The sequence below is a fragment of the Sminthopsis crassicaudata genome, chromosome X, assembly GCF_048593235.1.
Source record: "Sminthopsis crassicaudata isolate SCR6 chromosome X, ASM4859323v1, whole genome shotgun sequence".
Lineage (NCBI taxonomy): Eukaryota > Metazoa > Chordata > Mammalia > Dasyuromorphia > Dasyuridae > Sminthopsis > Sminthopsis crassicaudata.
In genome coordinates, this window is record NC_133623.1 from 33,101,185 (window position 1) to 34,254,617 (window position 1,153,433).

A 1,153,433-nucleotide genomic window follows, 5' to 3' on the forward strand; every position below is an offset into this window, starting at 1 on the left:
AGGCATTATGGGATTACTGTGATGTATCACATTTGTGGTGTTGCTTAGGTAAATGCATAACTGGCCAGGAAAGGAGGAAATAAAATTTGTACTTGAAGTAGAAGAATTAAAAGAGATCATGGGGGGCATTTAGTCCAACATCCTTACTTTACAAAGAAAGGAAGTGACTTGTCCAAGATCTAAGAGTAAGTCAGTGGCAGAGCTAGGCCTGGGATTTAATTCCTTGGCCCTTTTTGCTGTACCATACATTTAGTTGCTTTCATAATTAATTTTAAAATGGGACTATTTAAGTAATTTATTTCCTCTTCTGTTAATCTGGACAATCTGTACTTTTGTAGGTATTCCTCCATTTCACTTATGTTGTCAAATTTATTGGCATAAAGTTGGGCAAAGGAACTCCTGATAATTGCTCTAATTTCCTCTTTATTGGTGGATAGCTCTCCCTTTTCATTTTTGAGACTAACAATTTGATTTTCCTCTTTCCTATCAAATTAACTAAAGATTTATCTATTTTTTTTGTTTTTTTTTTTTATAAAACCAACTCTTAGTTTTATTTATTAATTCTGTAGTTTTTTTTAGTTTCAATTTTATTAATTTCTCATTTTATTTTTAGAATTTCAAGTTTGGTATTTGATTGGAGGTTTTTAATTTGTTCTTGTTCTAGCTTTTTCAGTTGCAAGCCCAATTTATTGATCTTCTCTTTATTTATGCAAGTAAGCCTCTAGAGATATAAAATTTCCCCTTATTACTACTTTGGCTGCATCCCACAAATTTTGGTATGTTGTCTTATTATTGTCATCCTCTTGGGTGAAATTATTGATTATGTCTATGATTTGCTGTTTTACTCATTCATTCTTTAGGATGAGATTATTTAGTTTCCATTTTCTTTTTGGCCTATTTTCCCCTGGCCCTTTATTGAATGTAATTTTTATTGCATTGTGATCTGAAAAAAAATGCATGTACTATTTCTGCCTTTCTGTATTTGATTTCAGGGAAGAAGATGGCCATTCAATGAAACTGGTGAATTCCATGTATTTTTTGATGAAAAGACCAGAGCTAAACAAAAAATTTGACCTTCAAATATAGAACTCAAGAGAAGCACAAAAAGGTAAAAAGAAAAAAAAAACCTTGAGAACTGTATTTCTGTTAAGGGTATACATTGAGAATACCTATAATTTGATTTTACTGTTATATAAAAAAAGAAACTAGAGATGGAAAGGGGATTGTAATAGAAAAAAAGGGGGAAAGTAGAGGGAAAATGAGGGAAATTACATCTCAGGAGGAGGCAAAGAAAACATAATTGAGGGAAAGAAAGGAGGGCGATGAATATTGTGTGAATCTTACTCTCATCTGATTTGGCCCAAAGAAAGAATATTAGATATATTTGGTTTCCCCGAGAAACATCTCTCATCTTATAGAAAAGTGGGAGGGGAAAGGGGGAAAGGGAAGAGAAAAGTATAATTTGGGGTTAATAAGATGGCAGGAAATACAGAATTAATCATTTTAACTGTAAATGTGAATGGGATGAATTCTCCCATAAAGCAGAGGCAGATAGCAGATTGGATCAAAAGCCAGAATCCTACAGTATGTTGTTTATAAGAAACACATTTAAAGCAAGGAGATGCATACAGAGTAAAGGTAAAAGACTGGAGTAGAATCTATTATGCTTCAGGTGAAGTAAAAAGAAGCTGGGGTAGCCATCCTCATCTCAGATCAAGCAAAAGCAAAAATTGATCTCATTAAAAGAGATAAGGAAGGAAATTATATCTTGCTAAAAGGTACCATAGATAATGAAGTAATATCAATATTAAACATATATGCACCTAAATGGCATCTAAATTCCTAAAGGAGAAGTTAAGAGAGTTGCGAGAAGCAATAGACAGCAAAACTACAATAGTGGGAGATCTCAACCTTGCTCACTCAGAACTAGATAAATCAAACCATAAAATAAATAAGAAAGAAGTTAAAGAGGTAAATAGAATACTAGAAAAACTAGATATGATAGATTATTGGAGAAAATTGAATGGAGGCAAAAAGGAGTACAATTTCTTTTTGGCAGTTCATGGAACCTATACAAAAATTGACATAAAGACCTCAAAATCAAATTCAGAAAAGCAGAAATAGTAAATGCATTGTTTTCAGATCTTGAAATTAATTTTAAAAGACTCTTTTTCATTGCAATACCAATCTTGTGCCTTATTATGGTACAATAGTAATCTTGGGCTCTTAAAGTCTAAACTGGAAGAGCATAGGCTCTAGCCAGGCCAACCAGGCTAGAAAGGCTTCAAATGTAAGCGGACTCTCAGTTCATGACTTGTCCACTGACGCTCTGAGAGGCTTCTCTGTTAAAAGTAGGTCACTGAGAGACATGCTTTGGCCACAGCAACTACTAAAACTGTTGAGATGGGAAGTTATTCTATGGGCTGGATGAGAGTCCTACATCTGCCACTTAGTTTCTGTGGTATCCTGTGGTAACTTTCTGTTGACATATATTGAACCACTTTGTGCTTCCATTCTCTCATCTTTAAAAGGAGGGAGGTGAACTAGATGGTCTTAAGGTTCCTTTTAGGTCTAGATCCATAATTAGGTGAGTCTGTAAACTTGTGTTCTAGTTAGATGTGTACATGCTTTTATTCCCTTAATAACGAACACTCAGCTTAGAAAGTTGGAGAGCCTTGGCTCTATTATTAAGGTCTTAGACTTGCCATTTAAACTTAATTCAGTACAGTAAACATTTATTAAATGACTGTTAAATGCCAGACCCAGTGCTAAGTGCTGGTGATATGACAAACAGACAAGACAGTAGCACCTTCTGGCTTAAAATTGAATAGGAGAAGACAATGCACAGAAGGAAGTTGCATGAGAGGGGTGTCCAGCACAGGGGCATGATGTCTCATGGAGTAGAAACAAAGTAGAGCTACTGATGGAAAATACAGTTACATGGAGACTTTTCAAAATCCAGAACCTTTTGTGAAGGAATATTTTGGAAGGAGTTTCTTGCTCTTTCCTCCAGCCCTCCAGGGAAAGGCACCTGAAAGATTGAGAAGGTGTCAGACCACATGGTGGTGAGATTTCAGATGATCAGCTTATCCTGAATGAGACATGACATTTCATAGAGTTCAAAACCAAGCATAGTTACTGATGGAAATTGGAAAGTTACTACTAGTTACTACACCTACCTGATCCTAAGTTTCATAATCTTTAAATGAAAAACATAAGACTTGAATTATCTTTCTTACAAAGTTTATGTACAGAAAGTGTTTTGTGTACTGCAGATCCCCAGAGAAGTACATTACTACTAATTTTGAGAGTGTGATCATGAACCTGTTCATTGTGGTACCCCATGCAGTACCTGGAAGAGGGATTTACTCTTAATAGGTGCTTGATAAATGCTAGTTGAATAGATTGTTTAATTCTACTAAATATAAGAATATTCCCACTTGGAGATGTAGAGAATGACAGTTCTTCAGCTGCTTGCTCTTTATAAGAAGTAACTATTGGAATATAGTAGAAAAATGCTAGATTTGAAGGCAGAATACTCAAGTTTTCAAAGCTTGGCTTTGGCAATTCATTTAATTCTCTGGTTCCTTCAGCCTTTTTTGCACCTGTAAAATGGAAAAAAAAAAAGTTTTGGCTCTAAATTCTATGAGTTATTTGCCTATGGGATTCATTTCTCCCAGTTCTGAAAATCCGGCCTAAAGAGAAGATTTGTTACTATTCTGGAGATTTAAAAAATGGTGCCACAAGCTCTGAAGGCAGGCACCCCCCTCCCAATATCTTTGGAATATTGGGACCTTGTAGGAGTCAATGTTCAGGCTCCCAGAATGACTCAGGAATGCCAGTTCTTTGGATGGGAAAAGTCTGGTCTCTTTAGTTTTATTGGGTGTAGGGTATATTCAGGAAAGACTAGTACTTCTAGATGATAGGTGCTAAATAAAATTGAGAACTCCACAGGGATGACCAGCAAAATAGTTCATCCATCTCTAAGAAGGCAGCATTTAATTCCATCAAAAGTAATAATGTACAAGAGAAACTTAAAGAGATGCAGGATTCTTGACTCGGTAAAAGGGCAGATGAGGTTCAGTTTTATGCGGATTGTAACAGTCAAAAGTGTTTTTATGATGCCCTGTTGGCTATTTATGGGCCAAAGACCTATGGCACATTTCAAGTACTCAGTTGGAGTAGATCCATCAGTAGATGGAGTCACACTGATTGGTGATAAATGACATGATCATAGAGAGTGAATACTTCCGTGGCGTTCTCTACTATTTACCTCAGGTTGAAGTCAATCTCCCTAGCTGAAGTTACAACTGAAGGCAAAAACTATTTTTTGCCACAAAAACTGTGGCAAAAACACTTACTGCTGATTCTATGTATGTGATTTTTACATTCATAAGTCTGGTTATGCCAGATAATCCATGTGGCAGCAGATCTAGTGTAATTCAGTGATCAGAGAGGATGCCATCATTCTGTTGTATTTTATTTCTGAACCTGTGATGAACCAGGTTGGATCCTCAATTTTGTGAAAGCAGGGGGAATTCATAATAGTATGGCTTAAAATATGCTAGACTTAATTTCAGCGTGAACCAAGTCTTCTTTCAGTTTCTTTAAACTCCATTTAGGAATCCATTCAATCATAAAGTACAATCAGCTCTCCATTGGGAGTTAGGGGACCAGAATTCTAATCTTGACTTTTAACTCAGCGGCCTTAGGGAACATTGCCTAACTTTGGGTATCAGTATCTTCCCTTAACAGAAATTGGAATGTTCCTAGTGTTCTTGCTTGTTAAAATCTCTGTCCTGCCCCATTCTTCCCTCTACGCCCACCCTCCCAATGGGAAAGGTTGGAAACCTGACTGCTGGGAAAATTGTAATGATGTACAAGTTTCTCAGAGCCACAATGCAACACACAAATATTCTTTTTTTTTTTTTTTTTTAATTCATTTTTCCAAATTATCCCCTCCCTCCCTCCACTCCCTCCCCCCGATGGCAGGTAATCCCATACATTTTACATGTGTTACAATAAAACCTAGATACAATATATGAACACACAAATATTCTTGAACTTCTTTTCTGCTAACTACGCACTTTGAAGAAGCCCTTTTCACTTATTTACATAGCTAACCTTAAGGATGTCATCAAAAAAGCTGGGAGTAAGCCTCTACCTAATCTCTTCAGTCCATTTTCCTGGGCTGTGCTTTGTGGGTGTGACTTTCTTTACTAACAATATCTGGTGGGAGACAGGGCTATAAGGGGATAGATCTGGAACCCTGGTGAGCACATTCCCTCCCCCCCTGAAATGGGCCTTTATCCTTCATCTCTGCATTTGTTCTTTATTCTTCTTAGTTCTGTCATCTTGTTAGTTTACTCAAGAGAGTGAGTGACTAGAATTCCCAGAGTTGAAGTTTTACAACCAGTTCATCATTATTGCCCTGAGGAGCAAGGACCTTTGAGACCCTGCTCAGTGACAGCTAAGAAAAGGACTCATCCTGCAGTCATGCTGTACCTGGTTATGAATGCGACCATTGTTATGGAGGAACAGAGATAAGTTCCTGCCTGTTTCCCCTAGAGACTTGGATGGGAAAGGAGAGAATGTGCCCCTTTAGATTTTGGGAGGAAGTATTTGTACTTTCTATAATTTGGAAATAAATATCCATGTGTAAAAGCTAATTGGTGTTAAGTGGTAAAACGGGACTGGAGTATTATTCACTGGTAACTGCTTTTGGGGAGAGCCCAGCCAGCAGGGTCTCAAGCCAATGAATGGCTTTAGGGAAGAGACAGTCTCTGGAATTTTACAACCCTTCTGGGTTTGAGGAGGAGATGTAGTGACCTGACTTGCTGATATTAGCCAGAGAATATTTGCCACCCTCCTAATCTGTAAAATTCCAGAGGCTGGACTACAGAGGGTCTCTTTCAGCTCTCTGAATTCATTTCTCTCTCAGTCTCCACTTGAAGACTTTTGATGATGTGGAACTTGCTACCTCATTGAAGCATTCTATTCTGTCATAAGAAAGGTGAAAGTTCCAATGGTCCTCAAAATTTTTACATAGGGGGCCAGTTCACTGTCCCTTAGACTGCTGGAGGGCCGGACTATAGTAAAAGCAAAAGCTCACACTCTGTCTCCACCCCGCAGCCCATTTTCCATAACCCAGCGGGCCGCATAAAGGTCCTCAGCAGCTGCATCTGGCCCGTGGGCCGTAGTTTGAGAACCCCTGGGTGAAACTATGAGGGAATTAGTTCTTTGTTATGTTGAGCTGAAATCTGTCTCCTTAGGACTTGCACCCACTGATCTTAGTTCTATTTCCTAAGGAATTGTAAGTATGCTAGTTCTATGAGAAGAGGGCCTCAGATATTTGAAGATAAAGATTATACCCCACCTATGTCTTTTCTCTAGAGTAAGCAGAGCCCAAGAAGGCAAAATGGTTTCCAGGGATATGACTATTTTGTAGTTGGGTTCTTGATTGACAGTTTTTGATTGACACATCTGTTCATGGATATGTCTGGATTCCAATCTTGGTGCTAGACACACCCTTTGATTTTTTTTTTTCTTTAATGGTCTATAGACTATCCACATGTTAAATTCTATAGAAGGCCCTCTTTCTACCACTCTTTTTAGACCTTGCTAAAGTCTCTTGGGAGAATGCTGTTAAATGGCCAACATAGTCTTTTTGAGGCAGAACTTCCTAAAAAAGGCCCAAAGCAGGAGCCAGATGTGGTCCAATATATAGAAAAATCTTTCTCCTCTGCTACCTAGCAAAAGTGGCTCGAACAAGTTATTGTGTAGATATGGTTGTAAATTCTCATAAAACTGTGTAACGGATGGGAACAATTTCTAAAGTTAAAGTTGCTAGTAAGGAAATAGTCATTCTTAACCAATGCTGTCCTCCCCTTTAGAGATTGTTATGACTAACTCATTTGATGAATGGCCCACAGTTGCACATGAAACTCTGTTTTAACTCTGTCACACACCTTGTGAAATGATTTAACCATGCTTGACATTGTCCCAGAGGAGCCTTGTCCTTCCTGCTGGCCAGACGTATTGCCTCAAAATGGCTGCCAGCATTGTAAACCATAAAAGTCTCTTTCTTGCCCATGGTCTTCTTTTCATAGCTCTCTGCACATCCTAAAACTAGAGTTATAAGGAGCAGAAAGTAAAAGTTATCATTAGACTAATGTACTGGTCAGAATAATACCAATTCCATCTTGCCCTGTTGCAATCAAGACAGCCAATGTAGATAAACTTAGCACTATAATTTTCCTAATGTAAAAAATGTAATTTCTCTAATGTGGGTTCTCCTTCAAGTGACACATTGCAACTCATCTAGGCCTGCTCATTCTCTGTGACTCTTATTCAAGTCATCCTATAAATTTACTGCAGTTGATCTAGCTAATGTGCTAGATTGTTTGGTCCTTCCCTATCAGCATGGAGAGCTGGCAGGAAAACATACTTGTAATTTATTATCTTACAGACTTGTAAGAGCTCTGATTGAATAAATGACTTATCTGTAGTCCCACAGTTAATATATGTCAGGGGGTTGGACTTGAATCCACGTCTTTATAACTCTAAGGACTATCTTCTTTTCAGTTTGCCATACTTTTCATTACATGTCTATATGAAATAAATTCATTTTTTCCTTAGTGCTTGTGGATTTCTCTCTAATTCATTTTTTCTTGCCTTCTGTTAGGTCCCTGTATGTCTGGATACCTTTAATTCTTAAAACTTGTGGTCTACTGGCAGAATCCATAGGAGGTAAGTATGGAAGGTGAGGTGGGGATGAGAATATTTGCCAGTAAGGATGCCTTTTTGCCAAAGGAACAGCTAACTTAAAGTTTTAATAACCCTGCTCCATTCCATCTTTGTTATTTATAGATTTAAAGCCAGGGAATGAACTGACCCTCACCTGGAAAAGATTAAAATAGATTTGCAACCACATAGATCTATCCTGGGATTTTTTTTCCTCTTAGACTTGAATAAGTTAAAAAATATGCCCTTCACTTAGATGGATTGGGTCCAGGTTTTCCCTAAAAAGTTGTGTTGAAACTGGAGATCCCTAACGCAAATGGGCCAGGGGCCTTCATATCAAGTTTCCCTGCTTTCAAACAGGCTTGAACAGTAAATGTTTGTTAGTTTGAATGAAGTGAATCAAAAATGAGAGGAATCTGTGTTGCCTTCCCTCTTTATTCTACTCAGACTCCCTTCCCCCTACCTGGAACCTAACTAAGAATTTTGAAGTCCTGTACCTTAAGTGGTACTGAAGCAAAACAAAACAAGACTCAGTGGAAACCAGGTCAGAATGGTTTGAATCAGTGGTGGCTTGAATCCCAATCACATTGAAACAAGTTTGGTTATAACTAAAGCTGTTTTTGTTGTTTTTTTATCATTTTGACTCTATAGGTGTGTGTGTCTCATGTAGACACCTTGATGTGTCACATCAAGAATATGGACTTCCAAAGCAAACCAAACCTTTTCTGTGGCCTGGGTGAGAGCCACCCCAAATGGATCAATACATCTCTCAGGTTGTCTGAATCGCATTTATTATGTTCAATCTTTTGTGATCAAATGCAAATGGAGATGATAATGCATCAGTCAAGAAGCTGGGTTTTTTCAGTCTAAATTAATGATTCTGAGGATTGTTTCATCATCAGGTTAAAAAAATCTGTTTCAAATCATGCACGCTCATTTTGGGATTCCGATTAGTGACAGAAATGAGCTTTCTTGCGACAGATACTATGATGGCACCTGGTCTTTTCAGCATCTGGAAAGCATGTGGCTAGTCTCCAATGTGAAAGAATTGTCCTTGCCAATTGTGTATCATGGAAGGTGCAGAATGCTTGTGTTCTAAGCTAGGTACTGTTGAAAAGTATTCCATGATACTTCTCTGAGGGAAGAAGAGGTGTCCCTGCAATGCTGTTCCTCGTTAGGCCATTAATTTTGTCCTAGAGACCTACTCATATGGCCTTAGATAAAGGGACATAAGACCCGGAATTGGCAGGGTGGAAGGATTCCATTTCCCTGAGGAGGTGCTGATGATTTGATTAGATAAGGAAATTGATTCAAAGTGTTTGCCTGCCCAGGCTGTGCCTGGAATTTGGATGTATAAATAAATATATGCATTTGAAAAGCCAGAATATTATGTGATATACCCATGACTCCCAGTGACCCCAGTAGAATATAAGCTCCTTCAGGGCAGCGACTTGTATTTTTTTTTTCCTCAATCCCTGGTATAGAGTAGATGCTTAGTAGATGCTTGTTGAACTGAATTGAATTGAGAGGCATACTTGGGAGAATACAAAACATTTTTTTTCTATTACTAGCTGCCATTAACAACTTGAATTTCTCTTACAGGGTATCTGAGTTTTAACAAAAGACATCAGAAAGGCAATGGTAAATGCCTACTTATTGGAAAAGTAATGGTTTCCAGAACAAAAGGCTGCAGCTTGCAAATGAACAGAAATGGAATCCCATTTGAAAGAAGAATTTGCAACACTAGGTAGCAGCTGTGTGGTGAGTCTGCGGGGAATTTTGTTTTTCCAAGTTACAAATTAGAAGATGTTCTTTGGTTAAAAAAAAAATAAAATTTAGTTGGAGAGGTGAAGCAGAAACCCAAAATGCTATAAATTGGAAACCGACAGAAGTCTATCTGTGGTGTAATGAGAGACATTTGGAAACAATACCTTGCAATCCAGTATTCCTAGTGGGTAGGTTGCTTGGCTTTTGGGAAATAATCATAGTTTGTAAAGAAGGCCCTGTGAACTTTTAGGATTGCGTTCGATTGCACAGAGTGCATTTTTCAAGGTTAACAAGGCTGTCTGGCAAAATTTACACACCTTTATAGGCGTATATTATGTATGATAACCAGATTCTGGTTTTCCTGGTCCTCTGTTACTGCTTCTTCCTAGTGGTGAGTCATTACGGCTTGTCAGGTCACCACAGCCAATCTCAATACATCATGGGGACTGGAATCTGTCACTTCTGACTGGTCCTCGTTTCAAAGACGGTGATCAATGGCAGAGAGCTTAGTGTCTGTTGACCTGTGCTGCGGGAATCTTAACGGAGATGACTTGCTTGGCATTTAGTTCCTTTGTGCTGATTAGACAGTATGTTTAATACTCTTATATGTTCATTTGAATATTATTTAAGTGTTCCTGTTTGATAAGGTGTTCACTTCCACTAATGGAGAATCAACAGCTGTTAGACCTCCTTAGTCCTCCCTACCAGCATGGGTAGTGGGGGACATGAGTCACCCAACCCACTTGGATTGGGTATCCTGGGTAGTTAATGTACTAAGTTGTCTTTTAGTCCAATTCATTAAGCATTAATTCACTGTTTACTGTGTGCCAGGTTCAAAGACAAAGAAAAAGGCCACCCTCGCCCCTCCTCTTTCAAAGAGCTTATACTATACTGGAGGTGTTTCAAAATGCAAAATAGAGAACTCCTTCAGAGAGTGATGATTATTTAAGAATCCATTTATCCATTTGGTTAATCTTAGAACCTCATTTAATTTGTTTCTCTCTGCCATGATTCAGGGAAGCATATCAGAAGAAAAAAATCCTCTATAACTATTAAGAAGCAAACTAAAACCTAGAAGCCAGAAATTCAGCACAGAGCAAGGGGAAGGAAGTAAAGGAGCAAAATGGGCCTGTTTTATTTGCTAGAGGCTTGAGAAGCCCCTGATGTATTTATCCTCTATCTGTATTGAGTGGTTAACAGCCTTCAGCACGTTTTTGGTGACAGTTGGGCCTGGAAATCAGAGTTTAAAATCAAAATGCCAATTGACCCTTGACAGAGAGCAAGGGGAAAAAAATTCTAATTTGTGGAGACTGCCATGAGTACATATTAAAATGCATGTTAAAATAATGATCACTTTGCTGTGGTTCATCAGAAAAAATATTTTAATCCCTGGTTAATTACAGCTGAATTACTGTCACAGACGTTCTATAATCCTAATGAAATAATAAGGGCTGGGATCATCCAGCTAATGAGAACTTTGACTAATGAGGAAAATCCCACAAAAATAATTTCCACTTAATGATGATGGACTTATTTTCACTTATCAAGAGATGGTATTTTCAGGCAAGTTAATAGAGAAATCCTGTTTTTAAATGACAGTGGGATTGATTTCTTCTTAGCACCTTCTGTAGGCCTCAGGATAAATGATAATAAAAATGTAATATTTCTTGGAGGGAGAATTGATAAGTTTCCTCACCAAACATATGCCTATATATATATATATATATATGTGCTGTTAATATGGAAGGGAAATGTATACAAAAGCCTAAGTATGTCCAAGATGTGTATATCTGTGGTTGCCAAGTCTTGCTTAGACTCTCTCCCCAGCACCTCTTACGCTCTCTTTTCTTTATTTTGCTCAGCCATGTTCCTAATTCCAAACCTCATCACTTCTTCCATCGATTACTGTAATAGCCTCTTTGATCTCTCCACCTCCAATCTTTCTCCTCTTTAATACATCATCATTTATGCAGCTGCCAAAATCATCTTCCTAAGATACCTTCCTGACCTTGCCACTCCCCAACTCAAAACCATTTAGTGGTTCTCTATTGCTTCTTGGCTAAAATATAGACTCTTTATCTGGTGTTTAAGACCTTTCACAGTCTGCCTTAAGCTTACCTTTACAGGCTTGTTACATATTACTCTTCTTTATGCACTCTGTTTTCCAGATAAAATTGGTCTATTTGCCTTGAATATACTGCTTCCTTGTCTGAATTATTATTATTATTAACATTACTCTTTCATTCTTGTCTTTATGTGCATTGAAGATTAGATAGGAATAAGTCTACTACAACTACCTCTCCCATTGTTCTATTATGTTTAATGTTCATCAAACTATTGTGCAAGCGTATGAGATCTTTGCTTTTTAAAAATTTATCTAATTTTATTTCTAAGTGTTGAGATAAATCTTCATCTTCTCTATGTTCCCTGAAAAAAAAAAAACCTTTAGGGAAATGCCATTAGCAAAGGGAATAATGGAAATATCACATACATACACACTCTTTGATTTTTCCTCATTTAAACTTTTTTTTTTCTATTTGGTCTCTATATTTTGAAGGCTTCCTATTCCTATAGTTTGGAGATTATGAGTATTTGGTATGACAGTATCTACTCAGAATGTTGTTCTTAAATTCTTGTAGCCTACATTGTAATCAAGTGGTCATAGACAATATTTTTGTATGTAATTCTGATTCTAGGACAGTACATGTTCTGATTTGGAAGTCTGAATTTCTGTACTGGGTTTGCCACCTATTAGTTCATGAGGCATTTAATTTTGACTATTTGATCATGTCTTTCTAGGCATTATGTAGGTGCTATATTTTGTCAACCTTCAATGAAACACTGTAGTTTCTTGCACTACTTTACGAAATCTGTATCCCTCTACATATGGCATGTGGATGTAATGTGGTGTTGCTGTGTTTTAAGAATTCATAGTGGTTGGGTAAATTGTGGTATATGAAGGTTATGGAATAGTATTGCTCTGTAAGAAATGACCAGCAGGAGGAATACAGAGAGGCCTGGAGAGACTTAAATCAACTGTTGCTGAGTGAAATGAGCAGAACCAGAAGATCGTTGTACACTTCAACAACAATACTGTATGAGGATGTATTCTGATTGGAAGTGGAAATCTTCAACATAAAGAAGATCCAACTCACTTCCAGTTGATCAATGATGGACAGAAATAACTATACCCAGAGAAGGAACACTGGGAAGTGAATGTAAATTGTTAGCACTACTGTCTATCTACCCAGGTTACTTATACCTTTGGAAGCTAATAATTAATGTGCAACAAGAAAATGATATTTACACACATATATTGTATCTAGGTTATATTGTAACACATGTAAAATGTATGGGATTACCTGCCATCGGGGGTGAGGGAGTGGAGGGAGGGAGGGGATAATTTGGAAAAATGAATTAAAAAAAAAAGAAAGAAAAAGAAATTCCATTTAAAATAATTGTAGAAAAAATAAAATATTTGAGTATCTAATTGCCAAAAAAAAAAAAAGAATTCATAGGCATAAGGCAAAGCCAGGAACTATATGAGCATAGCTATAAAACACTTTCCACACAAATAAAGTCAGATCTAATCAATTGAAAAAATATCAAGTACTCACGGGTAGGCCGAGTGAATATAATAAAAAATGACAATATTACCTAAATCAATCTACTTATTTAGTGTCATACCAATCAAACTTCCAAGAAATTATTTTATAGATCTAGAAAAAAAATAATAACAGAGTTCATCTGGAAGAACAAAAGGTCAAGAATTTTAAGGGAATTAAAGAAAAAATTAAAGAAAAAATGCAAACAAAGCTGGCCTAGCTGTGCCAGATCTAAAACTATATTATAAAGCAACTGTAATCAAAACCACTTGGTACTGGCTAAGAAATACAGTAGTTGATCAGTTCACAGGACAAAATAGTCAATGACTATAGCTATCTAGTATTTAACAAACCCCCAAACCTCTGCTTTTCGGATAAAAACTCACTGATAAAAACTGCTGGGAAAATTGGAAACTAGTATGGCAGAAGCTAAGCATTGACCATACCTAACATCCTTTACCAAGATAAGATTGAAATAGGTTCATGATTTAGACATAAAGATTAAAATAAAGATTATAAAAATATTATAAGCAAATTAGAAGAACAAAGTATAGTTTATCTCTCAGATCTATGGAGAAGGAATTAATTTGTGGCCAAATAAGAACTATAAATCATTATTGAACAAAAACAATTAGATAATTTTGATTGTATTAAGTTAAAAAGTTTTTGTACAAACAAAACTAATGCAGACAAGATTAGAAGGGAAGCAATACACTGGGAAAGCATTTTTACATTCAAAGAATCTGATAAAGGTCTCATTTCTAAAATATGAGGAGAATTGACTCAAATTTATAATAATTCAAGTATATCTTCAATTGATAAATGCTCAAAGGATATGAAAAGACAATTTTCAAATAGACGGTCATATGAAAAGATGCCCTAAGTAGCTATTGATCAGAGAAACGAAATTAAGACAACTCTGAGATGTCATTACACACCTGTCAGATTGGCTAAGATGACAGGAAAAGACAATGATGAATGTTGGAGGGGATGTGGAGAAACTGGGACATTAATACATTGTTGGTGGAATTGTGAACTGATCCAACGATTCTGCACAGCAGTTTGGAGCTATGCCCAAAGGGAACAGGCCTGAGTCAGGCTCAGCCCTAAATAGCTACAGCTGGCAACACTGGACATCTGGGGAAAACGGCATTCTCTTAGGAATATTATTTTGTACCTGTGCAGTGGGTACCAATATGTAAAATGTGTGCAGGGAGTTCAGTCTTGAGCTTAATGATGAACAAAATCTATTTGTGATGAGGGATAACTTTTGGATGTTTAAAATTATGAGATACCCACATCATAATAGGTGAAATTTGCATAAAATGAGTTGTAAGTTTCCAAAACAGTGTCCATTTTCTCTAAGGACCAAAAAGTTAGGGTTGAAAGGAGCCTTAGAGATAATATAATCAAACCTCACAAAGGAGAAAAGGGAAGTTCAGAGATACCTGATATTATACTTAGATATGGTGATTTCCCATTATACCCATTATATATATTATATATTGCACACATACACACACACACATTGTATCTAAGAGAGGAAGAGAGGATATCCCCGATATCCCAAGTTATACAGGCATAAAGTGCCAGAGCCAGGTTTTCAAGAACATCCCCTATTGCTGCATGAAGCATTTTTACTCCTGCATCACCACAGCCTCCCACTGTAGCCACAATGCCGACCTAGCACCTTGCTTGCCATTTGGTAGGCTCTTAATTTTTTGCCTTTTGATTTAAGATGTTGAAGCTCATTCAAAAGAAGCAACTTGCTCCTAATCATGAGTAGTACGTAGCAGTCGGGATTAGCACTCAGGTCCTTGGCTTTCAAATCTGCTGCCCTTTTCATTGTACCACACTCCCTCTAAAGCTTGAGCTGGCTGCCTACTCAATTGTAACTTCTGTATCTATTATCTATTTTGATTTTCCCAACAATCTTGTTGGATAAAGAGTATAGCACCAGCATTTCTAATTTATGGATGTGGGTACAACTTAAGGAAACTCGACACATTAAGAGAAGGGCTTCTAAATATTGGCATAGCTTGCCATTGTGTGTTAATATGACCGTGGTTCGGGCTCCCACAGGGAAAGTGATTTGTCACAGGTTACACAGCTTTTAAATGGGGCAGTCAGGGCTGGAACCTATTTTTCTAATTCCTAGTTCAGAGCAGATCCATGATGTGTTAGACTGAGTACTGATCTTGAATTCAGGAATTGCCTCAGTTTCCTCATTTGTAAATTGATAAGGTTTTGACTCCTTGGCCTCCAAGTTCCCTTTAAATTTAAAACCTTACCATCCTTTGCTTTTTACCTTGTAACACAATCCTTATCATAATATAGTCCTAACCACTTCTGAGTAGATGGAGATTCAATAATATATTAGCTCCTCTACAAAATGCATGGAAAATACTGTGATGAGCACAATGTATACTGCTCTCTGGAGGTTAATATGCCATGAACATATTTCCATTTCTTGAAGCGAATGTCTACATTTGATCATAGCTCCTTCCTTGTCTTTGTCCTACTTTTAATATCAGAGGCCAGCCAAATGCTCTAAGAGAACTATGATTTATACATTAAAGATATTGTCAAGAATGGTTGGAAAAAATTTATGAGGGAAAGGGACATTTGATTATTCTTCATGTAACTATTTAAAACTGGTTGAAGATAGCAAGATGACTGTATTGAATAAACCTTTGATAAAGCATTAGAAAGCTGACATGGTATCTTTTAATGGGCCATTACTACCTGCTTTGGCTGCCAGACACTTATATCCGCTCTTGAAATGTATTAATAAGACAGTAAAGTCTAGCTCTGAAATAATAGCATCACATAGACTGGATTTTTTTTTCTTTTTCTTTTTTAAATGCTGTATCTTTCCTTTTTTTTCCTTTTGTACTTTAAAAGTTCATCTTAGCAGAGAGGAGAGTGGCTAGCATGATGAAAATTAGGGGAAATCTCCATTTCACATAATTTTAGCTGATTTTGTAAAATGTGTACAGGGACTGCTTATTTTGATATTCTCTCTTAGGTAAAGATTCCTCACTTGGTTTTTTCTCGTTCATTGACGGTTTCTTGAGCACTTATCCTTCCTTTAGAGCTTCTTCTTTTGCCGTTGCTTCAAAGGGTCAAACAAGCAGGCCATTCCTAAATTTAACCATTGATTTTTTTTTAATGGTGGGTTAGAAAGCTCAGCAGAGGCCATGGTTTTGCTTGTGGCATTGGAGGGACAGAGTGCATTTCAAAAGTATTACTGGAGCTTTTGCCACTCACACATCTTGGGAGGCAGTCCATGCCATTTCTAACTCTTTTTTTTAATCAGGAGAAAAAAAGAAGTTAGGAATATTATTTAGATAACTTACTAAGACCTCAGACTATCTTCCTCAGCATGGAAGCCTGTGTTAATACATGAAATTGATTTATATCACTTCCAGTTAGGTGTTTTTGTTGAGATGAGATCAGATCCTTGAGAGATGAAGAGTGGCTGTTTTAAAAAAAAATCATAGGAAGAACCTTACAACCGAATAATGGCAACTTCTCCCCTTTCTTTTGGGGAAAGGTAAAACCAAAATTTGTGTTTTTTAAAAATAGTGTTTGCTGAATAATCCTCCTCAGTGTGCTTTGAATGGAAAAGAATTAAAAAGGGGTTACCATTTAGCTATAAATGATTTTTAAGGGAAAAACTGCTTTTGATATCAAAATCTGTGAGAATATGGCAGAAAAGATGTGGGTAAGAGAGGACTGTATAGATAAAAAGATTGAAAAGAGGAAAGTTGATATAAATACGACATTGAAGAGAATCATTCACTTGTGATGAAGAGATGAACTACAATCGAGACAAAGAGGAAGTATAAACAGAAGGGTGAAATGAGATGGACAGCCAGGAAGGAAAGAACACTTCTGATGAAATCAACCGATACTGAGATAAACAAAGTGGACAGAAACTCACCCAATGGAGGTATCATAGAGAAAAAAACCTCTCTGAAGGAAAAGGACAGAAAGAGATAAATGATGATCAAGTGGTCATCCTCTTGGTGTGTGGAATATGAGTTTTTCAGTAAGTAATTGAATCAGAGAGAGAATCTACTGACGGTTATAGAAAGAACCACTGTACTTTGGCAATGGGACACTGTTCCTTGAATGGTACCAGGAACACAGATCGGGAAAGAATTCTTTCCCCCATAATGTGTAAATTTGGAAATATCATGAAATAAAATGTCAACAGTTAAAAATATGTCAAAGGTTATCCTGAAGTTCTTCCTAGATATGTGATCCTTTCAGACTGTAACTCATCTACGTGGATCATCTTGTGACTCTTCATTGGAAACCTTTCCTGTTGGGATTATGCCTAATATTTGAGGGGTCTTTAGGTCTCTTGTTATTGTATAGGTATTGATTGGTAGAACACATATGCTGTCCACTGCACACAGGGTCATTTCCTTTCATCCTGATCTCTATCTGGCCACTGGACCCAGATGGCTGTGGAGGAGAAAGGGAGGCCAGTGACCCTGCACAGCCCTCTCTCATTCACATCCAATTCCTCTGCATGTCATGGCATCACTTTCCTGATGTCATGGTCATTTTTGAGAACAAAGGAAAACAAAAAAACAATGATCCTCCATGGTTATCCTTCATTTTTGCTGCATGTCTGCCCCACTTGTTCTGGTCATATTTGTCTCTCGACACTCTGTCACTTCTGTTAAACCAGTTCTTGATTGGTGTTATGTTACAAGATATCCTTGCTCATCATGCATATATGTCAGTTACCTTTTGGGTAACCCTCTAACTCTAATTCTTTGGAAAGTATGATGCTGTATTACTTATAGCCATGCAATATTACTGGAAGAATCTTGATTGTAAAAATATTGTTTGTTTCAGGCAAACACTTAGGGTCATTAATAATACTGCAGTTTCTTAAAGGCACTTCCATTCACTCTGATCCTCCTGTTCACTTCTGGGCCAAACTCAATTGTTCATACATAGTGTTTGTCCAAAATATATATTCAGATGCCCAAGTTTACATGTTGGCTGCTTACTGTATTCTGGCTTCTGACATCATCATCAAACTGCAATTTCCCTCTCTAAAATGACTAAAGGGGACTAGCCAAGGCAGCAGAGTAAAAAGAAGCAGTGCATCCTAGCTCTTCAGAATTTTATTTTTTAGAAAAGAAAAACTCAGATGAGTGCCATACCAAGTAGTGAGTAAAAAATGTCAGGAGAAACAATGGCAGGTCATCTTTATAGCAAAACCTCATCAATCAGACCCCCAGGCAAATGGTTCAGGGTAGGAATAGTGGAATAGGGATCTTGGTCATACAAACAATTAATAATTTCTTTAAAGAACATAACAGAGAAAATATACCAAAATTGATTGGATGCAGTGAAAGTAGTACTTAGGAGAAAATTGATATCTCTAATTGCTTTCATCAATAAAATAGAGATGGAACAGATTGATGAATAGGGCATGGAACTAAAAAACCCAACAAATTTAAAATCCTCAATTAAATATCAAATTGGAAATCCTGAAAATTAAAAGAGAGGTTGGTAAAATTGGAAGTATGAATGCAATTGAACTAATAAATAAAACTAGAAGCTGGTTTTATGGGGGAAAATTACATAGATAAATAATTGGTTAATCTGATTTTAAAAAGGAAAGAAGAAAACCAAATTACTAGTCTCACAAATGAAAGGGGGTATGAAATTAAAATAATTATTAGGACCTATTTTGCCCAATTATATGCCAATAAATTTGACAATCTAAATATAATGGATTGGATTATTATATATAAAAATATAAATTGCCCAGATTAGCAGAAGATGAAATAAAATACTTAAATAACCCAATCTTAGGAAAAAGAAATTAAACAAGCTATCAATTAATTTCCTAAGAAAAATATCTCCAGCATCACATGAATTCACAAGAGAATTCTACCAAAAAAGAACAAGTAATCACAATAATTCATAAGTGATTTGGAAAAATAAGTGAAGATTAATAAAGTGAAGAAGAAAGAAGAAGGCACAGAAATTCCTTTTTACAACACACATGTGCTGCTGATACTTAAACCAGGAAGACCTAAAACAGAGAGAAATTATAGACCATTTTCCCTAATTAACATTGATGCAAAAATTAAGTAAAATGCTATCAAGGAAATTGCAGCATAATATCATAAAAATCATACACTATGACCAGTTAGGGTTTCTACCAGGTATGCAGCATGATTGACTATATCAGTAACAAAACCAGAAGAAATTATATGATTACGTCAACATATACAGGAGAACCTTTGATAAAAATCTGATACCCATTGCTATTAAAAAACACAGAGAGCATAGGAATTAATGGAGCTTACCTTAAAATGTCAAATAATATTTATCCTAAAACCATCAGTAAGCATTATCTATAATGAGGATAAGCTAGAGGCCTTCTCATTAAGCAAGGATGCTCATGGTCACCTCTATTATACTAGAAATGTTAGCTATAGCAATATGAGAAGAAAAAGACATGCAAGGAACTAAAATAGGCAATGAGGAAACAAAAGGATCACTCTTTGCCGATGATATATTATACTTAGAGAGTCCTAGGTAATCAATTAAAAATTAGTAGGAATAATCAACAACTTTAGCAGAGTTGCAGAACACAATATAAACCCACACAAGTCATCAGCATTTCTATATATCATCAATATAGCCAACTGCAAGAGATAGAGAAATCTTATTTAAGATAACTGTAGACAATATAAAATCTTTGGAAGTCTTTCTGCCAAGACAAACCCAGGAACTACATAAATACAATAAATAAATTGTTGGTAGAGTTGTCGACTAATCCAGCTATTCTGGAGAGCAATTTGGAACTATGCCCAAAGGGCTATAAAAGTGTGTGTACCCTTTGATTCAGCAATACCACTGTTAGGTCTATATCCAGGAGAGATAAAAAAAGGGAAAAAGTGGACAAAAATATTTATGGCAGTTATTTTTGTGGTGGCTAAGAATTGGAAATTGGAAGGATTATCCATCAATTATGGAGTGGCTGAACAAGCTAAAGTATATGATCATGATAGAATATTATTGTTATAAGAAATGATAAGTAGGATAATTTCAGAAAAGAAACGCACAAAACGAAATGAGCTGAACCAGGAGATTGTTGTACACAGGAATGCAATATCATATGATGAAGAACTGGGAGTTACTTCGCTATTCTCAGCAATGCAGTGATTTAAGATAATTCCAAAGGATTTGTGATGAAGCATGCTCCAGAGAAAGAACTGATATTGTCAGAATACAGATTCAAGTATGCTGTTTTTCACTTTCTTTCTTTCCTTTTTTTGGTTCAAGTCTTCTTATACAAACTGACTAATATGAAAATGTTTTATGTGACTGCACATGTATTAGCTCTATTGCATTGCTTACCATTTCAGGGAGAGGAAAGGGAGAGAGAATTTGGAACTCAAAGCTTTAAAAACCACACAAATGTTAAAAAATTGTTTTAACATTTAATTTGGGAAAATAAAGTATAAAATAGCCCCCCAAAATAAAATAGGATATTTTACAACAAAATGTTACAACCTAAACCATTTAGTGGAACAATCTCTTGATTACTGAATTCAGAGAATGGTTCAGAGGCAAAAAAGGGATTGAGAGGATCACAGAAAATAAAAAGAAAAATTTTGATTACATAAAATTAATTTTTTTTGCATAAACCAAACCATTGTAGCTAAGATTAAAAGGGAAACACTTAACTGGGGAGGAAATCTTTATAGTAACTTGACAACAATTTCACTTCCAAGATATATAAGGATCTCACTCAAATTTTTAAAAACAGTAGTCATTTGTTAATTGATAAATGATCAAATGGGATTCTTAAGGGAATAAAATCCAAGCTCCATTTCACTAATAATTAGAGAAATTCAAATTAAAGTAACTTTAAGGTTCCTTTTCACACACATCAGATTGATAAAAGTTAATAAAAAGGGAAAATTACAAAAAGAAGAGCTGTAGGATGCAATAAAAGGTACATTCAGTAAGAAGTTAGGGGTAAATAGACCAAAAAGTAATTGGAAACTGAATAATCTCATCTTAAAGAATGACTGGGTGAAATAGCAAATTATAGAAACAATTAATAATTTCACCCAAGATAATGACAATGATGAGACATCATACCAAAATCTGTGGGATGCAGCTAAAGCGGTAATAAGGGGAAATTTTATATCTTTAGAGGCTTATTTGAAGAAAATAGAGAAAGAGAAGATTAACGAATTGGGCCTGCAACTTAAAAAGCTAGAAAAAGACCAAATTAAAAACCCCCAACCAAAGATTAAACTTGAAATACAAAAATTAAAAGAAGAAATCAATAATATTGAAAGTAAAAAACTATTGAATTAATAAATAAAACCAAGAATTGGTTTTATGAAAAAGCCAATAAAATAGATAAACCTTTGGTAAATCTGATCAGAAAAAAGAAAGAGGAAAATCAAATTGTTAGTCTTACAGGTGAAAAGGGGAATCTTTCCACCAATGAAGAGGAAATTAGAGAAATAATAAGGAGTTGCTTTGCCCAACTTTATGCCAATAAATTTGATAACTTAAGTGAAATGGATGACTTCCTCCAAAAATATATAGGCTTCCTAGATTAACAGAGGAGGAGATAAATTGCTTAAATAGTCCCATTTCAGAAAAAGAAATAGAACAAGCTATTAATCAACTCCCCAGGAAAAAATCCCCAGGACCAGATGGATTTACATGTGAATTCTACCAAACATTTAAAGAACAATTAGCCCCAATGTTATATAAACTATTTGAAAAAATAGGGGATGAAGGAGTCCTACCAAACTCCTTTTATGACACAGACATGGTACTGATACCTAAACCAGGTTGATCGAAAACTGAGAAAGAAATTATAGACCAATTTCCTTAATGAATATTGATGCTAAAATCTTAAATAAGATATTAGCAAAAAGACTTCAGAAAATCATCCCCAGGATAATACACTATGATCAAGTAGGATTTATACCAGGAATGCAGGGCTGGTTTAATATTAGGAAAACCATTAGTATAATTGACCACATTAATAATCAAATTAATAAAAACCATATGATCATCTCAATAGATGCAGAAAAAGCATTTGACAAAATCCAACATCCATTCCTACTAAAAACGCTTGAGAGTATAGGAATAAATGGACTATTCCTTAGAATAATCAGGAGTATATATTTACGATTGTCAGTAAGCATAATATGCAATAGAAATAAACTGCAACCTTTCCCAGTAAGATCAGGAGTGAAACAAGGTTGCCCACTATCACCATTACTATTCAATATAGTACTAGAAACGCTAGGCTCGGCAATAAGAGCTGAGAAAGAGATTCAAGGAATTAGAGTAGGGAATGAGGAAATCAAACTATCACTCTTTGCAGATGACATGATGGTATACTTAGAGAATCCCAAAGACTCTGCTAAAAAGCTATTAGAAATAATTCAGAATTTTAGCAAAGTGGCAGGATACAAAATAAATCCACATAAATCCTCAGCATTTTTATATATCACTAACAAAATGCAACAGCAAGAGATACAAAGAGAAATTCCATTCCAAACAAATGTTGAGAGTATAAAGTATTTGGGAATCCATCTACCAAAGAATAGTCAGGAATTATATGAGAAAAATTACAAAACACTTGCCACAAAAATAAAGTCAGATTTAAATAATTGGAAAGGCATTCAGTGCTCTTGGATAGGCCGAGCGAATATAATAAAGATGACAATACTCCCCAAACTAATCTATTTATTTAGTGCTATACCAATCAGACTCCCAAGAAACTATTTCAATGACCTAGAAAAAATAACAACAAAATTCATATGGAAGAAATAAAAGGTCGAGAATTGCAAGGGAACTAATGAAAAAAAAAAGTCAGATGAAGGTGGTCTAAGTGTACCTGACCTAAAGCTATATTATATAGCAGCAGTCACCAAAACCATTTGGTATTGGCTAAGAAATAGACCGGTCGATCAGTGGAACAGATTAGATACAAAGGACAAGAAAGGGTACATTTATAGCAATCTAGTCTTTGACAAACCCAAATATACCAACATTAAGGATAAAAATTCATTATTTGGAAAAAACTGTTGGGAAAACTGGAAATTAGTATGGCAGAAATTAGATATGGATCCACACTTAACACCATATACCAAGATAAGATCAAAATGGGTCCATGACTCAGGCATAAAGAATGAGATAATAAATAGATTAGAGGAACGGAGAATAGTCTACCTCTCAGACCTGTGGAGGAGGAAGGAATTTATGACCAGAGGAGGACTAGAGATCATTATCAATCAGAAAATAGAAGATTTTGATTTCTGTACAAACAATACTAATGCAAACAAAATTAGAAGGGAAGTAACAAATTGGGAAAATATTTTTAAAGTTAAAGATTCTGACAAAGGTCTCATTTCCAAAATATATAGAGAACTGACCCTAATTTATAAGAAATCAAACCATTCTCCAATTGATAAATGGTCAAAGGATATGAACAGACAATTCTCAGATGATGAAATTGAAACTATATCCACTCATATGAAAGAGTGTTCCAAATCACTACTGATCAGAGAAATGCAAATTAAGACAACTCTGAGATACCACTACACACCTGTCAGATTGGCTAAGATGACAGGAACAAATAATGATGAATGTTGGAGGGGATGTGGGAAAACTGGGACACTGATGCATTGCTGGTGCAGTTGTGAAAGAATCCAGCCATTCTGGAGAGCAATTTGGAACTATGCCCAAAAAGTTATCAAACTGTTTCATACCCTTTGATCCAGCATTGCTGCTATTGGGCTTATATCCCAAAGAAATACTTAGAAGGGGAAAGGGACTTGTATGTGCCAAAATGTTTGTGGCAGCCCTTTTTGTAGTAGCTAGAAACTGGAAGATGAATGGATGTCCATCAATTGGAGAATGGTTGGGTAAATTATGGTATATGAAGGTTATGGAATATTATTGCTCTGTAAGAAATGACCAGCAGGAGGAATACAGAGAGGCTTGGAGAGACTTACATCAACTGATGCTGAGTGAAATGAATAGAACAAGAAGATCGCTGTACACTTCATTGTTGTATGAAGATGTATTCTGATGGAAGTGGAAATCTTCAACATAAAGAAGATCCAACTCACTTCCAGTTGATCAATGATGGACAGAAATAACTACACCCAGAGAAGGAACACTGGGAAGTGAATGTAAGCTGTTAGCACTACTGTCTATCTACCCAGGTTACTTATACCTTCGGAAGCTAATAATTAATGTGCAACAAGAAAATGGTATTTACACACATATATTGTATCTAGGTTATATTGTAACACATGTAAAATGTATGGGATTGCCTGTCATCGGGGGGAGGGAGTAGAGGGAGGGAGGGGATAATTTGGAAAAATGAATACAAGGGATAATATTATAAAAAAAATTACTCATGCATATATACTGTGGAAAAAATTATAAAAAAATAGACAAATCATTAAAAAAAAGAAGAGCTGTAGGAAAATGGGTATATTATACTCTTGGTGAAATTGTGAAGTCATATAACCATTCTAGAAAGCAGTCTGAAATTATGCCTCTAAAGTCACTCACTTTTTGCTTATCCTTTTACTTAGCAATATCACTTCTAGACCTATATTCTAAGAATATCTAAGAAAGGGGAGATCAAAAATACATACAGAAATATTTTGAGAAGCCCTTTTTTGTAGTAACAAAGAACTGGAAACTGAAGGATTACCTATCATTTGGGGAACAGGCAAACAAATGTTGGTCTATGAATGCAATGGAATGCTGTTGGGTTATAAGGAATACTAATACATTTAGAGAAACTTGGGAAGTCTTGTACGAACTGATGTGGAATAAAGGAAGCAGAAGCAGGAGAACAATTTATACAGTGACTAAACAAAGACAACCAACTGTGAGAGACTTAAAAATTCTTTGTTCTATGTAATGATCAAACATAATTCTAGGGCAATGACATGAAAACATGCTACCCACTTTCTGAATGAGAAAAAATGAACTAATATGCTTAATGAAGCTTGTGTTCGTTTGACTATGTTTATTTGTTGCAAGGAAGTTCTTTTTTTCTTTCTTTTAGTCAGTAGTGAAATGTGAATTCCACATTGTGTATTGAGGTTCGGTCCTCATGGGATCCACCATCTCAAGGGAAATGAGTCAGAAAATGATAGAAGACTATAAAGGAAAACAAATAAAATTACCACAGTTTTCAGGAAGAAGAAAACTCAATTAGAATTGTAAGAAAATGCAGATAAATAAAGTAAGAGAATAGTGAAATGACGGGAAGATAGCCTACAATGCATCTAAATGAGTACAAGTATCTCTTGATAAATATTAACAAAGGAAAATGAACCAACACTTGTTGGTGAGAGAAAAAAGTATCCTGAATGTAATTTAATTTATGGCCTGAATAGCAGAAATGTTCAGAAGAACAGAAAAATTTGTATCTACACAGTGAGAAAGAGAAGTGACAACAAGTGATTGGGAATATCCACAGAAGTGAAGGACCATCCAGAAGAATAGAAGTAAAAGCAATAATAATGTTACAAGAACACATAGTCTCTATACAAGCAAAATATGTTAATGTCAAAGACAGGATGAATAGAGACAACTCAGGGAGCAAAGGTCTTCCAGAAGAACATAACATGAGAACTGAAAAAACTTTAATATCATAATTCTAGAAATAATTTTTGAAATGTGTTCAGTTCTTCTGAACATATAAAACAAAAAGTTAATTGAAAGAATCCACAGATTGCCCCAGAAAAAGAAAGCCCTATGCTGCAAACTCCAACATATTGGAATCATTTATTTAAAAAAAAAGAGATAAACTGATGTGAAATAGTTTACTTTGCAGAATTCCCAGACAACAAAATCACAAGAAAGATAAATACAGTTATCAAGGAAAGCACAAGTAACAAAATCAATTATCCCAGAAAAAAGAAAAAAAAACACTTAGAAATAGAAATGGACCTATGAAATTAATAACAAAAAGAGAGAAACTATGCAGCAATTTATTTTGAAAATGCAACAAAGCAATAAGGGTAAAAGCATAACTTAATTAGAAGTGGTAAGCAGAGGAACAGACTTAGGGTCCCACGGACAAGATCTCACAATCTTCTGCTTTCATAGGTATCATATATGATGATGTTGTTGTTGCTTTTTGATGATGCTAAACTGTAGAATTGTTGTAGATATGGAAAAAAAAGAGGAAAAAAGGAAAAAAAAGAATTTGTGATATATTCTAATCAAATCAGTGGTTATAATGAGGGAAAATAACTCCTGTGCTTTCTCTTGAAGAAGAGGGCCTATAACAGAATGAGTGAGGAGGAAAAGAGAAGAATTGAAACAGAGAAAAAAGAAAGGAAAAAAATCTCATTTCAGTGATAATGGTGAGGGTTTTATTTAAAAATGTTTCCTTGGGAGGAGAGAGATTATATATTGGGTGAGAGGAGGAACCTTACAATGAATATAATCTGTAGGGATCTTTAGAGAGACCCCTGCTGTTAGGAAAATGTGACTCCATAAAGAGCATCTTGCCTCAGGACAAGAGAAATTGGAGCTCTTGGAGGCAACTAACTATCTCTCTAGAAGGTGTTAGATTTAAGGACCCAAAGAAGAGTTTTCATGACAGATGGGAGAGAAAATGGTCATGGAGAAGGCAAGAGGTGTGACGACTGTAGTCAGGAACTCAGGGAAATTTTTGATATGGAGCAATGCCTCTATCCTCTCTATTTCTGTCAGGAATGCTTATTTCTGGGTATGGGAAACTGGGAGTGGGCAAGTTCTAGAAAGTAATAAAGTAAAAATTTTTAAGAAAAGGGAATTAAAAAGAGGTATTGTAGAAACTTCAATTACATGAGGAAAACACAGATGTTAACGAATAAATATGATAACCATGAACCAAAGAATAAATGCACAGAAGGGGACAAAAATGAGAAAATAAAAACTTTTTTTTTTTTTTTTTTTTTTTTTTTTTTTAGAAAAAGTTGTAGAAAAAAATTTAAAACTCTAAAAAAGGAATTGAAGAGGAGAGATGGACTTAATTAACTACATAACTGAGAGGGGGAAAAGAGTGCAAAGATTAAATAACAAGATCAAAGGAAGAAAGAAAATAAAGCTCATAATTTAAGCAAAATTCCAAAATGAGGAAAATGGGAACATATAGGAGTGAATAGGGTTTTTGAGCTTCAGAGGAGAAAGCTCACTTATGAGTATAGGTTTACTTTAAAAATAGATGAAGCAAAAATGTCTTTAGAAAGGAAGAGATAAAGGTCCCAATTAAGGAAAAAAATGAGTCAAATGGAAAAATATATAAACTTAGCTCTTATAACTTGAAATGTGAATGAATTAAAAATCAACTAAAACAAAAGAGAATGACATATTAGATGAGAAAACAAAACTCCACACTCTGTGGGTTATAAGAAAAACACCAAAAAAGAAAAAGCAAGGGCATACACAGAATGCAATTTAGGGCTTTAAAATTTATTATGTATTATATGAATAAAAAAGCAGGATTTCTATTCATCCTAACAGGCAAAATAATAACAAAAATTCACAACATAGAAATAAGCAAGGAAACTGGCATGCTGAAATGAACCATAGGAAATAAACTAATATCAATATTAAACTTAAGTGCTTAAAATTACTTTAATATTTTAATTAATGATGGAAAAATTAATTGTATGCAATAATAGGAAGAGATCCAGTGCTCTTCTCTCAATTTTGAACAAATCTAACAAAGTTAAACAAAGGGGAAAAATAAAGAATTGAGTAAGTTGCTAGAGAAACTTGAATTAAAAGACTTGTGACATTAGCTAACTGGAACTTCACGGTGGTCCTCAAACTTTTTAAATAGAGGGCCAGTTCACTGTCCCTCAGACTGTTGGAGGGCCGGACTACAGTAAAAACAAAAGCTCACACACTGTCTCTGCCCCTCAGCCCATTTGCCATAACCTGGCGGGACACATAAACGTTTTCAGCGGGCCGCATCTGGACTACAGAAGTTCTGAGGTTCCTTCTGACTTCCACATTCCATATTTCCAGATACTGGTTTGAAGATAACAAGTATTTAGACTCTGGGTTTCTCTGTGTTAAAGGTATAAAATCTATTGACTTTACTCCTAGCAGGAGAATTTGTGCATGATTGGAAGATGCTGAGGGCAAATTTAGACTTGATATCAAAAACCTTTTGGATAATGAGAGCTTTCTCAGTATGGAATGAATTGCCTCAGGAGGCAGTACCTTCCCGGTTATTGGAGGACTTTAAGAAGAGACTAGTTTCTTGGGTGTAGCATAGAGAAAATTATGGGTTTTTTGATTATGATTTGAACAAGATGGCTTCTAAGGTCCTTTCCCACTTTGAGGTTTTATGATTTCATGGCTTTGTTTTTCTAGTCTCTTGTATTCCTAGTACTTTTGAAAGATGAATTTGTCTCTCTGAGGTCTATTGGCTCTCTACTGGTTATTACCTGGTGAGAGCATCATCTTGGACTCTTGAGAACAGTGAAGCATTAGGAGCCCAAGGGTTTCTTCTCAGAGGTAGTGATGTTGAGGCTAATGGATTTGGCTCCTTATAGAGCAGATCTATCAGATCTTTGCTGGGCATCTCCAGTGATCACTGTGATCACACTCTCCATGTTCACAGGATGAATACCTCCCAACTCAAATCATCTTGTAATTCATTCACACCTCCAGCATCACTAACAGAGGAAAAAGGTTCTCTAAATGGCTCCCTTGGAACTGTCCTCTTGGTACAGTAACACTTGTACCTCACAAGAGAAAAAAAACCCAATCAATTATTCAGGCAAATTAATGACAACAACAATAATAATTACTAATATGCATTGCAACTCTTTTTAAGTCAAATTATATGTTCATGTAAGTCAGACCTAAAATATGACTTTCTTGCCTTGTGAAAGTCTTAATTAAAATGATGCATTTTAATATGCTTTTGCTACATAATATAAATTATTTCTCGGTGACTCAATTTCCGTTTTCTTCTCAGTAATAATCTTGATTGTGCCGTGCAAAGGAAGAAGAAAATTGGTGATTAATAAAAGAATGAACAGGTGGTTACATTGCTCCTAAAAAGATCATCAGTGTAATAATTTCTTAATTATTATTATACCCTGTAAGGGTTTTTAAATACATGATAATATATTTCCTTCTTCTACTGCTGGCACCCTATTGCTCCTGGCATTTGGTTTAATTCAGAATAATAATTAATGAGAACTGAGGTACCTCTATACATTTTCTTCCTTCTGTTTTAGTCTCTTAAGTAACCATCTTGTCACATTTATTATGCAAATGTTGCAGCCTGCATGTCATTTCAGCAATATGGGCGAATGCCTTGAAGTATTTGGGGGAAATTAACATTTTATTCCTGAAAGCAGTATTTTCCATATGTCTTTCAAATAAGCAGATGAAAGCAGCATAATTGCTTGATTTTCATCAAGGTGAAGGAAAAGGGGGAAAAAAGATTTAAGGCATCAGATAATGGGGAGAAGAACAAACTTCCTTGCAAGATGCCCATGCTGAGTCAGAGTCTAGTCTCGGTAGGGCCAAATGTTTCAAGCTTTCTCATTTTATCAAACAGAATTCCTGGATGTCTAGATGAGGCATTTATCTAATGAGAACAATGATATAGTGAGGATGTGGGACCATAATGAGGCTGGAGCTCATCCATCATGTAGTTGTACAGCTTGTGGCTTTGGTCAGTAAACTTGCTTTGGCAAACTCTGTGGACCCTTTGGGTTCCCCTCAACAAATCCAGATGTTTCCTTTTGAATTCCCCTCGCATTTATTTCATGATGTTGATGGTGTACCCAAATTTGCTTTAATCCAGTTCAACAGATAGTGATGAATGATAGGGGGTGGGAGTAGGAACAGTTATGCATTCAACTCAGTGTAATTTCCTCGAGAGCAATGCTGTTTTATTTGGCAGCCAGTGGAGGACTTCACTGAAGAGTTGGACTACATGATATAGGCAGAATGGGTACACCTCAAAGGATAAGATTTTCCTGAGTGATGAAGACAAGGGAACAGGCTCTAAGTGGCAAGGAGTGAGGAATAATAAGTAAAACTATTTATTCCTCGTGGTTGAATGTCTTGGATATGAGAGGCTGGCAAGGGATGCAGTATCTTCTGAGTAGAGCCAGCTGTCTTTCTTTCTTTCTTTCTTTCTTTTTTATTCATTTTTCCAAATTATCCCCTCCCTCCCTCCACTCCCTCCCCCCAATGGCAGGTAATCCCATACATTTTACATGTGTTACAATATAACCTAGATACAATACATGTGTGTAAATCCCATTTTCTTTTTGCACATTATTAGCTTCCGAAGGTATAAGTAACCTGGGTAGATAGACAGTAGTGCTAACAGCTTACATTCACTTCCCAGTGTTCCTTCTCTGGGTGTAGTTATTTCTGTCCATCATTGATCAACTGGAAGTGAGTTGGATCTTCTCTATGTTGAAGATATCCACTTCCATCAGCATACATCCTCATACAGTATCATTGTTGAAGTCTATAATGATCTTCTGGTTCTGCTCGTTTCACTCAGCATCAGTTGATGTAAGTCTCTCCAGGCCTCTCTGTATTCCTCCTGCTGGTCATTTCTTACAGAGCACTAATATTCCATAACCTTCATATACCACAATTTACCCAACCATTCTCCAACTGATGGACATCCATTCAACTTCCAGTTTCTAGCTACAACAAAAAGAGCTGCCACAAACATTTTGGCACATACAGGTCCCTTTCCACTCTTTAGTATTTCTTTGGGATATAATCCCAATAACCAGCTGTCTTTTTTTCTGAAGAAGATGGAAAGGATGTTAAATCAAGATATCTAGACCTATAAGAGAGTTTATTAAAAATAGAATGAGGATAACAAAAACATTGAAATAGAAAGGCATTGGAGGCTGATGTACAGGGGAGGGTTAGAGCTGAGGTGTATATGGAGGAGGAAGGAGAGAGCCAGACAGAACCTTTGTCTCAGCAGAGGTCGAGTGGTTTCTTAGTAAGTGGGCTGTTGAAAATTCCAGACTGGAAGTTTAGCAATCAGTTTCTAGCTAGTATTGTCATTGACAGCCCACTCACCCCCCTCCCAGCCTCACCCCCATGGGAAGCAAGGCTCTTAGTTCTGAATATCATTCCTAATCTTCGTATGCCTTGTCCTGCTTCACTTTCTGATCTGTCAGGGAATGAATATCACTCTGGCAGTATGGGTAGCCGGAGACTATTCAAGTGACCTTTCCAATGAGTTGCAAAATATATAATCTCAGCAGATACCCACAAGAGAGTAATTTTTACCGGCAGTGTTAAATTCAGAAAGTTTGTGAAAGACCAGGATTTGTGTGGGAAATGGTGCTGGTGTCACATGGTGGGCTGTTGACTTGTTATTCTGGCTCACAGTCACTCTTTCCTACTGATCCTCTCCTATTTTTTCTCTACATTACTTCACTTGGTGATCTTAGTACCTCTTACAGATTTAATCACTATCTCTCTGATGATTGATTCCCAAGTGTTACCTATCCTGCCCCAAACTCTCTGGTGACTTCCACTCTCACTTCTCCAAGTGGTTTTCAGACATTAAGAACTAGATGTGCAGTGACATCTTATACTTAACATGTCTAAAACGGAACTCATTATCTTTCTCCTTAAATCTTTCCCCCTTTTCCTACCTTCCCTATTACTGTTAAAGACAATACCTTCCTCCCAGTATCTCAGGCTTGCCACCTAGGAATCATTCTGGACTCCTTACTATCTCTCATCCTCCCCTCCCTATATCCAAGCTGTTGCTAAGACCTGTCAACTTCATCTTTGCAACACCTCTCAGATAGATCCCCTTCTCTCCTCTCTGGCCCTGCAATCACCCTGGTGCATGTGCTCATCTTTTGGGTGATACTGTAAATACCTTGCTGGTGGATCCACCTGCCTCAAGTCTCTCCCCACTGCAACCCAGCCTTCATTCAGCTGCCAAAGTGATGTTCCTAAAAGGCATGTCTAATTGTATCAACTCCTCTATCCCACCACTCAAAAAACTCCTTGTTGTTAGTTGTTTTCGGTTGTGCTGATTCTTCATGATTTCAATTGAGGTTTTGGGGGCAAAGATTCTGTGATAATTTGCCATTTCCTTCTCTAGCTTATTTTACAGATGAGGAAACTGAGATGAACAGGTTGAAGTGATTTGCCCAGTGTCACACAGCTTGGAAGTATCAGGGGATCTGAATTCATGAAGAGTCTTTTGTCTCCAAGCCCAACAATTGTTGACACTGAATGAAAGACCGCAATAAACTCCAGTGGTTCTATAAGGCTTCCCAGATCAAACATAAAATCCTCTATTTAGCATTTAAACCCTTCATAATTCTCCCTACTCACTCTGTTACAGTTTTCCTAATCGTTATTCCCTGATACTCTTTAATTTGGGGACAATGGTCTACTTGCTGTTCCACAAAGATGATGTTCCATCTTTCACCTCTAGCCATTTTTCTGGCTCTCCTCCACGTGTGGAATGCTTCCCTTCCTCATCTCTATATTTTGGCTTCTCTGGCTTCCTTTCATTTTTATTGTTGTTCCAATTATGCTGACTCTCTGTGACCCCATTTGAGGTTTGTTTGGCAAAGATTCTGGAGTAGTTTGCCATTTCCTTCTTGAGCTCAAGAAGGAAATGACAAACAGGGTAAAGTGACTTGTCCAAAGTCATATAATTAGTGTCTGAGGCAAAATTTGAACTCAGGGGAATGAGGCTCCTTGACTTTGCTCTATCCAATGGACAAGCCAGTTCCATCTAAAATCCCATCTTCTACAAGAAGCTTTCCCAGCCCTTCTTTAGATTAGTCCCTTCCTCTTTTTATTATTTCCTCTTTATCTGGTGTATAGCTTGTTTGTTTGCTTATTTCTCTCCCATTAGATTGTTGAGGTCCTTGAGGGCAGGTGTTATCTTTTGCTTTTTTTTTTTAATCCTTAATAGTTAGGATATCTGACACATAGTAGGTGCTTAATAAATTATTCATTGACTGATGTATCCCCTGTAGAGCTTGGGATTGTTGGCTATGTTTTGAAAAAAAAAATACAAAGGAAAACAATATTATACTAAAGTGGATGACAGATAACGCAGTGGTATAGGGTATTGGAAAAGACAATCTATAAGGATTGATTGAAGTCAAGAATAACTCTAGCATCCAACAATGTTTGAGCTTAAAGGGGACCTTTGAAAAACTTTTGTTCAACCACTTTATTCTGTGGAGAAAGAAACTTGTTCCCAGAAGAGGAAGAGCTTTAATCAAAGAGATATGGCTAGTCAGTGATAGTTGGGATTTAAATCCAGCTCTTGGAATTAAAGATCCAGGGCTCATTCCTCACTACCCTTTTAAGACTTCTCCAGGGGAACTCTGGCTTCAAAAAGGATTTTTTTTCCTGAGGCAATTGGTGTTAAGTGACTTGCCCAGGGTCACACAGCTAGGAATTGCTAAGTGTCTGTGTTCACATTTGAATTCGGGTCCTCCTGACATCAGGACTGGTGCTCTGTCCACTGTACCACCTAACTGCCCCCAAAAGGAAATGTTTTAGAGATGATTCCTTCTGAGTGATGACAGTAGGGAATCTGAAAGACTCAGTGTATCTAGCTCTCTTCACCCTGACCTACGGCTCTGTATGGGAAATTCTTGTCCAGGAACAATTTCCAAATTTGCTAGTGCCCTTCTTTATCATTGTAATGGAGTCATGTGAGCTAGACGTCATAGACTCAGATAGGTTAGTCAATTTGGCTTCAGTATTTGATCAGTTGATAAACAGCTCTGAGCAAGTAGATCAATTGATCAATACTAGAATCTCCACATATCAGTTTTCTGAGTACCAAGGACACAGGCTGGGCAAAATGGACAAAAATCTGATTTCAGCACATACAGAGCAAATGGGATACCTTTATTAAAGGAGACTAAAAGATCATAGGAACCTGAAGGTCAGATGGAAAGATAAAGATCACATGAAGAAAATTATTTTCCCCTACAAATTCTATTCTACCACATTTCTAGATTTAGAAGACCTAGTTAAGAGTCCCATGTCAAGATGACCAAGACAGGAAAAAGTGGGTTTACTTCTTGGGTCTAAAATGTATCGCCTCTATGGCCAGTTTGTTGATAGCATGTGAGTCTTTTGAAAATGTTTGTTTATATCATTTGAACTTTTATCTATTGGAAAATAACCCTTGGTTTTGTATGTTTGTATCAATTCTTTATATATTTTGGATATCAGATTTTTATAAAAAGATATTTGATGCATTTTTCTTCCTCCTAACCCCTACTATAGGTAGTTTCTCTTATTCTAGGTACATTAGGAATTAGTTATTTTTTTATCTTGTATAATTAAATCGATTATCCTTTTTTGGTTAAGAGCTTAAAAGAGAATGGCCTTTTATATTTAAGTTATGCATTTGGAGGTTATTGTGGTATATAGCATAAGAGGTTGCCTTAAGCCTAAGTTCTGCATAAAACTTTTGAGGTTTCACAGCAATTTCATCAAACAAGTCATCCTTTTCTGCTGTGGTTTGTATTTTGAGGTTTATTAAACACTGAACTGCTATAGCTTAATTCCTTCTGGTTCTTACTTGGATAGTTTGTTATACTGATCTACTTAAAGTTTTTTTTTCCTTTTTTTTTTTTCTGTTGCCTAAAAAAATCACCGTCACTTCCTATATTCCCCTTATAGAACCCATGCTTTGCACCATGCCTTACTTTCCACAGCCAGTCCAAGGCTGACTGTTTCCTTCTTTTACTAAGTCTTGGTCACTTTGAGGAATGTGAAAATGAAACCTCAGAGTTTCTCTAAATTAAAATTTCTCTTTTTCACTTGACCAACACTAAGAAATATGAACATTTCTATGTTCAGAGAACTGAGAAAGAGGAATATGTACAAAACTACGTTATATATAATAAGATAACTCATTTTAAATGTATATAAAATATGTGTTATGTGTATATATGTATGAATGTATGTATATATATATATATACATATATATATAATTTAACTTAATACTAACACTGTTCTGCTTGTCTCCTTTTGAACTTCGATTTTGTTATATTTCATTGATACTGTTTTCTTTCTTTTCTTTTCTTTTCTTTTTTTCCGACATTACTAGTATACCCTTACTCCCCCTGAAATTACAACAGAAATATAGCAAGCAAAAATCCAAATATGCACATTGGTTTTATCTGAAAATGACTATGATTCTGTACTTCAAATGTATCACATATCTAAAGTGATTGGTCTTTAATTTGATCAGTGTTTTTTTTTTTTTTTTTTTTTTTTTTTTTTTTTTTTAATTTTTTTTTATTATATATATATATATATTTTATAATATTATCCCTTGTATTCATTTTTCCAAATTACCCCCCCTCCCTTATTCCCTCCCCCCGACGACAGGCAATACCATACATTTTACATGTGTTACAATATAGTCTAAGTAAAATACATGTGTGTGAATATCATTTTCTTGTTGCACAATAAACATTAGAATCCGAAGGTATATGCAACCTGGGCAGACAGATATTAGTGCTAACAATTTACATTCCCCTCCCAGTGTTTCTTCTCTGGGTGTATCTACCTCTGTCCATCATTGTTGATCAGTGTTTTTAAAAGACTTTATTTTCTTCAACATTACTTTTAAAATTTTACATTATTTTTAATGAACGCAAATTTGTTTTATTTCCTTTTCATTCCTCTCCCCCATTGAGAGAGAAAGAAATAAAAACAAAATTTTTGAAACCAATGTGCCTAGTCAAACAAATCCCTCTATTGGTCACATCCGAAACTATATGTATTAATCTGTATCTTAAATCCATCAACTCTCTGTCAGGAGGTTTCACGTGGGTTTCTTTCATTATACTATTGGATTTTGCTTACTAATCCATTTTGCTATCCCCTTCTATTCTTTTCCATTTTAAAAGAGAATTCATCCCATTTATGTCCATAGTTACACATGATGATTTGTATATCTTCCCTCCTTCCTCATCTCTTACTCCTTTTCTTCTCTTTGTACTCTACTCCCCCTTTCCCAAAACATAATGTAATAAGACAGGAATATACTCAGAACCAGTGCTTTATGCTGAATGGAATCTACTTTTGTTCCTTTTCCCTTGGAGGTTTGAATTTTGCTTATGAATAATCATCTTTTTCTTCTCTTCATTAAAGGTCAACAAAATACCACGAAATAACTCTCAAGACTGGCAAAGCACAGTCTGGGACCCAGTTGAACTTTCCCAGCATTTTCCTCCAAAAACTTTTAAATAACACTTCAAGTTTTATTTTGAAATTGCAGAGCCAATAAAAGATCTGAGAGACATTTTTATAGCCTATAACAACGGAGTTATCTAGAACACTGAGGTGGTCACAGGCTCAAAATACTAGCAGTGAATCTTAGAGGTGTCATTAACAGCAGCAGCAGGTGCTTCAAAAACTCTCAGTTCAAAGAAGGAAAAGGGAGTCTAACAACTACCTTTTAGAAAGAGATTAGAGGAAATCCACCCCTGAATTTAAAGCCCTAAAATAGTAAAAGTATAGAGCCCTACTTTAACATAAAGGTCAAAGTAAAAAAATGGGCTGGAGAAATGAGCAAACAATAAAAAGAGAACTTGACTATACAAAGCTACTATAGTGACAGGAAAAAACAAGATAAAACTTAGAAGATGACAATAATGTGAAAAGAGTTAAAAATAAAGCCTCAGATTAAAATGCTAATTGAACCCGGGGCTAGCAAGAAATCCTGGAAAAGCGTAAGAAAGAGATGAGTGGTAGAAGAAAAATTGGGAAAAGAAATGAGAGTAATACAATAACATTGTGAAAAGAAAATTAATAGCTTGATATGAGACACAAAAATAATGAAGAGAAGGAAGTTTAAAGAGTGACAGGTATAGGCTGTTGTTTGGCCTACATGCCTTGCTATATATTCCTTTGCTTCTGAGCCAAGTGCAAGATCCCAAATTTGGTAGGAAAAGAGTATGAGTTGCTAGCCCACCACTGATCTATACTGGTACCCTGGACACTTGCCTCGGTTCTCAATTTGTAATATTGAGCTGAAAAAAATGACCCATTATGGTTTCTTCTTAGACTTCTTGATCACAACTCTCTTTGGCGTTTTTCCTCTATATTTGTTGAGGCTAGGTTGGGAGACAACTATGTTGTACTACTTCATCCCACTCTACCATCTTTGCCCATCTCACCAAACCCTGTGAAACACTTACTTTGTTTAAATAGTCTTTGTATAAATTGCTCTCCTTTTTCTGCATATTTCACTCTTGGTCAGTTCATGTAAGTCCAGTTTCTTTGAATCAGTTCCTTTTATCATTTCTTATAGTCCAATAGCATATTCTATTTATGTACAATAATTTCTTCTGCCATTCTACAATTGACGAGGATTCACTTTGTTTCTTTCCTTTTCTCTGCTACAGAAAAAAAAAAGTAGTGCTGTAAATCTTTTGTACAGGTGGGTTCTTTGTGTCTCTCTGATCTCTTTAGAGTGTGCCTACTAGAGGTATCACTGGGTCATACAGTATGAATCACTTACTCTATAAAGTTTAAAATTGCCTTCATGAATAGTTTGATTGCTTAATAAATAGTTCCACTAGTAATGCCTGTTTTCCATCAGCGTTTGAAACAGTTGTCATTTTCCAATTTGTCATCTTTGCCAATCTCATAGTTGTGAGGTACAACCTTAAAATTTTTTCTGATTTACATTTATTTTTATTAGTGATTTGGAAACTGCCTCTTCATATTCTGACTATTAGAGAATTACTCTTAATCTTACATATTTTTATTTATTCACTTATCTAACCTGAGTTTTTTAATTAATGCAAAATTTCCCCAACTTTCTTCTATTTGAATTAATTTTGTTCAAAAAAATTCTCAATTTTTTCCTGTATCTTTTATGATTGTTTAGCCCCTGTTTATCCAATAACTCTTCTTCTGCAATATTGGAGTTTTAATATTTTCTTACTAGTTATTTGGAATGTTTTTTTCACATGGTTGCTTATAGTTTTTATTTCTCCCTTTGAAAATTATGCAAACCCTTTTCCTACTGAACTATTAGGGACTGATTCTTGATTTTAAATCAGCAGTCAAGTGTTCTGCTATATTGATTTGAGTCTAAATTTTGCTCATCTAGATTGTCCAAGTGATTTTACTATTTTTTTAGTCATTCTGATAATTACAGCTTTACAATGTAATTTGAGGTCTGGCGATCTTTGCATTTTCTTCATTGTTTCCCACGAAATTCTTGCCTAGTTTCTCTGAATAAATTTTGTTTAGTTCCATAAGATAGTTCCCTTTTCTGGTTTGCTGTAGTACCAAATATTTAATTCACAAAATCCTATTTAAAAATTTTTATTAGTACAACCTAGTCATGAAAAATTAACCTCTTTCCAATTATATCTTAATTTCTGTAAAGAGCGGACTTTGTAGTTATATTGACATAAATTCTGACTATGCATTGGTAGTTTAATTCTCAGGTATTAGGCCTTCTGTAATTACTTTGAATTTAATTTTTCTTTCTATCTCTTTATTTTCTTGGTGATTTAAATAGAGACTAATTGTATTTCTGCCTTTATTTTGTATCTTCCTACCTTAGTGATACCATTAATTATTTTTCTTTTCTTTTTTAATGTTTTGGAGTAAAATAACAATAATTATCAATATAAATGTATTTTATTAATATTCATTTGCATTTAAATTCAAATTCAGTTGAAGTAATATTGAAAACCACTTAACACAAGGCCTGGCACACAAGAGGCACTTAATAAACACTTGTTCTCAATTAATTCCAAATCATAAAGTATTACAATATTTTTCAGTATCTCCTTTTAAGTCTATACCAGAAGTATGCGTTTTTTCGTTCTCATTAACTTTTCCTCTTATGATAAGTTAGTGTGTGCTTCCTTCTTTTGATTCTGCCTTTTTTATTTTTTGCATTATTACACAAGGTTCCCCCCCCAATTCCTTTGTATTCCTTGTACTCATCCATCTTAATTGCTTTATACTATTCCATTCCATTAATATTCCATAATTATTTTGAAGTGAACATTTATGTTGCTTCTAGTTTTGGGAGGAAGAGGATTGGTTGCGATTGCAAATGATTCTGCTTTGAAATTCTTTGAATAGAATATTTTCTCTCTTTTAAAAATAATGCTGTTAGGGTATATTCCCAACAAAGGAATTACAGAATCAAAAGATTCTGGCTGCTCCTGTGGTGCAGCCTCTGGATTAAAATGAAATGAGAAACACTTTGACTATTTAACATTAAAAAATAATAATAATCTTGCTTAACAATGGTGTGGGAAGGATATTCAGCAAGGATCCAGAGTGGGTCCAGTTGAGTCCAGCTCCCCTGACTTTGTATTGGGCACTGTGATATACTTAGGCAGCATGATATTTCAAGCCTGAGGACTCCCTGATTACTATTGGAATTTATATTCAGGTGATCAGAAAGCTATTCAAGTGGTTCCAGTCTTAGTCCCCTGAACAATCTAATCAAATTTTGGGGAAAAACTATCCTAACCCTAATGGAATAGATGTTATTCCTACTATGAAAGGGTTATGATTAGTTTTTAACATTGACTGCATAGTGCCAGATTATTCTTCAGAAGGACTCTGTAATCATTCACTTTAATCAGTTAGTTTGTATTTATTAAGCTTCTACTATGTGCCTGGCACTGTGCTGAGGATCAAGGATAACAAGAAGGACAAAAAAACCAAACCAAAACAAACAAACAAACAAAAAAACCTCCCTCAAAACACAATCTCTCCTCTGAAGGAACTTATGGTTTATTTGCAATTCCACCCATAATGAATGAGTATACCTATTTCTCCACAATCCTGTCTGCATTGTTTTATTCTTTTAAATTATTTTTGCCAGTTTGATAAGTTTGATGTATATTTCAAAGTCATTTTCATTTGCATCTCTTTATTAGCGAGATTGATCATTTTTCATGGAGTTATTAACAATTTGTGTTTCCTCATTTGGAAATTGTCTGTTCAATAATTAATCTATAATTCCATAAAGGATAATGTAGAACCTAATTAATACAGGAGCCTGAGGGCAGCCTAGTATTGGAAAGATGCTTTCTTTCATGCACTGATGCCATGTACTTTGTTATGCATAAGTTATTAATTCACATAAGGTGTGTGTTATACGCCTTTCAAGATGAACCAGAGTGCTTGTCAGTTTACCTTATCCCTACCATCATAACTTCAAGAATCTCAAGAGAAAGTTTGATTTTTTCCATATGGGGGGTGGGGCAAAAAAATCCCAAATGATTAGTTCTGCTTTTTAAAAAATTATGAGAGGAAATGATTAAGCAGTGTGCTTAATATACCTTTGAACTCTTGGTTGGCTATTCTGTATCATCTTAAAATATGTAAAGAATTATCCTTTTGTCTTTAATGGTGCATGAATAGAAGTAATGCTAGTTGTCAGTATTTGGTTAGTCAATAAAATTTTATATGATGAAAAAATAAAATTGACTTTCAAATTATTGTGGACTTGGATCAATGTGTATGTAGGCTTTTAAACTGTTCCTTATATTTTTAATATCCTGTTTTTATTTGATATTTACTATGAATTTGTCCTAGTCGGTTATTTTTCCTTTAATTGTATTTTTACTGTACAGAAGGCCTGTTTTAAAAGTAATGTAGCATGTATGTGTGTGTATATATATACATATCTGTCTCCAATTATTCCTTCCATTTGTTGAAAAGAAAAAATTTCCCCTCCACAGTTATTTTTCTGTTATGAACTTGACAAACTATAAACATGATTTTTATAGATACAAAGAAGAAAAAGCAATTGTATCTTAAAATATAATTTGTATTTCACATAGATTTTCTTTTTTAAAATATGGACACCTTCTAGAACCACTTTTCCCAAACTCCTCTTGCATTTGCTTATCCATGGTCCCCAAGGATGGCTGACTACTTCTCCCCCCATGATTACAGTATTAACCCTCATGATTTGGAGTTTTTTCCTCATGTTATTTCTCATGAGAATCTACCAGTATTCTTCTCATTGACTATCTAGTTTATATCAGTTAGCTAATTAAAAGTAACTAGCCTTTTAAAAGAGATACATACAGACATGGTATAACAAGAGCAGTTAGAACAAAACAAAATTTCCCCCAAATCTGGGACACACTCTCCCACAGATACATACAATATTCAAGGGAAAAGCTAGGGCTTATGCTTAGAAATCCCATGTATGTAAGAAATAATACAGATCCTGATTGGATAGAAGTCACTTTTTTTCCTTTTCTGGAGTCTTCATTAATCTCCCACAAGGTATATAGAACTTACTGCTGGACCCCCAGGATTAGAACCTTGTAGAGAACCAAAGCTGCATTTCTTTCCACTCCAAAGAGTTCACTCTTCCTTAAGCTACCTTTCCTTAGTCAGCCTGGTTCTTTTGGTTACCAGATTATGCATTGTTTATTTCTGAGCCAGTTTCTTTGATGACTGAAATTAATGGCATTCCTGTTGGGCTCATTTCCAACCTTCCCCATTCCTTCACACCCTGACCTGTGATTATAGGTGCCAGTGTGTGGCTTCTCAAAACTCGCCAAAAGCTTAATTGCTTTCTTGCTCAGATATCTTCTTTTAATATACCTAAGCCTAAAGGTGTATGTCAATTTTTTTTCAACCAATCCCACTACATTTCCTTATTCTATTCAATTCAGTGACTAAACCCCTTCACTCCTTATACCAAGTTGACCCCCTTTGATGGATTGATGCCATAGAGGTGTCTGGGAGTTGTTCATACCTAGCTGACATATTCATTGGTTCTTTAACTTAATCTAAAGGTGTCTCTCTCTCTCTCTCTCTCTCTCTCTCTCTCTCTCTCTCTCTCTCTCTCTCTCTCTCTCTCTCTCTCTCTCTCAGTTGAATACTAATTAATTGGGACTGGGTGTGTGTATGAGAAATATCTCTTATATAAGTATACACTTACACTATGATCAATGATGCCCTTTGTTGATGTTCCCTTTTGAATTGTCTTCTGCACTCTAAAGTATGATTTCAAAATATTTCATTGATGGTCTTTTTTTCATCTGTCATTCTGCCTCTAGTCTCTCTTCTGCCCCCCCCCAATAAAACTGTACCTTGTAACAAATAAGTACAACCAACCAAAACAAATTGACCCATCGACTCTGTCTGAAAATGTATGTACTCATTCTTCACCTCTAGTTCATCACTTCTTTGCTGAGCTGTGGAAAGCTTGACTGATCATCAGTCTTTGTTATAGTGATCACTCATTGCATTGTTCAGAGTTCTTGAGTCTTTCAAAGTTGTTTTCCTTTGCGGGGTTGTAATCATTGTTAAAATCGTTCTCCTGGTTTTGTTCATTTCATTATGACTTCATACTATACTTTCCAGGTTTCCTTGAATCGTTTTCTTAATTTTTATGATCTAATATAATCCATCCCATTTCCCTTTCTCAACTGAGATTAAATCATGCATTCCATTTCTTCCACCTTGTTTAGAGGTCTTTTTTATGCTAGTTGCTAATCCCATCTGGAATTCACTGGCAGAAGATGTGTATCGAAATTTCCTTTCTCACCAAATTGGCAGTCAGTTTTCCCAAGTACGTTTGTTAAATAATAAGTCTTTTCCCTCGATTAATTTCTTTCTTGAATCTCTGGAGTTTTCTTAGCACGACTACCATATTGTCTTTAACAAAGAAAATTTTTCTCTCTCTTTGCTTATGCTTGTTCTCCTCTTTCTTTTTTCTAATCTTATTGCTACAACTAGCATTTTTAGTGCCAGGTTAAACAATAGTGGAGCCATAGGACATCCTTACTTTCTTTCCAATGTTATTAGGAAAGCTGTAAGTGCTTGTCTGTTACAAATAATGCTAAGTGCCAGTTTTAAATACTTTTGAACATGTTAAATAAAATCTCTTTATGCCTATGCTTTTTAATTTAAAAAAATTGTTGCTGTGTATTATCCTTTTAATACTGTTGTCTATTAATATAATCATGGAGTTTTACATTTGTTATTAATATATTTTTTAAAATTATAGTTTTCTGAATATTAAACCATCCTTATATATTTCTGGTAAAATGGTGAATAATTCTTTTAATATGTTGCAGTACTATTTATATTAATGTTATACAACTTTTTTTTGTCAATATTCATTAATGATATTGGTCTATAATTTTCTTTTATGTTTTAATTTTCTGATGTGGGTATTATGACCATATGCTTTTTTGCGTGTGTCATAAAAGGATTTTGGTAACCTGTTGCTCAGTATCTCTCTCTCTCTCTCTCTCACACACACACACACACACACGCGCGCGCACACACACGCACGCACACACACGCACACACACACACAACTAGTGTGTGTAGTTAATATAGGAGTTAATTGGTTTTGAAAGATTAATAAATTTCACTTGTAAATCCATTTGGTCCTGGGTGTTCTTTCCTTTGGAAGTTCCTTTATTCTTCCATTTAGAATTTTCATTTCTTTTGCATGTAATCATATATAATTATTTTTCATTACTTTAGTTCCTCTCCATTTGTTATGCTTTCTTGTTCTCATTTTTATTTCAGCAATTTGGTTTTGCTCTTTTATAAATATAAAATTGAGTAATGATTTATATATTACTGTTTTCTTTAAAAATCATGTCATAGTTTTATTGATGATGTCAATAACATTTGTTTTCAAATTAGTTTCTCGCTTGCAAGAATTTTATTTTTGTTAGTTTGAGTTAATTTCTTTTTTTATATTTGTTGCATGCTTAATTGATTTTCTCTTTTCTCTAATTTGTGTCCACAAATAATAATTTTCTTCTAATTAATGCTTTAACTTTGTTATATATTTTGAGATATTGTTTTATTATTATCATTGTATTTGAGTAGCCATTGTTTCTATGAATTGTTATTTGACTTATTTAACCTTTATGATGACATTATGTAGTCTCCCTTTGTGCACCCTTCCCTTATTGTAGAGATTTTGTTGTGTTAGTTCATTAAGGATGATTTATTATTTTTGCCTAAGTTGAATTACAAGTTCCTTATGTACTGTAGTAGCACATGAATAATTTTAAGTAAAAAAAAAAAAAAAAAAAAAAGATATGTTCCTTGAGATTCCCATTCATTTGTAACCACATTAACCAAAGGGCCATAGTATCAAAATTTTTAAAAGATACTGTTCAGGTCTATAACTTTCTTTTTTTCTTATTCTTTTAGATTTATTTAAGACTGAGAGAAGAAAATTAAAGTTCCTTTAATTATTGTCTTGTTTTTCCAAAATTGAATTAACTTTTTGTTTGAATATTAGATTCTATCCCATTTGGCTCTTGCCTCTAATACTGAATAGCTGTGTGACCTTGGACAAGTGATCTAATTTTTCTCAGCCTCATTTTTCTCATCTGTATCTTCCTGTAACTACCTCACAGGATTTTTGTGAAGATCAAAATGAATAATATGTGTGAAAAATTTTGTAAAGCCTAAAATTCTTTATGTTCTTCTTTGGTGAACTATTTTTTATTTCATTTTTAATTTTTAAATTTTATTTTATTATTTAACTTCTTTTCCCAACTACATTTAAAAATAATTTTAACATTAAAACAAAATTTTGAGTTCCAAATTCTTCTCCTCTCTCCCCCTTCTTTGAAATAGGAATCTGATATAGGTTATACTTGTGCAATATGCAAAACACATTTCCATATTAGTCATGTCGTAAAAGAAAACAGATCCCCCCAAAAGAAAGAGATTTTTTAAAAATGTGCTTCAGTATGCATTCTGACTTCCTCAGTTCTTTTTCTAAAGATGGATAACATTTTTCATCATAATTCCTTCAAATTTTTCTTAATCATTGTATTGCTGAGAATAGCCAAGTTATTCATAGTTGTTTATCATACAATATTGTTGTTTCTGTGTATAATGTTCTCCTGGTTCTGTTCATTTCACTTTGCATCAGTTCATGTGTCTCCAGGTTTTTCTGAAAGTATCGTACTTATCATTTCTTTCCTATAGCACATAGTATTCCATCCCATTTATATACTCATAACATTTTCAGCCATCCCCCAAATGATGAGCATCCCCTTGATTTCCAGTTTTTTGCCACCACAAAAAACTGCTATAAATATTTTTGCATGTATAGTATCTTTTCCTTAAAAAAATCTCTTTGGGATACATACTAGATAGTGGTCATTGAAAGGTCAGAGGGCATATACAGTTTATAGCCCTTTGGGCATAGAACCATATTGTTTTCCAGAATGGTTGAACTAGTTCACAACTCTACCAATATTGTATTAGTGTCCCAAATTTTTTACATCTCCTCCAGCATTTGTCATTTTCCTTTTCTGTCATATTAGACAACCTAATAGGTGTGGGATGATACCTTAGAGTTACTTTAATTTGCATTTCTCTAATCATTGGTCTTTTGTGGCATTTTTCATCTGACTGTAGATAGTTTTTTTCATTTGAAAACTGCCTGTTGATATTCTTTGAACATTTATCAATTGGCAAATGGCTTTTATTTTTTATTAATTTAACTCAGTTCTCTACATTATTTGAAAAATGAAGCCTTTATCTGAGTGTCATTGTGTATTTCACTTCATCCTATTTCCTGCCCATTTATCCTATCTCCCTTTCCTTTTACCTTGTCCAACCTCACATCTGTTTTTCTTCTGGCTACTGCTCTCCCAGTCCACTCTCCCTTCTATTAGCATCTCTATCTTTATGTCGTTAGCCTCCTAGTTTCCTGTAGGGTAAGATAGATTCTATCTCAATTGAATGTGTATATTATTTTCCTTTTTGAGTAATTTTTTTTGCTGAAGCAATTGGGGTTAAGTGACTTGCCCAGGGTCACACAGCTAGGAAGTGTTAAGTGTCTGAGACCATATTTGAACTCGGGTCCCCCTGACTTCAGGGCTGGTACTCTATCCACTGTGCCATCTAGCTGCCCCTTTTGAGCCATTTTTAATGAGAGTAAGGTCTAATGACACCACTAATTCCCCATCTTACCCTCTAATGTAAAAACTATTTCATACTTACCTTTATCTTCCACTTTTCCCAGTGCATTCCTCTTTCTTACTTCTTAATTTTACTTTTTTAGATATCATTCCATTGTGTTTGACTTGCACCTCTGACTTCTGTTTGTTTTTTCTTCTCATTTTCCTGGTAATGATAAAGTTCTCAGCAGTTAACAATTAACAAGTATCATTTGACAATGTAGGAATGAATGTAAGCAGTTTAACCTTATTGAATCCTTTTTGGTTTCTCTTTCCTATTTATATTTTTAGGCTTCTCATGAGTCTTATATTTGAAAATCATATTTGATTTTCATCTCTGGTCTTTTTTATTTATCAGGAATGTTTGAAAATATTCTATTCGTTGAATGTTCATTTTTTCTTTGTTGGATTATACTCAGTTTTTCTGGGTAGGTGATTTTTGGTTATAATTCTAACTCCTTTGCACTTTGGAATATCATATTCCAAGCTCTCTGATTCATTTAATAGAGAAGATGCTAAATTTTGTGTCATCCTGACTGTGACTCCATGGCGTTTGAATTGTTTGTGTTTTCAATATTTCTTCTTTGCCTGGTAAGTCTGGAATTTGGTTATGATGTTCCTAGCAGTTTTCATTTTGGGATATCTTGCAGGTGGGGTGACCTTTGGATTCTTTCAATTTCTATTTTACCTTCTGATTTTAAAATATCAAGGCAGTTTTCCTTAATTATTTCTCAAAATATGCATAGACTCTTTTTTTATCATGGTTTTTCAGGTAGTCTGATGATTGGTAAATTATCTTTCTTTGATCTGATTTCCTGGTTAGTTATTTTTTCAATGGGATATTTCACATGTTCTTCTATTTTTTCATTCTTTTGTCTTTGATTGTTACTTGATGTCTCGTGGAGTCTCATTGCTCAGTCTTATTTATAAGAAATTATTTTCTTCATTGAGTTTTTGTGCCTCCTTTTACATTTGGCCAATTCTACTTAATAAGGAATTCTTCTTTTCAGTGGTTTTTTGTGCTTTTTTTTTAACCATTTGGCTTAATCTTTTATAAGGTTTTTTTTTTCACATTTTCTTTTGTGCCTCCTTTACTGAACAGTTGACTCTTTTTTCATAATTTTCTTATATCACTCTCATTTTATTTTCTAATTTTTCTTCTATTTCTCTTATTTGATTTTTTTAACTACTTTTTGAGCGGTTCCAGGAATTCTTTTTTGGGCCTGAAACCAAATCGTAATTTTTTTTGAAGCTTTGAATGAAGCAGTTTGGACTTTGTTGTCTTCTTTTCAGTTTGCATTTTGATCTTCCCTGTCACCATAGTAACTTCCTATGATCACTTCATTGTTGTTGTTGTCTGCTTATTTTTCCAGCTTACTTTTTCTCTTACATATATGTTACAATTAGGCTCTTTTGGGATGCAAACTGACACTTTCCCAAGTTTTAGGGGATTTTTGTATAGTTATTTTCAATGCTAGTTTTGTGCATCTGTAAATTTTCAGGTCTTCCAAGGTGGTATAATCTAAGTAAGGGTTTTACTACTTGATTAGCCTATGCGTTGGTCTTAGAACTACCACAACCACTAGAACTGTGACCAGTGTCCCTGCTCCCCTATGTCTGCAAGATCTGGTGTGCTAGTGCTCTTCTTTGCCCCTAGTACTGAAACCAGGATTGTGACCTGGATCTGATTTTATATTATGCAAGAATCCTGTACCCAGAGCCTGCAGAGGGTCTCCTGTAGTCTTATTCTAAATAGTGGTCCAACTACGTGGGCTGTGGAATGAGGGCTCTGGAAAACCACTGCCACTGCTGATGAAGTTTCCTCTGGTTTGCTGGGGAGCTGTGCTCAATTTTTCCCCTGGTGCAACAGAAATTTACCACTGACCTAGATTGTCTTTGCCTGCAAAATTGTTTCACCTCATCCTTTTATGAGTTCTCCCCCTCCAGAATTCATTTTGAGGCATTATTTAAAGTTGTTTGGAGGGGCATTTGGGTGAGACTTTGCCTTTCTTCTGCCATCTTGGCTCTGCCCCATTGTGTATGTTGTTAACATTTTACCATTTCATTGTCTTTGAGATAGCTAAGTGGGAAGAAAATTGTGATTCCATATTGGGGGATGTACCTGAATGTAGGTGTTGCAAAATTAAGATTTATTATCAGTAGATGTGTGATTAATATACCTATTTTTTATACCTATATATCTGGGTCATGTAAAAATTTCTCAGAGGAGAAGGGGTCACAAGAGAAAAAAGTTTAGAAAGCCCTGAAGTAGACAGAGAGCTGGATAGGGAGTTGGGAAGAGCTGAGTTCAGATTCTGTCTGTCATTGATGAGCTATGTGAACCCTGGCAATTCATTTGTCTTCTGACTTCTCCAGTTCCTCATCTGAAAAATGGGCATAATTAGAGCACCTGCATCCCAGTGATATTGTGAGATACTACTTGTAAGGTGCTTTATAAATCCAAACCTTAGAATATCATATAAATGGTAGCTGTAATTATGATACTTTTAAACATATTGTAATTTCTTTCTCTGAGTTTTAACCATATCTATTTTTATTGTTACCTTGTCTGAAATAAATACTGTTACTTTAGGGTGTTTTTTTTTAAAATTCAGCTAAGGCATGATAGATTCTGTTCCATTCCCTCATTTCAACTTTGTGATTATTTGTTTTTATGTGTGTTTCTTTTAAACAATAAATCATTGTGCTTTGCTTTTTAATCCATTCTTCTACTTTTTAATCAACAAGTTTATCCCATTCATATTAACAATTATGATGTTTTTATTTATTTTTCCTTCCATTATATATTATCATTTTTTTTCCTTTTCCCCTGTCCCTCCATCATCTTTAATAGAAAAAAAGGAAAAAAAGTCAGCACTATCTATCTGTCATTTATGTTGCTCAAGACAATCCGGTTTTGGCTTTCTTTCTTCTCCTTTCTTATATTGACACCAGTCTCTGACTTTTGCCTTTTTTCTCTTTTATAATGCAGCCTCTGTATGACCTCATCTCTCTACTTCTACCTGCTACCATCCTCATCCCTTATTTATTTAATTTTCTACCACTCAGGCTTTTGAAAATAATTTTTGGTCTTTCAAAAAGTTTCTCTTGCCCCTGGAATGAATGGTGCAATCACCAGTTTTTAATTGGTAATGGAAAGCATCCCTACCTATCTTGTGGTTTTCAAAGAGGAGCCTCTATAGAGGTGAAATAGAAGAGTCTTTTTAAATTCAGGTTCTTGGTAACTTTGAGAAAGAAGGACCCAATATGTTAGGTGCTCTTGGGAATGCAGAGACCAAGTGAGATTTCTCCTTCTACTTCTGCTATGATTAATCTGTGGCACCCTAATTATATGAAATGGGAAATTTTTTTCTTCTTTCCTTCTTTTTCCTTAATTTTTTGTTTGTCTTTTGAGTCCTCACGTGAATATCTAGCTTTTTTCTCTATCACTAATAGAACTTTAGTGACGATGGGATGCTGGTGGGCTAATAGTGTCAACAGTTTTTATTATTTATATTCTCACCCTCACTTTATAGAGGAAAATCCTGATGCCCAGAGAAGGACAGGGATTTATCCAAGATCACTCAGATGGGAAGTTGTGAAGTTGTTTTAACTTAAAATTCGATCTTCTGGTTTTACATCCAGGGCTTTTTACCACTGCCCTTTGTTGTCTTATCAAGAGCTCAGCTAAGAGTCCTACTTCTCAATTGGTGTTTGGATTGCCCTAAGAAGAAGCTGTCCTTTTTCTACGTAACATAGCTTCTGAATTTTCAGTTTCAGAATGACTGAAAACAATGAAGAACATTTCAAATTGACCTTTAGCAAACCCTGGAAAAATGACACCATGATTCTTTGGGGCCAACCCGTATTTTGTTTTTGCAGCCCTTGAATGGGATGTGGAATTGAACAAATTGAGGAAGCCTCTGAGGTCTAAATTAGTATCTTATGTGTGCCTAGGAGTGTTGTGAAAGTCAAATGAGATAAGGGCTGGAAAGCACTGGATAAATGCTAATTAATGCTATTATTATTTGCCTTCAGCCTGGTGACCTCATTTTCCAAGTCTGGTACTGTATTCCTGTTGAACTTAAGCAATGTTTATTGAGTATTAAAGGGGAGTGCTGCTAAGTATTTAACAACTAGGGTCTCTGGTGAGGAAATTAAGTTTAATCTGCATTACTAACATATTCTTAAATCTAGAAAATTAACCAAACAATAAACCAAGACCTGACTTATAATGGCTGCTGATTTTTGATATATAAATGATTGGAATGAAAATTTAACAGTAAGTTCTCTCAAGCCATGTGAACTGGCTCTAGTATATCGCGTGTGTGTGTGTGTGTGTGTGTGTGTGTGTGTGTGTGCGCGCACGCTTCTTTATTAGGCCAGCTGTTCCAATCATGTTTCACTTTCTTTCCCAAACATGTGCCTAATCCTTCCTTCCCACCCAGCCCCAATCCCTTTCCATTGGCGCTGGAAAGAATACATCAATCTATATTACCACCTGAATAACTTTCCAACTAAGTCAGTCCTCCTTGGCCACTACTCCCCTCTATGTATTGTCCTATTTGATTAGAAAGTAAGTTCTCAAGAACTTCCTCAAGAACAGACACTGTAATATTTTCATTTTTATCCATAACAGTGTAGTGCTTAATACATAGTAAATTGTTAATCCAATGCTTTTTCAGTCATTCAATCAATCAATCAATCAGTCAGTTAGTCACTGGGATCTTATTGGCCCAGCAGAGCAAAATAGCTGTTCTAGCTATGAACTTGGCTTGGTACAGCATTTATAGGTGTAGACAAATTGGTTCTTTTGAATGAATATTGGATTTAGAGTTAAGGAGTCTTGGTTGTACTGCCTGCTTCTTAGAAGCTGGGTGACTTTGGATAAACCACTTAATCTTTCTGAGTCTCAGTTTCCTCATTTCTAAAATGAGAATGTTAATATTTATACTTACTACATAACAGGATTGGACTTTTACAAGAAGTGTGATCATAATATCTGAGTTTATTCTACTGAAGTCCTATGACCCTTTTCCATCTATTGACCAAAAAAGTTAATCAGCCAGATTCCTCTCTTTAAATTTCTGAGGACATTTTCAGATGAAAAATTTCCATGACTTTACCTACCATTCTGCTTTTTGCTTCCTATGATACAGACTATGAAGATTTGGTATCCTTAATTTAGGGGCTAAGGCCCCAGAAAGGATTGAGTTTTGGATCTTTTCCCCAGTACACATCTTTTCTCTATCTGTAGCTATTTTTCAAGTATGAATGCACTTTTTAAAAGGAGTAACTCATTTCTCTGCTGTTTTGTTCTCCAAATCATTGCAAGCGACAATACAAAGAATGACGATGATTGAACTCTGTGCAAAATAAATATAAATGTTGAGGTTGCCCTCTGAGGCAAGCTATCTTCTCTCGAAGTGTTCTCTTTTAGGAGGCAGCAGGCACTTCCACACAGAGAACTGTGTTCTATTATTGATTAGCTTTTAAGTTCTTATTACATATTAGATTAGGGTCACTTTCTGAAAGGGAAATGAATAGCCTTATCACCAGTGCCAACTGCTGGAGTGGAAGGGCCATAGCTTGTGGTTTTCAAAAGGGAGACTTTATTGAGTTGAAATAGAAGAGTTTTTTTTTTTAAATCTAGCTTTTCGGTGACTTCAAGAAGCAAGGACCTACTACATTAGGTACTTTTGGGGATGCAAAAATAAAGAAAATCGTTATCTCTTTAAAGACTTTAAAAAAGGCTTGGCTTATTGTCTGAGCTCCGCTACTAAGTGCATCTGTGACTTTGGGTTACTTATCTTTGCTTAGTATCATTTTTTATCATTTGTGAGGAGAGAATGAAGAAGATGAAGTAAAAAGAAAACCATTGGAGCTCTACCTTTATGTTCCTTCTAGAGGTAGGACAGATGGACAGAAAACTAGCTGGGTGGGAGGTTTTCCTGACCTGTGTGGGTCAGTGCTGGCATTATGGTGTGATTTGGTCCTGTGACAAAATTGGGAACTTAATCATTTTTCTTCTTTGAGGAGAAATTGTTGCTACTCTGATGGGCTTTTCAACTCTTAGCATAAAATTATCTTTTTGGAATCCTGTGCTGTTCACAGGTATATTAACCATGTGTATTTTTACATAAAAACCTTATTTTCTTCTGCCAAATTAACACATAATGTGTTTTTGCTGTCACCTGAGAAACACCTTCTTCCATTTAAATGACTACTAAATAGCATCATAATTTGTACACACAATTTAGCTGCTATTCTGTAAGCACCTTGGAAGGCAAATTGCAAGGCATTCATGGAGCATGGATTGTGTATCAGTTATTGCAAATGTAGATGGCTGATTGTTGGAGCAAGAATCCGATTGGGTTTCTCTGCAGAGGGAAACAAGATGCTTATCCCCCCAAAGTTTTAAGTAATAGGGGAGGCTTAATGTACATAGATTGAAGAAACAGCTTTGAAAGGAAGTTCAGTGGGGATGTATATACTCTTCTTGCCAAAGCCATAAGGCTCAGCTCAGTTTGTTGGCAGTTGGGAAAAATAAGAACCCCCCTTTCCCTTCCAATTTTTGATAGAGCAATGTCAGCTACATGTGATCTGCTTGATGATTGTCCTGGAGGCCTTTGACACTGTGCATAACATCATTAAAATCACCAGAAAGGGAAGAAGTGTCAGGCAATATGGTGGTCACTTTCTCTGTACTCAACAAGAAATTTCAGAGCACAAAGGATATTGCAATCAGTCCCATCCCTTAAGGTGTTTATATTCTATTGTAGTCTGCTGAACAAATGGTTTTACTCTTTACACAGGTGCGCGCACACACACACACACACACACACACACACACACACACACACACACACACACACACACTATCTCCCCCTGCATTGTTTAGGATCAAAGAGAGAAAAACTACTTCGAACTTTGTGTTTAACTCTTTGTGCTAGTAGAGATAAGCAATCTGGTTGTAGCTCAGTGCCTTCCACATAGTATGTGCTCTATAAATGATACTAACTCCTGGAAGGGGCTGCAGAGACCTATAGATAAATAAAGTATTTATTAAATGTTTACTGTTTACCAGGCACTGTGATTAATGCTAGGAATACAAACTCAAGCAGACAAGATGGACCCTGCTTTATTTTATTTTTTAGTGGAGGAGAAACAACACAGAAGGAAGAGCTAGAAAAGTTGTGAGCAGAACGAAGAGGCCGTACGTGAGGAGGAAAGGAGTCAAGAGAAGTCCGGAACATTGTGTTGTGAAGGAAGTGACCCACAGCTGGGGCACTTCCTTAGAGGTCACCAATTAAGAGAGTACATTCTAAGGGCAAAGCTTTGTCCAGGACAGGAAGGTGGTAGAACTGAAGCTCTTTTTAATATTATTTGCAGTACTCAAATTACTGCCCTTGGTTGGCAGGAAGGTGGTTAGTGAGGAAGACAAGGAGGTGGAAGAGAAGCTTGGATATCTCCCCATGTGACAGATAAAGGGATATTTGGGAATAACACAACTGATGATGGTCTGGAAGTTTCACTGGCCATTTTAGCTTGTCTAGTGTTAGCACAGTTTACGTTGAGAATGTTTGTACTTCAGCCCTTCTGTTGGGTAATGGGACTAGAGGCAAAAGGCGAGCAGCTAAGTCCTTGTGGAGGGGCTAGAGGAAGAGATTGGATCTGTAGGGAAGGTCCAGTGGGCTTTTGTTTTAAATTCTGTAAAGTCTAACAAGTGATATCTATTGTTTTTATTTTCATTTATTTTATTTTATTTAATTTCTAAATATATGTGTATACACACATATACAATACACATTCACACACATGCACACTGATATGTATGTACAATCACATAATATGCACATACATATATCACACACATGCACACTCGTACACATGCACACACATACACAATTACTTCCTGACAAAGAGGGGGAAAATATGGAAGCAGTGTCAGATTTTATGCTCTTCAGTTCAGAGTTCACTGCGGAAGGTGATTGCAGCTATGAAATTAAAAGACAGTTATTCCTTGGAAGGAAAACTATGGGGAATCTGGACAACATCACACAGCTATTAAGTATCTGAGCCTGGATTTGAACTTGGTTCTTTCTGACTTCAGGCCCCATGCTCTAACTACTATCTCAGCTATAAGGACCTTGTGATGGAGAAAGGGCCTGGCTTGTGTGTGACACTGAATCTTGTTACCTCCTCCTCTGCCTCCTCATACTCCCCCCGCCCAAGCAAGCTCACAATAAGGTACCCAATATATTTTTAAGTGAGTTGAGTGAGACTTCACCACAACAGGGAGTAGACAGCAGTATTCGCCTTCCTCAGTGTATATCAGCTGCCTAGAAATGTCTGTTCCAGAATAGCAAAAGGAATTACCTGTGCCCCCATTACTCCTGAAAACTCTTTGGCTGGACACCAGTTTTCTCACTCTGAACTTGGGGGGCAAAGCCAAGGGTCTCTCTTTCAAATTCAGTGAGGACTGTCAATTCTTCTTTGCTCTTTCTGTGCCATTTATATTATTTATAGAATATCAAGAGGCTCAAATGGGTTGTTTAAATCTCTTTTAGGAGGACTGTGCTGCTCATTGAACACAGACTATGAAACCACTCTATATTTTTTCATATTAGATTATTAAGAGCTTTAGGTTATTGATAATTGTTTAATACTCTTTAAGGGGGAAAGTGCTTAGGAATACAAGAAGGAGTCGATAGAATTTGGTCATTCTAGGTGTGTGTGGATGGCATGTCATTTCCTATGTGCCATGTCTTGTTTAAAAATTCAAAATGGCACCTTCATGAACCAGGGCATATGAAAGATTACCAGTCTAGTAAGCTCTCATCTCCAAATGGTTGTTTTGTTTTATTGGGCTTACTTTATAGTGATGGTTTTCCAAACCCTCCCTATGTTGCTCTGCAGTAAGTTTTCACAAATCTGACATACAAAATTGAAATTTTCTCCTGGAGAACATGAATGGAGGGATTGCAAGGTGTATTAAACTAGTGGCTTTTTCCTCTTGGCAGACTAGTTCCTGGAAGAGACTCAAAGAGTGGCTGGTTTACCAGGGGAGAGACTTCTCAGGGCAGTGCAAACAGGGATTGTTTAATTTAAGTGTTTGCTCCAGTCCCTTGATTTTGTTCCTGGTGGACTGTCTTTTTGAAGCGGGTTACTGATTTTTCTAATTACTAGAATTGCAGTAGGAACTACTCTGTGTGTTGACTGTCTGGTCTCTCCTCTTTGGACCTTTGTTTTTCTTCCTCTCTGGTAAGGATGACTCCAAAATGACCCAAAGCCATCAGAAGGATGTGAAAGGGAGGCAGGCTGTGTCAACCCAAAGCTAATATAGCCAGTAGGAAAGTAGCAAATTCGCTGAACTTCCCACTTATTTATCTGATGTCCAGCAGTCTCTGTTTTGCCAATTTCATTTCCTGTCCCTGTTAAACTGACCAATTTGGCCTGTGGTTTGAACAGTAGGTAGAGGAGTCCTGAGTTTATTTATATTTGGAAAACATTGGAACTGGCAAGGTTCCCTTTGACAGCTTGGCAAAGTGGAAAGAATACTCTACCTGCAGTGACAAGAGATGTGTGCTTGAATCTGGCCATTTCCACAGATCGGTCTTTTTGTCTCTATGACCCTTACAGAATCCCAGAATTGGCAGGAACTTGAGTGACCATCTTTCCAACCCATGCCTAAGAAGGAATATTGGCACAGCACACATGCCAAATGACCATCCAGCCTTTGCTTGAAGACCGAAGAGGGAAAATACATTCTTTCCCAATATCCCTCATCCATTTTTGGTTACCTCTGTTTCTTCCTCTGTAACACTCTAATGCATCCCATGCATTTGGATGTTCTCTCTGATAATCCAGATGGCAACAAATCATGTTTGCACATCCTAATGCAACTTTCATCCATGTCTTCCCCCAGGTTCCCTAAAAGGGATCCACTTGACATGCTGGAGGCTTTCCTTGTGTTTTCTGGACGTTTCAAGGGTAACAATCAAACTATCCATTGCTTAGCTCTTGCTATTGTTCCGTGACTGGCCCATCATCTTTTTGATCATGCATTTCTTTGCCCTTCTTTTATACCACTTGGTTTGTGTAATTCTTTGTCTGTAAGGGATTGCAGTCCATTCACATCAATTGTATACACCTCTCCATTGCCTCTCAAATGAACCTCAGCTTTGGTTTTTGGAGACTAGTTTTTCATTGCTGTTTGCCAGTGGAAAGCCTATTGTCCTGCTTCAGATAATTCTGTTTAAGGAATGAATCTACCTTTAGATATGCTCCTTTGAATCCACTGGAGAGGATGGGATTGGCAATTGTGCCTTTGGCTTATCCATTTTTCCCAAGGATTTCTTGGAGAAAGAGAGAGACAAGGATTTTATAGCCTACTTGTGTATGACTATGTGACATTGGAATTATTATTAAGGTATTACTAGCAAGCCCTAGTACCATATTCATTTTGAATAGAGTCTTCTGTATTTTAAATATTCTTTTTTTTGGGGGGGGGAATGTTTTTTCCCCATTAAATCTGAACTCTAGGTTATCTTATGGGAAGAAGTTCTCTTGGTAGTAATTTAGAACACTATCGGTCCACTGAGTCACGGTCATGGCTTTGGGAAACCTTGTTTTTCTTTATATGTTTTCTAGAGAAGTCAGAGAATTGAAGGATTGAAGGCCTACTATGGAGCAGCAGCAATCACACCAACAAAGACTGGGACAGCAAAAACAAATTACCCTTTGACAAAGCTGGATAATTACCAAGAACAGTTTAAAAAACTATAGACAAAAGAAACAAGTTCAGAGGGAGACTTGGGAACTTGCCAGTGTTTTGTAGCTTTATCCAAAATAAACCTATAACATTTCCTGATTCCTCTGCCAGCTAATAAAAAGAAATCAGTGGCCCACTTCTAATCCTAATGGGGTCTTACATCAAAGAAGCTGAGGGAGAGAAGGGAAGGAACACAAAAATACCTCTTCTTAGGAAAAGAAACTTTTTTGGAAGAAATATCTAAATTAAATCTGCTTTGTTTGCATTTGTTATCAAAGGGCCTGGGTTCAAATGCTTGCTCTGCCACTTCTGTGTGTCATGGACCTCCTTGTTTGTAAAGCCAAACAAGCAAGCATTTATTTGTTGAAAAGGATTTTATTATAAACTAGAAAATCATCAACAGACATGGTTATTTCCAAGTACAAGTAAGGCCAGAAAAATAAATTATATATGAAGCTTTTAAAAATGTATATTTTAAATCTCATGTGGTAATACCCACATTGCCCCTTCTGGATTCCTTTATGCTCTCTTCTGGATCAAATATGCCACAGATATTTTAATCTTCTTGTTTGTATAATTACAAATTGACTTCTACATTGATTGGACCAACTCACACGTCCACCTTTAGTGGGCCTGGTTTTCCCCAACCCTTCCAACATTGCCCAGTCTTTTTTTGGCCAATTTGCTGGATGTGAGGTGATACTGCAGAATCATGTTGATCTACATTTCTCTTATTATTAATAATGTAGGACATTGACAGGGAAGGGTGAAGTCACAGAGATGATGAATGGAGCCACAGGGCTATCCTATGATACATTTATGCCAGGGATTCATTTGAATACTATTCCCAGAAGTAGAAGTGGAAAGAGCGAGGGGTAGAGACAAAGAGGAAGGAGGTGTACCCTTGTGCAGCATGACAAAAAGATGGCCTATTAACATTTCTGGAACTGACCAGCCATATTGAGTGAGTTCTTACTTATTAGCATAACTCCAAAATAGGAACTGGAAGTTAAATTGAGAGGACGTAATAGCCAGAGTAGTGAACGTAATAAATGTAAAATCTTTACTTAACTGAATATTGAATATATAAACACTTTATTAATAATAATTGAAATGTGATTTAAAATGTTAAGCTGTTTTATGCAATCACATAATGTAGTAATCCCTAGAGTACTTGCTCATTTATACTAATCAGAGGAATAATGTTCCATAATATATTCCAGACCAACACCTTAGAATGGAAGAAATTTCTTTATTGAAAAGTGGAATTGATACACTTGCCTTTGGGGGGAAAATGACTTTTCCTACTTTATAGGTATATTTAGCCCATTTAAAGGAGTTTGCATTTATTTCATGTGCTTTTGCCTTGACCTTACTTTGTGACTCCAAGCCAATCATCTTAGACTTTGGAGGAAACAAGGGCTTTAATGCTGGGATTCCAAATCTTTTGTATGTCTTGAACCTCTCTAAGAGTCTGGCTTATTTTATGGACTCCTTCTGAGCATGTTTTAAATTGTATAAAAAAACCCCACAAAAGATACCAATTATATTGAAATACTGTTATCAACATTTTTTTAAAAAGCAAAAAAAAAAATTCCATGAATCCCAGATTAAAAATTCTTGCCTTAATGGATGCCCAGTTTAAAATTTTTATTGGTCTATTCTAGTAAATAACAAGAGCAAGCCCTTTGTTAAAGACCGCTTTATGAGCCCAAAGTAATCCCATGTAATTCCCCTTCTTTCTCTGACCTCTTGTAACACTTGGCTTACATATCTCTCTTTTGGCACTTAGCGAAAGTCTTGGATCACAGGTAGCTGTTTCTCTGTTTAATCGCTTTACTGGGCAGTTATCTATTTAGAGTAGGGACTTTGTACTTCATATATTTTTGATCTCTGTCTCCTCACCTTCACAGACCCTGATTGGAAACTTGAGAGATATTTGCATGAAGAATGGCTGGATGAAGGAGTACAGGACTAGTAATTGTTCTTTCGGGTTATTTCCATTTTCCTCACATTAGCTGTGTAACCTTGGTCAAATCACTCAACCTTTCTGAGTTTCCATTTCCTCGCTTGTAAAATGGGGGTAATAATAAGAATAATCTACTTCCCAGAGTTGTTGAGAGATTCAAATTAGACAACAAATGTAAAATGTTTTGCAAACATGAAGATGCTGTGTCAATATTGGTTGTTGTTCTGGAGGGCCTTGACATTGATTTTTTTCCAGTTAGATAGCATTGTGAAGTACAGCATTTACTTTAAGGGAATGTGAAAAGAATTAGGGATTTCGTCTGACCCGTGGAAGTTGTCAGGTTCCCCCCCCACCAGTAAGAGGGACAGGAGCAAGGTTAAGAAGAAGATAAGATAGTGAAAGTCAATTTACTTGACTGTTGTGCTACATGGTACAGTGACAAGAGAAGAAACTCTTGTGACTTTGTGAAGAAATCAAAGGATTCTGTGTAGGGAGTTTCATTTGATCAACAGTCACAGATAGTTGAAGAGCCTTAGAACCAACTTATTCCCCACAGTACTATTCTTGGAAGCAAAATGATATGGTGGAAAAAGTGGTAGGTTTAGAGTCAGGAGAGAGAGCTATTCTTAAATCAGACTTTTAACATTCAGTGATTTCACAATTCTCAGCCTCAGTTTCCTCATCTGTAAAGTGAGGAGAAGATCTCTAATATCTACCTCACAGAGTTGTTGGAAACCCCAAATAAAATCACAATGGCAAAGTGTTATACGCATTTAAAAAAAACAAAACACTTCACTAGTGCCAGCTGTTACTCATACATTGTCCCATAGCCATCTCCATATACTATGTTCCTTATAACAGCTCTGAGGGGTGGGCAGGGTGTGTGCCATGTGCTCAACCCCATTTGACAGAAAAAAACTTGAGCTCTGAGAAGTTGTCTTGGTCAAGGTCATGCAGCTGTGATCTCTCAGAATGAGATTTTGCACTACCCTCCCTTTATTCTAAGATGAGTGCTCTTTCTACTCTCCCCACCCCTGTTAGCGCGGCTCCTGACCCTTACATTAGAGGGGTCAGGATGAGAAAGCAAGTAAGAAATTGACCCAATTAGAATGAAGGGCAACATATTCATTTTGCCAGCATTTATTTAGCTCCGACTGTGTGCACAGCCCCATACTAAGACCGGAGGAGGGGGGCACTTCGTGGGAAAGAAAGCATAAAGCAAGGAAATTAGGAGCATGGTCTCAGTCCTTAAGGGGTGCAGTGTAATGGAAACATTGGTTGGTGTTTTGGATATTCCACCAGCACCGCCACCCCTATCTCCCATGTCATGACTCATTCACTTGTTTCCCATTATTATCTTTGTTTTTCTGCTGTGACATGTTGTATTGGACATGAAGAAGTCTGGGTTCTTAATGGCTATCCTAATAGAACAAGGGAGTCCTGAAAGAGTAAGCCATACAAACAGTGACAGATTTTTATGCCTGCTTTCTGAAGACAATCATGGAAATGAGGGGTCTTAACTCATAAAGACCATCTCCTAAGATTGTAGAGGAAGTACAGTCAGTGAATGGTTTGTTCACCATGGGGAAATAACAGCGTCCTGAAGCATTGAAATATTACTCTTGCTATTATTAATTAATTCATGAATAGCATTCCAAAAGCATTTTATAAGTGTCAAACATTTATGTGTTTGGCCCTGAGAATACAAATAGGAAAAAGCCAGTTCCTACGTTCCGATTATTTTCATTGTAAATTGATCCCGCTTTTGGTGACCTTCTAGGGTTTGAGTAAGAATAGTGATATTTCTTTCTGGGATGAATTTCATTATTAAGGCAATTCAGAAGAATCTGTCTTTTATTCTCTTTTCTAAGATGTATTTTCAATGGGAGAAAACTCATATTAAATACTTGGGGAGCTTCTGACAGCCATGTTCTCTCTACAGCTTTGTAGCAGTTCTTAGAGTTTCCCAATTTAATTTAGGAGTCCTAATTATCTAAATTGCTTTTTTGCTATTACAAGCCTGCATCCTGTAATTCTAGGAGCCGTGCACAGCATGTGTCCTTTCAGCCAGTAAAAATGTCAATACACTCCCAAAAGGTACTGTTAGACATTGCAGAAAAATTTGTTCCACGTGAAAATTCCCTATTAAATTGAGTTGTTGTTGAGTCATTCCTGTCATGTCCAAGTCTCCTTGACCCCATTTGGGGTTATCTTAGCAAATAGGAGTGGTTTGCCATTTCCTTCTCCACCCCATTTTACAGATGAAGAAACTGAGGCAACATGGTGAAGTGACTTGACTGGGTTACACAGCTAGCAAGTGTCTGGGGCAGATTGAGTCTTCCTAATTCCAGGCCTGGTGCACTATCCATTGTGCTACCTAGTTTCCCCATTAAATCAGTAACATCCATTATTAGCATTCCACACTAGATATTTCATGGAGAAAAGAAGCAGTATGAAGTGTTTGGGCAATCTTGTGGTCTGCCTTATACACTTAATAACACAAAGTTATTTTAGAACACATCTTCCCTTCTTTACCTTTAGGTCAGGATTGACCAGTAGCGTTTTACATTTCTTCCTTCTCTGTCCTTTCCTCTCCCCCTCCCACTTCTGAAACTGCCTTTGTCATATCTACTTCCAGGGGGAGTACCAGGGACACCAAATTCCTCTGTAGATTCTATAAACAACAAGATGCTGAAATGGAGCTTTCTAGCCAGAGAAGGGAGATTTCCTGAGCAGCCACAGCTTTGTATTGTGGGTAACCTTAAATTTGAGTTCCTATAACTATGGAGTTCTTTTTTATGTTAAGCATGGTAGAAATACATGTTAAATCCAATATATGCTTACATATTTATACAATTATCTTGCTGTACAAGAAAAATCAAATCAAGCAGGGAAAAAGATAAGAAAGAAAACAAAAAGCAAGCAAACAACAACAGAGAGAGTGAGAATGCTATGTTGTGATCCACACTCAGTTCCCCACGGTCCTCTCTCTGGGTATAGATGGCTCTCTCCATCACAAGTCTATTGGAACTGGTTTGAATCATCTCATTGCTGAGAAGATCCAGGTCTATCAGAATTGATCATCGTATAATCTTGTTGTTGCTGTGGACAATGATCTCCTGTTTCTGTTCATTTCACTTTAGCTATGGAATTCTTGAGAGAGATGATTGCCTAGTGCAGAATGTTCCTTAAAGCCTCACTTATTAAACTGTGGTTTGCAACACCATCTATGGTCTTGTAACTGAATGTGGGGGGGTCACAAAATTATGATTTATTATCAAGAAATGTTTGATTTGTATATCTGTATACCTTTATACCAGGGGTCACTTAAAATTTCTCAGGTAAAAAGTGGTCATGAGTGAAAAAAGTTTAAGAAACTTGACCTTAGAGAAAGAAGAGGACCTGCTTCCTTGGGTAGTATTCCACTTGAGGAATAACAGTCATGTGTCACTGTAGGTCCAATGAGAAGGGATCTGCTTACTTAGCAAGTTCCAAAGCATACTAACCTTGGGGGTTAGGAGTGGGATTCTTGTACCTTTCTCAGTATCTGGCACATAGTGGGTACTATGTTGAGCAGTTGAGTTTATGCGAAAGAGGAAGTTAATAGAATGATACAAGACTGTCCCAATGGCAACCCCAGTTTAATTCCCTCCAGAGGGCTATTAATAAGGAGATTATTTGAGTGCTTTATGTTTTTTATATATGTTCCTGAGTTACAGGGAGTTCTTAATATTGTATTCAGTACCTTGGGGGAATTAAATAAAAGTGACTCCATATCCAAAGCCCATGTTGTACATTGGGGGCCTATGTGGACATTGGGAACTTTGTCATCCAAGGTATGGTTCACGTCTAAGCTTTTTTTTTGTTATTTAGTTGTTTCAATAGTGTGCTCCCATTTGAGATTTTCTTGGCAAAGATACTAGTGTGGCTTGCCATTTCATTCTTCAGCTCATTTTATAGATGAGGAAACTGTGACAAATGGAATTAAGTGAATTGCCCAAGTTCACATAGCTAGAAATCTGAGGCCAGATTGGAACTCAGGAAGATGAGCCTTTCTGACTCCAGACCTGGAGCTCTGTCCACTGTACCACTTAGCTGTACTAAATTTTAATCAGGAGATTTTCCCATATTATTTCTTTATGGTAGGAAAAGAGAAAAATAGACTCTTGGAGATAAGTTACCAGTATCTGAGTCTGTGTGATGAGGAAATTGAGGGAATTTATGGGTTTGTAATAGCAAGTGGTTAATTGTGGGAATTGAGTGAACCATACTGACTCCATCTTGTGACTCAACTCTGGAGCTAGATCAGTTATCTTTCTGTTCAATTGTGAGTCTAGTTCAATTTCTGTCTTGTGAGAAAACTTCATTCAATTGTGGGAATTGGGAGAAAACCTTATTACACTGTTAGAACCTAGCCTTATGTGGCTGAGAAACTGGATCACCTCTACCTGCTGCTTAGAGACCCTTAACTAAAGATTGAGGTTATGCTGAGAAGAAACTCAGATTGAAAAAAATTGATGCAAGGAGTTTTCTCACAATTCATTGTGAAATATGGTATAATATGTGAGTTGAAACCCTACTTTCTACAAGATGCTTTCTAGTTTTGCCAGTCACTCCTATTAAATGATGAGTTCTTTCTTAGACAATTTACATTTTCGAGTTTATTCCACACTGAAATTTTGAATCCATTTATTTGGGATACTTGTCTAGTCTGATTTATTTTTATGTTTTCTAACTAGTACAAAATGACTGTTGATTTATAGTGAAGTTTAAGCTCTGCAAGTTCAGTTCTCTTCATGTGTACTTTTTCATTTCATTACTCTTCTATTTTGTTAATGACTTTAGAGATGTTATTTATCCTTTGAGAACTTTCTTAGCTATATTCCAAAAAATTGGATATAGCATTATCATCATCTTTCATGTAATTATTGGCTGTTTCCATGATTCATTCTTTAACTTACATTATTACATCTCCATTTAGGTCTGTGTCCTTTCTGCTCCATTAATTGATTGCTATTTTATTGTGTTATGGCCTGTAAAGTTGTGTTTAGTATTTTTTATATTTATTTGCAAGTTCTCTGTGCACAGATCCATGATTGGTTTTTTTGCAAAAATGACATTAGGGTGCTGAGAAATATGCATATTTCCATGCAGAACATACCCTAAGTCTTTTAGATCTAATTTCTAGAACAATTTGTTTGATTCTCCATTTTTTCCTTTTATTTATCTTTCTATTAGCCTTCTCTAACACAAAGAAAGGAACATTGAAGTCACCTGCTATTGTAGTTTCACTATGTATGTATGCCCTTTTGCAATTGAGTTAATTTCAGCTTTATGAACATAAATTGACATCTGAAGCATATGGTCTGTTGTCTGTGGTTCCTTAAGTACGATGTAGTTTTCTTCTTTATCTCACTTTATATTGTGAATTTTTCCTTTACCTTGTTTGATAATATGTTGGCATCATCTGCCTTTGTGTTCCCTTGATAGGTAATAAATTTTGTTCCTTGCTCTTTAGGTGTATTTCTTATAAATCACAAACAGTGAGGTTTGATTTTTCAATCCAAACCCATTACTGTCTTTTGTAAATGTTGGATTTTTAAATCCATTCACATTTAATATCATGAGAATTAAATTTGTTTTCATCCACCTGTGTCTCTACTATTGTTTGCTTTTTAAATTGGGATTTCCTTTCTTCTTTTAAATCAATAATTTGTTCATATGATTAGCATTGCTTATTCTGTTTTAATTCAATCTTATTTCCACAGATTCTTCATTTCATCTCTTCTTTCCCTTACAATTTTTCAATTCTTTACCTAGATTTGGAATTGCGCTTCAGTTGTTTTTTTTTCTTTCCTTTCTTGATTGTATTTGGTTATCTTAATTATTTCCTCTCCTTATTTTTGCTCTCTCAGTTATGTGATTAATTTAAAATCCCCTCACCAACCCAATAAGGTTAAACTGTTTACCTTTCTGTATTGGAAGATGATATTTGTAACTTCTAAGAAGATAATTATTATGGCAATTAGAAGGATTCCACATAGAAACAAGAGTGTGGGAGTGAGTTGCTTATGTTGGGATGATGTAAAAAATTGAATAGGCGAGAAAGAAGGATGTCCTGAAGAAGAGGGAAGGGAAATGTAGAATGGGGTAAATTATCTAATGTAAAAGAGATGCACAAGAAAGAGCTTTTATAGTGAAAAGGAAAATTGTGGAGGGAGGAAATAGGCAATGCTTAACCTTACTCATGTGTAAATGAGTTCAAAGAGAGAAGTGTATACACACACACACACACACACACACACACACACACACACACACACACACACATACTCAATTGGTAATAGAAATCTGTTTTACTCAACAGCGAAGGAGGAAAGGAAGGAGATAAGAGAAAGGGATGATGATAAAATGGAGAGCAAATAAAAGAAGGAAGTACTTAAAAGAAAAACAGATTTTAGAGGAGGAACTAGATAAAATCAGAGAGAGAAGACAAAATAGAAAAAACATGAGAGAGGGAAATGCACAATTAGTAATCATTACTGTGTGTGGGAATGCAATAAACTCACCCATAAAACAGAAGCAGATAGCAGAATAGCTTAGTCTTCAGAATCCAACAATATGTTGTTTACAAGAAACACTTGAAACACAAGCATGCACACACATATACACACAGTTAAAATAAGAGAAAGGCTAAGAAATATTGAGTGGTAGACTAGTAGAATTGATTAGGTATACAATTCACATTAATAAATAATTTGACCCTAGTAATCTAGTGTTTGATAAACCCAAACATCCAAGTTTTGGGGATAAGAATTAAACATCTGACTAAAATTGCTGTGAAAACAGGAAAGCAGTGTGGTACAAAGTGGACATGGACTAACTTCTCATGCTGAATACAAAGATAAGGTCCAAAAGAATGGAAAAATGTACCTGTCAGATATATGAATAAAGGAAGAGTTTTTGACCAGTCTAGAGAAAGAGAGGATTACAGGAAGTAAAATAGGTAATTTTGATTACACAAAAATTTTAAAGTTTCTGCATAAACAAAATTAATGCAGCCAAAATTTGAAGTAAAACGGGAAATTGGGAGAAATTTTAAAGGCAGTTTCTTTGATAAAGGCCTCATTGCTCAATTACATAGAGAACTAAGCCAAATTTATAAAAAATAAGGGCCATTCCCCATTTGATTTGATTGAAAGATATGAACTGGCAGTTTTCAGAAGAAATCAAAGCTATCAGTAGTGATGTGAAATAATGCTCTAAATCATTACTGACTAGAGAAATACAAATTAAAAGAATTCTGAGATACTGTCTTATACCTATCATATTGGCTAAGATGACAACAGATAAGTGATAAATGCTGTAAGGAATGGAAAATTTTGAGTTATTGGTGGAGTTGTGAACTAGTCTAACTATTCTGGAGAACAATTTGGAACTAGACCCAAAGAGCTATAAAACTCTGATTATCCCTTGACCTAGCAAAACCAGAACTAGGTCTGTCTGTATCCCAAAGAAATCAAACGAAAAGGAAAACACACACACACACACACACACACACACACACACACACGTACAAAAATATTTTAAGTAGCTCTTTTGGGGGTAGCAAAAACTTTGAAAGTGATGGGATTCCCATCAATTGGTGTATAGTTCAACAAGATATATATATATATATATATATATATATATATATATATATAGATAGATAGATAGATAGATAGATAGATAGATAGATAGATAGATATAATTATGATAGAATACTCTCATGTCATAAGAAAAAATGAGCAGAATATTCAGAAAAATCTAGGAAGTCTCATATGAATACATGCAAAGTAAAGTGAGCAGAACCAGGAGAACACTGTACACAATAACAGCAATATAATAAGGATGATCATCTGAGAAATACTCAGCTACTCTGATCAAATCAGTGAGCCAAGACATTTTCAAAGGTCCCTTAATTAAAAATGCTATTTACCTCCAGAGAAAGAACTAATGAACTCTTAATGAGGATTGAAGCATTTTTTTTACTTTCTTTTTTATTTTGTTTGTGTTTTCTTTTGTGACATGGCTGATATGGAAATATACTTTGCATGACTTCACATGTATAATTTATATATAATTGCTTACCTTCTCTCAAATAAGGGAGAGAGGAGGGATGGAGGAAGAGAATTTAGAATTAAATAAAAAGTTAAATATTTTACACGTAATAGGGAAATATTTAATGAAATAAAATAAATTTTAAAATAAATACATGTTGAATTAATTCTTTTTACCAGAATATCAGAATAGCTATAAATCATTTCTGGCAATGGATAAGTTTTCCCATTGAATATGAAAGTAAAATAAAAATGTACTCATTCTCCACTATTATTTTTTTTATGGAAATAGGTGGAGATTGATACATGAGAGGTATTTGAATGTGTTAAAGATTCGTGTTCCCCAGTGTTAATTGTTAATATTGTAATATTGTAAACCTTTGTTGAAATTTCTGGCATATATAATTTGTCTCCCCCTGTGTTTCTGTCTCTCTGTCCCTCCTTCCCTCCCTTCTCCTTCTTTTTCTCTCTCTCCCCCCCCTCTCTCTTTCTCTCTTCCCTTCCCCCTGTCCCTCCTCCTCTCTCTTCCCCTCTCCCTTTCCCTTCATCTCTCTTTCTCCTTCTACTTACCTTTTCTTTTCCTATCTCTCCCTCCCATTCTTTTTCTCTCTCCCCTTCTCCATCTTCATTTCCTCACTCCCTCTTCCCCTCTTTCAATTTTCCTCCCTCCTTCCATCCCTCCTTCCCCTCTTCCCTTTCCCCCACCTCTAGTAGCAATTTTGGGGCAAAAAAGGTCTGCTTTTTTAATCTTGTCAGCTGCATGACCCAGAAGTCCAGTCATCTCTGACACTATGATGCATGTTGCAGCTCTTTTGAATCGAATTTCTCCATCATTTCCCCTTGGTCTTTGTCAGTATTTTAGAGCGACGGTGATAACTTGGGGGCAGGTTTATTTTGCTCTTTCCTTCTTAACTAAAGCTATTATTTATCTTAGCTTCTGATTTCTTGGGGCTTTCTAGGTAAGCCATCACAACTTCAGGAAATAGATAGAATCTTATTTTTGACCATGCTAATGTTTAATTTCAATCTTGTCTTATTGCTATTTATGACATTTCTATAGGTATATAAAAATTATAGTGAAGAGTCAGGGCACCCTTGTTGTCCTTTTGTACTTAATGAGAATACTTCTTTCTGCCAGAACTGATGTACATCTATTTGGATATTCCAGTAAGAGGAGTTAATTTATTTACAAGCATGTATTTTGGGTTTACTTTGTGATCAGACACTGTTAGGCACTTGAGATTCAGACAGAAATGAAACAGTCCCTGCCTTCAAGGAACTTCAGTTCTGTTGGAGGAAACTCTTTGTACACAAAGAAGTAAATATTAAATATATCAAATATTTGTGACTTAGTAAATAAAGTAAATACAGAGTAACTTTACAGTAAGGAAAGAAGATACTAGCAACTAGGGAAATCAGAAGAGAACAAAATCTGTGGTTATGCATCTTGGAGCCTGCATTACATTTCTGGAATGGATCATTAAAAACATAGCTAATAAACATCTGGAAAGGGAAATACTGACTACCCAGAGTCAGCATGACTTCATCAAAAACAGATCACAACAGACAAACCATATTTCCATTTTTATAGAGTTATTAAACTGGTAGATGAAGAGAAAGCTATAGATAGAATGTGTTTAGATTTTAGCAAAGCTTTGAACCAAGAATCTTTTACTGTTCTTGTGGATAAAGTGGAGAGATATGAACTAGAAATTAATACAATTAGGTGGACTCTTAACTGGTTCAATAATCAGGCTCAAAGTGACTGGTTCAATGTCACCATGGCCCAAAGTCTCCAATGTAGTTTCCGGGACTTGTGTGTGACCATGTATTATTTAACATTTTTTCAGTGACTCGGATAAAGGCATAAATGTCAAGTTCATCACAATCTCAGGGGACAAAGCTAGAAGAGTTAGTTTAACACAGTGAATAACAGAGTCAATATACAAAAAGATCTTGACAGCCCAGGGCATTGGGCTTTGTCTAAGATGATGGACTTAAGTAAGGATAAATGTCAGTTTCACAATTGGATGTTTAAAAAAAAATCCGTTTCACAAGTATAGGGTGCAGGCGACATGGATACATGGTAAATTTTCTGATTAAAGATCGGGATTTTAAGTAAACTCATCCTGAGCAGTCAGATGTAGGAGGAGCCAAAAATGAATATAATCCTAGGATGCATTCCAATAGGAGTAAGAAAGTTTGATTATGTCTATAGTATGTCCTTGTCATACCACATTTGTTATATTGTGTTTAGTTCTAGGTCCTTCAATATGAGGAAAATGATAAATAGTGATATTTCCAGAGGAGGGCAACCAAGACCTTGGGGGTCCTCAAATCCTTGTCATGGAAAGAACACAAGACTCAGAGAGGTTATGATAGCTGTCTACAAATATTTGAAGGGGTATAGGGTGGATTGTATACTTCATTCAATAGATAAACTTGTTCATTTTTAATCTGTACCAAATAGTGTTTAGGAGATACTGCCTTGTAGTATAGTTTGTGATTTTGGACTTCTAGGCCACCTTTTTCCCCCACTTTTCTTCATTATTTCATTTGGGATTCTTGACTTTTTGTTCTTAATTTTATTTTTTTCAAATCTATAAACTAATCCTTTGGTAGAGTAATTTGTGTGTCACCATATTTTTCCAATTTTTAGGTCTTTTTTATAGAGTATTTTATCATTGTATTCATATTCTTCCCATGGTAGATAGACTCCAAAATTTTTTATTTATTTTGTGTATTGTATTGTTATTTTAAATGAAATTTTTCTCTTTCTTCCTGCTGTTTGTTGATAATATATATATATATATATATATATATATATATATATATATATATATATATATATATATATATATATATATATATATATACATGCTACCCATTTCTATATCTTTTACAAAATTGTTCTTGTATAAATTGTCCTAGTTCTTAATCATTTCACACCACATCAGTTGACATGTCCCATTTTCTATGATGCATCTCTTTTTTTTAACATTTGTTTTTGACATTTTGAGTTCCAAATTCTCTCCCTCTCTCCATCCCTCTTTTAGTCATTGCTTTATCTCTAACTTATATCCCCTTCACACCATCCCCTACTCTCTCATCCTTTATACCAGATTCTGATGTGGAGGTGACTATTGTCCTTCCCAATACCAATACCAATACCACATACCTATATCTCCAGAGGGTACCACCATCTTTGCAGTCACCCAACTTCCCAATGTTGAGGTCATTTTTCTGTCCTAATTCTGCTCGTCACCAATAATCCAATGTTTGCCTGATCTTATCCTATCTTGCTTTTGCATTGGCCATTTCATTTCCCAACAATGAATCACCTCCTTCCCTCCACTTCTTACAATTCCTAGATCCCTCAAGGCTCAGCTAATTCCTAACATTCAGCACATGAAGTTTTTTATGAATCTCCTCAGCTAACAAAAAATCAGTTTAGATCTGTATTGTACATAACTATATGTGTTCTTCTTGTCTCTTTCTCATTAGACTATAAGCTTCTCAAGGGTAGGAGACTATTTCACTTAGGTTTCTGTATCTCTAGTGCCTTGTTCATTGGTTGATATTATTAATTTGCAATTAAGACAACTCTGAGATACCACTACACACCTGTCAGATTGGCTAAGATGACAGGAACAAATAATGATGAATGTTGGAGAGGATGTGGGAAAACTGGGACACTGATACATTGTTGGTGGAGTTGTGAAAGAATCCAACCATTCTGGAGAGCAATCTGGAATTATGCCCAAAAAGTTATCAAACTGTGCATACCCTTTGATCCAGCATTGCTGCTATTGGGCTTATATCCCAAAGAAATACTGAAGAGGGGAAAGGGACCTGTATGTGCCAAAATGTTTGTGACAGCTCTTTTCGTAGTGGCTAGAAACTGGAAGATGAATGGATGTCCATCCATTGGAGAATTATTGGGTAAATTATGGTATATGAAGGTTATGGAATATTATTGCTCTGTAAGAAATGACCAGCAGGAGGAATACAGAGAGACTTGGAGAGACTTACATCAACTGATGCTGAGTGAAATGAATAGAAACAGAAGATCGCTGTACACTTCAATGTTGTATGAAGATGTATTCTGATGGAAGTGGATATCTTCAACATAAAGAAGATCCAACTCACTTCCAGTTGATCAATGATGGACAGAAACAACTACACCCAGAGAAGGAACACTGGGAAGTGAATGTAAATTGTTAGCACTACTGTCTACCTACCCAGGTTACTTACACCTTCAGAATCTAATACTTAACGTGCAACAAGAAAATGGGATTTACAAACATATATTGTATCTAGGTTATATTGTAACACATGTAAAATGTATGGGATTGCCTGTCATCGGAGGGAGGGAGTGGAGGGAGGAGGGGGATAATTTGGGAGAAAAAAAAAAGGAAATACTTAGAATGGACAGGTTGAGTTCAGATTGGTAAATGCCATTAGGTAGATCCCCAAACCACTGGATCTGGGTCTAGAATCAAATTACTTAGAAGCTGTGTGACTTTAAGCAAAGTCTGGTCTCCCTGAATCTATTTTCTTACAAAGTGTTTGTATAGCAAATGTGATGTTCTATTAAAGGAATTATATAACAAAAAAAATCCACTTCCTCAGAGCAAAAATGTTGACTGGCATTTTGACATAAATTGTAAATTGAGAGATTAAAATGGATTATCTTTCCGCACAGAGAGCGCAATTTTTATGTTTTCTCACAATATTTGTGCTAATAGCAAGAAATCCTCATTTCTTCTTATGAAACTTGAAATTCCTTCAGATGACTGAATATTTGCTTATAAGAACACATGTTATATTTGAGAAAAGAATGTACCCTCTTTGTGGGCAGAGAAGCTTTTATCTTGATATACTCAGTGACTAGCACATAGCATATTGCATAGAATAAGCACTTCATATATGCACATTTAATTGAACAAAAATATGGAATTTGGATCATGGCTCTAGAGATAGAAGAGAACTTAGAGATCATCTAGTTCAACTTCTTCATTTTGTAAAGTTGGGTAAACTCAAAATGTGTGTGATGGAAGTCACTCTACAAACAATAATGTAGGGCATTGCAATAGGCAAATGTTCCAGATTTGCAGAATACTTTAAAAATAGAGAAATTGTTAAAATGAGAAAAATAACTTGAAAAGAAAAAATAAAGCCTGAACTGCCTCTAATCTTTCACAATATTACAATAAAAGAGAATTATGTCCAAAAAAGAGATATTATTAATTTGCACTCAAGTTATAATAAGATTCAATGCATGCTATGATTCTGTGCATGTCACCTAACTTCCCTCTGCCTCAGTTTCTTTATCTAAAAAAAGGGAGGATACTAGGATCTGCCTCACAAGTTGTAGTGAGAACCAAGTGAGTTCATACCTCTAAAGTTCCTCGTAAACTTCAGAGACAATACAAATGTTATGAAATTGGCCTTGTTATTTTCAAATTGTATTGATCCTTTATTGTCGTTGCTGGGCTCAGGAAACTTTACACTAAAATATTCCACTTAGTTTGGAGATTTAGTAATATTTATTTGAGTTGTTTGTTTTTCTGCTAGTCATGCCATTATCTGTCATGTTAGGAGAGCATAGTTTCTTTTCATTAATCACTGAAAGCATACCTTCCAATTCAGCAATTTCTAACTCAGTGTGACTTTGCTGTGTTAATTCACCAGATTCCCACTGAACGAGGTTTCTATCCATCAACAGACAGGCAAGTTCTAACAAGGGAAGAGTTCCTTGCAGTGGTTTGACATTTGGATTTTTCTAAAAGAAATTTGGAAGTTATTTATGTTATGCATGTATGCGCCGGAAGGATGTTTTCCAGTTGGCAGGGGTCGGAAAATGATTTACAAACCACTGTGCATTTCTCCTTGTTGATTTGGTGCTCAGGACATGTTGCAAATCACATAGGCAAGTTGTAAATGGGTTTGGAAATAGGCAATTGCTTCTCTCCGGACCTCCCTGTTCAGCCCAAAGAAAATTCTGCTGGTGTTCGAGTGTCACTCTATTTTTGCCGGCAGCTTTTAAAATTCAAAGTGCATCCCGGAGGCAATGATGGGAACTACTCGTGTTTAAAAAAAAAAAAAAAAAAGTAAAACCACTGGATTGTGTCTCTGTATTCTAAGCCTACCATTGTTCTACAACAGCATTTCATTAACTCCCTAGAAAACTGGACTACTTAGGTCATAAAGTCACTTTACAAGATCTCTTTATTAAGAAAAACATTTCTGTAATTTTTTTATTTCAATCATTGGTGTTTCTGCAACTAGTCTTCCAAAAGAATGGGAAATGCTATGGTCTCTGTCATGACTACAAAAGCCAGGGATATCACTCCATTCCTTAGAGATACTTAATGATGAAAAGGGGAAGAAAAGACATATTTGTAAGACCTAGGGAGCTATTAGATGCTACTGGATGCTTCTGTGCTTTCACATGTGCCCAGCCTCCTTTGGAGACAATGTTATCCAGTTATTGTTAAATATTTGTATATGAGAAATTTCTTTTGAAAAACAAAATTATACCTAGTTCTGTGATTTTGGCCCAATTCTTTAACTTTTCTAGACCTTTCATGAGAGAGAGGGGAGGGGGGAGAGAAAGAGAGGGGAGGATTGAGTTAAATGATCTCTGAGGTCTTTTCTACTTCCACAGTTTTGTCTGTCTGGTTCAATTAAGCAATGGCCTTTGAGACATAATAGTGACGTGACCCTGGCCAAGGCATTTATCCTCCCTATGCCTCAGTTTCGTATACAGAAAATGGAGATAACAACATCTCTGATACCAAACTATTATGGGGCTCAAGTGGGATATAATTTGCAGAGGGTGTTTTATTAGTCATAAAATACCATATAAATGTTAGTAATTAGTATTACTGTTATGGCCCATTTCAGAAGACACAGCCATTACCTCCTATGTGATATAAGACAGATCATCAGAGAAAGAGTCAGATTAATCCTCTGATCAGAGAGATCCACCAAAGACCATTTGAGACTCGAGACCTCTTATTGCTTGTCAATGAGTCCAGAGTAGACCACACCTCACCATTAGTACCTCTTTGGGGTTAGTGATTGTCTGGAAGTGGGAAGGGTGTTGATGGGGGCAAGAAAAAGAATATCTGAGTGATACTGACTGGAAACTGTTAATGGGGATAGGTTCTTTGGGGTGAGACATTGACTATTCTGTAAACTCTTGATGGCAAAGGCTGGACTATCTTTACTTTCAGTTTCCCTCAGTTCTCTTCACTTAGACTTGCACAAAGTAGATTCTCTGAAGACTTGAACTCAGAAAAAAAAATCATGGATTGCTAATGAGTTCTCAACTTAGGAATTCAGTTCAACAACAAACTTTTATTTTCTGCATATAATATGTGAGACACTGTATTGGGCATTGGGGATAAAAAAGAAAAAAAAAAACTTGAATGTCTCTTCCCCAAAGGAACTTAGATTATAATGGGGGAATTCAGTACACATACAAGTGAATAAATACAGAGTATGTACAAAGCCCTCCCAAGATATCAAAGAGGAAAAGGAATTGTATGCACACAGATATTTATAGCAGCTCTTTTTGTGGTGCTGAGAATAGGAAACTAAGACAAGGGAAAATAGCTAAAGAAATTGGCATATTAATGAGAAAGAGTACTATTGTGCTATAAGACAGTGCTGCTTAGACCTTTTCCACTTGCGATCTCTTTTTGCATGAGAAAATTTTTACATAACGTTGGCTGTATTGGTATATAAAATAAGTAATCTAGTCTATCATTTACTAATAATAAGTCACAATTTGGTGACCCCCCCACATTCAATTATGTTACCCCAGAGTTTAAGAAGTTTTGTTGTAAAAATGATGAAGACAATAGTTTCAGAGAAATTTGGAAAGAGGAGGCAGAGCCAAGGTGGTGGAGTAAAACAGTATCTGGAATTCAAAGTTTTAAAAGTAAATGGTAAAATTTGTTTTACATGTAAGTGGGAAAATAAAATATCGAATAGTAAAAAAGAAACTTGGGAAGATTCATATCAATTTGTACAGAATGAAGTGAGTAGAACCAAGAGAACAATTGATACAGTAACAATAGCTTTGTAAAGAAAGACAACTTTGAAAGACTTAGAATCTTATCACTCCAATGACCAACCACAGTTCCAGAGGATCTGTGATGAAACATTGCATCTCACCTGTTAGAGAGATGATAGACTCTAGATGAAGGAGAGTTTTTTGAATATGCATGCTTTTTTCCTCAGTGGGAAGTAGGAAGGAAAGAAAAATGAATTGTTAATTAAAAATAAAAAAATCAAAGTACATTCAAAGTATTAGAGTTATTTCAGGAAGTAGAGAATAGTAAGAAAGTGGGTGGGATGGTCAGGAAAAGTTTTTAATAGAACATGATTTGAAGGAATCCATATAGATTCTGTAAGGCAGAGATGAGGAGGGATATTCTACTCCACTTGGGCAAAGGCACAGAAATGAGGGGAGGAAGGTTATGTGCCAGGAAGAGATATCAAGGTGTATGGAAATATAAATTGGAGCTAGATTGTGAAGGTTTTTATGTGTCATTCCAGAGAAACGAATTGGTGCCTGAATGCTTTAGTTTAGGGATCATTTTTTGTGTGGTCCACACTAAGGGGGAACAACAACTGAATTACTTTTTAATCTCCTTCTCTATGGGGCTCCTCTTTGTCCCAAATTTCAGTTGAACTACCAATAATTAAACACTGCCTGTCAGCTACGGCTATGCTAGATGCTGCTAAGAATACAGAGGTCATCGTGGAAGGGTCAGCTCTCAAGAAGTCCAATTGTAGGGCTAAACCAAGCACAGAGATAATTCACCGCAAGGCAGACTGTAATAAATGCTATAGGATATCAATAAGCAAAACACTCAGTGAAAAGACAAAGAAAAGTGCCTGGCAGAATCAGAAGCAACACCAAGCTAGAAGAGTTCTGGGCCTGTCACGAGCAAGCTTGTGTGACCCTGAACAAATTTCTTATTCTTTGGGTTTAAATTTCCTAAATGCTGGGATAGGTGATTACTAAGGATTCTTCGGCTCTTTTCTTAGATAAAAGACAGTAACTGACTGAGGGAATAAGGGAAGACTTCATGGAAAGGGTTGCATTTGAGCTAGGTCTAGAGTGACATGTAGAATTTTGACTGGCAAAAATAGGTGGGAAGTGTGCTCTGGGCAGAGGGAATCTAGGGCATTGGATATAAGATATCAAAAGCATGTGTGGGGGAATGGTGAGTGGTCCTATTTTGCTGGATTCTAGAGAACATGAAGCAAAGGAATAGTAGGAGGTCAAATTGAAAGAAGACTGGAACCAAATCTTGGAGGGTTTTGATTGTCAGCCTTTGGAGTTTGACTTTATTCAACAGACAGTGGGGAATCATTAGAGACTTCTAAGCAGTAGAGTGACATGATCAGTTTTGTAATTGTAGCAACATTTGCAGGATAGATTAGTGGAGAGGATAAATTTTCAGGGAATTCACAGAGTATTTCTAAATTACTTTCCAAAATGGTTGCATCAATTCATAGCTCCAACTATGCATTAGCATACTTATCTTCTTACAACCCTTCCAGTGATTATTCTCATCTTTTGTCATTGTCAGTTTTCTAGGTGTGAGGTGAAACCTCAGGGTTGATTTGATTTGTATTTATCTTTTAATGGATAATTTGAAGCTGGACTGTCAAACTCACATCCCTTTACAAATAACCAGTTAATGTTATCTATGTGATATTGTGTATTTACTTATTTTGCTGAGTGTTTCCCATTTACATTTTAATCTGGTCTGGGCAGTAATTGGGAGTTTTATGGGAGCTTCTAGCCCCTGGGCCTCTCATTTGGAGCATTCTTTCATATGCCTGTCAATAGTTTGCCATTTTTCTTTTGAGAACTCATATCCCTTGGCTGCTTATCTATTGGGAAATGGCTTTTGGTCTTACATATAACTGTTTACTGTTTTTATATCTTGGATAACGAGAAATTTGATACAAAGATTTTTTTTTCCCCAGTTGGTTACTTCTTTCTTATCCTAGGTATGTTAGTTTTCCTTGGAAGAAGCTTTTCACTCTCATACAACTCTCATATAATATAACAAAGTTATTGGGTTTCTGTTTTGAAATTGCCTCTATCCCCTTGTGTGGTTAAGAATTAGTCTTTTACTCAAAGCTATGAGAGATAGATGATCTGTTTCTCTTCTAATTTTTTAATAGTATGATCTTTAATATTATGATCCTTTATCCACTTAGAATATATCATGAAATATGTTGTAAAGTTATATTTTTAAAACAAAGAAACGTTTGATAATTTCTGCCTTGACTGAGGGTAGATTTATGGTTCACATTTCTTCCTGCTCCAAACCCTATGACTTCACCAGATATACCATCACTGTAGGTTTGTGGCAAGTTAGGGCTGGTGTTCCATATGATAGATCTAATGGAGAACATAGTTCCCAGCAGGCCATTGCTATATGGACAGGGTTTCAGTCCCTGGGTAATAAATGCCTGGACTGTGGCCTGTCACTGATTCCTTGATGGGTTTCCAAGTGTTACACAGCACACCATCTCAAATTCCCCTTCAGGCTAAATGCAGAAGATTCTCTGAAAGACTCTTTGTGTACAGTATCTTTCTCAGGCCCCAGTGGCTCACTGGAAGTAAGCTATGAGAATAGACAAATAGACAAGGAGCGAGGAGGCTTTAAACATCATGATTTTTTATTAAAAGAATTCATTTTTGAAGTTGATGTTCGAGCATGGTAAACCAAGGAAGAGCTGTCACCTAGTGGTTTTGGAGAAGTCTGGCTTGCCTTCTTTCCTTAAAGAAGTGGAGGATTATGGGGGAAGAGTGTTGTCTATACTATATAAAAATTCATAGGCTCATATCCTGTATTATCCAAATCACATGATTAAGAGTTAGAAGGGACCTGATGCCATGTAGCCCACCTTCCTCATTTTATTGATGGAGGAGATTGAGGTGGAAGCCTAGAAAGGTGACCTACCTAAAGCTAGGCTTTGGGATCTAAACCCAGGTCACCTTTACATATTTTTCATTGATTCCATTGACCCGTTTTATTCCTTCTTTCTTTTCTTTTTTTTTTTTTCTTACAAGAGAGTATCCAATTCTGGGATAGATAGGTGGGGTAGAAAAACCATATCCAGGAGTGACTGGCATAGAAACAAAAGGAAATACTGAAACTTATGTCAAAAAATGAAGGTTTGGGATGTGATTTTTCAGTTTTGATATGGGAAGGAATCATTTTAGCTGCTTGTCTGCAGTCTCCTAATCTTGGCTCATAAAGTCAATTTGGATTTGAGGGGCCATAATTCAAGTTCTCCAAAGCTTGTTCAAGTCCCAACAAGGGATTTCTGAAACTTCTATTCTAACCAGCTCATAGGATCATGGCGTTGTAGGATTTAGAACGAGAAGCGTCCATTAGAGATCTATTCCGACTCTATTATTTTACAGAGGAGGAAGCAGATTCAGAGAGGAAAACTAACTCGATTAAGATCACACTGGGAGTATATGAAAGAACTGAGAGTTAAGCCCAGGTTTTAGACTCTAAATGTCTTACTTTTCCCATTAGGGGATTATAATTCTCCATTCCAATAAAAATGTAAGTAATCCTTCCTTCTAGAAGCAGAAAGCAAGGAAAGATCTTAAGCTCCTTTTTCTCAAGGGTAACTTCTTGTGCATTGCTAGTGACAGTAGGGACAGGGATCTCCAACACACCAGTGTCCCTTAATTCAATGGCTCATTTGTGTTTGTTTTAAGGTTCTCGTTGTAGGCTCTCTTTCCTCTGGAATAGCTCTAAGTATTTCTGGTGGCTGGCCATTCTGGTAGGGTCTCTCACCTTCTCTAGTAACCTCTGAATCAACTTTTGCCTTGGGGTCCTTTAGTTGGTGATGAGAGCTCATAACAAAGCAGAGTACCTCTCCATGGTCTGTGCTTGAAGAAAATCCAATATCCAGACATCCCGATTTATAAGACAAATTAATTAAGGGTTGATTATTTACACTGAGAAAGGATTCTTATCTTGCAAATGGCAATCCCTCTAGTCATTTAAATATTTGTGGAGAAATTGGATATGGTACGGGGAAGGGAAAGAAGTTTTAGGCTCAGAATGGAAGGAGTCACTGTCAATTGAAGATCAGTCTGAAATGAAGATAAAGCATCTCTGAAAGTATAATGTTAGTCAATAGGAAAATGGGATTTGAACTGCAAAATTCAATTTACACGGGACTTTTCAGGAATATAACAATTGCCTAGCCAGAGGCATGTTTGGAGTTTCATTTTCTATTTCTGCTGTAATATCACCTTTGCTCAGGACATTTAGTTAACTCTCTACCTAGGAAACTAGAGATTGTTTGAGATAGAAGAAATTTCAGAGATCAGGCCCCTCATTTTACGAAGGGGAAAACTGAGGCTCTTGGAGGGAAAGGGACTTACTGAAAGAGTTCACTGGAGTGAGAATGGGATGGAATGGGAATGAGGCCACATTCAGAGGTCTAGTAATGTCACAGTATGGAAAGAACATTGATAAGCTGGAGCCTGTCCCAATGAAGGTGACCAGGCCATATCCTGTTCTTCTTGCTCCATTTCAGGAGACCCGGGGTTCTCCTAAGCATCTTCCTTGGTGCCTGCTGTGGCTTCCCAACTTGAGGAGCCAAGAAAGGTCTCAGCCAAAAAGTTCACAGTCACGGAAGGGCCAGAGATATCGAGTTGCTTATGCGAAGCCAAGGATCACTTACTGGAGACATGAAAGGCTGAGCCAAGGGGCCAGAGGCAGGAGGCGAGGGGCAAGGAAGCACTGGGTCAGCCAAGAAGAACAAAACTAGGAAAGCACACGAAGAGATACACTTAAGGACATCTCACGGAAGAGAACAAAAATGGGACTACAGGGCAAGTTAGAATTCCACAAAGAGTTTTAGCTCATCTTCTTTTGGCACAAGGAGGTTTTTATGCTTCCGTTCCCAGCCCACCCTCTAACTTTGCTAAATTAGTTGCAGTAGGACAGTTCCTTATCCCTCTCGGGAGACTTGCGTATGGGGTAAGGGAATGACTATCTGTGAGAAGCAGTGGATGGGATGACAGTGGGCCTGGAGAGATTAGTTGGAGGCAGTAAGGGTGGTTGGAGAGGAATTAGGGAGACAGCTTAGCTGTCTTCAGGCATCTTCAATATTGTCTTGTAGAAAACAGTCTGTTCTGTCCTGTCCAAGAGAGTATGGGGCAACAGACGTGGCACAGTGGATAGAATGCTGGGCCTGGAGTCAGGAAGACCTGAGTTCAAATGCAGCCTTAGACACTCACTAGAGGTGTGATCCTGGGCAAGTCACTTTACTCTGCCTCAGTTTCCTCATCTGTAAATTAAACTGTAGAAGGAAATGGCAAATCACTCCACGAATAATAGGGTCACAAAGAATTGGACATGACTGAAACAACTGAACAATAACAAATGTACTGATTTCTCTGTCACTGGAGGGCTTCAATTGAGAGTGATAGAACTAGAATCAGGGACACCTGGGTTCAAATTCTGTCTTGAACTTACCCATGAGCTGCTTGTTTTGCTTCTTTGCATCTCAGTTTCCTTATTTGTAAAGTGAGGCTAAGGTTATTGTATACCTATCAATTATTATGAGGACCTAATGAGATAATAGACATAAAACATTTGGCGTAACTCAAAAAGGAAGTGTTCACATACCCCGCCCCCCTTATTGTTTAAATGTTTCTCCCTATCCCTCCTCTCCTACCATAGAATGTAAGATTTCTGAGAGCAGAGACTATTTCATCTTTGTTTCTGGACTTTGTTTCTAGGCTCTGTGCCTAGAACACTGTCCTAAATTAAATGCCCATTTGATGAATGAGTCCAGATAGCCACCATTTTGGGCCACCACTTGGATACGGTTGTTATTAGATGGGACTCCTGCTTTGGAGAGGGTAGGGCTGAGATGGCCTTTGAAGTCTTTCCCAGCTCTGAGACTGTCATCCCTGGTCATCAGGGCATCTGATAATGAAACTCATCTTGAATAATGTCACCCTGGGAAGGCTCAGACATCTAGTCCCTAGTCTTTGGGAAGACAATAAAAAGACTATGGCATTGGAGTCAGTGAGTGTCATGGAAAGAGCCCTGAATTTGGAACCAGAGGACATCTATTCACATGTGTCCTAGCCTGCTGTGGCCTTGAATAAATGACTTCTCTTACCAAGGAGTGCGGTTAGATCAGTGTCCCACAGGCCAGCATCACTGCACTGCCTTATGTACCACCCCGTCTGAACCAAATTCAAACATCAAAGCGAAATATTTCACAAGATAAATGGTAAATGTGCTTTTCTAAGTCAAGATAGCAACTGCAGGAGTCCTTACGTCCAGATTAATGGCTCCAATTCTATTTCAGTTTTGATACCATCAGCATAGTAGATAATCTCTAAGTCTGTGATTTTCTGTACCAGCGGCCAAGAGACTGGAGTGGTCGGGAGGCCTGCTGTGTGGGAGGCAGCACATTCCCAAGCTGCCTCGGGTCCACAAACTTCGGTAAAGGGGCCGCAGTGCAGCTCCACACCAGTAACCTTGAAATCTTTATATTTTCAGACAGTTGGCTGGAAGGAATAGAGATTTCTAGGCTCTGTGCCCTAGGCTTTCATCTGAACTGAAATGAGAAACAGTCTGTACAGCCTTTCCCCTACCATCCACTTGCCAAACCATGACCCGGAAGAGGAAGTTATAGGGAGGGGTAGAAAGAGTAGTATACAGTATGATTAGGAAATACCTTTGTCGGGGCAGCTAGGTGGCGCTATAGTGGATATAGCCCTAGCCCTGGAGTCAGGAGGACCTGAGTTCAAATTTGAGTTCAGATACTTAAAACTTTCTAACTGTGTTACTCTGGGCAAGTCACTTAACTCCAGTTGCCTCAGCAAGAAAAAAAAAAAAAAAAAAAAAGAGAGAGAGAGAGAGAGAGAGAGAGAGAGAGAGAGAGAGAGAGAGAGAGAGAGAGAGAGAGAGAGAGAGAGAGAGAGAGAGAAAAGAAGAAGAAGGAGGAGGAGGAGGAGGAGGAGGAGGAAGAGGAGGAAGAGGAGGAGGTAGAGGAGGAGGAGGAGGAGGAGGAGGAGGAGGAGGAAGAGGAGAAGGAGGAGGAGGAGGAGGAGGAGGAGGAGGAGGAGGAGGAGGAGGAGGAGGAGGAGGAGGAGGAGGTGGAGACGGCACAGAGCACGTTGAGTGCTCTAAGCTTTTGTAGACATTTTGTCTAGAACTCCATGGTAGTACAAGCTTAGCATGATTTCTGATGAACTCTGGCTGCCTGTCATGATTATTCATTCAACAAGCGTTTCTTACATGCTTCCAGTGTGCCAAGCCCTGTGCTAGGTATTGGAGATTCAGAGATGGAAGTGAAATCCCCCCCTGCCTTCAGGAGATTACATTCTACTGGAGGAAACCAGTTCACATGTTCACAGTTGGGTAACTCCAGGGCTAATGCACAGTGGGGCACAAACAGTTGGCAAAGTCAGGGAGTCTTATCAGTGCTAATCCCAAGCGCTTTTTCCCTGCCTCAAGACACAGATTGCTCTTCATTGCTCTTTGGAAGGTATTGGAAATAGACCCAAATTCATAAGATCATAACATCTAGACTTTGAAAGGATCTTTGAGGCTTTCTAAAGCAAGCTATTTTACAGAGAAGGTTCCAGAAGGGGAGGAAATGGTATGTCCAAGGTGGCACAGGGAAATGGTGACGGAGCTGAGATTTGAACTCAGGTCCTCAAATTCCAAATCCAAGGCTTCCACTGTCATTTTGGTTTTTGATGAGGAGAAGGGAAAAAAAATCCTTAAGTTGTTTTTACTTCTTGAATGACTTCCATAAGAGCTTCCTTTGCACTCGGCGAAGTGTTTGAAAGTAGGGAGTTACACTTCCCAGCTCCGAGATGGGCTCTCACAGAAGTGCTCTTTGCCAGCTCTTGGTGAAGGCTCTGCCCTTAGGCTGGTACAGATGGAAACTTGCAGCACAGATGCTTCATCTTTGGGAATCTGTGTCTCGTTAATGCACTGGGATCATCAACATGTTGAAATGTGAAGCTGAGTGCATTCTGAAGTAATCATGGAACAAATCTTCCCCCTCGCCATTTTTCTTTGTTTAGCTTTCAGTCAGTATCCCCTATATCTGGGAGGGGGCCTGGGAATGCCATTTTGGGGAAGCATCACATCAATAGAGCATATTGTTTGTTACTAACACCCCTTTGAAAAAATAGGTTGGTTTTTTTGTTGTTTTTTAACATCATCTCAATTTCCCCTCTATCTCTGTCTTTGCATAGAGTGATCCCTTATAATAGAAAATTTAAAAAAAAAAGAAAGGGAACAATCAAAAAATTAATTGACACACTAAAAAGTCTGATGCTTTCTGTAGTCATCTATGGAGTGCCTCCTCTACCACAGAATGAGGGAAGGTGTATTCTACTCTTACTTCTTTGGGACCAGGCTCAGTCACTATAATTTCCATAGTCTTCATTTTCCAATAGTAATTGTTCTTTCTTTTGCTTCATCCTGCCACTGTAGTGTAGGTGGTGCTGCAAAGGATGGTGCTTGGCTTGGAGTTAGGAAGACTCCAGTCTGGCCTCAGATACTGGCTAGCTGAGTGACTCTGGGCAAGTCACTTCACCCTGTTTGCCCCAATTTCTTCACCTGTAAAATGAGCTGGAGAAGGAAATGGCAGAGCACGCCAGTATCTCAGCCAAGAAAACTGCAAATGGGTTGGATTCAACTGAGAATAACTGAACAACAGTCATAGGTGTGGATTTTTTTTCTCCTTAGTTCTACTTCTCTTTGCATCGGTTTATCTTAAGTGACCATTTCATAAACAAAAGAGGTCCAGGACAGAATATTGAGGAACTTAGGGCTAGAGAGTGTGATCTGCATGAGGATCCAGCAAAGGAGACAGAAGGACCAATCAGAGAGGTAGGAGAGAACCATGAGAGAATGGGTTTCTGATAACCTAGAAAAAAGGAGACAGTGAGCAAGTGTCAAAAGACTGCAGAGAGCTCATGGAGAATGAGGATTACCTCCCTGAATTTCTTGAAGTTCAAACTAAAATCCCATTTTCTAAAGGAAATTGTTAATGTTTAATTTTTTAAATTTCTTTTTAATATTTTTATTCTAGCACCTTTTTTTAGTACCTTGTTGTTGTTAATTATTTTGATTTGTTTTATAAGTACCTTATTCTGTACATATTTGTTTGCATGTTGTCTTCTCCATTAGGTCGTCTATTCCTTAAGGGCAGGGGGACTGTCTTTGGATTCTTTTTTGTAAATAGTATTCTATTTTTTTTCCAATTGCATGTAAAGAGAGTTTCCAACATCCATTTTTTGAAATTTTGAATTGTATTTTATTCTTCTTTAATTATTTGCAAAGATTAACTTTCTTTTTATTTTGTTATATTTTTGTATTGAAGCTTGCCATTTTCAAAACATATGCAAGGCTAGTCAACATTCATTTTTTATAGGATTTGGAGTTACAGATATTTCTCTATCCCTTCTTTTCCTCTCCCCTCCCTATGATGGCAAGCAATCTGATATAGGTTATACATGTGCAATCATGGAAATATATTTCCACATTAGTCATGCTGCAAAAGAAGAAACAGAACAAAAGGGCAACACTATGAGAGAGAACAAAAAAAATACATAGCATGCTTCGATCTGCATTCAGACTCCACAGTTCTTCCTTTGAATATGAATAGCATTTTCCAGCGTTAAGTCTTTTAGAAATGTTTTGGATCATTGTATCACTGAGAAAAGTTAAGTCAACCATGGTTGTTCATCCTTTGGTCTCTTTTTGTATTCCCAGTCCTTAGCACAATGTCTACCACACAGTAGACACTTAACAATATCAATTGATTGATTAAACTTTTACTTGCAGTCGTCAGAACATCCCCTTGGTGAGGCTGTGTGGATCCCATGGGCTTGGAATTGGAAAGGAAACAGTGAATCACCATCTCTGCGCTGCCTAATGGTGTGATTATGGACAAATCATCTTCTCTCAGCCTCCATTTCCTCATGGATTAAATAGGGATGTGTTTGTTCAGTCATTTCTCAGCCGTGTCTGGTTCTCCAAAATCCCATTTGGAGAGGTCTTCTTGGCAAAGATATTGGAATGGTTTGTCATTTCCTTCTCCAATCATTTTCACAGATGAGGAGACTGAGGCAAGTGGGGTGAAGTGACTTATGCCCATAGTCACATAGCTAGTAAGTATCTGAGACTGGATTTGAACTCAGGAAGAATCCAGGTCTGGTGCTCTAACCACTGCATCACCTAACTGCTTCAATAGGGACACTGGCGCAATTACTGTGAGGCGCAAGTGAGACCAGGCAGGTAAAGTAACTTTGTAAAAGTACTGATAAAAAACATGATATGAATGAATTCCAGGTGTGGTTGTTACTTTGCCTCCCTTTTTACGGCACACTTTCAAACCGTGCCAGCAGTGAAACCAGTCTCTCTGCCGGCAATTCAGCCAGTTGAGTCGAAGCACAAAGTGGAAGACAAATGGCCATTCTCTTCATAGTAGCTCACATTTGCTGGAAAGAGCCCAGGAGATTGGTGACTAGAGTACTAGGCTTGAATTCATGAAGACCTGAATGAGTCCCTTCCCCTGACATTAGCTGCATTACTGTGGCCAAGTGATTTCACCTCGGAATATGCTTCCTCCTTTCGGAAATGAACATGAGAATAATACTTGCGGTGTCTAGCTCCTGGGGTCCAGGTGTCACTCCAAGGAGATGATGGAAGCAAAGTATGCTAAAAACCTTCTCAGCTAATAGCATTCTATTCCAATCTCTTCTAGTCTCGGTTCTGACTCTAACTGCTGGATGATTTAAGTTGTACATTTGATCCCCTCTGGTCCTTCCTTTGCTATTCTAATAGCAAAATGAAGAGGCTAGACTAGCCAATCCACCCCTGAGGTCAATCCTTTCTAACTCCAACAGCATCATTCCATTTGGTGACAGGTGACCCAATGCTCCCTCAGTTTCTCTGCTTCCTATCGTTTTTGTGCCTGTTGGAAAAAAAAAAACTGGAGAAATTGACTGTACTCCGAGAACTGACTTTCCCCAGCTCCAGAGCACATCCATTCTTTTTTGTGGCCTTCCGATTTATATGTCTGTTTTTTTTTGTTGTTGTTGTTTGTTTGTTTGTTTTTTTCTGAGAAGGGAACAACATGGTATAGTTAGTGGAGAAAGCACAGAGCTCTTGAGTCAGGAGATCTCAGTTCAGTTCCCAGCTCTGAGACTTACCCATAAGTGTCCCTGGTCTAGGTCTTGAACCTTTTGGGCTTCCATTTCCTCTTCAGTACAGAGATCCAATTCCACTTCACTAGGTGGTTTTTGTGCTTTCCTTACTCTTGTTTGTGGATTCTGACTGTCTTGGGCTATAAAATTAGCGAGGACACAGATCTAGCTCTCCGAGGAATCTAGGCCAGGTCCAAGCCAAGGCTATGAGTTATTCAGGGGAGAAGAGATCACTTCTATCTGGGAGAAAGAAATATCAGGGAAGGCATGGGTGGGGTAGAAAATCAGGAGGAATTCTGGAAGCTATGGATTTTCTGACATGGTAAACCGAGCCCAAGGGGGAATGGTGCATCAGGATGAGGCAGACGTGATGAGAATGGGGGCCGGAGAGATCATTCCCCTGAGACGAAGAGGGGAGTAGCAGGGGGTGGCCAAACCTGAGAACCTGGAGATTGGAACCAGATTGTGGTGATCTTTAATTCTTCAAATATCCGGACTTAGGCATGCTGCTCACTGGGCAATGGGGAGCCAAAGAAGTTTTTGGAGTACATGAATGATGTGATCTGGATGTTGCATTAGGAAGAGTAGAGCTTGAGGATGATGGTCACTGGCAGGAAGGGAGCAAGCATTCATTAAATACTTCTCATTGCTCTGTCATCTCAGTTGTGTCATGTCCAACTTGTGACCCCACTTGGGGTTTTCTTGGCAAAGATACTGGAGAGGTTTTGCCATTTCCTACTTTGCCTCATTTTACACATAAAGAAACTGAGGCAGACAGGATTAAGTGACTTGTTCAGGGTCACACAATTAATGAGTGGCTGAACTTGGACTTCAACTCAGGCCTTCCTGACTGCAGACCAGCTGCTCAAGTCCTTAGTCCTTGATGTTCTCCCCAGTGAAGTGACTTTGTAAAAAGGTCGTATATACAGGGTGTACCAAAAAGTCTCAACTGTAAATTAGCACTGTTCTAGAACTTTGGTGATTTGCTCCATTTTGATTATACTTAGGGACGAAGACATTTTCCTTTACAGAAGACAGAGATGATTTTGTTTGCATTTAGCTCCCCAGCCAAGGAGCTCCTACTTCTCATAATCTCTTCTCAAACGTCAGAATAAGCATGAATTCTCTGTCTGTACTGAGAAAGGATGGAAGGTGGGAGGAGGGAGGGAGAGAAAAAGTGAGAGACAGAGAGACAGAGAGAGGGAAAGAGAAGGAAGGGAGGGAGTGAGGGAAAAAGAGAAGGGGGGAGGGGAGGGAGGGAAGGAAGAAGGGAAAAAAAGATCAGGGAAAGACAAACAGAAGAGAGAGAGAGAGAGCCAGACAGATGGGGAGAGAGAAACCCCCAGACAGGACACAGAGAATTGAAGGGATGCACTTTCCATTCCTTTCACTGATGGCCAGCTAATCGAGAGTAGGACACGTTTGTTCCGTGTCATTCACTTTATCCATCCGTGGCCAAGACCTTCCTTATTTAAATCTCGTCCTTTTCCAAATGGGACCCAAGTCCTATCAGATCCAAAGCTGGAGAGAAAAGTGTCCATTTCCTTTTCTCTGTGACACATTTTCTCCAGAAGATTGTTTCCAAATTAGTTTGAGTGCGGGTTTTTTAATACCCTCCACACCGTGAAGGTTTATGTAGAAGTAGTTCTTTGACAGGAGAGCTCCCTTCATCTTGCCCCCATAGCAGCTTCAGTGAGTTTTTGAAACCAGTCTTTACTGGACAATGTTCTTTCCCCATCTCCCCTCCCTGATTATGGAGCTGGAATAGCTTTGCAGCAGGTTGCCCTTTTCCATTAGATTGTCCCCCAGCTTTGGAGTGAATGAACTCTGCTTTCCTGAGAGTTTCGGTGTGCAAGCTTGGGCTGGCCTTCCCCCCATACACAGGCATGTTATGGCCTGCAGCCTTCCCACACTAAGAGGGCATTTTCAAATAGAAGCACAGCTAGGAAGGATTTAGCTTTTTGTGGTGATGTGTTATTTGACAAATTAATATCCCCCAGAGACCTCTGGGAAAGAAGTTAGTTTTCTCTTTTGTACGGAGAGGCTAATAGTGAATCCTCCCAACCCTCCCACCCCATCCCACATGAAGTAACCTAGACTCAGGGTCCTGGAGAAAGGCAGCCAGAACACCAGAATGGGAAGGTCAGAGACTTCAAGTTGCTAATCTTGTGTGAGTCTGGTGGCCTCCTGCCCAGGTCTCCCCCTACCCCGGTCTCTGTTAACCAGCCAACCAACCAAGTAGCTCTTGGCGGCTAGATGGTACAATGAGTGCTTAGAACACTGGGCCTGAGGAAACCTCATCAGGGAGTACATACTTCGTTTGAGAAATAGCCATGTGCCCATCTTAGAAGGCACTAAAATGGTTTAAATGCACTAAAATGATCTGCATGAATGATTAGCTTCTGCCTTTCATTGTAGTTTCAAACTTTCATTCATACCTTTTGAGTTCTAACCAGATCTGTCATCTCAAACAAAAGGGCCTGGAAATAACGGACTTTGAATTAACCCAAGTTAAATCATAGTTAATGAAGTTGGTTGTGGAGATGGGCTTGGAACCTGTGTGTGTCAGATTTGAGGATTTTACTTCCAACACTGGAAGAGGCCTCGGAAGGGCCTAGGAGAGCACTCCCTCCAAGGTCCACATTTTTACAGAGGAGGAAACCGTGGCCCACGGAGGTGCCCAGAGTGCCGCAGAGGGTAAAGTGCTGAGCCACGATCTAAAGCCGGCTCACTTTGTGTGCTTCCATTGGGGGCTGATGGTGGGATTGGCAAGATTTGAGAATGTGCTCGGATCTCTCTGTATCTGTTCTGACTCCTGGCAGGCAGAGATGTTGTCTCACTTGTGTGTGTTAGCATGAGGAGAGATGCTCAATAGACATGAAAGATGCAGATTACAATTGGAGTACATGTACAACCCCACCCCCACCCCATCCCCATCTAATTGTGGCTCACTTGGCAAAGTGAGTGATATAGTGGAATGGGCACTGATTAGGGAGGCAGGGAACCTGGCTTCCCACTCCACATTGGCCATCTGGGTGACGTGGAGCTTGCTGCTTTGCATCCTCGGGCCTTGCTTTTCCCCTCCGTAAAGTGACGAAGTCGGACTAGCCGGGATGCTGGTGAGGAGACTGGACTGCCATGGCCCTGCCCAGTGCTGCTGACTTTCTCTGGGTAGGACTTTCCAGCTCTGTTTCTGCTTTGCTTTTTCCTTCTGCTGGAGAGGCGGGGGGCACACCTGATCAGAGGGAATCAGTTAAAGCCAAGTCATTTTCCCCGACTGTTTCCAGAGTTTCTACCCAAGCTCAAAGAAAATGATTTTGTCTGAACGGCAAACCTGCCTTTGCCAGGCTGTCGAAACAGCAGCACGTGAATCCTGCCAGCCAAGCCAAAAGAAGTACTGACCAAAATGGGGGTGGGGGAGGGAAATCAGAAAAGCCTGAGTTTGCACTCCCGTCTGACTTGCAAAATGTTAGCGTTAACCTGGGAATTGATCAGGATTTTCCATTCCCTCCCCTTGTCCCAAACCAGAACAACCACTGGAACAGTGTAAATACAAAGATCTTGAGCAGCACAATGTCCCAAACGGTGATCATCGGCCTAGCCGGGCCTTCCTATTACCAAGCGGCTCGCAGCTGGGAGCCAATGATTCTTGTTCACACTGTAAATAACCTCCCAGCCCACTCCTAATTAAACTGAAGCTGTACTTTCTCCTGGGCATGGAATATATGAACCAATTAAGGAAATATCATTTCTTTCCTGAAAGGGCTGTGTGGTCCCTCCCCCCTCCCTTTTTTCTTAAACCAGAATTCCCAGCCAAGTGTTCTCGTGTAGCCATAATGAGACATTTCTGCTTTAAGCAAATTGTGCACCTGTAACCTGCAGAAATATAGCCGTAGCCCTTGAAAAATTACTTCAGCGTTGCACAGTGCCAGGAAAATTTATCTTTGAGATGATTTTATTGCATGGTTACCCTAGGCAATTAAATCAATAAATCTTAACTGTCAGAAAGGTTGGCCTCATGCCAGAAATAAATGAAATGCACAGAATCAGTAAATAAAAGGGTCCTGACAACTCATTCCAGAAATTATTTAGCAGTTGGGGTTGTGAGGTTTCTTTTCCCCCTCATGTCTGGCCTGTTCGGGGCCGTTTATTGACAACCTTTCTGAGGAATGATTATACTAACAAACACAATAGATCTAATAAAAAAAGAAAAAGAGTTTTCAGGGCAGTAAGTAAATCACCATCCTTGAAAAGGGCCTTCTCATATTAGAGCCACCCATCTGCAGAGGTGAGTGGTGTGTGTGTTTTGTATGTTGGGGTGTGAAGGGATCAATTCAGTCAGGACGGGTTCAGTTTTGATCCATTGGTTGAATCCTTCTTGCAGTCCATTGGTTCCACTCTTCTCAAAATCCATTGGTTCAACTGTTCTTGGGGTTCAGTGGTTCAACTTTTCTCGAGGTCCATTGATTCAGCTCTTTTTAGGGGAAAGGATGCAACTCTAAAGGTGTATACCTTGGTGATAATGGGAACTATCAAGGGATTCTGGCTAAGGTTTTAGAGGACCATAGATTTAAAACTGAAGGAGACCTTCGGGATTTTCCAGAGAAAGGAGCTGAGGCCCCAAGAGGCAAATAACTGAACCCCGATTATATAGTTTGGGAGTGACAGACTTGGGATTTGAATCCAGATGTTCTGATTCCAAATGTTTCTTCCATCCCACAGCTTGAGCTATATAGTCAGTCCCCCACTGAAATTTTGGAGAAGAAACCCTTGACACTAAGCCTTGCGAAGTTTTTCAGACGATTCAGCCAGTCAGAATCACTCAGTGAATAAACATTTATCAAATACCTACTATGTGTCAGGAACTGTGCTGAGTGTCAGGGATTAAAAAAAATGGCAAAAGACAGTCCCTGCTTCAGTCTGAGAGATTTAGGCAAACCATTGTTTGCTTGGTTCGGGCCAAAAGGAAATATTTTGAAATCTCAAAAGGCTGATGTTTGTCCAGTGCCCTGTGCCAAGCTCTGCCCTCAGTTCCTGAGGTCCAAGTTGCAGGAATTCCTTGGGAAAACAGAGTTTTTCATCTCTTTTAGGAGCTAATTAGGTATCCTCTTTAGATCCTGTTTTGTTAATTGGCATTCAACAATTCCCTCTGGTCTGTTTTAAACAATAGAGAAACTATAGATTGGGAAAGGAAAGATCAGGGTGAGAGGATGCTTCTAGATATATGATATCATATATGATATATGGTATATGATATATGATATATGATATCATATACCATATATCATATATTATATAATAAATTATTATATAATATATGATATATAACAGATTATTATATAATCTATCTTTGGAATGCCACCCAAGTGGTGCACGTTGAATTGAGGTAGTTGGAGGGTCCAGGTTATTATCTGAGAAATTGTAGCCAGAAAGGACCCTGGCCTGAGTCAAAAGGGCACCATTGCTCAGAATGATTGGAATCATGGCCTCAGGACCATGTACCCTGAGAGGGCAGTTAGGACCATGTCCTTGCAGTTGCTTACAGTTTAAATGTGCGTCTTTACCAAGACAACATTCACTTAGCTATTTAAAGTATAGATATAGATTGGGGGGATGAAGATATATAGCTTTACACACACACACACACACACACACACACACACACACACACACACACCCTTCTCCCCCCAACCAGTAATCTTGGATTTAGGGGTTATCTGGCTCTAGCAGATGTGGCCATGACCATGGGCTAAGTACTAAGAGAATTCATCAGAGCTTCCTTAACTGGGTCATGATCAGAACCACACATGGCTAATAGGAGCTGATGCATTGTTGGGTTCAGAAGTATGGCTCCCAATGTCTTGCCTGTGTGGAGATGGGCTAAGGAAGCCCAGCCATGAAGTACTGTCCCTGGAACCTAAGAGCCTCATTGTGAAGGGCTCATGCTGCAGGCACTAAGGATGCTGACGGAGTTGTAACCTCTGGCCAGGTGGTACACTGGAGCCAGCTCTTCCCAGCTCACAAGAGTTGATTTTCAAATTTTCAGTGTGATCTTTCTACCTTAAAAGTCAGCAAAAGCTTTTATGCTTTGGTCGATTGCCTACACCACGGGTATCAAACACATGCCCTGGCAGACACCTTCCCTGGCCTTCCCAAGCAGGGCCTGAACTGTATTAAAATGTAACCGGAAAATATTTAACAAAATGAGTAAAAGTACAATAAAGCAAAGATGATATTAATATGCCATTTGCTAAATCAATATCTAGCCTTCAGGGATCCAGATGTATGCTTTAGAGGTCCCGTTTCTATTTGAGTTTGACGCGCCTGCTCTAGACTTAAAAGAAGTAATGGGACAAAATGTTAACAATGCGGACTAAAATGCAAAATGTATCCCGCATCTCTTTATTCCCTTTGCCCCCCAAGCCAGCTGTTAAACATTTCCCAACATTCCCCTGCCTAAAAGCTCCTTTTGCAGCTGCTGTCATTCTTTCCTGAACAGCGTTGGGTTCCTCAATAATCATGGGATTGGGAGTAGAGAGTGATTGATGTAGAACTGGAAAGGACCTCAGCAATTATCTAGGCCAAAGCTTCTTAAGCTGTGGGTCGCAACCCCATATGGGGTCACGAAACTGAATGTGGGGCTCACCAGATTGTGATTTATTAGCAGTAAATGTTTGATCTGTATAGCTATTTTATATACCTACATACCTGGGGTCAAGTAACGAGTTCTTGGTGAAAAAGGGTCTTAAGTGAATAAAAAGTTGAAAATGTCCTGATCCAGGAGTGGTATTTTCCTTTTACAGAAGAGAGAACTGTGCCCCAGAGAGGTTCTACAACCCAATGACCCCCGCGTCCATAGCCTTGTGAACAGCACTCTGAAGTTGCTTCAGAGTCCAGGCTGAAGAAGGGAAACGCATTTGTGAAGGTGGAAGAGGGAGTGGTGAGGCAGGAGAAGCTTGGATGAGGGAGCGAAACTTAAAAAGAAAAGGGCTCCCTGCAGGTGAGACATTTGTGGTCCAAGAATGCTCTAATGGCTGCTCAGATTTACAGAAAAAATACTTTTCTCTTTGTTTCTGCAATTGTTTTCCTCTTGGTGACTCCATTTGGGATTTTCTTAGCAGAGGTCCTTAGAGTACTTTGCTGTTTCTTTCTTCAGTTCATTTTACAGATAAGGAAACTGAAGTCATCTGGGTGAAGTGGCTTGTTCATGGTCACTTGGTGAGTAAGTGATTTGGATTCAAGTCGTCCTGACTCTAGGAAACACCTAGCTGCTCCTTGATGTCTGGACCATAAATCCCAGGGAACAAGGAATATGTGTCTTCTCAGTCAGTGGGTAGACATTTATTAAGCACTGCTATGTGTGACGCACTGTGTTAAGTCCTGGGAATACAAAAAGGCAAAAGGCAGCCCCTGCCCTCAAATTGCTCACAGTCGGGTAGGGGAGACACTGTGCAAATAAGTCAATGCAATTCAGTTCTAAAAAGAATTATTTATTAACAAAGGGAAGGCACTAGCAATGGGAGGGATTGAGGAAGGCTTCCAAAAGAAGGTGGAAGTTTAGAGGAGCCTTAAAGGAAGCCAGGAGTGGGAGAAAGAGAGGGAAAACATTGCAGGCACTGGAGACGGGCAATGAGCATGCTGAGAGCTCCTCTCCATCTTGGCAATCTTTTGACAGCCACCTTGACCTGTGCTGCTTGTTATGGCCTGTGCCCAACCCGGTCTCCTGTGCTCACTCCTGGGGCCTCTCCTCTCACCATATTCTTGCCTAAGTGTAGATGCCCCTTCCAAAGAGGCTTTCGTTGCCCCTCCCTGTTGCTCTCTCCATCCCCGAAGAGTAGTGGTATTTTACGTCCCTGTTATTTTCTTCCGGAGCATCTAAGTTCTTTGAGGGAAAGGACAACCGTTCCTGCTGTTGCCTTCTTGGGACCGGCCTAGCCTATTATATTACCTGACACGTGGCAGGTGCAGAATAACTTTGTAGAACTGAATGGAATGGCAGAAAACACGGAAAGACTCCAAGCAGGAAAAATGGCCTCACGGCGATGGCCCAGTATCCTTCCCATCTCTGGAGGCCGCTTTGCCAGAATCCCATCAGGAATAGAATGTGACTTTTTCTGCAAGGACTTTGCAGCTCCATCCCTCTTGACAGCTTCTTGACCTTTCCCAAAGCTCGATGTGGAAAGGACGCTGTTATGTATTCATTATCCACAAATGCAAAGTAAAGGGGATGGCCTTGGGAGAGGCTTTGAGTTCAGCCACAAATGTCAGATGAAGATGCAGCTAATTCAGAGACTGCATTGATTTTCCTGGCACAGAGATCGGCTTCTCCCCCCCCCCCCCAACTATGATTAAGCCATCCATGGTTCTATGTGCCTCCAGTGTCCATTAACTACCCCACTGGATAAAATAGAGTGGTGAGGGGAAAGGGGCCTCTATCATTCCTTTCTTGCCAGACCATAATAAGCCTTGAAGCAAGAGGGAGGAGGCGGAGGAGCGGGGAACCATTTCTTCTTATTTTCAGATAGAGCCCTGTGTCTGAGCTTCAGTGAACGCACATCTCTTTGGCTAATTCTTGCTGGCAAGTTCCCAGGGCAGTAATTCCCCATCCATGCATTGTGAGTACCAAGGTGGTTATTTTCCAATTAGTGGCTTTGAAGCATTGTTATTGAATTTTGGCTTGATCGATGGCAGGCACACAGTTTCTAATAACTGAGTGCAAATTTTCTAGTGACAGCAGCAAGATTTCAAAATAATAATCTGCATTTCTTTAGTCACTTTCATCTGACTCTAGGTTTAACACATTTATTATGCTCCACTAAGCACTGGGCTAACCTGGATGAATAACCTGAGGAAGTAAATGGTGAATCTTCCAGGAAGGGCCTTGTTACCAGATTTCATTTGGATTCAATTCAATCTGATAGTGGTGAATTCAATACACACTGATTGTCTATTGTTTTATAGGACATTGTACCTAGGAGACCTAATCCTTGGGCTGGAGAAAGTACAAGGTTTAGATAAGACACACGTCCTACCCTAATGGAGCTTACTGACTAGGGAGATAGAACACACACACACAAATATACAACAAATGCGGGATTCTATTGGCTAAAGACAGCAGAAAAGTCCAGAGTGCTTTGGGAAGCCCAGTGAGGAAAAGCAATTCGATCAGACAGGAAAACTTCATAGAGACATCTGTGCTATGTTGTAAGAATTTGTAGGAATTGAATGGTTTCGGTCAAGTTTGTTACCTCCTGTCTTTTGCGGGGCTAAGCTGGCTCAGGAATTATTCAGAATTCGGCACTTTCCCCCTTACATCTCAATAGTCCCTTTGAAAGTTGTTCTTTAGGTTCCACCTTCTTCACTCTGCATCCGTTCACTCACATCTTCCCATGTTTCTCTGGGTTCCTCATTACTTATTTCTTAGATATGCAATAACATTCCATTACCCTCATAAACCCCAACTTGTACATCTCTGGGTTACCCATTCTTTCTAATTTTCTGCTACCACAGAATGCTCATGGGAACATCTTGATAATCAGTGAGACCTTTCTATCTTTGATCCCCCTTTGGATATATGTCCAGAAGTGTAATAATCTCTGCCAAAGGTCTTAACTACTTAATTACATAATGCTGAACTGTTTCCCAGAATGATTGTATGAATTCATAGTTCCATTAGCAGTATATTAAGGTACAACTTCTCCCACACTTGCTTCCATGTTGACTACTTTCTTTTCTTTTTTTTATTGACAACTCTGCCAGTCTCAGTGGCTGTCCTCTAGGACATTTTGGGCAGTTAGGTGGCGCTGCAGTGGATAAAGTAAATTCTGAGTTCAGATCTGACTCCAGACACTTACTGTGTGACCTTGGAAAAGTTACTTCACCTGTTTGCCTCAGTTTCCTCATCTGTAAAATGAGGCTAGAGAAGGAAATGGCAAACCATGTCGATATCTTTGCCAAATGGTGTCACAGAGTTAGACGAGCCTGAAAAACAAAAATAAAAATCTTCAAGGCTTAGCTCCGCTGTCTCTTCTCTGTGCAACTCCCTCTGATACCCATCCTCAGCTGAATGTGTTCTCTCTTGCTGTCTCTCCCATAAGATTTTCCCAGAGCACTCTTGTCTGAATCTCTCCTTTGTCCTGTATACGTTTATGTTTTGTATCTCTGCTTCCCCAACATTGGTATAGAAGAAATTCCTTGATTACAGGAATGGGCTGATTTTTTCATGTTTGCATCTCTAGCCACAGGGCCTTCTGTATACACAGGTTATGGATTCTTGGACTTGGGAGGCAGGCTGACTTGCGTTGTAATTTCGTCATAGACACTGGCTGGGCAGCCCACAGCAAGTCACTCTCAATTAGCCTTAGTTTCTTCATCCATAAAATGGGGATAATAATAACCAATACTTGACAGGGGTTTTCTCTCAAATGAAATAATGAATGTGCTTTTCAGACCTTCAAGTGCTATATAAATGCCAGCTTTTATTATTATCCTACAGGTTAATAGACCAGATTTGGAGGATAAATACAAGATCAAATTTACTGCCATGTATTAATGTCTCCCATTCAATCTGCTTATCAACCTTCCCCTGTGCATTTGGGTGTGGCCATCTCAGTCCAGTAACTTTATTGCTCTCTCTTTTCTATTGTCTTCTCTGTTGATACTCGTCTTTAGTCATAATTGGGCTGTGAACAGTTTTTCCCTCTTCTGCCCTCATTACAGTTTAGCATATTCTCAATCAGATTTACAAGCCTTTGGGCAAATACATTTCTTACTGGCTCTCATTCATTTGATGCATTTCATCTCTGGCCAAGAGCCCATCATTCTTTTAACTGTTCCTGGTCCACTAAATCCAATCCCATTTGTAAACATACATTCTTGTTAGCCAGCTATTTGTTCACTCCCTAAATATACCTTTCTGCTCAGAACTTCTTTCCTTCTACTATTGCTATCATGAGATGTTGAAAACCCAGCTGTAAACTTAAAATCATGTTTCTTGTCTAGAACTTCATAATCGCCTTTTTGGAGATCAAGATGCATTTTATGTACTCTTACTTGTTGTTCCAGGTACGAACTCAAACTTATCCCAATCTTGTAGTTCAGGGCTTCTGAGACTTTTTCTACTCATGACTCCTTTTCACCTGAGAAATTTTGACATCATATGTGTATATATATATATATATATATATATATATATATATATATATATATATATATATATAAAATATAGAATTGGCTTATAATCATAATTTTGCAACCCACACATTGAGTTATGTGACCCCCATCTGTGGTTGCAACCCACAGTTTGAGCTGAGTTGTAGGTCTCCTTAAAGTTCCCTTTGCTAGCTCAGCTTTATTGTTCTTGTTGTTGACTCTTGTGGTTGACCATGGGGCCAAATTGGTAGTTTGTTTGACAACAGAAATGAAGATCACTCTCACTGGGAGTTCCTAAATGACATTTTTCTCAGTAGGAGGTTTTTCAGTCTTCAATGTAGGGAGGAGAGTTGAAGACACAAGAAACAATTGAGGTTGTTGAAGGAAAGAGCAAGAGGAAAGTCCATGAAAGAAACTTTACCCCAAACTCGGGGCCCACTTTGTGCGCCAAGGGCTAGCAAAAGGGGGCTTGCCCATCCCTTGAAGGTGATTTTCAGATGCATTTCCCCATTGCTACTGCTTCAGTTCTGGTTCAGGGACATCCTTGTCTTATCATCTTTGTCTTCTCAAGGTTTCCTACCTGAATGTCACATGAGCATCTCAAACTCAACATGTCTTCAAGAGAACTTGGCACTCCTACCAAATCCTCTTCTTAATTTTTCACTTCCTGCTGAAGGTGTCACCAGCCTTTCAGTCACCCGGAGTCACCATTGTATTTTTTAAAGTTTTTTTTTTAATGCTTTATTGATGGTTTTCTTTAAAAAAAAAAACAAACAAAAAGCATTGTCGTACCTTCCCAACAACTCTTCCACTCTCACCCGATAGAATTCTCGTCATAAATGCAGTTATGACAAAACAAGCACAAAACATTTGTCTTGCCCAACAACAAATGGTGTGTTGTATACCTATAATTATTTCATTTTTCTGCATATGCTTCCTGTTAACTCTCAGAATTGGTCACTACCTTGATGAGAGTTCTAAGAATGATAGATGGAGTTGTTTTACATTTGGGATTTCTAAGAGAAGCTGGAGACCCTAGGATAATATTCTGAAGACACTAATGTGTCTTGCCCTCTCACCTCGACTTTAAAGCTTATTCTAGTCTGCTGACCCATTTCATAGATGTAAGAGACCTCAATATATGAAGTGTGGAACAAAATGCCCTGAGTGAATGTTTTGTTTGTTTGTTTGTTTTTAATTGAGGCATTTGGGGTTGTGACTCACCCAGGGTCACAGAGCTAGTAAGCATCAAGTGTCTGAGACCAAATTTGAACTCAGATCTTCGTTACATCAGGGCTGGTGCTCTATCCACTACACCAACTAGCTGCTCCCTTGAGTGATTGTTTACCTGTTATTGCATGTGTGTATCTGTGTGTGTCTGTGTACAGGGTGTCCCAAAAGTCTTAGTATAGTTTTAAGCTATCGAGGCTTTAATAATTTATGGAGTAATGTTTTTCAGAGCCTCAATAACAAACCCACATATCTATGAGCATAACCCCACTAAATTTGTAAAGTGGGCCATGGGGTGAGCCTTCTTTCCCTAATTTCATCAGTCTAATTCAATTCTCAAAGATCCCAAGGCACAAGATTCAAAAGAGAAAAAAACAGATAATATCTTGACTTTCTGCAACAGTTATTGTTCTGGAACTGCTGGAAAGCAAGGAATACTGATGGAATGTAACTGATATATATCAGAAATGAATGCTCTTTACTCTCCAGAAAATGATAGCTGTGGAGTGTTTTCTTTCCTGCCAAACTTTGCCTCCTCCTCACATTAATTCTCCAGCTCTCTATGAGCTATAAAGAATATTTTTCAGTAAATCTCATTTGGCTCTATATAAGTGTTGTTTATTGAGTATGAACATTTGTTGGTCACAAAATCATCACTCATTTAGAATTTAGAGAGGCATTTTCTATTAAATGTAGGAAATAAAACGAGTAGAACGAATAGAAAAATATTATCAATTTAAGAAAAAGCATATGCACTTAGAAAACAGCCCTAATTTACTCCTTCCTTTTGAGCTGCCCTAACTTAAAGGAATTCTACTCCCCAGCTCTGCACTGGTCACCGGGCTGCTTCTTTTCTCTCAGCAAGACATGTTGTGAAGCTGCCTCATAAGGGCTATCTTTTGTTTACACTGAGAAGACAGGATTGTTGGGTCAAGGTCAGGCTTCCCATGCCGCAACTCTGCCAGCTTAGAGCTTAGAATCAGAAAGCTTTGACCCAAAGAGCATTCTGAGATGAGCAAAAATATTCATTAAAGATAGTGGTCTATAATTTTCTTTTTCTGCTTTTTCTCTCCCTAGTATTACTATCAGAGCCATATATGCCTCAGAAGGAGTTTACTAAGATCCATTTTATCTCTATTTTTGCAAAAAATGTTTATACTATAAGAGGGTTAGTTATGCTTTGAATATTGAATAGAATTTTCCTATAAGTTTATCTGATCCCAACAATTCCTCCTATCCTCCCCCCCTCTCTCTTTTGCTGAGGCAATTGGGGTTCAGTGACTTGCCCAGGGTCACACACCTAGGAATTGTTAAGTGTCTGAGATCAAATATGAACTCAGGTCCTTCTGACTTCAGGGCTGGTGCCCTATCCATTACACTACCTAGCTACCCAATTCTTCTCTTTTAAGAGTTAAAAATTTAGGGCTCATTCCATTTCCTTTTCTAAAATTTGAGATGCTTAGATTTGCTACTTCTGATTTGTCAATTTTTAAAAATCATCTACTTTATTTTTGGTTTTGTGGACATGTAATTAATAGTAGGTTGTTTTTTTTTTTAACCATCTTTTATAGTTTCTCAGTTTCATTTTTTATTTGGATCATTTGATTTTCCTCCTTTTCTTTCTGGGATAGAGTGAACTGATTTGTTTATTTTATTCTCTTTTTTGATAGGTGAGTTTTATCATTTTATTTTCCGTTTTGCTCTTTGCTTTTCAGAATTTCTATTGTGTTCCCTTAGAGGTTTATTTATTTCCTAATTATCCTTTTAACTTATCTCTTTTTCCTCTTTTTTATCAATGAACATCTTAAGAGATGCAAATTTCCCCATAGGGATTACTTTGGCCACAGACTTCACGTTTTAGTATATTGCCTCATTATTTTGAGATTGTTATCTCATGGGTTGAAGTGAAACTATGAATGAATGAAAATACTCATTTATAAAGATCATTCAAGATTTTTTGGAAGATACTGCAGCAGAAGTAATTCAAGTCTGTTAACTTTTTTTGAATTACATTGTCAAAGGCAAATATCAGGCTTTTCAAAGAATGAATTTTAATTGACTTCAATACGCCACTTGGGACTCCTGTTAGACAAGAGACTCTTGAATCAAAGGAAAGCAGAATAAAAGGCACTATTATGAAGGCACTATTAATCTGGGATAGTGACTAAATGCAGAACAAAGATCAGGGAGAGGAAGGTTACTGGAATCCTTATGGAGCATGTAGTCTGACTCAGTGCCCTATTGACTTTCTTATAAAATTTTTGATGACCCTATATTGCACTGGCAGTAGGGGGAGTGGTTATTGATTTTTGCCAAAGGTTATGTTCATTCTTTAGAGAAATGAAGTTCATCTTATTATCCTGGCTTCCTGGGAGCCACAGCCCAGTAGAATGTATGTTTCCTGAAATCAGGACCTGGTTAACTTTTATCTCTACCCCTGATACCTCCCACAGTGTGTTTTCAGAACAGAAATTTTGTGATACTTTTTCTTTATGAGAGAGGAGACTGGGGACATAGGTGATTCTGCCCTTTTCGACAGCCTGAAACCAGGCTCGAGGAACTCCTTCTGTCATTGTGGGGATTACTTTTCAGACCTTGCTTTGTTGGGTCAATGAGACAATCGAAAGGAAGCCTGGTGCAGTGGAAAGAATGCCAGATACTGGGTCTCTGTTCCTACTTTTTCTTACTATGTGACCCTGGACAAGTCACCTAAGATCTCTAAGCCTTGCTTTTCTCATCAGTACAATGGGAACAAGAATATTTGCATTACTTAGCTCTTGGGCCAAAATAATTAAGACTATTACTGAAAAGACTGTGGTGGTAGGACAAGGAGGCAATGTGTTCACATATGTATAGGCATGGGGAGTGGGAACATGTTCTGTAGCTGTATATGAAATTGGAAAGTGTTTTGTCTTGAAGAATGGGAATAGACACGCGTGGTAGCATGGATAAAGCATTTGCCTTGGATTTAGGGAGGCATGACTGACATATTTGCTGGGCTATTTTGGTTGTTTCAGTCATGTCCAACTCTTCGTGACCCCACTTGAGGTTTTTCTGATAGAGGTACTGGAATGGTTTGCTATTTCCTTCTCTGGCTCATTTTACATATGAGGAAACTGAGGCAAATTGGGTTCAGTGACTTGCCCAGGGTCACATAACTAATCAGTGTCTGAGACTGTATTTGAATTTAGGAAGATGAGTCTTTCTGACTCTAGGCCTGATACTCTATCCATTGCACCACATAGCTTGCCCACTAGCTGGGTAACCTTGGGCAATCATTTAACCTCTCGGTGCTAAGGTATGGACGAGTTGCCAGCCTGCCTCAGTGGAGGACAGTTCTACATCAGAGTTCACCAGGCTGATGAAATCCTTAGTCCCTTAAAATAAAGAGAACTTGCTTCACAGGACTGTTGTAGAGCATCAGTGAGATATGTTTAGAGTCTGGTAAGATAATACTTAGTCTTTCCTTTAGACAGGTACTGCTTATTCATTCTCTATTATTCATGCTGCTTTATTTATTCATTCATTTATTCATTCAGCCTTTTAGTGTTTTTAAGATAAATGAGTAGACTGTCTTGTAAGATGACGAGGTTGAAGTCTGGCACCAAATGTGGGATTTTGGTGCCAAAGGAGGGGGTTTAGTCAAGTGACTAATTCACAAGGGCTTGCCCTTGCCAAAAGGCTATCTCTGTTCATGAGAAGAGGTTATGGACAAAAAGAAGAGGTAAAATAGATACCAGGAGTGGTCAATCTGAAATAAATTTGGGAGAACAGCAAGTGAGCAAAGAAAGGGGTTTTAACAATAAAAAAAATGGAAAAGACAAGTTCTCTAGTGGAACTCACAATTAACTAGGAGAAAGGGCATACTCTATGTGATGGGAGCACGCCATTGACTCTCAGGTTAAATACTAAAAGGGTTTTACCCCCCTAAAAGAGATAGGTAGCTATGATAAAGAGAAAGACACCATGGGGCAGAATACCGTGGTGGGCTAACCCAAAGGGGATTTGGCAAAGATGTGTTGGCCGTGGGCCGGTTTATGGGGGAAATGTGATCTCGGGCATTTGACATCATACTTGGCTTTCTGACTGGCTACAGTAAGATGGGGTTATCCAAGAGCCTCCACAGGGGGTGGGACTGTAAGGCTGAGCTAATCTCCATCAGTGCCTTTCCCTGCTAGCCTCAGGAAGTAATCTTATCAACACTTCAGGTTTTCTCTGCCAACCCCATCTAGTTACCCAGGACTTCATTATCAAACATTTTAATGTAATCACGCAACTATAATTTTTGTCATTGATACGAACTATGATGTTTGTCAGTTTTCCTAGTGTTGAATTCTCTCAGCATTCTTGCTCTTCTCTGAAGACTGAACAAAATATCCCAACTTGGTGAAAACTTGAGAAGAATCATTTCCTTATTAAAACCAACTTCTTCAAGCTCTTCAGTAAATGGAAAGCCAGGATCCTCCTTAGTCTCTGGAGCTCCATTTTAGTGCCTTGTGTATGGGGTTGTTGTGGGAAGACCTCAGGTTCTAGTTAGCTTAGTCCCCTGTTCCGCCCTGGTAAATAAATGGAGGCCCAAAGGGGGAAAGACTTGCTAGGACTGGATCCCCACAGGCCTTCTGCCTCTCAGGCCAAGGCTTTTCCTGCCGTGCACTCGTACTGCATTTGGCCAAACAACTGTCTGGTCTCTGGAGGAGAAGGGATTTACTATTTGAATCGCGACCATTTGGACAGCGTTTGGAAGGAAACAGCCGCAGGAGCTGCTGTCCCCAGCCCAGGACTTAGTTTGAGCTCAGTTTCTTGCCTGCTGCTCTGATTGAGGCTGTTTTCTTGGCCACCTGCCTAGATCGCTGCTGTCAAGCTAGGGGAAAAGCCCCTCCCCCTCCGCTAGGTCTGGGGTCCCAGAGCACCCTATGGCTGGTCACTTGCAGTCCCTTTCCCACCTTCTCCCCTAACAAACCAGTATAGCATATGTTTATTTTCAAAAGGAAAGCAAATTAAGATATATTTGGAGAATCTTAGAGGACTCCTTGAGATAATCAGAAACGCCCTGGAATGATGAAAACAAAACAAAACAAAACAAAACAAAAAACCTGGAATCAAGAATAACTGGCAGAGAACAGAATGTTTTGACCTCTGGATTATATTGGGATTTTTTGTTTGTTTTCAGGAGAGGTCTAAGCCCTTCTAATTTTTTTTTTTTTTTTAGCAGTTCCCATATTTACACATACATACCCCCCACCCCCATATATTTTCTTATACTCCCCCAAATCTATCCTAAAAGGGAGTGTGGGGAGGTGGAAGAAGGGAATCTGGGTGATATAGTTCTGACAAGTTGCATTACAGGCAGCTGCAAGCTAGGCCTGTTTCCCTTTAGGTAGTCTGTGGAGCTTTAGAAATCAGTAGACCTCTGGTTAATCTGCATTGTAAAGGGAGCTGGGCCCCATGTAAATGTAAAAGGATTAGGCCAGAAATTAGGATGGGCAACATGTTGTGATGTATAATCCTGTAGAAACTATGGACAGGGTTTATAAATTTGACTTGATCCTGCAGAAACAAAATACCTCCATCTGTGACCTATTGAAATGCAGAAAAATCCCTGGGATCCCCCATTCCCAAGTCTTGAAATTCCATTAGGAAAGTCTTTTGACATTGAGTATTGTGAAAATGTAGGGCCCTTCTCCTTCCAATCCTGTGAGGCAGAGAACTAAAAGAGTTTTTCCCAAAGCCATAACCAAGGCTGCGATAACTGCGGTAATGAAATCATTCTCCTTGTGTCAAAGAAAGTACACAGAATTCTCTACCATGATTCTCTGGGTCGTCAGAGGCTCATCAAGGCTGTTGCCGAAGACTGTGGAGGGATGTCCGGGGTATGTGGAGGGAGACAAACACACAGACTGTATCTGAGTGTTTTGTCTTCAGGATTGGTACAGAAAGGGAGCGATGGGAAATTGGGCCACCCCAATAAAATAGACAGATAGCTCGAATTTTTCAAATGATGGAATGAAAGGGGGTAGGTAACTTGTATAACTAGAAGGTAGCCTAGAATTCCTGCTTCTTAGTGTGAAGACTTCTCTGTGAAAAATGGTTCCCCTTCCCCACTGTGCCATGTCTGCCATTCTTTTCTCAACCCCTGGCCCTCCACTGTGTCGCTGACATTCGTCTCCAAATTGACCGGGTTCCGATAGGCACTCATCTCCTCCTCTTTACGCCAAGTGTGGATGTGGCCCATCCCAAGTGTGTGGTGGCAAAGGGTCTGGTATTTCTTCTAAGAATCTAAGGTCGGGGACTTGGAATTCGCCTCCAAGCTCCTCCCATGTGTGTGCGAGGAGGAGTGGATAGCAGGGGGCCCTACTGAGTGGAAAAGGAATAGAGTAGGAGCTTATGGTGAGTCTTCTCTCCCTTCCCCTTCCTCCCTGAGCTGGGACAGCAGATACCAGAGTGTTAATGGCACTGTGGGAGGAGGAAGGAGTCTCTGGCTCTGACTTTTGTGTTTCAGAGAAAAGTCTGATCTCTTTGGCGGGGGGTATTAAAATTTGAAATAACGCAACCTATACAAAGAGAATGAGGGACAGTTCTTCTCTCAGGGAGAGATCAGTAAGGAGAACAAGTTACAGGTCTAATGCAAATGAAGCTTTAATAGAAATTTTATTTAACTTTTTTTTTTTTAAATAATCCAATGCACTGGCACTATAATTAATCCCTCTAGGAGAGAAACCAATGCACTAGCTTAGCCAATCTTATTTATACAGAGACGCTGTGTGGAAAAATCACCAAACTACATTGAAAATGTTTTTACACAGAGTATCACTGTATTCAGAATCAAACGAAAACAAAATGTGTAACTGGGCAACACACTGGAAACACAAAGCTGAAAAGAAAGACCCAAAACCAAGCAGAATACGAACAATTCTATCCATAGGAAACAAAAGAAATCCGACCGGCAGAACTATACGACACTGTAGTCATTGCTTGGCATTATAACGATTACCCTGGCCTGTACAAAATGGCGCAACTTACTGAAAATTTTACAAGAATCACATGCTTGGTAAGAACAAAGACACCTTGTGGATTGCTGTAAGGAGAGCTGCACAAAACAGAAGGCAAATTGGCTTCAGTTGAAATGAGATTTCAAGCTCAAAGGGAACTTCTGAAATGATCCTCTAATTTGAATGGTTACCCCGGGTGACATCGTGGAAGTGGATCTTACTTTGGTCTGAAGACCTTTGAGACTTCATGAGGCTTTGCTTTGAGTAACCAGGCCAGGCGACAAACAACACTCAGGGTATAGATTAGAGATGGTATAGTGGACTCTGGTCAATCCCAGTTCCGACATTATGACGTTAAATGAGACACCTTTCCACAGCCTGGGGCCCCTTGGCACGCTCTAATTATGTCCCCGCATTCTAGTTGTCCACTTTCCTGGAAACTTTGTATGGAGTAATGACATTTCTCCCACAAAGGCCAGTGCCATCCCCGGGGGGACAGAAAGAGTAGCACTATCAAACAAAGGCGCCCAAGGGAAATCGGTTTTCTGGTTCTGGCCTTTCTGTGGTGATATGTCCATAGCCTTCCAAGAAATGGGTTTGGGGAAAGAGAAAGTTCTATTAAAGCAACACATCCAGCCCGACAATAGCATAGAAATAGCAAGCTGAACACAAGTTGTTTGCTATACCACGGGAGCGATTCCCCGGCATCGCATTTGTTTGTGAGGGTCCTCACCTCATAGGGATGGGAAAAGATACTTTTCCATTTGCATCCCCAGAGCTAGATGTGTACTTTCAGTGACACTCGATCATCTGAAAAAAAGCCTGGTTCCCAAAATGCGCTAAGAAGTGAGAACAAGAGAACACTGGCAGCACCCTGTCGTCATTCTAGCACAATGAAATTAGCCTTCTGCTCCTTACACACACAGGCTAGTGCTGACATTAGCAAATACTCTGAGTGCAAGAGACTTACAAATGAAACATCCAGACTGAGAAGCCAGGCAAGACAGAGCCCCCACAGTCTCCGGGGCTTATGCAACTCTGAATCAAATGTCTCAGCTATGAGAAAATAGCTCGTAGTAGAGTTTGTAGAACAGCATTAGCACATAAAGTATGTTAGGAAAACATACAGTCCAAAACAATTTCTAACTATCCTTCCCTCTAATGGGGGAAACAACTAGGCATGGAAGGGTACAGCCAAAAGGGCCCAGATGTCCTCCGGGAGGGAATGCTGGAACTTGATCAGTGTCTGTATTTCACTGATAGGCAGCAGCAGCCAATCTCACGTAGCTTCACTGAGTACCCTAGATGACATCCTTGTGTAAAGGAATTAAGGGCTGGGGGAATTTTTTTCTTATAACTAAAATACTCCTCTACCCAACAAGCAAAAAACAATAACAGCAACAACGGCAACAATGGCAACGGCAACAGCGGCAACAACGAAATGGCAGATTTCCTGAATGGAATTTTACCATTCAGATTCAGGTTGGTTACGAGAAACATAAAAAGGAAATTGGCTACTGCTGGACTTCCGACTCAAGCTTGGCAACAGATCCCGCCTTCTTGGCCAGCAGGTACGTCACTCACTCCACATTAAAGTCACAATGGCAAGACAATGTGCCACAGAGCTCAAAATGGGGCGGATGAATGCAATGAAGTTGCATTTATGCTGTGATATGATGCAATTTTTAGGGAGCTGTGACCAGCATGTTTGAAATCAGGACACATCTACTTCTCATTCTCCCGTTACCCTTAGAAACATGAACAAATACAACTCACAAACTCACATTTACCTAGGCATTTGTCCAAAAAGAAAAAGAAAGCAACAGTTCTTCCGAGATATATCATCAGATACCAGAGAAATGGCACTAAACAGCCCATGTTTGCCAAATGAAGGGGTTTCTCAAACCTTTGATCCCAGGGACAGTATCTCTGTCAAATTCATTTGTGACGTATTCATATTATCTGAAGAGGATGCTAAATCAAATGGTCTGTAAAGGTCCTAATCCAATGAACACTATCAGGAATCAAGGCAACAAATGCAGAATCAAAAAAAAAAAAAAGTGAAGGATTTGAGCTGAAAGATTTCTCTTTTGGAAATATCCAGAGGGATAGGCTTTTCTGGGAAGGAAAGGAGCTTCAAAAAAGACTCCGGGGTTTGGATCTTTAGAAAGAATTGCACTTGTAAGATTTATAGGTGAAGAGCAAGATTAAAGACTCGTTCTGATACTGTCTTGCTCTGAAAGATGGACCTGATGACCTTGAATACTTGTAGCTTGCTGTGTCTATGCAAGCCAATCCATCTACTGCTGAGGGACTGATTTCATCTGCAAGATATTATGCCAAAGACTTAAAGCCAGGCACTGAAATACTCCATTAAGGAAAAAAAAGCTGGAGAAGAATCCTTAGGAAACAGAGGACCCCAAAGTTTTGGTTTCCCACCATCCCCAGAATTAATCACTGATGGGCAGAGGACTTAGTGCACATATGTCGCTGCCTTGTTGAGGAGACCAGGACCCTGTATGTGTTGGAAAACGACTGACTGAATGAGAGGTCAGAATGAGGAAGAGGATCACTCTCAATCAGTGTTTAATATCATAGCCCAAGTCTTAAGTTCTTTTGATGTTAGCTAGAAGAACAAATTATTTCTTAGCACGGTTTGTGAATGAGGTTAATTTAATTGATATAGGAAAGATTGGACTTGAAGGTGTAGGCTAGGCGGTACATATTTCTCAGCTTTTGCAATTTGAATACAGAAATTGAATTTCCAAATCAGGAAAGTAAAAGCAAAATTAAAAAACAAAAGGTTCTGAGGTGAGAAGTACCAAATTTTAAGAGGAAAAACATAATAAATATTAGCTTCTGCTACAATGTCTAGTTAGAAATGATACTCTAGACGTTTAAAAAAACCCAACAAAAATCAAAACAACAAATACTTCCCACTCATCTCCCCTGACCCTGTTGTGATTCTGACTGAGGTGACTTTCGAGCTTGACACAGCCTACTTTGTCTGCTAATGGAGTTTTTCTTCCATCTTGCCACACCCTCTTTCCTCCTAGGGCCCAGATATCTTGTGTTTTGTCCACCCCACTAAAGCAGAAAGTGTAAAATTATCCCCAAAGTTACGAACATATTGAAAAAAGGTAAGGTGAACCATCAACAACTTCAGCTGACTTCTGGCCCTCTCAAAACCAGTCTTCCAATAGGGAGCTGGATCCATATGCACATGTGGGAGAGTCACTGGCCTTGCTGCTTGAGTTGGGGTGCGCTATTTGAAAGTTACAAAAAAACCATTGGGCTGGGAGAGAAGGAAGAAGAATGTCAGCTTAGCTTGTTTCAGTGTTTTACTAGACCATTACTTGATGGGAACTTGTTTCTCTGGTAGGCCCTCAGGTGACTCTGGCATGGTAGAAAGGGATCCAGTTGACTGATTACTGAAAGAGGTGATCGGATTTGTTTGTTGGATGATGTTTCCTTGGCGGGCAAGAACTGGGATTTCTCCTATCTGTCAGCCCAGTGGTTTAATTGAATTGAGAACCAAATCAGTAGGGAGCGTCTGAGATTCTTAATAAGGCACCAATTCTGGGGACTTTATTCCCCCTTCCATCCTACCCACTCCAGTTTACCACAGATTGTTGAGGAGACCTGGACCTGGTGGATGATGAGAAATAGGATCTATATGAAAGGGCCCCTAAGTGGAAAACTTTCACTAGTTGCTTTTCATAAGGGGTCACACTAGCTTGTTTGTACTTCAGGATCTTCCTTCCTTCCATCTTTTAGAGAGGGCTGGGGTTTTTAAAGGCCTCTTGATTGTATCACCCACGTCCCCTACCTTCCAGGTCCCACCTTAAGGTCAAGGAAAAATTCAAAAGCTAACTTTTCCACCAAGGTTGGGGGTAAGGTACGGAGTACTATTCACTAGCCAACATGCATTTGGCATCTTAAATGAATTTTAGCAAACATTTGCTTTTCTACACTACACAGATGATAAAATGGAATAATCCCCAATCTCTTACAAGAATGATTATTTATAATGATTCTAAAAATGCAGTTCAGTGTCCCCTGACTTTGCATGGGCCTAGTATAAAGGTTTCGATTATCCCTGCTTGTCAGGATCCCAATGAGGCAAATACTGCAGTCTGGCTCACAAAGGTTCCCCCCACCCCTGCCCATCCCTATAACTGCAATCTGGCTCAGAAAGATACCCTCCCTCCCCCCTCCCCCCAAATCTGGCTCAGAAGGGTTATCTCCCCTTCCCCCCAACTGCAATCTGGCTCAGAGGTTTCCCCCCACCCCGTTCCCCTCATATACACAAAATGCAATCTTCGGTTACTTGTCTGATTACTGAGAAAAACGTGATGGTGTTTGAAGAGGGCCTCCATGTTCATGAGGTGGAAAACGGAAAGGGAGGTGGACAGCTCTCTCTCTTTACCCTAAAATAGTAGATGTTCTAACTAATATCTGACGCTAGCTGATCTACTCACCTATCTGGTTTGGGATGTCAAATATGCAGATACTATTTCTATTGCTAATTCCAATGAAAATGATTTGATTTGAATTATGCAAATAAGGCTGTGTTAAGGTAGTAGCAGTTGAAGTGCAAAAAGAAACAAAAAAATCTATCCTTCAGCCAGTTGTTTGGGCTGCCTTCCATCAAGCAACTGGTTTAACTTCATTATAATTCAAAGCAAGGGGTGTGTGTGTGTGTGTGTGTGTGTGTGTGTGTGTGTGTGTGTGTGGGTGTGGGTGTGGGTGTGTGTGTGTATGTGTGGTTATAAATGATAGTGACCCAGAGTTTGACTTAAAGGGTCATCAAATGCCAGCTCCTTCACCCAGAAACACAGAGGTAGGAGGGACCCAAGCGAGAGAACCACTGGATCTAACTCCCTTGTTGTTTCACAGATGATGAAAAGGACCCCAAGAGGGCAAATGACTGATTTGGAGGTCATGTAGTCCCTGTGCCTGTCAAGAAGTTGGCTATTTGGTACCTAGGTCTCTGGGAACTCCATTCATGACTGAAAAATCACTTTCCAAAACCACCTCCAGAAGGAGAATTTTAATAAAACATCAGAAATTTGTGGCAGGAAAGATGATAAAAAAATCTTTTCAAAACGGCTAAGATGACATGAATGAATGGAATATATATGGTTTGGTGGTAGAATGTCCCAAAATATGATCAAAACACAATTTCACTAAAAGCTCTAATTTATCCACTTACTACTGTGATGTGTATCATTCTACTCTGATGGGAAAAAAGGGGGATCTTAAGCTTGAATCTTTTCCCACTAGCAACAACTCATCTACCTTTGCAATGGTGTTACCCGGTCAGAAAAAAAAGACCAGTTTTCTCAATCAAATTGTTCAATGATTAGCAGTCTACAGGCTGGCTAGCCACATACTTAATGGCAAAATTCTATCCTTAGTATCACACTAGTAAATTATTTTCAAAATAATCCTCCCTACCACACTGAGACAGGAAAAAGACAACACCATGAACAAATTTTGGAACTAATGAAAATGATACCCAAGCCGAAGCCAAACAAAAACATTTCACACTGCCACAAGTGGTATTTTGAATTATCAAAGAGGGTATTGTGTTCTGGCTGGGAGGTACCCATAGAGAAGAGGGTTGGGGCTTCTCTTAGCATTGATGTAGCCTAGGAAGTACTTGGCTTTCCTAAATATACCTGTCAGTTGAACCAGCTTCCATGATGCTGCTCTCGAGACAGTACCCTGTTGTTAAATAAGTGATGGCTAAGGAGTTAAGCCTCCTCTCCGCCATCACAAGAAGGGACCTCGGCCTCTATTCCGTCCTGAGCATTCGAGCTGTTGAAATGCGCTGAACACGTCAACACGGCCAACCCATGAATGCCTCCATACCACGTTACAGACAAGTCTATATTGCAAATGATAAACCGGTACAAATCCTTAACAACAAAATCAAAAGCGTCATCCCCTCAGCTGGTACACCCTCTGTGTTTTGTTGACCCCTAAGCTGTTTTTGACACAGGACCAGTCAGGTATGATCTGGCTGCTAAGCCTAAACTCGTCTGTCAGACTTTCAGATTCTGCTGCTGCTACCATTGGCAGAGCCTGGAAATTTAGCCACTGGAGGTGGCAAAATCAGGCAGGAGATTTCTTTGCCTCCTACCTATTGTAAGTCAAGGAGAGATGAAAATATCCTGGAATCCGAGATGAATCTTCCTTCTACAATTGCCAAGGGGAAGCTAATATGTAAGTTTCCTTGAAAAACTGCCCTGGCATTCTGTGGTGGTATTTGTGGAGATGAAGTTTTGAGAAGTCTCCATTCAGGAGTCCACAGTAGTCTTGGATTACAGTTGTCTGGATCGATTGTCCAAGTCTAGACAATGACCTTGCATTACACAGAGCAGACGGGTGGAAAACCTGAATCCCCCAAGACCAGGAGGTTGGTTTTCTTTTGATGCAAATGCCCGTGTGTCCCTACCTCCAGAAAAATACCATTCTGAATGAGCCTTCCTTAATTCCTCTCAGCCCCAATCTGCAAGATCAGATTGAAAATCAATCACATTTTTAAAAATCTAGCTGTAACTTAGTGAACAGCAGATTAAAGACTAGTCTAGGTTTTACTTTAGGAGGCAGATATGATGAGCTAAAATTTGGATGATACCTCATAGGTGTATGGTGAGATGGAGAGTGTCATTTTCCACTGCGGTATTTTTGGATTAAATTCAATTTTAAGCACGGTAAAAGGTGTGGTCAGTTAGTTGGAACTAACGGGGAAACATGGGCAACTTGAATGACATGTTTGGTGATGAGATCTTCAGGTTTGTTTTTTTTTTTTTTTTTTTTACCATACAACCCATGTTTTTTGTTTGTTTGTTTGTTTGCTTGGTTGGTTTTTTCCTTCAAAGTAAAAACGGTTCCACAAATACTTAGATCATTGGCAATTTTCTTTGGGATTCCCTATGAATTGTTTCATGATGGTATATAGGCTTGAACGGATTTGACCCCAATTGATTGTTTGGCTAATCAGCAAAAATACCCATATGACAATGGGGACTTTGGAGAGCTGACAGGGCCAAGTATGGAATGCAGACAGTAGGGCCATCAGAGTACAGTGTTACTCCTAGATAGTGAAAACTTGGATTTTGCCATCTATTTTAGGAAAGAGTGCCAACCTGCCAACAGAGTATGAGGAATGGCTCTAAAGCAGGAATTATCAGGGTTAATTACTGGGTCAAGGGCCCTCCAGATGGCTCCTATCTGAAGTAGCCATGTCTATAGTGTAGCATTAGATTTTGCAATTCCTACTGAAGTGTGTGTGTGTGTGTGTGTGTGTGTGTGTGTGCATAACACACACACACACATACATACATACATATGTATTCAAGGAGAGCCTTTCTCCAAGGGAAGTCTAGAGAAAGATTAAAACTTGTGTCAAGTCCCAGAATGGAAAGGGAATGCGCCAGTAGACTGCCCAAACCACTCAAAACAAATGTCGCCCCTCTCTCCCATCCTATCTTTTTTTTTTTAATTGTTATTTTTTAGTATTACAATCTGACAGCAGAGATTAGGACAGGTGACAAAAACAAAAGACAACTGAACAAAGCCTCTAATAGCATGCTGGTTAGCATCTTTAGAGTGGCCTTGCTGTGTTGCTTTGTTTTCTAACACTGGTGGTTCTCAGATATTATTGGGACATCTCCCCAGGAAGTTTCACAATGAAAATTGTCACTGAAGATCAAGTGTATGGAAAACACAAAACTTCAGCCATGAATCCTGACTAGGAATGAAGCAGTGAAAGGCTTTTTTTTTTCTTTTTTTTTCTGGCTCATATGAGTTTAGATTTGGGGGACAGCTATATGATTTATAAAATTTTAATCTCTGCAGGTTCTCTGTGTTGAAAATTTTCTTCTTATACATTGGTAAGACATTTATGCTTTCTTTCTCAGGAATCCGTCATCTTCACAAAGTGCTTTCTTTCCATTTTTAGTTTTAGGCAGTGTGGACATGAAGCAAGACTGCAGGGAATGTAGTTTTTTGTAAAGCATAGAAGGGGTTCATGGTTGGAAAGATGGAGCTAAAATGACCTGAAATAGCTAGGTGACTAAACGTGTACTATTCTGGAGGTGTAATGTCCACTTACACTGACTGATTCCTGCTTCCCACAGATATTAAAAGAGGCAAAAAATGAACACACAAACCAAAAAATGTTTCTCAAATGAGTGGAGTTCCACCAGTGATCATCATTGTGCTGGTAGAGGTAGAACTATGGGATGATGAAGATGACGGCCGTTAGGACATTAGGACAGGTTGGCCTCTAGGCGAAGCCAGTACAGTCCTTGGCGGATGTAACGAACCAGGTTGGTCATTGTGCTGTGTTGAGTCAAAGGCCCCATCAGTGAATCTAAATCTGCAAAGAATTCTGGAGACAAGAAAACAGGTTAGTTAAGATCACTCAATGACATTGAAAACATTTGCTCTGCAAAGATGAGCCAGTTCTGCCTGGCCCTTCCCTGTCTTCCCGCTACCTACTACTTAAAATTTAAAGAGAAGAAAAGTCAATTCCTTGGCTCCTTACTTAGTCCATTTACCAGATCTCATTTAGTTTAGCAAACATTAATTATTTTCAGTGTTACTGCCATCTTTTCTTTTTAGATCCCTTACATTTCCAAATATATCTTCTCTTCTACCCAGGAAGCCATACCTTTGTGATAAAGAATAAAACAGAGGGAGAAAAAAGCAATCGTGAAAAACTAACCTAAACTTCAACTGAGTTAGAAAGTCTCCAAATGTTCTCCTTCTTCAAAGAGTGGACATATAGATTTTCTTTAGGGCCAATCTTGGTCATTATAATTTTACAGTGTTCAATTCTGGGTTTTGAGGGGTTGTACTGAGCATTATTTGTGTTTCCATTGTTATGTTCACAAAGTAAACTTTCATTTTACTTTATTCTGCATTAGTTTGGCAAGTCTTCCCATGCTTCTCTGAATTTTTCATGTTCACTGTTTCTTATGACATAGTGATATTCCATTATCTATCATGATTTTTCTCTAGCCATTCCTCAATGGATGGGCCTCTATTTCTTTCTAACTCTTGGCTGCTATAAAAAGCACTGCTGTAAATAATCAGTTGTATATAGGACGATGTGCATATTTCTAAGGTCACAGGGTTCCAGACTTGGACAGGACCTGGCATCTAGTTCCAGTTTCTGTATTTTACAGAGAAGACACCTGAGGGCCTATAAATAGCAGAGCTGGGCTGTGAACCTAAGTTATTAGAGTTTTGGGTGGTAAAAGTGGTGGGGTGGTGGTGATGGGATTAGTAGTAGTAGTAGTACTAGGTGTAGTAGGTTTACAAAGTGCCTTGTTAGTTAATTTGATCTTCACAAAGATCCTGTGCTATAATTATCCCCCTTTTTACAGATGAGGAAACTGAGGCTGAAAAAGCTACTTGCCCAGATTAAATGAGATATCTGCCTAGAAGCAGAGAGAAGGGGCTATATAAATCCTGATCTCTTCCACCCCTTCCCTGCCTTCTATGGTTACAAAGCTGATTGGTATCTCATAGGAGGTTTATATTCAGGACTTCTAAATTCTTAAGTCCAGAGCTGTATCCACTATGCAATATAGCTTCTTTAGATGAGTGTAAATGGGTAAAATTTTGACCTCTGATTGAGGATTGGTCTGTTTTCCCACTTGGAGGAAATAGCAGTTGAAAAGAGTTTCAGATGAGAAAAGAGGGGGGTGTGTGTGTGTGTGTGTGTGTGTATTAGAATTTTCTTATCAAGGGTATAGGAAACGAATGAGTTATAGTCCTAGGATGAAAAGAGAAGCAAAGATGCCTTAGGGCTGGCTGAGTCCCAAGAGATGAGTCACAGTGTACACTCATTACCAATGGATAAAAGGAAAACCCATGTGAGGGTAACAAATGTGTGATAGGCAGCACTTGGGGGTCAGTGAATTCGAGAGGAGGGTAGGACTGTTTTTAGGGGACAGAAGTTCTTCATTTAAGTGAAGAAAGTTGCAACACAATCCTTTACTTGAGAAGAGAAGAAAAAGGGAAGGGAAGGCATGCATAGAAAGTGAAAGGCAATGATTAATTCAAATGGAAAATCAGATCCCAGAGAGAAGGACTGGTTCAATTTTTGTCTGGCAGACATATGTATGTATGTACACACACACACACACACACACACATTTAATGAATGCTTGACTGCTTGCTAATGGAAGCCAACCAAGCCATTTTCTAACTCAGTAATAGCTGGGACTTAGAGCTTCTTGAAATTTGTAACATTTCTCATCATTTGCCTTTGGGTTTTTTTTTTCCCCAGAGTGGCCAGTAGTCAAAATTCTTGACAAACTATAGAAAGAAAGTGTGATTGTTTCAGAGATAGAGATAAGAAGAAGCCACATACCTACATCATATTTGGCAAGGGATGTCAGGTAGAAAAAGCTAGTGGTGGTGGGAATGCTAAAGAAGCAGGTGCCCAAGTCCTGGGAATCAGGAGTTAGTCTGAAACAGAACAGTATCTAGAGGGCCTTCATCCTGACAAGAAGCCCTTTCCTTGCATCAAGACGGTCGGTCAGAAAGCCGATGCTGTGGATTATTTTTCTGGTCGGAATGCTAGTCAATCCAAATAAAAGCAGTAGATTTGGAGAAGGCCTGGGTCTGCCTCCCTCTTCTGCTCCATGTGGCCTTTTGCATGGAACTTCTTTCTCCTCTCTGGATTTCAGCTTCCAGCTCTATAAATTTCCTGCCACCTCTAAATCCATCTGACTCTATACTTCACTGCTGGCAGATTGAAAAGACTGTGGTGAAAAAGGGACTCTGAGCATTTGAGCATAAATGACTAAGAATTGGACCAGATGCCAAATTTGGTTCTCTTCCCTTTGAGCTTATTATAAGTTGACTAATAGCATTTTCAGCACTACTGGCTAACGGCCAGCGCTATTTTGAGTTAACATCGAGCAAGACTCTGAGCAGCTCCTTGACAAACTGTGCTAATGACAAGATTAGCACCATCTCACTCTATCAACAGAGAAAGCGCCGCACATGGACACAGCAAAGTTCTGAGGGTAAAAGATGGGGCTTTGTTCGAAATTTAGATTTTGATGCAATCTGTACAGTGTTGACTGTCAATAGTGTTTGGAGACCCTCACTAGCAAAAGGAATGATTTTTTTCTTTGGTGACTCTTACACAGAACATCTTTCACCACATTAGAGAACACATTTAGGCCAATGCAAAGCTCCTTGTTTAATACCTTGCCTCATATCAAACTCAGTGGGTCGGTCTGTATGTGCCCACAATGGATCCTTGTATCCTTTTCATTAGATGTACCTCCTCTGAGGAAAGGTTTCCAGACTGCATTCTGGTCAATCAAGTAAGGAGGGGATAGAAGGCTAGAGTGGACTCGGGAAGAACTAAGTTCAAATTCTGTTTCAGACATTTGTTGGCAGTGTGACTCTGGGTAATATACTTTATCTCTGTCTGCCTCCATCTCATCAATCTGTAAAACTGTCATAACGGGACCACTTCTCAGGGCATATTGTGAGGATCAAATGAGATATTTGAAAAATGCTATATAAATACTTGCTATTATATTTGCTATATATAAGCTTTCTTGATATTAAGGAACAGTAGAGAAAGTTGTAATCTTCTTAGATCCAGCCACTAGCTTCATCACCTTAGGCACCTTTCCATTTCTTCACTTTATGCCGTGTTAGTCACTGAACATTTATTAAGGATCTAATGTGCTAAGCTTCAGGGATATAAGTATGAAACAAGGGCAGTGTATATCTTCCAGAAGCTCACAACTTAATGGGGGAAGACAAGACACAAAAGGAAGCTTAAACTAGCAGGTTGAGGAGAGGACAGCTGCAGGAGTTGCCCAAGCAAGGGGACGTGGTGGAAAAGTCAGAGAACACAGCCAAGTGAGAAATAAGAAGGTCTGAGTTGGGCTCTCAGGACATCTCTCTGGGTATATAATATGTACATACAGACATCTGTTGGATGTGGATGCCGTGCATATGTGTTGTCTCCAGTAGCTAGAAGGGTACTGGTCTAGAATTAGGAGCTGGATTCAAATTCTGCTTCTGTGCCCCTTCTAGATCTACAATCCTATGACTGCTGAATAGGCCAGTGGGCAAAGACTATTTCCATTTTGTCTTTAATCATCGGTGACCAGCATAGTGTCTGGCATATAGCAGATCTGTAGTGAGAGTTGTGTGTGTAGAGCAAGGTATGGGAAGGAAAAGAAAGAGGAAAGGAGGAAGAAAAAAAAACTCAGGGAATTTGAGAGCTAATTTCAAATATTTGAAACTTTTCTGTGTAGAAGAGGGATTCAGTTTGTATTGGATACTAGAGAACAGAGCCAAGAGCAATGACCTAGAAGTTGTGAATGGGCCAAGTTTGATCAGCTGCCAGGAGAACTTGTGAAACAATTAGAGCAGCTTGGCAAGGAGAGGGCTGCCTTATCAACTCTTGAAGCAGATGCCTACTTGTTGATGTTGGTATAGAAAGAATTCCTTCAAGAAGATACCTACCCCTAATCCAACTGCTCTCAAAGGTTTTGGCTCCCTTTAACTCTTGCATTCTCAGATTCTATACTTGGTGCTATCGGTGCCTTTTGGATCCAGAAAAGTTTTTTTTTTTTTTTTTTTTTTTTTTTTTGAGAGAGAAAGTGTGGCCTACCTAATGCAAAGCTTCTTAAACTGCTGAGTTACACATCCCCATATAGGGTCACACAACTGAATGTGGGGGGGGTCACCAAATTCCAATTTATTATCAGTAAATGTTTGATTTGTATACCTATTTCGACCTCGGTTGAAAAGGTATCACAAGTGGGGGAAAAGTTTAAGAAGCTCTGGCCTAGTGGGTACAGTGCTGGCTTTGGAATCAGCAAGTTATAGCTTGAATCCTACCTCCAACGCTTACTAGCTGTGTGAACCCACTTAATTCATTTAAGTTCACTGAACCTCAATTTATCAAGAAAATGGAAATAATAATCATCGTACTAATGACACGTTTTGCCAGGGTTTGTGGGGAGGATCAATTAAGTAAACATATGTGCTTTTCAGATCTAAAGTTGAAATGTGAGCTGGACTAGTATTACTACTGAAGTAAATGATTTCAGGAGGTTAGTTCCAGGTCTGTCCACAGAAGGATTATATAAACATAATATCCCATCAACAATTCTCCTATGCAATGGAAGGTTCAAGTGAAATCTGATGCAATGCTGACACAGTACAAGAGGATTAACTGGCCAGAATTTTGGAAAACTCTTAAGTGCTTTGAGGTTCATAGAATAACTGAAAGAAATAATAACTTGAGAACTTGACCAGATCATGCATAAAGTATATAATGCACATATACATCTATACAGACACTTGTGTGCATGTGCCTAAAGGCAAACTCTAAACAGTGTTGTCACAACCAAATGTATCTGACCCTAAGGTCATCTAAAACCCCTCTCCCTGTCACATGGTTCAGTCTTGCCCCTTTATCCCAGAACGGGCCTGTGCTGTTAAGTGCTCCCTCTGCTATGGTTTTACTCTCCACTGTTTCTGTGAAAGCGTTGACTGTGGTAGGTAGGGAAGACAGGCATGGGTCTTCCTGGGGTATGTACAACCATGAAGTTGTTACACCATGTTATACCACGAAGATGTTCTCGAGATTCTTAGCCAGAGAATTTTATTCTTTCAAACTACTGTTAGTTCCGGGCATGTCTGCAAACTTGACAGCAAAATGGGGTCTCCATAAAACAAAAAGGCCCAGATGGTCTCCAACAGTGATATCAGGGCCATCTACACACACGGACAGCAGATTAGCGTGGGGAAAAGGCAGCTTTATTTTTGCCTGGGGTTTCTTGATGCTTGGCAAAATCATTTTTAAAAGGGAATGCTGGAATTCCTCAAGCCGGGGAAGCAAAATGCAGGGCTCGGGGTCCTTTTTACATTTGTATTGTGAAAGCTGCTAGGTAATTACATTGGGAAGACCCTAACAGTTCACAGCCGCTGTCATCACATGGAAATACTGATGGAATTAGAGCCATGCTCTGAAAAGCAAGATGGCTTTTCATAATGACTCCAAAGAAGGTAGAAGCACCTTAGTTCAAATGAGAAAAAAATAACAGAATTTTCTAAAGCCCTAATTAATTTGCTAATCATTCTGCCCTGCTGCCCTTGTTCCTCTGTTTCAGTCTTTATTATAACACATATAATAGAGTGAAGTTCTGCAGTAATGATTTACATATGTGTTCCCATTAAGTTCCATTGTCTCCTTCCTGATCACTCACCTACCCCCTCCCCAACATATCCAAACATATTACCAAAGAGCTACTGAGTGGACACCATTCTCTTTCCCATCTTCCTCCCCCCAGGCAGAATACAACTCGTTACAAACACTTTTTGGAGAGAGTGGTCAAATAGTTACCTCTGTTCTCTCTGGTCAGTCTGTCTGCCATGTCCCAGTGTTCGTAACCACGAAGCACATTGTTAGTGATGTTGACGTGGCTGGCTGCCATGTGGTGAATTCGGTGAGGAATGACGATAGGTCCCAGGGATGGTAAAGCACTTGATGATGAAGGGCTGAGAGACAAAGGGGATGGTGCGTCTGTGCTCCTAGCGAAAGGAAAAAGAGTTTCATTCTCGTGGCCACATCATCTCCTTTCATCTGTCAATGATTGCAGAAGGCTTTTTTTCTTTTAAAACCAATGTTTTTTTTCAAACTCATAGATACTTTTTGACTAATAAAATACAAATTCATTTAAAAGTCAAAAAACTTAAGGCATAGTGATATAGATGTTGGAGAACAAAGATGACATGTTGGAGGCAGAATTTTCTTGTGGACTTTGGAACCTTACCGCTGCCACGGTCTGTCCAGTACACTGATGAAATTATAGGTTCACTTCCTCTCCCCACAAGCACCCCAAAATTCAAGTGCTATTTGGCTTCATAAAGAATTACCTCAAGTTGGGTACATCTGAGACAAGTCCCCTAACTATTTCACATTGAGGCTCTGGTATGTTGTATTCTTCGTAACATCTAGCGAGGATGGGATTTCACTAACCCCACGTGTGGTAGAGTTGAGGTGCAGAGCCTGAACTAGGAGTTGGTGTGCCAGAAGTAAGCACTCTCAGCTGCAGGGTAGCCAGTAGGCCTGGAACACCAACATACGCATAGGGAACCAAGAGCAACCTATTGGGAAGGGCTCCTCCTGGTGTCCCATTAGATTAGAAATATAGCCAATTCCCTCTAAGTTGGGGACTCTAGAGCAGTGGGGTCAAATTGGGATAGAAACGGATTCCTGCAGGCTGCATGTCAACCTAGAAAATCACAAAGGAACCTTATCTGTGTAGTATTTTTATTTACTTTGTTCAACATTTCCCAATTACATTTTAATCCGGTTCAGCCACACCTGGGAGTTTGTGCTTGTGGCCCATGAATTTAACACCTTTGCCCTTGAGTAAAGGCCAGTTGGCTGGCCCTGATTCCATGTTTCCCCCTGGATTTTGAACATTTAAAAGTGAACTGCTCCCTTCTTTGGCCACAGTGCCTGGCTATGTGCAGAGGCTATGCTAGGCTGGTAAAGTTTGTTTTGTGGCTTTGTGACCCCCAAAACGAGGCTCTCTAAATATCTATATGAATGTATGTATACCTGGATATATTGATGTTTACGGAACAAATATCACAAATCTCTCCTGGTCATAATGATTTTCCTACCTGCTACCAGAAGCAGTGATTGGCAGTAAGTAAACACTTGCCGGTCCATTATTGGTGCAGTGTTTTGTGGAAACCACAAAGACATGGTTTGTTTCAAATCCCGTCACCACAGTAAGCAAAGTTCAACTCTTAAAAGCTCCCTGTGGAACAGTGTTAGAAACTGGAGGCCAAGTAGGCCCATGGATGTCTCACTAGAGTTCTTGAAGGCCTACTCTGGACATCTGCTGTTAACTGTTGACAGTTCATCCATGTGTTGTTTATAGAAAAAGGACGGTTTTGAGTTATCTACTTAGTGTAGGACTAATGTTCCGATATCGATTTTCTTTGCATTCGAATACTAGCAATTAGGAATCATCTGCTGGCTGCCCACTGTGTGGGGGTCAGCTGTGGTGATGTCTCTTCACATAGTTTAGATTCATGTGGCTGAAAAACCATTCAAGGCCATTCTCTTTAGAAGCAGATTGCCTAGTACCCATGCATATGTCTTGTAAACCAAAAGCTATTAAAAAAAGAAGATTTCTAAATACACAATCAAGGTTGGTAAATTCTTCAGCTTCCTTCAAACTGCTTGTAGAAGGCAAATATATTGGCTGATCCCAGAAAACCCACTTAAGAAACCAGTGAGAGAGAAGAGAAATCTTTGTTTGGAGTAGTGAGTGTGTCTGTCTGCTTGTCTTTGTTTCTTTCTTTGTGTCGTTTTGCTTCTTTCTTTCCTTTCTCTCTTTCTTCTCTCTCTATTCCATTTTCCTCCCTCCCTCCCTCCTTTCCTTCCTTCCTTCCTTGCTTCCTTTCTTCCTTCCTTCCTTCCTTCCTTCCTTCCTTCCTTCCTTCCTTCCTTCCTTCCTTCCTTCCTTCCTTCCTTCCTTCCTTCCTTCCTTCCTTCCTTCCCTCCTTCCCTCACCCTCTTTGTGATACTGTTGTCTCTGTTTTTCTCTGTGTCTCTCATTTCTCTGACACTACTCCTTTTGGTTCTCTAAGTGTTCCTGTCTCTTCCCACTTTTTAATGTTGGCTGTTAGCCAAGTTTTAGTAACTTGTTCTTCTTGATGTACTCAGCCTCCAGGACCAATATAAGGAAAATCTCCCTGACGAGAAAGACGGTAAAAACGGTGGAATTGCTGCTAAGGGGAGCTAAAGTCCCTTTCTTTGTGGAGTCAAGCCTGGATGGCTAGAATGATTGAAATTCAGTCTTGCTTGGAGGCAAGGAGACTGCAACAATTGACCTACACGGGTTATTTTTCATCCCATCAGTCAAAAGCTTTAGGACCTACGTGAGTGGGCTTTCTTTATAAAGAAATTGTTCTCTTAAAACAAAACAAAACAAAACTGTTTGCAGGCCCCTTTTGAATTTGAGTTGAAAAGCTCAAGTATGTATTTACTCTTTCATCTTTGAATTTTAAAAATGCTCTTCTTTCTTAAGAGCTACTTGTGTGACCCTGTTCATTCTGTGTTTGTGTGCATAGAATAGGCTTCCCTAGGCTTTGGCATTTTTATCTTCTGAACTCCAAAGGAGAATATTTTATCCACTTTTTGTATCATTATCAGAACAGATCTTGATTCAGCCATTCAAATGTGATAAGTTATTGCTTTTTTTTTAAATGAAGTTTTTCCTTCATTATGAATATGGAAATGATGTTAAGGAAATTATGTCTGCACCTGTAGTATCTCGTCTGAGTATTTAGAAAAAGAGGATCAGTTATACTTGAACTAGGAAAGTGTGAAAAGCCACTAACAACAGTGGCTTGTACTTCGAAGGGTACTTTTCCTTTCTGAAGTGTTTTCCACATAATTTAATTTACTTTCACATTTGTGTCAGAGATGAAGGACAGGTGGATAATTTCATTTGACTGTATCAAACAGTGATTGAATGCCTCGTGTGTGCCAAAAACTGGGGCCACTGGATCTGACAATGAGCTTAGCACCAGGCCTCAGGGAGCTTTCCCTTTTCTTGGCCCTTCGCTGTGCCTTTTTCTCTTCTTCCCATCTACCATTCTTAAGGGGCACTCCCTCTCTTCTCCTTCCCCTTGCCTCCATACCCTTCCCATCATATCTCCTCTATCTCCCTCTCTTTTCTCTCATGCTCAGTTATTTGATCTTTTCTCATTTTGGCTTTTATCTTCTGAGACAACTTTTTGCTTTGAGGACCACTTGAGCTTTCCCCTTTATGTCTCTCCTACTATCTATGTCATTGCTTGGCAAGCTGTTGTTTAGTGTGTTCCCCATATTATCATTTTTATTGTATTCTGGAACATGTTTTATGTTTTTGCCTCTTTTAACATTAATGATTTTTTTGGTGTCCAAACACATATTTTATAATTTTGGGGTGACTTCCCCTCCCCTCCTGAATTTAATGTGGTTTATACTCATTCAATTTCAGTCTTATGCCATGGGTGCTCTGTTTTTCCTGCCCTGTGGCAAGCTATTTGAATTTACTGAACTTGTCCTGCTTGTACTGATTTTTCTCCTTTCTACTCTTCTTTCTCCTTGCCCAGAGAAGAGTATTGTTAGGAATCTTCTTTTTTCCCCTCAGTCTCCCTTTTTTCACTATTGCCAATCTCTTTTCCCCTTCTTGACCTAGAACCCCTCCTCAGATATTCCCTTTTCTTTTCCTCCCTCCCTCCCTTCCTCCCTCCTTCCCTTCCTTCCTTCCTCCCTTCCTTCCTTTGTCTCTCTCAATTTCTCTTTTCTCTCCCTTCCCTTTATTCCCTCCTTCCCTCTCTCTCTATTGACTCTTCTCACTTCCTATAAACATGCTCAGGCTTATCGCATCCTGGTCCCTGCTAACTCCTTCAGTTATCTTCTGGACTCCTCTCCAATGCCCCTATGTCTAAGTCCCATGTAGCTGGGCTTCTGCCTCTACCTCTAGATTCAAACTTTGTGAGCTGATGGCCTTTTCTTCGTCAACATCTTTGACTTCTCATTTGTGCCTATGAATTCGCAAATCATGCCTCCAGAGAAAGCTGGCAAGTTTCTCTACCCAGTCACACATCATTGACTGTTTGTTCATATAGGTTCTTCCTGGATGTCTGGTAGTCATCTCCCAGTCAACATATCAAAGAGAGAACCCCTTATCTTCCCCCAGTCCTAAATTCTCTGTTTCTGCTGAGTGGGCCACGCCATTCTGGTCAGTTCACTTTAAAACCTTGGAATTCATCATCTTTAACTTTTCAGTTGCCTCCATCGTCCCCTCTTGGATCTTAGGCACGTGCTAAGATGGCCAACGCCATAATGGAGACCCTTGTCACACACTGCCTGATCTATTATCTCCCTCCCTCCAGTTGCCTCTGTCTCTGATCCATCTTGCATACAACTGCCAAAAAACCCCAAAATCTTCCTATGGCATAGGATTGACGTCGTTACTGCTTTGCTCAAAAAGCCAGGTGGCTCTTCCCTACATTACCTCTAGGATTAAACATAAGCTACTCAGCTTAGCACTTGAAATCCTTTCACAATCTGGCTCCAGTCTATCTTTCCAGGCTCACTGCATTTTGATCGCCAGCCTCTCCTCTGACCCCTCCCCCTTTTCAGGAACGCTACTTCTCAGTCAAACTGGGTTATCAGGTGTTTTTCCTTGAATTGGACACAGCCAATTTCCCCTCTGTATCCCATACCCGCACACCTCCTCCCTATCTGATCAACAAGCCTTTTATTAAGAACCTCCTGAGACGTGTCCCCGCTCTCAAAGAGTATACATTTTATTGGAAGGCTACGATAGGTTCATAGGCTCTAGACAAAACTAAGATACAGTCATTCAAATATGGCGGAACATTCAAGCCTAGGAGAAGTGAATGGCATCAGAACTGAACCTTGCTGAGAGCTGAGGATTTCAAGAGACAAAGGTGAGGCAAGGCATCCTGGGCCTGGAGGACAGCCAACATATTGAGGTGGGAGATGGGATGTCACGAATAGGGCAAGTTGGCCAATTTGATTCACAGATGGAGAGAGTATATGATGAGCTTGGAAAGCTAGAACAGTTAGACAGCAAAGAGTTTAAAATTGCTGACTAGGTAGATATTTCTCCTAGAGGCACGGGGGAACCAGGGAAGCTCCTCCAGCTGGGACATGGACACCGTCCATTCCTGTGCTTCAGGAATGACAATTTGGCAGCTGAATAGAGGAGGAAGAGGAAGGAAGGAAGCTGAAAGTAGGAGATCAATTGGGAAGCTACAGCACTAAGTCTAGGCCAGAGGGGCTGGGGGCCCGAACTAGAGTGGTTGTGAGTTGAAGAGATACAATTGACGAGACCAGGCAGCTTATGTCTTCCCTCAAGGCCCGCTACAGATGCCACCTCTTGGGTGAAGCCTTCTTTTTTATTCTCCCACTTGTGACCATGGATAAATGCATAGCAAAGTGTCGTGTGCATACTCAGAGTATGGGAATACTCAGAGAGGGAATTCTGATGTGGGAATGCCCCTGAGCCCATTTGCCGATGACTTTGTAGGTGAGTCCTACTGCCAGACTCCCATGTGCCTAGGAAGTGTCAGAGGCAGACTCTGAAGCCTGGGCCTGGTGACTCCAGGCCTAGTGGCTGAGTAGCTGTAGCTGCTGTCTCTAGTCTATTTGCCTTACTTGAAGTAAGTACTGAATGTTTTTTTAACTTAATCGTGGAGTTATCCCTACTTATTGTTACAAGTGGGAACATCCCAAGATTTCAACTGAAGTCATTATTGTCCTTAGTAGATGGAAAGTTTCTTTGCCATCTTTGCCAAGTACCTCAGAAATTATGTTCAATGTTCAAAATTGCACTCTTAGAGGAATCCTTTTGTAGAGACAGATGGGACCTTAGAAAAACTAATCCAGCTCCCTCTCAGAGCAAAGGAGGAAATGGAGGCACAGGATGCTTAAACATCTTGTCTGTGATCAACAGCTACTCAAGTGTTATGTAGAAGCAGGACTAGAACCCAAGATTCCTACTATTTCCTCTAAGAAGAAGGGCCCTGAAATCTTGATGCTCTTCCAATAAGACCATATTAGCCAGATGGTTTCATTGAGCCTCATATCATCATTACATGATATGATTTTATAGTTTAGGTCAGGGTATTTTAGCATTAATATAAAAACTGTCATGATGGCTCAGATAATTGGTTGACTAAGTGCCTTTCCATTTTCACCACTATTCTGTCTTTAGTTTTATTAAACAGCACTTACCATATATCAGTGAATGTTTCATTGGTCTTTCATTACTGAGTGAATTATTGAAAAATTGTTGTATTGGCAGTTAACTCTCCTTTAACTCCCTGAAATGGTGGTACTTGTCACCTAATTAGTGGCTCTTTTATGACCCTCATTTGCTTTAAAGATTAAAGGGACCAAGACTCTGGTATCGACTCACCCTTCAACTTTTCAATTCTGCCCTTTGCTGAAGCCTGGGCCTAGAGCTTTGGGATACACAGAAATCATCCTCATTGGAGAATTGACCTTCATTCTGGACTCGTAAATGGAAAAGTATTTTTGGTCTAGACAAATCATTCCTTTTCATGAAGAAGCAAGTCATTTTTAGAAAATACTTACTTTCCACAGCTTCCCCATGGAGATGGTATCTGGGCAGCCTTGGAAGAAGTCTGTTAAAAGAGAGAGAGAGGAAAAAAATGAGGAAATCTATTTTGTAATTTATTAATTCAGAAACAGATGGAAGTGTGATTTAAAGTACATTAATATTGATTACAGCATTCCTGGCTGCCTCCTGTTTCGTTAGCAGGAGCCGGAATGTATGTATGCAGCGTGTCGGCACCCAATGCACGACGCTTGATGAAAATAGCTGGTTAGGATAATTAGTGGGCCCCAATCAGGACCATGAAAGTCACTTGATGAAAGATATGAGCTACTAAAAGGCCCAGTGAAATCAGAATCAGTTTTCTAAGAAGTGGCTTAATTATCCTTGTATGAAATTTAGTCTGCAAAACAGGTTCTTGGGAGTATAAGGAGCTGGTCACCTTTAGCAGGAAGGAAAAACTTTTGCCAGGTGGAAAGATGCCATCTGCAAGGGGGGCAGACCCCTTGAAGTAGGTGGGAGGGAGCCCTTTTGGATTCTTTAGGAAGATAGGCTGTATACAGGACCACTGACTTTATGGAATGAAACCAACTTTCTCAGGGATCTCTTCTATGTCATTTGGCCACTTGCTTCCTTTGAAAATCAAACTCTTTTTCTACTTTCTGGGATGACTTAAGAACAAACCATCAGTATATGTGCATTCACGGAGGAGAGAGCAATCCAGTAATCCCTCTTATACAACAGTAACAGGACTGGCACCAACTAAGACCGCTAGTGTTGGATTCTTGGTTTTTTGGTCCTTGGGTCTCTATCCACTGCCCCACTCCCATCTTGATCTAATGCCTTGGCCGTTAGGCCAAACAACTTTACCTTTCTGTGTTCAACCCCGGCACCACCTCAGAGCTCTCCGAGTCTGATTTTAAGCTGCTTATAGTGAGATTTTTGGCGGTACAATGAGATGTTATCCATTCGTGCCATTTTTAGTATGAGATTGCCACTTGTTTCTCCTAGAGTTGAGTCAGCAGTCAAGTCAGCAGACAAATTATGTGCCAGGCAGGTACTCTGACCTATTTTAAGGCCTAATTGCTGTGAAACACCACTTGGATCTGAATTTCTTTCCCAGGGATTTGGGTGTAGTAGCAGGAACAAGTGTCTCTTCTAGCTTCCCTGAAGCTTTCCTATGGAAGCTGAGGAGTGAGAGTGTCCCTGGAGCACCTGTAGACCTATACTGCAGGTACATGTGCAGTGGCAAAAGGAGCCAGGCTCCCTGTCCTCCCAAACCGTTTGCACCTGGCGAGAGTATCACAGTTGCTACTACTCTCCTCATACTTCTGATGTGTACACATAACTCCGAATTGACTTGTTACTTTCTTGTATAAACTTCTCTGTTCAGTTTTCAAAGCCCCTCCCAGCCTAGTCCCAACCTGCCCTTTTAGGCCCATTAGACATTAATTCTTTCCACAAGTAATCCAATGAAACTGGCCTTTCTCTTTGTTCCTCATGTGCTGTACATAGAGATGTAATCTACATATATTCTATACACGCATAGCTCCCGTCCATTTCCTATTTCCATGCCTTTGTACTGGTTGTTCCCCCGGTAAGAGTATCCCTCCCTCTCTTCCTTAAAGACTCGGCTCAAACAGCACCTTTGACACGAAGCCTTTGCTGCTCCCTGCAACTACTCCTCCCTTCTTCTCAAACCCTTTTAGAAGTCTGCACTTTGGACTGATTCTCTTTCTATCTGTCTGTACAGATGGCCCTGTCTTTGTTGTCTCCCTAGCAGAATAGAAGTCCCCCCACAGGCTCTCTCATTCGTTATATCAGTATCCCCGTGACTCAGCTCGGGGGCTAGTCCTAGTGGAACACCTTACTGGCTACAATCCTGGGGTGACTCTGGGGGATTTCTCACTGGCCACTTCATAGTCTGCATAATCGGCTACTGAGTCGACTCCTTTATCGGATTCCTTGTAAGCTTCTGTTTGACAATGAGGGGCTTATTTCCTTTCCTGGTAGGTCCCAACTCGTTGTAGTAAGTAGCATTGTTGAACGTGCCTTTTGGTTTTAAGTTGAAGCCTACAGATCCTCGGCTGGGCCGTCAAATATTGTATTTGAAAACTTTACAGGAGGTTTTGTTGCATATGGGGCAGACTGTCGGAATTCTCTAAGGAGCCAGGCCGCCACCACTTCATACTAGCTGGGGGATTATGGGTGAGGGATGGAACCTTGGTTTCCTCATTTGGGAAATGGGGCCAGGAATACTTTGTATTACCTTCCTCATGGGATTCTGGGGGGAGGATCCAAACCAAGAGCTAATGGGTGAGAGGGTTTTGCAAGGATAAAGCATTCTCACAAGGGGCCGGAGTCTCCGTGAGGGAGTTGACCCTGCCTCCTACCCTGAGCTTTCTTGAGTGGCTTGGTCATTGTTGCCTTTGGTGGGAAAGATTTATGATCAGTTCTTGCCCTTTCTCTGCTAAGAGAGACGGCGGACCTTATACCTGTTTAATGGTTATTGTCCCTATTCCCGCACACTCACTGGTTTTCCCAGAGGGACTTTGGTGCAGAGAAGGACAGAAGGCATGCTCTGACTGTAAACATGACTTTCAAATATCACTGAAACCGCCAAAGGGCATTTTTGTCAATCAGGACAATATTGAGGTGACTGAACCATTTTATTTTCTCTTCAGTGACCTAAATCAAATGTAAGTGTGGCGCTGGGTCCCTAAGGGGGGAGGGGGCGGGCAGGCCCTGTAGATCCCTAAGAGGCAACTGCTTCGGCGGCCACTATAACCTGTTCCTTGCAAATTGACATTTAATCATGTGCCTGGCAGATCTCATTAGCCATTTCATTCCCCAGCTCTCTTCACAAGATACAAAAGAAGTATTACCTTAAAATATTCCATCAGAGATCTGGAATACTTCATAGCATGGTCCCTCTTTAGTTTAAACATTCTCAAGTACAGGAGTGATAGGCATCGGTAACTGTGGTAATTAGGAAAGGATTATATTAATTCCAGTGTTTAATGAAACCTATAAACTGTTTTTAAAAAAAGGCAACACACACTCACACCCACACATCTATCTCTATCTCTATCTCTATATAAAGCTTCTTTTCTAAGGTTAGCTAGGTTGAGAAATAAGAAAATAACTGAGGGAAGTGGGAGAGGGGACGGAGAAGTATTAAATTCCCATCTTGATAACAGTATAAATGAGAGAGTTAAATGTTTAGTCAGCTGCTGAGGCTGGCCATTAGTTATCCTTTAATAGTTTAATAGAAAACAAGAATAATGGGCTGATATAAGCAGCTTATGGAATGTGGTACTTTGAAAGTCTTTGTTTTCTCCAGGCTTCTGCTTATCTCATTGGGGCTCACCATAAAATTGCAAGTCTCTTGTCCCATTCTGTGGCAGAAGAGCACGTGAAGTTCTTGAGTCTCAGAGCGTACCTTTGGAAACAAAAGAAAATGTGTTCCTTGAGGTCAGGGGCTTCTGGGTACCTGGGTCTATCTCCCCAGCTCTGAGTTACAGTCTTTAGGCCTATGAGTTCTAGAGCTCTTTAATGTACAAAATAAGAGGGAGAACAGTTTGCTATGAGATGGTTAATGCAATATCCTAAAGCTAAATCCCATACAGCTCTTCTCTAGAACAGTGGTGCTTTGAAATAGCCTTGCTAAAGTCCCCTGAGCCAGGAGCTCCTTCTTAGGGATTTTCCCCTCTTAGGGCTGCTCCTGGCTTGTCCCGGGCACCTCGGGGTTCCTGATGGGGATGGACCTTCACTGTGTTCTCCAGATGGGGGAGGGGGAGAGATGGTATCAATAGAGGGTTCCCATTCTGGTAGAAACTTTTTTTTTTTTCAGGCAATGTTCCTTTCTGTGATGGCCTCCTTTTTATCATTCTGCATAGTTCTTTAGGATGTGTTGCATCCTGCTTGTACCCTGCAGTCAATCCTTTCCCAGGGCCTTTTGTGAGAATGCTCTTTTACATATAGATAGATAGATAGATAGATAGATAGATAGATAGATAGATAGATAGATAGATAGAGATACATACATATTCATAAATCGTATATATGTTACATATGAAAAGCACCTGGGAGTCAGGGAGGCCCAAGTTGAAGCAAGACCCATCTTTAATGCCTACCCTGTGATCAAGGGAGATCACACGCTAGTTCTGAGTGGCAGGCACCTCTCTGAGTTGGAGAAGAGCATCCACCCTGGCTGTGGAAACTTCTTCTCTCACTGAAGAGTTCCCTACTCAGAGGAAGGCACCCATCAGGGCAACCTGAACTCTCCCTGTACCCCAAATAGCCCACATACGCCTCCACATATATGGATGGACAAAGAGGGTCCAATGGAATTGGGAGGACTCATCTTTTTGAGTTCAAACCCTAGCTGTGTAACTGTGGGCAGCGCACTGAATCTGCCTTGGTTTCCTCATCTGTCAAATGGGTAGCATAAAAGCGCCTACCCCCTGGGGTTGTCACAAGGATCTGTTGCCATAGTATTTGTCAGCACAGTGCCTGGCACGCCACTAGGTACTACATGAACGTGAGCTACCTTTGAGGAGTGAGCTCAGATCACGTGAGTAACAGAGGCCAGCCTGGGACTGGAATCGAGCATATCAGATTCCACGTGGCACATTCTGCATGCTGTCTGCCTGCAGGGAAGTGAGCCTCTCCTAGACAGATTTGGGGACCCCCCAGAGGGGGATAGCACACCCATGGCTGGGTGGCAGATCTGTGGATGACAAAGGCCGGCTGCGGGGCCCGCTCTGATGCCAGCTCTGTGGGATTTCATCTCCTAAGCGGGCTCAGAAATGCTTCTTGAGGCTTTTCTGTGCAGAGTGCCATTTCTAAAGGGAGAGATCAAGATCCCTTCTGCAGTCTGCACCTCATTCCCTTGGAGGCCTTCGGTGTTATTGCTGCCGTTTTGAAAATTCCCTCCTCTACCTTTCCCAAAATGTGTCTGTTAACCATTCAAGTGCTAAAAGGGTATCCTCCCAGCCCTCTCTTCCCCCCTTTTAACTCCGCACACTCCAGAAGGTGCAGTGAGGCTCTCGAAAATCAATTCATGGCATAAAATCATTGTACTGAGCTTTAATGCAATTTCACAGGTACTTGTGTTAGAATAAGTAATAGTGTTCAGTGTTGCATCAGGAAGTTTAAAGGTATATGGAAGCTTTGATGAGTCCTCATTTACAAGGAGGTAATGGAGTGCAGGCAGGAGCTCAGCGCCACTGGAATCCTAACGGCCCTCAGCCCCCCATTCCCCTGGCAGGCTGCCCTCTAGGGGGCTTTGATTCTGCTTCCCCTTGCTCTGTTACTGCTCTGGCCCTGGAAAGCACCCATTTTCAGACCCATGGAGTCCTACCTTATCCCCCCTTTCATATTATGTAAAGCATGGTCTTATCGTGCAATAAATCCCGCTTCCTTGGGCAGCAGGATCCGAGGCCTCTGAAGGCCTCTGAAACATTTAAGTGTCATTGACGTATAAGGGGCTAGCGGCAATGAGGAATGAAGTTGACCTGGTGTTATTTCTCTGGTAAGGTCTAGCAAGAGCCTGTAGTTTGCAAATAGAGGAAACAGGAGGATGTGTGTGTGTGTGTGTGTGTGTGTTTGTGTGCGTGCGTGCATGTGTGTGCGCACGCTTACATATACTTTACTAATATGGCCGTATTCTTTCCTGGGAATGGGATGTGTACCAGGACAGTGGGAGGCACGCTGATAGCAGAGCAAAGGATGGAGATTTCCCATTAATTCCTTCACTTTGGTGAAATTGGCCCAGCCCCTGCATTTCTCTTGTCTAATTGAGATGGCTCCCCAGTCATTAGTTAAGACTTTTTTTCTGTCCTATATGCAAATACTCACTGCCTCCATTAGCAAAAGAGTGAGCCATCTGAATGGAGGGCTCATGTGGGGCAACACCCACCCCCAAGTACTATTCATAAGCTGGGCTGTTGAGGCCCAATTTCCAACCCAGTTGTTGTCCCAGGGTCCTGATGCATAGTACAGTTGGAATGAGCCCTGGCATTAAGAGGTGGGAGACCTGGACCTGAGTCCCAGCTCTCTCTCATTTCCCAGATTGGACACAAGGAGGGGCTTGGGCGGGCTACCCAAGTAGGGACCCAAGTCCCTTCTGGCTCTAACAATTGATGTTTTGCAGAGCTCAGAGGGGATGCCTTTTCCTTTTTTTTTTTTTTTTTTCCTTCTGTGTGTTCCTTAAATGACTTTTGTCTCCTCTACAACCTAGACCAATAGCCTGGAAAATTTCATTTTTTAAAAGTAAATGAAACCAGGAAACTTTGTAGTTTAATCTCTCCCCTTTCTTCTTCCCCCACCTTTTCCTCTCCTCTCCCCCAAATGCCAGTACAAATGGAAAAAATCATTCTGTTCTTCCACTGTGACCTTAAATGCCAACTTGGAGCTCAGAACAATTTTTTATAATCAGGACAGAAAACAGGGTTTATAATGGAAATCCTGATAGTCCCACTTTAGGGGTTTTGAATTATAAAACTACACCTTTTAAAAGACAAGTGTCTTTGCCAAACGGTGAAATGACTATACTTTATTTCCACCCACTACATTTCCATTTTAATTTTATGAATATTGCAAATTATAACACTCACATTATAACCTCTAAAGGGGCTAATTTATAAAAGCAGTGTCCATCAATTATAAATTTTCCATGACATTAATAAAATGGCAAGAACTAATTATGACGACTTCAGAAATGAAGATGCCTTGGACAAATCATTAATATGTTGAAATGATATTTTTTAAATATAGCAGGTTCTAATTATGACTGAAATGAGATAATGAAAATGATCGCAGTAAGGACATTAACCTGATGAGCTCCACAGTTTCAGAGTACATGGTGTATGGAGATTTCGCTTCCAATGGGTCCCGCTCCATTGCATTGCCGCACTCGATGAAGGAGAGGGCTGCATCGGTATAATATACGGCTTTGCCAAACTTCTCTGCCTGAAATGGACAAATGGTTGTTCAGCCTTTCTCCTTCAGAAAGAGAGATCACACAAAGAATGGGAAGCTTTTTTTTAAAAATGGGACTTTTAAAAAAAGGTATCCATTTTCCTCAAGGATGAATGGACTGATTTTTGGAGGTGTCACACAAAAAGTGAAGGAGATTTTTTTAAAAATGCAGTCCAGCCACCCTTTCCTTGACTTCCTGGGGTGGAGGAGGGAAGCAGGGAGCAGGGTAGACTGCCTCAATGAGACCCAGCTTCAGATTGGACTGAAATTGTAGCCTAGAGTCCATTTTCCCCTTCTGCTTTGAATCACTGCTCAACACGAGCACCCTGCTACACGGGGGAGAAGTAACAGATTGGTGCCATTTGTCATGAAAAATGGGAAGTTGTGGTAGGGCCGTCGACAAAAATCTCATCGCTTTCGTTGTAAATGACGCCACCACGCGATGGTGTCAAAAAGCTGCAGATACGGCATTCCGAAATGGTGTATTTCAGGAGAATTGAAAGGCAAAAGGATGTTTATCCCTGATAATGGTCATCCGGAAACCGACTTAGGCTTTCTGATTCCTTCTGATGTGTAAATGAATATTGCATATGACATTTTATACTAAGGATTCGATAAGAGTATTTAACATTTCTCATTTCTGATAGCTAGATGGGCGCTTTCCACTAATGCGGTCTTTTATGTTAAACAACCGATATAATGCTCTTTGACAATTTCCCCATATATTTCTTATCAAAATATTTTCTAGGCAACTGTAAGGGTTTCAGTTCTCAAAATGGCACAGTGGCTATCTCTAACAAAGGATTAAGTAACACTGGAGAATGATCTGAGCTACATATCCAGCTGAATTTGCTGTGACAATGGCTCTCTCTCCTTAAAATGAATGCATGTGCTTTGGCTTTGATGTACTGCAGAAAACCATAGCTTAATTTCTGTAAACTGTTGGGTAAATATTGATTTGCATGAAATTCAGCCTTTCAATCAAAGCTATTCTGGGAAAACCTGTGCATCCATGTGAGAGTGAGCTCAGTGGCAGCAGTGGCTCTTTTGCCTCTCATCTCACAAAGTGATTTCCTTAAACTGTTTGCTTCCAGCCACATGTTGGCCCATCTTTTGGGGACTCGTACCCCTCCCCATTTTGGACCTCTTTCCCTGGAGCCCTCCGGTACTGTTGTGCTTGCTTTGGTTAGACAGACTTAACTTTAGAAGGATCTAAGTAATTTCTCTATCTCACTTGTTTGAACTTTTGGATAAATTTGACTTTCCACAGTCGTAGGGTCACATCTGCTCCTGAAAAGGACCTCTTATCGGTCCTTTGGCTTACTGGGATTTTGGCTGAAGATGAAGGGCCTCCCTCAGTTGGGATAGCACTGTGAGGACTGCGAAAGAGAGTTGCCACCACAGGCCTTTTGGTTGTAACTCGATGCTCATGAAACAATTATTTCTAAGGGGATGATTCCAACCAGCGGGATGTTAGTCCCAGACGGTGGCTGGATGACTTTATTTGACCAAAAGGGGGACAAAAATGACAGCTCGTGAGGCACATGTTGTTGGGTGGTTCTTAGGAATCAGTGGCAGGTCGCCGAGAACATGTACGGCACATGGCAATGGCTTGGTACCCCATTAAGAGCTCTCTCCTGTTATAGACCGCTCCTCCCTCCAGGCCCTGCCATGCTGTGAGGTGCCTTCTCAGGTTATTTCTTCTTGAACACCTCTCCTAATGGTGTCAGGCTTAGTCAAAGGTGAGGAGACGGAGAGCAACACTGTGCTCTAAAAGGGACTCCAGAAAGGAGAAGTGCAGAGCACATGGAAGCATTCCTTGGCACACATGCTGGCTAAATATCTGTGATCATAGGGCAACAGGTTAATGTGAACACTCAGAGTATTTCCCTTTAAGGTCTTATCTATAGAGATGGCCTTCTGGGCCGAGAGCCACTGCTCTTTTCTGAGTCCACATCCTTAACCTGAACTCTTCACCATGAGATGCCTTCTACTAAAAGGCATCTCAGGAAACATAGCTAGCTTAATGACAATTGGAGCTTCTTGCTCAACTCTGCTGGTTTTATGTGTGAGGGTGAGGAGCTTCTTTTTTCTCATCTTTCTAGGTAGATCTGAAGGGGGCCAAGGTGTGGGCTGGGGATGCTCCCTTTTGCCTCAGATTCTCTTCCTAAGCCTCCAGGACTTCTTTGAAACCGATTTTTATTTGCAAAACAACACAGACCTTTGGCTCTCTTGAGAGGAGGAAGGAAGCAATCTGCACACGCTGATCCCAGATGGATCGGGGCGTCCCAGCCCTCCAAAGGTCAGGGACAGGCACCCTATAGAAACAGCGGCCACCTTCCTCATTTCTCAGCAGAGGCATTGCTAGAATAGGGGCTTTACGGTGGGCTGCCAGCAATGGCAGCAGGGGCTGATCTCCTGGTGGGTTTTCTTCATAAGCATACACCATTCAAGGGGAAAAAGGCAGAAAAAAAGGTCTCGGAACCTACCAGTGCATCAGCTTTGTGCTTCAGCTTCTTGGCCTCCTGCATGTAATAGTCGGCATTGTGAGGCCTAAACAAACACAATTCATTCTTTCAGTGGGTTTTGTCATCATTCGATTAAAAGAGCGAATGGCCCAAGCCCCTCGGCTATGAATCCCTGTACGGTGCCCAGCAAAATGTGGACAAAAGCATCTATTTCCATCATGACAGACCTCTAGATAAATGGGCAGAATGGCTAGCCGAGGCATGTAAATGGCCCATTTTAACAGATCCTGCCCTCCTCCTCCCCCCCTCCCTCTGAGAAGGAGATGCATGTAGATAAAATAGAGCAGAAATTTCTCTCGGTCCCCCAGCATCTATCTCCACTGGAGGAAGTGAGCACAAAAGTGGGACAAAGCAACCTCAAATTAAACCTCCCTAATTGGAAACACTGAAATACCACCAGTACTTAGCAAAGGCACGCGGGGAGAACGACAGGGATTGTCTGCACCCCTGTCTGTCATCAGGGCCTCATTCTGGTCAATGGCTTTCCTTGACTCCATTTGCACAGGGTTGTCATTGGAAGCAGAGAAAAGGATGTGGAGGCTTCCCTTCAAGTCAGGGCCCCACCCAAGACAGTTTCAGATACTTCTGAAGACATACATGTCATCAAATTGAATCCGAGGTCTTCTGGACTCTGAGCTCCCATTGGTGAGGGAGGACATCGAAGACCAAGTAGCCATCTCCAGTTGATTACTATCCAGAAGCCCAACGCTGGGACCCCGATTGTAGTTGTCTTCACCCTGCAAAAGAAAAACAAAATAAGAATAACTTTTAGTAACTCATATCTTTTGGCCAAATCTCTCACCATGAAGACTTGGAATAAAACAGAAGTGACATGTCTTAAGGTTAAAATGAAGATGCCCTTTCTTTGAAGCTTTATCCATCATGAGACTTGTTTTGTTCTCCTGTGTGACACTTGACTCTCAACCAATAAGCTTCTGTAATTAAACCTTTGGGAATGAGATGTTGGAAGTATGTAAAGTCAGCAGGGAATCAACAGCATTTGTGACCGAAAAGCTGTGGGGCAGTGGAGTGGTGAGACAGGATGGGAGAGCCTGGCCTTGAGAATCCTCTTCTGGGCTCCATGTGAACCACCCTCAGTCCCCCAGCATTGGAAAGACCTCTCTTCACCATGGCGAACAGCAGTCCATACATTGCCTCCGAGGACCAGCCTAGCTTAGAAGACTTTGAGCGCTAGCCATATGTGGGGCCCAGTCTTCCTAGCGGCTAGCTGCCTAGGAGACTTTTTAGAGTCATAGATGTCATCTGTCTGCCAGTGATGTGGACGGATAGCTTCTTTCTCTCAACCTGTACCAGTGAGGATGTAGACAGCAGAGAATAGGACAAGAAAGGAAGTGAGAAAAGAAAGATGAGCTTACTTGCCTGCCATTGTCACACATTCTCAGGTCAGGTGAGCACTGGCTGAAGAGACTCGGGAATTACTGATTCTCTATGCTTAGCTGAAGGTCTTGTAGACAGTGGGCACTTAAAAAATAAAATGCTCAATATGTATCTCTAGTGGACAACATTCCCATTGAAGTGATAGTTGAACAAATAATAGCGGCCGGAATCAGACGTGTTGATCGGGTAAGAATATCGCACTTGAACTTAGCGCTTCACTCGGCACTTCATAAGCACCCTGGGAGGGAAAAGGTGTGAGTTTATGTGTCCTCATAATACAGAGTGCTTAAGGGTTAAGATGATCGAGCCACTATTCTGTGCTGATGAAATGTTTTGGGGATGGTTCTGGATCCTACAGTTTAAGAGGGGCATTTTTTAAGAGGAGAGTATAAAAGGGAGAGTTCATGTCATCTCAGAATGAGTTGAAGGGACTGGGACATTTAGCCTGAAGAAGAGAAGACTCTTTTAAGGTTAAAAGAGCTGCTGGGTTAAAGGGGACCTGTGTGAAGGGACCTGATAACCCAAGAGAAATCAGATCTAGACTGTTTGGCCCAAGAGGGCAGTACCGGGAAGCATGGGCGAAAGTTCCTGTTCTCCACAAAAGGCGAGGAACTCTTTCCCACCACTGGGTACCTTTTGGCAAAGGCCAGCACACAAGCCAGAAGTTGGGCATGTCGTAAAAGGGAGTCTTTTACGAGTATGGATTGGTAGCAGCGGCTGCCGAGGCCCTTCTTGTAAACACTGGTTTGAATCTGAGGCTAATATGGATGAGGTCAACACTCCAATGGACAAAAAATAAAATGTAGGTTCTCTTATGTTTGCCTAGTGTGTAGTGATATCTTCATATGAAAGGCTAATCACTTTTGAAGTCAATAAAAAGGGACGGTGCTAAGTTAGCCAAGTATGGTCTCGTTTTGATGCGGTCAATAGCCCTGTGAAGTAGGCGGGGCAGGCATCCATTCTGTTTGACAGATGTGAAAACAGAAAAGTGTCGAGTTCCATGACTTGCCGAAAAGTCACAGCAAATTTGTGCCAGCCCAGCCCAGAGCCCACGTCTCCTTCCTCTTTGTTTAGTGAAAAACAAGCAAACTATACCCACGCTGCCTGCCAGACTTCAAGCTTGGCTGCCTGGGAGAATTGTGGCGCTCTGAACAGAAATGGGATTATTATGAAATTGACATCATTATAAACATTAGCATTCAAAGTTTTATAACTGTTATATTAAAAAAGCTTTTATTAAGCACCTAATCAGCTTTGACAACAGACTCGTGCAGAGTGAAAACAGAATTCCATGGACATATGATTTTGCAAGGGCTTATCAAAGATAACCAGAGAGGAAGTTTTGAATGTCAATTATAGTCATTGCACCAGATGGGGTGCAAAGCTGTTTGGAACAGGTTGGTCTGTTTCAGGGTGGTATAGTAGAAAGATGCTGGAGTAAGAAGATCTGAATTCAAAGTCTCGACCTTTCTGAGCCTCAGTTTCCTCAGCTGTAACGTGAGGAGACATATACTAGCACTGTTTACCTCCTAGGGTGCTTAGGAAGTGCTGAGTCAAAGTGGGGTATTCTTATCTAGTCAACATCTCTGATTCTGGCTGCCATTTTGGGGGTGAGGATCAGTGCAGAAGGAAGGATTCTCTCTTCCCTCTAGCAGAAGTGCTGTTTTAACCTTAGCTGCTCAGGGTACAAGATGTTAAGTTGCTGGCCTACAGTCACACAGCCAGTGTGGCAGAGGTCTTTGTGACTCCAAGGCCCGTTCTTCATTCATTATTCTGTACTGACTCACATTGTCTTTATTCCGGACGTTCTTATATGTGTACATATATACGCATACTATATATTTATACTCTATTGTAATATAAGCTCCAAATGTACAATAGGTGGTCTTTGAAGTTAGGGACTAGTTTATTTTTTGTCTTTGTATTCCCAGTACTCAACATGGTACCCAGCAGATAGTAGGCACTTTGAAAATACTTGTCGATTGACCAAGTATTGTGCACAGAGGCATCTCTCACAACATTTGCAAAGGCTCTCATCTAAGTATCTCATCTCAGAATTAGCAGGTGAGAAACTGAGGTTGCTGGAAGCACATCTACTCAGGCACTCTAGGATCTTTGGCAAGAAAACCCCAAACAGTAGGTAGGTCTTCCTGCTTCCAGGCCCGATGTTCTAAGGTCAAACCCAGCTTTAGATACTTCCTAGCTCTGTATCCCTGGGCAGGTCCTTTCATCCTATTTGCCTCTATTTCTTGAGCTAGAGAAGGAAATGGCCAACCACTCCAGTATCTCTGCCAGAAAAATCCCAAATAGGGTCATGAAGACTTGGATGTGACTGAAAAATGACTGAACTGTTACCCAAAACTATTACAGGACAGATACCCTCTTGGGCCAATCAATCAGAAAACTCATTAACAGTGGGAGGGCTTTCCCCATAAGATCTAGAATTGATTAATAGTTCTACTGTTAAAATCTTCCTTCTTTCATATTACATCAACATGCCTAAAACGGTCTCCATTATTAAGACCCTAGGATATGGGAACCAAAAAATAACACCAATGTTAACAGATAAGAGGTCGTGCTGATGGGTCTTTATTGACAGGGATATTTCTTTCTAGAATTGAAAGGGTGGTGAGTGAGGGCAACCCCTCTACCAATCCCAGTTGCCATATCTCTATAGCTTGACTTGGTACAAGAGCTGTTGTACCCAAACCCATTAATCACCCTGTGGTCACCCTGATGATGAGTCTCTGGGGAGTGAGCCAGGGTGGTCCACAAACCCCAGACATATTGTGAGCTGGCTCTCTGGGCTGCCACCAGCATGTTGTCCTCTGATGCCTCATTGTAGTGGAACGGTGTCCATGGTCCCTTGAAAACTTTTCCAGCTGACTAAAAGCTCTGCAGGGTCCTGCCAAACTGGGAAGGCTTCAGCTTGAAAAATTCGAGAAGCCTTGGTCATTAAAAAATGTCCACACTTCATTAAGTCAGTCCTCCTTCCTTAAAAGCAGAACTCTGTTTAAAGTGTCCCACTCAAAAAGTTCTCTCTCTCTCTCTTGTTTCTCTCTCTCTCTCTCTCGTCTCTCCAGTTTCCCTTAGCAATCCATTTCCTCCAAATCAATTCAAGGCAGGATGGGATACTGTTATAACATATCCTGTCTTGCAACAGTATAAGTGCGGTGGAAAGATTGGGAGTGGCGATTATGTATCCCTGTTAGCACAGGGGTAAGTATCAAATTGAGGGAGGAAGGGGAGCTCAAAAGTAAGGGAAGGAGACTGCTGAGCTTTGGCAAAGTTGCCTCTGTCTAGACTGCCCTCTATGTCCAGTCTCTGGCTAACCCAATTCCTGTCTTCTTTGGTACCCGACCCCTCAGCTATCCAGCAGCATTAGCTCGTGGATCTTTTGCTTCTGGTCTCCCTCAGTCCTGGAGGATCACACGAGTGGCACCTACCATTATGTGTCCTTCTTGCCACCCTACAAAGGAATTTGCCCCAGATGCCAACACGCCCACTTAGAGCTCTGCTCAGGATTGAATGTTGCACCCCCAAATACTCACACAAATTCTGAAGTTTAAATTGGTCTTGGTCTCATTCTTTCTGGGTCTGGAAAAAGAACAGCTGGCAGCCGGAAAAGCAGTAGGCATGGGAACTTCCTGACTGGAGGAATTGTTGCTGTCAGAACTGGTGCGGCGCTGTAAGGGTTCATCCGACAAGGGAGACAGTGGAGGTGGGAATAGCTTGTCATCTCTCTTCTTGGTCACTTTTTTGGCTGTATTGTTTCTGGTGGAGGAAAAGAAAAATAGTTCACATTCCAAGCTTTGTTTTTTCTCCTCCTCTTTCTTGTCATTTAGGGTAACATTTTAAGTGATGATATATGCCACAGTCCCTTACTGATGATGGACTCTCAATGGAGGTTGATTGTAGACATTGGAAGTGAAGTTTGGGTCTTTGAAGCAGATCCCTAGGATGTATTTAATGGTATAAAGTCAGTCTTTCAAGGCTCATTCAATTCATGCTAATTTGATTTTTATGAAAAATACAATGTATACTTTAAATCAAAGCTTCTTAAATGTGAGGGGCACAGAATTGTCATCCACTATCAGTAAATATTTGATTTGCATGTCTATTTTATATACCTAATGCCTGAGCTCCCATAAAAATTTCTCAGGTGAAAGGAATTCATGAACAGAAAAAAAATAAGAAGCTCTGCTTTCAATCCTTACTCTCCTCCATTTTAAAGGAAGGTTTCTCCTTATTTCTCAGCAGAAGCACTCAGTAAATGATGGGATGATGAGCAAAAAGAGCTTTTCTTTAGATAGACGTGCTTAGGTATTCCACACATAGCTATGGGGAAAATTTGGGTGAACAAAAGTGTTTGCCTCGGCAACAACTTGACCCCAAAGGCACTAGATTGACAGCCAAATCTGAGGCACCCCGTTTTCCAGAATATATCTCTTTCAGTCATAGCAAAACTGTGCATTTTCAAATACTAGCAGACCTTATTTTAGAACTCGTAGAAATGGGCAATCTGCCCAGAGAACCAAGGCCCCCCAAAACAAAGCACAACCAGGGACTTCAGGCCCTGGTAGTTATTTACGATGAGAATGTGAGCAATGGATTTCTATTTTAGTTACTGTTTTAGTCTAATCAATGAGGATTACTAGAATTTTCATTTTTTTTTCTCGCACAACTAATATTGCACTGAACAGTCATTTACTCTCCATGATTATTGACAAAAATTTCCAGTAACAAATTAAGTCAACTGGAATTGTGTCTTCCTCTTGGTCAACTTCAGTCAGTGTCAGAAGGTATGGATTTATAATATCTCAAAGGAGCAAATCGAAGACGAACAAGCAGTAGAGCAGAATGATGTCCTGAACTGGTGGAAGTCAATATTGGCTCCTTGTTCCAGCTCGTTAGGGTTGCACAAATTTGCCAATTTTAATAATATTTGTCATTCTCTATCTCTTTTTCCACAATTGTGCTTCTCCTACTCCCCACTGTGAATGCCCACCATGTGGATGAATTTTAAATCCCTTGAAGTGTTTCTAGCATTATCATAATTGGTTAAAATGATTTTTTTAATTGACAAATTTAAAAAATTACTTTCTACAAGAGAAGCAATTTGAAAGCAGTTATGATGTGTGATTAAAATGATCTCGAAGCTTGGGAGAGCTTCCAAGATATAGGGCCAGGCCAGGCCTAAGAAATACATAAGGAGCTAAGCTTTCAAAATCTCAGCATACAGAGAGCAAATATGCCTTTAATGGAGAGGAAGCAATGTTCAATTAGCCCATTGAAGGGTTCCTCCTGCTTTTGGTGGTATAGGCCAGACTAGAAGGGTAGGACATAGCCATCATGACTCTTCTGCTCTGCACGTCACATAGGTAGTTGACAGCCTACTGGAGCATATTGGGGAGGAGGGCCTTTCCTTATCTACCTAAATCCCTGGCAATGTAGGGTTTGGGACATTTTATTTGGCACAAGTCCTTCAAAGATGGGCATATTCTAGCGGCATCAGTGATGACGCCCTGGAAAATAATCTTTTCTTAGCTAGCTTGCAGAGCAGCCCAGAGGAGAAGGGGTGAAGCAGCAATTCCCCCTTTGATGACAGGAAAGAACTCTCCCAGCAAGGTAAGGGTTTTTTTTTGACTAAATAAAAAGGCTATTCCCTGTTTCATTTCTTACTTAGCCTTCGTCACTGAATGGGTGTTGCCTCAGACAACCTGAGACCCGTTTTAAGACGTTAGCCTAAAAAGGCCAAGGTCTCCCACTGCATCCATGGCCATCTCCAGGTATCCTAGTCTATATTTTGTCACTAGACCCAGATGGCTCTGGAGGAGAAAGTGAGGCAGGTGACCTTGTATAGCCCTCCCTCCCTCAAATCCAGTTCACTTGCATGTCATGGTATCATTTCCCTGATGCCATTGGTACTTTTGGAGAATGAAGGGCAAACTGCCACCCGAAAGACCTAAGATCATCCTCTGCAGGTGGAAGAGACCTTGGTCTTGGGGGGGAGGGGTGCTTTCCAAAGTTTTAGATGTAGAGAGAATGGTTGCTTAAAAGGGATATACAGGAAAAGCCTTCTGAGAGAGAAATCAGGTTTTGTTTGTTTTTCCACCCCATTTGTACCACTGCTATATTGTGATTGGTGGTTTTTAAATGACAAACTAGACTCATTTTCTTTTTTTGTCCTTTCCTTTCTCCCCCCAAACAGTAAAAGGTCCTGAATCTCCCTAGTCATGGAAATTTAGAGAGAGTAAGAAAGAATTAAGATGTTTGCTCAGAGAAACCACCTCTATTTTCTGGCTTGAACCCCCTATATAGGGCATAGAAAGAAAGATATAAATGGTTTGCTTATGGAAAAAGTCACAGGAAGTAACGAGAGTTAAAAAAAGCAATTCTGCAATTTCCCTTCTCAGAACCTCTTTTTTTTTTATTTTAATAGTTTTTATTTACCAGATATATGCATGGGTAATTTTCCAGCATTGACAATTGCCAAACCTTTTGTTCCAATTTTCCCCCTCCTTCCTCCTCCCCAGATGGCAGGTTGACCAATACATGTTAAATATGATAAAGTATAAATTAAATACAATATATGTATACAGGTCCAAACAGTTGTTTTGCCAAACAAAAAGAATCGGACTTTCTCAGAACCTCTTTCTCCTGACTGGACTTGAAGATAGTTTAGCTTTTTCTAAGTCGACTGCTGCTGTTTTTGCCAGCTATCTGTTGGACTCTAATTCTTTCCTTTCTCTGGAAGATATCTTTGGAATGGTTTGAGCCTGGCAGCTGGGCATTTTGAAACATTGAGTATGAATTTCAGGAGGTGCTCCAGAATATGCTTCCCTTCCCAGAGGCAAGCCACAGTCTCAGGGAGTGAAGGTGGAGCTACCTTTGTTCTGAGTGTGCTAGGAAAGGAGGGAATGGTATGTTTTAGGGACCAGGGAGGTGGAAGGTAAAATAGCAGCAGTTGTTCTACCTTCCACCAAACTAGGAAATCTATTGCTATCAGCATTTAGGCAGGCTTGTGCTGCTAGGCTGTGGACTACCAATGGACTCGTGGACTGGCATTTGGTGGAAGTCATCTTTCCGAATGAATCTGTGGCAATAATTATCCAGGCTGAATACTTTAAACAGCTGGCATGACTATTAGTTAACATAGATGTAGAATCCAGGAAGAAATACAGTCAAAATATCAGAGTGGAATGGAGAGCTGGATTTTGGGCTGGAAAGTTTTTGTAGTTGGAGGAAGAAAGGGAGGAGGCCGATTGGCAGACAATGAAAATGTCACAGCCTGCAAGCCTCCGGCCTTTTGAGGGTGGTCAAAAAGGTACAAAAAACTCAACACTATTTGAAGCAGCAGATTTCTCCTTTATTTGTCCCCAACCCCACCTGACTGCTTTTCATTAAGGCCTGAGAAAGCCACTGTTTTTGTCATTCTCTCTTCCATCCTCCAAATATGACACCCCTCCCCTCAATAGAACCAGACTGTTTTAGACCTCAAGATGAAGGAACAAGGAGTCGCTTTTTTTTTTAACTGAAGTGATCTGCTCCATCAAAACTGATACTGAAGATAGTTGGTTGTTGGGGAGAAATGTTAGCATCTGCCTGCGTTTTGTCTGCCTTTTGTTTCTGTTCTACATTGGAACAAATGTCACTTGGGGCTTTTTTAGTGGTCCTATGAGCTGTTCCATAGAACTGCTTCCAGGATAAATCTGGGAGCAATGGAATCATCTGCTGCCATATACACCAGTGCTTTATGCTCACCCATTGTGTTGAGGGATGCCCATCCTTTGCCTGAAGTTCCTCTGGGATGCCCCCCACCCCAGACTCTGCAGGTACTTACTAAATAATAGTTTTTCTTTGTACCTTAATTCTTTTTTTTATTTATTATATATATTTTTAATAATATTATCCCTTGTATTCATTTTTCCAAATTATCCCCCCATCCCTCTACTCCCTCCCCCCGATGACAGGCAATCCCATACATTTTACATGTGTTTTTGTACCTTAATTCTAAGAACAGACTTACTCTTTAGTGTTGGGGAATCTGTGACTATTGGGTATTGGTGAAATGCAAGGTGGAAGCAGACAGGATGGTGGAATATCATCTAGCCGCTGCTTCTTGTTCTCGGTGAACAGGTCCAGATGGTCAGCTGACTACAACAACAACAAAAAGAGCTGGGATAAGAGAGGATCTAAATACATAAGTAGAATGTTTATTCTACTTATAGGGCATAGGAAGTTCTAAGATTAAAACAGACTGCTTTTTATAAATAGGGGTATGGCATGCGGGGATCAGAGATACTTCTTTTAAGTAAGGGTATCTTTTATATATACCATAGGTATCTGACCAAACATCGGGCAATAGAGAGAGAGCTGACTTGAGGTCTGCCTCATTGGTTGGGGAGGTGATGGAATGGAAATTAGATCATGTCACCAGCCTCCCTCTTTTCTCTATCATGCTGATCCCCAAATGAGCAAAATAGAACCAAAGTTGTAGCCATGGGTCCAATTCTTGTTCAAGTAGATAGCTAATACACTAGAATGCTAGGGCCCTCCACTTATTCCTCTGCAACCCACAAAAAGCATGGGATTTTTTTTCTGGCATTTTCCCTTGGTTGCCCATAATTTCAACTTAAGCTATAGGAGGTAGCCATTTTAACTAAGAATAGAACTTCAGGTTTACTATCTGCCACAGAGTTTCTGTCAATTGCCATTCAGTCAGCAGGCTCTGAGATTTCATACTGATGGCAGATAACGTTAGTAATGTTTTTAAAAGACACCAAGGTTCCTATATCGGTCAGGAGGCTTGAGAGATAGTGAATGAGGCAGGCCTTCTGAGTAGAAAGCAAGCATTTCTGAATACCTCCTCACTACCTAAAAAGCCATGGCAGTAAGGCCTTTTCCCTGAGAAATAACCTGAATAGCCGCTTAGCTGACCTACCTTGTACTTCCTCTTGTTCTTGACCGGCACCTTTTCAGCAAATGAAGGACCAGGTGACTCTCGGGACTGTGGAGGCTGTGCCGGCTGTGGCTGTGACTGTGGCTGTTTTGCATTATTTTCTCTGGTGTCTGTCTTGGTGGAAGTGGTTTCAGCTGGCTCTCGGCTAGGTACTCGAGACAGTAAGTCAAGATCTATTTTGACCCAAAGTGAATTGGCATCCTCATTATCACGTATTGGGGACAAAAGTTCAGTTTGCACAATGGGCAGAGGTGAGAAAAGCTGCTCCTCCACTTCAGCGGCGGCGGCATCCATGCAGATGCTGCTATTACTGCTGCTGCTGCTTCCGGTTAAAGTGCTGACGTTGACAATGCAGTTGCCTGGAGCCTCCCTCGGTTTGGGGGCGCTGGTCAGGATGGGACAGGGAGGCCCCGATTTGACCTGTAAGGCTTCTTCTTGGTCCGTGTTGGAGTCTGAAGTTGAGGAATCGGTTTCAACAAATTCTCTAGACTTGGGAACGATTTTTCCAGGGCCTCTCAACTTCTTCTTTTCGGCAATAAATGCTGCCGTAAGTTTGGGTTCTTTCCTCGGGGCCAGTTTTCCAACTGCTGCTCTGTTGCGTGCTTTGGCCTGCTCTCCGTGCTCCGGTGTGTCTTTGTCTTTGGGAGTGTTGCTGGGATGAATATTTGGTCTAGGCCAGGGGTATTCTTCGGTGCTGGGTGTCCTTTCGACCTTTTGGGGTTGCTTTTTGCCCATGGTCTTCTGAGAGGCTGCTTCATTTGGAGCGGGTGACTTCTGCTTGAAGTTTTTAGTCTCCAGAGGAGGTGGTGGTTTCTGGATGAGCCGTTGGCGAGCTTTCTCCCGGAGAGGGCTCAGTAGGGGCCTCTCTTTGGGTTCAATCTGAAATAGGCCGGGATTGACTTTTCCTTTATTTTGTACTTCAGTTTGTGCGGTGATGGAAAGTAGAGAATTATTCTCACTGGATGTCTCATTTTGGTTGCTTATAATTGTTTTGTTATGCGGGTTCACTTTGTTGAGCCATTTGTCCAGCTGCCATTTGTTGGTTGAAGGAGGCTCTGGCTGTGGATGGCAAAACAACATGAAATTAATTGGGCAATGGCCTTGGCGTATTGACACTTGGATAAGGAAGGTCAAAAGCAAGCTTTGTTATTACCTCGACATCACCACTGGAGGCGCAGGAGTTTAGTGCTGTCCAATCACTGCTCCCCACCCCACTGACTCAGTATTAGTCACTGAATGTCAGTATTAGTCATTTCTGCTTTGGCCAGAAACCCTGAGGGTCTTCTCCTACCAGATTCCTTCATTCTTTTATTTAGACTTTCTTGGATTAGGTGAAAGAGGCCATTCTTTACCTTATTTCTTTTCTAGCTATACTCATTGAATGGGCACTGCCTCTGTCAAACAGAGGCCTGTTAAAGACCTTAGCTTAAAAGGGCCAAGGTCTTGGCCATCTCTGCTCGTCCTGATCTATATCTCACACTGGACTCAGCTGGTTCTGGAGAGGAAAGGGAGGGTAGGTGCCATTGCACATTTCAGGGAGGTGCCCTCTCTCATTTCAGTCCATTTTACCCACAGGTCATAGCATCACTTCCCTGATGTCAGGGTCCTTTACAAGAATGAAGAACAACCAACAACCTCTGTGAGTGGAGCTGGCCCCCAAACTGGAATTGGTAAGTTGGAAAACCTATTTTCCTCCCCTTCTTTTTACTCCTTTCTCCTCTTCGTTTTTTGTTCCCTGCTCTTGCCTTTCCCCTAAGCTTCTTTCTCCTCTTTTCTCCCTTCCATTATTCTCTCATCTCTTCTCCACTATTTTCCCTCTGTTCTGCAGCCCTCCTATCTTTCTCTTTCCTCTCCCTAGCCTTCATTCCTTTCCCTCCTTCTCTCCATACACCCTCTCCCCTCTCTGCCAGTTCTGCTCTTCAGACTTTCCTTCTGTTCCTCTCTTTCCTCCTTCCTTCTCTGTTATCCCTATGTTGTTCCCCTTCCTCCTCATGCTTCTCTCCCCAAGTTCTATCTTCTTTCCCGTTTACCTTCTCAACACTCCTTCCTTTCTTCCATCTCTACTCTCCATATTTCTCTTCCCTCCTTCCTTCTCCTCTCTGTTTCCCTACATTACACTCTCACTAAATATCTCTTCTGTCTCTGCCTTCCCCCTCCTCTCCATACTTGTCTTCCCTTTGACCTCTTGGCACTTTTCCCCCTGCTCTTCCCTTCCTCCTCTCCTGTCTCCATGTTGTTTCTTCTTCCCGTGCATCTTTTCCCTCTCCTTCTTTGTCTTCTGTCCCTATGTTCTACCTTTTCTCTGTACTTCTCTTACTTTGCCTTTTTCCTCCTTCTTTCTCTTTCTCATACTTCTCTTCCCTTTGACCTCTCGGCCCTTTGCCCCCTGATTTTTTGCTCCTTCCTTCTCTGTTGTCCCTATGTTCTACCTTTCTCCATATTTCCTTTCCTTTTGCTCTGCCCTTCCTCCTCCCTTTCTCTCCTGGTTTCTCTCCATTTTGCCCCCTCTGCTCCTCCTACCTCACTCCCTTCAGGCCTCTATTCACTTCTCTCTTTCCATACTCCTCTCCCCTTTGCCCTCTCTGGCATTTCTGCTCTTCCAAGCTTCTTTCCTTTTGTTCCTCTTTTCTCTCCATAAGTCCCCTGCCTTTGCCTTCTTGCTCTTCCCTCCTTCCTTGCCCCTGTGTTCTTCCCTTATTTCTTCTGTCCGTACATTCCACCTCCTCTCCATACTTCTCTGCCCTCTCTGCGCATCCTGCTCTTACTCCTGTCCTCTGCTTCCCTGTGTTCCACTCTGACTTCATATTTCTATCCCCTTGGCCCATTCTGCTCTTCCGACCTTCCTTCCTCATTCCCTACCTTCCTCCTCTCTTATTCTTTTCTTCCATCCTTCATTTTCCCCTTCTGTTTCTATGTTCCACCTCTCCATATTCCTCACTTCACTCCTTACTCCCTTCCTTCTCTCTACTTCTTCCCTATTAACTCCCCTCCTTCCTACTCCCTTTCTCCTCCTCTTCATACTCCTCTTCATACTTGTCTTTCCTGCTTCCCTAGTTTCACTCTTACCCCATATTTCACTTCCTTTCCTTCTCTACTCTCCTTATGTTCCTTCCTCTTTCCTTCATTCTCTGTCCTTGGCTCCCTGGACTTCCCTCCCTTCCTCCAGCTTTCCTCCTCACTCCCTTCCTTGTCTGCTTCCCTACGTTTCACTCTCCTCTCATATTTCACTTTCCTTCCTTCTCTGTTGTCCCTATGTTCTTCGTTTTCCTTGTTTCTCCGTCTTTCACTCCTTGTTCTTCCCTTCCTTCTTTGCTCTCCATACTTGCATCTACTTTGCTCTCTCTGCTCTTGCCTCCTTCCTTTCCTGTTGTTTCCCTGCATTCTTTCACCCCATATTTCTCTTCCTTGCCTTCTCTTTTCTCCCTAATTCCAACCTTCTCTTCATACTTCACTCCATCCAGCCCTCTCTTCCTCTATCATCTTTGCACTCTATTATTTTCCCTTTCCTTTTCCCCCCTTTGCCCTCTCTGCCTTTAGCTCCCTGCTCTTTCCTTACCCATCCCTTTCTCCTCTTTATACTCCTCAACCCTATATTCTTCACTTTCTTTCTTGCGTTCTTCCCTCTTTCCATCCCTCTCTGCCCTTCACTCCCTACTCTTCCCTTCATCTATCTCCTTTGCACTCTATTGTCTTCCCCTTCCTTTCCATTCTTTTCTTCCTCTTGGCCTGTTGTCCCTATATTCTTTGCTTTCCCTACATTTCTCCCTCTTCTCTCTCCTTTGCCCCTCTCTTGTCTCTATACTTCTCTGCCCTCCCTCTATTCTGTTCTTTCCCCTTTGCCCCTTTGGTCCATCCTGCTTTTACTCCCTTCCTTCTCTATGTTCTCCTCTCACTCTATATTTCTCTCCCCTTATACCTATCAGTCATTTCCTTCCTCCTCTTCTTCATACTTCTCAGCCCTTTGCCCCCTGCTCCTGTCCCTCCTCTGTTGTCCCTGTTTCTCCCTCTCCTTACATTTCTTCCTGCTTTTCCTACCTTCCCTCTGTCCCTATGTTCCACCTTCTCTCCATACTTTTCTCCTCTTTGCCTTCTTTCTTTCTTTCTCCTTACATTCTTCCCTTCTTGTCTTCTTCCCTTTCCTTCTCTGCTCTCCATACTTCTTTCTTTTTAGCCCTCTCTTCTCTTCTCTCTTGTATTTTCTCTGCTTCCCTACTTCTCTCCCCTCATCCCTTCACCCCTCTATTCTCTCCTTATATTCCTTCCTCTCTGCACATTTATCTCTCCTTTGCCTTCCTTCTTTGCTTCCCTATGTGCTACTCTTTCCCCAAATTTCTCTTCTATTCCTAACTTCCATCTTCTCTCCATACTTTTCTGTTGTCCCTATGATCCTCCCTCCTTCCTTACTCCCTTCCTCTTGGCCCTTTACCCCCTGTTTTTGCTTCCCCAGTTTCACTCTCATCTCATATTTCACTTCCTTTCCTTTTCTTCATACTTCTTTCTACTTTGCCCTCTCTGCCCTTGGCTCCTTCTATCTCCTTTGCCCTCTATTGTCTTCCCCCTCCTCTCCATATTTGTCTTGCCTTTGACCTTTGCCCCCTGCTCTTTGGGCCTTCCTTCTCCTTCTGTCCCTATATTCTTCCCTCTTCCCTCCCTCCTTTCCTTCTCTGTTATCACTATCTTCTTTCTAAGTTCCTCCGTTTTTCCATACTTCTCTTCCCCTCTGCCTTCTTTCTCCTTCCTTCTCTGCTTCTGTCCCTTCCACTCTCAGTTCATATTTCTCTCCCCTCGGCCCGCTCTGCTCTTCCAACCTTCCTTTCTCACTCCCTTCCTACTCTTTTGTCTCTATGTTCCAATTTCTCTTCCCTCTTTCTTGTCCCCTTTGCCCTCTCTATCATTCCTGCCGTTCCCAACTTCTTCCCCTCTACACTCTCACCCCTCCTTCCTTGCTCCCAGGACTTCCCTTCTTCTCTTTCTTTCACTTCTGTCCTTACCTTCTGCCCTCTCTGCTATTTTCTCCTTGTCTCCCTTCCTTCTTCTCTCTTATCCCTAGATTTCTCTCTCTTTCCATACTTTTGTCCTCTCTGCACTTCTCTCTCTGTAGCCTTCTCTTCTCTTCTTCCATTCTCGTTCCTTTACCTTCTCAACCCCCCTTCCTTGTTCCCTTCTTTCCCTATATATTCCTCCCTACATTTCACTCTTGCCCCATATTTTTCTTCTTTTCCTTCTCTTCTGCTCTTCCTTCTCTGTTGTCCCTATATTCCTCCCTTTCTCCAGCTTCCCTCCTCACTCCCTTCCTTGTCTGCTTCCCTGTGTTTCACTCTCACCTCACATTTCACTTCCTTTTCTTCTCTTCACACTTCGTTCTACTTTGGCTTCTCTGCCCTTCCTTTATTACTCCCCTTCTGTTCCTATGTCTCACCTTCTGTCCCCTTTACTCCTTTCATCTCTGTTGTCCCTATGTTCTTACCTCTTTTCTCTTTCCTCACTCCCTATGTTCCACTCTCACGCTATATTTCTCTCCCCTTGGCCCACTCTGCTCTTCCCTTACTCCTTTACTTCTCGGTTATCACTGTCTTCTTCCCAAGTTCCTCTGTTTTCATTCTTCTCTCTCCTTGGCCCCCTGCTCCTGTCCTTTCTTCTGTCCCTTCCTTTTCATTCTGCCCATACTTCTATCTACTTTGCTCTCTCTGCTCTTTCCTCCTTCCTGCCTTCCTCTCTCCATTCTTCTTTCCCTTCGGTCCCTATGTTCCTCCTTCTCTTCATACATGTTCCCTTCCTTCTCTCATCTCCTTTCCCTTCTGTTCCTATGTTTTACCTTCTCTCCATACTCCTCTTCCCCTCTCTGTTATCCCTATCTTCGTCCCCATTTCCCTGCTCTTTCTTCTGTTTCTTCTGTCCCTACTTTCCTCCTCCTCACCTTTCTCCTTCTTTCCATACTTGTTGGCCCTCTGCTCTTTGTTTCTTCTTTCTGGTGTCCCTAAGTTCTACCCTCTCTACAATTCCTGCTCTTCCTCTTTCCTCCCTCCCTATGTTCCTCCCTATTGCCTTCCCTGCTCTTATTCCCTTCCCCTTCTTCTCTGCTTTCTTATGTTCCTTTCCTTCATTCTCTATCCTTTGCTCCCTGGACTTCCCTTTCTCTCTCTCCCCTTTGCCTCCATCTGCTTTTCCTACCTTCCTCTTCTTATGTCCCTATGTTCCTCCCTTTCTTCAGCTTCCCTCTTCCCTCCTACCTCATATTTCACTTCCTTTCCTTCTCTTCACACTTCCTTCTACTTTGCCTTCTCTGCCCTTCCTTCCTTCATTACTCCCCTTCTGTTCCTATGTCTCACCTTCTCTCCCCTTTGCTCTTTGCTCCTTCCTTCTCTGTTGTCCCTATGTTCCTACCTTTTTTTTCTATCCTCCTCTGTTATCACCATCTTCTTCCCAAGTTCCTACCTCCTTTTATCCTTCTCTGACCTTCCTTCCCATCTATCCCATTCTTGCTCTCTACTCTTCCATCCCTCCATACATCTTTCTTCTTTGCCTTCCTACCTTTCTTCTCTGTTGTCCCTATGTTCTTCCCTTCTTTCCCTATATATTCCACCTTATCTCCATATTTCACTCCCTTTTGCCATCTTTCTCTGCTTCCCTACATTTTACTCTCACCCCATATTTATCTTCCTCCCCTTCTCTTCTTCCGTTCTTTCCCCTTTCCCCTCTCGACACCCCTTCCTTTTCCCCTTCTTTCCCTACGTAATCCACCTCCTCTTCATCCTGTTCTTCCTTCCTAACTTCCACGTTCTCTACCTATTTCACTCCCTTTCCTTCTCCTTCCAGCTCTTCTGTCCCTACATTCCACCTTCTATCCTTTTTGTTCCCTCCCTCCTGTCCCTACTTTACTCCCTCTCTCCATACTTATCTCGCCTTTGCCTTTAGCTCCCTGTTCTTTCCTTACCCATACCGTTCTCCTCCCTTTATGTTCCTCCCTCTCCCCATACTTATCTTCCCTGTCTTCCTTCCTCTTCTGTCCCTCCATTCCACCTCCTCTCCATACTTTTCAGCCCTTGGCCCCCTGCTCCTGTCCCTAAGTTCCAACTTCTGTTTACGCTTCTTCCTACTTTGCCCTCTCTGTCCTTCCTTCCTTCATTACTCTCCTTCTATTCCTACATCCCACCTTCTCTCCCCTTTGCCCCTTGCTCTTTGTTCCTTCCTTTTCCATTATTACTCTCTTCTTCCCCATTTCTCTGCTCTTCCTTCCACCTCTTCTGTCCCTACTTTCCTCCTCCTCTCCTTACCTTTCTCCCTCTTTCCATACTACTTGGCCCTCTGCTCTTTGTTTCTTCCTTCTGTTGTCCCTATATTCTTTGCTTTCCCTTCTTCTACTCTCCCCATTGCCCTCTCTGCTCTTTCCTTCCTCCTCTTCCTCCTTCCTTGCTCCCTTTATCCTCTCTCTTGTCCCTATGTTCTTCCCTTACTTCTCCTTCCAGCGCTTCTGTCCCTCCATTCTACCTCCTCTCCATACTTCTCTGCCCTTTGCCCCCTGCTCCTGTCCCTCCTTCTCTGTTGTCCCTGTTTCTCCCTCTCCTTACATTTCTTCCTCCTTTTCCTACATTCCCTCTATCCCTATATTACACCTCCTCTCCATACTTCTACTTTGCTCTTCCTTCCTTGCTTGTTCCCTTTTTCCTCCTTGTCTGTTGTCCCTTTGTTCCCCCTCTCTTACCTTTACCTTCCTCCTTCTCCCCTCTATTCCTTCCCCCTCTTCCTTCTTTGCTCTCCACACTTCTCTGCTTCCCAATGTTCCATTCTCTTCCTTTCCCTACATATTCCACCTTCTCTTCTTCCTGCTCTTCCTTCCCCATCACTTTCTCCCCTTCTGTCCCACCTTTACTCCCTCTCTCCATACTTTTCTCCACTTTTTCTTCTGCTCCTATGTTTCCTTACTCCCTTTCTCCTCCTCTCCATACTTGTCTTCTCTGCTTCCCTCATTTCACTCTTCCTCGATATTTCACTTCCTTTCCTTCTCCTTCCAGCTCTTCTGTCCCTACATTCTACCTTCTCTTCCCTTTCTCTGCTCCTTCCATTGCTACTTATTTCCCTTCTTCTTCTCTACTTACCTACATTTCACTCTCACTCCATATTTTGTTTCCTTTCCTTCTCTTCTGTCCTTAAGTTCCACCTTCTCTCCATGCTTCTATACTTTGCCCTCTATGCCCTTGCCTCCTGCCAGCCCTCTCTTCCTCTATCACCTTTGCACTCTATTATTTTCCCTTTCCTTTTCCCCTTCTCTCTCCCTTTGCCCTCTCTGCCTTTAGCTCTCTGCTCCTTTCTTACCCATCCTTTTCTCCTCTTCTGTCCCTACTTTCCTCCTCTTCCTACTTCTCTGCCCTTTGCTTCCTGCTCTTCCTTCTCTGTTGTCCCTGCTCCTCCCATTGTCCAGCTTCCCTCCTCACTCCCTTCCTTGTCTGCTTCCCTGTGTTTCACTCTCACCTCACATTTCACTTCCTTTCCTTCTCTTCATACTTCTTTCTCCTTTGCCCTCTATTGTCTTCCCGCTCCTTGCCTTCCTTCCTACCTCTTCCCTCCCTCCTTTCCTTCTCTGTTATCACTATCTTCTTTCTAAGTTCCTCCGTTTTTCCATACTTCTCTTCCCCTCTGCCTTCTTTCTCCTTCCTTCTCTGCTTCTGTCCCTTCCACTCTCAGTTCATATTTCTCTCCCCTCGGCCCGCTCTGCTCTTCCAACCTTCCTTTCTCACTCCCTTCCTACTCTTTTGTCTCTATGTTCCAATTTCTCTTCCCTCTTTCTTGTCCCCTTTGCCCTCTCTATCATTCCTGCCGTTCCCAACTTCTTCCCCTCTACACTCTCACCCCTCCTTCCTTGCTCCCAGGACTTCCCTTCTTCTCTTTCTTTCACTTCTGTCCTTACCTTCTGCCCTCTCTGCTATTTTCTCCCTGTCTCCCTTCCTTCTTCTTTCTTATCCCTAGATTTCTCTCTCTTTCCATACTTTTGTCCTCTCTGCACTTCTCTCCCTGCAGCCTTCTCTTCTCTACCTTCCACTCTCACTCCATATTTCTATCCCCTTGGCCCATTCTGCTCTTCTGACCTTACTTCTCTATTGTCCCTATGTTTCTCCCTCTGTTTCGCCTCTCTATCGCGTCCTGTTATCTATCACTAGCTTTTTCCACCTCTATTTCTCCTCTTTTCCATGCATCTCTGTCTTTATCACTTCTCTGTCATCTTTCAAATCTGGCTGGAATTCTCTTTCTCTATATTTCTATCTTTTTGTATCATCTGTTCCTTTTTCTCTATCAATAGCTATTTCCACCTATAGAGGTCTCTTGTTTTCCATCCATCTCTCTCTTTATCATGTGTCTGTCAACTCTCAAGTGTGGCTGGACTTCTCTTTCTCTATATTTCTTTCATTCGGTGCCGTCTATTCATTTGTTTCTATATCCTGTCCCTTTACCTATCTACACCTCTATATCTCCTCTTTTCCATCCACCTCTCTATCACGTCTCTGTCATCTTTCAAGTCTGACTGGACTTCTCTATCTCTTTATTTCTACTTTTCAGTTTCATCTGTTTGTTTATTTCTCTATCCAGTCCTTTTATCTCTCTATCTCTTTCGGTATATACACCTCTCTGTCTCTTCTTTTCCATCCATTTCTCTCTCTATCACTTCTCTGTCATCTTTCAAGTCTGGCTGGAATTGTCTTTCTCTATATTTCTATCATTCGGTATCATCTATTGATTTCTATCTCTATCATGTCTATTTATCTCTCTGTCTCTTTAGCGATCTCCACCTATATGTCTCTTCTTCATCATTTGTCTGTCAACTCTCACGTCTGGCTGGATTTCTCTTTCTCTATATTTCTATCTTTTTGTGTCATCTGTTCCTTTGTCTCTCTATCCCATCCTTTTATCTCTTTATCTCTAGCTGTTTCCACCTATATTTCTCCTCTTGTATACACATCTCTCTCTTTATCACTTCTCTGTCATCTTTCAAGTCTGGCTACACTTCTCTTTTTCTCTATTTCTTTCATTTGGTATCATCTATACATTTGTCTCTCTATCCTGTCTTTTTATCTCTGTCTCTTTAGCGATCTCCACCTATATATGTCTCTTCTTCTCCATCCAGCTCTCTCTTTATCATTTGTCTGTCAACTCTCACGTCTGGCTGGATTTCTCTTTCTCTATATTTCTATCTTTTTGTGTCATCTGTTCCTTTGTCTCTCTATCCCATCCTTTTATCTCTTTATCTCTAGCTGTTTCCACCTATATTTCTCCTCTTGTATACACATCTCTCTCTTTATCACTTCTCTGTCATCTTTCAAGTCTGGCTACACTTCTCTTTCCCCCTACTTCTTTCATTCTGTACCATCTATACATTTGTCTCTCAATCCTGCCTTTCTATCTCTCTGTCTCTTTAGCTATCTCCACCTATATGTGTATTCTTGTCCACTGATCTTTTTTTGAATCCTGTCTCTATCATCTATGAAGTCTCCCTGTATTCTCTATCTCTATATTTCTGTATTTGTGTTTCATCTATTGATTTCTATCTCTCTCTTGTCTTTTTATCTCTCAGTCTCTTTAGTTATCTCTTCCTCTCTGTCTCCTCTTGTCTTCCATCTCTCTCTTCATCCTGTCTCTGTCAAGTCTGGCTGTATGTCTCTTTCTCTATAGTTCTACTTTTCTGTTTCATCTATTCATTTATCTCTCTATCCTGTCCCTTTATCTCTGTCTCTTTACTTATCTACACCTCTATGTCTAGTCCATCTCTATCTCTTTTCTATCTCTATCTCTTTTCTCTATCATCTATCTTACTCTTTCTCTATCTAGGGGGAGGGAGTTGGGAGGGACTTAGAGGGGGAGGGACTTGGGAGTGGGAGGGACGGGGGAGGGACTTGGGAGTGGGAGGGAGGAGTGGGAGGGACTTGGGAGTGGGAGGGAGGAGTGGGAGGGGAGGGGAGGGAGGGGAGGGGAGGGGAGGAGAGGGAGGGGAGGGAGGAGGGGGAGGAGTGGGAGGGGAGGGAGGGGAGGAGTGGGAGGGAGGGGAGGAGAGGGAGGGGAGGGAGGAGTGGGAGGGGAGGGAGGAGTGTGGGAGGGAGGGGGAGGAGGGGGAGGGAGGAGTGGGAGGGGGAGGAGAGATCATCTAAGTATAATATCATTTATAAAGTTTTATATCTTGTTCTTCTGCCTTTATCTCCTCCCTCCCCTCCCACTCCTCCCTCCCCTCCCCTCCCTCTCCTCCCCTCCCTCCCTCCCACTCCTCCCTCCCCTCCCACTCCTCCCCCTCCCTCCCACTCCTCCCCTCCTCCCCCCTCCCCACTCCTCCCCCTCCTCCTCCCACTCCTCCCTCCCCTCCTCTCCTCCTCCCCTCCCTCCCACTCCTCCCCTCCCTCCCTTCCCTCCACTCCTCCCTCCCACTCCTCCCTCCCCCTCCTCCACTCCCACTCCTCCCTCCCCTCCCACTCCTCCCTCCCCTCCCTCTCCTCCCCTCCTCCCACTCCTCCCCTCCCTCCTCCACCCTCCCTCCCACTCCTCCCCCTCCTCCTTCCCCTCCCTCCTCTCCTCCCTCTCCCTCCCCTCCCTCCCTCCCTCCCACTCCTCCTCCCACTCCCAAGTCCCTCCCACTCCTCCCTCCCACTCCCAAGTCCCTCCCCCCGTCCCTCCCACTCCCAAGTCCTCCCCCTCTAAGTCCTCCCAACTCCCTCCCCCTAGATAGAGAAAGAGTAAGATAGATGATAGAGAAAAGAGATAGAGATAGAAAAGAGATAGAGATGGACTAGACATAGAGGTGTAGATAAGTAAAGAGACAGAGATAAAGGGACAGGATAGAGAGATAAATGAATAGATGAAACAGAAAAGTAGAACTATAGAGAAAGAGACATACAGCCAGACTTGACAGAGACAGGATGAAGAGAGAGATGGAAGACAAGAGGAGACAGAGAGGAAGAGATAACTAAAGAGACTGAGAGATAAAAAGACAAGAGAGAGATAGAAATCAATAGATGAAACACAAATACAGAAATATAGAGATAGAGAATACAGGGAGACTTCATAGATGATAGAGACAGGATTCAAAAAAAGATCAGTGGGACAAGAATACACATATAGGTGGGAGATAGCTAAAGAGACAGAGAGAATAGAAAGGCAGGATTGAGAGACAAATGTATAGATGGTACAGAATGAAAGAAGTAGGGGAAAGAGAAGTGTAGCCAGACTTGAAAGATGACAGAGAAGTGATAAAGAGAGAGATGTGTATACAAAGAGGAGAAATATAGGTGGAAACAGCTAGAGATAAAGAGATAAAAGGATGGGATAGAGAGACAAAGGAACAGATGACACAAAAAGATAGAAATATAGAGAAAGAGAAATCCAGCCAGACGTGAGAGTGACAGACAAATGATAAAGAGAGAGCTGGATGGAGAAGAAGAGACATATATAGGTGGAGATCGCTAAAGAGACAGAGATAAAAAGACAGGATAGAGAGACAAATGTATAGATGATACCAAATGAAAGAAATAGAGAAAAAGAGAAGTGTAGCCAGACTTGAAAGATGACAGAGAAGTGATAAAGAGAGAGATGTGTATACAAGAGGAAGAAATATAGGTGGAAACAGCTAGAGATAAAGAGATAAAAGGATGGGATAGAGAGACAAAGGAACAGATGACACAAAAAGATAGAAATATAGAGAAAGAGAAATCCAGCCAGACGTGAGAGTTGACAGACAAATGATGAAGAAGAGACATATAGGTGGAGATCGCTAAAGAGACAGAGAGATAAATAGACATGATAGAGATAGAAATCAATAGATGATACCGAATGATAGAAATATAGAGAAAGACAATTCCAGCCAGACTTGAAAGATGACAGAGAAGTGATAGAGAGAGAAATGGATGGAAAAGAAGAGACAGAGAGGTGTATATACCGAAAGAGATAGAGAGATAAAAGGACTGGATAGAGAAATAAACAAACAGATGAAACTGAAAAGTAGAAATAAAGAGATAGAGAAGTCCAGTCAGACTTGAAAGATGACAGAGACGTGATAGAGAGGTGGATGGAAAAGAGGAGATATAGAGGTGTAGATAGGTAAAGGGACAGGATATAGAAACAAATGAATAGACGGCACCGAATGAAAGAAATATAGAGAAAGAGAAGTCCAGCCACACTTGAGAGTTGACAGACACATGATAAAGAGAGAGATGGATGGAGAAGAAGAGACAGTGGTGTACATAGCTAAAGAGACGGAGAGATAAAAAGACAAATGAACAGTAGATAAAAAAGGTAGAAATATAGAGAAAGAGAAGTCCAGCCAGGCTTGAAAGATGACAAACACCTAATAAGGAGAGAGATGGATGGAAAAGAGGAAACATAGAGTTGTAGAGATAGAGAGACATGTGATAAAGAGATAGATGGATGGAAAAGTGGAGACATAGAGGTGTATATGGTTACATTTTTTTCCCTTCTGTCCCTAAGTTCTGCCCTCTCTTCCGTCCCTCCATTCTACCTCCTCTCCATACTTCTCTGCCCTTTGCTCTTCCCTTTCCTTCTGTCCCTTCCATTCTCAGTTCATATTTCTATCCCCTTGGCCCGCTCTGCTCTTCCGACCTTCCTTTCTTGCTCTCTTTCTTCTCTCTACTCCACTTCCTTACATTTCACTCTTGTCCCATATCTCTCTGCTTCCCTATGTTCCACTCTCACCCTATATTTCTCTTCCTTACCTTCTCTTCATAGTTCTATCTACTTTGCCCTCTCTGACCATCCTGTTCTTACTCCCTTCCTTGTCTTCCTTCTTCTCTGCTTCTCTTTGTTCCACTCGCACTCTATATTTCTCTCCCCTTAGACCTATCAGTCATTTCCTCCCTCTTTTTCTTCATACTTCTCACAGCCCTTTGCCCCCTGCTCCTGTCCTTCCTTCTCTGTTGTCCCTATGTTCTTTGCTCGCCCTGAGTTCCTTCCTCTTTTCACTCTTCTCTTCCTACCTACTTTCTTCACTCTAACCCTCTCTTCCCTTCCTTCCTTCCTTACTCCCTTCGACCTCTTGGTCTTTTGCCCCTTGGTTTTTGCTCTTTCCTTCTCTGTTGTCTGTATGTTCTTCCCTCTCCTTACATTTCTCTGTTACTCCTTCCCTATTTACTCCCCTCCTTCCTCTCTTTCAATCTCCTTCCTTCTCTGCTTCCCTACATTTTACTCTCACCCCATATTTCTCTTCCTTCCCTTCTCTTCTTCCGTTCTTTCCCCTTTCCCCTCTCGACACCTCTTCCTTTTTCCCTTCTTTCCCTATGTAATCCACCTCCTCTTCATCCTGTTCTTCCTTCCTAACTTCCACGTTCTCTCCCTATTTCACTCCCTTTCCTTCTCCTTCCAGCTCTTCTGTCCCTACTTTCCTCCTCCTCTCCTTACCTTTCTCCCTCTTTCCATACTACTTGGCCCTCTGCTCTTTGTTTCTTCCTTCTGTTGTCCCTATATTCTTTGCTTTCCCTTCTTCTACTCTCCCCATTGCCCTCTCTGCTCTTTCCTTCCTCCTCTTCCTCCTTCCTTGCTCCCTTTATCCTCTCTCTTGTCCCTATGTTCTTCCCTTACTTCTCCTTCCAGCGCTTCTGTCCCTCCATTCCACCTCCTCTCCATACTTCTCTGCCCTTTACCCCCTGCTCCTGTCCCTCCTCTGTTGTCCCTGTTTCTTCTTCTTCTTACATTTCTTCCTGCTTTTCCTACCTTCCCTCTGTCCCTATGTTATACCTTCTCTCCATACTTCTATCTATTTTGCCCTTCCTGCTATTCCTACTTTGCTCTTCCTTGCTTGCTCCCTTTCTCCTCCTTCTGTCTTGTCCCTATGTTCCTCCCTTACTTCTCTGCCCTTTGCTCCCGGCTCTTCCTGTCCTTCCTTCTCTGTTGTCCCTATGTTCCCCCTCTCTTACCTTTACCTTCCTCCTTCTCCCCTCTTTTCCTTCCCCCTCTTCCTTCTTTGCTCTCCATACTTTTCTGCTTCCCAATGTTCCATTCTCACCCCCTATTTCTCTTCCTTTCCCTATATATTCCGCCTGCTCTTCTTTTCTAACTTCCACGCTCTCTCCCCTTTGCTCCCTGTTTTTCCCTCCTTCCTTCCCCTTCACTTTCTCCCCTTCTGTCCCGCCTTTACTCCCTCTCTCCATACTTTTCTCCACTTTTTCTTCTGCTCCTATGTTCCACCTTTTCCTCAACCCTTTCCTCTTCCTTACTCCCTTTCTCCTCCTCTCCATACTTGTCTTCTCTGCTTCCCTCATTTCACTCTTCCTCCCTAATTCACTTCCTTTCCTTCTCCTTCCAGCTCTTGTCCCTACATTCCACCTTCTCTTCCCTTTCTCTGCTCCTTCTTTTCCTACTTACTTCCCTTCTTCTTCTCTACTTACCTACATTTCACTCTCACTTCGTATTGTGTTTCCTTTCTTTCTCTTCTGTCCTTAAGTTCCACCTTCTCTCACTTCTCTGCCCTTTGCTCTCTGCTCTTCCTAACTTCCTCCTTTACCCACTCTTTTCATCCTGCTCTTCCCTTTTCTGCCATCCCTATGTTCCACCTTTTGTTCACACATCTCTTTTGCCCTCTCTTTTCTTTACTCTGTTTCTGTCCCTACCTTCCTCCTCTTCAAACTTCTTTCTATTTTGCCCTCTCTGTCTTTCACTCCCTATTCTTCCCTTCCTTGCTTTCTCTTGTCTCCTTAATTTCTACCTTGTCTTCATACTTCGCTCCTGCCAGCCCTCTCTTCCTCTATCACCTTTGCACTCTATTATTTTCCCTTTCCTTTTCCCCTTCTCTCTCCCTTTGCCCTCTCTGCCTTTAGCTCTCTGCTCCTTTCTTACCCATCCTTTTCTCCTCTTCTGTCCCTACTTTCCTCCTCTTCCTACTTCTCTGCCCTTTGCTTCCTGCTCTTCCTTCTCTGTTGTCCCTGCTCCTCCCATTGTCCAGCTTCCCTCCTCACTCCCTTCCTTGTCTGCTTCCCTGTGTTTCACTCTCACCTCACATTTCACTTCCTTTCCTTCTCTTCATACTTCTTTCTCCTTTGCCCTCTATTGTCTTCCCGCTCCTTGCCTTCCTTCCTACCTCTTCCCTCCCTCCTTTCCTTCTCTGTTATCACTATCTTCTTTCTAAGTTCCTCCATTTTCCCATACTTCTCTTCCCCTCTGCCTTCTTTCTCCTTCCTTCTCTGCTTCTGTCCCTTCCACTCTCAGTTCATATTTCTCTCCCCTCGGCCCGCTCTGCTCTTCCAACCTTCCTTTCTCACTCCCTTCCTACTCATTTGTCTCTATGTTCCAACTTCTCTTCCCTCTTTCTTGTCCCCTTTGCCCTCTCTATCATTCCTGCCGTTCCCAACTTCTTCCCCTCTACACTCTCACCCCTCCTTCCTTGCTCCCAGGACTTCCCTTCTTCTCTTTCTTTCACTTCTGTCCTTACCTTCTGCCCTCTCTGCTATTTTCTCCCTGTCTCCCTTCCTTCTTCTTTCTTATCCCTAGATTTCTCTCTCTTTCCATACTTTTGTCCTCTCTGCACTTCTCTCCCTGCAGCCTTCTTTTCTGTACCTTCCACTCTCACTCCATATTTCTCTTTCCTTTCTTCTCTTCCTCTCCTTCCTTCTCTGCTGTCCCTATGTTCCTCCCTTTCTCTAGGTTCCCTCCTCACTCCCTTCCTTGTCTGCTTCCCTATGTTTCACTCTCACCTCATATTCTCTTCATGCTTCTTTCTACTTTGCCTTCTCTGGCCTTCCTTACTCCCCTTTGCCCCTGCTCTTTGCTCCTCTCCTCCATTTCTCCATTTCTGTCCCTACCTTCCGACTTTTCATACTTCTTTCTAGTTTGCTCTCTCTGCTCTTACCTCCTTCCTTACTCCTTGTTTCCCTGCGTTCTTTCACCCCATATTTCTCTTCCTTTCCTTCACTTTTCTCCATCCAGCCATTTCTTCCCTCCTTCCTCTCCTTCCCTACGTGCTACTCTCACCCCACATTTCTCTTCTTTTCCTTCTGTTGTCCCTATGTTCCTCCCTCTCCCCATACTTATCTTCCCTGTCTTCCTTCCTCTTCTGTCCCTCCATTCCACCTCCTCTCCATACTTCTCTGCTTCTCTGTGTTCTACTCTCACTCTATATTTCTCTCACCTTAGTCCTATCTCTCATTTCCTCCCTCCTCTTATTCATACTTCTCAGCCCTTTGCCCCCTGCTCCTGTCCTTCCTTCTCTTTACATTTCTCTCTGCTTCTCCTTCCCTATTTACTCTCCTCCTTCCTCTCTTTCACTCTTGCCCCATCTTTCTCTTCCTTTCCTTCTTTTCTGTCCTTAAGTTCCATCTTCTCTTTATACTTCTACTTTGCCCTCTCTGCTCTCTTTCCTCCTCTTCCCTCCTTCCTTGCTCCCTTTATCCTCTTTCTCTCTTGTCCTATGTTCTTCCCTTACTTCTTCCAGCTCTTCTGTCCCTCCAGTCCACCTCCTCTCCATACTTCTCTGTCCTTTGCTCCCTGCTCCTGTCCTTCCTTCTCTGTCGTCCCTGTTTCTCCCTCCCCTTACATTTCTTCCTACTTTTCTCCTCTTTGCCTTCCTTCTCTGTTTCCCTACATTTCACTCTCGCCCTATATGCCTCCTTCCTTTCCCTTCTGTCCTTATGTTCTTCCTTCTCTCCTTCCCTACATTTCACTCTCACCTCAGATTTCCCTTCCTTCCTTCATTACTCCCCTTCTTTCCTATGTCTCACCTTCTCTTCTTTTTGCCCCCTGCTCTTCCTTCCTAACTCCCACGTTCTCTCCATATTTCACTTCCTTTCCTCTCTCCACACTTCTCTTTTGTCCTATGTTCTTCCCTCTCTCTATACGTCTTTCCCTTTACACCATCTGCTTTTACTACCTTCCTTCCTGTCTCCACACTCCTCACCCTTTTTCCCTACTTCTCTCCCCTCATTCCTTCCTCTCTTTCTTCTTCTTCTGTCTTGTCCCTATGTTCTTCCCTTACTTCTCTGCCCTGACTTCCTCCTTCTTCCTCTTCTGTCTCTACCTTCCTCCTCCTCTTCATACTTTTGCCCCCACTCCTGTCCTTCCTTTTCTGTTGTCCCTATGTCCCCCCTTCTCTTACCTTTACTTTCCTTCTTTCCCCCCCTTATTTCTCTGCTTCCCTACATGCTACACTCACCCCACATTTCTCTTCTATTCCTATGTTCTTCCCTTACTTCTTCTCTGCTTCTTTGTGTTCCTCCCTCTTTCCTTCATTCTCTATCCTTTGCTCCCTGGACTTCCCTTTTTCCCTCTCTCTATATTTCCCTCTATATTCCTCACCCTTTTGCCCTTTGCTCCTTCCTTCTCTGTTGTCCCTATGTTCCTCCCTTTCTCCAGCTTCTCTCCTCACTCCCTTCTCTTCTATGCCTACTTCTTACTCCATCCTCACTCCTTTCCTTCCCTGTTATCACTATCTTCTTCCCAAGTTGCTCTATCTTTCCATACTTCTATCTACTTTGGCCTTCCTGATCTTCCCTTCCTCCATCTTCTGTCTTATCCCTATGTTTCTCCCTCTTTCCATACTTTCGTCCTCTCTGCACTTCTCTCCCTGTAGCCTTCTCTTCTTCCCTTCGGTCCCTATGTTCCTCCCTCTCTTCATACATCTCTCCTATTTCCCTTCTCTCATCTCCTTTCCCTTCTGTTTCTATGTTCTACCTTCTCTCCATACTCCTCTTCCCTCTTTCCTTCTCTGTTATCACTATCTTCTTCCCCATTTCTCTGCTCTTCCTTCTGCTTCTCCTGTCCCTACTTTCCTCCTCCTCACCTTTCTCCTTCTTTCCATACTTGTTGGCCCTCTGCTCTTTGTTTCTTCTTTCTGCTGTCCCTAAGTTCTGCCCTCTCTACAATTCCTGCTCTTCTTCTTTTCTCTTTCCTCACTCCCTATGTTCCTCCCTCTTTCCTTCATTCTCTATCCTTTGCTCCCTCGACTTCCCTTTTTCCCTCTCTCTATATTTCTCTCTATATTCCTCACCCTTTTGCCTGTTCTGCCCTTTGCTCCTTCCTTCTCTGCTTTCCTGTGTGCTACTCTCACCCCAAATTTCTCTTCTATTCCTAAGTTCCATCTTCTCTCCCCTCCTTCCTTCCTTCTTTCTTCTGTTATCACGATCTTCTTCCCTATCTCCATAAATCTCTCCCTTTTGCCTTCCTCCTCTTCTTATATCCCTATATTCTTCTCTCTATATATATACTTCTCTTCCTTTCCTTCTCTTCTTCCTGCTCTTCCTTCCTCTCTCCACACTTTTCTATTCTTTCCCTAAATTCCACCTTCTGTCCATACTTCTATTACTTTTGCCCTCTATGTTCATCCTGTTCTTACTCCATTCTTCCCCCCCACTTCCTTCTGTGCTCTCCACGTTGCCCTCTCTGCTCTTGCCTCCTTCCTTGCTTCCCTCCGTTCTACTCTCACCCCACATTTCTCTTCTCTCCTTAAGTTCCACCTTGTCTCCATACTTCTTTTCACTCCCTGCCACTTTCACCTCTGTTCTTTGCTCTCCTTCTGTTTTTCCCTCTCTCCACACTTCTCTTTCCTCCTTCCTTGTCTGTTGTCCCCATATTTTACTTTCTCTACTTTTCTCCCTCTTTCCTTCCCTTCTTCACCTTCTCTCTCCTTCCTTCTGTACCTTCCACTCTCAGTCCATATTTCTATGCCCTTGGCCCTTTCTGCCCTTCCCTCTCTTTGCCATTCCTGCTCTTTCTACCTTCCTTCCTTCTCCATCTCCTTTGTCCTCTGCCCACCTATCCTTCTCTGTTCTTCTCTCTCCTCCTTCCTGAGTGACTTCAGTGGAAGAAAAAAGGAACGGAGAAGGCCCAAGGTGGCACCGGCCTGGCCCGTTCACCAGGGCGTCCCTTACCTGAGGAGTATTGCTTCGGGACTCCTCGTTGCCCTCGCTGTCACTCGAGGAGCTCTCACTGTCAGAATCAGACTCCGAACTGCTGTCCGATTCGCTGGAGCTCCCAGACCCCCCACTGGAGGTGATGGCCGTGGGCTCCGGGACAGGCGGCAGCGTTGTGCTGAAAGAGAAAAGGGCCACCTTTCTCAGTGATGTGACACGGATGACATGCTAGGTGCTTACAATCCATGCTTCCCATTTTCTTGGCTTGCAAAAAAACCGAGAGATGTGCTCTGTGCTCTTTTGGGGTTTATGTCACTGAGGACAAGAGACAGCCATATGGGCATAGGGATGCCCAGAAGATGAACTTAAACGCGGACTATGCTAATTGCTTGCTTATGGGCATTATTTGGTGTTTGATCAATTTTGTATGTCCTTCCTCATTTTTTTTTTTGTGTTAGGAAAATAAAGGGAACAGACCTTTCTCTAGTGTCCTTCATACCCTTCACTTGGCCCTGCTTAATTAAGGGACTACAGATACCCTTTCCCAATTTACAGATGAGGAAATTGAGCCCCCTTCCCAGCAAAAGAGTGGTAGAGGCAGTAATCAACTTCAGCTCTCTCCTGACCCTAAAGTCTTTCAATTACTTTCTGCCTTGTCTACATTGCTTGGCAATATGCGATACATTACCCCTAATAATTCAAGGTACACTCATGAGATGAGAGCTCTTGGAGGGGGGCAAGGTAACAGTCCTTGGTACATAGTAGGCATTTAATAAATACTCAATGACTGACTCCAAATCTCAATGGATCTTTTTACCTGATAGTTTTTTTGAGCATTGCAATAAGACACTGAAATTAAAACTGAGTTTGCCACAATGGTATTAGAAGGAAGGGAGGGAGAAAAGCAGGAAGTGAAATATAGAATGAGAGTGGAACATAAGGAAGTGGAGAAAAAAGAAGGGAAGGAAGGGAGTAAGAGCAGGATGGGTAGAGAGGGCAAAGGGGAAAAAACAGAATAAAGGGAGGGAAGAACAATGGAAAGAGAACTATACAATGTTCACCAGTTATTAATAAAATAAAGGTCATTTGGCGTTGTTTTACACATCAGCTACAGCCCAAGGTAGTTAGCTACCAAGTAGCTGAGACTTTGGATTTTACAAAGATTTCATTATGAGCTCTGATGGTTTTCCACACATCGCTTCAAATTAATTCCTTTGAAGGAAACAATTCTGAACCTATTACACCTGAAATAAAATGGATATTTCTAAATATGCAAGTGTGCTGTGCACAAATCAGTGAATCCCTGCAATTTTAGTTGTAGTTTTAAAGTCACCAATTCCTCTGAGAACCCAGACCAGATTCACACTTTGGCACTCACATTTGTTTTTAGTCATCAATAATCACAAACGTTGGAGTATACAGAGAACGAAAGAGAATCATGTACGAAATCAATTTCCATGTTTACGTCCTGAACTTCTCCATTTGACACTTTTTCCCCCTTTTGGTTTCTCCATCAATCCCTATCCCCAGTGCACCCTCTCTTTTAACAAAACCAATCAACGCATTGGCCACGTCTGAAAATGCTCTCACCTCTGCTCCACTGGCTATCTGCCGAGAGGCATCCCTCATGCCTGTGGAGGAACCAGCAGCCTACCTAATGGAACAAGCTTCCACTCTGAGAAGTCCCCCCCCCCAAAGTTGCACAAATGGTTTTCCTTCTCAACTACACTGTTACTCAAATACAGGGAATACCTTCCAACATAGCCCATACTGCTCAGGGGAATCCTACTGGCCCAACTCCCCATAAAAATTATTGATTATTTTCTGTGATCAGACTGTTCCAAGTTGTACATCTACAAGGTTCTAGAGGCATTCCACAGCAGTTCCCAGGGTCCTGAGCTACAAGAGAACCTATAGTTCACAAACAAATCCCTCATTTTACAGAAAAAGAAACTGACATCCAGAAAGGGTGAGTGATTTATGCACTATGGGTCACAAAGATAGAAAATATCAGAGAAAATTTTAGAATACAAAGTCTTACAAAAATGAATTTTGAAAACTGTTGAGATTCTAAGTCCATTCAAGTTCATTCAAGTCCACGGGGTCATGAAGAGTCAGATACAACTAAATAAGTGAACAAGCACGAGAAAAGTGAGATGAGGAAACAAGCTCTGAGAGGTAGTGACTTGCCCAGACCCACATGGGAAGTAAGTACCAAAGTCAGGATTCAAACCAAGCCTTCTTTTCCCAAATCCAGCTCTTTCCACATTTCTTTCCCAATAAGTCAAGTCGTCAAGCACTTATTAATGGTCTGAGGGTTTATAGATAAAGAGAATGCTGGATCTGGTGGGAAGCCTAAAGATCACTTTGTCTCATTCCAGCATCATGCTGGGGAGAAAGTGGGGCTCCTAACATTTATGGGGCTTTCAAAGTCCAAAACCCTAAGACCGGAACCAGGAACACCCCATTCTTCGTTAAATCATAGCTCTTTGAAAGAGGGGACCAGAAGGGACGGTCATAAGGAAGCACCTCGATTTGTAAATTTGAGCTAGCAAAATGTTTGTCAACTGACAGCATTCCCCCCCTCCCTTTAATGAGAATCTATCCTCCTTAATCATCCTTTGGTCTCCATGTTTGTGTACCTGCATTTCAGAATGTGAGGGCAGATGATGAACCGGGGTTTTTCTCTTCTATTTTTATGGCCTTGTTAATTTATTTCTTAATTTAATTTTCTTAGAAGTGAGGATGCCCCCTCCCCGCTTTTCAAGTAAATGTCTCCCTTCAACTTACTTAGATGATCCCACAATTCTGGGCTAAGGCTGAGCTTGGGAGAGATGACTGAAGGAGAGCAGTGCTCGCCTAATTATTTTCCCCCAATGTTGAAGCAAGCTTCCCTTTCTCATCCCTAGTCAAGCTCTTTCAGCCCAAAGACTGTGGGTGGCCACTCTTGTTCCTTTTCCCTCTGACTTCAGACCCTGAGGTACAATTATTGTGGAAGCCAGATTGAACCGTGGGAGAAACATGAGGCTTTCACTCCTTTCTTTAGCCTAAATTAGTCCATACTCTCCCTTGTGTCCCCCCTTTCACACAAGGCTATTCTTCTCTAAGATTACAGCTCTATAGGCTGTGAAGAAAGCCATCTTTACCTGCTGGTCAGGAAGGAATTTAATCTCTTTAAAATGTACCAGACTCTAAATGCTGGAGAGGCTGTGGGAAAACAGCCCCATTGAGGCCCTGCTGCTGGAGATGTCAACTAGTCCAATCATTCTGGAAAGCAATTAGGAACTATGCTTCTTAAAAACAAAACAAAGCAAAACAAAACAAAACAAAAAAACAAAAAACCTAGGAAATTGTGCATACTCTGTGGCCCAGTGGCATGCTACTAGGTCAATACCCCCAAAAAGATCAAGGAAAAGGACATGCTACTAAGTCAATACCCCAAAAAAGATCAAAGAAAAAGTAGGTACAAAAATATTAACAGCAGCTCTTTTTGTGAGGACACTGAGGGGAAATGGCTGGACAAGTTATGGCATATGAATGCCATGGAATACTGTTGTGCTGGAAGAAATGACGAGGGGCAGCGCAAAGAATCAGCAATTGACCGGATTCCCATCGATTGGGGAATGGCTAAATAAATTGTCCTATGGGGTTAAGAAAGAATATTATTGTTTTACACTGGGAATTGAGTGTAAACTGTTTGCACTATTGTCTTTCTACCCAGGTTACTTATACCTTCAGAAGCCAATTCTTACCGTGCAACAAGAAATTCGGTTTTACACACATATATTGTATCTAGGATATACTGTAACACACATTTAACATATATGGGATTGTCTGTCATCTAGGGGAGGGAGGGGAAAATTCAGAAAAGAAGTGAGTACAAGGGATAATGCTGTTAAAAAAAATTACCCATGCATATGTACTGTCAAAAAACTATAATTATAAAATTAATTTTAAAAAAAGAATATTATTGTTCTATAAGAAATGATAGGCAGGATGCCCTCAGCAAAACCTGGAAAGTCCTCCCTGAGCTCCAAGTGAAATGTACTGTGCACATTAGTAATAGCCAAGTTGTAGGATATTCAACAGTCAATGACTTTGCTGTTCTCACAATACAATGATCCAAGACTACTCTGAAGGACTTATAATGGCAAATCCTGTCCATACCACGAGAAAGAACTGACTGTGTCAGAATATAGACTGCAGCATGCTTTTTTTTCCCTTGAGGGTTTTGCTTTAAAGATGGGGGTAGGGCAGAGATCTATGTTTTCTTTTGCAACATCACTTTTATGGAAATGTTTTGCATGACTTCACATGGGCTTTCTCAATGGGGAGGTGTGAGAAAAAAAGGGGGAGAATCTGAAATTGAAAATTTTAAAAACAAACGTTAAAAAAAAACCTGTTCTACCTGTAACTGGGGAAAATAAAACATTTTTTTAAATGATAAAAAGAGGTGGTTTTAGAAAAATGATGCATTTTGCAAATTTTAAGACCTCTATGAACTAAATCAAAGCCAGGAGAAGAATTTATGCAATAAAAACAATATTGTAAAGACAGACAAATATGAAAAGATTTGGATCTCTCTCTAGATTAAAATAGATAACTATAGGCCTGGTCAACTATACACATTTGTAACAGAGTTTTTGTTTTTCCTGCTTTCTCAGTGGGGTGAGAGGAGGGGGTTATGGGAGGGAAAGAAGGCAAACATTCATTTAAAAATTAATTAAGTTATAAACAAAAAATCAACTGATCTAGGGTAGACTATCCTAGTAGTCAAGGGTGTAAGAAGTTTTTCTGTTAATTAGTATTCCTTAATTCCTTAAGAATTCCCCTTTAATCTTTTAAGTATGCATTTCTTTTTTAATCCAAAGCCCACTTTAAAATACTATCTGCTAAACTCCAACTCTTCTGTCATTTACACCAAAAGGTTAAGAGTAGTAAGTAGAATAAGAGAGATTCCCTAAAAACAATGCCTCATTTTACAAGAATGAACATTAAGATGTTTCTTTGCTCCACTGACAGATTAATATATGTGCATTAAATACAATCAGTAGTTTATTAGATTCCTTATTAAATACTGATGGACACAGGAGATTAAACCAATCCCCAGACTGTGAGAAATGAAGACATCTGGTTTCAATTCCCCCTGCTAAATGCATGCATAAAACACAGTCATTTTCTGAGTTCTTTACACAGGTAACATCCTGGGAAGGAAGCTGAAGGCCAAGGAATAGCCCAGATTGAATTGGATGAACTTTCCATGAATATCAGTTTTGACTGTTTGTATCTTATTTGCTAAATCAAAATAACAGTGATGCTGAAAATCACAAATGTAATTATTTTATATTTACAATTTGAATTACCATTACCTCAACATTAAAAGTAACCTTGCACTGAGTTCTGGAAATGACTTCCAATGATCTCCTAAAGCCAAGTCTGTCATATGCTGAGCTAGAACCATATGTCAAGTCAACTTCAGATGCTGCCATATCAGACAACAAGCAGACCATCTCACATTTTGATACATCATCAGCCATGAGTAATAAGTAGGACGGACAGATGAATATGTTACTAATGTTACTACTAATCTCCAAGTGGTCTATACACTACTGGTGAAGGTTAAACTGGCTTACGAGTGGCCTATCCAAGAGACAGTGGTCTTTTCATGATCTTATCAACGTGGAAACTCTCACTAAAGGGTCACAAGCCAGCACTGATAGAATGAATAAGTTGTTTTGAAAGGTGAAACTTTTGCTCTTGATTCCATCCTCTTCTATCTCCTTTTGGAGACTGCCCCTTTCATGCTCCCCTCCTTTCTCTTCTCTTTGGTCTTATAACGTCCTAGCTCCTTTCCAACCAGCTATAAAGTTGCTTAGAACTTTAAAATACCTTCACTTGACTTTATCATTGCTTCAAGTGAGCATCTTAAAATAGGAGATCTTCTTTCTTTAATAGTTCAACTCCTAGAAAGGGCTGTCTCTACTCATCTGGATTTCCCTCCCTCCAATTAACTTCTTACTCCTTAGGTAATTGGCTTCTGCTTCTAACACTGAAAACTCCAAGGTTACCCAACAATCTCTTACCTGCTCAAAACGCTGCTTTAACCCATATAGCCTGTGAAACTCACAGCACCCACTCCCTTTCTCTATACCCAGGAAGTAGAGTATGGTACAGTAAAATCCCTGGCTCTGGAGTCAAGAAGGCTTTTGTTCAGAACCTACCTCTGATACTTGAATAAATGCTTGGGCAAATCACTTAGGCTCTCTTCTGTGCCTCAGTTTCTTCAGCTAAAAACAAGGGGTTAAAAAGACCCCAGCTTTTGGGATAAGAATTCACTGTTTGACAAAAACTGCTGGAAAAATTGGAAATTAGTATGGCAGAAACTAGGCATTGACCCACATTTAACACCACATACTAAGATAAGGTCAAAATGGGTCCAAGATTTGGGCATAAAGAATGAGATCATAAATAAATTAGAGGAACATAGGATAGTTTACCTCTCAGACCTGTGGAGGAGGAAGGAATTTATGACCAGAGGAGAATTAGAGATCATTATTGATCACAAAATAGAAGATTTTGATTACACCAAATTAAAAAGTTTCTGCACAAACAAAACCAATGCAAACAAGATTAGAAGGGAAGTAACAAATTGGGAAAACATTTTTACAGTCAAAGGTTCTGATAAAGGCTTCATTTCCAAAATGTACAGAGAATTGACTCTAATTTATAAGAAATCAAGGCATTCTCTAATTGATAAATGGTCAAAGGATATGAACAGACAATTCTCAGATGATGAAATTGAAACTATTTCTGCTCACATTGATGAGGTAAAAGGGAACCTCAAAATGATGAGGTAATATGAACCAAATCATGAGGTAACATGATGAGGTAAATACCTAATGAGGAGGTATATACCTCAATAGGATTAACTAAGGTCTAGTGGCAGGATTCAGGGTACAGGGAGTCACATGGAGCTCCCCTGCAACCCCTTAGGATTCGGTGCAAGGATACAAAGTTAAATCAGGTCTAGTGGCGGCGAGAGTCCCCTGTAAATGAATTTACAGGCCGAAAACCTAGATGGGTAAAAAGATGTTTATTGCCAGGTTTGGAAGCAAGGTTAAGGTCTGCTTAATAAAAGGCATTAGATAGAGGAAGATATACACTGAAAGTGGCGGCGGGGATGGAGAATCTCTGATGCAAACATCTTGGCTGGCGTCTTTCAAATCTCTGACCAAAGATGATTCTAGCTTTGCTCTTTTTATCTGCTTGAAGAATAAGGGGCGGATTCTTGATTTTGGCAGGCTTTTCAGATAGATGGGGGTTGGGTTATCCAAGCCAGCTCAGATCCGGTGGGGGGGGGCTGGGTACAAGCCCAAACTGGCTCAGATACTGATCTCCCCCCTTGGGGTTTTAACCAGATCTTGTAAATCAAAGGTACAAGTAATCTTTAAACGGGCTACGCCCTCAGCAATATGAAAGGGTGTTCCAAATCACTATTGATCAGAGAAGTGCAAATTAAGACAATTCTGAGATACCACTACACACCTGTCAGATTGGCTAGAATGACAGGGAAAGATAATGTGGAACACTGATACATTACTGGTGGAATTGTGAATACATCCAGCCATTCTGGAGAGCAATTTGGAACCACACTCAAAAATTTATCAAACTATGCATACCCTTTGACCCAGCAGTGTGGCTACTGGGCTTACATCCCAAAGAGATCTTAAAGAAGGGAAAGGGACCTGTATGTTCAAGAATGTTTGTAGGGGCTAGAAACTGGAAACTGAGTGGACAACCATCCATTGGAGCATGACTGAATAAATTGTGGTATATGAAGGTTATGGAATATTATTGTTCTGTAAGAAATGACCAACAGGAAGATTTCAGAAAGCCCTGGAGAGACTTACATGAACTGATGCTGAGTGAAATGAGCAGAACCAGGAGATCATTACACACTTCAACAACAACACTATATGATGTTCAATTCTGATGGACGAGGCCCTCTCCAACATTGAGATGAACCAAATCAACTCCAATAGAGCAGTAATGAACTGAAGCAGCTACACCCAGCGAAAGGACTCTAGGAGATGACTACTAACCACTACATAGAATCCCCAATCCTTCTATTTTTGTCCGCCTGAATTTTTGATTTCCTTCACAGGTTGATGGTACACTATTTCAAAGTCTGATTCTTTTTATGCAGCAAAATAACTGTATGGACATGTATACATATATAGTATTTAACTTATACTTTAACATATTTAACATGTATTTGTCAACCTGCCATCTTGGGGAGGGGGTGGGGGGAAGGAGGGGAAAAATTGGAACAAAAGGTTTGGCAATTGTCAATGCTGAAAAATTACCCGTGCATATATCTTGTAAATAAAAAGCTACAATAAAAAAAAAAAACAAAAAAAAAAACAAGGGGTTAGACTGGAAGGTCTTTAAAATTCCTTCCAGCTCTTAATCTGTAATCATATACTATTCCTTTGACTTCTCTAAAACTATTTTCTCTTTAAGCTCTCCTCAAGTTTCTTAGATGCCCCCCTCCTCTTATCTTCCCTTCCCAGTGAGCAACTCAAGGCTAGTCCTCTCCCCTCTCTTGGTGATCTCATCAACTATAGCCATCTCTATTTTCACACCTACCCATTCAGCCCTTCTCTTTATGTTGACCTTCACCCAGGCTTTTAGTACTAACTATTGCTGGCATGGTTCTACTCATTGTCACAAAAGAATTGCAAATGTAGGTCCAAAACATAGAACTCATTCTATTCTATTCCTTCCCCCCCCCCCCATCCCATCCCAATGTCTCTATTTATATTCCTGGTATCACTATTTTTCCAGTCACCCCTTTTTACAGCCAATTCACCATTTTCAGTGAAGTTTTTGTACTCACATAGAACTAGTTGCTTTGCCAGGGTGTCTCACTGTCTAAATAAACTTTAAGATATTTTTTTTCTACCGAGTTAGTGCCCAGTGTGTGTGGTTTGATATTTTCGAAATAATGTCAACATGTTCGGGGGTCATACAGCTCGCACACATGAATGACTAGGAATAAAAAATGGTGTAAGCCACAGGGAAGGAAAATATTATGTCGAGCAGAAGATCCTCTTTCTAATTAAAATAAGAATTTTGATTTGAATAATAGGTGAAATTGTTGTCTCCTATTATTTCGATACTTTCCTCAACCCACAATCTATTCTTTGGAGTTGATGGTTTTTCTGGTGGTATAACTAATTGCCTAATGGAAGAAAAGCATTCACTCAACTTGGGATTAAATTCTAGCTTGGAGGACTTCTGGAAGGGGCACCACTATCTTACTGAGACCATAGGCATTCCTAATTATGAGCATGAAGGCATCCCCTTTTATGATAAATTGGTTGGGAAAAAACCCATCCCCAACATTTAACTATAAATCACAAAGATTATTAGCAAAAAAATCAGAAACAATAACACTTCCTGCAAAGAGGCCCTCTCCCATCTGGTACCTGAGATGATCAGTATCATATTTAAATCTGACATGTTAAATCTTCTACATGTAGAAACCCACTAAGTCCAAAGGCTCCATTATTTTCAACCATGTTTCCCATGTCTGTTCTTTTGAATGACAGCCAAGGAGATGCTAGAATCTCTAATCCTGTAACTTTAGCAGACTGAAAAATCTTGCCTCCCAGCTAATTTCTCCCTTCTCATCAACACTAAATTAAAGGTGGTTAAGTGTGAGTGAGAAGAGTTGAAAAGTCCCACTCTGCACATGCACTCAGGGAACTGGTTTAATCCTAAACCCAATTCACCTTTGACTTCCCAGTGAAAAGACTAATCATGGCTGCCCGTAAGAAGATTGCTGGAGGAGGGGTGCCTTTTCCATGGAATCTGGCATGTTTTTTTTTAGAAGGGCGGGATCCCCTACATTTTCATCTAGATCAGTGGGAAAAGGAAGACCAATCTCCATGTTCAGAAAGAAGATGGAGTCACTTAAAATCTGACGCAGAAAGCAATAAAAACAAACCCACACATTTTTTCTGAGAGCTGGAAAAGCCTTCGGTATGTGGGCTTGGAATTTTGAGTACAGGGAACTTTTTGTCATCGAGCTGTGGAAAGAATTGGACAAATCTAACACTTTCATATAAAGTCTGACTCCAAAAATAATAATAGTAAAACAAAAGCTTTCTTCGGCCAATGGGGCAAGCCCCAAACTATCTTTTTTAATACATGTGTTGGGGGCGGTAGCCCCTTGATATTCCTTGTTTGATCTACAACTTCCTTTGGGACTTGGACCTTTGATACAAGTTCTGGTCAGAACTAGTTTGGGCTGTACCCAGCCCCGCACGGGATCTGAGCTGGCTTGGATAAAGCCGGCCAAAAATCTGGCCTTCTAGGAATTAACCTGAGCTCCGCCCATTACTTCTTCAAGCAGATAAAAAGAGCAAAGCTAGAATCATCTTTGGGTTCAGAGATTTGAAAGATGCCAGCCAAGATGCTTGCATCAGAGATTCTCTGTCCCCACTGCTTTTGGCGTTTATCTTCCTCTATCTAATGCCTTTTACTAACCAGACCTTAACCTTACTTCCAAAGCCTGCAATAAACATCTTTTTATCCATCTACGTTTTCGGGCCTGTAAATTCATTTACAGGGGACTCTCGCCGCCACTAGACCTGATTTAACTTTGTATCCTTGCACCAAATCCTAAGGGGGTTGCAGGGAAGCTCCATGTGACTCCCTGTACCCCGAATCCTGCCACTAGACCTCACTTAATCCTATTGAGGTATATACCTCATTATTAGGTATTTATCTCATGATTTGGTTCAAGTTACCTCATCATTTTGAGGTTCTCTATTACCTCATCACATATGTTTACCTCTTTCCCTAAATTAGGGACTTAATTTTCTTTAGGGACTTAATTTTCCTTTTAGGGGAATTATTACATACTTTCTTCTGGGAGGCTTTTTTCTTTTTGATAGGAGAAAATCATCCTTCTACATATTCTCCATCTACTTGCTAGGCCAAACTAATGAATAATTTAATTGTTTTTATGGTCTTCACCTCTGCAGAGCGACATAAGAACCCTGAGACCTTCTGCCTAAAACACAAACCAGGAAAATATTTCAACTCACAAACTTATAGAAGTTTTTCAACTTGATAATTGTGCATTTACTGAGATGCAAATGCACCTCTGCCCAGACAGAGTCAACCTCTCCAAACCCCGGGGCTTTGCTACTTAACTACCTGCCCCATGAATCTTAGGCTATTGTTGCTTGGTAATGACAAGACCATAGCACCACTTTGCTTTGGGGGACAAAATTTTTAAAAATCAACAAAATTATTTCTACATTAAAAACGTTTCCGTGTTTCATAGTTTTTCCTTTGAACTACATTTTTATTTGGGATGTATCTGATGCTTCTCTGAGCATATATCAGGTTCAGCTTAGTGTTACAAATGCTTTTGAATCAAATCTAAAATATGTTGTATCCTAACTACTCATTTAAGCTGACATTGCTTAGATAACATTACTGTTAACCAAATTCAGATTTTAGCCACATACTACTAGCTGTGTGACCATGAGAAAGTTATTCAACTTCTCAGAGCCTTGGTTTCCTCATCTGTAAAATGATGACATAATATTTTCACCACTTTCACTGAGTTGTGAGCAAAGTACTTTGCAAACCTTAAAACACTTTACAAACATGAAAGGTCAGTTATTGTCATTATGTTGCTATTATATACATAGTCAAACTTACAGCTTTAGTGGAGCCAGAATTGACATATCCAATGGTGCCCCCTTACCTTCCCTGTTACATCCCGAAGGGTTGTGTTTGGAGTTCATACCCTTACCAGTGGAAACTGTGATCCATGCTGGAAGCATGGTCCAAACCCAAATTGTTCACTCGCTGATGGGCCACCATTAGGTCCCAGACCAAGCCCCACTGGGTCATTGTTTGGACCCTGATTGGCTCAGAGTGAATGTAAATAGCCTTTATTTCTGTTTTGGTCAGAAACCCTGAGGATCTTCCCCGCCCAGACAGATTTTGTTGTTGACTAGGTAAAAGAGGCCATTCTCCACCCCATTTCTCACCTAGCCTTCATCATTGGGCATTGCCTCAGTCAAACTCAGGCCTGTTGAAGAATTTAGCTTAAAAAGGCCCAGGTCTCCCACTGCATCTGGGGCCATCTCCGGTCATCTTGTTCTCTATCTGGCCACTGGACCCAGATGTCTCTGGAGGGGAAAGTGAGACAGGTGATTTCGCCTAGCCCTCCCTCACTTCAATGCAACACACTTGTCTGTCATGGCATCCCCTCCCTGATGTCACTGATACTCTTGAAAAACAGAGGGCAAATGACTGTTACTACCACTACTGAAGGGTTACTGGGTGAATGAAGAACTTTTTTTAAGCACTTACTATGCTGGAGCTAAGCACCAAGAATGCCAAAAGAAAAGCTCACCTGTCCCTGATCTCCATGAGCTCACCTTCTAAAAGGTGACAGGGCAGGATGGCGTCCTCCAGGGTGGGGTGAATGGAGTCATGGGGCAATGGTCTGACATTCTTTTTTTCCATCCAGAAGCAAGGAGACAAGGGATGTGAGGTGAGTTCTGTTTCTAGAGCAGGAGGAAGAATGAGGGAAGGGGGGGTCTCTTCAGGAAGACAGTGTGGGGTGGTAGTCAGAGTGGGGATAGACAGGATTTGCTGTCATCCATCAGGTGGGAGCTGGAGATTGGGCTGGGCCGATAAAACAGACGAGGATGCCACCTGGGAGATAATAAAAAAGGGCAAGGGACCCAGAAGGTGAAAAGCTCTTTTTATGTCTCCAGACCCTGATTCATCAAACATTTAGAAGCAATGCTCTCTCCCTTCCCTTGGAGTCAGCAGGGGAGCACTTCAAAGACAATGGCTGCCTCCAGTTGGTGGCACAGGATGGTTTTTGGCAGAAGAGCTGGGCTTCATTTCCAAGTGACCTCAGCCTAGCTTGCCCTGCCTTCTTTAAGATTCTTAGTTCTTTCATTTTCACTGAAGAAAAGGATAATCTGAACAGTTTATCTTGATATCACTTGTAAGGTTTGCAAAGTACTTACTTAAGTAGTCTCTTACTGAGCCTCCTCCTAAAGGCCTTTGGATCTCTAATGAGAATACCCATTTGTCAACAAAGAAAACAATCACTGAATTTTTGGAGCTAGGCCATCAAGAGCCTTGTGGCACATCAATTTTTAGTGATGCTTCCATTTTACAGAATTACTTTAGTTGTTTTATTAGGAGGCAAAAAACAAAACAAAACCACTTTCTAAGAATGTTGGATCAGCAGAAAACAAAATCAAAACAAAAATCAATCCAACACGTGGGAATTTCTAGAATACAGGGTGTCCCAAAATTTTTAGCGCAATTTTAATAGCTTAGACTTGCACTAACACTTTTGGGATGCCCTGTATATCTGTGTTAAAATCATTCCAAGAGAATCGTTTTCCACGTGGCAAAATGACAAGAGATACTACAAACACGTCTGATGATATAACTTGTAGGGCGTCTCTTATGCTACCAAAGGGCAATCACACCATCTATGCTCTGTGAAGAACAGATTTTTTTTTTAACTAGATTCTTTTCCATAATGTATTTGTTGTTGTTGTTCATGCGTTGTCGAACGGTACATCGTCATGGAGCCGGGAGGGAAGACAAAATCAACTTGGATTCCATGGCTTGACTTTGCTTTAATACTATGGTTTCCCTATGGTGGTTTATTCATTTATTGGTCTGATGGTTTTTATGAGTTGTGATTCAACATAGGACCTTTCCTACTATTACATTTTATAAAGATATGGAGACTGTAATATAAGTCAGATACAATTATTTTTATGTGCCATGCCTGCACTACTGTAAATATGGGGACAGGAGGCAAAGCTGCTTAGCAAAATGATCTTAATATCCAAGGCAGTGTGAAAATGGAAAAGGAATCCATAATGACAACCAAGATTAGCCATTTGCTCTCTAACCTTATTTACAGAAGCAATCAAAGGTATTCAGGTCGAGTTAATGACCCTGTCTCCAATTAATTCAATTGTTTACAAACAGCACTGATACAGTGGCAGTCTCCCAGTCTGCCACCCAGGCTCAGAGGGAATACATAAGACTCCATTAAAAGTGACAATAACAATGCATTTCTTACTGAACCACTATTGTATTATAAATAAATTCCTGATGTTAAATTATGCTCCACGCTTTAACAGAAATTCAATTACGGAAATAATAAAAAGACCGTGTATTTGCCAAGCGCTTGGACGGTAATTTGGCTGCTTAGTTACCAGCAGTTGGCTGTTTTGCAATTTCTTCTTTGCAGAGTATTTCTTTTGAATAAATGCCAGCCTTTTTCATACACATTTTATGAACAAGTTGCAAAATGAAATTTTGAGCTTTTGAATCCAATTATGAAAGACATAACTAAATCTATTATTGACAAAAAAAAAAAGCGTCATAGAAGCCCTTGCCACCGTTGTTCCGAACCGTAGGGTAATTGAGGTAAGCACAGGTGCTGCTCATTATGGGCCATTGTGCGCCATCTGAATTCTGGGAACTGTGGAATTCAGATGGTTTCCACTCTGTTTGTGTGAATAACAAACAGGCATGATTCGGAGGTTGTTTGTACAAGCTTGTACACAGCTCATTTGGGACTCCTAAGACACCTGCTTACCCTTTGGAAGCCAAAACAGTATCATTTATGTGCTGGCTATCCTTGCTATGACAATTCTGGAAAAGCAACATATTTTATATGCTCCCTCCATCCTGCCCACCCCCTGCCCAACCCCTCTACCACATCCCTTGCTTTCAGGCTGCTATCGATGAAAGAAACACGAGAAAAACAAATCAAAGATAGAAAAATTAGCTACTGCAAAGGGGTCTGGGAGCTCTGAAGCCGTTTTTGACTCGATAAGACTGACTAGTGGGGTAAAGCAAGGGCCGTTTCTCCCTTATTGTCTTCAGATATTTCATATGGAGGAGGAAAGAAAGTGAGTTGCCTTCCACAAAGACACTTGGGTCCTGCTAGCAGGACACAAATGCAAAAGGGGGACTTCCTTTTATATTCGGATGGGCCAACGGGGCAGACTTCACATGGAGACTGCTGGGGCACAGAAGTCCTAGGTCTTTGAGCATAGTATACATTTCATCTTTGGGTTTCAAACCACAGCATCTTCTCACCTTTATTTCTGATTCCATTTTTCAATGACTACCAGAAATGCATTTTACAGCATGGGGATGTTTGGTTCCCTCTGTTTTGCTGTATGGTAAGCTAGTTCCATTTCTGATGATGCTACCTTGGGGATGGTGGGAACTGGCACCAGGAATTCTTTTGGAACACCTAAACTAAAACTAAACACGGTAAACCTGGTTGCCTTTTTGCTTTGTTTCTCAAATGGATTTCCCAAACTTCAAAACTCAGGGGCAGTAAGTGTATTCTCACTCTGTTTTCCTGAGGATGTGAAAGCAAGTCAAAGAGAATGGGAACGATAACTAAAATCAACACAGGAAAGGGTTCGGGACAAGAAAAAAAAAAGTCTATGAGGAAACACTGCAATTCACTGGCAGTATTTACATATCTCAGAATGCCATTCTTCCAATTTACCAAACTCTTGTACTGCAACGCCCAGAGGTCCCAGGGATGCCTTGCATTAGTGAAAAGCCGTCAAAGACAAGTCCATTTGGAAAAGTGTAATAGAATATCATGTGGAACAAGCCAGCCTTAATTTGTACCACTGCTATGTACCTTTGAGATCCCGCAGAGTTAACAGACATGGCAATGACTAAAATTGATCCAATGAAAACAAAGACCAGTCAAAAGGAAGTCCTGATATGTTAGGTGTTAAATATGACTATTGTAGTTTGCCAGTGCTTGAAAGGAAGGATATGGAATTGTCCCTCTTCCCCTTATTATCATCACCCCAGAAAGAGTAAGATAAAGTTATGCAGGCATATAAATAATTTGGAAACCCTCATAGACACTATTCTACTGTGTGTCTCATTTGCACTTAAAAAAGCTGCCCTTCAGACCTTATGTACTTTTAAGATTTATCTGAAAGATACATGAAGAAGACTTCCAGCCAAAAATGTACATATTTAATGGAATTAGATCTCTAGGCAAGAGAATGTCAGCGGAAAGGAGAAATAATAGAGAAAATGCAAGGTGCTCCTTTCTTGTGCTTTCATGCTTTGATAAATATCTTCTGGGATGTCATTTACTAGAAAGTCATGATTCTACAAAAAGAAAAAACTAGCAAATAAAATATAACCTATTGCTGAAATAAGTAGCTATTTTCATATTTCCCTTGGAATACTTTATTTTTGTCAGCCGGGGCCCTTGATGCTTGTTGAGAAGCTGAGAATTACTGTGAAAAACTTAAATTCTAGACAAGCGTCTGGGGCACCATAGGGGGTGAAGGCCAGGGATCCTAGACTCCAGGAAGTAATCTCCCATTAAAGCCTGGGTTATGGGGGCCAGCGTGACGCATGAGGGCTTAGCTTAATTAAAAGACCAGAACTGAGAGCACCTCTCTTGTCAGCCTTCCTTGCCTGTCCTTATGTATCAAGCAGGATACATATGATGGAACAGCATCTCTTTCTACCATTAGTGTCCAAATTCTAGGTGATTAGATGCCTCCTACAAGGAGAAGCAACTACAAATATCTCTGTGTGTATTCAAGGCCCCCTGCCAGAGCTTTGGCTGCCTGTCTTTCACTCTTGGAGGGAGAAACAAAGGTTAGTTTAACAACATGGGCCCTTCACACAGTGGGAGCTTAATCAACATTGGCCAAATTGATGTGAATTCCCAACTAGTTATTTTGTATGTTAACACGACAGCATGGTGCAGGGGAAATAAGAACTGGATTCGGAGTCAGAAAAAGTGGGCTTAGATCCCAGATTTTCTGGTTTGCTACCTGGGTGACCCTAAACAAATTGTTTACTTTCCCCGAGTCTTGGTTGGACTAAGTGATCTTGGCGGTCCCTTCTGGCTCCGAAATCCACACTCCTTTGGCCATCAAAAGAATTTCCAATTAGGTGACAAGAGGTTTGCTCATCTGCAACAAACGGAGATGTCACTAAGCTTTGCATCTGGACTCGGTAAAGGGCTCTTCCACTTCTAAACTTTCCAACTCTTCAGTTGTGGATTATGACCAATTGACAGCTGCCCGATTCCTAGTCCTCTTTTTCTCCCTCTGGTCCCTCCCCATTTTCATTAACCCAGATGTGCTCTAGGTGAAAAAATCAGCTCATCCATTGGACACAGACATGTGCATCTTCATGTTAATAAATAGTGAGACAGACAGGCCTCCACCTGAACACAACATTTATCTGGGAAGTGAAAAGTTAAGCCAGGTGTTGGAATATTCTACAGCCATATGATCCGTTCTATAGTCACATGACAGGAAGCATCTAGATTTCAGAGATGCTATTTCATGTAGATGTTTGGACATTGTAGCGCTACCCCCTCTGTCTGGATCCCATAAAGACAGGAACGTCTTGTTCAGCATCCTCAATGTTTTAGATGACTCTCTGCGATTGTAAGGTGTTGCAGTGGAAGAAGCATTTCCCAATACCAGTGAAAAGACAGTCCACTCCCTATCCCTTTTTCCTAATAAGAGTAATTCCTGTCCTTAATGGTGTTCCACAATATTCCTTTGACTCACAACCATTCAAAGTACAGCACTTCTAATGTTTTCTTAGAATTAAATACCTAATTTCCCCCTACACTGAGGATGATATATTACCTAGAGCAGGGAAAATGCATTTCAGTCTCCACCTCATTAACACTCACAAGGGAGAAAGAGATAATTTGCCTTTGTCTTTCTGCGTCATGTTAAGAAATTTATTCCAACAACATCAGTCATTATAGATGATCAAAAATGGTCCAAAATGCAAATGAGAAGATGCTAGCTTGGCGTGCTTTGTTTTTATGTAATGACTAAGGTTACTAATTAATTGAGGAAGTACTATTTATAATTGTCTTTCTCTGATAAATGGTTTTAACTTATTAGATCTTCCCTCTTTTTCTCTTTATTCTAAGAATACAGCTTTGACTTAAAATACCAACACAGAGCAATAGGCATAGAGTGTGAAATAACTTAGGATTGAGAAAATCAACCGCAATGCTGTCTTGCATACCAAAACAGAAATCCCCATAGTCATATATAATGTGGGTGATGTCTCCAACTAAATGGCTGGAGTATTTGCAACTAGCAAAAATATCATTCATCTGCAAACATCCAGCATATACCCAAGCACACTTCTCTGGTATGCCGTCCATTATTTGAAACCTACGGAACTGGGCTGAGACGTGAAGATCAAAAAGTCGCTGGTACACATAATCTGAGGGCTGGGACGCAATCTAATTGACCTCAGTTCTTCATCTCTAAAGTGGAATGAATGTGAACACTACTCAGCTCACAGGGTTATGAAACTTAAGTAAAATAATATACATACATATCAAGCACTTTATATGCTATACAATTTAGGTCACTTTAAGTCTCTTACTCTTTAAACCTGTCAATTTCTTGGTAAATGGCTTCTATTCATAATCATTGTAAGCCGTGAGGTCCCTGGTTGCTAAGATTTGTGTGACATTCACAATTTTTGGCATAACTAGGCTGCTACGACACACACATGTGCATAGGCACAGAGTCGCAGACTGATTTTGAAACACAGAGATCCCCTACTTCTGGCTCCGTTGGCCCATGTCCATGGTTGAAACTGGGGTCATGGCAGTGGTAAGTGCATTGGGAGAATTGACCCCCCCAACAATGGGACAGCAGTAGCCAGCCACCCATTACTAGCACCAAAAGTCTTGCATGGAGTGCGAGATTTGTAGGGGTTTGGGTCTGCCCAAACAAGATACAATAGGCTTAAAGATCAAATCTCCACAGTGTCTTCCTTCCTTCCTTCCTTCCTTCCTTCCTTCCTTCCTTCCTTCCTTCCTTCCTTCCTTCCTTCCTTCCTTCCTTCCTTCCTTCCTTCCTTCCTTCCTTCCTTCCTTCCTTCCTTCCTTCCTTCCTTCCTTCCTTCCTTCCTTCCTTCCTTCCTTCCTTCCTTCCTTCCTTCCTTCCTTCCTTCTTTTCTTTCTTCGTTCCTTCCTCTCTTCCTTCCTTCCTCTCTCCCTGTCTGTCTGTCTGTCTCTCTTCCCCTCTCTCTGCCTCTCCTTTTTTACTGGGGTATTAGAGATCAACTAATGCAAGTCCTTCACATTACAGCTCAGGAAACTGAGGCCCAGAGAGAGTTAGTGACAGAGTTAGTGGCTGAAGCTTAAGGATTATGAACTAAACTAAAGGAACAAATGATGACAATTCTTCTAATCTATCCTTTTCATTCTCCATATTGACTTATACCAAAGCTTTTCTCCTTTCAATCAACCCCATTTATATCCTAGTCCCCAACTCCTCCAACACTCACAGCAGATGACTTAGTCTCCTTCACCAAAGACCGATGTGAAATCGATGGCCCCCTTTGTCAAAATCACATTTTGAGATGCACAAAATAAAATTACAAAAGAGAGCTGATTATATCAAAATAGTCTACCTGAACACCAAAAATACAAATCGGGTTCATAGAGCCCAGCTTCAGAGCACCTTGTCCAAACAGATCCCTGATCAACACCTTTGGACCAAATACCTACACATCTATATCTATCAGTAATGTATGCACGGCTCCAAGGCAAAGCAATCAGCCCTCACGTGTGGCCCTGACTTATTATTGGTCTCTGCTAGACAAGCTTCAGGTTATGATTGATCTCGAAAAAACTAAGGAATACCAGAGGAAGGAAAGGCCCTTGCACTAGCAAGAGCTAGTCACTCATCCAGTCCAGAGCATGGGACCCAAACACCAGTCTGACTGGCTTCTCTAAACTGGAAACACTATTAATAATCACCAGCCTTGGCTTTTAGCCTTTCGTTTTCACTTGGCGTGTCCTTTTCTTTCTCTTCAAAGGCCATGAGAACTGAAAACTACTGAAGCTGTGTTAGGAGAAGCTGCTTTAGGCTGGGGCCTCTTAAACATTTTCCATTTGCAACCTTTTCATCTGAGAAATTTTTATGTGACCTCGGGTAGATAAAATAGGCCGAAGTCAAACATTTACTGATAATAAATCATAAAGAAATTTATTTTAAAACAATTCTTGGGTATACATATCAGTTGACTGGGGCTGGGTGGAATCTCCTTGACAGCCATCCCTACTTCTCAAGACTCCTTTTTGAGAAAGCAGAGAGCAAGGTGTGGGGGTTGCTCCTCGTCCCCCTGCCTTGCTGGAAGAAAAGCCTTGCCCCTGCGCCTCGTACTCCGCAAACTAACGTCATGTATGACATAAGCAGCAAGGCGAAGGACACTTACTGTACCTCACTCTGTTTTCTTAAATGAATTCTTGACATACAACTTTTTCTTGCTCACATACCTCAGATAATGATTACACCCCTCGGTGGGGGGCCAAGAGGGGAGAAGGGTAGAAACAGGATTATTTTTCCATTGGAAGAAAGCTCCTCAGCGTATCCCCCCAAATTTAGAAATAGTGGGATCCCAGCCCCAGATAGAGCAAGATGAAAGATAATTCTGGGATGTCCATTTTTCTAATAATATTTTTCAAAGTGACAGTATTACTTCTCATTGTTTGAGGTAATTTGATTGAGGACTGCAGAGATAGAATTTCATTTCACATTAAACTGATATTGCTCTTTATGGAAAAATGTTTGCTGGAGAGAAACCAGAAACTATTTTTATTGCTCAGCTAGGAATAAAAAAATCTAGGTAGACGAGCTCAACATTACCTTGTAATCAAAAGTGAATCATAAAGAGCCTTCTTAACAGGCTTGCAATTGTAATCTAATTAGGTTTCTTATTGTTTGAGCAATTAATTTAGAGCCAGTCCATGGAATTTTCCAGGCTGTGAAATGTCAGCTCCTGTCTCCTCTCATGGAAAAAAGTAAATGCTAGCTATTGATTTGTCAAGGGTACGCATGTCTAAGATGACCTGTGCTGGCGGATATATGGGCTCCTTGACATCCTCTGACATGTGTAGAGGAGGCAACTGCTGGACAGCAACGCAGAGGGACTCCCAACATCCCCAAGTAGGCCCCTGCCCAGCCAAAAAGGCTGGCAGGTTGACTCCTGCTCTGTCTCTCATCAGGAGCATTTCCAGAGTATGAACCGTGGTGTCCCAAAAACATCATGAAAAGCGGCAAAGAATAGCCCTAAAACAGATCCCAAATGGTCACCAGCTATCATCCTTGGCAACTAGGTGGCTCGGTGCATAGAATACAAGGCCTGAAGTCAGGAATAGTTCTCTCTGTGAGAAAATCTGGCCTCACTTCTTAGCTGTCTGACCTTGGCCAAGTCACTTCACCCTGTTTACCTCGGTTTCCTCGTCTGTAAAATGAACCAGAGAAGGAAACAGCAAACGACTCCAGTGGCTCTGCTGAGAAAAAATGGGGTCACAGAGTCGAGCACTAGTGAAAAATGACTGAAAAATAAAATCATCTTTGGCGACACCTTCCCTTCCTCTTTTGGTAGAAATAGAAGCCACAGAACCACTAATTGCTTTGTAGTTAATAAAGACTTTTATCGCCTTCAAATCATTGGTGTTTGGTTAGCTGCCAGGATGATTGTTATCACAGGCCCACTCAATAACCTAAGCTGGCAGAAGTTTCTACCTTTTACAAGTTTTAAATCCCCAAAGAATTGACAGAAAAAGCTATAACCACAAATTGGTTTGCAATTTTCCTCTTTCTTCTCAGCAAGTCTGGGATGGTTATATTATGAACCTTGCTTCAAACAAACTGCTTCTGACTTTTATGGTCCTTTTGTGATCTAAATGGTGAGCTCATAAGATATTCCACGGCCGCTTCTGTTTTCAATTGCTTTTGCTGTGAAATGGCCTTCTGGAGATTTCTGGGGACCGTTTCACACTCTCACAGTATTGATTTGCTAAACCTGATGATAGGTTTCTATTTAAGATACAGGGGAGTATATGAACCAAGTGGGAAGCTTATGAAAAACACAGCTAGCGCTTTCACTACAGAAAGGCGGGACGGCATCACTGGGTTCAAAACGACCTGGGGAGCCCCTAAATCATTCTCGTGTTAATTTCATAGAGGAAGCAGTGGCAAGATGTTCAAGAAATGCCCCCTGAGAAAGGCCAGTGGGGTCGATCTCATTCTTCCTCCACCAACATTTTAGTAGTTTTTCATAAATATGTGCAAATACCCTAACCTGATTTGTCAGGGTGGCTACATGTAAGGGATTTTCATTCTGCCCATTTTTCATAGCCTTTAGCACTAGAGGTCCGTATCAGGTCAGAATGGGAAAGGTAAGATTTTTCAGCCTAGGAGAAGATCCTGGCTCAATGCTCAAAATGTTAACCTAGATATTTTAAAGCACGGCAACGAGACAAAGGTAAAAAGAAATAGATTAGTTAGAGGAGCCTTAATTTTATTCCTGATTCCAAGTAGTTTTTCTTTTCTTTTCTTTTTTTAAATAAAGGGATGGAGGAAGTGAGATACACACACACACACACACAGACACACACACACACACACACACACACACACACACACACACACACACACACAAAGACAGAGAAAGAGCCAAAAAGCAGAAAGAGAGAAAAGAGAAAACAGTGATATATGTCCTATTTATTTAAATAAGAACATGATTACGTTTTAAAAATTGCTGCTGTTTAGTTGTTGAAATGTGTTTCTAGTTTCTCCCTTGCTCGTCCTCCTTCCAAAGCAGCCTTTAGCAGAAGCATTAGTGGTATTATTAATAAATGACTATGTCCAAGGTCCCAATTCCTTTTCCTTCCAAAAACCTATTAGTTCTCTGGACAAATTGAAAAGCACAGGTCCCAGGTAGACTATAAAGAAAACGGCAGCATTACTCAAAGAGGTAGAGAAAAATAAAATGGTGATTAGCATGCGGAAGGAAGCTTTTATCCAATCCAGAGGGAAAAGTGATGCTACAAGGTGTGAGGATCTGGAATGGAAACGTAGCAGGGAAGATCTGGAGCTTCTGGGAGGCGAGCAGCCGAATGGATCCAGCTGCTTTTCAGAATCCAGGAAGAATCGCTAAGCTGTGATTTCTCAAGGACACCTGGGCTTGGAGTCTAAGAGATCATCCAAATTGATTCCCCAAGAAGCGTCTATATTTGGAACTAAAATCAAGGGCTACGAATTGAAATGGAGTACCAAGTTCAAAGTCTGGGAAAAAGAGGAAGAGGTCAGTGAGAGATGGCAGGGCACTGAGCTCTTCTGTGGGAACTCCAACCTAGTCCTATTGCCTACAACTGCATGCTCTGAGCTCTGTTCTTGGTGCTCTGTACAGGATGCCTTCAATTAGAAAGCATGGCTTTTATGAATACACCCACTTCTAATCACAGATTAGTCTGTATGTGAATTCCAGTCTCCAAACATTTATTACACACCAACTGTATACAAAGCACCCTGTGAGCACTGTAGATGCAAAGAGAGAAACTGCCTAGTGCCTGCTTCCAAGGAGACTGGGGATGGGGAAGACAACATGCCTCATAAGAGATGAGTCTGATAAAAGGTACAGTAGAATAGGGGCAGAGGAGGAAAGCCTGTTCTTCTGAACCAGACTATCAAACAGGTGGCCTACCACGTTCCTGAATTCAAACTTAAGTGGGAAAGATGTAACAAAGAGATAAAAACCCAACCTAGATAATGTTGATTCCCTGGCAGAGGTATTAAGAGCTTGTGATCTGCCTCAGGCCATCCAGCTGGGATGAGGCAAAGGCCAGGCTTGAATCAGCTTTTTCTCCATCAAGTCATGTTGTCTCAAACACAAACCATATACAAAGTCAACATAAAGTAATTTTGTGGGAGCTTGGTCAGGAAAGGCCACATGTTGGAGGTGGGGCAGTAAACAAATGTTGACTGGAGTATTGGATTTGGGAGCTGGAAGATCTAGCTTTGAAACTTGCCTCCCACACTCTAGTTGTAGAAGCCCAGTCAAATCACCTCTCTGTGCCTCAAGTAACTCCCTATGATTCCTGAACTAAGGCACAGATGACTGTTATGTGGGTCGGTGGCGTGAGCGCCCTTCCCGGGCACTGCCTTTCAAGACAAAATGACAGACGTGTCAGATCTGCAAAGAACATTCTAACGATAAAGAAAGAAGGATGAATGTCGACACGAGATTCATTCATTCCAATAATTCAGAAGTATAAAAATTTACAAGAAAAAGCATGGCACATGCCTATGGAAATAAGACTCCTTTTCACTATCTTTCCTTTTCTTTCTTTTTTTCTAGTAGGGTTAATATAGTAAGAGGCAGAGAGAAATGTGAAAGAAATACATAAAATACTCTGAAGGAAAACACCAAACTCCAGATAGTCTGAATGCTAAACATCACATAATTCCGTTTGCCATAAACTAATACTTGAAAAGCTTCATTTTCTCAGAGCATTGTTTTTAATAAATTGTGCCTGGCAAATATGGAAACGGTTTCAGTGGGGCCAGATGGCTTTCCCAGACTTGTTCAGGTCTAATTGCCAGACTCTGGGCCAACCAACACTGAAAAAGTTAAGGAAATAACATCTTCACTCTATTCGGTCTCTCGGGAATGTACAGGCCATGCCTGCTAGTTCGTACCCAACACGGCAATGCCATCAGTTTTCAAGAGAATAATTTATTCAACCTCCAAGCCAAAAGAAACGTACCAAGGGATAGAAAAAGCAGAAGGTAGTTGTGAAAAAAAAATTAAAATATGCTGAAAACCAGTGAAAGCATCAATGATGGGTTATCCAAGAATTTATGAGAAAGTGCTGGGATCCTTTGAGCCAACAGTATTTACAGTTGCCGCAATGAAAATTCTAATTTTGTGCTCTAATGAACACAAAACGACCCATACTCAACCTTGGCAAAACTTCTAATGACTGTGTAATTGAAGTGACTTTGTCATATTAAAGAGAACTCAGAAAATGGGAGGTAGATGCTAAGAGGTAAGAGTGCAGGTCAGGATTCCTGGAATATATGAGAGCCAAGCTTCCCCTTCTTTTCAAAGTAGGGGGCCATATTCACAAAGAGCAAGAAACCTAATTGAAAGCCAAAGCTCACTCCTCTATAAGATGTTCCAAGCTTTGGAAAAGGTGGTTATAGAGCTTTTATTTTAAAAATCAGAATAGATCGTGTTACAAATTGCTTTTGTTCCCAGTTTCTCCCAACACGATATAGTTACTATATCTGATTTCTCCTCACAACACTCTTGGGATGTAGAGAAGGGAAAAGAGCATAATTTTAGGTTTAGATACAGGGTTATTTAGGCATAGAAAGTGTGTTACCTGTTCAGTTTGTTAGAAAGTGATCTAGTGGCACGAGCAAAATGAAATTTCAAGCCCCTTGACGCCTCTGCTTAGGTTAACCAAAACTGCTGTGTGCTCTCTCTCTCCCCATAAATATATATATATATATATATATATATATATATATATATATCCACACACACACACACACACACACACATACATATACACATATATATGTATACCTATGTATAGTTAGTTCCCTTTCTTTTCTAATCACTCTTATTCTCACAATCTCCCTCTCTAGATCTCTCTGTAGGTTTTAGAGAAAGGAGCATAATGGGTAGTTGCCTCTCCTCATTCTACAGCTTCTTTTTTGCCACTTTAATAGCTGTTCTCATTAGCGGGCACCTCCCTCTCCCCACCTGTCTTCAGCTCCCTAGCTTTGGAATCTTTACCACCTCTTCTCTCCCTTCCTTTTGTCCTAATGGGTCTTCAGTGAACATTTTCTGTTGCCCAATCAACTCCTCTGAGTTCTCTCCCAGAGGGACACAGGAAATCCAGGCCCTCGAGAAGTTTCTCCCTCAGAGGAGTTCACAAAGGTGGATGCAGGGATGATTTCTGTCAAAGTAGTAACTGTCCTCTGACTCAGAGACTCCTTGAAAAGATGTTTTTAATGTCTGCCCAAGCTTATCTTGAGTGGCCCATTCTTTTTCATATAGGTAAGGGGCAAAGAATAGTTTCCTGCAGTTTGCTTTCTGACGCTGCTTAAACATGGCCATAGCATTCGATGTTACAGTAGTAACATCACCTGTACAGCAGCAGCAAATTCTATCAATAAATCAATCAACCAACATTTATTGAGCACCTATTATATAACATGTGCTGTGCTAATAAATAGTGAGGATAGCATGACTCAGAAGATAGGGTATCAAAATCCCCCCAACAGAAAAGACAGAGAGTGGCAAATTGCAAAATTCCTTGTTTTTGGATACTTAACATTGTTTGTGGCAATGAGCATCTCTTAAGCACTTGCTGTGTGCCAGGTACTGAGCTAAGCACTGGGAATACAAATACAAGCAGAAAGAAATAGAGGTCCTGTCCTGTAGGAATTTATATTCTAATTGGGGAAGGTAATATAGGAAAGGAAACAGTTTTAAAAGGGAGGACACACTCGTGGAAAGCGGGGAGGAGATGGCAGAAAAATCAGGAGCAAAGCCAAGAGAAGAGTAAAGTCATGATTGCCAGGACATTGCTTCAAAATGGAGCTTCTGAGAGGAACCAGTGGGAGTTGGAGGCATTAAGTGACAGGATCTTTTTCTTGAGCTCAGTACTAGCCTGCTCTAGCATTAGGCACCATTTTCTCCCTCTTACTCTTCATCTCAACCATCCATAGTCTTCTTCCTAGCTTTGCTTTATTATGCCACAATGAAGGGACAGTCTTGTACCTCAATCCTTCCACTCAGGGCCTGAATTCTGCTCAGTCTTAGTTCATGGAGTGCTATCCACAATCATGCCATTTAGGGGCTGGGAGATTTCCATTTCCCTTTTGGTTGCTGGCCATTTCCTTCTCTCTGATCATCTTTCAAAAAGAGAAGGAAATGGTGCTGACATAAAATATATTCACAAGAAAAGAGAACCCAAGAGTTGAAATATAAACCTGGGTAACTTGGGTTAAAATACATGTAATGGAAGAAAAAAAGGAAGGGTTGTTGTTGTTTGTTTGTTGTTGTTGTTGTTGTGTGTGTGTACATCCAATTATTGGGAAAGTGACGGATCAACTCTCTGCTGAACATCGTCCATTTGCCATGGAGATGGTGATCTGTGGCCCTTGGAGGCTCTGCTGATGACTGCTAATTTATGACAGCTAGCTAGCTTATTTGTATATTGCTGTTTGTATGCTGTCTCTGTCATGGGACTGACAGCTCCTTGAAAGGGACTGTATTTTGCCTTTCTTTGTATCCCCATTGCTCAGCACACACAGTGCTTGACAATAATAGGCACAATGTTTATTGACTGACTTGCAAAAGTTTCAGTTTGTGTTTATGAGGTTCCATGTGCATGAGGAAAGCTCACCAGAGGCAACAAGAACTTTGGGTTCCAATTTTTTAGAGTGCTATCATCTAGGCCATGGATTTTAATCAATTTCCAATATCATCCAAGCATTCTTTCCTATACACCTTTCTGCTAAGTAGCACTTCTGTACAATAACAATTGAACAGAGATCATGCAGTGCCTTCTGTATCAGCAAAGACAGTAAAAATAATGCTTAATGGATGTTGTGGTGGTGTTTTGGTTTTTTTTTTGTTGTTGTTGTTGTTTGTTTGTTTGACAAAGCAGTTGAGTTGAAGTTATTTGCTCAGGTTCACTCTTGCTAGTAAGTATCAAGTGTTTGACTGGATTTGAACTCGGGTTTTCCCAACTCCGGAACTGATGCTTTATCCACTGCATCACCTAAGCTGCCTTGGAGTCTGTATATTTCACATAAAGCCCTTCAATCCCTAACTGGGGCAAATAGCAAAGAACAGGCTATTAGATTTCACTAAATGCAGCACTTTGTTTTAGAGATTTATTTCATTTTATATTATATTCTAAATTCAGGGAATCTAGAAGCGTGACTTTTTTTTTAACTCTGGTAAAAATTGTTTCAAGGAACCAATTACAGACAACTTTTTACAATGCTATTTCACCTTCAAGACAAATCCAATTCAGCACAAAGTTTCATTATGAAGAAACTGTTACATGCGATGATACACTAGTTATTGAAAATTGAAATGAAGTGAGAGGAAGCTAACACCATCTTGTATGACATTCCACTTTCTTTGACTGACCAAAAAACTCACTATATCTCCATATCTCACTTATACCCACTGGGGACTGGGCTAAATCTCTGTTGCGAGATGGTTGCCTGATTACTAAATGCCAAGGGCTCAGCCATATATATGACATAGAGAGATCTATAGAGATATATAGCTCTATATCTATAGATGTTAGATACATATACCACATATTTCTGTGGTTAAAAATCTTTGTATAACTGATGCACACTGCAAATTGCTTCTCTTTATTTCTTTCAGTTAAATTAAATTAACATGATGTATAGTGCAAATTTAAAAAAAAAGGAATTAGCGATCAGAACAAATGAAGCAGTCAGTACAGGCTTACATTTTCTCTCTGCCTTATATAGTTAATTTGTTCTATAGCGCCTAAGTAGGTATTTGCATGTCCTCCTGAGGGGTAAAGGGCTTCCAGGGCACTTCTTGGGAGAGAATGGCTTCATCGAGGAGGCTGGACCGGAACCTTGTCCTCAGTTGCCTGAGAAGCTTGAGGGCTGGATGCCATTGGTCACTTGATTAGAGTTTATGCTGCTATTTTTTCTCCTTTCATGCATAAACAAACCTTTTGATTTTACTCACCAACTCACCTGTCTTCTTGAATCAAATCAGTTTTTAGTGCCTCTCCTCCAGCCTCTGCTGTCAATGTCACCCCAAAGTCATCAGTGCCCACTGAGGTATGACTTTTCTAATGGGCTCTTCTTCCTCCCTCCCAGAAGCTAAATATATTCTGTTTACAATATGCTCAGTTTCCACTTGACAGGGTCAGGAAGCCAGTGTACATTTCTGAATTTGGGTTTTCTAGTTAGCTGGACTGCCCCGTGTTGTCAAGATATCTCCATATTCCTTTTCTAATTAAAAAGGCCAACGAGCAGGAAATGTCTGATGGATGAGCCAGGGCTTACATCTGTAACATGAGAGTTTCATGACTCGAGTCTGAATGTACAAAAGGAAAAACAATTCTGCAGAAGCCTTTCTATAGTCACCAGGAACTGCCCTTCTCCTATAATTCTGGATATTCCAGGCAACATCTGCTAGGCACTAGAAGGAAAAATAAGGCAGAATGTCCCATCGTGATTATTAAAATATTTAATATTCATGTTCCGAAATGCCATTTGATTTACTGACTTGTTATCCAAAAAGTCCTCGAAAACATTCCATTTAAATTCCCCTAATATGACTATGTTTTCTATCCTATCAGAAGGGTTGCTAGTAAATTTACTGCTTGAATGAACAGACAAATTGGGAGCTGTACAGTCCTGGGCACTAGGGCACTTTCATCCCAAACTGCCTTTGTCCCTATCTGAAGTTTCCTCTAGAGTAGGATTCTCTTTCAGAAGTGATTTTCCAATAAAAATCAGTCTCTATTATCACAAGCACAGGAACAATCCCCGAGGGAGTATATCAGGCAATCCAACGCAGGGAAATGTTGTACTAGGCAAAATTAAAGTTATAGCAATTTTATTATTTCTGGGAACATATTCTCATATTCTCTCTCTTTTCTCTCTCTCTCTCTCTCTCTCTCTCTCTCTCTCTCTCTCTCTCTCTCTCTCTCTCTCTCTCTCTCTCTTTCTCTCTCTCTCTCTCTCTCTTCTCCTTTTGTATAGATAAATCTTAAGTAACCAAATTTTCATTGATAATATGCTATTCCAGAAAAAGTATGTGGAACAATATAGGGCTTTATTACTCTCCTGTGTTCAAGCAAGATTGACCGGCAACACAAAAACCAAAAGAGGCACACATACATTATAATACAAACAGAAAAGGCAATAATCCCAGAAGAAGTGGGTAAGAAAAACAATCTCCGAGACAACCCTTCCCAAAAAGCTCGAGCCAAAAATAACCCCAACTTTTGCAATTTCTTGCCACTGGATTTTGTGTTACCCCCTCAATGCCGCTGGAACAAAAAGCAACCTAAAACAATCCTATATCATAGTTTTTATCAAATGGACCTTAGAAGTCCACGGAGTCCAATCATTTCATTTCAGAGATGAAGAAGCTGAGGTCAAAAGAGGTGAAATTTCTTGCCCCAAATCATAAAGATAGTAAATGACAGGCTTAACACTTGAACTCGGGTCTTTGGTTCCCAAATCTAGTGATCTTTTCCACTGTGCAACCATCTTCTGTCAATCCAACAACAAAAACTCCCACAGTATTTTTGTTTTCTAATAGGAGCAGCCCCTCTTCATGCAAGACAAAAGTGAAGGAACAGATGTAGGGGAAGACATCTGAGCTCCCAGGTAATGACCTGATTTTTGTTTTTGGTGGAATTATGAAGCAGTATCTTTTTCTGAAAGTGGGAAAGGAGGCTGTGTTGTGGGAGGCTTGAGAAGGGGTGAAGAGTATTGTCAAGCTTACTGTAGCAAAGGGGAGAATTAATTGATAAGTGAGATATAAGTTTGAGGGTCTAGTGGAGATCATCTAACAATTTTACAGAGCGTCCAATCGTCTCCTTGATTTTCTTAAGTTCTATTCTGTAGCCCATGAAGATGAATGAAGATAGCTGATGGGGAGAGAGCAATCTAAGTTCGAGTTTTGGCAAGACACAATCAAGTGATAGGAAACAAGAGATTGTAATATAGAGTAGAGGTATCAAACACATGTCTGAGGGTGACCAGACCAGATCAAAACATAGGAATATCGAACAAGATAAGTACAAACAAAATAAAACGTAGATAATATTAACCTGTGGTTTTTCTAAGTCAATATGTGGCCTGCAGGGATCCTTTGGTATTGTTTAGTAGTCCCCATTTTTATTTGAATTTGACACTCCTCATGTAGAAGATGAACTAATTCACCAAGAAACTAATATAGGGAAGTGGGGAGATTGTAGCTAGTACATAATAATGGCTTTAACAGAAAGGGAGGAGGAGGAGGAGATGTCACACGGAGGACAAACAATAGGTTAGGGGCTCTAAAGCAGAGGTAAAGATAGAATGGTAAAAAGCTTCAGATCACATAATGGTGGTTTGGCTGATGTCTAGATTCCCTAAGATGGTGTCATCCATATGGAAGATCCTGGAGCACTGGAACACATGTGGACATTCTATGCTGGCCTACCACTCAGTTGATAATAGACTTTTCTCATGAGCTTTGTAGCTGGAATTGTCAGGATCTTTTAAATGGACTGAGTAGGCACCTGCTTGCATCTCAGAGTGAAGTACTTGGCTTTGTCCGTTTTGTCAAAAGTTTATAAATATTGCTTTATAATCCATCTTTAACTCCAACTTGCAAAAATAAACATCTTCATCATTGTTTTTGTTCATATTTGCTGCTCTCTTAATTAAAACTTCCTTAAGTTTTTGATAGAGCAATAGATTCCTTATTTTTATAAGGATATTGTATCATCAAATTAAAGCAACTTTTCCCCCCTAAGGGTTGATTTTCTGGATTTCTTGAAACGGTTTTGAAACATTACAGCGAATAGTCCATATCTAAGATTCCCTCCACTGATTCAAATCAGGAACTTATCTTTTAACTTCTAGTCTTAGTTGCCTGAATCACTGAACAGTTAAGTGACTTGCCCATGATAACACAACTAGTTTTTGTGAAATGCAAGGCTTAAGTTCAGGTCTTCCTCATCTTGAGGCCAGTCCTTTCCGATTGGAAATATTTAAAGAAAATTATGAGTATGCGTAACACATGTAAAATGTATGGGATTGCCTGTCACCTAGGGGAGGGAGTAGAGGGAGGGAGGGGATAATTTGGAAAAAATGATTACAAGGGATAATGTTATAAAAAAAATTACTCATACATATATACTGTCAAAAATTTATAATAAAGTGACTTTGTTTTCAATTAAAAAAAAAAAAGAAAATTATGAGTATGCTTGTTGCATGCCAAATTGCACGAGGGGTGATGGCAAATTTGAGAGCTGAGTTATCAGAAAAAGCTTGTGGGATTTACCCTTAAGCCCTTTACCTTACTATGGCGGGGGAAAATAACATTAAAAAGGGGAAAGGCTATGGTTGTCCCCTGTAGCCAAATCAATTTCCTTTCTTTAGAATTATCGGATTTCTTATTTCCTGAGAATTTTTCTGAAAAGACATCTCTCAGTTAATGACATCATAAGCCTGGCTGCCTTCCCACAGTGCTATCAATGAAGAGATCTCTGTTTTCATCCTGCTGCTTAGCATGGCATTTCTTCGAAAGCCAAAATGTTAATGCCCCTCTCAAGGTGTCTGTTTAACTGAGTCTTGGCAAATTAGAATAGAGGATCCTTGTGAGTAGAAGTTGTTTCATTCATTTTGATTTGTGTCTCCATTGCCTAGTACTAAGCACCTGGCACACAGTGAGTGGGTGATTCATAAATATTTGTTGATTAATTAACTGATAAAAAAGCTGGCTTCCTTTAAGTATAGAAAGGTCTCATTCAATCATGTAGCCTGATCTTGAGTGAGCTTAGTATAATTTGGCAGTGCGCTAGGGAGTGACCTGACTGAAAACTACTTCTCAGTGAAGACTAATTCTGTTCTCTATGACTCCTTAAGTGCTTGGATCCTTGATGCTAGGGCTGAGATTGGAGAGCTAAGTGAGATAGAGAGATCAATAGGTAGGTAGGGAGTTAAGCCTATCCATCTATATATCTCTTATATAAGTAAAACCACATGATTTTAAAGCAGTGAACCTAGGGTTATTATCAAAAGCGATGAGATGAATCAAATGAAGAAATACAACAAGCTTTGGGTCAGGGTAAGAGATACTTAAGGGTACCTATCTTACAGGGTAAGAGGTACTTAACATTTGGCTGAGTAAACGACCAAGTCACTTCATCTCTTTGGGTCTCAGTTTCCTAATCTACCAAATTAGGGAGTGGATCTAGATGGCTTCTAAAAGCCCTTCCTTGCCTGCCATTCTTTCTCTCTACTTCCACCTTCCATTTCTACCTCTATTAAGAAGGGGCAGCCTTCTTTCAAAATTAAACCTGGCCAGCATTCCAGTTTCCAGCACTTATGGAGGTCAGACTGTGTTTCATTCTGGATGACTTTTAAATTGGAAGAAAAGCTTGTCTTAAGCTGAGAAAAATATCACCACCACTATTTTTGGTCAAATAGGTGAGAAAAGTCTCGTTAGGGATAGAAAGGATGTTTATAGGCAATTTGTTAGTGTTTTGTGAATTGTGGCAAAGGGGGCTGGAGCCACTTGCATCCAAGTATTAATTGTCTTGACAACATTCTAATAAGTACTATTTATTTTTTTATGAAACCAATTGGAGAAAGTTCACATTGCTTTCAAAAGCCAGACAAGATAAGAGACTCAGGATTGTAGAGGGGAAAAGCCAACTTAACAGCTAGAATCAATAAAAACAATTCTATGTCCCAAGTTAGGGATTTCCTTTAATTATGCCCCCCCTTCTTTCTCCAAGAATTGGGTTTGAATGGGGACTCCAAGTCTAAAGAGATTGAATCTATACGTAACATGGCAGTCGTGTCTCATGAAAAACACTCACACCTCAAATCTCTTCTTAGCAATGGAGATTATTTTAGAATATAAGATACGAAAAACAAAACACAAACATTTTTCCAGAGATGCAAGCTTTTACAAAGACGAGTTTCTAGCATTTTAACAAAATCTTTTTATGCATTAAGGAGAGTGAGCTGTTGGGGCCCCTCTATCTATAATATCTATGGGCTTCATAAAATCCCCTTTCTTGCCTGATGCCTTTTTGTATGCTACTCCATTTTCTCTTTTGAATCACTGGAGTGAAGAACTGGAAAGGACCTCAGCATTTTAATATCTTTAAAAGAAACTGAGGACCATAGAGACGAGATGATCTACCCAATTTGCTCCCAAGTAGCTGAGGTAGATAGGATTTTGACTCAGTTTCTCTGACTACAACTATACTACCCTTGTTATCCTATGTTATCTGCACAAGCATATTAACACAGTAGACTCTGCTAATGAGCTTCCTGTACCCTAGTCATTTTATTGCTGCCATATGCTTTTTATCAAGGTTATAACAGAATAATTTGGAAGGCGAGGAATAAAATTCAAAAAATTCAAAATTCTACTTATCCATTTAAAATCAGTTATGTTAAGACAAACTTTTAATAGTAGTTTAAACACAACTTCAGACAATTCTCCCCAAAAGGCTAGTCGCCCATATAATTTGAGTAGCTCAGTTACCTCCTCAATTGTGGAAGCTCAGGGTGGAAAGGGACCTTAAGGAACATGTAACACAATGAACTCCCTTATGGAGGGATATTGACTACAACCCACTATTTGCCCGCTGTGAGAATTCACATGAAGGTTCTCTCTATGTGATATGGGAATCAAATTATTTTCATGGAAAGAAGAGAAATAGATTTTGAGGACTTTCTAGCACTCCTAAGTTCTTCTATGCCATCACTGAACTAGAGCGTTGTACAGGAGCTAAAGTCACTGTTTTTAGAAGCAAATGAGAGATTTTGAAGTTGAATGAGTCCGGATGTGAGGGTGGGAAAGATGAAGACTGTGTCAGTAAAGTACAAAAACAAGGGACAATATGACACTCATGACAACTGAAGATATTTAAAAGATGTCGAACTCGTTTCAAGTCAACTCAACCGATTAGGGCAGGGCTTTCAGAGAAAAGCAAATCATCTTTGCAGAAGTGCACTAGCAGATAAGGCTTAATAGCAGAAATTAATCTTTTAGCATCTAGGCTAGGTCCCCTATAGTAAAAGAAATCACTAATCTTTTAGGCCTTGTTTTCTCAGTGGAGGCTACCGATAATAGGAGAAGTAAGGAATATTAAAATTCAAGCAAAATTCTCTTTGACATTTTAAGAGTCAGGGATGCTTTGACATGAAAGTTGGGGCTAAATTCTGAAACAAGGAAAATTCCTATACATTTCCAAAGACCTTGGGAAGCAATTAAGTACATATCTACTGTTTTGATTTTTACCCCCTGAAAGAATATTAAATGTTTTAGGGTCAAATCCGTAGCACAGATACATTCTGTGTCGACCTTTGCTACATCTATATGTATATATAGGTATAAACATACCTTTACATTATTTTAAATAGACAACCACATGTTGAATGATCATCTAAGGTTAAGGAGAGAAGTTGAAATTAAAGATCTGCAAATAAAGTGGAACAAGGAGGTGGGAAAAGGTAGCCTTTCCTGGCACGTCAAACACACACCGAAAGAGTGGGAACAGAGTCTTTGGGCAGCCATTGGGCTACCTTGAAATTAACCCTTGGTTAAATAGCAACTTAAATGAATAAGATCCTTTGTCCTCTTTAGTCGGTTTGCTGGTTTTTAATGGACGCAAAGAAAATGGGCTAAGCAAGTAAAGCGAGGCTCTTCTGGAGTAATTCACATCCATTGCCCTTTCCTAATCTAATGACAGTACTTAATACAAATGCATATTTGTGATATTCACTGATCTGCATTCCAATTTCCAGTTGGAGCCAAACAATTTCTGCTTCTCTAGTGCCAGATACAAACATTGAACATTGTATATTCAAAGAAAGCGACCCCTGGAGACCTAGGCGGGATCCTTTGCTCTGGGAATAGCATCACAAAGCCATTGGTTAGGAGCACGCTCATGAAACTAAATGATAAGTGTGAAGGGAGAAGACTTTGGGGCTGTGGTCCATCGCCTGCTACCTTCTTGGGTGGGAGGCAGGCCCTCACTGGGATAAGCCCCCTTCATTTGTGGATTGGACTCAAATTAACTTGAGCGAGAGGGCTCAATCACCCTTCTAAAATTGATAACGCCTTCTTCTGGGGGAGCTCCACATTCTTTGGAAGGGGCCAAATCTAGGTATAGTTGTAGCCTGAGAGACATACTTTTAGAGGACCAAGGGACTTCTAATTGCTGAGTTTGTTTCAGAGTCACCTATAATAGCACAGAAAGTAGAAGTAGTGCTTAATCTGGCCTCTAGAACCTTTCTTGCCATAAGCATCAGTGGTGATGTGGGACCAACTACCTGGAGACTGAGCATCTGTTAATTCACCAATAAAGCATCAAGGATTTTCCCTTGCTGTCAAATTGGACCCATGTAGTCATGACTTACTTCCAGGGCTCAAGTCTCTTATGATTCTCTGATGGAATGGCCCAAGTGGTGAGTTGCTAACATGACCCCAAGCGCAAGAGAGTGCAAAGCCCCACTGAGCTCAATAGCTTTTTAAACTGGAGGACAACTCCAAACTCCCAGAAGCTGGTTTTGACTTGGGTCTGTTACCGAACAGATTTAAAAACCAACTAAGGCATCCAAAAAATCTCAAAAATTCTACATTATATTATTGATCCTTCAGGCAATTCCCATCTCACTGTGTGCCTTCCCCTACACCTGACCCCTAATCTACTTTTTTCCTCATTGTTATAGTCCTGAACTTGCTGGATACTCCATGAAATCTTTCTCATGAATAAACACAGCCATTACAAACACACACATATTTGTAGAAACCAGTTCTAGCAATAAGTGAAAAGAAAATTGCTGCCACCTTCATTGTAGGTTAGGAGAGTTCTATGTGAAGAAAATGGTAGGGTACTGAGACATGGATATGAGGCTCCCCTGGGACCTAGGTTGGCTCTGGGCTTTGAAGGGGTTTCTATTGTAATGGGAATAGATCTGTCTCTGGCTCACACTCTCACGAGGGAGGGTTCAGTTGGGAGATGGCCAGACAGGGTTAGTGGTACACTGTGACTATGGGAAAGTGGAACACTAACGAGCCCACCCAGAGATCAACCTCATTAGTGTCATGCTCCAAACCACTGAGCTAACTGACCACAGGACTACAGTATTGACCCTCTACTCTCCATGAATGTGCAACTCCTGGGGACATGATATCGCTCAAGATGTAATAACACAGTAACGAGACTGGTTCCTTCCTTTGGAAATGAAACAGCTTTCCAAATTCGTCCAATGGAGGAACACTGAAATCAGATGCCACATCAACCAAAATGATTAATGCTCAACCATCTCTTTGACTGAAAAAAGCCTTTCTTCTGGAGATACACACCAGATGTCTAGAAAGTACCGTAATGAAATGAGTGCTGTGCCACCGCCTTCCAACTGAACAATATTTCAGAAAATGCCCTGGAAATTGGCCCCGGCTAGCTCACCTTTCAGAAATTCAGAAATCAGCAGCACGAAAAGAAAAAGAGAATTTTCTGAGCTTTTCATCATGAGAGCAGAGAGGCCTAGGCACATAAGGTAGGTGCAAAACATTCCCACGTGGCCAGAAAGCATTTGGCACACTTTCAGTGATTTCCCTCTCTGTCAGATCTTTCTAAGGCTTGCAATTAAAAATGTAATCTTTTTAGCATGTGCAAAGCCCGCAAGGCCAGAAGTACTATTTGTCTAAAATGATTATAATATTATTTGGCAGCAATTCATAGAATGCACATATTAATTTATGTAAACTGAGCACAACTTAGGGCATTTGCTCATCAGGGATATGGGGAAAACCAAAGCAGGCCCCTGCTGATTAAGAGAATTTTTTATGGCCATAATTCAGGATTAAATCAAACTCCAGTGCCTGCCTGCCTGCCTTCCGTTCCCCTCTCTCTCTCCCTCCCTCCCTCACACACACAATTATTTTTCTTTTCATGGACAACGTTTAAGTTGAAATATCCAACTGATATCAAAAGGAACTTACTTTGAAGGAACGTCCGTGGCTTTTGCCTTTTCCATGTCCTGTGAATGAAAGAAAAAAAAATGCAATTAAGCAACATTAATAGGTATGATCTTCTAAATGATTGCCAAGATAATCTATGATATCAGAACGCTTCCCAGCACCATACTAAATGAACCGAAGCAGGCTGCCTCAGGAAACTAGAGCTGGAAACAAAAAACAAATTCATCTCTTGAAGGGAATGTTGTCACCTGTGCCAGGTTTGCTTCCAGACGCTGACGTGACAGCACATGGCTGCATCTTGAATTCAGCAGGAATCCCACAAGTGTAAAGTGAAAAATACTACTTAGATTATAATCTTTCTCATGTGCATTTCTTCATTCTAGCATCTATGAATGTGACTTAAAAAAATAGAGGCAGGAGGCGGCTCACCCAGAATCCTTCTTGCATTTTGAGGTGGATGACATGAATCCACTAAGCTGAACACCATCACAGATCCCTGCTGTGACCACCAGCCACCATAATCCCTACCCCCACCCCGTGACTCGGTCCAAAGGAAATTTGTTGCTAAATTGTTTTTTATTGGCCAACACCACAAAAGGGCAAAGGATGGTCAAAAGCTCAGATCAATTTATACTTATGAAGCCTTTGAGAAAACAGAGCTCGAATCATCTAAATGAGTCAATCTCTGGGCCTCTTGAACCTGCACCAGCTTGGACATGGAGCCTGGGTTCCAGTTTATTGCTGAATCCATTGATTTGTGTACAGTCCATTTATCATTCATGAAAAGAGCTAGTGATCTTCACAGTATATTAGAAGAAACAACTCAGATCATCTGTCAACGGCCCTCTTATTTCTGTTTTCCTCTCCACAGGGATTTCATCTCCTTCGATTCTTGTTGAATTAAAATGTTGCTAAGCAACACAGCTGGGGGCACTGATGGTAGAATGGTTACAGTCTACCAAAGTGTTTAAACACCTGGAGGTTTTTAGGGATGATTTCCCCTCCCCCATTTCTATAGCATAATTATGGCATCAGAAACAAACTCAGAGATTTCTAGAATGCATTTAAGCTAAATAAATCATAGTAATAGAAAGGGAAGCTGGAAAAAAGGAGGAGAATATAAAGCTGTGTCCTTTTACGGTGTCCAAGTAGCAGTATTAGTTTCATAAAGACTTTGCAGGAGGGGAAAGGGTGATGGAGAAGGGAGATGAGGAATGTAGGGAAGACCAGAGACATGGAGAAGAAAAAAGTAAATTTGTAACAGGGATTGTATGGTATGCAATAGAACATTAGAATATGGAATACATATTCTTGTTCAATAACTTCATCCTTCTGAACCTAATTTCAATCTGTCATATTTTGATTTTGGAATCCCACTTCTTGTCTGATGAAATTTGCATTCTGTTGCTAAAGAAAAAAAGTACCTGTTATTCTTGGACTAGGCTAGAAGTCAAGAACTATACGTCAATCATTTGTCCGTGTCTAAAATTTGGCAACTGCTAAAATGGCAAGAAGGCAAGCAGAAGATCTAACAGGCTAAAATAAAGAAACAGACCACCTCTCTTTGGCTCTTGTAACACCTGAAATTTAGTGACATAATCATGGTGGAGAGGGAATCGCTAATTCACATTGCTTCTCAAAGTATGTATCTCTGCTATTGTAGTTGATCTTCCAGATCTGCCAAATGATGATAGCAAAGGAAGAGCAGGAAGGATACTGGGCAACAAATCTATCAATCTGTTCATGCTCTAAAGCTTTTCCACCCATCCGCAGACCTCCTTTCTCTCACGTGCTGATCCTGCCTAGAGGGAAATGGTTTGGGGTAGCAGGCCACAGAAAGATAATTGGGGAAGCACTGAGACCAAACCTTTCCTAGCTCCTCAAAATTGTGAAAGCAGCTGGCTTTTCCTCATTTTTTTCTTCCAACAATTCAGGTTACTAAAATGGCACTAGATTCAGGAGTGTGTTCCATTTCTTTTAGAACAGAGCGAATGCATCATTGTGAGTATGCCCAGTGACAGAAGAATCAAAGAGGGGCCAGTGAAGAACTGGGGCTTTGATTAAGAAACGTAGCATTTGAAAATGCTATCTGTGCATCAAGCCAGCCAATTTGAGCTAATTATTTCCCTATGATCAGGAGGAATACAGTTGTGTTTTGGGCAGGTCCCTTTGAAATGTAGTCTTTTATGAAATCATTACAGGAAAATATTTCCTTCAAATGACTTTTTTTTCCTGGGTTGCTATTGACTCAGATTGTCTCAGTCAAGTCATTCCCTTTGCTTTAGTAATTAACTTTCATCGGTTTGAAATTCACAGCTCGAGTCAAAGGTGTTTCGAACTGTTCTTCTCAAATCTCTCTCTGCCCATCCCTTTTATCCTCATGAAAAAGAACGACTGTACTGAGTTCATCCAGCATGCAGTTAGCTTTTGTCCCCGTTTAAAAATACTTGATTTGATATCTTTTGTTTTTACAATGCTTAGATGACTCCCTGTATTTCTTTCTCTCTCAGAGAGATAACAAAGGATTTTTTAAAGGAAAAAATGCAGTAAAATCCTTTCTTTCACACACACAGCACACACACACACACACACACATACACACACACATGCACACATACACGTGTGCACACACACACACACACACACCCCTACACACCTTTTGCTATTATGTTCCATACCCAAGGATGTCCACTTCTGCAAAGCAGGTGGGGGGAGAGAAGGAGAGGATATAGTTTCTTCTCATTTTCTGTGCTTTGGGACCAAGTTCATTAACTCAGAATATTCAGTTTTGACTGTTTTCTGGTATTCCTTCCATCTCCATTATTGTAGTCCTTGTCTATATTATTTCCCTGCCTCTGTTTACTTCTGTTTTCATCAGTTCATGCTTCTCTAGATTTAGTATATTTCTTGTTTCTTATAGCATCGTCTCATAACATTACATTCCCATATCAGTTTGGCCAGATGAATACCTAGGTAAGATGCAAGTTGCTTATTACTACCAAGTGCTGCCATAAATATTTTGGCCAGTGTGAGACTTTCTTTTTGACAGTGATTTGCTTGGGGTATACACCTAGAAGTGAGATCTCTAAGCCAAAGGGGAGGGACATTTATGGTACTTTCTTAAGATAATACCAAGTTGCTCTGAGAATAGCTTTGCTAATTCACAGCTCCACCCACAATGCATTAGTGTGCTTGTATTTATACCACCCATCCAATACTATTCTCATCTTTTATTATTTTTACCAATTTTATATTCATGGGGAGATACCTTAGCATTGCTTGGATCTGGATTTCTCTTACTATTAGTAACCTGGGGCACTCTTTCTTATAGTTGTTAATAACTTATATTTCTTTTGAGATATCTTATATTTTTTAAGAGTTAAGTGATTGCACAAATGTGAATGAAAATCTTTTTTTTTCCAAATAGATTATTTTTGTATAATTTTTATGTAGCCTTAAATGGCCAAAACTTTTCTGTTGAAATGTAAAGATGAGGAGATTCACTTCCCAAAAGGACCGGTATTGAGCAGACAGTTCCACACGGCAGATATGTGACCCAGGATGGGAGAGAGATCACAATTAAATGAAATTATGTGCTATAGCATCGTGTGATTCAGTAAAAAGGGGACATATTGGGAATGCAGCTAATTGTGAGTTTAAAAACACGCATTACAGTAATTTAAACAGATTGGAAAATGTAGGTGAGGTAATTATGCTACTTTAATTTGTAATTTCTGGGTTTTGGTAACTTCTATCCTCCTTACAGAGGCTGTGAAGTGGCTCTTCTACGAGGGCGGTGTTCTCTACTGTTGAAAAGAGTCCCAACCACATCAATGTACTAAATAATTCTCCTGAATTTTATGCTGTTCTCCTAAAATTATACTTAAACTGGATAAACTGAAAGCTCAAGGATAAGACTGCATTAGAGAAGAAAGTGAAATGGGTAAGAAGCTACAAATCACTCGCTTTCTTTATGGGGTTGAGCATGTATATATGTATGATCAAATAAAATATACCAGATTATGAAACATACCAAAAGATCACAGCTACATGAAATGACGATGAATCTAAAGTGACCATTACTTCAAGGAGAAATATAAGCATCTCCCCTTATTCTCCATACCAATATTCGCTTTACAATGACCATGTCTCTGACAGCTCCTCCTTGTGGTAAGTCTTCCTCTTATTTTACAGCTAGATGGTATAGTGGATAAAGAGTGCTGGGTCTGGAGTTAGGAAGACTGGACAATCTATTCATAAACATAGGCGATTGTGCTGAGCCCTTGGCTAAGCACAAAGATACAAAGACAAAATTAAATGACCGCTACTTCATTGGAGCTGACATTTTACTGTGAGATATTCTGATGATACTTATAAAGTAGCAACAAGGTAACCTTAGAAGGTATGAGCAGGTTGGAAAGGAAACCAAGAAATGCCTCCTTTAGGAGGCAGGGGAGAAAAGAGAATTACAGGAATTGGGGATGACCAGTGAAAAGACAGGATGATGAAGATGGAAGATAGATGTATAGGGAAGAGCAAGAACAGTTCTTGGCTACACTATAAAATGCATGAAAGGGGAGTAAAGCTTGTGAAGGGCTTTAAGAATTCCAAATGGAAGAATTTATATTATATTACAGAGATAATAGGAGCCCCTGAAGCTTATTGAGAAGGGGAGTGATGTTAGACGTGTACTTTAGGGATATTACTTTAGCAGTTGTGTGAAGGATAGATAGTGAAGGGAGAAGAAATGGTGTCAATATAGAAGCAACAAAATCTGGCGACCGATTGTGTACTGGGGGTGAGGATGGTGGGGGAGTGTAAAAAAGTCAAGAATGGCTCCCAGATTGCAAATGAGGGTGACTGGAAGGATGGTAGTATCCTTGACAGAAAGAGGGAAGTATGGCAAAAGAGAGGATTGGGATGTAGATCTACTTTGAAATGCTGAGTTTGAGATGTCTACTGGATGTCCAGTTAGAAACATCCAACAAACATTTGTGGATATTGGACTAAAAGCTCAGTGGAAAGAGCAGAGAAGGATATCTAGATCCGAGAAAGATTTCCATAGAAATGATAATTGAACCCATCCAAAAGATGAGATCATCAATTACAAATATAGACGAAAAAAAAAGAAGGCAGCCCAAGACAGAGTCTAATAAAACTATCATGGAACACAAGGCCACAAGCAGATCACTGCGGTATTAGACGAGAATCTTCCCTCCAAAGGAACCCATTCATGACTACTCTAGGTTTAGTCACCCAATTCTGAACCCCAATGTACTAACTTATAGCATGCTACATCCTCTCCATTAGGATAGCATTCTGCCTGAAATCCAGTCATGAAAAAAGGTAATAGAAAATCCAGCCATGACAATTTCCTGCTTGATCAGTCTCTTTCCTGAGTGAAAGAAGGAAACAGAGGTAGACTGGCAGGCCCCACTAATGATGGATTCCAGATTTTCTACCTGTGTGTTTACTTCTTTTTTATGGTCTTCAGGTTGTTCATCTATAAACTGAGAAGGCTGGAGTAGATGATCTCTATCATCCTTGTCTGATTGAAATCCTATGATCCTGATTGGTACAGTTGCAAACACAGAATAGGGCTTGAGTCACACTTCATTACACCAACCATAAAACTGTCCAGCCTTCACAGGCAAAACCAATGACAGCAGCAACATCTCCTGTCCAATGAATCTATCTCATTGATTGCATGCCCACCAGATTCTTCTAATCATCAAGGCACTTGAAAACTTAATCTATAACTATGGGACCTTTATCAGGTTAATTTTAAAGGTAGTGGAAGCTCACTTAATAGTGCTCTGATTTCTTAAGTGGGATGCTAATACATCAGATACATGACCTCTATAAAATTTCAATAGTGGTTTAGGATCTTAAGAATTAATCCCTGTTTATATCCAGATTTAAAGAATTATCCATCTCTCCCCTTCTGGGAGATTTCAGACGCAATAAATACGATGCAATTTCATTCTTTTGCGAAATTACAGAAAGACTCAAAGGAGATAACTATGTTTTCTTTGTGGTAAGATTATCAAGGTGAGTGCTGAGATGGCCTGGAGATATTCTAAATCCTAAACTTATTTCACAAGTCAGTTTGTTTGGGTATTGCTTTTTTCCCCCTAGTCATAATATTACTCCTGTCAGTCACACATAGATGTGATTTTTTATTATCATTCTTTTATATACATCCCTTACATTTTCTCTCTACAAATATTTGATATTATGCTATTTATGTTATTTTATTAGACAAATGCACCACGCTCTGCAGTGGCCAAAGCCCTTTAAGAGATATCTCATCAGAATGTATGCATAGGCTATGTCTACACAGCACTGCCAAACTGGGTAAAATGGGAAAGGGTTATGCACCTAGATGTTTCCAAGGAGCTCGACTGTTCTCGCTCCACTTGACTGTTCTGGTAGCAGGGAGATGTGACTATGCTATAACCTAGTGGGCTCTATTGGCAAATTGCACTGATCTACTATTACAGGAGAAAAGCCTGAAATGAACTAGTTCATTACTAAATGGCCTCATCATTGATATATTTGGATGTACTGTAATCAATAACTATAGAATGGGTTAACTCACTTAGGCAGGTACATAACTAGAATAATTGTTTTATTGTTTTACTGAGCATGAAGGAGAGAACCTGCACAAAATGGCTCTTCTGCTCTGTGATTTGACTGGTTCTACTTTGCTGCACACAGGCTGTCTACATGAAGCCAGAACAAGAGGATGAAACACGACAAATTCAGTCCATGTATCCATGCAGATATCTAGATGATTGAGAGTTTTGTTTCTTTTTATTCACAGGCATCGTCTGACTTAGTAGGACAGCCACAGTCTGCAGAAAGATTCCTATTAACATGTTCCTTTCCTTTCCTGCCAAAAAAGGAGTCAGCGCCTACCTTGTTCTAACCTTGAGTCTGGATGTAGTAAAGAAGTGCTCCATTTCCATCCGTGAAATTGCTGGCAATGGAATGCTGCTTTCCAGCCTGGAAGGTGGTAGGTTACAGATCCCACTTAACCCTCTGGCCAGGACTCAATCGCCACTTGGAATCATGGAGCCAGAGCAACTCTGAGTAGCAAGTCCGAGGTTAAGGAGGGTGGAGATGTATATAGCTGCAGCCTCTCACTGCTTCTGCCATCTTGCCCAAGGTGTGTGTGTGTGTGTGGGGGGGGAGAACCAGGGCTCACTGCCATTTTTGGCAATCACAAATAAAGTATCTTGGTGTGAACACAGATAATTTGGGTTTTTGAATTTGTTCTTTTTTGTCTTCATGTGCACTTAAATAGCAGAAAATTCAGTAGGAATTTTTTAAGCAGGAGATCCAGAGCTAACATGATAACTACTGTCAAATGCTTACATTTCATTAAACACTGTTCTCTCTAAATCTACTGTTCTGCTGGAAATAAATACCTTTAGAGACATCTATTTGTCAATTGATCATATTCTTTAAGCCTAGAGTTTCTGCTTATAACTCACTGGCAAACGTATTAATGGCTTTTGTTAAGAAGTTTCTTTTAGTCACAAAAAGTTCTGTTCCCACTAATATTTGCCAGTAAGGTAATTGGAAATTGAGCAGGCGAAGCTTATTAGTATTTACTTGGGGCATTTCTGCCCTCCAGCAAAACTCTGCCATTTGGTCATTGTGTATACCAGTCACTGAAGAACAGGAAACTCTCTACATTTCTGGGTTCAAAACTTAGGATTTCAATTATCCCTGTTAGGATTTCAATTAACCTCTTCCCTAGTCCTAAGGCAACTCAGGCCCCAGACCCATTCTCACAGCTGCTGAGAAAGGTCTCTCCTTCCTCACTTCGAGAAAACAGGAAGTGAATGGTGTTCAAGTCAGCACACTCATGGGGACAAAGAAGCTTCTGTCTGGTCATATTCAAAGAACTGAAAGCCTCAAGCAGCCCATGGCCTCAAATTTCCCTCGGGTTCCACGAGGGAAATTCACGAGGTCAGTTTTTTGTTTTGTTTTGTTTTTTTGTTTTTTGTTGTTGCTTCACACCAAAGTTCATGTAAGCAAGACTCAGGGTCTGCATACTTTACTTAGGTCCAATTTTGGTACTTTTTCTAGACTTAATTTTCTTTTGCTCACAATAAATAGACTTGGCAGTTTAACAAAGAGTTGTATTCTATTTTCTTTCCAGAAACTACTTGAAATGGGAGGTGGCAAGTCCTTGCTTTTTGCAGGTTGTCTCCTGCCCTTACTAGTAGGCTGGGTACGTTTAAGGGACAGGCTACATTAGGCTTCAGGTGTAAACCCAAATCATAATCCCCCAGCTCTTAAACTCCAAATGCAAACAATATATCATGTCAAATCGCTAAAAGACTTATGCCAATAGAGAAACTACAATCTCTTGAGTTTCATAGTAAACAATGGCACAGATTGTACAGATTTATTTTGCACATATTTATATTTGTTTTTGTCAAGGCATAATGGTTTACTTAAACAGATATAACACTTGACAATGTCAACTGAACTCGGCTCCGTTATGAAATATAAACTTAAAATTTAAATATGTTGGAGCAACGTAGTCTTATTGAGAGCTGCTGCTGATCTATATTTATTTTGTATTTGTTTATTAGTATTAATTTTTTTATAAAACTGTGAGTTCCTAATTTTTTCTACCTCCCAACTCTCCTCCCCAAGATAGCAAGCAATCGGATATAGGTTATACCTGTGCAATCATGGAAACATATTTCCACATTAGAAATTAAAGGATCCCATCTGAAACAAGTGTGTCCTAAACTAATTTGGCTACAGATCACTCTTTGGCTTGAACTAGACTGACGTGAATACTAGTCCATGGGAACTTGGGGATATATTTACAGTCCTGTGGAATGGGTACCAGGTGCCTGGAACTTACCTGCTCTATGTGTAGCCTTCATATTAAAGGGCTATTTTTTTGCATTACAATGCTCTTTGCTACATGTAAATAGCACAAATTTATTTTTAAAGCTGCACCTCTGTCCCAAGTAGGGGGTCACATAAATGACAACAACAATAAAAAAGAAGAGTCACTACTTTAAGTTAAATACACAAGAATTGGTTCCTGTAACTGAATTATACACTGAGAATTGGTTTGTACACTGGCTAACTGTTGTTCCCTTTTGTGGATTTTAGCCAGCTGATGGTTTTTAGCTCTGCCACCTTGAGTTATGATACATGGTTATATGTGTGTGTATTCATGTATAGTCCCTTATATGCATATCATAAGTCAAAATATTTGGTACTAAAAATAGATCTAATTACAATGGAAAAATTCAGCATGTAGGTTTCTAAACAGTGAAGCAGTTGCCTGGAGCGCATTAAAAATCACATCATACAAATCCTAAGCATTTCCTTATTAATCTAGTCTCTGTGTTAATAAAGCATAATAGCATACCCAATCTGGGGAATATAAAGGCCAATGTTATTCTATTAACCTTATATGTTATCCTATTCACTTTCCTGTCATTAATGAATAAATTAAAATTTCCTCTCTTATTATCTAATTGCTGGATAATTTCAAAAGTACAACGTGAGAGTTTTATTTGGCCAGCCTTCAACTGGCCCCGTTCTGCTGGGATTTCAATGGGTTCCGGAGACCAAAAAACTGTTTACATTCAGACTTTACCCAAGTTATTTAGCGATGAAACTCATCTTAAGCCTTGTGATTTTTCTATAACTTTGACAAGCTGGCCCCTCTCACCGTGTGCTATTGCAGAAGAACTGTTGGTTAATAAAGTCAAGGGACATGTAGCGAAATCTTGGGGAGGAACAACGTGTATAGCAAAAGAAAGGGTCATTGTGCCTACTGACTGGGAATAACCCTAGTTGCAAAGTCAATACACTGTCAGAATGAATGCATGCAGTTGTAGTAGATTAACTTTTCAAACTGGAAGATGCAATTCTGGGTAAATGGGCTTGTATCTTGGACTTTTTCCCCCAGACTATAGGGTTAAGCTAGAAGTTATACACACCAGAGGTAAGTGAAACACAACTTATTTTGTATTCACTACAATTTACTCTATTTTTATCAGTGGCTCTAGTTTGGGGGTAATCTAACAAGACTGTCCAAGTACAAGGTTGTCTCTCCTGCTTTTTCATTTACTTGGACCCCTTTTTGATGCCTTTAGTCCTTCCAGTGCCCTCAGGCCAACTTCTGGTGCCCAACCAAGCCCAGTCCCTCCTTTGGCAGTCCCCCCATGCATTGGGGCAGTCCTTTCTCTTTCCTCCCTACAGCTTTTCTTTCATTGACCAACTTTAAACATGAGAAATTTCTTTTAATCTTCCCTCACCAAATGCTTTGGAAGTTCATCATGCGAGACACAGGAGGAAGAATCGCCCTACACTACCGCAATTTTGTTGTTGCGGCAGCTGCTCAGGAGTCCCTTTCGCATGCGGGTATCTGGTATTACTCTGAGCTTCAAAAGGAGACTAGGATTAAATTGAAAATCCAGATCAAAACTCTGGATTCAAATCCAACTGGTTTGTATGTGTGAAATAATCAGATCAACACACGTAAAAGCAAGTTGGGAAATAAAGGGGAAGAGCACAAAAGACATTTCCTCTTCTAAAGGACTATAAATATTAGCAACACCAATAGCAAAGCTGCCATGCTTCCAAAGTCATTATATCAACAGGAAGGTGACCACCTCAGAGGGGAAGAAGCTCTTCCTCTGAAGAAGGAAGAAAATCTTGTTAAAGAAAATATGGCAGTCACTTCAAATACCATTTACACACACAACTTAGGATGCTTTGTGCTCATTGGAATTGGACATTGTGGCAAATTGGCATTTGAGGCACAGAAATCAGCAGCTTTAGCTGACCTTGGTCTCTGGTGAAACACACTTAACCATATTCCTCATTTCTGAAACACCCAATGAGGCTCTGATAAAGCCATGGCAGGGTGGGGGTGAGGGACTCCTGTTAACAAAATCCCGTGAATACTTCAAGTCCTAAAAAGACATTCCGGACAGCATCTATTGCTTCTGTACCCCACGTGTCTGTGCGTCCACCTGCCAATCTGGGCCTGCTGGGTCCTGAGAGTTGTAGACACTTGGAGTTAGCAATGACTTAGGAAGGCTGCACCACTGCATTATAACATCTCACCTCTTTGTCCTGCATAAATCACACCTAATGAGCTCATTCAGTGAAGCATTCAGCAGATGTTTACCTGATGCTGTGACTAGGCCACAGAGGGCTCTTGGGCCTGGCCCCCATGTGTTTGAAAGGCCTTTAGAATAGGTCAGGCAGTGGATAGCTTAAAACTTTCAAGACAGCCATTTTAATAAACCTGTCAATACAATTTCTTTGTAAAAAAAAAAAAAAAATTTGTGACTGATTAGTCTGCTTCTATTGAAAGAGAAGAACCAGGTCTATCTCTTTAGATCTTTTATTGAACTGCAAGTGCAGCATCAATAACTGCTCCTCAGCTGTAAAGGAAAATTGATTCCAGGTTTAACCCCTCATTTTCAGGGTTCTTTAATCCCACACAGCTAGAAAGCAGACGGAAGCAGAAAAAAAAATACAACAAAAGCCCAAATACAGAAGGGGCCAGAGGCGTCTGCCCCATATTTTTCAAACTCAATGTATTCAAAATGGAAGTCCTCACCTTTCCCCCCAAGTCTTCCTTCTTCATTATGGCCCCACTGGCCTTGCTGTCACTCGGGTTGCCAGCCTCTGGGTTATCTTTGCCTCCTTAATCTGTCACCACTCACGTCCAATTTGTCTCCAAGGCCTATTGGTTCTCTATTCACATCTCTCCTACATTTCCTTCTCACCTTAGATGCTATTGCTGCCACTGCCCTGGTGCAGATCCTTAGCATCTCACGCCTGGCTTATTGCAATAGCCTTTTGGCTGACCATCCTGTCTCACAGAGCCTCTTTCCACAGCCCTGCAGCCCACCTCCACTAAGCTCTCAAGTGATCTTCTAATTGTAGGTCCATTCATGTCATTCCCCTTTTTACTCAGTATACTCCAGTGACTTCCCATCACTCCTCAGGATCGACTATACGATTCTCTATTTACAACCTTTCAGGTCATCCTGTGCTTGACTATGCTCTACTCTATGATTCATCAAAACTGACCTCCTTGATGTTCCTTGTACCCAAGGCTCCTTCTCCCAATTCCTTGACATTGCCCTCCCTTCTTCTTCATTTTTGCTTTCTATCTTCCTTCAAGCTTCAGTTCAGATTTCACCTTCTGAAAGAGGCTTTTCATGACCCCCATACCCTCCATAAATATTATATATAAATCATTAAAATACTGTTTCCTTCATTTTTGCCTTTCTTTGTATTCTCAAGCACTTTAAAATGCTTATTGACTTGACTCAATTATCATGATGCTATAGAGATAGTTAGGATCAAAAATTTGAATCAGAAAGGGACCTTGACAATCATGTAATCCAAACCTCTTCTTTTACGAAAAGGAAACCAAAGGTCAAATAGAAGGGAGTTGCTTACACAAGCCATACACGTAAAAGTGGAAGAGCCAACTTGTCTGGCACCACATCTAATACTCTTTCCATTTTATCACACTACTTCATCTTTGACCATTAGACTATTCTGCCTAGCCCATGGCTCACATGTATGCTCAAAGCATGAAAGCCAATTTAAATTGTTTGGGAGATGACTATTAAAGAAGTATGAAGAATAAAAGGTGACCAATGAATTGGAAATCTAAGACTGCATAAACACGATACACATTAATTGGCTGAAAAGTGAAAAGTCTAGGAACTAGAACTGCAGAGACACTGCAGAGTATAGAGAGCTCATCTCATCTAGAACCCCAATTTTAGAAAGAAGGAAACTAAAGGCCAGACAGAGCGGTTGACTTGCCCCAAACCACACTTAGTATGTGGCCAAGTTGGAACTTGAACAAAGTATCTTTCCTCTGGATCCAGTGATCCTCTATGTTGTCACATGTATTTATCACCACATTGCCCCCAGTTCATTCTCTCTCAAACCCCACATTTTCAATCAGTTATGAGGGCTGGTAGATTTTAGATCTCCAAATTCGTCTGCATCTCTGCCCTTCTTTCCACTCAACATGACTATTATGTGATCTCTCCCCTCTCCAGTCCATCTTCCAAACAGCCGCACAAATTGGTACTGCTTAGGTCGAGGTCTGATCATCTCACTCCCTCGTTGAGAATCCTTAATGGTTCCCAACTGACTCTAAGATAAAATACAAACTTCTCACTGTCATTTAAAGACTCCAGGATCTATCTTCATTTCACATTACCTTCTCTATGTCACATAACAGGCTAGCTTGCTCTTTATATACTCAACATTCTGGCTCTCTTGCACCTTCTCCACCCCTCCCATTTCTTGAATCCTTTTCCTTCTCATCATATTCTCTTGAGATGCCTGGTTCCTTTCAAGGCTTGGCTCGTGTGCTACCTTCTACAGAAGCTCTCTCCCAATTCCTCTATTTATTAAGGTTTCTTCCCCACTCTAAAATTACTTTTGTTCTCATTCTACACTTCATTTCCCTCTGCAGCTTTTAAGCAACTCAAGGGCAGGTACTGATTTATTTTTAATTGTCTATTCCCCATAACACTGCACAGAGTAGGTATTAAGTACAGGGCATATTCTGGTTAGGATTCACCTTTCTGTCCCCAGCTTCTAGCACAACTATATGCCTCTTACATAGTGGGCACCAATCAATGTTTGCTGAATTGAACTGAAATTAAAAGAGTACTTGAGAAAAAAAAACCCAATTCTCAAGACACATGATTAATATCATTTTCCTAGGGGATTGGTATAGAGGTATTGGTTAGTCTGTCATTTTAGCCTCTGATCACTGGTTCAAAATTAGTCATAACAGCCATTAGGAAACTCAATTTAATTCCCAGCAGACCCTTAACACAAGCCCCAAATTGGTTTCTGTAATCCTGGGACTGAATAGACTGAATGCTCTCTGTGCATCCACCATGGTTCTATTAACTTCACCCCTAGACATCATAAAATGAGGGATTCAAAGTTTGAGCAAAAATGATTTTGGTTTGGTAAGCAGAGAACAGCAGTTTGTATGTGTTTGGCAGTCCTCTGGCTCATCCAGTGAGGCCATCTTTCTCTAGGACCCTACATCTTTCATTGAAGCAGTAACTGTAGGTTATATTATTACATAGCACTTCCAAGTAGGGGCTCAGGATTGAGGCTAAAATATCTTTTTTGTTTTTGAGAAAAATCACTGTCCAAAAAATGGCTTAAAAATTGGATGCAGAACAGAGAAAGTGAAGATGTCCCCCAAATTGTGTTTTCTGAGTGAAATTTTCTGGCCAAATAATAATTTACATATGTGACTCTGTAGATATGAATTGTGAAAGGCAGGAGAAGACAACATTTTCTTTTAGAGAGGTAGTTTATTCTGTTTTGTTTGCAACCCCAAGCTCCAAAGCTGAACATTTGGTATCTTTAATTTGTATATGATAATGTTCCCATTCCAGCCTCATGATCCGTTTAGATATTTGAGGGAATTTGCCTTAGCATTTCAATGCATCCTAATTGCTTTGTTGATGTTTATGCAGATGACCTGTATGTCTGCTCAGCATGTTTAATACTGTTTTTGATGGGGGAAGTGGCAAAAATGTAAAAGGCATGGGACCAAAATGCCAAATTGGAAGCTTTCACATTTAGAATCTGGATTTATCTTTTGTACGTGGACTTGAAACACTCTCTTGGGATCCTTGATGCATAAAGCTGTAACATTAAAAAGGATTTAGAAAACTGAATGTGTTAAGCAAGTTGCTCTTAATTTGTCGGGGGAATATATGCAACAATGGAAAGAATGCTCAAATTGGAATGAGGTTGTGCATTCCAGTCTTGGCTATGCCACTTGGCTACTTATGTGACCTTAGTGAGGTCATTCAACTTTTCTGATATTCAAGTTTCCTCCTCTGTAAGGTCACATGATGGGTCAAGATCTAAGCTTCCTACATTGTGGGTTGAGCACTGATATGGGGTCATGTAACTGAATGTAGGGATTATGAAATTATGATTTTCTTATCAGTAAATGTTTGATTTATATACATATGTCACATGCCTATATGACCAGGGCGGTGAAAAATTTCTTGAGTGAAAAGGGGTTGTGGACAAAGTTTAAGAAGCTGGGATCTAGATCAGGTGTCCAAAATACAGCTCATGGGCTGCTTTGTAACATATCTAGTGCCCCCAAAACTAGATTCAAATACAAATGGGAAATATTTAACAAAATAAATAAAAATACAATAGAAAATAGAGAATGTAACGTGTGGTTCTCTAAGTCAATATGCAGCCCACGGGGATCCTTAACACAGTTGAACAGCCATAGTTTCTATCTGAGTTTGACACCATTGGTCTAGATCCCAGTTTCTTAAACTGTGGGGGGCAACCCGATATGGGGTCCCATAACTGAACATGGAGTTTGCTAAATTATGATTTCTTGTCAATATATGTTTGATTTGTATATCTATTTTATTTACCAGGGTCATGAAAAATGTCTCGGGTAAAAAGGGGTTGTGAGTGGACAAAGTTTAAGAAGCCCTGGTCTCAATTCTGATGGACGTGGCCCTCTTCAACAATGAGGTGAACCAAATCAATTCCAATAGAGCAGTAATGAACTGAACCAGTTATGCCCAGCGAAAGAACTCTGAGAGATGACTATGATCCGCTACATAGAATTTCCAATCCCTCTATTTTTGTCCGCCTGCATTTTTTATTTCCTTCACAGGCTAATTGTACACTATTTCAAAGTCCGATTCTTTTTGTACAGCAAAACAACTGTTTGGACATGTATACCTATATTGTATTTAATTTATACTTTATCATATTTAACATGTATTGGTCAACCTGCCATCTGGGGAGGAGGAAGGAGGGGAAAAATTGGAACAAATGGTTTGGCAATTGTCAATGCTGAAAAATCACCCATGCATATATCTGGTAAATAAAAACTATAATTAAGAAAAAAAAAGAAGCCCTGGTCTAGATGACATATAAAGTCCCTTCCATCTCTAAAGGTATGAAATTATGAAGATGGATTGATTCATTTACTACTGCAGCCCACCCCTGTCTAATATAAAACCAGTATCCTTTGTTATCAGACTACCCTCAGAAACACTCTAACCATAAACTTTCAATGAACAATCCAACATGGTGGCACATTCTAGATGGTCACAATTTCTAAACTGTTACCAATTGCATGGTCAGGTAGCTGGATGGCACTGACCTACAGCTACAGTCTGACTAACCTTTTATAGATCAAAGGTAAAAGGGATGTACCAGATGAAATTTCTCCTTATCATGATCATAATAAGACAGGACTTATATTGTACCTACCACTATGCTAAGTATTTTACAAGCATTTTCTCATTTTATCCTCACAACAACCTCAGAAGCAGATGCTATAGTGATCTTCATTTTACAAATGAGGAAATGGAGTGGGATTGTGATTTGAATTGTGTAGAGGGCCACAGATAGTGAGGAAACTCTGGGTGAGGTATAAGCCCAGAGGGAACCTGCTGACAGTATCTGGTTTGGCTTACCATCTTCCCTGAGGACTCTCAGCCTTTCAGAGAAGTCAAGGGGCCAGTGACAACCTGTGCTGTAATTGAAGCAGAATGATACCAGGTGGCAAAGAATCATCTACATACAATAGCAAGTTGTTTATGTGGTCCAGAATGCACAGTACATAGTTAGCACATGTGCAGTGTTGTTATAAGGATATTAGGGTATATAAGGCTGAGAGAATTTGGAATAAATGTCCTCCATCTTTGACCATCCTCGTGGGTCCCCTGCTTCATGACTCCTCCACTAAGACCAAGGACTTGGGCTGGTCCCGAGATCCTACAGAGAGCTAGTGCAGATCATATTTTGGCAGCCCAATGGGGGGGCTCTAGAAAGCACACAACAGAATTGCCCTGAATCACACAGGAAGTGTCTAAGGCAAAATTTGAACTTCGTCTTGCAGAATTTAAGCCCAGGGCTCTATCAACTCCTCCACCTAGCAGTACTTCATGAGGGCAGCAGTCTTTCCTTATCTCCTGTTAGCAGTCTGTCTCCTGCCTCCATTCCTTCTGCACAGGCTTCTCCTTGAGCTTGGAATGCCCTTCTCACCTTTACCTCATCATACTGTACTACAGGAAGCCTTTCTTGATCCTTCCAACTTCTAACTCTTTCCTGATTCAAATCACCTGTGTATATGTCATACTGTAAGCTATTTGAAGGTAGAGATAATTTTAGCATTATCTCAATATCCACAAGCACACAGAAGGTGCTTAATAAATGTATTGGATTGTTTTAGATTGTCATATGACACGCTAATTTATGACTGTTAAGAAACAGATACAATGTCAAAGTTTACTGCTAACCAAAAATGGCCTTTCAATTAGATGTCATTTAATAAATATATCTGATAGAGAAGATGGAGAGAGTGCCCATTAAGATGACCAATATAAGGTGAAGCTGTTCTACTCTGTACTGAAATGGTTAAGGAGAGCAGTAGGAGAGCTGCTGGAAGTATGAACTCACAGTGACCTGACAAGTTCAAATGTCAAAGGTAGGAAGGGATTGTCATTTCAGATAGTGTAGGAGATGTAGAGGCAATGTGCATGTCAGAAAGATCGGGGGTTCAAATCCTGTGCATGGCTATGGGCAAGTCCATTAGTGCCTCGAGCAATTGTCTAATACAACAAGTTAGGGAGCAGTCATGGATTTGCATCAATGTGGGATTTTACACAATGGTATTTTCTATATGGATGTAAGTAATCATATGTACCTGGGTAGGGAGTGAGGAGGAGAGCAAAGAAGAAAGAGGGGAGAAGGATGGAGAAGAAAAACAGGGAAAAGGAGAAGGAAGATATGACAAGAAAGGAAAGGAAAAGTTCTGAGCTTGGGTCATACTATTAGCTTGTGGAACTAACTGTACACTAGTGGAGTTATGTTGCAGTAACTCTTTTTGAAGGACAATGGAATCAAAGTTTTTATTGGAAATTTTTTCTCACCTCTCCTCAAATTATACAACAAATTAAGAATTTGGTATTTGCTTACAGCTTCTAAATATTTATTTAAGATTTCAATAAAAAGTCTACTTTTGAAATTGTGCCCCAATCTAGATTGTGGTTGTAGAGAAATCTTCAGCTCATGTGCTTCCTTTTGCATGCTTTGCTAATTATTAAAATATGCATGGTCAGAAAGCAATTCGATGGGAAAATTACAATAAAATGCAAAGGCATTATCATCATAAAGTAAACTGACTTTACTACTCTCTAAATAATTTTGGCCTTTCCTCAAGACCCTCAAATACTCAAAGAATTTTAGGTCTTCAGGTGAACATGTTAGTTTCTTTCACTCTATTTCTGGGCCATAATGGTGAATATTTATTACGTAAAATGAAAGAAAGGATAATATCAGCATCAAGTCTTCAGTAAAGACTTTTTAAATAAAATGTTATATGAGAAGTCAGAAAACTAGGTCTTAAGCGATACATCTGGGAGATGGGAATTCATGGGTGTAAGATACCTAGTCTCAATCTTAACCAACAAAGAAGTCATGCCTCTCACATACTTATAAAGCATGTAATTGTACTTTAATTGATTTTCAAGCTCCTATTAAATATTGATATCCAGGCCCTGCCCCTTTTTCTCTTTCCTCTATAAAATGAGGGGTTTGGAGAGTTCTAATATTCTAGTTTCAAAATTCTGTAATTTCTTTTCTCTTCTCTCTCAAATGATTCCAGTACTGCTCCATTCTCCCATTCACTTCCCCCTCCACTCTCTTCCTGTTACAGAATATATAGACAAGTTGAAATGAGAACAATTTGATTGATATCAAGCACTCTACCTGCTCATTTTCATCCTCATCACTGCTGATTTTCAGATCGTCTTCAAGCATTCTACAAGAAACAAACAAACAAAACTTATGTTATGTTTCTGAAACTTCTTTCCTAAATTTATAAGGAAGTCATGGAAATCCTTTACTTATTCAATGAAAAATCAATAAATATTTATTAATCTATTCAATAAATGAATACAATATAAAAGCAATTGAATGGATTCAAGAATATATCAGCTGCTTGGTTCTTTGATCTCTAATTTAGAGGTATACCTGGTTTGTACACATTTTCTCCCCATAAGACCTGGTTCTGAGAGGGATAAATAAAATGGATTTGAGATCTCATCACTGTGGGCATTGCTTCCAATAACTCATACTGTGTCCCATCCAGGTCTGCCTGCCCAGTATGTCCCATTTTTCATCAGAGTGTTTGTAGTCTTCCTTATTTTGTATTGACAATGTGAGAATATCAGTCAAGCCTACAGGATCGATTGCTCCATTAAAAATAGACCTTTATAAAAATATTTTATCATATCCAGAGACATTACATGCTTGCCATGCACATAATTTCTTTCATGCATTTTGGACTGCAGTTTTTAACTAATAGTATCAAAGAAATATAATGGGTTCATGTTAGAGAGTGACCAACAACTGAAAAGTATCAGGTTCTCATGGTCTAAATCTAGTCATCCTAAATGAAAGATAAAGCACCATGAGCTAAAAAGAACAGCCTGTTTAAAGTCTTCTGAAATTGTCATAAAGAAAAACCATTTAGAGAACTTTAATTGGTTGCTAAGTAATTTGTCTTGTGGTGACCATTGTTGTTAGATGGTGTATGCACAAAAGATCTGGTCATAAACTATTAGTCATTAACCCCTGGACATAATGACAGATGTCTTCTCTTACAATTTGATCTAAAGATGTAATCCTATGATGGTTACTGGCAAACAACCCTTTGTAATCTATTTCCATAATCCTTGGTCATGGCAATAGGATAGATTTACCACTGCAAACCAAATATCATTATTAACCTTAAAGAAAAGGCCGTGTCATTATTGGGTGGCAGTTGACATATCCAAAGACAAGAGGCAATTCTTTAGTCCTGTCCCATTTAGTAACAAGTCAAAGATTTTATAACCTTTAAAGATGAACCACCACTTGGATCTGCTTAGCTTACTTTGGTAACTCCAGAGAACTTAGTTACTAAGTTCCAAAAGGACTATGGGCTACTTTATTTAGTCAAGGGAATTCTCATACCTGAAATTCCCTATAGTGTTAAAGTTGCATAGCATTCCCATATTTAAGTACAACTTAGATTAGGTAGGTCATAGGTCACAATCCTTTCTATGGTACTACTCTGCCTCTCAAAAAGGAAACTTTAAAACTGGCAATTTGAAAAAAAAAGAGATATTAATTATCTCATTACAATGAGGAAAATCACTAAGAAAATTGCTCATCTTGTAAAACTGCTAATAAAGTATCTGCCATTACCACTTTCTGCCTTGTGAGGACATGGCATATTTACTGACTTCTGAAAAGACAAGATGGACAAAAGATATGATTGATAGGAAGGACAATTGTTGGAGTTGGCTTCAGATAAACGAAATTTCCAGGATTTATAAGTTGCTTTCAAAAGAATAATGGATTCATAGAAGACCAAAGAGAAGCAGAAAAAATGTTTCTTGCCATTTCTTTAGCAAGTGCTAAAGAGACTTCTCTCTCCAAACATATAGTTCATTTCTGCATGTTATGATGAACAGTAAATGTGTTGTTCATTTTAGCTACAGAATTCAAATATTAAAAAAAATTCAGATGCTTCATTAAGACACTTATAATTTTATAATGACGAGTTAATTATTTTGTAATGAATAATTAGAAATTCAATTGGCAATGTTTATGGAGAATTAACTACATGTGACATACCATAGATCAGTCTTCAGGGGGTCAGTCAACTAGCATTTATTACATACTTACAATATGTTGGGCATTGTTCCAGGTACAGAAATGGGGAGTGGGAAGGGTACCACATGGATCACATTTGAATTGGGAAAACAATATGCAAATAATTGTATTAGCAAAGCTTTACACAAATGGTAGGAAATCCTAAAGCTAAGACATTAACAGTGGGGTTACAAAAATAAAGATAAGATTTGGGTTCATCTAGTGGAAAGGACAATGCAGTTTGTAAATAATGGAGTACTGGGAAAAGAATGGCACAGCTCAAGTGTAATGATGGCTTAGGAGATGGAAAGACAATGCTTTTGAACAAATTGAGGCAATAGTTTCAGGAAGAGAGGGGCATTTGAATGAAGATTTAAATGGCAGATGGGATGTAAAACAGTGGAGGGGTATGGTGTGTGTGTGTTTTAGAGAAGATCCTGTCTGGTACAAGGGCAGCATGAGCAAAGGGGTAGAAGTAGGTTTTTCAGAGGCAGCTTGGTGGCACTGAAAGGGATAGAGTACTGGGCTTTGAGTTAGGAAGACCTGAGTTCAGATGCAGCCTCAGATGCTTACTAGCAGTGTGACTTTGGGCAAGTCACTCAGTCTCTCTTTGCCTTAATGCACAAAGAAGGAAAAGGCAAACCCCTCCACAGTATCCTTGCCAATGAAATCCATGGATGGTATGGTCCACAGGCTCATGAAAAGTTGGTTGTGACTGAACAACAACAGGTTTGGAAGAAAGAGATATGATAGTTTTATTGAAAATTGGGTAGCTAGAAAGAAAGCTAGGTTAGAGACCCCTGAATGTCATAGCAAGAAAATGCACTCCAATAATTTTAGCAGACCTTACCTGCAATGTTATATTCAGTAGAATTGGAGCTATGAGAAGGACAGAGAGCCTGGGGTTTTGAACATGGGCTGGAGGCAGATGTAACTTTTAGCCCACTTTTCCTTTTATCTCATAGTGCTCTGCCTGTCTGACCACCAGGAGCATGTCACCATGCAATGCATCCCAGGGCCTACCTTTCCCCAGCAGTACACCATACTTCTCTATCCTAGCAACCACTGGCAGTCCTAAAAGAGAGTAAGTTATCTTTTTTCTAGTTATACAAGCAAGAATTTCTATTTCTAGCTCAAAATTTAATAATATTTAATATATATTTAATAAATATTTAAGTTATTAATTAATAATTATGATAATTATTCTATTACCCTCAGCCTCCCATCTCTATCCCTCAAGGAAACTAGGAAATCCACCTTTTTTTGGAAATCCTCTTAAAGACAGTGAAAACAATTTCTTTTTTTTTTTTTTTTTTTCGTCTACTACCTGAAGTTATGGAGGAAGTTATTTCAGATCTCTAAAGTATATGTTGCCCAGTTCCCAATGGTGAAAGGAAGAGAGAACTTGGGAAAATCAAACCTCAGTAAACCTCTGGAAATATGAAGTGGGGAAAACATTCTTTCCTAACATTCTGTGAAATCTTCTACCCAGACTGCAGCACAAAAGACATGGGGCACCTTCCCACAGAAATAAGAACAAAAGGCAAGAGGCCCATCCAGCCTGGTTTGGTTTGGCTGGGGCAGGTAAACTATGTAGATAATCAGATGACTGAGTAGAAGTGGTCAAGACTGATAAGTGCGGGGCTCAGAAAAGAATGCATTTCTTCCTTAGTTACATCTCCCCAAGTGTTGTATGTGTGTGTACATCCATGTGCTCATTCACACTGGTGAGTGTGTGTGTGTGTGCCAGGGAGTATAAGTTGTGTCAGTGAATATGGGACTGTGTCAGTATGTGTGTATGTGCACATGTGTCCACAGTGAGTGTGGGGCAGAAAACAGAGAGGATCTACTTTCTAGAGTGGTGTGGCTCGGGAAAGGGATTTAGATACTCAGAACTGTTTGCTTTTTTATCATTAGAATATTCTGAGAGTGTCACTTTCAATTTGACTTGGATTAATAAGCCTTAAATACCAAACAGGTAAAAGTCAAATCCTTGCCTCTTAAGGAACGAAAAGTAGTTTAGTGTCTCTCAGAAGCAGAGCCCTCATTAACTTAACTACCACAATTTATGCTGTGTCATTCAGAAATGATTCCAGCATATGTCTCCCATATAGCTATATGGCATTATTCATCTATATCTATCAATCACACAGGGATACTTACTTCTACCAAGAGGCTATCTTTTTACCTTTGAACTGCTCCTGAATCAATCCCAGAAATTCCACATTATCCCAAGAGTTTTATTTGCTAGGAGATCTACTAATTTTTTGGGAGGGTCCATTTCTCTGTTATCGAAGCCTTCTCAAAGTATAGTGAGTCACATTATCATGCTAATACTGAGATGAAGAACAGGGTACCAGTGTATTCCAGAATATGTTACACACATCAAGGTACTTCTAAGGTTCCTTCCAACTCTACATGAGAGCCTCAGAGTGGTATGGCTGGGCCTACTGTTCAAGGTCATGAGTAGAGTGCCTCAGTGGCCACTAGGTAAGAAATTCTGTGACTGGAGCAATGTTCCTGTGGCTACCTTTATCTAATGCATGATGAAGGCATTAGTGATCATTATCACTGTAGGCAACCAACCCCCTGAAGATTTATGAAAATCTCTCCTTTTTTTTCTCCAAAGGGCTCAGATACTACTTCATGTGTTATTGTGGTGAGAGGGAATGTTGATGGCTGGTTTGCTCTCAAGAGGCTATATAACACATCAATCATATCAGTTTCACTAAATCCCACTGATGGAAGCAAGATGACTTACTAGGAAATGTTCCATTGTGGGCTGTTGTCCAAATGCCCCAATTGCAGAACGCTAAGCCATCCACAAGCACCCAGCCTCACAAGTTTCCCTTGTGATCAAGGCCAATATTTGAATGATAGCTGTCAAAGATCAGAGGATATCTCCTATGCCACAAGCCAGCACTTTTCCATGGTTCAAATCTGCCTGACCTGTTGGCCCGTCCTTCAATAACAGCAATATTTGAACTGAGGTCATCATTGACTTTGTTAGAAGAAAACTTTGAGCAATGCACGCAAAAGTTCAAGGTAAAATAACAAAACCTAGCTTGAACTTGGTCAAGCAGACTGCCCCTTCCTCCAGGAAAGGCAAGATCCATTGGCACAGCCACTAGGAAAGACTTTGGCAAGTAGAACTCGGTTCTCAGAAGTCTAAATGTTTCGTCTTTAAGGCAAGTTGTATTCTTGACGATTCACTGGCCAAGAAGGATGGAAAACAAACAATAGAAGGATTCAGTGACACCATTTGTTCTGATAATTACTCCAAGTTAAATAATTATGAGGAGCTGCCAAAACTGCTAAATGCATTCTTTTCATATAGGTAAAGAACAAGATGAAATGTAGAAACATCAGTTTCTATTTCCCTATTTCATAAATTATTAATCCTTTAAAAATACATCAGGGTCTTATTGAGATTCACTTTGGCTGGCAAGCTTTACAAATGCAAAAAAAAAAAAATGTCCATGAACCCAATAGAGAATGCTATCCTATTGTTTTTAACAAAATGAGAATTGTTTTCCAAGGGGCTCCTGGATGTCTGTGCACATATTTTCCCTAAGTAACAGTATAAGGCGAGTATTTCCCCTGAGAGTACAACATTTATATTGATGCACTTGGCTACAGACCCCATCTTGCACTGGCAGTAACACAGACATTTTTCCTTAGTATTTGGAGTAATGGGATTGAAATAATTTAACAGCACCTTCTGTGAATGTTAAACACGTTTGCTAATCTATCTTGTGTTTGCACAATAAATTACAGTACATGGTACACTCGCACTAATATTGAAACCCAGCCTGGTGAGTCATATTTTCCTTTTCAAAAACTTAACTTCCATTAAAGTGAGCTTCCTGTTGCTCACAGGCACACATGTGGGCAGTTAATTTCCTTATAATTCCATTGATAAATATTAGAAATGAATACTGATAAGAGCTATGTGCTTGTATGTACATTATAGATACTTAACCCTCAAAATTTCTATCTATCCTATACGATGGCTATGAGTGATATTCAGCCATGGATAAGAAGGGTTTTCTAATACTGAAATACTAATAAAATCCATATAAATAATTACAAAAATTTGTCTATTGAAGAAATCAAGCAGAATGATTATTCTCAACATGCTCCTGAGAAGCCCTAATTTCTTAGGAGCTAGAAGCAGCTCCAGAGATCACTTAGTCAAGCCCTCTCATTTTAATGGTGGGGAAACTGAGGCCAACAGAGATTAGAATGATTTGCCCAAACTCTAACATGTAGTAAATTTCAGAGACAAGATATATTGATCCAGTTATTCTGACGCTAGAGCTCTTTCCACTGCATTTTAATGTAAGTCTCCAAACAAAACCCATTCTTGCATCCTATGAAAGTGAACATTTAAGAGATAGCACATTCTGATAATCAGAACACATGAGAGAGAATTAAGACTTATTCACACAATCCTGGGTTAAACAATGCAAAGTCCCCTTTTGGATGGCTATTTTCTACCTCCTTTATTTTGTCACTTCTCAGTCTTTTCTTGTTGCTTCTTGGCAATTCCTATGGTGTTTTGAGGTTAACAAGACACATTCTTAACATCAGTAGTTCAAGCATCATTATTCCCATTTTGTACTAAAGGTGGGGGATAACAGATGCAGAATGTCACATACATCATTAAGTATGATCATGATGTCAGTTCTGTTTAACTTTTTACTTATAAAATAAATGAGAGTTCAATGTATACATATGAGGCTATTTTGGAAATGGTGAAATTAAAAATCAAAAGCCCACTAAAATGTATTCTTTTAACTAATTAACGAAATGGATGACTACTTGGCCATTGGTCTGAGTGGGAAAGGAGAGGCCTGTCAAGAATCCCTTTCTCTAACCCTGTCTTGTGCCCTAAGTCCCAAAGCCCAAATATGACAAGGAGTCCTATGGACAAAGGTTACTACTCAGGGTATAGAAGAAGTTGTGAAAACACCATGTATGTATGTGTGTGTGAGAGAAAGAGAGAAAAAGAGAGAGAGCGCGAGAGAATGCGAGAGCCAGAGCCAGAGCTAGAGCGAGAGACAGAGAGAGAGAGACGGAGAGAGAGACAGAGAGAGAGACAGAGAGAGAGCGCCAAAGCGAGGGGTGGGGTGGGTATGTGGGTTAGAAGGAGGGATCAAGAGAGAAGATGGTCTGCTAATGAGCTTTATTCATACTATGAGGCAAAATGTGACTTTGTCTATTTAATGAGAACTATTTACATTTAGAAGGAAAAAATAGTTTTTCTCTCAGCTCTCATATACAAAAGATATTGGAACACAGGTAGAATTTTCCTCAAGAGAGCACAGACTGGTGCTGTTCATCTACCGGTTAATCTACTTCTCCCATTTTGACATGTGTGATTAGGCATTTGGACTCCTATCAGGACAGAATTCTACTTTTCATTTCCTACGGTAATGCAAATGCTGTACCTCAAATCCAATTTAAATTGAGGTTCAAATTGAGGTTCCCTTGAACGGAGAGATAATTTCGCTTTAATCCTCTTTTGGTTGTTTAGAGTCTAACCTTCAAAATCTGAAATATGACTCTGTAAAAACAGTCACATTCCTCCTTTTAATGCAGAACAATTACCACCCCCCCTTCTTCGGCTGCCAACAGCTGCCTGTACTTGGGACTTTCTTGAACTTAACGCAAAGCTGCTTCCCCAAGAGCATCGGCAACAGTTTTTCTTCTCCATCTGCTCAATGGATGCATGTCAATAGGGCTTCTGGGCAACATACCTCCCTTCCTTTCCTCCCCCACTGTTCTGGCTCTACAGGAGATTAGGAAGGCCCGGCACTGTAGGCAGGCAGGGTTTTGGTTTTCACCTTGGTATTCTAACCACTGGGTAATAGGGATTTCCCCTCCTTGCCTTTGGTTCTTTTTAATCGACCACCTATCAGGACTGGATTGCCTTGTAACTCTCTGCTGAGCTTTCATTTGACAGAGATAGCTGCGATTGTTAATAGGAGCCTTCACTTCTGCCCATTTAACTTGCCTCAGTTTGACAGCTTCACAATAGCCACCTTCCATCTAAAGAAAACCGTGATTTAGTAGAAAGGGAATGTGGGACAACAGCCTGCTCTGTCTCTCAGTCTCCAGTGAGTTCTTTTGGTATAAAGTTCCACCACAAAGCCAGAGAATGAAAAACTACAGGCAAACAAGATGGTCACAAGAAAGGCTGAGTTTCTCTATATGCTGGGAAAATCGAAAGAACAGTGGTACTTAAAAATAATGGGCCCTGCTTCTCAGAATCACTTGGACTCAGCAATAAGAGGAAATATTTGTATTCTTGTGGCTATTTTCATACTTTATGGCTCAAATACCATTTCTACAAGAAGTATCTGACGATTCTTTTCTTAATGTTGCTAGCTGGCCAGTCAGTCCATCTTTAAGTAGAAGTTGATTTGAGAAAGTATCCACAAAGTGAGATCCAGATAAGGTTGTCTACCCTATTAGATAATTAAATAGCCTCTAATTACCACTGTCTAGACATGGGGGAAAAAAAACAAAACAAAACCCTGTACCTCACAGTCTCTTGTGTTCTTCTGGCCAAAACTGGCACATAATAAGCATTAAATACCTGCTGAATCTATTTACCAAACTATTATTGAATGGAAAAAGTAGCACAACCAAATGTTTCAGAGGGCTAGCCTTAGAGTCAAAGAGACATGAATTCAAATCCTGCCTTAACAGATTCTTGATGCATAAGCAGGAGGAAGTTACTCACTTCCTCAGTATCCCAGATCTCTCTTCTGCTCCTGCCTCTTCTCTTTCACATAACAATCATTAAACATCTGCTGAGTGCAAACAATGCAAACCAGAGTCCCTGCCAATTCATACCCAAGTAATGAAGCACTCATTTTCCAGCGATGTGAGATACTCTATCTTCTCCATGCTCTTTAACTAAAGCTGCTCATGTGGATTGAAACCACATATGCATTCAAATACTCCTCATTTGCCCCCCATCCTATCCCAGCACATTTACTTTTGTTGTTCTTAAGTCATTGTTCATTCACAATGCACTCTTCTTGATCCCATTTGTGTTGTGTGTGTGTGTGTGTGTGTGTGTGTGTGTGTGTGTGTGTTTTGTCAACAATATTGGAGTGTCAACAATACATTTCCTTCTCTAGCTCATTTTACAGATGAGGAAGTTGAGGCAGACAGGGTGAAATGAGTTGTCCGGGGGTCACACAATGAGTGTCTAAGACGGAATTTGAACTCAAGAAGGTAAGCCTTTCTGATTCCAGGTCCAGAGTTCCACCCGCCGGGCCACTTAGCTGTCCCAGCACATTTGCTAATTCTTATAGAATTATAATTCTTATACTTCTTATAGCTAACTTTAAGTAAGCCTCCTTGATTGCAGACTACTCCCAGGAAGCTTTAAAACTATAAACTAGACTTGAATTTCCACACTGGGAGTTTACCTATAGAGATTACATTACATAAAAGTCCAGGGATCCATCCTACACATATACTATTCAAATGAGTTCACAAATATAAAGCACTTTGCAAATCTTAAGGTGCTTATGAATAGTAGTTATTGTTATGATTATATGGGAGGTAGCCTGGCACGTGGGCAATGGAATTAGAGTCTGGAAAGCCTTCTTTTACTACTGTGAGCCCACGGCTCTGAAGGTTGCCAGTAAATGGCTGATGTGTTTCACTAGAGAGTTTCTATCCTTGCTTGGGCTTTCATCCTGATTAAATAAGGCAAAAACCCAGGATAAAGAGAATTAAAAGGAGTTTACAATAAGCATATCAAAGTAGCAGCACATCTCCAGGCTGATCTCTGGCGAGCAGGGATGGCTTCAGTGGGACTAAGTTTTTATTGGTAACTTTCATAAAGAGATAGACAATCACTTGGCAAAAGAGCTTGGTCTTGCCATCTCAGGTCCCCCCCACGGTGGCGAGGATGTAACAGTTTGCAGGCAGGGGTACAAACATCATAGATGATACCAAAGAGCAATGCAAAAAAGCTACAGACTCAGTGTCACCATCCCCAAGACTGACAGATCAAAAGTGCTGGGAACAATGGGTCACCAAATCAACAGGACTTTCAATACCTTCATTGTTGAAATCACACGTCTGAACCCCCAATACCTATGTCTTCAACCATCTCCTGCAATGCCAGCACATGAGCGAAAACAAATTGGGCAAAGCACAGGGTTTGGAATGTGATCATTTTAGAAAGGCTAGTTCAAAATGTTTCCCAAGGAATATTTATTTACTTCAGTTTCTAATTCCACAGAAAGGCAGAGTTTAAAGGAAAATTGCATTTACATCTAAATTAGCTGCTCATTTTCTTCTGCATTTCACTTACAACCCAACCAATTAGGGTATGAACAGTCTAGGAAAGAGATGGTAATGTATTTGCTAATAGGTAACTGCCACAAGACTTCCAAACAAGGGGCCCTTGGGGAAACTCACTTTCTAAGGTTAAAAAAAATCACAATTAAAACAACTGGGTGTTCTTTGTTAGGTCGAATCGCACTTAGTGTCCTCTCTCATTTCCATCTTCAGCTTCCAGTCCTAACAAGTGACTGAGGAAGCATCTTCCCGCCCCCTTGTCCGATTAGGATGAGATGTGCCTTATCTGAAGAATTACATCGCTTTTGATCCCATCAACTTCATTTCTTTCATTTTTATTGTTATAAAGTCTGAAGTGGAGGTTAGGCTGAGAGGTTTTGCCCTCAGGTTTGTACAGACACTCCTAGTTGATGTGAAGGGGGGGGAGGTCTATGAATCAGTAACCAGGAAGATTGTAGCTGCTGAAAGATATTGCATTATATGGTTGAAATACTCATGCCATTCTTGACTCTTTTTCCCATAGCACTTCAAATAGCAGTGGTTAGAAATTGTCTGACGCCTGGGGCCAAGCAGCCTAGGCACCAAAACAGCAGCTTCTAAGTGGCTGCAATTCTCAATATCAGTTTGACTAAGGAAAAGCCTCTGATAGATTCTCTGCCCGTCCTAAGCAGAAAGTCATCATTGGGACTATATTTCGATATAAATATATAATTTCCCAATATATATATATATTATATATAACATCCATATTAATATATAAGTATGTATCTGTATGTCCTGTTTACGGTTTATATCTTAAGCTATGTAGTTGGAAGCGGGCATCTGGTTATTTCAGAATTACAAAATCATTTAACAACAGGGATATCTCACCCCAGGTCCACAGGGATCAGTGAATAATCAACATGATTATGATAACTATTTTATTATAGTCATTCAGAACTCGATATTCTTTCCCATTAAAATGAATGTTCACCCATTATCTTCAAAAAAGCATAGGAAAGAAAGGGTACGTTTTCTATCGATTCCTCTCTAGAATCATGAAAACATGAGGATACCCCAAGAGACCTATGCTATTCAGACCCTAGAGGCCATAAAGAAAAAAGTCCCCCTGGGTTGGGGGGAACCCAAAGGCCCCTTTCACCAACATAAGATGCTCTAGAAGTTGTTTGGTTCCTCAACCATTTTGGCAAAAACCTGGGGTCATCGTGCAGACCCAGAGGCTCAGGCAGTCAAGAGGGGACACAGCAGGTTGTAGTTAGACACTGTGCTTCTGCTTCAACTGGCTCATAGGACGCTAAGTATGAGATTGTAACAGGAGCCAGAGCATCTTTACATTACTGCTGGGATGCTAGGAATTAGGTATATATTTGATTCTTTTCACTTAAATACTATGGAAGTCTTTCCCTATAAAGTGACATGTATCACTCTTCCCATCTATGTTGTATGTGATGAAATAAGAATCTTGATGTGTATTTTGCCTATTTTTTTAATGAAATGCCCACACTTTCAGCTTCTACTGATTAATCTCATTTAACTGATCCCCCTATCACTTTGCTTAATTGATTCTAGAAAATGGCTTGTATATTACAGCCATATAGTGTTTTTAATTGAAAAAAAAAGCTTACTGTGGATATTTGGGAGTGGAAGACATCCATTTTTCCAGTGATATGTCAATTTCATTTATAAAGGAGAAGACTGGAAGCCCTTCATTACCTATTCACTCAGTCAACAGATGTATTAAGCACTGAACTCAATCTAGGCGCTGGATGCTAAGCAATGGAGATATGAAGAAAGGCAAAAGCATGGTCCCTGCCCTCGAGGAGGCTCACATTTTCATGGGGCAGAGACAGCATACATACTTGTGTGTACATGCAAGATATATACAGAGTAGATGGAAAATAATCTTAGAGCAGTGGAAGGGGGTAAGGTTAGAGGTTAGATTAGAAAAAGCTTCCAACAGAAAGAAGGTTAGATCTGAGGCTTAAAGGGAAACTAGGATTGTATATTTAATCCTGGAGGTAATAGAGAACCTCTAGAGATTTCTGAGGTAGAGTGGTGGCAGTATGGTGTGATATGGTGGGATGTGTGCTTTAGGAAGACCACTCAGATAGCCAAGTGAAGGATGGTGTGGGAAATGGGAGATATCTGAGAAAGGAGAACCAAGCAAAACCGTCTTATAACAACGTAGCTATGAGATGAGGAGAACCTGCATCAGAATGGTGGCTGGAAGAGAAGGGAAAATGCATAAGACACATCATGAATCGACAAGATCTGGCAACAGATTGGATCTATAACCTGAGTGTGACAAAGGAGTCAAGGATCCACATTGACATTGTGAGCCTCACTTACTGGGAACATGTAATAAGGAAGTTAGGAAGAGGGAAAAATTGGAGGTGAAGGATAATGAATTTTGTTTGCTATCTGTTGAGGATGAGATGCCTATGGGACAGCTAGTCCAAGATATCTACAAGGCAGTTGGTGATGCAAGACTAGAGTTCAGGAGAGAGATTAGGACTGGATAAATAAAGAGATCTTCTTAATTCTAACAACTGATGACTACATAAGGCAGGGGCTAATGGCTTGCGATTTCAACTGATTCTTCATCATTAGCTCATCATTTTAAAGCTATTTCTATGAGAAGGTATATACCGCTATGCTGGGAACTCATGGGATAATACATCACAGTCTTCCAAATGGGAAAGAAAATAAGATTGAAACCCCTTTTAAAAGTTCAGAAATATACATCATCTTGATATAGTATGAGGAAACCTTCTGCAGTTACTAAAATTGTTTCATCTGCTCTTTGAGTTATTAATTAGCACTAGATTAAATGTCAGTGTGACTAAGTGTGCACAATTCCTAGCTCTACAATCATGAGGTAAGGAGAATTTCTAGGAACCCCAAACTTAATCAGATGCAGCTTTGCTTAATATTTATCGCAACCTATCTAAAGGTTGCTTCTGTGTCACAGTCATTACAGTCATTTAGCCTTCCTCTAAAATCATGGAGCACCTTATCCCCCTTCCAAGGAATTCAAGTCTTTGTCAGATAAAGAACATTAAATACTCCCTGCTACACCCACCCATTTCAAAGATGAAGACTATTTTGAACAGTCTTCTATATAACATAGGAACACAGGAAAGAGTTTTACCACACTTTGGATGAGAACTTGGGCCTCACATCCCTTAGCTGAGGGCTCTAACAACTGCAATGGGCTAATATTAAAACAATAAAAAAGTTATCATTTCTTCCCAAAGTAGCAACTTCATCAGCAAATGTTCAAATTTCTATCAACGTACACTTACAAGTCTTTGCTGCTTAGTAACACTTTTCATAAATGAAGATAATGGGAATTCAGTATCCTAAAATTTGTATCTGCCTGAATTGATAACTCAGGAAAACTAAACCTTCTCTTTGTTTGTAACCTAGGTCAAGCTAACTGGAAGGCAGAAAGAGGAAGGTTTACATCCGCTTCTAGCACTGCAGTAGCCTTGTCCTGGAAGGACCAGTTCTGTGAATCAGCAGGGGTCCAGCTATATAAATGGCCTTTTCAATCCTTGCCAACAAGAGTACTAATTAGCAGCAATTAGAATTGTAGTATTTGTCTGTTGAATATCTCTCTATAGGATGGGACTCAAACAACCAGCTCTTTGTGTGTGTGTGTGTGTGTGTGTGTGTGTGTGTGTGTTTTTAAAGCCCAGAACCTAAATACTCACCATGGCAGTATATCCTGAAAATAGTTACTGGTAAACCAAATGTGAGCAAGGGGGAAAATCTATATTCCACTTCTCTAAGCCAGGATAAAAGAGAGAGACTCTTTGGGCATGAATTCAGCTAATGGTTCACCTTTTTCTGTTTTGGACATTTGAAAGTTCGACATCTTAGTTAAGCATGAACTACTTGTTTGAGCGCAAGATAAGTACCCAGATGCTCAGTTTTCTGGCTTGCCCCAACATCCTGACACCTAAATTTGAGGGAGAAAGGTGATGTATTAGTACTCAAAGAAAAAGGTTTTGTTTTGCTTTTTTTTTTAACCAGGAAAGAGGTGCAAGGAAGGGTAAAATGCTATCTTTGGATGGGATGTGTTCTATGCCCCTCTGTAAAGGCACTTCAATCAGTGCCGTTAGCTAATGCAAATGAAAGTACCCCCCTGATGTTTCTTTCTTTCTCCTATTATAATATGCCCTTTCAATCACTGTTTGGGACAGACCAACACCCATGCACCCTGCATCCATCTTTCATTCTTTTCAAAACTCTTAGAATAGATATGCTATCTCACACATAATCTGGATTATTTTTTTCCTATGGAAAATATCACATTTCTCTATTAGAAAGATTTTCTTCATGCCATAGGGTGCCTTCAAGTTAATTCTCTGTCTTGACTTCTCCTGGAAACCTTTGTTCATTTCTCAGGAAATAACCGTTCCTTACAGAGCTCTCCATTTTTGCTACAAAATGCATCATTTTCATATCATTTCTTCAGTCTCCTCAAATAAAGTTTGTTCACATTATTCAATTTGGGGCTCACTCCTGTGTAGTGAAAGCCATCTATTTATCTCTTCCAAGAGAGTTAATGACATCCAAGAAGGTGAAAAAAATCTTTAAAACAAAGCTGAGATTTGACTGCTAACATCCAAAATAACTGCATTTTAACTGACTGAACTGTGCAGACTTTGAATACAAGGGCATATTTCATTATACTTTCTGCAATTGTTCAGTTCACTTTCTCCAATGTTTCACTTGTCAGCAGATGAGAGAGCTTGTCAGGAAAAAATTATAGTTAATGGTAGTTAATGGCGGCAAAACTCAATGGACTTGTTTCTATTTTGCGTTCCTCTCAGTTGTAATCACGAAAGTATTACATGAAGAGCTCCTAGGTTATTCACTGAAAAGCTTCCACTTCCAATGGAAGGTAACATAAAGCTTTATCTGATTTATAAAGCAATCTATATAAACCTACTTTTATGTTTTATTTGATTCTAGCCATTAGCCTGTGCTGGAAGGAATTCTAAAATATATGTCACAGTAGCAATTTGCTGTACTATGCCAAATTAATCTACATAAATCTATACCCGTTTCCAGAGCATTGGGATGGCGAAACCAGAACATTGTATATTCATGGAAAAGAAAGAAAGAGATTCAAACGATTCTTGGAAAATTTCAATACATTTCAGGCCTTTTGGAACAACCAAAATAAGTATTGCTTATTTTCCCAACTCATACTCCCGACCTCATACATATATTAACTACACCATCAACAAGATTTCCTATTTTCAATTTCAAAATAAGAAACTGCATAAAGAGAAAAAGCTCTCTTTATTTGCAGATCTAAAGTCCCAGGGCTGGATTATGAAAAAGCTGCAGTTGGAGTTTTCTTTTTAAAGTAGCATCAGATAGAAAATTGGGGCCAAAAGACAAAGAGCTTTAGTAGCAGGCCAATTGGCAAAGTACAACTCAACCAGTACTCATATTTTTTACTTGTCTATTACATTAGTCTCCCCCATCACTGGTCATTTCCCAAACAACAAAGATTTGATCATACAGGGCTAGAGCAAGGGACCAAGAGTCTGAAATCAGCATATCTTTGATTCTCTGCTTAATATCATTTGATTTGTGTCTTTCTCCAGATTTATATTAACTTTAAAGAGAAAAAAAATGTTTCCTTAATGTCTTTTGCCATAGGGAAAAATTACCAAGGGTTGGCACATAAGAAATTTTCTCTCTCGGCCCACTTGCCATCTTGACTTGATGAGCCTGATTTATGTATCTTTGTAGATGATACTACTCATCTATTAGTTCTTCTCAGATTGCTTCCTAGAATTCTCTGCATGTTTTCCACTGTACCACACCTCCTTACAACATCCCCACTTCCTTCCCAAAGACATATGAAAGAACAGAGAAGTTCTGCATCAAAGCAAACAGCTGCCATACATATGTTACCCATTGACCATAGTTGGATAGTAGGTCATTTGTCTTTACTCTCAGCATAGTCTCAAAGAAAAAACATGAACAAAAACTCAGAAGACCCTCTGGTAGCATACAAGAGTTCCTTTTATTGCTCTTTTTTTTTTTTTAAAGGCTACTCCAGCATTTTGTTTAGGCTATATTTTAACCTGAGTTCACACATGGCCAATAAACAGTAAGTGTAGGTTCATAGATTTTCCTAGACTATGTAACTAAGAAAATGCCAACAATAACTTATTTTATGGATATCTAATTTAGGTGTGTAATTGTTAGCAACCTTTCCATAGCAACCACCAGTAGGTTACTTCAAGGGACAGAAAACTCTTACTAACAATATTCATTATTTCTTAATGATTTTATGGAATTCCATCTTTCTACCATTTAAAAAATGAGTTTCTTTTCTCTTGCTGAAATTTCTTATTCAACTCTGGGTGTGTATGTGTGTGGGGGGAGGGAATGTGATTTTTTTTCCAAAGAAATTATCTCAGAGTCACAAGTAAAAAAAAAAAAGTGAAGATGATGATTAATTAAGGAAAAATGTCTCAGAAAAAAAAGGGCAGTGTGCCCAGAAAGAAAAATTTTCAGTATAATATTTCTCCACATTATGAAGTATGGTTCATAAATAGCTTTCAAGTAAATCATATTCACTGAACCATAATTTGCTCCAAGGAAAAAAAAAACCCTGAAGACGGAATATTATGAAGGGTGTTTGCAATGTGAATACAAAGAAAAATAAGTAATTATCCAAGGAAGAAATATCTATTTAATTTTAACACATTTCTGACACCCACCAATATTTGGGGTGCTTTTATCCCCAATCACCCAATTATATACTATCAAGAGACAGATAATGAGAGTGAAATAAGATATAATGAAATTTGTAAATTGCTTGTATGCTGTATTTCATTATTGTGAAATGTGACTGAAACTGATGTTTAAATAAATAAAGGAATTAAGAATAATTAAATGGTGCTGCAAATACTGAAAGGCATTTTTATTTTTATTTTTTATGTATGAAGACTGTCAAACCTGACATTGCAGCCCATGCCAATCTGCCTTACCTAGGCAGGAAATGCTATTGATAATAAAAGACATGCTAATGAGCAAGTTAATTTAAGAAGAATGAGACATTGTTTGTTAGCCTTGTTTAAAATAAGATTTCCTTGTTTACTTGCCCATATAATGTCCTTATTTCCGGATTACTGACACAGATACATTGGGAGAGGCATCTAGTCATATCTATGCCCATGGTTGTGAAAAGAACTTCTATGCAGATGACTTTATTTTATCCCAGCCTCCTCTGCTGAGCTTGAGTTCTGCATTTTTCAATTACTTGATGGACAGCTATACTCAGATTGTCTTATTTATACTTTGAAACCAACAACTCTAGAACCCAATGCAGAAAACCAGGAAAATCCTAGCTTCTTAGAATTGGAAGGCAACTAGGAGGTTGTGAGCCATGACCCTCACTGGGGGTTTCATAACTGAATGTGGGGGTCATGAAATTATGACTTATTTTCAGCAAATATTTGATTTGCATACAGATTTTATCTATCTATATATTTGGGATCACACAAAAATTTCTCAGGTAAAAAGGGGTCATGAATGGAAAAAGATTCAGTAGCCCTGATCTAGTCTAGTCCCTAAAAAGCATGAATCTCACCTACAAAATGTCCAACAAACAATGAAGACATGTAATAGGGATTCACTGTCTTCCAAAGCAACCCATTCCATTTGGGGACAGCCCTGTTGGGAAATTTTTTCTTCTATCAATTTCCCATTCCTTTTCCCAGTTCTGTCTGTCCTCTCAGGCTTAAGGGAACAATTCAAATACCTCTCCCATGCAATGGAGTTTCAGATATTTAAAGGCAATGGTCATGTCATCACATCTTTTCTCCAGCTTAAAATGCCCCAGTTCATTCAACTAAAAATTTGAATAGGATATTTTCAAGACTTATCACCCCCTCAGACAAACTCCTCTGGAAGTACTACCAAATGGTAGTACTTTCTTAGAATGTGGTCTATAGAACTGGGTATGACATTTCAGATCGTGCAATGAGGAAAAAGTAAATGGAACGATCGCCTTTGTTATCCTGAACACTATGCTTTTATTAATGCAGTCTAAAATGTTGTTAGCTATTTGGGTCGCAACATCACACTGATGCCCGCCTTGAGTTTGAAGTCCACTAAAAGCCACCACAAGAAAAGGTTTCTAGTTATGTCTCTCCCTTCCTGTCCTATTAAGGTTGATTTTTTGAACATAAACGCAGGACTACAACAATCCCAATTTCAATCTCATTAATTTCAATCCCTTTTCCTGTCTGCAGAAATCCTTTAGGATCTGAATATTCTCTTCCAATGTATTTACTATTTCTCCCAGTTTCATGGCACACAAATCTGATAAGTGTGCTATTTGAAAAATATTTTGATTCTTGAATCCATGTGCTGATAAGAACAGAGGCACAGACTAATATTTAGAGATCTTTCTCTAAGAAATTTATGTTCAGGCAAACATTAAAATGAGTTTGCATTTCTTGTGGGGGTGTCAAGGAAGTGGGATGGGCAGCTAAAGAAAAGCAATTTGAGATTAAACTTTTTTTCTCTACATCTATGCGTGGAGGGGTGAGAGTTTACTTCATAACTAAGATTTTGATAGTTTGGGAGAGAAATAGGCTCTGAAGGTGTAAAAAAGATAAGACTCATGTTGTCTACCTTAGCAGTACTAAAAGTAAATAAAAAGATAAATTCAAAATTGACTTCTTAAAAGGCACCTTTCTGGTCAATGCTAATGGATCTCAGAATACTGCTCATACATTCAGTACTGAAATACAGGAGACCATCTCCTTTCAAGAAAACTGCTTACCAGCATCTTAGAAATCTTAGAAAGCTACCCAAAGGAATAAATGTATTACAGATGTAAGATGATGATAGAAGGTGAGAACTCACACATGGCAAACCCTCACAAGGTGATCAGAAAAAAGAATACAAGGACAAGCTTAAGGTCTCAAGAACTTTAGAAGTGATTGTATGACATGGAAGACACTGGCACAGGACTGCCCAGCATGGCGTGCCCTCATCAGAGAAGGTGCCATGCTCTATGAGCAAAAAAGAATTGAATTAGCCCAGAAGAAATACGAGATACACAAAGTTGGAGAAACTGTCTCAAATGTTCATAGGGATTATCTGTGCCTGACCTGTGGCAGAGCATTCCAAGCTTTAATTGGTTGGATCAGTTACAGTGGAACATGCTATCTCTACTCGAACACGGTGATGACATTTGGATCTTCTTCAAGACGAAGAACAACAAGCAACCAATCAACACGTGCAATTAGAATTGGAGAACAAAATAATGTATCTGGATAACGCTTCCCAAACCATCATGTTAGGTGAAATGTTAACATAAATCAAGAAAAATGTCCTTGGTTTGGATTTAAAATTTTAATGCTCTAATGAAAGCTGTACTGACAAATGTATCATCGTGGTCTGTGTGAGATAGCAAAACAAGAAGGAAAACTGGCTCATGTTATTATTTAGGATAGCACTTCAAGAGAGCCAAAAACTGGCTCTCCAATGAATTTAAGGCACACACAGAAAATATGTATTCTATGATAGTAATAATGATTCCATATTATTGAATTTGTTCTTCCCTATTTCTACCTAAGGGTCACAGATAAATATAATATGAAACTTTTTTCATCTAAACAAAATGTCACTTTGTTATAGAAAGTTACATTAGAAATAATTTTAATGCATTATATGATATATTTTAAGGAGTCAGGAACACGTAGATATGTGCAGAATTTTTAGCCAACTTGTAGAGGCAGCTGAGTGGTACAACAGATAGAAGGCCAGGCCTGAAGCTTTTGTGAGTTCATTTCTGGTCTCAGACACTGGGTAACTCGCTTTACCCTGTTTGCCTCAGTGCCCTCCTTTGTAAAATGAGCTGAAGAAGAAAATGGCAAACCACTCCAGTATCTTTGCCAAGAAAATCCACAAAGAACTGGACATGACTGAAAAAAAATTACTGAACAAAAAAAGAGTTTTCACGAGGGAGGGGATAGTGAACTAGTAGGAGAGCCAGAATGCCCTCGATTCAAGTCTCTCTCTGACACATATTGGCTGTGTGAACTTGGAGGAAGTTCTAGCAACTCTTGTAGTGTTCTAGGAAGCTCTTGAAGAGTCTGAACTGCAGAGTAATGCTATCCTTTGTTGACAGAGGCACTGACCTCACAGGAGAATGACCAGTACTAGTGAAATAATAAGACCAATTCCTATTGTTTAGTTATATTATGGGGGGGGTAGTTATATAAGCTAGTGTTTTTATTTCGGGGTATATATGTTCACATTCTCAGAAAAGATCCCTCCAAAGTATACAGAATTATATTTCATTCAATATTTAGCTGGATCTTTGTAAAAATGGATTATTCAAATTACTGAAAATAGCTCATAGATAGGAATTTTAGTCCAACCCTCCCTATTTTACAGAGGGAGAAAGTGAGGCTTGCAGAGTGTTAAAGTAGCTTACCCAAACTCATATACTTAATTAGTGAATCAGCTGGGACTAGAACACCCAAATCTTGCTTCCTAATCCACTGCTATTTCCACCATATCATTTGATGAGGAATTTTAAAAAAATATACAATAAGTATAAATTACTTTTGAGCAGCAAAGCAAATTAATATTTTAGGAACCATATGTCTCATTTGAAATACTAGGCAAAATACATGTGTCTATGAGGGAGATGTCAATTTTTTATGAGGGCTTCATTAAATAGATCTTAAATGGTCCCCATGTTTGGTACACAGTTCATATTTGGGCCTCATTTCAATCTCCAAATGGTTACTGTAGTATTTTCCAAAACACTCTGCAAATGAGAACTCTTGGGCACCCCAAGTACTGTTCCATGGGCAATGTTAATCATTGTTGCTGCTTTAATGTCAGTGCATGAAATCCATTGGTCTGCCATGCAAACTGAAGAGACTAGAAAGGACTGAAGGATGAGGCTCCCAGGAGAATAAGAACAAGGCCATATCTGATTGATTGCTGTTGAAAAACAGCATTTTGCTAATTATGAATGAGCATTAGCTGAGCTACCTCAGAGGCAGCCTATGGCATCTCTACCTCAAGTCATGTTAGGGGAAGCTGATATGCTATAAATAATGAACATTAATGAGGAGAAAACTGTACACTTTGGATACACATGCAAGAGAAAAATAGAGAGAGGGGAAGAGAGGAGGGGGCAGAGAGAGAGAGATCTTTGTCCTTATAATGTTACATAAGTGAAGCTTACTTGAAATGATACAGGCCTTTCTGGAAAGTTGTATGCAAATGTAATTACTTGTTAGCAAACTAGAAAATATTTAAGCTTTAATGGCTCAAAACTTCATTAAGATTTTTTGAGACATCCTATATATTCAATGTCAGGTAATTTTGCCATTGAAAGGCAACCTGTGGTGAGACGTGGGATAAAGTGAGGATTTCTTATAATGAGAAAAATCAGTCCCTCTTGGTGGGACCATGGGTGTCCTTGCTTCTCTGGATACCTCATTCATCTTCTGTAAAAGGAAGAGGTTCAAGTAGATGGTCTATATCAGGGATGAGGAACATCTGGGTCACGGGCCTTATCATTTGGTCCCTCCCTGCCAAGGCAACTACAGGTGATGATGAGTTGAAAGCTAGGTACAGCAACCTCCCACTGCTTGAGTTCTTGAGATTTTCATATGGTCTGTGAGTGATGTTATAACTTATCCAAATGGTCCTTGGCAGAAGAAAAAAAAAAAAGATTCCCCAGCCCTGATCAACATGGTCTCTTTATGCCATAAGAGCTGCTGATGGCATTTTAAAAGTTTAAATGAGTGTAAATTCTGTTTCCTTAAAAAAGGGGGAGCCCTGCATAAAAACACCACCTCATTTTTATACAGTGTCTGAAGGTGCATAAAATGTTTTAATCCTTACCAATACTGTTAAAAAAAATTAGTATAAGCATTATTATGGTGATTTTCCAGGTGAGGAAAATGAGTTTTTGGAAGGCGAAGTAATTGGCCAAAATGGTCCAGGAATCCGGGCCAAGTCCTGGGCTCTTTCCTCTGCACAATCTATATCTCACACATCACCATAACCAGCGGATCATGACCAACACATCTGTCACTTTCCCCAAGATCAGCTAGGCCATATTGGATCCGTTAAAACCCCTTCTCTTTTTTTCTTTTTGGCCATGGCAAAGTGGTTTGATTCATTTGGTTTATTTATTTTGTTTCCTGAGATTCTATTTGTGGCTGCAATTACATGTACTGCTAGGATTCTATTCTTGAGACCTGGCTTGCTAATTAGTAATCCCTTCCCCAGTTACATTGACGGAATCAAGCCAAGATATCATGTTATACCACTGAATGAAAAGGTGGAAGTTTTTGACAATACTGGAAAGAAAATTCTGACCAATGGAGACAGCCCCTCCCACCCCAAGCCCCATGTGGCAAATCAGAGGAAACATATATTTTCCTAAGATTAAAAAATTAAACCCTGAAGGTAAGAAACATGATTTCAAGAATCAATTTGCCTTAGTTGAGAGTGAAAAGTTTCTGTCAAAGCAATGCAGTGAAAAATCCTCAGACAACTATTGGGCCCAGCAGCAACACCTCTACCGTTTGCAAAGCATTTTACAAATATCATGTCATTTGATCCCCACTGTATTCCTGAGAGGCAAGTGCTGTTATACCATTTTACAGGTGAAGAAACTGAGGCAGAAGGAAGCTAAGTGACTGCTTCAGGGCCACAGAATTAATAATAATAATAATAATAATGATAATAATAATAACGACCTTAACAATAATATCTAACATTTCTATCATGCTGATTAGGTTCTAGATACTGTGAAAAGTATGTTATAATTATTATCTCATTATTCCCCAAAATAATCCTGGGAAAGAGGTGGTGTTATTATTCCCATTTTACAGATAAGGAAAGTGAAGCAGACAGGAAGTAAAGAACTTGCTCAGGCTGACAAAGCTGGTAAGGATCTGAAGCTACATAGTCTTCCTGACTTCGGGCCTGGCACTCTACCCACTCTGCTCCGTGCCACATTGCTGCTTAGAGGTCACTTACATGAAACCCCATTGGATAGATTGCTGCTTGCTTATAGCATCAATGCATATTAATAAAGGTCTCAGAGGCAGTCCTTCAAGCAGAAAGTGCAGATTTCAGTACAATTTACAGAGGTAGAAGGGATTCCATGAATAGAGTCAAAAACCAGTCCAAGAAAAGAGGGTCCAGGACACAGAGTGTTGGGAAAATCCATAGAAGTGGATGAAGAAGCCACAAAGGAGAATGAGAGGGAACAATCAGACAGGTACAAAGAGAAGTGAGGCAGGACTTAAGAAAAGGTAAAGAGCAGAGAAGATACAGGAGTAATTAACAACATACATACACACAGACATATACATACCTACATACACATGCGTTATCATTAGAAAACAATATGGGTATCCAGGTATTCTTTTGAAATTATTTAAAATGTTTGAAAGCCTTGATTTGACCTACGCTGAATACCTCTGGTAAAAATCAGGTTATGATAGTCTGAATCAGCCATTAAGAATGAGGACCATTCCGTAACCGGAGTTTAGCCCTTTATTTTGAATGTTTACAATTGTGACTGTATCTTCACTTAACATACCTCTTAACTAAATTCCTCACAGTACAATCCTCCAGCAAGGAAGGGGGGAAAAGATGAGTCTATTGGGCTTACAAAGAAATAATCTAACAAAACAAATATTTTTTAGTGGCGCATATCTCTTTTATGGCAATAGTCTCTTAACTCAGTGCTTATGAGTTAGGGAAACAGCACCTTAGTGGATTATTTTTCATAGTTCACTATCAGTAATGTGTTTTCTAAGCCATTGTTAAAACTATGTGCTTATATATTTTGATATACAGTGCGTTCTACAATAGTGTGTCTTTGGAGATTTCATTCTGATTTTTTAAGCCTATTTAAATGTTTCTTTACTTCCCCTCTAGGCAAAACCAAGCTCCTGACTCAAAGGGCTTCCTAGTCAAGTTTAAACATAACTGAAGGCAGACATGAAGTGACTATTCCGGCATAAAAAAAATGGTAATGAATATTCAGTATCAGAACTCAATTATGCAAGCAAATTATTACCATATTCTTTCCACATAATGACGGAGATCATTCTGCAAATTTTCAACTATATAATCTTTGGATTCAAGTGACTACCTTTATTTCAAAAGGGGAAGCATGCAAAATAAGAATTTTGCCCGAGTTAAATAAGTCAGGAAACAGAAAGCTAGCCTTCCAGGTGATAGAAGGGGATTTCTTCTTACATATTGGTTTGCTTCCCTTGATATTGGATCTATCTTTGGGAAAGAAGGGATCAACTCTTAACTCAGGTTGTATGGAAGCTTCTTGGAGAAGAAGGACACTTATGAAGACCCTGTCTTCTTCCTGGTCTGGAGGGTAGGGTACAGTGTTCAGTATAGGCCACATTATACTCCTTGAGTTGGTTTGAAGACCAGAAAGAAATTCTTTATTCCCTTATAATTAAGGGGCCTCTGAGCTTTTTGGCTCTAAACCAGGACTAAAAGCAGAGCCTCTACTGCCTCAGGGTAAGTCCACTGCAGGGTGAAGCTCTGACTTTTGCCCCTACTCTGAGCCCTGCAGGGGTGGTACTTTGAAAGGGGCCAAGAAGGGCATGTCTCAGGATGTCTTAAAGATCTGGGGATATAGACTAGGATGTAGTCGTGTAACTTAGTACCATTCTCACAGCTCTACAGAGCTTGCATTATGGGCAAGTATATTTGTCTTTCTGAGCCTTCACTTGCTGCTCTGTTATAGAAGGGAACTGAACAACAGGTAATTAACTTCCACCTCCAAATCTGTGATCCTAGATAATATACAGTTGACCCTCCCCTCATCTTGATGAACATAAAGATCTAGCAATCCCTGGCCTATCATACCATTCAGTTTTCCATTCCTTATAGGCCATTTTCTGTGCCTCATGTAGAATATGGAATGCACTATAAATGTGCTCAACTAATCTACCAACAATGGCCCCAAGAAGCACAGCATAGTCTGCCATGGCCGATCTCTCATGAACTGAGGACAAGTTCTCTACCCTCTGGGCTCACCGAGTAATTGTTTAAGTTACAATGTTTTTGTCTTTCCCTTGTTCTTGAAGATAACCATGACATGGGTGCGCGGGGGTGGGAGGGTGGGGATGCCATGACATGAAAATGAACTGGATTAAAGTGAGGGATGGCTGTGTAAGGTCACCTACCTCACTTTTCCTTCCAGAACTATCTGGGTCCAACAGCAAGATATAAATCAGGATGACTGGAGATGGCCCTAGATGTAATGGGAGATCTTGGTCTTTCGAATCTAAGATCTTCAACAGGTCTCAGTTTGACCAAGCCCGTACCAATTCAGTGATTAAGGCTAGGTAACAATTGAGGCAAAGATTCTCCTCTTTCACTTATTCAAAAAACCCACTACATAATCTGAGAAGGTTAAATTACCAATCTGGATCAGTCAAGTCCCTTTTCCCAAAAAAAAACTTCCTTCTTGTCCATCAGGAGTTTTCTACGATGTTCTTATCTTAATGGAATGACTTTGGATCCCATTTTATACATATACTGTTTGTATTGCAGATTCTTCAGTTATTAAAAATAACAACACAGAGATAGCATGTTAAAGTTCACTTTCCCCACACTTTTGGGGCTGAAAGTATGACTTATTACCCCCATTTTACAGGTGAAGAAAATGAAGCACAAGTTGTCAAAATAAGCATTCAAAACCCTTACTCCCAATTCTGAAAGCAGCACTTTTCTCACCGTACCCAATTCATAATCATCGGCATCACAGGCTACTTTAAAAATTTACAAAATCCCTTCCATTTCATCCATTTCATTGGAGATTCAATGGTCCATGGTCTTAACAACATAAGGTTCCTAAATGTTATACTATAACCCAATTACATCAGATACTATAAATACTCCCAACTCTTTCTCCAGGCTTATTTGTCCAACCTGCTTTCGTACATACCATGTCAGAGTTGAGAGAGAGAGAGAGAGAGAGAGAGAGAGAGAGAGAGAGAGAGAGAGAGAGAGAGAGAGAGAGAGAGAGAGAAAGAGAGAGAGAGAGAGATCAACCACATAGTTATGTTCAAACTTGTCCATGGTCCTAATGGCAAAACCCTAGTGAGGAGAAATACACTTTTCCTACTCATCACTCTAGTTCTTAATTTAGTGTGCTTTCTATCTGTATAACTAACCACTTACAAGAGACCCTTTGAAATCCTAAATATAAACATTTACTTTAAAAGTCAAAAGAAGTATAGATACCAATATCTTAAGCAAATGTATAAATAATAACATATCACAATAAACATACAAACTCAGAACACACTTCCACCAACGTACCCAAAGAAATGGTGAAAAATAGGTACCATTTAAAGAGACCTGGCAGGAAACCACCTAAGCTTAAGGCAACACACGGCCCCAAGGTTACTGTTCCATTCTGAAACATCCATACCACATGAATCTGCTTCTCGGCTCCCTACCTGACTATTGACCTTTCCTTCTCTTCAGCTGAGGAAATCTTCTCTATTTGAACACACCCTTTCAAAGCTCCTCCAATTAACCATCACTCTTACAAAAGGATATTCAGAAAATGTTAGCTCTTAACAGCAGCTTTCTTTAAGCCAAAACAACTGCCCAAGTCCACCCCAGCCAATTAATCAGTCACCTGGAAACTGCACTGTCCAATCAAAACAAATCTCCAGTCCCTTCCAGCTACCAAAACAACTACAAAGCCCCCTCTGCTTTTCCTCCCCAAATCAGAGATGCAGAAGAGAAGCAGTGTTACCTGTATGTGACTCTAGCTGGCAATAAGGGGCAATATCTGCTCCCCAACCTCCTGGTCAACCTCATCACTTCGCTTGCTTCTCTTTGGCCAATCAGGAATTGCCAAGCTCAAGTGTAGCACCCTCCACTGCTACAATTTCAAATGATCAGCTCCTCAGCCCTCCTGCTGGGTCTTCACTGCCCAGCTTCCTCTTTTACTGCTTTCTCTCTACTGACAATATGCTTCAACCTCTTGCAATAGAAGTTCAATGGCTTCCAAAAGAATCTCCTCATCCTCCCTAACTCACTTCTTATTTAAAAAGTTATAACTCCCCAAGTTGCTCCTATCAACTGAAGATTTCTTTTTCAAGTTTACCTCAGCCTCCAAATGTTTAGAGTATTTCTCATTTCCCTAGCTTTACCCTTTTTAGTCGAAAAATAATTGTATGCAAATTACCTGAGGCACCTTGATGCTTTGTAGCTCAAAGTTCTCAAAAGGGTTGTCTCTTTAGTGCTGCTAAAGTTTTTTTACATTCACATTTCTCTATTTTAATAAGTAAATGATCTTTTTCTGCCTCTTATAACATTAAACTCCTTCTACACAAGTAAGACATCACTCCACAATGTTAACAAAGAGATTCTAGTCCTAAAATATACCACCATGGATCATTTTTCCCTTAAACTACCCCTAAATCCTGCCTGAAACTTTTTCATACACATTCTTTAGTCATTTATATTAAAACAGATGTTCTTCTACTCATTAGATATCAATAGATTCATCTAGAATAGGGGCAAAACTCCACAGATTCTTAGAAAATTCATATAAACCTGTTTCTTTATACCAGAGCGCCTTTATGTCCTTTTCATCATCAACTGTTCCTTATGAAAGGGGCATCAAGTATGAAATCAGCAAATTGCTCACTGTCATTATTTGTACCTGATAACAGTTTGGCGATTCTAGCTACAGCAAAAAGACAAGCCCCCCCCACCCCCGCCAAAAAAATGAAGGGAATACACATAGGCAAAATAGAAACAAAAGCTATTCTATTCTTTGCTGATCATATGATGGTTTTCTTGCAGAATCCTAAAGATTCAAACAAGGTTAAAATTAATAATAACAATAAAAACTTCAATAATATGGCAAGCTATAAAAGAAACTTGCCACATCATCGGCCGTTCTGTGTATCCCCAGCGAAATCTAAAAGAAACAAAGTCCATTTAAATATTTTTATATCAGAGTCTAGCTACCAAAACACACATGGAAAATTTGATGAACTAGAGGGGAATTAAGCGCATCTGACTTAGCAGAATTAATAGAATTAAAATGACACTACTCCTATCTGAATTAGTTACTGATTCAGTGCCATATCAATCAAACCACCAAAGGATTACTTTATAGAACTAGACAAAATAATAACCCAAATTCATCTGTAGGAACAAGAAGTCAGGGATCTCAGGATAAATAACAACAAAACAAAACGGGAAGGAAGGAAGCCTGGAAGTATCTGAGAACTGGCATACAGAGGGACTGTTGGTGAACCTGGAAAGTGCTCTACGGTTTCTGAACAACAATTAGGAATTGTACATCTCAAACTGCCAAATAGAACCTATTGTTTGGCTCACAAATAACCACCCTAGAGAGAATAGCCCATATATCCAAGGAAGTGATGAACTCGCTAGCACACTAGCCACAGTGTCTGTATCTGGAGCTGAGGACAAACTAGACCTACTGAGGAAGAGCTGCCTCAGGACTTTACCAGGAATTTAGCAGAAATCTACACTGCATTTAAAGGGAACATTATGAGGATTCCAGCCAAAGGACTTCCAGGAGCTATGAGTAAAAGCCTCAGGGGAAATTTAGTAGTTGTCCTCTAGGAACCCAGTCTGAATGTGGGGGTATAGGCGTGCCTGTGGGGTGTGGGTGTATATTTGGGGGAAAGGAGGAGGAGACTGTGGGGTAGAGGAGGTCGGGAGAGTATCCCCAAAATATTCTCAAGACAAGAAGGGTGCTGTGGCTACCACCATGTCAGAGTGCATGTATATTTGTTTTTCCAACTTACCAACTGTACATGATAGACTAAACAGTATCATAGCCAATCCTTTTTTTCTTCTATCTTTTGTACAAAAAAGGTCATGTTTGATGATGACTGTCAAGTTCTTAATTAAAAATTAATTGAGAATGTTAGCAACCATTATTTTGACAGTTTTCTAAGTATAAGACCAACTGAGTGGAAACTCTCCAAGTCTCCCAGTTCAATGCCCAGATCTCTCCAAGCACTCGATGCGTTTCAATTTGCACCACAGCTTCCAACTTTTTTTCTTTGGGGTCACCTTGGTTCCAGGATTATTATGCTTCTCATTTTAATCCTGACACTACACTGGGGAAAAGACTCTGGCCTAGGGAGGGCATAAGGAGTAAGTGGGTGAGGGAGAGGGAAGGGATGTCTGAAATATCTAGTGTCGGTCACCCATTCTTAAGAAAAGAGAGATGATGGATTACTTTTCATTTCATTTCATCAGACTAGAGAAAAAAAAAGTAGAAGGAATGGATTAGGAGGCAGAGCATGTAGGGATTTGAATTCAGGCTCAGTGACTTAGTACCTGTATGGCTTTAGGTTAATGGCTTAACTCTTCTGTGCCTCAGGTTGTTCTTGTGAAATGAGAGGTTTGGACTTGATCTCTCTAGGATCCCTTCCAGTTCCAATTCTCTGACACTACGGTGCCCTGTTCTCCTCCGGCTGATCCATCATTCTTCTTGACTAGAATGGACCTTTAGGAGATTGGTGAGACTAACCATGGGCATCTCTTGATCTGCATGGGTCACAAGAGGAGTACTGGATACTGGGAAGTAAGGACCTCATAGACAAAGGTGCCTTTTGTCTCAGGTGCCACAGTAATCACATCTAATATCGAATTTCAAATTGGTCACATTCTGGCTCCTGGATCCCCAGTGGCTGGTCTACTTTAGGCCTTCAACAGTCCCTTTTCTAAGCTTGGCTGAACTGGGCAACTTAGCTCTCTGCTGCACTGACTAACACAGCCTCCTTGGAAGATTATAAATTGCATCATAGCTGATCAGAATCCCAGACAGTTTACTATTTTGCTTGAAATCAGAGGAGATTTTCCAAGCCAAAAAAATAACATCGGATTTAGATTTAGAGGATATAGATCCTCTGGGATAAAACTATCCTCTTTTTGCCTATGTCCTGCCATCTTAATAGGGGTAGAGGGAGATTATTTTAATTCTGAAGCTGTTGCCAACCATTATAAGTAGTCTTTTTTCAGAGTTCAGTGCAGCAGCCCACTGCCCTTCTGAATTTCTTAGGGCTGCTGTAAGGATCTAACTTTCAAGCCTCTGTTGCCATGGGAGCAACTTGGAATTTTAATCCAGTGCTAAAGGTCAGGACAGGTCACCAGTTTCCGTTCTTCTTCAATCTCTGAATCAAAAGCACAAAAAAAGGAGCCTGAGCAAAAAGGTCAGCTCCAACCCCAGATTCTATTCTCTCATACAGGAATGGCTGGGAAAGGTAGGATTTGTGTGTGTCTTCACATTTCTCTGTAATCATTTAGGTTGGGGCGAAAACCAAGGAAAAGAAATGTGCTTTCCAATATCCCGGACCTCCTGGGATGGGGGATGTGCACAGTGTGTGGGTAAAACCTGGGTGGCATGTGGGCTGGTGCCTGTGTTTGGAACAGCGAGAGTGTCCAGAACTGCTGGTGAATTCTCATCTACGAGAGAATGACCCTTTGAATGAAAACATCCACTGAGTCATCTTCTTCCTCGAAAGCTGTGTAAGTTAAACATTTGGCAGAGCTCTCACCAAAACACTATTTGGACTGCTGCCTCCATTCTGCTTTCTTCATTCTCTATAAGACCGTGTAAATTACATAATTTCCTTGTCTAATATATTTGCATCCTATATCACAGATTTCAAGTCTGGTGGCTACTGAATTCAAATTCCTCATTTGACAGAGGCTCAGTTAGTAAGAAGCAGCCGGAATCTGAACTCAAGTTTTCTCATTCCCAGTCTACTGTACGTTTCATTCTATTATGCTGGAATTTATTCCATCTTATTTTCTCTCCCATGGGTCACATCCTACCCTCTTATAAAATGATGACAACTCTTGGAACTGAGTATTCCACTTTAAGGTATTAGACCCCTGGAAACAAAAAAGTCCAATGGCCATTTCCTTTCCATCACTTTCTTAAAAGTCTGGCCTAATCCTGTATAGAGGTCAAGAGGGAAATGGCTCTTTCCCTAGAAGAATGGCATTATCTTGCAATGCAAATGAGCTAATTTTGGAAAAGAAAAGATGGGCTGGGCCCTCATCTAATAAGTACTTCTAGATTTCAGTTCTAGTTAATTCTTAATTTTATTTTTGCTTGTGGATAAAGTTATGACTTCATAAAGTTATTTAGCCAATGTCTAAATCCCTGATTGCTTTAACCCCACCAAGGAGCATGTCCCCTACTCTGTCAGGCTCCTTAGCTCACATGTATACACAGGACCCAAACCAATTTTAAAAGAACAAGAAAAACACATGAGAAGCTTGGCAGGATCAATTATGTCACTGAGGACAGTGGGTTGGCCTTGCGATTAGGAAGATTTTGAACGAAGTCCTGACCCCCCCCCTTTTTTTTTATTAGCTGTGTGATGGATAATTCTCTTTAAATTAGAAGACAGAAGGAGTGCTGATCTGGACAAGTGGAGAAAATTTCTACACTGTGGGGGGGGGGGGGAGGAAGATACCAACAAAAAAGTCTGAATTAAAGGGGAAAAACCCCCCACACAATCAGGGTTTAAAAAGTATACACTGAAAACATATACTACTTCTTGAAATCAAAGCTTAGTGAATTTCTGGTTACTTTATGTTTTAGATACTATTGTTCTTTATCATCCTTTCCCATATCACAGATAATCTAGAGTTGCTCCTCCATATTATCAAAATCAACTGTTTGCCTGGGGCAACCTTTTTACTGTGAGGGCTATTGCATTTACATTTTCCTTTCTCTCATGTGGGGAATGTTTGACTATCTCATGAGCACTATCTCCTCAAAAAGGCTATACAATAACCACAAAGCCCTTTGGGGCCAATGCAGTGCCTAAACTGGCTCTGTAATGCATTTTTAGCCCATAATCCATCAAAGCCTACAACTTCTGGAATCATAGATCATTAGGCAGGACAAAATCTCAAGAGGTCAACTGGTCCAGTCACCTGTCTTCATCCATTATAACGCCCTGTGACCCTCTCTTCTGATTGGTCTATCTCTAACACAAACCACAATTTCATGAGGCTCCCAAGCCATAGTCTTTTATATTTTCTACTTCTTCCCCAGCAGCCTAGACGCCTGAATTAGTAAGCTGCCCTCATCCACCTTCCAGCTCCCCTCTTTGAGTTTATAATGGTTTGTGTGGGGGTGGGGGAGAAAGCTATCTTATATCCTGCAACTTTACCAGCATGGTCAATTGTTTCCATTAATTTTAGTCGAATATTTTCAATTTCTCTATGTGATGTATCATACCTGTATCTGCAAAAATCCACAATCTTGTTTCTTATCATTCCTATAGCTAGCGCTACTAGAATATCAATTAATAGTGATGACAGTGGATATCCTTGATGATCTTACTGAAAAGACAGCTAACATTTTCCATTGTAATTAAAGCTAGCTATAGTTTTTGTTAGATGTTATTGATCATACTAAGGACGGGTTCTTTTATTCCTATGTTTTAAATACTTTTTTAACATGACTATTGTATTTTGTAGAAACAAACAAGAAACCCCATCCAAAACATGTCTTTCATCTATTGATGTAACCACATTGTTTTTATTATTACTAAGTCTTTTCAAGTGTTTAAAGCTTTCCTAATATCAGACCAACTGTGTATGTCTCATATACATCCAACTTGCTCAGAATATATAATGTTTTTAATATGTAACTGAACCTCTTGGTATTTTATTCTGTGTTTTTGAAGTGCTATTCAGTAGAACTATCAGACTATATTTTTCATTCTCTACTTTTTCTCTCCCTAGTTTAGCTATTGGATATCTTATTTGTCTCAATGAACAAGTTTGATAGGGTTTTCTCTTTTTCTGTTGTTGTAAGTAATGCATGTACAATTAGATTTGTAAATTTTAATACATTATGTATCTTTATTATTGTAAATATTGACACATATCATCATGTTTTGTTGCCATTTAATTAGGAAAAACACATTCTAGTAATCTCTTTTATTTCTCCTTTATTTGCTGTGAATTCTCCTTTCTCACTTTTGATTTTGGGAAATGTGGTTTTCCTCTCTTAAAAAAAAAACAACAAATTAGCTAGTGGTCTGTAATTTTATTAGTTTTTCCTAAAAATCTACTCCTAGTCTTATCAATTCTTATCAGTTCTCTTTTTAAAATTTTGCTTACTTCTCTGATTTTCACAATTTCTATATTTTTCTTAATTGGGGTTTTTTAAAGTGTTGCTTTTCCAGTTTTTGCTGTTGTTGCATGCACAATACTCTGTCCCCATTGTGAATTAAATATTTAAACAGATAAATCCCCTAAGAACCACTTTGGCTAAATCCTAAGAATTTTTGCTATGTACTCTTGTCATTATAATTCATAAAATTATCTATGGTTTCTATGATGTGTTCTTTGACTTATGTACTCTTTGTGATTTAATTATTTAGTCTTTATATTTAGTATCTCTTCTCCAGTGTTTTTTATTGATTACATTGTATTGTATCATGGTTATATGGTCAGGAAGGTAGTTCTGCTTTATTGAATTTGTTATGAGGGTTTTTTTTTGTAATAGTACCTGGTAAATTTTTGTAAATATGCTATATTTATCTGAGAAATAGGTTTATTCCTTTTTATTTCCATTGAATAATTGTGAGAAATCTAATATAACTAATATTTATAAAAAACCTTTACTTAATTTGGTATTTTTCCCAACTTGATTCTTGTTATTCTTTTTTTATTTCAAAAAGGGGCATGGTAAGGTCACAAACTATTATTTTTTGTCTATTTATTCCTTTAATTTGATTGACCCTTTCCTGTAAGTTCTTAGATACTATGGCAATCAGTGCCTGATACCATGATTTTGCTTTCTGCTAGATTTCTATAATCTCAAAGATATTGTTCCAGGTAGTTAGACATTTTGAATGGTTTGGTGACATCTACTGAAGAGATTGTTCTTATGGTTTTATGGATTGCTGTTTTGCCTGGGTCCACAGTTGTTGGCCACAATTCTATCTGTGTTAAGTCTACTTCTAATACAATGCACTGCTTGGGTAACCCAGTAATCTTTGAAGGATGAATCTGCAGTATGATCATTTGCCCCGTGTCATTTTATGAAAGTTAGCAAGCTTGAATCAAAAATCTAGCCACTGGGTGACATTTTGCTTGACATTTGGTAGGTGCTAATTTTTCAACCTGTAGTGATGTAGTGCCCAATTTCTACCATTAGTGATAACTGTTATTAAATCTAATATAAAATCACAATTTTACCATTTTATTATAATTATCATATGCTTAATTGTTATGGGCCAGAACTTGAAACAAGGCGCTAAGTCACTGATAGAGATAATGTTTTTGTACTTAATTCACACCTTTAAAGGACTTCACATATTAGTTCACACATTAGACTTCATACCTTTAGAGAACATATATAGGGAGGAGTTCACAAGCCCACTAAAGGACAAGCCTACTCTTGGACTTCCAGAAGATTCACAAATCAGAAACCCACAAGCCCACTCTCTGAGAGGAGGAGTCAAGATTCATTCCCACTTCCACCTTTGTGCTGACATTAGGAGAGAGCTCTCGGAACCAAGGAGAGAGATAGGCCTCTCAGAAAGCTAATCAGGCTCCAGGAAAAGAGACAAGACTTTGAAAGAGAAAATAAAGGATCTGGACTTTAACTCCTGGCTACATTTGGGATTATTGAACTGAAACGAAGGCTGCCTCCAGAATCTCCCAAGAAACCTGCTCCCAGAGAACATTATAATTTTTTTTTTAGTCTAACACATTTTAAAAAATTATAGTTTTTATTTACCAGATATATACATGGATAATTTTACAGCACTGACAATTGCCAAACCTTTTGAGAACATATTTTAGAGAAGAAATACTACACTTAATATTTATTATTATACCCAAATTACACGGAGATCCTTCCAATACTGACATCTAGAAGTAATCCCATGACAGTCAAAGTAGCATTGATTTATATTGTGTAAAAAGAATTATACAGATAGGATCCCCATATTATACTGACACTATTGCCCAAGACACATATGCACGGCATCTATAAATCAACAAGGATATCAAAAACTACAGCTGGCTTCTCCTTAACACTTTCGGATATTGCGCTATGCTGAAGGAATCTGGTGAGAGCAGATAGCGTTTGGAGGTTGGAATTGCATGACAGGGGAGGCAGGAGAGACAACAGAGTGCTCCAGCTCAAAATACATTGAAATTTCTCAGTTGGAAACCAGGCAGTTCCAACAGAGCAATCTTTTAGGTCATTGTGGAATATTTGAAAACTCCAAGTTTCTAAAGCCTAGGAGCAAAGAGATCTTGATTCTCCTTAAGCTAACTGAGCACAAATGTCTGTACTTTGGACTGGTATAAACAAACAATCTCACAACCTCATACTGAATGAATGCTGTTATTTTGGTAACTATTCTTTTCAAAGGCCCAAAGCCATCAGTGCTTTTTGATGTGGGTGTGCCACAGACCAACATTGCTTGTTGTCACATTAGCCCACATCCAAGCCTCAGTGTAAAATCTATTTGATGTCTGATTACTCTTCATAAAGACCTCATGCTGATGCATCTCAAACTGTGAATTAGCTTTAATTCATAGCTTGATAAGGCTGCCAAATTTTGTTTTCTGTGCTCCCAGGTGGCTATCTCGGGCACAATGGAAAACTTCCAAAAAAGATATGAAATACTTGTCAAGAACTGGCAGAATTTGAAAAGCCTAGTGTGTACATGCAAGTCCTGGTCCCAAGTTCTCAGAATTTTTAGCTCATAAACTGGCACCATTTGAGGGAAAGCCACTGTCATTCCCAAGACACAAGGAATTTGGTTTTAAAGTACACCACACCAACCAGTAATGTTTTCCATTTTCTTACAAAAAGAATTTATCCTGATTCAAAGTAGACTTATTTGGTCGCAATTATATCGCACAGGAAAAGAATCAGTGTAAAATAGAGGTGAGAGAAAGGGACTCAGAGCTCCCAAGCTCAATCAAAATTTCTATTTCTTATCTGGCTGCGGGATTTTCTGGGCAGTCATTTCACATTTCAAAGCCTCAGTTTCTTTAGCTGTAAAGAAGGGATAATAACAACTGCTACATCTTCAGGATTGTTCATGGGCTCGAATGGAATCACATTTGTAAAGCTCTGTGCATCATATAAACATCAGTTAGATTACTTTATGTTAGCATCACTTCAGTACTTACTCAACTTCAGATGAACAGATCAAACGCCTACTTTTATGGAGGTTTTGAAGAGGCTATGAACTAGAAAGCTCATTGTGTATGATCTTTCTTCTGTTTGCAAAAGACATATTTCAAACTGTAAAACCTATGGAGGATTTTGGGGGGAAGGTTGACGTGCATGATATTCAGTCTGGTTTAATTTATTTTTCCTTAGTAAATGCATCCTATTCTAAGTCTATCCAAGGTAAAATATAAAGGCATCATTGTAGCCAGAATGAGTACCTGAAAGCAGTATGAATTGTTTCTCTCCTTCAGTTCTGATTATTAATGTGACTAGAAATAACTCAATTTTATTTACACGCTAAACAATTTCAGCTGGTTTTAAAGCCCCCTTAAATACAATATGCATATGTGGGAGCAAGGAAGGCTCTGGAAACTTAAGAATTCTTGCTGCTAATCTTGCTGTCTTTATACAAGTGGTTCAACTGAATGGAGCCCAAAACAATGAATCTATTTGATTCTCTGAGGTTCAACTCTAAGCCGGGGTCCTGTGGTGCAATCTGAAAATAATAAGCCCTCCACTATTAAGATGACCCCAGGTAAAGTGAATGGAACAAAGCTTTCATTCCCACATCCAATTCTTCTGAGCAATAGGCTGCAACCCTGGGGAAGCAATTTATGTTGTTTGCTTTACTAGTGTCACCTGTAAAATGCAGCTAAACATAATGACCTCTACAAATGCATTTTTTAAATCATGCAAAATTTGTAAATATTGAGACATGATACTATTTAAAGATTTTTTTTACAAGTTTTACTTTCTGTTAAAACTGTTCTCCAGTTATCAAAATCACTACAACTAATTGGTTTTGATTTTGTTCTTCTACGTGGAGCAAATGTGATGGATTTCTAGATCATCTAAAATTAAAGGAAATACCTTTAAAATATTATATTTGAATTTCATGTTTGAGAATGAGTGAAGTTTGGTTTTTTATTGGGGGGGATGGTGGGATTGGATTACTGCTGGCTAACTAGTGTTTATAACTCTGCTTGTTCCTCTTGCCTAAAATGGGATTTCTGGGATGGTGTCATACCTAGATTTTTAGTTCCTTAATTCATATTTTGCTTTTCTCTTTAAAGAGAGCTGTCCTTATGCTTAACTAATTTCACAAAAAAAAAAAAAAAAAAAAAAACAATGGAGATATCCACAAACATGACATTTCCATAGAAATGTGCTCCTGTAAAAAGTACCAATTTGGGCTGAATTCCTGAGAGTTTTGTTAACCTTTCAGCAGTAGCTTTCACTTAGCCATACTTTGTACATACACGGCACGTGGCTTCTCTGTGCCGGCAACTCCTACCAGCAGAGAAAATCTGGATGGCTATGTAGGGTCAACATTCTTAATGACACCTCAAAGTCCACTACTGGGTCCTTTTAAACCCCAAATTTCCTCTGCTAAGTAGAGGATGTGGTTTTATGACCAGTAAAAAAAAATATCGATATGAATACATCCTCCTGAGCTTTTACAGAAATGACCCAATCATTCTCTCTAACAGGGGTTGGAATATAGAATATAGTGTAAAAAGCAAAACAAAACAAAACAAAACAGTTTTGGGTACCTTCCAGCTGGACAGTAGCCAGATGCTAACAACCAAATGGAACAAAAGATATGCATGTTGGAGGCTGGCATGGTCTCATTGGTAATGACAGGACACAAATCTAAGTGAAGGGTTGACTGGATGCCCTCAAATTCATGGATGTTGACAGAAAATCTTTCACAGGGAAATTGGTTGTGCCTTATCTGCTCCCACTTAGTGTGCCTCATAGCAGCCTAACAGTTTCAATTGGTAGCAACGAGGCTGTACTTAAGCAATGCTAAATCGTAATCCACAGGATCAGACCTCCAAACTCAATAACAGTGAGCAGCACAACACGGACACACACTGCTCATTCAACAATGAAGGTTAACATTTGAACAACTTGTATGGCTACCACATCCTAGTAGTTTATGTGCAAATTATGAAGTTTTTGTTGGCCAAAAGAGAGCACCAAGTTACTCACATTTTGCCATTAATAAAGACAGGAATGAATTTCTTGGTAAAGAACCCTGACCTTGACTCCTTAGCCTAGCTTTGGGCTTTTTGTTTGTTTGTTTGTTTGTTTGTTTTTGTTTTGTTTTGTGTTTTTTGTAGTTCAAATTGATTGGCTACTAAAGCTAGAAGGAGTATTGCGGGTATGTGAAAGGACAGAAATTCTAAATTAGGCAATTATATGTAACAGAAACTTTTGGCTTCCACCCAAACACGGGTGTCAAAAAGGAAAGATCTAATATCAGCCTGAACACACCCCATTTCTTTCCTAGTAAATGGCTATGATGGCTTTGACTAGAGAACCTTCCCCCTGTTAAGGCAAGGATCTGGCCAGTATGCTAGAGCACGGCAGGCCACTAAGTGTGGTCTCAAAGAATGAACTCCAACTAGCCATGGCATGACCCCAAGGTCTTACGGTCAAATAATTTGAGTTGGAATATAGGTTATATCTTGCTTTCCTATGACAGCCAATATGGAGCCTTGTTTCGAATGCAACATACTTATCTTTAGAACCTTACTCCTTTATTCCAGCCCTGTGCTCTTATATATACATTCTAAATCTCCTCCTTTCTGAGACTCATGCACCAGCACAAGGTCTCTTGCGATCACTGTTGCAGCACCTACAACAGGAAGCAAAGCAAGTACCACTGGGAAATGGGGAAATTCAGCAGTCCCTTCTTCTCCTCAGATATTCTCTTTGTGGCTGTTACAGGCACCCAGCAGAGAAAGGAGTCTCCCTACTCAAGAGCACTGACTACTAAGAGCCTTCTCGCTCTCTCTGCCTTTTGGTTTTGAGTAAGACAGTAGATCATACAGGATGAAGGCCAGGCCAAGCCATGAGCTACATCACAGACCTCCTTCTATTATCTCCTACCTCTCTATTCTGCCTCTTCTCCTAATATCCCTATTTCTCTTAAGGCTACTATCCTTCTTCCTGTCACCCAAGTTTGCAGCCTTCGTGTCACTATGGACATCTCTGTCCTTTGTGCCACATATGTAATTCTTTGCCAAATCTTATTTCTTTTCCCCAAGAATGTACCTCTCGCACAGTTTTCTCGTCCTGTCACACAGCCAGGCCCTTGGCACCTCTTGGCTGGGTTAAGGCAATACCACCCCCTAATTGGTCTCCCAGCTTCAAGTGCCTTCTTTCCTTAATCTAGCTAATAATATCTATCTTTCACACAGCTGCCAAAATGATGTTCCAAAAAGGCAGGTCTAACTAGGACCCTCCCGTATTGAAAAACCAGTGGCTCTCTACCAATTGTAGGCTCAAAGAACATTTCATCTTTTTCTCATCCTTTTACATTTCCGGTCTTATGATGCATATAATCATTAGTGCCAGAGTACATGTGTATTAATAATAATAATAATAAATGGCACATACTGGGGATAGATTTAAGTTTTTTGGCATAACCAAAAAGTTTGTTGACTACAACAGAATTAACCCAACAAATTTAATTGGGATAGACACAAAGGCTCTGCAAGACAATCCCTGAAGAGAGCAGCATGGAGTCCAGCAGAGAGACAAGCAGCACAGCCACACAAGGATACTCCAATGGAGCACTATGGTCAGTAAGGAACAGGCCTGAGGATAGGAGACACAAGCACTTGCTGAAGAGCGTAATGAAGCTCTAGGGACTGCTTTCACACAGGTCAAGGAGAAATGCTCTGAAACGATGAAGCCTGTTGACTGAGGCTTCATAAACAATCCCATTCCAAATGACAGATCTGCTTTCTGTCAACCAGTGGGAACAAGCTACACTGAGGAAAACTTCCAAAGAATCTCAGGAATTGAGGGATAACGTTGAAGCAGATAATACGTGCTTCCCCTCTCTAAGGTGCATGCTTCCTATATTGGCTGGGGTGTCACAAGAAGCTCATCTTGGAACTGGGCTTATCTTAAGGCTGCTTCTGCTGCTATACTAGGTATAGCTGAGATCAAGAAGAAGGGAGGTTTTACGTACTCCTGGAGGCCTTCCTTCTTACCTTGTGGAAGGGAGAGTCTGAGAAGCCACCCGGACAACTTCTCTGTTATAAAGTGAGGGGAAACGCTAGGAATGTTTCAGCTGATCATAACTGTGGAGCTCTAGATCAGAGTCACTTTATGGCGACTGATCTGTCATGTGGAAAATCCATCACCCCCCAGAAGAAGGTGGCTCCTTTTGGTTGCGATCTGATTGATAGCATAAGGACTCTAGATGCAGCCGCCCAACTGAGAGCAAGAGCTTCATAAAATGTACTCAGTGTCTGCTCGTTTTATATCAGGCTTCCTATGGAGAGCTTTGGTCCCATTAACTGTACTATATACCACTGAGCTATGGAGCGTTGTTCTTTGGAAATTCAGCTTATAACTATAAACCACAATTGACAAGTCTATTACTGCTGGTTACAAACTAGTGAAATATTGTATTTTATGATATGCTCACCAAAACATGTTTCACAGAGGAATCCAAATGTACTTTTTGGAATAAAATCATTTTAGGGTGCAATAACTTTTTTTTATGCTTCTTTTTTTTTAACCATAGAAAATACTTAATACAAGCTTTGCATCAGTTAAAAGTTTGGAAACAGGGACATATTCCTAAACTTTTCAGGGATGTATGTATGGCTGAAACTCATTTATTCCAGCACAGAGGGTGGTAGGAAAGAGGAAATCTCCTCAAATCATATGTTTACAAGGCAAATGGAAAGCAATCAGTCTGTTTGGATACCCAAGAAGCTATATAACAGAAATCAGATGATGATTTACTTTCTTAGAGGTGGGGGCAGGTGTCTAGCCCTCCGGTTTCCTGGATGAAGGGAAACTCCCAGTGTGAAATCTCCTGGTAACAACTGGAGGCAAGTCACTTAATTGCTTGGTTACTCTAGGCAACTGTCAAAAACCATTCTATACAGATGCGTGTGCATGTGCGTGTATGTGCAGTATTGTAATATGCTGGTATGGACAACAGGAAGACCTGGATTCAAGTTCTTCTTCTTTTATAGTTTGCATATACAAACATGTATATATAAATAGAGAAACATATCCATACACCAAGGAATTAATGTATATAGACATATACATACAGAGAAGAGACATATATACACATTTCTCTGTGGACACACAGGTGCACCCATATATGTATATGTACATATGCTCATACATACACACACAGACACAAACCCATACCTGAATCCAAGCCTTCCTGATGCCACAGCCAGCATACTTTCTCACCACTATTCTCCTCAATAACTTCCACAATTCCATGTGATCAAACCCTCATCGAATGGAAATATTTTTTCCTTATGTGAGAGGTAGGTCACCAAACATTATGTAGGGTTGACTTTTGAAAAGTTAATAACATATTTCCTACCAAAGAGTAAAATTCCAGAATTCAGAAGCAAATAGATTAGCATAAACTAATCATTTTGTGGGGAAGTCCAAGTTCAAATTTTAAAAAAAATTCTGAGTCCCAATACTGGCCCTCCATTTCTCTGGGTACATTTTGCCATGGAATCATGAAATCACCATATTGATTTAGAACTGGAAGGGCCCACGAGGCCAACTAGTCCAATTTCCTCCTTTTATGGATAAGATGACAGAGACCCAGAGAGAGCAAGTACATTGTTCCTGGTCACACAATAACAATGTAACCAAGCTGGGATTTGACCTCAGGTTCTCTGATTCCAAAGTTAACGTGTCTTCTACTACCCAAGGAGGCCTCTTTGACTATCCTTCTGAAACTAGGAAACGTGGGAGGAACCGGTCTAATTAATTAGAACTACTCCTCTAGGGTTGGAGATTGCAAGGCAAACTATAGTCTAGATGATAGACCAAGTTCGAGAAAACCAAATTCGAGACTAGCAGCAGGGTCAAGAGTGGCCAAAGCTTTTGGGTCTGGCATCTGGCCCACAGGAGGACCTTGAGAATGGCATTACAGAGCCCTTTGGGAGTCATTTCCAACAACCATGTAGATCAAGTACAGCCACTAACTTTTATACATGACATCAACTAGTTCTGTACGGAAATGATCATCCATCAGTTATTAGCTAACATTGTAAAGGGGGCTCTGCTATTTTCATTTGGGGAAAGTAGACCATCACGAAAAAAACAATTTCCTGGTAGGTTTTTAGGAAAATGGATACCACATCATATATACTACAGGGATAAATATGATTTTTTTCTTCTTTTTTTCTTCCCACCACTTGGCCAATCATAACATTAATGACAAATGCAGGTAGCTTGAATAGAGCTGCAGAGGAAGGATTTCTGAATTATAGTATGGTGTCACTTTATCTTTAATTTCATTATTTTCCACTTTTCTCAGCCTTAACAGTTGCTAAAAGAGTCACAGATAGTAAGGTTGTTGGTTAACTAAGGTTAGTTTACCTTGTGAGTCTGGCACGCTAAATCTAGCCCTTGTCTGCAAGCTGTAAAGCTTTCTCCCCCTTGTAATCCTGACAAATGTTTAATTAACACTGTCCTCAGTATCTGGTAGCATGGAAATGGGGACTTCTTTTCCATGGAAGGTCCTGGTCACTGTTTAGCTTTTGGATTTTTGTTTTTTGATATTAGGTGGGGTAAAATTTCTGGCTATATCTGGATGGGATCCATATAAGCAGCTGAAAAGGACAAAGCTAAAGCAGAACAACCAATTAATGCTATTGTTCCACGCAACTGTCTGACAAAGCTGCCCTGGCATTCTAGCACTTAAGTATTGGGGATTTGAATCACTGTTGCCCTACCTGTTTCTAAAAGAAATACATGTTTTATTCCCAAATAGGAACAATGTCCCAATGAGCAGAGACACAAACTCCGTCATCAAAGAGGGAGGACGAGATGAAGTTGTTACTACAAGTAATATACAATTTATACAAAAAATAGCTTTCTAATACAGTAAGCTTCCAAAGTAAGAGTACTTACGATTTTTGTGATATAGGTAGTTTGGTTGATGCTTTAATGTCTTGGTCACTCCACTCTGAAACAGAATAAAAGAATGACCATCTTATAATTTCAAATGGTCAGCTTCCAGCCAGGCTCCCACCTTTCAGCCTACCCAATTCTGTTTAATTCTACAGCATTTGAGATTAAAAAATGTATAATTAAAAAAGGAATGGATCTGATGTATCCCAGGAAGATTAGTTTCTCATCCCAGATTCAGGGTGAGGGAAAGTACTAAGAAAAAGGAAGACCTACTTTGTGCACTGTATCCTGAGGTCGAAAGTTGTAGATCCTACAATAGAGAATATAAAAAATACAAGAATTAATTAAACAATACAAAAAGAAAGTATGTTGATATTGTTACTAAGATAAGGTTTGACTTGATGCTGTTAAAAAAGGAAATATTTTTTTACTATACACTCCATTGACAAAAGAGTCCTGCTTACATTTCTATTGTGAAGGCTACTGATTTGTTCATTTGAGGCTCCTCTGTGCCTCTATGATAATCAGAAATCAGGTCTGAATTGGAATCTAAATCAAACCGAAGCCTTAAATTCGCTGGCTATTAGAATAGGAAGAAAGAGTTGGTAGTACAGTAGACAGGGTGCCAGCCTCAGAGTCAGGAGTATTCAAATTCATATCCAATCGTAAGTGCTAAGTGATGTCAAAAAGTCACTTGCCCTTGCTCTGCCTCAGTTTTCTCAACTGTACAACAGAAATAGTGACAGTACTTACCTCTCAGCATTACTGCTAGGATAAAATGAGATAATATTTGCAACACACTTTAGAAACTGTGATGTCCTAAAGAAATGCTAGTCATTACTACTGATAATCATTGTCATCAGAGTAATTAACCAAGTAAATATGTAAAGTAAAAGGGCCCAGATCTCAGTGGTAACCAACACCCAATGAAAGCCACCATTTTTTTTTTTCATTCATCACTAAACATAGACAAGGCTCTTTCCCTTCCTGGACCTGAATTTCTTCTTCTTTAAAATGAGGGAATTAGGCCAGATGAGCCTAAGGTCCATTTTAGCACCATGTTTTTCCCTTTGTCACGACTGTACATCAATGATGGCACAGATTTGTCCAAAGAACTGGCAGAAATGACAGGTTCAGGCTCATCCTTGAGCACTTTTTACCCAATTCCATTTCAATAAGGCATACACTTACAAATGCAGAAATTGAGATTTGCACCCAAGAACTTAAAAAAACAACAACAGACCAGCATGAATGAGCTTCATTTCCATTTCTTCTTTGATTCCCTTCAGGGATGAAACTAATAAGCAGTGAGCTAAGCAGCAAGCAGCAAGAGAAAAGCAGAGCCAGGAGGCAGAGGATGTGGCTATGCAGCAGCTACCATGCTCTGGCTAGGTGTGCCACTGCAGATCCAACGAGAAACCTATGGCCTGTTCAGGCAGCACTTCTGTCTGCTTGAGGTTTGGGCCAGCCAATCTAAACTGTAACACAAGTGACCATTTTGCCACTTCTGAGTCTAAATAAATCTGCCCCTACTTTTAAATTCACTATCTCAGTGGAGACTGCAGAGGGGCTGAGAGTGGTGGATGAGAGCAGGTGACATAATACAGAGAGCATCAGGCCTGGAGTCAGGAAAACTCTTCCCGGGTTCAAATCTGGCCTCAGATCCCTATAGTTGTATGACCCTGGGCAAGACACTTCAACCTACTTCCCTCAGTTTCTTCATCAATAAAATGAGCTAGAAAAGGAAATGGCAAACCATTCCAGAGTCTCTGCCAAAAAAAAAAAAATACTCAAATGGGGCCACAGAGAATCAAATGCGGCTGAAAAATGACTCAACAATAATATAATTTCTAATGCAATGATTTCTGATCAATTCCATTTTCACACCATTTCTAGCATCTGCCTCTATCTTTCTGTTCCTATGGACACCACCTTAGAATAGGTCCTGGACACCTAGAACAGAGCAACAGACTCATTTGAAATCAATCACCATCCATTCTCTCCCATCTCTAATCTGGTCTTTGTGGTACCATCTGAAAAACCTTTCTTATATGTAGTAATCTGGCCAAAAAAAAAAAGCCTCTACCAGCTTCCACTGAAGACCCTTTCAAATGTGGTACTACCTTCCTTTGCCAGCCCTGTTCAGTATTATATGTGTCACTTGCCCTCAACACCTTCTGTACTCACATTGCTCCCATTTGGAATGCTGTCATATCATCGCTGAACCTGATAATTCCTATCCTGAAGCCATCTCAAGTGTCACCTCCTCTGGGAAGTCTTTACAGACTCCTACTCTAGGCAACACAGACCCTTCCTGCCTGGGACTTCCCAGAGGCCCTGGTTTCTGAAACTGCCTACAGTACTTACCATGTAATGTTGTATATATAATAGCCATTGTTATTTGAATCTGACCCCCAAACCAGGTTGTAAGCTCTGTGAGTGCAGAAGCCGAGCTTCATCCACAATTCGTTTTCCTTAGGAGAGAGCTTTGTACCCAATAAATATTCGAGGAATATTTGTTCAGTTAAAGGAGAAGTGGCTTGATGGGAGAAGAGCTGCAGGTGACTTAGAAGGATGCCAGGTCTGAATCAGAGTTTTTGCAAGCGATAGCAAGTATCCACCAAAATGATAAATTGCTATTGTTGCTGTCGTTATTTTTCTGGGCAGGATGACTCAAAGGAGATACAGATAAAATAATACAAGCTAATCTTCCTAAGCGATTATTTGCATTTATGAGAGGCCACATGAAAGAGCGGAGAGAGAACTGGCCTTGAAGCCAGAAGACCTGAGTCCGAGGCCTACTTTTGACCCATTTCTGGCTATGTGACTTTGGGCAAGTCATTTAACCTACCATTACTTTCAATGACTATCTCAGGACTATAAATGTTGCAGAGACAAACAACATAGCTTCACTCAGGTGGAGGGAGTTTTCTCTGCTCTCAAGGAAAAATGAAATTCTATGTTTAGGCCATATTCCTATTCCTCACTTCAGTTACTATTCTTATTACTTATTAGTGGACTAAAACAGAGGTGTCAAATCCATGATCATGGCCTAAGACTCCACCTCCTGAGTATAGTCTTCACCAGATTAAAGTGGAACTGAGAAATATTTAACAAAATAAATAAAAATAAAATAAAAATGAATAATATAGTTTAAAACAAAGTCAACATGTGGCTTACAGGGATCTTTATGTAATAGATAAGGGTGTCTATTTCTATTTGAGTCTGATACCACTGGCCTAGAGAATCTAGTTTTTGTGGAGTTATAAGAACAAATTAAATTCTAAAATTAAAAAAAATATATATAAGGAAAAAAAAACAAAAGAACAAAACCACTGACCTTGCCTGAGATGGAAATTTTACTTTGTTCTGCTTTTCTTGGAGTATGAATTGCAGAAAGAGGTGAAGGCCAGGAGTAAGTCATCTCCTAATGTGAGGGGAAAAAGCAATTGCAGGTTCAAATCACACTCCTAACCTCTCCCCCAAATACACACACACACACACTCACACACACTCTCACAGCTTGCTGGGTCATGTTCTTCAGTCAGCTAGGTGACATAGTAAAGGGGTGATCTGAGTTCAAATGCAGCCTCAGACACTTAGGAGTTTTGTGACACTGAGCAAATCACTTTCTCTGCCTTAGTTTCTTCATTTGCAAAATGGGATAATAAACAACCTCCCTGGGTTATTGTGAAAATAAAATGAGTTAATATTTACAAACTATTTTGTAAACTTTAAAACATCAAAAAAAATGCTAGCAATCATTATTGTTCAGAAAAAAAAAAAAAAAAAAAACTAACGTCAAATGACAACTAACACAGACCTGCTTAGACACAAATGGAAGAGAACATGCTGGACTCAACTTGGAAAAGTGCACTATGTATGGCTCCATCTCTTTTCTCAAGACAAAAGCCGTGCTACACAGCCATGTCAGCAATAGTGGAACGCCAAGTTTTGCAAAGAATCCAAATTGGGGGGGGGGGTCAACCAAAGAACAATGGAGAGATGCAAAGGAAGGCAGAAGCATATCTGCAGTGACAACTTAGTGTAGGAAGGGCTAGAAAAAATATCAGCAAAGAGATTCAGGATGGATCAAAGGAAGGAAGTCATGGGCTAGAGTGAACAGTAAGAGATGGACAGACCGAGTGATGCACTGGTACTCACAGAATGTTAAGACGGAAAAGATGCCTTCCAGAATAGAATGGAATAGAGCCTTTCCTTTGACCCTGTCCTCATCTGATGGAAGATTGACAAGATGTGCATAAGAATCACACATAATGAAGGGCTGAGTTACTGACAGTACCTTGGAGAGTACCCAAAAAGATGAGATGATGACATACCTTTTGAGGAACTATAGTACAGTGCAGCCAGTCATTGACTGCCCACTCAGCTATCATCTGTGTGTATATCTGTGAACTCTAGTCTCAAGGAGAAACCATCCATACATCCCTTCTCTTCGGTGTTAGTAATGCTATCTGCCTCAATCTTTGAGGGACTCTCTTAGAAGGGAAGGGAAGCCACTGTTTCTTGAGTCTAGGCTCACAGAGCCTTCCTTGTATTTGAACAGCGCTTTATGCTGTGGACAGATATGAACAGCAGATCCTCTGATCCCTGAAGCCTCATGGCCCTCCAGTCAAGTTTTCCTCGGGGAGGGGGGCATGACAATGGTTTTCTCAGATCTTGAAGCAAATTTAATTCTGTCACATAACAATAAGGAGAAGTGCAAAGCTGGAGTACTGAAGGCCTCTCTGTAAGGTGACTCACTACCAGCTGCGGACAGTGAGGCTTCAAAGCTATGAACTGATGATTAACATGCAGGAAGTATCAGGGACATCATTTGAACTCAGCTTTTAAGTCCACACCAGGCATTCTTCACATTATGTGATAAACAGAGAAAAAAATGAGAACGTGGAGAAAGTATGAGGTGACATATACAAGTTTATTCAGGAAATACTTGGCTCTGTAATCACCAGAAGCCCCCCCACCCCCACCCTACCCCCGCAGAAGGACAAAAAAAGCTTTCAGTTTGTTTGGGGGTAGAGGAAGGATGAGCTAAGATTGGTGAAGATCCCTTTAGTATGTTAAATGTTATTGTTTACTTCCTCAATAACTGAATTTTCTGCAAAACAAAATTAAGCACTTTCAGCTTATACATCTATCACATCCTTTTCCTTCTATATCCACAAATTTCAAATAATTCTTTAATAGCTGAAGAGTTACAATGAAAAGAGATAAAGCCAAACAATTCACTACAACTCTACCAATTCAAAATTGACAATCATTTGGGATGGACTACCATGTAATTAATTTCATCTATGCTATTCCAAATTGGGACAGCGAGGCAGGGTGACAGTGGATAGAGTGCTAGACCTGGAATCAGGATAACATCTTCATGAGTTCAAACCTGACCTCAGACATTTACTAACTGTGTGACCCTAAGCAAGTCACTTCACCCTGTTTGACTCAGTTTATTCATGTGTAAAATGAACTGGAGAAGGACATGGCAAAGCACTCCAGTATCCTTGCCAAGAAAATTCCAAGTGGGGTTATCACAAAGAATCAGACATGACTAAACAAAAATGATACAAGGTAATGAGAACACATAGTAGCAACTAACAGATGTAGAGAGACTTCATGGAGAAAGAAGCAATTTCTCTGCTCAAAAAACTTGAACTGCCCTCTATTACCTATGGGATAACATAAAATCCTTTCCTGGCTTTTGATGCCCTCTACTACCTCACTTCACATCATTTCCCTTTGGCCAACTAGACTGTGGGCTGCTTCCTGGTCTAATCTTCCATTCTCCTGTCTCTGAGTAGCATCCTCTATCTTCCATGCTACTAATGCACCTCCACTCAATTGACTTCTGTTAAGATTTTTCTTTTTCTCCCAGGCTCAGGGTAGAGGGCTTAAGATAATGTCTTTGGTTCTTTCCAGCTGGACTCTGTCTCAATTATTCCAAGTTCTGGATATCTTGGCACATCAGACTCTGTTTTCTTACTTTGGTACCCCTTTTATTTATCTTCACTCCACTTGCCAATAAAGCTTCTTGAGGGTAGGAACTGTTACATATTTCATCTTTGTATTCTCCAGTGCTTGGCACACAGTAGGCACGCATGCCTACATAGAGGCACATTTGCTGGAGTACTAAATTGTGAATGTGGAAGGCATGTTTCCTTTTTGGGAGCATGAAGATGCTGTTAAAATAATATTTCTGTAACATATTCCACTCTTTTTTTTTTAATCACTAGAACCATAGTATGCTGAAAGAAATAAGGGAATTCCATCATTTACATAGTAGCAGAAGTTGAAAACATTATATTATCACAGAGTTGGGTTGTTTTTCTGGACAAATTAAATGAAGCTGAAAATGTATTCCTTTCATACGAGTCTCTCTCTATAATTTTTAATTATATTGTCTTCAAATGGCAAGCCTAGATCCATGAGATCAAGCATGATAAACTAAGATGGAGTTGGAAGGAATGTAAAATACTAGAAAGGACTTCATTAGCATAGAGTTTTCACAAATTCTTTCCTTTTCTCAAAGGAATTAGAGTTTTAAATCAACACATTATATAACACTCTCAAATTCAGAAAGCTAATAGCACAAAAGCCACTCCCTTCTCTGTTTATTGCCACTTACAATTACTCAATCTTGTAGTCTAGGTATTGTAGAGATACAAATAATCAGTCCCCATCCTAATCCTGCTGTATCTGGACACTGTTGACTTTTTTTTCTCCTGTTTGTAACTTTACTTGAATGTATGAATATACTGCTGTGATCACTGAGTGTTTCTGATATAACTAGGATGTGTCTCAGAAGGTCCATCCTGGAAAGCAGAAAGATCATTAGGAGACTAATCCTTTGAATTTGGTCAAGAAGAGAGAAGAAATGTAATTGATAAAGGGGTGGGGAAGGGAGAGAAATTAGTCTATGCTTAATTTAGTATTCTGAACTTGAAAAACTTTCAGAAGATTTTGATAAATTTATTTCAACCTAACTGTAATTGATAATTGTAATTCAACCTAATTTTGATAATTGTATTGCAATCTAATTTTTTAAAAAAATAATCCTACACATTGGATTTTATGCATTTACAAATGCGACACTGGACTGCTAAAGTACCCAAAGGGACTCATCGTGATGAAAAAAAAAATTACTGAAGAATCCCCAGGGAGCAGAGATCCTTAAACCTCCGTCTCTCCTTCCCAATCTGGGAATTTGCATTTCAGAATGGTGAAAGTTGTTAAAAAGAAAGAACAGGTTCCAGCTACCATGCAGCAATTGGTATGACTTGAGGAAGGAGCGCAGTGAATCTCTAGTGACTCTGAGTTATTTCAGTGAATCTCAGAGAACCCATTGTGAGAAGGGAAAAGAAAGGGCAGCTGAGTTTCTTCTTTCCTCTATGAACTGGTAGGGGGTCCACTCATTTGTGTGAATCTTCAATGGAAGTCAAGAATTCAGGAAGCAATGCAAATTGAAAATATTCTTCCATAAAAAAAGACATTACTGATTCTGGGAATGGGCAAAAAAATTGATTGGACTGAGATGAGCAGCAATATAAGGCAGCAGTCAGACAGTAGGGTTCAAGAGCTGCCTCTGACAAACTGGCTGTAGAATCCTAGCAAATTACTTAACCATTTTGGGGTACTGGACAACTGTAAAACTGGAAGTTGCAGAGGTCATCCCTATCCAAACTTAGAGAGGGCTTCCTCTTCTTGTAATTCTCAATACCAATGGCATTACAAGTCCAGTCAGTCCCAACTCCTTTATCAGGAGAGGTTCTTCCATTTCCTTTCCATGATTCAGAGCTCTATGCCAATAGTTTTAATTTGTAAAGTTGTGGGTATCTTCTTCACAGGACTGAATTCCCATCTTCCTGGTTTTCAGAGCATCCTCATACTCCAGACAGCTGGAGAACGGTGCTAGGATTTCTTATGGAAGTAGCAGGAAGTAAAAAATCTCCTCTGGCTTTTCTCTGAAGGATGGCTCATGATTAAAGACGAAAAGCCAATTTCTGTGCTAATGTTTCTTCAGTACTTTATTAGTCGTTTTTCATTACTTGGTGAGGAACAGGCTTCTCAAGCATCAAAGCACTTTACCTAATTGCTAACAATAAGCGTAATAAGCAGGGAGACCTACATTTATGTCATGTGAAGACTGCAAAGTCAAACACAAAAAGGCAGAAAGGGCCACATTGAAGGTTCCTTCAGCAATTATTGCTCATGCAAATTCCACATCCAGTACATCTGCACTTAGCACTCTACCTCATCCACAGTGAAACCTCTCTGTTATGGCCAGCAACTAGCCCCACTTTGGGGCAGTTAGGGCACAGACCATGCAATTCGGCTGATTAAGCATTAGACGGGGACATGATGTGAATTCGGAGCTCTGCTCCTAAGCTACTGGATGTTTGACCTTAATTACAACCGACTTTGCAGATTGCTAGTCAGAAGTACAGATGTTTATATTTGATCAATTGTTATTTGATACCACGTATGCAAAACACCAATCAGTAATGAAAGAGAGTTGGATGGAACTTTGTGGTAGAAAAACAGATGGCTTGTGAAGATCCCGGATCCTAAGGAATGGATTCCTCTGTGTACGTATGTATGTGTGTGTGTGTGTGTGTGTGTGTGTGTGTGTGTGTGTGTTTATACCCATGTGTGGGATAACAGGATGAAAAGTGGGGAAAACAGGCCCCTGTTGCTTGTTGACGCCTTGTTGCTGGAGATGTGAATTGGTCTAGCTGTTCTGGAAATCAATTTGGAATGATGCCCTTGGAGTTACAAAACTGAGAGTACTCTTTGATTCAGCAATACCACTACTAGCCCTATATACCAAAGAGATATAAAAATTGTAAAAAGGCCCGCATGTCCTATAAAAATATTTATAGCAGTTTTTCTTGTGGCGGCAAAGAACTGAAAATACAGGGCATTCTCATCAGTGGGAGAATGGCTGAACAAAGTATGGTATATGAATTTGATGGAATACTAGTGTACTCTAGGATATGAAACGGATGACTTCAGAGAAACCTAACAAGACTTGTATGAAGCAATGCAGATTTCAAGACCTTTATAAAAGAATATTATAAAAAGTCTTGTGACAAATGATGATTCAAAATGACCAATGATGAAGAATGCTTCTGATCTCCTCACAGAGAAATGACGAACTAAATAAGCAGAATGAGACATACACTTTTGGATTTGGACAATGTGGGAATTTGTTGGCTTATGCTCATTTCTTCCAAAGCCTTTTATTCTAGAGGAAAGAACGATTAAGAGGGGAAAGAAAACAAAAACATATACTTAAAAAGTGAAAATAAATAAATCCTATGAGCCAACGAGAATAATATCCACTCTCCGCCAGGTACTATGCGAAGTACTTTTGTGCGGTAGGAAAGAACTGGAGATCAAGTAAATAGCTCCCCAACAACTGGAAAATAGCTGAACAAACTATATTTTACATGAATGTCATGAAACATTATTGTAGGATAAGAACTAATGAATACGAAAAGTTTATAGAAACATAATTTGGATTGTTTTGAAATGAAAGAGTGAAGTAAGCAGACCCACCAAAATAATATACACAATTCCTACAACAATATAGATAAAAAGAAACAATACAATAAATGTAATGGAGCAAATACAATGATCAACATTGGCACTGGACATTCCTTCAGGAGGTGGCTATGTGTCTCAATATTGCACATACTGTGACATGTTATCATATCATTTATTTGGGTGGGTTTGGCTTAAACATTTCTCTTTGTTACAAGGGTAGATGGCTCATTCATTGAAAGGGAGGTGGGGGCAGGGACAGAACATAGCCAAAATGACTAGTGGAAATGCAAAAAGCATAAGTAAGACTTAACATTGTAAAGAAGAATCTATGACTCATCTATGCAAGGACCAATAGGGAGATGCCTACTGAAAGTCAGAAGCGTGTTTGCTGTCAATTAATTTCTCTTTTAAGCACAAAGCTTTCCAAGGGGAATAGAGTTAACTTTCTATGAATTTCCAAAAAGAAACGCTAACACGAAAGAGGTTGTTGATTACTCTCAATTTTTTTTTAAAATTCTAGACTGGATTAATAAACAAATGACTTGTGAGCTGCAAGAAAACCAAAGCTAACCAGCATTATAGGTTTGCTAACAATCAATCGTTTCTAACTAACCTCACTGACATATTAGGAGAATGATGTGGATAGAGAAAACTTGAGTTCAGCATATTTGACAAATCTTTCAAGGTCTCCATGTAGAAAAATGGAAAACAGCATGTGGGCCCAATATAGTTGAATAACTGTATCTCAAAGGTTCTTTATAGATAAATGTCAACCTAAAGACAATTCTTTGGTGTCACAGTATAAGTTTACAGCCGAGGCCCTGACTTTCTCCACATTTTTCTTGATGAAAGGAGAGCGCATGTCATATTTGTAGACGACAGAGAATGGGAAAAGTGGTTAAGATGAGATGCTGTCTTACTTTAGTTGGTGCTGGTCTGAACCTGACTGAACATTGTGTCCAATGCTAGGAGCTACACATTTAAAGAGGCGTTGCACTCTGAACTTTCTCTACCATGTCCCTGTTTATGGTGCCTTTGTCTCCCATCCCCCTAGCCCACCTTTCAGCTTCTTTTTGGGTACTGTCTTTCCCCATTAGAATGCAAACTCCTGAAGGTTAAGAACTGACTTTTTACTTCTACATGTATTCTCAATGCTTAGCATAATGCTTGACCCAGAATAATCACTTAATAAGTGCCAGCTAATTGACTTTTGATTGGCATCAGAAAACTCTGTTAGGTCTGAAAGGTGAGTCAAGATGGGAGAGTAGACGGAAGAAGTACAGCCCAACTCCTCTACTCCATCTTCTACACAAAGATACAGAAAGCACACCACATTAGATTCCAATCTTAAAGAATGGGATGGACCAAAGAACAAATCATAGAAACTATCACTAATTAAAAATAATGACAACAATGAGACAACATATCAAAATTTGGGGGATGCAGTTAAAACAGTAGTTAGAAGAAACTTTACATCTCCAAAAACATTCATAAGGAAGAAGACAAAGAACAGATCACTAAATTGGGCAAGAACTAAAAAAAAAAAAAAAACCTAGTAGGTTTACATAAGCATGATTAATGCAATCAGGAAGTAAAATGGAAACCATATCTATGAATTAGCAGGGTAGAGTAAGTAGGAGATGGGGGTTTCAAATCTTGCCTCTAATATTTCACTTATCTCAGCCTTAGTTTCTCCCTCTGCAAGAGAGAGATAATATTCCCCATAGTAGCTACATCACAAGGGTCTTGAGGTTCATTCTTTGGCCAATTTTAAAGCAATAAATACATGCTAGCAATAGAAATGAAGAAGATGACTATAGTTACATTCACTGGAGATGCTTATCTTGGAAGGAAAAATAGGATTAAAGGGAGCTGAGGTCAACATCTTCAAATACCTGAAGGGCGATCAGGTGAAACATTTGTTCTGTTATTTGTCCTAAGGACACAACCCAAGACTTAAAGTTACAGGGAAATAGATTCAGATTATAAAAGTGAAGCTCCTAACGCAGTTGTCCAATAATGAATTTTAGCTACTGAATTTTCATTTTTCATTGATTATTATCATTTTTAAATATCTCTCTTTTCTGCTTGCTTCTCTGGTGAGCTACTCCAGAAAAAAAAATTGCATACAAAAAATGTAGCAATTACATAGCAGTTTTCTCTTGATAATACCTAAGTGAGGCTGAGCCTCTGGTGAACTGGATACATTTCCATATATTACTTTGCTAAGTGCCTTACTTTACATTTCCATACTTATATCCTAAAAAGGTCTGGCAGAATCCTCAGCCTGGCCAAGAGAGAGAAATATAAGGATGGTTGGGCTTTGGTTTAGATATTAAAAAAGCAGGAAGTCTCAATTTTTTAGTACTGTACCATGGACTCTATTGGCAGTCTGCTGAAATCTCTGGACAGGATAATGCTTTTAAAAACGTAAAATGAAATACATGTGATTAGAAAATAAATCAATTATAGTAAAATTCAATTACCAAAACGTTAGAAAAAAAACCAAATCAGTTCATTGTGCCATGTTAAAAGCACGACATCTCTTAGATACCTTTATTTTCCCAGATAAAAGCAATGATATTTCTAAGAAAACAGGGCTAAGATAGTACTCTGTATATATCTTGAATGTACCTACTATTTACATGTTGTCTCCTCCATTACAATGTGAGTTCTTGTGGGTACAGTTTTGCTTTGCTTGGTCTCCCTCCAGTGCTCAGCACAGTCTTTGGCATAGATATCTATAAATGCTTCTTGATTTGATTTGGCTTGAATCTTTGAGGGAATATGGTATTGGTATGGTCACAAAGCAGCAGTAGGGAACATGGATTATGCCTATGTCTCCCTGCCCTGTGAATTAGAGGGAGCATGAGAGATGTGTTTCTCAATGGAGAATGTTTCAAGTGGTATTATATACTCTGGGGGAATTTGATTTAAAAATCTGAAACTACTGGATGTGAGTGTGTGTGTGTGTGTGTGTGTGTGTGTACACACACACACACACATATATGTACACACACATACACACACATATATATGTACACACACACATATATATATGTACACACACATACACACACACATATATATGTGTACACACACATACACACACACACACACACACACACACACACATATATATATATATATATATATATATATATTTACACAATATATTTAATAGGTCAAAAGATCCAAGGTCATGGTAGAATAAGCTATGAGATGGATGAACCAGATAGGAGTGGGTCTTAAGAATAAATATGGTACTCCAATGAAGTTTATGCTAATTTCAATACAAAAGAAAGTGATCTATGTCACATGACTTAAAAAAATCATAACTAACAAAGTATAATATCTCCTCTCTTGGCAGAACTAGTTCATAGCACACTTCCATGCTCGGCTTCTTATTCCAATCACTCAAGTCTGTAAACCTGAGCTGAAGTGCTCAGGAGCTAATAAGACACAATGAAGACATTCTGTGCTGGAATGGCTTCCTCTCGAATAACTTTACCCCAGGCATTCTGACTTTTCCAGACAAGTCAGAATGAGGAAGCCGGAGACACACAAGTGAGAATACAATCCGGAAATAAAAAAAAAAAAAAAGATATGCATACTATTTCCATCCCCTTTTGTTTAAGATGGACTTGCTTCTTGCTTTATCAGGACTTTTTCTCCCTTCTCTAAATAAAATTGCATCATAGGAGAGTTAGATGACTATCTTCTTGGTGCCAATTTAATCTGACAAATAGATCACTTTTGTGTAATTTTCTGGTTTTGTTACAACCTTTGTTGGGAGCCTCTAACGGGAACAAGCAGCTATAGCATATCAGGCATTAAAAGTCGGCAATAACTCACTCGGGAGACCATAATGGAGGGAAAAGAAGACATCGAAAAGAAACTATTTTCTTATGACAGAGATGGTGTAAGCATAGGAAACGGACAAAATTAGAACATTTCTATTCATTTGTGTGATTGGGATTCTCTCTATTACAGTAAATGACATATGACCAAGCTTTCATCAGTCATTGTCTTATTTAAAACTAACATGCCAAGTGACAACAATTATAGGAGTAGCATTAAATATGGACATTGTGGTGGTATTTAATAACATCCCCATAATTGGCGATGTGAAAAACTGGCATTCAAAATTGTGTTCAACTATTCAGAGAATGACACAACGAAGCAATTATGATATTTTACATTCCTATAGCAGAGTACTCTCAAATAGATCATCTACTTGAATACCTCTGCCTATCAAAATGCTCTTTCCGAGGTCTCCTATGACACAGGTAAATTGTCTGCACCGATAGTAACAGAAAAAGCAATGATTAAATGATTGATGTCATTTACACAAATGGTCCTTGTAAAGGTCCTCTGCTTGAGAATCTGGAGTAGTGGCTGAGATGGATGGCTCTGAAAGCTCTTGCTCACATAATTTACTCTGGCTCCTTTTCGAATGGAGCTGTTATATGATCGGAGGACCCACATTTCCCGGGCCTTGCTAAATAGTCCAGTCCAGGAACTAAGAAGCATGAATGAGAGAGAACAGCTTTTTCGACACTATCTCGACTGCTTATATACTCGGCACTGAGCTTTGTGCAGTCTTCAGCGAAGCTTAAGACACACAAAAAGCACAATTCAAATATTACAACAGCAACTCGGTATAAGCTCAACAGCAGCCACACCAAGCAAGTGAACCATTTAAAGGTGAATGCTAAAGTATCAGATTATAATAACAACCCTCATTCCTGTAGTATTTTAAGTCACAGAAAAGCACTTTCCATAAAACATCCTTGTGAGGGAGGCAGTGAATATATTAAGTGACTTGCTCAGGGTCTCAGTGCTACTGTCAGAGGAAGGATTTCAGCACAATTCTCCCAGATGTCAAGCTGACCATCCTGATCCTCTGCCTGTCTACTAATATAAACTCTTGGTATAATGGAGGAAAGAGAGAATACAAAAAGGACTGATTTTTTTTTCCTTTGGACTTATTGTGAACTAGATTTTTTATAAATAATGAATGAAATAAATAATAGATACATGAATGAATATTAAGTACTATTTACGTCCCTCCAAGGGCAGTTAGCTAATGCAGTGGATAGAGGTCTGGGCTTAGAGTCAGGAAGACCCGAGTTCAATTGTGACCCCAGATATTACTAACTGTGGGACCCTGGGCAGTCACCGAACCTTCTTTGCCCGAGTTTCCTCATTTGTAAAATGAGCTGGTAAAGAAAACGGCAAACTCCTGTAGTAGGGGGTCACAGAGAGTCGGACAGGACTGGAAGAAAATGTCTGAACAACAGCAGCATTGCTCCAAGTTTCTTCCTCATCTACATCAATATTCACACTTAAATATACGATAAGGCATTATGATGTTATATCAGTGTGTGTTTAGTGTTTTTATGTTTTGCTTTCTCTTGTTAACAACTTACAGTGTAAATTTCTCTGAGTCAATAAGGACGAGGGCTTCATCTGGTTATATCTCCAGTGTTTCTTTATTTTAATGCAGTGGGAGGAGGGCTTTGATCTTCCCCCCAGAGCACTGGTGTAATTACAGAAAGTAATGGGTAGATAATAGGAATGAATAATTATTAATGTGCCAACCAATCACAAAGATGCAGTGTCTTCTCTAGATGAAGTATGAGTTCCCTGAATGAATTAAAACAGTAACTGGCCCTTGGTTACTTCAAGGCTGACCATATCCCATATCTTTAAAAAGCTAAAAGTAACAAGTCCTAGAGAAAGCTGAGTAATTTGAAAGTTCAAAAAGTTTAAATCAGGCAATACTTTTGTAACGCTAACCTCATGGAACTTTACCAAAAGGCACTAGAGGGAGGAACTTTTCTTTACATCTTCCACCCACATTTACCAAAGTATACTGCAGTATTGATCTGGTAAGAAACACTGGATCCAGTGGGGAAGTTGGAGATGATCTTCTGAGGCACAGCTAAGACAGATCTACCAAGAAGTTAAGATCTGTGCTCTGCAAAGACCCAGACTCTATGAAGAGAGAGAAATGACTAGGATTCCAGAAAAGAAACAGCCCCATGGGCAGCACAAAAGAGATCCAACTACGAGTGAAGGGAAGAACTAGCCTTTACAATCAAGCGTTGATCTATGGAAAAAAACAGAGTCAAGGTAATGAGCCATTCAATAGAGATAGTGAGCTCAAGGTGGCTCTTGTATCCAATGATTCTACACTGGGATATTGATGAAATATAGGTTGTGCATCTGTGGGACAGTTTAAGAAAGGGTTGTTTTCCAGCTCCCATTTTCGCTATGCTCATTCAGGAAATGTTTTGGTACTGTGCTAATTATTTATATTGACTATTAGGGATACCGGTGGGGACTTTTGAGGTTTAATTCTCAAAATACAGACTTACAGATCATTCTTTGAACTCATGGTAGTCACTGGGCTTTCAGGGGTTTGGGAGTGAGTGGGTAGATCTCAGAAGGGTCACTACACTGACTATACTGTTCACTGGGGTCGCTGAATGGACTGCTTTACAAGTGTGAATAAAGAATGAAACAAAGACGCACATGGATTTTTCTCCTAGCTTAATGTTCTTCATTTCCAAAGCTAAATGAAAGTATTAAAGTCATTCACTCCCCAGCCTCCAAGATTACTTAATTATTTATATTTAAGGTGAACTGATAATGTATCCACCTTTATCAACTGTTAAGATAGTCTAAATGCTCTTTTTATTACTGTGGTGATTTTAGACAAAAGTCCTGTCCCTTAATTTTCCTCAAATTCTATATAATAAATAGAATTATCATACAAGATGGTTTCTAAGAGGCCTTCAGGTTGGGAAATTTTTATCTTAAAGAGCTACAGAAATCGGAGTAATTCTTAGGGCCAGATATGGAACCATGCATCAGAACACCCGACACCTTGTATAGGCATCCCCACCACAACCTTCCCCTGAACAGGAGAAGGTTTTACCTGATAGCCTTGTGTCAACTGTATCTGCTCAAAGGTCTATTTATATGGAGGAAAAAAAATTGAGAGGTGTGGGGGGGAGGGGGGGTAATACAGGGTGCAGGCAGGAGGCACATGAGGTGAAAAGCCAGATTGACCTGGTCCAACATTTTGCTACTTCCTTTTCTTGTCACATTTTATATTGAATAGAAAATCAGTCGAAAATGATTGTGACTTTCAAAGAAACTCTGTATGTCTTCCAGAAAGTTGGCACATTTCAGTATTCTTTTACTTTCAATGTGCCGAAGACATGTATCCATTTTTATATGTGGTTTACATTTGCAACCGCATTCATTCACTTCAATAGAAATAATAAATCACCATCTTCACAGAAAACAGCAGGTTTATGAAAAACATAGTTATTTTTATAGCACACCTAAGACATAAAGGGATTCATCTATTTAGTCCACTACTTAGAAGAAGCTACTTTCTCCTTCCCGGGGCTACTGAATTACTTTTCTATGACATCATCTCTCCCTGACTCACTGACACTTCTTTGACAAGTTCCCATGTTAGACATATTAACATGATTCACTGGGTCAGGAAGCTTATTATTTACTTTCAAATTTGCCATCAAGCCTTACATTTCACATGAAAATGCTTAAACTGCTTTCCAGATCCTGAATATTGCTTGAATCTCAATGAATAACTTTACCAGTATGACAGGGGACCAGCTAATGAGGGCCCAGTCCCAGGAGAACACGGGTGTTTGGTGAGCCTGCTTCTGGCCATGTTGAAGGGAGGGCTCTCTACTTCAGAGCATGAGCAATTATATCCTCGGACTGTTGCAGAGCCTCCTTACCATGCAAGGAGGACAGACTTTATAATTATTTCTTAATGACTTAGAACTAGGAATGCATAGAAAATATTTCCACAAGGGCAGCTCAGTCATTTCTGAAGAGGGAAGGACTGTGGTAAACCCATGGAGGAGGACAAGGAGTAAACACCAACTGTCTACTTTTCCCACCAGGGTCAACATGAAACCAGGAGCACATAGCCTTCCTGTGGCTCTCTTTCTACTGTGTCTGATCTTGCACGTTCAAGACACAGTACTGAAGATGAAAGAGACTAGCTTAGACTTTGGGGCTTCAAGAAGTTGAAAGAACAAGCCACCAGAGAACCAGTGAATGAAGCCACACCAGAGTCTGCAGACAACCAGTCCTCATGAGGGGCAAAGCCCAAGCCACCTGCTGGATTCAGCACAGCAGTTGATCAAGGCAGCCAAAAGGAGGAGACTGTGCTCTCTGTTGGCTATACCACATTCTGTGATAAGCTTGGTAGGGGGCCAGTGTTTTGCAGAAACTGCTTTAAGTTTGAGGAAGTGTGCTCCCCGGAGTTGAGGGAGGGATGCTTATATTTCTGTTCTTGCTCTCTCTTCTTAGAAAATAGCCCTTTGTAATAGCTAAATGACATTAATTTCATTAAATGAAATCGTGGCACTAATCACTAGCAACTAACTGGGAAGAACACACTGGAAAGCGAGACTAAAATAATGGCATTTTGGAAAAACTTAAATTTTCAGGGTAATCCCTATAATTTTGACGGAAAGCTATAACTGATGGCCTTCTGGGTACTGACTTGCTGGCATAAGTGAGAGTTGGGATAAGGACCCCTAGAGCTTAAAAATGTTACATTTATATTTCCAATATATAATAATAGCCAGTATAATGAAATTTTACATTTTTTATAGTAAATCTGTGTTTTTGAATAGAGAAACCAATTACCAGAAAGAAAATAATAGGCTAGCTCCCTTGAAAGCTCATCGTATTATATATATGGCAGGCTCACTTCATATACGGCTACTACTATATATTAAGTCCATTAGTACTCTGAAATAGTGTGAGAAGAAACTAGTTGAGGACAGTCTTACAAGCTGACTAATGTATAGTTTCTAATATCATTAAATAAGAGCTAGCCATCAGCATCACAGAGGGTATGACAATTTAATTAATTTATGCACATAACTCCATCAGAATTAATGTTATTGATAATTAAAGCTACACTTCGAATCATTCTGTTTCTGGGATCAAGTATTCTCTTACTGTTTCCATAAAAGTTAACCCTATTCTTCAAAACTTCAAAGAGCTCTCATTTCATTAGTGTGGGTACTGTCTTCACAGTCACAAATCACAATCCCTCAGTAATTTAGGAGACTGTCTGCATGGGTTGTCACGGCTAACAAATTCATCATCCTGCGTCCAAGCTGGATATGGGCTTCTGTGTACTCAACCAGACTCGTCCTGAAACAAGAGTCACAGAGTCTGTCTCTGGGCTTAGATTTGAAACTCTTCCAGTTAGGACAGTGCAGAGTTTGTGATCAACTGGCATAGCCTTCAAGGATCCGGGGTCACCAAACCAGGATGAATGAGTGGGAAGATATTAGTGAAGGCTCAAAGCCCACATGAGATTAGAGTGAGCACCAGGAAGAAGATTCCAATTTAAGTGAATTGCAGAGACCTTGATTCACAGGATTCCAATTTCAGCCTTATTTCATTATATCTATCTATCTATCTATCTATCTAATTATTATTATTGCTGGTTTAGGTATCTGACAACATTGCTCTTTGATTATCTTTTTTTCCCTGAGTTTTTTATTTGTTTGCTTTTTCAAAGTGATAATAGCTAACACGGTATGTGGCAGGTATGTCATCACATGGCAAGTTCCTGCCATGTTTTAAAAGCACAAATGAAAAGATAAAACTATTAAGTATAATTGCTATCGCTTAGAGTGTTGTCAATACAGAAATACCATAACCAATAAGGGGGGTAGCCATCTCGATATTTACCAACCTATTCCATATGGCAGAAGGAAATCTGCGAGCAGATACAGTTCATCAAATCATGTTTCCTAATCCTTAGTTAGCAGCTTCCTGTTTTCCCCGTAAACAGTGAATTGCATGTACAGATGTTTCATCGTAAAATTATCAACTCCTGAAGGTGATTTACTAGGAAACACAATCTGTTCCATAGCAAAAATAAAAGAAATGAAACTTCAATTATGTACCTGCAATTCTGCCTGTGTAAGAGGTTGAAATAATAGCTGCTGTTATTTTTAAATTAAATACTTCCTCAGGAACAAGTAATGTTAGTGCACAAAAACCAGGAATTGGACAATCTCCTCAGTGCCAGAGTTGCTATTCTTCCTGTCTTAACTCTTCCACAAAAGTACGGCCCAAAACCTACCAAAAAAAACAAACAAACAAACAAACAAAAAAAAAAACAACGTGGGAGTCAGGAAAGCTGTTACTACTATCACTGCCATCATGACAGGAGCAGCTGAGGAGTCTTTTGATATTATAAAATTGCAGCCTCCACTGGCCCTCTCCTCCAGTGCTCTCAGCATGGCATCAAAGTGGACCCGAAGTCCAGAAGACTGTTCTACCATAGGTCCGTGGGGAGCAAGCTGTGACAGGCCTTACCAAGCTGGAATGGGCTCCAAGTAGAGGACCATTGCCAGACTGTGTGTCAGTCATCTTTGGACCAGGCTAGCTATGTTAGAGATGATCATCACCAGAAGGTATCACCCCAAGAAGATGTTTGATTTGGAAACCCGAGTATGTGATGAGATCGTAATCATGATGTGGAAGACTTGGGGATCTCTGCTCATAGGACTACCCCAAAGAGTATATCACTGAATCTTTTAAATTACCAAGGCTACAACTATGGTTAGAATCACGACATTCTTCTAATCCTTCTCTTCCTCCTTCTGGTCGAAAATTATTTTTGCATCTAAGAAACAAATGGCTTCCAATGAAACAATCCACTTGAATGAAGTGCCTCCTACATGGAAGACATGGAGCTACAATGCTGAAGACAAATCCAGCCCTTATTCTTGAGGAGTTTACAGAAAGGTAGGTCAAGTTCACTAAGAAGCAAGATGCAACATTGGGTTGGAAGGGATAAGAGGCAGAAGAAAGATCAAGGTGGGATTTGGGAAATCCTCTGGGAAGGAGACAGCACTTGTGGCTGGGGGATCAGGAAAGGTCTTATGCAACAGGTGGTAACCAAGCAGGGCTCTTGAAGAAGAAAGAACTCAGTAGTAAGGAAGACTGCAACAATCACTTAAGCAACAAGGATCTAAATGCTGAATGCTAGGCACTAATCTTGGTGTCTACAACAAAAGGGAAACAAGTCTAGCCCTCAAGGAGATTATAATCTAGCCCCACGTCAATAGAGACAAGTTTTAAACATGAACCTGTTTGAAAATCTAGGAAAATAGATACAAGGTAATCAATCCCCAGGAGGGGGGAAAGCCAGACACTTGGAGCTAGAGGGGATTAGAGAAGACTTAACTGGAAATCAGTGTTTGAGCCTTATTATCCAAGATAAAAGAATAAACAAGTGATGTCTGAGGCTTGTTACTGGTAAAAGACATCATATGGCTGTTTTCATTTAAATATATGGATCTGAGGCTATTAGATGCGAATTAGGTAAGCTTTCTGCAAGGCCCCAAGGTGGCTTTGCTACTGGCTATGTTGGCTAAATCATCCACTCTGAGCCTCATAGGCAGAATGAGGGGGTTGGATTTGATGCTCTTTAAAATCCTTGTCAGCTCTAAATCCTCTGAGGCAAAGAAAGTGGAAGGTTAGGCAGAGTCTGAGGAATGGCAAAGGCGAAGGGTTATAACTCAGTCCAGGGACCCTGAGTGAATGGGAATTGTGGATTTATCTAAAAAAAAAATACTTCATAGGAGCGGGCTGCTGCCAGAAACACAATTTAGATCACACCGATTTTTCTTGTTATAGTTTTTATTGCAATGGGATCAACCCTAGAGAAGCTTGAATGGAAAAAGACAAAAAGGAGGCTGGAGAGAAAACTGGCTAAGGCAGAGGAAGTAGCAAGGGTGTTAAAAGAAAGTTAGGGCTTAAAAGAAAAACTCCCTCGTTTTAATTAATGCGCAATACTAGATATGACCCTGTTGTCAAAGAAAAAAAGATTTTCAATGTGATCACTTTTCTAATCCTTGACAGCTGTATGATGTTTTATATATCTCAAAGCACTTGGCTCTATTATCCCTTTTGATCTCCATAAACCCCCCCAAAGGTAAACATGGCAGTGTTTATCATACCCAGTTTAAAGCTAAGGAAACTCAGGTTCTGGTTAAGTTGCTTAGAGGCCTTTTTGCCATTAAACAGGAAGCAGAATCCATGGAATCTGAATTCCTGTTCTTTGCTCTTTTCAAGATACCACATGATATAGCTTCCATTCAGGAAATAAGAAATGGTCGGACTTCTCTGACAACAAGATGGAGACAGAAAAGAGACCAGTCTCAACTGGATCACTTGAGATGGAGGTCAGAAAGAGACACAGGAGTGAGCAGAGTCAGAAAGAAACCTATGTCGATAGATCACTGGCAATGAAATGCTGGGAGTATCAGAGCTTTTATCTGCTCAGACACTAAGCCATAGGGGCAAAGAAGTTCAGGACATATGTGTCACTGGGAAAACTTGAAAAGTTAAGAACTGGACCGGAAATCTGGGCTGTAGTAGTGGCAAGCTCGTTGCCACTCTAAACGTGGGAAATAAATCTTAAACAATTGAGCTGTCAAAAAGAGGGCACCAATTAGTGGTATTGTCAAAACAAGAATTCCATACAATTTATAGTCTTTCTTTTTTAAACAAGCCCTTCCTTTCAATTCTTTCAAGTACAACAAGAAGGACTTGTGTTATTTTTCTCAACGGGGTGCTATCTCTTTTAAACATATTGGGATGACTTGTGCCTTTTCTCTGGGGTTATAAATGACATTTTGCTACTGGAAGTGGCTATTCCAATAGTTTGACAGTGTTTCCCAAGCTCTCCAAATTTTATGGCAATGCTGCCAGGTCTCTAGCTCTGGGCCCCTCCTAAGGAGAGGGTGTCAATTAAAACAAATTGGGAGGTGTTTTGGGGATGCATCTAGAATGCCTTTAAGACTTAAGATGAGCCTGTGGAATTGATTTGAGCACTCTTAATTTGAGACACTCTTTTCCTGCTCTACCTTTTATTAAGAAAAGTAATTAAATGCCTAATAAAGATCTGCTGCTGTTTAAATACCATCACCCTATGGAAAGTAGGAAATGGATGAGTTCCCATGTGGCACATCCAGATCCAGATTTTGACCCTAGAGATTGTAGAGGGGAGATGTGGATAGCCCATCTGTAATCCATGTACCCTTACGCTGATCCAAGGTACACACCTGGCCTCTAGGTAGCAAGAGCTGTCTCCCCAACAAGAGAACACTGAATGGCATTGGGGCTGATGGGAGCACCCAGCACAGTGCCTTACCCAAGGGAGCTGAAGTGTTTCCTTGAACTCCCAGAGATTAATCATGTGATAATATATGTAATGACAAGCAGCATGATAGAGTAGCTAGGAGGCAGATCGTGGAGTTAGGAAGACCCGTCTTGGGGAAGCCATTTCAGTCAACTCTGAGAGTTGAAGGCATGGATAAGCCGCTGATCGTTTCAACAGAAGAAGCCCCCAACTGAGAAAATAGGACGCGGAACATGCATAAACACAAACCTTTATATGGGTTCATGAATATTCTCTCATGTATTCTTCAAAATATTCAAGCATGTGAACTATAACTCTCTTTATATTATTCTAATATTCGATTACCTGCATTTAATAGTTGAGGCAACATAACCTATTGGATAGGGCTGGACTTGGACAGAAGAAGACACCTGGATTCAGATCTTGCCTGTGACACATATTAGCTATGCCTCAATATCTCCATCATTTATTTCCTCAGGCAATTATGTATTGTGATCTGTATAGGTCGAGGGAGAGGCAAGCTTCCAAGCTGACAAGATCATAGACTCCTCATGCATCTCCACATAGAGTTAATATATTTTGAAAGTCACTAAAATTCTTCTCCAATGCCTCACTGTGATATGGAGGAGGGGGCCCTGGGTTCTTGAAGGATTTTTCATTTTTGTACTGGTATCTCCAACCCCTAACATAGTACCTGGCATACAGCAGGTGCTTTCTACATGACTACTGAATGACTAAATATAAGGCCTGGAGCTAATAATTCTGAAGTGTCTAAGTGTAAAGGTTATTAGAAGGCAGACACATTTTCACTTCCATTATAATCCACTACACTTATACTAGGCCAAGAAGGCTGGCTATCTGTGTCAGTCAAAGGGACACAGTCCCCACACTGATCAACATCACAGATCTTTGAAGTACTAAAGGAATATGCATGGAATAAATGCAATGCTCACAAAAATCTAAGAGTGCATCAGAAAGCATACCGTACCATGTTCTACCCTCCTGCCTACCAAGATTGACTAGTGATGGTGTTCTGAAAAGGCAATCTCAAGTTCCAATTTCCTCATCTGCGGAACAGGTCCAGTGAAATAAAAGGAGCTGGTATATAAGGAAGAGCTTTGTAACAAACTGTCAAAAGGTCTTTAAATGAGACACATTATACAATCATTATGAGGACCACTAGGTAATATTTTAAGCCCCACTAAGACAGGCGGAGCATCTTTCAGGAAATAGGATTTCCCCAGTATACAAAAGAGATAAACACAGATAAGAAACACCCTTAGCCTAAAATACCACAATAGGATGCAAATGGCTTCTTGCTCCCTGATGCAGACTGGCCCAGTTCACTGGATTTGTTTTTCTTTCAGTGTTATTCCCTAGGGTACAGATAGGACAGCATTTTCCCACATAGGGTTAGAACCGATTTCAACTGTAGAAAGCACCAGCACTGAAGACAAATAAAGAGTTAGGGAAGAAATGGGCTAAAGACAATGCAAAAATTGAAGGTCCTGAGCAGAGAAAGTTTCCTAAGGGAGAGGTGGAAGGCTGGTCTCTGAGCAGGAACCATAAAAAATGAGCTTTGGTTAGGAGATGGAAAAATGGAACTTGATTAGAGGCTGTGATGGGAGAGAAGAAGAAAGGAAATATGGAAAGGAAGCCAAGCATAAGCACCCTCCTAAAGGGAATTGAAGCAGGAAAGGAGTTTCTGAACATGACACTGCTGAAACAGTCTAGTACTTCTTTAATCACTTTAACTTACAGAAATCTTCATTATGATTGTTGTTGTTACTGTTATGGTTATTTTCAGAATGAAGCTCCTAATCCCACCCAGGCTGGATGTGTAGCAGTCACTCCCAGGCCAATCCCACTATGGATTAGCATGAAAACTTTGCACCTCCTGTGGTGGCCTGGTGGAGCCCTCCTGCTGGGGGCTTACCATACTAGTACCATACTTAATAGGACATCCAAACAGCTTTAGTCCGGCTTCAGCTTGGAGCACCCAAGCTCAAGCCTTGACATCTTTTAGCAGGTATTACAGGTGTACCTCATCATGACTAGATCACAGGAATAAATCACAAGAATAAAAGTTTAAAAACTCACCCTTAAAATTTCTTCCACACAGCTGGGGTCATTAGAAAGGTTGATCTGAAACAAACAAAAAATAAAGTCCAATTTAGTTACTCCTACAGAAGTTGGCTGGATCTTATTTATGCTGTAGGGAAATATTGGAAGAAAGTAAAGTTAGGCATCAGTATTTTTCTAAGAAATATAAAATAATAATACTCAGATGATCAATTGCATTCATTTAATATAAAACACTGGGACCATAGCAGAGCAGAAAACGGGCCAAGAGGGAAACAGCAGAGCCGGCTTCCAACAGCAGATATCCCCCATCCTGGACAACAATGAGACATCATACCAAAATGTGTGGGATACAGCCAAAGCAGTAATTAGGGGAAGTTTTATATCTCTACAGGCCTACCTGCATAAAATAGAGAAAGAGAGGGCCAACGAATTGGGTTTACAACTAAAATTGCTAGAAAAGGAACAAATTAAAAACCCCCAGACAAACACAAAACTTGAAATTCAAAAAATAAAAGGTGAGATTAATAAAATTGAAAGTAAAAAAACTATTGAATTAATTAATAAAACTAAGAGTTGGTTTTATGAAAAAACCAACAAAATAGACAAACCCTTAGTAAACCTGATTAAAAAAAGGAAAGAGAAAAAGCAAATTGATAGTCTTGAAAATGAAAAGGGTGAACTCACCACTAATGAAGAGGAAATTAGAACAATACTTAGGAGCTACTTTGCTCAACTTTATGCCGATAAATTCGATAACTTAATAGAAATGGAAGAATACCTTCAAAAATATAGCTTGCCCAGATTAACAGAGGAAGAAGCAAGTAGTCTAAATAGTCCCATCAAAGAAAACGAAATAGACCAAGCTATTAACCAACTTCCTAAGAAAAAGTCCCCAGGACCAGATGGATTTACAGGTGAATTCTACCAAACATTTAAAGAACAACTAACTCCAATGCTATGTAAACTATTTGAAAAAATAGGGATTGAAGGAGTCCTACCAAATTCCTTCTATGACACAGACATGGTACTGATACCTAAACCAGGTAGATCGAAAACTGAGAAAGAAAACTATAGACCAATTTCCTTAATGAATATTGATGCTAAAATCTTAAATAAGATATTAGCAAATAGACTTCAGAAAATCATCCCCAGGATAATACACTATGACCAAGTGGGATTTATACCAGGAATGCAGGGCTGGTTTAATATTAGGAAAACTATTAGTATAATTGACCATATTAATAATCAAATTAATAAAAACCATATGATCATCTCAATAGATGCAGAAAAGGCATTTGATAAAATCCAACATCCATTCCTACTAAAAACGCTTGAGAGTATAGGAATAAATGGACTATTCCTTAAAATAATAAGGAGCATATATTTAAAACCTTCAGTAAACATCATATGTAATGGTGATAAACTAGAACCTTTCCCTGTAAGATCAGGAGTGAAACAAGGTTGCCCACTATCACCATTACTATTCAATATAGTACTAGAAACTCTAGCCTTGGCAATAAGAGCTGAGAAAGAGATCCAAGGAATTAGAGTAGGAAATGAAGAAATCAAATTGTCACTTTTTGCAGATGACATGATGGTATACTTAGAGAACCCCAAAGACTCTGCTAAAAAGCTATTAGAAATAATTCAGAATTTTAGCAAAGTCGCAGGATACAAAATAAATCCACATAAATCCTCAGGATTTTTATACATTACCAACACAATCCAACAGCAAGAGATACAAAGAGAAATTCCATTCAAAATAACAGTCGATAGTATCAAATATTTGGGAATATATCTACCAAAGGAGAGTCAGGAATTATATGAGCAAAATTACAAAACACTTGCCACAAAAATAAAGTCAGATTTAAATAATTGGAAAGACATTCAATGTTCTTGGATAGGCCGAGCGAATATAATAAAGATGACAATACTCCCCAAACTAATCTATTTATTTAGTGCTATACCAATCAGACTCCCAAGAAACTATTTTAATGACCTAGAAAAAATAACAACAAAATTCATATGGAAGAATAAAAGGTCGAGAATTGCAAGGGAACTAATGAAAAAAAAGTCAGAGGAAGGTGGTCTAAGTGTACCTGATTTAAAGCTATATTATAAAGCAACAGTCACCAAAACCATATGGTATTGGCTAAGAAATAGACTAGTTGATCAGTGGCATAGGTTAGGTTCACAGGACAAGATAGTGAATAAAAATAGCAATCTAATCTTTGACAAACCCAAAGATCCCAAATTTTGGGATAAGAATTCATTATTTGACAAAAACTGCTGGGAAAACTGGAAATTAGTATGGCAGAAACTAGGCATGGACCCACATTTAACACCACATACTAAGATTAGATCAAAATGGGTCCAAGATTTAGGCATAAAGAACGAAATCATAAATAAATTGGAGGAACATGGGATGGTTTACCTCTCAGACTTGTGGAGGAGGAAGGAGTTTGTGTCCAAGGGAGAACTAGAGACCATTATTGATCACAAAATAGAACATTTTGATTACACCAAATTAAAAAGTTTCTGCACAAACAAAACTAATGCAAACAAGATTAGAAGGGAAGTAACAAATTGGGAAAACATTTTTACAGTGAAAGGTTCTGATAAAGGCCTCATCTCCAAAATATACAGAGAATTGACTTTAATTTATAAGAAATCAAGCCATTCTCCAATTGATAAATGGTCAAAGGATATGAACAGACAATTTTCAGATGATGAAATTAAAACTATTTCCACTCATATGAAAGAGTGTTCCAAATCACTATTGATCAGAGAAATGCAAATTAAGACAACTCTGAGGTATCATTACACACCTGTCAGATTGGCTAAGATGACAGGAACAAATAACGATGAATGTTGGAGGGGCTGTGGGAAAACTGGGACACTGATGCATTGTTGGTGGAGTTGTGAAAGAATCCAACCATTCTGGAGAGCAATCTGGAATTATGCCCAAAAAGTTATCAAAATGTGCATACCTTTTGACCCAGCCATACTACTACTGGGCTTATACCCCAAGGAACTACTAGAGAAGGGAAAGGGTCCTGTATGTGCCAAAATGTTTGTGGCAGCCCTTTTCATAGTGGCTAGAAGCTGGAAGATGAATGGATGTCCATCAATTGGAGAATGGTTGGGTAAACTATGGTATATGAATGTTATGGAATATTATTGTTCTATAAGAAATGACCAACAGGAGAAATACAGAGAGGCTTGGAGAGACTTACATCAACTGATGCTGAGTGAAACGAGCAGAACCAGAAGATCATTATACACTTCAACAATGATACTGTACGAGGATGTATGCTGATGGAAGTGGATTTCTTCAACATAGAGAAGAACTAATCCAACTCCAATTGATTAATGATGGACAGAACCAGCTACATCCAGAAAAGGAACACTGGGAAATGAATGTAAACTGTTATTTTTACCTTCTGAATCCAATTCTTCCTGTGCAACAAAAAATTCGGTTCTACACACATATATTGTATCTAAATTATACTGTAATATATTTAACATATATAAGACTGCTTGCCATCTGGGGGAGGGGGTTGGGGGAGGAAGGGAAAAAATCTGAATAGAAGTAAGTGCAAGGGATAATGTTGTAAAAAATTACCCATGCATATGTACTGTCAAAAAATGTTATAATTATAAAATAAAATAAAAAATTTAAAAAAAAAAAAAAGAAATACAAAATAATAATACTCAGATGATCAATTGCATTCATTTAATATAAAACACTGGGACCATAGCAGAGCAGAAAATGGGCCAAGAGGGAAACAGCAGAGCCGGCTTCCAACAGCAGATATCCCCCATCCTGGGTGACCCCAGGCAAGTCACTCCAGGGGCTCATTTTCCTCATCTGTAAAATGAGAGAGTCCGACTTGATTATCTCTCTTGTTCCCTTCCAGCTCTGACAGTCTATTATTCTGTGGTGTCAGGCCAGTCTTATATTAGAACATTTGATGAACAAATCAGGCTCTCAATCACCCAAGTTTTAAAATCAATTTCCTTATATTAATATAAAGAACTATGAGTCTAAATTGATCATTAGAAAGAAAATTGGAATTATATTGGGTAAGCTCTTCAGTCCATCCAGCTCAATCTTCGTGTATGTGACATCAATCAGTGAATATCTACTGAGTGCCTACTCTAGTTAAAATCTTGTGGTAGATTCAAAGATGAATGGGGTATAAACTATATCTCACCCTCGAGGAGCTTGTAAGTAATTTGGGGGGAGTAAGACAAATACACACAAAGGAAATAAATACAAAAGTGCGTTGTAATTTGAAGAAGAGGCAGCATGGCGTGCTGGATAGAATGTCGTACTTAGGATCGGGGAAAACTTGGGTTCACATTCCCCTTCTGCTACTACTTATGTGATCTTGGGCTAGTGACACTCTCTCCTAGGGTCCAATGCAGCTCAATAGCAATGATACCATGAGTTCTTCTATTTCCTCATCCCCAGGAGCAATAACTGCTGACCAACTGCCACCAACAAGCAGAGGGACACAATAGCTCCTGGACAGACAATCCCCTTCCCCCAGGACAACAGTCCTGCTTCCAACCCAACCCTCATAGCCATTATCTTGAGGAAGCCTCAAGTTTCAACCCTACTTAGGTTCAGGTTACTCCACAATGAATGCAACTGCACTCAACTCTCAAGGAGTTGTAGCCACCCATATTGATTCATGGCCTACAGAGAAGGGAGGAAAACAGCCTTAGATTTTTCTAAAAGGTAGCAAGGCTAAAATTCATCCCATTTATTTCTTTATAAAATTTCTTACCACCTCTATCATTTGCGTATCTATCTCACCAATCCACTAGAAAGCATTTTCATCCAAGACCTCATTTTAATTTCGAATAGAGGTCACGGGAGTATAGAATTAGTGGCGAAGCTCAGATAAGAATCAGGTTTCCAATTTTGACTTCTCAAGTCCAGAACTTCTACCTTAAGAATCCTCTCTGATTTTGGGTAAGAGGAATTAGAGATTCAACTTCCCGCTCTTGGACAAATTAACACATCTTATTTCTTCATCTATATAATAAGGATGTTGGATCAAACGGCTTCTGAGGTACTGCCCAACTCTAAACTGCACTTAGCATGAAGTCTGGCATGTAGTAGGTGCTTTACAAATGCTTGTTGACTGATTGAACATTACCTAAACGATCTCCAAAGTGCCTATTTATCCCACAGTGTCAAGATGCTTGTTCATCTGATTTTTATTAAAGAAACTAAAGAGGTGGGAGTTTCATTATTTTTCTCTTAGTTTCAGATTAGCCTTCATATCAGGGGGTAAACATACCCAAGCAATGATGAGCTCACTGGAGAAGCATGAGGCTCAGAAAATGTAAAACCAGAAGTATTGATTGTCATTCCTTACATGAGCCTGCCTATCTTCTTAGGTACTGCAATATTTCCCATCAACCCCATCGGTTGGGAGAAGTAGGCCCTCAGTAGATATTTCCCCATTGATGTCACCCAAGAAGAAGAGGTCTGATGATAATTGTACAGCTTATCAAATAGTCAGGCTCCCTGGTGATGGCAAGTGCCTTTCCATCATCAAATATTCAATTAATAATAGAGGACCTGGAGAGGACGCTTTAATCATCTGGGAATTAATCAGTTTGGACTATACGTCTTGGTGATTATGGTAATATAGGATTATCAAGGAGATGATGATTTTGGCGGTGAGACATAAGCAGCATATGATGTTAAATAGACAACATTTAGATTAATATAAAATGTTAAAAGAATAATTATTACAACATGGTCATTACCAAGGAGATCAATGTGAGCCCTTAAGTACACTGCGATTAATGAATTTCTAAGGAAGCAAGGCTATTTTCAGAAATCATCCTGCAGTCACCTTACTTGGAATCATTTGCAAAGCACAAAGCAAACATATCCCGTCTTATTTTAGAACAAACATTACTCTAAGATATGTCCAGAAATAGTAAGTTCACCAAATGATAGGATCATATTTTAGAGCTGGAAAGGAATTCAGAAATCATCTGTAGCAGTCTTCTCATCTTATAAGCAAGGAAACTAAGGTAAAATGACTAGTCCAAGGCCCCAAAATTCCCTTCTATGTTCATGAACTTAAAATTGAAGAGTAAGTTATGTCACATAAAACACAGCTAGAAGGCCTCTGCTAATATAACTCCAAATAAACCAAAAATTCACTATAGCTACATGGTAAAGTCTTTGTCCAATTTTATATTTATCCACAAAAGCCCTCAGCATAAGAAGAGATGGGGTTTACTATGGAATTCAGTATTTCTGGACAAATGGCCACTAGACTCCATTTAAAACTGGAGAATAAGCATCCTATACTCTTACACATGAACACTCAAAACTTTAAAGATAAGGAATCATGAGAAGTGGGCACATACATTGTAATAGGAGCAAAAGTGGGACTGGAGGAGGGAAGGGGTCAACCTTTAAATAGTGCCTACTATGTGCCAGGCATTATACTAAATGTTTTTCAAATACCTCATTTGATCCTCCCAACAACCCTGAAAGGTACATGTTATTATCACGTCCATTTTACTGCTGGGGAGACTGAGACAAACAGTAGTTAACTGATTTGGCTATGGTCACACAGCTAGTGTCTGAAGAAAGATTTGAATTCATCTCTTCCTAACTCCAAGCCCAGTGCTCCATCTGCATTATCCTGAGGAAACAACATCTATCACGCAAACATTCAATATCTATTATATGGTTGAAAAAACCCAAATCACTCAGATTAAGAGAAATATGAATCAAAACAATTGAAATTTTATTGTAGACCCCCAAAAGAGTCTAAGATCAAAGAAGGAAATAGTCAGAATGGAGGGGAAAGAAAGATCCTGTAAGATGCTGCTGGAACAGCTTTAAAAATATTATCTCATTTGATCATCACAACAATCTAGGTGCTGTTATTATGGGTAGTGATATTGTTATCCCCAGTTTACAACTGAGGAAACTGAGGGAGTGGTTAAGTGACTTGTCCAGGGTCACACAACTAGCAATCACAACCTAATTTGAACTTGGGTCTTGTTGGCTCCAAGACTGGTACTCCATCCATTGAGCCATAAATGGCTGGTCAGCCAAGAAGCATTTATTGAACACTTATTATGTGATTATGTGCCAAATTTGGGTATATGTAAATACTGGAAGAAAAGAAATATAAAGAATACAGAAAAGAATGGGAAGAGTTATACAAAAACAATATCTACAGTCAAATACAACACATTAAATGGAAGGTACCAAAAATTCAAATTAAATGTTGCATATTTACAACAGCCGTACAGAGATGAAGAAGTAGGGGATTGTGGGTAGAAAGTATTGCATATATACATCAGACTCCCTTGATGTGTTGTATAGTTTGGAGCAACTGTTTCCTTCCCTCTCTTTTTTCTTTATCACAAGAGAATACCTTCCTGGATATAGGGTAGAAAGGATATGTTTTGGATAGGAAGACAAGATAAAAATAAAATATATCAACATGAATGTGCATGGGAGGGATGGAGAAACCCAGCTCTAAATGGGAAATATACAGCCTCTGCCTGTGCCTGAGACAATCAGTCCTGGTATTAAAACCATCTAGCCAGGAGACTGGGGTGCCCCTCTGCCAGTGTCCCCATAAGGTCAATATGCTACGCAGGAGGTTGGCTGCAGGGGCTGAGCAATCTTCTCATTTCCTCCCCTTCTTCCTTTCTGCTAATATAGCTGGAGGAGAGAAGGCCTGAAGCCTGCCCGATGTGGCAGTGTTCCCAAGATTTCTGAAGAGGCTCCATGTTCCACAAAGTGCCTCTTTAGACTAGAGCCCAGATGCAGGGCATGGAAAGGAGGAAAGCTAATGTGTGAGGGCACACGCATTACAGATTCAGAGAAGAGTTCCACGTCTGACCCCTTAGCACCTAAATACAGTCTCTGGCCCCTAGAGAAGGTGGGCTTGGCAGTGGGCATTGAGATGTGTTTGCTACCTCTACTATTGCAGCTCAAGTCCCTGCAGTGACAGAAGGCGCCATTGAAGATTAAATTCTCTAGGCCACTAAATCTCAATTTCCTGCCATTTCTATTAACTTCAGTGCCTGTCTCCTATACAGACAGACCAGCTATCTCATATAGAAGGAAGACAGTGTGAAAATAGTGCTGCATAAATTAAAGTCAAATCATTCAGCTTTGGAACGAGGCATCTGACCTGCAGTATCAAGCACATGGACGGGCATCTCAGGAAGGAGAATATATTTGTATTTTTTTAATTACAAATAAAATATTTGAGAAGTTTTCCATACACGTGATATTTTTGCTAATGCAGCCAGATGATCACAGGATATCATAGCAACTAATGCCAAAAAATACTAACCAATTTCCTGGTGACCTGAGCACCCCATTTTTATTAATTGCCAATTCCTGGCTTCCCACACATGGTCTTCAATTTATCTGCCAGAAAGTTTTATGACCCTACTCACTGTCTATTTGACCCAGTAATCTTCAACTTCACCTTCCCTTGCTATCAACTAGTGTGGCAGAGTGAATGCCAAATAAAATTATCAGCAGCTCATAAAACTGTAAACCGATTATAAAAATCATATCATAGAGATGCGTCATGAACGTGTTAGATGTACCAGGTATCTCACAGGGATATATTTCCCGACCTGCCCAGTGGCAGGAGACCAAACGAGATGGCTTTTTTAAGGTCCTGTGAGCTCCAATATCTACAATTGCACATTATTATCATGTAGGCAAGATTCCAATCCCAATCCAGACTAGTTTTGACTTTTGCTTTAGATCTCTCCTCCTTTTTTTTTTTCCATTTTGTCCCATTAAGAGTGAATGGGGTTGGTATGGTGAAGAGGAGAGAGGAGAAGGGAGATAGAAAGGGGAAAGAGAGAAAACAGGAAAGAAATGCAAGGATAAGAAGAAATACCGGATAACAAAATAGAGCTGGAGAGAGAAATGAAGAAAAGGAGACACAAGGAGAGGAAGAGAGCCCAGGTCAAGGGGGAAGGTGGACTTTGGTAGCTTTTCACCAGCACTGGGAGCCTGGGTATCAGGGAGTCCTCACCTGTGTATCTATTGCCCTTTGAAATGTAGATGACCTAATTAGGCACACTTCACAGCCCTACAACCCCTCTAATCCTTAAGAGACCCCATTCAGAATTGTCTAATAAGAGCAGCCAGATAGTAAGGCAATTATCCCCTGGGATGCAGCAGCAGAGATTAGAGAAATATCACTGGGAGGGCAAAATCTAGCCCCAGGGCAGGAGGCTACCCATTGGTGAGCTAAATGGAGCCAAAGAAAGTCCATCTACAAGAGTGTCTGAAAGTGCTAGATTAATCAATGAATCCTCTCCAAAGGCCAGTGATTTGGAAGTGCTAAATGGGGTTTCTTTTTATTATAAAGAATAGCTCTTTTGAAAGATTTTCAATAATTTGTATTCAGCAAGCATCTCCAAGCATCAAGGTGATCAGCAGCATGGAACACTTAAAAATGTGATTATCTTTGAAAATACATCTTGACTTGTCAAATTTTTCAAGGCAGTTCTGGTTTTCCCAAGGAACTCCTCATTAACCAGGTGGAGCAGCAGTTCACAGTTTTTATAATCGTTTCTGAAGACACAGCTACAGGGCCATAGTGGGGTCTCAAATTAATTGCTCTAAATGCATTTGCAAAAGAATCATTTTAATATATAGCTTTGAATCATATTTTTCTTCTGTTTTTTGTTTTTTGTTTTTTTTTTTTTTTTTTGGATAAGAAAGGACTTTCATCAAAGGCCCCAGTCCTACCTACCAGACACCAGCATGGTCTTTGTAAAATGGCCAGTAAATGATTCATTGAGTAAAAATGACCAACAGATCTCTTTCCTTCTAGCTGGGATTCAAAGAAGCCACCAAGAGACTTGATTGGGAAGTAGGGTGTGGGAAGGACACAGAAAGATTGTGTCAAGTCTTAGCTATAACTCCCCAAAAGTCTGCAGTTTAACTCAATATGATATATAGTCATCTATCTGTATGTTTTATTTATATGTATTAAGTTTTATTTGTATTTATATGTATTATGTATTTATATGTATTATGTATTTATGTATTTATTATATGTATTATTATTTATTATATATTATAATATATTATATGTATTATTATTATTTATTATATGTATTATTTGTATTTATATGTATTATGTTTTATTTATATGTATTAAGTGCGCATACACACACACACACACATCCTAGTCAGACCACATCTGAAATGCTAGGTTTGGTTCTGGCCACCATATTGTGAAAAGGATACTGAAAAATGAGAGAGTTTAATACCTAGCATGGTGCAGAGGCTAGAGTTCATATTGTCTGAAGACAGGCTGAAAGAACTGGGAACCTTAAGAGGAGAAATTGATTTGGGAGTTGGGGTGGTGTCTGTATGACAGTTGTCTTCAGGTATTTGGAGGCTTGTAATATGGCAGAGGAGCAAAACTTGACCCCAGAGAGCAAGAACCAGGGCGAGGAGTAGGAGCAACTAAGGGGTAGATTTTGGTTAAATACAGGGAAACACTTCTTACACCAATCTAAGCTATCCACTGGTTATATGGATGCTTTAGCAAACTGTGGGTTTTCCCTCATTATATACCTTCAAGGAAAGGCTAGATGCCCACCTATTGGGGACAGAAAAGAAGGGACTGGCTGATGACATCCCTTCCAACTCTGTTGTTATGATGAATCAAATATAAATTAAGTAACAATTAAATATCTTACAAGAGCTTCTGTCACCGTGAACTGTGTCAATCAGCAGCTATTCATAGTATACCCACCATCATGTGGGATCCACAAAGTGAGTACGGATCATTTGGGAAATAGCTTCACAGACTGGAGCGTATGACTAAAACACAATATTGCTATGCTATGAGAAAGCCAAGACAAGGAAGAATTCGGGAAATCCTGAGTGTCTTATGGGGTAAGAGCACTACGCGTAGTCCCAGAGGAGTGAAAGAACCTTGGGAAAAGCGATGTAACACACCTGGGCTTCCACAACAGCAAAAAACAAAACAACAACAACAAAAAACACACTTCCCTTGTGTTCACTTTCAATTCTAAATCTACGACAGGATAATTTGTATGAACTGAGGGAGACTGAAGTAAAAACATCAGGGAAAATAATAGACACAGTGACTCAAATAGAGTATCGGAAAAGATCTCTAAATGGAGGCTGCACACTGTAATTGCAATGACTTTTCTTGGCCCCAGAAAACAGAAAAGGAAATTCCCTTCCTTCCTTTTGGTACAGCTATGGGTCCCTACAGCTACAGACTATTGTCACATAAGCCATCATTATGTCAGTTAACTTAGTTTAGTTGTTTTAACTTGATACAAGGAAGGGCTTATTGCAAAGGATATCTCCAGTAAGGTCTGTTACATAAAACCAAACCAAACCAAACCAAATCAATAAAATTTGTAAAAACGACGAGGACAAAGAAGCAAGGGGGGGAGTGAATATTCACAATGGCTGGGAGCTTCTGCTCTCAACTCAAGAGCTCAGTTTTACCCTCACTGCCCTCTTTAAACCACCACTCGAAGCCCAGCTCAAATACCATCCAATGACAAGGCTATTCACATAAATGGAATTAGAATTGCCTTTTACTCTGATAGTGAGAATTGTAAAGAGCAAACCAGCTGAATGGCAAGAGACTCCTCACTATCTCCCCAATTAGTTTTTAACTCTAATTAAAATACTTTTATCTATTAATGCCAAGTAGCACTGCTCAATTTATCCTAGGAAGTTACCATTTTTTTACTCTCCTGAAATCTCTTCGATCTGCTAATGTGGCTTAACAGCTCCCTACTATGAAATGATAGAATAACTCACTTCCATTAGATTTATAAATCTCATTAATTAATTCCCCATCTCCAGATAGTGTAGAGACCCAATTCTAATGCAAGATCTAATTAAAGAAAAGTTTTTTTTGTTTTTTTTGTTTTTTTTTTTTTTTTTTGGGAAGAAGGAAAAGAACAGAGATTGAAACACAGAAATAACTATTTAGTTTCAAATTAATGAGGCAATAGGCTAAGCAAGAATGTCCATAAATCCCTAATGAGGATTTTAAACACATTAAAACTTCCAGATACAAAATGTTTCCCTTCCCTTTTATCCAATAACAAACAAGCCAATAATTTTCTGCCTCTAAATGGCACCATGCACTGGACAAACCCTCCCTTCAAATACTGGAAAACCAATTAATTTGCCTGCTGTGAAATGTGTTTCTTGATAGCTTTTATGGGATTTTTTCCTTCTCAAAGAAATGTAAATAGGAGGTCAGCAGAGGTGCCTGATTTGACTTAAAAATATGCCCCACTAGGTAAAGATTTTCTAGTCCGTTTGCATTTCCAATGAAGTGATATATAACCTCCATTTTCAGGTCATCAATCATCCTACAGCCTCCTGATAAGTAAACAGTTACAGAGTAATAGTTTTATTACTATGAAGACGGTCCCATCTTTGAGATGTGATAGTTTGCAAAATTACCACTTTGTTCTCATATAAATAACGGCTCTCAGGCAACAGGCTTTATCCCCTACAGCTCTGTTAGCTACCTAGCTACTGTCTTATTTGTGATCTGCACCTCATTCCTGGTTGACTTGCCAGCCTGGCTCCTGCTTCTATCCTTTCCTGTAGGCTGCCCTACCCCATGCCTGAAATGCTTTTCCTTCCTGCTTTGTACCCTCTTAGAATTTTTAGCATCCTTTATGGGTCAGCTCAAGCTCTACTTCCTACAGGATGCACTTCCTTATCTCATTTCTCCTCCCCCTTCCCTATAGTTAATGTTTTCTCTGACAAATTCATTTGCATTTATTCTATATATTTGCTTATAAGTCTGCTACTGTCTAAGAAAGGCTTTTCTTCATTTTGGCTTTTTATACCCCGTGTCTGACATACTGTAGGTGCTTAATAACTGCTTCTAAAACTGAAGAGGATGTATTTGCCCACGAAAAATAGCTTGTAAAAAACTGGAAGACTGACCTAAAGCTTTTATTGGAGAATATTTCTGTCCACATACATATATAAAGATGGAGATTGCAAGAAATAGCCTCTATCAGGGCATACTTGCCCCTCTTCCTCTGAGTAGAAGGTGGAAAACTATAGCCAGGAAATTCGAATACATCAGTTTATTTTGTTAGATGTATTGTTTTCTTATAAAGGATGGTTATATTGTGGGGGGCAGTGTCACATCTAAGCAGTTTGCAATTCCTCATCTTTCTATAACATTTCTGACATCCATACCCTTTTCTTCAACTCACAATTTTCAACTTCATTTCCTTTCTCAATATTAGCTCCTTATTACTTCCAAGATCAACTATGAACTCTGTTTCCCTCCTGAAGCCATTCACAACCTGGTTCTAACCTGCCCTTCTAGCCTTATCACACATTTGCCAAACTAGCCTTCTTCTATCCACTCCTACCCCTATCTCCCTTCCTACTTCTCATGAATAGACTGTGCTCCCTCCTCAGCTCTGCCTCTTAACAGAAACTAATTTTCCCACAGGACACTAGTACCACTTTATCTATGAGACCTTACTTGATCACAGCATCCCTTCTCTCATCCTTTTATTTTTTTTTTTTGGAGTGGGAGGGAGTGTGTGTGTGTGTGTGTGTGTGTGTGTGTGTGTGTGTGTGTGTTGCACACATGGGCCTTCTTTTGTTAGATTGAAATCTAAAGGGCAGAGAACATTTATTTCATTTTGGCTTTCTGGTTCTAGCACCTAGAGCACTTGACTAAAAGTGCTTAACAAATGCTTATTCATCAATTGGGAGGTAATAGCAAAACAATGTAAAGGACACCAAATAATTTTGATTTTTCTAAAGGAGACAGAGTGGTGCTTCTCTGGCAAGTTAGTTGACACCACATAAACCCATGGCAGTATAAATGCTTAAAACATATTTTAATGGAATTAAGTCAATGTCAAATTTGAAATGTATCTGGACTATGTTGTACTGTACACTAAAGGGAAAAGAGGGATAATACATGACACACTATATTTTATGATACCTGAATGTTAACTAATTGTTAGAACATACGCATGGGAACCTTGTTCAGATCTTGCTATTTGAATTACGTGAATGGCTTGTGCACAACCAATCAAGAGCTCAGAAAGACAGTCAAATTCTTGTTTTGATCATGGAATATCAGTGATGTTAAAATCCACTTTGGTCAACACTCTTGAAAAATAGCCAGGTGCCAGCAGAAATTTTGGAAAAAAGTTTCCCTCTCTAGAATACCTACTTATGAGGTATCTCATGAAGAAGTTCTTTGCTGTAGCTAGACTTTTTAAGCCTTCTCCATTATAACTCCATCATAGAATGATCCCATAGAAACACAATAAAATCTAAATGCTTCCTGTTTTATGGAGGTAGGAGTGTTCTGCCAAAGCTACTTTGCACAATATCCCTGAAGTGTTTGTTTGTATCTTCTAATAGGTTAAGGTTTTTGTTTGCTTGCTTCTCAGGAGATTTTTGTTGTTCTTTCTTCTGTTTGCAGAATTCTACAACTGGGAAAAGAAAGCAGTCCAAAAAGGTAAATTAATTTCAAAGCTGTACCTTGTCTTTCTTTGACTGAGCCCAAATTAGCAGCTGTCACCCAGTTGAAAGTAAGAGCAATATGGCTCTTAGATGAAGGAACTACATCAGTGGTGTCGAACTCAATTAAAAATGGGAGCCCCTAAACTGTACACAAGAATCCCTAGGGGCCATGTAGGAAAACAACATACTAACATTATTCATTATCTATCTTCTATTATAGTTTATTTCATTAAGTATTTCCCAATGGCATTTTAATCTGATTCTGAATCATTCAGAGCCATCAAGCATCTGCCTTACTTATACTTCAGAGCAAAAAAGGTCTATGATGCTAACCTTAACTTCATTTTTCAGTGACTAGCGTATCTGTCCAGCGAAGTGAAAAAGCATCATCATTTGTATTGAGATCTGGTGATGTCTCAGTTGGTTGAAAAGATGAAAAAAAAAAAAGAATCGTACAACAGTTCCAAAATCTTCATAGCAGTCCAGATTTGGGATTCGGCTAGAAACTGACATCAGCTCACAAACGACCTTTTCAACTGTCAGCCCAAACATATTTTTTCTCTCCTGTGAGCAACTGTAAGCCTCAGAGGTGCAGTGATTAGGCATTAATCCTTTTCACTAGACAGTCATTGAAATTATCATTCAAAGTTCAGCTGCCTTTTAGCATTTTCGACTACACTACATTTGGCAGCCCAGGGCAGAAAGTTGAAACCTGGTTTCCAGTGGTGACCATTTTCATGACTTGCTGAATGTTGGCAGTAAGAACACCTTCTTGTCAAATAGCTCAGTAGATTGCTGGCTCTCATTAATTGACATTCTAAGGCTAGCTGTTCATTTCAGGAAAACCCGTCTTTACCCATGAATGCTGACCTGCTATCGGACCCCATGAGAAAAAGGAAAGAAGAGATGTTGATATATTAGGAGAAGAAGACACTTTAGGGAAATTCTGTAAAGTGGCCTTGGCAGATATTGCATCTCCAATGGCATCTCCAATATAGGGCTAGGATTCCTAAAAATCCTCCTAACTAAAGGTAAATAAACCTAACCATATGTGTATTGCACTATTAAGGATTACTCAAGGATTTACTGATTCTGTTTTACAATGTTTCTCCATAAAAAGGAGATAATCAACCAACTCACTTCCAGTTGATCAATGATGGACAGAAATAACTATACCCAGAGAAGGAACACTGGGAGGCGAATGTAAATTGTTAGCACTACTGTCTATCTACCCAGGTTACTTATACCTTCGGAAGCTAATACTTAATGTGCAACAAGAAAATGGGATTTACACACATGTATTGTATCTAGGTTATATTGTAACACATGTAAAATGTATGGGATTACCTGCCATCGGGGGGAGGGAGTGGAGGGAGGGAGGGGATAATTTGGAAAAATGAATAAAAAAATAAAATAAAATAAAATAATTAAGTAAATGCTAAAAAAAAAAAAAAAAAAAGGAGATGATCAAAAGGGGAGGCTTGAAAATCTAAAATAACTTCTCAATTAAAAAGAGCCAAATGGCTGTGCCGAGTGGGCATTTTTGTTGGATGCCCTGAAGACTTTTGGCTGGGGGACCAGCATAAAGAGTGATTATAACAGTAACCTCTAAGATATGGAGCTGGACACAAATATAAAATATGTTTCACTAAGCTTAAAATATTTTACAAACCAGGCTTGAAAAGAAAAAGACAGTATTCCAAACCCTACAAAGTTCTGAAAACATGTCTACCATTTATTTTGCAATTTTCTTTCTCAGCATTCTCATGGTTGTCATTTTATCTACCCTATAAATTAACAAAGTTTTCCTATGTGAGTTCCCCCAAATTCTGAATGACAGTTTATTAGGCTCTTAATAAGAATGGTATCTTAAGTGGTATCTTAACTATAAGAATAAGGGGAAATGAAAATAGAAAGGAAATTTTAGGGTAATACAATCTGACAAACTCTTTTGGAAGTACCTATTATGAAAGGCAGCATGGTGTAGGAGCTAGAGAGCCAGCTTCAAAGTCATTAAGACCTGAATTCAAGTCCCACCTGGGATTCATCTTGGCTGGGGACCAACTGGCTAAGCACTAAACAGCTCAGTGAGAACTCTAGGCTACTTTTCAATATCAGACATTGCAAAGAGAGGCGCCTACCCATACTGGTCCATGGAATGAGCTATAATAGTGAAATCACAGAGACAGTCTCTATATCTCTATATCTGTATGACTCTGTTAGACTCGGAGAACATTAAAAAAAACACAGGTTGACAAAAATTGCTGTCCTCAAGAAGCATACAGTCTATTGAGAGGGGAGGGGAGAGGAGAGAACATAAGATGGGTTAAATATGTATAAACATGTATAAAGCATTCAATGATCCAGATGTTCCTTCTAATGATACAGAGAGTAACTGTCTAAGCCTACCCAAGACTTTTGTTCCTTTCTTCCCACAGCCTCCTATTGGGGAGCTACCCAACATGCTGCAGACCTTCTTTGCTTTCTCCTGACATCAAGAAATTGCATCATCTTCCGCTCATTCTACATACTTGTCACATGATCCTTTCATCTTTTCTCCTCACGTACTGCCCTGATAAAATCACTTTATGCTCATTCTTCCAAAGTCTTCGCTGGTTAGGCGTTTCAGCCTGCTCACATCTACCTAGTACCTCTCTGATGTGTGATACTCATTTCCAATTCTTGAAGACTTTTGTCTTCCATTCCATTTTTGACTAAAAGAACAACAGATAACCAAAATAAGAGTCTTTATTTCAGGGAGGAAATTAGGGTCACATAAGGGAACGTGGTAAATTCCTGAAGGCCACCTGGCTTGCTCTTCTCCTAATATTTAATTTTGATCCCAATTCATAGTACATCTGTACTGTTTGTATCAGGCATATCTATGTACCGATATTGTTGCACACACTCATGGACTCAATAGATTAGGCCGCTACCTGTTATATAATATGATCCACCTAGTATAATCTAGACCCAGAGCCATTTTTCTTCACACACTCTTTCCTGTAGTCAGGTCAAATGTTTATGTTCTACAGAAGGTTTTGCAATGTTCTGGGGTTTATTCAAAGTAGGGCATTGTCACTCACAATCAAAAACATCTGAAGGACCTAACTATCCAGAGGGAATTTTTCTGCAGTTTGAACTCTGCACTGGATCTCCTCCATCACAATTGAAAACAATTTTGTGGAGCACTGATTTCCCATTTTATGCATCACTTGATGTCTATGAATAGCAGGTAGCTTAAGAGGGGTATTTCTGATGTTAAAGCTTTCAAGGAATTTTAAATGATGTTGACATATAAGAGCTAGACCATTGGAAGATATTTTTTTAAGGAGATACTTTATTCTGCCAAATAAAATGCGTTTTCATGATCAACAAACAATAAGCCCAATGGGCAAATCTTGTTTTCTATATCTTTAAGTCAACCACAAAATGGGAAAAAGATGTGTTGCACTGCAGAATATCACTTACAAAAGTGCTCTTGTTCCCTGCTAATGCCCACACCAAGGATTTCCTTAACTCAGTTGGAGATGAGTTTGAAAAAAAAAAAGAATAAGGACAAAAGGAGACATACAGTTGGTCAATTGTTCACAGACTCTAGACTGCCTTTTTTTGGTAATAATAAGGTCTACAATATTTTCCACATGTTTGGTATCTTCCTCTCATGCAACTGCTTTGTGAACTGATTCCTCAATAGCCTCATAGTTATACTTCCTCCATCTCAAATTGTGTCAAGAAAGACCTGGGTGCATGTGGTGAATTTCAACATCTTTTTTCTCTTCACTGTCATTTCCCTCCCCAAGAACGACTTCCACATCTGGGATCAGCAAAAGGATGATCATGATCATCCCATCCCATCCCATCCCCATGAAATGATTCAGAGGTAGAGAAGAAAAAAAAAACCCAGATCATGCCAATTCAGACTTCTCTCTAGTAGATTGCATTCCTACTACTGACTCAGTTCTCCCCCTAAATCTGCACATCATTCTCATTAATATCTTCTTTGTGGCCAAGAGTACACTATTTATACTATCACAGGATGGGATTAGATAGTATAGTGATCATAGAAGAAAAGGAAATAAACTGACTTCTACAGTAATCAGCCACAACCTTGGATTCATTATCAGCATTCTCAAAGAAACACAGTTCAAGCCAAAAAAGTTGTGTGTACATGTGTGGATACAGAGAAGGGGAGAAGGGGTGGAAGAGATGAGGTCGTACTATAAAAGCAAACTGGAGGTGCTAAAAAGACGACAGATAAATGGGCATATAACAAATGAAGATTTAAAGATACAAAATAACACAACATTAATTTCTGGGCACAGAAATAATCCAAACTGTTGTAAAATCAGTCTTCTGTCAATCGTCTAATTTGCCTTCTTTCTAACAGCATCTCTTTCAGAAGTGGAATTGGAAACAGCAGGCTCTGTTTCTGAAAATTCAGGTTATTTCCCTCCAAGTTCTTGGTTTTCAAGGTTTACTCTACACTTAAGGTTATTCACCAGTATTTCATCTGACTGACCAAAAAGGAAGAAAAGAAACCATTGAAGAGTCTCTTCTCCTTACTAGAAGTGCCCTGAAAGGGAAGGGAAGAAGAATTTCTACATTGTCTACTATGTGCTACATACTATGAGAAGAGCTTTGGCAAATGTTTATTCATTTGGTGTCTAAGCAAAGAGATCTACAGCTATTGTTCTCTAGGAACCCCCTTATTACTTTAACTTTCATAGTCATACTGATATATTGTTGGTGGACCTGTGAATGGATCCAGCCATTCTGGAGAACAGTTTGGAATATGCTCAAAAAGTTAGCAAACTGCACACCTTTGACACAGCAGTATTTCAAATGGGCCTATATCCCAAAGACATCTTAAAGGAGGGAAAGAAAGGGACCCAGATGTGCAAACATGTTTGTGGCAGCCCTCTTTGTTGTGGCAAGAAACTGGAAACTGAATGGATGCCCATCAGTTGAAGAATGGCTGAATAAGTTGTGGTATATGAATGTTATGGAATATTATTGTTCTGTAAGACGCAACCAGCAGGATGATTTCAGAGAGGCCTGGAGAGACTTACATCAACTGATGCTGAGTGAACTGAACAGAACCAGGAGATGATTGTACATGGCAACAACAAGACTATACAATGATCAACTCTGATGGATGTGGCTCTCTTCAGCAATGAGATGATTCAAACCAGTTCTACTTGTTCAGTGATGAAGAAAGCCATCTACACCCAGAGAGAGGATCGTGGGAACAGAATGTGGACCACAACATGGAATTCTCACTCTCCCTGTTGTTATTTGCTTGCATTTTGTTTTCTTTCTCAGTTTTTCTTTTTCTTGATCTGATTTTTCTTGTAAAGCAAGATAATTATATAAATATGTATACATATATTGGATTTAACAGGTATTTTAACATATTTAACATGTATTGAACTACCTGCCAGCTAGGGGAGGGGTTGGGGAGAAGGAGGGGAAAAATTGGAACAAAAGGTTTTGCAAGGGTTACTGTTGGAAAAATTACCCATGCATATATTTTGTAAATAAAAAGCTTTAATGAAAATGTTTTTTCTAGTCATATCTTGTTTGCAGTTATACATAGGGTAACAGAGAACTCCTTATGAAGATTCATCAGGAGAAATATTAATGTCAGAGGACAACCTTCTTCCAAATCCACCTCTATAAGCATCTCTAAGTAATTTTGATACTAGGACACAAACTTTGGTTAAATATGAGGCAGGACAATAAGAACCCATTATTAGGAGTCTCAAGAGAGCCCTCTATTTATTAGCCTGTTATAGAATGGTGTTCTAATTGCCATTCACATAGGCAATGGTTTTCTTTTTGAAAAGGAACAAAATACAAACATAGCCTGGTTAAATCTAGGGAGGCTCATCACCAGGGGGCTAGCTATCAGGTGATGAATTCTTCAGGTACGCTTAAACTGTGTATAGAAGTATATAAAGGGATCATAATATGCATTGGTAGCAAATAATCACCTTGATGAAATAAAAGGTCTCTTGAAGTCCAAGCGCACAAATTATCTTAAAGCTATTGTTAAAAGTACTATTTGCTTCATATTATGCTTACATTCTGGGATACCTGGGATGTAGAATGGTAGGCAGTTGCCATGACAATGGAAGTTGACAGATGTGATTCATTGGGTCCAATTCTCCCACGTTTTTCAATGTATACAAGGTCACGTACCTGAGACTGGATGGAATAAAGTTGGTAAAAATGAGAACATAAGGATAACTTACTTGTTTTTAGTGTGCTCATGATACCTTTGTTCCCCCATAATTCCTTAAAGTTGAACTTAGACACTACAAGAGGTATATAATCTAGTGAATATGTGAAAGAAGAACTGACCAGCAAAACTAGCATCCTATTATTATTTAGCTTTGTCAGAAGGCTAAAATCAGTCACGAGGGCAGCCAAAAAAAGTATTTCTGAGAATGACAGATAAAATAAAGTCAAGACTTAACAATATTTGAGAACACTGTCTCTTTGAAAGCCACTTTACCTAATTACTGAAATGCTTACCAATAGTAATGCTGATGGCAAAGTATTTAGCCAACAAATTTGTTGAAATTTGATTTAACCAAAGTAAATTAGCTAATGCAATAGCAAAAAAAAAAATCAGTCTCAGTACTGTAGACCTCTTTCCCCTGCTCTATCCTGATGTCCTTAGCAGAGCAAAGGAGTGGTAGCAAAAAAGGGCACAGGTTGAAAAGATTAAGAATAACAGTATTCACAGCAAGGATTGTTACCCTGGGTTCCATAATTTTATTTTTAGAAATAGATTTTGATGAATATGTAATCCTATGTTTTATGCATTTGATACATGATTCTAAGAAGGGGTCTAGTCATAAGATTCAAGAGACTGAATCAGGGTTCCAGGAAAAAAAATGTTAAAAAAAAAAAACAAAAAACTAATTCATAGAATGACACATTGAAAGGGGAAGAGGACTTGGAAGTCATCATCTTCAATTCCCTCATTTTACAGATCCAGAACCATATATTTTTTGGTTGGTCCTCGTAATGTGAGATCCTTACTCGAAGATCAGAATCACCATTACCCTCGTCCCAGAGAAATACAATCCTAGTTTATCCTGACTTTCTCAAAAATGAAACCAGAAGAAGTGTTTCAGCTAAAAGGAAGGATAACTCATAGAGTGGTTCTTTTTACAGAGGCAAATAAATGAATGAAATGTATTCAAGGAAAACTAAAAAGAAACTTAAAATGTTTAACTGCCCTGTGAATTCTTGGATTCAAACAGATGAAACATGTATTTGAAAAGAATAGATAAAATTCAGTAAGTAACAACCTGATAGTGAGCCCTGACTAAAGTCCTTTGACAAATTTCTGAAAATCTGCATTAGCTTCACAAGTTAGGGGTGGTTGGGTACAGAGATAACTGTTTTTTGAGTTTTTTTTTCTTACAAGTCTACTGACATTTGCATTTTCGTTGGCCTTTGTTGGGGAGAAGCCAAAGTCAGGATCACATCATGTTAGAGGAGTGAAAGGTATGAAATATGATATTCTGGAAGGCAAAGGACCTAGGATCACAACCAAGAATCACCTACCCAGCAAAACTGAATAGAATCCTACAGGGGGAAAATGGATACTTAATGACATGGAGAACTTTAAGCACTCCTGACTGAAAGACCACAGATGAATAGAACATTTGACATCCAAATACAAGACTCGTGAGAAATATAAAAAGGTAAATATGAAAGGGACATTTTAGGGATTAAAATTAAACTCTTTACATATAATTTGGAACTAAGCCCCAAAAGTTATAAACTATACATATCATTTGATCCAGCAATGCTATTACTAGACCCGTATCCCAAACTAATCAAAGGAAAAAGGATACCTATGCACAAAAATATTTATAGGAGCTCTCTTTGTGGTGTCCAAGAATTGGAAATTGAGGGAAATGCTAAATAATTTTTGGCATATGATTGTGATGGAGTACATTGTGTTATAAGAAATTATGAGGGGGTGATTTTGGGGAAAAAAAACCATTACAAGAACTATATGAACTGACGTAAAGTGAAGTGAGAAGACCCAGGAGAGCATAGTGTACTATGATAGCAATATTATGATGATCAATTGAGAAAGACTTGGCTTATCTGATCAATTCAATGACAATTGCATTGTCACTCCAAAGGCACTTTGGAATTCCTATTACAAAGTACTCTTGTTAATGAAATGCTATTTACCTCCAGGGAGAGAAATTATGAAAGGAAACAGAACTATAATTTTCTCACTTTTTAAATTTTTCTTGCTTTTTTAAAACTATGTATAATATAAAAAAGATTTTTTAGAATTTCACATGTATAACTGATGTCAGAAAATACTTTATTTTTCTACCGATTACAGATAGAGGGAATTTTAAAAATTCAGTTTAAAAAATTCTGAGTTTCAAAATCTCTTCCTCCCTTCCTGAGCACCTTCTTCATGTAGAAGGCAAGCAATTTGATAGGTTTTTATAATTTCCCATGTATAATTGATATCATATTGCTTGTCTTCTCAAAGGATGGTGAAAGGGATAAGAAGGAGGAAAAATGGAAAAATTAAAAAAAATGTCAAATAAGTAATATTTTAAAATGATTTTATTTAAGTTGTATTTTAAATTATTTTAAAATAATACTTAAACATCTATTGTCCTTTGTTCAAAGTTTTTAGCAGCTATGATCAGCTCAAAATGACTCCAAGCACTCACTTTGAACTGGGACTTTGGTACTCCTTCAGGCACAAACCAAGGAACTGGCCTGGGCTTTTGTTTTCAGCTTTCCTAAAGATGATCACTTTTAACCAACATGAAGAACTCATGAAAACACTTTGATAGCTGAAGGGCAGTGTGGTATAAAAAGGACACTAGTCAGAAAATCCAGATTCTAGTCCTGCTTACAACTGATGATCACATCTATTGACTCCAGGGATTTTATCAAATCTAGACCATTTTTATCACCCAGCCACAAATTTCAGTATCTTTCAGAAAGACTCTTTCTAGTCTGATTTGTAAGCTATGCTTTTTCAGACTTTATATAATGACCACAAACCCTTTCAGCTTCCAAATTCAATAACTTAGATACACCCTCTCTTCCTTTCCCTTGGTAGTTTAGCCCAACTCAACAGAAAGCTTCAATTGAAGCATTCTTAAATAGCACCTCAAAGAACTAATTTTCTTTGGATATAATCTGCAAATATCAGCATCTCACATTTTGCTGGACGGAAAGAACAGGGCTCTGACTGGTTGGTGGAAAGAGAAATGATGCTATATTATAGAGACTCAATCCTGCCACCTTTATGGCAGCATTGAACTCCCACTGATTTCTTGGAAGCATGTTGTAGCCTATGTGAGGACTACAAAACCAGACTCTTAATTGGAGGAAAGACAAAAACAAAAAGAAAATGACAAAAAACAAACAACAAAACAAACAAACAAAAAAAAAAAAAAACTCAGCAACAACAACAACAACAATAACAGACTCCACCTTGTTATGTTCTCGATGGCTGACTTGGAAAAACAGATTCTTTCTCAGATGACAAAACTTTAAAGCATTATTCTATATGTCAAAGCCAGACAGTAAGCACGGGGTTCCTGTGTTTTCTGATCATAAAAGACCTTTCTGGATACAAGCTTTTCCCTTCACCTTTGTGGGATGCTGGTTTGCAAAATATTTTCTTCTAGTTGCCTTGAAAACCAAATGGTATCAGTTGAGTGTTATAGATGCAAGGGAGCAGCCTGGAGCTACTCGGTCAAGAATATTCTTCGAAATTCACATAAAAGCACCAGTCAGTTGACTGCAATTCCCCAACAACTCATCACACACCAGCAATGCCTTTTTCTTCTCTAAAACATATGCAAGTGAATCCTATTCACTTCCTTTTGTCTTTCTCTTTTGAGGTATGTATTGGTAAGTCTACAGTACTCTGTGCGCAGGCCCAAGGCCGGAGAGGCAAGCACATGCACCTGTCACACCAGCTTAGTATCTGAAAAGATTCTCATCAATTGTTTTATCTGAGTTTGTTTACACGTTTTATTTTTTAAAGAGGGACCTGCAAGTTGGGGACAAATCAGTTCGAAACACTGCTACTGCCCTCGCCATCGCCAAAAAACAGCCAAGATGTTTATTCTTGGAAGATCTAGGCTACTCTAGCATTACAGAGACTGCCTGCAGACTGCAGGAATTCAATGAAGTGCGTACAGGCAGCCCCGAGCTGAGACAAAGAGGTCCTGATTACTATGCAAAGCACAACATCCTTCAGATAGGTTGAGAAATGTGACTGTATGAAAAACCAGTTGTGGGGAAATCTCCAAACATGACCACCCAAGCATAAAGAAGAGACTGGCGAAAGCAGGGAGCAGTGATGGAAAGGTAGGCTGAGCTCACACAAAGAACATTCACTCGGGCCCTCTATAGAATTCCCGAGAAGGCCTTTTGGCCAACAGTTCCACAGTCTTTTCTTAATAAGGAATCACACAGGCACAATGGCAGAGATGTGACTCCCTGAAGGTTCTGATACCCAGACAACTCAACAGCTTCATGTGGAAGCATGGAGGTCACACTTCCTTTTACCACATAAGGTCCTCTGCCTCACAGTTCCAGACTGATTCTGGGGAAATGATTTCCCTTGTAAAGTCAAGATTGAAAGAGAAAACCATCAGGCTGGAACTAACATGAGCACCATTCCAAAAGAGAGCTGACATGTACTTCTTTGACACGGCCCTTCAGCTACTTAAAAAAGGAGTGAGTAACAGCGCAAAGAAAGAGGGACCTGGAAACAAACTGAGTTCAAATCCTAACTCCGCCACTTAGTCCCTTTCATTCTCCAGTCCTCAGTTTCCTTATCTTCAAAGTGAAGGAGTCACTCTGGATGGTCTTTAAGTCTAGTATATATCTATGAGCCCCTAAGACAGCTTACATTTGAATTTAAAACTTTAGAGAAACAAATTCCCATAGCTGAAATAGAAATTTCCTTCTACTGAACAACAATTAGTCTAACTTTGGGGAGGAGAGGAGAAAGGAGCAGGATGAATGATTCATCTTACCTTTCTGTAGTTGGCAAATCTCTCTGTGTCAATCAATACAACTCCCCAACTCCACACACAGTCTTTTCACTGATGACAGTCTTTCTCATTGTAGTAATTAGAGAGCCTACATCTTATAATCACTTCCAAAATGACAACCACACGTATCTATAACACTATGATTTCCAGCAATTGACATGCTGAACAAACTGAGTGATTGTAAGGATGTTTTTTGGTGGTACTGATTTTCCAATTTAGCTGCAACTAAAGAAAAAAAATACTGCATATGTAAAGGGCTGCTGGAGCCAAGGAGACAAGCTGGCAAGTGGAAATCAGAGTCAGCATCTGACACTCCTGTTCTAATGAATGGTAAGAATAGGAAGGATGTCAGCCTGAACTTTCCATCCCTTTGCCTGTTCAAGCTTCAGGGGAAGGACTGGTTTGAGTTGCTTCTTAATTAGAGTACAGCATGGAAGCCAGCAAGACTAGATGGCTGTTGTTGTTAATATTTCTTCTTGAACCAAAGCTTTAAAACATCTGATCATTTTACTGAATACCATCACATCAAATGCAGTGATTCGCCAAGGAAATGGGCTTATTCAGATTTGGGGTGAGAATGGCAACTGTGTTTGTGTATCTGCAATTTAAATACAGAACACATCAAGATCGCAGACTGGCTTGTTCCAATTTCAGCACAATATGTCGCTGGAATCTTGGCTCCAGGTTCCCAAAGTCAGTTGGGCTTCTCATTACAAAGTACTTTTCTCTGTTTTGAACCACTCCCAGTCTCCAGTGCACATGGCAACAGAAGATGCCAAAAAAACTGAGACAACCCCCATTCCCATAAAGAGATGCTGGGAAAAAAATCACCCAGCTCCTACTAGGAGTTATGGGGATGTTTTTTTTAAAACAGGTGACAAGGCTATAGAGTCTAATCCCATATGTCATTGAAAGAGAACAGTTTTTAACAACTTGTCAAGATTTCCATATGCCCTTCCCACACTTTTCTTTCATGTGTTCTTTCACACATGCACAATGAGGCGTGCCATGTGCAAATAAAATGAGGGAGGTAGACCAGATCCAAGTTTCCTAAACTGAGAGTCCTGACTCCATATGGGGTCTCCTAACAATGTGGGGGTAAAAATTATGATCTATTATCAGTAAATGTTTGATTTGTATACCTATATAACAGAGATAAAGTAAAAAATTCTCAGGCAAAAACAGGTAATGAGTGGAAAAAGTTAAAGAAGCCCTGGACTAGATGACTTCTAAGGTCTCTTTTTTCTCTTTTCTCCCTCTCTATCTTCCTCCTTCTTCTCTTCCTCTTCTGCACACTCTCTCTCTCTCTCTGGCAATTGGGTTAAGTGACTTGCCCAGGGTCACACAGTTAGGAAGTATTAAGTGTCTGAGACCAGATTTGAACTCAGGTCCTCCTGACTTCAGAGCTGGTGCTCTATGCACTCACCACTTAGCTACCCAATATATAAATATCTTTGATCCTAAGAGCTTAAGACATCATGCTAGGCTCTATGGAATGGCAAACCACATTCTGCACCAGAGGAGCATGTGAGATGTCCCACCAGCACATCATTTTTCAGTTAGAGGAGTCATTCACATTTAGCAAGGTAGCTACATAGGAACCCAAGCCAGATGTTAGTAATGCTTTCCACTTGCCAATAAAAATGTATAGCTAAAGAACAAGCTTGATGTTCAAAGAGCAAAATGATGATATAGAACAACCAGAAGGACTTAATGAGAAAGAAATAAGTTAAAAGGTGAAACCTGGATGATAATGGGAAAAAATGAAAGATTCGTTTTTTTAAGTAAATTTTTTTAGTAAAATAAAGTTAGCTTTTGTTAAGTCATGGCCAACTCTTCATGATCCCATTTGGGGCCCTGGAGTACTAGGCCATTTCCATGTCCAGCTCATTTTCCAAATGAAGAAATTAAGACAAATAGGATAGAATGACTTGTCTAGGGTCACACAGCTAGTAAGAGTCTGAGGCTAGATTTGATCTCAGGAGGATGAGTTTTCTTGACTTCAAATCCAGTGTTCTATCCATTGCAGCGCCATCCAGATGCTCGGAAGGTAGTACAGTAGAGCAAAGATCATATAAAAAGGGGGTTAAGAAAGATAATGAAGAACAGAAGAATCATGAAATCAAAGATAGAAAGAAGGAAACTCCAGGAATAGCTGCAGTGAGGAAGATGAGGATGTGATGCAGGAGTAGAAGGATGAGAACAGAAAGAGATGAAAGTACTCAAAAAAGTAACAGCTTTCAATATGGATATGTAGGCAGAGAGTAAAAGAGAAGACATTCAGACAAACACCAATGACTCCTCTCCCTGCTCTGCCTCCACTTCTGCCTCTCTCTAAAGGGGAGCAACCAAAGGGGCAATAAAGTAATTTCTTCCAAAGAGACTTCTGAATGCGCAATTAGCCATGATGCACCTGTACTTAAGCGCATTGACAATTAACACAATTAGACCCACAATTGTAGAATTGCCCCTGCTATTGGAATAATTAGTCTGCTAACAACTTGATTTGCAGGTGCAATTGAGCAATTATGTATAGTTCCAAAGTTGAAAATGCATACTGAAAGGATTAGAGGAGGCCTAGTAGAAAATTTTGTACCAAATGGTCAAATCAATTTCTTTTCTAGAAAAAACACTATTCCTGAGCACAGTAACCAGATCCTCAGATACGGAAGCAATTGTTAACAGGAACGGTTTCATTTCTCAATGGTTTGGATTTTCTGGGCCAGAACTCTGCCCCCATCAGTGGGTGGCCTTTTACTTGCCTCTCTTGTGACTCTCAGTGCTCTCTTCCCACATTTCAGACTCTGCCTGAAATTTCCTTTCTTCCTGACTGATTCCATTTTGCTGACCAGGCCATGTTAGTTCGTTCAATCATGCAAAGAAAGGACAGAGTAGGAACATGGGATGCATCCCTCATAGAAAGAGCATGAAAATGAGAGGCCACAGGTGAAAATTTCACAACGCCTGTCTTCCCCACAGAGTAAAACAGTAAGTGAGGGACATCATCATAAACCTCCCTAAAGGGAGACCATAGTTTCCTAGTATTCATTAAGGAAGTGACATCTTTCCTGATATGCAGTATTTTAAACTTCCACACCACTCAGGGATAGACTGGGTTCCTTGGAGGATAAAGACCATCCATTCAGTCAAGTGATCTACTCTTGACATTGAATATTTAGATTCAACAATAAAACCTAAGCTTCTTGAAAAGAGAGACTATTTCATATTTTTTCTTCACAATCATAATGAAAGCTCCCATTTCTATGGTGTTTTTAAGGCTTGAAAAACACTTTACAAGTGTCATCTCAGTTGATTCTCACATCAACTCTGTGAGCTAGGTTCTGTTATTAGCCCCAATTAATAGATGAAGAAATCGAGGCTAAATGAGTCAATCATCTGCCCTGGATTATATGCTGAATTTGTGTGGTCTTCCTGTCTCCAAGAATAGTGCTCTGGTTCACTGCTATGTACCAGGCCATTTAACTTGTGCTTAATAAATAAATACCTGTGAGATTAGATATACCATTTATCTTAGGCTGAGATTTTAGGCTAATATTGGCCAAGAAACAGTTTAAGTGTACATAAAAATGAAATCCATGTGGAAGAAGAGGGGAGATGGTTTCCATCTGGAGACAGGACCCCTAAATACCCTAGTGTTTTTTTATCCTGTCTTCTGAGAGCTTTTAAGTCATCTTATAAATCTTTCTATTTTTGTATCTGTAAAAGCTATCTTGTAGTTTCTTTTTCCTGTGTTTATGACTCAAGAAAACAAAACAGAACTGGGGAAAAACCACCCATGCTTTATTTATCTATCTATTTATTTATTTCAAATGAACAGTGAAATCCCCAGAGACTAAAACAATATTATATGAGTCAAGGAGCACACCTACGTATGGTCAGTATGTTCCCTGGAACAATCCACTGGCATCATGGCATTCATGAGACCAGCTAAACATATTTATATGCAAGACTCTGATTCTCAAAGTACTTTGAAAGCATTAACTAGTTGGATTAGGAGAGACCTAAAAGTATTATTAACTGACCTGAAGAGCTCAACAAGATAACAGCAGAAGAGAGAATGTAGCTTAGGTTAACTTAGATATTGCAATAAGCAGCAGATCCTTCAGAGAGTCCTTTATTCTGTACCCATCTGGTTTCTGGCTGTGCTACTTTGAACAAAAATAAATCAATAGCTTTAAGATTTCCATCATCTGACCAAAGGAATTCTAATGGGACAGATATTCAGATTAAAGATGAGAAATAGTCGCTCTTTACAGTATTTGTTTTCGGAAACAAAGAAAAAAGAAGAAGGCTGGCCAAAGATCATTCTCATAGACATTACTGGTAGTTCACTTGGAGGTAACAATCTCGGCTTAATTTGCTTTTTGTCTGATTTTTGGAAAGTAGCACAAAATGGGGTTAAATGAAAAATAAATATTGAACAACTTTATAGAAATCACACTTATATGTAGTAAGCCAATCCCTTTGAGGGGCTAAGGCTAAGGACTCTCTGGGCAGCTCCATGCCATCTTTACTGGGAAGCTACTTGAAAAACAAATCCCTCACCTGGTGAAATGGATTTTTTGACCCACGGATAGCTACATTAAATGGTGTAATTTACTGCAATCTAACTAAATTAGCACCAATTAGACAGGCTAAATTAAAGGCCATGTCACTAATACATTTTATGCTAAACATATTACCGATAATAAGCAGAATGAAATAAACTTGTCTGTTTAGCAGAATTCAGTATGACCCCAAGTCCCAATGATTCATAGTAATCAACTCTATTGACTAAAGACCAACTTCATAATGGCAGCGCCAGTTTTTTTTCCCTCTTAGATAAAGGATGTAACTTGTGCTCCATGGGCCTTAGTTTCCCTGTCTCTAAAAATAGGGTGTTGGACTAAACTATCTGCAAGGTCTCTTCTGTCTCTGTGATCACAGATTTACAGCATCACTATTCTAAAGGGAGAGGGGATTGTAGAGGTCAACCCCTCATTTTATGGCTGAAGAAACTGAAGTTCAGCGAGGGGGAAAAGCTCGGACAAGATCAAACAGGGAGGATGTGGTAGAGCTGCGATTTTGAACACAGGTTCTCTGACATCAAATTCAGGGCATCTTCTCCTACATCACTATCTCGTATACTCTGCCGTAACCACGTGCAAGAAAAATGGGGGAAACCAGAGAAATTTTATCATGTACTATGCACTCTAACCTAAATGATTCTCCTGGTTACCAAATTAATATGTCCTTATAAAAAAAGAAATATTATTACCATCAGCTATGATTGACATGCTTACTTAAGGACTATTCTTTGAAGCTTCCCTAGAAAAGCATATTCCATTGGCATGAAGGAAGACTCCAAAGTCAAGTAAGTGTAAGCTCTAAAAGTGACTTGATTTTATCAGTCAGAAGAGGGCAATTACAAAAGTGATCAAAGTGATCCAATGATACCCTGAAATCCCATTATATTTGTGTATGTGTGTACACACACACACACATACACACACATGTGATAGGAATTATATATAATTTATATTGTAACATAAATATAATTATTGTAAAATTTATAATATAAACATATATGTGAATGAATTTCCACTATTCCATGAAATAGCTCCATGACTCTTCTACATTAAGATGCACCTGCTTTAAAAGAAAATTCCACAATTTCAGAGAGAAATAAAGTCCTACAAAAGGAAACTTGTCCAGTTAGTTAGAAAAGGTTAAGCTCTCACCTGCTACATAATCCAATGCAGACCGGCAGCTGGATGGTATAGTGGTTAGAATGTGGAATTTAGAATAAGGAAGAACTGAGTTCAAATCTTATCTCAGACACTTGTTGACTATGAGACCCTGGGCAAATTAGTTCACCGCTTACTGCCTCAGTTTCATCATCTGTAAAATAGGGATAATAGCACCTACCTCTCTAGGCTGTTGAGAAGATCAAACGTCTTAGCAAATTAACAATGCTTTACAAATCTTAAAGAACTATAGGAATAATAATTGTTTAGGATTATTATCATCATTAATGTTGTTCTTATTCCCTCTTACACCCCCTAAGCGAAACTGGAATTTGCCCAAGACAAAAAGAATAACAAGGAAAAAAAACATTAGTCACCCATGCCTCTAATTCAGAAAGATGCTGTTGGTATTTCTTGATACAAAAACCACGTGTGTAACAAAACGCCAATAGTGGCTGGTGAGACACGAGAAGATGTATGAGGATGAGAGTGTCATTTGTGAACGGATGAAGATGGGGAAAGGGAATATATGCATGTTCCTTCACAGTTATAACTCAATGTTTAGAGGTCTCTGAGAATTGTAGATCAAGGTCAGAAAGAAGGAAAGACGTTAACTATATTTCCAGACCTCTTTCACAAGTTCGCTATCATCTGTCTGCTTGTCTTCAGGGAAGCCTGGGCTTACCTTAGCAAAGAAAGATGGCTTCATGTTATTCTTACAGATAAATTTGTTAGGAAGTGGAAAAATGTAACTAGTCACCCAGTCTATCCTTTGATGACAAAGTGTGAAGCTCCCTCTGATCTCTGTCTCCAGTAGGGTTTTCAATGGATTAAATGATATTAACTGCAGGTACTGGTCCTCTCTGTAACTTCTGGAAATCACACATGGAAACCTGTACTTTTTTGTTATCCCCTCAGGCTTATAAACATTTAGAAGAAATCCAAAGGACACTGATTGTTTTGGTCAAGTCAATATTTCATTGTGTTAAGGAAAGGGTCCTTTTTGCTACTATTCCTCAGATCATTTCGGATTAATTTCTAAGTCAACTTTTGACTCCTCGAAATATTTTTTCTCATGTTTTTTTTCCCCCTTGGGGACCAAAGATTTCAAGCATACATCCTGTTTTAATTTGCAGACTTTTTTTGAGGAACTGGGAAAGATCGAACATCCTATGATATGCAAAATTTAAGAAATTAACATGGACAAACTGTTTTCAATGTGAGAAATAGGATATTCTAAAGACAATTCTACTTCATTTTCAAAACAAAACACGGATGATTTATTCTCAAAAAATCAGTTCGGTTCATTAACCTATAACTGGACAAGTGCAAGAGTCAATTCCATAGCCGCATCCGATGTGTGTCGAGATAATTACCTTGAAAAGAAGATGTAATAAGGCAGTTGTCTATAAATGCAATGAAATGTGACCTATTAAATCAAGCTGTATCCTCTAGTATGGGTCAAAAAACACATTTGTCGGACTAGCAATCTCTGAGCTTGGAATAATCTTCCATAAATTTGACAAGTGTCTTTTCCAAATAAATTTCAAATCTGCCATTTCATTTAGAAATTTTACCCTCTTTCCCTTATCTTCACTTATCACTGAGGATCTGTCAGGTAGGGATGTACTTAGTATGAAATTACCCTGTTTTAAATCAGTAGATCAAAATAAATGTATTGATGTTATTGGAACAAAGATCTGAAACCCCATGTCCTATAATTATTGACTGACAGATGCTTTTTTGTTCAGAGAAAGGACTATTGGAGGAAGGGGAGAGGCAGAGAAGAGGAAAGAGATGAAAGAAAATGAGTAAGGAGCTGGGTCTCTATCTTGAAGTATTCAGTCAATCAATCAATTAATCAACAAGTGTGTATATATATATTTTTTGGGGGGGGGTGCTTAAGATGTGCTCAGGAGGAGGGAAATAAAGATGAAAATTCAGTGTTTTGGTTCTCAAGGAGCTTACTTCTTTTAAGGAGTATCATACAAAATTGGATTCAGATTGTTCCACTTGGCCTCAGAAGGGCCCAGAGAGCAGAATCAAGAGTTGCAAAAAGGCATACTTCAGACTTCTTTTCCTTCTATAAGGAAAAACTTCAGAACAATTAGACCTTATCTCAAAATAGAATGGGCTGGTTGCCTCCTTCCCAAGGTAGTAGTTTTCTCCTTACTTGAAGACTTTGCACAGAAGATAGATGGACCACTTGTGAAAAGTGTTTAAGTGAGGGATTTCTTTTGGTTTTTAGGTGGGATTGACTATATGGTGGCCTCTGACATCCTTATCACAAAATGTCAGAGCTAGAAAGGGCATTTGAAATAAACAACTGAATGATTTGCATCTGTTTGCCTTTTATAATAGCAATAACAGTAGGAATTTATCTCAACTTTACAATTCTAAAGAAATTTCACATCTCTTATCTCATTTGATATGTTCCATTTTTGAGAAGACCCTATTGTCTAGCAAGCAGATTGGGAGGCACTTAAAGTTTGCAAAGGGCTTTAAAGACATAATCTTATTTTATCCTTAAGATCACCTTGTGTATAAATTTCCACCAAAAACAACAAGAGGATCAGAGACTGAGAGCTGGAGGAGACTTGGAAGATCATCTATTCTAATGCTCTCCTAGTAGAGATGAAGAAACTGAGGTTCCAAAACAGGAAGTAGTCACTAAGCACACCCAGGAAGGGTCACTGCGACATGGGGCAGAAATGGAGGTGAAACTAGAATATTCTAAAAACAATTCTAAATTCCTGCCTGGGTTCTTCTTTCTAGCACCAACTGGCATTCGTCGAGCTCTCTGAGGCTTACAGAACACATTCCTCATAATAACTTGGTGATGGAATTAGTATACGTATTAAGGTCCCAATTTTACAGATAAGGAAATTGAGGCTCTGAGAAGTGAAGTTGTTTGCCTCTTATTTTAAAAGTGATATTCTATTTATTTATTGTACCTCCCCCAATCTGGTAATGTCTACAATTATTCCTTTGTTTATGCCCATCCTTTAAGACCCATCTCCTACACAGAGCTTTCCCCTGGTTTCCCAGGAAGTCATCCTGCTATATTTTCCCTCTTCTGACTTGCAGTTCTTAATGTCTGGGACATTTCTTTGGCATAAAATTTTGAACTGACCTGGGGCATCTAATGTTATTGCTATCTCACTTTTCTTGGGGTCTTTTTGAATGGACCATAAGCTCTTTAAAGGGCAGATGTGCTATATTTTCCTTTCTTTTTCTATCACCAACGGTGCCCTGCTGTGAGTTTTGCACAGAGGAGGCATAAGACTAACTTGTTGAGTAATTGATCCAATTATTCTCCTAACCCAGTAAGTGATGCTTTCTTGTCCTGCTGATAAAATGTCAGAGACATAAGAAAGAGTGAAAATTGCTTTCTGAAAAGGCTTAAGGGGTTAGAAAAAGAAAGTCAGGAATCTCAGCCCTGGAATCACTGACTCTTATTTCACTAGGCATATTCCAACAGGAACAGAGATATATTTAATGCAATTATTAGAACTTTAAGTTTGAACAATTTCCATACAATTTTGTCAGATTTATCTCTTCCTGATTTTTTCTTGCCTGAATAAAATCAACATTAACTTGCAATGTTTTCTTTTTCTTTTCATAGGATTCATATATCTTAGGGCTAGAAAGAAGCTTGAAATGACCTAGTTCCAATCCCTTTGAAGACTAAAGACAATGAAATTTGATAACTAGGCCCAAGTCACAAAAGCATCAGAGGCAAAATTTGAACTCAAGCACTGGCTTACACATGTCTATGACCTAGACAGACAGAAGCAGGAGAAGAGTAAAAGGGAATCATGGCCAAGTAGGGGCTAGGTAAAATGCTGGTATGATAATCAGGAAGAAAGATCAAGTGAGGCTCCATGGAAGAGGTGATTCCTTAATGGGGCTTTCAAGAAAGAGGATTTCAATGAATATCTGACAGAAATTCATCCCATAGATTGCGATTTGGACAAAGGCTTAGATGAGGGATGAATAGACTGGGAACCCAAAAAACACAAGAGAGCAGGATCACAGAACAGAGTGACAGTGGTGAGCAGAAACTTGCCAATGGGGGTCTACCATCCGCTGATGGGTTTCCATGAATCAGAGATGGGCAGTAGGAAGATTTTTTTTTTTTTGGCAATGGAGTAAAGAAAAAAAATCAGTGAAAAGAGAGATCATAGACTGAAATACTAGTCCAATTCAAAAGTACTGAGGATCTTGATGAGGTTGATGGCCACATAAGATGAGATGAGACAGATGACAAAGTAGAAGTGCTACGACTTTGATTGTACATGATTGTATAGGGGTAAGTGATGATCAAGAACAAAGTGTTAATGTTGATTCTAAGGTTTCTAGCCTAGATTGCCAGGTGGAAGCTAGAAAGAGGGACAGTGTTTAGAAGGATGATGGATATAATTTTGAATGAGTTGAATTTGAGGTGCTTATTAAGACAGGTAGAGCTATAACTGACATTTATGCACCATCTGAAGGTTTGCAAAATGCTTCATGTAAAAGATGTCTCACCAGCTCCTCAAGACAACCCCATGACAGAGGTACCAGAAGAATCATTATCTACATTTTTAGCTGAGAAAAGTGATTGGTTCTTTATCATAGAGATAGGAAATAACAAAGCTGGGATTTCAGTGCTAGTCTTTCTTGGCTCCACTTTAACACTATTTCTACTATACTATGATCAACAGCTTTGTTACTATAATTATGTGTGATAGGTAAATATGTAAAACATACACACACACATATATATGTGAGATAAATATGGAAAGGAGGGGGAGAGAAATTGAGGAAAAATCTAATCTCCCAAACACATGCTCTTTATGGTACTAAATACCCATGAGACTGCCATCATGTCTGTATTTTCAGTCCGTTTGATAAGTCGATGAATTTTGCCACTTTCACTGGGCCACTTAGCAGAAAGGCTACCAGCTCTACATTGCTGGTTATATCCCCAAAGCCAAAGCTCAGGAGTGTTAGAGTGGAAGTGCCGAATGGAGGTGCCAGATCTGAAGGCTCCCTGCAGAGGCTCAGGCTTTTCATGATCAGACGCTTATTTTGGAAAGGGCAATCAAGCTAACACAGCTTGACATTTGGGATCTCTGTGTCTACTGCTAGCAGCAGAGAAAGTGATGCTTTGTGCCCTTTTGCACTTGCATACACAGTTGAAGAAATGCTTTTAGGATAAAATGTTCCTTTAGGAAAAGTGGAAATTTGGAGAATTTTCCTGGATCCCCTTCCAAAGGTTAATCTTTGGCCGGGGTGAAAGGGCATGTTTTTGAAATCCATTCATTTAGAAATCTGAGAAGGACTATTTTCCACATTGCTCAAAGACAATTCTGGCTCTCCTCCAAAACCTTCAGAGACTCTGTCCTATATTCCCACTGAAGCTGAGGCCACCAAATAGGAGGTGAGCCTAGAGGCAAAGAAAAGCCAAAACCTGAATAAGGCTTTGCCTTTGATGTAGTCAGAGTCCCTACTATTAACACTTCGTATAGAGATGTGCAAAAAATGAAGTGTTTACAATGGGCCAGCGTAGGAAGTGTGCAAAAGCTATTTTATCTACAATGACTAAAGGAAGTATCTCTCTGAACTTTGTCTTTAATACAGCTATGCAACAAAGTATTATGGAATGTTTAAGAAATGATCTTTCACTAAAAATCAACTATAATTTATTTTCGTAACTTCCACAATATGACATTGCTTTTATCTAAATATACTATAAAAGAGCTATCTCATAAGGAAAAAAGGTGAATTTCATTCCCTTAAAAACCAAGTGTATAACATCAGAAGTGATGAACCAAAGATGTGGATTATTGTACATCCTGTATCTGGTCAGCTCCAATCGCTATATGAATACATTTCTGATGAACATTTATTATTTTAAAATGTAAGATGGGATTGAGGGGTAAGGTGAGATATCTATCAGGAAGTAACTCATAGAAAACAAAAAAACCACCCAATAAAATTTTAAGAATGAAAAATAATAAAAAATGAAAATGAACTCAACAAGACTCAGATTAGACTTCAGAGTTCCATAAGACTGCTGTTATTTACAAGAGTTCAATGTTCCATGTTAACTCCTACTTTTGGGGGGGGGGGTAACTATCACTGATAACACTTAAACAAAGATGCTTCTTTATCTTCCCAGTCCTTTCCATTGCTCAGGGTCAAAATTCATCACCCTTTTCATTAGTAAAAAGTGCTTAATGGAGGCTAGCCCAAAATACCTCTTACCTAAATACCTGAGACTTGGCTTAAATATCCAAGAAATAAAACAAAACAGGGGAAAAAAAGAAGATTAGAGTAAGACGATTAATCACATGCAATCAGGTTTCTGAGAATGAATGAACTTCTAAACTTGTCTACTATTTTTCTTTCTATGAAATCCTGTCAAAAGCTGGAACAATTTTAAGTGCTGATCAGTGATAGAAAAGCACCACATAGAGATAAATTGAATACTTACCTTTACAGGTAATATATTATTCTGCAGAGAAACCAAATACAACAGAAGAATCAGATACTTGGGAAACCCTAAGAATTCCAGATTGGGACAACATTGGCAAATAAAATTCTAGTAAATCTTGAGTAGTTTCCCTACCCCCAAACAGTGTGTGTGTGTGTGTGTGTGTGTGTGTGTGTGTGTGTGTGTGTGTGCATGCGCATGCATGCACACATATGTATTTGCATACTTGGATGGGCAGAAACACTCCACAGTATGTGTGTGGGTATACGTATTCTGCCTAGCAAAATCATTACAATTCATAAAAAAATGTAACTCTTTATAACTTTCCTACCTTCTCACAGTACACCTTTGAGCTGTGCTATCCACCTGACATCAAAGACCATAATTTATTAACATAATTGCTCCCTTGTCAATGTTGAGGGGGGGAAATAACCCTAGTTTTCTGAAAACTATCCATTTGGGTCTCAAACTTCAGTAGATTTTTTGTACTTATGGGTGGAGTTTTTGCATCTCTTTGGAGACAACACATTTTCATCCTTAAAGGGGTAGTTTTGATTTTCTTCCAACAGTCTAAAGCCTGATGGAATGCCATCTAATGTATAAAATCGGTGGTTGAGTTGGGGAACGTAGCTTTGGATCACAAACAGTATATAGCCATAAAACAATGAAACCTGATGATTATTGTGCCTGAGGCTAACTCCCAGAATAAGGCAGGCTTTTAACATGCTGTGTATTACTTCACTTGGTTAGATCAGTTCTGATAGATTTAAGAGAAAAGCAAATTTCATTAACAAGATAATAAAAGGCAAAAATCTCACACGAATACAAGGTTTACAATATACTCTAAATGCACAATCTTATTGGAGCCTCATACCAAGTCTGTGAAGGGGGTATTGCCAAATTTTGCCCAATTGACAAATGAGGAAACTAAGGCTCATAAAGGTAAAAATGGCATGTGCATGGTTACACGTGACTTTGTAGTCAAATCATTAAATAAGACAGCTCCACAGAGTTGAGAGAGTTAGGTTCAGAGGTACCAAGTGGAGAGTTCAAATTCTGCCTCTCCAACATACAGTAGCTGAAGATTTCTTCATCTCAGTCTCAGCTTTTTTGTGTGTCAAGTGAGGATAATAATACCAGTCGGTGTGAGGCTAAAATAAGAAACTGTGTGGAAATGGGAAGGCACTTCCTAAATAGGAGATACCATGATCATTATCATCAAAGACACAGCTTACCTCAGCTATAAAATGGGAGTGCTTTGCTGAGCCACTTGGAAAGACAAATATGATTGCTAAGATAATCGTCAGCGCAAAATACCATATAATAGAATAACATCGTTCGTTAAAAAAACTAAGTTTTACTTCACCTTCATTTCAAGCCAAATTTAGAAAATAAAGTTATCTTCCTTCATTTAGAATAATCAATCTGCACAGTAATGCTAATTGTCACCTCTTATCTAGACGGCTGCAATGAATTTGTCAGCTCTTTGGACTTCTTAGCAAATTAGTTTGTTTGGCATGTGGTTGCAAGGATATCATGAAATCATAGTCCTCACTCTCAAGGTTGATTGTTAAATTACTATGTATATGTCTCCCTGAAAAAAACCCTACAGTTCAAACATACCACTAAGGATGAGGATTTTGTTTTTAAATCACTAAATTGGACACTGTATCCTGAACAAATAACTACAAGTGTTTTCTTTGTGTGTGAGCACACATGCACATGTGTGTGTGTGTGTGTGTGTGTGTGTGTGTGTGTGTGTGTGTGTGTGTAAGAGAGAGAGAGAGAGAGAGACAGAGACAGAGACAGAGAGAGACACTCAAACACAGAGGGTGGGGGAAGAATCTGTCCATCTATCCTTGGGAGATTCAAGTTAATAATGTTATTTGAATCTTTAAAACTGTGGTTGTTATTTTCTCAAATTTCCTTTTGTATAAGACATTAATCATATATCACTTTCAAAACGATCTATATTTGCATTTACTACAATTCCTAACCTATTTTCTGAATCTATATTAATAATCCAAAACATCCCATAACCATCCCTTACCACATGACGAATTACCATAATTGTTTTGGCATCGAAAATCCTTTCTGTTCCCTCCAATTCCTGTTCTTTTCAGGAGTGCATGATACATGAATCACTCCAGTAAGACAACAGGTTGGCAAAAATCATTGCCCAATACACTACAACAATATGACAGTTATATTTAGACACCATCTCATGTTTTTACAGCCCTGAAATCTGTAGTATTAGCTCTTCCCTCCTTCTTTTTCCTCTCACTATAAAACACCTACAGACTATAGAAGATACTGCTCAGATTTCAGGAAGAACCCCAACAAATCTGGCAAAGCCCGGGATGAGTGGAGGGGGGAAGAAATCAAAAGGCAAGCTCAAGAGCAAAATTTTAGATCCCCAGGGTGACATAATATAGGGGTAGTCTGCCTTGACAGGGGGAAAGTTCCCCTCCTCCAGAGGGAAGTCCAGAGCATCCTGGGAACCTTTTTACACACCAAACCCCCAAACATTTATTCTTTTGTATTCTGCCACACTATGCCATAGTAGAAAAAAAAAGGCAGGGAGTTTCTTTTTCCTTCTGTACCTGTTAGTACATAGTAGGCACTTAATGGGCGGTTGTGAGTTATTCTGTCTATGTATGACTAATATGGACACTATGAAACACAGCTTGACAATCTGCTGACAAAGACCATTAAATGAGCATGCTGAGCTATATATGATCAAGAGGGGAAGTCAGTTGAAAATCGGCTTGTTTGATTTGTCCGTTTGTTACATTAGATTTGGCTACTTAATTTCCTGACCATTGTCTACAATCTCACAGCAGATTTTGCCTTTTTTAATTCTGCTTTTGGTGTTCTGTTTTTGGCCACTTGGGGTTAGCAATAAGGTCTCTCCTCCTGGAGTTCGACAAAACTCAATGGGGTTTAGACTGTGGGCACAAGTTTTTCAGATGACTGGGCCTATTCAGCACACAGTCACCGAGTCCAATTTGTCAAAATTGCAGCATGAGATATGAAAAATGCCACTGACAATGGGGGTGGGGTGGAGAAAGGGGCGGAGTTCCATTGAGAAAGTAGGTGGTGGTTGTCAACCATGATATCAGGAAGGTGATGGCATTTCGTGCCATTGAAGTGGACTTGAGTGAGGGTAGCTGGGCAAAGTCACCAGGCTCACTCTCTCCTCCAGAGCCATCTGGGGCCAGAGGCAAGATACCTATCAGGACTGCCGGAGGTGGTCCTGGCTGAGAAAAAATAGGGAAAAGCAGGAAGAGAGAGAAAATCATAGCATGCTCTTTTAGAATGGAAAGGAGCCTCACTGCAGTTCAGTTCAGTTCTTTCCTTTTACAGATGATGATGAAGTTTTTAGATGACTTCCCCACAGTCATACAGGGAATAACTAGGTGAATTAAAATTTGAAGTAGGATCCTAGAAAGGAAAAGGGAAAAAAAGGTGTACTGACAGAAAAAAATAAAGAACCTTATATATGATATCAACAAGCATTTGCTCAGGGTAGATATTCTGCTGGGGCGCAGAGAATACAAAGGTGGTGATGAAATAGTCCTTATCTTCAAGTGAGACAAAATGTAAACTACATGAAGTATAAAGCAAATAAATACAAGGTCATTTTGGAAGACACTAGCCACTGGACATGAGGAAATGTCTCCTGTAGGACTCAGCATTGGAGCTGAGCTTGGCTGGATTGGGCCGACCAAGAAGAAGAAGGGAGTACAGGGACTTGGGGAAAATCTCTGAGGAATGGTAAGCAAGCCAATGTGAAGGTTAGTAATGTATGTCAAGGACAGAAAGGTGGATGAGAATCAGGATATGAAGGAAGCATTTGTATTAAATCTTTGAGATAATTGAGGAGAGCATTGACATGTTCAGACCTGTGCATTAAGAATATCACTTTGGCAATAGCGGGGAGTGTGGGTCACTAAAAGGAAAGACTTGAAGGCAGCTGTAGTGATAGTACCAACTCAGGCAAGATGAGCTGGGGGCCCAAACAAAGGTGGTATCTGTAGGAATAGGGAAAGGAGTCTGGATGCAAGAGAGGCTACTGAAGTATTAAATACAAGCTATCTATTTTGGGGGTGATCACAAGGGCAATTATCCACGAATTTCCTCAGTACTTATTGTGGCATATACTGAATGACGGCATTGAAACTGTACAATTGGAAAATATATTCCACTTACAGAAAGCTGCAATAGTCAAAAGCCCATGTGCAGACACTCTACTGAAAAGGGTTAGATCCTATATCTGGTTGCTTACCATCTTGGGGAAGGATGGAGAGAAGAACAGAACTTGGAACACAAAACTTTAAATAAAAATATATATTTTTTAATTGGGGGGAAAAGATTCTATATGTAAAGTATCTGACAAGCAACTGAAAAAATACCATCATGAGATTCTATGAAATTCATATATCTGGACCCTTGATTTGAAGAAAGTAAGTGGATGATATCTTTTTGACTATTTCTCAGTCATTTTGCTTTAAAAAAAAAATCTTAATGACTACTTAAATGAAATTGTTTAAAATATAAAAGAGTTAAGGGAAGAGGACTTCAACTCTTATTTTCCTTCTATTGGACCATTCAAGAACAGCAACTTTAAAATTGAGTTGAAATGACAGAAATGCAGCTTAAAATGATTTCTTTACTTACATTTCTGAATTCACTACACATATTCTTTTAAACATAAGGTTCAAAGCCCATAACTTAGTGAGAAAGGGAAAAGACAGAAAAATATAATTTTGCTAAGACAAAAAAAAAAAAAAAACAACTAGAAGACTGAACCATAGAAGTTCAACTCTATAATTACACAGATATGTACAGTAATAATATACTATTGCCAAGTCTTTTAGTTCATTTATGTTACTGACATTATATTATTTAAGATGTATTTCTGTTTTTGATATTTTCATTTAAAAAGAACTCATGTCCACTATATAAGTATCTAAGTACTATTTTTTTTGGTAAAAACCAGAATTCATCAAAACTGGCATCCTTTAATGCTAATTCTAATTAGAACAAGCATTGTATTCTGTAAGCTTTCCAATTATGCATGGGAAAAGTCAGCATACGTGTCCCCTCTTATCATAATGATCTGTTTCTAATTTCAATTTTGGCTATGACTTTGCACTCAGTGATGTAAATGTAACTGTTCCTGTCAGATGAAGATTAATTTGATTTAAGCCCTCTTTGTTCTAATTACATATTCTATTTCTGCTCACTATGCAAGTTTCATTCTCACTCACATCTGTATCTTATCACAACAATGGGGAATTTCTTTGGCATTTAGAAGGCGACCATAAGATTTCTTTTTGGCACCATTATGACAATTTTCATTAAGCTTGTGCCAAAGGAATAACTATTTCAGCTGACTAATCAACAGATTAATGTAATTATTATTAGAATATTAAAGCAGGAACTTTTCTGAAAGCAAGTCTCTCAAACTTATTGCTCTAATTACTCCCTTTGCTCCCAAGAAAACATTGTCATGGGTTTGTTTATTCCCAGAACACAACTCACTTACGGAGTGATGCCTTGTAGGGTATGCAGATAGGGCCTCTGTAACAGCAATGGAAGAAACAGAGAGCAATCTGATTTGATCTGACCTGTCAAGTTGTTGGGCCCATACCTGGGCCCTATTCTCCTCTGTTCCTTCCCAGTTCTCAGCAGGGCTCCTTTCAAGGAGTGAGAAGAGCTCTAAAATAATTAGTAAACTTTTTCGGTCATCACATTTTTAGTTGATAGAGCAATATTGATATGAAGAGACATACCAGATGCTCATGTTGAAGGGAGAAAACGTGCTGGGACCTCCCAAACTTCGTATTTGCAGATAAATGTATCAGTTAAAAATTTTGAAAATTTCAAGTTTGGTTACTTTGACTTAACTTGATTGTGTCTATCTGGGGAAATGAGGACAATAAAACTGGGTATAGTCTTAATATTACAAAGAAGTTGGATAGATACAAACTTTTCTTGAAAGGAAGGTGCACTGCACTCTTCTGAAAGCATTCCACTGTCTATTTCTAACACTAGCCTATACACTGAGTCCTGACACAGACATCTGGGAACAGCCCTTTTCTTTACATGAAATGCTCAAGATAAATCTTTATTTTTCTTGACCTCTCTGTAGCAATTGATGCTGCTAATTACCATCTTCCACATACTCTCATCTCTGAGTACTTCTGCCTCCTTCTCTAACCACTCTTCATTCGCTTCTGCATAATCAGCAACCACATCATTTGCACCAACTCTGGGTCTATCCTCAAGGCTCTCTCCTGTGTCCTTTTCTTTTTTCTCTCCCTATACTCTTCCTTGATGATTTTTCACTGGATTCTATGGGTTCTATTACCATCTCCCGATATATCTATTTAACTCTGCACACACACACACACACACACACACACACACACACACACACACACACACACACACTGGCCTAGTCTCTCCTGAGCCCCAGCCATGTATCACAAACTTCCAATTGGAGATTTCTAGCTGGATGTTCCATAGGCCTTTAAAAATTTGGCATGTCCAAAGCAGAACTCTTAACCTCTTGATAAAAAATCCTTTCTCTTCCAACCTTTCTCTATGATTACAGAGGGCATCACCATCCATCCAGTCACTTGTGTTTGAAACTTAGAGCCATCTTTCACTATTCCATCCAATGTCAGTTTCAAAATTCACATTATCCTTCACACAAGACCTCCTCTCCATATATAAGGCCCTAATCATTAATTCAGAGTGATGCCTTGCAGTTGCAGGGCCTATGTAAAACCAATGGGAGAAACAGAGAGCAATCTGATTTGATCTGGCCTGTCAAGTTGGTGGGCCCCCATCTGGGCCCTGTTCTCCTCTGTTCCTTCCCAGTTTTCAAGTTCTCACCAGGGCTCCTTTCTTTCTTTTCTTTTCTTTTCTTTCTTTTTTTTCTGAACCAATTGGGGTTAAGTGACTTGCCCAGGGTCACACAGTGAGGAAGTGTTGAGTATCTGAGACCAGATTTGAACTCAGGTCCTCCTGACTTCAGGGCTGGTGCTCTATTCACTGTACCACCTAGCTACTCCAATCAGGGCTCCTTTCAAGTAATGAGAAGAGTTCAAAAATTAGTAAACTTCTTGATCATCACTTATTGATTGTACTATTTACTACAACAGCCTTCAAATTGGTCTCCTTTCCCCAAATCTCTCAACTCGAATCCATGCCCACACAGATATCATTTTACTAAAATGAGGATCTGATCATGGCAATGATGAAGCGATACATATGCTTCCTATGTAGCATCCAATACGAACTCTTCTTTTTGGCTTCTAAATTCTTCATGACCTGGTCCTTCACTATCTTTCAAGTCTTCTTTCACATTTCTTCCTTTTAAGCACTAGAACAGTACTTGCTACATGGAACCTTTCTTGATCCCTCAACTTGCTGGAGGATCTGCCTCCTGAAACCACTCTGAATTTATTTTATGTGTATTCTGAATAGTCTCATGCTTGGACATACTGTCTCCTCCAATATAATGTAAACTTTTGACTGCTTCACTTATGCCTCTGAATCCCAAGCTCTTAGTACACTTCCCAAATCAATTGTTTCAGTCCTATCTGACTTTTTGAGACTTCCATATGGGATGATTTTGCCATGTCCTTCTCCAGCTCATTCTACAGATGAGGAAAGTAAGACAAACAGGATAAAGAGACGTGTCCAGGGTCACACTGCTAGGAAGTATCTGAAGCCAGATTTAAACTCATGCAAATAAGTCATCCTCACTCTAGCCCAGCAGTATATTCAACAGACCACCTAGCTGCCCCACCACACAGTAGGTACTGAATAAAATCATGGTGAATGATTCATATGAACCCATGGAAGACATGGATTCTGTCTCCACAACTACAAATATCAATTAAAAAAACAATTTTTTTCAATATCCAGAAGTTTTTGGGGGGCGGAGCCAAGATGGCGGAGAAGAAACACACGACTCTGTGAACGTCCTCACTCCCTCACAACCAATTAGATAAATCAGCCTCAGAAATAGTGCTGGACTGATAGATACCACAAGGACTGGAAGCACGACTTACCAGCTGAAGAGAATCTGGAGTTTCAACAGAAAAGGTCAGTTCCCAGGGGAGGAAGAAGAGAGGCCAATACAGACGGCTGGGTGCTAGCATACTGCGCCGATCGGGCTGGGAAGGGCTCTGGGATCAGAGAAGCCACTGAGATAAAGAAATCTGGCACAGGCTGTTAGCTCTTCTCTGCTTATAATATAGCAGTTCAGAAGAGAAAGCTAAAATACTTTAAAAATTCAGATAGATTAGATTTTCCAGGACCCTGGGGGTAACTCAGCAGATCTCGGCACCAGGGGGTATGGCCTCAGCTCCCACCTGAGAATAGTTAAGAGATTGACAAGTGGGTGGATACGGCCCAAGGCAAGACACACTGCCTAGCTTAGCTGGAGGGAGTGGAACTCAGCTCCAGGAAGTCCCAGAGAAGCAGAACCTTTGAACTAGGGACCTTGGTTTCTGGCAGACACTTCCAGTTTGAGTGCAGGGGCTTATCACGTCACTTGCTGCAGATATCCACACCCCACCGGGATGCATAGGCTAGGCTTTGAGCCGCCTTTACTGTTCAATCTCAACCTCAGGGAAGCCACTAAAACACAGCGCCCTCGGGGCACAGCAGTGCTAGTCACCTCTGAGGCACCTCCAGGGAGGGGGTGGGGAACTCTCTCCCAGAGCTCTATCTTAGCTCAGGTGCTAGAGCCGCTGCATCCATCCAGTCTGGGAGGAAGCTGGTAAAGAAGTAAATAAATAATTTCCTACCCCAGGGACAGACCCCAAAAGATTTTTTAAATATGAACAAAAAAGTCAGAAAAACTATAGATTCCTTCTACATAGAGAAAGAGCGGGTATCCAACCCCGAGGAAGTTAACAGCAGAGAGACAGCAGATAACAACCTAAAGGGGAACGATTCCTGCCCCCCATCACATAACTCTCTCCTAGAAGAGACTATTAAAAAGTTAAGAGAGTTTGAAGAAAAATGGGGAAAGGAAAGGGAAGCTATGATAGAGAATAACAACATCCTGAAATTGGAGTTGGAAAAAATAAAGAATTCACAGGAGATGCAGGGAAACAAAATTTGTGAATTAGAAAAGGTTAAAAAATCACAGGAAAGTAGGATTTCTGAATTGGAAAAGATAAAAAAGTCTCAAGAAAATAGAATTTCTGAATTGGAAAAAGAAAATAATTCTCAAAAAAAATTAGGGAAATGGAAAAAAATTCAATAGAGCAAAATAATTCATTTAAAAACGAAATTGGGCATTTACAAAAAGAACTGAAAACTGTGAAAGAAGATATATAGATATATAGATATAAAATAACTCCTTAAAAGTCAGGATGGAACAAATAGAAATGAATGATTCACAGAGAACCCAAGAATCAGTCAAACAAAACAAAAAAAAAAAAATGAGAAGCTGGAGAACAACATCAAATACTTACTGGGAAAATCTATGGACCTGGAAAATAGATCTAGGAGAGATAATCTGCGGATCATTGGACTTCCAGAAAACTATGACCAAAAAAAGAGCCTAGATTCTATTTTACAGGAAATTATCAAAGAGAACTGTCCAGAGATAATAGAAACAGAAGGGAAAGTAGATGTGGAAAGAATTCATCGAACTCCGTCTGAAATAGACCCTAAAAAAAGAACACCACGGAATATTGTGGCTAAGCTGCAGAATTACTACACAAAGGAGAAAATCCTGCAAGCAGCTAGAAAAAAACAATTTAAATACCAAGGTGCCACAATAAGGGTCACTCAAGATCTGGCTGCCTCCACATTAAAAGATAGAAGGGCCTGGAACCTGATATTCTATAAGGCAAAAGATCAGGGACTGCAACCAAGAATGAACTACCCAGCTAAGTTTAGCATCTTTTTCCATGGAAGAAGATGGTCATTCAATGAAATAGAGGAATTCTATATGTTTCTAAGAAAAAAACCAGACTTAAACAAAAAATTTGATCTACATCCACAAGACTGAAGAGAAACAGAAAAAGGTGCACAGAACCCTTGAGAACTGTAACTCTGTTGTGGGTATATAAAAAGTACTCAAGGATAATTGGATTTTACTTATATAAAAGAAAAAAAGGGGGGTGTAGTAAAGGGAAGGAGGTCGGTTCAGAAAAAGGGGAAGGAATGATAAAAAGAGGGAAACTACATCCCAGGAAGAGGCATAGAAAATACACCATATCTGAGGGAATTTAGTGAGGGGGAGAATCATTGTGTGAATCTTACTCTCATCAGGAGAGGCTCAAAGAGTAAATAATTAACATATTTGTTTTTCAGAGAATTTTCTCTCACCTCATTAAAAGGGGGGAGAGGAAAAGGGAAAAGGAAAAGGAGAATAAGTGAAGGGACTTGGAGGGAGGGGGGAGGGATACTAAAAAAAAAGGGAGGGTTGCGCATCACAAAGGGGGTCTGTAAATTAAATATCGGGGAGGGGGATCAGGGGGGTCAAGGGAAAAAGCATAATCTGGGGATAATATGATGGCAGGAAATACAGAATTAGTAATTTTAACTGTAAATGTGAATGGGATGAACGATCCCATCAAACGGAGACGGATAGCAGATTGGATCAAAAATCAGAACCCTACAATATGTTGTCTGCAGGAAACACACTTAAAGCAGGGAGATACATACAGAGTAAAGGTAAAAGGTTGGAACAGAGCCTATTATGCTTCAGGTAAAGCCAAAAAAGCAGGGGTAGCTATCCTTATCTCAGATCAAGCAAAAGCAGAAGTAGATCTAGTTAAAAAAGATAAGGAAGGAAACTATATCCTGCTGAAAGGTAGCATAAATAATGAAGCCATATCAATACTAAACATATATGCACCAAGTGGTATAGCATCTAACTTTCTAAAGGAAAAGTTAAGAGAATTGCAAGAAGAAATAGACAGTAAAACTATAATAGTGGGAGATCTCAACCTTGCACTCTCAGATTTAGACAAATCAAACCACAAAACAAACAAGAAAGAAATTAAAAAAGTAAATAGAACATTAGAAAAACTAGGTATGATAGACCTTTGGAGAAAACTGAATGGCAATAGAAAGGAATATACTTTCTTCTCAGCAGTTCATGGATCCTATACAAAAATAGACCATATATTAGGACATAAAGATCTCAAAATTAAATGTAGGAAGGCAGAAATAATAAATGCCTTCTTCTCAGATCACAATGCAATAAAAGCTACCTTCAGTAAAAAGTTAGGGGTAAATAGACCAAAAAGTAATTGGAAACTGAATAATCTCATCTTAAAGAATGACTGGGTGAAAGAGCAAATTATAGAAACAATTAATAATTTCACCCAAGATAATGACAATGATGAGACATCATACCAAAATCTGTGGGATGCAGCTAAAGCAGTAATAAGGGGAAATTTTATATCTTTAGAGGCTTATTTGAAGAAAATAGAGAAAGAGAAGATTAACAAATTGGGCTTACAACTTAAAAGGCTAGAAAAAGACCAAATTATAAACCCCCAACCAAAAATTAAACTTGAAATACAAAAATTAAAAGGAGAAATCAATAATATTGAAAGTAAAAAAACTATTGAATTAATAAATAAAACCAAGAGTTGGTTTTATGAAAAAGCCAATAAAATAGATAAACCTTTGGTAAATTTGATCAGAAAAAAAGAAAGAGGAAAATCAATTTGTTAGTCTTACAAATGAAAAGGGGGATCTTTCTACCAATGAAGAGGAAATTAGAGAAATAATAAGGAGTTACTTTGCCCAACTTTATGCCAATAAATTTGATAACTTAAGTGAAATGGATGACTTCCTCCAAAAATATAGGCTCCCTAGATTAACAGAGGAGGAGATAAATTGCTTAAATAGTCCCATTTCAGAAAAAGAAATAGAACAAGCTATTAATCAACTCCCTAGGACCAGATGGATTCACATGTGAATTCTACCAAACATTTAAAGAACAATTAGCCCCAATGTTATATAAATTATTTGAAAAAATAGGGGATGAAGGAGTCCTACCAAACTCCTTTATGACACAGACATGGTACTGATACCTAAACCAGGTCGACTGAAAACTGAGAAAGAAAATTATAGACCAATCTCTTTAATGAATATTGAGGCTAAAATCTTAAATAAGATATTAGCAAAAAGACTTCAGAAAATCATCCCCAGGATAATACACTATGATCAAGTAGGATTTATTCCAGGAATGCAGGGCTGGTTTAATATTAGGAAAACTATTAATATAATTGACCATATTAATAATCAAATTAATAAGAACCATATGATCATCTCAATAGATGCAGAAAAAGCATTTGACAAAATCCAACATCCATTCCTACTAAAAACTCTTGAGAGTATAGGAATAAATGGACTATTCCTTAGAATAATCAGGAGCATATATTTAAGACCGTCAGTAAGCATAATATGCAATAGAAATAAACTACAACCTTTCCCAGTAAGATCAGGAGTGAAACAAGGTTGCCCACTATCACCATTACTATTCAATATAGTACTAGAAACGCTAGCCTCAGCAATAAGAGCCGAGAAAGAGATTCAAGGAATTAGAGTAGGAAATGAGGAAATCAAACTATCACTCTTTGCAGATGACATGATGGTATACTTAGAGAACCCCAAAGACTCTGCTAAAAAGCTACTAGAAATAATTCAAAATTTCAGCAAAGTGGCAGGATACAAAATAAATCCACATAAATCCTCAGCATTTTTATATATCACTAACAAAATGCAACAGCAAGAGATACAAAGAGAAATTCCATTCCAAACAAATGTTGAGAGTATAAAGTATTTGGGAATCCATCTACCAAAGAAAAGTCAGGAATTATATGAGAAAAATTACAAAACACTTGCCACAAAAATAAAGTCAGATTTAAATAATTGGAAAGACATTCAGTGCTCTTGGATAGGCCGAGCGAATATAATAAAGATGACAATACTCCCCAAACTAATCTATTTATTTAGTGCTATACCAATCAGACTCCCAAGAAACTATTTCAATGACCTAGAAAAAAATAACAACAAAATTCATATGGAAGAATAAAAGGTCGAGAATTGCAAGGGAACTAATGAAAAAAAACTCAGAGGAAGGTGGTCTAAGTGTACCTGATCTAAAGCTATATTATATAGCAGCAGTCACCAAAACCATTTGGTACTGGCTAAGAAATAGACCGGTAGATCAGTGGAACAGATTAGATACAAAGGACCAAAAAGGATATATCTATAGCAATCTAATCTTTGACAAACCCAAAGATACCAACATTAGGGATAAAAATTCATTATTTGGAAAAAACTGTTGGGAAAACTGGAAATTAATATGGCAGAAATTAGATATGGATCCACACTTAACACCATATACCAAGATAAGATCAAAATGGGTCCATGATTTAGGCATAAAGAGGGAGATCATAAATAGATTAGAGGAACAGAGGATAGTCTACCTCTCAGACTTGTGGAGGAGGAAGGAATTTATGACCAGAGGAGAACTAGAGATCATTATTGATCACAAAATAGAAGAGTTTGATTACATCAAACTAAAAAGTTTCTGTACAAATAATACTAATGCAAACAAGATTAGAAGGGAAGTAACAAATTGGGAAAATATTTTTAAAAGCAAAGGTTCTGACAAAGGTCTCATTTACAAAATATATAGAGAACTGACCCTAATTTATAAGGAACCGAACCATTCTCCAATTGATAAATGGTCAAAGGATATGAACAGACAATTCTCAGAGGAAGAAATTGAAACTATATCCACTCACATGAAAGAGTGTTCCAAATCACTACTGATCAGAGAAATGCAAATTAAGACCACTCTGAAATGCCACTACACACCTGTCAGGTTGGCTAAGATGACAGGAACAAATAATGATGAATGTTGGAGGGGATGTGGGGAAACTGGGACACTAATACATTGCTTGTGGAGTTGTGAAAGAATCTAGCCATTCTGGAGAGCAATCTGGAACTATGCCCAAAAAGCTATCAAACTGTGTATACCCTTTGACCCAGCAGTGCTACTACTGGGCTTATATCCCAAAGAAATACTAAAGAGTGGAAAGGGACCTGTATGTGCCAAAATGTTTGGGGCAGCTCTTTTTGTTGTAGCTAGAAACTGGAAGATGAATGGATGTCCATCAGTTGGAGAATGGTTGGGTAAATTATGGTATATGAAGGTTATGGAATAGTATTGCTCTGTAAGAAATGACCAGCAGGAGGAATACAGAGAGGCCTGAAGAGATTTACATCAACTGATGCTGAGTGAAATGAGCAGAACCAGAAGATCACTATACACTTCAACAACAATACTGTATGAGGATGTATTCTGATGGAAGTGGAAATCTTCAACATAAAGAAGATCCAACCCACTTCCAGTTGATCAATGATGGACAGAGGTAGCTACACCCAGAGAAGGAACACTGGGAAGTGAATATAAATTGTTAGCACTAATATCTGTCTGCCCAGGTTACATGTACCTTCGGAATCTAATGCTTATTGTGCAACAAGAAAATGGTATTTACACACATGAATTGTATCTAGGTTATATTGTAACACATGTAAAATGTATGGGATTGTCTGTCATGGGGGGAGGGAATAGAGGGAGGGGGGATAATTTGGAAAAATGAATACAAGGGATAATATTATAAATATATATATATATATAATAAAATTATTAATAAAAAATATCCAGAAGTTTTCAAATATCTAGATTTTTGGTATTGTCTATTCAGCACCGACATAATTAGCTAGTGGGATGACACCACAGGTAGCAAGAAACTAAAATTAGTAACACATAAGTGAAGTCACAGTTTCACTTCCAAGTTTTCCATTTACTTTTAAATCATTCAATATTCCCACTTATTCAATACAGACGTGTTCTCAGTCACTTCTTTTGTAGAGAGGCAGTCAATAACAGCTTTTAAATATATATTGACCACTCGCGAGCTGTGAGATCATGTGTCTTTTCTTTCATTTGCTGCCTCATATTTCTTATGACCAGGAATAATTACGAGATCCCCTCCAGGGTCCAAAGCAACTTGGTGTTTTAGGAGTCAGGGACAAGGATCCACTTTACTACTATCATCATTACACAAATGCAATAACAATACTGTTAATAAACAGAAGCATAACAGCTTAGAGAAGTAAAAAGCTTACATACATTTTGCCTCATCTGACCTTCACAACAACTCCAGCAGGGTGTGTATTATTACCTCCATTGTCCAAATGAGGAAACTGGGGCTTTGAGAAATCAGGCAAGAATCATAGGGAAAATAAACTGGGAAGGGAACACAATCCAGATGATACTAGACCAAGGGGCGGGTAGGCTTCAATAGAAGAATACTGGCTTTGAAGCCACAGTGTTTGAGTTTAAATACTGGTTCAGGAACTTACTGTTTATGAGACCTGCTCTTGGGCAAGCCACTTCATTTCCTCTAAGATTCATTTTCCTTACCTCTAAAATGTGGGTTCTTGACTCAGTGGTCTGGAAGATTCCTTCCAGCTTTAGTCTATGGGTTTATGGTTTGGGTTGACCTTTGTAGTTTTCAAGTTGAGGCCTTTTCTCTCAAATATGAGGAGAATGAATAAGGCCCACATGGAAATAGCTTGCTTAGACTTTAAGCCTTTTTATCTGTATAACTATAAGGATTTCTATTTCACTCTTTTAAAAATGGTACCTTACCAGGCAAAAATAAATACAACAATTCTGAATCACTGAAGTCAATATACACATTTGTTTTAGAGAAAGAAAGGAAGGGGGAAAAAAGAAACAATTTCATATTTCTAAAGAAATCTGACCCTTTTTAAAATAAAGAAACTGCATATATTTCTTCCTAATATCCTGAATGCCTTCACTAATTCCACTGCAAAGGGAGACTTTGAAAAATGCTATAAAGGTTCTAGCAAATGAAGACTACATACTGTAGTTGAATACCTCTTTCTTTGAGAGCATTTTCCCACTTCCTTATATACTGAAGCCTTTCATTTGATCTTCAGCTACTGAGTGCCACCAATTCAATAATATTAACAATTTTTCTTTCCATTCTCTTTTATCTGAGTGGAGAGGGTAGAGCTACTCTCCATAGATATCTTCTCCCCTCTATACATCTGATAGCCTGAATGTCATATTTCTTACTGAAAAACACTGAAACAGTGTGTAAAAGCTACCAGAAGTTTGCCTGAATTCTAATTAAAAGAAAAAAAAACTGTTACACCAAAGTCGGTTTCAAACTTCAAATCTCACTCACTCCTTCCTGTGATGCAGTACTACCTGTAGAAAAGACTCTCCTTTGAAATGGAACCAAGTGAAAAATAATATTCTGGTTAGCAAAACAGGTCCCTTCAAGTGGTTTGTAAAGAACTGAAAGAACTTCACATTATTTCCATTAAAACTTCCAGTTTATAATTCTTTGAGTTCCGTACGAGTATGTTTTTTCTAGCGTGAAAAATTTTTTCAACGACATCACACTGAAACAAACAAAACAACTGGTTTGGTATTCATCCTGGCTTTGTTGTCTCTTTAATGTTTAGATGTTATTTACCATTATGCAAAGGACCCACAGGGCTATCTATACTACGAAGGGGTGACAGGGTAGACAGTGGGTGGGAAAAAGAGAAGAGAAGTATGACATTCCTGATGAATTTCAGTTGTATGACCATGCTCAGGGAATATTTACTAAAAGAGACAATTTTAAAGCACCTCAATAAATACATACTGTTTTTTCATTGACCATTAATCAATTTCCCCTACACTGTTTTCATTAAATATTAAGTGGTTGAAACCTTTGATTTTTTTTAAACCTCATTCAATTCAGTTTGTGTGCTAATGATTTTTCCTCCAAGGCTGTTTTTCAGCCACATTTCCAGTTTTGTCATCATCACACAGAATGAAGTTCCTGCACGGTAAGTGAAGTGAGACCCTAAATCCACCTCCTTCAAGCAATTGCAATGTATTATGTGATGGATAATGACAAGAAGCTGATACATTTCCATTAATAAAACTATGCCAGGGATGACATGATGATCTTACCATCCAAAGCAAACATAAAGTACAGAATTCTTCACTCCTAATTGACCCCAGTGAGACTTGGAATCAATGTGGTGCCCTTTGTGCTTTTAATGAGGGAGATTTAGACCTGTTTTAGAAAATATAACTTTCATGAGTGTTCTGTGTTTCTTAATTTCAGTTAGGTCTTTATTGTCTTATTATACTTTCAGCGTCTAGTATCTGGGGAAACCGTGGGACTAACTTGAAAATATTTTTCAAGGAGGGAGGAAAAAGACCTTTCATATTCTTTTTGATTGGGGCACGAACACTGTTTTAAAAGTCCAAAACTACATTCAATATTCTCCAGAATCTGGAAAGTCCTGCATATAAACCTAACGACAATACTTTTGTGCAGCTTCTCAGGTAGTTGGTTAACATGTCAATAATGCCAAGGACTGTGAAAATCAAAGGAGCATCCCTCTCCAGGGAAACCAAGACACCTTAGCTATTTCGATCACAAAAGAACTGGCTCACTTGCTCAGGATCCAAGTCCTTGGTCCAGGTGATAATGAACAACAAGCAAATGGAAACTCAACAGAACAAAACAGCCCATTTGGTTGACTATAGGGTGTCCCAGACATTGTTTGCTTCCAATCCTATAAAAACGATGCCAGTTCACTGAAAAAACTATTCTCCCCCATGCTTAAGCATTGTTTGCCACACAGAATCCTCCTGCCTGACAGACAATCTGCTCCACACACAGTTTCATCTTGAGTAACTTCTCCACCTCCCCATAGGGACCCAAAGAGGAGGAGGGCATTCTGCAGCATTCTGAACTGCCAGTTTTCAAATGTTTGCCAAAGATTTTCCCCAAAAAATCCAATTCTGGAAAATTCCATCTTTTTCTCTGCACCATACATTCTTAGAGCAATTACAATGTAGACTGGCGACACAATTATCACCCTGAAGATGCCATGTTGATTTCTGCGTTGGAATTCTTGTAAAGGGAAAAGAATTCCATTTACTTTCAATGTACGATCAATTCTTCCACCACCCAATTACCACATACTTCCTTCCCCCCTTTCAATCTTGACTGGCTGGATTTCTTTCTTAAAGCACTGGCAGTAAAACCCAAACACTCTAACTCTCATTGATTAGCCAACAATAGGTCCCAGGCCTAAGCCCATTGGTCTTTGTTTTACCCCTGACTGCCCCTGAGAGATTGTAAAGAGCAATTGTTGCTGTTTTGGCCTGAAACTTGAGTCTTTCCCTCCCAATGTGATTCCTTTTTGTTGTTGTTTTGACTAGGTAAAAAAAAAAAAAAAAAAAAAAAAAAAAAAAAAAAAAAAAAGGCCTTTCTCAGCCTCTTTTCCTACCTAGCCTTCATCACTGATTGAGCATTGTCTCAGACAAACTAAGACCCCCTCCCCCCGCATTCAGGGTCATCTCCGGGCATCCTGATCTGTATCTGGTCACTGGACCCAGATGGTTCTAGAGGGGGAAGCGAGGCAGGTACCCTTGGCCAACTTCCTTCACTTCAATTCAACTAACTCATATGTCATGGCATCACCTCCCTGATGTCCTGGTCCTCTTTGAGAATGAAGGACAAACAACATCCCCCCCCCCCCCGCATATACATATATACAAAACTCACACAAATCTAAGATTTCAATTATTCTAATTTTAAAAAGTTTTCTTCTGCTACTTCTGACCTCCCTACCCACTTCCCACAGAGCAGTAATTCACATAGATTATGTGATGAACTCAGAAAATGTGACTGCTATATCCATCATTCGCCCACATTTCCATATCCACTTCATCGATCTGTGCCAACAGCAGCCTCTCAGCCACAACCGGCAATCATGTGTCAAACTAGCAAGCTGCTCCTTCCAGTCTCCTCAATGGCCCATGTCTGGAAAAGGTTAGCATTGTGCCATCTAGTTTGGAGATAGGGAGGATATTCATAGCAAAACATCTTTAATGCAATTTTAAAAATTCAAAACTAATTTTTTTTTTTGGCTCAGTCATATCTATGTGGAGTTCCTAGAAAATACAGAAACCACAACTCAGGGCTATCAAAGGCCACAGCAGGGGAAGAACAAGTAGCAGATTCTTGAAATATCTTCTCTTTGGGTGTCCAATGAAGAAATCAATTGCTTTTTTTGGTTCACTTTTCATCTCACGCCTTGATTTTAGTACACATCGTGAGTATTGCTAAGTCAAATTATACAAGTCTAACATTTTGTCACAAGGAAGAAAGTTCAATCTGCACTTTCAAACAGAAATATCTCTAATAAAAGAAAGTATGGCTTACATTAATCTTTAATACATGGAAATTTTTAAAAGAGAAGAGCAATTCAATAATTCCTCAACTATTCTTCCTAGCCACCAATAGTGAGTAACTGTGGTCTTTAATCAAGATACTTCCATCTAGATCATGGAGCCTATACACAGGAAATGTTTCCTATATAGTCAATAGCATTATCTTTGAGTGGTTAAATCTATCATATTTGAACAAAGAGATCCATTCATTACTGGTAGCATCAATATCGATAATGATAATCATGATAATCGCTCACATTTGCCGAGTATTTTAGAGTTTACATAATACTTTCTTCACAACCACCCTCTGGGAAGAAGATAAGGCAATTACAATTTATCTCCACTTCACATATCTGGCTGGGTCTGGACACAGAGCAAATAAACTGAAACACGTATGGCACAAAAACTGTTAAGTGCCACAGAAACCAGCATTAAAAATAATAGTAGAGAAAATAAATGTTACCAAGCCGCTTATTTGCAATTATTTTTCCTTAAATACATGGGAGCAAGGAAGAAGGTATATGTTTATTTGTCTCAATTTGACTCTATTAAAGAAGTTAGACACAGCTGCATTTAAGGCATGGCCTACAAGACAGCTAGATGAGAGATAGATAGACAGCATATCTTCATGTATATTTAAATGAATGATAGTTTGACAGTGTCTAGCACTGGTTTGTTTCAGTGATTAGGAAATTCTCAGTATTTACTTTTCCCCAAAGAATAACATGCCAATTCTGCTGTGATCTCAATTCAGCACATCCAGACATATGTTGAAGTGATCACCTTTATCTATTCTCTGTAGGAATTGGCCCCTAAAGACCAAAATCCGACACGTGATGCAAACTTGTTGCAGAATCTGTCATCTCTCCTCTCATCAGCCTTAGTCCAGGTGCGAGCTGAGCCAGGGTAGTTCAGTGATTTGGGAGAGGCACAAATATGACATAAGCATGAAGCAAGAGGTCAATGCCTTACATGCAACTAATCTAAGACATCACACCAAAGGATCTGATGAAGGTAGTTTAGTGAGATGGAAACACTGTCCTATAATGGAATATTATTATTATTAAGGACAGAGAAAGCATTCAACTAGATCCCGACAAAGTTTTCAACAACAGAAGTTACACAAATGGAGTTTGCCTCGACTCGGATCCAGTTAGCTGCACAGCATGGAAAAGATGGATTTAACATGTATGTGATTGGGTATAACAATGTACAGAAGGATAATATGGCACCATATTGCACATACATGCACATAAACACACATGCATATATATATGCAAACATCTCTATATAGGCATATATGTGTGTATATACATGTATATAAATGTCAAGCTCCTTGTAGATAGATATTTTATCCATTTCCTCTTTGTATCGTATCCCACAGTACATAACAAAATGTCTTACACATCAAAGGTGCTGTATAGTTTGGTGAAATGCTTCTTAGAACTGTCATAAACCTTCCTTCATCCAGACTATCCACATATACATGACAAAGGCTTAACATGGACCATAGCTCTGGTCCTGATATTTTGAACTAAACAATATATAAATATCAGGAGTAGAAAACTCCCCATCGTGGAGTGCCCAGTCTTCAAAACTGTAATTCACCATTCTGGTGGTTCCTATGCAAGTGAGATCCAGCTACTAAATGATCTTATCTAGATCAGCGATCCCTGTCTTAACTAATAACAACATCCAAGTGATACTAAGCATATCAAATGGTCATATGGCCCTCTGTCATTAGTTAAGCAAATCAAACCCACAGACCAGTTCCCAGTGACCTTGACAGAGATAGCATCATCTTATATTCCATGAAGCAACATTGTCCTTTGCATTTTGCCAGGCATAACGGGTTGATATGACAAATGACAATTTCCCAAATTATGTCAAACCAGTAGATGGGAATTGAACTCAGAAATCTGATCTCAGACTGTCAGGACATTGCCTCATTGCCTATTTTACTGGCTCAAAAGGCTTTTCAAGTGATATATAATTGCGTCTAAATTTTACCCCATGGTATATAATTGTCTGTAGAAAAACACACACTTCAGAAGAGCCAACGAATGAGGCAACTATCAAAACAGTCCTAATTTATATATTCTCTCCTCAAGAATCGCAACCGACATGAACAACCTTGGAGGAGGAGACAACTATTTTTGTTAAACAGGATACAAAGAATATTTTTCAGAAGTTCTTGGGGGAAAAAAAAAAAAAACCTCAGCAGATTATACATACTCTAAAAGCATGGGAATTAAGTGGATCTGGAATGCTTTATTTCACTTCATCTTATTTCCTCCTGAAATGCAAACAGTCAAAACTCATCACAGCATGAGAAGCCTAAGAGGGGCACCCTGAAAACCCCCTGAGCTTATATGCACATAAGGCATCCTGCCTGCCTCCCCTTTCATGTCCTAGCAACAGAGGACTTCATTCCTCAATGAAGCCCATTGGCTGAGGGGTCTGGGAACTTGATGGTACTTACAGAAAGATTCTTGGAAAAAGTGTGTCTTTTTAATGTTGCTCAAAATTATGATTTTCCAAAACTCTAGTAGGTGACTCAAAGCCCTCTATTCAATGAAGAAATCCTGGCAAAATACTTGACAGAATATCAAATATCACTTTTAAGGAGAATTAAAACTATATAATACAAAAGCTATAATTCGAAACCTATTTGGTGGAGTAATATGCTATTTATTATCAGAGTAGTAAACAAAACAAAACAAAAAGCCAACAACTGTTTCCAGGTTTTTTACAAGATAACAGTTTTGACAGAACTACTCATAAGCAGTTGGCAATCACCATTCATTTGAGTATATGAATCTCCTAACACAGACAGGGCAATGAGTACTGAATTGAGAATCTGGAGATCTAGTTTCAAATACTGATTCTGCCACTTGCACTCTGTGTGACTTTGAGCAAATTCCTCCCTCTTCGCCCTTCTGGGGATTTATGGACCACAAGTAAAGAACCCCTGCTTCTTAGTATAAGGGAGAAGGGAAAATTCAAGTGCAAGGTCACATAGTGGGTACTTAATAAAGGTTCGTCCTCTCCTTCCTCTTCAGGAAGTCTGTGAACTCAGGGAAAAAAATGAAAAGTGTGTGTGTGTGTGTGTGTGTGTGTGTGTGTGTGTCCATATCCCTGTTTTCACCAACTCCTAGCTGAAATTCATCTAAAATTTTTCTTAGATTATTTAAAAACATTATTCTGAAAAGAGGTCCTCAGACTTCATCACACTGCTTCCTAAGGGGTCTGTATGACACGAAAAGTGATTAAAATGCCGGGCTCTAGGAGGAAGGGAGGAACCATAGCTCTGAGGAAAGCAGGACCCATGCCTTTTCTTCAAATTCCAGTTGCAAGTGCCCTAGTAATGATTGGCTTAAGGAACTTACGATGGAACTGGAAAGGCAGTTATGGCTGAATACCACACACCCAATCACCAGGGAACAACAAAGTCAGAGACGAGATTTGGCCCTCCCTCCTCTACTAAGATACCCTAATGATGGAATCTGTTTAGCTTGTTACCTCTGACACGGGTGGCAGAAGATAGCTAGCTATGCACCTTCCCTCTAAAATGCTACTGCTAAACAGAAGGAAATGTTAAACTACCAAATCTATAATCTCATCATGAAGTCATCAGAAAACAGGCAGATCTCCATCCATGCCAGGGTCAATAGCCTATGTTGTTTCCATTTGATAGAGAAAACATGTTCTTCTTTAAATGGTTTCTATTCTGGTAATCAGATCCTGGGAAAATTTAGAATTAGCATTCACTGTCAGCTCAAATAATGAATTCTTAATACATAGGACTAAAATAAAGCACTATAAAGGCTGGCCATCAAGAGGAAGACTTGGCAGTGAGCCACAGCTAAAAGAACACTGAAACTAGAGTCACAGGATTTAGGCCCCCATTTGGACTTTCCTCCCTATTATTCTTTGACTTGGGCAATCATTTGACTCTAGGCCTCAGTTTTCCCAACTGACAATCGCGAGCTTTAAATTTGGAAGTTTTCTAAGGTTCTTTCCAGTTCTAGTTTCTTTGATCTTTAAGGCTTCTTAGTATATATGCTTAGGATCACAGAAATTCCCAGGATCATGGCAGCTAGTCCAAATAAACCCTTTTTTTGCAGAAGGAAAAACTCAAACCCAAAAAGGCAACCGTGAATGGTCCAAGAACACACAGATGTAAGAGGCAGAGGAGAAATTCACACTCAGGTACTGGGACTCCAAAACACTTTCGCAAGTGAACCAGCACTTGATTGATCGTTCATCCCAAATCACTCACTGCGTCCCATCTAGCAAGCCTATAGGAGAGAGAAAGATAGAGATGACCTCAATGTGTTTATAGTCTAGGGGAGAAAAGCCATGCACACAGACAAGAATAGAACAAATGGTATGAAATGCTTGAGGAGACAAGGAAGTTGCTATCCAGTTAAAATAGTAAGAGGAAACTTCATGGAAGAAAGAAAATCTGTTGTAGAAAGTAAGGGTGGGGCTTGAAAGGCAGGCAGAGGCAAAGTAGGAAGACAAAGACATTGTGGGTGAAGGGAACAACACCTCAGTATGGTGGAGAGTAGGAGACACTGACCCACTGAGCCAGAAAGATGTGAATTTGAACCCTGTCTCAATTTCCTCAGTAGCTCCCTGATCAAGCATGCCATTTAAATGTTCATAATCTCAATTTCCTTATTTGTAAAACTGCAAACCTTGAAGTGATAGAAATATGCCAGTGATTATTATAAACAAAAAGCATGAAGTGGGGGGAAGAGTCTACTATCTTTAAATAATAGCAAATGGTCCAGTTTGACTTGAGCATAGTCACACGTTGTCCAATAACAGGAGATAGAAATAAGAACTTCATGTTAGGGTTAGATTTTTCAGGGCCTTTGAAAGCTAAATGGATGAATTAAAAAGTTGACCCTTGGTTTTTCTTTGGGGGTATGGTAAGGAAGAGCCTGGACCTCTCTGTGATTCCATCGAGGACCCCATCAACCAAGGAAATAGAAAGCCACTCCAGTATCTCACAGATTGGTTAGTTCAAGGTCACAAAGAGTCAGACCCTATTACTCGACTGAACACAGGACTTCCAGGGAGGAAAGCCAGCCCTTATTCAACAATCCGGTCTTTGAGAGCTGTCTATATCCGGGTTTCTCAAACGTTTCCCACTTGTAACCCCTTTTCCCCTACAAAATTTTCATGTGACTCTGAGTATGTAGATATATAAAATAGGCATACAAATCATCATGTATTTACTGATTATAAATCACAATTTTGTGAGTCATATGACCTCATATGGGATCATGACACACAGTTTAAGAAGCCTTGGTCTAGACTATTGAGCACAAAGAGGAGATGAAGGATCTTGGCCAGGATTTCTTGACAAAATGGGTCAGAGGAAAGACTACCTGCAAGTCTTGATTCCTGATCCAGCTCTCTATTTGCCAGCCTGTACTGCATCTTCTTTGCTATCTAACAAAAAAAAAAAAAAAACATTAGAGCAAGATTAATCTGGCTATAACTCATTGTCCAGGCTGAAGAGGGGATACAGAGGATGTTGGAAGACCAGTAAAGAAATGATTATGGTATGGCAAGGAACAAAGGAGATAGATGCTAAGGTTTTGAGGCTGGAGTAGTTGGAAAATTAGTCTCTTTAACAGAAAGGGAAAGCCCAGAGGAAAGAGAGGATGGAGGGAGGAGGGTTCATGAGTTTACTGGGAAATTTTTGACTTTCAGACATGGGCAAATCCTGCATCTATCTCCAGTACTAGAAGGAATCACTACAATCAAGGTAGTTACAAAGGAGTAGTACAGATGAGGTGGAGTAGAGGTAGAAGCAAGGGAAAGTCCTCTTTTCCAAAGGCCATTAAACAAAGGCTGGCTGGGTGAGCACTTGTTAGCGATATAGGAGAAGTGATTCCCCTGTAGCCCATCTTCAACCTGGACAATGGGTTACAGCCACATTAATCTTCCTCTAGGAAAGCAAAACTCATATAACAAACCATATGGCTTCAGAGCTTCACAAGTGATCCTAAAAATCTTTCCATAAGGAAAAGAGTAAAGGCCTGGAGATGGTCATGGAGAAGTGATCAATAAGAATATCTTGAAAGATCAAATTGCATTTTTTTTAATCCAGGAGGCAAAGAAAAAAAAATACTAAGATGAAATTTTTATTTCAAAATAAAAAAAAAAAAACAATATCTATTTCTGATTATTTTTATTTAAAGTGTGTCTACAATGAGAGGCAATTATAATAAAAGTATTTTTAAAAATTACATTAACTGACATGCCTGGTTCTAATAATATTAAAGCCTTACTAGCAGATAACTTTGAGAGAGGGAAAGAAAGAGGAGGAGAAGGGAGGGGAGGGGAGAAAAAGAAAAAAAGACTATGTGGAAAGGCTTAGAGGATATTCGCATTTGGCTATTGTTGTCCTTTGTTCTCCTAGAGGACCATGACATCAGGGGGGTGATGCCATGAGATGCAAGTGAATGGGTTTTAAGTGAGGGAGGGCGGGGTCCCCAGCCTCATTGTCTCCTCCAGAATCATCTGGATCCTGTGGCCAGAGGTAGATCAGGATGACTAGAGATGATCCTTGAATTTGGCAAGAGATAAGAGAAGGAAATCAAGTAGTGGAATATGCTCCAAATGGAAGGGATTCACACTATAAAATGCTACAAAGGTTACAGGGGAGTGAGTACTGAGAAAAGCCAATTAAATTTCTTGGTCAAATAAGAACCTTCCCAAAAGGTTTTTTAATAGGGCTAAACTTGGGAACTCAGGAAGACTGAGTCTGAATGTTCCTTCAGATATATGTGACCCTGAGCTAGACACCTAATTTCTCTGAGCCTGTCCTCCTTTTTGTAAAAATAGGAGCAATAATAAAACCTACCTCACAGCATTGCTGAAGATTAAATGAACTAATTTATGTAAAGTGCTTTATAAACCTCAAAGCAAATGTCAGCCATGAGTATGATTAGAGTTAAAACTGCTCATAGTACAAGGGTTAAAGAAGCAGGAGGCAGAAGAATTGGGGGTAGAGAGGGAATATTATGGTTTAGATAAAGTGTTTGTAATATGGTAAAGTCCAGAACCGATTTGGAAGTTTAGGGGAAAGAATAAGTTGGAGGAGAGACTTAAGAGATGCAAAAGAGAAATCCTTCCATGCTGACAAGTGCACTCAATTCATTGTTTCTTCTTTTGGATACAAGATGACTGCAAAAGATACTATAGGGTGACACAAAGTAAATACTCTCAGCTGGAAAGAAAACTTAGAATTTTTCCAATTGGGCCAATGTCCAAGTGACTAAATTACTGATCGCTCAGAGCATCAAAGTAAAACTCCAAAATCCAAACGATAGACCACCTGTGTCAATATCAACAGACAGCCTAATTTCAGAATAATCATTAAACTATAAGTAATTCACAGTGGGGGGGATATAACAAAAATGCAACTGGAGGAATGAAGGAAAGATGTGACTAATTAAAATATCCCCTTCAACTGCCCCATTTTCAAGTCTATGAACCATATCCTTTATAATTCCTCAGAATATTAGAAGAGATGAGATAGGAACTTTTCCCAAGCTTAAAGGATATTATTCTTAGCAATAGGAAACCATGAGATTAATGAGCTGTCTGCTCAATGTGTATCATTAAAATATATGTAAGAAAAATCATCTATTGCACATCAAATTCTCTGGGAGTGGTCTGAGAATTTACAAAGTTCCATTAACTCTTTGGGCCACAAGGATACCATTTAGCTTAGTGCAATAGTAATAAATAAATGAAGAAATGAATAGTAATTTGCAGAACCATTATTCCCTCACGTCTTGAAAGAGTTAACAACCGTTAGCCAAAAAGTCAAATACAGGGAGAGAAGTTAAGAGTGTCATTTATGTGAGTGTAAATCACTACATAGCATTTCCAATCCCTCTATTTTTGTCCATGTGCATTTTTGATTTCCTTCACAGGCTAATTGTACATTACTTCAAAGTCCGATTCTTCTTGTGCAGCAAAATAATGGACATGTATACATATATTGTATTTAACTTATACTTTAATGTATTTTACACGTATTGGTCAACCTGCCATCTGGGGGAGGGGGTGGGGAGGAAGGAGGGGAAAAGTTGGAACAAAAGGTTTGGCAATTGTCAGTGCTGTAAAATTACCCATGCATATATCTGGTAAATAAAAAGCTATTAAAAAAAAAAGAAAACAAGAGTGTCATTTATGAAATGGCATGCCAATACTTCAAAGTTAAAGGATTTCTACAGATGTCCATTTGCCTAAACATCAGAAGAGATATATTCTGACCAAATTAGGATCTCTCAGCCAACCAGCATAGCCTATTTGAGACATACACACACACCCACACACATACACACATACACATACACACACGTCTTCAGCTGCTAACTAAAAATACACCACTGGTAACAGACTAAATGCTTCTATTAGAAAACACTCATGAAAGTATTTATCTTGGTTGACATTCATGGATGGGAATAAAGGGCAGAGCCTGAGTATTTGTTCCCCCAGAGTATTTAAGCCCTCCGAAAAAGCTCAGCAACAATATCCATGTGAGTACACACACACACAGCTTCACTCATGTACGCACAGCTACCATTACACAGAATCTGGAAAGGTCAGTAAGCACTCCTTAACCTTGAAGAGAAAAGAAAAACCACAGTATTTTTCCCCAACACTACTCAGAGCCTCTTGTAAATCATATTCATATGCTTAAGCATTAATTTACATACTTAATTTCTGACAGGCTGACAACTGCAGTCCTTCCATGCTCTTGCTGAAAAGTGAGGAGTCAATTGTTATTCAGGGTATCAGTTACAGTGGCAGTGGCACTAACTGTATTTTATATAATGTGCTATCTGCAGAAAGGCAGATAAGAATTTGATTTAACATCCAATTAAAAGCCGTCATTGAAAAATTACTTCAAATAAGCCTTTTATTTTCTTTAATCAGTCTTCAATTCAAGCCTTCCTTGGACCTACTGAACCAAGCATCAGGACTCATGAATTTTGATTAAAAAATTTGAGCCCATTTCTAACTTAAGCAGATTTTTTTTGTTGCACTGTTTGATAGAAATTTAATAAATCTATGAATCCTAGCCAGCATCATTTATCATCTTTTTTTCCACAAGACTGGCCTATTATACCTAGGCAGTAAATTATGGGGAAACCAGCAAACCAAAACTTTTCAGTCCAGTACTGAAGAAGAGATATAATCACTTGCATTGAACCATATAATTATAGGAGAATATGAAGCTCTGAAACACTAGGTCCTGTTTTGAATATGTAATGCCTATGCTTTGAGAGTTTGAGAAGATGTTGGGCTGATCTAATAGAGCTTAGTTTAGCATCCAAGGAAAGAATGTGTCATTAATGAAATGACAGCAAAAAAAAAAATGATCAACAACAAATCAAGAGTCTCCAGTAACATTAGTCGGGAAACATCTGGGGATTTGGAAGGACAAGTCAAATACACCCACACAAAAGGCACTGTTTGCACTGTTTGACAACAAATATTCCAGCATCCTAACTCCAGATTCTGACTGGAACTTGCGCTCATGTCCCCACTTCTCCACCTGAAGGTGTGTGAATGTTAAGGGAATGGAGATTCTGACTGATGCTTCCTAATCAATATGGGAAGAAAATCCCACGATATGCTTCAACTTCTGAGGACTAGTGAACCTACCATCTGTCCGTTTCAGGGAGGGATTGTAAAGCTCCACGGAGACTGAATAATGGCATGCATGGCTCCACAAGTGGCAGTAGAAGGAAAGCTGATAGTAAAGACAGAATTTTAGAACACAAAGGACCCTGGGAGATCATCTGGTCAAATGCTTACTTTACAGATGGGCAACCTGAGAGAGTACCAGACCTGGCATCCAAACTCCTCAGTGATGAATCCCCTCTTTGGCTATTTAAATACCTATCTGACTTAGAGCAAGTAATGTCACATGTCTCAATTTCTTTGGCTATAAAAATAAGAATGTTGAATAAGGATTATCTCCAAAGCCTCCTCCAGATCTGCATCTATGATTTTATGATCTTGTCTCATGAGACATTGCTGGTCTCCCAGAGTCAGACAATGAGTTAGTGATGGACAGACTCAAAAAAAAAAAGGAATTAACTTTTTTTGGTGGTGGTTGCTGTAAAAATAATCAAAAGACTAATATTTCTTGTGCTCTTAATAGGAGTTGGTATGTATGCCTTCTGAGTAACCTTCCCTATATGATATAGTACCTAGCATTGCACAGAGAAGGTAAGTATGTATCTATGGCATGACTGAATGAATGAATAAACTAAAGTGGGTTTGCAGACCCTAAACAGTGCTTTCTGGGAACCTAGCTAAATTCTTTACATGTCTTAATTGGTATAATGGAAGAGAGAAAGAAATAGTATTCACCTCAACTCTGTAGACCTGCCTTATTCTAATTCACTGAAGTCATTGGGGCCTATTAAGATAAATATGAGGTATTCATTGGACAAACTCCTCGAGAAGGAGATGGCTTGGTGGTACCTGTGAAATGTAAATAAGAAATACTTTCAGGAAAGAGAACAGTTTTTTTTTTTGCAGACAAAGTTCGTCATTGATTCCAGAGTTTAAGCTGGATCTGAAATAGAAGAATATTTTCCCTGAAGGGCAATTGTACTATCAAGCTTGAATTAAAAAGCAGTCGTGTCTGCTGACATGGTTTCTCCTATATATGGCCCAATGAGCTTTCTCAAGAGTTGATCAATTATGTGAGAATGTTACTCCCTAGGGTCTTCAACACATAGAACTGGGAGACCCTGCAGGCCCCAGGGAATTTAAAGAAATGGGAGCAATAATAATAAAATTTCTATACAGGGATAGGAGATCTGAATTAGGCAAACTGTTTCAAAGTATTTTTCAAACATTTGTCAAATATATAATTTATATATATATGTGTGTGTGTGTGTGTGTAATATATATATGTGTGTGTATATATATGTATATGTATCTATATATATATATATAGATATATATATATACTTAAATATGTAAACCTATGTGTATTTCAGTGTAAAGTGAATCCATATGTTTCTGACTACTTGACAATTAACTTGTCAAAATATTGTTTGATTAGAACTATGTGGCTTTTGAAAGGATAGAGGAGGGTTGCATGTGTCCATGATTGTGTGTGGTGGGAAGGGGAGGTAAAAAGGGACTTTCCACTTGGCTACTTATAAAGGGAATGGCCTCTAGCTTGGAGGCGGTGAGTTTCACAATCCCAAACCTGCCTTTTCCCTCATTTTTGCTCTGAGGAAACAGTGTCTACCTTTTCTCTTTATACTCTCTCAATGATCTCAAAAACTTCCATGGATGCACATACCATCTGTATACTTCGGAATCCAAGATCTGTGTCTTCAGCCTAAACTTTCAACTCTCCAGGAACTCCAATGAGTCTACCTATGAGACATTTAACTAGATGCCCCCAAGGCATCTCAAACTCAGTTCATTCCAAACAATCCATCTTAAGTTCATCAAAACCCACAGGATCTTCCTAGGCTAGCTTCTCTATTTACTGTAAAGGGAGCCACCATTCATCCAGTCACCTAGGGTTGAAACCTCAGTGTCATACTCCATTCCTCATTCTCCCTCACCTCACATAAACAACCACTTGGTTAATCTCATTTTTACTTCCACATTATCTCTCCCAGACTTCTTCCTCTCCACTTACAGCCATCTAGTCAATGTCACCTCCCTAGAAGACCACTGCTATGATCTCCGAATTGTTCTCCTTTCCTCAAGCTTCTTTGCCCTCTAATCCATCAAAAAGATTTTACTAAAGAACAGTTCTAATTATGCATTACCCCCATCCAATTAAAAAAGCCCCAAAGTCTTCCTCATTAAAATGTAAACTTGTTGAAGACAGGAACATTTTAACTTTTCCTTGATTTCCTCAACTCAGAACAAGCACTTAATAAATGCATGATTGATTGTTTGGGGGCAGAAGAGGCTGCACAGAGAAGTGGTGGGTTTTAAAGTATTTTCGTCTGAGAAACATATTTACTTAATTAATGTTAGACATGAACTTTTTCCTCCTTGAGTGTTTTGTTCCAATTACTTGAAACAGAAGCCTCAGCCTTAAGTGTTTGCAATGTCTAGAATCTCAGCCCTGATTGCATTTGCCTGCCCTGACAGGAGCTGATCACACAACTTGTTTTAATCAACTCATACATGATATCCCCCAATTTCCTTTCAAGAAAAAGATGGAAAGTGCATCATTGGAACTTCCTTCATCCCAGAAAGAAAGTCGTGCTATTTATATGCATGCAAACACTTTAATCATAAACACTAGTTAAAAGCATGTCGAACTGTTGCCAAATACAGTAACAAATGAGAGATATGCTTTAATTCTATCACTTCTGAAAGACTATCACCTCACAAGTCTAAGTCCATCAGATCCCACAGTCAGAGGAAAATCAAATGTGATGCCTTATAAGGAACTGGAAGTGGGGAGGTTACAGCTAAGGTCTGGGTGTCCTCAAATACACAAATGACCCACACTGCCTTAGTGGGAGATTTCCAACAACTTTTTTTTACTATGTCAGTCACATAATGTTACAACCCACATTTTAAACTTAAATCCTCAAATTTCTGTACACTAAGAGAGACGCATCAAAATTTCAATGAGTGATATTAAAAGTACAGGGAGATTGCTAAAAGAGAGAAAACTTCACAATATATCTTCATGGCAGATAATTATGAGTGCTATTTACATTCTGTAACTTTTTCTTTTTCCAAATACATTGTAAGAGTTTTCAACATTCATTTTTGTAAGAATTTGTGTCCCAAAATTTTTCTCCCTCTCTCCCCTCCCCAAGACAACAAGCAACTTGATATAGGTTCAACATGTACAATCCTTCTAAATGTATTTCCATATTTGTCATATTGTACAAGAAACATCAGAACAAAAGGGGGGGAAAACATGAGAAAAAAAATCAAACAAAACAAAAAAAAAGAAAATAACATGCTTCAATTCACATTCAGTCTCCATAGTTCTCTCTCTCTCTGGCTGTGGATGGCATTTCCATCCCAAATCTATTGGAATTACATTGGATCACCTCATACTGAGAAGCGCTAAGTCCATCACAGTTGATCATCACATACTTTTGCTGTTATTGTGTACAATGGTTCTGCTTAGCATCAAGTTAATGTAAGGTAATTTTTTTTTCTTACCAAATATAAAGTTAGTGTGACACCAAAAACAAAAATCCCACTTAATGTTTTACAAAATTAATTTGATTTGGTTTACATAATTATCAGGAACACAATTTTCAATCAGTCAATAGGTATTTCTTCAGTGCCCTCCCTGTACCAGGCACTGCAATAAATGCACAGTGCTAAGCAACAACTTAGGGCTCCTTCCCATTGTAGATATACAACAATCCACCTCCTACTGATGAGGTAATAGGGAGCCTCAAAATGATGAGGTAACTTGAACCAAATCATGAGATAAATACCTAATGAGGAGGTATATACCTCAATAGGATTAACTGAGGTCTAGTGGCAGGATTCGGGGTACAGGGAGTCACATGGAGCTCCCCTGCAACCCCCTTAGGATTCGGCGCAAAGATACAAAGTTTTTGTTTTTCCTGAGGCTGGGGTTAAGTGACTTGCCCAGGATCACACAGCTAGGAAATGTTAAGTGTCTGAGACCAGATTTGAACTCGGATTCTCCTGAATTCAAGGCCAGTGCTCTATCCACTGCACCACCTAGCTGCCCCAAGGATACAAAGTTAAGTCAGGTCTAGTGGCTGCAAGAGTCCCCTGTAAATGAATTTACAGGCCGAAAACCTAGATGGGTAAAAGATGTTTATTGCCAGGTTTGGAAGCAAGGTTAAGGTCTGGTTAGTAAAAGGCATTAGATAGAGGAAGATATAGGCCGAAAGCGGCGGGGACAGAGAATCTCTGATGCAAGCATCTTAGCTGGCATCTTTCAAATCTCTGAACCCCAGATGATTCTAGCTTTGCTCCTTTTATCTGCTTGAAGAAGTAATGGGCGGAGCTCAGGTTACTTCCTTGAAGGCCAGATTTTTGGCGGGCTTTATCCAAGCCAGCTCAGATCCGGTGGGGGGGCTGGGTACAGCCCAAACTAGTTCTGACCAGATCTTGTATCAAAGGGGCCTGAAAACCCAAACCAGTTGGGAGCTGGATACAGCCCAAACTGGATCAGATACAGATCTTTTCCCTTAGGAATATCTTGTCCCACAGGTAGATCAGACAAGGAATCTTAAAGGGGCTACGCCTGCTACACTACCTGCAGGCCACTGTACAGACTATTCCCCTTCTGGGAATTCTTTTCCTTTTCATCTCCATCTCTTGGAATCCTTAGCTCTATTCAAGGTTCAATATATGTGCTCCTTCATGTCCAAAGGCCTGAATGAAGCTTATTCTACTAATTGTTAGAGCTGCGCCCCTCCATCCTCAAAGTGCTTGCTTTTTATTTTTCAAATATGTTTGTCAGTCAACAAGCATTTTTATTAAGTATCTCCTATTTTCCAGGCACTATGTCAAAAACCGAGTACACAATCAAAGAGAAAAATACTGTCCTTGATTTTAAGGAGGCCACAATCTAATGGGGGAGACAAGAAGTCAATGCTGTTGAATCATTTCAATTGTATCTAACTCACTGTGATTTCCTTTGGGATTTCCGTGAGGTGGTTTGCCATTTCCTTCTCTAGTTCATTTTATAGATGAGGAGAAACTAAGGCAGACAAGGTGATGTGACTTGCCCTGGGTCATACAACTAAGAAGTGTCTGAGACCAGAATTGACCTCAAGTCCTCCTGACTCCAGGCCCAGTGCTCGATCCACTGCAGCCCCATCTAATGGCCCTACAAGTAAATAGCTAGGGATATAAAACATATCTATAAAATATGTGGAAAATAATTTTAGTGAGAAGACACCAACAGAAGGAACTCGAAAAGTCCTGCTGGAGAAGGTGTGATCTGAACTGAATGTGAAGGAAGTTAACATTCAGAGGTATGGAGGGACAACTTTCCAGGTATGGGGGATTATCACTCACACAGCTGCCCCCTAGTCCCTGTGTGTGTCTATATATGTATGTCTATGTATGTATATGAATAAAAGATCCTAAAAAAGGTAAAATGAGATGTTCTGAGAACAACTTGGATATGTGGTGGAGGCCTAAGAGGAATTGAGGCTGACACTTGTGACTGGGAGGCTTGTGCTGCTCTCAATAGTAATGGGAAAACTGGGAAGAGTAGAAGTATGGGAGGAAAAAGGCTGAGTTCGGTTTTGGACGCCTGGGGTGAAGATGCTTGCTTATAGCAGATCTAGCTGGAGATGTCCAAAAGGCAACTGATGATATGGGACTAGAGCTCAGGAGAGAGAATAGGGGTGAAGGTTGTTATTTGTGAATCATCTGCATAGAGATGCCAACTGAATCCAAGAGAGCTGATGAGAATAACAAGGGAGATGTGGTGTTTATTGATATGTTAATACACTGAGTCCCCCTAAGAGAATGTAAGCTCCAGGAGGCTAGGGGGCTTTTTTTATTTTGATTTTGGTATTTCTAGCACCTAGTATGACGATGCATACAATAGGTGCTTAAATGATTATTTAAATGAACTGACCTACATGAATTATGTTTCCTTAAAGACTTGTGGTTTACTGGATCAATAAAAGAGAAGAAACACCCATTCTCTTTTCCAAAATCCTTCTGCTTACTTTGAATTGACAATGGCTACGATGTTGGCCCACCATTAAGCTGATCTCTAAGTGCATTACTGAGAAGCAGAGAAATCTGAATCATGATTTTTTATGTCAGCACTAACATTTGTGCTTACTATATTCCTATGAGGCAATCACCACTGATTGCAAAAATGATTATTCCTTCTTTATAGCTGGTGAATATGATGCAAAACTGTGCCAAGTAATTTGCTTACAATGTATAATATGACCCGAGCAAAGTAAAGTGAAGAATTGAGATAATTATTTGAGTGAGTCAGGCCAATAAAAACAACTATTGTAAGGCCTCTTTCTCCTATGCTCACAAGCAGACATCCTACTCTTCAGATCAGCTGTTCACATTGATATGCCTAAATATAGCTTTAATTTCTTTTGGAGGTATAGCCAATGATGCAATGGCACTGGCAGGAGAGAAACACTAAATCAAGTCATATTCTTGACTTCCAGGATTCTCCTTAACATGGTTCTCCTACGTCTTCCTTAGGTAAGTATACCTAATAAGCCCAGTCAACAATCAATTACTGAATGCCTCTAGTGTCCCAAGCCCTAAGATCGCAAGACTCCCAAGCAGGAAACATAAATGACAAAGAAAGGAAAGGACCTTGCTTACCAAAGAGAGATGAGTCATGAACAACTAAATAGAATACAAAGGATGGACAGGAGGCAGAGATCACTAATCTAGCACTAGATGTGCTAGACTGTGGCAATTGTGTCCTAATTGGTTTTCCTGCATCCAGCCTCTCCTCACTAAAACCTAACCTCCAAAGAGCTGCCAAAATAACTTTTCAGGACAGAAATCAAACTGTTACTACCTCACTCAAATACCTTCAGCAGCTCCTTATTACTTTAAGAATAAAAACACCAAGGTTAAGAATTTGGGTTACTACAAGTGGAAGGGAGGTGGGAAATCATTCAATACATAGTTATATTTTAAAAAATAAAACGTCCAGGAAGATGCCTAGTCACCAATGTTTATTTATCTATTTGTATTTTTATCACATATTTCTGGACCAAACTATGAATTGGCTTAAAAGCTATTGTAAATAATGTGCTGTTTTTGGTTACTGTTAAAAAGCAGTTCATCATTTTACACCACACAGCACAATGAGCTCAAAATGGAAATGCAATCTGAATAAAGAAGTTCACACCATAAGAAAATCAAATCCTATCAGATATCTTTCATAGCTATTAATTTAGCAAGAGTTCCTAACTAAAACAAAAGTTTGAGATGTTCACAAAGTATAAAATGAATAATTTTCATTAGTTGAAATTGAAAAGCTTTTGAAAGAACAAAATCAATGCAACTAAAATAAGGAAGGAAGCTATCAAATAGGAAAAATATCTTTGCATCAAATATATATGATAAAGATTGGAAAGCCAAGATATGTAGAGAATTTACACAAATACATAAGACCAAGAGTCATTCTCTAGGAGATAAATGGACAAAGAATATAAATGATAACGTCTACAAACCATTAATAACTGTATGAAAAGAATGGTCCAAGGCAGTAATAAGAAAAACAAAACTCAAAGCAACCCTGAAGCTGCATCTTACACTCAGCAAATTGGCAGAGATGATAAAAGATGGGAATAGCCAATATTAGGGAGGACTGTAAAGCATAGGAATGCTAATTAGTGGAGGAACAAATTAGTTCAACCATTGTGGACAACTCTCTGTAATTATATTGAGTGACTAAAATGTCCATACCCTTTGACCCAGAGATGCCACTGCTAAGCATATATCTCAAAGAAGTCAAACACAGAAATTAAGGTCATACACATTTCAAAATACTGAGAGGTGCACTTTTTAGAGTACCCAAGAATTAGAAAAAGAATAGATGCTCCCCTGTAAGGGATACAGCAACACAAATCATGGCAAAAAATAAAATGAAAAAAAATGATGAATGAGAATCAAGAGAAGCATGCCAACACTTTCATGAATGTATATAAAGTAAAAAAAATAGGGGATACTGAAAAAAATGCAAGAAAAACTAGAAAATGAACAGTTTTTAATTATAATGAACAAATTTGTTTCCAGTGAGGAAGGCAAAAAATGGACCCCCTCTTTCCTTTTATTGCTGAGGTAAGGACTATGGATGTAGAACATTGCAAAAAAATATATATCCCCTTTAGCTGATATGCTGGCTAGTTTTCCTGAAGTGCTTTCCCCTCCTGTTTCTTTGTTACAAGGAATAGCTCTCTGGAGAGTAGAGAGGGGAGGAACATATTTGGAAAATAAGGTGATAGAAAAATAAAACCTATCAATAGAAATTATTAAAAAAAAATTAAACAGTTTATTATAGAGTCTGCTATCAACATATACTCTAATATTACTAGGGTATTTTCAAACAGCTGTAATAAGCATTTGAAAAATAATTAGTTTCTAACAACATTTCTTTTGTATTATTTGGGAAAAGTTCTCCAATACTTTTAACAATCTGCCAAGTGAAATAAAAAAAAAATGAAATCAGAGTGCCTATACTGGCCAGAGGCCAAGTAGAATGAAACACAAATCAATTCACTGCCATGGGACATATCTGACTTGCAGCGTTGAGGCAAAGTGATTAAGGATCTCTTTGTGTCTCCTGTTACTTCGTCCTCTCTTACCTACTTCACCAAAAATGAGAAACGTGGCATCTGAGGACTAGGAACATGAAAAATTTTATCCCATCTTCTTGTAGGCAGGAAATGAAAAGAGATTCAGAAGACAGCTAAGACATTACTTTCCTAAAAAGCTTGTTCTGAGAAGGCTAGCACCTTGAGATTTGATTTTGAGAATCCTAATGTATAGTCAAAAAGACAGTGAGTAAGACCATATTACAAAAAACATTTATTTAGAAGAAGCATGACCTCCCAACTTTTCAAGTTTGTAAAGCCAAATCTAGAAATATCAGAATGATTCGGTTGCACCATAGTTGCAAACTCTCAGTGCCTAAATCTATTAACTTGGGTTTCTCAACCATTTTTGGGTCAGTGTAACAAATGAAAGGGTAATCCTGAAACTACTTTTCTTCGTGACAGACTTCACTAGTCATTTCTCAGTCCAGATGGATATTAAAGAGTTATGTTGCCATATGCAACCAGCTCCTATTGGTTCTGTAGCCCTTTCCCTTTTTATATATTGCAATTTTTTTCTTCCATGTTCTGACTATGTTTTTATAACTCTCATCTGCATGAAGTACCAATGCCAACAAAAAAATACTCAATTTATAATAGAGCTGGTGAGTCTTTGGTCAGACAAGTGAGCATCATCTGCTACAAACACATTTTGCAATAGAAATGTATTAGAGTTATAAAAAGATGCTATCCAAATACATAGCTCTCTCTTTTATCCTGAGCTTTCAAGCAGTTCCACCCAGCAGAAAGGTGAGAAGCTAGGATAGAACATTCAGAATGGAATAAAGCCTTTCCCTTGATCCCCATATATGTTTATTTCTAGATGACCTAATGTTAAAAACCAAATCAAATGAATACCTCCCAATTAAGAGAATGACATTTAGCACTGAGGTCCTGGATACCTAGAAGGCCAATTCTTTCAAGTTGCATGGGGGAAGTTTCGTGTGCACAAATGGCACGCAAGGACTTATCTAAAAGCCCCAACTTCATTTCTTGCTCTTGAGTGAGACCCCAGCCAGGCCCCTAAACGGACTTTGGCCCATTTTGCTTCACAGCTGCTGTAGGGGTTATTTTTATAGGGCAATTTGTCTCCTGATTTACTACTGTTATTAAATGGATTCTAAAATTTGCTAAACATTTATGTTTGAATTTGAGGGCAAAATAACTCTATTATGGTAGGTTGGGTCTAATAAAATGGAAAATAATATTTCCTCCTCTCCCCCTGTCCCTCACCCTCCTTCTTCTCTGAACTTACTATGATCAGCTAAGCAATCCTAGAAAAAAAAGGCAGATTTGTATGTCATGCTTCAATGAGGTTAATTACCCAGATATTGTTAAATTTAAAATAAATAAATAAAAATGACCTCACCAAGAGTCATTTCTTCTGCCTTCTAGCTTTACAAAGGCTACACGCTGCTTTTGCTGGAAGCTGCAAACGTAGCATACCAGTGGGTCCCAAAGGCACCATTTTGAGAGACAAGTCATACTCATGCTCTAGAATATGGCCTCATTTTGAGTGACCAGTGGTAGTGACAGCCCTGGACAGCATCTTGAGAGGATGGGAATGCTATGTGTTCCAACCAAGATACTCTGTTTTGAAGGCTTCAAGTGACATGAATGAAATAACTTGGCTTACTTAAGTTCTTACAGCAGATCCCTTTTGGGGGAAAAGCCAATTACAGATCACAGCTGTCTAACCTAATCCCTTTAAATATCACAGAGACAGGAAATAATGTGAACATGCAATAAAGGACAATTTGAATTGGGTGGGGGAAAACTGCAGGAAAGCAAAACAAGAAAGTGAGAAATGTTTTCAAATTCAAAGACTAATGTTACATCAGGAAATTAAAATCCCAAAAAGAACTCACAGTTCTCACAGTCTCACAGTGAACCAGATTTTCCCAGAATTCACTACTCCCTCATTTAGAACTTTAGAAGCTGCATTAGCTCTCTAGGTACTCAGAATAACATGAGAAAGATGAAGAGGAAGAAGAGTGAGGTTTTCAGATGACCCAGGAATGTTTCCTGAAAACCAGAGGAAAACTGGAGCCTTCAAATCCATCCCCGAAGTTGGGCCAGTGCTAATACAGTGCTGGAGGTGGGGAGTGGAGATCCACAATAGCTCTCAGAGACTAAACTGAATTTCTCTATCATTGTTTCAGGGACCTTCAATGTCCCAAGTGTGTAGGTGGGGATTCTATGGCTCCTTAGTGCTCAGTTTTGCTTAAATTAAAGGTGTCCTAGGTGACAACTATGTGAAGGTATTGAGATGCAATGTTCTCTCCTCATCCAGAAAAAAATGATCCTCTAGGGACCGATAAAGACCTTTTCTCTGTCAAATTGGGTTCATAAATCTTATGCCCCAGTAGTGGTCTTAGGGGATTCTAAAACCTTTCCTTCCCGACCATGATGTCATTTTGCACTTAGCAAATGACTATTTGCTAAACAATAGAAATAGAAAATGACTATTTCAATGTCTAAGCAACTTGTCCATAACCATGTCAGAGGAAGCTAAGTTAAGAGCTAGGATCCTGCTTAGGAGAGCCTGGGCCATTTTCTGTTGAATATGTGGGAAAATATCTACAGTGCATTTGTTAGTCCTTTTGATAAATTTATAGTCTGTATTCCTTCATTTTACTCATATCTTTTTGTCTTATTTTTTCTCCCATTCTTTCCACCTCATCATCCTCCCTTTTTGGCTTTTTACCATCCATGAAAGTAAAATGTTTTACTAAAAGTTGATCTGAGAGTGAAGGGCTTACAACATAAGATGCATCTCCATTCTTTGCTTTTCTCCTGAAGCCAAACAGAAGGCCATCAATGACCCAAAGTTTTATCAAATCATCCCAAATAATAAGAACCACACCCTCAGAGAAGGGATATGCTAAATAGGAACACACCCTGTGTCCCCAAACCCTCATCCAGGGCCAGCTGCTCAGACACAGCATTCATGGAGAATCTGTCACTCCCCCAGCCATGGGAGGAGGGGCATCTCTGGCATAAGGATGAGAAGACTTGACTATGTACAGCTCAGCAACCCTCTTCAAATGACTTTACAGATTATACTCCATGTATGCAAAGTCTTTTTTAAATCATGTGCATTTTGGATTCATTCACTGCTCTATCTTTTTGCCTTCTGCATGATTTATGCAGCCAGGTTTTTGTTTTATAGGACGAGGGAGAAAGTCTGGGAAGAAATGGTCAATGTTAGCAGTACCCTGATATGTCTTTACCAGGTATGTATCTGATAATTATCACCACTATATTATTAGCATAAGTATGCCTTCCCCCCATTTTTTTTTATTTTAGAGCATGAATACAATTTTGATTATGGAACAATGAAGGACAGGTGACAGGCCCAGCTGGAAAAAGTACTTTTTCATTTTCCTATGGCCACAAATCAGACATCTTGGGCTCACAGCAGGACAGGCTCCGCTGGCAGTAATTGGCACCATCTGTAGCTGTCAGAGCCCTGGCTGGCACTCCAGCATTTCATCTTTCCAGTCAAGGCATTCATCACTAGTCCAAAACTCAGCCAGCTGACACTGAAAGATTAACTTGCATTGATTTGCTTGGATAAACTCGCCTGAGCTGCACTTGGTACTGAACATTCCAGTTTAATAGTCAGCCCCATCACAAGATGTTTACAAGGTGATTGTCGACTTAAGTCTTTTCACCATCATCCCCATCTTGTGTCTAATGTTCTCGCAATAATTATAACTTAGGCGAGAATGAATTAAATGAAAACAAAGTGAGCACAATATATAATAGTCTCAGTCCAACAATGACTAGGGAGCTGCACGGATGAAAGATTTCACCATTCTTTCTGCCATTTGTTTAAACCTAGAATATTTTGTTTTGAGTGGACAAGGGGAACTATTAAAGAATGAGCTTTCCCTATGTGCGTCTTTGTAAGTGTAAAAAGCAGAAAAATCTTCTCATGATCAATTTAAAGATGATTTAGGTCAGCCTAGCAAATAGGATTCAAAAGAGTGATATCCTTGAAAACTTTTCTAGATCCACAATTTTGTTAGCATGAGAGCTTTCTTAATTCAATCCAACAAGCATTTATTAAGAGTCTACTGTATAGCAAGAATTGTGCCAGACACTGAGGTTACAGAAACAAAAATGAGAAAACCTCTGTACCCAAGGATAAAACACCAGTGCTCTCCAAAGCTTGATAAGTGGACTTCTTTTTAGTTGAGATTCTCCAAACTTTTTGGCTTATTGCTTACTCAAATATTTTCTAATACCTACAGAATTCTCCAAACACTCCCATACATTTCTCCAAATGTTCCAGTCAGGCTGGTCTATCTGTGATCTATCAACATCCATCATCTGTACCTTATGCCTTGACACTTCTGAAACTTTGCACACGTTGTTTCCTTCTCTTGAAATGCTTGGTTTATTTCTGTCCAAGAAAAGTTTTCCCATCCTTCAAGGCTCAGCTTAAATTCTACAACCTATGAGAACCTAGCTAGCTTTAACATCCACAGGCTGAGCTGGCACCAGCAAGACACAAAAACCATTGTAGAACAACTTTCGCAGACAAAAAAGAAGACATAAGTAATTAGAAAGTTAATGTTCATATTCTGACCATGCCAATATAGTAAAAATGATATTACCTAAGTTTTTTACAGATGTAGTAATCACTAACCAAATTACCAAAGGATCATATTTCAGAATTAGACCAAATAAAAAGAAAAGATATTTAGATTAACAAAAGGGTCAAAGACACAAAGGACTATCCTGAAAAAGTAAAAAGGGGGGAGGTTGATGGTCCTGCCCTATATAATAGAAGGCAGGCAATAAGCATCAAATTATCTGATAATGAATAAAAACTTGAAAAATAATACTATGAAATCTGTTAGATAAACCAGATTTTGCACAAATTTGCACAGGAGGACAGGCCCTGATAAAGACAAGAATACAAACTATGGGGGAAGGGACTTGATTTATTCAACAAGGACTGCTTCAAAAACTGGAAAGCAATTTAGTGAAAGTAAGTCAAAAATCAGCATTCTTATGCTTTATACTAAACTAATCTCCAAATGTTAAAATGATCTAAATATAAAAAGTCACACTATAAAAATTGAGAACAGATGGCTATATCTCTCGCAATTATGGATAGGAGGAAATTCCTAGCCAGACACAATACAGGAAAAAAAAAACCATGAAAGACAAAATAGATATCGCTAATATATAAAATTTAAAAGTTTTTGCAAAAACAAAATCAATGCAGCTAGAATCTGAATAAAAGATATAGTCTGGGGGTGAGGGGTAGAGAATGTCACTTTTACTTTATTAAGAACAGAAATTTTTTAATAATATAATTCTGGCCAAATTTTTCTAGGCATTTGTTAGGTATTAATTTTTGCAATCTACAGTGATGATGTTTCATAGTTTTTAGTATTTCCTTAAAAAGTCATCATATTATAAACAGTATTATTACCAATCTTTTCAGCTTTATCAATAGAGTATACATAAAAACGGTCCTGGAGCAAGTCCAAATATTGCTATTATTCTTATACATTTAATGTTCTGCCAATTATAGTACAAATGAATCAAATGACTGCTTTTTTTGTGAGACTACAAGCTCTGGGATATAAACTCATCTTCTGTCAGTTTCCTGAAAACATTTTCATAATAGCTCCAGTAGCATAGAGGATGGTAAGGATATGCACCTATTTCTCTTCCCATGTGGTTTTGATTTCTTCCGCTAGATCTCTATATTAGAAAGCTTTCCATTCCATGTAGACAGGAAATTTAAGAGTATTAGATATGTTAATATCTATTTAAAATATTGTTGTTATTCAATAAATTGAATAACATGTACCTATTTTCAATTGCTAATACTTATAAGTAATGGAACGACTATTTGTTCCAAAAGTATTATTATAGACTTCTGACATGTTTATCATGTGTTTTCAAATTATTTAACTTTTTGTTCTGTTTTAGTAATAAAATGTTAATCATTCTAAAGCCACATTAGGATAATAGGCTCTATGTTTTGTTAATTCTGTATAGCTTCTTCTTAGGATGCTTTCAGAATCTGTCATAGTTCATTGATAGTTTTGAAGTATCTGTTAAGATTGGCAATACATAGTGGTTAGCTGTTAGAATGACTGACTGATTTTTCCTCCCCTCCCTAAGCTTTGATTTCAGGATGCCAAGAAGTCTCTTAACATATTATGCCACTCTCTTTACCTTGACAACTTTGTGCTCTGTGCATCTTGCCTGTAGAATATCAAGGCAATTATATCTGTCATCTTAAGATAATATTTCAATGTAGCTTTTGGATTCATTTTCATAGGCTCCAGGTTAAGAACCTGGAGGGTGCTAACATAATTAGTCGTATAACCTGAGTCCAATTTACCAGAATTGCAGGGTTCCTGTGAGTCATTCACAATTATGATGGTTACAGGATACATAAAAAAAAGGTTAAGAATGGCTGTCTTAGAAAAAAGTGTCTAGTATCTGGGCTCAGGGGCCAGGCAAAGGCTTTCTGCAGAAGAAACATGATCAGGTGTCATGGCCAAATCTGTGCTTTATGAAGATCATTTTGGGAGCTGAGTGAAGGATGGAATGCAATGGGAAAGACTTCAAGCAGGCAAACCCACAGGCAGCTATTGCAGAAGTCCACTTGAAAGATGATAGGGGTCCATGTCAAAGTGAGGGCAGCATCAGAAGAGAGAAAAGGACATGTAGGAAAAGATGTTATCGATGTAGAAAGAATAAGATTTAAGAATGGATTGGAGATGTGTGGCAAATAAAAATGAGGATTCAAGGATAAAACTGAGGTCATGAGCCTTGGTGACTTGAAAAATGGCAGTCCTTGATAATAGTAAAAGTTGGAAAGATGGGAAGGTTTAGGGTCAAAACACAAAGTTTTGGAGGGGTTAGATTTGTTATGCCACGACTATTGTAATAATCTAATTAGTTTCCCTGCCTCTGATCAAGTCATTATCTTAAAGTGCAGAGTTGAGGATTTTACCCCCCACCTCACCCACCAATCAACTGCAAAGATTCCCTATTACCTTTAGGTTAAAAGTACAGGCTCTCAGCCAGGAGTTCACAAACTTTTTAAAAATCTATGTTAATAACTATATATGGTTTCCTTTTAATCCTATGGATTTTTTGATGCATTTGAAAACATTATTTTGCAAAGGGGTCTATGGGCTCCACCAAACTGCCAAGTGCAGTTTAGTACAGGAAAAATAAAAGTTAAGAACTCATGTTCTACAATCACATGAATAGAAACTCTTGCTTGGCAACTAAACCTCTTCTCAATGTGGTCTTATCCAGTCTTTCCAATCTTCCTAAACATGCCCACCTCTACATACTCTTTGGTGCAGCCATACTGATCTGTTATTGATAACACATGGAGCTCCGTATCATATCTCTCTGCCTTCTTACTGGTTGCCCAGCTGGTCTAGAATGTTCTACCTCCTCAATTCTGTCTAGGAGAAGGCCGGGTGTAAAGTTCTTGAATTGTGAGGGTCCAGTCATCTGCTCAATTATAATCTTTCTCTGGGAGGAGATCTGTAAAATCTATTCCTCTGTGCACAGGTTTCTTGGGAGCTCTGAATCTCCTCCAGCTCTTGTCCTTCCTCAAATCAGACTGGTCTCCTTTCAGCCTGCCTGGCGTCAAAACCCTATCCCAGAGTTGATTCTCTCAGACCCAATGCTGCCCTTCTTTTATCCTCCCAGAGAATGGGCGTGGGATAATGCAAGGGCTTCTGGGAAAAATTACTTCAACCAATGAACTTGCTCCTCCCCAGGAGTTCACAAGTAAAACTCCATTAAAGGCAGGAACTAGAGAATTGTCAAATACCGACTTAGCACTTAGTAAGAACCTAATATCTCATTATCTCATTAGCACTTAGTAAGAACCTAACAGCTGGGTGTCCTTAAAGAATAATCTTAAATCCCAACTGTTGCAGTATGCCTTTCTCAATCTTCAATGCTGCTTCTGCCTTCTTTAAGGCTACCGTGGATCTACTGGGTACAAATGAATGAGACATTCACTAAGTTCTTTCCATTGTACCATTCAGTCATGTCTTGACTTTTCATGACTTTACTTAGGATTTTCTTGGGAAAAATAATATCGTGGCCTGCCATGTTTTCCTTCAGTTCATTTTACAGATGATGAAACTGAGGCAAACACAAGGTAAAGTGACTTACCTAGGGTTAAACAGCTAGTCAATGTCTGAGGCCAGATTTAAACCCACAAAGATGAATCTTTTAGACTCTAGGCCCAGCACTCTATCCTCGGCAGTGCCAACTAGCTGCCTTTACTAAGTGTTATGTACAAAGTATCGTGCTACAGGCTAAGGATACAAAGAGAAAAGAATCTCCATTCTCGGGCATCTCACATTCTAATGAAGGAGACAAGGAATACCAAAAGTTTTGGCTATAATTCAGATGGAAAAGTCCTATAGCCCTTATGGTACAGAAGCAAAGCAGATGCTAATATTTCTTCTTGTCTGTCACTTTTATTGATGAAATCCTCTCAGTTTTTAATGTTGAACTATTTAATGATGCTAATGACTCTGGTGTCAAGAATTTGCCTTTCGGGGCAGCTAGGTGGCGCAGTGGATAGAGCATCAGCCTTGAATTCAGGAGGACCCGAGTTCAAATCTGGTCTCAGATACTTAACACTTCCTAGCTGTGTGACCCTGGGCAAGTCACTTAACCCCAGCCTCCAAAAAAAAAAAAAAAAAAAAAAAGAATTTGCCTTTCTAGATCTTCAGTGACTGTGGCCATCACACCTGCAAGAGCACTGGCCCTGCTTCCTAAGATGACAGCTGATAGCACTGAGTTGGAAGCATGACTATGCCCAATATCCTGGGCTTTGTGGCTGTAGACTGTCTCCATCTCTATCTGTATGCCTGTTGTCTCTAAAACATTAAAATGTAAACTCTTTGAGGACAGGGACTGACTTTGCTCTTTCTTTTTATCTCTGGTGTTTAGCTCAATGCTCACTGACTGACCCATTATTTTATGGACTACTATACAAGTGGATAAAAGAAATGATGTTGGAACTGAAGAAAAGTGTCAGATGTGAGTTTAACCAAATCATCCTCCATACAAGTCCTGTAAGAGGCAGGTAAGATAATGTACCCTCATCTTCTTTCTACATGATTTTGATCTCCTCTGCTAGGTCTTTATAGAGTAAAAGCTTTTGTGCTTCCTGTAGTATGGAGATTATACATATTTGGTCTGGCAACAACTACTTAAAGTGTTATTTTTACATTTTTATAGGTCGATGTAATGTCTGGAAAATTATAGGCAACAATTCTGTCTGTAATAATGGTCCAGTTTCAAATTCAGTTTATTGGTTAAGTTCTTGAGGATATTTTGAGAGTTGCATTTGTATTAAAGAGATTTATTTTCTATCGATTGCCATCAAGTTTCTGATGTATGACTCTAGTCATATTAGTATGACAGTCTTGCTAAGTATTCAGTAGGTGTTAATGTTTTATAGTCTAGACTTCATGATATGATGAATAGTCTTCCTGTTTCCTTGCATAATCTACATTGGTCACTAACTCCAGGTCTCTTAAGGATAAATCTTTTATAAGTACTGGTGGCAATGACCAAGTCCTGAATTGCCAATATAAAACTCCTCTTCCCATGAACAAAACTGTATGAGTCAGCTGTTTTAGTTCCATTAATGAGTTCAAGCCCAGGGAGGACCTTCAGATTCCATTCTTGTATCTTAGCTGTTTTCTTAGGCTCTATCTGGAAAGGAACCCCTTTCATTTATATTGGACAAATCCATTGGAAGAGAGCCATTTTCGGTCTTTAATATGACTTGGTGGAGTGCTGCCTGCTTGTTCTCCAAGTATGTCTGTGAATTGCTGACCGATTTATCACATGAACTAAGAATGTTTACAAATCCACTACTTCTTTTTGGTTAAATAAGTGTTTGGTTAAATAAGTCTTTCTATAGCTGCAACTTAGGCATTTCACCATGGTATAGAGGAAACTTTTCATTTTCAAAGGCTATAATAGCAGGTTATATTGTACTGAAAAGGATGTAAATAAGGCCCCCAGATATATAGTGAATCTGTTCACTACTAGCTACCTACTGAGATGCATATCACTTAGAGGCTGGTTACCTGGTGATCTTTTGGTTTGGGTTCTTAGCAGTAACAATTGAGGAGGAGAAAAAGGATTGTGACGATGGTATTGCCAGAGATGGCTACAATCGTCAGGATGATAGAAACTACTGGATGAGGACAAATAACACAGTGAAGTGGGGGAAAGCCATTAGCTGCATTCTCTCTGGGTTTATGAAAACAATACATGTCTATTTCAGTCACCACATGCAACTGCTAGAGCTTCCTCTGGAAAGCTAAGCTGGTGATAAATTGTAAGTCTCACTTAAATTGTCACCCTCTTGCTTGACAATGTAAATAAAATGTTCTTCTGTGAATGAAGATGTGGGAGTAAAGATAACATGACAAATAGATGTTTATACACTTATTATCCAAATATTACTAACAAATATGTTTTAGCCATCTTTGGGGAATAATTGATGGCAGCATTAATCCTTAATTTGGTACATGATATCAAATGTTTTTCCGATTATCTCATTTGCCATTATTCTTACAGCCATTATCACCATTATGAGTAACACATACTGATCAAGCACATACATTGTTCTCATAAACCCACTACAGAAAAACCACAAAGGTATTGAAAAGACATACAGGATCTAAGATATGAAAACCATGAAGGAATTGACAAGATGTACAGGCTAAAAGATCAAATAAGTAACAAATATGTACAAAACACACACTATGATTGATTTTGTGAGAAACTGCTTCTGTGGGTGGGAGGTTTATTTAAAGCATTCACGAAAGGCTGAACTGTATGTATTTGCTGCAATCAGACAGGATTTCCCATTTTATAGATGAGGAAACTGAATCCTGAGAGCTGAGGTGCCCAATCATGGAGCTAGTCATAAAGAGTATATTGGAATCCAGGGTCTAGAACTCCAAATGAAGCATCTTTTCCATCATAACACCTCCTTCTTGAGCATCGACATAGACCATTCTTGGAATATGACCATTTCTTTCCAGTCAAACTGTGGTTCAGAAGTCATTTTGGTCTGGAGTTGGCCAATGGATGCTCATGGAATGGACCACCATACTTCTGGTCGAGTAGGTTCAAAACTTTAGTGACCTTAACTACATATCACTCTCCTTTACCTCCCACATGGGATGATATGATAATTTGAAGATTGACAAGTCACACATGTCCTCCTCTTTCCCTCATTTGGCTACTGCCCCAGTTATCATGCGTGACCCAGATTTTTATAGTAGTCTAATTGGTCTCTGGCCTTCAAGGCTCATTCTCCACATTTTCCTCTAACATATGGCCTAATCCTGTCACTGCTCTGCTCAACAAAGTCAAATCCTATTTTACATATACTAGGGTAATTTCCCATTTAAAGAAAATCTCTGATAAAGCTCTCTAGAAAGCCAAGGAGCCAGTTCAAATTGAGTGTAATGGAAGTAGGGTACATCTACTGGGAAACATATCAGAAATAATGGTTCTCCAGATGCAGTGGTTGTGCAAAAGGGTGGGAATATGTTATTCACTTTGTTAATAACTTTGTAGAGGGCAGCATTATCACAGAGATCACTGGGCATAAAGTCAAAAGAATAGTGTTCAAAGGTCTAACTAAACTTCTAAATAGCTGCATGATCTTAAGCAAAATTCAATATTTTGAGTTTTAATTTCCTCATCTGTTAAAAAGGAAAAATGATGCCTGCCCAATTGGTCTCATAAGATTCTCAGGAAAATGAAATGAGATAAAAGCCAGTTCTTTCATTTTATAAAAATGTAAGTTAACAGTATTATTATTGACAGTTTATTATTCAGTCATACAGTAATAACTTCTGGATTCTCAATGCTGTGACTGAAAGAACACTGGCCTGAAAGTTAGGAGGTTTGGGCACAAATGCTTTGTGTGCTACATACTAGCTGGGTGATCCTTTTCCCCTCTAAGTCTCAGTTTCCTCATTTATAAAATGAGGCGACTGGACTCTATAATCTTGAAGGTTCCTTCTAGCTCTAACATTCTCTGAGCTTCCTTCTACCTCCAGTTGTTCCTTTCTCTTCCAAATGCTAGAGCTAGTTCAGAAGACCTTCAAGAGCTACAATCTATGAACCAACAAATTGTATTTAATTTAAAATTAATTACATTTAAATTTAAATAAACCCATCTCATGGGAAATAACTAAATGACTTGTAGCCCATTAATATAATAGAATACTCTAATAAAGGATGCATATAGAGAGAAGCATGGGAAACTTTAGATGAACTGGTACAGATTGGAGGAGGCAGCACCATGAATACAATCTACATGATGACAGCAACACCATAATTTGAGAAAAAAATAATAAAACCGGGAAACTCAATGAAACATGAAAGTACATCACTTTTGGCCCTAAAGACTGCATATGTCTTTACAGAAGGAAGGGACATTGGATATAGAACATTGAATAAAGTCAGATTTTTAGATAGCTTTGTAACTCTTTGTAAACTGCTTTTCCTTAAGTTTTATTCTTTATTTTTAAAGATGGGCCTACTGGGATGGGGAGGAAGTTATTTTGGACAAAGTAGATGATGTGAATACAAAAATCTACGTTCATACAGCAGTTCTATTTTAACATCATGGCATATGGACAACTCTCAATTATCTCCAAATAAAATTACAACTTGCTAAACTGAGGTTTCTTTTCTTTCAGTTTTGGAAGGTTAGCAATGGCAGGTAGGGCAAAAAAATGCCTATTGTTCTTGCACACACATATATATATATATATATATATATATATATATATATATATATATATATATAAATGCTAAAGTTTAGGAAAATTTTTTTCTTTGTATTATTTACCTAAAAGATGCTTCCCATTTTTTTTGAAACTTAGAGACTGGCTACATAGATGGAAAATTTAATTAAATTCAGACATTTAGTAGGTATAGAGTATGTGCTGGACAATACACCAAGTACATGAATACAAAACTGAAAATGCTATCACTCCTACCCTCAAGGTAGGAACATTTGATATTCTATTGGCTAACAACTGAAAGGAACCATCTCCATATGACAAAAATTGCTTTTTACAAATATAAGGTGATAAAGAACACTAAATCACAGACTTTGTAAAATGACCCATTTCGTTAGAAATCACTAAAAGCTAGATAATGGCATGAGGTGGATGTGAGCAGGTCACAACTCAGGACAAACATAGGGTAAAGGATCTTGTCAAGGAAATGGAAAAGCAAAATCTGGGGTGGGGATGGTGTGAGCATGGGGTAAAAGAGAAAGATATCTACCGGATAGTCTATATGCACTCTTCTGACACTATCACAATTTCAAAATAAAGTCCTATAGCACATGGGCTGGAATCCTGTGGTGAACTTATGGAAGAGAATGGACAAGAGTTTCCCAGAACAAGCAGAATAGATTGTAAGTAGTATCCTTGGGGAAAATAGCCACATTAATGACATCAAAGATCCACTGGTGCATTTCAAGTCAATATTTAGGTTTCAGAGTGTTTCCAGAGGAAATCCCAGTCCCCACCCCCATGCCCTGCTCTGCAATGACAACCCCCAAAACTAGAGAGAATACCCAGCCATAAATTTTAAAACAACAACAAAATTTGTTCCATGTTTGACAATTAATTACATTTATTGTTTCTTAAAATCAAGTAAAACCTGTCAACAGATACAGTTAAAAGTGTCATAGAAATGGAAAGGTTTTTCAGAAGGTTTCATTCAGTCCAGTGTGATTTACAGGGCTTACAGCATATGACCTGAAGATTTTTATATCACTGCAGCAAGTACTCCAGGGATGTCCTGACCCACTTGAAATGATCTTAGCTGCACTATTACCACGATTGCTGGTAGTAGATATCAATTAGATTGCTGTAGTTTGCGCCTATGTACTTAGTCATCCCTCAAATTTCCACCTTGACAGTGGAGAATTGACTGCTTCACTTGGATTTATTGAAGGAGAATAAATAACTGATGAAACGTTGAATTTTTTTTCCATAGGTGGGGATATATTGGAGATGATTTCATCAGCTGGAATAGAAATACCAACTACCCTCAAAGTCATTTTGATGCTTTGGTTTATTCAATAGCATAAGAATCAGTGGTGTCTCTATACTGGAGTGAGAGCAATGAAAATAATTTTTAATTATTCAAAATCAGATCCACTATTACAATAGGAAAAGCTCACCCATTGCTGATGAGGTGCTCCCTTTAGGAAACATTTCAATGTTGCTTTACAATCTCCTATAATCCAGTCTTAGACAATAAATATGGGCTTAGGCCCTTTTCTGGAATTACTTACTAGCATTTTGGCACACCTAGAATAGAATTATTAAGGTTCATAGCAATGGACCTCCTAAGAGGTAGAGCTAAGATGGCAGATTAGAGGTAGTCACCCAGCTGAACTCTCCCAACATTCAGCCTCAAACAAATTTAAAATGATGTTTCAAATAAAATTTTAGATTGGCAGTGCCAACTAAAAACTGGCAAAGAGAAGTATGTACTAAAATGGCTGCAACAGTAGCGTTGGGAGCTCTCAGCCCAGAGACAGTAAGGAGATCAGAAGACTGGTCAAAGAGATTACAAAAGACCCTTTGCAAATATTTGGTAGAGCTAGCACTGATTGACTACTCTATTATTTACCCATAATTTTTGATTACAGTTCCAAGGTGGTAAGAAATACTTATGGTCAGGCATAAGGAAGCAGGGGTCTTGGTCACAAAGCAGAGAGGATTACTAGTGCATGTAACTGCAGGAGATCCCAGGATCTTTTCCTTGGTCATATGGGTCATACCTCTCCAAAGATCACACCGCCTTGGAAGTACCAAAAATGTGCAGACTCTCTAAACTTGCTCTGAAAACAACACAAAAAAGCCTGAAACTTGGATAATGCCTCCCCATCCCAGGGTGAACAAAACCCAAGTTTAACATAAAGTTCAAAATCAAGAAATAGGTTGAAACAATGAGCAAATAATTATACAAAAAAAAAAAAAAAAAAAAAAAAAAAAAAGAATTTGACCACAAAAAGATACTAGGGTGGCAAGGAAGACCAAGACATAAATCAGAAAACAACAAAGTGAAAATAACTACCAAAAAAGCCTTGAGGAAAAATGGACCTAAGCCAAACAAGAGTTCCTGGAAATAATAAAAAAACAGATAAGAATAATAGAGGGAAAATAGGGAAAGTCAATGAGAGTAATGCAAGAGAATTGTGAAAAATGAATTAACAGCTTGTTAAAAGAGACACAAAAATTACTGAAAAAATAGTACCTTAATACTATAGTATTAGCCCAATAGTAAAAGCAGCACAAAAATTCACTGAAGAAAAGGACCCCTTAAAATTTAGAATTGGGCAAGTAAAAAGCCATTGATTCCAGGAGACATTAAAAAAAATAAAACAAAATAAAAAGAATAAAATACAAAGTGGAATAAGAAAAACTGGGAGATCATTGTGCAGTGTTGTACTGATGATTAACTGTGAAAGACATGGCTACCCTACTCACTATTATGATCTAAGACAATGCCAAATGACTCCTAATGGGAAAAAATTAACTCTGAATGCAAATTGAAGCATGATTTTCTCACTTGTTTTTTTTTAACGCTAAAATTCAAATATTTCACATGATTTGACATGTATAATTGATAACTCTTGGCTTCTCAGTGGGTGGGGGAGAGGTGGAATAGAGGAGATAATTTAGGCCTCAAAATATAAAAAAGAAAAGAACGTAAAAAGTAAATAATATAATTTGAAAACATATAGATTATCTAAAAGAAAGAAATGGACCTTCTGAGAATCTACCAAATTCTGAAGTATTTTCAGAAATTTCAAAGAAAATATTTAGGCTATTGTGTTGAATTTCACCCATATACATACATTCATACATCAACCATTTATCCACTTTTCAAACACTTTATCACATGATTCAAATTATTTAAATGTACAACCTCTTAACAGAAAGGGTGTTCCTTATCCTTCCTATTATCGATTTTACCTACAATGTAAGGACAACAAATATTGTTTTGGGAATGAATGCAAATGAAGAGATAATAATAGGTCATCTTTAAAAGTAAGAATATTTTCTGACTTATGAAATCTCTGCTTGAATTCTTGAGAAACTGAAATATTCATCCTTGATTTTTTGGTCAGTGCAACATAGCTCAGCTTCCTCCTTTGTTTATTTTTCAGGAAAAGACTTCAAACATATCTCAAGGAGGGAAAAATAACGACAGTAGAATTTTTATAGTTCCTTAAATGTCTCCTTCTCCAGGAAAATTTGTTCTTTCTATTGTTCTGAGAAACATATCCTTCAAGAATATGTCAATACAATCCAAGTAGTATTTTTGGTATGTTTTTTATGACCTAAACTTATTCAATTCAGCACAAAAAAATTCTTAAATTTTAAAAGCAATAAGAAGTCTTTTAAATGTCTGTTTTGTTCTCATTGAATTTCATTTTTGAATTAATAAACAAGATTTCTATTTAGTCATCTTCTTAGTTATATGGGCTGCTGATCTCAAGGAGAAATTAAGTTATTTCATTTCCCTATCCTATAAGGGATTATCTCTCAAATCAGAGGGTTTAGCAAATGCCAGGATAAAGATCTTGGTTGAACCCACTGAGAACACACTGTTTCAAGGAACAGATGGAAGAGAAGTGGGTCAGGAAGAAATTCAGAAGCCATTATTTGCATTGACTAATTTTTCAGCTGTGTTGGTTGGGATAAATGCTCCAACTCTGGGAAAAGGTAGTTCAAGAGAAAAAGAAGGGAATGAGTTGGAGGTTAAAAAAATGAATGTAAGAAGGGGGCAAGGATAGTTACAAAGAGAAAATGATACGAAAAGTCTTGAGTCTTGTGCCACAACAAAGATCTGCAGGACAAGATACAAAACATTTCCTTACAGTGAAATCACATGACATGCCACAAAATGGGTTTGCCCAAAGTTTATCATGAGTAGTATCAATGACTCACTAGAAACGATAAAGCTCTGGCACAATTACTAATTGGAGTAATAGTCCTAATTCAGCAAAAATGGATAGGTACTCCCCTCCTCCCCACCCCCAGATATGAACAAAATATTCATTAACACAAAGCAGTAACTTGAATTTCAAGAGGAATAGGGGAGGAATCTGTTCATGTGACCTAAGTTCTTACAAATTTCCTGTGAAATGCTAGCATACAGTCACTCTGATTATGCAGGAATTTCAGAATACATTTACTAGAAAATTCATTATATGAAACATTTATCCCATGAATAAATTAGAGACTGAAATACAGAGCAATAAAACTTTCACTGCTAGAAGGATTTTTATGGGAGAAATAATGGGAAAATTAGTAACATCAAATATGATTCCCCTTAACCCAGAGTAGTACCACACACAATTATTTTGACATGGTCTGCCATACATCATAATGAAGATATTCACATAATTCACAGAACAGACTTGTACCGATTTGTATCCAAATTTAGAAACATAAGAGAAAGTACTGGCTATGGGAAAATGTAGCATCCCTTTTATAAAATGACTGTTGCCATTCCAAATGAGATTATGGATGACTTTCCCTTTGAGAAGTCGCTGTTGGGTACCCATGCCCATTGGAAGAAATGGAGTAAAAGCAGTCTACTTACAAGGCAGCCTCTTCACCATTGCTTTTATCTTGTTGCACACAGCTTTGCTAAATACTTAGACCACAAAATAAGCATGTAAATTGGTGACAATCACTAGGGCTGTTAAACTGAAATCAACCTTAGTGTGTGTTGTTCCTTAAAAAGAGTTGGAACAACTCTATTGCATGGAAAGAGATGTCTAAAGTATCCTCTCAACAAGTGAGAACAGTGAATAAGATGGCATTGTCATTTCTGTGATATTATATAATATGTGTAATCATTTAACCAATTGACCTGAATCTTGCAAGTCTTTCTTTGGAACTCTAAATATTTCAAGGCATGACAGGGTGTGGAAAATACCTCTAAAAGGGATCAAATGGCATCTTCAGAGAGCAAACAACTTCTTGACCTTGAAAAACAGACAAATAAAATTAATGGGCAAATCACCTGTAAGGAGAAAAAAATATTTTTAAAAAACTCAACCCAATTTTCTAAGGTTCTCAGCTTAGTTCATTTACCTCTTAGAGAGCTCAATTATTCACAAAGTCATAAGAATTGAAATTCTTCTATTTGCCCAGGAACAAAAATAGAGACGTCAGATGAAACCACCAGTTCTATATTTCCTTTGTAATAAAATAAAATGGCTTTCTTGGGAAGAGAAAAAAATAAATGAGTTTTTAGGTTACCTATTATCTCAATAGCCATGGCTCCGGAGCATTGTTTGCTTTTACCTCTTTTTTTTTCTAGCGTAGATGGCATATCAAGAACATAACTTGATCAAGCTCATGATCATCATTAGAACTAGATATTAGTTCCAGGCACAACACTAGCTATCAGAGTGTCAGGAGGCAAATAACTTCCTTTTTTCTGAACCTCAGTTTCCCCATATATGAAATGAAAAAGCTAGGCTACATGACCCATCAGATCTCTTCTCAATCTGGCAGTCTTAGGGGTTATTCTTTATCATCACCATCAACTTGTATTTATGTACTCAATGCCTATAGGTGTTTAATAAATATTTACTGATTAACTGAGCTAAGAATTCAAATTTAATTGTATAGATCCCAGGCAGATTCTGTCCTTTTAGTCATTTTTTGTTGTTTGCTCAAGGTAACCAGCTATCAAAAAGCAGATATACTAAAAAGTACATTGAGAAATTATCAAGTCCAGTACTTTACGATGTATATGCAATGTCTTTGGTATTTCCATTTGACAAATGAGTCAAATGGGACCCAGAGAGATGAAGTGGCTTCTGTGAGGTTACACAGTGAGTACTGCCCACACTCCGAGCCAGCTGTCCATACTTCTAGGATAGTTCCACTGTCTCCTCCTTCACCCCCTACCTACTTTAATACTAACACCAAAATCAGCTCAGAAATGCATCCCATTTCTAGAGATTTGATATGTGACTTCTGTTACTCTTTGGGCTTTGCTCAGCAAAGAGTGTGCATGGAAGTGAACCCCTAACACCGATGAATTTTTTGAGAAATATTAACCAAAACACAGCAGGCTTCTGGAGGAATATGTCTGTATTTTAGAATCTGGACTTGGATTCCATCTGTATAGAGTCATCCTAGGGAATAAAGACTTGCCAGGAGCATTGAAAAGTTATGTAACAAAGTCAGTATGTGTTAGAGATGGGACTTACTCTCCAGTCTTCTTGACTACAAGACCGACCTCCTGTTCACTATACTCAACTGCTTCTGAACCCATTCAAGTCTTAGTCTGCCTTTTCCTTGTGTATCCTCTGCCCTAAATCTATTCAATAGACAGAGGGGGAAGGGTTGTCCAGTTGTCCTGGGGTTTTACAAGTACCAATGCAGGGCACAGGACAGCCAACTGTTATTGAGCATTTCTATGACGCACTCAGTTCAACTCCTTTTTTTTTTCCAATCATCCATTTCCTTAAGCACATTTTTATGCCATCCTCTACCATCATAATGTTTCAAAGGAATTTATATTCTAAATTTATATTGTAAACTATCCTTGGCTTTATATCTGTTTACCTGGGAGATCAAGTGGTTCCTGGATGAGTTGGTTCCTGGGCTGTCTTGCTGTGATCAGTATTACACACACACACACACACACACACACACACCCCTACCTTCATCAATACTCAAATTCTAGACATAAAATGTATGTGAGGTATTCATGATCATAATAAAAGCACTGACATTTTGGACTACTTACATTAAACTTGCCAGTGACAGAGGACACAAGATTGTGAGAGACCACATTTTAAAACCCAAACACTAGAGGAATGGAATAATTTGTGCTTGTTAGTGCTTCTTGGCCAGGCTCTACTGATCAGGCTTCTGACTTTTGAAGTGATTTCACCAGAAAAGAGAACTTTACAGAAAAGTGAAGACTTTGAAATGATGACTCACTTTTTGATGCTCTGTGTTCACTTTCAAACTAATAGTGCCTTTGAATGATGGTCTTCATACACACCTCATTTGGCTGGCTCTCCTATGTAGTTCTGCTACACATGACTTTGTGCAGTATTTGACACACTGTCACATGGTAGTAAAGAAACTGATTAGCATTGTCTCCACCAATGAGTAAGCATATACTAAAAGCCTACTCTATTCAGCGCTAAGTCCTGGGTATATCCATGTTTTAAAATAAAAAGAAATCATAAGGTGGGCTTGTTGGTAATGTAATGGATGAAGATATGAATGAATGACTTACTATACAGAGTCACCTAACAATCCAAAGTATACAATAAGGAGCATGTCCGCTGATACTGTTACTTTATTACATCTTGCCTTCCCTTCCTCCCGTACAGAACACAAGTTATGTACAGGCATCAAACAAGACAACCCCTGGGCAACAATCGTGAGCCTCGAGTAGGGACTGTCGGTACTTGGGTTCTCTCTATATCTTGCCAAGTCAATCAGTCAATAGATATTTATTAAGTGCCTACTATGTGCAAGAAACTGGGCTGAGCACTGGGTTACAAAGAAAGGCAAAAGCCTGTTGCTCTTGTAAAGGAGCTAGCAGACTAATGTAACAGAAAACATGCAAACACTGTGTACCAACAAATGACAGGATAAACTGGAGATAATCGATAGAAAGGTGAATCTTTGGATACTAACCTCGGCCTGTCTCTGTTCTTATGATTTGGCTGAACCCTCAAATTCTGACCTCAGTTTCTCCCTATGGACTTACTGCGACCACATACACCTAGCTCTCTTTATTAAATGATCCTCAAATACAAAGATACTTCTATTTGCTCCAGGCCTACTTAGTTAGGTTGACTAGCGGGCCTCAAAGCTGCACTTATCCTAAGACAAACATCCTCATGGGCAGAGAGCTCTGTCCTGACAGAGTTTCAGGGTCTTCCCAGAGTCCCCTTGGCAAAAATGTTGTCTGTCCCTTTTCTCAAAGGTTTTGGCCCCCATAGGTGGAGGATATCAATAATGTCATCCCAATAGAAGATCTGGTTTTGAATCCTGGCTCCATCACTGACACTGATCATAGGACGCTGAAAAGATCACTTTACCCTTCTCATCTTTAGCGTAAGATGAGGATAATTGGCACATTACATACTTCCTAAGGTTTTAAGAAGCAAATGAGCTAATGTATGAAAAAGCACTTTGTAAATTATGAAGTAGCAGCAGTCTGGGATAGAAGGCAGGTACTGATGCCTCTCAAGCTGCAAAACTATGATTAGCTACATAGGTCTTTTTATGACATGTAGAGCTTCTTTCAATCAGTCTTTTCTTAATTTTTTAACTTGTTCTAAACCAGGATGACCGGGGAGAACCTGGACAACCTGACAAGGCTGGAGGCAGAAATGAGAAAACTCACAAACTTTCTTACCTATGAGTAAAGGACAACCTTTGATTTTCAACCCACATTTGCAGGTGCATTATGGGTATTTCCAGCCCAATTGGCTCAAGACTTCCTTCTCAACCAGTATTTAGAAATGAGCTCTTTCAAGTGGCCATTTCCATTCATAAACTGCAGAACAAAGCCTGGCTAATCAGCAAGAAAGCAGATCTGTGAACACACCAAGCCATCGTTTTTTGCAAACAAGCTCTCCCTCCTTAGTCTTCTGATCCCTTTCAAAGAGTGAAGGGGCAGCTGGGCTGGGACTGGGCATCCTTACAGCACTGACACACTCCCTGGTTTTTGCCAAAAAGGTCTCAGTGTGGCAAATAAGGAGACTACTGGAAATCAGTCACCAAAGACCAGGGCACAGGTCTTGCTTCTCATATCAAGAATATACTGTGGTATGTGGGCATCTGTGGTGTTTTAATTGGATTAGTTTAGCACCCCGGGTAGCTTTTAGGATAAGAGTAATGCTGATTATTTCATCAACAGGGAGAGAGACTGTCCTTTGCAGGAGGCTATAAACACTTCTTCCCTCTTGCCTTTAAGAGGACAAGGCACAACTGCAAAAGAAAATACACACAAGGTACCAAGATGGTTTAAATGCCGGACGATGCCTCAATTCAAAATCAGTCTCCTTTGATTTCTTTGAAAATCACTGGCAGCGGGGCCACCAGTTACCTTTACCTCTGAGAAATGAGATGGCACACTTAACTAGAGGGGAGGCCATAAGAATATATCAAAACACACCAAATCAATCAGTCCAGGGGGTTGAGAAAGTCCATTTTCTGAGAAAGAATCACTACCAGTACTGTACTGTTAGGGCCACTTAAGAGTTCAACAAATAACTAGTCACATATAACTACATAGCAGTGATAATGCAAGCAAAAGACCTACTCCACAAGGGCAGCTATATCATCCAGTTAAAAACATAGCTAGATCTTTGAAGGTTTTCTACCTTCTTCGAAGTCATATGCAGGACAGTAAAAGGGAGACTTAAGAATTAGGGCCTGGGTGTGAATGTTACCTTAGACCCTTCTAAATAGGCTCTAGGCACAGACCCTTGACCACTGTTTCTTATCTGTGATATGGGAATAATAACATCTGTGAGCCCTTCCTGACAGTGTTATGAGGCAAATTCTTTGCATACTTTCAAGTATTAGTGAAAATCAGAGTTCATCAAATTTGCTTATAGTTATACTACATAAAATAAACATTATAAATCAATACATTTGTGTAAGAAAATATGATTTTGCTTTCCAAATGAGAAGATTCTTGTTTACCTTTTTTTTAAAGCATCTTATATAGATCAACTCATTTTTTGACACTGTTCACTTGTTTTTCAGTCATATCTGACTTTTCATGACCCCCATTTGAAGTTTTCTGGCAAGCATCTCGGAGTGGTTGGCCATTCCTTCTCTGGCTCATGAGGAAACTGATACAGACAAGATAAAGTGACTTTCCCAGGGTCACAAGTGAGTAAGTGTCTGATTCTAGATTTGAACTTGTAAAAATGAATCTTCCCAATCCCAGGCCCAGTGTTCTATGCCACTGAGATACCCCATGTGATTTAACATGACAAAGGCCAAAATTTGGCATCAGCTTGAGAACAGGATCTTTCTTCCAAAAGATTTTTCATAAGTAATTCATTACCAATCTGAGAGATGACAGCAAAGTTGTACAGGATTGAAAAATATCATTTTTAATAGCAATAGGTAATACTTCCAGGTAATCTAAAGTCAGGTTTAAATACCCTGACACAGTTCATTTCAATTGTTTTATGTACTGTTTTGACTGTCTCTTCCTAACTGACTTTATTCTGTGCTAAAACAATTGATTTCAATATTTATATAAATATTGGCAGCTGCCAGCCCTGTCTCTCATACTGACTCGTTTAATAGTCCAGGAGCTGCGGCAACTTTGCCAGGGTTTCTGAGCAAGCCGAAAAGGGCTTATTTGCCAGTGATAACATCTAGAGCAAACAGTGCAATGCAGCTTTACAAAAAGGAAAAAAAGTTATGGCTATTATTTTTTTTCTCCACAGACCTCAACCCTGATGTAAGCTAATGTCTGCCCTCTCCAGAATAATTTGATATAAAATCACATTTGTTTAAAATGTCTTATTAAAATTCCTTGCTAATCTCATGAGGTTGGTCCACTGCATTAGGGAATTCAATATTGGCCTGAAATCTATCATGTAGATTTCACCTGATTTTTCCATGTTTGGGGTTGGGCTGAGAGAAGGCACAATGGACCGCTCTCATTTGGCCATATCTGGGAAGACTTTCATGTGACAACCACGTTAATGTAAAAGCATTCATAGAAACTGGAGAAAGAGAATACCAAGGTTATACAGAGGAAGACCAGGACAAGGAAACTATAGAGATCCTCATTAGTAAAATAATTACTTTCCCTGAAGTGGTAGCATTATTTAAATCCACACAATATCTTTCCATTGGGCTAGAACCATTACCATATTTTATATAACTATACTTCGAATAAAGCAAATTTGAATGCATAGGACCACTTCATGAGATTGAATACTCACAATTTGGGACTTAGCTGATCAAACAGAGCCCTTGAAACCAGCCCCTCCCCACCAAAAAAACCAAAACCCACCAAACATGCATTTATTAACACTGCACTGAAAGACCTGTGAAGCGTTTAATAAATATTCTTTCAATTGAACCTCATAACAAACCTGCCAAGGTAGATACTATGATTAATCCCATTTTGTAAAATGATGAGGAAAAATGATGCAGACCAAGATGAAGTGACTTGAAGAGGGTCACCCAGACAATAAGTGTCTGAAGGCACATTTGAACTCAGGTTTTCCTGACTGCAGGTCTAATGCTCTATCTCTATGCTATCTAGTTGCCACAAATAAATAAACAAATAAATAAATAAAAAAGCAAATAAATAAATAAATGATCAGATAGAGAAATAAATAAATGAATAGAGAAATAAATAAATAAATAAGCCCCCCCCCAAAAAAAAGTGAAAGCTACTGAAACCTTTTAAAGGAAACACCAGATGGTGATAAACAGGCTTTGAAATCTGTTTGAACATACCTTTATTTTACTGATATCATGTGCTCCATGAATCTTGTGAGTTTTGCTCTGTACCAAATACGTGGGGAATAGAGGACATAAATAAGGTGGACCCATAATCTTTCAATATTTTCTAAGAGGGAACACACCCAACTTAATCTGCTTGTGTTTGCCAGTGTAAATATAAGAAATCTGTATCAGGATGTTTAGAGTTAAAAATAATGAAGTCAGCTACATTTGCATTCAAGAATTAATGCCGTATTAAAGTGGGTTTCTGATGATTGTTGAACATGGAAAAGATATCCACATAGAGAATAAATGAAACCATTATGAGACTGCTTTTTCAGCAGCATCAAATGAATTCATAATGATGCCACATTTAAAAGCCAATGAAACCCAAATATATCAATGTCACCATCTTTGGACACAGTTTCTACTCATCCTTTACTTTATCCTCCTACCACGAAACACTTTTCAAAGTATCTTACTTGGAAATTGAGTTTGATGATTATAAATGGAGTCACATGTAAATCAGAAAGACAGAGATGATCAATTTCATGGATTGGTCATGGCAAAAATGGAAAATTTCACAGTAAGCTGGAGAATAATAATCAGTTACAAAATCACAAATAAAGCCAATTCTGCTGCTAAACCAATTAGATTTCAGAGTTCACAATGAATACTGCAGTTATCACAAGATTTCGAAAAGACTTCAGTATTGCTCTATACTAAAACAGAGTCTGAACATCTTTCCTACAAGCAAAGTAACATTGCTCCTTCAGGCTTTCAATAATTATAAAGTTTTGTCATTGCTGGTTTTGAATTATGAAAGTGTAGAAAATCAATATCTGATCAACATGCTCCACTTGGGGAGTTTTTTAGCTGAGATGTCACCAGTTACTTTGAGCAACTTCATGGGCAACATATTCTATGAAAAAATATTGCATCAAATCATGATTATACATATTATACATGTATGGAACTACCTGCCATCTAGGGGAGGGGGTGGAGAGAAGGAGGAGAAAAGTTGAAACAGAAGTTTTTGCAAGGGTCAGTGTTAAAAATTACCCATGCAAAGGTTTTGTATATAAAAAGCTATAATAAATTTTTTTTTAAAAATCATGATTACAAATTATAGAAGCATGAAATACTTTTCTTATCTAACATGCAGAGGGCCTCATGAGTTTTGTTTTTTTTTTTTACTCCAATACAAACATGGCATTTTAAATGATAAAACTCAGGAGAGCCAGGCTTGAGTGTAAAGAGAGCTGTAGAGAGATGTGCCTTTCACACATAAGCTCCTCTTCATCCAAATGTTTGCTAGGGCTTCTCTTAAAGAGCAGTCTTGTCTGCCCATTCAAAAGCACTCCTTCCTGAACCTAGACAGTCTTTAAATATTAAAAGTTCCCTCTTTACTAAATTTTGCATAAGAAAGAAGTTTTTATAGCTTAGAAAGGGAAAAGGTATTGAAGAAACAACTCAAGTGTTACCAAGGGGCATTCTGGTTAATTTAAGAACAGCATATCATAACACAGAGTCTGAGAGCTTGTAAATTCTTCAGCCACAGGAAACACTGTGACAGGTCACTTGCTTGCCAATTAAATCCTCAAGAGAACAAAAGCAGAATAGAGCTAATTACTGATAATATAATTTGAGCTATTGTTTACACAGCAGTAAATTAGGATCTTGAAGAATTATTCTTCCTAAACAAAATTATTTCATTCTTTCTAAACAAAACAACAACAAAAAAACACCAGTCTTTCTACAGTAGTATTTCAAAAGATAACTCATTAGTTTCCATTTTCTGGCAAAGTATGACAAGAGGCTTAGGAGGAAAGAAAAGGTTTTGAGCACTGTTTAAGTGCTGAAAGTTCAGAGTCCAAGAAATTTTCTGTGGGAAAAGAAGTAAATATATCATCACTGCCATGTCTTTCAAGTCTTTTACATAATAAGGATGGAAAATATAATCACATAAACAAACCACTTTGGGCACAAGTACATTTAAGAAAGAAAAATAGAAGATATAACTAGAGAGATAGTCATTGTTCCTGGCTGGGTCACACCAATACTTTAAAAATGACTATAAGCTAAATTAATTTTCAAACTTATTACTATTATATGCCAATCACACTATCAAGAGAATATAAAACTAGACAAAATAGTGACAAAACTTATTTGGATGAAAGAAACTTCTAGACTGTCAAGGAAATAATGAGGAAAAAGTAAGAATGAAGGGGGAATTGTTTTCCAAACTTCAAATTGTATTATAAAGTAATAAGCAGTAAAACTTTTTGGAACTAACTTAAAAATGGAAAAGTAGATCAGCAGAACTGATGAGATAAGCAAGAATCAAAAATCACTTCATGGAATAATCCAGTGTTAGATAATCCAGGAACATAAACTAGTTAAGGATGAATGCCCTAAGAAGAACTGTAGGGAAAATTAGAAAGCAATTTGGCAGCAGTTAGGTTTAGATCAACATCTTATATCATATAACAAAATATATTTGAAAGAGCTACGCAATCTAAATTACCTCATAAAAAAATCACAAGGAAATGATAAGGATCACTTTCATTTTATAGCTTTGATTAAGGGAAGAGTTCTTAACAACAACAACAACAAAAAAAAGAGCAAGAAATCACTAAAAAGACAGCTTCAATTATATGAAATTGACAAGTTTTTAAATGATAAAATCAACTCAAGGATAAAAAAGAATGTAATAAAATGGAGAATAAAATTCTTTGCATAAAAACACTGATAATAATCAAGATTATAAGGAATTAATAAGTATATAAGATTAAAAGCCCAAATGGCTTAATGGATAGTTGAAAGATATGAATAAAAAGCAACCAAAAGAACTATTGAGAATCATACAAAAGAATTCTCCATATCATTAATAAAATGAGAAATGTCAATAATTTGGAAATTTAACTTCCCATCTAGAAAACTGGCAAAAAAAAAACTGACAAAAAAGTTGGCAGAAATGAGTAAACAAATTGTAGTAGGAAAAGATCATGGCAATTATTGTGCTGTAAGAATCGATGAATATATTAAACACAGAGAAACATGCAAAGATATAAATAATGCAGAGTGAGGTAAGCAGAATTGAGAAAACAAAATACACTATGATCACAAGAAAGTCAATGGAAGATTGTTTCTAAAGGAGAAATGACAAAGACACTTCTGCTTATCCTTTACAGGGTTAGGGAGATCATCAGTTTATAAGACTGCAAATAAGATCAGGATTTTTAAAATATGTTGATTTATTTTGTTGCTTTTCTTTCTTTTTTTTTTTTTTTTTTGATCATTGTTATAAGGAATGATAAGCTAAGACCAGGAAAGGAGAATGACACAAAGGAATATCTAAGCAATGTAAAACAAAAGATAAAAACCACCTTTTAGAAAATGACCCTGGGGATCCCAATGCCAAAATTTTAGCTTAAAAAGATAAAAGAGAAAATACTCATATAGCAGCACTTTCTGTGACAGCACAGAACTGGAAACAAAGCAGATTCCCACTAACTACGGAATAACAAAACATTTGACATGATAATAGTAAGAAAAATAATAGCTAGCATTTATAGAGTATATTAAGGTTTTTCAAAGTGTTTTACCTAAATTATCTCAATTAACCCACACAACAACCCTGTAAAATCAGCAGTATTTTTTCCCATTTATCCACTGAGAAAACTGAATCTCTCACTCCTAGCAAGTATATGAAGCAAAATTGAAACTCAGGGTTTCCTGACTCCTAGTCCAATAAGCTATCCCCTTGCTACCTAGCTGCCCAAATAAATGACCGTTTTAATGTGATGGAATGCCACTGTGCAAAAGCAACAATGAATATGACGAAACTCAAAGCATGGTGAAAATTGCATGAATTGATCAAAAGTGAAATAATCAGAATTCAGTAAACAATGCAATAAATTGACTACAATAATATAAAATCAAAAGACAAGCATTTATTAAGCACCTCCTATATTCCAGTCACTGTTCTTGACAGTTGGAATATAAAGACAAAAGTGAAAATAACTCTTGCCCTCACAGGAGATTGCACACAGGCACATACATCCACTGATATAAAATAGATACAAGATGAGTTGAGTGAGCGGGGAGGATAATGAAAACCCTGCCAGAAAGAAGGCCTAAAAAGGCCTTTTGCATGAATTTTCAAGGAAACGGGAGATTCTGAGAGAGGATGATGAGGCAGGAATTCATTTCAAGCATAAGGGATAATCAGGACCCCTTACAAGGAAGACAAGAAGGTTGACTTGGTTCTACTATAGCATGTGAGGGCAGTAATGTATGTTGAAGCTAGAAAGGCAGGAAGAGATCAATTTTGTAAGAAGTTTTAAATACCAACCAAAGGAATTTCTATTTGACCCTGAAGGTAAGAAGGATCCACTGGACTTACTTATTAGAGAACAGGTAAGAGTTGGTTTTGTATGCATTAGTTTGGTGGACATCTGAAGGATGAATGGGAGAAGGTAGAAATTTGAAACAAAAAGACCACTCAGAAGGGTTTTACATTTTTAGGTGAGAGATGAGGAAGGTTTGACTTTGGGTAGTGACTACCTAAGTTAGGAGAGAAGAATAGATGTGAGAAATTTGGGGGAGGTATAAATGAAAGGATATTATGAGAGGAGAACAAAGAGTAAATGAAAACAGTGAGGTTGTGAGCCTGGATGCCTGGGAGGCTGGTGGTACAAGGACCTTCTTCTGAAAATCAAAACATTCAAGGTCCCCAAATCTATTAGTAGTTGTATTATTGATTATTTTTGAAAGCAACAATGTGACCATTTTCCGGTTGAGGTAATAGGTAGAGCTGGCCATTACAGACCAGAAAGTCCTTGTAGGATGGTAGTCTGTTATTGTACTGCAAGAATCTAACATAAGAGCTTGCTGTGCAACATGGCACCATAGTATTATGGAGGGAATTATAGATCTGAGGTCAAAAGGTATGGGTTCAAATCCTGGATCTGCTTTTTCCTGTAACCCAGAGTGGTCATTTCCTTCACCATAAAATGAAGGTTTTGGAGCAAATTATCTGAAATACATAGGATAATAAGATGGTGGATCTAGAACCAGAAGGGAAATAGGAGGTCATCTACCATGACTCTTATTTTAAAGGGGAGGAAATAGAGGCCCAGAAAAATTAACAAAGTTATTTGTGGTCATACAAGGAGTGATAAAAGGAGTCTTTGAAACCAATGATTCCAAATCCACTATTCTTTCCATTGTACTAGCTCTCTTTCCCCAAATCCCTTCAAGCCCAAAGCCTTTTATTACATGTTTGTTTGAACTTTGAGTGAACAATTTTTGGAGAGACCTCGATTTTCTAGTCCTGCCAATTGCCCCAAAGAAATATTGCAGAAAATCCCAAATCTCTACTTCATGATAGGCTTTCACTTCCCAATTCAAACACATTATTGGCTTTTGGAGAATCCCATCACTTAATCAGCGACTTTCTCCAATTGTAAAAATAATACAAAAGGCCACCTGCTATCCCATTTTGAAACCAACATGATCACATGAAACCTTTGCTGCAATGGACAAATGAAGTATACCTTTTAAAACCACAATTCAATGCTGAAGACCAAGACAAATTTTACCATTGAAATGCTGAAATCATCCATGGAAATTTTGTCCTTATTTCACATTTACTTTCTCCTAGAGTGATTTCTTTGATCATTAACTAGGTTTGTGTTTGTTCAGTTGTCATTTATCAGTCGTACCCAACTCTTCATGATCCCATTTGGTGTTTTCTTGGCAGAGATACTGGAGTGACTGGCCATTTCTTTCTCCTGCTCATTTTACTCAGATTAAAAAATGAGGCAAACAGGGTCATAAGAATTATCCAGGGTCACACAGGCCAGATTTTAACTCGGGAAGAAGAGTTTTCCTGATTCTAGGCCCAACCTTCTATCTATGACACCACCTAGTTTCCCTCATTCACTAATTAAGGATATTTTTACTTTTCAGAGAAAAAAAATACATTCAGAAATGTAGGGAAAACGTGCAGCTAATTTTCTAGTCAACAAACATATTTCCGAGAGCTAGACTAAGTATAAGTCTTAGAAGAACTACATCAACATTAACTACATAAACTATATCAACAACTGAGTTTTTTGGGGGTCCCTCTAACCATATTTTCTAAAAAGACACCAAGTATTCAGGTTCACCATTATTTACTGAGAGCCCTTATTTCACTTGTTGGTCTAATGTTTTTCTAAAATTCTAATAGCTCTAGGTGGACTGCAAGCACTTCCAAATATCAGTACCACTGAGAAGGGATTAGTGAAGCTCTTTTCAAATGCCACCTCTATGTTTTCCTTGGTGACTCTACATACTGTTAGTCACCAAGGTGGCAATTTACCCTAAGTCAAGGGAGTCAAATGTTGCCAATCTGAATGGCAGGGGTATCGTCAAACAAAGCAGTAGGCACCCACAGAAACATGTAATTGCTCTCTGCCTCCCCCTGGGAACAAGGGGCATAATTTCCACATGATTAAACTTGGATTGATTACCATCAATTGAGACCCCATCCTCCCATCCATCTCTGAACTGCTGTTCACTGTCAGAGTGTATCACTCAGCAAATACCTGACTTTTTCTAGAATTACTTGATACCTATGCCCAGGGACATAGTGAGCTTCAAATGATGGGGATAGAAGTATCGCAAAGTTCAAATCCTTAGCAGAGCATATATTTCTCAAACAACCACGGGGCAAACACTTACTCAGTTTTATTAGCTGCCAAAATTTAATTCATATCACTTATTTCACAATAGCTTGCAAGCTTCCATAAATATATCTAATTACATAGCTATTTAATAATCTTTAAGACTATACCTCTACTGTAGCACTCACGTATGCAATTTGAAATCACTAATTGGCTTCCCAAGAGATTTAGTGCTACTGTTGCAGCTGCACACTTCGGCTTGCTTCTCTCCTAAGGGGGGGGACCACATCTGTAAACATTTTCAAAGTCTGAAGCACAAGGCAAAGGCGCTAGCTACATTATTATCTATTCAGAGCACATGGTTTAACATTTGTTTATGCAAACCCTATAATTGGAAACTCTGTCCATTTTCTGCTTGTGCTAAATATTCTGTGTATAAATACTTTTTCATAGTAGATAAAGAGGGTTTTTATTTAGGTCTTATCACCTTCATATTACATATTCATTGATTTCTAAACTGCCTTAAAGAGCTCCAGAGCTGTGAAACATTATGAATTCAGTTTTGGCACCTTGGTATTCAATTTGCATATCAGGTCATGCACTGCTTGACATACATGCAAAATAACACTGTGGCTATTTTATTACAAGCCACAAAAGATATTTGGAAACTGCACACAGCATCAAAAATAAATGAAAATGGATAAAAGATCCAAGAGTAAGCCACTTTTTTTTTATTGTTTTCTGATGCCTGAAGCCATTTAGATGTTCTAGTCAATAAACAAAAGTTAGGCTAACAATTTTGAGGCTTCTTGGTTTAATATTGTAATTATTCAAGGTTAGCACAATGCTTTTTCTCCCACATGTTGAGTCAGTTTTGTCTTAGTCAGAAGTTCGATCTTTAACTGGGTTGGCTAGGATGACATAGCCATGTGAAAGTCTGCCGTCACCACAATTAAACCGGGGTTTTGTTGGGAGAGAGTCAGCATCAGTTCTTCGGAGATTTGGCATTCATTAAACATGCATATGCATCCCTTTGCAAATCCCCTGTCATGGTGTTTTATGTTCAAATACATGTAAAAGGTACTTCGTGTCTAATGATATAACTTGTATTTCATAAGTAACGACAGTCACCTCCACTGTTCATTCCCAAATGTCTTTCAAGCCTATCTACAGTCGAAAGTCCTCTGCTATAACGGGTTGTATTTCATAAACACATTCAGATATCTATATGACTGATTTATTGAATGATTTCAACAAGCCAGTTAAGGTAAGTATCATGAAATTGGCTCATAAAATGATGTGTCTATAATGACCAAAGCACTTGATCTGCAAATTCCTCTCAACCAGTGAGAAAGATCCACTGTGACTAGGCCATGCTAAAAGATGGCTTAATTCAAATATGTCAGACTACATCTCCAAAGAATACTGTTTGGATCATTGATATTTTTAAAGTAAGTTTCTATAAGATTTTGTGGTCATTAAAGAATAGCTTAATTAAAAATAACTTTAACAATTTTAACAAAAGGGTAAACACTGTGAGCTTTAAGAAATCTGATAGTTCAAATATCAAAAGATATATTGGTTATCATAAAGAACTAGTGATTCTCCTGAAAATCAAGAAAAGAAAGACCCTATGAATTGGATGTTTTTTTTAATATATTCTGCCTACTAAATGGAGGCTGTGCCAACAGTGTTTTTCTGAGCTACTGAAGAAAAAATTGGGTCCAACTCCTATCATGTCCACCTAGTTTGTGGGAGGGAAGAGACAGGAACCACAGAAAATTGGTAATATGCTTCAAATTTGCATCTGGTCAGTAAACCAGGACCAGTACCAGCACAAAAAATGACTTCCACCATTAGGCGGGCAATATCAAACAGCCTAATCCCTCCTTTTGGATCTTTGTAGGGATATCCTTATGTTCACAAATGTGGATATATTTTAAAAGTTATTTTATAAAAGAGGCATGATAGAGAACTAGAGTAAGATATTCTTAGAGTGCAAGTAATTTTCAACACTCTCATTAAATATGCATTTGGTGTCTATTGTGTATATGTGTCAGGCACTGTCCTAGGTACCTAGTGGAGGCATAAGTATGCATAATACAGCTTTTGTCCTCCACTCTAGTTTGGGACATAGAGATAGATATGAAAGACCTGTTAGAGGATTCCTTGGCTCTCCTTCTCTGAGACTATATCTGCCAGTGGGCTCTGAAGATGAGCCTTAAAGATTTTTCCTAGAACAGCACATGCCCTTAGTAGGGCCATGAGCTTCTTATAGGTATATCCTCTCTCACACTCTTTGCCCTGGACATTTGCAGTCTCAATACATGCCCTCTCTCTTTCCACAGAAATTTCCTAGTCATTAACCATCCTGCTTCCACACATTGGTAGTAAGATAACCAGATCCTTGTGCATAGGGAGAGAATCTTCCTGGTGATTTATTTTGTTAGATCATTGTATAAGCACAGCATCACACTATAAGGAAATGAGTAGTAGCTTTTAAAACTATGAAGGGGAAATATAGTATTGAAGTCCCATCCAAATTTTGCCACTGAAATGATGTGATCATCCAGGAGTAGAATTTTGCCCTTATTCCACATTTACATTTTCCTAGAGTTATCTATGTTCAATTATTCACTAAGTTCATGGTTGTTGGGCCATTTTTTCAGTCATGTTTGACTTTTCATGACTCCATTTGGGGTTTTCTTGGCAGAGCCACTGGAGGGATTTGTCACTTCCTTCTCCAGCTCATTTTACATTTTTATTAATTACAATAATGGCAAACTTTCACATGACGATGTAATCCTAGCCAACCCCTAGCACGGGGGTTGACACATGTCATAAAGAAGCATTATGCTACCTCTGAATAATTCCAGTACAAAACCAAGAAGCTCCAAAATTGTGAGTCTTACTTTGCTTTATTGACTACATCTCAACAGTGCTTCAGTGTTGTACTTCCTAACCAACAAGATTTGGCACAAGTAGACATTATCAGTCTATTCATTTCATTACAAATCATGTTCATCCATTGAATTCATGATTTTATTTTGCTTTGAACTAATATGACTTCTAGCTGGTCTGATATAATCCATAGATGGGACGCTATGAGAAACTTCGGTCTTGAATGGATGCCGTGCCTCGTTCCAGGCAGAGCTTTCCGGGTTCTAGCACTGAGAGAGGCTGGGCTATGTTAATTAGAGCAGTGATTCTGAAGCTTTTTAGATTTGTGCCATTAAACATTAGCATTTTGATTTTGTAACACACCCACTACCTAAAGGGGTAGTGCTATTTGGCACAGATTTGTGCTGTTTAAATGAAAGTGAATTAATTTAATTTCGAGAACTTTGTGATACCGTTGGAATAACTAGGGGCATGGGAGTAGGTCTTAGAGTGGAAGCTTCCCCAACATAGGGCCAGGAATCTAGGGGTCCAGTCACATTATAACTTTCCACAATATAGCCTCTCTGGGGATCTGGAAGAAATCAGCATTGTAGTACACAGAAGAGAATGCATACCCAATCCTCTTACAAGGCACCACTAACAACAACATCCTGGCAAGTCTCCATTATTAGCCAGTTCTTTGGGGTCAGTATTCAAAACATCAAATTTCGGGTGTATGGAAGATATTTTACTGGTCTATTGGAGTTTACTATAATGAGATCTGACCTGAGGTTCAGTACTCTGATGTAGGCCTGACTAATTCAAAGCAGCCTCACACTTCTACGAAACAAAAGGTCTTTACAGAGAAAGTCTATTTCCCAATCTAATTGACTACTGACAATTGAATCATCATGCTTTCCTTTTATAAACAATACTCCGATTATTATCATCCCAATCACCCAAGTTCAGTACTTACTCCTAAGCAGAACAGCTCTCTCTAGAGTAGGCTTACAAAAAATATATAGAACAAATTGGTTGAAAGCTTTACTAGAGACCACCGTGCTAAATTCCCACATTCTTAGCAGTTTGTAAAAATGTTTAATTTATGTTTATGTAGTCTTATTCAAAATGTTCGTTAACAGCCTGTAGGGACCTGGTAATAGGAGCTTTTTTTCTTTTTTATGTTTATTAGCTACATTAATGACTGTTTCTGCAATTCCACTACAAAGACTTGCGTTAATGAACGGCAATTAATTCTGAAATGATTTTAAACAAAGGGTGATGAGAATAACCAATCAACCATGACGGTGTAAAGAGCATGCAAGCTGTTGTGACCTAAATTTCCTGCATTGATTATACTCTGTCAGATAGCATTGGTATTCAATAGACCTACCTCTAGATTTTATATAAAGTTTGCACTATTTCCCATCCAAAGGAATCTTGTTCATTTTATACTAGGATAAATCATGCCCTTTCTAGACAGCTGGCAGCAACACAGCTGCATTTCCTCTATACATCTATGGGTCCAAAGATTGACCAAGGTATTCAAACAGCCTTGAATCCAGAATTATGGTCAAGAGGCAATTCGTTGTGGGGTGGCGATGTGCTGCACCTTACATAAAGATCCTTCGGGGACAGCAGGATACAGTCAGGAAAAGATAAAGTCAGGGGACTCCCTTTTCTGGGATGAAGTAGAAGAGGATGACCCATCAGGTAACATTGCTGGGACTTCCTTGTGAGATGGAAGGAGAGAGAATCTTGCTTCCACTCAGCAGAAAGTGCCCCCCCAAGCACAGAAAATTGAGGCACATGCCCTGCCTAGGCAAGCTGTCACCTGGGATTGGGGCTTTCTCTTTTGTGTTTGATTTTTCATAATCTGAGATGAATGAACATCAATCCCAAGATGCACATGTTTAGGTCTTAAATTCACTTCATGAATTAAGTGGTTCGGAGGTGCTGGGCAGAAATGATGGAGATGGTCAGTCACAGGAGACATTTCTACTTGGGAGAAATTATAACAGTGAAGTTAAGTTATTGCATGAGAGAAAGAGAACACCACCTGGCCTAGCTCACCATAATATATGGCTTTGGAGGGAACCCCAGCAGGGCTGAGATGAAATGCCCAATCAGCATTCTCAAGCTCCCAGCAGAACACAACCATAACTAGTAATACTGATTGTCTACTGTGATACAGCATTTGGTGTACAGCATTTCTTTGGTCTATACTTGATTTGTACTCTAGACTGAACATCATTTATTTTCTATTCTGCCTTCCTTTGGTCCTCCCAGGAAGACCCTAATTTGTACCAAAACTTAAGGCGTAAGGAATTTTCCCCAGGGTGACCATGTAAGGAGCCATGACATATGAGAAAAGGGAAGCTAACCCCTCAAACTAGAAATTATACTCTCCAAGGATTGAACCCAGTCTGGACCACACTTGTGGATCCAGAGGAGAGAGGGCCCGTTAAGTGGAGAAAGGAGCCGACACAGCAACCCAGCCTGTGCCCAGTTATCGTTAGATGTGTATCACTCAAGAATGAGACAGTGACAAAGAGAAAGAAAAATAACTTAATTCAAAAGAGTCATAAAGTCATAGATGAATGTCAAGTACGCTCATATCTAGAATGTGCAAAGGCTTGTGAGACATGATAATAAAAAAAGACTTTCCAAAAAGCCATGTTGGGAACAAGCTGATTAAAAAACAAACAAACAAAAAACAGCTAGGTCTCTACACATGGCAAGAAGATAATAGAAGACTGAGGAAAGACATAACTTCACATCTCTTACAGATTTCTATTTCTCTCCATTAAGGGTTATGATCTTAAGGCTAGGCAAAGTGGAACTTTAAAAAATGGCTAGCCAGGAATTGAAACCAGATGATGGACACGTAGTTGTTCTCAGTGAGCCAAAAACACTGTACTTGTTGCTTTAAATAATATAAAAATCACTTTGCAAGTGGGATTGCTCAAATGCTCTTGGTGAACCCTGAAGGTCTATCAGTCACTGGAAAAGGTGCCATAGCACAGGACCTGTTTTAATGTTCAAGTGGGCAAGAAGGTAATTTTTTTTTTCAAACTACAAGCCAGAGAGTTGGATGTCAATTCCCAGAAAAACAATTGAGGAGGTCTTAATGGAAGATCTGTCTTTGAGCACTGATAGAGAAAAGGTAACCATAATGAGTCACTGATGAATCACCAGCAAGTCCACCAGATAAATCTCTCTTTCATTTGTGTCAGGGTCATTTGACTCATAGATAGAAGGCAATAGATATAGTGTATATAAATTTCAGGAAAGAATTGGACAATCTGTCGCACAATATCTTTTTGAACAAGATACAGTTGTGTGGATCTTATGATTGGAAAGTTAGCTGGTTTAGACCTTGTAGACTAACTGGATCCCAAGGAGTATAAATGAAACACTGGTTTAGGTGACCTTAAGTCAAATAGAAACGAGGGCCATTAAACTATACGATACCTCTACCATCTGTGTCTTGCTTACCTGGGTTATTTCAACACCTACTTATCTAATCTCCCTGTCACCCGATTCTCCCCTCTTCAACCCAACCAGGATACAACTTCCAAAAGAATCCTCCTGATGAAAAGCTCTGGCCATGTTGTTTTTATTGTTCTCTTGAGGCCAACTCTTTGTGACCCCTTGGTACTTCATTGAGGCCTTTTCAGACTGCACTCTCCATGGGGTTTTTTCAGTAAAGATACTGGAGTGGTCACCATTTCCTTCTCCAGTGCATTAAAGCAAACAGAAGTAAAGTGACGTGCCCAGAATGACACAGCTAGTTTCTGAGGGTGGATTTGAATTTATGTCTTCCTGACTCCAGGTCTAGAGCTCTAACCCCTGAACCACCTAACTGCCTCCAAGGCAAACAGAGATTAAGCAATTTGCCTAGTGTCACAAAGCCAGTATATCTAAGGCTAAAACTGAACTCAGGTCTTCCTGATCCCAGGCCCAGTAATCTAGCCACAGAGCCATCTAGCTGTGCCTAACCACCCTATTATGTTGATCCAAGATCCTTAGTGGCTCCCTATTACCCCTACTAGCAAACACTAATTCCTCAGCTTGATATTTAAGGACAAGCTGGTTCCAAACTAATTTATCAGCTTACTTCATGCTATTCCATCTCACACACTCTGCATTTCAGCCATATGAGACTTTGAGCCCATCCCTAATCTCTAGATGTCGTATTCCATCTCTAGATGCTGGCTGCCAATAACTACAAAATATAACTTCCTCCCCTCTGCTTCTTGAAATCCCTAAGAGATTTTCTCTGGGCAATGAAAGGTGAGCCACACCCCATGCCATATTTCTGTGTCCCCTAAACCCCTGCTGCCCCTCCTTGAGGTGTGCTTCTGGATCCTTCTCCTCTAACTTCATCCTGTACGTATCATAGGCTTCCTTTTGGATCAGAAGCTCCTTGAGGACATGGACTAACTCGGTTTTCTTCTCTGGATCTCCATTAGCCAGTATGAAGTCCTGCCTAAAAGAAGGGGATGGAATCGAGCCTATTATTCTACTAGCACCGTACCTGCATTGTATACTGGTTGGAAAAGGCCTCACTCAATGAGGCGCCAAACTAACAACTCATTTACTTTTTTTTTTTTAATTTTATTAATTTTTTTATTATATATATATTTTTTATAATATTATCCCTTGTATTCATTTTTCCAAATTACCCCCCCTCCCTCTATTCCCTCCCCCCGATGACAGGCAATCCCATACATTTTACATGTGTTACAATATAGTCTAGGTACAATACTTGTGTGTGAATATCATTTTCTTGTTGCACAATAAACATTAGAATAACTCATTTACTTTTTGCCACCAGTCACTGTTCTTCTATGTTGTTCTCCCACTAAGTACTTTCTGTGGACAGATTTCAACAGCAATCTAGTAAAATACTTTTTATTCTCCACAACCCTTATAAAGGGAAAAGTGACTCACATAAGACTTGATTCTAATTAGAGTTTTAACACAGCTCATTTGAACTTAAGCACCTAGAGAAGCATCTCTCTGAAAAGACTTCTGGACTCCCCCGAGTTATTCTACTTAAAGTACAACATCCAAGTCACCCCCCCCCTTTTTCACTATGTCCGTTTTCCCACTGATATCTTCTCCCCCATAGCGGTTGGGGTGTAAACACTGAAACCGTCTACCAACCATATAATACAGGAATGTCTGGAGAAGAATAGATCGCAACCATGATCTCAGAGTTCAAAAGAGCTCAGACATTCAATAAAATGAAGACATTTCCCTTTTGAGCTTCTCATAAAACAATATTCATTTTCAATGACCTGATTTTTTCTTCACGAAATCAGCACAAGCACATTTCTCAATTTAGCTACTAGCATTGTAAATTGATACTTGCTCACTCAGGCTCATTTTCCAATTTAGATGCTCAGCTCCTACACAGAGAAAGGCCAGTGAGTGGGTAGGTGACCCTAGACCCAACTGGGTTAAGTGTTTATTTGGAGCAGCAAGAAGGATTCGTGTACTTATGGGGGAAACAGGCTCTGGGCCAATTTTTAGCTTATCAATAGGACCTCATTGAAGGAATATATAGACACTTCCAAAAGTTTTAAAGGCCAACACAAAGGTCAGTCATTCAAAAAAGGGGCCTCAACACAGGCACAAAGCCCCCACACAAGTGCTGCTAGTTACTAGGCAAAGATAGAAGGCAAATTCAAATGTTAAATGCCAAAAGATGAAGCCATCAGTGCCATCACTTGGTGAGCAGTCACCTTTCACCTTCTTCCTCTTGCCCTCCCCCTCCCCTTTATCCTGGGATAGAAGGAAGAATTTGCAAAGTCTGTGAAGGAAGGTGACAAGGATGACTTCCAAGTCATAGTGACTGAGGCTATGCTATCTCCTCATAGCACCTCAAGGAAGCCAACGACAAAATATGACCAAGACCCAAAAGTAGCAACTCTGCCGTCATCGACAATGAGGCTGAAGGAAAACACAATGGTAAAAGCAAGGAATATAACCAATGTTTGATCCTTAAATAACATTTCTCGTAGAGAGGGATTCTTCCCATCACCCCCCCAAAAACCCCCAAAATTTCCCCATTTGATACAATAGAAAGGCCAGTGGCTTTGAAGTCAGAGGCCCAGGCTCAGATCTGAACTTTTAGGCTGCTTTACCCATGTGATGCTGGGCAAATCAACTTACCTTTCAGAGCCTCCATTTCCTATAGGATCCCTGTCATGAGAGGGTTAGACTAAACGGTTTCTGAGACCTCTTCCTGCCCTAAATCTTTGGTTTCATGATCTAAACCAAAGGAAGCTAGACGCTCCATGCCTGGCATAGTAGGGAAAAGGACCTGAGCGAGGATGAAAAAATTCCCAGCTTTTAGTCCCTAACTCTGCCTCTTGCTCATCTGCAAAATGGGGATAGCAGCACCTGTTCTGAGTCACTCACAGGAAGGTTAGGAGGATCACAAGACATAATATAAGCAAAAGTAGTGGGAAAACAAAAAAGAAATATAATATTGAAGAGAGCACAGATTTTTTCTTGTACTTGTTCAACATGTCATCTTCACTATCAAAAGATTCAGGAACATTGTTCCAAGTCTTTGAACCCAGTTTCTTGCTAGAGAACAGCTGTGTGATGTGCCCTTCTGATATCCATCACCCAGGAAGGAGCTACCCCTCAACACCACGCTGCCAGTATTTTCAAGTCCCTGTAGGCAACGTGGTACAGTCAAAAAGAGGTCCAGATTTCTACTCAGAAAACCTGGCCTCTGATCCTCCCTCAGGCACTGATTGGCCATGTGATGGGGCCAAATCATTTCCCTTCACTGGGCCCCAGTTTCCTCATCTATTAAAAGGAAGGGGTTGGATGAAAGTGCCAGCCAGCTGTAAATAACCCTTGCTGTGCCCCTGGCCCAGAGGCTTTGAAAACCCCAGGCTCTTTTCTTTCACTAGGTGGGGTCCCCAGCAGGTGTCTCCTCTCATTCCTCAGTGAAGGTGGAGAGAAGGAAAGAGCACTCAGCCAAAACACAACAGACACATTCATTCAGTGCTGGTGCTAGGAAAATAGAAAGTTTAGCTAAGACTTGGGCCCTACCCTGTTGTTGTCCAATCAGTTTTCAATACCTCACTTCATGTCCCCAGTTGGGTTTTTCTTGGTAGAGATACTGGAGTGACTTGCCACTTCTATCACCAGCTCATTTGACAGATGAGGAAACTGAGGCAAACATGGTAAAAGTCACTTGCCCAGGGTCACACAGCTAGGAAGTGCCAGATTTGAACTCAGGAAGAGGAATCTTCCCCATTCCAGGAGTGACACTTTATCCACTGCAGCACCACCTAGTGCCAGCCAACAGTTTATTACCAGATACCAAGAAGACACAATTTTATGATAGGATTAGAAGAGACTGCTCTCTCTGGATTCCTCTTTCCTGTCGGCCACTCCTCCACAGTCTCTACTGCTGGATCCTTATCCATCTCTCATCCTCTAAGGAGGCCATGGGCCTTCTTCTCCTCTCTCTTTGCAACAACTTTCATGAGGTCCATCCTCAGCCCTCTGTAGATGATTACAAAAACCCCACTACCTGTCTCTCTCCATCTCTGTATGTGGCTCTCTCTCGTCTCTCTCTGCCTCCATCTCTGTCTCCTGTTCCACTTCCATCTCCCGCCTCACTTCCATCTCCAGTCTTTTCTCCCATCCAATGTCTCCCATCCCTCATCCCATCCCCGTCCAGTTTCCCATCCCCCGTCCCGTTTCCCATCCCCCATCCTGTCTCTTATCTGTCTTTCATTTCAGTTTCTCTCTGTCTCAGGACTCTTGTTCCTCATCTATCTCATCTCTAGTCCCTCACCTAAGTCTCTTGTGCCTCCTTCATCTCTGTCTTTCCTCCCTCTTTTGTCTCTCGCCCTTCAGGATGTCCTATCCATCTCCATCTCCATCCCTGTCTCCCATCTCCATCTCTCGTCTCTGTCTCTGTCTCTTGTCTCTCTTTGCCCCTCCTCCCCATCCCGTCTCCATCTCTCCTCCCCATCCCATCTCTGTCTCTCCTCCCTTGTCTGTCACTCGTGCCTCATCTCTCTCTCTTATCTGTCTCTATATCTATCATTCATCCCTCATCTCTGTCTCTGGTCCCTCATCCTATCTCTGTCCCTCATTCCTCATCCTTCCTCCCATCTCTCATCTGTCTCTTGTCTTCTGTCCCTCATCTGTCTCTCGTCCCTCATCCATCTCTTATCTCATCTGTCTCTTGTCCCTTCTCTGTCTCTTTTCCCTCATCTCTCTCTGTCTTGTCTCTCATATCTGTCTCTCATCTGTCTCTGTCTTGTCTCTCATATCTGTATCTTGTCTCTCATCTCTTATCCTGTCTCTGTCTCTCATCTGTCTCCATTTTTGTTTGTCTGCCCCTTTCTGTCTCTGGTTTGTCTCTGTCTCTGGTCTGTGTTTTTTTTCTCTTGTCTGTCTGTGTCTCTTGTCTATCTGTCTGTCTCTTGTCTGCATCTGTCTCTTGTCTGTCTGTGTCTATCTGACTCTTGTCTGTCTCTTGTCTGTCTCTCTGTCTCTTGTCTGTATCTGTCTCTTGTCTATCTATCTGTCTCTTGTTTGTCTCTTGTCTGTCTCTGTCTCTTGTCTGTCTGTCTGCTTCTGTCTCTTGTCTGTCTCTTATCTGTCTCTGCCTCTTGTCTGTCTTTCTCATCTGTCTGATCTGCCTCTTTCTCTCGTCTGTCTGTCCGTCTCTCTCCCTGTGTCTCGTCTGTCTGTCTGTCTCTCTCCCTCTGTCTCGTCTGTCTGTCCATCCGTCCCTGTGTCTAATCTGCCCGTCTGTCCCTGTGTCTCGTCTGCCCCTGTCTATCCCTGTGTCTTGTCTACCTGTCCGTTCCTGTCTCTCATCTGCCCGTCCATCCCCGTATCTCATCTTTTCGTCCCTGTGTCTCGCCTGTCTGTCCCTGTGTCTCATTTGCCTGTCTTGTCTCTTGTCCGCCTGTTCTGTGTCTCATCTGTCTGTTCCCGTGTCTCATCTGCCTGTATGTCCCTGTCTCTGGTCTGTCTCGTCTGTCTGTCCCTGTGTCTCTCGTCTCTGTCCCTGTCTCTCATCTGCCTGTCTGTCCCGTGTCTCATCTGTCTCTCTCCCTCTGTCCCTCTCCCTCCCAGCCCCCCGCCCCTATTCCACAGAAGGTCACTCGCCATCACCACTTCATCTCTCGGCATCTCAAATTCTTCATGTCCAGAACGGAGCTTATTAAACCTCCCCAATTCCCTATTTCAGTTGGGGATTCTTCCCCGTTCTGCCAGTGATTCTCAGCTCTTCCTTCTCCTCCTCCCTCCTCCTCCACGTCCTGCCATTTTGCCTTCTGTCATATTTCTTCTGTATGTCTAGTCCGATCATTGCTCTAGGTTAGGTACTTTCACCTCATTACTACAAAGGCTTTGGAACTTCCTCTACCTGGCTCGCCTGGCTTCCTCTTCTAACCCATTGTCCATATGGCTGGCCAAACAATCAGACTAATTAAAGCACAGATCAGAATGTATCATTTGCTGTTTGCAGAAGGTTCAAGCCTTCTTCTCCTGGCATAAAACACAAGCTCTGCAACTTGCCATTTAAAGACCTTCTGAGTGTCTCCCCAGCCTATGTTTATTTCCAGGCTTATGCCACATTATTCCCCTCGGAGCACATTGCATTTTGGGCAAATTGGCCCAAGTCCCATTCCTTGAATTCAGTATTCCGTCTCTGGCCTCCGTGCTTTTGAACAGGCTCTACTGCACGCCTGGGATGCGATTCCTTTTCATCTCAGCCTCTGATCCTTTGCTTTCTTCCAGACTCGGATCAGGATTTTTTTCCCTAGCACTCTGATCATTCTGACTCTCTCTGGGCTCCTAGATGGAACCAGATGCAGCACGTGGAGTCAAGACCAGAATTCCAATCCACTTTCACATACTTCCTAGATGTGACCCCAAGCAAGTCATTTCACCTCCTCCTGCCTCAGTTTCCTTAACTGTAAAATGAAACTGATAATATTATTTACCTCACAGGATTGTTGTGAAGATCCAATGAGATATATGGAAAGCACTTAGTATAGAACCGGAACATAATCGGTGCTTAATAAATATTTTTCCCTTCCCTTCAAATCATCTTGGACCTATTAATGTGGGGAAATTTGGTAATTGACAGTATAATATAAACTCCTTGAAAACAGAGATCTGTCCCTTTATTGGATATTTGTATCCTGAGTGCACAAAAGACACTTAAAATGCTCACTTAGTGAAAGACTGATCAGTAAACCACTCATACTCTCTCCTTTATTTTCAAATGCCCTTTTCTGTGATTATCAATGAAAGGAAAATTCAAAAGGAAATTAATAGTTCTCCATAAGTTTGTTGAATACACACACACACACACACACACACACACACACACACACACACACACACGTGTGTGTCATTTGATTCTCACAATAATTCTTTGACCAGGACTTTTTAAACTTTTTTCCATTCACAACCCTTTTTCACCCAAGAAAAGTTTTACAAGACTTGGGGTATATAGGTGTATAAAATAGGTATACAAATCAAACATTTAGTAATAATACATCATCATTTTTCAAGACCCTCATTCAGTTACAAGACTCCATATGAGATCCCAAACCAAAGTTTAAATCGCTGGGCTATGCACTACTCTGCAAACTTTAAAGAACTATATAAATGCCAGGCATTGGGATTACTATTATTTTTTTACCTCTGCACATAATACAGTCCACAGATACTCAATAAATGACTAGGAAATGTCTGAAATGACTCATTAATGCTTCCATTAAGTATACATATTGCCTTTCAACTTTGATATAAGATTGGATAATTTTATTGTTTGTATCCCTATAGATAGTGATTTTGTTGAGCCCTGGATTGTGCAAATTATTATATTCATAAAGGCTATAACTCCCTAATTTCTAATCAGTTACTTATTTCAGAAATCTCCTCCCCATGCATATTTAAAATAAAAATCTGCATCAGAGGCATTAAGTATTTACTAAGAGTTACAGGAAACCTTCCTTTAGAATTGTCTGGTGAATTTGCAAGACAAAGCTGGTAGTAGAATGAAGGATTTTACCCACCAAGGGAGAGGAAAGGGTCAAGGCACAGAGAAAATAATATGAAATCACCTCAACTTCACAGTGCATAAGAACAAACATGTGCTCTTTGAATGGAAATATATTTAGATTGCCAACACTAATGGACACCAGCATCTTTTGTTATCAGAGCTTTGCTGTCATAGGTCTCATGGATGTTTGCACTCACCCAACTGAGAAACCAAGTCCATTGATCTAGAGAGCAATTTGGTCTGTGGTTTTCATTTTTTTTTCTTTTTTTTCCTTCTTTTTTTTTTTGCAAGATTCTTTTGCAAATAATTTCTGAAATTAATAATTAAGAAGGCCATTCCAAATAAATATTAGTTTTCTCTAAACCCTGTTCTCAAATTTTTATACCTTTAAATTTTAAAGATAATGATGATTTCACCCATTACCAAGAAAATGAACACTAATTCTCGGGATAAATAAAGCTATAGTTTCCTGTGGACTGTGTAGACAAGAAGGACTCTGGGCTTCAACAAAGCAGGAAGCATAGCATTTTCCAGTTCAAACTCTTGACTCATCTTAATGAACAAAGGCATATAGGATTTACAAGGCTGAACTTGGGAACAGGAAGACCTGGTTTAAACTACAACCTTATTTATTAATAATTTATTAATAGGTTTTTTTTTTCAATTCCCAAATGAAAAGATCACTGCTAGCTTTTAAGGATTTTTCCAGTTTTGAAGCAACATTTCCATGAAGTTGCACAAAAAGGAAAAAGAAACAAAGAAAACACACAGAAGATTCTTAGGAGAGGGGCAAGGGTAAGATATCAAAGCATTGTGACTCTCACTGGTGAATAGGATCAGCGAGATCATAGAGGGAAATATATAATGCTCTCCTCACTTGAAGAGGAAGTACACCAAAAGGTTTGGGGCCCAGATAGACCAGTGAAGAGGTACAAGACCTTGGACAAATATACTTCTCTGAAATTCAGTTTTCTCAAGACCAAAGTGGAGATGAGAAGTGCTAAGGAGATATGGATACAGATCAGATGTAGAAATTCTACCTGACAGCTGAAAGTTGCTATTACAAATACTAGAACTTTTTATCGAGTCTAAGGAAAATTATTATTCCTCTCTTCTCTTATAAATGGCTTAATATGCAAAGTACTCAACAAACCTTAAACCTCTACATAAATATTAACTATCATCAAAAATCTCCCCTCTACCTCTTTTTGTTCCCATTTGCCCTCCTTTTCTGGAAAGGTGCTGAGAGAGATTGAGTATTGTTTCCTAGTGAAAGACTAAGCATTGGCTCCTTCAAGCAAGTGAATGGGTAGACATCATCCGTTTGGGGATCACCTGGTCAATGTTGATGAGTCAATCTCTATTCTACCAATCCAAAAGAACCATTTCTTCCTCCATGTCAGGTGAGGGACCTGGAGCACATGCTTTATTGCTATGGCTCTCCATTTCATTCTACCAGTATAGACAAGGCTTAGTTTAGATGAGAACAAAGCTAACACCTTCTCCAGGTTCATTCCAGGATGAAGCTTTTAGAAACTGGTTTAGTTGGATTTCAAAAGGTTACAAATATGGCAACGAAATCCATAACTGAGAGAAAATTGAAATTTTCACTTCTGTTTTCATTTCAGAAGTTATTCAATTTATTGCCTCCTTTTCTGTAAAGTTCCATAAATTACTCCCAAAGAAAGATATTTATTTTTAAACAGCAACACAAAGGAGGCAATTTATGTGACATAAATCCCTAAAGCAATCAGAAAATAATTTCCATTTTTATCTAGACAAGTATTTTCAACAAGCAGCACTTCATTTATATTAATCAATTTCCCACCATCTCTGTACAGTATCATGATATACGCTTTACAGCATGAGAAAAAGCAAGAAGAGCAGAAAAGGCCATTGATTGTCAGAGCTGGGAAGAGCTGCAGCGGGCATTGATAAAACGCCCTCTGCTCACGTGCCTTGGCACTAAGGGCCACGGAAACAGCTTCAACTTTACATCACCACAAGTCAACAGTTTAGTTGGAGAAATAAAAGCATGCAGTTTTGGAAATAAGACCCAGACAACTTAACTGCATAGTACTTTGCAAACCCTAAGGAGCTACCAAAATGCCACCTGGTGTTCCCTTGGTTGTGATTGAATTGTCCCTTGCCCAAAACCTTCCCTGGCACATCGATTTTGCTGTTAGATTCAGTGTTGCAAATGAAAGGACTCATATTTCTGACCTATTCATATTTCTCAAACCAACTGAGAGCAAGGCAAGTTAAAGCTTACCAACACCCAAGGGCAGCAGGGGATCCAAAAGAATACAAAACAACTCCACCAGTTAGTTTTCTTGGAGGTACTTCCCCCACAGGAGAATAGTGAGTAGGTGCAGGGATTCCTCAACAGCAGCAGGCATCCATGTGTCTTTGGAAGTTAGGCCCCAGGTCTCCAGACCCAGGCCCAGCCCTCTCTCTCCAGATGGCGCTGGGCCCGTTACTCAGGTTCAGGTAGTCACAGGTGCAGGAAATCTGTGACATAACACACAGTTCAACTCAACAAGCATTTATTGAGCACCTACTACATGCTAAGCATGGTGCTAGATCAGAGGGATGTAAAGAATAGTCCCTAATTTCATAGAGATCAGATATCAAAAATGGTCAGAGGCAGATGTCACATTGCATAACTTGGGGCATATTTGGAGGGAATGAGTGTGGAAGGGGAAAAATAATCCATCTTCCTCCTCTCTGGAATTGAAAAAAAAAGGTGCCCCTTTAATCCCCATGACGATATGTGATTGGACTTGCTCTATTGGCTATCTCATCATTTCTTCCACTGAACACTTGTGGTGCTTTTGAGGCTCACATACAACCTTTAGCTATCTGTTTTTATCCCTTATCATTCATTCTTCAGCATAGCTTGGCAGCTTCAACTCAAGCAGACTGTTTATGGGCTCCTTGAATCTTAGGCCTTTCTTTCTTGGCAACCCCTTCACACACACACACACACACACACACACACACACACACACACACACACACACACTATTCCTTTACTCCAGTCATTATTTCATATGGTCTCTTCTCCCCTTCAGGAGAACTCAAATCAAAGCTCACTTCCTCCAAGGACTCTCAGATGATAGGTACCCTGACCTGTCCTTCATTCTGTCCTTCCTTAGCACATATGTATTTCATGTGTGCTAAATACTTATTGTGAATTTCTGCGCAATTGTTCTCAATCACTTTAGCTCAGAGAAAAAATCCAATCTGAAGTTTGAGAAAATCAATTCTCAAGTCCTGGAGGACATGGACAAATTATTTATTTTTCTGTGAACCTCTTCAGGACCACACATCCTAAAGATACAGGTTTAGAACTGAAAAGGATGCTAGTTGATCTAGCAAGCTAATTCTACAGGATAAAACTGGGGCATAAAAAGGCTGAGTCTTTGTCTAAGATTGCTGGTAATAAATGGCAAATGCATAATTTGGATTCAGATCTGTTGAGCCCAAACCCATTACACTTTCTAATTTATCTTGCTGTTTCTGCTTGGAGAGAGAAAGAGGAGAAAGAGAGGAAAGAGAGGAAAGAGAGAGACAGAGGCAAGGGGGTGGGGTGGGGAGAGGGAAGGAGAATGGGTCAGCAAGGAGTCAGGAAGAGCCAAGTTCAAATCCATCCTCAGACACTTGCCAGTGTCTCAACCTTGGTCTGTCACAGTTTCCTCATCAATAAGAAATGGATAATCATGACAACTACTCTTTGGGTTGTTGGTGAGGACAAAATTACATTTCTGTAAAGTGCTTTGCAAATTTTAAAGCACTATATAAATACTAGCTATCATTATTCTCATTTGCCCCATAACCAGATGATTTGTAACCAATGTCATTTTTTCATTCAAATTAAAATAATGTTCACTGACATGAATGAACAAAAAGATCATATAGTGAGCCCTCAGGCTGAGAACCCAGTAAAATCTAAGCTTCTAGCAGATCAGCTTTCAAATATTTCTGTGAAGCATTTACTGTTGGCCATGTTGCACTAAGGATTTTGAGAAAGGCAAAAAAAGCTACAGGAAGCAAATCTGTAAATAGCAGCAATCAATCTGCAGATTTGGACCTCAGTTTCTTCATCTGTAAAATGAGCTCATAATCTAACATCTTTTTCCAATTCTACATCTCTGTTCCTATGAAATTTCATGCAGGAAGTACTTTCCCAAGCCCTTCAGGACTTTAGAACTGTTTTTCTCAAAAGTATCCTTTATATTACCTGCTATCAACATGATCAACACCTCAAACATTTTAAGAAGGCTCCGGAATAATGGTCACCAACTAGATTGCCTAGATCGACACTGTTCTTGAAAGAAACTGTCATGAAGGTAAACGATACCTTTCTTGTGCAAACCACCATTGAAAAGCAAACCCCATGAAATGGGAGAGCTGGGGTTCCCTCCATGCTTTCCTCTTTTTTGGTTCTTCTTTGTGTAGAAAAAATGCTCTTATTTATTAGTATTCTTTTAAAGGAAGAACTTCACTGAAGTATATCTTACAGCCATTTGTAATCTTGGGGTTGTGCCCATAGGAGGAGGTTAATAAATATCTATTGAAAGAATCAAGGAAGAGCACATACAAATACATATTTGACATATATTATACATGTATATATAAAATTACTTCATCATCTCCCTAGGCTTTAGCTTCTCATTCAGTAAAACAGAACTCAGTTGAAGTCATTAATTTCTAAGGTCCCTTCCAGCTCCAAACAAATGAAATATATGGAGTATTATCCATACTCTCAATAACACATACAAATTAATTGACAAGCATCTTCAATTGTCAGAAAGTTGGGTATCGAACTTTCTGTAAGTGATCTCACTCACAGTTAGGCCCTCTATTTGTTGCCACTTAACAACCTTCCATACCTTCTCATGATATGCACTGACTGCCAATGTCTTATGGAAATTCTGGCGCCGCATAATATTCAGTTGCCAGAGTACATTTCTGCCACTCTGAACAGGTTTCAAAGAGTTTTTATTGATAGGATCCCATTTCAGAACCCAGAAAGTAGATAAGGCAGAAATGAGCTCCACTTCAGAGACCCAGTGATGCTCTGTGGCTTTTCCTACAGTAACCCAGGTCTCCTAATTCTGAGATCACTACTACTTCCACTCACCTATGGTGACTGTGATACTGGGTCATTCTGGAGAAGCTGATTTGGTCAGGGAGCAGCAGATGCCTGAGGAAGCGGCTAGTTCTTCAGTAACGATTATGTCCGCTCCCTCTTTGTATGGGACCACTTCTGTCTCCATATGTTATATTTATCTTTGTGGAGAGTCACTTTATTTAGTTCCCCAAAGCCTGCTGCTCCTAATCAGGTTGTTTCACTGAAAGACTCTTGCTACTGGAATTCCAACGAGATAGAACCTTGGCAATTTTATGAACCAAGGGAAAGCTGGATGGAAAGGTCTGCTCGGTTGTGTCATGAGGGACACATTAAAAATATCACAAGAAAATGACTCCTGACCATATTTGTCAATGAAATACACATTATTGTGAACTTTAATATCACAAGAAAAAATTATTCTTTTATGTTTTGAACCACTGATATGAACCCATATGAAATATGAACCCAAAAAGGAAATGTCTACTCAGACTAGATTGAGCTCATTCCTCTCGCATTCCAAAAGTGCTGAGAAAGAAAATTTGCCCACAGAAACAAAAGCAGACCATGGGCTACAGACTGAAATGGAGATCTGGATTCTGATCCAGCAACATGTGACTTCAGGCAGGCCACTTGATCTCCTTTCTAAACATTGGATGATGATTCCTGCCCCAATTAATTTACAAAGCCATGCCATTGAAGGGACCAAAAGAGAGGCAGCCTGGTATCAAGGAGAGAGTGCTAAACTCCAGGTTAAGAAGAATGGGGTTTAAAACCCCACCTCAAACACTTACCAGCTCTGTGAAAATTAACCTCTCTGAGCCTCAGTTCATTCATCTGTAAAGTAAAGATTATAGTAGCACATACTTCACAGAGGATCAAATGATATGCAAAAGTTTTTAATGCTGCAGGTAAGCTATTAATTCTGTTAAATGAGATGACAAACACTGTGAAACTGGAGAATACTATGGAAATATAAAGGCTGGTTGTTAGTTATCATCAAATACTCTGGATGGTAACGAAAGTGGTGTATTAAAAAACAGCAACTAAAGATTGCTTGTCTTCCACCCCATTAAAAATAAATACGATTTTGAAAATTAATAATTAGAGAAGTCCTCTCTAAAATCCTTTATATTTACTATTTTGCCTCAAATTAATATGGTCCTCTTTCTACCTGCTCATTTCCCACACTCCTTAATGCCAAATAAGAGCTTTTTTATGACTGGCCAGGAAGTCCTAAGCCAATCAATGTTCCAGTAATAACAGCTGGATGTGGAACATACATGACAAAAATAACGCTCATCTGGATCCTGAATCTGACCAAATCTGTTCCTAGAAGAAAGAGAAAAATAGAAGCTTTCCATCTTGTACAGGGTGGAGACAAAGGATTATGAGGAAACTTCTCATCTTCCCAGCATTTCACATAAAATGTAGCCTCAGATTTGTATCCTCTAGACCCCAGTTTCTTAAACTGTGGTTTGTGACCCCATATTGGGTCAGGTAACTGAATATAGGGGTTGTGAAATTATGATTTATTACCAGTAAATGTTAGATTTGTATACCCATTTTAGATACTTATATACCTAGGATCACGTGAAAATCTCTTAGGTGAAAAGGGGTTGTGAGTAGAAAAAGTTGAAGAAGCCCTGTTCTAGACCGAGTCAGAATAAAGAACTATGAACATAAAAGGCTTTATGTCAAGATATAAAAGAAGTAAATGCTGGTGGTGGCCCATATTTACCCATCTTCCAAAGGCATCTACAGACTTCTAGGAAGTTTTATAAACATATATAACATGTATTTTTTTTTCTTTCATGCTCAGCTGACTCTACAGCTTCTTTATAGAAAATGTTGTAGGTGGGTTGGGTTGCCTCCTTGTCCCGGCTACTAGACTAACAATAATAGACAACTTTTTCATAGAGTTCTAGGATTCACAAAACACTTTGTATACTGGGCATTTATTTATTTGAGCTTTTTGGGTGAAGCAGCTGCTACTATTCTTCTCATTTTACAGATGAGAAAATTGCTCCTAGAAGAAATGAAATGACTTACTAGTACTTGAACATACAGCTAGCAAGTGTCAGGCAGGACTGACCACAGATCCTGCTGACCCCAAGCCCAGCACTCTAATCATCATACCACGTAACCTTTCGATGGTCTGCTTTGGGCTTCACATGAACCACAGAAAATAGTTACTGACTGTTTTATGTGGAATTAGCCCGTTTGAATAATGAGCCTTGTAATAGGTGAAGAAACTTAAAAATATACAAGTGCATCACAAATTGGGATTTGAACTACTCGCTAATCCTGACACTGACCAAAATTGGCTTGAGGATTTCGGGACCCAGATACCATTGGTTGTTAAACTAAGCTGGAGAACAGTGAGCATGTGGTATAAAGCGCTCAAGCTATGTGTGCTTTCCACATACCCACTATTATCCGAGGTGACATGCAAGCTCGAAAATCAATCCCTATTCCTGAAAAAGCAGATGCCAGAGTTAAAGAGGAAGCAAAATGCAGAAAATCCCAGCACTTTAAGATACGCTCGTTTCCTTCATAATAAGAAGATGGGATATAAGCTACCATAGCCGTGTGTATTGAGAAACTCCAAAAAAGGCCAGAGTTTACTGTTCTTGCTGATATTGGGGGCTGAGAATAAAATGTAAGCCCTTACTGGGAGAATCAATATAGTTCAGGAACAACTAGCAGAATAATACATTAACAAATCCCTTCAGGAAGCATTCTGGGGAGGAAAAGGCCCCCATTACTGACCCTTTCTTGACCATACAAAACAAGCTAAAGACTTCACGGCCATGTCTTAAAGTGGCAGCAACAATCTCTCAAAGGATCTCACTGCCCATATCTATCTAGGGAAAGTAAGGCTATGAATGAAATAGGCATCTCTCATTAGTCCTGAAATCTCTCTAATTATCCTCATCCCTTGCTGATGTCCTCCCCAAACTTCAAGATTCATCTCACAAGTGACATTGTCCGTGAAGCCTTTCCTCCTCATCTTGGGAAGAGAGGCTGCCTTTGAGCTCCATTAGCTCCATTTTTCTAGACTGCTTCTCCAGATGCTTTTTTTTTTGGAGGGTCATTTCATATGCACTTTATCTTTCCCAATTAAACTGTAGCAGGCCTCGCACCTCAAGGCTTAGCACACAACCTCATAGTGAAGGATGGAACAGGGGCTGATAGAAGTCTGCTACGTTTCACTACTTTATCCTGTCCTAAATTAGAAAGTGGCCCAGGAAGAGATCACTCAGCCCAGACCCAAATTTTTAAGACATGAGGAATACCCAGCATAGAGTTAAGGCCTTGGATAAAAGTGACAAAACTGAGCTCGCTGTCCTAACCCAAATAACCATCTGTTTCTGTGGGGACAATCATTTTAAGGTGGAGGGCAGTGTAGGGAGTTGGCTTAGGGTCACCGAATTGAGATGCTCAAAATGTCAAATATGAATAAGTATTTGATCGCAGCTCACAGGTTGCCATTTCCCAAAGAGGAGGAAAAGGAACACTCTTAGACTACCTTATTGCATGTTGGCTTGACTAGTGGAGTGTTCCCTTTGTCACTTTTATCCTTCTTTATGCTAGGAAGGCAGAGAATCTGGGATCCAATTAGCATCTTCCAAGTCACAAGGGACACTAGGCATTCAGTGACTGAGTTCTCCACTTGCTCTTTTATTGCTTGTCACAAGGGTCTATTATCTAGTATGACTGCATAGTACAATTCCACTGGTTTTAGAATCAGAGGGCTTCCTTTGCTTCTACTCCCCGTGAGACTTTAAGAGATGGTCCTGCCCCTCAGTACCCTTGGAGGTAACACAAAGGCATTAGACCAGTCGATCTCTAAGGTTTCTTATGGCTGCATATCCTATTAGAGGCCATAAAGTTATTTCACTCCCACACATCCATGAAAACAAATGTGCAATAGAATCAATGTCTACAATCAGAGTAAAAGAGTTCAGAGTGTCATTGGTGTGCAGTCATTTCTGATTAAGTCAAAATTAAACCAGTTAGCTATAACCTTGAATTGAGTGATGTTTTCCCTCCAAATGTACTGTAAATAAAATTCACAATGCACTCCAACAGAGAACCTCAGATTGTACATTCTGTTTGTGAATGGAAAGACATTCTTTCATTGGGCAGAACCCCATGTATCATCTCTGTGTAGCTCCCTAGGCTCATCCATAATCCACAAAACCATTTAATGACTTTCTAGGCAGTCCCTGGTAAAAAGACTAGAGTTTACTATTTACTTCCTAATAAACGAAGTTAATTACACTCATATGATTCACTACTCAGTATATAAAGCAAAGCAACTAGAGCCACAAATGGGGACACTCATTTTTCATTGGGATGACAAAGCTAGTCATGAAAAAGCTCATGCCAAATCCCTGTGTTCACATCAGTTTCATTTAAATGATAAGAACAGGAAGCAGTTTTGAAGGAAATGAATAAGTCAATCCCAAGGCAAACGAACTTTGAGGAAAGGGCATGCTATATTATTGTTACACTTATAGAGCTCACTAACCTGACCATTACTTGGATAGATGAGGCAACTAGAGCCATGTATCTGCCTTTCTATCGCTGATGCTTTTGTGAAAATGTAATTATTTACTTGCCAAACAATCCTAGTGACAGATTGGACCAAAGTATATAAGCTGTCTACACCAGCAGATTTTTATCCTAAGGTAAAAATAAACAGAAACATCTGTAATGTAATCACGTACAAAGCTACATTTATTAACAAATGCATTTTCTAATAAAACACCATCTGCAAGCAACCCTCTACTTCCACTTGATATAAATAAGTCTTTTACTGTTTTCAGATGCAGTTCCCAGAAAATTATTCCAAGACCAACTGCAAAACACATCAGTCTTTGTTGCTGTCTGGAATGGTAATAAATACGATAACTTCAGGTTTTAAAATAGTCCAACAAATGATTGGTTCAAAGAAAATACTCCAATTGAAAAGTTGACCTTTCACGATAAAATAGGCTAAGACTCAATCATCCTTATTCCTAATTGAAAATGCGAAGAAGCTAAGTAATGTCCAAGAAAGAGCAACCACCTGTAGCTGCCCTCCCTCCCTATCATCTTTCAATGACACTTTGGGATTGTGTGACTCAGATGCCCGCTCATCTACACAATTTTGGATAGACTCTGCTGAAGTGGAATTCAGAACCAAAAAGAACATATGCTGTGGGTGCATACACCAGGTTCCTCTCACCAGAGTTTGGCGTTTTCAAGCAAAGGGAAAAAATGGAGTGTTTCATCAATAAATGCTTCTGCACAAACCCTCAAAAGAACACGCCGTTTTTACCATAGACCTGGAGACTGCTAGACTAACCAGTCCTGATGCTTGGAAGTCTTGGCGCCGGGACCTAGGACTGAATTTAAGTGCTATTGAAAAATGCATCAAGATTTAATGGGGTGAATTTTCAGAGTCTTGGTTAGAGTTTTAGCCACATAAATTCCATTAGGCACAAAGCTACACAAGACTCCACCCTGTCTATATTTATACCCACACTTCCACCTCCACAACTTTGAGCTCTTCTTCTGTTTGGCCACCTTACATCTCGTTTCCTTTCCTTTTCATCACAGGGTAGGTTCACATTATTCTCTAAAACCTAGAAACTTCTCCATTTCAGAGCATTAAGGCGCTCTTTGTCCCCTCCCTTCTAAAATATTACTTACCTAAAGCAGCCACCCCCTGTTCCCCTCCTCCAACCCATGCTTTCTTGATTTTGTCTTTCATCCCTCTCTCATTAAGCCTTTATTCCACACGAGCCATGTTCCACAAAAGGATGTTCTAGCAACAATATCCATTCCTCAGACAGAGGTGCTTTTTCTTACATATTTTATCTCACAACCACACTCTGCTCCTTGGCTAACCATCACGAAAGTTGACTTTACTGAAGCAGTGCTTTAAAAGCAGACTTCATGTTGGTAGCAATTCAGTTCCTCACAATGATAGCCTCCAGCCAAACTATGAAAAAAAATTTTAAATCTAGGTCAGTTTTAGTGTTATTAAGGTTTTGCTTATATGAAATACTATTAAAAGGAGGTGATTCAATTTGATTCAAATGTTGAAAAAGGCCTAGGACCAAATACCTATTTTGGTTCCTGGGTTCTGCAGGAGAGCCCTTTTGTGGCAGTGCCATTTCCTGACTGGTCCTGAGTGGCCGTCATGAATAGAAGAAGGTGGTGAAAACTGCTACCAAAGGCAAGGGAGAGGACAAGAGTTGAATTTACATCCCAACCCACTACAGACCGCTCCTCTTCAAAATCATGCCTTTAAAAGAAAATTTTCAAGACTGAAAGCCCACAAAAATATTGCACATTATGCATTGAGATTTATCTACAAACATACAAAATTCTATAGAATACCAATCTGATTAGTCATATTTACAATCAAATTATGAGAAAATAGAGTTGAATTTATTTTGCAAAAAGTTCATTTCACCTTATGATACAGACAATATAAACAAGTATCTGTGAACAACTATTACAACAAGGATAAAAATCTTCAGAAAGGAAAATATAAGGAAAAACAAACATTTAAAATACACAATCAACAGCCCAATCCTCCCTCCTTTTTGTGGATCTATTCTCTGAAATCACCATTCTCTTCTGAGTAGGACTCAAAAAAAAAAGTTGAAATGTAGAAGCAAAGAAATCTTTAGAGTGTTCACCAGCTTGGTTGTAAGGTAGAAAGATACTTAGGGATCAGCCAAGCTTAACACCATTATTTTTCCGATGGGGAAACCGAGTCAGTAACTTGTCCAAGAACACTGTACTAGATAGTGGTAGAAGGGGAGCAAGAACCTTATCTATCAAACTACCTATAACATCCCAGGAATTTTGGGAATTCCACCCATTTCAACACCTCCAATGTGAATCTTATTCAGGGAAAATATAACGTAGTGATGTCATTTATGAAGGATCCAGTTGCTTCCAATCAAACACTTAAAGAGCTGGCAACACAGACAAGTACACAAGACAGTGTCTCACATGGTATGATGTGAGAAGCACTAGCAAAGACCACTCTGCCACCAAAAATCCTCTCCTTGTCATCCCCAGGTACCACTGCATCATTAGCTAGTCATTCCTTTGGGCTAAGCCTTATCTTTTAGCAAGCAATGCTTCCCAATGCTCATGAGGTCCCTGGCACTTCGGTCTGAATTCATTTAGCAGCTCATTTTCTTTTCTACAATGATTAGCCAGTGTGCCTGGAGAGGACAGGGCTGTCTCAAAAAACTTCACCAGTTTGTCTAGAAAGAACCTGGCAAGCATTGAGGAAATGCAATATTCTTAAAATATGCCTTTACCTTCTGGCTCCAGTAATTCATTCTTTCACATGATGGCATCTTTATGTTTAGGCTACCTTCTTATCTAGAGAAGACCTGTTATCGATTATAACTTAGTGGTGGACCTTTCTTCATCTCATGTATAAACTAAGAGAACTAGTCTGCACTAAAACTATGTTTCTTGGGGGGGGGGATGTATAATTCAGACTTTTCATCTTCCAAAGCTCTATCTGATGACCAGTGATCCAGCTCAGTGTGGTGGCTCAATGGCTGGCCTTGAAGTCAGGGAGACCTGCGTTCTAGTTCAGCCTCTTCCATGAACTAGATGTGTGAGCCTGGGCAAGTCATTGAAGCTCTCAGGGGCCCAGACATTCCCCTAAGATCATATGTTACCAGAAAGTTGTTGATCTGCATTGGTGAAGGGAGTTTCCGCAGCAGGAGCTGCAGACATGAAATCACATGTCCAGACCCCCCCAAAAAAATCAATAATGGAGTTTAACCCTTTCTCTAAAGAAGTTTAACCCTTCTGCTGAAGAGAAAGGGTTAAACTGGGATGTTGAAGCTTCTTGTGTATCTTTTGCTCAACGTGGTCAATGAGAACTGACTGTAAACACAGTCAACTAAAAAAATGCAGAATTGTAAAAAAATTACTTACTTCACTTGGCTGAGGGATGGTGAGCTTTGTGAGTTTAGTCTTTGAAGTGGTTGCACTAGGTTTTCCCTCCAGCACTGTCCCAAATGTTTGACTTGAAAATCCACTCTCAATTTCAAGCAACGGCTTCATTGTTGGGGAGAAGTCTGGTAGTTGCTCCTGACCATCCATGGGCCTCACGTAAGCGGTAGGCTTCTGCTGAACCACACTCGTTTTGCAGTAAAGGCCTTGTGGGAAATTTTGAATTGCAAGACTACTGGCTGCAGAGAGTAAAGATGTGGAAGGGAGCGGAGAAATAGGCCCATTTGCTAAAAATTCAAAATCTATTGGGGATGGGCATTGAATGCTCTCTTTATAAGAAGCCTCTCCACCACTGGACTTTGAATGGTTAAGTCTTCTTGCATGAGATGCTGCTACCATACTGGCATCCTCCATTCCTCCAGTTTTGGACTGTTCCGTTGGACAGTTGAACAGATCTTCGTATCTGCCTTGAGGCTGATCATGGGAAGAGCTGAGTTTCATTCGACTAGGCTGCCCAGCAGACTGGTTTGCCTGAGTAACGGTGGAGCTGTGACCAGCTCGTTGCCAATCACCTCTTACTTTTTTGATGCTCTGATGACTGTGTAATACACTTGAACTCGAGGTCACTGAAGTCGGGGGAGGCACTGATGCTGCTGAATTGCTACAGCTCTGATAAGGTACGATCATCCGGTTTCTTTGTTCAGGAAAAAAGCTTGATTCATTTTTTTCAGTGGGAGTCTGGGTTATAGAATTCTTGGGGATTCCCACTAGTTGGCTCTGATTGGAATGATTGGTTAATAAGTCCTTCATTTCATCATAGTTTCCCAGTGTGTTCTGGACGCGGCTGGCAAGTGCATCACCTTTGTTTGTCTAAAGTAACAAAAAGATGGGGGTGAGAAAGGAGAGAAAGAATCAATAGGTTTGTGCTTAATAATGTTAATGATTCAAACAGATGCCCCCAAACGACTAGCAATAGGGTATGTTCAAATGGTCATACAACTTCAAAGTTTTCACAGAAAAAGAAAAGTAACAAGAAAAAGAAGCAAGTATTCAAAATGGCCTCATAAAATCAACTGGCAAGTTTAACATTTGTATACTTCAAGCCTTTTAGTTGAGAGCTAATTAATTGTACATTATGCCACTTCTATGACTTTTTATGTGAAAATTATTTAGTTTTACATCAATGATCATAAGCAGAGTTGTGACATTTGCTATCGAGATCAAAAGTAATGCAAAACTCTGACCAATTATTCAAGTGAATGGCATTGGAATGTATTTCTTCTGAATGTTCTTAATATATTACCTTCCTAATCTATACTGTCATATAAGATGTTTAGCCCACTTAAAAAAAAGTAGCACTTCTACTGTACTGTAGATGAAGATACAAGGATTTAAAAAGCATCATCTACTAATAAAACATTTAAAGAGGAAGCCATTTTTTCAATGAAAAGAACCCAAAGAATGCACAGGCCCTGCCTTTAGCTTCTGGGAGTGTCAATGTTTTCAGAATGGTGATTTCCTATTTACTTGTTCTGAAAGGGCAGTAATTAATTATTCAGCAAACAATGCCTCAAACAACACTGCTGTCTTTTCAATGTTTTGAAGCAAAATGTCATCAACTAAATTGTTGCTTAAGAAAGCAAAGGCAAAGATTATGTTCTTTAAAGTATTGCTTTGAATTCTTTTGGAAGTATGCATGATGTATTAACATTGCTCCATCTGCACTCTGATATCTCTTTATCTCATCTGCATTCTCTCCTAATTTGGTGGCTTCTTGCCTACCACCCTACAAAGCAAGCATTCTATCACTTGGCCATACCATTCCCTCAAGCAGTTGAACTCCACTTTTCTTCCCGTTCACAGACAAACTCTTACATTAAAAGGCTCAAATATAATCACTTGCTGGTTACATCCCTCCACCTCCCCAACCTTTGTAACCTGGCTTTTAACCCCACCAAAATCTGAAACAGTTCTCTTCAAGGTAGCCTTCTCTCCAAGGCCAGTAGCCTTTTCCCAGTTCTTATTCTACTTGACTTCTGTCATTTTTGATGCTGTCAACCATAACCTCCTCCTGAAAATTCTCTTCTTTTTTAGCTTCCAGGATTACTCTCTTAGTCTTTTTCCTACCTGTCTGACCATTGTTTATGAGTTTTCTTTGCTGGATAATCATCACCTTACCCAATAATTACTGGTATCTCCCAAGATAACATAGTGGGCTCCTCTTCTTTCTATGCTATCCCTAATGGATTGACTTCTAAGTATTTGATCATCTCTAAACAGACAACTTCCAAGTCCACTTAGCAAGCATTGAACCTTCTTTGAACTGAACTCTCACATCACCCTCTATCATGGACAACTCCATCTAGATCTCCTATAGATATGTCAAAGTCAGCATGTCTAAAACAAAATTCACCATATTTTATCCAAGACCAAACTCTCTTCTAAACTTTCCTGTTTCTATTGATGATAGCACCTAGAATTCTTGTCATGCAGCTTCACAATCTAGGTGTCATCCCTGACACTCTCCTTCCTCTCCTCCATATTGGATTGCCTACTTCCACAAATCTTTTGCATTTTCCCCCTTCTATCTACTTCTACAACCTCTATCTAAGTTTGAGACCTTATTATATCTCATCTGCACTAGCATAATAGTATCCTAAGTGCTATTCTTCTCCCCTCTGCAATCCATCATTTCTCGAGCTGCCAAACTGATATTCTAAAAACACAGATCTAATTATATCACCTCACCCTATCTACCCCTATTTTCCCCACAAAAGAACAAGGCTAGAGTATAAACATACATTTTTCTGCATGGCAATGAAAGCCCCCCTTAATCCGACTTCCATCTACATCTATATCTTATTATTATACATCTACATCTTATTTCATATTATGCACACACATGTGCATGCACGCACGTGCACGTGCGCACACACACACACACACACACACACACACACAGTATATTCCTGAGTTGCTAGTTGTCATCGTACACAATATTCAATCTCCTTCTTCTGTGGCTTTGCCTGAAAGATAGTCCCTATCTCACCTCCTCTCACAGACTCCCTGGCTTCCTTCAAAGAACAGTTCAGGTGTTACCCTTTATTGGAGACATTTTTTTTGTTTAGATTTTTGCTTTTTAGTAAAATTTTTTTTAATATAACTTGTATAATGCAGGTGAATTTAAAAAATCTAGCCTGATTCTGTTTTGGTCCAGATCTGAGATTCTATCGATATAGAGAACCCCCAATGTGGAAACTCCCTTCATTAATATAAACAGGTGTGTCACCTAAAACTTATAGTCTTAAAGGTAGCTGTTTTAAGCAGTGAGAAGTTAAATAACTTGTCTGTGGTCATACAGAAAATAAACATCAGAGACAGGACCTGAATTCAAGTTTTCTTGATTTTAAGATTATCCTCTCTCTCCATTATGCCACATTAGTGCTCCCATTTTACTTATTCATAGGAAATTCATATTGTATAATATTCATTTAAAGATTTTGATTTAAAAAATTAACTTTTCAGATTTTCCTTAGCAAAAATAATCACTGATTTTCAGAAGGAGATTTACATTATATATTGAGAGGGTATAGTTAACTCAAAATTACTTTTCTCCACTGAGAGTCCTTAGTTGGGTCATTTCTTTTTCTGTAGTAAAAATTATCTTCTTTCTGAACCAAAAACAAGCAAGAATTACTCATTGAGCCCATTGGATGAGAGTCAAAGTCAAACTCTAGACAACTGCCTAACTGAAAATAAGGAGACGTCATGGTACAAGAATGATATAAGTGTTAAACTCTTAGATGGTTGCTCTTTTTGTCCCTTTACCAGATGTATGTCTAAAGTTGATCACCATCTAGAAATATTCAGGCTGATGGGAGAAATTGCAACACTCCCATTTTGCATTTTATAAGTTTTCATTTAATTATTTGACTTTCCCTGTAAGTCTCCCCACACAAGCAGTGGAATGTAGGATAGTCTTCTCTTTCTAGCTCTCATAAGTATGGCTTTAGAAGCAAGAGAGGGGGCATTTTTATTTGTACTAGTTCTAATTTTAGTTTCATTGGAGAATGATATGAAAATACCATTCCTGGTTTACTTCTGAGTCTATTTTCCAATTTTGCTTACTTTTAGCATAACTGGGGTTTTGGATATAAGTATAATTTTTAAAGTAAGGTTTAAATATGATTTTTACAAAATAAATTTTGTAAAGTTAAATATAATTTTGTATCAAAATAATGCTGAATTTTAAAGAATACTTTTTATATAGTCATATTTCCTTCCTTAGAACTCTCATAGTGCTTTGTTTCCATTCAATTTAATTCAATTCAATTATTTATTAAATTATTCCTATAGGCAAGAAACAGTATTACACACTGAGACAACAAAGACAAAAATGAAAAAGTCTACTTCAAGAACCTTGCATTTTATTAAAAAGGTTCTGCACAAAGAAAATCAATGCAGTTACAATGAGGAAGGAATCAGTTAACTGAGGAAAAAGTTTTGCACCAAATTTCTCTGACAAAGGTCTAATATAAAAGATATAAGAAATACATACATACATATATAAATAGCATGTATGTGTATATGTATAACCATATATATATATATATATATATATATATATATATATATATATATATATACACACATAAATATAAGAACAAGAACCACTTCCCCAGATAAATGGTGAAAGGATATGAATATATAGTTTTCAAAAGGAGAAATGATAGCTATCAATAACTATGTTAAAATTCCAAATTATCAATAAGAGAAATATAAAATATATTTGAGGTCTCTTTTGAAACCCATCCAATTATCAAACATGGCAAAAGAAGAGAATGAGAATTATTGGATGTGATGGGGATGATGGTAAGGAACAGGCAAGGTAATATACTACTGATAAAGCTGCAAAAAGCCCAGCCATTCTGAAAAATACTTTGGAATTAGACCCATAACATGTGAGCTATGCCTACCCTCTGACCCAGTAATGTCATTATTAGATCTATACTCCAAAGAAGTCAAAGACAGAGGAAAAGAAACTATATAGCAAAAAAAAATATTATAGCATCATGTGCTTTTATTGTAAGACAGAATTAGGAAGTGAGCACTCATCAATTTGGAAGTGGATGAACAAATAATAGCATGTGAGTGCAATGGATTATCACTGTGCCACAAGATCTAACAAAAGGGGTGTCTACAGAGAAACCAAGGAACACTTTAATGAACCAATGCAGAGTAAAGTGAATAGAATCAGAATAACAATTTGTACAAAAAACTACAATAATGTAAAGAAAAACAACTGAATGATTTAAAAATAAGATCAACTAAATAATTTGCAAAAGACTTAAGAGAGAAGCATGCTTCTAACCTCTTGATAGAGATGGACTAGAACTAGAGAATTAGATGTTTTCAAATTCAACCAGTGTGTGAATTTGTTTTGTTTGACTATACTTATTTGCTTATTTGTTATGAGGGGAGACTTTTCTATTTTTTTTAAGAGTAGGAGAATTGTGAAGGAACTGAAAAGGACTATCAGTGAAGCAAAACAAAAGAAATGTTAAACACTTAAAAACACACAAAGATGATCTGAAGGAGACACCAACAAGCAGGGCAGTGATAATACTGTCAAAGTAAATTATTATATATTAACAAAAAGCTGTATGGGAGAGAGATTCATGGTCTTACATATAATCTTTTTTTCTGTTCTTTACATAAAGAATTATTCGTGTTTGTTGATATTTAAGTTCATAATTAAAAAGAAAGTTTTAACAAGAAGCTTGTAGTCTATTGGGAGGTTATAAAATGGGCATAAATAAATCTAAGATAAGCAGTTAAGAAAGAAGACAGGAGAGATAAGACAAAGTACTATAGACATATTTGAGAACCAAGAAAGCAGTAACAACCAAGGTGATGAGTAAAGGCTTTAAGGAGGACCTGATACCTGGTTGTACCTTGAGGTACAAAAACAAAGGGGATGTTCACCAGGCATGGGGTACAACTGGATTGAATCAGAGACTTCATGAAGAAAAATGATGTGAAATATAGCTGGAAGGATAGGTTAGATCATATTGAAAAGCATCTTCAATGATAGATTAAGTTTTCCCCTAAGAGGCCCTACTAAAGAGTTTTGAGTGGGAGGAAGACATGGTCAGTCCTGCCTTATAAGGAAGATTGTGGTGGCAGTTCTGCAAAGGATGGATGGGAAAGTGGTTCTGAAGAAAAATAGACTAGTGAGAGGGCTAGTCCAGTAATCTGGGACAGTGATGATGAGGGTCTGGACAATAAAGGGACCAGTGTAGAATGTGTATAGAGAAGGGTAAAGATGGGTAGAAGATGGAAAATATGTCATTTTGCAATACAATTATCTGTACACATGACATTTTTCTTTCTTGACTTACTTCCTTAAGGACCAAGATTGTGTCTTGTTTTGCATTGCATCACCCTCAGCATCTAGCCCAGGATTTGGGACATAGGAAGCATTTTTTGTTGATTTTATTTTTGTTGATTTTGCTGCATGGTCAGAGTAAAAAGTAAAATTATAACAACAGCGAAATCCAGAATCCTCAGAATCCATTATGAAACTAACCAGAATGAGACTGGGCCTATATAAAAAGTAAGAGAATTGAGAATTATTGGGATAATTCTGTGAAAACAGCCTCTTTCCAAGGAGGTTGCCCAACCAGTAGCAATTGCAATTGTCACTTACAAAAAGAATACTTATAAATCTGATTTTAATCACCAACAAATGCAATAAGTGGAAATATCAGCTGCAGATGAAATATAGTGGAGAAAGCCCATAATAACCACATCTTCCAAAGGCGATCATCATGCCAATCATTCCCATCCCCCACAATGTTCACATTAGCTATAAGCAAAAGTGCCAGGGTAAACTTTCTCCCTTCTCACCATTAGAGTGGAATAGCTCTCAATCTGTTTTGAGAAATTTGAAAATACAGATATGAAATCACTTGGATATAAAACCCAATGGAGCCTGAAATACATTTATACACACCTACACAATATGCACTCATTATACAGTATAGCAACCTCTGAATTAGACTAAATGTTCTTTTTTCCCTCAAGGGTCTTAGTAATCCTATTAAAGAACAAGGTATTATTGGCAGCCTTGGTTGAACACTTATAAACAGGGTAAAAATGAAATTTAGCTATTTCAATCAATTACAGGTTTCCTTTAAGTTGGACAGTTCTTTAACTTGCTCTTCTAAATAATTGGTAGATTTCTTAAAGATAGCCTTCACAACCCTTATTTTCTGAGTAAACTGGATCATAATTTCTCCATCATCAAGGAAATGCATTTTTCCAAGTATTTTAGGACATAAATTACATTTCTGGTTTGTGACTCATGACTAACAGCATTCCATTTTAGCTCTTTGACTGTCATTACTCCAGGAAATGCAAATCTTCATCCTTTTGGCCCTAATGCTTTCTTTCTTTCTTTCTTTCTTTTTTTTTTTTTAAAGGGGGTGGGGGTGGAGGGTTATTCTGTTGTAAGACTAATTTAATATTATATTATGATTTCCGCTTAAGTAGCTAAGATTTTACATTTTAAAAACAACTTTTATGGTTGCTGAAAATACAAAAAAGGCCGTGGTTTAGAAGGGCGTTTTTTGTTCCTTACTTTAACATTTCCCAGTTTGGCATTATAGCACATTTGTAACCTATCAAAGAAGTATCATCTGCTAGTTATAGACTGGGGGAAAATGAGGGTGAAAAATTGTTGCTCACAACAACTGTGAGATAATTAGCATTAATAAGGGTGGGGTAGAGTGGGTAGATTGGAGAGCAAGAAGGTATCAACTTATGAAATAGGAAACTACTGATGTACAATCTCCCCCTAGCAATGCAGATCAGAAACTCGTCTATCAATTGGAGTTTGAGAGACCTGCCTGAGGCATTGTGTGGTGACATAACTGGCTTACAGCCACACAACTGGCATGTGTCAGAGACAGAATTTGAATCAGATCTTTCTGACTCTTAAGGCCAGCCACTTCTACAGATTCTCATATATTTTCATACAAAAATTTGGAATTGTTGCAGTTAAAAGGGAAAAAAAGAGAGAAAATGAGGGACAAGTAGAGAAAGAAGTGTTGAAAATAGATACACAGGCCAGATGTTACATATGGCAAACTGTATGAGGTATTTTAATTTTAAGGGGGGGGTTACTATTTTTTTATAATAACTCATGCTAAGCTTTGCTACTTCAGAACTTTGATTTTTATCCATTTCTCTAGGATATAAACACCCACTGATTCTGTGCCCTTGCCTTCCCTTCTCTAGGCTTTTGATACTGACTTTCAACCTTCTGCTAGGACATTACTTCAGACATAATACATTTAAGATAGACCACATCTTATTTGACATTAGTAACTTTAATAGTCATATCTATGTTTTAACCAATGCCAAATAGTTTAGATGATTAATGCTTTTAAGTACAATTTAAGATCTGTACTGCTAAATCTCAATCTATACAAAAAAATCCAGTAATTATCAAAGCATCTAATAATGATTTAAAAAATCAGAAAAGTAAATCAGATTAAATATACAATATACAGAAACAAAGGGGCATAGCAGTAGAAAGTTTGATAAATCCAAAGACCCCAACTACTAGGGGAAGGACTTATTATTTCACACACACACAAAAAAAATACTGGTAAAACTGGAAAGCAGACTGGCAAGAGCTAAGTTCAGACTCACACCACATACCATAATAATATCCCAATGTACATATGACCCAGATATAAATGCAAATCAGTAGATCAAAGAAATACTTTTCACAACTACAAATATGTGAAAAGCTCATGACCAAATAAGGGATACAGAACATCATGTAAAATAAAATGAACATTTTTTATCACTTAAGGGACATTTTTTTTTTGCAAAAACAAAATCCATACAGTATATTTATATAATAAAAATCTTATAGCCAAGGTAAGTAGAACTAATTCTAATATATAAAAAAGAGTCATTCCCCACCTGATAAATGGTCAAAGGATATGGCAGACAATTCTCAAAGGAAGAAACTTAAGCTATCAATAAGTATAAAAAAGTTCCAAATCACTGCTCAATAGAGAAATGCAAATTAAAATAGCTCTTAGGCTCCAATTTGCACCTATCAAATTGATACAGTAGATAAAAAAAGAAAAATTACAATTGGTATTGGGACTATAGGAAAAAGGAAGCATTATACCTACAAAGTCACTAAATCCTTTGATCAAGTCACTAAACCCTTTGATCCATAGATAGCATAGCTATGCACATATCCCACAGACATCAAAGAAAAAAAAAAAAAGAACCTGTGCATACAATGTTATCTTTTAGCACCCCTTGTTTCAGTAACAAAATGGAAAAAAGTGGGTACTAATCAATTGGGGAATGGCTGAATAAATTACACTATATGAATATAATAGATTATTACTGTCCCATAAGAAATAATGAAAATAGTTTCAGAGAAACCTGGAAGACTTGCATGAATTGATTCAGAAGGAAAAGAGCAGAACTGGGAGAAAAATTAATATAATAACAACATTGCAGGAAAAACAACTTTGAAAGACTCAAGAACTCCACTTAATGCAATGACTAATCATCACTCCAGAAGATCAAAAGTGGCACAAACTACCTACCTCCTGAAAAATCAGTGCTGGAATTAAGGTGCAAAATGAGCTGAAATGCAAAATGTCCTGAAAAATGCATTTTCAGACATGGCCAACGTGTAGATTTGTTTTGCTTGACCATGCATACTTGTTAGAAAAGATTTGTTTTTTCTTTTTCCAGTTGGCAGGAGTGATAGTGGTAAGGAAAGGTGGGAAAAGAGAACTAGCAATAAGAGAGGCAGAAGTGATGAGCCCATGATTTTGCTGGCATTTGGAAAGTCCCTCCATCAATGTCAGGGAACAAGTCTTCCTGGCTTCAAGTTTGGCTCTTTAATCAGCTGATTCATGACTCTTCGCCCCCCACCAAAAACTCCCTGAAGCATTTCAAAGAAAATATACAGAAGGGAGCAATAGAATTTCAGAAGGAAACACAGACAACCAGGACAGATTTTAAAGTAACAAACCAAATCTGTCCTGCACTTTTTATAACAAAGCAAGTTGTATTATTTTTAGTGTTGCATATAACCATCTTTTTTCTGTTCAACTTTGCATCTTGAAATATTCAATTTTGGGTGTTTGTTTAAATAAAGAATAAAAATTATATATGCTATATATAATCTCATTCTGTATATATGTGTACATATATGTATATAAATGCACATATATAATAGATGTATGTATACATTCACACATATATTTAACATGGTTGGCATCTTGGTGCCTTCCTCCAACAGTAGTACTGTTGTGAAATACTGTAGTCTCACCTGGCATACATCTTTTTGGACAGCTTATTTCTGCAAGTGATGGATATCTATTTTTTGTCCCGTTAGCTTAGTGTGAATTTCAGAAAGTAGCCTTCTGCGACTTTGTCCCTGAAATCCAGAAGTACGTCTTTTATCAGTCTACCAGCCTCCAATGTGCATGCACACATGCGTGCACACACATACACACACACACACACAACCATATATACATATGCACCATATACGCAAATGTATTGTAATACATATATAACATATTTTATATACATATATATATATATATACAACATATATACACATTCTATATCTATCTAAAACCTTCTAGAGTCATTAGCACTTTTTGGAACCACGTTGGAACAAAGTTTGAAGCCTTAATAATTAGAATAAATGTGACAGAACAGAAAAGCACATGAGAGATGAGGAAGTCTGTATAATTTCCTTCTAGTGGAGATCTTTAGAGAGAACAGATTTCTACCTGCCTGGACCTTCCTTTTGAAGGGAGAATTGGACTAAGTGGCTTCAGGGACCTTAGGAAAATAATTAATTTTATCCATTGATGATAATCTATTTGAGTCTCATCAAAGGATTTTATCTATATATTAATGTACCTGCTATCTTCCTTGACTAGATTTTAAGCTGTGGGCAGGAACTAGCTTACTTTTTTTCTCTGCATCCTCAGAGCCTGAGGATGGGGCACCAACATTTTTGCTGTTTAAGTTCAGAGTTTGTCAAAATATCTGATAGTAGTGGGAAATCTTCAATTTGACATTGATGTATCTTATGGTCAGTTTTTTAGAAAATTCATAGCAAGTATGGAGTGCATGGAAGAGAAAAATATGGGTTTGTAAAGGATGACCATTTGTTCTGGAAAGTTAGTGAGAAAGTAGGTCATAAAGAAAATAAAAAATAAAGGATCCTTCACTTCATTACAGTATAATAGAGAGAGGAACTAGACCTATGATTTCAGGTATAAAGGGAACTCCCTGTTGAAGAAATTCTCTCAACCAGTGCAGGCTTACACATCCTGTGCAATGGTGTCAGAGACATGTCTGGAGCACTGAAAAGTTCAATAACTTGCCTGTATGGGTCAGAGGCAGGAACTGAGATCCAGGGCTTTCTGGTTCTGAGACTGACACTTGATCCATTATCAAATGAAATCATACTTGTAGGAAAGAGTGCTTGGCACAGTGCCTAACACAAAGCTTGTGCTATCGAAATGCTTATTCGCTTTGCCCTAATGCCCCAATGTCTTTCAACTAACAGTACTATAAATACCCCATAGATAGGCTCATAAGATCACATTTCTTCACTAAAAGGAGGGACTTAGGCAGTAATTCAGAGAATTAAATGTATAGAAACCTCTACTTACCAACCTATGGGTCTGAATTCCTCAAACCTCTGGTAAGCAAGGAGCATACAAGTGCAATGAAATAAAAAAGAAAAATGGTGCCTCCTAACTTGCTAAAAGTCCTATGTCTCATACGCTCTAGTCTGCAAATATTCTTCCTTCTTCCCTTCCTTTCCACTTCCCTACTTCTACGATGAACTTTCTACTATTCAGCTATCAGCAGCAACATAATATTCCTGACTATCAAGACTAAAACAACCATGATGGGGGAAGGGTATCAAGGTCAGGCCATGTGAGCACTGCTTAAAGAAAGTGGGGAGCGTGTTTAGTCTGGAAAGAGATGACTTAGGAAAGACTAGAATCAGAAAGATTGCCATGTACAAGAGGGAAAAGACTTAGTCTGGTCCTAGAAGGCATAATCAGTTGAAAACTCCAAAGAGGTAAGTTTAAGCTTTATGCAGTGAAAAACATACTAATAATTAGGGTTATCCAAAGTGAAGTAGAGGCTTTTTGAACAGGCTTTTTGACTCTTCCTGACATCTCAATGGAGATATTCAAGAAAGATATTAAGGTGCTCATTTGCTGGGTTTGCTGTCACAGGTCTGATTATAAATGGTTGTTCCTTCTAATTCCTGAGATTCTGTGGCTGTGATTCTGAGCTTTCAAATAAAAATGGAAGATATACACATGTGCATACACACACACACACACACACACACACACTCCCTATAAAATAACCCTGGGAAGAGTTCCCCCATCTCCTGCTTGATTATCTCTTCAGGGAAAGTCAGCCAGTATTGACAAGGATCACAAATGAAATATTCTAAGAGGACAGGAGTGCTGAATGAACTTTGTGGTCATGGGCTTACCACTAAAAAGTAAGTTTATGAACTGAGTATTACTGATCAAATACTCAGACTACCCAGGCTGGTGTGGTTTTTTGTTTTTGTTTTTTTAACTCTGGAGATAGCTAGAGGCTTTCTGTGAAAACACAATTCTAGGACTGCAATATTATGGTACTGACCTTCCCCCACACATACTGCAAACCACTTGTCACCTGCTTCTAAAAGGGACCATCATTCATTTCAGTAAGGCACAAGTGACTGAATTTCAGACATCTTTCCTTCCAAATCCTAGCCTAGAAACAAGGGTCTTTTCCTACTTGGGATTATGTCACCGCCACCACGACAAAGTTGTCCACACCATTTTAGAAATCACAGCATCATAGACTTAGAGCTTGAGTAGAGGACCTTAGAGATGACCTCATCCAACTCAATCATTTGACATTGTCCTTGAATGGCCATGCCTTGGCTATGACTCCAAGCCTAGTGTTTTCAGAGCTATACCCTGTTGCCTCATATATGTTTCTGATGGCATGCCTGCCTGGTTCATCATTTCACCATCAAGGCTTTCCAAAACATTGATGATATTGATAAGAGACATTGAACTCAAAGGCACATATCCATACATTTTCTATTAACTAATATTTTCTTAGGAATTTCCAAGATCCAAAGACTTCTTCCCTCACTCCCATACCTGTTTCCAAATTCTGGTAAACAAGATTTAATTTTGACAGTATTTCTTTTTTTTATTACATCTTATTGTTGTTCGTCATTTCATCAATCTCATTTGAAGACGGCACATGACAATCAATTGCTCTATGGACATACTTGTTATGTTTTCTCCAAATAGATGCTGTGACACATCTATAAACAGACATATACATACACAAATATGTACAACAGTACACATATCTCCCCTGAAAGTATAGGAAGGGGAAAATTGTGAAAGGATCTCACCATAAACATATTAAAATCAGCTAAATTAGTACCTTCTTCATTTAGCTTTCCAGAATGAACTTTAAGTCCAAATCAAGAATTGCTTACAACTTTCAACATAGCCAGTAATTTTGACAAATCTCCATCACATAAACAGCTTGATATCTGACCCAAGAATAGAGTCTGAACCTTTGCCTTCATGACAAACTTCTTTTTGCCCCAAAATCACCATTCTCCTAATCCCACGGGCTGAGGAGATCAGAGGGTAGAACCCAGGAAATCGGGAACCATACATACCATCTAGTCCAAGCCCTTTAGTTTTCAAAGAAAAACACTGAAGCCCAGAGAAGGGACGGGACTTTCTAATCACACAGAAGCATAAGAGGCACATTTGACTACCCAAATCCAATAGCTCTTTTCACTGTCCCAAGAAAGCAAAATTCTTTTGCATCAAAACACTGAACGATTTGCTATGAGCATATTTTCTTTTTTTCATTTCAGAAAAATACCATTTAGACAAAGACTCCTAACATATACCCATATACACATCTCCCCACTCCCGCCAAAAACAAGTTAACACCTAAAGTAGGTCGGCACAAGCAGCCAAAGTCAATTCCATTAGTTGTAATGATATCAATGGAACAATTATTAGAAACATCTATTTACCAGAATAAAACCAACCATGAAATCCACCTATCTACAGCAGTCCATCTGCTTAAGGCCATCTCAAAGTAACTATTAACCAGCACAAGAATTGATTGGGTCTCTCCCCTTGACCAGAGATTTTCAAAGTTCCCAACAGCTGCTAACAAGTGCTGGAAAGTGAAAAGCTTTGCCTCTCCATGGACTTCAATGCCTGGGAGGGGAAACAGATCTAGCCATTTACATTTTTATAAAGTCTTCACAGGCTACCTCCCTAAAAATCAAAGCAACAGAAATTGTAAAGGAGGGACAATCCCTTGGTAATGGAGAGCTCAGACAGTAAATGGTACCTCCGAGACAATAAGTCTCACAAGTCGCTTTCAAAACCTTAATATTCTCCCCAAAGAATAAGAAAATTTGTCCTGAAGACTTCAGAAACTCACATGCTCAAAATAGTTACCATATTTATTTCATTTATGAAATAGATTTCTCCTGGCAATGATTTGGTTGCTTTAAAATAGATTAAACATAGATTAGCCATAAAAATATATAACAAGCATTTTCATATGTATAAAAATGTCAATTGCATGCACATTTAGCTACCTTGTAGGGTTCCCCAAAAAGACTGAAACCTGATGCGAAGAGATCTTCATCTTGCTGAACTTCTTGAGTTCTCCGTTCCCATTCTTTTCTTTTAAGTGCATTCCGATCCTGTTCAAAGTGGCTGCAAGAAAAAGAAAATGACAAAAAAAGATTCATGAGTAAGGGAGTCATTTAAGTTTCTCTAGTTATTAACGAGCACCAAAAAACTTTGGTGCAGCCAGGCTCCCACAAATGATACTGCATAAAAAGAATATATTTCTCCCCCTGGTTTTAGGGTCCTAGACACTCCTCAGAATAAAAAAAAAAACATAATTTTACCTAGAAGAAATTAGCCTATTTCAATATGCATATGGTCTCTCTTTTGCCCTGCAGCATGATACTGGGAGTCCTCCAGAAAAGGGAGATGCTGGCTGTATTTCTGCTCCATCACACCCTTATTCTCCTCTTTCTTACAGGTTCAAACTGTAGAACAAGTGAAGCATTTTGGGGGGAAGAGGGAATTGACATAGGGGAGGATTGTACACAAACAGCTTTAATACCAGCACCTTCATTTTTCTTTTTCCCAGTCTTTTCTTCAGACCAACCAAAAGTCTTTTGGGGATATTCTGAATAAAGCCACAAGTCTGGCTTAGAAGTAACAACTAGAGACATGCAAGTGAATATTTCTATATTTAAAAGAGGCAAATGCTTTTTTTTTAAAAAAGGGACAAAAGCTTTCTAAAGCCTAAATGTTTCTTAGACCCTCCTCGAATTTAGGGATTTCATACTGAAAGAACAAAAAAGCTAGAAGCCTTTGAAGATAGCTTTACATGTTCAGGATATACATATGGAGAAAGTTTTACTGGTTAAAAATATAACTACTATTTTTTATTATTATTTTTCTTCCAATGAGAAAGTGCATTTCAAGTAGCTCATAATATCTGAAATCCTTAAGGTAGTTATCAAGGGAGTTTTTAAGGTTGGGGGGGTGGCTTTGAGCTTTAACCTTAGCACAAACAACAAACTATAAAAACCAGAATAATGAGAACAATGGTCATTGAGAACAGATTAAGAAACACACCTTCCGAGAGGGAAAGAGAGATCAAGGAGACTCCTAGGTAAGGAGGACTAACTAACCCAGGGCCTTGCTGTTCACTTTGAAACTGCTTCCTATTTATTCTGTTTTTCCCTTTCTATGTATATGTAGGCTTTTTTTTCCTGGAAGGAAGAACAGTATCATAATTAGATGTCTCCCCAGCCACCAGTCCAGTGCCTAGAACCTGGTGTGCATGTAAGAAATCCCTGGTTAATTTAAGGGAAATGAATTGATGTGGATATATCATATTCTATAAGAAGCTGTTCCCCTGGCAGGTAGTTTGGCTACTTTTGTGAAGGTTTTGTTCTAAGAAATGTTCAGTGAGCTGGGGAATGGCCCTGAGGAACTATTTTTGCTGGAGATCTTTTTATCTCAGTGCTATCCTATAATAATGATTTTGGAACTTTTGGGTTTCTGTATTCTTAATTTGTCATATTCATCAAAAGAATTTCCCAGTCTCAGATCTTTTGATGAGTCTCTGGTTGCATACGTAGTTGTATATATTCTTAGATTGAGTCTATATAATGATGCTTACTAACTCTGTGACCCTTGGTCAAATCATTTTATCACTTTACCTCCATTTCCTCATTTGCAAAATGGGAACAGTATAAGCATCTATCTCACAAGGCGGATTGGAAGGATGGAAATAGATAAAATACATAAAGGACTTTTTGCAAACTATTATTGTTGTCACTAATAAGATAATTATCAGTTACCCCCAACCCTATGAGGCTTCCATTGTCTTTCCTTATCCATTTCCCTGTATTTTATGTTTATATTTTCCTTTTATATGGTTATATAAAATGATTCAAAAAGGAATAAAATATTCCTTTATTTTGTCATTGGGGGGAAAACAGCAAAACTTCCTGCATCCACAGGAAGATTTCATGGTATGAATGATGTCAGAGACATCAGAGACATAATTATAACTATGCTACAAAAAGTAGTGTTCCAAAAGTCCTTCCATCCTACCCAAGCCAAGCCCTCTTTGAATCCATATCTCCAGGTGGAAGGGAGCCCTAAATAAGACTATCAGTCAGAGCTCATCTCCAGTCTAGATACTGGATCTTGCTGACCTACTTAGAAGCAATTCCATCACATGGGGGCTTAATCATCAGGTATGATTTTGAAGACTCTGAAAAGAAATAAAGTACCAGTGGCCCATTTTCCGGGCATTTTACTGTACACTCCCATGCATGGAAGAGGCAGGTTGGAAACCACTAAGGTAGAGTCACATCAACAATCTGTACAAGTGTGTAATACTCATGAATGGCCTTCAATAACATTATTCAACGTTATTCACATCCAGAGACTTGAGGGTTAGAGGAGAACGGGAGAAAAAGCAATCCCCAACCACAGAAATAACTAATATTTATTGAGTACCTGGAGGTTTGAGAACTACCTGACTACAGACAAAGAAACTGAGGCTCAGAAGTGGATCCAAGTTAACAGGATTTATGGGATCACATATGTAGAGCTTGAAGGAAGCTTAGAAAATCACCTCTCATTTTCCAGATGAGGAAACTGAGTGCTCAATATTATATGATTAATAAATGTGAAGGCAAGAACGAACCCAAGTGTTTCCTTACTTTAAGCCCAGCATCCTATTCCCAATTCCATCCTTCAGAGGATGAGCCATTGTAGAGGCTCAGATCCTCTAGATTAGAATACTGTAGGGGCAGAAAATTCAGTTCTCCAGCAACAACAACAAAAAGTCACATTGCTCCTGAGTAATGAGCACAAGATGTCACTTTCCAAGCTGTCTGTTCATTTGTGTACCTGACAGGCACTGGTGACATGCTGATAGATCACATTTAATTCTCTCATGAAAAGGAGTGAAGCACTTTGGTCTTTCGGTGTATAACCACCTTCCTTTTCCTCAGAGGGAAGAGAGATAATTAAAACACCGAAGGAAAAAAAAAAGAGCAAAAGAAGACTTGGTTACCTGGTCTAGCATGGACGACCCTTGATGAGGGAAGCAAGGAGGACCACAGTGGTGCAGTCCACCCACATTTGATTGGTTCAGAGACTGTGGGCCCCATTTTGCATCTGTTAATTAACTACCAAATTCCAGATGACAATCAGAGGAACCCATGCACACCAATGTTATCTGGTACAAGCAAAATTGACTGCGACATTTTTTCCCCTTCTCCCTATAACAAAGAGCAGTTAATTCTCATATCTCTGGTGAGAATGAATTGAATCTCCAGAGTTCTGCTGCTCTTGGAAGATAACCAAACATCTACAACTTTTTTTTTCCTTTTTTTTGCCCAGCATGAGGCTGTAATGAAAGCTTCACATGGCGAGCTATAATGAGGCCTGAACTGCACAGTGATGAGGCTTTTCCAGGGGAGAAAGTCACTGATTTCTGACTGAAGCCACAATTCCGAATTTGAAGCACCAGCTAATTAAAACCACAGCTATGTATTTAGCCTCTTGTTATACCTACTGCAGTTTATAATTAGGAGGACCTCTTTATCTACTCAATTAAAGTTCCTACAATCCAGCAGCAGGCTGGGTTTGAACCTGTATGCGCTGCCGAAACCACAGGAAAGCATGTGTATGTCCCGTGATGATCTGACACCGCATGCTTGGTTTCAAAAGGAAAAAGAAAGGCCTTAGAACCACAAAGAAATGTTCAGATCAGAAATGAGAGTTAATAATCAGACTATCAGGCTGACAAGAATAGGGTCTGGGAATGAACAGTATGAAAAACTTGAGAGGTTGAGCAAACAAGCTTATTGGGGTTTTCCTGGCTGGATAAAAGGATTCCTTGCATAATCTTGGGATACACTGAGAACTTTTCTTTTGGATCAGATATACTGAGATCTTTCATGGTAATTACAGGCCAAAATTAGGAAAGCCACATCAACTTCCACTTTTTGTGAATATACATCGTACCCCATGGGAGAGAAAGGCAGCAGGAATACATAGATCTCCTTAGCATTTATTTTCACCAATTTGTTATTTTGAAAAAAGGCTTCCATCATATAATAAATTTATATTATAATGATGACAATAATAATAATAATAATACATTTCCATCACCTGAGATAGCAGGAAGGGGTATTAGTCATAAACTAGTCAAGTCCTCTCACTATAAAAATGGGGAAAGGAAGGCAAACAATGAGATTAGATTTGCCCTAAAGCTAGCCCAGTAGAACCAGAAGTAGAATTCAATATTGAACATCAGTCCAGAGCTAAGATGACTTCTTATTAATGATGTTGTCCATCTCTGGTGATCTCTCCTTTACACTTTATCCAGATCTCAGTGATTCTAGCCCTTTATTATAATCTTGTACCTTATCTTGTACATAGATGACTCTCATTTTCATTATCAGAAGTCACATGAATATCAGTACCACAGTAAATCTAAGTGGCCATTTAATAACTAAGCTATTTTCCCCTCATTATTTTACTAATGGTAGCTCACTTAAAATTGCTGTAAATTGGATATTCAAAACATTGACTATCAGAGTCTTTAGAAATATTTGGGATCAAGTTCAATTCCTTTAAAGGAGTCCATACCTTCATATCATGAAAGCAAGTCCAAGGAAGTTATCAATAAATTCAGGACAAGAACTCAAGTCTCCTGTCTGTCTGTCTCTTTCCTTCTCACTGGTATCTTCTGGAATCCTTGGTTTCCTTCAAATTCAACCTTAGCATTCACTCTATCCCAATCCTACTCATGTGAGAATACCCTCTCCTGCAAACTACTTTCTATTTACCCTGACCTATAGTATATACTTATATATGTATATGTTATCTCTCTCCAGTAGAATTTAAGCTTCTCCACTGCTTCATTTTTGTCTTCGCATTTTCTATACACAACGGGTATGTAGAAATGTTTGTAGATTGATTGGTTGATTTCTATTTAACATCAGGCTGTTTCTCTCCAGTCTTGATTTCCTGCCCTGTAAGATTTGCGAGGTGCAACAAAATGATGTTTAAGGTTCCCCCTGCCATCTCTGGGAGTGCAATGTTTTATAGTATTTTGCTGTTTATGAATATTTTATTAGAAAAAATGCCAATTGGGAACCTAATCTATATTTTAATGCAAAGACTATTATTTTCCTTATGCAAGATGATCAGGACCTCAAGGGACTGTTACAGCATATTATATCTGGGGTGGGGGAGTGTCTACATTGTATACTTTATGAATTTTAATGACCTTTTTTTTTTTTTTTGCTCCACTTAATGCTGGTTATGTTACAAAGCTACTTATAGAAATATTTAAAAACCACTGGTAAATTTAAAATGGCACTCTTGCCTTTTAACTAATAAAGCAGTTATAATATTAACAATATGTAACAAGGTAAATAATTCAATGTTTTTTAAAAAAAATGCCAGTGGCACTAAAATACCTCTATTTTAGCTACTATCTCTATGATAACATAAAATACATATATTTAATTCTAACAAGAGACAAAGAGAAAACAGTCACACGCATGGTTCAGTTGAAGTTTACGAACTACTCAATCTACACTGGTAGAGTTTATGATTTTACAAAGGCTGTGAATGATTCGATGTCTTCTATAAATGTGGCAAATACTTGTATCTTACAACATGTTCTAGAGATCTAAGTCACATTTTTTTTTCCATTTTAAAATCATCATTTGAATTTTCCCCTAGTTCTAGCTTCCAACTGACCTCTGGGTTATAAAAGAATCATCTATTTCTTGAGTACAAATACTTCTTAAAATTCTTCTACTCATGACCCCTTTTCACCTGAGAAATTTTTACATGACACCGGGTGTATAGGGACATTAAATAGATATACAAATCAAACATTTACAATGTCCACATTCAGTTATGAGATCCCATATGAGGTCACGAACCACAGTATAAGAAGCCTGGCTGGCAAACAAGCCAAAATAACTCTAGAGGCAGTGTGAACATATGGCCAAAATGGGAAAAGTGTGAGTTTTCAGGCAAGAGACAGAGGGCATTAGGCCCTAATTGGCAGAGTGGTACCCTATCTCTGCATTTGGAGCCAGAGGACAATATATTTGAAAATCCCAGGCCTGCTATTTACTGCCCTGCTTACTTACTAACTTTTCTGGACCTTACTTTCTCCACCTGAGAGGTACCTGCTCTCTAAGACCTATGATCTATGATCCACCTCATTCATCTTTTTCAAAAAATCAAAGTGATATCTATAAATAAATTGCATATTCCAAGAACATCTGGAAATGAAAACACAAAAGGCAAAATTTTTTTAAAGATGAAAAAAAAACTATGGCTTAATTTCATGGCTTTGTAGTCATATTGATTACAAACACACACAGACACACACACACACAGACACACAGACACACACACACACACACACCCCTTCTTTGGATGCAGATAATAGATTCCTTGGATATAGGCAGCAAGGATCCTCTCTTCTCTGATGCAGAACCACAAGCTATTACACGTGTATTCAACTTGTATGAGGCACTAACTTTGCCCAGAAGCATGTAAAGTGTATTAGAGGCAGTACCTGAATTCAAGCAGTCAAGCCTTTGAAGCTATGGCCACCCATGATACCTTGCTCTACCATATTCTATGAAATGGTAGACAAAATGGTGTATGAAATCAGCACTCAGCGGCCTTGCACCTTGATTCATCTGCACATTCATCGCTTTCTGCCATGAATGCTTATGAAACAGTTTGATTTACCTGTTTCTCCTATTAAACTCTATTCCTAGGCCTTGGGGGCAGGGACCACACCTTATGCTTGCTTTTATAATTCTGCATATGGAACAGTCAATACATGTGACTGATGTATTAAGATGTAACAGAAATGGCAACAATTTTAAGACCCTCAGAAAATAATCAGAGAAGACTTGGTATTTGTCATTGTTTGGCAACATGGACTTAGGGCAAAACAACCCTCAGTCTAACAAAGCTGCCACAATTTCTTCAGAAGTGATCCTCTTCTCATATTTAAATGAGAAGATGAAATAAGATTTTAAAATTATAAAATATAATCTACAAATCAAAGAGAAGTAAGCTACAGTAAGGGATTCACCCAAGAATAAAAATGAGGCCTTTAATTAATTGCTAAAGCACAGAGAAATAGGATCTCTGACCTGGAAATACCCTTCTCATGGACTGCATTACCTACTCTATGCTTGAATGACAAGGTCCTCTCAAGCTCACCTTCACCAAGAGTAGCCCAGCTCTCCAGAAGCAGCCTACTCCCTCTTTAAAAAACTCCAACAGATGACATCAAACCTAAATCTAGGATGCGGAGACTATTCCCCTTTCTACAGGATAGCCCTTCATCTACATGATTATAGAAAATTTTTGTTCTCCAGTTTAAACTAATTGACTTTTCTGTTTAACTTCATATGGCATGACCTCCAATCCTCTCATCATCCTACCGTCTCATTTATCTGTGAACACATATTTATCAACATCCTTCCCAAATGTCTCCCCTCACTGAACACAATGCTCCAGATGTGGCCTAAGCAGGGCAGAGGACAAAAGTATCATTACCTCAATATGAAAATTTAGAATTTAATATTATGTCATCAACACAGGTAATTACACACAGCCCAAAATCACACTTCAAGCAAGAATGGGCTAAAAAAATGAAAATGTACTGAAGATTAGCTCAGGGTATCATGGATTATAATCCTCCTTTATAGTGAGGGATCCTGGGGGATGAGTGGTGATAAGGTTAGGAAGGCCTGTACTCTAGTCCTCCTTAGATGCTAACTTGAATAATCTACCTGTTATGAACCTGTTTCCTCAAATATAAAAAAAGGCTAAATGATAACATCACCTATTTCACAAGGTTGGAAGATGCCAGGGAGTTAATGACTGGAAAGCACTTTGTAAACCTCCCCAGGCTCCTTATCAGCTCTCATCATTATTACATTTGGAGAGAAGGGCTTTCAAATCTGCCTCATTTGGTTCCCACTACAATTTGATGAAGAGGCACAATTGTTAAAATCAGGCTCATTTTATAGATGAAGAAACTGAGGGTGACAAACACACATGAGTCACAGAGTGACTGAGGTGAAAACCTGACACTTTGTATTCTTACTCAATTCAGGATTTGCTGCTCCAATACAAAACTCTAATTATTCTCCTAAACCAACCTCCACATATCAATGACAAGTGTATATATATATATATATATATATATATATATATATATATATATATATATATATATATATATATATATATATATATATATATATACGCTTATACGCTTTCACAATTTGGGATCTTTACACAGCACAACATGCCAATATTTAATCATTATTGGCAACTGAGAGAGAAAATCGTGAACAAAGCTAAGAAGCACAGAGCAATGGACTTGGAATGAGGACCACCCAAGTTCAAATCCAGCTTTTTTATCTGGGTAAATTTTTATCTGGGTTATTAGCTACGTAATATTGGACAAGCCACTTAATCTCTGTTGCTACAGTTTTCTCACCTATAAAATGAGGATAATATTAGCACCTCCTTCTCAGGGTAGTCAACGAGAGGGTTGGAACAGATAGCCTCTAAGGTCTCTTTCAGTTCCAGATATGTGATTCCATAGTCCCTGGCCTGCAAAACGATCCTCTCTGGCACATTCCCTAAGTAAAACTAGCCTTTGCTTGAAAGCCATTAGTGAGAGGAATTCTCTACAGGTATAGTCTAGACTCGGACTGAGGACCTACCTGTGTCCTAATATCACCTTTGCCACATAGTATGTTAGCATGGGCAAGTTACTTCTCTGAAGCTCTTTTCCCATCTGTAAAATGAAGATAATGAAAAGTATAGGTAACCTCCTGGGGTCACTATATGGTTCAAATGATTGCATTCAAAAGATTACACATGTAGAATATATTGCAGACCTTCAAGAGTTAGGTAAGTGATCAATATTATGTGAATATCACATTCGGTTACAGAAATATATCAACTTTTTAAGATAGGGCAGAGCCACAACAGCAGAGTGAAGTCCGGAAGCTGCTCAAGCTCTCCCAGTTTCCCTGGAAAACTACATGAAACCAAGTCTCTGAGCAATCTGATGGAATGAAACAATCTCCAGCTCATAGTAGATTGGTCATAAGGACAAGAAAGTTAGTCTCGCTGGGGTGAAAGGGGTATTCTAGAATATGAAATTAGAAAAGTTGGCTCTAGTAATAAGAAAAGAAAAAGAAATGAAAGGAATAGTTTCCCCAACTAAGGTAGGTAGATTTACATTCATCAATTCAAAAGTGGCCAAAAGTGGCAAAGATCAGTTTGCATCCTAATACAAAAGAAAAGTAATGACAAGGACTGTTCAAATTGCTGAACTGTTATACTCATTTTACATAAGAGCAAGGTTATGCTTAAGATTCTGCAAGCTAGGTTTCAGTTCACATATTGCTGAAACCTAGCTTGGAGAATCGTAAGCATAACCATAAGAATTACCAGAAGAGAAGGCTGGTTTTCAAAGAGGCAGGAGAACTAGAGACCAAATCTCCAATATTCATTGGATTATAGAGAAAGCAATGAAGTTAGGAAAAAAAAAACATCTATTTCTGCTTCAGTAAGAACGAACACTAAAACTTTTGACTGTGTGGATCACAACAAAATGTGACAAGTCCTTGAAGAGCTAGAACTACTGGATCATCATACTTTCTTTCTGGGGAAACTGTATGAGTGTCAAAAAGCAAAACTTAGAACTAAACATGGAACAACTGATTGACTTAAGACTGGAAAAGGAATACTACAAGACTACAAGTTACCCCCTTATTCGTTTAACTTATGTGCAGGTATATCATGGGAAATGCTAGGCTGGATGAATCAAAAGTCACAAAATGCAATTAGAAACAAGCATTCCATTTTAACCGCATCCTAAAATAAAACTTTCACTTCCCAGAAGCTCAGAGAGAATGAGAAAGTAGAAAAAATAAATAAAGCTAAGGGCAAAGAGGTAAAGAGCCAACCTCTACTTTTTGACCTCACAGAAAGCTTCTTATTCAACAATTTTTCCCTGCAGGCAAATGTTTACAGCCACAGTGGTCCTCCAACTTTTTAAATAGGGGGCCACTTCACTGTCCCTCAGACTGTTGGAGGGCAGGACTATAGTGAAAACAAAAGCTCACACTCTTTCTATGCCCCTCAGCCCATTTGCCATAACCTGGTAGGCCGCATCTGGCCTCAGGCCAGTTTGAGAACCCCTGCTAGGGCCTGAGTCTCTCCTTTTCTTCCAATCAAACACAGTCCTGGCTAGCAGAATGTAATCTGTTTTTTGTTTGTTTGGTTGGTTTGGTTTTGGGTTTTTTTTTATCTTTGAATTCCCAGGACTTTACATAGTGCCCTCTATAGAGCAGATAAATACAACCTTACCGGCTAATTCTGTGGAATTTCCTCAATATTCCTCAATATCACAACCTTGTTTTTAGTCCCATCTGAGTGATATGATTGTTCCTCATCACTGATGACCCAGATTTTTACCTCCTCAGTTCCACATTGCTTGGTACTTCTGTGGTTCTTTCTTGGCCCTTACAGACTTCCAAAGAGCCACTCAATTCTGAGGCAGAGTAGAAAGTAAACCTCAGAATTAAGAGCTGGTTTGGAGTCTTGCCTTTTGATCCATACTGGCTGTCTGAGTGTGAGCTAGTCACTTTACCTCTCAATATACCCAGCTATTGGCTAAGATTATAAAGAACAAACCAGTTGCAGATCAGCACTGCTAACAAGAGCTTTGGCATCAGAAGCTCCCAACACAGGTGAAATCACAGGCCCAAATCCATTTCCAAAAAAAGGGGAAAATGTGCTGGATACCATGCTATGCCAAGTACTAGAGAAACAATAATATTAACAAAAAGAAAGCCTCTTGCTTTCAAGAAAAATACATTCTATTATGAGAGAGATAAAATGAGCACACAGAGAAATAAATACATAGTAATTTAAGGAAGAATAAAGTCCTAATAATTTGGGAGTAGGGCTGGGAAATGTGTAAGAGGGGAACAAGGAAGGTACCAGTGGCAGTTGAACTGAACCTTAGAATCACTGACAGCCACTGGGTTTCTTGGCTTGGCTTCTAGGGCATTCAGTTCTCTAAACTGTCACCACCAGCACCAGCAGCCCCATGACCACAGACTCCTGCTTTCTGTGATTGTGAGCTGCTGCCAGCCTGTGTCTTAGTGGGGCCTCCCATCTGTGTCTCCTCCCAGTTAGCCCAGTACTCTTGCCACTCACGCCCCATGAAGATGATATAATTACCATGACTTCCAGAATACTTCATTTTTCATTTCTATGTGGCTTTGTCCTAGTTTCTCGGATTTTAAGGTTGAAAAAGTCTCCTCTTTCCTGAGCCATCTGCTCCAGTATACAGATCCAGTTGCTTGTCTTTTCCAGGATGCTTGTATTTTATAGCCTAGCGTTTTAGCTTTACAGGTCTTTATCTTTTTATCCTGACTAACACATAGGTTTCTTTGTTCCTCTTCTTCCTTATCATTATTCTTATCCATTTCAGCCTCTGCTCCTCTCAGGAGGAGAAGAGCAAAGTGAACATTCAGCGGAATTATACCAAGAAAAAAGCCTTGCTGACCCCACTCGGGCAACCCTATTGGTTGATGTGAAATGATGTCAGAATGAGGTAAAAGAGCTTTGGCATAGAAGGGACCAAACGGTTACCTGTTGCCATAATAGAATGTATACTTGTCATCACACATGCTCACATGGGGGAAAGACATAATGACTGTTAAAAACAGTCATTTTAGAAATGGAAAATGGTCTCATGTGAATGTGAGCCCATTTATCCTACCTTCTACATATGATACATGTTCTATATCACAAACCACCTTGTTGAAATCTTTCTTTCAACAAGAAAAAGAGATCACTCTAGTGTCTACATCTTAATTCAAAGCCCCATCAGTTTTATAATCCCTATGCCCCACCTCTATGAACTCAAGATTTAATTACCTGTAGTGGGGGTGGGGGTGGGGGAGGCAGAGAGGGAGAACGTAGGCCTAGACTTAGCATTTCACCAGAACAAAAAATGTTTCCACTTGAAAATCCTCCACCTATTTTAGATCAATAAGTCAACTTCGATTTTTTGTTTTAGAAACCTGACTGGGGACAGTGAAAGGTTAAGTGATTTGCCCATAATCAGAAGTAGGATTTGAATTCAAAATTTACTGATTGAGAAGAACCTTTCTCCATTACCCCATACTGTTCCCTCTACATATTTACTACACCAACTTTTTAGGAAGGTGGAAATAGTTTGAATTAATAGATTTAGACAAAATATCTACAAATGCACAAACATTAATGCTAACCCATGTTCCTTTTCTGATGAATAGGACTTTCTCATATTTTTCCCTAATCAAAATCCAGTACCATAGAGCACAAAATACAAGCAGCGACTCAATAAAAGGGCCATCAGGATGATCCAGTCCAATCCAGGTTTTTGATTTGTCCTAAAATATCCCGTTGCTATCCTCTAACGTGCACAATAGGCACACAAACTCACAACTACAGACCTTTTAAAATTCAGACAACTCACTTGAACCAACCTGTAGGGGACATCCCTGAATTATGGTCTGAATTATCATCATCACTGATAGCCATAAAGTTACTGAATTATTCAACTATCTGTGTGTTCCTCTGTGACCCTCAGTCTACAACCTTCTTATTCCTTGCTTGAGATCATCATTTTAGCCTGAGTTCAGTGACAATCTGGAAAAGATTACATATTCAACACTCAAGCTAGTTCAGGATGGTCACTGAGCAACAGCTACTAAATAGGATTAAGTGGAATAAGTTTGCTATCAAATAAAAAGATGAAATGTCAGAACTCTGGGAATTCCTACAAATATCTTTTGGGACTTAAGAACAACCCCTTCTAAGGCCATGTTGATTGGGGGATGTGGGGATGTAGATATCACTCTCTCTTTCCAGGAGCTTAGAGATTTTTTAATTTGGGATCTGTAAATAACAGCAGATGACAGAAAAAACTTCTATCACCCAGGCATTATCACTTGGGAAGACAAGGCCCCTTACACAATTCAAGATGGATGGCCTGGCTAATGCTAGGGATAGAAAGTACATACAGATGAGGCCATGCTTCAGAAAGGAACATTCACTGTGTTTTGTATCACTGTACACTCTTTCAATCTGCTAATTTAGCTCAGTGATCAAAACTGGCTCTGAAATAAGACAGTTTAGTCAGTGCCACTTCGGCAATGTCAGCAAGGAAAGTATAAAGAACTCTGCACAGGTAAATGACAGGTATAACTCGGAGCTCAAGCATTCAGTAAAAGATATGGTTCCACTGAAAAGATGGTTAGTGAACTACTCAGAAGCTATTAAAAAAATCAAGGAAGCTAAAAATAATTTAATAATATTATAATTAAGTTGCTTATATAACAGATTTGCTAATATTACAATTCAATTTATCCTATAATAGAATTATTACTATTATAATTAATTTATTCTATAAAACAATTATTATAGTTAAATTTATTATACATAATATCAATATTACAATTAAACATTATAATAACCAGCATTATCAGGCCATTCACTCATGAGCAAAAGGTCCCACTGTGAGAAAGACTTGTGAATAGGTTACAACTAATGCATTCAGATGGTATCATTCATTTATGAAATGACTGAGGAAACTATCACAAATGTTTAGGAACCACACTCAAAGAACAAATTAGGCAATTTTGTCCCACCTTTCTAGAAAACAATTTGGAATAATGTTAAAATACTGACTAAAATATCCATACCTTTTGACCTAGAGTTCCCATGACAAAGCATCAACATGAAGTGAGAGGTCCCCAATGAAATTGGATAGATTGAATGAATGGATGAAATTGAAGTTGTATAGATTGGTGACTGGCTAAACAAATTGATACCTGAATATCACTGGGTTATAAGAAAGAGTAAATATGATAAACATATAGGAAAACTTGTACAAACCAATGAAAAATCAAGTAAGCAAAATCAGTAAAACAATGACCATAGCAACAATGGGTTCTTGCCATTGTTATAGCAACAGTATGTGTTGTGTGTTGTGTAGTGTTGTGTAGTGTTGTGTAGCGTTGTGTAGTGTTGTGTAGCGTTGTGTAGTGTTGTGTAGTGTTGTGTAGCGTTGTGTTGTGTAGTGTTGTGTAGCGTTGTGTTGTGTAGTGTTGTGTTGTGTTATGGTTTGGGTTTGGGTTGTGTGGTGTTTTGTTTGGTGTGGTATGATGTGGGATGTGGGATGTGGGACGATGTGGGATGCGATGCGATGCAATGCTATGCAAGCATAACAACTCAAATTGAAATTAAATGCTGTATAATAGCAATGACCAAGTTTGGTCACAGAGAGGAGAAGGGAAAATTACAACAGCAACATTCACAGTTTTTACAGCATTTGTAGGAGCTGTTTCCATCTCTGCTAACCTCTTAGATCATTCTCTGCTCCTCAATCTCCATCACCAAGAGCCATGGCTAAGTGCTATGCATTCTACTGCTGCATCATCTTGAATCGGTTTCCTTCTTTCCACAATGAAGGCCACCATCCTAATTCAGCCTTATCACCTTTTGCCTGTACTGAAAAAGCCTCCTAGTTAGTATGGCTCTTCTCTCTCTGAGTCATCGTCCACACTGATGCAAAAATGTTCTCCCTATTTCCCAAATTTGGCCATTTCATTCCTCTGTTCAAAGTCCTTCTGATAATTTTCTACCACCTCTTAGAAGACAAAACTCCTCAGTTTGGCATTTAAAGGCTCTACAATCTGACCATAATCTACCTTTCCAGCCTTTTTTCCACCGTGCATTTCTCTCTTTCCCCCTTCCACTTCCACTCAATTTCTAGTTTCAGGAAAAATGAAGTTTATTCCTCAAACTTATCCTGTACTCTTCTGCCTCTATACATTTGCACAAGCTACTCTGTAGTTCTGCACGCTTGGAAATAACACAATCCTCATCTTTGGCAAAATTCTCTTTTTTCCTTTCAGGTTCACACTGATGGCATGTCACTCGTGTCTTCTTCCCTGATTCAAGACATCTCTCCCTCGTTGAACTTCTCCAGAATACTTCTGATATCCCTTTTCCCATCATCACTCTCTACTTTGCATTGCAATTATTTCAGTGTGTATGCACAGCCCTGTTCTTGGCCTACTGGATTATAGTCTCCTTAAAGATAGTGACAAACTTGTAACCTTTCTGTTCCTAGTGCCTCCCATAACACTTTGTACCTATTTCGATGTTGGAATGATCTATCACTGATCACAGGCTATAGTATTTCCTGTCCCAACCCAGAATTCAAACAAAAGCCACAAAAGACAGTCTTTGTGACTGACTACAGTGTAAAAACTTGCATTTCTGCAAGCCATCCAGCAGTGACTCAACCTTTTTACACCTTTGGTTCTACTATCACAAGCTCCAAACCTGAAGTCTTTCTAGTTTAGCAGGACTAAGCAGAGGTTGCCTTCAGCTGACATAGCCCCCAAAAGTTCACAGTCACCCCTGGTCCATGATGAGGCATTAGAGAAACATGATAAATATTCATTGAATTATTTTATTTCCCTATTGTCCACAATGAGGGAAAAGGTCAAATGTTTTGCTCTTATCAGGTAGGTAATGTGTCACATACACACAAAACCTTCCTGTCAATATAAAAACAAAAAAATAGCTCCTCATTAGTCAGATTTGGTGAAGGAGATCTCAAATCCAATACATAACTCAGCTAATGGTATTGAACTTGACCTCTTCCAAATACATCTCCATGTGTAAATTCATTAGTATGCCTTGGCCTTCCAAGACACGTTACATAAATAAGGACATATGGTCTTTATTTGTTCTGATGCTCGGCTTTGGCATAAGGCAAACATGATTTGGGGGGTTGGACCAGCCTGCAAGTAAGAAGTGTCTCCAGTACTTGCTAAATACCACTTACATGTCTGTCATGAAGATCTTAACACAAACTATTCTTGCTTTGATGAGGATATCACACTCTCACTTGAAATCTTTTTTTTTCCTTTCCCCTTCCCCAAAGGTAACTTTTTGTGAAAACTACTTTTAATCATGTGCTTTTAAGCTAAGAGTCTTCTTGAGCATAACGTTTGAAATGTACGTATTTCAACTGAAACCCTACTACAATTCTGCAAACGCATTAATAAAGTGCTTTGGACATTTTGACATCTTTTAGAATCACTCATGTAGGGTGTTGAAATAATGTTGTTAACGTATGCCATTTCTAAAGACCACCCCACATTCATGAATGACACTCTTTAGTCCTTTTAGCTGCCTCCAGATCTTTTCATCATATTAAAGGGATCAATCAGTAAGTCCAAGTGGTCCTGGTACTTATTGTAAAATGAAAAAAGTGTCAGGGGTCCTCAACTGTAAGATTGTCATCTTTGGGTACATCTTGAAAGCTCGTGAGATAGATCCTTGGGTTGGGGACAACTAGAGAGGCAGCAGGCCAAAGGCTGTTGTGCTGGCTTGGGCTCAAATTTCACATCCAATATTTATTAGCTCTGTGACCATAAACAAGTTATATCACCTCTGAGCATACGTTTCCTCGTCTGTAAAATGAGGACACTAATAATTAGAATATCTACTTTCCAAGAAGGTTATGAGGCTTCAGTGAAATAAGACATGTAAAGTGTATGGTAAACGATACAGTGCCAGATGATTGTCAGTTATTATTATTGTCAAAGAATTAAAGAATCTCACATTTGAATGAAACCTCTGCATACTTAGCCAGTCCAAATCATGCATACGACATCCATGACAAGTGGTGATCTCCACTTTGCAAGAACATCTCCAGTGAAGAGCTTTAGAACAAACATGGGGTCACAGTCAGGGGTGCAGGGTAGACACATGCACATCTCACAATCAAGTAGGTGCTCTTGTGTTTGGCTCAATGTTTTGGACAGATGTGAAGCAGTCCACCTCCACCAAAATGAAAGGAAATTACATTCTCAGTTTTGCCCTGAAACCAAAGTATTTTTTCTCATCCCAGAATTGACTACTAATTATTGCTTCCACTAGTATTATGACAGAGGTAGCATAATATAGTGGAAGCAGAGATGACCTCAGAACCAGGAAAACAAACGTGGTTAAGTCTGGCCTTTGACACATATTTCCTGACTACATGAGCCTGGACAAGAAGTAATCGTCCCTTGCTTCTCAATCTATGGCAACAGTATATACAAAGTCAGATTTTTTTTTCAAAATTGTGATTAGTTTGGCTGAACTATTTTTTTCCCTTTTTTGTTAGAAAAGATAGCTCTCTGGAAAGGGACCTGTATGTGCCAAAATGTTTGTGGCAGCTCTTTTTGTTGTAGCTAGAAACTGGAAGTTGAATGGATGTCCATCAATTGGAGAATGGTTGGGTAAATTATGGTATATGAAGGTTATGGAATATTATTGCTCTGTAAGAAATGACCAGCAGGAGGAATACAGAGAGGCTTGGAGAGACTTACATCAACTGATGCTGAGTGAAATGAGCAGAACCAGAAGATCGCTGTACACTTCAACAACAATACTGTATGAGGATGTATTCTGATGGAAGTGGAAATCTTCAACATAGAGAAGATCCAACTCACTTCCAGTTGATCAATGATGGACAGAAATAACTATACCCAGAGAAGGAACACTGGGAAGCGAATGTAAATTGTTAGCACTACTGTCTTTCTACCCAGGTTACTTATACCTTCGGAAGCTAATAATTATTGTGCAACAAGAAAATGGTATTTACACACATATATTGTATCTAGGTTATATTGTAACACATGTAAAATGTATGGGATTACCTGCCATCGGGGGGAGGGAGTGGAGGGAGGGAGGGGATAATTTGGAAAAATGAATAAAAAAAAAAAGAAAAGATAGCTCTCTGGCAGGGGTATGAGGAGGGGAACATTGGCAAATGTCAGGGGCAAAAAACAAAATATACCAATAAAATTTATTGTAAAATAAATGTAAAATTCAATGCATACTAGGCCTAAGTAAGACCGAAGGCTTCAAGCTTAAAACCCCAAGGATACACTGAACCAATGAATGAAGTTGATATCTACAAACCTCTTGATTGCTTCTAGTCAAGACTCATAAAATATATAGCTATCAGGAAAGCTATATACAAAGTTCAATACAATGAAGGACTTGTTGACATTCTGAAATCAAAACTGAATGAGAAGTACCTGGTTAAAATAGTTCACACCCAATCAGTATCAGTTTTAACATTCTCTTTCACAACTGTAAAATGGGCTGCACCAGATCTGACAAAAACATAAGGAATCAATAGAAAGATGAACACTTCCAAGCTAAAAAACAAAGAGGAAGATTGATAAACATTGCTAGAGAACGAGACTCATAGGTCAAACATCTATAAACATAATTTTGTAATAAGGAGTAGTTATGACAGCCGAACACAAGTTTGTGCCATTTAGTTTGCCAAATGCAAATGAAGGCTCCTTCCCTCTAATTGGAGACTATGTAATAACTAAGAGTGAAGTGTAGAATCAAGACTCTCCCTATAGAATACATTTACAGGACTTCAGACAACTATATACCAACAAAAGAAACAGCAAGTAAATGAATGAGCTATTGCAGGCATGTTTCTGCAACAGAGAGGTTTATGTTAGCAAGTCAGGAAAAGGGCATTGTCACTAATAATTAGAGAAGGGTTATACTGGAAGAGCCTGGGTTTAGTGCTAAAACATCACACAAGGAAATGGTGTGCACAGTGTCACATGTTGCAGAAGGCTGTCAAAATGTAGCAACTATAGAATATCAAATCAAGAAATGATAGATATCGTGGCTAGAGTTATATATCAGAAACGTTGTGTCATTCAGGGATTGACAATAAATCCCCATGCTATAAATACAGATCTCAAAATTTCCTGAAAAACTCAACTAACAAATTCTATTGCATTCAGATTATTATCACATAACTGTTGTCAATAATTCTTCAGGCATTACAGTGATTCACAAAAACTTAAAAGCAATGGTTTCTTGTTTTTTCCTTTTATTATTATTATTTTTTTTGGACAGGTCCTAAATACTTGCACTCTCCAAGGTACATGGAATGAAATGCTTTCAAAGTATAGAGATGCAGTAGAGGAGATTTTTTAAATGTATGAATAGACTCAATCAACCAAAAAGCATTTATTAAGTACCTACTCAGTCCTAGGCATGGTGGTAAATTGCTCCTTACAAAGGACAATCCTTGCCCTCAAGGAACTTACAATTTTATAATGAGATAAGAAAACAAGTATGTGCAAACAAGTGATAAAAAGAATAAAGAATAAATTAGTCAAAAGAGGGAAGGCACTAGAATTAAGACAGGTTGGAAAAGGCTTCCTTGAAGAAAGTGTGGCATTTGATTGGGACCTGCAAGGACCCAGGGAAGCCAACAGCGAGAGAGATGAGCAGGGAGGGCACAACCAGGCATGTAGGCCATCAGAGAAAATGCCTGAAACTGACAGATGGAGTGACTTATTCATGGAAGGGCAATGAAATTGGTTGGTATGAGACGAGAATATAGAGGGGGTTAGGTGTAAGAATAGCGCAAAGATCCTGGAAGTAATAGGGAGTGCTGGTGCCTTTTGAACAGGGGGAAGGCATAGACCGGAACTTTGGGAAAATTCCTTTGGTGGGTGAATGGAGGAAGAATTAGAGTGGGAAGAGATGGGTTGAAGGTAGAACTACCTGCCGGCTACTGCAATAGTCCAGGCATGAGGTGAGGAGGGCCTGCTCCACAGGGGTGGCAATTTCAGAGCAGAGGAGGGAAGCATTCAAGACATGTCACAAAGGGAAAATCAACAGGCCTTGGCGACAAATTGGATACACAGGATGAGATATAGTCAGAATTCAAGAATGGCACCTAACTTACAAACCCTGGAGACTAGGATGAAGGTGATGTTCCTAATAACAGTAAAATAAAAGCAAAGGCCGGGTGATAATAGCATAGCTATTACCCTGCCTGCACAGGATGCTTTTACTAAGCCTCCTGAAGATGAGGTTATATCCTGATATAAAATGGATTCAATTACACCAAAGAGGTAATTAATTCACCACTGCCAACATCTATAGAACACTGAATATAAAGGGGCACTTAAAAAATAGTAACTCGTCCCAGGACAACGTCTATTTTAACACTACAGAAGAAGATCCGGACAATGAAATGATAATAACTAACATTTATGGACTTTTACAGTTGCAACACACTTTACATATATTATCTAATTTTATTTTTAGAACAATCTTGCGAGGTAGGTACAATTACTCCTTTGAGGGTAATAAGGAAACTGAAGCAGGCAGAGGTTAAATGACTTGCCCAGGATCACACAGCTACTAAACATTTGGGGGCAGGTTTCAAATTCAGTGCTTCCTCACTCCAAATCTACTGTATTCTTGAAGATTTCACTTAGCTGTCTCTAATGATGATGATGACGATGAGGAGGAGGAGGAAGAGGATAAATGACATTAATATCGCATTTAAAGGTTTACACTGAGCTATATACTTTTTCTCATCTGATCCTTACAATAGTCCTGAGAGGGAGGCAAGCTAAGAATGAATGACTATCCCCATTACAAGAGATGAAGCTCCTGAGGCTCACAAAGGTAGAATGACTTGCTCACTGTTACACAACTCAGAACAAGAATCAAGTAAACACACTCTAAAAGAAGACAAGACTATTTGTAGAGTTAATACATATATCCCAGTACTCAGTTCTTATTATATTTAAAAATGAAGAAAAGGTTCTGCAGGTCAAATCCAAATGTAATGAAAAGTTCTCCAACAAAAATATTTCCCAACCAATATCTAACCATTCTGGAGAACAATTTGGAACTACGTCAAAAGGGTTATAAAACGGCACATACCCTTTGATCCAGTGGTATCTATACTAAGTCTATATCCCAAAAGCGATCATAAAAGAGGGAAAAGAACCTGTGCATGCACAAATGTTTGTAGCGGCCCTTTTTTGTAATAGCAAAGAACTGAAAATTGAGGGGATGCCCCTCAATTGGGGAATGGTTGAATAATTTATGGTATAAGAATTCTAATTTTTGATTCAACACTGTGTTGCAAAAAGAACAGTTCTAATACCTGCTTTCCCATATGGCCCAATTGGAACAGTTCTAAAACTTTGTACCTTGGGCTGAGTCTGAACATTTCCAATACCTGCCACCACATAGGGCATTAGAAGAGTTCTAATAGTTCCTTCTCTACCTCTTCCAGTTAGAAGCATTCCATTGCCTGCTCCCATATCTGGAACACTTACAACAGTTACAATAACCTATATTCATGGTCCAATTATAACTATTCTAATACTTTCTTCCATAAAACAGCTCCTCTTCAGATACTTGCAATCTACTATGATACCCCTTTAAGGCACAGATGGGGAACGATTTTTTTCTGCCAAGGGCCATTTAGATGCTTATAACATCATACAATACCATACAAAATTATCAATAGAATAGAATTCAAGAATTCAAGAAGGGGAGGTTGTTGTACCCAGGTTTCAGCTCATCATTGTCTATGGCTGCCTTAGCAAATGATTTCACTGGCCTCATATGACCAGGGGCTAGATATTCCCTGCCTTTGACTAGGTTAAATAATCATTATTCCTTCAATCTTAAACAGTGCAATCACAAGTCCCCTCTCTATCTGGTTCACTCTGTCCTTGATAAGAGGAAGCAGAATAGAAACATTAGGCTTATATACATAAGCAACATGGCTCGATGTCTGGATTTGGATACAGCAGACCTAAATTTGAATCCAGGTTAGGCTTGTTCTGCCTTATGCAGCTATATGTAAGTTAATTTCTCTCTCGGGCTTTAGTTTCTACTAATATCAAGAGGTAATTTGAGATGACCCTTGAAGTCCCTTCTGGCACTAAATTGTTATTTCTATAATCTTATAACATGCCTTATAATTATCTATATTTCAAACGCTTTGGTATATGTTCATTTCTCAACATTGGCTGACCTCAAGTGCTATGGGTTGAATACAAATTACGCTGGTAAATTCAAGTCATAATGTGCTCTATTTTAAAGCCTATACAACTAATCTGTTGTCAGATGAAAATAATCTGCTGTGTAACATGTAAATATTAAAATTTAACTTTAACAAGTCCAGTCACATTTTTTGGCATTCAGACAAGTCTCTAACATTTTTTATTATTTTCAAAAGAAGGATCTATTTAAGAAATGCAAACCAGTTCCAACTCTACTTCAAGATTTGGCTCTATATCAGAGGAATTTTAATATAATTTTTGCTTAAATAATGAACATTGAAGTATTCATTTGATGAATAAGTAAGTTATTATGGTCAAACAGAAACTAGTTTGATGGCTCTGAATCCAAGACTCCCTAATAATAAGATAAAAAATGACAATGAGGGGAAGAGAATCCCTAATTCCACACAAGAAGAAAGTCCTCTAACAGGCAAAAGCTGCTGTAAGTACTGATAAAGAGCGGTGGGGAACACAATGCTAGACTTGGAATCAGAAGACCTAGGGTTCAAATCCTGATCACTGGATCACATTTTGGGAATTGGAAAGCACTTTAAAGGTCATTGAGTTCCACCCTTTCTTTTTACAGAAGGGGAAACTAAGGCTTGAGGAAGTTAAGTTACTTGCACAAGGTCTACACAACTGATTGTACTTAGAGAACTAATGAGTTCATTCCTCCACCAATAGATCCCAATCCCTCTCCCGCCATTAGATTGGTTCTTAAACAACAGTCACATTTCCCATTTGTGCCCATGCTGGAAACCTTTTTAGTTTTATAAGAGAGGAAAATTTAAGCTTTAACAAGTTAAATCAAAATTCATCACAGTTACATTCAGGTGGTACTGAGATGTCTTTAGAGCAGTGGTCCTCAAACTTTTTAAATAGGGGGCCACTTCATTGTCCTTCAGACTGTTGGAGGGCCGGACTATAGTAAAAACAAAAACTCACACTCTGTCTCTGCCCCTCAGCCCATTTGCCACGACCCGGGCTACATAAACGTCCTCAGTGGCCCACGGGCTGTAGTTTGAGAACCCCTGCTCTAGAGGGAGAGAGGGGGTTCTGCACTCATCAGACATCTTTATGTGTCAGCTGGATGACTACTTGTTAGGTATTGTCATCTCTGGGTAGGACAGGATGGGTCTGTGAGCTCCTTTGTGAGTCTGAGATTGTGCCGTCTTTAAGAATTTGTACTACATGGCAAGAAACTGGAAACTGAGTGGATGCCCATCAGTGGAGGAATAGCTCAATAAATTATGGTATATGAATGTTATTGGAATATTATTGTTCCATAAGAAATAATCAGCAGGATGATTTCAGAGAGGCTTGGAGAGACTTATGTGAACTGATGCTGAGTGAAATGAGCAGAAGCAGGAGATCAGTGTAAACGGCAACAAGACTATGTGATGATCAATTCTGATGGATACGGCTCTCTTCACCAATGAGATGATCAGACCAGTTTCAATGGTCTTATGTTGAAGATAGCCATCTACACCCAGAGAGAGGACTGTGAGAACATAGCATTTTCACTCTTTTGTATAAATATGTATGCATATATATATATATATATATATATATATATATATATATATATATATATATATATATATATATATATATTGGACTTAACATATATTTCTACCATGTTTAACATATATTGGACTACTTGCCATCTAGGGGAGGGGATGGAAGAAGGGGTGGGAAATTGAAACAGAAGGTTTTGCAAGGGTTAAAGATTATCCATGCACATGTTTTGAAAAATTAACAAAGAAGAAAAAATTGTACTACATTATACTTCATTGATTATGGATCATGTGACACTTTGATGAGGCACCCAAATGGGGCTATAACAAAGCAAAGAGCCTTCTATTCCCTTCCCTGTGGGCATATAGTATCCTTTTCTTTCTCTCCTCCAAACTGAAGTACTTTTAGGATATTTGATCTTAGTGCCCAATGCCCAATTTACATATGGTAGCTGTTAAAAATGTTCATTTATATTTAAATCTGTAATCATATATTAGCACCTGTTTTGACTCCCTGAACACAGCTTAGGCAAGTTTAAAGTTTGAAGTAAAGAACAGTATCATTAGGGAGCATTAATTCAACTGTAAGTCTTAGCCCTGAAAAGAATGAGGAAGCTGAGTGACTGGGCTTTGCTTCACACTGGCCAGTTCTTCACTGCCCCATTACTTGTATGTGACACCATTCTCCAGCTTTTCTCTATCTAGGAAAGCTCAGAGTTGCCTCTCACATTTTTATGCTTTTACTCACACCGTGTTTCTGTCTTAACAAACAAACAAGGTTTTTAGTAAATAAGCAACTTTCAAATGTCTGTATCACCAAAGAGAATTCTACTGCATTCCTTATGTAGTGTTTATTGTACTTAATATGAATGATAACTAATGGTACATATCACACTCCCTCATAGATTATAAACTCCCTGACAGCTTTGTACCTCCTCCAGAAATCTGGCATTATTCTCCGAACACAGTAGGTGCTTAATAAATGTTTGCTGAATTCAATTGGTTTATTTTTAATAAATGATAATATCAGATTAACAGATACAATTAACCAAATATTTGTGTTTTTCTCCAAGTTTCAGTGCATTATGATAAACTAACAATTTTCCACTTGAAAGAATTATAAAGCTTTTTTTATGAGACCAAAGAAACTTGATGAACGCTTTGGGGAAACATTTAAAAAATATTTTTATCTTAAAATTATATGACCATAGAATTTTGAAAGCTGGAAGGGATCTCTAGTCCAATCCAAGTATTTGGCAGGTAAGGAAACTGAGGCCCAGAGATAGGAAGCCAAATCTTGAGAAGTTAGAGGGACTGCTCACTTTATTTTTATATAGTCAAAATAAACAGAGTAATTACCAAAACACAACCTTTTTATTTATGGAACTCCGCATACCATTGGAACATGATGCAATAGGAATATTATCTTGGTCTACCTGGAGGTACTTGTCCATAACAGCCCAGCACAGTTGATCTTCCAAGAAGAAACTTAACTTTTCAATATATTGCAGTTGTGCTACCATCCAACTAAAATGTCAATGATCTTGAAGAAATCACAAGGTATTGTGACGATTCACATACTATTAACTCCCAGTTATGGGACTGCAAAGCTCCCATCCCTTTTGCTATCTTTCTCTCCTTGGTTGGCTCAAATCTTTTAATTACCACTTGGCTTATGATGGGGTCATGTAGTCATACAATCCTGGAAATTATCTTGAAGGCCAAGCCAAGATACTAAACACATGAAGAGCTAGAAAGCCTTTTGATTTTGCATTAGAGGTGCCCAAAGGAAGCAGAACGTCATCTTATTTTTCTAACTGCCTAGTTCAACCAAATGTTAAAGTAAGTTTCTGTTCCATGCCAACAGGGCATCAGAGGAGAAGTGATGTGAGAGCACTGTTCACCCCCAACCCAAAGGATGAGGGATCTGGTCTGCTCCTAGGCATTTGTTGTTGAAGTTGATATAACAGCAGGCGACAGAGGAGAATTCTTTTTTAAGGTCTACAATGATAAAATGAATTGAGTACAGGGAAGAAATCAGCCATATTGGGCTGCCTTAGTCACAGGGCTTTGTTTCCTCACTTATGTACCTTACCTAACCTTTAAAAGAAAAATCTTCATTTTTGGCAAACACAGATGCATGCAATTCATTATGAGCGAACGAATGCATTTTACTTTCTTTTGGGTGGTTTCAGGAGTACAGACAAAGAAAACACTACATCACTTAAAGAAAAATGACAACTACTGCACTGGCTTTATCACTAAGGAGAGCTATCCTATGCTGCATCCACTTGGAAATTTCCCTTTGGTCCTGTGACTTTGGTGGGGGGACAAAGATCGCCATCACCACTGAGCTTATCTATCATTGCCTAGATAATAATGCCACAAGTCACTTTAATCTCAAGATATGCCATTACCTAAGCAAGCAATAGACAAATTAATCTGGCAAGCCTTGAAGATCATACAGGCAAAGATACCTAAAGGTTAAAATTCACAATTCAGAGTAATGCTTGCTTTCTAGAAAGCTTCACGTACCAATTTAGACCTCCTTTCTTTAGAGCAGCTCAGGCCCCCTTTTCCCATCCCCCCACATAAGTCAAGTATGCAGGGGAAGCAGACTCTAGGGACTAAGCCAGTGAAGAATGATTGGTTCCCTCTGGACCTGGGGAAACTGAACAGAAGCCTGCAGAGATGCCTCCATCAACAAGAGACACTCCCCCTGATGAGCAGGCAAGACAGTGAAAAGGAGGGAAAGAATGTAGCTAAGATTCAGAGACAAAGTACTGACATTTGTAGTCTTTTTTGTCAGCAAAGCAAAAAATAAATTCACGATACTCTCAGGGAGTTGTTATAACTTCATCCCGAGGCTGAGTCTTTGCAATACCAAACATTTGGATTCAAATTTTAAAATGCAATTTTTAAAACATGCAGATGTTCAACACCATGAAGGGGAAAAACTCAGTTTTTCATAGTGGTTCTCCTTTGGATACTGAGTATTGTGTAGATGCAGAGTCCCATCTTGGAGGGACTCTTTCAACAGTGATAACAACGTAGAGCATTTCTACATTATGCTCCCTTGTGAGATAGGAGAAAAAAAAGAAAGGCACTGAAAAAGTCACTGTTAAATAACAAAAAGGAACTGAAAGATTTTGAACCCCTCCATATTGCGTTACCTCTGGACAATATCATTTTTCTCAAAAGCTATATTTAGTTCATAAATTTCCCATAGACAAATTTTATGACAGGGACAGAAAAAATTCACTCTTAATTATATTCTAAGTAAATCAAATTGAATCTGACCCAGTACTGTTAACAACAAAAACAACTCATAAAATAGTAATAGGAAATACTTTTTTTTCATTCATTCAAAATACGGGACTACTGCAGATGCTTCCTTCCTATCATTCCCTGAAAAAGAAACAAAAAAAACCCTCAAACACAATACAAGCCCTCCCTGATTTAATGCTCTCTTCCTCCTGAAATGACTTTGTATTATTCTGCACATCCGTTTATTTACTAATTTGTGTAGCCCAGAGGCAACGTTGCATAGGGGCTGGACAGCCTACACCTGGACATACTCATCTGTTCGCAAGGCAGACTGACTGGGTGCCTATGAACTATTTTCCTGGAGAGAGCCCAGGAAATGCCCTAAAACGATCAAATGCTAATCAGTTGTCAAGCTACTTCTGTGGAAGAACATCAGAGGAGTCAATTGGCCTTTGTTGGTGGAAAAATAACTTATACTGATTTCATCAGTATGGAGTGATTTCCTCACTTCATTCACCAATGCAGATGTTCAAATTAGTAGAAAAAACAAGGATTTAGCGTTAAAAGACCGTGGTTCAAATTACACCTCCATCACTTATTACTTGTGTGACTGGGCCTCAGTTTCCTCATCTGTAAAATCAAAGGACTGGATTAGATGTCTCTTGTCTCTGTGTGAAGGGTCTGAAGGTGTTTGTGCTGATGGATGGCTGACACCATTAGTCCAAGCGGATGCAGGGCATTCAAAGGAGAAGGGAAAGGAAAGACAGAGGCTCACCAGGAGGAATGGGGGCTGCTATCTTCCTTCTAACTTGATACAATGTGGAAGGAAAAACAAAGGCTTATTGTGACTTGGATTCTGATGCAAAAGACAATGTTTGCCACAAGTCCTCAAGTTGAAAAAAAAATACTACTTCTTTCTACAGTCTGATTTTTGCATTTATATTAACTATGATAAAGCAATAATGGTATTAAATAAGACTTTGAACAGAAAACCAGTTATTCTGACAAGATTCTGGAACTGGAATCAGAATAAAGGGTTAGAGCCCAGGCTCAACTGAGTCACCTAACTCCTCTATGTTTCACATGCTTATATGACCTCCAAGGATCTTTCTAGCTCTCAGATTCATGATATTATGATCTTTCTTCATTTTTCCTAAGTCACCAGGAAAAAAAAAATAAAAAAAAAATATATATATATATATATATCCAGAATTGCAAAGGAACCCACCAATTCCTTCCAATGCTCCAATAACAAGGCTTAGAAAAATAAATTTTGGACAACTTGCCTTGTGGTATTTTTTTCAGTATTGGAAAAAAAGTCTTGAAGACTTCCTTCTTGTTGTCCCTTCTGGAGCACCTTATTAAGCCAAAACCAAACTATCAAACCATACTTCTAGTACAGACTTCTTGAAATCAGTCTTCTACATATTCTGGGGAATTTAACTCACTTCTTAGTGTTAATTCTTGCCCTGGGAGCCAAGCTGTCAAGAATGGTGATCTAATGAGTCAAACTTACATGGCCCATTATATCTAACTGAACCTAGCCACTTTTCACTTTCCTTCACCTTTTCACCTATCTTCTTGTCATTCATTTATTTGCCATCATTCCTCCCTCTCCCGCTCTCTCTTAGAGCTGTAATCAAATTAGTTCTACTCCTGGAAAGGACATGCCACATAACTCTTTATGCTTCCCCTCACCATCCACACGACTTGTCATTGAAAAACATCCTTACCTAGCCACCACTACACTATATATGCTATCTTCTATTACAATTTAAGCTTCTTAAAGGCAGAGACTTCATATTTATATCTTCAACCCTTAGCCTAGTGTTAGCCATCCATCAGCACACAATCAACATTTACTATTTGTTTTTGTTTTATTCCTTCATCAGTATAATGAGAAGGAAATCAAAGTCATATTTGCATGGCTAGGAGGGATCTCCAAGAAATGTTAAATCTCCTCACTTTATAGATGGGGGAAATTGAGGCAAGGGAAAGAATATGTTTGAGCAGGATTCAAACTCACATTTCCCATTTCCTAGTACAGGATCTTTCCTATTGTACTGCTTTATTTCTTCTAAGAGAAAAAACATCTATTTATGAGGGTTAAGACACACTATTTTCAAATAGTCACCCTCCCCCCTTTTCAAACATCATCTCCCACAATAATTTTCATCAGTGGATATAAAAACAATTGCACTCTCACTTATGTCCCATTCTTCACTGGGTTGCCAGGGAATATTTAGAAATTTGAAATTGTGGGATGAAATGAAAAAAAAAAGTTGGTTGAAAAACAAAGATAACAGACAAGAAAGTAATGAAATGAGGAAATACTTAGCTTTTAAGAAAGAAAAAAAGAACCTTGTGCATGGCCTTAGGAATTATGAATACCAAAGAATATCACCTTTTTATTTCTAAACATGTCCTTTTATCACTCATATCAGTGGTCAGTGACATTACAGGATGCCAAGCTGGTCTGAAAAAAAAAAAGGAATATTGTTGTCAAAGACAATCTGGGATTGGGCAGCTGAAGGCTCCCAGTAATCATTACAGCTTGTACAGGCTGTACTTATGGAAGGATAAAAAGCCTGCTGAAACACAGGCCTTGGAGAACAAGGGCTACTTGTTCAATGTTTTCTTATCATCTTTGGATTTGAAGCACAAACATATTTTATCAAATGAAAAAAACACCTCAAGTCAGATCATATTCAATGTTACAAAATTTTACAATGTCAGCTCATGCAGGGATCTTTGCAACCTTTTGTTTCAACTTTGTCATTTTACAGAAGAGGAAAAGTAAAGCCCAGGAAAGAACAATGGGGGTTGAGGAGGAAGTGGGGACACCACGGTCCAATGGAAAGCTGACTAAATTCGGAGACACTGGACCCAGGTTTGAAATATAATTCTGTCACCACCTATGTAAAAAGAAAAAAAAAACACCTCACTTCTCTCTTGGCTTTAATCTGCCCTTCCATCCAATGTGGGTGTTAGACTAAATGATTCTTAAAAAAAAAAAAAAAAAAAAAAAAAAAGCTCAGAGTTTTATAATTCTATGAGCCTCAGTTACTTTGCAAAGATCAAATTACTAATAGAGCTAAAACTAGAACTAATGTCTTCTCATACTTAATTCAGCATTCTTCCTGCTTAAAAGAGATGGAAAAATCTGAAAAACAACTTTTATTTGCATTATTTTAACAGGGATTTCCCCTACTCTCTCTCTCTCTCACTCTAGACTAGTCACTCTCAAACCACATTATCCCAGCAAAATAGCCCCTCTACTCTGCTGCCACTTAGGTCTGCAACAATCAACAATGACATTGATGGGAAGCCCAGTGTTATTCCAGATGAGACACCAGCTAGAAAAAGATAGACAGGAATTGTGGCATCCAACACTGTAATGCATGGACCATGCTTTTAGAGTCATTGCCAATGGCTAGTCCATCCTTTGAAGAAGAGAGGTATGAGGTATTGGGGAGGAGAGGATTCAAAGTGAAATCACAACAATTTATCCTCATTTAATTCTTCATCCTCTCTCAGGACCTTGCTCAAACTTCTTTCCCTCACTCTAAGTTCCCATTTTCTGTTCAATCATAACTTGCTCCCATGAAAAGAGCCATTAGAATAATTCATACTGCGTGCTGTGGGCTGATCAAAAGTACTACATTTGGAGTCCAATGACGTAGATTAAATTTTATCTCAGTGGTCTTGAGAAAATCATTTCTTATGAGATCATAGGCTCAGATTTCCTATTAAGATGGCTGCCTAAACCAGAGGCCAACTACCCAGCTTCAATGAGAAGCTACATTAAATGGTTCCTTCCACATCACAACAGGAAAAAAAAATTAGCCAGAAGCACAAAGCAAAAGGAAAGTGGGCCCTCAAAGAAAAGGAGCACAGAAACTACAGTGACATGTTTAGCATGCAAGGCACTCTGTCTAGAAGGCAGCAAGGGCAGAGGGCTCCCCCTGAGAAAGCCCTAGAGTTGGTGACCTTGAAAGCCTCAGAACTAAGCACAGTGGTACCAGCCGGAATGGGGCCAAAGAACTTGGCACTGGACAGCTCAAGCCCCGAAGTATTAAGGTCTCTATCACTGTCCTAATATACTGTAGAGGTCCCTGAAGATCCAGTTCTCTAAATCTCAAAGATCAAGAAAGGGAGAGGGTAACCTTGGGAGGTTTAAGACAGTCCAATAACTCAGAGGACCCAGGGCAAGACCAAACAAGACTGACTACCTTACTCAAATGTACAGCAGGGGGCAAAGCCTGGTCCTGGCACAGAGTCCAAATTCAGAAACTAAAGCTAGAGACAGTAGATCAAAGAAAACACTAACCAGTATAAAAAATTAATGCAAATCTAACTCCATAACAACTGTAAGCAGAGACAGAAAGGGGGAAAATGGATTTTCCACAAGGACTACATGAAGACTAGAAGAAATGCAACTAGAGACTTTTAAAAATGAGACAAAAGCTCCAGAGGCAAGAAAGGGAAGGAGGACAAGTAGTTTAGAAGATAAAAGGACAAACCTTCCAAAATGGACTCCCTGAAAACTAGAAAACATTTCCACAAGACACTAAGAAATATTAGAACAAAATCAAATGATGGAAAAATGTTGAACAAAATGTAAGAAATATGTTATTAAAAAACTGACCTGGAAAACAGGTCAAAGAGAGCTAATTTAAAAATAACAACTCTCTGGAAATCATGATTTAAAAAAAATTCTGAAATGTTTCTATTTCTTAGGAACAGAGGACAAAATAAAGACAGAAAGAATTATCTCCTAAAGGGAATCCCCAAAGGAAAAGTCCCAGGAATGTCATAGCTAAAATACAGAGCTCCCAGGTTAAAATTTTTAAATTTCCATTCTCGAGAAAGAAACATTTCAAGTACGAAAGAACCATAGTTTATATTACACAAGACCTAGCAACTTCTACTAAAATACAAAGGAGACCTTGGAACATAAGGCAAAAAAAAAGAGGCTTACAAACAAGAATACTTTATCCTGCAAAGCTGAATATAACCTTGAAGATGAAAATAAAAAACCTAGACCTTTAACTGAATGGAGGTTTTAGGAGCATTTTTTAATGACAAGTACAAAGGTGAGTCGGAACTTTGAAATATACACACTTTAGAAAAGTAAATAGAGTTGAGAAACTAGAAGGAGCTGTAGACCTAGAACTAATATTCTAATATGGGAAGAAGAAACAAGGGTCCCTTCAGAACTCTGATGTCTTCAAAAGTTATTTGAGGTCCTGGTAGTAGATTCACTCTTCTGACATTTTAAAGAGAAGAAAGAAAAGGAAGGTGAAAATAGGAATATATTGTATAAAAAAGAAGATGATAGAATTTATCATTTCCCATAATTAGGGTGTTTGAAGAGCAAGATATACAAGCATGAAAGAAGATGTACCGGCACGGTAAATGAAATGAATCTCATGCTTATCTGAAATGGATAAAGGGAGGTTGAACAAACATACACTGTGGTACAGAAATACATCATATTAGATGGGGAAACAAGCAGGGGGATGGGGATAAAGTTAAGAGGGAGAACAACAGAGTGAAAGAATAGTCACAAGTAAAACAAATGTGGTTGAAGGGAGAATTAAAAGGTTGGGATGAGGCTGAATAAGAAGGAAATAAAATAAAAGAACTAGAATCTAAGGCAGGGTACCACAAATTGTGGCAGGATGGATACATTTTGCCAGCAACTTGATTTCATACTTTGGCCTACAAGCTAAAAATGTTTTTTTTTTAATTTTGAGATAAAGCTTTGTTATATTAAAAAATATAAAAACTTCTCTTAGCTCCCTCAGAACTCCTGAAAGTGGGTCCCTCTTAGACAGCTGAGGTTTGTCTGAACAAATTGTGGCATATGACGGATGTAATGTAATATCGTGGTGTACTAAGAAATGGCAAAAGAGATGATGTCAAAGAATTCTGAGTAATAGAAACTGATACAAAATGAAGTGAGAAGAAGCAGAGCAACTTATGTAAGGACAAAGACATTTCAAAGAAAAACAATTTTGAAAGACTTAAATATGATGATGGTTACAATGACCCAACTTACCACCAAAGCGCCAGAGTATAATGAACTTCCTGACAAATAGACAAAAATACAGGGAAAAAGTACATTTTTCAGATATGGCTACTATGTAGATTTGTTTTGCTTGACTGTATTTTAATCAAGATTTTTTTCTCTTCCATTCTCTTTGTTAATTGGGAGGGGTACCAAAAAAAAAAAATCAAATCCAACAGGGTAAAACTCAACAGTTAACATTTTTAAAATACAGAAGAAAAGGAAGCTCAGAAAAGCAGGAGAGCTTTGAAATGAAATTTATCATATAGATTATAAAGCAAATATTATAAATGCAAATTCACAATTTTGTATACTTTTTGTGCTCTGCCGTGTGTGTAAATACTTTTTAGTATTTCATTTCATAATTAAAAATTAAAATTGAAAAAAAGCTTTATGGGCAAAAGAGAAAACAGAGAAGTTCAAAAGAAATCGAAGGATAGCTGTTTTAAGGCTAGAGGTTTTGCAGAGGTTAACCTGCAGAAGTTATCTTATACACCCACTTCATTTTATTGAAGAGAAAACTGAGGTTTAGAGAGGCCAAGTGACTTGAACCCAAGCCACATAGTCTACAAAGAGCAAAGACTGGATTTGAAATCCAATGTTCTTTTGACTGCTCTAACTTGCTTTACCCCCACTCTTCACCTCACCTTCCTTATTTGTAAAAACAATTCTGCTTCAAGGATCCTATTATCCACACTTAGAGTTATTTGCACTTTAATAGGCTAATTTCTTATAGGCATCCTGTAGTACTCTCCCAGTGACCCAGTAGGTGGCTACCCTACATGGAGTAATTTGAGGGGTGATAGACAGAGCCCACTACACAAAACTGTCCCCTCAAACACCCGAAAAGCTACCATTTGACATCCATTCTTTGGGGTCCACGTGACTTTTTGACCATCCAGAGCTCCCCATTGGAATGTAAATCTCTCTTGAAAGGGTAACACCTAGGCTTGTTATCAAGTGACATTTCAGGGAAAATAAACTGCTCTGTAATTAAAAACAACCTCCTCAGGGTACCTCATACCCCAACTTTCAATAGCACAGCTCTGAGCAGGTAAAGAGGCCAAAGAAAGCCAAGATCCAACTTTGCTCAGAACTGGTTCCAGCTATGGAGAAAGCTTCTACCTTCTCAGTTGCCATGGAGATCCTCCTTAGGAACCATACATGCTTCAGAGGGCTGTCAGGAAGGGCTTTACTAAATCTCCTGACACACTCAACTTGCATATTCAGAAACTGAATACTGGGGGGGGGGGGACGGGAAATCCTAAAAACCCTTGCCCAAGAGCTTGAGTTTGTCTCCCTGGCTAACTTCCTCGGCTAACTCCTTTGTTCTCTTCCTGGAGGACCCGAATCTCCAATAAATAGCACATGAGTTTGCTGTCACAAAGTAGAAACTTGTGCTGTTCAAAAGTTCATGTTAAGAAAGGATGTTAATGGGGTAGGAGGAGGTGGGTAGGTCACGTGGTGAGCTATATATTCATCCCTGGCCCACTTTCCTTCATGAGGAAATTAATTGGACAAACATCACTTCTACACACATATTCTCTCTCTGTCCCTGTCTCTCTTTCACATATACATAAATACACGCAAACACATGCAGCTTCCTCTTCTAACACTAAAAGAACACGAGGGAGCAAAGCCCTTTTCCATGATGACCCCCAGTCACACAGGAAGGAGAAAGAGACATTTAAAGCTAACATTTTAAGGTTTGTACTTTACCTCTATGTGCTCAGTTAAGATACAATCACCGGATGAGGTAGCTACAATCCCCACTTTACAGATGAGAATACTATACAATATACATAAATAACATATAGAAAGGTAAAGTGTCTTGCCCACAGTCACGCAGGTAGCAAGTATTACACAGATAGACAGCAAGTACTGGAGCAGGCATCTGACCTCAGGTCTTTCTGCCCTCGCTGCCTCCCTCATCAATTCTCAGGCCCAAGCTGGGAGTAAGGAATGAGCTTGAAGGAATTTCCCAAGACTATTCTGATTTCCAGAAATCAACTGGGTTTGGGCCAAGTGTCTGGGAAGTGCCCTAAAGGCAGTGTTCCCCAGGAGTAAATCACTTGCCTTAAGCTTGATGATTTCAAATTTCTTCCTCTATGGACTAACCTTGCTAGCTGGGAGCGACTTCCCTTCAGAACTCCCAGAAGTCCATGCGGATCCAAAGTTATGGGGCTGTGTTCCTGGCTCACCGTGGGCCCTCTCTTGGCGGTTCCTAGCCTTTTCCTTGAGTTTCCATAACGGTGACCTGGCTGTAATCTCTTCCCCCACTCTGGCCAGGATGATTTTCAGAGAGAACCATCCATGTGGCCTAACAGATAACAAGCTAGACTTCGAAGCAGGAAGGTGTGGCTTCCGATCAGAACTTCTGGCACTGGCTGCCTGTGAGTCTCTGGACAAGTCACTTCATCTCAGGAATGATATGATCTGTGCTCCTGACCTCAGATGGTTGGAGTGAGGCAGAAATGAGATGAGCTCTGTGGGGGCACTTTGCCCACTTTACGACCCTCTATAAATGTCAGCTCTAATGATTCTAATGAAGGCTCGTGTGGCGTTTTGAGGTTATCCATCATTCCTGGCCTGCAGAAACATCCTTCCGTCCGTGTGGCTATGACAATGGCATTAAACGGGAATTTTTTTAAAAAGACTTCCTGGGAATCCCAAGACCACTGAGCTACACAGCCTCCTGCTCCAGCTGCCCACATTCCAGCTTCCAAGTTGAAGAGAAAGGCGGCCACCGCCAAAGCTCCACCGAACAAGGACTCCCATGTTCCTAACGCTTTAAGCTTTGCAAAGCTTTGCCCTCGCCTAGCCCCTTCAGCAAGGAGAAAGGCCAGCTACGATTGTTCTTCTTTTGCAGCTGAGCGGATGGAAGCTCAAGCTTCCCTCAGACCCCACGTGCAAAATTCGGTTCCTTAGCTTTCCCTCAGACCCCACGTGCAAAATTCGGTTTAGCCCTCCCTCATTTACCCCCAGAACCCTCAAGTGAGCTCTTTAGAGATTTTCCCGAAGTCCCATTCTCCCCAACTCAAGGATTACCATCCAGACAGGAATCCCAAAGGGAAAAAAAAAGGGAAACCCCAAATAAAAAGAAAAAAAAAACAAAAACCAAAACCTGACGTGTTCCTTCTAGGACATGGGAAGGGATTCTCGGCCAAATCAAAGAAAGCTGCAATTCAAACCGTTGTTGCTGTCTTTCCTGGGCTCCTTTTCCCCACCTTAGCTGGCCACCTCACAGCAGTGCGAATTGCCTAAAACATGTCAACAGACTAGCCTGCGGAGAGCCCCTCCCCCAGCCCCTAATTTCTGCAAGCCTATTTGCACAAGGTGCTCGTTGGGCTTCTAAAACAGATGTCCTTGGACTTCCCATGAAATGACTGTTATGACTGCTATGTGGAATTCCAGTTCTGGGGAGGTTGGCTTGTGTATGTGTGTGTGTGTGTGTTGTTTTTCTTAAAAGAATATTTCAAAGTACATGGATGACTGGCAGCCCCCATAGCTCAACACAAAATGATCCGCGGGGGGAAGACAACGACGATCACTTCGATAAGGATTTCTTTCTCAGCACTTCCACGAAATTCTCTGGGACTCTTCCTAACAAGAGTTTGGTAAAGCTCCAAAAGGCAGTCCCAAACTGGAAACCTACCCCAGCCCCGCAGGGAACGAGGAGAGTGCTAACAGCAGGCCTGGGGGCTGGGGAAATCACTGAGCCACACTGGGGGAAGGGAGGAGGGCCGATCTGACAGTTTAGATAGGGATTTATTTGCCCCTTCATCTAATTGTCTGCAGGGCACAGGCTCCGGTGGGCTGGGATATGCTAAGGCAGCTTTCTCAGGCAGCTGGCTTCGGGAGCACCTTGGCCGGGCACATCCATAAGCATCATAAAGAGTTTCAATACTCACTGGCTTATTATCTAGCCACCTTTTAGGTAGTTCAGCCTCTCTTTCTTTTCCCCTGTTCCCATTTTGTATGGTCATACTAAGTATCAATACTAGAGGAATGACATTAGAAATTAAATATAAAATATTCTCTCTCTCTCTCTCTCTCTCTCTCTCTCTCTCTCTCTCTCTCTCTCTCTCTCTCTCTCTCTCTCTCTCTCACACACACACACACACACACACACACACACACACACAAAATCTTCCACTTATGCTATTTGCTACTGGTTTAATACAAAATATGGTTCCAGGGGGCCCTGACACGACCTCCCAAAATGCACCTAAAACATACTTTTTAGTCCTTGCCCAAAACATTTTCTAATGCCACAGCCACCCTCTCCCTCTCCCTCCCCATGCAAACACCTCCACCACACACACACACACACACACACACACACACACACACACACATGCACACATCTTTCAGTACTCACCTGTCATCAATCTCATCAGCTGTGTTCAGCAACTCAAACATCTTAGGAAAACTCAGGTGTCCTGAGTAGGCTGTGGAACTGCCAGGGAAACCTTCCAAACCCTGAGAGATTTTAGCCAGGTCTACTAAGAGATCTCCTCCAAAGCTATAGTGGAGTAGATGGAGGAAAGGAAACTGCCTTCCTTCCTCTGAGCAGTCTGCGGACATTCCTGACGGAAAGTCCTCAGCCCCGGGGGTCTGGAGAAGTCTGTAACTGCACCGGGCTATATTTATACTGGGGGGAATTCCTGCATGCTGTCAATCAGCCACCTCCAGCACAGCCGGCTGACCAATGAGGAGCCAGGGAGGAGGGGGCAAGCTAGGGCCAAGGCTCACACTGAAGCTTGGATTTCAGCAGAAAAGCCCTCCTGGCGAGCTCCCCGGTGGGATATGGTCCAGAAGGGGGCCCAAAGCTCAGTCAGAGAACCCAGAACTCGGAACCAAAGGAATTAACCCCAAATAAAAGCAGCCTCCACCCAGTATCTTCTCAGTGCTCCTTTTTTGGTTTGTTTTGGTTAAGTGAATGAAATAAAAGGCAAATACAGACAATTTTCAAAATTCAACTTACTGGCCCTACAAGACTTAAAGTTGTCTGATAGGAAAGCAGAACCTATCGTTGTCCTAAGAGCATATGCTATTCGATTACTAATCATCCTCCTACTAACTCAAAATGTACAGAGCACTTAAGATATACTATCTCATTTGGAAACTGAACACACACACACACACACACACACACACACACACACACACACACTCTTCCACTTGTGCTGAATAGAAACTATTGAAACTGAATAGAAAATATACAGTTCAATTCTGCCTAAGTAAGATATTAAAGGAGAAAGCGATTTCTTCCTCAAAAGAATGAATTTTGTCGTCTTCTCAAAGGATCAGCCACGTAATATAGCTAAATGATAGTGAGTACTGGGAAAGGATCACCCATCCACAATACTGTTTATGTCTCACTGTGTTTCACTCATGTCACAAATGTCTTCTATGTTCATTCTGTCACAGCAAGCAACAATTTTAAATAGAAAGCCTTGTAATGTCATTCAGAGCAACCTTGCTAGAGCTACTGGAGCTTTCTAATAACTGTTACAGCATCTTGGGGGATTGCTAGTTTGCACAGACAACGATGCCAATTTCATCTTCCAGAGGTACACAATAAACATTTTATAAGGAGGAAGCATAAGATAACAGTGAATTAAAGTCCAATTCTCCTCTACGGTCTCTGAAAATGCTTTCCCTTTTGTCTCCACTCTGCTAAACTGTGTCCTTGTTACTTTGATTCCCCGTTTCGCTATAAAAAGGACAAGTATATGGCAAGCCTCCCAAAAGAATACAAAAAGGATGGGGGACCCAAGGAAACACTGCCGAATGCACCAGTGAAATTCCATGGAGTTTCTTAAGCACATCCTGGAAGTTCACTTAAGCATAATTACTGGGAGGAAGCATAAGGCAGTTTCTTTTCTTTTTTTTTATCTGTTTTGTTTTGTTGGGTTTTTTACTCGAAGAAAAATGTCAACATTTCAACCCCTCTCTTGGGGTATACCTTGACAACTGTGAATGAATCATCACATGAAGAGGAAAAAAAATACTCTTAAGCTAGACTTATACAGTGCCAAACATCTGGGTGAAAATGGAAAACATTTGTCAAACAAACTGATATTTCCAGACACTTTGATCTGAATATGGGTCAGTGGGAAGATCCGTCCCTATACCTGTTCTAAGGCCAAAATACAAACTCCATTATTAAGTGTGAATATTGGGGAGGGGGAGGGAGTGAATGGTATGTTCAGTATGCAAGAGGCATTCAAAGACATTTGCTGCGATGGATATTTTTAAACTCTTTCTAGCCATACATAGAATGCAGAAATTAACAAAAGAATGTCTTAATTGGGCCTATTTTATACACAAAGGAATAATGGGCTAAATGGGTTGGAATGAATGCCATATTTATCCTTCATGGGAGGAAAGACATCATGATTCACAGACAGTCAAGCCAAGAGCATCTAACATTTTACTCACGAGTAGAATAAATATATCTCTTCCTAATATTAGGCTTTTTTCCCCTTAGACGCCCCGAATGGCACAAATAGAAAAGAGGTGGAGAAAAGTGAACTGCTCCTGCCCCACGTGGTCATTCTTTTATGGGAATTATGAAACAAAGCAGAGATCATGCTTCCACGCGTCCGACCCGACTTCCAGCCTTCCAAAATGCCCATCGAAAGGGGACAAACGTTCACTTCCCCAAACCCTTAACTGCCCAGCCACTTCCTCCACACAAGGCATTGGTGGGGAGCGAGAACCCCAAGAATTCACAATAAGAACAACAAGTAGCGGGCTTCCAATGTCAATCGTGCAGCCTATCTGCCTTCCTAGGCCACTCCCCCCACCCTGGCGAAGGTGAAATCTCCAATTGAGACTCTTTTCTTCCCCAGTGTCCCCTTGTCCCCTTGTGTGTGCCAAGTGTTGGTGAAGGGAGGCAGCTCAGAGCTGCACTGGGTGGCAAAGGCAAGGCGCTGTTCTGATCAAACATTTCTGCAAGAAATGACCACGGAACATTTGGAACTGCTCAAAAGAAGTGTCAAACCCTGAGATGGCTGTCCAATTAAACCAGCGCAATGAAAGGGACCTGTGTCTGGGGAATAAAGGAAGGGGACTCCCGGCAGGGGTGGGGGTGTGCAGAGAAAATCACTCACAAGAATAAAGCAGGGCTCATCTTCCCTCTGTCCTCCGCGGGATCTCTGGGGTGTGTGTGTGTGTGGGGGGGGGGGTTGTGTTTCAGTGTGTTTGCCTGACAGACTAAGAGCAACAAAGACGGTGGAGGAAAAGCAGAAGTCAGCCTGAGTGAGTCACTGGATGATGCAGAGCCCGCGAGCTGACGGCTCTCCAGTCCTGCCAGGTAGAGGGGATTTGCAATGACATGAAAACTAAGGAGGCTTCGCCGTTGTCACTCCAGCAGGCTGAGAGTCCCTTCGGGCTCCGGGAGCAAAGTTGAGCTGCTTTCCTTCCTTCGCCTCCTCCCACTGGATTCAGCAAGGACGCCAAGACAGAGCTCCCGCTGCAAAGCGCGGAGTTGGGTTTCCTCTCTGGCTCCGCATGAGCTAGGATGGAAGAAAGCCATTTACAGAGGCCAGCCCCTCCCCCCTCCCCAAATTCCAGTTCAGGTTCACGCTCCTTTACGCCGCCACAGCTGGGCTCCTCTAAAGTTGCACACAGATTCCCCCCCCCCCAACTCAAATGCCATTTTCCCATTGATTGGCAGGATTTTCTTATTTATCACTGTCCGTTTCATTATCTAGAAAAGGGAGTAATACATCTGCAGCCCCCACCTCCCGGACCGTAAAGCATGCAGCTCCAGAAAGGCAAGCTGTAATGGCTATTGCGGAGGGGGTCCAAATCATCGGGTCCAAATCATCGAGTCCAAATCACCTCGCACCGGCCACTTTTCGACCCTAGCTAGACTTTCGGTTTAAAGGAATGCAGAAAGGAAAAATTCACTTTCCAGAAAGAAGTTCTAGCTTTGATCCAACAGTTCCTCCCAATGCCAGGGCCACGGAAGCACTGTCATTTATCCTGCCCGGGCAGATGGTGAAGCTTTTCCTCCACTCGTGCATGGCTCAGTCCCCGTTGCCCATTATGTTTTTCTCTAGTAAAAAAAGCTTAGGGCAGAGGGGTCTCTTTCGCCTTGTCAAATAAGGTCAAGCCTTAGGCATTCAATTTCATATTCATTTTCCCCAGATCAGGCAATTCTTTGCTAGGAGAGCATCTGGTTCCATTTGAATTTATTTTATATTCTCTCCACATCTCCCCTCACAAATCCTGCATCCCTGACGGCAACAAGGGATCCATTTTTTAAGACGCTTCCCACCAAGGCCTCCCTTTGGGTGCCTGCAAGATTTTGCACCTGCAATTGGCTAATGGCCAGCACAAAAGGCCACTTGAGCTTCCAAATGAAGGACTGGCTGATAAGTGGGGGGCTGCGATGATAAGTGAAAGGCTGAATTCACACTTCTGTTTTCCGAGTCCTAATATACTGGGAGAGGCGAAGTGTGGACAGGCCTTAATGGAGACAAAAATGCTTCTTCAGCAGGAATGCTGAGCAGCTTGCTAAGTGCCTCTCCAATTTAGCAACGGAGTGAAAGACATTCTTCAAACCTAGGATGTGGTCATTGTGGGGCCTTCAAAAGAAGGCTTTGTCACATCTATAGTGCTTGTTTAGGAACCTCAGGGGAAGATGCCCCCTCTTCCAGCCTTCCCTTGCCATGGCTGATGCCAAGGGTTGATCTCAAAGCACCGCTCCTAGATGGCCTTCCTTACCAAGGCACCTCCACCGGCCTTAGAATTTGCAACACTGTTTGTTTATATATCCGTTTTCTTCTGTTATCAAGCAGAAACTCAACTGTCTAGGATGTTGATGCATTCACAGCTTATCCTGCTTTAACTCAAATGATGTTTGCACCTAGAGAATAATACATGTGCAAATAAAATTTTAAAGAAGTTGAGATCCTCAGACACAGCACCACTCTTGGGGATTGTTTTGTTGATAGTCTACCCCACCAGGTTTCTTTTACACGGCAAATATATCATCCGTCTAGTTGTCATCTTCTGTGTTAACATGGTGTCTATTTGACATTTTCCGTGAAATCAGACCTAAGAAGGCTTCCTGTTTCGTTCTCTTTTGGCAACATAACCAACAATGTGGGAGGTGGGGGGGGGGGAAGAATGTACACTCAACTCAAAAAATGAGCCCTTGTTCATTTGCCTCAGGAAAGCAGGTTCTCCTTCCACATTTGAAGTGAGCTATGCAAAGCGTCACAAAAGCTTTCCCTAGAAATCTATTCTTTCCCAACAAAAGCAAGGGCTTCTTTTTGTTTGCTTTTTTAAATTAAAAATTGTTATTCTGACCTTGACAAGCACCAAAAATGATGAGCGCTTACACATAAAAGATCAGATAAAGAAGATTTTACATGATACTCTAAATCTCGACCGCACATAACTTGATTTTTTTTTTTAATTTGGTATTTCCTGTTTGCTTACTTAATATTATCCCTCAACACCCCACCAAGTCCCTCAATCCTCCTCCCACATGTCTAAAATAAATTAGCTAAATCAAGCAAAACAAAGCCACATATACATGTCTGAAAATATCTACCTCATTCTGCACCACTAGTCTACCAGCTCTTCTGCCAAGAGTAGGGAAACATGGCGATAGTTGTTGTTCTGGAGTCCTAATTGATTATTACATTGATCGTAGCTCATAGTGATTCATAGGTGTTTTACTTTACCATGTTGTACTTAGGTATAAATCATTTTCCTAGCTCTGTCTACATCACTGCATCAATTCATATACAGGTCTTTAGATGTTTCTCTAAATCTGTACTTTTCCAGCCTTATGACATGATGAAATCCCATTAAAATCATATATCCTTTAGTTTCTGGTTCCTAGCTACCACCAAAAAAGCTATAAACATTGTATTGCATATCGGTTCTTTCCTTCTTTCTTAGATGTATCAAGGATATAAGCTTGGCGATGGCATCATTGGGTCAAAGGGGATGCAGAGTTTAGAGACTCTTGGGCATAGTTCTAAATTGCTTTCCAAAACAGTCAGAACACATCAACAATTCATTAGCTTGCCAATCCTCCTATAATCTCTACAATAAATGTAATTTTCTATTTTTGTCATCTTTGCTAGGTATATAAGGTAGAAATTAAGGATTATTTACTTTGCATTTCTTTTATCTTTTTTATCTTTAATGATCTGGAGACTTTTTCCACATCTTTTCCGATCTTTTTTCCCTTTGGAGAACTGTCTCTTCATACCCTTTAACCATTTCTCTGCCAGGGAGATATTGTGAATAACAGACTTTTATTAGAAAAATATGCTTCAAAGATTTTCCCCAATTAATTATTTTTCTCATTTTAAAAGTAGTGATTTCTTTGAGTATAAAACTTTCCATTTTCCATACGGAAAATTGATCATATTATTTCCTCCAATTCTTTCAATCACTTTTCAGATCAATAATTCTTTATTCATAATTATGAAAATCTCCTATTGATCTTCTGATCTGATCATCACATAAATTTTTCTAAGCCATATATACATATAGACATTATAATGGTATATTGTATAGGATGCTGATCTAAATATAATTTTTTTTTACTACAGTGCTTTCCAAATTTTTCCAATAATATTTGTTGAATAGTCAGTCCTTTCTCCAGTGATTGTGCTCTTCAGGTTTATCAAACATCATGCTATCTTGCTGACTTCTCTGTTTTGTTCCTAATCCATTTAACTGATAAACTTTTCTATTTTTTAAATACAGTTCTAAATAGTTTTTTTTAATGATTGCTGTTTTGTATTATAGTTTGAAATCTAGTGTTGACAAGCCACTTTTTTCATTAATTTTCAAGATTCTTTGACATGTGCTACCCAAAATGAATTTTGTTACTGTTTTTTTCTACCTCTATAAATTAGCCCTTTGGTAATTTGCTATCACACCGAATAAGTTAATTAATTTTTAAGATTTTCATTTTAATTATATTGTCATTGTCCAAACATGAGTAATTAACATTGCTCTAATTATTTAGATCTGTCTTTATTTACATAAGGAACATTTTGTAGTTTTATTCAAGTAAGTCTTATGTGTACCTTGATAAGAGAACTAAAAACATTCTTTATACATGCTGTAGTTAATGCTGCTAGATTTTTTCTTGCATTCAGAACACACAAGAAGGCTGATGATCAGCATGAGTTGGTTTATTAACTTGATACTTTGCTAAAGTTATTGTCTAATTCATTTTAGTTGAATCTCTAGAGTTCTCTAAGTAGGTTATCATAGCATGTGCAAAAAGTGATCATTTCATTTCCTCTTTGTCTACACTTATTCCCTCAATTTCTTTTCCCCTCCTATAGCTATAACAAGCTTTTCTATAAATATGTCAAATAAGAGGGTTGATAATGGACCTTCTTGCTTAATAACAGATTTTACTGGAATATCCTCTAGCAATTTTCTACTACAGATAATGTTGGCTCTTGCTTTTAATTATTATTTATCATATTAAAGATCAATTCATTCTTCTGATTTTTAATATTTTCAACAGTAATTGGTGCTGTATTTGTCAAAAGCTTTTTTCTGTGTCAACTGATAAAACCGTATAAATTTATCTTTATATTAATATGGTTTATATATATATTTTAATATTGAACCAATCTTTCATTCCTAGTATAAATCTAATCTGGTCACACTATATAATCTTTTTTGACACATTGCCTTTTTTAGCCTCTCTGCTAATATTATAATCAAAATTTATGGCATTAATATTAAAGATATTGTTCTGCTTTATCTTTCATATTTAGGGATCATGACAATAGTTATCTTAATATAATACATAATCATAAAAAGAGTTTGCAGGGTTCCCATCTTTTTCTTTTTTCTATTTTGTAAATAGATGACACAATAATGGAATTGTGCTTTAAAAGTTTAATATAATCTATCTTATCCCGAGGTTTTTCCTTTTCCTTAAAAATCTCATTTATGACTGCATAAATTTCTTTTTCTGGAGTTACGTTTTTAAAACTTCTTTATTTTTATACTATTTGAGTATTTTATATTTTATGCATATTAATTTATTTTAACTCATTAATTTTGCTGGCATAGTTATGTAAAATAGCTTCTGAAAATCTTTGTTTCTTCTTAATTTCTTATGAATTCTTTTTTATCTGTATGTTGTTAATTTTGTTCTTTCTTTCTAGAAGATTAGGTTAGCTAACACTTTGTCCATTTTGCTATTTTTTTAAATCTCCAAGTTTTATCAATTTAATTTTTAACTTACAATTCTATTATTATGTTATTTGATTTTTAAGGATCTATATACTTTTTTGTTTAGTTGGGATTTTAAAATGTTTTGCTATTCTAGTTTTCTTAGTTGCATGCCCTATGAAGTGATCTGTTTTTGCTGTCTGTCATTGATGAAAGCATTTAGATATAAAATTTTTCTCCTGAGAAATACTTTGCCTGCATCATGCACTCTGTAGTATGAAATTTTGTTTTCTTCACCAAAGTCATCTATTATTTCTATGATCTCATTTTGTTACCAATACCTTAATATTAAATTATTTTGTTTCAAATTAATTTTTATTCTTTCTTCCAAAAATATTTACTAATTCTCATTATTAATGCCTTGGGAATCAGGAAAGTTTGCATACTTTCTATTTTTCTGCATTTATTTAGGTCGCTTTTATGACCCAGGACATAATTTTTACAAAGTTGCCATGTAAAGCTGAATTTACACAATAAATATGTAGAGACACATGCAAGATTGAGTATACATGAATGCACGCATGCATTGCGCCCCCCCCCCATACACACATTCATATTTCTCTCCTTCCTATGTAGCAACCACCAAAGCGCTTAACTTTATCCTAGTCAAGAACAGAGAGGTTTTCTTCACTTCATTCTTGTTTATCCTTTCATTATAATTGCCTAAGTTTGAAAGGGGTATGTTAAAATCTACAACTATTATGGGCTTACACAGTCTGTTTCTCCTTGAAATGCAATGAACTTTTCTTTCTTTGCTTAGATTATATGCCATTCTATGCATATAGAAAAATATCAATATTATTTCATTGTCTCTATGCCTTTAAGCATAATAATAATACTTTTTTGCTTATGTCTTTTAAACATATCTATATTTTTTAAGTATTGCCTTGTCTGAGATTAAGATTATAGGCTTTGCTTAAATTCAGTAAAATCTGCTCTAATTTTCATTATTCTCTGAATCTATGTTTCAATTTTGTTTCTTGTAAAAAAGATATTGTTGCATTCTGCTTTCTGATACCCTATGCTATCTTCTATTTTATGAACTAGTTCATCATTTTCATGTTTCTGGTTATAAATGATAATTGTGAATTTCCCTACATCATATCATCTTATATTTTTCCCCTTTCTTTGCTCCCCACCCTCTAACATTTATATAGAAGGTGATGAAAGAGAAATGTGGTCAACATTAGTGATCTAAATGAATAAAATGGATACTCATTCCACACTGTTTAATCTTTACTCTTATACTAGTCCAGACTCAAATCACTGGTTCTGAATTATTTTCCCTTTTAATCCTCCATTTACAATCCATCCTCTGAGGTGAAGGTTTGTTTTTACTCATTACTATTATCTCTTCAGAGTTGCCCTTCCCCTTAAACTCCTATATTTGTATGTGTTTAACCCCTCTGTCCTGTTTGAGTAAAGTTGACGTAATGTCTACTCCCCCCTCAACCTTCTTTCCATTTTTGTGTCCCCTTCTCTTTATGCATACCTCAATGGAAATGTTAAGTTCTACAAGCTCTCCCACACCACACACCTATATGGTTCATTTCTTTCCATTTTATTCCCTCTCCTCAGACTATCCAAACAGAAGCAATCCAGTCATGTTGGAAGGCACCATATCTGTGGCCAAAGAGGACATTGCCATGGAAGCCAGATAAAAAGAGATCCAGAGAGATTCTCTGACACTCAAGTGGGCCAGAACGGGGCTTTATGAAGCAGAAGGAGAAGAAGAAGAACGAAATTGCAAAGGTGTGGAGCAAATCTTAAATCAAGCACAAAGAATGAGAAGAAAAAGGGCTAGATAGGCAGAAGCTAGCATATATTATCTTTGAGAAGGTGCAAGAGATGAGGCAAAAAGAAAGAATATCGATTAAAATTTCCAAAAACCATAGATGGCAAAGGGCTCCAAGATATATTTAAATACTCTCACTAAACATTATGATATTCCCAAAGTCCATTGGATGAAATGGACTTCCATATCCGTGAAAAAGGTGGCCCTATGAAAAAGAAGTTACTTTTATTTGTTCTGGATTATTGTGACATGTTCAGTAAATTGATTTTTCTTTTTTTTGTTTCCTAGTAGGATTATTTCAAAAAGATAAATCAAGTCAGTAACTTGATATACTTTATGAAAATAAAACTCATATGGCTAGTGAGAAAAGGAAAAAGAACAAAGTCATCCCCGTTCTCTCTGTCTATTAATTCCATCTGTGACCCCTGAATTCATTAGGATTCTGAAAGGACACTTGCTTCTTCTCTCCCTATAAGAATGTAAGCATTTCATCATCATTTAACTCGTTTTAATGGGCATTGATTTTCCTATGTTTCTCTAGATTTCAGTGTTTGCAATACAAAATTTCTACTTTGTTCTTAGCCTTTCATCAGTAATACTTGAAAACTTTCTATCCCATTAAAAGTCAACTTCCTCCCTATAGGGATATATTCTGTTTTTGAGGGTAAAGCAGTCTTAGGCATGAGCCTTTTTCTTTTGCCTTTTGGAGTATCATATTCAAAGAGTATTCTTATTTATATTAAATCAATCTTGTGGGATACATTGACCATGGTTTCTCCATACTTGAATTCCTTCTTTGTGGTTTTAGGATTTTTTCTTATGCCTGGAAGCTCTAGATTTTAGCTCTGATAGTCAATGGAATTTTGATTTAGAAGTGACTGATAAATGCTATTGTCACTTTGTTTTCTTCTAATAAATTTGAGCAGTTTTCAATCATGTTCTAATAAGGCATCCAGAACAGATTTTAGAATCATAGTTTCTAGAAAGAACAAATGAGTTTTGAATTTTCTCTGCTTTATCTATATTTCCAGGTCAGTTATTTATGATACAAGATAATCTATGCTTTCTTCTATTTTTTTTCACTTTTGGATATTCTAATATTAGTAGTAATCTTATGAAGACATTGATTCTATGCAGTCCATTCTAATATTCATGAAAAAATTAGGCCTTCCTGACTCAGAAGTGATTCTCTCCTACTGCATTATATACCATGCTGCTCCCCATCTTTACTTTACACATAAAGAAACAGACTCAAATTATTAAATGACTTACTTAGAACTCAGGGCTCCCTAAATTCCAAAGTTGCCTTTCTATTCACCATGTTGTTGTATTGTTTCTCTAGGTAACTGCCCTGCATCCCCATACATGCCAATATTTATTATCCCTCATCCTTATATACTTAAGCATTAAAATCAACCCACAGACATTTTGCTAAACAACTCTAAAATGGTAAAAACTGCAAGCCATCCAACAAAATACAAGTACTGATTCTCAAAGAAACAAGAATTTATCAACTCACTCATAGACAGTATAAGTACCCACTGAGGGCTATAAATAGTAAATGCTGAAAGAGCTCTTGATAAGACAAGATTTCTGTTTCACCAGGGTCAGGAAATACTTCATGGGAGAGGTGAGACTTAAGAAGGGTGCTGAAAAATTCACATAGGAAGGGGGTAATGATATGACACTAAGATAGGACGATGGCATTGATAAGTTGGGAATAGGTAAATTATCAATAGGAGATGATTACTAGATCAATGTATTGCAGGGTTTGCAAAGGTAATCAGTGAGAAATGAGGCAGGAAAGGGTGAAGTCCAAGTGGCTATGGTCTTGAATGCTAGGAAATGCTCTTTGATTGCTCAGAAATTGCCAAATGGTTTAGGTCAAGGGAGTGACACGATCCAAACATTATTTTGTGAAGATCAGAGTGACAATGATGTGCAGCATGGATCAGATAGAAGGTAGAGAAGAAAGACTAATGAGAAAAATATTGCATTGAGTCTGGGCATAAAATGATAAGGGCCTAAATTATGGAATTGGCAACTGGAAAGGAGAGAAAGCAATGGAAATGACAGAACCAAAGAATTCATTGATACCAGCTCATGTAACCCCGATCCAAAATATCCATCATCTTGTCTACAACATCTATAACTAGCGATCTTTCAGTCTCTGCTATAAAACGCTCAATAATGAGGGACTCACTGCTTCTTTAAAAAGCCCTTGCACTTCAGGACAGCACTAATTGTGAGGAAATTTTCCTTCTAACAAGCGCCAATTTTCCAGACCGGCATTATACAAGGAATGGTGCAACTCAGTTTCATCTAATACCTGACCCCCACCAAGAACTCTAAAGAAATTTATGGGAAAGGGTTCACAAATGCCTATAACATATAAAAAGTGGTGAAAGGGAAGTATTTTTAGAATTGTGTTACAAGTAAAAAACAGAAATCCAAAGAGGTTACCAAATCCATTTCTTTTCTTTTTGAAAAGCTTTTCCAATTGCTAGAGCACACCACAATACTACCATTGCTCTAACAAAACTGCAGACATGTCTGAAAGGCACTGAGAACGACATAGAATAAACAAGCGCCAGGTCAGCTCAAGTTAGGCCCCAAACCAAGAACATATGCACAGATCTAAATGCAGCAATGCATGTGTTGCCTTTCAAAAAACAAACTTCATCAAATCACAACACACTTATGGTAATAGTTGACTAGCTAGCTGGAGATTTTCACATTTCAAGAACACACCATGGCAAATAGCAGATGCCTTAACGCCCAAGCTATGCTTGAAAAATGCCAAGAGGATTGACCAACTCCTATTGGTTTGGGTGTTTGCTCTTTCTGCAGATTGGATTTTCTCTGCAGAAAGCAAACCGCAGCTTTGATTACCAAGTACACAAACCAAGAATAACATAACACACTTATAGGGCTTATTTCTGTAGCAGGAAATGTGACAGAGGGAAAAGAACCCTGGATTTGGTGTCAGAAGACCTATATTTAGGCCCCAGATCCTGTGCTTCCTACTTATATGACTATGGGTTAGTCACATCCCCTCCCAGTTTCATATTTTTCCTTGATAAAGTGAGGGGCTTGAACTAGATGATCCCTTCCAATGACAACTTCTATGGTTTCCTATATTTTTTCCAAATAAGGAAACGTTTTAGTTCTAGACTGCCAATTATCACCAGGAGAAAAAGGAAAGCTTACCTTGGGATGCAAGCCACAAGTTCTAAGAGTAAGAGTGGATAGAACTTAAGAACCAAATGGGGCTTGAAAAAAGGGAGAACAAGCCCCTAGAGGTGTTCATTCAGAGGGCTTGTGTCACTAGAAAGAGCCTCCTTAAAGGCAAGGAGAATCTTCTGGAACCGAAGGCCAAGGTACTAGTGGAGAAAACCGCCAACGACAAAGCCAACTAACTTGAGGACAAGCTTCACTGGAAGCGGAGGGGGAAGGGGAAGGGAGAAGCTGAGCCAGCAAAGGAATTGGAGCCAAGAGGGTCTGGATGTGAATATTCCCTGCCTGGCTTATTCCCTAATCATTATGCAATTCTGAGTAAGTCATTAAACCACTGGGGTCCTCTGTTTCCTTATCTGTAAAATGAATATTATAACAGTACCTACCCTGAAGATCTATGGAAAGGCTTTGATCAATATTAAAGCACAATAACAATGGGAACCAGTATTGGAATCATTCCCTATTCCTCTTTGTTCTGATGATTACTGCACAATTTTCATTTGTTCCACCATGAGAAAACTGAGAAATCTACATCATCTTGACTTAGATAAGTAACAGGAAATATAGACAATATTTTAACAACTCTCTACTTAAGTTCTCCCACATATTTCAGAGCTTATATTTTCTTCTTTACACATTTTCCTGTTAGTCCTTTAGAATTGTGACCTTTTAAGTAGGCAATTGAGTATTATCATGAGAAATTATGAAAAACACATGAATATTACTTATTCATTTGACAATAAATGTTGGGCCTACAATGGCTGGGTTGTAACCACATTGATTTTGACAAGCCTAATGACTGGAACAGGGAGAGAGAGTTCTTTTTCCCTCAGTGCTGATCAAACTGTGTTTGTAATAGTTTTGTTTAGCTCCAGAGGAACAAACTAAGAGCAAGAATAGAAGATACCCAGAAGTAGAGTTAAGATGTTTGAAATTATAAATAATAAAAAAATGCCCATTAGAACCATTCTGGAATTTTACCTCATCCTCACTGGTTTGATAAAGATAATGAAATGAACAATAAACAAAAGTTAATTGAAAAGAACAAAATTGTAAATGTTGTAAAGACTGTGTGGGAAGACTGGCCTACTGATATCCTCATGGTAGAGTGATCAGTTGCTTCAACTCATCTAGAAATCAGTTTGAAATCATGAAAACAAAAGTGACTAAACTGATCATGAATTTTGAGCAAACTATATCACTTCTCAACTCATTTGAGGACAAGAGATTCCTCACCTTGTACTTTGTCCTGGTCACATGCTCTATCTAGGATATGTTTCATTCTGGATGCTGCCTTTTGGGAAAGATTGTGATAAGCTGGAGAATATCCTGAGGAGAGCAACCAGAGTAGTGAGAGGCCTGGAGGGGTGTCAAGTTTTAGGAAGATCAGTTTGAGGAACTGTGCACATTTATACCATGGACAAGAGGGACATGGAAGCTATTTTTTTTATTAATAATTTTTTATTATATATATATTTTATGATATTATCCCTTGTATTCATTTTTCCAAATTATCCCCCCCTCCCTCTATTCCCTCCCCCCCGATGACAGGCAATCCCATACATTTTACATGTGTTACAATATAGTCTAGATACAATACATGTGTGTGAATATCATTTTCTTGTTGCACAATAAACATTAGATTCCGAAGGTACATGCAACCTGGGCAGACAACTTGTTTAGTAAGTTCTTTCGATTGGGTATTGTCTAGAGAACAAATCTGAAAGTTCCCAAAAGCACTCTAAGTGAGAGTCTTTGGTTTACTAGCCAAGCATCTTCTCTGATCCCCCATCAGACAGGCCATTAAATGGAGTATCTCTAGGAGTCTTAGTTTAGAGCTGTGGAAGAGACAGCTCTCTCCCTTGTTAAAAACAAAAAAAGGTGAGTCGTCAATGAACATTTCCTCCAACTGATATCTTTGAGTATGAGAAGCTGCACTTTTAATAAAAGCAGCGGCTGCCATGGCCAGGCAATTAATCAATCCTTGTAAGCCGACATCCTAAGAACTTGCTGAAGTAAAGCTTTTCTTTCCAGCATTTACAAATAAAGTACTCACTATTTGACTAAAGCCTGTCTACTTGACCGGAAAATATCAGAGTCCTATTTAAATGATATTTGCAGAGAATGAGATTTTATCCTGACTACTGTTCCTTATCGCTAATAATAACATCAGATTAGTGGATTTAGGCCAGCTGAGTAGCAATGCCTTTTTCTGAGCCCTTCTTAAACCAGCTCTTTCCATCTGTCCAGTCAAGCTTTGCACTGCTTTTATGAGCCAATGATAAGTTCAGAAATGGAACTTCAACCGTCACCAAGTATGCTATCTCTACGAGGTGCCATGGTGTCTCCAGAATATTACAGAAGATTTTGTCATGGCTGATGAGCAAGGTCAAGCTTGGCAGCAAAACAGGTACACCCCTGGCCATTTACAGGTGCAAAGATTCCTATGGATTAGTTCTGACTTAATGCAGAAAGGAAAAAATAGCAAACAGAGGCAGTTTTGTGAATAGCAGAATTCTGATTTCCATTTTCCACTGTGGTTTTTCATCATTTCAATTCATTAGGTTCAAAGAAATTTTAAATTTTGGTGGTGACTACAGGCAAAATTATTGAGTGCTTATAAAAATCCAAAATGGCAACAGAAACCCATGTACACTTTGATAATTACCGAGAAGAATGTTTTTATTCCTCATTTCTTATTTTAATCCTCATATTCCTCAAACAGGTCAAGCTTGAAGCCTGAATGTGATTTCAGCTTGAAATGTCAGATTTCCCCCCCAAAAAAAAAAAAAAACCCTCAACATTTTAAAATAGCTACCTTGCATCTCCATTCCTCCCTATTTGACATTTTAAAAGCCACTTTACATCCCCACTTAAAGCATTCTACTTAAGTTAAATAACCAATATTTCCTGTTCTTAACACATAATAAAAAGGCTTCCCAGTTCAAGAAAGCCAAGGTAAATTGTGATCACACAGTTCTTATAGGAATCCAATGTTGCAAAATTCTAAACATCACCTATCTCTTAGACTTATTTTGTTTCTGAACTAAATCTTACTTGTTCCTAACCTTGACCAAAAAGTGTTTCCACATGGCCTAGAAGTACATGCCAAGTATACCTACGTCAAACAAAGTTGCCTGATTTGATCGGGGGAATGGCAACAGTGAGGAATGAATGCTAAGCAAGGTCAGGGTGAGATTGTGCTTTAAAACACACACACACACACACACACACACACACACGCACCCACACACAGTGCTTGCTGACAGTTGAAGGAATATCCCTGAGTCTAGCAGCTAATATTTATTGCAAAGATTCTTCACAATTTGTCACCCTGTTATCAAAGCAACGTTTAAAAAAAAAAACACCACAGGCTAAGAAAGATGCTTTTATGCAAAGGGCTACTCTCAGTTGTAAATTTCTGCATGCCATAAAGTCAGTAATATAGCATGCATGCCATAATCCATCTTCATTTAGCAGGGTCACAATAAGTACACGGCAACATTTCCTTCAGAAAGCCCATGGCATAGAAAACCTCAAAGGGGAGGTTTTTCCAAGGCAAACCTGGGAAAAATGGGTTGATAACCCAAAAATCCAAAAAGCAAAACTAGTGAAGCCTGTTTCAAATGTGCAATTCATAAAAAAAAAAAAAATCAACAACAAAGCACTGTGGTTGATGTGAGCTTTTTTTTTTCCCCCCAGACACAATACATAACCTAGTTAATTGGTCATTTTTTAACCTAGTGAGAAAGTCCATTTAGGAAACTGTACTCTATCCCTCACCATGTCTGTACTTAGAAGAACTATAGCATTGTCACTAATTATCATCATCACTACCACTCAAAACAGCAGATATGTACACAGTACTTTGTACATATTCATTCTTGGAGACAGGGGCTCTATAATCACCATATATATATTTTCAAGACATGGACCATGTGGATCAGAAAGGCGATTTGACTTGCTAGCACCTGAATGTTTAGTTAATATAACAAACAAGCCCAAAAACCAGGTAGTCCCGATTTCTATTCTAGAAAGCATTATACAACGCTCACTAACTTTGAAGGCGGCTCTTTCTATCTCCCACCCCCAAGAAAAGTTTACTATCTCTTCCAGCTTTGTTGTTTAGAAGCTGCTACTACTTGGTATGAAAATTGAGGGAGAGGGGTGGTGGAAGGGCAGGAGATGGTGTTTCTGGGAAGATGGAAGAAAAGGATGAAGAGCTATGTCATTTCAAGGCTATGAGGTAGCTCAGAGATTCTCCCCTAGACAATTGCATGTTTCTGTTTGTGAAGACTGGATTGATTTTATTTCTGAAATTAATAGCATCATTCATTCACTTAACAAGCATGCATTAAGCATTTATACAGTACTGAGCTATTCCCGAGGATCAAAGCCATCTTTTTTTTTTTTTTTTTTTTCTCCTTAATTTAAAACTGAAAGGATTTCCCCATTTGCAATAAGGCAACTGTGGAATATGTAGATATCCTGGCTAATCAAGAGCCTGAGGGATCAGAGGTACTCAACTGTACTTTTTGTTTTGTAACTCCTCAGGGGGGTGATTATCTCATGATGGGCATATACCCCCTCACCCCACTGGGCCTTATTGCTTAATTAGGTACTACAGGAAATGGAGTTCTGTTTGTATCAACTTTCTGTCTACAGTAATTGCCTTGAGTTCCAGTTGCAAGAAGAAGAGGGGAAATGGATCAAATAACTACATATATGTTGTTTGATTAATCGTGAAAAATCATTAAGGGATTAAAGTGAAGCCATTTTACTCCCGCTGATCATGTTCAGCAATTTGAAATTATTTTATGATCCTGATCAATGTAATTAATGAGAATGGCTCTTAATTAGTTACACTAGCAGGCAGCCATGAAAAAAAGGTATTCACCTAATAATATGATAGAATAACATGCAACTCTGAGCTCCAGGCTGCCTTTACCTCATGAAAAGAGATGGAATTCCTAGCTGGCTAGACAGGGCTCTCAACTTCAACACTCTTTGAGGACAAAGAAATTTCACCTTTTTCTAGAGGCACAGAAGCATCATTGGATTGAGTGGGCTTTTAAAAAAATGAGATTAAGAGAAATTTTAGTTTAACATTTTCCTCTTTGTCCCAGATCCTAATACCACACAGGGAAGGAACTAGGATAACATTCACTGAACTACTATTTATTTCCTGGAAGGGGGGGGACTGCTCCTCCAACCCCAGTCTAAGGTTATCTAAACCTCCCCTTTCAAGTCAGAGGAGATTGGTAACCCTCCTTGCTTGCTAACTGAGCTCATTTAGAGGAAATGCTAACAAGAAACCATTAATGGGGGAGCTCATTAGCAGAGATCAATGTTGATGGGATAGTGGAGAGGAGGGGAAGCAAGGAAAGGAAGATTGGCACTAGGTATAGTGTGTCACTGGAGGTAGCAGGAATTAAAGGCACTCATCTCCACTCTGTCATTTCAAAAACACAGAAACACAAAAAAGTTGGTTTAAATGTTTAGCAAAGAACATTCACTACTGTCCTGCTTAAACCATTCCTATGGATTTGCTCTCTGCACAGATGATCTCTTAAAATAATTACCATGGATCCCAAGTTTCTATGTTTTTTTACACACTTTTGCTATTAAAAATGTTTTGGGTGCCATCCAAATAGCTGGAATTACTTTTCATTTGGTATAACTGGCAGCCTTAAAAATGAATGTTTTTTTTTCTCCTGGCCTAGTGAAAGGCCTCCTAGAGTGAACAAGTAACACTGAACCTGACTTTCAGTTCTTCCTCTAAAGTGAGGGCTCACTGGGAATCAGCCTATTCACATTTTCACACATTTCAAAGCATCACAGTCAGAGCTAGAAGGAAACTCATTGGAAATTGAGGGCAAACCAAGAACTAAAAGGAATGCCCCCTATATCTAGCATGGCAGGTCACTGAGCCTTTCCTTTAGGCCATCGATGGAAGAGGATGCCATTACCTCCCAGAGCAGCTCTTTCCACTTAAGGACATCTCCAATAGCGAAGACACTTTTCCAGACATCAAGTCCAAATCTGCATCTTTGTCACCACCACACACTACTTCAGGTTCTAACTTTGGAGCCAACAGAACAAGACCACTCCCTTTTCCACAGGATGGCCCTTCAAATACTTTTACTCAAATATCATATATCATATCACCTTCAGTTCTTCCCTTCCCCAGGCTGTCAGTTTCTTTAACCAATCATTATATGACGTGTACTCAGCTCCTTCACTGTCTTGTTTACCCTTCTTGGGAAGTTCTCCAGATTATCAATGTCCTTTTCTCATGGGAAATGGGAAATCTTGGGCATCAGATGAGTCTGGAAGGCTTTGGATGTGCACTCATTTTTAGCAAAGAAGATTTTGTCAAATTCAAAATATCGGACTTCATTGAAAATTCAGGAAAATGTAAAATATGATACAGAAAATGAAATGAACAGAACAGAAATGGAGTGATTCTTATATGACAGGGAAAAAAAACCCACTTTCCAGTAAAGTAGAATTTTAATTCAGGAGAAAAAAATTGTGAATTTGGTTGAAATAATACCAATGAGAAAGACATCCCATACTTAAGTTATACAGTGGGAAGTTATATTCTCAAGTTATACAATGGGAAAAACCTATTATTTTGGACATGTAAAACAGTTTTAAAAGAGAGAAGAAAAATAGAGAAACATCTTCTTTAAAAAATTTTTTTTAGTTATCCAATTAGATATAAAAAAAAAAATTAAACTTTTTTTTTTAATTTTCGGGTCCAAATTCTCTCCTGACTTCTTTATCCTATCTCTCTTTCTCACTGAGAAGGCAAGCACTTTGATATGGGTTACATATGTACCGTCATGTAAAACATATTTATGTATTTCAGAGAAAGATTTTCTAAAGAATACATCATATAGCAAGGTATTTGCTTAACAAAAGTTCAATGTGAATTGAATTTAATATTGGCTCCCATCTGGAATATTATATTTAGTTCTGGGCATTCTAGATATATAATTTCAGTCCTAACAACTCTGTAAGATAATTACTACATATATTTCTGTTTATTACAGAAGAGGAAACTGAGGCTTAACGACAGAGTTTGAAGCCAAGCCTGGCACTCTGGCTCCACCACACTCACAAACACAGATGGCTAAGAAGCCAAAATCTTAACTCTGTATTTGGCAGGTAAAATGATCAGGAAACCATAAGAGAATTAAGAGGGACAATTGGTATATGCTGAGTAAATCCCAGCAGTATTTATACTTGCTTAGCTCAGATTATGTTTCCTTGAAAAAAAAATGCCTTGAAGTTCTTGTCTAAGAGTAACATGCAGGGAGTTTGAGCTTTAACCCTGCTCTAATTCCATCATGGGACAGTTAGGTGGTGCTGTGGTAGATAGAGCACCAGGTCTGGAGTCAGGAAGAATTGAGTCCAAATCCAGTCTCATACACTTACTAGAATGTGTCTGTGTGACCCTATGCAAGTCACTTTACCCTATTTGTCTCAGTTTCCTCATCTGTAAAGTGGGCTGGAGAATAAAAAGGCAACCACGCCAGAGTCTCTGCTAAAAAAGAAATTGTATTTGGGATCACAAAGAATTGGATACTACAAAAAACAGAGCAACAACAACAACAAAACCCCTCCTTTCATACACACAGAGAGAAGGTTAAGATTGGAGCAGTGATTTCACTGCTATGGGAGACTCCTTAGAAAGGAAATTCCCTGTATCAATACAGGCCAGCAATATGAGTCAGTAAACCAGTATTTATTAAGTGTCCATTTAATAGGCAGAGAGTGTGTTGAGTACAGGGGATACAGAGATAGACAAAAGACAGGGCTTGCTCTTCAGGAGCTCACACTCTGATAGGGAGAACAAGAGGAAAATAGCTGCATGCAGATAAGATATGGATAACAACAACTGGTGGAGAAAAAAAGTTGTAGCTTTAAAGGATAGCTTGGAAAAAACTACTTGCAGAAGGGTGAGACTTGAGCTGAAACCTGAAGGAAGCCAGGAAACGCTGGAGGTTGCTAGTAAACAGGCTTGGGATCTGGATATGGAATATCCTACAGAAAAAGCAGCACAGAGGTCATTGCCACAGAATAGTAGAGAACATGGGGATGAATAACATATGAGGAACATGCAGACCAGTGATAAGATGAAGAGATTTTTAAACCAAAAAGCATTTTATATTTGTTCCTGGAAGCAATAGGGAGCCAGAGATTTTGACTGACTGAGGGGTAGGAGACACAACCAGACCTGAGCTTTAGGAAAATCACTTTGTCAGCTCAGCAGAGCATGGGATAGAATGGAGAGAGACTCAAGGAAGGGAGACTCCAACCAGCAGGTTACTGCAACAGTACAAGTATGAGGCAATGATGACCTGTATCAGAATGCTGGCAATGTCAGAAGAGAAAAGGGGGCATATAAAAGAAATATGGTCAAGAGAGAAAAGACAAGACTTGGCAAGCAATTAAATGATTGGAATGAGAGAGAAAGAAGGCTTGGGAGGATGGTGGTACCTTGAAGAGTAACAGGGAAGACAGGGAAAGGATAAAGTTTGAGGGAATAGGTAATGAGTTCACTTTTCAACATGTTGAGTTTAAGATGTTTCAAGACATTTTTGTCTGAAATGTTCATTATGCAGCTGGATATGGGAAACTGGAAGTTGGGGGAGAGATTAGGGAGAGACAAACAAATCTGAGAGTCATCTCACAGAGATAATAACTGATTCCATGAGAGCTGATGAGATCACCAGTTGTAATAGCATAGAGGAAGAGGAGAAGAGGAACTAGGATAGATTCCTGGCTTGTAAAAAAAAACAAATTAATTGTATGTGTGAGATTCAACAATGGAAATCTGCAAATTCTACCAATCAGGACTTGATTTATTGTTTTGTTGGCTGTCTTGATTTAAGAAAGTGATGGGAAGATATTGAAGATTAAACAAAAGAGAATGCCATAGGTATTTTTTTCAGAGAATTCATTATTAAACATTTACCTCTTGGGCAACAGGGTATAAACCCATGGTTATTGAGTGTCACCTGAAAATCCAATAAAGGACACTGAAAAATATCAGTCAGATAGGTAGGAGGAGAACCAGAAAGGAACAGTGTCACATAAACCTAGAAAAAAGTGAGTATCAAGGAGAAGAGGGAGATCAACAGTGTCAAAGGCTGCAGAGAAGACTGAGAAAAGATCATTCAACTCAGCAATTATGAGATCATTCATTGCTGATGATATGGATATAATCTAAACTGTGGAGTTCAGAAAGGAGTGAGAGGAAAGGAAGTAGAGGAAATGATCTTAGATAGCCAGAAAAGGTGGAAGAGATATAGGAGGAGAGTTAGCAAGGATGGAGGGATCAAGTGAGGGGAGTTTTTTGAGGATGGTTGAAGAAATAAGCATATCTATAAGCAGGATAAAAGCTCTTAGTAGACAGGGAGAGATTGAAGATAACTGAAAGAATGAAGACGATAGCAAAGGAAATCTGCTGGAGAAGGTGAGATGGTATGACCACCTGACCATGTAGGATGGCCTTGAGAAGTGCCTTCTCTTCATGTGTGATGGCAGTGAAGGAGAAAAAAAATCAGCAAAAAACATCCAAGAGCCCTGGCTCACTCACAAGCTTATCAGCCTTCCTGAAGCCACACAGTAAGTATATGTCAGAGGCAGGGTTTGAACCCAGGTCTTCCTGGCTGCCATTATACCATGATGCTTTTCATGCCTATCAAACATATAATGCCTTTTTTCTGGAAGGAATTGTTAAAGGAAACAAGGGTGACTAGCCTGATCATGAGAAAACTTAGGGACAATACAATCACCGTCCTAAAATATCTGAAGCCTCATTCTGTGGTCCCAGAGGATCAAAGGTCAGAATAATGTGTAAGAATCACTGGGAGGTAGGATACAGATTGTCCCAGAAGTCTTAGTGTAGTTTGAGACGTAAAACTCCACTAAAAATTTGAAAATACCCTGATATGCTTAAAGGTCAATGCAAGAAGTTCCTCAAAACTGTAGCGATCCCAAAGTGAATTGGTTGTATAGTCAGAAAATCAGATTTTGAACCAGAGAACGAGGCTTTAAATTCTGATTCTGCTACTCACAGATTCTGTGACTTCTCTTGGTATCATTTTATTTACCCCGATAATGAGGAGGTTGGATTATAAAAGCCTAGAAACTTCCTTTTAGCCTTCACTTATGATCCTTTGAACGTGGACATTGTAAAAGGGCTGCAAGCAGTAGAGATGGAAAGAATGGAGGAATATTCATGGTGGTATTTTTGTGATCACCAAGAAGTGAAATACCTTCTCACTGCAGAAATGACTAAAGAAACTGGGATTGGAGTGGATATTTTCACACCATTCAAAATTGGCGACAAGATGAATTCTGAGAAACACGAAGAGATTTGCATGAGCTGAGGATGAGAGCAAACTGAGCCAAACCTGAAAAAATGTCCACAATGACCACAACAATGTCAAGGAAAAGAGTGAACAACAAATCTGGTCAATTCAACATACATTAAAGATTTTAGATGGCCAATGGGGAAGCAGGCTCCTCTTCCTGGTGGCATAGTGATGGATTAAAGATGCAGGAGGAGGCAGATGTTATCAGACATGGCCAATGAATTGATTCATTTTGTTTAACTATACTTCTGTATTACAATGCTGAGAGATTTTTTAGTAGAGGGAGAGGTATTAGGGAAGAGAAAGTAAATATTTTTAAAAGACCATCAATAAAAGATTTGTACTAAAAATTAGGGTAAAAACACCACTGTCAACTTACTAATACAAGGTTACATTGACAAAACTTTTCCCCATAGTTGAGATTTACTCTGCCAACTCCAACTATCAAAAAATTCTCTTTAAGGAGCATATTTGGAGGACTCTTCATTCAGCACGTAGAAACACCATTATAATAAAAACCATGAAATGTGTACACAAAATGTCCCAGCCACTTGTTTTTACTACAGGAACTTGCTGGTCTGGAGGATTGACAGAGTTATCTCATATGAATGCAGTAGAGGATCTAAAATGCCATCTGCTCCTGCAGCACATTTTCCTAAATATGTGGCAATGGCTCTCATTGTGCCGACTGCTTGACCTCTCCTGCTGAGGCTGTCTAAGGATAAATTTCAAATATTGCAGCACAACATAAAGTTCCAAATTACACTGTTTGGGGAGAGAAAGTTTGCCTTCAAATTTGCAGGAGATGGTCCAAGGATTTTGAGTTTTTTGTTTGGTTTGGAGGTTTTTTGAGGAGGAGGGTGGGGAGGGAAAAAGGAGACCCATTTAACTTACTCCTGGTAAATGGAAAGACCCAAGGGAGAAAAAAAAGTGGTTTTTATCTCAAGGCTTGCCAATGACATATCATTCTTTAGGATCTCAGTTGGTGGCATATGACATGAGTGAGACCCAGGTCACAGATTCTATCAACAGAGGAGCTCTGGGCTATTGAAAAAACTTTATGATATGTTTTTTAACACCCAGCAAATGTAGTCTGTCGGCCTAAAGCAAAATGGAACAAGCCAGTGGGAATGGTTCAGCACTAAGCCATGATAGCTATTTCATAAAACAAATCCTCAACTTCATCATTCATCTTTATCTCTAAGAAAGAGTTGATTACTGTTGTCTGATCTTCCTCCTGGATACTCCCTCTTCACTTGGTCCCTGTGGTTATTCTCCAACCTGGCTGTTCACTCTTATTCAGTCTTCTATGATGGATCTTCATCCATATCAAGCTCTCTAATGGTGGGTATACCCCAAGAATATGTCCCAGGTCTACTTGTATTTTTTCTGTTCACTCTCACTTGGTAACGTCAGTTCCCATGAGTTCAATTACCATCTCTATGCTAATGCATGTCAAATGTATGAATTCTAACCCTAGTCTCTCTCCAGTCCTACATCACTAATTACTCATTGGATATTTCCAACTGGATGTTCCATAGACACCTAAAACTCAATACATCCATAAAAAGATTCATCAAATGTCCCCTTTATTCAAACTTTCCTATTTATTTCAGGTACACTATCCTGATGGTCCAGATTAATAGCCTCAGGTTATTCTCAGCTTCTCATTTTCTCTCACTTTCTATATTCAGTATAATCCGTGACCCAATCCTGTCAGTTTTACCTCCTCTTTATCTCTTACAACTGTCTTTTTGTCACCACTTACAGCACTGTCTTGATTCAATCTCTTATCACCTGTTACCTAGATTACTCTAATAGCTTTCTAATTTGTCTCTCTTCTCTAGGTCTTTCTTCTTTCTAATCCATCCTCCTCAGAGCTGTCAAAGTCATTTTCCCAATAGATATGACCCGGCCAGCCCCCTTACTCAGTGAAATCCAATGACTTCAAGCTTCCTAAACCAGACATTCTTTTGTTTGCCTTTTAAAGTGCTTTGCAACCCACCTCAAAAGTACCTTTGCAGCCTTAGTAAATTTTTGGCCCTTTCCTACATTCTACAATCCAACTACAGCAGTTCTCTTGTTCCTCACATACAACACTCCACGTCTCTGCCTTTTCAGTGGTTACACACATGCTTAAAATAAACTCCTTTCCCCCTCCAGCCTTCAGAATTCTTTTACCATCTTCAAAATGTCTTTTCTCAATTATCCCTCCCATCACTTCCTTGGCTTTTGCCACTACTATTTCCTCCCTTAACAATCTTATATTGTTTTAGGTTAATTCTGCATACACTTGTGGCAACCTGAGGTAAACCATAAGCTCTCTGAAAGGAAAGACTTTTGACTCTGTCTTTTTATTTTCTTCAGTTGTTGTACCTGCACTTAGTAAATGCTAGTTGACTGATTCAAGTGAGAATAGCACATTTTGATGATTCTTCTATCCTAGAAGGTTTGTCCTTCATTAGAGATATTCTGTGGATCTCAAGGTCAGTGAGCCCAACTTTGAATATGACAGAGATCCAAAACAAAATAATGAAAAGGCCCAAAATGTCAATTGACAACAGGACATGATTTAGCCATTGTTTAGCGACACAAATCGCCACCCAAGAAGTGCAATGGGAAGAAGCTTGACAAAGCAATCCCGAAGGGTGGCTTTCAGACCAGGTTCACATATTTTATTTTGGGCAAGACATTTCCCCTCCCTAGGACTCCATTTCCCTCCATATAAAAAGTTAGTAGAAGCGTTCTCTCTAAAATCTGGTCTTACTTCTCTAGATCAAATCAAAGGTGACTTGAAAGGCCCATATCCAGTTCCTGAAGAACTAGGTTTGATGTCACCTATAGGTTTCTATACTAAATATCTCTGTACAGAACTGTCGACTCAAGATAGTTTATACTGGCCTCTTCAGATGAAAGCAAATTGGTGTCGGCAGGCTCCTGAGCACATTTTAATAATCAGCCTGATCATGGGTGCATGGCAGCTGCTCGATTGATGGTGTTAGACAGCGAATAAAGAGAGATGCCAGCAGTGTCCTCAGATCTGACATAACGAGGGAAACATCAGTCATTTGGCTAAAAGGCCCATAAAGGCTCCATCAGCTGTGACATAGGAGTCTGTCTTATGCGAAACTAATGAGGAAATGTGGCAGTGTTAGCATTCTCCTTAGATGGTAACAAGTTGTGAGTGAGCTGCATCTTAGATGGGGGAAAAAGACCCGCATCTATTTGCTCTACACAAAAATTATATGTCTATGCTTCCAAAGAATTGTCTGAAATCAAAGAAGGTATAAAGAAAAAAAAGTGTTGTACTTCATTTACAAGATGCTTGAGAAGTGGTCACATAAAAGGAGAGCTTATCACAAAAAGTAATCCTTCCTCTCAGAAAAGGAATTTCTTTTTTCCTAAGGTAATAAATGAGTCAAAACCTTGTGAAAGAATTGATCAGGAGCAATGGGTCAGGAATCATGAAACAGACTTGTATTTTCCAAACATATTTGACCATGGAACTCTTTGACATTAGTAATATATTCAAATCCAGAAATGTTTTTTGAGGAGGAGTATGGAATGCTCCGAGAAGGCAGTGGAGTTAGAGATGTTTTAGAAAAAAAAACATTCTATTTTCATGATGGAAATAATATTTTCTGTGGTATGTTTGATACATACATCATTTCATACTTAATATTTCAGAGCATGAAAATTTTGTCATGGAACCTTAATTTCCATTGTGTGCTGAAGAACTTTGTGGAACACGTTTTGAGAAACAATGCAATAATAAATTAAGAGAAGAAGTAAATAGAGAATGAGGGCAAAGCCCGGAACTCACAAGGAAATTTCAACATGTGTCTAATGCTTTTCTAATTTAAGTACAAGAACATTCATCCTTCATGAGGATGATGAAAAAGGTCCTTCTCTACAAAAAGTCTTTGATCTTTTCTGTGAATGGACTCTGGGTTCAATGTTCCATTTCTTGCTGTCATGGCACAATTACAAAGAACGAGAGATGAGAAAAAAACAGGAAGAGAAAATTAGTAATTCGAGAGAAATGTAATTCTGCATACATATCAGTGAATTAAGTTTCAAAATTTACAGTCAGAAGAAAATAAGGATTGTCAGATACCAAAATGATATCATAATTATTTTGGAGGAAAATAAAGGACAAATAGCAGAAGGGGAAATTTAAGAACGTACTTTTGTTGTCCAGCTTTATTTGAATGTGAATTTGCATTAACTGATGCAGAATAAAGTGTGGAAAAATAATGATAAAAATGTATACAGTGATGATAGATAGGAAGGAAAATAAATTTGAAAACCATATGAGTCCAGAAGACTGATGAAAAAGTCTCAGCTAATAGTAGATTAGAAATGTGGAATGAAGTATATATTTTCATACATCTAATGTGTTAACTACTTTTGATAGATTGTACTTATTCATTACAAGGGAAGGTTTTTGTTTTTGGAAGAAGAGTCAAACTGTTGACATAATGATGGGTAGTAATAAAAATGCAAAAAAAAATTCAGAAAAGAAACAGCATCAGTCACTGTTAGTCATTTTCCCAGTCATGTCTGATTCTATGTGACCCCCTTTTGGGGTTTTCTTGGCAAAGATAAGGAGTGACCTGTCTTTTCCTTCTCCTGATCATTTTATAGATGAGGAAACTGAGGCAAACAGGGTCAAGTGACTTGCTTGGGATCACACAGTTAGTAAGTGGTTGAGGCTGTACTTGAACTCAGGTCTTTCTGACTCCAAGCCTGGCCTTTTGCCTGTGCCACCTAGATGCCCTAAAATAGCATCAAGAAAACACAAAAATGTTCAGGCTACATGAAAACAGCTCAGTCTTGGCACTACTGTGTTAAATTTAACATACATTTCAAAAACAAGCTATGCATAATAGACTTATAGGTTCACATTTAATCCTTTTCTGTTCTTTGTATCATGAATTATTAATGTTTGATGATACTAGTTAATATCACATGAAAAAAGAAAATTTAAAAGATTAGAGACAAGGGATAGGAAAGCTATCTGGGACCAGTCTTCTCCCCTCAACATTTACTTTTAGAAAGTTAGTTTAGGAAGCCCCCACCTTCACAATTTTAGAAGTCTATGCACTAGATATGAAAAAGCAACTGAATTGTAAGTACTATACTCAAAGAATAGTTATTATTGGGAAATAAAAGAAAAAAAACAAGTGATAAAATTTGAATAGCCACTCAATTCATAAGATAAACCCACAAAAGAAGATGAAAAAGAGATAAAGCTGAATGAGTAAAGCCTTACAAAAAAGAAACCAAAGGAATTTGGATTATTATAATATAATGTTTGGATAAATATAACGATATATATTCAATATTGTGTCAAAAGAGAAATAAACTTTTTGAAAGAATAAACTTTTTCCGAAGAAAAATTAGACACTTGAGCAAATTAGATGCTAAAAGAATGCATGAATTCAATATTAACCAAAGTGAATGATCTTGAAGACAGGAAGAAGACATATAGAGACTAGAAAACCAATACAATGAAAGGAAGAAAATGGATAAGAAAACAAAATTCAAAAATACAGGAAGTACATCTAGAAATAAAGATAGCATGAAAATGAGAGGTTCAAGCAAAATTTAACATGTGATTCTGAAATGGTAGGAATAATTACAAGCCTGACAGTAGAGAAAGCACAGATATTAAAAAATGAATATATATTTACCAAATGACCTAGCATCTAACTATTTTTATAAAAATTAGATTTAACTGCAAAAGGGCACAATACCTGTAAATAATGTTAATGTTCTTCTTTCAAGACTGGACAAAATTGACAGAAAGATAATCAAAATTAAAATAAAGATCTAAACAAATTGTTAGAGATCCTAAAGCTAAAACATTTATTTAATCTTCTGAATGGGAACATTAAAGAATATATTTATCAGTTAGGACTTCAGATTTAAGACAAATAGGTCATATGCTAGAACACAGAGAAAATATTAGAAGAGTAAATATTAGTAAATATTAGAAGAGTAGAAATATTAAACACATACTTTATGGACTATAATATTTAAATAACAAGTACTACAAAAAATACAAACAAAAGATAAAGACCCATTCTGGGACTAATGGCCTACTGAATAATGAATGAGTCATGTCATAATAACAAAAACCATGTGAAAATGATAATGATTGAACAGTACACCAAAACTTTTAAAGTACACCTAAAGCAGTCCTTAAAGAGGCCATTATATTCCTGAAAATACACATTAATAAGATAGAAAAGACTAAATAAATATATATATCAACCAACCTACAAAATTCACAAAAAAGAAAAATCTTGTTCAAAGAAATACATAAATTTTTTTAAATGAAGATTTGTTAGACAAAACAAAAATTTGTTCCAAGAAAAGTGATAAAATCAAAAAAACTTTACTTAGCCTGGTAAAAGAGAAGAATGCAAAAATTAAATTACGAAATGAAGAAGGGAAAACTGCAATAAAGAAGAAATAGAAATTATTATCCAAACCAACTAAATAAAATTACATGGCAGGAAAATAAAAAATCTAAAAAACACAGAATATTTCCTGAGAAAATATAAAATACTCAAAATAATAGAACATGAAGCACAGACCTGAAAAGGTCCAATTTCAGAAAAGTGAAGTTGATTTATGTAGTAACTTAAAAACAAAAAGCCTCTGGTCCAAATGCAATTATAGGTGAATATGTTCAAATATTTAAATCATAGTAAATGCTTCAGTTACATTAATCTAAATCTAAATCTAAAAATCTAAAATTAAAAAAAAATTGTAGTCCTAACAGTTAAATTGTAGAATGAGAAAGTAAACCTTGAGTGTGTGAGCTTATTTTCTTTTTAAATATGTCATTATGATTTGTTTCCCTTGTATGCCTATGGATTTTTTGCATTCAAAAATATTATTCCAAGAGGTTCATAGACTTTAGAGGATTTCTAAAGAAGTCCATGTCACACAAAAAAGGTTAAAAACTTAGACCAATATCATTAATCTAAATTGACATAATTTTAAAAAATAAAATTTAAGCAAAAAAAAATGAAATGTGCAAAAATGTATCAGCCTTGACCAAGATATATTTATTCCAAGTATACCAGGGATGATTAAGTGATCTGACAACAATATAATTGACTAAGTAATTTTATCAACAGATGCAGAAAAGGCCATTGACAAAGCACAACATTCATGTTTATTTAAGAACTTTGAAATATAGGTTTATTAGGGCCATTTTCATATGGTTTTAGATGCATATATATGTGTATATATATATATATATATATATATATATATAAAACCCACATATGCATACACTTGTATGTATATATTTATGTGCATTTGTGTGTGTACATATATTTCACCAAAATCTCGCATGATTTACAATGGAGAAAATAGAAGCTTCTCCAATAAATCAAATAGAAGGAAGTCACCTTACTCAATTGTTATTTTACATAATTATAGAACTGTTGTGGACAGGAACAAGAAAAGAAATAATGACTATGAAGACATCAGAAAAAGCAAGCAAAAACTTAAGTGATGCAAAGTAAAGCAAAAAGAACAGAAAACAATATATATAATCTATAACAAAGTTAGATTAAAAAAAAATTAAATGCACTTTAATTACAATAACCCAGATTGGCCACAAAGAAGATAAGAGAAATGCAGAGGTATGGAAAGTAGGATATGGGACACTAGTGGTAAAGTCAGATAAGCTAATTATGTTTTTAGGTGCTTTCCCCCCATTTCTTAAAATTCTTCTTTTAAAAAGGTGACTTAAAAATAAATTTAAAAAAAGAGATAACTTGTTAGGTAAATGACAGAAAAACGATATATCCAAATATATGAAAGTGGTCAAAAACCAAAACCAGCTATAAAATATGTTTAAAAAAACAAACAACAAACAAAAACAAAATTCAAAAAAACCCCAATGCCTGATGGACTCTAGAACTCACCATTATGTTCTCAGAGGTTAACTCTTTTTGACTACCATAATATTTACTGTTTGGGCTCTCAAAGTACTAAATGGCAAAAAACATTCCTGTCCTAAATTATAGTCTGTGTATTTTGACAGAGGCAACTTGCTATCAGGATATCTAAAGGCTTGAGCAATAGAGAGAGTAATGCATAAAATGACAACAAAATTCTAAGGGCCTGGAGATAATAAAATCCCCACAGAAAAACCAGGTAGATGTAGGAAAGGTATAAAAACAACAGAAAAGAATATGAATGCTAACTGTTGGTAACATTATATGGGAATTTTATAAGCTCAGAGCTATAAGGGAGTTTTCTTACTTTATTTTTTTATTAATTTTATAATTATAACTTTTTTTTGACAGTACATATGCATGGGTACTTTTTTACATTATCCCCTGCACTCACTTCTATTCCGAATTTTCCCCTCCTTCCCTCCACCCCCTCCCCTAGATGGCAGGCAGTCTATAAGGGAGTTTTCAAGATCATGTCAGTGAAGTCCTTTATTTTGCCAATAAAGAACCTGCATCAGAGAGTGTAAATGGTTTGAAAGCACTCAAGTAATGAAAGATCTTACATTGGAACACATCACCCATCAGGATCATAGAATTGGAGCAGGGAGAGATCCCAGGGGTCAGGCAGTTCAGCTTCCTCACTTAACAAATGAGAGAGTTGAAGGAACTTGGCCCACTAGTAGTGAGCAATGAGGCTGATATTTGAATACAGGAACTCAGACTTCAAATTCGGCAATCTTTTCTACCATATGTCCCTATACTACTTCAGTTAAAATAAAATAACCAAGGCAGACAATATTTCAGCTTTTCACATTTGATCCTCCTCTAAGGATTCTGTCGTCATTTCAGAGAATTCGTTATTTTTACCCTTTTGTTCTAGTCACAGATTGGCTTCCCCTCCTTATCTGACAGCAAGCAAAGCAAAAAATAGGCTTGTGTTGGCACTGCCAACTCTGTTTTCTATGGAAAGGAGCAATGCACAAGAATGGCTTTCTCCGTGTTGTATGCTAATGATTATCATGTGAGCTCCACGCTAGAGTTCTGGAACAAGGTTTTAATATCTGAGAGTTACTCTGGGACTGGACTAAGTACCTAATCCTCTTCACAACAGAACTGTAGTTCTTCTGAAAGTTTAATATTCCAAGAGTGTTTTGCTGTGTTACCTGGCTCCATTTCCAAGCAGATTTGTTCAGTAAAGCAGCTTTCTGAGGTTACAAAAATATAAATCAAACACTAATGATATGAGAGTCCTTTTGCCATAGATGTATTACACCTGTACTATTTGTGTTAAAATTTGTTCACAGTTTACTCTCTGCAATGTATTTGGCATAATGAGATTGCTCTTTAGTGTTGGATTGATGGTGGAAACACCTTGAGTTTCAAAACTAGTGACATTTTCTTAAGGAATGAGCATTGATTGCCCCAAGGGTGTTCCAGGGCCCCATCAACTAGTAGCCAATGGCAAAGCGGTAACAACACATATCTTAGCTGATCCCTGGATCACAGGAGGGAAACACACAGTCTCCTGTAGCTGCTGGGACATAGAAGGTATTTTCAACCATAATTTGAAGTCTGTAACATGCCCACGTGACAATTTCTGAAGTCTGCTTTCCAAATGTCAGTAGCCAGGTGATTGCCAGGCATTCCTTGCATCATTCCCCTGCAGCTATAAAAGTAGCAGTCAGCCTCCTTTGAATTCTATTTCTCCTGTATCCGGCAGGGGCTCTGGGAGTTTCTGATTCACTTTCAAAGAGCTACATGTAGTAGCCCTTTGGGGCTGTATATTAATGAAGAAATTTTCTCAAGCCAGAACTAGCTCTTGATTGACATGCAAAGGGTCCAACCTGTTCTGAGTGGCTTTTTAATTCCTTACAATTAACCCTGACAAAATTCACATTTTTGGCATCACTGACAGCAAATTAAAATAGTCAAGATGGGAGAGTTAAGCATCTTATGCCTGAGTTTTCTCCTTATGTTTGGAGAAGAGAGTCCTCAAAAGTCCATTAAGATGATTGCCTTGTCCCTGAACTGAAATGTATGATTAGAGTACTGTGGGTTTCCCTGCCACTAATACCAATGAATTTGAGCTCTTCACTTGCCACATGCTTTGTAGATTGGTTGCAAAGAGCCACAATTTCGATATTTTTCCACTCTGAGAAATGTAATGATCCCCCGATGGCTGCTGGGAGTTGATAGAACAAAAATCAAAGTGTGCTAACGCGTCCCTAGCTGTACCAGGACTGACAGGGCATCAACTGATATGTCGATAGTATCTGGAGATATTTTAATTTAGCTCCATATCAGTTTGCTTTGACAATCAAGGACAGAAGAAGAAAAAGCTCTGACAGAACACAGAGGTACCCAAACAAACATAATTTCCCTGTGTTCAGCTGGCACAAATTGTACAGCGTTTTGATTTTTCTGTTGTCACTTAAAAGGCAACTTTTCCCAGAAAGAAGGAAGTGGATTGTTGGGTATTTAAGTGCTTTGGTTCTTTTTTCTTTTCTTTATTTCTTTTTTTAACAGAAAACAATTGGTCTTCAAAGAAATTTGACATGAAAATTTCTGAAGGTTGACTCACCACTATTCAACATTACCAGGTTAACTCTGATCTTTACTGGTATTCAAGAATAGGAGAGATAAATGTTTTTTTTCCCTTTTATCTTTTGGTAAAAATTAGCAAATTGAAAAGTTTAAAGATCTAACAAAGCAGGAATCTGATAATACAAAAAGCTATTCAAAATTCACAGTGCCTACTGTATAGTGTCATTTGGTCACCATAAAATCCTTAATGAAATAACACAACTGTCACATATCTCATCACAAGTAATTATCACTGTGAAAGACTCCAAAAATCTTATTAGGCCTCCATTTATAAATACCAACAAATATTACTCTTGAAATTAGCACTGAAATTTCATCAATATGGGAAGTTGTTATATGCCTAAACCCCATAAGCACATGCACTATATAGAAACAGGCAGGAGATAGGAGTAGAACAAGTTATCTTCCCTGCTTGTTTTTGTTTTCTTTTATCTGCCAAAAGTGGGACATAACCATTCTTACAATTGACAAACTTACTTTCCCCAAGGCCTTCCATTGTTGATGTTGGGGGAGAAGTATCAAAAAGCTCATACGAAAACTGTCACGTCAACAAACGCTAACCAAGAGCTTATTCTATTTGAGGCCATGTGCTACAGGACTGAGAGCCAAGAAAATTGCATAAAATAAAAACAAATAAGAATGGATTGATTTCAAATAAGGCAGTGAATTCCAAACATAAATATGCATAGAGCCACTAAAATAAATAATGTTCATAAAAATCAATGCAAAAGCTTCTTCAGTCGAAATTGGCTATAACTCAGGGCTCACTAGACAACATTGTCAGAGTTATTTGGAATTAAGTGAACCATACTCATATGATCTATTAAATAATCACCTCTTTCACTAGGCAACTAGGCAAGGAAATAAAGGTGAAATACTGCAATGTTTCTTTTTAAGTGTATCTCATTGTGTGTTCTGATTTCTCCCTGCTTTGTTGCTGTCCTTGTGGGGGAGGGAGGAAGAGAGGGATGAGAACTCCCTCTGTTAATATAGATAAAAGGCTAGGCAGCTCCTAGTCTCAGAAAAGTATCTGGGGTGGAGAAGAAGAGGGTGGGCTGAGAGGCTAAGTGATTTGCTTAGTCACAGACAAAATATTTATGGATCAGAGGATTGCCTGAATCACTCCTTACTCCAAGACCAATTTCTTTCCACTTGAACATGCTGCTTTTCACCTATTTCCTCTGCCCTTCTATGCCTGTAAAGCCATTCAGAGTATGTTCCAAATGTGTTATTCTCTCTCATAGCTTTTATTTTGAGGGATCAACTATATGAATCCCTTCTACTCCACTAATTGTGCTTTTAAACTCTGAAGTCAACAGGCCATTCTCCAATTGATAAATGGTCAAAGGATATGAACAAGCAATTTTCAGATGAAGAAACTAAATCCATTTCTACTCATATGAAAAAATGCTCTAAATCATTATTGATCATAGAAAAGCAAATTAAGACAACTCTGAGGTACATCTCTTTCAGAGTGGTTAAGATGACAGGAAAAGATAAGTGTTGGAGGGAAGTGGGAAAACTGAGATACTGCTACATTGTTGGTGGAGTTGTGAACTGATACAACCATTCTGGAGAGCTATTTTGGAACTATGCCCAAAGGCCTATCAAACTATGCATACCCTTTGATGCAGCAGCACCACTCCTGGGCTTGTATCCCAAAGAAATCATAAAAAAGGGAAAAGGAGCCACATGTACAAAAATGTTTGCAGCAGCCCTTTTTGTAGTGGCAAGGAACTAGAAATTGAGCAGATGCCCCTCAGTTGAAGAATGTCTGAATAACTCATGGTATACGAATGTAATAGAATATTATTGATCTATAATAAATTATCAGCAGGATGATTTCAGAAAGATCTCGGGAGACTTCCATGAACTGATGTTAAGTGAAGTGAGTGGAACCAGGACAACATTGTACATAGCAACATGAAGAGTATATGATGGACATGGCTCTTTTCAGCAATGAGATGATTCATTCAATTTCAATAGACTTGTGATGCAGGGGGCCATCTACACTCAGAGAGAGGACTGTGGGAACTGAATGTGGACCACAACATGCTATTTTCACCTTTTTGGTGGAATTTGCTTGCTTTTTTCTTATTAATTTTTCTCCTATTTCATCTGATTTTTCTTGTTCAGCATGATAAATGTGGAAATATGTATAGAAAATCTACATGTTGGATGTGTATGAATTGGATTACTTGCTGTCTGGGGGAGGAAAAGCGGGGAAAGGGAAGGAGAAAAATTTGGAATATAAGGTTTTGCAAGGGTACATGTTGAAAACCATCTTCACATGTATTTTGAAAATAAAAAGCTATTATTTAAAAAAAATAAATTCTGAATGTAAAGATAAAATTTCTACACTGAAACTTCTGATTTCTGGCCTAAATTAATTTCTAATTGCTTATTAATTTTATTTCTTTTCTGAACCATTATGGAATGTCTTCTGTTTTTCTATGATTTTTGGAGAGTTCAAAAGATTCTACCTTTCATCGAGTAATATTGCTTCATTTTCCTTTATGTTAAAATTTTTCTAAGATATTTTGACTTCTCTTTGAGGTCTTATTCATTTTTTTTAATCTTTTTACAATTATCTCCATCTAGGGTCAAGACTCACTCAAAGCTTTCTTGAGATTTTCAGCATTCCAATCCTTTTCTCACATTTATCATCAATAATTCTTATCAGGGAAGAGGCAATGTCATAGGGATGCTTCAGCCTCCTGTCACTTGGGCTTATGGAAATGGAGGCCAAAATGTCACCATAGTTTATGGCACACTTCTTCACTGGGCCAGTTCCTCCTTCCTTCCCTTCACTTGATTAGTCAGAGTCAAGATCTCTTACTTCTTTGAATGGGAATGCTTAAAGGGACAGAGTCACTACAAGCAGCATGGGGATCCCTATAAATAAGACCCCAAGAAAAACATGCACCAGACAAGTGAAATCTAGTGGGGGAGGATTGCTAAATTAGAATATATTAACATTCTTCAATATTAATTCATGTTTTTTTTCCTAAAATTGACCTGACAGTTCTGTCTCATCTTGTGAAATCAGCTTCAAATTACTTAATATTTGGTATAAAATTCATTTCTCTTAAGGTTACGGGATTGAAAAAAAGCAAAAAATTACATCCGTCACCTTGCTCCCAGATTTTGTTTCAACCTTATGTTTATAACCATCCAAACATATTTTTTCTTTGTGAAACTTATATTTTCGCTCAAAGCACTACATTCATCATAGCATTACATGGAAAATAAAATTCTAAAGCCCTACATAGATATGAGCTGCAATAAGATAAAAATTATACACTTAAATATACCCACTGAACTCTGTATTTTAAAAGCAGTTTGATTTGACTAATCTTTGACCCCATCTGCACACAGGAACAAAAGCAAAGAGCAGTTGTCTAAACCATTTAACACATTTCAGTGCCAAATCCATCGCTATGTCTCTTTTTATATCTTTATCCTGTCTCTCCAAATAGCTAATAAGTTCCTTGAGAGCAGGAAACATGTGTTAGGTCTCTCTCCATCTCTAGGCCTACTCACAATGCTGAATATAAAATAAGCACTCAAGAAATGTGGGTTGCTGTTTATTGATATGAATGCAACAATATGATTTTTTTGATATTTCCTTAAAATTTTTTTATTGACATCTTTTGTTTTATGTCACTTCTATTTCTCTCCCCCATCCAGAGGGTCATCCTTTATAAGAAAAAGAAAGCAGGAAAAAAGGAGTGCAGACAAATTAATTAACCCATGAAGTCCAATAGTACATATACTAGGTTTATCTTGCATGGTCCCCCATGTGTACCAAGAGAGGGTATATTTTCATCTACCTTTTTCAGTGAAAAGCTTGTTCATTATACTTGCATTATATTTGGATTCTTTTTTTTGTGGTAAATCTTTCCATTGACAATGTTATAACCACTGTCAATATGATTTTTAAAGGATCTGCTTACTTCCCCTTTGTAGAAACTGACATGCATCTTCCCTTGCTTCCCTGTATTTTTCATATTCATCATTGCAACATAATAATATTCCATCACACTCATTTTTAGTCCTTGTCTAATTGTCAATAGGTTTCCACATTGTTGCTAATTCTTGGCTATTACAAAAAGTACTATTATCAGTATTTTGGTCTATATGGGACTTACTTGGAATATATGGCTTGCAAGAGCTTTGAGTCAAAGGAAGTAGACATTTTAATCAATTTAACATAGTTCCAAAATTTCTTTCCAGAACAATTGAGCCAATTCATACCTCTATAAAATGTCTTTATAAGCCTTCTTTCTACCATTCTTTTGTTTTCAACTCCTCATTTTCCATCAGCTGTTGTTCCTGGATTCAAACATCACACCACCCAACCTTCAAGGGTAAATCAATCACCTGAAATGTCAGCACTGCAGACATGAACTGTTTTGATACACAATACCCTGGTGCTTCTCCCCTCTGATTGAAGGTTCTTCTCCAAGTCTTCTCCAAGCTTTCCTCTCTAGAGAGGGCCCAGGACTTTCCAGATTATTCATTTTCCTTCAGCTGCTCAGCATATATGGTACTCTTTGGTGGCCCCCACCCACTTTTCAATTTCTTTTTGTGGATTGCCTCTCTCCCAGGGTGTAAGCTTCTCGAGGACAGTGATTCATTTAACTTCTTCTTTTTTTTTTTTTTTTTTTTTTTTTTTTTTTTTTTATCTATACCCTTAGTACTTAATATAGAGCCTAACACAAAGCAGGCGCTTAATAAATGTTTGACTATTGATCATCACAGGGGTAGGTGGCATAGGGGACACAGTGCTGGAATAGAAGTCAAGAACACATCTTCCAGAGTTCAAATCTGCCCTCAACCATTCATTAGCTGTGTAACCCTGGGCAAGTCAGTTCACCCCATTTACCTCAGTTTCCTCATTTATAAAATGGGCTAAAGAGAAGGCAAATCACTTCAATATCTATGTAAAAAAATAAACTGCAAATAGGATCACAAAATAGGACAAGACTGAAAAACAACTATATGACAACACTGACCATTATTCTTTTTGTCCTCTGCCAATTGGCTGATAAAATGTGAAACCGCAGAGTTTTTTGAAATTTTGATTATTATTACTGATCTGTATCCATTTTGCATATGGTGTTAGTAGACTATAATTACCATTTAGACAAATCTTTGTTCATATTCTATGACTACTTATCTTTTGAGCAATGTCTCAGGAAACCCTGAGGTTCTTCCCCTCCCAAATTCATTCATTTTTATTTAGATTTTTATTTGAACTAGGTGAGAGAGGAGATTCTTTGCCTCAATTGCTACCTAACTTTAATCACTGAATTGGTGTTGCCTTAGTCAAACTGAGACCTGTTGAAGACCATAAGGGCTTAAAATGGCCAAGGTCTTCCATTTCATCCAGGGACATTGCCCATCATCCTGATCTATAACTGGCCAGCAGATCCGGATGACTCTGCAGGGGAAAGTGAGGCAGGTGACTTTACACAGCCCTCCCTCACTTCAATCTACTTCATTTGCATGCCATGACATCACCTCCCTGATATCATGGTACTCTTTAAGAACAAGCAAATAACAAAAACAATTATGTCTTGGGTATTTGCTTTAGTTCTCTATAGATCTTGCATACACTTGCATACACACACACACATACTATATATATATATATATATATGTATATATGTATATATATGTATGTATATTACACATATATACATACATCTATTATACATATTTATACATACACACATACATATTAGTTTTTTTGATTACCTTTTCTTTTGAATACATCTCTGCCCTGTGAGAGATCCCAATGCTGAAATGGCTAAGACTCAATATTGAGGATAGTTTGCAGAACATTTCTGGAAGAAAATGAAGGCAGCAGAACAAAGAGGAGTAGGAAGCTGGAAAGAGACAGCTTCAGTAGCTTCAGCTTGCCTCAATTTCCTCATCTGTGGTCTGGGCATAGTTAGGCCAAGGCCTATACCAGTAGAGTTTAAACACTAATAGAAGAAAAGGAAGGTCTCCAAAATGTTGAGCAACTTTTAAGAAGAACCCATGGAAAAACAAAGTCAAATATGATACAAGATGAAATGGCCTCAGGAGCTGAGTTGTAAGTACTAGGGAGACTATTGAAAAATAACAGATAGGACAAAGGAAGGCAACCCTTGATATACTTTTATCATAGATCTCACAGTATCCTAAATATAACACCAGAAGCAATTTTGCAGGTCATCTTTGACTAACAAGTATCTTGAGGCCTGAAACAGCACAATGCCCGAAATTACAGAGAGGAGAGGGTAGAAATGGTTACTCAAATCAATGTCTTCTTAGATACCACATTTCTTGCTGTTTCTACTGCATCACACTTGAGGAAGAAATGAGATCAGAAGTCATTGCACATGTATAAGGTAAGTAGTAGTATTAGTAGAATATTGACTTTGCAAATTCAGTTTCAAGACTATTCATCTATTGTCAAAGCTCAACAAACTGTTTCTCTATATGACAATACACAGAGGAAAAAATGAGTAAATGTCACCTATGGGGAAGCTGCTACATCAATTAACTGAAAACCTTAATCCTTAGCCCTTTCTAGGATTAAGTCTAGCTAAAGTGAATTCCACTATTTGATACTGCTTTCTATTAATATTTCCCAAGAATGAGACATTAGAGTGTTTTTACTTGTCCACAAAAGTTTCAACTTACTCACTGTTAAGATTTTTTTTCAGATTTAGTAGGCACATTACAAAACTGAATGGCATTAATACAAGCTATCATTTAGGATAACGTTGGGGCGCCTTTCAAAACTCAAATGAATGAAGCTGAAATTTGTTTTTCTTTTAATCTCTATCATATCATATCTCCTATAGATGATGACACAGACATATCCCTAGAATCAATGAAGTTTCGGGATCATGCTTCCCATTTGAAGGCATGTCTGCTAGAAATTTTTCTCTTGATACAGATCTAATAGAATCAGTTCTCAAATGTTAAACACTACTGAAAGTATACAACAGTCTAAAGAAATTTGTAGATCGCCGATTTGACTTGGACCCACACTATATGGTAAGTTGCTTTGTTTTCATTATTTTTGTTATTAAAATACCTCCTGCAGAAGAATTTGGACAGATGATCTGTTGGGGTAAAATCTTTGCATCAAATAGCTCTCACAAAGGCCCAAGAAAGATCCATAGGGACAGTATACAAGAACAAAAGAGTAAGAGGCACTCACCAACAGAGAGGTGATCAAAGGAGAGGAACAAACAGTTCTCAAAAGGAGAATTTCAAACTACAGTGGTACCTCAGCAATTGTCTGCTTTGAAACTCATCAGATTCAGCACTGCATTTCGATGAGAAAAAAAAATGCTTCAGCACTTGATGCTTGCTCCACACTCCTCGCACCTAGTCAGTGTCTTGATTGAGCAGCAGGGACGTGAGGTTGGCCAGGCTTACTGCCCAGCCTCCACCATAGCTGCTATTCTCCTCAGCCACGGGCAGCTGCTCCCAGGGAAGGTGGTCCTGTGTAGGATCGTCAGGTTGGAGCCCACAATGCTGAGGTCAGTGGCAGGTTGCAGAGTAGTTCTTGTACGATGATGAGGCTACGGCCTATAATTTCCCAGCTCCCAAAACAATACTGGAAGGAGCACCTAGCAGCCAGTGTGCTCAGAAGGAGGAGAAGCACTTGTGATGGTATGAGCAACATCTATTGGAGCCCAGATGAAGGTGGTAGCAGCAGCACAAGATGCAGCACTTCCGGCAGCTCTGAGCTGTGACCAGGGCCCTGGGCAGCAGAGAGTATGGGAGCAGAGCTCCCGCCTCCATTTCTGGGGCTCTCTTTTTTTCCTCCCAAGAAAGCTTGGATGGTGAAGGCTAGAAGGAGAGTGTAGAGGTTGCAGCTCCTCTCACAAAGTGAGTTGGGTCAAGGAAGAAGGAGCCTGGGATGGCTTGGTTTTTTTTTTTTTTTCTGTAGCTGGAAGTCTCACTTCCCCCTTTGGGAAGTTGGATGGGGAGGAACTGTTAGGCTGTGAACTGGAAATGTATATCTTATGGGGAAAATTCATTCAGTACTTGTCATTTTCACCACTCTTCATGCCTTCTGGAACCAATTAATGACAAGTAACGAGGTACCACCATATAAGCCATTGTATGAAAGACAGCTGCCATATACTGCTGAAAGAACTAGAAGTGGAATTAAACTAAGAGAGTGATTTTAAACGTCCCTAGCCTTTGACCTAGAGATGCTACTGCTAAGCATTTAAACCCAAAAGGTCAGAGGCATAAAGAATCATCCCATATGCACTAATATTACTGACAGCAGCAATTGGATACTGATAGTTAAGAAATTAATGTAACAAAGATACCTGTTGACTAGGGAATGCCTAAACTAATTTGACTAAACTAATGCAATAAAATACTATTGGAAATGCTGAATAGAAGACTGCAAAGGAAGAATTATATGAGCTGACAGTGAAATAAGCAGAATCAGGGAAATAACATTCATGATAACAACAATGAAAGTATTGAAAGAACAAAAAAAAAGAAAAAAGAAACTAGAAACTAATTATGACCAAGTTTGGCCATAGAGAGATGAGAAAATATACCTCATTCCTTTCTGTACAGTGGAGAGGGACTATGAGGATGGAATCCTGCCTATAATAATGTTAATGAGGTGGTTAGTTTTGCTGAAATGTTTTTTCCCTCGGTTTTTCCTTCTGTTTTTATAAAGGATGACTTTCTGGGTATGAGAAAAGGAAATAATATTTTTAGATATGGAAGAGATGTAAAAAAATATATATATCACTAGTTTTAAAAGTGGGTTAGAGCAAGCACTCTGGTTACTTACATCTTTCCTGCTTAAAACTGTTTCTTTGATTCCTATTGCCTTTCAGATCAAGTCCACACTCCTTCACTCACCAGCTGAAACCTTTCATTCCCTAATTTACCCCACGTGACTTTCCAGCTTTGTTTCCCATTCCTCATCTACCAAAACCCAAATCGGCCCAAGTGAGGTCTATTTGTTAATCTTCTCCCAATTCCACTCACACAGATGACCTTACCTTGAGTCCTCACTAGCTACACAGATTCTATCCATTCTTCCAGACTCGCTACAACATTCTCTACCACTGTGGCTATCAGTGACATTTGACCCTGGTCTATGCCAGTAGACACTTGTCTCCCAGGAAGCTGAACATTCTTTCTTTCTTTCTCAAAGGACAATGGTGTAGTGGATTAGCCATGGCTGAATTAAATGAGCATATTTCTAGATACAGAGACAAGGGCTCACTAGTCTCCAGGACATGAATTCCTGAGGCCAAAAATCCAAAATATATTATGTCAACTATTAATTCATTGCTAGTAGATATTTTCTTGCTTTCAGTGCACTGTCATGGCTTTCCCATTTTTAAAAAGAACTAATTTTAAGTTTTTTTTTAAAAATTAATTTGTAAGAGTTTTTAAAAAATTAATAACATTATTATTGAGGGTAAGTAATTAAAAAGTTTTCCATTAGGGCTAGAAATGGCCAACAGAACCACCAGACTCATTCCTTGTTTTTTGCCTCACCAGGATCCTAGCCCAAAACAATCATCTTTAATTTTCAATACACTTAAAACTGTGATGGAGACGATTCTGCTAAAAGTCTATTATTTGCTAAGTTAAATTGTGCCTGGCCTCTCACTGAACTCCATGAAAATTGCACACATGGGCATCTTGGGCAGAATTTAACACTTAAAACTATATTTAGCTACATATAGATATATGTACAATTCCAATGTTATTTACAGACAAAATACACCAGGACATATTTGGTAATGAATACCAAGGCTAAATTCCGCCCACTGGAGGAGGTATACTTAGAATTTGAACTCATGCTACAAAAACTGACAATGGCATGTCAGTGCCACAACAGAAATCATTTTCTCCCAAGGTCTGTTTCAATTATTCCTCAGTCTAAAGAATCTAAAGGCTTTTATCATTTTCCTTGGTAGCTAATATTTTGTATCTTATGGTACTGAAAAGTTAAGCTTTCAAAATGATTTGCTATCATGGTGCCCTCTATGATTAAAGTGTTAAAGTTTCAAGAACCAAAAGCCAGATATGAGTACAGTGAAGTTAGATGCTGAAAAAAAGTACTAGTCAAGTAACTCTCACTCTAATGAGGGTTGGTGGTGTGGAGGGAGTATAGAAACATGGCCTTGTCCAAATGAGCTTTTATTCATTTTCCGATTCCCAAAGGACAAGGTACTCTTTTGTTGAGGACAACCTTATTTATTGCAGTTGAATGAGCACTAGACTTGAGGGTCAGAAGACTGGGTTTGAACCCTGATTCAATCAGGCCTCAGGAGCTTCATCTTTAAAAGGACTGGGCTGTATCAGATGATGGTTAAGAAAAGCTCTTTGGCTTGAATGGCCACGATATTTCATGAGAGCTCACATTTCAAGGTGACCACTGGCTGCTACATTTTTTTGAATGGAAGAGCATGATGAAATTAAACTTGAAGATAAAACCAAATAAATTAATTATGCTCAATGAATGTGTTTAATGGCTCTCATCCCAAGGTGTCTTATTCCATTGTGTTAGTGGATACTGACTTGTTCAAATACATCTAAGTACACTCATGCTTAATTTCATCATTTCAGTTTCTTCACAAATATGGGGCCTCAGAGGTTTCCATGATGAGCTAGCAACTCCCAGATCTCAAGATAGCTATTTCCTTTTATGATAACAACTGCTAGTGAAAATAAGCCAGGCTAAAAAAAGAGCAATCCTGACAACCATACAACCATCACTGAGGGCTCAACAGTCAACCAACTGACTTGGTCCCAGTGGTGAGAAAGAAAGAAGGTGCAAAAGATTAAAAAAAAAAATCAATAAACCATTCCTACCTCAGGCCATGGGCCATGAGGTATGGGGAATGAATTCTAAGGGCTTTGTCAGTGTTAAAATGAAGAGTTCACAATTGGGGGATTCTACTTACCCACTGTAGTAGAGGACTACCTATTTCCCCAATGGAAATGTAGCACCCATGGGAAGTGAGGAAGCATGGGTAAGCTGAACAATAAGACATCAAAAATAGGGCTAATCAATAGGAGTCAGTGGAGAATGCTAACTTGATCTTCAGGCAAACAAGGAATGAAAGCATTGGGAGGATAGATCAGAAGAATAGAATTATTAAAGATATAGCAATCTGGGGTAAAGCAAATGATTAACACCCAATTTCTGAAAGCCTGTCCAAAAGATGTGCTATCATTTGGAACTTCAATTATCTAGGCTGGACTACTGATGGACAGAGCTCAGAGTTAACCCCACTAGTCCAAACGATGAATACAATCTTAAAACTTCAAAGAATTTTTCTTCTCTGATTTGATCCATTCATGGAAAGAATTCAACAAAATCAAATAGTTCGGTCAAAAGCAATGGCCCTGAGAAGGTAGGTAGACAGAGTGTGTTTGTTTGTGTGTATGTGTGCATGTGCATATATGTATGTATATGTGTTCATCTGTACACACATATACATGTTGTATGTGTGTGTGTCTATGAATCCTTTGCAGAGCCATTAGTATAGTGTCTAGCTGTGGAACTTAAAGAGAGAAAAAAAATCAAGTGCATTGTAGTATCGCCAGATGGACAAGAAGCTAAGTCCCAGGAAGTTCAGCTAGTGACACTGACTGGAGCCTAATTAAAGACACATTCCCACAAATTAATTCAACAGTTCTGTTCAAGAGCCTAATACTCTCAGAGTGTAACAAGAAGGTATAACTGAAAGCCAACAGGAAAGGGGAGATTTGAGAGCACTTAGCAGAAAGGAAAGGCCCTAGTAGCTAACCTACCCTGAAATGTCTCTAGTGCAAATGCTCACCAAAAGGCAATGACCTTGCTATAGGTACTGGTTTATAGCTCTAAAATACAGGGGGGAAATGAAAATGCCATATAGTGAAAGGAAGTAATTAGGGTGATTTCAAATGCCAGAAATGGGCACTAAACAGTTAAAAGGCAGCACAGACAAGACCAGAGTACAGATTTGCCTTAATAAAGATCATTTAGCCACAACTGAAAAAGATAAAGAGCCAAGATGAAGTGAGGTAAGGCAAGAGTGTTGTGGTGTCTTTTATAATCTTTTCCTTCAATGTTTTGTTCGTACCATTATTAATTCCTTACTTTCTGAGACCTGAGAAAATCAAAATCTTAGAAACATGGTCGGTTGAAGAGAAGTATCAAATGGTTTATTTAACTGGAAGGTAGTCACTGTACAAATAACTTACATATTTTACTTCTTCTTTACATGGCCAACATTAGTGAAGACTGGATGATGGCTTTTTGCTACTGTCTGGTTTACTTTTCCCACATATATACCCCAAATAATAACAGTATTGATTCCAAAGAGATATTTTGTTGAGACAGATTTTTTAAAAAGCCATATGGCTGGCCTAAGAGAACAAGCTGAGAAACTCAAGTGGTAAAGCTTTTAGTCTTTTAAGTGAATACCAATTGACTAACAGTTGAAAATCCTACATTCTAATATCATCAGAGATTTGAAACAGCAGTGGAAAATAATAAAATGTCTTAGAGGTACTCAAGACACTAAGAGGCCTAGGGTATAGGATTATAAATTAAGAAAGAAATTTTCTCTTCAATAAAAAAGGAAGCCCATACCTATAGCCTTAAGGAGCAATAAGCAAAGCAGGAAAACCAAGTTTAGTGTATGAAAACATCTTAATTTTAAAAAGAGACCAGCCATAAAGCAAAGGAAAACAATTAGGCAGTTTGAAAGATGAAAATGCTTTAAAAGACTTGGCTACAGAGGCTTGATGAGCCTCACAGCTAAGTGTTTCATTTTACTGTGCTAAGAGGATTGGGAAATATTTCTGTCTTTGGGGGATGGCCACCTCGCTTGGTTAAATGTAAAATTCAAAATCTGCCTAATTCTCATAATCCAAATAAGTGACACTATTTTGGTTTCCATGACAACTGTTCTGAGAACCATATTAATTATTCAAAAGGTCCATGCCATTTTCCCAACATGCCCTAAAGAATGCTGGGAAATGCAACATGCCTTTGGAGAGGAAGAACACCCTTTAGCAGACTACAAATTCAGATCAAAATGCTAAAGCCATTTACTTTCAGTACTAAGAACCTTGAGAAGGTGTTAAAAATATTATGTAAACTTTTGGGCAAACAAAGAAGTGAATAAGATGGTTATATATTGTGTCAGATATCTCATTCATCCTGATGAGATCTTAAAATCTTACTTGAGAAAAGTTTTTCACTTTTTTAAATAAATCAGTCAGCTCATTCTACACCACACGGAAAATAACATTGGGGTACTTTTCTTAAGAAGTATGACATAGGAAGTCAGGAAAAATTGCAATTAATTAGATAATCAAAGAATTAGAACAAGTTGGCACTAAGCAATTGTTTGTCACTGAATGTGTCACTAAGCATAGTACATATAGCCTGTGATCAACCATTCATCATAAAAATTATTATCAAAATACAGAAAAGGAGATATATATGTTTAGATGCCAACACCATTGCCTTCCTGTCATAGTAAAACCCTTGCTGTCAATTGCAGAAAAAAAAAAGTCATGAAGATGGGATGCTGGGCTAATTAAAGTTGGAAAGAAAATACTGGTGACTATCTTTACAATATGAATGTGAGTTGCATCCCTACAATAACTCTTCAACAGTGGCATCCGTTCTCTTTTCAAAGACATAGCTATATTGTGATAGGGCAGAATCTAAAGGACTAGTTCAAAGTCCTTCAGGCTCTGTTTTGACATTAACTAAGGTTTATTACCTTACAAGGACTACTAAACAAACATAAAAAGCCAAGGAAACTGTGGGAGTTCAGGGTGACTGAGATACCTAGAATGTGATCAGTGTTCCATCAATCCAAATGAATTTCAAAAGCAAATGATAAAAAATACCATGTGACTTTAAGAATTCTCATAAATAACAAAGTGATCTGATCCGATAATATGTAAAAAATCATATGACAGTTCCCAGTACTAATTCAAATAGCTATATTAAAGATAAAATCAAGTTGGTGGAATCAGAGTTAAACATTTTGCACAACTCACCTAATTTATCTCCTCCACACCAACCTAAAATGTGCTACACCAAATTCTAATCAAGAAAGCTGAGAAAAAGACACAATGAATCATTTTTGTCCAGCCCAGGGCAGCCTAGGAAGATAAAGGGGGAGGAAAGGAGGGAGGAAGAAAGGGAGGAAGAGAGGGAGAAGGAGAGGGGGAGAGAGAGATGGCAACACTATAGTGGGAGTTGTCTAGGAATGTGCACAGTCTCAGCAGAATCAGTAGAGTCAGCAGTGGCAAAGACACTGATAAGGAACAGTCTAGCACCCAGAGAAAATGAAAAGGTTGTGACTGATCATCAAGGCTTGAAGCAATGGCAGAAAGAGATCCCAAGGCAACCAAAAGAGATTCTAGGGGAACCCAGGGGAACCAGTACTGAAAGCAGGAAGAGGTGCCAACTGGTAGCCCTGTCAGCCATTATCCAGTTCTATCTTACAGTTCCAGGATGGAGAGGAATAGTCATGATTATGTGAGAAAGAGGCCCTAGCTGTGTTTTGAATAAGGAACAAGTTCCAAAAGCTCAGCAATGTGGCACTGGGCCCAACAGCAGAGGAAGGACTCAGTTTTAATCTTTAGCCCCAAATATAATGCTTCAGTGAAATAACCAGGGCAGAAAACCACTACCAAAGGAAAATCAAGCAATTCAGTCACTCTCAACCTGTAGAATCTCCTAGTAGGCCAACAGTAATCTATGAAAATCCTGCAACACACAAGCCAACAGAAGCATATCTAGGTCAAGAACTTACAGAGCTCATGCCCCAAGGAAAGTTAATGTTTCTCTCCTCAAATCAGCCTACTTTGAAAGCAATGTAAATTTGTATGTCCCTAAACTGAGCTGTGAAAATAGCAGATCATAAAAATACAGAAGCTCAGGACAGACACCCTGTGCAGAAATGAGCAGAGCTAAACAATGGCAATAAGTCAAAAATTCAAAAAGTAGATTGGAAAAAAGAGCAAAGAAAAAAGAGAACCTGACCAAAAAGAGTTACTATGGTGATAGGAAGGCTCAAGACAAACACAGGAGAAGAAAATAACTTAAAAACATCTAAAAGCTCAAAGAAAAAATATAGATTAGAAACAAGCCCAATAAGAATTCTTATAAAACAAAGAAAAATGAAAACAATATATGTATATAAAGACAGATATAGATATATAGATATAGAAACACACATATATGTATGTATTTATATATGTATAACCAATTATGAGTGATAGAGGGAAAATGGAAAAAGAAAAAGTTATGCAAAAAATTCCTAAAAGAGAAGTAATAGCTTATAAATTACACATATAACTGAAGAAGATAACTTCTTAAAAATTCAGATTGACCAAATGAAAGGTGATGATGCCATGAAACATAAAGAAATATAAAAACAAAGACTGAAGTAATAGAAAAAATGAAACATCTCAAAGTAAAAACAATTGATCTCAGAAACAGAGCCAGGAAGGACAATTTAAGATCATTGGACTATTTGAAAATTATGACAAAGAAGCCCACATATCACATTTCAAGAAATATGAAGGGAAAACTGCTCAGATATCTTAGAACCAGAGGGCAAAGTAAAATTGAAAGAATTCGCCAGTCAACTCCTGGAAAGAAACCTCAAATGAAAACTCCCAGAAATATTGCAACCAAAATCCAGAAGTCTAGGGTCAAGGAAAAGCCACCATAAGGAGGTCAGAAATAAATAATTCACGGACCAAAGAGCTACAATCAGGATAAAAAAAAAAGATTTAGCATCTGTAACTATAGAAAGTGGAGGGCTAGGAAGGTAAATAATCTATGTTTCCAGTCAAGAATCACCTCTTCAGGGAAAAAATGAACATAATTCTATAAGGAGATAAATGGACATTAAATGAAAGGAAAATTTTCAAATATTCCTTTTTTTAAACTTTCAATGCTATTATTATTATCAGAAAGGTACTACATGTACTAGAGGCATTTGAAACTCTAGACCTGCCAGAAATGTTTCAGATAGCCTTGGAGAACATTAGCACCAATTATCTCAATTAAAAAAAAAAACATTTTAAAGCTTTTTATTTTCAAAACATATGCACAGATAATTTGACAACATTGACTCTTGCATAGCCTTGTGTTTCAGATTTTCTCCTCTTTCCCCGCACCACCTCTTCTAGATGGCAAGCAATCCAATATATGTTAAATCATATATAAAAACATATTTATTCAATTCTCTTGCTGCACAAGAAAAATCAGATCAAAAAAAGAAAATAAATGAGTAAGAAAACAAAATGCAAGCAAACAACAACAAAAAGAGTGAGAATGTTATGGTGTGATCCACATTCAGTTCCCACAGTTCTCTCTCTGAGTGTAGATGGCTCTCTTTATCACAAGATCATTGGAACTGGTATCAGTCATCTCATTGTTGGAAAAAGTCACATTCATCAGAATTGATCGTCTTATAATATTGTTGTTGCCATGTACAATGATCTCCTGGTTCTGCTCATTTTATTTCACATGAGTTCATGTGAGTCTCTCCAGGCCTCTCTAAAATTATCTTGCTGATCATTTCTTATAGCACAATAATATTCCATAATATTCATATACCATAACTTATTCAGCCATTCTCCAACTGATGAGCATCCACTCAGTTTCCAGTTTCTTGCTACTACGTAAAGGGCTGCCACAAACATTTTTGCACATGTGGGTTCTTTTCCCTCCTTTATGATCTCTTTGGGATATAAGCCCAATAAAAGTATTGCTGCATCAAAGAGTTTACACAGTTTGATAGCCCTTTGGGCATAGTTCCAAATTGCTCTCCAGAATGGCTAGATCCATTCACAGTTCCACAAACAATGTATTAGTGTCCCAGTTTTCCCACATCCCCTCCAATATTCATCATTATCTTTTCCTGTCATCTTAGCCAATCTGAGAGGTGTGTAGTGGTATCTCAGAGTTATCTTAATTTGCATTTCTCTGATCAATAGTGATTTAAAGGACCTTCTCATGTGATTAGAAATGGTTTTAATTTCTTCATTTGAAAATTGTTCATTTCCTTTGACCACTTATCAATTGGAGAATGGCTTTCAAGCATTCCTGATGAAAATACCTGAATTGAAGAGAAAATATGACTTGCAAACCCAGGATTCAAGAAAAGCATAAAAACATAAACAAGAGGGTGAGATCTTAAAGGACTACACAAGTTCAAACTGTTTATATTCTCATATGGGAAGAGGATATATGTAACCTCTTGGCACTATATCATTACTAGGACTCTTAGAAGAAGTCTAATTAGAGAGAGGTACTAGATATGATTCTACTACATATGGGAATGATTGCAAAAGAAGAATGGAGAGTGACAGGGGAATGCACTGAGAGGGGAGAAGGGAGAGGAAAAATGAATAAAATTACTTCATATAATAAAATATAGAAAGGTAGACTTTTTACAATAAAAAGGACATTAGGGGAAAGGAGCAGGCAACACTTGTACACTCTCTTATGAAAAGAATGAAAGAATAAACAAACACACAGTTGGAAACAAATTCATCTTACTCAACAGGGAAGCTGGAGGGAAAAGAGTCAAGAGAAAGTGAGGAGGAGAACAAGAGAGAGGATATATTAAGGGAAGCAGTGGTCATAAGAAATATAGACTCTTCAGGAAAAGACTGGGAAAAAAGAGAAGGATGAAGGGAAATACTTAGTTGGTAAATGTGATGAACTCACCCATAAAACAAAAGAGAACAGCAAAATGAATTAAAAACCAGGTTCCAACAATATATTGCTTATAAGAAAAATATTTGAAACACAGATACACATATAGTAAAAATTGGGGTCAAAAGAAGAATCTATTATACTTCAGCTAAAGTAAAAAAGGCAGCACTGGAAAGCTCAGACAAAACAAAAGCAAAAATAGTTCTCAATAAAAGAAAAAATCAGGAGAAGGGAAGCAATAAACTGGGAAAACGCTGTTTTTTTCAATTTAATTTTTATTTTATTTTATAATTATAACTTTTTTTTTTGACAGTACATATGCATGGGTAATTTTTTACAACATTATCCCTTGTACTTACTTCTGTTCAGATTTTTTTCCCTTCCTCCTCCAACCCCCTCCCCCAGATGGCAGGCAGTCTTATACATGTTAAATATATTACAATATATTCTAGATACACTATATGTGTGTAGAATCGAATTTCTTGTTGCACAGGAAGAATTGGATTCAGAAGGTAAAAATAACAGTTTACACTCACTTCCCAGTGTTCCTTTTCTGGATGTAGCTGATTCTGTCCATCATTGATCAATTGGAATTGGATTAGCTCTTCTCTATGTTGAATTTATCCACTTCCATCAGAATACATCCTCATACAGTATCATTGTTGAAGTGTATAATGATTTTCTGGTTCTGCTCGTTTCACTCAGCATCAGTTGATGTAAGTCTCTCCAAGCCTCTCTGTATTCCTCCTGTTGGTCATTTCTTACAGAACAATAATATTCCATAATATTCATATACCATAATTTACCCAACCATTCTCCAATTGATGGACATCCATTCATTTTCCAGCTTCTAGCCACATGAAAAGGGCTGCCACAAACATTTTGGCACATACAGGTCCCTTTCCCTTCTTTAGTATTTCCTTGGGATATAAGCCCAGTAGTAGTATGGCTGGGTCAAAGGGTATGCACATTTTGATAACTTTTTGGGCATAATTCCATATTGCTCTCCAGAATGGTTGGATTCTTTCACAACTCCACCAACAATGCATCAGTGTCCCAGTTTTCTGGGAAAACATTTTTACAGTCAAAGTCCTCATTTCCAAAATATATAGAGAATTGACTCTAATTTATAAGAAATTAAGCCATTCTCCAATTGATAAATGGTCCAATGATATGAATAGACAATTTTCAGATGAAGAAATTGAAACTATTTCTAGCCATATGAGAAGATGATCCAAGTCATTATTAATCAGAGAAATGCAAATTAAACCAACTCTGAGATACCACTACACACCTGTCAGATTGGCTAGAATGACAGTGAAAGATAATGTGGAATGTTGGAGGTGATGTGGGAAAACTGGGACACTGATACATTGTTGGTGGAATTGTGAATACATCCAGCCATTCTGGAGAGCGATTTGGAACTCTGCTCAAAAAGTTGTCAAACTGTGCATACCCTTTGATCCAGCAGCATTATTACTGGGCTTATATCCAAAAGAGATTTTTAAAAAGGGAAAGGGACCTCTATGTGAAGAATGTTTGTGGCAGCCCTCTTTGTAGTGGCCAGAAACTGGAAACTGAGTGGATGCCCATCAATTGGAGAATAGCTGAATAAATTGTGGTACATGAATGTTATGGAATATTATTGTTCTATAAGAAATGACCAGCAGGATGATTTCAGAAAGGCATGGAGAGACTTACACGAACTGATGCAGAGTGAAATGAGCAGGACCAGGAGATCATTATATACTTCAGCAACAATACTATATGAGGATCAATTCTGATGGATGTGGCCCTCTTCAACAATGAGACGAACCAAATCAGTTCCAATAGAGCAGTAATAAACTGAACCAGCTACACCCAGTGAAAGAACTCTGGGAGACGACTATGAACCACTACATAGAATTCCAAATCCCTCTATTTTTGTCCGCCTGCATTTTTTATTTCCTTCACAGGTTACTTCTACACTATTTCAAAGTCCGATTCTTTTTGTACAGCAAAACAACTGTTTGGACATATATATATATATATATATATATATATATATATATATATATATATATATATAGTAGTTAATTTATACTTTAACATATTTAACATGTATTGTTCAACCTGCCATGTGGGGGAAGGGGTGGGGGGAAGGAGGGGAAAAGTTGGAACAAAAGGTTTTGCAATTGTCAATGCTGAAAAATTACCCATGCATATATCTTGTAAATAAAAAGCTATAATAAAAAGAAAAAAGGAAATAAAATAAAATAAGAAATAATCAGGGAAATTGTATTTTGCTAAAAGATGTCAATAGACAATTACTTAATAGCAATACTAAACATTTACACCAAATAGCATAACATCCAAATTCTAAAATCCAAAGACAAATTAAATGAGTTACAGAATAGAAGAGAAAATAAAACTATACTGGGGGGATGTTAATATGCCCCTTTGTAGACCTACACAAATCTAACCATGAAATAAATACAAAACAGTCAAGTGAAAAGAATTTTAGAAAAGTTGGAAATTTAAAAAAAATATTACCAATGGAAAATAATGAATGGGAAAATGGAAATATAAAGGAGTATACCTATTTTCAGCTGTGCATAATATCATCACAAAAAAGATCATGTATTAGAACACAAAAACCTCATAAACAAATACAGAAAAGCAGAAATATTAAATGCAGCCTTTTCTTACAATGATGAAATAAAAATTACATTTAATAAAGTGCCTTTGAAGCATAGGTTAAAATTAGAGAATAACCTAATCCTAAAGATTTAGTGGGTCAAAAAATAAAGCACAGAAACACTCAACAATAACATGACAATAACAATACAACATACCAAAATTTGTGGGATGCAACCAAAGCACTTCTTAGTATAAAATCTCTGTCTCTAAATACTTAAATTGATAAATAAGAAAAAGAGTAAAGCAAGAAAATGGGAATGCAGATAAAAAGAAAACTAGAAGAAGAATCAATTAAAACTACTCCCCAAATAAATACCAAAATAGAAATCCTGAAAAATCAAATTAACAAAATTGAAAAGGTTTTTAAAAATTAACTAATAATAATACTGGGAGTTGTTTTGGAAGGCCAAAAAGAAACCAAACTAAATAATGACTAATTTGATTTTGAAAAAAAAAAAGAATTAAGCCAAATTATCATTATCAGAAATAAATAGATAAATATACAACAAATGAAGAGATAAAAGTAATTTGTTAGGAGCTATCTTGCTCACCTATATGCTGATGAAACTGACAATGTAATGAAGTGGATAAATATTTACAAAAATATGAAATGCTTAGATTAATAAAACTGGAAATAGAATACTCACACAGAAAACAGATATGACAAACTTGACTACTCTTATAATTACAATAATTCAAGATAATGCCAAAGAACTCATGATGTAAAACAGTATCCACCTCCAGAAAGAGAACTGAACTCTGAGTGCATGTTGAAGCATGCTGATTGCCACTTTCTTTGTCTTGCTTTTTTTTTTCAACATAGCTAACATAGTAACATGTTTTTCATATTCTAATTGTATAATGGATATCATATTGCTTGCCTTCTCAATAACTGGGAAAGGGGCTAAAAAAGGGAAGAGAATTTAGAACTCAAAATTTAAAAAAAATGAATGTTTAAAAAACACTATAAAATGTAAGAATAAAAAAAAATTAAAGAACTGAGTCAAATTTATAAGAGCCATTCACCAATTAATAAATGGTCAAAGGTTAGGGATAGGCAATTTTCAGAAGAAATAAAAGTCATCAATAGCCATATGTTAAAATTCTGTCAATCACTAATAATTAGAGAAATTCAATTAAAATAACTCTAATGTACCATTTCACATTCATCAGATTGACAAAAAATGGAAAATGACATGGGAAAAGATGTAGGAAAATAGGCACTCTAATGCACAATAGTGAACTAGACTAGCCATTCTGGAAAGTAATTTAGAACTATGGCTATATGGCTATAAAAATACTGTGCATATTCTATGACCCAGCAATACTGCTTCTAGGGTTGTACCCCAAGGAGAGCCAAAAAAAAAAAAAGGAAAAGGATCTATATGTACAAAAACATTTATGTGGCTCTTTTTATGGTGGCAAAGAATTAGAAACTGAATGGCTGCCCATCAACTGGGAAATAACTGAAAAAGTTGTGGTATATGATTCTGATGGAATACTATTATGCTTTATAAAATGATAAAGGTAATGGTTTCAGAAAAACTAAAGAAGATCAATATGAATTGATTTGAAATCAAGTGAACAGAACCAGGAGCACAATCTCCACAGTAATAACAATACTATAAAGATAATCAGCTTTGAAACTTGGATTGCGCTTCCATTAGGAGACTTACAGTCTAATTGGGAAAACAACAGATAAATATAGAGAAAGAACAAGAAAAAAATATGTAAACCTTACACCCACAATTTCGATTTCTACCATGCTTTATAAATAGCTTGATTAAAAGGAATTATAGAGCTGTGTGCAAACTCGTCCTTGAGCATATATAGTCAAACTTCTATTATGGTGTATGGGAAAGGAAGAGAAATGAAAACTCAATCCCATGAAAAAGCCCAGAAACATTAATGAGACTTAGAATGCCTATTCCTTCTCTAGCCTATATTTCCACTGGGCTGCCACCAAAAGACAAGAATGACTGACCAGCTTATTTCTAGATTGAGGGGTCTTCATTGCTAAGCTTCTAGCAGATATATGAATGGGGTGACAAGGGAAAGGAAGAAGGACATGTGTGTGAAAGGCAGACTTCTTTAAAAAAAGAAAAAGGCCAAGTGAAGCAATAAATCAAAGGAGACAATTGATAAATGGTCAAAGGACATAAACAGACAATTTTCAGATGATGAAGTTAAAGCCATGCATACTTATGTGGAAAAATGCTCTAAACCATTATTGATTAGAGAAATGCAAATTAAAACAACTCTGAGGTACCACTTCACACCTTTCAGATTGGCTAAGATGATAGGAAAAGATAATAATAAATGTGGCAGGGGATGTGGGAAAACTGGGACACTAGCACATTGTTGGTAGAGTCATGAAATGATTCAACCATTCTGAACAGTAATTTGGAACTATGCCCAAAGGGCTATAAAACTGTGCATACCCTTTGACCCAGCAGTGACACTACTGGGTCTGTATCCCAAGGAAATCATAAAAGATAAAAAAGGACCCACATGTGCAAAAATGTTTGTAGCATCTCTTTTTGTAGTAACAAGTAATTGGAAAATGAATAGATGGCCATCAATTGGGAAATAGCTGAATAAGCTGTGTTACACGAAGGTAATGGAATATTATTATTTTATAAAAATGATGAACTAGATGATTTTAGAAAGGCCTGGAAAGATTTTCATGAACTGATGCTGAGTGAAAGAAGTAGAACCAGGAATACATTGTACACAATAACAGCAACATTATGCGGTGACCAGCTATGAAAGACTTGGTTCTTCTCAGTGTTTCAGTGAGCCAAGGCAATCTTAATAGACTTTGGACAGAAAATGCCATCTGCATCCAGAAAAAGAACTATGGAGATTGAATGTAAACCAACATATGCTTTGTTCCCTTCTTTCTTTTTTTTTTTTTCCTCTACCATGGTTTTTCCCTTTTGTTTTGATTTTTCTCTCCCAACATGATGCCTAAAGCAATATGCATTAAAATAAATAAATGAATTTTAAAAAAACAATAAATTAATCAAAGGGAACACAGAAAAGAAACCCATTTATTTTCCATTCCCTGTATATCTTGAACTAGAAGCCTAGATGGCTTTTATGACCCTCAAATATTTAACTGAAACAAATGGTAAGGAAAAACAAAAGTCAGAAAATAATTTCTTCCCCTTGAAGTCTAGCACATTGTTTCCTATATGTAGATTTCTTTGTGATCTCTCCCTTCATGCTGTTTGCCCTTTGACCTCACATTGCTATTTAATTAGATGTGACTTGAATAAATACTTCGTCAGATGTGTATATGTTGATCTGTCACCATAAGAGAAACTCCTGAAACAGAAAGAAAGCTAAAAGAGCCTTTTGAAGATGAGAATGCTCCTTAGGCTACCTATCTTTGAGTCAGGAATGTCATAACCAAATGTAGGTGGCTTTCCAAGGATTTCTTCATTGTAATTATTTAGAGAGGAAGTGGGCAGTTCTGTCCAAGAATTGATGACCTAAAAGACCTTTAGCATTGCTTCTGAAATTCTCCATTTATTCAAGGAAATGATTTGCTACCTTGAATTCACCTTTAAAATCTATTCTGAAGGTACAGAATTTCTAGATTTCCTTTAAATACAGTTAGAACTCAGCAAGTAGGACTAATCTGGTAAGAGGCAGTAAAGAGAAATTCATGAAAGATGACGGCCAGCCTTAAATGGGGACCAGTCTGAATTACAAGATTAAAAGGGAAAAAAAGTGGATGTGTGGCAATCACAGCTGGCAGAGAAGGCCCAGAAACAGGATCCATTGAAGCATAACCTAAAGCAATGTGGTTTAATTTGGGGTGGCTAAAAAAGGACTGAAGCTGACAGGCCTGCCAGATATGCAGCTTGAAAAAATAAAGCCCTGCATTCCCTCTCTCTCTCTCTCCCTTCCTCCTTGAGTCCCACCCAGCTCCACCATGTTTGGGGTATAGCTGGCCACGAGGCTTGTGGGGGAACAGCTGCAGGTGCTAATCTAGGGAGGATCTTTGCATGGAACCAGAACAAAGCACTTTCAGTCTTATATGGACACTTTCAGTCATGCCTATTCATAGATGATGCTCATGGTCAGGAGTCCCATCTTTTAAGATGGAGGAAAGTGCTCTCCATTCTTCTTCTTTTAGGATGCCCATTTCTACTATATCAATAACAATCAATCTCATATCTCCAACCGTCTTTCAAACAACTTGAAATCGATGTCTTATGAAAATTTTAAACTCAACATGCTTCAAACGGAACTTATCTTTCCCTCCAATCCTTTCCTGTGTTCCCCATCACTCTCAGGGCCACCATCATCCTCCTAGGCCCTTAGGCTCCCAACCTAGGTGTCATCCTTGATTTTTCACTATCTTGCCCAGCCCATATCCAATCTGGTGTCAAGGCATACTGATTTCACCTGTCTAGCATTTTTTGACTGTGTCCTCTTCTGTCCTTTGATACTGCTACCATAAGGCAGTACAGGCTTTAATCTCCTTACACTTGGACTACTCCAACAGCCTGCAGGTGAAGTCATCTGACTCTCCCTATTCCAGTCTATCTTCTTCTCAGCCACCAGTCACAACACCTCCACCCCACTCAATAAAATCCAGTGACTCCCTCTCACCTCCAGGATCAAATACAAAATGTTCTACTTGGTGGTAAAAGCCTTTCCTAATTTATCCTCACCCCTCCCTCTAACATTTCCAATCTTCTTCCAACTTGTGCTGTCCTGTATACTCTTTTCTTTAATGACACCGGCTTTATTGCTGTTCCTTGAAAAATATATACTATCTCCCACTGGATGTCCCATGATTGGAATGATTTCATCCCTCAGCTCTGCCTCCTAACTTTCTATCAAGTCCCAGCTTCAATCCTACCATTTATGAGGCTCCTTTAACAGCTCCACTGGATTCTAGTGTCTTGCCTTTGTTGATTAGTTCCTAAATTTCCCATCTACAGCATGTTGTTACATAACTACCTACACACTTTCTCCCTCATTAGACTGATCATCTCAAGGGCAAGGACTGTTTTTGAATTTTCTTTGTATCCTCAAAGCTTAGTGTACAATTCCTGGCACATAGTAGGCATTTAATAAATGTTTGCTGACTGCCTGACTGCCTGATGATGAATGTGAGACCTGAGTTCCTAATAACTTAGTGAAATAAGGATATATGTTTAGAAATATCTTTCTGAAGAGCAAAGTGTCACATGTAAATTTAATACAATACAATAATATATAATATAATAACAACAATAATAAAGCATCTTACTTTTGGACATCTATGTCTAATATTATTTAACAACTGAAAAAACAGTTCATATCTATGAAAAGATAGGTATGAGCTGAAAAGCAGATCTTCTATGCAGTAAGCAGCTGTAGGCAACTCCTCTTTCCAGACTCAGGGTCATTTTATGACTCAAATATTTTAAACTTTCAAAACTGTTGTTTGAGTCAAGTGGACAAGGATGTCAGCTAGATAAGGCAGAAAAACAGTATTGCAGAAGTATCCTCCAAGTTCCCAACAAGAAATGATCTATCACTTTGTGATAGTGAATTGCAAGTTGCTTTAAAACAAGGTCAAACTCTCCTAAAGCCATATGAGTCCAGGAGACTTCCGAAACCCAGGAAGCCCAGGAGTCCTTTAAAGGCAATAGCCATGATTGGGCCAACCTAAGGAACAGTGACCTCCACAAATGGCTAACAAATATTGATGGAAAGGAAATCTCACCCTGAAGCTATGCAAAGCTCTTCTGGATATTCTTAGAGTTAGAAATATGCACAATGGAGAACCTGTCAAAATACAGCAGCAAAACAAAGCAAAATACAACCAACCTGACAAAACCCCAAACCTTCCCTGTCAATAACCATCATGATAATGATCATTTAGAGACCACTGAGTTTTGCAAAAGCACTTTCCTCAAAACAGCCATGAGTTAAGTCATCCAAAGAGTATTTATCTCCAGTTGACAAATAGGGGAACTGAGGATCAGAGAGGATTCCTAGAATCACAGAGCTTGACAGATCTATGGGAGCACATGATTCTGAATTTTTCAGGCTGAAAGGCAAGAAAGGGTTACAATATGTTCCACTGGAGGGAGTGCCCAGATTCAAAAGCTCAAATACCTCTCAACATTTAAGAAACAAGATCTAAAGTTCCTTTAATTTGATTAAACACTGTCCAGGAGTTCTAGTTTTCCATTCAATATCTGAAAAAGAATGAGTTTTTTCACTGAAAGATAGAAATTTCCAAGAAGTCAAGATTTTCTTAAACTAACAACCACATGAGTATTTAGGTTCAGAAGGGAGTACACTTGCCACCATTCCTGAGTCCCTTCATATACTCATTTCCTGTTAAGTCAGAGGAGAAACTTTTGCATCCCCAGAGACAGAGTCCCATACAGATCTTAGGTATTTCTGTGTTTCACAGATCCCCTGGGTGAAGCATGGCTAAGAATCCTGAAACCATGCCATTTGAGGATCAATGGGAAAAAATTGAGAGTGTTTAGCTTGAAGAAGGAAAGAGTTAGTAGTGGGGAAAATGGTCTCAGAGAGCAGCATTAGGAGAAAAGGGATAGAGTGAGGAAGAGAAAAGAAGCTCATTTAGATTCAACATGAAGAAAGCCCTTTTAAAAATTAGAATAATGCAAAAGTAGAATGGGCTGCTTCCAAAGGCAATGGCTTCCCTGATAGATGAGTAGTCATTGGCTATTTTGGGTGTATAGGGGATTACTGGTCAGTTATGGATGAGCTCTCTTCCTACACTAAGACTCTGGGATTCTATTCCAGAAGCAATCTTTGTCACAAGTTTTGCCAACTAAATAGTCAACAGCATTTTCTTAGGACATAGACCCTGTACCTACTAGCAGTGCAGACTGAGAAATGCAGCTCAGCTCTCACATCTCTTACAGAGCAAGCCAGGATTAGGCCCTTGTCTGGTAATACAATAACTTCCCAAAGTTGAACTGAATTCTAGACCTCTATCTCCCTTATCGTGTTAAAAGAATAGCCATCTCCATGGCTAATCCTCGTATGTCTTTCCCCCTCCAAGAGACACAGAAAAGCTATCCTTGAGTCATCACAACTCATTTGCCACAAGTAATATTCATCAATGCTTCAAAAATCAATAATTGATATATAATTAATAACTAAAAACTCATATTCACTCAATCCACTATATCACAGTTTCACTTTTAGGTAACTATGTGAAATGACTATTTAACAATATTAAATTTTTTCCTCTGTAAACCTCCATACACACACAAGGAGGTGAGTAATATTATTTTTTAACATATAAAAATTGAAAACCTGGACTTTTCCCTGGATTTCCTGTCTTACATTTTCCCTAAGCCAATACTTGGTAAAAAACTTTAGTTTACATTTAATGGCAAATAAGACTGTAAAAAACCTAGCACAGGAAAATGGGAAATAATTATCTGATAACTTTGAGAATGACAGACAGATTTCACAATATATATTGTTCAAGAGCATTAACCCAGCTTTGGACACTGCTTGTTTAACTGTTCCCTAACTGTGGTTGTAAGTATGTCTAGTATGGTGTTTCATTAATGACAATCTACAGTGTTTATAGCGCATACACTTTGAAATATGGTCCTTTTATTTTATGACTCTTTTTTTCTTATAAGTTGTGATTTTCCTTGATATCTCTTATGTTGGAGGAAGTTTAAATTTCAAAATGATTCATTTCAATGTGCCTCTTGCAAAGCAAGAAAGCTGTAAATGTTACCTTTGGCTGATTGTAATCATGTATTTTCAAACAGAAAGAAATATTAATGAATTCACATCATAGCTTGGACCATCACATATGCTGTTGTACCAAAAGGCTAGACAGTTTACCGATATGATAAATGTCAGACAAATGTGAAAGTCCTTTGTCAGTTATGAGGTAGTCTTCTATATTTGGGGACATGTAATATGGAAACAAAGTATGACTATGCCATCTTGGTATTACATTTGACCAAATTTCATTTCAAAGACTGGAGAAACCATTTAAAAGCTGCACTGTTGATTAGGATCTAGATATATGTGCCTTGAAATCTGACCTCAAATTCCATCACTCATTTGCCAAGAGGATCATAGCTTTAGAGAAGAAGCTAACTAGAAACCATTTAAAACAGAAATGGCAGAAGAAGAGGCAGCTTGGACAGACTTCCAGTGATAACCCGGCCTGATCAAGTCAGGGACTTCCCTGACTGGGTCACAAAGGCAGAGAGATTACTGCTCTTTTACAAACCCGTGCATGTGATACAGACAAGCTCCCATTCCAGTAGAACTATGGTCAATGTTTTTTGGGGACTCATGAGTTAATTTCCTTTGGGGAAAGGAGGCAGACTCTTACAGCGAGGATCTCTGTCCCTAAATATATGGAGATCAGTTACATGACAGGTAAGAAGGGGCATAAACATTAGCCCTCCAAGACTATATACTTGGCTCCAATATGCCAAGTGGCTGTTAGCCTTATGAAAATGGACATTTGAAAGAAATCCTCTCTTGCTGATCACTACTGCTTTCTATAGAAACAAGTTCTTTTTCTAAAATTTTCTTTGAAAGCTTTTTCTACCAAGACTACATAAAACATGTTTTCCTTTATAATTTTTTTTGTTTGTTTTGTTTTTCCTGAGAGTTTCCCACTTATGAAAATGGTTGGAGTTCCCACTGAAGGGCAAATGCCTGGGGAAAGATGGGCAGAAGCTGACTTGGTTCTAAGTAACCAAACCCTTGGTGTCTTGGGCATCTGCAGGGGCAATTCCTCTCTCATGGGTCATTTCATGTCTCAAGAATTTTAATACAAATAATTCAAATAATAGCACAGAATAAGAGTGTGTTGCGGTCAGGCAGAATTTACTTAAGTACTAGCTGATTCCTTAACTTAGGAATCCTTCAGAAGTTATAGGGGTGAAATAAAATCTGTCCTACGAGTGTCACCATTAATTACCCCTGGAAACTCCTGGCTACCTGACCACAGTGTGATTATAGGCCCTGAAGTCTGGGATGATTCTGCTTGTAGATAACAGCAGACCATGTTTCCTTGCTCTGTTATTGTGTGTTCTCAGAGACTACATTTGCATAAGAGTCACTAAGGCTATAAATACTGTATTTATCTCTGTTGTAATCATTGAGCAAACAGATTTGCCCTCTATCACACTGAACCCCCAAACTGTTAAGCTGTGTATAAGTCTTTCAACTAAGCTTATGCTTTGCAATTTGACACAGAACCAAGACTGAATAGGATTTGGGCAGCCATAAGTCTGGCAGAATCCTTTATTTAATTACCAACAGCTCTGGTTTTCCTACTACCTGAAGGACTACAAAGTGCTTTCCTCACAGCACACCACCCCATGATGCTAAAGAAGAGTGTAACCATTACTAGCCTGATGTTACAAAGAAACAAAAGCTCAAATGCATAAGACTAGTAAGGGTTGGGGGACAAGCACGAACCTGGGATTCTTTCTAATTCCTAACCCCCCTGGTTTTTTTCCACTATACAGCATGAGAGACTTGCTTCCCCATTATTTGCTTAAGAGTGGTTACTGCCTATGGAGCCCCTGAACTTTGGTCAGGTTTCAACACAGTAGGCCAAAAGATCACCTCTTCCCTTTTTTGAAGACACTAGGTAGCACTTCCACTTGAGTGAGATTCTCATTCTGGCACTGGGGTGCCCTGGGAAGAATATGGCTACTCTTTCATTCTAGATGCTGTCCCCAAAGGATGGAACTAAGATGATTAACCTTTAAAGTAGAGCTATGGCATGGACCTTGAGAATGATATGGCAAGGAAAAATTCCCTTTGGTGCTCACTGGTTTCTGGAGCATGGAAAAATGTTCATCGGAATACTATGTCTTTGTTCTTTATGATGTCCAGAATGATTTCCTAGATAAAACATCCTGTATTAACAAGAGGTTTGATGTTGTAGAGAAGCCATATTTGAACCATAGAAGTGCCATCATTATTTCTGTTACCATTTGTGCACATTTACTATGGCCAATTATGTACAGGGCCTCCTGCTGGATATTTGGCATATAGGAACCAGGAGACCTGATTTTCCCCAATGGAGGGGAAAGGTCATGCACAGAACAAAATAGCCAATACCACAAGGTGGGCCTTCCTAAATGGAAAGTATGTGGTACTAAGAATACCGTGGCTTTTCCAAGGTATAATTTGGGGGAAGATCTCCCAAGTCACTGTCAGAAGATTCTGCTGGAACAGGATGTTGCCCGAATCATAGGCACAAGAAGATGAACATACAAATAGCTCTGGCCACATACGTTAACAGAACAATAATCTCTCTGCCGTTGTGACTCAGTCAGGGAAGTCCCCAACTTGGCCAGGCCCAGTTGTCTGTCATTGGAGATGTGTCCTTCCTACTTTCTGACCTACAGAGTAGGGCTCTTACACAATGTCTTATGTCATGAATTTCTGCTTTAAGTGGTTTCTAGTTAGCTTCTTCCCTAAACCTGTGATCCTCTTTACAAATGAATGTTAGAATTTGAAATCAGATTTCAAGGAACAACTGTTTCCAGCTCCTAATCAATAGTGCAGTTTTTAAATGGTTTCTCCAGTCTTTGAGATGAACTTTAGGCCAAATGTAAAGCTCCCTAAGGCTAGTAGTAATGTAGAATGTAGAAGGTACTCTACATTTTAGGCACACTCCCACTACCACAATATGTCTTTTACACAAGTTGTCCCCATGACTAGAATGCATTGCCTCTGTATCTCTATCTCTTACACTCCTTAGCTTATTTCAAGGTCCAGGGCCCAAGTTACCTCCTACATGAGGCCTTTCTTGATATCCCAAGTTCCCGTTGTCCTGTCCTCAAAATTATTTTATATTTACTTATCTTATTAGATAGCTATGTCCTAATACAAGATGCTAGGAGTGTTCTGTGACTTGTAATTCAATACTGAGCCAAAGTCTGGATGTATGTTTCTGTTGGGGGTGGGATTGTGTTTGTGTGTGTGTATGTATGTGTATATGTGAAAGAGAAATTATTCCACTAGCCTTTTCTTTATTATTATTATTATTATTCCACTAGCATGTGCAGACACTGTATTTCTCAAGTAAGATGTAAGTCATTTGGTTTTGTAATTGTTTTGTGTTTGCATTCCCATTTCCTAGCAATGCCTATAATACAGTTGATAATATATGTTTGAAGAATTGAAAAAAAAAGTTATAGCTGTTAAATATGCAAGTGGTTTATGCTCACTTTATTTCCCTTCTCCTTTCAAGGTAGATACAGAGAGATCCATTATTCCAACACAGCATCTCTTGATCAATATGAAAACTACTTTTGCCACCTGATCTTGATGCAAATGTTCGATTGCACTTCTTTCCCCCCCAACTTCCTTCCATCATTATATATGAATTCTAGGAAGTGCAAGTAAATAGAATCCTATGTCCCATATATTTATGTACATACCTCTGGTTCACTCTATAGATATACCCTATACATGAAGCAATGTTCCCATTATTAACTAAAGGTAGAGAATGGCTAAACATACCGCAGCAAAGCATAAAGAAGAGTATATTCAAAATGACAAGAAATTCAAGGCAAATAGGACTAATGACTTTAAAATATTTCCAAGCTTAGTGGTCTATGGTGAAAAAAAAAAAACCAGATCTGATTTTTAAAAAAAGTCTTTTTACACTTATACACTTTCATCATGTTGGTACCTTTGGAAAATGTGGCACAAAATATATGCTTAAATTGTTTTTGCAACATGGAAAACTTAAGGAATATACAAAAATTGCCTTTAATTTAAGACAAATCATGAGCTATGGGCTAGTGGAATAATCTCTCTTTTTCTCTCTCTCCCCCCTTCACACACACACACACACACACACACACACACACACACATCCCCAAGAAAAAATACATTCAGACTCTGACTCAGTCTAAAGTTGCAAGTCACCAAGTCTTACTCGCATCTTTTCTTAGGACAGTATAACCTTATAAGTGTTTTCACCCCTTCTCATTATGTTACTGATATTATGCATTAACCTTCCTCTCCCATGCTGAAAGGTATTAACTTTATCCAGAGGAGCATCTGTCATGTAGACTAGTCAATAGACCATATAGAAATCCTGGTAGTAATTGCAAGGGGAATTTGATTTTCAAAATAGCCCTGTCATTTTCATTGCATTAAATAAAATGGTAAGCCCTTCTGTGACTAAACTAAAATTCCTCCTTTCTAATAATTCCTCGATTAGCTATTAAGTAGTAGCCAAATTAAAATATCTTGATTTTCTCATTATTCTTTGCCACAAATGGGATACATATTTCCAGTTTATTTGGGACAATAATTTACGATGATCAATTTCTACTTTGTTACTCACTAGCTGTGTGACCTTGGGGAAATTATGACTTATTTGTCAGTGTTCTTTGGATACCTTCTATTTTCACACCACAGTTATTTGCAGGTTTGTTTTCCCCATGATTCCTTTATAATGAAATAAAAACAGTATTTGACACCCATTCACTTTCCACCACTCTACTCAAAAAAAGAGCAATGTATTTTTTTATCTGCAATTCAGAACCAAAATGAATCATTAGAATCACTCAGAGTTCAATTTTCTTTTAATTCTTCTTTTCTTCTCTATTACTGCCATCATGGTATATATGACTCCTTATTCTGCATCCATTTAAACAAATCTTTACACACTTTTATGAATTTTTCACATTTGTCATTTGCTATAGGCAAAAGACAAAAAGAGTCTAGTTAATACCTTAGCCAGCAAACATCTGACCTATTTGCCAAATGGAGAGATTGCTGCCAAAGGTTACACCAGATTAGAATATAAAATACTTTGTAAATATTACTGAGAAGAATGATAGATGATTATGAGGAATATCATCTCAAAAAACTGAGAGAAACAGTTTTCTTTAAAAGCTTGGAAAGATATCCAGCTAAGGAGTCAAGGGCATTCAAGGATTCAAATGGGAGAAGGAGTACAGACAGAAGAAAAATAGACAAGATTTGCAAAAACACCACTGTGTAAATGTTTTTCTCCATCAAAGAAAATGAAATCAATCTACTGGACATCACAGGCCCAGAAGTTCTTATAGAAGAGATGGAAATGGAATTATGGAGAAAAAAGGCAAGAAAAACATCTGGATATGAGCAAGAATAAAATAACAATAATAATAAATTACATAGTGCCTTAACTTTTACAAATATTTTATATCTATCATCACATATAGTTATCACAACCACCCTATGCTATTATTATCAACCCATCTCAAAGAAGAGAAAACTGAGGCTGAAAAAGGTTAAGTTATTTGCCCAGGGTCACAAATATAGTAAAGTACTGAGGCAGGTTTTGAAATGGGATGTTCCTGACTCTAAGTCCAATGCTTTATCTACTACATTACACTCCATTTGTGAGGGGGCTGAGACACTAATATATAATCCATATGTTGGAGAGAAATAGGCCAAAAATATGAGAAAAATCTTGAATCTTATTAATACTAAAAAAGGCAATCAAGAGAACACTAACTTCTACCCTCTATGCCCACAGTCCTATCTATGAAAAATCTTTATGAGTGTCAACAATACATAAACTGCAAAGATAATCAGTAGGGAACAAGCAGGTTTTTGAAAGCGATAGTCTATAACAAAGCACATTTGTGTTATTTCCTAATTAATTAAGGTGGAGAGAGAATATAAGATTCCACTGCATCTCTTCTTTGTTGATTATTCCCCCACCCCAAAAGAGCATATACAAACTTAATTGCTCTTTTGCAAAAAGGTTTCTACCATGGATAATACATCAAGATTTGGAGGAAGACATAAGTAACACTCTTCAACAACTCTTCACCAGTGAACAGACCATAAACCAAGGAGATGTACATGACACTGAGATTAAGGCCATCCAGTGAAGAGCCCAGTCAAAGAGGGACTCCTGACAGATGGGCAAGTCCCCTTCCATCCACTTGTTTGCAGACCACATATTGCTGGTTGCATGCAGCCTCAGAATAATGCATCGTCTCTGGAAAGGGATAGATAATCCCTTCAGATCCCTTAGTCATGTGCACAAGAAAGACCAAGTAGATTAAAAACATCTATAGTGTAATGTTCTTCTTTTTCAGTTTTCTTGGGGTCTCTATGAGCAGCCTTCCTTTCAGTTCAGTAATCACCACAAGTACAGCCAGGTGTTAAAGTCCAAATCCTTTATTTTCTCTTTCAAAGTTTTGTCTCCTTTCTCGGGGCCCGGTTAGCTTTCTTAGAGGCCTATCTCTATCCTTAGTTCTGAGAGCTTGAGCTCCTGCCACCAGTCCTTTGTGTTCTCTGCCTCTGCCAGCTTCTTGAGGTCCTCCTGAATGTGTCTTGGTTTCTGTGGGGGAGGCAGGAGGACCACCACCATGGTCTCTGTCTTCCAGTTCTGATTCTGGCTGAGTTTGTCTGAGCTTATATGCTCTCTTATCAAAGTAGTGAATCTCGTAGAACTATAGTAAGTACTAAGTATATGTACTGAACTAGAGAACTGTTAAGCACCATGCTAAATAACCATTGTCTCTATCAATTCCACTGACTTAGCACTTTGTTTCAAGTTCTGGCCCATAACACCATAGCCTAGATTTCAATTGACATTTGAATAGAGACACAATTAAGTTTGTCCATCAGTGTGCATATCTGGGAGAGACAGCAAAAGATGGACAAGCCGGGCCCAAGGTTGAAAAGGTTGGGGGGTAGTTGGGGTAATCTATCAGTTTCCTTTAATGATTCCAAGTTCCCATGAAAGCAAAGGATGATCTTTTCAATAATAATATTCTGGTAGTGTTATAATAAGAGAAACACTAACACTGCCTCTAAAGAATGAAAATGATCATCATCATCCCAAGGACTATACATGGCAGGGCTGAGCAGGCTTCAACATATAATCAGTAAAGAGCTCCAAAGAAGGTCTGGGAGTAAAAGACACCATCATGGAAATGAAGAAGAGAAAATGGGAAGGTCAAGTGACAAAAAAAGAGTTCATAAGTGGACAGTCAGTATTCAAATATTATGCTTACAATGTCAGAAAAAAGGAAAGAAAGCCATTATCCCAATGCATGGGCATCCTATGGCAAACTTATGAAAGCAAACAGACAAGAATCTCCCAGGATTGATGGGCAGGATTGTAATCTGCATCACAGAAAGGAGTCTCTGAACTGATGAGATTGCAGGGTCACTTGAGTATTTGAATATAAATAAATTGTGTCTCCCAGTATAATTAAAATATCTCTGAAAAATTGGAGTCCTTGAACCTGAGTTCCAATCTTGGTCTGATGGCATTTGTGACTTTGGGCATGCCACGTCACCACTCTTGGGTTTCATTTGTTTTCCTTTCTAAAATGAGAGGCCTCTGTTCAAAAATCCAGGCTCCTGTGCCTATTTTTCCTCTTGTACTGGACCCCTAGTGCCAAACACACATGTTGGCACCTATTCAATAAATAACTGAACTAAAATGAACTGAATTGTAACAGATGTTGTGGGGAACAATATAAGGGTTGAAGGATTGTGCAGCAGATCTAAATGCCAGCTGGGTTTATGAAGCAGGGATCTGTAGTAGGTGAAATCAGCCGTGATTTCGTTGTAACAACCTTGGCAGATAAATTCAGGCTGATGCAATAAAATAGGCACTAGTAAGTTAAACAATGTATTCTGTGCCTTGGAATCAAGATTAGAAGACCTTAAACCCTGACTTCTAATCCAAGAGACTGCAAAGTTTGAAATAACAATGCACAAAAGCCATTACATTGTCCAAGGAAGAGCATTCACTTGCCCTTGAATTCTTGTGCCATTCACACTTTGGGTAAGAAGCCTCGACTCTGCTTCCCGCCTTAGCAGCTTCCTGCTTCTATAACCCTGGGAAGTCACTGCAGGGATCTATCCTCTAGTCTTCTCCACTGATAAAGGATGCTGTTGATACCCAACTCCCTACCTCCCAAAGTGGTTGTGAGGAGCAAATGAGATACTCAAACTTTTGTGAGAGCTAATGGATTTGGATGCTTCCTCAGTTGAGCTAAACTGCAGTCCGATCCTGCCTACCCATCCTGTTGGTCTCATCTATTCCATCCCATCCATGTTTTCACCAAAGTCTTCTACCCAATGTATCTACATACATTCTAGTGTTTACACACACCATTCTATACTTTCTTCTGGTGTTGTAGAGAGACTAAGGGCATTTTCTGACTGTTTGCCTAATATCCTTTCCACGTGATGTAATCAAACTTCATCAATACAGTGCCCTGATAACACATTTTATACCTGCTCTTTTTGAAGATCCTTATTAAATATATGTTGTAGCCTATATATACCAGCACATGTTTTTCTATCGTCTTTTGTATGATACTCACGTTTAAATGTTCACATATGATTATGTTCCCTGTCTCATAGACATAAACATATAACTAGTAGAAGATTGTGTAGAGTAAATGAGATAACATATATCAAATACTTTATAACTGAGATTATATATATATATATATATATATATATATATATATATATATATATATATATATATATATACATATATGAAATACAAGTGTTATATATGGGTATATAGACATAGAAATTCTATACACATACATGTACCTATATACATATGTATATATCTTCTTTGTAACTATAAGGTGCTAGAAGAGTAGACTAGCATTCTATAATGCAAGATTTGGAGTGAAATGATCTAGGTTCAAATTCAAACTCTGCCACTTAATATGTTATGACTTTAGGAAAGTCATTTTATCTGTATGAGTATCAGTTCCTCATCTACAAAAGTGTGGTAGACCAAGTGGCCACTGAGGTCCCCTCCATATCCAATTCTAATTTTATATAATTGTGAGGCAAAGACAAGTGATTAATAAAATTAGTTTAGGTTGTTGGTTTGTTCTACAAAAAAGTTGTTCATATGCCATAAATTGGAACACTTTATCAGCCACAACTCTCTACCCACTCACCCCCCAGTAGTCTTTTTGACAGTCTTAATAAAACTCACTGATTGGAGGTAAGAGGGATTGCTTCTCAAACACTTGATAAAACTCACCAAATGAATGGGTGAATACCATCAGCCCCTTCTGAGCCTAGGGTGACTTGACCCTCAAAATCTGGACAAAATGCTTAATTCCATAGAAGTCAACAAACTTAAGGCTCCATAAAGGGCCCCTATGCTGTGGGGGGGTAGGGAGGGAAAGCACCTTGTTTTCAAAAACCTGCAGAGCAAACCTAGTCATTCTTATTGATTTTGAGTTTTGTTTTCCTTTGGTTTTTGGTGACATGATGAAATTTATGTGTTGCTAATTATTTTTGGACAATGTGATTCACTCATCTAAGATATATAGCTTTGCTTTGATGGTAAAAATCACTCTTAAATTTTAATAAAATCTTTCTCTGTCTTTATAGGTCAAATAGTTTTCCCGCCCAAAGTAAGAAATCAGAAAACTAGAATGAACTCAAGAAAGAATAAGTATTTCTTGAGAGTCCTCGGACTAGAGATGTACAGGAAGAGGTACTGAGATTCTCTCTTTCCTTCTCTTGACCTACTTTACTTGATCTAAAGAGATAATTTGCCTACTCTGTGTGGTACATTCCATGCCTGTATGCCCTACTCTACTATGGTACTATTTCACCTTATTATTTGTACTAAGAGCCTCCTTGGTATCCAGTGCTCTGAAGCCTACTCTAAACAACAAATCTTCTATTTAGAGATCCCCTTAGTCCCAACACTACATTTGATGAAAATGAAAATTATAATCCACTAGATTATAAAGGACCAACCCTGGCTCCTGAAATAAGTTTTCCCACTTACTCTAACAAAAGGCTAGGTTTGACATTTAAATCATTAGAGTATAGACAGAAGAGGGTCTGAGTTGCTTCACTTAAATGCATTCAATTATTCAATTGAACAAATGCTTATTAAGTATCTATTATGGATACAGGCACTGTGCTGTGTAAGTTGGAAGACAAAAATGAAACACTCTTTCCTTTCAAGGATCTTACTTTCTATTCGAAGTAAATAGAGTAAATTGAACAAAATCAACATTTAATGAGCGTCTACCAGTGAAACTCTGTTCCAAAGTTATGATTTGGAAACAAAGATGCAAGATGAGAATCTTTAGCCCCAGGTCTTAAAATCTCAAATGATGTAAAGAGCTACTTGAGAAGTACCTTGTTCAAAGATCTGGAATTGTCTGGCTCATAGAGGCATTTACTAAAGATAATACCTGTCTGATGATCAAAGCTTTAAATTTATACCTTAGTGTTTTCTCTTTCTGACACGAAATTCAATGATTTAGCAAAAAAATATGAGAAGATTCTTCATATGAATGAAAGCAAAGGCCTCATACTGTCCAATGAGATGTTTATATGCATGTGTGCACTGGGGTAAAAGGCAAGAGGTAATTTTCAAGTCTTCTAGTCTAAAATTTTGATACAGTGCCTGAAGAACAGTTGGGTTTTACATTTTTTTTGCTTCTTTTCTCCTGTGTTTGGAACATGGTATAGCTCACTATGGTATACCTAGCTATTAACACTACCTCCTGGGTTTTTTAAATGCCGTTTGAAGAGGAAGATAGTTATTGAGAATTCAGATCTATAATGCAGCAGCTAGAGATTTCAGTCAATGAGAGGGCTATGTTTGGAAATCATTACCCTACCCACCTCCAGCCAAGTCTCTAGCTCTTGGTTTCAAATGAATGGTATGTTAAAGGCAAAACACTTAGGGACCTATAACTGCATCTTATATCTATAGTCTTAAATGATACTAATTTTAGCCCTGATTTATGGTGTCCTTTATTTCTAATAAGAGTCACTGACTATCACTCCTCCAAAAAGGTAAAATATAATCTATCAGAAATAAGTACAAAGAGAATAAGAGAAACAAAACCAAAGTGAGAGTTTGAAAAAATTCATGGGATTTGTCACGATTCTTTTGTTAATTCAATAAAATCCTCTTATGGAAGGCAAAGCAAGTCTCTACTTTCTTCTCAGTCTTAGGGGGCTAAGAGCATGCTGATGCATAACCAGTTGCATGTTTTTATTCAATTGATTATAACTGTGATATATTAAGAATATTTGTTTATCACATATTAGTTCCCTAATTAAATAATGATTCTGAAGGGGACAGGAAGAGTATTCCAATTCTGGAGCGAAAAAGACATATTTATTAAGCTACAGTAGGTTATTAGAAATTTAGAACTTCTTTCAAATCCTTTTCCTCAAATGAAATCAAATGAGAAATGATTTTGTAATAAATAGACTAAAGCTCAGGATCTTATTTTTTTAAACTAAAAGAGTCTTACTTGGCCAGACTCTCTCACTTCACAAATGAGAAGGCTGAGGTTTTAAGTAGTGAGAAGTGAAGCTAGGAATTAGCTAGCAAACTTAAGGCTAGAAATGCTGATTGTGGTCTTGGGAGCTTCCCACTTCACGTCACTGCCAAATCCAATAAGGAGACTCCCCTTCAAAGCAGTCACTGGCTAGAAATATGGCCAAAAACCATTTCTAAACCATTTCTAAAACTTCTTCAGGGACAATTAAGAAAATTACAGGAAAAGCAGTCTGATTATTTTAAAGTTCTCTCTCTCTCTCTCTCTCTCTCTCTCTCTCTCTCTCTCTCTCTCTCTCTCTCTCTCTCTCTCATCTTTCTGTCTCTATTTCTGTCTATTTGTGTCCCTGTTTCTCGTTCTCTGTCTCATCTCCATCTCTCTGTGTGCCTTTCTGTTTCTCTATTTCTGTCCATCTCTGTCTCTTTCTGTCTTTGTCTCTGTCTCCTGTCTCCATCTCTCTGTCTGTCTCTGCCTGTCTCTGTGTCTCCTCTGTATCCATTTCTCTGTTTCCATCTGTATGTTTGTATCTGTCTCCTCTCTCTTCATCTCTGTTTCTCTATGTCTCTATCTGTCTCTCTGTCTGTCTCTGTTTTTCTCTCTCCCCTCCCATAAACAACAATCCCCAATTAGAGTAGCACCTTCCCACATCATATAACAGATGCATTTATGAATGATTTTGGACTTTCTTTACTTCCTCTCTTCTCACTCAATTCTCAATCTATAATATGGCTTCTTACCTCATGATTTAACTGAAATTGTTCTCTCCAAAGTCACCAAATGATCCCTTAATTATTTTGATCATCTTTTCTCAAACTTTCTCTTTCTTGTCATCAGTGCACCATTTAATAGTTTTAACCTTTCCTTTGTACTTTAATACAGCTAACTCTTCCTATATAGTTTCTGCTTTCAAGGTGTTTTTTCTATCCAATTTCCTAGAAGATTTCTCCTTCTATCAGTCCCACTTGATTACTAATCTTCAACTTCTTGCTACTTATTAACTGCTACCCTGCTGCCTACAAATATGTTCATGTCATCCCATAGCCTTAAAAAAAATCCCTTACTTGATTGGACCATCTCCAGGGACAACTACCCTTTATCTTTCCACCTCTTCTCATCTAACCTTGAGAATGCTGTTTAAAATCAGTGAGCCCACTTCTCTAACTCTCTTCTAAACACTCTACAATGTGGCTTCTAACCTACTTATTCCACCCAAACTGCTCTGTCCAAAGTTAGCAGCTATCTCCTACCTTCCATATCTAATAGGCTTTTCTCAGTCCTCATCCTTCTCAACAACTTTTGACACTGTAGATCATCTCTTTTCCTTGATACTTAATTCTCTCTAAGTTTTTGTGATTCTACTCTCTCCTGGTTCTCCTCCTGCTTCACTGGCAGTTCCTTCTCAGTTGCCTTTGCTGGATTTTCAGCCAGGTTACAACCATTAAAACTGGGTATACCCAAGGGTTCTGGCCTGGGCTCTCTTCTCTTTTCCCTTTATATAATTTTACTTGGAGATCTTATAACCTCCCAAAGATTACATTTATTATCTCTATGTGGATAACTCTCAGATCTACTTCTCTGGCTCTAACCTTTCTCCTGAATTTCAGTCTCATATCATCAATTACTTATTAATCATCCCAAACTGGATATCCTATAGGCATCCTAAACTCAACATGCCTAAAATGGAATCCATCTTTCCCCAAAAAGCTTCCCCATCTTCTGAACTACTTTATTCCTTTTTTATTAAAGCTTTTTTTTTAATTTTCAAAACATATGCATGGATAATTTTTCTACATTAGCCCTTTCATTCCAATTTCCCCCTCCTCTCTACTCCCTCCTCCAAATGGCAAGTAATCCATTATATATTAAATATGGTAAAATATATGTTAAATCCAATATATACATACATATTCATACAATTATCTTGTTGCACAAGAAAAATCAAGTCTAAAAAGAAAAATAAGAAGAAAATAAAATGTAAGGAAACAACAACAAAAAGAGTAAAAATGCTATGTTGTGATCCACACTCAGTTGCCACAGTCCTCTCTCTGGGTGCAGATGGCTCTCTTGGGTCAAGAAGGAAAAAAAAACTGAAAAAGAAAATAAAATGCAAGCAAACAACAACAGAAAGAGTGAGAACACTGTGTTGTGGTCCACACTTAGTTCCCACGGTTCTCTCTATGGGTGTAGATGGCTCTTTCCATCCCAAGTCTATTGGAATTGGCCTGAATTACCTCATTGTTGAAAAGAGCCACATCCAACAGAATTGATGATTGTATAATCTTCTTGTTGCCATATACAATGTTCTCCTGGTTCTGCTCATTTTACTTAGCATCATTTCATGTAAGTATCTCCGGGCCTTTCTGAAATCATCATTTCTTAAAGAACAATAATACAATAACAATAACATTCATATACCATAATTTATTCAGCCATTCCCCAACTGATGGGCATCCACTCAGTTTCAACTTTCTTGCCACTACAAAAAGGACTGCCACAAACGTTTTTGCAAATGTGGGTCCTTTTCCCTACTTTATTATCTGTTTGCTGGATCAAAGGATATGCATATTTTGATAGTCCTTTGGGCATAGTCCCAAATTGTACTCCAGAATGGTTGGATCAGTTCACAACTCCACCAATAATGTATTAGTGTCTCAGTTTTCCCACATCCCCTTTAGTCAGTGCTCTAAAGGTTGACAACATGGGGAAAATACATGTATAGACTAACTTTTCTAAAGGATTCAATATGCATTTGGAAGTACAATTTTTGTTAAGAAAAAATTCAATCACATTAGATGATAGTTATTCACAACTGGGGGTAGGATAAATACTATGCAAAGTTGTTATTAAACAAATAGTACAATTTCACTTCCTAAACAAGTATTTATCTTAACTATTTCTAACTGTGAACCTTTGTTCTGATCACCTAGAGTTCAATGCCTTCAATGCATGATTAAAAAGAAAAAAAGATGGGCTAGTCACACAGTGAGAACAAAGGACAAGAGACACTCAAAGAAGATTACATAAACTCCACTAAAATCCATGAAATATCAAGAGAATGAAAGTTAGGCCCCAAGCATGTTGGGTGAACATCGGAAGATATGGATAAGGGCTGCACAGGATGGCTACACATGGGTGTATTACATCTATATCATTAGAAATAACACCGTCTTAATGAGAATGTGGATCTACTTGTGTAACTTTACTTCTCTTGGGCTTAGTTTCATCGAGTATAAAATGAGTGGAATGAATTCTACTTTCAGTGATATTTTCTTTAGTTCTGGACCTAAAGGTCAGCATCAGAAATTTTTCTTTTTTCCTTGTCAAAAAGAATGGTCTTTTTGAATTTGAGTCTTTTAAAAATCATTCCCAAAATAGGAAGGAAATTTAATTTGTGTCTAGAATAAGACATGGAATGCAAACTCATTCCAGAGGAAAACTGCCCAGTCAAATCATAAACTTGTATCACACAGGGTTAATAATAAAAATGCTGACACAACCTAAAGTATGGCAGTGCCGGCAAGCAGCCCTATAATTAATCTCAATGAACTATAATTACACTAAATGTGGTTTCTGTTGAAGACTTCCAAATCATAAGACTTTTTTTTTTTCTCCTTAGATAACATGTAGTTTGTTTCCAATCACAGATGTAGCCATGGTTTGCTAAAGGAACACTAGGACTAGAAGCAATATCATAATCTAATCAGAATCCCTCCTTTATAGCAAATCTTTGTCTTTTAGAGAATTAGTAACATCTGAAGCCCTAGGAATAGAGATGTGAAACTATGAACTGAAATGTTCCCTGCTAGAGAACATTCCTCTCCTAGCCTGTTTTTAGTCATTTATAATCTATGGAACCTCTTACCTAGCCATCTCTGCTTTATACGGTCATAACCCACCAAAGAAAAGTAGAAATTATATACTGAAAATGTTAGATCTGAATAAGGGGGTTAAAAACCGTAACCTCATGTAGCCTGTACATTTGTTACACTCCATTTTTTTTTGTGGAAGAAAGCGTCATTTAAACAAAATCTCATATCTAACAACCACATACCAAGTATTACTTATATGTACATGATCAGATACACACCAATTGCAGGATTATATGCTAAGGATTAAAGAACCAGACTATTACAGATGTCAACTGACCATCTCTTCACACAATATCAAAAAGAAAACGTTGCACTTAGAAACCTACATATCTTTCTACATCATTCTTTCCAACTCCCTTCTCACCCAAAAGCCTGAGACTTTTTCAATCAACCAAATGAAGAAAAAAACCAACTACCAGAGAGACAATTGCATCAATAGCTGCTCCTACAAGCGAGGAAGGGAAATGAATTGTAACAGTTGCTAGAAAACCCCTAGTGGGTGTAACATTAGTGTCCCATAAAGCACAGACCCTATGTGATCATTCAGAAATAATGGATTAAATAATGAAATAATGGCAACAGTTAGTTGTTCCTTTTCCACCCGTATATTAAGGGCCAAATGCCCCCTTGGCTCATGAGAAGAATGAGAAGTTTAGAAAAGACCAAGCAATGAAACAAAGGGACCAAAATAACCCACCAATCTCTGCTCCTTTCCTGACCCTTGCCAAAACTCATTATAAAACAAAAAAATACAAATTCTATAAAACACTTTCTGAGTGATACATTTTAATAAGTACAATATCTCAACATCATGAGCTGTCTTCCCTAAACTGCAATTTGGAGATCAGGTGTCCAGGCCGGAGCATGGATAGAGCCACATAACAACCTTTGTTTTGAAGCTAGGAAAGAAAGGGAAAGGGAGAGAGTGCATGGTTGATCTTGTACTAATGGACATTCAGTTATAAAATCAAGAAGTAGCCTAGACAACTGAGCATGTGGAGAAGTATAATCTTAATTTTTTTCATAGTCCTTGTCCTCTCTGTACTTAAAATCAATTCTGGGTGATTAGACAATAGAGTTGTGAAAAATACAAATTGCACTAGATGAATTGATGATGTGGCATAATTATATTAGACTATCTATCTGACATTAATTATCCATTAGGAAACCTCACAGGCTTGTCAAGTACTCACTAGTTTCCTAAAGTACCTGAGAAGTCTTTGTTTACACCGTTTCCTCCATCTCTGCCTCTTAAAATTGTGCCCATCCTCCAAAGCCAACCTCAAATATAATCTCTTCCCAGAAGTCTTTCTTGGTTCTCCCCAACCAAGCCCAATTTTTTTTCCTCCTCTGAATTAAGGAAATTTATTTGTACCCTTCTTGTGGGCCCTGTTGTAGCACTGGAGAGCCACACCTAATCTGCAAAGTGGGAATAGTAAGAGCAACTACTTGATGGTATTATTAGAACATTGAGATGAATTATATAAAGTGCTTTACATATTTTCAAGTGCTATTATTAATAAAACTTGGCTGTTTTAGTGGCTATTATTACTAATTTCTAGTTCCATCATTTATTCCTCTAGTATAGTCCCACACTAGATTGTAAACACCCTTTGGGAAAGGCCTTATCAATCTTAAACCTCATTTACAAATATGAGTTGATATTTTTTTTTTCATTTTCGCGATCCCTGAGAAAGTAAACATTTGAATCAGTTAATGTTAGCTTAGGGATCATATGATTCAGAAGACTTTTAAATACAATTTTTGGAGGGAGAAAAACTGAGTAACAAACTAACAGATGTTAACACTGGCTGGTGGCAACTCAGTAGGGTTTGGATCCTCAGAACACATTCCAAATGATAAGGGTTTGTCAGCCTATCCTATGGTTTTCTGCCAGTGGCTTTAATGAAATATCCTCACACTAAGTGCCAGGGTCGGGGGGACGTAGGGGCAAAGAAGGGAAGAAATTAGGGTTTAACAGAGGGGGAAATGTGTGGAAGCAGTTCTTATACCTGACCCTTTTCTATGTCATTTTCAAAATGTGAGTATACCCAAGACGGGAACATGGAAGGGAATGGAGGAAACAATCTGTTCCCTGGAACAGAGGGGAAAAAAGCCCACAATGTATTTTCAAAGTACCTAGTAAATGTCAGCACTTAGATGCAATTTTCTGCTTCTGTAGTAGGGAAAAACCAGTGGTGGTCCAAGCTCACTGTTTCACTCACTACCCCGTTCCTATTGTTTCCCATTATCTCACCCCAACAGCAACCAATCCTCTGAACAGGATGGGAACCCTGGCAGATTTAGGAGCTGCCCTAAAAAAGCAATAAGGAAAGGATGTTCCTAATTTCCATAGCTAGAGATAAACACGCTTTGAACAAAACATGTCAGGGAAAAACCAAAAGCCATAAGGCCTTCAATTCTCCCAGATTTGACTTTTTCATTCATCCAGAGGCATCTGTGCTATGAAGCCAAGGCATGCTTTGTAATAGTCAATTTAGTCCTGGCCCTGGAATAAGGATGCTAATTTTTAAAAATAGAAGACAGAAAAGAAATTGCTTCATATAAGTGCAGCAGACAGCTTAGGAGCTCCTCCTTTCAGAAAACAGAAAGAAAGAAAAAGAAAGAAAAGAAAAGGAAGGAAGGAAGAAAAATATAGAAGAAAAATGGAAGGAAGGAGGGAAGAAAAGGAGGGAGGAAGGAAGGGAGGGAGGAAGGGAGGAAGGAAGGGAGGAAATTAGAGACTATGGTTCTTGGTCTCCCTGCTTGAAGTACACAGATGTCAGAATCTCAGGGTGCAAAAGAGTCGGACTAAAATAAAGCTGTGCCCTGTAAGGCAGTGTTCTCTTTGCAACCTCTTGGAGATCCCTCAGCAAAAAAGTCACACAGAACAAATGAAGACAATCCTTTCCTTTCATGGGATTCCCTACAATCCAGTGGCTACTTGGGCAGGATGTGAGCACATTTTTTTTCTCAAGAGAAATATAAGTCCTATCCCTGACATATACAAGATTCTTTACAACTTACAAAATAATTTCCATACCTTAATTCCTTTAATCTTCATGATGCCCTTGTAAAGTAGGGAGGATATATACTATTATCTCCATTTAAGAGGAGGAAACTGAGACTCAGAAACAGGAAGTGTCTTGCTAAAGGTCACACAGCTAGTAAGTGGCCAAGCAAAGATGTGAAATCTCAGTTCCTTCCTCCCTGGCCAGTAGAAGCTCTTTCCACTTAGGTGCATGCTACGGGTCAGGTGGTTTATGGGTCATATGTGAGAGCAAAACACACATATTTATACAGAAACACACATATATGTTTCTGTGTATATACAGAACAGAAATATATATATGTATATATGTATGTATGTTTATGCCTTTCTCTTTTCTAATAGCCACTTTGCTTACAATTATATTATATTACATTACAATCCGAAAAATCAGGGAAACTCCATGCCTAAGTCCAGAATAGATAAAAAATACAAGTGAATTTTCAAAAAATAAGGGTGGAACAGATAAGATAATCATGAAAACTGTTCAAATTTTTAGATACTCCAATGGATCCTCCTACCATCTTGGAATATTCCCTTCTTTCAGCTACAAACAACACTTTTGAATTGATTTAAATAAATATTCAAATCCAGATTTTTAAATTCCTATGATAAGCAATTGCAACTTGCAGAATACAAAACAGACTCCTACGATCATAACATCATTTGCTTGTTTCTCTGATGAATAGCCCTATGTTCTCCAACTTTGCCATTTTCTAGGTCCTCCATATCTGAATCCTGTCAACTCTTGTCCAGATCTAAATCAAGTCCTAGACACAAAGTACAATACCTAGAGGGACAGATCCAAAGTAAATCATTATTTGCTGGCTAATGGGTGACTTTTGAACCAAAAGAACTTGGGAAAAGGGGCTTTATCTAATCCTTAAAATCTGACCACTTGAAAATGCAAACTATGGGATGAGGTTTATTGTTTGAAACCAAGGGTTAAAAGAAAGGGCATATTTTTAAAGCTAATGGCAACTTGGTAAACCTTGCAAAAATAAAATGATTGAGCAAAAAATGGCCATGCAACAATTCAAAGCCAATTGTTAAGAAAATCACCCAGACACAACAAGAAGTCTATTGTCTTTCAATTTTGTCCATTGGATAAGGAAGTTAGTGATTGGCATTGGACAGTTCTAGATCCAGAAGATCCACCAATCCATCCACAAGGAAAACTTTGGCAGAAACTTCCTTAAATAATATAGCCAGTTCTGTGTTTTCACAAATGAAAACAACAAATTTCATGAATAACTTGTGAAGAAAGTAGCAATGATTTTAGAGCACTCATCAGCTTTCAGAAGGGACACTAGCTGCTTAGACTTCTCCCCTACATTAATACCTCGAGCTTTAACTATCTTCATCAAGGTCTGTATAACAAATATAATTCCTTATATTCTGATGTTACCTGTTCTGAGACAGTTTGAATCGGATAATCCAAGAGGTTTGGGACCTTATAAACAGGTTTCCAGTTCTTAACCTTGGTCATTTAGCCATTTGCAGATCATACACATGATCTCAAACCATAGCAGTATACCTTCTTATAAAGTTGTCATTTGATTTTCTCTGTTATACTTTTAAAGTCCTTCAAAAAGAAGAAATTTAGCTGCCAATAAGTTTGTGACTTGTGAAGGTTCTAGATCAGTGAACAAGCTGAAGCAAGGACCATATATAAAACCATTTTCTTCTGAGCCTCCGATGCAAAAAACTGGAAACCATGCTTTCTTTTTTCCTTCTCCTCTTCCTCTGGTGCCCCCACACCAGAAGCCTAGGGGGTCTCATATGCAGGGGCCATTGAGAATGAAGGGAAGGAGTTAGAGTTTTTTTTGGGGAGGCACCTGCCTCACTCTTTCCTATTCCCTACCTGTCCTTTGAACAAAACAAGGACCTGCACAACACCTTTGTAATAACCCAAAGTTTGTAAAAACATTCATTCCAAATCATTTGATGTACAACTAAAATATGTAGAAAAATCCCCAAATCACAGGCCTTTGGGGGGAAAAATTCTGTGACATAAATATATCTAGCCCAAACATACTGGCATCATTCATTTGCAGCTTAATGAAACCACTATTCATCTCTTGATTGCATGGACCAATTGGTCAAAATCTATTTTCACTACAAAATCCATTTCTAACTTATGGTTACATCTACACTGCAATAATAGAAAAGCTACTTTACACAGAAAACATCTGTTTTATTTGGCTGCATCCTCAGAGACCAAGTAGACACTACAGTTGCAGACAGGTCCAATATGTACAATAACATTAGTTATTATGGCAAAACATCTGCTTGAGTTTTGTTGGGGTGAGGGGTGGGGATGTCAAACATTTCAATGACCATCCCACACACATTTGCCCTCAAACCCATAAAGGAGTTTCTGGTCTGATTTTTTTTCCTCTTCTTGTATATACAATAGATAATGAGCTTCAGTTGAATAAGAGTCAACAGGTTTTTAAATACTATGTACAAAGCATTGAATCAATAACTTAGGGAAAGACAATAAGTAACAGAAGGTTCCTACACTTAAGACTGCTAATCAAGGTGAGGTGGGGAACTCCATCACAGAATCAACACATGCATCAAGTGTCAAGGTCCTTTTAGCTTCTTGCCCATCAGTAGTCTGGGTTTCTCTATGCATGTCATTCTGTCTCAGGACTCCATACCTTTGCACTGGCTGCCCTCATGCCTGGAATATTCTCTCTCCACCTCCACCTCTTAGAAAAATAAGCTTTCCTCAAGGCACCGCTCAAATGCAAACTCCCACAAGATACTTTTGCTTGTTGAAAAGAACCGAATTTGAAAGGTTCAAATGAACGGTCCTGTGACACTAAAGCGAGGATTGAGCATTAATGACAGAGGGGGTCAAGGAAGAGAAAATGGCTAAAGTCATATTTTAGCAGGGAGGTAAGGGGTGAATGAAGAAGAAAGGGAAGACAAAAATAAGCATTTATATAGTGCCTATGTGGCAGGCTCTGTGCCAAGTCCTTCTACAAGTTGGATTTTATTAGATAAAATTATATTTCATTTGTGGCAGAGAGTTAAATCTATTATGTATCAAGTCAGAGGTGAAAAAAAACCCAGAAAGACAGCCCAAATGCAGCATCATCTGTAAAAAAGAGTCAAAAGAATGGGTTCAAATCCTATTTTTGTCATTAACTAGTAATATAGTATTCAGCAAATCATTTCCTCTCTCTGGGCCTTAGATTGCATTTGAGTAAAATGACAAGATTAGCCTACAAAGTCTCCAAGGTCTCAAGGACCAGGAAAGCCTCTGACATATTTAGTAGCTTCTCTACAGAGGATTTATGGAAACACATGAACGAGAATCACAGAGGATGAAAATGTAAGCAGAGTTGCAGAATGTGAAGGGAGTATTCTCATTGATGAGATCATAGATTCATTGAAGTCTAGAAGTCATTATAACAAATATTCATATACTATCTCTAGATTACAAAGCATTTTCCAATACAGGAACTTATTTTATTCCTGCAAGACCCTTTGTGAGGGAGGTAGCACGGGAAAAATACACATAGGCTTCCATAGGTTAAACCAGGGCTTCTGAAACATTTCCTATTCATGATCCCTTTTTACCTGAGAAATTTTTGTATGACCCCGGCTATATAGGTATATAAATAAGCGTACTAATCAGGCATTTGCTGATAATAAATCATAATTTCATGACCTCCACATTCAGTTATGTGACCACACACAGAGTCATAACCTATAGCATAAGAAGTATTGGGTTAAACAAAGTACCTAAGGTCACACAACCTTAAAACCCGGGTCTTCTGATTCCACATCCAGTACTCTTTAATAAAACTTCTCAGATTGGGGCAAAACACTCACCAAAAGTGTGTGTGGGGGGGATACATGTAACATTTTGAAAATTCAATAAAATAACAGTAACTGTTACTATTCAATTGTGTCTCAGTATATCCAGTACCTTGAACAAAGATGATGCCAAATAAACAGTAGATATACTGGCCTGAATTGGAACCTAAGTTTCATTTAATGCAGACCGAGCAGCTTTGTATTGGAAGGATGTTTAAATAATGGGAGCAGGCTTGCAATATATATATATGGCTTGTACATGCATTTGGTGTAGCCTGTGAAAAGCAATTGACCAAAGAGCAAAATGGTTAAAGGTGAGAACTGTGGCAAGCAAGAAATGTAGAGAAAAAAATGTAGAGAATCGGAAAGGCACAGACAGAATGAATGTGGAAAGAGAGGGCTTTCAGTTCAAATTCCTTTCACCTCAAGGGAAGAATTTTTTCATCTTTCAAATTTTATCACACATGAATATGAAGAAAGCAGAGACTGTCCCTCTTGAGATTTTCATGACCACAGAACTATCCAGTCACTGGAACTTAGTTCTTTATAGAACATGTTATTTTTTTTTCATAAGAATCTCCATGTTCCTATTCTTAGCCCCTATAAGCTATTATCAGACAGCATATGAAAAAGGCTTATATATTTACAGACCTGTTCCATTTGCAAACTGAGAAAGTTGCTCTTCCCTAAATATCCAAAACTGAAAATAGCTGAGAAACTTGGAGTACTGTAGTATCACAGAGACAGATTTTAAGCAAATATACAGATTCTCACTACAGATTATTGTAACAAAATCTACTCTTTATGTTATCAGAAAAAAATAGGTTTTAATTGAAAATGCTCCTTCCACAAACAGGGCAAAGAGGAGGGAAGTGTGACAAAGTGTCTTTAAGCCTATGTATGGCTACTCACTGGGGCATGTTGCACTTTGTTTTTCAACTTCTGAAGCCAGATCAATACTAGATCAATAGCTCACTTCTGAAGTCCTTAATTTATAGAGTTGACATTGTTATCTCTGTAGCCAATTTGTGTTCTTCATTAGTAAACATAAAGCAGCATAACATATGAAAACATAACCAACAAAAAACATTTTCACTGACACAGGATCAAAGGCTTCTATACAAAAACCAGCTACACCACGATGCATAAAACAAAAAAAATATATTCTGAACCTCAAATACATGAGGGAAGCCAAATTATGATGAGAATCTTATCTGAGTAGTCAAAAACTAACAATATGACAGAATGATAAATTGGGGAAATAGTAAGATATGAATAAGGATTCACAATAATATTTATTTATACCTTTTCAGCAATCCACTATTTTCCTGTCAAAAGTGAAGATAAAGTAAACACATAGCTGGCAAAGTTGAATCTGAGTTATATAATTAGTGACTCTCTGCTTATAAGTGGAAGAAAGCCTAAGGGATGACTTCTGCTTGATCTTAGGCACATCTCTTATTGCTTGCTGCTGTTGCTGCCATTGCTATGTATACATCTCTATCTAATGAGCTCCCCATCTTAATGTGCATATATCGGAATTATTCTTCAGCATGATGGAATATACAAACATAAAAAGAAAAAGCTTAGATTGCTCAATCTAACATTCCTTCATTTAAACTGTGGGTCAACTCTTCTACTGAAAAGGCCCTGGGATCTCAGCAATTTCGGCCCTCCCTCTACTAGAGTAAATCACAACTCCTCTCTGTCCTTTCATCCTGTGGAATTCTGATTCGTTTTCTTGAAATGTTTCCATGAAACATCTCCCTAATCACCAAGAGACTTTAGCTCAGGCTATCAATATTAGTAGCTAATGGTAAAATACTAGGTCTGTTTACCATATTGTTTTGTTTTGTTTTCACCTTGACCACCCTGCTTATTTTTTCAATCAGACCTTAATGAATGTATTTATGCAACTTCTTGGGTGTGAAACCATTGTTATAGGCAACTGTTGACTTATAACCAAGTGCTCTTTTATTGTTCATTGGGTTAGCTCCAATTGTGAGTCTTCTCAGATTATTCTCCTCCAAGATTTGCAGCAATACGTGTAGCAACATAGGATTGTTGAAAAGATGGCTTCTGATAGCAGGAAATAGCTTGGGAGCACTGCAGGCACTGTTCAGTTTGTTCATCTGCAATGACTGTCTAACATAAGGGGTATCTATCCAAATGCCTTTTATGATCTGGAAATTACGCATTCTATTTCCACTTGTATTTTCTTGTATAGAAGTTCTCCAGTTCAACAGCTATTTATGATACATCTACTGCATGCGAGACACCAGTCGAAATGCTATGGAAATAAGACAAAACTCATCATTCAGCCCTTGCAGTCAAGAAGCTCATATTCTTTTCTGGTTCTCTATCAAATCCAGGAAATAAGATCATTGCCAAACTTTTATGAAGCTATCAGGATGTTTCAGACTCAAACTAAGTACAAGCATCAGCAGAGAGTGCATGCTCTTGAGGAATTTACATTCTAACAGGGGCTGAAAATATACAGGAGGGTACCTACATGGGGGGGGCATAGTGGTGAAGTCTAGAGAACGAAGGATGGCTGATATTGATCTTTTTTGCTTGGCAATTCAAAGCCCTTCGTCATCTAGCACCCAGATATCTCTCAACACCTGTACCACTTCTAGAGTTTCCTTATACGCTACACATCCCTACATACTTTTCAATCCAGTAACACTGACCTACTTGCTGCACCTCTAAAAAAAGATAGTCCATCTTCTGATTCTGGGCATTTTCCCTGGCCATCCTCCAAATCTTGAATGCTTTCCCCCTTCATCTCTACTGACTGGCCTTTCTGACTCCCTTCAAGTACCAGCTAACATCTCACCTTCTACAGGAAGACTTTTCCTAACCTAGTGCCCTCCCTCTGTTGATAATTTCCATTTTCTTCCATATAGAGCTAGTCTGTACATAGGGTTTTTTTTAATTTACTTATTTTTATTGAGCTGTCTCCAACGTTAGAGTGTAAGCTCCTAAAGAAAATGGACTTTTTTGTCTGCCTTTTTATTCCCAGTGCTCAGCACAGTTTCTAGAGCACAAGAAGTATGCTTAAGAAATCTGTAGGGAGTGACTGACTAGAGGTTCTGGGAATAACCCATCAACATATATACCTTGTACAAAAAAAACATAAATATAAAATAATTTGAGGAGGAAGGGCACACTGAAAGGATACTGGAAAGGATAAAAAGGGCACATAAACAAATCAAAAAAGCAAGGAAGAAAACACATTTTATAACTATGGATAAGGGACATATTCATGAACAAACCTTTTTCTGAGCGTTTTATCCTAGGAGCAGAGTCCAAGTTGTGGTGAGATGGAGAAGGACAGAGTGTAAATGATACTGTTCGTAGATATCCAGAAAGTGATATGGTGGTCTGGTTTAGGGCAAGATAATGTAAAAAATCAACTATCAGAGCCCAGGGTGCTAGGGGACAGAGTCTGAGTTTCAATGGCAGGAAGAGGGAGAAAGTATAGGAAGCATAGTTTCCTTCTTAGGAAGATTCTGTAACTCATAATTCCACTTAGCTACATTTTAAAATATTTTATGGTTTCATTTAAAGGAAGAATGCCCATATGGGTATGGTTATGTTCATCCACATGGGTATTATTTTGTTCATTGTTGGACAGAGATCTCATATTTAGATTACTAGGAACTAAATTAATGCTTACAGATAGTCTAAAAACTGTATAATTCTTAACCTTTTCCTTTCTTCCTATCACTCTCCTATAATCACTGTAGAAGGTGTTTTTTATAGAAGGGAGATCCCTTTTGCATTGCTATCTGTTGCATGCATAACCACGATCAAAGAACTCTTCCCCAAGTGTTCATTGTGCTTCACAGTTCCTCTGCAAACAGTTCACTTTGGCCAGCAGACATGATCCTTTTAGAGAACTACACTCACAATATCCCAGCTTGATAAAATCTAACCAAATTAACTACTAAGACAGCCTTCCTTCTTCAAGTCTCCAAGAACATAACTTCATTAGAGCATGATCTTCATCAAAAATATGAATCCATTCTAATCCCAACCAAATAGGAAAATGGAGTTCTGTGTGTGTCCTCACAAAGTTGAAATTTTAAGAAGCTTTCCCTAGGTTTATAACTACTATTTAAATTAGAAGGTGCCACCAGAGTTAACACCACTGGGATTACTAATGATATGTGATAATACCAATTACCAATGTTGCTTTTTATTTAACTAGCATGATTATTAATACTGCATTGCTTAAGTGTCACTACTTCCCTATAAACATAATTTGCTGTAAAATTAAGGCAAACTTTTAAAAAAAATCCATACTAGCACTTCATGCCAAGATATAACAAACCAAATGCTATTCATAAATGTCACAATAGTTACAAAGGAAAAAGCTGTAACTTATGCTCTTGTGAACAGACTCTTTATACCTGAGAAGGGTAACATATACTTTGTATGTGTCCAAACCCTGAAATTACATGCTTTCCTTGTTTTCATTCCCCTACTCTTCTTTCTTTATAATTTTACCTCTGAAAAGAGTCTGCAAGGAAGAGGGTAAGTGACTAGTCAAACATGACTACTTTAACATGACTATAACATGGGCTGATCTCAGGCCAAACCTGACCGTAAAACCTGCTGAGACAGCTCTTTCCAAAAATCAGGCTGAAAACAGGGCACCACAACTGAAGAATCTGTCAGAACACTATTTAAATAGCATTAAGCGTGTGAACAAACTTCCAGGATGTGGCCAATGAGGAGTTCAATAAGAACTTCAAAACCAATTTTTAATTCTTCCTGAAGACAGAGTTTGAAAGTTAAGCATCTAGCTGCCAATGACATTGATAAGGCACTTACGTCATGCTTACAGAAAACCCCCCCTGTTTTAAGGCAAAACCTCAATTTATTGTAAAATTCTAAAATTTGTTTCGCTGGTTAATGAAACTTTCTGTTAGACTTAACTATAGGCTCATTAATCCAATTTATGTATTAAGTACCTATCATGTGCTGGGCCCACTCATGGGAGACAAACATATACTCTAAGCCCTCTCCTAGATTCCAAGGAGACAAATACTTATTCAAAATTGTTCCCCCAACATGAGGAGTCTATATTCCATAGTAACGCCACAGATTTCTTTTTTGTTTCATCACTGTATTGAAAATGACTCTACGCTATATACAACATTCTTCTACCTACCACAGTGAGTAGAATATAGTGACCACTGTGCTATTTTTGTTTATTAAGGAGCTTGCATGGCTTCCAAAAATGATCTTTTTGGACATCAATTCTCATTTTAACAATGTAGAAGTTGGAGATGATTTAACACAATCTGCCCTGATCAAAAAATTCAATTTTTTCTCTCTCATAAGGAGAGTATGGGGGGTGGAGGGGGAATGTGGCTAACTGAGAGCTCCAACTAGGAAAGCTTTAATTAATCAAGATACTAATGTATACTTGGATTACAGCAATAAAGGAACAAGGAGATCATTCAGAAAGACAATGATACCTCCCAGTAACTGTGCAACCAACTCCCTACCCAAGAGGACTTTATGATTATGTCTTTGTATTCCTTTAGTAAATGACCTATGACCCAGGGAAAAGCATATCCTGTCTCTTAATCTCAGGTATCTCTTTTACAACATGAAAAAATTCAACTAAACATTCTCTAAAATCTATTCTAAGGCTTTTCAAGTTTTCTAACACATTTGTCACCCATCTCTGTGGATTATAGCATTCTGTTTAGGAGTCTCATTCCCCTTTTAAACTTGAAGTTTCCTGAGGGCAGAAACTGTCATTCTTTTTTTTCACTTGCAGGCCAAAGTAATCAGCACACAGCATATGATTGGTAAATGTTTGCTTAGTACAAGTGAAAATTTAATTAAATCTTATGCAAAGGAGCATACAAAATTGATTCTATCATAGTAAAAACAATGATAATAATTAACATTTATATAGCCTGTTAAGGTCTACAAAGTGCTTACTTAACATGCCTTATCTTAATTCTCACAGTAATCCTGAAGATAAATAAGCTTATTTAGGATTATCCTCATTTTAGAGGTGAGGAAACTAAGGCTGATAAGGTAAGTAATCTGCTCAGGGTCACCTAGTTAATGAGGGCCAGAAACAGGATTTGAAGCCAGGTCTTTCTGAGTCCACACAAGTCCAGCCCAGGTGAGAAAAAATAAATTAGAAAATAAGGTCAAATAAGGTTAAAACACTTACCTGAGATCATAAGGTGATCTCCACAACACAGAATCCCAAGTCAAGATCTATGGCTCCAAGGCCAGCACAATTTCCAGTAGCTGAAACTTGCAAAATTTGGGGTTGGAATAGAAAAGCTTAGCCTCGGCATGGAAAGGCTCCATGATGCCCTGCATCCCAGAAATTAGGAGATTGGGGGAGGCAGTTGGCCATAACTCTGCAATTAACTGAATGTGGGTTCTTGAAGAAGTCATTTCAATGCAATGTGTACGTATTAGCCACCTACTCCATACAAGGTGCCCTGGCCTAGGGCTGGAGATACAAGATACAAGAATGAAAATGACATGTGCCCTTCTCACAAAGGCAAGTAGGGAGCAGATGAGCATCATCCAAAGTATATATAGAGAGGACAACAGAAGAAAATGCTCTAAAAAAGTACTCTAGAAATTTCTGAAGAGCAACATAACACTTTCATTTGAGTACGAGTAGAGGAGATTAAGAAAGGCTTCTCAGAGTAAACAGTCTTGGTGAGATGTGAGTCTCAGCAGCAAAAAGACATAGACTGAGAGATGGCCCACCGGCCTTACAGAATAGCTAAGAAGCCATTTATGCTGGAACCCAAGTGTATGGAAAGAGGAGTCATGTGAAACAACACTGGAAAGGTAGCATGATGCCAGATTGTAAGTGGCCTTCGATATCAGTTTGAGGGATTTCTTTTATCCTAGAGATAACAAGAGCAAGTAATGCTTTTTGAACATGGAACTGATATGGTCAGCCTGCTACCCATTAAAATGGTTTTGACATCGTTTTGAAAGATAAATGAGAAAAAGGAAAAAAAAAACTGAAGGTACTTCCACTTTCTGGGTCTCCCCTTTCCTATTTGTAAATTTTTTGCTTCTCTTTTTAGAGCAGATGTGTAGACTCCTGTTTCAACAGCCACCATCTTTTATTTTTATTTTTATTTTTTGAATACATAGCTCTGCTTACCTTCTTTTTTAGATTTTTTTAAAAACAAAAATTTATTCCTTTTAATCAATGAAATGCTGCCTTCTCTTCAGGGCTCACCCTCTCACACAAATTGCAAAAGCAAAAAACAAAATAAAATAAAATCACTGACATAAATATATATTGTTGAACAGAACCAAAAATGTCTCAATCTGTACTCTGAGTGGCTATCCAGAGACCTTTCTATTTGAAGGTAACATGGTGTTTTGTTCTGAGTGCTAAATAATCATGGTTAAAACTACACTGAACAGAACTGATAAGTCTTTCAGAGTTGTTTGGTTCTACACTATTCTTGTTATCATGTGAACTGTTCTCTTGGTTCCCTCATTTCCCTTTTCGTCAGTTTATATGTCTTCTCAAGTTTCTCTGAAAGGACTCCATTCATCATTCCTTAAAGTACAATAATAACCCATCACATTCATATATCAAATATTCTTCAGCCCTTACCCAATTGATGGGCATTGCCTTACTTGCCAATTCTTTGCCATAAAAAGAGTTGCTAGAAATATTTTTGAATAGATGGCTCCTTTTCTTCTTCTTTGATCTTTTTAGAGTGAAGACCTTACAGCAATATCACTGGGCTGGAGGATGCATAATTTAATAGTTTTTTTAGGCACTCAAAATATTTTCCAGAATGTCTGGACCAATTCATAGCTGCATTTAATGTATTCACTTACCCACAGTCCCTATACTATCTGATATTTTCCCTTTTTGTTAATTTTGTGGATTTTTAAGCTGATGAATGAGAAACCTCACAACTGTTTTAATGTATATTTTCCTAATTGATTTATAACATTTTATTTAATAATTTATAGTATTATTTGTGTGATATTTCATCTGAAAACCGCCTATTGATGTTTTCTGACCATTTATCAACTGTGAAATGGCTTTTGTTCTTATAAATTTGATTCTTTTTTCTATATGTCCTAAAAATAAAGCCTTTACTAGAGAAACTTGCTGCCAAGATTTTTTTTGTTTACCTATTTGCCTCCTAATTTTATCTGCAGTGGGTTTTGTGCAAAACTTTTATAATTTTATGTAATAAAATCATCAAATTTGCCTTCTGTGACTTTCTTAGCTGGTTATGCACTATTCCCTTGTATAAAGATCTAAAAGAAAATTTCTTCCTTGCTCCTTTAATTTGTTTATACTATCACCCTAAATGACTGGCTTATCTTTTCTTTCCAATCACACACTTCCCTAATAGCATAAGACAATACAAATTTCATTAATAGAGAAATATTTTAGAAATTTTAGCTGCTTTGTTAGCTAGCTACCCCCTACTCCCCAAGAAAAAGCCAGATTTCCAGCTATTCTCTTAAGACACTAAAACCTCTCATTTCTAGAAACAATTTTTTTAAGAAATGAAATTGGTCTTAAAACATGGATAAAAGCAATGATATGGGCTAGTTAAAGTCTAACCCCCAAATCATTGTATCTGAAGAAAATAATATTTCATGTACCTATTCCTATTTAAATATATTCTGGGAACATTAAACAAACTCAAAAAACAAGCATAGAAAAGATGTAAAACATTACACCGGGGAAGATGTCCCTTCTTTGGTTCTCTGCTCACCTCATCGCTACTGTCACAATCTATGCTTAAAGTTGATGATAAAACCTCAGATGCCATTTGAAATGAAATTGCCCTTTCTTTAAGACTGCCATCTTCCTGTTTACATGGCAGTGAGACAGCAATGGAAATGAAGTGTTCTGGTGAAAAGCCAATTAATTAATTAAGTGTTCTGGTTTAAAAGGTTTCTTCCAGATTGCATGGGGGAAATGAAAGTAAAAGCATGGCATTGAGAAGAGACTTCAAAGTGACTGTGTCAAAAGAAATGCAAAGCAAGATTCACAAATAACTGAAAATTGGAACTGATAGCATCATGTTGAAAGTGTCCTATTCTTATTTTTAATCAACCTATCAGACACACTCACCAGAATTCTCCTTTTCATTTCACCAATCCAGTTCCTCCTGCATGTTCTCTTGCACACCACAGCCAGATATATACAAATGAATCTAGGACCTCACTGATGTACTTCCTTCATAGGTGCAGACTGCCACCCATTAACACCTTCCCATCTTGTGTAATTATCAGCTCTGACATTCTACAAATCAACAATAAAGGACTTGCCCACAAGAACAGAGGTCTTTCTTGGTTGTGAATTGTACAAAATATTTTAGAGGGCAGAACGACGACAATCCATAACCTGCATCCATATAACTAGTCCACCTCCTTTTCTAAATATAATGTTTTCTGGATGACGTCTTTAACGCAACATCTCCCTTTTAAGTCATGGTCATGGTCATGGCCAGTTACTCTCTTTAGCATACTGCTCTTTGGGTCATCTATCACTGGGACTCTTATGAGATGGTGGTGCTCCATGATTCACAGCCATATAACACTGTCAGGTGAATATTCATACAATGATGGACTTCTCAGCATCAAGTAGCTTGGGCCCACTGAAAACACTGTACAATTTCCCTAATGCAATTCAGTCCAATCTTCTTTTCCCATTAAACTCTGGGCTCTAATCATTGTCCATCTGCCAGTGTGTGAATGGTCAACTCCACAATCACCTGTCCAACTATATGTCATCATCTGGGCAATATTCATTTTTCATCTACTTAGTTTGTTTTTCCAGTGCGAAAGTCTGGGCTGTTTCTTTAGAGTGCCCACGGATCTCACTGAAGATTCCCTATAGTTTTCTGGGGCTTGATGCAATCATTTAAGCCTTGCCAATCTTGTTATTGTTGCTATTGCTCTAATAGCACATGTCTGAAATGAAAGTGAATCACTTGTTCAGTAGATCCCCAAAGTGTACTTACCTTCTGGGGGAAGTTTAATGAGTCTAATGAGCTATTTGATTGATTTATGTTTCTGTATTTCTCCTGAGAGAGGGGCTCCTGAGAGTCCTTTGCATCTTATATGTTTTCTGTGGTGAATGGAATTAAAGTTTTTTCATAGTCAATACTCATGTTGTATAATATGTGCCTGTGCCAGAGTTAAGAACCCTATTACCTGCATTTAGGGAAGTTAGACAGGATTCATATCAAAGAATGATTTTGGAAATTTCCCCAGAATAAAACTTTAGGATGCAGGCATAAAGCTAAAGAGAAATAACGATCCTTTGAGTCATTTCCCTCCCCAGAAGAAAAAGAGTCTATTTGAGCCCAGATGCTTAGATGGGCCTGGGTAGAGGGCTATTTCACGGTAACATCACCAAAACATGACAGATCAGAAATATCCAACACATCAAACATGGAAGAATTTGGAAGTGAAATAAGAGAAAGTCAAACCAAGTGCTACGGGAGTTCAAAGGAAAAGCAAATTTTTTTCTTTTAGAGGGGAAGTGATCAAAAAAGTTCCTTGAAGGAAGCAGCATTTGATCTGAGCCATGAAGGACAGATTGTCTAGGCTGTTTGTTCCTGAGTCTAAATCCTGCTCCTCCTCCTCCTTACCATCTTGGAATCCCTAACTCCCATCACAGCTCGGCCTGAGGCCTTTCTGGATTCCCCTAGTTCTTAGTGCCCTACCTCTAGGGATTTCCTGTACAAGACACACACAGCTATATATTATGGATAAGAAAGCCATAAGATAAATACCCAGTAATGGAGACGTGGGGGCCAATGGCAATTCTCCCACATGACCTTATGGGCCCCCAAATATTTCTAGCCCCACTTCATTTCAGCTGCTCTTTCTATACCCCAGCCTGAATAGCTGACCTTTATATAGTACTTCAAAGTTATCAAAAAGTGTTTTCCACACAATATTTCTTCTGAACCTTACAAATCCATGAAGTCAATGATCCGAGAATTATTATGCCCATTTTCCAAAGGAGAAAACTGAGGTTAAATAGGCAAAGCAATGTCCACAAGGCGATGCTGATAGAAAATGTTCCTTTCTCCTCTTCTAAGCCTCAAAGACCTATTCTTTGCCTCATTCACAGTCCACCCAAATGGACAGTTCCTTCATGAAACCTTTCTTTTTTTGTTTTTGTTTTTTGCTGAGGCAACTGAGGTTAAGTGACTTGCCCAGGCTCACATAACTAGGAAGTGTTAAGTGTCTGAGGTCACATTTGAACTCAGGTCCTCCCGACTTCAGGGCTAGTGCTCTATCCACTTCGCCATCTGGCTGCCCTTTTCAGAAAGCCTTTCATGGATGTCCTAGTTAAAACTAAACACCCCTTCTCTGAACCCTGCACCAATGAATATCAGTGCCAACTATATGGCACTAATCCTATGTTGCCTTAGTTGTAATTCATCTTTATTCATCCACTCTTCCTAACTTCTGGAAGTTACATGAAGGCAGGGACTATGTCTTATATTTCTTGTGATCACTGGCATCTAGCTGGTGGCCCCAAAAGCATTGGCACTAACCAAGATTCTAGTGGAGTCACAATACCATAATTTTAAATCTAGAGCTGAAAAGCACCTCAGAGGTCATCCAGTCAAGTCCCTCATTTTAAATAGTGAGAAACTGAGGCTGAGAGGATAAATATCTTTCTTGAGATGCACAACTAGCTGATTGTAGAGTCAAATCTCGAATTCAGGTTTCCTGAGTCCAAGTCCAGAGCCCTGTCTGCTACTCCCCGATATCCCAATGGGGGCTATGTCATGCTTCCATAGAACCAGTACAAAGGGAACATCTGGATGGAAACTGGGTAGTCAGGATCTATGAAATCACAAAAGAATCCCTTGTTGAAATGTTTCATTTTAGGGGGCCAGATATGGATTTGAGAGGAATCGGAAATTGAAGTTTAATGCCAGCTTTTCAGGTGACTTAGAGGAATAAAGCTCCCCTTTGCTATCGGCTCAGTCTTCCATGAGGTAAGTACATCACCATCCTACACTTCATGCCTATTGTATGGGGAAAATTCCTCTGAAGTGCCGAATAAATTCTTAGTAATAGCCTTGTCTTCATACCTCATCTCTCAGTTTATTCCAACTAAAGAAATTCATCAAAAATATGAAAGGAAATGCTTATTCTTTGTTTCAAATGCCTTCAGACTCACTTCCTCTGTGTAACTCCTCATTCTTAGGATTTTTTTTTCCTGGCAAGGTTCTAAATAGCACTTTCCCCTGTGTGTATGGGCAGGAGTAGTCAAGTTAATAAGAATTTACTGAGGGCCTATCTATGTTCCAGGCTGTGAGCTTGAGAATAGGCAAATACAAGCTCTGTTTTCAAGGAACTCGAGGTTGAAGGAGAAGAGTGCTCTGCAAACAACTATATGTAAACAATGCAGATGCAGGATAAACTACAGATAATCAAAGAGGGGAGGCATGGGAAAGGCTTCTTGGGGAGTTGGAATTTTAGTTGTGAGTTCAGGAGATGGCATTGATAATGGTGAGAATTGCGGGCATGAGAACAGCTGGTAAAAACGCCTGGAGTTTGGAAGAGAGGAATAGCTTGCTTGAGGAATGGCAAAGAAACCAATGTCACTAGTTGCAGAGAACCTGGAGGGAAGTCAAGGGTGAGAAAATTGGAAAGATAGGAAGGAGCCAGGTTAGAGAGGGACTTAAAAGGGAAAGGGGAGCAGAAGTGTTTATATAGCGCTTCCTATGTTCCAGGCATTGTGCTAAGCGCTTTTTACAAATATCGTATCTGGTCCACGCAGCATTGCTGAGAGATAGGTGCTAATGTCGTGCCCATTTTACAGCTGAGGAAACTGAGGAAACCAGACGTTAAATGATTAGTCCAGGGTCATACAATTAGTGAATGTCTGAGTGCACTGCATCAATATAGAGAGGACTTGAAAAATAGACCATGGTTACTATAAACCAAGATACTGCAGTGGAACATCTGAGTTCAAATTGAGCTTCACCTTTTACTAGCTGTGTAACCCTGTGCAAGTCACTTCCCCCTGTCTGCCTCAGTTTCCTCATCTGTGAAATGAGCTGGAGAAGGAAATGGCAAAGCATTGCAGTATCTTTGCCAAGGAAAGATCCCAGAATGGGATCACCAGGAGTCAGACACAACAGTTATAACCCTGGGTGAATGGGAGGGTGGAATGTTTTCAAAGTGTTTTCAATGTGTTTTCAAAGGTATACAAAGAAAGTCAAAGCTAAACCTTGAACTAGGCAGCGCTACACTGGTCTCCTTTTTAGTAGAATTAGGAAACAGGAGCTTAGATCCCAGGGTGCTGATACCTTTCTTTTGAGCACTGCCTCGGGTTTCTGAGCACAAATAGCCAGCAAGCGTATCTTTGAAAACACAGCCCTTTAAGACACCTGTCTCAGATGCAAAACTCAGCTGGACACCATGGCAAGCACAGGCTCATCACCCCCCAGTTTTTCCCCAGGCAAAGACTGTAAACGCAGTCTTTAAGATCCTTCTGCCTTGCAGCACTGTGCAACAGAACACATACTGAGGTTATGGCAGAAGATTTGGACTTGAGTCACACACACCAGTTGACCATGAGCAAGTGACTTCTTGGCAACGAAGTGCTTCAGTGGTTACAGCAGCAGGCCTGGAGTCAGGAAGACAGTTTTCTGAGTTCAAATCCAGCCTTGAACATACTAGTTGTGTGACTCTGGACAAATTACTTCACTCTGTTTGCCTCATTTTCCTCATCTGTAAAATAAACTGGAGGAGTTAATTGCAAACTACTGTGGGATCTTTGCCAGGAAAATGCCAAATGGGGTCACAAAGAGTCACGGGACTGAAAAATGACTCAACAACAAAAAAGTCACTTCCTGTCTTGGAGTCTCAGTTTGTTCATTCATAAAATGGGAATGATCACATTGGTTCTACTGGCCCATAGCAATGTTGGAAGGCTCAAAAAAGAGCGTAAATGTAAAATGCTCCTTATTCATTTAGTATCACATAAATGATAACTATTGCCAAAGATACCAGATACTTTTTCCTAAACAGACCTTGAGAGTTGAATTTTAAAAAACCCTTTAAAGGGGTTACTATGTCCCATTGACCATGAGAAATGGTGTACACAGAGAAGGAAACATCCCTTGAAAAACACAGTGAACATGTGATTGTAACAGTGTGCCGCAGAACAAAAGGTACACAACATATTTGGAAGTGGAGACCTTTGAGTCTGAATTCCAGCTCTGTCTCTTGTGACCTGGGTGACCTTGACACATCATTTACTGTCTGTGGGCCTCAGTATCCCAGTCTGTCAAATGAGATGAGTTGGACTTGACCTTTAAGATCCCTTTCAGCTATTTTAAAAGTTAAATCAGCTGGAGCTGTATGGTCCAGTGGAGACCAATGGACTCAGAAGCAGAGGCTCTGTTCAAATCTTTACTTTTCCATTTATTACTTAATATCCATATTATTACTTGTTCCATTTGGAACAAGTTACTTTGCATCTCTGTTCCTCAGTTTCCCCATCTATCAAAGAAGGACATGGAATAGATGACTTCCAAATTCAAAAATGATACCAGAAGAACTGACAGCCTGTCATCATTCAATATGCCATCAAAAGCTCTATCTGGATAGAAATGAGTAACAGAAAGAGCTACTTTAAATGCTTATAACATTTACTTTGAAAACAATAGAAAATGACTGCTTTCCAAGGATGGATGACATCATGATGCTACTTTCTCTTTCTGAATAAAGACTAGAACTGGGCGTCTGGAGGATATAAATCATTTAAAAAGCATCTTCAACATTTTAAGCTTCTTAATATGTAACAGAACCTTATTTTCTGCAATGTCGTTGATTTAACCTTAAGCTGGCATGGTCCAACCATGACTACATATGCATTCAAAATGTTAATAATTTGATATACTACACTGATTAAAATGTCAATTGTTTTCTCTCCCCACCCCATTTTCCTAGAAAGTTAATGAATTAATGAATGTCTGAAGCACAGTCCAGGCAGCCTGAGGAAAAAAAAATTGTCTTTTGGAATAAGGAGAGAAATTGGTGGATTACAACTTAATGGTTTCAGAGTAATGGTGATTTCCTTCCTCTTTTCTTCACTTGCCTTCACTCAGTTAATGGTTTCATTAATAGCCACACTTGTCTGAGAATAAGAAAGGAGGATCACGCTACATCTATTTTAGTCACATCATAATCAAACTAGTTCAATATAATGCAGCTGCCTGGTTTCCGCCATTCAGTGCTGGGAGGCCACAGAGACCTCCTCATGTCACAGTGACTTTTTACAAGTAGCTCTACTAAGTGGCTCTACTAAGAAACCATTGGTAGTTTTACAGATTTAGAGTGATTTGATAACTCCAGCAACAATACAAAAATGATGGACAAATGAATTGCTCCTTAGTAGAACAGACAATAGTTATATATAGTGGTTCTACAAAACTGTCTTTCTTTCCTACGTGATTAGGGTCACATATTTCCTGTCAATTACTGAAATTGTGTCAAATCACCAATGTCATCACATATAACCTACAATGTTGCTTCAGTGAAATAGGATAGCTTGAATAACTTGAAAAACGGCCGGCTGAGTGAGAAAGACCCACTTCAAGAAGCTTCTTCTCCATGAAGTTTTTTGGGCCTCACCCAAATGACTTCCATCACTTTCACAGCAATCACTGCCTGGGTCATTTTCTTGGAGTTGATCTTATGCTGCCCTTTCATTGCTAATTCCTTACATATTCTCTCTTCCTTCCCAACTATGAAAAGCTTTTTGAGTGAAGTGACTGTTTTAGACCCCTTTGAACCCCAGGGCCTGTATTAATATTCCTTGGTTACCAGAGAACAGAGAAAATACAAGAGAGTAGCAATAGTAGCAATGATTCAGCCAATAACTTCAAAAGTTCTGACTAATCAAAAAACCTAGTCATTTTGAATGTGTTACGAAGCCAGGTTGACCAGAATTTATTAAGCAACTAATATGTGCCTAGCACTGTGCTCAGTACAAAGACCAGACAGCCCCTGCTTTCAGGGAACTCAAAGTCCAGAAGGGTAAACAATATATAATATACATATAATATATTATATCACACATATAATATATTATATAATAATAATATATAATATATAATAAACAAACAGCTTTGTACAAGTAAGAAAGCTCAAGGATAAATTGGAGATAGTCAACAGAAGGAAGACAGCCACATTAAGGGGGGTTGGAAAGAGCTTCTTGCAGAAGGGAAGTTTTAAAGTGACACCTGAAGGTCAAAGAATCCAGGAAAGAGATGGAGAGAGACAACTCCACACATGAAGAACAGCCAGTGTAAAAGCAGCTGGGAAATGGAATGTCTTGTTCAAGGAAGAGCAAAGAGGCCATGTAAGAAGCCTGGAAATATAAGTAGGGGCCAGATTGTGAAGGTTTTTAAAAACCAAAAAAGATGGTAATAGGGAGCCATTGAAGTTTACTGATCAGGGGAAAGCCTGGATGTGGAAAGTTTCAGTGACATGTCATTACATCAATTTTGCCTATCCTAACAGGTTGCATAAAGCATTCCCCAAAGTAAAACAGGAATTTTCAGAAGCTGAGTTCAATTCTTAGGAGGACCACCAGGGAGTCATTAAGTGGTCTGAAGTTACTGACCAAAAGGTCCCCTCTCAAGTTCTGCAAATGGAAGTTCCCCAAAGGTGCAATTTATTCCCAAGGAGTAGTTTGTTTCCAGCAAATTTAGATCAACAAAAATAACCCTAAAATACCATTTCTGAGTATTCAAATAGTATGTACACACACACACACACACACACACACACACACACACACACACCCCACAAGCTTGGGCCTTAGAAGGTTGGTGGCCACAATTTCAATGGCAACTAAGCAAATTGTGCTGTTTTATGGCTAGAAAGAATCTGAGTATTTTCAGCTCATTATTAATATTATTAGTCATCTTGTAATATGTATAAAGGGATTCATTTTATGAAAGAAAAAAACAACAATGGGGGTCAATGCCATTCTTTGTCAGAGCTCTTGCTTCTCCCTCCCCACCTTTCTTCCCTGAGACATTCTGGAGGTATTTCATTTTTGCCTTTTTTGTCTTGAAATACTGTTTGCATTTAACATTTCTCTCTGCTAGCAAATGTAATGTATAAACTATTTTGCTGTTCTCTCGGGTAACCTGGGATTAACTAAAGTGCACATATTTTCAGCAGATGCCCTACAGTTATTTTTGATTAAAACAAGCTGGTAGTTAACAGCCAGGGGAAAAAAAGTTTTACACCTAGCAACTTGGATCATATTTTTCCAAATCAAGGGTTCCAACATTCAGGAACACTCTTCTCCCAGGGACATGCAGCATTGGTCTTTAATAGGGATGGCATGGCATACCACTTTGCAAGTGGTAGGGCAAAATTGGAGGCAGAAGTTTACAGGTCCAATCTCTAGCCAAGAATTCTATATTTCAATCTTATAGCATCTTGATATCCTATTGTGTGATAATTTCTTAAGACCTGCTTCAATTTTGCCTAGTCCCCGTAACAGATGCTTTTCTTTATACCATTCATTTATACAACAAACATTTATTAAGCTCTGACTGTATATAAGGCACAGTGATAGGAATATAGAAACTTTAAAAAGTCTGTACAGTTTCTGCTCTCAAAGATTCTGCTCTCAAGGCATCAAAGTACAGAGAAAAGAAAAAAAAACTACCTTCCCTCTTTAAATACATAATGCCCTATCGAGAATATTTGCCCAACTATCTACATAATGGAATTTTTTAAAATAGTTCCATTCAATGAGCCTTCCTAGACCATATATGCTAATGGTATACTGAAGGATGGCTGTGTATCTTTGGGAGGGTAGAGGGGAGGACATCTACACGTGTTGCTATTTATTTCATTACAAACCATACTTTAGATCTAATGTAATTGAACCCCATACTTAGAGTTCTGTAACACATAGGTAAGATGAATTAGCAATAGCCATTCAAAAATTGGTTCATTATATAACAAGAAATGGGCAAAACATCCTATCTTGGTCCTTCTGCTACTGCCATTTGGTTACTTCTTAAAACTATTGACTTTTGTTCCTCTGCTGTGAGGGCAGAGATAAGAGTATGTCAGAGGTGAGTCTATTGTCCAGACATTCTAAAAGGAAACAGAGTGATTTCTGAAGCCAGGAAACAACCATGGAGCAGACGGTTTCCCTCATACTCCCAGTTGCCATAAGGCCATAGGCTTTGGTCACATGAAAGGAAGTCAAGAACTAAATAACTTCCATATCCCACTTAGTACTTTTCTTAGGAGCAAAAGAAGGAAATATGTGTCTCCGATCATGAAGAGAGGGTCAGGAATCATCATACTAGCTAGGCATTGCTAATATTTGATAAAGTTCAAGTTTTGAAACAAGTTTTCCCTTCCTTTCCAACTCTTCATTATGGTACAGCTGAACTTCTAGAGCCATCAAATCCATCTTGCAGTCTCCCAAACTCCAATCTAAAAGGATTCTCATCATTCTCCACTGCCAAAGGACAAAGGCTAGCACTCAACTTGGCAATCAAAGCCCTAAAAATTGTGATCTCTAGCAGCTTAACAAACCAAAAAGAGATAGTATGAGTAATTCCTTAAACAAATCATACATATTTCTGACTCTAGTCTTGCACTTGGATTCTTCCTGCTTCCTGAAATGTCCTGCCCTTCTTCTAAACTGATCTAAATCTTGTTATCTCTTTAAATATCACTTCTTCAAAAAATCTCTCCCAGCCATGATAGCTGCCCTATGGCACTGGTTGGCTACATCACACATATGCTATCCAGTTTCTGCTGCCTCATGTTATGTTATCTCCGGGCAGCTAAGTGGCACGGTGGCTAGAAGGCTGGATCTAGAATCAAGAAGATCATCAGATTTTCCAACCTATCCTCAAACACTTACTAGCTCTGTGACCTTGGGAAAGTCAACTAATTTTTATCTGCCTCAGTTCCTTCATCTGTAAAGTGGAGACATTACTACAGCCACCTTTCTGAGTTGTTGTGAGGACCATATAAGATCATCTGAGATACTAAATCACTTTGCAAATCTTAAAGAACTGGCTATTATCATTAGTTATCTACTTTTTTCTTTGTGGTTCATATCTCCTCTATGAAACTCAATAGGCACCTGCTGGTGAGGACCATGCCTTTGCTTCTGGATCCCCTAAATTCAGCACAAATGACTTAGGGTTCGAAAATGGCTCTTCTAAGGTAGTTTTCATTGCAGCTTTCAGGCCTAAAATTTAATTAGTGGTTATCAAGCCTCCTTCTTGATGTCTGTCCTCATTTTTGTAAATCCAATGCAAGAGCATCTTTTCAAGGTTTAAATACTAGGGTGTGGTGGAGGGATAATCAAATACTACTCACAAATGGGAGAAAAGAATTTTCAAGATACCTGAATCTATGTAACACAGTCAGTGGTAAGAGCAGTAAAAAGGAAAATAACCTCCAGCCAAATAGGCTTTGTCCAGTTAAAAGTCCTTCCACAAATCCATTTGGTTTCAAAGTTGCCCATTTCCTGAAGCCTCAACTCCCATTGGAATCAAGATCATTTTTCTCATCAGGATGACTTCAGCAAATCCTCCCTCCTTTATCGCTCGACTACTAGGGTAAACTCAACTCACCACTGGCTTCACAGCACTTCAAAACGCAAGCCACCCTCTCAAATTCAGAGCGAGGACCCCAAAGGCAGCTGGGAACTGTTTTCAAATAAGTTTGCCAGAAGAGACCCAGATGCCATTTAGCTATTTAAATGGCACAAAACTCAGGCTTGGAGGAACACACATCCCCTCAGAATAGGCTCCTTAACATGCAAGTGCACTGTCTGCCTAAACTCTGCTTTTCTGATTAAAGTTTGGTATTTAATTAAATTTTTCTTTAATTAAAATGCAAATATTCTAGGACTTTCACAATAAATTGTTTACACCAGACTGAGTAACAGCCCTCAAAGGCTTTGGGGAAAATGGCTTCAATTGCAAGCTATAGATTCAGATTTCACTGCTCACTGAAAATGGGTAGAGATCTATTTTTCTATTGGCTTAATCTGCTGGCAAGACAAAGTACAGATATACTCATTTGTATCTGGAATTCATGTAAGGAGAATACAATTCCCCAAGTTCTCAGCTGTTAAGCAAATAATTAGGCCAGTTCAGACTCGAGCTCTTTTTTGGATTTTGAAACAATTCTCTTACGGGCTTTTCAGTAGAAAGGAACATTTTATTGACATTATCAAGGATTTAAGTTAAGATGTCGCTGGTCTTTCAAATTTGTCAATACAATCGACTGAAGACCACTCTTCGGCCAAAGTAACTCTTGTAACCGTTAGCTAATGCAAAAAAGGGGCTGTGACTTATTTTCCATTTATTTTTGACATATTTTATATTTACTTATCAGTTTATAGATTTTTTTCTCCAAAAGAAGAATGTAAGCTCCTTGAGGGCAGGGCCAGGTTCCTCTTGGTGTGTGTATGTATGTGTATATATATATATATATATATATATATATCTATATATATATAGATATATATATATATATAGATATATATATATATATGTATATCACGCAATAGGTACTTAATAAACACATGAAGCTGAGCCAATTGAAAGGTGATCTATGTCTGTAAAAAAGAGGAAATGACACATCTTTCAAAAACTGAAGCAGTCAATGAAGATTGCCAGTAAGGTGATCAAATCAGCCCTTGGGAGGCAGGCCCAACATCTGTTTGATCTTTGTATCCTCATACAGAGCACCTAAGAGATGAGGAATAAATGTTTGTTGAGTGAAAATGAGTTTTTCTTTCCTAGAAAATTTCAAACAGGAGTTCTAACAAAATTTCCCAATTAACATCAATTCAAAGGTGAGCTTCCATACATATTCAATTCCATGCACCCCTAGTTTTTGAATTCCATTCAATCCTATCTCTACACTGTGAAAGCTATACAACAGATTTTGACATACATCCAGATTTATTAATTCCCACACGTAAGAGAAGATAGATGTCCATTTGAAATACTGACAAGTGATTTAGAAAGTATTTACAATCAATCTGTAGACATTGGGGGAGGGAAAGAAGGAGAAATGGAGAGGAGGAGCTGGAATTGACCCTGACATATGTTTTCAAAAAACAGATCACTCTTCAAACCTCAGGGAAACAGAAAATCTGACATCATAAACAATCCAGTGCCACATACAAGAAAACCTCAATGATGTAGCATTCATTAGCAAAAAATTAAGCAACAATGAAATGCATCATTTAATCATTTCCTTTCAACATATTTCAGCATGTTGATGTATGTCAAGCCAAGAGGCAATGTAAAAAATAATTTTGAGGTTAAACAGAACACATTTCTAAAAACCATTAAAAGAATCAATTCCTGATTTGTTTATTATTTAACTGAAAATATTTTTAATAATGGCATAAATATGATCCTAGTGGGAGTATTTGAACACATTTTCTTTATTTTGGTGAAACTCACAAGAAGAGCACTTGATACAAAACTGAATTTCCCACATTCACTGTTGATCTGTGAAACTACAATGAAATAAATCACAGACGCTTGACACAATCTCCTTAATCATGGAAATTCTCAATTTCTGACCTAAAGCCATTACTAAAATTTCCCATTATCATTTACATGCTTCTTTTTCTCCCCACAATCATTTTTGGCCTAAGTAAAGATTCATCTTCTTTTACCATACTGATGTGCCAGTATATTTAACTAGCACATCTGAAAAAGCAAATCTAGAAGCCAGAGCCAGATGGATGCTCCCTGCAATCACAGTTGTGGGCTACAATAATACTACTGATGTCATTGTTCCAGAGCAAAGAGAAGAGATGATCTGGAACAGAGTTGGGATTCTGTGAAATAAAACTGAAAACAGGCAGGGGGGCTCTGAAAAGCGACATGTCCTTTTGAGTTAATATGTGAGCCGGTATTAAGAAAGCTTTCCACCATCTATCTTGAGGCTATTATGTATTGGTAAGAACTGTCTAGGCCCATGTGATTTAGGAATTCTGAGCAAAAGGCAGTAGCATGGAATGGACCAAATCAGTTGGGCATTTTTCATTCTAGGGGTGAGAGGGTATCCCCCTTTTAAAGGAGGAAAAAATGAGATACTCTAGATTTTAAAAATCCATTTACCCAAGTGGTACTATCTTTCTCTACATTCCTAATATACATGTGTGAATACATGTATATAGATCTATAAAGATAGATATCTATCTATAGATTTACACATATATATGATTCTATATTCTTGACTTTCCAGGAAATTTTCTCTGGACTTGACTATGTAGACAAGGTTCTTATTTATATTCACCTATACAGGTGTGTATTTTCCTTACATTTTCTATGTATTCTCTACTCTATATTCCCTACAACAAAGCTTCTTGCACTATGATTCATGACCCCATATGGGGTCACTTAACTAAATGTGGGGGTTGCAGAATTATAATTTATCAGTAAATGTTTTATTTGTATGCTTATTTTAAGTACCTACATAACCAGAGTCACCAAAAAATTTCTCGGGCAAAAAGGGGTCACCAGTGGAAAAAGTTTAAGAAGTCCTTTTCTACAATATAGCTGTATGTTCTCTCTATATTATCTACCACAGGAAGGTATATTATAGTCTCAATTATGTGGCTATGTATATCCTCTCTATATTTATTTCTCTGGTGCATTTGCTAGGATTGACTCCGTTAATCGACAGGCACAATTTTCTCTGAATGAAATGCCATAATAGTCTCTGTTATTTCTTGACCTTTTTTCCCTTGCAGTACATATGGTTAAATAAATCTTCAGGAAATGCACAATAGTGTCATCTACAACCAATTACCATCAGCAATTGCTTTGTAAACACTCAACAATAAAACAATTTATTTTAGTGAACAGAATCTATGTCAGTCCAACATTAAAGTTAAAAAATAGCATGGAATCCACCTCAGCCACAGTAGTGCTTAATTGCTACTCAATTTGCATAATTTATACAAATTAATGTAGACTCAATAATTAGCATTTTCATATGGTTTACTGAAATCTAAAAGGCATAACAGTATGGTCTGTTAGCAATCGGAACATGTTTAAACAATATGTTTTGTGAGTCACTGGCATCCCAAGTTAGCTTAGTAGAAAATGGAACTCAGAGACAATACAGGCCTGCATCTACTTGAGAAGCCTGCCTTTGTGGTGCCAGGAAAGTTTAAGTTCAATGGTGTTCTTTGCGACTGATAAGGATCAATGACTAACAACCCTTGGCTCTCATTAACAACCACAATTTACAGGCTGAGGACCTACTTATGTGTGAGGTGTTCTGCTAAGCACTACATATACAAAGAAAGGCAAAAACAGTCCCTGATCTATAGGAATCAGCATTCTAAAGGAGATGACACATACACAAATAAGTATGAACATTAAAAGGATCCAGAAAAAGTGAATCCAGGGCTAGTTTTGCTAGGGAGGACATAGCATCTGGGGCAACCATGAAAGGCTTCATGTGCAAAGTGGGGAGCCAACTGAGTCTTGAAGAAATCCAAAGACTCCAAGACACAGAATTAAGGACAGAAAACATTCCAGGTATGGGGGGCAATGACCAATACAAAGTATGGAGATGAGCCAGTATGTGTGAGGGATAGTCAGTTTGGCTGAGCCAGAAGGGAGAAGAATGTGCAAAGATTGGAAAAGAAGTTCAAACCCAGGTTGTCAAGAGCTGCAAATGCCAAAGAGAGAAGTCCTTTTTTTTTAATAAAGCTTTTTATTTTCAAAATATATGCATAGATGATTTGACAACATTGACCCTTGCACAGCCTTGTGTTTCAGATTTTCTCCTCCTTCTCCCCACTTCCTCCCCTAAATGGCAAGCCATCCAATATCTGTTATACATTTTAAAATATATGTTAAATCCAATATGTATAAACATATTTATACAATTCTCTTGCTGCACAAGAAAAATCAGATCAAAAAAAGAAAGTAAATGAGTAAGAAAACAAAGTGCAAGTGAACAACAACAAAAAGAGCGAGAATGTTATGTTGTGATCCCCCATTCAGTTCCCACAGTCCTCTCACTGGGTGCAGATGGCTCTTTCATCACCAAATCATTGGAACTGGCATCAATCATTTCATTGCTGGAAAGAGTCATGTTCATCGAATTGATCTTCATACAGTATTGATGTTGCCGTGTACAATGATCTCCTGGTTCTGCTCATTTCATTCAGCATCAGTTCATATAATCGTGAGAGTAGTTTCTTTCTCACTCTAGATGTAATAGCAAGCCACTGGAATTTCTATTTCTTTCAGCGTAGCTGAAAATTCAAGGAACAGCCTGAAGGCAGTATGGGCCAGACAACTCGAACCACCTCCACTCTGATCAGCATCTCCCCTTGGACTCAAGTGGAGACAGTCCAGGGACCTGTGTCCAAAAGCTTTGAGAAGACCAGCACCCCTCCTCAACCAGTATATCTGCCCCTCCCCTAGCCTCTCACAGCGATCCTTGAGAGGAGAAATCATTTTCTGGAAGGCACCCACCATACTCCACACTCCTGCAACAGATGCTAGTCAACTGTGATCAACAGGCAGATAGGCATACCAGCCCCAGGACTGATCCTACTTTCACTCAGTCCTCATAGCCATCACCCAGGGAGCAGGCTTCTGTCAAGAAGAGACCAGTCACTCTTACCAATTGGTACATGAAGGGTAGATAAGCTAACCTAATTGAAGCATCCTTGACAAAGACACAGATGATGGCATCTGCTGAAAAAGACAAAGCCACTTCCACTTTTACCATAATCTCCCCTCAGACCCTGACAGAGTTATTAGCTCAGGATAGTGACCCCAAAAGTCTTAGGAACAGCAATGCTTCCAGGGAAGGGTTCCTAGAGATCATTGGGAGAAGTAACCCCTGTGATGATGTAGCCTGGCAGCTACTCCTAAAGGGACTCCAGCTACTAAAGACCCAGAAAAGAAGTCTTTGTCACTGACAAATGGGTCAACCTCAGAAATAGGAATTTATCAGTAGAAATGACATCAATGTAGAGGCACTAACATCTGCTTTGCTGCTCTATTGAGAGGACCATGGGACTTTTCCAGCTAAAACCTTCCATGACTTTTCTACTTCATTAGAATATGAGTTCCTTAAAAGTTGGGACTGACTTACTAGCTAAGTATCAAAGCACAAGGCTCTGCACAAAAGAAATGCTTAATGTTTTTTTTCCTGTATCCATTCCTAGGGGAAGGCAGGGATGTGATAAGATCCAGGCTTTTGGGAAATCACTGTAGCAGCTGTGTGAAAGAGACATCAAATAGCAGGCAGGCTTGGTCAAGGTCGAGAAAAGGGAGGCTGATGAAGACAAGGGCAAGCATAATGGTTATGGGGATGGGGAAAAGGGGAAATATGTGAGAGAGATAGTGGAGACAGTGGAGACACAATGTGAATTGGTCAGTCTCTGGGTGAGAGAGTCAGGGTTCAAGGATGACACCAAAGCTGCAAATCTCACAGCTGGATAAAAAAAAATCTCCTGTGTGGCATATAAAGCTATTCTAACTTGGCCACTTCTTCTACTGCAATCTTTTTACATTTTATTCCCCTCCATACTGATCCAGCTATCCCAATCGGTTTGCTGTATCAGGGACATAACATTTCATCTCTGATTTCCACATCTTGGCAATAAGCATCCTCACTATCTGCAAGACTTTCCTTCCTGATCTCTTGTTCTCAGCTTCTTTCATACCATCTCAAATTCTATCCTCTGCAGGAGGCCCTTCCTAATCATCCAAACTACCAGTACTACTTTCTCCTGTCTCCTGGAAGATTATCATATAGAGTTTATATATACATATATATATATTATATATATACATGTATATATATATATACATATATGTATATGTATACACACACACACACACACACACACACACACACACACACATAGAACTCTAGTCCGAATATCTACCTAGTGGTTACAGAATGTATACGCCTTGAAGATAGGGCATATTTTTTGCCTTTCTTTGTGCCCCAAGGGCTTAGCACAGTGTCTGGCACATAATAATTGATTTTTTATATAATCTTTAGTTATCTCAACAGGAAAAAGTTAATTATGAATGGAAGTGTTAAGAGGAGTTCTATTTTGGATATGTTGAGTCTTAGATGGCTACAGGACACCCAATTTCCAGTGTTCAATAAGCATGTAGTGGTGCAGAACCAGCACTCATAGAAAGATTAGAACTAGCTATATAGATGTAAGAACCATCTATGTAGAGATGGTGATTGAATCTATAGGAGCTGGTAAAGATCCTGAGTAAGAAGATAAATATAGAAAAGAAGATAGAATATATGAGCATTTGGAACCAAATGGAGCTAGCCAGTGTGACATGAATTACAAAGCATCTAAGGAGACTGAGAAAGGGAGTCAGATACATAGAAAAAGAACTTGGAGAGAAGTGTCATTAAAACCTAGAGAAAAGAGAAAAAGCAAGTAGTCTGGTCAAGAGTGTCAAATGTTGCAGAAAGATCAAGAAAACTTCTCATGGAGAAGTAACAGAAGTCAAATTTCAGAGGGATTTAAGAAGAGAATAAAGGGATTAATGATACTTAGCCAATCGTTCGCACAAACACTGGTCCAATATTTTACTATTTTTAAAAGAAATTCTAAATATGCTTAATATACAGCTGAATGTTTTTCAGAACCAGGGTGAAGAAGACCAGAAAATTCTCCTGCTTTGGGGTGCTTTAGGAAAACATACTTGTCAAAATACAGGAGTGCAGGTATACGGTATACCATTTCCAGTGATAGAATTAACATCTTAAAAATTAAGAGAAAATAGTCACATGACAGTCATCCTTTTTTCCTGGGGTGATATCTGTTTATACACAGTTGAGCTACCTTCCAGAATACTCATTCCATTCATCAAAAGTAGGATTGCTGTTCCTCCTAAGTCAGGGGAAATCAGGCTCATTCTTTGCACACCAAAATCCACAAATATTGAAAGCAATCTTTGGGGCTTGGGGTCAAAGGTTGGCTCACAGCATGAACAAAGTATACAGTGGGCAAAATAAGGCTCACTGGCCTTTGGCAAGTTAGTCAGTCCCTTCAAGCCTCTGCTTCCTCATTTCCAAAACTGGGAGGGGGAGGGGGACAGACTTGAGGACCTCAAAGGTTTGTCTAGAATGGTTTTACCAATGAGGAAACTGAAATGGGGAAAGCAAGTGGAACCAAATGATTCTAGTTTTTACTGAGATTTCAGAAAAAGGCAGAATTGGGGAACCTTATCTCAGATATCTGGAAATATTAATTTCCCATTTTATGTTTCACTAACATGGGTAGTCAAGAATTTACTAGAAAAAGGATCCATAGCATCCTGTTACTGTGGGGGTGGGAGGATTGCTTTGATTTTGTCTCTCTGACATTGAAATCCCTGAAGATCATGCCTTTATTCTTATATCAAGGGACATCTTGGAATAGGGGATGGATTTGGTGTCAGAAAAACAAATACAAAATCAAATCATCCCTGTGACACTTGAGTATTAAAAACATTTGTAAAAGGAGTGTAATAATTTACAAACCAATTGTGAGTCTCAAATAAGATATTATATAAAATGTTTTGAAAACTTTAAAGTATGCACTAAATAAACATCTTTTGCAATTATTATAATCCTGATAAAATGGTACTGGGACAGAGTGCTGTTCTGCAATTATTGTGCAGGTGAATAAAACAACTTATTTTGTAATGAAAAGCAATGGTATGTAAGCTCATCTTACCCAGTATCACAGTAAATAATAACCCATTTGTAGACTGCTATAAGGTTTGCAAAGCTCTTTATGCCCATTAATCCATTTGGGCCCTACAATAGCCCTGTAAGGTTAAAGGCAGTATTATTCCCCTTTTGAAGATAATGCAATGGAGGTCTGGAATGTTTTACTGACATGCTCAGGATCATATGACAGCTAGTCATTGTCACAGGTGGGATCTGAGGCCATCTCTTCTTGACTACAAATCCAGTTATCCATCCTCAAAGTCTCCAATGGGCTGATTTGTCCAGTGTCGCTGTCTGGCTTACTGATGAAAACAACAATCCCCCTCTCACAGACTTGCATGGATCAATGGGGATAACAGTGTACTACAAAGTTTCCACTTTACCTTATATGTGTAAGCTATTATTGTTTTCATTAGCGAAAGGGAAGATCAGGAATCCTTGACCAATTAAGTTCTCCAGGCCACTTGATAAAATGAAAAGCTCCCCCTCTATCAGATATCACTGCTGATGGGGAAGGGGGGAATGGAGATGGAGAACAAGAGAAAGACCTTCCCTCCATATTGCTAAATTCTACAAGAGGCTCAAGCAAACCTCTGGAGCTCAGGTCTTCCTCCTCCACAGACTGGACACTCAGAGGGCAGTTCTACTGTTTTTATATTCTCAGTCTTTCCTGTTTATCCACAGAAAGGAGGAGGAGAGAGGGCTGGAAGCAACCTCTGACCAAGGGACAAGTCCATTGTCTCAGCCAAGTGCTTAACCTGCTTCCTGGACTTTTCATATGCAAATATGGCCACTCAGCATCTTAAAGTGCTTTTTACCAAGCCCCCTTTATAACCTCCTTGTATGACCACTCAGAGTCTGAAAAGTGCCACCTATTAATTTCATCAGACTGGGCTGGCAGCTACATCATCATCTTTATTATTGTTTTTGCTTCACATCTTTTCAATGGAGTTCAAATGGAAATGGTCTTGAAGCAAGTAATTATTCTTCTAAAATTCTTTCATATTTAATATTCTGTGAGCTATGTCACAGGTGGATAAAATAATTGATATTTGTATTTGAATAAGGGTATTGGGATCCAAGTGTATCTGCTATTAGTTCATTGAAAGCATATTGAGAGGGTTGCTCGTGATGATGAAGACATGTACCTCATCTGGTTCTTAACATGGTTGACATATCTTCTGTTAGATCACTACATTTTGAGGGGGCAGACAATTGGGGTGAAGTGGCTTGCCCAGAGTCACAAGTCCAATAAGTGTTAAGTGTCTGAGCCCAGATTTGAAGTCAGCCCTTCTGACTTCAAGGCTGGTGCTCTATCCATTGCACCATTTAGCTGCCCCTAGGTCACTACTTTTCACAGTTTTTCATCTTATGTACCTGGAAGAATAAAGATTTTCAATATGGTGATATCTATTAAAATATTGTCCTTAAATGTTTCTGGATCAGTGTTATTTCTGTGTAATTGTGGGTAACAATTCTATCCGCTATTGCTCCAGTTGCAAAATAGCTTATTTGTTGAATTCTCAAAGACGTTTTGAAGTCGGTATTTTTAACACAGGGATTTGTTTTCAGATATAAAGATTACTGAGCTTCTAATGTGTAATTCATGTATAAATCTGATCCACCAGGTCTTCATGACTTGCTAGGTAATTCAGTGGATGATAAATTTCTGCAACTTGCAAAATATATTGCACAGTTTCTATCATTTTTTTAAAAAAATAAATCATGCTAATCAATAATATCCTAAGAGCAAATTCCTCAAAGACCACTCTTTTGTAATTTATGATGGCACTGACATAGTATCACATACCCTTTTACACAAATCAATCTATATAATAACTCAATGATTTCTTGTATGGTTTTTTTTTGCTCAATATACTGTTTGTGTCAGCTGACTCTAGGCAGACATAATACATGTATGTGTATGTATATCTTTTGTTATCGTTAACATTTTTGTTATTCAGTTCATTCTCATTTTTTAAAAACTTAAATGAAATTCACAAAGAAATAGTTCTGGGACAAGTCACTATTCTGCTATTGTTCTTTTATAGATAATGTTCCAAGGACTAATGCACAGATAGAAAGAAGGAAGAAAGACAGAAAGAAAAAGGAAGGGGAATAAGCATTTATTGAACACCTACTATGTGCCAAGTACTGTGCTAAGAATTTTCCCAGTATTATGTCATTAGATCCTCACAACCCTAAGAAGCAGCAGGCACTGACTGTTCTATTATTATCCCCAATTTACAGTTAAGGAAACAGAAACTAAAAAAAGTTAAATGACTTGCCCAGAGAGTCACCCAGCTAACAAGTATGTGGATGAGACTGCAATTGAACTCAGGTTTTCCTGAATCCAGACACAATGCTTTATCTATTATACCACCTACATGTCTCTAGAGGAAAAAGTAATTGGTTTTTAATATGAAAATAAATATATGGGAATGTTAGCTAATCCTCTGTATGCTTGCTAAAAGTATACCTTAGTATAACTACAAAAGTATAAGGGACAATAGGAATGATATGAACCTCACCTTATTCCCACATGATTTTGATCTCTTTTTATTAGTCCTTTACACTGTGAAATCTTTTCATATTTTTGATAACTTGGAAATTATAAGAACTATGTAAAGGGACATCTACTAAAAAGTATTCTCAAGTTTTTTTTTTTTTAGAAATCAATATCATATCTAGATGATTGGGGACAAGAGACCAGCCTGCGTTGATGCTCCATTTCCTGTATCAGTTATTGACTGAGGTGTGCAGATCATTTTGAGGTCTGTATTTGGAGTATGGAGATCTGTTTTCTCTCCATCCATGAAAAACAGACAACTTCTGATTTATAATTCTAGCCACTCAGCCATTCTAACCACCAAATATTTGCTGTCTTACTATGTATTTGTGGTTGCTAATTTTTTTATAACTTGCAATGACATGCTGCAAACTGTAGTTTCTACCAATTATTTGCACAATATACATTGATTACCAAGTCCAATATTCTAAAGGATAACAGTTTTATAATTCCTGGTGGCAATGACCTCATCCTGAATTACCATTACAAACCCATCCATTCCCACAAACAGTTAACAAGTCACTAACTTTTATTAAGTGCTTAACTTGTGGTAGGCCCTATGATAAGGCACTGTGGTTATAAAAAGAAGACAAAAGAAAAATTCTCTGGCCAAGGAGTTTACATTCTAAAGGAAAACATAGCCCAAAAACGGAAAACTGAAAAGTTGGGAATTGGAGAAAGGAACCCATTTGGGAGAATAGTAGTGAAGGGTGAAGAGTCATAAGCAGAGCAAGGAAAGGAATAAAGGAGGACTGGCCTGGGCCTTTCTTTAAAATAAAGGATCTGGAAAGAATTCACCTTGGAAAAGGTAGAGAAGAAGACAAGAGAGATGAAGGGATAGTCCAGGATGAAAGGGCTGCAGTGAAGAAGCGATGTTTCTGAGTGAGGAGACCACAGACACTGAGGAAACTTCTAGGGTGAGAAGGAAGTTGAGGCCAAGATAATGAACCAAAGCCTGGAGAGGAATGCCAGACCAAGGCCCTTCCCCCAAAATAGAGGTTCCTGAAAGAACTCATCAATAAGAGGATAAGGATGATAAAGGAGATGAAGGAATGTTCTAAGGTGAGATGGCAGCTGACACAAGGTGGAAAACCCAGATGGCTCAGCCATTTTTTCGATATTTCTTTGGTATAGGTATTGGCTGAGTTCATACAAACATCACCCACACAGAGCCTCTTAATTCCATTTCGCAATCATACCTATTCATATGCTCTATCTGGATACAATCTATTTTGCATTGCATTCCACAAATCTAATGGCATGTATCTGTTAAAAGCCTTTATCACTGTATGAAGTTATTTTTGCTTGTTCCAAAAGTATTTCTGTAGGTTTTTGACCTGTTCTATACAAGGTATAAGGTTTGCCAATCCTCTTATTCATTTTTTTGGAAAGGAAATATTTCTTTCTAGAACAGTCTTTGGATGATGAACCTAGTAATTTATTAGTATGCTTCAAGTTTTTGGGAGGATAATTTCCAAATCTATTACAATATATATTTATGGTTCTAAAAATGTACATTAAGACTAGTATTTCATAGGTGTTTATTGCTTTAAACATTCTTCCCATTCAGCTATGAATTCAGAATGCCAACAACTCTCTTAACATATTCAGTCAGTCTTCTCTTGAGATGTTTTTATACTTGTTCTAACTGATCCGACAGTATTAGGGATATTATCTTCATACATTGGATTCAATATGAGCTCCAGATTCAAACTCAAAGCCTTCATTTTATACCTTTCTTCAACTGTTAATAAATATTTTACATTTGAATCCAATAACATTTTGATATCACTGGGAAAACAGTCCATGAGATGAATAAGCTATCTAGTGTGCCTTTCAGTGAAGGCATACAGTTTGAGTTTACCCATATATCTCAGGATTATTATATTACTATTATTTTCTGAAGTTCCTTGATTATAAAGGTCAATTTTATGGGCTACAGCCATCTTTTTATTTTAAATTCTGAATTTTCTTTTAAATTATTTCTTCATTTTTATGAACATTTAGTATCTCTTCCTCCTGTTATTTCATTGAGCTTTGTTTTTAAATTAAAAACTAAAACTAATATCATATATTTGCATAGCCCAAGCAAAACAAAGCCCCATATTGACTACATGTACAAATGTAACTTTCATTCTGCATTTTAAGTCCATTACTTTTCTGGCAAGAGATGGATGGCATGTTTCCTCTCCAGTTCTCTGGACTTGTATTATTGTCTACATGTTACATATTTGACCACGAACTCTGATCATTTAAGAAACCAGGGAGGAAGAGAAATGAGGAAGACTTTGAAGAGTTTTCATAAAGGCATATTATTTCATATTTTTATGGCTTGGCTTTAAGTTTAGAGAGTTATTTCATTTTATTTTTTATTAAAGCTTTTTATTTTCAAAACACGCAAAGATAATTTTCAACACTCACCCTTATAAAACATTGTGTTCAATTGTTTTTCCTTTTCTTTCCCCCACTCTCTCCCCTAGATAGCAAGTAATCCAATATTTTAAACATGTGCAATTCTTCTATACATATTTCCACAATTATCAAACTGCACAAGAAATATCAGATCAAAAAGGAAAAAAAAAGAAAAAGAAAACAAAAAGCAAGCAAACAATAAAAAAGTGAAAATACTATGTTATGATGCACACTCAGTTCCCACAGTTCTCTCTGGATGTAGATGGTTCTATTCATCACAAGACCATTAGAATTGGCCTGAATCACTTCATTGTTGAAAAGAGCCATGTCCATCAGAGTTGACCATCTTATAATCTTGATGTTGCTGTGTACAATGGTCTCCTGGTCCTGCTCATTTCACTCAGCATCAATTCACATAAATCTCTCTAGACCTCTCTGAAATCATCTTGCTAATCATTTCTTAAAGAACAATAATATTCCATAACATTCATGTACCATAACTTATTTAGCTATTCCCCAACTGATGGACATCCACTCAGCTTCCAGTTCCTTGCCACTACAAAAAGGACTGCCACAAACATTTTTGCACATATGTGGGTCCTTTTCCCTCTTTTATGATCTCTTTGTGATATAACCTCAGTGGAGATACTGCTGGATCAAAGGTATGCCTTCAAGCATAATTCCAAATTGTAGAGCGTTATTTCAATCAAGGGGAATTCTCTGTGGATATTTCAATTTTATAATACCTCTTCTTAAATATTAGATCATCAGGATAATGTTTACTCTACCTTATGCCTGAGTGACAGAGCTTCAGAGATCGGCACTACTAGGCACTAAATAGCCAGGAGTTGGGAGGTAGAATGGCACAGGAGAATGTGTAATAGATTTGGAGAGGATTCAAAGACAAATAGATTGAGGAGATTGGAGTAGATGACTGTTAAGGTTCCTCACAGCTCTTACATTCTATGAATTTTGTTTAAATCACTATGTATACCATCTAGGCAAATTGATGATAATAAAAAAGATTAATCAAAAACAAATAAAATGAAAGTTTCATATGAACCCTAATGTTCCTTTAAGTTTTAAATCCTGTGATGCAGAAAGATCTCTGGATTAGACGTCATACAACCTTGGTTTTGCACTTGGAAAAGCGACATCAGCTCTGTTGACCTCCATTTCCTCACTGGTACAATGAAAATTATGAGTTAGATGACCTCAAGGGTCCCTTCTAAGCTATAAATCTGCGACCCTAGGAATGATCATAATGGATAACACCAATGTTAGCTGGTGGCACCTACTGGTGAAATCTAAAATTGGAAATTAGCTGTATTAGACAGCATGAATCCTCAGATCAAATTAAGAGCATTAAAGTCTATGAAGAGCTAATCTGGCATAAAAGGGTAGCCTTGAATTTTGCACCTGATACATTAGATGTATGACCATGGACAAACCATTTAATATCTCACTTCCATTGGAAACTCTCTAAGATAAGTTGCTCATCCATGTCAGTGAAAGAAGTTGCCAAAATGGGAGTTCCCTAGTCTGATGAAATCTCAGTTTCTGTACCAAAAATGTTAAAAAACAATAATATATAAGCAGTTACTATTAATCTGTAATGTTCTCTAAGTGAGGAAAAATTTAAAAATTATAAGGAAGACATGGCAGTAGCAGAGAAGAGATTTCAAGATCATTAAAATGCATCAAAAGTATCCTGATCCAACTCTTATCCACCGGCTATCATCTCCATGGTACAATATTCATCTCAGTCTGATGGGAGATATTTTTCCTTCTCTTTGAAACTACATCTCCAATTTCAGAAAGAAAGTCAATAGAAAATAAGGGTTTATTTTGAATAAAACATTTAAATGGTTTTGTTGTTGTGTATCCTAAAGCTTCTTAAACTGTGGGTCATGATACCACATGGGCTCACATAATTGAATGTGGGGAGGTAGAGTAAAAGGCATCAAATATTCCAAGATGTAACTCTTTATGTAAAAAAACCCAAACAATTCATCTCACGGTATTAGTATTGTTAAAAGGAATTTCAAGTCAAAGAAGTTCATAGCTTCATAGACAAAGATCTCATTTTCCATGATTAATCCCGTAGTCAGCTGTTAATAATTTTTACAAAGCCTTAAGTAGGGCTGTGCCAACATACCTCACACTAAAGCAAGGAAATAAATGGAAATGAAGTGCTTTACAATTTAAAAAGAACTTTACAAATATCATCTCACTTTATCTTTACAGAAATCCTGGAAAGGAGATGTAGCTATGTTGCCTAATGAAAAAAGTCAGACAGAGACTAAGTGGCATGGCCAGGGTAACATATAAGAGTTCCTAAGTGCCTGAGGCAGGATTTGAATTGTTATCTTTCTGATTCCAAATCCAAGGCTATCCACTATACCATCTACCTGAGGTTCAATGCTAGTCCCTCTGCCACCTAGCTGACATCATTTGCATTTAATACCTAGTTAGTAAAAAGTAGTTAAAATTAAAAAAAAAAAAAAAAAAACTACAACATTGCAGCCTTATTCTTCTCCTCCCTAAGGAGCAGTAGGTCACCCTAGGTCTAGCTCCTTTTCACAGGGAATCGTGAGCTGTGATCTAAAGTCTCTTCCTGAAATCTCATAAGCACCCCAACAAAAGGAAGTTTGTTTCATCAAGTTCATTTGAAGGGGCCTTCATGCTAATTGCCCCAGCCCCCAAAATTGCTGGGCACCAATCTGGCACTATCAGCACCATTTGCACAGATGCTAAAGAGAGAAGTCATAATTTTATTTGGAAACTTGGCTACCTGGATGAAAACTTTTTGAGGAAAGATTAGATTCTTTTAACAATATTCCGTACATGATTTAACTGAATTTCAACTAAAAGGAATAACACATCTGCACTGACACTTCTGCCCTCAATCTAAATGACTTATTATGATTACTTATCAGAACTCATTAGCAACTCCAAAAATGACCTTTTTTTTTTTTTTTTAAGAAAGTTATTTCACAATTGGTACCAAAAAAAGGAAACACTTAAGTTATGATTTTGTCATTCTCTAGTACAGTTTGGCTATGTTAACATAGTTATCACATATACAAACTATTCATTTCAGAACATTAATACAGGCACAATTTATTCATTTACTGATTGTTGGTAAATATTTCCAATTAAGTGATGTTTCTGTGTGTCGCTCAATCTCTATGTGATTATACATACATTATATATACTATATATACATAGGCACACACACACAGAGACACACATTAACACAGACCTGATATATGATTCTTTCACCAATGCACACAGTCAACTCCTCTACAAGTTTGAAAGCTTTGCTGGGCACACAAAGGTTAAATATCTTGCCCAAAAAAGCAAATTAGACCTAGCTCTTCCTAACACACAATCCACCAGATTTTCTCCTGTCCCTCATAAATGTGTTTTAATACCTATAGGCCCAATTTCCCCATTATGATATTTGAATGATTGCTTAGCAGAGCAGGAAGCAGGAGTCAATGGAAAGATCCCCCCTAGGTTGTTGGCTTTATTGTCTTTGGGCAAGTCACTTAATTTACTTTCTATTTGGCTCTCTGCTTTTTATTCCATAAAATAAAGCTAGATATGGACCTGTGTAACACATTAGTTTTATGTTTACTAAGTATTTGCTGCCTTACAAATATCTGAAAATTAATCTAAAAATCACCTGAATTAATTGTCAGTGGTGAGATTTTGAGCCAGTAGAGCCTTGGACATCATTGGCTTAATCCTTTCATTTTGACATGAAGAAACTGGGTCTCAGAAAGGAGGCAGGAATTTGTCCAAGATTCCATAGTTAGCGACTGAGCTGGGATTTGAAGTGCTTTGGCTTCCCAAGAAACAGTAACGCACAACTTGAAGTGTTTCCTATGCCACCTAGACTACACCTAACTATGTTCTGCTTGCATTCACCTTGATTTGGAAGTTTAACTGGGAGCCCCTCAGGTGAGCTCAGAACTCCAAAGTAACTCTCTACTAGTCATGACCAAAGACCGATTCAACCATCCTTTTACAAATGAATTACCCACAAGCTTCCTTTAAATAAGGGAACTGCTGTGAATGCATATGTAGCTTAATGGCATATATAGTATAGGGCCATAAAGCTTTTCAGAAAGGGGACACCCGTTTTGTAAGGAAGGCCTGTAAGTACAAACCACTAATGGGATTACTCAAGTTATTATGAAAATACTGCTTTTGATTTGGGAGGAAGTAGATAGGGAGCACATGGAGTTCTTGATTATTCTCCTCCCATCAAATGTCATTTGCTCTAGGGTACTGGGAGTATATTAAGTTAAACTCTGGTAGAGAATAGGAAATGCTTCTACCATCCCTTTGCAAGGGCATCTGGAGAGCAAACGGATTGGGGGATCAGCAGGGAGCATGAAGTGTCTCAGTTGCTCCTCAGTTACCCTAAGGATTCTTCCAGAGCAAAGGGGTCATATAGGCCCAGCACCAGGACAGAAATGCACATTTAGCAGACTTAGTTAGATGAAGTCATATGCAGCTAAGATTTTTGTTCATACCCTATGAGGCTTTGAGAAGCCTGGGTATAAGGTAGCAGATTCAATTACTTTTCAAGAAAATGATAAGTTAAATTATTAGAATAAGAAAGGACTAAAACCAAACCTTTTATTCCTCTCTGTATTTCCTATTTTGTTTTCAATCTAAGTTTCTTTGAAGTCTATTTCCTAAAATCATAGGATCATATATTTAAAGGTAGAAGGAATTTTAAATGTCATCTAATCTAGTCTACCTCTTCCATCTTGTTAATGGAAAACTGAGGCTCACAGAGTGGAAGGGACTTTTCTTGACCTTGGTTTTCTTTTCTGTAAAAAGAGGTGTTCTAACTATGACAGTGGCTTTTATTGAAAAAGCTGAGAACGGGCCTAGTACAACATTCTGTCAAAGGGCCTAGTAAATGGGAAGATGTGCCTCAATGTGAAACAAAACTTTGTAAAGCAAGCATTAAGTCAACAATGGGATTGCGGCTATTTCTTTTCTTTAGTTTTAATCATATTAGGTTCCTGCCCTAGGGCATAGGAATATGCTACTGGGGATTAAAAGGGGTTTTCCTTCTAGGATCCTCCCCAGGAGTCTTTCCTAAAATTTCTCAGCTGAATTTCCTGGCAATTTTCAAGTTGGAAGTGATCAATTCCTCAACACTTAACAATGGTACAAAGGCTATTCCACAGTAGTTGCCTGCTAATAATACCATAAAATAAAGTGGAATCTTGTTCCTTCTTCCTCAAATAGGGATTATAGTAGCCAGCCAGAATTCAGACCTCCTGGTGTTGGGAGGCTCAGCCTGGATACTTTCTAATAATGTGACATTTGGGAGGGAACCTATAACCAGGAAAGGTATAGATTCAAATTCCACCTTAGATGCTTAGTTAGTAGACTCTAGGAGCTTCAGTTTCTTTGACTGTCAAATCAAAGATACTTATAATGGCACCAGCTTCTCAAGGTTTTTGTCGAGATTAAATATGTACAGTTTATAAATTGGACTAGAATTTTTAAGTAAGAAAATAAATACACAAAGGCCAATTACTATTTTTGTTATTATTACCTAATAACTTACTCTAAGAAGAACTTTACACTGTTGATATAAAGGAGTATGCTGGTAAATGTTTAACAGTTGTCTCTCAGATGTACAAATGACATTTTGAAATGTAACTCACATTATTATCATCTTCTCCATCATTTTCTTCAGTTTAGGCAATCAAGACAAGGAATCAAGCCCACATTTGGAGCATTTGCTGTTTTCTGAAATGTAAATGCTCACCCTGAGAATTTAACAATCAATTCACATTGTTTGAGCTGGCTCCAACATACCTCTGCTTACATTTCTCTATTTCCCAATTGCATTTAAGAACATTCTATTTTGAATCTTTACATCCCCTGCTCATAGGAGCCAAACCACTGTTTGCTGACTTTCTAAGAACCACCAAGAACCACCACTAAAGACAGAATCATTACGGTGGGTGGCAGGCTGAGTCTTTCTGCCTTACCCTCAGTCTCTCCCCACTGTAATCCATTCTCCCTCCATTCAGCCATCAGAGTGATTTTCCTAAAACACCTGTCCTATCACATCACTTCTCTATTGCATAAACTCTAGTGATTTCCTATTGCTTCCAGGAGTATGCATAAAGATTTCCATTTGGCCCTCAAAGACTTTCCATATTTTACCCCCCTCCTACCTTTCTAGACTTCTTACACCTTACTCTTCAATCCAGTTACACTCGCCCCCTGGCTGTTCTGGGAACTATCTATACCTATGCCTATACCTATACTTATACCTATATCTATATCTATACCTATATCTATCACAATGGTCAGATTTCATATGCTGCCCAGGTCAGACCATGTGTTAAAGCTTGTGTTCTGTATTAAATACAGTGTAGAGTGAATATTAATGAATTGAAAAGAGTCTAGAGAAGGACGAAAAGAACAATGATAAGAATGGGATTAGTTTAAGGAATTATGGGTGTTTAAAATAGAGAAAGGAAGACTTGGGGAAGGGGGAAAGATCCATAATACTTTTCTTCAAGTATCTAGAAGCTTTTTTTTATGAGAAAGAGGAATACATTTTGTGGTTGATCCCAGAAAACAATAAAAAACAAGAGGGAGAAATTGCAGAATGGCATCTTTGAAAAGCCAACAAATGGCTAAGAAGATAATGTTGGACTATAGCAGACCTAGTTCTGAAGCTGCAGAATTAGTTACCTAAAGATGAAGGACCTTTTGAAAGCAAATAAAAATGTTTCTGCTTGCAGACTTTGGAACTGATCAATGGGGCTTTAACTTAAAATGGAAGGAAAAAGCTATTTGTGTGTATGTATACATACACACACATACACACACACACACACACACACACACACACACACACACACACACACACACCACTAAGCCAAATACCATAGAGTAGCATGCATGAAAGAGGAATAATAATATCAAGGGAGAGGCCCAGTAATTCACAGATGACAATATCCACAAACTAATACCCAAGTACTAATACTTATGGTCAAAGCAATATAAATACATAGACCAGGGATAATTAATTGAACTAGATATATTAAAAAAGCAAACTGATTCAAGTATGTAGGTATCATTAAGTCTTAGAATGGGATTCTTGAATAAATTAAGTACATGAAAGTATATACTTAAAATGAACAGCTTAGATATAAAGAATAGCATTAACTATCAAAATGGGCTATTGTCAGTGAAAAGCATTTGGGTAAGGGTCGGTGAAATCATAAGTCATACTGTGGTGAGAATATCCTGAAAGCTGCCAAGTCATAATGAAGAAATTGATATTGAACTCTGGAAGAAGATCACAAAGCAGTCAAGTCAAGAAAGAATGATAAGAGTATTGATGAGGAACTGCAAATGACAAGATAGATTCTAGAACTCTTGGCTAAAAACAAGGATGCTGATAAAATCCAGACTTTTCTTGAAAATATAAAGAACAAAATTATTCTTCAAAAAACACAGGAAATAACAAAGATCTTTGCAATTATAGAAATTATTCTGCCCAATAAGGATTACCTGATTGTTTAAATCAAAATGACAGAAAGTTTGAGTAGCTATAATACTTTAATATTAAATTCTATGAGATATAAAGGTTGAAAAGATTCAAAATGCACCCCAGAATTGGAAAAAATACATTGCAAATTGTAGGAAAGATAGGTAGGAAGCTATGTCCTAAAGTTCTACAAGTGATGAGGTAATATCAACAAAATTCTGATGATGCATACATTATTTTGAAGAGAAGGAAGAGAAAACTGTCTAAAGAGAATAATGTGGATGAGAATATTAAAAAAAACTCACTGAACAACTTGGATTTTAAAAGGATGAATACAGAAGAAGGTAGAAGTAAAGTCAGACAAGTGAGGATAAATACAAAAAAAGTTACAGAGGCCTATAAGAATAATATCAAGATAAATGGTCAAAGAATATGAACAATTTTCAGATAAAGAAATGAAATCCATTTCTAGTCATATAAAAATGCACTAAATCACTATTGAGACAACTCTGAGGTACTACTTCATACCTCTCAGATTAGCTAAAATGACAGAAAAAGATAATGATAAATGTTGGAGGGAACGTGGAAAAACTGGAACACTAATGCATCGTTAGTGGAATTGTATGAACTGATCCAACCATTCTGCAGAGCAATTTGGAACTATGCCCAAAGGGCTATCAAACTGTGTATACTCTTTGATTCAGCAGTCTCACTATTGGATTTATATCCTAAAGAGATCATAAAAGAGAAGAAAGGAGGTTTGTAGCAGCCCTTTTAGCAATAGTAAGGAACTAGAAATTGAGTGGAGGCCCACCTATTAGGTAAATGGCTGAGTAAGTTTTATATATGAATGTAATGGACTATTAGTTTTCTATAAGAAATGAATAGCAAGTTGATTTCTTTTTTCCTTTTTTTAGCTTTTTATTTTCAAACTATATACATAATTTTTAACATTCACTCTTGCAAAACCTTGTGTTCCAAATGTTTTCTCCCTCCCTTCTCCCTCTCTCCCTTAGATAGCAAGTAATTCAATATATATGAAACATGAGCAGTTCTTTTTTTTTTTTTTTCCATTTTTCCAAATTATCCCCTCCCTCCCTCCACTCCCTCCCCCTGATGGCAGGTAATCCCATACATTTTACATGTGTTACAATATAACCTAGATACAATATATGTGTGTAAATACCATTTTCTTGTTGCACATTAATTATTAGCTTCCGAAGGTATAAGTAACCTGGGTAGATAGACAGTAGAGCTAACAATTTACATTGGCTTCCCAGTGTTCCTTCTCTGGGTATAGTTATTTCTGTCCATCATTGATCAACTGGAAGTGAGTTGGATCTTCTTTATGTTGAAGATTTCCACTTCCATCAGAATACATCCTCATACAGTATTGTTGTTGAAGTGTATAGTGATCTTCTGATTCTGCTCATTTCACTCAGCAACAGTTGATTTAAGTCTCTCCAAGCCTCTCTGTATTCCTCCTGCTGGTCATTTCTTACAGAGCAATAATATTCCATAACCTTCATATACCACAATTATGAGCAGTTCTTTTGTACATTTTCGCACAATTATTGTGCTGCACAAGAAAAGTCAGATTAAAAAGGACTGAGGAGGAAAAAAAAAAAGCAAGCAAGCAAACAACAACAACAAAAAGGTGAAAATACTATGCTGTGATTCACATTCAGTTCCCATAGTCTTCTCTCTGAATGCTGATGGTTCTCTCCAACACAAGTCTATTGGAATTGGCCTGAATTACTTCATTGTTGAAAATAGTCAAGTCCATACACAGCTGATAATCACATAATCTTGTTGTTGCTATTAACAATGTTCTCTTGGTTCTACTTATTTCACTTAGCATCCGTTCATGTAAGTCTCTTCAGGCTTCAGGATATTCTGAAATCATCCTGCTTATCATTTCTTATAGAACAATAATATTTCAATAACATTCATGTACCATAACTTAATCAGCCATTCCCAGCTGATGGACACTCACTCAGTTTCCAATTCCTTGCCACTACAAAAAAGGTCTGCTATAAAAATTTTTTGCATATATGGGTTTTTCCCCTTTTTTGTGATCTCTTGGGATACAGGCTCAGTAGAGACACTGTTGGATCAAAGGATATGCAAGTTTTCTTAATCCTTTGAGTTCCAAATGAGGCTAATTTCAGAAAAGCCTGGAAAGACTTATATGAACTGATGCTGAATGAACTGATCAGAACCAAGAGAACATTGTACACAGCAACAACAAAATTATGTGATGATCAACTGTGATGGACTTGGCTCTTCTCACCAATGCTGTCATTCAAGGCTATTCTAAAAAACTTGGAATGGAAAATGTCATCTGTATCCAGAGACAGAATTGTGGAGACTGAATGTGGATCAAAGCATAGTATTTTCACCTTTTTGTTTGTTTGCCTGCTTTTTTCTTTGTTCTGTTTTCCCCTTTTGAGCTGAATTTTCTTGTACAGCATTACAAATATGGAAATATGTTTAAAAGATTTGCACATATTTAAGTTATATTAGATTGCTTGCTGTCTTGAGGAGAGGGAAAGTATGGGAGGAAGGAAAAAATTGGAATATAAAGTCTTTCAAAAAAGCATGTCACAACTATCTTTATATGAATTTGAAAAAATAAAATACTATTTTAAAAAAAGAATAATATCAAGAGTGGCAAACCCAAAATGAGATGAAGCTTGCAAATGAATGCTAAAGTCATCCAAAAAAGGTCTTTTTAAAAGCCACCTTAGGAGCAGGTAGGTTTTTTTTTTAATTAAGGTTAATGCACCACCATTTGGGAGCAAACATGTTTTGCTTGTCCCCAGAGAGTAAATTAGGAACGATGGTTTGAAGTTGAAAGGAGGCAGTTATGGTATCAATATAAAGAGAGACTTCCTAAAAATTAGAACTCTCTGCACAAGGGAAGAAAAGAGCTTCACTTGGAGTGCAGGCTGGATGATCAAGCAATTATAAATTATATAGAGATACAGATATAGATAAATACATACACACACATCCAAGCATACACATACACATATATTAAAAATATCTAGAAATCCGATATTTTAGTGGCTATTCCTTCACAGGTACAAATCAGGTTAAGTCAAATCAAGAAGGATTTATTCAATATCTATTATGTGTTAGAAACTGTGCAGGGGAGAGGGGAAGATGGGGGTGAACAGACATATAAAAAATATAAAACTAATCCCTGCTTTCAAGGAGTTCATATACGGATATAGTGATAGTGTGCAAACAAAGAGATAGCCTTGGATATCCCTTCCAAATCTAATAATTCTAAAGAAAAAAATCAAGTCAATAAGTGAAATGAGCAGTGTTTCAGAAGTTAAGAGACCAGAGGTCAACTCTCAGGTCTGATACACAGTGGGGCCATGGACAAGGGTGTCTTTCCTAAAAGCCTCCAGTACCTCAAATCTGAAGTGTAAAGGTTAGACCAAATAATCTCTAAAATCCCTTCTTTCTCTAGCAGCCTATGAACTTCTCTAAAGCTCATTATTCAAAACAGCTCAACTCACCCTTAGCTGGCTAATATTAATATTAGATGGCAATATGTGGCTAATGTTAAGTCTTCTACAAATTCACCACTGATGGTTTGCTTAGTCACTCAGAATTTGATATGAAAATGTCTGACACTTCTGTTCCTTCCCAGAATTCATTTAGTAGTACCAATACTGTAAATCATTGCTTGTTCTGTAGCCATTTAACATTAGCCAAATCTTTCCCAAGGACTTTACAAAAATTATTAGCTACAAAAGTTGACCTGGTGTTTGGAATTTTAGCTGTTTGAGAACTTCTAAAATTCTTGACTGGATTGCAGACATGAAGAACAGGAAAATACAGTGTGAAGGGGAAAACTTATTGGCTTTATTCTCTTCAGAACAGACATCAGATTTTGCCATTGGTCGTCTTTTCCTCCCTACAGAGTTAGCCGGCTCATCCTATCAGGATACAATTACAAGAACTAATTTTTTCTTAAAGAATCCTGAGTGCTCTTCACTTTTAGAAAAAGAAAAAAAAACTATAATGGGTTAGTTTTTTGTGTGGTTACTTCACATTCCCAAGTCATTCTGCTGCCCTAATTTCTCCAAAACCTTATTCCTTTAAATACTTAAAAGGGAGAGCTACTCACAATAGCTGTCAACAGAGTAGATGGAGCACTTTATAAATCTTGACTTGCAATGGTGATGTGGCAGTTACAACTTTGAATAAAGAAGAAGGTTAGGTGAAAGCTCACAGGCCCAGATGCTCTCCCTTCTTCTGAATGGAAGGACCCAGGCAACTCTGGAACTAGATGTGGGTGGTGCAAGCACAAGAATATAATGGGATGCTCTGGCCTTCACCTCATAGGACTGCATTAGTGAGTAAATCCAAATTTGAAATAAGGAGATGCCAGAAAATCCTACATTTAGAAACATCAACTGAAATTATAGATTTGGGTGTTTTTTTGGTGTCCTGTATCTTGAACTTAGAATATCTTAAACTGACACGAGGTGGGAGTTCAGAGACGGGAAGGAAAATAGGAGGGCACAGTAAAACTCGAGAGTGACATGTTTCATTGGCTATTTTTACAACTATTTTCTTTGGAAGCCCCAGAGAAAATAAATTTCTATTGTCTTTTCATACTAAGTGTGTAGGGGAAAAGTGTCTGAAAGACGATGAAGAATAATAGAGAATGTCATGAGCCCTCCTGAAGCAGTATCTAAGCAAACTTAAAAGAAAATCCTTCAATATATTAATCTGTCATTTCTGTTCTATAGGAGGCCATGTGGTATAGCAGATAATACTGTCTGCTGAGGGTAGCAGCATGCTGAAATTTGGTTTCTAGTCTCTGCCCCGCTGCTAATCTGCTGGGGGCCTTTGGAGGCTTTTTTTGCCTTGTCTTCTCTGGGCTCATAATCTTCATTTGCAAAGTTATTGGACTGAACTCGATTGTCTTTGAGTTCTCTTCTAGCAAGAAGATCATTTGAGTCTATATGATTTTTGTTGAAATGAATGTGCCTGAACCTCCCCAATCCTAATGGACTTTTAGGAGACTGCAATTATTCAGGCTGCAGTAGCCTGGCTCAAACAAAGAATCACCTTTTCTTCGACTTTGCCACATAACTTTCAGGAGGATCTGAGTATGCCTCTTTGGGAACTTGAGAAGAGAGTGTCTATGCAAGCAGAGATGCAAAACAGATGTTCCTTCCCTATGCCAAATAGGTGCGTGGCTTCTTATGGAGCCCCTGAAGAATGCTTATATGCCTTTGTCACAACAGTTTGGAAGTCACAGAAGAGCAAACATTTTTCTAGAGTAACTAGAAAGGAAGAAAAACAGGACTAGAATGAGCAGTTCTGAATTGGGGATGGAAGAAAAGAAAAACATCAATCATTACTATTTAAATGAGTATAATTTAAAATAGTCATAGGCTGAGAGAGAGATAATAGGAAGTCACTTTATGGGGTTTCACAATATGCATAGGAACTGAGACAAGGCGACCTTTGTTTTGATTCCAGCATTGGAACAAGTCTTACTTCTCTCATAAATTAGGTAGTGAACACACTGGCTCAAGAGGTCAAATGCCCTGGCTTAAAAATCATGACTCAACTATTGACTACAAATGTGGACTGGAGCAAGGCATTTTTCTTGTCTGAGCCTCAGTTTCCTTCCCTATAAAATGAAGTGCTTAGATCAAACAACTTCTGATGGACTTTCCACCTTGAAATCTAGGATCTTGTGACTTATTTTGAAAGCGAAAAAAGCAACTTTTAAAATCATAGTTTGATATGCTCTTATTCTCCTAACAGTTCATCATAGGCCAGATTACTGGTATTAAAACAGAGTGATTAACTTACGCATGTTTGTATTCAGTCATTTTTCAGTCATATGACTCCCCACCCCAATTTGGAGGTTTCTTGGTAAAGATCCCAGCATAGTTTGCCATTTCCTTCTCAAGTACATTTTGCCAATGAGGAAAGTGAGGTAAACAGGAATAGGTGATTTGTCCAGGGTCAACCAACTAGTAAATGCCCAAGGTCGGATTTGAACTCTGTAAAGGATGTCCTCCTAACTCCAGAACCTGCATTCCATCCATCTGTGACACCTAGTTGCCCTTGTCTAAGTTTACAGGCTTCAAAGTCACTTCATCCTCTGGGCTTCCAGCTTTTGAGACTTTCAAACAATCTATTTATTTAATTGGTTTGAAGATATAGATGTGTGCAGGTTATGAAGTAGAATCAATCCAAGAAAGCGACTTAACTTTTTCACTTAAAAAGCAACTAAATCATTATAATGTAAAACATATCATTATAATGTGATGTATCCTAAATCATTACAATGTATAATGTATCCCTCATCTGTATCCCTTCTTGCCTTACCTTCCAAAAGGACATGTGACCTTAATATTAAATATCATACCATAAAAAACTAAAGACAAGCAGATCATGTGCCTTTCACAGCCATGGGTAGGAGATGGATTCTTAACCAAATATGAAATTTAAGACAATTACAAAAGAGAAAATAGGTAACTTTGATTATCTGAAAATGAAAAGCTTCTGCACAGATAATATTAATTCATTTAGGATAAGAATGCAAGGAGTTAAACTGGAAAAATAATCTTTGTATCAAGTTTCTCTGATAAGGGTTTCGCATGTAAGATGTAGAAACAAACTAAAAACAATCAAACATGTATGTACATATGTGCACACAGATATATATACATACATATGAATGTAATCAATGTGTATATATGAATATATATATATATATATATATATATATATATATATATATATATATATATATATATATATATATATATATATATATATAAAAGCAAAAGCTATTCCCCAATACCTAAGTGAGCAAAGGTCATGAACAAACAGTTCTCAAAAGGGGAATTGCAAATTATTAACAATAATAATCAATAATGCTCCAAATAATATTACGTAATGAAATAAAAATCAAAATAAACTTGAGGCTTCATATCATACCCAGCAAACTGGCAAAGATGACAAAAGATGAGAATGCTCAACACTGGAGGGATTAAGAGCTGATAGGCACACCAGTGCACTGTTGGTGATGTAAGTCAGCACAATCATTTTAAAATGAATGTAAATTGCATAAATAAAGTAAAATATCCATACACTTTGACCCAAAGATTCCATTACAAGGTTAATACCCCAATGAGGAGGTCATGAAAAGAAGTGAGTCCCCATATGCATTAAAATATCTGTAGAAGTACTTTTCATGACAGCAAAGAAATAGAAAAAAGCAGATGCTAACTGATTGAAAACTGCTTAACAAATTATGGTACATGAATGTACTTGAAGATTACTGTATTGTAAGAAACACTAAAATATGATGAATACAGAGATAAATGGAAAGATTGATATGATCTGATGCAGAGTAAAGTAACAGAGCTAAGAAAACAATAAACAAAATCATTACAACTATGTAAATTGAAAGAACAATCACAAAACAACCAAATGTTAATGTTCCAAAATTCCAAAGAATAAGTATGGCTCCAAAGAAGAGATTTGAGAAGATACCCATCCTATAAGTGGGAGGTCCACTGATGTGATGTAATGCATATATTTCAACTTTTTCAATGTATTGATCAATTACACTGATTTTTCTCCTGTTCCTTTTTTTCATTTGTTAGATTAGATAACTCTCTGGGAAGAGGGAGCAGGAAAATCACTGGGGAAAAATCTGGTGAAATAAAAAAGATGGATAAAATTAATAAAAATAAAAAATAAGGATGTGAATGTTAAACTGCCATTAAAATTATTCCCCATTTCTTTCTAATCATGATTCAGAAACCTATAAATCCTCCTTGAATTCCATGGAGATTTTCAGGACAAAACAAAGTACTATATGGTCTCTCAAGCTGAATTCAAGAAGCTATTCAATGCTTTAATCTCATCCCTTGACAAAATGTAACCTCAGGAAGGCCACATGACTTCTGCAGCCATGTCTTAGGAAAGGGCCAGAAAGAAATTACCAAAAAAGGGTAGTTCCCAGCCTTGGCAAAACAATAAATATTGTAAAGATAGCCCAAACCAACACATGAACAAGATACATTTCTGTCAAGATCCTGGCTTTTTTTTCTTTTGCAGAAACCCAATCAGGGTTATTGATACTAATCTTTCTAAACCTGAAGAACTAAAATAAGAACTAAAGACTCGACACACAGCCATGTTAGAACGTAGAGCAGCAACTGTATACCAAATGGATTGTGAAAGAGCTGGCTGCACATTTTACTTTTGATTCCCAAAGTAGGTAGCTTTAGAACACACCATCAACTTGAATACTGCTCAAAACAGAGGCCTGAAGTCTGTTCTCCAAACAGAAAGCGGTGGCAATTTTTCCTCAATGTCCGACTCAACCCTATAAACACAGTGTGGGATAGTTTCAATAAAAATTCCATCCCTTACAATGAAATGGTCAACAATTGCTCTAAAAAATAGCTAAGACATGCTCATCTCTATCAAATGCAAATAAGTTCACTAATATTCTCAACAGTTTTCTTTGACAGATCCAGATTTGAAAACAGTTTGTAATGCACCTGCAGTCAATGGAGAAGCAGCTAGGGTTTCAAGTCCAACATAGGCAACCAATGTTTCCTCTTGTCACAGAGACAGGTGGCCAGCAAATAACAGTCACGGTTGGGCTACTTTGCATGGGGTGCTTTTTTTGGAGCATGTATTAAAAGAACAATGGGGGAGGCTGTCACAGCCTTCACCCTGGCTCCATCTCATCTGGGGCTAGAAGAAGCCAACAGAGTATGCTGTTTTCAAACACCAGAAGCAATGGGCCAGGTACTGGCTCACAAAGGAGATTTTGAAAAATGAGAGAGTGAAAAACTTCTGGCTTAGGGTGATATTTAAATCTCTCCCCCTCTCTCTAACTTTATCATCATCTGACATTGGCATAAGCTTAACGGGAGAACTGATGCAACTGGTAAGAAAGATGATTTATTCACAGAGAGCATGATCTGTCTTGCTGCCATACAATGAAGGGTTCACTGCTTCAGTGGCTTACCAATCTCAGGTCCGGAAAAGAAAATCATCTTTCTGTCTCACTTCCTATATTGTCTTTGTAAAATGTCTATTACTGGAAATTAAAACCATTTTAAAAGTTATCTATATGGAAAGGACAATGAAAGTCCCTATTCATTTTTTTCTTTGAACATTAACTGGTCCTGTTTTCACTCTACACATAAGAGGTTATTTGCATGTAAGTCCAAATCTTCTTGAAGATGCTCACATGCAATTCTGACTTGTTTCAACTAGAGCTCCATTGGATCATTGAGTCTTCCCCTCAAGGGGAAGAGAGGGGAAGACTCTTGAGAATCAGTCAAAATTACTTGTATAATTTTGATAGTCATTCATTCCTCGATTTTTAAAAAATAAATATAATGGGATTTTGGTGTCTGTAAATTGGTATTGATAAAGAGGGATAAAAGGTATTTTAAATAATCCAAATAATTCCCATCACAAATTGATTTGGATCATCTGAATAATTTAAAAGAATCTGATGAAAGGAACAGGTTTCTTCTGTTCAACTAAGAAGTCATTTGGAGCTTAAGAAAAATGCCAAATATTCACTATTTCAATGTCCTATCTATTGATTCTAGACCACTTTCAAGGAATGAACCTCAGTCCTATTAGAACTTAGCCACAATCAGTCCCTCCATGAAGAAAGCACTGGAAAGAAGAAAAGCTGGCCATGAGCTTCTTGCAGCTCCAGGTGCTGAGGCTTTGCTTTGCTCATCCCTGGTCAGTAACCTCCACATTCCTCCATGACTGCCTGGGAATCCTGCCTTCTCCTAAGTCAGCCAAACGAATGTGGGAGAAGAGCATCTCACAAAACTTCCATGTAAAGATGACCTCAAGTTCTTGCCAGACTATTCACTGAGATAACAGCTATGCTGACTAGCTCTACCAGTTTTTGCTGTATTTTTCCACTTCTATACTCTTTCATCAAAACAAAAAAAAAACTTTCCCCCCAATAAGTATTTTCTTATTCCAATTACATGTAAAATAATTTTCAACATTCATTTTTGCAAGATTTTGAGTTCCAATTTTTTCTCCCTCCTTTCATTACTGCCCCTCTCCCAAAGACAGCAAGCAATCTAATACAGTTTATATATGTACAATAAATTTAAACATATTTCCATATTATTCATGGTGTAAAAGAAAAATCAGACTAAAAGAGGAAACATGAGAGAAAGAAAAAGCAAAGCACAAACTGATGAAAAAAGTATGCTTCAATCCATATTCTGTCTTCATACTTCTCCTTCTAGATGCAGATGACATTTTCCATCCCAAGTCTATCAGAAACAAAAAACACCTTTGCAAGGGCACTGCTTCAGTGATCACTGGACAAAATTGTCAGAGTTACTTTATAATCTTAATGACAAATAAATTACTGGGGTTGGGTGAAGGAGTGTGCTCCCTTCTATAGGGCAGCTAAAATCAATCCAGAGGAAAATTCTGCCGGTGCTTCTTATTATGGAAAAGGGGAAAGGAGACAGGTCAGTTGGAAAGGAAACCCAGAGAGGCTTCCTTTCTAAAGTCCCTTCCCAACTGTGTGACACCAGAGTTTATTTCCATTCCAAGATCTTCTCCTGCACTTCCTATTCTGCTCAGAATGAAGATGACAAGTTTACAAATGCCTTCTACTTTTGAAGAAGCAGACTGACAAATGAGATAAACGAGAGGAATGCTCAACTGAAAACCCAGACAAGTGGCTAGGTCAGAGCAAGCTACCCAGTCCCACCAGCGGAAGAAGTGGAGGGCCCAGGGCAGCTGAGTGATGCTCAGAGGGGCTGGCCATCTTCTTGAAGTGGTCTGCCTTGCATTATGTAGAGAAGTCATTAGGAACTCAATTGAGACTAGCCTGGCTTTGGGATTTGTTTACTCTTGGCAATGCAGGGTTTTCAGATTGAAAGAGAAAATAAAGGTTTAAGGGGTTTATTTTTTAAAAGGCACAAAAAGCTTCTCAAACATCAAATGGCCACTACTAGACAACATTTTGATGGGGTAAGTGTAAATGAATCAAAAACATATGGATTACATTCCACTCCAAATAAAGAGGGGTCTCCAAATTAAAAGGGAAAAAGTGCTGGAGGGCAATATGCATTTGGGGTTTTCCTGAATCCAAAACTTTTAAAAGAAAAGTTCATAGAGCCCTGAAGCAGCCCCAGAATGCAGCTGGATTTATCCATCCTGAATGCGAATGAATTTTATAAGTTTTGTAAATGTTGTGGAGTTAATATTCTCCCTTTGAAGCTTCAGATCCAAACTAGGTTTTATAGTTTTTTTTCTTTAAAACACATGCTTAGGGGGCAGCTGGCATTAATTTTTTTTCTTTCTAAATGAAAGGGGGTACATGAAATACGGATCATTGGTATCCTTGGACAAAACAGCCCCAAACAAACAAAAATAACAGGAGATGTATCTAGGATGTATGTACGTGTGTTAGTGTAGAGAGGGGGTCACTATCCCCAACTAACAGGGCCAAATTCTTTACAATCATGGACCAACAGCAGCCAAAATTGGCTATAAGTTTTCTCATACAATCAAATGAATATCACTCCCAATTTTACTCATCATGGTTGTATATTGTAAAGGTCTAACATCATGACATGATGCTGGAGTGCACATATCCCAGTATGTGGGCATGACAAGTAGTATTAATATCAGTTCTTGGGATTGTAAGCATCCTCTCTGTCTTTTCTAACTTAGCTTCCTTTGTAGACTTTTTTTTTTACTTTGAGCTATCCGAGTCAAGTGGAAGAAATTTTCTGCAAACCATGTAGAAATTGTTGCAAGGTACTTCTCTAAAAGGGTGTGTCAAGAACTATAATATTTACTGTTTTGAGGTTGGAAAGCCAGAACACCAAGGCACTTGGTTGTTATTTATAAGACACACAAAAAGGCAAGTTGGCAGATGAAAGACATATTTGTACTCTTCACTGGAAGAACCTGAACATTTCTCAGACACAGTCAGCCAACAAGCATTTATTAAGCACATATTATGTGCCAGGCATTGTGTTACCCAGAGAAGAGGTATGAGTGATTTCTTCAAGAATATCAAAAACCAAAGCAGGTCCTTGAACCAATTCAAGAAAAAATGAGAACTGGGGCTACATGGGGGAGAGTTGTGATGTGTAAATTTAAAAGGGCACACGGCAGTTACTATTATCTCTGAGAAGCCACCACTTCTAACTGAGAAGTGTCAGCTGGCATCCAAACGTTACCTATTATTACCCTGTAGTAAAGAGAGAAGTTATCCGCAAGGACAAAGAGCAAGCATTCCCCTTTCACACTACAAGTCAATAAAACATTAGCCCCTGCTTGAAAGAGAGCCTAGAAAACATGGGAGTGTCTCTCCAAAGTCATTCATTCATTTATGGCTATGAATAGCAATCATTTCAATCAATAAGTATTTATTAAGCACTTACTATGTGCCTGGGCAGCTTGCTAATCACTAAAAATACAAAGAAATGCAAAAAAACCCTATCTATTCCCTGAAGGAAGAACAGCAAAGGAGTACCTACTTAAGGTGCCTATTAAATGCCTACTAGGTGCCTGGCACTGTGCTAAGCACTTAACAAACATCTCATCTGATCCTTACCTGCCTCCTAAGAAAGGGTCCTAATTCTATTTGCTGAGATCAAATGAAATGGTGTATTTAGTACACTTTGTGATCCATAAAGTGCTATATCATTGCAAGCAATAATTATTGGATCCCACATGAACAACGGAGTTAATAAAAGGAGTCAAGTGAATATCCTTCAACATGATTAAATACACTGCTGTTGACTCCAAGAAGCTACCCTAATTCTTTCCAGGCTAGAGTGCAGACAAATAATTGTCTATCACTGACTAATGTTGACTATGGATGGGAACTTTGTGGTAGAGTACATTATATTGTAACATAATAGTCAGGAGCCAGATTTTGACTGCACTCCCACCCATACAAGAGGAAGAAATAATGAGTAACAGATGCTTTTAAAAAATTAGGTCAGGGTCAGCTCAACCTAGATTCCTGCCAGTCATTCAAAAAGGCAGATGCCCAGTGCCATGCTTGTAGCCTCTGGCTGGGAATCCAAGCTCCTGCAGGGCGCTGGCATCACAAATGACCATGTTGTGGCCATTTACTGATGTTTCCCTGGTGCTGATCTCAACTCCTCTAAGCTATGGCAACATAAACATAATGGAGCAGGATCTATTTTTGCTCTCTCAGTGATTCAGAGTATGACTGCAAATCCAATTCAACATTTGCCATTTGTATTCAAAGTGAATGAATACCTACCTGGGCCTTTGTTTCAGTTCACCAGTCAGCAACACTTTAGTAAAGAAAAAGGGCTTTGTGAGTGTTGAGAACAACTTGTGTGTTGAGAACAATTTGTGTTGCAAAAAGATTAACTAGTGTTGTGTGTGAAGGTCAGCACCAATCTCATTTTCCAAGACTAGCCTAAAAAGAAGCATCTGGCTAGTGCCTAATGGCTAGTACACTGTGCTAGCACCTGTCAAGAATCCTATCATCTTCATAAGTAGGGTGACTGTTGGGATGGGTCCTTGAACTCATAACTCCTTAGCTCAAGGCAATAGGAGGGCTGAAAGCATTCTTTACTCCTTTCTCTCCCTCAGTCCGCCCAACAGTCCAGATTTTCACTATTGCCAAGTCAGATCAGCTTAGCTACCCTCAATTTCGCACACAGACTATGAGCAGGTGTGGTTATCAGAGAATAAACCCTCACACACATTCTGTACCTCAATTTGGTATGCAGGATTAAGGTTTAGAAAGGCACACATAAAATCTTGTTCTCTAAAAGTCAGGATAGTTATAATTCAGAAGGCGGTCTCTGGGGAAATCCTTGGGGATACACAGTTTGTTCCAGCGTTGTTTAACTTTTTTTTTTGCAACAATTAGGATAAAAGCAGAGTTGTCATGATTATCAAATTTGGAAGTAATGCCCAGTTTGGAGGGATAGTCAACATATAGATGAAGTCCAATATTCAAAAAGATTATGACTTGTTAAAACATTGGGTCAAATTTAAGAAAATCAACTTTAATGTGAAATCTTAGTCCTGGATTTTAAAAAGTACAAGTCAGAGGAGCTAAATATATGAAAAAATGGTGGATTTTTTTTCAGTGTCTTGACAGCTCACTGTAAGTTGAATGGGATATAGCAGCCAAGAAAGCAAATGAAATTTTAAGAGAAATTAAGAGTATCATGGATAGAATATCCCTATGTAGTTTTTGTTTGCCCTCCATTTTCAATGAGGGCCAGAGACATCACTGGGTGACGTCTTGACTCATGCATAAATTGCTCTTATGTGAGACAGAGTTTCACAAAGTCATCAGCCTCATTCTTCCAGGTCATCAAAATGGCTGGTGATGGCCTGGGATGCAATGGATGCTTGGGGTAGAAACCTCCTCTAAATCACTGATAGATTTGAGTCTGTCAAATGAGTTCATGATCAGATTATATCTGGAATCCTGTGTTCATTTCCAGATACATTTAATGAAGGTCACTAATAAGCTAGAGAATATCCAGAGGGAGGAAAGCAGTATTGTTCCTAAGATCATAAATTTATGAGTTATATTATATGAAGATTAAGGGAAGGTTTTGGAGAGGTCCAGAAAAGACATAGGGGAGGACATGATACCTGAAGAAAGCTAGGTGACATAGCATATAGAGAATGCTGAACCTGGACAAGTCCTTTAACTTCTATCATCTATCAAATAGAAATAATAGAAGAAGCACCTACTTCCCAGGAGGATAGTGAGGATAATATGATATAGTATTGTAAACCTTCAAATTCTATATTAGTGGTGCTGGCTATTACAATTCACCCATGAGACTGAATTCTTTGAGAACAGGCAGTGTTTTTTGTTTTTTGTTTTTTTTGCCTTTCTTTGTACCTCTAGAACTTAGCCCAGTGCCTGACACATAATGCTTAATAAATTCTAGTTGATTGACTTGCCGTAACACAGAAAAGGGATCCCATTTGCTCTCTGTGTAGTTCCCTATGGGCAAGTCTAAGAAGAATAGGTAGAAATTGTGGAGAGGAAGATGAGAGGGAGGGTGAAGGGAAATACTTTATAATAATTGAAGTTGTCTCAAAGTGTAATAGGTTGCCTCTAGCAGTGAAGAGAAGGGATGTCTTCATTAGAACTATTCAAACAAAAGTCAAAAGTCAGGTGACCATTTGTTGGGGAGGACACAGAAGGGATTGCTATTCAAATTTAACTTGTACTATATGGCTCCTTAGAATTCCATGATTCTCTAGGATTGGGCTCCATCTGGAAATCCGGAAAGGATCTACACAGGAGAGAGAAAAAGGCTTGCCCCTTTGTTCATCTCTCTTTAGATATGCGTGGATTTTCTGCCCATTCTATTGTTTTTCTCTTCATTACTATTCCTCCTTTTTATTTTTCCCATCTCAAAATCCAGATAGTAGTGTGAGTTCAGCATCTACCACCCAAGCAACCCACCACCAATGCAACTTCTTAACCTAAGCAGCATTTATTTGTGTCACCCTTTCCCAAAAAGTACTCATTTACTTCATCTTTCTCATTCAGCTAGGCTTTTCTGAATTCTGTTCTCTAGCTCAAAGGCTTTTACATTTCTTCTTTAATCTATGTCCTTCATGAAATGTAGAGTTTCTGGAGCTCCTATGAGCTCCCTCATCTTCCTCATTTGTAAAATATCACAGCATATATCTTTTCACAACATATCTTTTCCCTATTTTAATTTGGGTGTTTTTGGGGGGCCTTTTTTAATCTATTCTGCCTCACTCCTGCCTATATCAATTAACAGAGGTGGCAATATGGGTTGGTGGGAGAGTCACTCTCTATTCCAATGCCAATTCCATAATGCCTACTCCTAATCCCAGCCCTTAACTATGACCATATATATCCATCCTGAAGGTTAGTATATCCTACATCTGGAAAAATGTCCATATCTTTTTTCCAGGTCTCCCTCCATGAGGCAACTACTTGCTATAAACCCCTCAGAGTGGTACCCCAAAGTATGAGGACCCAGACTTGGATGAACCTCAAGATCATGGAGAGTGATTATTTCATAATGCAGTAGAAAGGGAGCACTGGATTTAGAAGTTCTGTCTAAATCATGTCTCTGCAACTCACTAGCTGTGTGATTTCAGTCAAATTCATTCCTGTCTCTGGCCTTAGTTTTTTCCCCCCATGGAAAATGAAGAGTTTTAATGAAATGCTCTCTGGGATCTCACGTAACTCTAGCTTTTATGATCTTACAAGGTAAACAACAATTGCTCTTTCTTCCCTGATATAGAAGAAAAGTCTTCAAGGGCCATATTATTTAATGTCTTGCAAGCTGTTTCTCTGGCCCACAATCTGATCCCATAATTTTTGTAGTTCATGTGGATGAAGTTCCAGGAAAGTTCTTCTGCCCCTGCATACCTCACCTGGCACAAAGAAAATAGGTAAGTGATATATGCAATTATCATGTTGTCTTCACATCACTAAAAGGGGTTCCAAATGAGTTTAGGAAAAAATGATTATTTATTTCTATGTTTTTACAGGTTTTTCTGATTTTACATTTCAATTTTTAATGAGATGTAATCACCCTGAAAAAAAGTGGTTCACTGAGAGCTTTAATTCTGCTAATTTCTGATCTAGAGTGAAGAGTAGCACTAATGCAAGTTCTAAAGGTTTTATCATCCATTATCTATTTATGAAAATGTAAAAGTCCATGACTAAATACATTTTTGTGAAATATAAACAAATATATCGTCATGTGCCAATGAAAAGCATCTAGCATTTGCAGGTTTCTTAAATTTAGCTGAAAACTAATTTAACAATTTAAACATACACTGTTCCCTTGAGTTTTTTTTTAAATTAATATGCCATAACATCCACATGAACTACAAAAATTGTGGGACCAGATTTTGGAACACAGAGAAACAGCTTGCAAGACATTAAATAATATAGCCCTTGAAGAACTTTCTTCTTATGAGGGAATAAAGCAATTGTTGTTTACTTTTATATGATCATAAGAGCTGGAGTTACATGAGATCCCAGAGAGCATTTCATTCAAACCTTTCGTTTTCCATGGAAAAACAACAACAACAACAAAAAAACTAAGGCCAGAGATAGGAAGGAATTTGACTGAAATCACATACTAAGTGGCAGAGAGGTGATTTGGAGAGAAGTTCTAAATCCAGTGTTTCCTTTGTCTTCGCTGAGCTACCTCACACATTCATGCATACAGAAAAGGTTAAAAACAACAAACCTTTGACACTAAGAACAAAGAAAAAAATCACAGATCTAGAGCTGGAAGTCACCTCCAAGATGATCTTGTCCAACCCTCTCATTTTACAAAAGAGGAAACTGAGGTCCAGAGATGGGAAGTAACTTGGCCATCATCACAGGACCAATTTGTCAAAGAAGGGATGTGGGTCCAGGGCCTCTGCTCTTTCCACTACACCATATTGTCACATGGTCAGTGGTGAGAATGGTCTCCTTTAATGCATGTTTCATAAAATATAAGAGTATAAGTTTTGAGAGTAGTAAATTCAATTAATATTCAGAATCAATAATTTCCTATTGAAAATGGCTAAAACACTTTTCCCAAATCACTAATTACAGGGCAGAAAAAAAAGCAAATTTGCCAAAGAGAAGTCAATAGAAGAACAAAGACTGGTACATATTATTGCCCCAAAGTTTTCCCCAATAGATGAGGATATCTACATAGGGAAAAGCAAATAAAGAGCTGGTGAAGTGCTTGTGAGAAATCAGAAAGGCAGCCAAACACAAGAGAGGATGATGCAGAAACCCAGTTACTATTGAACTGAAATGCTGAGACTTGAAACTCAATATGACAAGGAATATTTCATTTTTGTCTTTGCTTCTCCAGAACCAAACACAGAGTGTTGTACATTGTTATTAATGTTCAGTCACGTCTGCTCTTCATGATCCCATTTTGGGGTTTCCTTGGCAATGGCACTGGAGTGATTTGCCATTTCCTTCTCCAGCTCACTTTACAGATGAGGAAACTGAGGCAAACAGGGTAAAGTGATTTATCCAAGAGTCACATGGCTGACTCCAGGCCTTTAACTCTATACACTGTGCCACCTGGGTGCTGTAGGCATTTAAGAAATACTTCTTAAACTGAAAAGAATTGAGACACACACCAAGAAAGGGAGGAAGAATTTCCCCAAGATGGTTGAGTCAAACTTTTTTTGAGGTTAACAGAGCTACAATTCACTTCCCTATCCAAATTGGAAGAAAGAATTCTTTGGAGCACTACATACAAAATTAAGGCACTGTCAAAGATGGACAACCTTTATTATTTGTGCATACAAACACCTATTCAGAGTATAACCATGCTCTTCCTACATCTTCAAGCATAAATTCCTGAGAGATCTATGGCAAACTCTATTGCAAATGAGTTTGAAAGGTATAAAGTAGAAAATGAACAAAGGAATTAAGATCTTTAATTTGTAAATACAGCTTTTTGCTCTTTTTATCTCAATTCTCCTTCTTCAGTTGTTATTTACAAACTGCTGGTTTTTCCACTAAAAAAAAACCTCTCCTGTTACACTTTACATGAATCCAAGAAGGTCCCTCTGCAGATCAATCCCAAAAGTATTCTCATTTTCTAACTCGAATGAGTAGAAAACCTTAAGTTTACAGCAACATAAGGACCTAAGCATGGTACCTCTTGCTAGTTTTTACCCCTTAAATTGGGTGGAGGCAGCTTGCCTTGAAACATTTTGGAGAAATTCCATTAGCAGTGACGTTACTGCCTAGTGTATCCTTTATGATCCCCGTAGGGAAAAGGCCTTGCCTAAGACAGCCAAGCCTTCAGCACCCTCATAAGGTTCTCATTAAAAATAGGAATGTGCCAGGCCAGATGCAATGGGGGTTGTCAAGCTTTAGAAACCCTCACCCCAAAAAAACCTCATAAATTTTACAAAATGAATGACTTTTTCCTTGATTTTTCATAATGTGCAATTTGTGGAAATTTAATAAAAATAAGGGCTATACAATATCATTTGCCTGGTTTCAAAGAGTTTTTGATGTTCACTAGGCCTTGTGATCATTTTTGTAATCACATTTTTCTTTCTTAAATGTATAAAATCACATGTTATCAGCCATCCACAAATTGAAAGCCAAATTTAGGATGAAATTCTGAAACTACAGGTTCCAAAACATATCTCAATTGAACAATACAAGCTTTTTTATTATCTATTAAAACAGAGAACTAAATAGAAGAGATAAGGATGAAGTAACTGTAAGTTCCACAGCTTTTGCCACTTGTAAATCTATCTATGTGACCTTGTTCTCTTTTGTGAAGTGGGAGAAGTCCCAACCTGTGATTTCATTTGGTGGAGAATGCTTGGCACAGAAATTCACTGGGCTGACTGATGCAGATGGAGATCTATTAGTACCATGGCAATCAGAATCTGCTGTCTTAGAAAGTTGCCAAGGACATTGAGAAGGTAAGTGACTTTGCTGTGTTTATAAGACAAGTATGAATCAAGAGAAGACTTGAGACTCGAAACCAGTTCTCAGTGACTCCAAAGTCATTCCTTTCTCTAACTACTATGCCATGCTATAGCTCAATTCGGGACTATTCATATAAATATAACTAATAATCAAACAGAATCTGTAATACTTAGAGGACAAGGAAAGAGCACACCTCCACTATGGAGATATACAAACAGTTCTTTCTGGAGGTGTTTTCCATCTTTGTATCCACAGTGGGATAATAATAACAATTTTTAAAACACAAGTTGAATTGGCTTAGAAATGGGGATCTTGGGAGTCAAGATGGCAGAGAGGAGACATGTAAGCTTTCCCAGATGTCATTAAAATTAACAGCAAATCAAGCCTTTGAACTGGTTTTGGAGTGATAGAACCCACAAATATTTGGAGTGTAACAAATTTCCAGCGAAGATAATTTGGAAGAAAGTCAGAAAAGGTCTGCTTCAATCGGGCACAGAGGGAGGTGGGCCAAGCACAGGCACCTGAGGGAAGGCAATACAGAGATCCAGGGTGGTGTGGGCTGCTTGCTGGGGAATCTACCAGGAGGAATCTGCAGCAGTGTTGTTTACGCTCCTTTTTGCAAGCCAGCAGATCAGCAGATTAGCTTCAAGATATCCAATGGAAATACAAAAGGCAAGCAGTGAGCCCCTACACTTGAGAATATCTCGGGACCTGGCCACACCCACCCAGCAACAGAAATTAGTCAGCAGCCACTGTTGCCTATAGAGGAAGTTTAGACAATCTCCCCTTTACCCTAAAAGGAAACTTTAACTTTTTCAAAAATGAGCAAAAAAGCAAAAAGAACTCTGACATAGATTTTCAATGGAAAAAAGAGAGATTTCAAACCCTAAGGACACTAAAAGTAGATCTTCTCCAGATGAAGCCCCAAAAGGTAATATGAATTGGTCCCCATCTCACAAGGTTCTCTTGGAAGAATTCAAAAGGGATCGTAAAAGAGAGAAGAAAAATAGGGAAAGGAAATGAGTACTTTGCAAGAGATTATCTATATTTATCTAAATTTATCTATCAGAAATTATCTAAAAAACATCCTTAAAATAGATTTAGTAGAATGGAGGAAGCATATAACTCCTTACAAAATAGATTTGGCAAAATGGTAAAAGAAAACAACTCCTTGAAAAACAGAATTTTAAATTAATTAATTAATTATCCATTAAACAAAACAACTCATTTAAAAATACATTTGGTCAAATGCAAAAGGAGCTTAAAAATAAAGGTAAATGAAGAAAAAATAAGTTCCTAAAAATTAGAATTGAAATAGTGATCTTGGGAGGGGCACACCCTTATCAAAATTCTGTTTGATACTTCCAAATTTAAATTTGTATTATACATCAAAGCTTTTTAAACTGTGGATCATGACTCCATGCTGAAGATGAGAGTCCAGAAAAATTGGGAGATATTATGAATGTAAAAGGTATTACATATTCCACGAAAATTTAATTTTTCTGAAAGAATAAACAAGCACATCCATCTTATTAGCATGCAAATTTGCATTTAATAAATGGCAAAATTGTATCTATATCAAAGAATTGTTTTAAAATATATTTATTTATGATTTATTCTCAGTATATGTATACTTATGTTATATGTCCATATACCCAGGGACATGTAAAAATTTCTGGGACAACACATGGAAAAAAAATTAAGAAGCCCCACTAGATATGACTATTTAATTGTTTTGCTGTTTTCCTTAAAAATAGCAGAGGCTTAGTAAGTGATCTGAGGATCTAATACTTAACTTCAGAGATCTACTGGCCTGACCGTCTTCTTTTATATATAAAGGAATAACAGAATCATTTATTAAGCTCTCATGATGTGCAAAAGACTTGGCATACAAATAGAAAAGCCAGTTCCTGCTCTGAAACAGATCATATTCTAATAAAGAAGGCAACATATATGAAAGGTTTCAGATGGAAGTCAGATGGAAAGATCCCATAGTCCTGAAGATACCGCTACAAAGTAGATAAGTGTACCTCTTATTTACAGTAATTTCACTGATAAAAGCACAAAAGTTTCTGATGGTAAATCATTTGACAATACCATGGATGTTGGCGTCAAGAACTTTTTTTTTCTGTGTCTTAAGTAGTTGGGTACGTAGCACCTGCAGGAGAAGTTGCCAGGCTGCGTTTCCACAGGGATTGTCTCCCAGAGTAAAGCTTGTAGGCAATAAGGTAGAAACATTATTTTTCTCAAGGCTCTTAGGGTCAAAGTTCTAGGCTATCTCCATGAGGGTCTGAGAGAGATAGTACTAAAGATAATGCTGGTGGTTTGATTTGTGTGGCACATACTGCCTCCTGTCATGCTTCAGCTAGGCAGGCATACCTTTGTTTGTAGAAGATGGCAGGCAGTTGATGGAGATGGTTGGCCCCTTCTTTATAGGAGCCATCTTACCATATCATGGCAATAAAGACTAGTCTCCCGAAGCAAGAGGGGTCTGGGAGGCAATGTATGGCAGCATCAGAATTTGAACCCAGGTCTTCTGCCTCCAGATTTCGCATTATGCCCATTCTGCCACACTACCTCTGAGCATAGTACAGTTTTAGTAAACTGAAAATAAGTCTTCTAATTCTCATGCCCTAGAAGGTGTCAGGTCAGAGTAGATACTAACATCCAGAGAAAACGTCTGCCTCACAGGAGCTGCAACATGACACAGTCCACAGACAAATATAAAAACAAGAAACTCTTCTTTGTGAATTCCAGAAACATGAAGGGGAATAAAAGAGACTAGGAGAAAATAAGGAACCTGATACTGACTTTTCTAATGAGCAAGGAAGCAAAAGATGGAAAGATTTCATTCAACCAACTACTACTTACTGCATGAATAAACTTAAAACTGATTTAATTTTTTAGAAAATGAGATTATGAGAAAGAAAAAAAAATCACAATTTTATTCAATATGCTATTTTACCCAGTGTGACTAACGCATTATTTATACAGAGTAAAAATGGAGCTTTGGAAAGCTTCGAAATAAATCAAAAGCTCCACTTGATGTAATCTTAACAGATAGGAATCCCATTAGGATTCTACTATGCATAGCTGTTGGTTATCATAGACCAGTATCTCTACACATTATTTGGCTGAGGTAATGTTGGCTCTACAATCAGTATTGCTCCTCATCTCCATTTAGCATTCACTTTAACTTTTCCAACATTTTGGAAGATGTTCTTCTCTTCTCTATTCTTGGCTCTGGAATCACAACTAAGAGCCGTTTGCTCACAAATGCCTAGCAATCTGGAAGTGTGTAATTTTCCTCATTGGTATTTCAGTGTTATTTCTTAAAAATATGTAAATGATCATCCAATCAGTATTAGTTTTTGAGAACTAGGGTTGTGTGCTACTTGGCTACCATCACATCACTGAAGTTTAAATAACTAGGCTTTTATGGAACTACAAAACCAGTTGGTCAATACCTAAAGAAAGACTTTGATGTTCAAAAAAATACCCATAATTTCTGGTCATTAATATTGGTCAGTCCATTTTCTGATTTCTCCAAGTTACAAGCTCATTTGTCAGTTGTTATTTTAACAAACTAGTAAGACACCTCTAGCTCTTGACTCCATGATTGCCTTCTTTCTTTAAGTATGCTTTACATGTCTTCCATCATGTTTATTTTTTTATCCAAGAAATTAAAAAAAAAACTTTTAAAAAAACCATAATTTTTTAATGCTCTTCAATCCTTCAAACCTGTTCACACAGCAAAAGCACAGTGTCAGTTGCTCTCCAGATATCGACACTTGATGGCAGAATGTTCTCATAAATAATGTAATTAACATAAAACTGTTGAAATCTTAAATTCAATGTATAAGAAGTTTTTTTTTTCTGCAGATCCTCAATATGACACAAAGCAATTTGAATCCTCCAAAGATATAAATAGAAAATGTTCTGTCTAAAAATATATGTTAGGAAAACCCAAGCCTTAGGTTAGCCACCAAAAGCAACAGACTGTTCAAAACAAAAGCATCTGGCTCAGAAGAAACAATGTCATAAAGCTAGGGAGAAACACTCAGAAAATGTTGAATGATTCAGTTTTCAGTTCCAGTAACAGCCCAGAACCTTGATTTGTGACTAGGTATAAGATCAAACAAAATATCTTTTTGGAAAAATTTAATTCAATTCAATTCAATTCAAATATTTGTTGAACATCCAACTTCTGTGAAGCCTTGTGATAGCTGCTAAAAGGCATGGAAATTAAAGGCCCTTAAAGTACTCTCCAGATGACATAGACTACAAGATGAAAAATCCAAAATTCTGGCATATTTTTCTTTGAGAAAACTTGCAGCACAAAAAACCAGAAGGAAAAAAAGATAAATTAAGTTTGAAGGAGAGATTTTGGACTATCTGCATTACAAAATAACTTACTAAAACAAGCAAATACCCTAAAACATTTAATGAACAAATAAATTTACAAAACATCAATATACATGCAATTTATGAAATATATGTATTACATGAGGTGAGCTACCCATACATATGATTTTCTCTCTTCTGTTAGAACTTCTCCTAGACCCTCTGATCCCTTTTCAGTTGAGGTTTTGAAAAGTTATTTATTATTCAGAAATATGAAGAACAATTTTCACCCCACATTAATTCACAACTAGTTCAGGTCTATAAAAAAAATCTCTGTCTACATGATTCTAGGACATCTCTACATAAAAAAAAAAATTTTTTTTTGAAAGAACCAGTTATCTGGATTTCCAGTCTACATATCCAGCATCATGTAGACTAAACAGCCAGGTGACTGGCCACATCTTTCATTTTTCTTCTACATGCTATAGCCCCCTGAAGATAATCTCTTTCTAGTATCAAAATGCCTAAGAGGCCTGAGGCTATCTCAAAGCAAAACTCTAAGCCATGCATATCATAGTCATACTAAAGCACAAAACTCCACTGTCATTCAAGACTCATGTTTGGCTTGAGTGTAAATTCAATTTCCACTCCTGTACAAGGCATCTAGCAAAGAATCAAGGAGAAATAGCCCTGACCTACTACAGAAACAGCAATGGCTCCTGGTGAGTGGCCCAGATTATTCTATTTACTCATATCAATATCAAAGTCCAAGTTCACAAACCAAGTTCATCTTCGCCATACCAAACACCACTTGAGCTCATCTCAGACTGAATGGCTAAGTTGAGATGCAAAATATGTTGAAATGAATTAGGTTATTCGTAAAAATTCTTCAGAGACAAGACAAGACAAGAGGATTAAAATGCAAGTGACTAAGGAGACTAATCGCCTTAATTAGCAATTCTGATCACTCTGTCATATTTGCCTTTGGTCATCCTCTGATTCAAACTAACACATGGCAAAAACACAGTAACACACAGCTGTATACTGAATGTGCCAGGATCAACCAAATTATGTTCTCTTAATGTCAAGGTTAAAAACAAGATGAACTATAAGTGAAGGAATGAAACAGATGCACCAATATCGGGAACTTTACCATTCAAAAACTCTGCTCCAAAAAAGAAGCATTTTATTTGAGAGCATCTCAACAGCCCAAATGTATGTTACCATTGACAAAAACTTATTTTGCCAGCAAATGTTGCCAATTTGCAAACATGTGTTTCAATTGTTTCAAGAAAAACAAACTTTCACTTATGATTTCTCTGAAAGGAAAGTGATGCTGATGGAAAATATTTGCAAATAGAGTATATACACAAATATACAAATTCATGTATCCCAATTATATATATATATATATATATATATATATATATATATATATATATATATATATATATATATATATATATATATATATATATATATATATATAATTGGGATTCCAGCTACATTTAACAAGAATCGTGTGACTATCCTCCCCCCCAAAAAATGGTGGTGGCCAATACTGTCAAGCCAACAATACCTACAGAGAAGTGTGACCTTGGCAATCAATTGTATGACTTTGAGCTGTGGAGATAGCCAAATTCGATAAGTTAGGCCCCAGAGGAGATTTCTGTTTATCTCCAACGATCCTGTTGGCCCTCCAGATAGGCTCAATTGCCAACTTTCTACTTTACTTTGTATTATATTGACTGCTCAAAATTGTTTCCCTATCATCGCCCATATTTTCTTGCACAGCTGCAGTCTACACCCATCTCACATTTCTCTGACTTCTCATAACCTATGTATTCATTCCTAAATTGTCATGTATTATTCCAATCTCCCAAACTAGATTGTAAGCCTCTTGAGGTCTGAACACATTTCTCTGTCTCTTGTATACCTGCCAATGCTGTGAATATAGCCGAGGTTTAATAAGTACTTGATGAGGTGGAAAGAGTGCTGAATGGAGAGGCAGAATTCCTGGCTGTAAAGTGAAGGGGCTAAGCAGATGATCCCTAAGGTACCTTCCAGCTCTAAAATTTTCCCTGAGTGTCTAATTGAATTGATGTTTATGTGATACAATAAAAAAGTTACACCATGTACCCTGCTTCAAGGTTCAATGAAAGACTTAATAGATGAGCTGGTTATCAGTGAAGTATGTTCCAATGATTCTGTGGTGCCTGGGGAAGTTTAGTGTTACAGGGGAGAACCAGATTTAAAGTGTGAGGATCTGAGTTCAAATCCTAACTCTGTTGCTTGCCACATGCATAACCTCAAGATCACTTACAGACTCTGGCCTTCGATCCCCTTATTGCCAATAGATCACACAGGTTCCCTCTAGCTGTAAATCTATGATCCTACACAGCCATTCCGTTACAATGGTTGAACTTATACAGCATGAAAATAAACCATTTAATCAGTGAAAAAACAGGCAAATTTTCTATCTGATATGAAAACAAAACAATTGATCAATCGACAGAATTTCCTCCAGGTCAACTGGCTATTTTGATCAAACTTGGAAAACACCAGCCAGCAGGAGACTGTATAATACATGCCCATAAAATCACTCTTCTCCCAGTAATTGTTAAGGTAGAAACTATAATTTCAGCATCAATTCATGGCGAGTTAAAAAGTATTTTTTCTGATTTTATTTCTATTGACTTTAAAATAATCCACCTTATTGCTATTCCCAGGAGCTATTTTGCCTGGAAAACATAAAATCCGATTCCAAATACATGATTTCAGAAAGGCCAACAAGAAGACTAGTTTCTATATCTGTTTTTCACTGAAGAGGGCATCTCCTTCAGCATCTCCCAGTGGAATACTTTCTCCAATGCATTCGGTGGACACTCAAGAGGAATTTGTTGGGTTCAACTAGAGGGAACACAGAGCACCAGTATTTTGAAAAACAAAACAAAACTACGCCACGTAACATGGTAATAGCATGTTGGAGGTCGCTTCCTTTTGCTTATAGCTGAGACTTAAAAAAATAAATGAAGAAGGGAATGAGGGATGTTTAATGTCTAACAAAAACAAAATATGTGTTTCCTTACCCTATTTTCCCATTTGTAACTGGGTAATCTTAAGCCCTTAAAAAACATTCAGAAAAAAAAAAATCTTTGGGCCCATCACACATTTCTCCCACCATACAGGAACTACTGAAAACTCAAACCAGAGTTTACTTTAAATCATTAGTTGTTTGAGGTTTTCGTATGAAGCAAAACACATGCACTATCCATACTAAGAGATATCATTCCATATACTGGGCTACCCCTAATCAAAATCAGATTTCACAGGAAGGGCTATTGTCAACTCAGCTCAGAGCTCATCATTCAACTGAAACTCCCAGATCATTTTTCTCTGCCCAGTAGGTCAGGAGATGTTCACAGCTCAAGTCATAGATGAGATTTACTTTAAAGTAAATTCAACAATTCTGAGTATCGCCTACCCTGTCCACCATGTAAACTTCAACAGGCTTTGAACATGCAGATAAAACTCCACTCAAGTTAAAAGCACCAAAGTTTGACAGAAATGCAACCTAGTGCTGGGCCTCAGTTTAACGGTTAGAGTAATTTACGGTGTGGATCTGCTATAGTTAAGTAAAACAAAACAAAACACAACAACCTTTCAAGGCGAGCAGAAGACAGGAAAATGGGCTGACCTTCTGCCTTTGGAACAGCCTTGCTCTATATCTGCCTTCTAGCCTACTGACACACTAAGTTTACAAATACAGACAAGTCTTTCGAGTCGAGAATCGGGATGAGGTGGATTTGACTCCTACCTAGGCACCAACTCTGGAGCCTGACCAAATCATTACACTGGAACCTCACTTTCACCTACCCAGTGGAGATTATAACAGCACCTACTCCAAGGGAAAGCCTAGAGGATCAAATGAAAGGACACATGTAAAGGGCTCTGCTAACCCTAAGGCACCAGGGAAATGTGAGCTATTATTATGGAACAAAATTGTTTTTCCTTCCCTCTTTCTTTTCCCCATATCCTTTAAAGTTCCCAGAAATAGGATTCAAATAGCAGCTCTCCCTCTCAGGAGCCTCTGATTTTCTTCCCTTTTAATTGTCTTCTCCTGCCAGCATTCTTTTCTGGGAAAGAGGTCAAGTTGGTCTCTTGGCTCAATTGGAGAATGAATCCTCAAACAATGAACACATTATACAACCTGTAGAGGAGCAGCAGGAGGGGAGTAGTTATTAGGCACATATCGTATGGCCCTTGGGTTTACCTGTCATGATAATAATAGGTGATCATTCATAGAATATGTTAGTTTCCAAAGGGCTTTATATACCCGATCTCTTCTGATCCTCACAAGGATCCTGGGAGGCATTACTATTCCCATTTTAGTGATTTGCTGGATTAGGGAAAAAAACCATGGATTTGAGGATTGAAAAAGCAAATTACCCATTGTGGGACCTCAGTTTCCTCATTTGTAAGATAAGGGGATTAAACTAGATAGATGATCTTTCAGATCCCATCCCACTGTAAAGAGATGATTTCATCTATGGGGTTCAAGAGAGATAAAACAAGCCTGCCCTTCTCAAAGCTATGACGTGTCCACAGAGGGATATGAGGCCAAAGTTTCAGGACACCAAGTCAAGCACTCCCCCCACTACATCATGTTGATTCTCTACAGCCACTGAACTGCAGAGAGATTTATTATCAGTACATTGGCATATTTCTTGAATACTGAGCAAGGGACTGAGGGTTATACAAGATACTGTTCCCTAGAGGTCAGTATTGTGGCTTTAAAAATCAGTACAACATTCCCCCGTAAAACCCCCTCTGCTTCAGCTTGACTCACAAAACTTCTCACTAGTCATATTTTTATTTCAATCAAGAAATAAAGATAGAAGATTTTCAAATTTTCAGACTCTACACTTGGAAGAATAATTGTCCAAGATTTCAATCAGCTTTCTTCTCATATGCTTTTGCATTCATCAATCCCCATCAATGGGATATATAGACATAAATATAAACGTATTGTGAGTCTGCAGCATGGCACAACCAATATATTATTTTACAATACATCTTGATCTGTCAAATCCCCTGTAATACACAATTATTATGTTTACCTAGGCATACAACAGAACTATCATGTTTCAGTAGGGCCTACTTATAGAAAAATTATATGTTCCAACCCATGTGGGGCAAAAAGCAACCAGCTCCTCAGGCGTAATTTAGTTAGAGCATAAAATGAAACCGGAAATTCATTTTGTGAGTCCCCCTGTTTAAGAGAAGCTATTATTTGCAATTGTCTTATTTCTAACAGTTCTTCTGGTAACAATCATGGAAGGAGAGAAATTAAGACAGGGTGAGAATTGAAAGGGGTTTGGAAGAATATGGACATCAATCAGTCTAACCCTTCATTTGAAAGGTGAGCAAACTATGGGGGAAAAAGGGCAAATGGCTGCTCCCTGGGCATGCCATCAGTCAGTGGCAGAACCAGGATCGGTCTTCTTCCCACTTTCCCAGGCTTCCTGAAGGAGTCTCCCATTCTACTTTGATTTGGATTTCTCTCCCTTTTCCCATCCCCAAGAGATTGTACTTAAAAGGGCAGATCTCTCCAAGCTGTTCAGACAGAGCAAGGAGGAGGAGTGACACTGTCTGCAATCCATTGGACTTCAGCAATCAATGCACAGATATTTTAAACCTTTTTTTAGCTCCGGTCCCCACAACACCAAAACAGCAAGTTGAAAAGTAAAAAAAAAAAAAAAAAGTTACTCAATGCACCCACTGCTTTGTCTTCATGCCACTAATCAACCAGCCGGACTGACTTTGGTCACTGAATCCAATGACCTGACTGGGTGGTCCGGCATCCTAGAGACACAAGCCAAGTCTGTTAATCAAGGGCATGGTCTCACTCCATCTGAAGGCCACAAAGGCCAGGGCCTCTCTATTGTTCCAGGGAGAACTCTTTTTTATTTGTTGAAATTTTTAGGCAAATGTGAACAATTCAAATCATTTTAGCTATCTTTAAATTTCACGTGGAAAAATCATCTCGGTGAATAAAAGACATGAAAGGAGGATTCATTCCATTAAAACCGTTTGGAGTCCACAAAAAGCAGCATGTTTCAAAACAATGTGATTTTCTTCCACCCACAAAATACTTCAGTGCTGTGGCTCCTATCTGTGTAATGACTGATTTATTACTGAGATAGTCATTTTCCAACTCTATTTATATATTTTAAGTTGTTAAAGGCTCGACTGCATCATTAACAAAACAATTCATGTATCATTTAACTGATTTCTCACACAGGGATCCTTTTCTTCCCTGTCCAATGGAGGTGCTTTCAAAATCTTCAGACACTTGATTGTTTTGCTTTTTTTTTTTTTTTTTATTATTCCCTAGGGGGAGCAGGGGACCTTCTCTTCTACCTGATCCATCCTTCCTACCCATCTATCCCAAACTCTCCAAAATGCTTTAAAAAATGGCTAGCATAATTGGCAAACATTTGAGAATGTATAGTAAATTAAATATAATTATTCTTCCTCTGAATGGATGACAAATATATACAGACAGGGAAGGTGCGTGGGTTGGGGAGAGAAATCATCCAAAGCTACGGATATTAGTTAGAACCAGCTGTCTCCGTCTCTGATTCTGTCTCCCTCTCCGTGTGTGTGTGTGTGTGTGTGTCTTGTGTCTCCTCTCTCTCTCTCTCTCTCTCTCTCTCTCTCTCTCTCTCTCTCTCTCTCTCTCTCTCTCTCTCTCTCTCTCTCTCTCTCTCTCTCTCTCTCTCTCTTCTGTCTCCCTCTGTCTCTCCCTCCCTCGATGGCTCTCTCTCCTTTGCTCCCTCCCTCCCCTCTCTCTCCCAAGAAGCAAAAACATATCCAGGTTTGCAAGGGATATCATGGGGGATGTCATCTCTCCATCGCACAGCCCTTTCTCTCCTAACGGCTTTTTTCTAATATTAAGAATTGTAGTTCACAAGGCCTCTGAAGCCGTCTGCGCCAAGAAGGCAGTGAGAAGGAGCTCTTGTGCTGCTGCAGTGTGCAGGGGAGAGCTCAGGCTGAAGCTGGAACAGTCCACCTTTGTGTGGAGAGCAGGGTCACCGGCTCCGGGCTCAAGGAACGGGGTGAAAGGGGGCGCGCCGCTCTCCAGCGGCCAGCGTGCTTCTGCCTTCAGACACAAGACAAAACTGGCCAGCACATGGCCTCTTCTCAGCTTTGACAACCACACACGGACCTTTGAACTTTCTATTTATATCCCAGTGGAGTGAGTTGAAGTCTCTTCCTGTCCAAGTGCCAGTTTACTAGCTCGGCTCTAATTAGGCTACTTGGGAGACATCATCTAAAAAGTAAAAACAATTGATTCGGGGCTCTTCTTCTCCTGACAAGATCACTTAGCTCCCCATCTGCACCACTGTGCTTGGAGCTTTTCTTTTAGAAGAGTTTGCCTTGCCCATTAAAGATGGGCTGACATTTGGGTTGTTTTTTTGTTTTTTTTTTTTTCTTCCCCAAAATGGACCCTTTCTCTGCTGCCATTTGAAAAACTAAAGGAGAAGCTCCCCGGCCCTGCTACTCCGCCCCCCTTCCCCCCCCCTTCCCCCAAGGCAAACCTCAAGCTGGGACAAAATAGCAGTACACTTCTTTACCACCAATGGCCCTGAATGGCTTCATATCTGAGTTGCTTTTCTGAGCTTTTTTGCTCTAGTAGGTGATTAAAGGTATCACCGCTTCCCAGAGAGAGGTCCAAATCCAGCCACGGGGGCCGGGGGCTTCAAAATGCCATTACCTTGGTGACCACTGACAAGCCTACAGAATGATTTAAAAGGGGAAAAAAAAATCAGCTCTCTCTCTCTCTCTCTCTCTCTCTCTCTCTCTCTCTCTCTCTCTCTCTCTCTCTCTCTCTCTCTTTTTTTTTTTTTTTTTTTTTTTCAAAGACCATGGGGTCTCAGGCACAGGAGATTTTCATTTTCTTTTATCATTCCTTTCACACACTAGTTTATATTGAAAAATCTTACTCAGGTAAATGTTACTTATTCATGCAGAAATCTCGCAGAACTTGAAGCTTGGCCCTCTAATCCAGCCCAGGGCTAGATAGATCCATTAAAGGATTTCTGCAGTTTTTAAAAGCCAGCAATGTGTATTCTAAAGCACAATGTGAGGGGAGGGAGTCCCCCGGGAGTCGTTTTCACCCCATTTTCTCCTATTTATTCATACATGGGGCTCTAAACATATATGGGGCATACTTTTTTGTATACAGATAAACGGAAGCACAAGCTCATGAAATAAAGGTGTAGGCCTTTCCTGGCAGTTATCGAGAGTGTTAAGTTCCACCAGTGAAGCTAAAGCCCCCGTCTAGAGGAAAATAAGCTTTCCAATGTTGACAGTATCACGGGTGAGGGTCACACATGCAAGCTAGCTGCTACTGAGTGGGAATAAATATAACGGGCAAATTCTGGGCTGTCTAGAGAGTTGGAATATGATTTGATGTCAGGGCTGGTTTTCAGGGTCAGAATTCCTTTTCTAGTCCTCTAACACTAATGACACATTACAGTCACCTGAATAGCAAGCTTTCATTGCATTTAGCAGGGTCATCTCTTCTTATTTTCTTAGTAGTGGGGGGGGGGGTTTACACAAGTGTACACCAGATGTTTATAAAGGCAATCACATAAAGCAAGCATACTAGTGAATAGAACAAAAAAAAAAAAAAAAAAAAAATTAACTAAAAAAACAAAACCCAGAAACAGGAGATAGAGTATGTTTTCTAACAATGAGTGTAGGCAAAATACATGCTTATCTACGTATACATCTTACACCAAGTGATAGAGTAGGCTCCCCCTCCTGCATTGCCCCCCCCCCCATGGAGGGGCTAGAGGCATATATGATCTTAAAACAAAGATTAGTTGGAACTCCAGAGAAATGAAGGTGTTGCATTTTGCTCTAAGAAAAGGTAAGAGAACAAGAATTTTCATCCATTTCAGAAAAGAAATCAGAGCAATGTGAATTGCTCTTTTGGATTAAAAGAGGCTGAAACAGAAAGAAAATCCAAATACTGTGCTTAGACATTAAAAAAAAAAAAAAAAAAAAAAAAACACCAAACCAAACCCATACCTGCTGCCTGTTTAACATTTTTGAACTACACCCACCATCTTCAGTTGTAACTGTGTCTATTAAATTGATGATGTTACCCACACCGTATATTAGGCAAATTGTATGCAAATAGCAAGACAGTACTTATCAGCTGCCTGCGAAATGAATTAGTGCAGCTGAGTACAGATACTGTGCAGAAGCATAATATTTAATTGAGGAGTGATTTTATTGTGATTATTACTGTTAAATAACAACAGCATGACTATTAAACATTGTAGTCTAATGTTTTATGTGTAGCTGATAAAACCCTGCATGAGATCAAAAATGCCTTCCAGATGAATATTGATACTGTGTAATTGGTGTTTTCAAGGATTTACATGGCAAGGCTGGAAAATAAAAGATGACAGGTATTTAAATTCTGGTTATCTTAGATTTGCAACTGAAGCAGTGTGGATCAGTAAAATATAAGTGCCTAAGTGTATGACCCTTTTCTCCAAAAATTGAGTAAAAACATCAGAGTAGCAAGGAGACTGCAAAAACCTACAGCCTTTGGGGCCAAGATATGACTGCATTTTTTACATTAAAAAAGACCTTTTACTCTCATTTCTGGCTGGGCCATTAGCTGATTTCAATTCAAGTGAAAAGCCAGTAACCAGGCTTGGAATTCTAAATTACCCAAAATATCTAATTTACTAGAATGAAAAAGATAAATGACACAACAGCTTAAATTGCAGGAGCAGATTAAAAGAAAAAAAAGAAAAAAAAAGGTAACATTTGTCCTGGAGAAAGAAGCAAAAATAAAAAGATAGACAGGTAGATAAATAAATAAATGAAGTTGATGTGCCCATATGTATCAATTTCCCTGCTCCCTCCTGACCTCTGTTCAAGCCTTAGGCAACGGGTATACCATATTTTCCAGAATGTGCACAAACCTTCCCATCTGAGCTATCTGCACAATGCAAAAGCCTGAGGATGTTTGGGGGAGGGAGAAGAGAGGACAGCGTTAAGTCAGTAATTATTTGTACTCTTATATTAGATTGCCCCACTTCAGGACTACCAGAAATCGCATTCTCCCCTTAATCAAAAACAACATGGGGCGCCAAATGAGCAAATATAGTTCGTACAAGAAGTCGCATCATTTCCTATACTAGGAAAGAGAACTTATGAGAAGCAAAGTGGAAAGGAAGGGGTGTCGTGTGTGTGTGTGTGTGTGTGTGTGTGTGTGTGTCCTGTTTGTCTGTCCCTGATTGTCTGACGGTCCAAGGATGCTCATGTATGTGACGAGGGGAGCAGGGCAGGGGGTGCACGCTTGTCTCTTTAAAATCCCTTTTTAAAAAAGCCCAGCAAGATATAGAAGCCCCCTTAAAGTTAAGCCATCTATCGGAGGAAGCATTAGGTATCTCTGCCAGCTGAAGGCACGCAGAGCCCGTGAGGAACAAAACCCGAAAAGGGGGAGGGGGGAAGAGGGATGGCTCAACACCCCTAAGCATTATCAAACTGCATTTTTTAATACAACTCTCCTAACTTGAAAAAAAACAGAGCCCGAAATCTGCCCCGTAACCCCCCTCTTCCTATCCTCCTCCCAATCTAAGATGGTTTAAAGCAAGTAGGAAACACTTGGGGGTTTCTCACTCACTCGGCCCCCCCCCATCTCTTCACCCCCTTAACAAAGAAGCCCCGCAAAGAGGAAAAGGATTAGGAAAAAATATACAAGACCTGGCAAAACGAGGGGGGAAAACAAAACCCCCAAACAACAAAACCCCGAAACCTACCACTGCTGTTCCAAGTCCCAGTCCCTGAAAAAGTCGAATAGATCCATAGCGGTGGCTGGAGAGCCTCTCCAGAATTGCTGGCGGCTGCCCCCGGCTCGGCAGCCGGCTCCTTGCCCCGGCTCCAAGTGAGCGGCCAGCCTAGGCTAGCGGCACCGATCGCCTGAGGAGACTCGGCCGGCCAGCGCGCTGCCCGCAGTCCGAGTGTCCGTCCGCCGGCCGCGCTGCCCCTCGGCTGGCCTCGCGAGCGGAGTGCAACGGCCAGCGGCACGAGGCTGAGGGCGAGGTGGCGCGAGGCGCCCGCGCCGGCTCTCGCCCTCTCCGACTGCCTGGCTCGAGCTCTCACTCCCCGCGCTACAATGCTACGTATGCCCGGCTCAGGCTGCCGCTGCTAGTGCTGCCGCCGCCGCCGCCGCCGCCGCCGCCGCCGCCGCCGCCGCCGCCGCCGCTGCTGCTGCTGCCGCTGCTGCTGTTGCGGCGGCTATTGCCGCCTCAGCCGCAAGCTCAGCCGGCCGGCTGACTGCCTGCAGAAAGAGGCAGGAGCGGCAGCAGCACCCTCGGCAGAGGCGGCAGCATCACATATACACATTCACGCAGACACACGCGCGCGCGCGCGCGCGCACACGCACGCACACACACACACACACACACACTCACACACACACACACACACACACACACACACACACACACACACACGCGCGCACACACACACACACACACACACACACGGGGGGGGGGTGTGGGGGTGGAGCCTGTTCAGTCAGAAACTGCGATGTGGAGCCCACACATTATCTTCTCCTAATCGGCCCAGGGGCCCCGAACCCCTACGGGGTCCTGACGGGGCCTCTGGCTACACCTTTTTCAAAACCAGCAGCTGGTAGGCGGCGGGGGGAGGGGGTGAGGAAAAGGTACGACGCGGAGTGGGGCAGAGGGTCCGCCGAACCCCCGCTGTTGGTTACCTGGCTCTCAGCAAGCACCCCCTCCTCCCCAGCACTCCGAGGTCCGGGGCTCTTTTGCTGGGAAGAACAGAGGAAGCGGCTGGAAAGTGTCACGGGCAGCAGCAATGCCGGTCCTCGGGGCTGCAGCCTTCCCAAAGCCCGTGGAGAGGGGCACGGGGGGAGCACGGGCGGACGCACAAAGTTCCAGGGCAGCGTGGCGGCCTGCACGCGCCGCCCCGGGCGCGAGGCGACCCAGCAACAAGCATGCCGTTAGCGCCTGGCTGCCCGGCGAGGTTCTGACATTGTGGGACAGGAGATATACCGCTGAAAAAACGGTCCCGGCTCTCCGAGAGATTTGGATTTCGCCAAGGGAGACCGCCACAAACTGACACCGGGAATAGGAGACAGAAAATGGCTCTGAACAAAACCGGGGGTTCCAGAAGGACAGCACCTCGCGAGCCAGAGCAGACAGACAGGAAACCAAGTGGCGTGGGGGACGAAAAGTGGCCGGGCAGCTGGCTCGAAGATGCGTGATGAGGCTGGAAAGGGACTCTGCGGAGAAAGGCTCCGCAGGGAAGTTCATGCTTGCTCTGCAGCCCACGGCCGAGCATGTCCAGCTCCAGCAGGGCTGCCTCTGTCTCCTGCCAAGTCCGGGACTGGGACAGGGAAGCCCAAGTGCGGGATGCAGGTGCCACCCGTCCGGCGCCAGGTGCCTTAGGCAAACGCTCGGGAAAACGGATTCGAAGCCTGCATCAAAACGAGCTGCTTAAGCTTCTCTATTCAGGGGTCTTTCGAGTTTGGGGGTTGATTCCCCCCACACACCATACATCAGCCACCCCACCTCATCTTCTTCCCAGGTTCAAATAGCTTCCCTGCCTTCTTCCCACCAGGTTAATACCACTTAATCACTCGTAAGGGTCCTCAGTCTCCTATTTCAAAGAGGCAGGTCAAAGTAGAACAAAAAGATAAGAGGATCGAGGTTCAAACCAGGAAGCCCAGAGGAGGGAGACCTGTCAGACTGGGGCCTCCCGTCCAGGCCTCCTGCCTCCCAATCCTCCGCTATTTCCTCTAGACCAAGCTGCTAGGAAATGGAGGAGGCCCATCTCCTACCTTCAGGGCCAATGTCAACCCAAGGGGCTACCGCATTCACCCCAGCAGATAATATTTTAATGCACTGACAGATACCAATAAAGTTTTTAAATAATAATAAGAGATTCTATAAAATGAGAGAAACTCGGATTTCAAAAGGGCTGTCCAAGCTACCGAGTCCAATCTGTCCCCGATCTGTTGCATGTCCCCTTAGGATGCTCAGCCAGCCTACATCTGAAAAGGTCCAGTGAGCGATAGAACACTGAAGTACTCCTGAATCAGCCCACTGGACTTTGAAAGAGAGGAATCCTTCAGTTTTTCTTTACACTAAGCAGAGATGGATTGCTGTCTAACTTCCTTTTACTCCTAGTTCAGCCCTCTAAAGCAAAAAGGAAGGAAGGAACCAGACATTTATTAACCATCTGTTATGTTTCAGGCGGTTTACAAACATCATCTCATTTGGTTCTCACCATATCCCTGAGAAGCAGGTACCATTGTTATTCCCATTTTACAGTTGAGGAAACTGAGACAGACCGAGGCTCAATGACTTGTCCCAGGTTACATAGATAATACACATCTGAGACAGAATTTGAACTCACATCTTCCAGTAGTTAGCACAGTGGCCGGAACATTGTAGGCACTTAAAATGCTTTTTTTTTTTTTTTTAAATGCCAGACCTGGCACTTCATGCCACCTAGACCAAATCTGGCCACTTTTCTATGTCACATGATGTCAGATACTCGAAGATAGTTTTAATGTTCTTCTTAAAAGTTTCCCTTCTAAAGCTAAATATTCCCAGTTCTGCCCATTTATCTTCCTTGTGGCATGGTTATGAGTACTCTTAGCATCCTGGTAACTTTAAAGTACTTTCATTCTTATCTCACTTAATTTTCTCTTTTTAAACTGAAATATAGAGGTAGGCTTCTTTTTTGTTGTTTTCTTTTCAAAGATTACAGGATTATAGAAATAGTGATGAAAAGGACCTAAGAGGATATCTATAACAACCCTTTCTTTTTTTAAAGATAAGAAAATCGAGGCCCAGGGAGGTTAAAAGATTTGCCTGAGCTTACATACAGTGCTGAAGTCTGAATTAGGGTGCAGGTCTCTTCTTTCTAGAAGTCCATGCTCTTCATCAGTTCTAAACACAGGCTTTCAAGGAACGGAGCACATCTATTTGTTTAAAAAGCACAACTCTGGCCAATTACAGATGCTTAATACTCATTGAGAATTAGGATGAGCCAGTAATTAGTTATTAACAGAAGAAAATCCTAACGTATTTAGAAGGGGGATTCTGGACATGTTTTCTTTTTAGAAAAAAATAATAGCTTTTTATTTTTCAAAATACATGCAAAGATAGTTCTCAACATTAACCCTTGTAAAACTTTTGTGTTACAAATTCTTCTCCCTCCTTCTTCCCCTAGACAGCAGGTAATCCAGTGCAGGTTAAACACAGAACATGTTTTCTCTAGCTTTCTTGCTTTAAGAGAGTGCAACTTTCCAAGGGCAGTTAGTTGGTATGGTGGATAGAGCACCAGTCCTGAAATCAGGAGGACCTGAGTTCAAATTCAGACCCTTACAGTTCTTGGCTGTGTGATCCTGGGCAAGTTGCTTAACCCAGTTGCCCCAGGAGAGAGAGAGAGAGAGAGAGAGAGAGAGAGAGAGAGAGAGAGAGAGAGAGAGAGAGAGAGAGAGAGAGAGAGAGAGAGAGAGAAGGAGAAGGAGGCAGGGAGGGAGGGAGGGAGAGAGAGACAGAGAGACAGAGAGACAGAGACAGAGAGACAGACAGAGAGAGAGCCTGCAACTTTCAAGGAAAAGAAAAAAAAATATGTTGGAGAGGGAGAAAAAAAGAACACTCCATATTTAGATGGCATAGAAGATATTTATGTCTCCATCACCCTTATATTTTCTTTTTTATTCGTAGTAGAAAGGAAAACAAACAAGCAAACAAAAATCAGATAATCTTGGTCAACAAGCATCTGTTAAGTGCTTACTATGTACCAGGCACTGAGGACAGAAAAATGACCCCAAACTAATCCCCAGCAGGGAGGTGAGTATATTGGACTGTACTGTGCCATACCGAGATGGCAGGAAACTTCGAGAAGGTTAGAAAGGTAGAAAGGGGGAAGCTTATAAAGAGCTCTAAATGACAGGCAAGTTTATATTTGCTCCCTGAGATCATAACATACCATCTTTGACTTCTCCCTAGCACTCTCACCCCCAAAATCCATTGTCAAATCTCATTGTTTCTACCCTTGCCTCGTCTCTCCCCATTTCAATCATAAGGAACCACTGGAGTTCACTGAGAGCATGTATGATATGGTCAGATTATATTTAGAGAAATCATGCTTCAAAGTATGTTATGTTAGGATTTTCTTCTGATAATTATCTATTGGGCTTATCCTCATTCTCCACTATGATTAAACACATCAAGTTTCAGGACCAGATAGATGAGAAAAAAGGCATTACCCTACACAACAATAGGAAAATTGGGGAGATGGGAAGGAACTGGGGAGAAAGATAAGCCATGATACTGCAGCTGGGAGACATCCATTTCCAGATGTCCAAAAGCCAGTTGGGTACGTGAGAATACAGTTCAGAAGAGCCACCAAAAGGCACCATTTATTACGCCTCTTCTTCCTCTTCCTCCTGCTACTACCATCTACTACTACTATTTGCTACTGCTACTGTTACTACTGCTGCTGTTACTGCTGCAACTATTGCTATTGCTGCTGTTGCTGCTGCTACTAATGCTATTGCTACTGTTGCTGCTGCTGCTACTACTACTACTACAACCAGTTTTTCTATATTGCTAGCATTTGTTATGCATAGCCCTGCTTCCCCCTCCCCCTATAAAAATGTATGTATGTATGTATGTATGTATGTATATGCACACACATATATGTATGCATATAAAATCTCATATGATATTGTAAACAAATGCCTGGGTGACTGGAAAAATACAAGCAGGCCTGGGAGAGATCAGGAGTGGAAGTAACTCAAGGGACCAGAAGAAAGGATATTCTGATCATGGCTCAGTATTATTTGAGCAAAGTCTCTTAGTAGTTCAGTGGAGAGGGAAGTGGGATAAATCCACATTACAATACAGGTTTTTCCCACTTACTAGACATGTAACATTAGCACCGAGTCAATTAACCATTCAAGCCTCGGTTTCCTCAACTGGAGGAATAAGGGGACTGGATTAGATGACTTCGGCCACCATTTTCCATCTCTAGCCCCACGACTCCTATGATTCTGAGATAGTGGCCAAGGAAATAGAAACTGCAGAATAACTTTTTCTGTGAGTTCCCAACCTCACAACCAACTTTTACCAAGTATCTATGTGTCCAGGACAGTGCCCAGAGTAAAGATTATCATAAAAACAAAGAAAAAAAAAAACAAGTTCCCTGCTCTCAAGGAGCTTACATTCTATACCCAAGGTATGAAATGTTTTTTTTTTTTTTTTTGTTTGTTTGTTTTTGTTTTTTCTCCCAAGGTATAACATGTTAACCTGCAAACTGATACAAGGGAGAATGGGATGGAGCTAAGATAGAATTCCAATACAAGAGAACAGCTGTAAGTGTACTTTTGCCCCTAAGGGGCTAACAGGTTTTACTTCTCTTCACCCAGTGTTTTGTCTGGCAAGGAAAACTGAGTATTTCAGCCATAAATCTGTTATTCTAACTCTTTGTCTCATTGCCCCTCCCCCTCCAAAGTAACACTTTCCCTAATAGAAGGCAATAAGGAGGACTATCACATATTGTTCACTGGAAAGAGAAGATGTCTGAGGGTGAGAGAATATCAGTCGCTCTCTTAACTCAAAAGTTGGCAGTAGGAGAAGTAAAGCAGGTACTAATAAGTAAAGCAGAAAAAAAAAAAAGGAAGGAGAGATTCTGTTTTTAGTCACAGAGGGTTAGTTCCTTCTCTTTGACCACATCTGTTATTCACATTCATAATATTTAAACTGGCAGGAACCTTACAGTTAATGTAATCCTACCTTTTTCATTTCACAGAACAGGAAACCGAGGAAAGGTAAATGACTTATCCAACATCAAAAAGTTCCTGAGCGCCAGACTCAGTATTTGAATCTGAATGCTGAAGACCTGAATTTCCTCAATGCCAGGGGTTTTGACTCTTAACAAGTCACCCTCCACTCTCTGTGGCCTGTTAGTAAAGGCTGAAAGTGGGATCAATGATTCTAGAAGCAAAGTAACTCCTTCTAGAAAGTCAGCAAGATATAATGAAGAGAATTATGAATTTAGGAGTCAGGAAGACCTGGGTTGAAATTCTACTTCAGATACAAGTTGTAGAACTGTGGGTATTTTACTTCCATGAAAATCATTCTGTTCATCTGTAAAATGGGGATAATAATGCCAGACATTTCCATCTTAGAGGGTTATTATGAAGCTCAAGGGACAAAATGAATTTAATCAATTTTTCAAACTTTAGATGCTAATTATATGTCAGTGTTTATCATCAACACTATCATTATTAAACTAGAGAGTTCTTTATAGGAACCACAAAGATCCTTCATCTTCTTGTTAGGGTTAATATCATTGTAAATTCTGGTTGGGGAATTCTGAAGAAGCTGTCATCTTTTTTTTTTTTTTCCCCAGAAGAATCTCAGAAGCTCTCCTCAGGTTCAAAGCACCTTGACTCAACAATTTCATGCCAATTTTAAAACTTAGAATGAAGAGTCTCTGCCTTCTTTTCTTCTTCCTGTCCATATCTCATGTTGCTAACCATCCGAGAAATATCTCATTAAGGACAGAATGGTCATATGATAGCCACCTTTCCCAAGAAAAATAGCAACACAGAAATATTAGGGCTCAATTCATAGAAAAGAAAAGAAAAATAATTTTTAAATCGCACAGGCTGAAGACAAACAAAGATGGTGGAAAAGGAGGAAGCAGTACCAACAAATCCTTCCTCAGAATAACTCCAAGTAAAATCTAAAAGAGAGTAGACCAAGTCAAGATTTGGACATGTAAGAGAAAAAAGTCACAGTGAGTAATAGTTCTAGTCCAAGTCAGTGTAGGGAGATAGATGTCTGTAGACAAATGGGATCAGAGCGTGGACACGAAGGTGTCCGCATTAACAGACAAAGCAGTAGGAGAACCCCAGAGAACACAAAACTGAAACAATCAAGTCCCAGACATTTTCTCTAGTTGGGCTCAAAGCCTGGCTTGAATACAAAGTAATAATTCAGGAAGTAAGGCTGGAACTCTGAATAAACAAAAATCTCTCACTATAAAGAACTATTGTGGTAAAAGTGATGCCCAAGCCACAAACCCAGAAAACAATGAGTCCATAAAAGATATACTAAAGCCTCAAGGAAGAGAAAAGCTTGGGCACAAATTCAATGAGAATTCCTGGAATACATTAAATTAGTTTTAAATAATATTTTGTAATAAAATGAAAGCATTTGAATAGAAAAAATTTTTTTAAATGACAGCTATAGAAGAAATCCAGAGTTTTCAGATCAAAGCAAAAATATTACAATTAGCCAGGAAGACAGAGTTTGAGAACTGAGAAGACATCATCACGGTGACAAATGATTTAACAGCTATTGCTATGAAGGAATAGAGAGTCTAAAATAAATATTCCAAAAAGCAAAAGAGATGCTTAACACCAAGAGTGATATACCTAACAAACGTGGGCATAATCATTCTTATAGGGGATAAAATGGATCTTTAACGAAACAGGAATTTTCCAAAAATTCCTCATTTTTAAAGAACAGGGCTAAAAGAAATTTCAAAATATAAACACTGGAGTTAAATATATATATATATATATATATATATATATATATATATATATATATATATATATATATATATATATATATATATATATGAGTGAGCAATCAAAAGGGATTTTAAAAGGACTTTACATTTTAATAGAGGGAGATGATTCAAGAGTTCCCTCAGAATGCTAATGTCATCAAGAGTAATAGAGGAAGCTGAACAAGACAGAGCTTGGGAGTGGTTTTATAATTTGCTTATCTTAAAAGAAGGTGGGACAGCAAAGGAAAAAAAATCTCATGAGGGAGATCTAGGCTCTTATTAGTTTTTTGTTCATTTTTGTTTTGCTTTTCTGTTTTCTTATTAGAAAGATCCAAAATTGATTACTATTTAGGCATAGTTTGCATGAGGGAGAAATGAAGTGATGCTATTAATATGCAGGTCTCAACCACTTAGATAACCTATCCAGTGCTTCTTAAATAAAGGAGTAATATGTAAATTCATATAAATAGATTTGCAGAAACTAAAGTTCTGAATTTCTTAGGTCCTACACAGAAGTTACTGCTTAATAGTACTTTGAGTTGGAATAGATTTGAATTATTTATAATAGCTTAATGGTATAAAGCACATTTATATCTGAGGTCCCTTCCATTCCAATCCTCTCATTTTACTTATAAGGGAAAAAAAAGTAAAAGTGGCATTTTTCTGCAAGCCCCCTCCACAAAGGAGGGAAGTAGGGGGGAATTATTGCATATAATTAAGATGTACATGTAGAAAACTATACAAACAAGGAGAAAGGAGTCCGGGAGTAGGTAACATTTGACCTTCACTTTCATCTGATCTTGTTAAACAAAAGGAGAATACACATACTACCTGTTTGGCTGCAGAAATATATTTAACTCAGCAAGGAAAGGAGAAGGGAGACAGAAACAGGGAGAGCAAAGAATAAGATTGAGGGAAGAGTCAGAGAGGAATTAGTCATAAGCATAACAAACTCTAACTACTTCATTCACTGCTTTCACTCCTATATATGTGCTGCTGAATGAAAGTGGAGAAAATCATTGACTGGGCCCATTACAAATTTAGGTTACACAACCTCAACTGGGCCCTCACTGCTACTGGGCAATCCTTCACACATTTTTCTTATCAACTCACTATTCCATTCTTCACTGTTCCAAACCTTTTTATCCCTCCTCAAATCTTTCATAGCTCCTCTAGCCCCTCAGCTGAGAATCTTGTCTCATAATTTACCAAAAAATTGAGGTCATTCATCATAATTTCCTCATCTTCTCTCTTCAATTCCTTTCACTCACATACATTCTGCCACTACCCCCTCTTTGAAAGGGGACCCTTGTTACACGAAGTGGCTTTAGTTCTTACCAAGTGCTTACCATCCCTTCACTTATCCAAGTGATCCTATTCCATTTCTTCTCTTCCAATAGATTGTCTCCTCCATCATTCTCACTTTTTCACTTATTTTTAATTTCTCTCTATCTCCTGGCTCATTTCCTAACTTATAAAACATGCTCATGCCCCACCCCCCATCCTGAAAAAAAAAACCTCACTAGATTCCATTTCCCCACTATCACCCTCTAGCTCTTCAACCATTTGCAGCTAAATTATTTAAAGAGGTCCTCTACTAAGTATCCCACCTTGTCTTCTCTCACTCCTAATTCCTAATAATCTGGCTTCCAACTTTTTCATTCCACTGAAATTGTTCTTTCCAAAGTTACTAAGGATTTCTCAATTGATAAATCCAATGGCCTTTTCTTAATCCACATTCTCCTTGACTTTTATGTTCATTTCTTCTTCTTGGGACTCTTTCTCTCTAGGTTTTTGGGATATTTCTCTCTCTGGTTTCTCCCCTTACTTTCTCTGTCCCTTTTACTGCATCTTCTTCTAGATCATGCAGCTTAATCATAGTTTTCCCTCAGAGATGTATTCTGGCTCCTCTTCTCCATCAGCTCCCATAGGCTGGTCATTCATCTCTCTGTTGATAGTTCTCAAATCTGCCTACTCTGCCTCAGAATCTCTGCTCTTCTCCAGTTTCACATTTCCAACTGTCTTTTATATGTGTTAAACTATATATGTCAGAACTGGAATTCAGTTACTTTTCCCTGCTTACTCTTACTGAAGAAGGCACCATCACTTTCAGGACTGCAAGCTAGGACTAATCCTAGACTCCTTACTCTCTCTCATGCCCCATATGTAATTTGTTGCCAAAGCCTGTTGAAATTTCCCTTTGCAACATTTCTCAAATATGTTGCCTTCCTTCTTCTGGACACTGCCAGCACTCTAGTACAGACCCTTATCACCTCATTCCTGGATTATTGAAATAGCCTTTCCACTTCAATTTGTCCTCCAATCAGCTACTAAAGTGTTTTCCCTAAAGCACAAGTCTGGTCATGTCATTTCTTCCATTCTCAGTAAACTCCTGTGACTACTATCACTTCCATGATAAAGTACAAAATGCTATATTTGGTATAACTTGGTGCCCTCCTACCTCTTCAGTTTTCTTACTTTTATTCCCCAACGTCAACTCTTAGATTCAGTAACACAGGCCTCCTGACTGTTGAACAAACAAAATGCTCCTTCTCTCTGCTCCAAGCGTTCTCTCTGGCTGACCCCATGACTGGAAAGCTCTATTCTACTCAAACTACTGACGTTCCTGGTTTCCTTTAAGTCCCAAATAAAATTGCACCTTCTGTGGGAAGCCTTCTCCAACTATAAACATAACTGATCATATCCAAAACAACAAAAAATCATATTATTATACCAATAGATACATTAAAGATTTTTTGATGAAAATATGGTATCCATACTCATTAAAAAGACCAATAAGCATAAGATAAATTATGCTTTTCTTAAAATAAGTATTATTTATTTAAAGTTAAGAGCAAGCATTACATAATGGCAACAAAGTAGAAGCCTTTTCAAGAAGATCAAGGGTGAACCAACTATGTACATTGTCACCAGTATGCTGTACTAGAAATGCTAGTTATAACAATAAGACAAAAAAAGAAATAGAAGAAATAACAATAGGTAATGAAAAAACAAAACCACCATTTTTTTAGAGAATGGAATAGGTTAGGTACAAAATATACAGAGGTAAATGATCACAGTAATTTACTGTTTGATAAATCCAAAGATCCCAGCTACTGGGGCAAAAACTCACTATTTGACAAAATTGTTGGGAAAACTAGAAATTAGTCTGGTAGAAAGTAGGTATAGACCAACATCTCATACCCTATACCAAAATCAGGTGTATATATAAAGGAGGATATCATAAAGAAATTAGGAGAGCATGGGAAAATTTACCAGGCAAATCTATGAATAGGGAAAGAGTTCATGACCAAACAAGAGACATAGAGAATCACAGGAAGGAGAATGGACCATTTTGTTTACATTAAAATAAAAAGTTTTGGATAAACAAAACCAATGTAGTCAAAATTAGAAGGAAAACGGGAGCCTGGGGGGAAATTTATAATAAGGTTCTTTGATTAAGTTCTAGATTCTCATATACATAAAAAATTGAGTCATTCCCCAATTAATAAATAGTTAAAGGATATGGATAGACAGTTTTCAGAGGAAAAAAAAAAACTGAAGCTATCAATGGTCATATAAAAATGCTGTAAATTGATATTGATAAGAGAAAAGCAAATTAAAACAACTCTTAGGTAATACCTCACACCAATCATATTGTCTAAGATGACAAAAAATGAAAATGCTGGAGTAAATGTAGAAAAATTGGGAAGCTAATACACTGCTAACAGAGCTGTGAACTGGTTCAATCATTCTGAAGAACATTTTGGAATTATATCCAGAGGGCAATACAGCTTTGCATGCTTTTTGACTGAGCAATATCACTACTAGAGCTGTATCATAGAGAAATAAAAAAAAAAAAAAAGGAAAAAGACCTATACAAAAATATTTATAGTAGCTCTTTGTGTGGTAATAAATAATTGAAAGTTGAAGAAATGCCTACCACTTAGGAAATGGCTGAACAAGTTATGGCATATGATTGTGATGAATACTATTATATTATGAGAAATGATGAACAGGGATGCTTTCAGAAAAACCTGGAAAGGTTTACATAAGTTGGTACAAAGTGAAGAAGCAGAACCAGGAAAAAATGTTATACATAGTACAGGGATTGGTGATTTTTTTCTTTCTACAGATCAGACAATTGTTACTAAAGAATTTTAGCCATCTAATCATAATGAACATTGATTAAGAATTTTCTAAAGATGACATTTTTGAAATTTATAGGGAGAACTACTGGATCCTCGCTTACTATCAAACTGCTCCATTCTTAAAAACCAGAGGTCCTTAATCCACAATCTATACTGTTTATTATTATTATTATTATGAACAGACATTTTCATAAGCATATTTCAATAAAATTCATTTTCTTCGTAATCCTATATATTTTATTTTATCTATTATGATTTATAAACATTCAGCTGTACCAAAAGTATATAGTAAGACTGCGGCTACATTGATCTTAATTTCTCTAAATGTGATCTTAGCCTTAATCTTTGACTGACAATGACAAACATATAATGCCTCAAGTTTTTCCCTGGCTACCTTCAGCTCAATGTACTTTGCCCAGAGCAGACCTTCATAAATGTCGCTTTGGCCCAATGGTTCAATCTGACCTGTGAACTCAAGGTCAAAGTCTTTAATACATACTCTTGATGGAATTCACTTAAAATGGTACGCTTCTCAAGTATAAACAATATTGTGCTACTAATGGAGAAAGCTGCATAGGATCAGAGATAGAAAGCTAAAAAGAACTTAAGTCATATAGTCCAGCATGAGTTTTCAGATGAGAAAACTGAAGTTTGAAGAGGTTAATTGTCTTTCCCAAAGTCGCAAAGATATTAAGTATCAGAGGTAGGATTTGAACCTAGAAGCCTCTTTCTCCAGAGTCAGTTCTCTTGCCATTATGCCACGTTGCTACTCGTGAAATGAAATACTTGTTTAATGTGTTTTTCAGAGGAACCTTATAAATTGAAGTTCTCACTGTATATCAAGTGATTAAAACTATTTTATTATTACTCTCTGACTTAAAGGCCATAATAAGTTCCATTAATGGATGATAATGGATTTAAAGCAAGAAAGAACCAGGAGCATTTAAACTGTCTCCCTGGAAGATGATACATTATATGAATTAATCTTAACATTACTGTGTTCATGGTGTGTTTCAAATAGAAATCTTTAATACTATAGCATTCCCACTATTACTTAACATATGCCATATATATTTGCAGTACTTACATGACTAATTCATGTATATCAGTCTTCAACATTTACATGTTTAACTTTCCTGACTTCAACCTTGAGAGTGATTTTGATAGTAACTTCATTTTCGCTTTCAAGTTAGCAACCATGAATATTTATGCCTATGTGCAGTGGAGGAAAAAAGAAAAAGTCAGTTTTTGGAGTGATTGATATCCTAATAGATGCTGCACAGATCTTGTTCATGCCACCAAGATAGAGTAAAGAGCTCCTGGTACATTTGTTGTATATTTTCATTGTTTACCATTAAAATTCAAGTTTTGTGTTATGAATACACCCCTAAAGCTTAGTGCAAGACCTCTGGATTGTAAGCCTAAGCCACAAGCCAGCGATATAATTTAGTGAGAATATAAACGTATTAGATAAACTTCTTGCCATGATATCTGCAGCCACTGTTAGAAAATTATTTCTAGTATTACAGACTTTATGCATTAAGAAAAGGAAATATTGTCTGAAATGTTGAGATGCTAGCAAAAAGTTCAAAGAATTCTATGGAATTACTAGCAAGAAAAAATGTTTTGCATGTTATCAGTTTTATTTTTATATTAGATTTTATGGTTTAGCTCATGGTTAGAAAAAGTGTATAATATCAGAATAAGTATTTTTGTTATAAAAAACTGTTGCAGAAAACTATATTTGAAGTAATCACTAATGAAAAAGTACAGTTTTTCATGATCTCAGGAATCCTGCCTCTTCTTTCCCATAGGCTTAGGACACCAACTTTCATGTTTTTAACTTTCATGATGTTTTCAAGGAATGTTACCCCCACAAAAGTTGATGATTGATTGTAGAGGGAAGTATGTCAATGTCTTGGCAATAATGAATAAAAGCAGTCAGGGTAAATGTTATAATGTTTTTGGGTGGCTTGTTCAATAAGCACCAAATCAAGAATAAGTGAGTTTTTAAAATATTTTTCCCAATTATATATAAAACCAATTATTTTCACATTCGTTTTTAAAAAATGTTAGGTCCAAATTCTCTCTCTCTCTCTCTCCTCTCCCTCATCATTGAAAAGGCAACCAAATTGATATAGGTTATACATGTGGAGTCATACAAAAACATTTATTAGTCATGTGAAAGAAAACACAGACCAAAAAAACACCAAAGAAAATAAAGTAAAAATGCTTCAATTTGCATTCAGACTCCATCAGTTCTGTGGAAGTGGATAGCACTTTTCATCATATATCCTTCAGAATTGTCTTGGATCATTTCATTGATGAGAATAGCTTAAGTTATTCACAGATAATCATTGTGCAATAATTACCTTTTACTGTGTATATTCTTCTCCTTATTCTGTTTACTTCACTTCATCAGTTCATGTAAGTCTTTTCAGGTTTTTCTGAAACCATCTTGCTTGTCAGTGCTTAAAGCACAATAATATTTCACCACAATCATATACTATAACTTGTTCAGCCATTCTCCAGTTGATAGGCATTCCCTCAATTTCCAATTTTTTGCCACCACAAAAAGATCTGCTATACATACTTTTGTTCATATTTGTTCTTTTCCTCTTTTTAAAAAAATCCCTTTGTTATATAGAACTAGTAGTGGGTTTGCTGGATCAAAAATATGCAAGATTTTCATTCTTTTGATGGTGTTTTATTACTTCTTGATATCTCATGGAGTCATTAGCTTTCATTTGCCAAATTCTAATTTTTTCAGGATTCATTTTTATGAGCTTTTGTGTCTCCTTTTTCCATTTGCCCAATTCTACCTTTTAAGAAATTATTTTTTTAGTGAACTTTTGTACCTCTTTTACTATTATGTCAATTAAAGGTTTTTGAGATGTTATTTTCTTCATTGTTTTTGTGCCTCTTTTACAAAGGTCTTGACTCTTTTTCATAATTTTCTTGCATTATTCTCTTTTTATTTCCCAATTTCTTCTCTACCTCTTGGATTTGATTTTTAAAATCCTTTTTGAGTTCTTCCAATAATTCTTTGGGGGTCTGTGACCAATTCACCTTTTTCTTCAAGGCTTTGATTGTGGCTGTTTGATAATATTGTCCTCTTCTGAGTTTGTTTTTGGATATTCTCTGTCACCATAGTAACTTTCAATGATCAGATTTTTTTTTTTGTTTGTTTGTTTGCTTATTTTCCCAGCATACTTTTTTTTCACTTTTAAATTTATGTTAAAGTTGGGCTTTGCTTCCAGGGTGGAGAGGGCACTGTCTTACATTTCAGGATTTTTGTGCTATTTTTGTCAGAGTCAGTTCTTCCAAGATGCTATAATTTAGGAGAGGTATAGTCATTGTCTCCTGGTCTGTGATCTCCTGGTCTATGAGTGACCACAAGCACTCTTTTCCATCAAAGAAATGTGACCAGGGTCCCTGTACCCCTGAGGTCACACACTCTAGTGTGTTAATGTTCCTCCTCCTTGTCCTGAGATTGCAACTCAGAATCGCATGTGGGAAATGCAATAAGTTCTGCAATGAGTATCAGAAAAGAGTTCCTTTTAATCTCCTCATCAGTTGTCCAATCCCCTTACCATCTGTAGGCTGAGAATTCCAGAAACTGCCCCTGGCAAGTCAATTACCCCTGATTACCCCCAAGGACTATTCCTGGCTCATTAGGGTATGACTTGCACAGGTACTGTCTACTCTGGACTATACTTCACTCTCATTCCAGTGAGACAGATGTTTCTTGATGACTTTATAAGCTGACCTAAGCTGGAAATTGTTTCACCCCATCCTTCTATTTTTTTCTTTCCAGTTGAGAATTTATTGTGATGCGTTATTTTAAAGTTGTATGAAAGGGAATTTCAAAGAACTCAAGCAAGTTTCTACCTTCACTCTGCCATCTTAACTCTACCATAATTTTTGTTGTTGTTGTTGTTGTTGTTTTTTTCTTTAAACACTGATTGGACTTTTTGGCACATACTTTTTGCTACCAAATCAACATATTGCATTTTGGGGTAAATTATTATAAATGTTTTGAATAGTACAATCTGGGCTTTGAATAACATATATAAATATCACATATAATGTCATGATGTACCTGGCCCTTCTGATGCTGATCTTTATTTGAAAGAAATTATGGTATTCTTTTATTTTGATATTAAATATGTCATGCTTTTCATTTAAGAAAGATGGAATCAATGTTGCATCAGAGAAGAAACTACTAAAGCATTTTATAAATACAGACTACCTATTTATAGGACAGAAAGACTTAGGATAGGAACTGACTTTTAGTCTCTAGCTTATTCTACTCTCCTTTTGAAAAGAAGGAAGTATGGGAAGCAAAGACAAAAAACAAACAAACCTAGAGAAAATAGGACTAAGGGACTAGAGACTCAAGTGAGGAAGTGGAAAGCATACCGAGGGATAAACCATAACAGCTTATCAAAAAATCTGGACCCATCCAGGGCTGTGATACAGTAGAGTACCTAAGACTAATGTCTACAACATCAGCATGCTGAGAGCCAGCTCAAGGTGATGGGTTCAAAGCCCAGACCTCTTCTACTTCCTAGAAAAAGCTTCTTGTCCTCTTCCAGTTAGCCGGATGTGCTAGCTTGTCTATTCATTATCTGCTGCTCAATTTAGATCTCATTTAGGTACTAAGCTATGAATGTTATTTAAGGCTTAAGGGATAAAGAAAACAATATTCTTTATTGTAGAGAGATGAAAGGTTTGATCAGCGAGAGCTTATATGGGGGCTGGAGTTGTCAGAACAAAGTAGGAGATATGTATTAGACTGTACAAGCCTGGTTTATGAATTTGGAATTCATCTAATCCTAGAGACAATGAACTGGTGAGAAAGCAGATTATAAGCAGTATAGTGTGAGTAAGTGTAATTTCATTTTAAAACTACTAGCATCATTCCTGCTACGCTGTGTTTGAAAGGAAAGCCACTCTCTTGAAGGAAGAGAGAGCTGAAAATCACAACTTCCTTACACTAGCAACTCAGTTGGCCTTGCTCACTAGCACCATCTGCAGCCTATATGAATAATTCATGTACCATTGTAAAGAGTTTGAGTCAATACCTATGGATCCGATTGGCCCTGTCACTTTCCATTGTTGAAAAGAAGATAGTTTGTCTTACATAATCCTTTTGTGATTAATTAACAACTCAAGCTTTCTGTTTAATATTTGATCCAACTTGATCTTTTGTTGTGTTGAAGTTCCTTTGCACATAGGAATCAAACATTTTCTATGACCTTCTTCCATGGGGATTCTCCCTTTATAATTTCCTTGCTTCTGAAACCACCATAGTATAGTTGTTTTTTTTTTTTTTCTTAAATTTATTTTATTTTATCATATTTTTCTATTTTGCTGCTCTGAATCCTTGAATTACCTTAAATTATTGGCTTTTTACTCTCAATTGCTGATTAATCATATAAAAACATTTCATTTCTCTTTATTTTCTAGACTCCATTCTGAAGGTTTCTTTGTTGTCTTTAGCTGAGTGATATGACATTCAAGTATATGTATTGGCTCGATATTCATATGATCTTTAGTTATTCACTGAAGCCACTTTTGCTACGGAGGTATTTGATGCTTGTCCTAAGGAATATTCCCAAATAGCTCTACCATTTCTTCAATAGTTCTTAATATCTCAATATTTATAGTATATAATGCTATGTGTAGATACTGAAATGTTTTTATGACCTTTGTCAAATGAAAGGAGAGAATTCATGATGATTATAAAATATAACTTTCTGGAATGACAGTTTTGGTAGACTTGGTTTATTAATTGAATTCATGCAATCAAGAAAAAAAGGAATTTTGCTAAATTCCTTTCTAAGTATGCCCATCTCCTTTGTAAAAATAATACAAAACACTGATTTTTTGCTATGCATCTCAATTTAGGTAGCATTTCTAAAGTTTGTGGTAAGTGTGCATTTTGAATAACCTAAGATTAAGAAACTTCTTCAGATTTAAGGAATTCCTTATTTTTGATTCATATTCTATCGAACAAAGTGTTAGAAATGAATTTATTTCTTATAATTCCTTTGCAATGATTTGCAAATTGTTACCTTATAACATGGAACTGAAGACGCCACTGATAAAAAGTAGTATTGAGGATTTGCCTCTCACAAAGGCAGCTATAGTAAGATATTGCTCTCTTTACTATACAATTCCAATATTGCTTTGAATAGTACTTGCATGATAAAGGTATTCATAATTTTGGTCTATTTCATGCAAACTTGTAGTTTGTTCACCATACTGAATAGCACCTTCTAAGCCAAAAAAAAAAAAAAAATCCAGCAGGTAGAATACTGATATTTCTGATTTATTCTAATCTATCTAGACTTCTTGTATTAAGAAAAAACAAAGAAATGTCACTTGTTTCTCATATATATATATATATATATATATATATATATATATATATACCAAGCTCACAGCATTTCTGTGTAAGGCTAGGCTGAAACCTTATGCCACCCTTTCTATTTATTAGATTTCAGAAGAGCAGTTTTATCTCACTGGCTGGGGTGTTAATCCAATAAGTGAAATCAATAGAGACCAATTAGCATTTTAGAGTTTGTGAAGGACCTTCACTGAAATGAATATCTTTTCCCTAAACTCTTTCATCTTCCAAAGTTCCTCATTACAATCAAGGGTAACCTCCCAGTTACCCAAGCTCATAACCTCAGGGTCATCCTCAGTGCTTAACTTTAATGTACTCTGCCATAGCCAATCAGTTGCCAAATCCTATCATTTCTACCTTTACCACATCTCTTATATATGCTACTTCCTTTCCTCTGACATGGCCACTAGTGAAGGCCTTCATCACTTCTTATTTGGACTATTGCAGTAGTAGGCTTATGATTCTTTCTACCTCAAATCTCTCTTCCAGGTCATCCTCCATTCATTTGTGAAAGTAATCTTTCTAAAAGGTAGTTCTGTGCATGTTACTGATTACTCTGCCCAAAAATTTAGGTTTTTTTTAAAATAAATTCCAGTGGTCTCCTGTTAATTCTGTGACAAATGCAAAATCTTTTGTTTGGCTTTGAAATTCATTTACAACCTGATTCCTTCTTATCCTTTCAGTTTTCTTACCCTTCCTTCTCCATATTCTACAATGCAGTGACACTGGCTTCTGTGTTATTTCTTGCAGCAGACTCTATTTCCCAACTGCATTTTAGGTAGCTGTCTTCCATATATGGAACACTCTCCCTCATCATCTGTGCCTCTTCCTCTCCTAGCTTCCTTCATGTTTCAGCTAAAATTTTCTGCAAAAAAGCTTTGCCAGGCCCCTTAATGCTAATGTCTTGATTATCCTGTATGTATCTTCCCCACTGGATTTGAGAACAGGATTTCTTTTTTTACTTTCTTTATAGAGTATATATGCATATGTATACACAGACACATACATATGTGTGTCTGTGTACACATATAAATACACAAATACACATTTTACATATATATATGTGAGATAATGTGGAAGTAGAAATGAGGAGGGCTGGTAACTGATTATAGGTGTGGGATAAGTGATAATGAGGATTTGGGAATGATAAAAGGCTGGAATGTTCTTAACAATAGCAAGAAGCTTTGAATTGGGATAGTTTCGGTGGAAAAGCATAAATACAACAAGCTCTGTTTTGGATCTGTTGAAGTTGAGATGTCTGTAAGACAAAGTCACAAATGTCTAGTAGGCAGTAGGTAAAAAATGCTATTCACCTCCAGGAAGAGAACTTATGAAATGTAAGTGTAAACTGAAAAGTAATTTTCTCACTTTTTTCCCTTTTTTGCAATATGGCTAATATAAAAATATGATTTCACATGTATAACATATATTGTCTGGTTTATCAGTGAGTAGATGACAGCTTGGGAGAGATAAAGAGAATTTGGAACTCAAATACATGTATACACACATATATGTGCATACATATACATACGTACGTATGTATATGTATGCACATATATATTATATTTTAAGTGCTGGGAAAGTTGGATTATAGTCTAACAGAAATGAGGACATTATTCACCCATATATAATCCAATGACATATGTAAAATGTCACATCACAAACAAATTAGAGAAGAAATAAAGGAATTACCTTTTGGAGCTATAAAAAGGGGGGAAATCACTAAACAAATGATACAATTACAGGATAAAATGAACAATTTTGATCATATAAAATTTAAAACTTTTTAAACACTTCTTTTTTATTAATTTTATAATTATACATTTTTGACAGTATATATGCATGAGTAATTTTTAAATAACATTATCCCTTGTATTCATTTTTCCAGATTTTCCCCTCCTTCCCTCTACTCCCTCCCCTAGATGACAGGCAATCTCATACATTTTACATGTGTTAAGTATAACCTAGATACAATATATGTGTGTAAATCCCATTTTCTTGTTGCACGTTAAGTATTAGATTCCGAAGGTGTAAGTAACCTGGGTAGATAGAAAGTAGTGCTAACAATTTACATTCACTTCCCAGTGTTCCTTCTCTGGGTGTAGTTGTTTCTGTCCATCATTGATCAGCTGGAAGTGAGTTGGATCTTCTTTATGTTGAAGATATCCACTTCCATCAGAATACATCTTCATACAGTATTGTTGTTGAAGTGTATAGTGATCTTCTGATTCTATTCATTTCACTCAGCATCAGTTGATGTAAGTCTCTCCAAGCCTCTCTGTATTCCTCCTGCTGGTCATTTCTTACAGAGCAATAATATTCCATAACCTTCATATACCATAATTTACCCAACCATTCTCCAATTGATGGACATCCATTCATCTTCCAGTTTCTAGCCACTACGAAAAGAGCTGCCACAAACATTTTGGCACATACAGGTCCCTTTCCCCTCCTCAGTATTTCTTTGGGATATAAGCCCAATAGCAGCAATGCTGGATCAAAGGGTATGAACAATTTGATAACTTTTTAGGCATAGTTCCAGATTGCTCTCCAGAATGGTTGGATTCTTTCACAACTCCACCAACAATGTATTAGTGTCCCAGTTTTCCCACATCCCCTCCAACATTCATCATTATTTCTTCCTGTCATCTTAGCCAATCTGACAGATGTAAACACTTCTAATATAGTAAAATTTAGAAAAGGAAACAGGTCACCAGGAAAATAGCTTTGCAAAAAGTTTTTGTAATAAATCTCTGATTCCAAGATATACATGAAAATGGCTCAAATTTATAAGACTAAGAGCTATATTGTCATCAAAACCACTTGGTACTGCCTAAGAAATAGAGTAGTGGATCAATGGAATAGCTTAAGTATACAAGACACAATAGCCAATGACTATAGTAATCTGTTGGTTTTTTTTTAATAGTAATCTAGTTTTTGAAAAACCCAAAGACTTCAGCTTCTGGGATAAGAACTCACTTTGTGACAAAAAATTGCTGGAAATGTTGAAAAATAGCATGGCAGAAACTAGATATAGACCAACATCTCACTCCCATACCAAAATAGGTCAAGATAGATTCATGATATAGACATAAAGAGTGAACCTGTAAGCAATTAGGAGAGCAAGAGATAGTCTACTTGTAAGACTTTTGGAGAAGGAAGGAATTTATGGCCAAAGAACAACTAAAGAATATCAAGAAATGCAAATTAGATCATTTTGATTACATGAAACTAAAAGGTTTTGCACAAGCAAAAAGGGAATAAGTTTTTTTTTTGTTTTGAAATATATATAAGGGAAGCAGAAAGCTGAGGAAAATGTTCATAGCCAGTGTTTCTAATCAAGGCTTAATTTCTAAAATATATAGAAAACTGACTCAAATTTATAAGAATACAAGTCATTCCACAATTGTTAATTTGACAATTTTCAGATGAAGAAAGTAAAGCCATTTCTAATCATAAGAAAAATTGCTCTAAAACACTACTGACTAAAGAAATACAAATTAAGACAACTCTGAGGTACCACTTCACATCTCTTAGATTGGCTAAGATGACAGAAAAAGATAATGAGGATGTTGGAGGGGATGTGGGAAAACTGGGACACTAATGCATTGTTGGTGGAGCTGTGAAATGATCCAACCTTTTTAAAGATCAATTTGGAGGTATGTCCAAAGGGTTATAAAACTACACATACCCTTTGATTCATCAGTCTTACTACTGGGTCTGTATCCAAAAGAGATCATAAAAAAGGAGAAAGGACCCACATGTGCAAAATATATGTAGCAGCCCTTTTTGTAGTGTGAATATAATGGAATGGAATATTATTGCTGAAATGATAAGTAGGCTGATTTAAGAAAATCCTGGGAAGATTTACATTAACTGATGCTGAGCAAAATGAGCAGAATCAAGAAAACATTGTACACAGTAATAACAAGATTATGTGATGATTAACAGTGATGGACTTGTCTCTTTTCAACAATGCTGTCATTCAAGAATATTCCAAAAGACTTTGAATGGAAAATGCCATCTTCATCCACAGAGAGAATTATGGATATTGAATGTATATAAAAACATAGTATTTTCATCTTTTGTTTATTTTCCTTCTCATGTTTTTCCCCTTTGGTCTGATTTTTCTTGCACACCAGACAAATATGTAAATATGTTTAAAAGAATTGTAAATATTAAACCTATAACAGATTGCTTGCTGTCTTGAAGAGTAGGAAGGTATGAGAGGGAGGGAGACAAATTTGGGACATAGTCTTACAAAGAAATGCATGTTGAAAACTATCTTTACACATATTTGAAAAAATAAATTACTTTTGAAAGTTGAAAAAGATTATCAATAAAATAGTATTCATGAGTACAAAAATTAATAAAAAGTGATCCATCTATGATTTATAAAAAAGACTTACAAGTCATATACCAACAAATAGTCAAAAAATACGACCAAGACAAAATATTTTCTATAAAATATTTTCAAAAAAATCCAAGCTATCAATAATCATATGAAAAGTGCTATTATAAACTACTATTAATGAGAGATATGCCCATTATAAACAAGTTGTATTATATTTCACACATAGATAAATAGCAAAGATAACTTAAGAGGGAAATGCCAAATGTTGAGAAACAGTCCATTAATATATTTCAGGTATAGTTTGGAATTGGTCTAGCTATTCTGGAAAGAAAATTTGAAGCATATCCAGAAAGCTACCAAGACTGAATATAGCATTTGATCCAGTGGCACCACTATTAGGCTTATATTTCCAAAAAAAAATATCAAAGAATGAAAAAAAAAGGACCAAAAATCTTTATAGTGGGTTTGTTATGGACCACATGGCATGTGAATATAATGGAATTTTACTGTCTTAAGAAATGCTGAAACAGACAGTTGAGGAAACTGGGAAGACCTTTATGAACTGAAGCAGAGTAAAGTGAACAGAACCAGAAGAACAACATACTAAAGACTGAGACTTTAGAACTCTGATCAATGCCATGATAAACCATGAGTCCAAAAAGACAAAATATTCCACTTACTTCCTAACAGAGAGATTAGAATACTTCTAAAACAGAAAGAAAGATTTTCATAAATGACTAATGTGGGTATTTGTTTTGCTGGAATATACAACTACATATGGAAAACTTATTTGGGAAGGATGTTTTATTTGCTTAATTTCTTGAGGACAGGAACTCTCTCATTTTGGTCTTTTTAATTCTGGCACATAGTATGGCGCCCTGCTCATATTAGGTACTTTAAAAATGTCAGCTGAATAAATTAATTCACTCATGTCATATACCCAGTGTTTAGAAATCTTTTCCTTCTACCTTGTTCTAATTAGCATTTTTATTTCTATGCAGATGAAAAGAGATGGGGGAAAACTGAAGAAGTTCAGAAAATTAAACCTGTTTTTATTTACAAAATCAGATACTGAATAAGCCTTGATAGTCATGTTTTATCAGTACCCCACTCCCACTCTGACTGAGGCTTCTCATTGTAGAGTTCAGTCACAAACTCCAAAATTTCCATTTAAAGAGAGTCGAGCAAAGACTTCTCCCCATTTCCCATCAGATATAATGCTATTGGACTTATTTGAACATCTCTATCCGGCCCCCAAGCTGTATTTATTCCCCCTTCCGAATTTTCAACTTCATTTTGTGTGTTGTCTTTCCCAATTAGATTTTAAGCTCATTATGGGCAGGCCCTATTTTTAAAAAAATTCCTATTTGTAACCACAGAGCTTAGCATAGTGCCTTGAACATAGTAAACACTTAATAAATGCCTATTGACTATTATTAAATTTGGAGAAGATTGTCTTCCAACATAAACGTATTTCCCAGTGCTGGACGACTGATTTAAAGGGAAAATAAAATATTAGATTTAAGGTTTATTTTCCAATGAAGATCTTATACAGCTTTTTTGGACATAAAGAATCTGAGAATTACTAATATTAGATGAAAATGCAAGATGAAAAATTTGTATGAACATAGGGAGAGCAATACCAGCAACAATTTAGCTTTCAGGTAGCAACCACATGCCTAATGAAAACAACAGCTTCTAAACAACTTTCCAGTGGTTGCTATTGTAAACCAAGGGGCAGAAGACTTAGTACTTTGTAAGGAAATGGGAAGGAGAAGATGAGGTCAGTCAGACAAAAATAAAATTTATAACAACATTTTATATTATATTCAACAATAAATTCAAAATCTATACATGACCAAAATATCAAAGTTGATCCCATTAAAAAGTAGAAAACAAAACATAGAACTTTGACAGCTGTAAGAGACAAATTCTTACCCAAACAAGCGATAATAGCGATTAGAAAGATAAAACAGATTTTTTTGATTACATGAAACTGAAAAAGTTATGCAGGAACAAAATCAGTACAAATAGGATAAGAAGGAAAGCAGCTGATTATGAAAAATATTGTACCAAATATTTATGAAAAGTCAGATTTCCAAGACATATAGTCAATTAAATATTTTTAAGATCAAAAGTTATTCCTGGTCATTAGATAAGTGATCAGAGGATATAAAGAAATAATTCTCATAGATGAAGTGAAAAGTATTAACAACCCACATGAAAGAACACTCGAAATCATTAATAATAAAAAAAATACAAACAAAAGCAATCCTTGGGTTTTACTTCAAACCCAGAAAATTAGCAAATATGAAAAACTTAAGAAAAAGAAAAGCTGGCGGGGTGGTGACAAGGTGAAACATACATTTATTGTTAAGAGAACTGTTAACTGATACAATCATTTTGTAGAGCAATCTCTAGTTATGTGAAGAGTCAAGTTAAAAGTAAATTCCCTTTGATCCAGAGATTTCACTGCAAAGTATGTATCACAAGAGGGTGAATAATAAAATGGCCCAATTTCCACTAAAATATTTATAGCCCTCTCCCTTTTTAAATAGTAAACAACCAGAAACAAAGTAGATGTTTCTGGACTCGGAAAAGGCTAAACAAATTATGTTACATAAATACAATGGGATATTACTTTGCTAGAAAAAAATGAGCATGACTATAGGAAAACACGGAAAATTTTGTATGAAATAAGCAGGCAGGAATACAATATAAACAAGGACAACCATTTAAATGGAAACAACAATAACAACACAATAGAGACTGAATGCAGAGACATTATAATTATTAAGCTTACCCCCTAAAAGAAGATATAAGGCAATACCTTCCCCTGCTTTTCTTCAGATGTAGAGGACCATGTGTGTGAAACACTATACAACATCAGGTAGTTTAGGGAATCCATCCTTCCTCCTTCCCTCTCTCCCTCCCTCCCTCCCTCCCTCCCTCTATTTATTCCTTCCTTCCTTCCTTCCTTCCTTCCTTCCTTCCTTCCTTCCTTCCTTCCTTCCTTCCTTCCTTCCTTCCTTCCTTCCTTCCTTTTAACAAAATTATTATAAGTGATAATATTCTGGGTAAAATGGGGAAAAGAATATAGGAGGCAATATAAATAATATAAAAACAAAGTAGATCAATAAAATTATTAAACAAGAGAATGTGCTAATAATAATAGCAAGAATTTTCGAGCATTTTAATGTTGGCAGATCACTCCATAAATATTATCTCATTAGTTCTCTGAATCTGAAGTCAGTTAATTCTAGTATGACCAAGAAAGTAAAAAAGTAGAATTCCACGTACATGATCACACAGTTACTGCTACCAAATGTTTTTGCTTATCTACTTTTTTTTCTTACAAATGAGTATTCAATTTACAGAATTAGGAAAAATAATAAAATTCATCTGGAAAAACAAAAGGTCAAGAACTTTGAGGGAATCAATGAAAAATGCAAATGAAGTTGGCCTAACTGTACCAGACCTAAAACTATATCATAAAGCAGTGGTCACTAAAACCATTTGATAGTGGCTAATAGAGTAGTCCATCAGTGGAATAGGTTAGGCTCACAGGACAAAATAGTCAATGATTATAGTAATCTAGTGTTTGATAAACCCAAAGACCCCAGCTTCTGGGATAAGAACTCACTATTTGATAAAGACTGCTTAGAAAATTAGAAACTAGCATGGCAGAAACTAGGCATTGACCTACACCTAAGACCTATATCAAGATAAGGTCAAAAGGGGTTCATGATTTAGACATATAGAGTGATGTTATAAAGCAAATTAGAACAACAAAGGATAGCCTATCTCTCAGATCTGTGGAGAAGAAAAGAATTTGTGGCCAAAGAAGAACAAGAGTACATTATTTGTATAATTTTTATTTAATCATTTTATTTATATAAATTCATATAAATGTGTGTATATATGTGATTATAGATATCTATGTATATATATGTGTGTGTTTGTAAAATATATCGATGCCTAATTGTAGCTTACTTTGGGTGGGGTGAGGGAGAGAGAGGAAAAAAGAATCAAGTAAAAAAGTACGTAGCAGAGAACAATAACAACAAAATACCTACAAAGGAGCAAAGAAAAGATGGACAGCTTTGAACATAATAGGTAGTAGTTAGTATATGGGCTTTCTCAAAGTGGAAATGCATTGCTTTATATTTTGAATCCTCTTGAGTTATGTTCTGTTGTACACAAGGCATTTTTTTCTTTTCTTATTTAGTATTTAAGCTTAAAATAAAAAATTAAATAAATCATCCCATATGCTAAGAAAGAGAAAGCCTGATCTACCTGGTTTTTTTTTAATGATAACTGAGGAATGACTAAGAGATTTTCTGTTTCAAACATACACAAGGGTACAAAGATAAAAGCAGAATTTTTAAAAATAGAACAGGTTTTGTAAGAGTAAGCCTGAAATACTGTTACCTAAAACCCATACCAATACTTTGAAGGCCATTCTAGATTCCTCACTATCTCTTCTTGCTTCCCTCCCCATGCCCACATCTGATCTGTTGCCAACGTCTGTTAATTTCACCTTTCCAACATTTTGTGACTATGCCCGTTCTCTCCTCTGTCTTATCACCTTACTCTTGGACTACTACAATAGCTGTTGATGGATCTACATGCCTCAATCCTTTCCCCACTCTGATTTATTGTTCATTCAACCACTAAAATGATTTTCCAAAACCAGAGAACCACTCATGTCATCCCCTCCCCACTCCTACTTCCCATTCAGTAAGCTTCAGTGCCTCCCCGATGCCATCAGCATCAAATACAAAATGCTCTTTTTAGCATTCAGGTTCTTCATAACATAGCCTCCTCCTACCCTTCCATTCTTCTTACACCTTACTCTCTGACATGTCCTCTCTAAATCCTTGACATTGGCTTCCTGATTATTTCACAAATAAGACTCCATATTTTAGCTCTGGGCTTTTTTTCTCACTGTCCAACTATCCCTCAAAAGTGTAATGCTCTCCCTCATGGTCTTCAACTACTTTAGCCCCATTTAAGTCTCAAGTAAAATCCCACTTCTATAAAAATCTTTCTTCAAAGAGTTTATGAAGAAAGAAGAGGTAAAAAGGATCATGGGAGATGGTGAATAATTTTAATTACATGGAATTACAAATAAAATCAAAGCACCCATAATTAGGAGGGAAAAATTGCAGGAAGTTTCTTTGTTAAAGGCCTCATTTCTCAAATAAGTAGGGAACTGAAACAAATTTATTATAAATAAGAATCATTTCCAAATTGATAAATGATCAAAGGATACGAACAGGCAATTTTCAGAAGAAGAAATCAAAGCACGAAAAATGTTCTAAACCAATGAGTAGAAAAATGTAAATTAAAACAATTCTGAAGTATCACTTCACACCTATCAGACTGGCTAACATTACAGAAAAGGAAAATAAATGATGGAGGGTGAGTGGAAAGATAAAGACACTAATATATCGTTGGTGAAATTGTGAACTAATCCAAACATTCTGATGTACATTCTGGTGAATATTCTGGAACCATGCCTAAAGGATTATAAAACTCTGTATAGCCTTAAATCATTAATACCACTGCTAGATCTGTATCCCAAAGATCAAAGAAAAGAAAAAAAGTCTATATGTACAAAAATACTTATAGCAAATTTTTTTGTGGTGGCAAAGAATTGGAAAGTGAATGAATGGCCATCAACTGGGGAATGGCTGAACAAATTTTGATATATGATTATGATGGGATATTATTGTGCTATAAGAAAAGATGAGCCGAATGGCTTAAGAAAAACCTGATAAGACTTATATGAGCTGATGCAAAATGAAGTAATCAGAGCTAGGAAAACATTGTAATAGTAATATTATAAAGATGATCAATTATGAAGGACTTAGTTACTCTGACCAAGACAATGATCCAAGATAATTCCAAAGGACCCGCGCAGAAAAATACAAACCTCTATAGAGAGAAGTGAAAAATTCTAGGGCAGACTGAAGCACACATTTTCTTACTTTTTTGCAGTGTGACTAATATGAAAATCTGTTTTACATGACTTCACAGGTATAATAGAGGTCATACTGCTTGCCTTCTCAGTGGGTGGGGGAGGGACAAGAGGAAGAGAGATAATTTGGAATGTAAAATTTTTTAAATGAAAGTTAAAAATAGATAAGTAAAAATTTTTTAAAGTAATAAAAAGATTCTCCCTTAGTGTCTCTTCTTTGTTATTTCTTCTTTGTCATATTTATCATGAGATATGTGTATATATATTCATCTTTGCTTTGTTTCAGATTTGTTTGCATGTTGTCTTACCCATTCAAATGTAAGCGCCTTGAAGGTAGGGAAGAATGTCTTTGCTTCTTTTTGTATTCCTAGTACTTAATACAGTGCTTTATGCAAAAATATTTAATAAATATTTGTTAATTGATTGTGTAGGACTAAATTACAGAATGGGAAGCTGCATAAATAGAGAGAGAGGTAGAAGATAGAGAGGAATATATGTTGTGTCCTTATCAGGATAATGGTAAACAACGAAGGGAAGACAACTCTTGTAGTCCCTTAGCAAGAAGTACTACAAAAGAATAGAACAGAGAAAAAGAGAGAAAGAACAAATGAAGCAAGGGAAATAAAAGCATGAGATATTAGCACACTGGGGTGGGGGTCCTAGTGAAGAAAACTGTCCTGAGAAGGGAGGTATATACCTATAACTGGAGATGGATCTAGTACATGGGGAAGTAGTGTATAAAAAAAAAATTCTCTCTGAGAGAAAATGGACAATCATGAACAACATTCTGGACATCCATCTGAGTTCCTTTGTTGAAATGACACACAGAAGAGTGCAAGGTCACAGACCCACAGAAGTGATTGAATTGGAAATGGGAAAGAAAATAAATAGAAGGTAGATCTGACCACATGATTTGAGTCACAGGATAATTTCCATCACGAGCAATGCTTCTACCCTCATAACTTCCCTCATACATGAATATTGCTAAGAGTCAGAAAAGGGGACGCTATTTATAAATATTGTAGATATAACAAGTAATTGGGTAGTATATGAAATTCAAATGTACTTTAAAAGCTTTAATTTCACAAGAAACATTAAGGGGCTAATTAATAAGTAAATATATAATTAATCAAATAATAAATGTTCAGGATACAGAAAGGAAAGATAATTAATAATAAAAAAAAAAGAACCAGGTAAAGAAATTCTTCTAAAAAAGCAAAAATATCTGATAAAAAGAAAGGGCATCTGTAGATATTCACACGCATACACACAGAACATACTGGGTTTAGAGTTAGGACATCTAGGTTCTAATTCTACCTCTGTTGCTAATGAGGTACATAAACTTAGGTAAATCATTCCCCCTCCATCTCTCTGGACCTCAGTTCTCCCATCTATAAAATTAATGGACTTAATATTTAAGTTCTCTTCAGACCCTATTTTTCTCTAAGTCTATGATATGCAGCTTAAGGAAAATGTTTCTACCAGGAAAAATATTTCAGGAAAAATGTTTCCTAATAACAACAAAAAATATCTAATTATTTAGTGCTCATTATGCGTTCTGAATTACAACCATTTACCAACACATATGGGTCTATGAAAGGCCTTTTGAATTCAAAGGAGATATTCAAAATTAACATGTGTTGGTAATGCTCAGTCTCTAGCCTTTTGTTATTCAGTTGTTTTTCAGTCATGTCTGATTCTGACTCCATTTGAGTTTTCTTGGTAGAGGTACTGGAGTGGCTTGTCATTTCTTTCTCCTGCTCACTTTATAGATGAGGAAACTGAGGCAAACAGGGTCAAGTGACTTGCCCAGATTCCCACAGCTAATAAGTGTCTGAGGCCATATTTGAACCAAGAAAGGTGAGTCTTTCTAACTCTAGGTACAGCTCTCTATCCACTGTAGGGCCACCTAGTTGTACCTCCAGCCTTAGCTGCTTATAGAAATATTCTCTCATAGCTGCTCTCTGCTGCTAACTGCAGAGAAACTGGCACTGTTTGACCCAAGAGATTACAAAACATTGAGATTTATTGTAAAGTCTATTGTGATACTGTGTCACTATTGAGGAAAAAATGGCTGCCTTTTGCACTTGCCTTTCTGATAAAGTCCACGGCCAGTCACACATTTAGAAAATACTAGATTTTAGAGGTCACTAATGGCTTGTAGACGTCCAGGTCAACATGACTCTATTGCTGGAAGTGGATACAATCAAACAGCAGTTAAAACCACAGAGTAGTCACTTTTCATAAATATCTAAATGAAAAATGTAAGACTAAAACCAATTCAAGCATAAACATTAATATGTAATATGCAAAATCTTCCCACTACTTCTAATATGATCCATCTCCCTACTTATCTGTTTTGACTATCGGGTATGCTCTTACCAGCTGGCCTCCTGGTGGAATAGAAACATTTCTATAACTAGTAAACAACAACAATCTTTATACTCCACATGAAAGGAAGACAAGGAAGGAAGATTTTCTTTATTCCCTTGGTCTCATGGAAATTTTAAAGCTAAAGTAGCAAGGACCATGGATCAGCAGCAGCAGCTGGATTGTTTGCCTTCACCCAATTTTCACAAAGAAAACTTTGTTCATCACAAATCTATAGTTCAAAAAGGCAGAGTCAGCTCCCCCACAACAGCCTCACCTAAACAAAGAGCCAATAAGATCAGGGGGAAGGCAAGAATGTCCAATATCATCAGTTATTGTGGTTCACTTGTTTTTGTTGTGTCTGACTCCTCAAGACCCTATTTGGGGTTTTCTTTGCAGATATACTGAAGTGATTTGCCATTTTCTCTTCAAACTTATTTTACAGATGAGGAAACTGAGGTAAGCAGAACTAAGTGATTTGCTTAGAGTCACATAACTAGTAAGTCTGAATCCAAATATCAATTCACATCTTTCTGATTCTAGACTCAGTGTTCTATCCATTGCACCACCTAGCTACCATTATCATCAATATTATTCAATCCTGCATTAGAAATGCAATAATATAGAAATTAGCCAAGAAAAAAATTGGAAGGCATAAGCATATCCCCTATGATGAAGGGATGAAGAATCAAAAGAAGAAACAAAATGATCACGTTTTGCTGATGAGACCCCAAAAAGAATCTCTTAGAGAACCCTAGAGAATCAACTAAAAAAACTAACTGAAATAGTTAACAACTTCAGCAAAGTTATAGGACATAAAACCACATAAATCATCAGAATTTCTATATTTTATCTACATTATACAGCAGAAAGATATACAATGAGAAATTCCATTTAAAATGACTAGAGAAAATATAAAATACTTTTAAGCCTACCTGGCAAGACACACATAAGAACTACTTGAACACAATTACAAAACACCCTTCACACAAGTGAAGACATATGCAAACAATCAGAAAAATCTTAATTGTTTATGAGTATGCCAAACCAATATAACAAAAGAACAGTACTATGTAAATTAATTTACTTATTCTGTGTTATACCCAACTTAAAAACAAAGCAAAACAAAACAAAACAACAACAACAAAAAAAACAAAGTTTCAAATATCAAAGGAACCAATAGGAAAAAATGAAGGAAGGCAGCCTAAGAGTACCATATCTCAAACAACATTACAAACCTGCAATCATCAAAGCAATTTGGTACTGGATAAGAAATAGTATGAAGAAATATAGGAACAGATTCTCACTTTGAAGTTTAGTGAAAAGAACCTGGAGAACAATCTATACAGTCACAACAGAATAAAGATAACCAACTCGAAAAAAAAAAACTTAGTAACTGATAAAAAGAAAAACTAACAATAGTTTCAAAGCACTTATAATGAAAAGTGATATCACTTCTAGATAAAAAACTGATGAATTTAAAAGTGCAGAATTTTTTTCTTTTCTTTCTTAGGAAATTATTAATGCAAAAATTTGTCCTTCATAATTACACAAATACGCAATTTTTTCTTGCCTTCCCAGTGGGTGATGGAAGGGCTAGGAGGAGAGAGAGAATTTGGAAATGGAAAAAAATCTTAAAGTCCCTCTGCTTTAAAAGAATAAATATAATAAAATTTAGAAACAATAAACTAAAACTAAAAATAGTTCTAAAATTTAGTTCACAGAATCATGGTAGCAAAATTTTAAAAGTCATGGCAGCACCGATTTAGAAAAGCATCCTAAAGGAGATCATTCAATTTCAACATCTATTGCTCACTAGACCTATCTCTAAGCTAATATCATTTTAATCCCAGGCCTTATTTCCTTTCTCTTTCAACACATTTGGGATCCTCTCTACTGGGATTGAGTATAGCCACTTAGTAACCATTTGTATGTCAATATGATATCACATTGGAAGGTTTAGCTATAATCTCTGGTTCCAGCTTATATTATGGTCAAGAGGCCACAATATCACCTTACTAAATATCAAGCTATTCATTTGTAAAATGAGCATAATAATCCTTATTATAGGGCAATCTTCATAGGATTCTATATTTTGTGTTAGAAAAAACTTCAGTGAAAATCCTGAAAATCAAAGGAGAGATTAGTAAAGAAACTGGTTTTACTGGGAAAAACACAATAAAATAGATAAAGCATTGGCTAATTTGATATAAAAATGAAGGAAAACAAATTGCTAGCATCAAAAATTACAAGAGAAAATTCACCACCGATGAATATGAAATTAAAGCAGTTATTAGGAGCTATTTTGACCAGTTTTATGCTATTAAATCTAACAATGTAATCTTTATGGATGAATATTTTAAAAATATATAAATTGCCCAAATTAACAGAATAGAATACCAAATAATCTTATCATAGATAAAGAAACTGAACAAGCCATAAATGAGTTCCCTAAGAAAAAATTCTCAAGACTAGATTGATTCACAAGTTAATTCTACCATTTCCCCCAATTCATACAGTATTTTGTTTTCCCCAATTACATGTAAAGACAATTTCAAAGATTTATTTTTTCATTTCTCTTTTGAAATTTAAAAATATTTAGTAATACCTTTTAATTTTCAAAATACATGCAAAGATAGTTTTCAACATTCACTCTTGCAAAACCCTGTGTTCTAAGTTTTTCTCCCTCCCTTACCCCACCATCTCCTTTAGACAGCAAGAAATCCAATATATGTTATAAAAGTGTGCAATTCTTCTACATGTATTTCCACATTTATCATGCTGCACAAGAAAAATCAGACCAAAAAGGGGAAAAAGGGAAAGAAAAATAAGCAGGCAAAAAACAACAAAAAAGGTGCATATAGTATGTTATGATTCACATTCAGTCTCCAAAGTGTTCTTTTTGGATGGAGATGGACAAACCCATTGGAATAGCCCTCAATTACCTTATTGTTGGAAAGAGCCAAGTCCATAATTTTGTTGTCATTGTGCAGAATGTTCTTCTGGTCCTACTTACTTCATTCAGTAAACATTTATTTAAAAAACTTTTTTGAGTTTCAATTTTCCTCCCTCTCTCCCTCATTTTATGCTCATCAAGGTGGCAAGAAATTTGATATAGGTTATATATGTGCAATCATATAAAACACTTCCATATTAGTCATGCTGTGAAAGAAACAGATCAATAGAAAAAAGCACACAATAGAAAGTGAAAAATAGTATGCTATGATCTACATTCAGACTCTTATCAGTTCTTTCTCTGAATGTGAATAGCAATTTTTCATCATGCAGTCCTTTGGATCTTTGTATTTGGATCTTGGATCACTGTGTACTTTGTATAGTAGTATCTGGCATCTGCTCACTTCATTCTGCATCAGTTCATATAAGTCTTTCAAGGTTTTTCTGAAGTCCACTCGCTCTTCATTTCTTATCACACAATAATATTCCATTATAGTCATACCACAACTTGTTCAGTCAGTCATTCCTAAGTTGAGGGGCATCCCCTAAATATCCAATTCTTTGACATTACAAAAACAGCTACTATAAATATTTCTATTTTACTCTTGGTTTTAGGATATCAGGACAGTTTTTCTTGATATTTTCTTAAGTATGATGTTCAGGTTATCTTTTTTAATCATGGCTTTCAGGTAGTATAATAATTCTTAAACTATCTCTTCTGAATCTATTTTCCATTTCAGTTTTTTCCCAATGATACATTTCACATTTTCTTCTATTTTTTTCTTTTTTTGGATTGTTTGTTTCTTGATGTCTCATGGAGATACTGGTTTCCACATTTCTAATTTTTTAAGAAACTATTTTCTTCAGTTAGCTTATTTATCTCATGTTCCATTTAGCTCATTCTACTTTTTTAAGATGGTGTTTTCTTCACAGGGGATATATTGATGGTTTGTTCAATTTTTTCCCTAAGATGAGGTTACATAAATATTTTATTTCACCTTCCGTTAATTGGAGCAATTTATATTTTTGTAAATATTCATTGACTTAATTTATTTATTGGCATATAAGTGAGGAATATAGTTCCTCATAATTGCTTTAATTTCATTTTCATTGGCAGTGAATTCACTCCTCCCATTTTTGATACTGGCAATTTGGTTTTCTTTCTTTCTCTTAAATAAAATTAATCAATGGTTTATCTATTTTATTGGGGGTTTTTCATGAGACAGCTGCTGTTATTTATTAGTTCAATAATTTCCTTACTTATATTTTATTAATCTTTCCTTTGGTTCTCAGAATTTCTAATTTGATGTTTAATTGGGCATTTAAATTTGTTCATTTTCTAGTTTTTTTTTTTTGTTGGATGCCCAATTCACTGATCTGCTCTTTATCTATTTTATTCACGTACAAGTTTATGGATATAAATTTTCCTCAAAGTACTGTCTTAACTACATCCCATTAATTTTTTCTATGCAATCTCATTGTTGTCATTCTCTTTAATGAAATTATTGGTTGTTTCTATGATTTGTTCTTTAATCTACTCAATCTCTAGGATTAGATTACTTAGTTTCCAATTAATTGTAATCTATCTTTCCACTGCCCTTTATTAAATATAATTTTATTGCATTATGATCCCAAATGAGGATATATTTAATATTTCTATCATTCTATATTTGATTGTGAGGTTTTTATGTCCTGGTCAATAGGTGCCATGAACTGCTGAGAAAAAGGTATATTCTTTTCAATCTTCATTCAGTTTTCTCCAGAGGTATGTCATCTATCTGTTTCTAAAATCCTATTCACCTCAACTTCTTTCTTGTTTATTTTGTGGTTAGATTTGTTTCTTTCTGAGAGGATAGAGTTGGGGCTCCCCCACCAGTATAATTTTAGTGTCTATTTCCTCCTATAATTTATTTAACTTCTTTAAAAATGTGAATACTACATCATTTTGTCCATATATATTCAGATTGATATTATTTCATTGTTTCTTTTTAGCAAGGTGTAGTTTCTTTGCTTAACTTTTAAAATTAAATCTATTTTTGCTTTATCTGAGATCATGATTGTTATCCCTACTTCTTTTCTTTCAGCTGAAGCATAATGAATTCTGTTCCAGTCCCTTACTCTACGTGTGTCTCTCTCCTTCCAGTGTAGTTCTTGTAAACAACACATTGTAGAACTCTAGTTTTTAATTCATTCTGCTATCTACTTTTATTTTATGGGCGAGTTCATTCCATTCATATTTCACAGTTATGATTGTGTTTATTTCCCACCATCCTATTTTTCCTCCTAGTAATCTCTGTCTCTGTCTCTCTGTCTCTCTCTACCTTGTCCCTCTTCACCAGTGTTTTCATTCTGACCATTGCTTCCCCCAATCTGCCAACATTTTATTATTATTCTTAACTCTCTTTCCTCTTACTTCCCTATTGGATAACATAGATTTGTATATCAAACTGATTGTATATGTTTTTTTTTTTTTTAAATCATGAGAGTAAGGTTCAAGTAATACCCACCACCATCCTCTACCAATTTTATGTCTCTAACTAGCTACATGAACAAAATAAAGAAGAGGAGATCGATGAATTGGGCATGCAACTAAAAAAGCTAGAAAAAGAACAAATTAACCCCCTCCATTAAATACCAAATTTGAAATTCTGAATCTCAAAGGAGAGATTAATGAAATTAAAACCAAGAAAACTATTGAACTAATTAATAAAACTAAGTTGGTTTTATGAAAGGAACAACAAAATAAACACACCTTTGGTTAATTTGATCAGAAAAAGGAAAGAAAAAGCCAAATCACCAGCCGCAAAAATAAAACTTATCAGCAATGATAAAGAAATCAAAGCAAAAATTAGGAGCTATTTTGCCCAATTGTGTGGCAGCATGTCTGACAATCTAACCAAAATGGATGAATATTTAGAAAGCTATAGATTGCCCAGGTTAACAGAAGAAGAAATAAATTACTTAAATAGTCCCATTTTGCACAAAGAAATTGAACAAGCCATTAATGAACTCCCTAAGAAAAAATCTCCAGAGCCAGATGGATTTACAAGTGAATTCTACCAAATATTTAAATGACAATTAATTCTAGTACTATGTAAACTATTTGGAAAAATAAAGGAGCACTGCCAAATTCCTTCTATGACACAAATATGGCACTGATACCTAAACCAGGGAGAGCCAAAACAGAGAAAGGAGATTAAAGATAGATTTCCTTAATGAAGATTGATGCAAGAAAAAAAATTTTTTTTTTTTCTTATTCTATTCCAGGGATTTAATGTGTTACAGATTATTTTCTAGGCAGCCCGTAGTTTTTTTTTGTTTTTTTTTGATATTATCATTTTTTTTTTTATTTTATAATTATAACATTTTTTGACAGTACATATGCATGGGTAATTTTTTACAACATTATCCCTTGCACTTACTTCTATTCAGATTTTTTCCCTTCCTCCCCCAAACCCCTCCCCCAGATGGCAAGCAGTCTTATATATGTTAAATATATTACAGTATAATTTAGATACAATATATGTGTGTAGAACCGAATTTTTTGTTGCACAGGAAGAATTGGATTCAGAAGGTAAAAATAACAGTTTACATTCATTTCCCATTGTTCCTTTTCTGGATGTAGCTGGTTCTTTCCATCATTAATCAATTGGAATTGGATTAGCTCTTCTCTATGTTGAAGAAATCCACTTCCATCAGCATACATCCTCGTACAGTATCATTGTTGAAGTGTATAATGATCTTCTGGTTCTGCTCGTTTCACTCAGCATCAGTTGATGTAAGTCTCTCCAAGCCTCTCTATATTTCTCCTGTTGGTCATTTCTTATAGAACAATAATATTCCATAACATTCATATACCATAGTTTACCCAACCATTCTCCAATTGATGGACATCCATTCATCTTCCAGCTTCTAGCCACTATGAAAAGGGCTGCCACAAACATTTTGGCACATACAGGACCCTTTCCCTTCTCTAGTAGTTCCTTGGGGTATAAGCCCAGTAGTAGTATGGCTGGGTCAAAGGGTATGCACATTTTGATAACTTTTTGGGCATAATTCCAGATTGCTCTCCAGAATGGTTGGATTCTTTCACAACTCCACCAACAATGCATCAGTGTCCCAGTTTTCCCACAGCCCCTCCAACATTCATCGTTATTTGTTCCTGTCATCTTAGCCAATCTGACAGGTGTGTAATGATACCTCAGAGTTGTCTTAATTTGCATTTCTCTGATCAATAGTGATTTGGAACACTCTTTCATATGAGTGGAAATAGTTTTAATTTCATCATCTGAAAATTGTCTGTTCATATCCTTTGACCATTTATCAATTGGAGAATGGCTTGATTTCTTATAGATTAAAGTCAATTCTCTGTATATTTTGGAGATGAGGCCTTTATCAGAACCTTTAACTGTAAAAATTTTTTCCCAATTTGTTACTTCCCTTCTAATCTTGTTTGCATTAGTTTTGTTTGTGCAGAAACTTTTTAATTTGGTGTAATCAAAATGTTCTATTTTGTGATCAATAATGGTCTCTAGTTCTCCCTTGGACACAAACTCCTTCCTCCTCCTCAAGTCTGAGAGGTAAACCATCCCATGTTCCTCCAATTTATTTATGATTTCGTTCTTTATGCCTAAATCTTGGACCCATTTTGATCTAATCTTAGTATGTGGTGTTAAATGTGGGTCCATGCCTAGTTTCTGCCTACTAATTTCCAGTTTGCAAGAAAAAAAATTAAGTAAAATATTAGCAAAGAGATTATAGCAACATGTCAGCAAGTGAGAATTATACCAGAAATGGAGGGCTGGTTCAATATAAGGAAAATTATTACCATATTGACCATATCAATAACAAAACCAATGGAAAACATATAATAATTTCAATAGATGCAGAAAAGGCTTTTGACAAAGGACCCATTACTATGAAAAACATTAGAGAGCATAGGGATAAAGGGAGCTTTCCTTAAAATAACAAACAATATTTAAAACCAACAGCAAGCATTATTTGTACTGGAAAGAAGCTAGACACATTCCCACATGAGGATATCCATTATCATCATTATTATTCAGTACTGTACTAGAAATGTTGGCTTTAGCAATAAGAAAAGAAAAAGAAATTAAAGGAATTGGAATAGGCAATGAAGAAATAAAACCATCACTCTTTGCAGATGATATGATAATGTACTTAGAAAATCCTAGAAAATCATCCAAAAATCTACTAGAAACAATTAATCACTTTAGCAAAGTTGCAGAATATAAAATAAATCCACACAAATCATCATAGTTTCTATACATTCTTGACAAAGCCCATCAGCAAGAGATATAAAGAAAAATTCCATTTAAAATTACTGTAGACAAAATAAAATACTTGGGGGCCTATCTGCCAAGACAAATTCAAGAACTACATGAACACAATTACAAAACACTTCTCACACAAATAAAGTCAGATCTAAATAATTGGAAAAATTATCTGTTGCTCATGGATATGAGCTAATATAATTAAAATGGCAATTCTGTTTAAATTGGTGTACTTGTTCAGTGCCATATGATTTAAACTGGCAAAAATATTTTACAGAAACAAAAAATAATGACAAAATTCATCTGGAAGAACAAAAGGTCAAGAATATCTAGGGAATTAGATATAAAAAATACAAAGAATGGTAGCTTAGCAATACCAAACCTAAAACTATATTATATACATCAGTAGTCATCAAAACCATTCTTACTGGCTAAGAAATAACATAATGAATAAGTAAAATAGATTTGGTATACATGACACAATAATCAAGGCTGATAGTAATCTAATATTTGACAAACCCCCAAATTCTTATTCTTCTGGAATAAGAACTATTTGACAAAATTACTGGGAAAAAGGTAAAATCATGCCAGACACTCAGTATAGATCTACATTTCTCAACCAAAGTAAAATCAAAAGTGGTACATGATTTGGGCATAAAGGATACCATAAACAAATTAAGAGAACAAGTGATAATTTACCCATCAGATCTTTGGAGAAGGGAGGAATTTATGACCAAAGAATAAGTAGAGAACATCATGAAAGGCAAAATGGACAAGTTTGATTACATTAAATTAAAAAGTTTTTGCATGAACAAAACCAACAGAAAAAAAAAAAGATTAAAAGGGAAGTACAAAGCTGGGAAAAAATCTTTACAACTACTGTGTGTGATAAAGGTCTCATTTCTAAAATATATAAAGAATTGTTTCAAATTTACAAGAATACAAATCATTCCACTATTCATAAATTTTGAGAGGATATGAACAGATAATTTTCAGATTTCTAGTCATAAGAAAAAAATGCTCTAAATCACTATTGATTAGAGAAATGCAAATTAAGGCAACTCTGAGGTATCACTTCATACCTCTCAGATTGGTTAAGATGACAGGAAAAGATGATAAATGTTGCAGGGGAATATGGGAAAACTGGGACACTAATGCATTGCTGGTGGAGTTGTGAAATAATACAACTATTCTGGAGAGCAATTTGGAACTTTGCCCAATAGGTTATAAAACTATGCATATCCTTTGATGCAGCAGCACTATTACTGGGTCTGTATCCCAAGGAAATCATAAAGGAGGGAAAAAAAACCCACATGTGCAAAAACATTTATAGCAGCTCTTTTTGTAGTGGCAAAGGGTAGGAAAATGGGCAGATGCCCATTAATTGGGGAATGGCTGAACAAGTTGTGATATATGAAGGTAATGGAATATTATTGTCCTACAAAACATGATGAACAAGCTGATTTTAGAAAGGGCTAGAAAGATTTACATGAACTGATGCTAAGTGAAAAAGCAGAATCAGGATTACAATGTACACAATAATAGCAAGAATTTGTGATGATCAACTGTGAAAAACTTGGTTCTTCTTGGTGGTTCAGTGATCCAAAGCAATCTCTATAGACTTTGGACAGAAAATATCATCAGCATCCAGAAGAAGAATTAAGGAAACATGCTTTGTTCACGTCTTTTTTCTGTTTTTTTTTCCCCTCTCTCCCATGGTTTTTACCTTTGCTGATTTTTCTTTCCCAATATTATTCATAAAGCAATGTGTATTAAAATAAATTTACTCAAAAAAAGAAATGATAAGCAGCTACTGGATCTGTATCACAAGACATAAAAAAGGGAAAAGAATCCACATGTGCTAAAATTTTTATAGTAGTCCTTTTTGTAGTGGCAAATAACTGGAAATTGAGTGGAGGCCAATCAATTGGAGAATGGCTGAATAAGTTGTGGTATATGAATGTTATGGAATATTATTGTTCTATAAGACATGATCAGGAGGATGATTTCAGAGACGCCTGGAGAGACTTACGTAGACTGATGCTAAATAAAGTTAGTAGAACCAAGAGAACATTGTTCATTGCAACAAGATTATGTGATGATCAACCATGTTGGACTTGGCTCTTTTCAACAATGAGGTGATTCAGGCCAATTCCAACAGACTTGTGAGAATCATCTGCATTCAGAGAGAGCAATATGGGGACTGAATGTGAATCATAGCATAGTATTTTCACCTTTTTGTTGTTTCTTGCCTTTTTCTTTCTCATTTTTTCCAATTGTTTAACATATATTGAATGACTTGCTGTCTAGGGGAGGGGAATGTGGGAACGGAGAGAGAAAAATTTGAAACACAAGGTTTTGCAAAAGTGAATGTTGAAAACTATCTTTGCATGTATTTTGAAAATAAAAATCTATTATTAAAAAGAAAAAGAAAAAAGAAATGATGAGCAGAATGTTTTCAGAAAAATCTGGAAAGACTTACATGAGCTGATGAAAATTGAAGTGAACAGAAGCAGGAGAACATTATACTCAATAGTAATATTCTATGATGTTCAACTGTGAATGGCTTAACTATTCTCAACAGTGCTATCCATTTCCAGAGAGGGGAAAAAACTGATGGAGTCAGAATGCAAATTGAAGCATACTTTTTAAACTTTATCTTTCTTTTTTGTCTTTATTTTTATACAGTATGACTATTATGGAAATATATTTTGCATGACTGCACATGTAAAACCTATATCAAATTTCTTGTCTTCTCCATGGGGCTAAAAGAAAGGAGGGGAAGGAGGGAGAGAAATGTCTAAAAAAAATCTACATTTAATTTTACATGTAATTTATGTGCAACATAAAATACTTGAAAAAAATTTAAAAGGAGGGATATCAGCAGCTATCTAGTATTCCAACTTCTTCAATTTATAGAAGATGAAATTAGGGCAGAGAAAAGGCAGATGATATGCCTAAGATTATATAGCAAGTCATATGCAAAAATGGGTTTTGAAATAAGAGCCTTTGGCTCCAAATACAACTCTCCCCCTCAAAAATCATGATGTAATGCTGAAGGAATTCCTGAAGATCACCAATTCCAACCTATTTATTCTGTTGTATTGATTTAAAATGGTTTTTTTTTTTTTTAATGAGCAGAAATTTTGCCATGATGTTTTACCTGGAATCCATAGAATAATAAGGAAATGAAGGGGATCTTAGGATTCCTGTAGTACAGCCCCCTCATCTTAGAGATGAGGAAACTGAAATCCATGAAGCACAAGTACGTGGTCTTAGGTTGCCCAAGTTGTCATACTTGAACCCACACCCTCATACTCTAAAGCCAGGAAGACTATTCCCCTCAACAATGGTGAAAGGAAAAATGTAAAGAAATTTAAAGATGAATTGTCTAGACTATTGGTGGTAGTAATAGTTCATGAGAAAAAGATCAACAGATTGCTTTGAAACAAAAGCAAGGTCAAACAAAGCTATGTTTCAGTCAACCACCTAGCTAAATTCATCGGAAGCCAGCTGAATAAAAATAGTCCTCCATACTTGTTATCCTTCATTCTTCTTCAGAGTTTATAGATATAGAAAGGTTAAATATTCTTCTGGGAGGATTCTTTTAACAAACTTGTTAAACCAAGAAAGATCAAAGACAAAAGCATTTGTTTCTATACTACAGAATACAGAAGAGACTGGCATCTATAAGGAATCCAAGAATGAATAAATTTCACATGGTTGGAATCTGTGTATAATGGGGTTTTTGGAAGGAGGATTAGTTTCTTGAATTTTTAAAAGTATGACTTTTTCCATTTTAAAAAAGTTCTAAAAAAACCAACCCCCCCAAAAAAACCCAAAAAACTAAACACTATAAGGATCCAAAAGCTGCTTAAATATGTCCATTATCAACATTACAATATTTGTGTTAAACATAGAGCTTTGGCTTTTCAAGAAGGAAAAAGAAAAAGAAAGAATGATTGGGAAAAAAGTTTTGAGAATTTCAAAGACATGTGAAAAAAAGAATGAAACACAAATTCTCTGTGACCTCAACCACCCATTACAGAAAAAAAGAGGGAAAAATGTGAATTTGATGACATTGTCTCTTGTCATGCATTTTTACTAGATCTCTGAATGTAAAGGGCCTTTTTTATTTGAGAGAAGAAATCAGAATGAGGACTGGTTTAGAGGGAAAAAAGAAAAAGAAAAAGAGAGGTCAACTTTTCTATTGTCTAGTATTTGATCTCCATGTTATTTTCTCTCTGCTCCAGCAAGATTACTCTGTTATTTTCCATTGTTTCAGCTTCAACTAGGTAATTTTTATCTATGTCTCTGACAGTTCCCCATGGCAAAGAGACATGCTTCTTCCTTAAGTATGCCTCATATTTGCATGGTTCATGAGCAATTGGAAATTAGAGTCACCTGTGAATTGTAGTTCAATTAATCCAGAAGAGCAAATAGTCTCAAAAGTTGTTCTCTGAAACAGGAGATGTCAGTTCTCCATCCAGCAACAGAATTTATCTCCTGACTTTTTTTTTAGAGGGGGGAGAGGAGGCAGGTTGATTGGACTTATGAAATCCTTTTGATTAAAGTGGATCAGCAACTCTCATGTAACTTTTAGACTTAGACTAGCCTTAGGACACTGATAGGTTAAATGGCTGTGAACACAGAACTCTCATTGTATGTATTATGCAATGGGCTTTTGGTGCAGACACAGGCCCCATGAGCTTGTTGGGCAGCAGCAGCCCAACTGAGTAGTGGGAAAATTCCAGGAAAATCAGGTATAAGGAAAGCTTTGAAGAGATTGTGGAGTATATGTGGACAGCCTCTGACTAGTATCATGAGGGGTTGGACTGTTTCTGTCCATGAGCTTTTAGCAGTGTTCCTTCTCCTATTAAACAGCCTCCCCCACACACATTCCATTAATCAAAGGACATCAAGTAGATTTTGTGAAGCAGTTTTTTTGGAAGGTATAGGAAAAACAAAGCACAGACATTTGTTTATAGAAATCCAAGTGGATTATCATCAGGAAATGAAGGTGCCGCATATTACCATAGTCAGTGAAAAGTTAAGTGTGTACTCTCCAGAAAGGGGGCAGTAGACAGACTGGGGGGGGGGTTGGAGTCATGGTGCCTAGATTTCAAGTCAGCTAATGAGGTCTGCACATGCACCATATCCCTGTTACAATCTGAAACAGGACTTAAGCCTCCTCCTTCTCCTCCAAGACTAGCCCTCTACCCATTCAGCAATGAGCATCCAGATAAAAACAAGTAAGACAACCCTTTTCACAAGGAACTGACATTCTAATAGGGGAAACAGTTTGAGCTCTAGGCAGATTGAGGGGTCTTATGGTACTCAGGGTGTAGAAGCAAAGCTGATGTTAATGCCCAATGCCAATGATGAAAGCTTACAAGTTTCTGATGTTGAACCCTCTGACAATAACAAAGACTTTGGTGATAAGAACTTTCTTTTCTTGTCTTCACTAGCTATGGCTGTAGCACCCACATAGAGAGTTGTAAGGAAAATGTTTTCAACAACTTAAATTGCTATAAGAATATAAGTATGTTACAACAATTGCCAGGCTTTTTTCCAAGAATGATGAACATGGATGATAGACTCCAAAAATTGTAAATCTCAAGGCTCTTGGTCTTAGGATCTTGCAGTGATATCTCCATCAGAACTGGAGGAGAGATAGTGCTCAAGATGGTAGTGGCGCTTTGATATGCCTAGCACTTGCTGCCTCCTGTCTCTCCCTCAGGAGGCCTTGCTGCTTCAGCTGGCCTGACTTGCCTGGTCTTTGTGTGGCAGAGGGGTGGTGGTTGGTAGGAACAGCTGGCTCCTTCTCCAAAGAAGTCACGTCCCCCAATGATGGCTGTGAGGGCTGGGTGAAAGCAAAGCTGATGATCTGGGAACTATGCCACCTTGACTTAGCTGGATTAATGATTAAATTAGTTTAGATTTGTAGTGAATGCAAATTATATTCAACTATTTGTCGAGCAAGACTCAAAGAACATTGACTGGATATTAAACAAAATTCAGTGTAGTTACACCACAGGGAACATTGCTCTGTAACATTGGGCAGTGTTTCTCTCCCACAGCCTCAGTTTCCTCTTCAATACAATGTAAGGGATAGGTAATATCTCTAAGCTCTTTCAGTTCTAAATCTTATTAGAAACTGAAAGTTCTACATGATATTTGGAGGTAAAGAATTTTTTATTGGATGAGTATTGTGCCACCAAAGACAAGCTTTCTACAGCGTTGGGAATAGCCAAAACCATCGATGGAGATCATGAGATAAATATCATAATTACAAATCATAGAAATGTTTAAAACTAAATAATAATGTTTGAACACAGCTATAAGCAGCATGAACTACTACACAGGTCTTTGTCCTGATATCTGGGAGGGGCCTTTTTCCTTCTATGCAACAACCCTTGGGGCAATGGAGAATTTCCACAATATATGACCACACCTTTCACAAGACCTACCTCCTCCCTCACCCTCCCTGCAGAAGGAAACTCCTAGTAAGACTATTCTCCATCATCATTTCCCCTTGCACCACATTCCACTCTCCCTGTCTCCCCATCCACACTTCCCTACAACTATTTCTGCTTCTCTGCTGAGACTACTGGAGGGAAATCGTGCCCTAGGATATGGGGCAATGCTCTATGAGAAGTAGCTACACTGGATTTTTAAATTCAACATCCTCAAATATTTTTAAAAGCAAAGGTTCTGACAAAGGTCTCATTTCCAAAATATATAGAGAACTGACCCTAATTTATAAGAAACCGAACCATTCTCCAATTGATAAATGGTCAAAGGATATGAACAGACAATTCTCAGAGGAAGAAATTGAAACTATATCCACTCACATGAAAGAGTGTTCCAAATCACTACTGATTAGAGAAATGCAAATTAAGACAACTCTGAGATACCACTACGCACCTGTCAGATTGGCTAAGATGACAGGAACAAATAATGATGAATGTTGGAGAGGATGTGGGAAAACTGGGACACTGATGCATTGCTGGTGGAGTTGTGAAAGAATCCAGCCATTCTGGAGAGTAATTTGGAACTATGCCCAAAAAGTTATCAAACTGTGCATACCCTTTGACCCAGCAGTGCTACTACTGGGCTTATATCCCAAAGAAATACTAAAGAGTGGAAAGGGACCTGTATGTGCCAAAATGTTTGTGGCAGCTCTTTTTGTTGTAGCTAGAAACTGGAAGATGAATGGATGTCCATCAGTTGGAGAATGGTTGGGTAAATTGTGGTATATGAAGGTTATGGAATATTATTGTTCTGTAAGAAATGACCAGCAGGAGGAATACAGAGAGGCCTGGAGAGACTTAAATCAACTGATGTTGAGTGAAATGAGCAGAACCAGAATATCACTGTACACTTCAACAATACTGTATGAGGATGTATTCTGATGGAAGTGGAAATCTTCAACATAGAGAAGATCCAACTCACTTCCAGTTGATCAATGATGGACAGAGGTAGCTACACCCAGAGAAGGAACACTGGGAAATGAATGTAAATTGTTAGCACCAATATCTGTCTGCCCAGGTTACATGTACCTTCGGAATCTAATGCTTATTGTGCAACAAGAAAATGATATTCACACACATGTATTGTATCTAGGTTATATTGTAACACAAGTAAAATGTATGGGATTGCCTGTCATCAGGGGGAGGGAGTAGAGGGAGGAGGGGGATAATTTGGAAAAATGAATACAAGGGATAATATTATAAAAATATATATAATAAAAAATTATTAAAATTAAAAAAAAATAAAAAAAATAAATTCAACATCCTCTGAGGATGTATGTATGTATGTACATACATACAACAAGTTGTATGTATGTAGTTGTGTGTGCGCACGTGTACACACACCAATCAAATACATACATATGTGTATGTACATGTGTGATTATAAACCCACATCTACTAGAAAGCACCATGATATCCTAGAAAGAATACTCGAGTAGGATTCAGGAAATCTGAGTTGAAATCCTGTCTTTACCACTATCTGAACTGATAAAAATGAGTAAAATCATTCTCTTCCTTGCTGGGCCTCGGTTTCTGTATCTATAAATTATCAATATTGTACCAAATCCCTCCCAACCTTGACATCTAGCAAGCAACACAACAAAGCCCTAAGTATTAAATAAACCAAGTCTAGCCCAGTACCTAACACTGCTCAGAATATGTTTATAGAAATCCAAGTGGATTATTATCAGGAGATAAAGGTGCCACATATTACCATAGTCAGTGAAAAGTTAAGTGTGTACCCTCCAAAAAGGGAGCCATAGACATACTGGGGGGTTTGGAGTCATGGTGCCTAGATTTCAAACTTGTCTCTGCTATGTTTTACCTGTGTGATTTGTGGAAATTACTTCTCGGACAGTTGGCTTCCTCCTTTATCAAATGAGGGGGGCTGGATTACATGATGACCTTTAAAGCCCTTTCAAGGTCTAAATCTACAGTCCTACATTTACAGGAAGAATAATATTCCGTACTTTCTGCACATGATAGATATTGTTATATAAACCAATATAGCCACAGTTAGGAGCCCATGTAGTTTTTTCAAGGAGTGAGAGTTCACTCTCCGGAGCTAGTCTGTTAGGAATGTGGTAAAATAGGAGAGCTGTAATTCCTGGTGATGGCCATGGACACTAAAAGTTAAAGAACACCGATGGCTTCGTTGACAGAAATCCTGCTTCTTTATCAACAAAGAAAAACTGTTGAGATCAGCACCTACCTTGCAAGAATAATCAGTCGAAACGGGAATCTCCAAAGTCTTGCTATTTCCCTGGCCAGCAGGATACCCTGGCGGAGAGCCTACCAGCCTAGCATCAGCATGCTTCCTTTCCTCTCATCTTCAGCAGTGAACATTTCCTCCTCTACTCAATTTGCCTTAAAAGAGGGATTTGAGGGGGCATTTTCTCTTACTCATGGCAGAAGCTTGCTACAAGTACTACAATCGCTCATTATAGCTTTGTAAAAGACTATGGATGTCCACCCAAGCCAGGCCTGGCCCCTCTTTAATGTCAAAGAACTAAGAGCCAGATGCATTCTTGTTGCAGAATTTGGCATTTGGTCATTCCCAAAAGGCACTCCCTCCTGCCTTCCCCCAATCACTGGAATGGCTTCATCTGCCTCATTTCAGGCTCCTTGTCTTCCTTCAAGACTTCGTCTTGTAGCTGGGGAATCTAGATTCTCATTTTGTCATGATCCATGATAAAGTAGAGTGACAGAAGAGAGATGATTCCTGTATATGACACTAGCATATCATAGCTAGAACGAAGTCATTGAAAACATCCCAGGAGAGTGTAAGGTCCATTTAAGGAAGAGATTACTTTGTCTCTCTGTCTCTTTCTCTTCAGTGTAGTATCTTGAATACAATATTTGGCTTAATTAAATTCTTGTGAGCAAATGAGCTTGGGGTCCAGAAAGACTTTGCTTGAAGTTGTACCTCCTCTATTTACTAGCTGTGTAACACTAGGTAAGACAGTGAACATCTCTGGGCACCTGTCTAAAATGGTGAGAGGAACAGTGATTTTACTACTTATCCCAGAGAGTTGTAAGGAAAATGTTTTCAACAACTTAAATTGCTATAAGAATCTGAGTATTATTGTGTCAAAAATTTCTCCTGGAAATTTTAGAACCAATTAAAAATTTTTTGATTATCTAGTTTTATCAACTTTTCCTACTACTATGAATCTAGAATGAGAAAGACCATAAAGAATATCTAGCCCCCTTCCTCATTTTATAGATGAGGAAACTGGGGCCCATAGAAACTTTTCCAGAGTCAAAGAGATCTTAAATATCTGCAGATGTCAGACACACTGAATCTTGTGAGTAGATCTATCATGTGCAGTATATCTTTAGATTTAACAGTACATTCCTTCAAGGAATTCATCAGTTAAATTGAATAGTCCTTCATAGTTAAAAAAAAAAAAAAGGCAGAGACAAAATGATTGCAAGTTTAAGAGGTCATGGGAGTTTGCATTCAAGTATCATCTGAAGCTTTGGATTAAAGCTTTCAAATGCTGTATTTAAGAAGTTCTTGGCGATTTCTCAGCACTGCCTGTCTGACTGCTCGACATATTTATTTCATAGGGTAAGAAGTAACACTAGGTGAAAATAGCTGGAGTGAGTGTTATGCAGTCCCTTTCCTGGCAACAAAATGACTGTGCCTTGCTTGTTCTGGGAAGCCTGCCAGATGAGCTCTGAAAGACTAGCAAGATGGAGATGACTGTACTGGCTAAAGGTTCACTCCAACACATGAAACGGAGCAGATCAAGTCTGTGGGAAGAAGCAAGTCAACCATGAGGAAAAGGGCATGCTCTGGCAGGATATGACATCAGAAAAAAATAGCCTACCACCTTTTATAGAACCTGAGCTTTGGACAGCACCTTTCAGGACTTTAGGGGCTTTCCAAAGAGTTGGCTTATCTTCCTCTTACAGGCAGAAGGGGGAAATGTCTAGAATGCTAACCTGAGAGACAGGAAGACAAGGATTCAAAATGGAGTGTTGACACTCTAGCTCCGGGACATAGTAAAGTCCTCTAACTTGTATGATGTTCCTGGCACTTCCTAGGACCAGTGTGGTGTAGGAGAAGAACCACTGTATTTAAAAGACAAAGGTGTAAGTCCAAATCCCAGCTTTCCTACTCGCTTCCTTTGTAACCCATGGCAATCTTTTTCATGTTTCAGGATTCAGGTTTCCTTATGTTAAAACAACAATGTGGGACCAGAGGAACCCTGAGGTGCCTGTGAGCTCCAAAGCTATAATCTGACCTTTAATTATCCACATTCACAGAGGAAAATGCCTCCAATCTCCCCCTTGCCCCTCCTCCTATAAGGAATGAACAGAATCCCACAACCTAACAGCCTGGTGAAATACCATATAAGTCCTTTTCGCCCATGAAAAATACAGATCCAGGAGAGATGGAACATGGGTACATAGGCAGTTAGCAGCAGAGTAGGAAATGGGCTCCAAGAACTAGGTCCTTCACTCTGGAGACTATCCATAATTTCATCTCAGCTCTCTCTTGCCAGTATCACACACACCTATATTTGCTGCTTAATGAATTGGGCAAGAGGGGAAGCACTCCCTTTGGACTACGAGACAACAAAATAACACCTCCTGTCCCTCCAGATTCCGGAATACCAGATGCAAACAAGCAGGGATTTGCTCATCATGGCTACTCAGACCACACGAGGTACCCAATAATGGTTAATTACCGATTTCGAGGTGATGAGGGGAAGCCAGGAGCCAAGGAGTTTGGTGAGAGCCCTCAGGAAGCTACTTGTCCTTTCTGAGCTTTGGCTGGATTTGACGGATTTTCAAGTCCCTTTTTCCAGAGTTAACTTTCTTTGCTTCAAAGGCCGTTACTGTGACGATTCTGAAATCATAGGAAAGGAGGATCAAAGAAGAATCTACACATGGTGTCAAACTCACTTTTTCTCCTTGTAAAATGGTGGAGCAGAACTAAAAACAAAAGCATACATTTATAGAGCATTTTAAGGGTTATGAAGTTGGTGGAGGCGTTTTCCCCTATTATAACCATATGTGAAGACATTGAATTGATGAAGTCACTGAGGAAGGTTCGGGGTAGTTAAGTCACCCAGGAAAGACAAATGAGAGCCAAGACTCCAAATCAGGGCTTCTCCTCAAAGTCCAGTTCTCACTCCCTCAAGGCTAAGCTCTCTTTCCTTGGTCACTTCTTATTCTTCCATGATGCTCGCTTCTATTAGTTTTCCATTGTATCCAGAATGGAGAAAGGGAGATGGGAAGAATAGAAAAGGAAAAATGCCATGTGAAATGGGTATCTATTTTGTTGTCTTTCTGTCAGTTTGTCCTATCTGTTAATATTGTGACTGTACCACTGGGCAGCTCCAATCCTACTTAGGGAGCAAGACTGTGGCAGTTGCCACATAATTTTTAATGCCTAACAAATGTACAAGGAGGCATTTAGTAAATGGATTTTTATGATGATAAACAGCTGCTCTCCATTAGGCGTATTAAGTTGAAGACATTGGCCCCACGCTGTATATCCATGCACCTTCATTATATTTACTTAGTAGTATGAAAGAATAATAAAATGCTAGATCCACAAGGGCTGTTAGATATCATTTAGTCCATTTGCCTCATATTACAAATGGGGAAAAAAAAAACAAACGGGGAAACCGATTCTCAGGCTAAGAAAAGAACTTAGCCAAGAGCTTATGAGCCATGTGATTAAATTCCATTTTCCCTCACTTTCAGATCAGCTTTTTCTATAATATTTAGGCATTAATTTGTCTCGGGCCTTAGCTGAGAAAGGGATGATGAAAAGCCATTACCTCAGAAGATTTATCTCCAGTTTTTAGAACTTAATTGAACCCAATGACTTAAGGACTTTTCTAAAAAATCTGAAATGTTACAAGCAGCTAAAAATTCACATTGTACCATACATGAGTGATTCGACATGTGTGTCAGTAGTCAATTCCAAGAGATTTCAAGCAGAGCCAAACCGTGTCAGGCATCCGACGCCACGCTTTTCTGATATGGACAAAGCTCCACCAGAGTACTCCTCCTATGGCTCATCAGGGCATGGAGGTGACCTTGTGATCTTAAAGGCTGTGCTGATAGAGTTTTGAAAGCACTGCTAGGACCCAACAACCTGGAAAGACTATGGGATGATAGTAGTTTGATATAGTATGATATAGCATATAGTGTGTTCCCAGGGAGAGATTCTGTGTATTCTGTCCAAAGGCCAGTCTAGGTGAGTATAGAAGAGGCCGAGCACCCAGCAGCACACTGGGCACCAGGTGATGAGCTCCTTGGCCATGGTGGCAGACAGAAATGTAAGAGTGCTCTCAAATCTTTGTGGTCCCTTTTAACTCCAATAGAAGAAAAGATTAAGATGAAAATAAATGTGTGTTGTTTGTTTTTTACAATAGTTTTAACATGACCTATTTAACTTTGTTGCTGTCTCTTAAAAATGAGAAATGGTAAAGAAGCTGACTCATTATACCCATTTCTAAGAGAAGTTTATCTGATAGAAAAGTTGAAATTCCAAGACACTATACAGACTCCTCTCTGGGATCACTCCCTTAAAGTGTACTGGAAGGTTGGACTCCTAAAGAGGCTGTTACTACTGTTTTTCAGGGTGCTAGGGATACCTCTGTGGCTGGTTATCCTCCCAATATAAGCTCACAAGCCACCAAGACCTCCCCTTTCCTAACTTCCTCTGCCTAACTTCTTCCCTGGGCACCAGACACACAATCCTGCAGCCATCTTTGACTCCTCACTCTGTCTACCACCAACCCCTCCCACATACAATGTGCTGTGAAGTCCTGTTAATTCTACTTCACTACAACCTCCTATATACTCCCTTCCCTCTTCTGATTCTGTTACTACCCTAGTGTAAGCCCTCATCACTTCAAGCCTTCGATACTGACATAGACTTTTGCTTGGTCTATCTGTCTCAAGTCCTACCTTGCTCTGGTCTGTCCTCCATTTGGCAGTCAAAGGGATATTCCCAAAGCACAGGTCTGACTATCTCTTATTCAATACATGCCGGTGCCTGGCAGCCACCTCCAGGATCAAATTTAAAATCCTTTTCTTCCTCCTCCATTAGTAAACTGGCCTTCCTCTCCTTCCATTCATTTAAAATCCACACACTCTAGGATCCAACGATACTGGTTTTATTCCTCTTCCTGGCCCAAGATCTCATCCCCTGATTCCAAGCATTTTCACTGGCTGTCCTCCATGCTTCAAACACTTTCTTCCTCATCTCTCTTTCCCAGCTCCTCTGGCTTCCTTCAAGTTTCAGCTAACCCCCTTCTAAAAGAATCCTTTCCCAAGGCCTTCTTAATCTCCTTACCTTTCCCCTGGGGTTCCCTTCAGTTTTTCCTGCCTATATCTTATTTGCTTCTACTTTATTTTGACTCCCCCACTGGACTATGATCTCCTTGACTGCAGGAAATGGGTGGTTTTCTTTCTGTCTCAGTGCTCAGCACCATGCTTAGTAGACAGTAGGTGCATAATGAAGCATCCAGATATTTTTTATTTATTATCTTTTCTTATGTCTTACTGAGGTAAATGCATACAAGAAAAATTAAAATTAAATCATTTAAAAACCCACATGATGATTTTTTCTCCAGTTTCCAACACAAATTATTATATTTTCCTGTAAGTTTAAATAGCAAATGTTTGGATACGTAATATTTGGAGTTATTTAAAATTTAATTTGGCCCAATATGGACTATCTGGATGTAAGATACACCTATTTTAAGGTCCCTCTCTTTATGTTGCTGAAACTTTTTAATGTCACAATTTAATAATCAAAGAATCATTCTACCAAGTACCAGAATTGATCATCTTCCTCATTTCATCTTTCCTTTACATTTATTATTACCATGGAGAACAAAACAGTAACCTGGTAGAGGAAAACCTTCCTTGGCCTTCTGGAAGGCCACAATAAAGGAGTTCAAAAATACAGCTATCTAACTCCAATTCCAAGCTTTTCCAAATATTCTCCAGTGAATAATAATTTCCCCTTTTAATGGCATTTCAAAGTTTCCTGAGAACTTTTCCCACTTCAGCTCTGTGAAGGAGGTAGGAAAATACTACTGGGACTTGAGAAATGAAGGATTCTGCTGTGAACTAATTCTGAGACTTAGATCATGACTGTCAAAAGTCTTGGAGAAACTCCAAGACTCCAGGATCTACTTCTCTTTAAACTACTTAGCTCAGGGCTGCACAGACAGGAGGCACAAGGTCAAAACTTGCCAGATGAACAAGACTCAAAATGCCTTAGAAAAAGTGGAAACTATGGTCCTAATTTTCAAACACACACACACACACACACACACACACACAGATAAATTTAGGGGAAACACACAGGAATAAAGGGAACAGAATCATAAATCCAAGAATTGATAAAAAAAAAATACCTCTAATTCAGGCTTGGAATAAGTGGCTAACTTGCAATACAAATCAACTTTAGCTAAAAAATGTTCATATACCACACATGGGTAAATTCTTCTTTTTCAAAGAATTTCCATGTAACCTTGATGTTCAGGCATATTTCTTCCAAAGTTCAAGTACACTCAGTTCTAGCAAAGCTCACCATGGCTTTCCCAGTCATTTGCATAAAAAGATGTGTGGTTCCCAGTCAGTACAACTTGTTCCCTTTCCTCATCTGTTCTTAGTTAAGACAGACTAAGTTCACTGTTATCTTCAACAGCAAACAGCAAGCCTTTGTAAAATATACTACATTGGCACTTTCCTATGGACATGTCAGTTTGGGAAAATACTTAATATCGTAATAATATTATATAATACTATAAAATAATAATACTAGGTAGTCTTATCATTATGTCCTTAGGCAAATGGCAAAATCAGTCATGCCAACTTTAGTTCAAATTACTTGGTTATTGGTTTGTCCCCAAAGAGTGTTGCTTCTCTTTCTGTAACTGAAAATCTGTTCCAGCAAATCCCAGGCTAGGCTATCTAAAACTTAATGTCCTTGGTTCTTGAAGAGAACCATGACAGTAGGGAGGTGATGCCATGAGATGCGAGTGAAGTGGATTGAAGTGAGGGAGGGCAATATGGCACGAAGGCAGGAGTCAGAAGGAAGGAGGTAAGTGTACAAGGCTCTTCTTCTATACCTGAAGCAAATTTCCTTTACTCCTGGGCCTTCTATCTGCAAAATGAAAAGGTTTAACTAAATCATGACAAAGGTCTAAACTCTAAAATTCTAAGTTTCTCGATATTATAAATTACAGTCTACTCTATGTGATCTTCCTTGGCCTTTGTGTTTCACTTAAGCGATGTTCTGAACTTTGTAACGTCTGCAGGTACATCTCAAATGGGACCACTGAGAGTGTATATCATGAAGGGATTGTGTCCCTATGCAACATAACCCAATATGCTTCTAACAAATCCAGTTTAACAAAACCCAAACTACAAATTTAATCAATGGCAACACGTGTTTTGAAGCAACAAGTCCATAAAATATAAGATTATCATGCCATTCTGAACAGTTTCTAAAAGATAAAACTTCTATTATTAACCTAAACCCATGATTATCCAAAGGCAAAAGGCAAGTAAATACACTCTGATGCCAAGGATTTCTTTTTAAAATAAGTTTCTTGGGGGTCAGAATAGACTCAACTCAATTTCTCTCATCTTTTCTTACAGTAATATCACCATAACGGATGTTCAGAGGCTCTTGAAAGATCCTGAATCACAAAAGAAAGTTTGAATTATGTTTGACACATTATACTTACTAAAAGAACAAAATGAACTTGTGCATTTTAGAAATTAATTGGACAGCAAGAGTTAAAGACCCAGCTCTTCAGTAAAGTCATTAATTCTAATGACAGTACAAGAATAATACTTCAAAGTGTTTTCCCTAACACCTGGGGTGCAGTCTCCCCCAAATACACAAACCACCTTCCTTTTGAGATGACCTCCCTAGTGACATGTCTACATTTTGAGTGCAAATAGCTATTTCCATGTTATCTTTTCCAGGAAAAAAATAAGAGATGCCTCCTTGGGGGCAGGAATCCAATTGTCTGACAGGTACTAAGCACTTAAATGCTTGGGAACCAACTGACTTCAATGAATGACCTTAAGCCTTGGAGTCTCATACATCTCTCCCCTGGGACTCTATCTGAGTAGGAAAAGGCAATAGTCTAGCCCCTGCTGCTCAACAGTCCTTTCTGAGTCTCAGAAAGACATCTGACCTTAGCATACCATGAGCAGTCTCTATGCACTTATACTTCCCAGAATTCTTTTGGGGTTGTATTCAAATAAGTGGCTAGGGAACAAGGCCAGAGTAGTGCCTGTGTCACTGTTTTTTGTTGGTCTCTTCCAGTGAGATTGAGCTAAAACTCTTTCTTAAGTACAGGATATTTATTTTGCACTTGAAAATCTCCCCTTTACATTTCAGTGTCTCATCTTTCACCATCTAATTATGGATTAGCCTCACTGAGAAAACCTATTACAACAACAACAAAAAAGTTTCCATAAGGCACCCCAAAATTCATACCAGTTTGTTGTTGTTGTTGTTGTAGCAAAGAATTGGAAACAAAGCAGATGCCCATTGAGTGGGGGCTGGCTAAACAAAATGTAGGATGTGAGTGCAGTGGAATAGTTCTGCAATATGAGCATGAAAAATTCAGAAATTCGCTGGAAGACTTTTATGAGGAATATAAGCAGAACCAGGAAAACAATACACACGACTAAGACAACGATGTATAAAGAACAGCCACCACAACAGGATGAAATGGAATGTTATATAATTATAATGACCAAGTTTGGCCCCAAAAGAGAGATATGAAAATGTTCCTCCCTCTTTTCTTTGCAGGTACAATAAGCATGAAACCTTGTACACATCCAATGAATGGTTCAGAGGATGCATTGGTTGAGTCAACTGATCCATCTTTTTCTTCTTTCTGCTTTTTCCTTTCTTTCTCCCCTGACCCCCAGTAACAGCTCTTGGGATGAGGGAGGCAACAAAATATATTGAGAAATTAGAGGTATGCAAAAATTAAGGCATAAATAAAAAATAAACATTGTAAAACTTAAAATGAAAAGAAATAAAGACATCTTGGAAATCAATTGCCAATATATGTCAAAGAGAGGAATATTCCAAAAGAGTCGGAAATATGACAGATGGTATTATTTACCACAAAATGGGAACTGAGAAAACATAGGCAACTGCCAAACAGAATGATTATTTTCTCTCCCAAATATTCGGTGTATCTGTGATCTCATCAGCCTCTATATCATGCCTTCTGTTCTTTGATCATCACCCTCATTTCCCTCCCACTAGGGTCGTGGAATCTGCCCTTGGGGCCCCCAACATTGGCGGTAGTTGACTAAAAGTGTCACATGGTTAGTTCTGTGCACAAAAAAAATTCCTCTGGCAGCAATGTGAACTAGAATGGTGAAAGACTTGAAGAATTAAGCCCCATTAGAAAACCCATGAAAGTAATAAGGACCTATATTAAGGTGGCAGCAATGTAAGTGGAGAGAAGGGATAGGAACCCAGAGATAGTATAAAGGTAGAAACAGCACGATTTTGCAAATGATTAGATACATAGGGTGACAGATGTTGTTGTTTGTCCTTCATTCTCAAAGATGACCTTTGAGACATCAGGGAGGTGATGCCATGACATGCAAGTGAATTGGTTTGATTTCGGGAAGATTGTGCAATGCCACCAGCCTCACTTTTCCCTTCTGGATCCATCTGGGTCCAGTGGCAGGGTGATGCATTAGTGAAGTATCCAAAATAATACCGTAATTAAAAAACCTGGAAAATTGGATGGATTGTCAGATCTTTGAAAGAATTAGGGAAACTTAGAAGAAAGGTACATTTAGAGGGAAAGATAAGGAATTCAGGTTTAGATTTGTTCCGTTTAAGTTATCTCTAGGACATTCAGTATGGTATTTCCAATATACATTTGTTGAAGCAGGACCAAGGATCAAGGGAAAGAAAGGGTCTCAATATATAGATCTGGGAACCATCTTCAAAGAAAAGAAGGAAGTGGTGAAAGACATGGGAATTACTGAGATTATCAAGAGGAAGAGTTTAGAAAGAAAAGAGAAGGTCTAAGAAAACTTGATGAACATAAACAGATGAGAAGACATGAATCAAGAGTGATCAAACTATGTCCTGTGGGCCATCTGTGGCCCACTCCTTGTTTTCATAGTCTGGGAGCAGGTTGTACAAAGACGGGCAGAAGGCTGGATTTGGCCCTTGAGCTGTAGCTTGCTGAGCCCTGAATTAACGATGATGAATCAGCAGAGAAGAGAGAAAGATTTAGTCTTTCTCAGAAAGTACACAAGCTAGGAGAACACAATATCATGAAAACTCAGAGTAAAAAACAGAGTATTAATAGCTAATACAATAGCTACTATTTTATAGTGCTTTCATGTTTGCAAAGCACTTTCAAATATTATCTCAAATGAGATCCTCAATAATAACCCTGTTAGGTAGATGCTATTATTATCCTCATTTTACAGATGAGGAAATGGAGGCAGTCAAAGGTGAATGCCCATATTCACACAGCTACTAACTGTCCAAGCCCTACATTCAAAATCAAGTCTTCCTGGTTCCAGTTCAGGCATTCAATTCACTGTGCCACCCAGCTGAATGACAAATGCAGCAGAGGTCAGAAAGATTAAGAATTAGAAAGGAAAGAAAAAAACTAATCAGATTTGACCATTTAAAAAGCCTTACTAATTATGCTGCCACATGGGCAAAAATGGTTCCATGTGTTAAGTAATAGATCCAAGATAAATACTTAAGCATGTTTAAACTAACAAAGTGAAAAGATTGTATTCTCACCAATTCTCACCAACTTAGCTCTCAAGAAGAGGAGGGCATTTATCCACCAACACGTAGAGAGTCTTATACCAATGGGTTTAAGACAGGGGTTAGTTGTTCAGGGAGGACCAGTTCCTCTGGGTGAGAGGGCTTGTCAAGCTCTTTCAGAGTTGCTCAGCCACCTTTGGTGCCCACCTGTCACCCACTTTTCACCTGTGGCTCTAAGATATGTGCAGCAGCAACACCCCAATAAAAACTATCATGGTAGATGAGTGAAACCAGGTTGAGAATAGCCAAAAGGCCTCATATCCATCTGTGAGTTAAAGGACTGTCTACCCGAACATGTTAAGACTTTTCCTGGTAGAAAGCGTGGATGGGAACAATTTTGTTCCAACTGCCAGAAAGGAGACTGGAGTAGGCACCGTGGAACACTTAGAGCTTGATCAGACGTTGAAAACACATCATATCCTAGACCTTTGCCAGATGTCTTGATATCTGTCTTGCCACTGGACTTCAGAGACTCAGGAACAGTGAGGTTGATGACTCTGCACAACTTTGCCTCATTTAAATCCAATTCACATCCAAGTCAAAACATGACTCATCACCCACGACTTCATCTACCTTAAAGTCCTGCAGTAATAAGCAAATAACAAATCAGCAGGTATAGACACACTGGCAGCTGTAGTCACAACTCTGCTCACAGGTGGCCAAGAACATAGGGTAATTTTCTCACTGGATTTAAGCAGTGGTGGGATCTGGTAGCCCCTTGGGTACCTGAACAAACTTATTAAGAACAGCACTACTCTCTTCCTGGTAGAATGAAAAATGTACCCTAAAAATTATTTGCTTCATCCAAAACATGGCCTGTTTACATGCAGCGGGTATGGTTGAAACACACACACACACACACACACACACACACACACATACACACAATTGTAAAGGTGACTTTGTTGGTACATGAAATGTGCACATACTTATGGATAACATGAAATCTAGTTGACCGAGCAGATTAGCAGCCCTTGTCTTGAGAGAACTCAGTGGGTATCATATTCATTTAGCAGGCCCTGAGTGAAACAAGGCTGGCAAACAAAAGGCCAACTTACTGAAGTTGGAGTTGGATACATATTTTTCTGGAGTGGACACTATGATTAAGAGTGCCATGAAGGAAGTATACAATAAGGTACACAATCAGATCAAATCCAATTTTTTTAATTAAAGTTTTTTTTTTCTATTTTCAAAACATGCATAGATAGTTTTCAACACTCACTCTTGTAAACCTTTGTTTCAAAATTTTTCTCTCCTTTCCTCCCCATCCCCTCTCCTAGATAGCAAGTAATCCAATATGTGTTAAACATGTTCAATTCTTTGATACCTATTTCTATGATTATCATGCTGCACAAGAAAAACCAGATCAAAGTGGGAAAAATGAGAAACAAAACAAAATCCAAGCAAACAATAACAAAAAGTGAAAATACTATGTTGTGATCTACAATCAGTTCCTGCAGTTGTAGTGTGCTTTTTAGAAACCCCAAGTTGGGGTGACAAAATGTACTGTCTGGATTAGCTCTCTGGAGGACCTTGGGACCAGCCTGAGTTCTTGGTCTTTGTGGAGGAATGATGAAGGCAGGAGACTCACAAGGATGGTCAAAGATGGAGTCCGTTCATTTTAAGTCCTCTCAGCCCTTAAATACCTTAGTATGATTACAACACTACAGTACACGGAGCATGTGCCAATTGTAGAACCATTATATCATCATATCACATATCACACTGAGCAAGTGCTAATTATAAACACCCTGCTATTGATATTTAAATGCCTCTTACTGTAAGTATCCCTTGCTTCAAGTAAAACACAGGTGATCATGCTCTCCCTGACTTCTCAGGGAGAAGCCTTGGGGGATTCGGGGGCCAAACCAGACATTGTCAGCAGGTTCCCTCTGGGCTGAAGGGTCTTATACTTTACCCAGAGCTCTCCCACTATCTGTGGCCCTCTACACACAGTTCTCTCTATGGGGGCAGATGGTCATGAGAATTGGCTTGAATCATCTCGCTATTGAAAAGAGCCATGTCTATTAGAACTGATCACTGTATAATCTTGCTGTTGCAGTAAACAAGGTTCTCCTGATTCTACTCACTTCACTCAATATCAGTTTGTATAAGTCTCTCTGGGCCTTTCTGAAATCACCCTGCTGATCGTTTCTTATAGAGCAATAATATTCCATCATTCAGCCATTCTCCAACTGATGGACATCCACTCTGTTTCCAGGTTTGTGCCCCTACAAAAAGGGTTCCTACAAACATTTTTGCACATGTGGACCCTGTTTCCTTTTTTATGATTTCTTTGGAATACAGGCCCAAAAGAGACACTGCTGGATCAAAGGGTATGTATAGTTTGGTAGCCCTTTGGGCATAGTTCCATATTGCTCTCCAGAATAGTTGGATCAGTGTACAACGGCACCAACAATGTACTAGTGTCCCAGTTTTCCCATATCCCCTCCAACATTTATCATTATCTTTTTCTGTCATCTTAGCCAATTTGAGAGGTATGTAGTGGTACCTTAGAGAGGTCTTCATTTGCATTTCTCTGATCAATAGTGAGAACATTTTTTCATTCAACTAGAATTGGTTTTGATTTCTTCATCCAAAAATTGTCTGTTCACATCCTTTGACCATTTTTCAATTGGATAATGGCTTGTATCCTTATAAATTTGAGTCAATTCTCTATATATTTTAGAAATGGATATAAACCTTGGATATAAAACATTTTCCCCAGTTTACTGCTTCCCTTCTAATCTTGTCTGCATTGCTTTTGTTTGTACAAAACCTTAAGTTAATATTAAGTTAAACTTGATATAATCAAAATTATCCATTGTGCATTTCATAATGTACTCTAGTTCTTCTTTGGCCACAAATTCCTTCCTTCTGAGATCTGAGAGATAAACTATCTTTGTTCTTCTACTTTGCCTATAGTATCACTCTTTTTATGTCTAAATAAGGAACTCGTTTCAACTATATCTTGATATAGGGTGTTAGATGTGGGCCAATACTAGTTTCTGCCATACAAATTTCCAATTTTCCCAAGAATTTTTGTCTAATTGTGACTTCTTATCCCAGAAGCTGAGGTCTTTGGTTTTATCAAACACTAGGTTACTACAGTCATTGACTATTATGTCTTGTGACCCTAACCTATTCCACTACTCTATTTCTTAGCCAGTATCAAATGATTTCGATGACTGTTGCTTTATAATATAATTTTAGGTCTGGTACAATTAGACCGCCTTTATTTGAATTTTCTCATTACTTCTCTTGAAGTTATTGACATTTCGTTCTTCTAGATGAAATTTATTATTATTTTGTAAAATAATTTCTCGAAGTTTGGTAGGTATGGCACTGAAAAAGTAGATTATTTTAGGTTGAATTTTCATTATTATTATATTAACTTGCCCTATCCACAATCTTCCAACTGCTTAGATCTGACTTCAGGTCCAAATCCAAGACTGCATACCTCCTAAAAAGATTGAACAGGCTGAAGACAATGTAATTGACACTTGCAATAAAGTGCAACCACCATCAGTCCATATGTCTCTACCATGATGAAGTCAAATAAAAATTCATTGGAGACTTAGAGATCCTCATCATCAGTGGGCCAGAGAACAAGTTTATAATTCTGGGTGACTTTAATATCAAAGCAGGTAAAGACTATGAGACATGGCAGTGAGTCACTGGGAGGAATGGAATTGGAAAGAGCAACAGCAATGGTCACTTACTATTGAAGACTTCTGTACCTTGTGACTTACTCATCACCAATAATGCTTTCAGTCTATTAACCCCAAAGAAACATTGTAGATTCATTCTTTTAGCGAGCACTGACATTTAATAGACTATATTATTGACAAGAGAAGAGTGTGACAAGATATGAAAGTGATGAAGGCAACATGTGGTACACAGTGTTGGACCAATCACAGACTTATGCTTTCCATGCTAAACATTCACATTCAACAAAAGTGACAGCCTCAAGGCAAGATGACTGTCAGGAATCTTAATGTCAAGATGCTAGAGAGTTTCTCCATGTGTGAACATTTTATTGCTGATCTGGAGGGGAAAGCTGAGTTAGCACACAGTCAGCAACAAGGGAGCAGAAGAGAAGTGAGCAGCTTTCAGAGACTTGGTGTAAAGCACTGCATTTGCCCATCTGTTCTAGAACCCGTGTAAACACCAGGACTGGTTCAACAGAAATAATGGGGAAATTCAGAAGCTGCTAAATGAGAAATGAACTCTAAAGGATTTGTCAGCAGGATAGCTTGTCAGGTCTCCACGATCAAAAGCAAAGTGCAAGTAAATTTTAGAGAGATGAAGGATTCTTGGCTCAGCAAAAATGTAGATGAGATTCAGTTTTATGCTGACAGCAACAATCCAAAGCACTTTTATGATGCCCTGAAGTCTATTTATGGGCCAAAGACTTCTGGAGCATCTCAACTACTACCCCTGATGAAGCAAAGCTGATCAGAAATAAGGACATGATCCTGGAGATATGGGCTGAAATCTTGCATGGTGGTTTTAACAGACCATAATCAACCACTACAAAGCCATTAATTGTATGCCTCAGGTTGTCATCAGTTCCTCTCTAGCCAAACTTCCAACTGAAGAAGAGCCCTGGATTTCCAGTAGACTGTAAATTCCTTGAAGGCAAAAACTATTTTCTTTCTTGTACACCCATAGTATACCCATTACCTAGCACAGTGTCTGGCACATAGTAAGCATTTAATAAAGATTTGCTGAATTCGATTCAATTCAATTTACAATCCAACTGGAATTCTACTTGCTAGATGTAGCCTGCTTTGACTACTGTGGCCTTTAGAGACTATTTCATCTTCGAATTTCCTGAAGCATTCATCACCTATGAAGTACAGCAGTATAGAAACAGAGGCTCTGCTTTCAAATCCTGGATCTGCCACTTACTGTCTGCATAATAACGTGCAAATGTGATAACCTTTTTGAGGTTCAGTTTTCCCATCTCTAAATGAGGGGGTTGGATTAGATGACCTCTGGGATTTCTTTTAGCTTTAAGCTTTTGATCCTATGATAATTTGGTACTTAGATACGCTGTTTACTCAATTAGAATATCATCTCCTAGAGGGCAGAGACCTCAAGGCCTTTGTACAAAGTAGACACTCAAGAAATGTTAGTGACAGTTAATAGGAAATCTATTTCGTGTGACTTAGGGTGTATAATGGTTATTAGATTGCCTTTTCAATGAGTGGGGGGAGAGATTTCAGGGAGGGAGAGAATTTGAAACTCAAAATTTTAAAAGTGAATGTTTAAAAATAAATAACCATAATTAAAAACTTATTAAATGGAATTAAATTCTTGCCATCCTCAGGGGCCTAGAACAGTGCTCTACATAGAGGAGGAAACTGATAAACTCTGGGTATCAATGGCATGCTTCAGTCAATTTGCATGACTCATCATTGTCCTCCAGTATTGTCACCTTCCCTATATCCCTACCTTAGCCCATGCAATTCTCTTTGCTTTAGAATGTTTTCTCTAAAAAATCTCTGTGTACCCATTCTTCAAGGCTCAGTTTGCAGGCTACCTCTTCTCTCTTCTTTTGAAGGATCATCCCAGTCCAAGGAGATATTTCCCTTTGCCAAATTTTCTAATGCACTTTGCTTTCTCTCTCTCTCTCTCTCTCTCTCTCTCTCTCTCTCTCTCTCTCTCTCTCTCTCTCTCTCTCTCTCTCTCTCTCATTCCACTTATTATCTGAGATAAACTGGAACTAGTTATTTGGGGTATATGTCTTCTCTTTTCAAAAGATACTGTCATATCCTCGATGGAAAGAAATATATCCTGTATGGCCTCCAGGCTTGGCATTTAAAAGCCCTTCACAGGCTAGCTCCTATTTATCTTTTCAAGGCAGTTTCGTATAACTTGCATTCAGTTACTCAACAAACATTATATTAAACTCTGTGTCAAGTATTGTGCTAAGTGTTTGGAATACACAGGAAGACAAAAACATTGTCCCTGCCCACAAGGAGCCAACACAGAATGAGGGGGAAAATGCATCAATAATTTGATATATAGCACACACACATATACATATCAACACATACAGAATAATTGAAGGGAATCTAAAAGGGGAAGACATTAGTAGGTACAAAAGCCCTTCTGTACATCTTCCTCTTCACATATTCTACAGCCTCCTTGCTTTCCCCTGGGCTTGACATTCCATCTTTTGACTTTTCCTTGTCTGTTCCCAGGCTGTTGTGTTTGTAAAGAATGCTCTCCTTCTTCATTATCATCTTTCTCTTGGAATATTGAGTGCGCTTCTTGGCTAAGCTCCCATGAAACCTCCCATATGAGATCCCTCCTGCTTCCTCCCAGTTGTTAGCCCTCTCCCCCACAATCCAAATAACTGCATATACATTCTTTCTGTCTTATCTGCCTTACTGTTGCCTGCCTTTAGTAGACAATAAGAATCTGCAGGCCCGGGACTCTCAATTGGACATTTTTGTATCCCACTATTCGTACAAGGCCTAACAGATAGTCTTTAAGACATGTTGATTAAAGTGATAAAGTTCTCTGCTCCTCCCGCCTCATCCTGCGCTGCCTATCACAATTCCTCGCACATAGCAGACACTTTGAAAATTTCTGAGGAACCAAGGACAACTGTATTGTTTATGTCAAAAGAAATACCAGTTGAAGTAGGGAATTCAAAAAAAAAAGTAAGAGATCATTGACCATGGGTCATGCTGTTCATAATTTTAATGTTTTTATTTTTCCAGCCAAATATTAATTATCTAAAGCCTGTCATGCTGTTCCTTGATGACTTTTAAACCTGTACCCCCATGAATTACAAGATTGCTTACAATTTTACAAGTCTCCAAGTAGTCCCTAATTAAACATCAAGCTACTGAATTTACACAGCCTGTCAACTGGCAGCTCTCTGCCAATCTTTTAGACTTGGGCTCTTCTGAACAAAGCAGCCCCAAATCTGACCAATTCAAGATGGAAAATATGCAGCAGTCCAGTATCTGTCACCCTATTAACAACTTGCAGCTTGGAAGACAGGCTGGTTTGGTAAAGGAGACCGAGTCAGCAAGCCCTCAATTGAATCAATAGACTGATTAGTCAGCTCTATGGATTCCAAAAAGCTTCAAGAGAGCTTACTTCCAACTTTATGACATATGTCTTTGGCTCTCAAGAGACCTGCATCAGAGAAAATCGAGAGAGAGGCAAAACTGAGTTATTTTGATCCATTTCTCTAGTAATGAAAGAGGAGAGAGAGAGAACCTTCAAACTGTTTGAAATAGAGCTGTTCAACGCCTTTTTTGGAGGCTCAGCAACTGAAAATTCATTTTGACAGTGAAAGATGACTCGAAGCAGCCATCAAATAGAGCTGACTGCTTAACTAGAATCTCTACATTAGGCACACGGCACTCTATGGAGTTTCATAGGGAAATCTAGATCATGTTGCCTTAAAATACATAGCAGTCCTATTTTTCAGGAGGGTTTCAAAAGCACTCATGACCACATCACCAGCATCCAAATCCCTCTGAATATCTTTCGGGAGTATTTATCTCTAACATCACTTCTGAGGGAGAATCCCCCAAATAAAGTCATTCCAAAGAATGGGTTCCCTTACTTCAAAGGGGACCAGAATCTGTAAGTTTGAAGAAGGCTCTGTTGCTTCATCTAGTCCTTTCCCTGGAAAGAAACCTTTTCTATACTATGACATCCAGTACAAGGAGGGTGCTCCGCTACTAGAATTTGAATGCAATTTCTTCTGACTTTAATTCTAGCATCTTAGTCCTTGATACTCACTGCCTCTAATTTGGACTAATTGGGGAGGGAAGAATGGCTTCTATCTGGGTGGAAGGCAGATTTGTGGGAGCAAACAGCTTCCATCATCAAAGTACTATTTGCATTAATTGATCTCTCTGCACCCCAATTTTCCTACCTCTGACTAGAAACTGGCTATGACTTCCACCTGTTGTTTGTTTTCTCCCTGGTCCATGTCACATTCTCCATTATTTCTCCCAGCTCAAGAGCTTCAAGTGCCTCCTTATTGCCACTAAGAGAAAATATAACCTCTTCTATCTGTTTCTTCACACTCTGACTCTGGCTTCCATTTCCAGGCTAATTTCCAATGATTATCTTTCATGTCCTCCATGCTCCAATTAATTTGGCCTATTTGCTTGCTATTCCCCAAAATGACACAGCATCATAACTAGAAAGGATCTCAGAAGCCATCAAATTCAGCATTCTCATTTTGTGCAGATGAGAAAGCTGAAGGCACAGAAAGGCTAAGCAGGAACACAGTTAACAAGTATGTGAAAGTGAATTGGGCTCAGTACCCTTTCTACTCCACCACATCCTCCATATCTTCACTTTTGCAGTCTATTCCTCTAGAACACTTTTCCTCCTTGCCTTCACTTAGACTTCTTCCAAATTCAACAGAAATGTCACCTTCTACTGATAGGCACACCTCACTTGGTCCCTCTTGTTGCCAATATTCTCCCCACAGCAATAGAATTGTCGTGGTTCTTGTTTTTTAGTTGTTTCAGTCATATCCAACTCTTCATGACTCCATTTGGGATTTTCTTGGCAGAGATCCTGGAGGAGTTTGCCATTTCTTTCTCTAGTTCATTTGACAGACGAGGAAACTGACTCGAACAGGGTGAAGTGACTTGTCTAGGGTCACCCAGCTAGTAACTGGGCCAGATGTGAATTCAGGAACAGGAGTCTCTTTGACTCTAGGCCTGGCACTCTATCCATTGCAGTACCACCTAGCTGCCTAATGACTTAAAACTATTTGTTAAAGACTTGGCATTTAACATTCCAGCTACATGGCTAAAAATTTCAAATGCAGAGAATGCTTCATTTTGTATGTCCAGTTTCTCGCCCAGAGTGGCCCTTATTAAATGCTGGTTAAATGAGTGTAGATGGAGCGAGGGGTATGAGGTACAGCCAAGCAGCTGTTTAAGGCCAAATAGTGAAGGACCTTGAAGGTCAAGATGAGAGGTTACTAGGTAATATGGGAAACCCTTGAGGATTTATCTGTAGGGGAGTGGAGGATTCTTTAGTAACCCTGAGATCAATGGGCTGGTATTGACTGAAGGAAGATTCTTGTTTAACTCCTCTAGACAAATATTATTGTGGCTATGTAGCCTCTCTATCCCACTTGTCTAATGACATTTCTACCACAGTGATGTGGCGTATATGTCCCCTTAACATTGATTCTCTACTATTCAGAGATAAACCTCTAGCTAGGGAAAGCCTTGTTATGGCCAGGAGTCAGTGCCACACCCACAGACACAAAGACAAGTCATACAGACAAGTGCTATGTGGAAGAGTACTTGCTCAGAAAAGACCAACTCCAGTCTCATCTCTATTTAAATGATAAAAAAAATAAGTTAATCAAATCCAGCTTAACAAAAAGTTATTATAATTTTTTACTGAATTAAAATGAAAAGGAGACTTGGTTTTTCTTCTTCTCATAAATAGGCTGTCATAGAGATTGTTGCTTTTTTGGTGTCACTTTTTAATATATTTCTCTATAAAAGATTCTCACATCTGTTACTACAGTCTCTTCAGAGCTCCAGACTCCCATTTCTAACTGTCCACCTCCCTGCATAGTAGCACTACCTGGATGTCTACCACTATCTCAAATTAATTTTTTGGACTACTGAAATACACACTCAATTGGTATTTCCTTTTTCAGTCTCTCCACAGTCTAATCTCTTCATAAGCCAAACTAATCTTCCTAATACACATGTTCAGTCACATCACTCCACTACTTTTAAAAACTCTTTAATGACTCACTATTCCCAGCCAAGCAATTCCAAATGTCTTACCTCCATAATCTGGCCCTAATTTCAATCTTCTCTCTTAATGACCCTCATCATGCATATTGACTGTTCCCCAAACACATTCTGTACTTTTCATTCTCTGTTCTTTTGATGATGATTCCTTATATCTGGAATATGTCCCCTAATGTCACCTTCACCATAAAGCCTTCCCTGATCATCCCAGTAAGAAATATCTCTGTTCTCCGAAATCTTGAAGTATTTAAAAATATATTTCATGTAGTATCACTTCCTATCTTTTGTTACAGTTATTTGTGAATAGGATATATAGACTTATTGAGGGTGAGACTGGGTGAGCTTCTTCCTCTTTTTATCCTGTTCAGTACCTAGCACAGAGTCTTGTATATGTATAATAGCTTCTCAGTAAATACCTATTTGTAATATTGGTGTTTAAGGTATTAAACTTTTATACTAATCTTGTTTTATTTTCACACCAAAATCATACAATAAATAAATTTGGTGTGTGTGGGGGAACAGAACCAAGATGGCAGAGAGGACCCATGCTTCTTTCTCAGCTTCCCTTCTACCCTTGCTACTAATTACCAAATTCACCCTCAGAAACAATGCTTGATTTGTAAAATCCACGAATATTGGGAGTACAATAAATTACTAGCCGAAGATCATCTGGAAGATCACCAGAAAATGTTTGATGGGCAGGAGGAGGCCAGCACAGGCAGGGAGGCAGAACACGGAGGCTAGCACACTGAATGGATTGGTGGTAGGCGTGGTCTCTGCAGGAGGAGAATTTGCAGGGAGGACTCTACCACAGGTTGGCTGCTCTGCTTTGGTTGTAAAGCAGTAGATGAGAAGAGAAGTTACACAATCCCCAAAGGTAGAGAGTGCCCCAAAACCCCAGAGCTTAACAAGACCTGGCCACACCCATCCAGAACCAGAAGTGACACAGCCTGGACTGCATTATGCAGCACAGGACTTTTGCCCAGGGCAGCCACACTTTTGCACAGCGAGGGTGCTGGGGACCTCTGCCCAGAACAGTGAAATTTCTGCAGTGCAGTCACTTTTCCCAGGGCTATGACACTTTCATTGCTCAGCAGCTCTTTGCAGCCTGTTTGCAGGACAGCTACTGTCCACCTATCTATCTCTGTTCTGTAGAGGAAGCTGGTAACCTTCTTGCCCTGAAGGCAGATGCTAAGGGCTTTTTTTAAAAAATGAGTTAAAAAGCCAAGCAACTCTAACTATTGATAGCTTCCATACAAAAAGAGAGCAGGTTTTGAACCCTGAGGAGACTAATAGCAGACAGTCTCCAGACCAAACCAAAAAGGGCGATGTAACCTGGTCCCCATCACACAAGGATCTCCTAAAAGAAATTATAAAAGATCTTAAAAGAGAGCTAGAAGAAAAATGAGGAAAAGAAAGAGAAGCTCTGCAAGAGAACATGGAAAAAGCATATAGCTCATTAAAATAAAAATTTGATGAAGTGGAAAAAGAAAATAACTTCCTGAAATGTGAATTGGAAAAGGTAAAGAACCTCAGGAAATCCTTAGGATTTGTGAATTGGAAAAATCAGTCAGGCAAAAAAAAATAGAAAAAATGTTAAAGATCTACTTGGAAAAACAACAGACCTGGAAAATAGATCTAGGAAAGATAATCTGAAGATTATTGGACTTCCTGAAAATTATGATGAAAAAAAAAAAGCCTAGACACTATTTTACAGGAAATCATCACAGAGAACTGCCCAGATGTAATAGAATCAGAAGGTAAAATAGGCATTGAAAGAATTCATTGAACACCTTCTGAAAGAGACCCCAAAATAAAAACTCCAAGGAATATTGTGGATAAATTTCAGAACTACAAGACTAAAGAAAAATATTACAAGCAGCCAGAAAAAAACAATTCAAATAGTGAGGAGCCACAATAAGGATCACTCAGGATCTATCTGCTTCCACATGAAAGTATCAAAGGGCCTGGAATCTGATATTCCTCGTTTGAGCCTCACAAGAGTTCTGGGAGGTAGGTGCTATTAATATACTCATTTTATTGAAGAGGAAACTGAGGGGAAAGGTTAAGTAACTTCTTTAAGGTCACACAGCTACTAAGTGCCTGAGGTCATGTTTGAATTCAAGTCTTATAATTCTCCTGATGAGAGCTGTCCAATGTACTGGTAGTCTTCCTTGAATTCTCTTGACATCTCAAGGATTTCACTGAAACATTCAGATTAATCATTGTTTTTTCCCTCACTCTGACCATGTGACCCACCTACCTCTTTTGATTTTATAAATAGTTATCCATTCTACATAGCAGAGGTTAAAAGCATGATGAAGCCCTCATGATCTGGAAAATCCATGTAAATTTTTTCTGCCTTGGTTCTTACTAGAGATGTCTGTGTTTTTCTTTCTTTTGTGGGGTATTTATAGTACCTTAATGTAAAATTTGGATTAAGTATTTGGTAATAGGCTTTTTGTCATCTCTTGGCCTTCATGTGTTAGTTGCAGCTTCCATAAAACTCTCCCCAAATTTCCATGTAATGTCTTATGCTTTCCCATGATAGAGTGAAATTGCAATGGGGAAAGTCACAATGTGGAAATACACACACACACATATTTGTTTGTAACTACATCTTGACAAAAAGGGGAAGGAATGAATGGAAGATTCCATTTCTAACAATGTCAAAAATAGAACCATTGTAAATCAATTGACATGATGTGGAAAGACTAAAAATGCCTCAATGAGTAACAAAAATAAATGATTGAAGCAGTTCAATTAGACCCACTGACTAACATCATTTGAAGGATATTATTAATAATATAAGCAGCTATTCTTATCATTAGTTTTATTCAAACTAGAAGTGACTCAAGAGGGGGCAAAAAGCAACAAATACCCAATCATATTGGGTAATCAACATAAAAGGTCACTGTTAGTTCCTTGAACTTCAGAATTGTAAAGAAGTTTAGAGTTTTCCTATCTAACATTGTTCTTAAATGAGAATTTCCCCTACATTATCTTGTAGCAAGGCTCAAATATTAAGATTTCTTCTTCTCCTTTACAGAATTTCTTTTCCTATTCAATCATTATGCTTTAGGGGAGAGGGAGGCCAGAGTTCTTGGATTTGGCATTTTAATTTATTTCTGGGAAATATATAGATTGGGAAAGATCAGCCTTTCTACAAGATCCTCAAAGTTCATCTCACTGGGGATGTTATCACTCCAAGCTATAGGAATTATTTCTTCAGTATGTAATCTCTTGAACCACATAATCTTGCTAGGTTGACAGTTTTCCTGTAGGCTCCATAAATTTTAATTGTCCAAGATATGATTATTTGAGTTTCCAATGATATTGTGATTTTTCCTTTCCTAATTATAACTTCTTTCTTATCAAGAGCTAAGCTACTAGAATGTTATATACATAAGTCACAGTTGTTGAGTTTATGTAAAATGGCCCTCTCAAGGAATTTGCCTTCTTTTTCCTCCTGAACCTGAAGGATCATTTAACATATGTCCACAGTTTGGTTTACTGTATCTTGTCACAGTCATGAAGGCTGCTATATCAATTGGTAAGATAGAAAAGAGGTCTTTTGTTGAAGACAAAAAGAGAATCTAAGGATAGACTCAAAGAAAAAATCAGAGTAAGAGAAAGTGAGAGATATATTCTGAAATAAAGGTGATATAAACAAAATCATATTATAATAGAACAGGAAAGGACCTTAGACTTTGATCTAATCCATTCCTATTTATTTGACAGAGAAAATAATAAATATATAAGGGGAAAGAAAATATTCCAATTCACATAGCTTGACTTAGTCAAAAAGAAAAAGGGTGAGTAGGAAATTAGATACATAGTCATTTTCATAAGCAAAAATTTATTTACCAATGGACAACAATGATATTTTATTTGCTAGCACTAGAAATAAATAGCCTTTATATAATACCTTAGGGTTTAGCATTGACTAACAATTACCTCATTTTACCCACAGCAAGCCTATGAGATTTTGACAAATGAGAAAACTAAGGCAGGCAGAATTCAAGAGATTTGTTCAGGATCACACAGCTAGTAAGTTTCTGAAAGTCGATTTGAACTCGTTTTCCTGACTCAAAGTTTAACTCTCTATGAACTGTACCACATAACTACTTAAAATAGTGGCTAGACTAGGGATAGTAAACTTCCTTTTTTCTGGGAAAAAATAATTTAAGTAAAAGGAAATTCTATAAATTACAAGTTAGAATTTCACTATGCAAGATAGCTCAGAGTTTGTATAAATAGTATAATAATATAAGTAGTAATCATTTCTGTTCTGGCCAGAAACTCTGAGCATCTTCCCTTTTAGATGGATTCTTTTGTGAAGGCAAACTAGGCCATCTTTCGCCTCAATTCTTACCTAGCCTTTAAACACCAAATGGGTGTTGCCTCAAACAAACTTGGAAAGACCTTAGCTTTAAAAAGCCAAGGTCTCCCACTGTCAGTCCTCCTGGACTCCAATGATTCTGGAGGAGAATGTGAGGCTGTTGACTTTGCTCAGTTCTGCCTCATTTAAATCCAATTCACTTTCAAGTCAAAATATCACCCCATGATGTCATTAGTCCTGTTCTACAACAAAGGATGAAGTCAGCATGTGCCTATTACATGAGAGGTACTGTGCTAAGTATGGGGAAACAAAGCTATAGCAGCTAAATGTTTTAGATAAGTCATCTTGTATGCTCCCACCAAAAACTAAACTGAAGTGAAACTTTTTTTCTGCCTCTGTCAAAGTTTCAAAAGCATCTTTGGGATATTCTGTTTTCACATTTTACAGTTTCCTACTTCTATGGAAAGCAGAAATGCGAAAATATTTTAATGTGACTACTTTTGGGGCCGCTTTGAACCCAGGTGCAAAAACCCAACAATACTATAGGAAAGGGGCCAGTTCTCAGAACAAAGTGAAGTAGATTGTCAGATCCATGGCAGAAGCAATGAACCAACGTCCCATCTTTGGTCCATCCAAACAGATCCGCTTTTGATGTCAAAGCACTGTGCTGACAATGAAACAGAATAATTTCCAATTTACATATAGAGGCAGAAACAGAAACACAGAGAAATGTCCAGGGCATAAGGCAAATGTGCAGTTAAGCCATAATTGAAATCCAGATGTCTCACACAAGAGTTTTGGTCTCTCACTAACTCAAGTTATAGGGGACACCTTTGATTTTTTTAAACAAGCTCATTGATATATCTTTTGCCTGGAAATGGCATTACTACACTTTTATTCATATATCCAAATCTTACCATAGGTTGAGTTATTTTAAAAAGAAGATTAGCTAAGAAGGCACCTGGAAGGGTCTGGAGTTTACAAAACCTCTAGAATCACTTTTAAAATCTTACTGATAATGGTAATGAAACCAACAATCCCATCAAATTGTAAAGATTTTTAATAGTAAGCAACTAATAAGGTTTCTTTGTTTTCATTCAGTTGGAAAAGGGGTGTTGCTAGTTAACTCAGGTCTTAATATTCAACAATTATTCATCATACTAAAAGACCTAGGTAAGGAAAAGCATTGAAATAATAAACTAATTAATTAGGACAGAACTTAGAAATAAAACAGCAGGGAAATACTACCATATACATTCACAAATTATAAATTACATTCTCCTTCCTCTCTGAGTAATTTTAGAACCAAATCATTCCAAATTCACTATGTCAAAAGAAAAGGCAAGTGAAAAAAGTTTCTTTCAGCTCAAATGATAGATGGGCAATTTGAGGCAAATAGCACCCCTAGAATCGCCAGTGTTACTCCCCAAAGCTCCACTGTAGTGTCTCTCCTCTGTGCATCCAGGCCACTTTAATGTTGTGACACCACTGCCATCTAAGACACTTCTCAAACATCTCCTTATGACTACTAAACCCAGGAAAACTTCTATTAAAACTCTCTGGGCTCAGACATATAGTCCAATACAGATGTGCCTTATTCACTAATAATACTTAGTACACTTCTGATTGTCTTAGGACCTAGATGTCTCAGGAGAGATTCTCTACTTGAGACTTATGTTTTTGCATACCCCAATTCTCAGATCCTAGAGAAACTGGGACAAAAATATTACAATCATGTTTTCTAGCATGTGTTTTTTCACAAGTCAGTTTCACTTGAAAGAATTTTATAAATTGTGCATTTGCTATATCCTTGACTAATTCAATATTAAGATTTGCTATATTAATGAATGCTGTTTAAGCACTGATATCAAGTGTAATATTAGAAATCTAGAGTTTGTATCATACAAATACTGGTACCTAGTTGAGAAATGTTCACATTTCTTCCCTCTTTGCATTTTAACAGACCTAGGCTGCTTACCTTATGATGAGATTTATGTGCTTTCCAATCTTATAGAACAAAGTTTTCTTGTTTGCCTGGAAATCCCAAGTAAACAAAGCGTAGTGCCTCATTGCTTTCTTTGGGAACCTTACCTATCTCGGGGTTTATTTGATCTTGTTTTGCTATTTTTCTAACTGAGCCGATGTGTTCTGTTGGGTGAGTTTATGGTATCATGCGGTTTACTCTAGCAATGGCAGAGATCCATTGGGGGAAATTTCGAGTGCCCTTTGGAATAAGAATTCAGAGCAAATTTTCCTGGACCTCAAAGGGGATTAACTGTGGTAGAAGAATCCCTATAGAAATATTGTTGTGCCTTTGTAGAAAAGAAAATACAGAAAATTCTGTTCAGCCCCTATTTGGATGATCTGATGTGCTGGAGAAATCACACAGAATTTTCACTCAGGGTATTTGTTTTCTCATCTAAGAGTGAGGATGTTAGTCAACCCCAGGTCCTAAATGCCTATGTGATATTATCAGGGAAGTTCCATACGGACAATGCTCCTTCATATCACAGAAAGCTAATTTTCATTGTTTTTAAGATTCCAAATGGCACTCTATTGGAAGTACCTAAATTCAAGAGATGTCCTCATACATTCTGGAAAAATAAACAAAAGACACAACTACTTAATACATTATGGACTTCTGGATAATTTTTTTTTCTACAAATGAAGTGAAAGCTGTTTTTTCTTATAAGAGCATAAACTTAATGGGTCAGCTAAAAAGGAATGAGAGCTCTAAAACAAGAAAAAGGAACTTGCTTTTTATTATTTATTTAAAACAAATACAAAATAGAAGAAAAAAATTGCCACGTGCACAGCAGAACATAATAGAGGATTTACAATATGAAACAATAAAATTCCATTTCAAGAAAACCTATATAATAAATACTATATATTGTGTTCAGAACTAACCATGTTTTTTTTTGCTTCCTTGTAGGTTTTCTGTTGTTCTCTGCTGTGCACTTTTTATTGTATTCTTTTTCCCCTTTCCTCACCTCCATATTCCCCAAGAAGGCAACAATTAAGCACACACACATATCACACACATGTCTATACACACACACACATATATATATACATACATATATATACACATACATACATATATATATACACATACATACATATATATATGTATATACATATATATATATACATATACAGAGAGAGAGAGAGAGAGAGAGAGAGAGAGAGAGAGAGAGAGTTGGTTGTTGTTTTTCATTCTGAAGACGACCAAAATGACATCACTATGTTAGAGTCGAGTTAGTGTTTCTGCCTGAAGCTCATCAAAACAATATGTGCTTGTAATGCTCTGCCACAGGTTGGGCACAGATAGTCCTTATGAACATTTAGGATAGATTGTCTAACTTTGCACATCTCATGTTTCTTCTGGGCTAATTCAATTCTGCTTTGCTCATAAAGCACAGCACCTTCTCTGATGAGGGCATTCCATGTTGGGCGGTCCTGTGCCAGTATTTCCCATGTCATACAATCAATTCTAAAAATTTTAAGAGAGACCTTGAGAGCATCCTTGCATCACTTTTTTTTGGCCACCCTGTGAGGGCTTGCCCTGTGTGAGTTTTTTTTTTTAAGTATACAGTTGGCATTTGAACAATGTGCCCAGCCCAACAGAGGCTCTCTGCAGGACAGTTGGAATGGTTTAGTTCAAAAAAGGACCTCAGTGAATTATCCTCCCTGAGGATCTTCAGAATCTTCCTAAGACAATTTAAATGGAAGTGATTCAATTTCCTGGCATGGCACTGTATGCTGTCTAGGTTTCACAGGCATACAACAATGAGGTTCCTTTCTCAAACTAAACTGTCAAGCACTCACTTAGTAGGATAAGATAAGCTGAAATATATATATATATATATATGTATGTATATATATATATACCTATATATGCATATATATATACATACATATTCATATGCAAAGAGAGCTATAATCATACACATATACAATCCTATACATCTATGTAAAGCCATATTATGCTTGTCTGTCCTCAATTTCCCTGAAGGTGGATAACATCATCTTTTTTAAGTCTAAGTCTTTCCATATTTTTCTAAACCCACCAACTAATCATTTCCTACACCACGGCAATATTCCAACCTTACATAGTCTATAGTTATTTTAAATACACTAAAACAATATTAATTAATATGGCTGAAATACAATATAGTTTTCCTATTTTCTCTTTTGATTAAATCCATTTTAGCTTTAACTCTAAGTTCAATGATTACAACCCCTGATTTTATTCTTTAATAAATTCTATTCCTGATCACTATTGTTATGTTTGTATGTATCTCTTCTTTCTGATTCCTGCTGACTTCTCTGTTTTACTTCTACCCACTATCTTGCCTTACTGTTACTAAAATTACCCTATCCCAACAAGGATCCCTCCCTCATCCTTTCTCTGTACCTTTTCCCTCCTTCATTATCACATTCTTATTAATTTATATACCTTATCCCATTTCTGTTAATATACACATATTTCTAAATCTCCCTTATTCTATTCCCTTCCCATCTTATTTCTTTATTAATTTAAGTCTTTTATACATTTTATATCATTATACTCTTCTATATATGTATGTATATATATATACATATATATACACACACACACATACACACACACACACACACACACACACACACGTATATAGGTAGGTAGGTATTGTTCCCTCTTTAACCCATTTCTTATGAGAGTAAGATTCCAGAACTAATTCCTCTGAGTCAGATCTTCCTCTTGTACATCATTCTTATAGCATTACTCTTTTTACCTTTTCTTACGTGGTTTTACTTTTTTCCTCAATGGTACATGGAATCTACACAAAAACTGACCATGTATTGGAACATAAAAATATCAAAAGCAAATGCAGAAAGGCAAAGGTTTTCTTAGCAAAGATATAGAAGTGGTTTGCCATTTCCTTCTCCAACCTATTTTACAGATGAGGAAACTGAAGAAAACAGGGTTAAATGACTTGCCCAAGATAACACAGCAAGTGGCTGATGCCATATTTGTACTCAGTTCCTTTTAACTTCAGGCTAGGCACTCCATCTACTACGTAACTTAGTTGTCTTGCTTAAGGTCATACAGTTATTAAAGCTGCTGAATCAGGATCTGAACCCACTTCTGGCTCTAAATTCAGTACTCATTCCACTAACCCACATTTCCTTTCCTGGGTTTTCAGTCCTTTTCTCAAATTGCCTTTGTGCTATAATTGACATTCTATTTCATCCCCTAGTGAATAGTGAACTTTTATCTATGAAGATTTCTGAAGAAATGCAACTACAAGTCACTTTTTGCCTTTTCTCCCACATCTAGTGCAATCATCTTCTCTATTATTCTAAGTGAAAAAATTAGGCTCCGTCATCTCTCAAATGATTTAAGGCTCAAATATAATTCAAGAAAAACCATATCATTTACTTAAAACTTAATTTTTCTACATTCTATTTCCTCTTCAAATATCATGCTCACTTGGAAATTAACTGGAACACTGCTATTACAGAGTTGCTAGTGTTTTCTCCCTTATCCAATTATATTTGTAATGAGTCAGCACTAAGCCATACAGGTCCCTGGAAGATTCCAGAGAATTTCCAGCTCATGTTTCATGGTATGGTTGCCAGATCCCCATACATACTCTGTGGAGTACAACTTCTCCTGTATGTCATATTTCTACTACTTTGCACACCGCATCCCACAGCTCAGTAGAGTTCAAGCTCCTTAAGGGCAGGGACCATTTTATTTTTTTTCTTCATTATCTTCAGAGTGCTTCAAACAGAGTAAGCATTTCATAATTGCCAGTAAAATTATCAAGTGTATGGGAGAACTGCCCAGAAATTTTTGAAGAATTAAGGTGATCTTTACTTACCCTGTTTTATTATACTTCATTGTTTTAGGAATTTAATTAGCAGATGTTTAGTAAGCACCTGCTATGTGCCAGTTTCATTAGGCATACATACTCAAGCAGATCACCAAGTATTTAAAAAACAGGACCCAAACTTAAAGCTAATAAAAATGAGTTAGGTACACTTTATATCATTTCCATTGTACTAATATGTAGTATTTCTATTCCTTTTTCAAGGCCAACCTCAGAATCATGGTGGCTTTCTGAAACTTAACTGTAGCATGAGAATCAGCTTCATTCAGTTTCAATAAGAGGAATGTATGATTCATTCCTACAGGAAGGAAAGTTCCAATTCTTTTCATGTTTCCATTCTTGCCCACAAAATCAAAACAAAAACTTTACTGGATTGCACTAACTGCCTTCTGCATTGTCATTTGAAGAGGTTAATTTATAAAGTACCTTCTTCTTTCCTGGTCATAGAGCATAGTTCCATCAGTAATAAAGCCTCACCACTTCATCCTACCTTTCTGCATTTGTTCTACGCCAGAAAGCTAAGACATTCCTTCACAGAGCACTGCTGTGTTGCATAGGTCCTGCTGTAATACGGCCAATCAGTATTTCATTAGTGACCTCATTTTCATTAGTTGATTCCTTTTAATCATTTGCCATTCTGATATATCATCCAAAAATATGTTGTTGACTATAACATTAAGTGGAGCCAAGAACCTTTTAGGAAGCATGTTCTGGATGAATAACATTCTTTAAAGTGCTAAAGACTTTTCAGGGGAAGCCACCTAAGATCATAAAATGGCAGAGCTAAAAGGAACTCTACAGAGCTAGGTCATCCACCCTCTGGTCAGAAGCAATGAGGGGGAAAAAAAACCCCTACATCTAAAGACCTTTTTATTACATTACACTTTCTTCTTTTAAGTCAGGAGAATTTTATCTGGAACATATTTCTTAAGAAAGGTTCAGCTCATTTTCCAGAGCAGCCAACTATTTCTGGAAAATTCATGATGCAGCAATGTCTTCCTACTTTTCAGTTAGGTTCAGTTAGCAAAACAGTAGCAATCTATGGGGAAAGATTGGCCAGCTTCCTGTAGATACATACTGCCTCTTCCCTAAGGTTAACAATTGAATATTTCTTCATGACTCATCATACTAGAAGAAGCTCACATGTGCTAAATTTCTCTGAGGCATTACTATAGCAGAGTGTAACATTTTTCTTCCTTTTTTGGTGGCATAAAAAATAGTGGATCAATCCTGACTATTGCTTAAAACAAAACTCTCTTCTCACAGGTACCTATTATTTATTTACCAAAGAATGCTCAACCAGTGCAAACATTCATGGGGGACTTGTTTTCTCAACCCTTTACCTTGCTTGAAGCCATTGTTAAAGACCTTCTGAAAATTGATTTCATTAAAATATATTTTGCCATCTTAGGAGAAATAAACCATACTGACCCAACAAAGGTAGAAGTAAAAAAAAAACCCAAAAAACAAAAATCAACTACCTTTCTCTCAACTAGGCAGGTAGCATGGTGTTCAAAAGGGTGATGCTAGGCTAGGTAATAATCCTAAAATTAAAATAGATTGAGTTTGATCATTTGATCAGCTTATCTTTTTCATTGTCATCTTTAAGTATGCAGTGATTTAAGATCCCAAGATTTAGGGCCACTTGGAAGGATCCTTATAGATCAGCTATTTCATCTGACAGAAAAGGACAATGAGGCCCAGAAAGACTACATAACTTTGGTCAACTTACAACAAAAGTTTAGTGGGGGTGGAGTCAAGATGGCAGAGAGAAGGTCTTTGAGCTCTTTCTGGCTTTCCTCAGATAAACATCACATCAATTCTATGAACTGATTTGGAGTGACAGAACACATAAATATTTGGAGTGTAATAAATTTCCAGCAGAATGTATTTTGGAAGAACTTTAGATAAGGTCTGTTTTGATCAGTAGCCTAATGCAGGCTAAGTGCAGGGACCTAAGGTACTGTGACATCCATACACTGGGGGGAATCGACTGTGAGGCTCTTAGCCAAAATACAGAAATATTGGCTATTCTATTTTAGTTCAGTTAGTTTAGTGATTAGCTGTGAGACTTGCAAGCAAATACAAAAGGCAAATAATGAGCCCCTGGACGCCAGTATAATGCATGACTTGCCCATGCCCACCCATCACAGGAAGGAAGTCAACAGTACTGGTCCCAAGGCAGCATAAAGTTGCTATCGCTTGTAAAGGAAGCTTGGAACAATCTCCCCTTTGCCCTGAAGGCAGACCTTTAAAAATGAGCAAAAAAGCAAAAAGAACTCTGACCACAGGTAGTTTCTATGGAGACAAAGAATAGACCTCAAACCCTGAGGACACAAAAGGCAAATCATCCCCTAGAGAGTGATATGAGTTCATCTCCATTTCACAATCATTTCTTGGAAGAATTCAAACAGTATCTTAAAAGAGAGTTAGAAGAAAAATGGGTAAAGGAATGTGAACTTTGCAGGAGAGTTTGGAAAAAAGAAACAGAAATTATCTGAAGAAAACTCTAAATAGATTTAGAGAATTGGGAAAAGCATATAACTCCTTACAAAATAGATTTTATGACATGGAAAAAGAAACTAACTCACTGAAAAATAGAATTTGTGAATTGGAACAAAAATTCAATAAACAAAGAACTCATTTAAAAGTTCTAGTGACCAAATGCAAAAAGAGATAAAAAGCTAACTGAAGAAAATAATTCACTAAAAATTAGAGTTGAACAAATGGAAAGGAATGGCTCAATGAGATATCAAGAACAGAGCCTAGCAGCTTCCACTTTAAAGGATCAAAGGGCCTGGAATATGAGATTCCAAAGGGCAGAGGAACTTGGATTGTAGCCAAGAATCAACTCTTCAGAAATATTCAGTATTATCTATCAGGGGAAAAGATGGACATTCAATGAAATGTGACCAGAGCTGAACAGAAAATTTGATCATCAAATGCAGAACTCAAGAGGGAAAATAACTGTTTCTTTTAAAAGTTAAAAAGTTTACATCCCTATATTGGAAGATGCTATGTTTAACTCTTGAGAACTATACTTCTGTTACAGATATACTTTGAAGGTGTAGGTATAATTTGACTTTACTGAAATGATATAAAGAACAAACTAGAGAAAGAAAGGGGATTGTACTGGAAGACAAAAAGGGAGGTAAAAAGGGTAAATTATATCTCATGAAGAGGCAGAAAAGACCTATTACAATTGAGGGAAAAAAGGGAGGAAGATGAACATTGTGTGAACCTTACTCTCATTGAATATGGCTTAAAGAGAGAATATCAGATATATTTAGTTCACAGAGAAACTTCTCTCATCCTACAGGGAAGTAGGAGTGGAAAGGGGAAAGGAGAAGGGGATACTAACAGGAGGGAGAACGGAAGTAGAAGGGGAAAAGGATTAGAAAGGGGGATGGGCTGTAAAAGGGGAGGGCTGATTGAGGGAGGTGGTGATCAGAAGCAAAATGCTGGAAAGGAGGGAAAGGGACAAAGGAAAGAGAAAAGTATAACTGGGGGAAAATAAGATGGCAGGAAATATAGAGTTAGTAATTTTAACTGTGAATGTGAGTGGGATGAATTCTCCCATAAAACGGAAGTGGATAGCAGACTGGATTAAAAGACAGAATTCTACAATATGTTGTTTACAAGAAACACATTTCAATCATAGTTGTACATAAAGAGTAAAGATAAAAGGTTGGAGCAGAATCTATTATGCTTCAGGTAAAGTAAAAAAGAAGGGATAGTGATCTTGATCTAAGATCAAGCAAAATCAAAAATAGATATTAAAAGGGATAAGGAAGAAAACTACATTTTGCTAAAGGTACCATAGATAATGAAGTAATAGCTATACTAAATATATATGCACCAAGTGGTATAGTATCCAGGTTCCTAGAGGAGAAGTTAAGAGATCTGCAAAAAGAAATAGACAGAAAAACAATACTAGTGGGGAATCTTAACCTTGCTCTCACAGAACTAAAAAATCAAACTACAAAATAAACAAGAAAGCATTTAAGTAAATAAATAGAATTTTAGAAAAGTTAGGTATGATAGACCTTTGGAGAAATTTGAATGGAGACTGAAAGGAATATACTTTTTTTTTTTTTTGGCAGCACATGGAATGTATACAGAAACTGGCCATGTATTAGGGCATAAAAATCTTAAAATCAAATGTAGAAAGGCAGAAATAGTAAATGCATTTTAGATCATGATGAAATTAAAACTACATATAATAAAGGACCAGGGAAAATAGAGAAAAACTGAAAATTAATAATCTAATTTTAAAGAATGAGTGGATGAACAATAAATCATAGACACAATTAATAATTTCATCCAAGAGAATGACAATGATAAGAAAACATACCAAAATGTATGAGACATGCAGCCAAAGCAGTTCTTAGGAGAAGTTTAGAATGCTTACTTGCATAAAATAAAGAAAGATAAGTTCAATGAATTGGATGTGCAATTTAAAAACTATTAAAAGAACAAATTAAAAACTGCCAATTAAATACCAAATTTAAAATTTTGAATATAAGTGGAAAGATTAGTAAAACTGAAAATACGAAAACTATTGAACAATAAAAAGTAAGAGTAGGTTTTATGAAAAAAGCAACAAAATAGATAAACATTTAATTAATTTGATTAAAAAAGAAGAAAATAAAATCATTAGTATCAAAAAGGAAAATGGTGAACATTCCACCAATGAAGAGGAAATAAGAGCAATAATTAGGAGATATTTTGCTCAACTGTATACCAATAAATCTGACAATCTAAGTGAAATAGATGAATACTTTTAAAAAATATAGACTGCCCAGATTAAAGGGGAGGAAATAAATTACTTGAGTAGCCCCATTTTAGAAAAAGAAAAAGAACAAGCTCTTAATCAACTCTCTAAGAAAAATCTTCAGGACCATATGGATTTATATGTGAATTCTACCAAACATTTGACAAACAATTAAAAATACAGAAAGAAGTCCTACTAAATTACTTTTATGACACAAATATGATGCTAAGACTTACACCAGGTAGAGTAAAACCATAGAAAGAAAATGATAGACCAATTTCCCTAATGAATATTGAAACCAAAATCTTAAATAAAATATTAGTAAAGAGATTACAGCAAGTTATTTCCAGGATAATACTCTATGACCAAATAGGATGTATATCAGGAATGTGTGGCTGGTTTAATATTAGGAAAACGTTTAGCATAATTGAATACAATAGTAATTAAACTAACAAAATAATATGATTACTTCAAAAGATGCAGAAAAATCATTTGACAAAATTCAACATCAATTCCTATTAAAAGCATAGAGAGTACAGCAACAAATGGAGTTTTCTTTAAAATGATCAGTAGCATCTATTTAAAACCATCAGCAAGCATCATATGTAATAGGGATAAACTAGAACAATTTCCAGTAAGATCAGGTGTGAAACAAGGCTGTCTACTATTTGTCTATTATCACCATTACTATTCACTATTGTATTTGAAATGTAAGCTTTAGCATTAAGAGAAGAAAAAGAAATTAGAGTAGATAGTGAGGAAACCAAATTATCATTCTTTACAGATGATATGATAGTATACTTAGAGAGTCCTAGAGAATCAACTAAAGACTAAAACAATTCACAACTTTAGCAAAGTTGCAAAATTCAAAATAAATCCATATAAATCATCAGTATTTTTATATGTCAGCAACAAAGTCCAAAAACAAGAGTACAAAGAGAAATTCCATTTACAATAATTGCAGATAATATAAAATATTTGAGATTCTACCTGCCAAGGTAAAGTCGGGATCTATATGAATACAATTACAAAACACTTTCCACACAACTAAAGTCAGATCCATTCAATTGGAAGAATATCAAGTGCTCATGGGTAGGCCAAGATAATATAATAAAGATAATATAATAAAATGACAATACTGCCTAAATTCATCTACTTATTCAGTGCCATACCAATCAAATTCCCAAGAAATTATTTTACAGAGCTAGAAAAAACAATAACAAAGTACACCTGGAAGAACAAAAGGTTAAGAATTTCAAGGGAATTAATGAAAAATATGCCAATGAAGGTGGCCTAGCATTGCCAGACCTAAAACTATATTACAAAGTAGTAGTCATCAAAACCATTTGGTACAGGCTAAGAAATAGAACAGTCCATCAGTGGAATAGATTAGGTTCACAAGACACAATAAATAATGACTATAATAATCTAGTGTGTAATAAACCCAAAGACCCCAGCTTCTGAGATAAGAACTCACTATTTGACAAAAATTCTTGGGAAAATTGGAAATTAGTATGGCAGAAACTAGGCATTGATCCATACCTATCACACCTAACACTGTATACCAAAATAAGATTGAAATGGGTTCATGATTTAGACATAAAGAGTGATATTATAAGCAAATCAGAAGAAAAAAAGGATACTTTACCTCTCAAATCTGTGGAGAAGGAAGGAATCTGTGTCCAAAAAAGAACTACAACTCGTAAATGAACACCAGATAAATAATTTTGGTTATATTAAATTAAAACATTTTTGTACAAACAAAACTAATATAGACAACATTAGAAGGGAAGCAATAAACTGGGAAAACAGTTTTACATTCAAAGGTTCTGATAAAGGCCTCATTTCTAAAATATATAGAGAACTGACTCATATTTATAAGAATTCTCTGCCATTCTCCAATTGATAAATGGCCAAAGGATATGAATAGACAATTTTCAGATCAAGAAGTTAAACACCATTTCTAGTCAAATGAAAAAAAAATGCTCTAAATCACTGTTGATCAGAGAAATGCAAATTAAGACAACTCTGAAGTAGCACTTACATACCCCTCAGATTGGCTGAGATAACAGGAAAAAATGATGAATGTTGGAGGGCATGTGGGAAAACTGCTACACTAATACACTGCTGGTGAAATTGTGAACTTAACCAACCATTCTAGAGAGCAATCTGGAACTATGCCCAGAGGGCTATCAAACTGTGCATACCCTTTCATCCAGCAGTATTTCTACTAGGCTTGTATCCCAAATAAATCATAAACAAGGAAAAAGGATATATGTGTGTAAAAATCTTTGTAGTAGCCCTTTTCATAGTGCCAAGGAACTAGAAACTGAGTGGATGCCCATTAGCTGGAGAATGGCTGAATAAATTATGGTATACGAATGTTATGGAATATTATTGTTCTATAAGAAATGATCAACAGGACGATTTCAGAGAGGCCTGGAGAGACTTACATGAACTGATGCTGATAGACATGAGTAGAACCAAGAGAACATTGTACACCACAATAGCAAGATTATATGATTATCAATCCTGATGGACATGGCTCTTTTCAACAGTGTGGTGATTCAAACCAATTCCAATGGTATTGTGATGAAGAGAGTCATCTGCACCCAGAGAGAGGATTGTGGGAATTGAGTGTGGATCACCACATAGTATTTTTATTTTTTTCCTGTTGTTTAATTGCATTTTGTTTTCTTTCTCATTTTTTTTCCTTTTTATTTGATTTTTCTTGTGCAGCATGATAATTGTAGAAATATATATAGGAGAATTGCATACGTTTAACATACATTGGATTACTTGCTGTCTAAGGGAGGGTGAGGGGAAGGGAGGGGAAAATTTGGAACATAGGTTTTGCAAGGGTGAATGTGGAAAACTTCTCTGCATGTTTTGAAAATAAAAAAATCTTTAATAAAGTTAATTAATTGATTACAAAAACAAAAACAAAAATCCCCAAAAGTTTAGTAGTTGTTGAGGTGAGACCCAAATGTATAGCTGTGGGATCCACATATCTCTCTCCAAAGTACATGTCACTATCTCCTGGGAATAGGAATTGCAAGTACTCAATAAACAGGACCACAGCTTTTCCTCTATAAAGATTTAACTCATGTCCTTATTCAATAAGCATATATTGAGTTATACTAAGGAGTGGGCCACAGAATAGCAAGGTGTCATAGTTATTTCTGAGACCAATCTACCTCATTTCAGGCAACTGAAATCACTGAAATTAGAGATCCATTTTTATATTTAGTATTATTTATATTCTATTTATGTATTAGTATTACCTAAATTAATAGATTTGATATGAAACAAAACCAAACCATCTGGGGAATTGCTTTGTCAAGCCAACACCTCTCCCCCCAAAAAAACCCTATAAAATTCATTTGGAGCAACAAAAGATCTGGAAAAGAAATGGAAACGATAAAAGAAAAACAGGAATGAAAAGGAACATGTTTAGACCTCAAAATTATACAATAAAACCATAATTATTAAAACTATTTCTTGCTGGTTAAAAAACAGAAAAATAGATCAATGGAACAGACTAAATAAGGAACAATCAGAAACAAATGATGTTATAAAGTCAATGTTTGATAAAACACAGGAACATAAATTACTTGGAGAATTCCATGCTTCACAAGAGCTCCTAGTGAAACTAGAAAACAGTATGACAGAAATTAGGTTTATACTAGCATCTACCACATACCATAAAAGGTCAAAACAGCTACATAATTTGAATATTGAAAGTCAAGCATAAAAAATGAAGAGAACCATATTATGTATTTTTCATTGCTATGCTTTGAGAGAGATTTATTCGCTACATAAGGAACAGAATGGCTACAAAAATAAAAATAGATCATTTTATCACATGAAATTGAAAAGCTTTGCACAAAATCAATGTAACTAAGTTAAAAACGTTTACATCATGTATCTCTGATAAAGATCTGATTTCTATGATATGTAAAGGAACTAAAAAATACTTAAGAGCAAAAGCTCTTCAATGGTCAAAAATGAGCAAACACTTTTCAAAAGAGGAATTGGAAACCATTGGCAACATGAAAAATTGTTCCATATTATTAATAATGTAACTAAGTATGTGTTAAGTTGCTTTTCACTCACACTCAGCTCTTTGTAACCCCATTTTGGGATTTTCTTAGCAAAGACATTGGTATGGTTTATTATTTCCTTCCCCAGATCATTTTATAGAAGAGGAAGATGAGGCAAAGAGAATTCAGTGACTTGCCCAGGATCACATAACTAGGAAATAAATATCTGGATTTGAACTGGTGAAAAGAAGAATCTTGTTATTAACTGACTATACTCGGAATAACTCTGTGCTTTCCATAATATAGAATGTAGTAAAGATTTGTGTAGGAAAGTCCGTGTAGGTCCCCAGAGTTGAATTTCAATACTCTGCAAAGTAGAGAAGCTACACACAACTGCTCATTTATATTTCCACAGCATCCAAACGTTCTTTCAAATATTCATAAATGTTGACAAATGCTTCCATGCCTTTATCCACATTCTATTTCTAGGGAATTTAGCCCCTGGGGTAATTCACTTACAGGGTCAGAAGGAAGGGAGAAAAGCATTCTAAGGTATCAAACACCTTTAGGAGTTTGAAGTAGATGGAGACAGAGCAGTCATGGAGTTAAGGAGTTTGAGGAACTAGGTCAGGGTGGAGAAAGTTTGAGGCATTGGGGCAGAGAAGACTGAGCTTCTAGTGGTAGGAGGAAGGAGAATGAAGAGTGACTCAGCTATGGACAGGTGGGAGAGAACTTTAAAGTTGCTTGCTGGGTAATGATGGCAAGGAGGAAGAGAGTGGAAATAGAAGTGGGAGGGCAAAGATTATGCTGATTCCTGCTACTGGTCCCTGTATATTCAGAGGTGTGAGAAAAAGGAGTCACCAATTTTGGAGAAGATGCTCAGAGATGAAGCTATCTTCAGGCAAAATCTGTTTTGCAAGAGTGTCAGAAGTTGGAAAGACTCCAAAAGCAAGACCTTGGAAAGACTTGAAAACTAGAGAGGATTTCCTAGATCATCTGGATCATCCTCTCATTTTAAAGAGGAGCTAAGTAGGTCAAATAACTTGTCCAAAATCACAAAGCCATTAATGGAGACACATGTTTCTGACTCCAAAGCTGGGATTATTCCCAGGGTGGCCTCTAGGAGAGGACTTCACGGGGTACACTAGAAAGAGATGGAAGTAGACTCATAAGAGTTGGCTTAAGTTTAAAATGAAGGGGGGAGGAAGTAAGATGTACCAGACAGTTATATAGGTGAATTTCCTTCACTGCTGAGTCTTCCCCCAACCTCCGGCTAATCCTGCCAGCCCAGATCCTAGTTCTTCCCACCAACACCAGATGCCCAAGCCAGGAGGCTCAGCCTAGAATAAACCAGTCTGTCCTTGACAATGGTTTGATAGGCTAAAAAACTGTAGATGGCTTGAACATAAGTTTCCCTAGGGAATGGACTAGTAGGATGGCCAGCCCTAGATGGAGTGGGAATAGATAATGCACTTCCTAGATTGTTGGACTTTCCTCCTCCATCCCCCATTACTGATACCAGAATCAATACTGACCATGAATTCTTTCCCTTCTTGCAAAGCTCAACACAGGAGACACTTATGCCATGGAACTTTTCCCTGATTTTCTTCCCCAATTTTTCTGCAATTCAAACATTAGGGAATGGGATATGTTGTCTCAAATTTCTTACAACATTTCATCTGGGTCTGTCCTGTGGATTTTTGTGATATACTGTTTTACACTTCTGTTTCTATTTCACATCCTCTCCTAAACTTCCTTTGTAGCATTCTGAAACATATGTCATTCTTTTGTGGGAGACTTAGGAGCAGAGAATAGACCAGGAAGCAGGAAAACTCACTACGCCAAGGCAGTTGAAAAGTTTCTGGTATACTTTAGGGTAGCCACGTTCACCCAATTAGCCCATGTCAGAGGCAGACACTGAAGTAAGTCATCCTCACTCTAACACTGGACCACTCCTTAATCAACACATGTGCCCTTTTATTTTCAATGTGAATACTGAAATGCATAAATGTTATCACTGATGAACCCAATGCCAGCATTGGAACATTAAACAAACCCCACAACTATTCCCTATTCCCTCATCTTGCCAACAAGAAGTCAGAATAGTACCGCCATGTCTCTCTGTCATTTGGGGGGGGGGGTCACTCCAAAATCTAAATGTAACCAAGGAGCTGTGTTCACTTTCAAAAGAATATTTTCAAGATAGCATCTGCCTGAGAAATGTAGTTCTAGCAAACAGAGCTCCAGCTTTCTTCTTAAAGCATAGAAAATCAATCTAATTGCTGGGAAGTATATCTGCTCTTCTGCTGAAAATGAGAAATCAAGTCCATCCATCTTTTTCCCAAGCAGAGTTCAGTAGAAAGAGCACTGAATGAAGAAATGGGGACTGGGCTTCACATTCTAATCTTGATGCTTAAAGGTTTACAAGTAACAATGTACTTCATCTCTCTGGTCCTCAGTTTCTTTTCATGTGTAATAACAGTTTTGGATTCAAAAACCTCTAAGATACCTTTCAAATCTCATTCCAGGATCTTGCACTGGTGTGAAGGGAAGAGGAATATGGCAGTAGTTGTGAAAAAGGCAAAGTAGGGATGTGTGGCGGTTTTCATTCTTCTTAGAATTCAGAACCAGAGGCATTCTTGGTCAATCTGAGTCATGTCTGTACTGCTCAGAAAACACATGTCCAAATGAACATCTGTATGAATTCCAGTCTAAGAATAACATGAAAAAAATGAGAAGTGAGTCATGTTTGAGTAAAAGTGACACTTAGTTGCTCCCAAAGTAGAAGACTGAAAATATTTTTTTGTAATGACAAAGAGGAAAGAGATTTTAAAAAAATCCAAAATGAGTCAGAGGGAAACTCCTTGTACATAGGTTTTATGTTTCGGTAACAAGTGCTTCAGGATCTGGAGTCAATCGTCTTTTTTTCTGTGATGCTTGGAGGGAATTAGCTGGACAACTATGTAATTGCTTACAATTGGAGTCATCCCTCTGGATCTTCTTTGTTACACTGACAATTCCTTACATATGGTAGAGTCCAAGGAACATCTTGGGTCTTTATCTATACAACGTGCTGCCCATTACTAACAATCATGACCAGATGCCATAACGTAAACCAGACCATAGCTTTAGATTCCATTGCACAAGGCAATTCAATATTTAATTCAAGAATGAGCATGATGAGCCAAAGTCTCTATACCTACACAGAGAAGCTACTCAAGAAATAAATGTAATGACACTAACTCAACAAACAAATAAGGGATTCCAAGGGTGTCTTCACTCGAAGGGGCAAGTAGAATAGACTCCAAACAACTATTTCTACTACACTAATTGAATTTAAAAATAGCAATTAAGCACCTACTATGTGCCAGGCAGTGTATCAGGTACTAAGATAAAAAAGGAAAATCCTTGCCCTCAAACAAGTTAACATACTGTTGAATTGATTACCTTATCAAATACCAAGTTACCAAATCAAATTACCTCATCAAATATATTTTTCCAAAGAACAACATGGTAGATGAGTACAACATGAAAACCTTCTAATGTGTGCCATCAACAGATGACAAAGCACAAAGTCAGCTTTGGAGCAGGTAATGGTAAACATACCAAGATGGAGCAATTGCCGGCCTCAGGCTCCAGACATCACCATATGAGGGTACATGTTCTATTTGAATTAAAATCCAGCCAAAATCCTCAGAGAGGCCATCAGAAAACAATACACAGGATACATAAAATAATACAAAGCATGCATTAATTAACAGGGGAAATCATGAGAGATATCTGAAGTCCTTTCTCATTATTAAACTTGAAACCGTTGCCAAACCACCAAAAGACACATTTCTGGGAGAAAGTGGGCAAAAACTGATGGGGGGTGGTGTAAGCAGAAGGAAACAAGGGAAATCAAGTACAGGGCTGTCTTAGAATAGGTGTTGTAAGGTTAAACGACACAAAAATCTGCATTTATATCTCAAAATGGATCCTTGGCATATATTCTGCATAAGGTAAGAACTTCTAAAAATACACCATTAAAGGTACATGGAATGAACTCTCTCCACAACTAATCATGTGTAGTATTTGTTGTCACCATTGAGTAGGGAGACACTGACAAAAACAGTTTAAGCTGGCAACTCCAGAATATATAATTAAGACAGAAGAGAGAAGTAGAAAGGGAATTATGTGACAATGGCCAATCAAAATGTTTGTCATCTTAGTGTGTGACACAAGACCTAGGTCCACTCAAGGAATCTAGGTTCATATAAAAGGTCCCAGGGAACTGACTCAGATAAGGCCAGGATCTCTTTTTGGGGCATGCCTTCACTCTAGACTTATATGTCTGTCTAAATCTCCAAAACGCAGCTTAGCTATAATTTATGTCTTGATTTCCTCTAATGTAAGTAATGGAGTCCCTAAGTCTCACACATGAAGTCAATATTCAATATAGATATCAGGTATGAGGCAACTTGTACTTTACCTACCACAGAAAATATAAAAGAAACAAGAGCCATTAATGGTCCATGAACATATGCAAAAAGATAAAGATATTAGACTCTTTATAGAAAGGAATAAGACTTTAAGATTGACCGTGAAAGTACTTCATGTTCTTCCTGGACCTGCAATAGTTTGAGGCACTCATAGAGGCTTGCATGGAGGGTTGACAAGAGCCAGATCTCCTTGCCCTTCATAATATAGTTCCATTTTTTCAGGACACAATAAGCAGTGTTATTTGTTATTCCAGGAGTATTCCCATTAGTTTGGACCCTGAACTTCCTAATGGGAATACTCTTGAACTTGGGAACTCAAAGTCAGGATTGTCATAAGGTAACACCCCACATTAATGAAGAAATTCTCAGGATCTTTCCTCTCAGACAGAATGCAAACACGTTTCTCTCTGTTATGTACTTCTTCATAAACTCTTATCAATTTCATGATTTCTGCCATAGCCTGGACATGGGAAAATCTTTTCTCAAGGACTTCATCATCTAATTATGTCTCATAAAAGGAAATGAAATGGTAGAAGGAATTCTCTTCTTAGGCTCATTGTGAAGATCTTCTAAAATTGCCATTAGTAATGGGTTTGGGAGGGGTGGGAAGAGAGAAATATTCCTCCTGTTCACCATATTTAACTCGCAAAGTCGAAATACACACACACACACACACACACACACACACACACACACACACTCCTCAGTGAAGATATCTCAACTAACTTCTATCATGGAGAACAGTGTCTATCTTAGCAAGGATTTTTCTTCTCTTACTTTCAGCTACTAATGGTTTTATAGGCAACTTCAGTCATTGAGAACCAATCAGTAATTCTTTGGGTCCTCGCAGCAAGTTATCATGGCATGTGCCTATCATCATGAAAGGTACGTTTCAGATAAAAATTCATATCCTGTAATCTCATAAAGTTGAGTGACAAAGTCATAAAACTGACTAGAAATTCCCCTGCTTAGTAGCCCCTTCTCCCTGCCCACTGATATTTAAGGAAATAAAGCTTTCTTTCAATGCACTAATAATAATTTCACAAATCTTGACCTTTAGGCCACATTGCAGCTTTGTGAAAAGGTAGGGGTGAAGATTAGAAGGGAAGCAATAAACTGTGAAAACATTTTTACAGTCAAAGGTTCTGATAAAGGCCTCATTTCCAAAATATATAGAGAATTGACTCTAATTTATAAGAAATCAAACCATTCTCCAATTGATAAATGGTCAAAGGATATGAACAGGCAATTCTCAGACGAAGAAATTGAAACTATTTCTAGCCATAAGAAAACATGCTCCAAGTCATTTTTTTTCTTTTTCTTTTTTTTAATTTAATTTTATTTTTTTATTAATTTTTATAATTTTAACATTTTCTTTGACACATATGCATAGGTAATTTTTTTTTACAACATTATCCCTTGTACTCCCTTCTGTTCCAAGTTTTCCCCCTCCTTCTCTCCACCCCCTCCCCTAGATGGCAGGCATTCCCATACATATTAAATATCTTATAGTATATCCTAGGTACAATATATAAATATATATATATATATATATGCAGAAGCGAATTTTGTTGTTGTTGCAAAGGAAGGATTGTATTTGCAAGGAAATACTAAAAAAGGGAAAGGGACCTGTGTGTGCCAAAATGTTTGTGGCAGCCCTTTTCATAGTGGCTAGAAGCTGGAAGATGAATGGATGTCCATCAATTGGAGAATGGTTGGGTAAATTATGGTATATGAATGTTATGGAATATTATTGTTCTGTAAGAAATGACCAACAGGAGGAATACAGAGAGGCTTGGAGAGAATTACATCAACTGATGCTGAGTGAAACGAGCAGAACTAGGAGATCACTGTACACTTCAACAATGATACTGTACGAGGATGTATTCTGATGGAAGTGGAAATCTTCAACATAGAGAAGAGCTAATCCAGTTCCAACTGATCAATGATGGACAGAATCAGCTACACCCAGAAAAAGAACACTGGGAAATGAGTGTAAACTGTGAGCACTGTTTTTTTTGTTTTGTTTTGTTTTGTTTTGTTTCTCTTCCCAGATTATTTTTACCTTCCGAATACAATCCTTCTTTTGCAACAACAACAACAAAATTCAGTTCTGCACATATATATTGTACCTAGGATATACTATAAGATATTTAATATGTATGGGAATGCCTGCCATCTAGGGGAGGGGGTGGAGGGAAGGAGGGGAAAAACTTTTGGAATACCCCCATATTCCTTACCATCTCTTGGAGTCTTTGCTTTTTCTTTATTCTATTTGAAGCTTAAGTTTAAAGCTTAACACGTCAAAGTGCATTAAGGCTTTTGGAGTACTTTTCACTAAAACAAAAAAGAACCAGAAATCTGTACAGACATTATAAGACAACCAACCTGGAAAATATAAATAAGAATCATCTGAAATCCAGAACACCGTCCCCACTCCTACTTCAATTCCTGAACAAAAGCCTAGATGACATATTTTGAGGAATCATGAATGAAAATTGCTTAAGACAGATGATAACCAAAAACCAAAATGAAAATAGAATACACCAATCACCTCCTGAAAGAAACTTCAAAATGATAATTCTTTGGAACAATTTAAGGAAAGTCTAGAGTTCCTCATTTAAAAAAAATACTAAAAGCAGTCAGAAAGAGTTCAAGTATCAAGAAATCAAAGTCAGGATCACACAGATTTGACTACTGCCATATAAAGAAAAGGAGATCTTGGAACATGCTATTCCCAAAGTCAAAAGAGAAAAGTGTATAAACAAGAATAACTTATGAAGCAAAATTGAGTATGATTTTACAAGGGAACAAAAAGACCCATTTTCAACAATGGAACACAGCTTTGCAATTTGATAACTGATTAAAGATGCAAATAATGCTCATTTATTGTAAAAAGATATTCAAGACAATAGAATAAAATGCCTCCTTATAGGCTCTTTTATAGCAAGGAGTCTTCTGTTCAAAAATCAAGACTATCCATGCTTGCTTAGATGATGCAGCAAAAGAAATAATCCTGTTCAATGACACTGAAAGTATATATCAGTTGAGACATACAACACATTCAACAAAAGTATTTGCCACTCTGCTTAAGGAGATTCAGCAAAGAGTCCAGGTCAAGGAAGGATTCCCTGTAGTAAAAAAAAAAAAAAAAAAAAAAAAAAAAAAAAAAAAAAAAGGTGAGGTCCTCAAGATGTTACTGTTGGGGATGATATTGTAGTGAATTCTTATTCATATTTTCTTTATTGTACAATTTTTCTTATCCATTCTTTGTTACAGTGGTACTAGTCCAGCCGGAAGGTTCTCCCAGTGAAGTTTCTCTTGATTTCTTCAAACATTGTGAGGGTGCCAGTAAAGAACTCTGGACATCAAGCTGTCAACAATATCTGGAGTGTATTACCTTTCCATCAGAATGTGAGTAGCACACTTTATCATTGGTCCTCTGGGTTTGTGGAGTTGGCCACTGCATTGATCTGAGTTCTTAAGGTTTTCAGATTTATCTTTCTTTATAATTATTTTGTTATTGTATTCCTCACTCTTGTCAGATGACAACCCTCCCTCCCTCCCTCCCCCTCTCTCTCATATGCTTTACCCCTGCATTTAGACTTTTGAGGTTACGTTATAGCCTGCTGATAGCCGCAGAGCACTTTTTCATTACCCTCTGTGGGATACTCATCTTTAATTCTTCAGAGGTAACACTATTCCAAGTTCTGTTGCCATACAGCAATACCAATAACATATTTGTACTGAAAAAATGGACATTGGATGTTAGGATTTGAGATCAGTTAAGAGTGCTTTGTGATTTTCTGAAAAGCAATCTAGTAGGCTGCCCTTCTTTTCAACCCCTGGCCCACCTCCTTGTTTATTTGTACTGACTATACCAGGCACACCTATAAGCTCCGCTAGGTATTCATTCAGATGCATATTGAAGTCAGAGCATTGATAGTTTTCCCTTGGTCTTTCCTGTGTGGATGCATAAACCTTTGAATGATTACAAATTCCTTCCAGGAAGTTCTGCAGTACCTCAAGGGCTCCCTTGGTGCCTGGTGGAATGTAAACTCCTGTGAAGTCTGCATCTGTGTCTGCACCCTTTGTGGTTCCACTGCACGTGGACACTTTTGTAATTCTGATTCTCATTATCACCCCAGAATATATGTCCGCCACTGTTTTAGGAAATGCAGAACTCAATTTTCTCTTGAGTTGGAATGACAAGAGGCAAATCAATGGAAAAGCAAAACATACCAGTATCGGAGCCTCCATAGTCATTTTTCATATAGACACAGTCCATATCAGTATAGGTTTTCCATGTCTCAAAGGTGATGGGGACCTGGACTTTCTTTTCAAAACTCAATTTTATTTTACTTTCACTGTTCCTGTCAAAGCTTTCGCTTGCAGAGAACAGTTCTGCAGGCAGACCAAGTTCTTCTGAAGATGGTTTTAGAAACTGAATAGTCAGTGGATGGTTGAGGGAAATCCAAAATCAAGTTTTTTCTCTTCATGAAGTTTGAGGCTAGAAGTGCATTCTCCCAGGTCTAATAAATCAAACTGAAGATCCCCCATGGATTCCCCCTGGGAATCTGAGAAGACACAGATTGCAGCAAGGGACAGGACCCTTGGAGTTTGCAAACACAACAGTTTTTTTGGTGTGGCCAGAAGAACATTTTCCATCATTTCGGGTTTTTTTGCTTTGTGCTTGATGCTGAGACACGGTTTAAAATTTCTTCACTGGAATTCATCTTAAGGGCCCAGGAAACCGTTCAGAGGTGGTGAATGGACAGGGCAGATTCTCACAGCCATATCCACTGGCACGACAGAACTGGTTAGAGGCCTGGGATCTAACACCTGAATCACTCTGGTGCAACTCACTGGGTACTAAGTCAGCCACTCAAGCTTCCAGAACCAGCAGGACTTTCTCACTGGCCCAGTTTTTCTGGGTCAGTGAACCTCCTCCACACTGACTCAGAGCAGACTAGTGCCTTCCCTATACAATTTTGTAAATGAGGAAACAATTAATCATTACCATTTCAGAGGTATTTGAGCTGTCTAGATTTATATAAACACAAAGTTCTTTACTGAAAAGAGAACTCAGAGGTCATCTAGTCCAACCTATACTTAAATGACAACCATCTCTACAATGCATACAATTTTTTTTTTGCTTAAAGATCTCTAGTGAGAGGAAGCCCATTGTATCTCAAGGCAATATATTCCAATTTTAAGTCATAATTTTCATCCTCCAAATGAATTGTGAAGCATTACCTGGATTTAGAAGATCCTTGCATCAGGAGAATAATTTCTTTATTATAAAGGAAATAAAAAAATCTGTACCCTGACTTCAGTTAGAAAGATGCTAAATATAGATTACATTATTAGCCATTGATTTGATCTGAATATTATCGCATTGATAAGAATTTGCTAGAAAGAGTGACTATGCTGTACTTTTCAAGATAACACAATAAGAACCCAGAACATCTCTTTTTGGTCATTCTCCATCATACATCTATTGAATTGACCTGAATTGCCTCATTGTGGAAAAGAGCCATGTCCATCAGAGTTGATCATCACATAATTTTGTTGTTGCTGCACACATTGTTGTCTTGGTTCTGCTCATTTCACTAGCATCAGTTCATGTAAATCTCTCCAGGCCTTTCTGAAATCGTTCTGCCAATTTTTTCTTATAGAACATTAGATTTAATTAATTAGAACATAGAACATTTTCTTATAGAGCATTAAGATTCACATATCATAACTTATTCAATTGTTCCCCAAATGATGAGCATCCATTAAGTTTCCAGTTCCTTGCCACCACAAAAAGGCCTGCTACAAACTCAATAAGCATTTATTAAGGAATCATTATGTCCCTGGCACTGTGCTAAGAGCTGGGGATACAAAGAAAGGCAGAAGATAGCTCCTGCTCTCAAGAACTCATAGAGTAATAGGGAAGACAACTTGTAAACAAATACAAACAAGCTATATACACAAAATATTGGAAATAACAGACAGAAGGTACTAAGGTTGGAAAAGGCTTTCTGTAGAAGGTGGAATTTTAGGTGGGACTTGAACAAAGCAGGGGAAACCAAGAGCAGAGATGAGAAGGGAAAACATGGACAGCTAGGGAAAATGCTTGAAGATGGAGGGTCTTGCACAAGGAACAGTAAGGAGGCCAATGTTACTTCCTCACAAAGTCGAGCAATAGGAAAATATAAGAAGATTGGAAACTTAGGAAGAAGCCAAGTTATGAAAGACTGAAATCCAAACAGGATTTCATATTTAATTCTATAGGTGATAGGGTGGAAGTTCAATGGATAGGAGAGTGGCATCAGACCCATGCTTTAGAAAGATCAGTTTGTTAGTTGAAAATAAGATGGCATGGAGTGGGGAGAGATTTGAGGCAGAGAGATCAACTAAAAAGCCTTTTTAAGTTTGAGGTGTCTGAAGCCTGAACAGGAATAAATATAAGAGAAGTTAGGAAAGTAGACATGAAAGGAGTGGACACCTCGATTAGATATAGGGGATGAGAGATAGTGAGGAGTCAAAAATGACAACTAGATTGTAAGAATAAGTCTCTGAGAGTATCATGGTTCCCTAAGGCACAATAAGAAGGCTCTTATGGGGACATGTGCATTCAATGCCAAAGGAATTTGGAATGATGCCATGACTCCTTATCCCTGTGACTGTGGCAAGGGAAGAGGGGGCTGCATTAAAGAAGGCAGGCCACTGGGCTAAGAAGAGCTAGCCACTCATTAGACTTGGAAGGAAGAGAAGGCTTTTCTACCCTAGCTCTTACTTCCTTTTGGATGTGACTTTAAAGAGTTCATTAGGACTTGCCAGGATGGGGGAGGAACTTCAGCCACTCAAGGCAGGCAAAATCAGCTACTTATACCTCGATTCCGGGAATACGTGTAAGGGAGCCTGAGATTGGAAATCAATATCCTGACTTCCTCTTCTGCATGGCATCTCCTTCACTTTGCCCAGATGACCAGTTATCCAGAGGTTCATGTTCCCACCTTTCATGTGTAGCTCACAGATTCTAGGGGTTTTCAGGAGATGCTATGTTATGAAAGTTCTCAGAGAAGATGACTACCATTGGGAAGATGGCTTCTACAGCAATGGCAGATACAAAAACAAAAGGCATCCACCACTAAAACTAATATATAAAATTTGCTGGCATCAACAAAAACACCGAATGGTGTTTCTTATCCTTGGAGGTCTTTTTATCCATAAACCTGAGCTCTGAGTATACTTGTTATCAGTAGGGATGAAGGGGAAGGAAGAGTCAGTGGGAAGTACGATATTAACAAAGAACATATGAACAAAATACTTTTTAAAAGTGAACCGTAACAGCGAACTCTACTGCTGTTTGTATAGCACTGAAATGTTGAAAGACATAAAGGAAGGCCTCCAGGGCATGGGTAGAGCCTTTATAGAGGATCCATGGGAGGAGATGAACTTGTCCTTTATGTGCCTTACGGAATGACAAGTGGCTAATATGATGTGAATGTAAGCTTCCTCAAGGTGTGGACTACTTGCTCAAGAAACACTTAAGCTGAAGATCAGTCACTCTGTTTTTGAGAGCCAAGTTTTCTTCTGAGGTAGAATGGAGATCAAGGGATAGCCTAAAATTGTAAAAGATCTGAGTTCAGTACTCCACTGCTAATATATTTTATGAATCCTGACAAGTCACATAACCTCTTAGTGCATCCAGGAGTTCACTAAGATTTGAAATGTTTCAGTGTATATACATCATTGAAATGTATTAGCTTGTCTGAAAGAGTAACTATGAAGAGATAGCGTTCAAGATGACACAAGAAACACCCAGAATTCAGAGAATCTCATTAGTCAGGCAAGGAAACAGTTGTAAAGCACCTACTGTGTGTCAGACACTGGGCCAAGGACAATTCCTGTCAGCTGTTGCCTATTCTCTCTTCATGCTCCCTAAGCTCCTCTAGTCATTGCATTTAGTGATCTAGTTATTATGCAACTGACAGAGGGTAAATGGACCTTTTCTTGCTTTCTTTGGTGAGGGTCCCTAAGTTCCAAGTTATACCACCTAGTCACTGCAATTCATAAAAGAAAGGTTTCCCTTAGGTGATAACATTTGTCACCTTATGTTTACCAGGCAAATATTGGGGTGTAGAGAGTTCTATATATGCTCAGACTCAGCAAAAGCCCTCTATATGGAACTCTTCTACATGGGGATTTCTAGGAGTCTAGAGAAGAGTGGAGATTACAATAAGCAAGTGTTGAACTTTTTCTAGTGGTGGTGGTAGAGACAGCACACCACACTAGCTGCTGAGGATACTGAGACAAGATTAAGCTAGTTCCTATCCTCAAACTGTATGTTTTCAAGGGGTATGCCAGCTGTGTGTAAATAACAAATGTTGCTTAACAGGCCTTCAAGCTAGGCTTAGACTGGTAGCCATGTAAGGGAGCCCAAATTGCTAAGGGTCATAGGAATTGCATTTCTTCCCAGTCTGGGAAAAGAAGAAACTAATATGAGACAACCGAAGGGCAGTTTGGGACTAGAGTAGGAAAAAAGGATCATGCACAGATAAAAAGGCAAAAAACTAGAGCAGCACTGGGGGACCAACAACAGCTGTGGGCGGGATGACTGGGAAAACTGAAGGAGCAAAGTCTAAGACTGGTTTAGTAGGGCTATTCAGTGACATGGCCAGCATGCTGAAGGGAAAAAAGAGATAGAAAACGAGGCAGCCTTACTCTCCTTCCCTGCCTTACCTCGATTGGAGACATTTAGCACCCATGTCTAAATGTGCCCTTTGATTTTGTAAAAATGGAGTCAGACATGCAATGTATGCATATATGTACAAAATATATACATATACACATACATGTGTATGTCACATATTTATATTTATGTCATATATATATATATATACACAAAAGGACACAGAGATAAACATTGATCATATATATATATATATATATATATATACACAAAAAATACATATAAACATTGATAGAGAGAAATATGAATACAGGTAGATGATAGATCTTTAGATAAAGTGGCCTGCCCTGTGTCCCTTTTCTCTCAACACAGGAGAGAAGGAATTTTTCTAGCAAATGGCTAGGATCCCAAGCTCAGCATGTGAGTTTTCTCTTTTTAACTGAGGCATCATCACAGGCATTCAGATCACAAGTTTAAACCTTTAGTGATTGCAGAGGCAAAAATGAGGAAGAAAACATACCCATGTAGTCCAGAGGGACTTTGGGGATCAAGAAAATTCTAGATCAAACCTTGAAGGAAGAAAAGGCCGTAAGAGGTGGAAATCATTGAGCACATGATAAAATAGATGAAGAGAGACTGGGTGATTTATCTAGGGTCACCCAAGTCAAAGGAGAGGTGCTGGTATCAGAAGAGAAGAGACTAGCCATGTATTAAATGCCTATGACATCCCAGGCACTGTGCTGAGGATTGTAAAGATTTTATTTCATTTGAGAAATACAAAAGCTCTGGATGTGTAGCCCAATGAGTTATGTAGCCAGATCAACTTTTCAGACCCTTTACACTAAGTCATCCTCATTCCCCAGATTCTTAAAAAATGTCATATTGATGGATTTTACCTTTAAATGGCAGTTACAGCCCTCCAGGCTGAATCATCCCTTGTGACAAAGAAAAATAGTTAAGCAAAAACATTTCATAATGAGACCATGTCTGAAAATATATACATAACAACTGTCTTTATAGACTCTACTTTTCTGCTGTGAGGGAAAAAGTATTCACCATTATCTCTTCATTGATTTTCCCATTATTTATGGTTCATCTTCCTTTCACCTTAAAATAGTCACTGTGTTTATTGTTCTCATGTTTCTCCTTAATTCAATCAACTTCAATTCATATAAATATTTTCACATATCCTTGAATCCTCATAGTCATCATTCTGTTAGTATATAATACTATTTCATTACATTCTATTCTGCAGCTATTTTAGTCATTGGCCAATTAATGGACAGTCTCCCAGTTGACAATCATTCGCTGCCATAAACAGGGCTGCTATGAATATTTTGTTAAACTGAATTTTTGTTTCTGAGGCAGCCTAGGTAGCACAGTGAATAAAGTATGGTGTCAGGAAGATTCCTCTTCCTGAGTTCAAATGTGGCCTCAGATATTTATTAGCTGTATGACCCCAGGCAAGTTACTCAAGTTTGTTTGCCTCAGTTTCCTCATCTGTAAAATAAGCTAGGAAAGGAAATGACAAATCACTCTAATATCTTTCTCAAGAAAACCCCAAATGGGCTCACAATGAGAGATACAATTGAACAACAACAACCACCCCCTCTTTGACTTTCTTGGGAAATATAGAATTGGGGTCAAACTCAAATAGAAAGGGGGACTAAATCAGACATGGGCAGCTAGATACTTATATCATGAATTCAAAACTGGACTCAGACACTAGTTGTATGACCTTGGACACATCACTTCATCCTGTCTGCCTCAGTTTTCTCATCTGTAAAATAAAGGAAATGGCAAACCACTTCAGGATCATTGCCAAGAAAACCCCAAATAAAATCACATTTTGTTGCATATTTCCCAACTAGATGGAGGATTCTGTGAAGACTGCAGAATAGGTCAGCAAATTTCAAGCTCTCCAGATTTCCCCCATAAATACAACCAATTTGAGCCTCAGGGAAAACATAGATTAGTGAAAGATCAAGAAAACTTGAAGTAAAACAGGGTTTCTCCAGGTACAACCCAGAAAATACAAATAAAGACTTCAGACTTGAGTTCCATCAGTGTGAAGTGCAAACACCCTCAGGCTAACTCCAGCGAAACACAAAGTGTGGAACACTGGGGCTAGCTGGATGTGGCTGGAACCTCAGCAGGAACACTGAGAACTTTTACCTCCTGAAATGCATGAAGAGTTGGGGATCTGAGTCAGATTCCCAGGCTGAGGGAACCTTGGCTGATTATGAATGCCAGGGCCCGCTGTGCTGCAGAGACATGGCCCTAGGATGGAAAGAACCAGTACACCCAGTAAGTGCAGAGGCAGTAAGGCAGGGATGCTGCTGGCTGTGAGTACTTGTAGGAGGAGGGAGCTTTTCCTTTAGGCTTCCCCAGGTCAGAGGGAAGAGCTGAAGTGAAGTTAGAGGCACCATCTCCCCACCCCATGATTAGCTTTCACTATTACATCTCTTTAGAAAAATTGAATTGGCAAAGAAGTCAACCATAAAAAGTGACTATGGGAATAGGGAGAACTGGGGTTCATCTTCAGAGGAGGAGACAAATAAAAAAGCTTCTTCTGTCCCACAGAGTAATAGTAAATGGCTCCCTGCCCAGAGATAATTTATAGAAGAACTCAAAAAAGAATTTAAAAATCAAATGAGAGACATTAAGAAAAAACTAAAAAAAAAATCCAAGAAAAACAAGAAGGTTACGAAAAAAAATTATCCAGCTAAAACAAGAGATAGAGTCTTGAAGATGAAAATAACTCTTTGAAAATCAGAACTGGGCAAGGGGAAGCCAGTGAAGCTAAGACACCAAAAAATAACAAAACGGTATATAGAGAGTGAAAAAAATAGAACAGAATGTGAAAAATCATAAAAGAAAAACAACAGATCTGGAGAATAATTGGACTACCTGAAAGCTGTGACAAGAAAAAGAACCTTGACACAATAATACAAGAAATAATCGAAGAAAATTGTCCTGGAGTGATAAGACATGTGGAGAAAGTAGAAAGAGAAAAAGTTCACCACTTCAAAGAGATCCTTTGTGGAAAACACATAGGAATATTACTGCCAGATTTTGAAACCCCCCCCCCCCAAGATCAAAAAGAAAATCTTTCAAGAAACAAGAAAAAAAAATTCACACACACACTGGAGCTACAAGTAGAATTGTACAGGACTTACACAGCAGCCACAATAAAAGACACTAGACTCAGGAATCATATATACTGGAAATCAAAAGAACTAGGCCGGCAGCCAAAAAAATATCATATCCAGCAAAATTATCCATAATACTGAGTGAAAAAATATGGACATTCAATGAATTTGCAGGTTTTCAGGACCTTCTTTCAAAGTCAAACTCAATGGAAAATTTAACATATAAGAGCCAATTTCAAAGATCAATTTCAAGAAACTTCACATGGACAAATTGTTTATGTTTTTTACTTATAATGTATATAATATGTTTAAGACTGACATCAGCAATTGAGTAGCTCAAAAAAAATTGGGGAACAGGAGCAGAGGAAGAATAGACAGAGAGGCATTAGAGGGGAGAGGAGGGCTCATGGTTCTGAAAAGCTACTCACATCAGGAATAGATTAAATACTCAACACTACATATATCCAATGAAAAGCATAGCATCCTCCAAAATCTATAAAGAAATAAGGAGGGAGAGATAGGCAGAAGGGAAATCAAGGGGTAGGGGGAAAAGACAAAGATCCATGGATGGGGGAAATTAAGTAATAGCAAGGCAAGTTAAGGAGCAGAATAAAAGCATCAACAGAGATAGGGAAGGTAATGTGAGTATATGTATGTATATATCTATATATGTACACATAAATATATCCTTGCTAAACTGAAGCCTGTTTGGTGGGGGTGAAGGGGACGAAAAGGGCAAAATAATAAAGCAAAGTGTGCAGCAGAGAACAAAAGAACAATCTACAAAGAAGTAAAGATGGACACATGAATATATTTTCTTCTATTATTTTTCCTTTCTTGAAGTGGTAATTTATTGTTGTATGCTATAGATCTCCGATATTCTTTTTTTTAAGTGAAAATTTTATGTTGCAATCCATACTTAGTCCCCACAGTCCTCTCTGGGTACAGATGGCTTTCTTTACCACAAGACCATCCGAACTGGGCTGAATCATCTCATTGTTGAAAAGAGCAAGACCCATAAGAATGGATCATTGTATTATCTTACTGTTGCCCTGTACAATCTTCTCCTGGTTCTAATAACTTCACTCATCATGAGTTCATCTAAGTTTCTCCAGGCCTCTCAGACATCATTCTGCTAATCATTTCTTATAGAGCAATAATATTTCACCACATTCATATTCTATGACTTATTTATTCAGCCATTCTCAAACTGATGGGTATCCACTCAGCATCCAGTTCCTTGCCACAACCAAAAGGGGTACTACAAACATTTTTGTACAAGTGGGTCTTTTTCCCTTTTTATAATCTCTTTGGAATACAGGCCAATAGATACATTGCTGGATCAAAGGGTATGTATAGTTTGATAGGCTTTTGGGCTTAGTTCTAGATTGCTCTCCTGAATGGTTGGATCAGTTCAAAACTCTAGTAGCAATGTATTAGTGTCCCAGTTTTGCCACATCCCCTCCAACATTCATTATCTTTTTCTGCCATTTTAGCCAATCTGAGAAGTATGTAGTGGTACCCCAGAGTTGTTTTAATTCTCTGATAAATAATTTTTTCATATGACTAGAAATAGTTTTTAATTTCTTCATCTGAAAATTGCCTGTTCATATCCTCTCACCATTTATCAATTGGAGAATGGCATGTATTATACATTTGAGTCAATTCTCTCTATATTTTAGAAATGAGGCCTTTATCAGAACCCTTGGATGTAAAATTTTTTCCCAGTTTACTGCTTCCTTTCTAATTTTGTTTGTATTAGTTTTGTTTATACAAACCCTTTTTAACTTCATATCCTCAAAATTATCCATTTTGCACTCCAAAAATATGCTCCAGTTCTTCATTGGCCACAAATTCCTTCCTTCTTCACAGATCATAGATATACACTATTTCCTGTTCTCCAAATTTCTTTATAGTATCACCCTGTATGTCTAAATCAGAAATTCATTTCGACCTTATCTTGGTATAGGGTGTTACGTGTTGGTCACTGTCTAGTTTTTGCCAAACTAATTTCCAGTTTTAGCAGCAATTTTTGTCAAATAGTGAGTCCTTATCCCAGAATCTGGAGTCTTTGGGTTTATCAAATACTATATTACTGTAGTCATTGACTATTATATCTTTTGAAACTGATCTATTCCATTGATCCACTACTCTATTTCTTAGCCAGTACCAAATTATTTTGGTGACTGCTGCTTTATAATATAATTTTAATTCTGGTACAACTGAGGCACATTCCTTTGTATTTTTTTTTCATGAATTCCTTGAAATTCTTGACCATTTATTTGTCCATATGAGTTTTGGTATTTTCCTAGTTTTGTAAAGTAATTTCTTGGAAGTTTGATTAGCATGGAACTAAATAAGTAAATTAATTTAGGCAGAAGTGTCATTTTTATTATATTAGTCCAGCCTGCCCATGAGCAAGTGATATGTTTCCAATTGTATAGATCTAACTTTATTTGTGGAAATGAAAGTTGGGCAGACTACCTTGCCTTTGACAGTCTTTTTAGTTCAGTCATACAGGGAAGGCCATTTCTCATCAGCTCACAAGGAAGTTTAAGAAGGGTGGAAGGCCCACATAAACATTTTAGGGAATTGTTTTGCAAAATGGCAAGAAGACACAGAGGATAGAGTCCCAGGCATGTTGTGAGGAAGAATCTTCTCCCTGAGTTCAAATTCAGCCTCAGTCACTTACTAGCTGTGTGACCTTGGGCAAGTCACTTCACCCTATCTGCCTCAGTTTCCTCATCTGTAAAATGAGCTGGAGAGGGAAATGGCAAACCTCTCCAGTATGTCTGTCAAGAAAACCCCAAATGAATATTATTGCTCTGTAAGAAATGACCAGCAGGAGGAATACAGAGAGGCCTGGAGAGACTTAGGTCAACTGATGCTGAGTGAAATGAGCAGAACCAGAAGATCACTGTATACTTCAACAACAATACTGTATGAGGATGTATTCTGATGGAAGTGGAAATCTTCAACATAAAGAAGATCCAACTCACTTCCAGTTGATCAATGATGGACAGAAATAACTACACCCAGAGAAGAAACACTGGGAAGTGAATGTAAATTGTTAGCACTAATATCTGTCTGCCCAGGTTGCATATACCTTCGGATTCTAATGTTTATTGTGCAACAAGAAAATGATATTCACACACATGTATTGTACCTAGACTATATTGTAACACATGTAAAATGTATGGTATTGCCTGTCGTCGGGGGGAGGGAATAGAGGGAGGGGGGGCAATTTGGAAAAATGAATACAAGGGATAATATTATAAAATATATATATAATAAAAAAAAAAAAAAAAAGAAAACCCCAAATGTTGTGACAAAATTTGGATGTAACTGAAAAATGACCAATCAAAAAACCATTGCTTTAAAAAAAAAAAAAGGCATGTTCAGGAGAAAGAAATGGAAAAGCTGATATTCAGGGAGTCTTTTTTAGCCCTCTCTCATTATTCTGCTGTAGATATTCTGTTGTAAACATCACATAGATATCTTATATGAAAATTATTACCTTGGAAAACAAAAGCAACTTTTCCTTGATAGGAAGAAATAAGAATAGGCAAATTTCAGTGAGAGTGAGAAGCAATTAGACATGTGATCAGAACTGCATTTAAAAATATGACTTAGGCACGGAAAGGGGTAAGAGAAGGGGAGAAACTGAATGCAGGAATTCTGATTTAGAGGTAGGCGATCAGAGCCTGGACTATAGTGGCTGCAGTATGGGTAGAGAGAAGGGATGGAAAGAAGCGATGCTGAGAAGATAAAATCAATAAGCCAAAGAAAGTGATTAGTTGTTAGGGGTGAGGCTGTGGAAAGAACCAAGTCTGACTCCATTGCATAATTGGATAAGAATGGCTAAAGAACACTCTTTCCATAGAGCAGAATTGGAAGGATGCATACAATAAGGCCAACAAGTTCTTGCTGGCTGGTCACAGCTTGGTGAGCCAAAAAAGGAAAGGCACATCCAGGGGAGAGCTGAGAGGAAAAGCAGGGACATTTGAAGAGGAGATCAGAAGGTCAAGTACTTCATTAAGACAGATGGCTGGTTTTAACGAGGGCCAGCCCTGCTTACCTCAGTAAGCAGAACACAAGAGCGTGTAATTTTAGATTTCAAAAATAGTAAAAACAAAGCACTCCTTCAATTTTAAGTCTCTGACATTTATCATTTATTTTGAACACCTCTTTTAAAATCCAACATTTTCCACAAATATTTGAAGCCTACAAGAATGTATTCCTTGTCAATGATCTTGGCAACTTCCCCCCTCTGAATTTCAGCAGCCTCTATTTTTATTTCATTCACTGATCCCTCTCCAGTGTTATCCAACTTTCCATTTCTTATATCCAATTATGGCTATAAGCCAGCAAAATCCATATGCCATTATTTAAGGAGGCTTTTATTAGGTTAGAAGCTGCCTTCTGGATAATCCCTTGAGAAGACTACTGACAAGGAATAACTACAGTCTGTTTTATGGCCACAAAGACTAAATGATGCTACTTGGTTGAAAATGAATTTTCTGAGAAGTTAACCATCACCACACAATTTTGAGACTTCACAATCAAGTCCATGCCATTTGCTGCAGTATGTAGCAAAGAACAACCTAATCAAATCAAAGCTCATCAGGTTTGACATTAAAAATGTTGATTTAATTTTCAAATCCTTCTTGATGATACCAAGATTGGTATACCTTTCCCTACTCAAGTCTTGTGGTGTGACTGTCAGGTTATTCTATGGGTACAGGAAGGAAAAAATCCCTCCCAAACCTGTTTCTCATCTGCTTAAGTAGAGCAGGCTCTGTGACGAGCATTTCGGAATTTGGACATCAAGAACCAAAGGCATAATCTGGGATCATCTGTCATCTGTTGAGGAGCATCAATGAAGCTAGCAAAAACGTGTTCCTGTTTGCAGCTGAAATGACTCAGGACAGTGCGGATACTTTGTTTTATCAAAGACATGACAATGTGTGCTAATCTGTCCAGTTTTACTTCCTCCTAAGAAGCAAAGTAGTCTCTATGCTAAGAAGCCCCTTGAGACATTACTTGCTATTCTGGCAGCCAAAGAAAGAAGATGGTTCAGGCAGCATCCTGGGCTTCCCACACACTGCTGCTTCCACCTTAGCTGTTTTTAACAGAATACAAATTAGGTTTTAACACTTGTAATTAGATGTTTTATTCATGCTGTTGTATAGTATTTTTCTCTTCCAAATTTGGCATCCTAGTTATAACTTTAATATTCCTTTAAGGCCTGCTGCCCACATTTAGATAGCATGAGCTTGTAGCTTTCTACAGCCCTTGAGAATCAAGCAGGAAATACTTATTCATTGTCTATGTGAAAAGGATGGTGGGAAGGCAGAAAGAAGACAGAGACCTGGTCTGCTTATCACACCATGCCTACTGATAAGACTCCAAACAGATGTAACCCTTGGCACCCAGAGGTTAGTTAGAGAGGAAAAATCATTTTCAACAGCATCAACAAAATCTCTCCCCTTCACTATTGTAGCACGTATGCCGGAGCTATTTTCCCAACCTCCACTCAACGCAATGTTATACAACAAAGGTGTCAAACGTGCAGTCCATTCAACACTCCTTAGTGAAGCTAGAGCCAGATTAAAATGTAATTGGGAAATATTTACCAAGATAAAAATGTAACAAAACATAGAAAATATTAATATGTGATTTTCTAAGTCAATATGCAGTCTTCAGGGAGCTTTAATTATACTTTAATGGTCTTAGTTTCCATTTGAGCTTGACAACGCTATTCCATTGGATCCTGAGGGGCTAATGTTTACTTGTGCAACTTTTAAGCCCCTACCAATGTACTTCCACCTGTGATCATCAGCTAATATCAGTATGCCAATCAGACTTAATCAGTTTAGAAAAGAGTATTCACAATAGTGGTAGAGTCCACACAAAACAATTCCTCAGAACTCCCCCACTAATACATACAGAATCCAGAGGAAAGTAGACTCAAAGTTAGATCTCATGTGACAAAGGCATAACTCACAGTTCATGATTGTTAAAGTTCTTATCTTCTCTTTGTGAGTTGCTCATGCAATTTCCATTTGGCCTAGTCTACCTTCTGTGCTTTGTTCTTTGTCTACAAGGCCCGAAGCTGCCTTTAATATTTGCACGTTAGTTATCCTAGGATGATAACAAAAAATTTAAAATGCTACAGGCCCTTAGAAGTTCACAAAATCCTCCTCAGGGCAAAGGGCAATGGTAAAGAGGCCAAGGAGTGTCTCTACCTCTTATAATGGGCTCCTCGGGGGCTTAGTTGGAGGTTTCTGCTTTGTTGCCACTTGAATTCTTGGACTCCATACTATAGGTGATTCACAGGATGTCTCCTCAACAAACCAGATCATACTTCCTGTGTGTTCTCAATCATTTATTCATGTCCTACAATTCATGACCTCATGGACCATAGTATGCCAGGCCCTTCTATCTGCCACTATCTCCCAGTCTGTCCAAGTTCATGTTCATTATCTTCATGAGGCAATCTATCCATTTCATCCTCTCCTGTCCTCTTCTCCTCAAACATCAGGGCTTTTTCGAATGAATCCTGTCTTCTCACTGTGTGGCCAAAGTATTTTTTTTTTGGCAAGGCTGTTGGGGTTAAGTGACTCATCCAGGGTCACACAACTAGTGTGAAACTTCTGAAGTTGGATTTGAACTCAGGTCCTCCTGACTTCAGGGCCAGTGCTCTACCTACTACGCCATTTACCTGCCCCTAGCCAAAGTATTTAAGTTTCAGTTTCAGTATCTGAGCTTCCAGTGAATAGCCTGAATTAATATCTTTAAGTATGGATTGATGTGATCTCTTTTTCTGTCCAAAGGACTCTCAAAAGTCTTCTCCAGAAATGCAATTCAAAAATGTTGATTCTGCAGCATTCAGCTTTCCTTACAGTCCAATTCTCATGGCCCTATATGGCTATTGAAAAACCAGTAGCTTTGACTATATGTACCTATGTCAGCAAAAGGATGTCCCTGCTTCCTCTGTGATATTGCTCCAATTCATCCAATGACTTTCAAGGATGTCTAAATTAATTTATTTAGATTACTTGATTTAATTGATTAATCAATCGACTTAGTCTAAAGTTTCTGATTGACTGATTCCATTGAGAATTTTCTTCACCTGGCTCATTAGGGAGCAGCTTTTTGGCACTTAATTTAAATGGGACATTGGAATTTCATTTTGACTTAATCAGCCTCCACCTTTAAATTCTACCACCATGATAATTATAACATATACTAACACAATATGGACAACTACGTAAATGGGAAAATTCCTAAGATGGCAATGTTTTGGGAGGGCCTGGCCAAACTATTATTGATCTATCTTCTTTCATACCATACTCACCTCTCCGATTGATCCACTTCTTAGAAAAGTGCCCACCATCAAGATTCTCTTCTACTCTACTAAGCAAATATCAATTTCCCTGGTACTGTAGTGGCCCTAGCTTGCTTTCCAGAGCTATAAGCTTCAAAACTTTATCCACATTGCCATACAGGATCACAGATATAGAAACAAACTTAGAGATTATCTACTTCAAAGCCTACATTTTATAGAGGAAGAAAATGAGGTACAGAGAGATTAGGTGCAAAGTGTGAGACTAAACTAATTGTTGGAAATATTACCTTTCTCATTTGCACAAATAATAGGCCTTTTTATCTACAATTTACCTAGAGATTGGCAAGCCAGATTTTTAACGTATTGCCTACTTTAACTCCTGATAAACATAGATGCCACACTACTACTGGGTTTTCTAACTAGGGCTTCTGCCCAGGACTCCCCAAAACAATACTGCCCATGGTCTCCAAGTGACAACTACATAAGGGAGATCTTCAGATTGGCACCTTGGTGACAAAGCTTTTGTGCCATTTAGGCTGAAATTAATGATAGTGATACCACAACTAGTTTGTGAATGAGCTGAGGCCAAAATCAAAGTCCTCTAGGGTCAGGGATGGTACTATACCCAGTAGAACACACTAACTTTCAGCAAATATAGGGTATTCCCAAAGTCCTCAGTTTTAAGCCATCAAAGCCTGAAACAAAAATGGAATTTCCTTATCCATTATCTAGGATTTGCAGATGAGCAGTTCCCTTCTCAATACAGCCACCATATCATGAATTCCCAGCAGCAAGTTTCCCTGATCTGGCCTTTTGGATCAATTCTTCAATAGATAATTCCTTGATTTCCGTCTGGTTAACTATCCCCTCCATCAACATGCAGAGCTCTGTAACTTAAAAGACTATCTTTGAAAGATTTTGATGGCTAAAAAAAATTTGTGTTAAACCTATTTAAACTTAGAAGCCAGCTGGGCAAAGCAGTGAATAGTACACAGGACCTTCAGTCAGGAAGAATTGAATTCATACACTTACTAAGTACGTGACCCTTGAACAAGTCATTTGACCTTCATTTGCCTCAGTTTCCTCATCTGTAAAATGGGGATAATAATAGCACTCACCTCCCAGGGTTGTGAGGATTCAATGAGACAATGATTGCAAAGTGTAAATGCTATTGTACCCCCAGTACCAAGCATCTTATCTGGCACATACTAGGCGATACATAAATACTTGTCAGTTAATTGATTTGATGTTATTCAAGGTTTTAAAATAAACATTTTACATTTCTCCCAGCATTTATGAAATAAATGCTTCATGGGAAATCATAGGAAGAAACCTAGGAAGTCCAAAGGAAAGCAACTTGCCTAAAAGCTATTTTGATTATCAAAGGGACCCCTGGGTCTCTAGATTCTTATTTCCTAGTTCTAAAAAATTCAGATTTCCATGAATATCAAATGCAAAAAGCTAAATGTTAAGGGCCAAGTTCTTCTTGAAGAAAGTTGAAAGTACATTACTAAAACAATAGTTTGTGAGAATCTAGAAAAAGAAACAGTGAACAGAACAGTTTGTATAGGTTCATCAAGAATAAGCCATGCAAGCTCAAGCTCCTTGTTTTCTGTGTCACTACTATATTACTATAATCACAGATCAAGGCTAACCTGTAGACATAGTATGGCTGGATATCATCCAGACATCAGATACATTTTTGATTAGAAATATCCTTTTGTATATGTTGGAGAGATGCAAGTTGAATAAAATATGTTCAAGGAGATTTCACATGAGTTTAATGCCCAGATTACAAAGTACTGGCTAATGGATACCCACTGACTTAAGGGACATAGATAGCGTAATGCCACAGGACTTTATCCTTGGCCTGTCCCAGTCAACCTTTTAATAATGACTTAAAAAGGGGCTTGGGTGGTCTGGTAGAAGCAACAGCCATACAAATTAGACTGGTTTTTCCTTCAAAGATATTGAAACTGTCCCTGAACTTTGATCAAATCAGGGAACCACAGTTCAGAACTCAAAAGCATGATCTCATTGGTTGAATATAAAACAATCATGAGGGGTCCCAATCTCTCTTTGAGGCTTTGTTGATCAACCATGATTGGGCAGCTCCGAGGCAAGGGAACTTCTTGCTAACTTGTATTCCTCTTCATACGTATGCTTGGTAAATGTCCTTTCCCTGCTCTAAGTACATCTGCTTTTGTTAAGCGCTGAACAGCCTATGAGTCTCATGACATCCTAATACCAAACCTAAACTATATGAATTAGACTTAGCCCAGAATAATTGGCATATTTGGCAGGCCTAGAATGGAATAATCTCATTGAAAGAGGGGATGAATAGTGCAGAGGAAGGTGAATCTATTAGCTTCCATGCTCCTGGTGAGGCCTCCAGTGATGGTAGCTGCTTACTGTGATATTCTCCTTACCTGGAGAAATCAGGGAATAGATTATCTGTGCCTAATCAGAAAGGAGCGCCTGGTACAAATGTGCTGTCAGTAAAAACCACACCTGGAAGAAAATTGCCACAAAGTGTTAGTGATTGAATTTGCATAATTTCTTATATGTTATCTATTTCTTAGTTGACAGAAATGTCCAAATGGACCAGTGGTTAGGCCTATGCATAAGTCTGGGCCTAGGCCACAGCCCACTTCCCCCACCACTCAGACTGTAATTTTGAGATAACATGAAAAACTGTGCTTGACAGAATTGCTTGGGACTTTTCTATATGACATTTCAAAGGCCATTAGAAGCTGTATCACATGGACTTTGAGGAGAGGTGCTTGAAAGGAAATTGCTCGACTCCCCAGGAGTCCAGAGACCTTCAAGGAATTAAGGAGATGGACAAATGGGCCAGTCGCACCCCAGCTGATTTGCTGAGGACAGAAGATACTCAATCAGTTTAAGAGGTTTAGAAACAGAGAGAGCTTCTACTTTCACTCCAGAACTCCAAACTATTAATCGTAACATTCTGTCTCTGAGACTTCCAGGAAGGGGCCCTGTGGAAATGAGATCCCAGGACTCCTCCCCCATCCTGGCAGAAATAACTGCTACTTGAACATTGCAGATAGAACACATATATTACCCTGGAGAAGTCTCTAGTTCTACGTGAGTTGCTTTGTTTTGTTTCCCCTTTGTATCTGTGCCCTAACATAAGGAGAAGTGGCAGTGTAGGACTGTGGTAACTCTGCCTTGGCACAGATGGATAGTCAGAACCTGGCATGAGGTGGGAGTGGGGGTGTCAATGATCTCATTGGAGCCCTGTGGTAGCACTAACCCAAAACAACTTTTACAACATAGAAAGACAGAGTTGGACTCCAACAATGGGAACACCCATAACAATGGTTAGGGTTCACCATGGTGGACCCGCTGCTGACCTCAGCAGAATGAATCCCAGGGATAATGGCAGCCAGCCCTCCCAGCAGAGGAGGTGGAAAGGGCATTGGCAGTTGTAGCAAGGATAGGTCCACTCTAGCACACTGATGACTATATTTAGGATCGATTAACATCTCTCCATTGCTGTGAATGCAAAACCTAATGTTACCCAACAATTCTCCCTAGGAAGGAGTAGGAGGATGAATGGGATAAGGTTATAGGGGAGGTAGCTTGCTTTCCGGCAATAAAAATCAGGTGTTCCTCAGAAGTCTTTAGCAAAGGCAGGTTTGGCATTCCCCACTTCCCCTCTCTGTGGAATTTCTAGGGAAGGAGCCTGTGCTGACTTCTGGGCCGGGAAAGACCAAGAGCTTGATGGCTCTCTGAGCTGTGGTAAGGATTGCTAACGATAAGGTTGGTATCATGTAATGTCCAGGCTAACTCTCTGGAGGATCTCGGGAGCAGCCTTGGTCTTAATGGAGAAGTGATGAAGGCAGAAGCTCCACCAGGAGGATGATCAAAGATAGAATGTCTCATTTCCAGTCCTTCTAAGCCCTTAAATACCTCAGTTATGATTACATCATTATAGCACACTAAGTATGTGTGAACTAGAGAACGATTACATCACCATACTAAATTCTAAGTATATGTGAAGTTGAGAACCATTACCATTATCTCCTCAGTCACACTGAGCCAATTCTGCTGTATCTTTGCTTCAAATATACTTTTTTCAGAGTTCTCCAACATCTATGGTCCTCTACAGTATCATCCTCTTCCCTTTAGCCCTGATGCTCCTGCTCCTCCTGCTTATGTTCACCACTTTACATCAAGAGAGCCATTGTAAACTGCAAAGACTTCTCATCATGCACCCCAGGCACCACATGATTTAGATCCAGGACTCACTCTAAAAAAAAAAAAAAAAAAAAAGCCAGCATAGGGCTGAACATTGGGATTTCTGGTCTCTCTTCTCCCATATTCAGTCACTACTCTGGGAGACTATTATAGTATTTTGTTCTAATGTTGATTACGTATTTCAGTTTTTTTCTTTTTCTCATTCAGAGCTTCCTGTATCCAGTGTCTTGAATGCATAGGTCAAAGGGGACTAGCAGCAATCCTAAAACTATTTGAGTGATGAAAGAAAACCTTAAGCACCTAATAGGCTGAAGTCTGTTGGGAACATATTGCAACCTCTTGCTCTTATGCAAGTGAGGCTAATTTTTCCTTAGAAATGACTGAAATCATCCTTAAGACTCATCTGGCTCGGGGACTAGAGGCTCAATTGCTGACATATCCTGGATGCTTGACTGAAACAAACTTGAGGGTCTCTAGCTTCTGTCTAAGGCTTTATTGAACAACCACAATGAAAATTCCTGAGGTAGTAGAGCTTTGTTCAGTCGTCTCAAAGTATTCTCCTTTCTATGACAAATATAAACACACATGTGTATGTGCACGCATGTACATGCCTATGCATTTGTATTCTTTTTTTTTTTTTGTAATGCTGAATAACCTATGAGTGTCTCATTTCAATCCAATCGATACCAAACCTCAGCTACCGGGAGATTGACTTGAGTCAGGCTCTGCCCAGAACAGATGGCGTGTTTGTCAAATTTTCAAATGACAAAGATGGGAGGGAAAGTTAACATTCTAAATGACTGATGTGAGGAGATTTTTAAAAAATCTCTCCACAGGCTGGAATTGGTGATCTGAATCAATTAAAGTGAAATTTAAGGGAACAAATATAAAGTTCTATGTTTAAGGTTTAAAAAAAATCAACTTCAGAAATATGACATGCGATTCATGAAGAGATAGTAGGTCATGAAAAAAACAAAACAAAACATAGAATTTGGAGAGACTGACCGCTTAGACAGGTAGTGAGAAAAGGTAGAATGGCAATGGAATGGGAATCTGCTTCTGTAAAGAGGAGGCTGAGAAGTGACTGCTGTAATGATTATGAGAATGTCTACTGCAAGTGCCTTGGAGAGGCTGGAGTGCATGTGAACATTCTAGAACTGGTTCTTGATGGTGAACACGGCATTGAAGTGAGACTCTCTGGCTGCAGAAGCATGCTAAAAGGACTAAGAACTTCAGGGAGCTCAGCAGCTCATTAAGGGAGTAGAGACTATAACCTGGGAAATTTGAAAAGTTGGGAGGGCTCCTTAATATCCCACCTTTCCAGAGTTTGGGTCTGAAGCCAATGTAGTATTGATGTCCTGATGTAGGAAGAGAATGGGAGCTCCCCTCATTATCCCGTCATTGTAGAATCCAGGTTTTGTAACCAAAGCTGCATGGATGCTCTGAGAAGCAAGAAGCAACCATTGAAAGGTCCCCAGCCAAGCAGTGGCTGAAATGCAACCTCATCTGGTAGTCATGTCATATCTGGACATGAACTACGTAGGACCCAGGCTATGGAGAAACTGAACTAAGTTTCAAGCCTCCAACACCAAAGAATGAGATGAGGGAAGAGAGAGTATGATCCTGGGGAATCATAGGGGGAAGACATTGGTTCTTGTCATAATTTTGAAGTAAACACTTCTGTGTAAAAGCTACCTGGTATTAAATGATTAAATGGAACTTAGGATGCTAGTTAATGGCCCCTAAATGATGGGGGGAATACAACTGATGAGGGCTCAAATCAATGAACAAAGAGACAGGTAAGACCCAGACAAGAGATGAAGCTCGCCTGACCCTGAAAGGCTGGGGCCAGCTCATTCATGGTACAGAAGTGTCCAGAATGATGGAGATGGTGGTCCTGGTCAGACAAAAGGTAACTCTGAGTACCACATTCTTTGTCAATTAGCAAGTAAACGTTTATTAAGCACCACCATGTGCCAGGCACTGTGCTAAGCACTTAGGGATACAAAGAAAGGCAAAAGGCAGTTCTTTCCCCCAAAGAGTTCACAATCCAGGGAGAAAATATGCAAATAATTATGCACAAACAAGTTACATATAGAACAAACTATAAATCATTAAGGGAAAGCACCGGAATTGAAAGAGATTGGGAAAGGCTTCCTGTAGAAATTGGGTGTCAGATATAAGGTTCTTTTCTGATCATATACAAGTCATCTCTGAGGTACCTTTCTACTCTGAGATTTTATAATTCAAAATAGAGATAAGGGTTTATTAATTACTTATGATGTGTCAGGTACTAAGCTAACCACTGGGGATACAAATGCAGGCAAGAGAGTTCCTGATCTCAAGGAATTTATGTTCTGAAGAGGGAAGACATCCCATAAAGGGGTATAAGAAAATAGGGGATGGAAGTAAAAGGAGGATGCGCTGATAGGAACCATCTGGGAGGTGTCATAAAAGCCTGGACTCTAGGCCCCAGCAAGACACAAATGCCCATTCCCCTTTTAGAGACAAGTGTCCAAGATGAGAGCTGAAGAGCCATGGTAAGGAAATAGGTATGAGGTTATGGAAATTGGGTACCAGCCAGATGCAGCAGAAGCTCACCTGTTACAGCTGGGGATAAGAGGAGAAGTCTGAGTTTCTGGTGGGGTGGAGATAGTCAGAGAGTTGGGCCAAGGCGAGAAGACATCCAGGAACAGTATAGACTCTTGAACTTGCCACAGAACTCCAGAAATATACATTTAAAACTCGCTGTGATAGAGCATTCTCATCTCTTATATCTAAGAATTAAACAATAAGAATTTATTAAGTATAGCACTTATTATATGAAATTGAATGTTCCAGTCTTCCATTAAAGGAACAATGGTACAAGTCCTGTGCTTGAATATGAAATGGTTGATGGCATTCTTAGGTGGATTCCAAAATGAACGTTCCTGATGGGTGATGATTACTGTCAATATGAAAGAAATGACCTAGAAGAAATGGGTAGCAGTTGCAGAGAGACGGATTTCAGCTTTGTGTAGATGATTTGCTCAAAGTCACATAGCAGTTAGCAATGAACCCAGGAATTCCCTGCCAGGCCCTCTCTGCCAGGCCCCACTCTTCCAGTTACTGTCTCAGATTCAAAAACAAAGCAACCCATGCCGTCAGAAATGTATTGAGGTAAATCAAAATAGATTCAATCCTCTTCAGATTCTTGATGGCACTTTATCATCTCTATGGTTCAGTAGCTGAAGAGCATTTGCTTGCATTTTCAAGTTCTGTATTTCATAACTTCCTAGCCACAAGGTCTTCAGAGGCTGAGACACTGCCCCTTCTTTTTGGATCATTTCCCAGAATTCCTCCTGTTCTGCCTGATCCCAATTCTGCATGGTTTCTGAGCCTTATTGTTACTTGAGCCTCCTCTCAGCTAGTTAAGGACTTTGGAAAGTGCTGCTTCTGCTTGGACACGGTTGCTATGCTTGGGATTTCTACCCCCAATGGACCTTGGCTTCCTGATGCTCCAATCTCTTTTTATTGAGCATTTGAGGAAAGTATAGCCTGTGACAATAAGTTGAATTGGAGCTAATATTTATGCACTTGGATGTAGGAATGAGAGGCAAATAGATGGTTTGGGTCCTTTTATTCATGTTGCAAGGATTGCCAGTAATCCTCCAAAGAATAATGATATTAGATGACAAAAATCTTGCAAGCTGGATTTGTCACAGTAGAGACAGGTTCAACCAATGATCCAAACAGCTCAGAATTCTATCTCTGATATGGCTACTAAGTCCCTGTTTATGGCAAAGCAGACTAAGTGTCCTCCTTGAGGTTTGTCTCAAAAGGTTAGGATAGATAATGAATGCCCTAGGTGATGAGTTTAAGGAACATGAATTTATCTACTTCTTGGTCAATTCTATTTTATCTTTTTAAATTACCATTTTCAACCTCTCAAAGTACCAAACTGTATATTTTGTATAAAGTAATTCTGACTTCTTTTCTTTACTTTTCTAGGGAAAATGATGGAACTGAGGCAGGAAATTGTTCTAACATTCAGCAATCTTGTGAACATGTTCATGATCATTCTTCGTCATACTCTTTTTTTGTGAGTTCACTGGGCTCCAATCAGTACTATCTCTTCTTGGCTTTTACTCTTCTAGAGCAAAGGTTCCTAATGTCTTTAATCTGAGTGTTAACTGAAAGGTATAATCTGGTGTCACCCCCATATTTGATTTTGTGTGATGATATATGACTGTACTCCTTGCTGCTGGAGAGGTGGAAGCAAGCGGAAAGGTTTCAGTTCCAGAGCTCTGAACTTCAGTAGAACTGTAGCTGATCTATTATCTGTAGTACATCTGGCATCAAAACCATAACCCCAGAGGGCTGCCTAAGGGGAGGTCAGAAAAATGAAAGAAATTGAAATTTCTGTGATAATCAATATTAGGATTAACCCCATGAATGACTATTGCAAATAGACTCCCAGTTGAGAGACAGAGACAGAGACAGAGAGACACAAAGAGAGAGAAACAGAGAGATAGAGTCCGACACAAAAATGGGCAAGGGAGATATCACATCGGAGAGAAGTACTAAAAAGAAGATTGGCCTTAGAGCCAGGAACACCTAAATTAAAGTCCCATTTCTGACATATACTGGCTGACCCTGGGTATGTCATTTAACTTTTTAATACTTTGGCAACTAACCAAGATTATGAAAATTGTAGATGAGGTATCAACCTATATTAGTATAAAGAGTTTCCTTTTGTGGAAGTTCCATGTACTAATGAAACACAGGTCTAGCTCCATTACTCTGGCTGCACATGCATTCCCAGCCCGGGGTATCAATTCTTTTTTTAAAAAAATTATAAACTTGACAAACATCAAGAAATAGAAATGCATTTTAACATATAAAAACAAAACCAGCAGATGACATAGGAAACTGTAAATCTCTATTACATGCAGCTTATTTTTTAAAGTACACATTAACTTGAAACCAAGGAATACCATTAAGGCCATACCTGTCTGTATTTTTTTTCTGAGGCATTTGGGGTTAAGTGACTTGCCCAGGGTCACACAGCTAGGAAGTGTTAAGTGTCTGAGACCAGATTTGAACTCCTGACTTCAGGGCTGGTGTTCTATCTACTGCACCAACTAGCTGCCCCATGTCTCCATTTCTTTATGAACTTCCTTCCTCTTTTGGGTATCTTTTAAGCATTTCATTAACATTCTTTTAGTCTTTTTTTTTTTTTTTACTAGATACCAATTCTAAATGTTAATTGTACCTTAATAGGACAAGATTATTACAAAGCAACATGATGTCAGGCAAAGAGAATTGATTAGAACGACTTAACAAGCAATATAACTTTGGGTAACTGATTTCATTTCTCTTGATCTGTTTTCTCTAAAGTAACAAGAGGGTACTCAGCCTCCCTACTTCCTAGTGGTGTTGGAAGGATGAAATGAAAAAGTGCTTTATAACCAAGTATTTTCTAAATGCAAACTACTACTATTGCAACAAACTTTTTTTCAGTCTTCTCTTATCTATGTAAACTACAAAGTGCTATATACATTTAAATGTATTATCAAATGGACAATTAACCAATTGTTAATTATTATGCACAATTAATCTCCATGAATTCAGTTTTATTTGGGTTAATTATGCAAAGGTCAGATTTTATGCTCATTCTATATCCAGCAAACATCGTGTACCTACCATGTGTGTGCGTACATGTTCATGCACATTCAACATGCACTTAAGTGTACACACACAAAAAACGAAGACTTTTTGCCTTGACTTTTCCCTATTTCCCTCATCCACCACCAAAAAAAAAACAAACTTTCTATCTAGCCAAATTCATTTCTGGTTATTTGGGTGCCAATAATGTGAGTGTGTAACTGTAACTGCCTGTCATTATCACTTTCCATGTTTCCTGTAAGATTCAGTGTGTTGAAGGACCTGTTATAACAGTTCTGCTCTGATAACGTCATTGTCACCTCCTTAGGTGGTGGTAGGGAAATGCTTCATTTTACTTTAGAAGGGCAACAAGTATTCTATATTACAGAGGCTTTGTGGTAATTACACATAAGGGGTGAAGTCTGATCCAGCATGTTAAACCCTGAAGGGTACTTTCTTTTCTCCCCAGAATTAATTTTACCTACTTTTCAAACAAATTAACTTCAGCATGCACCTGAAATTTGTATGGTGTCTACTACCCTCACATCCCTTCACTCCTTCCATCCTTCCAATGGTAAATCCAATCATTTGGGAATGTTGACATTTAAAGTCTGGAGCCATTCTTCATGTTACCTTCCAAAGGCAGTTTAATGAAGCTAGAAGCATGTTTTTAAAGCAAATGTCATAGAGAGACGACATAGGAATGTGCAGTAACCTTGTTAAAACATAGAAAAATCTGTCCTCCCTTTTATTTGGCTCCTGAATTATAATATAAAGTAAATGATACTATAAGGTTATTTCATCTCTCTCTGCCATAAATAGAAGGCACATAAGTACTCTGACTTAAGACTGTCAAATATAGGTGATAGAGAGGAGTTGGAAAAGATTGGGACCCATTTCCAAACACAACCCAAAGCCAACAAAGCATTGTTGAGTAACAATGGACTTTCCATTTCTTTGTTCATGAATAATGCCTAAAGTAAGTCGAGAGTAAGCCCTAAAATAGTTTATATGAAAGGCTGGTTCTTTCTAAACCAGCTTTGGATGTCTGAAAACTGTAGAAAATTTAAGTAGTAGTTAGAACATTCATAATCATGAAACTAACAATACTTTACACAGTCTAGTCCCTTTAATCCAAGGATGTTAAGGAATTTTCTAAGCACTGATTACTTCCTTCAATTCTCTGCAAGTCTGATGAGTTTTATTTCTATCAGTGTGTATTAATTAGTGCTTTACAAAATTATTTTATTTTTGTCTTAAATTGCATCTTGTTCGAAAAAGCTTTTGTATATAGTGCTACTCTGTATTTATACAATACCTTTCCTTCCAAGGAGCTGATGGAGCTTTTCAGATATCATTCAAGTCCTTGACAAGACATTCTTGAGGAAATAGATGGGTGGACAACATTATTAATCCTTCTTGATTCTCCTCATCATTAGCATCATTCTCTCCTCAAAATAATTTTGTATTACTTCATATAATATTTTGCATTTATTAATCTTACTTCCTCAGGAGAAAGTAAGCTCCTTAAAGACAGGAACTTTTTTCTTGTTGACTCAGTAGTCTAGCACCAAGTCCATGGTACTTTACTTACAATATGTACCTAAGAAATAGCTGATAAGATGTTGAGGTTGTAGTGGGCGTAGCCCCTTTAAGAATCCTTGTCTGATCTACCTTTGGAACAAGATATTCCTAGGGGAAAAGATCCGTATCTGAGCCAGTTTGGGCTGTACCTAGCCCTCAGCTGGCCTGGGTTTTCAGCCCCCTTTGATACAAGATCTGGTCAAACTAGTTTGGGCTTGTACCCAGCCCCCCCCCCACCAGATCTGAGCTGGCTTGGATAACCCAAACCCCAACTATCTGCTCAGGTTTCCCCAAAACAGTTTCTTCCTTATCTGAAAAGCCTGCCAAAAATCTGGCTTTCCAGGAATTAACCTGAGCTCTGCCCATTACTTCTAAAAGCAGATAAAAAGAGCAAAGCTAGAATCATCTTTGGTCAGAGATTTGAAAGATGCAGCCAAGATGTTTACATCAGAGATTCTCTGTCCCCGCCGCTTTCGGCGTTTATCTTCCTCTATCTAAAGCCTTTACTAACCAGACCTTAACCTTGCTTCCAAACCTGGCAATAAACATCTTTTTACCCATCTAGGTTTTCGGCCTGTAAATTCATTTACAGGGGTCTCTCGCAGCCACTAGACCTGATTTAACTTTGTATCCTTGCGCCGAATCCTAAGGGGGTTGCAGGGGAGCTCCGTGTGACTCCCTGTACCCCGAATCCTGCCACTAGACCTCAGTTAATCCTATTGAGGTATATACCTCATTATTAGGTATCATCATGTTACCTCATGATTTGGTTCAATTTACCTCATCAAGGTGAATGGGACATATTCACAATGCCATTAAGGTAAAATTTCAGGGCAAAAGGTAAAAATTTTGGCATCAAAGCCAAAGATTTAAGTAAAGGTTTCTTATTCTGGAGAAGCTGTTATTGTAAGAACCAAGTTTTTCTCTCCACAAGCTCAGTGAAAGAACTGTTCAGTCTAATATTGATCTAAAAAAGGTCACAGAAAGACTGTGACTTTTTTTTTCCATTTCACTATTCATTCAGAAAGTCTTTATTAAATGTCCATGGCAGTCCAGGCATGGTGCTAAGTTCTACAGAAGTTACAAAAACTAAATGAACACAGCCCCTGACCTCAGGGAATTTACAGTATTGATACCACTCACTTCAAGCAAGGATCACTTACTTTTCACATGCTTTATATCAAACACCCTCAAATAGGCCAAGGTAGGTTAAATATAATTGGAAAATACTTAACAAAATAAATAATACAATAAAAGAGAGCAAATGTTAATATATATATTAGGAAACCATAGTTCCTAAGTCAATATTATGCCTTCAGGAATCCTAATGTGCATTTTAGGGGCTCCCATTTCTACTTAAATTGGAAACCATTGCTTTACAACATTCTGTGGAGCCTTTCCTTTGTCCTAGACCGAGTAACCTAACAAACCTCACTTCCAGTGCAAATTGGAATCTCCTCATTATTTAAGGACAAATAAGAGGTCACAATTTCCTTCAAGTTTCCCTTCCCCATGGAAAAATAAAATTTCTTAAAGTCATTGCATTGGCCAAATACACTAACAATAGTTTTACAGATTTGAAATAATTCTTCTCTGTCCTTTTGCAAGTCATTAAGATCCTCTGCCTCTGTTTCCATATTTGCTAAATGAGAATAACAACCTCTAAGGCTTACTTTGAAGGACAATGAGTGTTTGCAAAACACTTTGAAGATCAGAAATATTCACAGTCTTGATGTGAACTCTTCAGCTAATACTTTGTACTGAGATAAAAATTCCTGCTCCATTTCTTATCCTTTATTCCTTAGAATACCTTTGGGTGGATTGAGTTAAAAACTAAAATTTTAACTTGTGCCAATTAATCTTCCACCATTTCTTTTAAAATTAAATCACTGAACATTTCTGGACAGGGAAGTATTTCTCATAAAGACCTAAGCTAAAATTGAAAATAGCTCTGGTTCTTTATCTGTACTCAAAGAATGTAAAATGGAACATCTTGTATTAATCTGAAGATTTTTAACTTGATGAAAATACAAGATGTTTTTTTTTAACGTAACCTATGGTTCAACTTATTGACCACTGAAGCCAAATGACAGCATTTCCTCTAAACAACTCTGTTATGAAAATATTATTGATGTGAAATACCAAAGATGGTTGGCTTGACTTTTTTTCAATTGGCAACTCTCCATTTCGTTTATCTGATCAAAGAATCTAGAATGGACCTCAGAAAAAATCTCATTCACCACATATCTGAAGAAAAATTCCCTTTTGAATATACCCCCCAAAAGCCTTTGAACCTTTACTCTCCAAAAGCAGTCCATTCAATGGATGCGTAGATATATTTAATTATTAAAATAAGGGAGGGGGATAAAGGAAGGAAAGAGAAAAAATGAAAACACAAAAGTTTTACAAAAATGAATGTCGAAAATTAACTTTACATGTATTTGGAAAAATAAAAATATTACTGAAAAAGTTTTTTTTTTTAAAGCTGTTTCTCCTAATATCTAGCCTTAATGTGACTTCATACAACTTCTATTAATTGATTCCAATTCTATCCTTAGAAGGACAAAGAGATCTTTCACATGAACATCTCTGCCATTCAAACACTTTCTAATTGACTAGTAAGCAAGCTGGTCTCATCTTATGAGAAAAGGTAGCAAGGCTGCTATAAATAAATACAGCCTGTCTCTGGAGCCCCTAAAGAGCTGAAGAGTCATAAAGAATAAAATGTTTACACAGGACTGAGCCACAATAGCTACTAACAAAAGCAAGTAGGATGGTAGCCTGGGGACTAACAATATGGTTTCCAGCAAGTCAGAAGAGCAAGGAGAATGGTGTGGTAGAATACTTGGAGTATATGATGTCAAAATCTAGGGAGGACTCTTTCCTACTGGGATTCTCATGAGTTAATCAGAAAATATGAAAAAAGGTGAACATGGTTTCAAAGTTCACAAACAAGATCTTGAATTCTGGGTAATAAAATTCCCTAGGTAGAGCTAGAGTTTATACAAAGCTCTCAAGAATGAAGTTCCTAAAAGAAGCAAAAATTCCAATGAGGAAAAAATGGGAGTGTTAGCTAGCAAAGAGATTGGTATGAATGTACTCAGAAAACAACAAACAATTTACATTTGAAAAGCCTGAAAAGAAGTGTAATGGAAGGGTGATAGAGGAAGAAAATGAAAGTATAGAAGGATCCAATAAGGATGGGGTCAACACTGCTAAAATTCACTAAGGACAACCAAAAAGGCAGTTTTGTTTGTTTTCAGCAAAGATCCCTGATCAGGATCTATGGGACTAGGATAAGTGACAATGGTATGAAGGAAGTGCAACTTGATTTTTATTTTGTACCTGTTTTCTCTCCTCAGAGAATAATTTTTTAGACTAGAAAGAAAAGAACAAAAATAACTAGAAAAATGGCATCTAGTTGCCCTTTAAGGGCCAGGACCCTAAGGTACTAGAGAAAAATGAAGGATGTGGACACATACATCATTGATCTCTTAAAGTTCATTAAGAATGGGAAAGGTGCTTTAGGGCAAGTGTCTCAATTTTCAAAAAAGAGAAGAGAATGGAATTTGAAAACTGTAATCTGGTGAACTTGATTTTGATTCCTGGTAAAAACTACTAAAAATATTACTTAAAATACAGACATCTAGAAAAAAACAGCAGTCATCACAAAGACACAGCATGATTTCATCAAGGACAAGAGATACTAAACTAAACTCGCTTAAGATGAGGGTTCCATGTAGTTAACCCATTACTGAATACAGCCATTTCGTAGAGAGTCTCATACAATATTCCTGGCCATAAGAGTGCAGTTCTGTGGTTTCAGAAATGATTGAAGGATGAGACCTAAAGTTTAGTCAGTAGCAATTGATGTCATCTTTAGCTGACTAGAGGAAGGGCTCTTTTTTGAGGGAACAAGACTCAGAGCTTACTTAGCCTTGTGCTACGTAACATTTTTTTCAATGAGTTGTATTTTGTTATCTTAACAAATTTGCATGTGACAAAAAGTTAACCTGGTTACCTAACATGTTGGATGACATAGTCAGTAACCAAACAGATCTCATTGTGCTTCGATGTCAGGCCAAATCTCATAAAATGAAAGTGAATAGTCTTAAATGTCAATTCCCACACTTCAATTCAAACTCAGGCTCACAAATACAAGACAGAGAAGATGTGGTTCAAGTGTAGTTTGCCTGGAAACTATATTTAGTTTAGTTAACTAACTATAGTTAGTTAGTATACAAATTCAATAAGTCAACAGTGGGATTCAGCAGCCAAAAAAAAAAAAAAAAAAAAAAAAAAAAAAGGCAATGTGATCTTAGGCTATGTTAACAAAAGCAAGTTCCCAGAGCAAACTTTGCAAAAAGTTCTGCTTCACTCTGCATATGCACCTAATTATGAGAAGAGAAAGATTATCCAGAAGACAAGAAGAATGGTGAAAGCTTCTGTGTCAAGTTCACAGCAGGCTAGGTCAACTAATGCAGCTGCCCTGTCTAGAGACTTTCTCCAGGAGTGGTATTTGATGACACTAAAATCACAGAAGAATTACCTTTGTTCTGCTTGGCTCTTTAGGACACAAACAGGGGCAGTTGGTGCAAGTTACAGATGGGCAGATTTCAGTTTGACGTAAAGAAAAACTCAAGCAATCAGAGCTACCTCAAAGGAAAATGCACTTTCTCTGAAGGCAGTGAGCTGCCCCTCACTTGAAGTTTCAAGTAAAGACTGTATGACTGCTTTAAGGATATAAGAAAAGGAACTCAGTGTCTGGTTCTGACACTGGCCTCTGATAAACCTTCATGATCTCTGATATTTGAATTCTCTGATGCTAAAAGCCACCTTTTATGTGCTCCTCTGAATCTTTTCTCTGGGAAGTCTTGGTTTCTTCAAGGGACTCTTGTATGGAATGGTCTCCAGTTCTGTTGTCACCATGACTGCTCTTCTGAGAATACAGTCTATCTTGGCAATGCCTTTCCAGTGTTGTTCTTGGCACCAGATACAATACTCTACATGGTATTTGGCTGGGACAGAGTAGACTGGGTCTCTACCACAGCTTTCTCGGTTGGCACGCCTCACACTAAGGACATAGTGCATGAAAACCTTCAACTCTTTTTCATGTGAATTATTGTCTAGCCACAACTCTCCCATTTAAGAAAGAAATGTCAAGAAGGCAGAAAAGGACCAGGAGGCTCTGAGGCCTGTTCTTAATCTTCTAAAGGATATTGCCTTTTACTTATTAGGTGCTTAATGAACATTTGATGAATTGGAAATGAATTATGCATAAATGTGTACACGTGAGGTTTTACATTTTATTTGATGGCAAATCTAAACTTGATTTGTGTGTGCTAAATATCTATACTTTATGGCTTCTAGAGCACAAGTATCTGCTCATACTACCAATTCTAATAATGAACCAATGATTTGAAAACATGAAGACTTGAGTAGGGGTCCCTTCTTAATCAAATATATTAAAAATCAGAGCTTGCTAAGCAGATATAATAAGAGTACATTCAGACAACCAATAGTTATTATACACTACTATGTGCACGGCTAGGGGACTGCACTAGAAAATGGGGAAGATATAAAGTGTGGCTAACATACTGGCCCTGCCTCCCCAGATCTGACAGTCTAGTAGGGAAAAGAAGACAAAGAATCACCAAAATGGAGAACTAGAAGAGACTTCACGGCCATCTAATCTAAGCTATGCATAAAATGAATTTCCCCTGGAGCATACCCAATGAGTGGTCAGCCAGCTTCTGCTTATGGGATAAGAACCCACCAACTCCACAGCTCCCACTGCGTGGCAACTTCCACTCTTATCCTCTAGTTCTGTCTTTTGGAACAAAAGAGAACAAACAATCTCTTCCTCATACAGATGGAAACCCTTCAAATTCTTGAAGACCACTACTGTATCTCCTCCCCTTCCAGCTAACTTACATGCCCATTTCCTTTAGCAGATTGCCATGTGACATGGACTCAAGGCCCTTTATCATTCTGGATGCCCTCCTCAGGATAGACTTCCTAAACTGTGATTTAAGAACTGAATGAAGTCCTTTAGATAAGAACTGCTGTGGGTAGCCTACAGTGGATCAGAACTATTACCTTCCCATTTCTAGAAGTTATTCCTTCATTATTGCAGACCAAGATCACATTCGGGTGTGTATATATGCATATGTATGTATGTATGTATGTATGTATGTGTATAGATAGAGCTATTTATATACACTCATAGAACAAATGTTATCTAGACATGGCCTTGCTCATCTTAGATTTAGAAAACTGATTTGCTGAGCCAAGTATTTCTTCCTGTTGAATTTCATTTTATTAGATTTAATTCAATGTTCTAGCCCATGGATCAGCAAACTATAGGTAGAATGCCAAATCCATCCTACTGCCTGTTTTTGAATAGCCCAGAGCCAAAAATTCTTCTTACATTTTTAATACAATAAAACTTTATTTTAAAAAACCATCCTTAGTTTGTGGGCCCTCTAGATCTTTATTCTGGAATGCACTATGTTAACTATTCCTCTCAGCTTTGTGTCATCTGCAAATCTAATGAATAAACTTCTATATCTTTATCCAAGTCATTGATTATATATATATATATATTAGCTACAAATGCTCTGCACAAAGCTCCAGGGTAGACCACTGGAGATAACAATTCACACTGTTACATGACAAATGTATCTGAGGAGACAGAACAAGTACTATGAAACTTATGGGAGGTGGAGAAGAGGTGAGTAGGTAAATCAGGGGAGGCTCCCTGGAAGTGGGATTTGCATTGCACTTTAAAGGAAGAATGAGAATTAATCAATCAACAAGCATGTACTAAGTCTACTATGTGTCAGGTGCCATGAAGACATGGACAAAAAATTTCAATAGGTAAAAAGGCTTCAATGTTATGTACCATATAAGGTCTTTTCTGTGTGCGTTCCTGCCTGCTAACCAAATTTCTATTTTCTTTGTAAGGGAAGATGGAGACAAGTGATTTCACTGGTACAGGAAATTCTCCCCATCAATGTAGATCTGTTTTGCTACTTAGACTAATCGAATAGATACGCTTAACTGATAGACAAAGAATGGTTTCCTTTGAAATAATTTTATAGATTTAAAAATGTTATAGTGATGAAGAGGTCCAAGTTTTTTGTTGAAATCCCAAACATTAAGAACCCTTGTTTTAGTGAGATACCTGAGGCTCCAAGAGTAAAGAAATTTTCTCAGAGTCCCCAGACAGCTCCACGGGCAGGATCTGAACCCAACTCTTCCTGATCTCTCCACATTGTTTTGCTCTTAGATTTCTTTTTCAGTCACTTTCTTCCTGATCTGTTGCTTCACCCAGAAGAATTCAAGTTCCTTGAAGTCATGGACCATTTCATCTGTTTCTTTGTCTCGTCAGTGCCTGGTTTTTGCACATATATAAGACTCTTACTAAATCCCTATCAAATGGAACTTAACTGAATCAAGGGTATTTCAGGCATAGGGTAATATTTACATTGAAATAGCCTTTTACAGAAGTGAGCTCTGTGGGCCTTCATATTCTCTTGGCAAACAGTAATTTACATGCTACAGAAAGTGAACCCCACTTATTATCCGTTGGACCTGAGGCTGGAAGTACAGAAGAAGGCCCCATACGGCCATTTCTGATGTCTGATGCTATTTCCTTGAGAGTGGATTATTGGGATATCAGCAGAATATAAAGCCATTCTGCTTCTGCAGCTTCTTCTCTCCCTCATTCCTTCTCACCCTAAGGTTGGAGCCTGAAAGCTCCCTAATGAAAGTTCCCAGCACTGACAAGGTGCGAATTATAGTCCATTAATTCATGCCTGCTGTGTGGTTCAAGACATAGTCAAAGGGCAAGGGCTGTCCCCAGCACTGGGAGAGAATCATTTCACAGCAGTCCTAGGAAGGAAGAAACTTGTAATTATACATTTCATTCTAAAGCGTTTGAAATAAATATTTCTATTGTTAATTAAGACAGCGGGTACGTGAATCAGAGGCAGTGACCATGGAATGAAGCACTACATATTCAGAATTCTGATTAAGCTATCCTCTCAGAAGTACATTCCTCCTGCCTGTTTATAATGATCAAAATCATGGGAAAGTCTAACAGAACTCATCTTCCTTTGCAGCCTCTGACACAAAGTGGGGGGGCATCCTTTTCCTTGCATGTGAAACCAGTATTCGGCTATATGGTCAGTTGAAGGCTTCTACAAGTATTCTGGTTGGGGAAAAAGAAACTCACAGTCAAGGACTGAGAGGGACCCTCCAAATCCAGATTTCTTACCCCTAACAGGGCTTTTCCAATGAACCTTACCCAACTTTGTTGTTTTTTCAGTGGTATCTGATTCTTTGTGACCCTTTTTGGGGTTTTCTTAGCAGAGATACTGGAATACGTTTCCTTCTCCAACTCATTTCACATATAAGGAAACTGAGGCAAACAGGGTGAAGTGATTTGCCCAGGGTCACACAGCTAGGAAGTATCTGAGGTTGGATTTGAATTCAAGTCTTCCTGACTCCAGGCTCTGCCTTCTATTCACTATGCCACCTACAAGCTTCCATCCAACTCTGGACAGCTCATAAAAGGTTTTGCCATAGACTGCCTCTTAGACTCCCTAATTTCTCAGAAAGCTCGATTTATGGGCCCCTCTTACATGAGACATTTCCTGATCAATTCAATTGAATAAACACCTACTTTGTGCCAGGCACTGTGCTAAGCACTAGAGATACACATAAAAAAAGAAAGACAGATCCTGACCTCAAGGAGCTAACAATCTAATGAAGCTGAGTATCAAGATAGAAGGACACCAGGGACAGTCCAGTGTAAAACCAAGTAGAGCTACAGATTGAAAGTAGAGCGAACTGAAAGAGCAAATGTTGCCCTCTATAAAGGAAAGTTTTCAAGGGAGTTTATTTCTATATTGCCTAATACTTGAATATAAGGAGAGAGGAAGCAGAGGGAAGTAACAAAGTATTGAGTATCCAAGGCAAAGTTGGGAGCCAGGAGATCTGATCCACTCACATGTTAGTGCTTTTCCCCTCTTGAAATTAGTTCATGCTACTTCACATATATTTTATAGTTATGTAACAGTGTGATCCTCCCACCCAGGAGATTTTAAGCCCTGAGAACGTAGAGAATTCTTAGTTTTTGTTTCATTAGGGTCTTTCACGGAGCCTTGCTCATAGTAGGTATTTAAAAATATTAACGTAAAATGAATTCTGAATACTTTATGATGTTGCTCTATGAGAAAAGGGAGTACAGGAAGAGAATGGGGGAATAGGGTAGAGAGATGAAGAAAAGGGGAGCAGAGACAAGATGGCAAGTGAAGCCAGAATTTTTGCTGAACTCTCCCAACACATTCTATCTACAAATTTTTTTTAAAAAGTGGCAAAGAGAATCCTGTGAGGGAAAGGCCCAAAAAACTCATTAATGAGTCATTTTTCCATCCCAGTACAGCTTAGAAAGACAGAAGATAGTGACATCAGTAGAAGTGACAGGAGTGGGCTGTAGCAGTGCTCAGGGAAGGTAAGGGTACAAAAGACATGGTCAAAAAGAGAATGTAAAGGACCTCTGTACTGGGTGATGGATTGAGTGCTATTTGTTAGTTCTGCCACCCATTATCCTGTTCCAGGCTACAATTTTAGGATAGAAAGGAGCACTAAGGAGCACTAACACTCACAAAGCAGCAGAGGCACTATCTGTTTAAGGGTCACAGTAGTGACTAGATCTCTCCATGAACCATACCACACTGGAAATATCAAAAACTTATAGGCCCCAGACCAAGTGGTAAAAGCAGCAGAAGGACTTAAATAACCCTCTCTTAGAAAAAGGTTTTGAATGATTCATAAGCTCCCTAAGAAAAAACTCCAGGACCAGATGGATTTACAAGCAAATTCTACCAAACATTTAAAGAACAACTAATTGTGATACTATCTAAACTGTTTGTAAAAAAAAAAAAAAAAGAAAAAAGAAAGAAAGAAAAAAACAAACAGGCAAAGATGGAATCTCATCAAATTCCTAATGTAACATATATATTATTTTTGATAGCTAAATCAGGGAGATCAAAAACTATAGACCAATTACCCTAATGAATATTGATATAAAAATTTAAATAAAATATTAGCAAGACTATTATAGTAATATATCACAAAGTTCATATACTTTCACTAGGATGTATTTATACCAGAAATATAGGCCTGGTTCAATATTAGGAAAATTATAAACATAACTGACCAAATCAACAAAAAAAAATCTATGATTATATTAATAAAGAAAAATAAATTTTGACTTAATATAGCACCTATTCCTATTAAAACAATAGAAAGCATAGGAATAAAGGGAGATTTTTACATAGTATTTTATTTTTTGAAATACATGAAAAGATAGTTTTCAACAATCACTTTTGCCAAACCTTGTGTTCCAAACTTTTCTCTCTCTCCTTCTTCCCCCTCCCCAAGACAGCAAGCAATACAAGTTAAACATGTGCAATTCTTGTAAGCATATTCCTATATTTGTCATTCTGCACAAGAAAAATCAGATCAAAAGGGAAAAAGCATGAGAAAGAAAAAGAAAGCAAAGCAACAACAATAACAACAACAACAAAAGGTGAAAATACTATGCTTTGTTCCCTATTCAGTCTCCATAGTTCTCTCTCTAGGTGAGATGGCACTTTCCATCATGTCCATCACAAGGCTATTCTATAGCCTTGGGTCACTTCATTGTTGAAACAGTCCATCACAGTTGATCATCACATAATCTTGTTGCTGTGTACAATGTTCTCTTGGTTCTGCTCACTTCATTTAGCCACAAGTCATCTAAGTCTAAGCTTTTCCGAAATCAGCCTGCTCATCATTTCTTATAGAACAATAATATTCTACTACATTCATACACCATAACTTATTCAGTCATTTCCCAGCTGATGGGCTCTACTCAATTTCCAGTTTCTTTCCATCACAAAAAGTACTACTACAAACATTTTCCCTCTTTCATAATCTCTTTGGGGTACAGACCTGGCGAGACACTGCTGGATCAAATGATTCAGTTTTATATTCTTTTGTGCATAGTTCCAAATTGTTCTCCAGAAGGGTGGAACATTTCACAATTTCACCAACTATGCATTAGTGTCCCAATTTTCCCACATTCCCTAATGGAGCTTTTTTTTTTAAATGAAAAGTAGTATCTATTTAAAAAGAAGTATCAGAAAAAATAATGAACACCTTCTCATTTTCAGACAGAGGAATCCTCCTATGACTTCATCAGTTCTTCATTTAATTTCAAAGAATAGAATATTCCATCTGACTACTTACACATGGAACAATCTTATTTGAAGACTGGAAGGTAGGATACCACATTACACACAAACATACATAGAAATCATATTGACCATGTTGAGAAACTAGACTGATTCTTTTATAACAGGGATGTCTTGGCATTAGATAATACATTTATGGCAAGATTAATTCAATTAGGAGAAGGTGATCATTGGTTTGAAAGGCTGCAGATGGGTCAAGAAGGAGGAAATTGAGAAGAAGTCATTAGACTTGGCAATATTATTGGTAACTAGAGAGAGCCATTTTGATAAAATGACAAGATCAGAAGTCAGATTGCAGAAGGTTTAGAAGCGAGTGAAAGGGGAGGAAGGAGGAAGTAGAGGCTCCATTTGTAGACAATACTTTTAAGGAATTTATCTGAGAAAAGGAGCAGAGATAGAGGGTCAAAGCTTCCAGAAATGGTAGGATCAAGTGAGAGTTTTTTGGTTATTTTTTTTTTTGCTTTATGAATGGCATAGACTGGCTAGGTGTCTTAAGGGGTAGGTGCTACAATTTTCCTCTTTCTAGGAATAAGTAATGCAGTAGGTGGTTATGTTCCCAACATTAACTCAAAAGCTTTCATCAGTGGATTCCTTTAACAATCATTCAATTGTGTACAAGTCATTCCCCAACTGATAAATGATCAAAGGATATGAAAAGACAATTTTCAGATGATGAAATTAAAGTCATCTATAGTTATATGAAAAAATGTTCTAAATCACTATTGATTAGAAAAATGCAAATTACAACAACTCTGAGGTACCATCTCACACCTCTCAGATTGGCTAAGATGACAGGAAAAGATAATTGCAAATTTTGGAGGGGATGTGGGAAAATTCTACACTAATGCATTATTGGCAGAGTTGTGAAATGATTCAACCATTCTGGAACTATGCCCAAAGGACTATAAAAATGTACATACCCTTTGACCCAGCAGGGCCACAAGAATTGGAAAATGAGTAGATGCCCATCAATTGGGAACTGGTTGAACAAGATGTGATACATGAAGATAATGGAATATTACTGTTTATAAAAAATGATGAACAAACTGATTTTAGAAAGGCCTGGAAAGATTTACATGAACTGATGATGAGCAAGGCAAGCAGAACCAGGAACACATTGCACACAATAACAGCAAGAATGTGCAATGATCAACTGTGAAAGACTTAGTTCTTCTCAGTGGTTCAGTGATCAATCTCAATAGAATTTGGACAGAAAATAACATCTCTATCTAGAAAAAAGAACTAAGGAGACTGAATGTAAATCATGCTAAGCTCATTTCTTTTTTTTTCCTCTCTCCCATCGTTTTCCCTTTTGCTCTAATTTTTCTCTCTCAACATGATTCATAAAGCAATGTATGTTAAAAATAAATTAAATAAAAACAATCATCCAGTTGTGAGGAGTATAAGAAGTTAGGTTTCCACAGATGTCAAAACAGAATGAAGAAAATCTTGTTAAGATATCTACAAGCAATCACTATATGAGACAAGGAACTGGCTAAACAAAGCTCTTGACAAAGGGGTCCAGATTTATACCTGCCCAAACAGCTAAGGTCAATGACAGGACTCATGTCTTTTAACAGAAGGAATGGTGAATAAAATGGATTGTAAATTGACCAATTGTAACTAACTCTGATTGTAAATATGATGAATCTGAACCTTGAAGGGAGGGTAAAGAACCAAACTGACACTATAAAGCTTGCTCCTGATTCTGTACTTAGTGTGTTCTCCTTGAAAGTATACCTTCTTCTCCCAAGAATTGAATTGAATAAAGGATTCTTCTTTTATCATAAAGAGCATTGGTTGTAACAATACTCCTGGACTAGCTTGCAAGTGGGGAAGCAGTGGGCAGTGGCAGTTGCAGTTCCCCAATCCTGATAAGTTCCATGGGATCTTTTGAGAACCCAGTAATCTCAGTTCTTTAGCAAAAGGATTTACTCAAATGGCAAAGCAACAACAGTGGTTAAAAGCATCCCCCCTAAATTCAAAGGTGTCCCCTGCCCCAAATAGACACAGTGCATACGGAAGGAAGAATAGGCATGAATGTTAAAGAAAATAGTAGTCAAGTACATGTATAAGTAACATGTACATTATAGTAACTGATATCTCAAGAATGGAATGACCTAAATGTTTTTTTCTTTATCTAAATAGCCACCCATGAAGTGTTTTCACTGTCTTGGTCTTCTGGTGCTCCTGCTGAGCCAAGGTATTTTCACTAAATGGCTGATTCAATTGTACTTATTCCTTATGGGGCATAGAATCTCAACTCAATGGGTCAATCTGATTTTGAGCTGGACAAGGCAGGTCTGCCACTGGACCAGATGCTGTGCTACTACCAGATTCTTCTCAGAGTGTGCCATTTCTGCTGCATAGGCTGATCTACTCAACTCCCAGGGGTAACATGGGGGTGGGGGGGAGGAGAAAGAGGGAGGGAAGGGGGAAAAGACAGGATTAGAATTGAAATACTCTCACTTGCAGTTTGGCTCATTCTTTCTTGCAAGGCAATCCATCAGGTTTAAGTGACTTGCCCAGGGTCACACAACAGCTAGTAATGACGAAGTAGAGTTTGAACTTGGGTCCTCCTGACTCCAGGGCCAATGCTCTATCCCCTGTGATACCTAGCTATCCCTAGCTTGGCACTTTCCAACTGCATCGTGCTGCCTCCTCAAAGATGTTTGAAAACTTTACATTCCATCAAAAAAGTTTCAAACAAATTAACCAGTACATAAATAGATACTAGCCTATGTTTTTGGAGACTTCATGTAGCTGCACCAAGTTTTTTCTATGTTGAATACAATTGTTGCCTTTCTTTGTCTAATTGTTTGGTTTATAACAATTGTTGCTTAATGGATTGCAATCATAAACACTGTATACAAAAGGGTACCAAGGAATTCTAGAAGGCACAAAAACCCCAACTTGTTGAAAGAAGGGAAAAGCACTATACATCTGAAAAGGAGAGAAAGAACTGAGAGTGGAAACAATCTAGTTATATGGCTGGTTACCAAGTTGTATTTCGTAGGAATTATATCTGTTGATGATTTTCCCAACCTTAACAAAGCCTAGAAAAATAAAAAAAAATTAATGTGGCTCAGAACAAACCCAGAAAATTAGAAAAGATTTGGAAGTACTTCTCCCACCCCCAAATAAAGAACTCCCCTCTCTTTTCTTTAAGGCCATTTTAAAAACTCTCTAAGCAGGTGGCATTCAAAGTAGTTAAGTGTTATCGAGAATTTTTTTTAAGTATACTAAGGGGAAACAAAATAATACATTTTCCATAAGTAGAGTCTGTTAATGGCTGCCAATTTACTAGTAGTCATGTCATCACATTCCACATATCCTCTTGGATGAACTCAATTTGTTGTTGTTTCTTTTCCTTATTTTATACACACACACACACACACACACACACACACACACACACACACCAAAATTCATGTGTACTGGGATGAATAAAATGTGCCATAATGCCAAGTCTTGTGAAAGTCTAAGACATTTATTCATATATTAAATCATTAAAAAACAACTGACTGGATTTAATGATTCCGACAATCCAGGATATAGTAATTGTGACTTGACAAAAAACAAGTGGGCAGGAAAATTCAAAAGCTCTTTCTTGTTTTTCCATCAATTATATATTTCTGAGTGATTCCACAAACACTTGTAATTATATATATATACATATATATGTGTATATATATATATATATATATATATATATATATATATATATATATATATATATATATATACATATATATGTATATATATATATATGTGTGTGTGCGTGTGTGCGTGTGTGTGTGGTGACAAAATTAAACCTAAAGAAATAAAGTTTTATTTATAAGGGTTGTCAACACCACATTTTCTTAATTTGACACATGATGATCTTTCAGCCAGGCAGTTTTCTGTATGAGCCCTTTATGGAAACAGGAAAGAGAAAACAACAGGGGAGATGAAAGAGAAAACCTATGATGAAATATGTTATTACTCCCCTCCTGACACAGAAGATGGACACAAGATACACAAAAAGACAGACATTACTGAACATGGACACTATGTAGATTTTGTTTATGCTTATTTATTGCAATTTTTTATTTTTTTCCTAGGTTTTTAATTGAGACTGTGGTTAAAATGCAAAATGGATGGGTATTTATGATAGTGATGCCCAAAAAGAGGACTACTGAGACATTTTTTAAAATGTACAGAATAAAATAAAAGTTAATAAGTAAGTAAAGACAAGCAGGACAATTTTGAAAGTGATACATCTTAAAAAGTCAAGCAGTATGAAATGAAGATTTATGGTTTCATATAAAATCTGTTCTGCTGTGTGTATGGAAATGTTCTTTTTTGGTGTTCAAGTTTAGAATAAAAAAGATAAAATAATTTAAAATGAGAATGTGATTTTTGACATCAAGCTCAAATTTGTTTCTTTGTAACTCCCTCCCCCAATGCTCCTAGACTTTTTGAGAGGGTGCCAAAGATTGGAAGACTAAACCAGCAAGCTTTTCCAGAGAATCTAAGTGGAGTCCCAAATTCAGCTTTGATAAAATCAAGTGAAATTCAAACAAAATCTTTATTCAAAACTTACTATGAGCTAGGCATTAAACTGAAGGGAAGAGTGATGGCAATAGAGTTGGGGATGGGGGGAAGATATAAAGGAATAAGCAAAATAGTCCCTGCCTTCTATGATAAATCAGAAGGTAAGACACCATTGTTCTTCTGGAGCCATGAGGCTGAGCAAGACCCATTATGAGGAACTCCTGGCCTAGAGAAGATCTCTGCCCGGGGCAGGCTACATTGAAACACTTAGATGACAGTCATTATCAAACTGGCTAGACTTATGTTTTGTTTTATTTTATATCTCAACTTATTTATTTTTATTTTAAATAAGTTTATTTGCTGCTCTTTTGTTTTTTACATCATCATGTTTTTTCCCATTAGCTCTCTCCCAGAGACTGATCCCATATAACAAACAGTATTTTTTAAAGAAAAGAATAAAGAAAAAAAGTGGATAAATCAGCACAACTGATCAGTACATTGAAAAATGATGAATGGGTAAAGCCAAGATGGCAAAGAGTAGACATGGCTATATCTGAACTCCTCTGACCTTCTCTCAAACCAACAGCATATCAAGTCTCTGAACTGGTTTTGGAGTGACTAAACCCACAAATATTTGGACTACAACACATTTTCAGAAAAAGATAGTGTGGGAAAACTTCAGAACAGGTCTGTTTCACTAAGGCAGGGGTACAGTATGCCAAGCCCAGACTAAAATATAGGGAACCTGGGACAAGGAGCTGGAGTGGGGAGCTAAAGTTCTGTGGTGTCTATGCACCAATGAATTTACTATAAGACTATTAGGCTACTCTGTCCTGGTTGCAAGTGGGTGGTTTAAGCAAATTTGTTGTAAGACACCCAAAAGCAAATACAAAAGGCAAATTGTAAGCTACTGAACCCCAGAAAAATGCTGCCATGATTTCCCAGCATAAGAAATCATCACCAAGGACTTGGGCTGATCCGGAGATCCTCCAGAAAGTTAGCCCAGATGTTACAAGAAGTTAAGAAGAAACAGACAGCAACAGTATACTAGTAGGGATCTTGATCTTGCTTTCTCAGGACTAGACAAATCAAACCACAAAATAAATAAGAAAAATGTTAAGGAGCTAAATAGAATTTTAGAAAGTTAGGTATGATAGATCTTTAGAGAAAACTGAATGGAGACAGGAGTTTACTTTTTTTCTTGGTGATTCATGAAACCTATACAAAAATTGATCATGTATTAGGGCATGAAAACCTCAAAATCAAATGCAGAAAAGCAGAAATAGTAAATGAAATTTTTTTCAGATCATGATGCAATAAAAATCACATGCAGTATAAGGACAGGAGAAAATAGACCAAAAATTAATTGGAAATAAAATAATCTAATCCTAAAGAATGAATGGGTAAAACATCAAATCATAGACGCAATCAACAACTTCATCCAAGAGAATGATAATTTGTGGGATGCAGCCAAAGTGCTTAAGGGGAAATTTTATACCTCTAGAAGCCTACTTGCATAAAATAGAGAAAAAGAAGATCAATGAAAGGGGCTTACAACTAAAAATGGTAGAAAAAGAACAAATTAAAAGCCTTCAGTTAAATACCAAATTTGAAATTGTGAAAATAAAAGGGGAGATTAATAAAATTGAAAGCAAAAAAAAACAACAAAAAACTATTCAATTAAAAAATAAAACTAAGAGTTGGTTTTATGGAAAAGCCAACAAAATAAATAAATCTTTAGTTAATTTGATTAGAAAAAGGAAAGAAGAAAATCAAATTGTTAGTCTCAAAAATGGAAAAGGAGAACTTTCTATCAATGAAGAGGAAATTACAGCAATAATTATGAGTTACTTTGCCCCACTACATGTCAATAAATTTGATACTCTAAGTGAAATGGATGAATACCTACAAAAATATAGATTACCCAGGTTAACAGAAATAGTTAGAGAAAATAAATTATTTAAATAGTCCCATTTTAGAAAAAGAAATAGAACAAGCTATTAATCAGCTCCCTAAGAAAACATCTTGAGGGCCATGTGGATTTACATGTGAATTCTAACAAATATTTAAAGAACAATCAGTTACAATACTATATAAACTATTTGAAAAAAATAGGGAAAGGAGTCCTACCAAATTCCTTTTATGACATGAATATGGTGCTGATACATAAATCAATTAGAGCAAAAACAGATAAAGAAAATTATAGACCAATTTCCCTAATGAATATTGATGCAAAAAATCTTAAATAAGTATATAGAAATGGGGTGGAAAGCAGAGAGAAGGGATATCTTAGATATGGAAAGGCTAAGAATCAAGAGTGAGTACTTTGGTTTGAATAAGTCAGATTTTTGAATCTAACAAGTCACAGAGGTATATGAGACTCAGAAAACTCAAGTTAGGGGACTCAGATTAGAGAAGTTTAGAAAGGAGCAATATTTGAAAGGCCTCAGAATCAGAATATCAGATTTGAGCTAGAATAGACCCTGGAAGGGGAGCTAAATGACACAGTAGATAGAAGACTGGCTCTGAAACCAAGAGCATCTGAGTTCAAATTTGACCTTAACATTTATTAGCTGCGTGACCCTGGGCAAGTCATTTTATCCCAAAAATCAGAGATCCTAGAGGGCATTTAGTGAAATCCCCTTATTTTTACAAATACAGAAATTAAGGTACAGAAAAGTTGACTTGATCAAAGTCACAAAAATAATGAGAGGCTGAAAAACCAGGTCTTTGAACTCCAAATTCAGTCTTCTTTCCTGTATCATGAACCTCCGGGCCATTCCTGAGAAGAGCACTTGGTCTTTTCTACATTCCTTGCTATGCAATTTCTTTCCTAACCTTTGATACTGTTCTTAATCATTTTTTTTCAAACCCAAGATGACTGACTGTTCTAAGTCATAGTTACAAGTCAGTGTCTGCCATTTGGTCAACAACATCCAAAAATGATTTAAATCAATAGTTTATAACAAGACATAGAAGTAAATTTTGTCAATATAGTATAATATTTTCTTTCTAAGGGTCTAATTCTCTTTTTAAAAAGAAGCCAGAGCCTTTCTATAGTCCCATGAGAGATTGGAAAGCCATTGTAGTTTTAAATATCTGTTCCTTTTGTTTTAATACCCACAAACTAACCATTTCAGAACCCTCAGGCCTAATAGTTTGATTGTGTTGGAACAAATAAGGATGATTAAAATATGGTTAAACAACTACTAGTGTCCACAAAGGCATAGTAAGTACTTTTGCAAAGAAAGATCTGTAGCTCCCTTGTCACTTGGCTTTAATGTGTTGGAACTAGATGAAAGAAAATCTGTCATTGGCATTTACTTTTAGAATCCTTGGTCCTGATACATATAATATAAAAAACAATAAAATTAAATAATTTCTTAAATTCTAATAATTTTGGTCTATTTCAAACAAATAAGTGAGCAAATTTGTTAATCCACTTCTCTGGGAGGTCCAAAGAAACATAGAAACCGAGATCAATATTCATTATCACTTTCCTAATAGTAATCATGACAGCCTTTTTTGTCAAGACAAAGGAAGGGGAGGGCAGAGGGAAAAAGAGGCTGAAGTGATGGTTAGTAAATTATGGTTCTCTTCCTAGGTCATCCACTCATATGTGAAGACCGAGTTAGCACCCTGGATTCCTTAGAATCAGCCAGAGTCAGGATAACCAAAAGTCCTTGGGTAGAAATGAACTGGATGCATGCAGGATCTCCACGACCTCCCTTCTCCTTGTCTACTGCCAAAGTGACTCTGGCTTGTCTTACTCCACTCCCTAATTCCTCCTACAATTCTCTGTATACACCAAAAGATCAAGCCAGCACAGAATAGTGAGAAGGGCCATTTTCCAAGCATAAGCTAATAGAGTCCAATGGGTAATTAATTAGCCTTAAGTGCTTGGTTATCTGAATTCAGTGCACCTAGTCAAAGTTTCAGCCCTTTACACTCATAAACTATGTGGCATTCAAAAAGTCACTTTTCAGTGACTCAGTTTTTCTATCTATAAAGTGACAAGTTGACTTACATTATCTCTAAGGACTTTTCAAGCTCTAATAATAAACAAAGCACTGAATTTAGACTTAGAGGCTTTTAGTTCAGTTCCTCATTCTACTCTTTACTACCTTAAAAACTTGACGCAAATTAACTTCTCTAGTCATTAGTTTCCTGATTTGTAAAGTGGAAGGGTTGAACTAGTACATCTCTACGGTTACTTTCAGCTCCTAAATCCGTAGCTTTAACATTTTCAATCAACGTATCATTAATCCTTAGTGTATACCTAGTACATAGCTGACAATAAATATTTGCTGATCAAGAGAACGTACAAAAATGTACAAAAATTGTCATTCTTTTATTCTAAAAGATTACTGAGAATATATATTCTATCTTGAGCTTAACTCATCAGTGACTTTAAAATGGATTTTGCAGTTCACATTCCTAATTAGGAAACCAGGCTCAGCTAAGTTTTTAAATACTAACCCTTTCAATTACAATGTAAGGCAATTTGTTCTGCCACTAAATCATTGCGTGATGTTGGGAAAATCTGACCTCTCTCAGTCTCCATTTCCTGTTCTCTAAAAGGAGAAAACTGGGCTAGATGATTTTTCAAAGGTCTTTCAGCTCTACAAGTCTGTACTCTCCTGACTGGTATAGGGTCATAAAGTGAGTCACCATCAGAACAGGGAGTAGAATTTGGCTGGAGTGCTCTTATCTCAAGTCTCTCCCCATTCCAATCCATAATATATTCAGCTGCAAAAGTGATTTATTTTTTACTTTTAATATTTTAAAAAAAAATTGAGTTCCAAATTCTCTCCCTTTCTGCAGCTCCACCACCCATCCTGGAGAAGGCAAGCAATATATGAATTATATATAAGAAATCATACACAATATATTTCAATATTAGTCATGACACTAAAAAAAGCAAAATAATGTGAAAAATTTGACTTATCTTTTAACTTTGACTTCTTCAATTATCTCTCTGAACAGAGAACATTTTTATTATGAGTCTTTCAGAATTATCTTGGATATTATATTGATCAAAGTAGCTAAGTCTTTTATAGTGGATCATCATTACAATAGTGCTGTTACTGTATATGCTGCTTACTTTTTTGTACTTACTTTACTCTATCAATTTATATGGCTTTTCCCAGGATTTTAAAAAAAAATCCCTCTTATTATTGTTTATAGCACAATACTATTCCATCACAATCATCTACCTTAACTTGTGCGGATATTTCCTAATTGAAGGATATAGCCTCACTTTGCAAATCTTTGCCAACACAAAAGAGCTGCTATAAATATTTTTACATGTATGGGTCCTTTTCCTTTTCCTCTGATCTCTTTGAGATACAAATCTAGTAGTGGTATTGCTGGGTCAAAGGGTATGGAAAGTTTTATAGTCCTTGGGCCATAGTTCAAATTGCCTTCCAGAATGGTTGATTCCATTCACAACTGGACTAACAGTGCATTAGCATCCCTATTTTCCAAGATTTCTCATTTTCTTTTTTGCCTTTGTCAGTTAATATAACAGATATGAAGTAGTACTTCAGAGTTGCTTTAATTAACATTTCTCTAATCAGTAGTGATTTAGAGCATTTCTTCATATAATAATTTTGATTTCTTCTTTTGAAAACTGCTTGTTCATATCTTTGGCCATTTGTCAACTGGGAAATGGGTAATATTTTTATAATTTTTTACAAATATTTTTATAAATTTGCTCAGTTCCCTATGTATTTTAGAAATGAGGCCCTTACCAAGCCTCAAACAAAAGAATAAATACCAAAGCAGGCAGAGAACTAAGAGCTGCATTTACATTGTACATGACAGCCTTGAAAAAGAGAGGGTCCAAGGTCTCTCCCCTTACAGCATTATTTCTCCTGAGACACCATGAGTGAAGATATCAAATGAAGAACAATGGTCCAAGAGAAAAAAGCTAAAGAAAATGATTGATTCTCTGACTGGCTAGGGTCTTTTGAAGGTACTTTCAATTCTAGCTCTGGGACTAATTAAAGATACTTCCATATACCATGTAGTCAGCAAACCAGAATCAGTTATAGAGTATCTGTACACCTGCTGCAAAGTCTCTGCGAGGCACCAGGTCATCATGGCATGCTTCTCTGCCTCTTAAACAAGGGAACTATACATCAGTACATCTCCTTTTGTGCATGCTATTTAACTGTATTGTCATTCCGTATATTGGAGAACCTACTCTATTGCATTAACCTTTCTCTGACCTAATTCTTAGTAATCCTCTTAATCTTCACTTACTGTTCCTCTAAAGCGATGATTTAAAGGGCTAATATTCCAAAGTTGCCTTTTAAAAGCAGGGCTTCACTGGTACCCACTATCCTTTCTTACATGTGCACTATATAAAAGTCTCATATATATTTACTTATATTAGTCTCTTACCATTAGATTGAAAACACCCTGATGGCAGAGACCAAATTTTTGCCTTTCTTTTGTAGCCCCAGTGTTTAGCACAGTGCCCGGCACTGAATAAATACTTGCTGACTGATTAAATTATCTGACTTTGCCTTTAGAGTCAGTTTCCACCCCCCATCTTAGCAGTCCATTTAATGCTCAAGAACATACCTGATTTTTTAAAGTAAAAATAAACAAGTATTTTGCAAAATTCACTGATAGAAAGTAAACAACCTCCAGGGCATGGACTGTTTATTTTCTCCCATTTTTCATTGTGTCTCCATAGACCTATCAATGTGGGAAAAGATAATTTGGAAAGAAAATGTCTATTGTCCAGATTATAAGTAGTTAGATGCACAACCTGTAGAGATTATCCGACTGTTTATAAACCCTGAACAGACTATATATAGACAATTTAGAGCAAGAATTTACAGAAGAGAGGAATGCAGACAAGATTGTCTTTGGGAAATGGCAAAATTCTATTAATGAATTCAAAATGAAACCAAAATCTATCTTTTTGGTAACAATATTCGACCAGTATAATTATATGAACATAAGTCATGGATACTATGGTTCCCAAAACCTCAAAATTTCTCACAGAGGGCAATGGGGATATGCACAGTGGACCTGAGTAAGCTGCAACACCTTATCAACAAAATTATAAAGGAGAACAAGAGTAAAGCATATCATTAAAGAAATTAACAAACAGAATAAAAATGGTCTGGTCATGTGGGAAAACAAGGGAGAGTGAACAGCCTTATTATCCAATGGTATTCTACGATATCACAAGAACTCTAGGAATGCCACTGGATGCTGAGTGGACTGGAATGATGTGAATAAGAGTCAGTCCAGATGAGAAGACAAGGAGAGATTATGATCTGCATCAGTAAAGGGAATATCTATAGTGATGAAAACAATTTGAATTGCCATTTGAATTGCATCCCAAATACCTACTCAGAGTCATATACATAAGAGATGCTTAATAAATGCTTATTGATATAGACTGGATTATATCTGTCAGAGCTTTATTCACAGATAACAAATGGCCATGATTTTTAATATTAAAAAAAAACCCTGACTTTCTGATCAACAGTGCTTAAATATGTACAATACTACCCTTTTGGTTGACAGGAGGGGAGGGGTGTACCACAGCCTCCCAGCCCACAAGACAAAGCTCTATAGATGGGATGTTGCCTATCTCAGGACCAGAGACCAACAGAAATAACTGCCTTTCAGGCCAAGATGTCATACTGAGATTTCAGATCAAAGTATAGGCCAGGAAGTGGTTTCTGAAGCAAGAGAAAGCCTGTGAAGACATTTTGCAGCCTTTCCTGTGTGTGTGTGTGTGTGTGTGTGTGTGTGTGTGTGTGTGTATGTGTGTGTGTGTGTAGGAACAAAATGGGATAAATTAATAATATGTAATTTTGAAAAGGAAGACTTATTAGTTAATTTATACAACCTAAGAATGAGATGTAGTTAGGAAATCTTTTTACCTTTCAAGTGCATTCCCAAGATAATTATACTGAATTCAATCTTTTAAAAATGATTGTAGGGACTCCCTCCTCTTGGCAAAGCAAACTACACTTCCGTTATGTAGTTGGAGCATGAAGCAGTGACTCTGTATCAATTCAGCAGAGCAAACCTTGAGGAAGGAAGGAAGTGGGGAATAACAGAGACGTCCCTGGTCTAAAATGTGGAAAACAACAATGGCTCTAATTCTGACTCCATGAGCTCCAAGACATCATAATAGACACTTCCTGCTTTTGGAAGCCTCAGTTTTCTCCAGGGTTGAATGAAGAGGTTAGATGAAATGATCATGCTTTCATGATTCATTTCCAATTATAGCAAACTGATTCACTGATAGACTATATGGATTGGCACTCTTCTCTCATGGTCTCTATTTTTATGGCTATTTTGGTGTGGAAGGGGGCTGCTAAAGCCAAGGTCATAACTTGCCTGCAATGAAAGTTGAAGAATTAAATTTTAAAGAAGGTAACAAGAAAAAAAAATTGCTGACCTATCCATGTGTAGCCAATCAAGTCAGAAAGTGAGCCACAATGAGTTTGTTTGGAATTATAGCATCAAAAAGATGACAGATTGAAAGGGGGAAGGGAATTAAGCCTTCAGAGACTCCCAACCCTTATTTTAGAGAAAAGGAAACAAAGGCTTAGACAAGTGAAATGAATTGCCAGGATCACACAAGGAGAAAGAGGTAAAAGTGGGATTTGAGCCCAGGGCCTATGACTGTACATCCAGCTCTCTTTCCAGTACACCATAGAAAGTCCATCTTATCCACTAAAAACAAATGGCACTCCAATTTCGGGTGTTAAGACACAGTCTTTATATGTCATTTTTATAGTATCATGAGTCGTGTCCAAGGCTATAGAATAGTTCATCAACAAAACATGAAAGATTAGCTTCAAAGTCAAGACTGATTTTACTTTTTACTTTAATTATGATTCTTGTCCCTGATTCCTTGAGAGAGAATCAGGTATTGTTTCTAATTAAATTCTTCCTTTTCACCCTAAATATTATAAAGCTGATTTGACATTTTCAATATGATTATGAATTAAATGGAATCTATCGTTAGGAAAAGAAAAACAAAACAGAGACATTAGCTACATTCACTTTCAGAACTATAAAGTAAAGTGATGAACCAAATGTGAAACTGGCATCTTAGAGAAGAATCATGTAAATATTAAGAGAATCACTAAGGGAAGAAGTCAACTTAGCCTGAGGGAATTTTCTGCTATACTAGAGTTAAATGACACTAGTGAAAATGAAAGCAAACAAATAAGGAAACTAACATCAACTCCCTGGGACTCATGCCTCACTCCTACTTTGAAATCACCCAAAGTAGGCAGTTTTCAAATAAAATGTCTTCAAGGAAAAGCTTTACTTCTGTTACTGAGAGGAAGCTATTCTAACCTTGTTTAGTTGCTGTTGCTTGTCCTTTATTCTTGAAGAGCACCATGACATGAGGGGATAATGCCATGATATGCAGGTGAATTAGATTTAAGTAAGGGAGGGTTGTGCAAAGTCACCAGCCTTACTTTTTCCTAAGGAGCCATCTGGGTCCTGCGGCAAGATATAGATTAGAATGGCTGGAGATAGCCTAACAGGAGATTTTGGGCTTTTTAGTTAAGGTCTTTAACAGGTCTCACTTTCACTGAGCCCAACACCTATTCAATGATTAAAGCTGCATAAGAAATGAGGCAGAGAAAGTAAATAGCAACTCTTTCTGCTGTTGTTTTTTTCCCCAGATACCAGAGAATTTTCTCCTTTAAACTTGTTATTTCTTAGATCAAAACCTTATTGCTTCTCAATAGCTTTTTAAATCTTCTCACCTATCTCACACCTTTCTAACTATATACATAAACCTCAAAATGGGATAGTTGCCCATCCTTTCCTCTGAAAATACAGTATGAACTCCTTATTCTTGCTTTCAAGGCTGCCCACTTGTGTGGTTTTATATCTATAACCTTTCATCTTCTGCTTCCTTGGTTTTAGCAGCATTATCTTTTTAATCTCCTTTTATCCCTCTCATTTCACCTTGTCTTCCAGCTCTTTATGCTCTTCCCTTTGGAATACTCCCTTCCTTGTAGCTTTCTAGGCCATCTTTAAATCATGCCCCTGCCCCTTAGAAAAACTATCAAAGTTACTACATGGTACACTATAAAAGCTCTACACGTGGAATCAGAAGACCCCAGTTCAAATTTCAGATCTACCATTCTATGCCACAGGTAGTAAGCTTTGTGATCTTTTCAAGTCACATGCTCTCTCTGAGCCTGCTTCTTCCTTTAAAAGGAAGATTGGACCTAGATGATTTCTGAAGTTCTTTCCGGTTTTAAATCCATAATCTTAAGATCCTTAAATCTTGCTCTTCTTAAGTGAAATGTTACATTTTTCTTAGGACAAGCATAAAAACTAAATTGCAATACCAGGCTCATCAACAATTACAGGATAATGTTAGAAGAATAGAAGCATATTATCAGATCAGGTAATATGATAATAAGTATATGTACATGTGTTTGGAGGTACAGGTAAACCCTTATTTATTTATGAGATTCTTGTTCTCAATTACATGTAAAAATCATCAACATTTTTTGAAAAATTTCTTTCCCTCTCTCCTCTCTTTAAACTGACCCAAATACAAAAAAACTCAATCCAAGCCTTGAAGCTGAAAATATGAGTAAACAGGGGGAAACTGAGAACAAAATTAAGAAATACTATAGATTAAGAAGAATACAAGAGGTAAACCCAGAAGATGAGAATAACCCAACAACTACCAAAAAAAAGTGGCTTAGACACAGAGGTAGTAGGAAGGGACAGAAGAAATAAAAGCGATGCAAGAGATAAAAAATAAAATTTCAAATGAAATTAGAATTCAATTAGGAAAAAAAAAACTTTATAGAATAAATTGATTTGAAAAGAAAGTGGTAAACCTTAGTTGAGTAATGGACTCCCTGAAAAACAGAACAAGGCAATTATAACTCAATTCCATTAGAGAATAATATGAGAACAACAGACAGTGGGACTATAACTGATGAGAACTTTAATGTACTCTCTCTAAGGGCTAAAAAGATAAGACAAATTAAATAAGAAAAAAAGGACTTAAACACAACTTTGGAAAAGTTAGATGTGATAGATCTTTGATAAATACTGAATTTGGAATGTAAATACACACATGTGCAAGTATTTCTTAGCTGGTTATGGCACTTTTACAAAAATTTAACATGTTCCCTGAGGCATAAAATCTTATAAACCAATGCAGAAAAACAGAACTATTAGACATATATTTTACTGTTCAAAAATACAATAAAAATAAACAAATGGCTTTGAAGAAATGATTAAATTTTAAATAAAGACTAAGCAATTTAATAATAAAGAATTGATGGGCCAATGAATGTATCATAGAAATAACTTCATTAAAGAAAACAACAATCATTAGGCAGCATATTGAGCCTTTTTGCACATACACAAAATAATCCTTAGAGAAAAATGCAAATCTATTAAAACTTATCCCAACACAAAAGAAAAAGAATCAATTAAAAACTAAAACTAAAAAAAATTTGGAAAACATATTTTTAAAAAACCTAAATACCAAATAGACAATCAAAGGCCCAATAAGCAAAAATGAAAAGCAAAAAAGCACTGAATTGACAAATGAAATGAGATGTGTTCTAGGAAAATGAAGAAAGAAATCTTTAGCTAATATGATTTTTTAAAATGGAAATGAAAACAAAATTGACAATATTAAAAAAGAATATACAACAAATATTAGGAAAACAATTAATATAATTGACCATATTAATAATCAAATTAATAAGAACCATATGATCATCTCAATAGATGCAGAAAAAGCATTTGACAAAATCCAACATCCATTCCTACTAAAAACTCTTGAGAGTATAGGAATAAATGGATTATTCCTTAGAATAATCAGGAGTATATATTTAAGACCGTCAGTAAGCATAATATGCAATAGAAATAAACTGCAACCTTTCCCAGTAAGATCAAGAGTGAAACAAGGTTGCCCACTATCACCATTACTATTCAATATAGTACTAGAAACGCTAGCCTCGGCAATAAGAGCCGAGAAAGAGATTCAAGGAATTAGAGTAGGAAATGAGGAAATTAAACTATCACTTTTTGCAGATGACATGATGGTATACTTAGAGAACCCCAAAGACTCTGCTAAAAAGCTACTAGAAATAATTCAAAATTTCAGCAAAGTGGCAGGATACAAAATAAATCCACATAAATCCTCGGCATTTTTATATATCACTAACAAAATGCAACAGCAAGAGATACAAAGAGAAATTCCATTCCAAACAAATGTTGAGAGTATAAAGTATTTGGGAATCCATCTACCAAAGAAAAGTCAGGAATTATATGAGAAAAATTACAAAACACTTGCCACAAAAATAAAATCAGATTTAAATAATTGGAAAGACATTCAGTGCTCTTGGATAGGCCGAGCGAATATCATAAAGATGACAATACTCCCCAAACTAATCTATTTATTTAGTGCTATACCAATCAGACTCCCAAGAAACTATTTTAATGATCTAGAAAAAATAACAACAAAATTCATATGGAAGAATAAAAGGTCAAGAATTGCAAGGGAACTAATGAAAAAAAACTCAGAGGAAGGTGGTCTAAGTGTACCTGATCTAAAGCTATATTATATAGCAGCAGTCACCAAAACCATTTGGTATTGGCTACGAAATAGACCGTAGATCAGTGGAACAGATTAGATACAAAGGACAAAAAAGGGTACATCTATAGCAATCTAATCTTTGACAAACCCAAAGATACCAACATTAGGGATAAAAATTCATTATTTGGAAAAAACTGTTGGGAAAACTGGAAATTAATATGGCAGAAATTAGATATGGATCCACACTTAACACCATATACCAAGATAAGATCAAAATGGGTCCATGATTGAGGCATAAAGAGGGAGATAATAAATAGATTAGAGGAACAGAGGATAGTCTACCTCTCAGACTTGTGGAGGAGGAAGGAATTTATGACCAGAGGAGAACTAGAGATCATTATTGATCACAAAATAGAAGATTTTGATTACATCAAACTAAAAAGTTTCTGTACAAATAATACTAATGCAAACAAGATTAGAAGGGAAGTAACAAATTGGGAAAATATTTTTAAAAGGAAAGGTTCTGACAAAGGTCTCATTTCCAAAATATATAGAGAACTGACCATAATTTATAAGAAACCGAACCATTCTCCAATTGATAAATGGTCAAGGGATATGAACAGACAATTCTCAGAGGAAGAAATTGAAACTATATCCACTCACATGAAAGAGTGTTCCAAATCACTACTGATCAGAGAAATGCAAATTAAGACCACTCTGAGATACCACTACACACCTGTCAGATTGGCTAAGATGACAGGAACAAATAATGACAAATGTTGGAGGGGATGTGGGGAAATTGGGACACTAATACATTGCTGGTGGAGTTGTGAAAGAATCCAGCCATTCTGGAGAGCAATCTGGAATTATGCCCAAAAAGTTATCAAACTGTGCATACCCTTTGACCCAGCAGCGCTATTACTGGGATTATATCCCAAAGAAATACTAAAGAGCGGAAAGAGACATATATGTGCCAAAATGTTTGTGGCAGCTCTTTTTGTTGTAGCTAGAAACTGGAAGATGAATGGATGTCCATCAGTTGGAGAATGGTTGGGTAAATTGTGGTATATGAAGGTTATGGAATATTATTGCTCGGTAAGAAATGACCAGCAGGAGGAATATAGAGAGGCCTGGAGAGACTTAAATCAACTGATGCTGAGTGAAATGAGCAGAACCAGAAGATCACTGTACACTTCAACAACAATACTGTATGAGGATGTATTCTGATGGAAGTGGAAATCTTCAACATAAAGAAGATCCAACTCACTTCCAGTTGATCAATGATGGACAGAGGTAGCTGCACCCAGAGAAGAAACACTGGAAGGGGAATGAAAATTGTTAGCACTAATATCTGTCTGCCCAGGTTGCATGTACCTTCGGATTCTAATGTTTATTGTGCAACAAGAAAATGATATTCGCACACATGTATTGTACCTAGACTATATTGTAACACATGTAAAATGTATGGTATTGCCTGTCGTCGGGGGGAGGGAATAGAGGGAGGGGGGGTAATTTGGAAAAATGAATACAAGGGATAATATTATAAAATATATATATATATATATATATATATATAATAAAAAAAAAGAAAAAAAAAGAATATACAACAAATGAGAAAAAGGAAATTATTACAATTCATTTTGTCCAATTACTTATCAATAAAACTGACAACATAAATGAAGCAAATGAATATCTTCAAAAATATAAAAAAGTCTAGGTTTACAGAACAAGAAGTAGAGAATTAAAATAACCTAAATTTCAGAAAAGGAAACTGAGCCAGTCATAAATGAAATTTAAAAAAAAAAAACACCCTACGACCAGATAATTATAAAAGGGAATTTTATGGAGCAGTCAGAGCAACAGTCCTAAAATCAGGAGGACCTGAGTGCAAATTTGACCTTCAGATACTTAACACTTCCTAGCTGTGTGACCCTGGGCAAGTCACTTAATTCCAATTGCCTCAGCACAAAAAAAAACAAAAAAGGGAATTTTATGTCAAACATCCAAAGAACAATTCCAAAATTGTGTGTAATGTAGGGGGAAAAAATCCTACCAAATGCTTATGAGACAAAAATGGTTCTGATACTTAATCCACAGAAAGATTAAACAGAGTAAGCAAGATACTGGCCAATATATCTAGCGAATATTAATTGAAAAATATTGAAAAAATATTAACAAAAAAGATATAAAAACATTAAAGGCCTTTCCAAAGTAATAAGATATAAAACAAGGATTTTCTTTGTTACCCCTAGTTTGTAATATAGTTCTGGGAATGCTATCTGTAGTAATAAGATAAGAATAAGAAACTGAGACAATAAGTACAGGCAAGGAAGAAATAGAATTATCACCTTTTGTAGATGACATGACAGAGAACCCTGGAGATTTAACTAAAATTAATTAAAATAATTAATAACCAGGAAAATAAACCTACAAAAATCATTAGAGTTTTGCTATATTACCAAAAAAAAAACCAGCATGAAGAGATAAAAAGAGAAATTCCATTCAAAATAACTACAAAATCTACAAAGTATCTGGTGGTCCAGCTACCAAAAGACCTACAAGAATTAAATCAATATAACAAAAAATTAAAAAAAAAAAAAAGACAAACCTAAAAATGGAAAGATAATAATCTCTGGCGATTGAACCATGATAATTTAATAAAAGCTATACCAACACCTAAAATAATTTACAGACTCAGTGCCATATAGTACTAGTAAAAGGTTGTTTCATAGAACTAGAAACAATAATAATTCATTTGAAGAAATAAAAGTTCAAGAATCTCAGTGGAAACAGTGGGGAAAAAAGGTGTGTGGGATAGGAGCCTTGCAGTATCAAATTTCATAGTATGCTAAAAAGCCATCACACTATCTGGCACAGGTTTAAAAATATAGAACTTGATTCATGTTAACCACACAAACCCCAGAAGTAATTTAACAAATTAGCTTAATATTTGATAAACTCAAGAACTCCATCTACCGTGTTAAAGATTCTCTATTTGACAAAAATTGATGGGAAGCAGTCTGGCATAAATTAGGTTTAGACTAAAGTTACATATCATATACTACAAAACTCTAAATAAGTATAAGACCTAGATATGAAAAATCAAATCATAAATACAATAGAAGAGCAGAGGAGAAGATATCTTTTACAGCCATGGATAAGAGAAAGTTCTTGAGTAAACAAGGAATAGAGAGGATCATAGGAGATAAGACAATCTGCACTAAATAAAAATGAAAATGTTTTTCATGGACAAAATCCATGTAAGTAGAAATAGAAAGGAAGCAATAAACTGGAATAATATTCCCTGAAAAAATATCTGATAACCAAGATATATAAGTAATTAATAAAGATATATGAACACAAAACCTATTCCCCAATATATAAATATACAAAGACTATGAAAAGGTGGTTCTCAAAATAAGAAAGGCAATATATCGAAAACCATAACAAACAACAAACTCCAACTATTATTTAAAGAAATACAAATTAAAACAACTCTGAAGTTCTACCGTATATCCATTAAACTAGCAAGTGTGTGGAAAATAGAAATTGTTGGAGAAGTTTGGCACCCTATTATGTTGTAGGTGGAGCATGTGTCATCTTAAAATACTGAAAACATATGAAGAATAAGACCAAAACTCAAAATTATCTTCATTGGAAAACACTAAAAACTTTTTTCCAACAAATACAGAAGTAAATCAAGTATGCCCTTTCTCCCCATTGCTGTTTGATATAGTTCTCATAACGCTAGCAATAACAATAAAAGAATGAAATTAAAAACATAAACCTTGGCAAAGAAGGGACAAAATGATATCTATTTGCTAACAACAGGATAGTTTCCTTAGAAAATGCCAAGCCACAAGTACAGAAACTGAAACAATAGCTTTGATAAACTAGCAGCATAAAGCATACATTCATAAAAATAAGAATTTCTATATAGTGATAATAATTTTTAGGAGAAAATCATAGGAAGAGAAATCCTATTCCAAAAAGCGATAAATACATAAAATAGCACATTTGAGAAATAAAAACATAATTATGAAATATTCTTTAAAGAAATAAAGAATGGCAAGTAATTGGAAGGATAAAGCTGGGCCATAACAGTAAAATCAAAATGATATAAATATATATACCAATCAGATTAAGGGGACATTTTATTGATCTAGACAAAATTAAAAAAAAAATTTGGAGGGGGAAAATGTGTAGAAGGGAAAGGAAAAAATGATAAATGTAGTAATGAAGAAGATAGAGCTTCCATTCCCAATTTGTATTAGAAAGAAGTAAAATTCATAGAAAAGTACATCAGTGGAACTAAATATACAAGAATCATAAACAAACTCAGTTTAAGTTGAATTTAACAAAAACAGGAAAACAAATTAGTTGGGGATAAGTTTCCTACTTAAAAAAGAACTTTTGGGGAAAATGGAAGGCTGTATTGCAAAAAAAAAAAAAAAAAAAAAAAAGATTAGACTAATTTTTAGTAAGTCAGTTAATAAGCATTTATTGTATCTATTATATTCCAGGCCCTTTGCTAAGTGCTGGGGCATACAAAGTCCCCATTCTCAAGGAACTCACAATCTAATGGGGGAGAAAATATGCCAAGAACTATGTACTAACAAGCTGTAAACACAAGAATAAACTGGAGATCATCAATAGAGGGAAGGCACTAGACTTGAGAGGGGCTGGGAAAGAATTCCTATAGAAAGTGGTGATTTATCAGGGACTCACAAGAAGCCAGGAGAACAAGGAGGTGGAGAGGAGGTGGGAGAGTATTTCTGGTATGGGGGACAATAAGTTAAAAGGCCTGGTGTTAGGATACAGAGTGTCTTACTTGAGGAACAGCCAGGAGGCCAGTGTCACTGGATCACAGAATATATAGGAGTGGGTAAAGTATAAAAAGGGAAGGAAAGACAAAGTGAGTGTTTTTACACAGCACCTACTATGTGCCAGGCAATTTACTAAAAACTTTGCAAATATCATCTTATTTGACATTCAGAACAATATTGGGAAGTAGATGATATTATTATTCCTATTTTACAGAAGAAGAAATTTAGCCCGACAGAGAAAGTGACTTGCCCAGGGTTATACAGCCATTAAGTATCTGAGGCAATTTGACCAGGTATTCCTGAGTCTTGACCTAGAGCTTTATCCATTAGAATTCCACCTAGTTGCCTTAAAAAAGACTGGAAAGGTAGGAAAGGGCAGGTTAGGAAAGGTTTTGAACATCAAAGGATTTTATATTTAATCCTGGAGGTGATAAGGAGCCAATGGAATTGACTAAGGAGGGCTTTAGGAAAATCACTTTAACAACTTAGGTGATGGTGGACATCAGTCTATAGTAATGGTCCAAGTGATGAGGACCTGCACCAGAGGAGGGGCAATATACAAAAAGAAGACCCGAAAGTAAAAATCATCAGGATTTAGCAACAAGTTGTAAATGGGAGGGGGAGTGGTGATAAGAGTGAAGAGCTGAGGATGACACCTAGCTGTAAGGCTGAATGATTAGGAGGATGGTGGCATACTTGACAGTAGTAGAGGAGGTAAGATGAGGAGAGGGTTAGGGTAGAAAGAGAATTTCCATTTTGGTCAGGTTGAGTTTAATGTCGACAAGACATCCAATTAAAGATGTCTAAATGGCAGCTGGAGCTGTGAGAGACTGGAGGTTAGGAGAGAGATTAGGGGCTAAAGAGACTTGCAAATACAGACAGTTGGGTCGATTTTCTTAAAAGCACCAGGAAAGAAGAGAGATTTGGGCTTAAGGTCACTATTCCTATTTAGTGATGAGATCTTAGTGGCAAAAGGTTTATTATCTGAAGATCTGGTCCTAGAAACAATGTCTGGGATGTGAAGGTAGGATCTAAGCGCCTAAGATCATGATCCATGACCATATGGTAATGAATCATAGCAAGGTAGCGGTCCCCAGCAGTGTGGGTGAGGGATGGAGAGGCTAGGAAACCACTCAAGCTCTCCAGCTTTACACAATTTCCCACTGTTCTCCAGCTTTCTGGAAACTGCTCCTCATCCAAGCTTCCTTCAGTTCCATCTGTTCCTGGACTTTCCCTTTGCCTTTAGCCTTCTCAAGTACAGACCCCTCTAGCTCTTCTTAGTCTCAGCCTCTTGGATCTTTGCTCCCAATCCAGTTTCTCTCAATTTCATATTGACTATTAAGGCACCAGGGACTTACACATACACACACACACACACACACACACACACACACACACACACACACACACAATTTCAGAAATGATTTGATTAGTCAATTCAATAACACAGACATTCCCCCACAACATCTTGTTAAGATCATTAAAAATAACAAAACAATCTGCTCTCCCCAACTGAGGTGGGTGAGGCAAAAGAGAGCTCCCTCCACTGGCACCTTCACCCCTTCAGGGAATCCAATCTTCAGCTCCAATAGTCCTCTTAAAAGCAGGAGGTACTCTATGACATAATTGGAACCACCCAGACTTTTGTACATGCCCATCCTTTCCTACTTTGTAGGGATACTTTTGAGTGGAGTGAAGTGGAGGATCTTTTTTCCCCTTTGCCGTTCTATAATAATAGAAGCATCCTTCAAAAATTTCAAACCAGTCCTTTCCCCACCGAGCTAGTGCTAAAGGCTAAAACTTAGGAATACTGTATATATTTCTTCCATTCAGAGGTAGCACACTGGCAAGCAGGTGTTGTTGTTAACTGAGAATGGGTTTGGTATTCTTACACATTCTGGGAGAGCATTCCTGGTGACTCTTCCCTTCTAGGCGAGTCCCAAAGGGAATGATCCTCAATATTAGGGTTCCAAGTGGCTCCTGCAGCTCCTGTATAATGCATTCTCTTTACCATTTATAGGCACAAGATCGTAGATTTAAGATCATCCAGTTCAGTGGTGTCACACTCACATATTGACTTAGAAAACCACAAATTAACATTATCATTAAAATTATCTAAAACCATCTTTGTTGTATTGTATTTATTTTGCTGAACATTTCTTCATTGCAAATGGTAGCCTATGGATTTGGGTTTCATACTTCTATTCTCTTCCAGTCTCTCCTCCTCCTCCCTTCAGCAAAGAACTGAAAATAACTTGCTCTAGGCCACGCTGCTAGCAAAGAAGCCTTCAGACTCACAATACTGGACTCTACCATGCCATGGGCTCTATTCAGGCATTTATTTCCTCTCTTTTATTTTTTTCACTTCCCTTATATTTCATAGTCCTCTCCCTTCCCCCCCCCACTTATTCCTTGTCTATGTCATAAAACTATGTATGTGTCAATGAAGCATCAAGAATAATGTGCATTCTGTTCCTGGAGTTGTGAACCGATCCACCCATTTTGGAGAGCAATTTGAAACAATGCCTGAAAAGCTATAAAATTGTGCATACCCTTTGATCTACTAATGCTACTACTATATCTGTATCCAAAAGAGATCCTAAAAGAGGCGGGAAAAACCTATTTGTACAAAAATATTTATAAGCAAATTTTTTATATAGTGGCAAAAATCAGAAATTGAAGGAATGTCCATCATTTGGGGAATAGTTCAACAAGTACATGATTGTAATGAAATCTTACTGTGCTATAAGAAATAATGAGCAAGCAGATTTCAGAAAAAGATCATGGAAACTAATGCAGAATGAAGTGAGTGGAAGCAGGAGAACATTGTATTCAGTAACAGTAGTAGTGTATGATGATCAACTATGACTTAGCTATTCTCAACAATATAGTGAATTAAGACAATTCCAAAGGACTTATTGTGAAAAACGCTGTCTACCTCCAGAAAAAGAACTGAGAGAGTCTAAATATAGATAAAAAGACACTATTTTCCATTTTCTGTATTTTATTCTTGTTTATTTTCCTTTGGGTTTATGTCTTCATTCACATGACTAATATGGTAATGTGTTCCGCATGATTGAACATGTAAAACCTATATCAAATTGCTTATTGTTTCAAGGAAGGGGGAGGTGAGAGAAAAAATTTGAAACTCAAGATTAAAAAAAAATGTTAAAAATTATCTTTATATGTAACTGGGGGAAAATTTTATTTAAAAAAAGAACCTTGAACATCCCTAGCTTTCCATCCTTTCAAATGTGAATGTGCATACACCAGGCCCATGTGTTTGTACATGTGCATACATACAACTTGCTGAGTTTTAATGTGAACCTTAATGCAGAGTAGAAAGGATTGCAAAAGCCCTAGAATAGCAACATCCCCTTTTATTAGGGAAGTTCCTTCGTTCATTTAACAATCATTTATTAGCATTTATAATGGCCCAGGCACAGTGTTAGGCACTGGGGATACAGAAACAAACTTATTTTTCCCCAGTTACACATAAAGATATATTTTAACAAGCAATTTTTTCAGGTGATCTTAAAGAAACATGGGGATTCAAAGAGAATGAAGAAAGAGGCTGGAAAAAGCGTCCCCACTACAATCAACAACAGTAAATAGACCATGGTGGATAAGAAGGAATGAGCCAATAATCGACCTAGAAAAGTCAGCCGGAGCCAGATGGTGAAGGAGTTTCCATGCCAAATGAAAAAGTGGTATTTTATCCTGGGGTGATGGGATGCTACTTGACCTTGGTGAGCCAGGGAGGCACATGGTCAGAACTATGCTTTAAGGAGATCAGTTTTGCAGCTGTGGGGAAAATAGAATGGAGAGGGGAGAGACCTGAGGCAGAGACCTCTTAGGAGGATTCAAGAGGTATTTCTTAAGGTTTGGGTTTTTGTGGGTGGGGAAGACCTAGAACAAAATGTCTTTACCTCTCAGAAACCCGTAAGCTGTGCCACATGGACATTGAGGATGGATAGAAACCTTTTGCTTCTCTAATTTCTGATCTCTAAAGCTCTTTCGTCCTTTTGCACAAGCTTAATCAAGATTCCTGCTGGCCCTTATCACAAAACTAAAGCTGCCTGCAACAAATTATATTCAATGAAAGGCAGATAAGCACAGCAAGTTCAGCTAGGAGACCATGTTATAAGCTGCCTGATAAAATGTGTATCCGGTTCATTGCCTGCTTTTTCACTGTCACTTTCAGTGACAGCCCTGAATCCAATACTGACATTATCCTCAAGGCAAGAGTCAGGGGGATGACACACAGAAGACTTCTTTGCCTGCAATATCTACCGCATTCATCTCCTCTTTCTATTCTCATGACCCCCACCCTAAGCTTACTAAGTAATCATGGCTTACTAAGTAATGCTTCCAACTCCTTTGTATGGCACTCAAAGGCCTCCACTATCTGACATCACCCAACCCTTTTAGCCTTCTCTCATGTTCTTTGTTCCCACCCAAACTGGAACCCTGAGTATTCTCTATACCTCTAGCTTACCCTCTTTCCCCTTCTTCTCCTCCTTATCTCATAGTGAGTTGATATCTACAATGCCTCCCTTCCTTTTTTTTTTTTTTTTTTTGGTCCTATTTGGTTTGCAAGCTCCATTTAAAAACCACTCCTCCATAAAATCTCTCCTGATCTAACACTTTTCCCTCCAATTCAGTCACAACCTATCTCCCCAGGATCTCATATATTTTGTTTGCATCTCTCTAATTTATTTTCAATTAAGTCCAACAAGCATTTATTAAGTGCTATGTGCCAGACACTGAGGAGATAAGCACAATGCAAAATAAAAAACCTGCCATAGGAACTTACATTTTACAACATGCAAAAGGGTAAGTATGTACATTTTAACGTGAGTGGGAGGAAGAGAACATTGATCACAATAGAGATTAACAATGACTTCTTGGAAGGAAATTGCACATGAGCCTTGAAAGAAAATCATAGGATCAAAAAGGGAAGGTCAAAAAGAGCCTTAGAAACACCTTGTTTAACTTTTTTATTTTACAGATGAGAAGATTAAGGCAAGAAGGGTGAAATGATATGCATACAGGTAGTAAGGAGCCAAGACTATTTGGGAATGATCCCATATCAAATAAGGAGCAAATCTCAAGTGCTACAAAACAAAAATGTAAACAATACCTGCCCTCAAACAGCTTACATTTTACAGGACTTATCTTTCTACTACACTAGATATGTCTAATGTGTAGCCCAAGGCACCCACAACACCCCCAAGTATAGCCCAATCCAGATTAAAATGCAACTGGGGAAAATTTAACAAAATAAATAAAAATACAATAAAACATAGACAATATTCCATCTAAAACTAAATCAATATGTTGCCAGCAAGAGTCCTTATATGTGTGTGTGTGTGTGTGTATATGTTAGTAGTCCAGAATCTATTTAAATTTGACACCATGGGACTAGAGCATATGTCATAAAGCTATCGTAGCAATCACTGCTGCATGATCAATCTAGAAAAATAGTCTTTTATGATATGGTTATTCACAATTATCTTCAAAATCAATAGATGGGGAAAAAAAAAAAAAAACCTTTGACAAAATACCACACTCATTTTTAGCAAATAAATAAATAAATAAACCCTCACCGTAGAGGCATGGAAGGATTTCTTTAAAATATGATAAAAAAAAATATATATATATATGAAATCAAAAGCTCCAAAGTATATGCAATGGAGAAAGTATTAGAAGTTTCACCAGTAAATAGAGACATAAAGCTGTCTTTTACCATTGTTGTAGAAATGCTAAAAAGAGCAATAAGGGAAGGAAATGAAAGTCATACAAATAGGCAAAGAGGAGAGAAAACTAACCATACTTGCTGGAAGAATATGAATTTACTTAGAAAAATTTAAGGAATCAGCGAAGAAAATTATGAAGATAATTGGAAGTGGCAGTTACAAAGTAAAATCAAGAGAGAAACAAGAAAAAACCCTAAAAATATATAAAAGAAAGGGACATCTACGTTTAATAGTTGACACATATGGGGAGTTGTCTTACCAAAGAACATCTGAGTACCTCTACAGATTTAATTATTAACTTCTCCTTAAGGAAATAAAGATCAACTTAAATAACTAGAAAGAAATTCGATGTTCTTGGGTGAATCATACAAATATGATAAAAATGAAAACCCTATTCAAATGAAATTAGAGATTTAATGCTACTACAACTACCAGAGAGATATTTTTATATCACTACATATAATACTGAAATTCATTTGTAGAAATAAAAGATCTCAAATATTAAGAGCAATAATGAAAGAAGGTAGGAATAAGAGAAGTAGTAGTAGTAGTTCCAGCTCTCAAGCTGTAATAATAAAGCAGCAATCATCACAACTATTTGGTACTGGTTACAAAACTAGAAAAGGAAATCAATAGACTAAACTAGATAAGAAGGAATCAGAAATAAATGAGCTCAATAACCCTGTACACAACCTGGAAATATAAATTGCATAGAAAAGACTTATTTGACAAAAATCACCAAGAAAACTAGTAGAAATTAGGTTAAAACCAACATCACACACCATATTCAATAATACTTTCAAAATGGATATGACCTGAATATTAATCTTAACCATTAAAAATCAGAAGGGAAGATCATCTATTTTTCCACAGCTATAGCTAGAGGGTAAATTCTTATCCAAACAAATGGTAGAGGTAATTAAAGAACATCAATTAGATAATTTCAATTACATGACATTAAAAATCTTTTGAATGAATGAAATTAATTCCACTAGAATAACACAGGATGCAATCCACTGGGGTCAAAAAAGCCATTCAAATCAAATATATCTGGAAAAGAGAAAAATAAAATATTTAAAATATATTAGATGGTCAATAATATGTATATATACATATACATACATGACCAAAAAAATTACATAAATATCCAAAGGATCTGAAGTTTTCAAAAGAATTGCAAAGTACTAACAACTATGTGTAAGAAATGATCTAAATTACTTAACACTGACTACCTCGCAGAGTAATTAAACAAAACAAAACAAAATAACAATCCTGAGGTTCAATCACAGCCATCAAACTGCAAAGATAACAAAATACTGGCATGATCACTTCTAGAAGGGCTGGAAATACATCCCATACTAATTTTGGTGAGTTATAATTTAGTGCAACAATTCTGGAAAACAGTTGACAATTATATAAAAAAGTGACCAAAATATTCATATCCTTTAGGTATACAGCCCGAATAGGTTGAAAATAGAAAGACAAATTCCATAGACATCAAAATATCTATAGCTCCTTTTAGACACAACTTGAAGCAGAACCAGGAAAGCACCATAAATATGGTGTAAATGGATAGAAAAATTAAAAAATAATTAAAATTGAATGTTGAGAAATTATAATGCCTAAGACAGACTCCAAAAAAGTGAAAGCAGAAGGCACATCCTTTCTGCTTCTTTGTTAAGGTAGGAAACTGAGCATAGAGCTCTGAATAGAAAGTCAGATTTTTTGGGACAAAAATCAAGTTGATTAGTTGGTTAATTTTGCTGTACTTTGTTGTCCTCTTTTATTCCTTATTATGTTGGATGGCTAAATAATCAAGGCCAGGAAGGATACTTTGGAAAATATAAGTGATGTCTGAAAAATAATGAATGAATAATAAATGATTTTTTAAAAATGTGGCTATCCCTTGTTATATAGAAAATACCAGCACTCTATCAAGCCAGAGTCATTCTGGTCAAGAACTAGTTCAAACTTGTCCAGAGAAGAAGTTTTTAAGTTAGTCAGAATTGATCTACTTTGGCATCTTCAACACTTTATAAAACATCAATCCCATTTTGACTTCTAGGAATATCCACCAGGAGAAATGGAACAACTAACATTGTTTATCCTAAGAAATCTCTGAAAGCATTTCTCAGCATCAAGAAATTAGTTACTGAGGTCACAAACAAGAGATGTTACCTTTAGTAAACATAATCGCACTAGCCCATGAGCCATTTTTGAGGAATCTTAAAAATATGAGAGGAATATGCATAGTGGGTATTAAACTGAGAAAAAAATGGTTCAAATTCTGCTTCTGATGCTCTCTAGTAGTGGGGCCAAGGACAAGATTTGTCCTCTTCCCTTCTCGCTCTATAGAGATGTCTGTTACTATTATCAAACAGTAATGAGCCACAAAGAGAAATGACTGTCCTAATCTTAAGAAAGATGTTTGGGTTGCATGCATGCTCCAAGAGTGCTGCCTCATTTCTCTTCCTCTTCCCATCAACCCATTATAGGAGGTTCCAAATTTGTTCAAGGGTTGGTGCAAGGAACTTAAGTGTTTTTGTTCACCCACCTCAGATAACTAGGATAAGGACCAAATCTCTTTGGGCATATTGCCACTAGCTATATCTCTGAGGACAGCAACAAAAGAAATGAGGTTCACGGTGGATACTTTGGTCTCAAAACAGGGACCAAGAATCAGCCTGGGCTGGTGGGAAAAAAAGAATTACCATGAATCCCAAAGGGAACTCAAAGTCACAGCTAAAACAGTCTCAGGATTGGGAGGAATTCTCAGTAGCTGACCAGCCTAATCCCTTACTGAACAAGAATTCTGACACACAGCCACGTCCTTGCATTAAAATCACAATTGACAGGGTAATTACTATCTTTAGAGGTGTTCATATTGTCATGAATTTCATTTTCATTTCTAGACTTCAAGCTTATATTTGTTTCTGTGCAATTTCTAACCATTGCTCTTCATTCTGCCTTCGAGAACCACAGAGAACAATTTCAATTCTTTTATTTGGAAACAGCTATCCTATTCCCCCAAGTCTTCTCATCTCTTAAGGTAAACTTTTCCAGTTCTTTCATCTAATTCTATGACGTGATCTTAAGGACCTTTACCATTCTTTTCACTCTTTTCTTGATACCCTTCAACTTATCAATGGCTTTCCTAAAATATGGTGTCTAGAAGTAAAAACAGTACCGTAGACATGATCTAACGAGAGCTTAGAACTAAATGCCAGAGTGCCTGATACTTCCCTAGTCCTGGACACTGTGCCTCCTTTCATAAAGGCTCATGAAGCCTTCTTTTGATTGTCCTATCACACTCGTGACTCATGTTGAGCTTTAAGCTCACTAAAATCTACAGATATTTTTCAGTAAAACTGCTTTGGAGACAGGCTTCTCCCATCTTGCCATTGTAAGGCTGATTTCTGAAACCCAGAGTAAGACTTCACATTTCCGCTAATTAAATTTCACCTTGCTAAAACTAGTCTAGTGTTCTATATCAAAATTGGAAGTGTTTGAGAACACATAAATATACAAGTACAAATATATCAGAATTCAAATAGTTGGGTTGGGGCCTGACATGCAGAGGCAAAGTGAGGGCATGCAGGGTAGAGGTCAGTGGGAACTGAATAGGGTAACACAAGTAGGAGGGTAAGCCAAGCACAGAAGGCCAGATAAGGTTTCACAGTTCAAGTTGAGCCTCAACAGCTGGATGGCTCCAAAGGCTAGCAGAAGTGAGAATCTGGCTTTGGCTCTGTGCCCAATCTACCTGATGGTTGGTGGAAAGACTCTGAAAGGGGTGGACTTTTCCCCAGAGAGAGACCAGATTTCTTAAAGTTCTAGTGACTCCAAGCCTAGGTTAGATCATCTGAGAAACCCTCAAGTTCTTCCTTTTTTGTTTTTCTGTTTATTTTTAATATTCGATTTTTTAAATTTTAAGTTCCAGATTCTCTCCCTCCCTCCCAATCCTCCCCCTCTCATTGCTAAAGCAAGCAGTATGTTATCAACTGTAACATGTTAAGTCATACAAAACTTATTTCTATACCCAACTAAGTGTGTTTGTGCATCTCTCATCTTCTCCCTCCTTCCCTCCCTCCTTCTTCTCCCCTTCTCCCTTCCCCCTTGTCTATCTCTGTCTCTCAGTCTCTCTCATTCTCTCTCTCTGTATTCTTTTCTCTTGGAACCAGTTCAGATGAGAATAAGATTCAAATGTTGCCACCCCATTTCCCTTCTCTTTTCTCCCCCATTCCTGCTCTTACTTTTCTTTTTTCCCAATAGTTCTTTCTCACCTATTCATTTTTATGTCATCTCAACATAATCAATTCATTCCTGTGTCTGCTATCTATATAAACTTTTTTCTAACTGCCCGAGTAATGATAATTTTCTTATGAGTTACATGTATCATGTTCCCATATGAATGTAAACAGTTTTACCTTATTGAGTTCCTTATGATTTCTTTTCATGTTTATCTTGAGTCTTGTGTTTGAATATCAAATATTTTATTCAGTTCTGATCTTTTCATCAAAAATACTTGAAAGTACTTTATTTCAATGAATCTCTATTTTCTTCTGGAATTTTTGTACTCATTTTTACTGGGTAAGTTATTTTTGGTTATAATCCTGACTCTTTGGCCTTGTGGAATATTATGTTCCAATCCCTCCACTCCTTTAATGTGGTAACTGCTAAATCTTATGTGATCCTGTCTGTGGCTCCATGATACTTGAAAAATTTATTTCTGGCCATTGCCAGTATTTTATCCTTTGGCTATAATATTACTGGGAATCTTTATTTTGGGATCTCTTTCAGGAAATGATAGATAGATTCTTTCAATTTCTACTTTGCCCTCAGTCTCTAATATCTAGGGGTAAAATTCCTGTATAATTTCTTAAAATTTTGTGACTTTCAGGTAGTCTAATTATTATTAAATTATCCCTCTTCAATCTATTTTCCAGGACAGTTGTTTTTATAATGAGATATTTTACATTTTTTGACTTTTTAAAAATTTCTTCATGTCGCATGAAGTCAGCTTTTACATGTCCCATTTTATTTTTTTAGGAATTACTTTCTTTGGTGAGCTTTTGTACCTCCTTTACCATTTGGCCAATTTTGCTTTTTAAGGAGTTCTTTTCTTCAATGAATTTTTGTATCTCTTTTACCAAATGTTAATTATTTTTTTCATCTTGCACCATTCTCATTTCTTTCTCTAAGTTTTCCTCTACCATTCTTAACTCTTCTAACTCTTCCAGAAATTCTTGTTGAACGTGTGTTGAATTTGCATCTTCCCCTCTTTGAGGCTTTCCTCGTAAAAATTGTTTTCTTCTTCTGAGTTTGTGTTTTGGTCTTCTCTACTACTGTAGGAACTTTTAAAGTCAGTTCTATTTTTTTATTTGGTCATTTTCTTTATTTCTTTAACTTGAACTTTATGTTAAAGTTAGGCTCTACTCATCTCGGGGTAGAGAAGCACTCTCCCAGACTTCAAGCTTTTTTTATGCTGCTGATTTCAGCTGTTATGGGAATCTGCAAGTTTTTGTTATTTCCAAGGTAGTGTGATTTGGGGAGAACTATGGTTGCTCCTGTTCTAATCTGTGCACTGTTCTTTACTCAAAAAAGAACCCCTGTTGTCCTGCAGCTGCAAGTGGTAGTGTTCCTCCCTGCTCTAGAACTGCAAAAGGACTTCTGCTCTCTTGTAACTGACCACAAGTTCTCCTCTCCATCTTTGAACCATGACCCATGTCATGGTGTATAAGCAATAGGAATGCCAAACAGTGATACCCAGTGTCAACTCAGGGTCCCCTAAAGTAGTCTTTTCTGACCAATTGTCCAATATCTTCATGGCTCTTGTGCTGAGGGCTCCTAAAGCTGCTGCTGTTATTGCATTCACCTCCAAGGCCCACTGCTGTTGATGCATCCTTCCCATGCCAGTGTCATACAACTTTCCACTGACATCTTAAGTTGTCTTGTGCTAGAAAAATATTTCACCCCTACCTTTTGTGGGCTATACTGCTCCAGATTTTGATTTGTTTGAAGGAGAATGTTGGGAGAATTCAGTTGGGTTGCTGCCTCTGTTTTGTTATCTTTTTTCCCCTCAGTTTCTTGAGCCTTAAAAGTTTTATCAGTCCCTCCATGCTCTAGATTTTGTTAGATACCAAATATTCATGAAAGGTGAGTAAGCATACAGGATTGTTCTTTCTTATGTTAGTACAACAACAATAATAATAAATAACAAAAAATCTCCCATTTTATAGTGCTTAAAAGATTGCAAAATGATTCCTTTTATATAGTAAAAATGGTCCCATTTCCATTTTACAGATAAAGAAACTGAGGTTCTAAAAGCTGAAAAAAAGTCCTTCTCTGAAGCAGGATTCACACCCACATCTTTGGATCCCCAATTTAGTACCCTATGCCATTCTACTATAGAATATGCCAACACAGAGAAAGAGATAAAATCCTTTAGAATATACGGCCTTTTTAAAAGGTAAAATTTCACATGAAAATAACTTGGTTTTGCAACTTCACACTACTAATGTTTGACATTCACCTAAGCAAAGAGCCAATTTGGGTTGGGCCTCCTTAATTATTACTATAAAAGGCTGAAATTTGCAGGAGGATTGGCAGTATCTTTAGATGCTCAGGAGCACATTGTCAACCAGAATAATCAAAATAGGAAGCTACCAGAGAGCAACGTCCCGGCCATAGAAATGTTTTCCAAAGTAAACACCTCTTCAGCCATGTCCACCTTTATGTCCTGCTCCATTAGTGTCTACCAGGAATTCTGAGATCACCATTCCCTATCCCAATTCAAGAATTACATCCCCCCCCCCCCGAAGTGCTTTATATTCCTTATCTAGGCATCTGTTGAATCTACTTTGTCCATGGTGATCTTTGGACAGGCTCAAATTCATTAGCTCTGACCACAGACAATTGTTTAACAGTTTAACAACTGTTAAAATGCCATGAATTATAAAACCTCCACTTCAGGTCAAATTTCTTTTCAGTTCTCATTTGGCTATGTTACTTTGGTTCTTCCCTGATGGGTCCTCCATCATCCTTACCTCCTCCACATAAAGCATTGCCCCTCTTTTCTTTCAGCTTCCTTTTGTCTGCTGTCTCCCCCATCGGACTGTAGGCATCTTGAGGGCAGAGCCTGTATTTTTAAAAATTTGTATCCCTAGTGCTTAGCACTGTGCCTGGCACATAGTAGGCAACGTATTTATTGACTAATTAGCTTAAGCCTGTTAAATGGGCTTGAAACTCATATACATATGCATATATGTCTTTTGAGTTTAATAATCAAATGAACTGAATGGATCAAATGAAAATTTTAACGTGTCTTAAATTATCTTCGAATATATCTCTGTCTTATCTTTATAAACTATTTTCTAGTATGACCATGCCTGCAATTTACTGTGCGAGGTCAAATTTCCCATAATGATATATCATTCAAAAGGCCTCATTAACTTTAAGAGTAAGGACTGCTTGTATCAAAAAATTCATCAAAACCATATTTCTTAAAAATCTTCTCTGCTTGGATCTTGAAAGTGCACTTCAGGTTAGTATATTTATTGCTCTGTTGAATGAATATATCTTCAATTGAATCATGAGAGATATATGGAAAGGATTACAAAACATTTATTAAGAACTCACTGCCTTCTAGGCACTGTGTTAAGATCTAGAAATACAAATTCAAGACCATCTCTGCCCTCTAAGAATTTACATCTTAATGGGACAAGAAGATTAGGTATCTGGAAAGGAGGAGGGGAGAAGGGCATCTACTTGAAGCCCTGGGGCAGACAAAGAGGAAGCAAAATCCTAAGGGAGTTGAAGTCAGAGAGAGAAGTTTAAAGGCATGGCCTGGACAAAATCCCAAGCTTCTGAATGCCAGATGTTAGAAAGCATACAAAATCAGCAAGGGGAGTTGGATGGCAGATGAGGGAGACTTACAAAAAGCAAAACAAAAGGGCAAATCTGAAGAGGATGGGGCCTGAGGTGACTCAGAAAGCTATCTTTAATTCTGTGTCCTTAATTCATCATGAAGTCACTGTAGTTGTACTTTATATATTAATGAAGCTTCTCTTTCTCCCTCCCTTCCTTCCTTCCTTCCTTCTTCCTTCCTTCCTTCCTTCCTTCCTTCCTTCCTTCCTTCCTTCCTTCCTTCCTTCCTTCCTTCCTTCCTGCCTGCCTGCCTGCCTGCCTCCCTCCTTTCCTTCCTTCTTCCCTCCCTCCCTTTCTCTCTGCCTTCTTTCCACCTCCCTCTTTCCTTCCCTCCTTCTCTCCCTCCCTCCCCCTCTCCCTCCCTCCTTCTCTCTCTCTCTCTCTCTCTCTCTCTCTCTCTCTCTCTCTCTCTCTCTCTCTCTCTCTCTCTCTCTCTCTCTCTCACACACACACACACACACACACACACACACACACACACACCCCTGCCTGTTGTCTCTTCTACACTTTCTAGCTTATCAAATTTTTGTCCAATGAAGCAGCTTTAGGAGAAACATCCATTTTCTACAAATATAACTTCCTTTCAATAATATCTTTTAGTACCAGTATTAAAACTGCTCTGATTCGGCAGGGCTGCCAGATCACCTGGTGTGTGAAAATCCAGAAGTTTCTCTAATTGCAATTTCAAGCCTCTATGTTTTCAAGCTGGAATTGTAACTGGAATCCCCTTAACCGAGGTCAGTAGCCAGCTGCAGTTTTCTCCCGACTGTCACTTCTTAGAATGATAATGATGTGAGTTGTAATTTCAGGAGAAAGACAGAAAGAAAACCCCAAATTGAATCAAATATTCTCCAAGGGAGACCACATCAGTTTCTTTTACAGGGATACTTATGGTCCTGTGTTTTCCTTCTTGTTACTGGGAAGATATTCAGTTTTGTGTGCTTCCAAACCAGTTTAAAATTTGAAATGTGGCTGCTGTGAATGGACTTCTATCAAATGGGGCATAACACTTCAGCCAAATAACTAGATGGAACTATAAATAATACCAGAACTACATGCTAGGAAAAACTGACATTTTAAAGAACTTTCACCTTATCTTCTTCTTTGAACTAGCAAAAAGAAGACACCAATTTGGAATTTTTTCCAGCCCATGCTATTTACAATGCTAAGAAAATGTTTACTCAACAATTCAATCCAATGAGTAGTTATTAAACACCTCTTATGTACTTAGCGGTGGATACTGCTAGGTATAACACAAAGTAGGTACTGAATACAAAGGATGAAAAACAGTTCCAATACTCAAGGAGTCTTCACTCCACCAAAGAGATACAACGTGTGCACAAATAATGAAGATCAAGCAATTCTGAAATAGCCGACAACACTAACCATTGGCTAGTTCATATATCAGGCAAGGCTTACCATGGATGATGGCGCTCAAGCTAAGTAAGCATCGAATAAAACTAGGGATTCAAAGAGGTGATGTTAAGAATGGAAGAAATTCAATTCACTCACAAGACCATTTCATGGTTTTACTGGTGCTCTTTGGGGAAAAAAAAAAAAAAAAAAAAGACTGACAACTAGTACAATCTTTCCCTATGAAAATGTAAATGCCTTGAGGACAGAAACTATCTTTTTTTTGGTATTTGTATGCCCAGAACCTCTCACATGTAGTAATACAGCCTGACATATAGTAAGTATTGAAAAAAAGTACTCCTTCCCTTCCCTCCTGTTACCTCTCCTACATTTTCCAGTTTATCCATGTTTTTTTTTTTTTGTTCTAAAATTCTGTATGCATTTTAATGAGCAGAATAAAGTGAAAATGCTCCCTTGTTATTCCAGGAAACTACATCATGCCTTTTTTAATACGGCCCAAGATTGCATAGGCTTTTTGGGTTGCCATACCATACAGAAGATTCATGATACATGGTGAGTAAAAGGAAATAATATGAAATAGGCCTGGAAAGGTGGGCTAAAACCAGATTCAATTTTATTTTATTTTCAGTTCTGCATTATCTCCCTCCTTCCCCTCTTTCCTACCTACTGAGAAAGCAAGAAAAACAAAATCCATTACAAATATATATAGTCATGCAAACCAAATGTCCACAATTAGCTATTTCCAAAAAAAAAAAAAAAAAAAAAGGAGAAAGGAAAAAAATTGCTTCAATTTATACTCTGAACATACAGGCTCTCCCTCTTTTTCTCTCTTTCTCTGTCTCAACAGCATATTTTATCAGAGTCCTTTGAACTTGTGGTTTGTCACTGGGTTGAGCAGAGTTTCTATGTCAAGGTTGATTGTCTTTGCAATACTTCTATAAATGAATATATGAATTCATGGATATAGCAAGAAATTTTAAATGTAATGCTGAAGAATTTGTATTTTATCTTAAAGGGAGTTGGGAACTATCTAAAATTCTTGATCAAAGTTGGACCTATGTTTAGGAAGACTATGTTAGAGTAGTTTAGAAGAAATATTAGAGAGATAAGAGGCTAGAGGTAGAAAAAAACCAATTAAGAGGCTATAACAGTTCTGTTGAGAGTTTTAACTAGAATAGAGAGAAAATATTTTATCAAATTTCTTTTATGAGACAAATAATAATTTCTCTTAATAACTAATACATGAAAGACTAAGATAATACAAGAGAGCTATAAACTTACATAACTCATAAACAAATATTGATTCAATTCTTTTTTCATAATTGTATTAATATATCAAAATGTATTTTGCTATGGCCACATTTTATGTATACTTAAAAATAGGCAAAAAGAGTCACTTTAATATGACAAGAAGTATACATCTAAAACCAAAAGATATCTTTTTGAAAAGGAAAACACTCAAAGATTTTCTAATAAATATCGGAATGAATTGACGGTATTATTTTATCCCATGGTAATTTAAGATCATTTAAAAAGTGCTAGCAATAGCAATAAGACAACAATGAAATTAGAGACATAAGTAAAAACAATGATGAGAGAAATAAATCCTATCTGCTGACAAGTAAACTACTTATAGTGTTATATGAATTATTTGGGACAAGCAATAATTTGCTATAATTTCATTTTTAACAGCAATTTGTGTGTGTGTGTGGGGGGGTGCATGTGTGTGGGGGTGTCTATGTGTGCTTCTATCTATATTAGACTGACTCAGAATATATGACCTTGAACAAATGAAAGCAGATTAAGCCAGCTTTGTGAACTTTAGGTAGGTTTTTTTTTTTTTTAAATCAACTGAGAGCTGGATTTCATGCCAGATACACATTTCAAAGTTCTCTTTTGTTGTAATTTTAATTCTACAGTTTTCAAGTGTAATAGACCCTCTCCTCCATCCCACACACATAGTTCAAAGCAAGCTTGACTATGTCCTAAAGGACAGCCTAGGGATACTGTTTGCCTACGTGCAGGTAAGAATACATGACTCCTTGGCAGTTGAGAGACTTCTAAGGTCTTGATGTTGCATATTTGAATAAGAAAAATCTTCAAAATCTCTCAATTTAGAAGAAATAGCTTAAGAGAGACAGATTGGAGAGTTCAAGAATAGGCAAATGAACTTGAGAGAAGGATTAGAGAGGTGAGGGATGGACTTGGACTTTTCAGCAATAGACTGGAATCTTGAATATATTCTTTGATTTTTGGTGTTTGTAACCCTAAAGACTACAAAGAACAGATTTCTTCTGGTGAGATCCTTTTCTCTATCTTGAACTAAGGTTGTTATCTTGCTTCCTAGCTAAAGAGCTCATTTATTTTGATGTGTTACATTGTCTAATCTAATGTAGTTTCTATTTATTTACTCTCCAATAGAGGTTGATTAGCTATTCACTATTATCTTTTATGTGACCAGTATTTGGTGGCAGGGAGATAAAATAACACAAGTTAACTAAATACTATACTCTCCTGAGGGTTAGAGGAAAATGCTTTTTAACCTGGACTTAATGCAAATCTGAACTACGAATATTTGAGATGTAGAAAACTGATATAATTCTAGACCAATACTCCTTTTAGATATAAGCAACAAAAGAAGCAAGCTGTAGGCTTTGTCCTACTCTCCCAAAGGCTGAAATCATAATTTCCCTTGGATATGGGTGGAGCAAATGCTAGATAAATTATTTTCTCATTTTACATAAGAATAAATATTACTCCAAGGAAACCTACACAAATAAGGGTATCTCTTAAAGGGAACATTTCAATAACTCTTAGTGATACTGTAACAACTCTTGGTGTAGAGAAGTCAAATACCTTAAAGATCATTTCAAGGCTACTATGAAACAGAATTTCTTCCTTAAGAGTGCCCAAAAAAGTGCAGTCAGAAATGAAAAATACCACTTCAAACTTACAAACTATTGCTGCAAATCAGTCTAATTAATGATTTTACAGAGAAAAAAATCATATGTTCATAGAGAACTGGCAACTGGAAGGATTGTTACTTATTCTACTGCCTTGCAACATAATTCTTTCTTTGGAAAAAATACTTATTTGGGGCAAGACTATATACAAATATTGAAGTACCGGAGATAGGCAAAAGAACATTTTTAAATCAATAATATTATTTCTTTCAAGGCTATGAAAAAGCTACTGTCAGAAAAATTCTTATCATTCAAAGTCCACCACCAATCTTTCCAGTCTTCTTATACCTCAATGACTCCTCCCCACTCTAGATTCTAATGACACTGGCCCCCTTGCAGTGCCCTTGCACAAAATGCTCCATCTCTCAACTCTAGGCATTTGCACTGCCTGATTCCTATTCTTGGAATTCTTTCCTTCCTAATCTCTGTCTCCTAACTTCCTTAGCTTCCTTTAAGCCTCAGCTAAAACTTCACCTTCTACAAGAAGTCTTTCCTGATCACCCTTAATTCTTGTGCCTTCTCTTTGTTGATGATCTTGGCTTTATGTTGTATATATTTTGTTTGTCAATTATTGCTTCCCCCACGAGAGTGTGAGGACCTCGAGAACTGGGTCTGTCTTTTACCTTTCTTTGTATCAACAGTGCTTAGCATAATTATTGACACATAGTAGGCATGTAATAAAAGCTTGCTGATTTGCCTTGTTATACCCCGAACCAGGGTATAACATCAGTGAACTATATATTTAGGTCTACAAAGAAAGATGCTGAGCTGTAAACATTGTTTAAATGGTTTTAAAGAAGAATCATAGGGAATACACCTAAATATTTTAGTTGCCTTATTATGGTAAAAAAAAAAATCCTACAATTTATTTTATAGCTCTAATATAGAAGAAAGTAGCAGGACATCAATAAAATTTCAGTCAACTGGACAGGTTAAGCCAGCAGAAAGCCAAGAGCAGCTATTATGGGATTGGGATATGATTTCAGAAAACAATAGTCATTATGCTTCCCTTCTTCACAGATAAATGCATCCTTAAGGGCTCTATGAAAATTTCCTTCCCAATAATTCATTCTAAGGATGAGTGCTGCAATGGAAAGATTAGTGTATTACAAAAAGACCTGGATTCAAATCCCAATTCTTCCACCTATTACCTGAATGATCGTGGGAAAGTCCCTTCTTTCTGGGACTCTGTTGCCTATGCAGAGTGAGGCACTGACTAGCCCAGTGCTTCTTAATTTTTTTTTCCACTCGTGACCCCTTTTTGCTGAAAAAAATTTTATATGATGACAGAACTTTACAATATGACCCCGGGTATATAGTTATATAAAATAGGTATACAAATCAAACAGTGACTGATAAGAGATCATAATATCATGACCCCCATATTCAGTTATGTAGTAACATGTGGGATTGCCACCTACAGTTTAAGAAGCTTTGGACTAGACAACCTCAAAGTTTCCTTCCAATTAAAAATCTTAAGACAATTACTCGTGTCTTCATTCAATTAAAATGTGTTAAGTGCCAGGAAGTATGCTAGATACTAGAAATAAAAAGACACAAATGAAAACCATCCCCTTCCTGAAGAAACATGTTGTACTTGGGCAAAGGTGAGAGAGTATAATGTGTATGTACTTGATTAAATGCAAAGCATATATAAAGTTATAAAAAGAAGAGTAGATGGAATCATATAGTAGCAAAAGCAAGCAAGCATGTTTGATGGGAATGGAAAGTATGGGAAAAGAAGTAAAATGGAATAAGCCTGGAAAAGTAGGTAGGAGACAGATTGTACAGGGCCTTAAATGCTAGGGCTAAGTAATTTTCCCCTGAGGTAACAAGGAGCAATTGGAGATTTTTGAGTAGTGCAGAGATATAGATCTGTGTTTTAACACTATTAATGAAGAAGCTATGCAGAAGATGGATTGGAGAGTAACAGGTCTCAGCACTTTTAGAAATACGACATATCCTTCAGCAATGCTCTCTGGGGTCAGAAGTGACAGAGAAGAGACTTTTCTATTTATTTCTGTGCAAAAAAAGACAATAGAGAATCTTCTACCAAGTGAATTCAATTTTGATCAGGGACTATTTTTTCAATAAAACAGCCTTTTAGAAGTATTGATAGTGTAGGAATTCAGCCACAACAGCCACCAATAGTAAGAAGAATCAATCTCCTGAAATTTGAAAAAAGTACAACGTAATGGGAGCTTTAACCATTATATGAGCTCCAATGTTTCAATCTTAATTAAATCCAATTAGAGGCAATCAGAGTGGATCATCTTAAACTAATTTGTGGATAGGAATGATTGCAATTTTAAATGGCTCCATAAAGAACTAATAAAAAAAATCATTTCTTTCAATTATTTGGAGCACTAACCAATACCTAAAGGTCAATAGAAAATGGCCAGCATGGTTATTTCAGCAGTCTGCTGGAAACTCAGCTGAGCTAGGGGAGCTTCATGTCTGGAGAAAGCACTACCTCTGAGAGGACTAAGCTTAAATGTGTCTGTCATGCTACACTGAATGATCACAGAGATCAGTAATGGTGGGAGGGATTACGTTCCTCTCCATGTCGATGCAATGTGACCTTTCAGAACTACTCTCCTCTGAGGACATCTCCTTTTTGTGTTTAATGCAGTCTTATTGATAGGTCTATAGTATCCTCTAAAAAAACTTTAGGGAGAAACTGTCCTAGTGATTAGGATCAATTTCATTTTATTTTTTTTTTTACAAAGAAGTAAAAGACAAAATCTATCGACCTTTTAATTTGAAATCACTTTATATCATCTGAGAGAAATGAATACAGATTTACTACTACTTTTAATTATTTTAAAAACTTGCTACTAATAAAAAAAAAGGAAACAAAGTGCCCACCATCAAAAAGTGACTCAATGAACTGTGAAATATGATGCTATGGAATACTAATGTACAACATGCCATTAGAAATGACAGATGTGAGATGTGATAGATTCAGTATCTGTTATAATTCCTCACCCTATCTAGTTCTTTTAATAAAAGGCAATGAAGCTATGCCCAAGACTTGATTGGATCAGGAGGCTTAAGTTCTCCCTAATCTAATGCACTTCCTTAACATGGCTTCAAAGGAGATTTCAGGGCATTTTGTAGACACAAAAATAGTCCACCCAAGCTGAATTCAAGCACTTAAGATCTGACAATGGCCCAAAGCCAGATGAGATACCACAGCCTGTTCTGCTGACTAAATAGGTCTCCATGTGTGGAGGAGGTATCTACTGTTGAAGCTTTTATCAGTATCCTCAGGGTCAAGGGCTCTCTGAATTGGAGGGTTAAAAAACCAAATTCCTTTCAAAGCCTCCATTTAAAGGGACTCAGAAGCCCAGTCATCTTGATTTTCTACCAGCTGCAACATGGGTTCAATTCCATCATTATCAGGCTGCCCCATTGACCCAGATACCTTCTTCTCCCATCCACCATCAGTCCCTTTAATCTTCCTTTTTGTCTTCTCCCATTAGATAACAAGCTCCTTGAAGGCAGGGATCATCTTTCTTTTTCAAATATGTATCCAGCACTTAGCACTGTGCCTGGCACACAGTAAGTGCCTAATAAATGTTTTTTGTATTGTACTGAGTGCCTACCTGAGACAAGTACATAATCCTTACTGTGTATTTTTTCTCTGCAGTTGCCAAGTAATCTTCCTTTTACTGACTGTTCAATAACATACAGGGGTCTAATTGTACTCCAATATGAGCCCTAAGCAACAAGGGGCCTGGTCTAAGTCAGGCTCAGCTCACTATGAGTGACACAATTAGTAATTGGAATAAGGCATTATCAGAGCTCTCATTGTGGCTGAAATACAGGAAGGATGATGCAAATGCAGAAAAGAGTGTGATTAACTAGCAAACTGTGGCAAGGAGGATTGCTGTGTCAAAGGGTGATCTGGTGGCCTATGAAGAGTCTTCTCTGTGGAACAGAGGGAAGTGATTAGCTCAGTGGGTGTCCAAGAGTGGTGACAGGGAGAGTAAAGAAAAAGTCATTCCCTGGTTATTGTTAACCATTTTGGAACAGATAAATTGCCAACATAAGAAAAGTTCATGTAAAGTGGCCCGGCATATCCAACAACTAATTAAAGAGCTATTGGTTTTGAAGAGCTAAGCCCTGAAAGCAGAGGGGCAACTTCTGGAAATGGTAACAGCACAAAGGAAAAGGATGATCTCATCCAGGAAATGGATGAGCCAAAGGTGGGAAGTATAGTTTTTTAATCTAGAGATTTCATTGGAAAATGGTGCATCCTGATGATATCAAGGCCTTAATACCAAGTCTGAGAGTGGGGTGATGAAATTGGGACTTGGGAAATGGTATAAAAAAGCCATGGTCTTTTCCTCTTACTGCTCCCTAGAGTATGACTTCTTTCATAGATGGACTAAGAGAGTAGCCAGATTTGGCTACCAAAGAACTGTGAGGTTGCAAGAGAAGTTTCAACAGTTACTTGGTGAGACACTAAAACAAAAGTTTTCAGGGCATGGTTTAATGCAGATATCCTTTCAGAAACATATGCTTGGGGAGCTCACTCAAATGGAAACTACTCTTTGTCCCTTTTCAAGTGGCTAAAATGTCAAGTTGTACATACCTGGTCCCATTAAAAAGGAATCCTGTTCCTCAGTTGGGGAATGTCTGACTAAGTTATGATATGTTAATATAATGAAATATTATTGTTCTATAAGAAATGATGAGCAGGCTGATTTCAGAAAACCCTGAAAAGACTTACATGAGCTGATAATGAGTGAAGTGAGCAGAACCAGGAGAACATTGTACACAATAACAAAGTTATGTGATAATCAACTGTGTTGGACTTGGTTCTTTTGAAAAATGAGGTGATTGAGGCCAATTCCAATAGACTTGTGATGGAGAGAGTCATCTGCATCCAGCGAGAGGACTGTGGGGACTGAATGCGGATCAAAGCATATCATTTTCACCTTTTTGTGGTTGTTTGCTTGATTTTTTTCTTGTGTTTTTTTTCCCTTTTGATATGATTTTTTTTCACACTATGACGAATATGAATATATGTCTAGAAGATCTGCACATGTTTAACTTATTTCAAATTGCTTGCTGACTTGGGGAGGGAAAGGAGGGGGAAGGAGAGAGAGAAGGATTTGGAACAAAAGATTTTGTGAAGGTAGATGTGTGTGTATGCTTTTGGAAAAAATAAAATGCTATTTAAGAAAATAAATAAAAAGAAATCCTGAGGCAGAAGACAAAAATTTAAAGGAAATTAGGTTTGATAAATTGAATTTATGTGCCTCCTTTCCATCATGGCCCAGCGTGCCTTATCCCTGAACAATTACATTCTTCTATTCTGGATAGAATCCTAGCCAAATGGTATCAGGTTTTAATTATGGGTCTCCTTTACTATACAATTATATAAGCATGGACAGGTCAGGTATTAATATTTGAGCAGGAGATTTTGATGGTGAACCTGGCAGATGCTGCCATGAATATAAGTAGGCGCTTTGGGACTAGGCAAAAGAAACCATGTGCCTTCCTATTAAGATAGAAAATGATGATATCTTCTCCTACACTTGGATGTGGAAAATGATGATATCTTCTCCTACACTTGGATGTGGCACCAGAGATAAAGGGTTACAATGCAAACCTCTGGGAATGCTAGGAAAACTATACCATGAAGAAGAACTATACCAGAAGAGTTCTTCTATGGAATGGAATGGAAGCAATAACAAGAGCTCTTGGAAGTCACTCTCTATATAGGCCTTTACAGTAATCTCTACTTACATTATTGAGTGGAGGAACAAATGAAAAACCTTGAAGTAGCCCAAATCATCCTGTGATCCAAGCAATACTGGGTCCCCTGGGAAGGGGGATATTTCCGCTGTATTAGTGGAAATTTTCAGAGTATTTTGCTTTACCAGCTCAACTTACAACAATCAATCAATCAATAAACATTTATTAAACTACTATATGCCAGGTACTGGGCTAAGCAGTGGAAATATAAAAAGAGGCAAAAAGACAGTCCCCTATCCTCAAGGACCTTACAAATCTCAAAGGTCTGTCTACCAAGTCCATCTCAAACCCAGCCTATGTGGGTTATAACAGGGATTCTTAAATTTTTTCCACTCGTGACCTCTTTTTGCCTGAGAAATTTTTACATAAATCTGGAAACAGAGGTATATAAAATAGATATATAAATCAAACATTTACTGATAATAAATCATAATTTCATGACCCTCATATTCAATTACATAACCTTATGTGGAGTCACAACCCACAGTTTAAGAAGCTTTGGGCTATGGAGAGCTAAACAAAGTTTTTACTTTGTCAATATAATGGACCAGGTAGCACAGGTTCAAAGACAGTGATTTTGGATTACTGACCTTGCCAATCTTTTTTCTCTCTTCCCCATGGTTAAGACTTCCTAGGAGCAGTTCACTTTTACCTGTAAAGGAGTACAAAATAATTTCATTGTTCTTTCTGAGGACTACTTGAACTCTTTCCTCATACTGCCACATTCTAGAGGAGAGAGATCTAAAAAATTAGGCTTAGACCAACAGAGTATACTATATTCTACAATATATTCTAAATGCCCATATGACAATATTAAAGAACCTTAATAAAAATAAGATAATTAAACCTTATACTACTTTTAGCTATAGATAGGAAATACATTCTTAATGAAAAACCACAAAAGCAATTATAGAGACAAAGTAGAAATCTTTGATTCACAAAACTGAAAAGTTTCTACACAATCAAAATTAATATATCCAGGACAAGATGAGGAATGATTGAACTGGAATAAATCTCAGTATCAAATTTCTCCATTAACTCTTTGGTATCCAAGATTCATAAACAATTAGAAGATACAAGATACATCCACCAAGATGGCGGAGAGGACACATGCTTCATTCTAAGCTCCCCTTCTACTTTCACTACTAATTACCAAATTCTGCCTCTGAAATAGTGCTTGACTGGTAAAATCCAAGAATATTGGGAGTACAACAAATTACTAGCTGAAGATAATCAGGAAGATCGAATTAAAGGTTTGTCCTGATTAGGTGGGAGGAGGCCAGCACAGGCTGGAAGGCAGAACATGGAGGCTAGCACACTGAGCAGACCAGGGGCAGGGCAGTCTCCACAGGTGGAGAATTTGCACTCTACCACAGTGTTATGGGCCAGAACTTGAAACAAGGTGCTAAGTCACTGGAATTGATAGAGACAATGATTATGTACTTAGTACTTATTAGAGTTCATACCTTTAAGAGAGCATATATAAGGAGGAGCTCCCACAAGCCCACAGAAACCCACAAGCCCATTCTTGGAATAAGAGTCAGATTCATTCCATTTTCCACCTTTGTGCTAGCTGGAGGCTTTGGATTCAGAGGGAGCTAGAGGCAAAAGCTGAAAGAAACAAAGGACTAGCAGCAAGAGCTCTTGGAACCAAGGAGAGAGAGATAGGCCTCTAAGAAAGCTAACCAGGCTATTTTGAAGGAGACAATAAAGGATCTGGATTTTAAGTCCTGGCTGCATTTGGTGATTATTGAACTGAACTGAAACTAAGGCTGCCTCCAGAAGATCCTCAAGAAACCTGCTCCCAGAGAACATTACACGATAGAGAAGAACATCATGCCACAGGTTGGCTGCTCTGCTTTGGTTGCAAAGCAGTAGATCAGCAGAAAAGTTACACCAATGCCAAAGATAGAGTGTATCCCAAAACTCCAGAGCTTAACAAGACATGGCCACACCCACCCAGCACCAGAAGTGGCTTAGCACAGACCACAGCACAGCTATGCAGCTGCATTCTGTAGTGCGGGACTTTTGCCCAGGGCAGCCACACTTCTGCACAGTGGGGGGAGGGGGGAGAGGAGGAGGGGAGCTCTGCCCAGGACAGCGGAACTTCTGTACCTCCACAGTGACTCTGCTGCTCAGCTATTCTTTGCAGCCCATTTGCAGGACAGCTACTGTCCATCTATCTATCCCTGAGGAAGCTGGTAAACCCCTTGCCCTGAAGGCAGATCCTAAGGGCCTTTAAAAAATGAGTAAAAAAAGCTAAGTGAACTCTAACTATTGATACCTTCTATACAGAAAGAGAGCAGGCTTCCAACCCCGAGGAGACTAATAGCAGTCTCCAGACCAAACCCCAAAGGGGGATGTAATCTGATCCCCATCACACAAGGCTCTCTTAGAAGAAATTATAAAAGATCTTAAAAGAGAACTAGAAGAAAAATAGGGAAAGGAAAGAGAAGCTCTGCAAGAGAGTACAGAAAAGGCATGTAACTCATTAAAAGAAAAATTTGATAAAGTGGAAAAAGCAAACAACTTCCTGAAATGTGAATTGGAAAAGTTAAAGAACTCTCAGGGAAACGGAATTTGTGAACTGGAAAAGATAAAGAACTCCCAGGAAAGTAGGATTTGTAAATTGGAAAGAGAAAATAACTCAGTAAAGCAAAAATTAGTGAAATGGAAAAAAATTCCGTAGAGCAAAACAACTCATTTAAAAACTCAATTGGAGGGGCAGCTAGGTGGTACAGTGGATAGAGCACCAGCCCTCAAGTCAGGAGTACCTCAGTTCAAATCTGGCCTCAGACACTTAATACTTCCTAGCTGTGTGACCTTGGGCAAGACACTTAACCCCAATTGCCTCAGCAATAAAAAAACAATTAAAAAAAAAAAAAAAAAAAAAAAACCTCAATTAGACATATACAAAAAGAAGCAAAAAAAAAAAAAAAACACTAATGAAGAAAATAACTCATTAAAAATCAGAACTAAACAAATAGAAATGAATGATTCCTTGAGACATCAAGAATCAGTCAAGCAAAACAAAACAAAACAAAAAAAAAAAAGGAAAAAAAAAAGAAAAAATGTTAAATATCTACTTGAAAAAAACAACAGAACTAGAAAATAGATTTAGGAGAGATAATCTGAGGATTATTGGACTTCCTGAAAATTATGATTAAAAAAGGAGCCTAGACACTATTTTACAGGAAATTGTCAAAGAGAACTGCCCAGATGTAATAGAATCAGAAGGTAAAATGGGCATTGAAAGAATTCATCGAACACTTTCTGAAAGAAACCCCAAAATAAAAACTCCTAGGATTATTGTGGCTAAATTTCAGAACTATCGGACTAAGGAAAAAATATTACAAGCAGCCAGAAAAAAAATTCAAATACTGAGGGGCCACAATAAGGATCAAAGGAACAAAAGGTTTTGCAAGGTTCAATGCTGAAAAATTACCCATTCATATATCTTGGATATAAAAAGCTATAATAATTTAAAATATTAGAATATAGAGGTAAGACCATAAAACAATTCCTGATAATTGATCAAAGAATATAAACAAATAGGTCTCAAATATGATAGAATGCTCCAGATCACTAAAAATAAGAAAAATGTACATGAAAATACCATGGGGCTCTATCTCATATGCTATAAACTGCCAGAGATTTTAAAAAGATAGAAATAATCAACATCGGAGGAGGTATGGGAAGATAGGCATGTATGATTTTTTTTTTATAGCTTTTTATTTACAAGATATATGCATAGGCAATTTTTCAGTATTGACAATTGCAAAAAATTCTATTGATCATTGTATAGTCTTGTTGTTGCCATGCATAATGATCTCCAGGTTCTGCTCATTTCATTTAGCATCAATTCATGTAAGTCTCTGCACGCCTCTCTGAAATCATCCTGCTGGTCATTTCTTACAGAACAATAATATTCCATAATATTCATATACCACAATTTATTCAGCCATTCTTCAATTGATGGACATTCATTCAGTTTCCAGCTTCTGGCCACTACAAAGAGGGCTGCCACAAACATTTTTGCATAATGTATGCTTTATTGCTAAAGCTGTAAATTAGTTTTTCTTTTAAAGAAGATAAAATAAAACAAGATAATTTACAATTATGCAAATTAAATAAGTAAAATTCCCATTCCCTTTGACCCAGAGATTTCATTCCTAGGCTTATAACTCAAGGAGGCCATTCATAATCAGAATGTCCACATATACATGAAAATGCACTTTTTGTGATAACAAAGAATTAGAAATAAAGTAAATATCAATTAATTGTGTTTGACTAAATAAATCAGTGGTAGAACATCAATTTGTTGTAAGACCTGACAAATATATTGAATACAAAATACCATGGAAAGATCTATATGAAATGATGCAAAGTGAAGTAAACAAAAGCAAGAAAACATCATACACAATGACTACAACAATTTAAATAGCAAAAATCATGACATATGCAAAAAAAATCAAACTGATTGATGTAAAAGTAAAAAGAACCATCATGACTCTACGAAAGGAAATGAGAAGACACCCATATGTAAATTCCTATGTACAGGTTGGAATTCTACATAGATAGATAGATAGATAGGTAGGTAGATAGATAGAATCCTACTAAACTCCTTCTATGATATAAATATATATCCTTGATACCTAAATACAGGTTAGTCAAAAAAGAAAAGCAATCACTGACCAATATTCCTAGTGAACAATGAGGGAAAAATATTAAACAAAATGTTTGCAAGTCAGTCAACAAACATTTATCAAAGAATACTAATATAAATAAAAAGAAAAATAATTTCTAACCTTATGGAGCTAACATTTTAAATGGGGGAAAACAATACCTAAAAAGAAACAGAGAAGGAATGATGGGAACAAAATATCTGGTACAAGGGTATACTGGCGAAATTCAGATTGTACCCTGGTGAGAAATGATGAGATGGCCAGTATGAGCACCATCTCTACACATAACAATATATCCCAAAGAGCATATTATAAGTAGGTTGGATTTATATTAGGAATGGAGAGTTTGTCTAACATGGGAAAATCTGAAAACAAAAACAGGCTGCAAATATAATAAAAACAAAAAATTAGGATTGTTATAATACATGCAAAAAAAGATTTTTATAAAATATAACATGATCCAATTTTTAAAACATCCCTAAAACAAAGTAAAGAAAACATAGTACATAAATAGCAATAAGAAATATTACCTTAATATGATATGTAGTATGTCTAAAACCAAGAGACAGAAAGACTCGTATGCATAGAGGCCTATTCAGGTAAATCAGGAATAAAACAAATATGTCTATCGTCACGATTACTATATGATCTAGTTATATCAAGTCAACTATCATTTAAGTATCTACTATATCCCAGGCAATGTCCTAAGCACTGGGGATACTAAGAAAGAAAAAAACAAAGCAGTACCCAAACTGCTAGCTATAACAATAGGATAAGAAATATAAGTTAAGGAAATATAGACAAAGAAGAAACAATTATCACTTTTTGTAGACACCAAGAAAGTTTGCTTAAAGAACCCTGGAGAGCAAACTTAAATAAATTGAAAAATTTCAGCAAAGATGCAGGACATAAAATAAATCCACAGAAAGCATCTACATGTTTTATATTACCAACAAAATCCAGCAGGAAGAAATAGAAAGACAAATTTCCTTGAAAATAGCTACAGAATATATAAATACTTTGGTGTCTATCTGCTAACACACTCAAAAAATATATAAATATAAAATAAAACACTCTCATGGGTAGGTGGAAGCAAAAGTGACTAAAATGTACATATGTTTTGATCCAGCAATACCACTACAAGGCTAATATCAAAAAAAAAAAAAAATGAAAGAGAGGAAAATTGCCCCATGTGTAAAATTATTATAAGAGCAATGAACTAAAAACAAAAAAGGGTTTCTCCTTAACTGGGGACTAATTAAGATATATGAATATAACTAAATATTATTGTATTGTAAGAAATAGTGAAACAGTCTTACCAAAAAAATGTAAAGGCTTATATGAATTAATACAGAGTAAAATGAGCAGAATCAGGACAACAATCTATATAATAACAACAAAAACATCTTTGAGAGGCAGCTATATGACACAGTGAATAGAGTAGCAACCCTGAAGTCAGGAGGACTTGAGTTCAAATCCACTCTTAAACACTTAACACCTTCTAGCTATGTGACCCTGAGTAAGTCATTTAACCCCAATTACCTTAACAAAAAAATTTAAACGATTTGAAAATTTTGATCAATGTAATGACTATGATTTTAGAAGAATGAGGATGAAGAAAATATTCTTCTCTTACTTCTTGAGAGATAGGTTATAGCCTCAAAGAGCAGACTAAGACACTTTTGGTTTAAACTAGTCAGTCATCAGTAAGACATGCTTGCAAAGCCAGATCCCATGAACATTTCTGAAACAAAGTAATATACTGGGTTTTTTTTCTCAGCTATGAGAGAAGGAAGAACAAAGAGGACAGGGAGAAGGAACAAAAGGAAGAGAGGGAAGAAAGTAAGTGTGCTGTTCCCAAGCTTCATGTTGACCTTTTGCCATCCTAATTTTCTAAAGGTCAAGCTGTGAGGCTGAGAGCCTAGGGGAATGCCAGGCACATTGACTCTTAGAATTAGTTTAGTCACATTAAACATTTAAATTTTGTTATTAATTTTCTTGGACATATGTTAAAGATCTGAGGTGCCTCTTTATCAGGGAAACTGAATCAGAAAACTGAGTGATCAATGTAACATCTGGCATGAATTCTCCCTTAAGTTAGTAGTACCTGCCTATAATTTTCCCTTTGCTTAAGGCTGCTTAAAATAGCCAGAAGAACAGAGAAGAAGTATATTAAAATGTCACAGTAAGAAGACAGCAACAATTCCAGTTTTAAAAGATTGCTGAATAGAGGGGCATGCTTTAACTTGTACTAAACAGTCTGGTTTGGAGGCCTGTTCTCTACAATGTGGAAAGCTCCAGCTCACCACTGTAACTAGCCAACTAACCAAATTTGGCCTCAGACATTGACTAGCTGTGTAACCCTAGGCAAGTCACTTCACCCCTGTTTGCTTCAGTTTCCTCATCTGCAAAAGAAGTTGGAGAAGAAAATAGCAAACTGCCGCAGGATCTCTTCCAAGAAAACCCCAAATGGGTCAAGAGAGTCAGACATGATAGAAATGACTGAACAACAACAAAAGTCAACTGGTCCCAAATCCAGTGCAGGCTTCCCCAGCTTGAAGATTTCTCTCCTCTGTCTCCACCTACTTAAATATTATCCATTCTTTAGGCGCCATGTAAAATCCTATCCTCTTCATTAATAACTGATTTTCTTAGTTAGAAACTCTCCCTCCTACAGAAAAAGCATTTGATAAAATCCAACATACATTCCTACTAAAAACGCTTGAGAGTATAGGAATAAATGGACTATTCCTTAAAATAATAAGGAGCATATATTTAAAACCTTCAGTAAACATCATATGTAATGGCGATAAACTAGAACCTTTCCCTATAAGATCAGGAGTGAAACAAGGTTGCCCACTATCACCATTACTTTTCAATATAGTACTAGAAACTCTAGCCTCAGCAATAAGAGACACAAAAGAGATTCAAGGAATTAGAGTGGGAAATGAGGAACTCAAATTATCACTCTTTACAGATGACATGATGGTATACTTAGAGAACCCCAAAGACTCTGCTAAAAAGCTATTAGAAATAATTCAGAATTTTAGCAAAGTTGCAGGATACAAAATAAATCCACATAAATCCTCAACATTTTTATACATTACTAACACAATCCAACAGCAAGAGATACAAAGAGAAATTCCATTCAAAATAACGGTCGATAGTATAAAATATTTGGGAATATATCTACCAAAGGAGAGTCAGGAATTATATGAGCAAAATTACAAAACACTTGCCACAAAAATAAAGTCAGATTTAAATAACTGGAAAGACATTCAGTGCTCTTGGATAGGCCGAGCAAATATAATTAAGATGACAATACTCCCTAAACTAATCTATTTATTTAGTGCTATACCAATCAGACTCCCAAGAAACTATTTTAATGACCTAGAAAAAATAACAACAGAATTCATATGGAACAACAAAAGGTTGAGAATTTCAAGGGAAGTAATGAAAAAAAATTAAGTGAAGGTGGTCTAGCTGTAGAACTGTATTATAAAGCAACAGTCACCAAAACCATTTGGTATTGGCTAAGAAATAGACTAGTTGATCAGTGGCATAGGTTAGGTTCACAGGGCAAGATAGTGAATAAAAATAGCAATCTAATCTTTGACAAACCCAAAGATCCCAAATTTTGGGATAAGAATTCATTATTTGACAAAAACTGCTGGGAAAACTGGAAATTAGTATGGCAGAAACTAGGCATGGACCCACATTTAACACCACATACTAAGATTAGATCAAAATGGGTCCAAGATTTAGGCATAAAGAACGAAATCATAAATAAATTGGAGGAACATGGGATGGTTTACCTCTCAGACTTGTGGAGGAGGAAGGAGTTTGTGTCCAAGGGAGAACTAGAGACCATTATTGATCACAAAATAGAAAATTTTGATTACACCAAATTAAAAAGTTTCTGCACAAACAAAACTAATGCAAATAAGATTAGAAGGGAAGTAACAAATTGGGAAAACATTTTTACAGTTAAAGGTTCTGATAAAGGCCTCATCTCCAAAATATACAGAGAATTGACTTTAATTTATAAGAAATCAAGCCATTCTCCAATTGATAAATGGTCAAAGGATATAAACAGACAATTTTCAGATGATGAAATTAAAACTATTTCCGCTCATATGAAAGAGTGTTCCAAATCACTATTGATCAGAGAAATGCAAATTAAGACAACTCTGAGATATCATTACACACCTGTCAGATTGGCTAAGATGACAGGAACAAATAATGATGAATGTTGGAGGGGCTGTGGGAAAACTGGGACACTGATGCATTGTTGCTGGAGTTGTGAAAGAATCCAACCATTCTGGAGAGCAATCTGGAATTATGCCCAAAAAGTTATCAAAATGTGCATACCCTTTGACCCAGCCATACTACTACTGGGCTTATATCCCAAGGAAAGACTAAAGAAAGGAAAGGGACCTGTATGTGCCAAAATGTCTGTGGCAGCCCTTTTCATAGTGGCTAGAAGCTGGAAGATGAATGGATGTCCATCAATTGGAGAATGGTTGGGTAAATTATGGTATATGAATGTTATGGAATATTATTGTTCTGTAAGAAATGACCAACAGGAGAAATACAGAGAGGCTTGGAGAGACTTACATCAACTGATGCTAAGTGAAACGACCAGAACCAGAAGATCATTATACACTTCAACAATGATACTGAACAAGGATGTATTCTGATGGAAGTGGATATCTTCAACATAGAGAAGAGCTAATCCAATTCCAATTGATTAATGATGGACAGAATCAGCTACATCCAGAAAGAGAACACTGGGAAATGAGTGTAAACTGTTATTTTTACCTTCTGAATCCAATTCTTCCTGTACAACAAGAAATTTGTTTCTACACACATATATTGTATCTAGAATATATTGTAATATATTTAACATGTATAAGACTGCCTGCCATCTGGGGGAGGGGATTGGGGGAGGAAGGGAAAAAATCTGAACAGAAGTAAGTGCAAGGGATAATGTTGTAAAAAAATTACCCATGCATATGTACTGGGGAGAGGAGAGGAAAAAAAACAGAGAGAGAGAGAGAGAGAGAGAGAGAGAGAGAGAGAGAGAGAGAGAGAGAGAGAGAGAGAGAGAGAGAGAGAGAGAGAGAGAAGGAGGGGGAGAGAGAGGGATAGAAAGTGCCAGCTGCTCTCTATTTTTATTTATGTATTAACATCCAGGCACTAGATTCATTCTATCAAGTTTCTAGCCTCTTCATTAAGAGTTTGGGTTCACCTAGAAGCATATTATATATCACCCACTATATTTGCTGCATGATCCACCTAGTATCTATTCATCCCTGCATTCTGCATTCATCACAATGTACCCCACCCCCAATCCCTTAACCCTGGCAAAATGACAGCAGTCTTCCTTCTAGTGCATGTTGAAAGATAGCAAGTTTCTGCTCTTTCTTCTTCGATATAGTACTAGTACAAGTTTAAATCTGTAATCCCATGGAATCATTGTCATATGGAATCCTAGAACATCGGTGCAAAAAGAGATCTTACATATTATCGCTCTATCATAGGATCCAGACAAATTTACCTTTAGAAAGTAACAAACAGCATGCATACATGAATTTCAAAAGTTCCGTGCCCTTATTAAGTTGCTGTTAAAAGAAGGCTGTTCTTTATTATGATGTCCCTTCATATCCCTGACCTCTTTAAATAATAGTTATCGAGTTACTGTAATTATTATACTGAGGATTGTCTCAGTCTAGAGACGTTAAAATAGCACTTTACCTTTTTAAATCTTTGTATCTCTTTAACATATTAAACATGTATTGATCAACCTGCCATCGGGGGGGGGGGAAGGAGGGGAAAAATTAGAACAAAAGGTTTGGCAATTGTCAATGTTGTAAAATTACCCATGCATATATCTGGTAAATAAAAACTATTAATAAAAATATTTTGTATCTAAATTTAAAGGATCAAAGAGGCATTTTTGCCTATAGCATATGTTATTTGGCTTTGTATTTCTTTTTAATAAACTCTTTTCCTCTCCTTCTTCCAATTCCAACACTTGAAAGTTCCAAGAAATGCAATTTTAGTGGGTTCGAGCTGATGCTTTCCAAATTGGCTCCTGGTTTGCATTTTGTGCTTTTTGAGGTGTTTGGGATTGGAGTTTTTCTGTTTTTGTTTTATTTTGTATAAATATTTCACTCTAAATTGGAAACTGAGCTCAGTAAGAAAGAACTTTAAATCAAAATCACTCCTAACCTTTCTAGCCCTCCCAATCCTACCTTCAATTTACCGAGCTCACCAAATGCTCACTTTTGTAGCACTCTATGTTGAATTGAGTGATGGCCTTTATTCATCTCTCTCCAGCACCTTCAGCACCAGCAGCCACACAGGGCAAATTATTTGCCCCAAAGGGGAAAGAATGATTGACTGTTGGGTGCAAATAAAGGTATGAAGGGCTAGTTTAGAATTCTATCAAGAATGGGCCTGATGTAGGCAAATATAACCCACTGGTTAATTTCTTTCCATTCTATCTTGGTAATCTCTAGCAATAATTCCTTCATTCTCACCCATTTTCTGTTCCCACTGCTGGGTTATACAACAAGGCTCACTATCCCACAAATACAGAGAGTCTACATTCAGGGAAGACTGGACACAAACTTAAGTACAAAGGTTCTGAGGCACAAATATACCGGCAACATATACGACTACAGTAATTCACAGCTGTGTAAGTGCAGGGCTTTGATGCTTTTTCTCTTTTTGGAAGGTCCTAAAGACATTCCAAATGGATGGTGGCATTGGTGATAGATAAATTATAGCATTGTTCAACTAGGCTGGCTCTTCAAAAACTTGAAGACTTGAAGCAATATAGACAAAGTAATTGCCCCATCAAGTTCATTTCCAAGTACAGCATAAAAGAAAAATGGATGAGTCCCTCCATTTTGTATTATCTGGCATCTCGGCTATGGGATCCATCAAACCCTAGTCACTCTTCATGAGTGTTCTGCCTGGACTCTGGATTCCAGACTTCTAGAGGCTTACTCTGTTGACCTTTTGAATATCACAAGGTCATAATCTAGTCCAATACTCTTTCAGCGAAGTGCAAGAAAGAACAGACACAAAAGAAACAAGTCAAACAGAAGGCCCATCTGTTCATGGCTACATGATAGCAACTAAAGTAGAGAAATAAAAGTCCTAATACTCTGTCCTCATTTGAGGCTTATAGCAGGCATGACCTCATTCACAAAGAGGCAAAACATGGTAGGTATGCTATGCATATTCAGTTACGGCTCAACAAATAGTCAAACGTTCACCTCTCATTACATTTTACCCTATCTTTTCAGAAACAGACTACCCAGCCTTTTTCACATGGCCTGGAAGCTGACAAAACATGCTACATATACCTTGATGATAGGGTTCCCATTATCAAGGCCAGTATTACGAATGTAAGGTAAGTTTCCAAGTTAAGAATGGATTATGTTTCCAAAGTTCCTTTGTAACCAACCCTTGAATCTGAGATTTTATTCTATTACAAATTGAATAGGTATACTCCTGAGAATTTTTCTCATAATTTTAGCTTGTAGCTTGCATCTAGAAAAGCAAGGAAAATCCACTCACTATACCTTTTCCTCATTCGAAATATGCTGAGACCAATTCCCTATTGACAAGCAGGTAGCTCACTATGTTACAATGAAAAACTTTATTGTAAGGAGGAGAAGCAAATAAACATCCTAGAACATCCATTAGTCCCAGAGATATATATGAAATTCCCAGTCATGTAGAGTATCAATTATGAGGGCTCTTCTGATTGAAGGTACCTCTCCCAAGTCCTACTTGTGATAAGGAATGAGGATTGATGAGGGAGCGTTATTGTTCTCTTTCTAATTTCTGGATTGTTTCCAATGGTGCTGCCAGTAAGGTATAGTCTGTTCTGTTCTATTCTGATGGTTCAACTCCCATTTGTAAGATAAAGGCAAAAAATTCTGGTATCTCATTATTTTTCCCAGTTTCTATCACTGTCATCCCATATGTCCATCTTTTGTAGTGTCTTTTTTAATTTCCCAATTTCTGGTCCCACTCCATATACATCACCATATATTGTGGGTCACATTCTCTTTATTTTCTATAGTTACTCAACTAAAAAAGAAGAGCAGGAAAGAACAGACACAAGAAACAAGTGAAACAGAAATGGAAAAATTAGGGGTACTCTGTGGTTCCGCATCCACTTAAAATCATTTTTCACAATTATCTGTCACTACATTGATTTTTTTTTTACTAGCCAACCAGAAAACCCAATAAATATTTTACAGTAAATATGTTTTAGAACATAGTAGAAACTAAATACATATTGACTGAAACAGAATTCAAGAGCATAGCAAAAATTGTGACAAAACTATCCCCCACACACTGTGTATGCTCTCCCATAAACTACCATACTTCTAACTGGGGAGAATCGACTTTCAGAGAAGGTGTGACAAGAAAATAGTCATGGAAGGAATTCTTGTTGGGAACTTATGTGGTGAGGGAACAAGAATCCAGGAACCCATGAAGCCCTAGCATGGTCGGAGTAATTCATGCAACTCCAATCTAGAACAGTGTATTGCCTTCTGGTGATGCCATTATGTTGCTTTTTATTAGTCACCATTTTTCTACTTCCTTTTGGGCATCACTGCCTTTGAAATGATGCCTTTGGGCGTCATTGTGGGCATCAAAGGGTCAATGAAGAAATGCCTGGGCACCAGCAATGTGTCTACGTTCAACATCTAAGAGATGCGACCTGTTTATATCAATCATTTCCCAAATATCTCTAAAATAAATATTTCAAGCTAATTTCACAAGCATGTATTAAGTACCTACAATGTACCAGTCAGACACTGAGCTAAGTGGTAAGTTTACAAACACAGAAATAGAACATCTTTCAGAAGCTTACATTCTACAAGCGAGCATATCATTCAATTGAAGATAACAAACAGGTTATTCAAAATAAAGCAAAATAATTGCAGGAGGAAAACATAACAAACTGGAGATCAGGAAAAGCTTCATTTAAGCAGCACTTATATTGGGCACTCCCCAAAGTCAGGATGAGCAGACAAGGGGATTCACTTATTCAAGCATAGGGAATTAGGAAATGCAATGTGGTTTGTTGGGTACACCTAGCAGCCCAGTTAAATGACAAGAATGTAGAATGTTTGAAGCGTAGTAGTACAAAATAAGTTTGTAGCAAAAAGCAGTTGCCAACAGGGGGAGAAATGAAGGTTGTGCCTGATTCTACCTTGTCCATATATACAGGTGATCCATAAGTCAAGTGTTTGCTCTGAGCATGGTGTTCTGAGGGTTTGACTACAAATATTAATTAGTATATACAAACACAAAATCCTCAGAGTACATGTATCATCCTGGTTTGAAAGAATATTAAATATACTGGGATGAAGTTACCATTGGGTAGCTTCTTTGAAATTTCATTATGGCTTAATTATTTTTTTCTATGAGATAAGCTGAGAAGACCTTTGTCTCAAATATTATTTCTAATTATTCATGGCTGATGAATGTAATCACAAATAAGGGTGAGAAGGTAGGTTTATTGCTTAATCAACTATATTAAAATTCTACTGTATTACCAAAATCACCCAGTGATTAAACCCCTAATAAATTAATGAGCTCTGGTTGAATATGTCTAGTTCTCCAATTGGGAAAATATTTAAAGGGTGAGCATCTATGTGAAATGGTCATAATACAAGTGTGATGTAACATACTCTTATCCAGGAAGTCAAGAATCTTACCTGACTATCCAAGCCCTCGCAGAAATCTCTTTTACAACATCTAAGATAGATAGGTGGTCACTCAGCCTTTGTTTGAAAACCTAGAACAACATTAAGCCTGCTATTATATTGTGTTGTTCAGCTGCTCTATTAGGAAGCTAAAGGTAACTAAAATCTACCACCTTATAATTTCTGCTTTTGTTACTTCTACTTATTGCTCCTAGCTTTTCTCTCTTCCTTTACCATATGACAAGCCTTTCGATTATTTGAAGACAGTCAGCAAGTTTTCACTTTTCCAGCAAGGAAAGAAATGTTATACAATAGAAATAGTACTGGATTTGGGATCAGAGCACTTTTGTTCAAGTCCTTGGCTCTGTTACTTAATGTATGATCTTGCCTAAGTCATATAACTGATCTGGGCCTAGTTTCCTAATTGAAAAATAAGGAAGTGGGACTAGAACTTCAAGGGCCTTTCTAGCTCAAAATCTATGATCCTTCAACCTCTTCTAAAATGACATGACTTACAGCTGATTAGAGAAAGATTACTATTCTGTTTGTTCAACCAATTGTCTAACTGTACTCTCACCACACTCAAACGTCTCTCCTTTTCCACAAAGATATGAGAAATATTGTCCAGTGACTTGCTAAAATCAACACATTATTTATAGTACTCTCCTGATGTATCAGTGTAGTAACTATGAAAAGAAAGATTGTTTTGGCATGACTCTTTCTTTGGTTGGTATGATTTTGTCAGAGTGGGAAAATTCTTCCAATAATTGATTTATGATACATAATATTTAGATGTTTAGAGACACTGAGAAAATAACTTGCTTGCCTAAGACTCCAAAGACAGGGTTCTGTATCCTAAGACAGACTACCTCTCATTCTTAGTCAATATAAAACGTGCATAACAAAGGGCAATTCTTAGAACTAGGAAGACCTGGGGTTCAAGTCCTTCCTCTAACAAGGACTGGCTGAATGACCCTAGGAAAGCTAATTAAGGTTTAGGTGGATATGCAACTCTTTTTAAAAATAATTCTAGTTATTTGTTTAATATGTTGCCCAGTTACATTTAAAGCAATTTAAAAAATTAAACTTTTGGGTTTCAGATTCTTTCCCTTAATCTCCACCTTCAACCCCCATTAAGAAACCACATATGATATTATGCAAATCATTTCCATAAAAGTCATGTTGCGAAAGAAAACATAGCTCTCCAAACCTAATAAAAAATGCTCAAGAAAAATAAAGATTAAAAAAAGAAAGAATATGATTCAATATGTATTCAGACACAATTTATTTCTTCTCTTGGTTTGGAGAAGATTTTTGATCATAAGTTCTGGATCATTATACTACTGAGAATAGTAAAGTCATTTACCATCCCAGAACATTGCTATTATTTTGCATATAGTACATTTCACTTTGCTTGACAGGGTGTTTTTTTTCCAAGAGCATTCTGCTCCTCGCTTCCCATACAACAACAATATTCCATGACTATCACACACTACAATTTATACAATTTATTCAGCCATTCCTCAACTGATGGGCATCCCTTGATTTCCAAATCTTTGTCCTGAGAAGATAGGTCCTACAAATATTTTTGTACATATAGGTCCTTTTCCTTCCTTACTACTTTAAAAAAACTCTTTTGCTATCCATATGCATGAATTTATAGCCCTTTGGGGACAATATGTAACTCTTTAAGACCATTAGTTGCAGACATATTGCTGACTTGCACTAGTAGAGGGAATTTCCTAATCTAGAGCTCTCTGTACTAAGGAAATCATGATTCTACTCTCTATCTTTCTATACCAATCTGTTAGGATTGCAAGGTGAGAACTCAGGTTGTCTAAACAATTCCCTAGCTCAGAGTTCACACCTTTAGACTTCTGAAAAGGAGCTTACACCTTTACACCGTTACACTTTTATACCTTACACCTTACATTTAAAGGAGTTTACATCTTTAAAAAGGAGTTCTGAAAAGGAGTTTACACAACCTTTAAAGGGAGCAAGGTCATTGGTTGAAGGAGTTCCCACAAGCCCCTGAGTTCTCACATGCCCATTCTCTGGGAGGATAAAAGAAGACAACATTGGGCCTGGAGGAGGCAGTCTGATTTGGGGAAGGACAAGAGCTGGAGGAGATTCAGAGCTCCCAAGAAACCTGCTCAAAGAGAAAAGATTATACAGAAAAGAGATCTCCTCCCAGAGAAGGATTATAATTTAGAGACAACAGGACCTTTACACCAATCCACTGCAACTAACATTTATCTATAAGTAAAGTTTCTCAGTGAATTTCTTCATGAAACTCTCACTTTCTCAGTCTTTTTCCAATGCCTCACCATTGCATGAAGGAAAACCCAAGCTCTTTCGGGCAAAGAAGTTTTGATACTCTCATATCACTATCACTTCCTAATGACTCTTATCTTGTCCACAATAATAGATCTCTCTAAAACACATAAGGATAAACAAAACTAAAACCATAATCATCTCTGATATGCCTGGCACTCCTCAAAACTCACCAACCTCGTCATCCAGATCCCTTCACTCACATTCACTCCACATATCCAAACTGTCACCAAGACATATCATTCTACTTTTACAATATCACTTATATACATTCTCTTCTCTTTATTCACATAGCTGCCATTCTAGTGCAATATCTCATTGTTCTCCCTGCTTCAAGATTTTTCCCACTTCCACCCATTCTCTGCTCAGATGCCAAAATGATTTTCTTAAAATTCTGGTCTAAGAAATGATCAAAGATGGTGGAGCAGGAGGCAGCAGTACAGCCAAGATCTCTCCCACAACTGTTCTAACAAACATTAAGGAAGAACACCAAACTAAGTGGTGATTAGGAAATACAAGAGAAGTGTATCATTTTTCCCAAGTTAAGATTGCAAATTGAGACAATCAATCAACACGTATTGATTCAACATTTACAGAGGAAAGATCTGTCACCTCAACTCTGGAGGCAAGATAGTGGATTCAACTCAATGGCAAGCCAGGGAGAGACCTGTAGCTCTATCACTCTGACCCTAGGGCACAATTTTCAACTTGGTTCAGAAAAAAAGTCACTAGGTAAAGGACTATGGAGTAGGAATGATTGTTACTCAGAATCCACAGTCTTCCATCTAGCTAATAGTTCAACTGATAGCAGCAACTGTTTACTAGAGCTTTATCCAGGAGCAAGCCTGCAATTGTGTTGTCCAGACAAAGGCTAGAATTCAGAATCAGTTCAAATCAAGATGGCAGTGATCAGATCAGTCATCATGAAAGTAGTGGTAATACCACGTAGGGCCCACTAAAAGTTTGCTAATCCCCACTCCTCTGAGTAGCCCCTGAAATGATTGAAAAATCAATATGTGAAGAACACAACAGTAGATAATACCTTAGATAATACATGTTTGTGACCATATAAGAGCCTAACATTCCCTCCTGAAGTGCATAGAGTTTGGTCCTAAAAGAAAGTCCCAATTTTGGAAGTAAAGCTGTATGAATTGGTTACCACAGAAGACTGATAACAAATACTTGTTATGAAGCTAAAGAAGCACAAAACTGATATTTGTGAGAGAATTCATCTATGCTGAAATTAATGATTATTATTAACATAATAAGATTCATGTCAATAAAATGGAACCATTCAGCAAATTTGTATTCCTTACCTCCAAATATTCTTATATAGTTTTAGGAGGTCTGATTTCTAGGAAACCTAAGAACAGCTTACCTGCCCTTGGTGAATTCAAGTTACCTGGCCAGAAAGAATTTTTGGAAGTGATTGGCTGTACTGCTCTCAGTGTATTTAAATCACCAGAGAGAACAAGAAAGGTAGTACACGACTGAAAAAGAGTAAATGTTTTCCGGAATTTTCAAAAAGGGAATAGAACACAATCTGCAATTCATCGGACCTTTACTTCAATTTACTTTTCTTCTTGTATTATTGAAGAAATGGGTAATAAACATCAAGAAAAAATAAGAACCAACATGACTTCATCAAGAACAGATCATGTTAGGCAAAATTTTTTTAGTTTTTTTGACAGAATTATTAATCCCATGAATATATTGTACCGAGATTTTGGTGAAGCATTTGATAAAACAGCTCTTGCTAAATTTGCAGGAAAATGAAGACATGGGAGTTAGATCAAAGATGACAAACATGTGGCCAACAGGCCTCATGCACTCCCAAGATTTCCAACGTGACCCAAACCAGATTAACAAGTAATTGGGAAATATTTAACAAAAATAAATGAAATACAACAAAGCAAAAATAATATTACATTTTAAAAGTACCCCTATGCACCTTACAGGTAACGTTTCAAGTGATTCAATAACCCTGTTTCTTTTGTGAATTTCACACCACTGAGCTAGACGATGGTACAATTAGTTCAATTTAGAATTGAGTGGATGACTCTACTCAATGAACAGTCATTAAGAGTTCTGTGTCATCATGAAAGTAGTGGTCAAGTGGTATGCTCACAAGCTGGACCATATTTGGAGAGCTATGTACAGTGTTGGGCTCCCTGTTTTATAAAGGAGGTGGAGATCATACATGGGTATACAACAAGGATGCTAAAGGGCCTTAAGTCCATCTTCTATAAAGATCAGATGAAGAAATTGGAGACATTTAGCTGGGAGAAGAGAAGGCTTAGGGAGACCTAATAACTGTTCAAATATGTGAATGCCTAGAATTCTTGGACTTATGCTATTAAGCATTATTATCAATGATTTGGATAAAGGAATATATCAGCCTTATCAAATCTGTAGATGATACACAGCTGAGAGAGATAGCTAATTGTATGACTGACAGTCACCATCTAAAAATACTGTGACAGGCTGGAAAAATGGGCTGAATATAAAAGATGACATTTCACAGAGATAAATGCAAAATATAACAGTTGTTTTCAGCAAATCAGTTTTAAAAATACAAGCTGGGGAAAGCATAACTAGTCCACCTGAAAAGCATATAGGGATTTTAGGAAATTGCAATCTTATTGTAATACACCAATGTTTAGGGCAGCCAAAGAAGCCAATGAGATTTAGGGGTACATGATTTTTGGTAGCCATAACTGTCAAAAACAAGGAGACTGGCAGTTGTAAATTCTTCTGGTAAGATGACATCTGGAATACTGTGTTAAATTCTGGGCTACATTTTTGGGAAACAGCTCAAGGATATCCAGAGGAGGATATCCAGAACAGTGAAGGGCCTCAAGTCCATGACCTATGACTATCAATTGAAGAAACAACAGATATTTATCCTAGAAAAGAGAAGGCTCTTCAGGAAATGATAGTTGCCTTCAACTATGCATATGTAAAGGGATTTCATATAGAAGAAGGTTTAGATTTATTCCTCTGGATCCAATGCCATGATGAAAGCTGCAAAGAAGTAGAATTGAACCTATCAGGAAAACCTTCCTAACATAGAGACCCATCCCAAACTGAAATATCCTTAGTTGAAGCAGATGAAAAAAAAAACAGACCAGTATATATGATGATGGCCCAATCCATGATGGCATCTCACACCTGATTCAACATCCAGGAAGCCTGAGCCCAGACCACAGCAATAGTAGTGTAGTGGGTGAAAGATGAAATGACAGAGGAAACAATCTTCTGAGCCTATTAATTTATTAAGTAACATATGGCAATTTTCCAACAAACCAAGCCTTCCTCAACTTTGGCATAGATACTACAGGAAAAAAACAGACTTTTATATATAGAAAATAGTCAATCAAATAATACCAATTAATTATAAGAAAACAATATAACATTAAGTAATCTGATTTCTTACTGGATAAAAGGTTAGGAACTTCACAAGTTGGGAGGGGCAGAATGAACAGGTGCAATTACCTGAAATCAGAAAAGGAGGTTTCCCATTCCCTCCAAGTGTCAATACACAAAGGAATATGAAACAATAACTCAGTAAGAGGCCAGTTTTCAGACAAGACATATGGGTTTCTTAAGATGTGCAATTATGAGAAAAAATTTTGCTCAATCTTTGTATCTGACTGGGTTTTCAGTAAGCATACATGTCGGCCCTTAGTTAAAGGTCTCTAAACAACAGGTAGAGGTGATACACTTGACTAGTTATTCAGGGCTAGATTTGAAAAATACAGTAAAGTTTTGACCCAACTTCTATAATTAAATAAACTTTTCTCACAAGACTTTGAACTAGATCCATAATTAAAGACAAAGAGAATTGAGCTAACTACAGAATTGAGTTATAAGATAAAGTCAATGTGGTTCACTCAATTCCCACAACTAACCACTTACTGTCCTAATCCCCTCACTTCCCTCAATTTCTTCAGCAGACAAGGCCAAACAACCCCTGTAGAAAGAGTGCCCTTGTCTAAGCCAAAAAATTTGGAATCAAGACATCCAAAAACAGATTTTAAGCACAGGCCTCTCTGAAGCTAGAGATAAAAGTAACAGAAAGAAATTCTGAACACAATGAAGAATTCCTTGGACTAAAACATATCTAAAAGGAAAATGCATATGAGGAAAATGACTTCATAGAAAGTCTAAGTAAAGCCTCAGAGAAAAGAATCGTCTAGCTGCAAGGACGATACATATACCCAGAAAAAATGAAACAAAAATACATAATGAAATTGTTTGGAAATAAAGAATATAAAAATAATTGAAACCTTTTAATAGTCTGCAGTAAATTATTCTCAAAAATTAAAATTGCCAGGATATTAGAATGGGTCCCAAAGCAAACAACTCCATGAGACAATAAGAAATAGTAACACAAATTTAAAAATTCAACAAAGAAATAAAATATAAATTTTATATAGTTATAAAAATTGACTGGCCTGGACAACAGATCAAGGAGAAATAATCTATGAATAACTGAACTATCTTAAAATCATTGCCAAAAAAAAAAAAAAAAAAAAAAAAACTGTTGGATTCACTTCTCTTGCATTTTACTTCCTTTCTTCTTTCTATTCCCCTTTCTCTCTTCCTCCTTTCATTTTTTCCCTTCTCTTTCCTTTCCTCTTTGCATTATTTTTTGAGACTGGATGTACACTGGTCACTCATGGATTCCTTCCTATTCATTGCTGACCAAATAATGGCACAGAAACTTTGATTTACTCTGCTTCCGACTTGGGCTCATTTGTTTCTTTTTAGGCAACTGGTTAGCCACCTATTCTTAAATCCTTCCTATAATGGTGTCATATTTAGTGCATATTTACCTGCATTACAGCTCAGAATTTCCAAACTCAAATGATCTACCAGTCTTAACCTCCACCTACTGGAAGAGTTTATAGATATACGCCACCAAGCTAGTTTAGCATAGTAATATTACTTCAAGAAATCATAACTGAAACTATGCAGGTCTCTTAGAACCAAAGGGATAAAATGAAATATTAAAAAAATCATGAATTACTTCCTAAAAGAAATATCAAAATAAAATCTCCCAGGAATAATACAGTCAAAGTCAGAGCTTCCAAGTCAAAGAGAAGCAGGTCAAGCAGCCAGTAAACTCTGAAGTACAAAAGAACCACAGTCAGAATCACACAAGACTTGACAACTATCACAATAAAGACGAGTAAAACTTGGAATGATACTCCCCAAAATGAATGATAATGTTTTACAAATAATAATAAACTGTCAGATAAAAAATGAGTATAAGTATACAGGGGACGAATGGACCGATAATGAAATAGAGAATTTCTAAACATTTCTACAATTGATTCAAAATAGAAATAGAAGGGAAAAAATGAAAAATAGAAAGGAAACACATTTGATCAACTGAATGAAGCTAGATGGCACAGTGGCTATAACTTTGGGCATAAAGTTAGGAAGACATATCTTTCTGAGTTCAAATCTGGCCTCTGACACTTAACTAGCTGTGTGACCTTCAAACCTTGTCTTTCTTATCTACAAAAATGAGCTGGAGAAGGAAATCGCAAACCATTCTAGTATCTTAGCCAAGAAAACTCCAAATAGGGTAAGGAAGACTCAAATATGACTGATACAACCAAACAAAACATCTATGAATTGTTTACATGCTAATAGATAATAAATGTTAATAATAATAAATGTTCTCACTGAACAAAAATTAACCATGTAAAAATATCAAACAGTGTTTACTGATCAAAATGCAATAAAATTTCTATTCAAATAGAGATTTTAAAAAAGAATTAAAAATTAATTTTAACTAAAGTTAAAAAAGAAAGCAACTGATCTTAACAAAGAAATAAAAGAAGATAGATTAAAGGAAGAAGGAAGAAGGAACATAAGAGGGAGGAAAGAATAAGAAAAGTAGTAAAAAGCAAAACAATGTATTACAGAATGAAGACTAAATAACAAAATACATGGAGATTAAATAATTTTTCTTAAAGAATAACTGGTTCAATAGACAAATTATTGAAACAATAGAAATATTCATTAAAGAAATTGACAACAATGACACAATACATCCAAACAAATGGGAATAAAATCAAAAGAAATCCTAAGGAAAGATAAAATTTCCTTTTTTCCCTAAAATTTTATCTCTCCCATCATATTCCTCAACAAAAAAAGATAATAAGACATAGAATTGGTCATTTAACTAGAAATGCAACAAATCACAAATGTAACTAATATCAAAGGAGAAATTCAAAATTAAAGATGACACCATCAAGCAAAATCTCACTAAATTGACAACTAAAATTAGGAGTTAGTTATATTAATCTAATAATACAGATAACATAATTTATACGACTAATTAAAAGATAAAAATTATTGGTATAAAAAAGAAATTCACAGTTCAAGCCATTTTCCAATTGATAAATAGTCAAATGATATAAACAGTCAATTTTCAGATGAAGAAATTGAAACTATTTTTTGCCATATGAAAAGGTGCTCCAAATCACTATTGATCAGAGAAATGCAAAGACAATTCTGAGATACCACTACACACCTCTCAGATTGGTTAGGATGCCAGGAAAAGATAATGATGAATGTTGGAGGGGGTGTAGGAAAACTAAGTCACTGATATATTATTGTTGGTAGAACTGTGAATAAATCCAACTATTCTGGAGAGCAATTTGGACTACCTGCCATCTAGGAGAGGGGGTGGGGAGAAAGAGGGAAAATTTTGGAACAGGAGGTTTTGCAAGGGTCAGTGGTAAAAAATTAATCATGCATTTGTTTTGTAAATAAAAAGCTTTAATAAAAAAGTTTTTAAGAAAATAAATTCACAATGATTGACAATGAAATAAAAGATATGATCAGAAACAATTTTTCCAAAGTATGTGTGAAAAATATTAGATTAGGTGAAATGAAAAATATTTACAAAAATATAAAATACTCAGATTACAGAAGAATAAGTAGAATATTTTAAAAATTGAATATTAGAAAAAATTGAATAGTAAGTATAATCTGAAAGGTAAAAAACCATTTCTATTATCTGATGGATATACAAATGGATTCTGTAAAATATTCATAAAACAATTAATTCCAATATTACATAAATTGTTTATAAATATCATAAAATAATGGAACTTTCCAAAATCTTTTATACTGATATGTAAACCAGTGAAAAACAAAGAAAGAAAATTATAGACCAATACTCCTAATGAATACTGATGCAAAAATATCAAGTAAAATATAAGCAAATAAGTGATATATTAAAACAGTTTATTCGCTATGAGCAGATTGGATTTATATGAGGGAATGCAGGATTGATTCAAGATTTTAAAAACAAACAAAATGAACTACATTAAAATATTAAAACATTATTATATCAACATTTGTTGAAAAGTCTTTTGACAAAAGCTAGTACTTATTTATATTTAACATGGGCATAAATGAGCCTTTTCTAAGCATGGTAAAGAACATCTTTATAAAACCAAGAACAAAAATATACTGGAAAAATGGAGGCTTTTCCAAAAAAGACCATGGGTAAAACAGAAATGCCCATTATCACCATTATTGTTTAACAAAGTGCTTGAAATTTTGGCTATAATACTAAAAGAAGAGAAATCTATCAAATAAACGCAGGCAAAGAGAAAACTATAGCTTTTTTTGCAAATAACATAATGGTCTAATCAGAGAACCTTAAAGAGTTAACAAAAACAGTAAATGAAATAATAAATTTAGCAAAGTTGCAGGATACAACTTAAGTCCAATAATTCATTATCTTTCCTTATATTACTCAAAATTCCCAGTTTAAAAAAAAGTAGAACAGAAACTGTATTTCAAATAACCAAAGATTATATAAAAGCAAGAAAGTCTCTTTCAAAACAAAGCCAGGAATTATATGAATACAATAAAGATTTGCTCTTCAGCTGTTTCTCAGTCATGTTTAACTATTCATGATACGATTTGAGGTTTTCTTGGCAAAGATTCTGACTTACTTTGCCATTTCCTTCTCCAGCTCACTTTGCAAATGAGGAAACTGAGGTAAAAAAGTTAAGTGACTTGTCCAGGGTCATTCAGTTAGCATGTATCTAAGGCCACATTTGAAGTCAGGAAGACTCTTCTTCCTGACTTCAGGATCAGTAGTCTATCAGCTATGTTTTCAAACTAATCCAAAAAAAGACCTACATAATTTAAGAAATATTTGGGACAGCTAGGTGATGCAGTAGATAGAACATCAGCCCTGAAGTCAGGAGGACTTGACTTCATCAAGTCTCTAAATCCAGCCTATGGGACCTTTTGCAAGTTATTTAATCCTAATTCTTTTACCCCCTCCCTCTAAAAATAAATATTAATTGGTCACGATTAGGCCATACCAATATGATAAAAATGCAAATACTAAATTATTCTGTCCTATATCAAATCATCAAAAGATTATAGAGCTGCAAAAATTTAAAAAAAAAATCATTTGATGGAACAAAAAGTCAAGAGTCTCAATGAAAATAATTTAAAAAGTAGGAGAAAAAGGAGCTTCACAGTACTATATCTCACACTATAATACAGGCTCCCATCTTATAAAGATTTGGAACTATTTTTTAAATTTTTTAAAATTTAAATTTAAATTAAAAAAAAATTTTAAAAATCAGCTTGTTTGATCAGTGGAACAGATTAAGTCCATAATACCCAGAAGCAAACAAAAACAGTAGCATGGCATGAAATAACCTTTCCACCTCTTCCCCCCTCAAAAAAAATCCAGATTTTTATTCATTATTTTATTGTTTATTATTAAATAATAATAGCTTTTTATTTTCAAAATATACATAACATTCACCCTTGTACAATCTCATGTTCCACATTTTTCCCTCTCTTCCCTTCCCACCTCTCCTAGACAGCAATAATCCAATATATGTTAAACACATGCAATTCTTCTATACATATTTCCACAATTATCATACTGCACAAGAAAAATAAGATCAAAAAAGAAAAAATGAGAAAGCAAGCAAACAACAACAAAAAAAGGTGAAAATATTATGGTGTGATCCACATTCATTCCCTGCTATCCTCTTTCTGAATGCAAATGGTCCTTTCAATCACAAGTCTATTGGAATTGGCCTAAATCACCTCAATGTAGAAAAGAGCCACAGACATCAGAACTGATCATTGCATATTTCTGTTGTTGCTGGTTACAATGTTCTCTTAGTTCTACTTACTTCACTTTGCATCAGTTCATGAAAGTCTCTTCAAGCTTTTCTGAAATCATTCTGCTGATTGTTCCTTATAGAATAATAATATTCCATAATATTCATATACCATAACTTATTCAGCCATTCTCCAACTGATGGGCATCCACTCAGTTTCCAGCTCCTTGCCACTACAAAAGTGCTGCTACAAACATTTTTGCACATGTGGGTTATTTCCCCTTTTGATGATCTCTTTGGGATACAGACCTAGTAGAGACACTGCTGAATCAAAGGTGTACACAGTTTGACAGCTCTTTGGGGACAGGTCCAAATTGCTTTCCAGAATGATTGAATCAGTTCACAACTCCACCAACAATGTAGTAATGTCCCACTTTCCCAACATACCCTCCAATATTTATTATCATCTTTTCCTGTCATTTTACCTAATCTGAAAGCATGTAGTGGTACCTCAGAATTGTACTAATTCGCATATCTCTGATCAATGGTGATTTAGAACATTTTTTCATTTGACTAGATTTGGTTTTAATTTCTTCATCAGAAAATTGTCTGTTCATATCTTTTGATCATTTATCAATTGGACAATGGCTTCTAAAAATCCAGCTATTAAGTCAAGGATTTGCACTTTCACATTAATCTACTAAGAAAAATAGAAAACAGCCTGGCAAAATTAGATCTAGACTAATATTTCATACTGTATATGAAATTAAACTTCAAATAGATACCTGACCTTGGTATAAAAGATTGCATTATAAACAAATTACAGGAATAAGGAAGAAATTACCTTCTGTATCTATCAAAAGGAAAAGTGTTTATGATCAAACAAAGAATATAGAGGACAGCAGGAGATAAAATGGACAGATATGATTACATAAAATTTTAAAAGTTTTTTGACAAACAAAACAATAAAGTTAAAGTTAGAAGGGAAATTAGGAACTGGGGAAAAATTTTAGCAGAAAGTTTCTCTGATAAGAGTCTCATATCCATAATATATAAGTAACTTATTCACATTTATAAGAAAAAAAATTCTTCAAGAGAATGAAATATATGAATAAACAGTCAAAGAAATTTCAAGAGAATAAAAGCTGTATTTTAAAAATGTTTTCATCCACTTTTATTAAAGAGAAGCAAATCACTTCAGGGATGTACCTCATTATCTTTAGATAAACAAAGATGACCTAAAAATAATAATTCCAAATGATGGAACAGGTGAGGGCACACTAATGCACTCACTATTCGTGTATGTAAATTCATAAAGAAATTCTGGGAAAGAATTTGAAATAACTACAAAGTTCCTAAATCATTCATATGTTTTGACCAAAAAAAAGAGAAAAAGTAGGGTTAGGGTTAGAGTTTGAGTTTATTTGTAGTAACAAATAAATGGAAACTAAAGAGGCATCCATTGATTGAGATATTATGAAAGTAAATGTTATTCTTTAAGAAATAATAAAACGGACAATATCAGAGACACCAATATGAAGTGATGAAATAAAGGCCAATAAGAAGTGATGGGAAACAAAGTAAGCAGAATCAGGAGAATAATTCCTACAATAACATTATAATGAAAAACAACTGAAATACTCATAGAGGAAAAAAAGGAAAGAAGGAAGGAAGGAGAGAGGGAAGCAGGGAGGGAGGGAGGGAGGAAGAAAGGAAGGAAGGAAGGGAGGGAGGGAGGGAAGAAGGGAGGGAAGGAAGAGAAAAAGAAGTATTGAACTTTTTTAATATGCAGAGAGAACAAAAGATAGGTCAGAAAGAAGCATGCAACTAGGACAGTTTCTAGAATTATGGGTTGAACTTTTGAAACAGTAGGTTGAACAATATATTTTAAAAGAAAGTTAAGTTGTATATAATAGAGAATTGCAATTTTATGTACAAACTTTTTCTTTCTTACTAATGCAATGGCAATTCTGATTTTTTTGTTTTTGCCAAGTTCAGAATTTGTATATACACATATGTATATGTGTATGTGTATTTATACACACAAAGAGACACATACACATCATAATATATTTGTTATGTTTGTTATCATCAATAGTTCATGACTATCCCAGATCATAATTGTTTTTAGTTTGTAAGTTCCTTTAAAGGAGAATCTGTATCATATTATACCATGGGTGCATAGCATAGTATTTTGCACATGGCATATTAATAATAATAAATATTTGTTGAATTAAAAATTGAGTTGACAAAAATGGATCAACAAAAGGTTTTGTAAAGGTCAGTGCTGGAAAAATTACCCATGCTTTGTATGCTTTGTAAATAAAAAGCTTTAATAAAAAAAAAAAATAGATCCATCTCTGAATTGAGATTGAATGCTATCCTTAATGACTATTGCAGAATGCAAAGCAAGAGATCCCAGAAAATGTAGCTAGTATTCCTGACAAAGCCTGTAATCTATAGATCAAATGTTTCATGTCACAAGCCTTCATGGACAAATGCACAGAGAGACATTACAAGTAAATAAGAGAAACCAAGAATCTCCCTCAGAAAAATACTTTTCAAAAAGTGTTCAAGCCTGTTGGAAAAAAGAGAAAGATTTTCTGATTCTATCCAATTATCCTTTTTACCAAGTGCCCTGGGCACCCCAGTAATGAGATATAGGATTAATGGAGACATCCGGAACTAGGGTACTAGATCCAAAGGGCGGAAAAATTAAGTTCCAAAACGATTTGAGACAGTTGTTTTATATATATACAAATATCTCTCTCTACATATATATATATATAGATATATTTGTATATATCTATATCTATATATTTATCTATCTATGTATCTATATCTATATCTATAACCTTGGACAAGTCATTTGACTTCTCAGTTTTTCAATGTAGTAAAATTAAGTTATATTACCTTACTGAGACAAAAGGAACAAGTCGATTGACTTAATATGACTAACTCCATTTTGTTTTAAGCATATATATTGTTATTGAAATGTTTTGTATATATTGTTTATATCAAAGTTGTTTCTCAATAAGAAAATAAGCATTTGTATACAACATAACATGTGCACCATCACAAACAACTGATAAGTGCACATAGGCCCTTTTTTAAGACAGAAAATCAATGAAGAAATGTTATGAACAACATTATCAATATGTAGGTAATAAAAAACTTGAACAAACTAGGAAAACCCATGCGGAAAACTCAAAGAAATCTATAGAAGTTTATAGTCATTAAACTGTTCCTAGATCACAACCAGAACAGGCTCCTGTATTCGCTGAATTTAGGACCTGAGCAACCCATGTTTGCTTAAGGGTTGTGATGATTGGTGTATGCTTGCCATGTAACTACCTCAGCTTCTGCCTGGGCAGAGATGAAACCTCATTCTGAGCACTGCTATAAGACACACACACACACACACACACACACACACACACACACACACACACACACACACACATACGTGTGTGTGTGTGTGTGTGTGTATAAGACACTTAGCAGGACCTCTAGAAAGCAAAGTAGTTGTTTGTTCTTAGATTCATCTTTGTGTTTTTTGTGTTGCTGTTTTTAGACATTTTTCCATCATGTCTTACTCTTCATGACCTCATTAGGGGTTTTCTTGGCAAAGACGCTAGAATGGCCTGCTATTTCCTTATCCAACTTATGTTACAGATGAGGAAACTAAGGCAAACAGGATGCAGTGACTTGTCCAGGATCATACAAATATCTGAGGACAAATTTGAACTCAGGTCTTCCTGACTCCAAATCTAGTGCTCTATTCACTATAGTGTCATCTAGGTGTCCATTGTATTATTTGTACAAATGGATTAATATAGCATGAATGAATGCACTGGTAAATGTAAGTTTAATTGGTGTCTCTTCATCCTAGTTAGTATATTTAATGGCAAATCAGCTAAAATCATGTACCATGTATTATATTCAATTTCCTCAGCTGTAAAATGAGAGGGTTGGACTCAATGGCCTCTAAGATCCCTTCCAATTATAAATCGTATTATACTCTACAACCTATGATAATCCAAATACAGAACTAGGCTTGGTCCTGGACTGGTAGTCTACCTGATTAATTAACCCCTTCTCTATAAAGTGTAAGACAGCAAAAGTCTCTTTTCTCCTCTGCCCCCTCCTTACTCAGCACCCCTAGGCTAATCCAAAGGAGAAAGAAAAAAAATCAATTCCAAAGGCCAAAGAGTCAAAGATACAATTTTAGTTTCGTTAAAACAGCTGTTTTGTGTTGACCTAGTACTAACTGCTGTCCATATGCCCAAAGCAAAGGAACACAGAAATTCTTTCCTTACCTCTAAGTGGAAAAATGCTTGAATAGACTCCCAAAATATGAACTGTCAAACTCATTGATGGGTTCTGCCTTCCTCTGTGCCACATTGCCTAAAATCAGAGTCCACTTCTGATCAAAGAACCCAAAGTCTCACTTTGAAAATCAGGTAATCCCCCTGAAATGGTATTTGATTTCACTGTATAAACAAAGCTTTTACAAGAGACTCATGCACAAGCCCTTTGAAAACCTGGCCCCTTAAGAAAAAAAAGGTCTCAAAAGCTAAAAAGAGAAACTACTTTTTTCAAAATTAAACAAACTTAGAAAAGGACACCAGAGAACTTTGGGGGGGGGGAAAGGGGAATTTCTCCCTAATCATCCTGTAAGGAGGACTCTAGTTGTAGCTGAAAAATCTTTGTTTAGCTTGTCTTCAACCACTCAGTACCAATTTTGCATTCATACCATTTGAGTCCTTTTCATTGCCAAAAGCAACAGGTCTTAACAGATTCAGTGTGTAACCTATTGTTTAGAACTGGCACTGGCTGCTCATCCTCCCCTATCCATGAACAGTAGGGAAGTTTTCCAGGTAGGGAGGAGGCAGACTGCTCAGAGTCATTAGAAGGCTTGTTCCCGGCATGATCTCCTTCATTAAATAATCTTTTAATGCAACATTAATAGTAATTACAGGATTGCAGTTCAAAATATTTGATAACATCACACTATGTGGCTGAAATGCTACCATTCTTTTCTCTAAAGGAGTCAGTGGGAGGGAAGACTACTGCACAGTACTACCAATCCAGCCCAGAGCTTTAAAGAGATGTGAGCCATTTGCTAGTCCTCTTACACAGCATACCCGATTACATCTCAAGCCATAGGAAGTAGAATGTAAGCAGTAGAGCAAAGATGACAAATTTCCTTTTCCGTTTTTAAGAAGCAGATTTAAGGACAGATCCAATCCAGCTCCCATTCCTATCCTCCCCACTCCTCACCATCACTAGTGACTTATTGTGGTGACTCCTCACCATCACTTGGCAAGAAAAGAACAAATCAAGACATGTAATGATACTGTTGGTGGAGCTGTACTGACTCAACTGTTCTGATCAAAAATAAAAATAAAAAGGTAATATTAGAAAAAGTCACTTAACTGTTCATAAGCTTTGATTCAGCAATCCTTACTAATAGGTACATATCCCCAAAGGAATTGAAAAAAAGATTAAAGTCCCTTAGATAACAAAAATACTCATAGGACAACTTTTTTTCAACTTGCCCCAAAAGAAAAGAAACAAAGTAGGCTCCCAAGGATCAGAGAATGGATGAACACGTGATGATCTGTGAAAAAATTGTGTGAAAGTAAAGAATATTATTAGCACACTATAAGAAACAACTAACATCAGGAAATCAGAAAAAACATGGGAAGACTTTTATGAAATAATACAGTATAAGGAAAGCAGAACTATACAAACAATAAAAAACAAGGTCTACAATAACAAACAAAAATAATACTAAAAGACAGATAACCTCATATTAATTTGAATGAATCGATAAATGTACAGTTTTGCAAACGTTGGAAAATATGATTGCCAGTCAGTCAGTTTTGCTTTTTTTGTTAGAGATATGAATCAGTATATTGGGAAATATTTAATATAAAAGAAAACAAAAGATTTTTTTTTATTATTAAGGAAAAATGTAGCTGAGACATAGTGGACTTTGATTTTAAACAGAATCATTTCACAGACAGACATGCATGTTTTTCTTCCAAGTCACTGTATATTTTAAGAAATGAATATTATTCAAAACTTATCTATTATGCCTCTATACTTTCTCTCTTAGCCTTTTGCCCATACAGGGGAGTAAAAAAACTGGATCAGCAACTGATATTTTGAATTTTGCTGAGGATAAACTCAAGTTGAGAGAGCCACAAAATGCTACCTGGTGAGTTAATTCATTTCACTTCTCTCGCCAGACACTGGTGCCCTCAAACCCCAAGGGCTGGGGATTCAATCTTGCCAGATCCCTGCAATTGCCAGCTGCCTCTCTTGTCAATGCCAAGCTCTTTCCTTCCTGCATGAAAATGCTCCTCCCCCATCTTAATATCTAGATTTTGAGTCCTGACAATAAATCCTTTTGTCTTTTCTTGGCATCTCCTACTGTCCCTCTCCTAGATGTCTTTCCATGCTCTGAGACTTGCTGGAACCTTGAACCATGAGGCTCAAGAAACTAGAACTTTAACCTTTTCCTGGGCAACAAATGAATGGAAATATGGTGGGCTCAGGCCACATTCAAGCATCAGCAAAAACACAAAAAACTCGCAAATCTTAACAGTGCAATGCTGCAGAAAAGTGATGAGGGAGCTGCAACTCAGGAGGGATTTCCTCTGGCAGCTCCATGCAGGAAGCACAGACCCCATGCCAACTTCCATTTGGCGGGCTCTTGCGAGCCCTATTAGTGTCTCACTTTTCAGATTGATCCAAGTCCATGAGAAGAACTCCAACCAAACATTTCCTTGGACTCTGTATGTGATCCATGCAGTTTTCCCTGTGAGAGGGCAAGGCCCCCATTTCACACTGTCACCACAAGCCATACACTGCTCAAGGACTGCTGAACTCTGTTACTTCATACTGTTTCCCAGATGCAATGCTCCTAGCAAACCTGAAATCAGGCCAAGCACAATTAATCAAAAGGAGTGTCTTAATGTACTCTTGGTTTCTTAAGGTTTCTGATAAGCAACAACTCTCAAGTTTCTACTCTCTTTAAACAAACCCATTTTTCTGAGAAAGCAGTATGTTGAGCTAGCTCTTCATCTGTCTTTTTTTTGATTGTTTGTTTGCTTTTATTTCATTTGCCCACAGTAGTTCCCTATATTGGTGTGGATTTTAAATCAAATTATATCAATGGGAAAGAAATGCTGATTGGTGGCTTGTCAAATTCTACAAAACCAAAGCTTGTCACTACAACCAAACAATAATCATGATGTCATTAATAAGGTACTCGAAATAATTAGCTGTCAATATTTCACAAAATCTCAAAATCTACAAGTTGGATTAGATTGTTAGCTAGCTTTAAGTATATGGCATTTGTTAATGAAAATTGTTTTCCACATAAAATATTTTATTTAGAAAGTAAACTTAGGTCTTTGACTTTTAAACAAGGTTATCAGAAAAAAAAAGAACCAAACAGGCTAGAGTTAGATACAAAACTCCTGTTTGTTTAGATCAGAAGTGGTCTGCTGTGAAGGTATGGTTATAAGTAGCATTTGGTGCTACTTCACTATTCCTGTCATAAAGCATCTTTCCCATTCTGTTCATTTTTATCCTACCTCTTTTTCCTTCTTGTATTTTCTTTTTTTAACTCCTCTGATGATTTCAACTTAGCCTTATGAAAGAGGATGTGGAACTGTGGTCTGCATGGAGAAGTCAATGAAACTCAACAGCAGAATAAGGCCAAGGTTTGAGCGGCAGAAATGGACTTGTCAAGATCTCCAGGCAATAGTTTTTTGTTTGTCTGTTTTTCTCTCAAGACTTTGAATTTATGGGACACTAATGCACTGTTGGTGGAGAGCTATTTAGAACTATGCCCAAATGGCTATCAAACTGTACATATCTTTTGATCTAGCACTTATCTCTACTGGGTCCGTATCCCAAAGAGATTATTTAAAAAAAAAAAGGAAAACTGTTTGTAGCAGCCTTTTTTGTAGTGGCAAGGAATTGGAAATTGAGTGGATGCCCATCCAGTTCGGGAATGCCTGAATAAGTTATGGCATATGAATGTAGTGAAATATTATTGTTCTCTAAGAAATGACGAATAGGCAGGTTTCAGAAAAATCTGGGAAGACTTATGTAAACTTATTCTAAGAGAAGTAGGCAGAGCCAATAGAACATTGTGCACAGCAACAACAAGATTATGTAGTGATCAACTGTGATGGATCTGACTCTTTTCAACCACTCTGTGATTCAAGGCAATTCCAATAGATTTGGGGTGGAAAGTGCCATCTGTATCCAGAGAGAACTATGGAGATTGAATGTGGATTAAAGCATAGTATTTTCACCTTTTTGTTGTTGATGTTTGCTTTTTTTTCTCATTTTTTCCCTTTTGATATGATTTTTCTTGCACAGTATGATGGATATGGAAACAAGTTTAGAATAATTGAACATTTTTAACCTACATCACATTGCTTACTGTCTTGGGGAGGGAAGAGAAAGAAGAGAAGGAGAAAAATTTGGAACATAAGGTTTTTCCAGAGGTGAATGTTGAAAACTATCTTAGCATGTATTTGGAAAAATAAAATACTATTTAAAAAGGATAAAAAAAAAAGAAGTTGGGTTTAGGTTAGAGATCTTTGTTCAGCCAAGCACAAGATGTCATATACCTCAGAATCAGTATACAAAGGAGCTAGGCAACTATTAGCCACACAGCCAGTGTGATACAGCACACTACAGTGGTATTTGAATAGAAAGATGAAAAAAAACAAACCTAAAACTATGACCTAGTCTACAACTTTACCCCAGTACTTTAGGATAATAAAGGAAAAAGAGAAACATGAAGTAGGCTTTTTATGCTGATATTATCAAGACAGGTACAACAGCACAAGTGGTCCCCCATGCTTATGATGTACTTCTGTCTCACCTCCACCTCATACTATCTCTAGTTTTATCATATACCATTGCAAGCCTTTCCTGATCTTTCCCCATCTCTCCCTCCACATACACATAGTCATTAACAGTCTTCATCTTCAACAACTCTTAATCTTCTTTATATATCTTATATACTTTATATTTCATTTACTTGTGTACATTAGAATGTAATCTTCTTGAGAGTAGGACAACTTTGCATTTATCATTTTATCTAGAGAACCTAGAACAGTCTATGGCACACATGAGGACATTAATAAATGCTTGTTAAATTGAGATGAACAGAAAGAACACTGACAGATTTCTTGCCGTTAGCTCCTCCCAACATGTATTCTAATCTTACAGGCTTTAGGGTGATCTTCAATAACTGGATCATAAACTGGAACAGCACATAATATTGTCTGAATATCTATTCAGAACCTCTCACCCCCTAAGTAGAATGAACAAAAAGGGAACTGGAGAAAAGAAAGCATTTCAAATCAAAGAACTCCAGCTGCTTAGATCAAAATGATGGTGTTTCCAACAGGAAGCAGTAGTTAGAAAAAATTTTAATGAACAATTTATTTGTTGCATCCATACCACTGAGGATGAGGAATTCTTTTTGTATGAAAAGTCAGCAAGTGGCAACTCATTAAAAAGGTCCTAGGCTTAATCTACCTTGGAATAGATGAAAAAGAAAGGAATCATAGGAAGCTCACCAGCCAGGGGGATTTAATCTCAAAGCTTTGGAGTATAATGAATGAAGTAGGGCAAGTGATTAACAACAAAGAAGGTACCATTTATTATAAAAACAGAAATATTGAACTGAGAATAATGCATGTATTGTTTATAACAGAATTGTGTGGTAAATTTTTAAAACTTGAAGATTCTGTGTCTTCAAGTAGAACAGATAAGAAAAGCTTCAAGAACCATGTTACAAGGCATTCCAAAACCTTTTGAGGTAACTCTCCATACCTATTTTATTCCACATCTTGAATTAAATCCCTCCCAAAGCATTACATGTTTTTTCCCATAACTGGCAGACCTCACCCATTAGAATGTGTACCATGGCAAGATATTGAAAATCAATTAGTACGTCAATAAAAATTTATTAAGCATCTACTAAGACCTAATAATACAAGGACAGTTCCTACCCTCAAAGAGCTCACAGTCTCATAGGGGAGACAACATGCAAACAATTGTGCATAAAGAAGCTCTTAATAAAATAAATTGGAGAGAATCAAATGAGGAAAGGCACTAACATTAAGGAACATAAGGAAAGGTTGTCTGTGAAAGATGGGATTTTGGCTAGTACTTGAAGGAGCCAGAAAGTTGGGAGGCAAAGATGAGGAGGGAGAACATTCCATGAATGGGGGTGAATTTGCCAGTGAGAATGCCTGAAGTCAGGAGATGGAAACAGCAGGGATGTTAGTGTTCCTATATTGTAGAGTTCTTAGAAGGGTAGAAGGTATATGAAGTCAAGAAAAGGTGCGGGTGGGGAAGGCTGGGAAGGGCTTTGAATGCCAAAGAGAAGCTTTTATATTTTCTCCTGGAGGGATTCAATGCAGTTTAGTGAGTAGGAAGCATAGGTCCATGATCAGACCTGCATTTTAGGAAGATCAATTTGACAGCAGAGTGGAGAATGAACTAAAATAGGAAAAGATATGGGTAGGAAGGGCATCCAGCAGACTATTGCAGTAGTACAGGCAGAAGGTGATGAAGGCCTACAGCGAGGTGCTGGAAGTGGCAGAGAAGAGAAAGGAGAGTATTAGATATTACAAGAGTAAAATCAATAGGCCTTGGCAACAGTTTGGATATAGGAAGGGGTGGTGAGAGAGAATGAAGACAAGAGGATGACATCAAGGTTATAAGCCTATATAACTGGAAGAGTGGTGGTATTCGCAAGTACAATTGAAATTAGGAAGGCAAAGGGCTTTGTGGGGAAACATAATGAATTTAATTTTAGACATATTAAAGTCAAAATGTCTACAGGATGTAAAGAACTGGAGTTCAAAATGTCCAAGAGATAGAGATAAAAGACTAGAGATCAGTATAAAGGCTAGTGCTGGATCAACAGAGGGATAAAAAAACAGAACATATGGGAGATGATGAGTTCATCGAGCGAAATAAATATGGAGGAAGAAGAGAAAAAGGCTCAGGACACAATGTGATCAATCACACCCATGGTTAATGAGCATGATCCAAATAAATAAGCAAGCAAGAAGAAAGAGAAGAATCAGTCAGGCTTCGAAGAGTCAGAGAATTAAGAAGAGTGAGAGGCAAGGCAGTATAGTCATTTACTGCAAACAGCTTTCTCAAGGAATTTAGCCACAAAAGGGAGGCAATATAGGTTATGATAACAGAAGCTTCCAGTACTGCTGCGGATTCAGAGGTCCTGCCTTGCTGATGTTGGGGCTGGACCTACACTGGGATTGTACCCTTGGCTATGGTTCCACAGACCTTTTTTGCTGACCTTCTAGGTCTTCACTGATGTCTCTGGGGTGAGAGGTCTGGAAGACACCAGTACTGTCACTGATTCAGAGGTAGGGCTGTGCGGGTTGGTGCTGGGTCTGGGACTGCACCTGGCGTGTCCTGCCTTGGGATTCCCACACTGGTGTCAGAACTTTTCTGCTGAGCTTCTAAGTTGCCTTCCACTGGAAAATGTTCTACTAAGTCTTTCTGGGTGTTCTGATGCACTAAAATTTGTTTAGAATCATTATTTAAAGGAATTTGGAGCAGTTTGGGGGAGATGTTGGGCAAGTTCCTGTCTTTAGTCCACAATCTTGACTCTGCCTCCCCCTGATTGAGATTATATGGCAGACATTTATAGTGGATCCAGTCAGCATGGTTTTTAAATTTTCTTTAGCTTCATTCAGCAGCATGTATGTAGGAGTGAAAGGCTGTAGATAGTAGGCATGAGCCAAATAAACAGTATGAGTCCAGAAATTAACATGAGCAAAACATTTGTGGATGATGATGGTGTGGATTGTTTTTGGGAAATTACAAAGTTCTCCCTTTTAAAAAAAAAAAAAGCTCATTTTATCAAATTTAATAGTCTTCCAGGGATGATATATCACTCCACTGAACTTATCTAGGCCTCAGTTTTTTTCATCTGTAAAATGGACTAGACAATCTCTAAGGCCTTTACAACCCTAAATCTATAATGCTGAGTCATAGCACACTACAGAAACAGAAGGAACAAAAGATGGGCATTACCTAAAGAGTAGCTTAAGAGGTGAACAGTAAATATAAACCAGTTGTAGTATATTACAAGTAATTATGAAGGAGAGGCAGGTTAAACGATGTTATAAAGTTAGTGCATGATTAAAAAAATGGGCCAGTCATATGACCAGAGAAAGGAAGAATGGAAAGCAAATATGTTGACTTAAGTGTTCTCAGAATCTCAAAAGAATCTATTTTTCTTGTGCAGTAAGATAATTTTATAAATATGTATGCATATATTGGATTTAACATAGATTTCTACCATGTTTAACTTATATTGTACCACTTGCCATCTAGGTAGAGTGCACAAAAGAAGGTATTAATGTGGGGAAAGGGTGGGAAATTGGAACATAAGGTTTTGCAAGGGTTAATGTTGAAAAATTATACATATATATGTTTTGAAAAATAAAAATCTTTAATAAAAACAATATTTTAAAAAAATCCAAGGGAGGCCCCTTGTTTCTTAATCAACAAGAATCACACAGGGTAATCAGACATGGATGAGTTGGGATTTGTATATATGTAAGTAATATACTCATATCTGTAAAATTATAAATTTATTAGAATAAAGAAAATGAAAATTATTTCCAGAAATTTTCAGAGATGTCATAACAACCTGTAGGGTCACTGAAGACACCATGAGGTGTTGAAAAATTCAGTGCAGAAAATCCTTACAAAAAAAAAAAAAAAAGAAAAAGAAAGAAAGAAAAGAAAATCCTTACTCTGAAACATAAAGAACAAAGCTTCCAAAAAAAGTAAAAAATTCCAACAAAGTTATATTTCTGCATCATTGTTATGCAAAATATAACAGTAACAGAAAACAAATGAAACAACAGCTATCATTGACTTAGCTATTCCCAACAAAGTGGAGATTTAAGGCATTTCCAATAGGCTTAAGATGGAAAATGCCATCCCCATCCAAAGAGGGAACTACAGAAACTGAATATGGATCAAAAAGCAGAGTATGTTCACCTTTTTTAAATTGTGTTTGTTTGTTTCTCATGATTTTTCCCCTTTTGGTCTAATTTTTCTTGTACAACATGACAAATATGGAAATATATTTTAAAGGATTGCATATATTTGAACTATATCAAATTGCTGTCTTGGAGAAGGAGGCAGTAAGGGAAGGAGAAAAATCTGTAATACAAAATGAATGTTGGAAACTAATTTTACATGTATTTGGAAAAATAAAATGCTATTAAATTTTTTTCAAAAAAACATAGAAGCCGGAATTTAAAATTAAAAAACAAATAAATCAAACTGAGGGATTGGTTCTATTCATTTTAACTGTAATCAAATGCCTATAGAGAGATAAAAAAGAAGACTTGGCCTTCAGTGAGCTTAGAATTTAGTAGTAGGGATGAAATATGTAAAGGAAAAAGCATAATAAAGTAAAAATATGAAAAATACATGAGTGTGTAGTCAGAGATTTAAAGAGAGAGGAATCAAAGTTGTCACGAATTTCATGAAGCAGTGTTGCCTAAGTTGATTCTTTAAGGAAAAGCATGGCTTTACCAAGTAAGATACTATTCAAAATATGCGTAATGAGATACATAAAGGTGATTTAAGGCAAAGTTAGACAGACAACTGTATTAGCAATTCAGTTTGATCCTAGTAGAGTGCACAAAAGAAGATATTAAGAAGTCTGGGAAAATGGGTTGGAACACGATTGTGGAGGGCCTTGAATGCCATGTTAAGGAATTTGTCTTTTATTTGGTAAGTAATGGTATCATTGGATGTTCTTAGTAGACAGAGACATCTCTCTTGTGCATTAAAAAGCTGGCTTTGATAGTGCTGTGAAAGTTGAATTAGTGAGGGGTAAAGTCTGGAAACAAAGAAATGATAGCAAGTTTAAGCAAATATGTTAAGGTCCTGAATTAGGGTGATAGCCATGTAAATATACAGGAGAGAATGAAGGAAAGAGAAATTATAGTAGTGGACCCAATAGAACTTGAAAATCGTTAGATATGGAGGATAAAGGAGAGGGAAGAGGCACAGATGACTTCAAGGTTTCAAGTTTGAGTGACCAGGAAGATGACAATAGCATAAAAAAATAGGCCAGTTGGGAAAAGGGACAATTTGGGAATAAGGTTGTTTCTTCATGGGACCAAGTCTTGCAGCTGCCCTTTCAGTCCCAAGATGATCAACTCTGGGGTAAGTAGCAAGCTTGTATAAATAGGAAATCCAGCAACTTCTAAGATAAAGTTCAAGAAAGAGATAGTTTGCCCATCCTCAGCTTTAAAACACACCCATTCTAGTGTAAATAAAAGAAAAAAGTACCAAACATGATATCATCAGTTAGTACACATCATTCACTGCAATGGTGATGAATTAGATTTCAAGAGCACCCCAGTCCTGAGTTGTATGCCATAGTTATTATTCTGTATTAGACTTATGTTCAGCACATGTGTCAATCCCTAAACCAATAGTAGTGGGTTTCTCCCTTAATTTCTCTGAAAATTATTATTATTCTTTTATATTTTTTATTCATCACTAGGTTGAATTCAATAGTTTTTCCCCTTTTTTCTTAATTTGATTGTTTTGCTTATATAATTTTCTTTTTCTTAGTAACAAAAAGCTTTGGTGACTACTGTAGCATAATCTGAGTTCTGTAGACACTCTTCCCTCTTTATGCTTAATTTCTTTTTTACATTATTTCTTTTTCTCTCCTGAACTTTTTGTTCCTCCAAATGAATTTGGAAATTCAACCCTCAGAATATCTTCTTGGACAGTTTAATTGGCATAGCACTAAAATACTATAACATAATATAGATAACAATTTCATTTTTGTAATATGAGTTCACCCCAACCTTCATTTAAAAAGAAAAACCCTCCAGATAAGTATTTATTTAAGTGCTGTTTTGTTTTTCCATTTATGTAAGTTTGTGTCCTTTTGTTGATTTCAGAACACTTTATGCAGTTTTTGAATGTGACTTCCCTTTTTATTTTTTCTCCTGGATTTTGTTATTCTTGTAAAGAAATGCTATTGATTTTTGTAGATTTATTTTATATTCTATACTGATGCTATATAAATATTTCAGTTTATTTTCTAATTTTGAGTCTTTAGTAAAACATTAAATAACGGTAAAAAAAAAACAGGACAGCTTTATTTTATTCTGGTATTTACTGGCAAACCATCTAATGTTCCTCCATTGTAAATAATGCTAGCTTTTGTAGATAGACAAAGATAGAGATTTTTAAATATACTTTAAAACCCATGTTTTTATTGAAGTTTTAGCATAAAATAGTGTTATATTTAGTCAAAGTCTCTTCTTGTATCTTTTAAACCTATTTATATTGACTTGAGTATTTTTAAAATATGATAAATTATGTTGTTTTCTTAATGGTTAACCATCCTGGTATCCCGCATAAAGACACAACTTATTCATAATAAATAATTTTTGGAATATATATTATTATAGTCTTTTGTCAAGATTTTACTAAAAAATTTTAGAATTAATATTCATTAGTGATATTTATCAACAATAAACTCTCTTTTTCCTTTCTTTACAACTCTACAGTATTTGTCTTGTTAAAGGAATTTGGTAGAGCATTTTTTTCAATTTTTAAAATAATTTATATAGCATATGTAGCATAATAATGGACTTAACAGGAAGGATCTGTCTTCTGAGATGATAGGAAGGAAGTTTCATTCTACTCAGACTCATTCTTCTGAGGTGACTTAGTGGTATCTAACAAATTTAGTGTTTCTAACAATTTCTTTAAAAACTTAATGAATTTCTCCTATTTCTCTATTAGTACCATAAATTTCTGAAGGGCAGAGATTTCTATTGTTTTCTTAAGGGTATAGATAGGATACTCTTGTCCAGAAACTAACCATTATTCACATATTAAGAATTTATTTACTTGAAATATTATGCTATAATGGAAAGAACACTGCATCTTAAAGACTAAAATTTAGGTTCTAGTCTTGGCTTTTCCATAAGCTGGCTGTGTGACTCTGAGCAAATCACTTTTCCTTTCTGAACTTCACTTCTCTCAAAAATACAGAGAATTCTGTCAGCCCTGCCCACCTCCACATGCTTTTCATTTTTTCTATAGCTACTTCCACTTTTTCTTCTTTCCCTTCTGTACCCATTACAGATTCTCTTATCAACAAACGCCCATTTCTAATCTATCTCTACATCTTTCCTACATCTTACCATCCTTGGGCCTACTTTGGTCATCTTCTTTCTAGTTTAGTACCTTTCACTGCCGTAATAATACCTAAGAAATTTGAGGAAAGGGAAAGATTTGAAAAATAAGGTTAAAATGAATATTCAGACAGAGTAGTGAGGTGTTGCAGTAGACACAGCACTGGTTTTGGAATCAAGAATATTCATTTTCATTGGTTCAAATCTAACCTCAAACACTTACTAGCTATGTGACCCTGGGCAAGTCTCTTAATCCTGTTTGCCTCAGTTTCCTTATCTGTAAAATGAGCAGGAGAAGGAAATAACTTACTCTAAGATCTTGACCAAAAAACAAAACAAAACAAAACAAAACAAAACAAAAAAAAAAATGGGGTAAAAAAAAAACATGACTGAAATAGCTCAACAATAAATTCAGACTATTTATAATTTAGACACCATTACATGAAAAAAAATGCCATATTGGATTAGAACAATGTTGTCAAAATCAAAATAAAACAGGACCACTAACCCATACATAAAAGCCCTATGGGCCACATGAGTATTTAATTTTAAAATGTAATGTTATTTATGTTTTATTGATTTTTTAATTTATTTTGTTAAAGCTTTCCCCATTATATTGTAATCCAGTTTGGGCCAGACTCAGGGCCAATGACAGATTTTCATCTTTGTACTTTGCAGAAGAGATTGATAATTATAATAGCTTACACATATTCTTAAATTTCATTTAATTATGTTTTTTTGCAGAACTCTTCTTTATGGAACAGAATGGAGAGTCATAGGATCGGCGAGCATAAAGGAACTTTAGATAGAAACTTACAAATCCTTCTCTGCTTTTCAATGAATTTATATTATGCCCATCTCTTGGACTTAAAAGTAGAAACTGAGAAAGCACTGTCAGTGAAAGCTCTAAAAATCTCTGGTTCAGAGCATCCACCTGAACATAAGAAACAAGTTTCAGTATTTCTTATGCTGTATTTCTCTTTTCCATGTTTGTTTTTCAAGTTTCATTTACCTTCCCTGTAGAAAAGGTACTTCCCTAAGGTCTCACCCACCCAACCTGAAATAAATTAGTCAGTAAACATTTCTATGCACCAGACATTGTGCTAAGCTTTAAGGAAAGAAAGCCTGGAAAAAACATGATCCCTACCCTCAAGAAGCTCCCATTTTAATATGTTGGGGAAAGATAATATGCAATAACAATAAAAATACATGATATATTACACTTGGTAAATTGAAGATAATCTCAGAAGAAGGGAAATAGCAGCACAGGGGATAAAAGAGATCTTGAAGAGCAATGGTATCAAATTCAAATGGAAATAGATTCCTGAAATTCCATAATGGCTCAAAAATACATATTATCTAAGTTGGGTTGTACTTTTTCTATTTTGTTAAACATGCCTGAGTTATATTTAATCAGGTCTAGGTTAGGGATAAATACATATAGTGTATAATGTATAATATGCATATTTTATTTCCCCAAGATTTTATTTCCCTGAGAGCCTATCTCTATGCTAAATAAATTCAATATATTATGTTGAAGGGACCAAAAACTTTGTCAGTTGTAATTGTCACCAAAAATATTGTTAATCATGGAGACTTTCATTATTCCATATTATGTATCTAGAAGCCATGAAATAATGTCAGTGCCATGGAATGCACAGAATAGAATGATATTATTTAAGGCCCCAAATTATATTATTTAAGAAATGTTGATTTTCTTCCCCCAAGGATTGTGCATCTAGATAGTTAAAATAAACACAATTACTTCGCTTTTTCTTATTTTTTCTGTGTTCTGAGCCATGAGTCAAAATGGATAAAGAAAAAGAGGAAGAGAGCCTTAATTGACAGTATAATGCCCAGAAGCATCAACAGATGTGATCCCTTGTAATGAAGCATGTGGGTCTAATTTGGCATTGCTAGCCACTCAGAGGATCTCTGTACTATGTTCTGCAGGCTATTCTCCTAAACCTATGTTTGGTTGGCACCTGTGCCCTATGGAAACTGGCATACCACCCTATGAGTGGGCATAATGCCACCCCAACAGATGGGCATGAGAGTCAACATGCCAGGAAACTATTGTTTCTAGCAAGTTTATTTTGATGAAGATTGGCATCTCACTAAGAAATAACAAAATAGCAGTCTTACTTTTTTATGGTTCAAAAATCAGGATCATAAAAGATGACCAAAGAGTTGTTTTCTATAAACTTCTTCAACTGAAACCTCAAAAGAAGGGAATTATGTATCACATATAGAATAGAGTTGTGTTCGTAAGATACACAAAGAAAAAAATATATAATGTAGCACCGGAAAATATTAATGCCGAAAGCTCTCATTCACTCTCTCTAACCCCAACTGACTCTTTATATATACCACAGCACACTTGCAGGCTTCTAATTCAGAGTTCACAAAGTATGATTTCCCCTGGCATTGGTTCTGTGTAACATCTCTCTTTCGCAACCCCTCAAAATATACTATTCATTGTAAATAAAGGAAGGAGGAGGATAGGAAGACATGGGCAGGAAAAAAAAAAGATGTATTACACATGGCATTTGGGTCATATTCCAGAGGAGAACAGAGCATCAGACTTATGGTAAATGAAACCAGAGATTCATCTGAGGCTAGTTCTCTTCTCCCAGAAGCTCCTAAGGGCAGGACCCTAGCTCATCAATTTCCATAGAATCCCAAAGAACTGAAAATATTAAGACCTACTATTATTAAATCGGTTGCAGAGGTACTGTAGTAGATAAAAGAGAGTCTAAAGAATGGGGAAGATTATGAAAGGTAAATGACAGAAAATAAAAACTGAAATGCCAGAAGAGAGAAAGACGGCCTCTATAAAAGCCCAGGGATAAACCAACAAAAAAGATCATGGAGAAAGAAGGAATAATAAATACCCCCCTAAAATACAAAACAACAAAGATCTTTGAAAAAGTATTACAATATGAAGGAAAATGAATATTAGCCAAAGAGAAAATCCTATGTACTCTTCAGAGGTCATGGGACAGGAGCAAGAAATTCCAGAAAGATTAGAAATTAAAATTCAATGCTTAAAGAAGAAATTCAAAATTAATTTAAGATGGCAATCAGAGTTCTTACTGCAGAACTCTAAAGAGAAAACAATAATTTTGTTGTTGCTATTGTTATTCAGTCATTTCAGTTGGATCTGACTCTTCCTAATGCTCTTTGAGGTTTTTCTTGGTGGAGATACTGGAAGGGTTTGTCATCTTCTTTTTCAGCTCATTTTATAGATGAGGAACCAGGTAAATAGGGTTAAATGATTTGCCAGGGTAACACAGCTAATACAAGTCTGAAGCTGGATCTGAACTCAAAGAAGTCTTCCTGACCTCAAGACCAGCACTCTATCCATCATGCCACTTAGCTTCCACTCTACAAACAGAAGACTAGAAAAAAAGTGAATACTCTTCACTTTCACCAACTCTATAGATGATAGGATATTGCCAATACTGCCCCACGGTAGTAATTTCTCTATGTACAGTTCATTATTATCCTTTGTCCACTTCTCCATGATAATTTATTCCCGTTTGCCTAGAAATCTTCTTGGATCTATTTTTCCATTCTTTCAGGTTTCTGTGGCAGTTCAGATTCCTCTTTTCCTGAAGCAGAATGAGTGGTGTCTAGAAGCAAATGTCTGCAGATTATATCCATTATTAAGCTCCTCCATCTTCATTTCTAGATTTTTTTCTTTTCCCCTGGGAATATTAATCATTGAAATGAGATTTCTATCTTTCCCCTTGTTTTAATCTCATCCTTTGTTTCTACCTCTATTCTCCTGTAAACTCTCTTCTAGCCAAGAGGCTACAGGAGTTATTTACCTTCTCAGAGGTGTGATTCACAAGTGTTGTACATTGCACATATTTTCAGATTTTTTAATGAGTTGATCAGTTACTTTGTTTCTTTCCCTTTTCTTTTTTTCTTGTGTTTAAATAATATTATTTGTTATATGAAATTAATTTCTAGAAGGGGGAGGGAAAGGAGACTGGAAGAAATCATTATTATGTAAAAAAATCAGTAAACACTTAGTCAGAAAATTGGCACTAAAAAGGCTACAAAACTGTGCATAACCTTTGATCCATCAATACTACTACTAGATCTGTATCACAGAGGAAAAAGGATCTATATGTACCAAAAAAATTTATAACAGCTTTTTTTGTAGGGGCAAAGGATTGGAAATTGAAGGGATACACATCAATTGGGGAATGGCTGAACAAGTTATAAGTGATTGTGATGGAATATTATTGTGCTATAAGAAATGATGAACAGGATGGTTTCAGAAAAGCCTGGAAAGTCACAAACAGATGCAGAATGAAGTAAGCAGAAGTAGGGAAAAATTGTACACAGTAAGAGCAATATTGTACAATAACCAACTATGAATGACTTGGCTATTCTCAGTAATACAATGATTGAAGATAGTTCCAAAGAACTCATGGTGAAAAAATGCTATACACTTCCAGAAAAAGAACTGATGGAGAATGAATGCAGATTAAAGAATACTATATATTTTTTATTATTTGGTGTGTGTATATGTGTGCATTTTTTCCCTTTGGGTCTCTGTCTTCTTTTAGAACATAACTAATATGGAATTATGTTTTGCATGATTGTACATGTATATCCTGCATAAAGTTGTTTATTGTTTCAGGTAGGAAGAAGGTAAGGAACACAAGGAAAAAACTTGGAACTCAAACCTTTAAAAATATGAATGTTAAAACTGTCTTTACATCTGTTTAAGGACAAATAAAATATTATTTAAAAAGAAAAAATAAAGTCTCTAAGAAGTACATGATAAATTTTAAAGACATATGTTACCTTCCCCGTGGGCCTACATCCTCAATTTATTTTCACTCAGAAAGTTTGAGTTGCCAGAGAGGAGACTACTACTTTTCTCCACAGAGTTCTGGGGATAACCCTGAAGGGTTGATACTTCAAGTACTTTAAGTAATGATCCTGTTTTGGTGTGCTCCTCATTATCAATTGAACAGTAATATTTAATTAATTTTTAGAAAAGGGATTTACTAAAGAAGGATAAAAAGAACATTTTGGAATGTTCTCTCTAAACCTCTCTCCTTGAAAAATCCTTGGAAGAGCAAGTTCAGACTTGAAATAGAGAGGTATGTGTGTAAAACCATGTGTGGCCAAGGGGTATCTCCAAACTCCTGGCCCTGCAAGTTCTTTTCCCCCCCTTTTTGTGGAGTGTTCATGAGGATACATGGAGGACTTGCAGACTTTAAGAGCCAATACATTTTTGAATAAGTAGCCAGCACTTCTTTCTTCAAAGGACGTGCTCCTTGAAGCCCACCACTGTCCTTTTAGTGACTGCCTTTCCATTTCTGTCTAGAACTGCTTCCACTACTGTGGATGACTACTGATCCAGGGAGGCTCTTGCCATTTCTGGGCTTTAACCATTAATGGGATCTGTGATCTCTGAGAGCTAGTAAGGGATTTATTGATTTCTCAAACAGTTCTTGAAAATGTCCACTTCAAATTCACCTAATATCAGGAAAGATTTAAAAAGAAGAAATGGTGGTATTATGTGTATCACAAACATGGAAGCCAGGCACTCCTTTTTCACTCAGAAACTCAAAGCTATTCTGCCTCCTCAGAGGAGCATGAGAAAAGAGTGAAGGATGATTCTGTTGAAGCTTTTGAATTTACCCTAAATTCCGGTTCACCAACTCCCAAGCCAACAGGTTTTTCAGTTTCACATCCCATTGGATGATTTTCTTTTGATATAAAACTATGCCAATCCCCAAGTCATCATGGCTGAAAAATTGGTTCTGTGTTTTTCTATGATCACCAGGCAGATCTGTTGGCAAAAATATCTATACATGCTCTAAGAATTTAAATCAGGCAGAAAATATCCATGCTTACTTTAAGGGCAAGAATTAGGCAGGAAATATACAGCCAGATGTATTTCAAGGGTTGGCCTCACATTGGCTAATATCCCTCACTCTACCTCCTCCCATTACTTCTGAATTCCATAATGTAGGAAATAATAAAAGACATTTTTTCTGGAAATTTGAGTACAGAAAAAAGTTTCATTTATAAGAATCAATAGATTGCTGCAAAGTAAAAAAATTGTGTTTCAAACAATGGTCTAAGTATATGAAGTGATCAAAAGAAGAAATACAAATGATTAATAATTATAGGAAATGTGTTTTAAAACAAGCTTATTTTACATGCATTCATAATCTGTACCTCCCATTACCACCTTATTGAAGAACAATGACAAAAATATCCTGAAAAAGCAAAACTCTCATAAGGATGCATAGGTAAGCAAAGAAATTCCCACCATGAATATGCCCCAAAACATATATCACTCTAGCTATTTTGAGTTTATCACCTCTCTGTCCATGAAAGATTTCTTATATCTGTAATAACAGAAATGCCAATCAAAATAACTCTGAGGTTTCAGTGTAAGAAAAATGACAAAATGAAAAATAAATTTCACAATTTTGGTACTATGCCAGTTGAATTACCAAGGGAAAATTTTATAGAGTTGGAAAAAAGGAATTCTATTCATTTGAAGAAAATATGTTAAGAGGAGAAAAGTAAATAACGGGAAGGAAATAGGAATGAAGGGGGAAGAGCATTTCTCCATTTTGGATATCTGAGAAAAAAATTACTTAGAAAATTTCTTATCTTACAAGAACTTTGGGGGAAACTGGAAAACAGTTTGGCGGAAATTAAGTTTATAACAATTTATTGTACCATATGCCATTATAAAATCTAAATGAATATTCTGCCTAGATATTAAAGGCCATATCACCAAATTAAAAAAACAAACAAACAAACAAACAAAAAAAACATTAGAAGAGAGACAGACCAGGTACATTTCAGAGCTATAGCTATGAGGAGACTTCTTAACCTAACAAGGAAGAGAACCAATCAAAAGCTCAAGTTTATGAAATCAAATAGATTTTGTACTAATGAAATCAATACACATAGGATAAGAAGGTAAGCTGGTGATGAGGACAAAAATCTGTTCATCAAATAATTCTGATTAATAATTTGATACCCAATATGTGGAAAGAACTAACACAAATATATAAAACCAGACCTACTGACCAATAGACAAGTGACCAAAGAATATGAAGAAAGAGTTCACAAAAGAAGAATTATAAACCTTAATGATTACATGAAAGATTATCCCAATTTACTAATAGGAAAAATTAAAGTCAAAAAACAACTCTGAAATTTTATCTCGCACCTAGCAAAAAACAAAAATGACAAAAGATAGAAAGAATCATTGTGGAAGGGCTGTAGGAAGATAGACATACCAATAAACTGACTCAAGAAGTGAACTGACCCATCCAGTGTAGCAAGCAATTTGAAACTGTTCTAAGAGATTGAATAAAATATTCATGCCCTTTGCCAAGACAGTTAAGCATATACCCCCAAAGAAGTCAAAGAAAGAAAGAAAGGTTCCATATACACAAAGTATTCAAAGAAGTATTTGCTATGGTAAAAGAGGTAAAAAGCAAATAGATGTCCATCTCTTGGAAAATGTTGGAACAAATATGGTACTTGGATCTTTTGATTGTTTTTCAGTTACTGTCAGTCATGTTCTGATTCTTTGTCACTCCATTTGGGGTTTTCTTGGCATAGATACTGGAGTGGTTTTCCATGTTCTTCTCCAGTTTATTTTACAGAGGAGGACACTGAGGCAAACAGGGTAAAGTGACTTGCCCAGGGTCACACAGCTAAAAATATCTGAAGATGGATTTGAAATCACGAAGATAAGTCTTCCCACCTCTAGGCCCAGAATCTATCCACTGAAGCACCACCTAGACTTGAATTAAACAAACCTTCCAAGGGCTAAAAGATAGGTAGATTTAAGAGAAGCAAACTGACAGAAACGGCTCCTGAGTAGTAAGCAGAATCATGAAAGCAATCCAAACAATGACCACAATAATAGAAATGGAAAGAAGGACCACTACCAAAAACAAACAAATAAACTTTGCAGGTTGTTCAGTCACTAATGAATATGTTTGAACCTTAAGAAGTGATAAGAAAATGTACCTCCTTCACTTCTTTGCAGAGATGAGGAGATCTGGGTATTGAACTTTGCATATGTTGTCAGCTGATATATTTGTTAGTTTTGATGAAATGTTTTTCTCCTTTTTTGTTCCTTGGTAACAAGGAATATGCCTTAAGGAAAACAGAATAGAAATATTTAATAAGAAATAAAGGTGATATTACATCTCTGTTTTAAATGTAAAATCAAAATAAATACCATAGACTCACATACTTACATTTCTTATGGCAGCTGTTTTTTTCAGCCACCATATATTAGAACTTCAAAGGGAAATGCTGTAATTATTTCACCAGAGTAGTCCAGAGGAGAGAAATCTTTTGCCAAATTCCAAAGGCAATGTAACTTATGATTTTACCAAGCGCTAACTCAAACCAAACAGCATCACAAACAAGATTTTCACAATTTTCCCAAGAAGGAATGTTCTCCTTAGTTGAAAGAGAACTGTACATATTAGCAAAAGCAGACTCTACTAAAATAGCAAATAATGACATGGGAAAACTGATGTCAAAATTCAACAAACTGGGGGCAGCTAGGTGACGCAGTGGATAGAGCACCAGCCTTGAATTCAGGAGGACCCGAGTTCAAATCTGATCTCAGACACTTAACACTTCCTAGCTGTGTGACCCTGGGCAAGTCACTTAACCCCAGCCTGGGGGGGGGGAAATCAACAAACCATCCCAGAACTGGGTCAAAATTAGATGAATATTTGTTAATCTAGAAAATAATGAAAACTAGCAAATACGATTGTATGTGGGCAATAAGTATAACAAGTGCCTCTGGTATGACTTAGAATGATTGAGAGGAGGGAATATCAAAAAAAACTATTAGAAATTGGCTTATAATTCACTCTTTCTTTCTTAGTGTAATGTGTTGACTAAGTAAATAACTTCACATCTCCTGATGTCTGTTTCCTTGATTCTAAAATGAGCGGATCAGGCCAGATGATCCCTACAATCCATTCCAATCTATGAGCCTAATGACCTCTTCTGAACCTGAGAGGCAGGTAGAAGTGGATGCTCTATAAATGAAATGGCTCACAGACATACTGTGTATATTCAAAATTAGTTCTGGGGAGGAAAATGAGTTCCCTTAAGATGATAGAGACCTTTTCTCCTCCTAGAAAGAGAAAAATTCTACTGACCTTGTCATTACCACACTCATGTCTGTGGAGCTGAAATCTATACTCCTGGTTGAAGGATACTTCCCTACTTTAAAATAATTTAGTTTTTTTTTTTTAATTTGGCAAACATTTTTTAAATGAATCTCTCCTTTCTGCTATTCACCTCCTCACTAAACAAATTTAAAAAACAAAACTGGAAAATAATACTCTCAGTATAGTACATAGTCTGAAAAACAAATTTCCATATTAGCTTATATATGAAAGTAAATGTGTTTATTTTAAGTTCATTACCTCTCCAGGAGATGAATGGTAATGTTTTATTTTCATTTTTCTGTATATATTGTATACATTTCTTACTACTATGTTGATCAGAGCTCCAAAGTCTTTCATAAATATTTTTCTCTATAATGTTGGTATCATGACATGAATTGTCCTCCAGTTTCTGCTCACTTTATGTCATTTTATAGAAGCTATGCAGGTTTCCTCTGAAATTGTCTATTTTGCCTCTCTCTCTTTTTTTTTTTTTTTTTTTTTTTTTTTTTTTTGCAAGGCAATTGGAATAAAAAGATTTGTATAGGGTCACACAGCTAGTTAAGTGCCAAGTATTTAAAGCCACATTTGAACTCAGGCCCTCCTGACTTCAGGGCTGGTGCTCTAATCACTGGAGCACTACCTAACAGCCCCTATTTCCCATATTTTATCATTTCTTAAGGCACAATAATATTGTCTTACATTTGTGTACGACAATTTAGCCATTTCCCAATAAGAGGACACCTTCCTTAGTTTCCAATTTGGGGCTATCAGGAAAAGACCAATTATAAAAAATTTTGCTATATCTTTTCCTTTTTCCTTGGATGTATAGGCCTAATTGTGGTACACTTCACAGGTTATGCATTGTTGAGTAACTTTCTTAACATAGTTTCAAAGTGCTTTCTAGAAAGGCTGGATTCAACCTTAAATACTTACAAGCTATATGACCCTGAGCAAGTCATTCAACTTCTGTTTGCTTCAGTTTCCCCATATGTAAAATGGGGGTAACTGTACTTACCAACCAGGGTTATTGCTGTGAGATTAAATTAATCATAAAGCATTTAGCTCAAGGACTGGCATATAGTAAGCACTATATAAATATTCACTATTATGATTAATGTTAACCATCTGCTGTAGTAATGGAAAACTATTACAAACCTTAAAGCACTAAGGATTTTCATTAATTAATATTAACTAGAACTTAAAAAAAAAACTTGAGTAGAAAAAATATTTGTTATCCTACCCTCACCTGCCCCTCATTCCTAAAAGGAACTTACTTTTTAAAAAAAAACATGGTAAAATATATGTTAAATCTACTATATGGATTTATACAAATTTATACAATTATCTTGCTACACAAGAAAAATAAAATTAAAAAGCAAGCAAATGAGAAATAAAATAAAACGCAAGCAAGCAACAGAGTGAAAATGCTACATTGTGATCCACACTCAGTTCCTACAGTCCTTTCTCTAGGTGTAGATGGCTCTCATCTTCACAGGATCACTGGAACTGGCCTGAATCATCTCATTATTGAAAAGAGCCATGTCCATCAGGATTGATCATCGTATAGTCTTGTTGTTGCCATGTACAATGATCTCCTGGTTCTGCTCATTTCACTCGGCATCAGTTGATGTAAGTCTCTCCAGGCCTCTCTGTATTCCTCCTGCGTATCATTTTTTACAGAACAATAATATTTTATAACATTCATATACCATAATTTATTCAGCCATTCTTCAACTGATGGGCGTACACTCAGTTTCCAGTTTCTTGCCACTACAAAAAGAGCTACCACAAACTTTTTGGCCCATGTAAGTCTCTTTTCCTCCTTTAAAATCTCTTTGGGATATTAGCCCAGTAGAAATACTGCTGGATCAAAGGGTATACACATTTTGATAGTCTTTGGGCATTAAGTACTTACTTTTATGAGCCTCAGCATAATGGGAGTTTGACATTTCAAACTGGGAATTTTCCCAGGATATGGTGATATCAGAGTTCTGGGTTATTCTTTTTCTAGTCATTCTGTCCTCAGGAAGGTAAACAGCTCTCTAGTCCATCTAAGGCATACATAGCTTTTCTGTCCCACATCCCCCCAGGTCTACTCAGCAGAAGGCATGTTGGGTAGACGTTAGGACTGTCATAACTTCCAGTGTGCTGCTGCCTAGCTGGAGGCGACTATCCAGGGAAGTGAGGCATCCTCAATTCCACTTTATCACACCAGATTGCACTTAGTGCAAAGTAGGATGGCGCTCAATATCTAGTTTAACGAGCATCATTTTGGAATTTGAGAAGTTTTATTCTATGACAATGCCTGCAGGATATCCTCACTGAAATGTGGCTTTTAAAATTGTAAGCAGGAAAAATATGTTCGCAAGGACTGCCTTTAGAGACCCTAAATGAAAGACTAGACAGAGTCTTGTTGTGTATGGCAGTGTTTCTCTAAATATGTGAGATCTTTCTATTGTCCCCAAATAGCAACCTTCTGTTCAATTTGAACAATTGAAGTTGAACAATTTGAACAATTGTTCAACTGAAGTAGAAGGTTCCTGATTTACATAGTATCTACTTTGTTTAAGTTGAATATACCAAAAAAAGAAAAGAAAATCCCATTAGTATCTTTGGTCCAAACCTATCAGCATAAGTAATTCTTATGGACACATTCATAAAATGTCGTTAACAGACTAAGGCTGGCAAGGATGGAACAAAAGTAAGAGGCAAGAAAAATGCCAAGTGTGAGCTGTTGTGATGATGAGTCATTTTGATCAGTTTGGATACATCTCTCCTTTTGTTAAGCATCCCAAATTCTCCCCTATCTTAAAAATAATTAACCTTTACTAGACTATTTTTATTGTTGAGGCAGTTCAGTTGTGTATGAGGATGTATTCTGATGGAAGTGGATATCTTCGACAAAGATTCAGTTCCAATTGATCAGTGATGGACAGAATCAGATACACCCAGAAAAGGAACACTGGGAAATGAGTGTAAACTCTTTGCATTTTTGTTTTTCTTCCCAGGTTACTTTTTACCTTCTGAATCCAATTCTCTTTGTGCAACAAGAGAACTGTTCGGTCTTACACACATATATTGTATCTAGGATATACTATAACATATTTAACTATAACATATTTAACATGTATGGGACTGCCTGCCATCTAGGGGAGGAGGGTGGAGGGAAGGAAAGGGAAATGTCTGAACAGAAGTGAGTGCAAGCGATAATGTAAAAAATTACCCAAGCATATGTTCTGTCAATAAAAAGTTATAATAAAAAAAATTCTTCCCTCTTCCAAAAATGTTTGTCTATTTCCCTATTTTATTGTGGCCAAAGTTTCCTAGATTCATAACTTTGGTATTATACTTGATTTTGTGTTCTTCCTCATCCTACATATCGAATTACTTGTCAAATCTGGCCATTTCCAGCTCCACAACATTCTCCACATCCATCTTCAAGTATCTATACAGCTACTATCTTAAGGCCTACATCAGTTCTCAAATAGATTACTGCTACATACTCAAATCTTTACCCACTTCAATCCATCCTATACCCTGCTGGCAAAGTAATTTTCCTTCAGAGCAGATCTGACCATGTGACTTACATACTCAGTTAACTTCAGTGACTTATATTATTGCCTCTATGACAAAATATAAGCTCTACTGTTTAGTATTTAAAGTTCTTCACAACCTGCTCCCTTCCCATCTTTTCAGTCACCGATGTTCACTCCATCTCCCCAACTCTTTAATCTAGTCAAATTGGCATTCTCTGTTTCTCACTCATAACACTGCTCTCTCTGTGATTTCCTAGAGGCCATTTCCTATGCCTAACTTCTGCCTAACAGAGTCCCTTTCTTCCTTTACATCATAGTCTAAGCACCACCTTATGCACAAAGCCTTTTCTAATCTCTAAGCCTTCCTTAACTATCCTTCATTTAACGACTTCGTGTATATTTATATAAACCTTTTATTTATGCCATACAAAAAATTTTTGAGACAGCTGGGTGGCTCAGTGGATAAAGTGGTCTGGAGTCAGGAAGATCTGAGTTCAAATCCAGCCTCAGACACTTACTAGTTGGGTGACCTTGGGCAAGTCACAATCTATTTGCCTTAATCCACTGGAGAAGGAAATGGCAAACCATTCCAGTATCTTGGCCAAGAAAAGCTTGTGGACATGGTCCACAGTGTCATGAAGAATCAGACAAAACTGAAAACAAGAGCATAAATTTTATATGACTTTGTGGCCAACCCCATTTGAATATAAACTCATTCCAAGTAGAGATTGCTTCATTCTTTGTCCTTGTATTCACAGTACATAGCACAGTGCCTGGCACATAGTAGTTGCTCAATCATGTCTTTCATTGTTGGTTTTTTTGTTTTTTGTTTTTTGGTCTGGAGCTGTATTTTCATTGGTCCAGGGAACCTCCAGTGAAGAAACACTGTCTACTCAATTCAGAATCTCAGTTACCTTGCAGAGTTACCTGGGTTCATTGAGACATTAGCTGACTTGATCAGAGTTGCCCAGCCAGTATGCATCAGAAGCAAGACTTGATTTCAAGTCTTCTTAATTGGAAGACTAGCTTTCTATCCTCTACACCACACTGGTTCTCTTAATAATGAATATTCAATTACTGTCAGTAACTCAATCTGACTGCCAAATTCAAATTCCCACTGAGCTCTGCTAAGCAATTCAATCTTTAATCCTGTCTCCGAGAGATCATTAATGTATCTCATTCGGCTGATGGGTGGGGGATCCCTTGTAGCCAGTGAAGTTGCTTTGAGAAAACTAACAGTTCTGGATAAGTCATGGACTTCTTCCAATTTCTTCCTTTTGCTGAGCTATTTCTCTTGGAATACATTTCTGTTGGCCATGATGTGAATTATGGAATTTCTTTCAACCTGAAATTTAATTTGTTTTCTATTTGTCTGATTGCCAAGCCAGCTTCAGTCTTGCAGGAACAATACTTCAGAGTCTAATTTTACATTTATTCACAATATTCAGTTACTTAGAATTGAAATGAGGTGAGAGTTGTCCTTTCTTCTGTGTCATCTGCCCATCTTAGTCATCTTTATATGAAAGAAAATGCAAAGACTTGAGCATTTACCCTGATCAAATATACATTAAAGGGAATGTGTTCTCTTCCCACGCTGGATGTGATATCATTCATAGTTTGTCCTTTGTGGCCTTTATTTGAATTAGTCTACTTTCCTTCCTTAAATAGAAAAGGGCATTGTAAAGGACAGAAATGAGGAAGAAGGTCTCAGAAGAGTCCAAATGATCTGAGTAGTCTTGGAAGAACCCTGTCATTTCATTCAGCTTAGTTCTCTTTGGAGCTCTGACTTGCGGGGAGGCACAAAAAGTTAACAACTTTCAAGATCTTTTGAATCCCAGAAAAGCTCATCTGCACACATGTAGCACAAAAAAAAATCCGATCATTTAGACTTAACCTGAGTCTCATCATAGTCATCAAGGGGAGTGTCCAACCAGTGCTACATATCTCAACCTATCCAAGCATCTAGAAAATACCTATTATGTGCAAAGTACTGTGGGAGGTTCTGAGGATACAAAAGCAAAAACAAGCCCTGGCCTCCAAGGACTTACCTTCTACTTGGAAAAAGCCTCATGTATAGAATAAGTAGAAGTATAGAGAGACTTAGAGCTGGAAGGGACCTTAGAGGTCATCTAGCTCAAAATCCTCATTTCACAAACAAGGAAAAAGAGGCCCAGGATGGGGGTGGGGTGGGGTGTGTGAGGTGACTTAATCAAGGTCACACAGAAAGTAAGAATTGTAATCTGAACCCAGGTCCTCTGACTATAAATAAATGGAGACAAGGGGAGCACCATAGGGAAATGGTTCTTTCAGAAGATAGAAAGTGAACCAATTCATGAAGGTAGAGCTTCTGAAAGGTTGACATGAAGAAGGGGAAAAGGACACATAATGTCCATATATTATCCTCAGGGGATCCCTCTAATGTGCTTCTATGTTCTCTTGAAATTGCAGAGATCCAATCAAGGACTGTGTTGTACCTCTTTTATCACTCTTGCCACATCTCTGGCCCAATTTCTCATAGATATAGCTGTATGATGACATTTTTGAATCTCTTTGACATTATAATTTCTTCATTTCGGACTGAGCCTGATCATCTTGTGTAGTTCCTTAGTTTTTGGGAGATCTTCAACTTCAGTTCTTCTGTTAACTACAATCATTCCTAATCCACTTCACTTTGTTAAACATATTGTGGATTCAGTTGTCACTAATTTGGGAATTTATATTTATTCTCAATAGAGAACCTGCTGAAGTTTACCTCTGCTCAATAAAACTAATTTTATATCGTATAAATGAAAAAATATAATTAAGATTATAGGGAAAAAGGCTTAACCATCCAACCCTATTTTCTAGCATCCTCAAGACCTTTAAAATACTTGTTCATAAATAATTATGAGGCTAATTATAATATATTTGTATTTTTATTAAACTAAGCCCCCTGTACCTCTGCTAGGCATCACTTAATTTCTACATATGCTAGTAACTCAAACTATATTTTATTTTAACCTGAATTCATGAAATTTGCCAAGGTGATAAAAATGATAACTCTTAGGAGGTTATCAATGAAACATATGAATGAAAAAGAACTGGACACCTAGTGAGAACAAGGTATAACCTAGTATAGAAGTATCCAAGACTCTAAATCTAATTTGCTGCAACTCCTAAGTCCAAGAACCAGATTAAAATGTAACTGGGAATATTTGATAAAATAAAAATACAGTAGGACACAGATAATGTTAAAATCATTATATAAGGTTTAATGGCCCCTACTTCTATTCGAGCTTGACAAATCTGCTTGTAACAGATATGCTCCACTCCTACCCTCACAAAGTCAAAACAAAGCAAGGATGGTTTTCAGTAATGGGATGGGATAAACTGAGTGAAGACCTCTCATGGGAATGTGACCCTGAACTAAGCCCTCATTGTGACTTGAGATTTTATAATGACAGGTTGAACTATAGCTAAAAACCTGCAGATGTTCGATTGTCTTGGATGAACATTTCCCCTCCTGTCCCCCCCTTAATTAGCATTTAAGTATTTCTTTTAAAGGTGATGATGGCTTTGGGAATTCAGGTAACAGAATTCTCTGATCCAAGAATATGTTTGTATAGCACTTCTCTAGGGAAATTTGAATTAAGAGTTTGTTATTTACTAATATTCTTTTATTTCTTGATAGATTTCCCCATTTAGAGTGTAAGCCTGAACTTCCCCAGATAATGGAAGAAAAGGTTGGGGAGGGAGCTTCTGTGTTCAGGTCGATTTAATCTTGTGCTTTGCATTCCTCTCCTGACCACCTTGTCTGCTCGGAGTTGCCCTTTCTCCTGAGATCATAATAAATCTTTTTTTTTTTTTTTTTACTTTTTTACTTTAAGAGTCTCAGATTTTTAATTTGGGTAAGGGTCACAGTCCCACATAGTACATTGGGTGATCCCCAGGATGAACATATGAGAGGACTGGATGAGATTCACACAACACAAGCAGGGACAGACAGGTCAAGAGCTTAACTGTTGGCCAAGTATCTAAAAAAGATAAGATCATAGAATCATGAAAGTACCAGATCACTAAGAGTAACTGACAGATATATGCATCACCAATGGTAGTATTCATTTCTAAATGAGGAAGTGACATGAATTTTAGCTTTCAACCCCCAAATGTGAATAAACATTCACAGTTATGAGGAAGTGATATGAATTTTGGCTTTCAACCCCCAAATGTGAATAAACATTCACAACCAAGAGGGTATTGGGTTGATATACTAAATATGCAGATGAAATTCATTTTTTTTCCTTGTATGCACTTTAAAGCTTTTTACCATCCAAAAAGACATTTGAAAATAAGTCTCTAGGCTAGAAATATGAAACTCGGGGGAAAGAGTGCTAGCTTTGGATTCTGGATTAAGAAGTTATGTCACTGAACCTTGTGGCCTAAATTCTCTGAGTCCTCAGTTTCCTCATGTGTAGTATAAGATTGCTGTTGGTTGTTTTTCATTCTGAGGGGGCCCATGACATCAGGGAGGTGATGCCATGACATGCAAGTGAATTGGATTTGAGTGAGGGAAGGCTGGTCAAGGTCACTTGCCTCACTTTTCCCCTCTGGATCCATCTGGGTCCAATGGCCAGATAGAGATAAAGACAACTGGAGATGGCCCTGGAAGAAATGAGAGACCTTGGCCTTATTAAGCTCAGGTCTTCCACAAGTCTCATTTTGACTGAGACTGCACCCCCATTCAGTGATTAAGGCTATGTTGCAATTGGGGCAAACAATCTCCTTTTTCACCTAATCTGAAAAAATCTAAATAAATAAATAAATCTGGGAAGGGAAGACAAAACGATTGCTATTGTCATTCAATCTGAGTGAATTGGACCCCAAATAATGACCAAATGAGGCTTGATCTAGGACCTATTAGTAGCCAATGAGAATCAGATTGGTTTTCATTTAAGGCATGGTTCTTAAGAAAGAAATCAAGCCAGTAAACTTACCTACAGATGTAGTATAAGGAGGTTGTACAAAAGGACCTCTAAATCTATGATCTGATTACATCCCATCCACAAAACCCAAAGTAATTTGAGATGGAGCCAGAGACAAGTCCAATGATATGTGACCATTTAATTGGATTCAGCTCCTCTACAATATAATGCAAATATTCTTAGGAAATAGTTGCAGATTTCCCAGATCCCATACATCTTGGGCAGCATGGACTCTCTTTGCTGACTGTTAGCAATTGCCTCAGTACTTTTTGAAATAGCAATATGACATAATGAATAAAGAGCTGGCTGTGGAGCCAGAAAGAATTCAGTTCAAGTCAAACCTCTGATACATACTCACTGTCTGACCTCTCAGATGTCTAGGTAGCTCTTCAAAAGTCTAAGGAATAGAGAAGGAACTACCCTACATTGGCAAAAAGATTTTCCTCATATAGTTCACCATGCCAATGAAATCACAGGCACAGTATCTAATCCTCTGCCTATTTTTAAAAGTTCTTTTTTTTAATTCATTAACTAAAGAAGAAAAAGCATGGAGTTGGGATAGGGAGAAAATGAGTAAAAATACTAGCATTGAGCATTCAGGTAAAGTGAAAGGGAACACATGAGTCAGATTTGCAACATGTTATTTCTCTACCTTTAGCTTGGAAGCACAGATTTTTATTATACACACATATTCATTTTATAAAATTCATGCATTTTGAGATCCTAGCATTGCCAGTTCCATTAGAGGCCTTCAAGGAGTAGCTGACTAGCATTGGATTTTTAAAATGCAATTGAGGACATAACAAATCCAATTAATATAAATAGTAGCAGCAACAAGTAAGAGGTATGTCCCACTTCTGTCCCTTCCCCAAAAAGGCTACTGGCCAAAATAACTAATCCAGTAGAAAGCAAACTGGATCTGTACTAAGAGGACTTGTGTTGAAAACCTGCTTCCACCACCTTTTTTCTGTGAGTTCTTGAACAAAATCAACTGCTCTGGGTTTCAGTTTCTTCCGTTCCATCTCTAAAAAGAAGGTGCTGGATTTAGAGGGTCTTCCTTTCCAGCTTTGAAATCTATGATCATATGAATTTCAGCATCAAACTTCTCTTAGTTGAGGATACAGAAATATGCAAATAAGAACAAGGTATGTAGGTCTGAACTGTAGCCATTTAATTTGTAAATTATACTCTTCAAGGATTTACTCAGACATCAGCAGAGGCAGCCATAGGACTCAGAAATATAGCACCAGAATATGAATGTTATGGAATATTATGGTTCTATAAGAAATGACCAGCAGGATGATTTCAGAAAGTCCTGGAGAGACTTACATGAACTGATGCTGAGTGAAATGAGCAGGATCAGGAGATCATTATATACTTCAACAATGATACTGTATGATGAACAATTCTGATGGACATGGCCATTTTCAACAATGAGACGAACCAAATCAGCTCCAATGGAACAGTAATGACCTGAACCAGCTACACCAAGTGAAAGAACTCTGGGAGTTGATTATGAACCACTACATAGAATTCCCAATCCCTCTATTTTTGTCCGCCTGCATTTTTTATTTCCTTCATAGGCTAATGGTACACTGTTTCAAAGTCCGATTCTTTTCATACAGCAAAATAACTGTTTGGACATGTATATACATACATATATATATATATGTATGTATGTATGTATGTATACATATATATATACATTGTATTTAACTTATACTTTAACATATTGAACATGTATTGGTCAACCTGCCATCTGGGAGAACAGGTTGGGGGAAGGAGGGAAAAAGTTGGAATAAAAGGTTTTGCAATTGTCAATGCTGAAAAATTACCTATGCATAAAATTTTTGTAAAAAATAATTAAAATTTAAAAAAAAATAGAGCACCAGAGCATTGCAAACAATAGAAAAGGTGACCAGAGAGGACTAGACTACCTTCTCCTTTGCAAAGATGAACTCGTACCATTTTTCCTATCACATGCAAGCTTGTATTAACATTCATCAACCTTGGCAGAGAATTGCTTTTTTTTAGACAAGGTATTGCTGCTAATGAGAGTGAGTAGAAATTCTTCCTTCCTGCTGTAAGCCACAATTATTGTCCTCATGGAATGCTCATGTTGTGGCAACTAAAATGGGGGGGGCTACTTTCCAAAAGCATTCCAGTCTGCATGATGCCAAGCAGCCAAAAAGTAGTTTTTTCCAACAGTAGAAAAACATTAACTTTGTTTTGGTATTTTTTCAAAAGGCCTTGAATCATTGTGACTGCTAAAAAGTTGATTTTATAGGAGGTATATTTATATATATATATATATATATATATATATATATATATATATATATATATAAATATATATATATATATATTTATATATATATATATATATATATATATATATTCACATATATGTAGATAAGTTCATATATACAGTGAATGGGAGATACAATTTTCTCATCTTTAGAATTAAACTTAGTCAGACATACTCTTTTTCACACATCTTCCATTCTGACTCAGCTTATTTGTTAAGGGAAGGTCAAGCATATAGATATACACATACACATATATGTATCATATGGAAGGATATATAGATTAACCTCCCATAACAATATATAGTATCTATATAAAATATATCATAATATATGGAGGGATATATGTACATACACATATATTTATCTTTTTCTAACAAGGTATGGTATACATACACATATATGCTTATATTATATACATATATGTATATACATACACATAACTGTACAAATATTACTATATATGTGTGTACATGTATATATATATATATATATACATATATATAAACACATATAAATCTATATATTGATTTATCTGTATCTCCCCCTCCCCTAATATATAAGTAAAGTCAAATGGAAGATAGGTAAAAAAGGAGGATGTTTGAAAAAGTTTGACTAGAAATGAGACATTTTCTTTCCTTCATAGTAGAGATGGGGAACTATATGATGTAAATGTGTTTGTCAGTTTTACTTTATTGCTTCCCCTTTTTTTCATTTTTATCAGAAATGATGGATCAAAAATGGTCAAAGGATATGAACACACAATTCTCAATAATGAAATTGAAATTATATCCACTCATATGAAAGAGTGTTCCAAATCACTACTGATCAGACAAATGCAAATTAAGACAACTCTGAGATACCACTACACACCTGTCAGATTGGCTAATATGACAGGAACAAATAATGATGAATGTTGGAGGGAATCTGGGAAAACTGGGACACTGATGCATTGTTGGTGGAGTTGTGAAAGAATCCAGCCATTCTGGAGAGCAATTTGGAACTATGCCCAAAAAGTTATCAAACTGTGCATATCCTTTGATCCAGCATTGCTGCTATTGGGCTTATATTCCAAAGAAATACTGAGGAGGGGAAAGGGACCTGTATGTGCCAAAATGTTTGTGGCAGCTCTTTTCGTAGTGCCTAGAAACTGGAAGATGAATGGATGTCCATCAATTGGAGAATGGTTGGGTAAATTATGGTATATGAAGGCTATGGAATATTATTGCTCTGTAAGAAATGACCAGCAGGAGGAATACAGAAAGAGTTTGGAGAGACTTACATCAACTGATGCTGAGTAAAATGAGCAGAACCAGAAGATCACTGTACACTTCAATGCTGTATGAAGAGGTATTCTGATGGAAGTGGAAATCTTCAACATAAAGAAGATCCAACTCACTTCCAGTTGATCAATGATGGACAGAAACAACTACACCCAGAGAAGGAACACTGGGAATTGAATGTAAAGTGTTAGCACTACTGTCTTTCTACCCAGGTTACTTATACCTTTGGAACCCAATTCTTAACGTGCAACAAGAAAATTGGATTCACACACATATATTGTACCTAGGTTATACTGTAACACATGTAAAATGTATGGGATTGCCTGTCATCTAGGGGAGGGTGTAGAGGGAGGGAGGGGAAAATTTGGAAAAATGAATACAAGGGATAATGTTATTAAAAAATTACTCATACATATATACTGTCAAAAATTTTTATAATTATAAAATTTAAAAAAATAAACAAAAAAAGAAGTGATGGATCAAGGAGGTGGAGAAATATGGAGTAATATATTTTGAAATGAACGTTATACAATGACATAAAGGTATCAATAAAAATGCAATAATTTTTAAAAAAACTAACTGATGAGAATTTTTGTTTTCATTTGCTATTTACAAAGTAGAGGAAAGAATAAAAGATAAAAGGTATTAAAGAGAGTAAGGCTCATTTTTTTTTCATAGTTTTCAGTGAAAAATACTGAATTCCAAAGATCAGCATCTGCCTCGTCAGTGTGTCCCACAGACACAAGTAATAGAGGCCTCTTCACAGCACTAAGGTGGGTGTGGTTGCTACCCCCAAAGCAACCTCTCAGGTCTGAGCTTATCAAAGCATATCACTCCACTATATAAACCCAGTTATATCAGATTTGTTATTCCTTACTACAACTTAGACTAGTGAGCAAGGGAAAAAAAAGAAATAAGAACATTTTGTCCAAATAAGCAGTTAAGAAACAAGATCAAGTGGGGAAAGCACTCATTTAATTACAAACTTTCCTATTACATTGTTTTCTGTAAAGTACAATTTTATAATGAACACACACCACTTCTAAGCTGTGCCAGGTAGGTCTATTTTCCACAAAATCCCTCATAGACAGTAATAAACATCAAGGCCGAACCCTGGGACATCTGCTCTAGCATTGTTATCCAATGCAACCATTTCTGTCACAAATCTCGAGTCACTTCAACTTTTTGTTGAAATATGAGTTTGTCGGCAGCACAGCCAATTTGGCACGAGAGGCTTGACAGATGCTCCAGTTTTACCTCATCTTCAACTTACATGGCTCCTCATTATCTGAGCTGCAGTGAGGCACAATATTCCTCAGTTCTGGAAGCCAGACAAAATGCCATCTGGCACAGGATGGTTATCAAAACTAATAGTGCAGTGTGAAGGATCCAGGCTCCAAAGTGATGTGGGGACATAGCACAGCAAGGGGTAACACCCTCTCAGAATCGTATAAGTAAAACTGCTAGCAGGCACCTAATGGGCCACTTCCCCATTGATTCCACTGTGGGCACATTTGCATTGAGAAAGCATTGCTCACCCACTGGAGCTATAGTTTTTAACTCGTACAAGTTCACATAGTCTGACACAAATCATTCACTGTGAAAGCAAAGAGGAGATGAATCATCGGCCTTCTCCCCAACACTAGATTCTGAGGTCACCCCACGGTAGAAGACAGCAGAGACTCATAGGATTCCAAGGTGGTGAAAATGAGAGAGGAGTACAATCAAGGGACTACCTCCTACCTAGGGCTTTTCCTGATGCCACCCTCCCCTCACAAAACTAGAAGCGCTCTCTCTTCAAATCATTCCAAATAACTTTGAATATAGAAATTACTTCATATTTATAAATTTTACAACTGCTAGGTCCACCCTGCATCATCTAACAACAGCATAGGGCATTTTTTTCCTATCCCCAGAACCTGGCACAAGTCCCTGCATAAAGAGATATCTTAAATGTTCATTGACATGAATCAAGAAGTAAAAGGTAGGAAAGATAGAGCAAGCACCCACAGATGCCCATCCACAGAAAGAAAAAAAAAATAAGTTAACATGTTTCTAGGAGTTAGTACAATGACTGGTTTGTTACTTCTAAGTCCTCTATATAAGAGGGAAAAACAGCAGCAATAGCAAATTACACACCAGAGACAGGAGTCATAAGACTTCAAAATGGACTTAATGGTTGTGTCAACACTAAAAGGCCTGGTTGGTGAATTACTTCAAGCAAAATATAAAGGCAAGCTGTCAAATACATGACTTCCAATCCATGGTTAAATATGGAACTTTATCTTTCTGAGAAAATGCAATTTAACTTTTGTTTATAGACAATCCTAGATGAGATGCTCAAAAAGAAAAATCCTTTTCATTGGCTTAAGAACTTCCCATGAAGAAAGTCACAGGATTCTATTAAACTAGTACTTTGTGTGTAGAGGGCACAAAAGATTGACTAGATGTCTTGGGAATCCCAACACTTTAAACCATGATGTTCAGTATCAGACATATCAGATGTTATAGTAAATATTAACAGCTCCAGATGTTCTTCTAATTACTCTTGATTTGGAAAATTGCCTATTCTGAAATGTAGTATAAAGTCAGCCATGGAGGACTTAGTATAGTCCTTTCTCTTGTTGAACTCCAGGTATCCCTTCCAAAAATCTGCAGTATCATAAATCACAACAAATGTCAACTTTGATTCCAACACTACCTTGAAAAGCATCACCCATAAATTATCTCCCTAGAGAAAGATAAAGAGCCAACATAGTACAGCTAAAGGCAGTTCCCTATTTAGGAAACAAGGAGACTGATGGATTGGAGTCAGGGTTCCCTGTTCTCTCATGGTCTAATATTCTCTTCTGACTTATGACAAGTGGGATATTCCAAGCGTTATAAGAAAGTTACAAGGCCAGGAGTTAGGTGTAAATGCCACCTTAGACATTTGCTTGCCGTGGGACCATTTCACTGTTCTCAGTTCTGTTTTCTTCATCTATAAAATGAAGATATCAAAAATAGGGTTGTGATAAATAATCAAATAAGATAGTATATGTAAAATGTTAGCTATTAGTATTTCCTCAGCATTGACAATCTCAGTGTGACTACTGGATTTTCAAGTAGATCCAAAGTCTCTCTCAAGCTCCAGTTCTACAGATCCAACAGGTAATGCCATCTCCAAAAGGAGGTACCATAGGCATCTTACTCAACCTGGTCACAACAGAATTTTACTTTCTCCCTAAAGCCTCTCTTACTATAAATATCTTGATTTTTGTTAAGAGCCCTTGATCCTACTAGTAATTGCTTGAGTTTTAAATGAGAAGCCTTTAATTATTCACTTGCCTGCACCTCTCCATAGCCAATCAATTGCCAAATTTTGTTCCTTCCTCTTTCACAGTTGTCTCGTTTTCTCCCTTAAGAGCTTGCCACTATAGAGTTTGGTATTGGAGTAGAAATAACACTGCAGTTATGAAGACATGAGTTCAAGTCCTGCCTTAGATATTTACTAGCTGTGTGATCTAGGCAAGTAACTTCTCTCATTTTCTTCATCTGTACAATGAGGATATTGATAGCTTTTGTCTCATTGGAATTAGATAATATATGTAAAGTGCTTTGTCCAACATACTGTTGGATTCTGGTTTCTAATCCATCCTGCCATCTACTTCTGTTTCATAGGTTAGCTCATCCTATTCATATTCACTGTCATGATTACTAACAGTATTTCCTTCTATCTTATTTTCTTCTTCTTTTAGCATCCTCCCTTTCTCATCCCTTTCCCCTCCTAGTTCTCTATTGGTTAAGACAGATTTCTATACCAAGCTGAATGTGTATATATGTTTTTCCCTTTTTGCACCAGTACCAGTGAGTTTCAAGCACTGCCCTCTAACTTCCTTTTCCCATTCTCCCCTCCATTATAACAACACTTCCCTGTGTGCTTCTTTTATTTAAGAAAATTTTATCAATTATACTTTATTCTCCCTTCTCTCGGTATATCTCTTTTTCTTACCCCAACATTTTTGGAAGAGTATCTCAAGATAATGAACTCATGCCCATGCTTTCTATGTAGACTCCTTCTAACTGCCTTAATGATGATAAAGTTCTTTATTTATTGAGTCGCCTATGATTACTCTTTTCATATTTACTTTTTTATGCTTCTCTTCAGTGTTCTGTTTGAATGTTAAATATTCTGTTCAATTCTGGTCTTATCATCAAAAATCCCTAAAAGTCCTATATTTCATTAAATGTTCATTTCCCCTCCTAAAGGATTATTTGCTAGGAAGGGTGATTCTTGTCCTAAATAATTTTTAAACATTTATTTTTAAGTTTTGAGTTCCAAATTATTTTCTTATCTTACACTTCTTCTCTATCGCTTGAAAAGGCAAGGATTTTATATCAATTATATATGTTTAGTCATGCAAAAGATATTTTCCTTTTAGCAAAAGAAAACACACAAACATAAATACAAGAAGAAAAAAGAAAGTTAAAAAGTGCTCCAATCAACACTCAGAGTTCATCACTTCTATCTTGGAAGTGGATAGCATTTTTCATCATAGTAAATAGTGAGGAAGTATAGATATTAGACATAGACAACTTTTTTCAAGAAATGAAAGATAAGATCACAGCTGGATGGATAAACAGAAGACAGGAAGAGGCTTTTCTGACCAGAACTAATTTATAAGAAGTTAGAAAGAAGGCAAAGGTAGCAATCAAAAGTCTCTTAAGATAGAGAATGACTTCCTAATGCCAGTTAATAAAGAACATAGAAGGAAATCAGATAAGGTGTACAGGTAAAGAGATTATCCTCATTAAAGAGAAGGGGCACCTATTTTTCTATGACTAGTAGGAAGAAAGAAAGAATGGGATGAGGCTGAGAAACCTTGAGGAATGGGTAAAGTGGGTAGAATAAGTTCAACTTGAAAGGCTTTGATATAATTAGTGAAATAAGAGATAAGGTTATCTGCTCTAAATGCAGGAAGGGAGGTTAAAGGAAAGAGGTGTAGAACAGATATGAGGAGGACTAAGGTACTAAGAACTTTATTAATGTTAAGATAAAAGGAATGTTAAGGAGTAGGGAAGAAGGATGTAACTATTAAAAAAAAATAGGATGAGGCAAATAAAAACAATGACCACTAAAATCACCCCCAGCAGTGGTATCCTATGATTATCTGACTATCCTATAAGAATAAAAATCTTGATAGTCTTTTGTTTTTAACTTTTTAAAGGTTTTTAAAAGCTTTTAACTACAGTACAAATTTGTAAATTGCATTAGAAATCCTGCTTGTCAAAAGCCTCTTTCCAACAATGAGATGATTGATGCCAGTTTCAATGATCTTGTGATGAAGAGAGCCATCTACATCCAGAGAGAAAACTGTATGAATTAAATGTAGATGACAACATAACATTCTCACTCTTTTTGTTGTTGTTCACTTGCATTTTGTTTTCTTACTCATTTAACTTTCTTTTTTTGATCTGATTTCTCTTGTGCAGCAAGAGAATTATATAAATATGTTTATATATATATATATTGAATTTAACATATTTTAATATGTTTAACATATATTGAATTGCTTGTCATCTTGGAAAGAATGTAGGGGGAAGGAGGAGAAAATCTGAAACACAAGGTTATGCAAGGGTCAATGTTGTCAAATTATCTATGCATATGTTTTGAAAATAAAAAAGCTTTAGAGAAAAAAATAAGAAAGTCACCTTTCATATAGGAGGTAGTACTTATTCCTACAAAAGTTTGTTAGACTTTGCCATAAATATTCCCATACACATATTTCCACTTCATTCAGACTTTCTCATTTGGTATTTATGTATTTGAGTCTCTGTAGTCCTTGATTTTTCAGTAAATGCTGGGTGTTACTTCTTAATGATTTCTTCCTGTTTATTCAATCTGCTTGCCCTCTACCAATGGCTAATTGTTTTTCTCACATTTACAGAGGAACACAAGCATAAGTAAAAATGAACACAATGTAGCTGACATAGTCTTATACAGTACCCATACATGCTCTCACAGAGCCATAAGAGGCCCTTATTGAGCTCTAGATTTTGAGCCTTGTTTTGCTCATCTATATCAGAGGGTATTTGGTAAATGGTAAAAAACTACTTGGAGATTGACACATCTTGGTTTCTTATAGTTTCAGTGTGATGGAATTTCCATTTGAAGTATCCAAGAGGTGGGATGTGTTTACTGAGGTGTTAAACTTGCAGAATTATAGAACTAAAGAACTTAAGTGTAAGAAGGGACTTCAGTAGCCCTTTAGATCAAGCTGCACCTGAAAAAGAATCCATGATAAATATGCTGCTGTCAAATGTATCAGCTGGGCTCTGCTTGAAGATTTCCAGAAGTTGAAGGGCAGGGAAAACTTGCCAGCTCTAGTGCCAGCCCATTTCACCTTCTTTCATTATCAGGAAGTACTTCCTGATATCAAGCCATCTTCTTCTCTCTTCAGCTTTTATGCCTCACCTCTGTTCTGTCCTCTATGACCATACAGAAGAAGTGTTGTCTATTTTTCACAAGAAAGTCCTTCAAGTACTTGAAGAGAATTACCATGTTTCCTCATCCTGAACCCTGAGTCTTTTTTTCTCTAAGCTAAATGTACCCAATTCCTTCATCAAATACTTATATGGTTTAGATATAAGATACTTCCTCAGCGTGGGTGCCTGGATTTTTACAAAGTGGTCCTCAGGGGTCTTAGAATAGCACAAATCCTTTCTTTTCTTTCTGAGGCAATTAGGGTTAAATGACTTGTCTAGAGTTACATAGCTAGGAATAGCACTATTTCTGATCATGGTTATGTAGTTCAACCATCATTTTACAAAATTATAAACTGAGGCTCAGAAATGATAAGAAGTTATCCATTGTCATATAATTCGGTAGTAGCAGAGTCAAGCCTACTATCTGGGTTCTTTGACTTGTAGGACAGGATTGTTCTTATACTGTATCTGCAATGCTATATCAGTATCTTATGAGGACTTTCCAACTTTATTCTCTGATAATTCCCCTTGTTCGCTGGTGTGAATATTCTCTAAGTCTCTGTCCTTGGTGCTCTTCTCATTTCTCAGATCTTTCCCTCTTATAAAACCGTAAATGATTATCTAACTTCTTTGGGAATAACTCCCCAAATTCACCTGGTATGTCACTCAAGTTTTTATAACATAATTCTCATGGAATTTTTTCACTAGTCAACACTTCAAATTCAATATTTAAAAAAAAAAACCTTTTCCTCTTTGCCTGCCATCTTTACCTATGCAAATCCTATCTAGACATCAAAGTCCACTGCAAATCCCATCTCTTATGTGAAAGCTTCTTGGATGACATTACCTGAGAGTTATCTTTTCCTTTTTGGAACTCTTCATACCTGTACCACTCATCTGTCATTTGTGACACACTGCCTTCTATTTTTAAAGACTTTATAACAAGATTATAGATACTGTGAGGAGGTTTTTTTCAATTCAATCCAATAAACATTTATAAAATGCCTGCTTTTTTTTTTTAACCAGAGACCATATTAAATTTGGAGGTTACAATTTCTAAAATAGACCCCCGGCAAATTTTTACCTTCAAGGAATGCAAATTTTACTAACACATTTTTATGTCTTATACATCTGCCTTTCCCTTCCTATGATACCTAACAAAAATATTCCTTTAGTCTCTACTGTGGAATAATCTTCAAAGACAAACAAGTAAAAGTTGTAGACTTATAAGTCATACGACCAAGAAAATGGACAAACAGACATTTGAGAGGGTGTAGATGGAGGAAGAACAAGGAGGAAAGGGAGAAACAGAGAGAAGAGGAGAAGGAGAAAAAGGAAAATCCTGCTTCAGAAGTATAATAATGATAGCTATTTTCACGGGATTAAAAAAAAAAAAGAAGCCTAATAAGGTCACAGCATTTCTGAATGCACATTGGAGGATTCTAATTCTCAACATATTATTCAGCACACTTTGCTTCCGACTTCCATGTTCTGCCAGAGTAGTTATACAAACCAACTAAAGGGCTCGCGTTCGAAAGCCCACAGCTGCAGTGTCTCTGCCAGCTTGCTAATTCCTTCCCTTTCTCCAGAAAAAAAGGAGATCTCAATTCTGATCAACCACTGGCAGAAAAGAAACCACGCATTTCTTATCTAGGTTGACCCCTGGATTGGGGAATCCCAAGGCTACAGAAGTGATGTTCAGAATACCCCTCTTAGGCTTTTCCCAAGACTACAAAAAGTGGCAGGTACTGATTCAGTCAAACCAGAGAACTAAAGAACAGAGAGAATAGGGGTAGACAGTCAGCATGAATTGTAAAAGGTTCAAAGAAAAAGGAGATGTATCTGCCTAGAGCCAATCTTATTTCCTCAAATCCCAGAAGCTACTTGGGTCAAGGACTGAGACTAGTGGGGAAAAAATGTCCCAATTTAGGAGAAGGCTTAGAGAAATTTGAGGTGCAAATAAAGTAATAAGATGCACAATTAATGAGTTCTCAAACATAGGATTGAGACTAAGTAAAGAAAGCCTTTGAAAGTCACTGGAAGAAGTGAAATAATACCAGATGTGTAGTCTGTTTCAGTTGCCTGAGGGATTTCTTCATAATCCCTGGGTCATGTATAAAAGCATCCAGTTAACTGTAATTGGAGATTTCCAGGAGTAGTGAGCCAGGAGAGGGAGAATTACAGGAAACTTCTGAGGAAGAAACGTCACCTGGGAAGGGTGACAAGGAGAAGTATTGGCTTTGGTTATTTCCAGGATCTCCTCCCACCTCCACTGCCACCTTTTTGATGGAGGAGATCTGGAGGATGTATCATTTCCCTAGCCATTACTGTTTTAGAATTGTCCTTAGATCAGCTAACAGTAGTATCTGCACTACATCCCTCAGTCTCTTCTCCCCTTATATTAGAGTCATGTTTCAAATTCCTCTCAGTAATTTCCTTCATAGAGGGCAGAAACCAAATTTTTGGGATCAGTCTACTCTGCATCTGCAGCCCTGCCTGTTTTATTTTCTACTCCTTGAAACAAGATGCCCCCATACCAAGTAACCCTTAGTAACCTGCCCACTTTTGTATGTTGTTTCCACCCACAAGATTCTAGGCTCCTTGAGGGCAGAGAAGTCCTTTATTTTATTAGTTGTATCCCCAGAGCTTAGTACAGTTCTGGGACATAGGAGGAACATAATAAATATTTACTGGATTAGATTGCATTAAAAGCCAAAGACATTGGATATGGCTTCACAGTCCCACAAGGAACCCAAGCAAAGAAACTGCACATATTTAATAGGCCCAAAGAAGATATGATATGGGAAACAATTATCATAGGAAGTGCTAAGGATAGAAATGGACTATGTGCAGGGCAGTACTTTTATCTCCATAGCTTTCCTCATTGAAATGATACTTCTGAGAATGAAGCAAATAAAAAAAAGGAGTGAGAGAACAAATTCTATAAGACAATAAAATAGATAGGTAATAAAATAGTTAGAAGAGACAAGTCAAACTTGACACTTTAGAATCATTAAATAAACAGGAAATTCAGGCTAAAGACAAAATAAATAAGCATACAGATCATAAAACAAAGAATGAACGTTTGGAAAAGAGAATAGGGGAAGATAATTGGCAAAGAGAACAAAGTAAATAAATCATTCATTGAAAAAAGATTCAGAAAAAGAAAAAAAAAACTAACAATCAAAAGAAGTTACAGAGGACTAAAGGAGGGGGAATTGTGAATTAACCACTTAACAGAGAGGAGTAAAGAGTACATAGGGAGAGCATTAAAAAACTAAATAAAAGGAAAGGAACAAATTATCAAGTTAATCAACCAACAACCTCCCCACATTATGATAGCAGTTGGCAAAAGGAAATTGGGAAGAGTTGAGTTATGGGAGGATAAGCTGAAGATGAGGGTAAGACAGCCTACCAAACAGGTTGCCTTAAAGCAGATTAAGCTAAACTAATCATGGGAACAAAATACTGACTTGAAAGAAAAATGGGTAATGATGATCTTAATTTTAAAAAATACTAGGGATATAAATCAAGGAAAGTATAAATCTAACTAATAATTTAGATATGAATGCAATAAAAAGTCCAATAAAACAAAAGTGCTTCCAAAAACAGATTTAAAAAGCAGACATACACACATAGAAAATGAGAGGCTGGAATACTGATCATGTACCAGATGAATCCAAGAAAGTAAGAGGTGCAATCCTGCTATCAGACCAGAAAAGATTCACAGTGTTGTGAGATAAAAAAGGAAATTATATTTTGCTAACAGAAACCATAAGCAACAAACTGCTATCAATTTATTGGGTACCTACTATTTGCCAGGCACTGTGCTAATATTTGGGGATACAAAGAAAGGCAAAACAGAGGAGGCAATAATAAAAAATACAATTCAAAATAACTAAGAAATACATAAATTATGTGGGACTCAATCTATCAAAATACATTCAATGCTTTTATAGATTCAATTATATATATTGAAGAAATAAAGATTTAAATGGTTAGATGAATATTTGGTGTTCATGACTGCATCACACCAATATAATATAAATGATAATACTACCAAAGCTAACTTACAAATTTTGTGTTATGCCAATCAAATGACTACAGCCACATTTTACAGAACTCAATAAAATCTTAATAAAATTCATTTGAAGAGATAAAAGATATAGGATATCAAAGGAAATAATGAGAAAAAAAAAACCTCAAGCTACATTATAAAGAAGGAGCCATAAAACTTATTTGGTATTTGTCAAATGAAAAAAATATATCAATATATCAATAGAAAAAAACAAAAAAGGGATAATTATATTTTTCTCTTCCCTTTTTCCCTTCTCTCGTCCCCAGTATTTTGTCACTGATCACCCCTTCCCTCAAACAGAGCTCCCCCTTTGAAAGCCTTCTCCTTTTCTAATGCCTTTCCCCTTCTATTTCTGTTGTTCCTTCTATTAGCCTCCTTTTCCCCTTCCCCTCTTACTTCCCTATAGGGTGAAACAAGTTTCTCTGTGAAGCTAAATGTGTCTGATGTTCTCTCTATGAGCCAAATCTAATGAGAGTAAGATTCACACAATTCTCATCCTCCTCTGCTCTTTTCCTCAATTGCAATTTTTTTGCCTCCTGATGAGATGTAATCTATCCCATTTTAACTTCTTCCAGTAGAATCACCTATCCTCCTCTAGTTTCTTTTTTAAATCATCACAATAAAATCAAACTATACCTGCACCCTCTATGTAAACCTACATTAGAGATAAAGATCTAAAGAGTTAAGCATATAATCTTCCCATATGGGGATATAAACTTTTTAACTTTTACCTTTTTATGCATCTCTTGAGTTCTGAATTTGAAGATCAAATTTTCTATTCAACTCTGGTCTTTTAATCAGAAATAGATGAAATTCACCTGTTTCATTGAATGTCCATCTTTTCCCCTGATAGATGAACTTCACTTTTGCTGGATAGTTGATTCCTGGCTGCAATCCAAGTTCCTTTGCCTTTCAGAATATTAAATTTCATGCCCTTCTATCTTTTAAAGTAGAAGCTGCTAGGTCCTAGATAATCCTGATTGTGGCTCCTCAATATTTTAATTGTTTCCTTCTGGCTGCTTGCAATATTTTCTCCTTGATTTGATAATTCTGAAATTTAGCTGCAGAATTCCTTGGAATTATTATTTTGGGGTCTCTTTCAGGAGGTGATTGGTGAATTCTTTCAATGGCTATTTTACCCTCTGGTTCTAGGACATCCAGGCAGTTTTCCCTGGTGGTGTACTGAAATATGATGTCTAGGTTTTTTTTCATCATTATTTTCAGGAAGTCTGATAATTCTTAGATTGTCTCTCCTAGATCTATTTTCCAGGTCAGTTGTTTTTCCAATGAGGTATTTTACTTTTTCTTCTATTTTTTTTTTTTACTTTTTGGTTTTGTTTGACTGATTATTGAAGTCTCATTGAGTCATTTACTTCCATTTGTTCAATTCTAATTTTTAGTGAATTTTCTTCAGTTAGTTGTTTTATCTCTTTTTGCATTTGGCCAATTGAGGTGTTTTGTTTATTGCATTTTTTCCCATTTCACAAATTCTATTTTTCAATGGATTGATTTCTTTTTCATATTTATTTTGTAAGGAGTTACATGCTTTTTTCATTTCATCAAATCTATTTTGTAAGGAGTTATTCGCCTTTTCCATTTCATGAAATATATTTTAAGGAGTTTTCTTCAAATAATTTGTTTTCCTTTTTCCATACCCTCTTTTAAAGATCCCATTTCCTTTCCCCATTTTTTCCTAACTCTCTTTTAAGATTCTTTTGAATTCTTCGAAGAGAGCCTTGTGAAATGGGGACCAACTCACATCACCCTTTGGAGCTTCATCTGGAGTTGGTTTGCCTTTAGGAACCTCAGGGATTGAGATCTAGTCTTCGCTTTCTACATAAAAGCTGTCTATGATCAGAATTCTTTTTTTTTTTAAAGATTGAGGTCTGCCCTTAAGGCAAAGGGGTGACAGCTGCTTTAGTCTGCTCTAGGGCCAGTGATGCTGACAGACTTCTGGGGCTGGATAGGTATGGCCAGATCCTGCAGTTTGGGGTTCTGGAACTCACAATTTGTTGTGGTTTTTTTTTTGTATTTATTTTGGGTATCTTAAAGCCAATCTGCTGATCCACTGGTTTGTAACCAGGACAGAGTAGCCTAAGAGTCTTGTAGTAAATGCAGCAATGTGCAGACACAGCAATGCCTAGGGTCCCTGCACTGCTGGATAGACTTGCCACCTCTCCCTCTGCCCAAGTGAAACAGATATTTTCTGAAGTTCTTCCAAAATATCTTCTCTGGGAAATTTGTTGTACTCCAAATATTTGTGGGTTCTGTCACCCCAAAAGCAGTTCAAAGGCTTAATCTGCTGTCAATATGAGGGAAGCTCAGAGGAGGTCAGATAGAGACACATCTACTCTCCTCCATCTTGGCTCCTATTTCAGGGATAATTATAAATAACAGAATTCAATAACCTAGTGTTCAGTGTACTCTAAAACATAGATTGTTTAGGAAAGAACTTATCTGGGAGAACTAAAAAGATGTCTTGCAGAAACAGGGCTTAGACAAATATAGCATATTCCACAATAAATTCAAAATGAATATGTGACCTGATTTTAATATTAAAGATCATACCACCAAAAAAACAGAAGAGCAGTAGATCATATTCCTTTCACACCTTAACTAAATGAAGAACACATGCAACTAAAGACTACAAAACAAATAATTGTGGTTATATGAAATTGATGACCTTTTGCACAAAATTTATGCACTTAGAAAAAAAAGGCATGTTGACATGGGAAAAAAAACCTCTGTATCAAATATATCTGATAAGAATTTTCAAGAATAAGATTAAAGATATTTATTACATATATACATTCATACACACATATGCATATATTTGTGTATAATATTTACATATATATATGCCAAAATCAACTTGTCCATAGGCAAGTGCTCAAAGATATGAATAGTTCTTAAAGAAAAATGGCAAACTAGTAATAACTATTTCAAATACTCTAAATCACTAGTAAGAGAAACAAACATCAAAACTACTCTCAAATTTAAAGCGTGAAACTTATACAATAAAATGGCAAAAACAAGAAAACATGGAAAGAATAAATATTGAAGAAATCATGGGAAAATGTGCACACTAATACATTTTAGTGGAGTTGTGAATTAGCTAAACTGTTCTTGAATGCAATTTGTAAGCATGGAAATAAAATGTTAGTAAATATCCATATCTTTCCATCCAGAGATTTCATTGCTAGAAATATATCCCAATGAGGACACTGACAAAAAGAAAGGCTCCATATACATGAAAATATTTATGACAGGATTTTTTATAGTAACAAAGAACCACCACTGTGGTACAACAATATAATCAAATGTTAATCTTCTGTAAAAAAAAGAAAACAGAAATAAAAAGATTTACATCAACTGATGTAAATGAAATATTCAGAGCTAGAAATACACAATAGCTACAATAATTTTAACATAAAGAATAATCACAAAACAATTAAAAACCAATGTTTCAAAATTACACAAAACAACCTTGGTCTAAAAGAACTATTTGTAGACATCCCTTATCCTGTCTTCTTCACAGAAGTAGGAGTCTAATGATATAAAATGTTGTAAACAGAGATTTTTTTTTGATATATTGATCACAGCTGGAATTTTGTCCTCTTTTTATTTATTAAATTAAATTTTATTTTGTTGTACTATCCTCATTCTTTAGCTCTTTCAACTGAGAAAGCAAGAAAAATAACTTCCCAATTAAAATTGTGAAGTCAAGCCAAACAAATTTCTGTACTTGTCATGTCAAAAAAAGTCTCAATCTCTACTCTGAGTCCATCTTCACTATAAGGAAATGGATAGTATGATTCATCTTGACTCCTCTAGAATTATGGATGGTCAATGTATTGATCAGAGTTCCTAAGTCTTTCAAGATTGTTTATATTTACAATATTACTGTTACTGTATACATTTTTCTCCTGATTCCATTTAAATTTCACTCTGTATAAGTTCATAAGACTACCCATGTTTCTAAGAAACCATCCCCTTTTGTCAACATTTATAGCATTTCAGTATTCTATTACATGCACACATCATAACTTGTTCAACAATTCTCTAATTGATGCACACCTTAATTTCCAAGTCTTCATGATCACAAATAAATATTTTTATTCATAGCAATTCTTTCCCTCTTTCTTTTATTTCTTTGGAGTAAAGACCTGGTAACAATATCACTGAGTCAAAGGATATGCAGACTTTAGAAGGTTCAGGAGAATAGTTACAAATTGCTTTCCAAATTGGCAGGAGTATTCTATAGTTCCACCAGCCATGCATTAATGTGCCTATTTTCACACAATTTCATCAGCATTTGTAATTTTCCTTTTTTTGTCAACTTTGCAACTCTAGTCAGTGTGAGATGGAACCTCCAAGTTGTTTTAATTTGCATTTCTCTAAATGCAAAAAACGCATCTTGGGCACACATCCAATCAGAATTCTTGGAAGAGTTCAAGTAAGGGTTTCTTTAAAAGCTAAAAATAATTGTTTAAAAAAACCAAAACAAATAAGAGCTAGAAAATTAAATGGGAGAAGACAGTTTTGAAGTAAGTTCAATTTACACCCCCCCAGACCTAGATAAATCAAAAAGAGAAATCAAACACTGGAATCTTCATCAGTAAAATGGGCATACTAATAATAGCACCTACCTCCCACCATTTTTGTGAGCATCAAGTGAGATACTATCATCAGTAGAAGTAGTAAGAAGGAGGAGGAAGAGGAGGAAGAGGAGGAAGGGAAGGAGGAGGAGGGGGAAAAGGACCAGCAGCAGAAGCACTGCCACCTCCACCAATATACTAGACAAACATGTCACAATTTTGCATTTTTTTCTTCTTCTGGATTTGTGTATTGAGCATTCCTGTCACCATAATAACTCTATAAGGTATAATTATTTTTATTGTTTGTTTTTTCATTCTTCCAGTCTACTTCTTTGTCTTTGGACTTGACCTCTGATTGAGCCTTCTTCACTTCTGAGAGGAATATTTGTATTGAACTTTTGTCCCTTTTGGTCTTTTTGCTGCTGTCTTGGGGTACTGAGTGTTCTCAGATACATGTCACGATGAGGATGTGAAGCTTTCATTTTTCCAAATTGGTATGATTCAAGGCAATGTCTGATTAATGTCTTCTGGATCTGAGTTCTGCAAATTCCTATCATGGGTTTGGGTCTGAGCAATAATCCTATGGCTTGTCTCTGATTGGAAATTCTATTAGACTGCTGCCAGGCTCAGCCATTTAACCAGCTACAAAGTTTTGCATGTTCATTTTAACAGAATTGAGACTCCCCTTACGCCTGAAATTCTTGACTTAATTATTCCACTGCTTCTAGAACTGATTAAATTGAAGGGCTCAGATGTGGCTGGAGAATGGGACTAAAATCCTTCTCCAATCCTGAGGTCAGAATTGCTCCTGAACTTGTTCCTTGTTCGGTACACAGTCAAAGACCTACTAGGGAATACTATCTCCAGGCACAAGTCCCTTTTTCATTCTAACCATGATTTCTAAACTGGAAGTAGGTAAAGAGCGGCAGAGCTGCTAGGTAGCACCTGTTCCAACACCCTACCCAAAGTCAATCATTCAAAAAGTATCAATAAAATATCAACAGAAAATAAAAAATACCATAATGTTTACTATGCATATATTTGTAGGTGGATGGAAAAACAACTGATTTCATAAAGCAAAATGTTTACTCAAAGTATCAAAGTGCTTCAGCACTCTAATCATCAAGAATGAGACACAAATGACAGAAGTATACTCTGGCCAAAAGCATTTGACAAAATTATCAAAAACAACAAAAAGGAATAGGAATTATTATATATAAGTTGCAAGGTTTTTCAGTTCTACTTGTTTATGAATGGCATTATGATGACTACATCAAGAAATAGAATGCTATAGAATCTCCTAAATGAAATTCCTATGTAATGTACCTAAAAGTTTCATTTGACAATATATGTACCTATCAAATTCCTTTTATGACACAGACATGGTACTGATACCTAAACCAGGTAGGTCAAAAACAGAGAAAGAAAATTATAGACCAATCTTCCTAATGAATATTGATGCTAAAATCTTAAATAAAATATTAGCAGAGATTACAGAAAATCATCCCCAAGATAATACACCATGATCAAACAGGATTTATATTAGGAATGCAGGGCTGGTTCAATATCAGCAAAACTATTAGCATAATTGACTATATCAATAGCCAGTTGATGATATATGTAAGGAAAACTCTCCTTTCCTCATCTCTCAGTTATTCTTTCTCTCTCCTTCTTCAAATTATCTTGCATTTATTCATCTACATAAATATTAAATCTCTCTACCTTAGAATTTAAGCTCACTGGTGGCAATCACTCTCATTTTTTTCTTTGTATATCTCATTTTCTCTTTCTATCCTTCGTACTTAGCACTGTGCTATGCAAAAGTAAGCACTTAAAAATGCTCATACAAGTAAATTATAATGCATGTTGCAAAGTTGTCCATGACAGTTCCCCTAAGTAAAATTGGGGAAATTTTTACTAATTTACTATGAGGTAATATCTAAGATATTTCATTTTGAGTGTTACAGGAATGTGGAGGAGGTATGGATTTCTTCCAGCTGAAATGATCATATAAGGCATTATGATAGAGATAATATTTGAACTAGTCCTTTGATAAAAGGCATTTAGGCAGAGAAATCAATGTGAACAAAAATGACTTAATGGTTGGAAATTCCAGTGGATGGTAAGAAAACTATAATTAGTTCAGACTGGTTAACCTATAGTTCTCATGCTGGATAGTAGCAGAAAACACCAGAGACAAATGGTAGAAGGTCTTGAATAATATTCTAAGAGTTTGAATCTTATTTAAGATGTGACAAAATTACAATAGTAATTAAGAAATATAAGTCTCAGGATAGTATGAGGGGTATATTAGGAGGATAGTCCAAGAGACTTTATAGGAGATCATAGATATATTTCTGGAACAAAGTACTAAAGATAGTAGGAAGAGAACGTAAAAGATGAACACAAGAGACATCACAAACAAAGATAAAAAACTCGGTGATCAATCATATTTGAAATTTAGAAAATATACTATTAGTAATATTTTCAGCAGTAGTTTTCTGGTGTGCTAGATACGGACACTTCCTAAAACAGGGCAGGCAGATTGCAAACTATACATGTTTTTTCCCTACTGTCAGAGTCTTATCACTAGTCTCACTTCAGAATTCCCCAAAAGGTTTATATAGTATGTCAGAGATTTTTCTCTGGGTATTTTTGCATTCTATGCATAGCGATATGGTCATTAGATACATTAAGAAAAGTGGAATAAGTTATTAGATAGGAAGGAAGGAAGGGTGCTAAGTAATAAACAGGTCATTAAGGAAAATTACAAATAAAAGCTATACATTTCAATAATTTAATTCAACAATAATAAAAAAAGTTATTAAGTGATCCCATGGGGTTATAAAGATAAAATAAGTTGTGCCATAAATCCAAGGAGTTTATAAATAAACAGAAAGATGAGATATGTGCACAGGTAATAATACTTTTTATGACAATATGTGATAAGTGCAAAAAAGACTCAAAGTATTATGAGAAACAAGAAAAAATTTCATTTACAGCTACCAACAAGACAGAAGACCAAACATTTTCTCTAATCCCCATGATTTCTCAAACCTCACTAAAACATTTGTTGTTGGTCAAAGACAAAGCAAGTTCAGTTTCTTTCCATGATCTAGGAATACCAAAAAGTCAAAAGGCTAAAAAAATCATGAAATGATGCTTACCCTGAGCTCATGAAACTCTCTTCTTCACCACTCACCATATTACTGACAATCAGACTGTAATAGTCAATTTAAGAACCTCCCTCACGGGTTCACAACAAAACCCAATCACACATTTTGGTTCCCCTTCCTTATTTTCACTGCTGTAGAATTCTGAGATTCTGGCTGTGGAAGTTTTTGGAGGCCCTGGTGGCCAGAACCATGACAAAAGATTGTGCTTCAAAAGATTGCTTCAAGAGAGTAAAGGAAGAGAGGGAATGGGACATAACATATGTTATGGACTTGAAATAGAGTTCAACCTCACTCCCCTATCCCCAAATAGCCTCTGAGACTCAAATTCCAAATGACAGAAATGACCCCTGGCTACTGTACGAAATTATGAACTGCCAGAACAGAGAACTGAGGAATAAAGAGAAGGGGACAGGATATCATTTGTGTGTTTGGGGTAGGGAACATCTGCATAAAGCTGGAGAGAAAGAGGCCAAATGCCAGCTGGGGGCAATTCTGTCCGCCCAAGAATTACTTGAGGCAGAGACCTAGATTGGTGAACAGTAAATTGCCAACTATGGAAAGAGGCTGAGACATTTTGAGATCCAGGCCACAGGGAAACCATCATCAGAAGAAAGAGAGTCAAAAATTGAACAGTAAAGGAAAACACGGTTATAGAGAGAGTGATATTATCAAAGATCTCAAGAAGAAAACTGAAAGACGTTGGAGGTAATCAGATAAAGCAATAGGGGAAAAACAAAAAAAGGAATTATATTTTCTACAACCAGTAATTGAGTCCAGGCATCTATGAACAAATATTGCAAAATAAAAGAATAGCATCCAATACTTGATGAAATCTTATGGAAGGTGAGAAGAATATGAAATTCATTCCAGACTAGTTCAAAAGAGAAATGAGAATTATGAGAACAGAACATATGATCTATACAGCTAAAGTAACAGGCAGAATAAAAAAGCTAGAATATGTGACAGAGAAACAAAAGTGATAACAATCAATTGGAAACACAAATACACAGAAGTGAAGGATAATCAAGAAGAAGGGAAGTAAAAAACAAAAATATTAAAAGAATATATATATATATATATATATATATATATATATATATATATATATATATATATATATATATATATATAAATAAAGAAAAGGAAATTCAATTAACGAAAGACTAACCTCTACCCACCAGAAAATGTAGGAGTAGATGGAATAATGTGTTCTAAAGAACTTAGGAAACAGTCCAGCAGGCCTAATCTGAGAACCTGAGCTTAATCATAAATTTTAAAAGATGGATTTCAGCAGTAAAGAGGTGGTTGAAACATTCTTAAAATGAAAACAAGACCTGATAAAATTAGTCACTTCTCAAACACCACAGATAGAAGAAATGCAGGACAGATGAATGAACACAGTTACCAAGGACAGCAATGGCAGCAAAGTGGCATTATAAAGATCAGTTTAAAAATTATTTCTAAATGTACGCAAAGAGACATGGATAGAAGGAAAAAATAGGTGGAGATAAGGGTAGAAATGCAGGCCTGGTACATTATGAACAGAACTTTATGACATCCTGAATTAATTTTTATGCAGCATAATACAATAAATGAGACAAAGGCAGAGCTCTGAACCAATGGTATTTTATTAAGTGGTCCATGGTCCCTTTTAATGAAGTGGACTTCAGAGCTTCCTCATGATCTGAGATGTCTCCTTCCTTTCAGGGCAGTATTTTTATAGGGCTAAATGTCCAGTCATTTCAGAACAGCTATATTATACAGAATAATTACATTGATTGAATGTGATACATAAGGTAAAAAAGCAAAATAATGTGTCAGCAGGGTCATAAGTTGGGTGAAGTAAGGCATATTTCCACACACAAGATGGGCAGGCTCTTCCTTACTTTGAGCAGGAATAAATGGTACAAGCCTTCACACTCAGTGACCTAAGTGGTCATAAGATGGTTATCTGTTCCTCCTAACAAGTGATTGGTCTGGAAGTACAAAAATATTAGGAGGAACTTTCCATGTAGTTGTCATCTCTGCCATGCCGGGCTTGGTCACCATGACAAGAAAAACAAAGGTAAAGGGCCTTCACTTAAATTATTATAGGAGGTGAACTTAGAAGCTGTAGCTCAGAGCTTGAAAGCCTTATATACAAAATGATAAATACTGATTCAAATAGAGTAGGAGAGGGGCAGCTATTTGGGGCAGTAGATAGAGCACCAGCCCTGAAGTCAGGAGCACCTACGTTCAAATCTGACCTCAGACACTTAATACTTCCTAGCTGTGTTACTCTGGGCAAATCACTTAACTTCAATTGCCTTAGCAAAAAACAAACAAAAAAAATTAGAATGGGGTGCAAATAAATCTCTCACAGTACTTACATTATAAAATAAGAAAGTACATGAATGGGAGGGGGGCAATAGGGAAATAAAAGTGTGAGATATGCCCAGGACAAATCAAAGTCTGGCAAGGAGGTAAAAGTAAGCACTGTGGCCTCTTAGGATGGGAAGAGCCCAGAGGGGAGTTGGTAAGGAGTAGGAGGGAAGGAATGAAAAGGGAGGGAAGGAATGAAAAGGGAGGAAAAGGAGACATTGTTTTGATGGTGGGAGGGAGTTACACTGATGAATGCTCATATGGATCAAGAGAGATGATCTGTAAAGCTCATACTGGATGTTGTCTGAGGGATTTGGTTCTTGAAAAGTCCACTCATCCTAATTTGGCCAGCAATTTAGAAGGTTTTTGAGTAGAGAAAAGTGATGTAATCAGAGGAGTACATTAGGAAGATAACTCAGACAGATATAGGAAGAATGAAATTGGAGAGGGGAGAGACTTGAGGCAGGAAGACCACTTAAGAAGCTATTATAATAGTTCGAGGGGAAAGTGATGTCCACAATTCAAGTAGCTGCTGTGGTAGTGGAAAAGAGGACAAATGAGACAAGTAAAATCACTAGAACTATCCCATCTAATGCAAGATGCCTAGGCATCCTAATCAGAACACCATTATCACTTGTGGCAAGCACATTTAATCCATAACAGCATGGAACAAGGCACTGTGAACTTTCTAGTTTCAATTTTTTTTTCCTTCAGAAAACATACTGTACACATACCAAAGAAAGTTCAAAATGACCATATAGTCATATCTACTATCAATTGCCTACTGTGAAAGTTTCTTTAAAAAATATTGGTGGGTATAATTATTGATTGTTAAAACTGTATTTAAGCTAAGCTTATATAGAGAGTTTTCATTCCTTACACCCTTTAAATGTAGAGAAAAACTACTGACATGTTTAATTTTTCAGTACCCTGGCCAACACCCAATTTGTAACCACTCTAAGTTTAGCCAATCAATCATCATTCAGCATCTATTTCAGCACACGAAAATGAATCTAAGACACAAAATATTTTCCACCAAATGTGGTCCTGGAGGTTTTTTTTCTTTTTCTTAAGATAGAATCACTTAATTCTGTCAGAAGATCTAATGCAAGTAACTTTCAAATACAGACATCCTTTGAATCTGAGGTAATGAAAACAGTAGCCTTCAATCATAGAAGCAGATGTAAATATTATTTAATTACCTATTCCCTTTTAGAAAGGACAGTTCTTGCGTAATGTATTTTAGAAGCCATAATTGTGGGGTTACAAGCAAATAAAAATACATTTTTCAAAAAGACAATTTTTTATTTTATTTTTACTTGCAAGTTTTCTCTCTTTTTTCACTGACCCTCACATATTGTAAAGGAAAGAAGTGAGATACACATTATACATATAAAATAATGAAAAACATATTTATGTGTTTGTTATATTCCAACAAATAAAGCAAAACAATGAAAAGGAAAAATATACTTCAATCTATACTCTAAGTCTATGAATTCTCCATCTGGAAATAAATAGCATTTAATATGAGTCCTTTGAAGTTCTGGTTGATCATTGTATTGATCAGAGTTAATAGGATTTACAATTATTGCTGTTACTGTGTAGATTGTTCTGGTTCACTTACTTAATTTTACATCAATTTATATATTTCTATAAGTTTTTCTGAAATCATTTACTTCACTATTTCTTATAGCGCAATAGTTCTGAATTACATTTATATACCATAACTTGTTAAATATTTACCCAACTGAAGGGCAAGCTTTCAGTTTTCACTTCTTTGCCACCACAAAAAATTACTATAAATATTTCTGTATTATAGATTGAAATTTTTCTTCTTTGATTTTTTTGGGGTACTATATCTAGTAGAGCTATTTATGGATCAAAAAGAATGCAGTTTATAGATCTTTGGGAATATTTCCAAATTTTTCACCATAATGGTTGGACTAGTTCACAGATCCATCAATAGTAAATTAGGATACCTATTCTCCCCCAGGATTTCTCATTTTCCTTTTCTGTCATTTTAGCCAATCGAATGGTTATAAGATAGTATCTCAAAATTGGTTTAATGTGCAGTTCTCTAATTATATGTGACAGAGAATTTTTTTTTCATATAACTATTGATAAGTTTAATTTCTTTGTCTGAAAATGGCTTGTTCATATCCTTAGACCATTTGTCAAGTAGCCAATTGGATTCCCCCCCCCCCTAAATTTGGCTAAGCTCCTTAAATATTTGAAAAATGACAGTTTTATCAGAGAAACTTGCTATAAACCCACCCCCAGTTTCCAGCATTTTTTTCTAATCTTGGCTGTGCTGATTTTCTTTGTGCAAACCTTATTTTATTTAGTCAAAATTATCCATTTTAACTCCAACAAATCTATGTCTTGTTTGGTCATGAAATCATCCGCTATCCACAGATACGATTGGTAATTTCTTCTTTGCTCTCTTCATTTGTTTCTGATCTCACCCTTTAACATGTACCCATCTTGTGCTTATTTTGGGGGAGAAGGACAAAGGGAGAGAGAAAGGGGGGAGGATGAGGGAAGGATGGATAGAGGGAGGGAGGGAGGGAGGGAAGGAGGCAGAGACAGAGACAAGAGACAGACAGAGAGATTTGTCTATGGCTAGTTATTGCCAAAGTGTTCTTAAGTTTTCTTACCAATTTTTGTGAAATAGTGTGTTCTCACCACAATATTTAGACTCTTAAGGGTTATTAAACACTAGGTTACTGTGCGCATTTGCTTCTGCATGTTGCGTACTCAATCTCTTCCATTTATCAATCACTCTATTTCTTATATTATATCAAATTGTTTTGGCAATTACCACTTTGTAACATAGTTAGAAATCGGGTACTGCTAGGTCTCCTTCCTTCATATTTTTTTTTCATTGATTCCCTTGACAATCTTGACCATTTGTTTCTCCAGATGAATTTTATTACTTTTTTTAGCTGTGTAAAGTATTTCTTTTGCAATTTGATTGGTATGGCACTGAATAAATTAGATAGTATTATCATTTTTATTATACTGATTTGGCCTACCCATGAGCAATTAATATTTCTCCAACTATTTAGATCTCTTTGTGTGAAGAATAGTTTGTAATTTTGTTTGTACAATTTCTATGTGTATCTTAGCAAGTAGACTCTCGAGTATTTTACACTCTGCAGTTATTTTAAATGGGATTTCTTTTTTCCTGTTAGATTGTGTTAGTAATTTGTAAAAATGCTGATGATTTCTATGGATTTATTTTATACCCTGTAACTTTGCTAAAGTTGTTATATTGATTCTACTCATTTTTAGTTCTCATTTTTAGTTTTGTTTCCTTGTCCCTTATTCTTATTCCTTCAATTTTTTCTCACCTCATTGCTATAGCTAGTATTTCTATAATAATAAATAATAATGGTGCTAATGGAATCTTCATTTCACCCCTGATCATATTGGAAAAGCATCTAGCTTATTCCCATTATAGACAAATGTTTGTTCTTGGGTTTAGATAGCTACTAATTATCTTTTTTTTATAAATGTACTGATTAATTTTTTTTTTTGCTTTCCAGTGCCTTTAACAGGAATAGATATTGTATTTTCTCAAAATTTTTTTGCATCTTTGATATAATCATATTATTTTTATTATTGATATGTTAATCATGTTCATAGTTTTCTAATATTGAACCAATCCTGTATTTCTGGTATAAATACAGCCTTATCATAGTATAGAGTCTTTGAGATAAATTGTTATAATCTCCTTGCTAGCATTTTATTTAAAAATGTTGCATCAATAATCATTAGGGAAATTTGTCTATAGTTTTCTTTTATCTATTTTCATACTCCCTGGTTTAAGTTTGAAAACCATATTTATGTCATGAAAGGAATTTTTTCAAATAGCTGACATAATATTGAAATTAATTTTACTTTAAATATTTGGTAGAATTTTCTTATTAATCTACCTGATTCTTTTTCCTTCAGAAATTTCCTTCATATTTTGATTTCTTTTTTTGTAAGAAATAGTTGTATGAATATTCTATTTGCTCTTCTGTTAATCTGGTCAATTTATATTTTTGTAAATATTCATCCATTTTATTTAGAATGTCATTTTTTGTTGGCATGTTATTTGGGCCAAATAGTCCCTAAAACCTGTAATTTCATCTTCAATGATAGTAGTAATCTGCTTTTTCTTGTTTTTAAAAATATCAAATTGGACATTATAAAATTTTATCCTTTTATTTTTTATACAACTAACTCCTAGTTTTATTTATTAGTTTATGATTTTTACTTTCAATTTAATTAATTTACCCTTTGTTTTTAAATTGTTCTTTTTTCTTCTTTTTTAGTTGCACACCAATTCACTTATCTACTTTTTCTTTTACTAACGAAAGCATTTAAGGGCATAAAATTTCCCATAAATACAGGTTTGACAGTATCCCACAAATTTTGGTGTATTGTCTTATGTTGTCATTATCTTTAAGGACATTATTAGTTGTTCCTATGATTTATTCTTTGACCCAATACTTCTTTAGGATTAGCTTATTTAATTTACAATTAATTTTTAATTTATTCTTCAAAGATCCTTTACTGAATATAATTTTATTGCATTATGGTCTGAAAAGAATACATTTAATATTTCTGCTTTTCTGCATTTGTGAGTTTTTTATGCCCATGTCAATGGGCATAAATTGTATGATCAACTTTTGTGAACATATAATTTTCTTTCCATATGGCCACTGCTAGCTTTGATTTTTTTTCTTCTTCTGAAAACTATCTGTTTATATCATTTGGTAATTTCCAATAAGATAAGGTCACATTTTTTTCTTGGTTTTTCATTCTTTTGACTTTATTTTATTGTTTATGTGCCATGACCAATTCTACTTTTTAAGGAATTATTTTTAGTAAAGATTTATACTTTTTATCTTTTGTACAATTATGATTTCTAAGGAGTCATTTTTTATTTTTTGTGTATTTCTTTTATTGAACTGTTAATTCCCTTTTGCATTGCTCTCATTTCTTTACCCAATTTTTTTCTCTATCACTCTTATTTGATTAAAAATGTCCTTGCAACGTTGGTAGCAGCCCTTTTTGTGGTGACAAGAAGGTAAAATTAAGTACATGCCCATCAAAGGTGTGATGGCTGAATAAGTAATGTTAAATGAATATAATGGAATATTATTGTTTTATAAGAAATGATGAGCAGGCTGATTTCACAAAAAAAATTTGGAAATACTTACATTAACTGATGTTGAGTAAAGTGAAAAAAACCAAGAGAACATTGTACAAAGTAACAGCAAGATTACTGTGATACACTTAGCTCTTCCCAGCAATACATTGATGCAAGACAATTCCAATAGACTTGGGATGGAAAATGTCATCTGCATCTAGAGAGAAAACCATGCAGACTGAATGCAAATTGAAACATAATAATTTCACCTTTTATTTGCTTTTTCTTTCTTGTGGTTTCCTCCTTTTGTTCTGATTTTTCTTTCACAACATGACTAATATGGAAATACATTTAAAATGATTGTACATGTATGACCTATATCAAATTTCCTGCTCTCTTGGAAAGGGAGAAGGGAATGGAGAGAGGGAGGAAAGAAAACTTGGAACTCAAAATCTTACAAAAATGAATGTTGAAAGCTATCTTGACACATAATTGGAAAAATAAAATACTATTGAATAAAAAAAAAACAAACAGAGGGCCCCACCACTAAAGTGAAAGAGGGCCAACTCTTTGGGGACTTCAAAGGAAAGTTGTCCATAGATAGGATCTCAGAAATAAAACACAAAAGAATCTCTTCCTCTAACAAATCAGTAAAAACGTTTACACCTGAAATTTTTTTTGCTCTTTTGTATCTCCTTTTCATCCATTTTGGGCCTATGATCAATTTGCATTTCTGAAGCATTGCTTATAGATGTTTTCAAGTCACTGTCTTCCATGTTTGTATGTTGAGTTTTTCTGTCACCATAGTAGCTTCTTATGGTTAGGTTTGTAGGGAGGGGTTGTTCATTTTCCAGCCTATTTCCTGATTTTATATTAAAATTGGGTTCTGTTAACCTCAGCAGAGGTTAAGGTGGGGCGGGTGGGTATGAATGACTGGAATGAACTTCAGTCTTTTATATCCTTCTGATATCCTCCTTTTATATCCTTTATATCCTTTTATATCTTTTATATACCTTTCATAGGTAGGTCGTACCTGTAAGTTTTCAATATCTTCAAAGTGTTGTGATTCGGGGAGAAGTCTGGTCATAATATGTACTACCATCCTTGTCTAAACAGGTCCCTGATCCTTCATAACCACAACTACTGCCCTGTAAAGATGACACAGAAGTGGATAACAAGCAAGTGAGCTGCCAAATGGTATCCAAGTGGGCACATGGTATTTGCAGAGGGTTCTCTTGGAATCTCTTTCTAACTAGGTCCTCTTACCATTTTTATATAATAGATGCCACCACCACTGCCTGCAAAGCTCAAAGCTGGGTCCACTTCTGCCACATCACCATCCTGGCCATTCCCTACTCCTGAATCTGCAGGGTATACTAGATTGGAAAAATGACTCACTCTGGCTTTTTGTTGATTATCCTGATAAGAATTTGGATTGACACATCTTTTGAGGCTGCTTAGATGTATGTATTCAAAGAGCTCAGAACAAAAATATTCACTCAGTCATTTTGTCTCTGACCCTTTAAAATACAATTGTTGAGGAAAGTAATCCATGATACTCTAGCTTGCTAACTCATGTGCTGATGAATCATGGTCAGTTAATTTAACTAGAATGCCTTGTATCTCTTAATTAGGCCAGACAAAATACTTATATTGATTTGCTTTGCAATGAAATAAGTCCTTATTCCTAATTTAGTGGTTCTTTTTTCTCTTGGATATTATGTTTCTCTTAACAAAACCCAAAGTTCAATTAATAATTAAAACAAAAATTCAATCAGTGATCTCCATTCCAATGTGAATGATGACAGAGCTGGAAAAAAAAAAAACAACTTCAGGTACATTAAGGCAACCTACCTCTCACCTCCTGATTTAAAGAGTATAGTGCCATGGATCTGTCCCCTTGCTTAGGACTGAGATAGTCCAATGACAGAAGCTGAACCAATAAATTTTAACTAGAATGGGATCCAAAGGAGGTTTTAAAATGAGCAAAGATCAAGGAAAAGGAGAAAAAAGAGAAAGGAGAGAGAAGGGATAGAAGGGAGAAAGGATGTAAAGAGGAAGGAGATGGAGAAAGGAGGAAAAAGGGAATTAGGAAAGAGGAAGAGGGGAGATATAGCATATAGATGAGAGAGAGATATGGAGAAAAAGGGAAGAGAGGGGCTGAAAGAAAAAGAAAGGGGATAGAAAACAGAAGAGAAGGGAGAGAAATATTTAAATTTCAAATAAGTTTAGAGCTAGAATATATTAAGAGAGATTTGGCTGTTATTCAAATGGATAGTTTCCCAGACAGGTGATTCTAAATTACACAATTTAACTACATTAAAAAAAAAAAAGAAAAATGGAAAAGAAAAGAAAAGCATCCTGGCAGACCATAATGAAATGTGCTTTTCCTCTCTGAAAGAGCTTGAGCGTGGCCCATGGGGGTCATGGCTCCTCAAAGAAAAGAGGAGAGAAATTTATCCTGCAAACTCGCATGCTGGGAGGAGAATTTTATTCCTTGGCATTGTTAAAAGGGACTTCGTAAATCAGTAATTTGTATGTTGTTAAGGAGCACTGAATGAGTCTGAGGAGAGGAAAAAGAAGGAAAACTTTTATACTAACTAAAAAGACAATGTTCACTCCCCTTACATCTGTGCCTTTCCTATACCATCACAGGTAAAGGATTGGTTAAGGTAAGACTTTGTTTTCATTAGTAATATCTATGATATTAAAATAAGAAATGAGTTTACATTTTATATGCTTAATTGTAAACAAGTCGTGTACTGAAACTAAAGCTAAGAGACTAGTAGTTTGATAAAATCCTATATTTGATTCTAAAACAAACCAAAAAAATTCTTGATCCCTGCCTGACTTTTGTGATCTAAAGAACATACTAAACTAAGGTTTCTGATAATTAAAGCTCTGATAAGAAAGAGCAACCAAAATAAATACCAACATTGAATGTGGATAATCCTCCAAAATACCTATGGATTCCTGAGCAAAAACTGGAAGATACTTGAAGTCCTTCAAAACCCAAAATCACTTCTAGGTTTCAGAGCAATCTTTCCTAAAGACACTTAAAGATATATCTAAAAAGTAAAGGTTTAATTTGAACTCCAAGAGGTAGAGATTGACTATGCAAGTTTCTTTTAAAAAGGAGATTTTCAACTATGCACAAAAAGCCATAAAACTGCATACCCTTTGATCCAATAGTGTTACTATTGAGTCTGTGTCCCAAATAGATCATAAAAGAGAGAAAAGAACCTACATGTGCAAAAATATTTGTAGCAACTCTTGTTGTGGTGGCAAGGAATTGGATATTGAGTAGATGTCCATCAGTTGGGAAATGGCTGAAGAAGTTACGGTATAAAATGGAATGTTATGTTCTATAAGAAATGGTGAATAGGCTGATTTTAGAAAAGCCTGAAAAGACTTATATGAACTGATGCTGAGTGAAGTGAACAGAACCAGAAGAACATTGTACAAAGTAACAGCAAGATTATGTGATGATCAACTATAACAGACTTAGCTCTTTTCATCAGTACAGTGTCCTGAAATAATTCTAATAGACTTGTGATAGAAAATGTCATCTGCATCCAGAGAAAGAACTATGGAGACTGATTGCAGATATAAGTACACAATTTTCACCTTTTTTGTTTGCTTTTTTCCCTTAGCTCTACAACATAATGAGGTATCATAGGAAGTCTTTACTAGAGGCACTAAAGTACATACTCAATAAATATATGACCCGATGACATTTGATTGGGAATAAGGTCACAGAAAATGGCATATAATCAAATGAAAATCTTCCTGCTTAATAATTTCTGCCTGTCTCATAGAAAAACCCCATGTGGTAGCAATGAATAGTGTCAAGAGCATAGCATATGCTGCTTAGGATCCAAGAAGATGAAAGTTTCTGGGGCCTCATTATAACATAGCACTTACTACATTTTTCATAACTACCTACCAACCAGATCTTATATAAAATGCAAAGTCATATTATAATACAATTCTAATGTATACATCTCATTGCTTGGCATAGATAACACTGTGAGTAGAATATGTGGTGGCATTTCATTACATTGAATATATACGTGAGAAGATTGAGATTTAACAGAGTATACATTTAATTGAACCAATATCTTCCACAAGTGGTACCCCATGTCATCATAGGCTTCTCAATAAGTCATATTCTTTGTCTATGTTCCCACCTTCCAGAATAAATCTATAACATTTAAATGTCTCCTTCCTAGCTCTCACTTGGTCCTTGATACCCTTATAAACCCAAGCTATAAGATACCAAACATAATAAGTATCTCATACTGTGAAAACAGAAAAAAATACCCTGCCCACTTTAGAAAAAGAAAGCATTTAAAATTATTTTAGCCTGAAGCCTTTGAAACAATATGAAAGAAAAATACTTTTCAGTCTTTCTGGATTCTGAAACAATGTCCTGCTCTTTTCTTATTTGACCAGCTCAGTTTATACTTTTCCAATGAAATAATGAGCGTGGTAACCAGACAAGGACAAAACCAAAAGCTTTTGATGGAACAAGCCTAAGAGGAGTAACCTCTTTCCCAATGGCCTGAAGAGATGAAGATAATGATAGACCTAAAAAATGAAAAAAATCTCATTGATTACTGATCTGTACTTAGGGTTTTATCATAGTAGACCAGTGTAGTTAAAATGCAGAAATTGAGGGATTGAGTGGTTTTAAGAAAATGACTCTCTAAAATTAAATGTCTATTGCTCTGACCTAATGAGTTAAATATTAACTTTGATTTTATAATAATAATCCAAAGAGGTTAATAATGCTTGGATAAGAAAAAATTAATTTTAAAAATTGCTGCTGATAGGCTTGTATCTATAATGCAAAGTATAGTATTAATATTTTCTTAGGCACATACACAAATAGTAACATTAAAACTATGTATGCAAAACACTGGCTAGATTTATTTCTTAAGGACCAGGCTTTAAATCAAAACCAATCTGATTTTCATTGGCCACCAATAGGCCCTAGGTCAAGTCCCATTCTTTCATTGTTTGGGTCCTGGTTGATTCAGATTGAATGTAAATAGCAGTCATTTCTACTTTGACCAAAATCCCTGAGGGTCTTACCCTCTCAGATTCATTTATTTATTTAGATGCTTTGGATTATGTTAAAGAGGAGATTCTTTGCCTCAATTGCAATATAGCCTTAATCACTGAATGAATGTGGTCTCAGTTAAACTGAGACCTGTTGAAGACCTTACTTTAAAAAGGACAAGGTCTCCCATAGCATCCAGAACCATCTATACTCACCTTGATCTATATCTTGCTGCTGGACACATATGGCTCTTGAGGGGAAAGTAAGGCAGGTGACCTTGCCCAGCTCTCTCTCACTTAAATCCAATTCACTTACATGCCATAGCATCAGTTCCCTGATGTCATGGTTCTCTTCAAGAAAAGGGACAAACAACTAGCAAAACATACTTATTTTCCATTAGTATGGAAATTCTTCCATACTTCAACAACAATACTATATGATGATCAATTCTGATGGACTTGGCTCTCTTCAACAAGGAGATGAACCAGATCAGTTCCATTTGTTCAATAATGAAGAAAACCAGCTATATCCAGTGAAAGAACTATGGGAAATGAGTGTGAACCACAACATAGCATTTCCACTCCTTCTGTTTTTGTCCGCTTCCATTTTGGATTTCCTTTTCAGGTTATTTTTACCTTATTTCTAAGTCTGATTTTTCTTGTGCAGCAAAATAACTGTATGGATATGTATGCATATATTGTGTTTCACATATACTTTAACATATTTAATATGTAATGATCTACCTGTCATCTAGGGAAGGAGCTGGAGGGAAGGAGGGGAAAAATTGGAACAGAAAGTTTTGCAAGGGTCAATGCTGAAAAATTACCCATGTATATATCTTGTAAATAAAAAACATACTTATTTTCAAGACAGCATATGGATAACCTTAGATGTTGTCCCATCATAGGACTTCCAGAAGAAAATGAGAAGACAAAAAATTTTAACATCAAAAATGAAATATCAATTACAAGAATTCATAGATCATCTTGAGGAGGAAACTCCAAAACTCTGAAAAATCCTTAAAGGAGAAAACCTCCTTGGACTCTGCCTCAGGGAGGGGACTCCACCCTAAGCACAAACAGTTATTTATCTGGGTTGTTATCTGGGTGGGGTGGGCTCAGTCCTGAACCCATTCAATTCAAATTCTAACCCTGACTGAAACCCAGGCCAGAGCCAATCTGGGACTCCACCTAGAAGCCCCCTTCAGCTTGTAGCCAAAGCCCCCTATTATAAAAGAGCCAAGCTGGAGCCCTCTCTTTGCAGAGGTTCCTAACATGGCAGCCTTATGCCTGGCATGTCAAGGATCTCTGTCCATTGGAATCCTATTTCCAGGGCCCTTTTGTCTCTACCTTCACCTTTTACTAATTGGACTTTAACTTTACTTCCAAACCCCAAAATAAACCTCTTTTATCAATCTAGGTTTTCCAGTCTGTAAATTCCTTTATAGGGGACTCTTGTGCCACTACTAGACCTCATTTAACTCTTTATCCTTGTGCTGAACTCAAAAGGGTTGCAGGGGAGTTCTATTTGACTCCCTGTACCCTGAACCTGCCACTAGACCTCAATTTCATTTAGGTACCCCAAGTCTAAACCTCATCAATCTCTAGAAAAATATAACCCAAAATTGCAAACTCCAACAGACATAATTTGATTTAAAAACATGTTCTTCAAAGCACCAGGAGAAAGATTTTCACAAAGAAAAGAAAATTTGAACACAAGGCTATTCAGCACCCATCAGAAAATGTAGAAGGGAATGGAGTAATGTTTCCAAAGAACAGAGTTCAGAATGCAGCCCTGGTGGCCTACTGTCAATATCTGAACTTAACCATAGATGAAAAAGTATTGATATCCATTAACAAAACTGTCTTTGAAGCACTCTTGATTAAAAAAAAAAAAGAATACAGAATTAAATTATAAAACTTCACAATTTGTTGTATTGTTATGCTTTTTATCTGTTATTGTTACTTTTGCATTCTTTTCTTTGTATGTTTCCCTGTAATATTCCAAACTGAATTATAAGCACAATAAGAACAATTATAAGAAAAAATTATAATAAAATTTAGGCATTGCCAAATACCTAAGACATATAAGTATTATCTTTTATCAAGAAACAAGGGAAAGAAGAGAGGATATACTTGAAGAGATTATTTACTTCTCAAACTTCAAAGTGAGTGAACAAATGCAACAACCAAAGAGAGCCACCACAACAAACTAATGAGAACAATAAGTGAATTTTGTTGTTTTTCCTACATGTACGTATTGAGACAGGTAAAAAGTCAAGTCAAGTGGTAGTAACAGTAAAGAGATACAGAGACAGGGGAAGACAACATATAAATGTGTAGGTGTGTGACCCTGAACATGTCACTTAACCCTATTTGCTTCAGTGTCTTTATCTATAAAATGAGCTAGAGAAGGAAAGGCAAACCACTCTAGTATCTCTACCAAGAAAATCCCATATGGGGTCACAAAGATTTGAACATGACTGAAAAGAATTAACAAAAATGCAAAATTAACAAAAACACAAAACCTTTATCAAATTGCTTGCCTTCTTAATGGAGGGAAGGGAAGAAGAGACTTTAAAACTCAAAAATATTTTTTAAAAAGGTTAAAATATTTTACATGTAATTGAGGGAGAATAAAATATTAAATTTTTAAAAGTACGTACACACCAAAAATACATTAAAAGTTTATGAGGTGAGGAAACACACAAATAGCTATGAGTTTGAGCACTGAGCTGGTGACAGACTGAGTTTGTGTTCAAGGCCAGGCTTGTTGAATGTATAGAAATTAATAACATGATGGTTGCTAACAAAAGATTCTTTCAGTGATTCATGGACTCCATCTCCCAAGACATTCCAACACCATAATCTGTATTAAGGGAGGGAAAAACATAAGCAAAATTCTTTATCTCTGACATAGACAGTAAAATAATCTAGCATTGGCAAAGATATCTATATCTTATGTACCTACCTATTTATCTATCCATACTTTGTATACATATCATGAATATATAGTTTATCCACTATATATAAAGTGTTTCTATGAATGAAAAATTATTCTATAGGCTTTTGCTAGGATGCTTTCCAAATCTAATGTCCATTTTATAGTTCTGAAACTCTATGTTGAGACTAGAATTCTATGGGTGTTAATTGCTTTCAATTTAGCTTTCCCAATGAGCTTTGATTTTAGGATTTGCAGTAAGTCTCAAGATATTCAGCCACACCTTTCTCCAAGATAGCTTTATGCTCAAGGGGTCTTGCCTGGAGGAAAACAAAGTATTTTTAAGTATTACATAATTCCAATCTGCTTTCCATAATGGTTGGACAAATTCACAGCTCCACCAAGAGTACATTAGTGTGGATATCTCTCCAACATAAACTATTCCCAGCTTTTGTCATTATTTCCAATTTTGGAGTTGTGAGAAGAAACCACAGAGCTGTTTTGATTAGCATTTCTATTATTAGTGATTTGGAATAATAGTGAATATGTTAATGAATAACTTACAATTGTTCTTTTGAAAAGTGTTCATATGCTTATCTATTAGAGAATGGTTTTAAGTTATATTTCTGTTATACATTATATACCTGACATTTTCTGTGATCAAACCATTCAATTTTTCCAACAGTAAACTAACTTCTTTCTAATTCTAGTTGTGTGATGTAACATGTGGCAGAACCAAGATTCAAGTCCAACTCCATTGGATTCACATTTAGTGTTTTCTACCACATCACACCTTTTTAAATCAACATCAACTGGACTATAAGCAGACTAAATATTAAGAGCAAGGTCAGGCAAAGAAAAACTAGGTAAGAAGTCCAAACAAAGTACACTAGATATCCTATAATTAATGAAGAATTAAATTATAAAACTTCACAATTTGTTGTATTGTTATGCTTTTTATCTGTTATTGTTACTTTTGCATTCTTTCCTTTGTATGTTTCCCTGTAATATTCCAAATTGAATTATAAGAACAATTATAAGAAACAATTGTAATAAAATTTAGGCATTGAAAAATACCTAAGACATATAAGTATTATCTTTTATCAAGAAACAGGAGAAAGAAGAGGGGACATAGAAATCATTATCATCTTTTCCTTAAGAAGGCTTGAGATTTTAGAAACCAGTCAGACAATTAATAAACACTTATTAAGCACCTACTATATGCCAGGTACTATGTTAAATTCTGAAGAAACAGCAAAAAAACATTCCCTAGCTTGAGGGACCCACAATTCAATTAGAGAGACAACATGAAAATAAACATACAAACAAGCCATATACAGGAAAAATGGGAAATAGTTAAAAGAGGAAAGGTACAAGAATTAAAAGGGGTTGGGAAAGACTTCCTGTAGAAGATGGAATTTTCATTGGAATTTGAAGGAAGCCAGGGAGGTCAGTAGCTGGAGCAGAGGAGAGTGTTCCAGGCATAGGGGACAGTCAGAGAAAATGCTCAGAACCAAGAGATGGAGTTTCTTGTTTGTAAAACAAAAACAAGGTCAATATTATTGGATCAATAAGTTCAATTGTAGATATGTCTTGTGACTAAAGGAAAATCCAATGTTGCAAAGATCAATTTTGCATAGGAATCCAGAATGTAAAATCTATGAACCAAAGTAAGCTGAATATGGTTAATCAGGAGATGAAGATTAAACATTGACATAGTGGATATCAAAGAACTTAAATGGATGGGAATGGAAGAATTTAATTCAAGTGATCATCACATATACTACTGTAGACAAGAATCCCTTAGCTTCCATAGTAAATAATAGGGTGAGAAAAGTAGCACTAGATCATAATCTCAATAATGAGAGAATGATTTTTGTTCAACTCCAAGGCAAAATATTTAACAACTCAGTAAAAGAAATCTACACTGCAATCATTAATGCTAAAGAGACCAAAATTGATCAGCTCTATGAAGACCTAAAATATCTTCTAAAAATAACACCAAAAAGATGTCTTATTCATCATAGGGGATAGAAATGTTAAATTAGGAAATCAAAAGATAACTGAAATAGCAGACAAGTTTGGCCTTGAAGCACAAAATGAAGCAGAACAGACCCTAATAGTTTTGTCAAGACCATACCAAATATATCTTTTCTGACAACCCAAAAGGCAACTCCACAGATGGACACCACCAGATTCTCAAAATCAAAATCAGATTGATTATATACTTTGCAAACAAAGGTAGAAAGCCTCTATACATTTTGTTAAAACAAGACTTGGAGCTGACTGGGACTCAGATCATGAGCTTCTTATTGAAAAATACAGACTTAAATTGAAGAAAGTGGTTAAAGTTATCAGAACATGTAGGTATGACCTAATTAACACCCCTTATGAATATGAAGTGGAGATGATGAATAGATTTAAGGGATTATATCTGGTAGATAAAGTGCCTGAAGTCTGGACTTGTGTAAGAGGCAGGAAAAAATATTCTAAAGAAAAAGAAGAACAAAAAAGGATAGTTATCTGATGAGGCTTTGCAAGGAACTGAGGAAAAAAGGAAAGAGAAAGGGAAAAGGGAAAGACATCCATCTGAATGCAATATTCAGACAACAGCAAAATGAGATAAGGATTTCATAAGTGAGAAATGTAAAGAAATAGACAAAAACAGCAGAATGGAAAAGAAAAGAGATTTCTTCAAGCAAATTAGAGAAATAAAGGGAAAATTTCATGCAAACATGGGCGTGATGAAATACAAAAAATGGCAAGGATTTAACAAAAAGTAGAAAAGATTAAAAAGAGATGGCAAGAATATACAGAAGAACTACAAAAGAAAGATCTTAACATCAATGATAACCACAATGGTTTAGTTACTGATCCAGAGCAAGACTCTGGAGAAAGAAGTCAAATGGACCTTAGGGAGTATTGCAAATAATAAGGTTAGTAGAGGTGCTGGAATTCCAGCTGAGCTATTTAAAATCCTAAAATCTGATGCTATTAAAATGTTGCCCTCGACATATCAGAAAATTTAGAAAACTCAATAGTGGCCACTGGATTGGAAAAGACCAGTTTACGTCCCAATTCTAAAGGACAAAGGCAAAAAATGTACAAATTATTGAACAATTCCACTCATTTCACAGACCAGCAAAGTTATACTTAAGATTCTGCAAGCTAGACTTCATCATGAACTGATAAATACCAGAAGAACAGGCTAGTCTTAGAAGAGTCATAGGAACTAGAAACCAAATGGTGAGTATTCCCTGGATTGTGGAGTAAATAAAGGAGTTCCAGGAAAAAAAAAAATCTACTTCCTGCTTCATTGACTATGCTGAAGTCTTTTGTTGTGTTGATTGCAAAAAAAAAATGTGGCAAGTCCTCAAAGAATTGAGAGTACCAGATCAACTTATGTGAATCAAGAAGTTTGGAAGAAGAGATATAAGTTAAATAAATAAGGTGACTTGTACCATATGCAGAAGAAATCATAAAATGCCAGGCTGGACATTAAAAGTCAGAATTAAAATTGCTAAAAAATATATCAGTGATCTCAGATATGTAGACAATATCACTCTGAAGCCAAAAAGTGAACAAAAGTTAAGAAGCCTCTTGATGAATTGAAAGGGAAGAGTGTAAAATTTGACCTAGAATTTAATATAAAAAAAAAAAGAAAACTAAGATCATAACAATTGGTCCCATCACTTCTTGGCAAATAGAGAGAGAAGAAATGGAAACAATGTCAGATTTAATATTCTTGGGTTCAAAGATCACTACAGCTGGTGGATGCATCCATGAAATTAAAAAATATATATTTGCTCCTTGGAAGGAAAGTTATGGCAAACATAGACAGCATACTAAAAAGCCAAAGACATCACCTTGCAGACAAAGGTCCTTATACTCAATGCTATTAAGGTAAGAATGGTTCTTATTTTTAGAAATTTGACTCAGTTCTATATTCAGTATGTATTTGAGAAATGAGGCCTTTCTCAGAGAAAGTTAGAATAAAATTTTTGATGTTATTTCATTGAATATGATTCCTTTTACCATAATGTAATTTATCTGATTATCCCTTCTAAGTGGATCTATTTTTGCTTTTGCTTGTTATGATGTCATGATTGTCAATCCAGCAATTTTTACTTCATCTGCAACATTAAATTGTTCTTCAAACCTTTATTTTGCTTCCTTTGTGTGTTTCCTTATGTTTCAGTGTTTCTCTTATAAACAACATGCTTTCTTATTCATTTTGCTGTTCCTGTTTTATGAATGAGCTCATCCTATTTACATTCACAGTTATTATTACTCTGTATCTCCCTCCAATCAATTTTCTTCTGTTTTTCCTTCACCTCTTTTTTTGGGCTTCTCTTGAGTCTTGTATTTGAAGGTCAAATTTTCTATTCAGCTCAAGTCTTTTCATCAAGAATGTCTGAAAGTTCCTTATTTCATTAAATATCCATTTTTTTCCTGAAGGATTATGATCAGTTTTGCTGAGTAGATAATTCTTGGTGTAATTCTAGCTCTTTTTCCTTTCAGAATATCATGTTCCAAACCCTTCAGTTCTTTAATGTAGAAGGGACATTATCCCAAGCTTCTTGAGCCTTTGCTTTGAGCACAGGGGTCCCTTGTGTTTGCAGGATAGCTTTATCTGCTCTTTTTAGGAAACAGTCTGGTTTCCCAAAGTTTGCATTCTGAGCTGGGACTAGAAACTGCCCCTCTGATATGCTCCTCGACTGAGAAAGGACTGTGGGTTTTAGTTGCTGATTTTCTGTGATTAAGAGCATCTTACCAGCTTTCCCAGTGTCCATCTAACCTGGGTTGAACACTCTTTTCACTCTAGTGAAATCAGATCAAATCAGATCAAAGGGAGAAAAATGAAAAAGAAGAAAAAAGCAAACACACAACAACAAAAAGGCGAAACTACTATATTGTGATCCATATTCAGTCCCCATAGTCCTCTCTCTGGATGTAGATGGCATTCTCCATTACAAGTACATTGGAATTGGCCTGAATCTCCTCATTGTTGAAAATAGCCAAGTCCATCACTGTTGATCATCACATAATTTTCTTATTTCTGTGTACAGTGTTCTTTTGGTTCTACTTACTTTACTCATTATCACTTCTTGTAAATCTCTCTAGGCCTCTCTGAAGTCATCCTGTTGATCATTTCTTATAGAACAATAATATTCTAGTATTTGCATATACCATAACTTATTCAGCTATTCCCTAACTGATGGGCATCCACTCGTTTCCATTTCCTTGCCACTACAAAAAAGAATGCTACAAACATTTTTGCACAAAGGGTCCTTTTCCCTTTTCTATGATCTCTTTGGGATAAAGGCCTAGTAGAAACATTGATGGATCAAAGGATATACAAGTTTGATAGCCCTTTGGGCACAGTTCCAAATTGTTCTCCAGAATGGTTGAATCAGTTCACAACTCCACCAACAATGTATTAGTGTCCCAGTTTTCCCATTTCCCCTTCAACATTTATCATTATCTTTTCCTATCATCTTAGCATAGACAGGTAAACAGGGGGAAATATATATATTATTTAAAGGTTAAATTGTTTATGTCCCCAGATGGGAAAATGATATCTGTAACTCTTGAGAACTGTTATTTGTTACTAGGGCAGAGTGAGGCATCACATGGAAAGAGAGTGTGGCTGTGAATGGACTCTGATATTATGATATCAAAGAAAAAGACATTAAGGAGTGGGAAAAGGTGTGTGCTGAAAAAAAAAGAACAAAGGGAAAGTATAATAGGACATATTAGATCACATGAAGAGGGATAAAAGACCTATTGCAATGGAGGGAAGACGGAAGGAAGATGAGCATTGTCTAAAGCTTGATATTATCAGCTTTATCTCTAAGAGGGAGTAACTTAACTATTCAGCTAAGTGTAGAAATTTATCTAATCCTATAAAGAAGTAGGAGTGGAAAGAGGAAGGTAAATGAAAGGGCTAGATAGAAGGGAGGGCAGAAAAAATAGGTTTAAAAAAAAAAGGTAAGACTAGGGGGAAAGGAGTGATAGGAAATGAAGTAATAGATTGGGTGAGTTAAAAAAAAAACACCACTAAGGACAGGGTGGAAAGAGAGAACAAAAGTATATACAGAGGAAAAATAGGATGGAGGGAAATTCAGAGCTGGTAATCATAACTGTGAATGTGAATGGGATGAACTCTTTCATAAAACAGAAATGAATAGGAGAGTGGATTAAAAAGAAGAATACTACAATATGTTGTTTATAAGAAACACATATGACACAGAGAGACAAAGAGTAAAGGTAAAAGGCTAGAACATAATTTATTATGCTTCAGCTGAAGTAAAAAAAAAAAAAGCAGGAGTAGCAATTCTGATCTCAGATAAAGCAAAAGTAAAAATAGAGCAAATTAACAGAGATAAGGAAGGAAAGTACACCTTGATAAAGGATACTGTAAACAATGAAGTCATAATAATATTAAATGCATGTACACCAAGTGGTAGAGCATCCAAATTCCAAGATAATATATTAAGCCAGTTACAGGAAGAAATACATAGCAAAACTATATTAGTGGGGGGATCTCAAACTTCCCCTCTCAGAATCAGACTAATCTAACCACAAAATAAACAAAAAAGTAACTAGGAAGATTAATAGGAACCTAAAAAACTTAGATATGATAGCCCTCTGGAGAAAACTGAATAGGGACAGAAAGGAATATGGCTTTTTCTCAGCAGTTCATAACGCCTACACAAAAACTGACCATGTGTTAGAGCTTAAACATCTCACAATCAAAGGCAGAAAGTAAATGTTTCCTTTTCAGACAATAATGCAATAAAAATTATATTCAATAAGGGGGCAGAGAAAGATAGACTAAAAACCAATTGGAAATTAAATAATCTAATTCTAAAAATGAGTGGGTCAAACAACAAATCACAGAAACAATCCATAATTTCATCCAAGAGAATGATAATAATGAGACAACATACCAAAATCTATGGGATGCAGCCAAAGAAGTTCTTAAGGGAAATTTTATCTCTAAACAACTACATGAATAAACTATAGAAAGAGGAATAGATGAATTGGGCATGCAACTTAAAAATCTAGAAAAAAGAACAAATTAAAAACCCTCAATTAAATACCAAATTAGAAACTCTGAAACTCAAAGGAGATTAATAAAATTGAAACTAAGAAAACTATTGAACTAATTAAACTAAGAATGAAAAAAAAAACATCAAAACAGATAAACCTTTGGATGATTTGATTAGAAAAAGGAAAGAAAAAAAAAATCAACAGCACCAAAAATGAAAAGGGTCAACTTACCACTAATTAAAAAGAAATTAAAGCAATAATTAGGAATTATGTTGCCCAACTGTATGACAACAAATCCAACAAAAATATGATATCTGTTCAGTCAGAAACAGAAAAAAAGAACAGCCTCCCCTCTCCTTATCCCCATCTTGTCTCTATATAGGAATATGTCTGCTCAAAAGATAATGTTGTTTCTAACATCAATAAGGCATCTGTCAAGTCTGAGTCGCACCAATTCCTCAAAGAATAGGCTTTTTATGCTGTAGTCTCCCAGGAAGCAATGTTAATGGCCCTTAGAACAAGCAAATCTGAGAGATGACTTTCCTGTCATTTGGGAAAAATAAGTATAGCTTTCATGGCAACTGCCCTAGTAGATACTGCTCTTAGGATGAGACCCTTAATGGGGTAAACCTTCCCTTTTGATCTACTCACAGAGGTTTTTAATGGCCATTACTATTAAATTAATAATTTAATTTTAATTAAGTAATAATTTAATTATAAATTTTAATTTATAAACATATCCAGATTTTAATTCCATCCTTATGTTATAAAAATACAATAACATTGGGGTCATATTTTACATGCATCATATACACCTTAGTAAAACACTAGATCACTTTTCAACAATTTTGTTTCAAGGATGCTGTATGGCTGAAAGTCAAGGAATGCGAATATCTCCAAAATATTAAAGTTGCAATACTTCCTGCTTTTCCCAAAGGTAGAATAACTTAGATGTATATAAGTCATACATTTCCAGATAAGGCGAATGTGTCCATTTATTTTGCTTAACTGTCTTTATTAAAAGGGAGAATTTTTAGGCAGGGAGGAGAGTGATTGAAAAATGACAGCAACATTTTTAAAAAGCACCAATATAGCATCTTTTAATTAAAACTGCAGGTCACTCAAAATGCATTTGTGAGATTCTTGGTATATTTACTGTCAAAGAATTATTCAGCAGAGGCAACATAAAGAATGCTCTCAAACAGATATATGACCAGAAAAAAAGGAGGGACAATTGATATTTAGAGTGAAGGGTCAAAGGGAAGGGTATCTGAGTTCTCTATTGGCATCAAGAAAATATCCCAAGATTGAGAACAAGAAACTCAGGGTCTGTGGATTTGGATGAGAAAACAATTTCATCATTATTTTCATTCATCCCTAAGTGAAACTTAGCATTTCTTTCAAGGATTTAAAAACATAATTCCAGGTAAAATCCATAAGCTTCACTAGCCTGACTGCCAAAGGGGTCAACAACCCAAAAAGGTTGAGAATCCCTCTTCTAGATGAAAGTCCCCAGTATTAAAACTTCTGTGCAGAATTTACAAGAAGATATGGACAAGAGTCTGAGATCAAAGCAGAGAGTAAATAAAAGTAAAAGTTAAAAGTAAGTAAAAGTAGAAAAGTAAATAAAAGTAAATGTTGAAAACTGCATATAATTGGAAAAAATGAAATATCATTAAATGCAGTGAAAGATATATATTCACTATAGCAGAATGTCTCTCATTATTATAATATAGGTTATTGTGTGGGTACACATGCATGTTATGTGACCCACATAGATTATAAGTCCACATAGATCTTTCTAGATGTAGTTCAGAGTGAGATGTTAGTATCTGTATCTCTAGAGTCTTCACTATCTTTGGGGAATTTCAGTTCCTTTAATGTTCTTAAATTTGTCCCTGAAACAAATGCTCATTCTTTCCTATTACTATCAAGTGTACCATCTTCCTCCCAGTTACCCTGGCTCACCTATTTCAGTGTCATCCTCTTCTTCTTACTTCTCACTTATCCAAACTAATTTATCTAGATTTATTTTTACCTTTACAATGTTTTTCATGCATGTCCCTTTATCTCCACCTATGTAGTTACCCCCTTGGCATAGTTCCTCATCATTTCACACCTGGACTTCTAACTAGTCTGCTTGCCACAAATCCCTTTCTACTCCAGGAAATGAAAATGATCTTCCTACAGCCCAGGTATGATTATATTACTTCTTTGTTCAATGAGCTTCAATACTGTGCTTTCTATTATTATCAGGATCAAGTATAAGTTCTTTTTTTTATCATCTTGCATTTCTTCACCTTCACACACTCTACAATCCAATTAAATTGGTGTTCCCGTTACACAAAACACTATCACTCAACTTCCTTTTTAATGACTGTCCTTCATGTCTAGAATACTTTCTCTCCCAGATTCCACCTTCTGACTGCCCCTGTTTCCTTCAACCTTACTTCTGTAGGCAGTTTTTCCCTGTATAACCCTGACCTCAACTCTAGCTTCTTCTTTCTGAGACTACTTTCCATTTCCATTGTACTTTTCTCAAATGTAAATAATTATTTGCAAGTTGTTTCCCCCATTAAAATGTGAGATCATTGAGGTCAGTCTGTGTTACTGTTTTTCTTTGTATATATAGTGTCTGTCGCATAGTAAACAATAAATTAACACTTGCTACCTCAGGGACTTTTAATACTACTAATATTCTTACCGGTGATGATGCACAGCTGTAAATCATAGCACAATAGCCATAATATTAATGATGATAGTTTGTCTATATGTATGCCAATTTAATTTCTACAAGGTACTTCATATAGATTCTCTCATTTGATCGTCATAACCAGGTGTGAGTGGCTTGTTATCCACATTTCACAGGTGAAGAAACTGAGGCTGATATAACTTGAGTGACTTGTCCAAGGTCACATAGCTAGTAACTATCTGAGGTAATATTTTAAATCCAAGTTGTCCTGATTCCAAATCTGGAATTCCATTCACTAAGGCATGCTGCTCTAGGCATCAAATACTATGGTCTCTCAGAAATAAAGTTGAAGATTACCCAAAAGACAGCAGTATTTCAGTGGTGTGAGCAGGCTGCAACATTTTATAAACAATGAATCATGTAGAAGTGGTTTTAAAGAATGCCATCAGCAAAATGTATCGCATGAAAAAAATATGGGTAGGTCATGTAGCAAGAGTGAGGAATAACCAGTTAACAGTGCTTTTTCTACTGGTATCCACACAATGACAAGATCATAAGAGCAAGGTCCTGAACACATTAAACTCTAAATCTAACTTACAGAATAGCATAGCTGAGTCACACCAAACTGGCAGGCAAAGATAGGTACTGATATGTGTTGTTGGAAGCAAGACCCATACTGATATAATCAAAGACTCACTATAGTATTAAAATAAATTGGACTGACCTCAATGAAGACAGGGGTAGCAGGTAATGAAAACTTCAGTCCACTAGCTTAAGACTCTGTTAACCTGTTCACATATGAATATTTGCCTTGAGAACATTCTCCTCTGCTGGAAATTACTTTTATTATATTTATATGCATATTGCATCCCCTCAGTACAATAACTGAAGGATTATTTTGTGGTGTATCTCCTACACTTAGCACAGTAACTACCACATAGTGGGTGCTTAATCAATGTTTGCTTAATTACAAGGGCATTTTTGTTCACTTTCCTCAGTATAATATCTTTACTTCTCAGATTGAAGGGACATTAGCGTAGTGTAAATGAGCCCAAACCAAGAAAACATTTATTAAGAATCTGACAGAATAAATGTTTAGTTATTGCAAGTACTAGGGCAAGATTAAGAGTCAGAAAGTCTGTAATCTTTGACCTAACTAGCGTTGAAGATCATGCTTTCCTTTACTTGGGCTTCAGTTTATTTCTCTGCATAATGAAGGGACTGGAGGAAATGTTTCTGGCTTCCTCATAGGAGGGAGGAGGGAACCACCCAAGAAGGAGAAAGGATACATAATGCAACACAAACTGTGCCTACTTTATCATTTGATGATGCATGACGTTCCCCCCATATGGTCTGCACAGCATTCCAAAGATATGATATTGGAACAAAGGGTCATTAAAAAGGAACATGAGGAAGTCTGATGTTGATTTTGGTCCAACATTCCAAGATAGACTTTTATGCAAGCAATATTAGAGAGATGAACTATCTTCTCTCTAAAAAGTCCAGTTAGACAAAACTGAATACCTTTAATCCCCTTCCTGGGTTATAGCTCTTTAAAGTCCAAGTACAAACATTTTTTCTCTTTTCTCCTTATTTCCCCTTCTTGGTACTCCCAGCAAGAGTCACAATATTTGTTTATTATAACTTTGGTTTTGCTTTTTCCACAAGGCTTTAAAACTGAAAAAGGCAATACAATAGAAGCAATGCTGGAAAAAAGGTTTTAAAAAAGTCATTTCTGGAAAGACCAAGAACAAAAGGGCATCCAAATTCATTGGATTTTAAAATTTTAATATTTTCAATGTTATCTATGTCAATGAAATGATGCAGGTATCTCTCCACAAATTAGATTTGAAAAGAACCTATGGATTCTGAGAGTTATGCAAGAAAAATGTATTCTTTTAATTTTTAGGTAAATCCATAAGTACAAAAATGCAGTGTTTGAAGTCACCAAAGTTATAGTACAAAAAGGTCACTGAAAAATGTGTTCAAAGTATGACAACCAGAATAGTAGCACATGGAATTGATGATCTTTCCCAAGGAGAAGACTTCATTCACAAAGAATCTAGATGCCTGTTTTGCAGGGGACATAAAGAAAAGAGATATTATTGTTCTGCTTTGCTCCTGGATAGAGCAAGGTAAACAGAGGAAAAAGAGACAGAAACTGCAATCAGTAAATCAATATGTGTCTATTATGTGTCAGGCACTGGACTGGGTGCTGGGAATGTATGTACAAAGAACAAAATAATCCTTATGCACAAGGATTTTATAGTCTAAAGGGGAAGTACATATATAAATATATGTTGAATTAATGTAAAGAGAATACATACAAATACATGCACAGGGGTTAAATATAAGGTAACTTGGGAGGTAAGCACTAGAATTTAGAGGGATCAGGAAAATTTGAATTGAGAAGATGACAAGACCCAATTAAGGAAGAAAAAAAGAATTGGCTTGCTGTAGTAAGGTCCTAGTTGAGATTAGAGAACATGAATTTGCAATATGCCATCATCACAGTTGTAACACTTAAGAAGGCAGATGGTGTAATCCAAAACTGATTTGTCAAAAGTAGACCAATAACAGGGTAAAAGGAGGCAAAAGATTCAATGGAAGAATGTAGAGTTTAAAAAACTCTACTATTGGGTTGAGACTTAAGAGTGAAGTAAAGTCAGAACACAGGAAATAGCCTGAGAAAGAACTAAAGATGGATTAGAAGTTATGATGAAGGTAAAAAATAAATAAATTTAGGAGAAGTAAAGCACAAGGAGAAGTGGAATGATATGAAGTTATGGCCAGATTGGGGAATATCAGAGTTCCAAATTAGGAAAGTAGAAAACTTGCAGGTACTGACAAAACTGAATATGTGGTCAAACCATATTTTGTCTGAGGTGCAATAAAAGAGTAGGGCATGGGATTTTAGTGGACTAAGAAATTGAAACTCTTAGAGAGTTTGAGAAAGAAAGAGAAAAATAGAAATAGAGAAATTAAGATATTAAAACTCCTTAGTATAAGGACAGAAGTTGGTGAGGTGAGAAAAATGGTGAGGCAGGTGTTGAATTCCATCATAAAGGAAGATTGATCTGGGGGAAGGTATACTATAGCTCCTAGGATCCAGATTAGGAAGGAAAGTTTTATTTATTTTACTTTAAAGGAGGCAAGATTGTTTAGTGAAAAGGTACAAGGATAACCTGAAAGTGACAATGGTTTGCAAAGAATATTCCAACTGCCCCTCCAGGACCTATGTGTCAAGGAGGTGAAAGAAGATACACCCATTGCCAGAGAGGATAACTGGAGATAAAGTGTTATAGATGAAGGGAAAGAAAAAAAAAACAAGTCTCAATGAGGACTTATGGATAGAAGGAGTACAAGAAAGAGAAGCCCAGGAAGACAAGGAGTTTGTCAGTCTTCTCTCTGCATGCAGATGGCTCTCTTCATCACAAGATCATTGGAAGTCACCTGAATCATCTCATTGTTGAAGAGAACCACACCCATCATGAACTCCTTTTCTCAACTGAGTTTCTAAGATTCTGTGACATGGTGAGAGTCTACTATGGAGTGCTCCAGTTATAAACCTCTTCTGCTGCTGCTGCTCTTCAAACAGTAAACAGAGTCCAAGACTTTCCCCACAAGAAAATAATTCAGTTTAATCTAAATTGTCCCTTTTCCTTCCTCTAAGGCCCTTCTTACCCCAGTGCCTAAGTTATAAGACGATTTGCTTAGAGGATGAAGCACCAAAAATCTTGATACAAAAACACACAGGAGGATGGAATCAAATATCAAGAAATCATGAAAAAACCCACCATAACTATTTTTCAAGGGAGGAAGCTGGGATGCAACTAGAGTAGAATATACATGAGAGAAACCCATATCCCAAATGGACTGATTCTCTGTGGATAGGCCATTGTCTCCTATGCCATCCAGTAATATATCAAGTGATTTTATGGAGGCTAAGAGGGAGAGAAGTCTAGAAAAAGCTATAACTTGAAAGATCTTATATAAAAAGTGACTCCTGAACTAGAACCTAAAGAACTCTGCAATAGGCAGAAGTAAACATTGCTGGAATGAGAGACAATAGCATGAAGGTGGTTAATGGAATGTTGTGGGCCTATTTGGCTGGAACAGAGAGTATATGAAAAGGAATAATGTGAAATATGTCTGAAAAGATAGGCTGGAGTCAAATTGGAAGGATATTTAATGCCAGACAGAAACATTTATAATTTCATCCTAGAAGCAAGAAAGAGGTGCTCAAGCTTTTTGAGCACTGGAAAAAAAAAAACAAAGATAAAACAAAACGTGGTCAGACATGAGATTTAGAAAGAAGCTTTTGTCAGTTCTATGAAGAATGGATCATAGAGGGGAGAGAATGGAAGCAAAAAGACCAACTAAGAAACATTACTTTAATACCTTTCTAAAGCAATCATATAACTATTTTTTTAAAGATAAAGATAAAGACAAAATTTTAAAGATAAATTAAGAAATATTATTTCAATACCTTTCTAATTCAATCATACAACTATTTTTAAAGATAAATGTATTTAACCGCACATTTATAAGCCTACTATGTGCCACGCACTGTGCAAACCTTTGGGGATACAAAGGGAAGAAATGAACTATCCTCTGCATAGATTTAGAGCTATAAGGGCCCTGAGTGGTAACCTAATCTAACCCTCTCATTTTACAAATGAAGAATCATGTTTAAGATGAGAGCCATAGAGCAGGCAGGACGCCAGGATAAGGAAGACCTGGGCTAAAACTCAAAAACTATGTGAACATGGATAGGTTACTTAACATCTCACTGCCACAGACAACTCTCTAATAAAGAGGTTACAGAAGGGTTGCTATTCTGTATTTGGTGAAAGGACTGTCCACACAAAGAAGCTCCTCATCCTAATAAAATCAGAGGTCTAGACCAATAAAGAAATGAATATATACATATATAAGATCCTGGAGATATCAAGACAAAGTAAAAATACTCTCTTCCTTTAAGGAGTTTATGTTCCCCTGAATTTCTATTAACAACACACTGTCAAGAGGATGGTAGACCAGTAGATTAGGTTACATATGACATAATAATCAATGACTATATTAATCTAATATTTGATAAACCCCAAAACTCAGACTTCTGGTATAAGAACTCACTATTTCACAAAAATTGGGGAGAAAAGTGGAAAATAATGTTGGAAACTCAGCATAGACCTATATCTCACACCATATATATACTAATATAAAGTAAAAATTAGTACATGATTAGGGCATAAAGGGTGATAATATCATAGATAAACTTTCCCTTGTTCTCCTAATTTACTTATCACATCTTTGGAGAAGGGAGGAATTCATGACTAAAGAAGAACTAGAGAACATTATGAAATGCAAAATGGTCAGCACTGATCACATTAAATTAAAAAGGTTTTGCACAAATAAAGCCAACACAAACAAGATTAAAAGGGAAGTACAAAGCTAGAAAAAAATTACAACAAATGTTTTTATAAAGACTTCATTTATAAAATATATATATAAAGAACTGTGTCTAATTTATAAAAATACAAGTCATTCCCGGATTTAAAAATGATCAAAGGATAAGAACAGACAATTTAGAGATGAAAAAATTAAAACCATTTCTAGTCATATGAAAAAATACTCTATATCACTATTTATTAGAGAAATGCAAAATATAATAACTCTAAAGTACCACCTCACTCCTCTCAGATGGACTAAGATGACAGGAAAAGATAATGATAAATGTTAAAGGGTATGTGGGAAAACTGGGACACTAATGCATTGTTTGTGGAGTTGTGAACTTATCCATCCACTCTGGAGAGCATTATGGAATTATGCCAAGGGTTATAAAATTATGCATACTCTTTGATTCTGTATCCCAAAGAAATCATATAAGAAGGAAAAGGACCCACATGTACAAAAACATTAGTAGAATTCTAGTGGCAAAGGATTAGAAAATGAGTAGATGTACATCAATTGGGGAATGGTTGAATAAGTTATGGTATATGAAAGTAATGAAATATTATTGTTCTATAAAAATTATGAACCAGCTGATTTTAGAAAGGCTTCAAAAGATTTATGTGCACTGATGCTGAGCAAAACAAGTAGAACCAGGTAATATAGTATACACAGTAACAGCAAGATTGTACAATGATCAACTATGAAAGATTTGTTTTTTCTCAGCACTTTGGTGATCCAAGGTAATCCCAATAAACTTTGGATAGAAAAAGCCATCTTAATCCAGAGAGAGAACCATGAAGAATGAATATAAATCAACACATGCCATGTTCATTTTTTTTCCTTTCCTTTTTCTTCTTTTTTTTTCCTCTTGTAGTTTTTCCCTTTTGTTCTGATTTTTCTCTCCCATCATAATTCACAAAGAAATGTATATTTAAAAAATTAATGTACGTGAATAACTGGAAAAAAGAGAACAATAAAAAAAAGTTGTTTGTTTTTTTTAATACACTATCTCACATCACTTCGAATATAATTCAGCATTTGACCCTTCATCCAATTAATATCTGAGGTAAACTCCACCATCCTCTCGGTTAGGACATACTCAAGACATTTATTGATGAAATGACAATTCCTAAATTATGCCGCTGACATTCCTCATCATCAGCCAACATTCTTGGAATTCCAGAATTCAACTAAAACCTTTTTGTAGCCATACCTAGGAATTATACAAGAATAGACCACAGCTGGTGAGAAAAAAAATATCTTTCACATTAAAATGTACACATATATGGTATATTTATACCATATCTCCTAAATAAATATATTCCCTAGTTTTAGAGTTGTCAACTAGTAATCTGACTTTGCTGAGTGAAGATCCTCTAGGTTGTTAATCCATAGATGAAATGTGCTACTCAAGAGAAAAAAAATTATTCAAATTAAGAACTTTGCTGGAGGCAAAAAAAATCACAACTAATAATATACAAAAAAATGAATTCAGCATTTAGTGTTTTAACACTGGGCATGGTATTTACCAATTCATATAGAGTTATTTCTTGTAATATAGGCTATACATATAGTTCCACTTAAAAAGTCACGGAAAAACCTATACAACATGTGTTCTTCTTGGAGAACCCCATTCTCATTTCTGTAGTTAGCTTTTCCACATTTAATATTCAAAGTCCTTCAATTCTGAAAACCTAGCTGGCTAGCTAGCTAACCTCTGTTGACAACAGTTAATTTATCTGATGGCACCAATAAAAACAGAAGCACAGGAGTGTGTTTTTTTTTTTTTTTTCAAAAAAAAAAAGATTTAAAATGGGCAAATGTCTCATTAGGGCGCATGATTTTTATGGGTTCAGGGGTCTCTAGGGAACTGATCCTTGAGATTTGGGGAATGGGAAAGGGGAGGCACAGGTACTAAATTCTCCTCCTCAGTAGGCTATAAGCTACCTGAGAAATCAAAGAAGCTAAAAGAGACCTCTAAAAAATTAAGCTTAACTCCTTCATTTTCCAAAGAGGAAACTAGGACCTGGAATGGTTAAATGACTTGCCCAAGTAGAAAGTGACTAAGTGGAAGAACTGAAATTTAGACACAAGTCCACTCACCCTAAATCTAACACTTGCTCTCTAAGTTTATTTCATCTCTATGTTGCCCCAGCCAGCAGCCAGCATGCTATTCTTTTGCATTATAGCACCTTAAGGACTTTCTGACGGAATTTAATTGAAAGGTGATTTTAGTAGGACAAAATGGAAAGGGGGAAAGACCACAGGTTCTCCTCAATCAATAAACTACATGTAGGGAAACTTAAATACTTGAAGGAAATTGGATATAGTGAAACATTTATCAGAAACGGGTGGTAAAAAAGGAAAGCTCTCCCATTACCTTTGAATTTGAGATAGCTGTGTTTTTAATACTTTCACAGTGTAGCTTCTCATTTTACTGGATAGAAGAACAAAGTTTCTCCCCTATGTCCATGCTGCTGCTATCAACTACATGATCAAACATGCAAATCTGCCTAGAAGTATCCAGGGTGATGGTGGGGGCAGTGGAAGCAGAGCCTCTAAAGAGGGGGAGGGAAAATTAAGGGAAAAATTTGCTGAAATTCAACTAGTTGGGAGAACTGGGGAAAAGTTAAGAAAAATGATGAGAAACATATTACTATTTCATTGCTACTATGCTGCTATATGGGAAGGTGTATCCATTTCAAAGATTTCAGGCAGGCCAGTCAAAGATTTCGATTGGTAAAGTCCATATCTCACTTTAATGACTGAAGTCAATGATGTGTGTTTATAGCAGCTCTTTAAACTATATAAATACACCAGACGCTACTTAGGAAATGGAGCTGGATTTTATATAGGCAAGTGGAAAACTATTTAATGCCCCCCAAAATCCTAAGTGTGTGAAAGAAAATAAATGAGAATCTGGCCTTTAATATTTATTTCATGCTCCACTGGGCAAACTTATGCTGGATCTCTTGGTCCCCATATGCAATATAGGGTGAGGGGGGAAGAGAGAGTGTTGTTAGAAGGTTTTAAACCTTCTAACAGATGTTCTGAAGCAAAAGCTGGGGGGAAACCAGACACACGCTTTGTTCAGTATACCTTATGTGAACCTTTACTATTCAGGCTCTGCTAGCCTAGCAAGTAGATGCCTGCTTCTTTTAATTTGGTTCCTATGTTTGAATACAAGTTTTGAATGACTGCTCTCTAAAGAATCAATTGATGAAAATCATCTAGAATTACAAGGAGCAGATTAGGCTTGGTGCAAATCAATCATTTTAACTCCCTGCACTTTGTTTGTACAGCATGCATGTTACAAACAATCCTTTCCCCCCATAAAACCTGCTATTAATTCTAATCTCAGAGTGCTCTCTATTGGTGATAAATGATAGGTAAGCTCATTAAATGTCTAAAGGACCAATTAACACTTTAACTAAGGCTCAGAATATTTAGTAAAGACAAGAACACAGGCCTAGTCACTATATTAGTATGTTGGAACCTAGGATGAACCAAGAAATTAATTTTTACAAAATATTTATGCATAGGTAATTTTTCAGCATTGACAATTGCAAAACCTTTTGTTCCAACTTTTCCCCTCCTTCCCCCCACCCCTTCCCCCTGATGGCAGGTTGACCAACACATGTTAAATATGTTAAAGTATAAGTTAAATACAATATATGTATACATGTCCAAACAGTTATTTTGCTGTACAAAAAGAATCGGACTTTGAAACAGTGTACAATTAGCCTGTGAAAGAAATCAAAAATGCTATTTGAAAATAATAGTAATAGGTTATATTGTAACACATGTAAAATGTATGGGATTACCTGTCATCGGGGGGAGGGAGTGGAGGGAGGAAGGGGATAATTTGGAAAAATGAATTAAAAAAAAAAAGAAAATAATAGTAATAAAGTAAGGAAGGTATCCTACCAAATTCCTTCTGTGACACAAATATAATTTTGAAACCTGAACTAAAGAGAGCAAAAATTAAGAAAACTATAGACAAATTACTCTAATAATACTGCTGCAAAAATTTTAAACAAAATACTAACAAGGAGACTATACCACTATATCATCAACTATGATATATAAAGAATTCACTTGTAAATCCATTTTGTTCTGGGGATTTTTTCCCCCTAGGGGGTTCATTTATAGCTTTTTCAATTCATTTTACTAAGACAGGGTTCATATAAGTATTCTATTTCCTCTTCTGTTAATCTGGGCAATTTATAGTTTTTTAACATGGGTCTGGTTCAATATTAGGAAACCTATATGCATAATTGACAATTTTGATAAAAAAAAACCAATTCTATGATTATCTCATTAGATGCAGAAAAAGCTTTTGAATAAATCTAACACCCATTTCTCTTAAACCATTATAAAGCAAAGGAATAAATGATAAGTACTTTCTATTTAAAACCAAGAACAAATATTATTTGCTAGAAGCCTTCTCAAAAAGATCAGCAATGAAGCAATGATATCCATTATCACCATTATTATCCAATATTATATTAGAAATGACAGATACAGTAATGACCAGAAAAATAAATTGAAGGAATAAGAATAGGTATCAAGGAGACAAAACTAACCCTCTTTACAGATGATATAGTGGTATATTTAGAGAACTATAGAGTCAACTAAAAAGCTAGTTCAAACACACTTTTAGCATAGTATCAGGAAAGAAAATAAGTCCATATATACCACCAACATTTTTATATAAGACCAACAAAATCCAAAAGAAAGCAATTGAAAGAGAAATTTCATTTAAAATTACTGCAGGGTACAAAACACTTGAGAGTCTACCAACCAAGACACACCTAGGAACTATATGAACACAATTACAAAACATTTTCCACACAAATAAGGACCTATCTAAAGAAATGAAGAAATTACTCATGGTTAGGCTGGGCCAATATAATAAGTGACAGTTTTACCTAAACTGGTTTACCTAATCAGTACCATACCACTCATACTACCAATGAATTATTTTATAGAAGTAAAAAAAATATTAGCAATCATCAAAGCAATCTGATACTGGCTAAAAAAAAAGTAATGGAAACAATCCACAACTTTATTAAAGTTGCAGGCTATAAAATAAATCCACAGAAATAATCAGCAAAGTCCAGCAGCAAGAGATACAAAGAGAAATTACATTTAAAATAACTGTTGACAATATAAAATATCTGGGAGTCTACCTGCCAAGGGAAAGTCAGGAACTATAATGAACACAACTATATAACACTTTCTATACAAATAAAGTCAGATATAAACAATTCGAAAAATATCAAGTGCACATGGGTAGGCTGAGTGAATATAAGAAAAATGACAATACTACCTAAATTAATCAACTTAGTGCTATACCAATCAAATTCCCAATAATTTTACATATATAGAAAAATAATAACAAAGTTCATCTGAAAGAACAAAAAGTCAAGAATTCCAAGGGAATTAAGGAAAAAAAATGTCAATGAAGGTGACCCAGGTGTGCCAGACCTAAAACTATATTATAAAGCATCAGTCATCAAAAGCATTTGGTACTGGCTAAGAAATAAAGTAGTCAATTAGTGTAATAGGTTAGGTTCACAGGACAAAATAGTCAATAACTAGCAATCTAGTGTTTTACAAACACAAAGATCTCTGCTTTTGGGATAAGAACTCACTATTTGACAAAAACTGCTGGAAAAATTAGAAACTCGTATGGCAGAAACTAGGTTCTGACCCACACCTAAGACTGTATACCAAGATAAGGTCGAAATAGGCCCATGATTTAGGCATAAAGAGTGATATTATAAGCAAATTAGAAGAACATAGGATAGTTTACAAGGAATTTGTGACCAAAGAAGAACTGAAACCATTATTGAACACCAAATAGATAATTTTGATTATATTAAGTTGAAAAGTTTTTATACCAACAAAATTAATGCAGACAAGATTAGAAGGGAAGCAATAAATTGGGAAAACATTTTGACATTTAAGAGTTCTGATAAAAGACTCATTTCTAAAAAATATAGAGAATTGACTCAAATTTATAAGAATTCTCCAATTGTTAAATGTTCAAAGGATATGAACAATTTTCAGATGAAGAAATTAAAACCATTTCTAGTCATATGAAAAAAAGTGTTCCAAATCACTATTGATCAAAGAAATGCAAATTAAAACAACTACACACCTCTCATATTGGCTAAGATGACAGGAGAAGATAATGGCAAATGTTAGAGGGGATGTGGGAAAACAGGGACACTAATACGTTGTTGGTGGAATTGTGAATGGATCCAGCCATTCTGGAGAGCAATTGGATCCACATGTGCAAAAATGTTATGGCAGCGCTTTTTCTAGTGGCAAGGAATTGGAAACTGAGTGGATGCCCATCAGTTGGAGAATGGCTGAATAAGTTATGATATGTGAATGTTATGGAATATTATTGCTCTATAAGGAACTATCAGCAGGATGATTTTAGAGAAGCCTGGGGACACTTATATGAACTAATGCTAAGTGAAATGAGTAGAACCAGGAGATCATTGTACACACAACAAGAAGATTATATGATGATCAATTCTGATGGACATGGCTCTTTCCAACAATGAAATGATTCAGATCCATTCCAATAATCTTGTGATGAAGAGAATGATCTATAAAGAGAGAGGACTATAAAAACTGAGTGTGGACTACAGCATAGCATTTTCACTCTTTCTGTTGTTGTTTGCTCTCATTTTGTTTTCTTTCTCAGTTTTTTTTTCCTTCTTGATCTGCTTTTTCTTGTGCAGCAAGATAACTATAAATATGTATACATATGTTGGATTTAACATAAATTTTAGCATATTTAACATGTATTGGATTACCTGCCACCTAGGGGAGGGATGGAAGAAGGAGGGGAAAATTTGGAACACAAGATTTTGCAAGGGTCAATGTTGAAAAATTACCCATGCATATATTTTGTAAATAAAAAGCTTTAATAAAAATTATGGAAAAATAGAGTTGTGGATTAATGGAATAGATTAAGTATATGATACATAGAAGTAAATGATCATAGTAATCTATTAATAAAATAAAAATTCAATCTTTTGGTTGAAGAACTGACTACTGGACAAAAATTTCTTGGAAAACTGGAAAACAATCTGACAGAAACTCAGCACAGACCAACATCTCACACTATATTCCAAGATAAGATTAAAATGGGTACATGATGTCAACATAAAGAGTAACACTACAAACAAATTAAGAAAAGATGGAAAATTTTACCTGCCAGATCTATTTATGGGAAAGATTTTATGACCAAACAAGAGAATTTCAAGGGAGGCAAACTGAATAATTTTGATTACCTGAAATTTAAAAAAAAATTATAGAACAAACAAAACCAATGCAGTCAGAAATAGAAGCAAAGAAAGAAATGTGGAGGGAGGAATTTATAGCAAATTTCTCTGATAAAGGTTTCATTTCTAAACTATTTTGGGAATTAAGCCAAATTTATAAAAATATAAATCATTCCCCAGCTGATAAATGGTCAAAATATGAATAAGCAGTTTTCAGAAGAAGAAACTCAAACTATCAATAGTCATACAAAACTCACTATTGATAAGAGAATGCAAATGAAAAGAACTCTGAGGTACCATTTCACATTCATCAGATTAGCTAAGATGACAGAAAAAGAAAATGTCAAATCGTGGAAGGAATATGGAAAAATAGGTACACTAATGCACTGTTGGTGTAATTGTGAATTAGACTGACCATTTTGGAGAACAATTTGGACCTATGCCTGAAGGACTAGAAAATTGCATATATCCTCTAAGCCATTTTCATGACTGCTCATCTACCCCAAAACAGCTTGGCAAGCCCTCACACCAGGGCCATTAATGGTCCCTGGATACTCCATATACCTCAAGAGCAAAGATTATAACAATGACAAAGATGCAAACAAAATAAACTTCCTGATCCTAAAAGAATAAAGGGGAGTTAAAAGAGAGAAAAAAGAGAAAATAGTTAATTTCTAAATGGTATCTAATATTGTCTCTTAGACAAATAAGAATGGCTGAACAAAGTATGGTATATGAATGTAATGAAATATTATTCCTCTGTAAGAAATGACAAGAGAAATTATTTTAGAAAATCCTGAGTAGAATGAAGTTATAGAGTATAACAAGCAGAACCAGGAGAACAATTAGTACAAGGACAAAAACACAGAAAATAAAAACAATATAGAAATATAAGAATTTTGCATCAATGTAATTACCAGCTATATCTCTAGAGTATCTATTGTTTTCTTCTAAAGTCATAAGTAAAAGCAAAAAGAGTTTATAAACAGGAATAAATGGAAGAGCCATGTTTACATCACATGGCATTTATGTTGGGAATTGTGTAGATTTCCAGGGGAAAAAAGTCCTAGGCAATGGCTTGCGTTTCTAGACCTAGGCCTGTAAATGGAAATGAAAACTTCCAGTGGATTTAAGGTACAGAAAAAGACACACATTTTTGGATATGGCCACTGTATAGACTTTTCTTTGACTATGTTTACCTGTTACCAGGATTCTTTTTTTTTTCCTTTCTTTTTCTCACTTTTTGATTAGGGGAGAGTAATAAGGAAGTAATAAGGAGAGTAATAAGGAAGGAATATCAGCACTATGCCAAAAAGAGGGTCATTAACATGAATGATCAGGATGCTTTCAGAAAAACCTGAGAAGACTTACATGAACTGATATAAAGTAAAACGAACAGAAGCAGAAGAACACTGGACACAGTAACACCAGTATTTATTGTAGGATAATCAACTGTGAATAACTTAACTATTCTTCACAAGACAATGATCCAAGACAATTCCAAAGGAGTCATGATGAAAAATGCTATCCACCTCCAGAGAAAAAACTGAATGTAGTCTAAATACAGATTGAAGCATATTTTTTTACTTCTTAAAATCTTTTTAGGGGCTGTCTGTAACATGGTTAATATGAAACTGTTTTTACATGATTATACAGATCTATAATCTCTATCAAATTGCTTGCCTTCTAAATAAGGGCAGAGAGAAAGAAGGGAGAAAATTTGCAATTCAAATTTTTTAAAAATATTAAAAATTTTTGTTTACAAGTAATTAAGAAAAAAATTAAAAGAAAGGACAAAAAGAGGGGCAATGAAACACTTAATAAAGACACACCAAGAGAAGTTCAAAAGGAAACACAGGTAAGCAGGGCAGTTTTGAAAGTAAAAATAAATACTACTTTTGGAAAGTAAACCCTGAAATAGAGATTCACAGTTTCATGAAAAATCTTTTTTTGTGTTCTGCAATGTATATGGGGATGTTGCTTTTTTTCATGTTTAATTTAAAATTAAATTCAGAATGTAAATTTTTTTAAAAATCAAGGAAGTCATTAATTCCTTTTAATGATAGAAAGGAGAACTGGCATTATTCATCCATCTTCACTCTAAGCTGATTTATACTACAGCAGAAAAAATTCCTGAAATTAGGCTATTTAGCCACCAATATGAAGATAATTCAACAAGAAAATCATGGTCACAACAAAAGAGGAACAGGGTACAGAAAGTCACATCAAGAAGATGAAGCAATTTTGCATTTCAATAAAAAGAATATACAGTCAGAGGCTGAAAACAAAAAATGAATAAATTATAACAATGAAGTCTCATCAGAAATTTTCATTCCCATTCAAGGCCTTAGATCTGGAAACATGTCATTGCCCAGGTCTTTTCCCCTTGTAAATCAACACAATTCAAAATGTAAAAACTATGTGATATAAACATAGATACTGTACATTTCTTCATTCATTCCTTTTAATAAACTCCTATTGCTTTTACATATGACTCAAAAGAAAACAATTTAGTAACAACAATGTAAAAACTCATTGAAACCCATGTAATTCCTATTCACTTTTGTGATTTATTCAAAAGTTTCTCCCAGAAACTTAACATAATTCAAAATTGTTTAACTAATAACTTTACTCCTCCCAAGAGTGGACTTCCAAGTTTCTTCTAGATGGCACCCACACAACATTTTCTTGGTCTTTTTGGTTACAACAGGGCAAGGAATTATCCTACAATAATTCTCATAGAACCATAACTCACACAGAACAACTGGGGTTTGATCCAAGAGAGTAAAAATTTAGGTCATACACAAGAAACACCTTTAAAATCTTGAAAAGCAAAGAAATACTTGAGCTTAGAATCGAGTTGCCAAGAAATATTAGCTTAAATTCCAATAGACTTGAGATGGAAAGTGGCATCCGCATCCAGAGAGAGAACTATGGAGACAAAATGTGGATCAAAACATAGTATTTTCATCTTTCTTTTTGTAGTCATTGATTTAATTTATTTTTGTATATGACAAATATGGAAATATGTTTAGAAGAAATGCACATGCTTAGCATATATAGGACTCCCTGATATCTTGTGGAAACGGTGGGGGAGAGGAGAGGAAGAAAAATTTGGGAGATAAGGTTTTTTGAAGGTGAATGTTGAAAATTATATTTGGAAAAATAAGATACCATTACAATAAAAAATAATAATAATTAGCTTAAAGTATGAAGGTATCAAATGGTGGCTACCCTCTTCCTCCCAACCTAAAATCTCCCAACCTGGGAACCATAGATCAGGTGGATGCTTCCTCAGCCAACCTTAGCCTTTTAATCTTCTCCTTCTCTCCCTATAGTGGTAACTGTCCCAGCAGAAGTTAATATGCTAAAATTTCTGTTCCCACACCAACCTGAACTAAAGCTACATTCTGGGTCATTTAATTACTCTGAGCACAAAAATAATGAGTTAATGTTTTAAAATCTCAGGCAACTACCCTATACTTCATAATATCATACATCTAGAGCTAGAAGGGACCTCAGATCTAAGTACTTCAAAACCTTAATTTTACAAATGAGGCACTTGAGGTCCATGGAGATTAAGTGAGTTTATCACATGTACACATAACATGATAGATTTAAAAGTGAAGAAGAAAGCGCTGAGCTTGGGGTCAGAAAGACCTTGAGTTCAAAAAGACACTGACTAGCCGTGTAAACCTGAGCAGGTGACTTAACCTCCCTCCATTTCAGTTTCTTCATTTGTAAAATGGAGATAATAATTGCATCTCCCTCTCAGGGTTGTTGTGAGGATTAAATGAGATAATCTTTGTAATCGGCTTAGCACAGGGCTGAGCAAATAGCAGAACCTTAATAAATGTTCATTTCATTCCTTCTTAGACTTTTCTCCAGAATGCGCTTCAATATTAATTACAGAACTTTGATTACTGCTCCAGAGTCTAGGGAAAACATCAGTCCGGTTCTTTCTGTCTTATTTCCTCTAGTAAATGGAGATCTCTTCCAGGGTAGAGAGCAAGCCTTAAGCATATTTGCCTCTTCCAGCACAGGGCCCTGACATAGTTAATAAACACTGAATATGTTGCTGAAAGAACAAAGCTTCAAAAGGCAAAGATGCTAAAAACTAGAATGTCTACCAATATATTGCTTCTTGGAAACCATAGCTAAATTTACACAAACTTCAAAGGAAAAAAAAGGATTAAAACATGGACTTTTATGAAAATATTTTCTCTATGTTTCATACCATATGTAGTTTCACGAGTGGCAGAAATTTCATAGGTTGTAGGATCCATTCCCTGACCTACAGATGAATTTCACTACAGTGCTTGCCAGGCCTAAATGACTTAGGAAGCTATTTGCAGCTCCACTTGCTTACCTACATTGGCTCAGTACTTGTACAAACTTGACATATGTGGCATCATACAATCTTATACTGCTGCTAATTTACTCAAGAAAGCCTCAAATCTAAAGGAGAAAAACATTGCAATCTCAGTTCACTTTGTTAGTTTTAGTGCTGAGGTTTAAGACTTTATGAATTCTTGGACAAGAAAGTGAAGCTGTGCTACTGGATTAAGATAGGGGCTTGAGGAGAGAAAGGCAGATTTGGTAAATTAACATTTAGTTAAGAAGATGATATGTGAAAACAGGATTCAGATATCTAGGAAATGGCATATAATACAATAATGATGGGCTCTTGGCAGGCAATGGAATACATGTGATGAGAGTCTGTAAAAACATATTTGCCAAGAGGCTGGCAAATCTGATCAAGACAACTTGAAACTGAGAATTGGAGGAAGAGGATAAAAATGTACACATATAACCAGCAAACCACATACTAGAGATTTACAAGCACAGCATAGGAAGAATAAAATGAGCAAGAACATAAATACACTGAAATGGAAGAGAATCTGGAAGAAAAGAAGCAAAAAGACAACATGATCTCTTTACAATCAAAATATATTTTGCTTGAAGATGGGATGGATAGAAAAACTTAAGGATTACAGGTATCCCAAAAAGACAAAAGTCAAAATCTTAACATCATCACAAGGCAAGGAATTAAAAATACGAATCTCAAAACTTTTAAACATTAAAACAAAGTGCCAATCAGAAAAAAATTAACAGATTGCCTGCAGGGGAAAAATAACCCTATACTGCAAACTTGGAGACACATAATGGCAAGAAGAAATTTTGCAAGTGACTAAGGAAAAAACCCTTCAAATTTAAAGGAAATGAAATTTGAATAACACATGATTATTCTGAAACCACTAGAAAATATAGGAGAGAAAGAAACAACATGTTCCAAAGAGCTCAAAATTCAACCCAAGGAGACTTATCCAGCAAATATGATTCTAATTATTGATTAAATAAATCTGGTTGTTTAATAAAAAGAGGCATTTGAAACATTCCTAGAAAGAAAATCAAGTTTGAATCCATTATTTGCTTTTCAAACACTTCAGACAACAAATATACAAGAAAGACATATAAATATATGCACTAAGGACAACAATGACAAAATAACAACAAAAAAAAAACAGCATTAGGAGATTTATTTTTAAAGGCATACAAAAAGACATGAGTGAAAGCAGAAATCAAATAGAAATGATAATGGAGAAATAAGTCTGAAATATCATGAATTAAATCTTACAACTCTCCATCCTCAAATTAATCAATACTTTTTTGTGGGATTAAATTACAGAATCAGAGATTTCATAAATATAGGAAGAAAAAGGAGAAAGATAGAGGGGCATATATGATGTACCTTAAATAAATAACAATTTAATATTGAAGGGAAAATAGCTGCTGTGGTCTCTCAGGAAACAGATTCTATAGGAAAACGGGCAAGGAGGCAAAGGGAGAGACTGATAAAGGCAGAAAGAAAAGGAGAAATCATGTTTCATTGGTGGAAAGAGATACCAGTACCTATGTTCAAAGGGCTATAAAACTGCATTTCCTTTGATCCAGCAGTGTCACTTCTGGGTCTGTATCCCAAGGAAATCATAAAGAAAGGAAAAGGACCCACACATGCAAAAAAATATTTGGAGCAGTTCTTTTTTGTGATACTAAAGAATTGGAAAATGAGTAGACATTTGCCCATCAATTTGACAATGGATGAATAAGTCACTTGTTCTATAAAAAAGATGATGAACAAGATGATTTTAGAAAGGCCTGGAAAGATTTATATGAACTGATGCTGAGTGAAACTAACAGAACCAAAATTGTTACCTTAGAAGCTTCAAACCCACGAAAAAATTCCTACAATCTGTTGCTTAAAATTGAAGGATTGGAACAAAATTTCCTACACATTAGATGATTTTTTAATGTACAAGTTTTTTTTCCTCTCTTCTCAAGAAGTTTAAGTTCTTTTCTTTCTTTGTATTAGAATTTTCCAAAACTGAAAGGACAATGAAATCCCCTGTCACTATTGTACCTTCTTATAGTTTAGTTAATTTTTTCTTTATGAATTTAGAAACTGAGTCATTTGGAGCATATAATTTTAATACTGAAAGTATCAGATAAAAAACATAAAGAAGCATTTAAAACATAAAAGGGATAAGGAAGGAAACTACATTATCCTCAAAGGAACTATTGAATTCTCCTCCAACTTGCAGTGTTATACCCAAAGAAGACAATAATTATGAATGGCAGTCAACTGCCTGTCTAGGAAGGAAGGGTTTTCTTTCTTTATATTCCCTTCTTACCATATTACCCATTTAAATCACCTTGACAGACTTAGCTACATTTTGGACAACACTCTATCACTACAATTGTAACAGCCAAAAACTGATCTGTTTGAACATTCTCAAGCAAACTCAGATAGACTCTGGGACCACTAAATCATACACAAAGATCACTGCAGGCCACATACTGACTTAGAAAGTCACATATCACCAGGGTCTCATGTCTGACACCTCTGATTTAAGGGATAGTTGGACTCCAGCCCTAACCATTTCTAAGGTTTCTACTTTCCATCTGCTCACTTCTCACAAGTAGCAACCCTGTTGACCTCTTGGTGGGAGGTATTGACACATGACCAATAAAGCAGAACATGAGAATGGCCATTATAGTAAACTAAGAGATATGTGACATAGCAACCTACTATTAATGATTCTGGATATCTACAAGCATATTCACCAAGGACATCAATAGCCCTTCCTTCTAATTCTTGTTTATGATCATTTTGAACCATTTTGTGACAATATGTTGTTCTTTATTTTCATTATTTTTTAGTTTCCTTTCCCTGTTTCAGCTTCATTAACTTAAGAACTGTTTCCTTCCAAGTAGACAAGAGTTTTTCATTTATTTTTCTAGTGCAAAAATGTTGGCTATGTAATAGTATAGACAGTTTTGGCACAAAGTTTTTTATTCATGTGTAGTTTTTTTTTATTTCCTTTTACACATTTTTTGGGAAACAAAACAAATTCAAAATTGTGTTTTGTTTCTACTTCAATGTGCTATTTAGGTTGCTTTTTGTTCTGAAATGTTTAATAGTAGATTCATGCAACCTGGAACAATTGTACAAAAGTTCAAAAAGTTTAAAATCACTGTACATTACTGAAATTCTGTTTATCACCATTCTTCTCCCTCCCACAGAAAAAGCTATTGGGTTGGACAAAATAATAAATTTTCTGACTTATTTAAAATGCTTGTAAATTTCTTAGGGCTTGCCACTTTTGACTGGGAATCCACTGATACACATTTGTATTATGAAAGCACTCAATAAAACACTGTGACTGATTTTAAAAAAACAACTTATGGCATCTTTTAAATTGAACTGCTATATACATAGTATGTGCAAATATACATATAAACACACATATATATGTGCGTAGATATATGTGTGTATACATATTTTATTAGCATATGGAACTTTTTCAAAAACTGACTACATATTAGAGAACAGAGATAGTGCAAAATATGTAAAAAAGCAAAAATAGTAAACAAATCCTTTAAATATCCTGAGGGAGGAAATCTTATTCCTACAACTATATATAAAAATAGACAAAGAAAAGATTAATGAATCGAATAGCTTTTTAAAAATTAGAAAGCCAAAAATAAATGCAAAATAAGTACAAAGAGATATTAAAAATTAGAGGAGAAACAAGTTGACCGCAATATCCCCCACCTTTAGAAATGATAAATAAAAATGAAAATTGGCTCTTTGAAAAGACTAATAAAACTTATGTCTTTAACAAAAAGACATGGTTAAAAATAAAAGGGCAGAAAAATGAACAAAACAGCATGTGAACAAGGTATGTATTATGTATAATTATACAGCTCTCAACAAAACAAAACACAAAAGAAATATTTTCAAAAATATGAGATATCCAAACTGACAGAAAAAACAATTAGAGATCATAAGTAACCTACTCTCAAAAAAGGAAATAGAACTAGATAATGGGACAACCAAAGGGGGAAATCCCCCTAAGTTAACAGATTCACAAAAGAATTCTATCAAACTTTTTTTTAATTGTATGAATACTATGCAAATTAGTCTCAAAACATGAGCAAGAAAGCAGACTACTAAATTGCTTTTATGATCCAAATGTAGGTAGTCTTAGTATGTAAATAAAGGAAGGATAAAGCACAAAAGGAATACTATAGACTATATCAATAATGAATACTGATTAAACAATTTTAAATAAATTATGTCTAACAGGCTATAGCACATCATCAAAGAAATCATTCATCATGACCAAGATGCATTTATACCAGGGATGCAAGAACATGAGGAAAACAATCAACATTAGTCCTATTAAAAACCAAAATATCCCCAAACCATATGATTATCCCAATAGATGCAGAAAAAGTTGATAAAGTACAAAAGTCATTTAGCTAACAATCCCACATACATCCACAGACCTGTAAATTCTGTGCCTATACACAGAAGAATCTTCTGTAAATAATAAAAGTATAGATCTAAATAAAACTAAAAGCAAATATCATATACAATGAGGAAACACTAGAATTTTTCCCAACAAATACAGCAAAAAACCCAAAGATGTACAGTGTTCCCACTATTATTTGATATAATTCCAGAAATACTGGTAACAGCAATCAGAGAAAGGAATTTTTAAGTTATAAACATAGGCAAGGAGGTTTGAAAAATAGCATGCTTCAAAAATCCTAGGAAATCAAGAAAGACTAATCTAGCTAATAGCTTCAACAAAGTTGCAGGTTATAAAATTAACCTCAAAATATATATGTATGTATGTATGTCTAAGAGACAATAATATAAAGGGAAATCTCATGCCATATAATTACAAAATTAATAAATACATGGAGATCAACATACCAAAGCATGCAAAACATTTGTATAGATCGCCAAGTGTTTTTTAGAAATAACAGCTTAAACAGGTGGACAACTATTCAGTGTTCATAGGTGGACTGTGCCAATGTAATAAAAATAACAATGCTGCCAGGATTAATTTATACCTTTTGAACTATGCCAATCGTATTATCAAAAGGATAATTTACAGAACCTGATAAAATAATAGCAAAATTCATTTGGAAATATGAAAGAGCTGGACTATCAAGAGAAATCATGAAAAGAGATTAGGATGAAGGAAGAAGTCAAACTACATTATAAACTATAAACTATATGGAGATTTACAAACGTGAAATTATATTGCAACAGCAGTAGTCATCAAAACCATCTGGTATTAGTTAAAAATAGAGAGGGGGATCAATGGAATAAACTAGAAAAGAGAGAGTCAGAAACAATGGAACTCAATAACCTAGTGCTCAATGAACTGAAAACATAAATTACTTAGGAAAGTGCTACCTATTTGAGAAAAAGTCTGGCAGAAAATGGGCTTACACCAATACCTGATAGTATATTCCACAATTTGTTCTGAAGGCCATATGACTTTAATATTAATGATCACACTAATGGAAGAGAAACATATCAAACAACATTTCTCAATGCTTTTGAATAGATGTATTGTTAAACATACAAGAAATAGAAGGAATTAAAAAAAAAAACTTTGATTATTTGAAACTGAAATCTGTCTATACAATTAATGCCCCTAGAATAAGAAAGAAACCAGTCTAATGAGAAAAAAATCTTTGTATCTCTGAAAACTATATGGTCTTTCAGCTACATAAATGATTAGCAGAAAAATATAAAACCAAAACCATTCCCCCCAAAATAAGTAGTCAAACTATATGAATAAACTGTTATCAAAAGAATGAGAAATTAGTAATAAACCACACGAAAAAATGCTACAAATCACTAATGACATATACAAAATATTTATAGCATCACTTTTTGCGAAATGAAAAAATCTGAAACAAAGTGGATGCCTATAGGTAAAGAAATGGCTAAATTATGATAAGTAAATATAATAGAATATTACTCTGATGTAAGAAAGTGAGTTTGGGTAATGTAGTAAAACATGGTAAGATCTATATGAACCAATTTAGTTACATAAGGAGAGTGAAGAAAACAATATATATAACAACTACAACATAGGGAAAGATTTTAAATGCACATGCACAAACACAAAAGTGAATGTTGAAACATTATAAAAGAAAAAGCCTAGCTCAAAAGAAAAAAGTATGAGAAGATACTCCCATTCCATCTCATCAAGTCACATTTTGAGATTTTTTTCAAAGTATTCATCAATGATGTTTTTTTTTTCTTTTTTTCTTTAAAAATGCTTTTTATTATGGAATGTGGCTCTCAGAAGGGAAGGAGAAGGATACCAGGGAAAATTAAGGTGATGTAAAAAATAAAATACAACAATAATAATTTATTTTAAAGAGAGAAAGAAAGTGGGAAGAGAGTATACTAATGTAAGCAAATCCAAAAACTAGAAAAAAAGGCAGAATATTTGGGTGACAAGCAGCAGAAAAAGACAAAAGTGACAGCACAGTATAGACCAGGACTTCTTAAACCTTTTCCCTTTTGACCTGATAAATTTTATGAGGTCCCGAGTATAGAGGTATATAAAATGGGAATACAAATCAAACATTTACTGATAATAAATCATAATTTTGTGACTCCCCCACATTCAGTTATGTGACCCCATATGGGGTCACAACACATAATTTAAGAAACTTTGGTATAGATCACTTGTTCAAAAAGGAAAAATGAAACTACAAAATCAGCAGACAAATGGGGATGCTAAATTTGGGGGCATTAGCTAAAATTCCTTGTCTTTCTATCCAAAACAGGGCAAGTGAAGAAAAAGAATTCTTGACTTGGCTTACTGGTTGATTTAGCCTTCAAAATGTAGAAGATGGGAAAAGGGGAGCTATTATCCTGAAATCCATTGCTCCATTGATAGTTGCCAAAATAGAAATAGCCTAAAAAAGCATGAAATTTAGGAAGCATGATGAGCACTTACATTAAGGATGTAGAGTTTAGTCTTCCAGGCCTCAGTGACTGATCACCCTGGTAGCCACCTGGGGGCCCAGGCTAGCTGGATTCAGCTAGGCTGGGCCTCAACAATCAGCCACTGGCCAGCCAGCCGGTCAGCTATGTCCAAGAGCCATCCAATGTGGGCTGGCCTGTGCTGGGCCAAGAGATATACCTCCTGCCAAGGGCTCAGCTGCTCATCTGAGAGGTGAAGGATCGTTGGGGAGGAATGCTGACAATTGCTCCCCCATTCTCATTTTACATATTACAGATCTGTTCTCACCAAACTGCAAATTAAAAAGAAATGAGAAAGGTTCCAAAGGAGAAAGATATTAAAATTAAAAACTAACTGAAAAAAAAAACTGACAGATTTTCAGGAAATAAAATGGGGGTGCAGGAATGGGAAAAAGAGAGAGGGAGAGTAGAGAAAAGGAGGGAAGAGAAAAAAAGAGAGACAGAGATGAAAATGGGGGAAAGGAGAGAGAAGAGGAAGTAAAAGAGAAGTGAGAAGACACAAGAGACAAGAAAAGAGAGAAGAAAGAGAAGAGAGCAAAGAGTGGTAAAAAAGAGAGAGAAAACAAAAGAGAAGAGGAGAGAAAAAAGGAGAGGAAAAAAAAGAAGAGAGAAGACAAAAGAAAAAAGAGAAGGTAGAGGAAACAAAACAGAAGAGAGAAGAGAAAGAACAGAATGAAGAAAGGAGAGAAAAGAAAAGAGAAAATACAAAGGAAAGGAAAGAGAATAGAGAAAGAAAGAGATTGGAAAGGGAAAAGAGATAAAAGAAAGGGAGAGAAGAAGCAAGGAAGGAAGGAGAAAGTGAATGAGAGAATAGAGAGCAAAGAATAGAGAAGTCAAGTGAGAGGAGATAAGAAAGAGAAAAGATAGGAGAGAGGAAAGGAAAGAGAAGAGAGAGAAAAGAAAACAAGAGAGGAGAGAGGAAAGAAGGGAGAAGAGAGAAGAAGAAGGAAGGAAAGAAGAAAGGAAGGAAGGAGGGAGGAAGTGAGGGAGAGAAGAGAGAAGACAAGATAGACAAGATAAAATAGAAGAGATAAGAGAGTAAAGAAAAAAAGGAGAGAGAACAGAGAAAAGAGAAAGAAAAGAAGAGAGAAGAAAGAAAATAGAAAGGAAAGAAAGAGGAGAGAGAGGAAACACAGAGAATAGAAGTGAAGAGAGAAGGGGGAAAGGCAAAAAGAAGAGAGAAAAGAAAACAGAGAGGAGAAAGAAAAGACAAGACAAGAGAGAAGACAAGAGACACAAGAGAAAAGAGAGAGAGAAGAGAGTGGAAAGAGAAGAGAGGAGATGAAAGAAAAGAGAAGACGGGAAAGAAAAGAGAAGAGAGAAGGAAGCAAAAAGAGAATAGTGAAGAGAGAGGGGAAAAGACATGAAATAGAAGAGAAAGAAGAAAGAAAAAAAAGGAGAAAGAATAGAAGAGAGAAGAAAGGAAAGAGAAGAGAAATGAATGAAGAAAGAAGAGGAGAGGAAAGAATAAAGGAGAGAAGAGAACAGAGAAGAGAAAAAGAAAAGATAAGAGAGAGAAGAGAAGAAAAGAAAGGAAGAGAGAAAAAGAAAGAGAAGAGTGAGTGAAGAAAAGAGAAGCGAAAAGAGAATAGAGTGGAAAGTGAAGAGACAGAGAAAATAGAGGAGAAATAAGAGAAAAGAGAGAAGATAGAGGAAAGAAAAATGAGAAAGAGAAGAGAGGAAATGAAAGAGAATAGAGAAAAGAGAGGGGAGAAGAGCAGAGAGGAAAGAAATGAGAAAAGAGAGGAAAGAAGAGAGAAGAGAGAAAATAGGAAAAAAGAAAGAGAAGACAAAAAAGGAGAGCAAAGAAGAAAGCAAAAAGAAGAGAGGAAAGAAAAGATATGAAAGAGAAGAGAGGAAAAAAAAGTCATGTAGCGGGTGAGAACTGTGAAAAGGCATACTTGAATCACAGCATGGTGCTTAAGGCTGCGCATGCTTAATGTGATGTAGTGGGGTAATCATATTGAAAGATTTAAGGGTTGAGGGAGGGACAGAGAGCTCTCTGAGCCTCAAGCTCTTACTCACAGCTCTCAACCAGAGAAGATTTCAGGCTCCCGAGTCCAGAGTTCAGACCCTATCTTTGACCAGCTACATGTGGGCTCTCCTGCCTCCTTCATTTCTCCATCCTAAGACCAAGGACTTTGCCTGATCCCAAGGTCCTCTAGAGAGGTAGCCCGGAAATTAAAAAGCCAGAAGAGAAGAGAGAGAGAGAGGAAATGAAAGAGAAGAAAGGAGAGAGAAGAAAGAAAAGAGAATTGAGAAGAGAGAAGAAAGAATATAGAGAAGATAGAAGAAAGAGAAGAAAGAAAAAAGAAGAAAGGAACACAGGAAAGAAAAGAGAAGAGATAGGAAAGAGAAGAGGAGAAAGAAGAAAGCGAGGAGAGAATTGTGAAAAGAGAGAGAAAAGAGATGAAAGAGAAGAGAGAAAAATGAAAGAAATGAGGAGAGGAAATAAATGAGAAGAGAGAAAAATGAAAGAAATGAGGAGAGGAAATAAATGAGAAGAGAGAAGAAAATGAAGAGAGAATAGCAAAGAAAGAAGGAAAAAGGAAGCAAGGAAAGAAATGAGAATAAATAAGAGAGGAAAGAAAAGAGAAGAGAGAAAAAAGTGAAGAGAAAGAAAGAGAAGAGAAAAGAAAAGAGAGACAAGAGAGAAGAAGGAATAAAGAAGAGAAAAGAAAGAGAAAAGAGGAAAGGAAAGAGAAAAAAGGAACAAAGGAAAGAAAAGAGAAGAGACAAGAGAGAGGAAAGAAGAGAGAAAAGAAGAGAAGAGAGAGGAAAGAAAAAAATCAGAAGAGAAGAGAGAGGGGAGAGGAAAGGAAAAAGAAAGAAGAGAGAGGAAAGAAAAGATGAAAGAGAAGAGAGAAAAAAGAGGGGAGAGAGGAGACAGAAGAGACGAGATCAGAAAGGAATGAGAAGAGAAAAGAGAAGCGAGGAAAAATGAGAATAAATAAGAGAGGAAAGAAAAGAGAAGAGCAAAAAAAGAAGAGAAGAGAAGAAAGTAAAGAGGAGATAGAGGAAAGAAAAGAGAAGAAAAAAAATCAAAAAGAGAAGAGAGAAAAAAGGAAATAGAAGAGATTAGAGAGGGAAAGGAATAGAGAAGAGAAGAAAGAAAAGAAAAAGAGAAGAAAGGAACAAAGGAAAGAAAAGAGGAGACAAGATTGAGGAAAGAAGAGAAGAGAGAGGAAAGAAAAGAGATGACAGAGAAGAGAGAAAACAGAGGAGAGAAGGGAAGAGAGGAGAGGAAAGGGAAAAGAAATAGAAGAGAGGAAACAAAAGAGAAGGAAGAGGAAAGAAAAGATGAGGGAAGAGAAAACAGAAGACAGGAAATAACGGAGAAGAGAGTAGGCAGGAAAGAGAGAAGAGAAAGATGAGAAAAGAAGAAAAAAGAAGCGAGAAGGAATAGCAAGTGGTGCAGCTGCCGTGGAGGGCGGCTGGGAGCTAAAGGGCCGTGGCTCTCCTCCCTCAGGGAACCAACCATCGTTCCATTGGAGAACTAACGTTCGTTACGTTCGGGAACCCAAGATGGCTCCCCCAGCTGTGCAGGCAGGCAAGCGCGCCCTCTCAGAGCGAGGGCAATCACGTTACCGCCTCAGGTGTAACCCAGGTGTCAATCAGGGGGCGGATGGAACACCTCAGGCAAGTGTGGGCGGGGCGAGAGATCGACTGGCCCTGCGGCCACCACTGCAAGACCCCCCTCCCTTTCAGAAACGCTGGGGCCAAGGGCCAAGAGGGTGCTCCTAACGGAGCCTGAACTGACGCTGAAAGCCTTGCTTGGAGCTCGGAGGGAGGGACGCTCGGGCGCTTTCCCTGCCTCCGGTGACCCAGGATCGGAGATCGTGGGCTGGGAGGGGGGACTCTGGGAGTTCTTTCCGACACAACCCCCTCGATTTTAGCAACTGCGATTCCTTTAGCGCCTCGAGGTCCATTGGTAATAGCGACTGACCGAGTCGGTGATGGGCTTTTTCCTATATTCAGATACAAAGCGTTTGACAGACGTCATCTCCTCTGACTCAGCCGAGAAGCCTGGGAGTAGGCACTGCACACAGCATCCCTCTCTCTAAAATGAAGTGATTTTCCCATGATCATATATCCAGTAAAGAGGATCAGAAGGTCACCATTTGAAAGCTTGACGGTACCTTAGAGGTCATTCTACAGATGAAGAAACGGAGACCCCGAGAGCTCAAGGGACTTTCCCAGTGTCACACACACAGTAAAACAACCTAGGTTGTCAGCTTCACGTTGCTTTCCCCTAAACTACTCTACAGGTGGTTTCCTAGGAGCAAATAAAGGACCCATAGAGAGTTAGGGGTTAAAATGGGTTAGAAAATAGGGCCTTTAAGATTAAGGAACTGGGATTATTATTTCGGTTTCAGAAAAACAGCCTGAGAAAGAATCGAATTGTCTCAAAGGAGACAAAGGGTAACTAAATAAAGGAGAATCAACTTCTTCATAGTTATTTGGAACAAAATATGTGAGAGTAGTGGAGAGGAAGGGCTTTAAAGTATACCAAGGATTTTTAAGGTCCAGCCAAGGACGTTGGGGTACATTTTTATTTTCATATTGTGAACTGCAGGCTGAGGAAGAAGATAATCACTATCCTCCTACAGGAATGTTAAATTACCATGAATCAATGCCAAGGGAAGATGGGCATGCTGAGCTATCCAGTGTATCAAGTTAAGGATTATTTATGAGTAAATTAAGGTAAATCTGGAAATGTTTCCTATTCTTAGCTCTCCCTCAAAAGGTATATTTCCACATCAAATCAAACAAAAAACCCCACAAATTTCTGCCTATACTTTTAGTATTCATAACAGCTATTGTGGAAATACAGTTTACATGATTGTACATGTTTAACTTTTCAGATTGCTTGCTATCTTGGGAGGGGAGGAGAGAGGAAAAGAGAAACATTTGGAACTTAAAATCTTTTACATTTTGAATGTTGAAAATTGTCTTCACGTGTAATTGGAGAAAAAACACTATTAAAATTTCAAAAAAAAAAAAAAAAACCTATGGTAGGTTCCGCTCCATATCCTATTGAATTTAGCTTGTAAACTATTTGTAAATTCATCACTGGAAAGGTGGAGGTTACCATAAAGTGCCAAGGTGAAGATGGGCTGGTTTGTGACTATGGTGGCTCAGAAAGCTGATTGATGGCACTGTAACTCATCAACCTGGTCTATACTACCCGCTTTATGAAATCTGGATTACTGAACAAGGAACCAAAATAAAGGTCAGAAGAATGCTGTGAAGGGACTGTGATCACCTACTTGACTTGGGAATTGAAGCTGTGTTTAGGTAGCAGGAAATATAATGTATAATATATAATATATAAAATAAAGTCATTAGGTAAAGATTTTCTAAGAAATATTTCAGAGAATACCTGCTACTCAAGTGTGAACTGATGTACTTGAGAGAAAAGATCTGGACTTTTTTGCTGGAAGAGTCAAGTGGAGAATGGCAGTGGTAAATAGAAAGGAAAATGAATATTAATTGAGGTTCTGACACAGTCTTTTCAGGCCTTATCTCAATTTCTGCAAATACGCCCGGTGAAAAAGCTGTCTCAAAGAAGCTGCACTTTCAGCATCCTCCAAGTGAATGTCCACCATGACTTGATTATAGTCAGTTTTTGTCCATGAGGCTTATAGATAAGGGGACTGGGGAACTCTGCAAATTGCAATACAAGTCCAGGGTACCGATGGGCTAATCGTCTATCTCAACCCAAAAAAGGGATTGTTGATCTAAGACTGGGGGGGACCTTACAGGCTATTGAGTCCGAACTTCTCAGAAAAGGAACTTACAAACTTACAGAAAAGGAAACTAAGGCACAAAGATATTAAGTGATTTATCCAGGCTCACCTAGCTACCTTATATCTCAAGCAGGATTAGAATTGAAGTCTTCCTGACTCCAAGCTCATTATTACCACCTAGCTGCCAGCTCGTAAATGCCCATTTCCCCTGAATCTTCCCAAACAACACTAAGGAAAACCTGTGACAAATAGAAGAAAGGACATCCACTCAAAACAATACAAAGTAAATAAGGAAGAATCCATACCTCTCCTCTTTCTCCCTTCCATAACAGACACACAAACACCCCCTACCACAGGTTCCCCTACCACCAATGGGAGATAGAATACCGCTACCCTCTCTCAGAGTTAAAGCCTTGCTGGAACACATCACCAACTCCCTGCCAGCAGCTAGTGCCATCTGCTGGGCTGCTCCTCCATTGAGTTGGCATGTGCCACTGCTGCCATCTGCTGTTCTTTAGCTGAATTGCAATCTTTTCCAGTGGAGACAGGGAGAGCTCTCCTGTGTCTGGGCCACATTTCCAGAAGCTATGGCCTCAGGGTTATTTCAATTATTCTCTGAGTCAGACCCAAACCAGGGCAGCAACCAGAAGACGTAGCACAAGCCCTAAGATTGTCTAACATTTTGACAAACAACACGTTCCCCACCAAGAAGTGCCCTAGAGTGCTTCATTTGGGGGTTGGGGTGGACATATACTTTTTGATTCCCAGAATGCCACTGGAAGCTAGGTCGCAGGTGTGCAAATTATCTCCAAATGCTACTGAACACCACTGGATATATAGGATGGAGATGGCAAGCTTGGTCCTGAATTCTTACAACATTCTTGCACCCAGATGGCCACCCTCCTTATGCTGCTTTTCACATATCAGTCACAACTGGCATTATTTTGAAATCCACTTATACCAGGAGTGGCAAAGAAGGCCCAGTAGTTTTGATACTTGGGCAAGTTTTGTTTTTTTGTTTTTGTTTTTGTTGTTTTTTTTTTTTTTCTGGGGAGGAGAGGGTGCAAAGAACCAACAAAGACAAGAGCATATATGAGACTTCAGGATATCAATCTATGGAAATGAAATGAGAGACGCTTTAAAACCACTTCTAGGAGCAAGGGAATAGGGGTAGGAAAGAAGCAGGGCAGCACTCAGACAAGTGACAATCCCTAAGTGAAAAATGCTGGTCCTTTTGATGTCCCTTTACCTATTTATTTCTTCTAACTAAACTTTGCTATTTTATGTCACTGAAGTCAGTGTACAAGTGAATATGAAAGCATTCTAAAATTATGTATCCTGTGCCAGAGCTACAAATAAGTAAATGAGTCCATGAAACCATATCCGTAAGAGAAATTGAGCATGTATAACCTAGAAGACAGAAGACTCTGGGGAACCTATGCTATCAGATTTGAAAGGCCGATATGTAAACATTTATAATTATATGTGTTCTGTTTGGTCCCTGGAGGACAAAACCAGGAACAATGGATGGAACCTGCAAAGAGGCGATTTGTGCTCCATGTAGAGAAAAACTCACTAACAATTAGAGCTGTCCACAAGTGAAATGGGCTGCCGTAAAAGAGGGTGGATTCCCGCTCCTTGGAGGGCTTCAGGTGGAGGCCGGGGGACTACTTTTCAGGAAGGTTATGTAAGGATTCCTTTCCTGAATGGGTTGGACTAGATGGCCAAGATCTCCGCTTAAGACAATTCAAAATCTGATCTGTTGAAATACTAGGTAATTTGGGGGAGAAAGGCACCATAGGCTTGTAAGAAATGACTCATTTTGGACCACAAATCTATTCCAATTTTTATTAATCAGTTTGATATTTTACATAAAGTATATAGGAATAATTAGATGACACAGACTCTTATAGTAGTTCACCAGGTTATGAGGCTCACTTGCACTTGCACTTGTACAAACACAAGAATACTGACAAACATCTCCATTCTGATTGCTCAAGTTCTATATCCAAATCCAACATGGCTGGAATGCCTTGATTCTTTAGAAAGTCCCCCAACTTATTTTTGTACCTCTAGACCACTCTCTCTTGTCCAACAGGAGCAGCTAACCATTTTATGACCACTTAGTCAGTAGAGATGTCCTGTGTTTCATCCGAACTGTGACACACCCTTCCTGTGCCCCCACACGCACACTGATATGTCATTTTGGGCCTTCAATGGTAAAGTCTATCAACCAATGAAATTCTGTAATTTACCATGCCTCTTTTACATATTTGGTTATCAAACTTTAGAAAAACAAGGTGCTGTGGACCATGGGTATCTCAGATTGTGAGGAAAAGTCCACTTCATTAGAGAGGACCATGACTCTTTAATAAAGTACCCCTACCTCAGTGTTTTTTTCCTTGCAGATTAGGCCACAGGCTAAAAAGAATAAGTAAAGGCTTCATGGATAACAGATGGTTCTTGAGCTGAATCATGAAAGGAACAAGTGATTCCAAGGGGCAGAATTGAAGGAGTGCTTTCTCGGCATTGGGGACTACCTCTCCAAGGACACACACACAGGTGGAAAATGCAATGTTATATGGGAGGAATGGAGAAAAGGCTGGATTGGAGGCTGTGTGAAGAATAACAATGTATGAGAAAGCTAGAAAGGGGGTTGGGGCCATGTTATGAAGTGCTTTTAAAGCTAAACAGGAGTTTATATCAGATGTGAGAAGCAATAATTAGTCACTGGAGTTCATTAAATCAAATAGTTAGGAAAATCATTATGGCAAGCTGTTTTAGAAATGAGAACAACTTGAAAGAAAGAAACCAATGTAGGAAACTATTTCAATAGTCCAGGTCATGCAACATGGGACTGGGTGAAAAAAAGGAAGTGCAGTGGATAGAGCATCAGGCCTAGAGTTGGACACACTCATCTTTCTGAGTTCAAATGTGACCTCAGACCCTTACTAAATGTGTGATCCTGGGCAAGTCACTTCACCTTGTTAGCCTCAGTTTCCTCACCTATAAAATGAGCTGGAGAAGAACATGGTAAACCTCATTAGTATTTTTGCCAAGAAAATCGCAAACAGCCTCATGAAGAATTGGACATGACTAAAAAACAACTGAAGTATAAACAAGCTTCATAAACAAATTAGAGCAACATGGAAGAAATTACATCAGATCTATGAATGGGGATAAGTTCATGATGAAATAGGAAACACAGGTTCATAGGGGGTAAAATGAACAATTTTGATTACATAAATTAAAAAAAAAAAAAACAACTCATACAAACAAAACCAATGCAGCTAAAATTAGAAGAGGCGGGAGAGGGGTGAATCTTTGCAGCAAATTTCTCTGATGAAGAGTCAGCCTAAGAGTTAAGAGGACCTGAGTTCAAGCCCCATATCTGCTATATACTAACTTTATGAACAAGTCACTGAATCTCTTAGTGCCCATAGGCATTTTCTAAAACTAACTTACATATGATTTACCAGACTACATCATTGAAGAGAATTTACACACTAGGAAGTGTGTAAGGGCTCAGTGCATTGGGCGGGGGGGGGGGGGAGGGGGGAGGAGTGTTATGTGAGGTCACTATCTGTGTTCTACTACTGCCTCACCAAAGAAGAAAGAGCAAACAAAAAAAAGTCATGATAATGTACCTGATTTCAACTTGAATTTGGATTCGATTCCTGGTTCCCCATTCTCATACTATTTTCATACTATATAGTAGTTTCTCCTGTGACACGTGGCGGGCACCTGAGGCAGCTGGATGGAACAATAGATAGAGCTCTGGACCTGGAGTTCAAATCCATCCTCAGACACAATCTCTATTCGCTTCAGTTTCCTCATCTTTATATTGGGGATAAAAACAGCACCCATTTCTCAGAGTTTTTGTGAAGATTTAATGAGATATTTGTTAAAAAAAAAAAAAAAAAAAAAAAGTTCCTGACACATAGAAGGTGCTTAATTATGTTTATTCCCTCCGAGAAAGCTCAATATCCTTTAAACGTCCATTCTACTCCACCTTTCCAACTAGGAAAACCACTTCTCTAGTCCAATTAGCATCTAGTTTAATTAGTTTGGAGGAGGTATGGGGTTATGAAATCAGAAGAAAAATAAATTTTTTCAAATAACAGACATGAGAACTCATAAGATCCTCCTTTCTATACTATTCATAGGGATCTATCTCTTTTTGGAAAAAGAAAGGGCTGATTATGGAGATGAGATTACTCTCTATAGATGCCCAGCTTCAGCTAGCTCACTTACTAGGTGAGCAGAAGGAGAGCAGCTGATGGGAGATTGCCACAAATTGGGGTTCCAGATCACTTGGTGTCCCCTGTCATTAATTTCAGGAACACATTGGAGACCCCCTCTTAAGGATCTGGATCACATTGAAAACCCCCCTAGCTAAGGGTTCCTCATCTAGATATTAACCTATCTTGGGGTTCCGCATCACTTAGGAAACTCCTGTCTTGGGGTTCTAGGCCACCTACTACTTACTGTCCGATGTCTTTGTGTCCCAGGTGCCAAGGCCTGGTGTCCTGCATTGCCTCTTGCCCTCGAAAAGCTAGCCCAAAGATGTTTCCCCTTCAGAAATGTCAATCCCCAGACCTCAAGTCCTCTAGATTTTTCACCAGTCTGTGTTCACCCTGAGGTAGAAATTGGATCTCGGAGTGTGGGAAATCCAGGGAGCTTGGAATTTACCCACCTTCTCCTCCATCTTTCCAAAATCCTCCCCTGGTACTGTGTGACAAAGAACATTTGAGAAACAATGGTCACTATCCTCCAGGACTTAGTTGCCTAAAACCCAAAGCCACCACAACAAACTTTCAAAGTTGTAAGTCTATGTCATTCCCCTATCTCTCCCCCCCACCCCTGAAAAAAACCTCCCGAAACTGTTGATGATCCTCGAATTCTACAAGAGTAAATGCCAATACATCTACATTGCTTTGAAAGCTATCCAGAATGGGGCTCAAATATAGATCTCCAAACTTATTTGATTCACATTGCTAATAAAAAGAATGCTTAATAAGTTCTTTACTAATGTTCAACATTGCTAAGAATAACAAGTTTTGATAGGTCACAGCCCAAGGTCAAATGCCAGACACTGGGGTTACAGGGTCTTGGCGTCCCATTTTGTGTGACCCTGTGATCTGGAACACTTCTCCACTCCTTGGGGCTGCAGCTCTCTTGGTGACCCCCCACCCCCGTGGGGTTCCAGATCACTTTGGAGACACCTGTCTTGTGGTTCTACAATCGTGTGGTCCCACATGACTCTGGAGACCCCCATCTTGGGGTTCCTTTTCACTTTGGAGACCCCCCATCTTGGGGGGCCAGAACTCTGAATTTGAAACAAGGATGCTTACAAGGTACTAAGTGGAAGTGAGGAGACAATGGTTATCTAGTTTAGCATGGTTCATTATGACTGGTTTAATCTAACAACAAATAATGGTCCCCTACGGATAGAATGAGTGGTTTCTACTCAGTGTAGAGGATAAGTTAGGCACCTTAGCCAGGATTCATTCGGACAGATTCAGAGAGCCGGAGAAAACAAGACGACAGAAGGTGGAGGCTGAAACACAAGCCCTTGGACTTGAGTTCCTCCATCCCATCTCACACCCCCTTGTTGGCAGGCTCTCCTCCTTAGTTTCTCCACTATGACCAAGACCAGACTGAGAGGCTCTCCACAAAACTGCGCAGTCCCAGCAAGGAGATAATAAAGTATTTGGACGTTAACCCCTGGCTTCTCTTCTGGTCATCACTGAACTGAAAAGAAGGCAGCCCCAAAGAACCCCAAGAAACAAACAAAGAACATGACAGTTAACTACAATCTCACATGAACACACTGCCTATTGCGTGAAAGTCATAGTACTAAGACCTGTACATGGATTACTAATAATAACTAGTATTTATGGTACCTATAAGTACCAGTCACTATCGTATTAAATGGAGAGAAATTCATAAAACCAGTTAGCATTTGTACCACCTGCTGTGAGCCAGAAACTCTGCAAAGCACTTGACCTTTATTGATCATAACTGGGATTGATGGTACCTACTATGTGCAAGTAATTGTCCTACTCAATGTACATTTGTAATAGTAACAGTATCCAATTATACCACATCCTATGTGCCATCCATTTTACAACATCTTTCCTGATATTAATAATAGCTAGCATATAGCTTCTATTCCTTTCCAGTTACTCTTGCAAGTATTGTCCAGAAATGACTACTCACCCCTAGCATATGATAGCACCTACTCTGTGCCAGTCACTATGTGAAAAACTCTCTCTATATTCCAATAGCTAGTATTTGCATACTGCCCAACATGTGTTTGTCACTATTTTAATCACTTTCCATAGATAAAAGCTATCCTTTACATACTGCTATTGTGATACTGGAGCTTCCTACCAGTGGCTGCTAGAGGTCTAACTCAAACCTGAAGAATGGATATCTTCCTTTGAGGTCATGATGATGATGATGATGATGATGATGATGATGATGATGATGCTGCTGCTGCAAAGGAAACTAAGAAACAGTTGCCTCTATCTGATATCTCCACAAAAGGGCAGTTGTTCACCTTCTAAACTTTCTGCCAAAGGGGCAGTTGCCCCTCTCTGATGTCCACAAGAGGGCAGTTTTTGACCTTCTGAACTCTGCCCTGGGAGCAGTTGCCTCTCTCTGATATATCCACAAGAGGGCAGTTGTTGACCTTCTGAACTCTGCCCCAGGAGTAGTTGCCCCTCTCTGATGTCTCCACAAGAGGGCAGTTGTTGACCTTCTGAACTCTGCCCCAGGGGCAGTTGCCCCTCTCTGAGGTCTCCACAGGGGGGCAGTTGTTGAACTTCTGAACTCTGCCCGAGGAGTAGGTGCCCATCTCTGATATATCCACAGGGGCCACTTGTTGACCATCTGAACTCTTTGTCCCAGGGGCAGTTGCCCCTCTTGCTTGTCTCAACAGGGGGCAGTTGCCATTTTCTGATGTCTCCACAGGGGGGCAGTTGTTGACCTTCTGAACTCTCTGCCCCAGGGGAGTTGCCCCTCTCTGAGGTCTCCAAAAGAGGGCAGTTGCTGACCTTCTAAACTCTGCCCTGGGAGCAGTTGCCCCTCTCTGATATATCCACAAGAGGGCAGTTGTTGACTCTCTGCCCCAGGGCAGTTGCCCCTCTCTGATATATCCACAGGGGGCCAGTTGTTGACCTTCTGAACTCTGCCCTGGGGGCAATTGCTCCTCTCTGAGGTCTCCAAAAGAGGGCAGTTGTTGACCTTCTGAACTCTCTGCCTCAGGGGCAGTAGCCCCTCTCTGACGTCTCCACAGGGGGGCAGTTGTTGACTCTCTGAACTCTCTGCCCCAGGGCAGTTGCCCCTCTCTGATGTCTCCACAGGGGGTAATTGTTGACCTTCTGAACTCTGCCCCCAGGAGTAGTTGCCCCTCTCTGATATATCCACAGAGGGCCAGTTGTTGACCTTCTGAACTCTTTGCCCCAGGGGCAGTTACCCCTCTCTGATGTCTCCACAAGAGGGCAGTTGTTGACCTTCTGAACTCTGCCCCAGGGGCAGTTGCCCCTCTCTGATGTCTCCACAAGAGGGCAGTAGTTGACTCTCTAAACTCTTTGCCCCGGGGGCAGTTGCCCCTCTCTGATGTCTCCACAAGAGGGCAGTTGTTGACCTTCTGAATTCTGCCCCAGGGGCAGTTGCCCCTCTCTGATGTCTCCACAAGAGGGCAGTTGTTGACCTTCTGAACTCTGACCCCAGGGGCAGTTGCCCCTCTCTTATGTCTCCACAAAAGAGCAGTTGTTGACCTTCTAAACTGCCCTGGGAGCAGTTGCCCCTCTCTGATATATCCACAAGAGGGCAGTTGTTGACTCTCTGAACTCTCTGCCCCAGGGCAGTTGCCCCTCTCTGATATATCCACAGGGGGCCAGTTGTTGACCTTCTGAACTCTTTGTCCCAGGGGCAGTTGCCCCTCTCTGATGTCTCCACAAGAGGGCAGCTGTTGACCTTCTGAACTCTGCCCCCAGGGGCAGTTGCCCATCTCTTATGTCTCCACAAGAGGGCAGCTGTTGACCTTCTGAACTCTGCCCTGGGGGCAGTTGCCCCTCTCTGAGGTCTCCACAGGGGGTAGTTGTGGACCTTCTGAACTCTGCCCCAGGAGTAGTTGCCCCTCTCTGAGTTCTCCAAAAGAGGGCAGTTGCTGACCTTCTGAACTCTCTGCCTCAGGGGCAGTAGCCCCTCTCTGACGTCTCCACAGGGGGGCAGTTGTTGACTCTCTGAACTCTTTGCCCCAGGGGCAGTTGTCCCTCTCTGATGTCTCCACAGGGGGGGCAGTTGTTGACTTTCTGAACTCTGCCCCAGGGCAGTTGCCCCTCTCTGATGTCTCTACAAGAGGGCAGTTGTTGACTCTCTGAACTCTCTGCTACAGGGGCAGTTGCCCCTCTTTGAGGTCTCCACAAGAGGGCAGTTGTTGACCTCCTGAACTCTCTGCCCCAGAGGCAGTTGCCACTCTCTGATGTCTCCACAAGAGGGCAGTTGTTGACCTTCTGAACTCTGCCCCAGGGGCAGTTGCCCCTCTCTGATGTCTCCACAAGAGGGCAGTTGTTGACCTTCTGAACTCTGCCCCAGGGGCAGTTGCCCCTCTCTGATGTCTCCACAAGAGGGCAGCTGTTGACCTTCTTAACTCTGCCCTGGGGGCAGTTGACCCTCTCTGACGTCTCTACAGGGGGGCAGTTGTTGACCTTCTGAACTCTGCCCCCAGGAGTAGTTGCCCCTCTCTGATGTATCCACAGGGGGCCAGTTGTTGACCTTCTGAACTCTTTGCCCCAGGGGCAGTTGCCCCTCTCTGATGTCTCCACAAGAGGGCAGTTGTTGACCTTCTGAACTCTGCCCCCAGGGGCAGTTGCCCATCTCTGATGTCTCCACAAGAGGGCAGCTGTTGACCTTCTGAACTCTGCCCCCAGGGGCAGTTGCCCATCTCTGATGTCTCCACAAGAGGGCAGCTGTTGACCTTCTGAACTCTGCCCCCAGGGGCAGTTGCCCCTCTCTGATGTCTCCACAAGAGGGCAGCTGTTGACCTTCTTAACTCTGCCCTGGGGGCAGTTGACCCTCTCTGACGTCTCTACAGGGGGGCAGTTGTTGACCTTCTGAACTCTGCCCCCAGGAGTAGTTGCCCCTCTCTGATGTATCCACAGGGGGCCAGTTGTTGACCTTCTGAACTCTGCCCCCAGGGGCAGTTGCCCATCTCTGATGTCTCCACAAGAGGGCAGCTGTTGACCTTCTGAACTCTGCCCCCAGGGGCAGTTGCCCATCTCTTATGTCTCCACAAGAGGGCAGCTGTTGACCTTCGGAACTCTGCCCTGGGGGCAGTTGCCCCTCTCTGAGGTCTCCACAGGGGGTAGTTGTGGACCTTCTGAACTCTGCCCCAGGAGTAGTTGCCCCTCTCTAAGTCTCCACAAGAGGGCAGTTGTTGACTCTCTGAACTCTCTGCCGCAGGGGCAGTTGCCCCTCTCTGATGTCTCCACAGGGGGGCAGTTGTTGACCTTCTGAACTCTCTGCCCTAGGGGCAGTTGCCCCTTTCTGCCGTCTCCACAGGGGGGGCAGTTGTTGACTCTCTGAACTCTCTGCCCCAGGGCATTTGCCCCTCTCTGATGTCTCCACAGGGGCCCAGTTGTTGACCTTCTGAATTCTGCCCCAGGAGTAGTTGCCCCTCTCTGATATATCCACAGGGGCCAGTTGTTGACCATCTGAACTCTGCCCTGGGAGCAGTTGCCCCCCTTTGAGGTCTCCACAAAAGGGCAGTTGCTGACCTTCTGAACTCTCTGCCCCAGGGCAGTTGCCCCTCTCTGATGTCTCCACAGAGGGCCAGTTGTTGACCTTCTAAACTCTTTGCCCCAGGGGCAGTTGCCCCTCTCTGATATATCCACAGGGGCCAGTTGTTGACCATCTGAACTCTGCCCTGGGAGCAGTTGCCCTTCTTTGAGGTCTCCACAAGAGGGCAGTTGCTGACCTTCTGAACTCTCTGCCCCAGGGCAGTTGCCCCTCTCTGATATATCCACAGGGGGCCAGTTGTTGACCTTCTGAACTCTCTGCCCCAGGGCAGTTGCTCCTCTCTTATGTCTCCACAAAAGGGCAGTTGTTGACCTTCTAAACTCTGCCCTGGGAGCAGTTGCCCCTCTCTGATATATCCACAAGAGGGCAGTTGTTGACTCTCTGCACTCTCTGCCCCAGGGCAATTGCCCCTCTCTGATATATCCACAGGGGGCCAGTTGTTGACCTTCTGAACTCTGCCCCCAGGGGCAGTTGCCCATCTCTGATGTCTCCACAAGAGGGCAGCTGTTGACCTTCTGAACTCTGCCCCCAGGAGTAGTTGCCCCTCTCTGATATATCCACAGAGGGCCAGTTGTTGACCTTCTGAACTCTTTGCCCCAGGGGCAGTTACCCCTCACTGATGTCTCCACAAGAGGGCAGTTGTTGACCTTCTGAACTCTGCCCCGGGGCAGTTGCCCCTCTCTGATGTCTCCACAAGAGGGCAGTAGTTGACTCTCTAAACTCTTTGCCCTGGGGGCAGTTGCCCCTCTCTGATGTCTCCACAGGGGGTAATTGTTGACCTTCTGAACTCTGCCCCAGGGCAGTTGCTCCTCTCTGAGGTCTCCACAGGGGGTAATTGTTGACCTTCTGAACTCTGCCCCCAGGAGTAGTTGCCCCTCTCTGATATATCCACAGAGGGCAGCTGTTGACCTTCTTAACTCTGCCCTGGGGGCAGTTGACCCTCTCTGACGTCTCTACAGGGGGGCAGTTGTTGACCTTCTGAACTCTGCCCCCAGGAGTAGTTGCCCCTCTCTGATGTATCCACAGGGGGCCAGTTGTTGACCTTCTGAACTCTTTGCCCCAGGGGCAGTTGCCCCTCTCTGATGTCTCCACAAGAGGGCAGTTGTTGACCTTCTGAACTCTGCCCCCAGGGGCAGTTGCCCATCTCTTATGTCTCCACAAGAGGGCAGCTGTTGACCTTCGGAACTCTGCCCTGGGGGCAGTTGCCCCTCTCTGAGGTCTCCACAGGGGGTAGTTGTGGACCTTCTGAACTCTGCCCCAGGAGTAGTTGCCCCTCTCTAAGTCTCCACAAGAGGGCAGTTGTTGACTCTCTGAACTCTCTGCCGCAGGGGCAGTTGCCCCTCTCTGATGTCTCCACAGGGGGGCAGTTGTTGACCTTCTGAACTCTCTGCCCTAGGGGCAGTTGCCCCTTTCTGCCATCTCCACAGGGGGGGCAGTTGTTGACTCTCTGAACTCTCTGCCCCAGGGCATTTGCCCCTCTCTGATGTCTCCACAGGGGCCCAGTTGTTGACCTTCTGAATTCTGCCCCAGGAGTAGTTGCCCCTCTCTGATATATCCACAGGGGCCAGTTGTTGACCATCTGAACTCTGCCCTGGGAGCAGTTGCCCCCCTTTGAGGTCTCCACAAAAGGGCAGTTGCTGACCTTCTGAACTCTCTGCCCCAGGGCAGTTGCCCCTCTCTGATGTCTCCACAGAGGGCCAGTTGTTGACCTTCTAAACTCTTTGCCCCAGGGGCAGTTGCCCCTCTCTGATATATCCACAGGGGGGGCAGTTGTTGACTCTCTGAACTCTCTGCCCCAGGGCAGTTGCCCCTCTCCGATGTCTCCACAGGGGGCCAGTTGTTGACCTTCTGAACTCTGCCCCAAGAGTAGTTGCCCCTCTCTGATATCCACAGGGGCCAGTTGTTGACCATCTGAACTCTGCCCTGGGAGCAGTTGCCCTTCTTTGAGGTCTCCACAAGAGGGCAGTTGCTGACCTTCTGAACTCTCTGCCCCAGGGCAGTTGCCCCTCTCTGATATATCCACAGGTGCCAGTTGTTGACCTTCTGAACTCTTTGCCCCAGGGGCAGTTGCCCCTCTCTTATGTCTCCACAAAAGGGCAGTTGTTGACCTTCTAAACTCTGCCCTGGGAGCAGTTGCTCCTCTCTGATATATCCACAAGAGGGCAGTTGTTGACTCTCTGCACTCTCTGCCCCAGGGCAGTTGCCCCTCTCTGATGTATCCACAGGGGGCCAGTTGTTGACCTTCTGAACTCTGCCCTGGGGCAGTAGCCCCTCTCTGACGTCTCCATAGGGGGTAATTGTTGACCTTCTGAACTCTGCCCCCAGGAGTAGTTGCCCCTCTCTGATATATCCACAGAGGGCCAGTTGTTGACCTTCTGAACTCTTTGCCCCAGGGGCAGTTACCCCTCACTGATGTCTCCACAAGAGGGCAGTTGTTGACCTTCTGAACTCTGCCCCGGGGCAGTTGCCCCTCTCTGATGTCTCCACAAGAGGGCAGTAGTTGACTCTCTAAACTCTTTGCCCTGGGGGCAGTTGCCCCTCTCTGATGTCTCCACAGGGGGTAATTGTTGACCTTCTGAACTCTGCCCCAGGGCAGTTGCTCCTCTCTGAGGTCTCCACAGGGGGTAATTGTTGACCTTCTGAACTCTGCCCCCAGGAGTAGTTGCCCCTCTCTGATATATCCACAGGGGGCCAGTTGTTGACCTTCTGAACTCTTTGCCCCAGGGGCAGTTACCCCTCTCTGATGTCTCCACAAGAGGGCAGTTGTTGACCTTCTGCACTCTGCCCTAGGGGCAGTTGCTCCTCTCTCATGTCTCCACAGGTGGTAGTTGTTGACCTTCTGAACTCTGCCCCAGGGCAGTTGCTCCTCTCTGAGGTCTCCACAGGGGGGGCAGTTGCTGACCTTCTGAACTCTCTGCCTCAGGGGCAGTAGCCCCTCTCTGACGTCTCCACAGGGGGGCAGTTGTTGACTCTCTGAACTCTTTGCCCCAGGGGCAGTTGTCCCTCTCTGATGTCTCCACAGGGGGGGCAGTTGTTGACCTTCTGAACTCTGCCCCAGGGCAGTTGCCCCTCTCTGATGTCTCCACAAGAGGGCAGTTGTTGACTCTCTGAACTCTCTGCTGCAGGGGCAGTTGCCCCTCTTTGAGGTCTCCACAAGAGGGCAGTTGTTGACCTCCTGAACTCTCTGCCCCGGGGGCAGTTGCCCCTCTCTGATGTCTCCACAAGAGGGCAGTTGTTGACCTTCTGAACTCTGCCCCCAGGGGCAGTTGCCCATCTCTTATGTCTCCACAAGAGGGCAGCTGTTGACCTTCTGAACTCTGCCCTGGGGGCAGTTGCCCCTCTCTGATGTCTCCACAAGAGGGCAGTTGTTGACCTTCTGAACTCTGCCCCCAGGGGCAGTTGCCCATCTCTTATGTCTCCACAAGAGGGCAGTTGTTGACTCTCTGAACTCTCTGCCACAGGGGCAGTTGCCCCTCTTTGAGGTCTCCACAAGAGGGCAGTTGTTGACCTTCTGAACTCTGCCCCAGGGGCAGTTGCCCCTCTCGAAGTCTCCACAAGAGGGCAGCTGTTGACCTTCTTAACTCTGCCCTGGGGGCAGTTGACGCTCTCTGAAGTCTCCACAGGGGGGCAGTTGTTGACCTTCTCAACTCTGCCCCCAGGAGTAGTTGCCCCTCTCTGATATATCCACAGAGGGCCAGTTGTTGACCTTCTGAACTCTTTGCCCCAGGGGCAGTTACCCCTCTCTGATGTCTCCACAAAAGGGCAGTTGTTGACCTTCTAAACTCTGCCCTGGGAGCAGTTGTCCCTCTCTGATATATCCACAAGAGGGCAGTTGTTGACTCTCTGCACTCTCTGCCCCAGGGCAGTTGCTCCTCTCTGAGGTCTCCACAGGGGGGGCAGTTGTTGACCTTCTGAACTCTCTGCCTCAGGGGCAGTAGCCCCTCTCTGACGTCTCCACAGGGGGGCAGTTGTTGACTCTCTGAACTCTTTGCCCCAGGGGCAGTTGTCCCTCTCTGATGTCTCCACAGGGGGGGCAGTTGTTGACCTTCTGAACTCTGCCCCAGGGCAGTTGCCCCTCTCTGATGTCTCCACAAGAGGGCAGTTGTTGACTCTCTGAACTCTCTGCTGCAGGGGCAGTTGCCCCTCTCTGATGTCTCCACAAGAGGGCAGTTGTTGACCTTCTGAACTCTGCCCCCAGGGGCAGTTGCCCATCTCTTATGTCTCCACAAGAGGGCAGTTGTTGACTCTCTGAACTCTCTGCCGCAGGGGCAGTTGCCCCTCTTTGAGGTCTCCACAAGAGGGCAGTTGTTGACCTTCTGAACTCTGCCCCAGGGGCAGTTGCCCCTCTCTAAGTCTCCACAAGAGGGCAGCTGTTGACCTTCTTAACTCTGCCCTGGGGGCAGTTGACGCTCTCTGAGGTCTCCACAGGGGGCCAGTTGTTGACCTTCTGAACTCTTTGCCCCAGGGGCAGTTGACCCTCTGTGATGTCTCCACAAGAGGGCAGTTGTTGACCTTCTGAACTCTGCCCCCAGGGGCAGTTGCCACTCTCTGATGTCTCCACAAGAGGGCAGCTGTTGACCTTCTGAACTCTGCCCTGGGGGCAGTTGCCCCTCTCTGAGGTCTCCACAGGGGGTAGTTGTGGACCTTCTGAACTCTGCCCCAGGAGTAGTTGCCCCTCTCTAAGTCTCCACAAGAGGGCAGTTGTTGACTCTCTGAACTCTCTGCCGCAGGGGCAGTTGCCCCTCTTTGAGGTCTCCACAAGAGGGCAGTTGTTGACCTCCTGAACTCTTTGCCCCAGGTGCAGTTGCCCCTCCCTAAGGTCTCCACAGAATGGAAGCTGCTGTTCTCTCACCTCTTCACGGAGGGTCAGTTGTATTCTCTTACCTTACTACCCAGAGGCCTTTGCATTTTCTGCCCTCTCCCTGCCTCCTTTGTATTTCATTCCCAGTCTGTAAGTAACACTGCATCACAAAAGGCTGCCCTGCAACTCACTCAAGTGTCACAATGCACAGCTGCTGAGGCTCTTGCAAAACTGACCCGCCCTTCCACCCAGTTGTGGTCTATAACAATTACCCCCTTTATTATTTTCCAGGCACTCTTCAGCTCATTATACACAACTTAGTCCTCCTACTAATCAGTTTATCCCACCTACTATGTGCCAGTAAGGATGGGAAACACTATCTAAGTATTCCAGTATCTGGTATTTACATAGTCACCTTTGTGCCTGTCCCTGTACTCAAGACTTTCCATAGATCACTAAGAGCTAACATTGACATCCTGCCTACCGTGTGGTATGCAATGTGCTCCGGGCTCAATATTTATTACTAATAATACTCCCATTTAGGGTTCCTGCTATTTAAGGTAATTTAGAAGGGAATTTAGACAAATTCATAGAAACACTTTGCCTTTATCCTACCTGCTGTGAGCCATTCACTGTTTGAGACCTTTGAAATGTGGTGATCAGTCCTTATGGCACCTACTGTGCACCAACAATTGTCTTTGGAAATGGTCATTTATTAATACTAATGGTTTACACTGATAGCAACTACTAAGTAGTGATCATTTAGCAAAGAACATTCTCTATATTAATACAAATATCTAGTATTTGTAGCCATTATTTCCAGTGATTGTGCCAAGCATTATACAGAAAAGAATAATCATAACTAGCATTTGATACCACCTAGTATATGAAAGGCACCACGTGAAACACTGTCTATATTCATTATACCTAGTATTTATATCCTGCCAAATATGGGCCTTTCACTGTTCCAAGGAATTTCCATCCATAAAGGCTTACACTTTAATATTGCCTACTGTGTGACACTCATTGTGCTAATGGCTGTACCTGAATTAATAATAATAAATAAGCATTTCTGATGAAAACTTCAGAGACTAGTATGGACTTTAAAAAATAAACAAAACAGTCTAGAAATACTTAGGAAATTAAATTTATTTGTTCAATTGGAAGAAGTTGTAGGATCAGGAAGAAAACAAGGATCTTTTCAGAATATTAATGTCTTCAAAAGGTATTTAGGGGCAGCTAGATGGTGCAGTGGATAGAGCACCAGCCTTTAAGTCAGCAAGGCCTGAGTTCAAATCTAGTCCCAGACACTTTTAACATTTCCTAGCTGTGTGACTCTGGGCAAGTCACTTAACCCCAATTGCCTCAGTTAAATAGAAAGACAGATCTCTGGGGGTAGATTGGTTCCATTCTGAGTATTTGAAAAAGAAAAGAGAATGGAGAAAGTAAAGGAAGGAATACATTAGTGTAGAAAGGAGAAAGATGGGGTGGAACTTGCTATTTTTCATAATTGGCTTACATGGTCATATAAAAACATGGAAAAAGGCATGCAGGTAGGGGACATCAGTTGAACTTCTTATCTAAAATTTACAAAGGGAGATAGAATATGGATGTAATCTGGAAAAAGCAGTGATAGACACTTAAGAGGGAGGACAATATTAAGAAAGGAAGTGTCTCAAACAAAATAAAGTTCCTGATCCTGAAGGGAAATTGTAAAGTTCTTGTTTCAGTTTTCTTGGGGTCTCTGGCTAGCCTTCTTTTCAGGTCAGTAATTACCACAAGAGTAGCCAGGGGTTAAAGTCCAAATCCTTTATTATCTCTTTCAAAGTCTTGTCTCCTTTACTGGGGCCCAGTTAGCTTTCTTAAAGCCCTTTCAGAGTCTTGATTTCAGTGGAGAAAATGCAGGCCTGCCACCACAGGGTGTGAGATGTGATGAATGAATCTGAGTCCAAGGGCTTGTGCTTTAGCCTCCAAATCTGCTTGTCTTCCCTAGCTCTGAATCTGGCTGAGGTTCCCAGCTTATATGCTCTACACTGAGTATAAACCAGTCATTATATCACTAGGAAACCATTATTTGTTGTAAGATTAAATCAATCATACTGAACTTAGAGAACTGTTAGTCACCATGCTAAACTAGATAACCACTGATTCATCAATTAAAATGTGTTAGCACCTTGTAAGAATCCTTGTTCAAGTTCAGAGTTCTGGCCCATAACAGGAAATTAACTATGGAAATGCAGAACAGAACTATAATATATGGGAATGCCTCAAATTGCCTCATAGACAACTGGGGAATGAGTGAATAATCTGTTGTATATGAATGTATGCTGTAAGAAAAAAACCAAAAAATTATTTTGGAGAATTCTGAGTGGTGTGTAATTGATGCAGAGTGAAGTGAGCAAAACCTGAGCAACTTACATAAGAGAAGTAACGTTGCAAAGAAAAGCAAAAAAACAAAAACAAAAACAAAAACAAAACAAAACAAAAAAACAACAGGCACATACAGTTAGTCTGCATCCCAAAGAGATCAAAGAAAAAAGGCTGATAGGCACAAAAATATTTAGATGCAGCTCTTTTTGTGGTGGCAAAGAATTGAAAATTATGAGGATGCTTACTAATTGGGGAATAGCTGAACAAGTTATCCCATGTGACTGATGGAATACTATTGTGCTGTAAGAAATGAAGAACAGAATGGTTTCAGAAGTAACTGGGAAGACTTATGAACTATTGCAAAGTGAAGTGAGTAGAAACAGAAGAACATTGTACCCAATAACAGTAATGTTTTATGATAATCAAATGTGACTTGGCTATTCTGAGCAATACAATAAACCACAATTCTAAAGGAACTGTGATGAAAATCACTATCTCTAAAGAAAGTACTGAGGGTGTCTGAATGCCAAGCAAGGTATATTCTCATTCATTCTCTCTCTCTCTCTCTCTCTCTCTCTCTCTCTCTCTCTCTCTCTCTCTCTCTCTCTCTCTCTCTCTGTGTGTGTGTGTGTGTGTGTGTGTGTGTCTTTCCTTTCTATTTCTCTCTGTAAATTTTTTACAATATGGTTAATATAAAAATGTATGTATATATATATATATACATATATATATATATATATATATATCCTTCTCAAGTAGGAGTTGGGGCAAAGAAGAGAGGAGACGAATTTGGAACTCTACATTTAAAAAAGGTATTTTTTTAAGGAATTGAAAAAATAAAATAAATTTAAAACATTTTTAGAAAAACTTAAGTCACTCTGATCAATTCAATGACTGACAATTTCTCCAGAGGATCAATGATGAAGCATGTTATGCAATATCAGAAATTGATAGAGATGATGAACACAAGGTGTAGAAAGAGAATGCATTTTTGAATATATCTCCTATGTGTGGATTCATTTTACCCGACTATACCTATTTGTTAAAAAGATGGAAAGAGAAAAAAAAAGAGTACAGACCAAAGTATATTTTCTTTTTCTTTATTTTTTTCTTCTTTTTGACAAGTCTAATAGAGACATGTTTTCCTTCACTACACATTTGTAACATAATTCTTTTCTTGCCTTTTCAGTGGGTGAAAGAACAGGAACTGGGAAGGGAGAGAATTCAGAATTGAAAATAAAATTTTTTTTTAGAAAAACAAAGTATATATAAATGGAGTGATCCTTATATGTATGTTTAATGAGCTCTCCCAATACATCTGATCTTCCCATGAAGGTTTGTAAACACATGGCCCCAGTATCTGTCTAAGGCTCCATAAAGAACTTCTTTGGTTGGTCATTTGTGACTGCTTCTGGACCAAAAGTCCCTAAGACTTACAATCTTTTTCCTTTCTTTCTTCCTAAAGAATAGAAAATGGCAGGAAAAAGGAAAAGTACCTGGCTAATTCTTTGCATGTGCCCAGGTGGCTCCAAATTATTGGACCTCAGGTTCCCAAATGTCTTTTCTGAATTTCTTATTCCTTTCAAGCACATGTCAAAGTTCCCAAAGTGTACTTTCCATGAAAGCTTGGAGATTCCCAAATAGAGCAGGTTGAAGATTAAGGGAGAGTACCATTCAGTAGCTGTAAGTTTCTTTACTTTCTGGGAAGGGGGATGAGAGCATGCTATGATGAGCTGTTTAATGCTTAATATTTCCGGATTTGATCATGGATTTCCATAAGTACTTCACATCTTATGCATTTACTGTATTTTCCGTGAAAGGTACAAAAACAGCTGTTCTATACCTGAAAAAAAGCAAATGGTATTAATTGGATAGTCATGTTTTCATACAAAATGCTATTTTTGAATTCTCTTAAGCATATAGACATACTTTTTGGGGGTGTTTTAAGTTCAGAGTACTTTTTTAAATATAAAGAATGTAAGATCCTTAAAGTCAGAGAGTGTCTTGCTTTTTATATTTAAATTTGTATCCCCAATGGTTAGCAGAGTGCCTGGAATATAGCAAGCATTTAATAAATGCTTTTTTTCATTCATTCAAATTGAATGTATAATCAACATTCATAGCCATATCGGATGCACAGTTAAATTTGGATTACTTGGATCAAGATCTCCCGGGAACAAAATGCATCAAACAGTGTAAGTAACATGAATGTCCTTCAGGAGCTATTATAATTATTGTACACTTCAGGTGGCCTTTCAAAGTAATTACAAAAGGGTCCTAAGTCTGTAGCCCCCTACTCTGTCTGTGGTGACAATAACAGAATGGCAGAAAAAGTAGGCAGGGGGTCCTAAGAATCATTATTTTTAGAGCATATGGCAAAATGAATTTAACCACTGATACTCTAAATATGAGATTCTTGTCCAGTGACCAATGAATGGACACATTACTGGATAACAAATCATATGAATGTTGACATTCTCACTAAAAAAAATGGAACCAGAAGAAAAATGAATTTATTTCAACTAAATAGGATAACTCACGTGTTCTCCTTGGAGAGGAAAGTAAAGGAGTTAGTGTTTTATTGTGAAGCCAAAGGCAAAGAAAAGCATCATTTCATGCAGCAGTTGGTCATCACCTATTGCAATCCCCAAGATGAACATTGGCAAAAAGATTATCATTAAAATAACTGCAGCTTATGAACTAACATTTCCTGCACAAGATAAGGAGGTAGAAAAAAATCTATGAAGAATTCATTAAGATTCTAAACTGTTAGTACAAAGTGATTTCAAATACGGGCACACACATTCAGCAAAAAAAAAAAAAAAAAAAAAACATTGTACAAGATAAGGTCAAGATTAAGAAACACAATGGGTCCCAAATCTCTAGACTATACAAAAGCCTTACACATTTATATCCCAAATACCTCCCCTCCAAGAAGACTACTGAAAAATGCTAAACATGATGAGCACTGAATAACATCACAAAAAATAAATCTGGCTCTCTGAATAGATAGGAAGTTCAACACGATCTTTTTAAACAAGCTGTTAATATTGGAAAATAAATAAAATAACAAGTGACACTGATTATTTCCTCAGAAATTTTATTCGGTTGCCACAATGGAGAAGCCAAAAGAACCTAGAAACTGCCTCTGCCAACAAATACTTGATCTCCTTGCTGAGTGGAGATATGGAGCAGCCAAGATCAACAACAGTTTAGAATTCAAATTTATTTGTAAAATTGTATGAAAGAATGTGGTGGACAGTTAGAAGCAAGATTGAGTCATAAAACAGCAAGAAGTGGTAGAGGACAAAACAAGTTTCAAAAAGTTAAATATAAATTCACTATAGCCATATTCCCTCAAAAACATTAAAAATGGAAGCACAGTTACAAGAAATTAAAACAATGAAAAGATCTGTCAAAGTTTCTAAAATATATTTTCTCCCTCATGTGGATTTGCCACATTTAGATTAATATAATTAATATAATATATACATATATATAATATAATTTAATATAATTAATATAATTTAGATTAATATAATTGTACCCCAGAAGTAGATATGCCCTTAAACAAAGAAAGAACAACTGTACCAGGCCAATTATGTACAGATAGCTTATGCTGAAGGCAACATCATTTTGAGGCCTTGGAAGGAACAATTTGATAATTCAATTTACATACACACACGTAAAATTAAGCATCTACTTTGTGTCAGGTACTGAAGATAAAAAAAAAGTGAGATCATCTCTCAAGGAGCCTATATTTCAATGGATCAATTCCTAATAGATCTGAAAGGAAAATATTAAACACTTAGGAAAAAAAATACGAACATCAATTCTCCCAAAATGCAATTCAGACCACATCAATAATTGCTGATCCATATGCCTACTTATCTCTCCTTTTAAAATCTTTATAAGAAAAATCTACATAAATATCGAAGGCATTATTAGTTAAATATAGGAGAAGAGAAGGAACAGGCTTTTGAAAATTACCTTTTATAGTAGATTATCTCTTTAGTCATATAATTGAAAGAAAGAAAATGGAAGATCTCACTGTGCTTACTGTTTGTTGATAATAAAAAAAGTTGGTGGAGTTTAGAAAAAACATCACTTTTAAGGATTGTACTCGAGTAAGATGTTTCCAATGCCTGTTACAAATAATATATAAAATTATTTAAAAGATGAAGAACTATGGTACAGTAGAAAGAGAACTGGAATCAGAGAACCTGAATTCAAATTCTACCTGAGATGCTAATTACCTGTTTGACCCTCTGTAAGTCATTTAGCCTCCATGATCTTCAGTTTCTTCTTCAGTTTAAAAAAATATGAAATTGGACTAAATGGCCTCTATATCTATGGTCCTGCATAAACAAGATAAATAACTTTTGGGGATAATCCTTTGATCTTTAACATCGAGAGCCATAAAAGAGAACTTAGCTTCTTAAACTGTAGTTCTTTCAATCCCATATGGTCCTGCATAACTGAAAGTGTGTGTGTATGGAGGGAGGGTGAAATTGTTATTTATTATCAGTAACTGTCTGATTTGGATACCTATTTTATATACCTATATATCCAGAGTCATGTAAACATTTTTAGATGAAAAGGTGTCTCTAGTGGGAAAAGTTTAAGAAGCCCTGAAATAGAAGATGATTGCTCACCAAGGATGTCTGCTACCATCCTACAGGATGTCTAGTATCGATTCCAAATGGAAAACGTGAGGCCCTCCAAATGCTCCTATTTGCAAGGTGACTCAAGTCAATGAACAATATCCAGCTTCTTCAGTGAGATCCATGATTATATTATGATTACACCAAGATTAGCTTGGTTATCCACAAGAGAAAAAAAATAAAACTGATGGTGGAAAGGGGTAGCATTTGAAATAGCACAGGATACATAGCTATAGCAATTGAATTCAAGTCCTCATTTTGCCACTTAGTACTTATGTGACCTTCACCAAATTATTGTCCTTATCACCTGCAAAGTGAAGATTGGATCAGGTACAAATTTCAGCCACAAATATACGATTCTAAGATTTGATGCTAAAGTGTTTATCATATGGAATAAGATCTAGTAATAACAATATTGTACCAACTGCGAATGACTTAGCTATTCTCAGCAAGACAATGATTCAAGACAATTTTGAGGCTTATGATGAAGAATGCTATCCACCTTCAGAGAAAGAACTGATGGCGTCTGAATGCAAATTGAAGCAGACTTTAAATGTTACTATGCTTGAGTATTTGGGGTTTGTATTTTCTTTTGCAACATGGCTAATGTGGAAATGTTTTGTGGGACTACATATATACATTCTATATCAATTTGCTTGCTTTCTCAATGATGGGGGAAGGAAAAGAGGGAAGAGAGAAGTTAGAGTTCAGCATTTTTAAAGCCATGAACATTAACATTTTTATTTATAAGTAATGGAGAAAAACAAAAATAAACAACATACGTAAAGTTTTCTAAAAGTACATTTTCAAAAAAAAGTACCAAATATATAAAATGGCATGTGCTTAAAGCAGCATTATATTTCAGGATGCTGAAATCAAACAAAGAAATACAGAAAGCAGAAGGGAAAGGATCAATGGAGAGAGAAACATGAATCATATTAGTGTAGGAGTATACTACAAACATCTTGGATAGAATGCAGCAGGGAAGAAAGAAGGGAAGGCACCCGGATAAGCAAAAGAAATGAGACTTGGGGGATGGAGTGAATAATGTGGGGTAAATGGATACATAGAGACTTGTGTTATCCTTAGGTATCTTTACAATGAGGGAGACTGTCCAGAGACTGGTATTGCTCTGTGATGTCCCGGGGGGGGGGGATTGAAAAGAAATAAGAAAAGGAGCTATGGCAAGGGGACTGTCTCTGTTCTGTCACGACTACCTGTCTTTCATCCTGCCAATTTGGAGGTGGGAGTGGGCTCAACTTGTTTAACTTTTTCCAGTCCTGAAAACAAGCATAATATCCATGAGGAAGCCTTCCCGCAATCAACAGAAAACCATGACAAAATCTGAACTCTAATCATGGAAGACAATGGACAACCAACAAAAAACCATGACAAATTTAGGCTTAATTCATGGAAGACAAGGAATAATAGCCTACATTAAATATGAGCTGCAAACATAGGAGAAGGAGGCTATGACATCAGAAAAAAGGGGGATGTGATAAGCCAAGCTATCAATATGAGAAAAGCAAGGCTTCAGGTGTAGAAGAATCCACTTCGTGAGCATGGAATGGATTACTTTCAGGGAATGGAGAAAAGTAAGAGTGCAGCCACAAAATACATTGAGCTTCAGGTATGGAAGAACTCAATTTTAGGAAGAGGTCAGCCTGTGGACATCTGAATTTGAATAAAGAGAAAAATCTAAGAATTTCCATCACTGGTATTGACCTCCTTGGGAGTTGCTTTCAAAGGCAGAGAGAAGTGATCCTGAGATAGGAAGAAACAGAGAGGGCTGTAAAATAATGCTCCCTTTTCTTTAAGGGAAGGGAGAAGAAAAATTGAGCTATCTTTGTGCTTGTGTAAATATGGAATTTTAGTATTAGATCATGATTATAAAGCCCTAACATATTTACCTTCAGCCCTCAATTCTTCCTGCTTCTCCTGAAAAGGTGGGGAATATTCATTAAAAAGCAATAATAATAAGTTTTCATCTCTGTAGAACTTTTAAGATTTGCAAAGTGTTTTCTTCACAACCACCTTGGACTTTTGTTTTATTTCCCATTGTAAAGGGGAGAAAATTGAACCAAATAGAGGTAAAGTTACTTGTCTGTTCTCATAAAATTGTCTTCAAGGTAAGATTCATTCCCAGGTATTCATGATTTCAGGTAGGTCTAGAATGCTTTTCACTATGCCATGATGCCTGTAAATAAAAAGTCCTAAATCTATGCCCCCCCCCAAAAAAAACCCTCAGTGGCACAAATAAGATATGGAGAATACATGACTAGATAAAAGTTTTTTGTGAGACGAATGTGGGAGCAATACCAAAAACCAGTAGGAAATCAGAGAAAGAAATACCACCTAAAGCAACTACAAAATGGATGAGATCAACCTATCAAGACAAATTCATGATATATAAGCACAATTACAAAGCGCTCTAGAAAAATAAAGGAAGATTTAAGTAAGTGAATAGATATTCATTTTTCATGATTGGTGGTACCAATAAAATATACATAATGATACTTCCTAAATTAAAATTTTAATGTATCCTTACCAAATTCACAAGGATAATATTTAGGACAAAAAAAAATAACAAAATGCATTTTGTAGAAACAAAAGGTCAAGAATCTCAAGGGAAATAATGAAAAACATAAGAAGCAAGATAAAGTAGCTCTTTTAGACTTCCAACTCCATTATGAAGCAATATTCATCAAAACTATTTAATACTAGTTTTTTAAAAATATGAACTCAGGATCTTAGTGGATTGAGTGCTGAAACATGGAGCAAATAAGACCTGAATTCAAATTCTGTTTCTGACAGTTATCTGCTTCTGGTGAGGTACCTAACTCTCCTAGACCTCAGTTTGTACATATGAAAAATAAAGAGGGTGAGCCTCGATTTTCTTATCTGTAGAAATGGGTACAATAATACCTATAGTATCTACCTCACAAGGTTATCATCAGGCTTAATATAAAGAAATTTGCCAATTTTCAAGCATTAGATAACTGTTGAATAAAATGATTATTCCTAACACATCATGTTGCTCTTGTGATAAATTTTGCCATCTATAAAATGAGAGTATTGGATAAGACAGATAAAAACAAAAAGAAAAGCTTCTCACTTTTCTGTATCATTCTAAGCATAGTGAAACACCTCAGATTCATGATCTCTGCTGAATCTCACAACAAGCCTGAAGATTATGGACTCTTTTTACAGCTGAGGAAACTGAATCTTGAAGAGAAGTGACTAGTTTATGATCGCAAATGTCAAAGGTGGGATTTTGGTCTTCTGGAGTCAAGGTACAAGCCTCATCCGTGCTCCCTGGCTCCTAAGGTCCCTTCTAGCTCTGATATTTGATATGATTTAATTCTATGATTTTAAGAGCATGAGCTATTGTAGAATCATTGGGCTAGAAGGCACCTTATGTTTCATCTCATCCTCCTCCTTCACTTTTAGTATAAGCAAACCAAGGCAGAGACATTCGATGGAAACAACAGATTCAATACTTGAACCCAGGAGTCCTCTGCCACTGAAATTTAGCATTCTTTCAACTGGACTATAACAATGCTTTGATGACTAATTAGGCCTGCTTTCCAAAGATTCCTTAAAATACTCATGCTAAACTTTCAACAGGTAAAACTTGAGTCGAGGCCAGCTTTTGATGAAGCAGTACTTTAAATGTAGATGGTCAAGGGGCCAGCCTAGCAGGAAATGAGACAGAAAAGTGGTTGAAAATAAGCATGGCCCCATCTGTCTGGGTCCCTAAGAGAGCGTCCCAGTTGGCCCTTTGACTTTGGAAGCAAGTTCCTCCCACCGCTTCCTTCCTTGCCCATGTGAAGCAAGCCTGTAAAATGGAGAATTTCCAAAGTCTCCCTGCCCCTCTCCCTCTCCCCCCCCTGCTATTTGGCTGCTGCATCCCTGCAGTGCCAGCAGATGAAGTTGAGAGGCTCTCTCTCTCCCAGCAGTTAATCATGGTGGGTTTTTTTTTTGGGGGGGAGGAAGGGCACAAGGCAGCAAATGTTGAGTATCAGTGGTTGTCGAGGATGTCTGACACTGGGTGAAGCCATCACATGGGCAAAAGCCATTTGAGCAAATTGCCTCTACCCTGGTAACATCTGAAACAAGGAAACTGAGGGGAATAGGGATAGATCATTTGGAACTTCCAGCTGTTTAATCAGTGTAGATGACTCTGTGTGTATGTATGTATGCATTTGTGGGGGAGAATGAGGGTTCATTTGAGCAATCTAGCTTCCATGATTAATATTGGTAGATAAACCCGATGTGTGTAAAGTAGAAAATTATCTAGTCCATGACTGGAGGGAGGGAGGAGAGGCCTGAAAAGCACAGAATTCTCCCCTAAGATGCTTATCTGAAGTGATGGCCAAGGAACCATCCTGGATTTGGGAGGGAAGAAGCTGGATTGCACTTTGACTACCGACTGCAAAATATTCTGAAACAAGGAAGGGCTGGACAAAGACAAAATAACCCTGAAAAGCAGGCTATTGGCAAATTGTGGTTTTTTTTTTCCTCCCTTCCTCACCTGGATTGACTCCAAATGCAGCCATTCCTCCACATGTGACCTACAAATAGCTTCCCTTTCCTGGGATTCAATTTTCTTCTCTGTAATAGGAAAGAGGTCTAAATATCCTTAATGAGAGGTAAGATTCCCTCCATCTCTAAGGCCTGAAGTACATTAAGAAGGATGGATTTGGAGTTCAAGGATCTGGTCCCCCAGCCCTTCCCACCCCCTAGCTGAATGATGATGGACAAGCCCTTCTCCTCCTTGGGTCCCAGTTTCTTCTCCTGTAGAATGAAGGGCTAAATGACATAGCCCCTAAGTCTAGGACTCTGAATCCTCCAGCTGCCCAGACCATTTCTGTGAAATAGTAGCTGTCTTTGTATTCAGCCTGGAGAAGAGAAATGTCCTTTTTATTTTAACCCCTTTTTCCAGAAAGCTAAGTTAAAACTTGGTTAATCCCCCTTTCACTCTGCCAGGTGAACATGGCCTTCCCTTTGAGTTCATCAAGGCTGTCAGGTTGTAAGCACAGGAGAGAAATCCAGTCAGGCAAGACCTTCAGTTATTTCAGGAAGGGGGAAAAATCCTTTTTTAGCTAGGCCCTTTCCTTCAACGTCTTGGTTGCAATGTCTTGTTGATTCTAAATCTACAACATTATTTTATTTGACCCCTTTTCTTTACTCACACTGTCACCATCCCAGTTCAGGGCCTCATCATCCCTCATCAGGATTACTAAAATGCTCTCTTAATTTGTCTTCCTGCCTCGTCTCTTTCTCTAATCCATTCTTATAATGTATGTCAGACCTTATTGTTCTCATGCTCAGGATGTGTCACTGTCTCCCTACTTGCTCTAGTATAAGATAAAAATTCTGCTGTTTCACATTTTAAATCCTTCATAATCTGGTTCCCATTTATCTTTCTAAACTGACTTCATCTTAGTCATATACTCTATATTCCTGACAAAGGGGCCTATTTGTTATTCTCCACACATTATATTTCACCTCTCACCTATATGCCTTTGTATTAACTGTCCTCCTGGTACCTGGATTATACCTCTTCACCTTCATTTCTTCAAATCCCTAGTTACCCTTAAAACTCAGTTCAACTTCCACCTATTTCCTCCAGGATTTTTCCAGATTCTCCTGGTTAGTACTTGTTTCCAGCTCCCACTTCCATACTGCCTCCTGAAAAAAATACTTGGATACATAGACAGACAGATAGATATAGATATGAATATAGCCATAATATTTACTTATGTGTACATGTAGAATAAAAATTGTCACAGGGAAATGATTTAGGCCAGTTCCCAATGGTCTTGTGATGGAGAGAGCCATTTACATGCAGAGAGAGAACTGTGGGAACTAAGTGTGGACCACAACATAGCATTTTCACTCTTTTTGTTGTTTGCTTGCATTTTGTTTTCTTTCTCATTTGATTTTTCTGGAGCAACATGATATTTGTGGAAATACAGAGAGAGGAATTGTATGTGTTCAACATATATTGAATCACTTGCTGACTGGGGGAGGGAGCAGGGGAAGGAAGGGAAAAATTAAAACTCAGTGTTTTGTAGGGGCGAATGTCAAAAATTATCCACGTATATATTTTGAAAATAAAAATCTTTAATTAAAAAAATAAAAATAAATAAAAGCTATTTAATGTTGTTTGAAAAAGAAAAGAAAAAGTTTTAATAAAAAAAGTTTTCACAGGGAGAAAGAAGCTCCTCCTTTTTTTTCTTTTGCATGAATTATGGTGAACTCATGACTGAATTTTCAAGTCATGTGCAGGAGCTGAAATTATTTCAAAACCACAAGGCAAGTAATGGGTTTCTTCAAGAAGCAGGTATGTAACTACCATATATAAAGCATTTTAAGGTTTGGAAAATTCTTCACATTCATTGTTTCCTTTGAGCCTCAAAATAATCTTATAAGGTTGGTACTTCAGGTATTATTTATTCATTTTTTACAGCTGAGGAAACTGAGAATAGTCCAAGGTCACATGGTGCCTTAGTGTTAGTCACAGAATTCAAACTCATGTATATCCTGATTCTTATAGGAAGCAACGTGGTACACTGTTCAGAATACTTTGGTTTGAATTCCAGCTCCATTACTTAGACGATATATAGTGGATAGAGCACCAAGCCTGAAGACAGGAAGACCTGAGTTCAAATCAGGTCTCAAAATTGGGCTTACAACTAAAATTGCTAGAAAAGGAACAAATTAAAAACCCCCAAACACAAAACTTGAAATTCAAAAAATAAAAGGTGAGATTAATAAAATTGAAAGTAAAAAAACTATTGAATTAATTAATAAAACTAAGAGTTGGTTCTATGAAAAAACCAATAAAATAGACAAACCCTTAGTAAACCTGATTAAAAAAAGGAAAGAGAAAAAGCAAATTGTTAGTCTTGAAAATGAAAAGGGAGAACTCACCACTAATGAAGAGGAAATTAGAACAATAGTTAGGAGCTACTTTGCTCAACTTTATGCCGATAAATTCGGTAACTTAAATGAAATGGAAGAATACCTTCAAAAATATAGGTTGCCCAGATTAACAGAGGAAGAAGTAAGTAGTCTAAATAGTCCCATCTCAGAAAAAGAAATAGACCAAGCTATTAACCAACTTCCTAAGAAAAAGTCCCCAGGAACAGATGGATTTACAGCTGAATTCTACCAAACATTTAAAGAACAACTAACTCCAATGCTATATAAACTATTTGAAAAAATAGGGATTGAAGGAGTCCTACCAAATTCCTTCTATGACACAGACATGGTACTGATACCTAAACCAGGTAGATCAAAAACTGAGAAAGAAAACTATAGACCAATTTCCTTAATGAATATTGATGCTAAAATCTTAAATAAGATATTAGCAAAAAGACTTCAGAAAATCATCCCCAGGATAATACACTATGACCAAGTGGGATTTATACCAGGAATGCAGAGCTGGTTTAATATTAGGAAAACTATTAGTATAATTGACCATATTAATAATCAAATTAATAAAAACCATATGATCATCTCAATAGATGCAGAAAAAGCATTTGATAAAATCCAACATCCATTCCTACTAAAAACGCTTGAGAGTATAGGAATAAATGGACTATTCCTTAAAATAATAAGGAGCATATATTTAAAACCTTCAGTAAACATCATATGTAATGGTGATAAACTAGAACCTTTCCCTATAAGATCAGGAGTGAAACAAGGTTGCCCACTATCAGCATTACTATTCAATATAGTACTAGAAACGCTAGCCTCGGCAATAAGAGCCGAGAAAGAGATTCAAGGAATTAGAGTAGGAAATGAGGAAATCAAATTATCACTTTTCGCAGATGACATGATGGTATACTTAGAGAACCCCAAAGACTCTGCTAAAAAGCTACTAGAAATAATTCAAAATTTCAGCAAAGTGGCAGGATACAAAATAAATCCACATAAATCCTCGGCATTTTTATATATCACTAACAAAATGCAACAGCAAGAGATACAAAGAGAAATTCCATTCCAAACAAATGTTGAGAGTATAAAATATTTGGGAATCCATCTACCAAAGAAAAGTCAGGAATTATATGAGAAAAATTACAAAACACTTGCCACAAAAATAAAATCATATTTAAATAATTGGAAAGACATTCAGTGCTCTTGGATAGGCCGAGCGAATATAATAAAGATGACAATACTCCCCAAACTAATCTATTTATTTAGTGCTATACCAATCAGACTCCCAAGAAACTATTTTAATGACCTAGAAAAAATAACAACAAAATTCATATGGAAGAATAAAAGGTCAAGAATTGCAAGGGAACTAATTGAAAAAAACACAGAGGAAGGTGGTCTAAGTGTACCTGATCTAAAGCTATATTATATAGCAGCAGTCACCAAAACCATTTGGTATTGGCTAAGAAATAGACCGGTAGATCAGTGGAACAGATTAGATACAAAGGACAAAAAAGGGTACATCTATAGCAATCTAATCTTTGACAAACCCAAAGATTCCAACATTAGGGATAAAAATTCATTATTCGGAAAAAACTGTTGGGAAAACTGGAAATTAGTATGGCAGAAATTAGATATGGATCCACACTTAACACCATATACCAAGATAAGATCAAAATGGGTCCATGATTTAGGCATAAAGAGGGAGATCATAAATAGATTAGAGGAACAGAGGATAATCTACCTCTCAGACTTGTGGAGGAGGAAGGAATTTATGACCAGAGGAAAACTAGAGATCATTATTGATCACAAAATAGAAGATTTTGATTACATCAAACTAAAAAGTTTCGTACAAATAATACTAATGCAAACAAGATTAGAAGGGAAGTAACAAATTGGGAAAATATTTTTAAAAACAAAGGTTCTGACAAAGGTCTCATTTCCAAAATATATAGAGAACTGACCCTGATTTATAAGAAACCGAACCATTCTCCAATTGATAAATGGTCAAAGGATATGAACAGACAATTCTCAGAGGAAGAAATTGAAACTATATCCACTCACATGAAAGAGTGTTCCAAATCACTACTGATCAGAGAAATGCAAATTAAGACCACTCTGAGATACCACTACACACCTGTCAGATTGGCTAAGATGACAGGAACAAATAATGACAAATGTTGGAGGGGATGTGGGGAAATTGGGACACTAATACATTGCTGGTGGAGTTGCGAAAGAATCCAGCCATTCTGGAGAGCAATCTGGAATTATGCCCAAAAAGTTATCAAACTGTGCATACCCTTTGACCCAGCAGCGCTACTACTGGGATTATATCCCAAAGAAATACTAAAGAGCGGAAAGAGACATATATGTGCCAAAATGTTTGTGGCAGCTCTTTTTGTTGTAGCTAGAAACTGGAAGATGAATGGATGTCCATCAGTTGGAGAATGGTTGGGTAAATTGTGGTATATGAAGGTTATGGAATATTATTGCTCGGTAAGAAATGACCAGCAGGAGGAATATAGAGAGGCCTGGAGAGACTTAAATCAACTGATGCTGAGTGAAATGAGCAGAACCAGAAGATCACTGTACACTTCAACAACAATACTGTATGAGGATGTATTCTGATGGAAGTGGAAATCTTCAACATAAAGAAGATCCAACTCACTTCCAGTTGATCAATGATGGACAGGGGTAGCTACACCCAGAGAAGAAACACTGGGAGGGGAATGTAAATTGTTAGCACTAATATCTGTCTGCCCAGGTTGCATGTACCTTCGGATTCTAATGTTTATTGTGCAACAAGAAAATGATATTCACACACATGTATTGTACCTAGACTATATTGTAACACATGTAAAATGTATGGGATTGCCTGTCGTCGGGGGGAGGGAATAGAGGGAGGGGGGGTAATTTGGAAAAATGAATACAAGGGATAATATTATAAAATATATATATATATATATATATATAATAAAAAAGAAAAAAAAAAGAAAAAAAAAAAGAAATAATTCAGAATTTTAGCAAAGTTGCAGGATACAAAATAAATCCACATAAATCCTCAGCATTTTTATACATTACCAACACAATCCAACAGCAAGAGATACAAAGAGAAATTCCATTCAAAATAACGCTCGATAGTATAAAATATTTGGGAATATATCTACCAAAGGAGAGTCAGGAATTATATGGGCAAAATTACAAAACACTTGCCACAAAAATAAAGTCAGATTTAAATAATTGGAAAGACATTCAGTGCTTTTGGATAGGCCGAGCGAATATAATTAAGATGACAATACTCCCTAAACTAATCTATTTATTTAGTGCTATACCAATCAGACTTCCAAGACTATTTTAATAACCTAGAAAAAATGACAACAGAATTCATATGGAACAACAAAAGGTCGAGAATTTCAAGGGAAGTAATGAAAAAAAATTAAGTGAAGATGGTCTAGCTGTACCTGATCTAGAACTCTATTATAAAGCAACAGTCACCAAAACCATTTGGTATTGGCTAAGAAATAGACTAGTTGATCAGTGGCATAGGTTAGGTTCACAGGGCAAGATAGTGAATAAAAATAGCAATCTAGTGTTTGACAAACCCAAAGATCCCAAATTTTGGGATAAGAATTCATTATTTGACAAAAACTGCTGGGAAAACTGGAAATTAGTATGGCAGAAACTAGGCATGGACCCACATTTAACACCACATACTAAGATTAGATCAAAATGGGTCCAAGATTTAGGCATAAAGAACGAAATCATAAATAAATTGGAGGAACATGGGATGGTTTACCTCTCAGACTTGTGGAGGAGGAAGGAGTTTGTGTCCAAGGGAGAACTAGAGACCATTATTGATCACAAAATAGAACATTTTGATTACACCAAATTAAAAAGTTTCTGCACAAACAAAACTAATGCAAATAAGATTAGAAGGGAAGTAACAAATTGGGAAAAAATTTTTACAGTTAAAGGTTCTGATAAAGGCCTCATCTCCAAAATATACAGAGAATTGACTTTAATTTATAAGAAATCAAGCCATTCTCCAATTGATAAATGGTCAAAGGATATGAATAGACAATTTTCAGATGATGAAATTGAAACTATTTCCACTCATATGAAAGAGTGTTCCAAATCACTATTGATCAGAGCAATGCAAATTAAGACAACTCTGAGATACCACTACACACCTGTCAGATTGGCTAAGATGACAGGAACAAATAGCGATGAATGTTGGAGGGGCTGTGGGAAAACTGGGACACTGATGCATTGTTGGTGGAGTCGTGAAAGAATCCAACTATTCTGAGAGCAATCTGGAATTATGCCCCAAAAGTTATCAAAATGTGCATACCCTTTGACCCAGCCATACTACTACTGGGCTTATACCCCAAGGAACTACTAAAGAAGGGAAAGGGACCTGTATGTGCCAAAATGTTTGTGGCAGCCCTTTTCATAGTGGCTAGAAGCTGGAAGATGAATGGATGTCCATCAATTGGAGAATGGTTGGGTAAACTATGGTATATGAAGGTTATGGAATATTATTGTTCTATAAGAAATGACCAACAGAAGAAATACAGAGAGGCTTGGAGAGACTTACATCAACTGATGCTGAGTGAAACGAGCAGAACTAGGGGATCATTATACATTTCAACAATGATACTGTACGAGGATGTATTCTGATAGAAGTGGATTTCTTCAACATAGAGAAGAGCTAATCCAATTCCAATTGATCAATGATGGACAGAATCAGCTACACTCAGAGAAGGAACGCTGGGAAATGAATGTAAACTGTTATTTTTACCTTCTGAATCCAATTCTTCCTGTGCAACAAGAAATTCGGTTCTACACACATAATTTGTATCTAGAATATATTGTAATGTATTTAACATGTATAAGACTGCCTGCCATCTGGGGGAGGGGGTTGGGGGAGGAAGAGAAAAAATCTGAACAGAAGTAAGTGCAAGGGATAATGTTGTAAAAAATTACCCATGCATATGTACTGTCAAAAAAAAGTTATAATTATAAAATAAAATAAAAATTAAATAAACAATTAAAAAAAAGGGGGGGAAAAGGATTAGGTGTAAAAATGAGTTAAACTCTATACATTTTCTTCTATTTTTCATATTTTTGTTTTTGTTTAACTGATTCTTGATGTCTCATTAAATTATTCACTTGCATTTGTTAAAAAAAAAAAAAAAAAAAGCCCAATGCTACATATGATAGAGGTATATGAAAAGCAAATTACAACCTTTGATGTCAAACCTTATCATACAACCTAACTGGCAAGATAAGACACATACAAATGTGTGCATTTTTCTACAAATAAAGAGAAAATAGACTATGAAAAAAAATCAGGTCTCAAACACTTAGGCAAATAACGTCATCTTTGTTTTCCTCAGTTTCCCTAACTGTAAAATGGTGATAAAACAGTACCTACTTTCCAGGACTTTTGTGATGATCAAATGAGTTAATATTTGTAACAAGCACTTAGCTCAATGCCTGGCATGCATCAGGGGTTTCAAATTGTTTATTTCCTGCAACATTCAGTCACTATTTCTCTGGTCATGTTTACAAATAGAGGTGACTGGACTTGGGAGATTCCTTTAAGCAATTCTAGATCTAGATAAAACTGATATACATATATATATATACATATATATATATATATATATATATATATATATATATATAAAACTCCTCTTCTGATAAGAAGAGGAGGTAACATGTTCATACAGATGCATAAATACAGAATAAATAAGGTATTTAAATGCAAGACAGGGAGAGAAGAGAAAGAGAAGGGTTCTATGAGGTAGAGAGGAAGGAAGGAAGCCATTCTGGGCATAAGGGAGGCCAATGAAAAGGTGAGAAGACAGAAGATGGAGTTCCATGAGTGAAGAACAGAGAAAAAGTTAGTTTGGTTGAATTGTAGAAATCCTGAAGGAGATTAATATACAATGAGGCATGGAGATACGACTGGGGACTGGTAGTGAAGGTCTTCACAAGTCAAGCTGATTTTATATTTGATCCTAGAGTTACTGAGGTTATTGAGTAGGCCATGACATGGTCAGATGTTTGACAAACCCAAAGATCCCAAATTTTGGGATAAGAATTCATTATTTGACAAAAACTTCTGGGAAAACTGGAAATTAGTATGGCAGAAAGAAAATTACTCTGGCAGCTGCGTGGAAAGATTAGAGAGGGAGAGATTAGAAGATTACTAGAAGATCACTAAAGTGATGAACAGAAAACGTTGGATGGGAGACCTTGACAATGAGCCTGACACACGCATGGCCACAGCTAGCTCAGTGTTTGAGAGGCTGCAAGAAGGAAGGTATTAGATTAATTACCAAACTGAAGACCCACAGAGTGTTGTGCCAACCTCATTGTTGTATGCTTGGACGGTGTATCAGCACCATGCTGGGAAACACAATCACTTCCATTTGAATTGTCTTGGGAAGATTCTGAAGATCACCCAGCGAGATAAAGTACTGGACACTGAGGTCCCTTCTTAAGCTGAACTGCCAAGCATTCAAACCCTTCTTCAGGGAGTGCAACTCCATTGGGCTGGCCACGCTATTTGAATGTCAAATGTACGCCTGCCAAAAACATTATTTCATGGAGAACTCACACGGGGCAAGTGCTCACAAGGTGTTCAGAAAAAGTGATACAAGGACACTGTCAAGGTCTCAAGGACTTTAGAATCAATTGTATGACATGGGAAACACCGGCACAGGACCGCCCAGCATGGCATGCCCTCATAGGAGAAGGTGCTGTGCTCTATTTGCAAAGCAGGATTGAAGTAGCTCAGAAGAAACATGAGATGTGCAAAGTTAGAGAATCCACCCTGAATGTTCATAGAGACAAGTTGTGTCCGACCCATGCAGAGCGACCCCGGCTCAAATTGGGCTGATCAGCCACAGATACACTAACTCAACTCTACCATAGCCATGTCATGTTGGTCCTCTGAGTACAAAGGAGAACCAAAGAGAAAAGGTCATCTGAGAGACCTTTAACAGAGGTGGAAATACTGAGATTTGGCAACTGACTGCTTATATGAGTGAAATAAGAGCTGAGGATAATATCAATGTTATGAACGTTATTGGAAGACCAACATGGCATCACTACATTAAATGGACATGTGTATGGACCAATATACCAGGTTGGGTGGGGTTCTTCCTAGCCTAGGAGCCAATTCCCTCACCCACCCCCTTGCCAGCCTGTGTTGCCTGTAACATACAGGATCGAAATAAGAGATAAACATGTCACAAACCATTTCCCTACAGTGCCATCTTGTGGCTTTCCCTTAGAAGACATATAAAGTATTCTGGAATGGAAGATTTTGACAGACCCACAAATGAATCAGGAGGCTGATGGTTTAAAGGAATGTTTTTCATTTTAAATTACCACCGAAGGTCAGGTAATGAAGAAAAACAAAATCTTTGAAAATATGCTGTACATTCGTGTCATCTCCCACTGCAGGGACAATTCTGAGTGGACTTTGCCGGTTTAGTGATGTCTACGCAAATATTCTCAGATCTCGGATCTCTAACGTCTCTCCTGAGCTAATCTCTCATCAAATGCCTTTTGGACACCTCAAATTCAAGGTCTAAAACAGAGTTCATTAAAATATTTTTCCCAAACCCTTCTTTCTCCCCTCCCTGTCACCCACATGTGCCACGTTGGGGTCATTCTTGACTTCTCATTTTCATTCACCCCATGCATGCAATCCATTAGCAAATCCTATCATTGCCATCTTTACAACACTCAGATATGTCCCATTGCTTTATCTTACACAGTCGTGACCCTCCATCAGGCCTTTGGTACCTCTAGCCTAGGCTGTTGCCTTTTGCATAGTAGTCCTGTCTCAAGTCTCTCTCTACTCCAATTTATCCTCCACATAAATGCAAAGGTGATTTTTGTATTTTTGAATACTTATATTAGACATCTCTGCTCTCTTAAGTCCCAGTGGTTCATTATTTTCTCCAGAATCAAGTTCAAACTCTTCTGGCATTCGGAACCTTTAGAACAGTGGTCCTCCCTGTATGTGCCAAAATGTTTGTGGCAGCCCTTTTCATAGTGGCTAGAAGCTGGAAGATGAATTGATGTCCATCAGTTGGAGAATGGTTGGGTAAATTATGGTATATGAAGGTTATGGAATATTATTGTTCTGTAAGAAATGACCAGCAGGAGGAATACAGAGAGGCTTGGAGAGACTTACATCAACTGATGCTGAGTGAAATGAGCAGAACCAGAAGATCGCTGTACACTTCAACAACAATACTGTATGAAGATATATTCTGATGGAAGTGGAAATCTTCAATATAGAGAAGAGCTAATCCAATTCCAACTGATCAATGATGGACAGAATCAGCTACACCCAGAAAAGGAAGACTGGGAAATGAGTGTAAACTGTGAGCATTGTTTTGTTTTGTTTTGTTTTGTTTCTCTTCCCAGATTATTCAGACTATAGTACAAACAAAAACTATGAACATATGAACAGATTCCTATGCACACTGCATATATCTTATTTTGAAGTGAAGAAACAAAACGGGAACAAATACAATATTTAAAATGAAGTAAAGTTAAATCAACAAATTTACCAGTATTTTAATGGGAACTATGAGCCTGCTTTTGGCTAATGAGATGGTCAATGTTTGATTCCATATTTGTCACTGCTAGTCGTAACAAGTGATGCAAGTGTGCATCTGTTAGTCTTGATCTGGTTGGAGATTTCAAATGTTTCATTCTAGAAAAAGTCTGTTCAAAGACATAAGTGTTGCCAAAGATAGTTGCCATTTTGAGTGCATGATTCCTGAGATGAGGATGCCTCAGAGAGGAAAGATGCGTAGAAATTATGAAGGTTGCTTGTTTGAGGCAGTGGATTGGATAGGAGACAAGGGACAACTTGAGGGCTGGGGAAACAGATTCAAGTTTTCCTTCTGGTTACAGGCAAGATATCTAAGCTCTCAATATCCCAGGAGGGAGAGAAAGAGAAAGAAAATGAGAGAAAGTGAGAGGAAATAAGGACAGAAGGAAGGAAAGAAGGAAGGATAAAAAGGGAAGTAAAGATTTTAAAATAGAAGGAAAAATGGAAAAGATTCATTGAATTCTTATCTGTATAGCCTGATGAAAGCCCTTCTCACGTTAATTAAAAATGAACAGAGAGAACTTACAAGTCACTGTCACCCATGGATTTCTCAGTGGACACCCTGGTGAGTAGGAAAGGTGGCCTCCTGTTGAGTATCAAAGATGGTCCTGGGTTAAAATGGGAGAAAAGTCCCATTATTCCAAAAATGGGATAGAGACTAATAATAGTTTTATATATATATATATACATATATATATATATATATATATATATACACACACACACACACACACACACATATATATATAAAAAACTATTATTTACCATCTCAGAAAAAAGGAAGCAGAAATTAAGTGGTTTTATCAAGGTGACACAGCTAGGAAACATCTTAAGACTGGATCTAAACTAATACCTTCCCAAATTCAAGCCCAACATGCTAATTATTACACCACTTAGCTGTCAAAGTCTTAGAAAGGAAGCCAAAGTTATCAAAATATAAAAACAGAAAAAATGACCAAGAGCCCATGCTCTTGCATTGCCCAAGTAGCTCTGTTCTAGAATGGGGAGAGTGCTTGAAAGCATTGAGCATCTGCTTCAAAGGAAGAGAGAGGGGGAAGAAAAGAGGGAGGTCATCCTAAAGATGTGTTTCTGAGAAATTGCATGTAAAATGTTTGCAAATTATACCTGGAGAATCTGATGGTGAATTGTTTTGTACAGGTAATACTTGCCTCTTAACCTGCCTTGCACAATCTCCTGCCCAATTCCCCACCAGTTCCTGCCAAGCTTTGGGGTTGTTGCCAATGATAGATCACAACATCAAAGACGCAGAGCTGGAAATGACCTAAAAAGTCACTTAGTTCAACTTTCTCACTTTACAGAGAAGTCAAGCAAGTTCCAGAGAGGCCATGTAATTTGCCCCACATAGATATTAAGTGGCAATGTCAGAATCTGAACTCGGGTCCTGTGGATCCTAGTTCAGTTCTGTCTACTTGCACTATGAAGCATTCTGGGTGAATTCACTACTTCACAAGGCAATCCATTCCCTTCCTGCACTACCAGGATTATTCAGACTTGCTCCTCCTTTATGGGATGAAACCTGCCTTCTGAGAATGAGCTAGAATTTCTTTTTGCAAGAGCAAAGGTTAGCTATGATAGGTATCGGATGACTTGGACAACTTGACTTGACTTGAAAGTTGAAGGCTAGCGTTTTTCCAACTGGATTTGTGTACATGGAAACACAGCAGAACTTTCCGTTTACTTTTCATGCCATTCCCCATATAATAATGTACAACATGATACCCTGTCTAAAACTTAGTTCTCCCAGATAAGCAAGCTAATCTATACAACAACTGTGAATACTAAGAAAACAGATTTATCACACACACAAGGAACGATGAATGCAATAAAACCCTCATTTTTCTAGTCAGTTACTGGTTGCCCTCCAGGGCCAAAGAACCAATTCATTCTGTAGATTTCAATTCTCAAAAAGCAAATATATTGGATGCAACACTCTCCCAAATAAGTCAATCTAGTCTCATAGTTTCCTTGAGTGCTGACCAGTAAGTAATGGTTCACAAAGTACATTTAGAGCTAAAAGGTACCTTACTGACTCTAACAGTCTAACACACAAGAAAATCAAAAACCACGGAGCCCAAGTATCTCAGGCAGGATTTGACTCCAAACCTATCTGCCACACCATGCTTTTCTTAAATAAATGCTTGAGTCAAGCCACAATTTCTAGCAAAACACCTCTAAAAAGTGTTCAACACAAGATTTTGCAAAGGTGAATGTTGAAAACTCTTTTTGCATGTCTTTTGGGAAAAAAGCTATTACTAAAAATATATATATATATAAAAAAATAAAATATTCAATTCCAAAACAATATTGATTGCCCTGGATCACAGGTTAAGGGCCTAGTGATTTCAGGCATCTCATATCTCTGTGGTCTGTAGGTAGGGCCCATGCTGTCCTCAAGGTCTTATACTCCCATCTAAGGCTGGAACAGCATCTCTAAGCATTTCAATGAATATCAGTGGTAATATCTGATTGCCTGAATCCCTGTCCAATGATTTGTGGACAGTGTGGCCAACCCCATGTAAAAGATGTAGGAAAAATACTGAGAGCAGAAAAACTTTCAACTAATCTCCCTTCTCCCTTGGGGCAACAATAGATTGTTTTCTCTAGCAAGCTCTCTTCTCCCTTTTGCTCCTAGAATTCCTAAGACACTTTCTAATCAACCCAATCAGAGGATGTGTCTTGTAAGGGCAATTTAAAACAACAAAAAAAAGAAGCTACCAGACAAGGTAGAACTTCCTACATAGGTTTAGAAAAAGATTACAATGAAATGTGGTTGTTCATTTGGAGAGGGGGAGCCACAGGAAAGATCCTATTTCCTGTAGCTCCAAGCAGGGAAAAGGGTCATGTTCATAAAATTACTGAGATTAATCATTTGTTCTTGAACCCTTATTCTGCTCCAATCAAAATTGGAGAAAATTCTATCAAAGTTTGGTATCTGAGGCCCCAGATTTGTAAACTGTAGATTCTAAGTTCACTTGCTCAACTATAGGATGCTAGGTCTTCCACCTTTGTTTTGCCTTGTAACGGTGAGCAAGCCCAGCATGACAGAGATCACAGCTACATGGAAAGTCCTCCAAAATATTTTTGTACCTCTGGGCCAATCCTTTCTCCAAGAGAAAAAGGTGACTGTTTTATGATTACTGAACACAGCTGATGAGCACTTACTTAGGTTACGGATTATGATAGTTTCATCCAATTTATGCTGGGATTCATATATTTAGCCTATATATTGTACGTTAACCGATGAAATTGCCGTTCTATGTTTAGCTTGACTGTAACCCTATGAAAGTATAGCCCTAAAGGCAACTCAGATCATTTGGAAGATCTGAAGTTCACTTCATTAGAAGGGACTATGGATCACTTAAGAAAGTACCCTTGGCTTAGAGCTCTACCTAGGTCTTATTGTAGGTGGGATCCTTTTAATTCCCACCTAACCCAAATGGCAAAAAAAAAAAAAAAAATAGTCCCAATTTACCTACCACATCATCTTCTCATAACGGAGCTATATGTTTTAGATTTATTCAGCTAGACAATGAAGGAGTGACAAATTATTTATATGAGGCAAAAGCCACATATTTTTATTGAACATGCAATCATGGATGTGGTAAAGCAAAGAAAAAAGTTTTTTCTTCTATGATGTTCGACCACATTTGAGTGATTATGGCGTGATCCTCTTGTCTGGGTAGGTCAAATACCAGAAGCCTCTTATAGTGTGTGCCTGCCTATAAAAAAAAAGAAAGGTCGCATTTCAAATGTCAGTTAGCAGCAAAAGGGTCGTGTTAAGACTAGAAATGAACAGGTGCTGTTGATGAGAACTCTGGACCAGCTCAGTCTCAGAGATTACTAAAACAAACCCATCCCGTTCCCATTAATCATATCATCGGGTCAGTTCTCCCAGACTGTTCCGTTCCCACAGAATGATATTTGTGAAGCTGAAGTCAATGGTTAATCCATCCAAACTGCCTCCAACCACTGAGACAACCTTGGTAGAAATTTGGTTTTCCTAGACAGTCTCATTATGCATCTTGTCCCTCTCTAGATCTTGCTGCTCCCTCCCCTGAGAACTTAAAAGTTGTGTCCCTCAAAAGCAAGTTGTTCATTCAGTATTTACTTAACAAAATGTCATTCCTACAAATCAAAATGACCTCCAAGGCCATCTCATTCAACCCTCTCTTTTTCCAAAGAAAGAAACTGAGCTTCAGAGAGCTAACAGGCCTTGCTGGAGATTATCCAGCTCATAAGGGCAGGACTGGGCTGATAAGCAGCTCCTGGATCCCCAATTTAGGGCTACGGTTTGCCAAGGATCACTCATTTTCTCTCCAAACGCCATTACTGGGATGACGTGGACAAAAGAGGAGTGCCAAGAAACAGGACTTGGGGCAAAACATCACAGGAACATCTCTGAACAAAATATGGAGAAGGCCTGGTAAAATGATTTTTACCTCTGGACTCTATGTTGCAGGGCAATTAAACACACTTTACAAGGACGTGTCCGGATGCTTTTTCTTTTTCTTTTTTTTTTTTTTTTTTGATTTTTTTTATTATATATATATATATATTTTATAATATTATCCCTTGTATTCATTTTTCCAAATTACCCCCCCTCCCTCTATTCCCTCCCCCCGATGACAGGCAATCCCATACATTTTACATGTGTTACAATATAGTCTAGGTACAATACATGTGTGCGAATATCATTTTCTTGTTGCACAATAAACATTAGAATCCGAAGGTACATGCAACCTGGGCAGACAGATATTAGTGCTAACAATTTTCATTCCCCTCCCAGTGTTTCTTCTCTGGGTGCAGCTACCCCTGTCCATCATTGATCAACTGGAAGTGAGTTGGATCTTCTTTATGTTGAAGATTTCCACTTCCATCAGAATTGATCATCATATAGTATTGTTGTTGAAGTGTACAGTGATCTTCTGGTTCTGCTCATTTCACTCAGCATCAGTTGATTTAAGTCTCTCCAGGCCTCTCTATATTCCTCCTGCTGGTCATTTCTTACCGAGCAATAATATTCCATAACCTTCATATACCACAATTTACCCAACCATTCTCCAACTGATGGACACCGGATGCTTTTTCAATGCTGGAACTTGGAAGGCGGCATGCTGGTTGCTGCTAGCATTCCTGTGCTTCCTGTATTACCCAAAGGGCTGCGGTCATGCACATGGATGAAGAGCTCTCTGCATGCCAATGTTTGGGGACAGAACTCTCATGTCAGTGTGTAAGGGCAATGATAAATGGAGCTGGATTCCTTCGTTAGCGGTATCACTGGAGGCTGACGAGATTTTTCTAGTGCCTCACACAACACTTCCTATTTGTCATTTCTTCTGATCCTCACAACTGTGCAAGGTACTTACCACAGTGATGAATATTCCCATTTGAGGAAAATGAAACTCAGATGAACAAAGTGACATATCCAGAGTGATACAGCTAGTATTAGAATCGGAATTTGAACTCAGCTCTTCGTGCCTCTCAGTCCCGGCCTCATCGCCTAGGCTGTGCTGCTGTCTTTTTATGTGACTGGCCTTGCCATTAATTTAGTTCCAAAGTTTATAGAAAAGACAATAGAGGACGTGTCATTTTTACACATTTTTTTCATACAGTATATTCAGTGGAGAGATGCCTAATGGAGGTGCTTTGCTATAACAATAAGAATCCTAGCAAGTAACTGCCGAGTCTTTTAACTTACAAAGTGCCCTGATGAAAGGTCAAAGTGACTTGACTATTCAGGCCCAGTTCCCAGTCACAGAGAAGCAGTCGAGGCAGAGTTGGGGATGCCTTGCTCTTGGAAAACGGCTGGGCTGAGCACGTACCCCATGGGGCTAGGCTAACATTTTGGTTCAACTCTCTGCTGATCGAGGCGTTCCAGCTGGGCCTTCTCCAAGAGGAGGACAGTGAATTACTTTCTAAGAAGGTACAATCCCCCCAGTCTCTGGCATTCAGAATCCCTCATCAATTGCCCTGTTGTCAGGGCTCTACAGTCAGCTGCGAGAGCAGGAATGACTGCACAGGGCGCAGAGGGAGCAAGGACCGGGTTCCCACTCATCTTATGTAAATATTGCAGAGAACGCTATAGGCTAAAGCCAGGCAGCTGGAAGAAGACATCGGATCAAGAAACAAGTGACCCTATCAACACATGCCAGCCCAACCAAGCTCATACCAACAGAGGGCAATGAGATCACCACCTGCAGATTCACAGTAAGAGCCAGATCATTAAAGACATGGAAGAAGAGGAGTCTGCTAAGGGAGAAAGCTGGAGAGAAAACGTTGGGCCGAGGCCAGAGCCTGAAGGGATACCCACACTTTGGAAACAGGTGAAGGAAGAAAAGTGGGCAAAAGAACCAGAAAAGGAGCAGACACAAGGCTGCACTATCATGGAAGCCAAGTTATTGAGAGAGGATAAGGTACTGAAAAGCTAAACAAAATGATGATTCAGTAATTAGGGGGTCCTTAGGGAGCCTGAAAAAGACCCCATTTAGTAAGAGGAGGGTGAGGGAAATCAAAATAGGAGAGGTCGGGGAGGACACAGAAGAGTAATAACAAAAACAACAGTGATGCTAACTATCGTGTTTACAATGCTTTAAGGTTTGCAAAGCACTTTATAAATATGATCTCATCAAAGACTCAAAACAGTCCTTGGGAGGTAGGTGCTGTTATCATCTTCGGTTTACAGCTGAGGAAACTGAGGCAGGCAGAGGTGAAATGACTTGTTCAGAATCATACAGATACTGGATTTGTGAGGTAATATTCAAGCTCAGTTCCTCCTGACTCCAAATCACTTTTTTTCTGGCCACATTTTAGTACTTTAACTATTTGATTCTTAGAAAAAAGTTGTGAAGCCTAAATATGACTTTTCTATCTAGAGATGAACTGAGGTTCAGACCATGAAATATTCTGTCCAAAGTCACAGAGCTAACGAGTATTAAAAGACAAGATTTGAAGCCAGATCCTTGCCCTTTAAATCCAGTGCTAGAACCTGGACCCAGGACTTCTGACTGTGGACTTGAGGTTCTCTCTAATCAGAGCTAATCATACACCACGCTCAAACAGCTTCATGATGGAACCATCTCATAGGGTAAACTGATCTTTACATCAGTAACAAATGCCTCAGATGGGGCGAGAATTCCCACTCTAACAAGTGCAGTGTTAGCGCAGGCTCCAGTGTACTCTGATAGTGATCAAAACGTTCTTTTACAATATTTCTCTAAAACTAGCACTGTGTTGAGAATTGGGAGGATTTTCTTTTCTTTTCCTGAAAGCTAGATTTAGAAAAACAGAGAGGCCTGGACACTGGAAACCTTTCAGCAGGTGGCTAATGACCAGATCCAGGATTTCCAAAGAACATCTCCGGTCAGATTACAGAGTTCAGCGAAACACGTAAACACAAAGAACATTGTGTCCTATTTCCAAAAGCAAAGGATGATGATGATTTTGTAGGCCATTTTCAGGACTCCTTTCTACCAGTGTTGTTTAACCACTCTCTCGGCCTTCCCACACTCTAGGAAGACAGGCCCTCTGCGAACAAGGCAGTCTACAGGCTGCAATCTCCAAATCCCTCATGCCGTGTTATACACAACTTTCCTAAGTTATTACTAGGCAAGTACCATTACTGGCCAGCTTTGGTGGGGCAGTCCTGCTCTTTCTGCTAATTTCTTCCAAGTTTGACAGATCATGTGCAATCTGGACTCATACTGCTTGAAAGGAAAATGACACGTTTGTCATCTCCAGACTGTTAGTACCGATCTGTCTATGTAGTAGGAATTTGTAATTCGATCTCCAAGGAAGAAGGCAAAATTCTGGAATAGCATTTACGTATATCCAGCTGAAAGTCTGACCATTTGCATTAAATAAGCACCCCACTCAAGTAGTATTTTATCAGTGTAAATATGCCGGAGCCCCTTTGCCAAGGAGTTGACCCCCAAGATAATCAATGAGGCCACTTCCTCCTCCCCGCCATGATCTTTCTCCACTTACAGCCTGCTGGGGTTGGAGAGCTGGGCCACACTGGGCTAGCTAGCTTTGCGAGTACTTCTGACCCCAATTAGTGACCAAAGAAGAGGCTCAGGCTCAATTTGAGAATGTGTTATTAGGCCATATATATGATTAAGATAATGGCATTAAATTTACACAAGCCCCATTTGTCTACATTTGCAAGTAGTCCATACTGGCACAATTTCCCCAAGAAAAAAAAGAGCACAGAGCATGAACACAAGGCAGAGGTGAAATAACAGATGTACTTCTGCAGCATAGCTACAAACGAGGCAGTATAGTAGAATAGCTTTTAAAAATGAACACGCTTATGCAAACATCACAGAAACCCTCATGAGGATTTCAAAAAAGCCTCCAGGTTGCCTTCCCCATTGACAGAAAAGGAACTGAAACGCAATCTCCATGCTTTGGAACCCACAAGTGATTGTCTGACAGAAAGAAAACCTCCAGTAGTAGAAAAATAAGAAACAAATGGAAGATACTTGCATGTTCGCGTACCTTTGCTGACAAAGGATGCAGCAACAAATGGGAAGACATCCGAGCAGAATCAAGCATACAATTCCGATGACAAAAAAGCGAAGGGTCAGTTGGACATCTGTTGGACAAAGGACAGGATTTATTAACCTCTTGGTGACTCGAGTGAGCCAAAGACGAGTGATCTTTCATCAAATTTTTGGCGAAGATTATTAATTAAGCTCATCCAGCTGGAGAAAACATTCTTGGTTCATGACAAGAGATAATTTATGTGCCACGAATGGTGCAAAGGGGCTTCCGATATGCAGCTTGAGGCTGCCCTGTAAAAACGTGGCTCACTAAAAATAAGGCTATTTTTTTTTGTCAACAGATTGTGATCCATCGTAGGCATTCCCTCCTAGGCTATACAACTGCTTGCCTTGTGGACATATGCTATACATCACAGGGAACTCGAGCAGCTAATTCATCTCCAAACAGTTAACTTGGTAAAGTAATGGCATCTTAAATGTTGACTTCAAACTACACCCCATTAAATTAATTGCAGAATCAAGTAGCTACAGCAGAATATTTCAACTTTCATTCTTTTAAAAGCACATCCTAAAAGAGCTGGGGAGTTGTCATTCTCAGCACAAGTCTTTTTTTCTTTCATATAAACTATAAAAACTATACTGACAAATAAATAGCAAATATTATGTGACGGTGTTAAACTCACAGGACTACATGTTCAGTCAAGATTTGGGACTTGAAAAGTGATTGAGTTAACTTTTTAAAGAAATGATTTCTACGGGACTTTGTAGCATTAAATCCTCAAGTACTGGGAAATGACCACATATTCTCAAAAGCTTGGCCAACACTCGCCTGATGTGATGGAAAGAACAGTGGCCTGGCTCAAAGAGAACCTGGTTTGGGTCACATACTGGTTGTATGCCCTCTGGTAAATTGCTTCCCCTCTCAGAGTTGAGTCTCTTCATCTATAAAATGTGTACAATGACATCTCACAGGGTGACTGTGGGATTTATCAAGAAATGTATTTTTCAAACCTTAAAGCACTACATAAATGTTTGTTATTGCTATGATTGAAAAATATGCCATTTTAAATTGCTTTTTTAAAGACTTCTCATTTTATGGGTGGGAGCGCCCCACTCCCCACTGCCAGAACAGCTCTAATTAAGAAAACGGCCTTTGAGAAGTGCCGTGCTAACAAATTCATCACCCAAGATGACTTCAGCATTGAGCTTCTTTGCACCTGGTCAGCCCTGAGATGCAGTCTGGTATGGGGCCCAAGATAATAACAAGAACAACCAATATTTAGATAGTGCTTTCAGGTTGGCAAAGTGCATAATGGGAGGAGCACTCAATTTAGCCTCACAACAACTTTGGGAGATAGATACTCTTATCTTCCCTTTACAAAGAGGAAGTGAGGATCAGAGTAGATTAGTAGATCAGAGAGTAGATTAAGTAAGTAGCCCAGCATCATCCAGCTACCAAGTGTGCCAGGCAGGATTGGAATCCAGCTTTCTCCTGACTCCAAATCTAACACCCTCCACAACAGTGGAAATTTTCTCAGAACAGAGCTAATAACAGATGTGCTTGAAGCTGCTCTCTCTGGGTTGTCAGGGTCTTGCTCCCCTGGTCTCTCAGAGAATTTTAGTGGAAAAAAATTATATAACCAGAAAACAACTTCTTTCTCCCCTCCAAAAAAACACAAGAAACCCTGTGGAAATATCTAAGTCAATTCTTCTAGATAATGGTGGATTGAGGCTTGACATATAGCAACTCAGAGACACAAAACACGTGCAATGTTAATGTGAAAAAAATGATAACTCCTATAAGGCAAAAATGATTCTATTCCTAAAAGCCTAAAATCCTGATACAAAATTATGGGAAAATCCAAAGCAAGAAAAATGGACTGCTATTAGCATCCATCAGCCACAAAGTCAAGAATGGTGTCTTTCCAGTTTGGAAAAAGCATCCCCTTACTCTCAGGTGTGTGCTGAGGGCATTTCAGGGGACAAAACATATAGAACTAGAAGCAGCCTTGGATTGTACTAAGTCCAACCTCCCTAATTTTATAGAGGAATTGAGGCTCTAAGAAGAAATGTGGCTTGGCCATCGTCACTTGGGCAGCAAGGATTTTGATCCAATGTGTCCTGATTCATTTAAATGTCATTCTTGACCTTCTGCCATATCCTGCTTCAGGGGATCCAATGGAGAAGAGACATCTAGCACAAGAACAAACTGTCTCAAGCTAGGAGACTGCACGCACTCCTTACTGAGGTTTCCTCATAAGATAAAGTATCATCCCAAGTGTCATGGAGACGAGAGAGAGAAGGAAGAAAGGGATGGACATTGAGAGTGAGAGCCAGGGAGCCAGAGAGATTTGTGATTTCTTTCCAAAACAGAGTTTTATGAACTCATTGCATTAGAAAAATCTCACACACTATTCTTATTGTTACCACATAATTGACCCAAAATACTGCTTTTGGGGCAATTCCCAGTTTGTACATTAAGAAGGGATTAATAAAAATGGAATGTGCCTGGGACTAGAGGGGAGACTGCAAAATTCTGCCTGGGGCCCCAGAATTTAAACTTTTGCCATGTAAACAGTCTGCATTTTTTTTCCCACTAGATCCATACCAACCATTAGAAGATAAGCTTACTGTCTACTACGGGATTATAGCATGATGTTGTTTCGTCGTTGTCTTTTGAAGAAAAGCAGCAGTTAGATTTTAAACACATGGTCTTATTAAGGTCTTGATTTCCTTGACACGGTTCCACTTGTTCTCCCTCGTTGACTCTACAGGCTTTTAGAGGCAAAAATTCAAGGGAGATTTTTAGCAGTAGTTCTATCAATTCCCCATTAATCCCTCATCCCATTCCTTCACCCCATTAGAGTAACTACTATGACCCAAATGTCTTCCAGAACCACAAACAAACAGAAAGGAAAATTCACTTTGTCCACTGAAAGAAAAAAAAAATGATTGCTGAAATGATAAGACTAAAAATCAAAAGCAGGCCATCTCAGGTCAGGTTTCTGCTACTAGATGAACTTACAGAAGATGCATGAGTTGTCAACAAGTTAAGAAAAAAACATCTTCCAAAGACATGTCCTGAAAGGTATCTCAGTTTGCAGATTCTGATGTGGCTTCACCAGTAGGAAGAACATCCAGACTCAGAGCAGGCAATTTACAAACACAGCATGTCAAAGGGGAACTAAAGACAAACCATAAGATCACAGCCCTTCCAAACTGAAGAGATCGATGTCTGCCCAAAGGGAAGGTGGTGGTTTTTCCCAGACTGTCTTTTGGGTCAAGGATGCAATACCTCAACTCTATCATGTTTTCACTCACAAGAGACTGTTTCATTGTGCAACAGCAGAATGACAGACTATTAAAAGGAAAGCAGCAGCAGTAGCAGCAGCAGCTGGCAGAAAAGTGTGCATGGTTTATTCTAACTCCACACTTTTGACACCATTTAAAGCTCTGTAAAATGTCTTTACGCATGTTGTCAATTATGGAGGGAGGGATAATACATTTATGTAGAGCTTTAAAATATTAGTGGTATCATACATGTGTTTTCTCATTTGATCCTTAAGACACACTTGATCAATTTAGGACAAAGGTATTTTAACCCAACTGATTGTCAAAATTTTCTTAAGATTTGACTTAGATTCTCTGCTTTCCTTGAGATGGAACACCTGAATTTTATTCTGTCAATGTTAGGCCAGAGAATCAAGTTTGGGGTTCCAGTTGGCAGTGGCTGTTTCTGCACACTTCAGAAAGAAATATCTTGTGAAAATACCATAATCAGAACTATTTTTGATATAGATAGGGACAGGGCAGAACCATGTACATGGGCCAATTTACCTGGCCCATGTGATAGCCATGGAAATGTAAAATAGCTGCTTCTAAGACCCCACAAGGCTAAATCATTGTATTACCCCAGTTATTACTATTATCTCTAGTATTGGTATTGCACAGGAAAAAAAATGAGTTTTTGCTTTTGGCATATGTTGCAACTGTCCTCCAACTAGGAACTATTGTAGAAATTTCATACACTAGGAAACAAGGACACAGATAATATGAAATATATTAGGCCAAGGTCACAGATTGGGGCAGCGTTTAAATCTGGAGTAGAAACAAAGCAATTGATGGAATGCTCTGTTAACATACTAATAACTTCCAATTATTTCTGGCATATCTTTGCATAATTTTAAATAACTGATTTATCTTTGTAATTCATGTGGTAGCATGTATGGCGCATCTCCTTGAAGGGACACCAAATATGTTCCGATAGGGGAAACGTCTCATTGTGGTTAATTATTCTCACGGGGCAACTACAGGTCTGAGAAACACATTAAGTACAGTATTATAGAGTGATGCTGGAGATGAAATCTGACCTTTAAAAAAAAATCAGCAAGACAGATGGAAAAAACATCTGGTCTAGTCCATAACATGAGGGCTTCCCAACACCTGGCCAAATGCCACAGAAGGCTCATATTTCGCAAAACCTGGGATAACTGACTGAATCTCAGGCTTTGCTCCAAAGGTCAATCATTGGGGAATGACTTAAAGTTACTACCAGATAGCTATAGAAGGGCAAATTTCATTCACTTCAATTCAACAATCTAATAAACATTTTTAACCAACTGCTATGTGCTAGGCAAAAGCGGGATAGGAGAGTCCAAATGTTTAAGGACACTTACTTTTCGGATAGAAGAAATGACCTGTATCATCTTGTGGTCCTAATATTGTTTCCGTATCGTGAATAGACTTCGCTTCCCTTTCCAAAATATTATCGAATTGTACTGCCAGACCTGAAAGCACTTATGAATTAGGTTATTTGGACCCAAAAATAGTCAAGTATTTATTACTAATTACTTTATGAAAGCGTAGAAAGAATACTATGGGGACAGCTAGATGGTGCAGTGGATAAGAGCACCAGCCCTGCAGTCAGCAGGAACTGAGTTCAAGTCACTTAACCCCAATAGCTTCACAAAAAACAAAAAAAAAACCCTAATCATAAATGGAAAAGTTAAGATTTCAAATGGGTGTAACGATACCTTTTCTAATCAGCAGGTAGCTATTGTGTAAAATTAAACATATTTTCAAATATATAGGACAGAAGGTAAAATTTACTATTGCTCTTACATTTAAATAATTTGAATACATTTTTAAAAGGGAAGGCTGATTCCACAATGATACAAAAATAACCGACGACTATATATACAACACATTTAAGGTGTACAAAGTACTTTATAGCCATTTTCTTATTTGAGTTTCAGAACAATCCTATGAGGAGCACTATCTTTAATTTACAATGGAAGAAATGAGGGCCAGAAAAATCAGATGATTTGCGCACAGTCAGACAACTACCAAGTGACAAGGCTAAAAAACTAAATTAAAGCTTCAAGTTACAAATACTTCTCTATCATTTATCAAAGTTACTGAAAACTTGGGGACATGAAGATCAGAGCATTTTGAGCTATGTGTTTAAGCTGGTGGCATTATCAAGTCCAACTGAGCCTTTACATTTTCAGAGAAGGAAACTTTGGCCTAGAGAGGTAATGGGATGTGTTCAAAGCCACACAGCTACAAAGCTGGAGAAGAGGCATCTAAATTCAAGTCCCTTGCACCCAAATTCAGGGGTTTTCCCACTCTTCCATGTTGTTGGCCATCTATTAGCTATAGGAAATCCACATCAGAAATACTCTTGGTAGAAAGATCTGCCCCTCCTGCTTCAGTGAGAAAAAACCGGGCCATCCAATTGGACACACTTCTCTTTCCTCTTCCCTCCTCCCCATCAAAAAGCATGTTTCATCCATTCTTCTAGTCTCAAAGATATGCTCTTCTTCCTTAACACTAATCCCCTTGCTCTGTGCTCTCATCTGCATCCTCCATGCTTGCTCACTTTTCTAGCTTTTTTTCCTCCACTGTTTATCTCCTGTGTCTTCACACACAAGTTCCACTGAAGGCAGGGAAGGTCAACATTGACAGGCAAACAGTAAGGGAGGAACCAGAATAACAAAGGATAGACTAATCTTAAAATTTACAAACCACAGGAGTCTGGGATCACCTAATGACTAGCCCATGGTCAGACAGCTAATAAGTGTCAGACCAGATTTGAACTCAGAATATGAGTCTTCCTGACTCCACGCCTCGTACTCTATCCACTGAAGTGCCATCTAGCTGCCAGTAATATATTATGAACCAGTAAAAATCTATTACGGACTGGGGATGGTCCGATGTGGATAGTCCAATACTCTTTACTAGAATATTAAGAAAACCAAGACCAAGAAAAGTGGAGGTCGGACTACTAGTTGGCAGCAGAGCCCAGTATTAATTCATTTGATATTTTGAAAGTTTTTAGAAATGATATTCATTCTACCAAAACTAATCTTCCCCATTTATATTGTGTAATTCTTATCCCAGCTTTCCATAATTAACCTACCATTCTCTATGCTTTTAGTTTAGTGTCCCAGGCAGGGGGTGCCAATGTGCCACTCAAGTTGACCTGCTTGTAGCCTGTCCGTCTCGGGATGAAGTGAGTTCACCTTTTTCAGCTGCTATCTTTTTAAACTACTTGTAAGCAATTTGTTGCTGGCAGCATGCCGTAGGCCACTTACATCTTTCTATTGCTCTGTGGATCATTTGTTATTTTCACAATTTTCTGTCTTTGAAGGCCACATAAAATAGTTTAAATCAAATACCTCAAAGAGATTGACAATTTTAGCAGCAATCACATTGGGATCATGGGGAAAAAAAAATCTCTATTCTCCCTACTCCATTGTAGGCCCAGCTCATTTAAGTGTAGCAAATTTCTGCCCCAAATACAGAGATTGGGCACTATTCAGAGTAGCTGCTTGTCCATCACACAGTGGAATAGTTGCCCTATTAAACAGTGGCCCGCTGATGTATGTAGAATTGTTTTCTCCTACACTGGGTGGTCCCAGACTTTTGTGCTTTGTAAATTCTAAGATCGACCCACCTTTTTTGTTCTGCTCCCTCTTAATGCTCAGCTGTCAGTTTTTACTTTGGGCAAAAATATGCATGTTCATTGGCGTGGGTTTTCCAGCATGAGTGGCTATCCTGGCCTCTTTCACATTTCTAAGGAGAATCTCAAGATTTCTGGACCTATGTTCTGCCAACGGCATTTGGAGAATTTCGCCATTAACAAGGGGAATCCTTTTGAGGGAAACATCTTTGCATGATTTTGGAAAACACCTTAGTGTCTCCCTGTTTCCAATTTACATGTCCTCTCTAATGTCAAGGTCCTTTTTGAGAACAAAGGACAGACCGATTTTAGGAGTACAGATTTAAAGATGGAGGGGAATCACTTAGTCCAACTCTGATTTTATGGGTAAAGGATAGATGTGCAGATGTGTAGAGAGATTAAGCATCTTGTCACACAATAGTATATGTCTGAGGCAGAACTAGAACTTGGGTCTTATTGACTTCAAGTCCAGAATTCTTTCTACTGCAAGTCACTTGATGCCATAGGATCAGAGATTTAGAGCTAAAAGGGGTTTCAAATCATATCTCCCAACCCCCTTATTTTTTTGCGAAGGTACCATGTATGGATAAGGCATGCATGTAAAGAATTATTTTTACGATGGATGGGGTGAGAGGAGGGGGCAGCACTGTAACCTCAACAGAGTAGGATGGAGAGGGGTTAAGAGAAGGTAGGGAAGAGGGGGGAGGAGTGTGAGGGAGGATAGATGGATAGCAGTAGTCGAGATGAAGTGAGAAAGGCGGCTAAATATAATTTAAAGGGAAATGTAGGGGTCATGGCTCTAAATACGAATAGAATGAATTTATCCATAAAGTGGAAGAGGATAGAACAGATTAGAAATCAGAGATTAAGAGATGGTGGCAGAGTAGTCCAACACTACTAACTCTTCCTGCCAGGCCAAAACTTAACTCAAGTGGCAAGGGTGCTGAGAGTATGAGAAAAGCAGTGGGTAAGCACTCAAACAGGGCAAAGAATGATAATTGCTCAATTTCATATACTACTTTGGCTTGCTGAGAGCTTTAGTCATTCTCCCATTTGATTCTCTTTTTTGAGGTAGTGTTAAGTGGACAGAAAACTGACCTTGGAGTTGGGAAGATCCCAATTCCAGGCTTCCTTGGGACATTTTAATACCATGTGATCCTCTCAATGTGTTGCCTCTTCTGAAAAATGGAGCTAATAAATGAATCTACTTTTTAGGGGGGCTTGAAGGTCAAATGAGATTCTATATGAAAAGTATAAAGTCTAAAAGTGCTAAAAGCTAAAAGTGGAGATTATTCTGCTTCCCATTTCATAGAAAAGTAGGGTTCAGGAGAAGTCACAAATATGGTGAGTATCCAAAGCAGAATTCAAACAGATGACAAATATTCATTCCAGAGGATGGACAAAAGCAGTGGACCCAAAGTGTAAAATGACACTCTATTGTTGGTCATCACTAATGTGTTGGCTAGTTTATCTTTGTTTTTGTTACAAGGGAAGCTTCTCCTGGTATTGGAAGGGAACAGTATTAGGGTGGAAAAGTAGTAATCGTTTTGTACATGATGAGAGGGGTCTTGGATAAGGAGATATCCTTAAGAAATGGAGATTGCCAGAACGAAAGGTAGGAGAGATAAAGTCTGCCATGAACAGAGGTGGTTGGGAAGAGACAAGGAAAATTTCAGGGAGGGCTTAGGAATTTTTCTGCAGTGACTGAATTCAGTTTGGTAAAAATTTAAGTTGCCTATTGTGAGAAATAGGACACACTAAGGAAACCAAGGCCAAAAATAAATAGGAATTAGGGGAACAGGAAGTAGGATTTAGCTCCTAGAAAAGGTACTCATTGATTAGAGCAGGGGAAGGCCATGGCCACTAGAAAGGTCCTATGGTGTAGATAAGGTTAGGGATTTGAGGCTGGGGCAATCATTTTGTTCTTCCTCATGAGAATCCTTTTGGTGCTGGGGCCAGGTGGTTTGATAGTCATGGTGCTTTGAGGAGCTTCTGGTAAGATAAGGTGAAGGATTTGAGGCTGGGGCATCATTTTGTTCTTCCTCATGAGAATCCTTTTGGTGCTGGGGCCAGGTTGATAGTCATGGTGCTCTAAGGGGCCTATGAAGCAGGCCTCTAATCACTGGGAGCAACCTCTTTAATCTTCTATTGCTCTTGAGGACTAGGTCAAGCTAAGCTGGTGGTGACAGGTCACGGGAGACAGGATACTTCCTTTCTCCTGGGCATTGGTCTGGGTCTAAACCATGAGTGCAGAACAGAAGCCCTCATGTTGGGTCATAAGGAGGCTTTTTATCTTTATGAAGTGGAAAGTTTCTGTAAACCCTTCAAGTACTTAAGAAATAATCAGATCTGGGGATGGAAGTGACCTTGAAAGTTATCTAGACTAACCCTTTCATTTGAGGAACAAGGCAACTGGGGTCGAGAGGGGTTAAACGTTTTGCCCAGGGTCACCCCCATGTCCTTCAATAGCAAATTCCTTTCTCTTTGGAGACCTTTATGGTCACTCACTAAAGTTTCCCTACATCACGCTAATGGATTTACTGCTACCTAGCCAGTCAGGGATGAAATTCTTAATCTAGAGGGATAGACTTGAAGTTAGGAAGATTATCTCAGACATTCCCCAGCTGTGAGATTGGCCAGCTTACATTATCTCATTTGACCTGTTTCCTCATCTGTAAAGTGTGTGAAGTGTGTCAAAATAAGCACCTACCTCCCAGGGTTGTCTAGAGGACAAGATGAAATGATAATATGTAAAGTGATTTCCAAATCTTACTCTATAAATGTTAGCTGTTAGCAGCTATCTACATGCAAATGGAAGAGCCTATTTTTTCTTAGTTGAAATCTTTTGGAGACATCTTTGACAATTACTAAGTACCAATTGTGGTACCTTCAGCAAGTCTCCTTCATGAGTGTTCTGTCAGGTCCAGAGTCTTTCCCTTATAAACACTGTGAAAGCAGACCACTTAAGACAAACTGCCATTTTTTACTTTCAAGTATAACCAATCGTATGAGATATGAGTCCAAATTTGGTAATTTCACTGTCAACTAGATGAGTGATATTAAAAATTAAATAAAAGTGGTCATTAAACCATATACATGAGGTTATCTCCAAATGGTATACTATCTTTAAAACTACATATTCACATTTCTATTGTATATTTGTTCAATGTTTAATCACTTAATTAAAATCTAATCGGACCTACAATAGCCACATGTATATCTCTGATCTAGATCCTCTTAGAAAGGTAGAAAACTATCTTTTCATGTATTTTGAAAATAAAAGCTATCAAAGAAATATAAAAATTAAAGAATTTCCTAATAAAAACGAAATGTAAAGTCCTGTTCTATCTCATTTCTATTATCTGTCTAGCTTTATAAAAATGTTCTTGAATTAAAATATACCTGAGCCCAAATGTTCTATAGGATCATTTTCTCTTCCATCCTTGTTATTTTTGTGAAAGGATAAATGTGCCAATATATAATGCAAATTAACTTGTACTATTAACTGGTGTTGTCTTAGCTGACATAATTCCTGACAAATGCTTTCTTGTTGAGGTAGTGCCTAATATTACCTCATATGTCACTATGGTAACCACTTAAAGGCTTTGCCTGCAGAAGGCATGTTTTAGCAGGTTCTGCCAAGATGGCATGATTTTAAATAATTGTCATCTCTTATGTAGTGCTTAAAGGTTTGCAAAGTGCTTTACATATGTATTATTTCATTTGATCCAGTCAAATAAAACCTCAGGAAAAAATCTACAGTAGAAATACAAATGTTTTTTTTCTTTAAAAAATTTTAAGATCTGCAATACATCTAAACCTAAGGTCAAATGCAATGATACATTTATAATCCAAAGGACTTGGGGGCAACAGAAGCAACATTTGCTACTCTGAGAAATTGAGGGTTTTAGCTGTTATCATGTTTTTAATGCCCACTTATTTTTTTCTGGCCAAGCTCAGCTCAGATTTCTTTGGGGTCTAAGCTTAGACAAGGGGGCCAAGGGAATTCTGCTATTCCTTGTACCAGGAAAACTGCTAGGGGAAGGAAAAACAAAAAAGATTAGGGTCTCCCTAATTACCTAGAGGGTATGGGGAAGCAGATACCTTTGGCCAGGAACCTTATTGCCTGTACACCCCTGCGTTCCCAGCCCTACTATCCCTCTGCCACCCTACTCCTTCTCCTTCCCTTCTCCCTGCCTCCTGACCTTATGGCTGGTTATGTTTTGCTGTTTTTATTTTGTTACCATTTTTGGACCCACAGATGAAACACCCGTAGAATCTTCCAACTCTGGAACCTACCTGATGCGCGAGCTGACCCTAACTGCCTCAGAAATGACAACGAACTCTGCAGCCATGGACGCCGAAGAACTCCCCAAGCGGCAGAAGTTCCATTCCGCTACATGCCAGCACATAGAATTCTTTCGCCCTCTACTACTTCCTCAGCCACCAGACCATCCCCCCCAACCCCCGCCCCCAGGGACAGGGTTTCTTTAGCTTTTTACCACTTTTAACCAGATTCGTTTCTTGGACCTCGTTTTCCTCCCTCTTAAATAAGTAGAACTAGATAATCGGTCCAACTTTCCGGCTCTAAAGTGCTACATGATGCGAAAGGCTTGGCAAGCAGAAAAATTGTGACCCATTGATAAGTGTAAACTGAACTATTTCACACTCAATTCTTCTCTGGGAAAACTATGTAGACTGAAGCAGGGAGGGCGATCGGGAAACAGGGGTCAGTACCACTTATAAGCCCATATTCACTAGGGTAAGAAGCTCGATCCCTCTCTACTAGTTTGGTTAGGAGCCGCTTGAGCTTACTTTGCCAGCAAGGCAGTGTGGGGATCCTAAAGCCACCAGAAAGTTGGCGATTGGGCAATGAGTCTTTGTCTCAGCCCAGGGTGTTCACCAGGATCATCACAGGCACACAGCATCCACGTGGCACAGAGGCCAACAACATAGAAGAGCATTCTGGTCAGATGATAGGCTGGGATGGTCCAGGAAGCTCAATGTTCCCAAAGGGGACACGAGCCTGCCTTCCCGTCCTCACGAAGCCAATAACCTTCAGGCCCACTCACAGGAGTAAGACCCTCAAGCTCACCCACTGAGAGAAGCGGGGACCCGGCTCCACACAGTGCGCCAGCAGACCCTCTCCCCTCCACACTGACAACGCCACGGCCATAGAATAGTGAGGACTCCCTAGGAGCCAGAAGTTCCACCCCTCTATTAGCCTGGCCATAGCATTCCTTCTCCCATTATGAACTCCTCCCCCACCCCAGGGGCTGGCTAGATTCTTTTTGTACTTTACTTTGTTGCCATATTAACAAGTTACCCTTCTCTGACCTGGGTTTTCCCCCTCCTAAATAAGGAGATTGAACTCCATAATCTCTAGAAACCTCCCGCTAAGAAGGGTTATAATGAGCTAAAAGCCTGAAGGCTTGGCAATCAGAATCTGAGAAATTACCACTCCTAGATAAATGTAAACTAAATTATTTCACACACATTGTTCTTTGGGAAAACGGTGTAGATGGAAGGGGGAGGGCTATCAGAAACAGGAAGCAGTATCACTTAAGAACTTTTACAATTCCTGGACCCTGAGGCAAGCAGCTACTTCCGGTATCACCCTCTGGATTATTTCCAGCAGTTGGGGGGAGGGAGGGGAGGACAGAAAGGGGCGGTCTTTAAACCCATCAGAAAGTTGGCTATTGGGCAGGGAGTTCTTTCTTTGCCTGGGCCCAGGGCACTCACCTGGATCATCGCAAGCACACAACATCCATATGGCACAAAGGGCAACAACACAGAAGAGGAGACGCATGTGGATGAGGTAAGGGGACATGGGCCTTCCCTTCTCCCTCACAAAGTCAACCACCAGGTTCTCAACTTTTAGACCGACCCACCAATCAGAGTGAGCTCCTTGGGCCCGCCCACAAAGAGGAGTAAAACCCTTGGGCCCACCCATAAAGAGGAGCCCAACCCTGGCCCACCCAATGCACCAGCATACAATCTCTCAGCAGCACTGACAACAAACTCTATTGGGATGGAAGCCCAGGAACTGCAGAGGAGCCGGACATTCCACTCCACTATGAGACAGGCCATAGCATTCCTTCTCCCCTTACTAACTCCTCAACCACCCCCAAACCACGAGGTCGATCTCAACCTTCAGGCCCGCTCACAGAAGTGAGACTCTCAAGCCCACCCACTGAGAGAAGCAGGACCCGCCTCCACCCAGTGCTCCAGCAGACCCTCTCTCCTCCGCACTGACAACGCCGTGGCCATTGAAGCACGAGGACTCCTGAGGAGCCAGAAGTTCCCTCTATTGGCCTGGCCATAGCATTCCTTCTCCCATTAGGAACTCTTCCCCCACCCCCTCCCAGAGGGGCTGGCTAGGTTTTTTTTTGTACTTTACTTTTTTGCCATATTAACAAGTTACCCTTCTCCAACTTCGGTTTTCTTCCTCCCAAATAAGGAGATTGAACTTGATAATCTCTAGAACCTTCCAGTTCTGAAGGGTTAAAATGACTACAATCCAGAAGGCTTCTCAATCAATCAGATAAATTATCCTCCCTTGATAAAAGTAAAGCTAAGTCATTCTTAGGGAAAAGTGCTTAGACAGAAGGGAAGGAGGATATCACTTAAGAACTACCGGACCCTGGGGTAAGCAGCTTGATCCTTCTCTCCTACTTTCCATATCACCCTACTCTATTGCACTGAGGAGGGGCATGGAGGGGAGGTCCTAAAGCCACCAGAAAGTTGGCAATTGGGCAGGGAGTCCTTTCCTTCCCTGGGCCCAGGGCGCTCACCTGGATCATCACAGGCACCCAGCATCCATATGGCACAAAGGCCAACAACATAAATGAGGAGACACATCTGGCCAGATGACAGGCTGGGAGGGCACAGGAAGCTCAATGTCCCCAAGAGGACACGCGCCTGCCCTTGACCCTCACTAAAAGACTGCAGCTACCCTTGACCCTCACTAAGACACTGTCCCTCGGACCAACCCAGCTCAGAAGTACTACATGAGACTGAAGGCTTGGCAATCAGAATCAGAATAATTTTGAAACATTGATAAATGGAAACTTAACTATTTCACACTCATTATTCTCTGGGAAATTCTGCAGACTAAAAGGGGAGGGCAATCAGGAAACAGGAGGCAGTACCACTTAATAACTAGAGTCTGAGGAACCTGAGATAAGAAGTCTGATCCCTCTCTACAGTATCACCCTCTGGACTACTTTACAGAATGGGGAGGGAAATGGAGGGGAGGGACAGGGAGTAAGGGGCAGGGAGGGGGGAGGAGCATGGAGGGAAAGGGGCGGTCCTAAAGCTACCAGAGAGTTAGCAATTGGGCAGGGAGTCCTTTCTCTGCCCGGGCCCAGGGCACTCACCTGGATCATCACAGGTACACAGCATCCATACGGCACAAAGGCCAACAACACAGAAGAGGAGACGCATCTTGCAGGATGACAGGCTGGGATGGCCCAGGAAGCTCAATGTCCCCAAGAGGACACGCACTTGCCCCCTGCCCCCCTCACCAAGAGGAAACAGACCCTCAGGCCCACCCACTAAGAGGAGTGAGATCCTCGATCCCACCCACTAAGAGGATCGATACCCTCGAGCCCATCCACTAAGAGGAGCAGGACCCGGGTCCACCCGGTGCGCCAGCGGACCCTCTCCTCTCAGCACTGACAACAAACGCCGTTGCCATGGAACCCGAGAACTCCCGAGGCTCCAGAAGTTCCACCCCTCTATGAGTCTGGCCACAGAATTCCATCTCCCTCTACTAACTCATCTGCTCCCCCTGCCCCAGGGGCAGAGTAGGTTCTTTTGTACTTCACCATATTTAACAAGTTACCCTTCTCGACCTTAGTTTTCCCCCCATGAAAGGAGATTGAATTAGATCTAGAACCTTCCAGTTTTCAAGTGCTATTATGATCCCAATGGCCCAAAGTCTTGGCAATCAGAATCAGAGAGATTACTTTAACTGTTTCACATTCATTCTCAAGAAAACTGTGTAGATTGAACGGGGGCGGGAGGGGGAGGGGGGCAAGAGTGATCAGAAAATAGGAGTTGGTACCACTTAAGAACTACAAGCGGGGGGGGGGGGGACCCTGGATTAAGGAGCTTCTTCCCTCCCCTACTTCTTTTGGTATCACCCACTGGACTTCTTGGGAGTGTGGGGGAGGGGGTCGGGCGGCCATGGAGGGGGGTCCTAGGGCAGGGAAGCTGGAAATTGGGCAGGGAGTCCTTTCTTTGCCTGGGCCCAGGGGACTGACCTGTATCGTTGCAGGCAAACACCTGCGTCCGCATGGCACAAAGGCCAACAACATAGAAGAGGAGACGCATGTGGGCGAGAGCCAGGGAAGTGGAGGCACGCCTTCCCTTCTCCCTCATGAAGTCAACTACCAGGTTGATCTCAACCTTCAGGCCCCCCCCCACTGGGAGGAGTGAGACCCTCAGACCCACCCACTGAGAGGAGTGAGACCCTGTGGCCCACCAACTAAGAGGAGTGAGACCCGGGTCCACCCAGTGCTCCAGCAGACCTCTCTCCTCAGCACTGACAACAAACTCCGTCGCCATGGAAGCCCAAGAACTCCCAGGGTGGCAGAAGTTCGACCCTGCTATGAGCCTGGCTAGAGAATTCCTCATCCTTCTACTAACTCCTCAACTGCCCCGCCCTCCCCCATTGGGCTGCCTAGGTTCTTGTTTTACTTTGTTACCTTTTTTAACTAGTTACACTTCTCAGACGTTGGTTTTCCCAGTTAAATAAGGAGATTGAACTAGATGATCGCTAGAAACTTCCAGCTCAAAACTACATGAGACTGAAGGCTTGGAAATCAGAATCAGAGAAATTGTGACCCCTTGATAAATGTAAACCAAACTATTTTACACTCAAATCTTCTCTGGGAAAACTGTGTAGACTAGAGGGGGGAGAGGTGGATCAGGAAATAGGAATCAATACCACTTAAGAGCTACAAGTCCATGGACCTGGGTTAAATTTGATCCCTCCAATACTACTTTTGGGATCATCCACAGGACTACTGGCCAGCAGTAGGGAGGGGCAGAGTAGCCAGAGACAGGAAGGGGAGGGGAGGTCCTAAAGGGAGTCCTTCCCTTGCCTGGGCCCCAGGGTTCTCACCTACATCATCGCAGGCACACAGCATCCATATGGCACAAAGTCCAACAAAATAGAAGAGGAGCCAAAGGCCAACAAAATAGAAGAGGAGCCACATATAGACAAGATGCAGGGAAGGGGGCATGCTTCTGCCCTTCTCACTCATTCTCATGATGTCAGCCATCAGGTTGATCTCAACCTTTAGGACCACCCAGTAACAGGAGCAGGATCTGGGCCCACTTGGTATGCCATCAGACCCTGGCTCCTTGATATGTCAGAGGACCCTCTCTCCTCAGCACTGGTAACACCGTTGCCATGAATGCCCAAGAACTCACCAAAAGTTCTATGCTGCTATGAAACTGGCTGTTGAATTCCATCTCCCTTTATTGGCTGTTGAATTCCATCTCCCTTTATGATTCCTCACCACCCCCCTAACCCAGGAGCTGGCTAGGTTCCTTTTACACTTTAGTTTGTTACCATATTTAACAAGTTACACTTCTTCTACCTTAGATTTCCCCGTTAACGGAGCCTGAACTCGATAATCTCTAGAACCTTCCAACTTTCAAGTGCTATTATGACCGGAACAACCCAAAGTCTTGGCAATCAGAATCAGAATAATTTCGAAACATTGATAAATGGAAACTTAACTATTTCACATTCATTATTCTCTGGGAAATTCTGCAGACTGAAAGGGGGGAGGGCGATCAGGAAACAGGAGGCAGTACCACTTAATAACTAGAGTCTGAGGAACCTGAGGTAAGAAGTCTGATCCCTCTCTACTACTTCCCTTATCACCCTCTGGAATACTTTCCAGAATGGGGAGGGGCATGGAGGGGGGAGGAGCATGGAGGGAAAGGGGCGGTCCTAAAGCTACCAGAGAGTTAGCAATTGGGCAGGGAGTCCTTTCTCTGCCCGGGCCCAGGGCACTCACCTGGATCATCACAGGTACACAGCATCCATACGGCACAAAGGCCAACAACACAGAAGAGGAGACGCATCTTGCCGGATGACAGGCTGGGATGGCCCAGGAAGCTCAATGTCCCCAAGAGGACACGCACTTGCCCCCTGCCCCCCTCACCAAGAGGAAACAGACCCTCAGGCCCACCCACTAAGAGGAGTGAGATCCTCGATCCCACCCACTAAGAGGATCGAGACCCTCGAGCCCATCCACTAAGAGGAGCAGGACCCGGGTCCACCCGGTGCGCCAGCGGACCCTCTCCTCTCAGCACTGACAACAAACGCCGTTGCCATGGAACCCGAGAACTCCCGAGGCTCCAGAAGTTCCACCTCTCTATGAGTCTGGCCACAGAATTCCATCTCCCTCTACTAACTCATCTGCTCCCCCTGCCCCAGGGGCAGAGTAGGTTCTTTTGTACTTCACCATATTTAACAAGTTACCCTTCTCGACCTTAGTTTTCCCCCCATGAAAGGAGACTGAATTAGATCTAGAACCTTCCAGTTTTCAAGTGCTATTATGATCCCAATGGCCCAAAGTCTTGGCAATCAGAATCAGAGAGATTACTTTAACTGTTTCACATTCATTCTCAAGAAAACTGTGTAGATTGAACGGGGGCGGGAGGGGGAGGGGGGCAAGAGTGATCAGAAAATAGGAGTTGGTACCACTTAAGAACTACAAGCGGGGGGGGGGGGACCCTGGAATAAGGAGCTTCTTCCCTCCCCTACTTCTTTTGGTATCACCCACTGGACTTCTTGGGAGTGTGGGGGAGGGGGTCGGGCGGCCATGGAGGGGGGTCCTAGGGCAGGGAAGCTGGAAATTGGGCAGGGAGTCCTTTTTTTGCCTGGGCCCAGGGGACTGGCCTGTATCGTTGCAGGCAAACACCTGCGTCCGCATGGCACAAAGGCCAACAACATAGAAGAGGAGACGCATGTGGGCGAGAGCCAGGGAAGTGGAGGCACGCCTTCCCTTCTCCCTCATGAAGTCAACTACCAGGTTGATCTCAACCTTCAGGCCCCCCCCCCCACTGGGAGGAGTGAGACCCTCAGACCCACCCACTGAGAGGAGTGAGACCCTGTGGCCCACCAACTGAGAGGAGTGAGACCCGGGTCCACCCAGTGCTCCAGCAGACCTCTCTCCTCAGCACTGACAACAAACTCCGTCGCCATGGAAGCCCAAGAACTCCCAGGGTGGCAGGAATTCCACTCCGCTATGAACCTGGCCATAAAATTCCTCCTCTACTAACTCAACTGCCCCTCATCCCCAAGAGTTTACTAGATTCTTGTATTACCCTTTTTAACTAATCCTTCCTGAACCTCGGTTTTCCCTCCATTAAATAAGGACACCGAACTAAATGATCGCTAAAACCTTCCAGTTCTGAAGCACTACATGAGACTGAAGTCTTGGCAATCATCAGAGAAATTATGACCCATTGATAAATGTAAACTGAACTATTTTACACATATTATTCTCTAGGAAAACTGTGTAGACTAAAGGGGGGAGGGCGATCAGAAAACAGGAGTCAGTACTACTTAAGAACTACAAGCCTGTGGGCCTTGGGTAAAATAGTTTGATCCCTCCCCTACTACTTTCGGTAGTACTGGACTTCTTGCCAGCATTGGGGGTGGCATGTTGGAGGGGCGTTTAGAGGAGGTCCTAAGGACCCTGGAAGCTGGAAATTGGGCAAGGAGACCTTTCTTTGACTGGGCCCAGGACGCTGACCTGTATCACCCCAAGCACACAGCATCAGTATGGTACAAAGGCCAACAACATAGGAGACACATGTGGACAAGAGGCAGGGAAGGGGACGTGTGCATACCCTTCTCCCTCACCCTCATGAAGTCAACCACCAGATTGATCTCAAACTTCAGGCCCACACACTAAAAGGATACTCTCAGGCCCACTCACTACCAGGAGTGAGATCCTAGGGCCCACCCACTAAGAGGAGTAAGACAGAGGCCCACTCAGTGTGCCAACCGACACTGTTCTTGGCACTGACAAAACATACCCCTGCCACGGAAGCTCAAGAACTCCCAAGGTGGCAGATATTCCACTTGGTTATGAACCTGGCCATAGCATTGCTCTTCTAATTCCTTAACCATTCCTCCTCTCCCAGGGGCTGTATAGGTTCTTTTACTTTGTTATCCTTTTTAACTAGTTACCCTTCTAGGACGATGGTTTTTCCCGTTAAAAAAGGACATTGAACTAGATGATCCCTAGAACCTTCCAGCTCAGTACTACATGAGACTGAAGGCTTGGCAATCAGAATCAGAGAAATTATGACACACTCATTATTCTCTGGGAAATTCTGCAGACTGAAAGGGGGGAGGGCGATCAGGAAACAGGAGGCAGTACCACTTAATAACTAGAGTCTGAGGAACCTGAGGTAAGAAGTCTGATCCCTCTCTACTACTTCCCTTATCACCCTCTGGAATACTTTCCAGAATGGGGAGGGGCATGGAGGGGGGAGGAGCATGGAGGGAAAGGGGCGGTCCTAAAGCTACCAGAGAGTTAGCAATTGGGCAGGGAGTCCTTTCTCTGCCCGGGCCCAGGGCACTCACCTGGATCATCACAGGTACACAGCATCCATACGGCACAAAGGCCAACAACACAGAAGAGGAGACGCATCTTGCCGGATGACAGGCTGGGATGGCCCAGGAAGCTCAATGTCCCCAAGAGGACACGCACTTGCCCCCTGCCCCCCTCACCAAGAGGAAACAGACCCTCAGGCCCACCCACTAAGAGGAGTGAGATCCTCGATCCCACCCACTAAGAGGATCGAGACCCTCGAGCCCATCCACTAAGAGGAGCAGGACCCGGGTCCACCCGGTGCGCCAGCGGACCCTCTCCTCTCAGCACTGACAACAAACGCCGTTGCCATGGAACCCGAGAACTCCCGAGGCTCCAGAAGTTCCACCCCTCTATGAGTCTGGCCACAGAATTCCATCTCCCTCTACTAACTCAACTGCTCCCCCTGCCCCAGGGGCAGAGTAGGTTCTTTTGTACTTCACCATATTTAACAAGTTACCCTTCTCGACCTTAGTTTTCCCCCCATGAAAGGAGATTGAATTAGATCTAGAACCTTCCAGTTTTCAAGTGCTATTATGATCCCAATGGCCCAAAGTCTTGGCAATCAGAATCAGAGAGATTACTTTAACTGTTTCACATTCATTCTCAAGAAAACTGTGTAGATTGAACGGGAGGGGGAGGGGGGCAAGAGTGATCAGAAAATAGGAGTTGGTACCACTTAAGAACTACAAGCGGGGGGGGGGGGGACCCTGGATTAAGGAGCTTCTTCCCTCCCCTACTTCTTTTGGTATCACCCACTGGACTTCTTGGGAGTGTGGGGGAGGGGGTCGGGCGGCCATGGAGGGGGGTCCTAGGGCAGGGAAGCTGGAAATTGGGCAGGGAGTCCTTTCTTTGCCTGGGCCCAGGGGACTGACCTGTATCGTTGCAGGCAAACACCTGCGTCCGCATGGCACAAAGGCCAACAACATAGAAGAGGAGACGCATGTGGGCGAGAGCCAGGGAAGTGGAGGCACGCCTTCCCTTCTCCCTCATGAAGTCAACTACCAGGTTGATCTCAACCTTCAGGCCCCCCCCACTGGGAGGAGTGAGACCCTCAGACCCACCCACTGAGAGGAGTGAGACCCTGTGGCCCACCAACTAAGAGGAGTGAGACCCGGGTCCACCCAGTGCTCCAGCAGACCTCTCTCCTCAGCACTGACAACAAACTCCGTCGCCATGGAAGCCCAAGAACTCCCGGGGTGGCAGAAGTTCGACCCTGCTATGAGCCTGGCTAGAGAATTCCTCATCCTTCTACTAACTCCTCAACTGCCCCGCCCTCCCCCATTGGGCTGCCTAGGTTCTTGTTTTACTTTGTTACCTTTTTTAACTAGTTACACTTCTCAGACGTTGGTTTTCCCAGTTAAATAAGGAGATTGAACTAGATGATCGCTAGAAACTTCCAGCTCAAAACTACATGAGACTGAAGGCTTGGAAATCAGAATCAGAGAAATTGTGACCCCTTGATAAATGTAAACCAAACTATTTTACACTCAAATCTTCTCTGGGAAATTCTGTAGACTGAAGGGGAGAGGTGGATCAGGAAATAGGAGTCAGGATGAGTTATGAACTTTTACAAGCCCATGACCCTGGGTTAAGAAGTTTGATCCCTCCACCACTACTTTTGGGAGCACTCAGAGGACTACTGGCCAGCAGTTGGGAGAGGCAGGAGGGGACGACCTAAAGGCACCATAAAGTTAGCAATTGGGCAGGGAGTCGAGGAGCAGAATATAGATGAGATGCAGGGAAGGGGGCACCACTCCTGCCCTTCTCACTCACTCTCAGGAAGTCAACCACCAGGTTGATCTCAACTGTCAGGCCCACCCACTAAGAGAATCGGGATCTGGGCCCACCCAGTATGCCATCAGACCCTTCCTTGTTATGCCAGTGGACCTTCTCTCCTCAGCTCTTACAACAAATTTTGTTTCCATGGAAGCCTGTGAAGTCCCCAGGAGCCACACTTTCTACTCCATATGTACTGGGCCATAGAATTCCTTCTTCCCCTTCTAACTCCTCAATCACTGGGCCTCCTTTAGGGGCTGGTTAGGTTCTTTTTGTACTTTAGTTTGTTACAATATTTAACAAGTTACCCTTCTCTGACCTCAGTTTCCCCCTCCTAAATAAAGAGATTGAACCTCATAATTTTATGAACCTTCTGGCTCTGAAGTGCTATAATGAGCTGAAAGTCAGAAGGCTTGGCAATCAGAATTGGAGAAATTATGACCAACTGATAAATGCAAACAGAACTATTTCATAGTCATTCTTCTCAGTGAAAACTGTGTAGACTGAAGGGAAGAGCATGATCATGACAGAGGTGAAAACCTGTTTTCCCTTTTGATCTGTAAAATTAACACTCAAATTCTGTCCCTTTTGATTCCTGGCCTCCCAGACTCCAGAGAGTCTATTTCTCAGGCAAATCACCATTTCTCAGGCAAATCACCTCCATTGATAACCCCGCATCTCCATTCAAATTCAGGCTGAAAAAGCCTTCAAAGTAATTCAATTGGGAGACCCTTGTCTGATCAGTTCAAACTGCCCCCAGACCCCTGCCAAGATCTGCTCATAAAACAGGTTTCTGTTCTCTCATTTCTTTGCAAAATGTATAAAGCCTGCCAGGACTTCTGCCTGCTGTGGAGAAACCCTCTTCTCAGCAAAAAACAAAACAAAACAAAACTTTTGTTATTTCTCTGCCCACTGAAGAAGTCAGTCTTTCTAGCAAAGCTGACTTCTCATCCAACAATAAACTTCCATTTTTACCACCCAAAACTCTACGGGCTCCTGAAGTCTTTCACGAAGGACCTGTGCTGACCAAAAGGGATTTCCACAACTAACTGCCACTAGAACCCCAAACATTCAGGAAAAAGCAGTCAGTACCACTACCAACCTGTGGAACCTGGGGCAAGCAGCTTGATCCCTCTACTAATTTCTTTATCATGCCTTGGACTACTGGCCAGCAGTGGGGAGGGGAGGTCCTAAAGCCACCAGAAAGTTGGCAATTTGGCAGGGAGTCCTTTCCTTGCCTGGGCCCAGGATGCTCACCGTCACAGGCACCCAGCATCTACATGGCACAAAGGCCAACAAAGTAGAAGAGGAGCCAAATCTGGCCAGATGGCAGGCCCAGGAAGCTCAATGTCCCTAAAGGGACACAAGCCTGCCCTTTGCCCTCATGAAGTTAACTGCCAGATTGATCTCAGCCTTCAGGCCCACCCACCAAGAGAAGTGAAACCCTCGGGCCCACCCACTGAGAGGAACAGGATCTTGGCCTTCCCGATATGCCAACAGACCCTTTCCTAAGTACTGACAATAAATGCCATTGCCACATGGAAGCAGAGAACTCCCAGGTGGTAGATGTCCTCCCCCCCAGCCTGGCCATAGTATTTCTTCTCCCCCTACTAACTCCTCAACCACCACCCTCCCCGAGGGGCTAGCTAGGTTCTTTTGTATTTTAGGTTATTGCCATATTTAACAAGTTACCCTTCTTAAATCTCAGTTTTCCCCCTCCCAAATAAGGAGATTGAACTCGATAATCTCTAGAGGAGCTCTAAAATATTATAATGAGGCTAAAAACCCGAAGGCTTTGCATTCAGAATAATTCTTATGTCTATTTAACACTCCTGTCAGGTAAAACTGTATAGACTGAAGGGGAAGAGGCGATCAGGATACAGGAGTTAGTACCACTTAAGTACCATAAGCCCATGAACCCTAAGGTAAGAAGCTTGATACCTCTATACTAGTTTCAGTAAGGGCCCACAGGTCACTTGCTTGCAAGGGGGTGTGGGGATCCTAAAGCCATCAAAATGTTGGCAATTGGGGCAGTGATTCCTTTCTTTGCCTGGGCCCACGGCATCGCAGGCACCCGGTATCCACATGGCACAGAAGCCAACAATGTAGAAGAGGAGCCCCCACGTGGACGGGCGGCGGGGAAGGGGACATGCACCTGTGCCTACCCTCACAAATTTGAGTACTAGGTTTATCTCAAATCTTTCAGGCCCACTCACCAAAAGGTATGAGGCACTTCCTATCTACTTGTTTCAGCATCAATGTGGAGCTACTTGCCAGCAGAGCAGAAGGGGAAGAAGAAATCCTAAAGCTAAGGGAGGCTGAGAACTGGGCAGCGAGCCCTTTGTTTGCCTGGGCTTAAAACGCTTACCTGAACCACAGTAGGAGCAGAGCATCCAAATAGCACAAAGGCCAACAAAGAAGTGGAGATGCATCTGGAGGAAGGAAAGGCAGGGAGGGCCCACGATGATCAATTTGAAACGTCAATCACCACCTGATGTCCGGGCAGACTCTCTGCCTCAGCACTGACTAAAAACTCCTTTGCCTGGGAAGTTGAACTCCCCAGGCCTTACAAATTTCAACCCTTTTTTGAGCCTAGCCGTAGAATTCCCCTGCACTCAACCCCCTTTCCACCTCTTCCTCCTTCTGCAGCAGCAAAGCACTCTAATGGGTAGAACTTGAGGAGTGATTTATGTGCGCGTGCGCGTGCCTTAAAGAGTCAAATTAAATTGTATTCCTCCGCCGCAAAAAACTTACGCCATGTTAGGAGTGAGCCAATCCCTTTACAGGAAATAAATGTGTTTGCTACAAATGGTTACTTGATGTGGGAGGAAAAAGTCCCACCAATATATGGATAATCTACTCCAGACCTCCATGCAGGCCCAACATTGGACCTAGAGAATTCTCATTCTGGACAGATTCAAAGTTCTTAATCTGGAGTACACAAATTTAAAATTAAAAAACCCACACATTAATGAAATCTTTAACATGTACATACTGATAACCATCCCAATGTGTTATTTTTGTAATTGTTTTATTTTTACACATTTAAAAATATTTTTCTGAGAAAGGGTCCACCGGTATCACCAGAGACTGCCCAGAACCCAACACTGCTTAGGAATCTCTGGCTTGTAAACACCACTGATGTGAAGATGCGTTCAAATTCTGGCTCAGGCACTTAGTGATTGTGTAATGCTGGAGCTTATTTTCTTCCATTTAAAACAACTGTTATAATTGGGTGGTTTGAAGGACTAGATGAAGTAATGTAGGACCAACAAGCTACATTTGTTTGAATGTAAGTTCCTTGAAAGTATCCTGTATATTTATATACTCATTACCTGGCTATGCCTGGCATAAGGCTGACACTGCTTGTTAACTGATGACTTTGGAATTGACTTTATCCCCAAACAGGATTAGATAGGTAGATCTATTCTGCATACATAAGAAATGCATTTCAAAGATATATGTAGATGCACATTTTAGTCAACTGGAATGTGTTCAATAGAAAGAACACTGGCTTTGAAATCTGAAGTAATGGCTTTGAATTCAACTCTGCAAACTTTGTAGTTTCTTTTCTCCAAGATACCTTTCATCATTAAATCCTACAAATCCATGATCTTACCAGTGTTTAAAAAGCACATTAGAAATAAACCTACCTTAAAAAAACAAAACAAAACAAAACAAAAAAACTAACTAGAATGCCATTGCCCCTAAGAGAAAGGGAAACATTTGTAGGACCTGAGGGAATGATGTCAAAATCAAAATTTTTAGGGAGTTTAAGGGAACAATTTTTTGTCAGCCAAGCTTTACTAATTGAAGTTAGCATGAAGGTTCTTTTAGAGAGAAGTAGGTCACTAAAAAGTTTCTACAGGCAAGGACTATTCCCCTGCTCCTAGCTGGCACTAGACAGAAAACATCTCTGACAGTTCAATATGAAACTCAAAAACAGGTTTAAGTGTGGTAGGTTTAATCCTTAAGTTCACCTTGCATTACATTTGTTATTTCAAATAGTTACTCTTGGCTTTTGTTTCCCTCAACTGTAATTAAGAGGGCTGAACTAGCTACAATCATGAGTGCCCCAAATCAAGAAGTGATTTTGAGAGAAAAACGAAAAATATAAGGGCAAAGAGAGGAGAAAAACTTTAGCTTCCCATTGATGATCAAAGTAGGCTACATTCAAAGGCAGATTCAATTCTGAAGGACAGCAGAAGTTACAAGTCTGCTGAGATGAAATCAGTTTTATGATTGGTTCAGAACACAGATGAACAAGTATTCTGTGGAAACCAGTATTCATGGTGCACAACAATAAACTGGAAAGAAATTACAATTATTAAACCTATGGCTTGAATGTATTGTAAGGGGAAAAACATATAGACCAAGTCCCAGTCTCTGACCATGTAAGATCATACTAATGACCATATAGGATACAATGGAAAAAAATTACATCAGTACATTAATTGAAAATTTATCTAAAATGGATTCAGAAATGAATTTCAACCAACTATTAGTCCATTTTTAATTTCAGGGGGTTCAGTCATGAGTTCATCTCTCTCTACACCTCATGTACATAGAATTATGGAGCTCCTGAAACCTTCACAGAAATTTAATCCAACTCTTTCATTTTGCAAATGCGGAAACTGAGCCAAGAGGAGTTAAATGTTATATAAAGTCCCACTAAGCGCCAAAGGGAAGATTAGAATAAGTTCCTGGGCTTCAGAAGACAGATTCCACTCTACTACACTTAGTGCTCTAGAAAAGCAAACCAATTTTCACATTAGGCTCAGAAAATAAAATAGGAGAGCAAATTTATCAAACAATAAAATCTTCAACTTTAAAATCAAATATAAAGGGTTTGGGCTTAATAACATGTCTTAGATATTATACACACCTTTGCTTCACTCCATTATTATGGATTACTGGAGTTGACAACTGTTTCATCAATAAGATCAATGTTGTTGACTAAACTATTTTCATCAGCATACCATCAATCAGAAAGCTTCATGCATAAAAAAAAAAAAACAATTAACTTGGAATAGCTCTAAAAATACAAAGGACCAGGAGCAGTATTTTAATTCATTTTTCATTAATTTATTGAGCATAAAAAGCATAAATATAATTTTATTTTAAAAGTCAATACCACTTTTTAAAAAGTCCTACTCTGAGATGCTTTGTTTTAAGGTGACAGTTCTCAAGGGTTTTGTCAGCAAAATGCAAACTCTGGGAAGATCATGGCCAAAGTTGGAAAGGCTTTGAGCTTAGCTTGACTGAAGGCTACATATCTGTGGCTCACCATGATAAACTGCATGAGAAGCACTTACTATAGCACACATGCAGTAAACAATCGTTTTATTCAGAAGACCTAGGAATTATTTAACTGACTACTGTTAAGATTTAATATATATACAAAATAAACAGATTAATAATACAGTTGAGTCTTATAATTAAAATGATTTCACTTTGCTGATCTTACAACTACTGTAGGGGAAAGACTATTTTTCTTTGGACTGATAACCAGACCACTTGGTACAGTGCCCAGCACACAAAAGATACAAAACCATTTGTCTTGATTTGATCTTTTTTGCTGTTTTAACTTCAATAATAATAGGACTCTTTCTTTTGTACCATTATAGATAACAGAGCGAAAGGAAACTTTAGAATCCAATCTCTTTGTTTCACAGATGAAAAAACAAAAGAGCAGGATGGGTGAAACCAGTATGAGGATGAGGTCTGCGAGTGACAGTCAAGTTCTTCTGGCTGCCAGAGCAATGGCCTTTGAAAGTCATCAGGAAGTCTTTGGAGAATATTTCAAACCCCATTTCAGATAGTCAACTACTCAAGTGCTAAGCCACTCTCTTACTTGCGGAAATGCAATATATTGACCCCAGGAGGCACTCAGTATCATTAATAGCTAAGTAGTGGAAATTTGATTTGTTTTTTAAAGAATACATGAAAGCTTGGAAAGACTACTCTCTTGGTTCATCAAGTAAAGGGGAAATTATAAAATTGAGAATGAAGGTCCTCTAATAAATAGTGGGCTTTAAGACTCTGATTCTAATCTAATAAAAAAATGAACATGCCAGTTCTTATTAAATTAAATAAGAATTCCTGTCTTTCTGTTTTGTGGTACAGGCCTATTTTTTTAAATATTAAAAGTGACATAAGATCTATGTACTAACATGCAGTGACAAGATTGCTCAAGATCCGTCCTGCTTTTCTGTACATATATTTTCTTCCCTCCTATTCTAAGAGTAAATAAAAGTTGAGATCCTTAATAAAACTATACAGTATGCTATTTAGTAGCTTCCAATTATTGAAGCTTAATATTTTTTAACAACCTAAGTAATAAAAAAAATAATTTGAATGCTCAGAATTTTTCACAAAAGTTGTGCTGGAGATGCGACTATAGGCACCTGAGTTATATTAAAGATACTTAGATCCTAAAAGGACATTTAGACTTTCCCTCCCAGTAAGCTGTCAGGTTATTTCCATGACATCCACTCTTTCACTAAAGCAATTTTGGTCTCCAATGACATAGTTCTTGAAAGATCTGGTTGTTGAAGTGAAAAGGATGTGTAGGTTATGACCATGAGACAGAAACCAATCTGAGGTTAAAATCTAATAAACACTATTATGTCAAATTCTACTGTATTGACCCAGACCCATCATTAAATGAGAAAATGAAATTGTAGTGAGCATAATATGTCTGTATTGATTATATATTTTAAAGGCAAATCATCCTATACAAGTTGGATGTATACAAGGCTGTTTAATTATAAGCTAATAAAGTATTTTTAAAGCAAAACTGAAAACATTGCTTGTCAATTATGTGGGATGACATTCAGCTAAGCAATTTTAAACAGATGGGACTCATGCCAAATTGCAATAGTACCAATCTATCTTTTTGGCTATTGAGCATACCTAATTCCCCTTTAAAACATTTTAATGCTTTTTAAGAGTTAACAGACGGCTGAAGAGGGAGACAGATCCTATGATAAATCTGAACAAGTCAAGTAAATAAAGAATGCAAAATACATAAAGAATGGTGTTTTTTAATCCAACATCTATGCAAACTGCAATTTCCTTGGAATTCTTAGTTCCTTTTAGGTTTAAACAACGAGCTGCAGGACCAGATGCTCTGCCCATCATCTTTGCACAAAGACCTCACTTTTCAGGACCCAGGTGATCTGCAATTCTTGCCAACAGATCAAGACAGCAACTGGTCTCATTACAAAAATATTAATGGCAAGAACACCAAAATTCCTACTTTTCTTTTTGCAGGCATGACCACAGTATTGTCTATGGTTATAATGCCTCAACAACACACTGAAACTTTTTTCACAAACAGAAATAGTGTACAAACTGAAATTGTCACTTTTGTCATGTAAGGACACAAAGATTTGTGAAATACACTATCCCACATACAAAAAAATTTCTAATAATTCTCCCACCAAAACTGTGAATTTGAACACATGCTCAAAATTAAGATTTAAAACCAAGAATCAAGCATCTGTCAGACTTGTTTTTGCTTTGTTCTAAACAAGATTTTTTAATAAAACTTTAAAGATTTACAATTCCCATGTTTTTGAAATTATTAAATAAGCCTTTAAAAAATCAGGAGTTTTAACTAAAACACAAACATTTAACTTTTGCACACAAATATTGTAAAAATTAGTTTTGGCCCCAACTCTATCTGAAAACAATGCTGTGGGATAACCCAAATTACATTTTAGTAATCATTCACATTTAAGCTAATTAGTGCCTTGCTAAGCTCTCAGCCTCTGAATATAAATACAAAAAATACACATAGTGAATGTTATATCACCACCATGTGTTTTGTACCATTTTGTCACTGATTTCTCATGTTCTTGAACACAATGCCAAATTCCTAGAAATTGATAGAGTAAGTGATGACTTCCTATGAGCTGTGAAATAAGCAATAGTTAAGAGTTAAGTGTGGTGGCAGAATATACTTTTTAATAGATTTGTTTTCTTTTTGTTGAAGTTGTTTTAAAGCAATCATTTGTAAGGATTGCATCAACATCAGTTAGCAGAGGAAGACCAAACTTTATTGAAACTGCTTGCATACAAAATATATTGCACTATAACCAAACAAATGTCAACATAAAATCCAATCTGTTGCAGCTAATATGTACAGAGAATATTGCCCAAGAGCAGTTACATTACAAGGTCAGTCTACCTTGGTTAATTATCTACAGTATTTTAACCAAACAGCTTACAGATGATGTGTGCAAGGTACCAGTTTTTGTTTTCTCAAATGCTATACATTCCCAAAATAAATAACTAAAATCAACAATAATGTTTGGCAAGATTTTAAAGACATTTTAATATTTGTTAAACCATGTGCAGTTTCTTGCGATTTTTATATGCTTACTTGTATGCAAGGAAAAGTAACAGTGAAAAGAAAAGCAAAGATAAATGAAAGTCACAAAATACATCAGAGGCAGGTTTGGTTTGTACAGTTCAGTACACAAATCAGTGGCACCCCTACTGGAGTAATTTTTAAAGAAAAATAGAAAATTTTGAAATGAAAGCCCTTAACAGTTTTTCCCCAGTAAACATTATTCATAACCTTAAAGGGGGGAAAAAAAGCAAAAATTCCCCACTCCCAACCCCATTCCCAAATTGTCTATTACTTGTTATCAAATTATAGAATGCCTTCTGATTCTTCTTTCAAATCAGGTTGTGAACTTCATATTTAACAATTTAACCTGCCTCCAATGTTACAAAGTTGGATACCTGTGCTTCACATATCAATCACAAAGGACATCACCTTCCTATACCTCCCCTGAGATAAGTTTTTAATTAAAATCATGAAAAACAAGTCTATATTTTGTGGGAAGATGAAATTATGACTATTTACTCAACATTTTTATCTGGCCAAATAAGCATGTTATACTAGCTTGCAACTAGGAAGATTTGTTCCCAAAGAAATTTTTCTCTTTCAAAATGGAAAGAGTGATTTCTTGTCCTACGTGTAAAGAAAAATTACACTTTTCAACACTGTCAATCTTCAGTGCAAACAAAACAAACAAAATAAAAACAAAACAAAAAACCCCTATTCTTTATACTGCCTAACCTGATGTTTAAGTAAGGAAAAAAAGTATGGAAAGCATGCATTCTTCTATAAAGTACTAAATGTTTGAACAGGGTTTGCTACATATATTTTACATTTAGTGTTTCCAACTTCTCTTCCCTGATTTCTGCTTCCAAATAAAATATTCCTACCTGCCAAGATATAAAAAAGGCACAGATCATACAACTTTTTTTTTTTTTTTTTTTTTTTTTTTTTTGCTAATGAAAATGACAATTATTACATCACACATTTTGAGATCCACTAAGATACTGGAAAAAGTGGACCAAAACGTGAATTGACACAGGACATGAAACGACAGAGCATTTCATAAGGACTTTGAAGTTTGATTGAAAACAGAAGCCTAATTTGATTATCACAAATACTATTTATTCAGAAAAAAAGAATAAATTTAGCAGTGATTGACCCAATGCAGTAGAAGTCCAAATGAACAGAAAGTATACTAGTGCACAGCTTGATATTTTTAGAAAACAAAACAAAACTTTTTTTGAAGTACACAATATGTACTTGAAAGCATATTTTAGAAGTCCAAGATATTCTTAAGTAAATGTTTGTATAAGTTCTTATTCTGAAAACAGTTGCTTACAGCCAATAATAAAAAAACAAACAAACAAAAAAGGCTAACAGAACTTTTGTCTTCATTTCATGCCCTGCGCCATCTTGCCTACTAATTTGTCTTTGGCCTAACAAAGTTTCTCTAATGTGGAATAAGAATTACTGAAACAGTATAGGAAATATGACTCAAGAACTATGCAGTTTAGGGTACTCCATTCACCAGCGGTTGCTGCCCATCCGCGCTGTCTGATTTTTCCTTCTTCTGATTACGCTCTTTACCCGTGCGCAGCCGACTACCTTCGTTTGACGTATTCTGTAATGTTTTAGTGTGGACACTTCTTTCATTATTGTAGTCAATTCTGATCTAAAACGAGTCACATTTGTTATGTAATGCATATCCCAACATAATTCCCAATTTGCCTGCCAAGGAGTCTAAGCCTGAAACATAAATACTGTGTATTAAAGCAAAGTGATGAGGGAGACAAAAGAATTAGATTGTAATTGGGACTCTGGTTCCTAATGTGTGGTCGCTTTAGACTTTGAGTAGCACTAAACCCCAAGGGGTTTGGTTTGACCAACCGTGGGCAAATTCTTTCATTTGTAAAGTAAAGGACCAGATTTTGGTGACCCCACTATGGCACTCTACCCTCTAATCATGAGATCCAAATTAAACATCCATCTGATTTTACCCTCATATTACAAGACAAATTCTACTAGATTTTCAACACTCAAACTTTTCATATCATTTACTTGTGGAGGTTTAAGTTGTTAACCAAAATCCCTCTTCCAGCTATTTTCTTTTCATATGTGAACAGTAGCCAGTGCCCAAGTGAAACACGCTGGTAGAACTAATTCTGACAAGGTTGAATGAATGCTGTGGAAGAATAGCAGAGTGAAGAACATCAGTGGTTAAGAACATCAGTTCTTAGAGAGAGAAAAGAAGAGGAAACAAGAAATGGTAGTCCCACTCTTGGGCTACAGAATGCCTTTTCAGGCCTGGAACTAAAGAGGTCTCTAAAGACAGACAAGATGCTAGCACCCAGCTCAGTAATAGCCTACATAGCTAGAAATCATGGGGGGCTAAGAGGTATAAAATAATGTCCTTTCTGTCATGGTGAAAATGGCTACTGGTAGAACACAATCTTTCTTTCTGCTTTTCATTCCCTAAGGTTTTTTTTTTCCCTTCCATTTTTCTGATCAGTGAGCACCCACAACTTTGCCCTCCATTTACTTAATTAAGCACTGTTAAAACCTGTTAGAGCTCCCCTGAGCTAGAGCCTGTCACATCCCAGAGAGGTATATACCACAAAAACATCAAACACACTCCAGAAAACCATGATTCTGGAGCATAGTAATTCTCAATGGATATGGTAAATTATGCCAGTGGAAGCTCCAGGCTGTTGCATTTTTAGTTCACATATTTTTTCCTAGTTGTGCAAAAATATATAAAACTTTTGTAGGGTGAGACAAGCTTTAGACTACAGTTAAGTATTACAGGGGATTATGCAATAACAAATCATTTCAGTCAGAGGCAAAGTGCCAGTGATGAAACCATGTAGTCCCTTACAACTGACAAGCCTGCTGTTTTAATTCTTGCTGCTCTTTTTCTCCCCCAAAGGAAGTAACATAAACATTTTGGCTTCCATGTCTTTGATCTCTACAATATTAACAATGATCAACAGAAACACGGATTGGAACAACTCTTGAAAAGGATGGAAAATATATTTCAGTGAAGTAAGCCCCATTTATCATCTCTTTTTGCTATATCAGTAAAAAATTAGATTTAAAGGTGATGCCAAAAGTAATTACTGAAGCCCATTTGGGAATTTGAGTGTCTGAGGAACAAGGAGTTGAATCCAATAACGAAGATTTGTAAAGGACTGATTGTAATATATTCTGGTTATCAAAAGTCTATTTCTTTATTACTGAGCTACAGAAGGATTATAGGCTGTCAAATATTTATATAAGCACCTAGTAATTTCTATGCAAAAATCCTTACACTTTTCTATTCTTGTCAAGAGGGAATAAAAATTCAAATATAGAGTTTAAAAAGAATCATACTAGTTCATATATGAACTAACATTTATACTCTTTGGATGTATTTATCATATAATGTGAGTTAGGTGCATTTTTATAAAATTTCTTGTGACTTAATTCAAAAATTAAATATAAATAAAAATAAGACACAATTTACCTGAAGTGATCCATCTGCTGTTCTTCCTTTAGCATCTCTTACATTCCGCTGCCGATTATCTGTTCTAGACTGATCATCATTTCCTACAAAGAATTTTTTTAGCTTCAGCATTGAATCGGGTTAAGAAATGATTAAAGATATATATATATTTAAGAAATCATTTGCATTCTGTAATTTAAAATTCAATTAATATTTGCAAAGCCCATTCCATCATAATTGCTAAAACAACAACAACAACAACAATAACAAAAACCAAAGCCCCCCCCCACACACAAATTTAAAGTAAAAGAGTAACTTATCAAGCTATTAAGAAACTGTGCCAGATACAAGAGGCAGGTTTAAGAGATTAACTATGAAATATTGGCAATGGGAAGGTCAAATCACTTTTTGGCTCACCTTAAGCTAAGTATGAGAGTAGAGACATGACTATCTCACAACTTCCTCCCAACCCTTCAAAATGTAGAAAAAAGTTTACCCACTTTTAAAGGTTCCCCAAAATTGTAAATCACTCCTCATAGATTTCCTTTATATCTAAATCAAAATGAATGCTCATCCTTAAGCACTGTTTATGACCGTACCCTAGAGCAAAAGGGATGAAAAAAACCATGGGCAATAAGTAAAAAAAACAAAACCACCCTCCAAACTGGTTAAAACAAAATGCATCTCATTCTGTTTTTTTTTTGTTTGTTTGTTTGTTTTGTTTTTGTTTTTTTCCTAAAATGTAGATAGCACTTACTATGTGCCAGGTACAGTGCTATATGCTTCATACAGGTTATCTCATTTGATACTCACAACACTAGGAGGAGGCAGGCGCTATTATTATCCCCATTTTATAGATGAGGAAACTGAAGCAAACAGAGGTGATGTTACTTGCCCATGGTCACAAAGCTAGTAAGTGTCTGAAGCGGACTTGAACTCAGTTCTTCCTTACTCCAGGCCTGGCGCCACCTAGCTCTCTCATTTCAACTTAATTACACTTAGTACCTTGGAAAAGAGTAAAAATAACCTCAAAAGAAAAAGCATTATCAATTCCTGCCATAATTCTATAGGAGTCAATACAGAAAGCTAATATAACTACAAGATAACTGATACGAATGAATGGCTAATTTTTTTTCTGTATTTGATAGTAGAAAACAACTAGAATAAATGGCATTTAGACAATATCTTACATTTCATTAAGAGTTTTTCTCTCTAGCAGCAATATTTTCTTCTTTCAAAAGAAAAATCAGTATCTTCAGAACCCCCCAAGATCCCAAGTAAAATCATTACCTTTAAACCCCCAAGAACCCAGAGTAAAATCATTACCTTTAGATCCGCCAGGACATTGTAGTAAAATCATTACCTTTAGAACCCCCAATACCCCAGAGTAAAATCATTACCTTTAGATCCACCAGAACATTGTAGTAAAATCATTACCTTTAGAACCCCCAGGAGCCCAGAGTAAAATCATTACCTTTAGAACCGCCATGACATCAAAGTAAAATCATTACCTTTAGAACCCTCAAGACCCCAGAGTAAAATTATTACCTTTAGACCCCCCAGTATCCCAAAGTAAAATAATTACCTTTAAAACCCCCAGGATCCCAAAGTAATATCATTACCTTTAGAACCGCCACAACCTCATAGTAAAATTGTTACCTTTAGAACTGCCAGGACCCCAAAGTAAAATCCTTACCTTTAGAACCGCCAGGAACTCAGAGTAAAATCCTTACCTTTAGAACCCCCAGGGCCCCAGAGTAAAATCATTAAATTTAGAACCCCCACAATCCCAGAGTCAACCCCCACCCCACAACCCCAAAGTAAGATCATGACCTTAAGAACCACCACGACCCTGTAGTAAAAGCATTACCTTTGGAACCGCCACGACCCCGGAGCAAAACCATTACCTTTAGAATCGCCATCTCATAGTAAAATCATTACCTTTAAAACCGCCACGACCTCTTCCTCCTTGTCCTCGGCCGCCACCTCCGCGTCTTCGTCCATCTCCTCTACGTAAGTAGTTGTCCCTTTCTTCCTCTGCTGGGGCCAAAGACCAATCACTGAGTTCATCTCGGTGGTCAGATTCTGTTTCAGAAGCATTTGATGCTTCAGAATTAGTTCCTATCAAGAGTTAAAAGCCATATACAATTGTTCATTTTTAAAAAACACTACCAAATTAACAACCTTGGAGAAAAATTCCAGCTATCAATTGAATGCCTTTCTCCTCTTGATAAGTCAATTACAGAGTAGACAGAATTTATTTTCTGTTTACTTTGTACTAAGTTTTTTTTTTCCAATTAAATATTACTCAGGGGCTTCATGAAACAACAGTTTTGAGTTTACGCACAGTTTTAGTTCTTATTTTTATAAAAAAACAATTGTTCAATAACCTTCAACTCTTTCCTTTGCAATGCAAAGCACAGTAATATTTTTAAATCTGAGTGATTCTACACTCAAACATCTGAGTTCATATGGTAAGAAAAAATGGTCTTTAACAGCTAAACAAATAATAATTTGAATAATAAATCCTTTGGGAACAAAACTCCCTTTAACCAAAGATGAATAGGTGAAATACTGCTTACTTTAGCAGGAGGTAAGGGAATTAAGAGGAAGTAATGGTGCCATCTCAAGGCTTTTGGTGGTGATACCAGGGCCCGATCCCATTGAAGGTGAAGATTGTTTACCTGTCTTTCAGCTATGTCATACTCTGTGAGCATATTTTAAGCATATATTTTTTTCTACTCACCTTTTACATAATTTTTTTCATCCCTTTTTACTCTGAAGCATAGTCATAGGCAATACCTTGGAATAATCAAGGAGTGGGGAAGTTCACAAGAGACCTTTTCTTTGCTGAGCAGAAGCCTTGTCTTCAAAGAAGTGAGAACATACTGTAGAAGTAAAAGGGCCTGGAAGCTGCAACCTTTCTCAGTTGAAGACCATTTGGTAATGTATGGTAAGAGAGGGAATTTAAGTCCTAGAATGGCTATCTACATTCCTTCTATCTTAATAGCACTTTTTGACAAAAAAAAAAAAAAAAGTATGTCATGAAAAGCCATCTTTTCTATTAATATTATCAATAACTAATCGAACCTGGCTGGGTCAAGCTTGGAGGAGAGGAGGAAGGAACCAACATAGTGAACAAGCTGTATTGAAACACAGTAAAAGTTGCCAGCTGAGTCCATTTGCTAGTAGCAATGCCTAATAATGCTCTTAGGCCCCAAAAGACGAAGGAGTCAGACAGTCAAGAAGGGAAAGGATCCCTTCCCTCCCACCACCAGCATATTCCCAACCTGTCTAAAGCTCCAACTACCATACCCAGTGCCAACTTTCAAACTCATTGTCTACTATTCCATCATTACAGCTTCAATCCTTTGGGTCTTAAAGGTTTTCCCATCTTCAAGAGTGCAGTTATTATTAAAATGTAAATAAGTAAATATGAAGGGTTAAATTTTAAGCAGTTATCATCTAACACCAAAGCTATTACTTAATACTTTCACAGGCACTATTTTGCATACAAAAGAAAATGATAACTGGGGCATGGAATAGGCATGGCTGGGGGGGGGGGAGCCAAGAAAAAATGAAAGAACTAGATTAGGAGAACAAAAAAGACATAAAAGTCAAATATGACCTACTTAATTTGGCTTAGGGACAACCTAAGTACCTTGCTAGAACCTGCAGCACATGAATTCTAGCTTGCTGACTCATTAAAGGAATCACTATGTTTGGATCCATGATGCATCCTATGACCATGTACTACCAGCACATATCTGACAAAACAACATCCCTGGTAACCAAAGTACACATTCTATTTAGATGAAACTTAAGAAAAGAGACAGTTTTACAAAAGACATATAACTGGCCTAGGGGTCAAGAAAACCAGAAGTCAAAACCAACCCCAGACACATACTAACTAGCATCACAATGATAGAATCACTGACCCAGGCAACTCTCTAAAAGCAGGCAGTTACAGGCAAGGCATTCATATGTGTTGCTAGAGGGATTCTTTATACCAATAAAATAACAGGTCAAGATGAAAACAAAAATTTCCAAAATAAGATAATCTGTTACAAGTTCACAAGACATCTGGAAGTTTAAAAATACATATTCTTTATACTCACTCTATGAACTAAATGTGTTCCCTCAGACTTTTACTGTAAATAGTTATGTTTTGTGTTAAAATCATGGAATCATGGGGGGTAAGAGAGAGAATATCCAATGCATGTTAATAATTAGAAGCTGTAAGATCATGAGAAGAAACAATAACTCAGCAATATTCTTCTTCTTATACCTGAAGCATATCCAGGACCACGTCTACCATGTCCTCTATTTCTGTAAGGCCTACTACCTCGGCCAAGTCCTGGGCCGTCGTCAGTCATGTAGCCTTTATCCTTATCTGCACGATTTGGTGGTGGTCTAGAACTTGCGCCAATCTGTCGCAACTGCTCATCAATCTGCAGCCTCTCCAAACGCAGTTGGTCTACTTCCTGTATAAAATACAGGAAATAACAGTTAAAAAAAATAACCCTCATAATTGACTATATCAATAACCAAGCTAACAGAAACCATACGATTATGTCAATAAATGCAGAAAAAGCATTTGACAAAATCCAACACCCATTCCTATTTAAAACAAAACAAAACACTAGAGAGCATAGGAATAAATGAAGTTTTCCTTAAAATGATCAGTAGCATCTATTTAAAACAATCATCAAGCATCATATGTAATGGGGATAAAATAAAAGCATTCCCAGTAAGATCAGGAGTGAAACAAGGGTGTCCACTATCACCATTACTATTCAATATTGTATTAGAAATTCTATCTTTGGCAGTAAGAAAAGAAAAAGAAATTAAAAGAATTAGAGTAAGTAAGGAGGAAACCATCTTTGCAGATGATACGATATGTATACTTAAAGAATCCTAGAGAATCAATTCAAGAACTACTAGAAACAATTCACAAGTTTAGCAAAGTTGTAGTATACAAAATTAACCCACATAAATCATCAGCATTTCTATGTTACCAACAAAGTTCAGATAGAAAGAGAAATTCCATTTGAAATATCTGTAAATGATATAAAATATTTGGGAATCTACTTGCCAAGAAAAAGCCAGAACTATGAGAGCACAATTATAAAACATTTTACACACAAATACAGTTAGATCTAAACAACTGGAAGAATATCAAGTACTCATGGGTAGGCTGAGGTAACATAAAAATGACAATCCTACCTAAATTAATCTATTTATTTAGTGCCATACCAAACTCCCAAGAAATTATTTTACAGAACTAAAAATATACTTTGTTATTATATCTGTAAGAACAAAAGGCTAAGAATTTGAAGAGAATTAATGGAAAAATGGAAATGAAAGTGGCCTAGCTGTACTGGACCTAAAACGATATTATAAAGCAGCGGTCATCAAAATCATTTGGTAATGGCTAAGAAAGAGAGTGGTCAATCAGTGGAATAGGTTAGGCTTATAGGACAAAACAGTCAATGCCTATGGCAATCGAGGGTCTGATAAACCCAAAGACCCCAGCTTTTGGGATAAGAACTCACTATGTGACAGGAAATGGTGGGAAAACTGGAAACTAGTATGGCAGAACCTAGGCAATGACCAACACAAAACACCCTATACCAAGATAAGGTCAAAATGGATTCATAATTTAGATATAAAGGATGATACTATAAACAAATTAGGAAAACAAAGAGTGTTTCCAACACACACACACACACACACACACACACCCTCATCAAAACACTTAGGAAGGAAAAAAATTGAATTTCTATCAATAAAGAATATAATGCACACACATGAAGATCTTGAAATATACTGAAGTTTGCAGAATGTTTAAAAATTCATCTCTGAATGGCAATTTATTAAAATGGCACAATTTCACAGAATAAATATTTGGAGCTATAAAGGACCTCATAAGATCAGCTGACCAATTTTTCATTAGAAAGAGAAGAGGCCCAAAAATAACTTCTCTAGTCAAACAGCAAGAGCTGGAAGAAGAACCTACAATTCCAGACATCCAGTATTCCAATATCAAGTCACCTCCAAATCCCTGCAGTCTAGGTTACACTGATACAAATTAGCCATCAATAGAGAAAGGGTTTATCAATTGTTTCTGTGAAATTCCCTCTACCAAGGCAGACTGAACATAATCTATAATTTAAAGTTTTAGACAATAATACAAATTGAATTAACAATAAAAATACTAAAAACCATCAAAATATTTGTCTATGTAAAGTATAAGTGTCATATCTTGTGTAAGAGAAAGTGTTGAGAATACAAAGTGAGACACACATGCTTTAAAAACAAGGGCTTTACTGCTTACCTATCAGTAAAGAGGTAGAATATTGTAAATATAGAACAATGCATAGTTAACTGTGACAATTTTGCTTTAAATGTTTTACTTTTTAATAAAGGAGAGAACATTTGGTGGTTGGGAGAGTGTATCTGGGAGTGTGATATAAAAACAAAAATGCACCAAAAAAACTTTTAAAAGGTTAATGTTAAATTAAATTATGTTGAAGTTGCTTTGAACAAGAGAAACAGTGATTTTGGAGACCAAGGTATTATAAAGCCATAATATTTAGCCTTGAAAAACCACCAAAGTAAGAAAAGAACCTTTCTCCTCATCCCTTAAAAAATTGAGGATTGCCTAAATCAAGCAGAGGGGGCTACCAAGATAGTCAAGCAAGGAGTTGTCAGGAGAATTATGATGGAATACAGGTAGACATTTCCTAATGCCCAGAACTCTTGAATAAGAAAATTCCATTTTTAAACAAGACAAGTTCTAAATTTTAAAACTCTTCCTCTGCTTACCTTTAAGTAATTAAGATGATAATCCAGAAGAACTGTTGCATTGGTGATGCTGTCCTTGGTTCCAACAAAGACAAATGGTACCATTCCCTGAAAAACAAATTGCAGTAACAAAAGCATTTGTAAAATGCTTTAAGTTTTAAACCCTATTGGTCCATTTCATACAAATAATGACTATACATTCATATTCAGACAGTATTCCTCCTATTTGATAAACTGAGGTGAATTATGATAAATCAACATGAGTACCCTGCACTGATAAAGCCACAAGCCAATATTTTTGAAAAACTACCAAAATGATTAAGGTTTGTATATTGGCTTAAACCAGTGGTCCTCAAACTTTTAAAATAGGGGGCCAGTTCACTGTCCCTCAGACTGTGGGAGGGCCGGACTAGAGGACAAACAAAAACTCACACTCTGTTTCCGCCCCTCAGCCCATTTGCCATAACCCAATGGGCCGCATAAACGTCCTCAGCAGGCCGCATCTGGCCTGTGGGCCATAGTTTGAGAACCCCTGGTTTAAACCATACACACATATACACACAAACTACAAAAGATATAAATGCTATAAAGTTAAAATTATGTAAGCATTAAGTTTCATTAATGAACATTTTAAAAGGATTATTGAAAACTACAATTTCTCATCTAGATAATTTTCACTTTTGATATTAACAACAAAATTTAGTTCAAATTTAGATTGATTGTACATCAAAAGTAAAACACAATCAAAGAAACGAGCAAAAGATTCTCGGGCTTCTTTATGAGACCTTGCTTGAACAATCCCCCCCCAGCACCTAGTCACTCATGCACCCCACGATTACTTTGCATCTATTTATTATTTACCTGGATGTGCACATATTAGGCACCTTGTAGGCAGAGGCTATTTCGTTTTTGCCCTTGTCTTTGTGTCCCAATTTCCTAGCACAGTGCCTGGCACATAGTTGGTGCTTAATAAATGAAATCCTTAATAATGGGACAGCCATTATAACAGAGATTATAAAACACAGTAACTCACAAAAATTGTATTTCTGTTTTTAAGGTATAAAGGGATGAAATATCAAAGAAAAATATAACATCAGAGCCTTCACACAAAGATATATCCAAAAAAATCATAGCTCTTTAAAAAATATTTCCAATCAGTCAAGTAGAAATTGGTAAAAAATAAAAAACACAAAACATCTCATTTTATCATTGACATCTTTTTTTTTTTAAACTTGAAGTTTAAAAAGATCTAACTGATAGAGACAGAATGGCATTTATGCAAATTAACTGACAAAGGTGAAGCGCCATGCAAGTTATGTAGTTCTTTAAAGCAGAAATCCAAGACTACTGAAAGTGACAAGGAATGCAAAAGACAAGGAATGTCAATAATGTCAGACAGCAGGAAAATATAAGGCACTGTGAAAACTCCCTTAGCTGTTGTACACCTCAGGTTCCATCCTAGTGATGGTGACAGCAAAAGTCACATGCCTGGAACTAATCTCACTTGTTGCATTCAAAATTACTGGAAAGATTGATACAAGGAAGACGTTTTAATGTCTGCTGCCCATAACAGGTAACTACAAAGCAGGAAATTAATTAGTCATTTGTGCCTTACTATCTGATATTCATGGCTGAAACTATTACTTGAAAACCCAGGCGGGGGGGGGGGGGAGGGGGAGAGGCACCTACAGGGACAGGAACTATACAATAAATTATTTGAGAAAAGCAATTAGAAAGTCAACATTTTTTTCAGTTCTGCAGAACTAATAATCTTATTCTTTATCAGCATCATTTCTGTTCCATATTCAAAAACAAATACACGAAAATAGACTTTTACATTATTTCCAAAATGCCCTCTAAAAAAAAATCTAATAACATTCTTTGAGCCAAGAGATAATAAATGTAACTAAAACCTTAGTCTGTCTATAAATGGTATATAACCTTGAATCAAAGAATTGAAAAGCACTAAGCAAGAGTGTACATATAAAGGCTGAAATTAAGACTCCCCAGCTGGGGCACAGTAAAGGCAGTAAACATCATCCTGTCAAAACTAAATATTTTCACCTCCTTCCTGATCACAGAAATAGCTAGTCTCCTCCTCAAATTAACTCCACACCTTCTCACATGCTCCACATGTTGGGTACAGACTTGTTGGACTAGATAATTTGAAGTCCCTTCTGGCTTCCAACGTATGACTCCTTATTAATGAAATTTCCTAATTTTGATGTGATTTTCAGTTTACAAAGCACTTCCCCCCTCAGTAACTTGGCAAAGGTAAATTATATCAGTGTTCTGAAATAATTGCTTAATCCCTGGCTATAACATGAGGAATTGGAGCTAATAGGTGAAGTGTTACTGAATTACAAACAAGCAAATGTTGGTCCAATTTTCCAAAAAGGAAAAAAAGTTGGATATTTCAAACAATAGGCTAATGAATTTGATATCAAGTCCTGAAAAAAGCTAACCTATTAAAACCTATTAAAAAAGAAATGGCTTATGAACCCTTGAAAAGGTCACTAAAAGCCAACAGTGGGGCATTAATAAAAATGGCAGACGAAGTTCATTTCCTTTAGGATAAGGTAGAATACAATGAATCTAAAAATGTCAAAATATGTCATAACATCTTCATAAATAGGATGGAGAGACTTGGACTGGATGACAATATAGTTAGTTTGATTCAGAAGTAAATGACAGATGTCAACCTGAAGCAATATCTCTGAAGCTGTACCATAGGTCTCTGTTCTGCATCCTGAAATGATCAACATTTTTATCAGTGACTTGGATAAAATCATATTTTAATTGATACAAAACTGAGACAGCTAGCAAACTATCAAAAAGAAATCAATACAAAAAGTCTGAAAGGTCTGTAAAATGAAAATCTAAAAAAATAAAATTTGAGTTTAAAAATGGCAAATCTTTGCCTTGAATCAATAAATTCAAATTACACAAGTGTAAAATATAGGAGACATGGTAAGGAAGATTGTCTGAAAAAAGACCATGTGCTGACATACTCCTATATTCCTTTCTGTCAGAAAGGTAAGTTGGTTAGTGAGGTTCAGGAGTTTTGAGCTGCATAAAGATAAAACTAGTCAGTTGTCTACCCATGCCCACATTAGCATGTTGAGGCCCTGAGAGCAGGAGTCAGCTAGGATGCATATGAAAAACAAAGTAGGTTTAAGCTTCTGTAACAACTAATATTAGATGCAGGCCCAGGATTAGCTGCTGCAGCACTTCCAGCCTGGGTGAGACAGGAAGAACCAGGGTCCACCAAACAAACAAACAAACAACAACAACAAAAAAAACCCTCAAAACTAACCTTTAGAGCTGACCTCAAGCTCAATGTAAATGAGAAATGTAATAACACAGATAAAAGAGCTGAGGAGATTTGGAATTATTCAGTCGAGACCAGAAAAGAGTAAAAGTGCCAGTCCCACTGTGCTATGACCTGGTCAGACCTGTGGGTGCCACAAAAGCTGGAATGTATGAAGAGGATGATCACAATTGGTGATTGGTTGAAATAATGGAGCATGTTTAACCTCAAGAAATGATGACAAGGGGGAGGGAGAAGAGTTTTCAAATATTTACAAGGCTATCAATTAGACTTCTTGTGCTTGGCACTGAAAAGACCAGTTAGTAATTACAAAGACAAAATTTCAAACTCAGGAAAAACTTCCCCAATAATTATTTGTCCCAAAATGTTATGTGTGCCTCAAGGAGCAGATTTTTTCCCCAAAAGAGGAGGCTTTTCAAGCAGAAACTGAATGATCACTTCTAAGAAAAATTGTAGAGGAATTTAAGATGGGATAAGAGTCAGAGGAGACTGAAGTCCTTTCAAATATAACTGCTATGATTCTAAAAAAAAGGAACATTTTTCTAGAAAATACCCATTCTACAAGGATGTCAGTTAGATAATACTTTAAGATTTATGAAGTACTTTACTTATCTTATCCTCACGATAGCCCTAAGAAACAAATATATCATATATTATCCCTATTTCACAGATAAGGAAACTGAGGTTTCATGAATTTAAAATGACTTGTATCATTAAAATCTCCCATTTTCTTTAAAACTCAGCTGTAACATTACTTCATATATGAACTCTTTCTTGTCTATCAGCAGCCTCTACACCCACAACTATCAGTGTCCTCCTTAGCCACCTTGAATTTATTTTATTCTATTTATATACAGCTAAGTTAATCATCCATGATCACACAGGTGTCAGAAGCAAGATTCAAGTCCAAACAGCACTTGCCTCTAGATTCACTCCATCACACCTCAATGGTTGACTTAACTAGGGAACATTAAGTGACCTTCCAATACATTATCAAGAATTAAAAAGCAAAATATGTAAATAAAAAAACTATCATAGAAATTTGGTAACTGGGTCATCTTATAGAAAGCATTGTTAAAAGAAGGTTAATAATATGATTACAAATCAGCATAAAATTATGGTGGATTTTTTTTCAAGTCCAGAAGAGAGAAGTGACATAAGATGGTAAAGAGAGCACTGAACTTGAGTTAAGGAAGATCTGGGTATGAATCCTGCCTCTTGCACACATTACCTGTGCAGCCCTGTAGTCACCCAATCCTTCTAAGCCCATTTCCTCATCTTTATAATGGGAACAATAGCAACACATCTCACAAAGTTGAGAATGGGTAAAATGCTCTGCAAACAAACACTAGAGATTAGCTATTATTTTTATTATTCCTTGAATGATAAAAAACGAATATTAAAACATCCACAGTAGTTATATTTCGCACTCTAGATGAATAAAACAGCATTCCAGCTTGTATAGCAATCATTTGTAAGCTCTGATTAGTGTAAATCAATTCTCTGGGTCTAATCAGTCCTAGATGAAAAGGCTTTTAAACTTCAGAGAATTCTAGACCTGAGATGATCACCTGATTTAATCTCCTTACCTGAGAAAATGAGGAAAGTGAATTGCAGAGAGGCTAAATGTCATGTCCAAGAGAATAAATAAATATTAGCGACTCTTTCCACTATAATACTAGTTTTCATCCACATGCCCAACAAAAGCCTTTCAAATTAAAGTCTAGAGATGGTCTTTTCCCAAATCACAAATGATCAAAGTGCTCATCTCCCAACAAGGATAACTCTTCCTCTTCAATATAGTAACAATTGCTATCTCACTACTACCATCATTCCAGTCTTAAGACTAAAATAAGCCTTTCTCAAATCTGTAATTGGAACCTTTTTCTTTCCCTTAAAAACCTTCGATCTTTCCAAAACAATAAACATCTAATGTCAGAGAAAGGAATCTCTGTTTTTATCAATCAGTTCCTTAAGGAATACCATTCCTTACTTGTTAGGGTATGTACTTTGGGTACCTTTCTCCTCAAGGCTCACCAAATAATTGAACAAGTAAATAGTGAAACTCCTCAAAACATTTCTAGCTCTATACAATTTCAGGCTAAAATATATTCTCCTCTTGAGCACACCCAAATTTATTTACTATCCTCTCTCTTGGGAGCCACAAAAAATGATACAATAAACTTATACCTTATATAATGTATGGGTGGATATAGTTTATGCGGCATATTATACCTATTATTTCACTTAAGACTAAGGTAGACAACACAAGTTGTATTAACTATATTTTCCAAGTAGAAAATAGGCAAGCCAAAAGTCTTCTTTATACCGCTTTTTGACAATCTTCCCCTCTTTCCCCAGAGTACAGTCATTTGTTTTCAACCTCACAGTCAAACACACTAGTTATACTTCTTTCCCAAATGCACTCATTTTTAAAATTTATTTTAAACTTAATTTTATTTATTTCATTTAACCAAAACCTTTTTTCTATCATCTTCCTCCTACCTTTTTTTCCTATCGAAAAATATAAACAGAAAACAAAGTCCTTGCAACAAATATGTGCAGAATTAAGGAAGACAATTTGGTTATTTTCTACAACTATGATTCCATCGGCACCCTGAGTTTATTCTGTCTCTTTTAGGTAATAGAAGTGACTTAGCAGATTTTATCAAGAGTCCTTTGGAACTGTTATTAATCAGTTCAGATCAGAATTCTTAAGTCGTTCAAAGTTGTCTTTAAAATGCTATTATTTATAGATTATTCCCTATCTTTTTTAAAGACAATTTTTCTGGAATTTCCCTCTTTGTAGTTACCCAATCTATTAGAGAACTATCATTATCACTGGCACTCTGTTGACTCCAGCTTTCCCTACAAATATCATACCTCTTTACAATCAATGAGAATCAACCCCTTCACTGAAAAATTCCCTCCTGTGACACACACGCACATCATGTTCTTTCAGGCAACAATTCAAGGGATTTCTTTAAACATTATCATTGCTGGTTTGTCTCAACAAATACACTTCTTCGCACTCTCATTCTCCATTGCACCCCAGTTCCAATCACCATCAGTTCTAAGGAGGTTTGTGCTCTTAACCATTACTCATTCCTCCCTTTAAGGCCCAGAACAGGTGACCAAGAAGGCAAGAAAAACACTTTTTTCTAATGGAGCGGTTTCCTTCCTCAGTTCTCACGATGAAATTCATTACTTGTTCCTGCTGGTTTACTCATTAATTATTGATCTAATTATTATACTGAGCTTTTAAAAATTGACTTTTTATTTATTTTTTTTTTCTTTTTCCCCTGAGGCTGGGGTTAAGTGACTTGCCCAGGGTCACACAGCTAGGAAGTGTTAAGTGTCTGAGACCAGATTTGAACTTGGGTCCTCCTGAATTCAAGGCTGGTGCTCTATCCACTGCACCAACTAGCTGCCCCAAAATTGACTTCTTAAATAACAAAGATAAAACCCAGAATAGACGGAAAGTAGGTTTTAAGAAAGAAGGGAAATAGGGAGAAAAGATATATTTTAAAAAATAACCTGGCTTCTATATCCAAGTTATTCAAATTTAAGCTTATACATCAAATTTTTATTAAGTGAAGTTAACACCAGAAATAAATAAAAAGAGTCCTAAAATATTGGAGGAGAGATCAGGAATCAATCTAGAATCAAGAAAATTCCCCTAGATGATCCCAACAAACCATTTAACAGGCTTCAAAAGATAAATAATCATATGATTTAGCCCAAAAGGTTAAGTGCCTAAAGAATTAAAGTATTACAAAAGTCTAAATTCCAAGAAATAAATACATTCCCAATGCTAGTTTCTACTGGAATATTTCCAAAAATAAAACGGTACATTTTTCACAGTAAGTACCCCAAGAGAATAAAAGTTTACAGCTTCAACTGTTTTAATTCTTCAAAAGAATAACCAAAAAAAAAAAAAGTAGGAGCCATATCTATTGTGAGAATTACAATATAATATGTCCTCCCCAGATTGTGGTTGTCCTTTATATATCCTCATGGTCCAGTGCATACACAACATACACATATGGTATACGCACGCACACACACTTGCATTCGGACCAAAAAAGGTTAACAAAAAAAAGTTCAATGTAGTTTCAACAAGGGTGATTGATTTCCTACCTGCCAAGACTTGATTTCAGGTTTCTGCGATTCCCCTGCTACAATTGATGAAACCACTAACACCTAAAGCAGTGTAAGGAATGCAAGTGTTAGTGATATCATTAACTATAACAAAAGATACACAGAATCCTGAACTCAAGACTTTTTTTTTTTTCATTTCGTTTTTTTTTTTTTAAACACACGGTTGAATTTTTTTAAAAAAAGACAGCCCACGTATTTTTAAAACTAAATGAGTTTGTAAACTGGTGATAAGGTACTTACTGGCACACCTAAAATTCACAGCTTGTTTGGAGATCAATAAAATGTTTTATCTTACTACGGGTACAAAATATTAAACGGGCATTATGACAATTTATTCTCAAAAGAAAAACTTGCCCATTAAGCTCAACCCAGCAGCCTATTATTCGTAGCATTAAGATTTGTCACTGTGAATCAACTGTGAAGTAGCTATTATTTTCTAGTTTGTGAAACTTCATAAGCTGGTGATCAGATGAGAAACATGACATGAAGAGTATGAGGGCCCACCAGAGAGGACTGTAAGCCTCTTTTCATTAAAGTTCATCTAACTGAAATGGAAGGGATTTTTTCTTCCTTTTTTAAAGTTTAATTCAAAGTGACAAATATTTCTTACCCTTTGGACTTTTGTACTGCTGGACTGAGAAAAATGAGTGTAGTTTTCCTTTAAATCTAAGTATTTCTTTTCTTCTGAGGAATTAGATCCAACCTTTGTATTATTGGAAGGTAGGGGATTTTGTGGTATAATTTCCTTGGCAAAGAAAATAAAAAAATAAGAGAGAGAAAAAGCACCAACATTTAAGATCTTATTGAAATCTAACATCAAAGTAATGGTTTAGTTTTTAAAAATGAACAACTTTTTTAGCATGCATCATTATAAATTAATGTGAAAGCAGAAATGATTTAGTTATGTAAATTATAAATATCATTTAACAAGCAAGATGAAATATAATTAATTTTACTTTGAAATTTTTTTTTTTCACAGCAAAACAATTTCAATACTTAAGAAGTTAGGTTTTTTTTAGGTCCTTCAGTAAAAACATTGTTATACATATAATGAAAAGAAAAACAATATGCTTTTGAGTAAGAAAATATGCTTGCAAAATGTTAGCGAAAATGAAATTAAGGGTTATAAAATGTAACTTAAAGAGCTAAAGAGAAATTAATATGCAAAATAGAAATCTAAAGTACAAGATACTATTTAAACTATTAAGCAAAAGATAGAAAAATTAATAAATTTCACATCTTAATTTTTTTGCAGTTAAAAAAATAATTTTAACCTGGAACACAAAATGCACATTAGACCCATGTAACCTCACAGTGGCCTTATAAAATCATTATGATAATTAAAATATGTAAGCAAAACATTACCTCTTCTTGTGGAATATTTTTATCATTTTCAGCCTCAATTCTCACTCTTACAACACCTGACTTGTCCACAATCTCTTGAATCAGTTTTCCATTTTTTCCTATTACTTTGCCTATAGGTGAAATAAAGAAGGAATCATGTTGAGTTAAGAAATATTCTGCATTTAATTATTTAGTTATGACTACAGCTTATTTGTTATATTAACTGCAAAAGAATCCTGACTCAATAAAGTAATTTTACATGAAAAAGAGTAAGTCTTATTCATTCCTTGGTCCTGAATCAGTTGTTCAGCTCAATCCACACTTGCTTAGTACTCTATTAGGATTCATAAGATGGGAGTGTTTTTTTTCAGAGCAAGTGTTGTTGTATAGCATATCTTTCGAATAAGTATAAAAAGGAGCTATCTCAGAAATAAATTCAGAATTTGAATTTCCAAATATTGTGTGCTATCTAAATTTAAATTATTTGCCTATGATCACTTTTTAAAATTATATAAAAATTATAAAACTAAAAGAGTTAAATGTTACATTTAAATAATGGCTTGAAGACTTTGCCACAGACTCATCTATTTTTTTATTTGTGACCCCTTTTTTCCCAAAAGAATTTTATGTGATCTGAGGAAAATAGGTATATAAAGTAGGTATACCAATCAACTATAATTTCACTGATAACAAATCATAATTTCACCACCCCCACATTTAATTATAAGACCCCTTATGGGGACACAGCCCAAGTTTAAAAAGCTTTGCTGTAAGGTACCCAAGGAGGCACCTTGCCCAGCCCATACTTGAACTTTAACATACTTGTTCTTTAACATCTCCAACAAATAGCCATCCTGCTTTGACTTTAGTAGTTGAGTTGAAGGGAATCCCACTTCAAGTCCATTCAAGTTTCCTACTCTAGTTGGTAAGTTTTCTCTTATACCGAGCATTTGAAAGTTGACCCATTATGTCTACTTCTGCATACAGAGTTAATTCTACATTAAATGGCTACCACTACAGGTCTGTAGTTTCACAAGATATGGAAACTCCCTCAACTACTCTTAGAAAGCAAGTTGGCATGGAGCATTTATGTGACCTGATCTGTATCACACGCTCATGTGACACTGGTAGTGTTGACAACACAGGTCTTTTTGGCTCTAAATGTACCACTCAATGAGTTAACAGCAATCTGTCTTTTTATTTTTACTTCTAAGTTATCATGTCAACATATTAAAAATAACAGTAGTTTATAGGTACAGTTACTGTGATTTCATTGAAAATAACAATGATGATGATGGTAACCATGAGCATCTATTAATGTACTAAGCACTTTACAAATATTCTCTTAGATCTTCACCCAACAACCTTGAGTGGTGTTGGGAGGTGGGCGCTGTTATTATTCCCATTTTACAGATCAGGAAACTGAGGCTAAGAGAGGTTAGTGACTTGCCCAGGATCACACAACCAATGTATGTCAGAGGCAGACCGCAAAGCCATCTCTCTGCTCTATCATTACAGCAGAGTAGTATTAAACATGTTGTTCACCACACACCTCAGTGTGGTCCAAACCACATTAAAATGTCATTGGAAAGTATTTAGCAAAATAAATATAAACGCAATAAAACAGAGATAACAATACATCTTGAATCTAAACCAACCTATAGAGCTCACAGGGATGCTTATGTACGAATATGAGGCCCCCATTTCTATTTGAACCCGACTGACTACACTAACTTACACTACCCTCTTGGCAGAACCATACTGCAGAATGAACACTGAATTTGGAGTCAGAAGACTCAGATTCAAATCCTAATTATGCCAATTTAAATCTCTGTCCTCTAGGGAAAAAGTTTATAAACAAGCAGAGATTTATTGTGAAAAATCCTTAAGCAAGCATCTAGGCTATTAAAATTGTATTGAAATGTAATGTTCACTAATATTTGTTTAAATGGCAAAACCATATTTGAGCAATTATTGGATTACAGATTAACATTTGATTCTTCCCCCCTTGTATCATATATGTGTGTCTTATATTTTACCTGAGAAGTTAAGATTTACAATGCTGCTACTGTGGATTACTTTCATAGTGTTTAATGAAGGCACTGTTCTTTTTAAAAAAATTATTACCAATATTATACAAGCTTAAAAGTTTTCACAGATCACTTATAGATAACATCACAATTCTGAATGCATTCAAGTACTTTCCTCAAGTCCTAAATGTTTCCTAAAGAATAAGAAAATAATTTCTACTCTGAGGAAATATTCTGTTTCTCCCATTCTAATTAGAGTCTCTAAAAGTAGACAATCACCCTCTTGCTCTGTCAACTAGCCCGGGGATATATACCACATCTCACGCTGCCACCATTCCAACATTCCTCAGCAAAATTTCAACTCTCCTCTTAAAATATCCAGGTCCTCCCTTTACTTAACAGAAGTATGGGTTTTCTTCACCAACAAACATTTAACCTTTTCTTACAGTTTGCTCTCTATTCATGTCATTTATAGCTTCTTAGGTTATACAAATTAACAATTAAATCTTAAAGTAAAGTAATGTAGTAAAAAGAAGAAAAGAGCAACTTTGGCAATGTTTTCCATTAAATTCTTGGGTAATTTGTGAATACCAAGCAGCATGTGATATTAACCAAAGCTAATGAAAGAAATCAATTGTTCGAGAATAAATGGGAAACCCTCCCCCAAACAAGAATGAGTCAAATTTCAAGAAATATGTAAGATAATTATTAAAATTTCCATAAAATATTTGATCACTTAATCATAAATCATCCTGTCAAACTTAGAAAGAGAATTGGCCACATCACAACTCCCTCCCACACCGATTTGTCTGCCAATTGTAACATAAAGAATACTTTATGATGATTGCTAACATTCACAAAGCAAACCAAAGCTTTTAACAAAGAACTATTGTACTTGAAAACTAAAAGCTATCAAGTTGATTTTACTCAGCAGGTGTCTCCAGAAAAAACTATTCATCTGGGCTTCTCTATTCTCCTTATAAGAAAAAAAGGGAAAACTTCTAGTTAATAGAGATCATGGGTACCAGTTTTAGGTGTGAAATTATTGCTACATCTCAGCTAACTGCCTACAATGACACTACTTTGCTGATGTGGACACAAACCTTTAGAATATGAATCATTTATAAAGAAAGCATACAAAACTTCTTGTCTATCGACCAGTTAATCTCTTAAAAATGCTACACTCATAATTTCCACTTTTAGATTTTTCTTCTTTCTTTAACTTTTTCTTTTAAAGTAAAATGTGATCATAACTTGCTGCTCAGAATAGTGAGAACTATACAATCTCAGGACCCTAGACAACTCAGGATGAAGAATAACTCTGAATTGAAAGAGGTTCCTTTGTGTATATATTCAAAGGCCTAAGAATAATTGTTTTACTTTACTATCATTTAGGTTGTTTTATTTTATTATCATTTAGGTCTGGTACTGAATCTAGAACTTTTAAAGCTTCAAAGCTAAATGACACATTTTTTTTATTCTATAAAAGATAAAATAAAGCTTCATGACACCAACACATTTTATCTTATAAAACTGTAAGTTGCCAAGAAGGTGTGCATTGGCCTTAAAGAGGGAGTTTCCTTACCTAGGAGTTCACTCTGCCAATGAGATTTCAGGGACAGCCTCCTCCTAGTTCTCCTTTTACTCAGACTATATACACTGGTATGAAACAGAGCTCTGGCAGATAAGCTAAGTAGTGTTTGCTCTTGGGTACTACTTTTTAGAACTACCAATAAATCTTGTGCAAATCACTTTCCCCAATTTGTATTTGCTTGTAAATACACCTAATATATGCCTAATATAAATATTGTAAACATATAAAATTGCTTGACACAAATATTACAAACCTTAGACACTTTCTATGCTCTAAAAATAGTTTAGTAATTTAACAAGTCATAGAAAACCAATTCTGATGTTATTTTAAGCTCATTAAAACACAACTCCATTCATATAATTCAGTTTTCAAATGGACCTTAGATATCCATTCCACCATACAGATTCCAACCCATCCATACTTACCAATTTATTTGCATAAATCTTGCATTGCACTTAGTAGTATAATACTTCACAATGGTCATACTATTAGGACATACCTACTAGGTTCCTCGGAACTTGGATTACATCTTCTGCAAACTCAAGATAACCTCTGGCTTTTTTCACTGCATCCTGATCCTAAGATATAGCAGACATAAAGTTTTAGCACATCAAGTAGATAGAATGCAGATTTTTATTTTAAAAACGAAAAGTAGACTACTTGTTGTTATCTACCTCTCCGTAAATATGAAATGTACAAGTATCTTCATCTAAATCAATAGCAGTGACTCCAGGTACTTTTCTAGCTTGCTGAATATTAGCACCATGAGTGCCAATTGCTAGACCCATCAAATCCTCACGGACAATAAACTGTTCATGAAATCTTGAAGCAAGCTGTCTTGAACTCTGTAAAGAAATGCAAGGGCAGTTAATCTGGCTTTCAAATTAAACAATTTGTATTTAGACCACCTCTAATTTAAACAGGTATGCAAAATCTAAAACACCATTTTGTTTTAAATGGGAATCCAAACTATGATTAAGAATTTTTATCCAAATGAACAATATTACTCATAGCACTAATATGCACTTAGGTTACTAAATTATCTTTTCTATTAGATGCATTATTACAACTATGGGGGTTGGGGGGAGGGAAATGACAAATTCCAAGGTAGGCTTTTTGTAACTTCATCTGACAATTCTGTCATGATTAACAAAATTAAGATTAAAGTCTTTCAATGATCAATAAGAAAATTAAGCCAAGTTGGAAGGCCAATTGCAGGCAATAGTGGGCCTCTTTAACCATAATTAATTACAAAAACTTATCGCAATTCTAGCATATTATTAAAGGAAAATTAAGCATATCTGGTGTATTTTTTTAAATGTGAACTATCTGAAAGCTTATAGTCTTGTATAGAAGAGAAGGGAAACAGACACATGTGCACTTTTATATGCTGGACATAAAAGATAATAAGCGGCAAATGAAATAATTGCTTGAGTACAAATTAACAATTCAAGTATCCATTTTTCAATAGACCAGAAGATATTTATACAGGTATCAAAGAAGCTCAAATCACATCAAAAATCTTATATCCTACAACTTCTTGAAATGGGAAGAGCCTCAAAAAAAAGAAACAAGTAAAAAACGAATAAGAAACTTGCTGAAGGTCAGTAATGGAGCCCAGACAACACCCCAGGATTCTTACTCCCAGTTCAGTGTTCTTTCTGCCAACAAAGGGTAGAATTGGAAACACGTCATTTCAGAAGATGTTTACATTTTTCAAACTCACAGAAACATGGTATAGATTTCCTCTATCACTCAAACAACAACTACTCTGACCTAAATGTTATGTGGTAACATTTTTCAAAACCCATAAAATTAGTCAAACAAGGAAATCGATGGAAACAATATCAAAATCAACTAGTTGAAGTTTCCGCAAAATTCTATGTACACGCTGACAGAGAAAGACAACCATTGTTTTGGTTTATTTTTCTGCAATTCTCAACAAGGACAGAAAAATTTTAAGAAAAAGTCGTGGAAGAAGTCAGGCCTCTCATTCAATGTGGTCTCACCTCACAATGCCTCACCTGTCTTTTGCACAGGTTTTTCATTTGCATGGGATTCGCCCATCCACCATCAAGTGAAATGATTAATAATCAGAAATCCAAAAATTCAATACTCATTGATTTCACCTCACATAAAAGCCTCTACAAATCTATATCTATAGATCAAATCTATAAAAATGTAGATGGCAGTACTATCATTGAAAATATACTAATGGATGTCAATACAAATTATTAAAGGAATAAGTAAAATCTACTTTTAACAAATAAGATAGTAAATTAGGAAAATATTCTAAGGAAGAAGTCTAAAGGCAGATGTTAAAAAGTGACAAGAGACTAAATGCAGATTTAAACAGAAATAAAAAACAGACAAAGGAATATCTTAGATATAAAGCTCACTCAAGTTATAAAAAGCCTAATCTGATACCCTCAAAAAGACATGCAAACTCAAACCTACTTATCTATTTAACACTGCTTTAATTTTCCTAGACAAAACTCCTTGGCAGAAATAAATAAATCTCTCTCTACCCTCTCTTCACACACACACACACACACACACACACACACACACACACACACACACACACACACACAGCATTTCTAGGACTAATCATTCAAGTGACAGAGGGAAAAGCAATTTACCTCCAGTTGTTTACTAGCTTCTTCTTCTGTTTCTCAGTATCAGAGACAACATAGTTCGAAGACTTCGAAAGTGCATATCAATCAGCATATTTGCCCTCTTTGTTGTTACATCACTGATAGACTAGAATTAAAATCCATAAAATAATTATTAAAATAACTACAATGAATTTAAATGAGTTAAAAATGGGAAAAATGTAAACTCGCTTACCAAGATGATAAGCTGATAATTTTCAGGATCATATGTTACAGAAAAAGCCCCAACTGCTTTTTTGAAATCCTTATGTGATGATTCTTTGGCACACCTAGTAATAAAAATACCATCTATTATACTTTTATGTTGATTTCTAGAGCTAGCAATCATTGGTATACATTTAAACATATTAATGTATGGATTCCTAATACTTGCCTTGAACTATATATCAAGACGGAAGGCTGCAATTATATTTCTATTTAAAACTCAATGTACTTGTTATTCACAGAAGCCCAGAATCCTGAGCTAGAAGTGATTTCATGGGCCAATAAGACCACTGCATCCCTGAATAGTGATCCCCTCCATGACATCACTAAGTCTGGTCCTCTAGCCTTAACTTTAAGGCCTCTATATGTGTTTTCCCCTCTAAGATTCTTTAGATCTCTTAACAGCAATATTTTCTATATGTCAATTTTTTTAAACATGTTGTCTCCTATATTAGAATATACCCCTTCAAGGTAAGGGCTATTTCTATTTTTCTTTTTGTTTCCTCAGCAATATACACAATGCCTTGCACAGAGTGAATGCTTAAAAATGCCTACTGAATTACCTCCCCAGTTCAGGTTATTCCACTTCTGGAAAATTCTGTCAATGAATTCTCTTACATTCAACTAAAAATCTGCTTTTACACCCCTAGACACTGCTTCTGGTTGGAAGCTGACACAAATCTTCTTTATATGACAGCCCATCCAACACTTGAAATGGATAACAAATCCAAAGCCATTTTCTCTCTTGTCCAGGCCAAACATTCCTGATTCCTTGAGCTAACCTTGATTTGGCATGATCTTGAGGTCTTTCATAAGACTCTCTGGCTTAACAATAACCTGAAAATGTAACACTCAGATACTCCATATAATCACCTGAGTAAGGCAAAGTATGATAAAAGGAATATTTTAACCCTTGAAAGGAGCTTTCACTTGCCCAGGTAGTTTCTATAGGTTGGAGGAGGAAGAGAAAACAACCATATTTAATAAGAGCTGCCTAGTTGGCTTCATTGCAACCAACTTGGTTCATCTAAGTGGATGTAATATGGCTACGTTTAATATGCAGTTCCATGACTAGAATAACTGGTTTTGTGATAATTCTTGCTGTTTCATTACTATTGACAAGTCATTTTTTGCGTTAATGAGACCAAAATCAGGATGAAGTTAGCATGAAAGGGAAAAAAATGCTCTTTATTTCAAATCATATAGGGGAAAAAACTTGGTTGAATTTTCCCATCAGTTAACTTTTTTTTAAAGACAGAATTCAGATTCTTCAGCAAGATTCCCTTAGGTGAAATTTCGAGTTGTAACATTTGGATGCTCATCTCTCTGTTTTAAATCAGTTCAGAAATCCTTAATTTGAACGTATTTGCTTGGCCTTAAGGTGTCGCTATGCCAATAAACAGGCAGAATGAAGTTTTATTCATCTGTGAAAGCTCTTAAGATAAGGCAACAGATACTAAACCATAGAATGTACAATTGTTAGAGCCTTAAGTTACTTAATAAACCCACCAGAATTAGGGAGTACCTTCTATTTTCCTCAATTATATTTCTCGATCCCAAGAAACATAATTCTGTGACTGCCTTCCTTTGAAAAATCTTTTTATTTAAATGCATGAAATGAAAAATTCACAATCTGACATACTTCTTATGTGGGGAGAAGGAAATTATGAAGAAAATAAGTGCATATAACATTACTTCCACGCACAAAGGCTATTTATAGCCCTTCATACTGTAACTTAAACAGAACAGGTACTCAAATATATTTAATCAAACTGAATTCAGAAATTACACATGAAAACTTTCTTCAACAGTAATTTATTTTTATGTTTTCAATTTCCCAATATGCTAGCCGAGACATTCTCTAGCCAATATAGTGATTCAACCTTATCTGGTGAATGTCTCTCTATTCTGCTGATTCTGAATACTAATTATGAAATATGACAATTTTTTCAAAGACACAAACTCTAGTTCATTGGGGAAAAATGAATGGATTTTCAGTCCCTATAACTGGCCACATAGCCTGCGATTAAGTTTTTAATAATTCCTAGTTTCATACTGACAAATTATTTTCCCATCCAGTAAAATATTTCAAGGTTTACTTTTTATAAGAACATCAAAGTACTATAGAAAATAAGTGTTTTTACAAGAGAACATTGTACACAGCAACAAGATTATATGAGCATCAACAGTGATGGATGTGGCTCTTTTCAACAATAAGGTGATTCAAGGCAATTCCAATAGACTTGTGATGGAGAGAGTCATCTGCATCCAGAGAGAGGATTGTAGAGACTGAATGTGGATCAACGCATAGGATTTTCACCTTTTTTTGTTGTTTGCTTGCTTATTTTTTCCTTTCTCATTTTTTTTCCTTTTGATTTGATTTTTCTTGAGCAGCATGATATATGTGGAAATATGTTAAGAAGAATTATACATGTGTAATCTATATTGGATTACTTGATATCTAGGGGAGGGAGAAAGAGGAAGGGAGAGAGAAAAATTTGGAAAACAGGGTTTTTGCAAGGATGAATACTGAAAACTATCTTTCCATGTATTTTGAAAAATCAAAAGCTATTACAAAAGAAAAAAAAATAGAACTGGCTCACTTACTATTCAGATAGGATAAAAGGTTGACTTTTCAGGAGATTAGAGAATTAACAGTTGGAATGGACCTTAGAGATGTCAGATCAATCCTCCCATAGAACTGGTAAAGCAAGAAGCTAGGCCACTTGCACTATATTTCCTCTTCTACAATTTTCTTTAATTTTATAATGCTTAAGACTGGTATTAATATTGCTAACAATTTACTCAAACAACAAGATTATAATGTTATATTCCACATTTCAAATTCAGTAGTTTCAGATATTTGTGTGATAGAAGCAAGTATTATATGGAAGAATAACAATTCTTTCTAAATGTCATCATGATCAAATTTGATGGCAAATCATTCAATTCTTTCCCCAACTTTCAAACAATATTCCTAGTTAATATCAAATAAGTTCATGAACTATATTTATGATCTTTTTTGCAAAGAAGCAGAAAACACTTGCTAAGTCGCATCAAATTAATAAACTGTTTCAAGTAATTTTATGTATTTCGAACCAAACACACACATGTACAAACACATACATGTAGTGTATGTATGTATGCATGCATGTGCGTATGGCATTTTCTGGACTTGAAAGCCTCACACTTACATTTGCCGTAAATCCTCTGGCACTTCCAGTTTGATCTTGTGGAAAGTGTCTTTTGTTGCAGGTTTGTTTGGATTCACAGATCTTAAACGCTCAATTGTGACAATTTCATTGTAAGTGGCATCACAGGCTGCATATTCTATTACATAAAACTAGGAGGGGAAGAAAAAGTTACAACAATCATCCTTAGTCATCATTTTAAAAAATAAGAGACATTTGTTGTGCCTATGGAAATCAAGACATAAGCAGTGAAAAGAAAAGTCTTTGAGTGGGAAAAGAATCAGATTGAGCTTAAAAACATTTAAAACAAATAAATTAAACACTTAAAATTCTAAAAGCATCTAAATCAAAAATACTTTGCAATCAGTTAGGTCTGAGAAAGGTAAGAAACAAATATTCACCAAAGCTGACATCAAAGAACAATGGAAGAATGCATCTGACAAGGGCCTTCCTACCTCACCCTTGATCATGCGTACTTTAGCCAACCACCAGCAACATGGCTCTTTTTCATTGGCCCTGGAGTAAACCTATGTGTAAAGATGAACAGAAGGCTGATTAATCTGATGAACAGCACTTTAAAATCTACCTAAAGACTTCAAAAATCAAAGAAAACATGAATGACTAACTCAATGTTTCAAATTTCTTAGATTTAACAGCCAAAACCCTAGTACGCACAGTAAAAATCTTCAAAATGTTCCTTTGATTAAATGAAAGCTCCCTTGAGGGAGAGACCGTCTCCTTTCATTCTTCTGCAGCCTTCTAAGGTGCTCAGTAATATACTAAGAACTTCCTAAAATGCTCAATAAATATTGATTAACCATGTAAAAATCTGTTTATAATTGTAAATGGTTTTCTTCACATGATAACACAAAGTGTCTTAAAAATATCAACAACTCACGGTGTCTTATATTATTAATCTACACGGAGAGGACAGTGAGGCTGGTGCCCTTGCCCAGCCTCCCTCACTCAAATCCAAGTCACTCGCAAGTCATGGCATCACCTGCCTGATGTCCCGAGCCTCTTCGAGAATGAAGGAGAAACCACACCATCTATAAAGAGCTAAAACTCAAATATTAGCATACACCTCCACTTGGGCTACTGGCTAGAAGCACAGATATCCCAATAACAGCATGATTTGGCTGCAAATTACACATCCGCACATATATAATGCCACGGTTGCTCTTACAGACCAATCCAATATTGTGAAATATTTTGTTTTGTGAACCAGCTGCTCAGCAGGCCCTCATGATATCAACTAGGGCTAATAGCTTATGAGAGAGTCAAGCCTACTGGCTTTGTAAAAAGAAAAAGATATTCCATCTTATAGATATATAGTTGGTCAAAACTGGAATTAGGTTAAGATGCATCTCAGCTACAGATTTGACAAGCAAGCACAGGCAATAAAAAAATCCATTACTCTTTGTTAGAACACAAGTTTAGGGGCTACTGAGAATAAGTTGGCAACAGCATTTTCCTATGGGGAGGAAGCAAGTGTCACTTACACTAAAAAGGAGAATCAGCAAACTCCAGAGGTGCCAGCTATCCACTTCCAACTCCCCTATTCTCCAAAATTCAGACACTGAGATGAAGTGACTTGCCCATGGTCACACAGTGAATGAGTGACAGAAAAATGACTGTTACCCAAGTCTCCGGACAACCAGTTTAGTTCTTTTTCCATCACAATACAATGACTTAAAAGTTGTTGAAGTGTAACCTGAGTCACTGGTGATGTCTACATCATGACATATTTTAAGTTCTATGAAGTATACACAGGAAATGGGAACATTTTCAAGACTGAACAAAAGCATTCTCACAAATATGCTCCAGTTGAGGGTTTTAAATCCTTTGTGAATATACATTAGGTCACATATAATTAAAATCATCTCATACATCTACAGCCCCAGGCACCCACCCACCCACCCATTCATTCATTTGACTTCTCCCCAAATGACAAGGATTTAGAAGGTGGCAGGGCAGGTAGAACTACATCAGTAACATCTCTCACCTCTCCAAGCAGAGGCCAAAAAGATACTTACTTGAAAAAGAGAATAAATACCTAATGCCGATTGTCTCAAATGTACAGATGCCTTCCACCTATAGTCACTATTTAAACATGTATTGAAAATGAGTTACTATGGTTCAGGAGCATGTTCTGGGCAGTTATAAAGGTGACAAAAATGAATGAGAAAGGATTCTTTCCCCCAAAGCACTTCAAGAATCTCAGAATGCCAAGTTGGAAGATGAGCCCACATCTGAAAAACAAACCCTTTCCCAGCATTCCCGGCAAGTGACCATCTAAGTCTCTGTGCTTGGACCCACCTCTGGTGAAGAAGAACCAACCCACCATTTCCCAAGGTAACCACTTCACTTTCAAATAGTTCTAAATATGGCCAAGAGGTTTTTTTCCTGATATCAAACTAAATTTGCCTCTTTACTATTTCCATCCAAAAACTTGGGAGGACAGCTACCATATCCTCACATGGCATAACCTGGACACTCTTCATCATCCTGATAGGCCTCCTTCGGAGGAGATCTATATTATGGCTGTTCAGCTTAAAATGTGGCACTCATAATTAAAGTACTCCTATTCTTTGTGGATGAGCTACTGAGTACTTAGAAAGCAAAGGTATTTTCAAAATGTAACAAAGCAAATGCCTCATGGAATTTCGTTTAGACTTTTCTCTTGACCTTGAAAAAAAAATCTGTCTTGCATTATACCTTCCTTCAGATAGGATGTGACCAGAGCAGACTACAGCAGCATGATCACCCCCACTGTTCTATATGCTGTGCTTCTCTTAAAGCAGACCAAAATAGTACCACCATCTTACTGAAGTCACAGCCAGTGTAGTTTGGAAAGTGAGGGAAATGACAAATATACTCTAATCTGCAATGTAATCTAGAATTTAAAGGCCAAGAAGAAAGTACCAAATGTGATAGAGATTTCAAGAGGGAGATTAACCAATCAACAAGTATTTATTAAATATCTACTCTGTGTTAGATATTATAAATGCAATTATACAATCACAAATACAACTGGTTTAGTGACTTATTATATCTGATTTTATCCAAGAGTTCAATGACTAGAAATGATTATTTCAGAGTACAAGTTGTACCTTAGAAATAGCAGGACTCTCTCAACACTGTATACATCACATTTTTGTAAACTGAATAATTTCAAATGCACTAAGGGAACTTACTATTTAAAGGAATCCTACAATAATTTACACTTAGTCCAGAATCTTTGTGTAAAATTAACATCATTTGGAAAACTGGTATTCATATACCAAACTTGCTTAACATAGTAAGAGAAAGGTAAAATAAGGTATCATTTTAACAAAGTGATTATTTTCACTACATACAAAAAGCCACAAGGAATCAAGGTAACTTTGCTCTACAGTTACCACTTTTGCCTTGGGAAGGTTTCAAAGCCTAATGGTGTTTTGCAGCTTCAAAACTAATTCCATGACATAGGTGTTCTAACCCAGAGCTTCTTAAACTGTGGGTCATGCTCCCATATGGGATCTGATTGTGAGGGTCATAAAATTATGATTTATTATTGGTAAATATTTGATTTGCATACCTATTCTATATATCTATATACCCAGGGTCCCGTAAAAAGTTTCTTGGGCAAAAAGGAGTCACAAGTACAAAATGTTTAACTCACGTACTCTTGAGATTGAGAAAAGGAGAAAATAGAGCTGCTGTGGCAGGACCAGGGTAACAGATTAGGCATTCTAGGCACTGTTCACATACATACATACACACACACACACACACACACACACACACACACACAATTTAGAGATTGGAACTTTTCATAAAATGTCACTGAACTGGGAGGAAAATACATAATGTTTAAAGAGAATTTAAAGAAAAGACATAAAAATCTAACAAGCCAGAGATCTTATAGTTAGCATCATTAACTCCCTTATACTTATATGAGAACAGGGAACTTACCTCAACCTCATCACTTTCATTGATATCTTTATTATAACCTGTAGGAGGTGGGAATCTCACATCATGGAATGGAATTTGTCTCTCTGGCTGCCAGCTGCAAAAAAGAAAAAAAAAATCTATTCATTCAAATGCTTTTCTCACTTAAATCAAATAGTGACCATTTCCCACTGTGCACATAATTTTCTAATAAAAATAAGCAATAATTGGTTAAGTGTAACCCTTCAATCTTTTTCTAGTATGAAAGAAAGCAAGTGTTTTTAAAATTATCAGTTTTATGCTAAAAGGGCAGTGGAAAGACACTCCAATGAAGAAGGCATGCAGCACAATAGCCTTTTAGTTCCAACTAGAGTATTTTCCTAACCACAACAAAGCAGCATGACAATTTTTAAAAATAATTTTTTTCCAATGATTTCATCCCCTCAAGTTCTAAACCAAGGACAAAGCACAAATTTCCTCCAAGATTTGAATTAAAGAAGTTAGTAAATATCAGTACGAGTGTTAGTAATAGCAGACACTTCTGACCTTCCAAAGAACCTTAACCACATTCCAACAAAGAAACAAGTGCTAAATGCCCTAACCAAGCAAATTGGGACAGCTGGCACATTAGCAACTTAAAACTCACTTTTCCCCCTTAATTTTTAGGTCCCACGAGGTCAAGCCTTGCCATGGATTCCTAGCTGATGTTCAGTACATCGTTTTAGCATGCACTGTGCTGGTGAGGTCGTATCAGCCACAGAAATCCGATGAAGAGAGAGCCTATAGGAGTTAGGTAAGTGGCGTGTTTTTGTTTTTTGGTTCGTTTTTTAAAACAATGAGTGATTTTGCAAAGTTTATAATTTTTTTTTAATTTCAAAAAGTATGAAGCATTGAAAAATAAACTTTGCAAAAACAACATAGGGATTCCACTGGGAAAGTTGCCAAATCTAAGTTTGGGTGTTGATGGTAAGAAATGCTAGTATTTTTTCCCTCAAATAGACACTATAAAGAATTAGGGATCAGTGAGCCAATAGATAACTTGCAACAAAATCTCATCAATTCAGAACGTATTGTAACTTGATCATAGCCACAGCTAAAGACACTATGAAGAAGTAACTACATGTGTTCTGAAGGCTAACCCACTAATTTCTGCAATTAGGATTAGCATTTAGTCGAAAATAATGAGGTTTTGGTGCAAATTCAACATGTTAATATTTCCAATCAAATTGTGTTGCTTCCAAATGGATAAAATACTGATTTTTCAAATAGATTAGCTTATGTGGATAGAGCTGATATAAAGTTTGCTAGGATGGAAGGTAACACAGAATTATATCTAAAGAAAATATTACTAGACATCTAAAACACTAGTATCAGGATATTTCTTCAAGCTAGAGGTAAAAATAGAACATAAAGCCTAAAAATCAAATGTATTTATGTTAAACTAGTTTTTATAGAAAAGAGAAGGAAGAGAACACTTCATCAGGAACTACTCAATGATAACAGTATAGTGAAGCATCCCCCCCACAATCACAAACATGTCAAGAACCCCAATTTAAAGTGTGAAGAATTGGCTGTCATTTCAAGTTATTAGGATGATTAAGACACAAATACTACTTTCTGCAAATATAGTTGCTACAGAAGATAATGAGCCTGATGAATCGAAGTAAAACATCATGTAGTAGTGATTGGGGAAAAAAAGAATTTATATAACCACAGCAACGAATACATTCACTAAATAGAATTCTGAATTCATAATAATAAATGAGCTTTTGGTCAGTATTTAGTAAGGAATATTTTAGATTGAGTGACTTAGAATAAGAGAAGAAAATTCAAAAAGTAGTCAGAAAAAAAAAGCCCCACATATGGCAAATACAGACATGTAGTGTTCTGTTGTCTCTCAATTATAATCCTTCTCTGGGAGGAGGTTTCTTTTCTGTAAATCCTTTTCTCTGTGAGCAGGTTTCTTGGGATTGTAGGTTTCCTGGAAGTCAATCCTAGTTGTGAATCTCCATGAGCAGGCTTTTCCTTTAGTTCCTGTGAATCTTTTCCTGTCCAAGTGTCCCCAGAGGTGGGAAACAAGTAAGGTGAATATTTAAAAATTTACTTACCGAGGGACCTAAGACTCCTTTGTGAAGGGACAAATTAGAACATGCAGAAGTTTTCTGATATATTACCAATATTACTAGAATGAGAATTGAGTTTCAAAGCTTTTCATACAATCCATAGTAAGAAGGCTTGATGGAGACACATCAGGCTAACAAAGGACTAGGCAACTTCTGATTTGTATATCACTGAAGAGCAATCCAACTGCCCAATGCCATTCAAACCTTTCTCTTTTTGTTCAAGTTCTCCCTAGATACTGCCACAGGTCTGTCCAAAGCACCTAAGGATGATGCTTATCCCTGCTTATGGCACAAAGATGTGCCAACTCCTGGTCTTGTATTGTTGGTTTTCTAAAAATTTTAACAAGACAGAGATCTTATAGTTAACATCTTTCACTCCCTCTCATACTTAAGTAAGAACAGGGAACTTACCGAAACTCTCATCACTTTCACTGATATCTCTATTATAACCTGTGGAAGGTGGGAATCTCACATCACAGCATGGAATTTGTCTAGATTCAATGTGGTATTTTGTACCCCATTTATATAAACAATAACACATCCTCATTGTTTAAAGATTCAATAGTCAACATAATCCATACTGAAATATTTTCCCTGATATTTAAATGTTTTTTATGACAAAAACCTACTTCAACTACTTTTAAAAAATCAGTTTTCCCCCCCTTACTTCCCAATTTCAACACTAAAATCTCAAAACAACCACAGCTCGTGAGATTACATATGGAAGTATTTCTTTGTCTAATAGCAGAAAGTAGACATTAACATTTACTATGATATAATTATCAATCCAAGAATAAAAGTACATTTGAGATCATCTAAATCTGTGAATTAACTAGATCCCCCAATAATCTGCAACTTATGGTCTTTTGAGAGTTTTCAGGTTCACAGAGACATTAAATGACTTGTTCGGGATAATAAAAATAGTTTATGTCACAGGCCAAACTTGAACCTGGATATTCTTCACTCTAAGGTGAACTCTTGTAGAGATCAATTAAGATATGCTTCCATCCCAGGATTTATAAGACAACCAAACACTTGTCTTGAGGTTTAAACTGCCAAACTTTACATGTGTTTCACTTTCTTCTCATGCTTTATTCTTTTCTTAACAATTACTCTAAAAGTTCTCTTCCAGACACCCAATGGAACATAATACCAACTTAATATGCTAATAACATATATATATATTTATGATAACATACAATGAGAATAAATAACACAATTAAATATATGGCAATTTGAGAGAAAAGGTATCAACAAAGGAGTAGCTCAGGAAAGGTCTCATGCAGAAGGAGATGCTAGAGAAACATCTTGAATGATTCTCTGAGGCAGAATTGAGGACAGAGTTAATTACAGGCAAGAGGAAAAACCAATAAAAGGCATGGAGACTGGGAATGGAAAGTGAGACCATTGAGATCTAGACAAGTGAAATGATGTATTCACGATCATACAGGCAGTCAAAAACAGAACTGGAACTTGAGATGTTCAAAAAGTTGGAGTCCTTTCTCTACCTAGCATGTCAGAGATCTCTGGTTCCCTATGTTACTCTAAAAACTACAAATCATAAACTAAGGTATAAAGAAGCATGCTCACTTTCTTATACAGAAAGCAACACTGAAATATCTGAAACAATCAATCAACAATCATTAATAAATGCCTCCTTTGTACTAGGTACTGAACTAAGTGATAGGGATACAAAGACAAAGACAAAAGCAAAATGTGCCTATCTTCAATGGGCTTACATTCTACTAGAGGAGACAACATGCATACACACATACAGGATATTCATAAAGTGATGAAGGGTGTGGGGGGAGGTGGGTGACTGGCAGACATAAGTAAAGGAAGCCAAGTAAAATATTCTAGACACAGAAAATAGCTTGCCAAAGGCATGAAAGTGAGAGGGAAGCTATCCTGGGAAGGAAAAGTAAATGAGTCAATGTGAACAAAATATGGAGTGTATGATGGAGATGCATGTATAATCAACCCTGGAGATGATGCTTGAGCCAGATTACCAAGAGCTTTATATTTCAAAGAGAAGACTTTATATCTTATCCTAGAGACAATAAATAGTGAGCTATGGAAGTTTCTTAAGCACATACTTATTTTATGTGAATAATGAAGGTATTAAAGAGTCAAATCATTCCAAGGGGCTGAATATTTAAATGTGCTCCTTTGGGCCATCATAAATGGTTTTTTTTTTGTTTGTTTGTTTGTTTTGTTTTATTTTTTTGCTTTTTTGCTGAGGCAATTGGGATTAAGTGACTTGCCCAGAGTCACACAGCCAGGAAAAGTGTTATGTGTCTGAGGCCACATTTGAACACAGGTCCTCCTAACTTCAGGGCTGGTGTTCTATCCACTGCACCAACTCACTGCCCCATGAATATTCTTTAAAAAGCATACAAATTGGAGGAGGGGAGTATTTGTTTTTAAGAAACAAATACAATTATAACAGATAGAAAATCAGGACACTAAAAAACTATTAAGACAACACATTTAAATCTCAAAGTTCCTGGGTTGTACAAAATTTAATTCAGGAAATTGCTATTAAATCTGATTCCAATTATAATACCCTTAAAACTTAAAAATATAAGAACCTTTGGAAATGTACTAAAACTATAATTACACAAATTTAAAACTTCAGCACTGAAATATCATTCTCTTTTTAATAAACTGCTAATTCTTATAACCAGGACAAAAAAATTCATGAAACATTTTGCTGACTCATATTGAGATATCTCATCATGATAAGCATGTATCATTTGTATCAATTATTTTTAACATAAGCAACAGTTTTTAAAAAGTAGTCAAAAGTGCTGAATGACCATTTATAGAAAGCTGTCATACAACCATGGTCTTATATTAAAGCCACACAAACTTTTAAGATATATAAAAATTTTATGAGTGCTATTTCAAGTACAATCAGGATTTGACTCTTTAAAAACTTGACTGTATCACACCTCCAAGGACTTACTTGTTTTCAAATGCAACCGTTATTGAATCTTCATGTACATCTTTTACAAATGCCTGTTTAAAAAAGAAAAAGAAAAACACAATAATTAACTCAAAGTCCAATTAAGTTCTACTCTTATGTTTCCTCATGACATGAAAATAACATTGGATTGTAATGCAGTGGGATAAAAGGAGCACTCAAAGAGCTTAAATTATGGATTTATATAAAGTAATTTTAACTTCATTCCCATAATTATATAGATTATTTAACAATTTTGTACTCTTTAAAATTATGTCAAAGAATATTTAATACATTTGGGCTTCACACTAAAATGTGTCATTCTGAAAGCTGAAAACTTATAAGACTAGAAATAATGAAAAGCAAGTCTATTTCCTCTATGCTTATATGAATTTATATTAACAATTCAGATCTGTTACATCTGATTTCATGTTCCTTCTCTGTCAAAGAAGTAGAAGTTGATCAAATACATTTTTAAATTCTAAATAATGAAATGTATAATGTGATTTTAATAAAGTATTTGCCTTGGTGATCACACAGTAAATTATATTCTAATATAAGAAACTGGGTTTAATTTGCTAATCTCATCAGCCCTTTGGGGTTAAAAAAGTACATTTTGACGGCTTTGGTTCAATGTATCTAAGTCAAAAGAAGTAATTCCTCAAACTTCCAAAAACAATAATATAAACAAAAACATTTAATAAATTATCAGTATCATAAGTGTGCTAATCACTATACTGTCTATAATGTTGGTAACCTATAAAATGTAATTTCATTTCATCGGTTACTTAAAATAATTTGCAAAGATGCCAGGAGGGGACAGAATAGTCCCAAAATGTGTTTGGACCCAGACTTTACTCCATTATTACCACAATATACTCTTAAATGGATGAACTCTGTTTTTTTTAAAGCAAGTTATACAAAAAAAAATAATTAGATGTTAAACAAGAATATATTTGCCTTAACTATGGAGAGGGATTTTTTTTATCACTCAAATAAAAAGAAATCATTTGACAATTCACTTAGTAATAGAGATAAAATGGTCTTATACAACAAAAGGCATTGTTTTTTAAATTAAAAGAAAGCAGATTAAAAAGAATTTCAATTAAAATTCTGAAATACACAGAATATTAAATATGAATTAGAAAGTTCAATGCTATGCAGAACCAGGAACTCTAAAAGACACTGATAGGCAAAATTCACTTCCGACCAACAATGATCTAATCTAAGCAGGAGTTTTTCATCACCCTTTTCCTGTTCTAGATTCTTTTGGCACTCTGGTGAAGTCTATGGACCAATGTTATTAAATATATAAAATGAGAAAATGAGATATAAAAAATTACAAAGGAAGCCAACTATACCGAAATTCATTCATGAAAATGTGGTAAAAAAACAAGTTCACAAACAAACCCTAGGTTAAGAATATCTGGTTATGGACAACTTGAGAAGAAAAATGCAATCTTAAAAGCAAGCTAAAAAGATGCCTGAACTCTGTAACAATCAGAAAAATGAAATTAAGTCAACTTTCAGACACTACTTTTTATCTACCCGAAAAGAAATTTAATTTAATAAGCATTTATTATTTACCTACTAAGAACAAATTCATTTAAGTCCTGAGGACCTACAGAAGAGAAAATAATGTGAGAATTGTAGGATGAGAATTGTAGGGACCTTGATAGCAAACCCTATGTATACAAAAAGGATTCCCATTGTAATATATACTAACAAATGCTCAACTCAGCCTCTATTTCTTAAAATGAGGTTTCAAATTCCAACTGTGTCATATACAACCCTCCATAAACTCCAGGGGCTTCCCAAGACCTCCCAAATTAAATGTAAAATCCTTTGGCGTTCAAAGCTCTTCATAACCTAGTCCCACCCATCCAGGGACTCTGGCTTCCAGGCACTGTACTGCTAAGCTCCTAAACTTGTCTAGGGCTGCCTCTCATGCCTGGAATACTTTCCCTTCTTCCTCTCCAACTATTGACTTCCCTGGCTACCCAACTAAAATCCTACTTTCTATATATTTCCCACTTTTCCCAAAGTTTCTGGTATATAGTTTGTTTATACATATCTGTTTATTATCTCTCCCATTAGATTTTTGAGCTCCTTAAAGGCAGGGGCTATCTTCTGTTTCTCTTTGTATCTCTTAGAGCACAGTGTCTAGTCCACAGTAGGTGCTTAATAAATGTTAACAAAACTGATTGCTTTAAGACCAACAATATGCTCCAGACTCAGCTCATTCTACTTATAAACAGAAGTAATTATTAGGAAGTTCTTCCTGACATCAAACCAAATGTGCCTTTCTAACCTCTATCCATTACTCCTAGTTCTGAGGCCAAATAGAATCTCTCCTTCACAAAACAGCCCTTCAAGTACCTGAAGGTTTCTATCAGGTTCCCTCCGACTCTTCTCTTCTCCAAGATAAACAATCCAAATAAAATAATCTCCATACTCAAGGAGTTTGTATTTTGAAGAGATACTATATGTGCACAAGTAAGTATAAAAAAATGTATACAACATGTAGTTTTGGGGGGAGAAGCTTCAACACTGGTGGGGAATTGCTTCAATGTAGGTAGCAACACTTGAACTAATCCCTGAAGAGCTATGAATTCCAAGAAATGGAAGTACATAAAGAGCACATTCTAGGCATGAAGGGAAGCCTATGCACTGGTCCTGACATAGGCAAGGGATGGAATGCCATTTACAGAGAATAACAAGTAGGCCAGTTTGGCTGAAAGAAAATGTATATTCTGGGAGTAACTGTAAAATTAAGTCTGGAAAGATAGATGGGAGCCAGATTGGGATGTGCTTTTAAAAACCAAACAGGATTCTGCATTTGATCTTAAAAGAAATAGGGGGCCACTGAAGCATTTCTTGAGCAGCAAAACGAAGGGGCCAGACCCGTGCTCTGGCCAAGTGTTTGGGTGCCACCACCTACACTGAAGCCATTCCTCAACACTGTTTAAGCTGCTTCTACCACAAACTACATAGCAAACATTTTTATATTTCTTACTTGTGTGCATGCAGTATACTCTTGACCTTCAGAATATCATTTGTGTGTTATGTGAAAAACCAACTAGAAAGAAAGTTTGAAAGCAGGGAGACTAGAAAATTACAGCAATGTAGGAGAAGAGGACTCAGATCAGAGTAGTGGCCATCAGGGTAAAAAGAGAGATGTTACAGGATAGAATGAATTAGGCTGGGTAATGGATGGATTAGAGGCAGAGGGAAGGGGAGAGTTCGGTATGAATATAACAGTGCAAACTGAGGCAACTAGAAAGATGATAATTAAGAATGAGCACGAATAAGCCTAGATTAATTTCCCTGCAAATACATTAAGATTATAAAAGCAAAAACAGCTCTTTAAAGAATAATTGTAAAAAGAATTCATAAAATATTTTTAAAGTTTGATTATAATAAAACTCTTAAAGTAGTGGTGAAAAATGTCACGAATTACTGGAAACTAAAAAAGGGGCAGAAGAAATTAGTCATACAAAAAGGTCTTTAAACAGTTGAAAACACAACCAAACCAAATATAAAGGAATGAATAAAACCTTAAAATGATCTGGTGAGCCACTAAATTATTAATTAAGATCATACTTCTTACTTGAATGTTTTTAGTTGTTTTATGGTTTTTTTTTAAACCTTCAAAAAATGTGATATTTGTTAAACATATATTGGTTTACATGTCATCTGGAGAAGTAGGAAGAAGGGGGGAAAATTGGAACAAAAGGTTTTTCAAGGGTCAATATTGAAAAAATTATCCTTATATATGTTTTGAAAATAAAAAAAACGTCAATAAAAAAGAAAAATGTGGGGAAAAAAAGACAATCCATGGATAAGAAAAACTGAATACCCAGAAACTATTCATTTGACAATTCAACTTTAATAAGCAAGACTCACCTTGACCCTTTTACTGTATCTCTCCCCAAAACCTTAAATATTCATTCAAATAAGGAGACACTTGTGTGTCAAATAAAAACTTGATATTTCTAAAATATCAATGATGAGTGCTGATAATAGATAATGGGCATTCACAAGTGTGACAGGTTTTCACTAGGAAGTTCAATACTAGTTCAATGACCTACAATGAACTATTAATCACTTTTGAGCTGAGGTTAATTGAGAAGTGAAAAAAGGCATTGCCCTGGCTAAAATCCTCACAGGCTCCTTCACAACAATGCTAGAACCCATTAGAGTAAATAATTTTAAAGAGAAGAATTTCTGGAAAGAAGTCTCCTCTCCAACAATATTTTATAATATAGATACAGGCACACTTTATTTAAAACAATCTTATACCAGAATTCATTGCAGATGACTTCTGGGCTCACATTTCTCTTATTTGAATGAACAATCTTTAAACCCATGTAAAAGTTTAACATGTACAAAAAAGCATCTCTCTGCTTTCTATGCAGAAGTGGAGCACTATGATATGATACATTGAAAATGTCTGACTTTTTTTGATGTGTAGGTTAGTTTACCCATACTGTGTTTTTCCTTCTGTTTTATTCTTTTTTTTTTTTTTAAAGGGAGATGAAGGGAGGGGGAGGCATTAGGAAATATAACATGTAAAAACAACAAAATGCATCAATAAAAATATTTTATAAAAGAAACCATTTGTAACATATAGTTCAATATAATAGTAAGAGAAGTCTTTTCTATGACCCTCTTGGGGACATGTACAACGTTTACCTCAGTTCAAGATTGAGTGATGTAAACTTGGCACTGACAAGGACAAATTCAACCCTGTACAGCTTAATTTTAACTCCGCCTCCATGGATAGTCATGGGGAATTTAAAATTGCTTTAGCTAAAGAGAACAGATGGAAGATACCATGCACTTCTATTCACTCATCACTCCTTTGCAGTATAACTTCATTTGCTTCAACAGCAAAAGCTTGCAGTGGCTTCAGAGACCAATTGAATAGCTACTAGAAAAGGGCATGTTGGTTTTCCATTTGCTAGGCATTCAAATTACTCATTATCATGAAAAGGAAGACAACTGTAAAAACAAGTTTTGAAAGTAGTGGGACACTTACAAACAGACCTTTCCCCAAACTAAGTTTTATACAGTCGGGTTGAAGAAAGGACTTGAAATTAAAACTTGATTTTAAATATTGCCTCACATACTCTGTGATCCATGGGCAAGTCAGTGTCCTGAAATCCTCCAGGATTAAAAGGTCACAGAGGATTTGTCAATCTACATTAGTGGAGAGAATTTCCACACCATAAAAATCCCAAATAGATGGTCTCATGGTTTGGGAAAATAACAACAACAACAACAACAATAAGGGACATAAGAGAGTAGCTTTAACAAAGCAGGGAAAGTGCACTTGTAGATTTAGGATAAATATGAGCTGCCTTTTCATCACTCACTAGTCTAACTTCTAACAAGGTATTCCTCTACCATAACAGGACCAGGAAGCACATTTACTGAACTAGCTAGTGACTTTTTATACTTAGTATAAAGCTTTTTAGTTGAAATATCATTCTATATTTAAAAACCTGTCCAAGTAAACCTCGCATTTCTAAAGGCAGTATCAAAACTATGTATGATTCCAAGGAAAAACAAAGTTTTTGCTAAGCAGAGAAACTTCTTAAACATGAGAAAAAAATCCCCAGAAAACTGAACTTACAAGTCATGCAAGAAGAAAAAGGAGAATTCAAAAGGCACATAGGATCTAATTAAAAGGGCAGAAAAATAAAACAAAACTCTAGGTTAACTTTAAACATGTTTTATCCCCATTACAAACGAGTTTCAACAATTAAGTCAGCTTATAAACCCTAACATGAAATCATGTACCTAACCACACTTTTTTTTTTAATCAACAGTTCAACAGTGTCAAAACTATTATCACTAGCAGCAATACAGAAACAATGGCAATCTTACTATGGAAAAAAATTCTGTCATGAATCAATGTGCTTTACTATCAGAGATGATCCATCTACATAAGGAAGCATTATTTTAAAAATGAATTTTAAACGGAGACTTGAAACTGACATCCTCAACAATGAGTAGATCAAAGTAAAAATTAGAGACAATAACTTTGTGGAAAGCAATGGTAATGATGAGATCAAAATTTCTGGGACATAGCTAAAACAGTCCTCATAAATGAGTGAAATAGAAAAAGATTAATTAAATATGCAATTAAAAAATCAGAAAACCAACAATGCAAAATAAGCACACAAGAGGAAATATCAAAAATTAGAGAAAAGTATACACTAGAAAACAAAGAAAACAGAACTGATAAAACTAAAAGCTGATTTCCTGAAGAAGATTAATAAAATTATTAAACCTTTGGTCAAACTGATTAAAAACAGGTAGGAAAGCCAAAGAAAATGAAAAATGAAAAAAAGTGAAGCTTAAAAAAATTAAAAGAATGATAAGCACTTACAATACAGTTGTAGGTCAGGAGAATCAAAAACTTGAAAGAAAAATAGGGATACCTACAAGAATTTAAAATGTTCAAGAGAACTTAATCTTATTTCAAAAAAGGAAACTGAATTATTCAAGAATGCCCGAGAGGGGAACCCCTGTCCAAATAGATTTATAGAATACTATTTTTTCAAAACTGAGAAAGTAATTCCACGAAATTCTTTTCCTTAGACAGACAGTGTTAATAACTAAACCAGGAAAAGATACGGCCAAGAAAAAGAACTACAGACCAATAGCAATTACAAGCGTCAATTCAAAAATTTCTACTAATGCCAACTAAGACGATACAGGAATATATTCAAAAATTACTCACTATGATCAGATGGGATTAATATCAAGTATGCAAGGGTAAACAATATAAAAGCAACAAAATGAAATCAAGTTAGGAAATTTTAAAAATCCTTATTTCTTTCCAAGATGACTTTTTATGAATATTTAATCTATGCTCAAAGAAATTCAGAAAACTCTTATGTAATTCATAAATCTAAATGTAACTCTCCAGAGCAAAAAAAAAAAAAAAAAAAGTTAGAAGCATCACAGGATCTGCAGCTAAGATTAAAAAAATAAAATCGTACTAGATTGAGACATTCGATCAAGTTTTTGTTTTTTATTTTCTTGCTCATGGCCAATATATGAGATTATATGCCCTATACAACAAATAGCACTCTGAGAGCTGATTATTCTACCTCAGAATTGTTAAAGGAAACCATTTTACCAATCTTAAAGTACTTTAGAAATTATTTTTTGAATTTTTGAAATCAAGGAAGATGGCTATTTTTTTAAAAAGCTAAAGTTTAAATACACTTAAAAAAAAAAAAAAAAAAAAGGAACCAGAGGTAACACGCCAGTCAGCTTCAGAATCAGGAGCCTCCTCTATCTCTTGACATACTATGTGACCTTAAGCAACTAGTTTCACCTCTCTGTCCCCCAGTAACTAACTTCCTAAGACAGTGAGATACACAAAGATGTTTAAGATGTGCGGCATAGAAGGATGTTCATCCTAATACCACCAAAATAAAGGTAAACTTAAAAAAAAAAAAAAAAAGGAAATATAGCATAGAAAGAAGGGAGGAGCAGGTAGAAGTGGTAAATTTTGAGGACTGGTGGTTAAGTATAAGGATAATAGCACTAGGAATAGCACTTACAGAAAGATAGTCTGAAATGAAGACAGTGCTGTTCAGAGTTCAGCACCTAGCACAGTGACTGTCATATTAGCAGGTATTTAATGTTTATCGGTTGCCTATACTTGATAGATAAATATACAATGGCCATAATATGATAGGAAGGGGCTATGCTTTATTAAAGCTCCCAAGTCAAGTGCAGTCATAATCATATTTCCAAAATGTTTATTCACTTTTGGAAATATCAAAACATTTTCAAAGAACAGTAATAATATTTATTATTCAAAGAACAGTAATATATAAATCAGCTTCAGAAATGTATAGTGTATTATAGGTTACTACTCATTATCAAGAAATACTAGCCACTGTGCCAAGCACATAATAGGTACTTAAAAACATTTGTTGATAGTGGAAAGACAAGGGTAGAAATAAAAACTCTAGATAAGCAATAGTTTATACCTCAGAATTTGTGGTAAATGCTCTTAAAGAACAGAACATGGTTCCAGTACACTATGGCCATTATGTAAATATGCAATAACTAACATGTAAGATACATGACTATCCTAACAAATAAAAGTGAAAAGAAAATATAATAAGGAAAGTACTGCTTGGATTTTACAATGCTATCCATTTATAAATTTCAGATAATCAACTGGTGATAGCATTTGCTCCTATATATCCGTAGTGGCAGAAGCAAAAATAGCAATCCTAAATAAGCTCTTAAAATGATGTAAAATTAAATTTAGCTTATTGAAAAAGCCATCAAGATCAAAAAGTTAATTGAGTTTTTTTGTTAAAACTCTAAAATGGATCCTTTAAAAGGCTTTCCACCATCAAGATGTTTTTCAATAATGTTAAGATCCTATAAGATTCTTCAATAATTGTTTTTATACAATTATTACCTCTAATTATTAACTTCAAACTAAGCATAAAACATGTATATGCATGCTTACAAAAGGTGCTTGTCAACTGCACCAAGGTCAAGTCAAAAGAGGGATTCTTTATCAAGAGTGAAGCTCAGGGGGCAGCTAGTTGGTGCAGTGGATAGAGCACTACCCATAGCAGTTTGATAAAACTAGGGACCACTTCTCTGAATATTTTATAATTCACAAAATAAACTACGAAGACTACAAAGGAAGCTAATTACATTAAAATACAATTATCAAAAAATATATTTTTAAACAAGCTCACAGTCCCCAGATTAAGAACCCCCAAAGAAGACAGTTACACAAAGAGTAGTTCTCATGTGGAGGAACAGGGACAAAAAGATTTCAATAGGTGGTGATCTGTACTAATTGAGCAAAAGCCAGCAAGTCCATTAAAGTATGGAACGCAAGCAAATGAGGCTTTATAAACTCTTTTTATCTTATATAATGGAGTTATTCCAGTAGAACTGAATATCTAAAGAACATTAGAAATCACATACAATTTTTAAGTAAACATCTCTTTAGCAAATTCATTTATATGTATTTAAGTTTATGAGTGTAATTATGCTTTGGAAGGGGTCTCATTTTCCTCCCCAGGGAAACGTATCTCTACAATTAATTGTTAATAGGCTTGGATCAATATACAAAAATAGCCTAATAAATAGTACACACCAATAGATAGCCTTCAAAAAAGTTAGTATTACAGATATTTTTAACAATGTCAAGTCAGTAAGATTTCACTTTTTTATTTATTTACAAGGCTACATTAATACTACCAATATTAGAAAGAAAAAGCTAAGGAATCAAATGTTTGTAGCTAGACAAAAAACATCAAAGCCTAGTTCAGAAATAAAAACAGAACTAGGTTAGTAGCATCGGATGAGTTCAGAATATATTTTAAAAATTAATATGCAATCCAGAGAAAGAACAATGGAAACTTGATTTTGGATCGAAGCACATACTGTTTTCATCCTTTTTGGGGGGTCTGCTTTTTATTTCTTATAGTTTTTCCCTTTTCTGGTTTTTCTTTTACAATAGGACTAATACAAAAATATGTTTAAAATAATTGTGCTGTATAAAATTTCAGATTGTTTGCTCTCTTGAGGAGAGGTAGGAGGGAGAAATATATATGGAACTCAAAATCTTACAACAATGCATGGCGAAACTCTACATATAATTGGAAACATAAAACTATTGAAATTTAGGGGGAAAAAAGTTAATATGCAAAATAAAAGCACTAAATTGTGTCACCAAATCCTAAATTGTACTCTAACAGTAAGCCCTCTGGAGATGAGTGGTCATCAATTAAGTACAATTAGGAGAATGGGACTTTTTTTATTTTACATGGAGAACTTCATCTTTTTTCCCCTCTGTATAACCTGTCAACTAAGCCCTTATGAGCAATGAAATGACCAAAAGAAAAGTACCAAGATGCCCAAATGCCAAATCCACTGAAAATCAAGTCCTACAAAATCATCAGACATACACTGTTTTACAGCCCACCAACCTATAACAAAAAGCCAATGAGATTTGACATCAAGTTAGGTTTCCTCATTCAGAGCCCTAGCTCCTTCCCTAACGAATTCACAGCATTAACCCTCTCCTTTGCTCTTCCTCTGTGTATTTTCCCTGCTTCCTAAGGTATCAGACTTCAAAGTGAACAAAAGGTAATCTGTGCCATTACTTGTAATAATCATTGCTACACATATTCTACACTTCAGATATGATCCACTGTCCTGGTTCTCCACCCCACCCCACCCCTCAACTCTTAAAATTATCTTGCTCTCTTACTATCCAAGTTACCTCTGCTCTCTTCCCTCTCTGAACTTTCTAACAATACTTTGATCTTGACATCACTTATATTCTGCTTGTGTGTGTGTGTGTGTGTGTGTGTGTGTACACACATACAGTCACTATCCTTATCCCCATACTGAATATGTATGTTTTCCTGTCCTTGTCCAAAGGTTCTCTCCATAACAGCTCCACTGGACCTCACCCACTCACTGGATAAAAAAAGTCAGTGCTTCCAAGAGACCCTGATAAGTAAGTAGCAGCAAAAAATGGAGAGGAAGTAATAGGTTAAGAATTCTGGGGAAATTTGAAAAAAGAGGGAACTTGATCTGAATATTAAAAGGAAGCACGGTACCATTATTCAACACAGATGAAGAATAGTAAATGTTTCAATTAAATTGAATTGAATCCTGAGGTGCAAAGAGAAGGACAAAGTGTGTTCCAAGCATAGGAGATGGCTTGTGTTAATGTATAGGTCAGATTTAAGGAACAACAAATAGATCAGTTTTACGAGTACATGCAGCAATGTTAAAAGAGCCGGAAAAGATAGCTGAGGTTAGCACCAGATTGCAGAGGGTCTTCCTATATGTCAAACTAACAAGTTTGTGTTTTGCCATAGGCTTTTAAGTAGAAGATGGTAACAGGGTCAGAGGGATACTTGAAGATTACTTCAATTGCTATGTGAAGGATGTACTGTAGTGGGGAGAGACAAACCAATTAAGAAACCATTAAGGCAGGGTGGGCATTAACTAGTAGCCAAGGATGACATTATTAGAGCTTAATTTTGAAAATAGCAAATTTATTTAAAGGCAATTTTTGTTAAAGTACAGCCTTTTAAATGATGCTACCTTTCATCTTGGTTGCTTTGGGTGATTAGGGACTACTCTATTTGGAAAGACAGCCTTTTTCCCAGTGAAGGCAAATATTGCATGATAACAGGAAATAAGGAACTACCCCCCCCTCCTTAAGTGCAATGAAAACAACTCATTATTTTAGCTAGGGAAAGGAGAAAAGAACTAGAATCTGGTAGAACCTGGGATTTGTAGTCTAGTATATACATAAGGACATGGTAACTGTTTTCTGTCTTGTGTGTGTGTGTGTGTGTGTGTGTGTGTATGTATGTTAAAGAGGTGTCAGGTTTGTTCTTTTGGGAATTTAGAAGACAATTAAATCAGGAATTGAAGTTGAGAGAAAGATGGATTAAGACTTAATGAAAGGAAAAGAATTCTTAAAATTTAGGGCTATCCAAAAGTCAACTAGGCTATTCTAGGAAGTACAAGTTTCCCATCACTATAGAGACTGGATGCCACCTTCTTAGGTGAGTTACAGACAGAATTGTTGTTCAACTTTTGGCTAAACTAGCTAGATAGCATCTGAGTTTCCTACCATAAAAAATCCTCTCTGTAACTTGGTCTTCATCTGTCTCCTTCCTCCAAACTCACCATTTTTCCACTTAGCTTGTTTTTAGAGGTACTCAAGTAAGGATTTACAAGTTATCTCAGAGTAAGGAACTGAGGGAAAGAAAAATTAAGAAAAGTAATATGTTTTTAAAAAAGCAACCAAAAGGTCATAGGTATTTATTTTCTAATTTGTACAAAATCCACTGGCATATGCAGAAAATGTTATTTAACGATTTTCTTAAATGAGGCATAAAACAGGGAAACAGAGGAATAAAACAGAAATACATACACTTGTGGAAAGTGTTCCCCACTGTCAGAATATGTGCTGTTCAAATTCCAGATAGAACAGAAATTCCCTATAGATAATGAGGTGATTGAGATGCTTATTTGGAGATGACATTGTGCTGATTGCATCAAACCTGAAACACTGCAGAGCCTTCTCAATGAGATCTGCAGCCACTTGATTGAGATCTGCCTAGTAACCCCCACAGGAAAAGCCAAGTGGATGGAAATTTTATATAGCTCAGATTATGGCATGTAGTTAGATGGCCAATTGAGTCAGTAAATGCATCTTCAACAGGCACTACATATGGACAATGAGCAGCACTCATAACTGAAAATGAAGAACAGAAATAGCTGGATCTCATTTTTTTTAATGAAGCTGTATAGCTCTAAATCATGAAACACTTCAATCTCTGAAAAATCAAAACCACAGGTAAACTAGCAATAGAAATACACATAGTGGGAAAACATATGCTACAGCAAATTATCTATGATGACTTGTATGTAAAAGTTGTTATTTTTGAAATGTTACATCCTGAAAAAGAATTTGATAAAGTAGCAACGGGTAGTAGAATGCTGCACTGGAACAAGTGCTCAGAGCTGACTTAATTTTTTTTACACCTCGGATATAGGTAAATGTTACAAGCCAATTATTGTTTTGGTGATGGTCTAGAGACTTAAAGTGATGGAGAAAATGTTAATAATGTAGATTAAACTTAAACTTAAAAGTGTGCTATGTGTTCATCCCCCCCCCCCAAGCTGATTGTTAAAACATTTACCAGCACACTACTGGTTACACTGGTGTCCGTAAAATATTCAAAGATCCAGAGAAAGGACTCTAGCACGTTTGAAGATTCATGGAAGAGTATGGATAAAAATCATTGAAGATAAGGAAGCACAGATGGACTACGTTCTGTACTGGATAAGGGAAGACCCATATCAATGAGATCATAGATTCATTAAAGCGTAGCAAGTTTTACAAAAAGTAGTAAAGAATCAATATTCCTTCCTTGCATGTGCAAACACTGATATCGACCCCCCCCCTCCAAACATATGAGGGCATAAAGTCCACTTCATTATTAAAAGATTATAGGTTATACTGCAAGGTGATGAATGATAAAAGGGCCCCATATACACCAAAATATAAGTAGAACTTTTTTGGTAGGCATAAAAAACTGGGGAGTGGTGAGAGGTGAAGCAGATGCTGATCAAGTAGGGAGCAGGTGAACAAACTGTGGAATAGTAATGTAATAGTATATTTTTATACTGTATAAAATAATGAACACAGAAGCATAATGAAACATATGAAGTGAAGAAAATCGAAATAAAGAAAACTAGGAAAACAATCTACATAACCAAAACAACAAATCAAATTGAATGCTTTGAAATTATAAATGACCATGGCTGGCCCCAAAGAACAGCTATAAAAAGATACCTCCTTTTCTTCATTTCAAAGGTAGGGAACCCTGCAAATAATGTCAGACTTGATCAATGCATTGGCTAATTTTGCTAAACTGCCTTTTTCATTCCTTTTTGTAAGAGAAAGTTCTCTGAGAGAAAAAAAATCTATTTGGAAATGATGGTAATATCAAAAGATCTCAATAAAAATATTTAAAAGCATAAGAAAGTTATAGGCATTAAAATACTAATAAAGAGGATTGCTTCTGTACAAGAAAATGAATCTTCAGATTCAGAATTCTAATGAATTTGGACTAAGATGTAAAGAGTGAAATTTGAGAAAGAATAATGATAAATTTCTATTACATGGCAGAAACAGAATATGAAATCAAGAAAGAACTCATATTCTCCCTGAAGAGAAAATATATTCAAGTATATATCCTATGTGACTCCTAGATAGACTTAATCTTTTTGGATTTGAAAAAAGGTGCAAAGAAGAAAAAAGGCTGAAAATAAAAAGGATATAATACTGAAGCTGGTCAGCTCAAGGAATTGAAGTACAATGCTAAGGAAGCAAATGGGCCAAGTGTGAACTGCCTCCACCCCAGGCTTCTTTCATGGGTATACTACATTAATCTTTTTCAAAAGAACTGTCTCAAACAGAAGAGGGTGGCTAGACCCAAGGGAAAAACTTCAATCACCTTAATGCAAAACCAGAGTCGTGTCAGGAAAAAAAAATCAAAGAGCACAATATTACTCCACCATTATCATTACGGTGTCTTCATTTACTAAGAACAATATGTTTAATGCTATAATTTTGTGTTCTACAAAGCAGTATCATGTAATAACCTTCATTAGAGACTAATGGAATGGAACTGGAATGGCATTTCTATGTCAGAAAAACTGAGCAGCGTTAAAAAGAATTACTTTATTTTGGTAACTATTTCAACATAATTGGTTTTATTTGTAAAGCTGTTTTACTTTGTGTATTTAAAAATATTATTCTGAGGAAAGGTAAATAGTTTTCACCAAATAGTCAAAAGAAATCCATGATAGCAAAGAAGATTAAGAACTCCAAGATAAGAGGATAAGAACAGAGAACAATAGTTCATACTTCAATAACACTCCTAAAGAACATAAACTTTGGCTTTCTTCACAGTAACTCTCTGAGACAGGATAATAGGAACATTTTTATTAACTTATTTTAACAGATAAGGAAGGAAAAGAACAAAAGTAACCTGTTGCATTCACACAGCTAATAGCAGAAACAGGATTTCACAAGACACATAAAAACAAGTCTCACCATTCTATATAGTCACACCTTTAGCATGTATTAAAATATTTTTCAAGAGGATGAACAACTGATAAGGGGAGAATGCAATAAACACAAGGGAATTTCTGACCACAGTTCATTCTCTGGCAGTCTTACTTAGTGTTTTGTTTTGAAATGAACTTTAGTTTTCCACTGCATATTCCAAGGCACACAAAGCAAACCCAAGTTGTCCCTAGACTACCCTCACTCATACAGCCTCCTATGGAAAAATTATTATGAAAGATTTTTAAACTATCTAATACCACCATCATTATTTCTAATTTAACAAGTTCATGCTATAGCAAATTTTGGCAGCAATGGTATGGTGAAAATGGCCAGATATGCTTATCCTTCTTTCAAGAGCCTAAAAAGAGTACCACAATAAGCCTTCAGATGAAAAATTAAAGGAATGTCAGTATAGTGTGAGAAGTGAGATAAACAATGGATTGGAAGTCAGGAAACATAGTTTTTCTTCCTACCTCTAAGAGGAACAAATTGGATGACAGTACATAATTTATTTTCACAAATCTAACAGTTTGTGATTCTAAAAGAAAATGTCCAGGATAAAGTTCATATACTTCATATCTATCTCCTAGGTAAGAAGTAGAAAAGTGGCTCTAAACAACCAAGTGCTTCATCAATACTTCCAAAGTGCTACAAAGCAAAAGATCCCCTAAACTAAATGCAGTTTTTCACTCCGATGAGCAAAGTAGGGTATATTCGCTGGAATTTAATCAGTTGATACACTATTAAGTCTGGGACAGTGATTGTAGTTCAATTGATACCAAGGTTCTTATCATTTTTAGGGCAATTACCTTCACAAAAAGAAATACTAGTTGAGAGTTCCAATTTATATCTAAAACCCTGATCTTACACACAGGATATGAAGACACAAGGAAAGCTGCAGGAGTAGGTGCAACTCATTGACACTATTGTAAAAAAGCAATTCAAGATGCATGCCTTGGTCAGTCAATAGTATTAACTTCATCATATGAAGGGCAGCATATTAATGAAGTTAAATGTGATGTCCTAAATTTTGCTAGAATTAGGTATTATATTTTTTCTACTTAATGAAGAAAAGACCACCCTGTTAAAACTTTTAATAGAAAACATTAATAGTATGTTAAGTGACACTCATTGCAATTCAGCAGTAGTTTCTAAAGTGACACAGAATTTTAAAAATCCTATAACTGTCTTAATAAAAGTTTATTTTCTCTTGAAAGTCTAACTTAGTAAATTTTCACTTATATGTACCAAATGAAAACTCTTCCAATAATCTAAAAAAAAGTCTTCACAGTCCAGCACCAATGAACTTAATTATAATAGTCAACCAATTATTAGATAGTGGGTTTTTAAACAGAGAATTCAAATAATTCTACTCTTTATCCAAAAAAAAAAGTACTCACCATTTCAGCATGGTGTGGGACAGAGTACTAGACAAAGTCAGAAGAAGCCTGGTCCAAAATTTCTGATGTTACCAGTAGGTGCAGCTGAGCATCACTTAATCTCTGACCCTAAAGAAATGCTTATTAAATTGCACTACTTACCCCACAGAGGTGTGCTGAACAAATTTGTAAGCCCTAAAATGCTTTCTATTTCTGAGTTGCTAAAACTAAACTAGACTAAAAACAAGAAAACTTAAAATGGAAAAAGTTGCAGACAAGGAGAAGAGTTTTAATCAACACTCTTTAAAAGAGGGGTTCTTAAATTGAGTCTGTGAACTTGTTTGTATTGATTTAAATAATTATTCCAATCTAATTGCTTTTCTTTGTAATCCTATATTTTATTTAATGCATTTCAAAACATTCTGAAAATAATTTACAGGTTTCGCCAGATTGCCAATCAGGTCCAAAACACTCTAAAAGTTAAGGACTCTGATAATTTGGGTAGAAAGCACTGGGGTGAAAAATGCTAATTGAAAATCGTGCACCTTGGTAGCTGACTTTAGGGATTTTCCCAGGTAAAGGCAAAATATTTTTTATACTATAAATTAAGATTAAATGACATCAAACCAATGGGTAATTTTTTTTTCCTAGTGTAAAGAGTACCCAAGTATAAAAAAAAGCTCTCATCACTACAAAATCTAATGATTTAGAAGAAAGGCCAGAGAAAAACAATATGTACTTCTTATAGATTATAGCAAGGGCTAGTCATTCACAATCTCCCTAGCAAGTACTACAGAAAGAATAAAATTGACTTTTACCTGCAAAAACTACATTTAGTTTTGAACTATTATCATGTATTCAACAGATTTCAGAATTTTCCTTAGAAATATGGGGTGGTTTTGATTATTAAAATTTGAATTCAAACATCACACTGAAATATTCTGTCATTTGCTATTTTTCAAAGGATCTTTTCTTTCACATTTTCTTAAAATAAGGAATCCCTATATAAACACAATATATTTCCCAGGACTAGTTAATTTTAAATTAGTTTTTTAAGCTTCCTTCCCAATCCTTTGCTTACTTTTTTTCCATCTCCCCCCAAAAAGTGGGGAAAAAGTTCATCTGGGTTTTTTTTTTCCTTAATGAAACATAGCAATATTATGATTAATGCAGAAATATCAATTGTTCACCATCATTTACCTATTTTTCTCTATTAACTCTATTATTGGAGTTTAAAGTAAAACTCAAAAAAGGAACACAGAAATTTTCCTATTGTATACTGAAGATCTTCCTTAAAACTAATGTTGGTTAAAAAAAAAATCCTAACTAAACATTGTCTAATACATTTATATTTCAACTGTAAATATCAAAAGCAGGTAACACATTTAGTTTCCTTTTTGATAGGGATTGTCTGTATTTGCGGTAGATGGTACCTCTGGAAAAATGATGTTCCCTACTACGCGGTAGTGAGAGGCAAAGGGCATGCACGCTTCTCACAAACTAAAATCCTACTACACAAAGCTCTTCTGTACAGAGGAGGAAAAGTTATAGAAAACAATACATACTACAATTTGTCTTAATAAAATCATACATGAAACCACCACCAAGAGGAACTGTTTAAGAAAGTAAATGGCAAACTACTGTTTCCTAACATTTTTGTCTCATCGGGAGTATTTAATACATTATTACGGTTTATCCTCAAGATCTCTATAAGATCCAAGTTTAAACCGTATAACTTGTCGAATTTTTAATGCAATATATCACTTTTGAATAACCAAACATGTATCGTCATCCTGTACAGTTCTGGAGCTTGTTTGAAAATCAAATCAAAAGGACTATTTTTTTTTCCTGCGTTTGGATGCTTACTCTCATATTGTAAAAGCAAAAAGTATGACAATCTGAACTAAAGATAGGATTTAAACTTTTCAAAAATTACTGCCAAAAAGTGAAGGAGCATTCATTGCCACAGAATTCTGCCACAGAATACCAGATCAAGTGGCAATAAGTAACAGTGACTTTATTGAAATGAAATACTGGGGGAAAAAAAAAAAAGCCTGAAGATCATTTTTCAACTTGTCTTTTGCTTTCAAAATTTAAGTCAGTCAATCTATAATTTTTAAATAAAAAAATATAAAGACAAATAATGCCCATTTTAGAATCCCTGGGGAGAATTCTTCCTACCTTCACAAATAGGAATAGATTTTTGCTTAGCCATATAGTTTGCAATACATCGAGTATTTTGAAACATTTATGATCCAAGAAATTACTTAAGCTTCCGTTCCAAAAATTTAGGTCTTGGGGCAAAACAAAGAAGTTGAGTTGCTAATATCTTCTGAAGATGAATCATTATTTTCCGGAACATCCCAATACTTTCAGAGAACTTATGATCTTTTCTGACCAAATCAATGATTTTCAAAGAAGGGACCAAGCCAATGCAATCCGAGCAGCATTTATTAAGTACCTGATAAGCACATGGCACCGAGGCTACCAAGAGGATAAAATTAACCACTTTTTAAAAAATGTTCTGCCTAGATCTTTGTGGAACCTCACTGAGAATGTGAGGTTCTGCAAAACACAAAGAGGAGAGAACAGCAATAATCCACGATTTCTTACTAACAAGATGCGCTCACTCCAACTCTTTGCTCTCCTCAGCCCGTACCAAGGACCAAGGAAGCTACCTCCGCTTCTCTGCCAGCGGGGCAAAGAGCAGTCCCGCAAAGTGGCCACTAGTTCCTTTAGCACCGAGGCCCAGGCCCGGCCGACTCCAGCCCCCTCCCTCAGCGCCCGCAGCCCGCCCGTTCCACCAAAACCACGCACCGTGAGCGCGGCTGCCCAGCCGCCCCGAACCCTTTGGGGCTGGAGGGGGGGGGGGAAGCATTTCAAGGAAACAGATCGGACGGACCGACCGGCCGGCAGAGAGACGGAGAAAGAGGAGAGAGGAGGAAAGGAAGACGAAAGAGCGGCGCTCTCGCTTCACTCCCGCGGTCCCCGGGTCCCAGCTTCCCGCTCGCCCTCGCTTTGGGCTCCCTCTGTAGCAGTGGGGAATGAATCGGCACGAGGGACAAAAACCCTCCGGGCCGTTCCCACGGGCGTCCGGGGCCTCCGGGAGGCGCGGGGACCGCGCGGCGGCCAGGCCCCGGGCCCCTCCTCCCGCCCTCCCTCAGCCCGTCGGTCCCTCCCCAAAGCATCGGGCAGCCCGCGCCGGGGCCCCGGGAGCCCAGGACACCCAGGCAGGAGCCCCGTGCCCCGGAGGGAGCAGAGGTCGGAAAGTGGGGGCCTTTCGCCTCATCATTACCTTGTAGAAAGCGCCATTGGAGCCCCGGACTTCCACCACCAGTTCCTCCATCTTCCCGTCGCCCCTTCTAGGATTGGAGCCCGCCACCGGGAGCCGGAGGGGGAGGGGAGGGGACAGGAGGAGGCGGGGGGGCGAGAAGGAAGGCCCCGCTGCCACTGGAGACTGCCGCTGATGCCACTGCCGCCTCACGGCCGGCCCAGCAGAACCCGCGCGCGCCGGGCAGCCGAGCAGCCAGGCCGGGAGGCAGCAGGCGGGCGGGCGAGCAGGCGGCGCCGTCACTGTGGGCGCCTCCTGGGCTTCGCAGAGGCTCCCCCTCCCCCCTCGCGCTCGCGCTCGCTCGCTCTCTCGCTCGCACGTTCGCTCGCTCTCCGTCTCCCTCTCGCGCTCTCCCTTCTCCTGCTCTCGGCTCTTCACCGGAAATGAAATGAAACCGAAAGGGACCCGAGTTGGCGGACAGAGCCGTGGGCTTGTCCCGCTCCGAATGTAAACACTGAAATCCCGTCACGTGACCCAGGCCGCGCCCTCGCCGCCCTCCCTCCGCCCCCGCCCCCGCCCCCTTCTCCCAGCGGGGCCTCTCACTCGAGCTTTTCACACCCTTCGTTCTCTCGCTCTCTCTTTCCCTCCCTCCCTCTCGCTCTTTTTTCCTCTTTCTCCCCCTCTTTTCCCTCGCTCTTGCTTTCTCCCTACGCGGATCGGGAGGCTGAGCTCAGACTAAAAGGCAACGGCAAACACGCGGCAGCCCTGGGGAAGGGAGGGAAAATGGAAAGAAGGGGCGTGCGCATCGGCAGCGGAGGGGCAACTGGGGGACTGAGGCAGCCTCGGCAGTCGCACTGAAGGGGGCGCCTAGGGGCTCGGAGGGCGATAGGCTAGCCTGTGGCAGGGAGGGAGGGGGAGGAAGAGCCGAGCTGAGCCAATCAGTGGAAACCTTGAGCCTGCGACGTGGGCCTCTGGCTCACTCTCGGGCTCTATGTGAGTGTATGTGTCTGTGTGTGGTGTGTTTTGTGTGTCTCTGTGTTTCTGTGTGTGTGTGTGTGTGTGTGTGTGTGTGTGTGTGTGTGTGTGTGTTTGGAGGGACTCCCAAATGGGTTAAGGGGAGTGGGCTGCCGGAATTTGAAAAAGGGAAAAGAAAAAGAAAATAAAAAAAGCTTACATGGGTCCCTCTCCATTGGAGGAATCTTTAACAGTTAGAGCTGTCTGGAGTAACGGACTTCCCCGGGGCCCGCTCCCTATCCTAGGTGGTGGCGGGGCGGGGCTGAGGCTCCAGGCCGGCTTCCTAGAGCCACAATCAATCTTGGCTGCTCTCCCCGGGGGGAGGAATTGCACATTTGTCTCTAGCTCCTTTTTCCTTCCTCCCAAGTCCTGGTTTGTGCTGTGCTGTGTGTGTGTGTGTGTGTGTGTGTGTGTGTGTGTGTGTGTGTGTGTACTTGCGCGCGCGTGTTTTTCCACCCAGTGCTGAGTTAAGCACACTAACATGTGACCTACTGAATAAATGACAGTGTCGTGTCGGATAATAAAAATGTTTGGTGATTTCTCATCAAATCGACTAGTATTTATTGAACCCTCTTTCACCCAGTGCTGAGTTAGACACACTAAGGGCCAGCTTCTACCGAATAAATTACACTTTAGGATGCTTTAAAAATTTACTTATTTCTCATCTATGCGAGTCAACCCATATTTATTGAACACCTTTTCACCCAGTGCTGAGTTAAGCACACTAACTTATATGACTAACTGAAGAAATTACACTTTAGCATGTTTAAAATATTTAGTAATTTCTCATCGAGTCGACCAGTATTTATTAACTACCTTTTCACCCAGTGCTGAGTTAGGCAAACTAACTTACATATTCTACTGAACTCACAGTTCAGGATGTTTAAAATATTTGGCAATTTCTCATCTATTCAACTCAACCAGTATTTATTGAGTGTCTACTGAGTGCCTGGCCCTGTACTGACTACTGGAGGGATGTAAGAACTGTAACACAGGACCCCTGTTCTTGAGTTTTCCATCCAGCGGAGGCAGCAAAGCTAACACAAGAAACAATGAATACATTATTCACTTGAACAAACATTTATCAAGTGCTTACTATGTGCAAGGCTCATATGAGTAGTGCAGAGCACCAAGTACTATAGAAATTCAGGGTAGAGGGAGAACAACATGGGCTGCTGTAGTTGGGAAATACTACATAGAGGTCAGACGCCTGAATTTCAGCTTGAACGGAATTGAAAAATACCGCATTCCCTCAACCCATCCAAGTCTCTGCATCTTGTGTAATTCTTGTCCGTATCTTTCCGCAAATGTTCCATGAGAGATCTACCCCCAAACAATAGAGATCTTTCCCTGGTTTTTCTATACTTCCTGGACACTGCTCCTATATTCAGACGTTGTATCTGTTTTTCTTCACTCTTGCTACAGAATTGGCCCTCATCTTTTTCTGATCCTGTTTGTCCTTCCTCCACCATGTCTTATACGCTGCTTTTTATATACAAATTTTCATTGGAAATATGCTGCAGCCTACGTATACCCACCCACTGTGTGGTTTTCCTCATCTGTAAAGTGAGGCAATCGAAGGAGACAGCCTCTAGAGTCCTCTCCAGCTCTAAATCTATGAGTTTGTAACTTTGGCCAAATAGCTTTGCCAGAAGAATGCTTCTGCAATATTTCAACAAACTGTGATTTCACAGATCACAACCTCTCTACGACTAAAGAGATGATCCACAAGTTTTGCCATAGCTGAAAACCTCATTACTGGAAAGCCAAAGCGATGCTGAGCCTCCCACCTAGTCAAGAGGAAATAAAGTAGAGTCTCTCACAGGCCCATATTCAAAGCCTTTGGGGCTTGCTAGGACCAGAATAACTTGACCTGGCTTGACATAGCCTTCTAGAACCCAAGGTAACTTTCACAGTATAGTGAGACATGTGAGGATGTTGTATGCTGGGGTTTCAAAGATGGTTCTTTTCAGAAGCAAGCAGCCAAGAATCCTTCAAAGTGCTGCCTTGTCTAATTGCGAATATCAAATTCTGCAAAATGCAGTTTTAACCAGTGTTGAAAAGACAGCATGGTGGAGTCTTTGCCTTTCCATTTAGGAGTTGGACATCCATAGACAAAACAGCTTAACCTCTCACTCAGTGCCCCAGACGACTCTCTTAAGAATAGAAGTTTCCCAGGAGCTCCAAATCTCCCTTGGTTGAGGGAGTTCTGAAAATTGCTCTCCCTCCCCCTCTTTCAAATTAAAACTATGTCTGAAAGAGACATTTAATGTAAAACAGCCCCAGTCCTCTGAAATGGAGTCAACATAAAATACTATATAATAAATTAAACAATATAAAATAAATTATGTTTATTTTATTAAGTAAACTACCCAATTAGTTTATTTATTGTGTAAGTAAACTACACCCTATAAGATGATATAGGAATATATAAACGGGATAGCTCAAAGAATCATCTTAAAGAGCAGAGAACACATTTTCAGGAAAAGAAGCTATGATCTATTGAACCACTTCACTTATAACAATGAATAAAATGTGGGTAACAAACCATTAATAATTCAATTCATTCAAATTCAAGCAAACATTTATTAAGCACCAATTGAGTGCATACAAGGCATCGAGAAAAAGCCAGAGCCTTCATGGATCAGATAGTGCCGTTCAGGCATGTCACACATACACAGCTGACTAAGAAAATTGATTTCAGGTTTCCCCCACCACATCAGAAGTTTTTAAGCAGAAGCTAGACAACCACTTAGCAATTATGTATTTTTATGAAGAACAGATAGATTTTTGTAAAGTATAGATTTATAAAGTAATAGAATATAATACAGTAATTAAGTATTTTTATAAAGATTGATAAAGGAATAGAGTTAGAATAGAGTATTTTTTTTAAAAAAGGACCAGATGACTACAAAGCTACTAAAGTCCCTTCCTACTCTGCCATTATGTGAAAATAATTAAATTTAATGTAAATTAAAAATAATTAAGGTTGGAAAGTTGATACTTTGGGAAAAACACAACCTGAGTTTGGAACAAAAAGGCCTATTATAGCTACTGTTTAATAGCTATATGGTCTTGGACACGTAATTTACTATAACTGAGTCCCAAATTCCTTTCCTATATAATGACCTATACATTTTCTTCCAGCTTGGGCACTCTGCTATTCTGTAAAGTGTATTAAAGAGATGCCAAGCAAGAGGTTTAAAAAATTAGAGGAAAAGATCATTAATGAATAAAGAATGATAAATGGCTTCAATAAGGAGCTGACAATAATAACAGATATTTCTATAATTCCTTTAAGTTTGTTAAGCACTTTGTATATATTCTCTCACTTGAGCTTCACAATGACCCTATACAGAAGGTGCTATTATTCTGCTCACTTCACCTTTGAGGAAATTGAAACAGAGATAAAATAACTTGCCCATGGTTAGAAAGCTAGTAAATATTTAAGACAGGATTGGAGCCAACAAGAAGGCCAGTTCTATAGACCTCTGCCATGCTGCCTCTCTGTATTTCAATTAGTCTATAAAGAATATGCCATTCCAACTTAAATCCTGTGTCTTAGATGAAGGCAAAAATGTCATTCTTATGAAATTGGCAAGGGACTTCAAGCTAGGAGGGATGTCTAACTGTTGGCTGACAGCCAACACCTAATAAGGATTTAGAATAAAAACAAAATAAAACAAAACAAAACAAAACAAAAATCCATCAAAATTAATAAAATACATCTGAACCACTTACTATAATAAGTAAAATGATTATGAATCAAAAAATTATAATGAGTAAAATATGGACAAATAAACAATGATACATTATTAATTCTAATTCAAAACATTTATTAAGCACCTATTGAATACAGTTCATTAGACATTAGGGAGATTTAAAGCTCCCTCTATTACAGAGAAATGTAAAGCTTTCCATTTGGACTTTTTAAAATATAACCTCACATTTAGGTAGAGATTTAAGGTTTGCAAAGTGCCTTCCTAAAAATGACCCCTGTGAAGTAGATAAACATAAATATTAATATGTTCATTTTATAAATGAGTAAGTTGAAGTTTGTTAAGTTAAATGGCATGCCCATTGCCACGTAGCAACTAAATAATTCTACTGACTTCAAGCCCAGCATCCTTTAAACCATCCTACCTATCCCAGTATAAGATGAGGTGAGGGGGGAGAGAGGGTGAGGCTAGACAACTGTTCATATGGAAAAGAGCTTGGGGGTTCAGTAGACTGAAATTTCATTATGAGTCAACAGGTAATATGGCAGCCAAAAAACTGATGCAATCTTCAGCTACGTTAAGAGACAGACATAATGTCCAGGAGGAGGAAGGGGATAGTCTTGCTGTACTCGGCCCCGGTCAGATCACATCTGGATTATTGTGTGCATTCTGGGCATCATATTTTAAGAGGAACAACGATTGAGAAGCTGGAACATGTCCAGAGGGGGATGACTAGGGTGGAAAAGAGATTGGATACCTTAGAATATGAAGATCTGGCTCAGAAAGTGAAAAAGTTACTCTACAAAAAAAGTATTCGAAGGGCTGTTTTGGGGGAAATGAGTTGTTTCAAAAGAATTATTCCTCTGACCACAAAGGAAACAAAATAAGCAAACCAATTTGTTTGTAAAAGTTGCAGAGATAAGGTTTTGGCTCAATGGAAAGACAAACTTTCTGATAATTAAAGCTATCAAAAAGTGAAATGGATTCCCTCGGGGGCAGTACAGCCTTCCCCTCACTATATGTTGTTGAAGGTACACTTTTGAAGGAATGCATTTGAAGGGATACATAGATATATGCCTGTGTTTGTGTATACATACATTGCTATTATTGTTCGATTGTTTTAGTTGTGTCCAACTCTTGGTAATCCCATTTAGGGTTTTCTTGGCAAAGATACTGGAGCGCTTTGCCATTTTCTCCTCCAACTCATTTTATAGATGAAGAAACTAAGAAAGGATGAAATGACTTGCCCAGGGTCACACAGCTAATAAGTGTATGAAGTCAGATTTGAACTCAGGAAGAGGAATCTTTTCACCCCAGACCCAGTAGTAAATATATGTATACATATATATATATATATATATATATATATATATATATATATATATATTCACACACATGCTTGTATCCTTATGGACACATAACTGTAATCTATATTCATATTTTATAGAAACCCTATCATAAACATATACATATATTTATAAAGAGGTCTATCTGTATAAATATATTTAAATATGTATATATTTCTATAAGTAGACATTTATATAAATGTGTCTACATATGTATACAAATGCATATTTAAATGAATACATTTATATTAATATGTTTATATAAATATGTATATGTGTGTGTATTGTGTGTGCAAATATGGATCCCTTAAATTTTAAAATATCTAGTTAAGGAAAGAATGATAATTTTAATTATTAGGAAGTTTGTCTTTAAATTGAGCCAAAAAGCTGTCTCTCTGCATTTTTTTTTTTGCAGATTAATTGGCCTAGTTGTGCCTTCTGTAGCCAAATAGAAAAAAATCTTTTAAAACAATTACTTTTCCCCATAAACAGGCCTTTGAAAATTCTTCTGCAGTCTAACCTTTTTATTTTCTCTCTCTCTCTGTATGTCTCTCTGCCTGCCTGCCTGTTTATCACTGCATGTTATGTGCATGTATTCTACGTAATATATTTATAATATGTTATATATTAAATGTACTTATAATGTACAATGTAATATAGATTTGTTATACATATGTATGAAATACTATTATAATATGATATATTGTGTGCATTTTTAATACAATGGATTCTGCATATTTAAAATATATATGCTTATATAAATAACTTTTGGCTGAGGATGAAGCCCAGAAAACAGACTCCCACTCTGAGCTCCAGCTGGCCAGCATTCATCCTGGGGGCAGCCTCATCCCCAGAAAGGAGTCAGGATTTTCTATTATGCTTCAGCTCACTGTGGTCACATTCCACAGTAAAAATCTAAGGAAACTCTCTAAGACAAAGCATGATTAGGGCTCTTGTCTAGGATGTCCCCAAAAGCAATTAACAAGTCCTCTTAGAAAAATATTTAGTGTACAAAGTCAGTATTGGAAATGAGGTAGCTATTTCTTCTATCATAAAAGAAATATTTAAAACAAAAAGATTTGTAAGTGCACAATAACAAATACTTAAAACAGGAAACAATGCCCATAGCTCCTAGATCCTTATACTTTTCAAGGAGGTAAACACAACTCGATGTGAGTGCAAAAAAAATGTTATTTCACCATCTCAGATCTGTACTGTCCAAGCAACAGACAAGGTCAAAATCTCTTCTCCATCTTGGACATGGGTTTGGCTTTCTTAGTCCTTTTACCTATAGCATCCTTCAAGTTAATTATCTTTTGAGGAATGTGTAGCAATCACATCCTGTGATGCTGTGTAGACTGCACCAACTCAGTTATTCATGAACTCGTGAGCTAGAAATATCCATCTCTCATTATCATCATGGGATTGACTGCGTTCAAGGAAAAATAAAAAACCAAAGCAAAAAAAGGCTTCTGGGAACTTGAGGTCCAGTCTCAGGTTATCCTAGGCAAGCACACATTCTCAGAGGTAGGCAAGTGGTACAATGTGTAGAATATGGGACTTGCAGTAAAGAAACCTAATTTCAAATTCAACCTCATGTACTTAATAGCTTTGTGGTCTTGAGCAGGTTACATAATCACTTTTATTCTTATTTTCCTCATCTGTAAAATGGGAATAACTGCAGACCTTATATCATAGGGGTGTTGTGAGAAGGAAATGAAATAATATCTGAAAAGTGTTTAGTAAACTTTAAAGTACTACATGCCGAAAGGAACAGTTTTTGTGTCTTCTCTCATAGACTGGTAAATGGGCAGCTCTTCTGGGCTCAGGAGTTAATCACCTTTGACGCAGTTGCACAGTTACCAGGACCAAACACCAGCCATTGTTCTTGCATTGGTCCCTCTTTAACAAGGACTCTAGAGTTCATGCTGCAGTCCAATCCCTGCTATAAATAAATTTCATTTATCATTTTGAACTTAGAAAACACCAGTAAATTTGATCATTTCAACATACAAAGACAAACATAAAGGAGAATTTTACATGAAACTCTGAACTTCTGTTATGCAGTTTGTGTAAGAGTATGATTAAGCATGGTAGTAACAAAATTACCCTTCTTGTCTGTGTTCCTTTCCAAACTTCTTTCTATTTTTTTTCTGTGAATTTTTGTTGTTTCATTAAGTGCCTGTTCTTTCTTTTCTTTTCCTTATCTTTTTTTTTTTATCACTGTCACTATCTCCAAAGTTTCAGCATCCCTAATAAAAGCCATGTTTTATAACAAATAAGCATTGCCAAGCAAAAACAATCCTTACATTGGCTATGTCGGAAACTATTTACCTTACATCTAACTATTCACATTTCTGCCAAGAGGGAAGAAATGTGATCCATCATCAGCCTTCTGAAGTCAGAGTTCTAAAGATTTTTGATGTTGTTTTCCTTTGTCATTGTGGTCATTGTATAAATTCTCCTGAATTTACTTCCTTCTGTATCAGTTAATAAAAATCTGTCCAGATTTCTCTGAATCTGTCTCTTTTTATCATTTATTATGATATTATTATCTTCCATTTCATTCATATATTTTGTCAGTCATTCCCCATTTTAAGGGTACCCACTTTGTTTCCAACTCTTCCTTATTGTACACATGGTTCTTTTTCCTCTATCTTTGACCTCTTTGACATATATATGCCTAGGAGTGTTATATTTAGGTTAAAGAATATATACAATTTGTCTTGATCTATATCTTGTCCTTGGACCCAGATGAGAGGAGGAGGGAGTAAAGCTGGTGACTGTATAGCCTCCCTTAAAACCAATTCTCTTGCAAGTCACATCACCTCCCTGATATTATTGCTCTTCTTTGAGAATAAAGGAAAAGCAACAACAAAATTCAGTGACTATGGTTATAGTTTCTAAAAGCTTTATGAAATAGATGGACCAATTCACAGGTCCACCAATGGTGCCTTAATGTGCCTGTCCTCTAAGCTCTTCCAAAAGTTTCCATTATTCTCTCTTTGGAAATCTTTGCCAATTTAGAGGCATGAAGAAGAATTCCAGTTGTAAAAAATTTCATTTCTCTAAGTAATATTGATTTAGAAGAGTTTTTAAATGGTTATCATTCATTTCTTCTTTGAAAGTTACTTTTTTACATCATTTAACCATTTTGCTCTTAGGAAATGGCATTTATTTATATATACATATATTGCATGTATATATTACATATGTGTTTATATACACATGCATGTATGTACATATTTACATATATATATATATTCTCAGAGGTAGGTAAATGGTACAATGTGTAGAATATGGGACTTGCAGTAAAGAAACCTAATTTCAAATCCAACCTCATGTACTTAATAGCTTTGTGGTCTTGAGCAGGTTACATAATCACTTTTATTCTTATTTTCCTATAAATTCCCCATATATTGGTTAGTAGATGCTTAGAGAAATAGTGTGATATAGTAAATAGAGAACAAGTCTCAACACCTAAGTTTCACTGCTGGCACATGTTTGCAGTGTGTTCCCTTGGCAACTACCTTTATCCTTTCAGTTTCTAGAATTTTCTTTAAGACTATACGTTTTAGAGGAGGTACCAATCTATATTAATAGAAATTCTGTATAACAATGAAATTTCATGTCTAGTCCTTTCCAAAATTATCAGAAAAATTAGCTATAAAAGTTATTTTTGTCTTGGTTTGGATTTGGGTTTTTTTTTTTTTAATTTGGTTTTGTTTTTGGGTTGTGGTTGTGGTGGTTGTTGTTGTTGAAGTTAGTTATGTTGAAAATATCCCTTTCCAGATTGGCCTTAATAGTAACCATTATTTGAAAGAATGAACAAAGGAAGCATTGCTATCTACTATGGAGTAGCACAGAGTGCATGCAAAGTTCATCCACTTTAATCTAAGCCCTATAAATGTGGGAAAATAGGCCACCTAAGTTAATGCTTGTCCTAAAACTATGGTTGGAGAATGTAAATCACAAAAAAAGAAAAGAAAAAGAAAGAAAATTATTGAAATGGAAGAAAAAGTTTAAGACATAGAAGAAAGACCCTCCTCTTGAAAACATAAGTAAAACCAAAATTGAAGACCAACAAAGATGGAAAACCAGAGCTAGAATATCCTTAATGTCAGATGTCCCAAGATAACCAAGAATAAATAAAAATACATATTTCCTTGAGGAGAAAGAATCTGATTACTGAAACTGATTTATTATGTACTTATCACTGAAGCATAAAAATCTTATGGCACAGTTTAATTAGGCTTAGAATTGCCATAGGACCTTTGAATACAAAGAAAATTTGATTCAGATGTTTTACATAGGACTGAAAATAGGACTACAAAGTTTACTTTCATAGAAAACTAAAAAAAATAGTATCACGTTTCTCAATTTACTTTGAAAGAGTAATAAAAGTCCAAATTTCTACTAAAACCATTACCCCAATAACCAGTTGCATTTAGTAATAGGATTATGAAAAACTAAATGGCTATATATTGTCCTGTTGCTACTGCAGACATGCATGAAAGATGTAAACTAAGGAATCAGGAAGCTTCCAAAATATTAATATTTTGTTCATGTTTCACAGGCCAACATAAGCATTTCTGTAGTAATTTGGTTTTGAAATCAGTAGTTTCATAAGCAATTGTAAGAATTGAGTGATTCCATTGATTTAGAAATATACTTCACTAAATTTTCCAAAATAACTTTTAAAGAAAAGAATAGCAGGGTTTGAATAAAAGGGATTTGCTTATGTATTCTTTCTTAAGAAATGCTCATTTAAAAAAAAATTTAAAAAAAGATTCCTACCTAAACTCACCTCCAACAGTGAAGTTGTTATGACTTTGTAGGTAGGTATTCAACACCTGAATTAAGCAATCCCTGAAGCAACCAACAAGCATTTATTAAGGAGTTGCTCTACGCCAAGGATTGTGCTAAATCCAGTGGACACAAGTACAAAAAAATGCAATACTGCTATTTACATTGTAATAGTGAAGAGAAAGCTAAACTTGAGTATCTACAAAATAAATATTAAGTTAATAAATACAAATATATGCAGAGCAAATAGTTCAATACAATACAATAGAGTTTCAGAGGAAGGATACTAGTAGCAGAGGAGATAAGGAAAGGCTTTTTACATGATGTTAAAGCTTCATCTTTTTGTTTTAAGCTTTTTATTTTCAAAAAATATGCACAGATAATTTTTCAACATTGACCCTTGCATAACCTTGTCTTTCAGATTTTCCCCTTCTTCCCCCCATCCCCTCCCCTGGATGGCAAGCAATCCAATATATATTATATGTGTTAAAATATATGTTAAATCCAATATGCATAAACATATTTATACATTTCTTTTGCTGCACAAGAAAAATCAGATCAAAAAAGAAAGAAAATGAGTAAGAAAACAAAATACAAGCCAATAATAACAAAAAGAATGAGGCATAGGCCCAAACTGCTCTCCAGAATGGCTGGATCCATTAACAGTTCCACCAACAATATATTAGTGAAAGCTTCATCTTAAAGGGAGAGAGGAAATCTGGTACGGTTAAATAAAGAGGGAATGGATTTAGGCATGGAAGACAGCAATAGCAAATGTATAGAGATAGGAGATGAAGTATTTATGTAGGAGAGGCATAGAGAAGTGATTTACTGAGGTAAAGCCGAGAACAGTAGAAATAAACCAATTCTCCCCCACAAGAGCTCTTACCCATTTTACTGATACCCCTTGCTCACACACATACATAAATATGTGTACCTACACATAATGCATCATATAAATGTATAAGTAAGATATGTACATGTCTCCCAGTGTACTTAATATGATATTGTATATATGCTACAATGTCTATATAATATTGTAGTATATAAGGATATAAGCTCAGTGAGGGTAAGGACTATGTCATTTTTCTTTTTAAATCCCTAGCACCAATCACAGTACCTAGCACATAGGAGATGCTAAATAAATGATTGACTGATATGCAAAGAAAGGAGAACATTCCACACAGAGGCAATAGAGTAAGCAAAAGCACAGATGTAGGAAAGCACTGGGTGTTGGGAGAGTATGGCCGAGTTTGGGGGGACTCTATAGTACATGGAAGGGAGTGGTATAAGCTAGGAATGCAAAAGGTATAAAAAAGGCAAGGAATGGGACCCAACTCCGAAGAGTCTTTAATAGAAAGGGAAGGAATAAGAACTTCAGGCACTAGGGACCTTTGTAATTTGTGATCTGCCCTCTTTAAAGGACTTCCATAATCTGGTTTTGACATATGTTATGTGGAAAAATGGGAAAGGGACCGTTGGAGTAAGGAGATACTTGGATTTGACTCTCACTTCTGACACATTAACTATGCAACTTAACTTCTCATGAACTTGTTACTTAATCTGTCTGAACTTCACTTTTTTCATGTGCAAAATGAAAGAATACTATCTGTATTCCTGACCTAATAGAGCTGTCATGAGGATGAGAGGAAATAACATTTTTAAAGTACTTTGCAACATTTAATGTGCTATACAAATGTTGGGGTATCCCTTGTGTGAGAGGATCCCTCCTTAAACAAAGCCCCTATGTACATTTTAGGGACCTTCTTCTTTGGTTCATCTTATCCTTCCAATGTGGGACCTATTAACTTCAGTATATTGTACACTCCTAAAGGATGTGCAACATTTCCCCCTTACAAGCATTTTGGTTTTCAGGGCATCAGACACATTCAACACAGTAAAAGAACACAAAGAATGTATACCAAAGTTCATATACACTCAAGAAATCCTTTTTCCTTATGTGTTGGGACTTGCACATCCTCAAAGAAACACATTCAGTCCTTCAGACTTATAACCCTAAATGCTATGTATTTCCAACAAGCAAAAAGAACTCTGGGTAGGAGAACCTTTCTTTCCCATGGGTTATCCATTTCTAGGCACCTGGCAAGTCCAAATAACTAACAGTATTATCATGGATTTCCCTCCAACAAGATCTCATTTTTCTCCTATTTTCTCCAACTCATGTTGGAGAACATCACGGGGCAGGAGCCCAGTGATATTTTTGCTTTTCAACTGTCCTTTCCTTTGGTCCTTTCTCCATGATTCCGTAATTCAGACTTCTTTTCTTCTCTAGTGGACCACACTGATGGTTTTGTTATCCATTTTTTGGCAGGTGCTCTCTGTCTCATTACTGTTTACTGCTCTTTCTGCAGATGCTCACCATGGTGCCATGACTCCTGGTTGCATAGCCACCATAGCTTTTGCCCTTTCTCATAGGCTATTGCTGTTCTCCACTGTTTATTCTCTTCCCTAATAGATGATAAGGGCTCTTGAGCTACTGGACCTTGGAGGAATTACAGTGATCTATTTTGTAGCTCATTCAGAATGAAATTGCCAGAACTAAAAAGCTTTAGGTCTACTTGAACCTCTGTTCTTTCAGGCATGACCCCAGGTCAGAAATGTTTCTGGAACATTCCAAGCATTCTGCTATTTCCTTGCTCTCCCCTCTTACACAAAGGACCTCTTAAAGCAGCTATGGAAACCTTTTCATTCATCCTCGTGAACCCAAAGTTCTGTTTTTCCACTTGAAATAATTACGACAAATTGGTCGCACGCTTCTCCTCTCCCCACCCTCCCAGACAAGATGCTTCCTGCTTGGTCAGCATCTCTCGCTGAGTAAAGTTTAAAGCTCAGAGATGTTCTTTCTTTACTCCTTCTTCCTACTTATCTTGTCCTTTCCTATTTCCTTTAGTGGCAGATGAGCCAAGCCAACTGTATTAACCTGGGATCTCTTAGACCTTGAAGAAATCCTAATACCTACCAGAGCTGGGGGCCACTCTTAGCAGTAGGTGCCTAGGATAGATAAAGACATGGGGAGAATTCCCAGTCATCACATCAAAGATGTGTGTTTCTGCTATGCCCACTAGTGTTGTTGTTATGGCTGTTTCTTTTCCTTAGTTTACATGGGTTATCCATGGCTTAGTTCACATTGGGCGATCTGTGGCATAGTGGATAGAGCACTGGGCTTGGAATCGGGAAGACTCATCTTCATGAGTCCACAGCTGGTCTCAGATTCTTTCTAGCTATGAGATTCTGGGCAAGTCATTTAACCCTACTCATCTTGGTTTCTTCATTTATAAAATGAGCTGGAGAAGGAAATGTCAAGCCACTTCAGCATCTTTTTTCAAGAAAATGCCAAAAGGGTCATGAAGAGTTGGATATGACTAAAATGACTGAGATACAAGAACAGCTCATATTATTCCCTTATGTCTACTCTCCATCCCAGTTAAATAGGACCACCGTTTCTCCTCTGTGAATTTTCAACAATTTTTGCTTATACTTAGAAGGCTCATCCATTTCATCTTGTCCTGATGGAATCTTTTGTCTTTCTTCCAGATTCAGCTCAGGTAACACTTCCTCCATCAAACCTTCCCTGGTTCCGCCCCCCTCCCCTCCACCCCCGACGCTGAAAGCTGTCCTCCTCAAAATTGCTTTGCTCTTATCATTTTCTCTTATGTAATATTTATGAACAAGTTGGATCCTCCGGGGGACGGTAAGCTCCCTGAGGACAGAATCTATGTTATCTTTCATTTTTGTATCCCCCATACATAGTACTGTAAAATTAAGCACGACATAGTCGCTTTATAAATGTTGGTTGGGCAGAATTAAGTTTCATTTCTAGCAATATGAAGGATGGATTGGAAGAACAGAGAATGAAAGAGGGAATAATTCTGGGGCAACTGCTCCAATAGTCCAGCAGATGGTAAGGAGTACATGTATTAGGCTGATGATGTGATGGGCATAAAGTAGGAAGAAACAACAATATAAGCGATGTGGCTGTGAAGAATGGAGAGGACTTGGATATTAGCTAGGTAGTGAGGAGATAAGGAAGAAAATGAAAGTCAAAAGTAACAGCAAAGTTGTGGATATAGAGACTGGGCACATGATACAGACAGGAATGGTGAATTCTGAAATGATAAGCTTAGGGGAAAATAATAAAAGTAGTTATGGATATATTAAATTAGAAATGCTAGTGAGATGTTGGAGTGGAGGTGTTGTGCAGGTAACTAGAAATGGGAGTTTGCTGTTCAGAAGAGAGGTTGGGGTGCAGATTTTGCAGTAGGAGTCATCTGAATGGAAATAGTAATTAAAGTTGTGGAAAGAGATGAAATTGTAAAGGAAGAGTACTCTCCTTACAGTGAAAATTATGGGTAGATACTTGGTGAACACTCACATGAGGCTGTCAGAAAGAGGAGGAATTAATAAAGGAGTCAAGACACAAAAAACCAAGATGTCTTTGAAATTACAGCTGTAGAGATTTTTAAAAGAGAGAGAAGAAGGTAGTTGAGGAGGCCATCTACTTTAAATGAGAGCTTGGGCTATGGAGAGAGGAAAGAAGAAAATGTTTCTGAGAAGTTCTGATTGAGACTGAGTGGAGTAAGAGGAAGGCCCAGCAACACTAGAGCACAACATAGATTAAAGGAGAGAGAGAGATCACGACTGAAGGGAGAAGGGAAATTTATAAAGCCCTCCAAATTTGTTAGAAAACTCCCTTAAGAATACCCAAGCTCTTTTGTTCAGACTCCGTGCATATCACTTTATGATTTGGTGTCCCAACTAGACTTGTCAACCAAGAAGGAGTACTCTGATAGAGTAACCCAATAACTCATTATCAAGGCATATTTAGCCCCTGCTTTCAATCCATTGGCATTCTGAGACCAGCCTCTTGGGAATCCAGCTGCTATAAATAGTTTTTTGTGCAATCTGATCACCCCCAGGGTGAACTAATAAAATTGAATTTCTGAATCTTCAAATTAAGGACCCGACCCTCTGAGATGTCACAAAAGTGACAAAAATTCCTTGAGACACTACCCAAGTGGTCTGCCAGTTTCCACATTTCTCTATAACATCACTTTTTTTTAAAAGTTAAGTTTCAAAACCATTATACAGGACAAATATACATTCATTTGTGTGATGGAAAGAAACAGCTGTTGCCCTGCTCTGTAACTGCATTATTCCGGTGTTTTGGATCTCATCGAATCTCAGTGTAACTGCTTTCCCAAAACAGGTGCTGGCAAAGATATTTATGTTTCTACCTTGTTGAACAACTGCATGGTGTGTTTAGCCCTGGCTCTGGAGTAGAGCTCTGAGGCCCTGTTAGTATGTGGGGAGAGAAATGCCTTGGAGCCAACTTAGTAGCAAGAACCCTATTCAGCTAGAAGGCTGGAGAGGAATCTTACTCAACAAGTAAGCAACAAAAATGATGTTCCCACACGACTGACTACAAGGACTTTAAACCTTTGTGTCTTCTTTGGAAGTCTACTGAAATCTACAGACCCTTCTCAGAATAATATCTTAAAATTCACAAAATAAAATATGTTGGCTTGCAAGGAAACCAATTGTATTGAATTAATTATCCAAAAAAATAGAAAAATAAGCAAAATAAATGGAAATGGAGCAGCAATAATAACAATAATAATACTAGCTACGACATACATTTCTGACACTATGGCAGAGGCCCCCTTTTCCCCTTGCTCTAGTATGCCGTAGTCATACCTTCTTCCTACCTTCTGATGGCTTACATTTAGGGGGGGGGAGGAAGTGGAGAGACAGATACATGCATAAGTAAACACAAAATAAAGTAAAAGTGTTTTTTGTTTTTGTTTTTGTTTTTTGTGGCTTAGGGAGAACATTAGCAATTGGGAGAATTAAGAAAGGTCTCTTTTAGGATGGGTACTTGGAAGAGAAGTAGGGATTTCAAGAGGGCAAGGTCATGAGGGAGAGCATTCCAGCTACAGGGAGGTGGGGAAGGAGAGGGAGGGAGAGTGGAAGCCTGTATAAAGATACACGAGATCACAGATCACATTAATATCATGTTAAGGGTGTAGCCAGTAGAGCATTTTGACCAGAAGCTAGACTATGAGAAGGGAAAGAATGTGCAATTAGCTAGCAGTGATAAGTTGAAACCAGAATGTGATTAAATATCAATCAGAAGAGTCTATATTTGCTTCTTAAGCACAATAGCATGATTAAAGCCTTTGCTTTATAAATATCATCTTGGCAATTGAGTGGAGAATGGATTGGAGAGGAGAGACACCATCTCAGGGGTTCTTAACCATTTTGCAGGCTCAGATTCCTTGAGCAGTCTGGTGAAAGCAATGGATTTTTCTCAAATGCATAAAAATACCTAAGCTGATGAAAGAAACTAAGGGACAATGAAAAGAAAGCTGTGATTTGTTCTTTTTTTAAGTTCATAGAGCCCTTCAAGAGCTAAAGGTCTATAGACTGCCAAGGTCAAAAGGTTAAGAAGCCCAGGCAGGGAGACCAATTAGGAAGCTACATAAATAGTCCAGATGACAGATGATGAGGGTCTAAATTAGGATGGTGGCAGTTTTCAGTAAGAGATGTGATAGAGACATAATGCACTGATTTGGTAACTGATTAAATATGGAGGCTAAAGGAAAAGTGAAGGGTAAAGAATGATTGAGGGGTGGCAAACCATGGTGACTACAAGCAGGGCAGTGCACTCAGTAGAAATAAGAAATTTAGTGAACAGGATGACAGGGATTGGAGGAGATAAGGAGTCCTGTTTTGGACACTGAGTTTGAGATGCTCCTGGAACATTCTGATGGATATATCCAATAGACCCCTGGAGATACAAAACTACCTTAATGAACAGAGAAAAAGAGACAGACAGATGGAGATAGAGAGAGATAGAGATAGAGTGAGGGAAAGAGAGGAGAGGAGAGGAGAGGAGAGGAGAGGAGAGGAGAGGAGAGGAGAGGAGAGGAGAGGAGAGGAGAGGAGAGGAGAGGAGAGGAGAGGAGAGGGGAGGAGAGAGAGAGAGAGACAGAGAGAGACAGAGAGAGAGACAGAGAGAGAGACAGAGAGAGAGACAGAGAGACAGAGAGAGAGACAGAGAGACAGAGAGAGAGAGACAGAGAGAGACAGAGAGAGAGACAGACAGACAGACAGAGAGAGAGACAGAGAGAGAGAGACAGAGAGACAGAGAGAGAGAGACAGAGAGAGACAGAGAGACAGAGAGACAGAGAGAGAGAGAGAGAGAGACAGAGAGACAGAGAGAGAGAGACAGAGAGAGACAGAGAGACAGAGAGACAGAGAGAGAGAGAGAGAGAGAGAGAGAGAGAAACAGACTAAGACAGAGAGAGAGCGAGCACATGAGAGCAAAAAGCTGGGTATGTAGATATGTAGATTAAGTAGTCATCTGATAAAAAAAAATAGTCATCTGATGAGTCCATGAAGAGAGTATGTAGGAAAAAAAATGCAGGGGAATTTAAAAAAAATCAATTGATAATTTTTGGTTTGATGTCTTTTAGATTCTTCCTCTAGTCTTCTTCCTGCCCCCTCCTGGAGAGCCATGCCATTTAATAAAAAAAAAACAATTCATACAAAAAGAAAGAGAAGATAAAACAATCAACAAAAATAACACATTGAAAAAAATCTGAAAATGCAGTGATTAACTTCTGTGGCCCTCTCACCTCTGTATAGGAGTCTAGGCGGGGTGGGGGAGGGAGAAGATGTTTTCTCAGGTCTTTTTCTTTTGGGATATTCTTGTCAGGAAAACTAAGAGAGAAGACAGTTTCTAGCAAGAGAGGTGGATAATAGCATCTAATGCTACTTAAAAAGTAGGCCCGAAAGATGAAGCCAGAGAAGAGGCCATTGGATTTGGCGATTAAGAGATCATTGGAGATCTTGGAAAAAGCAGCTCAGGGATGAGACCAGAAATAAGATCGCAATGGGGTTGAGGAGTGGGAAGAGAGGAAGTCCAGGAGACAAGTACAGGCAACTTTTTCTAGGAATTTGGCAGTGAATGAGAGGAAAGCTTTAAAGTAAGTCCGAGGGAATTGCATAGTCAAGTGAAGGATTTTTAAGGGTGGAGGAAATCTGGGCGTGCTGTAAGCAGCAGAGAAGGGGCTGGCAGATAAAGAGAGTTTTATAATAAGAGAGGGGATGAATGATAGGGCAATTTTCTAGAGTTGATTTAAGGAGATGAAGCCAAGATTACAAGTAGAAGGACTGGCCTTGGCAAGAAGATGAACCATTTCTTCCTCAAAGACAAGAGGAAGTCGGGGGAGATAACATCAAGGGATTTGAGGTATAGAATTGGGGAGGAGACTGGCTGGTAGCCTGAATTTTCTTAGGAAAGTACAAGGCAGAGTCCTCTGCCAAAAGGGAGGGGGTCGGGGATAAGATAGATGGCTCGAGGAGAGAAATTTTGCAAGGTATATGGGAGTGGGGGATGAAAAAGGAAGAAAATTAGAGTAAAAAAATGTTCTGTTTGGAACACAAGGTTTTGCAAGGGTGAATGGTGAAAACTATCTTTGCATGTATTTGGAAAAACAAAACACTATTAAAAGTTGGGGTGTAATCAGTAGGGACCCAACTGAGAGTAGATAAGATGAATTTTTAGTGATCTGGCTTCAGGGTTATGTGACTTTCTCCGGTGGTATTCAGCAGTTCCTGAGTAGGAGAAGAGAAGGTGGATGGTAAGAATGGTCTTTAATTGGAATGGGTCAGGGGGCAATAGAATGAAGAAGTAGAATATTCAAAGGTAGAAAAATGCATTAAATTGACTTTGTAAAGTATATTACTATGATTTCAAAGGGATGGAGTTATGATGAGTGCAAAGAAATGTTAGAGTCAAACGTTACTGAAAGATGAAAGAAAAAGAAGAGTTCTGCATATTAAGAGGTTATTATTGAATTGGGAGAAAGACAATGGAAATGGAATCCAAATCACAAGCAATTGAGGAGTAAGGATACAGTGAGAAAGTGGAGGTACCAGTTATAAACAGCTTTCCCTACAATTTTGACAAAGAAGGGACAGAGAGAAATGAAGTAAAGCTAGATTGGATAGAAGATTTTGGGGAAAGGCTTCCTTGTGTGGGGAGTGGAGGGTGAGGGGGTAAACTGGGAAAACCTAAATTTATTTCTGTAAGGGATATGCAATGCAATTGTGTGGGCTCCACATCAGACAGCATTATAAAGGCACTATCCTCACTTTCCTTGACCTTCATGTCAAGAAATGAGAGGTAAGAGAAATGACACACACTGAGTTCTTCAACAAAGTATTCCAATGGGAAATGACAACAATTTCGAGATGTCTGTTCCAGCTTAAAGAAAACAAAATGTTTAAAATGGAAAATACTTCAGTAGGTCCTGCAATGACAAAAATAATTTCAGATTTACCTAATACTCCAGTTCATCAAATGTTCTCAAACTAAATACATGTATGTATTTGTATATATATACATATATATATATGTATACATGTATGTACATACACATTTGTGTAAATATACATTTACACAAAGATATTTATAGATGTATAACATATATATGTGTATATATATGTGTGTGTGTGTGTGTGTGTGTGTGTGTGTGTGTGTGTGTGTGTATAGATAGACATACAAAGCATTTGTTTTTCTCTTTTGTACCTCTGAACTCTTCTGGGATACCTTGGTGTTTACTGGCTAGATTTCTCTTAAGGACCAGAACTCAAACCAAAATCTGATTCTCATTGGCCACCAATAGATCCTAAGTCAAGCCCCATTTTTTCATTGTTTGGGTCCTGGTTGATTCAGTTTGAATGTCAGTATTAGTCATTTCTGCTTTGGCCAGAAACCCAGGGTCTTCCCCTCCCAGATTCCTTCATTCTTTTATTTATTCATTTAGATTTTTTTGGACAAGGGGAGATTCTTTACCTCCAGTTACTACCCAGCCTCAATCATAGAATAGGTTCAGCCTCAGTCAAAACTATTGAAGATCTTAGCTTAAAAAGGTTAAAGTCTCCCATTGCATCCAGAGCCATCTCTAGTCATCCTGAATGGAGAATGAAGGACAAACAACAACATGTATGTGTATGCACAAGTATTTCCATGTATGTATATAAAGACTGTACACATATGCATGTATATATAGGTTTAATATTTATCAATGTATTATTATCTGTATATATGTACAAATACATTAGCTATAGACACACATATACAAACATATTTATACAGACATAATATAACTAAAATATATTTTATGTGCCTTGTGTGTACAGTATGTGTACACACAAAGAGATGTGTGCATACACACATATATAAAAATATACAAATATGCATAAATATTTGCAACATAGCATTATTATATAATAATTAATATTATGTAATATATAATTATTATATAATATGATAATAAATGTGCATGTATATGCAAATGTGCATATATATATATATTTGTGAATTTGTGTGTGTTCATGTTTTATACGTGTGCATCCATGTGTATACATACACAGGTATAGACTTACATAGACGTACATACATTTTGTTTGAGGCTTTTTTGTGAGCTTGAGTATTGGGTCAACTTAAACTTATTTCCTTTCGTCATTGCATTGAAGTGTTTTCCATTTGAAAAGGTTTTTTTTTAATATGTAAGTGTGTATGTGTGTGTGTGTGTGTGTGTGTGTGTGTGTGTGTGCGCGCGCACAGTCCCTCCCTAAGAGAACTGCTTGCTCTGTTACTCCCTGGGTGCTAGATACTCTCCGTGGCTCACGTGTTCCTTAACTCCCAGGTGAAAGCTCCTCCTCCTGTGGCTACCGCAGCCACCCGACTTGTCAGTGGTCCTTTGTGAAAACGAAGGGTGAACAACAACAACAACAAAAACAACAACAACAACAACAACAGCTGCCTGAGAAGAAATGAAGGCATTTATTAGTTTTTTATGAACCTCCCATCTCCCATCTTGGTGGGATCAGGGGATATCCTGAGTCACACTCAACACATGGCTGGCATTCTAGAATAAACGTGTCCCCTTGGGAGGGACTGCATGTATACAAACAGGAAAGAGCCAGTGGGAAGGGAAGGATTTAAGATGCTGGGAGTGGAGGCAGCGTTAACTATTAGACCATAATCCTAAAGGAGGCTGGAAAGAATGGGATCAAGAGTGCAACTACGGGGATTAATGTCTATTAGGAGCATGGATACCTCTTCTTATGATACCAGGGAAGAAAGTGGGGGATGGGGTCTGAGAAGTTTGGAAAATTGTAAGAAGGGAGCTTGTGTTGTATCAGATGGCCTTGATCTCGGTATAGAATGTACACTTCGGAGTTTGAGGAGAGAGAAAAAAAATGGAACAGTTGTTGCAGGAATGAGATCAGGACTAAAGAAGAGTAAGATTCTTGAACAGCAGTGGGAGCCCAGCTGTAGTTATGCTCCATAAATTTGTTATGGTTGAAATCCATTTGATTTTTGTGCTTCTCTCAAGCAGAGTTCAGAGGCCTGGGAAAAGGAGTAGGGATGTCCGATGATGGGAGTCAACCAAGAATAAAAATGCAGTGGATCAGGAATGCTGGAAGATCAGAGGGACAAGGGGATGGTCCAGGATCGTGGGCTTTGAAAACACTCAGGTGGCAAATCCATGGGCTGGGAAGGGGAGGAGGAGAGAGAGCAGATAAGAAATGCCTGAGTGGAAAAAGAGGGATGGGTTGACAGAGTGGACATCACTGTAATGGCAGAGTGAGAATAATGCCATCGAAAGAGTGGAAGAGGGCAATAAATCAAATGGGAAACATTGTATGTTTATATTTATAAACATCGATTGTTTATGTGTGCAGAGTTAGACACAAAGACAAAAGTGAAATATTCTATGTTCTCAAGGAGTTGACATTTAGCTGAGGGAGAAGACACGACATGTTCACAGGATTTTTAATATGAGTGATTTTGAGCAGAGAAATAAGATGAAGAGCCTCAATACGAGAGTAGTCCAAGAATATTAATGAACAGTTTAAGCAGAATTGTAAACTCTCACCCAGTACCTGAAAAAGATTCAAAAGCATTAAGTAGGGCAAGGCAAGTAAGTAAGGCAAATGCTGGCTCTGCTACTCTAACCCTTGATTCAGTTCTCCTGAACAAATATATACTCTTGTCTACTGTAGAAGAGGCACTGTGCTAGGCATTGGGAGACAGTAAAAACAAAACTAAAACATGTTTTTTTCCCCTCAAGAAACTTACATCCTATGTTCGGGAGGAAAGGCACATATACAATGATAAAAACCTAATTTGAAGAAAGGGACAATGCTAACAATCCAGAGATGAGGAAAGCCATCTTGTGGGAAGTGGCAACTAATCTGAGGCTTGAAGGAAGCTAAAAAGGTGGAGGTGAAGAGGGAATGCATCCCAGACACATGAAACAGCATGGGTTCCACACGTGTGGAGGTGGGAGATGGAATGTTAGGTTCTAGGAATAGTGAGTAAGCTAGTTTCGCTGGAATGTAGAAACTGGGAAATGTCTGAAAGGAAAGTTGGGAGCTTTAAAAGCCAGACCAATGATTCTGTATTGTGTCTTAGTGGTTAGAGAGAGCCATAGAACTCTTTTCAACAAGGAGGCGATTCAAAACAATTTGAATGGCTTTGTGATGGAAAATGCCATCTGCGTGCAAAGAGAGAATTATGGAGACTAAATGTAGAGGGAAACTTAGTATTTTCTCTTTTTGTTGTTGTTTGCTTGTTTTTTTTTTCTTTCTTGTGTTTTTGTTTTTGTTTTTCTTTTTTGGTCTGATTTTTCTTGCACAGCATAATGCATATGGAAATATGTTTAGAAGAACTGAACATGTTTAACCTATATTAGATTGCTTGCAGTCTTGGGGAGAGGTAAAAAAATTGGAACATAAGGTTTTGCAAAGGTGAATTGGAAAACTATCTATGCATGTATTTAGAAAAATAAAATACTATTTTAAAAGAGTTTTAGCACAGTAGTGACACAGTCAGAATGGCGATTTAGGAATATGAATTCATTAGTTTGTGACACATGAATTAGAGTGGTGAAAGACAGCAAACAAGAAGACAAATTAGGAGGCTATTGTAATAGTTTGGTGACATATGATGATGGCCTTAAAGTTGGCCACCCAAGAGGAAGAGATAAATATGAGAGAGCACCAGGAACTTTAAATCAATAAGACTTAGGAACTGATTGGATGGGGGAGGTGGTGAGAGGGAAAGGGAAGATTCAAATATGTATTCAAGGTTAGAACCGTAAGGATTGTGGTGTCCTCCACGGAAGTAGGGAAGGGAAGGCTTCTGGGAAAAGATAATGGGTTCTGTTTTGAACATTTTGAGTTTGAGACATTGATGGGACAGTCTAATGGAGATGTCTAACAGTAAAATCCCTTGGGATTTGAGTTCAAGAGACAAAATTTAGAGCTGAATATAGATTCCAGAGTGATTTAGATTCAGGGGACAGTAAGAGATATGAGGACAATGTGGTTGCTTAGAGTCCCCTTATGGGAGCTTATTCAGTAAGAATAAATACTCCAGCCCTAGGACCTACCCAGTGACTGGGTTTTGAGACTTTCTCTCTATAGAACATACTGTTTACCAATGAGTATTCAGGTAGGTAAGAGCCTTTGGTAACCATAAGGCTACTGCCCTAGTATCTTCTCTTTCACTCAAACCAAGAGTCCCAGGTCCACGGAGGGACTGACTTAAGAGACTTCTTTGCCCTGAAATTGATTGTTCTGGTCCTATAGTCTATTTTATTGGGCTTGATCAAAAGGTGCTATAATTTAAAAAAACAAAACAAAACTATTACTTTATTACTAGCCTGGTGTGTTTTTGTTGTTGTTGTTGTTTGTTTGTTTTTACAAAATCATTGTATAACAACATTAGACATAGAAAGGACCCTAAAGGCCAATGATTCCAAATCCTTGACTTTTTTAATGGAAATTTTTTTTCAATCAACAAGAATTTATTTTTCCCCTCCAACTTTTCTGCCATAAAATAAGAAAAACAAAACCCTTGTAAAAATATGCGTAGTCAAGCAAAACAAATTTCTACACTGTAGTCAAAAATGTATCTCTCATTCTGCATATTTAATCTATCTCATCTTTGTCAAGAAGTGAGCATCATTGGTCCCCTAGAATCATGGTTGATCACTGCATTGGTTGGAGTACTCAAATCTTTCCAAATTGTTCATTTTTATAGTACTGATATAATAGAACGTGTTCTTGTTCTGTTAACTTCACATCAGTTCTTATAAGTCTTCCCAGGTTTTTATGAAACCTTATCAATTCTTATAGTACAATTGTATTCTATTAAAATCACATACCTTAACTTGTTCTGTCATTCCCCAATTAATGGATATGTCCTCAATTTCCAATTCTTTGCCACCATAAAAAGCACTCCTATAAATATTTTTGTACCTGTAGATCCTTTTCCTTTTTCTTTGATCTCTTTGGGATAAAATAGTGGTATTCCTGGGCATAGTTTTATAAACCTTTGGGCATAGATTCAAATTGTTCTCCAGAATGGTTAGACCAGTTCACAACTCCTCCAGCAGTGATCACACTCTTTTAATTTATGCCAATATTTTACAGTTTTCACTTTGATATCTCATATTTAATATAACCACCCTACAATTAGGAGGTATAGAAAATGTTTTATAGCTATAGATGCTGAGGGAGGTTAAGTTGGTAATCTAAAGTCACATAGCCCATAAATAGCAGAGCCAGGATGTAAATCTACATCCCCCAATTCCCAAATCATCATGCTTTTGTATGCTTTCTCACTACCTTCGTGAAATGAGAAATTCATGTGACTATTTCAGAAGGACTGGTTTTTGAAAAAAAAAACCTTTATAATTATGGAAATAAGTATTAAAATGATAAATATTACTTTCAGAAATATGAATGTTTCTAACCAAAGTAGTCTACGATAGTCTCCATAACAAATCCACCAGGATATACTCTACAATTCTATTCCCGAGAATGGAAATAGGTAATATGGTATTTTTGAAATGAATAATTTCCTTTGTGTGGCCTTGGGGATTGTTAGATCTTGTTCTGAAAGACTTTTCAATTCCATCTCGAAATAAATTCACTTTCTCTAGAAGTGATAGTCTAGGTGAAACTCAAAACTCTCTGTTCATTCAGTATCAAAATCAAATATCTCATTATTTTCAACACAAATACCTAAATGTTTAGGTCAAGGAGATGAACTTGGGTGTTGGAGAACTGTCTGTTGGGTACTTGTTTGCCAACTATCACATCACTATAATGTCTTTTTACAGTTTAAGAGATTGTTAAATATAGCTGTTTTATTAGAAAGACAAAAAGCTATCTTTTGGGGGCAATTAAAATTTTTGTCCCTAAAGTTGCTCCACTTACCCGATGAAAGCTAGATTCCTTTGGAGGACAGGTAATTCTTTATGAAGCGAAGAGACCATCATTAAGCCTGAATCATTCTGACATTTACATTCTCAAGTCAAGAGAGTGAGGTCAGCCATTAAAATTCTTTTCAAGCATAATTCTAGGAGTCTAAGGAGTGGCTGGATGGCTGAACTGGGAGTCAAAAAGATCTCCATTCAAAGTCCATCTTTGATTGGCAAAGTAGACAAAACATAAAATGATAAATGTTGAAGGAGCTAGGGGAAGCCGGGTACATTAATGCCTCATTCAGGGAACTGTAAATTGGCACAGCCATTCGAGAAAGCAATTTGTAACTTTGCTCCCAAAGTAAATGAACTATGCATATCCTTTAACACAACTATTAGTTAGCTCTATACCTCAAAGGACACACATCACACACACACACACACACACACACACACACACACACACACACACCATTTGTAGCAGCTCTTTTCATGGTGACAAAAAACTAGGAACTAAGGGAGTTCCTATCAACTGGGGATTGACTGAACAAATTATGTTATATGAATGTAATGGAATTGTGGTATACGAATATGAGTGTAATGGGTTATTATTGAGCCACATGAAATGACAAAAAGGATAGTTTCAGAGAAACCTCGAAAGATTTGTATGAAATGATGCAAAGAGAAGAAGAACAAGGAGAAAAATTCCTAGAATAACAATAATGTTGTCAATAAAAGAACTGCTTCCAAAATTTTCTGAGTAACATAATTAACTATAATAGCAGAGTACCCATGATAAAAATGGCTACTTAGCTTCTGACAGAGATGGCTCAAACTAAAGGGCACATACTGAATGAGACATATTGGGGGTGGGCATGGACAATGCAGGTATCAATTTTATTTGGCTTTATAAATTTACTTTTATTTTTTCAATGTATATATATATATATATATATATATATATATATATATATATATATATATATGAAGCGAGAGTGAGAGAAAATAGATTTTTATTCAATGAAAAAATTATTTGGAATCAAAAGTAATTACAGCTGATAATTAGCTAGATGAACTTGGGAAAGCAATTTCTTATTTTTGTTCATTGGTTTTTGCATCTGAAAAATGAGGGGGTTGAACTTGATGTTTTCTAAAGTTTCTTCTAACTCTAAGGATATGATTCTCTGAAATGATCTCTGTCTCTGTCTGTGTTTGTCTCTCTCTGTTATCTTCTTTCTACTAAAACTATTCTTCATCTTCACTGTAACCTCCTATCTCTCCATTATTCCCTCATCATCATATTTACTCCAGTCTATCTTTCCTCTTTTCACTATCTTAACACTGACTTTTTCTTACTGTACTCTCACATAACAATATTACTATAATGAGTGTGAACAGGGGTATTGTGTGAAAGAATCAAAGGTAAGATATGTCAAGTTGTGAAAAGCCTTAGGTGACAAAAGAAGGAGCTGATGTGATTCCACATGTAATAGGGAGTCCACTGGAATTTGTTGAATAAGGGGTTCACATGGTCACATTGAGCTTTAGCAAAAAGTCATTTTGGTAATTAAGTGGATAATGGATTGGAGCAGAGAAAACAATTTAGAAAGTATTGTGATAGTCAAGGAATAAGAGATTGAGGGAATGAATTAAGGTGTTAATCAGGTAAATAGAAAGAAGGCAGAATTGAGCCATGGAGTAGAAGTGAATCAACACGACTGGTGATTTGGGATTTAGATAAATGTTTGAAAGCTTGGAAGAAAATGGAAAAATTCAGGAGAGAAATACCCCATTCCAGTTTTTTTGTGACTATATCTTTCTTCTAGAAAAAATAAAATAAACATGTTTACTATGTTACCAGAATTCTCTCTTTTTATTTTTCCCCTTTGTTATTGGCCTTCATAGCACAGCAGATAGGGGAGGCTGAAGAGAAAGGGACAAGTAACTATTCAAAAGGGCTGTGGCCTTGAAAAGCTAAGGGCTTCCAAATGAAGAAAACTTACAGAATTTCCCAGTTTAGTTATGATGTTATTGTTTAGTTGTTTTCAGTCATGGTCAATTCTTCATGACGCCATTTGGAGTCCCACTTTCTTGGCAGAGATATTGGGGAGGTTTGCCATTTCCTTCTCCAGCTCATTTTGCAGGTGAGGAAACTGAGGACCACGGGGTGAAGTGACTTGCAACTGATCTTCAATAACTTTGGAGGAGAGAATGAGGCCGAGGACTTTGCACAGCTCTGCCTCACTTACATTCAATTCACATGCAAGTCAAGACATCACTCCATGATGTCATTGGTCCTCTCTGAGAAAGGACAAACAACAACATCTTAACACTATAGTTAACTAGATTAATGGGGCATTGTCCTCTATACTTAGTTCTGTTTTTCTTTAATAATAATAATAGCTCACATTTCTGTAGAGCTTAAAATTTTCCAAAGCATTTCATATACATTATCTCACTTGATCCTCACATAACCCTTTGAAGTAAGTGTCATTATTACCCTTTTTTCACAGAAGAGGAAATAACGATAATAATAATAATTTTGTTGTTTAGTAGTGTCCAACTTTTCGTGACCTCATTTGGAATTTTTTCTTGACAAAGATGCTGGAGTGGTTTGCCATTTCCTTTTCTAGCTCATTTGACGGATGAGGAAACTGAGGCAAAAAAGGGCTAAGTGACCTGCCCAGGCTCAGACAGCTAGTATGAGTATGAGGCTGGATTGGAACTCAGAAAGATAAATCTTCCTAATTCCAAGCCCAGTGCTCTATCCACTGTGCCACCTAGCTGCCCATTAATGCTATTATCTAACAAGATTTACAATATTCTTAGCCTCTATTTACAGCTATATCTACATTTATATCTATATCTATCTTGCATTTGATCTTTATGACAACCCCGTGAGATAGGTGCCATTATTATCCTTTTCTTATAGAAGAGAAAACTGAAGTTCAGAGTGGTTATGTCATTTGCCTGAGAACACAGTAAAACACAAAAAGCACGGTTTATACATACATGTTTCTGACTACAGGTCCAGCACACTGTCCACTATGCCTCATTGTCTCCTCCCTTGTGCTCCTCCCATTCAAGTTTTGCTAAACCCCAATCCTCAATTACCCTTAATATCTAAGCTCTCTCTCTCTTTGCCCCAATTTACAAGCCTCCTCAACTCCATTGGGGAAAATCACAATGCAAATGATGGGTACATGGTAAATACTTATTACTGAGTCTACAATGGCTTCTCACAGCTCTCTGAAAAATCTTTGACTTTTCCTCTAACTACTCTGTGATACATTCAGGGAAGCTACTCTTACAAACCTTCTCTTCTCTCCTTAGCCCTCCTGTCCCACTTCCTTCCTCTTCTCTTAGCCAAAGGCCTTATAATCTCATACTTTACTGAAAAAAATCAAAATTCTTCATTATGTACTCCTTTCTGATAGCATACCTAAAGACCCTTGGACTTCATCTTATGGTCTCTGAGGAAGAGGTGGCTTTCCTTCTTGCCAAATCCAAGCTCTCTAACTTGTGCCCTTGACTCCATTTCTATCTGAAAGCTTGGCTGTTTGATCAGTCCTTTCTCTTACCTGCCATCTCCTTCTCCATCGGCTTCCTCCTTGCTGTTCAGAAACATTCTGAAGTTTCCTCCATCATCAATCAAAATCCCTTCCCTTTACCCTGCCTTCTCTCAGCTAATCCCTTCTCCACTTCCCATCCAGACTCCTTAAGCTGCCTCCACTTGTACCTCCGAGTTCTTATTCTTAAACCATTTCCATCTAGCTTCTGATTGTACTACTTGATTGTAATAGCCCTCTTCAAGGGTGTCAATGCTCTATACAAGTGTGGTCCTATGGGGCTGGGCAGATGCTCCAGCCCTTGGAGGATGGATGTAAGCCCTTTCTATGGGACATACTCTAATTGAATTCACGCTATAGGACATCTGTGGCCTAGTTACTCCTGATTGGCCCATTGGTTCTTATGACTTGGGTTTCATCAAAGGTGATGGGCAACTGAGGAAGGAACAGCTTTAGAAAAGTGAGCTCTCAGGTCAGAGAAGAAGGGGGGTAGCATGAAACTTCAGAAAAGAGCAGATGCTGTACCTGATGGGAGTTCTGTGAGGACTCTGCTTGCAGGTCATGCATTGTCAGGAGCTGTGAATTGCCTTTTGCCATATGTATATCCAACATGTATATGCCTTGTGGCCATTGCACTCTGGGTTTAGATCCATTCTTCCTACAGGAGCTATTTGCATTTGTGAGACAATGAGCACCAAATTTATGGGGAGATGTTTGGTACCAAAGGTGCTTACTATGTCCCCTCTATAAATAAATGCCTTTGCTAAGAGCTAATTAGCTCTATTAGCTGATTGTTAATGGGAAGCATACCTGTGGAGACTTAAGAGTCATAATAGCTGGAGAAATTACCCACAAGGTTACCCTTAAAACCCAAAGTGGTAGCCACCCCTCCTAGTTAGTTATACTGCAAGTTCAGGGAAATAGTCCAAAGGATCTATTTATACAATTATCATTTAATCTCTACTCAAGAAGCTTCAGTAGCTTCCTGTTGCCTCTAGGACAAACTACTACCTCTTCTCTTTGGTATTTAAATCTCCTCATGGTCTGGTTCCAACCTGTCTTTCTAGACAGTCTTCCTAGAACTCCCTCCCATACCCTTTGTAGTCCAGTCACGCTGGCCTACTTACTATTGCCTTGTATGACATTCTGTCTCTCACTTTGGTGCCTTTGCACGAGCTGTCTCACATGCTTAAAATGTTTTTTTTTTCTCTTCACTTTTAGCCTCTTGCAATCCCCAATTCCTTTGGAAATCAAGCGTCACTTCCCACATAAAGTCTTTTCTGGCACTCTTCTCTCCCAGTTCCTTTGTATTTATTTTATATTTTTTATCTTGGTACAAATTGCCTCTGCTGGATAGAAAATAGATACTTTTAGGACAGAAGCTGTTTCAATATTATCTTTGGATGCTCAGAGACTAGCAGAGGGCCTGGCATATGGTAGACACTTAATAAATGCTCGCAGAATTGAATTACTCAGGCCCAGATGAGTTCTGCAGGCAACAGGATGATAGGAGGTCGATAGTGAGTGGTACCTCAAACTTCTTTGAAGGTGTTGAAACACATCCTAGAAATGCTGTATGCTTCCTCAGCAGACAGAGAGCACTGGTGGTAAAGTGCTGTTGGAGTAAGCCCTTAGTTTTCCCTGTACCATTAAGAAGGACCTGAGTACCCCTACCCAAACCCCAATCACTGATGCTCACGGTGGTCTCATTTCGGCCAGGATATCTATCAGTGAAGACCAGTGAGCAAAAACAGTATTTCTAGCTGGTGTCTTTGCTCAAAGTACAGGCTGTTCTCTAACTTAGGGAGAAGGTTAAAGGGCTTTGAGATATCTTTTCTCTCTCAAGGCTCCGGGAAAGAAATGAAAAAGAGTCATCCAAATTACAACAAAGAATAAAAAAAGGATCTGAAGAGGAAAGGGGGAATTCCAAACTTGTGTTAGGAAGTTGGAGGGTAAAAGAATGTTAGGAGGATGAGAAAAGGAAGGAGAAAGACCATGGGATACCTGTAGCTAAGCAAATAGCTATGGCACTCCTCCTGAGGTGAGAGGTTGGACCAGGGGTGGCTGGGAACTCCCTCCTGAGGAGTTCTGAGATATTAACAAGGGAGAGATCTGCATCCAGGGACGAAGGGGAAACCTCCTAAGATTAGTCACATTGGATAACTATTTACCTCTTCTGCTGCTTCACATGAAAGCTGGGATCTAGAAAGCCTTAGTAAGGCTGATGAGGTCCTAGGCAAGAAAAGTGAGTAAGTCAGGGCCACAGGCAATCCTTAAATCAACCTTACCCATAAAAGGCAAAGGCTTTGGACAGGCTGACTTACATTTTTTTCTTTATTAAAGCTTTTTATTTTTCAAAATATATGCATGGATAATTCTTCAACATTAACCCTTGCAGAGAACCTTATATTCCACTTTTCCCCCAACCTCCCCTCACCTCCTCCCTCAGGATGGCAAAGTAGACTAATATATGTTAAACATGGTAGAAATATATGGTAAATCCAATATATGCATTCCTTTCCTAGCAGGTGGCAGCAGTCATTTCCGCCCAGCTTGTCTCCTTGCATGGATTCATGAGTGTATTTCTAGTATTTATTCACAAAAAATGGACAAATTGAGAAAGAAAACACCAGAATAATATGCATACACTTTCAAATTATTTATACAATTATCTTGCTACACAAGAAAAATCAAATAAAACCAGAAAATAAGGGAAATAAAACAAAGTGCAAGCAAACCACAACAGAAAGAGTAAGAACGCTATATTGTGATCTACATTCAGTTCCCCTAGTCCTCTCTCTGGGTGCAGATGGCTCTCTTCAACACAAGGCCATTGGAATAGGTCTGAATCATCTCATTGTTGAAGAGAGTCATGTCCATCAGAATCGATCATCATGTAGTCTTTGTTGTTGCCATATATGATGATCTCCTGGTTCTGCTCACTTCACTCAGCATCAGTTCATGTAAGTCTCTCCAGGTTTCTCTGAAATCATCTTTCTGATCGTTTATTATAGAACAATCATATTTCATCATATTCATATGCCACAATTTATTCAGCCATTCTCCCCTTGATGGGCATTCACTTAGTTTCCAGTTTCTGGCCACTACAAAAAGGGCTTCCACAAACATTTTGGCACATCCAGGTCCCTTTCCCTTCTTTAGTATCTCTTTGGGATATAAGCCCAGTAGTAGCACTGCTGATCAAAGGATCTGCACAGTTGGATAACTCTTTGTGCATAGTTCCAAATTGCTCTCCAGAATGGTTGGACCAGTTCACAGATCCACCAACAATGTATCCGTGTTCCAGTTTTCTCAATCCCCTCCAACATTTATCATTATCTTTTCCTGTCATCTTAGCCATCTGAGAGGTGTACCTCAGGGTTGTCTTACTTTATCTTTCTCTGATAAATAATGATTTAGAGCACTTTTTCATATGACTAGAAATAGTTTCAATTTCTTTATCTGAAAATTGTCTGTTCATATCCTTTCACCATTTCTCAATTGGAGAATGGCTTGAATTCTTATAAATTTGAGTCAATTCTCTATGTATTTTAGAAATGAGGCTTTTATCAGAACCCTTGAATGTAAAGATGTTTTTCCAATTTATTGCTTCCTTTCTAATCTTGGAGGCAGACTAAATTGAACAAGACTTTCAAGTGAAAAGGAAGAGAAAAGGAGAAAAATGTTTACATATAATGATGCTTTTCTATGATCTGGGAAACCTGGCAGAATTATAGAATCTCAAGACTGGAAAGGACCACAAAAGCTGCCTAGTCCCACCCATACTTGATCATGCTTTCCCTCTACAATGTGGCCATGTGGTCTCTGGAACTTTGCCTGTAGACCTCCAAGGAGGGTGGGGGTGGGGGTAGGGATCTGCCATCTCTCAAGGCAGCTAGTTACTCTTAGGGCTCAGACAATTAGGAATTTTTTCCCTGAGAGCGTGCAAGGTGCGTTTACTGCTAGCTCCTTTCTGTGGATTTCAGAGCATCTCTACTGTTATTCTTCTTGTAAGCATTCTCTGTGGTATATATCGCACTTTTTACCTTCCTCCTTAGTGAAGTAAAGTGAAAAGGGTAGGCAGATGGATAGTTACTGTGAGAGTGGAGAGAAGGCCTTGCCCAAAGAGCAGAGGAGTGGGAGAACATCGGAAAGTTGGAATTTTGAAACTCCTGAAGATAAGCAAATAAATACAAAGTAATGAGGGGAGTAAAGAACAAACAACTGGGAGCTTCAGGAAAGGCCTCTAGGAGGAGGAGGTGGCCTCTGAACCAGGCCTTGAAAGAAGCCGGAGATTCCAAGAAGCAGCCCCCAGGACAGAGAGTCTGCCAGGAATGAGGGGAAGAGCTTGTGGACAGTCCCAGAAGTGGGAAATAGAATGTCAGATAGGGATGGCAAAATGGGAAGAGCAACAGGGCCAGTTTGGCTGGAACAGAGAGTACAGGGAGAGGGAGTATTATGAAGTCCATCTGGAAAGATAGTCTTAAGTCTGCCTGGGAGGTACCTCAAATGCCAAACAGAGAACTCTAGAGATAATTCTTATAGAGGCAATAGAAATAAACTAATGCTTCTTAAGCAAAGGAACGACATTGTCAGCACTGGGTTTTAGGAATATCAATTAGGCAGCTATTTGGAGGGTGAATTGGAGAAGGGAGGTGATACATGCAGCAAGATCAAGAAGGACACTATTAAAACAACTGTTTGGACATGTATACATATATTGTATTTAATTTATACTTTAACATATGTAACATGTATTGGTCAACCTGCCATCTGGGGGGAGGGGAAGGAGGGGAAAAAATAGAACAAATGGTTTGGCAATTGTCAATGCTGTAAAATTACCCATGCATATATCTGGTAAATAAAAATTATTAAAATATTTTTTAAAAAAAGAAGGATGCTATTGCAACAATCCAGGCAAGACTAGAGTGGTGGCTGTCCGAGGGCAGTGAAGTGCAACTACCAAAGAATGAATGGTGTTATCCTTCTCTCCTGTCACAAAGACCTCAGTCATAACCACCCAACTTTCCCATAGATACATCGCCTGCATCTGAAAGACAGCCAGAGAAATAATCCCAGGAGAAGCAAAAAATCTTAAATTACATCCTTTCCCTTCATTAGAAAAAGGACCTTTAGCTTGGGAGGGGGGAGGATTCTTTTCCTAGCAGGTGGCAGCAATTATTTCTGTCCAGCTTATCTCTTTGCATGGATTCATGAGTGTACTTCTAGTATTTATTTACAAGAAAAATAGACAATTGAGAAATACAACACCAGAGTAAGTTAAGTAGGAGTGATTATAAAAGAAATCTACCATGGCCATGGATTGGATTCATTAGTGGCCCTAACATTTCCTAAGCTCTTCTACAGTTCTCTCAGCTTAGTTTCTACCAATCTAGTGCTCTATAAGCTAGAGCATCTGGATCCATTTGGGCACACAGAGAACTGGGCTGAAAGGAACTAGAAATTGAGTGGATGCCCCTCAGTTGGGAAATGGCTGAATAATAAGTCATGGTATGTGAAGGTACTGGATTAATATTGTTCCAGGAGAAATGATCAGCAGGCTTATTTCAGAAAAGCCTGGAACTGATACTGAGTGAAGTGAGCAGAACCAAGAAAACATTGTACACAGTAGCAAGATTATGAGATGATCAACTGTGATGGACTTGGCTCTTTTCAACAATGAGGTGATTCAAGGCAGTTCTGATAGACTTGTAACGGAAAGTGCCATCTACATTTAGAGAAAGAACTATGAAGACTGAATGTGGATCAAAGCATGGTATTTTCACCTTTTTGTTGTTGTTGTCTGCTTGTTTTTTTTTTTTTTTGTTGTTGCTTTTTTTTCTCATGTTATTTTCTCTTTTGATTTTTTTTTTGCTCAGCATGACAAATATGGAAATATGTTTAGAGGAATTACACATGTTTACCCTATGTCAGATTGCTTGCTGTCTGGGGAAGGGGTAGAAGGGAGAAAAGAAAGAAAAATTTGGAACACAAGATTTTGTGAAGGCGAATGTTGAAAACTATCTTTGCATAAAGTACCATTAAAAAAGCGAGAACTGGCTCAAAGGATCATAGGATTTAAAACTAGAAACAACCTTTAAAGTTCTCTCAGTTTATTTTCTCATTTTATAGAGGAATATTCTAAGGCCCAGAGGTTGAAATAACTTACCAAGGTCACTTATAGCTTGGTGAAGTTGTTACATTGGATCTAAAGTCAGGAAGAGTTGGGTTTGAATCACCATCTTCCTCTCTTCCCTTCTCTGTCTTTTCCCCCTTGCCTCTACCAACTCTAGCTATGTGATTCTGGATTTCTGAGCTGCTTAAGCAGTCTTAATTTCCTCATGTTCAAAGTGGTACCTATCTCACTGGGTTGGCCTAAAGATTGAACTGGAGAGAGAGACCAGATCTAGTATTTTACTGGGATAGAGAAAGGGGAAAGGTACTCAAGGAAGAAGAAGAATACTTTTTGTCAATGCAAGGCAACACCTCAGCAACTTATAGTTCAGGTACTTAGGACACTGATGGACTTAGACTTGGAAGATCCAAGGTTCCTTCCAGCTCTAAATTCTTGACGCTGTGAAAAAATGGTTTGCAAACCTTAAAATGCAATATAAATGCTAGCTAACAGCAGGTCAGACTGGGATTTAAGCCCATATCATTTGCTTTCAAGTCCCAATACTCTTCTCACAATAGCATGTTGATATTGTTGCTGTGTTGTTCACTTATGTTCAACTTCATGATCCCATGGACCATAGCATGCCAAGTTCTTCTGTTCTCTACTATCTTCAAAGTCTGAGCTCATGTTCATTATTTTAATGACTCTATCTCTCCTTCTCATCCTCTATTATGTCCCCCTTTTTTGGCTTCAATCTTTCCCAGCATCAAGGTCTTTGCCAATGAATACCATCTTCTCATTATGTGGCCAAAGTATTTAAGCTCCAGCTTCAGTATTTGACTTTCCAGTGAAGAGTATGACTTTGCATTGAGTGATTTGATCTCCTTTCTGTATCATAATCTTCTCTAGCATTGTAATTCGAAGGCATTTAGTTTAATTCTCACATCCATACATCGCTACTGGAAAAAGCATAGACTCTATGGACCTTTATTGGCAAGGTGATGTCTCCGCCTTTTATGGTGTTGCCCAGATTTACTATAGTTTTTCTTCCAAGGAGAAAGTATCTTTTAATTTCGTGGCTGCAGTTGCCGTCTGCAGTGATCTTTGATCCCAACAATACAAAATCTAACATTGCTTTTGACATTTGCCATCTCTGATTACCCTCACACTTATTATGGGTTTCAGTAGCCTAGGCAAGCTGGGAAAATTCCATTTATTGAACAATCATCCCTTGCCTCTAACACTACCTCCTTTATCCTGACCCCAGCTAATAATCTAATAATAATAATAATAAGCTAATAAATAAAGGATAAAAATCCTTTGGAGAGAGAGCTAAGATATGGTTTCAATCAATGATATCAAATTCAAATAGAATGAATTCCTGATAGCCGCAATGACTTCAAAACCCATAAATTAACATTATCTTTGCTTTATTCTATTTTTATTTCTTTTGTTAAACATTCCCCAATTAGATGGTAATTTTGTTCAGGCCAGATTCAGGGAATTTGGGGGCTCAGGAGTTTGACACCTCTGGTCTAGATGAAAAAAGGTTGGTTTTGGATATGCTGAGTTGGAAATGTTCTTGGGACTTCTAGATTGAAATGCTCAATAAGCTATCAGTGACGTGGGACTGAAGCTCAAAGGAGAGACAGTGCTGGATATAGATTTGAGCAACATATGCATAGATATAACAGTTAAGTGCAGGAGAGCTGATGCATTTGTCCTAATTTGCAGTTAGAGGGCTTATACTGATAAAGATCCAACAAAGGGAATTGAGGAGAAGTCAGATATATAGAAGAGAGCAATGTTAAGAACACTCAGAGTAGAAAGTCCATCCAAGGAGGAGAAGTTGTATCAAAAGTTATGGAGAGGTAAAGAAGGATGAAGATTGAGAAGCATCTGAATTGGCCACTAAAAGGTCATTGCTAACTTTGGAGAGGGCCCTTTCAATTCAGTGATGAGGTCTGAAGACAGACTGTGGAGGGGGAAGGAATGAATGAGAGAAGAGAAAGTTGAGGCAGTGAATAGAGATACCTTTTTCAAATTTAGCTGAAAAAGGGAGTAAAGATGGACAATGGCAGGGCCAACCTACTGTTGATTTTTAAAATACTGTAAGTCTTTGTGTGAAATAAGAATCTCCCACAAGGCACTGCTTCCAACTGGGAGGGGACTGTTTACCAGTCTATTATTGGTCTCAGAAGCTCCCTTTCTTCTTGTTCAAGCTGGGTATTTTCTCATCAAAGAGGTTGTCCTAGAGCATGGTTCAACACTGAAGAATGCTGAGATGTGAGGAGGTGTGAGGGTGGACTATGGGCATAGAACATCACATGTGTTTTCAGATTGGGTAGATGTATTGGTTAGTTTTGTTGAACTGCTTTTTTGCTTTCTCTTTTATTCTTTGTTTTAAGAGATGACCATCTGGGGAGGGAGGCTATATTTGAAAATGAAGATGTAAAAAAAATACAACAATAGAACACTTTAAAACTCATTTAAAAATCCATGTCTGAGTGTCCTACAGCCCAAATAGAATATGACCCAATATTCATGTTAACTAGAGCCTGTCAATAAAACCGTGTTCTATTCATTCCCTTCATGGATACAAAATCATAGGATCAGAGGTGGGATAGGCGGTGTTGACAGGTGCTCTCTGAGACTCTGCTTAAATACTTCCAGTGACCTAGAGCCCAGAACTTTGCAAGACAACCCAACTCACCAGGCAATGGCTCAGGCTATTTATTTGTCCTGATATTTGCATAAATCTGCCTTTCTCTCTTTGTTACCCATTGCTCCTAGTTCTCATTTCCACAAGCATTTATTTAGTATCTACCATGTGCTGGACATATGTTACCCCCTGGAGATGGGAAGTTTAAGAAATAACTTTCTTTCATAGAGCCTGCCATCTACTGAGGAAAATCTGTCTCAGTTTCTTTCCCTGTAAAATGGGGGAATTGTACAAGATGGTCTCTGTAACCAGCTTTTGATGAGCCATTGTACACATACACATGCTATTTTACACATACAAATATGTTTATATTATTCATGTATTTATGTGTATAACCTTTATATAATATAGGCATAGACATCCATGTCTACAAAGATATATATAATATATAATATATACACATGTATATAATACATAATATATAATTATATATAAATATATTATTATTAATGTTTTATATATATATATATGATAATGTATATAATATATACACACATACATATATGTATACTTGGGAGAAGAGAGATGGACAAGATTTGTGTTATGGCCCATGAAAGAGAAAAAGTAAAAAACTCCTAGACTAGATGTTCTCATCTTGGATTGAGAGCACTTTCCCTGAATACATCGGGCACAGGGCTTGTTCTTGTATATGCCTGTTGTCATTTGAGGCCAGTAGAACCTATTCCACACCAGATCTAGAATTATCTCTTGCCCTGAGTGTCCCAAATCACCACGTTGGGATTTCCTAGCCACGGGTCAGCAGGGAAGAACAAATTACCTTCTCATACTTCATTTGCCTTGCTCAGAACCACTACTGCATAGCCAAGCTCCCATTGTTATCACTAATGCAATGAGAGGTGTGCACTAGGGGAAGCTGAATGTGACTTTTTGAGGATCACATTCCTATGCTTAGAGCCCAGTGTCAATACTTGACCTTTATCTTATAGCTGGGTGCACTGCTAACTGCCCATCTTCATCTGTATCTGTAAAGCTACAAAATTCACTTCTACCAATGAAACTTCCTCTAGAGAGTGGGCCCCATCCTCTGTGGTGTTTTCCAAAGGGCCCCTGCTTCCTGCTCCCCTACATCCAAGAAGTTTTTATTCAGTGTCTAATATGTGACAGATAATGTGCTAGATGCTGGGGATCCAAAGATAATCATAACAGTCACTGCCCTTAAGGAGCTTCAGTCTACTCAAGGGAAAAGAACATGCTCACAACCAAGTAAATACAAATCATATACAAAAGCATTCGATGCCATCGATCGACTTCATTTACTACATAATTTCTCATGTAGGAGGCCTATGGGACAGAGCATCTGGATCCACATTGGTTCTTCCTAGGTTGGGGAAGCCCAAGAAATAAATGTAGTCAGAGGTACTGTCTATCCCATGTATCACTTTTCAGGATTGTTGTCTATCTGTACTTGGAATCAAAAGTGTAAGGAATCTCTTTGCTTGTGAGTCCCTTACTGGTAAATGGGACATCTACGTGGGGCAATAAATAGAGTGCTGGGCCTGAAGTCAGGAACACATAAGTTTAAATTTGCTTCAGATACTTATTTAGATGGAAGACCATGCAGTCATTTCATTTCTCTCAACTTCAGTTCACTTATCTGTCAATTTGGAATAAAAATGGCATCTACCTCATAGAGTTGTGAAGATCAAATGAGATAGCATATACCAAGCATTACACAGCTTAAATATCATTTAAAGGTATTTTTGTTGTTGTTGTTATTACAAATGAATTCTCTTAATCATGATGACCCTAATACAAGATGTTCCTGCCAGACCATCTAGGATGGAGTCAATGTGTAACAAAGGATTTATTTGGAACAAAAACCAAAAGCATGCATGAGGTTCCTTAACAAATCATTGAGATCCTTTCATATGTTTCATGTCAGTGATCTTGAAAAGGTACAGAAAGATCTCATCCAGTTGTCCCCATCTGTCTTTCTGCTTGAGCTTTTTTCTAGATATATATTCATGGAAGAAAATGAGAAACTTTACATGATGGCATTTGGGATCCAAACTTAGGATTCCATGGGTATAGGGAACCCACAGTGAGGAAACTTTGGCTTTCCTAATATATAGATTGGCTCAGTAATTTCTCTTAGAGAGTTGCCTGGGGATACTGAGAATGGCCCTAGAATCAGGAGGACCCGAGGGCAAATCTCAGATACTTGACATTTACTAACTGTGTGACCCTGGACTTAATGCCACTTAACCTCAACAGGAAGGAAGGAAGGAAGGAAGGAAGGAAGGAAGGAAGGAAGGAAGGAAGGAAGGAAGGAAGGAAGGAAGGAAGGAAGGAAGAAAGAAAGAAAGAAAGAAAGAAAGAAAGAAAGAAAGAAAGAAAGAAAGAAAGAAAGAAAGAAAGAAAGAAAGAAAGAAAGAAAGAAAGAAAGAAAGAAAGAAAGAAAGAAAGAAAGAAAGAAAGAAAGAAAGAAAGAGAAAGATGGAGGGAGGGAAGGAAGAAGGAAGGAAGGAAGGAAGGAAGGAAGGAAGGAAGGAAGGAAGGAAGGAAGGAAGGAAGGAAGGAAGGAAGGAAGGAAGGAAGGAAGGAAGGAAGGAAGAAAGGAAGGAAGGAAGGAAGGAAGGGAGAAAGGAAAGAAGGAAGGAATAGACTCACCATCCCAGTAAGTACAGGGATAAGGATGACCTGAGCACTAGCTGTGTAACTCTGGACATGTCCTGATTGCTTGAATACCAATGTAGAGATGACAGCCATATTCTCCTCATCTTCATCTACTGGGGGGAAATTGATCTTTCCCACTGTCCATGTCCAGTACTGAGAATTTCTGACAGCCCACAGCCCATGCAGGGCTATTTGAATTGCATTCACCTTACTCCTCTTATTCACTTAATTGTCACCACACATCCTAATCTCCCTAATCTTTTTTTTTTTTTTTTATCTTCTGTATAGTACTGGACAAAGAATGCAAAGTACAGGATTCCATGATGATGCTGTTGATTAATATCTTTCAGCTACTTCCTAAAGCCCTTAAGAATTGTGAGCATATCTGTTTTTAATACTTACTATGAACAATGTTTATGGAATACTTTTCTAAGTACCTCAGGTTCTGACATCTTATAATACAAGTAAGTCACGTAGGTTGTGAGAGCCAAGAATTTGTTAACTACACTTGATATCTCTTTATCTTTCCCTTCTTTATCCCATTTTCCCTTTTCCCCCTTGCATTCTATTTCCTTTGCTTTTTCTGTCTCTGTTCTGTTCTTTTAAAATAGCTACATTTTTTTTACTTCTTTCTGTAAATGAATGAATGGAATAGATTGTAACTACTTAAGAGTATAGACTGTCTTTTCTCTCTTTTTGTATCCCCAGCACTTAGCACAGTGCCTGGCTATATATAGTAGGTACTTAATGTTTATTGATTGGATGAATTCATTAATTAAGTATTTAATAAGTGTCTAGATTTCAAACACAAAAGCAACGACTGTTCCTGTTCTCAAAAGAGCTTATAATCTTTTTTTTTAAATAGTTTTTATTTACCAGATATATGCATGGGTAATTTTACAACAATGACAATTGCCAAACCTTTTGTTCTAATTTTTCCCCTCCTTCCTTCCCCCCATGGCAGGTTGACCAATATATGTTACATATGTTAAAGTATAAATTAAATACACTCTATATATACATGTCCAAACAGTTGTTTTGCTGTACAAAAAGAGTCGGACTTTGAAATAGTGTACAATTAGCCTGTGAAGGAAATCAAAATTGCAGGCGGACAAAAACAGAGGGATTGGGAATTCTATGTAGTGGTTCATAGTCATCTCCCAGAGTTCTTTTGCTGGGTGTAACTGGCTCAGTTCATTACTGAGGAGCTTATATTCTAATGGAGAATAAACACATAGGAGAATAAATAGTACAGAGCCCAAAAGTTACTAGAGATGTGATTGGATCTTATGACAGAAGACCAACATACATCCGCTTACCCTGTTCACCTCTGGGACTGGAAGAGGAAGGGGGCAAACAAAGGGTGTTCTAGCAGCAAGTGCATTGAGTGGTTTTGTGAAGAGGCTGTGGAGGGGGCGACTGGAGAAGATGGAGTGAGATGATACATAGTTCTGGCTTTTTTGAAATAGTGGACCAGGAGAGGTAATCACCAATCAGATAGAGGGGTAGATATTCTTCCAGTTCATGATATCTAGTGTAGATGGAATATTACACTGACCAAGAGGTCTTAATTATAGCAGCTCATCCTACCACACTGATATAGGATGGAAGATCTACCAGTACCCCTTGGAGTACTGAAAGAGTAGGTCTTTGATTCAGTAAGCATTTACTGAACACCTATTATGTGTCAGGCATACAAAGACCAACCTTAAGGAACTTATATGATCCAGAAAAAACAACATGTACACTGATAAGCGAATATAATTTTTGATTTGTTCAGCCTGTGTAGGGAACTTTGTGGGAAGGAAACTCCCATTACCAATGCAGGGAAGCAAGTGTTCTGCAATTATTGTCTTGGAGCTTTGCCTGGGTCACTGAGAGTTTAAGTGGCTTGTCCAAGATCACACACATAGCTGCTATAAGAGGTGAAAATAAAGGTGGTCTTCTCTGCCACACAGGCAAGCTTTTTCTTTGGCTTTGTTGACTTACATTTGTGAAAATATATGAAACATGCCAATTACTTTTTTCAAAGCTTTTTTTTTCTTATTAAAGCTTTTTATTTACAAAACATCTGCATGGGTAATTTTTCAGCATTGACCCTTGCAAAACCTTTTGTTCCAACTTTTCTTCTCCTTCTCCCCACCCCTTCCCCCAGATGGCAGGTAGACCAATACATGTTACATATGTTAAAGTATATGTCAAATCCAATATATATATATGCATTATCCATAGTTATCTTGCTGCACAAGAAAAATTGGAACAAGAAGGAAGAAAAAAAAAACTGGGAGAGAAAACAATGCAAGCAAACAACAAGAAAGAGAGTGAGACTGCTGTGTTGTGTTCCACACTCAGGTCCCAGGATCCTCTCTCTGGGTGTAGATGGCTCTTTCCATCACTGAACAAGTGGAACTTGTTTGAATCATCGCAGTGTTGAAGAGGGCCACGTCCATCAGAATTGATGCTCATATAGTCTTCTTGTTGCTGTGTATAGTGATCTCCTGGTCCTGCTCATTTCACTCAGCTTCAGTTGATGTAAGTCTCTCCAGGCCTCTCTGTATTCCTCCTGCTGGTCATTTATTACAGAACAATAATATTCCATAACCTTCATACATCATAACTTGTTCAGCCATTCTCCAATTGATGGGCATCTACTCAGTTTCCAGTTTCTGGCCCCTACAAAGAGGACTGCCACAAACATTTTTGCACATTATGAGTCCTTTCCCTCTTTTAAGATCTCTTTGGGATACAAGCTTAATAGAAACATTGCTGAGTCAAAGGGTATGCACAGTTTGATAGCCCTTTGGGCAGAGTCCAAATTGCCCTCCAGAATGCTTGGATCAGTTCACAACTCCACCAACAATATATCAGTGTCCCAGTTTTCCCACATCCCCTGAAACATTCATCATTAACTTTTCCTGTCATCTTAGCCAATCTGAGAGGTGTGTAGTGACATACCAATTAATTATGTATGAGGAGGAGAAGACAGAGAATTTTTGCATCCCTGGGGCTTAGCACAGTGCCTGCCACATAGCAGGCACTTACTAATTGTTGCTTCATTCATCTAGGTGGGGGGAAGATCAGAAGAGGTTTCATGTAAATGTACCATTGTAACAGTGTTCAAAAAAGGAAAGAAATAAGCATTAATTAACTGCAGCTATATGGCACAGTGGATAGAGCACCGGACTTGGAGTCAGGAGAACCTGAGTTCAAATCTCCAATCTCAGACACTTGATACTTACTTAGCTGTGTGACACTGGATAAATCACTTAACTCCAATTGCCTCACTGAAAAAAGAATGCCAATGATGTGATAAGCACTATCCTAAGTGCTTTATAAATATTATCTCTTGGACCTATCCTGTGATATCGGTGTAATAACATTTTACAATTGAGGAAACTGAGGCAGACAGAAAGTAACTTGCCCAAGGTCATACTTAGATTGAGATCTCCCTGACCTCCTGACTTTATCCACTAAGTCACCTAGATTCATGAGTGCCTGGATTTTTCAGAAAGAACAAAAGCTATTACTGGTTGCTAGCATATTAGGCAACATGAACGATAGTCAATGGGTTTAGGTGGAATGGATTGTTTGCAAACCACATATGAGACCTAGGGCACCCTGGGGGATGTCCAAAGGCATTTCTAGGGTTCCCAAGAAGAGGTTTGCTGAATGAACTTGTCTCTCTATCTCCTGAGCAGAGACAAGGCAGTTGGGGAGGTTGGGTGAGGGATCCCCATACAGCAACACTTCCCTTCCATGGTTATCCCCTGCCTTTTGACAGTACCATATGATACTGTCAAACCATTGATATGGTACCATACCATTTCCTGGTGCACTTTTTCCTGTAAGGGCTGAGTCTCTGAGATTAATTTCAGTGCCATCAAGCCTACAATACAATCCCTTTGTAAGGATGGGTTTGAAACCACCCCAGCCCTATTTTAGCTTTGACTCCTTAATTAGATCTCTGTAAGTCATAGGCTTTAGACTAAGTGCAAAAAGTCCTTCAAAAAGAATGATGTTGTACAGAAATCTGTTCAGAAAGGCCAGGGAAAATTGGCCATGCCCCAGGGGTCATCTATAAGTTAGCAAGCTAATTAGAACCAGATTCTTTGGAAAGGTAGGATTATGCTTCGAGTTCAGTTAATCCCTTGAGCCGGAATTACTTGGAAAGGAAGGAGAGGACTTGGCACTGACCTTGGCCTACTTCTCCCCCCAACCCCTATTTGTCCAGTGGATGACTTTGTGAGCTTTGAAAGATCCGAAGGATTTTGGATTTCCTATCTTCCCATCTGTGTCTTAGTCTTATTCCTGGATCAACTGACAGCAATGTCTGCATCAGGAGCCAAGGACAGATGGATGGAGATTTCCCCCCCACCCCTGTGTATAAGGGGAGCTTCTTGAGTATCTCATGAATGGAAGAAAAGGACTTTAAGCAATCAGGGACTCGGAGTACTTTTTGCTACATGTGTTCTCTTTAAACTTGAGCCCATTTACCCCTACATTCTGGATGTTTGTTTGTGGTATCCCAGGGACATTCTGTACCAACATTATTATTGTATTACCCCCTAGAAGGCCTAGTTAAGGCTGATATACTAAGGCTTTGTGCTTAGTACATAGTAGGTCGTTACTGATTAAGTTGACTCTTTACTGATAATTTTGGGGTAAAGCATATTTGTGAAGACTTGAGCTGGTAACATTAGAGAATCATCTCAAACTCCTTAAAGGCACCACTAGAACCTTGAGGGGAACATGTAGCTTGGATATGGGAACTACTGCTGAGAAAAAAAAATATTCCTCTTTCTCCATTCAATTTTCTCCAAAGGTTTATCATACATAAATTTTCTAGAATTCTATTTATCTCCTTAACTTCTTTCTTATTTATTTTGTGGTTTAATTTATCTAGTTCTGAGAGAGCAAGGCTAAGATTTTCCACTGGTGTAGTTTTGCTGTCTAATTCTACTTGGGGTTCTTTTAACTTCTTCTCTAAGAATTTGGATGCTATATCACTTGATGAATAGATGTTTAGTATTGATATTACTTCATTATCTATGGTACTATTTAGCAATATGTAATTTCCTTCCTTATCTCTTTTACTTAGATCCATTTTTGCTTTATCTGAGATCAGGATCACCACCCCTGCTTTTTTAAAAATTTCACCTGAAGAATAATTGATTCTGCTCCAGCCTTTTACCTTTATTCTCAATGTATTATTCTGCTTTAAATGTGTTTCTTGTAAAGAACATATTGTAGGATTCTGGTTTTTAATTCAGTCTGCCACCCACTTCTGTTTTATGGGAGAGTTCATTCCATTCACATTCACTGTTAAAATTACTAACTCTGTATTTCTCGCCATCTTGTTTTCCTCAAGTTATACTTTTTTTTTCCTTTCCCCCTCTTCCTCCTCTCCAGTATTTTGCTTATGACTACCACCTCCCTCAAACATCCCTCCCCTTTTACAGCCCTTCCCCTTTCTTATGCCTTTCCCCTCCCATATCTCTATAGGATGAGATAAGTTTCTCAGTGAAGCTAAATATATTTGATATTCTCTCTTTGAGCCAAAACTGATGAGAGTAAGAGTCTTACAATGCTCATCCCCTCCTCTCTTTCCCTCAATTGCAACAGCTCTTTTTTGCTGCCTCATGAGCTGCAATTTACCTCATTTTAATTCCATTTTCCTCTTCTTCCATCAGAATCCCCTTTCCTCCTCTAGTTTCTTTATATCATCACAATAAAATCAATAAAATCACCCTCTAAGTATACTCATAACAAAGATATAGATCTCAAGATCTCAGATTTCACTGTATCATCTTCTCATATAGAGATGTAAATATTTTAACTTTTAAAAGAAAGTTATTTTTTCTTCTGTTTTTTTTTTTTACCTTTTTATGCTTCTCTTGAGTTTTATATTTGAAGATCAAATTTTTGTTCAGCTCTGGTTCCATTTAATCAAATATATTTTGTAAGAAGTTATATGCTTTTTTCCATTTCATCAAATCTATTTTTCAAGTTTTCTTCAGTTAATTTCTGTTTCCTTTTCCATACCCTCTTGCAATGTTCTCATTTCCTTGCCCCATTTTTCTTCTAACTCTCTTTTAAGATCCTTTTTGAATTCTTCCAAGACAGCCTTGTGAGATGGGGGCCAACTCATATCACCTTTGGGGGCTTCATCTGGATATGATTTGCCTTTAGTATCCTCAGGATTTGAGGTCTGTTCTGTCTCCATAAAAGCTATCTTTGATCAAAGTCATTTTTTTGCTCATTTTTTAAAGGTTGAAGTCTGTTCTTAGAGCAAAGGTCAAGATTCCTCTACAGGCTACAGTAGATTTACACTGCCCTATGCTGTCCTGGGTCAATGTTGCTTACTTCCTTCCTGTGCTGAGTGGGCTTGGCCAAGTTCTCTGTTATTCTGGGGTTCAAAAGCTCACTATCTGCCTTTTGTATTTCCGTTGAATGTTTCACATTTAATCTTCAGGTCCACTGGCTGCTAATCAGGACAGACTAGCCAACACTACTTCCCCCAGATTCCCTGGTGTGCAGTGTCCCTGGGTCCCTGCAATATACCTGTACTAGGCCACTTTCCCCTCCCCCCTTGCCCAATTGAAACAGACTTTTTCTGTATTTTTCTGAAACATATTCTGTTGGAAATTTGTTATACTCCAAATATTTGTGGGTTCTGTCATTCCAAAACCAGTTCAGAGACTTGATCTGGTGTTGATCTGAGAGATGCCAAGAAGAGCTCAGATAAAGACCTGTCTACTCTCTGTCATCTTGTTGTCACCCTCAATCATCATATAATCTTGCTGTTGCTGTGTACAGTGTTCTCCTGGTTCTGCTCATTTCATTGAGCATCAGTTCATATACGTCTCTCCAGGCCTCAATGAAATCATCCTGTTGATCATTTCTTATAGAACAACAACAACAACAACAATAATAATAATAATAATAACGTTCATATGCCATAACTTATTCAGCCATTCTCCAACTGATATACATCCATTCAGTTTCGCTTCCTTGCCACTACAAAAAGGGCTGCCACAAAACATTTTTGCACATGGGTCCCCTTCCTTTTTTATGATACCTTTGGGATACAGACCTAGTGGAGACACTGAATCAAAGGGTGTGCATAGTTTGATAGCCCTTTGGGGATAATTCCAAATTACTCTCCAGAATGGTTGGACTAGTTCATGACTCTTTGTTCTCTGTATTTTGAAAATATTTTCTTCTGCACAACTCAGACATGATTATTTTTTAGTACAGTGACATCTATTAAAATGTACTTAAATATTTTTAGATTAATTATGTCCAGGTGATTCATTTAGTCATTTAACAAGCCTACAGTGTGCTAGGCACTGTGCTAAGAACTTGGAACACAAAGAAAGGCAAAAAAAATCCCAATTACTACCTTCAAGGAGCTCACATTTTAAAGGGGGACACAGCACATATGCACATACAGGACTCTAGGAATTTTCTTTGGCTGTTCCATATGGCTGGAATTCTCTCTCTTCTTCTCCCCCATTTCTTGACAATTTTATGTATTTATTTTTAACATTCATTTTTAAAAAATTTGAGTTGCAAATTCCCCTTTCATTTCAGCCCCACCCCACCACCACTGAGAAGACAAGCAATATGATATCAATTATACACATGAAGTTGAAAGCTGTCCCTTCTCATCTCTGCCTTCTGGTTTCCTTAATTTTCTTCAAGACCCAGCTCCAATCCCATATTCTATAGGAAGCCTTTCCCAGTCCATCTTAAGTACAGCACTTTTTCTCTCTGTTGATTATCTCCTATTTATGCCATATGTAGCTTGTTTGTATGCATTTGTTTACAGTGTTCTCCATTAGACTGGGTGATTCCTGAGAGTAGGAACAATTGTCTTCTGCCTTTCTTTGCTGGCACTTAACACAGAACCTGGCACATAGTAGGTGGTTAATAAATATTTATTGGCTGACTGCTTGAGCAGATATATACAGAGAAGATTATGTTAATCAGAAAGTGAAAGGCATAAATAACTGGGGGAGGTGGGATTTTATCTGAGTCTTGAAGAAACCAAGAGACCTGAAGTAGACATGAGGAGGCAAAGCATTCCAAGCATTGGGGGAGAGCAAGTGCAAAGGGATAAAGAGAGATGATGGCGTGTCATGTTCAAAAATCCTTAATTTCTAGATTACAGAATGTATGGAAGAATAAAAAAGTAAAGTTTAAGTTCAAAATGAAGAGTAAAGCCTAAGTAGGCTAAAAAGTTCAAAAGATATGAAGTTATGAAGAGCTTTCATTACCAAGAAGTTTATATTTAATCCTGGAATAATGGGGAGCCATTCGAGCTCATTGAACAGGAGTGGTGTATATGTGTATGTGCGCATACATATGTGTGTAGGTGGCATGGGGAACTTGGTATGACATGGTCATACCAAAGCTTTAGAAAATTCACCTTGGCAGCTAAGTAGAAGGTGGATTAGAATGAAGAGAGATTTAAGACAGTGAGACAAGTTAAAAGGCCACGTGATGAGGGCTTGAATTAGGACTGTCACTATATGAGGATGGGAAAGGGACATATAGAACAAATGATATGAAGGTAGAAATGAAAGATTGGACAATGGACTGGCTATGTGGGATGAGAGAGAACCAATGATAACAATAAGGTTGTGTATCTGGGGTCTTGTCCTTCAGGGTTGCACAAATCTGTTAAAGTACACATTTCCAATTCTGAACGTGTATATTAAGGTAGTTGTCACATAGGTATTAATTTCCTCCTGTTCAGCTTTGATTTCAGGATGCTAGTAAGTCTTCTAATGTATTCAACTAAAGCATTTTCGTCATGCTTCATGTGTCTAGCCTGGAGGGAGAGAAAGGTACTTCATAGATATTGTCTTCATCCATTGGTTCAGTGTGACCTCTGGATTCACTCTTAAGCCGTTCAGCCTCTATCTTTTCTTATTGTACAGATACAGTTTTATCAAACAATAATCTAAAGTAACAACAGTTAAATACCCTTGGGTTTACTGAAAGCTGTTTATCCCTGGTTGGAGTCTATGAAACTTCACAACCTGAAGAGAGGAATAACAAAATATTTTCCCATAGGCAAAGAAATATGAGGGAAGTAATCCAGCAAGCAAAAGTATAGCAGAAATTCTAAATTTCTCCAATCAGAAATTAAAAGCCTGAATATATGTATATGATGGTAGATATCTATGTATATGTATATGTGTGTGTAAATATATCTGTGCTTAATTGTAACCTTCATGGGGCAATGAGAGGAGGAAAGGGGAAAAAAAAGAATAAAGTAAAAAGTGCACAGCAGAGAACAAAGGAAAACTTACAAGGGAGCAAAGAAAAGTTGGACAACTCTGAACACAATGCACAGTATTTATTATATAGGCTTTTTTTTGTAATGGAAATTTATTGTCTCATACTTTGAACCCTCTCCTATTTTCCACTCTGTAGATGGCAATGTTCTGTTTTGTTTTTCTGGGTTTTTTTTCCTTTTTTTTGTATTTGAGTTAAAACAAACAAATTGAAAAAAAATTGGCAATTAAAGTAAGTCAAGGAAACACGGAGTCAAAATAAAATAAAGACCAAAAATAAAACATTTAACATCCTTCAAATACTTGGATGAAAGTAGGGATTAGATAAATTAGGATTAATTCTTTGTCTCTGAGAAGATGCTGGGAAAACAGAGAAATAAAGGACTCATAGGTAAAAGAGAAGTCCTGAAGAAAGAAGATAGGGAAAATTTCTGGTCATCTATAAGAACTCTGACACAACAAAATGACAGATTGGATAAAATGAAAAAGAAAGCTTCTATTCAATATGAACACATAATAGTTCTATCAAAGCAGGTGATTGAAATTCTAATGTCTTTGCAAAAACCAGAAAGTTGAGAAGCCAGATAAGATCGATAATCATCGGCTTAGAAATTTTCTAGAATAACATGAATGACTGGCAAAATGCTTTACCAGTTTGCTCTCAGATACAAGCCCAACCCCAACACTCTCAATAAAGCCATCACCTGTCTATTACTCATCTATTAAAAATTATCTCTTTATGTCTATTATCTAATTATATGTTGTCTCAGAATCTGTCTATTAAAAGATAAGAAAACCAACAACACTTAGATTTCTAAGCCAACTGTGTCTTCATGTACCCTACAACTAATAATCATTCAAAATATGTAAATGCTTAAAAGAAACCAACATATTGACTGAGGAATAAAATGTGAATGTGTATGCCCCCAAATACCAAGGGTGTAGAGAGCCACTTACTATCAATTCAACAAACCTCCAGACAAACTACCTGAAAGTGTCAGACCATTTGGGGCAGCCAGGTGGCAGAGGGGATGAAGTGTTAAGCTTAGAATCAGAAAAACCTGTGTTCAAATAGTTTCGTACACTTACTAGCTGTGTGACTCTGGGCAAGTCACTTAATCTCGGTCTGCACCAGTTTCCTCATCTGTAAAAAGGGTTATCATAATAATACCTATCTCCCAGAGCTGTTATGAGGATCAAATAAGATAATAAAGGTAAAGAATTCAGCATAGTAGTGCCTAGAACAAAGGAAATACTCTAATATTAGCTATTATTTATACTACCGTTCCAGCAAAACATTTGACTGTTCCACATTCATGGCTTGTTCATGTGCTAAAATGTATATAAAAGAGATGCAAGTCCAGGGGGAAAGGCTTGGATGTTTGATGTCCATACGCAAAACTATTTTCTATTTAAAATATTCTATCAATCAAATAATATAAAATCATATTTTCAGAGAGTTAATTTAATTCAAAGAGTTATTATGGGCCTTTGTTGAATTGATAGTAAGTTGCTCTTTACACCCTTGGTATTTGGGGGCATATGCATTCACATTTTATTCCTCACCATTAAAGTTATTATTTCTTCTAAATAGAATTAAGCATGATTTCCATATTAAAGGAAGAACCAAAATATACTATTAATCACTCATTTGATATACCTGGATGATATCTATATTGTTCCATTAAAAATTACATTAAATAACTGCATCTTGGGAGATTCTTTTGTGATGATCTCAAAATGTCATCTAGGCTGGTGATTGGATTTGACTCGAAATTCCCTTATGCATGTCAGCTGTGTCCAGCTTCTGCTTGCTTGGAGGCTTTGGCAGGAAATTGCTTATTGTCAAAGACATTTAAGAAAAGGGGCATCATAGCCTAAGAGAAGACAGAAATGTTGGTGTAAAGGAGTACGGCCTTCCTCAGGAGTCTTCACAGAGATAAACAGGTAGCTTGCCATAAGAATCTGACCTAAGCTCTATGAACAAGAACCACAAAGAACTGAAGACTAAAGACCTTGCTACTAGGAATGATAAAAGGCAAGAAATCCAGAGAAAAAGCCTCAGGTTTGTTTTTGTTCAAGATTTATATCTGATACCCCCTAATGAGTAGCACAAAAATTTGTCTTTGTTCCTATGCAGTTTAACCTATTTATTGGTCACTGGGATGAAGGCATGAATGGAGTGTTTATTATATTTGCTGATAAGTAGAGATTGGAAAGATACTAACAAGTTGAACACAAAACTTTTTTTTTAATAGCTTTTTATTTACCAGATATATGCATGGATAATTTTACAGCATTGACAATTGCAAAGCCTTTTGTTCTAATTTTTCCCCTCCTTCCCCGCCCCCAGATGGCAGGTTGACCAATACATGTTACCTATGTTAAAGTATAAATTAAATACAATATATGTATACATGTCCAAACAGTTGTTTTGCTGAACAAAAAGAATCGGACTTTGAAATAGTGTACAATTAGCCTGGAACACAAAACTTTTAATCCAATGCTATTTTTTCCAGCCTCCCAGAATGCTTCTGGATCACCTTTCACCTTTTGGTGTGTGCTTAGTGAGGACAAAGTACTTTCAATATTAACCTAAACAACAATGAGGTGATTCAGGCCATTTTTCCCAATAGACTTGTGATGGAGAGAGTCATTTGTATCGAGAGAAAGGATTGTAGAGACTGAATGTGGATCACAACAGTATTTTTCACTTTTTTGTCGTCATCTGCTTGCTTTTTTTCTTTCTCATTTTCCCCCTTTTGTTCTCATTTTTAATTTAATTTTTATTTTAAAAATAATTTTAATTAATACTTTTACTAAATTTGTAAAAATGATTCCTATTTAAAAATAGAATGACAATGTTCTGGACAAACTATGGTTGATTCCATGACTGAGAAATGTACTTTTTCAGGAATTCTATATAAGTAATTAGACTTAGGAAATAGGAAAAAATCCAATACAATAATATTCTAATCTTCAACTATTGTAAAAACATTTTAACAATGTGTATTTGCATGATTTATTTTTAGGAATATGTAGTAGTCATCTACACATTAGATGACTACTACATATCTAACATATTGGAGAAGAATGCTCCAGATTATGTTTTCTTTAGTTTTGGAGCAAATTTAACTTTCTAGTTATAGTTCTTAGGATATTTTTTTCTCAATAAAAATCTTTTTTTAATAAATAACTTTTGGGGGACAGCTAAATGGCGCAGTGGATACAGCACCAGCCTGGAATTCAGGAGGACCTGAGTTCAAATCTGGTCTGAGACACTTAACACTTCCTGGCTGTGTGACCCTGGGCAAGTCACTTAACCCCAGCCTCAGGAAAAAAAAAATAGCTTTTGATTTTCAAAATTCATGCAAAGAGGGCTGAATAAGCCCAAAAGGTACCATGGCTTGATGTCAAGGGATATATGATAGAGTAAACATAGGGTGAAAAATATAGCTTGTCTTTGGGGGTCTTTAGATTTTCAATAATTTTTGATACTAACTTATGTTTTCTCTGGTTTTCCCACTTCTCCAGATTTAGCTTGTACCAGGGCAAGGCTCTGTGAAGCCTGCTATACATTTGCCTGAGATGGTTTACCCTCCTTGATCTCACCCTTCATCTCCTGAGTTCTTATGCTGACCTCTACTTTGTAGGGTTAAGACTCTGGGTTTCTGAGGTTCAGAATACTGGATTTTCAGGTGCCTCTATGGCATTTTAGGAAAAAATGTTAGCTACTTCAGAACTCCATTACCTGGGATGTCTCACTTTGAACTCTGTAACTGTGTGGGTCATGCCCTTCTGCCACTTCCCAGGTTTTCCAAAGACCCTACTCTGGCTTTCTCAAGGATAACCTTTGATCTTGCTGACTCTGGTGCCAGCTTCTGCCCCTGGTTGCACTGGGAGACCATCCTGTGCTGGCAATGGCTTACATCTGTGGTTTCTGGCTGATTTTTTTCTGCAGTTTGGATGTGGAAGAAGTCACAGTAGTTTCTCATTGAAAATTATTTGGTCTTATAGGAACTTCTGTGTTGTGTTAGAGTAGTTACATGGGAGCTAGGTAATCTGCAGGCAGCCATCTTGGCAGGAAGGCCCTCATCACTTCATGCTAAGACTATTGCAGTAGTAATTTGGGTTGGTCTCTCTCCATTCCAGTTCATCTGACCATGCCCTCCTTTCCTCAGTTAGCTCCAGTGTCTTCCCATTAACTGTAGCATCAAATATAATTTCATGTTTATCTCATCCTTTTAGATTTCTATTTTATGGAACTTTTATGATGTTCACACTTATTAGTATACTAATTTTATGTCCAATGTATGAGGTTACTTTTAAGCTTTTTACTGAAAAGAGTATGCAGCCAAAAAAATATGGAGGACATTACATTTGTTCATATTTTCTTGCTATGTAAACACTGCCTTCACTTATTCAACTAAAAAGCAAATAGAAATGATCATTTTTGAATTTTGCTTAGCAAGTAGACTTATGAATATGGTTACACATTTGTGAAATGATTTTCCTATTCTAGCCCTAAGTCATAAATGAAAAACTAATTCAGGCTTCTCTCTCCCACATTCCCCAGTCTTTTTTGTGTTAGTTTCATATTTTCTCAATCTAGAGATAATGTCCAAAGATAAAAACTTCTATGTTTCTTTGGGCAGCTAAAATCCTAGGTAATAATCCCTTTACTGGAATTACTGTACTTCTCTTTTGGATTTTCCTAAATGAATTGAAATGATCCATGAGTTCCATTTAAGCAATTTTCTCCATTTTCTTCCTTGGCCTTTTCTAAACAACTTGTTAAAGATCTGTCCCATCTGAAACTAAGAGCTATTGTTTCTTATTTATCTTCCTGGGAAGGAGGGAAACCACAAAAAAAATTTAACACATGTTAAATTGACATTGTCTTCCATTAAACTGTAAATTCTTTAATCTGATAATTTTTTGCAATAATGAATGATTCTATGCTTGGTAAAAGTCACACCTTTGCTGTTATCATTGTGGGTTCTCTACAAATGGTCCCACTTTATTTGAAAATTTTACTGTAGCAAAAATAAAGAAATCTACATTTAATGGTGGAAGCTGAAGTGCTTAATTCAATTGATAAATTACAATTAAATATTTACCTTTTGATGATATTACCTTAAATGACTAATAACAAAGTTAAAGAAAGAAAAAATAATAATCTGGATCATATTACAACTTATTTTTCATTAAATTCAATAATTTAGATAATGGATAAATAAAATATTTGCTAGAATTACATGCATTGGCACTTTGTTTGCTAGAACATTTCCCCATACATATTTCCAACAATGCCAGTTTTAAAGTAAAAAACAAAATATACATGACTTTTTATCTAAGAGGTTAAGGAAAAATAGTTAAAGACTACCACTACTCAAGATATTAAAAGCATTCTAAGCTCTATATCTTTTTTTTTTAATTTTTATTTTATTTTATAATTATAACATTTTTTGACAGTACATATGCATGGGTAATTTTTTACATTATCCCTTGCACTTACTTCTATTCAGATGTTTTCCCTTCCTCCCCCAACCCCCTCCCCCAGATGGCAAGCAGTCTTATATATATTAAATATATTACAGTATATTCTAGATACAATATATGTGTGTAGAACCGAATTTTTTGTTGCACAGGAAGAATTGGATTCAGAAGGTAAAAATAACAGTTTACATTCATTTCCCAGTGTTCCTTTTCTGGATGTAGCTGGTTCTGTCCATCATTAATCAATTGGAATTGGATTAGCTCTTCTCTATGTTGAAGAAATCCACTTCTATCAGCATACATCCTCGTACAGTATCATTGTTGAAGTGTATAATGATCTTCTGGTTCTGCTCATTTCACTCAGCATCAGTTGATGTAAGTCTCTCCAAGCCTCTCTGTATTTCTTCTGTTGGTCATTTCTTATAGAACAATAATATTCCATAACATTCATATACCATAGTTTACCCAACCATTCTCCAATTGATGGACATCCATTCATCTTCCAGCTTCTAGCCACTATGAAAAGGGCTGCCACAAACATTTTGGCACATACAGGTCCCTTTCCCTTCTTTAGTAGTTCCTTGGGGTATAAGCCCAGTAGTTGTATGGCTGGGTCAAAGGGTATGCACATTTTGATAACTTTTTGGGCATAATTCCAGATTGCTCTCCAGAATGGTTGGATTCTTTCACAACTCCACCAACAATGCATCAGTGTCCCAGTTTTCCCACAGTCCCTCCAACATTCATCGTTATTTGTTCCTGTCATCTTAGCCAATCTGACAGGTGTGTAATGATGCCTCAGAGTTGTCTTAATTTGCATTTCTCTGATCAATAGTGATTTGGAACACTCTTTCATATGAGTGGAAATAGTTTTAATTTCATCATCTGAAAATTGTCTGTTCATATCCTTTGACCATTTATCAATTGGAGAATGACTTGATTTCTTATAAATTAAAGTCAATTCTCTGTATATTTTGGAGATGAGGCCTTTATCAGAACCTTTAACTGTAAAAATTTTTTCCCAATTTGTTACTTCCCTTCTAATCTTGTTTGCATTAGTTTTGTTTGTGCAGAAACTTTTTAATTTGGTGTAATCAAAATGTTCTATTTTGTGATCAATAATGGTCTCTAGTTCTCCCTTGGACACAAACTCCTTCCTCCTCCACAAGTCTGAGAGGTAAACCATCCCATGTTCCTCCAATTTATTTATGATTTCGTTCTTTATGCCTAAATCTTGGACCCATTTTGATCTAATCTTAGTATGTGGTGTTAAATGTGGGTCCATGCCTAGTTTCTGCCATACTAATTTCCAGTTTTCCCAGCAGTTTTTGTCAAATAATGAATTCTTATCCCAAAATTTGGGATCTTTGGGTTTGTCAAAGATTAGATTGCTATTTTTATTCACTATCTTGCCCCGTGAACCTAAACTATGCCACTGATCAACTAGTCTATTTCTTAGCCAATACCAAATGGTTTTGGTGACTGTTGCTTTATAATATAGCTTTAAATCAGGTACACTTAGCCCACCTTCCTCTGACTTTTTTTTCATTACTTCCCTTGAAATTCTCGACCTTTTGTTGTTCCATATGAATTTTGTTGTTATTTTTTCTAGGTCATTAAAATAGTTTCTTGGGAGTCTGATTGGTATAGCACTAAATGCATAGATTAGTTTGGGGATTATTGTCATTTTTATTATATTCGCTCGGCCTATCCAAGAACACTGAATGTCTCTCCAATTATTTAAATCTGATTTTATTTTTGTGGCAAGTGTTTTGTAATTTTGCTCATATAATTCCTGACTCTCCTTTGGTAGATATATTCCCAAATATTTTATACTATCGACTGTTATTTTGAATGGAATTTCTCTTTGTATCTCTTGCTGTTGGATTGTGTTGGTAATGTATAAAAATCCTGAGGATTTATGTGGATTTATTTTATATCCTGCAACTTTGCTAAAATTTTGAATTATTTCTAATAGCTTTTTAGCAGAGTCTTTGGGGTTCTCTAAGTATACCATCATGTCATCTGCGAAAAGTGACAATTTGATTTCTTCATTTCCTACTCTAATTCCTTGAATCTCTTTCTCGGCTCTTATTGCCGAGGCTAGCGTTTCTAGTACTATATTGAATAGTAATGGTGATAGTGGGCAACCTTGTTTCACTCCTGATCTTACAGGGAAAGGTTCTAGTTTATCACCATTACATATGATGTTTACTGAAGGTTTTAAATATATGCTCATTATTTTAAGGAATAGTCCATTTATTCCTATACTCTCAAGCATTTTTAGTAGGAATGGATGTTGGATTTTATCAAATGCTTTTTCTGCATCTATTGAGATGATCATATGGTTTTTATTAATTTGGTCAATTATACTAATAGTTTTCCTAATATTAAACCAGCCCTGCATTCCTGGTATAAATCCCACTTGGTCATAGTGTATTATCCTGGGGATGATTTTCTGAAGTCTTTTTGCTAATATCTTATTTAAGATTTTAGCATCAATATTCATTAAGGAAATTGGTCTATAGTTTTCTTTCTCAGTTTTCGATCTACCTGGTTTAGGTATCAGTACCATGTCTGTGTCATAGAAGGAATTTGGTAGGACTCCTTCAATCCCTATTTTTTCAAATAGTTTACATAGCATTGGAGTTAGTTGTTCTTTAAATGTTTGGTAGAATTCACCTGTAAATCCATCTGGTCCTGGGGACTTTTTCTTAGGAAGTTGGTTAATAGCTTGGTCTATTTCTTTTTCTGAGATGGGACTATTTAGACTACTTACTTATTCCTCTGTTAATCTGGGCAAGATATATTTTTGAAGGTATTCTTCCATTTCATTTAAGTTATCGAATTTATCGGCATAAAGTTGAGCAAAGTAGCTCCTAACTATTGTTCTAATTTCCTCTTCATTAGTGGTGAGTTCACCCTTTTCATTTTCAAGACTATCAATTTGCTTTTTCTCTTTCCTTTTTTTAATCAGGTTTACTAAGGGTTTGTCTATTTTGTTGGTTTTTTCATAAAACCAACTCTTAGTTTTATTAATTAATTCAATAGTTTTTTTTACTTTCAATTTTATTAATCTCACCTTTTATTTTTTGAATTTCAAGTTTTGTGTTTGTCTGGGGGTTTTTAATTTGTTCCTTTTCTAGCAATTTTAGTTGTAAGCCCAATTCGTTGGCCCTCTCTTTCTCTATTTTATGCAAGTAGGCCTGTAGAGATATAAAACTTCCCCTTATTACTGCTTTGGCTGTATCCCACAAATTTTGATATGATGTCTCATTATTGTCATTTTCTTGGGTGAAGTTATTAATTATGTCTATGATTTGCTGTTTTACCCAATCATTCTTTAGTATAAGATTATTTAGTTTCCAATTATTTTTTGGTCTATTTTCCCCTGGCTTTTTATTAAATGTTATTTTGATTGCATTATGGTCTGAAAAGGATGCCTTTACTATTTCTGCCTTACTGCATTTGATTTTGAGGTTTTTATGCCCTAGTATATGATCAATTTTTGTATAGGTTCCATGAACTGCTGAGAAGAAAGTACATTCCTTTCTGTCTCCATTTAGTTTTCGCCAAAGATCTATCATATCAAACTTTTCTAGTATTCTATTTACCTCTTTGACTTCTTTCTTATTTATTTTGTGGCTTGATTTATCTAATTCTGAGAGTGCAAGGTTGAGATCTCCCGCTATTATAGTTTTGCTATCTATTTCCTCTTGCAGCTCTCTTAATTTCTCTTTTAAGAATTTAGATGCTGCACCACTTGGTGCATATATGTTTAATATTGATAGTGCTTCATTATTGATGCTGCCCTTTAGCAGGATATAATGCCCTTCCTTATTTCTTTTAATTAGATCAATTTTTGTTTTTGCTTGATCTGAGATGAGGATGGCTACTCCTGCTTTTTTGGTTTTGCCTGAAGCATAATAGATTCTGCTCCACCCTTTTACTTTTAGTTTGAATGTCTCACCCAGTTTCAGGTGTGTTTCCTGTAAACAACATATAGTAGGATTCTGACTTTTAATCCAGTCTGCTAACTGCTTCCTCTTTATGAGCCAGTTTGCCCCATTCACATTTATGGTTAGAAGGACTAATTCTATATTGCTTGCCATCCTATTAACCCCTGCTTATGCTTTTCCCCTTTCCTTCCCTTTTACCCTCCTATCCAGTATTAAACTGGTGAACACCACTTGCTTTTCACAGCCCTCCCTTTTTAGGATCCCTCCCCCACCTTAAAGATCCTCCCCTTATTTTACCCCTTTTCCTCGAAATTACTGTATTCCCTACCCCTTAGCTTACTCCTTCCCTTTCACTTTTCAATGAAGTGGAAGAAGTTTCACCATAAATCGAATATGTCTATTGATACATGCTATGTTCATCTCCCTCCTTTCTTTCTCTCAGATATAATAGGTTATCTTTGCCTCTTCATGAGATGTAGTACCACCACTTTACACTTTTTTATGATATAATCTCCTTTCCACCTCTAGTTTCTAAGACAAATTGTACATATGTTCTTTACATATTTTTTGACAGAAGTATAGTTCTCAAGATTTCTTTTTACCTTTTTAGAAATCTCTTGAGTTCTGTATTTGAAGATCAAACCTTTTATGTAGGTCTGGTTTTTTCATCAAAAATAGATGGAATTCATTTATTTCGTTAAATGTCCATCTTCTTCCCTGGAAAACGATGCTCATTCTTGCTGGGTAAGTTATTCTTGGCTGCATACCAAGTACCTTAGCCTTTGGGAATATCATGTTCCAGGCCCTGCATTCTTTTAATGTGGACGCTGCTAGATCCTGGGTTATCCTTATTGTGGATCCTCCATATTCTAGCAGCTTCCAATATCTTTTCCTTTGTCTAATGGTTCTTGAACTTGGCCACTATATTTCTTGGCGTTTTGATTTTAGGGTCCCTTTCAGTAGGTGATCGATGAATTTTTTCAATGTCTATTTTACCCTCTGTTTCCAGAATGTCTGGGCAGTTCTCTTTGATAATTTCCTCAAAAATGGTGTCCAAGCTCTTTTTTTCCTCCCATTTTTCAGGGAGTCCGATTATTCTCAAATTGTCTCTCCTGGATCTGTTTTCCAGGTCTGTTGTCTTTCTGGTAAGGTACTTGACATTCTTTTCAATTGTTTCATTTCTCTGGTTTTGCTTGACTCCCTCTTGGTTTCTCCTTAAGTCATTCATTTCTACTTGTTCCAGTCTAATTTTCAATGATGTATTTTCTTCACTCACTTTTTTTATATCTCTTTGTAATTGTCCAATTGAGTTTTTATCTTCTATGGAATTTTTTTCCATTTTATTTTTTAGAGAGCTGATTTCTTTTTCCAGCTCACTAATCCTGTTTTCCTTGGAGTTGTTTACCTTTTCCAGCTCACTAATCCTGTTTTCTTTGGAGTTGTTTACCTTTTCCAGCTCACTAATCTTGTTTCTCAATGATTTGATTTCTTTATCCACTCTGTCTTTGAATGCATGGGATGACTTCTCCAGGCTCTCTTGCCAAGCTTCCCTTTCCTTTTCCCATTCCTCTTCCAGCTCTCTTGTGAGAGCCTTTTTGATTTCCTCTATGAGGTTCTTTTGTATTGAGGAGCAGCTTATATCCCTCCCAGGGGATACATCTGGGGACAGTCTGTTCCTAGTCTCCTCAGCATTTGAAGTCTGCTCCCTCTCCACACAGAAGCTGTCAATGGTTAGAGCCCTTTTGAATTTTTTGTTCATTTTGTCAGAGTAGGAATCAAAGAAAACAAACTGACAAGAGAAACAATTGGTCTGTTTTGGGGGGGATGGGGCTGGATGGTATTAATGGGCTTCCTCTACAGACTGGGGGTAGGGCAGCAGAGAGCCACTAACAGAACAGCAATGACTGTACTGAGTCTGCGCTCTGAGGCTCCGAGAATGCACTGAGTCAGTCCAGGTGGGGGTTGGGGGTGGCCGGGCTCTGAGAGACGCTGGCTTTCTGGGGTTTTAATCTTCACCTCCGGTGTTTACACCCTCTCCGCTGCTCCTGGCTTGCTGCCAAGACGGAGTATCCACACTGGGGCAAAAGCCCTTTCACAGAAACGGCAGAGATCACACCCCTCCCCCTCTGGTCTGAGCTGTGTGAGCTGCCTGTCTTGCTCTGGCTGCCTGCCCTCAGTCTGCGCCCAGTCTGATTGACCCTCCCCCGAGCAAACACAGACCTTTTCTGGCGACTTTCAAGGATGTCTTCTCTTGGTGATTATTTGTGGATTTCTTTCTGGGTCAAGCATTAAGTCAGAGGCTTGTCATGAAGTAAGTTCTGAGAGAAAACGAGGAGCTCAAGCAGCTGTCTGCCTCCATGCCGCCATCTTGGCCGGAAGTCGCTCTATATATCTATTTTTTTTTTTTTTTTTTGCGTCTAGGTTTCCAAAGTGAATGAATAATGGAAACTATGAATAGTAGCAGTTAGCATTTATATACTTCAACTTCCAAAGGGCCATCCCATTACAGATATGCTGAATTGGCTTATAAGGACCATGGAATATGCTCAGAGTTGCCCTTTGTGGTTCTTGTTGACTACGTGGGTACTGTAGGGCCTGCTTCTGCATACAGGTGACTCGGGACTAAAAGGCTCTGAGATGATGCAAGAGTCCCCCATGTTGGTTGTGGAGCCAAAAGACCTGATAATCTAGTGGATGTTCAAAAAGGCCCCCACCATCTTCAGCGTGCTTTCCTTCTCCATCTGTAAATGGGGTTAGAATTATCTCAAGTTGCTTCTCCAGAGGATAAGTAGGGAAAGACAGGGCTCATGCTATCATCCACCCTGGCCCCCATGCAGCCATGAGCACATGATGTCTAAAGTGTGTGTCCTGCCTAGGCACGACCGAACTTGGGTTGAGCTTGCTTTGTGCATTTCCTGATCTTAGGTGAGTGAGATGATCTTGCCCAAGCTTGAAAGCAACCTTTGGAAGTTTGGGAGTTTGACAGATTTGGAGGTCTTGGGGCCTACTAGGTCGGAGCTGAATGGCAGGAAGGGAGAAGTCCTAGTGTTCTTGGACAGGATGTCTACTGACTTGATGGCCCTAGTCTGGACTTTTAATCAGCAAAATTTGCCAGATGTTCAGACCTTACAGAGTCTTGGTGACATGCAAAATGCCTAATTAGCAATTCTATAAACTGCCTTATGTTCAATGAAGTTTAAACATCAGCCTCTTTGGAGGCTGTAACAACCATTACAATTTGTTTCAGTTGTTTTCAGAAATACTGTCCATATATACGGTGTTTTATGTTTAGCATTTCTCATGTGGCTTGGAATAAATGACCTGTCTCCTACCTGACTCATGCTGAGTGCCTTGAGTTTTGAGGAAACCTAAGCCATGCTCCATAACCTAAACTATAGGGGAACTTGGTCCTGGGGCACTGGATCTGGGGGACTCGATGCAGTGCAGATCCTAGGGATGAGGTAGCAGTGGCCCTGAAGCCACCCGGCCTTGGGAGTGATGGAGTTGGAAATGATGTACTTCTTTTCCTAGCTTATCCTGCCCCAGTTTATATGACCAGGATGCTGTGGCTACAAATATTGCTGGCTGGCAGATAACAGTTCAGTAAGAACAGAGCTTCTGGAACTAAGAGCCACAAAATGAGGTCCTTAAAGTTGACACAGGCTCCGAACAAAATTGGCTGTTACTTGATCTAGTGACGGTTCAGGCCTAAAAACATACCTCTGGAAGGTCCCCTCCCCTTCCTCATGAGTTCTGTCCAGAGAATTATGGGTACAACACCTGTGAGCAATATCATAACCAGACCACTCTTAAACACCATCTCTAAGACATAAAAAAATTGCGTATCAGTGACATGAAGCATCTGGCTTCCCTAACTTTACCTATAAATTTATCTTTCCTACTTCTGGTTCTTTGCAGAACTTCTTTGGAACTTAGCCAGCTTTAATTAGCATTTCAATGATAATAAACTTTGCTTTTGACTTGGATGGGAGCCTGCCAATTCTTTGGAGCCATCTTGCTACTCAGGTCTAGAATCCCAACCTTTTGGGGGGAGTCTCCCTTGGGTCCCAACAGTCTGATGAAGCCAGGAGTGTGAGAAGATTGGGAGCTTAATCCTTGGGTTAGAAGTAGGCTTCCAGGGACCAACACTGTGTGAAACAAGATGCCTGGGCACAGAGTAGGGAGTGGTTGTGATCCCTCGGCCTCTGGCCATCTAGCAGCTGTTACTCAGTGGTAGATCACATATATACTATAGACCAAGGTTCAGAGAAGTTCAGTGGATTGGTAGCTAGTCACACAGCCAGAAGGTTTCAGGATTACCAAAACCCACCTCTTCCAGTCTGATTTCTACCATCTCACACTGATCAATTGAGACCAGAACTCTCATTTTCTTGAAAAATTCAGGTCAATTGTCTTGGGCCTTTAAATTGTTTCACTTTAATTGCTCCCTCCCTTTCTCTGTCTCTTTGTCTCTCTTTCTGTGTGTGTGTGTGTGTGTGTGTGTGTGTGTGTGTGTGTGTGAGAGAGAGAGAGAGAGAGACAGAGACAGAGACAGAGAGAGACAAAGAGAGAGAGAGAGACAGAGAGACAGAGACAGAGAGAGAGAGACAGAGACAGAGAGAGAGAGAGAGAGAGAGAGAGAGAGAGAGAGAGAGAAAGCGCCACCAGAGCCAGAACAGCAGTCAAGTGAGCTGTTTGAACCAGCCTAGCAGAGGACTGGCCCATCAGCCAAGATACCACATCCTTCTGGGAGTGATAATGCATCACTGATGCAGTACCCTAAAGTGAACTTAATACTCAAAAGGACAAAAAAGAATTCTAGAAGCAGGAGTTGAGAGGTTAGGTGAGTGAGATGATCTTGCCTTGGGGGAAGTGGTGGTGCAATGGATAGAATGCAGGGCCCTAAGTCACACAAAGAACTGAATTCAAACTCAGCCTTAGATACTAGCTGAGTGACTCAGGACAAATGACTTTACCTCTGTTTGTCTTGATTTTCCCAAATATAAAACAAGGCTAATAACTGCATCTACCTTGTAGTGTTGTGAAGATCAAATGAGATAATATTTGTGAAAAGTGTGTAGCACAGTGCCTGACACATAGTAGGTGCTGTATAAATGCTTATTCTTTTCCTCGTCTTTAATGTGTATCTTTGTAATTTATACTTGAGGGCTCTCCATCCAGGGATCTTGTGTGTGAAAGATTGGGGTAACAGAGGACAGTCTAATTTAATTTGTACCATAAAACTTGAGCCCACTCTTCCTAAGGACTGAGTATGTGCCATGGAGAGTTTCTCCTTGGTCAGAGAATATTTTATCATTTCTATCTTTGTTATAACTTCTTAGTAAATATCATTTTGTAAAAGAATATTCATGTCTTGAATTATATTGAGGGTTCAAAAGGCAGTCGCCTTCTGGAAAGTCAGTCTTCTAGTCTAGATAGTTGAGTGTGCCAAGAGAGACTATTTCCTCTAGCCTTGTTTGCTTGAGCAAATTGCAAATCTCTCCTCAGTTTCTTCATCTTTATGGTAGGGATGATAATACTTGCAGTGCTTAATTCAAAGGGTTATTGTGATGCTCAAATGAATAGTTATGAAAATTGTTCTTTGCCCTTTGTTCTCAAAGAGGAACACGACAAATGCTCTCTAAATTACTAAGTATAAGATATGATTCCAAACAATTTCAATAAAGAGCACTCATCAAAAAGTATAGGTTGATTTGAAATGTGGTGTCAATTGGAGTCAGGTGGTTAGCTCTAGCTTGGAACTGGGCACAGAGGTTACGATGAGGACACTGGATGGACAACTCTTCAGTTTCTTTGGGGTCTGATTTTCATAGTAAGGCTTTGTTGTCTTAGGACGGGGTGAGGAACTTTTATTCTGCCAAGGGCCATTTGGATATTTTATAACATCATTGGTGAAAAATGATCAACTTACAGAATTCAAGCAATGGGAGGTTGTCGTACTTAGCTTTCTGCTCATCATTGCCTGCAGTTGCCTTAACAAATGACTTTGCGGGCCTTCCCTACCCTGTTTTGGGCGAACTAGTTCTGATCTTATTGGTGTACTAATCTGGCTCAGTGGAGTTCAAGAAATACAGAAGGTCTGGGAAAGGGCAATGAACCCCAGAACTGTACTTGGAAGAGTAGAGTGGAATCTCAGCTCTGCCATTTACTAGGTGTGTTCCCTTGCGGACAAGCTTAGTGTTAGAGTTTCTTGGTACCTGAGGGGTTTGGGGTATGTCATTTTCCCTTCTTGGGCTCTTGACCTCAGTTTCCTCATCTATGAACCAGATGATATGGAGGTCCCTTCTAGTTTCCCATGGTCCTCCCCGCCCCCAGCAATGTTAACTTAAATCTGGTTTCCAGAAAGTCTTTCAGAGTTGCTGTGATTGAAAAATCAATCCTCTTTGAACAATTTGGTAATGAAACTCTCCAAAAGTGGAAGTCAATTCTGACTTTGATTTGACTTACACCGTGGATAATAATAACAGAGTTTGCTGGGTGCTTTAAGATTGCCAGATAATTGACTTACATTATCTCATTCAATCTTCACGAACAACCCTCAGAAGGAGGTCTTATCATTATCTTCATGTTCCAACTGAAGAAATGAGCCTAAGCAGTTTTCCAAGGTCATATAGTGAATGATGTTGGAGGCAGGATCCAAACCCAGATATTTTTGACTCCTGTCCTGTCAACAAGTATTTAATATGCACTTATTATGTTTGTAAGATGAGTTCGTTGGCTAATAGGAGAGATAACATAACAACAGTTATGTGCAAACAAGTTATGTAGATGGTAAACAGAAGATAGCCTCAGGGAGAAGGCCCTAACATTAAGGGGGACCTGGAAAAATCTTCTTACAGAAGGTGGGATTTGAGCGGAGCCTCAGAGGAAGAGACTCCCAGGCATGGGTGACAGTCAGTGAAAATGTATGGTGTTAAAAGATGAAGTATCTTTTAAAAATGTATTTTAGTAATACCTTTTTATTTTCAAAATATATGCAAAGATAGTTTTTAATATTCACCCGTGCAAAACCTTGTGTTCCACATTTATTCTCTCTTCTCTACCCCCTCCCCTAGACAGCGAGTAATCCAATACATGTCAGTCATGTGTAATTCTTCTAAACATATTTCCACAATTATCACACTGCAGAAGAAAAATCAGATCAAAAAGGAAAAAAAAATGAGAAAGGAAACAAAATGCAAGCTAACTACAAGAAAGGTGAAAATACTATGTTGTGATCCACACTCAGCCTCCATAGTCGCTTTCTGGATTCAGATGGCTCTCTCCATCACAAGTGCATTGGAATGGGCCTGAATCACTTCCTTGTCAAAAAAAAGCCATGTCCATCAGAATTGATCATTGTATAGTCTTGTTGTTGCCGTGTACAATGATCTCCCGGTCCTGCTCATTTCACTCAGCATCAGTTGAAGTAA

General features: G+C 37.8%; 3 protein-coding genes, 1 long non-coding RNA gene and 1 pseudogene across 11 annotated transcripts; 1 reads left to right on the forward strand and 4 right to left on the reverse strand.

Annotated features, from left to right (window-relative positions):
• Window positions 1–112,429: 112,429 nt before the first annotated feature.
• AFF2 (ALF transcription elongation factor 2) lies at window positions 112,430–637,204 on the reverse strand. Of its 6 annotated transcripts, none has more exons than XM_074278090.1 (21): window positions 636,760–637,204; window positions 440,082–440,202; window positions 425,318–426,205; window positions 291,425–291,469; window positions 269,867–269,953; window positions 266,800–266,836; window positions 266,527–266,581; window positions 223,026–223,077; window positions 204,216–204,253; window positions 166,530–166,689; window positions 146,671–147,747; window positions 145,756–145,883; window positions 141,278–141,500; window positions 136,926–137,065; window positions 136,290–136,353; window positions 133,655–133,791; window positions 130,187–130,258; window positions 129,702–129,795; window positions 126,837–126,886; window positions 120,039–120,226; window positions 112,430–114,029 (listed from the first exon to the last, which is right to left on the reverse strand). In XM_074278090.1, exons 1-21 carry the CDS (start codon window positions 636,804–636,806, stop codon window positions 113,908–113,910), a joined length of 3,825 nt encoding a protein of 1,274 aa, XP_074134191.1. In that variant the 5' UTR covers window positions 636,807–637,204; the 3' UTR covers window positions 112,430–113,907. The 6 variants fall into 6 exon arrangements, with proteins under 6 accessions (XP_074134191.1, XP_074134189.1, XP_074134193.1 ...); XM_074278088.1 differs by lacking the exon at window positions 636,760–637,204 and adding an exon at window positions 477,337–477,586; XM_074278092.1 differs by lacking the exons at window positions 425,318–426,205; window positions 636,760–637,204 and adding an exon at window positions 477,337–477,619.
• A 93,853-nt stretch (window positions 637,205–731,057) lies between these two features.
• LOC141549007 (protein phosphatase 1 regulatory subunit 3C pseudogene) lies at window positions 731,058–737,502 on the reverse strand (annotated as a pseudogene).
• Window positions 737,503–994,151: 256,649 nt separating this feature from the next.
• On the reverse strand, window positions 994,152–1,020,041 carry FMR1NB (FMR1 neighbor). 3 transcript variants are annotated; one of them, XM_074277770.1, is made up of 6 exons: window positions 1,019,766–1,020,041; window positions 1,014,336–1,014,559; window positions 1,003,781–1,003,891; window positions 1,001,736–1,001,879; window positions 999,100–999,196; window positions 994,152–994,322 (listed from the first exon to the last, which is right to left on the reverse strand). In XM_074277770.1, the coding sequence occupies exons 1-6, from the start codon at window positions 1,019,942–1,019,944 to the stop codon at window positions 994,259–994,261; spliced, it is 819 nt and encodes a 272-aa protein (XP_074133871.1). In that variant the 5' UTR covers window positions 1,019,945–1,020,041; the 3' UTR covers window positions 994,152–994,258. The 3 variants fall into 3 exon arrangements, with proteins under 3 accessions (XP_074133871.1, XP_074133872.1, XP_074133873.1); XM_074277771.1 differs by lacking the exon at window positions 1,019,766–1,020,041 and adding an exon at window positions 1,017,189–1,017,437; XM_074277772.1 differs by lacking the exon at window positions 1,019,766–1,020,041 and adding an exon at window positions 1,016,346–1,016,395 and having other exon boundaries at window positions 1,014,336–1,014,591.
• On the forward strand, window positions 1,014,404–1,015,826 carry LOC141548704 (uncharacterized). The gene is made up of 2 exons (XR_012484038.1): window positions 1,014,404–1,014,758; window positions 1,015,685–1,015,826. It is a non-coding gene; the product is annotated as an uncharacterized LOC141548704 (long non-coding RNA).
• A 9,891-nt stretch (window positions 1,020,042–1,029,932) lies between the features above and the next one.
• Window positions 1,029,933–1,086,514, reverse strand: FMR1 (fragile X messenger ribonucleoprotein 1). The gene is given in 18 exon segments (XM_074277769.1): window positions 1,029,933–1,030,504; window positions 1,032,335–1,032,417; window positions 1,034,255–1,034,434; window positions 1,036,602–1,036,797; window positions 1,039,142–1,039,228; window positions 1,046,592–1,046,654; window positions 1,047,223–1,047,357; window positions 1,047,978–1,048,087; window positions 1,052,080–1,052,158; window positions 1,052,255–1,052,425; window positions 1,054,223–1,054,246; window positions 1,054,248–1,054,343; window positions 1,054,431–1,054,524; window positions 1,057,654–1,057,802; window positions 1,058,106–1,058,177; window positions 1,061,608–1,061,701; window positions 1,066,675–1,066,727; window positions 1,086,020–1,086,514. Coding segments are annotated over 18 exon segments (1,899 nt in total). The 5' UTR covers window positions 1,086,071–1,086,514; the 3' UTR covers window positions 1,029,933–1,030,342.
• Window positions 1,086,515–1,153,433: the final 66,919 nt, after the last annotated feature.

Coding starts and splice junctions, on each gene's coding strand:
- AFF2 (XM_074278088.1), bottom strand. CDS start 477,542: ATGTCCGCAGACTGCTCAGAGGAAGGAAGGCAGTTTCCTTTCCTCCAT. Junction 141,501..145,755: donor AGATTCCCCAACACTAAAGA/GTAAGTCTGTTC, acceptor TTCCTCCACCAG/AAACAATACAGCCAAAAAAG. Junction 130,259..133,654: donor GAAACTGTGGAGCTCATCAG/GTTAATGTCCTT, acceptor TTGTTTCCAAAG/GTACGCTCTGAGACTCAAGA.
- FMR1NB (XM_074277770.1), bottom strand. CDS start 1,019,944: ATGAGGAATTCTCTAGCCAGGCTCATAGCAGGGTCGAACTTCTGCCAC. Junction 1,014,560..1,019,765: donor ACAGGGTCTCACTCCTCTCA/GTGGGTGGGTCT, acceptor CACTCCTCTTAG/TTGGTGGGCCACAGGGTCTC. Junction 1,001,880..1,003,780: donor TCATTTCTTCTATCCGAAAA/GTAAGTGTCCTT, acceptor TGCCTCTAAAAG/CCTGTAGAGTCAACGAGGGA.